General features: G+C 47.4%; 1 protein-coding gene across 1 annotated transcript; it reads right to left on the bottom strand.

Annotated features, from left to right (window-relative positions):
* Nucleotides 1-331,964: 331,964 nt before the first annotated feature.
* CCDC6 (coiled-coil domain containing 6) lies at nucleotides 331,965-1,069,068 on the bottom strand. The gene is made up of 9 exons (XM_069611219.1): nucleotides 1,068,553-1,069,068; nucleotides 949,177-949,326; nucleotides 872,033-872,161; nucleotides 819,395-819,498; nucleotides 712,401-712,561; nucleotides 590,090-590,246; nucleotides 441,139-441,239; nucleotides 376,098-376,222; nucleotides 331,965-333,601 (listed from the first exon to the last, which is right to left on the bottom strand). The coding sequence occupies exons 1-9, from the start codon at nucleotides 1,068,799-1,068,801 to the stop codon at nucleotides 333,404-333,406; spliced, it is 1,374 nt and encodes a 457-aa protein (XP_069467320.1). The 5' UTR covers nucleotides 1,068,802-1,069,068; the 3' UTR covers nucleotides 331,965-333,403.
* Nucleotides 1,069,069-1,153,433: the final 84,365 nt, after the last annotated feature.

The raw sequence follows: 1,153,433 nt of genomic DNA, 5'->3' as shown, positions 1-1,153,433 counted from the left end.
AGGCTGAGTTGGCCTGGTGGGATTCGAACCTGCAGATCACACACACACATCACAGCAGCAAGTGCTCAACCCACTGAGCTATCTTACGGCGATAGCCATTTTACCGGCTATAGTAAAATGAGCAATTACATGTCTGAATGTTCTGAAAGTCAGAAAGCAAATTGCACTCTGTAGTGGATACCATTAAACGGGTAACTGAGATTTAACAGCAGGCCAGTTCATCTGCAGTTCTGGTCCAAAGTTGGACACATGTCAAGCCTGCGTGGATCTACTTTTCAGGCTTCAGAGGTTGGCAAAATAAATACCATTGTGAGGGTTCATAACTGTGTATTAAAGAATTTAGAGTAGCGCTGGTAAAAGCAGCGCACTCACACGGCAAACCGTACTCTGGGCACTCGTTACCTCATACATGCAAACAAACACCCTGAACAGCATGCCATGGAGATAGGAAAGATAGACACATTACAACAAAACATTAATTGTGGCACAATTAAATCAAGGGCCACTTTATGTGCTATGGTCAAACATTTCTACATTGTACACAAGCTTTTAGGCACAAGGATTTTGTCAAGTGACCGCGGGCACCGAGACGGAATGTCTTGAGATGATCGTAACAGAGACAATGGCACAAAAAAACATGCTATAACTGCAACTTGCGAAAAGCAAAGTACATAGTCCAAAATGAATGCTTATTCTACTCTAAATGCTTTTTGGAAGTTTGTCTGTATTGGGAAATTTGAGGTGTTTAGGAACAAACTAAATCAGCGGCTCGCTCCCTGAAGTGTGCCTGAAATAAACCTTTAACGAGTCTAGCAATTATTGTATAGAATTCCAGAAAGACAAAAGTATTTGTTATTCTTATTCTTTCTTATTTAGGGTCACTGCTCAAAGTGTTACACTATTGGAACCCCCTGTTTCTTTAAGAGGCCTGAACAATAAAGTCAGCTACTCCAGAAACAAAGAGCCACATGGCACTGGCCACACCCCACAGACATAAAAGCACACATGACCACAGAGATGGAGGAGCATTTACACCTCTAAGTGAGGTAGCACACTTGCTCAAACAGGCTTTCTAGACTTATTTAGCAAGAGCCTGTGTTGCTTTTGTTTTTAAAAGCACAGTTCATCTTACCTACATTCCAAACATCTCAGTTACAAGGTAGCTATTTTCTCAAATCTAAACTCACAAGTTGATTTCTGTAATTTAATGTATGTTTATTTTTTGTGGAAATATAACTGTTATTCCAATCATGCTTAATAAAGTGGTAAACTGTATCAAACAATAAATGGCAGGTGATGTTGCTTGCACACAGGGGAGAGTGTAGTAAAATCAAAAAGTGATAGATGCAAGGCTTTGAATTAAACATTACCACTGTCATTGCTCTGGGGAGCCTTGCATGCCATAACTATTTAGTATGTTTTTGACATTACAAAAGGGGATGAGCCATTAGCAAATGAGACTTGGTTCTGCCATCAAAAGGTGCAGTTCAACCACTACTGCTAGGCCATGTCACATCTGAACTGAAACACAAGCCACAGCAGGCAGTGTTATGTCTTGAGGTCTAGCAGTTTGTGCAGAACTGTTCCCATTAGTGGCAGTGTGAAGGCTGATTTGCAAACAGTGGTTTGGAAGGCTGACCAAAGCAATGCCAGTGGTTATGATTGATTCAGAGACTTACCACCATACTTTTTTAGTTTTTACTGTTAGGTGTAAGCCAGAGCTCATGCACTGGAAAACAGATAGGATGGAGATGGGATGTGAGATGGGACACACATCCAATGGGTGCATTTGGTCATTTACAAACTCATTGAATAATCAATTCATTCCCGCCAACTACCTGCCCATTCCTGATGAAACATACACTACTGGGAAATCTTTGAGTAAGATCTATCACAAAGTAACACCAATGTGTGTGCTGTATAGCGCCTGCTAGTGTTCTATCTATGCATTCTTTTGAGTGTTTAATGACTTAGATGCCACTGTAGTTGAGCTCCTGGTGTAATACAAATCTCCTAAAAATGTGTTTCTGTAGCCTGTTCATTTATAAGCAATATCTGCTCTTGCGCTGAAGTACTCTCTAAAACAAGTAATCACAACATCAAATGTTTTGGCTTGTATCTAGGCACTAGCAGAAACACCCATTCCCTGAACGGGTTCTGTAGACAGACATGATTACACTGATCCTGTAGGTCGCTGTTCCGATTCACTTATCACTTGATGTGCTTTGCAGCCTGAAGTAAACTGCACTGGGAATGGGTGCATGTGGCTGGCTGGCATACCCCAGAGCAGACATTGGGGGAGGTGAGAGTTGGTGTGCTGATGCATACTGGGAACTTCTGTGCTCTCTCTCCACCTGTCGCCTCACCCTGGCGTGGTGCAGTTTGTTGCAGTGCATTGCAGTTCAAATATCTTAGAAACCGTGCATCCTAGGGCCTGGACCTCAAGTTTTGTTCCTCGTGTCTGGCCGGTCTTGCGACAACCACATTAATGTTTCGACTGATTTCTGGCAACCGTCTCATGTGTGAAGGTGCTGAAATCCATGGAAAGGGGTGGTGTGTCCAATTGTCATGTTGATAGTAATGTCCAGAGGGTCCGAACAGGTAAATATGCAAAAGCTGGTGTGGAACTACTGTTTGCCACAAACTCACAAACAAATGCTTTTGCAAAAATCTGGGGAAAAGGGTGGGGTGTCCAAATGTCATGTATCTAGTAATGTCCAGAGGGTCCTAGCAGCAACTATGCAACATTTGGTGCAGATTGGTGAAACAGTGTGGAATGGTATACGGAATGCTTTGCCACAAATCCCACTACAAACACATTTTGATGTTTATATATATAGATTAGACAAGCATTTGCCAGGCAATTACATCATATGCCCAGGTACTTGCACTAGTTTCTAGCTGTTCCCATCTCATGGCCAGGTGGTACCCGTATGGCAGTACCTGGTAAATGCCTATCCAATGCCTACTCAAAAGGCCAAGCTGTTGGCTTTGCCAATGTATGTTGGCTTCAGCAAGTGAAAGTGTTTATGCCCAGATGTGGGTGACTTGCTTGCTACACCAAGGGAATCAATCATCACTCTGCTAATACAACACAGTCCTACGTGAACATGTCAAGGATAGGATGACAAGTATGGCCCAATTTCAGATCTTATTCTCATGAATTCTAATGAACAAGTGGGGTTGTTATATCGTGTATTACATCTCATTCCCCTGGTTGCTGGATGCATGGTGTGTGTGTGACCTCTTGAGAGAATGTTGGGTGAATGTTAGAATGTTTGTGCATGAAGAGGCTTCCTTATCCAAGCAATTGAAGGGAGATAGCCTGGGTTGTGGGAGCCGGTGAGTCTGCTACGAGTCTCTATGGAGCTTACATGAGATTTTACCTATGTAACTGAATAAAGGAACTTCATGGCAGCTTACCCGATCTCCCGAGCATCCTTCATTATAACACTGGCGACGAGATGAAGAAAATTGACCAAAACGAGTGCTGAAAAATGAAGGAGAAGGTGAGAAAAGAAGACGCCTGCTGTAGGTTGTGCAGGAGAAAAGAAGACTGTAGATTCACAGCGTTTAAGTCGTTCCACGACTTAACAATGTATATTTGCTCGGCTTGCATCCGTTAACATATTAGTACTGAAGTGGTATTGCATTACTGAGTGCACTTAATTTTTGTTTGCTGCGCTTGCATCTGTTAACACATTTAAAGTTGAAGTTGTGTTTTCACCTGATAATGCAAGCACTCAGCCAGTGAAATAGAATCATTTTGCCTCTAAAAAAACAGTCTATCTGGATTTTTTAATGTTATGTCACATCTCAGCCTCATTGCATTTTCAGGTGCACATGTACGTTTGTGGAGGTATTTACCAGTGTGAATACTCCAGCTTCACTGTGGTTACATTTAGTTGCTCTCACTGCATTAGTGTTTAACCTCTTCAAAGCATTGCAGCTTTAAAGTTGCCATGTGTTAATGTTAAAAGATATTTGTTCCGCGCACTATCACCACCGGAGTGGTCCCCTGGCACTCTGGCGGCTCTGAAAAGTGAGGGGTGGGGTGTGAGTAGTGGGAATAAGCTGGAAAAGTGCCCGGAAGTCCGTTGGCTGGGCTTGGGGTGTTTTACGGTCGGTATCTGTTGTGTGCTGTTGTGCGGGTCTACGTGTGGTTTGTTTGTTGTTTCAGTGTAGTGAAGTTTGTGCGGATTGTTGTGTTGTAGGTTTGTGGTTGTGTTTGGTTAAAATTTGAGAGGTGCATGCAGAGGGGTGAAATTGTTAATGGGTCGGTTAATTAGCCTGGAAGCAAGGCGCTAAAACTTCCATATTCTCTTTTGGTGGGGTCTGTGAGCATCTCTGCGTCTCTGTCGAGATCTGGGGCTGTCCAACACTCACATTTCCTTTCCCACATGGCATCCACTCACATTTATAACCATGTCCAGGTTTTGGCACCAGTTGCTTGTGTGGCATCATTTGCAACTATCTTCGGTCAATGCCCCTGCCAATATCCACAACTTAGTTTGAGTATGGCAAGTGCTGATGTTCATGCACCTCTATACAGTTATGATCTCTAGTAGTAATTATGGAGCTGGTGTGGTCGTTTGCTGGAAGTTGGCTAAGGATGCTGATTCGTCTTTATGGGTGTCGCTTGTATCCTATTTGACTTAGTGTTGTCTCTCTTGTTGTAGTAGGAGTTTCTTTATTCAGTTCTAGGTGTTGTCATTGTCGTTCTAGATTTGTCATCCTTTCCTTAGTGTTACCCGTTCACTAGTTTAGTTTTTCAGCTTGAATCTGTGATGTTGAAGAGCCAGGTTTTTAGTAATTTTCTGAATTGTAGGTGGTCTTTGGTGTTTCTTATTTCTTTCAGGATGTTGTTCCAGATTTTTGCGGCTAAGTGGGACAAGGAGGAGCCTCCAAGTTCTTTCTTAAGGTATGGTTTTTGTTCCATATGGATTTCGTTGCTTGATCTGAGGAGTCTCGTTGGCTTGTAGATTGTTAATTTCTTTTGTAGGAATGAATCTCCTTGTCCACTGATTGCCCTGTGTGTTATGCACATTGTTTTGAAGGTGATGGGATGTTTGACTGGTAGCCAATGCAGTGTTCTTAGGGCTGGAGTGATGTGGTCTCTTCTGGCTAGTTTGAGGAGTAGTCTTGCTGCTGTATTTTGGATCCGTTGTAGTTTCTTCAGTGGGTATTCCGGTATTCCGAGATAGAGGCTGTTTGAATAGTCGATTCTTGACACTATGAGGGCGACGATCGCAAGTGGTGTTGTTCTCTTGGTTTTTGTACATTTTCATGATTTCTGTCTTTCCTAGGTTGATTTTCAGGTTGTTGGCATTCATCCAGTTAAAGACTTCTTTTAGACACTCGATTAGGTTTGAGTGTCTTCGATTTTGTATATGATTTGAGTGTCATCTGCGTAGTTGTAGCATGTACTTTTTTATTTGTTGAAGATTCTGATCACTGGAGTTTGGTAGATGTTGAAATACAGTGGTGATAGTGAGGACCCTTGTGGTACTTCACAGTCGTTAACTTGTGGGGTGGATTTGAAGGGGTTTATCCATACGGTTTCTGTTCTGTCTGCTAGGAATGATTTAATCCGTAGTTGTGCCATGTCTGTTATGCCTATTATATGCAATGTCTGTTATGCCTGTTATGTGCAACTATGGACTTTTAGGAAATCTTCATCAATTTCAAATCTATATAAAGTATAGTTGTGTACATGTTTGGCTGCAGTGCAAGTGTCATGTTAGCACATGCATGTTTCTAAGCAGTGAGAACATTTTGAGGATTTTCAGATTCTAGCGCTGCAAAATGCAACAAGGACTTTTAGGGACTAAAACTAGTACATTACATTTATATGCTTATTGAATATTTGTACTTGAAAGGAAATTAAGCTATTGCAAGAATGGTTGTGTGGAGAATGATAGTTTAATGAGTGGTATTGCTTGATCGCTCCTTGTCAAGGTATTTTGCCATGGCACTGTGACAATACACCATTGCATTTTACTTCAAAGCTTTTTTGTTTTTTGGCAAAAAGCTTTTTTTAGCCTCTTGTCAGTGTAGCAAACACATTGAATGTCCCTTTGGTGTTTGATGTACCATCTGTGTGTCAGTGTTTGTAGTTTTTTGGCAATTCGCCCCTTGAACTAGTTTGGTACATGTCAGCCCGTCATTCTGAGGATGGCCTGCATCTCACTTTGAAATGTTGAAGTTACTTTGAGACTTTCCAGCTACTGGTGGTGGAAAAGGAGACAGGGGAACACCCATTGGGTCCCTGTTGGTCATGTTGTTATGCACAAGTTGATGTTTGTCACACACGTGTGACGTACAATTGTTTTGGACTTGCCAACTGGTGGTGTTGGTTAAATGAGACCAGGAATTACCTATTGGGTCTAGGTCAAACACCTCGTTTTACAAGTTGTTTCAGCACAATTTTGAAACTGTTAGCCTCTCACCAGTTGTGTTCAGAAATAAGATAGGAGATGTTGCTGTTTACCTAAGGGCTTCCTGGCTAACAGACGGCGTTTGTGTCTGGGCGTTATACAACTCATTGAACACTGGAGTAATCACAGCATTTCATTTGTTTAACACAATTAAGGGCTATCTGTCAATGTAGTGATTAGTTAACCAAATCTTGGGCACATGTATCAGTATTATTAGTCCTGCCCAGAGAAGATATTGTTTTTTTTTCTTTTTAGTGATGTTTACTCCTAACAGCATGATAGAAGATGTTGGTTATGCTCATATACATGGGAACATTTGAAAGTAGGGAGATTTCGTTTTTATCTCTCCATGGTTAGGTTTGGTCTTCTGATGTAGAGGGTGCTTCCATTAGAGAGTGTGTGTTGTAGTTCCATCCAGATTTTGATTTAAATGCAACCATGAAAACACAGTGTCTACACCCATCTTTTACTGGGACTTTGCTTTATTTCTTGTTGACCTATTTTGACTGGCCATCATTTTAGGACTGGCTGTTCTGTTTTGCTTTCCCTCTGGGAGTAGTTGGTTGTATTGGTGTGGTGTTTTCCATCTGCCAGTTTTTTTTTTATGTTGAGCAACCCCGACTTGACAATCAGTTATTTCATAGAGGGAAGTGTGGGTGATGTTGAGTGTGGAACATCTATATTTGTGTGGGTTGTTTGAGGTACGAGTGAACGTACATCATCCTTCGTTTACCAAACAAGGGGAGGTGTGCTATATCATGTATTACATCTCATTACCCTGGTTGCTGGATGCATGGTGTGGGTGTAACCTCATGAGAGAATGTCGGGTGAATGGTAGAATGTTTGTGCATGAAGAGGCTTCCTTAGCCAGGCAGTTGAAGGGAGAGAGTCTGGGTGGTGGGAGCCAGTGAGCCTGCTACTAGTCTCTATGGAGCTTATATGCAATCGTACCTATGTAACTGAATAAAGGAACTTTTACCAGCTTACCTGATCTCCCGAGCATCCTTCATTATAACAGGGGTTCTGGCCACAATAGAACGTATCTTTGTTGTGACAGAAATTTTCATGTTTCTAACTGATACGCTCTGACTTGATAACCTCATACTGTTTGAGTAACTATTAACAGAGTTTGAATGCAAACAGGACACGTCATGTGTATTGTCGGTCGTGTTTAGAAGGTATTATATGCTGGGAGCTGGGTGTTCAGGCAGAGTCATAAATGGAAATTATTTACTGTGGGATCCCACCAGTGATAGGGGGCAGAGAGTGAGATGGGGGGATTGTTCCCACCCCCCAATAAACATTTGCCTTTCGTAAGATTAATCAAGAATACCTGGAAAATGACACAAGAGAGGTGTGTTTCCTATAATGTTGCTGTTAAAGTATAAAATGGGCATATCTTTCAAATCTAAAAAGCAGCAGTTTAATATCACCTGCAGAGTGCAGTCAGGGGTGGATTTAACAGTCGGACAAGGGACAAATGCCCAAGGTGGCCCCACTGCTCTGCCTCTCTCCCCTCAAAGACTAATAGCCAGAGGTGCACAGGCCCTCCCACTGAGGTCTTATTGTTTAAATGTGTCTTAGCAGCCGATTATTTACAACAGGAAGTGATTTGAGATGGGAAAAGGTAACGTAACCATTGCTGTGGCACTTTTTTCTTAAAATGATATCATATTTTTATACGCTATTTAAGTGTGACTGTTGGGAGATTAGAAATTATAGGGTGCGGAGCAAGTTTTGCAAAACAATGGCCTTGACATGCATTTCAGTTCAGTTTGTGCCTGTACCATATTTTTTGTAAGCTCTCATTAACTTGCATGCTGGAACATGTAGGCTTTGATTCAGCTTGGGGAAAACAAAGCTACAATCATAGGGGGTCATTTTCCAAGTCACGCAAAGTGGAAAAAGTGACGCTAAAAGATTTACCGCCACTTTTCATGTGGTGCAGGATTGTGATTTAGCAGGTGAAGTTGGAGATGAGAGCTGACTTAACACCTTTGCCTGCTCTTACAGTTCCCCCTGCTCAATCTGATTGGTTTTCCACCAGCATGTATTTTTATGCTGTTGGAAAACTAATGTATTCCCATGAAAACCGCCAGACTTATGCACCTGGTAAAGCAGTTGCAAAAGGAATTCATTGTAGGTGGCTCCCACAATCGTTAATTGTGGAAAGGTTTTACACCTTTCTAGATATGTAATGCAAAAATGAAGCACAAAGGCGATTTTGCCTTTGTTTTACTATTTACTTTTCCAGTACTTGGTGAAACAAGTAAAATTGCACCATGTGCAAACTCGAGTGGGCCCTCCCCTCTATCCAATTCATTATTAAAAACAAAATTACTCCTTTACTTTTTCATCAACACGTTTCTACAGTGATGTATACATCCAAGAGACCACGCAGGTAGCAACAGTTCACGGTACAAGAACCTTTAACATAACATACCATAACATTTCCAGGTTGATTTTATCATGTTGCTTGTGCATTTCTAGAGTAATATGTATACAATTGAGTATTACTTTATATATTCAAAACCACAACACATATTTGTACCAACTTGAGCTGGTAAAATGTGTGGTCAAGCACCTAAATTAAAGGTTATGCTAAAATTCTGACTTTACTACTTAACGAAAGTGTATTATCATTACAAATCATTCAATGTCACTTTGCCTTACCTGACAACATTTGGTACCCATAGAAGTGATTCAGTTTGCACTAAAATATATTAAAAAACTCATGGTTTAATAGATGGGAAGTTCAGTTGTCAGGTGTCAGGGGACGCCAAGGAGACACACACACATCTTTCTTTGGAAAACATAAGGCTGCATTTGTTGAACAAAATTGCAACATTCAACAAAAAAATCAAAGCAAACACGTCAGACAAGAAGTCATCATGGAAAATTGCATATTATAAATAGTATGTGCCAGACAATGACAAATAGGTCCCTGCCACTGCCATGCCGAACCTGGAGCTATACCAGGAGTCCAGACACCCCTCAACTCAATTGAAATGTGCCGCAAAAATTCAACAAAAAATACAATTTTGTGCTGTACCACAAGCACCTCCTCTATGGCATGTGGGGAGAAGCCACAGAGTTCAGGAGGCATTGTTGAGTGAACACCATCTGAGATTGAATAAGTACTGGGAGCTCCATTGCTCGGCCATCACAGAAGAGAAAGAGGAGGCATCATCCTCGATTCTCTGAGCTAGATCAAGAAGACATGGTGGGGGAAGATAGGAGTAGCAGTAGTTGGGAATGATGGTGTTCATGGAAGGGAACTGAGGGTAAAAGGTGAAGGAGGAATGGATATAATAGAAAGGGAAAAGCAGATGGGAAAGGAAGGGAAGATAGATAAATGGATGTTGCCACGCTATTTCACTTGCTTCTCCTTCTCTCTGTACTGTTTTTATAACTCATTTATAGCATTAAAAAAAAACAAAGATACATAACATTTATTCTTAGGGCATGATTTATTGTGATTCACCTCTCAGGCTCTTGTTCGGGGGTCTGCACTATTCAGTTGTTCATTTTTCATGCTGTGGCAGTAGCTTTTCTTTATGGAGAAGGATGAATGGGGGAAGCTGATGTGAGTAGTGAATGGAAAGTCAAAGTAGTGCGGAAGTTTATGGAAGGGAACCAAGGAGTGGATGGTAAAGGAGAGCAGAACACTTTGCAAAGGGTACTGGAGCGCATTTGATTTTGGAAGGGATGGAGGTGGAGAGCAGATTTCCCACTTGTACAAATCGAGTGATCCTGGGGAAATCACTTTGTCAGCAAAACCACTTAAAAGCATGGAGCATTTGTTGCACTCGTGACAGCCATCAACTACTCCCACCCTAAGCTCTACCTCCATACCTAGCCTACACAGGGCCCTCTGTCAGTCTTGCCCATTAATTCCTTTGCCTAAATTCTGCCACTGAGTGCAATCCTAACAAGCATCCTGATCAGACATTCAAGTAATCTTAGGGGTAAGTATCTCGTCCCTGGCCTAACAACCTGGGTTTGAATCGAGGCTGCTTTAAGCCGTCGAACAGACTAAACTAATTGAATAGTGCAAATGGATTTTTCAGGATCTAGGAAGACATTGGCCCTCATTACGACCCTGGCGGATTTTTTCCGCCATCGACGGACTTTCCGGCCATGGCGTAAAGTCCGTTTACGCCATGGCGGATGGTGGACTTACCGCCCCATTCCGAGGTCGGCGGGGCGGTAAGTCCCCATTGACCCATTTACCCTTCCCCATTCCCATTTCGGCCCCATAGGGTATAATGGGAGTGGGGAAGGAGTTAATTACGCCACCGTAAATTACGGTGGCGTAATTAACACCAAGGTCCCATAGCGCCATGGATTTTTACGCCCGCAAAAAGCGGGCGGAAAAATGACCATGGCGCTATGGGAACTCGTAGTTGGCGGTAAGGGGTCGGCGCAGCTAACGCTGGCGCAAACCCCTTACCGCCAGGGTCCTAATGAGGCCCATTGTTGGCTGGATCATGGATCTGGGAAATCTGGCTCAATGTGTTTACGATGCTCCTACACCCACCCCCTATGGAAATGGGGCCACACTGATCACAAACAGGGCACACCCAGATGAAAATTCCTGTACCCGGGCCTGATGACCTGATGTGGCCGTACCAGTCTAAAATTGCATAGTATAGCCTAACAACATGTAACAAGGACTAAAAATCAAAATCCTTAAAAAGTCATAAAGGTTGCAACATGACGTCCTCCCCACATCCCTCTGACTCTATATGCAGCTCTCACTCTCTCAATGTGTTAGTATTAGTGCCAATCTCTCTCTTTCTCTTTCTATATCTCTCTCTCTCTCTCTCTCTTTCTCTCTGTCTCTCTCATTCTCTAGCTCCCACTCTCTTTCTCCCTCTCTCAATTCCTTCACAGATAGTTTTGGCAAAGCGAATATGGGAATTTCAGAGAAAAGTTTGTGGTTGCCTGGGGCAACACTCTTTACATTAAATGCACAGCTAAGCATTCTGGGTGGCATGACAGTTTGATTTGAAAGCAAGAGTGACAGAGAAAATCAAAAGCACAGACCCCCATTTCACCTTTTTTAGTACTCTGTGGGGCAGGTTGAGAGACGCATAGCTTTTTGTGCAGCTTCCCCGAGAGGGTGCCTTGCACTGTGCTATGGATGGCATGGTCAGGGATATTTGCCTCCACTGCCCCCCTCTCCACCACTAGTATACAGGGTATGGCCGAAACTAGAATCTGTCAAGCGCTCGTATTGTAAATACCCCAAAATGCGCACATAAAGTGTATTATCGCCTTCCAGTCGCGGCGGTGAAGCCCCCAAACAGCTCTTCCCCCCATTCACACTAACCCAAGTCCAACAGGTAGCCCACCCAAATCCACAAAATAGTAACTTGGCAGTGTGGCATCTGAAGTAGCATTTGGATATTTAAAACTGCCCTCCTGTAGCCCCCGCAGGCACCTTCCAAAGATGCATGGCCATCCCCAGGGGGGTGCACAAACCTGACGCATGTAAAAGTTATTTTAACAAACTGCTCGGTTACCTTTACCGATTTTAAGTTTAAAGCATACGTTTAAACATTTTCCAAAAATGTGAGCGCCCCTCTGCTGAAATGACCAACCCCCATGTTGTTTTCTATTATTCTGGGGTGCAATTTATGTTTATGTTTGGGCTTTTGTGTAGGCATAGGAAAGGCTCTTTCCAGGCACTGCTATAGTGGTATTAACTGGATGCTGATGGTAGCAGGTGCAGAGCCCAAAACACATCCCGTTGGAATCTTTGAGCTTGCTTTTTCAAGCCTCACTATCAAACTGTGCGCTTGAAGTGTTTGACAGTGTTTTTTTAAAGCAGTCTTTTGAGAGTTACAGCCTACTAATGTGATATAAATGTGTTAATGCGATCTGTCTTCAGCCACTTTATTTATAAGCACTATGCATTTAAACATTTGCCATAAATGTGAGCGCCCCTCAGCTGAAATGACCAACTCCCAGGCTGTTTTATATTCTTCACAATACAAACAATGAATTGCCAAAACTATTGGCTTTGTCAATGCTTGTTTTTGTTTTGCCAATGACTGGAAACTAAATTCAGAGGAAAAGAGTGAAAAGTAGCTGTTCGTCACTATATCAAGGTAAAGACGTTGAGTACCAATCTGTGAAGAGATCTAGTGAGCCCAATGCCAGCCCAACGTATCCTATTTATACATTTATTTTTTAGGGGCACTATACAGGTTTTCTAGGCAGTCATTTTACAATGGTATCTTCATTTCTTTATTCAGCGGGATATTTGTTTCAGTACCACATCTCACGTTGTGTCCACTTCAGGACACTTTGGACATATATATGGAAAGACTGATAGCCTGATTTACAAAGTGTTTCTCAATGGGATTTTTCCATTGAAAAACGCGTTTGTAAATCAGCCCCCTGATTGTCAAATCTTGGACTAACCGATGAAAGAGTGTATCTCTGACCCCCAAAAAATATATGCTTTGTGACGTGTAGACATTTAGGGCTTTGTTTATAAAAAAATATTTTCAATGGGACTTTCCCATGTTAAAATGTTTTTGTAAATCAGGCCCTTAATCTTAATTGTATCGGTTTTCATCACACTCAAAATGAAAAAATGAAAACTCGTTATCAAAATGAGACAAACATTTTGCCTTCATTGCTCAGCATCAGCTGACAGTCCTCACCAGACCCAAAAGTAAAAGTCTTCGGGCCAGGGTCATACACACTAATATGTTCAAAGTTCTTAAGTTTCTCAGAAAAGTTTCTTCAGAGCCTCTGCGAAGGTACTCATTTACGACCAGCGTGACAAGTCTCAGACAGTGGACGTTGGTCATGTAATGTCTGCAAGAGGCGCGTTCACAGGGTAAAGTCCTTGCAAATAACAAATGTGGACGTTATTACTAAAGATAAACTTTAACTGACATTTACAAGATGTATGGTAATCTTTACCCGATTGGTCTTCATCATCAAAGAATAGAAGAACAAGATGGCCTCATCCGGTCAAGATGGCGTAGTTTACCATTGTGTGTTTTTGCAACACTATGGGCCCGATTCATGGAATAATTTGTGGGAAAAACCGTGAACTTGCGTGTCAAACTGCTTGCAGAACACTGATCTTCGATTCATGGAATCGACTACGCTGGACTTTGACGGGACTTGCGAGGAGTTCGCGCAGGCACTGCACAGCCTTGCACGAGACTCGACACAGGGGGTGGGAGTGGCCTGCGTAAGGGGCGGAACATACAAAATGAGGAAGAACATGTTATGCTCACCTGGTATCCACAGGGACGCCACCCAGCCGGGTTATTAGCTGGTATGCTTCTCAGCTTTGCCCTGATGTGGTCTGCGGGGAAGGTTCTGCCTTGTGGTAGAATTAGGCGTGCTCTCCATCCTGCCTTCTTTGCAGGGGCACGTTGTCTTTCATGGGCGAGAGCGGTCCAGTTACTTCACTGACGCCGGCCCGTTTGATATTGTTCAGGTAGGTCTTATTACTGTTCTTTAGTTTTGTTGCTATCCTGCAGGCCTTTCTTTGTTTAAAATGTCCCTTTTTTCTCCCTTAGGTATGCAGAGCTTCAGCGCGGCAAACTGGCTTGGTTGAGCCCCGCTGGTAAATGATGGCGCATTAAGAGCGCTATGATGCGGTAAGTAAGCGCTATGCGAAGCGCTGCGAAGTCTTGCCTTTGCTAACCTGTGTTTTCCTTCCTTGTAGGTCGCAGTGTTCTTCAGCGCGAGTGGAATGTCCGGCGTGGTGCCAGCCGAGAGGCGACCAGCCAGGTAAGCCTTTTGAGCAGTTCGTAATTTGTAAATGTCTCTACTGCTTTCTTTAATGTTGCCTCTATCTTCCTTTTTCAGGTCGCTCTGTCCGGGAGGCATGCAGATTCGAGGAAGATGTTCTCAGTAGCTGCGAGTGTTTAAAGATGAAGACTGCAGGTAAGATGCTGCTGCTAATGATGTTCCTTTTGTCTCCTTGCAGGTTCTGCTTCTCCGAGGTTCGAGGGAATAGCTGGACATGGTGAGCGTCACGTTGCAAGTTGCAAAGTAACGCAAAGCGTGTTGTCTTGCTAGAGTGTAGTTTAAATAGCCCCAACAAAATAGTCCAGGTAAAGTAGTCCCTAGGATACCACACCCAAAACACTAGACCGCATAGGTTGGTTCTTGGGAACCAAGCTATGTGGATGCCTCCATGTTGGCTGGCAACACAATAAGTAGTTCCCAAGTACATGATTCTCATGGTGCATGAGCCTGGCGCAATAGGCTCCAGCAGTGGCCCCAAGAGGGTTTTGAAAAAGGATGCCTGGCTCTAGAGGCCCAAGTCCTGACTCCACCTGGCCAATGGGTTTGCCAGAGGGGGTTTTGGGCGAGGGTCGTGACAGCACTCCCCCCTAAGGCCCCTCCCAAGGTGTTCCTTCTGTCTGGCCCAGGTTTGGTTGGGAAGTTCCGATGGAATTTCCTGATTAGACAAGGTGCGTGGATATTCTGACTGGGCTCCCAGGATCTATATTGTGGTTCAAATCCTTTCCCATCGACGAGATTATGTAGTTTGGTCCTAGAATATTTAGAGTCCACGATATCTTTGACTTTGTATTCTGGTTCTCCGTCAACTAGTATGGGTTTAGGTGGTGTCCAAATCCGTGTGCCGGGTTGCATTGGTTTCAGGAGGGACACATGGAATACCGGGTGGTTGTGAAGATTAGGTGGTAAATCCAGTTTCACGGCTGCTGGGTTGATAATTGTCTTAATGGCATAGGGTTCTAAGAATCTTGGATGAAAAGTCCGGGTTTCCTTGATGGGTACAAATTTAGCAGCTAACCAAACTTTGTCTCCTACTTGATAATCAGGGGCCTTTTTCCGGTGTTGGTCGGCGAATCTCTTTTGTTTTTCTTTGGCATGAATAAGGTGTTTATTTGCCCTTTTGAAAGCCTGAGTAATGGTTGTGTGTAGAGTCTTTACCTCTGGCATTTCCAAGCTGGCTGGAAGGTCTAGTTCAGAGCTACCTGGATGTCTGCCATAAAGGGTATAGAAGGGCATTTGTCCTGTGCTTGAATGCAAAGAATTGTTATATGCATATTCGGCTATCCATAGTAGGTCTTTCCAATTCCTTTGTTCGTGGTGCAGCATGCACCGTAAATATTGCTCGAGTGTCTGATTGGTTCTCTCGCTTTAGCCGTCCGTTTGGGGATGGTGACTGGTAGATAGCCGAACGTTGATCTGCGCCATTGCACAACATTTTTTCCAGAAGTTTGAAACAAACTGGCTGCCTCGATCAGAGACCAGAACCAAAGGGAAGCCATGTCGCTTAACCACGCCCTCCAGGAACACTTTTGCTAAAGTGGCTGCGTCTGGGAGGCCCTTGAGAGGAATAAAATGGGCCATCTTCGAGAATAAATCCACAACTACAAGGATGGTGTTGAACCCTTGGCTTGGAGGTAGATCAGTGATGAAGTCAAGGGAAAGAGTGTGCCATGGAACTGGAGGAATGTCCAATGGTTGTAGGAGACCAGATGGTTTTTGTTTCTGTGATTTATTTTGTGCGCAGACACCACAGGACTGAATATACTGAATGATGTTCTTACGCCAGGAAGACCACCAAAAGTTCTCTTTCACCTTAGCTAGAGTTTTGGCGATCCCAGGATGCCCTTCGATCAGTGAATCGTGATAGTTTGAAATAATATGCTGTTATAATTCCTTCTTGGGTACATATAGGCGATCCCTAAAAAAGGGTAGATGGTCCTTGATGGTATATTGTTCTCCTGGAGTTTGCTATGCGAGGTAGGCATCAGGATTCATTGTCCGTTGGATTTCTTTTCGTAGTTCTGCTTGTGTTAAGGCTGTTGTGATACCCAAGAGTTTGTCTTTAGGTATAATAGGTACTGGGTCTGGAGTTGTATATACTATTTCATCTATGCCCATGCGAGATAAGGCATCCACCTTTCCGTTTCTGACTCCTGGTCGAAATGTGATTGCATAATCATATTCGGCGAAGAAAAGGGCCCACCGTAATTGGCGCGAGGACTGGGCCTTGGCTGTTTTGAGATATTGAAGGTTTTGGTGGTCTGTGATGACTGTAATGGTGTGTCTGGCCCCCAGAACGTAGTGCCTCCAGGCTTTAAAGGCGGATTTGATAGCCAGGAGTTCCTTGTCCGTGATGGCATAATTAATCTCTGGAGGTGAGAACTTTTTTGACCAGAAGGCCACAGGATGTAGCTGGCCGGTTTCCGAGTCTCTCTGTGAAAGGACAGCCCCCATTGCGAGACTGGACGCATCAGTTTCAACGACATAAGGGAGGTCTGGACGAGGATGTTGCAGGATTGGAGCGGAGGTAAACCTTTGTTTAAGTTCCTGAAAGGCTTCTTCTGTATCTTCGGTCCAAGCAAACTTTTTATTGTTTTTTAGAATAGCTTACAAACATAGAAGGAATTGTACACATGCACATTGTATTACACAAGGTCATGTAGTTGGGTTGGGGAGGATCGTGTGATGGGGAGTTTACAGGGGTGTGCAGGGATCTTGTGATGGGGAGTTCACAGGGGGATGGTTTGTTTAAAAATTACAATAAATGCTGTTCGCAATTCATACATAGCATGGACATTGATGATTGAGTTCAAGTGCTCTTTAAACTACAAGTGGTATGTGTCAAGTGTTTCAATGCAGTGGATCAAAAATAATTGTCAATCAAGGCCTGTCTCGCCAACCTCCCCTCCCTCACTGCATCCCTGTGTGCATGTGGCATGGCTTTAGCCACATTTTCATCATCACTCCCATCCCCAGGTGGCTGGCCATCAGCATCAAGGGGCAGCGGCAGATACCGGCGACAGCAAATGTTGTGCAGCATGGCACAGGTAAGTATGATGTTGCCAACTTTATCAGATGCATATACCCCTCCCGTACGGTCTAGGCACCGGAATCGTGCCTTCAGCAGTCCAAATGCCCTTTCCACACAGATGCGTGTATGCCCTTGGACAATGTTGTAGGCCAGCTCAGTTGGAGTGTGTGGATTACGCACAGGAGTCATAAGCCATGTGTACTGCGGGAATCCAGAATCACCTGCAAGGGAGAAATGTGTACATTAGGGCTATGTTGGTTCAAGGGGGTACAAGGCTTGGTCATCAGTGACATTGGCAGCACAATCAGGTATGCGTTGTGAAGTTTCCCGATATCCCAGCACCTTCTGAGACATGCATGGCCTGAGGTTTACATACAGCAGTTTATCAATTGATATGTGGATTCCTTTGTGTGTCACTCTCATGTTATACATGCAAGCTCATTCCTATTTGGTTACTTTCATTGTGGTGTGTGTTGGGCAAGGTGCAACATTCAATCAATGGTCCATTTACTGCATGCACAACCCCAGTGTCGAAATACCACAATACTCTGTCCATTATCACTGGATGTGGGCACCCTTATGTCTGCATGTTCAGGCGAAACGTTGTTAGGGCATGTGTCATGGCATTCGCTATGGCTGGTGTTGCGTTTGCTACTTGGCATGGTCATGTACATTTGGCCAGGCATGTGATTGCCCAACCAGGGGTCAGTATCTCAGGGATGGTCATGACTCCAACTACTCGTGTATGGTGGCTTTGTGAATGTGCCTGCATTAGGACTCTATTGGAATGATTGAAAGGGTGGGATGTCCCTTCTGTGTCAGGGTGAGGTGCAGTACTGCGGCCCACACAAGATGCTTAGTGGTAGTTATGCTTCTATATGTGACTGTGCTTTCACAGGTGTGTGACATTCAGACTGTGTTTTGCTATGTTGAACGTGTGCAAGGTTTCATGTGCAAGGCACAGGCATGGAAATGTTGCAGTGCTAGTGCTGCCTGTGTCTCATGCTGGCATGCAGGGATTTCTTGTGTATGCCCCCCGCCCAGCAGATGCAATTTGGCATGCATTTGAGGCTAGTTTTGTACTCATCCAACATCCATGTGTTTTGGCCTTGGTGCCTCTCCATGTAGGCTGGCAGGGTACTGTTGCGCAGGACCATGGAATCGCAGCAGTGGGTGAAGGTTAGGTCAGGGCTACACATCATCTGCACGTTCATTGAATGGTAATTCCTATGGTTCCTCTAAGCTGCCTCATGTTGCCGGGGGGCTACTAGTGCTATGTGTGTGCAGTCCAGGGCTGCTATTGATATTGATATTGATATTTTATTTCTATCGTGCTCGTACACAAGTGTTTCAGAGCGCGACAAGGCAAGAGAGGGGAACAAGGGAGAACAAAACAGCTAGGCCCAGTGACATTGAGAACGTGCAAGTGCATGGGAGAGGGGGAGGGGAAAAGTGCATGGAAGGGGGGAGAAGTGGAAAGTACGAAGCAGAGGAAAACAGATAAATAATAATAAATAAATGAATAAATAAATAATAAAGGCAACAAACAGTGGTAGTGCAGCCAGCAATTTGCAAGTGCTAGGTTTAATGTAGCAGACAGGGTAGGTCTGATAAGTGCAGGAAGAAAAAATGGGGGGGCTGTATGGGTACAGATACAGACCTCAGTGCAAGGAGTGGTCCGGAGGCAGTGCGGGAGGGTGGCAGGGTGAGCAGGTACCTGGACCCAGAGGACAGAGGGTGGCCAGGTGCACAGTGCCAAGAGAGAACCGATCAGCAGGGGAGAAGGGGAGCGAAGGCAGAAGAAAAGAGGAAGGTCTTGAGGTGCTTCCGGAACCGGAGATTGTTCTGCTCAAGCCGAAGACAGAGATCTACCCCCAGCTCGTTTCTTTGAAAAACGACTGAACGTGAGGGAGTTAGAGGTAGAGGAGCGACGAGCTCGAGAGGGGAGGTATTTGCAGAGGGATAGCTGAAGGTATTTTGGACCCAGGCCCCAGAAAGCCTTGTGGACCATGCAGAGGGTTTTGAATTTAATCCTTGCATCCACTGGGAGCCAATGTAGAGATTTCAGAGCTGGAGAGATACGATCCCAGGGCTTGAGGCCAAGGACAAGTCTTGCAGTCCTGTTCTGGATGAGTTGCAGAGGGCGGAGAGTAGAGGCAGGTAGATTTAGAAAGAGGCTGTTACAATAGTCCAACCTAGAGAGAACCAGAGCTTGGGATACCATGAGCTTCTGGGGGAAGGAGAGGAAAGGCAGAGTACCTCTGAGGAGGTGCAGTAGGAAGTTTGACTTTTTAGAGACCTCAGAGATGTGGGCGGGCTTGGGCAATGGCATAGAACTGGCCCTTGAGCTGGTTGACCTGTACCTGTGTGGCTGGCAATGCGATGTGCTCATTCACATCGAGCAGCAGCGCATCCAGCACCTGTCCCAGCACGGCACTGAAGGTGGACTGCGCCATGCTGTGCATCATTCCAACGGTGTGTTGGTAGCTACCAGTGCCCAGGTACTGTAGGACCGACACAAGCTTGACAAGTGGGGGCACAGAAGTGCTGAGGGCTATACGGCTGTTTGTCAGCCTGGATTGTGTCCAACAACTGCATGATGGTTGCCCTGTCCAGGCTGTACTTGGTCACCAGCTGCCCTTCAGTCAGGGCCAAGGGTGTTGGCCTGAGCCTGTGGATGGCTGGCTGCCTTGCTGGTGCTGGTCTCCTCCTCCTTCTCTTCATCCCCAATTCCCCCTGTGCTCACAGGGCCCTGGGCTGGTTGGCAGGCCTATGCAGCTCAAGGTGCAGCAAGTAGATGTCATCATCAAGGCTCCCGACTCCAAATGGCAACATGGTGTTGGGAAGGGTGTGATGTGCATGGGTGGGTCCTTTGTAGACCTCTGATTTGCATTGGTTTCACCTGGGCACTTTTTTGCTGTCTCCTCCCTGCTTCTGCTGGTGTAATGGTGTTGGGGAGGGTGTGTTGTGCATGGATTGGTCCTTTGTAGGCCTCTGATTTGCATAAGTTTCACCTGGACACTTTCTGCTGGCTCCTCCCTGCTTCCGCTGGTGTAATGGTGTTGGGGAGGGTGTGTTGTGCATGGGTGGATCCTTTGTAGGTCTCTGATTTGCATTGGTTTTACCTGGGAACTTTTTGCTGTCTCCTCCCTGCTCCTGCTGATTTAATGGTGTTGTGGAGGGTGTGTTGTGCATGGATGGGTCCTTTGTAGGCCTCTGCTTTGCATTGTTTTCACCTGGGCACTTTGTGCTGTCTCCTCCCTGCTCCTGCTGGTGTAATGGTTTTGGGGAGGGTGTGTTGTGCATGGGTGGGTCCTTTGTAGGCCTCTGATTTAAATTGGTTTCAACTGGCCTCTTTTTTTTGTCTCCTCCCTGCTCCTGCTGGTGTAATGGTGTTGGGGAAGATGTGTTGTGCATGGGTGGGTCCTTTGTAGGCCTCTTATTTGCATTGGATTCACCTGGGCACATTTTGCTGTCTCCTCCCTGCTCCTGCTGGTGTAATGGTGTTGGGGAGGGTGTGTTGTGCATGGGTGGGACCTTTGTAGGCCTCTGATTTGCATTGGTTTCACTTGGCACTTTTTGCTGTCTCCTGCGTTCTTTTACCTCCAGCATTTGGCTAGGGGTATTTTCGGCAGATTTTCCGCCGGTCTTCTGGTGCTAATAACACCTAGGCCGGACTCGTGATGGCTCTGTAATAGCGCTAATGGGTGCTGGCGCTATTACAGCAGGTGCTATTACGGCCGCCTGTACTTACGCCGGCTGTAATAGCGCCAGCGGTATTTGTACTCGTGATCCGGCGAAGCGGTATTGGCGTTACTAATACCGTTACCTCCGGATGTAAGGGATACCGCCCAACTCGTGATGAGGCCCACTATCTTTGTCTACAAAACATTTCCCGCTACTCAAAATATCACACTCCCGCCCCTTTATATTGGCATCTCCCTCAGTCTACTTACATTCGTTAATCTACTCGAGGCCTTCGGTATCGACTCCTCCTTCAATCCGACCACTTTGCCTTCCTTCCGCAGAGCGCCCATGGACACCAAGCAGGGATTTCTTCAGAGGGGGAACTGCCCCCCATCTCAATTCTTCTTGCAAGTTTATTTCTACTAGCCGCTTTTGACAGGAAACTCTGCTATCTTCCAGCTAATGGCAGAGGATGCCTGATCGTCTGAAATACTGGAGCAAAACTAGTTTGGATCTTTAAACCATCCGCACCGCTACCACGTGAGCTTAGGGCCCTTTAGGAACATGCATATGTAATTAATTCTGAGTCCAAATAACAGAACCAACTCAGGAAGATGGCAAAGGACTGTTTTATTAACAATTGTCTAAAACAGGGAGGTTACAACGAATATCAACGGACAGACGCTCAGTCTCTCAATGATATCCGCAAAAAACATACCTCTTATAGCAATCATGCCGCAGAGTTAGGACAGACATCTAAATACACTATTCTCTAGGAGCTAGGATTGTTATTGGCTGTTCATTATCAGGTAAACAACTTATGTCTACCTCTAAAAAATGTTATTTCAGAAATATTAGACACATAGTTTCTCATTGGCCTTCAAACTATAATGCCCTTCAATATATGGACTGATATAATGGTACACTTGTGCCATGTCTGGAACATTTGGTTCATTTAGTAACACGTAAGCCCAGACACAGGTGCAATGAGAACTATCCCACCACCCAATTCGCCCAGCATCTCCCATCACCCATGCCTTCTGCCACAAAATTGTCTTTGTACTTGGCCTTGCAGAGTATCCTCATCTTTGGGAATGCACAGGAGTGACGGCACTCGCTATCGTGTCTGGGACTTGAAGTGCAAACTCTATTTCCATCCTTGGCTCACGTGGCAGGAGGCCACGATTTGGTCCATTTTGCAGCTTTTAAATACTTTAAATGAATTAGAGTTTGGCATCCTTTGTGTTCTTTCTTGCACCTTAACTTGAAGGTTCATCCCCCGCATGCTCATTCTTCTCCAGAATAGATAGCTGACCTTGGTTGTTTCAGTCTTGACTTCAGTTCAGGCTGCCCTCCCATGCAGCTCCATGAACTATTCTTGCTGCAACACGGTTTTCCATTCCCGCTTCATGGGTTCTGGCTTACGAAATTCATGATACCAATGTCCAGCTTCTGTACAATGGCGGCTTCGCCTGCATTGTTTTCATGACTCATAGCTAGCTTCTATGGTGACTTAATATACCTTGCGTTTCAGCGTCTGTACGTTTGTTGAACGGTTGGCTTTCTGTGACACTTTGTGCACGTGTAAATGTCATTTTTACATATGAAAAGCTCACTCAATTCTTCATTTCATCATTAATTTCTTCAGGATCTATACATCCTCTCCAGCCGGTATCTCAGGATGTCGTGCACACTTCTTTATGACGTCATTCATTTATTGGTTGGTTTCCTTTCATACTCCCAAATTACAAAAAGAAGTATCTATCAGAGCACACCTAATTACTCAAAAACTAAATAACTATTTAGAGAGATTTTATTACAATTCTGGGTGCTGGGGAGGAATACACGCCCTGACACTGGAGCATGTGTTAAACATAAAACAAAAAGTGTCTAAACTTAAAGACACTCCCGTCCCCTGCACACCTTACAAGCTGAAATAAATCAGTCAAATGTAAATCTGGGATCTGTTACGTGTGAATTGGAGAGGAGCCGTTGAATCTGAGGTGAAGAGGTGCGCTTCTGGAATTGCATTATACATTTCTATAATCAGCAGGATGCTTTACATTGGATGAGGGGTACTGGAAGTCCTGAATTTGGATTGGATTGGCTATTGATTTGCCTTAGAGTTCGGCAATCACATTTCACTTGTTGAGGACGGCAGGAGTATTCGCAGGGATCCTGGTTCTGTGTACGTCTTGCACAGACAGATGCACAGACAGAGACTCTATTTTCTTTGACAACATTCCCACTGTGAGATATTTTTGCTCCTGAAGAAGGTGATAGTCCCCGAAACGCGTAGAGCTTGAAGCTGCAGTTCAAAATTGGGAGCTTATTTCTTTGTCTGGTTTGATTTGTTTTTCATGCTGGCCATATTGGAAGTAAGTTGATACCTTTTTTCTGTACCTTTATGAAGATATTTTGTTACCTATGTTCTAAATTGACAATTCTTTCTATATATAAAAGTGCAAATGTTATGAAATTTGACTGATTTATTTCAGCTTGTAAGGTGTGCAGGGGACGGGAATGTCTTTAAGTTTAGACACTTTTTGTTTTTCCTTTCATACTCCTTCAGGATTTTCCTCCTGTAGGTTATCATCACGTCGAGGGTACATTCGGTAAGGTTGTCTCAATGAGTATCTTCTTTCAAACACTTGCTGCGGGATTGGTACTATGGATGGTGTTAGGCACAGTACGATCTCATGTCTCCAATACACGGGAGGTAGCGGGCCGGGATCTCCTGCAGATGCACACAGCTGCTCCTCTACACAAGTATCAAGCACTTTGGTAGTTTATACACGGGTTCAGTTGGTTACATGAAACACATAATACAAATGCCAGTACAAATATAAAATGGTAAACAGCATTAATGGCACAATTTATTTGACATGGAATCTGCAAGGCATCAATAATGTGGTCAGGAGACACAGGGTGATCTCATACCTAAGAAGACACAAAGTTGAATTAGCTATGCTACAAGGAATACACTTTACAGGTACAGAGCACATTTACTTCCATCATAAACTGAAAGGTCAATTATATTTATCTTCCTTCTCGTCAGCTGTCAGGGGAGTAGCAACCTGCCTGGCTCCAAGAATCCAATTCGAGCTACAGCAAAGGTATTCTGATGACTCAGGAAGATGTCTGAGTTTAAGGGTTCCACTAACGGGAAATAACATTGTCTTACTCAAGACATAAGCACCTAACATTGACCACCCCAGCATGTTATTATTAGGCTATATCAACATATGTGGGGGAGGTTTAACTGTATTCTAGATACATGGTTAGACAGTTCTAGGAGTCCAGACCGACCCCTGAGCACAGCGGCTAACACACTTCCAAATTATTATTTATTTAATGTGATGCAGTTTGAATTCAAACTTCACACATACTTACGTACATAAAAATCATAGATCCATAATTTGCTACATTCAATCAATATAACAACATTAAAATACTTTTTTTTTTTAAACATATTTTTATTATTTTCATAGATAGTACAGAAGTAAACAATCCCCAACCTTCCCATCCCACCCCCACCACCCACCCCGTTCGGAAGAGAAGTTCATGTTCAAATGTCCTCGGGATCGATTAAGAGGTGAAAAAGTCCTTAATTTTTATGGAGTGCGGGCACCACTGTGCCATATAGTCTGATTGGAGATATTCTAGTACTCCTCCCCATTCTTTTGTGAAGGAGCCTTGTGTTCCTTGGAGATTGTGTGTTATCTTTTCCATGGCCATTTGGGACCAGACCTTATATAACCATGTGTATAGCAATGGTGGATCTTTCTTCTTCCATCCCTGTGCGATCGTGGCCCAGGCCGTTATGACTAGGCCCATGAGACTCCTCCATTGCGCCTTAGTGAGTGTTTTGGCATGATGCCCTTTAAGTCCGCAAAGCCAGATTTTCTCTGTAAATCGTTCTGCTTCTGGATATATCTTTTTTAGTTCGGATATTACTTCTGTCCAGAAGCCTTTGACCTTTGGGCAGTCCCACCAGATGTGTCTCCACGTGCCTGCGTCAGTGCAGCCCCTCCAGCAGCGGTTTGATGTGTGTGGGAACATGCTAGTTAGCCTCTCTGGGGTGTAGTGCCATTGTGTAATAATTTTAATCCACATTTCTTTGGTTTGGGCAGCTCGGGTTAATTTGGGGATATCGGCCCAGAGCGACTGCCACTGTTGTAATGTGATGTCTTCTCCCAGTGTCTTTTCCCATTTTTTCATGTATGCCCACTTTATGTCTTCCTCCTGGGTATTTATGAATTTGTAGAGAGTGGAGACTAATTTTCTGTCTCCTGAGTTGGTAAGGAGAAACTTTTCAAAGGCGGTAAGTTCCCTTGTCGCTGCGTGTGTAATCTCGGGTGAGGACAGCCAGTGTTTGAGCTGTTCATATTTATATCTGCCTGCATTTGTGAGGTTCCATAATGTTTTGCAGTCGGCGAAGGATCTCATCTCCTTGTCCACAAACATCTCCCCAATTTACCTACAACCAGCTTCTTCCCAGTTCTCGTATGCGCCGTGCTCTGTCCCTGGTGGGAGTTACGGATTCCTGCAAATTGGAGTGAACGGGGCCGTAGCAGTGGTAATGTTCCCTTTCCGTGTCTGCTCATCCCAGGCATTCAAAGTGGCCTTCATGATCTCGCTGATGCGCAGGTTTGGGTGCCTATGTTGCTTTGATTTCCATAATAGGTCCTCCAGTATTAAAATACTTTTACAATTGTATACAGTACAGCTCCAGTAACACAGCTAATAAAGCTGATAAAAGCGTATAAAACTGATAAAAGCTGATAAAGAGTGACCGTATTATGACCATAACTTCTTAATCACCCTATGTCATGCCAATCTAATAAACCATTGACAATACCATTCCTACATATCATGCTTTTTTACGTGTGAAGTGCAATGTGCATAACTTCAGAATTTATATTAAGGCAATTGTGTCAAAAAATCTTGTGATTTGACAGAATCAAGATCATGAGCCAGCCTACCCAGAGTTACCATATACAACATACCCAATCTGGGGCACTCAGTGAACATATGTTTCACTGTCTCTGGATTTTCCGGTATCTGGCATATTCTACAGTACCTTGACTCACTAGGCAATTTCGATCTAGCCCCATGTGAGGCATGCAGAGGCAATTGGTTTGTGCGTGTGAAGAGTCGCAACCTACACACCTGTTGGTTCGGGCACTTCACTATATACCGCTGAGGCTTCATAAATGCATGAGTCACCATAGCCATTGGAGGATATCCATGTAATGTAGCCATATGGTCATAATTGTTACACCAATCCCACCATTCCACTCTTCTATAAAGTGCGCACTTCAACACCTCAAAGGGCTTTTCCCGTTCAAAGTCGGGAAACCAGTGAAGGGTCTCAAAAAATTCAATATTCACTTTCATGAAGGGGCCTCTTTTTACTGGCAGTTCTTTTCTGTAAGATCTCCCCATAATCGTTAACAGTGGGCATTTCGGGGCCGAGCTGGATTTAATAAACAGCTCACCTCTCCTTCTCAGGCTATGCCTTTTAATGACACGAGGCCCAGTTCTAAACTCAAGTATTCTGTAGGAGTGGACTGGGGCAGCCCCATGATGCTATGCCAAAAAAGTCCCTCCATTCTGGTAAGCCGGCTTAGATCCCTACATGCGAGTGCTTCCAATCCAAAAAGAATCATGGGGCAATATCACTGTTTGTTTAGCACGAGTATCCCAGCCATTGAGAAACCCGCGTATTGCCCCGCAAATCTGCACACCAATGCTGTTATCGGCTTAGCTTTCCTAATCTTGACGTCTGTAATGAGCTCGTACTGAGAACGATTGATCATATCAAGCCCCAGGTACCTGTATGTATCTCCATATTCAATCACTACTAGTGCCTTTCACATTACAGGGTTGTTGACTTTTTTAGAGGACACCAGCATAACCTTACTTTTTTTCCAGGTTGATTGAAAATTCATTAGCCGCCGCATACCTACTCAGTTCATTCAACTGCGCCTACATGCCCCGAAACGGTGGTCGCACAAAACCGAATCGTCTTCATACAGCATTGCGGTTACCGGTGTAATTCCTACATTTGGGGGACACATGGCTTTAGTTGCTAACTGGTTTAACATGTCTACAACAAACAGATTGAAGAGCAAGGGTCAAATATTCACCCCTGCTGAACATCTTTGTTTATTTCGATATGGCCTGCCCATTAGCACCCAGTCATATTCTCGCAGAGGTCTGTGCACGTAATTCCATTAAGATTTCAAGCAATTATCCTGGACACCCAAGTCCCTCCAGCTTAACCTACAGCAAATTACTAATGACCGTGTCAAAAGCAGCGTGGAAATCAACAAATGTAATGTACAACACAGGACTTCCCGCACACTTGGCACGGCCAATCATAGTATCCAACATTCTAACCCAGGGCGGAATTCTGTCTGGAATGGAGGCAAAATACAGGACTTTCAACCCATTCTTATAGCAAGTCCAGAACACAGGATGCCAACACCTTGCCCGAAACATCCAGTAGTGATAGCATTCTGTAGTTTTCTGGAGCTAACCGATCCCCCGCTTTATAGTCAGGGACCAGTCTTGCTGACATCCACAACTCTGGTATCTTCCGGGTTGCACATACCTTGGAATATAGCATTCTCAGGAGTATTGGCCCAACCCACTGGATCGCCCTTTAGAACTGCAGTAGACAGCCCATTAAGTCCTGGGGCTGTAGAATCTTTTAACTTCTTAATTCCTAACCGCAGCCCATTCACACTAAACTACATGGGCCACACCTAAACCACTTTTAATACTATTACTGGTATATTGGGAGTTTTAAAACATGTTTGCGCAACATAACCCTTCCAGCAGGTATCTGTAATAGGGTTCAACATTTTAGTATCTCCCAGGCCCCGTGCCAGAGTGAGCACTTTCCACATTGTTCTTGGGCACTGAGTTTGCACTTCAAATAATAGGTTCTGCCACTGGCTGGTCTTCCCCGCCGCCTTCCTTCTTTTTAGCCAATCTAAGTAATTATGTTTGGACTTTTTTATCTCTACAAGGACACTACCCCCTGAGGTTCTTAATTTGTCTGATCACTCGGTGGAGTACCTGTTTTGCTGCCTGTATTTCAGGATTTGTTTTGCTGCCTGTATTTCAGGATTATGCAGACCAGGCCTTTTCTTTTCAAAGGCTACAGGACTCCTACCGCCAATTTGACCAACCCGATGGGAAGTTTGAGAAAGCCATGCTTCAGTAACATCCCCAGAATATTGCCTCAATGCAGCTGGACCAGTAATGAACATGTCCCTCAGTGCTTTGTGCGTTACAGGCCTTAGTTATGTTCCTTTGGGACCAGCACCAACAGTTTCCAGCCTGATTTCCCTCAGTACCACCCCCGCCCATATTCCTCACACAACTTCTCCCATTTCAAGTGCAAACTCAATTGGGCATGGTCACTAGCAGTATTGGGACATACGTAAAGATCATAAAACCGCTGCAGCAGCTGATTATTTGCACAAAGATAATCCACGAAACCATCTAGATCATAGCAAGAGCTACTTGTAGTTAATGGGCAATAGGCAGAAGCTACTGAGGTGGTGATGCCCATGAGTATGAGAATTTGTACCAGGATTTTTTGTCAAGTTTATTTGTTCTTTATACACACAAGGAATAACATATGCATTTACCATATTAACAACTTCAAAAACATCTTTATTTCATTATTTTATTTATTAGTAGCTGTCTCCTAAAAATTGGCAAGCATATCAGAATGTAGTAAACTAATCGGGAGATTCAATGTGAAGGCTGACACTGATTGCTGTCCATCAGTGCTCAGTAATTTGGTGTTTAGGTTGAAACAGCAGAGCACTCAGATGCTGTCAGCTGGGATCACAGTTTTGATTTCAGGAAGTTAATCTGGCAGATTCACAGAGATAGACAATCATAGTGCAGTTACACTCCTTGTCATAGTGTTTCCACCTAACTGCACACCTGAAATGCAGACATACATTCAGGACAGTTTTTTAAATCTTTTGCAACAGACTCAGTTACTGGAGTCGCTGCATCCTACACTATTCACCATCTATAAAAGTACATTTGTTTTTCATCAAATAAATAGCAACTTTGAAGGATGCCTCTCTAACAGCATTTGCATTGCAGCATTTAGTTTACCTACTTTTTAGGATTGCAGACAGCTTCCTTTGGGAACACTATTTTCATATTTTTTGTGTATTATTGCGAAATTCCTATCAATGTTACACTTTTTTCCCACTGTAACTTGGGCACTGTAAATTAAAGATGCACATTTTCTTTTTATGCTGGAAGAAAAGAAATTGGATTCCCTCTCTGGATGGAAATGGACATGTTTTGCCTTTTTGTGGGATGGTGCATCCACATCTGCCTCCAGGATTTCAACATGGGTAATTTGTGTCTGTTTTGGGAATGCATGTGCAAAAAACTATTTTAGGAGTATTTCAATCAATGTTTTATATGTTTCTTTTTTTATTATCAGTATATACCATGTTTTGCTTTGTCAAAATAAAATCCTCTGCCAGTTTAGCATATCCCCAATTCATTCAAATTACTCACATGCCAAGTCACAGAATACAGGCAAGGAAAAGTAGGTCAAATCCTACTTTGTTAACTACCCTTAAATGTTTGTATGTCAAAATAATTGGCAAAATTGAAAAAATGAACACGTGGAAACCATGTGATGAAGTTATATGTAAAAGGTTTAAATCGCAGGGCTAACATAACATTCAGTGTTATAGCAATGACTTGAAACGTGCACAAATGATATACCAACCCAACCAGACAACGTACAAATCATTACATAATCATTTTGAGTAAAGAGAGTATGATTGTACTGAGGTGTGACTAATACATAATGGGTAGTGACCTGCAACCCAGCTGCTCTTTAGGAAGGAGGCAGTAACACAGAGAACAGCACACAGGATCACCTCTTCTCCATGCAGGAAGCATGCATGTCTTTCTGGTGCATGACCAATGGGCCATGCCTGGCTTGCATGTGCAGCTCCCTCAGACATAATGGAATTTTCCATGTGTTAGAGAATTACTTGTAAATTGGTTGGTGTTTTGCCCAATTTTTTAACAAAAACAATACACATAAATTGCACAATTTCAGCCCAGTATTGAAAGGCTGAAAACCCCCTGTCAGAATTTGAACATTTTCATACAGGTTCCTCACAGATCTCTGTAGATCTTCCCATTTATGTCCATAGCCAAAGGGGATCAACCCAATTCATTGTTCTCCCATCCCATGGCTCTCATCAGGGTTCTCTCCCTGTATTCACCATCCTGTTTTGTACAGTGCTCTGTTACTTAGTAACTGGTTTAAGCTATATTAATCCTATACATATTAATGTATATACATAGACACCACTGCTCACTTTTCCCACCTAATTACTTTATTTGTATTCTTGTTTCGTAAAACAAAGGCTGAAACAGAACTCTTAAATCATGTTTTTGGCACATGCGACTTCACATTCCTGTTTAAAATGTAGCAAGCACTAGAATGCAGTCCGCTAGTAGTTTTCCACATTTACATAAGTGTAAAATTGCTGTTAGCGGTTGAATTCCTATATTGGGTCATGCATAGACGTTGACTCCTTCATATCACAGAAAATTCCATCTTAACCTTTAACACAGTTGGGGTACTACTGCCTTAAAACGGAGAACTAGGTATCTTCAATTAAAAATAAATCAGAGTTTCACTATAAACATCAACATTTAACATTAGATGTCCTTTTTTTCTTGAAAGCTGGGACAAGATTGTCTTTTTTCTACGCACACACCCATCAGCACTGAGCAAAAATTACACCTGTAGATTTATGTTCCCCATTCTGATTGAACGCCTACGAATACTAGCATGCAAAGTAATGCTAAACAAAAGAATCTGAGGAAGCAGAGCGAGACTGAAACTATCACAACCCCATTTATCCTCTCACTGTGCACACAGCTTTTGACTGTTTGCTTTGCAAGGAGAAGAGATCAAGGCGGCAGAGAAAGAGGCCCAGGGACTTCAGACACCAAAATAAATGCACAGTGCTCATTTTGGTGTCTGATGCAAAGAGCTACCGGGAAGCCCCAGGAGAGCTACCAGTAGCTCACGATCTACTAGTTGGAGACCCAGGATCTAAATGAAAATGAGCCACGAGCCAGGTTTCCTGAAGCGTAAATACATGACGATCAAGTAGCCATTTCAGCAAATTACCCTTTCCCACAAAGTGGGAGTGACCCTTAGTATTCCAAGAGGCCACTTTATATAATCAGCCACTAATGGACACTACCCCAGGTACCATACTCTTTAACCATATCCAGCCCTTCACATTATCATACCCATTGTTTGTCTTATTTCCCTGTATTCATGAAGGTATTGCTCTGGTCGCCTCACTTGATGGCCTCTTTCAGTGACTACAGCATGCAACTAGCTTCCCGCTCTCCAGTTCCCTGTCCAAATCATAACCTAAATGTGCTAACGATTCCCCTTGAGCATGTCTCAGGGCTGCTGTTGCTGGAAGAAAACAGCAAATCCTAGTCAGATTACTATACTCTTTAACCAAGGGTTCAACAAAGTCAAAATCAGTTGAGTTCAGCATCCGAAGTACAGGAATTGTGGTAAATAATGTCAATAGTGACGAACGGTTCAGTGCCTTCCTTATACTGTCCTTAGCTAATGCACCAATCGTAAAATTGTCTATAGGCACCTTCCGCACCGTCCCTATAGCCGTAGCCTTCTCATCACTCAGGACCTTTGGAGCACCCCCAGGTTTTCTGTGCGTATAAGTAGACGTACGAGTAGGCAACACATCACCTACACTGTCACACTCCTCCCAGTTTTCAGTATTAGCCTCTGCTTTCTCGTGGATTACAGCCTTGGGGGTGGTCTCCCTCAATAGCCAACTAGCGAGAGTTCCCATTGACAGTTGCTGTCGTTTTTTCCGTCATAGTTCTTTCTTCCTGCCTTTCTTCGATATTTATTACTATAGGTACCACAGATACGTTTGTAGAATTCAAAGACTGGTCCGTTGAAATCGACGCCCTCTGTACAACCTCCCTGGTAACCCCACTCTTAGTCTAAGATTTATTCTTATGCAAGCGCCGCTGTTTCCGTGTAGGGTAACTTAGATGAGATAACAAAGAGGCCGCCAATGGCTGAGCTTGATTACGAATATCCTGATATTCAATAGTCACAATCTCCTGGCTACCCACCTGCACCCCTTTGTTGAAACACAAAACAGTGGGAGGAGCTTCCTGTGAGCAGGGCCTATGAGACTTATCCCTACACCAGGTACTTAAGTGTCCAAACTCTATCCCCTGTTTAGTTATGTCTTCATGGATGCAGCCGCCAAGTTTCAGCAGAATCTTTATTGCAAAATGGAGAACGTCATTGTTTAGCTCAGCCCCAGTTCCGGTTGTTATATTTGGGCTGCTATAGTTAATATTTCCATCATTATTACATGTTGATGGGTCAGGAGCAGAGCAGCACCATGTCATTGGAGAAGGGGGGGCCTCAGATTCGGGGTAATAGATAATCGTTGCTCGTGGGCGCTTTGTTCGTACGGCACATCATTCTTGTCTTGGGGCCTCGCCTCCGTTAGTTCAATTGAAGGGCCTGACACAGGGGGTACCATACTTCATCCATTGCATAAGGAATAACACAGCTCTAGGAGAGAATTATTATCAATGTCCCTTAGTGATATCTGATGATCTTGGAAACGAGGATAAGCAATTTGTGGCCCCTCTGTAGCAGCACTCACAGGTTGCTCAATAGCTGCCAACCTCAATGCCAACTTTGTACCCAATTTAAAGTATGTGGTGATTGTTCCCTTATCCACTGTTTCTGGGTGGGGGGAGAGCCGGTTACAGATTTCTCTATGCTCAGTACCCCCTTCCCACCTCAGAGGTAGGCTGATCCATCTCCTGGTCTGCACTCTGTTTATATCTGTTTGCTTTCCCATAGGGTTTAGGCCTTCTTAGATTGTAATTGCAGGGCTTAGTAGGAGCCTTACCCGGCTTTGTAATTTTTCTCTGTCCCCCCGTTCACTTGCCACAAGAATCAGAAAGATGAGCCGCCATCCGATTCGGTACCAATTCGAAAGAAGGGGGCAGGCGGGATCAGATTTGTTTTGCCAAAAGCTAATGGCCACGGCTCAAAGGGCCAGCCCGACAGTCACTGTGGTCAAAGGGAGCGGGAAGCTGTTTCTCAAGTGTTTAAATTCAAAATGGGGTGGCTTTCACCCTGGACGTCAGCACTGATGGTCTTCTTAGTGCACACAATGTACACTGCATGCCGTGCCCACTCTACTGGCACCTCCCCATGTACGCCCCCACGAATATGTAGCGAAGGAGCCCCCTCAACAAGTTGCTGACCCTCAACAACAAACAATGCAGGATCCCCTTCAAGAGATAATGGGATGGAGGCAGGGTTAGAGACAAAGGAAAACAAGGGGACGGGAAAAAAAGGCATAGGGAAGGTGCACTCAATGCAGGCTCAAACTGTGGATGCAATAGTATAGCACCGACTGCTGGAGGTGTCTGGGGGACTCACCGCCAAGGCCACTGTGGCATCAAGCTCACTACCCGGCAAACCAGGACTCCCAGCTCTCTGAAGGGCTTCAGTCCACAATAGACACCGCTCCAGGTAGGCAGAGGCGCTTCAATGGCGTTTCACCTCTCTGATCTCCGCTCTCCGCACTAGCACCAACTCGCAGCCAACAGCTGAAATAATAGGCAAGAAAAATCAGAGGAAGGGACCTCCGAACGCCGTTGGCTTTAGCATGCACGTAACTACATTGTGAAGCCGCACCACGATAGAAAGCAAGGCCGCTTCTGACACAATCTCAACAATTCTAAAAGAACTGCACGATTCCAATTATGCAATATTTAGAGTGAGCAACACCCCAATGCAATGGGATACTCATGCTGGTCGCAAACTCGTAATACATTCTTGCGCATAGAGGTTCTGTCCTCTCCCCTTGCCTTTTTAACATCTAGCTTGCTCAGCTTGCACGCCTCATCTACTCCTTTTTCTCCAACTTCCAGTGTTATGCAGACTATACACAACTCTTTTTCAAACTTCCTGCTGGCCCTGTTGCACCTTCCATCATCCCTGACTGCCTATCTGCCATTCAGTCCAGGTGCATTTCCAACGATCTCTGCCCCAATGCTTGTAAAAATGAGATCCTTCCCATCAGGACCCCTGCTCCCTCCTTCTTCCCTTCACTCTGGCCTTGCTCCTTGGGCTCAGGGACGTCAATTGCGAGTTGACCCCTGAGTTCTCCCTTGCTACCACTCCAGTCTCCCTTGCTACCCGGAAAAGAAATGTAAAGAAAACAATTATTATTTTTTTTTAATTAAAATTGAGGCTCCTGGCCTGTGGTCAGCAGCATGTGGCTCTTTGTTTCTCGAGTGGCTGGTTTTCTGATAGCTATGGCCGTTAAGATAGCTCAGTGGGTTGAGCGCTTGCTGCTGCAATGCGTGTGTGATCAGCAGGTTGCAGAATCAACTCAACCTTTCATCCTGCTGCAGTTGATAAATGAGTACCAACACAGGTTGGGTGATATTGTATCTATATTTATTCTTTATGAAGCTCTTAAGCATAAGTGCTATACAATAACACATCATTATCGTGTGGCCTTGGACGTCTGCTTGCATTCACAGTAATATTGGTAATATGGGCCTAAACGGGCTGATTTGAATGATAAATATGGTGATCCATTCTTGTGTATATATATATCAATTTACAGTGATATTGCAACCATATTTTTTATAGTGTACTTAGAAACAATGCTACGTGATGCCACTGCCTGTTTTGTCAAGGGGTGAAAGTTCGTGTTCCATAGCTTCCAGTTATATCCCTTTGTGGTGGTGTCAAATGACATCTCTTCCTGTGATGTCATCAGAGGTCAAGGGTCATGTGATGTCACTTACGCTACCCCAGGCATTTTGGTGAAAGGACGTCCCTGCTTGGGCTCTGCCCTTGCTCCTTCTTCTGAAGCCAGAAACCTTGGAGTCATCTTCAACTCCTCTTTCTCCTTCCTCCCTCACACTCAGGACATTGCCAAGAAGTCCCACTTCCAGCTCTTCCTTCTCAAAGGAATTCTCCCTTTTCTTAACTTCCCCCAGAGGCTCAATGTTACCCAAGCCCTGGTGGTTCTCTCTAGGCTTGACTATTGCAATAGCCACCTCCTGAATCTACCTTCTTCCACTCTGCGACGTCTCCAGCTAATCCAGAATAGGGCAGTGTCACGACCCTCGCCCAAAACCCCCTCTGGCAAACCCCTTGGCCAGGTGGAGTCAGGACTCGGGCCTCTAGAGCCTGGCATCCTCTTCAAAAGCCCTCCTGGGGCCAGTCCTGGCGCCTATGGCGCTAAGCTCATACACCATGAAAAACCAATGTGCTTGGGAACTGCTTTATTATATTGTCAGTCAACATGGAGGCATCCACATAGCTTGGTTCCTAGCTAGGAACCAAGCTATGTGGTCTAGTGTTTTGGGTGTGGTAGCCTAGGGACTACTTTACCTGGACTATTTTGCTGGGGCTATTTAAACCACACCCGAGCAAGACAACACGCTTCGCGTTACTTTGCAGCTCGCAACGTGACGCTCACCGTGTTCAGCTATTCCGCCCGAACCTCGGAGAAGCAGAACCTGCAAGGAGACAAAAGGAACATCATTAGCAGCAGCATCTTACCTGCAGTCTTTATCTTTAACCACTCGCAGCTCCTGAGAACAGCTTCCTCGAATCGGCACGTCTCCAGGACAGAACGACCTGAAAGAGGAAGATTGAGGCAACATTAAAGAAAGCAGTGGAGACATTTGCAAATTACGAGCTGCTCAAAAGGCTTACCTGGCTGGTCGCCTATCGGCTGGCACCACTCCGTACATGCCACTCACGCTGAAGAACACCACGACCTACAAGAAAGGAAAACACAGGTTAGCAAAGGCAAGACTTTGCAGCACTGCGCATAGCGATTAGTTACCGCATCATAGCGCTCTTAATGCGCCATTATTTACCAGCGCGGCTCAACCAAGCCAGTTCACCAAGCTTAAGCTCTGCATATCTAAGGGAGAAAAAGAGACATTTTAAAACAAAGAAAGGCATGCAGGATAGCAACAATACTAAAGAACAGTAATACGACCTACCTGAACAATATCAAACGGGCCAGCGTCAGTGAAGTAACTGGACCGCACACGCCCACGAAAGACAAAGCACCCCTGCAAGAAGGCAGAACGGAGAGCACTCCTAACTCTACCACAAGGTGAGGAGAGGGCCCCAGAGGGGCTGAAATCATACGGGGGTAGAGGGAGGCTACTTACCCCGGTCGGTCAGTCTCGAACACAGTCCTTCAATATTTTCAGGCAGCAGAACCTTCCCCGCAGACCACATCTGGGCAACGCTGAGAAGTACACCAGCGAGTAATCCGGCTGGGTGGTGTCCCTGTGGATACCAGGTGAGCGTAACAGGCAGCAAGATTTATCCTTGGCCTTAAGCCCAGGTACCGCATCTCTCCTGCCCTAAAAAGTCTTCACTGGCTCCGGTTGCTGCACAGATTCAATTCAAATCCCTCTGCATCATCCACTTTATCTTACTAAATACTTTCCCTCTAGATCACTACGTTCCTCTGGCACCAACTCTTTGGCCCTCATTACAAGTCAGGTGTTAAGGGTTTAACGGCGCCGTCGGTGCCGTTAACCCTTAACACCTGATTAAGAGGTCCCTTGTTTTAACGCCTGCTTTTTGCAGGCGTTAAAACCCATGCCGCAAAGGGACCTTGGTGCTAAGTACGGTACCATTTGCCCTTCCCCAAAAATGGGAATGGGGAAGGGCAAATGGTTAATGGGGAATTACCACCCCACTCACCTTGGAATGGGGCGGTAATTACGCCATCCACTATGGGGGAATCCGGCATGGACCATGGTGCTAATAGCACCATGGTCCACCGCCTGACTTGTAATGAGGGCCTTTGTGTGTAAAGCGTATTGCTAAACAGAGGATAGGGGATCGATCGCTCTCCTCAGATGGCTCCCTCCTATGGAACAGCCTCCCCCCTCTACTCCTTGAGTAGGATTTTCCTAAATTCCGGAAGCTCCTCAAGACTTTCCTCTTTACCTCCTCCTTCCCTTCTTTGCTCCTCTGCTAATCTCCCAGTTGCTGTGATTGGTGTCCTGGGCCCTTATGCATCCTCGGGCCCCTGACCTCCCACACATGGGAGAAGACATTACAACAGGCATAGTGAAGTACCATTCACACAGCAAACATGTGCAAGGATACACTGAACCCATAGTTACCTGCACATGCCATCCTGCACACCGCCATGCAAACATGCACCTGCATGTCGACCACTGCAAACGTTATGGCCTTGAGAAAGCAAGTGCACAACTCAAGGTAAAAATAAAACAACAAAAATCAAAAATGTCCGGCATGTACCGGGGAGGGGCAGGGTGCATGTCAACATCCACATGGGTGGACGACCCTAACGAAAAAAACAAAAAAAAGAAAGAATCCCCTCCATGGACTCATGGACCACACGCTACGGTGCATTGGGAGGCATGTCTCTGCTGGCACCACCATCCTGCACTGAATCTAAAGGTGGAAGTGGTGCTGCAGGCTCACCATGCAGTCCTCTGGCCTGGTTGTCAGTGGCAGCCGCCATACTGAGGACTTAGAGGTCACTATGCACTACCTCATGGGTTGCACAGAGTTCCCTCGATATTGTCTGACTCATTGCTAACGTCTCCTGGCAGAACAGTCTTCTGCTGGCTGCATGTTCCTCACGTATTGCAGCCCTGTGGGCCAGCAACTCACACCTCAGGGCTTCCCTGTGTGCCTGACCCTCTGCAAGCAGGGATGCCTGAAGACACTGCAGATCTGCCCCCTGATGTCGGCCTTCATGCGCATCCTATGGGAGCAGCATGTGGACCACATGACCTGTAGCTGTTGCTGCACCTGTGTTGGTGGGGGGATCATGAAAGTAGCCACCCTATCCATGCCCTCAGACAAACTCTCAAAGGCAGCACCCTGTCGGTGTGTGGAACGCAACATCTGCTGCTTCTACTATGTCTGCTAATCCTGCACATGTCTCGTCGGGTCCACGCCTGCCTGATCCAAGGGAGCATGGCCCTTGCTGTGATGCAACTGTCCTTGGCTGCAGGGCTGCAACACTCCCTTGGACATCTGTCCCAGGATCAGAAACCAATACATGGGAATGTGGCCTTGCAGCCATAACCACCACAGATGGTCGTGCCACCACTGGCTGGCCTTGTGAAGGCACCTGACCTCCTGCAGACTCATGGGCCCCAACTGCTCCACCCATTGGTGCATCCCCCACCCCGCCTTCATTGAAGACTACACATCCGGTTCAGCATCAGAGCTACTTGAGTACAAAGAGTCAGAAGTGGCTGGGGATGGTCTGTAACACCAGGGGGTTCTCGCGGCCTGCCACGCCACGTCCTCCACTGGTGGTCTGAAGCATCACAGACTCTTCTTCATCCTCTTCCTCCTCCTATGCATCTGGTGCCTCCTCACCTGCACATGGACAGTAAAAGACATGTGCAACATGTCTACAATAAACATGTGTGTCACATTCCTGTCATGCAACAAAATGCAGGGCATGTCGCCCAAAACAATACAGCATCCACAAACTATGGACAACAAGCTATCTGAGAATGGTATATGCAGACTGGCAACACAATTCCCTGCTCAGGGACATGCTGCCAGTGGACACATTGCCAACCAACAGGGTTGTTAAGAAGCACATTATGGCCCATGTCACCGCAATCTGTTCACTGATACCAGTGAAATGGGCATGGACATGTGGATCTGTGAGGTGCAATTATATCACATGGCGACAGGCAGACACACATATCCACATCCAAGTCCGCATCCATCACATGCCACACCAGTGATGTCCTGGTACAGGGACTGTACACAATGGGAACATGCCGTAAGTCTGGGTAATAGGAAACAGTCCCAGTTGATGTATGGCTGTAAGAGTACCACCTAGGCAAGGTCCATGAAATGGAGAGAGTAAATCAATGGAGCTGTAGATAGGAACAAGGTACAATGACCCACAAGAGGGAGAAGGGCATGGGCCCAAGTAGTCTGGGCTGAGTGTGGGAGAGTAGCAGGGAGCAGGCCTCACAACGATTTGCTTGAGGAGTCATTGCCATTGGGGCAGCGGGTATGTGCACAGTCTAGACATATGCACACTCACTCAACCAATACACCTCATGGTGTGCCCTGTCATCTTGGATGTTCTATGCAGCATGGAAGCACATACGTACATGTGTGAAAAGAGATTCTATACCCTGCAGGGCATGAAGTGTAACTCGTGTTTCGGACACATGCACATGTCTATCAGAGCAAAGTCACTGACATCAAGGATGCAGCAAACAACTGTGCACGTTGTGGTGTCATGTTTCAGATGTTGGGGGGTATGCCAGTGGGGGATGAGAACTGTCACACGGACATGTTCGACTGATGTACAACACATGGTTTGTATCCACTCTTGTGTACACAGGAGACAGGAGTCAGTTCACCCGGGGCAGCCATTGCAATGCAGCTAGATGTGCAACATAGTTATACGTCTTGGTGATGCTTTACTTCACATACTCAGGATGCACAATGTTGGGAACTCACCGAACGTGTCCTCGTAATTTTCCAGGCCTTGCATCTGCTCCAGTAGAATTAATTGGCTCATAGCCTCTTCATGCTCGGTCAACTCCTCCTCCTCTGGTGACCCCCCTCCAGTTGCCAGAGCAAAGGCTAGGCTGGCACCCAGCTTGGACTTGGTGTGACGGGTGAGATCATTCCAGCACTTCTCTACATGTGCAGCAGTGTGCTTCTCAAACCCTAAGTTAATGATTTCATCCGTGACATGCTGCCAATGCACCATACGCTGAGCTGGTGTATGTGTGCTCCCCGGTTGCTGGCACATGTCACGGTGGTGAATGGTCACGTAGTCCATGAGGATCTTGAGTTCTTCATCATGGGAGTTCTTCATCCTGGAAGTTCTTCTTTCTCAGCGTGCTAGTGTCCTGTGCCGTGTGATGGGTTTGAGCCTGTTCCTGCTGTGCAGGGTTTGCCTTCTTGTCACAAGGTGTTGGTTCCACCCCTGTGTGGCTGGGACCACACTGTGGTCCACATGCCAGACCACAAGTGGCTTGGGGCATGGCATTACCCCCTGGGGCTGGGGAAGGTGCTTCCACAGCACATCCCTTACCCTTTCAGACTGGTGCAGCTGCTTCTGCAGCACATCCCTTACCCTTTTGGGCTGGGGCAGCTGCTTCCACAGCACGTCCAGGAACCCTTGGGGCTGGAACAGCTGCTTTTCCGCAACGTCCCAGAACCCCTGAGGCCCCCTTTCCCTCTTGGGGACATTCCACTCATGTTCCAGGTGTAACGGAAATATGGAAGGCACACCAAGTAATTGTCCTGGGCGATTTGAGTGAGGGGGCAGGCTACATGATGGAAGACTTAGTTCTGTAGTCCTACAAGGCTTAAATGTACCTCAGGTATGAAAAATACAGTATGTGTAATGCACTGGCACCCCAAAATAAAAATAGATGTGTATGCAATACCAGGATAGCTTTGAAATTAAAAAAAAGCGGTACGTGATACGCAGTGGCACCCAGCAACACAACAAATGCATACATGAACCCTGGAAAGCTACCAGAAAGGTAAGAATAGTGGTACACGATACACAGGGGCACCCAGAGTTGAAAAAAATGTGCATGCAACTAACCGTTAACCTCACAAAAATCAAAAGTAGATGCGTGTATGCATTGACGCAAATCCCCCACCAATGCCAGGGTGACAAGTATGCCAGTTGAGGTAGTGTTGCCTGAGTCATGTGCATGCATGATGCATATGTGTATGTGCCAAAAATGGGAATGTGTGACTGGGCATCACTCACACCTGGATGCAACACGTGCATTTGGATGTCTTGCTTAGTTACGTAGAGGCATTGCAGTTCACGGAACTCTGATGTCATTGGTCATCGCACTACTTGGGGCCTCTCAGTTGATGTGTGTGCATGACATGTGTATGTGCTTGTTGCTATGGCTTGCTCACATGTGCATGTGCAAATGATGCATGTGTGTATAGCATACACTTTTGATTGTGACAGTGGCAAGTGGCTTGATGCGATTGTGTTGAGTGATGGCCAGGCAGGTGTCTGCATGGATGTGGATTGCATGTCCATGTGTTTGGGTGTAGAGGTTGATGGTTGTTCCCTTGACAAGTCATTTTCATGTGAATGTTGGTGATGCCATGCCGGATTTGGTGCAGTACACTGATGTTTCTGTTCTGTGTCTCCTTTTCCACAGTTGCATTGTCACGGAGTTCCCCCTTCTCACCTGAGACCGATCCTTGCTGGACTCCGTGGGCGGTGTCTTCTTCCGGATAGACCTGGACTTGAAATAGGCTGAGTGAGTCTCTTCCAACTCCAGCGTGCGTTTAAGATTCCGGGATGCAGCAATCCGGGGATCCGGGAAACGAAGAAGATGTGCTAATGGCGCACGAGTCCAGGAAGAAAGAGGAAAAGGGAAAGGGGCAGGGAATGGAAGTAGAAAGGCTAGAACCAGGAAAGCAATACTGCGAACTGCGGAGCACACGTCTGATCGCTACTTGGCAATAGCATTGAGACGCGTGGAGCCGCGGGGGTGCGGTCTATTAGTCGAATACGTTACATCCAACGTATAGACCGCGGAAGGCGTGTCACGCTGGACGGCCATGTTGGGAGTGTCAGGGAATGCAAGGCCCGTTGCGATAAGGACCAGGAAGACCAAAAGGGGCGCATCCTGTGGGTCATGACATGCATATGATGAAGAGGGCAGAAGCAGTGCTGTGGAGCATGGCTGCAAGATCCACCAGCAGAGGCCCAGGTCCCAGCCTTGCCCCTGTGACAGCTCATCTTCGGGCAGCGATGTGGTTGTGGCAGTGCCAGTGACATCGGGTGTGGCTCCTGGGGTTGAGTCCAAGAAGGTGTAGGTGGGAGGGGACTCTTCAGCAGCGGTGGGTCCAGGTGATGTCCCACAGGTGCCATCCATGGCGGAAAATGCCTCAGAGTTATCCAGGTTGACGTAGGGGGAGAAGGTGGCCATTGCAGCCCAGCCCATGGGGTCAGGTGGGGTGTTGAGGCGGGTGTGCCTACTGCAGTCCTGTCCTAGGGGCATGAGACTATGCAGGCCACAGTGGAGGTGCCTGTGCAAAATCAAGTCCCTGGGCCATCGGATGCAGCAGTGTGTGCCTGCCAGGATGCCTCCACCCAGACCCACCACCCGGTGTAAACTGATGTGTCCACCCAGACCAACACCCCCTTACCATCTGGTTTGTCCATCCAGGATTATGTGCTACCCCTAATGGCCGGGGTGACTAGGTGGACAGGTGTCATCCGTGGTGATGATGGGCAGGCTACTCATAGTCTGCTTGCCCATCATCACAGTGAGCTATATCGCCTCGTCAGCTGGCTTGCAGCATGCCTGTTCTGTGGTGTCCTCCATGGGATGTTCACTGCTGGGACCACCTCCTCGTCTTCCTCCTCTGTGCGCCAGTTGCCCTCCAGGGTGGCTTCCGGCCCAAATTCGAGCAGGGCCCCATTTGCACCAGTCCCACCTACAATGCCCCATCTGATGGAGACCACATCCCTGCCTGAGTTGGGAGTCCAAGGCACATCAGCTGAGGTGGTCACCGTGCCTACCCAGGCACCGACAGGGTCACCGGCACTGGCGGAACAGGAGACACCCATTAGCAGTGCAGGTGCCGTACGCCCCCGGGTACCACCATCAACTCAGAGGGTGTAGTCACATAGGAGGCACCGGGCACTGTGCAGCAGGTGGCAATGAGGAGGAGGCCATTTTTGCAGGGCAGACTACTGAAAGGAGGCAGGTGTGAAGTGTGAGGCAGGAGTCACACTTGGACGTTAGGTAAAGGATGTCTTCCGTGTTCTAAGGATATGAAGCACAGATCGGGGCAGATAGGCAGCGGGCTTGCGAAGCAAGGGTAGTGATGGCCAGGGCTGAGATTGTGCTCCATCAGGCAAGGATGTGGGCTGCCATCCTGGAGGCCACTTGCAGGGATGTCCGAGTGATAGAGACACAGATGCCGGAGAACCTGCTAGACCTCCAGGCAACAACGGACACCTGCCTGAGGGGGGATATGATATGATATGATAGTTTATTTATATAGCACCTATACAAAATGTGTTTCAAAGCGCGATGAAACACATGACATGATGCTGGATTCAGCCCTGTTGGAAAGGCTGAGTGAGATTGGAGAGGAGGACTAGCCTGCTGCCTTTGTACATAGTTATTTAGACTTAGATTTCCTTTTTTTATTTATTATTTTCCCCAGACCTTGCAAACTTTCGTTCCCAGTTTTTATTGTATCTAGTTCTTTAGGCATAGGATATTAGTTTTATTTCATATTTCCCCTGTACTGCTTTGAACTTGATTCCCGGTTTATTTTTGTACATGTGTATATCCAATACATCATTCTGTTTGTTACATTCCACGCTTCATGCATTTAATTTGTGTGTCGCCTCTTTGATAGTTCTATTTTCAGCCAGTGCATCTCTCCATTGCAAGTCATGTGTCTTGTGGTGTGCATGCTTGTGTGTTGTTGTTGCTGGGATGGTTGCGGATGGAAGGATGCACATGTGCCTGACATGTGGGGAAGGGTCCACCAGACGACTGGGTCTGCACTGTATGTTTTCATTTGCATTTACCTGTCCAGCATCACTCTGTGTTTGGCATCAGTGTGGTTGAGGAGGGAGGTTGGCTCACTGTGAAGGTGTTCCATGGTCCTATAAATAGCACGTTTGTTTTTCATTGCTGTGTAAAACCCATGTTGTGTAGACACGCCCACCAGAATGTGCAGTCACACACTGCCTTCTCTTCTCTCATGTGTCGCTCATCCAATGCAGTAGTGGGCCTTGTTTGTTCCTCCGCAGTGTCAGCACAATTCTGCAGTCTCTCTGACTCATGCATCACAGATGCATGGCCCTATCATGTGATTGTTCCCTGACAGGTATTTTGCCAACCATAACAGCCAGGTCATTGACGCTCAGGCTGTGGCACGACTTGCCATTGTTTGTGGATCTTGCAATATGTTTTGGTAGGTTTGCTTCTGTCATGGGCTCACATTCAGTTACTGTGCTTTGATGCCTTGGCAATGTGCAATGGATTTGTATTCACTTGCCACATGTGTATGGGGGGGGCAGATTAAGGCCTGGAAGGGTGTGTGAGCATATGCTCCACTCATAGATGGACCTCTCGTGCTTCCAGTTGGTTGTATTTGCGGTGTACATGTTGGTGTTGCACTTCATGGTGCTGTCAGACCACGGAAGTTCAGGTGAGCTGCAGACATGTATTGCACTGGTATTGTGGGAGACTGTCAGGGGGATAGCTGGGGGGGGTGTTACAGGTGAGGGTGGCTGGTGGGTGGTGTCCAGTCTGGAGGGGGCTGCCTGGGGGTGTGTCACAGGTAAGGGGGGCTGGTGGGTGGTGTCCAGTCTGGAGGGGGCTGCCTTAGTGGTGTGTCACAGGTGAGGGGTGCTGGTGGGTGGTGTCCAGTCTGGAGGGGGATGCCTGGGGGGTGTCACAGGTGAGGGGGGCTGGTGGGTGGTATCCAGTCTGGAGGGGGATTCCTGGAGGTGGGTGTCACAGGTGAGTGGATCTGGTGGGTTTAGTCCAGTCTGGAGGGGGCTCCCTGGGGGTTCACAGGTGAGGGGGCCAGTGGGGGTGTCCAGTCTGGAGGGGGGCAGGTGGGCGTTGTCCAGTCTGGAGGTGACTGCCTGGGGGGGTGGTCACAGGTAAAGGAGGCTGGTGGGTGTTGTCCAGTCTGGAGGGGGCTGCCTGGGGTGTCACAGGTGAGGGGGGCTGGTGGGTGTTGTTCAGTCTAGAGGGGGCTGCCTGGGGGTGTCACAGGTGATGGGTGCTGGGGGGGTGTCTGGGCTAGAGTGGTTGATGTGCAGTAGGTGGGTATGCAGCCCGAATGGATGCCGAGGGTGTAGGGGGGGGCTCACATTTTGGAAAGGGGTGTAGCCTCCACTTACGAGGGGGGCCCACCTTATCGCTCGAGTGCGGCCTGGCCTTGCGAGGGAGGGCACGTGTTTTCGCTGGGGTGTGGCCTGGACTTCCGAGGTGAGGCACATGATTTCGCTTGGGTGTGGCCTTGGCTTGCAAGGTGAGGCGCGCTATTTCGCTGGGGTGCAGCCTGGCCTTGAGAGGGAGGGCATGCGTTTTTTGCTGGGGTGCGGCCTGGGCTTGGAGGCACGCAATTTCACTGGTGTGCAGTCTGGGCTTGTGAGGTGAGACGCGCAATTTCGCTGGGGTGCAGGCTGGGTTTGCGAGGTGAGACGCTCGATTTCAAGGGGGTGCAGCCTGGGCTTACGCAGTGAGGCGTGCCTTCTCACAGGGGTACTGGATTGTGGGCCAGTGATGGCACGGAGGCTTGCACCGTGTTTGTCCTTTTGCTTGCTTTTTTGTGTGCTTGAGGGCGTGTTTTGGGTGTTCCTCATGCAGCTCGTTTTTACTTGCGTGACGGCTAGTACTGCGTCTTCAAATCCATTAATACGCGTGTGGTGCAATATTTTTTCTCCACCACAGCTCGCACAGGGCCATTCTCGCCGCGCGGACCTTGCGCCATTTCTGCGCCCCATTCCTTGAATCAGGCACTTAATTAGAGCATGCAAATTACGCCTTTGTGGGCGGAAATTACAATAAATTCCAGTGTAAGCGGCCTGCTTTTAGCAGCTGTTTAAAACAGATGGATTCTTTTACAACTGCATGAAAATCTCATGCAGGCTCAAACGAAACAGATACCAATAACAATGATTGATTCCCAGGCAGGCAGGCTGGACTTAGAGGTAGGACAAATATTGTAATAAGCAAGCAATATGTTTCCTTTCATCTTCTGCCCTTTCAGATACCTAAGAGCCTAACTTAGTAAGAAGCTGAAGGCATAGGGATGCCAAAATAGCAAGGCGAAATAGTTCTCTTTTTTAAGCATTACTGGATAAATGTGTAATGAATTTCTTTGTGCATACCATATTTTAGTATCAGCTCTATTAAATACAAGTTGCTTTAAAATACACTTGCACAGGTCAGAATCATTTACTGTCATTAGTACCCAAATGTAATGTTGTTTAGACTATGTTTGTGTGGAATTCTCCAGTATATTGCCCAGTTTGGAACCTAATTTCCAAATCTTTTTTGAGGGTGGGCAGAGCACCATTTGTCCTCCTTCCTCGCTTGCAAATTCACTCTCCACAATGTACACCCCACCACATTTCAAAGTAACGAGCAGGCCGTTCTCCAGAACTGATGAGCTCACTCAAGAATCAGAAAAATAGGTTCTGACAACTGTCATTAAAATGCGACATTGGCAGCATGAAATCCACATTCCTGGTGCATGCCTTGATACAGAAAGAATGCTTCAGGCGAAACCAATGCACGGGTTGTTATGTGTGCCGAATAGCTATGTGTGAAGCCAAAGGCGCAGGCATTGCACAAATGTTGTTTGTGTTCGTATGTTATACTTTATCCAGATGTCCAAGAGGGGCCTATTGAAACGTTAACACATTCTCGCCCCAGACACTCATTAAGATGCACTTGCCTATTAAACCCACGCATTTCTTTCATAGGAAGGGACAATGTCTAAGAGGAATTGCAGTTAAGGGGTATGGTCATATCTAGAAACATCCTACAATTTCACAAGGTGAATTGCAAATTCTGAAAAATGAATTCAAAAGGTAAACATTGTACAAAGCAACGATGTATAGGGTTAGCAGTAGACACCAACACAGTAAGTGTCATGCAGTGTAAAGTGTACAAATCGGTAACAGCGGTCTGCAATCTTCATGAGCTAAAATGTAACAAGTTGCGTGCTAAAATGTAACAAGTTGCCAATAGTTGTTGAAATTTGGAAAGAATTACCAAAAGTACACTGTAATATTTGTTTTTCAATGATGACTCAGCAAATGTTTTCTAGGTTTCTTTTCACGTTATGGAACGGGCTCGAATTGAATTGAAAAATAAACTATATTCTCTGTGCCTTGAAAAAGCATATTAAAGTGGGAAACGTATTGGCTGAATTGTTAGAAAAAGAAGAAGGAATTCAACCAAATCTGAATGTAGAAAGCACATTATTGTGTAATCAACAAAGCTCATCAACATGGTGAATGAATTTGCTTCTATATCACAACACGCTGGCAAATGTGCCTTATGTTTACTGTGCTGCAGCATTCGAAATGCATTACAGGATGTAAATAGTACAACACACCCCACTTCTGGAAATGTTCTAATACAAAAACCTATAATCACCTTATCACCACCTAACACCTGATGCTAATGACCCTCTCTTGGCCCTCCTCCTGCTCCCACCTGTCAGGCTAAAAACCTCGGGGTCACTCTCCTTCTCTCCTCGAATCTCTGACATCTCTAAGTAGTCACACTACCAGCTGCACCTCCTCAGAGGGATTCTTCCCTTCCTCTCCTTTCCCCAAAAGCTCACTGTCTCAAGAGCTCTGGTTCTCTCTAGGCCGGACTACTGCAACAGCCTCTTTCTAAACCTGCCTGCCTCTTCTCTCCACCCTCTTCAACTCATCCAAAACAGGACTGCAAGACTTGTCCTTGGCATCAAGCCCAGGGATCGTATCTCTCCAGGATTGAAATCTCTGCACTGGTTCCCACTGGCGGCGAAGATTAAGTTCAAACCCCTCTGCATTGTCCACAAGGTCTTCTGGGGCCTGGGGCCTCAATGCCTTCAACTCTCACTTCCTAAATATCTTCCTTCTCAAGCTCTTTGATCATCCGCCTTGAACTCCCTCAGCGTCAGTCGCTTCTCCAAGCAACAGGTCAAGTTGATGGTAGATCTCTTTCTTCTGCTGGGGCCTCCCTCTGGAACAGCCTCCCTGTCTCTCTGAAAACTGAGGAGAACCATCTCTGGTTCCGAAAGCACCTCAAGACCTTCCTCTTTGCTTCTGCTTTCTCTCCTCCTCCCCCCTGCTGATCTCCTGGTTGAAACTGCACTGGTTACCTGGCCACCCTCTGATCTCGGGCCCAGGTCCCCTCGCCACCAGTTGCACACCTGCACTACCCCCCTAGCAATCCTTGCACTTGTGGACTGTTCTGTATCCCTACAGCCCCTTACCAACACCTGACACCTGATGTCTGCACTTAATCTCGCACCTGCAACCGGCAGGCCACACTTTTATTTATTGTCTTTATTTATTTTACTGTTTATCCTATGCACTGCACTGCTCCCCCACCCCCCACACTTTTCCCCTTCCCCCCTCCCCTGCACTTGCACAATCTCAATGCCGCCTGGCCTAGTAAGATCGTTGTCTCTGTCTTCCCTCTGTTCCCCCTCCCTTGCCTCGTCGCGCCTTGAAACACTTGTGTATAGGCGCGTTATAAATACATTATCATATCAATGAGCTGCAATCTTTGCAAAAGTACTGGTAAATTATATCAATGAACCGATGGACTGGGCTTGACCACAATTGAGCTTCAGTTCCTTCCTGAAAAACTACAAAGCAAAATGCACAGGATTAGAGAATGGGACCCTGTTTACGCTGTTTATGTAATGCATCACAGAATTTGTCCTTATCCGAAAACAAGGTCGATGGGAAAAACCTGAGTCTAAAATAATGGATAAACATTGAATTATCACAATGAGATAATAAAACAGGAGATTAAAAACTCAAGTGAGATAACAGAAGAATTGCCCACTACATGCTAGAAGTAACTGAAATGTAGGACTAAGGTAATTCTGACTCCCCTCACTATTTGATTTCTCCTTTACATTAAGCCCTACATAAATAACTCCAATGCAATCCCTTTGATGTTTCCTCGATTAATAGCGAGAACATATGACATCTTCTCTATGCAGATGATTGTATCCTTTTAGCAAGGACAGGAAACATTGATTTGATTTGATTGGATGTGAAGGATTTATATCACGCATCGAGCCAACCAAACTGCATCTAAGGATATGCCATAATGGGCTATAATAGGTTGACCAAAAGTGGGAGGAAAGATAATAGAAATGTAAGTGACTATATATATATATGTTTTTACCACCTTACGAAATAGGCCCGATGATGGGTGTGAGTGCAAGTGGAGATGAAGGGAAATCCCAGAACAGGTGCCAAAGACAGCAAGTCAACGATCACCTCTAACTTTGCCGTTAGGAGCAGGCATAGCCACTACAGATTTATTTTGAGAATAGTGTGTTCTAGAATGTACCTAAATCTGAAGTGTTTCCGTGAAGTACTGAGGTGCCAGGACATGCAAGCGTTTAAATACCATACATGGGACTTTAAAGACTATCCCTCGGCAAACCGGCAACCAATAGAGAGAATGACAGAAGCCTGAAATGCTGTAGAATTTGGGCTTTAAAGATTAGGCGAACCACAGCAATTTGCACAGGCTGCAAGCAAAAGAATTGTTCAGCCAGTATACCAGCCAACAATACATTGGGCCTCGTTACGAGGCTGGCGGTAGCCGTGCCTGTAATACAGGCACGGCTGCCACCGGTATTCATTTTTTCCGGCCTCCAGAAATGGGCAATTACCAGGTCATTACAGCCTTGCCGAACCCGATATGTGGCCATTCCTCTGCGCTGGAAAAAATTCTTCCCCATTCCCATTTGAGCACCATAGGGCTCAAATGGGAATGGAGAGTTTGGATGCACCGGCACCATTTATAACGGTGCCGGTGCATCCGGCATGCTGTGCTCGTGGGTGCCTTTCATTCCGCCAGGTCAGACCTAGCGGAATGAAAAGCACCCGCGTGCACAACTCGGAGTTTGCCGGTCTGGATACAACGGTACCGGAATGCTTACCGGTACCGTTACATCCGGACCCGCAAGCTCGTAATGAGGCGCTTGGAATGTATCAATGTTAACTGAAGACTAGTAATGAGCATCCAGTCGATTATTTCCCTTAAGCAAAATATTAGGTCTGACAAGACCTCCCTCCCCTGGGCCAGTTACTCTAAAGTAAGCATGCATATAATCTGTAAACGAAATGATAGTTAACTTCACATTTTCGCAAACAATGACAGGAGAGGTTGAATACTAAAATTAAAGAGCAACAGAGAAATAGATGCCCTCTCTGGAAAACTCCATTGTGTACAACAATACAATTATATGAAGAGGTGCCCAGTTTCACTCTCTGGAATGACAAAAGGACCACAACTCAGATGAAGCCATATCCGACAGACCTAGTAAAGATCTCAAATGTGATAGGAGAATCTCATGGCCAACTGTGTTGAAGGCCACCAAGCGATCCAACATAACCCAAAGAGAAAGGCAACCATTGTCAGCATTAGCCAATATATGATATGATATGGCATTTATAACGCGCCTGTACACAGTGTTTCTATTCCATCCCATTCGGTAATCAGAACAGTCTCTGCAGTCTAATGGTGGAAATCCAGATTGAAAGGCATACAAAAACTGTGCTGTTTTCAAAATTAGTACCCTGCGAGGGTCAATGAGCTTGTTACAAGCAAGCTCATTGGCCCTTGCCAGGGTATTACCTGTCGACAAGGCTCCCTCAATGCCGCGGCTCGGGGGTTCCTTCCGAGACTGGCCGCCCTAGAAAGGGAGAAGGGACTACATGTAGTCCCTTCTCCCTGTTCCATGGCGGCCATTTTGTTTGTTTATTTTCTTTACATTGATTTCGACAGTCGCCTTGGAAAGGGAGAAGGGACTACGTCTAGTCCCTTCTCCCGACACCCGGTAGCTATTTTGTTTGGTTGTTTTTTCTTGAGTCGAGAAACTTGCAGCGCTGTTTCTTGACTTGAGAAAAATTGCAATTAGTACCCTGGTACGACGTACTGGGGTACTAATGGCAATATGACCCTTGGCCAGGGGCCATTACCAGTTGAGTAATGCCCCCAGGGCTTCTAACTCTGGCCCCGAGGGCATTACCCGACTGGTAATGCCCCCCCTCCCCAGGTCATATTGCCTAAAAGTGTACAGCTGCGAAGTAACCAGTTTTTCCAGTCATTTTGCCAACCAGGACTGTCCAGTAATAGGATGATAATTTGTCATTAGTGACTGGCGAGGGTCAATGAACTGGTAAAGAGCAAGCTCACTGGGCTTCACCAGGGCCTTAACCGCCCGACAAGGCTTGGTACACCACCACGTCCCGGTGTTGTTTCGGCGAGTGGCCACCATGGAAAGGGAGAAGGGGCTACGTGTAGTCCCTTGTAGTCCCTTAGCCCCTGCCATGTCGGCCATTTTTTAAAAACGTTTTTATAACTTTGGTTTTAATGGCCGCCATCAAAAGGGAGGAGGGACTACTTGTAGTCCTTCTCCCCGATCCCTTGCAGCAATTTTATTTGCTTTTTTTTCATGAGTCAAGATTCGGTCACAGGGGCTTCGCTCGGGCTTCTAATTATGGCCGCATGGGCATTATCGGATCAGTAATGGCCCCCCTCCTCGAGTCATATTGCCTTATTTGTAATTTGTCAAGTGCTGAAACGACTAATTGTTTGAACAAGGGAGGGACCATTTCCTAAGTGATAAATGAATGCCAGTACAGAGAGGAACAGCTAAAGTATTAGCATGCTGGTATGCTACAAAAGCCAGTAAGGCATCTCCATCTTTAAAGATTGGTGTCAGGTTCTGAATCCAACATCATGCAAGCCTTACGAAAACACCCTCATTATAAGTCAAAGTAAACAAAAAATCGTGGAAACAAAAAGAAAAAAACATGTTTTTCTGAAAAATAAATAATTGCCAAAGTGACCATGTAGACCTATTTAGAAGTAATGTGTTCCTCTCCAGTCTCAAGGAAGAAACCTCTGAGAAATATAATGGATAACATGGACATGGTTGTCATGAGGATTCATGGGTTTTCAGAGAGGCTAGATGTGAGGATAATACCTCAGATCCATGAGATGCTCCAAGCTACTGAAGGAAGTACCAGACATATTGGTTTCAGCTAATTTGTGAGAGCCGTTTGTCAGTCCTACCCAGCGTAGGCACTGGTACGGGGTCATGGGAGGCCTAGGTTAAAACATCTGGGGAGCCACAGGCTGCAGAGCTAAAGCTTTCAGGCCAGTGTGGAATAGCGTGTAGAAGAGACTCCTGAAAACTGTCTCATATGCTGGCATTAACTTACAGGTCGCCCACAATGAAATGGTGTACAGAATGGCAGCCTTTAGATATGCACTGTGAAAATACCTGCAGCACTAACAAAGTCCTGAATAATGCTGTGCAGAACTCCTGAACATGAGAGCAGAGCTAACAATGAATCTTCGGAGACTGAAGCCATGGAATTAGATCAACTTAACCAGAGACTGAGGCCCAGTGTCAAGGCACAACTACAAAAAGCAGGAAGAAAACTGTCAGAGAATGCTACGAGAAGACGGGCAAAGTAGCTACCAAGCTCTACAGTACGTGTGCCAGGGGAGCAAAGCTGAACTCAACCATTAGAAAACTTTTCTGAACAAAAGCTCTCTAGCCGAGTGGATCGATTCATCTAAAACCTTACTTTTGTATTTTGTGTTGCAGCATTCACAAGGAAACTAGTCCAAAATGTGAATGGGATAAATCAACCATATGTACGTATGTACTTCTGCGTATATGTAAATCAACTTACGAAGTGCAAACCTAGCTAGAAAGCAACAGAGCACTGCACACAATCTGGGATGCAGAGGAGTGGGCGAGAGCACAAGAGGCGGAGCTTCTCCGCTGCAAGGGATGCAGGGGAGTGGGTGAGAGCACAAGAGGCAGAGCTTCTCCACTGCAAGGGATGCAGAGGAGTGGGCGAGAGCACAAGAGGCGGAGCTTCTCCGCTGCAAGGGATGCAGGGGAGTGGGCGATAGCACAAGAGGCGGAGCTTCTCCGCTGCAAGGGATGCAGGGGAGTGGGCGAGAGCACAAGAGGCAGAGCTTCTTTGCTGCAAGGGATGCAGAGGTGTGGGCGATAGCACAAGAGGCGGAGCTTCTCCGCTGCAAGGGATGCAGGGGAGTGGGCGAGAGCACAAGAGGCGGAGCTTCTCCGCTGCAAGGGATGCGGAGGAGTGGCTGAGCACAAGAGGCAGAAGTTCTCCGCTGCAAGGGATGCAGAGGAGTGGGTGATAGCACAAGAGGCAGAGTTTCTCTGCTGCAAGGGGTGCAGAGGAGTGGGTGATAGCACAAGGGGCGGAGCTTCTCCACTGTAAGGGATGCAGAGGAGTGGGTGAGAGCAGCTTCTGCGCTGCAAGGGATGCAAAGGAGTGGTGCTCTGCTGAAAGGAATGCAAATGAGTGGGTGAGAGCACAAGAGGCGGAGCTTCTGCACTGCAAGGGATGCAGAGGAATGGGTGAGAGCACAAGAGGCGGAGCTTCTCCGCAGCAAGGGATGCAGGGGAGTGGGTGAGAGCACAAGAGGCGGAGCTTCTCCGCTGCAAGGGATGCAGAGGAGTGGGTGAGAGCACAAGAGGCAGAGCTTCTCCGCTGCAAGGGATGCAGAGGAGTGGGTGATAGCACAAGAGGCGGAGTTTCTCTGCTGCAAGGGGTGCAGAGGAGTGGGTGATAGCACAAGGGGCGGAGCTTCTTCACTGCAAGGGATGCAGAGGAGTGGGTGAGAGCAGCTTCTGCACTGCAAGGGATGCAAAGGAGTGGTGCTCCGCTGCAAGGGATGCAAAGGAGTGGGCGAGAGCACAAGAGGCGGAGCTTCTGCACTGCAAGGGATGCAGAGGAGTGGGCGAGAGCACAAGAGGCGGAGCTTCTCCGCTGCAAGGGATGCAGGGGAGTGGGCGAGAGCACAAGAGGCAGAGCTTCTCCGCTGCAAGGGATGCAGGGGAGTGGGTGATAGCACAAGGGGCAGAGTTTCTCTGCTGCAAGGGGAGCAGAGGAGTGGGTGATAGCACAAGGGGTAGAGCTTCTCCACTGCAAGGGATGCAGAGGAGTGGGTGAGAGCACAAGAGGCGGAGCTTCTCCGCTGCAAGGGATGCAGGGGAGTGGGCGAGAGCACAAGAGGCGGAGCTTCTCCGCTGCAAGGGATGCAGGGGAGTGGGCGATAGCACAAGAGGCGGAGCTTCTCCGCTGCAAGGGATGCAGGGGCGTGGGCGAGAGCACAAGAGGCAGAGCTTCTCCGCTGCAAGGGATGCAGGGGAGTGGGTAATAGCACAAGGGGCAGAGTTTCTCTGCTGCAAGGGGTGCAGAGGAGTGGGTGATAGCACAAGGGGTAGAGCTTCTCCACTGCAAGGGATGCAGAGGAGTGGGTGAGAGCACAAGAGGCGGAGCTTCTGCCCTGCAAGGGATGCAAAGGAGTGGGTGAGAGCTGCAAGAAGAATATTGATGGGGAATATAATTGTAAGAAGAAGCATACTAATTTAAGAAAAACGGAGAATAACTGAATGGTCCGCATGACTCTCAATTGTCGACCACCTGTGGTAACGGTAAACGGGTTTGGTGGGACTAACGCCAAGCTTGTAAGGAGACCTTAAGGCGAGAAGCAGTAGTCAAAGTGTTCGCAAAGAAGTAGTGGAACTATGTTCCCAGCTGGCCTGCCCCCGCTCCCCACACCTATCTCATCACCACGCCCCTCCAACATGCAATCCAGACCCCCAAACAAGCACACCTGCTGTTTAAGGGAATATTCAGTGCAGTACCCTGAACTACAAGTTTCAACTTCTTCCTACACTTTTATTTTAATACTAAACCATTCCAGAACGGTTTCTTTTTCAAATAAAAATATAGTAACAGTAAAACTGAAATTTAAAAAAAGCAGAGGAGCAGCGCTCCCAACCGCCTCCGCCCACTTCGACCATTGGGGAGAAGAAATGTAACACTGCCTAGAGCAGGGTTGTCCAACTCCAAGCCTCGAGGGCTGAAATCCTCACAGATTTTCAAGAAGAGCCCTCACTAATATTCATGAGAAAAATGTGCATACATTTAGAATCATGGTATGCAAATTTGTCTCATGCATATTAATGAGAGGCATCCTAAAAATCCAACCTGTTTCTGGAGCTGGACAACCCTGGTCTAGAGCAAACATTCGCTTACTGACAGAAAGATCCCAGAGATGGAAGAAGGAGAAAATCATACAAAACGCGATGGAAAAAGCACAGAAGACATATACCACTGTAATTTCTTCTGTGGCTAGTACAGTAATGCCTCTGGTTGCTGAAAAATACATTATGTTAACGGGTCCTATTGGATCAGTCAGCAGGCCAGCCCAGGCATCGGTCAGTCTTGGTGTGCCAGAGTGAGTGACCTTTCCCTATGAGTGACCTTTCCCTGAAGCCACTGCCCTGTCTCTGGAGACAATACACTGGTGATCCAGGTGTTGGAAAGGAGCAGATAGACAAATCCTCCAGTCAGCAGAACTGTGTCAGTTGGCAAAACAAATTGTTAAAAATGGATTTCAAATGCACGTTGTGTGTCTTCCTTAAGTCTTTTGTGCAACGGCTTACCAAGCTGATTGCAATTATTCATGTATGGCTAAAGAAAGGGCCAAGCATGTTCACAGTCTCAGATTGCCTAATGAACCATTGCAAAATCCTAGCAACGGCAGTATTGTATGGGCGAATGCAATGGATGCAGCTTTTGGAAGCAGTCCGTGGTGCTATGCTGAGTAAGAGGGACACTTCACGGTGCAAAGGTGCCACATTGCAAGCCCGTAAATATGTTATCGTTATGAGAGGGCATGTTCCAGAGTCATAACAGGTCAACAATTAACTTCATCTCCTTGCACCGATTCCACCACGAATGCAGCCAGTGACGAAAGCGTGTTATTTAATGACAGAAGACTAGGTAGACGAAGATTACCGGAATTTAACTTGACCCTGTCAAAGTGTTCAGGCTGGGCTGTTTCCTGGTGCAGGGTTTGGGTATTTAAAGGGCATTTCTTGGGATTTCTCTTATACGGGTGGCCCAGGAAACACGGTCTAAGAACCAATACTGCTCCAACCCCTTTGCATAATTGCACAACTAAGGTGGGTGTTTCTGGCCATTTTAAAGTGCATCCTTCAAATTCTACCCACCCTTCTCTCTACTAACCCATCCCGCGCTCCAATTGACCCCTTTGGAAGTTATAGGTGTAAATTCCTTAACAGTTTGTGGTGCACTCACCTCTGCATCTTTTCCATCTCTCTCTCAGCTGGTATCTTCCACCCTGTTACCAAACAGCCGCGGTCATACCTAGTCTAAAGAAAGCAATTGCTCACCCCCACAACTCCTAATTTGGCAGATCTGTCTCCCTCATTCCCTTTCACTCTAAAATCCTCAGGAGGGTTTCCCTTATCACATAGTGAACTAGCTCGAGGTACATCCATTTGATGACCCCCACCAATCAGGATTTCAGTGCAAACACCCCACTCAGACTGCGCCCGTCCACGTTGTCGTTTCACTTACCACTGCCCATTGCACGCTCACCTGGCCTCCTTTCCCATCCTCCTAGACCCTTCAGCTGCCATTGACACTGTGGATCATCGCATCATCCTTCAAACATTTCCCCTCCTTGGCTTCAAGGACACCATACTCAACGGGGTGACCTTCTATCTCTCTCACCTCTCCTTCTCCATCTCTTGGGACTCCAGCGCCTACTCCCAAACACCCTTTCCTGTGAGTGTCCTTCGAGGGTCAGTTGTGGGCCTGCTTCACTTCACGCGCTATATCTCCTCCCGTCGAAAACTTCTTTCTTCCTTTGACTTTAACTACCACCCATTTGATGAAGATACTCAGATATTCTTTTCCTTCCTCTCCTTCACACCTGCAATCTCTGAATGCAAAAACCCACTGCTTAACTGCCATTGGGTGGCAGATCCACTCTGTCACATGCTGAACTCTTCAAAGAAGGACGTAATTGTTCTCCCTGCCTCCAGGGGTAACGCAACTCTCCCTTATTCCTACCTCCCCAATCCTTGAAACATGGCACAAACCCTTGAGGTTCTTTTTGACAGTGTCCTGAAACTCTTCAGTTCATCACGACCACTGCCACTGCAGCCAGACTCAAACTCCTAAACATTAGAAAAATGTGCCCACTCCTCACACAACACTTAATTAAACCCAATTCTCTATTCTTGTGCTCAGCAAACTAGACAACTGTGGGAGCCTACTTTTTGGTCTACCCGTCTACTCTTTTGCATCCCTCAACAAAGTCCTCAAGTTTGTGACACAACCTACCCGGATACTCCCCCACCTCCACCGACCATCACTAGGCTGTAAGGATAAGCTTGCAAAATTCATCTCACTTTAAATTCTTGTTACTCATCTATAAATCCATCCATAGGTTTGCATCTCCCCACCTCACTGAATGCATTTCACTGTTCTCTCCCGCTCTAATTCTTTGCTCCCCAACTCTTCACAACCCATCAGTCCCCTGACTTCGTTGTGCTTCCTCTTGTTTTCACTTCTTTTCCCTATTTGCTGCACTTCAATGGAATGCTCTCCCCTGGCCATCAAATCCATTCCTTAAATGGAACCCTTTAAAACACACCTGAAGCTCTACCTTATAGCAATGGAAGGAGCACCCCAAACCCTTACAAATTCCTATACAAACTAACCACCTAATCCATCACTCCTGCATTCTGCCCTCTGACTACTCTATTTAATTTGTAAATATGTCAATACTGGCTTCACCGTCCCCGTGTTAAGATATGTTAATGTCCTCCAGTTCCTGCCCCTAGTTTATGTTCATATTCGTACCCCTTACAACCCGACGTATGCAATTCAAAACAAAAACGCTCTTATGCTCTTAGCCTAGCCAAGCGAGTAGAGCGCTCACTATGGCATCTAAGCAGAGCCTGCTGATGCAGGTTCGAATCCCTGCAGGGCTAAACTCAGCCTTTCATCCTTCCGATGTCGATAAATGAGCACCACACACCGTGGGTAGTAATAATAAGCAGTGCTCAGATGCCTGAGGGTTCGTAGCGCTATATGAATCCTAAATTATTATTATGTAAAGGTACCTTATCCTAGGACTGCCTCTGCTCTATTTCTGTCAGTTTTGTAGATCATTTCTGTTGAACATCCTGTTGTTATATAAACACACAAATATACACAAAAATTCATGAATTCCCAGAAGGGATGTGCTTTATAATTTGTAGAAAAAACACTCCTCTGTGTCTGTTTCAACAGGCACAGTGGAGTTTCTGACTTCCATGCATTCCTCTTTGAGTGGCTCAGCAGTGCAATGGACCTCGGCTGCTCCACTTTCATTTCTATCCACCAAACTGGGATTACTATTTATTTGTACACATTTTACAATGATAGTCCCTTCAGCAGCCCATTACTGTGAAATGTGCTTTACAGCACCCACGGTGGCATCAGGCATCTTTATTAATGAAATCCAGAAGGACCTGGTCAGGCCATGGTATTGACTGGTGTGTGTGAGCTCCAGCCTGGTGACTGATGGGAACAAGAGGGTTAGAATGTGACCCTCTGCGTGGCTTGGTTTCTTTGTAACTTGGTTGATTATGTCTCGAGAGGATAGCTCAGGGGCAAGGTGCTTGCCTTGGAAACAAAACAACATGGAGCACCACAGGTTCCATCCCCGGGTCCGCGCTTAAAAACATCTAGGTATTATGCCAATTGTAAATATCATATCATTGAAGCTTCGCATGTCGCGTTAACGATTTGTTGGACATAGATGTTTCACTTAAACATCAGTACAGATATCTCTTTCTAGCATAAGGAGGAATCACTGGTGCTTACAGGACAGTAGGATAGTACATTCTTTGTGGGGCCCTAGATTAAGGTACATGTGTGGCTTTTGGACTGGTAACACCTTCTGGCAGACGTTATTTGAATGCTTTGCAGATAGGACAGAGAGTTTATTTGCATGAAATTGTGTGTCCATGAATATAATGGCAACCCCTCCACCTGCGTCCTCGTCCATGTTTTTGCATAGTATCTTGGGACCAGGTGTTCAGTTGCAGGTGATGAACCACGTCTCAGAAATGGCTAGGAGGTGAAGAGGTACATGATCAGGTCATGCGAGCCATTTTCTATTGGGAAACAGGCAGTAATAAAAGCAGCCAGCAAGGAAAGGGACAGCAATGATTCTACAATTACTAGGCAGGTCCAGTTGACATTGGAGGTGTTATTAGTAGGCGTGTACCCTTCAGTGAAATGGGTCCTGCAAATGAAATAAAGACATCCGAGGCTCCATGAAGGTTCTTGTTGCACCCACAATGTAAAAGGAGTGCTCCAAGTGTATGGATGTGTGTGACAGAAAGTTAGTAGAAAGTTCACAAAATGTCGAGGTGCATTGGCGAGGCAGGCTAATGATGTGTCTAATGAAAGTATTTTCAAGCAGGTTCTTTTAAAGCATCATCTCTATATGCATATTTAGTGGAATTAATTTGGTTGGCTTGGAATATGAAAATCCTCTTGTTGTAAATGTTAGTATTAATGACGGTCTGATGGTACATCCGCCAAACCACCACCAAACTTGACTACTGCTACCACCTTGGTCCCATGGAGTTACCATGATATTACTATGGGTGGTAGGGCAGTGTAATTCCCAATGTTTGAATCCACAGGACTCTCTTTGGATTTCTGGCTGATCTACCACTGGCGGAATTACCACATAGTTAATCCACCAATTCTTTAAGGTAAGGTGGAGGATTTACCTCCAGCAACAAGCTAGAGATCAACCTGCCACTTTTCGTCCTAAAATCGGCAGATTTATTGTGCGGTAATTCTGTCTGTGGTAAATTGGCCAAAATTATAATTCAGCGCTGCAGGGAAAATGGTGGTAATTCTGTTACTTCCAAAAGGAAGTGGTGGTAATGGAATTACTGCCACTTTTTTCCTGTACCGCCAAATTGTTATGAGGCTGTTAGTACTTACCTGCAATGAGTCCTGCGCCCGATTTATGAATTGGTGCACACAACATGGTGACCTTTCCTTCTCTGCAAGAATCCTGATGAAGCATCCTTCCATCACTGAATTCCAGCAAAAAAGCAACAAGCCAACAATCCACTTGGACACAGGAGGGCACTCATGCAGCAAGTAATCCAGCAAAAGGAGTGCTTGCTCCCCTCCTCCACACACTGCTGCTAATGACTGAAGATCCAGGTGGTGGCTTCAGAAGTAACAAGAGACAAAGGAGGTATAGAAGGAGACTTATCCCCTGCACTTGCTGCTTCAAATGTTGGTGAATAGTTCTTTTGTTAGAGTGCGAGCACAGATTATTTTCTTATGTCTTGCCTAAATGGGTTATGCTAAAAGCTCAGTTGATTCACAATGAATTGTTCTCTTTCCCTGAATTAAGTTTCTCTTAAGTTTCTCTTTTCAGCGTGCACAGTTCAACTGTATCTTGTGTTGACTTTTGTCTTAGTTAGTGCTATTTTTATGTTCGTATGGTGTTTATTTGTCATGTGCGGACTGGAACTCAAAACTGCTGTATTGCTCTTTTCTGTGCCAAGGACTTCAGTGGGCACATGATGTAAACCGGTACAGACGCAAATGGTCAATAGACATTGTTGAAGGATGCAAAGAGGTGTTACGGAATAAGGGGTTACTAGACCCCTTTTGGCAGCATTCCCCCATTACTCAGCCCATAAACACGTACATGACATCATGTCAGGGATTAACAATGAGATTGAAAAATGGCATCATGGTACATCTATAGGGGTTAGATTCTGAGTTAAAATGGTTGTCACTTTCCACATCCGTTGAAATTCATGGGTTTCGTTGCGATAAATTGGATCATACGTACTCTTCATTACCTACTGTTTATTCACTGGATTACGTGCTATTTAAAATCAAAAACAAAATCCAGTCTGGATTAACTAGACACAAACGGTGCATGTGTACCTCTATCAGGACTTCAGAGTCTCATGTACCGGAATCCCCTCCCTCTCAGGGAAATAGAGGTCGTGGAGTCACTGTGAGCTTGGACCATGAGTGGCTGACGAAAGGAACTAAAATCAGGGGCAGAGATGAGAACCAACAGTCTAAGCAAGTCCCCATACCACCTAAGGGGACGCTGGCACCTTTCATGGTTACGAAGTATAACAGTGCAGACGTGGGAGAATCTGCATAGGTAATTCCAGCTCAAGGGTTCCCCTTCATCGAGACTGGCTACCGCATTATAATCGAGAAAGGAAACGATTGGCCTGACACAGTGTGCGGTTTATGCCACCCAGTGCGAGGAGGCATTTGAAAGGCTGAACATACCTAAAATCAGGATGTTTAAAGTTTTGAAAGAAAGGCGTAGGGACAAAATTACAAATCTAAAGAACAAAGGGTGATCAGGAGAAGAAATGGGGCCAGCACCCACTCTGCTTTACTTTCAGTTGGTGAAGGATAACAGGATGAGAAGGCTACTGAGGATATCATTGATATTTTTCACAAGTATCTAAACGACCATACACCAAGGTTTGCAGGTGGACTATGCGACCATTCCACCTCCGAATGTTACCAAGACCGCAGGATTATGGCAGTCTCGGGGACTGATCGGAGAACAGCCCATGTCTTCTAAAACGACCAACTGCCCCTTCCCCCCAACATCCACCCATGGGCTCCCATGACTTCTGGATACCCAGACCAGGTGGGGCTTCCAATCTATGTCCCATCACAGACCCCTTCTGAGTTGGCAAACCCCAACTATAAGAGAGACACTGGCATTTCAAGATCCTTCCAGACAAGTAGGGACCGGAGCAGGAGGCACAGATGGGGAGGGGAAAACAAATCTAGTGACAGTACATGTCCCATGGCCGCTGTGAGACAGGCAGAAGTCAGACAGAGATTAGCACAACAGTCTCAGTGTGCAGCTGCAGTCCCAGGAGTGGGAAATTACCTGGAACAAGCTCAAAATAGACTCTTAATCAAAACACCTGGGATGTGCCCGCAGAAGACTGATTGGGGGAAAATCAATAAATGCCAACAAAGCATCAGGCCCAGTTAAACATTACTTGCATCGGATGGAAAAATACATTTCTGTCTGAACATGTGACGGTGGTGAACAACCGTGTCGCTTGTCAAAAGCAAAAGAAAGAGGACAAGCCTACTGCATTACAGCTGCAGAATCTCCATGGGCAGGCCCTTGCAGTGGACAGGGGGATATCTAGGTGCGATTTTGGGGGTTGGGGAGGTAGATGGCATCACACTGACAACAGGCTGGTCACTACACTCCTCCCTTCCCAAAGCTGCAGAGAGATTAAACTCACTCACCAGCAAACTAGATCGCTCCTTGGCCATAGGCTAGTCACCACAGGGACTGCATCATAATACTTTCTTGTAATAGATTTTTCAAATATAACAATTTAAAGGAGCTATCAACCGAATCACACCATTTCAGTTATCTTTTCCCAAATCTCCTCTATCTACAAACAATGTGTTTGGTGGACAATGTAAATCAGTGACTAAAAACAGTGGCTTATCATAAAATGGGGGTTGGTCCTGCAACATGTGTCTGTCAACTACACCCTTGAATACATAACACATGCCCAGCTCAATGGTTAACCTGCACCTCTATGCTGTTCACTGTTCAGAAACCAGAGAACCTTCCCTGAATCCACTGTGTTGCCTCTGGATTGAGGTTTGTGTAAAATCACCCAATCATAAGAGCTATCACCAGGAGACATATAAGTACCACCCGCCATCCCATGGATATCTGTCAGTCCCAGCTTGCAGGAGCACAGTAGCTGAGACCAAGATAAGAATCATAGCAAGGCAACAATGGAGGAAATGAACGCAAAGATTTACAAAATGGCGTCTTTCTTTTCAAGAGCCTTTTTAAAAGGCCATGTTGTCAAATGTTAGAAAGCGCTTGTCAGCCATGATGGTGAAGACACCCTTCTGTCTGTGCACCAGAAAGACAAAGCAACGTTCTGAAATACAGCAGGCAAGACGCCTTGGAACAGGTAAAGAAACCTCCAATTGTTGGAGGCCTGCCTGATCCAAGCTGCTACCATGAGTACCAGTTACCGTCGCAAACCCCTTTGCTGCACCTCAGAGTCCAGCAATGCTGCCTCCCTGGTATTTATCTTTGGTTTGATTCCTAGGAACCTGCTGAACACAGCTGCAAGGACATATTCGATATAGTGGGCTACCACACTGATATCTGAGCATGATATTAATATACTTTAATTATCTACTTTTGTAGGGCATCAAACAATTGACATTCTCATATGTTGACATAAACCAGCAAGCTCCTCAAAAAACAATAACCTAATTTCCTCAGCATTGTGAGGTACACTCTGAGCAAGATGCACATAACTCATTTCCCATTTTCAGCTCAACATTGCATAAGCAAGTGGAAAATAACCACACATTTTGCTTGTCGGCAAAAGGATGAAAATGAAAGTGCTTGCAGGAAAGTCTTTATGCGGGCTGGTTCATCCTATAATCAAGATATGAGTGTCAGGGTCATTCCAGATTAGATTAAATTAGACCTCAGAGTGCATACCTTCATCTCAAAGGGATGGGTTTTGGCATAGGCCCTCTCTCTGCAACACTTACTCTTGCACCTGGCCTGCTCTTACATAGGTCTGTCACAGGGGGAAGTGCATTGCTGACAGGCTAGGTGTCTTTTTAGACCCCTGCCTGTAGTGCTCTGCCCTAAGTACAAATGCTCATGCGGAATGTGTGCATTTGTGTTCCTTTTTTCCCTTCTGCCCCTTAAATGGGGGTAGAAATGTAAAAAGTCATGAATTGTCAGTGATCGGCACTTTACGCTCTGTTGCAGGCAATACCCAGTCAATGCCACGAAGGTGGACTGTTGACCACAGCCCTTCTCCCACAGCAATACTTCGGGCAAATACATCATCGCATCTTATGCATCTGCCCAGCACTTACTCATTCCAAGAAGCTGGGCTGCAAGCTCCTTCCACTTAATGGACATCCTGGGTGCAGCACGCTTCTTCCTTTGCGCCTCTGTGTGTGATGTTTTATATTAGCACATGATGACAAAATAATGAATTTAGCATATGTTAAAATGGATGAATGGGTGCCAATAGAGAATATGCTGCTGCTTTGACAGCGGCTTGCTAAAAGAGATACTGTAAAACCTCTTGATGGGCAGTTTGGGGCAGCAGCATATGGCCTACTCTGGCAGTTGATCAGAGCACCCGCAAGGTCGTCAACCCACCTCTACTCAAAAGCCTAGTAAATGCCATCAAATCAATCCTCGGGCAAGCTCTCTGCTCCAGCTTGAAGAATTCTACATCGGTCCAAGAAAGCATCACCAATGCTGCTGCGCTCTCCACGCCTCTCCCTGCATAACAGAAGCGTGGATAGATACCAGTGACTCAACTCAGTCAGGCAAGTAACCCTCCACACTGAACATTGCTTCTTTCCCAGAGTGATCTGGGTGTCCTGCCAAGGCAGTGGCATAGACCTCCTGTTCAGGAATATCCTCGTAACCTCGTCACCTGACACATCCCCGAAGCACCCTACATTCCTTTGAAAAACATCTCCAATACCCATTTTCTCCATGCTAAAATCCACAAAGTCTTGATCTAACTCTGCCAACCCACGTTCCTACGGCTCATTCTTCAAAAAAAGAGCTATAGTTCTTAAACCATTCCCACCGCCTTCTTCGGGTCCACAGTGGGATCAATCTCTACCTATTGGACATTGTACTTGCTCGACTCACTCCTAGTGCCCAATGGGCAAACCACTGGACTTAATCCTCATCTGAAATTCCCTGTTGCACGCAAAGCCCACCGTTGACCCTGCTCCCTCCGAACATGCCATAATCCACATGACAATTACCACTTCACCTCTATCCCCAAATTCCACCCCACCAGTAGGGAAATATAAATTCACTCCATGCGCACTGTGGACCTATCAAGAACAGAACGCTGGCCTTTCATATTTCATACTCTGTCGACCACTTCTATCTGATTCGGAAATCAGCAAATGGCTCCTATCTCACCTGCCTCTCGTCCACCATTCTGGATCACAACCACCATTTACATTCAGAACACAATAATGTGCACCTACCTAAGCAGATGTCGTAAAATCATCACCGTGTATTTCTTGGCAGACTATTTAAAGGAACTCGCAAACTTCCCCACGATTATTGATCCGAAACATTCTGTATACTGCCAGAACCTCATCTGATCCATCTTAATACTGAACCCCAAAGATAATCTAGTGCTGTCAACTGCCTCCCATCCTCAACTCACTTTATGGTCATACAGTCTTCTCTCATGTCATCTTCTTTTGCTTTTTACTTCTCATGCATGACCAAACCATCCTAAGACACTCATATACCCCAAGCCATCCCCTGCCCGACCCCTGCACTCACCCTGCATCTATTGTGTGTGCTTGGCCAAACTATTTTCCATCTTCTCGATACAGCTTGTAGCCTCCTAAGCCTCTTTGCCCGATAAAAACTCAATGGGCACAACAGCAAAGCTCACCACACTTTGTAACAAGCTAGCACAGAGCCTCACTGCCACACCAAGGAACTAATGCCTCCATACGACTCTTCTTCTCCAAGGTTATGGCATAATGTTCAGTCAACTCGCTCTACCTCTTCACTCACGGTCTGATCAGCACCATCCAATCGGGATTCTACTGAGTAGACTCGACTCTTTAAATTCATCACCACAAAACGGTATCAGGTAATATTTTCGCCAGCAAAAATATCGCCGTACATATGGTCGTCGGGAACGGCCATAGGCGATATTTTTGCTGGCGAAAATATTACGTGCGGGGGTTGCAAGGGTGTCCCCCGCAGATAAAAAAAATGATGCAGGGGTTGCGGGGGTGTCCCCCGCAGGGTCCATGTGGTATTTCCGCCGCAAAAATATGGCGATATTTTTGCATCGCGATATTTTTGAAGCGAAAATATCACATGGAACCCACAAAACCAGTCGATCCCGCCACACTGCTGACCTACCACCTTTGGAATGGCCAACATCACTGTCAACTTACCCACCTCCTACTACCTTCTCCATCTTCCGGTGCCCAGTGAAGTCTTACACTTGAGATCCCTAAGGCTCAATCGTTGTCCCCTCCTTTGCTCTCTCTACAGAGCCTATCTTGGAGAGATATTATTCTCAGTTGGTTTTAAATTGTACTATTTCTCTGATGAAACACTTTGGTGAGCCAATGCTTTCATGCCTGATTCCCTGGCTGCTTTCCACTCATCTACCACATGTATGGCGTTCTGCACCCTTTTGGTAAAGAAAGTGATACATCAAATAATAGGTTTGCTTGTCTGTTGCTCCCACAACCTAACGCTACCCATAATTTTTCCACTAAATCCAAAATCCCAACTCTCAGATGCTACATTCACTAAGGCATGAGTCTTTGTGCCAAAGCTAAAACGATAGATGTCTACTTTAACCGCCTCAACATCGTTCCGCTCACACTATGCCTCCCGTCTCAGTCAGCAGAGTCCCCTGATCCACGTACTTCTCTGGAACAGCATGTTTGCAGAAATAGCTTCTTCTTAAAACTCCCATAACATTCCTTCACCTCCTCTTGCGTTTTTTTACACTCGCCCTTTTTTTCAAAATGGTCACGACCATTCCCACCTCCCACTCTCGCCACTAGACAAGAGGCTCTAAAAGCAGGGCTCTCCTCAAATTTCTCAGCATGATCTCCAAGCAACTCATGGCATATGAACTCCATCCAGCCCTCACCAACATCATAGCCTCAATGAGCACCCGCACCTAGTGCACTCAGCAACCCAGAACCTTATGGCCACACTCACACATCAATACACAGCGGGCTTCATTATAAGTGTGCCGGTCTGGAAACAACGGTGCCAGTAAGCTTACCGGCACCGTTGTTTCCGGACCGGCACACTACGGGTTTGCCTGCCGGAGCCGCTGTGCCCAACACACCTAACCCTGCCGGACACAGCGACCACAGTAGGCAAGCTGTCACGGAAGCACCAGCACCATTAACAACAGTGCTGGTGCTTCCGTGGTCCCCATACCCAGAGGACTCTATGGGAATGGGGACTTACAATTTGCTAGCGCCTGACTTCCCGGACCACTGGGGTTGTGTTCTCCCGGTGTTACCGGGAAGTCAGGCGCTGGTAAATCATTACGGGTCCGGCGGCCACCCGCCGGTAGCACCGGCACAGTTACTGCTGGACCCGTAATGAGTATTTCCTATTCACTTCACGTTAGTTGTTTCTATTTGAGATCCAGCTAGGAGCTCTGAGGCATAGAAAACACAATTTCTTTTATGACTTAAAATAATATCAGAGTATCTTTTCTTAGCAAAATATAGCTCAGTGATCGTTCTCCTCTTTTGTCACACACCACATACTCATGCTATACAAGACCATTTTACTTACATTCTTTTTTTAAAGAAGCATGACTTTTCAGTCAAGGAGAAAAATATGCTATGTCGGGTGGCTGAGGTGTATTTTGATACTCTTCACGCATGGCAGTTTTAGTGCCAGCTCCCCTGGTGGCACGGCGCAGGGAGATAAGGAGGGGTCATGTGCAGTGTCACCAAGAGATCTGGCACTAAAACTGGCATGCGTGAATAGCATCAGAATACAGCTTTGGCAGCTGGCCTCGACACGGTTCCAACAAAAACGCTCCAGGACCAAAGGCAGGCACAGGCGTTCCGAGGGCAGCGGTCACTAAACAGGCACGGGGGGTGGGTCTAGGTGAGAGGCACCACAAAGTTAAGTTCCCCGATAGTGAAGTCATGTGAGGAGGTGCTAAAATATGAGCGTAAATTCTTCAGCGCCTAGAAGAAGAAATGAGACTTTTTCTGCAAGTGTCTGTCCCTCGTCAATGTTAGCTGGTGAATTTTTAAAGTCGTGGGATGTAATTGTTTTCCCCATATTGACTCAAGTGATCTTAAACCAAATGATGGGGATTTGAGGGGTGGTCTGCCATAACACTGAGAAGAAAATGGGTCATTTTCCAGCCAAAATGTTAGAAAATTTGCTAAAGAGTCATGAAATATGCAAGGTGTTCTGGGGAGGTAACACAGTAAATTCTCCAATGCCAGATCAGCAATAGTACACAGGGTCCCTAGGATAACAAAAGCTTTGCTGGCCTTCTTTGCCCAAGAGAAATGAGGATTGAAGCAACTTGTTATGTTGGTGCCTTGAAGAAATGATCACGATGGAACCAGGTTGGAACGTTATGATTCATTAGCGGCCTCAGCCGTGGGGCAATGTCAGGTATTAGGTGGCAGAAAACCAGGAACGTCATTTCCCTAAAATGCCTCGTCTAGTGGAAGTGACATCACACGACCCTTGACCACTGATGACAACACAGGACATGATGGCATTTGGCACCCCCCCTGAACCCACCCAAGTGGCATCACGGGAAGTGACGGCACACAATCTTTTACCGCTTGACAAAAAAGGAAGTGGCACCACATAGCATTGTTCCAGTACACTAAGAAAAATATGGTTATGATATCACTGTAATATGATATTCATTTCATACAAGAATGGATCACCATATGTTGCATTAATAGCAGTGTGTATAGCGCCAACAACCGCAAGGCAATAAAGCACTGTCAACCAGCCAGTGACAAACTGTTGCTGCTGGAACGGAAAACAGTGTATGAACAACCAATATAGTGAGAAACACCAAGATCAATATATGCCCAGAACAAAAATTTTTTAAAGGCTGTAAACTCAGCTTCTGCCCAAAGAAAAAGGTAGGCCAGCATTTGCCTGCTATGGTGGTGACTATTGGGCACAGTCAACGAGTGAATATTTTTTATTTATCGAATCAGCAGTCAACAGCTGTGTTATCCTGCGAAAAATACGGTTTCTTGGTGCTGCCCTTTCCCTCCAAGAACTGCCCACTACACTTGCGTTGTGGCCTGGAATCGTTGCTTTTCAATGGTAATTACACCTTTTTAGTACATGCCTGCCCCTAATGGACAGGTGATTTTTTACACAGATAATGCCTTGGAAGCTGCATGTCTCTACAAAAGCTCATTAAGCCTCAGCCCAATAAATGTAATATTAGCACTGGGTTGTACTGTGACCATTGCATGTAGCGTGAGTGTGTCTTTTTTGTGTTCATTTTGGTGAGGTTATTTTCAGCGGTTTGCAGAAGGGATATGTACAAAGCATCAAAAGTCTGGACTTGCAAGAAGCTCATTCTTCAACTATGAGGTGAATTAACAGCAAATGCAATATTGCCACTTCGTGATAGGATCTGTGAGGCACCAATCATTGTTTTGAAAACTTAGCAAAGAGTTGGAAAGATTGACTGACTGTTCAATGATTTCCCACGCAACCCAAATGGAGGGCTCAATCCTTGGGCTAAGTGAGATGTCTTTGCAAGTCTGTTGCTGTTCTCCAAGGTGCAACTGGCGATTGACCTCACTATGAAGATAGCCATGGGAGTGGCCCACTAAGAAAGAAGAAAGCTGTCACAATACAGGCATTAGGGTTACATTTGCATGGAAAACCTAAAGCACCAAGCTGTTTAAACATAGAACAGAGTCTTCCAAGCTAACCTTCTAATGCTGTCTTTGTACAAATTGTCATTTGTGTTTTTTCTTGGAAGCATATGTATAACTCCATTAGCATCTGTGGGTTGCGCATACAAACTGGGCACACGTGGCAGATGGTGGTACAGTGTTTAGTCTATGCTGCTACATTTTTATTAGTTTCAGTTATTATTTCTACGACTGTATCTAGAGCAGGATGTTCAAGGCCACCACATCCTCCATTTCTTTTGATTGCTGAGGAGTCTGCACTTTTTGCAGGTGATCTATTTTTGGATGGATGGATGGATGGCTACGATGATCTTTGTAGCAGTCGGATGTCTAGCTTTGTAGGGACACTTGAGACAGGGTCTTCGGTTGGAGAGATGGTTTGTGGTGCACAGACATTCAGTCCTCCCAGCTGGTCAATGCGAGATCTACATTTACTGCTGCTGCTGAGAATCATATTTATGTTCCTGTTTGGCCTGAAGCAAGTTTTGTTCCCAGCCACCCGTTTTACTTCCAAGGTATTGGCCCTCATGCCAAGGTTGGTGGTAGTCATGGCGCTATTAGCGCTATGACTGCCACCAATAACAGTACTGTGTCCGATTTGGTGCAATGGGGACTTACCGGTCTAGTCCGACCTTGGCGGGACCGGTAAATCCCCATTCACCAAATCATTCCCCATTCCCATTTGAGCCCCCATAGGGCTCAATGGGAATGGGGAGGGCGCAAATAACGGGCCGGCGTATGCCAAGCCCGTTATTTGCGTCCAGGTCCCTTAACGGGTCCCATCCTTAACACCTGGTCAGACCAAGCGTTAAGGAAGGGACTCGCTAAGGGACCTCGTAGTAGGGCGGTAAGGGATTACCAGCACCAGTCTCCTTCCCGGGCCCGGTATCCCTTACCGCCCTACTCGGAATGAAGGCCATAGTTTTGGTTTAAAACGGATTGCTCCTCAGTCCAAATGTGTTTGGGTCTGAAATTTCTTTGGCTTTCCTGTACAGTCTCATTTTCAAGGTTCAACCTCCCAAGAGCATGAATGGAGGTTCCTGGCTGGTGGCATGTTCGGCAATTCTGTAGGACATTAGAAACCTTAATTGGATTGGCTCAGTGACAATCATATATCTTGGAAGCAAGACAACACATGTTCGAATCACGGTATTAAGCATGTTAATTCATTGGATTAATGTGTTAGTGTGTTCTTTGCATCTCACTACAAGTCAAATAACCTGTACTAATTATGTCAGTCCACTGGGGCAGGGCAGTCTGTATGAATTGTCAGAGGCCAAAATAGTTCTTGATTTTTCTGGCTATTAAAATGGGTCTCTTTCCAGGTGCACCTGATGGAGCAAGTCTACTGATGAACATGATTTCTCACCCAGGGGCCATGCATATATAGCCTGACCAGCAGTAAACACCATTCCAAAGATCCTGCATTGTTATCCTAGACCGATTTAGTGCATTGATCCTTCGCATTCTTTGATTCTATTACAGATTAGCTTTTTCCAATAACAACTGAAATTGGGAAAAAAATACTATGGCTAGCTATCATGATGGCTCAGTGCCTCTTGCCCCTTCTCGCCCATTTCCCCAATCCTCGACCATTTCCCCAATTCCACCACATCAACTGTCCCCAAGTCACAGCCGGTAATTGGTCACATGTCATGTCATCATGTGATTTCCCCCAACAGTGTCCTCCATGATGGGGACTTGTTTGTAGGTCCATATTAAGAATGGGGAAAAAGAAGTCCTTCTTCCTGAAGTGTGGCCTCCTCAAAATCATGACCGGCTGATGGGAAACCTCAAAGTGGCAGCAGTGCCATAGCCGTACTGTGAAGGCATGGAAAAATATTCCAGACATCTATTGTTGCGTATCACGTAATGGTAATAAAGTAGGGAATCGATCATTTGACGTTCTTACTCTAGAAGAGAGATGTATGATGTGATATGATATGGCATTTATAACGCTCCTATACACAAGTGTTTCAAGGCGTGACGAGGCAAAGGGAGGGGAAACAGAGGGAAGACAGAGACAACGATTCTACAAGTACAGGGGAGGGGGAAGGGGGAAAAGTGCAGGGGGACTTGCAGCACAATAGGAGCGATTATTAATTGAGGTGTTTTGCGCAGCACCAACATTCAACACAAACCGCTTCATAGTGCTGTGGAAGGAGGTAGTGAGTGGAGGGCCGAGGCTGCAGGAGGGGTGCAAATATTCAACGTGTGACCAAGTACTTTAAGGGCATCTGCTGGAGGAGCAGTAGTGCAAAAGAACAAAGAAGACTGCAATCCTGGGATCAGGTCGGCAAGTAGAACAAGTATAAGTTGGGTGTTGGGTGAAAGGGTCATAGACTGCATTATGGGCGGTAATGGACCCAGGTGGGCTGATTCCAGCAGGAGTGCAAGAAGTGGCATCGGGGGTGGAAAAAGAGCAGAGGGCCACCCGCAGACAGTATTTAAAAGAAAAGTAAATTCACAAAATGTTTGGCCAGTGGTAGCAAAAAACCGGACGCAAATGTTTCTGATAACACTGTCTTGTCATAGAGGCCTGTTTGGTAAATATTTAGATTAAACTATTGGAAATGCGAATAATATGTCAAAAATGGAAATGGTTGAACCTTACACTGTGGGGTAAAATAGGAGTGACAATGATGACTCTTTTACCTAAACTTCTATAAGTTTTTAATATGCCTCCACTACAGCTCCCCGGTAAGATTGTATCTGAAATGTACAAAGTCTTTAGTGATTTCTTATGGGGAGAGACTAAGGGGGGGCAGTATCCCACTCAGGGTGTTGAAAAGCCTCATTGATAAAGGAGGATTTGGCTTTCCAAAGATAGTCTTAATTCACAGAGCTTATTACCTGCATGCAATTAGTCATTGGGTTAATACTACATCACTTTGTGCTCCAAATTGCATGAGTATTGAAAGGGCTTCTGTTCACCCAACTCCCTTAGATTGTTTACTATACATGAAAAACGAATTGCTGGCATACTCTACTCCACTGCCAGTTAAGCACACAGTCCATGAATGGCATAAATGTAATAGTTCTGGAAAGACTAACTAGATTAAATCTTGGGTTTTATGCATTTGGAAGAACAAAACAATACACATTAATAAGGAAATGATCTCATGGAACACATGGCAAAAAGCTAGGATATGGCGATTGGGACAAATCATAGCTGGCAATACTCTGTTGAATTTCGATTTCCGCAAATTTAAGTACAAGTTGAAGTCAAAAGAAAGGCAATGCTATTGTCTGCTGCAAGATTTGCTTGCGGAGCTTTGATCCCCTGTAAATTCTACAGTGCATGATGCTCCTGCAATAATTCAGAACTCATCAATGTCGAGCCCCTCAGCAGCTACACTGTACAAACTACTCAACTCTAGTAGTACTGAGTTGGCATCAGGGGAATGTAAGGTGGCATGGGAAGAGAAATCAGGTATGGCGATTCCTCCAAATGAATGGAACTGGATATGTAATGGTCCTAAGAGAAGGAAAGTAGATCTTGACTTGTGCCAACACACAGCAAAGGATTATCCAAAATTTATCGTGGTGCCCCCCGCCCAAAAAAAATGTGTCAGTGCAAATTACTCTCTGGAAATTTACGTTGGGGCTGCAATAAAGAAGATTGTTCCATGATCCACATGTTCTGGCACTGTAGCAAGGTTAAGGAATTTTGGGAAGAGGATATTATGTTGTTGGCGTATCGTTTCCCAGTCAACCAATTCCATCTATCTTAGGTTTAGTCTTGAAGATACAAAGGTTGTCAGATGCAAAACAAAAATTGGCTTCCAGAGCACTTGACGAAGAAATACATTTTACGTCTATGGAAAAGTAATACTAAACCCCCAAGGGATGACTGGTTACATAGTTTAGTCATCGTCTCAAATGAGGAAAAGTTACCTAGCAAAGATGAGGTTCAATGGAAGATTATGCAGCGATGTCAGATACATTGAATGAACACTGCGGTTGATAGGTTCATGCATTTGTGTGGTGTCATAAACTCAATATCTTGCCACACCTATCACCCTACTAATTCCCCCGTTTGCTCCCCCTTTCCTTGGTTAAACTAAAATATGTACTTTTGTAAAGATGTATTTTGTTACCTTTCATAATCTAATCAAGTCTAAAAAAACAACTTCATTAGATTTTTTTTAAAAGAAGAAAGTGCCAAAGATCTAAAAAGGAAGATGGTATGACCGTGGCCCTAGACTTCTTGAGAAAGGTGTCAGAACAGGAAGGATCTTATTTAATCTCAGGCAATGGGAAAACCTGGTAGGGAACGGATTTGGGGTGCCAATGTAGTTCAGCATAAACTACACACCCCATGTTTTTTTTGAAGATACAGGACATAAGAACTCTGACCACCAGCATGACTAGAATTTAGCAGTCCATAGCCTTGCCCTTTAGCCCATTACCCTGATCCCTATTATCTGTAGCGCCATGCTCAGAGACCATTGCCCAACTGCAGAGTTTTCTGGCAAGGGTTCAGTGGTTCATAAAAAGCCTATATTAAAGATGACGGCTTCCTTTTTTCGAATTCCCTTAAGTTATAAAAGACATGGCCAGAGAGGAGATACCTCAGACTGGGTTCTTTTCCATTATAAAACCGGTATAAAACCTTGTGATCCATTGCTTTCAGGCATTGCAGGCTTGGTGCATGGTCGAGCACCTCTGGAAGCTAAAATTCAGTATAAGAGGACATTTTCCTTTTTTTTTTACTTTTTATTGGCATGGTGTTAAACAAAGCAACACTTGAGTCTCTACTGACAAAAAGAGACTCAGAGGGCCAAAACATTCTGTCATTGGCACCTCCTCTTTAACTCCACCTACCCTGATAACCGATGGGTCACTGGAGGCTCACGAATCTCACCCCAAGCCTCGAAAACCCTCAGCGTATTCGCTAACTAGCTCTAAATTGCAGAGACACAAGGCTGTCTAGAAATTAACCTCCACAGACCTCCCTTCCCCTCTCCCCCTCCTCCCCTAGATCCCCCAACATTAACCATGTTTCAACAGTATTCATTTCCTCTATGTCCCGGGTTTATAAACCTTTATGTCTCAGGACTTCAAATACTAACATATATATACAAAGTGGCTCGGTTGAGGGTATATTTACCCCACCTTTTTTCTATGAGTCCACCGGACTTGAGGGATCTTCCCCTTCACACTCCCATCTGGACAGCAAAGCTTCCCATTCCTCCCTAAATATCCCCAATTGGTTGTTCACTATTACCTTTATTTTCTCTATTACAATCATACTATGTAACTTCTGTTTCCAGTCCATATTTGTAGGAAGCTTCTCATCTTTCCATTGCTGAGCTATAGCCAGCTGCCCTGCCCAGATCATCGCTTGCCACAACCTGGGGCGTCTTTGCTTATCTCAGTCCTTTCCTGGGACGCCCAAGAGCATTTGAAGTGGATCTAAATCCAGCTGGATCCCCATAATTTCTTTCATCCAGCTGAGAACTTCATCCCAAAAGATACACACTTTAGAGCAGAGCCACCACATACGGCAAAATGAACCCACCTGTCCGCATTACCTCGGGCAGCAAGGGGAGGCCCCCGCGAACATTCTCGAGAGTTTCAGGGGATCATGTTGCCACCCCAATAACATTTTATAGTTATGTTCCATCGTGGAGGTGAATAAGTTACCATGAAAGGTCACTCTATAAATCGTTTCCCATATTCATCTTCCGATATTTCCTCCCCAGCAAGGTCTACCCAGAACCTCTTAAATGTTTGTCTACCCGTTAGCCATGCCGTATTCAAATCTCTATACAATCTCGACAAGATGCCCTTTCTCGAGGATGACGAGTTGAGGGCTTTCTTGAATGGGGCCGTCTCTTTCCTGAGCATACCTCGGATAGCCTCAAGTTCCACAAAAAAAACATTCTTAAATAACTGGCCCACCCTCCCGAGGCCCATGTCTGACCACTGCTGTGAAAATGTTAACCCTTGATGTGCAAGGTTAAAAGGGGGACCCCATATTGAGGACATTGGAGAGGGCCACAAAGAGAGCACCCAGTTGGCATTACACCTGTGCCAAATTGCCCAGAGCACCTTCAGTGTGGGATGGGCCCTGAGCCTCCCAGGAACGTCCCTGGGTGGGGCTCAAAGATAATCTCTCACCTTCAGAGGGTGGACCACTAGATCTTCAAGGTAGGTCCGGTAAGTCCAGTAGATCCTCATGTCGTCTCTCATATGCTCAAGCATTATTAGCAAATGGGCGGCCTTATAATATAGGTGAACGTCAGGGAAACCAAACCACCCTATATCCCTCGGGAGCGTGAGTGTTGCCATCTTCACCCTGGGTGTCTGCACCCTGGGTGTCTTATTTTGACATACAAATATGCTCAGTTCATTGAGCAGTTCACTAAAGAACCTATGCCGGAGCTGAATCGGGAGGGCAGAAAAAAGATGGTGAAGATGGGGAGCACATTCATTTCGATGGAGATCATGCGGCCATACCAAGATAGTGTTAGCAGTGACCACCTTTTGAGATCTGTTTTAAACGTCCGAACAAGGGGTCATAATTAGCTTTCGCTAGACACCGAGGTCCCTTGTCATTCGGATCCCCAAATACTGTATGCCCTGCTGTTCTACCCTCATGCCCGGCAGTCCAGATAGGAGTTCTGTATCTTCACGGGCATAATGCATGACTTTTCCACGTTAATCTTGAGACCCCAGAGATGGCCATAGGTTGAGATTTGCTACAGTAAGGCCGGAAGTGAAGAGTGTACCTCAGTGAGGTATCCCAAGATGTCGTCCGCGAAAAGTGAAAGCTTAAATTCTAGATCCCCACTTCGAATTCCCAAAATCTGCTGGTTCATCACGAATGGAAACTGCTAGTGGTTCCATGGTCAATACAAACAGCAGTGGCGAAAGGGGACACCCCTGTCTTGTACCTCTCATCAGTCTGAAGGTATCTTTTAGCACTCCTTTGACGTGCACTCTCGCTCTAGGATCGCTATACAGTGCTGCTATCCAGCAGAGGAAGTTAGCACCAAACCTCATTTTCTCCAGCACCTTCATCATGAACGGCCACTCCACCCTATCAAACACCTTTTCTAAATCTGGAGAAACCAGACAGGCATCCAGGTCTGCTGATTGGGCACTAAGTACTAAATCAATTGTCTTCCGTATATTGTCTGACCCATGCCTCCCCATGACAGAGCCTACTTGATCTCTGTGGACCAGCATTGGCAACCACCCCTCCAACCACAATCACAGGACCTTCACTAGGATCATCACGTCGTTGTTAAAAAGGGAGATGGGTGATCGGCCATCAGGGGGCGCAGAGATGTTCTAACTTCTCTGCATCGCTCCATCACCGCCGCCCCCTTTTAGCCCCCACACAGTGGACCTGGTGCCCCCAATGTGCCTGTTAAGCTCACCTTGTCTCCGCGGGGGCGTCCGACGCAGGGTGTGGAGTGATCTGCTGGCTTGACTCTGTGCGTCACTTGCTTCTGGGACTGGCCTGGGGTCAGCTCCTAAAGTAGGGGAACAGGGCTGTGAATGAGACTGCTGGTGCCTTCACCTGTGACCCCCCCCTACCCTGCACCTGCAGGTATGGTTCCCTTAATTGCCCTGTGGTATGGCACTCACACCTGGTATTATTGGTTGGTGCGCTCGTCTTCCTGATGGTCTTTAGCAGGGGCACAATGTTCTGCAGGATCCAGTTCCTTCACTGATCCCAGTGGATTGAGTGACTGCCCAGGCCTGCTGCGGCAGCGCCTCTTGTTAGTTAAGCTTCAGCTTGCTATTGTCTCTGCATTACTTTCTCGTTCTTTCCCTTGTCTCAGTGTTCTTCTTCCTTTACCCTGGTAGGTTAAATGTCTGTAATGTCTCTGTATTCATTCCTCGTTTGTTCCTTTGTCTCTGTGTTCTTCTTCCTTTAAGTGTGCATCTCCGTATAGTCCGTGCTAACAGCTGTGAGTCTATCCCCCGTTCTGTTCTTTTGCCTGTGTTCGTAAGCCCTTTTTCATGCACGCGTTGGTGTGAGCGTATGTGTGTGGTAGGGAGCGCTGTCTGTTAGGTCCTGTGCGCATGGGTTATTATGCCTGATTTAACCCTTTGTCTATCCCTTTCAGATGCCTCAATGAGCCGTGTAGCGATGCTGGGCTGCTAAAAGCAGACGAGGTGAAACTCCCGGGCGGCGTCAGATGTTGTTTCTTTCTCCCGCTGCAAGACATAGGTGCTGGAGAGCCACAGGTGAGTATCACAGGTAAGTATCACGGTAAGCATATGCCTTCTGGTCTTTTCCTTGTTGAAGTGAGCAGGTTGTAGCTTTCATGTTGTTGGTGTGCTCAGGCTGCAGGCAGGAGTCAGCGGAGAGCGTTACGCTGCTAACCGCAGTCTAACTGTAACGCTCACCTGATTCCCGCAGAGGCACCGGTCTTGACTGGGTGAATGCCGTATCTTCAAAGGTGATGTGTAACACACGGTTGGCTCTTTGGGCTGGACCTCTGTGCACTGTATGTCTGACTCGAAGAGTAAGATGTCTGCAGATAGAAAATATGGGATTAATGAACTGGGGTTATTGGGTGCCTCTCTCCTCTTCCCTTTCTCTTCTCCTGTAGAACCCCAAAGGTTAACGCCCTCACCTTAGGTAAGTGAACGCCGAGCTCTCCATCTGCCTCGGGGCAGGGTGCCGTAACCAGTTTCTTCACTGGATAAGGGTGCAGGCCTCTTGACCTCAGAGGACTGCTGTCCGTCGTTAACTGCACGAACGGTAAGTTCTGGGCACTTCAAATGTCTTAAAAGTCTTTTGTAATGATATCTCTGGTTTTGCAGGGTTCCGGCGATGGCGGATGGCGGGCTGATGAGAGTTGAGGATCGAACCCGCGTGAGGAATAGAAGCGCCTGTAAGCACGTAAGTAAGCGCTTGTAGCCTGCTTCACGATGCGCACTAACTGTCCCTTTTATCTTGCAGGTACAAGTTCGGAGCTTTAGAGAAGCTGAAGGGTGCTGGAATACCCACTGGATTCGGCGTGGGAAGGAGTAATGGCACGTGAGTAATAAAGTTGCCCAATGTCTTTAAACGCACCTTCTTTTGTCTTTCAGATGCGGGATGCAGCGCCGAAGGCCTCCGGAGAGTGCGAAGAGCTGGTAAGCTTTTGTCTTTCAGATGCCGGAATGCAGTGCGAAGACCTCTGGAGCATGCGAAGAGTAGGTAAGCCTTTGTCTTTCAGATGCCGGAATACAGCGCAAGGCTTTGGTGACAGCCGATGGACCAGGTAAGAGATGCGCTGCCACTGAAGACCGTAGTGCTAACCTGTTCTTTCTTTGTCTTTACAGGTGCTGCTGAAGACTGGATTCCAGGATGGTAAGCCTTTGTTCCCTTAGGCCCAGGATCAGAAGCAGAAGACACGATGAGCATTCTGCTGCAGAGAATGCAGAATAACGCAAAGCAAGATTCATCCATCGGGTGTGGTTTAAATAGCCTCCTCTAGTGCTTAGGTGTCTCCTTCCACAGCCACGCCTAGGTAAGAAAAGAGTTCCTGCTTTCCAGAAGAGTTCCAGTGTTCTGAACCTAGGGAGTGGCTCCTGCCCCACCCAACAGGAAAAGTAGTCCCAAACAGAAGAGGATCAGAGGTTCAACTGGCAGGTAAGTAAGCAGCATGGTCTGCTGCAGGTAAGTCCACCCAAGCATTATGAGCCCGGCGCTTCCAGCGCTGGGACTGGGCATCTTTATGAGCCTGGTGCCACTGGCGCCAGGACAGGGTCCAAAAGGTCCCAATTGGGACTGGCTGGCACTCGGAACCGGGGTTATGGGTCTGCTTCCAAGGGAGTCGGGCAAGTCCTGATCTTTTGGAAGCAGAGATCATGACAGCACCCCCCCTCAAGGCCCCTCCCAAACCGGGCTTCTCCGGGGGTTTGGGCTTGTTAGGAAATGTTCGATGAAATCTTTTGATTAGACGAGGCGCGTGGACATATTCTGCAGGTTCCCAGGATCTTTCTTGGGGACCGTAGCCTTTCCAGTCAATCAGGTAAAATAGTTTAGATTTGGAGATCTTGGAATCCAGGATGCTTTTGACTTCAAACTCGAGTTCTCCATCAACTAGAATAGGTTTTGGAGATGTAGTTAGTCGGGTTTGAGGTTGCACGGGTTTTAATAGAGAGACGTGGAAGACCGGATGTATCTTCATGTGAGGGGGCAAGTCCAACTTGACCGCTACTAGATTTACTATGGTAGTGATGGAATAGGGACCAAGGTATCTTGGGTTGAATGTGCGTGGTCCTTTTAGAGGTAGATATTTGGTGGATAACCAGACTTGATCTCCTACTTGATATTGGGGGGCTTCCTTCCGATGTTGGTCTGCTCCTTTCTTGTATTGTTCTTTATCCCTTTGAAGGTGAGAAACGGCTTCCTTAAAGGCTTGGGTGATTGTAGAATGCAGGTGGTCTACTGCTGGTGTTCCAAGATCTTGGAGTGGATCCAACTCCGAGGTTCGAGGGTGACTACCGTATAAAAGAAAAAACGGGGTCTTCCCAGTTCCCGAGTGGACAGAGTTATTGTAGGCATATTTGGCTATCCAAAGGATATCTTTCCAAGTTTTTTCAGTTTGTTGTAGCATGCAGCGCAAATACTGTTCCAGAGTTTGATTGGTCCTCTCGGTTTGTCCGTCGGTTTGAGGGTGGTGGCTGGTCGAAAGTCTCACATCAATTTGAGCCGACCGACAGCAACTTCGCCAAAAATGAGAAATAAATTGACTACCTCGATCCGAAATTAGAACTGAAGGAAAACCGTGCAGTCGGACGATGTTTTCGAGAAATTCTCGGGCCAGAGTTGCTGCTGTTGGTAAGCCTTTGAGTGGAATGAAATGCGCCATCTTGGAGAATAGGTCCACGATTACTAGGATCGTATTGTATCCGGAGCATGGAGGTAGATCGGTGATGAAGTCCATAGAAAGCGTATGCCAAGGGCGAGGCGGGATGTCAATAGGGCGTAAGAGGCCGGCTGGTTTTTCCTTTTGACTCTTGTTTTGGGCGCATACTCCACAGGACATTATAAAGTCTCTGATATCTTTTTTCCAAGACGGCCACCAGAAGTAGCGCTTGATCTTTTCCGAGGTCTTGGTCATACCGGGATGTCCTTCCATTAAAGAATCGTGATAACAAGAGATTACCTTTTTCTGTAAATCTGTGCTGGGCAGGTATAACCGTTCTTGGAAATATAATAGATTGTCCTTCACCGTAAAGTCCTTTCCCTGCAGATGCCAATTCTGTATGTCTGCTGGAGTTACCAGTAGCCTGGCTTTATCCTTAACTTCCTCTATGGATTGTGTGGCGATTACACCTAGAATTCTTTGTTCGGGAATGATAGGTACAGGTTTAGGATTGATCAAATGTTCTTCCACTCCCATCCGAGAAAGGGCATCAGCTTTACCGTTTTTTGTACCAGGTCGATAGGTAATTATGAAGTCAAACTCGGCAAAGAATAGTGCCCAAAGGAGTTGCCTAGAGGATTGAGCTTTTGCGGTTTTCAAATATTGCAGGTTTCGGTGATCTGTAATCACAGTAACGGTGTGTCGGGCCCCCAGAAGATAATGCCGCCAAGCCTTAAAGGCGGACTTGATAGCTAGAAGTTCCTTATCAGTAATAGTGTAATTGATTTCAGGAGGCGAGAATTTGCGGGACCAAAATGCCACGGGATGCAACTGATTGGTTACTGGGTCCTTTTGTGATAGAACTGCCCCCATGGCAAGGCTCGAAGCATCAGTTTCAACGATGTAGGGGAGTTCTGGGCGAGGATGTTTTAAGATCGGTGCAGAGATAAATCTAGTCTTCAAATTCTGGAAAGCTTGTTCCGCCTCAGTAGACCATTCAAAACGTTTGTTTTTCTTTAACAAGGCAGTGATGGGCTGGACTATTCGAGAGAATTCGGGGATAAACCTGCGGTAAAAGTTAGCGAAGCCTAACATGCTTTGAACACCTTTCACGGAGGATGGCGATGGCATTTGAGAATTGCATCGACCTTCTTTGAATCCATACGCACTCCGCTAGGTGATAATATGAATCCCAAGAATTCAACTTCAGTCACGTTGAAAACACATTTTTCCAACTTAGCGAAAAGTTTGTGTTGACGCAATCTCTCGAGGACCATTTTCACGTGTTTCCGATGTTCAGTTTCCGATGAAGAATAAACGAGGATGTCGTCAATGTAAACAACAACACACACATCTATGAGCTCTCTGAGGACATCGTTCATAAAATATTGAAAGGCGGCCGGGGCATTGCAAAGTCCGAAGGGCATGACCTGATATTCAAATAGCCCATACTTGGTGCGGAAGGCCGTCTTCCATTCATCGCCCTCTTTTACTCGTACCAAGTGGTAGGCTCCTCTAAGATCCAGCTTTGTATATATGCATGCTTTTCTGACTTGGTCCAGGAGTTCAGGGATCAAAGGTAACGGATATCTATTCTTAACGGTGATCTGGTTCAGGGCGCGATAATCTATACAAGTTCTAATGTCCCCTTCTTTTTTTGGAACGAAGAACAAAGCTGAGGAAGCAGGGGACTTGGAAGAACGAATAAACCCATTCGCTAGGTATTGATCCAGGTATTGTCGGAGGTGAAGATTCTCAGGCTCGGTGAGGGCATAAATTCTACTACAAGGAGGAGTAGATCCAGGTATCAGGTCTATCTGGCAGTCATAAGACCTATGAGGAGGTAGAGAGTTAGCCTGATCCTTCCGGAAAACATCTTGGAATTCTAGGTATTCAGGAGGTAACTGGGGAGCCTCCGAGGAAATTGCTGCCAGTGCAACACCAGGTCGAGGGTGACAAGTAGAGACACATTCTGGAAACTGAACCGTTCTTGCTCGCCAATCGATCTGAGGATTGTGCTTCTCTAACCAAGGAATTCCTAGAATAATCTGGAACTGAGGGGCCTTGATCACATCGAACACGATCTTCTCATGGTGTCCATCTTGACTTACTAGCGTCACTTCTTGGGTGGTATGCGTTACTGGTCCGGAGGCTATCTCCGTACCATCCACCGTAGTAATGACGTCCTTCACAGCCTTTGGACAAAGAGTCAGATTCATCCTCAAAACCATTTCATGATCCACATAATTGCCGATGGCACCGCTGTCGACGTAAGCTTCAATCGCATGTAATCGATCCGGATGTTCAGGGCTAATGAGGACCATAGGTATCACGAAATGCGAGGTCACGGAACTGGTTTTAACGCTCGGCAAGAGGACCTCTATTCTTGTCGGGCGAGGTCGTTTCCCTGCTCAGAGTTTGTGACCCTGGTAACTGCAGCTCCTACTGCCTTCTTGGCTGGTTTCACCGGACAGTCTCGAAGAAAGTGCCCCGAGTTTCCGCAATAGAGGCATAATTGCAGCTGTTTTCTCCTTTCCCGCTCCTTTTGTGTTAGTGGTCCTTTCAGGCCCCCTATTTGCATGGGTTCCCCGGAGTCTACTCCTTTGGTAGGAGTTGGTGGTTTGGAAAATACTCGAGCATCAAACTTGGAACGATCGGCCTTCCTGTTCTGCAGTCTGTGGTCAATTTGAACGACTAAGTCAATATAGTCCGAACAGTCTTGCGGGGGATTCACTACTTGGGCTAACACATCTTTGAGCTCTCCACGTAGACCTCTATAAAACAGCGTAATCCTTTTGTCCTCAGGCCATCGAGTTTCCACTATCAGTCTGTTGAAAGACGCAATATAAGCCAAAAGGTCTTGATTACCCTGTCGCAATGAAAGGAGCTCATTGTCCAAGGCCTGCCCCTGTGAATGTCTTGCAAACAGTTTTTCCATACTGAGCTGAAAAGCTTGAAAATCATGGAGAACCAGATCATCTTGATTAACTAGAGGGATCGACCAGTCTGCCGCATTGCCACTAAGGTACGAAAGCACGAAAGCTACCTTAGCTTGATCAGTTGGAAAGGCTGCTGGCCGGCATAAGAAGTGCAACCGGCACTGATTAATAAATACTGCAAACCTCTTTGGGTCACCAGAAAATCGTTCGGGCGGAGCCAGAGGTACATTCCCAGGTAGGTTGATCTGCACTGGGTTCGTAGAGGATGTTGAAGGAAGATTTGCCCCTGATGCGGGTAACGGAGTTTGTCCGGCTTGTGACTGTAGCAATTGTCTAGCGAGATCGTCTGTTCGCTCCTTGGAAATAATCAGTTCCCTTCTTAGAGCATTCGTTTCCTGACGGGCTGCATGCACTTCTGCTCTTAGTTCCCCAAGCAACTGGGCTAGCTGGTCGGTATCCGAGGTTTCCATAGCGCCTGGGTGGGAGTTTTGCGGTAGGCTTTGCGTTCTGTAACGCTCACCTGATTCCCGCAGAGGCGCCAGTCTTGACTGGGTGAATGCCGTATCTTCAAAGGTGATGTGTAACACACGGTTGGCTCTTTGGGCTGGACCTCTGTGCACTGTATGTCTGACTCGAAGAGTAAGATGTCTGCAGATAGAAAATATGGGATTAATGAACTGGGGTTATTGGGTGCCTCTCTCCTCTTCCCTTTCTCTTCTCCTGTAGAACCCCAAAGGTTAACGCCCTCACCTTAGGTAAGTGAACGCCGAGCTCTCCATCTGCCTCGGGGCAGGGTGCCGTAACCAGTTTCTTCACTGGATAAGGATGCAGGCCTCTTGACCTCAGAGGACTGCTGTCCGTCGTTAACTGCACGAACGGTAAGTTCTGGGCACTTCAAATGTCTTAAAAGTCTTTTGTAATGATATCTCTTGTTTTGCAGGGTTCCGGCGATGGCGGATGGCGGGCTGATGAGAGTTGAGGATCGAACCCGCGTGAGGAATAGAAGCGCCTGGAAGCACGTAAGTAAGCGCTTGTAGCCTGCTTCACGATGCGCACTAACTGTCCCTTTTATCTTGCAGGTACAAGTTCGGAGCTTTAGAGAAGCTGAAGGGTGCTGGAATACCCACTGGATTCGGCGTGGGAAGGAGTAATGGCACGTGAGTAATAAAGTTGCTCAATGTCTTTAAACGCACCTTCTTTTGTCTTTCAGGTGCGGGATGCAGCGCCGAAGGCCTCCGGAGAGTGCGAAGAGCTGGTAAGCTTTTGTCTTTCAGATGCCGGAATACAGCGCGAGGCGTTGGTGACAGCCGATGGACCAGGTAAGAGATGCGCTGCCACTGAAGACCGTAGTGCTAACCTGTTCTTTCTTTGTCTTTACAGGTGCTGCTGAAGACTGGATTCCAGGATGGTAAGCCTTTGTTCCCTTAGGCCCAGGATCAGAAGCAGAAGACACGATGAGCGTTCTGCTGCAGAGAATGCAGAATAACGCAAAGCAAGATTCATCCATCGGGTGTGGTTTAAATAGCCTCCTGTAGTGCTTAGGTGTCTCCTTCCACAGCCACGCCTAGGTAAGAAAAGAGTTCCTGCTTTCCAGAAGAGTTCCAGTGTTCTGAACCTAGGGAGTGGCTCCTGCCCCACCCAACAGGAAAAGTAGTCCCAAACAGAAGAGGATCAGAGGTTCAACTGGCAGGTAAGTAAGCAGCATGGTCTGCTGCAGGTAAGTCCACCCAAGCATTATGAGCCCGGCGCTTCCAGCGCTGGGACTGGGCATCTTTATGAGCCTGGTGCCACTGGCGCCAGGACAGGGTCCAAAAGGTCCCAATTGGGACTGGCTGGCACTCGGAACCGGGGTTATGGGTCTGCTTCCAAGGGAGTCGGGCAAGTCCTGATCTTTTGGAAGCAGAGATCATGACACTAACGCGAAGCATGCTTCCAAGTATGGGCGAGGTTTATATAGCCTGCAGGCCTGCCACACCTTGTCCTGCCACACCCTGCTTTGCCACACCCTGCCTTGCTGCACGCCCTGCCACGCCCAGTGTCTGGCTGTGGGAGCTAATGGCAGGATGCTTCTTCCAGCAGTTTTCTGAGCCTAGTTCTATGAGATCATGGGCGCCAGGACAGGGTCCAGGATGCCCTTCATTGTTTATGCTGGAACTTGGTCCTGCTAGGGCCACAATTCTGCCTCAAGGCTCTCATTGTTGTGCCAGGGTGAGTAGGTTTGTCCAGTCTGGCACCGGTAGTTGTGACAGCACCCCACAACACCCGTGGCTCACTGGAGTGAAAACCTGGACGCGCAGACCGCCAGGAAACCAGAGACACATCGGTAAGAAGGAGGAGCCGGTATGAGCGTGATACTTGAGCCGTCCCCCAGGTCGCAGCGGAAACTGCACCAGTCCAAAGCACATAAGGCGAGCCAGGCCCGGGGCACACAGAGGACAGACCGCAGGGAAACGGCCCACTGTGGGTGGCCACAACAGATCACCTGTGAACCCAGGGAGCGACGCCCACTGTCACCAGTTGTGTGAGGGGAAAACAAGCTGGGATGGACAAGAACACAGCTGATAGGCACCCGCCCGCAGTGGGATTGAAATCGTCAATGCCCCCAGGGCCCAAACTAAACGGCAAACCGCCGGAGCATTCTGACAATTATGCTAATACCCCCGGCCATGGCAGACAGGGTCTGCGCGGGCTGCTCAACAGCCTTGGACATCTCCCTCCCCCACCCCACAAGAGTCAGATGGAACAAGCCGACTCAGGGACATAGAGGCCAGGAGAGAGGCTGCTCTGCTCCAGGAGGGCCCGCTGCCCCAGGATACATCTAGTGCACTGCAGAGGCCCCAACCAGGTCAGAGAGGAAAGGGGTCAGACTGTCCCAAGGGTGCGGGGGCACAGCAGCATTGGAGTGACTGAGCCCAACCCCACTAGCATAACGCACTACCTCTGGGAAAAGTCAGAGGAGGCTTGGTGAGCTACACTATAGAGCACTGCCCAGCCCTGAGCAAGAAGAATATTAGCAAGCCCCAAAATAAAAACAGGAGGGGGACGACCCTGCCCCCCACCACAAGTGTTAACACCCACGACACTACAGACCCACCTGAATTAGTTGGAAGGAAGCCCTGCAGGAATTCAGCTTCCAAGAAACCCTGGAGAGACCGGGAGGCACGACCCTCCACAAAATGGCAGACCAAGCAGACACCACCATGTCTACAAAAAGTGACATAGCCGCACTAATGCAAGAAATAAGGGACATGACAGCCGACATAGGCCACAGGCTAGAAAAGATGGATCAGCGAGTGGACAAGATGGAAGATAGAATACAGGGCTTGGAATCCAACCAATCCTCGGGAGACATACTGGATGCACGGATCTATACCAGATTGTCCACCCTGGAGAAGAAGGATGAGGAAAAGACCCTAAAAATGGACGACTTCGAAAACAGGGAGCGGAGGAACAACCTCAGGTTCTTTAGTTTTCCAGAGGTAGAAGGGAGACGGAAAGAGACATCTGCCGGGATGTTAAAGATGTGGTCCGACTACTGTTCAGGTATAAGGTGACAAACAAACCCACCATAGATAGAGCACACGGGGCAGGAGGCAGAGTCGGTGGACCGTGCTCAGTTCTTGTCTGCTTCCATTACTATGCAGAAAATGTAAAAATCTTGGATGAAGCCAGGAAATCGGCCACTATCACCAACAACGTGTCAATATCGATCTACCAAGACCTCTCCTATTTCACTCTGGCTAGGAGGAGGATGTGTGCCCCAATAAAACAGTGCCTAAGAGAAAAGGGGATACGTTATCACTGGGGCATCCCCTTTTCACTTACTTTCGAATATATGGGCCTGCAAACCAAACTAGTCACTGAAGAAGACATTAAAGGAGCAATCCGAGAATATGGGGACACCCCAGATGATCAGAGACAGCCCTCGGAAGAAGCTGCTGAGGGGAGGAATGGAAGAGGACCACTGAGGGATCGGAGATGGGTGCACGGCTCGGGGAAATTCCAAAAACTGAACACACCACCCCACAATGGTGGCCCCTGACACCATCAAGGGAGAAATGTCACTTTATGCTTAGTCCTGTTGATGCTCAGTTTAGCGGGGGTGGTGCGGCCCCCTCTTTACCTGTGCTGGCCTAAAGGGATAAGCTGAGAGCTCGGACTGGGGGCCAGAGGGAAATGACATACTGGTCCGAGCAAGGGAGGGGGAAGAGGAGTGTTAATGGTTAACAGAATGGTTTTGGGGGGCTCAACACACAGAATTATTTCTGAAAATTAGCCCGGGGGGGATCGGGCAGGTTGGTGGTCCAGTCACGTACCAGGAATGGTTAAGATTCTATGACTAGGCGCCTGGGGATGGCGGAAGACAATGGGGATGGGGGAAGGGAATCTGGAGAGATGTTGGAGAGGATTCAAAGGAGAGGTTGGGATCTCGCTCCTTTCAGGTGGGTGGGGGAAAATATCACAGGGTGTTGGGGGGGGGGTTTGTAGGTCTTAGTTTTTATGGTTTGTAGCACACAGAATAGTTCATATTCAGGCCCCCAGGCAGTAATAAACAGACCCCGGAACGGTGTAGCGAATTCCAAGGCATCTGGGAAAAAGAGAGTCTCCAACGGTGCAATGGCTGACATGCTACCAACCTTGGGGATAGGCTGCTTGAATGCTATGGGAGTCAACTCTCCAACAAAGAGATATGTCCTAGCTCTTCCTACAGGATACACACAGGGTGAGGGGGCAGGAGCCAACTCTCCGGGTGGGTGGGATGGGAGAAGTCCATTGAGCCTCATTCACGTCCAAAAAGAGAGGGATGGCAATCGTCATGTAGAACACACTGGGGTTCAAGACGGAAGCAACCTTAAGGGACCCGGATGGACGCTACCTGTTCATCAGAGGGGATACACAGGGAACCCCACTAACACTGCAAGTGATATATAGCCCGAACAAAGGTCAAATACCCTTCTGGGAGAAAGTCCGGGAAAAGCTGCATCTTTTTGTGGGAGGTACCCTCCTAGTAGGAGGGGTCTTTAACATGGTCCTGGACCCTTTTAAAGATAGGAAGAGGATGGCAGAGCAGAAACTCCCCCGTTAGATGAAACCACATCACAAAACTTCCATAGGATCAACTCAGATTTGGGCCTGGTGGATTCCCCAACACCCCTGCCCATCCTCAAGGGGCCCCCCCTTCGCCTATTACCTGAAAGTTCGCAAATCTTTTTCTAGGATCAACGACATCCTAGTTAATAGCATCTTCACTGGCCATGTGGGGGAGTGCTGAGTAGACCCGGTCCCATGGTTGGATCATGACCTTGTGCGAACTACATTGAGAGGCGGCTGGGACCTGTGACGAAGAGGAAGATGGAAGTGTAACGACTCCCTTCTGAAAGATAAAGAGATAGCCCAGACGGTGCTCACTAACATATTAGAGTGCTTCGAACTAAACAACAATGGAGAGGTGGGCCCACATACCCTATGGGATGCATTTAAGGCAACAATGCGTGGAGTACTAATACGGATGGGGTGCCAAAGGAAGAGGGAGGGGAAGAAAAAAGAAGACCTCCTAAGGGGGAAGATCGCTGAACTCTAGCCAGGACGAGCCTCGGGAGGTCCCAACACCCCAGACCAGACGAAGACACTAGAGAATTATAAAGCCCAACTAAAGGACCTTCTGCTGAGCAAGACTGAAAAGAAATGACTGTTCCTAAAACAAAAATATTACAAAAAAGGTGACAAAGCGGACAAATTATTGGCATGGAAGTTGTGAGAAGCCCAGACAATGATGGGGGCCATTATAGGGGTATGACCAAAAGAAGGTAAAGACCCAACATAGCGAGCATCGTACCGACCAATCCCCCTACTCAACACGGACGTGAAAATTCTGGCAAAAACATTGGGCAAAAGGTTGGAGGGGGTCATGCCATCCTTGGTCCACAGTGACCAGGTCGGCTTCCTCAGCGGTCGCCAGGGATCAGACAATATTTTGAAGACGATCGACCTAATGCACAATGCGAGAGAGACAGACTTGGATGCGTGGCTCCTCTCGCTCGATTCAGAGAAGGCCTTTGATAGGGTGGAATGGAGATACATGACTATCCTCCTAGAAAACATGGGAATAGGGGGAAAACATCTGGAAATGGGTGGGGGCACTATACAGGTCACCAGGTGCACGGATCCAGGTTAGCGGGGAGCCGACAGACTCTTTCCAGCTCACTAGGGGAACAAGACAGGGGTGCCCTTTATCCCCCTTACTGTATGCGCTCAGGGTGGAACCCCTGGCAATAGCAATAAGGATTCACCATATCATCAAGGGTATCCAGAGAGGGGAAGTAGAGTTCAAGCTCTCTCTATTTGCGGACGACATACTGGGGTACTTCGTGGACACACCTTCATCGCTCCCAGACCTATTCTCACTCATCGACTCCTTTGGGGCCTTCTCAGGCCTACGCCTTAATAAATCTAAATCAGTTCTGATCCCACTCCACGCATCAACCCAGACATAGATCAGAGAACCCGAATGTTAGGGGTAAGAGTGGAAAAATCAGCTATCACATACCAAAGGGTACAGCTTCCATGGAACCTATCAACACTCGCAAAAATGAACTTTGAGCCGCTTATGGTGGCCATAAAAGTTGACTTGAAGTGGGGGAAGCTACTGTGATATTATCCTGATACGGATGCAGATATTATCTGTTTACGGCCCTACCCATGAGAATCACAGAGCCTTTCTTTGAAGACCTCCATCGCAGTGTACAGAGGTTTGTCTGGCAGAATAAGACCCTGAGGATCAAACGATTCACCCTCACCTTGCCCAGGGAAGAGGGAGGCTTCTGCCTCCCAGATTTTGCCCTATACCAAAAGGCGGTCCAACTGAGAGTGATGATAGAACACATGTAAGACAATCTGGGGGCATACTGGACACACCTAGTGAACATGGACACACACCCAGCCAAAGTAAGGGATTTACTCTGGGCCCCATATAGGAACATTCCGAATAGGCTAAAAGACCACCCTAGCCTGGGAGCGTTGTTTTCCCTTTGGAGGGGGGGGGACTCACAGAGAACCTGTCCACATGGCCTTCCCAAAGGTCATCAGTTTGGGGTCCTGACATAGGATTGGGGGACAAGGGCTTCCGCAATGCGCAAGCATTGTCTGAGAGAGGATTGGAAAGGGTAGGACAGCTGTTTAGGGATGAGGAGTTTGTAGACTAGGGAACAGTGGCAGAGGTACTAGGTATCGATAAGGTCACCATATTTGAATACCTACGTCTGAAGGGAATCTTGACCAACCCTAGATGGGGGGAAAAGTTTGGAGGCCCGCTCACACCATTTGAGAAAGTACTAGATACTTCACAAACGAGGCGAGGAATTGTGTCCAAGCCTTATAAGGTTCTGAACGCAAAAGACAAAATGAGTAAGCAAAGTTAAAAAAAATACTGGAACAAACTGGCCGGGAAGAAACTCCCAGAAGAGGCTTGTGGGAGGATATATAAAATAGCTTTTGACTGGAACCCCTTTACAGCAGCCATGGACCACAACTTTTAATTGATACAAGGGTGGCACAGGCATCCCCTGACGATTTCCCGAATGTTTGCAGTGTCATCCCTGATATGATATGATATGATATGGCATTTGTAACGCGCCTATACACAAGTGTTTCAAGGCGTGAAAACACCCCAAGGGGGTGTCCAAGGGGGGTGGCCTAGTGGGCTCGAGAGAACAAATGTGGTGGCCCTGCCACATTCAACAGTACTGGAGGGATCTATTGGGGAGGATGTCCCGAGTTCATAGATGAAACCCTCCCCTGTGACCCCCTCCAGATATTACTGGAGCTCCGCCTCAGGCATTCTGACACTTACAGATACATGAGCATGTGGGAAACAATGCTAAGAGCAAGCAGGGTGGCACTTTCCCAGAAATGGAGGGGTGCTACAGTGCCAAACAAAAGCGAATGGATGCAGAAATTAAGAGATATGTATTTAATGGACAAACTGACAGTTATGGTGAATGATGAGATGAGTCGGTTCAGGGAGGAATGGAATGCAGCTATACGCAAATGCGGATGGGATGTGCACTAGAGGGTGTGGGAAGCCTTGACACCAAGATAAGGGAATCTGAGAAGCAAGGGGAAAGAGAGGAGTAATTATAACACGATCTTCGGGGGGATGTAACAGGAAGATGAAAATCTGCTAATTGATGTACAGCCTGAGGAGTTTGGGAGCTTGACTGGGTCCACCATTCTCAACTGAGAAACAGAGACATTCGGTCCACATGGGAGTGATGCACAAAACCATTGTTTTTGTTTTGTTTGTGAGGGAGGGGGTTGGGGGGGCAAAGGAGAAGTTCACCTTGATGATCGGTATGACTACAATGTGATATATTTGGTAACTTTCAATAAAAATTCCAACCTTTTTTTTTTTAAAAGGGAGATGGGTCGGTCTGAAGAAAATGTTGTTGTGTCTTTACCCTCCTTATGTATGGTCAGTATTGTTGCCATCATCATCGTGGCCAGTAGAGCTTCACCTCTCAGGCACGCATTAAAGACTCTCACCAGGTAAAGGGCCATGGACGAATGAAACAACTTATAAAAGTTAATGGGAATTGGTCTTCGCCCAGGGCTGTCCCTGACTTCTTACCCTTGATGGCTTGTTTTACTTCTTCCTCTGTATTAGGATGATCTAGACATTCTGCCATATTACGCAAAAAGCCTAGGAGCATTAGCCCTCCCAAAATGTAGTCAATTTGCGAGCCCCTCCCCCCCCCCACTCAGAAGTGTACAGTTTCTCATACTATTTGGCAAAATCGCTCCCAATGCCTCCCGGATCATATACTGTAAGTCCCTCCTCAGACTTAATGGTCCCAATAGTTCTTCGTTTTATTTTCTCCCTCAGTCTCCATGCAAGAATCTTGTCTGCCTTGTCCCTCCTCTCATGGTTCTTCTTCTTTAAAAACAAAAGTTTCTTCTCAGTGTCTTGGATCAGGATGGCATTTAATTTAGCTCTGTAAAATCTCAGCTTACTTGATGCTGCAGATGACATATAATTACCTCGGACTGAAAATTATCTTCCTGCTCCCTTCTCTTTTTCTGCCTCTGGGAGCCTATCCGTATCAGGACGCATGTATCGTTGCTTATAAACCCTCCCAGAGCGACTGCACTCTCACCTCACCGTTATCATTAACAATGAAATATTCCTTTATTTGCTGTGAGAAGCTCCTGTGTCACTTCCCTGTCCCTGAGCAGGAAGTCGTTACATCTTCAATTACTTGTTGGGGCCCAGCCTCTGTCTCATCGCAATTACGACCTTCACTAACTCTTAATCTGACCAGAGGATTGGGAAGATCTGAGAGTTCAGGACCTGCTTTTTAAGTCAGTGTCTACTAATATTAGATCTATTCTCGAGAAAGAGCTATGTACCGATGAGTAGTTAGTGAATGGTCTATCACCCTTGGGGGTCAGAGGTCAACGAGTCCACCAGTCCCAAATCCCTATTCACCCTGCGAAAGCACCTGGAATCTGCACCATTTAGTCAGGGTGCTGCACCATTTTTCCCATTCTCTTATGGTGCTTTGCCAGACCCAAACCATGTTGAAGTTCCCCCACCACTATGCGGCCCTCCACGAATCGGACCAATTTATCGCTGACGCTCTTCCAAAACTCACACTGACCCGAGTTCGGGGCATACATTAAACCTATCATAATCTGAGAGCCATTCAGCTTCCCCTTAACAAATACAAAACGACTGTTTGGGTCAGTTAGAACCTCCTCCGACAAAACCCCAGACGGGGTGAGACAAGGATATCCACCCCCGTGTTTTTCCCACACAGGATGCCGTAAATACTTCCCCCAGACCCCTAGCACTAAGGCGGGGCTCCTTTCCCTGCTGCCAATGTGCCTCTAACAGCAATGACAAATCTAATTTTGCCGTTCTAAACTCCCACAGAACCATTGACCTCTTGGAAGGTAAAATTAAGACCTCTTACATTGAGCAAACCTACAACCACTTCATCCATCAAACTCATTCTTCTGCCTCAAGAACACCACACTCCCCCACACAACCCTGAGATCCTACCATTGAAAAGCCCATCTAACCAGGGCCTCAGGAACACCTCGAATCCATTGAAAACACTTATCTTGGAATGGAAAGAGCATTTTAACCGTCAACACCACCCCAACCAATTTCACCCTCCCCTGCCCCTTCCCGGCATCCAATCCAGCCCAGATTGAATACCCAAGCCAGGATCATATCAGCATTAGTTCTCCCAGCAGTAGAACCAGCTCAGCAAAGACCCAAAGCATGAGCCCTGCATACTCAACTCACCCTCCTCTTCTCACCCTCGTCCCCCCTCAACAACCCATTCACCCCCTAATCCTGCATTTCAGCAACAACAAAAAACAGGGACTGTTACGCGACCCTCCTGTTACAGGTCTCCATATACTATTCTCCACAAATGTTGCACTGCTCAGACGGGAATTCACTGACTCTTCTTTCCCCAAGGGGAGGGGGGATTAGGTTTCTTAAATTTGCGTGAGCCCAGGATCTTCTGCCTGTCCCATGCTATGCTGAGGCCAGGCACCACATCCGTCACCTCACCCGGGCCATTTGGCTGCTCAAGAGGGTCCTCCATGAGTTCTCCAGTGGCTCTCTGAATGTCATCTTCTGTCACTAGCTTGTATTTGTATCCTTCATACTCAAAGGAGATAGAGAAGGGAAAAGCCCCAGCAGTATCTCACCCCCTTCTCATTCAAACATTTAGTAAGGGGGCTGCACTGAAAGCCGAGAGATCCTGATAAATAGTGATTTTAGCCAGGTCATAATCTAGAGGACCCGCTCTCCTGGCTCTCTCGAGGAGCTTCATCTTCTTTGCAAAATAGTGGAATCTGGCTAAAACTGTCAACGGCCTCCCTGGCCCTTCCACCTGCGTGATGTGCTCGATCGATAGTGGGTTCATCAATTGCATCTGAACCAAACAAAAGTCGCAACAGCTCCATTATGGATCTTTTTATGTCATTCTTGGTTTCCCCCTCTTTTTCTGGGAACCCAAAGAAGCAAAGGTTATTCCTGCATTCCCTATTCTCGAAATCTTCCATTTTAAGCGAAACTTCAGCTTCCCTCCTCTCAAGTTCCAATAATCGCATATCAATTTGGGGCTCCAGTGTGTCAAAGGAGGTTTGATTGCCCTCCAGGTCCTGAACCCTCTAATCCAAGGAATCTATCCTCTGCTTCATTCTATCAAGTCTTTGACCCAGGGCCGCTCGCATATCCCTAATTTCCTCCATGAGCGCTCTATGTCTTTTTTCGTGGACACAGAGTCATCTGCCCTATCTGAAACTGGAGTGGGCCACATCGAATCAACCTGCGCTGTGGGGGGTTGAAATTGGAACCTCTGTAGCAAAGGTCTCCAGGTCATCTAGTCCCAGCAACCGGCTGCACACCCTTGAGTTCCACGTCCATATTAATCCACACTGTCCTCCTACTCTTTCTTCCGGTTACCAGGCAGCTGATCCTTCCACCACTGTTACTCCTCTTAATGTCTCTGCCAACCCAGATACTTCCCCAAACTCATCTAGTTCTCATCTGTCCCTTTGTCCACTCAGCAGCTCATTCTGTGGTCTGGTTATCCAGTTCGGATGAGTCTTGCAATCAGCTCTCTGAATGGTAAAGCGTGTAACTCTGAACAGGGTCCAGCCAACCCTTGTGCACAGGGCCAGATTTCCCTCAGTGGTGGGTTTCTCAATTAATCCCACTTACACAATGTCGTAGTAGGCCCACAGGGTCTGTGTATGTCGTGGCTTTGTTGGCGAGCAAAAAATCCAGGAATGGCATCTGTTTTGTAATCACCACCCCTGTGGCTGCTTCGGCAGTTAGGCCTTTACACTGCAGGCTGGGGGGGGGGGAGGCAGGTGGGATAGAGTTTCTGGACCTACCAGCACTGGTTGCCTCTGACACAAATATTGGTGTTTATCATCTTTTTTTCTGGGGGTGGGTGCTTGTTGCATCCTACAAGGTCTGGTGTATTGATTTGCCAGCCCCTCTCCTGCCCCGGTCTCACCTTTCTTCAGTATGTGTGGTGCCCACCAGGCCGCAAGCTCTGGATGAGTCAGTCATTGCGCAGTAATGATGGTGTCCCTGGAATCAAACACGTGGGAATACACAAGAGGTGCCAGGGGTTCCATTTCCGTCAGGTGCGGTAAGGTCTGCCATAGTCTTGGCTGGGTAATTCACTGGATCACACTTTGACCAATTAGCAAGGCTCAAAGACCCCGGGGCTGCGTTGCTACGCACTGGTACTGCTGTCTGAGACATTACGTACTGTAATCTTGGCGATATTTTAGAAAGCTCTGGCAGACTTCCTGTTGCACCAATTTAATCTAGGTCTCAACTGCAAGGTCACGAGATATTCATGGGTGGCGGAGTTGGGTAGCCCCATCTTCAAACTCCACCACGAGAGGGTGAAACGGGGGGCTCAGGTCTCGTTTCTGTCCCGATTGGCTTGATTTTGGAGGTAAAGTACATTTTCTCATTGAATTTGTTTTGGGTTATTCACCCAAGAATTGCAGTTTGTATTATTGCTGTGTGATTTGTAGGTGAATAAAAAAGTACACATATCAAAGTCACATCGGGTTCCTTGACCGTTTAGATTGCACATGAGTTTGGAGCATTATGCTGTGTGTATTCCTTAACTTCCATGTAGTTATAGTGGCTGGGTTGTAAATAGAAATATAAAAACATGCAAGTTGCTACTGTTATTTAGAAGACAGGTCCTTATTTATTTCTGTTACAGAATATCAAGGCCTCAGACATGGGTATCTGTCAGAGCAATACATAATGATTAGGCCAACATTGCAGGAAGCATGCACGTTGATGAAGCACTTCATGAATCAGCTATTTAGGTTGAATGAGCGTATAATCATTGGCTCCAAGGACATTTGGGAACCATGGTATTGCATAGCACTTGTCTGTGATAATGTAGTATTAGAGCCAATGTAGGAAATCTGATGTGGTGGGGATAGCAACAGGATTGCAGGCACCATTTGCAAGATTTGTCAAAAGATTTGTTGTGAAATCCCTTTTCACCTGAACTGTTCTTGGTAAGTATCAATTAGCCCATAATGTAGTCAGACCGTCAGTTTGCCCAGTGGGCTCACAACTTCCTGTAATTTACCTTTGAGTTGACAATATTCTACATGTGCATCAAGAATGCCCCTTGCGGCAGTGGGCTTCTCAGACATGTCTCTGAGACTGATATGCCATCTGAACATTTTACGGGTACCTTCTTCTTCTTTAATACCTTTCTGCACATTTATTTCACACTTTGTCTACCATCATCAATTTGGAGCCCAACGTAAAGAAGCAAGTGACTTAATACTAAGCATAGATGAGCCTGTGTATGCAACAGGTTTGAGCACTGATTCAGCAGCTGCAAATGTTGTAAACATGGGGTGAAAAGTTCAGAGGTGCTCAGAAAAAAAGGAATCTGTTACTTTGAAAGGGCAATGACACGCAGGCGTCCTGTTTGGCAGCTAAGGCAAGTGATGATTAACTTTTACCCTGCATGCACTGCTTTTGAAAGTTTGCTGCAAGCAAAAGATGTAAACAAATGTGCAGGAAGAGTTATTGGGCCTTATTACAAGTCGGGAAGTCTGGTTAAAAAGTACCTGTATCCGTGGATACCAGCACTTTACTGAACCGCCCGACTATGGGTTTGCTGGTGGGGCACCTGGTAAGCCAGGAGGTAAGCCAGGAGCCCTACCAGCAAATAAAAAAGCCCTCATTATGATGTCAAATCCCCTCATGGAATCCTGGATTTCATGAATGGGGATTTACACCGTCATTCCAGCACTCGGAATCCGGCAACAATGCTGCCAGACCGAGTGCTAGAAACAGTACTAACATTTGCTGGTATCCTGGCGGCTCTACCGCAGGATACCGGCAAACTCAGAATGAGGCCCATTGTTTGTAATTGACTTTACCAACTTCCAACCAGACACCTTTTTAACCTTGTTAGTGACTCTGTTTCTTTTGTAAGTTAAAGTCGTGTTAGGAACATGGCAATCATCCATTCTTTTTAATGGAAAAATAGTCAAGAAAACCAGGACACAGGTACAGGAGGTTTGTGCCACATTCACCACAACACAAAGCTTCCGATGTGCATGAGCGAATGCTTGTGGCGCTGCAAGGATTGCAAACAAAGCAACCCTTCTTTAGTCAGACCCCTGCCCAGAGGCGTTGCTAGGGCGGGCCTGAGGGGGCTATAGCCCCGGGTCTTTTGGTTGTAGCCCCGGATAACAGCTCAAGTGCTACAACCAAAATGCTACCTAGCTCTGAGTCCCGCCAGTCCCAACAATAGCTTAGCCCCTGATCTTTTCCAGACCCAGCAACACCCCTAAAGTATGATCTGAAATCGGTCAAATAAAGCTTGACACTTAGCACCTATTTGAGGTCATAACTCAGAAATGGCCATAGATAGAGCCATCTTGTTTTCTGTTGTGTGACTTATTTGTATTAAATATTACTTTTTCTATATCAATATAACCTTCCTTCATATCACTCTTTGGTAAGACAGCTGAGTGGATTAGCTGGACTATTTCAGACATTTCTGTGCTCCCTGTTGATCGCAGGTTTTAATGATGGCCAGGAGGGCCGATACTTTTACCCTTATAAAGTGGATGACATGAATACCACTGAGTTGGAAAATAGCCCCTAATACTGTGCCAAGATACTGTTCGATTTATGTTTGCTCAGGGGAAGCCACAAATGGAATTATATATTGGAGCAACTGAGATAATTAACTTGCTCAGTGGTAGTTATTTCATCAACTTGGGATGGTTACAAGGCTAAGGGCCTCGTTACGAGTTGGGCGGTATTCCGGCGGTAAATCTGCTGGAACAACACCCAATAGAATTACTGTTAGCGCCACTTGGTCCAGCGAAATTACTGCAAGTTTACATGTGCTGGTGGCGGAGTTAATACACATTTTTAGAGAGCCAATTGGACTCCATGGAACATTTGTGGTGGAATTACTGCCAGAGGAATTACTGCCACAGTAATTCCACCGCTTTTGCTGGTTTTTGGCAGACAGTGGGAGGATTTGCCTACAGCATGATGCTGGAGGTAAATCCCCACTCCAGGGCCATACTTACCTCTATTCCTGTATTAGAACCTGTGATATACGAGTTGCGCCTAAATGCCTGCAGCAGTCCTTTTAACCAACTGCAATAACTTTTGAGATTATTGAGACCTGCAAATGACTTTAAACTTTCCTTTGTGACATTCAAATTACCTCCAATCTTTCCAGCTGCCACGAATTTCCCAAAGCATGGGGATTGCAGGCAGATTCATGGCAATGTGAGTCCAGTTAAAAGAATTCTTGAACTCTTCAGCCTTTCCCAAACCTTTTTCAAGAATGTTTGTAGAAAGGCTTGTGTACTCCCGTTGATGAATTTCTTCTATGGATAGTTACTATACTAGTCATATCTTTGTGTGAGTTGCAGGTTTATATGATATTAGCAGCATGTCCATGTTTGACCCTTGGTATAAGTAATTTGGTGTGTTTTCAAGTCTAGTTAATAGGGCAGTTTTATCACTGTTGCTGTTTTTATTTAGGCTCCATCATGGAATCCCTGTTTTTACCTGGTGTGGTGAATGGGGAATTAACCATACCACCCCAACTCTCCCAAGTGCTGTGGCAGGGGACTGTCACCAGAGATCTGCACACCCCCTCTTTTGTCCTTCGTGAGGTGCCGATGCCTATACAGCACATCAGACCCCTGTTTCTTGGTAAACATGGCCTCACCTGAAATAGACAGCCGAGCTAGGAAAACTAGCTGTAATGTTACTGCACCTCTTAATGCAAGGAGGAGCAGGCCAAAAACATTCAGTGCAGCACGTTTGGTGCAGGAGTCCAACAAGGAATGCTTATGCAAGGGAGTTTCACATGACAAAGGCAGAAGCACAGGTATGAATGCCAAGATGGGGAACAACCTTGATCAACAAAGCCAAGCAGCACCGTTTCTAATAATCGAAAACAGGTGAAATGAATCCCCCTCCCTTCCCAAGCAATTTGCATGCTACCCTGATTATTACACATGAGTGCAAGAACTCACAGAGTACGGACACAGGGGAGAGGCTACGACCCAATAAAACCTGTGGGAGTGCAGCAAATAGCGTGGATGCAAGGAGTTTGTGACAGAGTGGTGGAGAAGATTGGAGGCTGAGAGAGGTTGAGGCATGGAGGAGAAGTGGAGAGGAGGCTGAGGTTGAGCAGAAGGAGGAGGTTGGAGGGGAAAAGACAAAGGAGGATGAGGTGTAGCAGGATTAGGAGATCGAAGAAAGAAGGCAAAAGGAGGGAAGAAGAGACAGGACAGCGGTGGTTGGAGGAGAGATTGGAGTCAGAGCAGAGAATAGAGGAGTAACCCAAGGATGGGGGTGGAGAACATTTGAGAGTGACAGGGGAGGCTGGGAGGAAACGCCAAGAAAAGGATGGATGAGATTTTGGTAAAAGGATGGAGTTTGGAAGGAGACATCAGGGAAGTTCAGAAGGGTGGTTGGAGAGAGGAAGGAGGGTGGTGTGGGGTAAAATATAGCCCCTGAGTGTCGGAAATGACCAGGCCAGGCCAGTATTTAAGAGTGAAGCTGACTGGTGCTATCTATTGGAAAATGGAGGCCAGTCCAAAACATTTTCTGACTTAAGGACAAGTGACATGAAAATGAACAGATGCTCGAGTGAAGGAAAATGTGCCTGGAAACTTAAAAGTGCCCAATGCATGGCAAAAGACATATGTGGCTGAAAATTCTGTTTTCCTAAATGCATGGAAAGCTACACTTTCTACTTAAAGAGACAGACATTGTGTAGATTATCTTCAATGCAGCACAATAATGTGATCCAGAAATCTAAAGTGAAGCCAAGCACTGTGCATTTGTCGCGTATAAAAAAACACGTACTTTTCGAAATTAAAATTACATAATTGAAAAGGAGAGGCCTACTTGTGGTAGAAGTGAAAACTGGTGCTCTCTGTTAACTGGCCTATTTGGTGAAATTCTGAATGTACCTCTGGGTTAATATTGTGGAGCAAAAACTATATGTTATGAACAACAGGTTTAAATGTCATTTACAATACAAATAGTTAAACATAATGCCGTGGAAAATGTCAAAAGGAAAAACCTTGGGTTGATCTAAAGCTGTACTTTGAGAAGCATCGATGCAGAGGGGCATTTCCACTGAAATGAAACTGTGACCTGTTGGTTGCGGCTCTCTAGGAGAAATATGTCTGGTTGCCTATTAGTTGCTGATAACAAGTCCTGCAGAAGTGACCTAGGGTCAGACCTTCTCATAAAATGTGCATTAACCCTGAAGCAGAGCCCTTTTGAAGCTCTTGAGGGTTAAAATCAACATGGGATCAAAGCCACATGCCCTGTAAGTGTATTTGGGAATCAAAACCTAAGAAAAAGTGGGGGCTAGGAAAGTAGGTTAGGCTTATGAGACAGGGGTTTAATTAATAGAAGAATACATTTTGTTGCATAAAGAAGGCAGCATATATGTTATGTTATGTTATTTTGCACTTTTATAGCGCCTTATAAACCATTGGTATGGTCTGAAGGCGTTGGTAGGTTGAACGCCCTTGGGAACCGAAGTTCAGATCAGTAGAGAGAGTAGAGAGAGTCAAAGGTGCATGTGAGCACCGGGTATGTGTGCAGCTCGTGCGGTATTCGTGTAATAGCTGGTTCTTAGAGGTATGTGTGGTGGTTGAGAGATCAGGAGAATGTGTTCGTTCTGGCGGGTTTTATCCAGAACGGCTGTGGCTGCGTTAGGCCTGAGGAGAACGCCTGGCAGGGGGGTTTGAAACCAACAGTGTTTACTTAGAATGATGTGCAGTGATTGGCAGATGTTGGTATGAGAACAGTTATACCGAATGGTGTCATATATCTCTGTGTTCTAGGTGAGTGGTGATGTAAAGGAGAGAGTAAGCGTAGTGGTGTGATAAGATGGGTTATATGCTCTTTTAAATGCTCTCTGCATTCTAAGCCATACTATATACGTCAAGCAATTCTATGCACTCCAGTCCGTCCAATACTCCGGTCTGCCCCGCGTGTTCTAGTCTGTCCCGCACATGCACTCTTGTCCACCCCACGCATGCCCTCTTGTCCGCCCCTTCGTGCCCTCTTGTCCGCCCCACGCATGTACTCTTGTGCCACAAAGCTCATTCCAGACTTTTATTAAAGGTGACAGAAATCTCCTTTAAACCATGCTAAAACGACTTTTGCGTGATAAACATAACAGAAGCTATTAAGAAGAATTTGATTCGGGCCTTCCCATGATTCTGAGAGATTTGAAAGTTGGTGGGAGGGTGAAGGGCAAAATTAACATTTGGATGATGAAGTGTCCTTTTGTTCACTAGTACGGTCGATGATGAAATCAAGAAAAATTGTAACTCCGCTCAGGAAGGGCGTGCCCAAGGAAAATAAATATGGTCTGATTTGCCGTAAAATATAGAATTCCTACATATATATCATCATGGGGTTATTGGAAAGACCCAGGGAGTTTTACAGTATGAGGTTTTTCAGAACAAAAGATGCAGGAATCCTTGTCAATTTGAAATTATGTATCTTATCCCCTCCCCCAGTCTACATCATGCATATCTCTCCACTCCTGGTCCTATCAGCCGCCATGGGGTGCGGTGGGGGAGGTGAAGGGAACAACGTAGCCAATCCTGGCCGCGGGAAACATGACAAGATTGCTGTGTGACTAGCCATAGAAAAAGACCAGTTTGCATCAGAACTGGGCTTTTTGGTGAATTATTCTGGGAGAGACCTGCTGCAGGACTCTTGCGAGGAACAACTAGCAGAGAGGCCTCAATCCTTGCGTTGGAGACCCGTGCTTTCCTCAGAGGAGCCCTGCTGTTTTCCCTGACCAAAGCCTCCAATGTAAGTCGATATCCCAAAGCCATCAATTGTGTGGGGAGCCACCTGCCTTTATCCCTTTCCATTACTGGGTAGAGGGGGTGAAAGAGGGTAGGCCCTTCGCAAAATTTACTAAATCTTAATCAAACTTATTTCCCCATTAGACAACCACCCCTCTGTTGAAATTGCATTGTGTTGGGAGCAGCAATCCTTAAACCTTTCCACTAAAGTGTGGGGAGAGGGGAAACTGTGTAGATCCTTAGAACATTTGATTAAAATAAATCAATTAATTCCCATCTAGAAAATCACGGGATGAGGGTTGTTAGAATTCGAAACTAACAATAGCTCATGCCCAGTGTGTTAGCTCTGGTATAGCCTATAATGACCTGGTTGACTGTCTCTGAAATCCTTGACTTCTATACAAAAAGAGGAGTGGGGGGGTCCATAAACCCAAAAAGAAGTATTCCATGAAACACAACCTTTCAAGTCAGTGTGGGGGGTGTAAAACGAAATTCCCCATTCATTTTAAACCAGAATTGCAAAGTATTGCATCTCATCTGCACGTGTGTTGCAAAACAAAATTTTTCTTTTGTTTTCGATTTTCTCTGACCTCAAACTATCAAGTCTTTCCTTTTTTTTAAATGTGTAGAAAAATGATTTTCATTTGAGTTCCTTTTTCCCAACCTTTCTTTTTAAATAATAAGCCCAAAACGATTTTTCCCATTGAATTCCTTTGCCAAGCAGCGCCTTTTAAATCAGCAGAAAAACGATTTTTTCCATTGTGTCCTCACTCCCTGCATCTTGCCTTTCAATTAAAGCGGTCATATTAAATTGAGGCCTGGAGGGTGGAGGTTGCTGGGAGAAAAGTATTGTTTCAAAGTAAGTCATTCCTGTGGACCTTGTATTAGACTGTGAATGTTTTATGTTGGTTAAATTGAAACTAAATCTGTGTAAGCTATTATCACATGTTTCAAAATTTCACCTGTGTTGTTGTATATAACCAAGGTATTGTGTGATCTTGGGTGTTGCCACAGCATTGGTGGCTGATGTTAGTCTGTTTGTCAAATCTTGATTAAATACTTTAATAAATATATATTCTTACTACACACCGGACTAGTTCTTAGTCCATTGGTGGCAAAGGGTCTTTGTTGGGGTTGGGTATGAGAGGGGTTAGAGGCCTCACCAAATTGAACCTAAACTAAACAGTGCTTTGCTGTGCGCCACCTTGCTAGGGGGGGATTTGAGTTGAGTGTGATCACATAAAAAAAGCGACATTGGAAGAAGGTGTTACAAGGTGGTTGGAAGAAACTCATAAGGATAGTAGGTGGAAGTTCAGGAACAGGCTCAACTGGCCCCTACAAAGGATGGAGGTTACCACACATGTTGGAGCATCGAGGAGATGTATGAGTAAAAAAGGTGGCGACACATGGAAGAGGGGAGCGAGAATGAGATGTTGGAGAGCAGTGCCACAACTCAGAGACAGGAAGGTGGAGTGAGTTTAAAAGTAAGGTCTATCAACCCATAATAGACTGTGGCATCTTGGTGGAAATTCTGGACTTCTGATCACTTCTACCATAACACATTTTCCTCCCTCTACCGGACCTACGGTGTGGGTGCATGGGTGTCCTAGAGACTCAAGAAGAGGGGTCCCGCAGAACTTAGGACAAGAAACAGACAACCAGAAACAGCATACAATGAAGGCAAGAAAGAAGCGTGACTCTGAACTGATCGTCTACACCACAGGAAGTGTCTTAGACTGAGATGTGTAATCTATAGACACTTGAACTGTTACAAGCAAGGATACGGCATCCGGTTTTGTGTTTCATTTGACCTAATTTGGCACCAACGTGTATGTAATCCCATTTAATTTATGTCTAACTAAATGTATGCATAACTGCTTTCCTAATGTAAGTTAATCATCAGAATTATAACAAAAACCTTTCAAAAGCTAATACAAATGTATGTTTAACTGCTTGCCAGCAGCTTATACAAACAAATGTCTAACAGATTGCCAACATGTGCTTCACCCCCTGAGCTTAATCAAGACTGACAGATACGTGTGAGTGCCATAAAACGGTATGGTCAACATGCTACTTGGACTAATATATAGTCTTATTGTGCCACCAGACATATCATTGCATAATCGATTGCATTGATAGAAAATATCAATCAACTGTCAATCGATATATATCCCGAATGGTAAATTGCTTCAAAATAATTGTAAATAGATATAAGTCCTAATAGGCAATGCAGTACAGCATGCAGTATACGGTTTATTGTCATCGCATCGAATGCAAGGCCATCGAATGCCTTACCATAGAAAAAATGCATCGAAAAAAGCATTGAATGCATTAGTTAAAAAAAATTAATGGGGGTTCCCCGTACATCCCCCTTTTTTAACCTTTAAAACCCATTATAATTAAAATAAACCCTTTACCTTAAAAAAAATGCATTCAATGCTTTTTTCGATGATTTTTTTTCTATGGTAAGGCATTTGATGGTCTTGCATTCGATGCAATGACTAGATACCCAGTACACAGTAAATTGCCGTAGTACCTGTTCTGACTGTGCTAAATGATGCAGTGTAAAGCTGTATACTCTATTCCCATTGTCACTGTAAAAAAATAATGTTGAGCAACCCCAAGGGGTGAATCGTGGCCTGCCCATTACCCCTGCTTCAGAGGCTAACCTAGTGGGTGTATCCCCTACCCATACAACTGGGAGCATATCTTAAGCTTCCCCTTCCCGTCTCATTTAAAACAGACTGCCACAAGCTATGCAGTAGTATTTAGTCCATCCGTCATGGGTAAACAATGGGCTGTGCAGCCAGAAACAATATGCACATTTTAAGTGAGATTGTCTCTCTATTTTTCCACAAAGACTTGTCTGTAGATCAACCTCTCCCCTGTTCTACCCCCATCCCTCCTCAGAAGTTTTATTTTATCAACACTGCTGGAATGAAAATATTGACCTATTACTCTACTCTTGGGAATGCCTCTGTGGTGTGTTTATTAAATAATTTATTTAATTTCTTGTTACGCGCCACATGCTCATAGGCCTCAGGGCGCACACATAATGGGAACAGAGCGTTCTGGCTCTCTAGTTCTCTAGTACATTGCAGTATTAACTAGTACATTTCCTCTCCGTTTTCTACAATTTGAGCCCTGCAAGTATTTGATATGGGGTATGCAGCTCCATGTGTTGGTAGTCTTGTTACTTCCTATTTACAAGGGTCTATGACATTAAGATGTAGCATATTTGTTTTTTAGTGACTAGATGTGTGCCAGCAGACTTTGTTCATGCCCACAGAAAAGCTTGCTACCTGCAGTTTGCTCCCGGCCCCATATCCAGGATAATTCTCAATGGACTGTGTAATTCAAAAGAAGCAATGGGCCTCATTCCAAGTCTGGCGGTCCGGAAAGAAGGGTGCCGGTGGCAACGTACCAGCTCCCTTTCTGGACCAGCAGATTACGAGAATGCCTGCCGGGGTCCGTGCTCCCGGCAGGTCTGACCGCAGGAGCACTGGACCCTGCAGACATGTTTTTCACGGAAGCACCGGCATCGTTAGCAACGGTGCCAGTGCTTACGTTTCCCCATTCCCCTGGAGTACTATGGGACTCCACGGGAATGGGTACTGACAGTTTCCGCTGCCTGACATCCCGGGACGCCAGGACTTGCAATGACCCAGTGGCACCAGGATCTCAGGAGGCGGAACAGTGTTACGAGGTCAGTGGCAACCCGCTAGTACCACATGCGGGTTACCGCCGACCTTGTAATGAGGCCCAATGTGTGTATTTTAACTGATACTGTCCCACTGTCTATGTTTTTCCACAGAGTTATTTTAGGATGAGTTTAACTCCTGTACTCTTTAGAGTTACCCCACCCCCATTATATCACATATTTGCTTTAATCACACTGTTGATCCCCCATTAATCAGAGATCCATTGCTACCTGCACAACCTTACTAATAACCCCTCCCCATACCAGCACAATATATAAGGATGCCTGCTCTTTTTACCCCTTAGTTTGCACATTTTCTTTGCATAGGAATGTTAGTGTGCAGACCAAAGAAAATATTTTTGTCATTTCAAAAACTAAACTGTGCAACCAAATGTGCCAATTGACTTGCCTTGGGATGAGTGACATTTTAGGGGAAAGAAATTAGAAATGTCAAGATTTTGCCCAAAGCAATTGGGCAACATCGGGTCTACCCTTCTATAGGGATAGTTGGCATGTCCAGCATCTTCACATCACGCAGTAAGCAGTACAACACCCTGCAGCACTAAGACCTGCTACAGTATACCGTACAACACTTAATCCGCCTCATACTTAAATCTCCTTTTCTTTGAGTGTGCTATCTCAGTAATGCGGCTAATAGATGGCAGACCACATGTGGGGCATCCCGAAAGTCATTACTGGATTTCTGTAATGGAATGCCCAGCACCAAAAAGCTCCCTCACCTAGGTGCTCATTTGTGCGCAGATGATTTTAGGCACAGTACAGCAGGTGTAACAGGTACAGCAGGTAATACTATGCTCCGCCTCCTACTCCTATGCTCCGCCTCCTACTTCTATGCTCCTATACCCACTACTATGCTTCTCCTCCCATTTCTACCCTCCTCTGTCCCCACTACACTCCTCTGCTCACTACTACACGTCACCCACTACTGCACTTCTCTGCCCACTACAACAATCCTCCATCCACTACTACACTCCTCCACCCACTAGTACACTTTTCTGCCCACCACAACAATCCTCCCTTCACTATTACACAAACACCCTTCCTTCACCCAGCATCTTTCACTTCACATTCATTTGTTACACTATCTTCTAATGATCACTCGCCACACAAACATGCACACTCAAACTGCAGAACTGCTATCACTCCTAAACCGATACCCCACTGATAACAACAAGCTCCTCCACACGCTGCTGTTCCTACCTTCCTCCTGCTGATCTTTTGGTCGTCCTCTACCTCCGCATCTGACCTCACCCAGTACGCCCACACTACCTGCTTTCCTCTTCCTTCTTCATATATTCCTCCCTTCCTAGGGATTGGGCTTCTGTCCCTAGGCATTCTGGTCTGCTCTCCTCATCCCAGGATGTATATGCGCATGCGAAAGCTTCGAAAAGTGGATTAATCCCCACCCACAAGCAGAGGCGTTGCTAAGGGGGGGCTAAGGGGGCTGTAGCCCCTGGTCTTTTGGTTGTAGCCCCGGATAGAATCTCAGGAGCTACAAACAAAAGGCTAGCTAGCCCCCAGTCCCGACAGTTCCGACATAAGCGTAGCCCCGGGTCTTTTCCAGACCTAGCAACACCCCTGCTCACAAGTTTTGCAGGTGTTTGCCGCATAATGGTGCCATACCAAATTGAATACAACAGTTCATGTTTCGTGAAACTCTGTCCTTGGTGGTGTCAATAAGTCTTTGGAAATGTTGCTGGTTGTTTAAGGATACTGTTGAATGTGCAGACTCCTGCTGGTGCATCCTGGTTGCACTGCGCCACCCCTGCAATTGAAAAGCATACATGTCAACGAAGGGTTGCAATATACTATAAATAATTAGCAGGTTGAACAAAATCCCAGTTTGCTACTCCATATTCTTTTACAAATGTGGTGCGCATGCTGCAGTCACTCTCCTCATGGGTTCCCTGCTTGACTAAACCCACACTTCAAACCAAATGTAAATATCGTAGGTGCCCTTGATGAATCACTCCATAAAATATTCAATATGTTAGATCATGTGTCATTTAATTAATATTCTATCATTATATGGTGGCAGTCGCAGCCCTAAATTAAGGTGAGTAGTGAGTGACAGGAAATTGACATTTTGATTTGTTAATAACTTTTGACGCGTGTTCGCCCCCCACAGTCCCCTGACTGGAAATTTTGGGAAAGATTTGTTAAGAAATAAAAAAAGTTATTTAGAAGGAAAAAAATACACTTTCGCCCTACTCCCCATTCATTTTTCCATACATAAAAATGGTCAATTTTTGACACGTGCACAGCAAAAACCGTTGGATGGATTTGGACCAAGTTTGAAACAACTTAGGCATGAAGCATTGTCTCGTTTGTGGTTTGGGTTTTTCGGTTCAGTAGGTTTTTTAATATTTAAAAGGTACAGGGGGTGCCCCCTTCCCCAAAATAAATAGCTACATCACTAAAATGCATTGCGGTGGATGGGTATTTTCAGAAATGAAAAGTTGGCATCTTTTTTTTCTCCATGTGAGCGATAACCACGGCTATACCTGAGGGTACACGAAAATAAAAAAAGTTAAAAAAAATGGCATTTGGAGGTGAAAAAATGCTGACATGGCATTAGGGTAGAGGTTTTGGGTGGAGGACACCATGTGAAATCTGGGAGTTGGAGGTGGGCGTGGGACCGATTTGCAGCACGGACGTTTTCCAATATCAGCCGGGCACTCGGTCCGATAGCCACGGCTACCTGCAAAGAGAAAATCTGGAAATAAACATGTATCATCTTCATCAAGCATTTCAGGAGGTCTGTGGGAAGGCTGGGATGGGAAATATGAGTGGGTCGGAGTAAGGGGTGCATCCCATGAGGTATGAAAACTACAATATTCGTGGCTATCAGTAGTACTTCCTACTTTTAGCCGCGGTTATGAAAAAAGTTATATCAAAAAGTATATATATATATTTTGACAGGCACAGTGAAGCCTGGGGTGAAAAATCACTAGAAGTGTTTAAAAGTAAAGAATCAGGGTGGCTGAACTACAGTGAGGTAGAGGGTGAGAAATGATTGGCCATGTTGTAAACTACACATTGGATACGGCCGAAGGCTGTGGCCACTAGTCATGGTTGAAGGACATGGCTAGTGGCATATTAGTGGTTTCAAAAATACTGTGGGCACCGCCGAAGACTGTGACCACTGGCCATGGCCAAAGGCCATGGCTAGTGATTTATTAGTGTTTGGAAATAACAGTGGGCTTAACTTGGTGCGTTACCTGTTGGGAAGACTAAGACCACCTATATATTATAAGGAAAGGATTTCACAATAATATACAAAATGGTATTATGGCGGTCCTCAATGGTAGTTTTTAACTGTAGCTGCGACTACAGGATAGATTGATAGTATTTGTGACTATTCATACAAAATAGTCCCACGTTATAGCCGCGGGAATGCAAAATAAAAAAAGTTGGGAACACTAGTTTAGAGTGGCTTAAAAGTTACAATGACATCAGGCTAGAGGTGGGGAGGGGACCAATACAGTATGTGAAATTGAAGATTGTAAGATTCAGTAAATAATGTTTTTAAAATGAAGAAATGTATACCCACGGATACCATGACGGGGAATAGGCGAATTGTAAATGCATCACAGTAAATCTACAGTGTTTAGGCAGTTAGGGTGGTGGGTTTATGGGGAGGGAGGGAGGAAGTACTTTTTATGGATACGGGGTGTTGGAGGGGGGACAAATAGGGTCCTGGATAAATTTAGCATGAAAAAAGGCCCCCTTTTATAATGTTTACTTATACCCCCGGTTACACGACAGGGTGCCTATTATACCCACGGTTATACTGTAAAATGGATCATAGAAGGATTATTGATCCATTTATACCATTTGTGTTTTTTATTGTCTATTTGTATTTCTGAAAGGTTGGTCCTGAAAAGAGCCATTTTGGTGGAGAGGGAAGGAGGAGGGTGGAGCTTGGAAGGGAAGAACATTAGGGTTGACACTTATAAAAAAAGGTTGGGAACATTTATTTTTTCGGGATTTGTTTGGGGGGGGGGTTATTTTTTCAAAAAAGGGGGAAATTGGCACTTAAAAAAAGATGCCTAGTGGCAGCAGTTGGCCTGGTGTTCAGAAATGGCCATTGTCCATCCATCTAGGGTGGCATCTCCCTCCGTGATCCAATTGTGGAATTTGCAGCACATAACTTTGCATTGCTTTAGATCAGGTGTTGGTAGCAGTGGGCAAGGTTGAGAGGCACTGTTTGTAGTTGGGAAAGCAGCTGAGGGTCCGCTGGATGCTGGTGATGTTGTAGCTCAAGGCGGAAAGTAGAAAGCGAAAGGGTGGAGGTAGGGCTGCACCGACTGGCCATGGGCCTTTAGTTTGTGCTTGTAATGAGCCACCCAGTATAGCTCATCGACGTATTCCCAATGGACTCGAACAAGGTGTGGACTCAAGGCTGAAGTCCCAGTTTTTGGCATTAGGTGCACATGACTTCTTCGACCTCTTCCGACTGTGGTGTTGTTCAACCATGACCAGCTGTTGGCTACTTTCTTCCTTCCACAGTTCTTCTTGCGGGGGATTTAGAAGTAATTGGGACCCAAACCACTGCTTCGTCACTGATGTATTCGGACATTATAAATGTCAAATAGGGATGAAAATCAATACATTTAAAAAAAAAAAGTCAAGAGAAAAAAGACAGTGGGCCTCATTACGACCCTGGCGGAAATCGCGGTGCTAAATGCACCGCGGAGCACGGCGGAAAGCTGCCGATAGCGCCATGGAGGTTGGCGGATTTTCCGCCCCATGCCGACCTTGGCGGGGCGGTAAATCCCCATTCCCCATTTTACCCTTCCCCATTCCCATTTTTGCCCCATAGGGTATAATGGGAGTGGGGAAGGCGTTAATTGCGCCACCGTAAAATACGGTGGCGTAATTAACAACAAGGTCCCGTAGCGCCATGGATTTTTCCGCCCGGAAAAACCAGGCGGAAAACGTTCCATGGCGCTACGGGAACTCGTAGTAGGGCGGACGGGTCCGCCGCGAATAACGCTGGCGTAAACCCACTCCGCCAGGGTCGTAATGAGGCCCAGTGCCTCTTAAGAGATAAAAAAAAATGGTGACACAGTAAAAGGCAAGGGAGAGAAGTTTGAGAACAAAGGAGGGAAGGGATGGACAAAATGGGTTCACTGCTTTTGGAGAGAATGGGTGGCTAACAGAGAACTGTTTCCAAGCAGCACCAAAAAGCAGTGCAAAAAGATGAGAACTTTCCTGTGGGTCTGCTGAATAGCCGTGGTTACGACACCAACTGGCCAATCACGGGTTGTGCAGCGTGCCCGCGTCATCGCGCAGCCGCGTTTATGACAAGAACCAATCAGAGCCTAAATAGAATAAATGCAGCTACGTGACGTGATGATGAATAGATGCGTACGCCATCAACCAATCAGATTGCGCACTTCGGAAATGTGGCTAGGCACATGCGTCATGATGAATACCTATGCATATGCCCGCAAACAATTGGATTGCGCACAAAAGCATTTAAAGTACGTTATATGAAAGGGCTTATTATTGCCCTTCTTACAGACTCTCCATGGTGATGGGTGCAAAGGGGGAACTAGGGATGTTGACTCTGTTATCTAAACACTAACATGGACTACGTGGACACCAGGAACTCAAACACAGAAGGTGCTTTAATATAATGATCCATGAATGCGCTCTATGCAATTTTGAGGTATGCTTTTTAGCCACATTGGCTCAGTCTTTAAAAATAGACATGGTTACTCTCCATAGATGTTTTGAGCTTCCGCTTCCCTGACTACAAGGTTTCCTTTTGCGCTGATGAAGGCAGGGCCACTGTCAACATAAATGGCCTCGTCAACAGCCGAAACTCGAGTTGGCATATGAAGTTTGTGTGAAGTCACAAAGTGCTTTGGCAATGTTCCTCATGCAATATTTGTAATTAATTAAGCATTTATTGCTTAGGTTCCTTGGCAAATGCACTGAATTGGTCTGCATACCTATGAATTGGACGCAGTAACAAAGGTTTACACTGTTACAGGGTGATTTTGTTCACATCCTTGGTCTCCAAGTCTCCCTAGTTGTCATTTTGGTACAAGTAATTGTTTTATTTTTGTGTGTTCCTTTTCTTATTCTTCACATGGTGCGTAGCAATGTTGTTGGGACACTAACTGTGGGTTCTCACAGGGAATTGTTTTATTGATTTTGCCTCTCGGCTATTTTTTATGTGCAATATCCCAAGATATCTATTAGAATGTCTGAGCGTGTAAAGTTGTCAGTCTAATTTTGCTTTTCAAAAGTGTATTTGTGAATGCATACCAATACATTAGTACTCGTATTAGCACCACCATTGGTTGAGCAATTAATGTTCAGCTCCCATCAAATGTTTTTTCATGTGTATTTTCTAATTTGTTGGTTGAATTGCACTATGCACTTTCTTTAAAAAGATTGTGATCAAATACATTTTCTTTAAATATAACAAAGTGAGTGATTCCATACAATTGTACAGCCACCCTTTTTCTTCTCCAGTGTTGTTGGCTTTGATCCCACTTTCAAAGGGGCTGCCTGGCTCTCAATTGATTATCTGGGTAACCTCTCTTCCTCTTGTTACTTTGTGGTGACCTGAGCATTTCCTCAATGGGCATAAATGAAAGGAGCGCATTCTCTGTGCTCCTTGCATTTGCGCTCACATTTCAGAATCTGGCCCATTGCATGTAGGATCTGGACTCGCTCACCACCCTGCACTTGGCTACACCCTTCACCCAATTTCTGTCAATGCCGGCTTACAAGGTGAGTAGTGTCCAACCCACAGTGTTTACCTCTCTACTTTCTGTTTAAATAAATAAATAAAAAACAATTCACAAAGTCATTGGAGACACGCAGTCATATCATTTCACTTCGAATGCCTTGACTTCAAAGCCCAAGGATGCCTACAAGCGTAAACACAACCAGACATGTCATATTACATTATCGTGCACTCTGCCAAAAAAAAGAGTATGGTATGTATTGTTTATTTATATAGCGCCTATACACAGGCAAGGGTTTCAAAGCGGACCAAAGCGTCTGGTATTCTGGGCAGAGCGGTTTCTGTCTAGTTCCACGCCGTGGAGAGAGGGGGAAGTGGTGTTTCTTTCTCTATAGGCCTATTGGTGATGTGAACAAAATAATACATCAACCAGAGTTCACTCGAAGAGAGCCTATCCTGGGTGAATGCAGTCACTTTTTGATGAGAAGGGCTGTGTGGAAGAGATCAGCAACGATAGAGTAGCTGTTTGCACTAGTGAGAAGGAGGCTAAGGGGAAAGAATACTGTGAGAAAATAAAAAAACAGCAGATGTTAAAGGCATGGCGATTTTTCTATAATATGAAATAGTAGGATAGTGTGCAAGGGCAAGTCAGTGTTTCTTGCCCCGTTTCGTGCAATGTGATGAGTACATTTGAAATTGATGCCTGTTCCTAATATGAGAGATGAAAAACGCGCAGTCAGGTATAGAAGAGAGGAAGGTCCAGCGGCAGTAGAGGGTACACAGGTCGGTATAATAATAATACATAAATAATGATACTAATCATATTGGGAGTGCCAGTCAGGGTAAAGTGAACGTCGGGCGAGTTTGCATAACAGAAGTAGAGGCAGTTGAAAACAATGGCTTTGCTTGTGCTTCACGTCATATGAACAACCGAGCCTGGCATAGTTGGGAGTGAAGGATATCTGAGAAATGTGGGCATAACTTCTTTTGGGGCCAATCCTAATGTTATTTGAGTAATATAACCCGAGCAGGGGGGCATTATCGGCATCAGTTACTAACATAAGCCCCAGGGCAGTACCTCACTGGTATGCCCCCCTCAGAGGGTTATATTGCTATAGTACCCCGGCACGTTGTACCAGGGTACTAATAGTGTTTTATCACAAGTTGTCTGCCGTTTCTCAGCTGCGATAAAACTACAAAAAAAGATGCCTGCCATGGAACAGGGAGAAGGGAACTATGCCTAGTGTAACGCTCACCTGACTCCCACGGGGGCGCTGGCCTGGTTCGCGCTGCTGTGACCTCGTCTAGGTGATGCGCAGGGTTCGGAAGACGGACTGGACCGGGCCCCAGATCTGGCTTGTCTGACTCGCAGAAGTATCCTTCTGTAGGTGAGAATAGGGGGTTAACTGTCTGCGGGGTAATGCAATCGGCCTCCCACTTACCCCTCTCACCCTCCTCAAAACCCTTCTGTGCTTCCCCGTAGCGTCTCACCTTAGGGTCTGGAAGGACAAGCTCTCCATCCTGCTTCTGATGCAGGGGCGCGTTGGGATCCAGTTACGTCGCTCGATTTTCGGATGGGTGAGAACCAAACTTGCTTGGCTTCCAGGTAAGTTTTTCTATAAGTGGTTCCCCTTGTGTCCATGCATTAATGTTCTAATGCTAGTGTCTTTTTCCCCATAGGGGCCGGGGTACGGAATGCCGGGGAACAGGCACCGACCCGAGGTGAGCGGTGAAATCCTTGTGGAAATCAGGTAAGTCTTTAATGAGTGTTTTGGTAATGTCTTTTCATTCACTGATTAACGCTGATGTCTTTTTCCCCTTAGGGGCCGGGGTCCGAAAATGCCTGGATGCGGCGCGGACCCGAAATGAAAAGGGAATGACCCAACAGGTAAGTCTTGACATGGAGTTTTAGCTTCCCTTTTCCCTTCTTTCTCTCACCTTTGTTCTTGTCTTTTTCTCCCTAGGCGCGGGGGCGCAACTGCGAATCCGGATGGTCGCTGCTGAACATGGAGGCGCCCTGTAAAGGTGAGCAGAATGCGGCGCTGCAGCGATCGATGCGATGTGCTTTTAAAAATAAATGTCTTCCTTTTCAGGATTGTCGGCGAAATGTCTCTGGGATGCAGATTTAGCAGGTGAGGCCTTTTCCTTCTTCTGTTCTCTTGTTCCCTTCCTTTGCAGGTGATTCAGGATGCTGGCAGGTGTGGCAGAAGTCAAGATGCAGGAGCAGACACGGTGAGCGTCCAGCTGCTAGATGCAGAACAACGCGAAGCACGTGTGGCTGATCGGGTGTGGTTTAAATAGCCTTGGAAGAAGTTCCTAGAATGTGTCCTTCCTCCAATCAGGTATGTATCCTTCCCCGACCACGCCCGGGTGGTAAATGAGTCCCACAGGTAAAGTAGTTCCTTTCAGGCCTCAAGGAGGTCGGGGTTCTGCAGCATGGTCTGCATCAGGTAAGTGCACCCAAACACTTTCATAATGAGCCTGGCGCCTATGACGCCAGGACTGACGTTTTCTATGAGCCTGGCGCCATAGGCGCCAGGATGCTGTCCAAAGGCCCCTATAAGGGGTTGCTGGGACCTTCCCCGGGGACTTGATGTCCGCTTTCGGGGACGCAGGGCCTGAGCCGGCTCCCCGGGAGCGGGCATCGTGACAGCACTCCCCCCCCCAAGGCCCCTCCCAAGGTTGTTCCCTCCGGGGGTTTTGGTTTGTTTGGGAAGAGTCGGTGGAATTTCCTGACTAATCGAGGTGCATGCACATGGTCACTGGGTTCCCACGACCTCTCCTGAGGTCTGTACCCCTTCCAATCAATTAGGTAGAAAAGCTTTGACCTAAACATTTTTGAATCTAAAATGTTCTTCACTTCAAATTCGGGTTCCCCATCTATTTGAATAGGTTCTGGAGGTTTGAGTAGTCGGGTTCCGGGGACCACTGGTTTCAGAAGTGACACATGAAAAACAGGGTGAATTTGCATATTAGCTGGTAAATCAAGTTTAACCGCTACTGGGTTAATTATTACCGTAATAGAATAAGGTCCCAGATATTTTGGGTTAAAAGTTCGAGGCCCTTTGAGCGGTAAATGTCTGGTAGCTAACCACACTTGATCCCCAATCTGATACGGAGGTACTTCACTCCGATGTAGGTCAGCATTCTCCTTGTATTTTCTCTTGGCTTGTTGTAAATGCGTGGTTGCCTCTTTGAAGGCTCGGGTAATGGTAGAATGCAGATGTTCTACTGCGGGCACTCCGAGGTTCTGAGGTGAGTCGAGGTTTGAGGTTCGAGGGTGATGTCCAAACAAGGTATAAAAAGGACTATGGCCAGTTCCAGAGTGTACTGAATTATTATATGCGTATTCGGCTATCCAAAGAATGTCTTTACAGTTGCTTTCAGATTGCTGTAACATACACCGTAAGTACTGCTCAAGGGTCTGATTTGTCCTCTCGGTCTGACCATCGGTCTGAGGGTGGTGACTGGTCGATAATCTTACGTCGATTTGTGCCATTTGACAACATTTGCGCCAGAAGTGGGAAATGAATTGGCTTCCCCGATCAGAGATTAGTATAGATGGGAATCCATGTAGCCGAACAATATTTTCGAGGAATGCTTTGGCTAGGACAGAAGCTGAAGTTAAACCTTTCAAAGGAATGAAGTGGGCCATTTTGGAAAACAAATCCACAATTACCAGAATGGTATTGCATCCCGAACAAGGAGGCAAGTCCGTAATAAAATCCATTGATAGGGTGTGCCAGGTTGCTGGTGGTATGTCTAGAGGCTGAAGGAGACCGGCTGGTCTTTTCTTTTGACCTTTATTTTGGGCGCAAACACCACAGGACATCACAAAAGATTTAACATCTTTTCGCCAAGAGGGCCACCAGAATTGTCGTTTCACCTTTTCCATTGTCTTGGCAATACCGGGGTGTCCCTCTATTAATGTATCATGATAACCTGAAATAACTAGTTCGTGTAAATCCTTGTGCGGCAGGAATAAGCGTCCTTGGTAATAAGGTAAACCATTATCTATGGTAAAGTCTGATCCCTTTTGTATCCAATCCTGTAGGACTGTAGGGTCCAGGAGTTTTTTCACTCTGACTTGAATGTCTTCACGTCTGTAACGAAGTCATGCCTAGAATTCTCTGTTCGGGAATTATTGGTACTGGTTCTGAGTTTGTATCAGATTCTCCCATTCCAATTCGGGATAAGGCGTCTGCTTTGCCGTTCTTGCAGCCAGGTCGATAGGTAATCACGAAATCAAATTCAGCGAAAAACAAAGCCCATCGGAGCTGCCGTGATGACTGAGCCTTGGTGGTTTTCAAATACTGTAAATTCCGGTGATCAGTGATCACCGTGATGGTATGTCGAGCGCCAAGCAGGTAATGCCGCCAGGCTTTAAAAGCGGACTTTATGGCTAACAGTTCTTTGTCAGTGATTGCGTAATTAATCTCTGGTGCCGAGAATGTTCTGGACCAAAATGCTACGGGATGCAGTTGGTTGGTTTCAGGATCTCTTTGAGACAGAACTGCTCCCATGGCTAGGCTGGATGCGTCAGTTTCGACGACATACGGGAGATCTGGACGTGGGTGTTTCAATATAGGTGCAGAGGTAAACTTAGCTTTTAAATCCTGGAAGGCCTGCTCGGCTTCTTCAGACCATTCAAAACGTTTATTTTTCCTCAAGAGTGCAGTAATGGGTTGTACTATGCGTGAAAATTCCGGGATAAACCTGCGATAGAAATTGGCAAAGCCGAGCATGCTTTGAACCCCTTTTACGGAGCTTGGTGATGGCCATTTGAGGATGGCATCCACTTTTCTTGAGTCCATTCGGACTCCTTTGGGTGTCAGGATGAAACCGAGAAACTCAACTTTTGTGGTATGGAAAACACATTTCTCCAGTTTAGCAAATAGTTTGTGTTGGCGCAGTTTTTCCAGAACTGCCCTAACATGTTTTCTGTGATCAGATTCCGAAGAGGAGTACACTAGAATGTCATCGATGTAGACGACAACACAAACATCGATGAGTTCCCGAAGGACATCATTCATGAAGAATTGGAAGGCAGCAGGCGCATTGCACAATCCGAAAGGCATTACCTGGTATTCGAATAATCCATATTTTGTACGGAAGGCTGTTTTCCATTTGTCGCCTTCTTTTACTCGCACCAGATGATATGCCCCCCGGAGATCTAACTTGGTGTATATGCAAGCGTCCTTCACCTGGTCAAGGAGTTCAGGAATCAGAGGCAGAGGATAACGGTTTTTAACCGTTATCTGGTTCAATGCGCAGTAATCGATACAAGTTCTAAGGTCGCCTTCTTTTTTAGGCACGAAGAACAAAGCCGAGGATGCCGGGGACTTTGACGGGCGAATAAAACCATTGGCCAGGTATTGATCCAAATATTGTCTCAAATGCAGGTTCTCAGGTTTGGTAAGGGCATAAATCCTGCTACAAGTGGGTTGTGCACCGTGCACCAGATCGATTTGGCAATCGTACGATCGGTGAGGAGGTAACGTGTTGGCCTGTTCCTTTTGGAAGACGTCCTGAAAGTCCTGGTATTCCAGAGGTAATTGCATGGAGGCAGAGGTTACAGATGCTAGATTAATCTTCAGGTTTTCTGGGTAGCATGTTTGTGCACAATCCGGGAAGGTTATTCTCTTAGCTCGCCAATCAATTTGAGGATAATGTGTCTCTAACCAAGGAATTCCAAGAATAACCTGAAACTGTGTAGCCTTGATTACATCAAACACAACTGCCTCCCGATGGCCGTCAGGACCAATAAGAGTCACCCCAGTAGTGGAATGTGTTACCGGTCCAGAGGCAATTTCAGTTCCATCGACTGTGGTGATGACATCTTTGCTGGTTTTAGGACGGAGAGGGAGGTTAATCCTAGAGGCCAATTCACGATCCACATAGTTTCCAATAGCCCCACTATCGATGTATGCCTTTATTGCATGCAACCGCTTAGGCTTTTCTGGATCTACGAAAACCATTGGCACAATGAAATGCGAGGTCTGAGAGTTAGTTTTTCAAGATCGGCAAGCGGACCCCTACGCTTGTCGGGCTGAGTCGTTTCCCGAAACAGAGTCTTCATGGTTTTTATCAGCGGCTCCTACCGCTTTTCGGGGCGGTTTTGCCGGGCAATCTCGTAGAAAGTGTCCAGAGTTCCCACAATAAAGACATAATTTTAACTGCCGCCTCTTTTCACGTTCCTTTTGAGTTAAGGGTTCTTTAACCCCTCCAATTTGCATAGGCTCAGAGACATCAACTCCCTTGGGGTTAGCGTAGGTCTTGACCAACACCCGGGTCTCAAACCTGGACCGATCTGTTTTTCTGTTTTGAAGTCTGTGATCCAATTGGACCACTAAGTCTATATATTCTGTGCATTCTTGGGGCGGATTTACAACTTGGGTCTTTAAGTTCTCCGCGTAGACCTCGATAAAATAACCTGACTCTTTTATCCTCTGGCCATCCCGTTTCCACAATTAGTCTATTAAAGGTTGCAATATAGGATAGGAGGTCCTGATTGCCCTATCGCAGGGATAGAAGTTCGTCATCCAGAGCCTGCCCCTGAGAGTGTCGAGCAAATAACCTTTCCATGCTTGCTTGAAATCCTTGAAAATCACAGAGAATTGGGTCATCTTGAGTAACCAGTGGAACTGACCAATCGGCAGCGCAGCCGCTGAGATATGACAATACAAAGGCTACTTTGGTCTGATCATTAGGGAAGGCCCCAGGTCTGCATAGGAAGTGCAAACGACACTGATTCATGAATACGGCGAATCGTTTGGGGTCCCCAGCAAAGCGTTCAGGTGGGGCCAGCGGCATGTTTCCAGGTAGATTAATCTGCACAGGGTTACTGGGAACCACAGGAGCGGGGTTCCCTCCGGAACAGGGTAGAGGAGTTTGTCCAGCTTGACCTTGCAAAAGCTGTCTGGCCAGGTCATCAGTTCTTTCCTTTGATATTATTAATTCCCTCTTGAGGGCATTAGTCTCTTGACGAGCGGCATGTACTTCGGCCCGTAATGCCCCCAATAATTGGGCCAACTGATCAGTCTCAGAAGTTTCCATAGCGCCTGGGTGGGAATTTGTAGGAAGGCTTCGCGTTCTGTAACGCTCACCTGACTCCCAGGGGGGCGCTGGCCTGGTTCGCGCTGCTGTGACCTCGTCTAAGGTGATGCGCAGGGTTCGGAAGACGGACTGGACCGGGCCCCAGATCTGGCTTGTCTGACTCGCAGAAGTATCGTTCTGTAGGTGAGAATAGGGGGTTAACTGTCTGCGGGGTAATGCAATCGGCCTCCCACTTACCCCTCTCACCCTCCTCAAAACCCTTCTGTGCTTCCCCGTAGCGTCTCACCTTAGGGTCTGGAAGGACGAGCTCTCCATCCTGCTTCTGATGCAGTGGCGCGTTGGTATCCAGTTACGTCACTGGATATTCGGATGGGTGAGAACCAAACTTGCTTGGCTTCCAGGTAAGTTTTTCTATAAGTGGTTCCCCTTGTGTCCATGCATTAATGTTCTAATGCTAGTGTCTTTTTCCCCATAGGGGCCGGGGTACGGAATGCCAGGGAACAGGCACCGACCCGAGGTGAGCGGTGAAATCCTTGTGGAAATCAGGTAAGTCTTTAATGAGTGTTTTGGTAATGTCTTTTCATTCACTCATTAACGCTGATGTCTTTTTCCCCTTAGGGGCCGGGGTCCGAAAATGCCTGGATGCGGCGGGGACCCGAAATGAAAAGGGAATGACCCAACAGGTAAGTCTTGACATGGAGTTTTAGCTTCCCTTTTCCCTTCTTTCTCTCACCTTTGTTCTTGTCTTTTTCTCCCTAGGCGCGGGGGCGCGACTGCGAATCCGGATGGTCGCTGCTGAACATGGAGGTGCCCTGTAAAGGTGAGTAGAATGCGGCGCTGCAGCGATCGATGCGATGTGCTTTTAAAAATAAATGTCTTCCTTTTCAGGATTGTCGGCGAAATGTCTCTGGGATGCAGATTTAGCAGGTGAGGCCTTTTCCTTCTTCTGTTCTCTTGTTCCCTTCCTTTGCAGGTGATTCAGGATGCTGGCAGGTGTGGCAGAAGTCAAGATGCAGGAGCAGACACGGTGAGCGTCCAGCTGCTAGATGCAGAACAACGCGAAGCACGTGTGGCTGATCGGGTGTGGTTTAAATAGCCTTGGAAGAAGTTCCTAGAATGTGTCCTTCCTCCAATCAGGAATGTATCCTTCCCCGACCACGCCCGGGTCGTAAATGAGTCCCACAGGTAAAGTAGTTCCTTTCAGGCCTCAAGGAGGCCGGGGTTCTGCAGCATGGTCTGCATCAGGTAAGTGCACCCAAACACTTTCATAATGAGCGTGGCGCCTATGGCGCCAGGACTGACGTTTTCTATGAGCCTGGCGCCATAGGCACCAGGACGCTGTCCAAAGGGCCCCTATAAGGGGTTGCTGGAACCTTCCCCGGGGACTTGATGTCTGCTTTCGGGGACGCAGGGCCTGAGCCGGCTCCCCGGGAGCGGGCATCGTGACACCTAGTCCCTTCTCCCTTTCCATGGAGGCCATTCCACAGACAGTGCTTAATTTGTAAAAAAATAAGTGGCAGTGCCCAAAAAATATTGGCCCCATAATGCCGGGCGTGGTGCCGCCCGCAGGGCAGGTGTGGCGCCGGCGCGCTGCCCGCGCCAGTCAATGCTAGACCTAGATCGGCCCACCACCAGCCACCAACAGGATGATTACTGTTTGTTTCATACTTTGTAATTTATAGCACGCACAGGGGCAAAGCGCTGGTCTTGGAAGCAAGACCACGCAAAGCAACAGAGGTTTGAATCCCAGATCCGCACTTAGAAACCGAACTGTGGTGGTATTAGGTGCGTTATAAAAAAACATTGGCACAAACAAATGCTGCTCTGACTCATCAAACCATAGCTTTAGCCCACAAGGGCATGTACAAGCACCTTGTGAGTCGCTGTTTTCGTTTTTGTTTTACTGCAGCGAGCATTTGTATTGCTTGTCCAATTGCCCCATAGTGTATTTACCAGATTAAAAAAGATATATATTTGACTCTGCGACAAGGAAGAGATTTCTAATTTTTGAAAACTATAAAGATATTTACAATGTTATTTCAAATCCTTGACTTGATAAGGGAATGAGGACAGCTATTGTGAGGCTTAATTTCGATTACACTAGAGCCTGAAGCAGAATATAGAGACATTGCAAACGAAGACTCTTGTAAATCAGTAATAAAAGCTGATCTCGCGTGTTAGCCAACCTCATTAATCAGAGCTGTCTTGCTGAAGAAGATGCAGGGCTCAACTGTCAAATCAGAAAGCAGTACATGCAGCAGTAATAGAAGCAGCTAGTGCAAATCAGGCACTTGTAGATGCTGCCAGGACAGGAGTAGTAGACAGAAGTGGCAGCCAAATTCTTTCCAACCCATCCTGAGCTGCCTTGAGTGAAACAAACAGCACAACTGCACAAGGTGCCTGCAATGAGGTCACACTGACTCTCCCCTGCGAGCCCTCGCATTAAAAGATATAGTAGAGCTGGCTAGTCTTTCTGTCACCCGGGTGTTACTTCTGCCTCCAGTGCAGGGTGCGACTCACCGCATGCAAAGCCCCGGTAAAATAGCAGTGCAAATTTCCAATGCCCCCAAAACATCTTCTCCCACTGTACGCTGATGCTCACCACTTCCAGCCTTAGCTAAGATGTCATTTTAACTCTGCTTGTATGTAGATCACAATGCGATTTGACTATTGGTTTCACAAAAAGGCAAAGTAAATGTTGCAGCGCTTCAGATGTGTACTTGTGAGTAAAATGTCCCCAAATCACCAAGGCAGGCAGAAGTGAACATTACTTAATAGCATCTGTGTAGTTTCGGGGGTCGAGCAACAAGGCTCTTACTCGCCCCACCTAACATTAGTATTGCGGCGGCCCACCATATCCACAGCGGCCGTCGCAATGATAATGTAGGCACCACTAGCCACTGCCAGCCTAGGCACGGTGCATTGGCAAGCAAGGCCACCTCACGTGGCCTGCTACAAGCTTGCCTCGGCCATCCTGGCCTGCGGCTGCCGGGCCATACCACCGTGACCACTGACCGCGGTCAAAGTCGGGGGGGAGTGGGTGCAGGGGGACAGCCAGACAGCCAGGGGGTCGACTTGAGCAACAACAAGGCTCTTCTTACACTTATTATGATCGCAGCAGTGCTTACCTTGCATTATTATTGCTGCGGGCCACCATATCCACGGCGGCTGCCACAATAATAATGTAACTAAGTTGTGCCGACGTGATTATGATTTACAAAATTGCATGATCACATCACGCGGTCCGACTCCGGACAGAAGAAAGAAACAAAAACTTAACTTAACGTACTTAGAGTGCGTTCCGCCCGCACTGAGCAAAAGCAGGGCCTGGGCCTGCCCCTGAGAGGCCGCACAGAACTTCAAGCAGCTACTAGGCCGCAAATCAATGCGCACCGTGACACGGGACCGCACGTGCAGGCAGGGAGGCTCTGCTGTGCTCTCAGTCACGAGTCAACACGACTGCAACCACACCTTAACAAGAAGTGAAGGTGGTGCCGTGCCTCCAACAGACCCACGTTACGCCCCCACCCCCACATCATTTCACTGGCTCACGAGAACAGCCAATAAAAATGTGTACATTCTGTGTTACTATGCAGTATTGATATATTCTGTATAGTAACAACTGAATGTTGGTTTTCTTTGGCTGTTCGTTGTTGTTGTGGTACTCCAAGGCGGCGGCCAGGCCCAGCCAGGCCCTGCAAGATCTCTGAATGATTTATGATGCATCATGCATCATTGAAACTGAGCGTTCGAAGTTCCAACAAAGAAACAACGCAATTACAGGTGGGCCAGCCGGCCCAATGAGTTCCTGTGCCCAAATAAAAGTGCTGGTGTTGGCCACCGCCAAACACCGGCACAAATTAAGCACCGCGCTGGCCAGGGACAAGGGAACACAAGGGTAATTGGGGAGGTAGTGAGGGGCCTAAATATGTGGAAAAGATGGGTGGACGTGGAGGGATGGAGCCGCAGGGGCATAAGGGAGCGCAGGTGAGTGCACTTACCTGATTCACGGTGAGGGAAGATGGCGGGCTCCCACTCCGAGTAGCCTCGGAGTGGGGTCTATACCGTCTGGTAAAGACCACGTTCTGAGGTAAAGACCACATTCTGAGCCTCCTCATTGGCTGGGAGGTCACCACTCCCCCCTCGCCGGGTACTAATATAATATATTATAAAGAGGAAAGATCTGTCACGTCCTGAAATATGTGAATGAGGAAGTGAATGGCATGAATATAAATGCATGGGGCGTTGTGTGCATGCATGCAAGGTGTGGAATGAAAAATGAATGAGTCGAGTTCGTTTTAAGAGTCTGTCAAATGCTGGCGTTTTATGAAGTTGCCCCCAAATAAACTAATAACTCAACGCACTGGGTACACCTCATCTTCACACGAGTGCAATAAGTTACCAGGTACCAGGAAGTCTATTGGTATTAGATGTCCAAGACAATCAATGGAGAAGTGTAACTGTGATTATCTTTTGTAACTTCACTGCACTTGTGGTGTGGGTTTGTCCCAGTGGTACTTCATATAAAATAAAGCCGACGTGCCCAAATGCTAGTCATCAATAGACTTTTACATGTCGAAACGGAACAAAGCACATGTTTACAGTGACCTGAAAAACCAGTCTCCATCATGACCTTAATTCTATTGGAAACATTCCTGCAGTTAGCAGGCAAACAGCTTCTGAATGTCTGCTTTATGTTAATAACACGACGAAAGCCCCGGATTTGGGTGGCTTAGGGTTTTAATATGTTGTCATGGCTAGTTCAATTGTTTCCTTTGTGGAAGTAGCAGTTCAACTAAAACCATTTATAATAACACGTGCGCCCATCAATGGCCCAGGAAATCTTGCGAAACACGTGGGATTCTCATCTAACACTTTATTTATTTAATGACAGTTTACGATCAGTGTGTTGGCATACCAGATCGACAAGCTGAACATATACAATATACGATTCTTCACATAATTTCTAGCCGGCGATATGACAAAAAGTAGTTACGTTGATAAAACCATTACAATTATAGCTATACATTCTCCCTTGAGATGACTGGCCATATACATTCAAAACCTACAAACTCTCCGAGTTATCAGGCTACCTGAATATTGTACTAGCTCAGAACCAGGCCTCATAGTCGGACGTGCTAATAGGGCAATACCTGAAGAGCAGGGCCAGCATTCTATAATGGCCCAGTTTCTTTGGTCAAAGTGGGCCAATTTGATGAGTTACCTCCCCGTGCAACTAGTATTTCTGTCATGAACATAAAATGCACCCATTTGACTGAAAACTCTCCATTGGCTACTACTCAACATGCCACAAAAGGAACCTATTGAAATGTGTGATTATGGCCCACTTTTTTTTATTGCTGTCCGAGTACATTTTATGCCCTACTGCGACCATGCCAGGAAATTTTAACTGGCAGCCTATTATGCAAGTCTATGCAAAAAGGAGGAGCATACTCGTCCTTGGCACTTAGAGTAAAAAGGCAGTCGGAATGCCCAGCATGCCACATTGGATTTACATAGTGTTTAAGCAACTGCGCATTATGAGATTGCAATTAGGATAACGTGCATCACAGTTTCAGTAGCTGGTAAAGTGAAACTGACAAACACGCAACACGCCATGCAGGGCAGGTTCCTTGCATTTCCTCGTTCACGACTAAGGCTGGGAGCAATTCTAGATAAAATAGGAAACTCCATTTAGTTGACCGTGATCAAGATGTCATTCACACTCAGCACAGGTAAATAAAAGAGGTTCTGAGGTTAAAGATCTTGTTCAAGGTCCCTCCCTTTTTACCCTTAACCAACACAAGATTCCTTACAATAGTTAGACTGGTATGCGGCGCAGTAAAACAAGTATTAGTAGCCATGGCAACATAGTACAAAATCCCCCTGCCTAAATTAAGGGGGTTAGTAGCTCTAGTCTAGACAATCGCAAAAAAACAACTTCCAGCAACACTTTATGATCAGTCTCCAGTGTCTTTGCCCACACAGCCATTCCCCCAAACGAGTGGGCTCCGTGCTGCCAAAAAAGCAGTTCCTTACATGATCTATGCAAGGTCCCTGATATCAATTTTGTGATGCTGATTTTCATCTGTGAAAGCATCAGTTGCAGTCCTAGCCAAACATGACCAAGTTTTTAGTTGAACTGATGAAGGGTGCCCCCACAAGGATGACGAAGAGGTGACACCTCCCGATATGTTGGTTCTATCACACATCATTACGATATTTCTCCTGGGTAGTTACAATTTAGGGTAACGATTTACTGAAAGCACATTTTGCAAAAGGGCACCCTTCCCAGACTTCCATCAATGGTTTCAGCGACGTTAATGGCCATCTCCCTACTTGTACAGTAAGCCTCGAATTTGGCCAAAAGACACAAAAATAACAGCTGTTATTGTTGTGTTATTGTCAAATTTCTGCATACGTAACTCACACAAAAACCCACACAACCACTTCTCGCACAGAAAACAGCACAAACAATCAACACATAAATCGCACCAACAGCACAGGAAGACTTGCATCGATCCGATATTCACACCCAAGTTCAGCGCACAGAGAAAACCGAACGGAAGCTGCCAACAGCACACCACCTTCTCACTTTCCTACGCCCTTTTCACCCGACTAACCCACCCCCGCCTCCTTGTTTGCAGATCCGCCTCAGCGCCTGGGAGCCAATTCCATTGGTGACGGTGCGATGTATAAATACCTGTATGGGCCGATAGCACTGACCTACCTCAAAGCAAACAGCACTATTGATTAAAAGAGATTAACAGGTGTTTTGACCAGAGTACAGACCTGCTATACACCTTTGTTAATTGGATTTGGATATGCGCAGTTTCTTCAATCTTCAGCCTCTTCTGACAGGACCGGGTTAGCCAAATTAGTGAGTGATCACTACCCATGTCCTATCCTTTTCCTTTAGTGTTCCTTGCAACTTGTATCTGTTTTCCAAGAGAAATGCAACTTTAAAGTCAATAAGAACTAACTAGAACGAGCAGATACTATTTGAAGCATTGTATTTGAAACCAGTGTGCACTTGAGAGTGGCCTCTCAAAGCGTTTGCACAATGCGCAGAGTAGGGAGTTTGAAGTATACAGCTGTTTCCAACCTTGTACCACTACCACTTCTGCACTCCACCACGAGTGTGGAAGAGTTACTTTATTATATTTATTGTATTTTTGATTTATACTGCACCATCAGGTAAAATCACTCACCTCATGGCGCTCAATGGAAATGAGGTGAGGTAAAGGGTACATATAGGAGTAAAAAGGGGCAGGTAGGAGGTGTAAAGAGTAGTTCCAATCACATGTAAAACAGGTCAACATTACTGAAAGTCCAGGTGCTGGAGCAATGTTCTCTCAAATTTGTTTGACTGTGTACGCCAAAAGAATACTTGTGTGTGGGCTGTATTTGAGTCATGTGCGAAACTAAGTGATGCAGTGGGCAAGTGTTCTATGATCCACTGTGTTAGCAAGCGTTGCACTGCAAGCTCTACTTCAAGGGATATTTGGGTGTTATTTTTTCCTCCCAAGACATTATTAGCTCACCTAGAATATGTGTGGCTTTATCAATCTCAGGTATAGAAAAAAGAGGGGTAAGGCGCGCATTCTAGTTCCCAGTTTTGTATACCTAATACAAGTAGTAACAGGGTTAAATCCCATCAATGATCAAGTAATAACAGGGTTAAATCCCATCTGCAGCAGTTCAGTTGCTCTTCTCCTCCAAGCGCTTTCATGTCTCTTACAATCTTCAGGGAGGCAGTCTTTTCAGGTGTTACTAATTAGTCTCAATTTAGGTCTCAGGGAATTCTGGTAGCTGTAGTCACTTCTGGTAACCAGGAACCAACTCCCCTCCAATAGCACCATTTTTTCCCATAATAAGGGGAGGGGATAGAAACCATCAATGTGGCTCTCCCGGTGCCGCTGCCTCTAGAGCCCGGGACTCTCGAACCAATGTGTAGAAAAAAGAGGGGGGTGTGGCGCGCACTTTAGTTCCCAGTTTTATATACCCGATGGAAGTAGTAACAGGGTTAAATCCCATTAATGATCAAGTAATAACAGGGTTAAATCCCATCTGCTGCAGTTCAGTTGCTATTCTCCTCTAAGCGCTAAGGACAATAGATTAGTGGACATACATAGATTAAGGACAACCAACAGGTAGGCGATACAGCCAGCTGTGCCTGGGATGTGACCATGATGAGTTAAGTGCTAGAATGGAGACAGAGGAAGTGAGAGACCTAGGCAGGTTAGAAGTGATGAGGTAGGCTTTTAGTTTGGTTTTGAACAAATCTGTGTGGACTGTTTCTGGGATGTCTGGGGAAGATGATTCCATGCAAGTGGAGCAAGAAGAGAGAAAAAGCAGAAGCAAGATCAAGCACAGGGAGGGCGAGGAGCCACGAGGATAGTCGAGGAGGCAGGGTTTATAGAGTTGGATAGAGGAGGATAGATACAGTGGTGCCTTACCGTGGATAGATCTGTGAACTAGGAGAAGACATTTAAATCTGGCCCTGTTTTGCATCAACAGCAATCCAGCCTGGTGACGGTAGGAGGAAGAAGGTATGCAGCTAGGGAGTTCAAAGAGAGTGTCTCTGTAGCAAAGGTAATGATCTTTTCAAGAGGACAGGAAGCATATTTGGGTAGACCAAAGAGGCTGCTGGCACAGTACTCCAGTTTAGAGAACAGTATGGAAAGGAAGGAGGTGCCTGATTCTCCTAATATTTAGGAGGTTGAGGCCAGCTGCTATTCCAGTTTGGGAGATGTAAGTAGAGAAGGTGTGAGAAGGGTCATAGATGATGCTGCGGTTTATAGCTCAAGAAGACTAGGGGAAAGTGTTAGGTGGGAACTGGACAGCTAGAGGAAGAGATGAGAGAGAGCCTTTGACAGGGAAGAAGAGTATCTCTGTTTTGGTAGAGTTTGACATCAGAGAACGAGAAGCCATCCTATATTTAATGGCAGAGGGACAGTTGGACATTTTGATAGAGAGATCAGAGGAGAGTTCATGAAAAGAGAAGACAATTTGGGTGTCTTCTGAAAAGAGTTAGTATGAGAACCCAAAGGAGGAGATTAGTGCCCGGAGAGCAGAAGTATAGAGTGTAAAGAGGAGTGGACCAAAGACAGAGCCTTGTGGAACACCAACAGTTAGAGTAGTAGGTTGAGAGGTGTTGTTGCTCCAGGAGACAGACAATTGGCGTGGTGCAAGGTAGGATTCAATCCAGACAAGGGCTTGATTGCGAATCCCAAGAAGAAAGAGAGGATTAAGAAGATCAAAGTGATCGACAGTGTTAAAGGCAGCAGACAGGTCAAGGAGAATTAGGATAAAGGATAGGTTGGAGTGCTTAGCAGAGGCGATGAGTTGAACACATTCGTGAGAGCAGTTTCCGTGGAATGACAGGAGCAGAAACCTGCTTGTAGGGGGGACCCGAAGGTTGTGGATGTTTAAGAAATTGATAACATGGTTGAACACAACCCTTTCAAGCACTTTAGAGTAGTGTGGAAGTAGAAACACAGGCCAAAAGTTAGCTGGTAGGTTTGGGTCAGAGCCTTGCTTTTTTTAGGAGAGGGATGACCGTGGCTGTTTTGAAAACAGAGGGAAAGCAAGCAGTCGAAGGACAGGTTGAAGAGTTCAGCAAGGTGAGAGGCCACTATAGGGGCAATAGACTTGACTAGCTGAGGACCGTGAGTTTCTGATGTGGCACAAGAGGGGTTAGCCTTTATCAATAGAGATGGCACTTCATCCGTATTCGTGTGACTAAAAAGGGAGATGGAGGCAGAGGATGATGGGAAAGTAGGCAGAGTGTAAAATGTAGGAGGATGGAAGTGTGAGGAAGGTCAGGAGAGAGTCTCTAATTTTTTTAAATGATTGTAGCAAAGCATCCAGTTAGGTTATTAGCTGTGAGTGGAGTTGATAGTCATAGGTTTAGGAGGAGTGAGGAGTGGGTTTAAGGTGCCGTGTAGCCTGCAAGGATGGTTTGATTGAGAGTCAATGAATGTTAGGTAGAATTCCCTTTTTGCTCTTTCAAGGGGGAACTTGAGAGAGTTCAGTGCAGAAAGGTAGAGTTGCAGGTCCTCATGCGAGTGGGTACGCCCCATAACACCCAAAGAAAGTGTCAACAACGGAATGACTGCAATTTTTTACTGCAACTTGTAATGAAGCCCATTGTCATTTGAAGTTCATATCACTTAACAAGCATAAATGGCAATTGCCATTTGTCAAAGTTCAAATATCAGTTACATTTTAGAAGCATCATCAACTGGTTTACATTGTAAGCTTGCTTCTAATATGCCTTTTTTGGAATTTTGAAAAGACAAAGTTCCCTCAAGTGAGCAAAGCATTATTAAGCTGTAAATTTCACTGTCCACGAAGTCCAGCCAAACGGGTCAATTCATAGAATTCAGCGCAGAAGTAGTGCATGCACTTGGCGCAGAGAGGGAGCGTGCACCACACATGCACCAGGCGCAGCGCAAAACAGCATTTTGGCGCACCGTGTATTCATGGATTTCCAAAGCCATTTGCAGCTGTGGTGCGGCGAAAATCCAGCAGCGCCAGTAACGCCCTCAAGAACGCCCCTTGCACCAAAAAAACCATAGAAATCTCCAATACGGCGAAAAAGGCCACGCCAACCACGGGCCAGCATACAGCTCCCCTACACTGTAATCGCGTGAAAAACAGCACGTACCCCACTCACGCCAGCCAAAATGTGTGAAAATGTACCCTCGCATCCCCTTTGAATACGCATACCCCACTCACGCCAGCAAAAATGCGTGAAAATCTACCTGCGCACCCCCTTGAATACGCGTACCCCGCTAGCACCAGCAAAATAGCAGGAAAATCTACCCGCACACCCCCTTGAATACGCGTACACCGCTCACGCCATCCAAATCCCAGGGAAAAGGCATACCGTAACCCCTTCAATACGTGTACCCCACTCATGGCAGCCAAAACACGTGAAAACTCCTCGCACACCCCCTTCAATATGCATACCCCGCTCGCACAAGCTAAATCACGTGAAAAAGACCTACTGTAACCCCTTCAATACGTGTACCCCTCTCTCGGCGGCCAAAACACGTGAAAACCCCTTATGCACCCCTTCAATACACAGACCTCGCTCACACAACCCAAATCGCGTGAAGAGGGCTTACCGGAACCCCGCGAATATGCGTACCCGCTCGCACGAATGAAATCACATAAAAAGCACCTCTCGTACCCCGCTCGTGCTTGCCGAATCACGTGAAAAATACCTCACGTGCTATCAGCACCCACAAAAACACCCTGCATGCAGCCCACACCACAAGGGATCCCCCCCATCACCCGAGACCATTTCAGTAGGCAGCCCACACCACAGGGGACCCCCTCATCACCACTGACCATGGCTGCAGGGAGCCCACACCTCAAGGGCCCCCTTTAATCACTGTGACCATGGCCGCAGGCAGCCCACACCACAAGGGACCCCCCATCACCCGTGACCATGGCCTCAGGCAGCCCACACCACAAGGACCCTGCATCACAAGTGACCATGGGCGCAGGCAGCCCACACCACAAGGGCCCCCCATCACTTATGACCATGGCCACAGGCAGCCCACACCACAAGGGTCCCCCATCACCCCTGACCATGGCCGCAGGCAGCCCACACCACAAGGGCCCCCCCATCACCAGTGACCATGTCCGCAGGCAGCCCACACCACAAGGCCCCCCATCACCCCTGACCATGGCTGCAGGCAGCCCACACCACAAGAGCCCCCCATCACCCATGACCATGGTCGCAGGCAGCCCACACCACAAGGGTCCCCCCCATCACCCGCGACCATGGCCGCAGGCAGCCCACATGGCACCATAATACACCGCAGGCAAGCCCCAACTCATGTCCTCCCACCAGTGACGGGAACCTGCAGGCAAGCCCCGACTCATGTCCCCCCTCCCACCAGTGACGGCAACCTGCAGGCAGGCCCTGACTCATGTCCCCCCACCAAACACATTGACACAACATAGAATCATGTAGCAAATATCCACCCAAATGCCACCCCACGCTGCCCCACTCCATCCCCCAGTGCAAATCCACACCCATCCATTGGGCCCACTTCACAGTACTGGCCCCATGGCATGGCATTCACCAAAGCACACATGCATGCAACCATATACATGTCCAACATAGCCACACAGCAGTGACACAAGCCTGAGCCAATGACGATTGACACATGCACCAAACAATTGAGAGCAGACAACACTCAGATTGGACTAAATTAAAATGTATTAAAAAAAAAGAAAATACACCAAATATAAAAGAAAAATGAGAATGTAAATGAAATGAACGTACACGAATTGAAAAGCAAAATCCAAATGAACATGAAAATCCCAAAAAGATAAATTCCTGAAAATGGTCCATGTCCAAAGTAAAGTGTTACTCCATGGGAAAATAAAAGTCAAACAATCCACAAAAGTACAACTATGTACAATAAAGGATGAAGGGTCCATGATCCCAAAAGGCTGAATGAACCTAAAAAACACTCTATAAAAAACAACTATATACAAAAAGTGGAGCAATGTCCATGGACTCCAAAGAAAAAAGAAAAAGAAAGGAAACCTAATACTAAAGAACTATTTACAATGGCGGCGGGCTAGTCCTACGGCTCACCTTTGTTACCAAGAGTTTTGGCCTCATCAAACTCGGTGTCTATAGCCCGGAGGTGGGACTGTGCTCTACCCTCGAGGGCTCGCAGGGACGTCGCCATGTTCTCCACCAACTCCCTGCAAGTCTCCTCGAGGAACTCCGCCTTTCTCTCTGCCCGCTGCATGGAGTTCTCCGCCCTGACCATGGTGAGCCGTGCCCTCTCTGTCCGTCGCCGCTCTGCATCTATCTGCCGGCCCATCCGCTGCCACACGGAAGACACACTTTGTCCAGGGTTCTCCTGCCCTTCGGTCGATGCCTGCCCCTGTGATGTACTTGGCCACGAGTCCTGACGCCTCCTACGTCGAGCCTGCTGCTGCCTTTTAGCCATCTGCCTGTGCCACCACGACTGCCTCCAGGAAGATGGCAACCCCCGGGGCCGTCGTGCACGTGCCCTGCTCGAAGGTGCCTGCACAACCTCCATTGCCAGGGGTCCTGTTGCTGGGGTGACCACCTCTGCTGAACCTCCGACTCCCGACTGTGGCAGCGATGGGATCTCCACCAGCCTGGCCGCGCTGGATGTGGCAGGTCCACAGCGGGCTGTGGTGGCATCTGGGCCGGAAGACGGCATGGGGGATGACTGGCGCATAGTGGGTGAAGAGGAGGAGGGGGTCGCAAGAGTGCCCAGCACATGGAGGAAACCCCCGACAATGAGCCATCCTCGCCCAGTTCATGATGGCACACACCTGTTCGTGATGACGTGCGTGGACCTAATAGGAAGCATGCACATCATCACCAATTACGCGTGTGCACATCGCGATACCGACTAGGATGGGCTCAACCCTGTCACGGATTGCCACGTCTGCAGGTAGAGGAATTTACTTGACGTGGACCCTTCCCCTACCTGCCAACGGCCTGGTCCGAGGAAGCTGTGCCAGTGCACAGTGATACAGTCTCAGTATCAGGGACAGGATTAGGCCCTGGTCCCTCTGCGGCGACCTAAACGGCCTCCTGCCCCTGGACTGCACCACTTGCACCGGTGACATCACCCCCTCCAGGCCCCATATGTGGGTCTGATGCAGCCTTCTCCTCCTCCTCAAACACCACCAACCTAGATTCCTTCGCACCGTCTTCCACACTGGATTGCCCCTGTGGGGGCTCACCTGCCCCTTCTGCTGCCGAGGAGCCTACTTCCAACCTTGCCCTCGGCAGCTGCGGCCATGGATGCGGCACCAGTCCCCTGGCTCCCGGAAGATGACATATGATGGGAGGGTCACTGGGCCCTGCGTCTCTGGCTGGTGGAGGCATCCCCGCCTCTTTGCTCCACTGCGCCGTCTCCGCCCTTTTCCTCAATTGACGCTGTAGATAGGGAGAGATTGAACACAAGCATCGGGGTACCGAACAATAGTCTGCAAGACACAAAGCAATTGCACATTAGTGGCACTGTCAAACGTCACTACCACACTACCATCATCACTCTCCACAGCACACGGGTCAGTGCAAGCAACACACATCCACAAACGCTGTGGGAACATCAGAAGGGGGGCTGAACCTTACATGCATCATGGGACATGCACATCAGATGCACACACACCACCGGACAGTCATGCATCTGGCCAGGTCTACCTCCTGTCACAGAGCACTCATTGGCAATTGTGCTGCATCAGTCAATCATGCATCGAGATGGACATGTGTCATGCATCCATGGCAATTCCCAGTCACACACTCACCACTCAGACACACACACATGTACACGTGCACGTCCATGAGGGTGACATAAGCATCCATGTATTACACCACAAACATGGCCGAGTACAGACACAGGCATGCAAACCTCTGTGCGTTGTCACATGCTGGTGCACATCATGCATTGCAACACAGACACCATTGATGTGCAACACGCTTGACTGGACTCATATGCAGCACCGTCACGTCCCTGCACACAGATATCCATACATGGGGCATGCCAGACATACGGCCGAGGTGCCCACTCCTGACACACCTCAACATGCAGTACGTTGGACAAGAGCACATGGACACTTACCATTCTACTCCAGACGGGTCTGCAACTGGAGGACCCGGTAGTGAAGCGCTGGGCGTGTGCACTCCAGGACCCGCATCTGGTTGTTGCTCAACTGGTCCCGGTGCCCCACTTCTCCACGAGCCACAAAGAGGCGCCGGGCCATGCTGTGGGTCCTGGACCTGAAGTCCTCCCAGCGCTTCAGGACACGTTGGTTGTCGCGGGATGCCACCCCCACCGTGTTGATGGCATCCACGATGTCCGACCAGATCCCCCTCCGTCCTTGCTTGTCCAGGCGCGATGATGAGAAGAGGGCATCATAATGCCCCAGGACTTGCTCCACCAGGATACCAACTTCATTGGCACTGAACCTGGCAGCCCTCTGCCCCTCTGACTGGGGTTGCCACTAGCCCCAGATGGTGTTGGTCTGACATGGCAACCCCTGAGGCAGGTGTGAGTGGGCAACTGGGTCATGGGGCTGGGCTGTGGAGCGATGGTACAGCAGTTTGGAGTCTTCTGTATCAGCAGAGGTGGTCGCAGCAAGAAGACCTCTGGCAATGTCTACTGTGCAGGCACCAAATAGCAGGCCAGGTTGGCAGCAGGCTGGCTGGCAGCAGCAGATGGCTCGTAGGAGGCTGCTCAGGGCGTTGGGGGGCAGGTAAATGGCTTTCTGGGCAGGAGCGTGGTCTTCTGTGTGTAGTTGTGTGGCCAGCTTGATGCAGAGTGACTCCACACGTGAAAAACCAGCGCATTAGCGTGACATTCGAGGAAAGGCCCTTAGCGCATAAGCGTGTAAGTGACGTGACAGCAATTTGCTGTATGTGCTTTTCGTGGAGTCCGACGCATGTGTTTTTTTCTACTTGTGGGTTCACACACAACATCTTCACAGCACTTAGAATTGATACTTCTTGTTTTGGCGGGGGAGTTGTCTACGCGCATGTGTTTTTTCTTTTCCACGCAAGGCAGACGGTGTGTCGCGCACGTTTATTTTTCCCACTGTGGTACCCCCTGTGTGTCGCCTACCCCATTTTCAAGGTCAGAGTAGCATGCGTGTTCCACACGTATGCTTTTTTGTGTCCCTGGGTGCCACGGCATACTGCGGGAGGTTTATTCCATGCACGTGGGCTACCAGGGGTTGCGTGCACGTTTGTTTTGTTTACTTGGGGTGCCTGAGCATTGCGTGACCCATCTTTATTCACCTGGGGTCACATTCAGCCTCACAGGAGCACAGGGGTGCGTCTACATCACGTACCCTGCCCCCTTGGCCCCAATTGCCCAGGACAATTGTTGTGTACACCTCCCATTGGCAATAGTCTATCTGTGCCATGGTTGGAAGGCCACCAAAAGGTAAGGACGGCAAAGCTGGGCGACCTCCCAGGGCTGGGCGTGGTGGGGCACGTGGCCGGGGTGGCCAGGGAGTCCAGGGAGTCCAAGGGGCACGCAGAGGGGGACATTGCCAGGCTATTCCACAGGGGCAGGATGTCCAGCCACATGCTGGGACAGCCATGCCACCACCCCCAGCGCCTCAAGGAGATGCTGCTGCAGCTGCTGCAGACATCCCCGGCGCACATCTGACCCCACAGCCAATGTCATCTGCTGGCACAGGCCACCAGGTAGTGAAAGCTGCAGGTGCAGCTGCAGCAACCACCACCCATGCTCGTGGTCAGCCAGCACAGGCTGCCTTGGCACAGGAGGACTCCCAGGCAGATTTTCAGGTCAGGGAGGCCAAGCCACGTGCGCCTATGGTAGCTGTGACCAAGGCACATGTATCTGGGGCAGTGGTGACAACTGCTGCCCCAAGCAGCCAGGTGGTGGGAGCTGCAGGGGCAGATGCAGCCAACGCCACCCCGGCACTGAGTCTGCCAGCCAGGACTGTGTTGGTCACAGCCCTTGGCACTGAGGCAATTGTGCCTCTGGGTCCTGGCAACAGCACCCAGCAGCCAATTACTCAATCCAGGCCTTCCGTCCTCATGCCAATGACTACTCCCATTGGCCAGTCCACCATCACCACTGTCCCTACTGATCAGAGCGGCATTAGCCACTCAGGGTCCGCACAACCGGGTAAGAGGAGGAAGTGTACTTCTGTGCAAGAGGCTTCGACCCCAGACACGGCTCCGGCCTCCAGCACAGCAAGGAAAAAGCCTTTCAATAAACATGAACAGGACTTCCTTGTGCACTACGTGTCGGCACACGATCGCGATATGCTGGTGGGCTCAGGTTGCCATACTACATCTGCCCAGCATCAGGTCCACTGGCAGTGCATTGCGGAAAGTGTCAGTGCCACGGGATATGAGAGGCGCACAGCTCAGGATTGCTACAAGCGTTGGACTGACCTCCGACACTGTGCAAAACAAAAGCAGGCCTCTAATTACTCCCTGACTCTGGTGACTGGCAGTGGGCCACCACCAGAGGAGGATGAACTCACTCCGCATGAGGAAATCGCTGCAGAGTTCATCGATCCAGGAGTTAGCCAGGGAGTGGGAGAGATGCCGGATTATGATGCAGCGTCCGGTAAGTGTTGATGCTTGTGTGTCCAGCCCATGTGTGTGTTGCTTGTGTGATGTGTTTTGATTGACTGCCAGTTCATTCATGAGTGCCATGTGTGACACATGTAATGCTTGACTGATGCATGCTTGTAGTGATGCAGTCTGCATGCAGGCCATGTGCTGCACACGGGGGCAGTCCTCATCAGCTCACATGCACCCTACTTATATGCAAGTCACTCGGCAGCCTCTCCTGTCCATGTTGAAGCTCACTGACATGTTTGCATATAGCCTGTGTTGTTGTTCCACTCAACACTCGGCCTATGTCGTCACATGACTGACGGCTATGTGAGGTCACCCTGCAAGCTGCTCCTCCTCACAGGCATTCTTCCTTGCCTCTCCACCACCCTGCAGCTCACTGTCTCCATGGTACTGGTGGTTTCCGTGTTGGACTACTGCAATGGCCTGTTCCCCATTACTGTGTACATGCACACTTCCCTCTTCAACACTGCCAAACCTGTACTGTAGGGCACATCCTTTGTCCTTGATGCAGGGCGTCTCACTTGGACCGTGCAGATGGCCTAGGCTCAGAGTGGACATGAGTGGACATGAGTGTTAATTCATGGACCATGTGCATTCCCTGCAAGCCACTATGGGTCCGTGGCAGGCTACTCATTGTACTACATATCCAGTATTTTATCCGTCTCATGGTATTTGGTCATCCATATAATGCTCACTCAGGGTCACTTCCTCATCACGCACATGTTTAGGGTGTCCTTGTCTGTGTTGAGCACAGGCATCCCTCTGTTACAGCCACCCTGCCTCTAGGCAACTGGTGTTGTGGCTTCTGTGTGTATAGATGTACTTGTGATGGTTCCTCATGTGTCCTGCTTTCTGTCCCTCTCTCATCTGCTGTAGTCTCAGTTGACTGAGATTATGCAATTGACACCTGTCAACACTGTCTGTAACTTCACAGCACTCTGGTCAGCCATTCAGATCCATGCACTGCCTCTCTGCCATTCCCCGAGGAGGGGTGGGGGTTCACTGCATCCCTACAACCCAGTGCCAACACTTTGCACATGATGACTGCACTTGCCCTTACAGTGCCGTAATGTCACGAGATTGACATCACTACGTTTTTTGGTTCTGTTGATAGTTGAGGACGTACACATGTGCTGCACTGGACCCACACACTTCTGAGCCATGTTTCACCCTTCAACATGCCTATTCACTTGTGTGATGTCAAAGTGACCTGACATCTATGTATCCATGTGCCTCCCTTCACTGTATTTCAATGCACTTGCGTTGTTGCATCCTGTGACACATGTACTTTTTTCATATTTATTTTCTTGTAGTGCATGTTGACATGCATTTTACATGTGTCATGGACAGTTCTATTTGACTTACTGCTGTGGCTATTTGGGAATTGTGCCATGGCTATGCTACGTGCCATCTCTTTGTTGACATCTGTCATTTACAGCTAAGATCTATGCCTGCCAGAAGTTTGTGTGTGATGCAGGTGATATGCAACATACAGTACATGTGTGGGTTTCACATTTGACATGCTTCCATGTCTGCTTTCAGGGTCCCTTTCCATGTCATTGCCACTGCATGCATGCCAGAGTTTGTGTCGTGTGTGACATGGCTGCCTCATGTGTTGGCCGTCAATATTGTGTTGTCTATGTGTGTGGTATGTGCTGCTGACATGTGTGCTCATGTGTTTTTTTATTTTGTTACAGGTGATGATGCACCGGAAGCAGAGGAGGAGGAGATGGCAGACAGGGTGGAGGGTTCAGGTCAACAACCATGCACCAGTGGTGGTCGTCGGGTGGTAGGCCGTGAACATCCATCAGTGCTCCAGGCTATCCTGTCCAGGCCTGCCTCTGGGTATGGCTCTGAGGATCTCATTGACTCTGATGTTGAATCGGATGCTCATCAATCCGTGCCGTCGACGGAGAGTGATTCTGCAGTGGACACTGTTCTGTCCGCCACACTTGCAGTGGGGGTTGAGCCCTCAAGGGGCCAGTCAGTGTTGGAATGTCCGCCTGTGCTGGATACAGGTGCAGGGTCACGCTCCACACCATTTGCTCCTGTTCCTGGGCCAGCAGATTGACAGAGGAATGCAGTCCTGCAGCCACAGGCAGTGCCAGCACAGCAAGGACCACGTCTCCTTGGGCCCAACAGGTGTGGTGTCCAGCAACGCGGTGGCCGTGCGCCACCGGGGAACAATGGGTGAGAGAATGCCATGTATGCCATTGCACAGCAACAGGGGGGAGCGATTGAGATTTTGGCTCAAGGCATGGAACGTGTGGCCGATTCCATTCTCCCCCCTGATAGGCAGATGGAGCTCCAGCAGCAGGCAACACCGTCCACGTGCTGCTCACTCAGGCGGGGCACAGCGGCCTCCAACAGGGCCCACCGTGCTGAACTGGTGGCTCTGAGCTGAGCTATTGCTGCTGAGGGACAGGCCCAAAGGGAAGCCCAAAGGGAAGCCCTGGGGGAAGATAACACCTCCCTCAGAACTACTCTGGCTACACTCATTATGAGCCAGGGGGCACAGGCAGATCAGAGGATGGAGCAGCTGGAAAACACATCTCGGCTGAACTTCATGCAAGCTGGGAGGAGGGACATCTGTCACGTGAGGGGGGCCTCGCTGGCAGAGCTCTGTGTTACACATGTGTCCTTCCAGGAGGAACTCTGTGTTACATGTGAGGTGCTGCATGGGGACCTCCGTGCCATATTCCTCAGAACCAGGCTCACCAGGCCCGCATGCTTGCTGCTGTGGAGGGGCTTGCTGGGGTAATGCGTGGTTAGGCACCTGTGCCACACGCACCTCCTGATGTACAAACAGGGGGTGACGACAATTACGTATCTCTCACTCAGGTTGGGCTGTGAAGACCATGAGCCCATGGAGGATTTATTTTTTGTCTCAACATCATCGCATGTGGGTGTTGAGGTGCACCCTGCACCTCCGCACTCCTGGGTGTGCCACCCCCCACCCGGGTCCACTATGGGCATTTTTATTTTGTTGTCTATTGTGCATTCATGTTACAGTGTGGTGCTATGTGGCATCCGATGGCATCCACTGTGTGTTCCGGCTGGGCCCATATAGGTTTGTCTCGTGTTTCTGGCTTGGGGTCCAGACTCATATGCCACTCCTGCTTTCCCTTTCAATGGGCTTGCAAGGATAGCACCATGTGACAGTAACTTACACAGAGGCATTGGACTTCTGTCATATCTGTGGGCAGTCTGAAGTCCAACTTGTGTATACACCCCTAATGGGGATTCATGATGGTTTCTGCATGGTTGGACTGCATTTTGGTGAGTATATTGTTGACTGTGTATGATTTAATTTTGCTTATTCATGTATTGCCTTGACATATTGTTGATGCACTTCATGCTGTATGCGGTCCCATGCCCCCTTTAGCTGTCAAAGCCACTTTCATGATGGTAGGGGGACATGTGGTGGCAATGTCACATTGAGGCACTCGTGCTATGGTGTTTCCTCACTGTCTGACATTGTCACTGTTGGGTCCTGTGTTCATGATATGTTATGCTGGTAAATTGATAGTCCTGTGTTGGTTTTGCTTATGATGTGTCACAGGATCGGCAATATGTTTCCGTTGCAGATGTGTCCACAACAGAGTAGTTCACATGGAAAATGTACGCTACACTGAAGGTTCATGCATTTCCCGCGCTAACATGGATTGAATAGCCCTGCAAACACACCCCCACAACACACACAACACACCCCACCTCCACCCCTAACACCACCCCAACATCCACCCACGCACACACTACTTGCCTTCTGAGACATGTGGTGTCCCTGCTGCACAAGTTCACATTGACTTTCGTGATTGTGAACTGGCGCGGCAGGCTAATTATTTTTGCTTTGTTTTTTTTATGCAGCTGCAGGGGTTTCCAGGCCGCACACAACACTCACTGTATGTGTTGTGTAGTGAGCAGGGTGTTGCGGGGGACAACCCTGCAGCACCCGCATTTTCTGTTCTTTTTTGGGATTCCCTGAAATGCATGCCACCAAAGGATAGAGGTTTTGGTGTTCACACCTTTGGTGGCATGCATTTACGTACTTTTAGTATAGGTTGGATATTTTTGCTCACTCTTTTATTCAGAGTCCGTGTCTGAAGGGATTGTCTGTGGCCTGTTTCCATTTGTGACTGTGCACTTTCTGACAGTTGTGTCATGTGTGTTGATATTTTTACTGTAGTTTTCACATTGCATGCCATGCCATAGCATGGTGTGTCGGGTGGGTGGCATGGGGTTGAGGGAGGTTTAGGTGACATACCAGCATTTGGATGTGCTATTTTGCATGGGGGGGTTGGAATCTGTAGCTTGCATGTGTGCCTTTTGGTCACACAGGATTGTGTTTGTTTATTTGTTTAAGTGGCTAGGGATGCACACAATTCTGCAATTCCATGGACACATTCTCAGGGTGTTAAGGTTGTGAAAGTTGACTGTCCCTTTGTCATCATCGATTGTCAACTGGAATGTGCCAGGCCTGTGTGCACTCTGCGGGGGGAGGGGTTGGGTGAAAAATGTAGCCACAAGCTGGGTATGGGCTGCCTCGCCACATGCCCGTTCCCCTCCCTTGCGCAGAGGCCGTGCGTGTGGTTGGGGATTTGGGGACACTACCATGTCCACTGGTACACCCCGCCAGGTTGCAACGTTGTGCAGGACACATGCTGCCACAATGATCCTGCACACTACTGGGGACGCATATAGTCGCTGCCCACCAGAGCGGTCAAGGGAGCGGAAACGTGACTTGAGAACTCCGAATGTGCGCTCCACTATGACCCAGGTTGCAATATGGGCTGCTTTGTATCTTACCTGGGGTGATGTGGTGGGGTTCCGTATTGGCGTCATCATGTAGGTGCTCAGAGGGTAGGCACTGTCCCCTGGGGAGGTGGTAATGGTTGTCATTAGTTGTGTTTGTGTATTTGTCTGTGTGCATGCATGTGCACAGGCATTTGTACTCACCAATGAGCCATGTGTTGCCATGTCTCCCAGCTTCTAGGTCCAGGTGTAGGGCTGACATTCTGAATATGAAACTGTCATGGGTGGACCCGGGATAGTTTGCATAGACAGAGGTGATGATTCCCTTGGCATCACATACAACCTGCATGTTCATGGAATGCCAGTGCTTGCGGTTGCAATAGATGTGCTCAGTGACCCTACGTGTACGTAAGGCCACATGGGTGCAATTAATGGCACCAACCACTTTGGGGGAGTGTGCCACCCCGTAAAAGTCCTGGACCACGGCCTGCCTTTCTGTGGGTGTTATGGGCATGTATATGTGCCTGCGGACTGAAGGGCATGCAGTCACGATTGCCAACACCTGGTGTAGGCAGCGTGACTGCGTGGCCTGTGAGACGCCCCCACCTATGGCAGTTGTCTGCTGAAATGAACCAGTTGGCAAAAAATACAGGACATTGAGCACCTTTTCCAAGGGGCTCAGTGCTTGGGAGCACAAGGTGGGTGATGTGAGGTCATCCTCCCACTCAGTGACCTGGTCTAGGATGATATGAGGTGGAAGCCTATGCCTGCCATAGACCTGGTCATCAGGCATCCAAAAAAGGCTGGTCCTTGGTATGAAAATACTGTGCCTGGCTTATCCTCCTCCTGCTGCGGTGTCCCACAATCACTGCTGCGTGAAATGGGACATTCATTGTAGCTTTATATACTTGTTTGTTATTTGCGTGCACTTTTATGCTGCACAGGGGCACTTCTGCCTGCTTTGCTTGGCGAACGTGTTTCCGGCTTTGCGCGTCTTATGGCGTGCGCAGGTTTGCCCTGTTCAATTCCATGAATACGTGTTGTTAGCGCACGTGTGGGCATTGCAGGGATTTTGCTGCTGAACTTCCCCCATTACGCCCACATTTTCACGTGTTGTTCCCCATTCCGTGTGTTCCGTCCCCTTTTTTATGTGTGTGCGCTGGAGGTTGTTCGCCTTCACTGGGCGACTCGTGCACAGCTTTCGGGATGTCGCAGTGACGTGTGCGCCACGCTTGGATTCAGCGCAGGTCCCAGGTAAGCCAGGCGCAGTGCCTTCCATGAATCAGGAAAGGGCGCACGTGTGCATTTCACACACTTGCGCCACACATTTCAGCACACAATCATTCCATGAATCACCCCGAAAGTGTCAGCAATGATGGGGAGAAGTTAACATCTTTTATTAAACTTCAACAGCGCTATTACTGGCAGTGGCTGTGTCACTACTAATAATTGAGTTTTTGGCGCTCTCCTCTGACTGACCCTGATTTGCATGCTTCTCTCGTCTGACTTTTCCACTCTTCTAGTACCGATACACTTCATCAAGGTTCACTTCACTATTTAACAGATACATCTGGGTTCACATTAGCATGTTCTTCTAATCGATTACTTGATTTGGTCTTATTGCTTTTCATGAGGTTGAAGCCTCGCTCACACTCTGAGTTTAAGGATTGAAAAATGAGGCAAATGTCCATGACCTGGGCCACTACATTGCACTCCATGACATTTTGTAGTGTGACATTTACCAAATCTTGGCAACATTTTAAAGCCCACATTTGTTCTTCTCTCCTTTCAAGTACTTGAAGGCATTGAATTGTGTAACCATGGGATCCACATTTGTTCTTCTCTCCTTTCAAGTACTTGAAGGCATTCAATTGTGTAATTATGGGATCCACAAGTTGGCTAGGGTTTGATTCTGAGCAGTCCCCAAAATCTATTGTTTCTTTGTATGTTTCGACAAGATGCTTAACATTTTCTATTCAAATTTGAAAGCTGTACTGTTAGGTGGCTAGTGAATCAAAATCACAACCGGCCCCGATTATTTTCTGGCAAGCCTTTCTCCATTTGCTCACATACCAAGCCAAAAAAAAACCTAGAATCGATGCAGTACTGAAGTCCTTCACATTATCAGAGTAGGTTGGGGTCAGATCCCGGACTATGTTGCTCCATAGATATGTCTGACCAAGGTACATCCCCCTAATCTGGTTGATGGTGCCTCTTGCAAACTGCATGGCTTTGATCATGGTTATACTGCTTTTTGGAGTAACTTAGACAAATCTGCTAAATCACGAAGAATATCATTTAACGCTGCCAAAGAAATGTGGTATGTGGGGTTAGACAGGTTCTTGAACAGTATTTCGCTAGAGGATGATTTTCCTCATTACTTTCCCAGTCAAAGTATTCTATCTGAACCTCATAACTGTGCTGTAATGCATTAACAGCAGAATGTCTTGATAACCACCTCACTTCATTGAGGGGTCAAAATGGCAAAGGGATCTGCAAAACACAGAATAAACAGATGTTTAACAAGGTTTCCATTTCCTTGATCACTGTCACCTTTTACCAAGCATCCTCAATTCTTCATGGTGGGCTGCACAGTGTTGCTCGTTTAAGTCTTGTAACAACACCCTTGTTCTTCCCAAGCATTACGGATGCACCATCTTATGTGACATCAACATTTGCAGCAGATTCAGCCCATTGGTACAGCAAATATCAGTGATAGCTGAATGAATAGCTTCAGCATTGCAAGAAGTTATGATATGATATGGCATTTGTAACGCACCTATACAGAAGTGTTACACAACTTGTCAATTCCACTGAACACAGTTTTCGACATTGTATGTGGTGTTGCTACAAGGGATCTTAAAGTAAATCCTTAACATTTTATTGACTGCAATGTCTGTGCTTTCATCAACTATAAGTGTGTGCAATAGAGCATTGCAAACTCCTGCCATGATTTCTGACCATGCTGTTGATGTACTCCAGAAATTAAAATGCAGAATCCGTACTTTTCTAGCTATCTGGTATTTTGGTGTAGTGAGCTATGTGATTGTGGATTTCTTGCAGAGATAGCATGAAAGTGCTTAAATTACAGCTATCAATATGCTGTGCAACAGAACATTAAACATTTCAGGCTTGAAGCGTTCAACCATAGCCAATCTACCAACTCTCTAAGTAGCCATTTGTGCCAGCATAGTCCACAATACGAACTCCAACCTCTCTGCAGAATGATTGTGTCTGAGAGCGTATACAGCGGAGCCCTAGACCTTTCCAAGTAAATACTGCTTCATGTAGTCCAATTTCCACCCATATGCCAATTTCTTTCCTTTCCGTAGAAAGTGTGCCAGTAACTTTTGCTTCTGAACCACACTCTGCAGATCAGGGCCGCCCACATTAGCATTGTTCTCAAAATTCTCTCCAAATCAATTTATCTTGTGATTTCTGGCACTGTGTCTGGCCATTTCCACCTAACAAATTGAAAGCAGCACATAATTTCTTCTTCGGTGCTGTTGGAGCAGCACGCCCTTCCTTTAATGAAGAAGGCTTGGATCTGAAGTTAGTTTTTCCATGATCTCCTTGGAAACGAAATAGCAATAATTTGCATGCAAAGCAACTGCTTTGCTGCTGACTGAGGTGAAGATACTGAAGACCAATAAACAGGATTGCAAAGTTCCAACCAAGCCCGCTTTCTAACCTAAAAACACCCCACGATCATTTACATATATTTTAAAACACATACATAGCAAAGTTCGGAAACCTTATGTTCTGCAGATCTTGGCATTACGCTCATGTCATTTTGTATACCTGCAGTTTACTTGCAGGAGCATTTTCTCCTTGCAAAGCAGGCAACTAAATAAATGTGCACATCTTACAAGTACCACCATTAGACAAGCCATTGGTGAGTGACAATTCACTCTTGTCAAGTAAGGCATGGTATTTTACATACTTGTGGAGAACGCATTCATGACCTTTATGCCTGGCTATTAGTTTGCAACTTGAAATTGTAGCGTTGAATCTAAGGGCCTCATTACACGGAAGGCGGTAAGGGTTAACGGTCACCGGTAAGGGTACCGGTGACCGTTAACCCTTACAGCCTTACTACGAGGTCCCTTTGCGGGTTGGAGACTTTTACGCCTGTTTTTTGCAGGCGTTAAAAACCAACTTGCAAAGGGACCAGGGAGCTCATTACGGTACCGCAATTTGCCGTAATTAGCACCTTCCCCATTCCCATTATGCCCCATTGGGCAAAAATGGGAATGGGGAAGGGCAATGGGGGAAGGGGGAATTACCGCCCCACCAACCTTGGAATAGGGCGGTAATTCCCCTTTCCTCCAAGGCGGTGCTGGTATTTTACCGGCATGGACCATGGTGTTAATAGCACCTTGGTCCACCGCCGTCCGTGTAATGAGGCCCTAAGTATGAGTAGCAAAATGCATTGCCGATGTGAGCTAGAGCCCTCACTAGATGAACAGCTTGCACCTCAGTTAAAGAGCTCCGGTATCTCTCCTTCTGTAAAGACGTATGGATGCACTCCAAAGGAGGCCGTGATATATGTGTCATTGGGCCTCATTACAAGTATGGCGGTAAGGCAACAATGGTGCCGGTAGTGCTACCGGCACCGTTGCTGCCGTACCACCATACTACAAGTTCTGCTCGTGCTGCCTTTGCAGCCACGGGGTCTGACCTGGTGGCCTTACCGGCACCCACGAGCAGAACAGGACTGTAGCACTGGTACCGTTATTAACGGTACTGGTGCTACCACCTTCCCCATTCCCATTCAGCCCTATGGGGCCAAATGAGGATGGGGAGTCCCTTATTACCGGCACTCGCAAATGGGTAAGTACCGGGTCAGCCAAACTCGGCATGACCGGCAATTGCCCATTCGCAGGTGCAGGAAAAAAATGGATACCGGCGGCAGCTGTGCCTGTACTACAGGCATGGCTACCGCCAGCCTCGTAACGAGGCCCATTGTCTCTCTGTCAACCACTGCATTAAGTAATCAATGAAGGCATTCTGCTTGATTAGGAATGATACAATTAAATCTCTTCAACTCTCCTACTACCTCTGTTGTCATAATGGGATGGAGGCCCTCTAAAACACAATACTCGACTCGGTGCATCACTTCGAACACTTTCTTGTGCCCTGGTTAGAATGAAATGTTACCTCGGTGAGACCTCTTAGTTCTTTCACCCCAAGAAAGCAGGATATGGCAGGCCGGCCTCTTGCTATGCTGGCAAAAAGCTGCAAAAGGAAATGAGCTCTCTGCTACTATCCTGAAACACCAACTGGTGCACTGCACCACTGCCAATCTAGCATACCAGCAACATTCTGAGCTATACAAGTCAAAAATGTTCTGATCGCCTAAAATGTCACTGTGACATACATTACACAACCCGCTTTTGATTCTCGAGGCAAGGGCATTATCATGGGGGGCTTGAATTACAAGAAGTTGCCGGACATGGCTTAGTCGAAAATAGCATTGTTGGCAAGAACATGAACGGTCATGGTCAGTTGGTCCAACTATTAATTACATATGGATGGTATGTTGGTAACACGATAGTCTATTAGCCATGATTGAGGATTTGTTTTTAATAGCATACACTGTGAAGTGACTCACATCAACAAGGACAATCCAACTCTGTTTCTATCCTGTGGCCTCGTAGCTCCCCTTTCCCTTATGCGTAGCATTGCAAAACAGGCCATAACCAGCATTCAAAAAGGTTTTGCCAATATTTTGCCCCTGCCCTGTTGGCTGTTTGCCGCACTCTTTTAAGACTAGGACATCCCCATGTCATATAACTTTAAAATGAAAGCACGATGGTTAGCAATAGAGTGGTAGTACAACCTTTATTAATGCAGGTAAACACCCGGAGTAACCCCCCACTCTGCTGTGCTGCACATTATGAAACAAACATTCATTATAGGTCTCTTCACCGCTCCCACAATAGATCTCCAGCCCACAGCATTAATTATAGGTCTCTTCACCGCTCCCGCAAGAGATCTCCAATCCACAACATTCATCATAGGTCTCTTCGCCGCTCCCGCAGTAGATCTCCAGCCCACAGCATTAATTATAGGTCTCTTCGCTGCTCCCACAATAGGTCTCCAATCCACAACATTCATTATAGGTCTCTTTGCTGCTCCCGCAAGAGATCTCCAATCCACAACATTCATTATAGGTCTCTTCGCCGCTCCCGCAGTAGATCTCCAGCCCACAGCATTAATTATAGGTCTCTTCGCTGCTCCCACAATAGGTCTCCAATCCACAACATTCATTATAGGTCTCTTTGCTGCTCCCGCAAGAGATCTCCAATCCACAACATTCATTATAGGTCTCTTCGCCGCTCCCGCAGTATATCTCCAGCCCACAGCATTAATTATAGGCCTCTTTGCCGCTCCCGCAATAGATCTCCAATCCACAGCATTAATTATAGGTCTCTTCACCGCTCCCGCAATAGATCTCCAGCCCACAGCATTAATTATAGGTCTCTTCACCGCTCCCGCAATAGATCTCCAGCCCACAGCATTAATTATAGGTCTCTTCACCGCTCCCGCAATAGGTCTCCAGCCCACAGCATTAATTATAGGTCTCTTCACCGCTCCCGCAATAGATCTCCAATCCACAACATTAATTATAGGTCTCTTCATCGCTCCCGCAATAGATCTCCAGCCCACAGCATTAATTATAGGTCTCTTCACCGCTCCCGCAATAGATCTCCAGCCCACAGCATTAATTATAGGTCTCTTCACCGCTCCCGCAATAGATCTCCAATCCACAACATTAATTATAGGTCTCTTCACCGCTCCCGCAAGAGATCTCCAATCCACAACATTCATCATAGGTCTCTTCGCCGCTCGCGTGATAGATCTCCAGCCCACAACATTCATTATAGGTCTCTTTGCTGCTCCCGCAAGAGATCTCCAATCCACAACATTAATTATAGGTCTCTTCACCGCTCCCGCGATAGATCTCCAGCCCACAACATTCATTATAGGTCTCTTTGCTGCTCCCGCAAGAGATCTCCAATCCACAACATTCATCATAGGTCTCTTCACCGCTCCCACAATAGATCTCCAGCCCACAGCATTAATTATAGGTCTCTTCACCGCTCCCGCAATAGATCTCCAGCCCACAGCATTAATTATAGGTCTCTTCACCGCTCCCGCAATAGATCTCCAGCCCACAGCATTAATTATAGGTCTCTTCACCGCTCCCGCAATAGATCTCCAATCCACAACATTAATTATAGGTCTCTTCACCGCTCCCGCAAGAGATCTCCAATCCACAACATTCATTATAGGTCTCTTTGCTGCTCCCGCAATAGATCGCCAACCACAACATTCATTATAGGTCTCTTCGCCGCTCCCGCAGTAGATCTCCAGCCCACAGCATTAATTATAGGTCTCTTCGCTGCTCCCACAATAGATCTCCAATCCACAACATTCATCATAGGTCTCTTCGCCGCTCCCGCAGTATATCTCCAGCCCACAGCATTAATTATAGGCCTCTTTGCCGCTCCCGCAATAGATCTCCAATCCACAGCATTAATTATAGGCCTCTTTGCTGCTCCCACAATAGATCTCCAATCCACAACATTCATTATAGGTCTCTTCACCGCTCGCGCAATAGTTCTCCAGCCCACAGCATTAATTATAGGTCCCTTCACCGCTCCTGCAATAGATCTCCAATCCACAACATTCATCATAGGTCTCTTCGCCGCTCCCGCAATAGTTCTCCAGCCCACAGCATTAATTATAGGTCTCTTCGCCGCTCGCGCGATAGATCTCCAGCCCACAACATTCATTATAGGTCTCTGTGCTGCTCCCGCAAGAGATCTCCAATCCACAACATTAATTATAGGTCTCTTTGCCGCTCCCGCAGTAGATCTCCAGCCCACAGCATTAATTATAGGTCTCTTCGCTGCTCTCGCATTAGATCTCCAGCCCACATTAAGTTAAGAGCTGGCTCTGGCGGATGGCAATGCATTTCCTTGACTTTTATAACAATGAAAATGGTGTCAACGGATCAGAAATGCTGGATGTATTTTATGAATGCCACACTGTTTCGTGCACACTGAAAAGAGCAAACGCAAGCTACGCAGTTTGCACAGTGCTTTCCAAATCAGAGGGTTTATTTTTAATCAGAGCTGTGCAAGTAACACAGTAAAGAACCAGAGGCCATCGTCCACGCGTTGCGCTGACCAGAGGAAACTTGCCGTCGCTGTAAAGTGAATCATTTCCTTATTTCATATAGATGCCCTCCATAGGAGGACACTGGGTTTATGATGTGGAAGTGAATTATACATCTAACCCAGTCCCTGGGGCCCATGCACCGATCAGCCCCGAAGGGCCAGGGCCCTGCATACAGATATCGAAATGCTTCCCTGAATATTCACAGAAGGGTCCTCATTTCGAGTTTGGTGGAAATTTCGCCAATAAATCCACCGAATTACTTGATTTCCACTTGATCCCGTGGGTTTACCATGAGATTACAAGTGGTGGTAATTCCTCCTTTTTGGAGTCCATAGGACTCCATGGGGCTCTTTGCCAGATTTACCACTGGTGGAATTACCATGCAGTAAATCTGTGGATTTTTGGAGATAAAATGGCAGATGTACCTCTAGCTTGTTGCTGGGGGTAAATCCTCCACTTTACCTCCAAAGTTATAATTCGGCGGTGCAGGAAAAAGGTTCATTCCATTACTGCCTAAAAAATTGGCAGTTACGGAGCAGCCACACATTTTATTCCCGCACTGCCGAACTTGTAATGAGGTCCAAAGTGCCAATTGCCCACTGAGTCAGGCAAGACAACTAACACAAATGATCTCAATTATTTTCTGATTTTAATTTTTTTGGTGAGAGTTAACACTAAACAGACAACTATCTTTTCATGAATCGCCTTCTGCACACCTCAAGGCACTGTCGTCATGGCAACCTTTTCCCTGAAATCAGATGCTGGCACTTGCATGGAAGAGATGGCACAGGTTTGAGGGCTTCAACCAGTCGACAGAGCGAGAGGTCCAATACCAGACCTCCTCACACCCTAATGAATAGTCTCCCTTGGCTGTGGAATTGCAGCACAAATCATTTGCACGCTGCTACAACCTATCATGCCAAAAGCATGCTGTTCCCAGCTGATTGTCAGCCCCATAACAAGCTAAAGAAGGGGTGCATGGCAGTATATGTTCCAAGGCTTGGCAGAACTACATACAATTATAACATACTGTGGAAAACACATAGCTCATAGTCGACTATCTGGCCAAATAGAATGGCAAAGCACTAGACAGCTTTGTGGCAAGCAATGTTGAGAAAACTCCAGTCATACTCAATACATCTGTGAATGATCCCTCCACTAAAATTCTCAGGGCCCAATTCTGAAGTTGGCGCAGTGAGCGTGCTAAAGAGCATGAATCACTGCACCAAATGTGGACGCCCTGGCTCCACCCCTATTCTCAAGTGGGCCTGGGCGTCCTCGTAGTGCACGACAGTGTACCGCCTTCATTGCGCCTGTTTTTGGGTACAACCGGCGCAATGGAAAAATATCGGCAGCACTTTACTTAAATAACAACAAAATCATTATTTCACGAAAGTGCTGCTGAGAACCCTTCATATTCAACATGCAAAGTAGCAGTTAATGTTTGCAAATGTGCATGTCTCCGTAAGGATATTAGTTACATTTACAAGTGCATTGAACCCTGTCTTTCACCTGCATACTAGCACTACCTCTATACAACGCACTTTAAAAAGAAATGTCATGCTAAAATTTAGCACAAAGGTAGTGCTAGTATGCAGGTGAGAGATGGGGTTCAATGCAACCAGTGTCTCACCCCTCAAACCCCAACAGTAATGTTTGGTCACCCACCTGCATTCCTCCACAATCCCGGCAGCGAAATGGTAGGTATATGTGCGCCACTTTAACGCACATTTAAAAGTGGAGGAGTGCCACAAGAATACCCATCTTAAATGACAGGCAACGAATACGGCGGTTGCTAAATTGCTTTCCCACCCATTCTAGCAACCGCCACATATATTCGGGAAGTGGCGCATTCATACTGACTTCGGACGAATGCGCCACCTTCAGAATAGGTCTGGGTGGTTAACGATTTTTACGACCTTTTTGGTACTTAACACCCACATGAGAATCGGGCCCTCAGTTGCATGCAAACAGTACTGTTAACAATAGTATGATAGCGCTCAGCAACATATGCTAAAATGTTCTTCCATGTGTCGTTCTGGCAATATTTTCAATTCCAGTACATAAATGAGTGCAACCCCCCGTTCCCCCCAACATAGCTGACATCATCAATATGCTGTACGTGCACCCCAGCTGCACTTGTGCAATGCAGTCTCACATTATAGATTTCATTCTCAGGTCGTAGATCCACCATCCACTTTAAGGGAAGAGATGCTGCAGGTGGGTGGCTATGAATACACGGATCAGACACGCAGGATGCATTTTATTAGTGTCTTAGGGGGGATTTTGAAAGGAGCGGTGGGGTAATTGATAGCGTAACATTGTTTTCACGCTTTCATTTTCCAATCCAGCTAATTTTGCAGCCGTCCTGGGGCGTAGGAGGGCAACAACGCGTGCGTTTCCCCACCATCACATGAGAGCACTTTGTTTTTACCCCTGCATGAGACTTTTATGCAGGCGTAAAACGAATGGATTCTAATCAGTGGCGTCGCCAGGAATCAAATTTAGGAGGGGCACAGAGGGGACCACAGATAAAAGTAGGTGGGGGGCACAGACAAAAGTAGGGGGGCTGCCTATAAAAGGGCAATGTGTAACATCAGAAACACTCCTGAAGGGAATCTTTTGTGCACACCAACTACCACACCCCACTGCACCTCCCCTCCCAACCGAATGTAGGCACTAAACCATTAAGTTACTAATAACTCATCATTAGCGCTTTTGTGCGCTACATTTTCATTGGAGGGGCTGCTGTTGGCTACAGGGGGAATTTAACAGCTCTTCATTGTTGCGCGGCAGCATTGATTGTGGCTGTGTGTGTGTGTGTGTGTGTGTGTGTGTGTGTGTGTGTGTGTGTGTGTGTGTGTGTGTGTGCTGTGCTGACACAGCACTGCAGACAGTGCAGAGAAAATGGCTCAGCTGAGGTAGGGGGGCACACAGGGGGAGCCCAGGATTTCAGAGGAGGGGTCCGCCTCCCGATTCCCCACCCAGCAACGCCACTGATTCAAATGGAATATGCCTTGCTCCTGGTGTATAGCAGGCGGATTCCATTTCCATCTCTCAAAGCGGAGAGCGGGAGTGAAGAGTAAAGGCGATGTCACCTTGCTTTACTGTTCACTTTTCCACACGGCTTTGAGAGTGACCAACACTGCCTGCAAGGGACCAGCAACACATACGTGTAAGCATTGGTGATCCCCTACATGCATGCAATCACCATATGTTGCAAAAGGACCCCCACATTCTTTTGGAACCGCCTCATGAGTTGTCAAAAGCAAGCCGTATTTGAATCAGAAACAGTTTGCACAGTGCTTGGCGAGTCTGCCCGTGCAGGGTAATGAATCGGCAACCACCATCCACTTCATTGTGCTGACCAGAAGAAACTCAGGAGTTAATGTGAAGTGAAGTATTCCTTAATTATGCTTCGGCCAAGGGTCCACAAGCCTAGTGGGTTGACCTGCTTGGCGAGCACTAGATGTCACTGGACTGCAGTCTTCCGGATCCCTGAATCCAGCATTCCCCGCGCCGACACATCCGTGTGGTTGCTGGCAATAAAGTGGGGGCACCCTGAAGTTTCTTGAGCAAGGATCTTCGCCTCTAGCTGTCTCCAGGGTTCTTGCTCTAGCCACAAGGTACTTTCTACTCTGTTCGCATCTAGAAAATAAATAAAGCTTTTAAATGGTTAGATATGCAAAGAGACATTTCTCCGAGTAAGTGTTCTAAGATTCCGCTCACACAGAAATATAACAAAGAGTTTACACTGGCAGCTCAGTTTGTTGAAGCAGTGGGTTGCATCCTTCTGTTCTTGACCCTTGGGTCAAATTGGCTGGCTCCACCCTCATTATCCCGGCCGTCAGGATAATGACCCCTTCCCGTGTTGTCCTACATGCAAGGGGTCTCTCCCTACACCCCACTATTTTTCCCCCAGCCCTATATCCATCTCTCACTTTCCTCTGCATGCTTAAGACTTCAAACCCCTTAAATGTTCATACCAAAATCATTGCATTTAGGTAATATCTACCATGTGGACATTCTTTTATACTTTATTTGTCACTGCACAGATTACTCACATATTACCAGGTCGATCCGAGGAAGCAAGGGTTGGAATAATTCATATTAACTTGTTTTTAATGCAGCATGTGCTACCACCCATTTATTTTTTGTATTTCTTTTTTTTAGTTTTTTTTTTTATATTCATAGCACTGTAGATGCTAGCTTAAACTCTTGTTTCAGCACTCAATGTATTGCCTTCGGAGAATGAAGGACTGAGCTGGTTCTCCCTAGGTTCAAATGGGTGACCTGCAGGTTGGCACAGAACACAGCGGAAAAGGTCTGATCTACTGAGCTATATTTGTTTAGCTAGAGGTTGGTTAGTTAGGTATACCCTTGTCATTGTAGGTGCAGCCAAAGTTGAGGTCACATCTAGAGTGAGCCCAAAAGAATGCCGGTTCCACTTGCTCCAAACACCAAGAGGAGAATACCCATCCACAGCCTGCAGAGATGGAAGCATACCCCACATCAGTGCCATGAGGCCAGGGACAGAACAGATTACACTACAGAAATGAGGCAAAAAGTGGGTTTTCTGGCTCCCTCCTTCTCCTGGGGAAGGTCATTGCCACCCGTGTATCCAGCGGCGCCCTGGTGATATTCAGAGAGGCATACTACAACTTTCTGAATTGGGAGAAAATTGCAGCTGGAGGAGAAGACGGCATGGATGCATGTATGTGCAGGTTTATATGAGACACACCCAGCTGGGGAGAAACGCAGCACTGTACAATGAGAAAAGAAGAGTAGGACAGCGTGTACATCTAAGGAAAGGCATGGGGGTGCAGACGCAGCTCAGGGCAGGGCATAGTTCTGCCGAGAAAAGAGATAGATATTTGTGATGTCACCTCAGCATTCCTTAAAGGGCAAGGACTTGAGCTATCTCCTAAGCTAAAGGAGAGCCAGGGCTGTTCTAATGGAAACTGGGCTATTGTTCCTGCTGGCTGGGGCATAGCACAAGGATACCCGTGTTCTTGTTTTCTCTTTGCGGGCTACCTTGGTTTCATGCATGGTGACAATGTGGCTCCTAGATGTGCTTCAGCCACCAGAATTAGAAAGTTTTGCAGTTAGGTAGGCTGGCGTCCAGGTGTTCATGGCCTTATATGTGATGCCTGCTGTCTTGAGCAGTGTTGTGCCAGGAATGGGCAGCTTATGTAATTGTTTTAGAATTGGAGATATAGGGTCCATTGCTTTCGTTCCGCTGATTGCGCGTGCTGCTGCGTTTTGGACTGCCTTTAGGCAGGTGGGCTGTGAAGACGCAACCCCACCAAGGATGGTAGTTCCACTGTTCAGGTGTGAAATCACTAGGGCTGTGGTCCAGAATTCCAATAGAGGGACAAACAGTGTGATCTTCTGGGTGAGAGCTAGTTGGTACGGGGGAATTTGGAATTTTTTCAACATGTAATTACGCATTTATAAGACTTTTAAAGCGCCAACCTAGCTGGGAAGAAAAGGAGCACTATACAAAGGAACACACCCAGGGGTTACAAATTGGATGCAGGGATATCAGAGGAGATCGGATGAGTAGGGTGAGCAGGTGAGACTCCTCAATTGGCTATATGTTGGCAGAAGAATAGACAGCTGTCAATGATTAAACCCAATGATTTTGTTGATGGGGCAATTTCAGGTGAGAACTCCTCTAATTGCATATTGCTTTTCGTCTAGCAAGGCTTGGAAATCCTTATGCTTCAAGGGGAGGCCTAGTATGACATACTCTGTTTTTGACGGTTTGTGCTTCAGATATGTACTGGTCATCTAGTTTCGATGGTTGTGTGGCAGTCCATGAGGAGTGAGATGTCCTGTGTACAGTTCACTTTAAGATCCACCTGTGTGTCATCCACAAACTGTTGCACTGATATGCTTTGGTGGGTGATTGGTGATCATAGCATCTTCCTGTATAGATTAATGATTAACATGGAGAGGATTTGGATTAACATGGAGAGGATTTGTCCCTGAGCTACTCTGTATGAGACCGACAGCAGTCTGAACTGAAATTGTTCATTTGAACTGACTGGTGCCTGGTAGATAGGTAAAATGTCAAACAACAAAGGACTGACAGTGAATCCTATTCTGTCCGATAGTACTTTGATAAAAAGGTGTGATCTAGAGTGTCGAACGCAGCAGAGAAATCTAGTAGGAGTTTGCTTTGTCCATAATCTGGAGGTCACTGTAGCTGTATGTTTGCGGTTTCTGTGCTACATTTGGGTCAGAAACTAGACTGGTAGTCATAGAGTACACTTTGATGAGCAATCCTGTCAAGGTTTGGGTTGGCTCCTGCCTTCTCGATGATTTTCCCTATAATGGTGGGCTGATCATTGATCAGTAGTTTGAGCCATCATCTAGATCCAATGTGGTTTTTTGGCAGTGATTATATCAATCCTGTTCTGAGGTAGTGGGGAAAGAGGTCTTGTTTTGGGCAGATACAGTAGCCTTTGGTCAAGAGCATCATAGGAAAGTTTCAGAAGGAACACCGCAGTCTCATGGGTGTTTGCCCTTTCGCTTAATGTTAGGGTGGAAATGTGAGAGTTGGATGACAGCAAGGTCATTTCAATCAAGCGGGCTAAATTGGAAGCATTTTGAAGGAAGGGCAGCTGTGAGGATGAGTGTGTTGCCTTTAAAGTAGGTGGATGTTAATGCAAGTTGCTATGCCCATAGATTGTGTGAGGTCTTTAAGGGCCTGCCTATTCCTTTTGGTGGCCTGGGTTCCAGGCAAGTTGAAGTTGCCAATGAAAATGTTTGCTAAGAGTGAGATTGAGACTGATGGGAAAAGTCTGCAAATTTCATACAATAAGGACCCATTCCTGTTTGGAGGGTGGAAGACGGCTGTGGGAGAGCCATGGCGAAATCTGTTATGGGGTTGGGGCACAGGGGGTACTGGTCCCTCACCCCTATCCCAGCCCTAACAGGTCCAAACCGGTGAAGTACTTGTCTTTATCGTTATCTGACCACGCAGTGAATAGTATTCCTAGTGAGGTCTGTTTAAGTAGGTGATATTGAGGCGAGTTGGAGGGGGTCCAGGAACAGAGCATGCTTGTAACTGGTGACTTTGGTGCTTGTCCTCACACCCCCATAACCCCCATACCCCCACCTTTACCAGACAGTGCCTGAGCTAGGTGATAGGCTTTCTGTGTTCATAAAGACCCACATACTCAGAAAGTGAGGGTTGGGAACTGGAAGCCACTTTGCTCAATGCGAAATGTGAAACTGTTGATTTGTACAGTATATGATAAGACATTTATAACACGCCTATACACAAGTGTTTCAAGGCGCAATGTGGCAAGGGAGGGGGAACAGAGGGAAGACAAAGACAACGATCTTACTAGGCCAGGTGACATTGAGATCGAGCAAGGGGAGGGGAGTAGGAGAAAAGGGTGAGGAGAAAGGAAGGAAGGGCAGTGCAGTACATAGGATAAACAGTACAATAAATAAAAATACAAATATAACAATAAATAAGAAGTGCGGCCAGCTGGTGGCAGATGTAAGGGTAAGTGCAGACATTGGGTGTAAAGTGCTGGTAGGGGGCTGTAGGGATACAGAAACAGCCCACGAGTGCAAGGGTTGCCAGGGAGGCAGTGCAGGAGTGCAACTGGCGGGGAGGGGACCTGGGCCTGAGAACAGAGGGAGCCAGGTAACCAGTGCAGTTTCAGTTTCGGCCAGGAGTACAGCAGGGGAGTGGAGGAGAGAAAGAAGAACAAAGAAGAAGGCCTTGAGGTGCTTCCGGAACCGGAGATGGTTCTCCTCAAGTTTCAGAGAGGCAGGGAGGCTGTTCCAGAGGCAGGTGCCAGCCGAAGAAAAGGATCTACAACCAAGTTGTTGCTTGGAGAAGCGACTGACCCTGAGGGAGTTGGAGGCGGATGAGCGAAGAGTTTGAGAAGGAAGATATTTAGGAAGAGAGAGTTGAAGGTATTGAGGCCCCAGGCCCCAGATGGCCTTGTGGACAATGCAGAGGGTTTTGAACTTAATCTTCGCATCCACTGGGAGCCAGTGCAGAGATTTCAGTCCTGGAGAGATACGATCCCTGGCTTGAGGCCAAGGACAAGTATCACAGTCCTGTTTTGGATGAGTTGCAGAGGGCGGAGAGTAGAGGCATGCAGATTTATACAGTAGATATACACGTGCAAACACCACGCAGCATGAATGATTATGGCTACCAACCAGTCATCACATGCCAAAGATATTTGGTCAGACCATAAAAGCAAGACCAGAGCAGACAGACCACCTCCTTTTTTAGTGAAAGGAGAGCAGGAAACCCTTTGATTAACACCATGCACATCTATTGCTTTGGAAAGCGGATAGCCGCTTCGACCAGGGACACAAAGACTTTCTAAGTGGGAAGATGAAAAAGTCACTTGATGGAATGAATATTGAGGTCTTTATAAAAACAAGATGCAACAACCATTATTGATGTAATAACCATTTCTCACAATGAGCCCAGTTGTCCCAGTATTCATCTTTCATGGGCCTAGAGGCACTCCTGAAGGACTTTGTGGAAACTGACAGGTCAATCCATGTGATCATTGATTACATTGTTACATGCTTACTACAGGATCTGCAAAACATATTGGGCCTCATTATAAGTACTCCGGTCCGGAATTAACACTGCCGGTAAAACCATACCGGCACCGTTAATTCCGGACCACCACCCTCAACCGCCACTGCGGAAATAGGGGTCCCGTTAAGTCCGTCTGCACGGAAACCCCTCCGTTACCATGAACACGAAACACTGTGAGCATCACAACTAGCGCGGACACGGAAATACCGGCAAAAAAATGGCGTAAATACCATGATCACCGCGAACATGGCGTTATACACTGCCTGCTGAACTGAATCAGGGCACAGGTGCACCAAATCGGCCCAGCTGGACCCAGCAGGCCACTGGGAGCTTACAAAAGGGCTACACCCAGCCCAGCCCAACACAACACAGAACCATGCAGGCAGCAGGTCTAGTAGCACTGGGACTGGGGCTACTCAACCAACAGGCAGCACTGCATATGGTGGCAGTAATGGCGCAGAGGAGGAGGCGTAGGCGGCAACCAGCCAACACTGCAGCTATGGCAAACCCCATTGCCCAGTCAACAACCATGCACCAGTGGTGGTCGTGGGGTGGTAGGCCGTGAACATCCATCAGTGCTCCAGGCTACCTGTCCAGGCCTGCCTCTGGGTATGGCTCTGAGGATCTCATTGACTCTGATGTTGAATCGGATGCTCATCAAATCGTGCCGTCAACGGAGGGTGATTCTGCAGTGGACACTGTTCTGTCCGCCACACTTGCAGTGGGGGTTGAGCCCTCAAGGGGCCAGTCAGTGTTGGAATGTCCGCCTGTGCTGGTTACAGGTGCAGGGTCACGCTCCACACCATTTGCTCCTGTTCCTGGGCCAGCAGATTGACAGAGGAATGCAGTCCTGCAGCCACAGGCAGTGCCAGCACAGCAAGGACCACGACTCCTTGGGCCCAACAGGTGCGATGTCCAGCAACGAGGTGGCCGTGCGCCACCGGGAACACTGGGTGAGAGAATGCCATGTATGCCATTGCACAGCAACAGGGGGGAGCGATTGAGATGTTGGCTCAAGGCATGGAACGTGTGGCCGATTCCATTCTCCCCCCTGAAAGGCAGGTGGAGCTCCAGCAGCAGGCAACACCGTCCACATGCTGCTCACTCAGGCTGGGCACGGCGGCCTCCAACAGGGCCCACTGTGCTGAACTGGTGGCTCTGAGCTGAGCTATTGCTGCTGAGGGACAGGCCCAAAGGGAAGCCCAAAGGGAAGCCCTGAGGGAAGATAACACCTCCCTCAGAACTACTCTGGCTACACTCATTATGAGCCAGGGGGCACAGGCAGATCAGAGGATGGAGCAGCTGGAAAACACCATCTCGGCTGAACTTCATGCAAGCTGGGAGGAGGGACATCTGTCACGTGAGGCCTCGCTGGCAGAGCTCTGTGTTACACATGAGTCCTTCCAGGAAGAACTCTGTGTTACATGTGAGGTGCTGCATGGGGACCTCCGTGCCATATTCCTCAGAACCAGGCTCAACAGGCCCGCATGCTTGCTGCTGTGGAGGGGCTTGCTAGGGTAATGCGTGGTTAGGCACCTGTACCACACGCCCCTCCTGATGTACAAACAGGGGGTGACGACAATGACGTATCTCTCACTCAGGTTGGGCTGTGAAGACCATGAGCCCATGGAGGATTTATTTTTTGTCTCAACATCATCGCATGTGGGTGTTGAGGTGCACCCTGCACCTCCCCACTCCTGGGTGCGCCACCCCCCACCCGGGTCCACTATGGGCATTTTTATTTTGTTGTCTATTGTGCATTCATGTTACAGTGTGGTGCTATGTGGCATCCGATGGCATCCACTGTGTGTTCCGGCTGGGCCCATATAGGTTTGTCTTGTGTTTGTGGCTTGGGGTCCAGACTCATATGCCACTCCTGCTTCCCCTTTCCATGGGCTTGCAAGGATAGCATCATGTGACAGTAACTTACACAGAGGCATTGGACTTCTGTCATATCTGTGGGCAGTCTGAAGTCCAACTTGTGTATACACCCCTAATGGGGATTCATGATGGTTTCTGCAGTGCATGGTTGGACTGCATTTTGGTGAGTATATTGTTGACTGTGTATGATTTCATTTTGCTTATTCATGTATTGCCTTGACATATTGTTGATGCACTTCATGCTGTATGCGGTCCCATGCCCCCTTTAGCTGTCAAAGCCACTCTCATGATGGTAGGGGGACATGTGGTGGCAATGTCACTTTGAGGCACTCGTGCTATGGTGTTTCCTCACTGTCTGACATTGTCACTGTTGGGTCCTGTGTTCATGATATGTTATGCTGGTAAATTGATAGTCCTGTGTTGGTTTTGCTTATGATGTGTCACGGGATCGGCAATATGTTTCCATTGCAGATGTATCCACAACAGAGTAGTTCACATGGAAAATGTACGCTACACTGAAGGTTCATGCATTTCCCGTGCTAACATGCATTGAATAGCCCTGCAAACACACCCCCACAACACACACAACACACCCCACCTCCACCCCTAACACCACCCCAACATCCACCCACGCACACACTACTTGCCTTCTGAGACATGTGGTGTCCCTGCTGCACAAGTTCACATTGACTTTCGTGATTGTGAACTGGCGCGGCAGGCTAATTTTTTTTGCTTTCTTTTTTTATGCAGCTGCAGGGGTTTCCAGGCCGCACACAACACTCACTGTATGTGTTGTGTAGTGAGCAGGGTGTTGCGGGGGACAACCCTGCAGCACCCGCATTTTCTGTTCTTTTTTGGGATTCCCTGAAATGCATGCCACCAAAGGATAGAGGTTTTGGTGTTCACACCTTTGGTGGCATGCATTTACGTACTTTTAGTATAGGTTGGATATTTTTGCTCACTCTTTTATTCAGAGTCCGTGTCTGAAGGTATTGTCTGTGGCCTGTTTCCATTTGTGACTGTGCACTTTCTGACAGCTGTGTCATGTGTGTTGATATTTGTACTGTAGTTTTCACATTGCATGCCATGCCATAGCATGGTGTGTCGGGTGGGTGGCATGGGGTTGAGGGAGGTTTAGATGACATACCAGCATTTGGATGTGCTATTTTGCATGGGGGGTTGGAATCTGTAGCTTGCATGTGTGCCTTTTGGTCACACAGGATTGTGTTTGTTTATTTGTTTAAGTGGCTTGGGATGCCACAATTCTGCAATTCCATGGACACATTCTCAGGGTGTTAAGTTTGTGAAAGTTGACTGTCCCTTTGTCATCATCAATTGTCAACTGGAATGTGCCAGGCGTGTGTGCACTCTGCGGGGGGAGGGGTTGGGTGAAAAATGTAGCCACAAGCTGGGTATGGGCTGCCTCACCACATGCCCGTTCCCCTCCCATGCGCAGAGGCCGTGCGTGTGGTTGGGGATTTGGGGGCACTACCATGTCCACTGGTACACCCCGCCAGGTTGCAACGTTGTGCAGGACACATGCTGCCACAATGATCCTGCACACTACTGGGGACGCATATAGTAGCTGCCCACCAGAGCGGTCAAGGGAGCGGAAACGTGACTTGAGAACTCCAAATGTGCGCTCCACTATGCCCCGGGTTGCAATATGGGCTGCGTTGTATCTTACCTGGGGTGGTGTGGTGGGGTTCCGTATTGGCGTCATCATGTAGGTGCTCAGAGGGTAGGCACTGTCCCCTGGGGAGGTGGTAATCGTTGTCATTAGTTGGGTTTGTGTATTTGTCTGTGTGTGACATGCATGCATGTGCACAGGCATTTGTACTCACCAATGAGCCATGTGTTGCCATGCCTCCCAGCTTCTAGGTCCAGGTGTAGGGCTGACATTCTGAATATGAAAATGTCATGGGTGGACCCGGGATAGTTTGCATAGACAGAGGTGATGATTCCCTTGGCATCACATACAACCTGCATGTTCATGGAATGCCAGTGCTTGCGGTTTCAATAGATGTGCTCAGTGACCCTAGGTGTACGTAAGGCCACATGGGTGCAATTAATGGCACCAACCACTTTGGGGGAGTGTGCCACCCCGTAAAAGTCCTGGACCACGGCCTGCCTTTCTGTGGGTGTTATGGGCATGTATATGTGCCTGCGGACTGAAGGGCATGCAGTCACGATTGCCAACACCTGGTGTAGGCAGCGTGACTGCGTGGCCTGTGAGACGCCCCCACCTATGGCAGTTGTCCGCTGAAATGAACCAGTTGGCAAAAAATACAGGACATTGAGCACCTTTTCCAAGGGGCTCAGTGCTTGGGAGCACAAGGTGGGTGATGTGAGGTCATCCTCCCACTCAGTGACCTGGTCTAGGATGATATGAGGTGGAAGCCTATGCCTGCCATAGACCTGGTCATCAGGCATCCAAAAAAGGCTGGTCCTTGGTATGAAAATACAGTGCCTGGCTTATCCTCCTCCTGCTGCGGTGTCCCACGATCACTGCTGCATGAAATGGGACATTCATTGTAGCTGTATATGCTTGTTTGTTATTTGCGTGCACTTTTATGCTGCACAGGGGCACTTCTGCCTGCTTTTGCTTGGCGAACGTGTTTCCGGCTTTGCGCGTCTTATGGCGTGCGCAGGTTAGCCCTGTTCAATTCCATGAATACGTGTTGTTAGTGCACGTGTGGGCATTGCAGGGATTTTGCTGCTGAACTTCCCCCATTACGCCCACATGTTCACGTGTTGTTCCCCATTCCGTGTGTTCCGTCCCCTTTTTTATGTGTGTGCGCTGGACGATGTTCGCCTTCACTGGGCGACTCGTGCACAGCTTTCGGGATGTCGCAGTGACATGTGCGCCACGCGAGGATTCAGCGCAGGTCCCAGGTACGCCAGGCGCAGTGCCTTCCATGAATCGGGAAAGGGCGCACGTGTGCATTTCACACACTTGCACCACACATTTCAGCACACAATCATTCCATGAATCACCCCGAAAGTGTCAGCAATGATGGGGAGAAGTTAACATCTTTTATTAAACTTCAACAGCGCTATTACTGGCAGTGGCTGTGTCACTACTAATAATTGAGTCTTTGGCGCTCTCCTCTGACTGACCCTGATTTGCATGCTTCTCTCGTCTGACTTTTCCACTCTTCTAGTACCGATACACTTCATCAAGGTTCACTTCACTATTTAACAGATACATCTGGGTTCACATTAGCATGTTCTTCTAATCGATTACTTGATTTGGTCTTATTGCTTTTCATGAGGTTGAAGCCTCGCTCACACTCTGAGTTTAAGGATTGAAAAATGAGGCAAATGTCCATGACCTGGGCCACTACATTGCACTCCATGACATTTTGTAGTGTGACATTTACCAAATCTTGGCAACATTTTAAAGACCCACATTTGTTCTTCTCTCCTTTCAAGTACTTGAAGGCATTCAATTGTGTAACCATGGGATCCACATTTGTTCTTCTCTCCTTTCAAGTACTTGAAGGCATTCAATTGTGTAACCATGGGATCCACAAGCATGCTAGGGTTTGATTCTGAGCAGTCCCCAAAATCTATTGTTTCTTTGTATGTTTCGACAAGATGCTTAACATTTTCTATTCAAATTTGAAAGCTGTACTGTTAGGTGGCTAGTGAATCAAAATCACAACCGGCCCCGATTATTTTCTGGCAAACCTTCCTCCATTTGCTCACATACCAAGCCAATAAAACCTAGAATCGATGCAGTACTGAAGTCCTTCACATTATCAGAGTAGGTTGGGGTCAGATCCCGGACTGTGTTGCTCCATAGATCTGTCTGACCAAGGTACATCCCCCTAATATGGTTGATGGTGCCTCTTGCAAACTGCATGGCTTTGATCATGGTTATACTGCTTTTTGGAGTAACTTAGACAAATCTGCTAAATCACGAAGAATATCATTTAACGCTGCCAAAGAAATGTGGTATGTGGGGTTAGACAGGTTCTTGAACAGTATTTTGCTAGAGGATGATTTTCCTCATTACTTTCCCAGTCAAAGTATTCTATCTGAACCTCATAACTGTGCTGTAATGCATTAACAGCAGAATGTCTTGATAACCACCTCACTTCATTGAGGGGTCAAAATGGCAAAGGGATCTGCAAAACACAGAATAAACAGATGTTTAACAAGGTTTCCATTTCCTTGATCACTGTCACCTTTTACCAAGCATCCTCAATTCTTCATGGTGGGCTGCACAGTGTTGCTCGTTTAAGTCTTGTAACAACACCCTTGTTCTTCCCAAGCATTACGGATGCACCATCTTATGTGACATCAACATTTGCAGCAGATTCAGCCCATTGGTACAGCAAATATCAGTGATAGCTGAATGAATAGCTTCAGCATTGCAAGAAGTTATGATATGATATGATATGGCATTTGTAACGCACCTATACAGAAGTGTTACACAACTTGTCAATTCCACTGAACACAGTTTTCGACATTGTATGTGGTGTTGCTACAAGGGATCTTAAAGTAAATCCTTAACATTTTATTGACTGCAATGTCTGTGCTTTCATCAACTATAAGTGTGTGCAATAGAGCATTGCAAACTCCTGCCATGATTTCTGACCATGCTGTTGATGTACTCCAGAAATTAAAATGCAGAATCCGTACTTTTCTAGCTATCTGGTATTTTGGTGTAGTGAGCTATGTGATTGTGGATTTCTTGCAGAGATAGCATGAAAGTGCTTAAATTACAGCTATCAATATGCTGTGCAACAGAACATTAAACATTTCAGGCTTGAAGCGTTCAACCATAGCCAATCTACCAACTCTCTAAGTAGCCATTTGTGCCAGCATAGTCCACAATACGAACTCCAACCTCTCTGCAGAATGATTGTGTCTGAGAGCGTATACAGCGGAGCCCTAGACCTTTCCAAGTAAATACTGCTTCATGTAGTCCAATTTCCACCCATATGCCAATTTCTTTCCTTTCCGTAGAAAGTGTGCCAGTAACTTTTGCTTCTGAACCACACTCTGCAGATCAGGGCCGCCCACATTAGCATTGTTCTCAAAATTCTCTCCAAATCAATTTATCTTGTGATTTCTGGCACTGTGTCTGGCCATTTCCACCTAACAAATTGAAAGCAGCACATAATTTCTTCTTCGGTGCTGTTGGAGCAGCACGCCCTTCCTTTAATGAAGAAGGCTTGGATCTGAAGTTAGTTTTTCCATGATCTCCTTGGAAACGAAATAGCAATAATTTGCATGCAAAGCAACTGCTTTGCTGCTGACTGAGGTGAAGATACTGAAGACCAATAAACAGGATTGCAAAGTTCCAACCAAGCCCGCTTTCTAACCTAAAAACACCCCTCGATCATTTACATATATTTTAAAACACATACATAGCAAAGTTCGGAAACCTTATGTTCTGCAGATCTTGGCATTACGCTCATGTCATTTTGTATACCTGCAGTTTACTTGCAGGAGCATTTTCTCATTGCAAAGCAGGCAACTAAATAAATGTGCACATCTTACAAGTACCACCATTAGACAAGCCATTGGTGAGTGACAATTCACTCTTGTCAAGTAAGGCATGGTATTTTACATACTTGTGGAGAACGCATTCATGACCTTTATGCCTGGCTATTAGTTTGCAACTTGAAATTGTAGCGTTGAATCTAAGGGCCTCATTACACGGAAGGCGGTAAGGGTTAACGGTCACCGGTAAGGGTACCGGTGACCGTTAACCCTTACAGCCTTACTACGAGGTCCCTTTGCGGGTTGGAGACTTTTACGCCTGTTTTTTGCAGGCGTTAAAAACCAACTTGCAAAGGGACCAGGGAGCTAATTACGGTACCGCAATTTGCCGTAATTAGCACCTTCCCCATTCCCATTATGCCCCATTGGGCAAAAATGGGAATGGGGAAGGGCAATGGGGGAAGGGGGAATTACCGCCCCACCAACCTTGGAATAGGGCGGTAATTCCCCTTTCCTCCAAGGCGGTGCTGGTATTTTACCGGCATGGACCATGGTGTTAATAGCACCTTGGTCCACCGCCGTCCGTGTAATGAGGCCCTAAGTATGAGTAGCAAAATGCATTGCCGATGTGAGCTAGAGCCCTCACTAGATGAACAGCTTGCACCTCAGTTAAAGAGCTCCGGTATCTCTCCTTCTGTAAAGACGTATGGATGCACTCCAAAGGAGGCCGTGATATATGTGTCATTGGGCCTCATTACAAGTATGGCGGTAAGGCAACAATGGTGCCGGTAGTGCTACCGGCACCGTTGCTGCCGTACCACCATACTACAAGTTCTGCTCGTGCTGCCTTTGCAGCCACGGGGTCTGACCTGGTGGCCTTACCGGCACCCACGAGCAGAACAGGACTGTAGCACTGGTACCGTTATTAACGGTACTGGTGCTACCACCTTCCCCATTCCCATTCAGCCCTATGGGGCCAAATGAGGATGGGGAGTCCCTTATTACCGGCACTCGCAAATGGGTAAGTACCGGGTCAGCCAAACTCGGCATGACCGGCAATTGCCCATTCGCAGGTGCAGGAAAAAAATGGATACCGGCGGCAGCTGTGCCTGTACTACAGGCATGGCTACCGCCAGCCTCGTAACGAGGCCCATTGTCTCTCTGTCAACCACTGCATTAAGTAATCAATGAAGGCATTCTGCTTGATTAGGAATGATACAATTAAATCTCTTCAACTCTCCTACTACCTCTGTTGTCATAATGGGATGGAGGCCCTCTAAAACACAATACTCGACTCGGTGCATCACTTCGAACACTTTCTTGTGCCCTGGTTAGAATGAAATGTTACCTCGGTGAGACCTCTTAGTTCTTTCACCCCAAGAAAGCAGGATATGGCAGGCCGGCCTCTTGCTATGCTGGCAAAAAGCTGCAAAAGGAAATGAGCTCTCTGCTACTATCCTGAAACACCAACTGGTGCACTGCACCACTGCCAATCTAGCATACCAGCAACATTCTGAGCTATACAAGTCAAAAATGTTCTGATCGCCTAAAATGTCACTGTGACATACATTACACAACCCGCTTTTGATTCTCGAGGCAAGGGCATTATCATGGGGGGCTTGAATTACAAGAAGTTGCCGGACATGGCTTAGTCGAAAATAGCATTGTTGGCAAGAACATGAACGGTCATGGTCAGTTGGTCCAACTATTAATTACATATGGATGGTATGTTGGTAACACGATAGTCTATTAGCCATGATTGAGGATTTGTTTTTAATAGCATACACTGTGAAGTGACTCACATCAACAAGGACAATCCAACTCTATTTCTATCCTGTGGCCTCGTAGCTCCCCTTTCCCTTATGCGTAGCATTGCAAAACAGGCCATAACCAGCATTCAAAAAGGTTTTGCCAATATTTTGCCCCTGCCCTGTTGGCTGTTTGCCGCACTCTTTTAAGACTAGGACATCCCCATGTCATATAACTTTAAAATGAAAGCACGATGGTTAGCAATAGAGTGGTAGTACAACCTTTATTAATGCAGGTAAACACCCGGAGTAACCCCCCACTCTGCTGTGCTGCACATTATGAAACAAACATTCATTATAGGTCTCTTCACCGCTCCCACAATAGATCTCCAGCCCACAGCATTAATTATAGGTCTCTTCACCGCTCCCGCAAGAGATCTCCAATCCACAACATTCATCATAGGTCTCTTCGCCGCTCCCGCAGTAGATCTCCAGCCCACAGCATTAATTATAGGTCTCTTCGCTGCTCCCACAATAGGTCTCCAATCCACAACATTCATTATAGGTCTCTTTGCTGCTCCCGCAAGAGATCTCCAATCCACAACATTCATTATAGGTCTCTTCGCCGCTCCCGCAGTAGATCTCCAGCCCACAGCATTAATTATAGGTCTCTTCGCTGCTCCCACAATAGGTCTCCAATCCACAACATTCATTATAGGTCTCTTTGCTGCTCCCGCAAGAGATCTCCAATCCACAACATTCATTATAGGTCTCTTCGCCGCTCCCGCAGTATATCTCCAGCCCACAGCATTAATTATAGGCCTCTTTGCCGCTCCCGCAATAGATCTCCAATCCACAGCATTAATTATAGGTCTCTTCACCGCTCCCGCAATAGATCTCCAGCCCACAGCATTAATTATAGGTCTCTTCACCGCTCCCGCAATAGATCTCCAGCCCACAGCATTAATTATAGGTCTCTTCACCGCTCCCGCAATAGATCTCCAGCCCACAGCATTAATTATAGGTCTCTTCACCGCTCCCGCAATAGATCTCCAATCCACAACATTAATTATAGGTCTCTTCATCGCTCCCGCAATAGATCTCCAGCCCACAGCATTAATTATAGGTCTCTTCACCGCTCCCGCAATAGATCTCCAGCCCACAGCATTAATTATAGGTCTCTTCACCGCTCCCGCAATAGATCTCCAATCCACAACATTAATTATAGGTCTCTTCACCGCTCCCGCAAGAGATCTCCAATCCACAACATTCATCATAGGTCTCTTCGCCGCTCGCGTGATAGATCTCCAGCCCACAACATTCATTATAGGTCTCTTTGCTGCTCCCGCAAGAGATCTCCAATCCACAACATTAATTATAGGTCTCTTCACCGCTCCCGCGATAGATCTCCAGCCCACAACATTCATTATAGGTCTCTTTGCTGCTCCCGCAAGAGATCTCCAATCCACAACATTCATCATAGGTCTCTTCACCGCTCCCACAATAGATCTCCAGCCCACAGCATTAATTATAGGTCTCTTCACCGCTCCCGCAATAGATCTCCAGCCCACAGCATTAATTATAGGTCTCTTCACCGCTCCCGCAATAGATCTCCAGCCCACAGCATTAATTATAGGTCTCTTCACCGCTCCCGCAATAGATCTCCAATCCACAACATTAATTATAGGTCTCTTCACCGCTCCCGCAAGAGATCTCCAATCCACAACATTCATTATAGGTCTCTTTGCTGCTCCCGCAATAGATCGCCAACCACAACATTCATTATAGGTCTCTTCGCCGCTCCCGCAGTAGATCTCCAGCCCACAGCATTAATTATAGGTCTCTTCGCTGCTCCCACAATAGATCTCCAATCCACAACATTCATCATAGGTCTCTTCGCCGCTCCCGCAGTATATCTCCAGCCCACAGCATTAATTATAGGCCTCTTTGCCGCTCCCGCAATAGATCTCCAATCCACAGCATTAATTATAGGCCTCTTTGCTGCTCCCACAATAGATCTCCAATCCACAACATTCATTATAGGTCTCTTCACCGCTCCCGCAATAGTTCTCCAGCCCACAGCATTAATTATAGGTCCCTTCACCGCTCCTGCAATAGATCTCCAATCCACAACATTCATCATAGGTCTCTTCGCCGCTCCCGCAATAGTTCTCCAGCCCACAGCATTAATTATAGGTCTCTTCGCCGCTCGCGCGATAGATCTCCAGCCCACAACATTCATTATAGGTCTCTGTGCTGCTCCCGCAAGAGATCTCCAATCCACAACATTAATTATAGGTCTCTTTGCCGCTCCCGCAGTAGATCTCCAGCCCACAGCATTAATTATAGGTCTCTTCGCTGCTCTCGCATTAGATCTCCAGCCCACATTAAGTTAAGAGCTGGCTCTGGCGGATGGCAATGCATTTCCTTGACTTTTATAACAATGAAAATGGTGTCAACGGATCAGAAATGCTGGATGTATTTTATGAATGCCACACTGTTTCGTGCACACTGAAAAGAGCAAACGCAAGCTACGCAGTTTGCACAGTGCTTTCCAAATCAGAGGGTTTATTTTTAATCAGAGCTGTGCAAGTAACACAGTAAAGAACCAGAGGCCATCGTCCACGCGTTGCGCTGACCAGAGGAAACTTGCCGTCGCTGTAAAGTGAATCATTTCCTTATTTCATATAGATGCCCTCCATAGGAGGACACTGGGTTTATGATGTGGAAGTGAATTATACATCTAACCCAGTCCCTGGGGCCCATGCACCGATCAGCCCCGAAGGGCCAGGGCCCTGCATACAGATATCGAAATGCTTCCCTGAATATTCACAGAAGGGTCCTCATTTCGAGTTTGGTGGAAATTTCGCCAATAAATCCACCGAATTACTTGATTTCCACTTGATCCCGTGGGTTTACCATGAGATTACAAGTGGTGGTAATTCCTCCTTTTTGGAGTCCATAGGACTCCATGGGGCTCTTTGCCAGATTTACCACTGGTGGAATTACCATGCAGTAAATCTGTGGATTTTTGGAGATAAAATGGCAGATGTACCTCTAGCTTGTTGCTGGGTGTAAATCCTCCACTTTACCTCCAAAGTTATAATTCGGCGGTGCAGGAAAAAGGTTCATTCCATTACTGCCTAAAAAATTGGCAGTTACGGAGCAGCCACACATTTTATTCCCGCACTGCCGAACTTGTAATGAGGTCCAAAGTGCCAATTGCCCACTGAGTCAGGCAAGACAACTAACACAAATGATCTCAATTATTTTCTGATTTTAATTTTTTTGGTGAGAGTTAACACTAAACAGACAACTATCTTTTCATGAATCGCCTTCTGCACACCTCAAGGCACTGTCGTCATGGCAACCTTTTCCCTGAAATCAGATGCTGGCACTTGCATGGAAGAGATGGCACAGGTTTGAGGGCTTCAACCAGTCGACAGAGCGAGAGGTCCAATACCAGACCTCCTCACACCCTAATGAATAGTCTCCCTTGGCTGTGGAATTGCAGCACAAATCATTTGCACGCTGCTACAACCTATCATGCCAAAAGCATGCTGTTCCCAGCTGATTGTCAGCCCCATAACAAGCTAAAGAAGGGGTGCATGGCAGTATATGTTCCAAGGCTTGGCAGAACTACATACAATTATAACATACTGTGGAAAACACATAGCTCATAGTCGACTATCTGGCCAAATAGAATGGCAAAGCACTAGACAGCTTTGTGGCAAGCAATGTTGAGAAAACTCCAGTCATACTCAATACATCTGTGAATGATCCCTCCACTAAAATTCTCAGGGCCCAATTCTGAAGTTGGCGCAGTGAGCGTGCTAAAGAGCATGAATCACTGCACCAAATGTGGACGCCCTGGCTCCACCCCTATTCTCAAGTGGGCCTGGGCGTCCTCGTAGTGCACGACAGTGTACCGCCTTCATTGCGCCTGTTTTTGGGTACAACCGGCGCAATGGAAAAATATCGGCAGCACTTTACTTAAATAACAACAAAATCATTATTTCACGAAAGTGCTGCTGAGAACCCTTCATATTCAACATGCAAAGTAGCAGTTAATGTTTGCAAATGTGCATGTCTCCGTAAGGATATTAGTTACATTTACAAGTGCATTGAACCCTGTCTTTCACCTGCATACTAGCACTACCTCTATACAACGCACTTTAAAAAGAAATGTCATGCTAAAATTTAGCACAAAGGTAGTGCTAGTATGCAGGTGAGAGATGGGGTTCAATGCAACCAGTGTCTCACCCCTCAAACCCCAACAGTAATGTTTGGTCACCCACCTGCATTCCTCCACAATCCCGGCAGCGAAATGGTAGGTATATGTGCGCCACTTTAACGCACATTTAAAAGTGGAGGAGTGCCACAAGAATACCCATCTTAAATGACAGGCAACGAATACGGCGGTTGCTAAATTGCTTTCCCACCCATTCTAGCAACCGCCACATATATTCGGGAAGTGGCGCATTCATACTGACTTCGGACGAATGCGCCACCTTCAGAATAGGTCTGGGTGGTTAACGATTTTTACGACCTTTTTGGTACTTAACACCCACATGAGAATCGGGCCCTCAGTTGCATGCAAACAGTACTGTTAACAATAGTATGATAGCGCTCAGCAACATATGCTAAAATGTTCTTCCATGTGTCGTTCTGGCAATATTTTCAATTCCAGTACATAAATGAGTGCAACCCCCCGTTCCCCCCAACATAGCTGACATCATCAATATGCTGTACGTGCACCCCAGCTGCACTTGTGCAATGCAGTCTCACATTATAGATTTCATTCTCAGGTCGTAGATCCACCATCCACTTTAAGGGAAGAGATGCTGCAGGTGGGTGGCTATGAATACACGGATCAGACACGCAGGATGCATTTTATTAGTGTCTTAGGGGGGATTTTGAAAGGAGCGGTGGGGTAATTGATAGCGTAACATTGTTTTCACGCTTTCATTTTCCAATCCAGCTAATTTTGCAGCCGTCCTGGGGCGTAGGAGGGCAACAACGCGTGCGTTTCCCCACCATCACACGAGAGCACTTTGTTTTTACCCCTGCATGAGACTTTTATGCAGGCGTAAAACGAATGGATTCCAATCAGTGGCGTCGCCAGGAATCAAATTTAGGAGGGGCACAGAGGGGACCACAGATAAAAGTAGGTGGGGGGCACAGACAAAAGTAAGGGGGCTGCCTATAAAAGGGCAATGTGTAACATCAGAAACACTCCTGAAGGGAATCTTTTGTGCACACCAACTACCACACCCCACTGCACCTCTCCTCCCACCCGAATGTAGGCACTAAACCATTAAGTTACTAATAACTCATCATTAGCGCTTTTGTGCGCTACATTTTGATTGGAGGGGCTGCTGTTGGCTACAGGGGGAATTTAACAGCTCTTCATTGTTGCGCGGCAGCATTGATTGCGGCTGTGTGTGTGTGTGTGTGTGTGTGTGTGTGTGTGCTGTGCTGGCTGACACAGCACTGCAGACAGTGCAGAGAAAATGGCTCCGCTGAGGTAGGGGGGCACAAAGGGGGAGCCCAGGATTTCAGAGGAGGGGTCCGCCTCCCGATTCCCCACCCAGCAACGCCACTGATTCAAATGGAATATGCCTTGCTCCTGGTGTATAGCAGGCGGATTCCATTTCCATCTCTTAAAGCGGAGAGCGGGAGTGAAGAGTAAAGGCGATTTCACCTTGCTTTACTGTTCACTTTTCCACACGGCTTTGAGAGTGACCAACACTGCCTGCAAGGCACCAGCAACACATACGTGTAAGCATTGGTGATCCCCTACATGCATGCAATCACCATATGTTGCAAAAGGACCCCCACATTCTTTTGGAACCGCCTCATGAGTTGTCAAAAGCAAACCGTATTTGAATCAGAAACAGTTTGCACAGTGCTTGGCGAGTCTGCCCGTGCAGGGTAATGAATCGGCAACCACCATCCACTTATTGTGCTGACCAGAAGAAACTCAGGAGTTAATGTGAAGTGAAGTATTCCTTAATTATGCTTCGGCCAAGTGTCCACAAGCCTAGTGGGTTGACCTGCTTGGCGAGCACTAGATGTCACTGGACTGCAGTCTTCCGGCTTCCTGAATCCAGCATTCCCCGCGCCGACACATCCGTGTGGTTGCTGGCAATAAAGTGGGGGCACCCTGATGTTTCTTGAGCAAGGATCTTCGCCTCTAGCTGTCTCCAGGGTTCTTGCTCTAGCCACAAGGTACTTTCTACTCTGTTCGCATCTAGAAAATAAATAAAGCTTTTAAATGGTTAGATATGCAAAGAGACATTTCTCCGAAAAAGTGTTCTAAGATCCTGCTCACACAGAAATATAACAAAGAGTTTACACTGGCAGCTCAGTTTGTTGAAGCAGTGGGTTGCATCCTTCTGTTCTTGACCCTTGGGTCAAATTGGCTGGTTCCACCCTCATTATCCCGGCCGTCAGGATAATGACCCCTTCCCGTGTTGTCCTACATGCAAGGGGTCTCTCCCTACACCCCACTATTTTTCCCCCAGCCCTATCTCCCTCTCTCACTTTCCTCTGCATACTTAAGACTTCAAACCCCTTAAATGTTCATACCAAAATCATTGCATTTAGGTAATATCTACCATGTGGACATTCTTTTATACTTTATTTGTCACTGCACAGATTACTCACATATTACCAGGTCGAGCCGAGGAAGCAAGGGTTGGAATAATTCATATTAACTTGTTTTTAATGTAGCATGTGCTACCACCCATTTATTTTTTGTATTTCTTTTTTTTAGTTTTTTTTGTATATTCATAGCACTGTAGATGCTAGCTTAAACTCTTGTTTCAGCACTCAATGTATTGCCTTCGGAGAATGAAGGACTGAGCTGGTTCTCCCTAGGTTCAAATGGGTGACCTGCAGGTTGGCACAGAACACAGCGGAAAAGGTCTGATCTACTGAGCTATATTTGTTTAGCTAGAGGTTGGTTAGTTAGGTATACCCTTGTCATTGTAGGTGCAGCCAAAGTTGAGGTCACATCTAGAGTGAGCCCAAAAGAATGCCGGTTCCACTTGCTCCAAACACCAAGTGGAGAATACCCATCCACAGCCTGCAGAGATGGAAGCATACCCCACATCTGGGCCATGAGGCCAAGGACAGAACAGATTACACTACAGAAATGAGGCAAAAAGTGGGTTTTCTGGCTCCCTCCTCCTGGGGAAGGTCATTGCCACCCGTGTATCCAGCGGCGCCCTGGTGATATTCAGAGAGGCATACTACAACTTTCTGAATTGGGAGAAAATTGCAGCTGGAGGAGAAGACGGCATGGATGCATGTATGTGCAGGTTTATATGAGACACACCCAGCTGGGGAGAAACGCAGCACTGTACAATGAGAAAAGAAGAGTAGGACAGCGTGTACATCTAAGGAAAGGCATGGGGGTGCAGACGCAGCTCAGGGCAGGGCATAGTTCTGCCGAGAAAAGAGATAGATATTTGTGATGTCACCTCAGCATTCCTTAAAGAGCAAGGACTTGAGCTATCTCCTAAGCTAAAGGAGAGCCAGGGCTGTTCTAATGGAAACTGGGCTATTGTTCCTGCTGGCTGGGGCATAGCACAAGGATACCCGTGTTCTTGTTTTCTCTTTGCGGGCTACCTTGGTTTCATGCATGGTGACAATGTGGCTCCTAGATGTGCTTCAGCCACCAGAATTAGAAAGTTTTGCAGTTAGGTAGGCTGGCGTCCAGGTGTTCATGGCCTTATATGTGATAACTGCTGTCTTGAGCAGTGTTGTGCCAGGAATGGGTAGCTTATGTAATTGTTTTAGAATTGGAGATATAGGGTCCATTGCTTTCATTCCGCTGATTGCGCGTGCTGCTGCGTTTTGGACTGCCTTTAGGCAGCCTTTAGGCAGGTGGGCTGTGAAGACGCGACCCCACCAAGGATGGTATTTCCACTGTTCAGGTGTGAAATCACTAGGGCTGTGGTCCAGAATTCCAATAGAGGGACAAACAGTGTGATCTTCTGGGTGAGAGCTAGTTGGTACGGGGGGATTTGGAATTTTTTCAACATGTAATTACGCATTTATAAGACTTTTAAAGCGCCAACCTAGCTGGGAAGAAAAGGAGCACTATACAAAGGAACAGACCCAGGGGTTACAAATTGGATGCAGGGATATCAGAGGAGATCGGATGGGTAGGGTGAGCAGGTGAGACTCCTCAATTAGCTATATGTTGGCAGAAGAATAGACAGCTGTCAATGATTAAACCCAATGATTTTGTTGATGGGGCAATTTCAGGTGAGAACTCCTCTAATTGCATATTGCTTTTCGTCTAGCAAGGCTTGGAAATCCTTATGCTTCAAGGGGAGGCCTAGTATGACATACTCTGTTTTTGACGGTTTGTGCTTCAGATATGTACTGGTCATCTAGTTTCGATGGTTGTGTGGCAGTCCATGAGGAGTGAGATGTCCTGTGTACAGTTCACTTTAAGATCCACCTGTGTGTCATCCACAAACTGTTGTACTGATATGCTTTGGTGGGTGATTGGTGATCATAGCATCTTCCTGTATAGATTAATGATTAACATGGAGAGGATTTGGATTAACATGGAGAGGATTTGTCCCTGAGCGACTCTGTATGAGACCGACAGCAGTCTGAACTGAAATTGTTCATTTGAACTGACTGGTGCCTGGTAGATAGGTAAAATGTCAAACAACAAAGGACTCACAGTGAATCCTATTCTGTCCGATAGTACTTTGATAAAAAGGTGTGATCTAGAGTGTCGAACGCAGCAGAGAAATCTAGTAGGAATTTGCTTTGTCCATAATCTGGAGGGCACTGTAGCTGTATGGTTGCGGTTTCTGTGCTACATTTGGGTCAGAAACCAGACTGGTAGTCATAGAGTACACTTTGATGAGCAATCCTGTCAAGGTTTGGGTTGGCTCCTGTCTTCTCGATGATTTTCCCTATGATGGTGGGCTGATCATTGATCAGTAGTTTGAGCCATCATCTAGATCCAATGTGGATTTTTGGTAGTGATTATATCAATCCTGTTCTGAGGTAGTGGGGAAAGAGGTCTTGTTTTTGGGCAAATACAGTAGCCTTTGGTCAAGAGCATCATAGGAAAGTTTCAGAAGGAACACCGCAGTCTCATGGGTGTTTGCCCTTTCGCTTAATGTTAGGGTGGAAATGTGAGAGTTGGATGACAGCAAGGTCATTTCAATCAAGCGGGCTAAATTGGAAGCATTTTGAAGGAAGGGCAGCTGTGAGGATGAGTGTGTTGCCTTTAAAGTAGGTGGATGTTAATGCAAGTTGCTATGCCCATAGATTGTGTGAGGTCTTTAAGGGCCTGCCTATTCCTTTTGGTGGCCTGGGTTCCAGGCAAGTTGAAGTTGCCAATGAACATGTTTGCTAAGAGTGAGATTGAGACTGATGGGAAAAGTCTGCAAATTTCATACAATAAGGACCCATTCCTGTTTGGAAGGTGGAAGACGGCTGTGGGAGAGCCATGGCGAAATCTGTTGTGGGGTTGGGGCACAGGGGGTACTGGTCCCTCACCCCTATCCCAGCCCTAACAGGTCCAAACCGGTGAAGTACTTGTCTTTATCGTTATCTGACCACGCAGTGAATAGTATTCCTAGTGAGGTCTGTTTAAGTAGGTGATATTGAGGCGAGTTGGAGGGGGTCCAGGAACAGAGCATGCTTGTAACTGGTGACTTTGGTGCTTGTCCTCACACCCCCATACCCCCACCTTTACCAGACAGTGCCTGAGCTAGGTGATAGGCTTTCTGTGTTCATAAAGACCCACATACTCAGAAAGTGAGGGATGGGAACTGGAAGCCACTTTGCTCAATGCGAAATGTGAAACTGTTGATTTGTACAGTATATGATAAGACATTTATAACACGCCTATACACAAGTGTTTCAAGGCGCAATGTGGCAAGGGAGGGGGAACAGAGGGAAGACAGAGACAACGATCTTACTAGGCTAGGTGACATTGAGATCGAGCAAGGGGAGGGGAGTAGGAGAAAAGGGTGAGGAGAAAGGAAGGAAGGGCAGTGCAGTACATAGGATAAACAGTACAATAAATAAAAATACAAATATAACAATAAATAAGAAGTGCGGCCAGCTGGTGGCAGATGTAAGGTTAAGTGCAGACATCGGGTGTAAAGTGCTGGTAGGGGGCTGTAGGGATACAGAAACAGCCCACGAGTGCAAGGGTTGCCAGGGAGGCAGTGCAGGAGTGCAACTGGCGGGGAGGGGACCTGGGCCTGAGAACAGAGGGAGCCAAGTAACCAGTGCAGTTTCAGTTTCGGCCAGGAGTACAGCAGGGGAGTGGAGGAGAGAAAGAAGAACAAAGAAGAAGGCCTTGAGGTGCTTCCGGAACCGGAGATGGTTCTCCTCAAGTTTCAGAGAGGCAGGGAGGCTGTTCCAGAGGCAGGTGCCAGCCGAAGAAAAGGATCTACAACCAAGTTGTTGCTTGGAGAAGCGACTGACCCTGAGGGAGTTGGAGGCGGATGAGCGAAGAGTTTGAGAAGCAAGATATTTAGGAAGAGAGAGTTGAAGGTATTGAGGCCCCAGATGGCCTTGTGGACAATGCAGAGGGTTTTGAACTTAATCTTCGCATCCACTGGGAGCCAGTGCAGAGATTTCAGTCCTGGAGAGATACGATCCCTGGCTTGAGGCCAAGGACAAGTATCACAGTCCTGTTTTGGATGAGTTGCAGAGGGCGGAGAGTAGAGGCAGGCAGATTTATACAGAAGATATACACATGCAAACACCATGCAGCATGAATGATTATGGCTACCAACCAGTCATCACATGCCAAAGATATTTGGTCAGACCATAAAAGCAAGACCAGAGCAGACAGACCACCTCCTTTTTAGTGAAGGGAGAGCAGGAAACCCTTTGATTAACACCATGCACATCTATTGCTTTGGAAAGCGGATAGCCGCTTCGACCAGGGACACAAAGACTTTCTAAGTGGGAAGATGAAAAAGTCACTTGATGGATTGAATATTGAGGACTTTATAAAAACAAGATGCAACAACCATTACTGATGTAATAACCATTTCTCACAATGAGCCCAGTTGTCCCAGTATTCATCTTTCATGGGCCTAGAGGCACTCCTGAAGGACTTTGTGGAAACTGACAGGTCAATCCACGTGATCATTGATTACATTGTTACATGCTTACTACAGGATCTGCAAAACATATTGGGCCTCATTACAAGTACTCCGGTCCGGAATTAACACTGCCGGTAAAACCATACCGGCACCTTTTCCATGTCCGCCCAATCATGACCCGCGGCCCCGGTAATAGCACCACCCTCAAACGCCACTGCGGAAATAGGGGTCCCGTTAAGTGCGTCTGCACGGAAACCCCTCCGTTACCGTGAACACGAAACACCGTGAGCATCACAACTAGCGCGGACACGGAAATACCGGCAAAAAAATGGCGTAAATACTGTGATCACGGTGGCGGAACCGCCGCCACCGCGAACATGGCGTTGTACACTGCCTGCTGAACTGAATCAGGGCACAGGTGCACCAAATCGGCCCAGCTGGACCCAGCAGGCCACTGGGAGCCTACAAAAGGGCCATACCCAGCCCAGCCCAACACAACACAGAACCATGCAGGCAGCAGGTCTAGTAGCACTGGGACTGGGCCTACTCAACCAACAGGCAGCACTGCATATGGTGGCAGTAATGGCGCAGAGGAGGAGGCGTAGGCGGCAACCAGCCAACCCTGCAGCTATGGCAAACCCCATTGCCCAGCCAGCCCGACCCCGCCGCCAGCCAGCAATACCACGCATCAGGGCCTCACCCTGGAACCTCACCCCAGGACAGATCCACACACTATACCGGCTGGACCATGCAACAATCCTGCACATCACCGCCATGATTGAGGACAACATCAGCAGCCAAATTGACACCCCCACCGCCATCCCACCCTCTTGAAGGTTGTCTCAGTACTGCATTTCCTTAGCACTGGCACCTATCAACACACGGTTGGTGAGCTGCACGGCATATCACAACCCTGTTTCTCAAAAATCCTGGTACAGGTACTGGATGCCCTGTTGCGCCATGTGTCGGAACACATAGCCCTACCCCGCACCCTCCCCGAGGTCATTGCCACCAAAGTGGCCTTCCATGCCATAGCAGGCATGCCAAATTGCATAGGCGCAGTTGACTGCACCCACGTTGAGCTGAGAGTACCACGTGCAATTGAGGCGGTGTTCCGCAATAGGAAACAGTATCACTCTTTGAATGTCCAGATGGTTTGTGATGCCATGCAACTGATTACACACTGCTGCGCACGTTTCCCAGGCTCATCACATGACTCAATGGTACTGCGGAATTCCACATTGCCACGGTATATGGAACGCTATGCCAGACAAAGCACATGGCTATTGGGTGAGTACAGCTGACGATGCTACAACCCTGTCGAAGTGGTGTGTGTGTGTCCAGGCCAATGAGCATTGTGAGTGTGCCTCTGTGACCGCACATGCATCACCCCCCTTCCATCTACCAAATACACAGCGTATGCCAAACATCATGAAGGAAGACATGACAGGGCACCACAATGTGCCCGTGCACACGCTGGCACAGCCAATCCCGTCACTGTCCCATGAACCTTGTGCCACTACAGACACCCACCCTCAATTGAAACACTGCCTCAAAAGGCACAAGAGGCGTGTAAATGAGACGACGTGTATTTACTACTTCCGTACAATGGAGTCACTCTGCCATGTGTGGATAGCACTGCACCGTGACATGCACACAATCAAATGTCACCCGCAGGGCACAGTAAACATGCAAGTTAATGTGTAGGCCCATATCCAGTTAGCGACATACATCGTGATGCCCAAAACATACCTCCATACACTGCATGGTACATATGCATGAATGAATGATGATACAAGAATGTACAGCAGCAGATGAGGACATGAGGCCACAAACACTGACATGTTCCCCCATCTACATCCCATGTAGGTGATGCAGGATATGCACTCACGCTATGGATGATGACACCTGTACGGAGACCAAGGAACAGGCATGAAGAGGCATACAATAGGGCACATATCCGCACACGTGGAATGATTGAGAGGACATTTGGACTGCTGAAGGCCCGTTCCCGCTGTCTGAGCAGATCTGGCGGATCACTGCTGTACAGCCCAGTGAAGACGGGTAAAATCACGCTTGTATGTGCCATGCTGCACAATACATGCCTGCGCAGGAACATCCCAATGCCACCAGACGCAGATGAGGAAGATGAAGATGGGGATGGAGATGGGCATGGGGATGGGGATGGGATGGCACCGCCTCCCCCTGGGGGTCCACATGATGGCCAGAGAGCACGGGATGCCCTGATTCGCATTTACTTTTGAGTCACAGCACATTCACAGAAATGCACAAACATGGTGACGCCAATGAATTAATAGTTGCACTGCAAAATAAATGATCAATGTCCACACATGTATGTCTTGATTCGAAATGGTGATGTATTGATGTAATAACAACAGGGAAGGAGGTGCATTGGTTAGGGAAGCTGTACACCCGGGGCCACCCACCACCCAAACGTGCCCACCCCCACCCAGGCCCCATTGTTCAAACCCCCAAAACTACCTACCCCACCACCCAAACGTGCCCACCCCCACCCAGGCCCCATTGTTCAAACCCCCAAAACTACCTACCCTGCCACCCAAACGTGCCCACCCCCACCCACACCCTTGTAGTCCACATGTGTCCTGCACTGCCCCACACACATGCCATCACTTCCGTGTGCGCTTCTGTGCCTGTGCAACCTTGCCCGAGGGAGCCGTTAGCCTACTTGAGCGCCTCCTTGGACTGGCAGTAGTGGAGCTGGATGGGGTGGTTGTGTTTGATTGGGCAGAATCTGGGATTGAGGGCATCCGTGCCAGATTTGCCTGTTGGCCAACCAAAATGGCCTCTACAAGCCTGGAGGTGTGGTTGTTGCCCTCCCGCACATGGCGTGCAAGGGTCACTATAGTGCTCGCAAAGCGTCCGATGGACCTCGACAGGTGACGCACTGAGGCGCTGTAGCTCTCCCTCTGCAGCCTGGATTCCTCTAGCTGCCTCTCCACCAGCTGGGTGAGGGTAGCCTGCTGGTCCTCCATCGCTGCATGCGGGCATTCAGTTCGGCCATGGATGGGGTGGGCGACCTCATGGGACTCCCCAGTGATGTGGGGCTGAACTCCAGCTCATGGAAGGAGCCCAGGTCTTCCAATGTGGGCATCTCCCCCTGTGGCCCCGTTTCCGAGTGCTCTAGCGGGGCACTGTTATCACTGCAGGCCACCCCCTCTGCAGTGCTGCTGCCTTCGGTGTTGTGTTGGGTGGCTATGATAGGTTCCCGTGGCACCTGTCTAGACTCAGGCAGTGTGGAGACGGTGGGGATGTCGGTGGTGGTGGTGGTGGGCCGCACATCTGTAGTGGCTGGTAATGTGGCCAGAGGTGCAGAACTGCCGGCAGCATCCTCCTGTGTGGTGGCGGGGCTTGTGTACTTGCCGGTGCAGATTGGCTGGCCTGTTGTGCAGTATCACTGTCACTTGAAATGGCTGTGGGGACACAAAGGCCATGCAATTAGTGTTGTTGTGGTGGCAGATGGGTGCATCACATGCGTCATTAAGATTGTACATTGAATAGTGTTAGTCACATGCATCTGATTGCTGGTGTATGCATTCTGTGATATTGGTTGCCATATGGATCATGATGGGTCCTTTGGCCCACACATGCACTGCCTGGGGGGGAGGGGGTTGTTAATGGGTCCTTTGGCCCACACATGCCCTGCCTCGGGGGGGGCTGTTAATGGGTCCTTTGGCCCAGTACTCACAACTGCATATTTTCATGTGGCATTCATGTTTGGGCACTTACCGCAGGTGGGCTCACTCCTGCCTCAGCCTCCCCGATCCCATGGATTCCCTCTAGGTGGAGGACGCTGCTGCAACGCTCCTCCCATGCTTGCAGCCTCGGTGGGGAAGGGGGTCCTCCGCCTGTCCCACTGCTGCGTTGGCGGTGCGTGGAAATGAGGTTGCGTACCCTCAGGTCGTCCCACCGCTTGTGGCAGCCCTTCACGCTCCTCGCTGTCACGCCCACAGCTGTGCACTTGCGTGCAGCTTCGGTCCACACCTCCTTCCTCCGCTGCTGTGTGGCACGCCGTTGGTCGGCGCTGAACAGCATCTCCGCATTGTCCACAATGTGCCCCACCAAGACGGTTAGCTCTGCTTCGCTGAAGCGCTGTTTGCGCTGCCTCTGAGCAGGAATCCTGGCAGACATGCTGGTGGTCCCTTTTGGCTTCTCAGAGTTAGGATTGTGCTTGTGATGGCTTTGGATGGCAATGGATTGTGCTTTTATATGATGGCCGCCTCTCTGTTTCCTGTTTTGGCGATCATGGTATTTCCGGTTCCGTGTCCGTGGCGGCGGAGGCGGACACGGGTTTTGCGCCACTTGTGGCTGCGTTATTTTCATTTCCGTGGGGTTTTCCGTGACGGCGGTAACAACGTTTCCGAGTCCGTGTGGTGCACGCGACTGACAGCGTGTAATCGGACGGTTTTTCCGCAACCTTGCGAACACGGAAACGTTTTAACCGCCGTCACGGATTTTGCACGGTCCCGGACTGGCAGGTTGTAATGAGGCCCATTGTCTTGTTTACAGATCCGCCAAATCATAAAGCAGTGAACAACCAACCATGTATGGTTCGTTGACAGAATAAAAGGAACAAACCAAGCTTTTAGACTTCTGATTAGGTGGAGTACCATGAAAGCATTACATTTAGATGCGTTACTGCATACTTGATCAGCGAGGCTTCATATCTTGAAAGTGAGCAAGCCTTAATCAATAGGTTGAAACAATAGTGTTGTGTGTCAGATTATTGTAATGCAACACATCTATGATTATGTGAGACAACCTCAAAGACATCAAAACATAAACACCAAGGGGCGCCGATCTGGAATGGCCACCTAATGCGTAGCTCCCGATCAGGTGTCTTTATATATATATATATGTGTCCTAATTGCCACATGCTCGATAAAGTAATTAATTTCCCCCTCTTTCTTGTGGTCTTACTTCATGTTCGGAAGTATCGAGGAGCTCGGATGCCGGCAGACGTCAGGAAGATAAGAAACGCTGTACGCGTAGAAGAATCAGTGGGTGCGGCCTATAACAGCGATGCGCAGCTCAGAAAAAAGCCGACGCGTCCTGTCAGCTGGTCGGCGTCCGAGACTAAGAGATGCCGCTCTACGGAGGAACACTGCTTTCTCCACAACAAGTGCTCAGAATTAAAGCGACAGCTCCCATTAAACACAGGCACATGGATGGTAGGTTTACTGAACTATTTTATAATCATCGCGAAGCGTCTATTATACCAATTTAAAGCAGCATATTCCATTTAAGTACTGTTTTGGATTTTCCACATATTTAAATCACCAGTACTGGCATAACACAACTTATTTTGAATTTAATTTTATGGAAAACAAGAATATGTAATGAAATGAATATGGAAATGCTCTGCCACACGTTTGTTAACCTACATATTTATATAAGTACAGGCTATCCTATGGCAAAAACAGCACAGAGCACCATAATATCTCACCATTAACAACTGGCTTAATGCAACAGCACTGAACCAATCAATTTGTGGTAATGTCTTGCATCTGTTGAACATTCTTGGAGAGCTGACATATGACTCATTACAACATTATATGTAAAGCTTGACAAGTCCATGGTATAAGTTGTTCTCCTCTTCATGCCATAGTATATAGAAAAATACATCGTATCAAGGATAATTCTATACGCTCATTTACTTATCTTCTGCGTTAAACCACAATGGCTTAAAAATCTTCCTAAAGAAGGGATACGAACTTCATCCAATAATGCTCCTAAGAGACAAAGGAGTACATCTCCAATACCTAAAGAAGGCTCACAACACCCAGTTATGCTAGCTATGCTGAATGAAATAAAATCCCTCAACCCTTTTATGGAGGCTACATCTACGAAACCTCAAATGCTGGATGAAAAATGGTCTTCTTTTGAAAACAGAATTCATGAGGTGGAAAGAAGAGTAAGCAACACAGAAGATGTCACTGGAAGAGTAGCTGCCCTGGAAAATTCAGTTATCTCACTCCAGAAGAAAGCCGGAAATCTAGAAATCAGTAATAGGAGAAATAACTTAAGCATGGTAGGCTGTCATGATTCCTGCCCCTCATGTCCCCAGCCCTCCAAGATGTCAGTCTGGAGCCAGGCCACGATCACCTACATGGCCCTCAAGGGCCTCTCCATCCCTCCAAAGACCCACTTGGAGTCATACTTGGCGCTTGTGGCACCAGACTCACTCACTCCCATAGGATAACATTGGGGATTGGATTTGTAGTGCATTGATGGGGACAAGATGGATGCCCCCACATATTTCAGTTCACAGAACTGCATGTGCAGTCTAGTCTTTTGGGTGTGGTTCAGCCCAGAGATACCTGGGATACCCAGAGACTATTTAAGCCACGCCCAGGCTGAGAAACATGCTTTGTGTTTTCTGCACCTGCAGCGTGACACTCACCGTGTTCGGATCGGTCTCCACTAGGCCTGCATCTTTCTTCTGCGCTCAGCTCCTGCAAGAACAAGAACAACGTTAGGAACAGCCTTACCTTGCGGCGCTTCTGCCCATCATTCACCGCTCCTTCTGTTCTGCGGGCATCTTCGGCGGTGTCATTCCCATCCCGGCACGCCGCTTCCTAAGGAAAAGGGAAAAGAACAGAAAAAAGGCATTAGTAAGCTTTCAGCAAATCTCCGCTTATTTTTAAAGACTGTATGAGCTTCAAATGCTTACCTGAATCCCAGCCGCTCTGGGGGAACTCTGTCTCCGGAACTTCTCACCTATCTGCAAGAGGGAAAAGACACTCCAGGGTAGCGTGGAAACATCTAGAGGCGCCGCATACCGCGCTTACTCACCGCATTTCTTCTTCATAACCGGCATCCACGCTGAAAACTTTGCGGCACCTAAAAGACACAGAAAAAGAACTCAGTTCAATACAAATACGAAAGGGTTGCATCGCGCATCACGCTCTCACTCACCTTCAGCGCTACTCATCTCAGCAGCACCTCGCCATCCCCGGACGCCGGCCATCATCTAAGGAAGGAAAGGAACAAAGTTAGAGAACAGTTCAAAAGACTCATTATACTTACCTGTCGGACTCTTGCCAGTGAAGTAACTAGGCAGCAACGAGCCTGCATCAATCAACGCACCCCAGCGCTGAAAGCAGGACGGAGAGCACACTTTTCAAGAAAACAAGGTGAGCTGTGGATCAAAGGGAAGGGTTGGACCCCGGTGAAGAAGGGGTTCAAGCACACAGAGACAATAGGGAGTTAAACTCTATCAATCCTGTGTTTCAGGCTCAGTCTCCAGTCGAGTAGACTCCAGGGAAGGGTTCAAGGTCGTAAGAGGTCAGAACAGGCTGAGTGACGTCCCCGTGGAGTGACGTCCCCAGGTGAGCGTTACAGAACACAAAGCCTCACATCAAAATCTACCTGGGCGTCATGGAAACGTCAGAAACTGACCAGTTAGCCCACCTGTTGGGGCAGCTACGTTCCGAAGTACATACAGCCAGGCAAGAGACCAACACCCTGAGGAGAGAGCTGATAGTAGCCCTAGAACGCACGGATGATTTAAGCTGGCAACTTCTCCAGTCACAAGCAGGGCATGCACCATTGTCGGGAAGCGTGTCCTCGATGCCAGCACCATCAGCCAATCCCGTTCACATAACCCTTCCTGGGGCAGTTCTCTTGGACCCGCCCGAATGATTTATGGGGGATCCCAAGAGGTTTGCAACGTTCATGAACCAGTGCCGCCTGCACTTCCTTTGTAGACAAGGGGCCTTTCCGAATGACCAATCACGGGTCGCTTTTGTGCTATCCTACCTGAGTGGTAGCGCCGCGGACAGGTCTGTACCCTTTGTGGCCCAAGACGATCCTTTGCTGCATGACTTCAGGGGCTTTCAGCAGGAGATGGAAAAGCTGTTCGCCCGTCGTAATAATGGGCAGGCATTAGACAACAAACTTCTGTCCCTACGCCAAGGGAATCAAGACCTATTAACATACATAGCCACGTTCAATAGACTCGTAGTTGAAGCAGAATGGCCAGTGGAGAAGAGAACCACATTATTTCATCGGCGGTTGTGGGGGAGCTCAAGGATTTTCTCGCACAAGTAGTGAACCCCCCGAAAGACTGCTCAGAATTCATTGACCTTGTTGGTCAACTGGATCATAGGTTGCAGGACCGAAGAGCAGATCGAACCAGACCGAACCCTCGCCCTATGTATGTGCGTTCAAAGGACAATATTGCCCGCACAACGGAAGGTTCAGGAGAACCAATGCAAATCGGGGGGGTCAGATCCCCCTTGACTAAAGAGGAAAGGGATAAAAGGAGACAGCAGCAGTTATGTCTGTACTGTGGAAGGTCAGGTCATTTCCTTAAAGAGTGCCCTGTGAAGCCACCGAGGAGGACGGTAGGGACCACGGACAAGGAAGATACCATCAAAGAATCGGAAAACTCCCCAGCCCGGCAAGTGTAGGGGTCCACTTGTCGAGCGAAGAAAGTGAACTATAGACCTCCCATTTTGCACTAACTGTGGTCTTGATCAATCACCAACAACCATCTCGGATGCACGCAGTAAGAGCCTACATTGACAGTGGAGCCGTTTGGGAATTACATCGACCAGGATCTTGCGACAAAGATGGGGCTTCTGTTATGCCCTGAATCAAGCACCGACACTGTTACCACTGTCGATGGCATGGAAATAGCTTCTGGTCCAGTATCCCAATGCACTGCAGCGTTAACCCTTCTGTGCCATGATGGACACCAAGAATCTATCGTTTTCGACCTCACTAAGGCACCACAGTTCCGGTTAATTTTGGGAATGCCATGGTTGGTAGCTCACAATCCTCGAATCGATTGGCGAGCAAAAGAATTGGCCTTTCCTGAGACTTGCGCCCACACATGTTATCGCCAAGAGAAACAACCAACGGACACCAGAATCTCCACGCTTGCAACTGTGGCAATCGGCACCCTGCCAAATGAATACCAGGACTTTCAAGATGTCTTTCAGAAAGAACAGGCTAATACCCTGCCACCGCATAGATCATAGGATTGCCAAATCGACCGGATACCCGGCGCACAAATCCCTTGTGGGCGAATTTACGCACTCACGGAACCAGAAAACCAGCACCTGAAGGCCTATCTTGACCAATACCTGCCCAACGGGTTCATCCGGCCCTCGAAGTCTCCAGCAGCCAGTCCTCTATTCTTCTTACCGAAAAAGGACGGGGGACTTGAGAACAAACGTGCATCGATTATCGCGCACTGAACGAGATTACTGCAAAAAAAACATTACCCCCTGCCACTGATCCCTGAATTGCTTGATCAAGTCAAAGATGCCCAAATCTACACAATACTAGACCTGATGGGGGCATATCACCTTGTTTGCGTAAAACAGGGGGACAAATGGAAAACTGCTTTTCACATCAAATACGGCTTGTACGAATATCAAGTAATGCCCTTTGGCCTTTGCAACACGCCTGCAGCATTTCAATATTTCATGAACGATGTCCTCCCGGAACTGATTGATGTCTGTGCTCTAGTGTACATCGACGATATTCTAGTATATTCCGCATCAAAGCAGGAACACGTTAAACACGTCCGATCCGTATTGGAGAAACTCCGTCAACACCAGCTCTACGCCAAGCTCAAAAAATGCTCATTCCACATCTCCGAGGTGGAATTCCTGGGCTTTATTCTCAGCCCGAATGGAATCCGAATGGATGTACACAAGGTAGATGCTATCCTGAACTGGCCATCCCCAAATTCATTCAAGGGGGTTCAAAGTATGCTGGATTTTGCAAACTTCTACTGCCGGTTCATCCCAGGATTTTCGCAAATCGTGCATCCCATCACGTCATTGCTAAGGAAAAGCAACAAAAAGTTCCAGTGGACAACAGAAGCCGAGGAAGCTTTCCAGGAACTCAAAGCAAGATTCACATCTGCCCTAATCCTACGCGACACTCGCCCTGATCTCCCATACCTGGTGGAAACGGACACCTCAAGCATGGCTGTGGGAGCCGTCCTCTCACAAAAGCACCCCGAAACGAGCCAGTTACACCCTGTTGCCTTCTGGTTGTGTAAATTCACACCCCCTGAACTCAATTACTCTATCACAGACAAAGAACTCCTGGCCATTAAGTCAGCCTGTAAGGCATGGCGGCACTACCTCTTGGGCGTCAGACACACAATCACCGTAATAACTGACCACCGGAACCTCCAGTACCTAAAAACGGCAAAGGCCCAATCCTCACGACAACTACGTTGGGCTCTTCTTTTTGCTGAATATGACTACGTGATTACATTTCGACCAAAGGTGAAAAACGGGAAGGCCGATGCCCTTTCCAGTATGGGGGTGGAAGAGCAAGGGTATCAGACCCGTGACCCAATAGGAATCATCCCGAGTGACAGGCTCCTAGGAATCACAGCAACCATAACTCAGAAAGAATTACATGAAGAAATCCAAAACCTGATGAGTCCTGAGCAATTACAAGCGTGGAGTGCACAAGGAGAACATTACATGATAAAAGATCAGTTGCCCTACTTCAGGAATCGTTTATTCTTACCAAACCAAGAACTACGAGAAGAAGTCATGTCCGGTTATCATGATTCCTTGATCGAGGGCCACCCCGGAATCGCTAAAACCCTAGCCAAGGTAAAACTAAATTATTGGTGGCCCAAGTGGTGTAAAGATATTATCCAAATCATCCAATCTTGTGGAGTGTGTGCTCAAAACAAGTCATCCAAGCAGAAACCGGCTGGGCTATTACAACCATTGGAAATCCCACCAGCACCCTGGCACACGTTGTCCCTCGATTTTATTACTGACTTACCACCCAGTCAAGGGTTTAACACTATTCTTGTGGTCGTGGACCTATTTTCAAAAATGGCACATTTCATTCCTCTTAAGGGGCTCCCAAATGCTTCCACTCTGGCAAACGTATTTCTTGAAGGCATTGTATGGCTCCATGGGTTTCCTTCAGTTTTGGTCTCAGACCGTGGTACTCAATTCATATCTAACTTCTGGAGAAAATGCTGCTCTATGGCCCAGATCGACATCTGGCTATCCACCAGTCACCATCCCCAAACGGATGGTCAAACTGAGAGGACAAATCAGACGCTCGAGCAGTATCTGCGTTGCATGTTACACCAAGCTGAAGAAAGCTGGTTCGACCTATTATGGATAGCTGAATATGCTTATAATAATTCCCTACACATCAGCACTGGGCAGACACCCTTTTATACCATGTATGACAGGCACCCAGGTACTTCTGAGTTGGACGTTAATGCCAGCAGTCAAAACCTTGCACACGACCATTTCTCAAACCTTTAAAAGGGCAGCTGAACACCTACTTCAAGCTAAGAATCGCCAAAAGAAGTTTGCTGATCAACACAGAGCAAAGGCCCGCAACTACGAAGTGGGAGACAAAGTCTGGCTGGCGTCTAAACACGTGTCCATTAAAGGAACCCAAACTTTCATCCAAGATACCTGGGTCCATTCACCGTCACCTCCATGATAAATCCTGTGGCGGTCAGACTAGCTCTGCCGTCAAACATGCAGATTCATCCTGTGTTCCACGTGTCTCTCCTTAAACCTGTTCAACCTGGGACCCGGGTAGCAACGCCACCGCAGCCAGTAGTAGTCGCTGGGGAGCCAGAATTTCGAAGTCAAGGACATCCTGGATTCAAAGTACGTCAGATCCAATGATACTACTTAGTAGACTGGAAGGGGTATGGTCCACAAGACAGGACATGGGAGCCTTGTGAGTACATCCATGCACCTCGCTTGCTTAGACGATTTCATCAAAACCATCCAAACCAGGACCAGACAAAAGAGCCACCTTGAGAGGAGCCTTGGGGGGGGAGTGCTGTCATGATTCCTGCCCCTCAAGTCCCCAGCCCTCCAAGATGTCAGGCTGGAGCCAGGCCACAATCACCTACATGACCCTCAAGGGCCTTTCCATCCCTCCAAAGACCCACTTGGAGCCAGACTTGGCGCTTGTGGCACCAGACTCACTCACTCGCATAGGATAACATTGGGGATTGGACTTGTAGTGCATGGATGGGGACAAGATGGATGCCCCCACATATTTCGTTTCCCAGAACTGCATGTGTAGTCTAGTCGTTTTGGTGTGGTTCAGCCCAGAGACACCTGGGATACCCAGAGACTATTTAAGCCACGCCCAGGCTGAGAAACATGCTTTGTGTTTTCTGCACCTGCAGCGTGACACTCACCATGTTCGGATCGGTCTCCACTAGGCCTGCATCTTTCTTCTGCGCTCAGCTCCTGCAAGAACAAGAACAACGTTAGGAACAGCCTTACCTTGCGGCGCTTCTGCCCATCATTCACCGCTCCTTCTGTTCTGCGGGCATCTTCGGCGGTGTCATTCCCATCCCGGCACGCCGCTTCCTAAGGAAAAGGGAAAAGAACAGAAAAAAGGCATTAGTAAGCTTTCAGCAAATCTCTGCTTATTTTTAAAGACTGTATGAGCTTCAAATGCTTACCTGAATCCCAGCCGCTCTGGGGGAACTCTGTCTCTGGAACTTCTTACCCATCTGCAAGAGGGAAAAGACACTCCAGGTTAGCGTGGAAACATCTAAAGGCGCCGCATACTGCGCTTACTCACTGCATTTCTTCTTCATAACCGCATCCACGCTGAAAACGTTGCAGCACCTAAAAGACACAGAAAAAGAACTCAGTTCAATACAAATACGAAAGGGTCACATTGCGCATCGCACTCTCACTCACCTTCAGCGCTACTCATCTCAGCAGCACGTTGCCATCCCCGGACGCCGGCCATCATCTAAGGAAGGAAAGGAACAAAGTTAGAGAACAGTTCAAAAGACTCATTATACTTACCTGTCGGACTCTTGCCAGTGAAGTAACTAGGCAGCAACGAGCCTGCATCAATCAACGTGCCCCTGCGCTGAAAGCAGGATGGAGAGCACACTTTCCAAGAAAAAAAAGGTGAGCTGTGGATCAAAGGGAAGGGTTGGACCCCGGGGAAGAAGAGGTTCAAGCACACAGAGACAATAGGGAGTTCAACTCTACCAATCCTGTGTTTCAGGCCCAGCCTCCAGTCGAGTAGACTCCAGGGAAGGGTTTGAGGTCGTAAGAGGTCAGAACAGGCTGAGTGACGTCCCCGTGGATACCAGGTGAGCATTAGATAGGCCTTCCAGAAAATATTGAGAAAAAGAATCCTTCCCAATTCTTATATCACATGCTTCCGAGGCTGCTTGATATCCCAACATCTGTACAATTCAATATCCAAGGACCACATCGCGTAGTACCTAATATTCAATCGAGAAATGCTCCTAGAACTTTAATATTTGCATTGCTAGACTATACACATGTTCTCCTCATCATGGAAAAAGCCAAGGAAAGAAAGTAATTACAATGGGAAGGTACTAAGATTTTTATATCCCAAGACGTCTCTAAATCTAAAGCCACTGATGTGAGGAGAAAAGAACTGCTAACACTGAGACCATCTCTCAAACAACTCAACGCTAGGTGCGGAATTATACATCCTGCCTCTTTAAAGATTACTCTCAATGGACATATGTTCACTTTTCAGGATCCAATAGATGTAAGAAGATTCATACAAGACCATAGAAGAGAGGAAATGGACACTTCAAGACAACCTACAAGAAAATCATCTAGAACGAATGATGGACTGCTAATCCATCACTCTTTTCCCAAAGTGGAGCATTGGGTGAGCCCTTCTAGATTAGGCTCTCCACCCCTGCTACTTACAGTTTCACAGTGACATGGTTTGGAGTGGCTGTTTCCAGTTAGCCACTACATTGTTTGTTATTATTGAATGTATATATTAGTTACAAAATTCCATGTCAGTCTTGTTAGTCTTCCCCTTCCCCCTATGTCTCCAGTCAGTCTGTGAATCTATCCGTATATTATTTTATTAACTCAGGCTTTGTAAATACCTTTATCCTGCTCAATGCCTCCTATGTCACTTAACATAACTTCATTGAACGTTAAAGGCCTTCACAATCCAATCAAGCGGCAACACATTCTAACCAGGATTCCAAGATGGTGGCCATGCTGGACAGATGTGCGTGAGCGCAGCTCCGTCTGCCAGCACAAGGCCGCAACATAAGCCGGACAATAAAGAAGTGCCGCGGCCCCAGGGGAGTGAGGATCTGGCGGTCTGCACCCAGAGAAGAGAAGGCGCAGGGAAAGTGAAACCGTCCAGTCAGCAGTTCCCGCGATCATGAGCACATAAGCGGCAAGGAGCGAGACCCAGGGAGCAGCCACGGGCCACGCCGAAGCGGCTGTGTGTTAGGGAGAATTCTCTTTTTAGGCTGAATTTCCTAACCTAGTGAGTCCCCCAGCAGCTTTGCTGGATTTCTGGAGTTTCTTTTTTTCCATCCTGCCAAGAGTGAGACTCTTTTTCTCCCACTCTTGGACATGAATGTGGTTAATTCCTTTGAATGTCAATGTGTTCTATGGGCTATAGGGTCTTTTACTCCATAGGGTCTCATATGTTTTGCTATGTGTGTTACAACGCACCCTCCGTGCCGTAACACTGGGGCGTCCTAGCGGACCTCCACCATAGACTCCATACCCGGGGACTGACTACTGTCTCCCCGGGCATGTAAAGTCACCATTGGCTTTACTAGACCTAAATTTACTAACAGAACTAGTACAAACCATCCTATTGTGGACGTACTAGTAGGAGTAATTCGATTACTCCTGGGTCTGTTATTCGAGGGGGCACTGTCCCGTCCCCCCTCGTCGTGTTTTGGCTGGTGGCAGTGGAAACTACTTGTTATATTCGGCCCCAAATATAACCCTATGGGATTCTTCCCATTGGTGGAGGTTAATACTTTTTCTCGTTAATCTCTAACATACCACCGGTTTATTTATCTTAAATAAATCTATCGGTTGGTATTTTCTGCCAGAACTCGGTTTTTAAAATGGCGTCTGTGTTCGTCTCTGTGACTCCTAAACCAAAGGTTGAGCCCTTTGATCCACTTTTGGCGGGCCTCTACACAGAGGCCCTCCAAAGTGGTGCCATTCCGTCTGGGTACCACAGGGGGTGCGGGAGGGGGTTTAGGCACCCTGGACTGAGTTGCCTTGCCAACTGAAGTCGCACTCTGGTGTGATTGGCCCAAGTGGTGAGCCACCCCGCTCACCACTTAGCGTGTTTTGATTGACAGCTAGGCTGAATGAATGGGGGTTTTCTGCATAAAAGCAGGGCTTTTGGGACTTGATCTTCAGAAGTCGCCACAGGACCTAAGAATCCGACGAGGGTAAAGCTGAGCCGACCTGCAACGACGACACCTCCGGTGGAGCCCTGCTGAACTGACTCACCACTTCCCGACGACAGAGGAGATCTCCCCGCCGGAGAGTCTCTTCCCCTGACTGGTGGGAACAACCAGTCCCCTTTGCTTTTTCTTCGTTCCAGGACGTAGTGGTTGAATTGCCCGTGCAGAGCACCCCGGCAACCGGAAAGCCACTACCCCTGTACCGCGACCAAAAGGTGGTGCCTTGTGACAGAGCACTCCGCGGCTGGTCTCTTCCCTGGTGTTGCAACGATCTTCAACTTTCCTTCGACGACGAGATCATCTCTTCTCTTGGCAAAGACCCGACGTGCATCCACCGCCAGGAACAACTGCCCCCGCCGGAGCTGTCTCTCCCCAAACAAGGTACAGTGTCTGCCTGGCTTCCCTTGTGTCGGTTAGCGTGTGGTGTCTGAATCCTCGCCTCTCCATTGGGTCGCCTCCAAGCTTTCTTAACTTTCTGTTCTGAACTGGTCCAATCTTTCTATAACAATTTGCGACAAAGACTCGAAGTGCATTTCCACTGAGATACTTTTTGGGACATATCGCCTTGCCTCTCTCCGAGTGGGCCTGGCCTCTGAACTTTGCGATCTACAGTAGACCCTGCCTTACTTGCTTTGCATTTGTTCGTAAAAGTGTTGGTACCGAGTTTATTTCATACCCTGCCTTTTCTCTCCCGTCCTAACGAATACTAGAGAGCCATCTAGGTTAAAGCATTCACCTCTGTCTGCAAATAAGTGGTGCCGTTGAACCTAGACTTGTCGAACTATTGTTAGGGGGATTGATTTTTTTCTTATAGTAATTGTGATTGAAGTTGTTTGCCGTATTAGTGCCCAAGTGTTTTTCAAAGATTGGGTTTTTATAAATAAATAACTATATATCTTTACACCGAAGCCTTGTTCCGTGTTTGCTTGTTCTACTGTGTAAATTGCCCTATTTTGTATACTCCACATACTGCCTAACTCTTCTTGAGGGAAGTCTGACTGCTCAGCCACAGCTACCAAGTGAATCTGTGTGGTACAGACTGCTACCAAGTGGGTTTACTGCCAAACACCTGTAGTCCTAAATCTTTTGCAGTGGTCCCAGAGGGAACTGCACAGGTTTCCGCCTAACACCGTGAAGGAGGGGCTCCCAGCACTCTGAGTTAAGCCTCTCACCCCGGAGGAGCGAATCCCCCACCCTGCAAACCCCGTCCAGACGAGACCCCGTGTGGCAGGAAGAACAGCCCAGTGGACCGGCCAGTAGCCCCCGCCCGCAGAGAGGCCCAGTGTAGGTACGGAGCTCCCGGCTAGAAACGGACAACCCAGGGGAACGCGCACCAGCCTGAGGAGAGGAGACTCCCTCCGGCAGCTCACACGACACAGCAGGGATCGGGAGCCCCTGCGGAAGAGCATGCCGAACAGTGCCTCTGGAGCCGGGGAGACAAGTGAAGTGGAGCGGGAATGGGGAGGCGGGCCCCTGACCCCGGCGCATTGCCACCTCCACCAGTATCCACAAGGGAAGCCGGCAGAAAGAGGCTAAAGGAAGGCGGGGAGACCCAGCAGACCCGGTCTTGGAGGAGGCCCCAGGAGACAGAGGAAGAGAGGGGCCACCCCGCGTCCTACACAAGCCCTCGTCGGACCACAGAGGGCCCACAGTTAAGGTGAGGAGAAGGCGAGGGGGGAACCCAACCCTAGCTGTGCCATCCCCCAGGAGCACGCACGGAGCACTGGGGGAGAGGATTCATCCCTCCCCCATCCACAACATAACATTGCCCTCGACACTCCGGTGGATGGGACTACAAGGGCAACTTGGAAGCCCCCAGGGGAATAATCCACAATAGCCAAATCTCCCTCACAGCCCCAGGGAGCACCCGGAGGGGGGGCACGGCTCATCCCCCTCTAAATACAACAAGCCCACGAGCGGGGCTCCGGAAGAGCTCTACCCGTCCATTTACACCCGCAACATAGCCCATTCAGCTACGGGCATAACTCCACGTACCCTGCCGGGAAAGCCGCTGCCCCCTCCGATATAATACAGATAAGAAAAAGCTGAAGATTCAAAGCGAGCCTCCATGAATAGCCACGGGAGGGGCACAGTCACCCCCACCAACAATTAAAAGCCACTGAAGGGGAAAAGAAGAGGGGCCAATAGCCAGAGTCCTCACCATCCCAAACCTCATCAATCCAGAGTTGGCAACCCCCCCACAGCACAATCTCCACAGGCAAGGCGTTACAAACTACAGAGAAAGGAAACACAGGAGACGGGGGTAAAAATCACCACAACATAACTATAAGTTGCAGTGACAGCACACAGAGGAACTTCCAAGCATATAACCCATAGCTACGGGGGAGAAGCACACATGTCCAAATCCAGGGGCAGACAAGCACAAGCCACAGCTAACAAGTCGAAATCTGATCTGAACCTGGGCCGTCATTGGGGCACGAACACGTCTACGAGCCAGAAAATAATCGAGCAAAACGAGAAAGGGGGAAGAGGCAGAGGTGAGGAAGACAGCGTAGTCATGACTACCAAGTAAGACATGAAGGAATGGTTTAAAGAATTCCAAGAACAATTCATGTCCTCTATGCACACCCAATTCGAGTCTATGAAGGGAGAAATGAACCAGGCGATCCAGGACCTGAAAACAGACATAGGGAACCTGGAAGAACATACCGACATACTAGAAAAGACGGTACAGAACCTAGATGAAGAATCAGAACAAATCGCAGAAGCACAGGAAAGATTGGCGAGACTCTCCCAGGATCTAGAAGTCGAATGCGAAGACTTAGAAAATAGGTCACTCAGATCCAATATTCGGATAAAAAACATGGCAGAGTCAGTGGAAGACAAGGACCTCAAACAGGCTGTCCAACAGTTGTTCCGAGACACTCTAGAAGCGGTCCAGATTGACAGGAGTCACAGTTGGCCCGCGCTGCAGTGGAGAACCTGGTGCCTGCCCCAGAGAAGTTCTTGTGACTATGGCATCATACCCTCAAAAGGAGCAAATCCTTCATAAAGCCTGTACGATGGATCACATCAGAATGAATGGGTCAGAAATACAACTATATCAAGACTTGACATTATCTACCCTACAAAAACGCAGAGAGACGTCAAAAATAACAAAGGTATCGATGGCAAAACAAGTGCGTTATAAATGGAAATTCCCCTTCGGTCTGTTATTCACATGGGAAGGAAAGCAGCATAGGATCACCATGAGCGAGGAGGGAGAGGAGGGAGATCAGATCCTGCGCATACAGGAGAAGGAGGGGCAGCAATACACAGGCAGGGAACCACAGCAAGGGAAAAGGATCCCAGGAGGCAGATCCCAGGAGGCTGGTCCACAGTGAAGGCAAAATCGAGACGAGCCAGGGAAGCTACGAGACATAAATAATGACCACAATTGCCGGATTGACACAGAACAGCGACCGCCAGACCTCCATCAAAAATTCAGTAGCAGGGGGGCGTGGCCAGCAACAGAACGATGAGGACGTGAGTTCCTGGTGCTCCGGCAGCCGCAGCAAACAGCCTGAATAAATAGCCTGCTACGAGTGGCAATTCTGCCCAAAACGCATACCCTCCTGAAGTTAAGCGCCCCCGGCGCACATGGAGAAAATTCCAGGCCAAAACGCATCGTTCTGAGCGAGTTCGGAGCTGGGGGAAGGAGGCGTCGTGTTCGCGGCATCGCACGATCAAAATGGCCGCGCTCACTGGAGTGAAGCAGGACTGCGGGACATCGCGCTGAGGGAGATCTGCGACTGTCCCTCCACGGACCGCAAAGTGAACGATCTGTCCGCTGCGCCTGCATAAATCAACAGAGCTGTCGGGCGGCAGCCCCCGTGCGGTCTGCGGAGAGGCTTTAGCTGGTGAGGCAAGACAGGCGGGAAACCCACCACACACCCTGGCAAACGAAAGGAAGCGGCCCCCCCCCATGTGCGGGTGAGCCTCCGGCCCTCACGACAGAGCCGGGAAGAGGCTGTGCGGGGTGGAGCACAGAGGACTACTCTGCCACCGGGATCGGTGAAGGGGAGCCCGTGAATTGGCTGGTGAGACAAGGCGAACGGGCCACACACCGCGGCGAAGGAAGGGAAACGGCCCCCCTGTGTGCGGGTCGGCCCCCGGCCCACACGACAGAGCTGGGAAGGAACTGCGCTGGGTGCAGCACAGTGCACTGCCCTGCCGCCGAGGCCGGTGAGGTGAGCACGTGACATTAAAAGAATAGCCACCAGCCCCACCACAGCAGCCCAGACTGAGATATCCACACATTGGCATTCAACATGGGCAAAGACAAATCCAAAAGATTGATATCCCAGAGCAGGATAGATCAATTTACCACGCCGACAACTAATGGCCAGCTAGAACAAGACCAACCAGACACCATGGCGGGAACGGAGGGCACGACATCACTAAAGGACATCATGGCAGCCATAGCCGACTCGCGCGCCTCCATGGAGCAGAAAATGGACGGCATCAGCATGGACCTTTCCCTCCTGCGACATGACCTCCAGAAGCTGACATTGCGCACCGGTGAGGCAGAACAACGCATATCCGGCGCGAAAGATGGAATACGGAACATAGAACAACAGCTGGCCAGAGTCACAACACGTTTGAAAACCATGGAGGAGCGAGTGGATGAGAGCGAGGGAAGATCAAGGCGTAATAAGGTTAGGATCCTGGGACTGCCGGAGAAAGTGGAGGGCCCACATATGGAGCTATTTCTGGAACAGTGGCTCACAGACATGTTTGAAGAAAACACGTTCTCTAACTTCTCCATTGAACGAGCCCACCGTGTACCGACGGGTCGTCCACTGCCGGGCGCCCCACCTCGTAAAGTGATCGCCAAACTATTGAACTATCGTGATCATGATGCATTGATCCAGTCCGCAAGGGCGAAAGGCACTCACACCTATAATGGATCCAAAATAGCATTCTTCCCAGACTACACCAGGGAAGTGCAGAAGGCTAGACAATCGTTTGACCCACTGAAAAAATAACTACAATCCCTCAAGGTGAAATACGGCCTGATGTTCCCTGCTCAACTCAGGATTTACCATGGAGGCACAACAGTCCACTTCACCGACCACAGAGAGGCGTGGAGATGGGCGGAACAACACATCGAGGGAGATTGGACGACGACGAGGGGCAACAGAAAAAGAAACAGAACACCCCGTGCCCAGCCAGGTCCTGAACCGCCAGACCAACAACCACCTGCACCGGGAATCGCACCAAAGCTGCATGAATAAGAGCACCGACTCCTGAAATATATGCTAATAGAAACACTCGAGACCCTACCATATGGGGTTTAAGGTACTGTATACTAACTTAATGCTGAACATGTGTACAGAATAGCCACGAAGATACACACAGCCAAGCGGCTAGTCCAGACGGAAGACCCCTCTTCCCCTGGTATGCCACCCTGTGACATCGCACCGGGATATGTCCGGAGCCTACACAAAGGGATACAACCCTGAATAGTTTACTTGTTAGCGGGCTCACTCAGCTGCTGTTAGCTGAGGTTTGTTGTTGAATGTTCGGGCGACAGATGCTTCGAGTTAGAAGGAGTATAGGGTGGGGGATGGGAAGTTTGTTTAACAACAGTTTTGTTAAGAAAAGGGTCCAAAGTTCAAATCTAGAACGCTTTGCCACAACACTATCAGCAAACGACATGTGCACACGGTGCTATGAGCCAGTGACTAACCCTCACTCTTCACCAAATGGCCTCCACTAACACATATGTCAGAACCCTACGACTCCTAACCTGGAATGTTAATGGGATGGGAGGTGGAATCAAGAGACGACTTACCACACAACTCCTAAATCGACACACACCAGACATAGCCTTCCTAACTGAGACCCACTTAGCAGGCACTACATGTACCTTATTCAAACGCACTAACTACAGAATTGCAATACACGCTGGGTTCACCACAGGCTCTCGTGGGGTACTTATATTAATATACAAACGTTTGCCCCTGACCATGACATGGGTGACCCAAGACACTGGCGGCAGGTACACACTTATTACAGGAACACTATGGAACCAGACGATAGCTCTACTCGGGATCTACTCGCCACCGACAAAGATCACCACACTGCTACAGGACATTACACCTCTGATCTCGGGAGATAACTCAGACCTACTGATAATTGGGGGTGACTTAAACAAAGTCATGGAGGTGGGGATGGACCGCTCACACTTAAGAGGAAGAAACCCCACTGTCCGAACCAAACTATCAGCGTTCACCACAGCAATGGGACTGCGGGATGTGTGGCGTGACCTGCACCCGGACACGAGGGAATACTCCTTCCACTCAGGGGTACACACCTATTTATCGCGATTAGATTACTTCTTTCTGCCTGGGCCAGAGATTCACAGGGCCGCAAAGGCAACTCTACTGCCGCGCGGCATATCAGATCACTCCCCCCTGCTAATCAAGCTCAACATGGCTAGACCACGTCCTCCTCCCTCCTGGCGCTTAAATAACGACTACCTAGGCCTCCCAGATTTTCTGGAGCAAATACAACAAACGACAAAAACATACTTTGAGTTAAACATGGGATCGGTGGATGATCTGGGGATCCTGTGGGAGGCACTCAAACCGGTGCTGAGGGGCAGGATTTTGTCATGGTCTGCCGCATACCGAAAGAAACACCAACAGAAATTAGTAGAAGCCGAAGAGCAAGTGACCCAGGCTGAACTAAACCACCTGGCACTAGACCAACCGGAAACAAATCGAGCACTAACACTTGCCCAAAAACGCTTACAGAACGTTGCGCTAGACAATGCTAGGCAGGCGCATATGACGATGAGAGCCAGAATATGCGAGACCGGTGATAAAGCTGGCAAAATGCTAGCATGGTTAGAAAAACGCGAAACAGGCAGCGGCCAGGTCAGAGCGATAAGATCAGAAGGAGCTGAACCCCTACTGACCGACCGCGACATAGCCGAGGGCTTCGCAGCTTACTATACAGAGTTTTACAGGTCACCCTCATCGTCTATCAATAGTTCGGTACTAAATGACACAACCCTCCCCACTCTAAACGCTGAACAGCAGGCTCTACTTGAGAAAGATATCACAGAGGAGGAACTGATAGCGGCCATGTCGGAACTCCAGACGGGAAAGACACCAGGGCCAAACGGCTTCCTGATTGAGATGTGGCGTAAACTTGGTACGAATGAAATTGCCCCCCACTTACTGCGAATGTTCCTACAGTCCAAGGAGAGAGGATGCCTGCCGGCAGACCTCCGGAAGGCCACGTTAATGGTGATTCCCAAAACAGACAAACCGCCAGACCTCTGTAGTTCATATCGACCAATTTCACTTATCAATAGTGAGACCAAAATACTAGCAAAAGTACTGGCCAACCGCTTACAACAGGTCATTACAACATTAATTCACCCCAACCAATGCGGATTTATGCCGAAACGGTCGACCCGCATGAACATTCATAGGCTGCATACTGTAATAGAGAATGCGCCCACTATCCGAGGCCCCCTGGCTGTACAGGCAATTTACTTTGAAAAGGCTTTCGACTCGGTGTACTGGGAGGCAATTTGGGAAATAATGCGTCGGATGGGGTTTGGTCCCCAGTTCCTGAGCTGGGTGCAACTCTTATATGAATCCCCCGAGGCACAAATGAGAGTGAATGGGTGGCCATCGCAAACCTTTATGCTTGGGAAGGGAACCAGACAGGGGTGCCCACTATCTGCCATGATATTTACTCTGGCTGTGGAACCGTTAGCAGAGGCATTGAGAACATCACCGGCCTGGTGTGGTATTCAGTGGGAAGACGGGTGAGAGGATAGAGTCTCCCTGTACGCGGATGACTTGCTTCTTTACTTAAAAGACCCACAACACGCCTGCTCCACGATTGTAGACATACTAGACAGCTACAGTACTTTCAGCGGGCTAAGAGTAAACTGGCCCAAATCAATACTGTTCCCAATAGGCACCACAACTTTTATACCGCCAGCCAACTGTCCCTTTCGCTTAGAAACTGAGCAGTTTAAATACCTTGGCATACAAATTACTAACGATTTAAGCAAATATGTGACCAATAATCTCCAACCGATAACAACCAGATTCACAGAAGATATCAGGCACTGGGTCTCTCTCCCATTCACCCTACTAGGAAAGGCAGCATTATTCAAAATGATGGCTCTCCCACGTTTGGTATACATACTGCAAAACGCCCCACTACACATTCCAGTGAAAGAATTCAAAAAGATAGACAACGCAGTAAGAAACTCCTCTGGAACAACAGACATTCACGAATTGCGCTGGGCACTCTGCAGCGCTCCATTTGGGAGGGAGGGATAGGGCTCCCCTGCCTACAGTCCTACTATTGGGCTAGCCAAATGGCAGTGGTCAATGACTTACTGCACGGGGACATCACACTGCCACACAATAGACTGGGGAGCGCCAGAGGACGCGCTAGACCTCAAACTGAACTCCTTTACAAAGCGATTCGTAACTCAACCCCACAGTCTATGCTATCACACATTGCCCGAGTATGGAAAGACACTCACAAGTTCCTGGGATGGGAAGGGAAAATCACCCCACTACAACCACTGTGGAACAACAGGAATCTGCCTGAGGTAAAAAAGCTTCCGAGATGGCGCACATGGTTACAATATGATAGCAGTACAGTGGGCGATATCGTAGAGGGGGGGCAGACTGGTATCGTTTGAAACCCTAGAATCCAGATTTCACCTCCCAGGCACTGAACGGTTCCAATATGCGCAGATGCAGCATGCACTACAAGCCCACCTCCCAGCACTTGAAGACATGACCAAAAGCACTCCCCTCGAAAGAGACATAGTTGAGGCAAACATTGAGACTAAAGTAACGTCCACCATGTATAATGTAATCACTTCCGTTGCCACCACCGAACTAACCAGCCTAAAAGGCAAGTGGGAAAGAGACATAGGACTTATACAACTGGAAGACTGGGTGGGGGCCCTCATGTACCCTCGCGAGGTGGCCATTTCGGCCAGACTTAGACTTATCCAGCTCAAAATACTGCACAGGATTTACTACCCAAGGGTGGCATTATACCGCCGGGGGAAAACAACTGACCCACACTGTCTTCGGTGCAAGAGGGAGGAGGGAACCTTCTTCCACATACTGTGGGATTGCAACCATATACAACAGTACTGGCAAAAATGTTGCGATGAACTCTCACAGGTACTGGGGAGAACGATACACAGAGACCCGAAGCTACTCCTGCTTGGGGTGGAGGAGGTGGGAGAAGCATCTAAATACGAGAAGTTGCTTCTATCGACGACCTCGGCAATAATTAAAAGGAACATTGCACAATTATGGGGTTCGGAAACAACACCGCAGTACGAACAATGGGTGACGGATGTCAACATATGCATTGCAATGGAACGGAGAGTATATACAGCCAGGGGGTGTCCGAGGAAAGCAGATAAAATATGGAACAAATGGGAGGAAGCCCAATGACTGTACCAACCTGAACAATGGATGATAAGGCACAATGTACAAAAGTAATCCAATCCGGCATATAGCGTGAGATACAACGGACACTGCAAGACCCTTTTCATTCCTTTCCTTTTCTTTCTTCTTTTCTTTCTTGGTTTTCTTTCACCTGACCAAGGACTCTTTCACTGGTCATATAGGTTGAATGTTTACATGAAGAATACGCCGGACATGACCAAGTCAACCTTATGGGAGGCCTACAAGGTGGTGATTATTTTGGTGATTTATTTATTGTGACACATTATAGCGCTTAAAGCACAAAGAGACAAGGTAAACAACAAGTGGGAGGCCGAATTAGAAGCAAAGAGCAAGGACTGAGAGAGGACATGGAACACAACAACTTATCAAAAGTAAAAAGAGCATACAGACATATACAGGGCCAACTGGAGGCCCTACGGACCAAGCGAGCGGAAAAACATCTCCTAAACCTGTAGCAATGGTACTACATGAACTCGAACAAGGCAGACAAACTACTGGCCAGACAGATACAGAGCAAACGACAAACCCAATCGATAAAAGCCCTGGCGGATGACCAAGGCCAGACACACACCATAACAGCTGAGATAGGAATGAACTTCAAACAATACTACCAAAAATTATACGCCACAGAGAATCTGAGAGAAGAAGATCAAACCGCCTATCTGAAGAATGTGACACTGCAGACAGTGACGCAAGAGGAAAAACAAAGACTAGACAAATCCATCACAGAAGAAGAGGTGAATGAAGCGGTACGGGACCTACCAAACAACAAAGCACCGGGGCCGGATGGGTGTACAGCACAATTCTATAAAACATACATGAGAGAATTGGCCCCCATACTAACAGAATTATACAATACCTTTAAAAACTACGCAAATATCACTCCATCTATGAACGAAGCAAAGTCCCTAATATTCCATAAACAAGGGAAAAATCCAGAAACCCCAAGCTCATATCGCCCCATTGCTTTAATAAATTTGGATGCAAAGCTTTATACCAAAATCCTGGCCAAGAGACTTGCGGAAGTGCTCCCCAAGTTGATTCATCAAGACCAAGTGGGATTCATCCCCAACAGAATGACCCATGATAACATCAGACGGATAGCCCACCTGATTGAAAAGACAGCTCACACAAGATCAGTGGCAATTCTGCTAGCGCTTGATGCAGAAAAAGCGTTAGACCAAGTAGAATGGTCATTGCTATTTCGCATCCTAGAGAAAATGGGAATGGGAGAAGAATATATAAAAATGATACGGGCAAACTACAATATTCCATCAGCCCGGGTAGCGGTAAATGGGGAACTCTCAGACAAGATCGAAATACGAAGAGGGACCAAACAGAGGTGCCCACTCTCCCCACTACTGTACGCAATATTCTTGGACCACTCCTGCAGAAGATAAGAAAAAACCCAGAAATACAAGGGATCGACATGGGAGGGATAACACACAAATTGATGGCGTACGCCGACGACATGTTACTGGCACTGTCGAATCTGAAGAAATCCCTTCCGGCCCTAATGAGAGAGATAGAGACCTACGGCTCTATATCAGGGCTATAAATCAACAGACAAAAATCCGAAATCCTAATCTTGGCAGGCAGCAACGAAGAAATCCATAACCAAGCAGTGGAACTACAACTAAAAATAGCAAAGAAAGGGATCAAATAACTGGGAATAACGTTAACCAACAAAATAACAAACCTCTACACAGAAAACCTCCCGGACCCATTAGAAAAGATCAAGGGAGATCTGGAAAAGTGAAACCTGCTCTCGATTTCATGGTGGGGCAGGATGACAGTAATAAAAATGACGGTCCTGCCCAGACTGTTATACACCTTCCAGGCGCTCCCCATCCGCATCCCTCCCACCTTTTTAAAACCCTTACAAAAGCAATAACGGCGTACATATGGCAGAAAAAACCCCAGAGACTATCGAACCAGACACTTACAGTGCAAAGAGAAGGGGGCGGGGGGGGGGGTTATGGCGCTTCCTCATTTTCAAAAATACTATGAAGCGGCCACATTGTGGGTCCTCAAAGAATGGATCCCAGACAAGTCCCAAAAAATATGGGAAGCATAAGACAGAGCGGTGGCAAGGGACCGACTTCGCAGGCTCCTATGGACCAAGCCAGAGCATAGGCACCAGAATGTCTGCATCAGTGAAGTGATGAGAACACCTCTTGACATATGGAACAAATCAACTAGAAGAGAGATCCTGACAATCAATCCAGCCCCCTTTATGCCAATACAAGGCAACCCGGAGTCCAACCTCGCATGGAGAAGGGCGCATACCAGAAATGGGAAGAAGCAGATTGTACCAAAGTCGGAGATATGTTTATTGGACAACAAATTAGATCATTCACAGAATGCAGAGACCTATTGGGAATATCGGAAAAGGACAAATACAAATACGACCAACTTTATCACTGGCTATCCTCTCCGCGGATAAAGCACGCGGTGAACAGAAACCTGACTCCATTTGAAAAATACAGACTGTCACATACCGGAACCAAAAAATGTGTATCTACCACTTACAGATTTCTCAATACACCAACAGAATATGTCAAATGGCAATATATGAAGCGATGGGAAATAATGCTGGAGAAAGCAGTAACAAAAGAGCAATGGGACTATGTGTGGCGCATTATCCCAAAATGGTCCAGAGCAATTCAGATAAGGGAAGCTTGGATACAAATCTTGATCCAATGGCACTACACCCCCAAAAGACTGCATAAAATGTATCATACTATCCAGAACAAATGCTGGAGGGGATGCAACTCCGCAGGGGGCTGGAGACACATCTGGGGGGACTGCCCGAACCTATTACAATTCTAGTCAGACGTAAAAACCCACATACAAGCCATGTTTAACGGGGTGGAAAATCTAGAAGAAGAGGTATGGATGTGCGGTATGTGGAACCCCAGAGATGAAAATATGACGAAAACTCAAAAAAAGAACTTTATGGGGCTCCTAACAGCGGCCTGGCTAGAAATAGCACAAAATGGAAACAGCAATCTCCTCCGACCAATCTGGATTGGCTAAGAAGAATCTGGTCCCATATTGCCATGGAAAGAATTACGTACAACATCCAGGGAGAAACCCAAAAATTCATCACAGACTGGGGTACAGCACTTGAACATTTGCAGAGTGACTACATGTTACAATGGTGCCCCCACAAAATCCGCATTTTGGACATTAAATAAACTAAAACTCTAGAGGCCTCGATTTAAGATCAGGGACAATAGTCGCAATCCGGCGGAGGGGGTGAGGGTGGTGGGGGAAGGGAGGGAAAGAGTTAAGGACTGAGGGACAGTCCCATTGTTTCAATGTTTTGGTCCATTAATATAAAAATTGCAATAAAAATAATTTGAAAAAAAAGCATGCATACAAGAGCCTCACCTCTCACAATTAGAAGCAGCAAAACTAAAACTAAAACATTTCTGGGTAGGGCAAGTTTTTGGCGAGTGCAGCATGTAGAAAGAAAATGGAGTCATCACCCTTGTTAATAAACATCTCCAATGTAAAGTTATTTCGACAGAATCCGATGATGTGGGAAGATGGGTTTTGGTCAAGCTCCTTATTCACTCCATTGAATATTCCATCCTAAATGTATATGGTCCTACTAATGCCAACCCCACTTTTTGGACCCAATTGAGAAACCATAAATTTAGATCTAGCCCAACTAATCTCATAGTATGTGGATATTGTAATGAGATCATAGACCCTCTTCTAGATAAAAAGTCAAATGTATGCTTTAAGAACACTAACTCCCATATACAATTCTCTAACTGTGTCGGAACTAGGTCTTATTGATACTTGGCGTTTAGCTCACCTTACAGACAAAGAATACACTTTCTATTCTCACCACACAACTCTTTCTCCCAAATCGATTATATCTTTACGTCTAAATCTATGAACAATCGCCTGCTGGATGCTACAATAGAACCCATTCTTCTGTCTGAGCTTGCTCCTGTTCATGTGCAAATATCTAATTCACACAACATGCATCAACTAAATAGGTGGAGATTCAACTCTACCCTTCTAAAAGATAACCTATTTTATGAATTTATTCAACAACAACACATCAATTTCTTTACAGAAAATCTAAATGACACCTCCATCCATAACAATTGGGACTGCTATAAAGCTGTATTAAGGTGCCAAATTATTTCCTATTTAGCTCAAAAAAGAAAAAAAACTTTAACAAGAATCCAATGACATTCTTAAAATAATTAAGATGATTGATGCGGCTCTGTGTCGGAGGCGGCCTCTTACAACACATTGCATTGCATAGAGGTGCTGCTTGACACGTAGCGTCCCCCACGTTGCGAGATCCTTTCCTCTCACGGGCCACACGGCTGATCGTACGCGGCGCAGAATCTGCCCCGTTAGCCGGCGGCCACCTCAAGCCAGCGTATCCCCCTGTGTCTCCAGACGTCCACGCTCAAGGGGGGGGCTGCTTTGGAGAAGGACCAGGCTCGGTTGTGACTACAGCCGCGATTCCAGGACCGACTTGTGCGGCGCCACGCACGGTGCCGGTATAACGCGGCTGACAACATTGAAGCGTGGCCCTTTGCGGCACTGGGACCACAGCCTGGGAGGTGAGTGGAGAGCTGGGAGTGACTGCAGCCGCGATTGCAGGACCGACTTGTGCGGCGCCACGCACAGTGCCGGTATAACGCAGCTGACAACATTGAAGCGTGGCCCTTTGCGGCACTGGGACCACAGCCTGGGAGGTGAGTGGAGAGCTGGGAGTGACCTCCCTTGGGCTGTGTTTCGCCTTTGCTGCTTTTTTTTGCTCTATCTTTACCCCTAGTGCATTGTGGCTTTGTGGTCTGTGATCTTGGCGCATTTTGTTTTTTAATATTATCATCGCTGTACATGCACAGTGTCAAGCCTGATGATATCATACACTTGCTAAGAACTCCTACTTCTGATTGACCCTTTACTGTGTTTAATCTCCTTTAGCTTTGGGTCATTTTGGAGGAGTGTGGGTCCCGGTACTAGCATTACGGTCCCAGACTGCTACGCTTGAGAAGGGTGAACTTGGCTCACCTGTTACAGTCAATCTGTTTTTTTAGGCCAAATGCCCAGGAGACTGTGGGCTTAGGCCTTTGATCCTGGGCACTTTGGCATTGTGTTTCTTCATCAATCCTCTGGTCCCTAGTTGAGAGGAACTACTTGGTCAGTTCCTGAGGACTGTGGTTTATCCCCCACCTTTCCTAATTGTTGAAGTGAACAAAAACCTTCTTCTGACTACCTTCATATTTGCTATCTAACACAGCACTGGAGAGTGCCTCTTGTCCTTTGAATAGACAATCTTGGTGGACCTTACTACTCACCTTTTACTGATATGCAGCAGGGGAAAAGGTCCTCCCGTTCGAACTACAATCTGCGGAAAATGAATACCTTACCCTCTAAGGATTCCATGGAGACTCATACGAAGGTTGCCAAACCCAAGAAGAATGCGAAATATGCCAAGCCGGTGGACCATGGTGCTATTACTGAGTTTTTTTCCAGTAAATCCACCTCCGGACATAAACTCAACTACCATTGAGGAAACTGTAGTCCCTGGCTCTAGTGGCAGTATTTCTTTGAATACCACCAATTTTGATGACATTGATAACAATTCTCTCTTGGATCTGTGCTTAAATATCCAGAGACGGATGACATCACAACCGCCACTGACGGTAGCTAGTGGCTCTTTACCCCACAGAATTAGCAACATGAGTACGCCGCCTGGACAACATAACTCTATTAGAAGCATTGGACGACTGTCTGCTTCACCTAGTTTAGCAATGGCATCAATGGAGGATACACCAGACACACAGGACGTCGATTTGGACTGCCAACACTCCGGCTCAACCGAGGGTGCCGAGCTCCAATCATCAGTTGCCGCTCTTAAATTTGCACTTAAGATCCTATTGCAAATGTCAGGTCGCATCCTGACCAATACTAGCATTCTTACCTTGGCATTAGAACAGAAGGTCCACCTCTGTGAAGAGGCGGAAGTCAACCTATCTGACGCCTTGCATAATGTGGAAGAAAGCGCTGACCTGGACAATATGGAAGAAGCAGTAGCTGTACCATCAGAACCTGTTAACAGCGCTGATAGCCATGAAGTAACCCAGGAGAATGTTTGTGACCTTGAGTTGGCTCAAAGCCCCTTCGTCATCTTTTCCCGGAAGCAACGCAGATTGGCGAGGAAGGCGCTTAAAAATAACAAATCCAAAACAAGTGCCCTACCGCCTACTGTTGTGCCACAGACAGGGCTGGATACACGTTCAAAAAGAGACTAGCTAGATCAGCTGCACGGGTGCCAACTATCAAAGGTTCCCTCTCTGGCTGGCTTGTGCCGGAAGAAAAAGTCATCAGCCCGGTTTCTGATGAGGACCTTTTGAAAGACTTGGTCCCGGACCTAGAACATAGTTTACCTATATGTTCTGACCAACCAGCAGCAATTGCACATGAGAAAAACTCACCAGTATCTGTGATACCTGAACTGGGGTATGACTCTAAAGACATCAATGAAAATCGCATCTGCTTCATCAAGAACCTATATCAGAGTGGTAAAAATACATGGATAGCGCGATCAGAGCTACTAGTCAGACTTTACTCCATTCCACAACTTCGAGTTTTGAAATCAGATGACTTTTTGTTCGTTGAGCCTTTGATAGGACCAAACCCTAACGTCTCTGTCCTACATTGTACTTTTCTGTCTACAGCACGGCTGATCAGGAAACACAAAGAGGAACTTAGGACTGTTGATGTCGCCATCGATGTGGACCCAAATGAAATTGATCCCAACATCGGCGCTGATGTTATTGCAGCTCCAGGCCTCATATCCATTTGCCCCAAGCCAGCGGAAGCTAAAAATCTTGAACTCGCCGAAGTACAACAAGTTCTAAAATGGCTGATGGAATCCCTCCCTGGGGGTTTTACACAATCACTGAGCCTCTTCCCTTCTTTCATGGAATTGTAGAGGCTTCGCCCACTTATTGAGAACTGAGGGTTCCGTAGACCTTTTGTCCAAACATAGTTGTATTTGTCTCCAAGAGACCTGGGCAATGGACCCTCTGCTTTGGGATGGATTTGTTGTGTACCAATCTTTTGCAAAACGGGGTATAAAGGGCCGCCCCTTTGGTGGGTTACTCATTGGGGTGGAAAATACGTTTGTTTCTCGTAGGGTGCATTGTGATGTCGAGGACTACCTTATGGCAGTAGAGGTTGAGTATGAAGAGGAAGGCTGCTCTTTCAGGTTTCTCCTTGTTAACATTTATAATCCGCCAGAATCAGTTATGGTAGAACCTCACAAGAAGCTGTGCAGGATCTAATGGCTTCCTGGACTTTAAAACCAGGTAATGTGGCAGTGGTGGTCTTGGGGGACTTCAACTGCCACATGACGGGTGAAGACTATATATCATCTAATTTGAAGCTTAACACAACCTGCCTAATGACCCACGAGAAAAGAGAGGGGGAGGGGCTGGGCTGGTTACAATTGTTCGCTCATTGGGATCTTGTGATGATCAATGGCCGCATGCCCGGTGATAGGCCAGGGAAACATACCTGGACAAATGGCACAGCTTCCAGTACCCTGGATTATATATTCATGTGCCCCGAAATGCAATCGAAAGCTACAGATATGAAAGTGAGCAATAATAACTGGAGTGACCATTTGATGCTCCAATGTTTTCTCCAATTACCTAGCCACATCATTCATACATTGAATATTGGTACTATCAACATCAATAGTTCAGGGTCCAGAATTATATGGTCGGGAAAAAATATTCGATCAGCTCCGGAAGCCCTCAAATATACCTCTTCCGTAGGCCCTCTGGATTTTAATGCCATGACCATTAATGCCATTGAAGAATGGATTCAGGCATTCTCGGAAAAACATGCTGTAACCAAAATGGGCTATATGATAAGAACAGAGGGTGTTATTCGTCCATACAACAAAGGAATTAGAAATGCCAAGAGAGGGTTGAGAGCTGAAATTCGCAGCATTAAGACCTTGAAACTACCAGCAGATCTGCACTGTGAGAGTCAGAAAAGCCAAAAATTGCTTTAGAACCAGTGTTAACCACATAAAAAAGTCTGAGAGAAACTGTGCCTACCAAAGGCTAGTGCAGACTATCTGCTCCAGGGATTCCCGCAGTATCTGGTCTCTATTGATTGAGACTAGGAAGAAGAGTAAAGCCCAATTAGCCAACACTATTAGTGAGGAGACCTGGATAAAATTCTCAGAAGGACGTAATGCAGGGGTGAACAATTTGCATAATCCATCCTTGCATATGGCCCCTGCTTTCCCACCTTTTGAAGTATCCCCCGGGATTATTATGAACAAAATAAAAGCTCTTAAGTCCTCAAGAGCCCCTGTCCCCAATGGGCTGGCTAATGTGGTAATTATGAACTACCCCGAATTTTGGGCGGAGTTACTCTCCATACTTTTTGAAAAGATCTTAGTGCAGGGGAGAATCTCTCAATCGTGGCAAACAGCCATTCTCATTCCCATTTTAAAAAAGGGTAACCCTGCCGATCCCAACAACTATAGGCTTCTCTCTATGCTGGATGTAACAGGTAAACTTTTTGCTTCATTATTGTTAGATGAAGTCCAGAAATGGGTAGACAGGGCCAGCATACTCAGCAAATTTCAGTGTGGATTTCGGCGGGATTTCTCTACATCACAAAATTTCATGGTGATGGACATATTCCGCACACAGGCACTTACAAAGGGGCAGCCTCCTCTTTATGCCCTATACATCGACTTCAAGTCTGCCTTTGATTCCATCCCTAGAGATAGACTGTGCCTGAAACTTGAATCAATGGGATGCCGGGAGGCCTTCTGCATTATCTGAGACTCCTGCATCAAAACACCACGGCTTGTCTTAGGCTAAATCAAGAAGGCAACATGACCAAAAAGGTACTCCAAAATAGAGTGGTAAAACAGGGATGTGTTACCGCACCCCTGATTTACAACCTCTATGTATACGATATTCCCGCAGTATTGGCTAAAACTGACAATTGTCCCCCTAAAATTAGTGAGGCGTCATGCACTGTACTACATACGCCGATGACTTGGTAGTATTTGATAACACCATTAGTGGGATTCGGCGCTCCGCTACCACCTTATGGGAATATGCTAGCTTGAATGGTCTGACTATCAATTTAGACAAGACCAAAGTACTCAGATTTACTGGGAAAAGAGCATCCCGAGTTAACTTGATGGTGGGTAAAATCAACATACCCCATGCACCCTCCTATCGTTATCTCGGAATTGAAATCGAGCCCAATAGCGATTACCGTCTCTGCAGGCAAGGACGCAAAATTAGGGCAGCACAAGTCTCTGCACTGATTGCTGCATTCACGAACAAGCAGGGCGGCTATACGCTCTGGGGAACATGAAACTTATACATCCAAGTGTTTGTACCCATGATCACTTACGGTCTGGAGGCTCTTCTCTCTTTTGATTTAGATTGGCTCCAAGTAATGGAGGGAAAATTTTGGCGCAGGATATTGGGATTGTCCCCTGGAGTGTCTATGGCTTTTATAAGACTTGAAATGGGTCTTCCTTCACTAAAAGCAATTGTTCTCAAAAAGAGAGCAGGATTCTTTCTCAAAATGTATAGTGGCTGCTCAAATCCCCTACTGTCTGTGATACACCAGGAAGTGGTCAAAACACATACCACCTCACCCTCATATAAATCAATGTCAGAACTTCTTACGGACATAGGCTGGACACACAGAGGGGCAGCTATACTTAGGAAGTCCATAACGCCATTGGGAAAAGGGTGGACCTTTGGGATTGGCTTGAGAACTTCGCGCATCTGAGCACCCTAAAGAGCTATCAATTCATCAAATACAGATTGCACACCTACATGAAGCCCCAAGCATATTTGAACCTTTGCCCGACGAAAAGGCTCAGGCGTTTTATCATTCTGTTCAGATTGGAACAACTACCCACCCTGAGGAATTTGGGAGCCAGGGAAAACATTCCTGTCCCTGAGCGAATCTGTCGCCTTTGTAAATTACCTGAATGCTTGGAGACAGCCAAACATCTCCTTACGGATTGCCAGTCTTTAACTAGCACAATAATATTACACCTTGCTGAGTTTGTTCACAATCTTCAAACCATTAGTGAAATGTCTTTTTGGCTTTATTGCACAAACACCTGCAATATGCATTTGTTCATAGCCCTCTATAACATATGGCAAAAGATTGAATTAAAGCTGGACCCGCTGATTTGAATTATTTGCATACCGTAAGGCGAAGTAAATGTATGTCATTTTGGGACTTGTTATTGGCATACCATAAACCTGCCCAATTCATGATTTTGATGTAAGTAGACCTGTAAATATGTATATTATTGCTTAGTATGTATAAGCTTGCCTAGTACATCAAGGTAAAGACGGTAATAATAATATTGCTGTTCATCTTTGATTCTTAATTGGAGATTTGATACATTATTAATTGTTTATTTAATCCTAAATTCATTTGATTATTATTTGCTTATTGCTCCATGTCCCCTCTGTTTTTGTCATGGTGGGGAAGAGTAGAATCTATAAAAATGTCAATCGCCCCAGTTGTTTTCTATTTGTTATATATGCTCCATCTTTGCCTTCCTACTACGTTCTTCAAATCCCTAGACTCATACATTCTTGGGATTCTTTGGGGGAAGAAGAAACCCAGAATGTCAGCTAATAAACTTTAAAGTCCTGGGACAGATGGTTGAGTTGGTTTCCCCAATTTAAAAAAAATACCATATAGCGTTTGTGCTACGTCAAGCTCAGCTGTGGTGTGTTCCCACTTTGTTGAACCCACCTAGTTGGTTTCTGTTTGAGAGAGCGATGGTTTTCCTCCATCCTAGTGGATTGCCCATATATCAGAAGAATCAATAGATTCATCAGCAGTAGTAGCATCAAAACTACCATAATTTATCTTAGAGCATACTTATTATCCAAATCATCTCAATTCGTATCCCGATATATCTGGATGAATCCATTAATCAAGATTAACAAAAAAACAATATACTGGAAACTATGGCTCTCTCATGGCATTAAATATGTGGGACAACTCTTTGTGAAGGGGATACCTCTTACTTTTAATGAGATGGTTATTAAATATCACATTCCAAAGACATTTATGCGCCAATACTTAAATCTGGTAGATGCGATAGTGGTTCATTATGATTTGCTAGTACATAGTGATAAGTCATATCAAGATAACAAAATGCAACATATACTCAATCAAAAATTCAATGCTTCAATGTTTTACAAAACACTTATATCTACGTTAGAAAATAAAGCTTAGTGGCAAAGCCAATTGGAATGGAAACTGGGCTGCTCACTGACAGATCTCAACTAAAATTGCCTTTGACATGGAGAGATATTTCTAAAGTTATTGTTTCGGCAGTCTGCTCGACACTCTATACTTCTTTCATCATAGGGCCTTTATAACTCCATTAATCCTATTCAAGGGTGGTTATACTCAAGATGAAAATTGCTGGAGCTGCTTATGTAAGAAAGCATTGTTTAGACATTTAGTGTTTGATTGTACTCATGTAAAACTATTCTGGAAAACTGTACTGAGTGTGCTAAAATCTATTTTGTAACTGTGACACGAACTGTGTATTTCTTTCTGTATCTAGGGAGCTCAATTATTCAACCTACCATTGGTAAAAACAAAGGATTTTTGTTTGATCTCTTTATCACAATAGCTATCCAAACCATAACCTCGAATTGGAAAGACCTTAAAAAACTGAATTGTAAAATATGGTGGAACTCCATTTGTAACATTCATAGAATGGAAAACTGTAATGCTTCATCTCCACTCCTACAAAGCAAACGTGATCTGAAATGGAGGTTGTTCACTGAGTATCTAAACAATACATTACCTAACCCTTGATTTGTAATAGCAAGTCATATTTTGTTTCCTTAACCCCCCTTTTTGTTACTGTCCGTCCTGTCTGTTCTTTACATTTTTCAAAGTTTAATAATATACATAATATACACCTATTCGTTTATTTTGAAATGCTGTATAAATGTTACATGTATGCACTAAGATGCATCTTGATTGGTTTTGCATGTTAGGCCTTCCATGAGTTATCAATTTACACTGTAAAGTCTGTTTCTATTTATAAGATATTTATATTTGACTGTTTCTTTGTATGTTCCAAATCAGCCTTGTATGCCAATGTACTTAATAATAACATACTTAAACATCAAAAAGAACATAAACACCAAATCCATTGCTGGTTTACTGATCACTCTGTTGCACAAAGATACATATTGTATGGTACTCAACTGAACTAGAAAGGGTAATTCGGGGTCAGTTTAAAAGTCACTCACATACTACAATTTAAGCTACCCAGCTGATTGGAGAGGTGCAAAGCGCCTGATCCTAGGGTTTTACAGACACCTACTGTATGCCCCAACGGGATGAAAGACAGATCCCTACCACGGTTCACGCTATTATCCATAGAGAAGGCTGTTTGGAAACAAGCAGACACATCACATATAGCTTGTTGTTGCTGTTGCATGCATTGCATCAAAGGGACAAACTCAAATGTGTCTAAGAGAGCAGCGACACACCAATGAGGCATCTGCAGGGAGGTCAGGGGCTAAACTGCATAGAATTCAGCAGCACATGGTGCAAAAGAAAAGAGGAGGTAGTAGCAGAGGTCAGCAGTGACACAGCGATATGCAGAGCCAATTTAGAAAACTGCCAACATCACCTGTTTAAACTATTGCTACAAACTTGGATGGCACAGGAAGAGTGACGTTGCAATCAAGAGAGAATTGCACTTCTTTCCATGTGGGCACTATTTGCAAGACTGAATGGAAGGAAGACAACAGGACTGAGAGCCTAGATGTACAACTGGAAAAAGACTCCTCTACCTTAAGAGAGTGAAACAAGCATCCTAGCTTGGGGGAACAGTGCTCAGACTCGGAATGGTCCTGCCCATAGCCCGCGTATTCATTTTCTTCTTTACTGCTGAATCACTCTGAGACCAGGAGACCCTTCCCTTATGCCTAGAGTGTGATTAAGGTGCGGGGGGGGGGGGGCGGTGGGATTCCTGCCAACTGCTTGTCTCCCTCTGGGGTATCAAAACCCTCCAGTCTGCTGGATCAGATGGCCATGGCAAAACATAACCTAGCACCTTCCTCTCTCAAACTGCCTTCTGGTGCACAATCTGAGCAGACTAGCAAAATACGGATTAGTGTTGGCATCTATGCGATTACTGTGGATCCAAAATACTGAAGATGAAAATGTCCAAGTAGATTTTTCTTTTTGTACATTTCAACACAATTCTATGTGGGGGGGGACCCCCGCAGCCTACCATACTACCCTCAAATTATTTATTCCCCTTACCCACCCCCCCCCCGAATAAAATTGCATCAAAATTCGCAGTAAATAACTGGACATTTTCGCCATCTGTATTTGCTGCGCAGTAATGGGGTGATACAGAGTGTTGGACCCAACGATAGTGCAGACAATGGTTATGCCAACCCTTGACCAGCACCTTTCCCTTGACCTTGCCCATAATGCGCATCAGTCGGACCATGCTGCAAAGCATCTAGGTGGCATTATCCCCCTGAAACAGCCACATTGATGTCCACTTAATCCAAGGAATGGTCCTCAGGGAGGAAAATGTCAACACCACCGTTTGCAGAGAAACCATTCGAGACTCTGCTGATCTTAAAGTTACAATCTGACTTTTTTTGATTGATTGATATTTTATTTCTATCGCGATCGTACACAAGTGTTTCAGAGCGCGACAAGGCAAGGGAGGGGAACAGGGCAGAACAAAACAGTGATCTTACTAGGCCCAGTGACATTGAGAACGCGCAAGTGCATGGGAGAGGGGGGAGGGGAAAAGTGCATGGAAGGGGGAGAGGTTGAAAGTGCGAAGCAGAGGAGAAACAGATAAATAACAATAAATAAATAATAAAGGCAACAAACAGTGATAATGCAGCCAGCAATTTGCAAGTGCTAGGTTTAAGGCAGCAGACAGGGTAGGTCTGATAAGTGCAGGAAGACAAAAAGGGGGGGCTGTATGGGTACAGATACAGACCCCAGTGCAAGGGGTGGCCCGGAGGCAGTGCGGGAGGGTGGCAGGATGAGCAGGTACCTGGGCCCAAAAGACAGAGGGTGGCCAGGTGCACAGTGCCAAGAGAGAACAGATCAGCAGGGGAGAGGGGGAGCGAAGGCAGAAGAAAAGAGGAAGGTCTTGAGGTGCTTCCGGAACTGGAGATGGTTCTCCTCAAGTTTTAGAGTGGCATGGAGGCTGTTCCAGAGGGAGGCCCCAGCCGAAGACAGAAATCTTAGATCTTTCTTAGAAAAACGACTGACACTGAGTGAGTTGGAGGTAGAGGAGCGAAGAGCTCGAGCGGGGAGGTATTTGCGGAGGGATAGCTGAAGGTATTTTGGACCCAGGCCCCAGAAAGCCTTGTGGACAATGCAGAGGGTTTTGAATTTAATCCTTGCATCCACTGGGAGCCAGTGGAGAGATTTCAGAGCTGGAGAGATACGATCCCAGGGCTTGAGGCCAAGGACAAGTCTCGCAGTCCTGTTCTGGATTAGTTGCAGAGGGCGGAGAGTAGAAGCAGGTAGATTTAGAAAGAGGCTGTTACAATAATCCAAGCTAGAGAGAACCAGAGCTTGAGATACCATGAGCTTCTGGGGGAAGTAGTGGAAAGGCAGAGTACCTCTGAGGAGGTGCAGTCGGAAATTTGACTTTTTAGAGACCTCAGAGATGTGGGCGGCGAAGGAAAGGGTGGAGTCAAAGATGACCCCTAGGTTCTTAGCCTCGCAGGTGGGGGTAGGAGGAGGGCCAAGGGAGGCCGGCCAGAGAGTGAGGGGAAAGGATGGTGAAGGTGTGCCGATGAGGAGGATCTCCGTCTTGCTGGCATTCAGACAAAGATCATTGGCGGCACACCAATCTTGAATGGCAGTTAAGCAATCAAAGATGAGAGAGGGAGAGGAGGTGGCAGAGGGCAGCTTGAAAATGAGTTGAGTGTCGTCAGCGTAGCACTGGAAATTTGAGCAGAAAATGGCAATGCAGTGGGCGAGAGTTGCCAGGTATTGGTTGAAAAGCCAGGGCGAGAGGTTAGACCCCTGGGGAACACCACAGGTAGAGGAAGATAGATGAAAGGAAGGACCCAAGTTGGACCTGGGAGGGTCGATCTGAGAGGAAAGAGGTCAGCCAGAGCCTGATCAGTGATACCCAGGTTTTCACGGAGACGGTTGAGCAGGAAGGTATGGTTCACCGTGTCGAAGATGGAAGAGAGATCGAAGAGGATGAGGACAGATAGAATGTTAGAGTCAAGGTTGGTGAGCAGATCTTCACGGATGTTTAGGAGAGCAGTTTCCGTGCTTCTGGCATCTCTGAAGCCAGACTGGTGGTCATGGAGACAGCCAACAGAATTGGAATGAAGGTTAAGCTGAGAGATGGCCAACTTTTCCAGGAGTTTGCCAAGAAAGGGAGTAATGGAAATTGGGCGATAGTTAGCCGGACAAGAAGGATCAGCTGTGGGTTTCTTGAGAAGAGGATGCACAAAGGAGTGCCTGGGAGGGGAAGGATCCAGAGGCAAAGGAGTGGTTGCAAAAATCAGCAAGGGCCGGAGCGTGGGTGTCAATGTGGTCCTTGATGGTTTTAGAGGAACAGGGATGAACCTGTTTCATAGATCGGACTAGTCTAGCAACCTCGTCAGGGGTGAAAAGAGGAAAGGACGAGAAGGATGGTGGGAGGGTGGCTAAAGGAGGGTCAGCAAGCACAGATGAAGAGGGAAGAGGAGGAGTGTGGGTGGAGATGGTGGACAGGATGTCCTGGGTTTTTTAAATGAAGTGAGAGGCAAGGGCATTGCAAAGAGCCTGGGAGGCAACAGGAGGGGTAGAGACTGCAGCAGGGTTGGCCAGCTCCTTGCAGATTTTAAAAAGTTCAGCCGAGTTGTTAGATGCCGCAGAGACACGAGCTTGAATGTGGACTCTATTCTTGGTGAGGACAGAGAGTCGGTATTGCCTTTGTAGCAGGCGACAGGCCAGTTTGTCAGAGGATGAACAGGAAGTCCTCCATTTCCTCTTAGCTGCCCTACACTTACGTTTAAGTGTAGCTAGGCCAGAGTCATACCAGGAATTGCACTTGGCTTTGGATTTCAAACGGATCCTCATGACAAGTGCAAGAGCATCAAGCGTATCAGAAATTGAAGAGTAGAGCAGAGACAGGGCTGTATCAGGATGAGAGACAGCCAAAGGTGGAGGGGGGTGGGGGGTGGAGTGACAGCAAAAGCCTCAACTGACACACGCTTCATGGGCCGGATGTCCGAGAAGGTAGGTGGCAGTGTTGAGGTAGGCTTGGCTTGGGGGGAAGAGAGGGAGGGAGAGATGAGATGAGAGGAGGGAGTGATCGCTCCAGGAGAGAGGAGTGGTCAGAGGGATGGAGAGGGGGAGGTCAGAGGAGATCAAGACATCGAGTGAGTGTCCTGCAGAGTGAGTCGGGCCAGAGGGGAGGATGGACAGGGAGAGGGAGTCGCAGAGGTCACGGAAGAGTACAGAGGAGGAGCAAGGAGAGTCTAAATGTATGTTTAGGTCACTGAGGAGGAGGAGTTGAGTGGTAGAGGCCAGGAGGGAGGAGGAGAGGTCTGCCCACTCAGAGAGAAATGAGATGATTTTACCAGGAGGCCGGTAGATGGTAACCACAGTAAGAGAATGGGTAGGCGAGAGAGAAAGCCTATAGACAAGGCATTCAAAAGAGAAGTAGGTCTGAGTGGGAATGATAGAGGCAGGAATCCACTCAGGAAAGATCAGGGCTACCCCCCCACCGGACCGGGAGGATCTGGGTGCTGAGAGGATCTTGTAGCCATCAGGGAGGAGAGTGTCAAAGCTCTTGACTGAGCTGGCCGTGAACCATGTCTCAGTAAAACCAAGGACTTCATGGTCTAGTTCTTCAAGGAGGTGGCAGATGTCAGAGGAGTGTTTGACGGCAGAGCGAGAGTTGAGAGTGGCAATATGAAGAAGGTTGCCAGCCTTAAAGACCTTCCGGGGAAGGATAAGATCAGATGTACGCCCTGTGGAGGAGAAAGAGCCCTCGGAGGGGCAGAGGAGGAGGAGGAGAGCGAGGGCAATGTAGCCAAGGAGGGAGAGGAGGGAACAGCAGGAAATGAAAGGAAATTGATGAGGCGAGGGAAGCGCCTATCAAAGAGGAGGAGATGTTGATGGCTTCAACACTGAGCCACCTGATCGAGAAGGCGACAGTGTTGGATAGACCAACGGCGCAGTCAATCACATCGGGGGAGCGGATGTCAGCATCGACTGGGAAGAGCCACTTATTTCAACGCTTTTAATACTCAAACCCGGGGCAGACCAATGAGGATTTTTAAACTCCAGCTGTGATTTTGATATGGCAAAACCAGTGCTTTCGAAACCTTAATTGGCACATTCTCTCTTTGAATACGGTTTAGGGTGTGGAGGCGGTGGACACAACGGTGGTTTGTTTGCTGAAACTGATACGTTCTCTATTTTTTAGTCCTGACTCAGTCCCCATGCTGTGATCCTCGTTGCTCTCTATTCCCTGATCCTATGTCATGGTGCAGAAAAAGACAAATACAAGCAGTGGGCGGATTCACCAAGCTTTGTTCTTGTGCAAGTAAAAAAAGAAACGCAACACAAATGTGCAAGAAAAGGCGTGCCTGAATCACAGAAATACACATCGGGCCTCATTCCGAGTATGGCGGTAAGGGATAGCGGCCACCGCTAACGAGAGCGGTGGCGGTAATCCCTTACCGCCATACTCCGAGTTCCCTTTGCGCCATGGAGGTTTTAACACCTGCTTCTAGCAGGTGTTAAAAACCATGGCGCTAAGGGACCTTGATGTTAATTACGCCACCGTAATTTACGGTGGCGTAATTAACGCCTTCCCCACTCCCATTATGCCCTATGGGGCAAGAATGGGAATGGGGAAGGGTAAATGGGGATTGGGGAATTACTGCCCCGCCAACCTTGGAATGGGGCGGTAATTCCGCCATCCACCAAGGCGCTGCCGGTCCGGGTACGGCGTCAACCAAGGCGTTAATAGCGCCATTGGTTAGCGCCGTACTCGGAATGAGGCCCATCATCAAGAAAATCGGAACTAAAGATGTGCAAAGTGTCCGGAATGTATTTTCTTTTATTTATTAACAGTTAACAGTGTGTTAACAGTTTAAAATGAAACTTTCCACACAGTAAAATACAATGACAGGAATAACAATAAAAGATCCAATAAGGAAGTGAGAAGGAAAGGCAAATCAAAAAGAAATATCAATAAACGTTAAAACAAACCAGTTATGATTTAAAATATTTCAGACAGCCGATATATAACATATAATAAAAAGGTTTAAAATTGAACTAGGTTAGTGTCCCACGTTAGCTCTTTTCCTTTCCCAATTGTGGCAGTTCTTTCCCAATTGTATTCCATAACTTTATCAAAGCGATAACCAGTGACACTTGTGTAGCTCACAAACAGTGCTCCCAGAAGCCATCAGTGTTAATAAAAAAAGAAAAGGCGAGTGGACAAACTGATTAAGGTTTCATTATCTAAGATGGTTAACTCCAGGACATTCAAGCAGGAGATGCCTTGTGCTTTCCTGCCCTTCTATTCGATCAAAAAAGCAACCGCACCTCTTATCAACAGGGAGGTCCAGCCTAGGGCCATAAGCAGCGAGACATTGCAGTTGGGCAAGGCGAAGTAATAAGAATTCCCTTCTTATTTTAGGGCACGGAAGGTTTAGTAGCTAGGCCTGAGGCTGGCCGCAGAGGTATTTATTTAATTATTCATGTGTGCATTTGTTACAGCGCGCTGAACGCTTGGGTATCTGGGCGCTCGTTACATTGATCAGGAAAAACAACCAGCAGAAGAGGGCATGGGAGAGATGTTAGGAGGTACATGGAAGGTCAAGTGTGACAGTTTCAGTGCATCCCAGGGACTGCACGGATTTTTTATTCAAAGCCAGATCACGATTAAAGATATCATCCCAGATGAAAGGCTTCTTTTTTCATTGTGAAATCAACTTTTCATGAGGTAATGGCCACTCAATGAGCCATTCCATCATATTCAGAAATGCGTGCAAGCGCTTAGAGATAACGTTTAGCCACACATGCATTAGAGTGCATCAGTGACCAAATTGGATGGTCAGAGCACTTATGTGTTTTTCAATATAGGATGACTTATCTTATCATAGCCAAAGCGAACATGGAAGGAATGTCCAATTCCAGTCTGATGACTGAGATAGGAACTGCATTAGCAAGACCTAGAGCCTTCCTCCATATAATACCCTACAGTGAGTATAGTCTGCTTCTGTATTTATTTGTCTATTGTTCACTTGTTAGGCACATATACAGCAAGTAAATACCATTTCAAAGCACCCGCAGGGCAAAGGGAGGGAACAGAGTGTGAAACACATTAGTGAACACAAACATTTCTTTTTTTAAACAGTGGGGGAAAAAGGGGGCAAAACAGGACGAACCTACTATGCCTTGTGAGTATTCAGAACGTGCAAGTGCAGCAGAGAAGAGGGAAAGGGGGAAGTGCTAAAGTCCGTCATTGTGGGTGAGCCACAGATAAGTGCATAATAGAAGTGCATGGTGAGGAGAGTGCTACACGGCCCGGGGCCACAATGGATAAGTGCGAAGCTCCAAGGCGGAGGGAGTGCAAGGGCAAGTTCCGAGGGTAGACAGGAGCTGGGACAATTGGGTGTGGGAGGATAGGGGCCACGAGGATGCGGGAGGGCCCAGGACACCAATCACAGCAGCTGTGCAAATTAGCAGAAGAGAGAAGAAGGGAAGGAGGAGGTAAAGAGGAACATCTTGAGGAGCTTCCTGAATTTAAGGAAATTCTGCTCCAGGCACAGAGAGAGGGGGAGGCTGTTCCATAGGAGGGAGCCAGCGGAGGAGAGTGATTGACCACCTACTCTCTTTAGTGAAACGCTTAACACACAGGGAGTTGGTGCCAGAGGAACGTAGAGGTCTAGAAGGAGAGTATTTAGTGAGATAAAGTTGAAGATACTGTGGCCCCTGGGCCCAGACAGCCTTGTGGATGATACAGAGGGATTTAAATTTAATCCGTGAGCAACCGGGAGCCAGTGAAGCCTTTTTAGGACAGGAGAGATGCAGTCCCTGGGATAAGTCTCACTGCCCTATTCTGGATTAGCTGGCGGGGTCGCAGAGTGGAAGAAGGTAGATTCAGGAGGAGGCTATTGAAATAGTCAAGCCTAGAGAGAGCCAGGGCTCGGGTAGCATTGAGACTCTGTGGGAAAGAGAGAAAAGAGAAAAGGAAGGATTCCTTTGAGAAGGAAGAGCTGAAAGTGGGACTTCTTGGCAATGTCCTGAGTGTGAGAGAGGAAGGAGAGTGAGGAGTCGAAGAGGACTCCAAGGTTTCTGGCTTCAGGGGAAGGAGCAGGGGGTGAGGCCATGGAGGAAGGCCAGAATGAGGGTGAGGAGGGAACAGGGGTCCCAATGGGAAGTATCTAGGTTTTACAGGTGTTGAGGAAGAGATTGTTGGCGGTGCACCAGGACTGGATGGCAGATAGGCAGTCAGGGATGATGGAAGGTGCAACAGGGTCAGCAGGCAGTTTGAAAAAGAGTTGTGTGTCATCAGCATAACACTGGAAGTTGGGGGAGAAAGAGGAGATAAGGCGAGCAAGCAGAGCAATAAGGTACATGTTAAAGAACCAAGGGGAGAGGATTGAGCCCTGGGGGACACCACAGGTGGAGAAGGAAGTAGGAAAGGAGAAGGAGCCCAGGATGTCCTGGGACTTCAGTCAGTTAGGAAGGATGTCTGCCATTCCAGTGCCCGGTTGGTGATACCAAGGGTATAGTGCAGCCTTTGTATGAGGATAGAATGGTTGACCTTGTCAAAGGCAGAGGAGAGATCGAGTAGGAGGAGCACAGCTGGGGAGTTGGAGTCAAGAAATTCGTGCAGTTCTTCACGGGTGTTCAGAAGAGCAGTTTCCGTGCCTCTGGATGCTCAGAATCCAGATTGATGTTTGTGGAGACCAACAACAAGTTAAACATGCAGGAGAGGAGTGAGCATCAAAAGTGTGTAAAACTGTTCCAAAAAAAGCATCAGCAGGTTATGCACAGATGTCAGAAACGAGCGCTTAGCTCGCTGGGATATCTGACCAGCTGACCAATCAAGTTACTCTTCATGGTATAAAGGCTGGCCATTTATTCTGTTCACCGGCACATGAGATCATGATGAGCTACTGCTTGCCAGGCTGCATGCTAATGCTGGATATGACTGAACAGTGGGAGGGGGACTTTCTGCACCTAGGATGCAAGCATATGTTTTGTAGGATAATTGGGGTTCAGTTTTCTACCTATGTGTATTTTAACTGCCATCTGGTTATACCTATTTTTCCTTGTATTTGTATGTACCTCTGCCTGTTCCACACTAGCTTGTCTAGTACTTTGTACCTGCAACATCACCTCAATGCCTACGGGTTGTATGTGCACTTTACAAATAAAATAAAAAAATAAAAGATATATGTCATACCCCGCTAATGGAGTTTTCAGCAGCCTTGCATTCCTTTGCTACTGGCTCCATCCAGACACTCACGGGGAATACATCTGGGGTATCACAGTCCTCACAGTCAGAGCCCTTAAATCAGGCCCTCAACCAGGTTGGGGCAACTGCCAAGCAATATATACAAATGCCCTGTGTAATATGTATGAGGGCAGCAATTGTGCAGGGGTCCTATAACATAGCAACGTTACTTGGTGTCTGCCAGGCGCATTCATTCCAACAATGTATAGCTCGTGTGTGATGCCGGATTCATCATGAATTCAAGTGCCAACTACCTAAGATCCACACAAAATAGCTATATCTACAGACCCCCAGCATTTTCACACCAGTTGGAAGCAGGCTAGAGGGGTGATACATGGTTAATTGGGTAAGCCATAGCACTCTGCCTTCCACCCACGTACATAAGGCAGGGCACATCACATGATGCCACTATTTTAACGTGGACAGCTCTGTCTTGGAAGGAAATGTCAATTCACCCAATTCAGGAATGTTATGGGAAAAGGGCAATGGTGTTACACCTCTTCACACATATGCACCCAGAAACCATGGATTGCACATTCGGCTTAAAACACTTAAAAGAGTGATTCTCATCCTACCACTGCATCTGCGGGGCCCGGCGATTGCCACTGCAATCTCCTGAGTCCTCGACTATTGCAATGCTATCCTTCCTTCCCAGCCAAAATATCATGCACGTAGGCTCCAGATCCTCCAGAATTCAGCTGCACGTCTTGTGATGGGTCTGCCGAAGGTTTCACACTCCTCTCCCATTTTGGCTCAGCTTCATTGGCTGCCTGTCGAGAGCAGAATCAAATTTAAGGCCCTTTGCCTGACTAACTGTGCGCTTCAAAAGCAAGGCGCGGTTTTTCTTCAGGAGAACATTTCTGTCTATACTCCTGCCAGGGCTCTTCCTCTCTGGGAAACTTGGTCTTCTTGTGGTTCCCGGATATAAGAAGGCCACTTTTGGCAGTAAGGCCTTTTCTGTAGCTGCCCCTCGTCTGATGAATTCTCTCCCTCTTGCCCTCAGGCGAACTGAAGATATTTCTGAATTAAGGAAACTGCTTAAAACCTCCCTATTCCCCAAATGATTCTAGTGTTTTTTTTCTGTGCCCAAGGTAGAAGGTTTTTCCCCATTTTATCGCCGGGATACCCTCGGGTGAAAGTGCACTATAACAATTTCTTTGAAATAACATAACATCCCTGCACCATTCTGGGGAGTGCTACTCTACGACACCTTCCACTGCATGTTTCATCATAGTTGTATGTGTGCTACATAAAATTGCATGGTATGCAAAGGGAACAGGGTCGTGATCTGCTCCCATATCTGCTCACCTCAAAGATTTCAATAGATGCAGAGTGACATGGCATTAGGGGTTGCAGGATATCAGACATGTGTACCACCTAGTCTCTTCAACATGTACCTTGTGCAGGAATGATGAGAATTCAATAGACTCATTGGTTGGCTATTTTGTCTGACATTCCAGTGTCCAGGTGCTGCACAAACACAAATACACCACACACAAGATCCCTGCGCGAAGTACATCATTTTCTCGGTGGCAGCCATGTGAGTCCATTTCTATGTGTATGCGCGCGCGCGCGCACACACACACACACAAACACACATTGTTATTCATTTCAACATGAACACTGACTTAGGCATAGCTCCATTACTTGCACATATGGTGGCACCGTCTCATAACTGCACATTATAGCCCAACAACCATTCCCCTTGCCAATGCATGCATGATGGAAAGGCGACACAGCCCACCTGCTCAAAGACAGTAATGAGTATTGATATCAGATCAAACATGTCTGAAAGAAGAATTAAAGCGCTCTAACCCAAACTTGAAATGTTATTCCCTGTTATGATAAGTATCTAGATAAAAACAATTGGCACAGTCACTTGCCGGTATGCCGCTTCCTGTACCACTGGTTCTGCCCATCCCTGGGGCCACCTTCACCGGCATCAGTGGCCCTGTTGGTCTTCCTGCGTGGGTTTGATGGGCTTGGCCAATCTGGGCAGAGTATGGGGACTGGGTGTAGAACAATGCCTTTCCAATGTGACCATAGCTCCAATATAGCCTTTTACAGCGGCAGCGATACAGTTGGTGGCAGTTATGGTCTCCACATCTTGGTGCATCAATCATGTTCCCTGCCTACGGGGAGTGCAGTGCTGTGCAATCATCTCTCCAGGATCCACCACAAGGGTTCTTCACTTGCTGGCCTTAGCTACCAGGGCCTGCCCAGTAGCAGCCACCTCACTTGAGAAGTCCGGCACACCTTTCCCTAATATTGCCATGATGAAAGTGAGCAGAGACCTAATGGAAAGCTGGTGTAGCAGCATCTCCTTCTCTTAGTCACTGCATGGACATGTGCTTGGGTGACAAGTGTGTGCCCAGCTAGACCCGTGTCATGGTGTCATCAGCTCAGTATCTCAGCAGTGGCTGATGGTGGGTCCCCGACCTCTACTTCCATGGGAGGAACAAACACATGCATTTCTTAGATCTGGTTGCCCTGTGGTGCACATCTATGTGAGAGAGGGAAAAGATGTTAGGTGTATGTTCATGAATGTGTCCTGTTCCACAGAGATGTCCACATTTTTACTTATGCATATCATAAGTCCTGGGTAGGTGAGGTTCTATGTTTCCCTTCCCTGTCCACAATGGGTATTTGACCCTCAGATACAAGACCCATCTGTCATCATGGCCCTATACCTATTATACACATTTTCTCTTGGATACATGGAAGCCACACTCTTGTAATAAAGGCACAAAGCCATCCACTATGGCTATGGAGAGCTTTAAGTCTTTAGGCATGGATTCGGGAATTGACACATTTGGGAAGTGGCACACATCAGCCATGGCCAGACATGATGCACACATCGGTGCTGTCTCCAGTTCAACCAACATGCACACTGTGAAGGTACAAGTCCACACTGCCAGAAACAGTGCCAGGTAGGCCTGCATTTATTGGCCTACACCTGCTTTTAGGGGGTGGGGGCTTGTTGCACATTAGCAGCCAACTTTACAGCACTCTATCCTTCACACAGAAAATGTTGCCAGTACACACAGAAGGTTGAAATGGGTTTGAGTTACTCACCTGGTTCCTGCCCGACAGCATCAGTTCCTCGATGTCAAACACTGCAGCAGCAGATAGCATCCATATTACTACCTCCTTTATGCATGTCATGGTGCTTTGGGCAGCTTAGGGCTCTATGGTCTGCCAGCTTGTCGTTTGATTTCCTTTTTAGACTTCGTGCCCCACAGCACTTCTTTGTTGATTGTTATCCATGAAGCATGCCTGATAGAAATGCTTCACTGTTGGGGGCATGTTGTTGCCGTGGACGATGATCGCCTGATTGTGCTGCTCCAACCCACCAGTATATAATTAACAGCATTTCCCCTCTTACCAGTTCTTTTTCACCCCAGGTCTTCTACTGTGGACCGTCCCTCAGCCCAAGTCTCCTTCCAACCAGAGGTCTGCTGCCCCAGCAGGCATTTCTAGTGTGCTCTGCCAACCAAGCACATTAAGCGTCTGCTGCTACGAACTGTGGCCGCATCTCATGAGGTAACTTCCGGCGTTGTGTCTAACGCAATGTGCTGGCTCGGGCCCTGTCCGCCCCATTCGGAGATACAGCGCCACTGCGTGCTCCTTCATGAACACTACATCTATTTTGAATATACAAGACTAAGTTTTCTTCTATTCTCCATTTTATTGACTTCTCTGCCCCTTTCCTTGATACTTCTTATTTTTGCTGTCCTGTGCATTGTTGCTGTGCACACCTTCACCTATTTTGATATAAACCTAAGTATAGAAACTTCATTTCTCCTCTTTTTTAAATTCATGGATGTTTTGTATTTTGCTCCGTCATTGCTGAAAGTCTTACTTTATCCTGTGTAGTGTTGGTGTGCACACCTCTACAAGGGATCTATTCTTACTTAAGTACCAACTTGAATTACTCAGACCTACCTTATTATATCTGCTACTATGGCCACTGGCAAGGGCAAACAAAAAAGGCATATTATCAATAAGGAATCAACCTCTCCTTCAGCCAGTTTTAAAAGGCCAAAAAGTGACTCACCTCCACCGCTCTCCACAGCTGACCCTGCCATTGAGGCTATCCTACTGGAAATAAGAGCACTAAAATCCTTCATCGAAACTTCTAACCAGAAATTACAGCAATTGGATGACAGGTGGAAGGGGTTTGAAGATAGAATGGATAAAATGGAGAGGAGGGTTGGCTTTGTTGAGGATGTTTCTCCAAGGGTTGTGCTGCTTGAAAAAGCAACGGTCAAGGATCTACTTAAACATACCGAGGAGTTGGAAAACAGGAGCAGGTGCAACAATCTACGCATCTCTGACATGCCAGAGGGATGTGAAGGGACTGACCCCATTGCGTTTCTACAGAAGATGCTGCCTGCCCTACTTCACCTACCATTGGATTCATCATTTACATTCAGCGCGCAGATTGCATTGGCCCTCTTAGAAATTCTACATCCTCTCACCACCGTCCTCATATGCACATATTCTACTTACTTGAATATACTCTGCTTCAACTCATAATCTCAAAGGTCAAGGAGAAGCACACCCTCAGATGGCATGGAAGCAAACTGTATATTTCACAAGATGTGGCGAAGATTAATGCTCAATGCAGGAAATAATTCTTATCTTTCCGTCCGGCTTTGAAACAGCTTAATGTAAGATATGGATTATACCATCCCTGCTCCTTCAAAGTTACTCATGAGGGACGAACCGCTATTTTTGATGATCCTGCTGACCTGAAGTCTTTTATTTGCTCCATTAAAACTGAAGTCATGGACACGTCACTACCCTTGAATTCCTCTTCCTCTTACGGAACCTGATGCTCATGGGAGTTCATCTGCTTGTGTCCTTTGTACTGCTGTCAGAAAATTTTGTGCTATAAGTTTGGTGGGTCGGGCGCAGTTGTGGCGTCCTTCTCCTTCTGTGGGTCGTCTTTTTCTTTTTGACAGCTCTGTAAGTGTCACCTACTCCCACTGTTTTTATTGCTTTTATCCCCATATCCCAGCCTGTTCATTTCTTTGTTTCATATTTTTTAAATGCATTGTTCTGCCTGGCTTATTGTTTTTTTGCTCATCTTTTTTTTCTCTAATTATGCAGTTTTTGGTTAGACTTCCCTCTACCCTCTTGTAGCTTCCTTTTATGTTTGGACCCTGTTGGAGGGTTGTGCTTTTCTTGATTATACATCATTGGTTCATGTTGTCAAAGAATTGCACACATTATTCTGGTTTCCTCATATTCTTTGTTGGTTACTTGTCCACATGCTGTTCTTACCTCTCAACTGCGGAAGCAATGAAACTCAAATCGTTTTGGGGCAAAGATGTTATTGCTAGCTCTGGTGTGGGTAAGAAAAATTGAGTCGCTATACTTCTTAACAAAAAATGGTCATGTAAAATCCTAGGCCAATATGCTGACACTAATGGGTGTTGGGCATGGTCAAACTTTCGATTCGGTCAGATCATGTTTCCATTATGAACATCTATGGCCCTAAACTTCCTGACCCGGGTTTTTGGGTTTCCATGAAGCAAATTATTCTCAACTCCAGTCTCACTAATCTTATCATGTGCGGTGATGTCAACCAAGTTCTTGATCCTTTTTTAGATAGGAAATCTAAGTGTATGTTCAAAGGCACCAAGACCCATAAATACTTCACACGTTGTCTCACTGAAATCGGCCTTGTTGATACATGGAGACTATGGGGGTCATTACAAGCTGGGCGGTAAGGGGTTAACGGCGCCGGTAATGGTGCCGGCGCCGTTAACCCCTTACCGTCCCATTACCAGTCTGCCTTTGGGACCCACAAAGGGCGCCTGGTAAAACCAGGTGCCCTTAGCGGGTCCCGCTAGCAGAACAGGGAGCTAACAACGGGCCCGTTATTAACGGGCCCGTTGTTAGCTCCCTCCCCATTCCCATTGAGCCGTATGGGGGCTCGAATGGGAATGGGTTCCCTGAATGGGGAAATACTGGATCCTCCAAGGTTGGAATGGCCCGGTATTTCCCCATTCAGGGAACCCGGACCCGGTATGCGGTATGGGGGTAGCCACAGCGCTAATAGCGCCAGGACTACCTCCAACCTCGTAATGACCCCCTATCTCATCCGAGTCAATTAGAATATACCTTTTACTCACCTCCCCATGACACACTCTCACACCTGGATTATCTCTTTCCGTCTAAATCCCTCACTGCTACCATTATTGATTCTGCTATTTCTAATATCATATCTGATCAAGCCCCTGTTAGTACCTCCTTTAGTTTCACTGACATTAAAAATACGTCCTCCAGATGGAGATTCAATAACTGTATGCTGCAGGATCAGCAGTTTATCCAGTCCTTCTAATTATTTTAACAAAATCACTTTGCTGAAAATCATCTGGATTGTGACACTTCTGTGGTCACTAACTGGGATGCCTTTAAAGCTACGTTTAGGGGTCATACTATTGCCTACTCCAGTAGGAAAAAGAAACAGCATAAAAACAATTTATACCTTCAATTATCCAATGTTGAAAAACAGTTTTACCAGACCTCCTCTGAAACAAATCTCTACTCAGTCCTGGCCTTATGATTTCAAATTAATAATGAGCTTACCGAGATGGCTTCTGGGACTCTATTCAAATATGAAACCAAGATTTACCAGATCTCCAACAAAACCGGAAAATCGCTTGCCTCTTACCATAAGACCAAGAAGGAAAAAACATATATCTCACACATTAAAGACAAATCTGGCACCACCCCTATACATCCTGATGACATTCTAAATTGTTTCAAACAATTCTATTCTGACTTATACACTCTTGAGACCACTGTATCTCCTGGTAACATTAACTCCTTTCTTAGTTATATTAACAGACATTCATATCCCCAGACTGATCTTTCTAATTTAAATGGTGATATCACACTTCATGAAATCACTTGTGCTATTAAAGGGCTGGGTAAAGGGAAGGCCCCCGGCCCTGGTGGTTTTTCCATTAAATTCTTTGATAATGTTGCCTGCTCCCTCACCCCTACACTAAGATCGTTATATTCCTACTGTACCTCACCAAAATCTTCTTCTGGCTCCTTCACCGAGGCTTTACTCATCCTATTCCGCAAAGCTGATGAAGATCCTGCTCTTCCCAATAATTACAGACCAATCTCCCTCATCAACGTTGAAAGCAAGACCTTTGCTAAGGTTCTTGCTAACAGAATTGAATCTTCTCTACCAGCCCTGGTTAAAACCTGATCAAGTTGGCTATGTCAAGGGCAGAAACATATCTGCAAAAGCAAGATTACTGCTTGATGCTTTGCATGTTGTTTCAGAGGATAAAAAAGATAAACAGGGCTATGCAACTATTGTGCTTAACACTGAGAAAGCCCTTGATCAGGTCAACTGGGACTTCATGTTTCAATCTCTTCAATGGCATGGCTGTGGTGAACATTTTATCCCCCTTATTAAACTTCTTTATTCATGTCCCAAATCATCTATTTGTATAAATGCCCAATCCTTATCCCGCTTTCCTTTGTATTTGTATTTCGTTTATTTGTATAGCGCGCCTGGCCGAAAGGAATCTGGGCGCATAAAGAGGTACTAGACAGGGCTGTCCCTTGTCTCCTAATCTTTAGATCCATGCTCTAGAACCTTTGTTACAACTCATAAAATCTCATAGGATCGTCCCTGGGGTCTCTTGTGGCAAGTCCAATATTAAAATTGCTGCGTATGCGGGTGACATTCTTATCCTTGTAAAGAATCCCAAACTTCATCTCCCACAATTACTGAAAGACTACACCAGTTTTCCTTAGCCTCTCGCTATAACCGTATAGAAAAATCTGAGATATTACCTCTTAATTCCTTCTGTTTCAAACATGATTTAGATTTATTTGGGTTTAAATGGTGTAATGATTCAATTAAGTACTTAGGTCTTCGTTTAGCTTCCTCAGTGAGTGACACCGTTAAGCTCAACACACAGTCTTTGGTCAACAGACTTAAAGATTTAACTTCAATGTGGTCACCTCTCTATTTTTCCTGGTGGGGTTGGCTCGACACCATTAAAACAATGCTATGCCCCATTGTTTTATACCATTTGCTCATGGTTCCTTTACTGTTCTCATTTTTCAAGTCTATTAATTCAACCCTCCTCAATTTCTTATGGGGACCAGGAAACTGTAAGAGAATTGCAGTCACCAAATTAAAAGCTGCATATGAAACCGGGGGCGAGTTAGGTATCTGTACTTTAAACTATATCATTCTGCATTTCTTCTCAAACAATCCTGATCCTGGTTTGCCCCTCCCAAATCCTCAGACACTCCCTCCTGGTGCGAGTTAGAAAAACAATTGGCACATTCGTGTGACGTTGCTGACCTTACCTCTGTATTTAGCCACTGTCCGGTGGCATTTTCTGATCCCATCAATGCCTCTATCTCTGCTCTAAGACTGTTGCTCTTCCCCCACAGCAAAACCCGGTCCAAAGACCTTTCTCCGTTTCTTTGGCACAATTAATCTATTACCATTAACAATAGAACTCTATATCAGAAATCCTGGTTAAATAAAGGCATCAGATTTATTCAGCAAATTCTTCATGATCCCTCCATTCTTTCGTTCCAACAGTTTAGAGATATCTAGTCCATCCCTATTTCAAATTTCAACTTTTATAATAATCTTGTCAATGCCTGCTTTGATGCACTCCACCGTTGCTCTAACATCATCCTGATGCCTCCAGACTTCTGCTTTTGACCACTGTTTCCGATATCAACGCTTCCAAATTTTACATGTATTGACATCTGTGGAATCTAATTGCCCCGCGCGTTGAAAGTGGGAACTTGATCTTAGGTGTGTCCTCAGTGACCATACCTGGTCTCTTTTGTATACTAGAAACAAGGGCGTCCCTGCTTCAGCCAACATTACACAACATCTGTACTTCTTCTTTCACAGAGCCGTTACTCCTCTGAAATTATCCAAATCTAAGGCTGGTGCAGATAGTAAGTGTTGGTTGTGTGGCGGTGCCCCTGCTTCCTACAAACATATGTTTTTCGACTGTCCACTTGTATTCAAGTTCTGGTAGGAAGTATGGAGATTTCTTAAATTAGTCTTTTCTGTTAATGTCCCACTTACATTTATGAATGTTTTACTTGGCAGTCTGGCTGTCAATTATATTAATATACATGCATCTGCCAAGCTATATGATTTGTTCATTGCTCTTGCTCTCAAACTCATCACTACCAATTGGAAAGAGTTGCATAATATATCCATTAAAGGTTGGTGGAACAACATTTGCCATGTGCAAAGAATCAAACTCTGTTTGGCTAAATACCTTGATATGGAACCCAAGTACAATGCCAATTGGGCTAATTTCATTCATTATCTTGACTATTTTAATTTGTCATCTCATGGTTCCTGAGCTGTTTCCATTTTACCTGCTGCAGTACTTAGTGCTTTTAATGTCATAAATTAATGATTACGGGTATTATTTTGTAGTATGTCCCTCTCCCTCCCTCCTTTCCCACTGTTCTCTTGTTCGTCCCCCTGTCCGTTCCGCTGTAAATCTTCTTCTCATGTACTCGTTTTAACTTGCAGATTTTGGTGTATATATATATTTCCTCACTAATTAGCTCCATGACTTCAATCATTTTGTTATCAGCGCATTGACTATTTTATCTAGTTTCCTTCGATCATATTTTGTTAATCAATACTGTTCATTACTGTCTGCATTATACTTTGTATGGTTCTTATCTTCTCATAATCTCAATAAAGATTATTAAACAAAAAGAAATGCTTCACTGTTAACGATATAGCTAGAAGCGGGCGTAGTGATGACCCACCATATAAACAACTCTGAGGTCCACCGTTGAATGTGGAAGTTCTTGGCCTTTCTTCCAATTTGGGCCACCCTGGTCATCCTTAGAGGCCATGGTCCTCATCCTGTGCTCACATTCCAGCACCCCAGGCAATCCACAGGTGTTTGAAGCAAGCACTGCGCTTTTGTTTTTTAAGAGTAAATCTGCATGATGTTGGCTTATCTCATATATTTTTCGGATAACATGTAATTTGCTTGTGAAACGTGCACACCTGATGGATGCCATAGAAGCATGTGCATCACACTGGATACATCGCCAGATGCGCTACATTTTTGCATGACATTTTGTGCCGTGTTGATGTCTTTCTTTTCTCCGAAATCTTCCTATCAAAACTGCACATACAAAATCTTTTCAACACACCACAAGAGACTGGCCAACTATATAAAACAACCCTTTTAACCCAGAAAAACAACCTCAGAGCCCTCAAACAGGAGGGGTTCGTTACTTGAGCACTTGCAGCTCGAACGTGAGGTAATAGGGGTAGAGTTAAGATGGCAGAATGTCTGGTAGCAGTTGGGGTAAAAGAAGCCATACAGTCCTTAGGAAAAAGCCTTCAGATCATGATCATACATAATAATGCCAACATTTATGTATTCATATGAGGAACATGTATTTTTAACCAGGGGGGATTCCCACTTCGACATTCATGAATATTTATTAAGCATGTGAATCTTTAAAAGATAATGTTGGAGAACTTGCGCTTATGCCTACATCCCGCCCCTTAGCTCCATGGTTTGACAGACTTAGAAAAGAAAAATGCTATGATTGTGAGAGGTGGCAGAAAAGATAACAAAGAGATTAACCAGAGCAGTTCAGCAAAACTGAGTAGGCACACTGTGCATCAGCCCTTGATCTTGAATTGGTGCCCAGGGGGTAGTGATTGCAGAAGGCTTACGGTTGCCCGCGGTTCCCCCGTTCCAATTATTTTCCAGAGGACGATAGCACTTGGAGCCTCTCAAGGTTTACAATCTTAAAACTCTGCCCACATCATTACTGTGATGAACTCCTGCACTGACTGTAACGAGAAAGAAAACTGGTTAGTAAATTTGCTGATTTATATAAAACATTAACTATCTCAAGTAAGAAGGATGAGTGAGTCGTATACACCACTTTACCTATGTGAAACGCAAGGAACAGGGCTTGCAATTCTCCAACTCTCTGAGCTGAGGTTCGAGCTACTAGAAGTCCTTTATATAAAACGAATAGCAAATTAACTAAAGCCATTGGTTCAAACGTTGTGTGCACATAGGGCTGGGGGACTTGACTGGAAGGAAAATATTAGCTGAACCATCAAAATGCCTCTTTATCCTTTAGATTTTGAAGAGAAAAACAACAGAAGCCTAGGATAAGAAATGCATTGTATATCAACAAGTGACAACACTTCTGCCAAGTGGTATTGTAAAAGATCTGCATTTTTGTTCATGTCCATGTTCTTCTATATTGTGACTGCACATACAGAGTCTTTACTTGCTGCCTGGAACAGGTCCCATGATTTCGACAGATAATCTCAAGCAGCCATTGACTAGGTCTTCAAAAGCCACGCCACTAGGGTGTCCATTGAGTAAAGGGATGATGGACTGCAAGTCTCAAGTTAGCAATGAATGTGACTAGCAGTGGATAGAGTGGAAAGGCATAAGGACCCTCCCACAATGTATAGAGGCTGTACTTTTTCTTGTCTTCTGTTGTGAGCTGGTCCACCAGAGAAGCCCCAATCTTTTTTTTAAAAAAAAAAATCAGACTGATCAAATGTGAATGAAGTCCTCACTCATGAGGGGTTGTGAGTATGGGAGCTCATGGTATCCACACTGGTGGTGTTGAGAGTGAGATGAAAAACAGTCAGTGGGAAACATGTAGTGCTGAATGGGCCACTCATAATTGAAGCCCTAGAATACACAGAGGGGATAAGGATTGTGTTCCACCCTGTTCGATGTAGAACATGGCAGTGCTGTCCCAATATGGACCAGCAGCAGTCTGTAACCTTGAAAGGAAAGAAGGAAGAAAGGCATCCACGCTACAATTGCCTTCATCCCCAGCATGCTGGTGTGGGCCTCTTGATCCCCGATGTTCCGTAGGTTGGGTGTTTTGCCGCAGGAGTTTTTCCGAAAAACCTCACTGAATTTTTTTTACATTTCTTTTTGGGGTGTTATCCCCTGAATCCCCCCTTCATTTAACTATTTTTCTTATCTCCCACACCCCCCACCCAACCCTTTATTTGCCCTTTCACACACCCCCCCAAAAAATTTAGATAGAGTTTTTCAGAAAAACTTCCACGGCAAACACCTGTCGTAAAAACGGGTGTCGGTAAAAGGATGCTATACCCTATGGGGTGATGAATAGCAGCATCCCATCAGTAGAGGAAGGAGTGCTATCAGTGAGGTGCTATTCGCTTCCTCAAACTTGAGTAATGAGACTGTCTTGTTGGACCCACCATGGCAGGTGTTTCAAGATCACAGGAGGGGCTGATACTGGGTCCGACTGTGATTGAACATTCTAATGCCATGGCTCTAGAAAGTGGAGTTCTGTACAGTGCTTTTAAGGTCTCACAAACTGGATTAATACAACAAAAGACAACATGCAATATAGAGTCTGCTGGTAATGGAGAGCATTGGCTGTGTTCCTCTCTGTAAATTTCCTGCAGGAAGATTAAAGTGCTAGGAATGTTATGGGATAGGAAAAATCTTCCCCAAATATGTGCCCGATATAGTCGATTCTGTGGGTTGACTATTACAAGAGGACTGACCTACTGTGACTGACAGAAAGCCCTAAAGAAAATGTTAAGTCTACCAGGGCTTGAGGGTCTTGAGATGACTGACAGAAGGCCAACACTTTGCGCACAGTCATCCAGATGGGGGGTGATGTGGGCACACTCCTGATGTAAATGTGCCACCAATGCAGACATCCGTTTTGTGAAGCTTGTTGAGCTCTGTGCAGCTCAGAACATGCATAACCTGTACTGGTAATACATTTATAATGATTCCTCACCAAACAATGTATACCCAGGCAATGGATGCTAACTAGGGATATGTTAGTAAACACCCAGTAAGTTTCATGCGCAGAACCAATCACCACCTCTGATTGGAGGAGAGGATTTCTGTGTAATTTTCACTATCTTGATTGTCTCTTCGCAACAAAGACTGAAGTCAGAGAGGTACAAGATGGTTCTGGATCCTGTGATTTTCTTGCACCCACAATGGAAAACCTGTTTTAAAATCCACAATTCAATTCCAATAGCTGGACAGGGTCCCTATAGCCCTGCATTTCACTAGTTTCTGAATCTACCCTTTTTGAGTAGTAGTGTGGAGCTGGGGCATGGAAAATGAAGATAAAAGGGGGGACAATAGAAATGGTCCATGAATCCTTGGAGATCTCCTTATAATCCAGGAGGAGATCCTCTCTCCAAAACTGAGCTGTCATAAGTGAGGCACAACAGATCTTGGGCTTTAGGTCAGTGGTAAAATCTTTGGTAGAAGATTTAAGCAGAGCTGGAACATTTCAACTGTAAGTCCCCATGGTCTTGTGATTATGGGAGCTAAAAAAAATAACCTGCCTTGAGGAGGAAGGTTCAACTTTAAACAGGCCTGCAGAATATGATTTAAAAGTTGGCTAAGAAATGGTAGCACGAGGTGTAGCTGTTACACCTAAGCAAAGTCCTCATCTGTGGAGATGTGAAAGGGTGGCATGTCATCAAATGCTAAATCCAAGATATTGTTTTGAGCATCCAGTGGTAATGTAATGCCATGTAACCGAGCTTGAAAGCCAAGTGTACACCCAGGCCAAGTAAGTCACACACCTCTCACAGTGGCAGTGACATGGTTCTCTGCCGACTAACTGGTCCAGAGAGAGCTGTTTTGCATTGCTCAATCGAGAAAGCAACAGTCGTTCTCTGTCAGAGAATGGATCACGTGCAAGGTCTGCAATGATTTTCCAAATATGTTGTTTGCCCATTGTTTGCATGGTATCAAAGTGAATGCGTGACTTAAATGCATAGCATTATTAAGCAAAGTCTTTTTGTGGATATAGTGAAGCACGTTGGAGGAGCAGAGGGGGAAGCCAATGTGTCTTGGACTGCACCGGACAGACAGACGCCACAGCAGACTCGGATGGCGATTAGGCATTTTGTCACCCTGCAGCTGTTGATATTGTTCATTCAGTTTCCTATTTGGTGGAGCGATAGAAAGCAGTTTCTCCCAGGTGTGCGGCCTCTTAAAGCGCATCCACCTGGAGCAGGTTTATGTTTTGTCAGATGTGGCATGCAGGTCTGACCTGGCGGGCAATGCGGCACACGCGAGCACAGCATGTTGATGCGCCGGCACCGTTGTAAACGGTGCATCCGATGACCCCATTCCCATTAAGCCCTGTTGGGCTGAAATGGGAATGGGGATGTACCAGGCCAGGCACCCGTGAAAGGGCAATTACTGGGTCCGGCTGGGCTGGAATAGCCCGGTAATTGTCTATTCGGGGGAGCCAGACCCTGATGCGAGTTTGGAGGTAGCCTTGCTGGTTTTACTGGCAAGGCTACATCCAACCTCGTAATGAGGCCCAATGTCTTGAAAGTAACCACACATGCCTGTGGTCATCATGAACTGAAACAACTTTTTGAAAAGAGGTTCCTCCCTTGACCTCACACATGTAGACTCAAAAGGATCAGAGGGCAAAGAATGCTTTTGTTGGTATGATGTAGGCATTTGAAGCACTGTTATAAACACACACACACACACACACACACACACATACACAGGAATGTAGTTGAGCATAGACAACTTTTTAAGGGTGGCTGGAGAGAAGGGACGCTGCATTGAAGTCTGAAAAGTCCTTTGATGCCAAGAGAAACCTCAATCTCGTCTACCCAGCATTTTTCGAAAGTAAACCAGAGAGAGAAGTGGTCCTACACCAGGAATTGGGACAAGAGCTCAAACAACCGCTCAGAAACCAGGGATGCTGAGGAAGAAAGTTCAGATACCGAAATGTGAGGACCAGGAGACTGAAAAACAGTGGCAGAAGGACCAAAGGTCAAGTCCCTTCAGGAGGGAGATCTCGGTCATAGGAGAGGACGTCCCACTACGTGCTCCCATTTTGCAAAAAAATGCACACTTGCAAATTCTTTGCAGCAGGTGGCACAGAAGGCAGCACTAAAACCTTGTGATGCAGTAACAATACCCACGGTACAGACAAGAGCTTACCTGCACCAAGAGTATTGTTACTCTGCTCCACTCCATTTTGCGTCCTGGCCCCTGTGAGGTGAGTGTCCCCTTTCCCACACTGTGGGCTCCCTGCTTCCCCTCTTTTCTGCTGTTTGCATCCTTCTTCTGCCTTTCCTTGTTCTACGCCGCTGCCATACCCGGCTCTCATTTTTTATGTCTCCCCTACTCATGTTCCCTCTTTTTTTCTGCTGTTTGCATCTTTCTCCTGCTTTCCTTTTTCTATGGACTATGCCATACCTGGCTTTCTTGTGCGACATCTACCCTGCCCTCTTGTCCGCCCCCGACCCGCGTTCCCTACCCCAGATGGGCCTTTCCTTCAGAGGAAGGCAAAACCACCTTCTGGACCAGGACTGCTCCACTCCATCTTGCATCCTGGCCCCTGCAAGGTGCGTGCCCCCCCCGCACTGTGCGCTCCCTGCTGCCCCTCTTTTCTGCTGTTTGCATCCTTCGTCTGCCTTTCCTTTTTCTACGGCTTCTGCTGTACCTGGCTGTCACATGTGCAACCTTGTCATGACTGTGCCACTGGAGCATCAAATGCCACCCATTGTGGACTATATGGTACTCAGTCATCACCATAAACCCTCCTGGACAATACCAATTCTTATTTCTGTCTTTACTTTCTGTTTCCAAGAAATTCCTTATTTAATTTCACAAACTACATGTCCCATAATACACCTTGTGGCAGTTCCCACTCCCTGGCTATTCCTATGCAGCAGTCCTAGAACTACAATCCCCAGAAACCTTTGAGATCAGTGCTGCTTTCATTTTCTGTAGACCAGAGAGGGAGGAGGCCAATGTATCCCACTTCAGAGCTACAGTTTCCTTGTTGTTATCAGTCTTCAGTCCTGCCCTTGTTATCCCACTTCAGAGCTACAGTTTTCTTGTTATCAGTCTTCAGTTCTGCCCTTGTTATCCCACTTCAGAGCTACAGTTTCCTTGGTATTTGTCTTCAGTTCTGCCCTTGTTTTCCCACTGCAGAGTTACTACTCCTTGTTATCAGTCTGCAGTTTCCAGTTTCCTTACTCCTGTGCTCAGATTCTAGTTTCCTTGCTTTTCTTCTTTCTACCAGTTCTCTGTCCTAAACCCTGCTCACTTTGACTTCCTTTTCCCCCCTGGATATTTCTGTTACAGTTCTTGTCTTCACTTGTGCCTTGTGTAATTCCTTTGTTCAGAGTTTGGCTTCTTGGTTTCCAGCAGGCAAACTCTGCCCCTTTAATTTGTCGCGTTTCAATATAATACCTTGTGTCATTGTTAATCGTGTGCTGGTTTCTGTTTCAGGAGGCAGTCCTTGTTCAGTTCCTTCTGGACCCGTACATGCTTCAGTCTTGTGAGTACTGTTACCTTGTTCGTGCCTTAGGGTCCAGACACCCAATGCTGCTGCTCCTCTCCAAGAGCATTGGACCAATTAAACCAGAAGAAATTTCATTACTGAACAAAGGATTTACCTTTGCACCATCTTCACATTTTCATGACACAGAAGTTCACATAGACCTTTTCAAATTTGTCAGGAAACTTAAATTAAAAAATGTTTTCGACACACAAACCTCAGTATTTCGTCCTCAGGAATCAGAAGTGGAAGAAAGTAGTTTAACAATTGAAGATTTAACAAATATACATTTATTGAGATCCCTACAAGATACAAGAGAACAGCAGATTCATGAGACCCACCAAGAACTTCAAATCAAACAAACCAGCCTCACTACTAAAGAATTGAAACTTAAATCCAAATGTACTCCACAACTAATGCCAGAAAACTTAGTGGACACCTTTTACAAATCAGTCACCAAAGATCTGAATGACTTTATCGATGCCAGACCTAAAAACAGAAGGAAATACAAGTACGCACATGACAATCTAACAACTATGGAAAGGAAAGCACTCTTCAACCTCAAACAAAACCACAATATTGTAATAAAAGGTGCAGATAAAGGAGGAAAGATAGTAGTGATGGATAGACAAGATTATGGGCCTCAGTACACGGTAGGCGGAGGACCAAGGTGCTCTTAGCACCTTGGTCCATGCCGGTAAAATACCGGCACCACCTTGGAGGAAAGGGGAATTACCTCCCTATTCCAAGGTTGGTGGGGCGGTAATTCCCCCTTCCCCCATTGCCCTTCCCCATTCCCATTTTTGCCCCATAGGGCTCTATGGGAATGGGGAAGGCGCTAATTACGGTGCCGCAAATTGCGGTACCGTAATTAGCACCCTGGTCCCTTTGCGGGTTGGTTTTTAACGCCTGCTAAACAGCAGGAGTTAAAGTACCAACCCGCAAAGGGACCTCGTAGTAAGGCGGTAAGGGTTTACCGGTACCGGTGCCCTTACCGGTAAACCCTTACCGCACTATGTGTAATGAGGCCCTATGTAACAATGGGAATGAACCATCTAAATACACCATTTTAAAAAAGGAAATAGATTTGATCCTGGTAATTACAGATTGCTTTCAATGCTAGATGCCACAGGGAAAATATGTGCCTCATTATTATTAAAAGAACTACAAACATGGGCTGAGGATTGTGGTGTACTGTCCAAATTCCAGAGTGGGTTTAGACAGGGATATTCGACCTCTAAAAACATCATGATCATGGATATCCTACGAACTAGAGCCTTAAGACCGGGGGCCCCTCCTCTATATGCTTTATATATAGATTTTCCGGCAGCCTTTGATTCTATCCCCAGAAGCCGTCTATGGTGGAAATTAAATCTAATGGGTTGTCCGAAAGGTCTGATATATTATCTGAGACTATTACATCAAAACAACACAGTAAAACTGAAACTCGATCAAGAAGGGCACACAGCTCCTAACATTACACAAAATAAGGGCGTTAAGCAAGGCTGTGTCCCAGCGCCCCTAATATACAATCTATATGTGTTTGACATTCCCGAAGTAATAGCCGCCGTAAACAATTGCCCGCCAAAAATTGGCAAAGCCTCTTACCCTGTCCTGGCCTATGCCAACGATCTGGTGATTTCCGACTACACCATCAGTGGAATACACAGATCTGCGGCGGCCCTCTGGAAATATGCAGAGGTCAATGGCCTGAGTATTAATTTGGGGAAAACAAAGGTTATGAGATACACAAAAAAGAGAGTATCACGTGTATCACTTAAGGTAGGTCTGGTGAATATTACCTACATTCCCCAATATCGGTACTTGGGTATAGACTTTGAAACAACTGGCGAGTATGTGGCCTGTAAACAGGTGCGTGTAATTAGAGCGGCTCAATTGACGGCCCTGTTCCACAGTTTCACCATTAAGCAGTGTGGTTTTACGCTGTGGGGTATTCGGCAGCTGTATATACAAGCTTTCTCCCCGGCCATAATCTATGGCTTAGAATCCCTATCGGAGATGGATCTAGGTTGGCTACAGGTAATCGAAGGAACATTTTGGCGTAGTATCCTTGGCCGTGCTCCTTGTATACCAATGGCTATAATAAGATTAGAATTGGGCTTGATTTCTCTTAAGGCACTCGTACTGAAGAAGCGAGCATCAATCTATCTAAAAATGACTCGGGATACCAGTAATGGTTTACTAACAGCTGTCCATCAAGAAATGGCCAGGGAGAAATCGAGTACCACAACAATTGACCAAATGACTAAACTGTATTCTGAAATTGGGTGGCAAAATAGGGAGGGGGGCTAATCAGAGATAGCTCAAAGGGCTCTGTGTAAACACATAGATCTTTGGGACTGGATTGAAAATTTTGAGTATCTAGGGAAGCTGAGAAGCTACAAATTCGTTCAACATAGACTTTACGATTTTCAGAAACCACAGAGATACCTTAACATATGTCCATCAGTCAGACTTCGACGGTTTATCTTGTTGCTCAGACTGGATCAATTGCCTACGCTAACTGTTACGGGAAGAAAGGCCAAGATAGCTATTTCTTTGCGAACATGCCGTTTATGTAAAGTTCTAGATTTGTTGGAAACGGCAAAGCATCTCCTAACCGAATGCACTGAGATGGCCAGCACATTCAAACCCCTGTTGGATAAATATGTCTTCAACAATGAGCATATTAAGGATGATCTTTTTTGGAACCATTGTATTAATTCTAACAGCATGCGTTTGTTGACAGCACTGTATACTATCTGGCTGAAGATTGAAGCCAGGCTGGACATTACAATCTAAATAATTGTAGGGAACGAACAATTGTATATTAATATATGTATTATAGATAACTGCATGATCAACATTGGACTCATGAAGATGATATTTTATCTTTGTTTTTTACTGCATATTTTAATGTTATTCTAATTTTATGAAACTTATTTCTTTTGCTTTGTGTAAAGTTTATAATTTAAACTATATCACAATAAATAAATAAATAAATACACCATTTTGTTACATCAAGCTGAAATCGAACCCAAAATTGGAGATACTATCAGATTTGAAAGATGCAATTACAACATGGCACAGACAAGGACTTATTACAGATGACGAAAGACATTTTTTGGAAATAAAATAGCCAATTCTACCCACAATATATTTTCTCCCAACGATCCACATAGAATATGAATGCATCCCGGAAGGGAGACCCATTTTAAGTGGTATAGGGTTGGCCACTATGAATATGGCTCATTATATTGATGAGATATTAAGACCATTGGCGATGAAAAAACCAAATCATACTTAAGAGACACAACTGCAGCAATTAACAAATTGGCTACAATAGAATGGCAAAAAGATTATCTTGTATCCACTTGGGATGTGAAATCCCTTTACACATCCATAAGACACCACACTGCCATGGAAACCATCGATTACACTTTTTCCAAAGAAACAGCATCTAACTATCAGTCAGTTAGTATTCTTAAAGAAATGTTACTACTGACACTGGAAAACAATGTCTTCATATTTGATGGGCAATTCTACAAACAAACCAGAGGGGTAGCTATGGGGATTAAATATGCCCCGGCTCTTGCCAACTTAACAATGGCCATGTACGAGGACAAGTATATTTATGTAGACAAGTCTTATGAATCGAATGTGATATTCTGAACACGCTACATAGACGATGTTTTGATCATTTGGAAAGGGGAGGAAGAAGGACTGGATAAGTTCAGACAAAAAGCCAACCACAACATGATGGGGATTGAATTTACTGGCAACTCTAGTCCAAATGAGATCAATTATTTAAATCTTAACATTTATGTTTCATCCAACTCTCTAAAAACGAAAACGTACAGAAAAGGTACAGAAGCTAATTCGACCTTATTAGCCACCAGCTGCCATCATCATCCAGTGATCCAGAACATCCCAAAGGGAGAATTTATTAGAGCTCGCAGAAACTGCTCTGAACCAGAAACTTTTGAGAATGAATGCAAATTATTGACAAGGAGGTTCAGGTCAAGAGGTTACGGAAAGAAAACTATAGCGAAAGCGCAAGTGAAGGCCAAACAACTTAACAGGGACAGCACCGTAACCAGCAACAAACAGGATCGAATGGGCAAAGAGAAAATAAGCTTCATTACCACGTATTGTGATGACAAGGGGGTGCTCCGGAGAATACTCAAAAAGAACTGGCATTTACTACTAATAGACCCTAACATGAAGAAATACATTGAAGAAAGCCCATCTTTGATCTACAAAAGAGCCAAAACAATTAAAAACATCTTAAGTCCCTCTTTTCTCCCAGAGATCAAGAATGACAATCCAATAACATGGCTACCACCGCCACCAAAAGGCTTTAGAAAATGTGGCGCATGCTCAATGTGTACTTATGCATCAGACAACATATCTATCTTTAAAGACAAATATGGTATCACACAACAGATTGTAGATCAGATCAATTGCAAACCAAAATATGTGGTTTATGCGATAATTTGCCAATGTCAAGAAGTTTACATAGGTAGCACAATTAGACAACTAAGAATAAGAATAAGAAGCACCTATCAAGTATTGGAAGTCAGAATATAAACTTTCCACTGGCCCAACACTGGCAAAAGAATCACCAGTTAAATGACAAAAGAATGCTGAGGTTCGTAGGTCTGAAGCGAGTACTATTAGGACCAAGAGGTGGAGACCAGGAAATGAAGCTCAGACAAGAAGAAGCAAAATTAATATGCAAATTTCGTTCGGTAGAGAGGGGCCTGAACTCTGACAACGAAATTGCCTCTTTCTTGTGACTTGATGACATGTATTACAAATGGCAATGTATGGTATGGGGTGTTGGGAGACCCCCCAAGGGGCAACAGCGAGCATGAGTGTGTAGGTTTAATGACCTCCACAGATTTTTTCAGTGAAGTAAAAACTGGCACCCTTTCTTGCCACGCGTTACTCATTTAAACACTATATGCAAATTTAGTACAATTATCACTCTATCAGAAGTCAAATATAGTAAAAATTAAATCTAGCTAATAAAGTTTCAATAAGAACGATACTGGAAAGATTATACCAGTACACAACACATATCACTACATTGCTTAAAACATGGCCGCCAAATTTGTAAACAAAGGTTAATGAGAATAATCGATCACATGACACGGCATGACTCTGTCTCAAGAATCATTTTTATTTTAATGTGTTAAACCCGATCAGGTCTCAACATTATACAGCGAATACACTGATGTGAGGCAAACACAAAATCACGACTAATTGACAATACATACTTTTACTTACTAACTAGGAACTGAGCCCAAAGTATGGCCGCCGCTAAAGAAACAGGAAGTTGGATCAGGTTGCTAAGCAACAGCTGTATGTATAGAACAGAAACTGGCAGGGACGTGGAGCGAACTGGGACATATTCGTATGAGAACAAGAACAAAAGGAAAGCGTCCATGAGGGGCTTCCCAGGTAAACTTTTATAAACACACGAGCAAACACATGATTCTGCTCGTCTTCAACTAGCGATGCCAATAGTTACAAAAAAAGAAATTCTGAAATATATTGAACATTGAATGACTCCGTGGGAGCATTACAAAAAACGTAGCAAGTGTTTTGGGTTTTTTTCTCAACATCAATCTGGATGTAATCTAATACGGGGAATTGTTAAAGGACCCAAATATGATTCCCAGAAGTAAACCAACTAAATCTGCAGATTCTAGCGCACATCGTTTATAACGTAAGATAAATTAAAAGTTAGAATGGGATTAGTGCACCAACAGGACACGCTTGTACTTATCACTTTTATGTATTTTCTCAATTAGCTTGGGATTTAACCCGTGACTTGAAATACAAGACAGAGATTAAAACGAGAACAAGTAACATTGGGTAAGCTCTTAAACCCTAATACCATACAAATCTTTTATTATTAAAATGGTCAAGTAAATGCAAACTTAGTAAAATAAGAAAAGAGTGATTGATGAATGTCTACAATGTTCAAAATACATACCTAAGTAACTAATACGTTTTTTCATTTTTTTCTTTTATCATTTCCTTTCTTTTTGATGTTTTTTTCTCTCATTCCTAAACACTCCTACCCTTTTCCCCTCCCTAAATGGCCACTTTCTTTGAATGGATTTTTCTTGTTTGTGTAATGACTGTTTGAAAATTACATGAATATATTTTTGACTTTGTGAACTTGCTAAAACAATAAGCCCTGCTTTGAGAAAGACGGAGAACCCGTCGAAACACGTGTTATCACAGAGGGCATTGTTGTAATAATAAAAACTTCTAAAAAGTACATTGGGAAACAGAGAAAGGAGTTATGTGATTTTTTCACTCTCAGAAAGACATGGGCGCATGGGCTCAATGCTTAAGTAACTGCCAAATCTTTGTCTTTCAACTTAACGCAGTAGAGGAACCTAGAACTCTGTTGTTACAATTCCATGCGACCATAATAATTCACACGAAAAGATATTCAAGGGCGCTGAGGTCCAACCAAAGGAATACCCACCCCAAAGGTTCCTCATTCTCTTGTACAAAATATTTCAGTCTAGCTGGGCACACATCGAGTCTCTGGCACTAGCACTCTATTCTAAATCACCAACAGCACCCACCCACGTGCCTAACCTCCGGGCGGTTTACTGGTGCCTAGCCAGCCCACCTAAATCCTAACCTGGCAAAATGCACACCCACATCTTAAAATGAACTCTTAGAATCTCCCACACATGGACTTCGATCCCTGAGAGACTTCCAAACAAAAAGTGCATTGAGGGCATACAAATGGGGAAAGAGCACTATATAAATGATGAATACAATACAATACAACCTGGAACCAAGTGCTCAGCAGCACCCATAACTGAGCTTAATCATTATCTTCACATAAGGAAGCACAGCACAATCAGTCCAGGAGATGCCAACCATTGTCATACAATCTATCCGCTGACTCCTGCGCACCACCACAATCCCAGAGCGTAATGGCTCCACCGACAATCATAATGCAATTGGACCTGCTCTTATCAAATTATACCCATCAGTGAATTAACATGCAAAGCCACCATTGCAGGCTCCCCTGTCAGCCAACTATATTTGGGCCGGTTTCCTGTTAACCCTGTGTCCAGCTCTACCTTTCTGGGAATCAACCCACGGAGCTACTAATGCAGAGCCTCATAACACTTATGCTTCAAATATTATGAGTGGGCCATATCATGTCACCTATCGGGTTCACAAGGCGGTATATGCTCAAGTCAGGCAACCCTGGCGTATCAAAGAATAAGGCTAAGAATGTGTCAAGCCCTTGGAGTATCTCACAACTCCTTCCTGACCATGGAAGCCAAATGGTAGTTGACCCTCCCACCTTTGTTGGCACAGGTTCCTGGTTCTAGATAACAGGTAACCTCAAGGCAGCCAAAGGGAGGGGGAAGAAGGTTACAGAGAAGTTGAGGATAGGGAAGGGGTGATGAGGGAAACCGGGTAGAGGATTAGGGTAACTTTTATTGGAGGGGGACAGGGTTGTAGGAAAGAAACATACAACACAAAACACCTAAAGGAACCTAGCTAGGTGGGGCCCCTTCTTTCCTATCACTCACTGTGTCCTTCTTAATTAGAGCACTATGCACATGGGATCAATCTCCTGCACACTCCTTCTTAATTAGGAATGCAACTCCTCCCTAAACTCCTGCTATACAACATATAGGCATTTATGCAAAGCGACAAACAAGTGCACACCTAGGTAACCACATGAACATGTCAACTTCAGTACTTAGATATCGACTTAAAGCAGAAACATGGTAATGAATCTTTAAGGCATGGATGCCCAAAAAGGTAGTCACAGACAACATATTGGCCCCCAATGAGTAACTGAGAGGAGCTGTAGCAATGAGAGTTTTGAAGAAAATGGACCAACAAACAAGTGAAGCGAAGTATTGCCTCGAAGCACGTGTTCTCATGAAGTGTCCTCCATTAGTCCTTTGGCTTAAAACATGCTCTGTTCGCATTTACATATTCATAAACAAAGATAATGCACTTATCTGAGGCCTGCCGGGGTCCGGAGACACCACCCAGGCAAGAAGCTGTAGGCGTTGAGTTTCCAGCCTTGACCTCGCCTCAGAATGGCCCGCACAAATAAGCTTGCAGGCGGGACAGCGACAAAGGAATTACTCTGCTTTGCCGCTGTTTCCTCCTCGAGTCTGCCCGTTCGTGACACAGAAGCGCTGGCAGCGAGCAGGGGTTACCTCGCTGCTCTGTTCGTCCTGCACAGCATACCTACATTATCCTTCCAGCAAACGCTCCACTTTCCTCTGGCCCATGCCTGCAACGAAACAAAATCACCAGCAAGCAGCACTGGCCAGGGAGGAGCTGATAAAAGCCTCTACCTTGCACGCATGCGCGCTCAATCCAGAACACAAAGCAGCATGGGGAGTGTGGTCCCAAGCGTCCAGGGCCCCAGCACACCACACCTCCAGGGCTTATTAGCCTGTGTTTTGTTGCTCTAGCCGCAAACCTCCCCATGCCTCACACCAGCTTCCCACTTACCCCCATTTCCTCACAGAATGGCCTCACCCAAGGTGCCATAGCAACTATGCTTGGTTGGACTCTCCTGAGAATTATGCACTACAACCTCCATCCAATCAGTTCTCTAGCACCCCAGCTCTGGATGGGACAACATTGTTGTTGATATAATTCCACAACTGTAACCACAAACGTGTCAGGAATTTCCCAGCCACCGGCCAAAAACTATGACCAGTGACCCGGAAAATGGGCCCTCTGACATCTACAACAGAGTCTCAGAAACAAGGACCCTCCAACAGGGGCAAGAGAATCTCTCTCGGAGATCCACTACCATGAACCATCAGGGCAGACAGGGAAAGCTCATCAGGTTCCGGAAAGTAACTAGGAACAGGGGCCTTCTACCAGTAGGCACAGACACTCACTCCTACCAATATACTTACTCTCCACTTTACACCAACAAGCAATAGAACATAGCTATACCCCTCAATCACTTTCGGCCTAGCTGCACACATACCTACACCACTCCTTGAGCACCTCAACAGTCTGTTGGAACGCAGTTATACCCCATGAAAAGAATCAGCCTAACTGCACATATAATCTCTTACACAAGCCCCACGGCCGCCATAATGCAGACTCGGAGACCAACTACCTTGCTGCACACATTCCACTGATCTCGCACCACCACAGGACTGCACCTAGAATTAGAATATGGCCACCTCTGCACAAACCACACTGGCTGCACACATACTGAGTGAACGCAATTGTCTCCACTGACCTGGACTTTGGTCCCCAAGGGCATTCAACCCATAGCGCTTTGAGATTATACTAATGGTATATAAGGCGCTATACAAAAGCACAATAACATTACTGCATCGCAAGTCTTCAGTAACATTCCATTCAATTAGGCTGAAACACTGCGGACGACTGAAACTGTGCTTAGGGGACTATATTTAGTGACTTTGGAGTCCTAATTGCAAGCTTGGAAGATCCAGGACTGAATTAGCACAGAGGGCAACCACAGGCGTAAGGCCGGAATTAGACTACTTAGAAGTTCCTCCTGTTATGACCCAGAGTTAGGAACTAAGGCACCTGTGCACTTAAGCTAGATTTAAGTCTAGGAGGTACCTCTGGATTTCCCCCAGTTCTGTGGGCAGGTACACCAGTACCTGAATGCCTGCTCCCTTTTTTAAACTCTTTAGGGGACAGTCAAGCAGGTCGTAGTGCCAGTGAAAATAAAGGTTGACGTACCCAACTCGTTTTCTTTGAATCAATTGTATTCAGCCAGAGGAAGTCGTGGAAAGATATCCTCATAACTAGCGAGATGGGTGCTTAGAGAACAAAGTGACCGTATGCCACAGTGAGCGGAGGCTAAGCATGGTCTGGGCGCACCCACATAGGGCAGTGCAGATGGAGGGAGGCCTGTGGCATAAATAAAAGTCATCTCCCAAGATAGGCACCTTTGCTTTCCTGCTCACAGGGCAACTGGTGTCTGGCCAGGAGGGTAAAAACCTAGGCATGTTTCTTCAAAATATATGCTGGCCAACAGGGTGCTCCACTCCCAATATCCCAAACATAACGAAAAAAAGGGGATGGAACATAGGAGTGCTATAGTTATAGGTAATATAAAGAGCCCAGGTGCACACTCTCACAGGTTAAACAGCGTTGTTTTTACGCAGCAGCCCCGAAGGCCTGGAACTCTCTGCCAGAAGAAATTAGAAGGATCAACTTAGTTGAAAACTTTAAGAAAAAATTCAAAACATATCTTTTCAACTAACCTGCTAGTTGCCTCTATGATAACCATGCCCCCCAGTTTCCCATAAGGTGAGCTCCATGTTTCTATGTTTGATTGTTAGTCCTTGTTGTGTCCATATGCCTCCAGGTTCTGAGGAGCACATTATGCATTTGTAAAGTAATGACATTGCTCCTCCTGTAACATAGATTCACATGCTTTAAATAGATTACAAAGCTGTACTACTCCGTACACAGTTAACAAATAGATGGAATAAGAAATGCAGAGAGCTGCCATATTGGAACAGGTTTTGCAGCACTACTTGTATCACACTCCCTTCCTTGCAAATCCAGGCATTAATGCCATGTAAAGTAAGGGGCATGTGTGGCTTGACCAGCAGCGGACGTGCATGGATATGAGCCTTGTTAGCTCCGGGCCAGTGTATCCAGGGGGGCTACATGCCACCCCGCTAACCAAGCTAAAAATGGTTACAACAGTCTCAGTGCCCTGCGAGCATGGAGGTGCCGAGGCCACCAAAGGCTGTGCAGTTGTCTTTGTACTTCAAAAGCAGACATGTAGCTCCTGGCGGCTGCCGGAGAAGTAGCACCGGCATAATCCTATCGGTTCGGGGACCGGGTGGAATTCTGAGGCCATCTCAATTTTGGCAGCAAATTTTGTAAAGGTTTATGGAGTCGTCTCAGTCTACAGAGGTTGGTGGAGGCGTCAGAGATCATGCTGAGCAGTCACCTTTGCAGGCACAGCACTGCTACCAAGTAGCATGTGCCTGGAGCTCTTCCCAAGAGCACCAATCCTTATCCTGACAATACCATTAAGATCCCCGCCCACCAACATGAGGTTGTGATCAACTGCACCTGCCCAATCAGCACAAACTGTATCTATGCATGTAAAAATAGCCTCAGTACAGTGCCCCCACAGTATATACATATACTATCGTATACATTTATCAAAAGCAAATTTGTACTTTTCACCCCAGTCCTCAACTTAATTTCTACAGTCAAAACATTGTCATAATTAGATACGGTGGTTAGCAACTCAGAACGTAAGGTTTGCCTAACCCCAATATTAAGGCCACCGTATGGCCTTCCCAATGCACCGTATTTTGATGGAACTTGATGTATCATGAATCCTTCGATATACACCATGTCAGTAGCCCAGGTCTCTGGAAACATAAATATATCCTGCTTCAGCAGTAACGAGAGCGTTCTTTGGTGAGCAAGTGTCAGTGGCCTTTAGTGTTCCAGCTGATTAACTTTAAGCCTCAATTAGTGGTATACACTGTTGAGGAAGGAAGCTTGAGCCATTTCCAGCCTTGACAGTTCACAGATGATGTAGAAGTTTGCCAAATCTCGGTTTCAGTTCTCACTGGCACCCTGTTTACTTCCTTTGCACATCTGTCACAACAACTAGGCAATGATTCATCGGGGGGCCTTGATAGTACATAGCTAAGTGTGCTAAATGTTAATTTATGGGAGCGAATCAAGGAAGCCGTTGCTGCCAGACAGCAGTGTAAACCTGTTAATTACCCTCCCTTTACATTCAACTGTTCTATAAAGTCAAAATCGGTGGTATTAAGTATCCTTAAGGATGGTGTCTTCGCCAGTAGTTTCAATACCACTGTCCGATTTAGATAGTTCTGATCTCTTGATGTTTTTCCTCGCCAAATCTTGAGAATTTTGGGATGAAGAACAGATGATGCTTGTAGTGGAGCTAAAGCAAGGCATAATGCACCCTTACTAAGCTGGTTGGTAGTAAGTATCATGTTACAGAGTACATTTTGTACTTCGGTACCGCTCAGCGCATCCTCAGCAATAGAGACAGGGAGGGAATCTATTGTTGGTACTACATTAGATCTGACTACCGGACCTGGCAGCACTCCCTTAAATATGCAACTAGGTGTCCGGTCAAAGGGTCGAATGCATTGTTTCGAATTACAATAGTTTTGAAACAAAAGGACCGAAAAAAAAGTCGAATGCCTTTTTTTAAATGTACATATATATATTTTTGCTTTCGTATAGGAAAAAAAAAGGTTTTTACACTAAAAACAGGGTTTTGCGGGGACACCCCAAAAAAACCAAAAAAAAACCATAAATTCGACTTTTTTTTGGTCCTTTTGGTTCAGAACTATTTCATTTGAACTAATCGCATTCGACCCTTTCACCTACAACCATGCAACTAGTCAAGGTGCCCACACTTTTCTGCCATCTTTTCTTCTTATGTATCTCTTCTTTTCTGTTTTTTTAGATTTTTGCGTATTTGTAGCAGTAGATGAGTTTAAAGGCGTAACTGATGCGTCTGCCCAAGATGAGTGTAATATGGAAACTAGGTTTTCTGTTAAAATGGCAGCACCCTTTGCTCTCCACCTATCTTTGTGGGTCTTATACGTAAGTGGAGAGGCTTCTTAATCATGTCCCACCATGGATGAGTCAATCACACTTTGTATAACAACAACCTCATTTACATGGGGATCTCCACTTGTTCCCAGGGTGGCAGCAGGTAATGACTGCTTATCAATAGCCTGGTTTTGCTCCGGAAGACACATCAGGCATTGCACAGTATGGGCCTGTTTAAAATCCTCATGTATACAGCCACAGAGCTTGAGGATAATTTTCACAGCAAAATGTAAAGCACCAGAGTTAAGTTCGGCTACTGTGCTTTATTGAACAATTATGGCAATCATCGGCCATTTCCTTCTCAGATTGATCAATTTCTGTTGCTGGAAATACATTGGGTGTTGTAGGTATCTGCCGCAAAGCAGTGTGGGGTGGGGATGTGAAGAGGCCCCTTTGTTCAGTGAATCAACTCCGAATCCCGGGGAATTTGCTTAACTCCATGCAAAGAATAGGATAAGGCTAATAGGGCCTCATTCTGAGTATGGTGGTAGGGGGTTAACGGCACCGGTAAGGATGCCGGTGCCGTTAACCCCCTACCGCCACATTCCGAGGTCCCTTAGCGGGTCCCACCAGGAACGGCTGGTCTAACCATCCGTTCTTAGCGGGACCCGTTAAGGGACCAGGGAGCAAATAACGGGCCTGCTGCTAGCGGGCCCGTTATTTGCTCTTTCCCCATTCCCATTGAGCCCTATGGGGGCGGGAATGGGGAATGGTTTTCTGAATGGGGACTTACCGGGTCCTCCAAGGTTGGAATGACCCGGTAAGTCCCTATTCAGAGAACCCGACCCGGGTTTGGAGGCAGCCATGGTGCTCGTAGCACCATGGCTGTGTTACGCTCACCTGGTTCCCACAGGGGCGTCGATCGGACCCGGACAGCTGCGGTCTACACCAACGTAATGCGTAGAGAAGAGATGACAGTCTGGACTGGCCAGCCTAATCTTGTCTGCTCGACTCGTAGAAGTATTCTCCAGCAAGTGGAGAAAGGGATTTAGCCACCCGTGGACTTTAGTGATGGCCCCCCACCTGTTCTCGTTCTCCCCACTAATCACCTCCGATATTCCCTCTTGGTAACCTCACCTTATGTTTTTAAATGATGAGCTCTCCATCCTGCATGGCATGCAGGGGCGCGTAGATACCAGTTACTTCACTGGTTTGAAGGTACTGGAGGAGTTCCGGTGGAATATTGACTCCAGTGTCTATAAAGTTCAAAGAGTTCAATATGTCCGATGTTCACTCTTGTTCCATTCCCTCATTAGGTTGCAGCTGGGTCCAAAAGAATATTGCCTGGAGGCAGCGGATGGCGTTCAGGTAAGAGTCTGTATTACCAAACACTGTCCGGTAAAAGTTGCATGAGTTTTAACTTGCTGTTTTCTCTCCCTTTATAGGTGCGCATAGAAAGATGTGGCGAATTAAAGGATAATACCTCCGGTGGTAAAGCAGGTAAGCCTATGGTGGCAAAGAGATTGTCTTTGTCAGTTTTCTCGGCTCACCTTGTTATTCCTTTTGTTTTCCCCCGAGGTGCTGGGTTTCGACAAAGAAAATGATGGAGGCAGCGCCGAGTTGAAAGATGTGGTGGACTGGTGAGTATAACATGGCGCTGCTGCTGGCGAAGCGACACGTGCTGAAATAATGTCCTTCCCAGGCTCGGAGATGTGCTGGGTCCAGAATCAGGTAAGGAATCAAATCATGTCCGTGATCTAACCTCTTCTCCTTTCTTTTCCTTTTGTCTAGGAGCTCCGGATTTGAGGCGGGCGTGGCAGAAGACTGGATGCTGACTTGCAGACACGGTGAGCGTTACGCTGCTGGATGTAGAATAACACGAAGCATGAGCTGCTGTTCGGACGTGGTTTAAATAGCCTGCAAAGTAGTCCCAGGTAAGAAGTTCCCCAGAACCACACCTGAGTAAAAAATAGGCCTCACGTTGGCTTGGACTCATTTGCAGCATGGTCTGCATAAGGTAAGTAAAGTCTATGAGCCTGGCGCCTATGGCGCCAGGACTGATTTCTATGATGAGCCTGGCGCCTAAGGCGCCAGGACTGAATCCAAACAGCCCCCAGCCGGGGCTGTTGGGGTTTTAATGAGTATCTGGATGCCTGCTCCCGGGGCTGATGGACTCGATCCGGATGCCCGGGGGCAGGCATCATGACAGGCTGCCTCCAAACTCGGAATGACCCCCATAGTGAATTATTGTCAATACCATTCAAGGATTGATTAGCACTGCCTGATAGCTCTTCTCCTCTCCACTTGCTTCCCAAGCCGTTTTTGCATATTTCTTGGCTTCCAGGGCAAAGTATGCTGTAATCTTCTCTGGTATCACCACTGTGGATACTGGTGGTGAAACGATTAATCCTAGCCCAGGCTGTTCAGTGATAGTCGAGTGTGCTCTCATCATTGCTTTGTGTATGGCTTGTCTTTAGGCAAGTTATAGGCTTTGGATCTGCTTAGTCTTGGCCAGCATGTTCCGTTTGAACTAAAGGAAAAGTGTCAAGCACAAATCAAAGCAGGGTTTGTGCGTTATGAAATTATCAGGGTTTCTAAAAATAACAATGAGGCCATAGCAAGGGTTTCTTACCTCAAGTCCTTAACCATACTGCGTGAAACTGCTAGGGCACACCGATAAAGACCAACTGCAGGTTGGTGCAAAGATGAGTCACACACTAACTCCTCTCAACCCAGCAGTCCCTAGACTACCACAGACAACCACTTAACTCCTACTTGGGCTCTGCGCTTTTTTGCAGATTTTATGCTTTTACACCGCAAGGTTCACTGTCTGCACCTCCACACAGCGCCAAGAAAGACTGCTCTACAGGTAACTACTTAGTTCCCACTTGGTGTCCACACCAAGCAATTACAAACCTGCCTACAGCTTCCACCCAACAGCCACTTAGGGGGAAGGGACAGCTTCAGGGCTTCGCAGGATTTTGGGAAACCAGGTGCAAAGACAATAGAAACTAAGCGTCTACAGTGGCCATTTTGCCTTTCTTCAGGAATCCATTGGTAGTGCCTGGGTGTCCCAAAAATGGAGAACACTCTGAGCCACTGTCGAGTCCGCATGTAGCTGCCACCAGCCTATACCCTGCTCTATGGGCAACACGCAGGAACCCAAAAACACACATAAGGATTACAAGGGTGTACACCCACCCATGGGTGCCATAAGGGTATCCCATGGGTGTTGTTCACCAAAAGGTAAAATGAAAAGGTGCACTGCCAGAGGTACAGGCTGGACCTCGGAGGTAAGGGCACCGGTGCCAGTAATCCCCACCGCCCTACTACAAGGTCCCTCAGCGGGTCCCGTTCTTAACATGTGGTAAGACCACACGTTAAGGACAGGACCCGCTGAGGGACTTCAGTGCAAATAACAGTACCGCAAATTGCGGTACCGTTATTTGCGCCTTCCCCATTCCCATTGAGCCCTATGGGGGCTCAAATGGGAATGGGGAATGGTTCCTGGAATGGGGACTTACCGGTCCCGCAAAGGTCGGAGTAGGCCGGTAAGTCCCTATTCCGGGAACCCGGCCTCCGACAGCAGTAAGGGGGTAGCCATGGTGCTGATAGGGCCATGGCTACCACCTTCCGTGTAATGATGCCCAATGACTAGGAGGCCCTCTCCCTTCAGGGAAAGCTGGGAGACAAAGAACCATTTAATAAACCACAGTGGGTAACAATGAGTGTCAGGTTAGCAAAGCCACACACTGGATACGTTCAGCAGACAAGGCCATAGGATTTCCTGAAAAACAAAGTATTCAGCATTTTACAGAAGTGATCATAAACTTGTCTGATGCTGAGCAAAAATTGTTTGCGGCTAGGCCCAGCACACCCACAGCCTCCACATTTGTTTTTTTCTGAGAAAAGAATCAACTAGAGCTTGATGATCTAAGACACTTACATGGAGGCACTCCTCCCCTCTGCCTGTTGGTCTGTGGTCCAATGCTCCGGTATGCTCTATGGTCTAGCCAAAGAATTTAAAGTCACTGTATGCTCGGACAGAGAGGGAGTGAAGAGGACGGAATAATGGACAGATGTGATCCTTATGCTTGTGGCATAGGACAGGTCTTGCTGCTTTATTCTGAATATCTTGTAGCTGGCACAGTACAAAAAGGAGGCTGGTACAGTAGGCTAGGCGTGCAAGAACCATCGCAGAGGTGAGCTAAATTTGTGATATGTTGAGAAGTGGGGAGATGTGCATCAGCCAATTAAGTTATACGTGCAATCTCTTGCAGAGTTCAAGAATCTTAACATTAAAGGACAGGAGATTTTTTTCTGAGGCAGCAGAGGGAAGGGGTTGTTACGGAGGGAGGTCAGGTGAAGGAAGGAGGATTGCAACTATGGAACTAGTAGATATCCATCTTTGCAGTGTTCAAGCAAAGGTTGTAGTCTATCATTCAGTCCAGGATCATGAGTAGGCAATCAGGGGGTATAGTGATGGGTTGGTGTAGACTCCAGAAGTTTGAAGTCCATCTATGCATCACCAGCATAGGTTTGAAAAATGGTTGAGTGGACATAAGGTTTGCAAGAAGCCTCAAGTAGGCATTAAAAAGCCATGGGGAGAACAGAAAAGGGTGCAGACCAAGATAGGCACACGAGATGGAGCTCCTCCCTGCAGAGGCCCCAAAATATCAAACATATATGCCGACCACCTCACCCCCCCCAGCCTCAAACATATGAAAAATGAACGCAAATTACTGCAACCCCACTAAGATATGGTGTGGAGGTGGAAAAATGTAAAGGGGAGCAACAAGTCCTGGTGAGGACAGGCGGCTGCAGCAACCAAGGTAGAACAAGTAAGAGACGGCTTTTATTGGAGAGAAATAGGGGCACTTGCCCCGGGCCCCCACCTTGGAGGGGGTCCCACAAGGATGCATGATCTTTTGAAGTCAGTTTCCATTGTTGACCAAACATAAATGGCACACGTTGGGATATGTTATGGCATGCTGCTGAGGTTAAACCTGTTGCCTCTCTTTTGTTGGTGAGAACTTTCTGCTCTGATTAATTCATCCTCTAATGCTTTCTGTGTTCACTGTAGTATACATAGTTTGTGCATTCTCTATAGCACACCTCCTGTATCATTCTCACCTTTCTGTGGACCCTCTTGATCATGTGCAACAGCCAAAGATGAAATGCATATTGATACATTTAACAGATGCAATGGTTCAGATGATAGCTTAGTGTGTCATGCACTCATTGAAGAGGTGTCTGTGTTCATATGCAAGATTACAAAACCAATTCCAGCAAGGCCGAGTCAGCCTTTCCTATGTCTGAAGTCAATAAACCTGCATGCATATGTACTTTGTTTTGTGGCACAGCAGGTGCTATTATCGGCAATGTAACTTCACCAGATAGCAGTTGCGATAAAACAAAAAGCATCAGTATGGTGACGGTCTAGAAATCAGAAATCGTTTTCTTCAGATGGGTGGTTGTAAAACCTAGGCAGCCACTCCTAATGATGAGCATGTGTTAGCCTGGAGAGGTGATTAGGTAACTATGTTCAAGACTGTGAAACCAAGGCATTCATTCTCGTGTCCTGGCTTTGTTAGCAGATTATTACAGTGATCCTGGACTAATCATTTTATATCACTGACATTACTGTGATGTCTTCTGTGAAAAAAGGGTTGCCTTCTCACATGCTGGTGGCATTGTTTAGCCCATTACCTGATCTTTCCTTTTAAATAGGCCATTTGAGTGGGAGGGGTTCTACACAGAAGAAAGTGACCAGATACTGCAGGCCTCTGGCAAGCACATTTTAAGGTCTGCTCATTTGACAGAAAAACGGTTTGCTTTTTTGTACAATTCAAAGGTTTATCCGCATATTAATGAATAACAAGCCTGTTTTTTTAGTGTATTTAACGCTTTAAAATACAAAAGAGAAACCCACATAAAATCTTTTAAGATCACATCAGATAGACTGCTAGTTCTTTAATACTTGCCTTGATGATGAAGACAATGAAGCTAGAATCATCGCCATTTTGCATAATATGAATACGGTCACGTTGGGTTATGTGATTTGAGTTATTTCCATGTGACTTCTATCAAATTGCATTGTCTTAATTCATGGTATATATTGCACACCACAACCACTTGTTTCTTTGCTCTCCAATGGTAACACTACTTGAAAAATATGCCCTTTTAATCTCAGCCTTAGACACCTTCCTAGAAGCTTCCAATCTTCATTCACTATCTATGCTATGATATGGGTAGCTTTCTTCTTGCTTCCAATTGGTGCCTGTATCCATGCTTGAACACTTTTGCATTTTGTGAGGCAGCTAATCTGAGTTGTCTATTCTGGATTATGTGCACCTTTTTCATATGATCTGTGTCCTGAATGTATACTATGGCCAGTATACCTTCCTTGTGGCTGCTAGTGATGAAATGTGTCCTGTACCTATGCTACAACACAAGTACCCTTATTGTGGACTGCAAATGCTGTCCTTGAAATGCTACTTATTTATCATTCTGATTACAGCAGGAATAAAGAGGGTAATGGGACTGACCTTTGCTTATTTTGCAAGGCAGCATATCAAGCTAGGAGTGATGATTGCGATGGGGGTGGGGACGTTACCAGATATTCAGAACCCTTCGGTTTTCTTTTGTTTGGTGGAAGGGGGGCCCCAGAGGTGTCCCTGCTCCAGGCCCCAAAAATGCTTAAGATGGCCCTGCAAGTGGACAGGAGGACGACACGCCGGCACATACCTGAAGTAATAGGCCATCAAAAAAAAAACACTTAATGGCCTTTATCAGTGGCAGGCAACAAGACCAAGAAAAGGGTAGAGGCGTGGCAGTGCGGTGGAAGGATCCTGGCAGAGAGGTTACCAGGAGACCACCGGAGCCACCAAGCTCCGAAAGGAGCAGCGCACTGCCCTGTGTAGTGAAGTATAAAGTGGTGCGGGAGCATAGAGCAGCCCTCAGTGAAAGAAATACAAGGGAGTCAGCAGAGCCACGGAACGCGGATGAACACTATATGGTGGAACCATATATACCTCAGCCTGAGGTAGGCAGAGGAGTTGGCGGGCAGCCCGGGCGAGAGCGCACTAGAGTCAAAGCAGTCGGTTGCAGAAGCACCGTCATGGATGGAAATCTGGTGAGTGTAGAGACAGGTGGTCATCAAGGGGACAAGGCCACAAGACGACTAGTGGACCAGCCAGGTGCTTGGCAGTTCTACACCTCCCTTTATGAAGTTGGTGCCCTTAGCATCAGACAACGTAGAGAAAATAGCACACATTCTCCATAGCAATGGAAAGAGTTTCAAAATCATTTCTTGAAGAGGTAATTAGGCTATAAGAAGTTAGGATAATCAGTGATAGGCGAATTCACAGAAGACGGAGTGGCGCCCTTGAGCTACATTTTCTGCAACCACCCTTGTGTTTAGCAACAGACTACAGGCTGTGGAGATTTAATAAAGGAAAAATACCACACACCAGCATCATCCGCTTGGAATTAGTCTTAAAGACCATCACTGAAGAGAAGGGTCTGAACGCCACTACCCCAATGAAAAAAAGCATGCTGGGAGACCAGGACCCCAGAAAAGTGCCAGGAGAGGGTAGCAGAGCCAGTTACACAACACAGGATCTAAAGCCTCATTACGAGTTTAGTGGTATCTCTGCAGTAATACCACTAAATGGAATTACTGTTACCACCACTTGGTCCAACAGTATTACCACCGGATTACAAGTCGTAGAAGGCAGTGTTAGTCCCCATTAAGTGGGGCCCATAGGACTCCATGGGGATTTTGGCAGTATTACCACTGGCAATAATACTTCTGATTTGGCCATTTTTAGGCAGTAAGGCAGAGGAATTAACTCCAGAGTTGAATGCAGGAAGGTGTTTCCGTCTGCCTTAACCCCAAACCTGTAGTTTGGAGGTGTGGTAATGAGGTGGCAATGCAGTGATCAGTTACCACTGCACCGCCACTGTTTTTTACCACACCACAAAACTCATAATGAGGCCCATCGAGTCTACAAAAATGCAGAAAAGCCAATAATGGCGCAGCAATGTCGACATTGCACAGAAACATCCCCAACCCCGCCAAGGGGGCACCACTACAAAAGGGGACATCATGAGCATATTGAATGAGATTTAAGCCCTCCAAACAGACATACAATCCTCCATATCAGAGTGCAAGGGCAGAATGGACGAAGTGGGGGATAGAAAACAACCAATTGTCATCTGACGTAATGGAAATTCAATACAAGGCAAGAATGCGACCTGGAAGTGAGAAGGGGGCCCGGTCAAAGGCCACAGATCTGTGGTCGTGAAGTGCCATTACTTAATAGGCAGAAATGTTAGCAAAAGTCAGATTAAAGAAGTAATAGACTTTGAATGTTCTAAAATAAAACATTCCTCAGGATCTTTCCAGTATGCCTCCTGAAGCGGAGACACTATCGACAGTTGACTTCCTGGCTCTCCACGCACACCATTAGGAATAGGTGGGCTTACCCCGTTGCCCTGGTCTTTAAACATAAGGGTGGGGACTATAGAATCCCTACTGAAGAGGAGGCGACTCAATCCCTTAGACCTATAGAAAACCAGAGTCAGGGAAGAAACGCTACCAGCAACTTAACAGGAAGACAAGTGACAGACACATACAAGGAGACATAAAAAAGCGAATAAATGGCTCAAGAAAATTCATGAAGATGCCCTCCTTTGCCTGAAAAGGGATGAAAGACAGAAGGGGGGTGTGGAGAGAAGAACCAGCTGAAGACACGCAATGTAAGAAGGGGGGACCCTCATGGACTGCTGAATAAGGAGGTAAGAGATACCGAAGAATGGAAGGGGGGGGTATAATTCACATTTCATTTAAGGGAAGATAGTCTTGCATGATGAGGAGCTGTACCCAGTGGCTCACTTCAAAATTGGTATCTCATGTTTAAGTTCCAAAGTTTGGTGTTTTAATTGGGAATTGATTTGTGAAATAAAGGGGTGGGACAGCACAGATAGAATATCTGAGATATACATACTACACCCATAGTAAGAAGCGTCAGAGTTACAATAGAAGTGACAGACAGGAAACTGGCAGGTAGAGTGGGGCCCAGAGGGAGGTGGAACCAACCGTTTGTGTGCGAGTGGGATCACTAAAATGTGAACGGATTGAACTACGTCACATAGAGATCTTTGGTCCCCAGAAAATTCAAGATGCAGAATCTGGACACCACATTTAGGCAAAAAACTAGACTGAAAGAGGTGTGGGAATACGGGGGTGGGGGAGACAGACGAATTCATCAAGTATTTTGGGCCTCCAGTGAACACAAGAGGGGAGGAGTGGGAATAATAATTCAATGAGAATGAACGTGGTGAAAGTTGACAAAGCGTTGAATGGAAGAGTATTGATTGCCAATGAGAAGTTCTCACTGAGCTCCATTGATTGCCCCAATCAAATTTGTGTGAAGAAATTGGAGTTGGTCCTATGTATGGCTGGGGGCCTACATATAAAATTGGAGGTGATTTTAATATGTGGGCAGACTCAACTACAGACAAAGTGGTGCTAGGCATAAGGTGAAAAATCAAGATTACAAAAGATAATTTCCAACTCAAACAAAAACACTTCCTTTGTGACATATGAAGGGCCTTAAATCCAGGTAGTAGGAGATACTCCTTCTCAATACCTCACGACACCTATACAAGGATGATATCCTCATAGAAAAGGGCAAGAATATGAAGTAGTAGACAGTGACATAAGGGAGATGGGATGGTCGGACCACAACATGGTAACCATGAGTATCAACATTGGCAACTTACTAAATAGAGAAGATGGAGTTATCATTAAACATTATTGAACAACCCCATCTTTGATGAAGAATTTAGAAAATAAATTACGGAATTATTTAAGACCAATGATAAATGTGAGATAAAAGGAAGCGTGATATGGGAAGCAGAAAATGCCACAATAAAAGGCCTGATAATACTGGAGTTTCAGGGGGGGGAGGAGGGTTGAGGGTTAAAAAGGTAATAGAAGCACATTTAAAAGAAGAAATAAGGATCTAGAGGAGAGAGTGCAAGCAGAGGGTATGGGAGAGGAAGAGACCCTATTGGTGATTAGAAATAAATGACAGGAACCACAGGTACACACTCTGGCAGAGACTTATCACAGACTAAGATTCCTGAAACAAAAAATGTTATTAGAAAGGGGATAAGGCAGATGTGCACACAGACCAGTAAGGAGAGTCAACACAATCAATGCAAAATTATTTACAAGAGTACTAGCATCTAGACTAGATGTGTCCTACCCAAATTGGTTGATACTGATCAAGTGGGATTTGTAATGTGAAGGTAGGGGGCGACTCGGTCAGAAATACACTAAATCTAATCGCACTGTCTAGAAAGAGTAGAGGGGGTCCAGTGGTGCTCTGTGGATGCCACAAAAAACTTTGACTGCATTGACTGGTCCTTCCTAATGGCTGTGCTTGCACCGTTGCATTTTGGGTAATGTATGATAATGGAGAAAAGGGCTCTATACTCGAACCCTAGGGCACAAATTATAGTTAATGTGTTAAAGTCAAACCCTTTGACCTACAAAGAACAACAACCAGGCAGAGATGCCACTGTTATTTGTCCTGGCATTGGAGCCTCTAGCAGTGGCAATAAAGAGAGACCCTTCAATAAAGGGTATTATGGCGGCTGATGGGAGTTTAAATTCAGACTATTCACTAGTGACATTTTGTTATACCTTCAGAATCCTCAAGGGTTGATCCCCCCCTGGCCATGAAAACAATGAAAATATATGGAGCCCTATCAGGATCTAAGATACGCATGCTGAAATCAAATCCAACAGGAGGGGGATCAGAAGATTCGGGATTCTACAAAGAAATACAACAAAGGAAACTACAGAGAAACATATATAACGAATACCCCCCCTCCCTCATTATTACAGAAGATACATGAGGACATGGGCAAATGGTCCAGACACACCATCTCCTTCTTTGACAGTATTAATGATTTAAAGATTAGCGTTCTTCCTAACCCTCTTCTGATTTCAAATGGTCACAACAAAGGTGTCAGGATCGATATTTGAAGTCAGGATTCAGAGGTTTCTTTGGCATGCCACGAAATAGAGAATGGCCTCTCAGACCTTGCCACTACCAAAAGAAGAGAGGTAGGTCTGGGAGCCAGTCCCCCACCCCGGGTCCTGATCCCACACTCGAGAACTGGCCAAAATAAAAAGAAATTAGTCTTCCTAGAACCCCTGCAACTGTAGTGGTTTTAGGTCCCAATAAAGGAGTTGCCCAGGAGGATGAGAGAGCATAGAGGATACCTCAAAAATACTATGAGACGTGAGGAGAAAACTTAAGCAATCTGAAAACATCTCCCTTTGGTGCCCCGCCCCAACCCCCAAGTCGCATCTGGCCAACCCCAATAAAAAACGATACAACAGACCTTTGCAAGTCCAAAGATGGTTTGTAGGAGCCAAGGAAGGCATTGCCCAGGAGGATGAGAGAGCAGGATACCTCAGAAATACTATGGGACTTGAGGAGAAAAGGTAAGCAAACTGAAAACAGCTCCCCTTGGTGATAAGTCCCCCCCCCCCCACCTAAGTCGCATCTGGCCGACCCCAATAAAAAAAACGATACAACAGACCCTTTGCGAGTCCAAAGATGGTTTGAAGGAGGTCTAGAAAGAGTGGGACAATTATGGCAGAACAGTCACTGTTGAATCACTGCCTGAACTCGAGGAAGGGCTACACACAAGAAAGGTCTGTTTTTGTTTATCTCCCACTCAAGGGGGTCCTTGCAGCCCCCCAAGTAGGTAAATATTGTCAGGAGGGAACTTAGCCCATTTGAGAAAATAACGCACACCCAAGGACACTCAATTGCTAAGACGTAAGAGGCAATAGTAGAGGCATACAAAAGGACAGAAAAAACAGCAAGAAAAGGTTGGAAAAGAAATCTGGGGAGTCTTCTGGATGACAAAATGAGCCAAACTATGCATGAAGGCCTCCAGGGCATCCATTTCATGCCAGTACAAACTACACAGTCTGAAATTGCTGCATAGATGACAATATGTTCCATGGAAACGAAGAGGTTTCCGAACACAAACCCAAAGTGCTGTGTCAAAATGGGGAAAATGGCTTGTACTGGCACGTATGGCGGTCCTGCTCGAAGATTAACCGATACTGGAAAGAAGTGGTAAACTGGATCAGACTTGGAGAGAAGCCCCAGACAGATCTATACCTGGTCCTCTTCAGCTTACAAAGATGGACATGGCTGGGCAGGATTGCCACACATGATACATTTTTGTCTGCTGGCCGCAAGGGTCTACATAGCAAAACATTGAAAAAGTAGATAGACCCCTTCCAAGCCAGGTACCATTTTTAAATGCACAGGTGGATGGCACTGATGCAGGTCTCACAAGTGAACACTGAACCGAAACTGCAACCATTTAAACAGAAAAATAGTAGCCCATGAACCGGTGCTTTACGACACAGAGTTTGAGCTTAGTGTTATGAGTCAGAATGGGGATAATGGAGGGGAGGGAAAGGGATACTGGAGCAGAACGTTTATGTACAGGAAGAAACATGGGCCCTACTCTTGGGAAGAGTCAGAAGGTGTGCAACAGCTAGCTCCCGTGTTGCAATAACAGTGTTACCATAATGTAAACTTAAAAAAATATATATTATTAAGTTTTACAAGTACCGTTTGAAACATATGCAAATATTGCTTACATTTGGCATCTGTTGGCTTTCCGTTCCCATCCCCCCTTCCTAACCCCAACTTTAAACAGTAACTGTGTCACAAGGTCGAAATCATACTAGTTGCAAATTCTCCCAGTCAAATTGTCTTTAAGGATGGTATATTTGGGTGCTTTACATTTCTCGATTTCTTGTGCTTATGTCTTCATCCGGTAATCTGATTCAGGGGGTTTTATCATCTGGTGAGGTGAATAGTGCATTCCAGGATGTGATGTCTGTGGAGCTTTCGTTCCCCCCTCTTCCCAGTGCTTCGTACCACACTGACGTTTCTGCTGTAGACCATCTCTTCTAATCTTTCCACCATGTTTCCACGTCATTGCTAATCGTCGTTTGGCCAGTGTCCACGCATAGTCTATCATCTTCATCATTGCTCTATTTTCATTTGGATATTTTTATAGACGTAGGAGGCAAGCTTCGATTGTCCAATCCTGGCCCTTTATCCTGTTTGTCCGCCGACAATTTTCTATCTCTTGCCAGTATGTTCGGATTGGTGGGCAGAGTCAGAACGTATGAACCATGTCTGCATTCTCATCGCATTTTGGGCATCTTTGTATGCCTGCTCCTGGGAACTATGATATCCTTTTTGGGGTCAGCTATACGCTGTGGAGTACATAGAATTATAATTGTTTCAATCTGCCATTTCTAGACACTTTCTTAGGTTATAGTTCCGCTTTGGCCCATTCTTTGTTTATTTATTTGTATGGCGCACCCAACACGGGGGTAGCTAGGTGCCTTGCATAGAAGGTTACAGGAATACTTTAGGCTTAGTTACAGGCAGACATTGACAGGGAGAGAAACTATTTCTGCTTCCCATGTCTGCTTCTCTTTGGACAGATCTTTGGGAACTTCTTCCAGGAGGGTTTGATATAACCTTGATGCCATGTCCTCCTTCAGTTACATCATATAGGAGTCCTAATGCTTGGTTCTCAGTTTGCAAGGCTGTCGGGGATGGCCATTTGGTTGGTAGCTGTCTGGCAAGTCTTGCGTAGGTTATGTATTGCCCGCAGTGTATTTCGTAGGATTCGATCAAGTCTTTGAACTCTAGTATTGTTCCTGCAGGGGCTAGGTCGCCTGTTGTAATTAATCATTTGCTCTCCAAGCAGGTTCTGCTTTGCTTAAGATGTTCTCTATTGGTTCTGTTTGGAGACGCTAGTGGTATCTGGTGAGAGTACGCTTCATCTGCATTCAACATTCTCTTCGTCCTGCTCCATATCTGTTGCCCTAGTTGTAAGAGTTGGAAGTTGATCTATTCTGTTTTTCTACAGCCACAACACTTCCTTGAGGAGATATGAGGACACAGTGGCGCTCAACAGGGCATGCTCCAGTTTCTGTATCGGCTAGCTAACCAGCTATGTGTTGTAGTTGGCCTGCAAGGTAGTATAGTTCAAAGTGTGGGAAGCACACACCGCCTTCTGTGGTCACTACATAGTACTTCCATGGCTACACTCCTCCGACCTCTACCCCATATGAAGCTGCTTAGCATTAAATTTAGACTTTTGAAGAATGTCTTTGGTATAAGGTATGGTACGTTTAGAAAGTGTTAAAGTAGTCTGGGGAGGGCTATCATTTTTACTGATATTCGCCCCATCACTGACAGGGGGAGTTTTTCCCTGAATTTCATGGATGCCTCTAGGCCTTTTTTTTGCCTTCAGTGTGATGGTGCTATGGGTATCTTCTGTGTTGTGGCATATAATTATGCCTAGGTAACGAAACTTTGTTTCCAGGTTGTCCTCCGGGCACTTCATGTAGAACAGTATATCATCTGCATAGAGGATGTGATGTGAGTGGTCACGTCTATTTTCAGTCCTTTATGAATGATTCTCTCATGTAGATCGCTAGGGGTTCTAGTGCTAGGATATACAATAGGGGAGAAAGTGGACATCCTTGCTTAGCGCCCCTGCGGATTGGGAATGGGTCTGAGATGTGTTTTCCTGTGCTGACTCGTGCTGATGGTCTGGCGTAGAGCATGTGTATCCATCTCATGAAACCATGTCCTATTCCATAATGTTCTAGGGTGGCGTACAGCCATTCCCACCACACACAGTCAAATGCCTTGATGGTGTCTAATGCTGCTACCGCGCAGCCTTCTGGCATAGCATGTGTCCTATCTATGACTGTCTGAAGTCACCTCAGGTTTGTTGTTGTGGCCCTGCCTGGGACGTATCCTATCTCGTCTGCATGGACCAGTGTAGTTATCACTCTTTTGAGCTGTTCTGCTAGAATCACTGTGAGGTTCTTGGTGTCTTGATTCATCAGCGCAATTGGCCGATAGGATATGCATAGCCTCTTATCTTTGCCTGGTTTTAGGATAGGAAGCATCAGGGCATGCTCCATTGTGTCTCAGAGGTTGCTTCTTGCAGGACCTGTAGTAATTATGGAGCTAATAAGTCTGTATAATCTTTGTAAAATTCAGGTGGGAGTCCATCGCTACCCGGTGTTTTCCCGGTCGGTAACAAAGTGATAACTCCTTGTATTTCTTCGAAGGTAAGGGGGCTATCTATCATTTCTCGTTGCTCCATCGTTAGTGTGGTCAGTCCTATGTCTTCTAGGGTTTCTATTATTTCTGTGATCTTAGAGTGCGTATTGTCTTCATATAGCTTGCTGTAGAAGTCTCTAAAGGCATGATTGATCTCGGTTTGCGATCGACATGTGTCCACATTCGTCTGCTATTTCTACTGCCTTTTCTCTGGCATCCAAGCCCCGGAGCAACCAGGCTAAGAGTCTGCCCGGCTTATTGTCCTGTCTATGTATTTTTTCTGTATATTTTGCAAAGCTGTAGTTACCTAATTTTTCCTATTGTTCTATACATTTTTGCCTTAGTGCCATAAGGTTACTTTGCTTGCCTTCCCCTGGTGAGTTTGTTTTCTCCAATTCTTTAATCTCAGCTTTTACTGCAGATATTTGGTTTTCTAGATCTTTCTGGACTCCTCCTGCTCGGGCTATCGCTGCCACCCGTATGTCTACATTGTAAGCCTCCCATACAGTTCACGCATTTTCAACACTTCCTCGGTTGTACTAAAGTGGAGTCTCACATCTTCTTTAAAACAGCTAACTCGTAATAATTCCCCTCATAATTTCCATGTGGGGATAGGCACCGTACGGTCTGTGAGAGCCCACTGCACTATCATGGGTGAGTGATCCGACAGGGTCCTACTTTCATACGTGGCCTCTACTAGGCTTCCCAGGTGTTCCCTTCACATGAAGACATAATCAATACTTGTATATATTTTATGTACGCTTGAATAAAACTAGGATTGCCGCTTATTTTGGTGTAGCCATCGCCATATTTCCTGAAGCTCTAGGTCTCGTGCTAATGGTTTCAGCGCTTTGGATGAGGGGGGAGTGGCTGTTGTTTGTATATCAATCTATCTAGGGCTGGGACCAATACACAAATGAAGTCCCCCCGCCCCCAAATCCAGTGGGCACATCGGTATGGAGACAGGATGGGATATAGTCAACAATAGAACGTTGCCACGTTCTGGTTAGGTGCATATGTATTGATTATGTAAAACTCTTTTCTGTCTATATATACATGCAATAGTATAACCCTCCCTTCTGTGTCCGATTGTGTATGTTTAGTATTCGGTGTGGTACTCCTGGGGCAATCCATATGAGTGCTCCACTTGCATAGTTAGAGTATGCTGAGCCGTACCCCTTGCCTCTCCATTTACTAAATATGTGTGACTGTTTATTGGGCATCAAGTGGGTTTTCTGTAGTAGTGCAATCTGAATGGCCTTCCTGTGCAAATAGGACATTACTCTCATCCTCTTAACATAACTATTCAGGCCACGTACATTCCACGTGGCGATTTTCAAAGTGTCCGCCATCTGGTGTGTGTTCTTTGCTTTCAGTCTCTATTATTCGATATTGGGTTCTTCTTCTTGTGGTTCCATTTTACTTTAGGGTATGTTTGTTTGCTCTTGTGTTTCTTCTTTGTTTTCTGACCATCACAGGTTGTGATGCTACCTTTCTTTTCTTTGGTTTGAGTTTTGTTCAGTTGTTCCTGGGATCTGTACTTGGGCTTCCTTTGCATCTGTGACCTTCGGATTTTGTGCAACGTGTTACTGATTTCACTGCTTTGTCTGCAGGTTGTCATTATTTCTGACTTTAACAAGTGAACTGTAACATAACATTTAACTTGGTGCCCACCAGCATAGTTCCGTAGAGGCGTCACCACCATCTTTCTGTTGGATCTCGGGGAGTCAGTGGTCGAGTACTCCAAGGTACTCTTTGTTTATTTTGGGTTTGGGTGTGGGCAATAGTGCCCTGGCCGGTCATAAGAGGTCATTTGAAACAGGAAAAAAGGAAGTCTTGGGGTGCAGACTTCCTGCTTACATTTCCTCTTCTGCATTGTGCTAGCAGTGTCTAGGTTTTGGGTGCTGCAGCTGCCCGTTTCATTTGTTACGGGGGTTCTTGTCTGTCTGATTCTCTGGGGTCTCACTTAAATTTTGCTCATCCATCCAGATGCTTATTGCTTCTGGCGTCTCGAAGAACAGCGATTTTCTTGTGTGGATTATGTTGCGTTTTGCAGGGTAGAGGAGCATGCATTTAATTCCTTGGTTGCGAAGTCTTTCTTTAGTGGGTACAAATTGTGCTCACCTTCTTTGGACTTGAATCGTATAGTCTGGGTATATTGCCAGTGTTGCTGCATCTCTTTGGATTATTCTGCCTGATCTGGAGAAAGCTAGGATTTTTTCTTTATCACGATAATTCCAGTTTTTCGCCATGATTGGCCTCTAAGGGGATCCTGTGGAGGCTTTCTTCTGAGGGCGCGACGGGCCCTTTCTACTGTGAACCGTTGTGACAGGGCTCCTATCTCATGGAGGAGCAGGTTTTCGACGTACTCTGTAGGGTCTCTCCCTTCTGTGCCTTCCGGTAATCCTAGAATTCTAATGTTGCTTCTGCGCGCTCTTCTTTCTGCATCCTCTGCTCTTTCTTGCAGTATTTTAAGTTTGGTCGTCAGCTCCTGGACTGTCTCGAAGTTCTTCTAGCTTTTTTTCTATTTCCCCCAGTCTGCTGGCAAGGTTGCGCACGTCTTGGCATAGGAGGCTCACATCACATTTTATCTCCCCTATGTGGGTTCCATAGAGGTCCACATGGCTGCAATTACTTCCAGTATCTTATTTTCATCAGCAACATGTCTAGTTTCTGAATCATTGCTCTCATGTTGTTCTAGTTGATGTGTGGGGTCTGTCCTAGGTTTGTTTTTCTTCGTGTAGATATCCATTGTTGCTGGTTTCGGTTGTGTCACTGTCTTCCTCCTCCCTTATGGCCTTTGGGATTTTGTCTGGGGGTCACTTTTGGTTGTCGCTGTTTTGATAGTCATATCAACTGCGGGAGGTCAGCCTCGGCTTCCGGGTCTCAAAGGTTGTATTCTTAGTTGTGTTCGACCATAGGCTGGATAATATGCATCAATCTTTTGGTGGCAATATTTCTGGTCCTTTGATGGTGTCCGGAGTGCTAGGCACCTAAGTGTTTGCTTGTGGTTTGGTTTGTTGTGGCTTGATTTTAGACGTCTTATCAGATTGATGATGCTTTATGGTGTTTGGTGCTTTATGGGCTGGTTGTGTGTATTCAATGTTCAGCGGTGTTGTCCTCACTCTTCCTGCTCTTCAACGTTGCTCTCTGGATCTACTTGATATCCACGTCTTTGAGTCTATAATAGATTGCGTCCCGTCAGGCAATGGGTATGTCTCTTTGTAGTTTGTGCTGCACGGCAATCTGGGGGTTTATGTTGCTGTCTTTCCTCCTATTCCCTGCTTGTCTGTGCCCCTTGGCTCTCTGCCTACTTTCTGTCTGAGCTGCAGCGTCTGGGCTCACTGCAGTGCAATAATCCCTGAAGCTGGCAGAGTCCATATGCGCCATATCTGGAGGGTCTAGTGAGCCGCGTCTTGTGCTTTCCAGTTGCTTCCTCTTCTGTATGTGCGTTTATTTATTGTTTATTAAGAGGGGGCTCTGGGACGTTACTAATTCACAGCTCTGCCCGCTATTTAAATGTCTTTTCAAGCTGGTCTTGTCTGGGGACGAAGGGCTCCCTATAAGTTGTTTGGCTTGATGTAGCAGAGTGTACACATAGGGCCAGTGTCGCGGTGCAGACTTCTGTCCCCACTTTATTTTAAGTGCGTAATGTCCCGCAGGAGAGCCGGGGCTGCTATAATGGTGTCAGCTTCTGCTGGCGCTTTGCTGCCATGTAATGTTTCCCCTGCGCACTATGCGGTTTCCATTCTGGCTGCGGCAGACACTATCATGCTCTTACCACCCTCCGTCGCTCTTCTCTTGATCTCATGTAGACCGTTTGCGGGCTGCTACACTGGTCGGCCGGGGCATCGGCTACTGATTAGTGTTCGCCCCTCTCTCTCGATCGTACAGAGCTTACCAGTGCCATTTTGAGGGCTCCTCTCCGTGTCTGTCACAGTCTCTTCTGCAGGGTTTTTAAGCTTCTTTCTCTGCCGGAATTGGCAGCACATATTCCTTACATGCAGCTGGGAACTTGGGGATCACTTTTCTCACCTTTAAGACGTTCTGCCTCACACATGATCACTTTTTTCTCAGATTGAGCAGGAGAGCTTGTGAACAGCACGTCTGATCTACATGTCAGCTAGCCGTGCTCCCCATAATGTTGTAAACTTGAATACGTTTTGTTAGTATTGTCAAAAACTAAATTTATTTGGAGAAAAAAGGCTGCAGGGGTAAGATGGCTCCCAAAAGGTGGATAGTGTAATTGTAATCATTATTTATATAGCAGCCTTTTCCCATTTGTATGGCCACAATCCGGTTTGTGGTTGGAACGCCCTTGGTGACCAAAGTCCATGTGTGGGCGATTCTAAGAGTTACGTTTAAGATGCGTGTGTGCATTCTGCCAGGTTAGGACTTTGAAGGGATGGCTGGGCCACAGTAAGCAGCCTGACGTCAGGCACGTGGGAGGGTGCTGTTGGTGGATTAGGTTAGAGTCCTAGTGCTGGAGATTCGAGGTGTGCCCAGCTAGACCAAAGTCTTCTTTTGTAGTTTGTCACTGTTTACTAATGGTAGAGGTTTTGGAGGTACGTCAGGGGTCTCAGTGTGGACAGCTATGTGAGCTGCTAAACCAGATTTGCATAGGTTTGCTGCATGGATGGGGAGCCGTGCATGCAGCATGTGTCCACAGACATGGTGCGAGTTATACATACCTCAGACGTGGATGGATTTTTCAATCAGTGTCATTTTCTTAAGTCTCTCATGATGGCAAATCAGACATTACAGTGCATCTTTGGTGGTGTTGGCGCACTACCTTGTGGACAACCTGGCTTATGCCTTCCTTTGAGTACATTAGGAAAAAGATTAAATGGATCTGGCCACCTATGGCGAGACATATAGACTATTCTTTCTGTCAGGGACGGGAACAATACTAAGTGCTTCTTAAGGTATCCCTGTGCTAAATGCCTTAGCTATTAAAGTACATTCTGTGCCCAATAGCCCCAGTTGGGCTGGCGCATTTCCTCGGTGCCCCCAGCGTGATCGATGGGTTTAGGGTTGTGCGTGCTTGGGCAAGCCCTTCGATAATATGGTAGGGACCTCTAGCTGAGTGAGAGCATCATAGCTTTTCCCTGTTCAAAATGGACTGGCTTGCGTTGCCATCTCTAGTGGCCCTACTGAATGAGCATTCTGTTGCTGCATCTTTAAGTTTCTATATCTAAGGTGCATCACATTTACCCGCGCTGTTTAGTGCCCAGATTGCACCGGTTATAGAGTTGGTGCTTCAGGCGGGAGAGGGCTCAGAAGGACGAGGTGAAGTATGATCGTCTGTGCGAGTGGCAGAGAGGGAGGTGTGGGGGTTAGAGTGCAAGCATCTTACAGTGAGCAGCTACGAATGCTGCCAGCATCTGCGGAAGTTGGGTCTGGGCCAGCACTTGTGGGCGTGGGCAGGAAGAGTGCAAGTTTCTCAAAGTGTTCCGCTGCATACGCTGCCGGTATCTACAGTGGTTTCGTAAGTAGCTCTTTGGTTGGGTCTGGTCCAGTGCTTGTGTGCTCGGTAGTTTCAGTATAGAGTTCGAGGTTTTCAAAGGGAGAAAGGAAAAAGCCAGGTTTTGAGGGCCATTTTGAATGCAAGATGATTATCAATGCTGCAGATGTGGAAGGGCATAGAGTTCCAGATGGTGGGAGCTTGGACTGAGAAGGAGGATCTGCCCAGTCTGGTGTTGTTATAATGGGGGATAACTAGGAGAAAAGCTGCACTGGATCAGTGTCCTTGAGGGTCAGTAGAGTGTTAGTTTGTCTTGGACGACTTCCGGGCCTGTGTTATGGATGGCACAGTGAGTAATGAAAATGGCTTTAAATGTAGTTTGTCGCCTGATAGGAAGCCAGTGCAGGACTCTCAGTGTTGGGCTGATGTGTTCTCTGGGAGGGAGGCCAATGAGCAGGCGGGCCGCATCGTTTTGGACTCTTCGTAGTTTCCTAAGTAGGTGCACCTAGATTAAGGCAGTTTGTGTAATCAAGGCGAGAGGATAGCGGTGAGGATGGCAGAGATTCGGTGGGGATAAGTGAGGTAGGCAATGATACGCAGGTGGAAGAAACAGGTTCTGGATACAGAGTTGTTGTGTTGGGAGAGGTATAGGCTTGTGTCCACCGTGCTGAAGAGGGAAGGTCAGAATATGCCCCCATCCCAGAAGATCCTCCAACCGGAAGAAGCAACAAAGACAATATGGCCGCTGATCGTACGAGCTCACACCGATCCCCACTGCTCCCACGATGGACAACTACCACGAGAAATACCCTCTTAGCTGACCCTACAACCTCGGAGCGGTACGGACTCTACCCAACACATAGTTGCACATAGCACTGTGAACAGGTGCATCCCGATCTGGGAATTGAGTTTATCCCAGGCCTGAGGGCTCTCAGCTCAGCCAATCACAAATCGTGACCCTAGTGTTGGGTAGCTGACCAATCACGGGGTCTGCACATTGTAACAATTAGTAAGTAGCAATTTTTGGGGATAGTATGGGCTCGACACCGGACATCATCTTGTCCAATGCACTAACCATGGCATTGGCTCCTATAAGGGAACTACCTCTCCATACCCTATCCAGAGTGGAGTTAGGTTTCTGGAAATGGGCCCGAAATGTGACGATGTTGTGACGCCATCCGTCATCAAAACTGGCCTGTGAGCCAGAACTTGCTGAGATGTGCCTGGCCTGGCCTCCGTGCATTTGATCCCTGTGGTTTTTTGGCAGTAATAAACCCAGTTGAACTTGCTACTTGTCTGGACCATTACGTTCCTTTGGGTTGGGAAGGAGTTAGGCCTTTCATGAGTTTGGCACCCGCAGACTCCTAGTACTTCAATCTGCCTGCCTGGGAGTTCGACCCTAACAAGTTGGTAGCAGAGCTGATGGTTCGAGGCGTTAGCCCGGCCAGAAGCTGCCTCTTTCGCCGCCGGAACTGAAGGGCTGAAAGACCTCCGTGGGAATTGCGAGGCAACCCGGAACAGCAATAACTGGAGAAAGGCCACGGGGAGCCGTTTTGTAAATTATCCAACCCACGATCGGCGGAGTCCAAGGCAGACCAGAAGGGCGAGGCGAGCGGGTAACGGACAGCCAGCGGCCGAGCAGCATCAACGATTGTGGAACGTAAGTATTGGACCAAACAATCAGCACCAAAGTGTGAGGGTGGGTATAACATGTGCGGGAGGTGGGAGGCATTGCTAATAATATATAGTAGTGAATAATGATCAGTAAATAGTGACAACACGTGCATGGTAATAGGGACCTGAGCGGAGGTAGACATCCCTTTTCTATGTCTAGGGAACATTCAGTCTTTGAGGTAAAAGGTTCTGGGGATAACCCAGGACTATAGACTTGATAGGCTCGGACTATAGAAGTACATAAATAAGGTATTCCTATGAATTGGGCGTTTTAGCTTGAAGCGTAGATGTCGGTATCCATGTAAGGGTTGAACTCATAGACCTTAGAGTCCTTTAAGACGAGGTAGCAATACTTAGGAGGTAGATGGCGCTGCTGAAGTTACACAAACATCAATAATCAAAACGACTCAGGAAGTTGGCAAAACTGCATTCTGCTTTATTATCAATTATCTAAAACAGTGAGTACAACGGACATCATTCAACGTCGCATAGCACAATCAACACATTTCAGAAAAAACAGTACTTTTATAACAAAATCTCATAATTGTGACATACTATGTGGCAAACTACAAAAACGTACGTGTAACAGTGGTTGGCTTTCAGGGAACATCTAAGTATACGTTCTATATAGCCAGTTGTTATGATTGGGTATCTTAAAGCAGGTGGGCAGCTAAGCCGATCCCAAATAAAGGGTCATCGTCATCATCATCACTAAATACAAGACAATTGATTGGTTACACAAACTATAGGGCTCTTTACTTCGTGACCCTCTATGATTGGTTGGGCACTCTTGCACCCTCTGGAATATTCCACATGTTAGAAGCACGCAGGCTACCAGTCCAGGTGCATGGAGGTTTGGCGTGGTCTTGCCTCCCCACCAATTAGCCCAACATCTATCCTCACTCCTACAGTCTTCCAGTCAATTAAGGCTTTCAACTTGGCCTTGCAGAAGCTGCTTACGCCTGAGAAATAAAGGGAGTGGAGCATCATCCTGTCATCTTGGTTTCGGTGTAGCTTGACCCAATCTATTTTGATCCAACTCATGTGACTAAAGACCACTCTTGAGCCTTTTGCTGCATTTAATATTATTAAATGATTAACTGTTGATGTCTTCAGTGTTTTTTCATGCTGCTTCCAATAGAGGTTTGTTCTTTTCTCACGTTCGTTATAGCCTTTTTGAAAGGCACCCAACTCACTGTGGAATTGTCTTTTTAGTGCTGGGTCAGCCAAACCTCTCAAAATTTGACCTCGCCATCAGTAATTTCCAACTGTGCCACACACTGAAATCCTTTCCAACCATGGGATTTTGAGCCTTGCTAAAGTGCATCATGGAATATCCAGGTTCTGTACATTCCTATATGTATACATGGTGCATTGCCGCAAAACTATTCACTACGTAGCCAACCTTATGATTACTTTTCCCTACTTGTGTTACTTCGTCTGTACAAGTAAACTGATTTACATATTCTTCAGCATTTCTGTAACATGAGCATCTTATTCTCGAGCCCGAAATGTTGCTCATCTTCACCATCTTCCCTTCAGCTCTTAGAGAATGTTTATGTTCTTTCACCTCGTCCATCTTTTCTGGGTGCATCAGCTCTTACTTCGCATGACGTCATCAGTTTCCTTCCATGTTCAAATGCACATTTCTTCTGGTACTCTAGCCACACAGGCAGCATTTCATTGTGCATTTATATAGGGTTTTCTCAATGGGTACCTTGTCTCAAAGGTTCTTTGCGGTATTGGCATTCTTACTGGAACTGCACCTGTCGTCATTTCTGGTTCCCAACATATAGGCAACATGGGGGCAGAGCTTTTGGTGGGGGTACTTGGCTCTACCTCTACACCCCCCCTCTGGCCGATTCATCAACCACTCTATCATCAACCTTCACATTCAAACATCCTCATCCGAAGAAATGCTTCTTTGGTACCCATATCTTTATGACTCCCTTCAGACCTCCTGCTGATTTCACATGCTCATCAACACTCAAGTCATATGCATGCATTGTACATTGGGGCTGCAGTAGATCAATTTCCCCACATACTTCTTGTGGTGTTTCGGATATAGGAACTTCATTCCCTCAGGTGCGTGGATGCTGGCCTTCACGTAGTCTCTGATTTCTTCTTTTGTCAGCTCCTTTGGCTCCACTCCTGATTCAACATCAATCACAATCTTCATTCCTATTGCTTTTTTTGTAGTCTTCTTGCATTGAGTGATTATTATTCTGATCACACAAAATTCTACCATCACCAACAGGCCTCCTGGAACTTTAACATGTCTGCCATCCATTGTGGAACCCACAAGAAGATTGATCCAATCCAACTGTCATCAGCAAGGTCTTCTACATCGTCTATCATCACATGCAAGTTTGTCAGCATTGATATGGCCTCTGTTAAGGTGCCATTCTCATCATCATGAGAAGGTTTGAATGTGCAACATGAGTCTCTGATTTTGGCACAAACACCTCCATCCATAGTTGCAATCATGTCAAGGACATATCTGTTCTGGAGAGCCATTAGTCGTATGGCTCTCAGCTCTTTCTTGATAGCATTGAATCCCTTTATGGTAGTGCCGACTGTCTGCAAAAGCTCCCATCTGGTTATATGTAACGATTTAGTATTTGCGTCCATCTGGATCCTGAGAATGAAGATTATCGTGAATATCGATGAAGTCTTACTAAACAATCTGTGTTCGTAGGGAATGTAATAAAAAGCTTTCATTGACTTTGCTGAGAAATAGTTCTCCCTCTTCAATCGATTCAAGAGCTCAGCAGATCTCTTCATTCTCAGGTGAGCATCTGCTTTGGGAAATTTACCAATTTTCAGGTCACTTTTTCGAATCACCAATGCTGAAACATGGACAATCACTATAGAACATAGTTCTCCCCAATCTCTGGGCAGCTTCATGTAAGCTCTGGATCCACAGGCCAGTAGTGATCCATTATTACTGCTGTTCCAATGCTCATTCCTGGCACATCAAAGATTCAACCACAATTTTGACTGTCTCCAAGTTTTCTTGTGCCATTATTTCTAAAGCACAGTTTTGCATTGTCCAGAGGTACTATCTGTAAAGGACCTGCTTTGTCTTCGACCCTTGTCAGTAATTTTGCAAGTTTCAGTCATAAAGGTTTGCACCCGTTTACCACAAAGTCTGTTGTTGGCTTGCGGCAACCAATTACTACCCAAGCTCTGCATATAACCACACCTTCCTCCCAGCCATCTGGAAAAAGTACCGATTCCCCAGATCTGCATCTGGCCTCTTTCTTTCCATCTTTGAATTTCTTCTGCAGTCTTTCCTGGGCTCTCAAGTCTTCTGTTTATTTCCCATCTAATTCCTCCTCCTTTCTTACCAGGCTGTTTGTATCTTATCACATGATTTTTGGTGTGTGCTCTTGCTCTTGTCTTCAAATTTTGAACATAATCATCTTCATCTGGGGATGACATTCTGTCGCCCATACCAAAGATGCTTTTGACCCATGAACTGGCCTCTTGCCCGGCACAGTGCTATGTGAGATATGCAATGTGCTGTTTGGACATCTATTTCAAATGCTATGAAAACCTTAGACTTCACCATACCATAAGGCAGGAGTACACATACATAACATTCAGTTTGCTCACCTCTTTCATATGTTGATACCACACATTATTTCCTAAATGTGCTGTACTGTTTAAATAATTATTCAATTCATAATCATCTTCTATTACATGGGCCTCATTACGACCCAGGCGCTAAGTGGTTAACGGCACTGTAAAAGGCTGCGGCGCCGTTAACCACTTCGTGCCTTACTACGAGGTCCCTTTGCGGGACCCGACCTGAACAGCTGGTCTGGACCAGCCGTTAAAGTAGGGACCCGCAAAGGGACCTCGCAGGCAATTACAGTACCGCAATTTGCGGTACCGTAATTGCCACCTTCCCCATTCCCATTGAGCCCTATGGGGCAAAAATGGGAAAGGGCCATGGTTAAATGGGGAAATACCACCCCACCAACCTTGGAATGGGGCGGTATTTCCCCATGGCGGATTCGTTACAACACCAGCACCAACCATGGTGCTAATAGCGCCATGGTTTAGCGCTGGTGTTGTAATGAGGGCCCATATCTCTTAAGTCTATTTTTTGCATAATACTCAGGCATCCAAAGATCATGAAGAACTTGTTATGCAGACCCATTTGTCACAGAACGAGGTTCTTTCTCATGCTCCACTGGTGTGGGGACAATCACAGGGCCTAGTCTTTCTTGCAATGTCTACCTCTACATTAGCTACTGGAGTGGGAAGAATTAGAGGAACTCTTCCCCTCTTTGGGCCCACAATATATGCAGCATGAATTATCAGGATCAGAAAAACAACGATAAACATTGAGCAAGCATATATTATGCACCAGTACATTACACTCCACCAACGATGTCTCTCCACTCATCACTGTCTTTGATCACTTTCGGGAATAGCTAAGCGGTTTATGGACCACATGGTTTACCTGTAATTATCTTTAAGGAAAAACTCATTTTATTCAGGCAATCTCATAAAATATTCTGGCAGCTGTTGAATCTGCTCTACAAGCAGCTGGCTGATTGACAGGATTCCGAAAGAACACAAACCTGTTATCCTTGCACCAAAAAACATGAGGATGTGCTTCAAGCAAATAGTAAAAGATCATGGGCAGTAAATTGTGAATGCCATCACTAGACAGAACCATTTGTGCGTTCAAATAGATGTTCAGGTAATTGTCTGATCTGGTCTAGCATTGCTGCCAGAAGAAGTTTAATAGCTGGGCCATTCTTAGGAGCTTGAACGAAAATGCGCCCATCAACACAACAGCCAACTAGAGCAGGGTAAGCTCTGAGTATAAAGATAAAGACAGCAACAAGTAGTCTTTGTACGTCGACATCAGTGAGCACCATATGGCCCACCAAAGAGAAACTCAGTTTGGAAAGAGTTGGGGGAACTGCTCTCTCTTTCAATCGTCAAACATGAAATCCATATCTGGCATTCTTTGCTTTTTCTTTTGCATGCCAAAGTCCAATGTCAACACACTTCTGTGGCTTAAGAACAGTAACTTTCTCCCTGCTTGCTGTAGCAGATACAAAGAGCGTTTTCAGGGAAGCCACAGTCCAATGTCACCACTCCCTGTGGCTCAAGAACAATTGCTGGTATGCACTCCAACCAAGTATTTACAAGAGTGCTTGCGAAGGCGCAACAGTCCAAAATAGTCTTTGTCCATTTATTGGATAGTCTCTGCGACCTTCCTCATCATTGATATACTCTGCACGTGCTGAACTGCTTCTTCTTGAGTCGCTTCTGAATGGGTTGGAGGTGCGGTGGTCACTCCAGCGTAGACTTTCACGTCCTTGATGAATCAAAGCTGGTCTTCCGAGAACCTTGACTGCTGAGAGTGTGACTTTTTTTTACAATAAAAGGGCCACCAAACCTAGACTTGTGCCATTTCCTTGTGAAATTTCTGATTAGTATTTGATCTCCTGGAAACATCTTTAGGTATAGATAGTTCTTGAACTCTGGTTGCTGGATGGTCTTCATCTGTGTTCTGAGACCGCCCCCCTGTCCGCTTGACTTGATCTGAAAGGACAGAGATACTAGCCATCATACATGTTAACTAATCACGTAACTCTGTGCCTAACAATTCTGCAGTTGTCTGGGCATCACTCCTAATCCTCGATGGAGGAGTTAGAGGCATTCTCATTCAACTCCCTGTAACTAGTTCATGGGGTGCGAGGTGGTGGTCTGAGACACGTTGATTTCTCAATGCATATAATTCAGTGTTAGCTTTAATTTGGTTATCCTTTCCTTGAGCACACCATTGAGTCTCTCACATATCCTGTTCACTTGCGGGTGATAAGCAGAAGAAAACTTGCATTTTATACTGGATCAACAAACTAATTTGCTCGAACACTTCATTCACAAAATTGGGGCCCATTATCTGATCTCAGCACCTCACATATTCCCCATCTAGGAAATACTTCTCAAACTAAAAACTTTGCAGCACAAGTGGCGTCCGGTTGTGTGCATGGGCCTGCTTCAATCGAACTTGGGAAGGGGCACACCACCACTATCCTGTACCTATAACCATTACAGATCAATAATCAATATGTAAATGCTGAAACGGACCATTCAGTCAAGGGATAACTCCTCCGACAATTCGCAGCATGTGCCCAGCAGTAAACATATGATATACGATGCAATTTACTACATAAAAAACGTGTTCTAACAGGTTCGGCAAAAACCAGTCCCCCGCAATGGTTGCTGCAAGGCTTTCCCTAGTGACATGCGCAGGGTAATGTAGTGTAGCTGTTCTAATGACACCCTTAATAAGGCAACAGGTATCACCTGTTTACCAGTGCTGTCTTGTCACCAATGTGCCTCGGTGGGGGATAAAGAAAACCCCTACGTGTCCACAGGTCTTTCTCTTCCTGTGGGGCTCCAACCTGAACTTCCATGAGTTGTGTTTTCAATAAGTGATTAAAGCTTTCATTCACAATCATCATCACAACAATTTTCTTTCACATCAGGCGTATCAAAACTCATTATGTCAGATGAATATGCAACTCTTTTCACCTCTGCAGCTTGGTTTCCACGTGAAATAAAGTCTATTCTCTTAGTGTGCGTTGCACACTAAACTATTGGGATTGCTACTGCGAGTTGTTCCTTAATGAGCCTATCCAATAAAGCAGTGTGTTGCACCGGAGTGGCGTCCGCTCGGAGGTAGCCCCTCCTTTGCAACTTGCTAGCCCTGCATGCACAGTTGAAGTCATGTAGGCGGAGTCACTGTACACGGTTACTTCCTGGTCTGGGTGTTTCTCAAGCACGACACTAACTCTGAAGCCTGTGCTGAAAAGTGAGGCGGTAGTCTTGCACTAGCCATTACTTCAACTTCCCCATTAGCCTTGTACTTCACTACCACAGCACCTGAATGCCTTTCTCTATCAGTTTGATCGATTCTCGAAGAGCCATCAAAGAGAATCTCCCCTGCTGTGAGAGCATTTTCTTTCACTCTCGGAGTATCCTATAATTCCGCATAATTCAAACAATCATGCACTTGCTCATCCTCTGCCAGTGGTTCAGCAACAAACGTGGCAGGGTTCACCATTTTACACATGACTATTTTGATCACCAGAGTTGATATTACCACGTCATAAGCAGAGGCTCTTTGAGATGTCACTGTACCTTCAGGTTTCTCTAAAACAGCAAATAAAGCATGCTCAACAAATAACGTCATGGAACACCTCATTGCTAAGGTTGCAGACTTCTCAAAAGCGAACGCGGAGGCTGCCAACAATTGTTCGCAAGGGAAGTGACCCCTCATAACTGGGTCTCGAATCCCACTGTAATATGCCAGGGGTTTGTAACCCAATGTAGTTCTCTGTGGGAGTACTGCTGTCATAACTGTTCCATTTGTGTGTGTGAGAATAAAAATAACTCCTCCGAATAATTGGGGATTCGTAAAAATGGCGCTGTACATATTGTCTTTTTTAATTTATCAAACTCCTCATCCATTTCCTCAGTTCATTCAATGTTTTCCTGATTCTGCTGTGCCTTTTTCAGGGCTTGCAACAATGGTCTCGTGTAAGAACTATAATCAAATATCCATGCTCTTACATAATTGCACAGCCCTAAAAGCCGCTGCATTTGTTTTATCGTGTGTGGTTTTGCGGTTTTCAAAATTGCCTCAGTTCTTTCAGGTGTAACTTTCTTTTCTTCATGCAAGATTAACTGCCCTGTGTACAACACCTCTTCCTGGCAATAGTGCAGTTTCTCTTTGTCTACCTTATACCCTTTCTCTGCTAAAATAATCATTAGCTGAATCTAATCTGCACTCTTCTTCTGATGTGCTACAGACTAAAATGTCATCTACGTATTGCAGCACAACACTTGGCAAATCAATACTGCTTAGGTCCATTTGCAAGATCCTGTTAAAAATCGATGGAGACTCGCAGTACCCCTGGGGCAAATGTGTGCTTTTCAGCTTAGCATGACGGAATGTAAATGATTTAAGATCTTGGAAGTTTTTGTGCAACGGGATCGAGAAAAAACACATTTTTCAAGTCAATCACCATGAAATATCATGTCTCAACCGGGATACTTCATAGGATCGTCACCAGATTTGAAACTAGAGGAAACTCTGCCTCTACAATCTGGTTAAGTGGCATCATGTCCTGAATTAAACGCCACAACCCCCCCTTTGATTTCTTGATAGGCTACACTGCGGTATTGCATGGTGACTGACGTCACTAAGAGGCCTTGATCTATCATGGCTGATTATAGTCTTAAAAATCCTCTCATCCGCCTCTCGTAACATGGGGTACTGCCTTGTTCGAGGTAAAATTGCTCCTGGGTTCAGCTTAATCTTGACTTCTCCCACACCCTTCAACAGGCCTACGTGACATCAACCCTTGGTTCCTTTCGAGGATTAGGTGTCACAAACTATACTGAACACATCAAGTCACCCAGTGAGCTGTCCTATTGTGGGTACATACTTATTTACGTAACTGTGAAAGGATTCCCACCCTCCACGGTGATACCTATCAATAACTGCCCTGCATTTGTACTTTGCTGTATCTTCTTGGGTGCGTGCTGTGACTGACCTTGTGGCGGACTGAATGGTGCTTGCTGTGATTGCAAAGCCTGCTGTGTTCGTGATGCTTGTGCCTGATCTTGGGTGAACCCATCCCTGCTTTGTGGGCTATATGCTGGAGGATAACTGCTCCCCCTCTTGAGAATTGCCCATTCTGTACAAACGCCTGGCTCCCACATGTTCGCGCTATATGCCCTGTCATTCCACATGTCCAACATGCAGGAGGGAATCTTCCAACTTGCCCATCCTGCATGCCGTGATTGCCACCTTGGCAGACCGAACAGCCACTCCTGAGAATATCCTGACCTGTGTCACCACCTTTAGTACTACCGCTTCCAAACTCAAATCTCTCATCAGAAAATTCTGGCCTCTTGTTCAACTCAATCTTCCAGATGAACCCAAACCACAGATGGCTCTCAAGAGGTCAAAAAACCTGAAGGACTTTCTTACCAGTTCTAAATCCAAAAAAACTCAAGTCCGTTCCACTTTATGGAACATGAGAGAAATCACTGGACACCACCCGTGTGGTCAATGCACGGCTTGCAAACAAACCAAGAAACTCAACTCCTTTATGATTGAGGGAAAGGAGTGGAAAATTAGACATTTCTCTAATTGCAAATCCACCAATGTCATATATATCATTCAATGTCCCTGTGCACTCCGGTACGTAGGCCAAACCTCAAGACCTGTTCACAAACGCATTTGTGAACACAGGTCCAGAATACGCTGCAAAACCCTTACAGCTCCCCTGGTACACCATTTTGTTGAATTTCATCATGATTTTGACTCCTTCTCCTGGTGGGTGGTGGATAAAGTTCAGAACAGAACTAACATCGCCAATACCCTCAATTTCAAAAAGGCATGGTGGATGCACAAACTTAAATCCACTACCACTGGCCTTAACGAGGCCCTACCCGGACAGTTCAGCATCTGAAATCCCCTTTCCAGAGTCGACACACTGTAGCCCCTTTGTCTGCTTTGTTTTCTGCCATACCCGTTGTACTAACATGCAATAGAGACCATCGTCCACCAGGTCTCTGGACATTGCTCCACGCCCATGTGTGCCTGTACACTTGCGCATATTCACGGTGTTATTTACCACCAGTTTGTTTCCATCAGGCATCTCTTGAAGTACAACTTTGCACTCTACATGATGGTCGCCTGTGCTACATGTATGACCTGTTGTTATAACTATGTACTTTTTACGACGTGATTCCAGATATTGTTGCACGTAAGCATAGATCGGTACATTTGCACATACTCATGGTATTATTCACCACCGGTTTCCCCCCATGAGGCATTACTCAAAGTACAACCTTGCATTTTACATGATGTACCCTTGCGCTACAGATATGATCTGGTGCTATAACTGTATACTATGTATGACGTGTTTCCAGACATTGCTGCATATACATACACCACCAGTTTTCCTCTATGAGGCATGATTTGTAATACAATTTTGGATTGTACTTGATGCACTCTTACGTTATATGTATGACTTGTGGTTACAACTTTGTATCATGTATGATGCACCACTCTGCTCTCACCTTGACACGCAGATCTCTGCTTAGAGCTACCGTATGGCACTCTTCGCCACCATATGTTCCCCACACCCATCAGCCTAACCAGGGGACTGCTCTTCCCCTACGCCACGGGCGAGTTCCCCGTACCTTCGCATATTGCTCCGGCAGCTAGGCTTCCCAGCCGCAGACACTACCGACGGGACACTGCGCAACCTCTAATTCGAGCACACAAGACACTAATCTCGTGCGCTTGCACAGTATCCCCCCGGCCTGACCGCGCATATGTACAGCTCTGTTCTCTAGAGCCAGCACAGGCGCCATTGCGAGACGCCAGTCCCAGTTCTACCCGCCCAGACTGTCTGCAGGTATGTCCGCCCTCACCAACACACGGCGAGTTTGCCAGTCGCCACATTCTCCCCTTTAGAGCACAGCTCCTTGCTGACTCGACTGGACCACGTTCGGATCCTCATTTTTCAACATTATTTGATTATTACATATTTGTTTCTCTCTTTCACCACATAGGGCACCCCAGACGCTCTTTACTCAGAGAGCTCTTCAGCCCCGAGGATTCCGCTCCAGGACCTCTCGTGAGATGGTCCCCCACACCACCCTGGTGGGACCCCACCTCTCTGCTCCAGGTATTATTTGCCTCCCTTTCTTTACACCATTACGCGGTGACCCGCACCTTTCTGCCGATTTGTTTTGCACATGCACCCACATCCAATGATTTATATATCTCCCCCTCCCACTCCTCCCCTTCCCTCTCCATATCTCTTCTCCCCCCCTCCCGCCCTTCCTTCTTCCTTCTTTCCCTCCCCCCCCTGGTTTTCCCCCCTTCCCCTGTCCCCCTTTTCCCCCACTCCCCCCCACCCCAACTTCCCCCTCCCTCCTTGTTTCTTAGGTTCTACCCTTGCGGACCTACCAAGGACCCCGTTCTCCACGCCGTGGGTCCTACATTGTTCATCCATAGGCCGCTTAACCACCTCCTGGTCTTCCACGGCACTGACGCCCACCCAGGCTACACCCGCCTCCCCTACTGCCCCACGTTGAAACCTCATGTGCTCATCCACTCCAACTGGACGCACGACCAGTGGTGAGTGGAGTGTGTTTGTTACTCCCTCTAGGATTTGTTTTTAGCATTCAATGCTCTACACTGACCCTTTTCAGCAACCTTCAGCTGTTTTAACCGTACTCTCTCATACATTTCCTCTCCCTTTTCTGTTTTCCTTACACAGAGTCTCCTGACTTTCTTTGGCCCCAGAAGAAGGCTTACATGCATTGCTGCCGAAACGTCAGCAACACACTTCCCCCAAATATTATCGGGCTTTCATCTTGTGCTGCATTTTCTAACATCATACCCAGACGTAGACCAAATATGAGGTCAGACAACAGCCGGGCATAGGAGACTGATTCCCAACGTCTCCTCCTCCTTTTTGCATTTTCATTCTGTGTTTTCTATATCCATTGGCATGGAACAGCTTTTCTGACAAATTGCCAGTTCAAAATGTACACATGATTGTTTAATCTTGTTTTTTGTATTTCACAATGGACATTACAGACTGATATATATATATATATATATAAGTCTCCTAAAATGCTGTGTACAAAGAAAATAAGCATCAGCTAATCAATACAAAGCTGCAACTTTGTGTATAAAAGAATTTGAATTTTGTACATAAACAGTGTATCGGAGACATCGGTTTGACAGCAGCAAGAATGCTGGTTCTCTCTACGGTTGCCCAAATTACCAGGGTACCCGTAAGGGTCTAAAACCAGTGTGCACTGAACTTACCCTGCGCACCCCCGTGATCGATAGAGGGCAGGACAACCCCCCTTGTTATAGTGATTGACACCTTGGTCATTCTGAAAACTTCCTTGATTACTCTGAAAGTTTCCCTGATTATTCAGAAAGCCTCCTCTTTGTTGGAAGCCTCCTCTGCCTTTCAGCATAAATCTGTTTCCTCCTTGATCCGACTGCTGTTGGTTATTCACCTGCAGCATACATGTGATTTGCTGTGATAATGGCCCTTCTCCACTAGTCAGCATTTCCCAGTCTATAGCATATTTGGACAATTTCTTCTGCACTAGTTTAGCTCCTTCGAACTTCCTAGTGGCCTACTTCTTCCAATTTTTCTCTTCCAACAACTGGGAATGATGAGCAATGGTCAGCTGTATTTCTGGCCATGGCTTCGCCTCCATACCCACCAGCTTCTCAGTTATCTCTGTACCTGTTCTGGCAATCCCTGACATAGAATATCGGTATCTATTTTCCCCATGGTTCCAGAGTTTCCAAATTCTGAATGTAAATAAGCAGATCCTCCCTGTCCTGCATTTTACGTGTCAATATTGCTCCCATATCTGACGTGTCAGGATATTGTAATCTAAGCGCTTTCCAGACTGCCACTCTACAATTATTAAACGGTGCACCATTGTGTGCCGCATTCTGCGCAGTGACTCCTGCATATCCTGCTTTTGTCCAAATGTCATCAGCCCCAAGGATGGCTGCAAGGAGACCCTTAATGCCTACTATAGCTAACGTGTTTCCTTCAGTCATTTTTTCTGATTCATAAATCCATTTTCCAGCACCCAACATTAAGCTGGGCAACTTACATCTCAAGTTGTCCTTGTCCATTTGGGGCCACGGAATATACTGCGGTCTGGCCCCTCATTTTTCTAACAAGGGAAACTGTGAGATCCCAAAATCGCAAACAGCTTCCATCGTTTGACTATCCATAGTAGGGACAATGGTCCTTGATCGCCTTCTTCCTGGCAATGACCTTAATCTATTTACATATGGTGGTGAGTCACCCTTACACTACGGGATCGCCCTTTAGGTCGACCTGGCCGAGCCGCAAGTTCTGGCGTTCTCGGTTTAGGTATGTCCAGATCCAACCATTTAACTATCTTTTCTGTTGGAAAACATCCCTCGGGACCACATGCACCAGCTCCCTCCTCCCCACGGAAGGTTTCCCTTTCTTCGTCTGACAGATCTTGTCCCCAACTCATATGCCTATCCTCTTTCTCGTCAATATTCAGAGTTAGTCTGACCAAAGACAAAGCTCGGTGCTCGGAACTGAACAGACTACCGTCCTTGCCGCATGACTGAGAAATCTCAAAATTGATCATCTTTCCCCTTGCCTTTCCATTCGCTTTTTGTCCTCATCTTGTGATATGCTTCCGCAATTCTCTCTCCTATGGTACCTACTTCAAATTCCTCCTTTAGATTTACCCTAGAGGGCCCTGGCACCGGTTCCTGCGGTGGGAAGAATTCTTCTATGTCCCATGCTACTACTGGATTCGGTTCCATTAGCTCTTTCTCAATACGATCAATGTCGCATGCTCTCCGTCTCCTCTTTTGTTCCATTTTCTCATCAAATGCTCTTTGGTTTGTTGCCTCTTCTCTAACTCTCTCTTCCTCCTGTCTTTTGCTTCCCTTCTCTCATTTGCCCTATGCACTTCATCTTTCACTCTTTGCATTATTTGTTCTTAATATCTGTTCTTTCACTTCTCTTTTCTAGCCTGTCCCGTTCTTCGATTGTTCTCTGCCTCTCATATTTTCTTAGATCTTCTGCCCCTTCCTCCTTTCTTAGCGGTTCTTCCTGATACATTTGTTTTGTCTTTGTCTGCTCTTTCATTTAGACTTATCTTTCAATTGTTTATCTTGTTCCCTGTCTTTTATCTGGTCTGCCCCGATCTTCCCTTTGCGTCACTTCCTCGATGCTCTTCCCCTCAAGTTCGAGCAATACCTGACTGCCCAGCCACTCATTTTGTATGAGCGCTCTCTCATCAGTTTTAACCTTTTCTCCTTTCCATCTCTTAATTTCTCTTTCTATGTCCAGGGTCCACTGGCGTAACAGGGGCCCCCGCAGCCCCTGCGGGGCGGGGGGGCCCGCGGTGTGGGGGGCCCCACCAGCACATGGCTGGGAGGGGGCCACAGTATAAAAAAAAAAAAAAAAAAAAAAAAAAAAAAAATATTTTTTCTAAAAAAAAAAAAAGTTTCTTTTGAAATTCACTCTGCATTCATAAAGAACATTTCTGTAACAGAAATAATTTCTTTATGAAGGCAGAGTGACTACAAAAAGAAACTTTCTTTTTGAAGTCTGAGGGCCCCCGTACCCCATGACATGGAAGACCCTAGGCTGGAGGCCTCCATGTCATGGGGTGGGGGGGGAACCCTATGCCTTCAAAAAGAAATTGTTTGTTATTGAAGCCACTCAGCCATCATAAAGAAATTATTTTGATTATGGTTCGGTCCTTAACTGAAATAATTTCTTAATGAAGTTTTAGTGACTTAAAAAAGAAACAATGGGGCTCATTCTGACCATGCCGGTCCGGAAACAACGGTGCTGGTAAGCTTACAGGCACTGTTGTTTCCGGACCGGCATATTACAGGTCTGCCTGGTGGGGCTGCCGTGCCCGACAGGTCTGACCCTGCCAGGCACAGCAGCCACGGTAGGCAGACCTGTCACGGAAGCACCGGCACCGTTAACAATGGTGCAGGTGCTTCTGTGTCCCCATTCCCATGGAGTCTGGGGTTTAACGAAATTACCGGCACCTGATTTCCCAGCCGCCGGACTTGAAATAGCACGGTGGCACCGGGAAGTCAGGCCACAGTAATTTTTTATGGGTCTGGCGGCAACCCGCCGGTAGCACCGGCACGGTTACCGCTGGACCCGTAATGAGCCCCAATTTCTTTTTTAAGTAATAGGGCCCCCCCTCAACTCCATGAGGTGTGCGTGTATGAGTCTATGGTGAAAGGGTGCACACTCAAATGTATAGCCGGCTGCCTGTGTGTGTATGGTGAAAGGGTGCACACTTAAATGTATGGGTGGCTGTGGGGGTGTGCCTGCATGGTGAAAGGGTGCACACATAAATGTATAGGTGGCTACCTGTGTGAGTGTATGGTGAAAGGGTGCACACTTAAATGTGTGGATGACTGGGTGTGTATAAGGTGAATGGTGTGTGTGCTTGTGTACAGGGGCACAAGAAAACCTTCATTTCGGGGGGGCTAACCCTTCAAATGTTGGGAGAGGCGCTAACTTCACATGCGGTGGGGAGGGGGAAACTTATTTGTGTGGGCGCATCCAAATTATTTACGCATTTTAATGAGACTATTCTAGTGCAGATTCAATGTTACAAGCAGTTAACTCTCTCCTATAAGTCTCCTGTTCCCTCTCTACCCTTCCAATCACTCCCCTGGCATGCAAGTACTAAACCCACATCACGATTTCAATCGCCCAAACAATGTGGAATTTGAATGCAGGTACTAACAGTGAAATGCTTTACGTTGGTAATTGCTGGGTTCTTGTTAACAGCAAAAACCAGGTGCCGTTTAAAATCTGTGTCCTGTTCGGTCTGGCAACTGCTCTAATGGTTAGCCAAGTTGAGTCAATATAGCCCAAAATGTCAGGGGGGGTAGTGCTGAAGCCCAGTCAACTCAATGGTGTTGCGCTACTACTTGTGTTTAATGCCTTGCTTACTCCTAGCCCTATTCTTCCTCGTCCCAGTACTTATATACGAGGCAGTACGTGTGTTTGAGGCACTCTGCCTCATACAAAAGTACTGGGAAGAGGTAGAGGTACATGGAGGTAATGTCTGATTTAGCTACCTGTAATCTTCATCACTCCTAGTCCCACTGTTCCTCATCCCAGTAGTTACCTATGAGGCAAGGAGCCTCATACGAAAGCTCTGGGACAAGGAAGAGGGACACAGAGGTAATTCTGGGCCAAGGAGCTGATTGTGGAGGTTGGGGTGGTGGGTGGAAGGGAGAGTGGATGTGTGGGGGGCAGGATTGTGTGATAAATCATAATGGTTGTCCATGTCCAGGCTAAGCAGGCATGATATGTGGTATTAGTGGCTAGAGAGGCATTTTGATTTAGCCAATCTAGTCATTCCTCAGTTTGGTATGACTTTCTTTTAACTGGACATTTCTGATAAAGTAGTCCTGCTAACTTTAATTACCTGGCTAGATTGGCATTTGGGTGCTGCCAGTCTAGCCATTTCTTACTGCGGCATTGTATATTTTTCTGGGCATCTGTGATAAAATGATATGATGTGATTCAAGTCATTTATAATGCGCCTGTACACAAGTGTACACAAGGGAGGGATGATAGAGGGAGGACAAGACAAGACAAACAATCTCACTAGGCCTTGTGTCATTGTGAGAACGAGAAGTGCAAGGGAAAAGGGAGCAGGGAAGTGCAAGTGAGAGGGGAGGGGAAAACAGGGCAGCAATGCTCTCAGTAAGTGCAGCCAGGGCAGAGCAGCTATTGGTTGTGCAAGGAGAACAATGGACTGCAGGGTTACAGTTACAGCCCCTAAGTGCATGGTAGGCCTGGAGGCAGTGCAAGGGTGACCAATCAAGAAAGAGCCTGGACTCAGAGAGACTCTGAGGGTAGCCAAGCAGCCAGTCAGTACAGCAGACATGTAGGTCAGCAGGGGGGGGAGAGAGCGAAAGCAGCAGAGAAGAGGAAAGCTTTTAGCTGCTTCCGAAACTTCAGGTTGTCCGCCTCAAGTTTGAGAGGGGCAGGGAGGCCATTCCAGTTGGAGGCACCAGCAGAGGAGAGAGGTCTACCCCCACTCTCTGCCTGGAGAAATGTCTAAGCCTTAGAGAGTTGGAGGTAGCTGAGTGAAGGGTTAGAGAAAGAAGGTATTTTGGAAGAGAGCATTGGATTTAGTGTTGGCACTGGCCCCAGAAAGCCTTGTGGGCAATGCAAAGGTTCTTGAACTTGATCCTTGCAGCCAGTGGAGAGATTTCAGGGCTGGAGAAATACAATCCCAGGGCTTGAGGCCAAGGCTAAGTCTTGCAGTCCTGTTCTGGATTATTTGCAGATGAAGGAGACTAGAGGAAGACAGATTGAGAAAGTGGCTGTTGCAGTAGTCCAGCTTAGAGACAGTGAGCTTCTGGTGGAGAGTGAGAAAGGGAAGAGTCCCTTTGAGGAGGAGCAGCTGGTAGTGGGACTTCTTGGTGATGTCCGAGATGTTAGGAGAGAAAGAGAGTGTGGCGTTGAAGATGACAACAAGGTTTTTTGCCTCGCAGGAAGGCAAAGGAAGAGGGCCCAAGGTGGTCTGCTATAGTGAGAGAGGAAACACAGTGGCAAGGGTCCCAATGAGAAGGATCTCTGTCTTACTGGCATTAAGGCAGAGATTGTTGGAGGCGCACCAATCCTGAATCGTGGATAGACAGTCAGGAATGAGCAAGAGAGGAGAGGAGGATGAGGGGAGCCTGAAGGAAAGCTGAGTCATCCGCACAACACTGAAAGTTAGAGGATAAGGTAGAGATCAGGGAGGCCAAAGTGGCCAAGTAGAGGTTGAAAAACCAGCGTGAGAGGATAGAGCCCTGGGGAATGCCACAGGTAGAGAGAGGTGGCAGAGAGAATGGGACCACGATCGACCTGGGAGCGGAGTGGCGGTGCAAGGGGAAGTAGGTCAGTCACTCTAGGGTCTGATCTGTGATGCCCAGGTTCTCACAGAGTCGATTGATCAGGATGGCGATGTTGCCCCTGTCGAAAGCAGATGAAAGATGAAGGATGAGAATAGAAGGAATGCTGGAATCAAGGTTAGAGAGCAGGACAGGTGTTAAGGAGAGCAGTTTCCATGCCTCTGGCAGCTCTGAAGCCAGACTGATGGTCATGGAGACAACCAACAGATTCAGTGTGGAGAGTAAGCTGGGAGATGGCAAGCTTTTCCAAGAGTTTGCTCAGGAAAGGTGGAGATTGAGCGATAGTTTTCCAGCAGGTAGGATCAGCAGACTGCTTCTTGAGGAGTGGGTGCACAAGGGAGTGCTCAAAGGGAGAGGGGAACATTGCAGTGGCGAAAGAGTGATTACAGAAATCGGCCAAGGCTGGAGCGAGGGTGTCAATATGGGCTTTGATGGTTCTGGAGGAGCAGCGGAGCACCTGTTTGGACGACACTTTCATAGATCGGACTTGTCTAGAAACCTCGTCAGGTGTTGTCAGAGAGAAAGAGGAAAAAGGAGGAGGAGAGAAGAGATGGCCAAAATGGGCCGAGAGAGGAAGAGGACATAGAGGACAGGATGTCCTGAGATTTAGCAGAGAAATGAGAGGCCAGAGCTGTACAGAGGGCATGGGAGGGAACAGAAGAGGTATAGACCACAACAGGATTGACCAGTTCCTTGCAGATTTTAAAGAGTTTGGCCGTGTTGTTCGAGGCCATGGAGACACTTGCTTTATTGTGTGCTCTCTTCTTGATGAGTGTTATTGCTTTGACTGGCATTTTGCTGAAAACAGTCTAGGTATGTCTAAATGTGGCCTGGCATTCTGTACTATAATGTTATTACGTGTTTACACTGGTCTACATTGTGCAGCCAGTTGGAAGCATTAATGTTCCTGTGCACTGTTGGTGACTTGCATGTATTGGATTGTGTTACCCTACAAAACAATTGCAAACACTCTGGCTTTATAGCCAATTTATCTCAGAAAGTGTGCTGTATATTGCATTAAAACACATATTTATGTCTTTTTCCTAGTGCAGTGTGCGGCATACCCCTTCAGCAGCACGTTCATGCGTATTGTGCAAGCGTGACAGTCTAGGCCGGCCCAGAGTGTGGCGCAACCCGTGATTTGTTGCCGAGTTGGGGGGCCCCCTCAGCATGGCTCGCAGGGGGGCCCACACATTTTGTGTTACGCCACTGCCAGGGTCACACCTGATCGTTCACTTCTCTTTGTCCCATGTGACTTTAAGGATCACATCTTTCTCTGGAGCCACTCTGAGCTCTCGTCACTGGTATAAGCAGGCGGTTTGTATGTCGGATTACTATATCCTGTCGCTAATTTAAGCTCCAAGTGGAAGCACTCATTCATCTTTTTAATTATCGCCATGTACTTTAGGCATGGTAGGGGGAGCAGAAGGATTTTCACCCCCCCTCTTTACACTGGTTAAGCATCCAGTCTTGAGGAGGCGGGTCTTCCCGTTCCTCCTGGTACATCTTCCAAAGCTCTAGGCTAGCTAACCTTTTTTCCAACTTTTTTCCTTTGTACGCAGTGTGTAAATATGTGGTCATGTGTTGCAAAACCGCTTTTGACAGCAATCCCCCTTGTGGCCATGGCATGAACAAAATTTATCTGCCGTATCCTTAACTCAATCTGCACTGTATTGCTTAAGTTTGGGTGCATCTTTTGACAACTGTTTGCACAAGCGTATAAGCGAAGTACACTCCTCCATCATGACAAGTCTCACTCGACTGTCAATACTTACTGCATTTTACACAGACACCACTTTACAGAAAAATAACACAATAAGAGCCTGCACCAATCGTCGCAGCGTCAAGCCTCTATATCTCACTTTACTTCAATCTACCTACTCAGTCAATACCCTCAATGACTAAATAAATAATATTTTCTCTTGTCTTTAAACCACAATTGTTATTTTGTCACTCTTCGACACTTCACTTTTTCTTTACACATAAAACATATAACAGACAATACACAGACAAACTGGCTGGCCCACATATATCTCTGCCAACGCTCCTGGTGGCTACTCTCTGCCTCTAAATTACTCCCGATAGGGAGTTTAGATTGTTTTCTTTATCAAAATCTATTTTGTTTGTTGCCTATATTATCCGCTTTGGATTTCAAAACAATCTCTTCCGATCTTCCTGAATGCAGGCCTCTGGGCTTATCCTATGGATCGCTCCTCATCCATATACTCTCAGCACTCTTTACCACTAACCTAATACCCAACTAAACCTCCATTACTTCTACCCATTATAATTTTCCCCATGCAATGTACTTTTTGCCACATTTCTCAATCTACTTACCATTTGTTTTTGAGCTACGGACCCACTGCATCATCTCCTCCTTATCCAGCCGCTTCAGCCTGCTCAGCTGCCCATAGAAACCAGGAGGGGAATTCCTTGAAGGAGGGACCCATCCCACCTAACCTTTTAGTGACTTGCAAGTTTTTACTACTTGCCGCTATCTACAGGGAACTTCACGTTCCTCCAGCTAAACAGCAGAGGGCATCCGATAATCCAAGACCCTTAAAAGCCTACTAGGTCGATGGGGACTTTATCCATCACCTCTGCTACCACGTGAACTCCTAGATCTTAGAGTCCTTTTAAGACAAGGTAGCTATACTTGGAGTTAGATGGGGATGAAGGAGTCACTCAAACATCAATAATCAAAAAGACAGGAAGTTGGCAAAACTGCTTCCTGTTTTATTATCAATTATCTAAAACGGGGAGTACAATGGACATCATCCGATGTCGCACAGCACGATCTCAACACATTTCAGAAAAAACTATTTTTGTAAAAAAAAAAACTCACCATTGCGGACGTCCTACTATATGGCAAACTACAAAAACTTATGAGTAACAGAGGTTGGCTTTCAGGGAACATCTGAGTATACGTTCTATATAGCCAGAGGTTATGAATGGTCTAGGTGAGCAACTAAACCCATCCCAAATAAACGATCATCCTCATCACTAAATACATGATTGACTGGCTACAGAAACTATAGGGCTCTTTACTACGTGGCCCTCTATGATTGGTTTGGCACTCTTGCACCCTGTGGAATATTCCACACGCTAGCAGCATGCAGGCGACCATTCCAGGTACATGGAGGTTTGGTGTGGTCTTGCCTCCCCACCAATTAGCCCAACATCTATTGTGACTCCTACAGTCTGCCAGTTAATTAAGGCTTTAAACTTGGCCTTGCAGAAGCTGCTCGCGCCTCAGAAATAAAGGGAGTGTAGCATCATTCCATGTTCTTGGTTTCGGTGTAGCTTGACCCAAGCTATTTTGATCTCACCCATGTGACTAGAGACCACTTTTGAGCCTTTTGCTGCATTTAATATTATTAAATGATGAACTCTTGACGCCTTCAGTGTTTTTTCATTCTGCTTCAACCAGAAGTTTGTTCTTTTCTCACGTTCGTTGTAGCCTTTTTGACAGTCACCCAACTCCCTGTGGCTTCATCTTCTTAGTGCTGGGCCAGCCAAGCCTTTCTCAAAATTCGACCTCGCCATCAGTAATTTCCTACTGCGCCACACACTGAAATCCTTTCCGATCATGGGATTTCGAGCCTTGCTAAAGTGCATTGTGGAATATCCAGGTCCTGTACATTCCTATATGCATACATTTGTGCATCGCCGCAAAACTATACACTACGTAGCCAGCCTTATGATTACTTTTCCCCCCACTTGCGTTACTGCATCTGTACAAGTATAACTGATTTACTTATTCTTCAGCGTTTCTGTAGCATGAGCATCTTCATCTCGAGCCCAAACTGTTGCTCATCTTTACCACCTTCCCTTCAGCTCTTAGAGCATGTTTATGTTCTTTCACCTCGTGCATCTTTTCTGGGTTCGTCAGCTCTTACTTCGCATGACATCATCAGTCTCCTTCTGTGTCCAAATGCACATGTCTTCTGGCACTCCAGCCAGACAGGCACCATTTCTTTGTGCATTTATATAGGGTTTTCTCAGTGGGTACCTTTTCTCGAAGGTTCTTTGCAGTACTGGAATTCTTACTGGAACTGCACGCGTCGTCATTTCTGGTTCCAAACATATAGGCAACATTGATTGATGATATTTTATTTCTATCAGGCTCATACACAAGTGTTTCAGAGCACGACAAGGCAGGGGAGAACAAAACAGCGATCTTACTAGGCCCAGTGACATTGAGAACGCGCAAGTGCATGGGAGGCAGAGCTGTTGGCGGGAGAACTTGGCTTCACCTCTACAGGGTTAGCTGGAGCTATCCTAGATTGCAGAAGTTGCACTATCTGGTTAAGTCTCCTGGAGAGAGGTGTTCCCCACATTTGGTGATGCAACGGGTGCAGTTAGTCATGAGAACTAGAATTATACTCTGCCCTGGAGCAGCAGGAAGACAGCTGTAAGGTTTTGTGGGATTATTGTGGGTTTCAAGACACAGGTCGTTGTTCTATGTGTACACAAATTATCTACCTACTTGTATGAACTTTAGCTTGGTGACATCACCCATAGGTCTGTACATAGGACAGAGTGTTGGGACAGTGAGGAGCTAGTATTGTGAACTTGGGATTGGCAGAGAGGTGAACCAGTGGCACTGCGCAGAAGGCCCATGTGCAGGATTGAGGTGGTGTGCCCGAGCGCGGCAGCACTGGTGAAGGAGGAGCTGTACATGGAGTATGCCGTGTAAGGTGCACAGCCGCTGGGGCTCGTAGTAATTGAAAGTGATAACGATTGCATGATTCATTTTTCTCCATTTGACAGCGTAGTATCAAAACCCTCAATTAGAGGTTAGGTAAACAATTGATGTTTCTGATTTATAATGGGATGATAGGGGGAGTAACCCCAATACAACATATTTGTAAGACCCTGCCACCATATAAAGATAATATCAAAGTATAGTATACAATGGCCCGAAGGCACTGAAGGGAAAATGGCAAGACCATGGCTGCCTAATGGCAGTTTCTCCAAGGACATGCTGCAATCACTACAGACGCACATACAAGGGGAAGAAACTAGCCAAATGCATGTCCATATTCATGTTTTGGCGTATGTTTCAGGAAGAAAGACCATGGATGAGGAGCCAACCGGGGGTAAAGGATGAGGGGACAGACCCGTCTGCACCTCCTCCAGCCCCGCCTAGTGTAATATCCGATGACGCAGATAAGGGAATATATCAATTGAGAGCGCTAAGGGAAGCAGAGGGGTATTCAAACCCAAGGTATAAACCACCACCATATACTAAAGATGAACAACATAGAGGTACGGGGCGAGCCACCAGCAGCTCCGACCACAATGTGGGGCTGTGGTGCACGAAAACAGAATTCGAGAGAATAGGGGTGGAAAAATGGATAGCTGCACAGATACTTATGAAACTAAAGGGGATGACAACAGGGGCAGCCGAAGGGGCAACAAAGGCAATAGAGAGCTTGAAATTGGAACAAGATCAGTATGATTCGGTAACGCAGTTGGAGAAGGAGAAACAACAACAAAAAGATAAAACAGCTAGGATAGAACATGGGGGCAGAGAGTACGGAGAAGGGAAATAGAATTGGAAGTGCAACGGAGGGAGCCGAGAAGAAGAGAGGACTTGGCCATGTTGGAGAGAGGAGATAGTGGAGTGGGACCGAAATGGGATTGTGGAAAGAGAACGGTGGGAGGAAGAAGGACGAGTGGGAAAGGAAGGGGAAGAGGAGAAGGAAGCAGATTGTAATACGGAGGAAGAAAATATTATTGCAGGAATCATGCAAGTATGATGAGAAAAGGCTAAAGTAGTTAAGATTGGAAAGGGAGGCAAGGGAATGTAACAGCGGATGAGGACGCACAGTGATAAGACGAGTAAGTGTACAAATCACACTAGAATTGGATACAAAAAGATGAGGCAAAGGGGACGAGACAGTATAAACCTACATAAAGAAAGCTCAGCAGGAAATGGTGCAGCACGCCTAGGGGTACAAGAAGGGGAGTACAAATATAAATTGACAGACATTGATCTCCATGAAGAACACAACTCCAGCCCGATCATGCGAAAATGTAATTTTTCAGAGGGATTCTGTAGCAACATGGACGAAGGATCTGACAATGAAGACAAACACAGTGATGACGAGGGGGGGGGGGGGCAGCAAACTCTACCTCACAAGGTTGGGTGAAGGAACGTCATGGGAGTGTAGGTTACCGAACTAAAGGGAGAGAGCACAGGCAGCCCCCAGAAAATCAAACGCAACACACCGCAAACGGGGATGGTGACACCATACCTTGACAGATTAAGGGACTTCCCAGGACGCAGGAGAGACAAGGCCACACTAGCATAATCCAGAGGACGACTGTCTAGAGCAGTCAACCTAATACAACGGACACCTGCATTAGAACTGATAGACATGTGCGCAGACGTTGAGGACGAAAGAGGGCCTATCCGGATTAGACAATATAGACGGACACCACAAGAAACAGCAGCATACTCCCAGATGCCCCTGCTAGAAAGAGGGGGGGGACAAGCCACAGTACGTGCCTTGGAAGCACACAGACAAGGAAAACGTTAAATACAGACTGCCCTCACTAAGTGCGGGGGGCTGGCAAATGGATATATGAGATGGAGAAGCTAACAGCAGGGCACAGGCTAGCAGTGGGTGAGGTCAAGGGATTGCTGGTCTCCATATTAGGTGACACAGCTGACATCTGGAAGAGGGCGGGGTTCCCAGGAGTGACCATACAAAATACAGCCCATGACGGGTCAACATTTGCCAATTGCAGAGCCGCAGTATGGCAAGCATTGAGGGCACACTATCCCGACAAGTCAGACATAGGAGCCATTACGTCACGCACGATGCGTGACGATGAGGATCCTGTTAATTACATTCAAGAGATTTAAGAGCCATGGGATAAAACAATAGCAATCTTTTATCACATCTTGATACCGGGACTACCAGAGTCTGTGTAGACATTTTTTAAGAAACTGGTAGGGATGGAAGCAAAGGCCTGGCCAGAAATACAGCTCACCATAGTACATCATTGTAGGCTATGGCTGGAGAAAGCCACACAAAAGGCAGAAGAGAGAAAAGTAGATGAGGCAAAGTTAGTGAAAAAGAAATTGTCAAACTATGCACTAGAAGTGGCACTAATAACAAGCCCCACCCCACAGACACAACCACCGACAACACAGCCACAGTACCAACCACAGATACCGTACCACCCCATGCAACAATATGCACCACCCATGGGAGGAGGATACATGGAAAGGGGTGGGTACCAACAGAATTATAGGGGAAGGGGAGGTTTCCAGAGGGGCTGGGTTTCAGACCACAGTGTCACCTACCTCCAGGGGGGCTTAAGGGGTATAACCAACAAATGCCCCAAGGACCAGGAGAATTAGCAGGAGGTTTTCCATGGCAAGGAAGGGAACCATCCCAGTGTTGGACCTGCAGGCAGCTAGGACACATCTCCCGTGCCTGCAGGAATAGGGGGATGCAACAAGGGTGGGGAAACCAGGGGCTGCAGGGCTACCACGGGAGACGGGATGGCTGTTGCCCCCAAGACATGCAGCAACAAAACACCCAACAACAGGTACCACATCCAGTACAGACAGAGCCTCAGGCTGCACCAACACCACCACCAATGACAGCTGTTGTGCTGCTTGCAAATATTGCGGTAGTGGTGCTAAGACAACTACAAGTCTGTCACTCCCCAGAACCTATGGACACAATGGCAACAGTACCGGTCCAAAGAGTGGGAGGGGTCACCATAGTGGAGAACAACCCTTACACAGGGAAGAGATTATCATTGTACCCTCAATAGGAAAACCCACAGACACACTTGTTGTGTCCCATTCTGTCAGTCACACCCAATCCTGCGGAAGAACCTCACATAAGAGTGGCGATAGGTGACTGTTACACTCACCTGGTCTCTGCAGAGGCGCTGGGGCACGGTTGCAGCCCTCCCGGGGGCGAGGTCATTTGGGTCTGACTTCGCTTATGTGGTGACTGGTGGTGATGCTGCTCGGGACTGCTCCTTTGTGGAGAATAGGGGGCATGAGTATGCCAGCTTGTGCGCCTGATTCCCTTCCAGTCCCCATCTCCCAAACAGTGGTACCCGTGGGATGCGCTGTCCCTGGAAAGCTCACCTTTTGATTAGTTTTGGCGAGCAATCCACCCTGCTGCTTCTGGCAGGGGCTCTTGTATGATCTGGACCGAGTTGCTTCACTTGTCCCTTGCACGTGGTAGTCCAGTCCTGCTTCGACTAAGTCACTATACTTCAGGTAAGTGTTCCTGTTTGCCTTTGTCTTTCCTCGTCTGTTTTTGTTGTATTGTAAAGTTTGTTGTCTTGTATTGCTGTCCTCTCCACTTTTGATGTTTGCTCTTTTGCTTTATTCCCTTGCAGGTGATGTTGCCGGCCCGGCAGAAGCTGCGGAGCTCAAGGCGGCAGCCGGAGGGAATGAGGAACGAAGCTGCACAGTAACTGGTAATTTGTTAACTAGGGGGGCGTGCAGGGTTAAAATGCGGGGCAGCCCTATGACGGATGTTGTAACCTGGTCTTTCTTTCTTCTTCATCTTCACAGGGTCAGAGTTTGTGGATGCAGAGTGCAGTGCTGCGGCATTGGGATCAAGATCACTGGATGTCAGGCGATGAGTCTGCAGATGAAGCGATGAATCACCGGTTTCCAGTATGCAGGAGAACGCCTGGTTTCAAAGGTAAGTAAACTGGTCCAAGCGGCGGTGAGAGTCATGTTGCACGCAAGTGCACAATAACGCGAAGCATCAGCCTTAAGGATGGAGCAGCTTATATAGTTGAGCTTCTCAAACCTCGCCCACCAGGTTGAGCCTGCCTGCCACACCTGATGAGTCAGCACATGAAGACCAGGCCTAGGGAGCCACACCCGATGAGTCAACACATGAGGATGTTCTCTGGAATAAAGGCTTTCAGCTCCTGGAAAGTTCTTCTAAAATAAAAGCACTCCTGCACTGAAATAAAGTGTTCCTGCTCACATCTCCATATGAGACCGGCGCCAAAGGCTCCAGGACTGAGTCCAGCCATGGCCCCTGTGTTTATGAGTCCCAAAGGGACATAAGTGAGTGAAGCAAAGGGACATAGTGAGTCAAATGGCCCATTGCCCCCATCACTAGATGGTGTGGTTTTTGTGTTCTGGGGCCTGTGGCCATGACAGTGACAAATGTTTTCCTTTCTTGTTGACACTGGGTCGACTAAGTTATGTATTCGGGAAGGGGCATTTGTGTTGTGAGATGATGCCATGAACACTCAAGGATCCTCTGGGGCTCAAGAAGTGGTTCCTTTTACTGATAAAATCTCCCTATCTATAGGAGATCACAACTTATCTTTACCCTCGCTTTATTCCAAAGAAGCACCTGTGAACATATTGGGACGCAACATAATGAGCAGACTAAACATTACCATCTCATTTACAAACAAGAGCATAGTATGCTCCACACCAGGGATACACTTGCTTACTGCAAGGCAGATTGTTCAAGCAAATTGTGGGAACACAGTACAGAGCGGGTGCCATCAGACCCTGAGATGTTCCAGAACAGACGTGGCCCTCATGTGGATGCCAAGAGACACCAGAGGGAACAATTGTGCCTATATACATCGAGGCAATTGTGGCAAGGGGGAAATGGATTGCAGTACACACAACCAATGAACAAGGGAAAGCATGGAGGGCAATAATTGCAGTGGCAGAGGGATGCAAGCAGACACAGGTAACGGACGAGGAACTGATCTCAGAAGAGGAAACAGATGATGTTGGAGAGGAGCGTGAGGTTCAGGCTAAACGTCACATACAGAGAGGTTGCACAGAGATGGCAATGGCACTAGAAGCCCTGCCACCATTCTGGGATGAAGATTTGGCCAAGGTACCCGACATTTTATGGACCACAGGTCCCTATGATGTGGGGTGCATAAAAAGCATAGGGGGCGGGGTGAAGATCAAATTCAAACCTGGCGCTATACTGCTACAGGTAAAGCAATACCCCTGACTAAAGAAGCAGATGAGGGCATTTATGAAACTATTAACACCCTAATTGAGAGAGGAATACTAGTACCATCAGAATCCTGTGCAACACGGCAGTGACAGTGTTTCATATAAGATGCATGCCCTCTTAATCACATTGTGGAGGCAGAGTATCCAGTAGCAGTGAACCCTGCAACAATCCTGTGTGGCATTCCGGCGGAAGCCACTTGCTTCACCATGACCGATCTCAAAAATGCATTCTTCTCAGTACCACTACACCCAGACTCTAGATTTGACAAGCTTTATGTACCGGAACCAGAAGTGGAAACACACTAGATTACCAAAAGGGTACTGTGAGTCACCATCTATCTTTAACAGAGTAATCCAGATTGATTTGGGGAACATCCAGACAGAAATCACGTTCTTACAGTATCCTCATCAAGACAGAAAAAGAGTGCAGGACACTCAGTGCACATGCTCACAGTACTAGCAGATAAGGGGTACAAGGTAGACGAGGCCAAACTCCAGCACTTTCGTACTGTACATTGGACAGCTAATATCCAAAGACGGTAGGCACATTGCCCCAAAGAGAGCCCAGACAATACACAAGATGCCACAACCTAAAACAGTGAGGGAGCAACAGCAGTTCCTCTGCCTGTGCAACTTTTGCACAGCATGGCTTTGTGACTACAGCACATACACAGGACCACTTTTAACAGCCCTTAAGGAAGCACAGAGGAGCAAAATAACTAGTCTGGAAACGAGAAATGACTGATGCGTTCAACGAGCTGAAGGAAGCAATATGCACAGCTCCTGTGTTAGGGACCCCAGACTATAAAAAGGAATTCTTCCTGTTTTTCCCACACCGACTGTGTGGTAACGAAAGCAGTACCGACACAGAAAACAAGCATGGACCATAAGCCAATTGCTTACTACAGCAGACAACTTGGCCCTGTGATGAAAGGACACTATCCGTGTGAATAATCATTGGCTGCTGCAGCTTTCGCAGTGGAACGTGCCTCAACAATAATAATGGGGTGCACAACCTCCCTTTATGTGGAACACGCCCTATATGCAAGATAATGCAAACGCCAAAGAGTACATTGACAACACACAGAGCATCAGGTTATGAAAATACTGTCAAAAGAAGAATTGAAGATAATAAGATGCAAAACTGTAAATCCAGCCCTATTCATGGCGGACATCTATCAACCAGGAGACTGGGCTCATGACTTTACCAAAAACAGAGAAATTCACTGAGACACGCCAGGTGGAGGAAGATGCACTTGAGGGGTTGGGGGGTGGGGGGGAAGAGGTACTACATTAACGGTTCTTCTAACTATTGATCAAAGTGATGGGATAAGGAGAACTGGGGCTGCTGTAAGATTGAAGGAGGATTGGACAAGTGAGGTAGTGGCGAGTGCTCGGTTACCTCCTCACTATTCAGCACATGCAGCAGAGCTGATAGCCCTCATACGGGCTCTACAAAACAGTGTGGAAAAGAGGGTCACAATCTACTCAGACAGTGCCTATGTCACCTCAACTGTACCTTCAGGATTGGTCAGATAGCTCAGGAGAGGTTACAGGAGGGCTGATGGAACTCCAGTGCAACATGCCCTATTGTTAAAAGAACTGATTGAATTAATAACATCCCCGCAGGAGTTAGCTTTAGTGAAGTGCCAAGCACATACTAAAAGGGGAGGACACCATCTCAAGGGGAAATGAAGCAGCAGATTATGAGGCAAAGTGTGCATCATATTTTGGGGAGATGTGGAAATTGAAGAGGAACCAAAAAGAGGTGGTTGAGGCAGATGCTGTTGAAAGATGGACACAATTACCTACCAGAAACACAAAATAATGGAACAGGGAGCTGCCCCCAGGGATGAAAAGGAACTCTGGGTAAAGAGAGGATGTTCAATGTCCCCTACAGATGCCCTATGGCAACAGAACACCACAGGGAAAGTGGTCATGCCACTTGGGTTACTGAAAACAGCACCAACACAGTTGCATCATCCTAGACAGACAGGAAAAGAAGTCATTGCAGAATGCATTGGAGAATCATGGTTCTATCCAAACTTAAATGAGCATGTGGCAGATTTTATCAGTAACTGTTTAACGTGCAAGCAGTTCACTCCTAGACATATCCTGAGAGTTGTGAGAGGAACCATACCTAGACCCGAAGGCCCATTCCTGAATCTACATGTTGACTATGTGGACATGATTCAATTATGTCAAGGATACCGTTACATGATAGTGGTGGTCTTCCCATTTTCCAGGTGGATAGAGGCTGGGCCCTGTTCCCATGCCGACGCCCTCCAAGCTGCTAAATTCCTGGTCCGGGAAGTATTCCCAAAATGGGGCATTTGTGAGGTCCTGAGGTCTGACAATGGCCCTCACTTCGCCAATGAAATGTTCCAACACATCACCACACTGCTAGGAATAAACCACAAATTCACATGTGCATACCACCCGCAAGCAATTGGGATGTGTGAACACCTCAATGGACTCCTGAAGGAGTGCATTTCCAAAACTCAGAGCACCAAGAAAAACAGTCTACACTGTTCGCCATTAGCACTATTCGAGTTGCTCAACAAGCCAAGGTGTGACCACCATTTAACACCCCACGAGGTGGTAACAGGAGGGTGCAAGCACCTCCCATTGACACCTCCCACTAGGGCACTAAAGGACTGTGCGAATGCTGCTGACGAGTTGGGTCAAGAAATGTTTTAGTTTGCACTTCACTGGTTTCTAGCGCTGCTTTTATCTCTCGCCAGATACAGGGCAGGCCCGAAGACAACGTACAAGGAGATACTAACGACCAAGAGCAGGAAACACACAAGGAACCAGCTGTGCGAATAGGGGATCTTGTCCTTCCAAAGAATGTCACTAGGTGCAGGAACGCGCCCAGTTTTACCGGTCCTCACGTTGTCTAAGGCAATTACCGACAGAGCAGTGAGGCTACAGGGGAAGACAGTCTGGAACCACCTGCAGGACGTCAAGCCCTATAAAGCATCGGCCTTGCCCAGGAGTACAACTGCAGAGATCGACAGGGCTAACGCTGCCATCACTGACGATCCACAAGGAAGCACACATGTACCAAATACCCCTGAATTAGAGACTACTGGCCACCCTATGGTCAGGCGCTCCCAAACCACTGAAATCCCCACAGCAATATTGATCCAAATAGACAAAGAACACTGTCCTGTCCACTATCCCAGCACCTGCCCATTGTCAAAGCTACAACACAACAACGTGCACACAACAGCAGAAACACAATTTAACTTTCTTTTCCTTGCACATGCAGGGTGCTACGACTGTGATATAAGTGTTAGGGAGGACTGTCTGATGTTACCTCCTATTGATCTCCCGAAGCATTTTCGAATCAATGTGTCCATGCTATAAGAAGACTGCAACATTTTAGAGCACGTTCCCCGGAGATTTACTTCCTAGCATTGATAGAGCATTTGGCCCAGGTATACCCACAACTCGAACACAGTGCATACCCTGTCCTTCCAACGTTACGCAACTCCCCTATACAGAAAATCTGGGAAGAGATCTTGGCATGGGCACTTCGTGATTACTTAGTTTGCGGAGCTTAAGAGACTACTTACAATACAAATATAATAACACCTTTTCTTGCGATTTTCAGTTAGGCAACTTTATCGTCTCATCAGCTGCTCAAAAGTAGCGTAAGTGGTTATGGTAAAAACAATAAAAATGTTCATGTTTGTTGTGTGGTTCCTATTAGCCACTGGGCTCTTAGTTACTGCCTTCTGGCAGTAGTACTTTGCTTTGCATGTCACTGCTGTATCCCTCACAGACACTTCCCCAACCCAAGCAGAATGGACTACCAGGTCAGTTGGAAATGAAGACACAGCTGATAAGGTAAGAAGAGTTAAGCGCAGTGTTGGCATGAAGGGAGTGGACACGTATCTCACAGATACAGCACACGTAACAAACATGCAGGAATACAACCGGGGAGAGCTGCTAGGTTTGCTTGTTAATCCCCTATGCCATGAGGGCTTCCAGAACCTTCGTAGTAACAGAAATACCTGCAGCAACAGCACAATGTCTGATGTATCTAGCAATGTTCCAAACACAAGGAAGATTCCAAGGCAGAACAGCCACATTAAGACGCATATCCAAGGCAACCTTTCCATATGAAGACAATTAAATTAAGACTTTACCTATGATGAACAATTACTGGCAACTGAGTGAGGGGTTGCAGTACATAACAGAAGGACCAGAGAAAGGGGAAACGAAGACGATCACACTGTAATGCCTGCCATGCAAGTGGGGAGCGAGAGAAATGGGAGAAGAGCCGGGGTGCTGGCAAAGGCCATAAATACTGATCTAGGGACACGTGTATACGAATGCTGGTTGGAAGGACGGAGTGGTGGGAAGTAAGGCACTAACATTAGCAAAGGCAGCAGTGAATAAAATAAGAAGAAAATGACAAGTGCCTCAAAGAATGGGACAAACACGCAAAACTAGGGACATGGGTGGACAACGAAGCTGGACCTATGCAAATAATTGCCCTTTCAACACCAACATTGTGTTAACAGCACAATGGCGAGGAATAAGTAGGAGAAAACATTGGATGCAAGAGAAAAGAAACAATACTGAAAATGGGAGCAGGAACAGCAGTACTGATGGATCACTATTGGGCTTGCGGATCAAAAGCATATGCCAAGCTGCCACCAAACTGTGGAGGAGTATGCTCCTAGCATACGTCAACATGCCCTCTTTAGTTGTACCGAGGAAGGACGTTCAGCTAGAGGAGTTCCCGAAACTGCAAACCAACAAGCGTAAGAAAAGTTTGCTGAACACTGCAATAGCAGTTAAACCTAACAACGCCAACCAGCCCAAAACACTCCGGAGGGTAAGGAGAGAGGGAAATTACGTATGGGGAAGATCAGAAGCAGCACTGGATGAAGTACCAGCATCTCACAGATTTTTCAGCAGAACACAAATGTTCTTTGCATCACTATTACCTGGAGTACAGACATATGCAAACGCCAAATGGTTGCAGGCCACTCGATGGGAGTTGATGGTAACCATAAACTCAACGGTAACATGGTTCAATGCAATAAAAGAGCTCAGAGAGATAAGGTTGGTGGTGCCCCAGAACAGATAGGTTCTGGATCTCCTCACAGCTATGGAAGGAGGAGTTTACTCAAAAATAGGAAGTTCCTTTTGCACACTGATATGTGTCAACGACAAAGACAACAGAACACTCTCAGACGCAGTCGCCCAATTAGCCCAGATGCACGCAGAAAGGGAATGGGGAAGGACAAGAGCTGGTTCGCCCATCTCTGGTCATGGATGACTTCCTGGCTCTCTGATGGGTTGAAGGTGATAATTGGTGGACTAGCACTGGGAGCAGCATATCTGTGTGGGATCAAGCTATGTATTGGCAGGTGCAAGAAAACAGCAGAAGAAGCAGTAGGGATGAAAGTACTAATGGAACTGGAAAATTGAGAAGCAATGGCGGACAGCGTGAAGGAAAGAGACTGAGACAGAAGATGGCACAATCTGACATATTCCCACCAGGAATGAAGGTAGAAAACCCACACAACCCAAAGTAGTATGTAGGGAAATGGGTATGGTGCAAACCCAAAAGGTGGCTGGGTCTAACATGTAATGGTCATTTTAAGATCACCTCAACTACTGTGGACACCTGCCAGGGGTAACGAAGGTGTGGCGATTGCTAGATGACAGAAGAGATTGTGGTGCTGTGATTGACAAGTCGACCAGAGGGGGGACTGAAGAGGGAAGGTCAGAATATGCCCCCGCCCCAGAAGACTCGCCAACTGGAAGAAGCACCAAAGACAATATGAGCGTCGATCGTACGAGCTCACACAGTTCCCCCACTGCTCCCACATTGAACAACTACCACGAGAAATACCCTGTTAGCCGACCCTACAACCACGGAACAGTACGGACTCTACCCAAAGTGTATGAAGATGCCCACGAGCCAATCGGAGACAGCTACATGGACAGAATCTACTAAAACGCTGGGATGCCATGCCTCAAGTCGATAGGAGACATCATGACAACATAGCAGCGTCAGATATGAAGCACACATGCCATCCGTACATTCGGGACATTCACACACTCAACTACACTAAGAACACATGCATACAGTTCTATGAGCTAGAGGACAGTGACAAACATACTTTCTGCATGTTTATTATTTTGCCATTAGCTTGCTGCCGCAGTAGCACAGAAACGCAAGAAGGTCACACGTTAATGCTTGCAGATGCTTACATGCAAATTACCCTCTGAACTGGCAGGAGCACTCGAAGTACCGGACTGGACAACAATGCACTAACCTATGGACATTATGGAAGGCACCTACAGTAGAGGGCATACCATGGCTTAGAAACTCCTAGAAGGCCGCCACCGTCTTAGAAATCCTCAAGCCATGCAGAGTGCTGTGCAAGCAGAACTGCTGCATCTGGAGCAGAGCAGCTGCCAAGGTCACCATTTTGCAAGGGACATTCCTTACCCCGAACTGAAGTAACACCAACGGCAGAAGAGCCCAATTCCTCGTACATACAGACTAATTCGGACACTGTAGAGCTCACAAACGCAGTCTCCAAACACATGACCAGGCCGAGCTGGTGAGGAGCCAAGATTTGGTAACTGGGAAGAGCAACCGTCTCACGGACTAGACAAAGGTCTCAACAAAATTGTTACACCCGAGCTACAGCCATGCAATGGGAAAGGGTACACTCTCACTGCAATTATGGTCCACACACGGTTATGCCGCAGACACATCGTTGCACATCACAGACACAGTTTGGATGCACCTGTTCATGGTGCTATGTTGCAAGTTGGGAATTGGCCTGGGGGCTCTCAGCTCAGCCAATCACAAATCATGACCTTAGGGCTTGATAGATGGGATCACTGACCAATCACAGGGTCCACACTGACCAATCACAGGGTCCTACAATTAATAAGTAGGAATTTTCAGCGATAGCCCGGGCCTGACACCTGACATCGTCTTGTCCAATGAACCAACCTCTATATGGGCTCCTATAAAGGGAACTACCACTCAATAGCCTATCCAGAGTGGAGTTAGGTTTCTGGAAATGGGATTGAAATGTGACGATGTTGTGACACCATCCGTCATCAAAACTGGCCTATGAGCCAGAATTCTGATATGTGCATGGACTTGCCCCTGTGCATTTGATCCCTGTAGTTTGTTGGCTGTAATAAACCCAGTTTAACTTGCTACTTGTCTGGACCATTATGTTCTTTTGGGTTGGGAAGGAGTTAGGCCTTATAGGAGTTCAGTATCTGCAGACTCCAAGCATGTCACTCTGCCTGCCTGGGAGTTCGACCCTAACTGTACGTCTGAGGTTTTTCACCAAATTTGAGGTTGCCAGGGGTGTGCATAGAGAGTCAGGCCAGGGGATAGTTTGGGGGAAGGAGAGCGTTTTTTCCCACATGCTAGGATTTCTGTTTTCCCAGTGTTGGGGATGAGGTGATTGGCGGTCATCCAGTGGTCAATATCTGAGAGGAATGATGGCAGACCTGGACGGGTAGAGGCTGGTGATTTTGAGGATGATCTGAGTATCGTCTGCATAGTTATAGCACGTGAGATTGTGGAAGTGGGCTCAGATATATATTGAAAATGAGAGGAGATAGGGATGCTCCCGAAGGGACCCCTTTTGGCACTGGGTGGGGTGCAGAGGTAAAAGGGTGAAGAGCATGTTTTGGGAAGCGATTAGAGATCAGGAAGAGATACAAGAGAGGGCACAGTGATTCCTAGAGAGTGAAGCCTGTTTAGGAAGATGGCATTGTCAATGGCATTGAAGGCAGAGAAGTCAAGAAGGAGTACTTTGCATCCACTGTTCTTTTTATACCATCCCAAATGGACACTAGGGATGACTCAGTTCCCCTGGGGGGTCTGAAACCAGATTAGGCAGGGTCAAGGAGGCTGTTGGATTCAGTGCAATGACCAAGTTGCTTGTATGTTGTGCAGTCTATCCATTTGGATATGAAACAGGGATTGAAAATGGGCCAGTAGTTCTGCAGAAGGAGAGTGTCAAGCACAGGTTTTTTGAGGAGGGGTTTGATGTAGGAGGTTTTTAAGGCTTCCAGGAAGATTCCCAATGTGCGGGATTGGTTAAGGATTGAGCGTGCAATAGTGCCTGCGCAGGTTGGGGTGAGGATGTTTTTGAGGAGGGGGGGGCGAGTAAGGTTTCAGTGGGGATCCAGACTGGCAGCTTTGTGCTAGCAGCAAGAGGAACTCCTGGTGTGAGATTGAGGAGAAGGAGGCAAAGGTTTGCATCGGGAGAGGGTTCGGACAGCGGATGAGAGGTGGGCAGGCAACAGGCGGCAGCATTGTTTTTTTAGAGATGATGGCAGAATGTCGGTTGATAGCGATGTTATGAAAATGTTCTGATAAGGTATCGCATAGGGAGTTTGGTGGAGGAAGGGTTGAGCAACCTGGCAATTTGAATTCAGAGATGATTCTATGCAATTGCTTGCTTGGGCTATGAGAGTTCAAGATTCTGTTCCCATAGAATGCTTTATTGGTTTTTATGATTTCCGATCTGTAGGCCCTTGTTAGTCTTACCAGGGTGGGTTTTGAGTTGGGTATGTTATCCAGGACCCTTCTAAATGGTGCTTACAGGTTTTCAGGGATTTGAGGTGGGTGGTGTACCATCTGGGTGTGGGTCCTGAAATCAGAGGGCGTTTTTGTTGGGGTGAAGGTGCTAGAGAGCCAGTGGTTGAAGAGTTTGATGGAGGGGGGCTACCTGGAGGAAGAGTGTTGAGAGCGAGTTGAGGAGGCAGTTGGCTAGATTTGGGGTAATGACGACATCGTTCCAGAGAGGGGTGGGGTGTGGAGGTAGGTCGGGGCCGGACGTGGTCTTAGTAGGGGGCAGGAGTTGAAGATGGTAAAAAGAAGAAGAGTGCTGAGTGATCTGTCAATGTAAAGGGGTTTGGGGGCAGAGTGGATAGGTTTGTGGCACCGAAGACCACATCAAGGGTGGCACCTGCAGTGTGGGTGGGCAGTGAAATGCGTTGTCGGGTTGAAGGCTTCTAGGTTATCTGCGAGAGAGCTTTCATCAGGTTTGTGGGGGGAAATCGAACCAGATACTGAAGTCACCTAGAATGGTGAGTGCTGGATGTAGGTTGAAGGTGGTTGACAGAGCATCGCTGAGTGTGTCAGCAAAGTTTTTGTTGTAGCCATGGGGTCTATAAAAGAGTAGGAAGTGGTGAAGGGTGACAGTTGTAATTTTACAAGGGATTCATAGTCTGTGGTATTGGCTTAAGGTTTCCTTGATCAGCAGAGGAAATTGATGCTTGTGTAGGATTACTAGTCTTCCACCTCTTCTTGATCTATATTGAACAGCCAGGTCATAGCCGAGGGAGGCCTTGTGTGAAATGGGTTCGTAGTCGTCAGCAAACTAGGTCTTTGTGATGAAAAGGCTGTCTGGGATTTCACCTGAGGTAACGTCAAAGATGTTAAATTTGTTTTTTTTAAACTGACCTGTATTGTGATGAGAAAGCAAGAGATTTGGTGGTATGAGCTGGATGACATGAGCGTGCCCAGGTTGTGAAGGGGATTGCTGAAACAGTGGTAATGAGGGGAGTGGTGGTGGTGTGGTAAGGCAAGGGGGCAGGGATTGGGATCTTGGGAGGAGCAGAGGTGATGCTAAGTGGGGCCTGTGGTGGCAGAGGTCTTGGGCATTTTCGTGTTGCCAAAAGAATTAGATGGGGGGGTGGTCTGTTGAGGTTGGTGTATTGGCAAGGGCTGCCCTTGCTACACTAGGAGAAGGGAGGAGGGAGTAGGTGGCAAGTAAGCCAAGTCGTTCCGGAGAGGTGAGATGTGCAGGCACTGGTAAAGTAGCCGTGGTGGGGTTGGCAGGACTGGGTAGGTAGACGGATCAGGATGCTCAGGGGGGAGGGGGTGAGGGGGAGGTCAATGTTTTTAACTCTAGTTCTCCAGTGTGCCATTCTGGTTTACGTGGAGGTTGGAGAAGGGTGAAGGAGAGGGGTCTGGACATGGTTTGCTTTCTGGCGTATACATCAGTTTTGGAAGGGGCTTTGTGATGTGGTGGAGGGTTGGGAGGTTTGGCTGTGCGTGGAAAAACATTGGAGTGGGCATTGTTTGGTATACTGGTGCGCCACTGTGCAGCTCTTATATGGGCGGTGTGGTTACGATGCACCCATAATATAAAAATAACACGTGTTGATGGTGCCACTGGTGTAGTGAAGGCGCACAGGCAGGGGCCTACAGGTACTGGGATACAGCAACCATTAGAAACACCTAGATTTAAGACACCCAGCAAGTGGGAGAAATGTCTACAATCGAGATACAGCAGCAATTAGAAACACCTAGATCTGAGACACTCAGGAAGTAGGAAAAATGCCTACATCTGAGACACCTAGAAAGTGGGAGAAATGCATACAATCAAGGTACAGCAGCAGTTAGAGCAGCAAGTGGAAAAAATGCCCACAACTGAAACACAGCAGCAACCAGAAACCCCCAGATCTGAGACACCTAGCAAGTGGGAGAAATGCCTACAATTGATATGTGATGTCATTTATAATGCACCTGTACACAAGTTTTTCTAGGTACAACAAGACAAGGGGGGGTGGGGGGGCAGCAAGAGGACAAGACAAACGGGCCCAGAGGCAGTGCGGGGGGGGGGGGAGACCGATAATGGGTGAGGGAGCCGGGTACCCAGAGAGACTATGGGTAGCCAAGCAGCCAGTCAGTGCAGCAGACCATAAGGTCAGCAGGGGAGAGAGACAAAGCAGAAGAAAAAAGTAAGGTCTTGAGCAGTATCCGCAACTTCAGGTGGTCTGGCTCAAGTTTGAGAGAGGCAGGGTGGACATTCCAGAGGGAGGCATATGCAGAAGAGAGAGGCCTACCCCTACTCTGTTTGAGAACCTTCTTACCCTCAAAGTTGGAGGTAGCCAAGCGAAAAGCTCGAGAAGGAAGGTACTTTGGAAGAGAGAGTTGGATGTAGTGTGGGCCCCAGCTGCAGAAAGCCTTGTGGATGATGCAGAAGGTCTTGAACTTGATCCTTGCAGCCACCGGGAGCCAGTGGAGAGATTTCACGGCTGGAGCGATACAATCCCTGGGCTTGAGGCCATGGATAAGTCTTGCAGTCCTGTTCTGGATTAGTTGCAGAGGACGGCGAGTATAGAAGGCAGATTCAGAAAGAGGCTGTTGCAGTAATCCAGCTTTTAGAGAACCAGGGCTCTGGAGACAGCTTCTGGGGGAAAGTAGGAAAAGGAAGAATACCTCTGAGGAGGTGTGGATGGTAGTGGGCCTTCTTGGCAAGGACTGTGATGTGAGGAGCGAAGGAGAGAATTGAAACAGCTATTAGAACTAAATTTGAGACACCTAAATAGTGGGAGAAATCCCTACAATTGAAACAGCAGGAATTGGAACTAGATTTGAGACATCCAGATGTGAATTGAGAGCCACCTACAATATGAATACAGCAGCAATCTGAACTACCCACTAGCTAGCTAACATCAGTGTGCTACGCACTATGCAAGATAACAAGAGGTATGGTTTCAATTGAGTACCGGGATTGCTATGCTCCCCACCCAGACTACACTCGCCCAAACAAAACACTGCTGGTTGACAGCTGCAGGCTTCCCCGTGAAACACAACTGGAGCCGCATCTTTAGGAGCTGCCCTTTGTCTTGGGGCCCTTTGTAGGTGGGGCTGCCCTAGAGTACATACAGAAGGGGCACCAGGCCCAATCAAGGGTCAGGGGCATGCTGGGAGGTGGGCAGGGGAGAGGGAGACAGGCAATAAATAAGGCTGCAAACATGTTGCAATAAACAGAAATAAAATGAAAACAAGCTAAAACAGTACCAGGGAGCACAAGAGCAATCTGTAGAGCTTATCAAAAGGAGGCCACAGCGGGTAATAGTGGACTTCTATACCCTTTGGCCAGGAAGGAAGATATCAGATGGAGAGCAATGTGATATGCTAAATGATGTTTCCCAGCATCAGAGGAGAATCATGTGGTTGACAGTATCAAAGGCTGCTGAGAAATCAAGGAGAATGTGATTGGAGGGGCAGCTGGCATCAAGAGATGATAGGATCTCATCTAATGAAAAGCAGAGCAGATTAGTTGTAGTCATGCAATAAGCCATGAGCTTCAGAAAAACATTCTAGTTGGCTAGTGGACACTTTCTAGAATGTTGTAAATTAACAGAGGCGAGTTAGCAATAGGACAGTAATTGGAGGGGGAACTTGGGTCGGCATTGACTTTCTCAAGATATATGGGTTTTCTTCAGCAATTCAGGGGAAGATGCCAGACTCTAGGGAGCTTTCAACCAGTTAGGTTAAAACAAGGGAGAGTGTAAGAATACGGTCCGTGATGTTTTGACAGGCCAGTTTGATACCCATCTTTGAAGAATCTGATTTTTTGCATCTGTTGTCCAGGAACATTTGAAAGTTTTCCAAGAGGAGTCTTCAGTCAGGAATCATGGTTATACATGTCGAAACATATCAGTGGAAGGACTCTTTGGAGGGAAATGGACATAACATTCTGATGAAATGATGGTCCAGCAATTACCCGATCTCACCTTGCACTGTCTAGAAAGGTGCCCCCAGAAGTACCAAGTTTTGAAAAGGCAAGTGAATGCCACAGTTGGAGGGCTGCAAAACGTTCAGGTTCAACATTGAACTTGGTAAGGTTCGGGGGTTAACGCGGTAATGCCAATTTGATGGACTAGCTTTTTTTTTTATTTTTACTCTAGTACTGTGCTTAAATCCTTTCCTGCTGACATACTGCAGGTAGGACCTCTGATAACTCTGGGTGTTATGGGTGGGTAGATCTTAAAGAGGACTTGGAACACCTTTTGTATTCAAGAAGCAGAACAGGCAATGCTGCTGCAGTGTGTCCAAGGGCCAGTCTCTACAGTCTAGATGTTTTGCAATGCATCATCACACCCTTTTCCAAAGAAATTCTCCTTATTGAAGGGTGTATATATCAAAAGTTAACCTATAACTCAAGCTGAAAATTAGACCACAAGCTAGTCTAGGCACCAGAGGACAGCTCCACTGGCCATTAGCTTGAAACCAGAATCTGCTTTATTAATCATGTGATTGGATGGATATTCCCCCCCCCCCCAACCCTAATAATTTGAGGGTTTCCTGCTGTTGATCATCTAGAGGATGCTGCTTCTGTAAGGGTCATGCAGTAACACATCTGGCACACTATGAGGCTCTCCCCAGCATGTGAATATAGTGGCCCCTGTAGCCAAGACATTCTTGCAGATGGATTGGCAGACTGCCTTCTGGTCAATGCTGAGAGGACAGACTCTGTGATTAACTGACCCATTAGGCACGATCGTGCCTCATCCTGGACCTTTAACTTCTCCATATTGCTTTTAAGGAAAAGCTGAAAATGAGGGGGTGAGGGAGCTCATGTTGAGAAAAACCTCCACACGTGATCCAGAGTAGAATCTGATGGTGTCTTTTTGGACTCGTCCAATAAATCACAAAAGAAGCACTCCTTTTTTGCCAGCCAACATGTTCAAGCAAAGAGCAGATGCCCTGCTTAAACAGGCAAACTCATCTGGAGAGGTACCCTTCTTCTGAGGGAGGCACAGTGGGGCATCATTTGGAATAATGCAGGTCTGCCAATGTCAACGTTCTTCAGGACTGAGTTTAAGGATCAAGTTACTTACCTGTTGTCCAGCATGGGTATGGCATGAATTGACATGTTCATGAATATTCCCTGTCGTCAAGCTGGGAATCCTCTAAAAAAGAAAGCGGTTTCACTTTAACCTGAAAACTGCTTGTCTCCTCTAACTAATCACTGTCCTTTGGGTCATACTGCACCCATCCAATGACAGTGGTCTCCCTAAGCTCCAGCACACGCTGGAGACCAAGTAATAATGCTGGGTCACACAACCGCTCTCATATGGGGCCCAAGATGGGTAATAGTAAGCCTATTCAAACGTAGATGAGCAGTTGAAGTACAGTCGTGTTCAATCATAGAATTAGCCACTAGGTAATCACCCGCACCTTTTGCTTTATCGTTCTAGGGTGGAATGCTTTTCAACCCAAATACAAACCTTGAGAAAGCAGCGCTCAAAATATGTGTCGGCTGGTCCAGAAGTTGTTTCACCTTAGGAAAATATCAATTAAAATACACATTGTGGGCAAACTGGCACAGAGTTGTGGTGTCGTAATTTAATTGTTCAGTTGCATGGAACTTTAAGCAGAGGCTCCACTCTGGACACACCACCCACAGCCTGTGCCCTACCACATAATTTGGGAGCATTTAATAGTCAGCAATCGCTGGGTTTCCAGGTCTTCTCTGCTTCTAGAATCGTATACTTCCATTTATGTTGTGTTATTTGCCATTTAAATAGCGCTCTATATATCATTGGTATGACCTCAAAGTGCTGGTAGGTTGAACGCCCTCAGGGACCGCAGTCCAGGTCAGTTAAAAGAGTAGGGTGTAGAAAGGTGCTTGGGTGCACCAGTTAAGTGTGCAGCTGATGTAGTTCGATAGTAGCTGCATTCTAGCATGTGGTGGTATTGGTTCAATGTGTGCAGTCTGGCGGGTGGACATCAAGACAGTTCTGGCTGAGTTAGGTCTGTGGGATGCTTGTGTGCAGCTAGGCAGTTATTTTTGTGGTATATAGCTGCGTTTTATTAGAATGAGGTGTTCATGGGATAGTGTTCGAATGTGAGCAGCTAGGCCGAATTGATCGAGGGTTGTAGCTGCACTCTAATTGTGTGATGGTGTAGAGAGTAAGGATAGTGATGTGATGTATGATGGTTCATCCACACAGCGCCCACACACAATGCGCTTTAAAAGTGCTCAACGACAAGGGAGGGAACAAGGGAAAACACAAAAACACTCCCACAGGCCATGAACAGCAAGAATGTGAAGACTAGCCACTGCATTCGGCCTAGCAACGCCTATACAGCCCGGTTGCCCATGGGCCTGGTGCGCTTTACAAATAAACAAAACTTCAAACAGTGCAAGTACCAAGGTACAGACAGGTGGGAACGGTACACGAGGACCGGAGGGGCTGGGGCACAGTGACATTGCGGGCGACCAGGGGGCTTGGGGGCATACAGCAAAAGCATTGAGGGGCCAGAGGGTGGTGGGGGGCACAGAGACATCACGGGACCAGAGGGCTGGGGGTACACAGCGACATCACGGTGGACCAGAGGGGGCCAGGGGTACTCAGCGACAACACACGGGACTGGAGGGGTAGGGGCACACAGGGACTAGAGGGGACTGGGCATACAGCAACAGTATGGGGAACCAGAGGTGAACACAGCAACATTACAGGGAACCACAGGGCAGGGGGTACACAGTGACAACACAGGGGACAAAAGGGGCACACAGCGACATCACAGTGACTAGAGGGGGCTGGGCATACAGCGACAGCACAGGGGACCAGAGGGGTACACAGCGACAACACAGGGAGCAAGAGGGCAGGGGGTACACAGCGACAACACGGGGGACCAAAGAGGCTGGCGGGCACACAGTGACATCAGGGGGGCTAGGCATACAGTGACAGAACAGGGGCCCAAGGGGCTGGGGGGACACAGCGGCCTCATGGGCGACCAGAGAAGCTTGGTTGCACACATGGATACCACAGAATACTGGAGGGGTTGGCACCCAGCGACAACACGGGGAAACAGAGGGGCTGGGCGGTACATAGTCTTTGTTGTGGGTCTACTATGGTGAAGAGGCAGCAAGGATACCGGCAAGGATATGTGAATATTAGTAAGGAGAGGGGATTGTGTGGAGTTATGATCTAAGGAGATCATTATTCTGCATTTCAGGCATGCAGTTGCTTAATAGCCAAATTAATGAGCGTATTCATTGATGAGCTTCATTGAGATTGAGCCTTAGTCATCAGGTTGCTAGGGTTTCAATTGCTTCAAAAGGTTGTGGTTGGTATTACAGAAAGAGCCACGTTTTTAGAGCTTTGAAGAATGTCATATAGTCTTGGGTGTGTCGAATATGTGGGGGAAGTGAGTTCCATAGAGTCTAGAGGTTGAGAAGGTGGATCCTCAGATCTTGACAGAGTTAGAGGTTGGAATCACTAAAAGGAGGGCAGTGCTTGATTTTAGGGTGCGGGATGGGAGGTATGGTTTTATCTTTTCTTGCAGGTATAATGGGCCGGTCTTGTGCACTGCATGGTGAGTGATGCACAGGGTTTTGAAAGTGGCCCTTTGTCCTACTGGGAACCAGTAGAGGGTTCGGAGATGTGGTCTCTCGAACCTAGGACGAGGAGCAGTTTAGCAGCAGCGTTTTGCGCTCTTTGGAGTTTAAGATAGTATGCCAGGGCTCGTAGGTATATTGAGTTGGCATAGTTCAGTCTCGATATTACAATAGACATAACTGCGGAAAGTCTGCTCGTGAAGGAGAGGTAGGGAAAGAGGCGTCTGAGAAGTTTGAGATGGTAGTGACAACATTTAGACACATTGTTGATCTGACGGGAGAGGGTTAGGCCAGAGCCCATAGGGCAGTGTAGGTTTTTTCTTACTGTGTCGGAGTGGGTGGTTGGCCCAGGGACGGGGGCCATGGGAGTGGATGAGGTAGAAGGGCAGTGTTGCCGCACACTAGGATTATGGCTGTAATAAGACAGTGTAGAGGAAGCTCTGGCTTGGGCCTGGATCTTCTTGCATTCCAGTGGTAGGGAATAGAGCCCAAACTGTAGTGCTGGAGGAGCCAGGTCGTGAAGCTCAGCGACACTGGGTCGTGGTGCAGTAATGTTCCGCTTTCTCTGGAGAAGTTGGGAAATGGAGGCAACCTGGAAGGGCAGAACCACTGAGACCGAGAAGGTCTGGATACCAGATCTGCCGTGGCCACACCAGGGCAATGAGAATAACCCTGCAGTGGCACCATCCGAGTGTGTTCATCGCACGCAGCAGGAGTGGAATCGGAGGTAATGCGTATGGAGAGACATCCGATGGGAACGAGAAAGCATCCCTCAGGCTCTTTGGCTGAGGATACCGGCTGGTGAATGTATGGCACTTAGCTGGAGTTCACCCTAACTGCGGAAGAGCAGAGCCTGATGAAGTTTCCACTCATGGCAGTACCGCAGCTCCCTGCAGAGGGAGTCTGCGATGGTGTTCTTGGCGCCCGCCAGGTGAAAGGGGATGAGGAACATGTCCTGAAGAATGGCCCAATGCCACAAGGTCTGGGCCTCCAAGGAGAGAGCAGGGGAGAGCATCCCACCCTGTTTCCATATGTAGAACATGGTGGTGGAGTTGTCTGAAGATCTGCACCGCCTTCCCCCTCAGCTGAGCAATGATTTGAGGGCCCAGAAGACTGACCAGGACTCCAGGATGTTGATGTGGAGGTCCTTCTCCTCCGGGAGCCAGAGGTCTCTGGCGTTCAGTCCGGTGTGGGCCCCCCCCCCAATCTTACAGGGAGGCATCTGTGGTGAATGCAGCCTGGTACGGTGGGACTTGGAAGGGTGCTCCTTGTGCGAGATGCGGGCGATCACCATAGCAGAGCTTGTCAGAACTCCAGGGTGAGGGCGAACTGGTCTGTCCAAGTACCTGTGACTTGCAGTCACCTTGCATCGAGAAACTCCCGAAGAGGCCTCATCCGTAGCCTGCAAAATGGAACGAGGTAGTTGCAGAACATCACGTCCAGTGACCTGAAGGAGCATACTGTTGCGGATTGCACCACCGACAGGCGCTGCACCTTTCCCAGATGTCAGTCACCCTCTCCTCCAAGGGAGTGGCCAGGCATGAGAGCGTGTTGTGAAAGGCCACCAGAAACAAAGCGTTCTGCGATGGCTCCACGCAGGATTTTGGATGATGCTGTAACAGGACCATCTGGAACTGTTGGGATTTCAAATACTTGTTGAGGCATATTAAGGCTAGTATTGGCTGCCACCCTCCTGAATTGCTCTACCAGAAAGTATCTGGAGTACACTCTCGCGCCCCGGAGGCACTGGTTCCATAACCCCCTTCCTTAACATGGCCTGCACCTCCTGCAGCAGTTGGGCCATGTGTAGTTCTTGGCGCACCACAGGAGGAATGCGAGGGAACCCGTGTGGAATTCCTGGGTTTGCCCATGATGAAGGTCCAGCATCCATTTGTGGCGATCGTCTCCCAACTTGTCAACAAAATTCGCTAGCCGGACTCCCAATTGGGTACGAAAGTGGGGCCCTGGACCCGCCCAGTTCAGGCCTGCTTGTGCGTCTGCATCTTGGCCTGTGGGTGACGCTGACCTCTGCTGCCGTAGGCCTGTGAACAGCCCCGATAGGCTTCCTGGACCATGCAATGGGAGGGTTGACAATAGGTGACGTTATACCCCTTGGAGGACCTGCCAGACTTCCCCAAAAGGCTGATGAACTCTGTTGCAATTTCCCCTCAGAGCACGAGGTCTGTCTTAATCGACTGGAGAGACTTGTCTGCAGTTCTGTCAAACAGATTGTCCACATCAAAGGGCACCACCACCTTGAAATGGATATCCACTCTGAAGTATGTGGCCTTCAGCCATCCTTGGTGTCGGAGGGTCACCCCATTGCCCATCTGGCTGAACCCGCAATATGCAATATCCAGAGCTACCGTGATCCAGCCGAGTTGCCAATGATCCAGTCAATTAAGTGGATGCTGGGGCTTTTGTAGATGGGATCGTGGTCGACGGATGGACGTCTCCGAAGACTAAGCAGTCATCAACTATGTTGTGGTCTTGGACGCTTATGGAGTCGTCGATGGGAAGGGGGGGGCTACCCGAGGACTTCTCCTTTGTAGCCTTGTCCGAGGACAACAAACGAAGCTTCAAGGGGTTCAAGGACTCTGAAGGAGCGCCCCTTACTGGCAGGATGCTGTGGACTTAGACAGATGGGGAACGTGTCCTTTCCGACTGGGTCCTGCAGCTGCAGCGACCCCAGCGGGATCTGTATCGTGGGCTTAGTCTTCTTCTGGACCCACAGCAAAGGGAAGTCCTCAAAGTACCTCATCCGCTTCTCAGAGGGAGAATGCTCATGGGACCGGGCTGGCCTGGATGAGGCTTGACCGCACCCAAAGGCCTTCCCCAACTTAAGCCACACAGCTAACCTGCTATAAGGGTCCATTTTCATCTTCCTCGAAAAACTACTGCAAATCTTGCTTCCATCCTCGTCGTGGTCTGGATGCAGGCTTTGAAAGTACGTGAGGTGCTGATCATCGACAGACATTTCACACCTTGAAAAGACTACTGCCTCCGACTTGAAGAAAGAACTGACTAAACAGATTTTCGCCAACAGATCCCCGCTGCCGGCAGTCGATCAACAGAGGAACAATCAGAGAAGAAAAAACTAACAAATGTATCTGAAAAAACTCAAAAAATTGCTAACACTTGAAGAGCAAGATGAGGACTCCCAACACTGAAACGTGCAGTAAAAATCTGAAAATGGCCACCAGGGGTGGAGCTTAGGAAGACGACTGTCATTGGATAAGAGCAGTATGACCCAAAGTTGGCTTAGAGGAAAAATGCAATTTTCAGGCAAAGGTGAAACTTTTTTTACTGAGGATTCCCAACGTGACATGGAATATTCATGAGCACGTGAATCCATGCCAGACCCCATGCTGGAAACATTAAAGCAGCTCACACCTTTACATTTCTAAATTGCTTGTCACTTTAGTGCTCAATTAATCATTTTGAATCACACTGCCCACAACCAATTAAGACAGGTCCCCTTAGCTCCAACCCAGGTGGCCATCTTCAGATTTGGAAGCACACAATGTGGCAGAATGAGCCAAGAACAGCGAGAGTGGGGTAATAGGGAGGGCCGCATGTGAATCCATGAAAGATACCAATGCAGGAGAACAGGAGTTACAGGCAAGTAACTTGTTCCTTCTCCAGCATTGCATCGGTCATTGACTCGCATGCTTTTGAATAAGATTACAAAGCAGTACATATACAAGACCAAAAAGGGCAGAAGCATAGCTCAAAAGAACAAACTCACCTCTGGAGCAGCCAGTTCATACGAACAGGTTGCAAAGCACTGCCTGGATGCATTGGGACTCCTCCCTGGAAACCCTATCGACACAGTAGAGCCTTGTGAAGTTATGGACAGACCTCCATGTGGCTGCCCTGCAGACGTCATATTAGGGGGTATCAGACAAGAAGTAGAAACCATGGCGGTCGTTGAGTGTGCTCTTGGTCTTCCCAGAAGGGGCACGTTTGCCAGTCGATAACAGTGGGAAATGCGCCCCGACAGCCACCTCGCAATGGAAAACTTTGAAAGGACATTTTCCTTGCCGATAGGTTTGAAGGCAACAAACAATTGAGACTTTCGGAACTCTTTTGAACGAGCCACAAAGAACTCGAGGGCTCGCTAGAGTGTGTACAGATCGGCCGGCTGGAGACAATGGAGCGTCAAAGAATACCAGCAAAATCAAGGGTTCATTAAGGTGGAAAGAAGAAGGAACCTTCGGCATGAAGGAAGAGTTTGTGCAAAGGACCAAACTCAAGTAGGGAAGTTTGCAGCAGGGGGCTTACAGTTCGTCTACCCACCTGGCTAAAGTAAGGGCAACAAGTAACTGTTTTCCACGAGACACTTCAGGGAGGCCCTATGTAGAGGCTCGAAGGGTGGGCCCATTAGCTTCGAGAGGACCACTTTGAGTTCCCAAGCTGGAACAGGAGCTCGAACAGGTGGAAAGTGTGAAACATTCCCTTCAGGGAATCTTTAACCAACCAAGGTGTATCCTCTTGCATTCTGGAGGTAGCAGAATGCTCCCAAACTCTAGGGCTGCAGGAGGCAGGCCGTCAAGTTGAGGGATGCTGGGTCGTGGTGTAGCACAGATCTGCCATCTCTGCAAAGTAGGTCTGGAAACAGGGTAAATCGGATGAATGCAGCCACAGACGGGTGAAGTATGTCTGAGTACCAAATTTCCGCCGGCTAGGCTGGGGCCACCAGGATTATCATACAGTGACTCTGAGTGTACTGAGAACGTGAGGTAGTAGAGGGAGCAGCGAGAAAGTGTAAAGCAACAGTCCTTCCCATTGGAATTAGAACACGTCCCCCACGCTCCCTTGTTGGTGAAACCGACTTACAAACTTGTTGCATTTCCTGTTGGTCGCTGTAGTGAAAAGGTCACTCTCCAGCCGTCCCCACTTGGAGAAAAGGCAGAGAACTTGGCTTGGGTGAAGTTTCCATTTGCGGAATGACCCCAGTTCCCTGTGGAGCTAATCTGCTATTGTATTGCAGATCCCTGACGGATGGAAGGGAATCAGAAACATGTGCACGAGCACCCATTTCCACAGCATGTGTGCCTTTAGACAGAATCGGAGAGCAGGCCCCACCCTGCTTGCTGATAAAACATGGTGGAGGTGTTTGTGAAGATGCGAACCACCTTGTTTTGCAGCTGCGGTTTGAAGTATTTCAGGGCACAGAATACTGTCCTTAACTCTAGGACTGATGTGTAGGGCTTTTTCTTTGGGCAGCCAAAGACCTCTGGTGTGGAGTTCTATGATGTCAGCTCCCCAACACTCCAAGGAAGCATCCGTGGTCACTGTGACTTCATGTGCCGGAAGACTAAAGGGTGCTCCCTGAGTGATGTTAAGCAGATGGTTCCACCATTGTAGAGCTTGGCGGAAGGATGTCGTGAGGCAAAGTTAGTCTTCTCCAGGACCCAGATATCTGTTGCCAACAGGTGTCTTGGAACGCTTGAAATGGTTGCATCTGGAGTCTGTAGTGAGGGATTAATGGGATGCAAGACATCGGGCTGATGCGATCAGAAGCCCCTACAGCTGCTGGACCTTGTTCAGTATAGTCTTCACCCTCTCCTCTGAAGGAATGGTGACAAACAAAAGTGTGTTGAGGCGTGATCCCTGTTTTGAGCAGGATGCAAGCATGACTTTGCAAAATTCACTGAGAACCCAAGAGGCTGTATGGTATCCTCAGTGTGTCCCGTCACTAGTGGCTGAGATGGAGCACGCACCAACCAGTCGTCCAGGTATGGGTAAACGTGAACACCTGAACAACAGAGGCGGGCCACCACTGGTGCCAGGCACTTCATGAAAACTCTAGTGGCTGACTTCAACCTGAAGGGCAGGGGCCTTCAATTGGTAGTGCCTGCCCTGGACCTGAAATCTGAAGAACCATCTGTGCCGCTGATGAATGGGAAAGTCAAAGTATCCTCTAGGTCTAGAGATGTGAGGAAATCCCCCTTCTTTCAGTTCGCGTCAGATGTGTTTCAGGATTACCATACAGAACCTTTGAGAGTTGAGGAATTTGTTTAACTACCTCAGGTCTAGCATACGTCTCCATCCTCCAGATTTTTTCCTTACCAGAAAGCATCTGGAGTATGCTCCCGAGCCCCAGAGATGGGGTTGTACAACTTCGATCGCTTTTTCTTTAGGAGGGAACCAACTTCCCGAGTAGCAAGGATTGGTGTTTTTCCAGCTCGGGAACAGGGGCAAGAATGCACACTTTCCATTAAATTCCAGGCTATGGACCCGTTGAATAATGGACAGCACCCATTTGTCAATGATGTTCTTCCACTGTGCAACAAAGTTAGCAAGCCACCACAGTACTGGGGTATTGAAGTGGGGGGTGGGGCTGGTGGACTGGTCAGGATGTATGTGGGCGGTCGGAGGACCTGTAATCTCTCAAAGTCCTTGGAAACCTTGCTTTACAAAAGGACTGGCTGCATTGTTGTAGCATGCCAAGTGAATGGACTGTTTCCGTGTTGGCCTTGATGGCGTGTAGAGTCTTGTCTACATTTTTTAAAGAGGTTGACTGCGTCAAAAGGCATATCAACTACCTTTGACTGGACAACAGGACGAAAATGTGTGGTTACAAACACCTGCGGCAGCGTAACATTTCCCCATTGCCCATCTGGCGGAATCCTGCATCCGCTATGTCCACGGCAACAGATGGTGTGATCCGACGCTATTTCCCCATCAAGTAGCAGTGTAAGCACTTATCCCGCTTGTCATCAGGGAGAACTTAATCAAGTATTGGTCCTAGTTTAAAGCAGAGTTCACGGTTGCAGCGGGAGAGAATCGCAAGCGAGTTTGCACCTTGATGGTCGTTGTGATGATTCTCTTGCCAAAAGAGTCTAGCTGTCTGCCCTCCTTGTTAGGAGGCACCATACAGGGAGAGGAAAGATTGGTAGAATGCTTATGGTCAGCTGCAAAAACAACAGTCTGGGCAAGGTTGTGCGTGCAGGCACTTGGGTGCTGAATCTGGGACTTTATATTTTTTTTTCAAAGCAATCCTTTTTGGAGGGGGTGCTGAAAATGGGTTACTCTTCATAGGAGGCCATCCTCCCAAATATCCTCCAGTACTGGAATGCCACCATTGATTTTCTGGCAAATTCCCACCATTGGTAAAGAAATCCCTCTGTTTTCTGTTCTTCAGGTAGAAGATCAAACAGCTTTGTTTTTCTCATGACATAAGGGCATGGAAAGACAATCTCACCCAGAAGTGAGTATCTTGGCGTTATGTATGCCGGCTCACCGTCACCAGATCTTCAAACTTGTTTGTATAATGTCTGCATGGAGAACCATCCGTCGGATAGTCCGCATCTGTGTCCGTATCTGTGAGGGGGAACTAGTGGTAACAGCGGGGCCCCCAATACGAGGCCTGGAAAGTGGAGGAGCCAGCCCTTCCCCCTACAAGAAACTCATGAGGGTGTGCTGGAGAAGGCAACTGTGGATCAGCAAATCGCTGTTGGAATTCAGAAATAAGTGTTTGCAATGTGTAAAGCCATCGAGATATCGCTGGAGCCAGAAGGAGTCCTACCGGGGTAGATGTCACTGGCGAAGGCTGAGCAGGTCCCTGTGGTGGAGGCAAGCGTTGCTTTGGTGGAGCCATGTTGGCACCTTTTACACTTCTGCTGCAGAGGACACGACCTCCAAATCCACACCCTGTTGCAGTAGCTTGCTCACGAGGGGCCATGAACAGACATGGGACGGTAGGTGGGGTATAAGGAGCCAAAGAAAATTGTAGCTCGGCACGAGTCGGCCTTGGAAGTACACGAACGGGGCCTCCCTGTCCACATCAACTCTCCTTGGATAACTTGGGAGACCAACAGCCTTTTAACAGAAACCATTGACGATGCAGACGTGTTTCGCGACTGTGTTGTGGCAGATGGTAAAGAAGTGATTGTAGAAAACATGGTGGATGATGGGGCAGTAGATGTTTTCATCGTCTACGTAGATATCTTATTCATCAACAGGGTGGGGTGATGGTATTCGAAGAAGACTGTCATTGATGAGGATTTAGGGAGATGAGTTGCTGACAATGATGATGCTGTCGACAAACTATAGTCGTGGAGGAGTGCTGCTTTTCCGAAGAGCGCTTTGATGACGAAGCTGTTGACTAAGACGTTCTCAGCGCCTAAGTGGTAAATGAGGTGACCGCAGGCCTAGATGTATACCATATATGATGTGGCATTTATAACACCTTTACAAGGCGTGACAAGACAAGGAGGGGGAAACAAGGGAGGACAAAATAAAGATCTTACTAGGCCTTGTGTTATTCAGATCGCGCAAGTGCGGGGAGAGGGAAGGGGAGAAGTGCCAGGGGGGGAGGGGAAGGGTTAAGTGCAGTTATCGGGTGGCTCATAAGTGCAGAAAGAAGGGACTGTAGGGTTGCAGATACAGACCTTTAAGTGCTGTAGACATCAACAAGGCAGTTGAAGGAGCAGCCCGAGCATGTGACCCATGTCCCTTTTTAACCTTCTTCCCCCAGGAAGATTCTTTGTGGGACCTCAACCTCTTGGAAGAGGGTGTACACTCTAGGGGGTTTGCTGTGCCTGGCAGAGGCATCACTATGAACCGACACGGACTCAGCGGCCCTAGCACCTTCATCTAACCAGGCCACCTACCTGCGGTGGCGGTCCTTGCAGGTTTTGGATGAGAATGACAGATGGCACAGCTGGTAAAGTCGTGGTCCAGGTAAAGAAAATAAAGATACTGTTAATGAAGATGGTCCATGTAAACGTTCTTCAGGTTAAATGTCGAACAAGTCTTGAATAAGCTTTTCATCGTGTCTCCACGGACTCCTGCAAAAGCCTCAAACGGAAGATTGGAGTTCGTGAGGCAATAGAACGGGCCAAAACATCACCACCCTGAGCTAGAAGTGATGTAGCACCAAACTTGAAGGTTAAATGGAAAAAATAGCAAAAGGAACAAGTTACTTACCTGTAACTCCTGTTCTTTCTCCAGCATTGCTATCTTTTGTGAATTCGCATGCTCATGAATATTCCCAGTCAGGCTGGGAATCCTCAGTAATAAAGCAGTTTTGTTATATACTTTAAGAAAACTGCTTGGTACTTTTATAGCCTAATGCTGTCACTTTGGGCCCTACTGCCCCAGCCAATGACAGTGATCCTCCTTAGCTCCACCCCTGGGACCATCTTGAGATTTAAAAGCACACGGAATGTGGCAGTAGGAACCAAGGAAGAGCCAAAGAGGGGTAGGATTGCATGTGAATCCATGAAAGATACTAATGCTGGAGAACAGGCGTTACAAGTAACTTGTTCCTTTTACAGCAATGGATCTTTCATGGATTCACATGCTCATGAAAAAGATGATATAACAGCACATAGACAACAACCAATGGGAGGCGGTACAGGTCTCAAAGGAAGCAATGCACACTCACCCTTGGCGTACTAGCTCAAGCAAAATGGTTGCGAAGCATCGCCTGGACGACACAGACTCCTCCCTGGAATCCCTGTAAATGCAGTACAAATTTCATGGAGTTTGAAAATACATTTTACCAACTCTGTCCAAGATCTTATCCTTTGTGAGGAGATGAGAGGCTGTAGAGGTAGATGAAAACTTTGAGTAAGGAGCCGCAAGGCCACAACTGTAGAAGGGTGAGGACATTTGGTCAAGGGAATCTCCTCCAAAGATAGAAGCTTGCAATGGGCATCCATCTTTCTATTCATGTGCGAACCCAAAAGGGTTTTCCCCACACCTTTCTATCCTCTGCTAATACGGCCTTGTGCCGGATAAGAACCGATCCATCAAAGGCTTTCAAGAATAGGACCCCTGACAACACAACCATTTAAGATGGAGGCGGCGTTGGAATGTCCAAGTAGGACATTAAATCAATGAAGTCATGAAACGCCATAATATAGGACAACGGCTCCTCTTCCTCCTGTGTGTCAGCAATATCCATATCAGCAGGGATTTCTACAAGGTTTGCTGGGCACAGCATTTGTCAGCTTGTGTTCCCTTGGTTCAGGAGGCCGTTCCACCGGAGCCTGAGGAGCTGGTAGTTCAAGCGGATTTGGATTTTCCTGAGGCTGAGGAAAAATGTCCCTGAAGTATGTATGAAATCTGCTAAAGAAAGCATCCTCAGAGGTCTGCCTCGGCTGTGGAGTTCGAAAAGGTCTGCTAAACAGATTCTGCCTCCAAGACTCAAAAGAGACAGACTGCCATGAAGGGCCCCCCAGCCACGCATCAACGTAATGCAATGGTGATAAGGTTGAAAGGGGGCGAGGGGAACGAGGGGAATAGAGATTGTTGGTAATGGCATTCTCGTGTGTGGAGTCCAATTCACTCTCAAGCTGAAGCGGTCTCTCCCCAATGACGCAGAAGGCATCAAATCTAGGTCTGTTAACGGACATAGTGGCTGTGTGGGTTGACAAAATGACAGGAACCACACAAATCAAAACAGTTTTGCACTGGTATAGGCTGAGCGAAAGAAAACTACTGCCTGAACCAGGCAGTAAGATTAATTCAAGGACAAAAGAAGGGAGAAACAAATGCCCCGCAAGTGATGCACGTGTCCGATACAGACCACAAGGAGAAAAGGGACTGCAGGGCGGCATCTGGGTCAGGCGGGGAGGGGGGGAATGGTGGGCTAAAGCCAGATTTGCGCTGACCCTAATGTAAAAATTTAAACTGACCTTTTTTTGGTGCTGCAAAAAAAGTGCTTCCTTCCCGATGGGCAGAATAGCGATAAGTATGGAGCAAGGAGATGGGACATAGGAGTAAGATGATCTCAGCTTACTAAGGAGAATTTTGAGCAGCTTCATCAACCCTCAATGATCGCATTAGTAGTAACAACTTATTGAAATTATACAAGCAGTGGAAAACACATAGAATATGTCCTTTGCCAACTCCCAGGCATTAGATCTCGGTCACAGGAAATTATTCAAAACGATCGTCCAATTAGTTCCCAAAATTAGAAGCGGGAATCCGCTATACACTACTGGTATTTCAAGCCAGGATATCACTGTCTCCTGTATCCGAAAGAAGTAATTCTCTTGGCAAATGGTCAAAGTGGGTGAACTATTCTATTCCTCAAATGTATAAACTGTCTTTCAAAAGAAAGATGAACTATTTACTACATCACCAAGGGGCTTAATTGCCTTTTTATGGTCAAGGTGACTGCATAACCTATTTAATTAATATGCTTAGAGTTGCTGTCCCCATAAAGTTTTTGGATTTTCTAAATCTCAAAACTTGCTTCATTGAATGGGAGATCACCTTTGTCACTGTTGGAAAAATGAATTGCTGATGCCATTGCATAAGGAGCACAACATTTGTGTTTGCATAGTTTCAGCTCGGATTACGAAATACAAAGATCCACATTCCATATAGTTGTGATCTGTGATCCAGAGGAAGATAAATTACAGGCTTCACTGTCTAGCCAAAGAAACATCATATGCCATGCGGAGACAAAAGGTGTGGGCTTCATGGTGAGCAATTTGACAGTCTTCTCCACCTTAAACTCGGATAAGACATTGATATTTATATTTTATATCCTAAGGTCCCCCAAATTATTTTTGATTCACTCTGCTAGGAAAGGCTGCATCAATGCCACTGGTGGAATAATCCAATCTCCAAATAGTGATGTGGAGCAATTTGGGTTTATGCTCAATATTATAGGGCATCAGGGCAAACCCACATTGGAAATGTTGAAAACTGGGGTTCAAAAACTAAAAAGGCAGGTTTATGAAAGGTATGCAACAGTCACTGTAAAATTTACTTAAGATTAGAAACAGAAAAATTTAAGAATGAAAAAAATATACATGTTAAAAAGGTGCCGCCAACATTGTGTTAAGACAAAGCACAGACTGACAACGGATTTTAACAATTCATGTCAAACACACCCTATAGTATGGTGGTGCCATTTAGTACTGAAGAAATGGGCGCCATTTTGTAAAAGATGCTTACGTTTGTCATGGGTCGGATTATACCATGTGCTTACAAAGAATATTCCACCTGTTAAAGTGAACTCATTTAAATGGAACCACATGGCCAAGGGTGTGCTGTTCTCTTCATTTGTTTCCATATAGTTGACCCAAATTGTTAGCACAAATACTGCTCATGTATCACTAGCGACCATCATCAGATAAGAGCGACATACAGCTGAATACTTTTTTTTCTGTTGATATTTTGGCATATATTTCATATATACACACACACACGCAGGTTTTCAATCTGGTTTTACAGAAATTAGAATGCAGCAATGAAATAAATGTCTCGTTACCTAGCAAAACTTGAAACCATCTCTAAAATGCACATTATAGGCTGCCTTTTCCTTGGCACTCATGCAAATAAAGGAACTCACTCAATTGTCCACTGTATTTATGTAGCATTTTACAGTTTAAGACCTTAATTAAAATATTGGCATTACCCAAGTAATAGGTTTAATTTAACTCCATCTCAAGGTTTCAAAAAAATCAAATTGAGGAGCTTTACAAAAAAAGTACTGAAAAGGAGGAAAGTTAGAACTGACAACCAAGCAGCCATTTTAACTTGTAAAATGTCAAACCAAGGATTAAGATGATACATAACTACAGTATGCATTTCATACAGAGACAAATTAAAGGCTTATGTGGGGGTGAGGGAAAAAATGTTTCCACTGCAAAGTGAAACTGAACAATTTATTTGTGCTAAAGCAATGAAAATAATGTAGTCTGAAAATGCTTTATACAGTGTAGCGGCTTATGAGTCTCAAAGCATTAGTGACAACCCCTGTGCTACGTTCTCATGAACTTTGTTTCTATCCAAGCACTGCAATGTTTGCTATTGAGCCAAATTTCTAAAAATATTACCACAAATATTTTTCTAATAGACTTAAAATATTTGTTTACAATTCTTTTCCTAAAACGGACAATAAATGAACTGCAAATGTCTACAATCAAACTGCTTAGCACAGTAGACTGCCAAAAGCACCTTTTTTTGAGCGCCATGGAAAATGGGCAGGCAGCATCGATTTTCAGCGAGCTGCATCAAATATAGCAGTTCAGACATGGTAACATTACTTACAACTAAAACAATCAATCTTAAGATCAATATATTGTGCATTACATTCCACGTATTTAACTATTTGAATAGTTTTTTCACCATTTCAGGCAGCACAGATGCTTTGCGAGATCCTTCCCCAAAAAAAGGCAATGGGTCTTGTGTCCTGAATACTGAATCTGCATCAAGCTAATATTTGCAGGGAGATACTTTAAGTTGCATGCATCTCAGGCACTGATTAATGTGTCTACAAATATGTTTAGCATTGAAGGTTGTATCCCGCACTTTCAAATACAGTGCAGATCGAGCTGTATGTGTGGTAAACAGTATTCTTGAGGAACTTACAAAATAGCCCACATCATGCCTCTCTACTTTTGAGCAAACAGACTTGGAAAGAAATATTCATAAAAAGTTATCCCTTTAATTTTACAAACCTAATGAGCCAAGAAATGAAGCTTTGGAGACACTTATGACAACCAATAATATTGTTTCGGCAGAGTAGCAAATGTTCCAGCCAAAGAATGAATACATGTATATCCAGTAAACATTGACAGTAATTCAGGTTGGTAAATTAGTGTTGTAGACCACACAACACACCAGCTGCGTTTTAGACAAACATTTACAACACAATTAACAGTGAAGCCTATATAACTTCAGTGCAAATAAGTCAAATCCCAATATGCCAGGTAAGCCTTTGGCTTTTAGTAAACTGCTCCATGTTATGAGTCCATCTCTGGATTCAGAGGCTGCTGAGCACATGCACTATGGCTGAGAAGAAGGACGCGATGAATGTTGAGAGGAGGCCGACTGAGAGGCTGCGGAATGGACTGCAGGTTGTGGAGGTGGGGGTGGTGGAGGAGGAGGAGGAGGAGGATGAACTGGGGTTTGGGTGTTTGGTGAAGGAGGTGGTGTCGGACGCTTGAACTTGTCTGGGCTGTTACTTCTTCGTGGTGAAGGCCTCTGCAAAGCAAAAATGATTGGTTACTTTTTCCACAATAGTGGTCAGGAGTAAAAAAAAAAAAAAAAAAAAAAGACAAGCTCACAAAACAAATGGGAAACCGATGCACACCATTTTATAAGGCACATTGCTTTCATTTTGGCAAGCTTAAAGTAATTTTTTATCTGGCACTCGTACACAAACTATTTTAAAGGGACACTGACAGGCTTCTTTAAATATTAGGCAACAACTGATAAAAACGCACAGGGTAATTTTGTTTATTTTATTTCAACAGGCTGCAGAAAATAAGAAACGCCAACTTAAAATGTACTGCAAATCAATGTGAAACTCCCACAATAACTTTCCATTTCCTGACTGATTAAAACAGTGTTAAATATGCCAAAGAGCGAGGGGAGAACTCTGATGGGAAAGATATTAATCAAACCTCAGCGGGGTAAATTCACTGGTGTTCCATACCCAGTATGGATGAATAGACGCCAAGAGTGCCAACCCTTCCACAAATCTACAACCCAGTCTCAGGGGAGCAGGGTGTTGGTCAGTCACCCTGGATCCTGTGCAAAATATACCAAATTCTAGACCAGGAAAGCTCCGTCCATCACACATGTGATCATAAAAGCCCTACTCAAACAAAACTTGGAAACTTAAAAACCTTGCCACTTACCCCAAAAGAACACACACAGTGGTCCAGACCTTGCGAGTAGGTTGCACACAAGTGTGCTATACATACCTACTTGAAGGGGGTACCTCCACAGTTGAGACATGCACTATGGTAGCAAAGACCCCCTCATTTGTATGAGAAAAGCAGGCACATTTTAAGTTCTAAAAGAACAGGCATGATTACACCTTAAATGTCTAAAAGGTACTAGGGAGAAAAAAAGGCAACTGTCTGCAGATAGTTGCTTCCTATGCATTATTTAATGTAGCCCTCAATGACACAAATGTTTGGGGTGGCTTGAAAAAAAGGTGACATTCGACAATTAAATGGAAGGCTGCGCAGATTATCCTTGCATACCTCTTACTTTGGTATGATACTCTTACAAGCTCCTTACGTAAGCAAAAAAACAATCTGCTTGAAATAGTAGTCAAACACAAGTTGTGAGAGACCTTTAATATTACCCGACAGCCATGATGCCCTCATCCTACTACATGATGCTCTTTGTGACTAAAACTGATGCTGTATATAGGTCACCCACCAAACCACTAAATTCACTGCAACCCGCACCTCTCCAACACCAAGTCTCAATTCAAAACTTCCCTCGCACCATCCGGATCTTGCTCTGACCCACTTAAACTCACCCGATCCCTCACTCCCACCGACATCACTCCAGATCCCACTCATTCCTCAGACACCTCCAGTAGGCCCTTGGATCCCTCCCATCCCATACCTCTGTCGCCCATGCTCTCTCGCCATCTAAGGCATCAAATCAATTTGCTATGCAATTCTTTAGGCTTGCTACTTAAACTGGCAGTGTAGCACAGCCTGCTATTTAAATTACCCTGTTCAATGAAAGCACAGCTCTTCATGCATTCCTCTTGCCCTCAGGGCTTTCTCTGCCCCCTTTCCTCTGTTGCCTGGAATTTCAACAGCGTCAATGGAGAGAGTGCAGCAGTAACAATATCCTCTAGGCAAGACAAGTTCTGATTTGTAATTATTTAAAGAAGTAATCGGGATGATACTTGTATTAAGCCAACTATACCCGGTTTGGCAAAGACCGGTAAGTGTTAACTTAATTATCATTATTTTTTTTTTTTTTAAAGACAGTCCTGCAATTCCATACTTAAAAATGTTATTTGTTACATAATTCATAATTACAGTACTGCTACTATAACACACCGCATTGCCTCCACTCCATGTTTTTCAGGAAAGTTTTGGTTAGTATATCCATATCGCATTGTCATTTCATTCGGAAAGATGCCAGTCAGTCATAAGTTTTATTTTGGCGTAAAAGCCATAAAAGCTTTCAAAGCAACAAAAAACATCACATAACTCTCTTGTTACAATCAATAAAACCAAACAATGGTTCTTTGCTCTAGAATGATCTCAAAGCTATAATACAGTGACTTCTCAAACTTGAATAATTTGTAAACAACCATTAATGCCCATAAGTGATGGGGGCCCTACATAACTTTCCCCCAGCCGAACAACCTTTGCTCTCGACAATTCAGGCCCCTTTAGCCTTGTACCGCAGGGATAAAGGCTCAGTTCAATTACACTATTTGCAGTAGAATTTTAAGACCTGAAGGTATTCAATATATCCCAGACCACTGTGGGATCTCGAAACTTGATCCGAGCCAGGAATGTTCCCCCCTCATTGTGGAGATCCTGATAATCAGCAACAAGTTCCATTGTGACAAAATGGCACCCTCTCACAGATTGCAACCAGTGTAGGCGCTTGTTCTGTAGTGCTTCCCTCGGTTCATGCCACTTTGATGTTGGCTAAGGGACTCTCTGCAAAAATATTGACCAGGATGCAAGAGGCCCATTAGTTTCATCAGGGAGGTTAAGCAAATCCTGATTCGGTATGCTGTTTTCACGGGTGACGCATACGACCCTGGAGTTTTGTTTATCCGAGGGCTGCCTCGATATAAGAAGAGCAGCATAGTGCAAGGTCCCTTTAGAATTGGGTTCAGTTAGGCTAAAATACATGCTGTCCCGTTGCCCCTTTGGACACTGCCCTTATTGGACCCTGCTTTATTACCATCAATGGGCCCACTGACTCCCTGGGTTTTCTTAGGGTAGTTGTAACAAAGTTGGTGAGTAAAGGGGCCAGCTGTTCTTCGATCATTTAAGTTACTCAGGGCTCCTTTATCTCCCAACTGATTGGTTGGGGGTTTCCTAGCATCTACTCTCTTTTCAGTAGCTTTAATTAGGGGCAGAAGCAGATTAACCAGCAGAGGTTCAGACTAGACTGCACTACAACTACAGCAACACTTTTGTTGTAGGCCGCCATCCCCTTTCTGTTGGGAAGTTGCAATAACAATTTCCTTAGGGTAAGTTGCCAGACTGGATGTACTATCCAGAGGGGCTACTTTAGAAGTCCCGGGAACACTCTAAACTTCCCCCTGGGCACCCTACCCACACTTACAATGTGGTCTGCTGTAAGATTGGTTGGTAGGCTCCTCAGCATTCCCTATAGGTGATGACGTGACCTCCCCCGCTAAATAACAGAGTTCTGGTTTGGGCTGAGGTACAGTGGTTACTCTGGCAGCCTGACATGGTAGGGGGAACAGCAGGAGTTATGTTCTGGCTGGAGGTGATAATGGCAGGGATTCTAACTGAGGTAATCGAGCCAGGGACACTAGTGGGTCCCGCTAGGCCCATTTGTTGGTCATGGGATACAGGTCGACAGTCAGCTGTCCCGGCCCCAGATCATCAAGGCCCAGATTAGCAGCAGTTAAGCAGATTGTAATGGGAGCTGTTATGACAGTGGCAGTGTTAAGGGTAACAGTAATTGGCCCCTCCCCGGGGGTCAAACTAGTTGGGGTACTGGGTGTACACTAGAACTGATGGATTTCTATGGCGGTGTGCAGCGTTGTGTGTCGGGTGTTACTGGTGGAGAGCAAGCGTCCCAGAGGGAGACCACATTTTCACCTCAGCAGGGATCTAGAGTTTTGCAGCAGTTTGCCTATGTTGTCTGCCTACGCTGCTTACTGAACCTTGACAGCAGTATGCCTACGCTGTTTACTCTAGTGGGAGGCGGTCCTGTGGAGGCAGACCTTCATAACACTAACATTGGGGCGCGGCATTGTGAGTCAGGTGTCCGCTGTCTGCGTCCAGCAGCCATGATAAGGTGAGAAATTTCTCTCCCCACATGCAATAACTATCAGTACACACCTTAGTCTTTCCTCACTAATTGACTATCCAACACTGAAGCCAAAAGTGGCTGGTGCCATCTTTGTTGGCCATTCACATATCTACGCTATATCAAGGCGGAACCGCTCTTCGTCCTTTCCACGAAATATTCTGGGAAACTAAGAAACTTTCAAAAAAGCATGACGCAATAGTTTACGCACCTAAGTTGAATACCCAGGAAACCAGGGGAAAGAGGTCAGGTAAGCGGGCCTTTTGAATCGGGCGGACTGATACCCCAGTGATAACAGGAGAAGGAGTCTTTACATCTCGCTATTCATACCTTTGGGTTTTGATGTGGAAGGGACTGGGGGCGTTAAGCCTTTGAGCTTCCTGCATCAGTGGGGAAACTTAAGACTTGCATTTGGAGGTGCTAATCGAGAAGTGACTGTTCGCATTAGGCCTTTGAACACGCAGGTCTTACCTTGTGGCTCTGGTGGAAAAGTGACTTGAGGGTCCAGGTACTCTGGCTTTGACATCCTCTGTCTTTTGTTGTTTGAATAACTTGAGCTTATAGTCAGTCATATAAGCAATTAACTGTAATTGAAGTTTTCTTTTAATGATGTTGTGAAATTGTTCTGTTTTTTAGTCGTGGATATAGGTAGACTTTTTAGAAGTAATTCATTTTTGAACTATGATGGAAAATAACTATTTACTTATGTTTCATTTTCTGTTTGTACATGTTATTTGTATCCATAAACAAATAAAAAAACAAAAAAAATAAAAAACTGCTGGATTTCTATGATTAACAGGTGGGCATCACCAAAGGAGATACCAGTAGCAGTGTCAGTATCTGCTATACTTAAAACCGCTAGGTCCACGGCACATGTGAGGGCTAGAGAGGTTAAGCCTAGGGTTTGCTTCTTCCTCTTAAGTGTCAGAATTTTCCTTTTTGGTCCCAAGCCAAGGCCTAGTCCAAGCCCAGGTCCGAATACAAGGCCATGTACAGATAGTGATGCAGATGCCTCCTCAGGATCCAGAACAAGTGGAGAGGACATAATAGATGTGCTAATGGTCACTGTGGAACAAATAACGTAGAACACAGCACACCCAGCCACTACAGGAATATCAAGAGCTGCCCTTAGTGAGGCGGAGCAGGTGCACTATATTTTCGAGGGTGGCAATGGGCCAAACAATGGCCTAGCGAGGTGGCAGAAGTAGTAGTAAAGGCGCAGTGATTTTAGTGTTCTGAGGTTTTTCTAGCCCCACTTTCCGATCCCACTTGGACCTTCCTTGGAGATCCCCACTGTACCCGTGCTTTGAAAAGAGGGAAAAGCGGGTTGCCTTTTGGGGATCTAAATGTGGACATGAACACACTGTCGTGTCAGGTTCCAATTAGAGCTGCACAAAGTTGGGTAGCATTTCATTCCATTAATCAGTTGGGTCGTTTGTCCCATTGGTTGCCTCAATTGTTTATAACAATTTGGAAGCACCCTCTCCTCCCCGGACCCTGCTTCTTACCTGGGCTGGTTTACTGTTTATGTGCTTATCCACTTCCCTCATGTCCAACCTCCTAGGGGCTTTTCGGATTGCTGCAATATTTTCACAGCATTGGCGGGAGGTGGCTATGTTAACAAAACTGCCAATTCTTTCCAGCAGGCACAGGGAGCTCTACGGCTGCCTGCACATCACAAACTCTCTGCAGGCGTCAACTCCCACGCCCTTGCCCTCCTGTGGGCTTCACCCTTGCAGGTGAATGACAGGAGTTTTGTATGCAGGTGGGCGGGGCCTCGGGTACAGCAAGTCTCTCTGGCCACAGGAACAAATAGGTGTCCTCCGTGCAGGTGCCAACTCCTGCACCCTTGCCCCCCCACGGGAAAGATGCATCATATTAACGAGCAGACACATTTGAAAATGTGCATGAACCTAGTTCTTTGCCCTCCTGGTTGCATTCATCTGTGCAACTGGTGCTCAACCCATGAGCTGATCCCAAATTCCTGAACATTCTATCTTGTCCCCCCTGTTGCTTTACACCAGCAACCCTGACAGTGAGATGGCAGCAAACTAGAATGCTTCACCTAGTTTGCCCACTTCCCTTCTGCTACACCATCCACTCTGCTTAGTCTCTTCCTTTTTTCCTCTTACATAACGACTACACAAAGTTGACTATATATTTATTGCGAGATGGCAGCAAACTAGAATGCTTCACCTAGTTTGCCCACTTCCCTTCTGCTACACCATCCACTCTGCTTAGTCTCTTCCTTTTTTCCTCTTACATAACGACTACACAAAGTTGACTATATATTTATTGCATGATTACCCACCATTTGCTGTGTAGGGAGAACTTCAGAGGTTTCATGAATCAAAAAACCAAAATATTAAAGGAAAGTTATAGCCTGATCATAAGTGCGTAGTATGGTGTTGGAGCAGGCTTTGCCAAGCATTGATATCAACTATTTTCACTATAACGTTAAATACCACTTTCAGTGGACGTCAGGGTCGCAACGGTACTCAGGACCGAGTAGGCTCAAGCGCAGCTTTTCAGCCCTGGTTAGCACTCAGACGCCATCTGTGGTGGAGACATTTTGTTTATAAAGGGAACCAGGCTTTGCGCATTTCATGCTGCCCTTAAAAAGATATTAGACATATAATTGGAAATTACTGTTTCCTGGCACTGAAAGTGAGCCAGGAGGTGAATGGGCATGGGGTGTAAGTGCGTGAGGAAGAGAGGGGGGCCAGGTGGCACACCAATGGAGATTCAGCCTGAGGCACCATCTCCAGGGACAGGGATTGCAGTAGATCTGTATATGTACAGACTGGATGGAAGCATTGAGCGCTGCTTTGCGTGTACATCTAGTCAACTTTGTCATCTAGCCTCCCCTCCCCTCCACCTCATCCCTCCTTTCCTCTACCCCACCCTTCCCTCCTGCATACATACATACATTCACCCTCCCTATTTCCCTCCTTCTAACCAACCCTCTACCAAGCTCTAATCACTTCATCAATTTCTCCATCTAGCTCTCCCATCCCCAACCTATGTTCGTCCATCCCCTCCATATGTCCGTCCACCCATCTCCTCTCCTCTGCCCATGACCGTCCGTCGATCGATCCATCCATCCATCCATCCATCCATCTCCTCTCCCCATGTCCATCCATCTCCTCTCCTCTCCTCTCTCCATGTCCGTAGATCGATCCACCCATCTCCTCTCCCCATGTCTATCCATCCACCTCCTCTCCCCATGTCCGTCGATCCATCCATCCATCTCCTCTCCCCATGTCCGTCGACCCATCCATCCCATGTCCGTCGATCCATCCATCTCTTCTCCCCATGTCCGTCCGTCGATCAATCCATCCATCTCCTCTCCCCATGTCCGTCCGTCCGTCCATCCATCTCCTCTCCTCTCCCCATGTCCGTCGATCCATCCATCCATCCATCCCATGTCCGTCCGTCGATCCATCCATCCATCCATCCATCGCCTCTCCCCATGTCCGTCGATCCATCCATCTCCTCTCCCCATGTCCGTCCGTCGATCCATCCATCCATCTCCTCTCCCCATGTCCGTCCGTCGATCCATCTCCTCTCCTCTCCTCTCCCCATGTCCGTCCGTCGATCAATCCATCCATCTCCTCTCCCCATGTCCGTCCGTCCGTCCATCCATCTCCTCTCCTCTCCCCATGTCCGTCCATCCATCCATCCATCCATCCCATGTCCGTCCGTCGATCCATCCATCCATCCATCGCCTCTCCCCATGTCCGTCGATCCATCCATCTCCTCTCCCCATGTCCGTCCGTCGATCCATCCATCCATCTCCTCTCCCCATGTCCGTCCGTCCATCCATCTCCTCTCCTCTCCCCATGTCCGTCCGTCGATCCATCCATCCATCCATCGCCTCTCCCCATGTCCGTCGATCCATCCATCTCCTCTCCCCATGTCCGTCCGTCGATCCATCCATCCATCTCCTCTCCCCATGTCCGTCCGTCGATCCATCTCCTCTCCTCTCCTCTCCCCATGTCCGTCCGTCGATCCATCCATCCATCCATCCACTCTCCCCATGTCCGTCCTTCCATCCATCCCCTCTCCGTCGATCGATCCATCCATCTCCTCTCCCCATGTCCGTCCATCCAACTCCTCTCCCCATGTCTGTCTGTCCATCCATCCATCCATCCATCCATCCATCCATCCATCCATCCATCCCCTCTCCCCATGTCCGTCGATCCATCCATCTCCTCTCCCCATGTCCGTCGATCCATCCATCTCCTCTCCCCATGTCCGTCGATCCATCCATCTCCTCTCCCCATGTCCGTCGTCCGTCCATCCATCCATCCATCCATCCATCCATCCCCTCTCCCCATGTCCGTCCATCCATCTCCCCTCCCCATGTCTGTCCGTCGATCCATCCATCTCCTCTCCCCATGTCCATCCATCCATCCACTCTCCCCATGTCCGTCGTCGATCCATCCATCCATCCCCTCTGCCCTTGTCCGTCCGTCGATCCATCCATCCCCTCTGCCCTTGTCCGTCCGTCCGTCCATCCATCCATCCATCCCCTCTGCCCTTGTCCGTCCGTCCGTCCATCCATCCATCCATCCATCCATCCCCTCTCCCCTTGTCCGTCCATCCATCCATCTCCACTCCACATGTCCGTCCGTCGATCGATCGATCCATCCATCCATCCATCCATCCATCCATCCACTCTCCCCATGTCCGTCCGTCCATCCATATCCTCTCCCAATGTCCGTCGATCCATCCACCCACTCTCCCCATGTCCGTCCGTCGATCCATCCCCTCTCCCCTTGTCCGTCGATCCATCCATCCATCTCCTCTCCCCATGTCCGTCCGTTGATCCATCCATCTCTCCCCATGTCCGTCCGTCGATCCATGTCCGTCCATCCATCCATCCATCCATCTCCTCTCCTCTCCTCTCCTCTCCCCATATCCGTCCGTCGATCCATCTCCCCTCCCCATGTCCGTCCGTCCATCCATCCATCCATCCATCCATCCATCCATCCATCCATCCATCCATCCATCCACTCTCCCCATGTCCGTCGGTCGATCCATCCATCCATCTCCTCTCCCCATGTCCGTCCGTCGATCCATCCATCTCCCCTCCCCATGTCTGTCCATCGATCGATCGATCCATCCATCCATCTCCCCATCCATCTCCTCTCCCCATGTCTGTCCATCGATCGATCCATCATCCATCTCCTCTCCGCATGTCTGTCCATCCATCCATCCATCTCCTCTCCCCCATGTCAGTCCATCCATCCATCCCCTCTCCCCATGTCTGTCCGTCCATCCATCCATCCATCCATCCATCCATCCATCCATCCATCCATCCATCCATCCATCCCCTCTCCCCATGTCCGTCGATCCATCCATCTCCTCTCCCCATGTACGTCCGTCCATCAATCCATCTCCTCTCCCCATGTCCGTCCATCCATCCATCTCCTCTCCCCATGTCCGTCCGTCCATCAATCCATCTCCTCTCCCCATGTCCGTCCATCCATCTCCTCTCCCCATGTCCGTCCATCCATCCATCCATCTCCTCTCCCCATGTCCGTCGATCCATCTCCTCTCCCCATGTCCGTCCATCCATCCCCTCTCCCCATGTCCGTCCGTCGATCCATCCATCCATCTCCTCTCCCCATGTCCGTCCGTCGATCCATCTCCTCTCCTCATGTCCGTCGATCCATCCATCTCCTCTCCCCATGTCCGTCGATCCATCCATCTCCTCTCCCCATATCCATCCATCCATCCATCCATCCATCCATCCACTCTCCCCATATCCATCCATCCATCTCCTCTCCCCATGTCCGTCCATTCCTCTCCTCTCCCCATGTCCGTCCGTCCATCCATCCATCCCTCCCTCTCCCCATGTCCGTCCGTCAATCCATCCATCCCCTCTCCCCATGTCCGTCCGACGATCCATCCATCCATCCATCTCCTCTCCCCATGTCCGTCCGACGATCGATCCATCCATCCATCTCCTCTCCCCATGTCCGTCCGACGATCGATCCATCCATCCATCCATCTCCTCTCCCCATGTCCATCCGTCGATCCATCCATCTCCTCTCCCCATGTCCATCCGTCGATCCATCCATCCATCTCCTCTCCCCATGTCCATCCATCTCCTCTCCCCATGTCCGTCCATCCATCCATCTCCTCTCCCCATGTCCATCCATCTCCTCTCCCCATGTCCATCCATCTCCTCTCCCCATGTCCGTCCATCCATCCATCCATCCATCCATCCATCCATCCATCCATCCATCCATCCGTCGATCCGTCCCTCTCCTCTCCCCATGTCCGTCCATCCCTCCTCTCCCCATGTCCATCCGTCCCTCCGTCCGTTCATCCATCCATCCGTCCATCCATCTCCTCTCCCCATGTCCATCCATCCATCCCCTCTCCCCATGTCCGTCCGTCCATCTCCTCTCCCCATGTCCGTCCATCTCCTCTCCCCATGTCCGTCCGTCCGTCCGTCCATCCATCCCTCTCCTCTCCCCATGTCCGTCCATCCATCCATCCATCTCCTCTCCCCATGTCCGTCTGTCGATCCATCCATCTCATCTCCCCTCCCCTCCGCTTCCCTCCCCTCCTCTCTCCTCTCTCCTCTCCTCTCCCCTCCATCGATCGATCGATCGATCCATCCATCTCCTCTCCCCATGTCCGTCCGTCGATCCATCCATCCATCCCCTCCCCATGTCCGTCGATCCATCCTTCCCTCTCCTCTCCTCTCCTCTCCCCATGTCCGTCGATCCATCCCATCCATCCATCTCCTCTCCCCATGTCAGTCCGTCGATCCATCTCCTCTCCCCATGTCCGTCCGTCGATCCATCTCCTCTCCTCTCCCCATGTCCGTCCGTCGATCCATCTCCTCTCCTCTCCCCATGTCCGTCCGTCGATCCATCTCCTCTCCTCTCCCCATGTCCATCCATCCATCCATCCATCTCCTCTCCCCATGTCCGTCCATCCATCCATCCATCCATCCATCCATCCATCCATCCATCCATCTCCTCTCCCCATGTCCGTCGATCCATCCATCCATCTCCTCTCTCCATGTCCGTCCATCCATCTCCTCTCCCCATGTCCATCCATCCATCTCCTCTCCCCATGTCCGTCGATCCATCCATCCATCTCCTCTCCCCATGTCCGTCGATCCATCCATCCATCCCCTCTCCCCATGTCCGTCCGTCCGTCCATCCATCTCCTCTCCCCATGTCCGTCGATCCATCCATCTCCTCTCCCCATGTCCGTCCATCCATCCATCTCCTCTCCCCATGTCCGTCCATCCATCCATCCATCTCCTCTCCCCATGTCCGTCCGTCCGTCCGTCCGTCCGTCCGTCCGTCCATCCATCCATCCATCCATCCATCCATCCATCTCCTCTCCTCTCCCCATGTCCGTCGATCCATCCATCTCCTCTCCCCATGTCCGTCCATCCATCCCCTCTCCCCATGTCAGTCGGTCGGTCGGTCGGTCCATCCATCCATCCATCCCCTCTCCCCATGTCCGTCCGTCCGTCGATCCATCCATCTCCTCTCCCCATGCCCGTCCGTCCATCCATCCGTCCGTCCATCTCCTCTCCCCATGTCCTTCGATCCATCCATCTCCTCTCCCCATGTCCATCCATCCATCCCCTCTCCCCATGCCCGTCCATCCATCCATCCCCTCTCCCCATGCCCATCCATCCATCCATCCATCCATCCATCCATCCCCTCTCCCCTTGTCCGTCCATCCATCCATCCATCTCCTCTCCCCATGTCCGTCGATCCATCTCCTCTCCCCATGTCCGTCGATCCATCTCCTCTCCCCATGTCCGTCGATCCATCTCCTCTCCCCATGTCCGTCGATCCATCTCCTCTCCCCATGTCCGTCGATCCATCCATCCATCCCCTCTCCCCATGTCCATCCATATCCTCTCCCCATGTCCATCCATATCCTCTCCCCATGTCCATCCATATCCTCTCCCCATGTCCGTCGATCCATCTCCTCTCCCCATGTCCATCCATCCATCCATCCATCCATCCATCCATCCATCCATCCATCCATCCATCCATCCATCCATCTCCTCTCGCCATGTCCATCCATCTCCTCTCCCCATGTCCGTCGATCCATCCATCTCCTCTCCCCATGTCCATCCGTCCATCCATCCATCCACCCACCCACCCACCCACGCATGCATGCATGTCCTCTCCCCATGTCCGTCCGTCCGTCGATCGATCCATCCATCCATCCATCCCCTCTCCCTTTGTCCGTCGATCCATCTCCTCTCCTCTCCTCTCCCCATGTCCGTCCATCAATCTCCACTCCCCATGTCCGTCCGTCGATCCATCCATCCCCTCTCCCCATGTCCGTCGATCGATCCATCTCCTCTCCCCATGTCCGTCCATCCATCCATCTCCTCTCCCCATGTCCATCCATCTCCTCTCCCCATGTCCGTCCGTCGATCCATCCATCCCCTCTCCCCGTGTGTGTCCGTCCATCCATCCATCCATCCATCCATCTCCTCTCCCCATGTCCGTCCGTCCATCCATCTCCTCTCCCCATGTCCGTCCGTCCATCCGTCCGTCCATCCATCCATCCATCCATCCATCCATCCATCCATCCATCTCCTCTCCCCATGTCCATCCGTCCATCCATCCATCCCCTCTCCCCATGTCCGTCGATCCATCCATCCCCTCTCCCCATGTCCGCCCATCCATCCCCTCTCCCCATGTCCGTCGATCCATCCATCCCCTCTCCCCATGTCCGCCCATCCATCCATCCATCCATCCCCTCTCCCCACGTCCGTCCATCCATCTCCTCTCCCCACGTCCGATCATCCATCTCCTCTCCCCACGTCCGTCGATCCATCTCCTCTCCCCACGTCCGTCGATCCATCTCTTCTCCTCTCCTCTCCCCATGTCCGTCCATCCATCCATCCATCTCCTCTCCCCATGTCCGTCCGTCCGTCCATCCATCCATCCATCTCCTCTCCCCATGTCCGTCCATCCATCCATCCATCTCCTCGCCCCATGTCCGTCGATCCATCCATCTCCTCTCCCCATGTCCGTCGATCCATCCATCTCCTCTACCCATGTCCATCCATCCATCCATCCATCCATCCATCCATCCATCCATCCATCCATCCATCCATCCACTCTCCCCATGTCTGTCCATCCATACCCTCTCCCCATGTCCGTCCGTCGATCCATCCATCCATGCCCTCTACCCTTGTCCGTCCGTCGATCCATCCATCCCCTCTCCCCTTGTCCGTCCGTCGATCGATCCATCCATCCATCCATCTCCTCTCCCCATGTCCGTCGATCGATCCATCCATCCATCTCCTCTCCCCATGTCCGTCCGTCCATCCATCCATCCATCTCCTCTCCCCATGTCCGTCGATCCATCCATCCCCTCTCCCCATGTCCATCCATCCATCCCCTCTCCCCATGTCCATCCATCCATCCATCCATCCATCCATCCATCCATCCATCCATCCATCCATCCATCCATCCATCCATCCATCCATCCATCCCCTCTCCCCATGTCCGTCGATCCATCCATCCCCTCTCCCCATGTCTGTCGATCCATCTCCTCTCCCCATGTCCGTCCATCCATCCATCCATCCATCCATCCATCTCCCCATGTCCGTCCGTCGATCCATCCATCCATCCCCTCTCCCCTTGTCCATCCGTCGATCCATCCATCCCCTCTCCCCTTGTCCGTCGATCCATCTCCTCTCCCCATGTCCGTCCATCCATCCATCCATCCATCCATCCATCTCCACTCCCCATGTCCGTCCGTCGATCCATCCATCCATCCATCCATCCATCCATCCCCTCTCCCCTTGTCCATCCGTCGATCCATCCATCCATCCCCTCTCCCCTTGTCCGTCGATCCATCTCCTCTCCCCATGTCCATCCATCCATCCATCCCCTCTCCCCATGTCCGTCGATCCATCCATCCATCCATCCATCCATCCATCCATCCCATGTCCGTCGATCCATCCATCCCCTCTCCCCATGTCCGTCCGTCCGTCCATCCATCCATCCATCCATCCATCCATCCATCCCCTCTCCCCATGTCCGTCCATCCATCCATCTCCTCTCCCCATGTCCGTCGATCCATCCATCCCCTCTCCCCATGTCCGTTCGACGATCCATCCATCTCCTCTCCCCATGTCCGTCCGACGATCGATCCATCCATCCATCTCCTCTCCCCATGTCCGTCCATCCATCCATCCATCCATCTCCTCTCCCCATGTCCGTCCATCCATCCATCCCCTCTCCCCATGTCCATCCATCCATCCACTCTCCCCATGTCCATCCATCCATCCCCTCTCCCCATGTCCGTCCATCCATCCATCCATCCATCCATCCATCCATCCATCCATCCATCCATCCATCCATCCATCCATCTCCTCTCCCCATGTCCATCCATCCATCTCCTCTCCCCATGTCCATCCATCTCCTCTCCCCATGTCCGTCCATCCATCCATCCATCCATCCATCCATCCATCCATCCCCTCTCCCCATGTCCATCCATCCATCCATCCATCTCCTCTCCCCATGTCCATCCATCCATCCATCCATCCATCCATCCTCCCCATGTCCATCCATCTCCTCTCCCCATATCCATCCCTCTCCTCTCCTCTCCTCTCCTCTCCTCTCCCCATGTCCATCCATCTCCTCTCCCCATGTCCGTCCGTCCATCCATCCATCCATCCATCTCCTCTCCCCATGTCCGTCCATCCATCTCCTCTCCCCATGTCCGTCGATCCATCCATCCATCCCCTCTCCCCATGTTCGTCCGTCGATCCATCCCCTCTCCCCATGTTCGTCCGTCGATCCATCCCCTCTCCCCATGTCCGTCCGCCCATCCATCCATCCATCCATCCGCCCATCCATCCATCCATCCATCCATCCCCTCTCCCCATGTCCATCCATCCATCCATCCATCCATCCATCCCCTCTCCCCATGTCCGTCCATCTCCTCTCCCCATGTCCGTCCGTCCATCCATCCATCCATCCATCCATCCATCCATCTCCTCTCCCCATGTCCGTCCGTCCGTCCATCCATCCATCTCCTCTCCCCATGTCCGTCCGTCCATCCATCCATCTCCTCTCCCCATGTCCGTCCGTCCATCTCCTCTCCCCATGTCCGTCCGTCCGTCCGTCCATCCATCTCCTCTCCCCATGTCCGTCCGTCCGTCCGTCCATCCATCCATCCATCTCCTCTCCCCATGTCCGTCCGTCCATCCATCCATCCATCCATCCATCTCCTCTCCCCATGTCCGTCCGTCCGTCCATCTCCTCTCCCCATGTCCGTCCGTCCATCCATCTCCTCTCCCCATGTCCGTCCGTCCATCCATCTCCTCTCCCCATGTCCGTCCGTCCATCCATCTCCTCTCCCCATGTCCGTCCGTCCATCTCCTCTCCCCATGTCCGTCCGTCCATCTCCTCTCCCCATGTCCGTCCGTCCATCTCCTCTCCCCATGTCCGTCCGTCCATCTCCCCTCCCCATGTCCGTCCATCTCCCCTCCCCATGTCCGTCCATCTCCTCTCCCCATGTCCGTCCATCTCCTCTCCCCATGTCCGTCCGTCCGTCCGTCCGTCCATCCATCCATCCATCTCCTCTCCCCATGTCCGTCCGTCCATCCATCCATCCATCCATCCATCTCCTCTCCCCATGTCCGTCCGTCCGTCCATCTCCTCTCCCCATGTCCGTCCGTCCATCCATCTCCTCTCCCCATGTCCGTCCGTCCATCCATCTCCTCTCCCCATGTCCGTCCGTCCATCCATCTCCTCTCCCCATGTCCGTCCGTCCATCTCCTCTCCCCATGTCCGTCCGTCCATCTCCTCTCCCCATGTCCGTCCGTCCATCTCCTCTCCCCATGTCCGTCCGTCCATCTCCCCTCCCCATGTCCGTCCATCTCCCCTCCCCATGTCCGTCCATCTCCTCTCCCCATGTCCGTCCATCTCCTCTCCCCATGTCCGTCCATCTCCTCTCCCCATGTCCGTCCATCTCCTCTCCCCATGTCCGTCCATCTCCTCTCCCCATGTCCGTCCATCTCCTCTCCCCATGTCCGTCCATCTCCTCTCCCCATGTCCGTCCATCTCCTCTCCCCATGTCCGTCCATCTCCTCTCCCCATGTCCGTCCATCTCCTCTCCCCATGTCTGTCCGTCCATCCATTCATTCATCCATCCATCCATCCATACCCTCTTCCCATGGCCGTCCATCTCCTCTTCCCATGGCCGTCCATCTCCTCTTCCCATGGCCGTCCATCTCCTCTTCCCATGCCCGTCCATCTCCTCTTCCCATGCCCGTCCATCTCCTCTTCCCATGCCCGTCCATCTCCTCTTGCCATGCCCGTCCATCTCCTCTTCCCATGCCCGTCCATCTCCTCTTCCCATGCCCGTCCATCTCCTCTTCCCATCTCCGTCCATCCGTCCATCTCTTCCCATGTCCTTCCACCTCTCCCTATGTCGGCCTGTCCCTATAGCCATCCGTCCATCTCCTCTCCCTATAGCCATCCGTCCATCTCCTCTCCCTATAGCCATCCGTCCATCTCCTCTCCCTATAGCCATCCATCCATCCATCCATCCATCCATCCGTCCGTAGGGGAGGTCCCGAATAAAGCCTGCACTCCAGTCGCCCATTTTTAAGACCAGGAACATTCACACCGAGATATGCGACGTATGATGAGCAAATAAACCAGCAGAGAGCTGCAGTAGGGCTCTGCCCAGTACCTATCAGAAGAGCAACGCCTATTGAAGTCCCAAAACCCAGAAAACCATGGACAGGAAGGTACCCCTTGAGAAAACCCTACCAGCAAATGAGATTAAATGAAGATTGCCTCAGTACTGTCCCGGAAGAAACCAAAAAGGCCTTAATGGAAGACTAATGGTGACGTCACAAAGACCCGGACAGACTCACAGATAGAAGAAATGACAACCAAAAAATGACAGACGAAACGCCATGAATAAAGATATCGTGAACCTTAAGGGGGAGAATGATGTTGAAATACAAAGAAGCTTAAGCTGTAAGCAGGATGAAGATATTCAACCAGCTAACACCTGTAAATATGCTTGGAACCGCAAGAAAGCTAAGAAAACAGTGCAGTAGAAGAATAGCGCAGCAAGCGCCATTACACACAATCTACCTCAAAACGAAGCACAGTATTATAAGCGCGATTCCACCTTGCACGAAAAGCAGAATCAACTCAGGTTACTAGAGGCCAAACAAGACAAGATTCATATTCTAGCAAAAGAGACGGCTGAATCGAAACTCAGCAGATGCAACTCGTGCCAGGAGAGCCAAGGTCCTACCAATAAAAGGAACGAACAGTAGCTACATATAATTGAAACTTAAGAACAGAATATCCTGTCTCTAAAAGGTTGAGATAAGGAGGCGTAGGCAGGTTGCAAGCTGAAGAAGAATTAAATGCACAAATTGAGAGAATCTAGACAAATTCACGGTGTGGGTAGCACGTGACCAGCTGAGCGAGAAGCATGGGTTCACACCTACGCTTGGCATCCGCCCAGGCAGAGAGATCAGAACTTTTCCAGACAAAAGATGCAGTTTCGAGGCCAACCACAGTAAAATAAATGACACATAGTTGCTGAAGCGATGATTAATTGTAACCTGAATTGGAGGAAGGCCGGGTAACTAGAGGGCACTCTGCACCTGGCTGACCGTTCTGCGTGCTGCTAAGCAAATTAGAAATGTATGCATGGGGTTGGTGGCAACCCAATCACAATGGGCCAAATAATCTGGGGTCCTATAGTTAGTAGAACCAATGAGACGCCATACTTTTAGTGATGTCTACAGTAGCCATTTTTGAAGGAAGGGCTTAGACGCCCACTTGACAGTGTTTACCCAATCCCCTCACTCCGTTACCATATACAGATATAGTACCTATATTAAAGTTACCTTTTCCTAACCAAAAGAATTGCATATTAACGTTTGAGTGTTATACGTCAATTATGACGAGTTTTCAGTATAAATGCTATGATTTTTATGAAGTTCATTGGAGTTGAAGCGAGAAGGACGATCGCATCACTGCTGATTTCCATGACTCCCCGTTTTTTGTACTTGTTATTAAACAGACTCCCTTTGCCAAACCATTGAGTTGTCCTATTGATTGGTGTTGGAGTAATACATCTGCACCCCCATCCATCTCAAGGGTACAGATATCTCGTCTTAAAGTACTCTGTAGCAAATCTTGGCTCTATGGGCTGGCCGGGGGTCTCCAGAGTACACTTGGTAGCAGAGATAGGATGGTTATCGATTAGAATAAGACACCCATTGACCATCGACAAAGTAACTCTAGCTCTTCAGCAATATCACAAGTCCTTTGCCATTCAGCCTAGTAGACAGTGAAGCTCCCCGTAGACAGTGGTAGTTTAAGAAAAACTGTAGACTAGGGCCTGAAGGGGCCCGTGTTCCCGCATTTCCCTTCCCATTCCTACAGGCAGCTGAGCGGGCAAAAAACCGAAGAAGGCGGTAACGAAGGCGGTGATCCCGAGGGACCAGAGAGGAACCATGCGAACGGTGAGTGAAAAAGACTAAATGTTCTGGCAAAAGTGCATGCTTTAGAACAAGTTAAGGGAAAAGGTAACGGAGGGAAGTGGGAAAACTAAATATAGTTGGAAGTAGAGAAGAATGTATATATGAATAATAACGTGAGAATAATTAAGAAAATAAAGGTTACCGGGGAGGACGCCCGAGAAGTGAGAGGCTACGCCTTATTCCTACGCTTTTAATACAAGCGGCTAGAAGAAACGTGTACCCAGAGTCCCAGCTAAAAGGGGAACAATTATACTATCACGACGGTTAAAGACGCCGTGAAAGGGGTATGTTTAGACTCCATGAATGGGTAATGATTAGAGGCAGAGATATCTATGACCAGCTGGTGTTAGTCTAGTCTGTCAAGTGTCTGTCTTGCATGTTTTTTGTTGTGACATATCAAAAGTTTTCTTTGAGAAAGCCGATTTAAATTTTACGTGATTTAACAGCTGAGATAAAATGGCATACGAATTGATGTTTGAGTAAATTACAAGGTATAAAATTGTGAAAAATTTGGATTGGAGCTTGCGGTGTTGGGTGCTCGCTCATATTGTTGGAACTGTTTAAGTCACACGAAAGTATTGACAAGTGTTATATAAGAGGAAAGGGAACAGATTTGAGCATGGAAGATACGGCACCATTGACACACTTATGCAAGCAGTTGCCAAAACACACACCCAAGCTAAAAAAAAAAAGATAGTACAGAATGGGTTAAAGGAACCGCCCACAAGCTGTTTATGCCATGGCCACAAGGTGGGTCCTTATCGAAAGCAGTCTTGCAACACATGACGACATATTTGCATGCAACACACACGGGCAAGAAGCTAGACAAACGCCTGGCTGTTCTGGAGCTTTGGAAAGTGAACAGGGAAAGGAAGAGGAGCCGCCAGTAGATTGGATACTTAATGAATGCACAGATGAGGGTGAGATGCCTACCGCGCCACCTGCCCCATCCGAAACGAAAGTTGAAGAAAGTAAGGACGAGGGATTATACCTGCTGAGAGAGCTTAAATCAGCCACTAGGTACAGCAACCTGGCATATGAATCATCTAAGAAAAGTAGTGACGAAAATCAAGGATAAGAATATTACCTCCACAGTCCCACAGGACAAGAGGAGACGCGATGACGAAAGAAGAGATCAGGCACAGACAAGTGCATCTCTCGACAAGGAGAGAGAAGGGAAGAGAAGGGAAGAGATGGAAGGGAAACTAAAATTGATAGCATTCGAAAAAAATGGATGGGAGGGCAAATTTTACTGAAAGTTGATGGCAAAGGCATTGATGACGCAAAGCAAAAGGAGAGGTTTGATGAGGCACAGAGAAAGGGCAAAGAGAAGGAATTGAGAGACGAAAGAATAAGAGACAAAGGCGAGGACAGCTATATCGCGAACAACAAGAAAGACAGCTTGATTGCAAACCAAGAGCAGCCAATGATAAAGATAGACAGGAACAGTAGAGGTCAGAGGAAGAGCAAAGGATACGTGAGAAAAGAATAGAGACGAAGAGATAGGACATTCGAAGGGCAGATGAACGTAGAAATGAAAAGAAAAAAGGAAGAAGAAAGAGTAAGAAGAGGCAATGAAGTGTAGAGAATTTGATGACAACATAGAAAGTAAATGGAGACAGAGCACGCGATCTTGAATATCTGGGGAGAGGTTAAAAAACCTGATCCAGTATTAGACTGGGAAGATGCAGAAGAATTCTTTCCTGTGTACAATTCAGTACCAGGCACGTCTAGGGCAAATATGGAAGAGGACTTCGACACCAGAAGCATCGGAGAAACGATCGATAGAATATATGATGAAATGGGGTTAGAACTAACACCCCAAGGGGAGGGGGAAAACTAGCGCCTGGAGAGCACTCAGCTGTACGACACTGAGGATGTCTCCCGAAGTAGTGGGAATTGAGACATATCCCCGGATAGACTAGAAATAAGTAGAAGTAAAGAGGACACGAGAAGTTGCGCGAATTGGGGACAGACAATGTCTGACTCGGAAAGGAAGGAGCGAGAGAAAAATGAGGAAGGGAGACAGAGAAAGACTCCCCCCAAAAGAAAAAGGAATAAGATGGTCAGACACTAGCGAGTCTGCACCGAGGGCATCAGAGTCAGCCACGCAGTCTGACTGACATGAAGTATTATCACACGGCCATAGGGGGGGGGGGGTGTCTTCACCGCCCTATGTAGACAGGCTCAGGACATTGCCAGGCAGACGGCGATGCAGGAATATGCAATAGATATGAGAACAATGATAAGAGAGAGAGAGAGGGCGGGAAAGTGGATACATGAGTTAGAAAAAATGACAGGAGGAAACACGTTGGCTATAGGGGACATGAAGGGTCTCCTAATCGCCATACTTGGTGAGAGAGCGGACGATGTGTGGGCACGAGCAGGCCCCCCTGGTGTAACCACAATTAATACCACGCATGACAGAGCGCCATTCAACAATTGTAGAGCTGCAGTATGGAAAGCGCTACGAGTGCTATATCCAGATACTTCCGATATGGGAGCTATAATGACACGAAAAATGAAGGAGTCTGAGGATCTGTTAATTTATATACAGAATTTTCAAGACGCTTGGGTGCTCGAGATGAATCTTGGATGAACTCTATACCTGTGTTTTACCATATATTGTGCCAAGGGCTGCCAGAGCCGGTGCAGAAACTCCAAGAAATTGGTGGGAATTGAGGCCAAGCCTTGGGCAGAAATACAGCCGACTATCGCGCACCATTGTAGACTTCTGCAAGAAAAGAATCGCAAAAAGTAAGCGGACGAAAGGGTGAGGAAGCGAAATTGGTGGAGAAGAAATTGTCAAACTATGCGCTTGAGGGAGCCATGATAACTAGCGCAGCTGAATCAAGCATGCAACAGGTGACTAATCAACACCAGAATAGTCAGGGCAACACAGGGTTTTACCCCAGGGGAAGAGGATTTAGGGGAAGAGGATGGCAGAGCAATCAGGGGGGTTTCCAAAACAATCCAGGAGGATTTCAAAATATGCAAAATGGTAATCAAGATATGTCAAACTGACAAATGATCCGACCACCGTCAGTATGTTGGTTGTGTGGAATGACGGGGCACTTACCTCGCACAAGCAGAAACCAAGGCATGATGCAAAATGGCCAAGGAAGAGGAGCAGGCATGGCGAATACACCTGCAGTTTTACAGCAGGGTATTGCACAAAATCACACGGTGCAACACCAAGCGCCAGGAGTGCAACAAAGAGTGCAACCTTAGTGCATGGGAAATTTTCCACAAGGACAATTCCAACAGGCACTGTTGCAGTAATCGCAGACGATGAGCACAGGGCACACCCCGAGTCTTGGAATGGGAGGTAAAAATGGGAATGGGGGAAATTCATCAGCGCACAGTGGGCCAAAATTGTATACGGACTAGGACAGCTCACTGGGAACCCTGATGTGTTCTATCCACACCAGACCCTCACAGGGAACCTAGCGTGGATGTCGTTATAGGGGATAAAGAAAATTCCTTCCTAGTTACAGGGGTGCAACACGCTTGTGCATACGTGAAGGCAAGGTTTCCTTGTCCGGCGAGGCCATAGATGCTCAAGAGTTTTACAGGAGCTACTAGTCGTGTTCCCTTCACAAATGCACTTCCAATCTCCATAGGAGAATGTGAAATTAATGTGCCTTTACTATATTCACGTCAGACCCCAGTTAACATTTTGGGGAGAGACTTAATGACGAAGTTAAAACATGACAATCTCATTTACGGAGGAGGGCATAGTATGTTCAACTCCAGGAATGCACTATTCAAATATATGCGAAATGATCAGAGCATACACAGGACACACAGCAATGAGGGCTATACCATTAGAGCCAGAAATATTTGCATATGGTATGCGTGTGCTTATGGCAGGATTGCCAGGCCTTGCATACAGAATCATGAGAACCCCCGATTAGTTCTTATTTAGACCAAGAATACCGATGCACGAGGAGGAGGGACAAGTATTTCCCTTGACGATACACAGCTGCAGTACGAGGGAGAATGGCTTTGATTGGCGGTTATGACGACGAGGGCCGACAATGGTGTGAAGTAATTGCCATTGAAGAAGAAGGATATCGATTGACTGAAGTCACTGATGACAATCTGTTTGAAGAACAAGCAGATATGGGAGAGACAATGGTGGAAGTGAGTCTCACCTTTTGGGTGAGAATGATCAAAAGAGAAGTACCTCAGAGAATGATGTTGGCACGAAACTGTCCTGAATATTTTGACGACAAGGCCCAAGTGCCTGTCTCAGTATGGACTAAAGGACCCTATGACTTGGGCCTCTTGAAGGGGGTTGGAGAAGTGAAGATTAAACTGAAACCAGGAGCAATCCTCCCAAGAGCACAGCAATATCCCATGCCCAGAGAGGCAGATGAAGGTATTTTAAAGACAATTTCGGCCATCATAGAGCAAGGCATCTTAGTGACGTCAGAGTCTTTATGCGTCATTTACCCTGTGAAAAAAAAGTAAAGGGGGGTCTTGGAGGCTAATCCAGGACTTACGCCCAATAAATGATATTGTTGTGGCTGAGTTCCCTCTAGCCCTAACAGTCTACAATTCCATTTAATATACCCGTTGAGGCAAAATATTTCACAGCGATTGACTTGAAAAATGCATTTTTCTCAATCCTGTTGCACCGTGACTCACAAGATCTGACGTCATTCACGTTCAGACAAATGCGTCTGAAAAGCACAAGGCTGCCACAGGGGTACTGTGAGTCTCCTATTTTCAACAGAGTCCTGCAAATGGACTTGAGCAATATTGCATTAGAAGTGTCATCCTGCAATACGTGGATGACTTCTTAATTTGCAGCACCACAGAAGAGCAATGCAGGCACGATTCTGCTCAGCTATTGACTATACTGGCTGAGAAAGGATATAAAGTTGACAAGGAAAAATTACAATATTGTCAACAAGAAGTGCTGTACATAGGCCAGCTGATCTCGCATGAGGGAAAGAGTGACCCCAGAAAGGGCTGAAGCCATACTGAACACGGCTAAGCCACACACTATAAAAACAGATGCAGAGCTTTCTAGGCCTATGCAACTACGTTGGGGAATGGGTCTTCTACTATAGCTCTTACACTAAACCTTTACTTCAGGCCCTAAAAAAGGCCCAAGTGACGAAAGAAAAGATTGAATGGTCTGAGACTATGGAGAAAGGATTTGCTGAACTCAAAAAAGCCATTTCCACAGCACCAGTTCTCAGGATCCCTAATTATGCTGAGTAATTTTACCTATTTTCACACACGATTGGCAGGGTTATGACAGCAGTACTCTCACAGAGAACCACCTTGGGGTACAAGCCCCTGGCATACTACAGTGGGAATTTGGACCCAGTAATGAGAGGTCATTTTCCTTGCGAACAAAGTTTAGCTGCTGCAGCGTTCGCCATAGAGAAGGCTACAACCATTGTGATGGGATGCTCAATGACGTACGTAGAGCACCCACTATTTGCCATTCTAGAGAAACCAAAGGGCAAACTGACATCCCAGAGAGCTTCTGCTTATGAAGTGATCATATCAAATCCATCAATTAAAATAGTTTGATGAAAGAGAGTGAACCCAGCTATATTTATAGCAGAGCCAGTCACTGAAGGAGAGCCAACACATGACTGTGCAAATTATGAAGAATTCTAAGATGAAATTCCCAGGGTGAAAGGCAGAGGGAGAGATCATCTTCACTGACGGGTCTTCAAGAATCGATCAAGGTGACAGACAACGATATACTGGCTTTGTTGTGATGAAACACACAGTAAATGGAGAATTGAGTGCTTCTTAGTGCACAAATACCATACCATTGTTCAGCACAGGCTGAAGAATTATTGGCGTTGATACTCGCCATTGAGAATCACGCAGACCAGGAAGTAACGGTGTACAGTGACTCCGCCTATGTGATGTCAACAGTGCACGCAGGCTTAGAGCGCTGGAAAAGGAGGAACTACCTCGGAGCGGACGGCACGCCAGTGCAGCACGCAGCCTTATTGGACAGGCTGATCAAGGCACTACAGCTCTCAGTGGGCATAGCGGTTGTGAAATGCGCCGTCCACACGAACGGGAGAGATTTTATCTCACACGGAAATCAAGCAGCAGACACGGAAGCCAAGCGTATGGCATCCAAAAGTGAGACGATCATGGAAGTGTGGAAGTTATCCATGCCAACGAGCGAACGATTGTTACATGAACTGCACCTGAAAGTTACAGTAATTTGGGGCAAACGCAGCTAATGGAACTCCAAGGGGAGGCACCACAGGATGAAAAGAATATTTGGGAACGTAGAGGGTGTTCTTTAAACCCCTCGGACATCTTGTCGCGACAAGACAGCACTGGTAAACCAGTAATGCCTGTAGCACTATTAAAGATAGTGCTGGAGCAATTACATTATGCCGCGCACATGACAAAAGATAATCTAGCAGCAACGCTCGCCGACGACTGGTTCATACCGAATTTGGCAGAGCACGTTGCATTCTTTATAGTGAACTGTATAATCTGCCAGCAATTCATGGCTGGACACACATTAAAAGTAATAAGGAGTCATCCCAGGGCCAAATGGGCCTTTTCAGCATTTGCATGTCGATTATGTCGACATGATTCAAGTATCTAACGGGTACAGATACTTAATTGTTGTGGTGTGTCCATTCTCTAGATGGATTGAGGCAGGTCCATGTACACACCCAGACTCTACCTGTGCGGCCACATTTTTTGTGAAGGAAGTCTTCCCGAGGTTGAGGGGGGGGGGGGGTGTTTGAGGTCATGAGATCAGATAATGGCCCTCATTTTGTTAATACGATATCTGAACAGATTAGCTTGTTGCTTGGTATAAAGCACAAGTTCCTGTCGGCGTATCATCCACAAGGTAACAGGAGCTTGTTAAAGGAAAGCATAGCCAAGTTGAAGCTTACTATGAAGAAGGGATGGTTGCACTGCCTTCCTTTGGCACTTTATGCACCTCAGAACCAACCTGGTTCAGACCATCATCTTACGCCACACGAGATAGCCACAGGAAGAAGAATGAGAACTCCTCTGACACCCTGAGATAGAGCTAGATGTGATGCCCAGTCAACAGGAGAAATTTTAGGGTCTGAAATGCACAACTATCTGAACTGCATGACATCTTGCCTTACTGTTATTTCAGACCAGCTGCAGCGATGACTAAAAGGCTGCAGGGCAACACAGAAGGAAATACTACAAAAGACCAAGTTCAAGGTTTACGTGTTCCATCCGTCTTCCCTGGAGACGCCGTCCTTGTGAGGAATCATACAAGGAAAAGGTGGGACGAGCCAAGATTCAACGGTGCTTTCACAGTGGAAGACTGCACTCCATCCGCAGTGAAGCTACAAGGCAGGAGAGCTTGGATTTTTCTCAGCGATATTGAACCCTACATCGGAGAAGGCCCCTTGCCTGCACCCCAACGAGAGGAATCGACGAGCAACACGGAAGAACCACAGCATGAGCAGATGAGATGCATGACGAGGAATAAGGACACATGACCAGCCAGACAAAGACCTTTTTGCAAGTTGTGGCTTAAATTGGACACTTCCTCTAAGCAAAAAAGGGTATAAGGACATCGAAACGGACAACCTGGGCATCCTAGTTGCAGGGTGAAGAAGAAAATTGCACATATAAGCCACAACATAGCCTGCAAACTTTGACTTTGGACTGAGGCACATTTAAGCCTTGATGAGAAAAGAATGCCAGATTTTGACCGAGGACGCTTACATTGGAAGCAAATTCAGTATCCTGACTCATTCCAAAACCAGACCCTATTCATAATCACTTATGGTGTCCCGCAGTAGCGACATTGCCAAGGATGTGGTAATCTATTTTGATCTAGTGCTAAGATCATACCCGTCATTGGTAGGGGGGCTCACCAATGTCACTGACTTTGTTCAAGATCCCGAAAACGAAAAGACAATAAGACAACTGCTCCATGGCATTGCCAAACAGTTTCTCCTACTTCCTGAGTACAGTGAGAAAGAACCAAATGTCCCAAACACAGACAGAAATAAATGAGCTTATCAACACCTTGTTCTTTCGTATAATCGAAGATTGTCCAACTCTTATCGGAACAACAACAGATACACTCAGGTTTCTTTGAGACCCAGCAAATACAGAACATTTAAGCCAACTTTTACATAAAATAGGGATCCTAGTCGCACTCCACGCGACCGGGCAGTGCAGACATTGTTTACATTAAAGAGAAAGCCTACAATCCTGAACCTCAGCAAGACAGGACGGATGCCCCTGTTACTAGAAGGCAGCAGATTGGCACACAATGTCCTTTTTTGTCTAGTCACTGACTTTCCAGAGCTAGTGGGGAGACAGATTGATGTTGACGTCCACACATTCATCAGAGATCCAACTAAAGTTGCAGAGATGGGCATGCTCTTGCATGGAATTGTGTTACAAATAGAGCGATCAAACCATCAACAGCACTATGAGGAGATTCTAAAAAGCTTCCTGCTAAGGGACAGATCGAGGCAGCAGAGTCAAGGACATCACAAATTGCATTTGTCATTATCCTGTCCTTATCCTTTATATTGACCAGCCTACAATATGTCAGGACTGAAGCAAATCCGAGGAGTGGACTGGGAGCTTACTTTGAACATGCACAGTAAAAGGACTCACTGAAGTGTTATTTAATTTGATTTTTTTCCATAGTCTAGCAAAGGAACTGTATCCTGAAATAAGAGAATCCATCACCTGCAGGAGGGGGGACATTTGTGGAGTACCTGACACTCTTAAACACAGAACAAGAAAGACGATATTGGTTAAGGGAATACAATAAACTTGACATTTGGCGAACGATCGAGATGGGGGTCCAGAGCAGCAATCTGGTCCTCCTGCAGGAGGAGAGATGACCACGTTCTTCTGGAAGTAAATACTGCCGACTGACATACAGGGGCATAATGTATCTATGCATCATATTCATTATTGTTTTACTGTCATTATCGATCAGAACTGCATTTTTCATTGGTGCACAAAGCGTTCCAATTCCAGTGCACCCACCTAATGATGCACGCATGAAACCCACAAAACCACTCAGACCTTATATAGTCATTCCAGTCCCTAGAAGATCTGATGGAGGAATAAATGAACTTGAAATGGATGTAATTAGTAATGATACACACACACGTGTGGTAAACAGAAAAGCCGGAGACCGGGTCGGCAAAGAATGAAGAAAGGTTACCGACAACCACACGCATGCAACCACTGAATGCACACGAAACAGGCCTAGTATCAATAATTGCAGAACCACATACCAAAGCAGTAGAGAAGAAGTGACTGCCTGCCATAAGAAACTCCACAACAGACATTGTGGCAAGACCAGGAGAAATGAAGACAAAACCAACAGAGATGATGAACACTTCTGAGACAACACTGATGAAGACAAACTCAAAGAAGATCTCACAAGCACAACTAATAGTAGACTCATATTGGCCGTTCATAGCCAAAGCAAAGAAAATACAAGAGGAAATGAAGAATAAAACCACAGAGACTGTACTGACAAGCATATATGTTCTAACAAACAGTACAACCATATACTAGACCAATGCCAGTATGGATACGAACATTCCAAGCCAGAAAGAAGTAACTACATGTGGAACAAGAGAGCTGCCAGAATTCGGTCAACTCAAATGGCGCAGATGAGGATGCCTGCACCATGGACCGGGATACCCGAGAATCCTCCAGCAAGAAAGAGCCACACAGATGCATCCGGGATTCTGGGATGTAGTCATAGCCAACTATAGGAAAACATTAAGAATCAAGAAAAGCATGTATGGAGATGCAACTGGGCAACTGAAACAGCCTATCCCGACGAAGATGATTATGTTCAAGACATTAAGGCAAGAAACAGCGCTCATACTAGGAATCATGTGATCAGGTATGAGAAGCCTGCAGTTAAAGGAGCGGGAATAAGATGGGAAGTGAAACCGAGACTAAAATGTCCAAGGAAAATCTCCAGAGGAAGCTCGAAAGTTAAAGAACAGAGCCCAAATGCAGATTTGGGAAACAGTGCTGTCACCAGATGGGTGGGAAAAAGGAGTGGCGATTTGCAGAGCCTGGGTGATCACTGGACTCTACAAAGAAACTGTTGACATCGTGCAGAATGGCTGAAAGCCATTGTGGTAGAAACTTGCAAAACTATTGACATGGGTTGAAGACAGAGGAGGACCCTTGCAGATAGTGCCACTAGAAAGCCCAAAATTCTGCTTCAGGAATAAATGGCACAAAAAAGATGGGAGGGAATCAGAGCTGTGGACGAGTCTTTGATGCTCCAGGGATGGTGCATGGAACGGCAGTAATTATGGATCATTATCGGGCATGCGGTTCCAAGGCATACATCAGACTGCAAGAGTTTGGGGAGGCATATGCATGATAGTGAACGTCCACATTCCAGCACTTGTGATCCCGAAAAGTGACTGGAATATTGACAGTTTCCCGAAAGCAGATGCTCACCTTAGGTGAAAGATCTGTGGAACTGCTGATGCGAATGAAGAGAGAACATTATTTCTCTGCTAAATCAGAAGCATTTCATGCAATCCCATATGAACACAGGCTGTTCAGCCTCACCTCATCAGTGTTCACAACGATTTTCATGTCGAATATCCAAGTTGGAGTAAATACTAAATGGTTGCAGATAACCAGATGGGAGTTACTGCAGCCGATCAACACGACCATAAAAGGATTGAATGTGATTAAGGAAGAGTTAAGAGCCATTCGACTGATGACTCCAGAACAGATATGTCCTTGACATGATCACAGCCATGGATGGAGGAGTTTGTGCAAAAACTGTCGAATCATGTTGCACATTTATAACCTTCTCACGATGAGGAAAATTGAACTTTAACAGAACAATATGTATGCTGACAAACCTGCAGAACCATAGGATAATTTAAACCGACAAAGTCGATGATGACAGCTGGTTTGGATCACTGTTTTCATGGTTTCCACAATGGGTGGCAGATGCATTTAAGTTCTTGGGAGCCCTGCTAGTGATGATATTGCTAGGATATTGTGTTATCAAGATAATAATCTCGCAATGCCAGAAAACTGCGAAGAAAGCCATAGGGATGAAGATCATGATTGATGTCAAGCCAGGATGGAAGCCCAAAGACCTGACTGATGGAGAAAGATGGGTTTACTGTAGCCCAAATGGGCAATGTCAATTAATGACATGGAAAAAAGACGAACATGCCCGTCCGTTCATCCATCTCCTCTCCCTATGTCCATCCATTCATTCATCCATCTCCCCTCCCTGTAGGCATCCGTCCACCCCCCCTCACATTAGGCATCCGTCCACCCCCCCTCACATTAGCCATCCGTCCACCCCCCCTCACATTAGCCATCCGTCCACCCCCCCTCACATTAGCCATCCGTCCACCCAATCCCTCGCCGATTCCCACCCAACCCCTCGCCGATACTCACCCAACCCCTCGCCGATACCCACCCAACACCAGTTGACCCTCGCCATGTTCTAAAACTGTATATGTGGCTTGGAAAACACCTAATTTAAGTCCAAATCTAAGACGGAAGCAAGCTACGACCATCAAATAATAAGGCAGTCAGTGGCGTATTGTCAAATAAAAGGGCGTATACGAATAAAAACCTATTGCCAATCCTTACGCTAAATACAAACTGAGTGTGGGATAGGATTCAACACACTATTCATTGGGACTTCAGACTTTGACCCTTTTTATTGGCTTCCCTCTGTTTATTTTGCGTCCAGGCGTTGATTGACCGGCTGTGCCGAGTGGGGCTTAACTCAGCCCTTCTTGGCCAGGGAGATTACATCGGTCTGCAGAGGAATCCCCGTTTCGGCAGAGGGGCATCGCGTGAGGACTTCAGCCAGGCCCAGGTATTCCACCAGCCCAGCAAGACGTCCTGGCTGAGGATGGCGTGTCCGATCCTCCTCGTTATCCGTGTCCTGTGGATCAGGAGGATCCTGTGGAGGTGGAGTAGCTGGAGCCGGAGGCTGGGGCACAGGGACCGCAGCCGGAGGCCGAGGAGGTGGCAGAGGCTGGTACGGAACCACCAGAGGAGTCGGCTGGGGAGCCGGGGGCAGCGGATGCACCAGAGCTGGGGCGCCGGCGCTTGTGGTGCCACTAGCATAGTCGGGAGGACTTCCCCGATGGCATCCTTGAGGATAACCCCCATCCGAGGTGACTTCATAAGCCAGAGGAACCTCTCGAAGAACCCCTCGTCACTGTCCTGAGGGTGGTAGGGGTTACTGACTGGGTAGCTGGGGGCTGCTGGAGCCGCTGCATACCCTGCCCGTATGGACGCAGTGGCAAGCTGCCCTGCACATAAGGATAGGCTGTAGGCCACATACCTGGTTGAGGCCAGTCCCACCTTGACACTCGTTCTTCGCCGAACTCCTGGAATGGCGTTGGACGGGTGCCTCTGTCTGGCGCGGTAGCCATTTTGTCAAGCTGCCTGCCACATGCCCGAGTTGCTCAGCTCGCTGGGTCCAGCCTCCTCCAGGACTTGTATGTGGATCATGAGGACTACCCTGCTCCTCTGGCCTAGGCCCGATAGGTGAGACACCCTCGACTCAGGGGTCAGTAGAGCTGCGTTTATGCGCCCCCTCGGCCATATTGCAGGTACAAGGGCCAAGCCCCTCGGTTGACAATCCGGTACAAGAACCTTCCGGTCCCTCAACACTGCCACTGGAAGGACCCGAGGATCCTTCAGCCCGGAGGCTGGTAGCTGCAGCAGCCTCGGTGCATGTGCTGGTACAAGGACATGAACAGTCCCTCCCAGCGCGGGAGAGTCCTTGGAAAGGAGTCTCCTTTGCAGGGTGCGGTGGAAAAATAGCGGCCCTTCCTTGGTGTTTCACAAAGTTTTTGGAGGTACTCAGGAGGAGACTTCTGGAAGAGCTCCCTCCACCTGGCTAGTCTGTTCTTCAGCACTTTCGATGACAGCGATCCACACACTGTACAACCTTGCCAACCGTGGTCTGGGCCAAGGCAACGTAGGCAGAGGACGTTCGGGTCTGAAGTTGGGAAGAGCTTGTCGCAGGATGGACACCTGCTGAACCCTGTGGCAGTCAACTTGCGCCGGGGAGGAGCGTGGCGCCTGAGGACCGAGTATCAGAATGATAAAAGACAATAACCAAAGGCAAAAGAGAAGAAGTATCCGCGTGTGGAATTACATGGCCAAAGCCAAACCCAGGATCGCTGGTGAATTCAGCCCGTTACCGTGTGGCACCAGAGGGCGGAGCCAGGGCACCGCATGCTCCCTGGCCACTCCCCTAAATTTAAAGGGGAAGGTTTTTTCTGGTGAAAAAGGTTCCGTCCCCTGTCCCTTGGAAGGGACGAGACGTAAAAGCATAGATTTTAAAGGAAACATTACAAAGCAAACTACATTTGAAGGCAACATTATAATCACTATGTTTTGCAGGATGATCTCAAATCAAGTCCATGTGTCATGTCGGAAGGTTATCAGGTGAAATCTGAAATGTATATTAGGACGAAATTACCTACACAGTTCAAACAAATGTTCTATTTGTGTTGCAACAACAAACCTTATATTATAAGGTTTGCAATCATTTTAATCGATTTTGTGAGGAAGTGCTCTGTGCGATGAAGATTTTACATTTAAGTTTGATGGACATTTAATATTTTTTATATTTCTTCTCCCCAAGGAACGTACTGAAGATGTTGAATTTGAAGAGGCACGTGAACCAGAGTTATACATAACCGAATATGAATTACAATTGAGCATCACATTGGATTGGGATTACAGTTTTATAATGTAATGTTTTGAAGTCTGTCAAGTTGGTTCTGTTTGTAGATATGTACATATGTTTGAATCGAAAAGACATTTCCTTGATTTAAACCGTATAAAAACTCTTTTCAGCTTGATGTTGCAGTCGGAAAAGCGAAGTCCACGGTTTCGAAAAGAAGAAAACAAGGGTAAAGAACTAACCGGTTTGTTTTGGTGAAGTTTTTAAGCGGATGTTTTAGTTCCATTATGTTTTTAGTTGGAAAATCATATGTTCTGCATGTGTGCTATACATTGAGCATGTTTTTCTATAAATCTGTTAGAAGGCCCAGAAGGAAGAGGAGTATAAAGACTCGGATAACAACTGAAACCAAAGTTGTCGCTTGCCAAACGGATTTCACAATGGAGCAACAATATTCAGACACATGATGCATATGTCCAGTGGCCGGAAAAATCTCACTTGCGAACCATACAAAGTTACCATGCATGGACCACTTCTACTTTGTGGAAAATCGCCCAGATGAAACGGAAGAAAATGAAGATGCATTCCAATTGCTTGCAGACCCTTTGACACAATCTACACTGTGTAAACATTTTCCACCCACCAAAGATTCAATGTTACCTGTTTCTCCAACTCATGCGGAAACATCACAGCCTGAACTAACAAAGGCGAAGCATCAACGCAATTGACTGACACATTTGCTCAAGATCTCAACTTAAGTATGCCTAATTTGGGGGAATTGTCCACCACTGTTGAGTCGCACAAAACACAGTACTGCAGTACGATTGGCTATTAAAGTAGCATAAATACACTGTATTCGACTGCCGCCTGCTAGAGATTGTACAAATGATTCAATGTGATCATAAATTAAGTGGGAGTATATGGGGAGAGCCATTGGTGAATTTCTCCCGTGTCTTACAAAGCAGCAACCTGGAAATCCAGACCATCTGCGTCTACCTCCATAACACATTTTCATGGTCTGCGCAACCGATGCTCGGTAAAGTGCCTGCTGGAAATTCACTTTGTTCAGCAGCCTTACTGTTCAGCGGATCGACTTTCAGTAAGATTTCCAGTTTGTCATTTGTGACACTTGAGTTTCTTGCTAAAACCCAGTACTACAAATATCAGAGGGAATTCTTATTCCCCGCTATCAGTCATGCAAGGAAACTCGAACAGATGTCAATGGACAGTACATCCTCTGGCAAAAGCGTAAGGCTACCTGGCGACAGAGTGACAGTCCAGCATTTTCTGCCAATTACTGCACTAACCACTTTCAAGACCTGGAAAGTAAAAAAAAAAAATAGAAAAAGAAAGTTGGTCATCATGCAGGTGTCGGAATGTCCATCGCCTGCGGCCATGGAGAAACAAGGTTTCATTAAATCCATCCAACATCTGCAATCCAGGGGAATGCAAATAGACCTGATAGTCACTGACTAGCACGTTGGAATTGCAAAGGCCATGTGATAGCAGTTTCCACACATTCAGCATCATGCAGGTACAAGGGCCAAGCCCCTCGGTTGACAATCCGGTACAAGAACCTTCCGGTCCCTCAACACTGCCACTGGGAGGACCCGAGGATCCTTCAGCCCAGAGGCTGGTAGCTGCAGCAGCCTCGGTGCATGTGCTGGTACAAGGACATGAACAGTCCCTCCCAGCGCGGGAGAGTCCTTGGAAAGGAGTCTCCTTTGCAGGGTGCGGTGGAAAAATAGCGGCCCTTCCTTGGTGTGTCACAAAGTTTTTGGAGGTACTCCGGAGGAGACTTCTGGAAGAGCTCCCTCCACCTGGCTAGTCTGTTCTTCAGCGCTTTCGATGACAGCGATCCACACACTGTACAAGCTTGCCAACCGTGGTCTGGGCCAAGGCAACGTAGGCAGAGGACGTTCGGGTCTGAAGTTGGGAAGAGCTTGTCGCAGGATGGACACCTGCTGAACCCTGTGGAAGTCAACTTGCGCCGGGGAGGAGCGTGGCGCCTGAGGACCGAGTATCAGAATGATAAAACACAATAACCAAAGGCAAAAGAGAAGTATCCGCGTGTGGAATTACATGGCCAAAGCCAAACCCAGGATCGCTGGTGAATTCAGCCCGTTACCGTGTGGCACCAGATGTAATGTAGGGCACGTTGCCAAATCAATTAAAAAAAACGAAAAGCTGCGGGTAAAAAAAAAAAAAGCTGCGGGTAAAAAAAAAAGAAAAGTGTTTGGAAAACCTTTTAAGGTGGTCTCAGTCTATCAGCAACCATCTTTGGTGGAGCTCCAAAACTTGTGATGGATCTGTAGAAATTCTACATGAAAAATGGTGTTCATTGATGCACCATTGTTCCAAAATACACTTGTGGAGAGAAAAACATTTCCACGAATGTGCACATAAACCTTTATCGAAGAAGCAGGAACTTAAGAAGAAGTGGTTGGTGCCATGTTCCCCTCTACAGCACTTGAGAAGATTGTGTATGATAAAACGCTCTCAAGAGACCGGAAGGGACTCACCGAATTCTGACATACTGGAGGTGTTGCATAATATGTGCCTAAAGTACAAGCCAAAAAGGTTGCATTTCGGCATAGACTGTATGGAGGCCAGAACAAGACGGCCTGTACTTGTGCATGAGAACGTTGGGAGGGAACAAGCGAAAACTGGTTGAACTTTTGGGATGCTTCGTTACCTCACAGACTTTACAAAACGAATCAAACAATGGGCGGCTAAGCCAATATACCAGAAAATGGATTTTGAATTTGTGAAAGTTCTGACATTGACAGGGTTGGCCATGCATAACGATGGAATGGCTCCTGATTGCCACAACACATTGCAACAAGCCTTGTCTTCCAAAATTGGAACTTGTTGAAAGGTTGACTTCCAGATTTAAAGGATTTTGTAGCAGTCTTCAAATTTCCGATATGTTCCCCAATGCTTGGACATTGTAAAGAAACAAGCTAATGGTATTAAACTTGCAATTTCAATACTAGATAATGTTTTTAAAAGTATTTATTTACAGCTATATAATCTGGTTTAGGATGCAATAATGTATTTCTTTAATCTTTCCTTCATTTATATTGCGTAACCTCTGTCTAGAAGACACGTGTCTGGGGCTGCTGTTGGTACTCCTGCTCAGAAGAGAATTGCCCTTGCATTTCAGTGCTGGACTGCCCATGTGGGTGGGAGAAAGACTGATATGCAAAAGGATATTTCCCATCTGTGAAAGGTACACTGAGGCTTGGTGTCTGTCAAATTACCCAAAAGCCTCAGTGGAAGGGAAGATTGCAAGCAGTGCCTTGTGGGAGACTGCACCAGCCTTGTCCTCTTGGCATTAGTTAACCCAACTTTAGTATAAGCATGTACTACACTAGTTCTTACAGTAACTGAGCAGCCAGGCTCATCTCAAGAGGGGTCAATGTGAGCTGTAGGGTTGTAACAGATTCCTAGGTATTCAAATAAACACTTAAACTCAAGGTTTCTTGATTGAACAATTATTTATTAAACAGTTAAATAAGCCTTCTTTAGAAGGGAGCAAATATATGTAACACATAAATATACTTCAAAATACACACACTGTTTCTTTAAATCAGTAGATACCCATTTGGGATGGCACACGGACACTTCCTACAGCCTGAGGTGACAAATAACTAGGACATTGATCTGCCACTGGAACATTTAGAGCAAAACTGAGGTTAATGTCAAAAGAAAAGATGAGGGGCTAAAACAATAGTCAACAAATGGTCTTAAGCAAGTAAGTACTTTTGAAACCCCCCAATGAAAAGTAAATTAACCCCTTCCCAGCAAAACAAGTTATAGAATGTGTGACTTTTGTTGAGGGCTAGTTAAAGCAAAGTCAAAAGGTTACAAGAGTCTTTCAGGGAGCCAGGACAGGCAATGTTAATTGAGCAAAGTATAAGTGAGCTGAAGCACCTCTTGCAGGTAAGTAAAACGTATTGCAATGTTTTAGAAGTCATTGTACAACATGAAATCACTGTTGGGCCACAAGCTAGGAGGCGTGTGAGGGGCTAAGCTGCAATCAACTCTGCACAAGAGGAACTAAGACCAGTCTCAACTGAGAGCTAGCAAGGCTACACGAGAATAGGTAAGTACCTCTTAGCTTACAGTACCTTCGGTCTGAAGAAACTTGTTCCAGCTGGCTTCTGTTCCAGTTGTAGTATGGCAGATCCTGTTCCTGGGCTTCAGTCATGGGGACAAGAGGGAGGACTTCTGGGGACTTCTGCACTACGGTTTGAAGGTCGGTGGCAGCAATGGGAAAACTTCAGATCAGCGGCACTTTGCAGTTTCAGCCTCTCGCGAATTTCACCACTGTGGTTCTCAACTACCTTATGCAATTTTCCTTGCATCTAGGGTCCAGCACTCTGGAGGTGGCTCAGGCTTGGTCAGTCCCGCTTCAAGGGAGTCCAGAGGATCTTCCTGGAGCTCGGATCAGACTTGGAAAAGGTGCACTCTATCCTGGTGCTTTCCCCCCACTGGCAATTGTTGCCCGCAGCAGCAGAAGTACAGCCAGCTTCGAGAGGATGTCCAGACAAAGTTCGTTTTGGGGTCGATTGGTTCCACCAACCCAAGGGGAGAAGTCGTCCTTCGCAGGGCTTCTCTAGTCAAGGTGAATTCAGAGCTTCAGCACTGCAGCAGGGCTTCACCGGGCAAACCAACAGTCCAGGAGTTGCAGCAGGCGTCTCTTCCAAGTTCCTCTTTGGATTCCTTCATCCAGTGGTCTACTCTGCCTTCCAAGCAAAATACCTCACCTTTTATGCAGGTGTCTCCCATTCATTCACAGTCTACCTGTTACTCACACAGCATGGTGGCTGTCCTGCAAGGACAGCCAGCCAGCCAATCACCTTTGGGTGCATTCCTGTCACCAAGGGGATTAAGCACAGGGAGTTTCAGGCACCTCTTTCAAATCCTGCCCTGACAAACACACTGGAGCCAGAGGCGGGCTTCAGCAGTGAAACCTGCCAAAGACAAAACTAACAAAGGGACCAAACCTGGTTTGGTGCGCAGAGTAAACCTCAAGAAGGACCTTTCCAACAAAAAAAATGGCAAAAAAAGAAGACTGTGCCATTTTGACAAAATGGGCACCCAGGGGTGCTTTACTGCAAGTGCAATTGCAGCCCGCGGTAGAAATACTCAATGGTAGTAAAAAGTAAACCACTGCCACCAGCCATTAATCGTAGAAAGGGTAACATAAAAATGTTACATGAGCAACTAGACAAGTAACCCCTCCAGCACCTTATAGTAAGATAGTGTGTGCTGGCTCTAGAAAAGTTACAAAAGTACCGTCAATTTCACTTCACTGCTCTTGGAAACGGTAGTTTAACCAAGATAATATATTTAAACCTTTGTGAAATCTGAAAGACTTCCCTGTGGCACTGCACTAAAGGTGCTGTGTGTCAGTGTAAAAAGATGATGCCTATGGAGTTTGTCAGACTCCAAAGTCAAAATAAACGGTGTTCAAATTAATGAAAAATACGAGAGAGTGGGGAAAAAGGTCTCTGACTCTCAGGATAAAAATGTAAAGTCCTATAGACCAGCAAAAAGAGCTAGGGGTCTCTAAGGTAGAAGGGAATTAGCACATTTCTGAGAATTCTCCCTCACACTCAGGAACCGCTGGTCCAATCCTCATGATTCCCACAGGTTCCCTGGCCCATCCTCTGAGTCAATACTACTCGGAACTACTAGCGACCTTGACTAAACTGGCAAAGTTTGGTCCGGACTGTGCCGAGGGTTGGTGAGTACTTACATCACTTACCAGTTTCCCCCTGGCACAACCGATCCCTTTTACGCACGGATATCCCCTCAAGGTACTCCGTCTTGGCTGGCCTAGCCTGCTCTCCCTAGCTATTCTCACCTTTTGAAAACTGCTCTGCCGCCAAAGCAGATCCTACTTGAATAGTGGGAACCAATTCTTCATCGCCTCAAGCCCCTTCCTGACTTGCTACAGCCTTCCCAAGCGCTTTTACGCACAAGTGTACCCTTCAGCACAAGGCTCCCCACTTCTTAGGGATGTACTTGAAAGTTATGGAATGACTGAGAAAAAATGTCTAATGCTACTAGTGTGTTAACCAACCCTTCTCTTTACAGGTTGTGGCTGTGTTGTCCTCATTTGTCGCATTAGGAAACGTATTGTATACATTCTGTAGAGTAGTGTGTGTGGTAACGGTTTTTGCATTACTGAAGTCTCGCCCCTCCTGAGACTTAGTCTTGACCGCCTGCCAAGCTACCTAGATTGGTCTGGCTTGTCCAGAAGATTCCCCTGTTTCACTAAACCGAGGCTGGCCTTCTAAAACTCTGCCCACCAGGTTAGAGTTTAGAAAACCATCTCAAAACCCTGCTCCAGCACTTGTACACCCATAAACTCCTTCTTCCATCCCCTTCACTAGCACTTCTCTCCTATGCAATAGCACGGCCGATTGGGACAAGGCCTAGTTGGAGCAGGAATGTAACTTACTGTTTTGGAATAATTTTTCACCAACCCGTGTTCCCATTTTGGCTTGTGGCACTTTGAAATAAAATGTTGTGGAATGTGCGGTACAAATGTTCACCTCGTGCGGCCACTTCACCCTGTCTCGCATGATGGTAGAGAGGCGTGCTTCAGGTGCGCAAAGGAGCATGAACGGACATGCATGAATTATATTAAGAGATGTGCAATATATGCCAGAAGTGCAAGTAGCAAACAAATGATTCAAGAGTGGAACAGGGACGTAGTAATGAAGGACGGTAGGTATATAGGACACTAGGAGAAGGGGTATGCTTTGTGCCATGAAACAGTGCCGGACGAGGGAGAGGTGGGGTTTCCATTTAATTTTCTAACAGAAGATATATCCCCGAGGGTAACAGCAACACATTTTCTAGATTTTTCTTATGTTCTTGTCGCGAAACATTTTACATTGCTGTTTGTAACTGTCCTTGGTTTCTGAACCACTTGCCCGAAGCAGTGTCTTGTCCATTTTCTTTTTTTTGTGGCATTCTTTCCCAAAATCAAAACCTACCAGTCTCTGGCTTCAATTACTGAAAACAGGCTGGTATTGTTATTTGGCCTTGAGCGAAAGTCAGCAACTGTTAGAAGCACAGAATGTGTCAAATACCCACAAAAAAATGGATACACATTTACTATAATGGAAGAGGACATATGGAAATTTAGTTTCCATTTCTGCGATCTGCTGTTTGGAGGGGTTACTCATTGTCACAATGAAATAATGTAACTTCCTGAAATGATGCAAACTGAACTATGCATAATATTTCTGTGATTAAAAAAGTAATGTGTGCTGCATGCATAATGACTAATTCAGTGACGTGTGAACGTGCGATTTGACCAAATGAATTGACTGTACTATGTTATATGATATTTATACCGCGCACTATAAAAAAACAAGTGTGTAACTCTTGGTTTATCTGTCTAGTAATGATTGTTATTTGTGTATAGTTTAAAGAGGCGTGAATAGAGGTATGAACTTTTTGGATGTACTGCTTACTGGCCTTGCCCACCAATATATTCTGTGCAGAGTCATGGGTTGTTAGCTGGACCATATTGTGATTATTCCTCAAGGACCCGCACCCACAACCTGTGTGCAGGCTAATGATATCTACACCGCTTTGTACTGTGGGATATCCTGGTGTGCTGTCACCGTTGCATCCTTGTGCACCATAAAGCTGGGGTTCGGTGGGGGGTGGATCCTTTTCCATGGGCACTTGGTTCTCTTTTCGATCACTACTCTTACCACTTCCATTATAATGCCATCTGTTTGTGGTTCAAGAGAAAATGTTAACATCTCTGGCCTTTTCTTCTGGTAGGGCCCGCTATATGAAGCAGGTGCATCTGGTTCACCAACCATTTGGGAGATATACCTACTTCACAGCGCTAACCTTTCATGCACGTTGTGGTCTCACCTACTCCATGTTATCATGTGTGTTCATTATGTGTGATTTGTGTTTATGATTAGGTTTCATCCGGTTCTGAATTATATGGTAACTTGTTATATTCGATTACAGAACAGCTACTAAAATATATTTTATTCTGTTATCTAAACAGCTATATTGTACCGTTCTGTGCATGCCATAGTTTCCAGATACCGTCGGATGGATTCTTCAATCAACATTGGCGGATAATCATTAACAGTCGTTATTTGATAACCGTTATGTGGGACGACCAACAAGGACCAATCTGCTTTTTAGCGGTACCAGCAATAAGGAGCAACCTTTCAGCGTTTATGATGTAAAACCGTGCTTAAGCAAAAAGGGTTGTGCTTGAAAGTGCAAAGAATCCATAACGTCTCATGAACGGAACACTGTCTGCATCATTAGAAAGTTTTACTGGTGTAACATAAGGACACAAGAATTGGAGCACAGGGATTGATCGATCGCTGATCGCAAGCGGCGTTATCATGAGTAAGTTATAAAAAACATTCAAAGCATGCAATGTTCGCTAGCTAGAACTTGTATTGCAAAAAGATATTGTTCATTTAGTGGACTTAATCTTCTCTTGTGAGCGTTCTTTGCAAAATAAAAGCACATGTTACATTGCAGACTATTGATTTCTTTAAAATAACTGTTTTGCTCTCCTATTTGGGACAAGAAAGAAAAGTTAAGCGCTGCGAGAGGATGTGTGCATTTATCTTCCTGATTCTGCGTTAAGGAACGTTATGGCCTGGGTGATGACAAGGCACGTTTGGCTACGCTGGCCACGATCATCATGAAAACGGATGGAGCATATCGCTTGGACTAGGGATGTCAGTTTGAGGTGCGGGCGATCTGTATTCTTGCCGCAAGGGCACTTGAACTTAAGGCGATGCATCAATGGATAAGATTAGCACAAGACGGCGGCGCCCAACCCGTTTTCGTATTTGTAAAATTGAGGAAAACTAAGGTAAGATGCATAGGAACATTTTAATATCGATTACAGTATGCTTAAAAATACATGCCCGAATGATGGGGACATAAGAATTTTCAGCAAACTTCCCCTGTAACATTTTGTAGTGTGTTTTAAGCATGATTTGTCCTAGGAGCCATCATAAAAATGCATTTGGATTGGCTACAAGAAAACCTCTGTATATTCTTTAGTCAAGTGACTAATGCGCAGGAAAGAAAAACACTTAAATAAATGACATGGTGGAACAGATGCCCCTTTCCAATAAGTGCATTACACATAAATTGCTTCTTTGCAAAAAGGTATACAAATTGCAATCTATAACTGGTGTCATTGATAACCCTTAATGTGCCCTAAGAGCAAACCAAGTATGCTTTTTTGGTATGGAAATACATTTTGCCAAACAAATAAATATCTTTTATAGGGCATTGTTCAGTCTGCATATTTATTTCCAGGTCTCCCAAGTTAATTGTTTTCCCCTGGCAGCCACTAATTAAGCAAAGTTACAGGTGCTCTTCTTACAAACATTTTCATATTGTCCGTTATTTCTTGAGGAACACCACAAGGACGCAGAGCTAAACCAACTTCTCTGGATGATCAATTTTGTTTTAACAAGCAAAATTTACACATGGGTCTGTCCCGATGGCATGAACCATCCCGTGCCAGGTGGAATAAGATCAGTGCACTGATGTTTTCCTTTGCACTCTGGTACATAGTATATCCTGCATTTACAGTGAGAAAAGCAAGCCTCAAAAGTACCAGATCGAAAGAATAAAACCATGACTAGCGCCTAGAAACATTTGTGTACAGGTGCGTTATAAATTACATACATATATCATGACCATGTGCTAGGCATAACAGATATGGAACTTGAGATCTCTGCACAGAATATTCTTGTTAGCCTAACATTGACCGCTGGCCGGAATGGAGTTTTAGGAGGACAAATGAAAACTGGCACAGTTCCTGGAGGCAAAGTGCACATGGGAGCCCGAGGAAAAAGCCTGACAAGCCACCCAGAGCATTGTTGCTGGAAATGTTGGGGGGGTGGGACTAGGTGTCAAAAAAGCGAAGATTAAAACCCATATTCTGCATGTACTGTTACATGCAAAATCCAGAAGAGGTTATAACAAACCAGTGACAAGTAATCTTAATTAAAACCCAAGCTATGGAGGGTCTTCACACCTCCACACCTCTCAAAATTATTCTACTGACATATTCACCGTATACGCATTTGGTCCGGACAGAAATGGAGGAAAAATATGGTTTGCCTTTTTGAAATAAGCATGTACATTCTCACTGCCATGACTACAAGGCACTACAGAAAAAACGTAATTTAGAAGTAAAAAACAGTATTGCATTTGTTTTTGCTCTTTGTGTCCAACTCTGCCTTTCCTCATTTCTAAGAGACCAGCCTGCTAGCACATTGTTGTAAGTCACAAGCGTTGTAAATGCATAAGTCATGTGAAAGATTCTGCATCTGAAGAGCGTCAATTACTACCTTCAGAAGACCAGATGAAAACGTGATCTAAATATATTGTAGCTATATGATAAATTGGTTTACAATACTCACTGTAATGGCATGTGAGGGACCCATGTGTTGCACATGAAGACCTGGCGAGTTATAGTAAGACATTCCAGGTCTAGGCAGTGAAGCTGGGGGTGTAAACCCAACACTATGACTTGGGTATGGCAAACCTGCAATGGTAAAACATTTTAAAAAGACATTAGTGCACATGCAATCTTGAGAAGGCCTTAATCCTTTCATTAATGTTTTACATTTTGTATGCTAGGATTTGCTAAGTATGCAGGTTACGGGGCACAAAACAGCACATCATTAAAGAGTAAAACCGTGGAGCAGACCGCTTTGCTTACCCGATAGTTTTTTTGCCTTCAGCACCCATTTTAAGGTCACTGACAGAATGTGTGCTACATTACTCTTCTCTTATTGCCTTGTCAGTTAGTATATTCATGATGCTTTTACCAATTCTTTCCCATCTAAACCGGTGTGAAATCTCTAACTCATTATTCAACTTCTGCCTTCCTATTTACTTTGACAGTTGACAAAGCCATGGATTCCCTGACAAACGCTTCTTAAAGTTAATTGTTTTGCAGCTTTTATTTGTCTTTTTAAAATAGTTTTTTTTTCCTTTTATCCAATTCAGATGATATGCATATTCCGCCATAGAGTAGTTGGACTAGAGTATTACAACTTAACTAAAAGTGAAAGTTGGGCGCAACCCGGGTGTTCCATGTGCGTGTACATGATACCAACAATGACCCATTCAGTCGATGCCCTTCACAGACTGTTTTCTGCCTTTGTGTTTATATTTTTGTTTGCAAACTCACAGCAAATGTTGGCTATTACGTTTAAAATATTAGTCATCTGTACCAATAAGCACAATTACAATTTGTACTCTCTGAAGCCACTTTATTTTGTTTCTCCCACCTCAAACATTTCTCTAGGTTTTTGACTTGACCTGTGGTCAGAGGAAATTCTACTGAAATGTCCCTGCGACTGCAAACCTTTTGTGATGTGCTGTTAGGCAAGATTGTATGTAGCAACCCTGTGGGATACTACAAAAGCCTTGTCCTCTTGGTAACAGGCAACACACCTATTAGGTGTCTACTAAACACGTTGGTAGAGCAAGTGAGCAGCCAGACTTATCTCAAGAGGGGTAAATGTGAGCTGCAGAGATGCAACACTGAGGTTCACAATTACAAATATTCAAATAACACGTATACTCCGGTTTTTCCAGTAAAATAATTTAACGGTTGGTTTTAAATAAGCCTTCTTTAGAAATGGCAATATGCAACAATAAAAATACACTTCATAACAATTCTCCGTTTTAAGATAAGCAAGTAGATGCTCTTGTGGGATGTGTCACACACACACTTCCTACACCCTGAGGTGACTTCAATTAGTAGGACAGTGTGGACATTGATAAGACATGCATTACTCACCGTAATAGCATTTCTGATTGTATATATGCTTAGATTCACATGCTGTGCATATGGGCTGACATCCAGTGGTAACTGCAGAGTATTGCATCTTGTCTTTTGGGGACCGAAAGGGGACATCAGCATAGGCGTGTCTGTAACACTATACCTATCTTGACGTGTAGTGTACCCAAAATCCCTCACGCGCCGAGGTCCCTCCGATTGTATTTTTTCGGCCATGAGGGAGCACAAGGCTATTTTGAGTGAGTACATGAAGAGAGCAAGTAGTAAGACATCTACGTTCCTTGCACTCCGAACAGGGAGGCAGGGAGCGTGCATGTGAATCTAAGCAGATACAATCCTCAGAAATGCTATTACGGTGAGTAATGCATGTCTTCTGATGCTTGTTAATCTGCTTAGAATCACATGCTGTGCATAGACTAGAGAGAAGTACCCAGAGTTGGAGGTGGGTTACAAGAAGGAACAGTAGAGAAAAGATGTCTTAATACTGCTTGTCCCAACTGAGTCTCAGATCTAGAATGGGTGTCTAGGAAATAGTGTTTTGTAAAAAGGTGTATACAGAACTCCAGGTTGCCGCTTTGCAAATGGACTCTATGAGAACATTTGCAATGAATACTATGGAAGCCCCAGTGCCCCAAGCAGTATGTGCTCTAGGCTTGAAGGGCAGTTCTCTCTTAGCAAGAGTGTAACACAGTGTGATGCATTTGAAAATCCACCTTGATAGCTTATTTAGAGACAGGATCCCCTTCTCTGCCAGCTGCCACTGAAAAGAAAAACTGGTTTGTTTTCCTCAGTGGTTTCGTTCTTTCCAGGTAGAATATGACTGCCCTGAACACATCTCGTGTGTGTGTGCAGGCTTCTTTCGGCCATGCTAGTGGGATTCTGGAAGAAAGTGGTTAGTTCGATCGATTGGTTGACATGGACCTTCGAGATGAATTTAGGCGCAAATCTGGGATGAGTGCGCAGAACCACCTTATCCCTGTGGACTGTAACAAAAGGGTCTAGAACAGAAAGGGCCTGTAGTTCGCTAACCCTTCTAATAGACGTGATAGCCAATAGGAAGGTTGTCTTGTAAGTAAGGTATTTTAGACTTGCTTTATGCATAGGCTCAAAGGGAGATCCCATGAGTCTGGTTAAAACCACATTTACATCCCATCCAAGAGCTGGTGAGAAATGGGGGGATGGATTCTCTTAACCACTTCCATAAAAGCCTTAATAACCAGTATTTTCCACCATGACACTTTCTCAGCCTACACCACCTCAAAACAGAAAGTAGCTAGATCAACCTTTAGGGAATTAAAGACCAGTCCTGAGTCTAACAAATGGGTTAGGTACAGCACAATGTGTGCGGGTGAGCAATCAATGGGATTGACGCCCTTGGTATTACACCAGATGACAAAGTGCTTCCATTTACTGGAATAGCAATAGCATGCATTAGGTTTCCCGCTTCCACATGGGGGCCACCAGTATCATGGTAACTGGTTCCTGGTGCATCTTGTCCACTATCTTGTTGAGAAGGGGAGTGGGGGGGGGAATGCGTAGACACATTTCCCTGACCATGCTATCCAGAGTCAGTTCCCTTTGGAGCTGTTCTGCGGGATACCTGGAGGCGTAGTCTTGGCATTTGGCGTTCTCCTGAGTAGCAAACAAATCTATCTCTGGGAAGCCCCATTCTGCGAAGATGTTGAAGACTATGTCTTCGTGTAGATGCCATTTGTATTCAAAGGGCAGAGGGAAATCTCTGCTGAGCACCTCTGCCAGAAGATTGAGTTTCCCTGGAACGTGTCGGGACAACAAACATCTTGTGTTTGATAGCCCAAATCCAAATGTTTTGGGACAGCTTGGATAGCCCTGGAGAGAGTGTGCCCCCTTGTTTGTTTAGGTAGTACATGGCTGTGGTGCTGTCAGGACCAGAACAGTCTTCCCTTGTAGTGTCTGAAAGGCTTTTAGCGCCTTGAACACTGCTAATCGCTCTAACTGATTTATATGGATGGATGCTACTTGTGGGGACCACACTCCAGGTGCTGTCTGCCGAAGTAGTTGAGCCCCCCAACCCGTGAGATATGCGTCTGTCGCGTGAGTGGCTTCCACTGTGGGGGTGTTTAAGGTTTTCCCCTTCAAGAGGTTTTTCCACGACCACCACTGTAGAGAGAGAATGAGAGCTGGTGAGACAACTACCAGATCTTCCCATTCTCGGCTGGCCCGACACCACTGGCTGTTGAGCCACTCTTGCATAATACTAAATAAATAAATGACGCCATCATACCTAGCAAGCGCATAGCCTTGCGTACCGTCACTTCCCTCAATATGTAGCCAGTCGGGATCTGAGAAAGCATGTTCTGAACCCTCTCTGAGTGGAAGACGAGACCCTCCTTTGTCTGAATCAGAGCACCTAGGAATTGTTTGGCTTGAATGGGGTCCAAGCTGGATTTCTTCTCGTTGATGGAGAATCCTAGACTGAATAGGAGGTCTATTTTCTTCTGTGTATTTTTTAGGCATGTCTTGTAGGAGTCCCCGGTTATGAGCCAGTCGATGAGGTAAGGGTAGACGGGGACGGATAGTCCGTGCAGGTGTGCTGCTGCCACTGCCAGTTCCTTCGTAAACACCCTTGGCGCTGAGGCAATGCCGAATGGGAGTACTTTGAACTGATCGTGCTTGTCCTCTATTGTGACCCTTAAGTATTTTCTGTGCGCCAGCAACATTGAAATATGAAAGTATGCATCTTTCATGTCCAATGTTGTCATGTAATCCCTTGTTTCAACGGTGGAATTACTTCCTGCAAAGTTACAATACAAAACTTATGGAGGTTTGACAAATGTGTTACCTGGGCGCAAATCTAGTATGGGGTGGATGGTGAGGTCCTTTTTGGGTACAAGGACGTACACTGAATAAATACCCGTGTTTACCTGAAGAATAGGGACGGCTTCTATGGCGTCCTTTTCCAGAAGTGCTTCCACCTCTTGCTTCAGGCGTCTTGTCTTGGGCGGTCTGAACGGTGGAGGTCGGGCGAATTCCACGCAATAACCGTTGGCGACCGTCTTTGGAACACACTGGTCTGAAGTAATCCCCTCCCATGCCGAAAGGAAAGCTGTTAAGCGCCCCCCGACCGGGGTGACATGGGAGGGGACCTGGATCCGGTGGTCATTTCTGACCAGAGGTTGCTGTACCCCTGGATTTGGGGCCTCTGCCTTTCCCGCGTCGCTGATCCCTAGGTGGATAGTTGGCGAGGTTGCTGGATGCTTGGTTTGAGTTCTAGTTGTTTCCCATGTTGTAGATGTTTTGGGCGGAACGGGATTGGCCTTGAAAGGACCGGCGGGAACCGCTTCCCCTCTGGGGGGAGGGTTTTTGTGTGATCTGTTGCAGGGACTTTAGTCTCATGCTCTTTTTTGGCAGAATCCAAAGCATCGTCGACTGCTTTACCAAACAGATTCAATTCTTCGATAGGTTTGTTTATAAGAGCAGCTTTGGTTTCCAGCTTGAAGCCTGAGTTTCAGAGCCAAGCGTGCCATTTAAGCAGTGTGCCCTGCGCCGTGGATCTTCCTGCCGTCTCTGCAGTATCCAGGGTGTTCTTTAAAACATTCTGATTGACTTGCCTGCCCTCAGCCACGATGGCGCGTAATTTGGATCTTGCGGGTTCAGGCACCTCCTGGAGACCACCATGTATAAGGTTCCATTGCGCATCAGCATAACTGGCATTTGCTATGTGCATGGTAAAGGCAGCTTCCGTGGTAACATATAACCTTTGAAACTCCTTATATGGAGGTTCTTCTCCTGTAGCAAGGGGTACTCCCGCCCGTTTCCGGGTGGTGGTGACCACTAGGGAATCGGGGGTGGCGTGGCCTTTAATATATTGAGGGTCCGTAAGCGATTGCCAAAATAATTTCTCCACCCTTGGATTGACTGCCCTGGTCTGGGCTGGTGTGACAAGAGAAGGAGCCAGTCTCCTCTTAATGGAATTAAGGAGAGGGATGGCTTGACTGGAGGGGGTTTTTCTTTAAGAAGGTCCTCCACGAAATCTTGTTCAAGTATGGCTTCTTGGGTGACTATCTGAAAGTAATCAGCTGCCTTCCTTAAGATTGCATTAAAGGCAATCTGATTGTCTATTGTTGACGCTTGGCGGGCTGGGGTGGAAGGGGAGTCCACACATAGGACATCTGTGTCCTGATTGTGAGTAGAGTGTGCCCCTGGGCTCTGTATCAACTTGAAGAGTGTCCTCCCAGTTATCCGTGGCATCCGCCTGGTCATCTGCATTATAGTCTTGTAGGAAGGTATTCTCTTCTTCCTCATCATAGATATCTTGGTAGGTGTCCATTTGAATTTTGTCCTCAGGGTGGGTAGAAATGAAATGGTGCTGAGAAGATTCTAAATTTCCAGGAAATCTTAAGGTTGACATAGAAAGAGGATCCTCACGAGGTCTCTTGGGTGTAGGGTGCTGTGAGAGCGACACAATCCTTTCCAGGCAGTCCATGCACCCTTCACATTTTTCCCTGGTTCATTTAGATGAACCAGAAGGTGCAAAATGTGGAAAATCTTCATTTTCTTGCCTTTGGCACTGAAATCTATTAGCAATAGCACTAGATAAAGGCTCCTGACTATCCTCAGTCTTCGCGAGCATCGCAGTGCTGTGGCACATCGTCAGACATGTCCGCGGCATGCTCCTTGCGTTTCGACTTTTCCTTAGGCATCAACCCCACTGACGAAGTGATCCTCGCGATGCTTTCGGCGATGTCTGGCGAATCAGGGCGTGCCGTAGGCCTAGCGGTAGGAGGAGGCATAGAGGCAGAAGGAGGCCTAGCAGTAGGTTTTTCACCTACCGATTGACTAGAAGGCTGAACGGTAGATTTTTGTCCTACCGGGGCCTTAGGGGGTGTTGCAGAGTCAGATGAGCACGCTTTGCCGACCAAGTGTGATTTTGAAGTAGCATCCTTAATTTCTGAAGGCCCAGTCACAATACGCTGCTGCAGATGCAGGGAAGGCTGTTGATCCACGAGATCAGAGGAGACCGTCAACATTTTTGGCAGTCCTGTTGGTGCTTTTACCTGTTTCGAACCCGTCGAAATTGGAGGAGGGGTTGTGTGTTTAGTGAGGGTTTTATGTACGCCCCTGTCGCCAGGTGTTGTCCATGTAGCGTGACTTATGTCAGGCCTGGAAGGGTCGGGGATGGGCGTGACGGACCTAGGAGGGTCCGTCGTGAGGTCAATGGCATCCAGTACGGATGCTTGATCATCATGGTGCTCCCGTCACTTTCGGCGGGTGCGGAGGAAGAAGATCCAGCCCGCGACATGCCATAGGCTTAACGCGGTGCTCCATAAGAGTTTTGGGTTGAAGGAGTCTACAAGCCACGCACTGCGCTTCGTTGTGGTAAATTATTGCACTTATCGTGCTCGTCCTTCATCGGGTATCTGACCCTGCAAGAGGGGCAAAACCTAAATGGTGTCCTTTCCATAGCGAAAGGTAATAAAAAAAGATGACCAGATCTAGAGGGTAAAGAGGAGGGAAAGAGGAGTAACATAGCGAAAGATATGACCACCCGGACCCGCCCTCCCTATTGTGTAGGCCGGCTAGAGGGCCCAGCCATGTGGATGACTGCCGCCGGATCTTAGGCGTCGAGGTCCACCACCATCGAAAGTTCCTGCAATCTTCGTCGTAGTATCTTGAAGCACCGCCGAAGTGACTTTAAGGAAATAAACCGACAAAGTTGGTAAACAAGAATAAACAGTGTCTCTTATGAAGAGCTCCGCAATGGAGCAACCAGTTATCTGGGCAGAAAAAAACAATCTGTGGGGCCTCAGCGCGTGAGGGATTTTGGGTACACTACATGTCGCGATAGGGATAGTGTTACAGACACACCTATGCCGACGTCCCGTTTCGGTCACCAAAAGACAAGATGCAATACTCCGCAGTTACCACTGGATGTCAGACCATATGCACAGCATGTGATTCTAAGCAGATTAACAAGCATCAGAAATCACTTTTTACAATTGATGCAATACTGAGGTTGTGGAAAAGGAAAAGGTTACAGAAGGAAAAAGGTTAACAGGTTCTAAGAGCATGCGAGTACTTTTCAATCTTCAGAATGAAGTCTAGGTTAGACCTTTCCCAGCAATACAAGTAAACATATTCACCACCTATGAGGAACCGTTAAAACCAAAGTCAATGGGTCAGAAGAGTCTGCAGGGAGCCAGGACAGCCAAAGTCATTTTGCAAAATGTCCAGATAGCTGAGACACTGCTTCAGATAGTACAACAGTCTTGCACAATGTTTTTAAGAGAGTTTGTAGAAAAAGATCCACTGTCCAGCCACAAGCTGTTAGGCTTGTGATGGGCAAGGCTGCAAGCAACTGTGCCGAAAAAGCAGCTAGTGTAAGTCTCCAGTGAGACAAACAAGCTACAGACCAAAAAGATAAGTACCCCCTAAGTCAAGACAGAACCTTAGGTTGGAAGAAGAGGATCCAGCTGGCTTCTGTTCCGGTTGCAGTCCAGCAGGTCCTGGGCTCCTGTGCCTCAGTCGTGGGGACAAGAGGGAGGACGTCTGGAGGACTCCTGTACTTCAGTTCGAAAGTTTGCAGCGGCTATGGGCTCTTTCCAATTCAGTGGCACTTTGCGGTTTCAGCTACCGGTCAAAAGCACCACCGCAGTTCTTGGACACTTGATGGGCTCCCCTTGCTTCTGGGGCCCAGCACTGGTGGCTTCTGGTGGCTCAGGCTTATGTCGTCCTGGTTCGGGAGGGTCCTCAGGATCTTCCTGGAGCTCGGGGTCCAGCTTAAAGACTATGCACTCATTTCTGGGTTTCCTGACCCATGGCATTCGGTTCCAGCAGCAGCTAGGAAGTAGAGCCAGCAGGGAGAGGGTTTCCAGAAAAGTTTGTCTTGGAGTCAAGTCGGTCCCCCCAACCCAAGGGAAGAAGTCGTCAGTTCCTGGCTTCTCTAGTCGATATGAAATTGGAGCTTCAGCACTGCAGCAGGGTTTAACCGGGCAGTTCAAATGTCCAGGAGGGTACATCAAGCTTCTCTCCCAGTTTACTTCGTCGAATGTTTCATCCAGTGGTCGACGAGGCCTTCTGTTCAAGAAACCTCGCCTTTTATGCATGTTTCTCCCATTCATGCATAGCCTAGTTGTCACTCATACAGCAGGGTGGCTGTTCTCCAAGGACGGACAGACAGCCAGCCAATCAGCACTGGGTGCATTCAGGTAACCAAGGAGACTAAGGACAGGGAGTTTCGGGCACCTCCCTCGCTTCCTGCCCTGCCAGACACACTGGAGCCAGAGGCGGGTTTCAGCACTGAAGCCTGCCAAAGGCAAAACCAACAAAAAGGTTAAACCTGGTTTAGCGCGCAGAGTAAAACCCAAGACCGGCCTCACATTCAAGAAATAGCAACAAAAAAAAGAATACCGGGCCATTTTGACAAAATGGGGACCCCATGGGTGCACTACTGTGGTAGAAACGCACAATGGTAGGAAAATTAAACCACTGCCACCAGCCATTAAAAGTCGTGAGGGTAGCATAAAAAATGTTAAATGAGTAAGTAGGGAAAAGGGGCTACTAAGTAACCCCCCCCAGTACTTACACATAAGATTTGGTGTACTGGACCTACATAGGAAAAACAGGTAAGTAAAGTCAATTTCACTTTACTACTCTTGTGAACAGTAGTTCACCCAAGAGAAGGTATTTAAACCTTAGGAGAAATCCAAAGGACTTTGTGACACTGCACTGAAGGTGCTGTGTGTCACCATACAAATGTAGATGACTATGGAGTTTGTCAGATTCCAAAAACAAAGAAACCACAGAGTCCAAATCAGATCAAAATACATGAGTGAGAAAAAGGTCTCACTCACGCCAGGATTAAAATTAAAAGGCCTAAAGTCAAGCAAAAGGGCTGGGGGTTTCTAAGGGTTGAAGGGATTTTGCAGAGAAGAACAAGTTACTTACCCCTGGTAACGTTCTTTCGACTGGATGTTCCTCCAACATATTCATCTTTGACATGTAATGTCCAGCTTCAGCTGCTTCGGAAAACTTTTCGGCAGAGGGCGCTGTGCGCCGATGGCATCGAGTCGATGTCCCTCGAGGGTCTCAGTCGAGGGTGATGTCGTCGAGGGGCATATATAGCACACGCAGCACCCGTTGGCCTCAGTTCTGTTTTTCTCCTCCTCTTGCAGCAGAGATATCCATGAATACGGGCATGACAGTACTCAGCCTTGGTGAAACGAAAGCTGTAATAGCATGGGAAAATCTACAGAGGGGTAGGTCGGGAGGGCGGCGAGTACCTTGAAGGAACATCCAGTCGAAAGAACGTGGGCAAGTAACTTGTTCTTCTAACAGATTGTGTCCTCCAACTTAATCCTCATCTTTGACATACTCCCAAAGCAGTACTATGATAGGAGGTGGGTGCAGAATTATAGTCTATACATTTTCATGGGCAGAGCAGATAACTGCCTTGCAAAAAAACCCATCCTGACAATGGGAGGAATCCAGCCAGTAATTTTCTGTAAACGTGTGGATGGAAGACCACGTTGCCGCTTCACAGAACCCCTTCGAAGGGCTGTAGATGTAGCCATGGCCATGGTGGAATGAGCTTACAAACCTTCAGGAGGGCTTTACCTGCCAGCCACTAGTACTCCGAAATTGCCAAAATAATCCACCTATATAAAAGGTCTGTTTGGTAACAGCCTGACTTCGTTTGTCTCCTGTATACCCTATGAAAATCTGATCAAAATGTATTTTGGATGTTCTCAAAATGTTAAAGCTTAGCGCTCTACTAGGATCTAGCCTATGAAGTCTTTCATCCTCTTTACCAGGATGAGGTGGCAGATAAAAGGAAGGCAGAACAATTTTCTGGCTGAAATGAAAATCCAAAATTATTTGGACAAAAGAAGATTTGACCTTCAAGACAACTTTGTCCTTGTGGAAGACTGTAAAGGGTGGCTTGATTGACCGTGCCTGCAACTCGCTTACTCTGCGGGCTGATGTGAGAGCAACCAAGAAAATGGTTATAAAGGTTAAATGTCCTCTAAGGACATGTGTGCAAGGGTTCAAAGAGGGCACACTTTAGGAACTTTAAAACCAGATTTAGGTCCCAAACCGGAACCTGGAAAGGAGATGGAGGGTACACATTAATGAGCCCTTTCAGGAATTGAGTCACCAGTGGGATTTTGAAATGGGAACATACCTCGGACGAGCGCTTAAAAATGTACAGCGCCGCCAGATAGCCTTTAAATGGTACCACTTTTGAGCCCCAGATTGGCTAAGGATAGAAGGAAGGATAAAACATCCAGTGTTTTACACCGAAAAAGATCTACATTCTTTTCCTTGCACCAGTTGCAGAACTTGTTCCAATGGTACAAAGATTTTGTTGCTGGTCTTCTACACCTCCATAGCGTCATACGGGAGGACCCAATTCTTGTATCTCAGCCTTTCAGAAACCAAGCATGAAGGTTGAGAGTGTTGACCTCTGGATCGAGAACCCAACCCTCCTCTCAAGAGAGAAGGTCCTCTTTGTGGAAAACCTATTGGAGGACAGATGGACATGTCCAGAAGGTCCGGGTATCTCGTTCCAGTGGCCCAATCTGGGGCAGTTAGGATCATGCGTTTCCTGAACTTTAACCACCTGATTACATGAGGAATGACGGGGACTGGAGGAAACTCGTACAGGGGTGGAAACTCCCAGTCCACCATGAACGCGTCTCCTAGAGCTCCTCTTGGAGGAAATTCCCTGGAGCAGTACGTTTTGCACTTCTGGTTGACCCTGGTCGCAAACAGATCCACTTGAGGGGTTCCCCAAAGGGTGAAGATCACTTGAAGGACTTCCTGAGCTAGTTCCCACTCATGGGAGACTCATCTGCCTGCTCAGAGCGCCCGCTGCCGTGTTCTGCTCTCCTGCTAGTTGAACTGCAGATAGGGAGATTCCTTCTTGAATTGCCCAGTACTAGATCTGCACTGCCTCTCTGCACAGTGGTAATGACCCTACTTCACCTCTCTTTTTGAGATAGTCCATGGCCAATGTGTTGTCAGTCATTATCAAGACATTCTTTCCCCGTACAGAGAGTGAAAAGCCTTCAGCGCTAGTCTGACTGCCCTCAGTGCAGCTGTTGAGAGGTTGTCATGTGGGACTTCTTGTAATTGATGGAGCCTGTGCAGAAAGTGGTCGGTGACTGAGATGATCCAGAGTTGTTCGGGAGGGATAGACATGAATCCCCCTCTCCCGAGATTCGCTGCCACTACCGCCATCAGTTTGGTGAAAACCCTCGGGCGGAGGTCAGCCCAAAGAGCAGAACTCAAAACAGAGTGAGAACTGCCAACTGCGAACCTCAGGTATTTTCTGTGCTTGAGATGGATTGGCACAAGAAAGGAACAAGTTACTTACCTGTAACTGTTGTTCTCCAGCATGGGTCTGGCATGGATTCACATGCTCATGAATATTCCCCGTCGTCAGGCTGGGAATCCTCGGTAAAGAAAAAACCAGTATCAGTTTCGTTTCTGATCTGTCTTTCGTAGTAATAACCAATCACTGGTCTCTGCGTCATACTGACCACAGCCAATGACTGCCCTCTACCTAAGCACCGCCTCTGGCAGCCATCTTCAGATTTGGAAGCACGTAAAGTGGCAGTATGACCAAGTGAAGAGCCGCAGAGGGGTAGGCGGGAGGGTTCGCATGTGAATCCATGCCAGACCCATGCTGGAGAACAACAGTTACAGGTAAGTAACTTGTTCCTTCTCCAGCATGGGGTCTGGCATGGATTCACATGCTCATGAATAAAGAATACATAGCAGTACACACATGCACAACCACGGGAGGTGGCAAAGGCTCAACATTAAGCATTACATCAAACTCAACATTAAGCATCTTACCTCCTCACCAGGCTCACCTCAGGCGAACAGGTTGCGCAGCACTGCTTGGCCGACCCTGGACTCCTCCCTGGAATCCCGATCGACGCAGTAGAATTTCGTGAAGGTGTGCGTCGACCTCCACGTAGCAGCCCTGCATATGTCCAGCAGGGGCACACCAGAAAGGAACGCCGTGGTAGCTGCGATCGCTCTGGTGGAATGGGCTCTCGGACGGCCAGGCAGCGGTCGGTTTGCCAACCGATGACAGTACATGATACAGCCGGAGAGCCATCTGGAAATGGAAGCCTTCGAGAGAGCCTTCCCCTGATTGACAGGTCCAAAGTTCACAAAGAGTTGTGACGTCTTCCGAAAACACTTTGTGCGGTCCACGTAGAACTTCAGCGCTCTAGCCACATCCAGCGAGTGCAAAGTCCTCTCAGCCGGCGACAAAGGCGACGGGAAGAACACAGGCAACACCAAGGGTTCGTTGAGATGGAAGTCCGACGGTACCTTGGGCATGAAGGAGCGGTGCGTCCTGAGCACTACCCTCGTGTCGTGAAAAGTCAAGTACGGAGCCTTGCAGGAAAGGGCCTGGATCTCTCCCACCCGTCGTGCGGAGGTGATGGCCACAAGAAACGCTGTTTTCCACGACAGAAACTTCAACGGGGCCGAGTGCAGAGGCTCGAACGGAGGTCCCATGAGCTTGGTCAGCACCACGTTGAGCTCCCACGCCGGGGCCAGAGCCTTCACCGGAGGGAACGATCTGAACAGTCCCTTCATGAACTCTTTCACCAGACAATGAGACCACAGGGACGTCCGCCCCGTGGTTCTGGTGTATCGGGAGATCGCAGCAAGATGAATCTTGATGGACGCGTGTGCCAGTCCAGCTTTGGCCAGCGTCAGCAGGTACGGCAGTACTTGGGGAGCCGTAATCCGTAGAGGGTTAATCTTCTGTGCGTGGCACCAGACTGAGAACCTCTTCCATTTGTGTCCGTAGCATTTAAGAGTCGAGGACGCCCTGGCCTTTGCAAGAACCTCTCTGCAGTCGGCCGGTATGTCGTATCCTCCAAACTCTAGCGCTGCAGGAGCCAGGCCTGCAAGTTCAGCGATTTCGGGTCGTGGTGGAGGATGGCGCCTCCTTCCCTGGAGAGCAGATCCGCGTCCACCGGCAGCTTGATTGGCGGGGACGCTGACAAGTCCAGAAGGTCCGGGAACCATATCTGCCTCGGCCACGCAGGTGCGACGAGGATCATCCTGCACCGTGACCTCTTGAGCTGGTTGACGAGCCGGATTAGCAGTGGCAAAGGAGGGAACGCGTAGAGGAACAGGCCCTCCCAGGGGAACGAGAAAGCATCGCCCATGCTCCTCGCCTGGGGAAACCTGCTGGCGAACCTCCGGCACTTGGAGTTCGTCGCCGTCGCGAACAGGTCGATCTGGGGTGTGCCCCACCGTCGGAAGAGGCGATCCACTAGATCCTGCCGTAGTTCCCACTCGTGGCACGAGCGCAGCTCCCTGCTGAGTGAGTCGGCGATGGTGTTTTTTATCCCTGCCAGATGAAACGGCACCAGAAACATCCCTTGGGCGACTGCCCAATGCCACAGGTCCTGCGCCTCCTTGGAGAGTGCTGGGGAGCTGGTGCCGCCCTGTTTCCTGATGTAAAACATGGTGGTATTGTTGTCGGTGAAGATCCTCACCACCTTGCCCTTGAGGGACGGAAGGAAGGACCTGAGGGCCCAAAACACTGCACGGAGCTCCAGGACGTTGATATGTAAGGATTTCTCCGTCGGGAGCCAAAGGCCTCTTGCGTGCAGATTTTCGGTGTGCGCTCCCCACCCTTCCAGGGAGGCATCCGTGGTCACTGTCTCCTGGTGGGCTAGGGTCTGGAAGTCCATGCCCGCCGTCAGATGCGCGCGGGTGCCCCACCACCGGATCGCTCGTCGGAAACTCTCGTCGAGTGTGATCCTTTCGTCGAAGCTGCCTGTCGTTTGGATCCAGCGCGCGTCCAGGAACTCCTGCAACGGGCGCATCCGGAGCCAGCACATGGGAATGAGGTAGATGCAGGAAGACATCATTCCGAGGATGGACTTGATGGACCTCACCTTGGCCTCGTCGGTCACCAACATCCGCTGCACCTTGCCCAGGGATGGTCCTGGTCCTCTCCTCCGACGGGGAGGCCAGAAGGGACACTGTGTTGAGCCTCGCTCCCAGAAACAGAGCGTCCTGCGCGGGTACCAGGTGGGATTTGGCGTAGTTCACGGAGAATCCCAGGTCCGTGAGAAGTTGGACGGTCCTTGCCGTGTGAACCACGGCGAGCTCCCTTGTCTTGGCTCGGATGAGCCAGTCGTCCAGGTAGGGGTAGACGTGGATCCCTTCGCGGCGCAGCTGCGCCGCCACCGGTGCGAGGCACTTGGTGAACACCCTGGGTGCCGACCGTAGTCCGAAGGGGAGGGCTTTGAACTGGTAATGACGCCCTTGGACCACAAACCTGAGGAATTTTTGGTGCCTCTTCAGGATGGGAATATGGAAGTAGGCATCCTCCAAATCCAACGACGACAGGAAGTCTCCTTCCTCCAGCTGACCCAGGACGTGCTGGAGGGTGACCATCCGGAACTTTTGCGCCTTGATGAACTTGTTCAGACGTCGCAGGTCCAGGATGGGGCGCCATCCCCCCGTCTTCTTCTTCACGAGGAAGTATCTCGAGTAAACTCCGGAGCCCCGAAGCCTCTTTGGGACGAGTTCGATGGCGCCCTTCCTGAGCATCGCCTTTACCTCCAGAAGTTGAGGGACGTGAAGTTCTTTCCTGGCCACGGGGGGGACGCGCGGACACTTTCTTTGAAACTCGAGCGCGTGGCCCCGGGCCAAGGCGTCCAGCACCCAACGGTCGGTGGAGATGGACTCCCACACGCTGACGAAGCTCGCCAGCTGGCCTCCCACCGGGGTGCTTCAGTGGGGGCCCGACCCCACGGCCGGTTCAATCCTGCTTCGACAAGGCTTTGCCTCCTTGGCGACGAGGGCGGGGTCCGCCAGACTTGCCTCGTCCTCTGTAGGCCTCCCGAGACGACGAGCGGGCCGCTTGACGGTAGGAGGAGAAACCGCCGCCGGAACCTTTGGAGGAGCCCTTGCCTCCACTGCTCCGAAAGGGCGTCCGTCGTCGTTGCAGAACTCCAAGGGCCCAGGCCGTCTCGGTGTCCGCTTTAATGGCCTGAAGGGAATCGTCCACTGTTTTCCCAAACAGGTTGATCCCATCGAAGGGCATGTCCAGGACTCTGGTCTGAACGTCTTGACGGAAGTCCGTAGCCTTGAGCCATCCACGCCGCCTAAGGCAAACGCCGTTGCCCAACTGGCGGAACCCAGTGTCGGCGATGTCCGTCGCAACGGTAATGGCGTGGTCCGAAGCCACCTCACCTTCCTACAGGATCTCCAGGGCCTCTGCCCTCTTGTCGTCCGGCAAGAAGTCCAGCAGGGGAGCCAGTTTGTACCAGAGCTCCCTGTCGTATCGGGCCACGATAGCCAAGGCGTTGGCAGCTTTAATCGTCGTTGCTGCAGACGAGATGACTCTGCGTCCCATAGCGTCCAATTTCTTTCCTTCGCCGTCCGGTGGGGAAGTCTATGTGGAGGCCGCACCCCCCCCCCCTGCTTTTTTCCTGGCCGCCGCGGAGATGACGGAGTCCGGGGTAGGCTGCGCCCGGAGGCACAGGGGGGCCGTGTCCGGGACCCGGTACTTTTTCTCGTACCGGTCTCTTCTAGCTGGCGTTGTGGAAGGGTTCTTGAGGAGGGTGAGGCCCTCCTCCCAAATGTCGTCCAATAGAGGCACTGCGAGGACCGTCTTCCTCTTGGCCTCGCGCCGCTGATAAAGGAAACCTTCCTTCTTCTTCTCCTCAGGGCAGAGTTGGAAAAGCTCGGATGCCCTGGCGATCATGGAGTGGAACGATCCAATCTCGTCGGGCGGAGAAGCCCTGGTGGGAGGCGACGACGGTACATCCTCGTCGTATACCTCGTCGTCCGTACCCGTCGCTGCCGTGTCAGTCCCCGTATCATCCCCTCGGGTGGACGGGGAGGAGGGCTGGAAGGGGCGCGACGGCTGAAAAGGAGGAGGAGGGTGGATCCTTCTTTTCTTGGTAGGGGGAACCCCAGAAGGTCCCGGTTCTGGGTCCCCCGACGGGAGAGGTTCCGTCGGCAACGGTAGTCTCGTCCTTATCTCTGAGCATAAGGACTGTATAGCCAACAAAATGGCCGCCGAGCTGTCTCACGGCGCTGGCAGAGGGGAATCCGACGGGCGATCAGGGGCCCCGTCGGTACCCTCGACGATGTCGTCGTCACCTGCGTGGGGATCCATCCCGACGGGCCGGTCTTCTTCCACGCCGAGGCCGTGGCTTAAGACTTCGACCAGCTCCTCCTCCGAGGTTGAGGCCGAATCTACGACGCCCTGCCCCCCCTTTTTCTTCCCCACGGGGGATTTCACAGGGGTCCTATCGATGGGCACAAAAGAGGACTCCCTCCGAGGTGGCAGGGAGACTCTGAGCCCCAAGGTCGCCACCACTGGCGTAGCCTCCACAGGCTGAGCCAGGGCCGCCGCGACAGACTCGATAGAGGGCTTGGCCGGATGGATTAAGGCCTTCACCACCTTAGGTGCGCTCACCGCCTTATCCTTGAGGGGGGGGGGACAGTGCCTCGCTCCCCCTCCGCCTTCGAGCTCGACCGGGGCCTCTCTAGGAGCCTCGCCGGGTGCTCGGCCTTCCTCTTACCCGACCCAGAGCGTTGGCTCGTGGTTGATGGTGCCGGGGAGGGTGCGCCCAGCCTGGCGCCCGTAGGGCCCGACCGTTCGGCGCTCCCGGTGCCAGCGGACTCGCGGTGCTTGGCCTTATGTTGGACCCCCGTCGCCGGGGCGTCCTCAAAGGTCTTAGAAGACCGCTCGGATTTCTTCCTCTTCTCGCCGGACAGGCTCTTCCCTTCCAGCCAGTTGGCGAGACGTTGATGGCGGTCCTTCATGGTCCGCTCCGACATGTTGCCGCAAAACGCACAGTCCTTCTCCACGTGCGTCTTGTCCTCATGTAGGCAGTAAAGACAAAAAGAGTGTTCGTCCTCCTTGAAGACGTTCTGCAGCTGGCATCCAGGGCAGACCCTGAACAGCTTTCCGGGCGTCGAGCTTCCCTTCTCCTGGGCCATGACCGGGCCTGAGAAACTTCTGGAGTCCTCCAAAAGCGTAGCTTGACGATATCTTCACCCTTGAGGGGCGCAGACGAATCCGACACGGGTCCCCGTTGATCGGATGGAGAGTCGGTGGAGCTTGAGGCTCTTTTGACCGAAAAAACAAAGTTTTTGAGAAAAAACGTGAAAAAATAGCACTAACGCTCGAGAGCAATAGCACGAGGATCCCAACACATGAACATGCGGTAAAAATCTGAAGATGGCTGCCAGAGGCGGTGCTTAGGTAGAGGGCAGTCATTGGCTGTGGTCAGAAAGACGCAGAGACCAGTGATTGGTTATTACTACGAAAGACAGATCAGAAACGAAACTGATACTGGTTTTTTCTTTACCGAGGATTCCCAGCCTGACGACGGGGAATATTCATGAGCATGTGAATCCATGCCAGACCCCATGCTGGAGAAATAAGCATCCTGAAGGTCCAATGACACCAACCAATCCTGTCTCAAGTCCAAGATGGGTCTCAGTCCTCTGTCCTTTTCGGGGATAAACAAACATGGAGAGTACCATCCATTGTTCCTCTTTCCGCTACAGGTACTAGTTCTATAGCACCTTTCTCTAGCAGGGTCAAAACTTCATGCACAAGGAGCAGATATGCAATCCTTAAAGAGCGTTCCCTGGTGGATTGTTCAGAGGTCTCCTTATAAAAGGAAGCCAGTAACCGTGGGCTACGGTTTACAAAGACCAAGCATCCAAAGTAATGTTTCACCATTCTTCTAGATGCAGAGACAGTCTGCGCCCCACTGGTGAACTGTGACTCAAGACCTCAGAATGGTTTTGTTGCGACTGCTGCAGAGGCCAATGGTAAGGAGGCTGCTGCTTGAGCTGGCTTAGCACTTCTACCTCATCCACCAAGAGGAAATCTTCTTTGGCCCCTTTGACTGGAGATTCCTCTTGCCCTTCCAACTGAGGAGTAGTAGCGAAAAGATCTACCTCTCCAAGGTTGTCCACTAGGACGAAAAGGCTGAGGTTGCCTAACAGCGGCGCCTTAAGATTTGGCTGCCGCCTTCGAGGTCTGAAAATTCTCAAGCCTTGCTGCCAAAAAGATGAGACCCATCAAAAGGCACGTTGAGAAGCCTAGACTGCACATCCGGTGCAAAACCAGACTTCAACCACGCAAATCTGTGCATAACAGTGCTGGTAGCCATGGATCTGCTGATATCTGCAGTATCAAATCCTGATTTAAGAGATTCAGAATTCACTTGTTTGCCGTCCTTAATAGCTAAGAAGCCTCCCTTTTCTTCCCCTTCGGGAATATTCTCTACAGCCATAGAAATGCAATCCCAGAGTATATGAAAATGTAGCCAGGGCACAGGTGGAGTTGGCAGATTTCAGTGCCATGCTCCCTGCAGAAAACACCTTTCCCGACCATCCATCCATCCATCTACATGCTTGTCGTCCCTATCAGGAGCAAAGGTATGGTACGCTGCTTGTTTTGAAGTAGCTGTAGCCGCCTCTACCACCAGACTCTCCGGAGTAGGGTGTTTTCGACAGGTAGTCGGGGTCACTAGTGAAGGGCCAGTATTTGTCAGATTCTTATTAACTGCCGGATTGGCCACCTGAGTTTCCAAGTTTCTAGGCACCCTTTTTTGGAATGCCATATGAAAGGGCAAAATGGGGTCAGTCTGAGGACACACTTTTTTGTAAACATTTTATTAGTTCCATAACAGTGCACCTTAACATGGTGCATAAACTACTCAAACCCCAACACCCCGCTTTTTCTTCCCCTCCCCCTCCCCCTCTTTAAATTCTCTATAAAAAGTCCAACACGGTCCACTAGTTCACCACTGTCTCTTCTTCATAGTCCAGGGAGCTATCCGTGTCCAATTCTTTGGGTCCCAGACCCATCAGAGATGCAATCAGAGATGCAATCAGATGCTGCCACGCCATCAACGATTCTGTTTCCTCTTCACCCCCTCTACATGCTGCCTCCCTCCAGACCACCGTTTCAGCCGCAGCCCACTGCAGAAGGTCCCTCCACCAGGTATCTACATTGGGTCTCACCTGATCTTTCCATCCCATGGCTATCCTTTTTGCTAAAATATAGGCCAGGTCTTTTGCACACGTGCTTGAGTTTGCGCGGTCTAGGGACGCCCCACCATCATGCATGCCCACAAGGAGTCTACTACTAGTTCAATCCCTTTGGAAGCCAGTCGATCCGCTATTTCCCTCCAATATCTCGCAATTTCGGGGCAAACCCAGAACATGTGTACCATCCCGGCATATTCTACCCCACATTTCGGGCATCGCTGTGTAGCCGCATTCGTGAATTTAGCAATTCTCTTGTGGGTCATATATGATTGAATCTGTTGTAATCGGGCGTTTGACACTTTTTTGTGGTACCCTTGCGCCCTTTCCCATAGCCCATCGCTTATTGTTTCCCCACTTTCCTCTTCCCAGTTCCGCCTTGTCTGAACCACCTCCTTTCCCACTTTAGACATCAGTATTTCGTAGATTCTGGAGACCTCATTACCCCAGTTTGGAACATTTCTATAGCCTGTCTCGCTGCTGGGTGAGTTCTGCTTCTGACCACGTCTTTTTTAGCGTTGCCATCAACCTCACATACGTGATATACTGCCCGCTATGTAGGCCTGTGTCCTCGCTTATGCTATCAAACTCTATGCTGCCATCTCCTCGCCACACATCCCCTACTGTTGTCACCCCTAGCGGCTCCCAGTGTTCCCTTATGGCGCGTTGCAATTGATCATTTATCCCCTTTAATGTCACCAAAGGGACCTGCGGGGAGAACGGTGTCCGGCTTCTCAGCATTACACAGGTCCTATGCCAGATCTTCCTTCCCAGGGTAAGTAGTGCCGCTCTCCTACTTTTTGGGGGCTCAGTTACCCACATCCATTCATTTAAGAAATATGTACATTCCGCCCTCAATAGTCTGGACTCTGAAGTGGTGTCTTCGGAGAGCCATCTAGCTACATTTTGTAATTGGCCCGCTAGGTAATACACCTAAACTACCCAATTTTTAAAACCCGCCCGATCATGTGGATTTTGTCATTTCCATAGGGCTACCGGATTACTAGTATTATGACAGATGAAACTTCTACACATGTTTTTTTGAGTTTAATAAAAAAGCGTTTAGGTATCATGTATGGGACATTTGGAAAGTTGTTTAGCAGCCTAGGCAATACTATCATTTTAAGCAATGCCGTTCTCCCCATCATTGTTAAGGGCAACCTAGTCCAGAATGTCATACTGCATTGAATCCCTTCTACCGCTTGCTCTGTATTATTACTATGTTCATCTTCAACCTTGTGATAAACATTTATCCCCAGGTATCTGAAGGGGTCTACCACCCATTTAATCTGCAACACCGGCAACCTATCTTAAGGCGTTCCTATATATCTCCCCTAGTGGGAATATCATGGACCTCCGTAGGTTTACTGTTATACCCGATATTAGTGCATATCGATCTAGTACCTCTAGTATATATTGTAAGTTTTCTTCAGGGTACCTAAGATACAACAGCATGTCATCCGCATACAGTGATATCAAGTGCTGTCCACCTTTCATTGTGATGCCCACCTCCCCATATTGATATCCAAGGTATGCCGTTAGGGGCTCCAGCGCTAGAATAAACAGCATCGGGGACCAAGGGCAGCCCGGTCTACTTCCCCTGCCTAGCATCCACCTTTCCGACATCATAGGCCCTGTCCGGATTCTGGCAATCGGCACACTGTACAATATTTTCACCCATTGCAGATTCACCGGTCCTATCCCAAACTTCTTTATGACCGCTAGTAACCAGGACCATTTAACAAAAAGCCTTGACTGCATTTAGTGAGACTATCGCCAATACTTGGGAGCTTCCAGCGGTCTGGTCTATAACATTTATTTTATTTTTGTATTTGTAGAGCGCACTACAGCCACAGGCAACGAGGCGCTTTAAGGAAACTTAAGGAGGCTTGCTTGAGGGTTACAATAAGCGGCCCAAGAAAAAATGCTTAGATACATTTTGTTAGGTTACAGTTGTTACAGTTTGATACGTTGCAGTTGTTCACAGGATTCTTTTCTTATACAGATAACAAATGCAGTACAGATAGGTTTCTTATACATAGTGACATATGCAGTACAGAGCTCATGGGGATATGCTCTTTAGATAAAAGCCTGCTTTTTAGGGCCTTACGGAAGGCTGTGTGAGAGTCGAGGGATCTAATCTGAGCTGGGAGGTTGTTCCACAGGGTTGCAGCCATTGTAGGGAAGCTAGTGCCTCCTGCACGCACTCTGCTTGTGAGGAACCGTGATGCGGTTGGCATAGGCCGACCTCGAGGGTCTGGACGCTGTTTGTTTGGTGATCCTTTGTGCTAGATACAAAGGAGCCTGATCATGAAGACATTTATGTCTTAGGGCCAAGGTTTTGAAGACCACCCTTTCCTTGATGGGGAGCCAGAGTACCTGCCTCCTGACCCCAGAGATGTGTTCCTTACGCAAGATGCCTGTTGCGGCCCTTAAGGCATTATTTTGGGAAATCTGGAGTTTGGTGAGGTTTTTTTGAGAGGTTCTGATGAGTAGGGCATTTCAATAGTCCAGTCTGGATCCGATGATGGCTCTGGCTATGGTGATGCAGTTCTGTTGGGATAAGAAAGGCCTAACGGCATTGATAAGTTTTGAGAGGTATGCTGCAGAGGCGGCGATGGCATTGACCTGCCTGTCCATGGTGAGGCTGGGTTCGAGGTACACACCCAGTGTCTTGATAGTTTGAGAGACTGTGATGGGGAGGTTATCAATGGTGAAGGATTTGTACTTTTTATCAAGTTTGCCCAGTGTGGAGGGAGATCCGACCAGTAAGAGTTCGGTTTTTTCACTATTTAGACAGAGCCAATTCTCTGCCATCCATGATTGAATGGTGCAGTAGATACTGCTTAGGGTGTTCAGGTCAGTAGTATAGTCACCCGAGAGGGGGATGAGAACCTGGGTATCAACTGCATAATTGGTAGAAGATGCCCAAAGAGTCTCGTGAAGAGGTTATATAGTGTAGGGGCTATGCAGGAGCCCTGTGGGACTCCACATTTGATAGGGCTGGGTGTGGCATTAGCAGTGTCCGAGAAGACCTTCATTACTCTCTCCTGAAGGAATGAGGTTATCCAATCACATGCTTTAGTGGAGAAGTGGGCTGAGGCGGAGAGATGGTAGCATAGTGTTTTATGCTCTACCAAATCAAAGGCCACAGAGAGGTCTAGGAGCAGGAGAAGTGCCGGTTTGCCTATGTCTTAGTTCATCTATTTGATTTTTTACGTCAAGTAGTGCCATCTCAGTGCCATGACAAGGGCGAAAACCGGTCTGGAGTAGTCCAAGAAGGTGTTTGTCTTCAATACATTTTTGAACCTGAAGGTAAGCTGCCTTGTCCAAAATCTTTAACAGGAAGGGGACTGTTGTGATAGGTCTGTAGTTCCCTGGGATTGATGGGTCGAGAGGGTTTTTTTTTTTTTAGGAGTGGTCAGACCCATGCTTCTTTTAGGGAAGTTGGTACATGCGACGATTGGAATGACGAGTTCATGAAGGCAGTGATGATGGGGCCAGGGCTGGTGCGCAATCTTTGATGATGTGGGCAGGGCATATGTCGCCCTTGCAATTGGAGGGCTTAATGACTTTTATGAGCGCAATGACTTCAGATTTGCTCATGTCTGAAAATTCAAATTTGGGTACCTGACTAGGTGAGTCACAGGTTGGTGGTGCCGCTGCGCGAGCTAGTAGAGTATATAGGGCTTTTTGGTGGGCTAGGATTTTAGTGTGTAGGGTATTTAGTTTGTGTAGCATAGCTGCTTGAATTTGGTTGCACCAAGTCTCATCCTTGGTGAGGGTGGATGGGGGAGCAGGAGGAGACTCCAGTTCCCTGAATATAGCAAAGATTTCCTTAGTACCCGAGTAAGCGTTGCTAATCCTCTTGTTGTATGAATCCGCCTTAGCATGTGTGATGGCGGTTTTATATTCTCTAGAGATGGACTTGAAGGCTATTTGGTTGGAGTCGGTAGGTTACTTTTTCCACGTAGCCAGTAACAGCCTCTTTTTTGTGCAGAGATCGTAGAGTTCTTGCGAGAACCAGGCATTGGAGTGCTTAGTTTTTTTTTTCTTTTTTTGCGGTGAGGGGTGCCATGGCATCTACAGCTGTAGTTATGACTTGGCTAAATGTGTTGGCTAAGAGGACAGGATCATTGGGGAATGGAGGTTGCATAGATGGGATAAGCATGTGTGGTAGAATAGTCTCTTTGATTAGCTTTTTGGAACTCCTTGAGAGCCCGGCCGGGAGAAGGATGGTAGGTTTAGCAGGTCCTGATGAGGTGTCAATATGAAAGTTGATGCAGAAATGGTCTGAGCAAGGGATGGGAGAGATGGTAGGGTGGAGAATGTGGCAGTTATGTTGTGTCACCCAATCGAGGGTGCGTCCTTTGATGTGTGTGGGCTTGACGATGGCTTGGGCAAATCCTAGTGTGGCTAGCGCCTTTTGTGGGGAGTGGGCGTTGGGGTCATTTGTGTCGTTAAGCCCTAAGTTCAGGTCACCCAACAGTACTACTTTGGTTGTTTTCTTCAAGTTGTCAGAGAGTGGATGAGGGCTTCTTGGAAGTCGTTTGAAGGGCTGGGGGGGGGATACACAAGATGGAATGCAATGGTACAGTTAGGTGAGATTTTGAGTTTGATGGGTAGGTATTCTGAGTTGAGTCCTATTTCGGCCTCAGTTCTTCTGATGTAAAGAGTGTCCTTGGCTATAATGGCCACACCTCCCCCGTGTCCTACCCGATCCGGTCTATAGATGGTATTGCCGTCAGAGATGGCCAGTGAGAGGGCAGGCCCAGAGGTGTCTTGTAGCCAGGTCTCTCAAAGAAAGAGCAGGTCAAGCTTATCCCTAGTGATAAGGTCATGCACATCAAGCGTGTGCACAGGGATACAGCGTGCATTCACTAAGGCGCAGTTGAGGCTAGTCAGGGGGAAGCTAGAGGGCAGTGTGGTAGCATTGGTATCAGGGGCATCAATGCACAGAAGATCAGGGGCATCAGGGCCCAACACATTATCATGGGCATCAGTGCATAGCAGAACATCAGGGGGCATCAATGCCCAACACATTATCATGGGCATCAGTGCACAGCAGAACAACAGGGGCATCAAGGTGCGGTATGGCATCTGGGGCAATTGCTGCGTGTGTAGAACCTTGAGGGACTGTGGCTAGGCGCATATGGGTAGATTGGGTGCACCGTAGTGAAGTTTCCTGAGACAGGGCAAGGTTCGCTTTCAAGTCCCTGGCCTGATGAGGCGCAATAGCATTATATATTGGGGGACTTGTGCAGGGCTTACGTGTGTGCTCAGATGGAATGGTTGGTAGAGTTATCAAAGCTACAAATGGAACATAACTACTCGTGTGGGGGTGCCCTCCTTGGATGTCAACAGGGTTGCATCCGGTGGCCGGGCGTAAGCAAGAAATAAACCTGGCCACATGCAGGTTGGGGCGCCGGTGTGGAGTGCGCCGTGGTGCATTTCTTGTGCAGATGCGGGCATTCTGAACGGCGACGCTGAGCTGGTACGCGAGTAGGGCTTGATTCTTGGTGCGCAGACAGAGAAACTCATTACGACGAGAAACGCCGTGTATGACGGCACTAGGGTTGGAGCATTTATGGGAGGCTTTGAGACCTTTACCTTTCAGACTGGATTGGCTTTCTGCAAAAAGCACCTCTGAGCAGCGGAGAGCTGCAGAGAGGGATCTCAGCCTTTGCTTCAGGCCTTCGCTGAACGGCTTCGCCTGCCGGTTCACCTCCCCTCCATTTAAAGTAAGAGGGGAGGGCCGGACAGGCTGCAGGGCCCAATCAGGGTGCAATCTCCTTAGATTATCAGAAATGTTCCGCTGAGGGACATGCTGTCATGATCTCTGCTTCCAAAAGATCAGGACTTGCCCGACTCCCTTGGAAGCAGACCCATAACCCCGGTTCCGAGTGCCAGCCAGTCCCATTTGGGACCTTTTGGACCCTGTCCTGGCGCCAGTGGCACCAGGCTCATAAATATGCCCAGTCCCAGCGCTGGAAGCGCCGGGCTCATAATGCTTGGGTGGACTTACCTGCAGCAGACCATGCTGCTTACTTACCTGCCAGTTGAACCCCTGATCCTCTTCTGTTTGGGACTACTTTTCCTGTTGGGTGGGGCAGGAGCCACTCCCTAGGTTCAGAACACTGGAACTCTTCTGGAAAGCAGGAACTCTTTTCTTACCTAGGTGTGGCTGTGGAAGGAGACACCTAAGCACTACAGGAGGCTATTTAAACCACACCCGATGGATGAATCTTGCTTTGCGTTATTCTGCATTCTCTGCAGCAGAACGCTCATTGTGTCTTCTGCTTCTGATCCTGGGCCTAAGGGAACAAAGGCTTACCATCCTGGAATCCAGTCTTCAGCAGCACCTGTAAAGACAAAGAAAGAACAGGTTAGCACTACGGTCTTCAGTGGCAGCGCATCTCTTACCTGGTCCATCGGCTGTCACCAACGCCTCGCGCTGCATTCCGGCATCTGAGAGACAAAAGAAGGTGCATTTAAAGACAATGGGCAACTTTATTACTCACGTGCCATTACTCCTTCCCACGCCGAATCCAGTGGGTATTCCAGCACCCTTCAGCTTCTCTAAAGCTCCGAACTTGTACCTGCAAGATAAAAGGGACAGTTAGTGCGCATCGTGAAGCAGGCTACAAGCGCTTACTTACGTGCTTCCAGGCGCTTCTATTCCTCACGCGGGTTCGATCCTCAACTCTCATCAGCCTGCCATCCGCCATCGCCGGAACCCTGCAAAACAAGAGATATCATTACAAAAGACTTAAGACATTTGAAGTGCCCAGAACTTACCGTTCGTGCAGTTAACGACGGACAGCAGTCCTCTGAGGTCAAGAGGCCTGCACCCTTATCCAGTGAAGAAACTGGTTACGGCACCCTGCCCAGAGGCAGATGGAGAGCTCGGCGTTCACTTTCCTAAGGTGAGGGCATTAACCCTTGGGGTTCTACAGGAGAAGAGAAAGGGAAGAGGAGAGAGGCACCCAATAAACCCAGTTCATTAATCCCATATTTTCTATCTGCAGACATCTTACTCTTCGAGTCAGACATACAGTGCACAGAGGTCCAGCCCAAAGAGCCAAAGGTGTGTTACACATCACCTTTGAAGATACGGCATTCACCCAGTGAAGACCGGCGCCTCTGCGGGAATCAGGTGAGCGTTACACATATCCTGTCTGGTCATGATGTATTGAGGCACTTATCAGTGGTTTCAATCTGTTTGCCATCGCTGTGGTGAGGATTTTACTGTCCTGATTTAACATTGACAACAGTCTGTAGGATCCGCAATCGGTGTCCATTTTGCCCGGCTTGAGGAGCAGAGTGATGACCGCTTCCCTCAGAGTCTCCAGCAGCCTACCTCAATTTGAACGCCTCATTTAGCATGGCCAACAGTGGTGGAAGCAGGTCTGCCATATATGTCTTAAAATTCACTTGGGAGGTCATCGGCCCCCGGCACCTTATTGGTGGGTAGGTTACGGATTACATATTCCAGTTCCTTCAATTCGAGTGGTGCCTCAAGCCGTTTTCTATCGGCTACCTCTACCCTGTGTAGGATGATGTCCTCTAGCACTTTGTTTATGCCAATTTCTTCTACTTCTGTTTTATCGGTGTACAATTTACGATACTATCTCTGAAAGCACTAATTTACTTTCTTGTGTGTCCTCGAGTGTGCCATCTTCGTGGCGCATCTCCTAGATCACCTGTCTCAGGGTCTCACTTTTACACAACCAGGCTAATAATCTGCCTGGTTTATCTCCTTCCGCATGCTGTCTCTCTATATATTTTCTATAGTTGAGTTTACATAATCTCTCCCAGTAGGATTTACATTTTTCGTTAAGTGTCTTATCGCCTCAGTCTTTTCTGGAGAGTATGAACCTTCTTGCATTTAAGCCTCAATCTCCCTTTCTGTGGTTTGCAGATCTGCCGTTTTACCCACCAGCAGCCCAGTCTGAGATATCGCTGCACCCCTTATTACTACCATGAATGCTCCCCAGAGTGTGTCAGCTGACGCGACACTTCCAGCATTTAGTTCAAAGTATTCCTGTATTGCTTTTCTTAGGTCTTCCCTGAACATGGTATCCTTCAGTGCTTCTGCATGGAATCGTAGGCCTGGGCGGCGAGATCTGCCATGTCACCAAAAGTGGCGTGTGGTCTGATAGTACTGCTACTTTGTACTCCGCCTCCTTAATCTCTTGGAACTATACACTATTATGTAGTCTAACCTGGTGTATAAATCATGTGGAGCTGCATAATGTGAATACCCCCTACATTTGGGGTGAAGCTTCTTCCATATTTCAGTGAGCTGGAATTCTCATAAGTGTGGTCAGGGCCTTTGCAGCCGGGCTAGGCTTGGTTATTTTGTTGTCTGACCTATCCATCTTAGGGTCTAGTGTACAGTTAAGGTCCCCTCCTATTATGACCGCTCCTTCCATGTATGGGCTAACAGTGGCATACAGATTTCTAAAATAAGGTGCAGTATCATTGTTCGGGGCATAGATATTAATCAGGTTGACCACTTTATTGCCCACTATCCCCTTACTAGCACCATTCTCCCATCTACTCTTGCCACCTGTTGCAACAGTTTGAACGGGACGTGGGGCGCTATCCATATAAGGACCCACCTAGCATATACTGAGTATGTGGCCCCCATTATGGTCCCTTTCCACTTCATCAACTCTAGTTTCCCTTTGGTGAAGTGGGTTTCCTGTAGCTTTGCTACATCTATCTTTTGCCGGCGTAAATACATCATAACTTTGTTGCGCTTAATATAGGTATTTAACACGCATACATTCCAGGTCACAATTCTAAGGTCCGCCATTTCAGCTACATCCTACTCCGCCCACCCTCCTTCCCCACCTTTCCCTGTAAAGATTTAGTTGTGTTTGTGGACCTTCCGTGTTGAGCTCCTGTGTCATCTTAAATGATCCCTCCCTCCCCAATTTAACAATTAACACAGCAACCCCTCCACCTCCCCTCCCACCCGCCACCCTTCTCGTCCCCAACTGCCCCAACTCCCCCACCAATTGCCCAGCTCCATCCCTGGATCTCAGGCTACCCCGCATCTAGTCTCTTTCTACGGCTTAGCCGATACTCAGAACCCAGCAGGGGAATACTATACTACTAATATCCTAACTAATCTACCTACTGGGGGTTAAGGTGCGTCTGCTCCGTTCCTGCGTTTAAGCTAAAGTTTGTGATTCTTTCCCATATGTAAGCACTGCATAAATTCCACATCCCATGCCAACTAATGTCCATGTATATTCTAAATCAGGGGTTCGGAGCTGATGCAGTTATAGTCTAGTCCCAAGGTCAATATATGTGCCGTACTTATCTTCATGGCACTGTATGTCCGCTTGTCTGGCCCTGTGAAGGTGCCGATTCACTTCTCCATCTCCCGCTCTGCCTAGTCGCCTGGCCCTGTCGGGCAGTTCCTTGCGTCCAACTATGCCGTCACATCCTCTGGGGAGTCAAAAAAAAGGGCTTTGTTTTTATGGAGCACTTTCATCTTTGCCGAATACAGCAGCATGTATCTGTAGCCCACCTCCCGCAGCCTCCTTTTGACCGGCACATAGTTCATTCGCTGTGTCTGCACCAGGAGGGTGTAGTCCGGGTACACCGTGATGGTTGCCGATGCTCTGCTTATCGTCCCCACTTTGCGGAAATGCTCCAGGACCATCTCCCTGTCTTTATTGTTCAGTATCTTGGCAATGATCGGGCGAGGGGGTGCTCCCGGTGGCGGTTTCCTGGCCAGGGCTCTGTGCGCTCGTTCCACAGCAAACCCCTGGCTGGGTACTCTGCCGGTTATCTCTTGCAATAACATGTTCGACGTAATTTGTCGGGTCCGATCCTTCCTCGCCTTCCGGAAGCCCCACAATGTGTACATTGTTTCTGCGTGCACGCCCTTCTGCTTCATCAGCTCTGCTTTCGAGGTTAGGCACTTGTTGCAGCGTGTGGATCTCCTCGGCATTGGTCGAGCACATGCTTGTGTTGGCTTTCACCTCCTTTTCCAAGTTCCCTGTGCGCTCGGCTAGTGCTCGGACAGCTTGTCGTAGTAGATTAACGGCCACACTTACTGCGTCGATTTTGAACTCAAGTGAGGTCTCCCATTCCAAGATGGCAGCACCCATCTTGCTCTCCAAAGATACTTTTAATTCCGCTATGGCATCTAGTATCAGTTTGTCGCCGCGGGCTGCGATTTCATCTTGTTGCATGTGCTGTCCTTTAGGTCTAGCCCCTTCTGCTGCTGGTGGTGGTGGTGGTGACTTAGCAAACTACTCCAGGGTTGTTTCCCCTTGACCTTGGGCAACCAAGATGCCATCGTCAGACGTGTAGCGGCTGTCATGTCAGACGCTGCTCTGCAGTTGGTCTCTATTCCCGTGTTGGGAGCAGTCTGTTCTGTCCCCGGGGGTGGCTTCTCACTGTTGCCCTACATCCGCAGGCTCTCCAGTTTGTGGCTATAGTCTCCCCTGCATGTCTTGTCCGTGCTCTCGATCCCCTAACAGCACTGTGTGCCGCACTCCAACCTTTGTTCGGGCTCAGTAAACTGTCTGCCCCTGCAATTAGCCCTCACGTTCAATAACTATTTTTGGGTCGTGTAACGTTCCCAGCTTTCCACACGGTCCTTCTCATCCGCAGTGCCGTATTACTGGATCCGAGCCACAATCGCGGTCTATGCGGCACTCTTAACCCACTCCTCTTGCACCATCCTGCAGGGCACTGTCATGCTCTCTGGCACCTATGTTGTCCCACACCAAGGCCTTCTTGTGCTACTAATCTGGTTGCTGCCTTCCTCCGGGCTTTAAACCTATTGCAGCCTGTGGGGTATTTTTTTGTTGTTGCCGCCTGGTGTCTTGGCAACAAATTCTCAGCAGGGGTTGCCCCTGTGGTGGCTTCCGTGCAGTTAATTCTGGTCTAGTGTGCATCTTCCTTCCTCCTCATCTGTGGCCCTCTACCAGCAGGATCCTCCCTTGCTCATACGCTGCTCCCTTGTTTTTGGCAGGCTTTTTGCTTCCTAAATGTCGATCCCTGATAGCCAATGGGACCCTGCATGGATGTTTATTTGTGCTTGATTGGTTAAACCAGTGGGCTGAGGCAATCGTTTGTGGCTTAAGTGGCTTGGCTCTTCCTTGCGCTAACAGTGGTTTATGCTGCTTACCACTGCGGTATACTGGTTGATGAGAGGGCTCCGTGCACTTCTCAGCCCCTTGCTTCTCCTGATGAGGAGCGCTACACTCAGCCTGCAGCCTGTTGTATCCGCAGCTCGTTCCGTGAATTGTGGCTGTCAGATGCCTCGCGCTGGTTTAAGAAACGCTTTTGTATGCCCCTGCTCGTGGTTTGTGGGATGCCAGGGCCAGCGTCAATTCACACCTCCCGTGCGTCCCTGCAGCCCTTTGCCCAGTACTGCATTGGCCCTTGGGCTCCACCTTCAATGTCTGGCGTGCTGGTCTGGGGTCGCTGATCAGAGTGTTCTGATCTCAGCCTCAGGGTTTGCAGAGTGAGCCCTCCTATGTCAGGGCGTGCCACTTTGCTTTTTTTTTGTTTGTTTTTTGTTTTGCTCAGTGCTGGAGGGGGCCGGGTGGGGGGGGTACCGCCCTCACCATCTGCGCTCATGTGTTCCTGTTCCCCATGGGTTGCTCGGCGGTCGGAGCTGTTCCAGTTCACCGCCCGCAAGCTCGTATGCACTCATCTTTCGCTCAGGGAACAGGCGCTCTTGATTACCACGGTGCACCACTGGTCTCCTACACGTTTACAGGGTGTTATCTGTGGCAATGTATCCGCCGCGATTCTGCCTCTGGGCCCCTTTCTTTTGCTTTATCCGAGCACAGTGGGGGGGCGAGATACATATGATCTCCAACAGTGTCACTCAGGCTCCGTCCTTCATTCGGGAGTTACGTTCTTTTTGCATTATGAACTTCCTGCTTTTTCGTTCACACTCTGCTCTCCGCTTTATGCTGGGGGGTCCGTCTCTCACCCCAGCGATCACGCCTTCCAGTCCATATGCCTCCTGGGCTGTACAGCAGTCAGGGCCATCTCAGTCTTCCGTCCCCCGTATGCGCTCCTCTTTACTTGGAGTGCGGACACCCTTCGTGTCTACAGTTCTCGGCTGGGCTCTGTTGCGTTTGCTGGGCTGCTTGCGCTTCCTATCGCTGTGCCATGCAGACCCCACATTCCGTTTCTCAGTCTTGCAGAGCCCTTTGTCCTGTGGCGCCGGCCATTTTGGTTTCCCTTTCTTCTTCTGGATACAGTTACTTCTTCAGCCCGTAATTAAGTATCTACAGTATCTCCGTCCTCCGGTTTGTTCCCATGTGAGCGCCCATTGCTCCTGCATCAGGCATGTCGTTTTGGGGCACCAGCAGTCCAATTTGGCCCAGGTTTATCCGCGGATCATTACGGATCGGCAGGAGCTTGTAGGAGACACGTCCTTCTAAATGGCCTTGTAGCCACACACCCCCAGTCTGAGGACACTTCTACAAAATATCTGTGATATCATCTTGTCCATAAGGCAGTTGTGGCCTACTCCATCCCATGTACTCCACTACCTTCGACATGAGTTGCCTTTATGGAGCGCAGCATGTTCACCAGGCTCAGGTCTTACAAACTCCCGTTCAGGTGAAGTATCTACTCCACTTTCAGACTGTAAATTATCACACAAGTCCTTAATTCTGGACTCCTCCGATATGAAACACTCTGGTACGTTTGGTGTACCATATTTTAACGCAAATGGAGCATCTTCCTCATCAGATTGTTCCTCTTCTTAAAAAAGTGAAGTGAGTGCTTTGAAAAACTCCTTTTTGGTAAGAGGAGCATAAACTTTCAGGTTTGGAAGTCGTAGGCGTCGATGACATTGAAGGCTTTATTGGCACCGACAGAGGAGGGGCACTCAACTTCGATGGAACAGCCAGCGTATGTGGCGCAGCTGGCTTCAAAGGTTTCGGCGTTTATGTCGAGGACTTCAATTTTCCTTCTTGTGCTCATCATCGGATGAAGGCCGCAAGGGCTCCTGACAATTGTCAGGCCATTTTCCCGGGCTCGAGGGCGTGCAGGATTTCGGGCGAGACATATCCTTAACCGGCTTCTTTCTAAGGCTAGGTAGGAGCATGACCTCCCTTTTCAAAAAATGTTAACATTTCTGACCGAAAAGCTACCCATTCAGCTGGGGTGGATGTTTTCGTGGGGCAAGCTACTGTTTCAGGAGAAACAGTCAGACGAAAAAGCCAACTAAAGTGACCTGCGGTGCCTTCTCTTCGACTTCGTTGAAGACAAAGAAGAGTGGTGGGAGCCACTACGACCTAGAACGCTTGACCTTCCTCAGAGGGGGTCGCCTCTCGACTCGGTCGAATGGCCAACAGGTCAGGCTTAGGGGACTTGGGTATTTTTCCTACCTTGAGTTTCCCATTCCGTTCCCTCAAGGCCTTCCCTGTCATGGACTGGCACCTGGAACAACTGTACGTATTTTTTTTTTTTTTTTTTATTTGTTCTAGCTGGTAAACCAACTTTTCAAATGTTTACACTCATTATCATTTTTGTAGTTACATATCCATACTTACAACGTTAAAAGAAAGTAGATAATTCTTTGTATCTCCTTAGCAATGATTATGAGACAACATAAGACAGAATGAAGTGCATAAAGTTATGACTACCAAATTGCCATTCACTTCACATTGATGCAAACAGTCTTCGTGTCAGGAAATATTAGATTAAGAAATTGCACAATTGCAAGCTGTACTGTTAATCTTGGGTTAGAAAATAAGAGATTCCATAATTGTCTGGGACTAGTACCACTCTGGACCAACAATTTACTTCCAAAGCATTTCGCTCTTATGTCATATAGAGCAGGGCATTCAATTATAAGATGTTGTAATGTTTCACACTGTTCTTTGTGATTACAGTACCGACAGAAATTCTGATCCTTTGGTATTACTTTCCTTCTATATAAAATCTCATTAGTTTCATATTGATTTAGTCTGAATCTTAGATATTTCTGACGGCATGTGGGTGATGGGTACTTTAGTAGATACTCTGCTATTACCCCATACCTTTTGACACCAAATGCTTCGGGGTTAAAATCCTTGAGTTTTGAGCAGATTTTCATGTTGGATATCCAGTCTGCTTGGTGAATTTTATTTTTAGCACGGTCAGGGTTTGTCAATAGAAGCTCGATCGTTACAGAAGCATCAGAAACCGCATTTAGCGTATGATTTCTCCACTTCAATGACATTCCAATTTTGGTGGTTAATAAGTTTTGGGCCAGTACATGTAGAAGGCTGCGTTTCCCCATACCATCCAACAATTTTCGTAGAAGAGCACATTGCTTCCATAATACATGGGTATATAGGGAGATAAGACCCAGTTCATGTCGCAATATGGCCAATGGTGTTCCTGGAGAGAGTGTTAAAACTTTTTTCCAAAATCTAGCTTCTATGCTATCCCAATATTTACGATTTTGTGGTGCCAGGGCCTCGACACCGTATAGGAGAATTGGAATTACCTTGCCCTTATAAAAATGTACAACATGTTTCACTGTGAATTTCCCATATCTTCTAAGAATGATTTTCGATTGTGAAATCAAGGAGTTTAACTTCACCCTAGCTTCAGTTGTCGTAGTACTTAGGGTTTTTTTGTGTTCAATATAAACTCCAAGATATTTATATTTAACGACTTTGGTTAATACACAGCTTTGAAGGGACCACTCAAAGTGATATTTTTTTGGGTAATTATTCTTACAAACTAATATTTGGGATTTAGCTGTATTGATCACGAGGTTATTTGATGTTGCATATGTGCCTAGTTGATTTAGCATGTTTTGTAAGCCTATAGGTGTGCAGGATAATAGTACCAGATCATCTGCATATAGTAAATAGGGAACCCTTTGGGAGCCTATGCGAGGCGCATCTGTTACACAGTTCATTAGTATAGGGCCTATATCCAGAATAAAGAAGTTAAAAAGAAAAGAGGCAAGAGCACAACCCTGCTTTACTCCTCTGTGGGTGTAAATGGCAGGTGATAGTCTTCCGCCCATATTTAATTTAACTCGCATAGATGTAGAGGTGTGTAGTAGTGCCACTAGATTTGTGAGAGAAGTGGGACACCGATGTTGTCTAAGTTTGGTTATTAGCATGTTTCTATCAATGTAGTCGAAGGCGGATTTGAAATCAATGAACCCCAGATACAAGGGGAGTCCACCTTCTACTTGCTCCGATTGAATCATCGAGAGTGCTAAAATGTTCGGTATTGTGCCCATGCCTTTAACAAAGCCTGACTGAAATAAGTCTCTTAGGCTGTTTTGATCTACCCACTCATTAAGCTCTTTTAGTATTAAAACTGTACGTATCATGGTCCTTCCTGAGGCACCACAAGCAGATACGGTGAGGGTCAGTAAGACATCTTGAACCCACAGTCCCAGCATTTTTTTAAAGCCAGCCTTCAGTGTTGACAGAGTTGATGAAGACATTATTTCGAAGAATCTTGTAACAAACCGTCACAAAATGAGGTGCGCCGATTTCGTATCGGAGCAAATACTGTACCGGAAAAACCGAACTGAAGCCCAAGGGCGAAGCGCGTGCTATATATGGCCTTCGATGACATCAACCTCGACCGAGGACCTCAAGGGACATCAACTCAACACCATTGACGCACAGCGCCCTCTGCCGAAAAAGTTTTCCGAAGCAGCTGAAGCGGACATTACATGTCAAAGATGAGGAATACATTGGAGGACCCAATCCACTCGAAATGAGAATTCTCTTTAACACTTGGTGATAGGCATGACCCTTGAGGGACACCGTACTGTATCTTTACTCGATACGCAGTTGCATCCCTGTTGAAGACGCTAGCAGATCTATTACCAAGAAATGAATTAACCCATGCCGAAGCAGATGGTCAGAAGCCTGCTACATGAACAAAGAAAACACAAGGTCCAAATCAGATCAAAATGCATGAGTGAGAAGGTCTCACTCACGCCATGATTAAAATTAAAAGTCCTGGGAGACCACCAGAGGGCGCGGATGGCAATGGCAGCCTGACACACTGCTCCTAGCCCTTTGAGAGTGAATGAGATGATTTAGAGCTTTACCTAACCATGAAATGAAGTAAGAAAACCAGCTACGGGTGGCGGAAACGTGGGAGAGTTAACAGCTGCGGATTTGGGAGGCGTAAACAAGGCAAAAGAATCAGTGAAGGACCCATCCCCCACCATGTGCCAGGAAATGGTGGGCGGAAGCGCGATTAAGAGCTCTGAGCAGCATTGTACGCCGAGCGTGAAGGGTGAAGCCTGCAAACCGCATACCGGGTCGAGGAACAGCCCCATGGCTGCCTGCCTCTTGGGGGAGCAATATTTGATGAGCTAGAGGAACCCGCCGTGTGGAGGCCGCAACTGGCGGCTCCGGCAGGGTGATGCGTTGCAGCTTGACTGCAGAGCGTTCGACGAGGGAAACAGACTGAACCCGCATTCATAAGATTTTATCCCTGTGGTGAGGCGCATGCCCAGGGTCGTGCAGACCACCCACCCTCGAGGCCCTAAAGAGTCCCGGCAAGGGGGAAATAAGGTACAGAATGCAAGCGGTGCGCCACGCAGAGAAGGGCTGTGTGATAACTCCGACACCGGGGGTGCGAAAAAACACCTAAACCTAATTGAGAGTGGCACCAGTGTGAATGAAGGGATACGATACCATGAAAGGATTTCACAGCCCCATGAAAGCGACGCACCAGTGCCTCTGAACCATATAACAGACCGGACTGAGGCTGCACCCACAGTTTCACAAGAAGAGGCAACAGTTTCTGTGGTGGAGCATGTGACAGCGCAAAGTAAGCAGAGGGACCCCCCCCCCGGGGTGTGAGATCCAGGGACCACATGGCCCAAACGTGAAATTATGCCTTATAGGAGGCTGGCACACACAACATTGAAGACCGATCCAGATTTAAAAGAGGGACGCAGTATTCACGCCGCGGATCCGCAGGCAAGACCTTCCTGATGCAGGAGCATAGACTAGCAGAATAAGAAGCAGAGGCGGATGCCTAAAATCCCCCATAAGAGTCAGATAAAGGGAGGCCACAAACGGGGAAGAGGGGATTACCGGACCCTGGGCACAGGTGATCCCGATAAGTGGGGGAGGCACATGACCAGCGCTAAAGGAGCTCCAGAGGATAAAGCGGTGCCACTGAAAGGGGGAAAGGCGGAAGAGCACGATGAATGACTAAGGAACCCACCCCACAAGTGAAACACAAGCCCTAAACTGGAGAGGGGTAGCTGAGGGGAGGGCTCTGTACAACAAACTCATCTGTCTGAGCCTGTGGACCTTACAGCACGGTGCTGACGCAGCACTTAATAGTCACGAGGGCCATGGCCCCCCCAGAAGTGGACAGGGTCACAGGAGCTAAAAACAGACATCCAGCAAGAAAGACGCACCAGCCTTAAGGAAGTAAGGTCCCCGATTACCGACAAAGTACCTCCTAAGCCCCGGGTCCAACACCGGGAATGCAACAGCCATGGAGGAGCGGAAGGATAAAAGGGGAACCCAATCAGATAGGGTTATAAGTAGATTACAACACTATAGAAGAGCAGAGAGAGAGGAACAGGGGTCAACGCACTGTGGCGGTGTAATGATGGCAACGGCAGCGACCAAGGATGACATTGCAGGAATTTTGGCTGAAATAAAGGCACTCGGATCAGACATCCAGACCACAATCACTGAAATAAGAGGAAAAGTGGACCAAATAGAAGGAAAGGTTGAGAACCTCGAGAACAATCAGCTGAATACAGAACTCCTGGCAATGAAGCTAGGTGCCAGGATGACCGACATTGAACTAAAAGAGGAGGAAATGACACGGAAGTTGGACGACATGAAAAATAGGGAAACTATTCTAACCTGCGCATCTTGGGGCTTGTGGAGCAAGACTGTGAAACCCCACAGCAGGTGGAAAGGAAAGTGCAGGATAAAATAAACCTCCTGTTTGAGGTTGAGGGAGGAAAAGATGTGTCAATTGAAAGAGCCCAATGTGGGGGCAGGGCGTTTGGGGGAGGCCCACGTTCGATTGTGGTGAAATTCTTGAGGTACAAGGAGAAATCAGACATCCTCATCAAGGCCGAGCAGACGCAAGCCCTGGAATGCCGTGGCTCCAAAATCTAAATATTTCAGGACCCTTCAGGTTTCACTCTGGCGAGGAAAAGGGCGTGCCAGCAACTGACGATCTGGCTTACGGAATAGGCAATTTGTTACAGATGGGGCTATCCCTTTGACCTAACATTTGAATATAAAGGTGAAGATTACAGGGTCACCACACCGGAGGAAGCCAAACAGGTCCTCAACAATCTAATGGCTCAGGTTGATACCAGGGGTCCGGTGGGCCCGCACAAGCCATCCCCCCCACCTTGCAGAGGATCAAGAAAGCACGCCTGCAGGCAAAGAAAGGCAAAGACAAGAAGGAAATATTTTCAACCGAATCCCGTCTCTCCAGTGAAACTGCCAAGAAAAGGTAGGGGACTGGAAACCATGAAAGTTACAGACACTCGACTCCTGCAATACGACATGATCACGATGTGATTAACACACATTGAGCTGGGATAACGATTAAGGGTTATATAACTGACACCCCACTGGGGTTTTGGGGTTGAACCCAGGTGACCCTCGATTTTGTGAGGGTGTCTCGTATGAAAGGACCCAAGCCCACTGTTGGGGCTGTGGTCTTTCCCTTGGGGTTAGTTTTTATTATGGTTACGGGGGAGGTGGGGTTAGGCAAACGGGACTGTGATTGCAGAGAGGAGGTGGGGAGAATGGACGGGCACTGCTACCAGAGGGGCACATGTGAGATCTTCGGACGGGTATGGGATCCAGCATAGAGTAAATAAGATATAGAAGTGCACGGTTGAGGAGGCCGGGGCTCAGGGTAGGGACGCTTAATGTAAAGGGGCTTTATTCGCCCACCAAGGAGTCTCTCCTGGTGCTGGAAGTTGAGAGGGCGGACCTGGATATCCTCTATATTCAAGAGACCGGGCTTAAGGCAGGAGAAGAGAGACCTTTGAGGGGAGAGCGGTGGGACAGAGGTTCTGGCCTTCAGTAGAACAGAAGGGGGGAGTTGGTGTCCTACTGAGTAAGCGGTTCAGGCTTGAGAATCTGGCAATGGAGCCATCGATAGACGACCGACGACTAGTAATCCGGGGTGAGTGGGAGGGCGAGCGCATCGCATTAGTAGCCATATATATGCCAAACCAAGGACAGGGCCCATTCAATTAAATGGCTTTGGGTTCCCTTAGGGGAAAGGGAGATGACATGGTCATGGTGGGAGGAGATTTCATTACATGGGCAGACCCCCAAATGGATAGGCAGCAAACAAGGGTGTCTAGCGGAAGCATTCCAAGAAAGGACTCCAGTAGGGGCGAGGGCTTGATGGATGTATGGAGAGCCTGCAACACGGGAAAGCGGGGCTACACCTTCAGATCAGATGTCTATGGCACTTTCACAAGGATCGATTACCTGCTTATCGATAGGGACAGTGTATCCAGGGTGCACGAGTGGATAATACGTCCGATAGCCTGGTCTGACCATGATATGGTGGTCACTACCCTGTTTCGCAGAGAAACCAGGTGGAGGTGCAACAACTCCCTATGACGGGACATAGCTTTTGAGCAGGAATTGATGTCAGCAATTGTGGAGTACTTCCAAATCAGTGACAATGGGATGGTGGAGGTTAATACTGCGTGGAGGGCGGCCAAGGCGGTGTGGAGGGGTCATATCATGAGAGAGGGAGCGAGACGTAAGAGCGTAAACTGTTAGAAGAGAAACTTAGGGGCGAAATCACAGAGCTAGAAGGGAGATTGCATGCTCAAAGGTTGTATAGGGAGGAGCAGCTCGCCAGCATCAAGAGGAAACAGGAAGATCTCAAAGCCATTGGGAAGGGAGAGGAAGTCAGAAAATTCAGGCACCTTCAGAGATAGCGGAGCAATTTGCAGAGTTTTATGCGAGCCTCTATACCATCAGGGGGACCAGGGACAAAAAGGAAATGGAGGAATATGTAGAGGCGAGGGGCTTGACGCGTCTCAAAGAAGATGAGCGCGCTCACTTGGACATGAATATTACCCCAGAGGAAGTGGAAACGGCGATCAAGAGGTTGCTGCCAGGGGGTGCCCGAGGGGAGGATGGATTTACCATGGGCTTCAATGAGCAGTTTGCGGGTAGCCTCTCTCCCCATATGGCACCCCTGTTTAACCACATTAGCTAATCGGCCCGAGCTCCCCCATCATTCTCTTCAGCACATATTGTAGTTATCCCAAAAGCAAGGAAAGACCCCACGAATTGCAAATCATAGACCGATATCACTCCTAAACACAGATGCAAGAATCTATACTAAATTGCTAGCCACACGGCTGGAGGGCATACTGCCGCGCCGGATACATCCGGATCAGATGGGGTTCGTAAGGGACAGAGAGGGAGCAGACACAATCAGGAAGACCTTAGAGATACTGATATACACAGGAGGTATTGAGGGAAGCTAGGCCCTCCTCAGCATGGACTCTGAAAAAGCCTTCGATAGGGTGGAGTGGAAGTTTGTATGGGCCATGCTGAGGAATATGGGTATCGGGGAGACGCTCATAAGGGGGAATACAGGCCCTATACAGGAACCCTAAGGGAAGGGTGGTAGCGAACAGTCTAATCTCCAGGGAGATACTTGGACATTGGGCGGGGCTAAAAGTGAATGCAGATGAATCCACTCTTCCTTTACAAATTCCAGGAACGCCACGCCCCGCAGGGGGCTACGACTGTGTGTGGAATCGTTATAGAGTACCAATCCCTTAGATACTTGGGAGTGAACATTTCAAGGTCCATGGACAGACTCTATGAAGCTAATTTACCCCCCCTTGCTGAAGGACATAGCCAAAAGATCTGGAGAGATGGTCCAAACATACACTCTCATGGCTGGGTCACTTAAACACAATAAGAATGGTGGTGCTTCCAAATTACTCTACCAATACCAAATGCTCCCCGTCATAGTTCCTGGGTCCCACTTCAGAGAAATTAAGAGAATGATCCTTATGTTTCTGTGGCAGGACAAAAAAGCAAAGGATAGCGTACTCCACGCTGACTAAACCAAATATGCAGGTGGTGCGGGACTCACGGACATGTAGGTTTACTATCGTGCAGCACAGCTGAGGGCCATAGTCCTGCAACGTCTAGGAGATAAATAAAAACAGTGGGTGACTATAGACAAATAAAGACAGAGGCCGGTGACCCTAGGAGAATGGCTATGGGCCCCAAGGGAATCCTTCCCGAAAAGCACCATCAAACACTTTGCCATGGGCTTGCTGTTGCATCTATGGTGGAACAGGGTAGAAGAACAAGTTACTTACCAACTGGTAACGTTCTTTCGACTGGGTGTTCCTCCAACGTATTCCCCATCTTTGACATGTAATGTCCACAGCTGTGCACTTTGGAAACTTTCAGCAGAGGGTGTCCTGCATCAACGATGTCAGGTTGCTGTCCCTCGAAGGGCTCCGTCGAGGATGAAGCCACCAGATGTTATAAATCGGACGTACGGTGCCCATAGCCTCAGTTTAAGTTTTTTCCCTCCGAATGTGTGGCACCAGTCTCATGCCTGCTTGACCGCACATAGCCTTGCGGAAACGTAAGCTGCAATCGCATAGGAAATTCTCCCGAGGGGCAGGCTGGGAGCGCGATGTGGAATACGTTGGAGGAACATCCAGTCGAAAGAACGTTACCAGTTGGTAAGTAACTTGTTCTTCGAATGGATTGTGTCCTCCAACGTATTCTACATCTTTGACAGACTCCCAAAGCAGTACCAATAAACGTAGGATGGAAAAGAATTGAAAGTACCCCATCAGATTGCGGAATAAAGAACCGCCTTAACAAAGGCCATATCCTGACCATTGATGGTATCCAGGGAATAATGCTTAAAGGTGTGAAGCGAAGCCCAAGTAGCGGCATCACAAATATTCCTAATAGGAACACCCCGGTTGAGGTAGCCACGCCCCTAGTGGAATGAGCTTGCAACCCTTCAGGAGGGACTTTAACCGCCAATCGGTAACATTCCATAATGGTGAGGCTAATCCACCTGGACAAGGTCTGGTAACAGCCTGGCCCAATCGGTGTGCAGCATATCCTACAAAGAGTTGATCGTCCACTCCGACTCTGGACATCTTAGAAATGTAAAAGCTCAGAGCTCTCCTAGGATCCAACCGATGGAGTCATGCCTCTTCCTTACCAGGATGAGGATGAGGAGGAGGATAGAAAGATGGAAGACCACTTTCGGACTCAAATAAAAATCTGAAACTACCTTGGGTAGAAAAGACCGACGTACCCAAAGTACAACCTTTTCCTTGTGAAACACAGTAAAGGGTGGCTTAGAGGAAAGTGCCTGCAATTCACTCACTCTGTGAGCGCAAGTAACCGCAACCAAGAACACTGTCTTGAAGGACAATAATCTCAAAAGGACAAGAGTGCAAAGGCTCAAACGGAGCACCCATGAGAAATTTCAAAACCAAATTTAAATCCCAAACCGGCACCTGGAAAGGGGATGGCAGGAACACATTAGTCAATCCTTTAAGAAATTGAGAAATCAAAGGAATCTTAAAGAACATTCTTCAGACGAGTGCTTAGATATAGACAGCGCCGCCAGGTAGCCCTTAATGGTACCAACTTGAAGGCCCCTGTGGGCCAAAGAAAGCAAAGACAAAACCATAGGAATGGAGCACTGAAAAGGATACACAATGTGACCTCTGCACCAGTCGCAGAATTTACGGCAACGGTACAGGGATTTTGTTGCAGACCGCCTGGCCAAAAACAACACCTCCATGTCATCTGGGAGGTACCAATCCTTATACCTCAACCTTTAAGATACCAAGCGTGAAGGTTGAGAGTCTTGACCTCTGGATGGAGAGCTTCCCCCTAATGCACACGAGAGAGAGCGAGCGAGCGCAGATCCTCTCGGCAGGGAAAACGGCGGGGAGGGCAGATGGACATTTCTAGAAGGTCCGGGTACCACGCTCTCCTGGCCCAATCCGGAGCAATGAGGATCATGTGAGAACCGAATCTCCGCAACACTTGAGGAATGACGGGGACTGGAGGAAACACATACAGCAGTGGGAATGACCAATCCACTACGAACGCATCTCCTAAGGCTCCGCTTGGTGGAAATTCCCTTGAGCAGAATCTCTCCCACTTCCGGTTAACACTGGTGGTGAAGAGATCCACTTGCGGGGTTCTCCAAAGGGCAAAGATCTCCTGAAGGACTTCCTGAGCCAACTCCCACTCGAGAGATCGTGCTCTGCCTGCTCAGAGTGTCCGCCGCCGCATTTTCGTCTCCGGCCAGATGAACTGGAGAGATCGAAATTTCCTGCTGGATGGCCCAGAACCAGAGCTGCATTGCCTCTATGCACAACGGGAGTGACGCTACACCCCTTTTTTTTTGTTGAGGTAATGCATGACCACTGTGTTGTCCGTGGTGATCAGGACACTCTTCCCCTGTACAGAGGGCAGAAAAGCCTTCAGGGCTAGCCTGATGGCCCTCAGCTCTAACAGATTGATGTTGAGTCTGGACTCCAACGGAGACCAATGACTGCTGGCGGTAAAGTCGTTGGCATGAGCACCCCATCCTGTGAGGGAAGCGTCCGCCACTACAGTCACCTCCGGCCACGGTTGCCAAAATGGTTCCCCCCTCGTCAGGTTCCCTTTGTTGGCCCACAACAGAACATACTGCGAGACCGAGAGTGGAATCTGAACGGGATCCGTCATCTTGCCAGAGAACTGTGACCACTGCATCTTGAGGACTCATTGCAGGGATCTCATCCACAGCCTGGCCTCTGGCACCACGAAAATGCAGGATGCCATGAGGCCGAGCAACCAGAATTCGAAAGCCAGGAGACTCTGGGCATGTTGAAACCTGTCCACCATCTGCACAATGTGATGAGCACTCACCTTGGGAGGCGAGCACTTCCAAGGACTTGTTTAACACAGCCCCGATGTACTGGAGCTGTTGGGAAGGTGTCAGATGCAACTTCTTCAAATTCAGGGCGAAGCCCAGCCTGTGGAGGGTGCGGCAGGTGAGACCGAGATGACCCAACGCTTGCTCAGGAGAGCATGCCCGGATCAGCCAGTCGTCCAGGTAGGGGTAGACATGAATCCCCCCCACCCCCCTCGCCTGAGTAACGCTGCCACCACCATTAGCTTGGTGAAGACCCTCAGGGCAGAGGTCAATCCGAACGGCAGGACTCAAAACTAAAAGTGCGAGACGCCAACCGCAAACCTCAGGTACTTTCTGTGCTTGGGATGAATCGGTAACAAAGTAAGCATCCTGTAGATCCAGAGACATCAACTAATCCTGAAGTTGAAGGGCCTGGGAGGACTTGAGAAAGAGTAACCATCTTGAACTTGTCCTTCCTGAGTAGTTTTTTCAACCAACGCAAGTCTGTGATGGGTCTCAATCAGTCTTTCTTCGGAATCAAAAAATAAGGGGAATACCATCCCTTGTTCCCCTCCGCTACAGGCACTAGTTCTATAGCGTCTTTCTCCAGCAGGGTTAAGATTTCCTGCGCAAGGAGCATATCCTGAAGCTTCAAAGAGTTTCCGCGGTGATTATCGTGAGGCCGCTGAAGGAAGAGAAAGGCAGTAGCCGTGGGCTATGGTATCCAGAACCCATGCATCTGAAGTAATGGGTCGGCATTCTTCGAGATGCTGAGACAGTCTGCCCCCAACTGACGAACCATGGGACATGGCCTCATGACTGTTTGGAAGCAGCAGCGGCAGTGCCTGAAGGCAAAGAGGCAGCTAACTGAGCGGCTTTGGCACCACTATTTCCCCAACCACCACAGGTACTTTTTCGCTGGCCCCTTTGACTGGCGGCCCCTCTCGTTCTACCAAAGGAAAAGTAGTAACAAAAATAACCTCCCGTCCATTGCTGTCCCCTAGGACGAAAAGGCGGAGGTTGACGTACAGCTGCGCTTAAAGATTTAGCCGCAGCTTTCGAGGTCTGCAATCTCTCAAGGCTCTCGTCAGCCTTGCTGACGAACAAGTGTGCGCCATCAAAGGGCATGTTCAGAAGACGGGCCTGTACATCCGGAGCAAAGCCCAAGTTCCGCAACCAAGCAAATCTGCGTATAACTGTGCTTGCAGCCATGGAGCTGCTAACACTGTCGGTCGCATCCAAACCAGACTGTAGGGATTCACACATGGCATCCTTGCCATCTTGCACGAGAGCAAGGAACCCATCCCTTTCTTCCCCCTTGGGAATATGCTCCCCCGCTAAAGAAACAGTTCCACAGAGTGTGTGAGAACCTTGCCATGGCACAATTGAAGTTGGCCGATTTCAAGGCCAGGCTCCCAGCAGAAAATATCTTCCGAGTTCAACCGTCAAAGTGCTTGTTGACCCCATCAGGAGAGATGGTAGGGTAGGCCGCCTCCCTCGAGGTGGCCGTAGCCGCCTGAACCACCAAACTCTCGGGAGTGGGTTTACTGGATAAATAGCTGGGGTAACTAATGGAAGGGCTATACTTTGTCAAAGATTTATTAACAGCCGGAAGATATTCCGGGGACTGCCAAGCAGCTGCCACCCTTTTCTGTAAGATGAGATGAACCGGTAACACTGGGTCAGAGGATGGACCTTGATCTAAGATGTCCCTTAGATCATCCTGGACCAGCCCAGATACTCCGAGACCCTAGCCATGAGCCATCAGTATGAACACTCAGCATGAGCACCAGGCACATGCCAACCAAATTCCACTTCCGGAGAAGTGTCTAGCCCACTGGCATCATGGACAGTTTGCCTCAACTCCTCCAGATGTCTGTCACCAGAAAAATACTGGAGCCACATCAAGTTCACCAGGGTCCTCAAAATCAGACCTTTCTTCCTCTTCATAAATGAAGAGGAAGAAAGTCCAGAGGGAGTTGAAACCCTGGCCTGGGGACAGAAGAGGGCCTGGAGTCCAATACCGGCCTCACAGACTTCATAGTAGCCTTCCTAGGAGGATCCACGATATCCGGGTATTCCAATTGCAAATTGTGGGCAAAAATACCCGAAGGCATCAAGGGTGTTGCAGGCTTTGGCGTCAAGAGCAGCGGCAACCTCGGCGTCGTGACACTGGTGCCGACCTAGTCGATGCAGACTTCGAGCCCATAACAGGTTGCAGCGGTCTCGCTGGAGACGAGACCGAGACCTGGAGGCACGTCTCTTGCGACTGTCCTGAGCCTTGTCTGGACGGGACCTCGTAGGTTCCAGGTGCGAGTGGCGTCACGGACCAGAGCCGAGGTGTGCAAGTCGCAGTACGAGACCGTTCCTTGCTGGCTTCGCTAGAAGGCGTGACCGGAACTGTGCCCTGCGATTGAAATATCGCTAACATCTGCTCCTTAAAGGCAGCCCATTCCTCCGGTGTCAAAGACTTGGTCAGGCATGCCACATTCCTCGAGGCACCATCCTCCAAGAAGGACGGGGAAGGCGACCAGTGACGGTGCTTCCTAGAGTGCCGGGGCGAGGAAGAAGAATGGCAGGAACCACTCTGGGACTGAGATCCCCGGGCCACTTCCTGACGCGGAGAGTCACCCCTCGAGTCGTCGGTGGAAACCCTTTTGGCCGATTTAGATTTTCGGGACTTACTAGGCTTAGAGCCCCTACCTACCTGGAGCTTCCGCTCCTGCAATGCCTTGGCAGTCAGCGACTGGCATTTCGAACAGTCGGTGTCGTGCGACTCGCCCAAGCACCACAAACAAATGTGATGCGGGATGGTGATCGACATTTTCTACTTGCAGTCCCGGCAGGACTTGAAGCCAGACTGCGGAGTCGGAGGGGTCGAAGAAAAAGGCATCAACGATAACACACGAGGTGCGCCGAGTTTCACGAAGCAACACGTTCACAGAAAAAACGGAACTGAGGCTACGAGCGCCGTGAGTCCCATTTATAACATCCGGTGACGTCGCCCTCGACGGAGGCCTTCGAGGGACATCGACCCAACGTCATCGACGCAGGACGACCTCTGATGAAAGTTTCCAAAGTGCACAGCTGTGGACATTACATGTCAAAGATGTTGAATACGTTGGAGGACACAATCCATTCGAAATGAGGGGCCTCACAACCTGGCCGTCCCAAATGAGCTGCCTCTGGGCTCCGCCAATCTGAAATGACATCATAGACCCTCAAAGATTTCAAGGATGGTATGAAGCAGACCTCAAAAGAGTGGGCCAGTTTATAAAGCCCCAGGGCTGCTTGGCCATCCAGGAACGAGACAGGCCTCCAAGTAGTGCCCTTGGAGGTGTTCAAATTTCTCCAGCTAAAGGGAGTCTTAACCGCAGTGAAACGGAAGGAGAAGCTGGTTCGAGAGCCAACTCCCTTTGGAAAACTCATGAGTGAATCGACGCATTCCAAGGGTCTCATTTCACGTCTATACGCTGTAATCCTCAATGCAAGCAAGCCCAAAACGGAAAGATTGGAAAAAAACATGGGCCCGATGAGGACAAACGCTCTATGGGCCAGGATGTGCTCGTCAGCTCACAAATCATTAATCTCTGTGCATTACAAGCTTCTGAGACTCTCGAAGATGTTTGCCCAGACTAGTCCCATGTGTTGACAAGGTTGTGGAAATCATGCTGACTATTGGCATATGTGGTGGGCCTGCCCCACGTCGCAGGCATACTGGAAGGAGGTTCTGGGATGATCAGGAGGGTAGAGGGAATTCCCCGGGCCTTGGATCCGAGGCTGGTTCTTTTTGGCCTGGAGCATCAGGACAACTGTGAGAAAAGTGCCCCAATTGGCGCACTTCCTGCTCCTCGCTGAAAGGGCTTGCCTCACTAGGGGCTGAAAGTTTCTGACCCTCCCGTCGGAAGAGGCATGGGCTAGGAAAGCCATGGACTTGTACGAGATGGAAAACCACCGGCCTCCTGTATGATATTTCACCGGGCAGGGAAATGGAATGGGCCCCATTCCTAGAAAGTTACAGATAACGGGCTACCAGTGGCCTGTTTGCTGACAGGGTATGTTGCCACCCGCTGGACGTGGAGGAACTCTGAAGGCGTCCCGTTTGAACATGGGAGGGGTGGTTGCGGGTGGGGGGAGCTAACGGGAGGGAGAGGGAGCAGGGTGGTGGGGGGGGGGTTGTTTTGGATGCGTTGATTTCAATGTGTTACCATTGAACCATTGACCAGGTGTTCTCTAGTTTTGATATTTGATTGAAACATGCTTGATTAAACATTTTTTTTTAAATAAATAAATTAAAAGTCCTAAGGTCCAGAAAAAGAGCTGCAAGTCTCCAAGGTTGATGGGAATTTGCACAGTAATGAGAATTCTCCATAACACTTGGCAACAGGCATGACCATTGAGGGACGCCATACTGGATCTTTAGCCGATACGCAGTTGCATCCCTGTTGAAGACGCTAGCAGATCTATTACCAAGACAGGAATTAACCCAGGCTGAAGCAGATGGAGAGAAGCCTGCTACCTGTGAGAGTAACTACAAGCAAAGCATGGTCAACCAAGTCAAACGCTGTGGAAAGGTCGCAGTAACAAACAGAACAGCCTGCACTATGTCCAAATAGCATAGAATGTTGGATTTTAAGTATAATAAGGCTGATTCAGTGCCCTGTGCTGCATGAAACCCGGACTGCCTTTTGCCCAAAATGTTATTGGCAATAAGGAAATCCGGCATCTGCAAATAGGCGACCCTGTCCAAGATTTTAAGGCGAAAGGGGACGTTTGCAATCGGTATAGACTTAGTAGGCACACAGGGGTCCAGCTTAGTTTTTTTGTTCATCAATGGAGACACCCAAGACTGCTTCATGCAGTCAGGGACTTAACACACTGCAAATGAAAGATTCACAAATTCTGTAATTGATGGTATTAAAGACCAGTAGTCCTTCACAACTACAGCTGGACAAACATCTCCTTTGCAACTAGTCGGCTTGAGCTGCCAATCAATTTTTAACATTTCAGCCTCTGTAGTTGGTCTGAACTATAAAGGCATAAAAGGCTTTACAGGTGTATGCATATCCTTGCATGGTAAATCCTCCCCAGACAGTGTCTTCTTGGCATCAATACTCTCCCCGATAACACACAGTTTCCCAAGCATGGCTTCCTGTATTAAAGTACACTAAATACTGTGCTCGACATTTTTGCTCAATTCACTGGGACAAGGATTGTCAAGTTTGCTGAGAACTCTAAAAAGCTCCCTAGTGTTTCAACCAGCATTCAGACATCTCATTGTAGTCAGCTTTTTTTTAGCATCAATAATTATCACTTTATAATTCTTAGCCACTATACTACATAGGGCTTTATCTTTACCCGATCTAGATTTAAGCCAGCCATTAAAACATTTCCTCTTAATGATCTTCAGCTCATGTGTCTCAGGAGTGTACCACGTATTCAGATTTTTAGGTGCCAAAGAGCAAGTCTTTAAAAAGGTGCAAGATGATTAACCACGTCAGAAAGAGCCTTCTGATAACCAAGGCAATATCATCAGCAGTACTTGCATGGACCTGTTGGTGCCAAGATTACCTGTCCCCTAGGCTAGAAGCAGGCCACAAATGCCAACCTTTTCCATTCTATTCAGGAGACATTAGTCCAGTCCTGGTTTTAACTTTGCATTCTGGGTCGAAGATAAAAAAATCACACAAAGGAATTTCCTGCCCTGGTGTCAGGGTAAAGAACAAGAAAGGACAAGAAACACTAAAAAGGCGAAAAAAGACGACAGGTGCCATGTTGGTAAAATGAGCACCTTTGGGTTTCTTTACTGCAGCTGTGAACACAGCCCACGGTAAAGGTGCACCGAATTAGTAAAAGTTATCACTGTCACCAGCCATTGAAGGGAAGTTTGTCCCTGTAACATAATTGTTACAGTTTTAGTGTGAAAGGGGATATCATTGCAACTCCCCCGCATTCCACATAAGGTGGGATGTGCTGGTTTCACTAAATAAAATGTAAAAGGGATCCGATCATCCTTTCTACCTTTGGGAACTGTAGTTCTCTCAAGGTTAGGGAGAAAAAGTTAAAAGGGGAGCGCCCCTAGGGCAACCAAGCAACAGGGACTTATTGCCAAAAAGATGTTAAAGATGATGGCTTCAAAAAGACTATGGACAGTCTAAAAACTGACACCCATAAAAAGAGTAAAATATTCAGTGGGTGTGGAAAAAGGTTCCCACTCACAGAGGAATTAAGGAAAAATAATCCGCCAGTAAAGCAAAAAGTTCTGGGGTTGACCCAGATCAGGAAGATTTACCATTGCTATGGAAATCTTACATAACTTCTCAAAATCAAAGTCTTGTACAAAGTTAGAGAGTTTGTTAGAAAATCACTTGTAGGGTTCACAAGCTGTTAAGCCTGTGGAAAGAGGTGGACTCAACTCTAAAAGTAAGCCACTGCAATTCCCAACTCAGAAAAAATAATGAGGTAAGTACCCAAGTCTAAACAGTACCTCTGGTTTTAAGAAGAGTGGCCAACCTGGATTCTGTCCTGCTACAGCGGTGCAGACCCTGTGTTCCTAAACCTCAGTCGTGGGGACAAGAGGGAGGATGTCTGGAGGGCTCCTGCGGCAGTACTTGGGAGGTCGTTGGCAGCTACGGGCTCTTTTCGGTTCAGCTGCAGTTCGCAGTTTCAGCGCTTAGAAAACAGCACCATCATGGATCTCGGATACCGGTTGGGCTTCCTTCACTCCTTGGGTCCTGCACTCTCATGAGGAGAGTCTAGCTCTGGTCGTCCTGCTTCTGGAGGGGGATTACTCAACCCCTGGCACACGGTTCTTGCAGCAATGAAGTACAGCCAGTTGGGGAAGATGGTCTAGTGGAGTTCGTCTCAGGGTTAGTTGGTCCCACTAATCCAAGGGGAGAAGCCATCCCTTCCGAAGCTTCTCTGTCGAATTGAAAAAGTTTCAGCACAGCAGCAGGGCTTCATCGGGCAATTCAAATGTCCAGGAGGATGTGGCAAGCTTGGTTCACGGTTTCTTCGTCTGGTGTTTCTACCGGTGGTCGAGACGGCTCTAGTCCTAAAGCCTTCGCCCTTTAAACAGGTTTCTCCCATTGATGTAGTCTAGGACAGCCAGCAAGCCAATCAGGACAGGTTGCATTCAGGCATTCCTAGAGACAAAGGACAGGGGAGTTTAGGGACCCTCCCTCACATCCAGTGACTGGAGCAAGAGGCGGGCTTCAGGGCTGAAGCCCGCCAAAGGCAAGACAAACAAAAGGTCTCAAATCTGTTTCGACGAACAGAGTAAAACCCAAGAAATACTACACAAACAGAAAATGGCGAAAAAAGAAGCCAGGGGCCATTTTGAAAACAAATTGCCACTCATGGCAATTAATGGTAGGAATATTAAACCACTGCCACCAGCCATATAAAGTAGGGAGGGTAACAAAAATGTTACATGAGAATGTAGGATCAGGGGCTACTAGGTAACCTACCAGCACTCCACATAAGATGGTGTGTGCTGGACCCACGAAGAGAAAAGGCAAGTAAAGTCAATTTCACTAAACTATTCTTGGGAACAGTAGTTCACACAAGAAAAGGTATTTAAACCTTATGAGGAATCTAAAGGATTTCTCTGTGACACTGCACTGAAGGTGCTGTGTGTCACCAATCAAAAAGAAGATGCCTATGGAGTTTGTCAGACTCCAAAAACAGTGGAAACTAATCCAAATCAGGTCAAAACACGAGTGAGAATATAAATAGACTCTCCCAAAGGGATGCAGGCAGTCTAACTGTTTTTATAACCCATCAGTCGGTTCTGATCTAACCCTAACCTTTCCTTCCTTAAAAAACAAAATATTGCAAAGGTGATACTATATAAATGCTATACTGATCTCAAATTATGTCACCTTTGGGTGTTGGAACATGTGTAACATATGAGTGAATTACTTGCCTGCTTTATTGTTCACTTTATGAACTGAATCCTACCCCTGGGATTAATGTTACTGTTAATGACTGCCTTTTAAAGAATGCTATAAATATCTGAGTATAGATAAATCAATTATATAACTTTAAGTGTATAAGTGTTTCATTGTACTGCTCTCATTACCCCCTCTTAAGGTAAGCCTGGCTGCTCAGTCACACTACCAACTTGTGTAGTACAGGCCTATATTAAAAGGTGGGTTACCCAATACCATGAGAAGTCGTGTAATCCCACACCAGTTGGACTGCACTAATTCTTACCTAACATGGTCGACGCAGTATAACTTTGTGAAGGAGTGCATGGACCTCCAGGTAGCAGCCCAGCAGATGTCCAGTAGACCAGACAGGAACGCAGTCGATGCAGCAATCGCTCTGATGGAGTGGTCTCTCGGACGGCCGGGCAGCATTCGGTTCCCCAACCGATGAGTGATGCAGCCGGAAAGTCACTACGAAATGGAAGCCTTGGACAAGGCCTTCCCATGGTTCACAGGACTAAAGTTCACAAAAGGCTGCAAGGTCTTCCGAAAACTCATTGTGCCCGTCATGTAGAATTTCAGGGCACAAACATCCAGCGAGTGCAAGGCCCTGTCCGCCGGCTACTAAGGTTTCGGGAAGAAAACAAACACCAAAGGCTCGTTGAGGTAGAATTCTGACAGAACCTTCGGCACGAAAGAGGGGTGTGTACGCAGTACCACCCTGATTCATGGAAAGTCAGGAATGGTTGTTTGCAGGATAGGGCCTGGATCTCACCAACCCTTCTGGCAGAGGTGATGGCCACAAGGAAAGCAATTTTCCAAGAGAGGAACTTCAGTGGGGCCTGATGCATACGCTCAAAGGGAGCACCCATGAGCCTTGTCAGAACCACGTTGAGTTGCCACGCTGGGGCAGGAGCCTTCACCAGCGGGAAAGATCGAAACAGTTCCTTGACTAGTCAGTGGACCAAAGTGACGATCTTCCTGGAGACCTGGTGTAGCGGGAGATAGTCGCCAGATGTACCGATCAACACGTGCCGTGACCCTGAGAGGGATAATCTTCTGAGACCGGCACCACATAGCAAAACGCTTTACTTGTGACCGTAGAACTTCAAGGTCGACTACCTCCTTGCAGTCCACAGGCAACTCATCCTACAAACACAAGAGCTGCAGGCGCCAAGCCTGCAGGTTCAGCGATCCTGGGTCGCGATGAAGGATTGCACCTTCTCTGGTGAGATGATCCGGAACCACTGGTTGCTTGGTCCGGAGGAGACACTGACAGCCTGAGAAGGTCCGGATACCAGATCTACCTTGGTCACACCGGGGCGATGAGCATCATCTTGCATGGACAGTGTGTGATGACTCGTAGTGGGAACCGAGGAAACGTGTACAGAAACAGTCCTTCCCCAGGCTCCCCGGCTCGTGGAATCTCCTAGCAAACTTCTGGCACTTTGAGTTAGCCGCCGTAAACAGATCTGTCTGGGGCTCACCACCTTGCCTTTCAGAGACGGTAGAAACGACTTTAGGGCCCAGAACACTGCCCGTAGCTCCAGGCTGTTGATATGAACATCCTTCTCATCCGGCAGCCACAGAATTTTGGCGTGCAGACATCCGGTGTGCGCGCCCCATCCTTCCAGGGATTTGTCCATGGTGACTGTCCCCTGCTATATGGTGGGGGGGGGGGTTGAAATCACGTGCCTTGGGCGATGTTGGAGCGGATGCCCCACCATCCTATCGCCCAATGAAACTCGTTGAGAGATCTTGTCTGAAGATTCCAGACACCTGTATCCAACGGTCGTCCTGAAGAGGAAGCATTTGAAACCCGCAGAGCCAGGTGAGGTAGATGCAGGACAATGTTCTACCCAGCAAGAACTTGATGGCCCGTACTGTGGCTGTCTTCACTGACGACAGTCACTCCACCTTTCCTTGAATGGCTGCTGCCCTCTCCTCCGATGGCGAACCAGGCAAGACACTATTGGGTCTGGCGCCTAGGAACAGCACATTCTGCGACGGCGTTAAGCAGGACTTTGGATAGATGGAGAATCCCAGATCCGTCAGTAGCTGGACGGACATCTGTGTGTCCGTCAATCAGCTCGAGTGCGGGCGCGAATTCGCCAGTCGTGCAGGTACAGGTATACATGTATGCCCTGTGGGCCACCACAGGCGCCAGGCATTTAATCAACACTCTGGGGGCCGACCAAGCCAATAGGTAGAGCCTTGAACTGGTAGTGCTGTCCCTGCACCACGAAACATAGGAACCTACGATGTTACTTGTGAATGGGGACGTGGAAGTAGGCGTCCTCCAGGTCCAAGGACGTCAAGAAGACTCCTTTTTCCAGTTGGCCGAGCACGTGTTGCAACGTGACAATCCTGAACTTTTGGGACGTTAGTATTTGTTCAGGACTAGGATGGGCCTCCATCCCAGCCCCCCCCTCCCCCTCACTCACTCCCGTCTTCATTCTGACCAGAAAGTATCTGGAATAGACTCCACAGCCATTGAGGAACTAGCTCCATCGCCCCTTTTCGCAGCATGGCCCGTACCTCTTCCAGGAGCTGAGAGATGTGCTGCTCTTGCCAGGTAATCGGAGGGATCCGCGGGCACCTGCGTTGAAACTCCAGGGTGTGTCCTTGGGCGAAAGCGTTAGGCACCCATAAGTCACTGATCTTTTTCCATTCGCTGACAAAGTGGGTGCTTCAACGTCCTTGTGGACCGTGTGTTACAACTCCTGATCCTCGTCATCCGTGGACGAGACCTCCATGGCTTGGGCAACAGCTGGGAGGGCTGTTTCAGGGCCTCGCCCCCCCACCTTGTTCCCCCCCTCCCACCTGAATGTCTTGAACCGGCGAATGGGCATGTTTTGCCCCTTCTGGCGTGCCTGCAGACTTTTCCAGTCACTGATGCGGTGTTGCACCTTGGGGGTAGGGACACTGAGCTGTGGGAGTTACCCTCGCAGGATCAGCACCCTCAGCCGTCATGGCAGTAGTCTAATTCACTGCCCCCGAGGTCTTCGCCTGTGACCGTTGAGCATGCTTGGGCTGCTCGGCTTTCTCAGTCTGCGGCTTCTCAGATTGCTCACATAGTTTAGCTGGGGTAGATGACTTCCTCTTTGAAGAGGAGCTTGATGGTAGGCTGGCAATGGAGGAGGGAGGTGATGCTGATGGTGCCCTATCCACTTTGGGACCCGCTTCTGCACTGAAACAGTGGACTCAGACTTGCAGCTCTTGGCCTCATATTGGGCTCCCACGGATGAGGCACCCTCAAAGGACTTAAAAGACTGCTCCTCAGACCGGCCGGTCCAGGGTGAGGCATGACTCTGCTCGGAGCAGGGGTCAGAGGCCTTGGCATTAAGCCATGCCACCACCCTACTATGCCTGTTGTTCTTGGAAAAACCAAGGCAAATTTCGCACTCTATCTCCTTGTGGTCCGGGTGCAGGCAGTAGAGGCATTGCAGGTGGGTGTCCTCCACAAACTCATTCCATCTGGTGGACGGGCCTGAAGAAAGATCTTCGTTTCTTCTCCTTAGCCATGGTCGGAGGGCACGAAGTAGGCCCAAAGGCCTTGCAGAATCTTCAATGATTTTCGCCCCTGGGGAGCACTGACAATGGGTCCCCGCTGTTGGCAGATGGCGAAGAGCACAGTCTCCTTTGAAACAAATAGAACTTTGTCGAAAACACGAAAAAGACTGGAATTGTGCCAAGAGATACAAATCTGGCTCCATTATACCACTTCTAAAAAACGAGGCAGAAAAAATAGACAAATATCCCCTATCCTGATAAAATCTTGGAGAGTCACGTATACAAAGTAACCAAACTCCGCAAAAAGCGAAGACTTACATGTTACAACTAAGCAAACACCCAGCTAATCTTTAGGACTACCAACAAGAATCACGACAACTCCCTTAATAAATGCCTTCAACAGATAAACATCTGGATAACTGATAACCTAAAACTAAATCCAACCAAAACGGAAGTGACCAAAACAACGTAATGAAAACCAGAGACCTAGCTCGTCTGGCCTCAAGGAATGAACACTAAATCTCTGCAGTAAAAACAAAATCTGTGAATACTTAAGGACAGTGGGGCTCTCCCTAGAACCACAGGTCAATGCATTAGTAAGAACATGCCTCTACCACCTATGCTTCATAAGAGGCATCCTCCCATACCTAAGTTTCCTACGTCGAATCCCTTGTCCATCTTCCTGGTATTATCAAGAGCAGACAACGCAAATAGACTATATACTTTAGGAACACCTAACTACCTCACAAGGAAATTACAATGCATCCAAAACATAGCTGTAAGGCTCCGCAGATTAAACCGGAGAGAACACATCACCCCAGCCCAGAGAATTCTACACTGGTAAAACAAATAAATCAATGTGAAAGCTCTCTGCATCGCTCCGAGCAGCACACGGACAGGGAGCAGAATTCCCCCAATACCAGCCAAGAAGAACTCCGAGATCAAGCATTAACTTGATCAGAGAAACAAGGCACTAGGAGAAATATAAATACAGAGGAAGGAACAAGTTACTTACCTGTAACTGTTGTTCCCAGCATGGGTCTGGCATGGATTCACATGCTTATGAATATTCCCAGTCAGGCTGGGAATCCTTGGTAAAAGAAAAAACAGTTTCAATTCTATTTCTAAACTGTCTTTCTCCTATAAACCAATCACGGAGCTCTGGGTCACACTGCCCCAGCCAATGACTTCCCTCTATCTAAACCCCCTCCCTCTGGCAGCCATCTTCAGATTTGGTTGCATGTAAAGTGGCATTAGGACCAAGAGAAGAGCCGCAGAGGGGCAGGTGGGAGGGTTTGCATGTGAATCCATGCCAGACCAATGCTGGAGAACAACAGTTACAAGTAACTTGTTCCTTTTCCAGCATGGGGTCTGGCATGGATTCACATGCTCATGAATAAAGAATACATAGCAGTATATACATGCACAACCAAGGGAGGTAGCAAGGCTCAACAGAAGCAATCTCTTATCTCCTCACCAGGCTCAACTTCAAGCAAACAGGTTGTGCAGCACTGCTTGGCCGACTCTAGACTCCTCCCTGGAAACCCTGTCAACGCAGTAGAATTTTGTGAAGGTGTACATCGACCGCCACATAGCAGCCCTGCAAATGTCCAGCAGGGTCACACCAGACAGGAACGCCGGTGTAGCAGCGATCGATCTGGTAGAATGGGCTCGTGGATGGCCAGGCAGCGGTTGATTTGCCAACCAGTGACAGTGAGTGATACAGCCAGACAGGGTCTTCCCATGGTTCACAGGACGAAAGTTCATAAACAGCTGAGAAGTTTTCCGGAAACACTTTGCACTCGCTGGATGTGGCTAGAGTGCTGAAGTTTTATGTGGCACGCACAAAGTTCCTTCAGCCGGAGACGAAGGCATCTGAAAAAGCACAGGTAACACCAAGGCCTTGATGAGATGAAATTCCGGCGGAACCTTGGGCATGAAGGAGAGGTGCATCTGCAGCACCACCCTCGTCTTGTGTAAAGTCAAGTAAAGCTGCTTGCATGACAGGGCCAAGATCTCACCTACTCGTCTTGCAGAGGTGATGGTCACAAGGAACACTGCCTTCCACGACAGAAACTTGAGCAGAGCTGAATGCATCGGCTCGAATGGGCCCCCCCCTACCCCCCATGAGCCTAGTCAGCAGCACGTTGAGTTCTCACGCCAGGGCCAGAGCCTTCACCAGCAGGAACGCGCGCAACAGTCCCTGCATGAATTCTTTGACTAGACGGTGCATCCACAGTAATGACTGTCCCGGAGATCTGGTGTAGCGGGAGATAACCGCCAGATGTACCTTGATGGAGGCGTAAGCCAGTCCCTATTTAGCCAATGACAAAGACTGAAGTATTTGAGGGGTCGTGACCCTCAGAGGGTTGATCTTCTGCGCCTGGCACCACGTCGCAAAGCACTTCCATTTGCGTTTGTAGCACTTACCCATAGACAATGCCCTGGCCTTGCCAAGTGCCTCCCTGCAGTCTGCCAGATGATTGTAGCCACCAAACTCTAATGCTTGCAGGTGCCCGGCTTTGAGGTTCAGAGACCCCGGGTCGTGGTGTAGAATTGTGCTTCCTTGCCTGGTGAGAAGATTCGCAAAGAATGGCAGCTGGCCTGGAGGGGACGCTGACCTGCTGACAAGGTCCGGGTACCAGATCTGCCTCGGCCACGCCGGTGCGACGAGGATAATCCTGCACTGGTAAAATCTGAGTTGACTGATGACTCGAAGTAGTAGCGGCAACGGGGTTAACACATACAGAAACAGGCCTTCCCACCAAGGGAATGAGAATGCTTCCCCCATGCTCTTCCCCCAACTGGGGGACTCTGCTGGTGAAACTCCGGCACAGGGGGTTCGTCTGGGGACGGCCCCATTTGAGGTAAAGTTTGTCCACTTGATCCTGTCGAAGCTCCCAATCGTGGTGAGAGCACAGCTCCCTGCTGAGAAAGTCTTCGACAGAGTTCTTTATTCCTGCCAGGTGAAATGGAATGAGGAACATCCTCCGGGCGACGGCCCAGTGCCACAAGTCCTGCGCCTTTTTGGAGAGCGCTGGCGATCTGGTGCCCCCTTGTTTCCGGTTGTAAAACATCATGGTGGTATTGTCTGTGAAGACCCTCACCACTTTGCCCTTAAGGGATGGCAGAAACTACTTGAGGGTCCAAAACACTGCTGGTAGTTTCAGAACAGTGATGTGTAGCGTCTTCTCCGGCAGCCACAGGTCGCTGGCGTGAAGACGTCTGGTGTGGGCTTCCCATCCCTCCAGGGAAGCATCCATTGTGACCGTCTCCTGGTAAGGGGGGGCACTGGATATTGGAGCTGACGCCCCACCACTGAATCGCTCTACGGAACTTTTCGTCGATCGGGATCCTGTCCTGGAAGCCCCCGGACACAGCGGGCATCGAGGAATTCCTGCAGCGGGCGCATCTGCAATCCGAATCGGGTATATGCATGACATAATGCCGAGTAGAAACTTGATGGTCCTCACAATGGCGACCTTCAGTGCCAACAGTCATTGCACTTAGCCCAAGATGGCAGATATCCTCTCCTCCCAGAACAGCGCGTCCTGCAATGGAGTCAAGCAGGCCTTTCCATAATTCATAGAGAACCCCAGTTCTGTCAGCAGTCAGATGGTCTTTGCCGAGTGGTCAACGGCAATGTCCTTTGACCTGGCCCGGATGAGCCAGCCGTCCAGGTAAGGGTACACGTGGATCCCTTCCAGTCGCAGATGGGCCGCTACTGAAGCCAGGCAATTGAAGACTCTGGACGTCTACTTCAATCTGAAGGGAAGAGCCTTGAAATGGTAATGCTTCCATTGAACGACAAGTGCTGAAACCTGTGGTGTCCTTGGTGTATGGGGACGTGGAAATAGGCATCCTCTAGATCAACGATGACAGAAAGTCCCCCCTCCTCCGGCTGGCCGAGCATGTGCTGCAGCATGACCATTCTGAATTTCTGGGACTTTAAATACTTGTTGAGCCGACTTAGGTCAAGAATCGGCCTCAAGCCCCCAGTTTTCTTTCATATGAGAAAGTACCTTGAGTAAACTCCAGAGCCCCGGAGACACTTTGAAACTAGCCCTATTGCCCCCCCCCCTTTTTATTTTTACATGGTTTGAACTTTCCAGCAGCATCTGAGGTATGTGTTGCTCCTGTCGGGCCACTGGTGGTATTCGCGGACACTTCCGTTGGAGCTCTAAAGTGTGTCCGTGGGCGAGAACGTCCAGCACTGATCGATGGGTGGAGATTGTTTCCCACACGCTAAGTTCGCCAGCCGGCCTCCCACCGGGGTGCAGGGCTGGCTGGTTCAGTCTTGCTTGGCGGTCGGCGCGCCACCCTGGGAGCCTTGGCAGCAACGATGGCGGCCACCTCCGAAGTCCTTGGAGCGACCCCGGTTGGATTTCTCGGTCGAGGAACAGGGGGGTTTGGCGATAAGAGGATGAGCCCCCACCGAAACCCTCCCAAGACCTGCTAGACTTCCCTCTGGAGGAACGAAAGGACAGGCGGTGTTGCTGAAGAGTGCCCAAGGCACGGTGGGGTCTTGACTCTCTGGAGGGATTAATCGACAGCATTCCTGAACAGGTTGTCTCTGAACAGCATGTCTAGGACCCTCGTCGGGACCTCCGGCCTGAAGTTGGTGGCTTTGAGCCAGCCACGACGGTGAAGGCAGACCCTGTTGCCCATCTGGCGGAAACCTGTGTCCACAATGTCCAGTGCCACCGTGATGGCATGGTCCAACGCCACCTCTCCTTCCTGGACGAGCTCAAAAGCCTCGACACGCTTGTCATCGGGCAGGAAATCCAGGTGCCGAGCCATCTTGTACCAAACCTCCCAGTCGTATCTGGCCACGATCGCCAGGGCGTTGCCCGCTTTCACCGTTGTCGCTGAGTAGATTACCTTTCTACCCATGGAATCAAATTTCTTCCCCTCGTTGTCTGGGGGTACAGATGAAGACAATGAACTTTACTACTTCTTCCTGGTTAGGTGCCGAGACCACAGAATCTGGCGACAGTTGAGACCACAGGCACTTGGGCGCAGACTCCGGCACCCAGTACTTTTTCTCATGCCAGTCTCTCTTCGCTGTTGGTGAAGCAGGGTTCTTCAGCAGCACCAGCCCCTCATCCCAGACGTCGTCCAGGAGCGGTACGGATAGGATAGTCTTCCTCTTCGCCTCCCGGCGTTGGTACAGGAAGCCCTCCTCCTCCGGGATGAGCTGAAAAAGCTCTGTCGCCCGGGCAATCATGGAATTAAAAGATCCCACTTCGTCCGGTGGAGAAGCTCGCGGCGCTGGTGGTGCAGGGCCTCCCAGTCCTGTGTCATCGTCCGCGTACGCCATTTCCTTCCCGCTCAGGGGATGGGGGGGAAACGGTTGGAATGCAGGCATAGGGTGTCTCCTGCTCGTTTTTGCCAGTGGCTGCTCCGGTGTCAACTGGGTCAGCGGTGGTGCCGCTGGCAGTCTCCTCTGACTCTCCCACACCAGCGTGTGGAGAGTCGAGAGGATATCCTGCGGCAAGTCTAGAGAGCACCTGGGGAACAGAGTCAATGGGCCCAGCACCCATGTAGTTGTCACCGTTGACAGTCATCGTCGCCTCCAGCGGGCAACTCGTCGACGTTCCCATCATCGTCACCACCATGGATGGTGTGGACGGAAAATCTCTCCTCGTCGGAAGAAGAAATGTCCGTGCCCTGGATTTCTTCCACCTCGCCCCCTTTCTTCGGGTCCTGAGGGGTCGGTCTCCAGCTAAGGTCCAGCATCCTCTTCTCTGGAGTCTTTTCTATCGGCCTGAACGAAGACTCTCCTGGCAGGGAGAGACACACTGGCTGCCGCCGGGGCACCTGGACGGGGTCAGCCCCCTTTTCCCCTCGAAAGGGAGGCCACCACCATCTCAATCGAAGAGGATGATTTGGCCTGGCCATCTTGGCATTCTCCACAGGCAGCTCGGACACCTTGTCCTGCTTGGCATTCTTCACGGGCGGCTTGGACTCATTTCTCTGTTTGGCCTTCTCCAGTGATTCCCACAGCTTCCCCGGGGTAGCCGACTTCCTCTTGGATGAAGAGCTGGAGATCGAGGCCGACAGATTGAACGCACCCTGACCGTTGCGGGAACTGCAGGATCGGCGACCCAGACAGAAGCAGACTTGCAGTGCTTGGACTCAAAGGACTTAGAAGCCCGCTCAGGTTGGCTGGATCCAGAATGCCTCCGAGAATCACAAGGGGTAGAGGCCTGGGTCTTGAGCTACACCGCCAACTGGGTGTGTATCCTTCATGGTGCGCTTGGTGAAGCCATGGCAGATCTCACAATCTTCTTTATGCGCCGGGTGTAGACAATAAATGCACTGGGAATGCTGGTCATTCAAAAAAACTTTTCACAAACCGCAGCTGGTGCACAGCTTGAAGAAGGAAGCGCAGTCTTTCTTCTCCTCTGCCATGATCCGGCGCGATGTAGGCCTGAAGACTTCTGGAAGCTTCCAAGAAGAACACTTGACGATTTCTGCCCTTGTGGGGCGATGAAAGATGCCAAAAAATAGATCCCCGTTAATCAGAAGGATAAGTGAGGGAGCACACGTGCTCAAATGAACCGAAAACAGTTTTCCTAGCAAAAAACACAGAAAGCTCAAAGAGCGAAACACGAGGACTCTCAACACTTGAACGTGCGGTAAAAATCTGAAGATGGCTGTCAAAGGAGGGCCTTGGGTAGAGGGCAGTCATTGGCTGGGGCAGTATGACCCAGAGCTCGGTGATTGGTTTATAGGAGAAAGTTTAAAAACGAAACTGAAACTATCAATTCTTTTACTGAGGATTCCCAGCCTGACGACAGGGAATATTCATGAGCATGTGAATCCATTCCAGACCCTATGCTGGAGAACTGCTTTTTCTATTCTCGTAGTGAAACTAAGGAACTCTAATCCTAAAGTCGTCAGGGCAGATTACCTTATTATTCAACAGTCCAAGGTAGAGACCGCTCAACTTCTCTAAATACAGGATATACACTATGAAGCCAACATTATGACACTATCCCCATTTCTACTAAGCTACAACAGTTACAGCAACACAAGAACAAACAGATATCAAAGAACACAACATCAGCAAACACCTTCATCCAATAATGATAATGCCAAACCAACTACTAAAATCCACCCAAAACACACAAGCTCCCTAACCCCAGATCTTCAAAACAAACAGTCCCACATGAAAATCACAAAGGGAACTCAACCACACAGATGCCAATTCGTTTGAGCCCTACCAGCACCAACAGATGAGCACAAACCGATCTGTACTTCCCAAATATCAATTATCCTTCTTTGGCATGTTGCATCATTTCCATACAGTGTCATTTCAAACCAAAGTACCTATGGGTAGTGTTAGGCAAGATTGTATACAGTACCCTTTGGGTGCACTACAATAACCTTGAACTCCTGGCAATAGGGACCCAACCGTTGGTACAAGTCTGAACTACACAGGTTGGTAGTGTGGCTGAACAGCCAGGCTCATCTCAAGAGGGGTCAATGTGAGTAGCAATGTTGTGACAGAGTTTCACAGTACAGTTATCCAAATAACACTTACACTCCAGGTTTCTAGATAAAACAATTTATTTCACAGTCAGCTGTATAGGCCTTCTTCAGAAGGGAGAAATATATGTAACACTTATAGTACACTTCAAAACACACTTTCTCTAAATCAGAAGATACCCATTGGGGATGGCAAACAGACACTTCCTACACCCTCAGGTGACTCAAATAGCTAGGGCACTGTGGACATTGATTTATCACTGGTACAGTTAGAGCAATACTGAGTTTGGTTTAAAAGATAGGAGAGGAATAAAACAAAGGTTAACAAATAATTCACAAACTGGTAAGTACTTTTGAAACCTTCCAATGCAGACTAAAAGTATCCCTTTCCTGGGGGAAAGACCAAATCACAACGTCAGAGTTAAAGAAGAGTCACTCAGGGAGCCAGGACAACCAATGTTAGTTGCACAACGTCTAGGGGAGCTGAAGATCTTTGCAGGTAGGTAAAAAGTCTGGCAAAGGTTTTAGAACAGTTTGTAGACAATAGAACACTTGAAGGACCACAAGCTGGAAGGCTTGTGAGGAGCAAAGCTTTAGCAACTCTGTAAGGTAACCAAGACAGGTCTCAACTGAGAACAAGCAAGGCTATACAACAAGAGTCAAGTTCAGACTTTACAGTACCTCCGGGTAGAAGAAATGGTTCCAGCTGGCTTCTGTTCCTGTACAGCTCTGCAGATCATGTTGTTCCTGGGCCTCAGTCGTGGGGACAAGAGGGAGTACGTCTGGGGACTCCTGCTCTGCAATGAGAAGGTCAGCAGCAGCAATGGGCAAACTTCAATTTAGCAGTTCTTCAGTGTTTCAGCTCCTCGCGTCTGACAGCAAATCGCAACAGCGCGGTTCTCGGATATCACTTCAGACTTTCCTTGCTTTTGGGGTCCAGCGCTCTGTTGGAGTGGCTCAGGCTTGGTCAGTCCTGCATCAGCAAAGTCCGGAGGATCTTCCTAGCGCTCGGGTCTGACTTAAAAGCAACACACACAATCTGGTGTTCCTCGCCCTGGCATTTCGGTTCCAGCAGCAGCAGTGGAAATACAACCAGCTTCAGGAGGATGCCCAGACGGGTTTACTTGGGAGTTGATTGGTCCCACCAACTCAAAAGGGAGAAGTCGTCCTTGCAGGGCTTCTCTAGTCGAGGCGAATTCGGAGCTTCAGCACAGCAGCAGGGCAAACCAACGGTCCAGGAGTTGCAGCAGGCGTCTCTTCCAAGCTCTTCTTCGGATTCCTTTGTCCAGTGGTCAACTCTGCCTTCCAAGTCAAAAAGCCTTGCATTTTATGCAGGTTTCTCCCATTCATTCCAGTCTTGCTACCAACCACCTGTGGGTGCATTCCTGTAACCAAGGGGATTAAGCACAGCAAGTTTCGGGCACCTCCTTCACTTCTTGCCCCTGCCAGACATACTGGAGCCAGACGCAGGCTTCACTCGTGAATCCCACCAAAGGCAAACGAACATAGAGACCAAACTGCTTTGGCACGCAGAGTAGATCTCAAGAAGGGCCTTTACAACAAGAAATGGCGAACAAAGGCGACCGTGGCCATTTTGACAAAATGGGGACGCATGGGTGCTTTACTGCAGCTGTGAACGCAGCCCTCAGTAAAAACCCATAATGGTAGTAAAAAAGTAAACCACTGCCACCAGCCATTAATTGTAGAAAGGGTAACACAAAAATGTTACATGAGAAACTAGACAAAGGGGATACTAAGTAACCCCTCCAGCACCCTATGGTAAGTGTGTGTGCTGGGTCTAGAAAGTTACAAAATATAAGTAAAGTCAATTTCACTTTACTGCTCTTGGATACAGTTTCACCAAGAGAAGGTATTTAAACCTTTGGGAAATCTAAGACTTCCCTGTGCTACTGCACTGAAGGTGCTCTGCGACAATGTAAAGATGATGCCTATGGAGTTTGTCAGACTCCAAAGTCAAACGAAACAGAATAAATCACATTAAAATTACTTGAGAGATAAAAACCCCTTAAGTCCAGCAAAAAGAGCTGGTGGGTCTCTAAGGTAGAAGGGAATTAACACATTTCTGAGAATTCTCCCTAACAGGTAGTGAATTGATAAGACCCCTATTTAAATTTGGCAAACAGTGCACCAAGATAAATATATTGCCCTAGACGGATAAGTGCAATAACAATTTTGGGATATCCTAAACAATAACAGCATTTTGTATCGTGTTCCTCATACTCAGACAAGTCTAATATTACCACACCATATCTGAAGCTAAGCTTGTGTGAAGGCGGGTGCCCAACAAAGACTAATCGCATAGTTGCAATGTGCACAGTGGTTATTCACAACTGGACATACAAAAAGTTAACATTCTCCTTCTGAACCACCCTCACTCACTAAACACAGACCATACAGGCCACAGACGGCTAAAGAAAACCCTCTTGCTAAAACATTCCAAACCACCACATCTCTAACAGACTTTCAAACCTCCTCAACTGGCCCAAACACCAGACAAGTAAAACACTGGATGTCTCCCACCTGGCAACAATATGCCTCCGGTGTACACACCAAACCAACACCTGCAGAGATGCCAGTTACTCCTGGTTCTTCACACAACAGAAGAGCACAACGCCTGTCTTTGCCCCCCTGTCCCCTAACCAACCCATCCCCACAAGCGCCTGGAGACCGTGTAAATTGCAGCGCACGCACAGTATAAATTAAGATAACATAATTAAAATGTATATTTACCAGGAGAAATTGGTCTGCTAGAACTTGGAGATGGTGTGTAAGGTATTGGACTGGACACAGTGCGAGGCCTTAATCCCTGGGCAGACATCTCATTGAAATATCTGAAGAAGAAACAAATATTTAGGTACGAATGCAGTGAACCAAAAAGATGCTCAGTCTCAATTGTACTTAGATTCATCAACAAAATGTTTTTAAATGTGATTTTAACTGACAGATTATAGGATCCCAAATCATTTAGATCAGATTTTAAGAAACAAACTACACATTTACTAAAATGTCTACTCAAAAGCATGGACAACGTTTTAGGTAAGTAAAAAGTAAAGGGTAGACAGATCTCTAGAAACACCCATGCCCTTTGCTGTACAATAAAAATGCAATCAAATCTCAAACACATATAGAGCAATCATCAATCTAAAAACATTCCAATATTAATCATGGGTTCACTACACTATTGTAATCTGGTCTGCATTTTCATAGTTGTCATATACGCAATGTGGCTCAATAAGTTAATTACAAAATAGTCAGATGAAACTGATAATTTTAAACAGATTGTATATAACATTTCAAAACATCAGAAAATATAAGTTCACATGTGTAGTACATTAAGAGAATACAATCTCATAACCACAAAATTCCTGAACAAGATTAAGCACCAAGGGAAAATGCATACAGACTACAGAAACACAAGCTGTGTTAATGGGTTTATTAATTATAGACAGTATAGCCTTTATGTTAAATATTTGTGCAACTGAACCCAGGTTTAGCACCACCAAAATGAATGCAAAGTGTCCATCTTTAGCAACATTTTCAGACAGACAAATTGGTAACCCCTGTCTCAAGCAGTTGAGGTATTATCTATTTATGCCAGATAACAGAATGCCATGGGCAAAACAAACGAGTACTCGGGCGCCTCAGGGGAGTGCCCTGCGTCAAGCGTAGCACCTTCCACTACCTGTGCCTCACAAACTGCAAATGTAATAATCAAGCTTATAGAAAATAGATGGGGCAATTGAGCTTGAACCAGCTGTGCAAATCAATTTAGTTAAAGAAAATATTTGCAAAAAATTATGAACTGTATCTGCTGGGGTCAGCCGTAAAAGGAAGGACCCCATACCCCAAGTGTCCTACAGGACATGTAATTTAGCAGGAACACAGCCACACTGCTCTGAACAAAACAATGCAAGAAAAAAGCAATTTTAATCAAAAAAAGCAGCCGACATGTTTTGATTTCATGTTCTTTTTCCATGCTGAAACGAATTCTTATGATCCCACCCGTACGTTGGGTGATAGTAATAAGGTTGCAGACATCGGAATATGAACGCCAACGGGCAGTTTACTAGAGTTGATAAATACCAACTCCACTGCACTGTCAGGTTAATATTGAGAAGTCTGCAGCCTTATTACAATCACCCAATGCACAGATGGAATCACAGGAATTAATTTCAGCCTGGAAAAAGACCATGAGGTCAAAACTCGTGTCGGCTGTTCTTTTTTGATAAAAATTGAGTTTCTCTTGACAAATGTCTTTGTTTAGCGCAGTGTGGTTGTGTACCTGTTGAGTAATAATCAAGCTTACTTGGTATCTGGTCTTTCCATCTAATGCCATTGCATCTAATTCCATTCCATCTAATTTTTTCCATCTAAAAACTTTGCATCTAATGCATTTTTTGGTGGGGTAAAGGGTTCATTTTTGTTTAGGTGCATGATAAAGGGTAAAAACCGGGGGTTGGGTGACACCCCCAAATAAACAAAAAAAATGCATTAGATACAAAGTTTTTAGATGGAAATAATTCGATGAATAGCATTAGATGGAAAGACCATAAACCAGCTTTAATGAGAAGCATAAATTCAATACATTACGTCTTTGAGCATGTCAGGTATAGTTGATAGTGATATAGCAAATAAGTTGGCACTTGTCTCGAGTTAGCTTAGCATGTACTTTTGCAGACAGACACGCCTCTATAACCAATTCAAACTCCTGAGACAAAGGGGAATGGTCCCACACTGGACAAGTTTATTGTTGGAACGCGTTTTAAGTGGCGGGATTGTGGAGGAGGGTTAGGGAACAGGGTGGAGTTCAGCAGATGGCTGTCTTTATACAGCGGTTGCATAGAGTGTGCAAATATAGATGTGTAGTTTTTTGAAGGCTGAGGAGTGATTCTTCCCTCCCCTGCCGCTCCCAGAACGATTACGGTTTGTTTATTTCAGCATGTAATTGCGTGTTTTGGGTTTACAAAATACAAATAAAATAAAGCCTCTATAGCCACTGTTAAGCCACAATTCCCTTCCAATAGTAAGACAACTTTCTTCTGTAGATTAACCTAATTAAAACAGATAATCTTGCCTTCTAAGTTGGACACCTTTTTGTCAACAATGCTTTCAGAGTGCACACGCTAATTTTTCCAAAGCTGCACCAGTATATTATGAAGACAACACATCTACATTCAATGCAAGTATTCACAATGTATACCCCACCTTGTCACATGCTGTGGTGGAAATACAGTACCTGTGTGGATTGTTTTTGGCTTTCCGGCAGGCTACTTCAGTCAACACGCCCAGACGTCTGCAGCAAATTGTGTTGATTTAACTTTCAATGCCTTACAATGCTTCAGCCTCCGCTGAACAGAATGTTCCTCCTCCTTCACCCCCCCACCTACCAAACTAGAAATATGAAGAATAACCATGGCAATCCTAAAGGACTTTGCATCAGCTATTACAACCTTCCCTTCCACCTCAACGCAAAGCTGTTGTGAAGGTCAAAGGATAACTAAGATTTCAGATTTTGTAACCATACACAGAAGAACTATCATACAATGACCACTCGCTCTCAGATTTACTAGCATTTGGACTGATTTACAACTCTTCATTATACTTTAAAAGGCACTATTCTAATTAATTGTAAAGATAGTTGTCATGAACAATAAAGAGGGCAAGGAACAAGGTTGAATCCACATTAGGAGTTCCTGGAAAGCACCTCTACCTACACAGTGTGAGAAGACCAGTTCTCACTCTCGCAGTTACACTACAGTGTAAATTTACATTTCGTCTCTGCAGTCCATGTTCTACAATAAAAGCAAGTAGAATTGCCTCATCGTTTCCCCCCACATTGACTGACTACAGCAACTTAAATTGTAGAGGGAATAGATGTTCCAGCACTGGACACAGTGGGCTCCTTAAAAGCTGCTTGAAGGTTCAAAATAATGCTTTTACTTTCAGAACCATCTTGTAGCCTGAGCAGTATCTTCCCATATACGGAGCAACTTAATATAGCAGTGATATTGGGGAGTAAAAGATTGGTAATTTAAGGATGCCCTTTTTATAGAAGGGTTACTATTAAGTCTTTGTTGCAAGAGATAAAGGGACGCATCGACATCAGCTTTAAATACTCCAGTAAGGCAAGCTGGCCAAATATAATCAATATCCAATGAAATGATGGGTGCAAATACCTTCAGTATTTAAAACTTTCATTTTTCATTGCTCGCTTTATTTCTCATTAGCATACTTATGGCTCAATTACTAAATTAATATTTGCAGCAGGCTTGAAGCTTACATTGTAAGGCGCAGTGCCCACCATGCCAATGTCCATGACTACGATTCCCACTGTGCCCCACTTGTGTTTAGCTGTGCAGGTTCGCAGAACATGGTATGTAAACCTTGAGGGCATGGCTCAGTGTGCGCAGCTGTGTGATTCCATGGCAGATACCTGGAAAAGGAGTATGCAGACGCAAGGGGAAAAATTGAGTTCTGGGTGAGTCGGTGGTGGAAAGTAGGATGGGGACAGTAAGGTTCCCTATTTTAGAGAATGAGATTTGTGGAAGATGCGCGGAAACTGGGATGAGCAAGGATGTGGGAGAAGTGGATTTGAAAAAGAATGGGGTTAGGAGAGGTTTACGCAAATAACATCTGGAATTGTGTTTTGGCCTGTGTCGAGAAAAATACCGCCCGGATGACATTAAAGGGACAATGTTTTTGATTGTTGCAGGTCAGAGCGAACACCAATATAAGGAAGCAGTATAATTTGACCAGCGTTTTCATTAAATAGTGTGATCAGAAAGAATCACATACAACCAAAATGATACACTGTATAAGGACCACCTGGAATACTGTCAGCACAAGTTGCTTTACTGAGTTTCAGAAACTTGAGCGCTTGATAGTGCAAAGGTGACTCTGCAAAGGTGGCTTACCAGAGTTTTTGCAGATTGCTTTCGATACACATGCTATGTAGAGTTAGCCACATTGGCATTATTAGTCAGAAATATTATGGCGTGTTTACTACATTTTCAAAGTGAGGGTCGAGATGGGTGCATGAGTAAACCAATACCAGTAGGACGTTCATGTTTCATAACACGAGGGTCTCCGGAATCTTCTGATTGTTATTCTTTTATGCCAGATTTAGGGTTCACTTCTTGGAACTGTTTTTGAGATCTTTAGGAAAAACGTGCACCCAAGATAATATCACTAAACATTGAAAGATACATTTACATTTAAATTGTAAATATACAAGGAGGGGGAAAGATTGCCAACACATGAGCAGTGACAATTGCACCTCTGCCACAATTAACCAGTGGTATGAATGCCATCGATTGTACATATCTTCCCCCACTATGAGTGTGAAGGTCTTTTTTCCTGAAGCTGACTACTGCAGTGAACTTGTGCACAACTGGAGGAGACTGGCAGTCTGCTGTTCAAGGGCAGCTGTGAGGCCTGTAACAGAACAGTCACTGGGGAAAGGCTAAAGGGGCCTGTGAAGGGAGCAGTAGACATTCGGCAGAGCCCTCCCACAGGCAAGGGAACACCTTGTATTATTCTGGCCTGCCAGATCCTTGCTTAAAACTGATAAATTGCTTCCTTTTGGGACTGTTGAGCGACAGTTTGGACTCTGTGGGGCGACACCTGCATAACCAAAGCAGAGGTTTGTCAGCCCCGTGCTAGGAGCCAAAGTCCCGGCGGACTAGAAGTGAAGAAACTTGCTGTGGAGAACCGCTGCTGCATCCTATTACACCAAGGGAACATCCGAGCACAGGACCTGCTGTGTGGCCCTGCCGGGGCAGTGGAAACTGCATCAAGCAGTCCAAGCGTCAAGCCTACTGAACCCTGATGCTTTACAGTGCACAGAGAGAAGGGCTGCGTTACGGCCCATGACTGGGCAACTAAGATAAAAATCACAGTTCAGACCATGGATTCGAAACTGCCTTCATTTGCCAACACCGTAAACCTAGGAGCAGCTAAAAATGCAACACCACTCTGGGGAACCTGGCTCCTACTTTACTCAGACTGATCGCACAGAACAGTGAATAAGCGGATGAAGGCTTATACTGCAGACCATCCGCTTTCCCTTCATCCTTGGTTTCAACTCATAGCAGATGCACTGCGAAATATCAAGAAGCAAAAAAAGCAGACTGAACATGGTCAAAAACTATTAAGGATAGTATTTCCTAGCGTACTGCTAGACCTACAGTTACCACTGGAAAGATTGATATAGCACAGTCCTTATATATAAGGCTTATTGATAATATATCCTTATTGATATAGGCAGCCCTTCCAAACAAAACTGAAAGTTCTCATCTTGGTAGGTGTTAGGCAAGATTGTATGCAGTACCCTGTGGGAGACTGCATCAGCCTTGTCCTCTTAGCAATAGTTAATCCAACCTTTAGTACAAGCATGTATTACACAAGTTGGTAGATTGAGCTGCCAGGCTTATCTCAAGAGGGGTCAATGTGAGCTGTAGGGTTAGAACAGAGATTCACAATGACAAGTGTTCAAATAAAAGACTTACACTCAAGGTTTCTTGATTAAAGAATGATTTATTAATTTAACATTAAACAATTATTTATTAATTTAACACTAAGTTGAACAAGCCTTCTTTAGAAGGGAGCAAATATATAATACAAAAATATACTTCAAAATACACACTCTCAATTTCTTTAAAATCAGTAGATACGCATTTGGGATGGCACACAGACACTTCCTACACCCTGAGGTGACTTAAGTAACTAGGACACTGTGGACATTGATACACCACTGGCACATTTAGAGCAATGCTGAGGTTAGTGTCAAAAAGGGAAAAGATGAGGAAATAAAACAATGGTTAACACATTCTTAAGCAGGTAAGTACTTTTGAAACTCCCCAATGCAAAGTAAATTAACCCTTTCCCAGCAACGAAAGTTATAGAATGTGCGACTTTTGTTGAGGGATAGTTAAAGTACAAAGTCAGAGGTTAGAAGAGTGTTTCAGGGAGCCAGGACAGCCAATGTTAATTGAGGAAAAGTCTAGGTGAGCTGAAGCACTTCTTGAAGGTAAGTAAAAAGTCTTGCCCAATGTTTTAGAAGTCTTTGTAGAAAATGAAAATCACTGGAGGTTTGTGAGGGGCAAAGCTGCCAGCAACTCTTCACAAGGGCAACTAAGTCAAGTCTCAAATGAGAGCTAGCAAGGCTGCACAACAAGAGGCAAGTGCCCCTTAGTTTACAGTACCTTAGGTCCGAAGAAATTGGTTCCAGCTGGCTTCTGTTCCAAGTTGTAGTATGGCAGATCCTGTTGTTCCTGGGCCTCAGTCGTGGGGACAAGAGGGAGGACATCAAGGGACTCCTGCACTACGAGTTGAAGGTCGGCGGCAGCAATGGGCAAACGTCCGATCAGCAGCACTTTGAGGTTTCAGCTTCTCGCAAATAGCACCACTGCAGTTCTCAGAAACCTTATAGGCTTTCCTTGCATATGGGGTCCAGCACTCTGTTGAAGTGGCTCAGTCAGTCCTGCCTCATGGGAGTCTGGAGGATCTTCCTGCAGCTCGGGTCTGACTTAAAGGCAAAAAACTTGATTCTGGTGTTCCGCTCCCTGGCAATTGGTTCCTGCAGCAGCAGTGGAAGTACAGCCAGCTCCAAGAGGATGACCAGATGAGTAGTCTTGGGGTCAATTGGTCCAACCAACCCAAGGGGAATAGTTGTCCTTTGCAGGGCTTCTCTAGTCGAGGTGAATTTGGAGCTTCAGCACTGCAGCAGGGCTTCACCGGGCAAATTAACGGTCCATAGTTTGCAGCAAGAATCTCTTCCAAGTTCTTCTTCGGATTCCTTCGTCCAGGTGCCAACTCTGTCTTCCAAGCAAAAGACCTCGCCCTTTATGCAGTTTTCTCCCATTCATTCATTCATTCATTCATTCATTCATTCATTCATTCATTCATTCATTCATTCATTCATTCATTCATTCATTCATTCATTCGCAGCCTAGCTGTCACTCACAGCCGGGTGGCTGTCCTCCAAGGATAGACTGCCAATCACCTTTGGGTGGATTGCTGTAACCAAGGGGATTAAGCACACAGTTTCAGACACCTCCCTCACTTCCTACCCTGCCAGACACGATGGAGGCAGAGGCGGGCTTCAGCAGTGAAACCCGCCAAAGGTAAAACAAACAAAGGGACCAAATCTAGTTTTCTAGTTTGTCGCACAGAGTAAATCTCAAGAAGGACCTTTCCAACAAGAAATGGTAAAAAAAAAAAAAAAAAGACCGGGCCATTTTGACAAAATGGGCACCAATGGGTCCTTTGCTGCAGCTGCAATTGCAGCCCGGGGTAGAAACACTCAATGGTAGTAAAATGTAAACCACTGCCACCAGCCATTAATTGTAGAAAGGGTAGCAAAAGGTTTACATAATAAACTAGACAAAGGGGATACTCAGTAACCCCTCCAGTATCCTATTGTAAGGTATTGTGTGGTGGGTCTAGAAAGTTACAAAATGTAAGTCAAGTCAATTTCACTTCACTGCTCTTGGAAACAGTTTAACCAAGAGAATGTATTGAAACATTTGGGGAATCTGGAAGACTTACCTGTGTCACTGCACTGAAGGTGCTGTGTAACACAATGTAAAAAGATTATGCATATGGAGTTCGTCAGACTCCAAAACCAAAGGAAACATTGTTCAAATCAATGAAAAATATACAAGAGCAGGAAAATTGTCTCACTCTCTCCAGGATCAAAATGTAAACCCCTAAAGTCCAGGAAAAAGAACTGGGGGTCTCTAAGGTAGAAGGTAATTAGCACAGTTCTGAATATTCACCCTAACAGTAGGTAAGTAGTAGACATCAAAGAAGGCAGATTGGTAACCGATTAGCACAAATGAAGCAAGACTTTGGCAATCTACGTGGCAGAACCACTGATGTGTCGGCACTGGTGGACATAAGCAAAGTACAAAGAACAAGTCAGGAGGAATCAAGTATACAGGCAGGAAACAAGCTACTGAACTATTTGGAAGACACATCCAGAAGGAACAACATTTCCTTATTTGGGCTGCAATAGGGAATATAGAAGGAGATCATGGAACCATTTATTGAACAATTCCTGCCTGCACTGTTCGATCGTAGCAAAACTCTAAAGAATACACAGGGGGAAAGGGCACGTAAGACACCCGCTGATAAGCAGCTTCTGGGACCATTACAGAGAATACTGATAAGACTAAGACTGCATCTCTATCAGGATAAGGTTTAGTATTGGAAAATGGCAGGCAAAGTACAGCACTATAAATAGGAACAAAATATCGATCACTTGATTTAGGGACTGAAACAAACATTGAGAAAATAGTTTGAGGAGAAACTTATGTGCCAAAAGAATTCCTTATATTTCGTTACAACTGGAAAGGCTCAATTGAAAATCAATGCAAAATGACAATTTTCAATTTTCTGATTATCCCAAGGAGGCACCAGATAATACTGATTATTTTATAAAGGAGATAGATACAAACTGTGCACCAATTATCTATGGTACCTATGAAATTTGATTTGGGTATTCACATCCAGACACATTTAAGGTAAAAAAGAGGAACAGAATACTAGTATGTGTTGTTATGCCTGCTTTTGGCATGAGGAGGACCGGACTTATTAAGAGCTTGGTATGTGGTCTGTTTTTCTCTGCAGTCTCTCCAATTGAATACTGAGGCGACGTATTGCGCCTATGGTAACAGTAGATGCATCTAGGAATTGGTGCATGTGGTGTAGCGTCTATTTATTGAACGCCATTGATTAAATTCCCAGTGAAGGTAATTTTGAGTTAATTTATAGAACTGTGGGAGGGTGGCCTAGCTGTGGATCATGCCTCTATTTTCCATACTCCAGAAGTTATTGCTGCAGTGTGTGATGGTATATTTAGTATTGTAATACTTGACCCAGACCTCAAGGATCCCTTTTTGTATTTTAGGCTTATTAGCATCCATTTGAGTGATGTTTGAAATGACACCCTTAAAACAGTGTTGAAGCAGTCTACAGTTTTTACAGTTTGCCCTGAAGAATGTTCACCCTTTGAAGAATTGGAAGAACAGAAACATGGCGGGAATCATTTTTACGACACATTTAGAATGTTGAATGTATTAGTGTATTGTCATTTGTGTCTGTCGAATTGTGTTAGGTTGTTTTAGATGACCTTTTGATGTATTAGTTTTTGTATCCTCTGTGTTTTGTTTTAGGGTAAATCTATGTTTTAACATCGAATATATTTTTGAATAAATTTACACTGAGTTTATCAATGCATAGTCTATTTTTTAATGATAATGATGTGTTATTTAGATAGCGCCTTAATCCAAAGCGCTTTACAGAGCACATATTTACATACAATATCACCCAACCGAAACTAGTACTCACTTATCGACCTCGAAAGGATGAAAGGCTGATATGGCCTTGCTGGGATTCAAACCTGTGATCTGCAGATCACGTTCGGATCACAGCAGCGAGCGCTCAAACCACTGAGCTATCTTAAGCACATAGTGTGCCAGGTAATCCTTTATAAAATAATATGACAATGCATTACTTACCGTAAAAACATTTGATGGTTGTATCTGCTTAGATTCACATGCTGTGCATAGGCCGACATCCAGTGGTCACTGCTGAGTATTGCATTTTGTTTTTCGTAGTCGAAAAGGGGACGTCGACAAGGAGTGTCTGTAACACTATCCCTATAGTGACGTGCGGTGTACCCACAATCACTCACGCGTCGAGGTCCCTCTGTTTGTATTTTCTCTGCCCTGAGGGAGCCTTCTAGACGTGAGTGAGTACAGAAAAGAGATATAAAAAGATGTCTATGTTCCTTCCATCCGAGCGGGGAGGAAGGGCGGGCGCATGTGAATCTAAGCAGATACAACCATCAGAAATGCTTTTACGGTAAGTAATGCATTGTCTTCTGATGTTTGTTAATCTGCTTAGAATCACATGCTGTGCATAGACTAGCGAGCAGTACCCGGAGGAGGGTTGTGAGAAGGAACAGTAGAGAAAAGATGTCTTAATACTGCTTGTCCCACCTGGGAATCTGATCTAGAGTGGGCATCTAGACAGTAGCGTTTTGTAAAGGTGTGTACAGAACTCCAGGTTGCCGCTTTGCAAATGGACTCGAGGGGAACATTTGCAATGAATGCTATGGATGCCCAGTGCCTTGAGTAGTGTGCTCTTGGCTTAAAGGGTAGTTCTCTCTTAGCAAGAGTGTAACAGAGTGATGCATTGAACAATCCATCTAGATATAGTGGACTTTGACACTGCATCTCCTTCTCTTCCTGCTGCCACAGAGACAAAGAACTGATTAGTCTTTCTCACTGGTCTAGTTCTTTCCATATAAAACATAACAGCTCTGCGCACATCAAGCGTATGCAGGCTTTTTTCCCCAAATTTGAAAGGTTTTGAAAGAACGTCGGTAGTTCTATTGACTGGTTGACATGGAATTTTGAGATGAATTTCGGTGCAAACCTTGGGTGTGTGCATAGAACCACCTTATCCTTGAAAACCGTTACAAAGGAGTCTAGAACAGAAAGAGCCTGTAGTTCACTTACTCTCCTAATGGAGGTGATGGCTATTAGGAAGGCGGTCTTAAGAGTGAGGTCTTTAGGAGTTGCCTTGTGCATGGGTTCAAAGGGTGAGCCCATGAGCCTGGTAAGTACCACATTTAGGTCCCAGCCGGGAGCTGGGTTTGCTATCGGAGGATGTATTCTCTTTAACTCCCTCCATAAAGGCTGTAATAACTGGGACTTTCCACCATGACACTTTAAGTTGGGAAGTGGTGTATGCAGAAAGTGCTGCTAGGTGGACTTTAATATAATTGAATACTAGACCCAAGTGCAGTAAATGGGTTAGGTACAGAACAATTTGTGTGGGAGAGCAGTCAACAGGGTTGATGTTTCTTCCTCTACACCAGTTGACAAATCTCTACCATTTGCTAGAATAACAGTGACGAGTGTTAGGCTTTCTAGCCTCCCTGAGGTTGTCCAGGCATCTCTGCGGGAGTTGTAAATGTCCAAATTCTATGATCTCAGGAGCCAGGCTGCTAAGTTCATGGTCTGAGGGCATGGATGCAGTGTCCTGCCCTTGTCCTGTGACAGCATGTTGTACGGGCAGGGATGTTTCACTGGAGGAGATAGAGACATCTCCATCAGGTGAGCGAACCATGGCTGCCGGGCCCACATAGGGGCCACTAGTATCATGGTAACTTGTTCCTGGTGCATCTTGTGCACAATCTTGTTGAGAAGGGGAGTCGGGGGGGAAAAGCGTAAACAAATTTCCCTGACCATGGAATCGATAGACCGTTCCCCTTGGATTGGTTCTGGGGGTACCTGGAGGCGTAATCTTGGCATTGTGAGTTCTCCAGGGTTGCGAACAGGTCTATTTCTGGGAAGCCCCATTGTGTGAAAACGTCGAAGACAATGTCTTCGTGTAAACGCCATTCGTACTCTGAGGGCAGAGGGAAGTCTCTGCATAGTTCGTCTGCTAGCAGATTGAGTTCCCCTGGTACATGTTGTGACAGTAGGAACATGTGTTTGAGAGCCCACTTCCAGATGTTCTGGGACAGCTTGGACAGTCCTGGAGAGTGAGTGCCCCCTTGTTTGTTGAGGTAGTACATGGCTGTGGTGCTGTCCGTGAGGACCATCACTGTCTTCCCTTGTAGGTGTGCCTGGAAGGCTTTTAGTGCTTTGAACACAGCCAGTAGCTCCAGTAAGTTTATGTGCGTGGATGCTACGCTCGGAATCCAAACTCTGAGCAGTCTGATGGGATAGGTGAGCCCGCCCATCCTGTGAGGGATGCGTCTGTGGTTAGAGTGGCTTCCACTTCGGGGGTGGCGAATGGTTTCCCTATTACCAGGTTTTCCTTCGACCACCACCGTAGCGAGAGAACCAAGGCCTGCGAGACCACCACTAGATCGTCCCATTGGCGGCTGGCCTGACACCACTGGCTGTTGAGCCACTCTTGCATTGGTCGCATGCGCAGGCGCACGTGGGGTACCAAATAAATATGACGCCATCATTCCTAGCAAGCGTATTGCTTTGCGTACCGTCACCTCTCGACCTGCTACATATTGAGGGATCTGAAACAGCATGTTTTGGACCCTCTCATTGGAGGGGAAGACGAGGCCGTCCTTTGTTCGAATTAGAGCCCCTATGAATTGTTTGACTTGGCTGGGGTCTAGGCTGGACTTCTTCTCGTTGATGGAGAAGCCCAGTTGGAACAAAAGGGCTACAGTCTTTTGGGTTTTTGAGAAGCATGTTTCGTAAGAATCCCCTGTTATGAGCCAATCGTCGAGGTAAGGGTATCCTGGGATGGACAACCTGCGCAGGTGGGCCGCTGCCACTACTTTCGTGAATACCCTCGGTGCAGATGCTATCCCGAAGGGTAGCACTCTGAACTGGTAGTGTTTGCCCTCTATCATGAACCTGAGGTATTTTCTGGGCGCTGGCAACATTAAAATATGAAAGTATGCATCTTTCATGTCGAGTGTTGTCATGTAATCTCCTTGTGATAGCAGGGGGATCACTTCCTGTAAGGTCACCATACAAAACTTTTGAGGTTTGACAAATTTGTTCGCTGGGCGCAGATCTAATACAGGGCGCATGGTTAAGTCCTTTTTGGGTACAAGGAAGTACACTGAATAATACCTTCCGTTACCTGAGATAGAGGCACGACCTCTATAGCTCCTTTTTCCAGTAGCTGGTGCTATTGCTCACTGGTGCCTTGGTTAGAGGACCAGTTATTTGCAGAGTATTGCTGCTGCTGATTTTGCTGCTGGCGTTGGCCTTGAAAAAAGCACCTATTCCCATAGCCACGTTTGTTAGGAGGCCTAGAAATCTGGTCTAGGGTTTTGATGGTGTCAAACTCTTTCTTTGCCGTTTCTAGTGCCTCATCAACCGCCTTGCCTTTCCAAAGAGGTTGGCATCTTCTATAGGCTTGTTGATTAGAGATGCTTGTGTTTCAGGTTTAAACCCCGAATTACGCAGCCAGACATGGCGTTTGAGGAGTATTCCTTGGACTAGGGAACGGCCAGCCGTTTCTGCAGCATCCAGAGTGTTTTTCACGATGCTTTGGTTGACGAGGGTCCCTTCAGTAATCGTGGCCAGAAGGCGTGTACGTAGGGGGTTCTGTTACCTCCTCGGCATCCTTACGTAGCTTGCTCCATTGTGCATCTGCGTAACTTGCTAGCAAGGAGGAGTTGTTTGCAATCCTTGCAGAAAAAGCAGCAGGGGCTGTGATCCTTTTACACAGGGCATACAATTTTTTACCCTCTTTATCTGGTGGTGCTTCGCTGGTAGACAGCGGGACCCCTGCTCTTTTACTTGTATTTGTCACCACTAGGGAGTCTGGTACAGAGTGGCCCCTGACGTACAACGGGTCTGAAGGAGAGGGACTGAATAGTTTTTCTATCCTCGGTTTGACCCCTCCGACCAACACGGGTGTAGATAGTGAAGGGATAATTCATCTCCTTACTGAGGCGAGGAGGGGAATGGTTTGGCTGACAGGGGGTTTTCTCCTTGATTACCTTCTCCACAAAGTCAATGTCAGGAGAAATCTCTCCAGTGTCTATTTCGAAATGCGCTGCTGCCTTGCGAGGGGTGCATTAAATGTAGGTTGATCGTCAATAGGTGACGTGTTCCTATTAGGTGAGTCCTCGGGAGGTGACAGGTTTAGTACATCAGGGTCCGAAAACGCTGATGGGGACTGCCAGGGCTGTGAAGCACCTTCCTCTGGGTCTTCTCCGAAGCCCCCCCCCCCACCACCTATATATGGATTTTCTTCAAAACCCTCTTCCTCTAGGTTTTGATCCTCTTCGTTGCCTAAAAATTTGTCGTCCTCCTGAAAGTGGGGGGTCCTCTTCAATGAGGTCATATAATTTTATATCCACTTGGGAGGAATTAAACAGCCTAGGAAATTTAGCCCTGGGGTCCATCTGAGGTCCCTCTCCTTCCCTCTTGGGTGGTGGTAGGTTTTGAGTCTCCATAAACCTCTCCATCTTCTCCATACAGAACTGGAGTCTCTCCAGGGTCCCATGAGGTACCCCTGAGCGGTCTGGGGGTGAGGGGGAAAAGGGTGTTTGGTCTGAAAATGCTTTGACCTCTCCCATAACGTCGAAGAAAGGTCTCCGTCGCCATCTGAAAAGCCTTCTGGTAGGCTAGGAGTCCCTACACGAAGGGGGCATTTCCTGCCTTCCTTCAGGCCTTTTCAGCGTTTCTCTAGCCTTCTGAGCGGTATTCAGCGTATCTTTCGCCGTCCGCTTCTGGCTATCGGCGGAAACTATCCTCGCCAGGCTCTCAACGACTAATCTGTCTGTGGAGGGCTCTTGTATTGTCGCGCGTTCTACGGCGATGGGCGCTCTGACGGAGCGCTTCGTCTGGTGGTTTGGGGGTAGCGCCCTTATCTGGGGGAAGCCCAGTCAATGGTCGCGTCTGCAGTTGCGAGGGGGGGCTTAAGACTCTTACGGACTGAGGACACCGGTGGAACCTGCGTCTCCGTTGGCGCTGATGGTTTCTTCGTCTTCGTCGAAGAAGAGCCGTGAGTTATGCGTTTATGGGAGTGTTTTTTGTGTGTGTCAGTGTTGCCGGGGTGTTCATCCCCATAAGCAGGGTGTGAGCCAAACTTGTCGGGGCCGGGGACAGACTAGGAGCGCGAGCGCTCCTTAGACAGGTCTACGACTCCCGTAACGGATGTCGGGGTGTCACATTCCTCGTCACTTTCTGCGGCGGCGTGTGAGGAATCGGACCTCGACATGGCGTAGGCCGCCCACCTTTTGACCTTGCGGTCCTTTAAAGTCTTAGGCTTAAGAAGCTGACAAGCCGGGCAGCCGTCTTCCTTGTGGTCGAGGGGCAAGCAACGGTTACAGCGTTTATGCTCGTCTTTCCAAGTAAACTTGCCCTTGAAACGCGGGCAAAACCTAAAGGGTGTCCTCTCCATAGCTGAAGAAATCTTTCACTGTGATAACAACCCTGAGGGAAAGGGAGGGGAAAAGGAAAGGCATTCTCAGAGAGAAACAAGAATGTCCCACGACCCCACTCTCCCTACTTTCTTATGGCCGGCGAGGCCAGGCCACGTGTTCGGCAGCGCCGAAGGATCTCCTCTGTCTCGTTCCCGCCGTTGAAGTTCTTCCTCGGCGGAGAAAAGGCTTAGCAGCTACGTCGAGGGAGGGATCTTATGTAAATAGATATTAATAAATAACGACCAAAGGTCGAGTACTGAATTTGCAATGTCTCTCGAGGAGCTCCGCGTAAAGGCGACCAATATCTGGGCAGAAAAAAACAATCTGAGGGACGTTGACGCGTGAGGGATTGTGGGTACACCGCACGTCACTATAGGGATAGTGTTACAGACACGCCTTATCAACGTCCCCTTTTCGACTACGAAAAACAAAATGCAATACTCTGCAGTGACCACTGGATGTCGGACTATGCACAGCACGTGATTCTAAGCAGATTAACAAACATCAGAAGTATAATTCCCCTGCTGGTGGAGTTAGATGTTGATTTAGGTAGGGGCATTGTTATACAAACCTATTTAAAACACACCAGATAATACTGAGACAGTGACTGGATTATTGGAGGGTGGCAGGATCTGTACATTCGAGGATAAGTTCATAGAATGAAAGATGCTTGAAACATGCTGAATAGTTGGTATTGCTTAAGACGCAGCATTCTTATAAACCTGCAAAGGTATGACAGCGATGTTTTGAGATGGTGCATATTCTGTTACAAATTAGAAATGCTCCTTTTTTGAGAGCATGTGCACTCTCTCTGGCTTCTCCCCTGAGACACAAGGGATTAAACACTGCGAGATGTCCTGAACGCATTGGGAATTTTACTTTGTTGGAATATGCCAATTTTGTTGCAGTTAGATCCTTAGCTTTGCCCCTAGATTGTTAGGTTGAGGGAACTGTTGGGTGGGAGGTAGACTGTGGATGTGGAATGTGTTTCCAATGTCCAGCATTGATGTAACTCAAGTTGGGCATTGGGATGCATGAGCGCAGGGGACAAATTATCGTTATTACATGCAAGGAAAGAGACGGTAGGTATGAAGGTACATGTGGATAAACATCATAGCAACTGTAAAACATTTTTTTTTTAACTCCGCCTGAACAGCAGATGGGATATGGAACTGAGAAATGAGTAAGCACACTGTGCTTTAGTGCAACATTAAGATATTAATGGAGTGGTAAAAAGAGATAGGATATGGTCGCACATACGCAGAAGGCAGTTTGACATTTTATTACATGAAACACACCAGGCTAGTCTAGAGCTCATCAAGTTGAGTTGAGCAAGAGAAATTGGTACTTATATGGGTTACAGGTGGTCTTCTGGACCAGAATAAGAAGATCTTCCCAGACAGAAACGGTAGATGGGCAGGTTTAATAGAGCTGTTGGGGGAACCTACTTCTCATATGTATCAGAATATATTTGTTTCACAGATCTGGTGGGTGTAATGCAAAGGTATTTGGATTATAGCATACTAGGCGCTGGAGACTAACTGTAGTTGACAGGGATGCATTCAGGTTATCTAGGAGACAACAGGGGTAAGATTAACAGCCTTTTCTACAGGTTATTGGGGAACTTTATCAGATACCAAAATGGAGTCATTCACATCCCAAAATAAGTATCACTCACTTAACTCTGCCTCTCATAAATTATACCTTATAGACATTCATGCAAGAAACGGGAGCAAATCTGATTCATGCTGCTATCTAAATCTGTCATAATCTGATCACACACCGCTACAAACTGATTAGTTGGACAGCAGATTGACCACCAAGAGCAATTTGGAGGTCATACCTTATCTAGAACAAGCAGATAATTTGCTGGTGGAAGGAGGGCTGCATACACTTGCTGCAAGTGAGGCCAAATAACTAGTTATCACCACTCTAACTCACCTAAGTACTTTTGGGCAGCTGCTAGGAAAAGGGAAAACACCTGACGGGACAGCTTACCTATGGAGTTTTATAGCATGTACATAGATCTTGCGCCAAAGGAAAACTACTTACCAGGAATGTTCTTCCCATAGATTCTCCTCCCACTGACTCATCTGGATAGTTATCCTCCAGCGCAGCTGGTCCCAAAAATGTTTTGAGAGGGGAGCAGTGCGACTCCACACCATTTTCCACGGCTCCTGTTCTCCTATACTTCGGACACGATGCCAGCGTGTATACATAGTATGCATTACACCCACTTATCTCAGTCCGTCCACCCTTGTGCTCTGCAGCCAAGTAAGTCAGTTACCATGCTAAGAAGACAACTCCAAGTCAAATTTATGAGGGGACCAAACATCAAAAATGTGAAAGCCTTCATCTTTTTCAGTCTTTTTTTACCTCGTCTCAACTCATCCACAAAAAACTTTAAGAAGCAGGGCATGCTGGGAGGGTGTTCAGGTGGATTTCTAGAATTTGGCCTCGCTGACAGATTTTAGGCGGCCACCCCAGTTCTGGTCAACAGGGAGCTCTGAAGGTTTATCCAAAAACCCATAAAGGTAGCAATGAAGCGCAGGCAAGACTTAGTCTCCGGAGAGTGTGAGTGGGGTCAGGGGTCACCAATGAGATCACACAGAATAGCACACAATAATTCAATTTAGACAGTCAGCTATAAAAATAGGTATTTATATTAGGCCTTTAGAACACAATGAAAAAAGAAAATTGCAAGTCATACTATCACACAATACAAATATTAAAATCATTATTGAGTCACTTAATAGACATCAGCAAATAACTGATGGTAATTAGTCGCAAGTTCAATAACCTATCTTTAGAAGGCCAAACCCTAAGATGAATTGGGCCTTGTGCCCAAAAGTCACAGGTCAGAGTTCTTCTTATAAAAAGTATGCAATGGCCTTGAGGTGGTGCTCAGTTTCAAACTCTTAAAATGTTCAACAACAATTTACCAGAAAATGGGCAAAATCGTTCTTCCAGACCCAAGGCTACCCCAGAGGCAGGATAACCAACCCAGGTTTGATGATCAAGTGTGAATGGAGGGGAGAAAGGAGACCGTGACTTGTTCCCAATGTTATCCTATAGAGACAAAGGGTGGGTGGGGTACAGGCACACAAGTGCTTACTTACACCCCCCCCCACACCTCTGACTTCTGTTTTCCCAGATGTTTTTGTGGATTGTCTGGAGGTCGCTGGGGGCTCCATCTTCCGCCCTTTTATTGTGGTGAGGGGTGCCCAGGAGGTGTGGGTTTCAAAGCTTCTTCTGGTTGGATAGAAATGCAACCCCGGTCAGTGAGGAAATGCAGAATCCAGCGATGTAGGTATCCTTAGGGCTCTTGACTGGGTGGAGGAAGGCATGTTCCAGTAACAATCACCATTTGCATGTGACGACATGTGTCCTTCCAGTCGAGGTTAAAGCACCTGCTCCAGGACAGGTTCCCATGAAGGTGGGAAACTAGAATTCAGGGAGAAGGCGACTTGTGGCACAAGCAGACACCAACAAAGTTCTGGACTCAATCAGGGAACCGACACACTGCTGGCGAAGTCGCCCACAAGAGAGCTGGTCAGTGCAACGAGCAGTCCAGAGACACTTCTGAAGGGCTTGATCTTCAAGAAGGCGTGAAGACCAGGGCTCAAGTCGAGGGTGCACTCGGGGGGACGGAGTCCACCCACTTTTTTCAGAGGGTGGACTCCACCCCCCCCCCCCAGCTAAAATGAGAAACATTGAAAGTCCTCTTTGAATTTATGAGTTAAATCCGACATCGGGGATCAAACCATAATCGTCAGGTTTTTAGGCAGGCCACTTCACCAGTGCACTATATAACCCGATGAAAAACGGAAAACAACTAAAGGTAAAATGTCCCATTTTGGTACTGCAAGTCCCAGGGAAAACATTTGTATTGGTTCTTGGAGTTTAAATCATGCACATCTTAACGTTTTCAAAAACACTATTTGAAGAAAATATCCTCTTGGTTTTGTGTGTGTGTTTTACATGAAAGGCAAATGCCATTCGTCCTGTGCAATTTGGGTGGTTATGAAAAGCCAATTTAATGAAATGTGCATACTTCACCTTGATATGCTAATGTCTGGCGACGTCCCATCCCATTGAATTTGTTGACCAGTCCCCCCACTTGAATTTTTAGGACTTGACCCCTGGTGAAGACTAGTTGGTCCTACTAGTCCAGGGGTTGAAGCACCGCTGAGGGTATTCGGAGATCAGGCAGAGAAGCAGGGTTTCACCTGGCGAGACACTGGCAGGGATGCTGGGCCATTTCAGTATCTTCAGTGGTCTGCTCTTCGGGGGATTCTTGGCTCCAACCTAGATCTGAAGAACAGGTGCGGAGGTCCGCCTTTGATCCAAAAGTCCAAGCGCACCAATGGTAAGGAACTGTACCATTCAAACAGAGTAGTTGTCCAATTAGGAACAACTACTGGTTGCACATCTGCCCCAGAAGCAGACTTTCTGGTACCAAGGATATTATGTTAAAGGTTCTTATACCGTGCACTGTTGCCACCTGCATGGTTTCTTGGCACTCTGGCGGATCTGTAAAGCAAGGGCGGGGTGGTAAGTTAGTAGGACTGAGCGTGAATAAGAGCAAGAGAGCTGTGATGTGCCGTTGGCAGCTTCAGTTCGGTTGACAGTTTGCAGAGCATAGATCTGTATTTCAGTTGGTAGCCGTCATGTGCTGTTGGGCGAGGATATGTGTGGTTTGTTTCGTTGTTGTGAAGTATGTGCAGTTTGTAGTGCTGTAGAGGTATGGTTGTGTGCGCTAGGGAGACTTATCAGTTTTATGCTCAATTCCCTCTCCTAGTGAGAGCCCCCAGCACCTTTTGCTGGACTTCTAGACCTTTTTCTTGTCCTCCTGAATGAGGGGAGCCTTTTCCCCCTCATTCATTCTTATTTGCTCTAACCTGGTAACTCTCTGTTCTTTATGTTTTACCTTTTTTTATGTAGTCTTGATTTCCTCCATAACTCTGGCATTGGTGATCACTTTTGCAGCACACAGCATCCTATGTGCAGTGTTGCTGGGGACCCTTTAGGTTCTCCTTTTATTTTCCCTACGAACTAGAGTGATACTTTGTACCCCTTCCTAAAACTACCCAGCATCCCCCTTCTCTCTGCTCCTGTAACATTTAGGTTACAGTGACAACCCTCTAGTTCTTGCCATGGCAGTGGGCATGTTCTACCAACTTTTGCGCAATTTTCCACCGCAGGCTGGATCTCTAGCCCCGGTTCTGCACAAAAGATTCAACTATGTTCCAACATGGTGGCGCCTTTCGCCATTTCTTGTGTGGTTGTCCTTTGTTAGCCCTTCTACCATTCTGGGAGGGGGTGGGGGGAGTGGTCTGAATGTGAGCTTTGCCTTTGGCAGGAACCCTTTGTGGCCCTGCTTAGGCTCAAATGTGTTTGAGGGCAGGAAGCAGGGAAGGAGTTAGACACTTGCCTGCCCTTTGTTTGTTGATCTCCCTGAATGGAACTAGTTCCAACTGGGGGCGGGTGAGGTTCCTGAGGAAGAAAGCAAGTTGACCCCTGGAACAGAAGATTCGAATGAAGGCGGCGAGCAGAGACACTGACGGACTCCTCCAGTAACCACGAAGAGACCATTGCAGTCATGCCCCCGTTTTCTAATCGACAGAGGAGCTCCAAAGAGGACTCCTTCCATTTGGCTGGTGGGACCAACTAGCCATAAAATGAGCTGCAGAACGAGCCATCCCCCGATGTGTTGTGACCTTCCAGGGCTGCAAACTGCGAATACCAGGTGACCTCCGACCCAATTGCAGTGCATCGTCTACCAGTGCACAAATACTCCCAGAACGTTGGTGAGCTCCAGTTGGACTTCCAGAGGCAAGATCCCCCGCCTCAAAGTCCCATTGCCAGAGTGCAGGACTGCAGAATCGAGGCAGATCGACCAGGCTTAACCGTTCACTGTTGGAGCGGATACAAAAGGTACCAAAATCGCAGACTAACATGGAAGATCGAAGAATTCCTTGCTGAGGGTTCTTTATTGTGACGGCTGCTGTAACATCCCTTTTGAAGCCCCTGCTTTCGTCTCCAGAACGATGAAACAAAACAGGAGTCCGGGTCCATCGCTGCTGCACCGGAAAGAATCCAGCTGCATTTTCTTGAATACAACCAAGGTACTGTGAGGCTAAAAGTAGTACTTACCTCAAGCCGAAGTGTCGCTCCAGTGTGACTGAAGTGCAATACTAGGTGTTTGGGTGTTCACCCATATCCTTTGCCCAGGCTTAATAGCTTGTGCACCCATAGGGAGTCCTTTCCAAGGTCCCTAACTTTGTATTCCAGTACAGCATTCTACTTGAAAGTAACTAAGTATCCTGTGGAACGTTTGCCTTTTCTGCTTTTACATGACTTTTGCATCGCTCCTCAGCTGACTGGGGAACTGTTAAGTTAGGGATTGGACTGCTAAAGGGCTAGAACCATTGAAAAAGTATTACTAAGAGTATATTGCTGTTGCCAGTGCTGAATAACCCTTTTTCCTTCCAACAGACCTTTGCGTGACGTTACAAATGAATGAAACTGCCATTTTATTGTGCTAATCATTATCAGGATGTTTTTCCCCCGACAGAGGGCAGAAAGGCCTTTAGCCCCAGTCCGATTGCTCTCAGCTCCAACAGGTTGATATGTAGTTCGGACTCCGATGGAGACCATCGACCGCCGATTGTCAGGCTGTTGGAATGCACCGCCTACCCTGTGAGTAAAGCATCCGTCACTACTGTTTTCTCCGGCCATAGTTGCCAAAAAGTTTTCCCTTTAAAATATTGTCCTTGCAGGCCCACCACAGGACATCCCGATTGACGTTTGGGACCTGAAGGAGCTCTGACATCCTGCCTGAGAATTGACACAATCGAGTCCTGAGAGCCCACTGGAGATATCTCATTCTCAGGCGCGTCTCTGGCACCAGAAAAATACATGATGCCATAAGGCCGAGCAACCTCAAAGTCGAAGGCCGGGAGACGCTGGGCACTCTGGAATTTGGGGACCATCTGCAGAATGTCTTGATCCCTCATCTCTGGACCAAGGCTTTTCCCAGGGATGCATCTAGGACTGCTCCAATGAATAAGAGCTTCTGATATGGTATCATGCGAGAGTTCTCGAAGTTGAGGGAGAAGCCCAGTCTCAAGCCAGTGACAGGGGGACCTGAGATGTTCCAGGGCCTGTTCGGGGGAACGTGCCCCGATCAGCAATTGTTTAGGTAGGGGTAGACCTGAATCCCCCCCCACTCTCCTGAGACTCGCTGCCACCACCGCCATTAACTTGGTGAAAACCCTTGGAGCGGAGGTCAGCCCAAGTGTCAGAACTCGAAACGGATAATGAGGTTTGCCATTGGTGGTTCTCAGGTACCTTCTCTGTGCTTTGATGGATTGGCACATGAATGTAAGCATCCTGAAGGTCCAAAGATACCATCCAGTCCTGAAGCTGGAGGGCCTGAAGGATCTGAGAAAGGGTAACCATCTGGAACTTTTTCTTCCTGAGGAGCTTGTCAATTCTCTTAAATCCAAGAACCTCCTGCCTTTTTTGGAATTAGAAGGTATGGGGAGTACCAACCCTAGTTCCTCCCTGCTAAAAGGTACTGGCTCGATAGCATCTTTCACCAGCAGGGTTAATATTTCCTGCACAAGGAGCAGATCTGGAACTTTGAAAGAGCTGTTCCCCGGTGGATGACTGGCTTTTTTACAAAAGGAAGGCAGTAACACTGGGCAATTGTTTCCAATGCCCATGCATCTGAAGTAATAGTCTGCCATTCTTTCAGATGGTGCAAGAGTCTGCCTCCCACTGGAGTCTTGTGAACCAAGTCCTCTGAGGTTTTAGGGCGGCTGACGCAGTGGCTGATGGCAAGGTAGCCGCTGCTGAGGTGATCCAAGTACCTCTTCCCTGTCCACCACAGGGAAATCTTTGGTGCCTCTTGAACAGACTGTCCTCTCTTCCAAATGTGGAGTAGTGACAAAAGGACCTACCCCTACAGGGCACAGCCGTGGGGCGATTTGGAGGCTGCCTAATCGCAACACCAAAGGATTTGGCTGATCCCTTTGAAGTTTGCAGTTTCTCCAGACTTTCATCAGCCTTGCTACCGAACAAATGTGTGCTGTCAAAGGGCATGTTAACCAGTCTGAATTGTGCATCTGGAGCAAACCCTGACTTCCTTAAGCAGGCAAACCTGTGCATAACTGTACTAGCCGCCATTGCCCTGCTGATACTGTCAGCCGAGTCGAGACCAGTCTGGAGGGATTCACCCATAGCATCTTTTCCATCCATGACTATGTTCAAAGACCCGCCTCGCTCTTCCCCTTCGGGGATATGGTGAGCCACCATGGATATACACTCCCAAAGGGTACGAGTGAACCTAGCCAACGTGCACATGTCATTTGCTGACCTCAGGGCCATACTTCCAGCCGAAAAAACCTTTGCTAGAGCGTTGTAATGCTCATCATCCCCATCAGGAGGGAATAGTAGGGTAGGCATTTTGGCTTGTGGTTGAAGTGGCAGCCTTTACCACCATACTTTCCGGAGTTGGTTGCTTTGGTAAGTAATAGGGATCACTGCTAGACACCCTGTATTTATTCAGGTTTTTTGTTTACTGCCGGATCCAATTCAGGTGCCTCCCAATTGGTATGTATGCGCTTTTGTAAAGCTGCATGAAATGGAACAATTGGGTCTTCCTGAGGTCCCCTGTACAGGATAGCTGTCCGGTCATCCTGTTTGAAAACTAGGCTTGGTCTACTCCATCCCAAGTACTCAACCACTCGACATTAAACTGTCTGTAGGGCAGGGTACTTCTGCATGATAAGATGGGTCTGACCTGCCAAACTCTAACCTCGGGTGAGGCATCCAAATCACTGGCATTAGTCGGGCACTCTTGAAGGTTCTTTATCGTGGATTCCTCAGATATTAGGGCCTCAGAACAGATCGTGTTCCATACTGGAGGCCAAAGGGTCTTGACCTCATCAGATGATGGTTCTATGTCCTCATAAATGGAGGAAAGATTTGAAAAAATATCAGCCCTACGTAAAGGGGTATATGATTTTTCAATGATACCCGATGGCGTCATGACATTCGGCGACATAGGTGCCGATACCATCGATGTCGAGGGCTTCGTTGTATGCGTTGACGACTTCGACATCTGTAGCATCGAGGAGCTCGAAGCCAGATGTGTGACTTTCTTATGTTTGTGTCAATGGCATCGTAGAATTGTCTTTTGGTGCAGATGTCGTCAATGAGGCGTCTTTCGGCACCAATGGCGTCGACGACTGGGTCCTCGAAGGGACTTTTTCTCAACTCGAGGGATCCTTAGAAAGCACTCTAGGGGTTTTGCTTGCCAGACCCAAAGGCGCACAGGTTTTACTCTTATGCTTCTCAGGTCTTTCAACCGGAGCACGGCTTTCGACAGTACTCGAGGGGGTCAAGGCCGCATTCTCAAATACTTTCATCTTCAGCCTAAATTCTTCCCAATCAGCTGGGGAGGCTGTTTTTGTTGGACAAATGACTCGTTCCGGAGAGGAACTCTAAGGCGAAGACGGCGACCTATGGTGCCATTTCTTCAAGTGTCTCGACAATGACGAATGGTGTGAGCCACTTAATGATCAGGATCTTTTACTTTTTTTTACGGCGAGGAGAAATGGTACTCGTCCGATGTCAGTCTTTGACAGTCGTCGATGGGGACTTATGGATCCTACCTGCCGCAAGTTTCCCTCTGTGCTCTCAGGGCTTCTGATGTCATGGACAGGCAGTCCTCACACTCAAACGAAGGATGAGCAGATCCCAGGCACTTCAAGCATATTCTGTGGGGGACCGTAACGGACATCTTCGACCCGCAGTCACAGCATTTCTTAGACCCCGACTTCAGAGTAGAAGACAGCTATGAGAAAGCCATTTTTTAGCGAAGATTTCTAAGATTCTCACAAAAGAACCGAAGCATACTGTATCCAAAGTGTTAGTGCGGAAAAATAGAACTGAAGCCAACGGACGTTGCGCGCGCTACATGTACCTTTGGTGGCGTCGGCATCGAGACGGAGGCCTCAGAGGAACACCAAGTCGACAGGCATCGACACGCAGCACCCTCTGCTGGAAGAAATGTCTGAAGCAGCTAAGCTGGATACTGGAAATATAAGATCAGGAATATGTGGGAGAACACAATCCATTCAAACTATATTTACTATAACTTCAAGTGTGCAAGAGTTTCTTTGGGCTCATCCATTTATGGGGTTCATTGCATTTACCTACAGCTCACATCCTCTACATAGGATAGGCATGGCTGCTCTGCCAATCTACCGAACCTTTTGGTAGTACAGACTTGTACTAAGGGTTGGGGTCTGTATACCAAGGGATAGTTCTATAGAGTCTCACCTCAAGGAAGACTTTAGCAAAACTCCCCCTAACAGTGCTTCGTTCAGAATTTGAGAGGTGTATGCAGAAGGGCATGTTTTTAGTAGGGTTGGTTAGTGGTCATGCCCTTTCCTACCCCCTATGTTATGATTAACTGTGGCCAATATCCCTTCTCCCGTCGTACATTCTGGTGCGCTTCAATTACCACCCTTACGGTGTATGCTGAAGTGTGGGTTCCAAGCAGGATTATTCAGTGTCCACACCCCCACAACTCTGTTCTGGCCAGGTGCCGTCCAAGTCCCCTCCCCCTCGGCAAACCCTGGTGTGCAGCAACCACCACCACCCCCATGGGTCCCTCAGGCGGGGGTGTAACCTGTGCCCTGTGGTCCATCCATTTAGAGATCAGAACACCTATCTCTCCCCGGTTTGGTCTTAGGTCCTCTATCAGTGTTCAAATTAAGTCGGGCCCATCGCCTCCCCCGTTTCCCCTTTGACCCTCTATAGGGAAGGGTATAACTTACCATTCAGACTCCTCTCCTTCCCTGCACTCTACTTTGGTCCGATCTACTCCCCACTCAGTTCTGGGTATGGTATGTGGGTGTTGACATATTCATCCTGTTTCAGAGCTGAAGAGCCAGGTTTTGAGAAGTTTTCTGAATTTTAGATGATCCTCCATGGTTCATCTCCCTCGGCAGGGAGTTCCATAGTTATATACGGCTATGCACGAGAAAGCTGATCCACCTAGTTTTTTCCTTGTGTATGATTTAGATTTTAGGCGGATGTCATTGCAGGATCTGAGTGTTCTAGTCGGCTGGTAGAGGGTGATTTTCTATTCTATGAATTACACTCCTAGGCTCTGTTATGCACATTGCTTTGAAGGCGATTCGTTTTTTGACTGGGAGCCAACGTAGCATCCTTGGTGCTGGAGTGATCTGGTCCCTTCATGAGAGTTTGAGGAGAAGTATGGCAGCTGCATTCTGTATTCGTTGCAGTTTCCTCAGCAAGTATTCCAGCATTTCCGAGGTATAAGCTGTTGGCATAGCCTATCCTGGACATTAGGAGGGAGATGATGGCCAGTGTTTTGAGCGTGAAGGACAGGAATGGTTTAATCCTTTCGATTGTGTGTAGATGGAAGATGAATTATCACATTTACTTGCGGTTCTAGGGTGTGGACAGGGACTAGACAGTCTCTGCCCCCCTTCTTGGGCCATACACCCAACTAGCGCAAGTGCATGACCTTATAAGGACTTTCCTGACATGCAAGGGCAGGGCGAAGGCAAAAATACAATATGGCCAAAGAACAAGCAAATCTTGTGGTATGGGCTTTTTAGGGCACTAGTCACGTTTAGTAGCCATACAAGGTAAACTCAAATGTGCACACCAAAAATCATGCAAAAAGAGAAAATATGTAACTGCTGCAACCAGCTTGCCTTTATATACATATACAAGTAAATCAAAATCCTTGTGTAAAATGATAGGGTGATGCAGAGTATCCCCATCATACTGCATTGTAAGATGCTGTGCAATATCAAAAATACAAGAATTCCTAGGGAAAAAGTTTCCCAGTATGAAGGACTGATCAGTTTCCCCATCGCATGTGAGCAAAAAGGAAGTGAAGCGGAAGGTGTTACACTTCCCCTCAAAAAGAGGACAGGATCAAAAATAGAGCAAAAACAATGGGGGTCTAAAGGACACTAAGGGGGCAAAATTGTTAGGGAGAATTCTCATTTCTGCGCTAATTCCCTTCAACCTTAGACCCTCAGCTCTTTTGCTAGATTTAGGACTTTTTGATTTTAGCCCGTGAGTGAGACCTCCCCCCCCACTCTTGACCGGATTTGGATTTTGTGTTTTGACTGTTTCATACCTTTTCTCTTTGTAGGTCCAGCACACACCATCTTATATATGTTACCCTCACTACCATGCAGCTACAAAACCATATTAAAAAAGGCAGTCACAAGGGGGTAATGGGGATAATGGCTGGTGGCAGTGGTTTAATGTTGCCTACCATTGCGCTTTTCTACCGCAGGCTGACCCCTCAGCTGCAGTACAGCACTCATGGGTGATTATTTTTTCAAAATGGCACCAGACTTCTTTTTTTGCCATTTTCTGTTTGTGAGGTCTTTCTTGGGTTTTACTCTGTGCGCAGAAACAGATTTGAGCCCTTTGTTCATCTTGTATACGACAGGCTTACGCCCAAAAGCCCGCCCCTGGCTCCAGTGTGTCTCGAAGGACAGGATGTGAGGGAGGGTCCCAAAACTCACGTCATTTGTCTCTAGGAATGCCTGAATGCAACCAATCCTGATTGGCTGGCTGGCCTTTCAAGACAGCCACCATGCTGTGTGATTGACAGTCTAGGCTGTGCATGAATGGGTGAAACCTGCTTAAAAGGCATGGGTTTTGGGATTAGAGGCAGAGTCGAACACTGGGAAAAACACTGGACTATGAAACTTGAACAAAGCTTGCTGCATCCTCCTGGACTTTTGAATTGCCAGGTGAAGACCTGCTGCTGCGCTCAAACTCAATTCGACGGAGAAGCTCCATAAGGGACAACTTCTTCCCTTGGGTTAGTGGTACCAACTAACCCAGAGAGAAACTCCACTGGACCATCTTCCCCGACTGGCTGTATTGCTTCGCTGCTGCAAGAACCGAATGCCGGGGGTCGTGTAATTCGCAGTTGAATGAAATGTCTGAAATCCAGCTAGAAGCTCCAGGAGTCTCCAAGGACCCTCCAGGAGCAGAACGATCAGATCTCAAGTCCCTCACCAGAGTGCCTGACCCAAGGAGTGTAGGAAGCCCAACCAGTATCCAAGATCCACAATGGTGCTGTTTGCCAAGCGCTGAAACCGCGAAGTGCTGCTGAACCGAAGAGTATGTAGCTACCGACGACATCCCAAATACCGCTGCAGTAAGCCATCCAGATGTGTCCCCACGACTGAGGCTCAGGAACAAGGGCCGCACCTCTGTAGCAAGACAGAATCCAGCTGGACCACTCTTCTTCAAACCAGAGGCACCGTTTAGACTTGGGGTACTTAACTCATTGTCTGTTGAGCTGTGCTTTTCTCAGTTGGGAACTGCATTAGCTTATGTTTAGAGTGGAGTCCAACTCTTTCGCAAGTGATTTTCTACAAACTCACTAACTTTGTGCAAGACTGTTTCTGATCTAAGAAGTGTCTCCGCTCCATAGACTATTCCAATTGACATTGGCTGTCCTGGCTCCCTGAAGACTCTAGTCCATTGACTTTGATATTGTGTGTCCCACATAGGTGGTAACTTGTTAGACTTATTACTGGGAAAGGATTGTCTAGATTTCATAGGAAGATTTTGTTGTCCTCATATTTACCGAGAACCTGTGTAACCTTTTTCCTTCCTTAAACCTTTCCTTTCGGCAACCTCAGAATCTGCAAAGTAACTAGTGTGATAAATAAATGCCATTACTGTCCTTGTGAACAAAGTCACCTTAGGGTGTAGGAATTGTGTAAGAAGCATATCTAAAGATTATCCACCAACTTGTTCAGATTTTGAAAAGTAATTTTACAGTATATTTACAGTGTTACTTGAATTGCCTTTTTAAAGAAAGCCTATTTAAAAATTAATGTTAAATATTTATAACCGAAACCTGGAGTGTAAGTGTTACTTGGCTACTTGTATTTACGATTTTCATTTGTACAGCTCTACAGCTCACATTTACACCCCCCCCCTTTGAGACAGGCCTGGCTGCTCAGCCACACTACCAACGTGTGGTAGCACTCAATCCTCAATGGGCTCTCCCCTTCTTCGTCTGAAGCCAGAAACCTCAGTCATCTTCGACTTCTCTTTTTCCTTCCTCCCTCACATTTAGGACATTGCCAAGAAGTCCAACCTTCAACTCTTCCTGCTCAAAGCAATTTTCCCTTTTCTCACTTCCCCTAGTAGCCCAGTGTTACCAGAGCTCTGGTATTCTCTAGGCAAGACTACTGCAATAGCCTTCTCTTGAATCTACCCTCTTCCTCAGTACAACCCCTCCAGTTAATACAGAATAGGACAGCAAGACTTATCCTTGGCCTCAAGCCCATGGACTGCATCTCTCATACCCTAAAAACTCTTCACTGGCTCCCGGATGCTGCAAGGATCAAGTTCAAATCCCCCTGCATCATCCATAAGACCACACTATCTGCAACTTGATCTCACTAAACACTCTCCCTCTAGAATTCTATGTTCCTCTGGTACCAACTATCTCTGTGTCAAGTGTTTTGCTAAACAGAGGGCAGGAGGGCGATCTATTTCCTCAGCTGGCTGCCTCGTATGGAACAGCCTCCACCTTCCTCTTCATCCTGAGACGGACCTCCTCAAATTGTGGAAGTTCCTCAAGACTTTCCCTTTCACCTCATCCTTCCCTTCTTCCCTCTGCTAATCTCATAGGCGCTGTAATTGGTGACCAGGGCCCTTGTGTGTCCTTAGGATCCCTGTCCTGCCACACCCAATCGCCTCAGCCTATACACAGCACTTGCCTTGGCACTTACTGGACTTGCCAGTGTATGCCTGCACTTAACCATTTATTTTTTTACAGATGAAATTTCCCAAGCACTTGCTACACTGGGCACTTACACCTGCTGCTCATTCACGAGCACAGGCACTCCAGCACTTATTCCCTGCCCCCTCTCTTCCTATCTCCCTCCCCGCACTTAGACGCTCTGAATGCTCACAAGGCCTAGTAGGTTTGTCTTTATCCTCCAGTATATTGTTTTCTACCATGTTCCCTTCCTGTTGCCCTGTGGGCACTTTGAAACACAATTACTTGTTGTATAAATGGCTAACAAATGGATCAGGATCTGGCACATTTAGTCTTTACTCTTTCGATGTATGAGTTGGCAGGGAAAAAACTGGCATCTCAATTTTTGGATTAACATGAAATTCCAATACAAAAACTTAGGCATTCAAAGATGGTCTAACTAACTAAGCACAACATTCTCCTTTAAAGAATTTAGCAGCCGCTTTACAAGTAATGCATGCAGCTCACTCACATGTCTGCAGCACACTCACATGTCTGGCCGATATGATCTGCACCCATAGATGGACCCGATGGCCTGTGGTGCGCAGCCAGCAACGCCAGCCAGATACCAGCTATCGTGTGCTAGACTCTCAAGAGTCACGTCTGGTGCACCCAATCTTTCTACTGGGGATGGAGATTAGCCATCCAAGGAAGAAATCAAGTTGGCAAATTGGCAGCTCCAGAGGTTCTGAGTGCAACGTACGTCTCAGAGTCTGTGGCAAAAAGAATCAAGCGAGCTCCAAACCTCCAGAGGACAAACATGATTGGAATTGGGGGAAACTCATTGTGGAGGTCAAAGGTCCACTACAAGAAGACACTCCCCAGAACCTCCATCGGGGGACATTTCCTTGAGCATCAACAGCCTGCACTTCGAGTGGGCTCTTGTTGCAAACAGAGCCACTAGAGGGGTTCCCCAAAGGTCAAAGATCTCTGGAATCACCTCTGGGCATAGCTCCCACTGATGGGAGTCTGAACACGGCCTGCTCAGGGCATCCATCAACTAGTTCACTGTACCCACCAAGTGGTTTGCTGAGACCGATCTTGTTCTTCAACACCCAGAAACAAATTAGCAAGGCCTCCTTGTATAGGGGCAGTGACCGTACACTGCCGCTCCTGTTGATGTAGAGCACGGCCATTGTTTAATCAAAAGCAGGACATTTCTCTCCCCATAGGGATGGAGCAAAAGCAGTCATTGCTAACATGCTGTCTGGCAGGTCCAACAGGTTTATGCGCTGTTAGGGAGAATTCTCTGTTTAGGCTGAATTTCCCTACCTAGTGAGTCCCCCAGCAGCTTTGCTGGATTTCTGGGGTTTAATTTTTTTCTCCTGCCAAGAGTGAGACTCTTTTACCCTCACTCTTGGACATGTTGAAGTGTGTTTTCTTGGTTAAACCTTGTGTTGAATGGGCTATGGGGTCTTTTACTCCATAGGGCCTCATGTATTTTTGTGATGTGGGTCACACAGCACCCTCTGTGCCGTGACCCAGGGGTGTCCTAGGGACTCCCCAACATAGACTCCATACCCTGGGACTGACTACTGTCTCCCAGGGCATGTAAAGTCACCAAAGACTTTGCTAGTCTTGAATCCTGAACAGAACCAGTACAAACCATCATATTGTGGACGTACTGGCTGGGGCAATTCGATTGCCCCAGGGTCTGTTAGTCGAGGGGGCACGTCTCCGTCCCCCCTGATCGAGTTTTGGCTGGTGGCAGTGGAAACTACTTTTTATATTCGACCGCGAATATTTCCCTATGGGATTTCCCATTGTTTTAGGCTAACACATTTAATTATTTATTTACGGTAGCCTTAAACATACCACCGGTTTATATATTTATTTTTATAACTCCGGTTGGGACTTTTTGCCAAAACTTGATTCTAAAATGGCGTTGGTGTTCGCCTCTGTAACTCTGACCCAAAGTGGAGCCCTTTGTTCCACTTTTGGCGGGCTTCTCCACAGAAGCCCTCCAAAGTGGTGCCACTCTGTCTGGGGTACTTAGGAGGGGTGGAGGGGGATTTAGGCACCCTGGACTGAGTTACCTTGGTAACTCAAGTCGCACTCCGTCCTGATTGGCCCAAGTGGTGAGCCGCCCGGCTCACCACTTAGCATGGTTGAGTGACAGCTAGGCTGGGTGAATGGGGGTTTGCTGCATAAAAGCAGGGCTTTGGGGACTGGGACTTCAGAAGTCGCCACAGGACCAAGAATCCGACGAGGGAAGAGCTGAGCCGACCTGCTTCGACGACACCACCCGGTGGAGCCCTGCTGAACCGTCTCACCACTTTTTCCCGACGACCGAGGAGAACTCTTAACGGAGTGGCTCCTTCCCTTGACTGGTGGGGACAACCAGTTTTCGCCTTCTTTCCGTTCTTTGAGGTATCTCGTGGCCGCCTTGCCTGTGCCAAGCACCCCGGCAACCGGAATACCACACTTTACCCCCATACCGCGAAAGTCGGCACCAACCCTTTAACCGGAGGACTCCGCGGCTGGTTTCTTCCCGGGCAGTGCAACGACCCTCTTCTTCTGCTCTTCAGCGAGAACTTCTTCTCCCCTGACCGACGTCGAGCCCTGCTGCCACTGCCTGGAACAACTGCCACCGCTGGAGGATCCTTTCCGCTTAAGGTACTGTGTTCTGCCTGGCTTCCCTTGCTACCGACTGTACGGGGTAGATTTAGTCCCCGGCTTTCGAACCTGGGAGTGCCTGGGACACTTTGGCTAAACTTTCTGAGCCACTCTAACCTCTTTTTGACTCTTTGCAAGACTTTGAATCTCTAACTAACAGTGTGATCTTGGGCACATTTTCGCTCCGGCTACTCTAAGAGTGGGCCCTGCCTAGTGACTTTTGCTCACCTGTGACTTTATTCTTCTGTAAGCCTATTGCAAGTGCTCTGGACCTTAGAGTGGTGTGTCTAACCCATTTCTGCTTTTTCTCTCCCTTTCTTGGAAACTACTAGAGTGTCATCTAACGTTAAGCACTCACCTCTGTTTTAATTAAGTGGTGTTTTACCTAGAGTTGTCTAGATAGGAGAAAGGATTGAATCTACTTTCATTATAACTGTGTTGAAGTACTTTTACTATATTTTTGCTAGAGTGTTTTTAACTTATGTGTATTTTAAATAAATAACTATATACTTTTGAAACCAAGCGCTGGTCAGTGTTTGCTTGTGCTATTGTGTTTTGGTACATATTGTGTATACTTTACATACTGCCTAACTCTTCTTGAGAGAAGTCTGACTGCTCAGCCACAGCTACCAGGTAAATCTGGGTGGTACAGACTGCTACCAAAGGGGTTTACTGCTCTACCTGTAGTCTTAAATCTTTTGCAGTGTTCCCCAAGGGAACTGCACAGGTTTCTGCCTAACACTGGTGTACAGCGGTGGGATTTGTATTGAGTATACATTTTATTGTGCTTTAGATACCTTAGTGCAACTAACCACAAAGCTTAGCACTGAAAAAGTAAAACCTCTAACATGTCAGTTATAGAAAGCTATAGTCAAGAGTCCCTTGCAGCCAAAACTGCTGATTGTTTAAGAGTACTCTGTAAACATAAGGATCTCCTGACTAAGGGCAAGAAAATGGAGCTGATTGAAAGATTGTTAGCTAACCAAAGTCTGGGTGATGGTTCAGAGGAACCTACCACTCCAGCAACTGTAGATGACAGTGTTGAAGTTAACATGGAGCAAAATGTTGATGTTTCTGAGGAAGAGTCAGAAGAGGAGGGTGAGGCTGTTGTAACTGTCCCCCCTAGGCCTCTGCCTGCTCTACCTGCTGTACCTACTGGACCTTTACCAGGTCCCACATTTAGTCCTCAGTACTTTGAACTGGAGAAAATGAAGCTAGAATTGGAGTATAAGAAACTTAATGCTCAAACTGACAAAGAACTAAGGCTAAGGGAAATGGAGCTCAAGTATGACTTAGAAATGAAGAAATTATCTGTTGAGAATGTTTCTCTCTCTGGCTCCTCTAGAAGTTCCAGTCCTAAAAGACCCCGGATGCCTAAAGAATTGGTTGGTATGTATGAGCCTAAGTTGGATGTGTTGGATTGGTTGTCTCTGTTTGAATATAATCATGGGCTCCAGAACATCACAGGAAATGACTTACTCACCTGGTTGTTCTCTAGGCTTCCCCCTGTTGCAACTGATGTGGTAATGGAGATGGGGGAGGAGGATAGGAAGGACTATGAATGTGTGAAACTAGCTTTGATAGCTAGGTTTGGGAAGACCCCTTCCCAGTATCTTAAGAGGTTTAGGAGCCTCAAAAAGCATGATGGTACCCCTTGGGCTACCTGGGTGAGTGAATGTTTGAAAAACTTAGAGGGATGGATTAAGGGTTACAAGGTGAACACTTATGAGGGGATGAGAAATCTCTTTATGTTGGAGACTATTTATGATGCCTGCTCTCCTGAGCTCAGACAACACTTGGCTGATTCCAGGGAATTAGATTCCCGGAAGCTAGCTAAGGCTGCTGACTTGTGGGTTGCCAACAGGGCCACTCACAAGGATTCTGGGGTAACTCAGAAGAAGGATGGGGAGAAACAGCCTAAAAAAGACTCCAAAGAGAATTCTAATAATTCCTATCCCAAAGAGGGCCCCAAACCACAAAATAACCAGGGTAAGCCACATGGGAAACCTAGTCAGGCTACTGTACCTTCTGGCCACAAGCCAGAAGGAGGTCAGAACAAGCCACCCTTCCAGAGAGCATTTGGACAATGCTATGTCTGTCAGGGTACTGACCATATCAAAGGAGATCCCAAGTGCAAGGGTAAACCTGCAGGGATCAGCACAGTCTCCTTAGCCTTCACTCCTGAGGATGAAGTACAGATGGCTAGTGCCCACTTTGAACTCTTTGCTGAAGAACCCTTGGGTCTTCAAGCAACTGTAAACTTAGAGCCTATGGGTCTGGTTAGTCCCCAGAATAGGGTTGTGTATAACTCCCTACCTGTTAACTCTAAGGTGTATTATGTGGACAGTGTTCTTGTCAATGGCCAGGATACTCCTGCCAGGAGAGACACTGGGGCCAGCAGAACAGTAGTGGATGAAAGCTTCTTTCAACCTGAAGATGTGGCCAAAGCACCCAAAGGTCCCACTAGGATGTCTGGAGGCCCTGTCCAAATGGTTCCTATTCTACCAGCCCTCATTCAATGTAACAACATGACAGTAAGGATCCCTGTCAGTGTTCAGGCTGAGGTACCTGGGAAGGTCCTGTTAGGGAATGACCTAAGAACTCTAGGAGTAGTGTCACATACCCCCAGGCCTCCCAGTATGGAGAAGCAGAACTTAACCAAATTGGCTAGAAAGGCTACCTTGAAGGACCCTTCTAAGCCTGTGGGACCCTCTACTGAGAACCCCACTACAAGCCCTGGGTTTAGTAAGTTGACCTCTGACCCAGGCACCTTTCCGGATAGTATGCTAGGAACATGGGAGCCCCAACCAAGCTCCATCATTGTTCCCCTAGTCTCAGAGTCTCTGACTCCCCCTGCTTCTGAGGAAGAGGTGGATAGACCAACTAGGCCCCTATCTGGACCCGAGAGAACTGGTAATTCTCAGTGCTGGTGGAAAACCAGAAAAGAAAAGTCTAAGGCCAAAAACCTTCAGACTGTTGGACCTTCTACTGAAGACCCCAACTCAAATCCTAATATTAGGGGGGGAACTCCTAAAATAGGTAAGGGTAGATCTAAGAGGAAGGGGAAGCAGGTACATTGCCTAACCCCAACCCCTCCAACCAAGAGGCCTAAGACCCAACCTGCTCCCACAAGAGAGGTGGTGAGGAACCTTGGAGGCCCCTCTAGATCTAAGGGAATCCTTTATAAGGACCCCTTGAAAAAGCCTAACATAGGTTCAGAAGTTGTACCAACTTCTGAGGGACTGGTCAACCAGATCCCCTATAACAAAAAGACTGATGTTCCTCAAAGGGTCTGTAGGTCCGTTAGCTTACAAAAGAAAACCTTTGAGTTCACCATTGAGCACAGGTCAGGGTGTCACCATCAAAATGCTGATGGACTCTCTAGGATGTATATCATCGACTAGAGGTATGAGGTTCATCCAGGAGTGGATTAAATCCTCCTGTCCCTTAGTCTGGGGGGGGCGAGTGTTAGGGAGAATTCTCTGTTTAGGCTGAATTTCCCTACCTAGTGAGTCCCCCAGCAGCTTTGCTGGATTTCTGGGGTTTAATTTTTTTCTCCTGCCAAGAGTGAGACTCTTTTACCCTCACTCTTGGACATGTTGAAGTGTGTTTTCTTGGTTAAACCTTGTGTTGAATGGGCTATGGGGTCTTTTACTCCATAGGGCCTCATGTATTTTTGTGATGTGGGTCACACAGCACCCTCTGTGCCGTGACCCAGGGGTGTCCTAGGGACTCCCCAACATAGACTCCATACCCTGGGACTGACTACTGTCTCCCAGGGCATGTAAAGTCACCAAAGACTTTGCTAGTCTTGAATCCTGAACAGAACCAGTACAAACCATCATATTGTGGACGTACTGGCTGGGGCAATTCGATTGCCCCAGGGTCTGTTAGTCGAGGGGGCACGTCTCCGTCCCCCCTGATCGAGTTTTGGCTGGTGGCAGTGGAAACTACTTTTTATATTCGACCGCGAATATTTCCCTATGGGATTTCCCATTGTTTTAGGCTAACACATTTAATTATTTATTTACGGTAGCCTTAAACATACCACCGGTTTATATATTTATTTTTATAACTCCGGTTGGGACTTTTTGCCAAAACTTGATTCTAAAATGGCGTTGGTGTTCGCCTCTGTAACTCTGACCCAAAGTGGAGCCCTTTGTTCCACTTTTGGCGGGCTTCTCCACAGAAGCCCTCCAAAGTGGTGCCACTCTGTCTGGGGTACTTAGGAGGGGTGGAGGGGGATTTAGGCACCCTGGACTGAGTTACCTTGGTAACTCAAGTCGCACTCCGTCCTGATTGGCCCAAGTGGTGAGCCGCCCGGCTCACCACTTAGCATGGTTGAGTGACAGCTAGGCTGGGTGAATGGGGGTTTGCTGCATAAAAGCAGGGCTTTGGGGACTGGGACTTCAGAAGTCGCCACAGGACCAAGAATCCGACGAGGGAAGAGCTGAGCCGACCTGCTTCGACGACACCACCCGGTGGAGCCCTGCTGAACCGTCTCACCACTTTTTCCCGACGACCGAGGAGAACTCTTAACGGAGTGGCTCCTTCCCTTGACTGGTGGGGACAACCAGTTTTCGCCTTCTTTCCGTTCTTTGAGGTATCTCGTGGCCGCCTTGCCTGTGCCAAGCACCCCGGCAACCGGAATACCACACTTTACCCCCATACCGCGAAAGTCGGCACCAACCCTTTAACCGGAGGACTCCGCGGCTGGTTTCTTCCCGGGCAGTGCAACGACCCTCTTCTTCTGCTCTTCAGCGAGAACTTCTTCTCCCCTGACCGACGTCGAGCCCTGCTGCCACTGCCTGGAACAACTGCCACCGCTGGAGGATCCTTTCCGCTTAAGGTACTGTGTTCTGCCTGGCTTCCCTTGCTACCGACTGTACGGGGTAGATTTAGTCCCCGGCTTTCGAACCTGGGAGTGCCTGGGACACTTTGGCTAAACTTTCTGAGCCACTCTAACCTCTTTTTGACTCTTTGCAAGACTTTGAATCTCTAACTAACAGTGTGATCTTGGGCACATTTTCGCTCCGGCTACTCTAAGAGTGGGCCCTGCCTAGTGACTTTTGCTCACCTGTGACTTTATTCTTCTGTAAGCCTATTGCAAGTGCTCTGGACCTTAGAGTGGTGTGTCTAACCCATTTCTGCTTTTTCTCTCCCTTTCTTGGAAACTACTAGAGTGTCATCTAACGTTAAGCACTCACCTCTGTTTTAATTAAGTGGTGTTTTACCTAGAGTTGTCTAGATAGGAGAAAGGATTGAATCTACTTTCATTATAACTGTGTTGAAGTACTTTTACTATATTTTTGCTAGAGTGTTTTTAACTTATGTGTATTTTAAATAAATAACTATATACTTTTGAAACCAAGCGCTGGTCAGTGTTTGCTTGTGCTATTGTGTTTTGGTACATATTGTGTATACTTTACATACTGCCTAACTCTTCTTGAGAGAAGTCTGACTGCTCAGCCACAGCTACCAGGTAAATCTGGGTGGTACAGACTGCTACCAAAGGGGTTTACTGCTCTACCTGTAGTCTTAAATCTTTTGCAGTGTTCCCCAAGGGAACTGCACAGGTTTCTGCCTAACATGCGCCATTGGCACTACCTGGAACTTAAAGCCAGCTCACCTATACAGATCCTTGCAGTGACAACCCTAGTTAGTGAAGCACCGTGAGGATCTTAGACGCGGGCCTAAGCGTCCAAAACTGGTTCCCACCATCAAATTCAAATGACATGACCACCACAATAGGGCGGTGGCCACCGTCATTGAAACACTGAGGACATGCAACATGTTGGAAAACTGGGGCTACCGATGTGCAGCAGCCACTGCAGGGAGTGCATCCTCAACCAGGCCTCTGGCAAAGAAAAATGCAGGAGGCCACGAGCCCCAGGAGAGGGGAAAAAGACTGAAGCTGGTGGCATGTGCGTGTTGTGGAACAGCATGACCATCTGCCAAATGCTGGAGACCCTTTATTCAGGCAGGAGAGTTAAACTGGCCCGCGTGTCCACGACTGCTTAAATGAACTGGAGCCTCTGTGCTAGTGACATATTCAAATTCAAGGGAAAGCCAAAGCCATGTAGCAGTACACAGGTGTCCGAGATAACTTGATACCTGCTTTCATGAACACAACAAATGACCCAGTCAAAATATGGGAAGACTAGGACGACTCTGGAGGTGAACCTCCTGTTTAAATCGATTTTCAGAATCCAACCTGTTATGGTGAACAGGAAAGACAATGCTGTCTAGCCAAGTGTTGGGGAGAATTTTCATTTCTGTGCCAATTCCCTTCAACCTTCGAGATCCCCAGCTCTTTTGCTGGACTTGGGGGCTTGCTTTTTTTCCTCATGAAGTAGTGGAACCTTGTTTCACATATGTATTTTCTTACTAAGATATTTGTGGTTCACTGTTTCATGGAGTCTCACAAACTCCATAGGCATCTGCCTTTTGCATGGTGACAAACCTCACCTAACGTGCAGTGCCACTAGGAAATCCCTTGGACTTCCCTTAATGTTTAATTACATGTTCTTGGGTGAACTACAGTTCAAGACTAGTAAGATGATCCCTGTCTTACTTACCTTTCTCTTTGTGGGTACCAGCACACATCACCCGGTGTGGAGTGCTGGGGGATTACTTAGTAATTCCCGATCCCACTTCTCATGTGGGATTATTTGTTAGACTAACATTTTAAATGGCTGACAAGACAAAAGAATGCAAGGACAGTGTACTTTTAGATGGTCAGGAGACTCCTGCCACTGGGGCCAGCATTACAGTGGTTGATCAACGGTTCTTCAAACTGGAGGATATAGCTAAGGCACCAAAAGGACCCACCAAACTTGCTGGAAGCCCTAACAAAATTATTCCTATTTTGCCAGCCCTCATCAAGTGCAATAATATGACTGAGAATTCCTGTGAGGTACTGTTAGGCAAAGCTTGAATGTAGTACCCTCTGGGAACACTACAAGCAACAATGACTACAGGTAAAGGCAACCCAACCTTTGGTATAAGCCTGTAATGCACAGTTTTGGTAGCGTGTTGAGCAGCCAGGCTCATCTCAAGAGGGGAAATGTGAGCAGTAGTGGAGTTACACAAAGATTCACAGTTACAGGTATTCAAATAAACTCTTACACTCAAGGTTTCTTGCATAAACAATTATCAATTTATCAATCAGTTATAAAGCCTTCTTTAGAAAGGAGCAATATAATAGTAACACAAATACACTTCAATAATGTACATTCAGAGTTTCTGAATCCGACAAGACCCTTTTGGGATGGCCACACAGACACAACCTACACCCACAGGTGACTTCAGCAACAAGGGTGCCTGGACATTAATATCTTACTGTTGGCATTCAGGAACACTTTAAAAGTTGGTTAAAGGCAAAGGTTATTAGAACACAAGAAATTACAAATATTTATAAGCAGGGCAAATACATTCAAATAGCAATTAGAAGAGTCATTCAATTCAATAGGCTAAGACAAAGTCAATAGGCAAAAGTCTTTGTATAGGATGCAGCACTTCAGGTAAGTAAATGGAAAAGTATTTGCACAAGTTCTGAGGAGGCATTGATAAAAGAAGAATCAAATGTATGGCCACAAGCGGATTAGACTTGTGAGTTGCAGAAGTTACAAGCACTTCCACAGTAAGAGGCAAGTTCTCTTAGACTTGTTTTACAGTAGCTTGCTAAAGCAGAAAAGATGCAGCTGAAGACTTCTGGGACTCAGTCTTGGGGACAAGAGGGAGGACGTCAGGGGACTCCTGCACTGCAATGGCACGGTCAAAGCTGGCAGCCCGCAAACTTTACTTTCAGTGACTGTTTGCATTTCAGCTCCTTGCGGTACAGCAAAACAGCAAATCGCAATAAGCACGGTTCCTGGCTGTGAAGGGGGACTTTCCTCACATCTGAGGTCCCGCACTCGACGGGGGGGGGGGGGGGGGGGGGGGGGAATCAGACTTGGTCAGCCCTGCTTCGTGGGAGTCCAGAGGATCTTCCAAAAGCTTTAGGCCGGTTTCTCTGTCAATGCAAACTTGGCAAGTACTCACTGTAGCAGGGCTTCACCGGGCAAATCAACAGTCCAGGAGTTGCAGCAGGCGTCCTCTTCAAGCTCTTCTTCGGTTCTTTCATCCAGTGGTCGACTCTGCTTTCCAAGCCAAAAGACTCACCTTTTATTCAGTTCTCTCCCATTCATTCCAGCCTGGCTGTCACTCACCTAGCAGGGTGGCTGTCCTTGCCGGACAGTCTTCCAGCCAATCACCACACATTTGGGTCTCCTAGGAGACTAAGCATAGGGAGTTTCAGGCACCTCCCTTACTTCCTGCCTACCCCAGACACTCTGGAGCCAGAGGCGGGTTTCACTCTTGAAGGCCACCAGAGGCGAATGAACAAAGAGACCAAACCTGGTTTGGCGCACAGAAAAACTCTCTAGAAGGACCTTTCCAAAAAAGACCTGGCAAAAAAGAAGACTGGCCACCATTTTAGCAAAGATGACTGGATGCCATTTTGAAAAAGATGGCTCCCGCGGTTAACGTCGGCGAACTGTTGCGGTAAATGCAAACCATGATAGTTCAAAACGAGACCACTGCCACCAGCCAGTCAATTGAGGAAAGGGTAACAAAAAATGTTATATGAGTATTTAGACACAGGGGATACCCTCCAGCACTCTATTGTAAAATAGGGTGTGCTGAATCTAGCAAGTACAATGCTAAGTAAAGTAAATTTCACTTTACTGCCCTGGGAAACAGTAGTTGATCCCAGAGAAGGTATTTAAACCTTGGGAAATCTGGAAGACTTCCCTGTGGCACTGCACTGAAGGTTCTTTGTGACAATTGTAAAAGATGATGCCTATGGAGTTGGTTAGACTCCATAACCAAAAATATACAAACACAGAAAACAAATAGAAGGAACAAGTTACTTACCTGTAACTGTTGTTCTCCAGCATGGGTCTGGCATGGATTCACATGCTCATGAATATTCCCCGTCGTCAGGCTGGGAATCCTCGGTAAAGAAAAAACCAGTATCAGTTTCGTTTCTGATCTGTCTTTCGTAGTAACAACCAATCACTGGTCTCTGCGTCATACTGACCACAGCCAATGACTGCCCTCTACCTAAGCACCGCCTCTGGCAGCCATCTTCAGATTTGGAAGCACGTGAAGTGGCAGTATGACCAAGTGAAGAGCCGCAGAGGGGTAGGCGGGAGGGTTTGCATGTGAATCCATGCCAGACCCATGCTGGAGAACAACAGTTACAGGTAAGTAACTTGTTCCTTCTCCAGCATGGGGTCTGGCATGGATTCACATGCTCATGAATAAAGAATACATAGCAGTACACACATGCACAACCACGGGAGGTGGCAAAGGCTCAACATTAAGCATTGCATCAAACTCAACATTAAGCATCTTACCTCCTCACCAGGCTCACCTCAGGCGAACAGGTTGCGCAGCACTGCTTGGCCGACCCTGGACTCCTCCCTGGAATCCCGATCGACGCAGTAGAACTTTGTGAAGGTGTGCGTCGACCTCCACGTAGCAGCCCTGCATATGTCCAGCAGGGGCACACCAGAAAGGAACGCCGTGGTAGCTGCTATCGCTCTGGTGGAATGGGCTCTCGGACGGCCGGGCAGCGGTCGGTTCGCCAACCGATGACAGTACATGATACAGCCGGAGAGCCACCTGGAAATGGAAGCCTTCGAGAGAGCCTTCCCCTAATTGACAGGTCCAAAGTTCACAAAGAGTTGCGACGTCTTCCGAAAACACTTCGTGCGGTCCACGTAGAACTTCAGCGCTCTAGCCACATCCAGCGAGTGCAAAGTCCTCTCAGCCGGCGACGAAGGCGACGGGAAGAATACAGGCAACACCAAGGGTTCGTTGAGATGGATGTCCGACGGTACCTTGGGCATGAAGGAGGGGTGCGTCCTGAGCACTACCCTCGTGTCGTGAAAAGTCAAGTACGGGGCCTTGCAGGAAAGGGCCTGGATCTCTCCCACCCATCGTGCGGAGGTGATGGCCACAAGAAACGCTGTTTTCCACGACAGAAACTTCAACGGGGCCGAGTGCAGAGGCTCGAACGGAGGTCCCATGAGCTTGGTCAGCACCACGTTGAGCTCCCACGCCGGGGCCGGAGCCTTCACCGGCGGGAACGATCTGAACAGTCCCTTCATGAACTCTTTCACCAGACGATGAGACCACAAGGACGTCCGTCCCGTGGTTCTGGTGTATCGGGAGATCGCAGCAAGATGAATCTTGATGGACGCGTGTGCCAGTCCAGCTTTAGCCAGCGTCAGCAGGTACGGCAGAACTTGGGGAGCCCTAATCCGTAGAGGGTTAATCTTCTGTGCGTGGCACCAGACAGAGAACCCCTTCCATTTGTGTCTGTAGCATTTAAGAGTCGAGGACGCCCTGGCCTTTGCAAGAACCTCTCTGCAGTCGTCCGGTATGTCGTATCCTCCAAACTCTAGCGCTGCAGGAGCCAGGCCTGCAAGTTCAGCGATTTCGGGTCGTGGTGGAGGATGGCGCCTCCTTCCCTGGAGAGCAGATCCGCGTCCACCGGCAGCTTGATTGGCGGGGACGCTGACAAGTCCAGAAGGTCCGGGAACCATATCTGCCTCGGCCACGCAGGTGCGACGAGGATCATCCTGCACCGTGACCTCTTCAGCTGGTTGACGAGCCGGATTAGCAGTGGCAATGGAGGGAACGCGTAGAGGAACAGGCCCTCCCAGGGGAACGAGAAAGCATCGCCCATGCTCCTCGCCTGGGGAAACCTGCTGGCGAACCTCCGGCACTTGGAGTTCGTCGCCGTCGCGAACAGGTCGATCTGGGGTGTGCCCCACCGTCGGAAGAGGCGATCCACTAGATCCTGCCATAGTTCCCACTCGTGGCACGAGCGCAGCTCCCTGCTGAGTGAGTCGGCGATGGTGTTTTTTATCCCTGCCAGATGAAACGGCACCAGAAACATCCCTTGGGCGACTGCCCAATGCCACAGGTCCTGCGCCTCCTTGGACAGTGCTGGGGACCTGGTTCCACCCTGTTTCCTGATGTAAAACATGGTGGTATTGTTGTCGGTGAAGATCCTCACCACCTTGCCCTTGAGGGACGGAAGGAAGGACCTGAGGGCCCAAAACACTGCACGGAGCTCCAGGACGTTGATATGTAAGGATTTCTCCGTCGGGAGCCAAAGGCCCCTTGCGTGCAGATTTTCGGTGTGCGCTCCCCACCCTTCCAGGGAGGCATCCGTGGTCACTGTCTCCTGGTGGGCTGGGGTCTGGAAGTCCATGCCCGCCGTCAGATGCGCGCGGGTGCCCCACCACCGGATCGCTCGTCGGAAACTCTCGTCGAGTGTGATCCTTTCCTCGAAGTTGCCCGTCGTTTGGATCCAGCGCGCGTCCAGGAACTCCTGCAACGGGCGCATCCGGAGCCTGCACATGGGAATGAGGTAGATGCAGGAAGACATCATTCCAAGGAGGGACTTGATGGACCTCACCTTGGCCGCGTCGGCCACCAACATGCGCTGCACCTTGCCCAGGATGGTCCTGGTCCTCTCCTCCGACGGGGAGGCCCGAAGGGCCATTGTGTTGAGCCTCGCTCCCAGAAACAGAGTGTCTTGCGCGGGTACCAGGTGGGATTTGGCGTAGTTCACGGAGAATCCCAGGTCCGTGAGAAGTTGGACGGTCCTTGCCGTGTGGACCACGGCGAGCTCCCTTGTCTTGGCTCGGATGAGCCAGTCGTCCAGGTAGGGGGAGACGTGGATCCCTTCGCGGCGCAGCTGAGCCGCCACCGGTGCGAGGCACTTGGTGAACACCCTGGGTGCCGACCGTAGACGAGGGCTTTGAACTGGTAATGCCGCCCTTGGACCACAAACCTGAGGAATTTTCGGTGCCCCTTCAAGATGGGAATATGGAAGTAAGCATCCTCCAAATCTAACGACGACAGGAAGTCTCCTTCCTCCAGCTGACCCAGGACGTGCTGGAGGGTGACCATCCAGAACTTTTGCGCCTTGATGAACTTGTTCAGACGTCGCAGGTCCAGGATGGGGCGCCATCCCCCCCGTCTTCTTCTTCACGAGGAAGTATCTCGAGTAGACTCCGGAGCCCCGAAGCCTCTTTGGGACGAGTTCGATGGCGCCCTTCCTGAGCATCGCCTTCACATCCAGGAGAAGTTGAGGGACGTGAAGTTTTTTCCTGGCCACGGGGGGACGCGCGGACACTTTCTTTGAAACTCGAGCGCGTGGCCCCGGGCCAAGGCGTCCAGCACCCAACGGTCGGTGGAGATGGACTCCCACACGCTGACGAAGCTCGCCAGCCGGCCTCCCACCGGGGTGCTTCGGTGGGGGACCGACCCCCCGGCCGGTTCAATCCTGCTTCGACGAGGCTTTAGCGCCTTGTCCTTGGCGACGACGGCGGGGTCCGCCAGGCTTGCCTCGTCCTCTGTAGGCCTCCTGAGATGACGAGCGGGCCGCTTGACGGTAGGAGGAGAAACCGCCGCCGGAAACTTTGGAGGCGCCCTTGCCTCCGCTGTTCCGAAAGGGCATCCGTCGTTGTTGCAGAACTCCAAGGGCCCGGGCCGTCTCGGTGTCCGCTTTAATGGCCTGAAGGGAATCGTCCACCGTTTTCCCAAACAGGTTGTTCCCATCGAAGGGCATGCCTAGGACTCTGGTCTGAACGTCTTGACGGAAGTCCGTAGCCTTGAGCCATCCACGCCGCCTAAGGCAAACGCCGTTGCCCAACTGGCGGAACCCAGTGTCGGCGATGTCCGTCGCAACGGTAATGGCGTGGTCCGAAGCCACCTCACCTTCCTGCAGGATCTCCAGGGCCTCTGCCCTCTTGTCGTCCGGCAAGAAGTCCAGCAGGGGAGCCAGTTTGTACCAGAGCTCCCTGTCGTATCGGGCCACGATAGCCAAGGCGTTGGCAGCTTTAATCGTCGTCGCTGCAGACGAGATGACTCTGCGTCCCATAGCGTCCAATTTCTTTCCCTCGCCGTCCGGTGGGGAAGTCGATGTGGAGGCCGCACCCCCCCCCCCCGCTTTTTTCCTGGCCGCCGCGGAGACGACGGAGTCCGGGGTAGGCTGCGCCCGGAGGCACAGGGGGGCCGTGTCCGGGACCCGGTACTTTTTCTCGTACCGGTCTCTTCTAGCTGGCGTCGTGGACGGGTTCTTGAGGAGGGTGAGGCCCTCATCCCAAATGTCGTCCAATAGAGGCACCGCGAGGACCGTCTTCCTCTTGGCCTCGCGCCGCTGATAAAGGAAACCTTCCTTCTTCTCCTCAGGGCAGAGTTGGAAAAGCTCGGATGCCCTGGCGACCATTGAGTGGAACGATCCAATCTCGTCGGGCGGAGAAGCCCTGGTGGGAGGCGACGACGGTACATCCTCGTCGTATACCTCGTCGTCCGTACCCGTCGCTGCCGTGTCAGTCCCCGTATCATCCCCTCGGGTGGACGGGGAGGAGGGCTGGAAGGGGCGCGACGGCTGAAAAGGAGGTGGAGGGTGGATCCATCTTTTCTTGGTAGGGGGAACACCAGAAGGTCCCGGTTCTGGGTCCCCCGACGGGAGAGGTTCCGTCGGCAACGGTAGTCTCGTCCTTATCTCAGAGCATAAGGACTGTATAGCCAACAAAATGGCCGCCGAGTTGTCTCGCGGCGCTGGCAGAGGGGAATCCGACGGGTGATCAGGGGCCCCGTCGGTACCCTCGACGATGTCGTCGTCACCTGCGTCGGGATCCATCCCGACGGGCCAGTCTTCTTCCACGCCGAGGCCGTGGCTTAAGACCTCGACCAGCTCCTCCTCCGAGGTTGAGGCCGAATCTACGACGACGCCCTGCCCCCCCTTTTTCTTCCCCACGGGGGATTTCACGGGGGTCCTATCGATGGGCACAAAAGAGGACTCCCTCCGAGGTGGCAGGGAGACTCTGAGCCCCGAGGTCGCCACCACTGGTGTAGCCTCCACAGGCCGAGCCAGGGCCGCCGCGACAGTTTCGATAGAGGGCTTGTCCGGATGGATTAAGGCCTTCACCACCTTAGGTGCGCTCACCGCCTTATCCTTGAGGGGGGGGGGCACTGCCTCGCTCCCCCTCCGCCTTCGAGCTCGACCGGGGCCTCTCCAGGAGCCTCGCCGGGTGCTCGGCCTTCCTCTTACCCGACCCAGAGCGTTGGCTCGTGGTTGATGGTGCCGGGGAGGGTGCGCCCTGCCTGGCGCCCGTAGAGCCCGACCGTTCGGCGCTCCCGGTGCCAGCGGACTCGCGGTGCTTGGCCTTATGTTGGACCCCCGTCGCGTCCTCAAAGGTCTTAGAAGACTGCTCGGATTTCTTCCTCTTCTTCTCGCCGGACGGGCTCTTCCCTTCTAGCCAGTTGGCGAGACGTTGATGGCGGTCCTTCATGGTCCGCTCCGACATGTTGCCGCAAAACGCACAGTTCTTCTCCACGTGCGTCTTGTCCTCATGTAGGCAGTAAAGACAAAAAGAGTGTTCGTCCTCCTTGAAGACGTTCTGCAGCTGGCATCCAGGGCAGACCCTGAACAGCTTTCCGGGCGTCGAGCTTCCCTTCTCCTGGGCCATGGCCGGGCCTGAGAAACTTCTGGAGTCCTCCAAAAGCGTAGCTCGACGAAATCTTCACCCTTGAGGGGCGCAGACGAATCCGAAACGGGTCCCCGTTGATCGGATGGAGAGTCGGTGGAGCTTGAGGCTCTTTTGACCGAAAAAACAAAGTTTTTGAGAAAAAACGTGAAAAAATAGCACTCACGCTCGAGAGCAATAGCACGAGGATCCCAACACATGAACGTGCGGTAAAAATCTGAAGATGGCTGCCAGAGACGGTGCTTAGGTAGAGGGCAGTCATTGGCTGTGGTCAGTATGACGCAGAGACCAGTGATTGGTTGTTACTACGAAAGACAGATCAGAAACGAAACTGATACTGGTTTTTTCTTTACCGAGGATTCCCAGCCTGACGACGGGGAATATTCATGAGCATGTGAATCCATGCCAGACCCCATGCTGGAGAATTAAAAGTACAAAGTCCCAAAGTTCAGCAAAAGAGCTGGGGGTCTCCAAGGTAGAGAGGAATTAACACATTTTTGAGAATTCTCCCTAACAGGTACCTGGGAGGGTTCTGTTAGGTAATGACTTGGAGTAGTTTCTAGTATCCCCAGGCCTCCCAGAAAAAAAAAACAGGAGCGGACAAGATTGACCAGAGGTGCAACCTTAAGAGACTTTTGAAGAAGAAAGGTTCAAAGGGGAAATCCAGATTCTCTGGAAAGAAAAAAGGGTCTTAAACCCAAACCTTTACTCAAAACCAGGACTTCCCTGAAAGGATAGTCCCAGATCACACCTGTGACACTCCCTGCCCAGCGGAGTGGGAGGATCAACCAACTCCTGAAAACCCAGTGGCTGGGGAATCAAAATTGTAGGAAAGCCTTCCCTGCATAGGAGATCTGGATCCTAAAGACCATGCTGAACTGTAAACTTTACTTGCAGAAGGTGGACCCTCTAGGGCAGACTTTAGCAGAGGACAAAGAGGGTCCCTCTCTAGAAGGCCAGAGACAGCAGACTGGAAGGGCAAGAACCAGGGACGCATAGACTACTGGCAGGATGGATTACTCTACAGTGAGCCTACAGAGTCTACCCCAGGGGTCTTCAGGCGACTGGTAGTACCTCAGGAGGTTAGGCCTAAGTTTCTACAGCTACCACATGATATGCCTCTGGCTGGTCACTTCAGCTCCAAGAAGATCAAAGAGGCTTTCTCTGTACTTGTACTGACCCAAGATGGGTGCATATGTTGACAAACTTTGTAGAAACTGCCATACCTGCCAGACCTCTGGCAAAAGTGGATCCAAGAATGTGGCACCTTTAGTGCCCCTCTCAGTGGTGGGAGTCCCTTTTGAGAGGGTGGGAATTGACATTGTTAGTCCCCGAGACCCTCCAACCACCTCTGGCAATATTGGTTGTGGTAGACCATGCTACCAGGTACGCTGAGGCCATACCTATGAGAATTGTTACTACCGAGGCAGTACCTAAGGCCCTCGTTGGTATTTCTACCAGGATGGGGTTTCCTAAGGAGGTTCTCTGACAGGGGGTCACATTGTATGTCCCACTATATGCAGACCATGTGGAAAAACTGTGGAGTGGCCTACAAGTTCTCAACAGCCTAACATACCCAAACCAATGGGTTGGTGGAGAGGTTTAACAGAATTATGAAGAGCATGATAGGTGCCTTAGAATAACCCTGTAGAAGAAAGTAGGACCTTCTACTGCCATGGCTTTTATTTGCTTACAAAGAGGTGCCTCAAGCAAGAGTTGGTTTCTGCCCCTTTGAGCTCCTCTGACTGGATGACCATAGAGGCCCATTGGCCCCGATCAAGGAAGGGTTGGAGAAGGCCCCTTCCCTACAGCTAGTCCATGTGTCTGACTATGTGCTAGGCCTCAGGAGGAGGATGGTCCTAATGACTGAAGCATCAGAAAACTTGAAAGCTGGTCAGGCACCAAGTATTGGCATGACCAGAAGGCCAACATAGTGGTGTTTACTCCAGACCAGTTTGCATTAGCCATGGTTCCTACAAGGCAGAGGGCCTGCCAGGGCAAATGGAGAGGTACATTATTTTGTGGACTTGGGCAACCTATCACACTAATCATTTGAAGGCTTATGTCTCCAGACAAGAACTAGGAGCTTTGCTTTTAGCCTCTGCTCAAGAGGAGGAGGAGGACACAGAGTTTCTCCCTAATGATCTTGGGGGACACCTTCAGATGAAACCATTGGAGGAGTTAAACTCTCTTCAGATCTGACACTGCAGCAACAGGGGGAGTGCACATCTGTGTTAAGTCAATTTGCCTCCCTGTTTTCACCAACACCACGCTTGGCCCGTTGGGGCCAGCATGACTCCTCACTGGTGACAGTCTCTCAAGTCAAAAGCAAGGGCTACAGAATGTGTGATCATGTCAGAGCACATAAAGGAGGCGGTCAACAAGATGTTTGACCTTGGGGTTATTGAGCCATCTACCAGTCCATGGGTTGGTCCAGTTGTGCTAGTGCCAAAGGCAGGAACCGAGACTGATGCCCATCCTTTACCAAGGAAGGATGAACTGGTGGATACACTTGGATCTGCAAAGTTACTCAGTACATTTGATATGACCTCAGGCTATTGGCAAATAGCCCTGACAGACCATGCGAAGGAGAAAACCGCATTTGCTACCCCAGGAGGATTATACCAGTTTAGGGTTATGCTACATTCCAAAGGATGGGGAACCATGTTCTGAATGGGTTAGATAACTTCTGCATGGCCTACTTGGATGACTCTGCCGTGTTCAGCCCCATTTGGGAAGACCATCTTCATTACCTCTGATATGTTTTGCAGGCTCCTGAATAGGCCCATCTGAGCATAAAGGCAAGAACACGTCAAATTGATCACAGCAAAGTGGTCTACTTTGGTCATGAGGTAGGAGGTGGTGCGATTAGGCCCTTGCCTGGCAAAGTACAGGCTGTACAAGACTGGACCACCCAGACCACTCGAACCCAGGTGAGCTTTTCTAGGACTCATTGGGTACTACAGGAACTTTATAGAGAACTAGGGAACCATAGCTTCTCCCTTAAATGTCAACTCCTCTCCACAATTACTCAAGAAGGTCAAATGGAATGAGGAGTGTGCCAAGGCATTTAAACGGCTGAAACAAGCCCTCTGCAAAGCTCCAGTCTTGAGAGCTCCTGATTAGAGCCAATCCTTCATTGTAATCTCTTCCTGCTCTCACCTCCCTCTGTGATGGAGCCTTCCCCTCTGCCCCTCAGCAACCTTTATCTTGCGCCGGACAAACATCAGATGCGCACCGCTGTGGGGTATGGAAAATGGGACACTGTTTCTTGACTTTTGCTCACTGAGGCGAGCGGCTGCAAGTTTGGCTGCAAATTACACGATACGATCGTGCTTGCTTTACCTTAACTGCCGTTACTATCATGCTGCGCTTTGTGCGTTTCAAACCTGGCATTTCCTGTAATTCATGTTTTTTGCTGCCTAATTTCAACTTGTGGAAAGGCCTTCCAAGGTGGCCGTTCCCTGCTTCTGTTTGCCTTTGTTTTTGGACATTGCTTCCTGTTTTCTTCTGTGCCAGCTCCCGCCCCCCTCTCCCACTGGTTGCCTTCGGCCCTTAAGCCAATGGCAACAAACGGGAGGCGGGAGCCGGCCTCACCACCTAAGGCCCACAACAGGGCACTGCCTCCATCCTGCTCTCACCTCCCTCTGTGATGGAGCCTTCCCCTCTGCCCCTCAGCAACCTTTATCTTGCGCCGGACAAACATCAGATGCGCACCGCTGTGGGGTATGGAAAATGGGACACTGTTTCTTGACTTTTGGTCACTGAGTCGAGCGGCTGCAAGTTTGGCTGCAAATTACACGATACGATCGTGCTTGCTTTACCTTAACTGCCGTTACTATCATGCTGCGCTTCGTGCGTTTCAAACCTGGCATTTCCTGTAATTCATGTTTTTGCTGCCTAATTTCAACTTGTGGAAAGGCCTTCCAAGATGGCCGTTCCCTGCTTCCGTTTGCCTTTGTTTTTGGACATTGCTTCCTGTTTTCTTCTGTGCCAGCTCCCGCTCCCCTCTCCCACTGGTTGCCTTCGGCCCTTAAGCCAATGGCAACAACCGGGAGGCAGGAGCCGGCCTCACCACCTAAGGCCCACAACGAAGGCCCTGTCTACCGCTGTCCACCGCGGTACGCCGGATGGCAGGCCCCTTCGTGAGTGCCTGTGTGCCCCTGCCCCTCCGTCAGTGCCCGTGTGCCCCCCTGCCCCTCCGTGAGTGCCCGTGTGCCCCCCTGCCCCTCCGTGAGTGCCCGTGTGCCCCCCTGCCCCTCCGTGAGTGCCTGTGTGCCCCCCTGCCCCTCCGTGAGTGCCCGTGTGCCCCCCTGCCCCTCCGTGAGTGCCCGTGTGCCCCCCTGCCCCTCCGTGAGTGCCCGTGTGCCCTCCGTGAGTGCCCGTGTGCCCCCCTGCCCCTCCGTGAGTGCCCGTGTGCCCCCCCTGCCCCTTCGTGAATGCCCGTGTGCCCCCCTCCCCCTCCGTAAGTGCCCGTGTGCCCCCCACCCCTCCGTGAGTGCCCGTGTGCCCCCCTGCCCCTCCGTGAGTGCCCGTGTGCCCCCTTGCCCCCCCGTGAGTGCCCATGTGCCCCCCTGCCCCTCCGTGAGTGCCCGTGTTCCCCCCTGCCCCTCCGTGAGTGCCTGTGTTCCCCCCCTGGCCCTCCGTGAGTGCCTGTGTGCCCCCCCTGGCCCTCGGTGAGTGCCTGCTCCACCCTCTTTGCTCTGGGTTCCACCCCCCTTCCTGCCTCCTTCCCTTCCCACCTCCTCACATCCATCCTCTTCTACTACCTCTCCTACTCCCCACTCCTTCTCCCTCCTCTCAGACTTCCCCCCTCCTAGCACTTACTCCTATCTTTTGTTCCGTGACTCTCGATAGCAGCTTGTCTGTCCCCCCTCTTCCCCGCCTTTGTTCTCTTCCCCCCCTCCCCTACTTTCAAATTTGTCACCGACATTTTTGTTCAGTATCGTGCCTTGTTCTCCTTTCCCCTCCGTACCCTTGCCCCCCCCCACCCCTCCTCTTGTTACCACCTGCAGTGCGTAAATTGTCGTCAGACATAGTAATGTTACTGCTTGCTTTGCTCTCCTCCTATCCATTACCTCTTGCCTTACTTGTTCTATGCACTTGCACTATCAGAAATGTCGACAGGCCTATTATGATAGTTATTTTTACATTCTGTACTGTTTCAAGGACTTTTGCTGAATGTAACTGTATTCTCCTTTGTTCCCCTCCCTCCTTGAAGCGCTTTGAAACACATTGTGTATAGGCGCTATATAAATAAACTATCATATCATACAAACAGATGCTTCCAATACAGGTACAAAAACAGGGTGGCTCAAGGTGATTGCGCTAGCCTGTAAAATAGTTCCTTCAATTGGATATATAGTGACACATACCAATTAGTGATCAATTAAAATCAACACATGTATCCTGATCGGTTTATAAAGCTAACATTTAATTCATCGGTATCACAGAAGTTTTCCTCTTCAGCCTACACATGATTTGACAAATATGTGTCTTTGCCAAGGCAAGCTAGTTTCTTGTTACTGTCCTGGTCGGTGGGACGAATAAGCCCCAAAAATATTGTGGGCCATGATCACAGAATGAGAATTCGGCTCATGAAACATTTCTGCATATTAACCGATATGTTCTTAAGTACAGGGCACAGTGGCGTTGTTACAATATATGTCCCCAAATGGGAGAGGCGATGTTAGGCAAGATTGCATGCAGTACCCTGCAGCAGACTTCACCAGCCTTGTCCTCTTGGCAATAGTTAACCCAAACTTTGGTATACGCATGTACTACACAAGTTCGTAGAGTGACTGAGCAGCCAGGCTCATCTCATGATCTCAAGAGGGGTCAATGTGAGCTGTAGGGTTATAACAGATTCACAGTGATGGGTATCCAAGCAAACATTACACTCAAGGTTGAGTAAACAATTATTTATTAATTTGGCAGTAAGTTGTATAAGACTTACTTAGAAGGGATCAAATTATGTAACAATAATATACTTCAAAATACACTCAGTTTCAATAAATCAGTAGATACACATTGGGGATTGCACACAGATACTTCCTACACCCGGAGGTGACAAATAACTAGGACACTGTGGGCATTGATTTTTCACTGGCACATTTAGAGCAATACTGAGTTTGGTGTCAAAGAAAAGGTTTTAGGGAATAACACAAGGGTTAATACATATTCATGAGCAGGCAAGTACTTTTTGAACCCTCCAATGCAAAGTAAAAACTATTTCCTGAGGGATAGTTAAAGCACAAAGTCAGGGGTTAGAAGAGTCTTTCAAGGAGCCAGGACAGCCAATGTTAATTGAGCAAAACTATAGATGAGCTGAAGCACTTCCTGCAGGTAGCTAAAAAGTCTTGGACAATGTTTTAGAAGTCTTTGTAGAAAATGAAATCACTGTAGGGCCACAAACTGGGAGGCTTGTGAGGGGCAAAGCTGCAAGCATCCAAGACAAGCCCCAACTAAGAGCTAGCAAGGCTACACAACAAGAGATAAGTCCCCTTAGTTTTACACTACCTTAAGTCTAAAGAATGTGGTTTCAGCTGGCTTCTTTCCTGTGTAGGACAGCAGATCCTGTTCCTGGGCCTCAGTCATGGGGACAAGAGGGAGGACGTCTGGGGACTCCTGCACTACGAATTGAAGGTCGGCGGCAGCAATTGGCAAACTTCAGGACAGCGGCACTTCGCGGTTTCAGCTTCTCATGGCTCTCGCAAATAGCACCACTGCGGTTCTCGGATACCTTTATGGACTTTCCTCACATCTGGGGTCCAGCACTGTTGAGGGGGCTCAGGCTTGGTCAGTCCCGCTTCAAGGGAGTTCGGAGGATCTTCCTGTAGCTTGGGTCCGACTAAAAAACGAGACACTCGATCCTGGTGTTCCTCTCCCTGACAATCGGTTCCTGCAGCAGCAATGGAAGTACAGCCAGCTCTAAGAGGATGTCCACACAAGTTCGCTTTGGGGTTGATGGGTCCCACCAAACCAAGGGGAGAAGTTGTCTGTTGCAGGGCTTCTCTGGTCAAGGAGAACTCGGTGCTTCAGCAATGAAGGAGGGCTTCACCGGGCAAACCAACGGTCATGGAGTTGCAGCAAGCCTCTCTTCCAAGTTCTTCTTCGGATTCCTTCGTCCAGTGTCAACTCTGCCTTCCAAGCCAAAAGTCTTGCCTTTTATGCAGGTTTCTCCCATTCATTTGCAGCCTAGCCGTCACACAGCTGGGTGGCTGTCCTCCAAGGACAGCCAGCCAATCAACTTTGGGTGCATTCCCGTAACCAAGGGGATTAAGCACAGGGAGTTTCGGCCACCTCCCTCACTTCCTGCGCTGCCAGACACGCTGGAGCCAGAGGCGGGCTTCACTGATGATTTTGCCATTCTGTGGTCATTGAAGAAGTTTAGGCCATACTTGTATGGTTCTACTTTCCTTTTTCAAACTGACCACAACCCCTTGAGATGGTTAATGCAAATGACTGTGGAAAAACCTAAATTGTTAAGATGGTCTAACAGCCTCCAAGGGTTGGATTTCACCATAGAGCATAGGTCAGGATGCAATCACCAAAATGCTGATGGTCTCTCCAGAAAGTATGACCGACTGGAATAGGAGATTAATCCAGGAGTGGATTAAAACCTCCTTTGTCTTGGGAAGGCGCGTGTTGAGGAGAATTTTCATGTCTGTGCTAATTCCCTTCATCCTTAGAGACCCCCATCTCTTTTGCTGGACTTAGGGCTTGTGATTTTTTTCCTCCTGAGTGAGACCTTTTTCTCACTCTTATGTATTTTTCCTGACAAGGATTTTTGTGTTTCACTGTTTTATGGAGGCTGAAAAAAATCCATAGGCATCTGCTTTTAGCATGGTGACAGCACCTTAGGTGGAGTGCCACTAAGAAGTCCCTTGGACTTCACATAATGTTTCATTACATTTTCTTGGGTGCACTACAGTTCCCAAAACTAGTAAGATGATCCCTATCTTACTTACCTTTCTTTGTGGGACCAGCACACACCACCCTATGTGGAGTTTTGGGGGCGGGGGGTCACTTAGTAATTCCCTATTCCACTTATCATGTGACATTTTTGTTAGACTAACATTTTAAATGGCTGCTGGCAGTGGTTTAATTTTACTTCCAGTGTGCATTTTTACTGCAGGCTGAATCCTCTTGCTGCACTACCTCACCCATGGGTGACCATTTTCCCGAAATGGTCCCAGTCTTCTTTTTTCACCATTTTCTGTTAGTTCCTTCTTGGCTTTTACTCTATTAGTTAAAACAGTTTTCAGTCCTTTTGTATTTTGCCTTTGGCAGGCTTCAGCCCTGAAGCCCGCCCAGGCTCCAGTGTGTCTGGAAAGGCAGGAAGTGAGGGAGGGTCCCGAAACTTCCCTGTCCTTTGTCTCTAGGTGTGCCTGAGTGAAACCAGCTCAGATTGGCCGTGATTGACAGCCTAGGCTGTGAATGAATGATAAATTGCATAATAAGTGAGGGTTTTGGGACTAGAGGCAGAGTCGACCACTGCAGAGGAACATCCAATGCAGAATACGTGAAGAAACGCCAGCAGCACTCTCCTGAAGCACAAAGTGCCCAGTGAAGCTCTACAACTGGGCTGACCCCGTTTTCAAATAGACTTGGAAGACCCGCACAGGACGACTTCCTACCTTAGGCTGCTGGGACCAACTAGCCTCAAGACAAGCTTCCATTTGGCGCAACCCAACTTGCTGTGCATCTCATCAGAGCTGCAGAATTGGTAACCAAATAAGTTAATGTTAAAGGTAATTGTACCGCGTACCGTCACCAATGGTAATGGTCCCCAGGCACTCTGGGAGATCTGCAAACAAAGGAGGAGGGGTGGGGTGTTAGTAGGGTAAAGTGGGAGTAGGAAAGTGAGAGCAGTGGTGTCCTGTTGGTAGCTTCAATTCGGTTTTTCACTGTGCGCTGAGCTTGGGTGTGATTATTGGATCGATGTGGGTCCTCACGTGCTGTTGGTGTGGGTTATGTGTTTGTTGATGCAGTGTTGTAAAGTTTGTGCACTTTGCTATGCGGAGAAGTCATAGTGTGGGTTTCTGTGTGAGAGATGTATGTGGAAAGTTGAGCTTTTGGGTTAGTGGGTTTTTGTCCCTCAATCTTTGAATTTCTTGTTTCATGTCACTGATTGTCCGATGGGGTTGGTATTATAGTTTATCCGTCTAGTTAGGTGAGAAGTGGTGGCAATTTTCCATCTGAGGTATTTCGGGGCTGTGTGTACTAGGTTGAGGCACGCATCGTCCCACCCCTCTGCTATTGGTGCTGTAGATTTTACATTCATCAGCTCCCTTCCTATCCATCTCCCTGTTGGTGATCCATAGCTGCCTATGTTTGCTTTGTCGGCAAAGGTGTGTTGACAGATCTTCCTTACCCTTACTTTCCGGATTTCTCCAAATTCTTTCCTTAGTGTGATCCCAACTTTCTATATATCATATCGGCACCTTGGCTGTGGATTTCTCTGTGCGTAATTAATGCACATTGATTTGAACTTTGTTTTATTGGCAGTGTAGCGTTTTAAGAGCTGGTGTGATGCGTTCTCTTCGCGATAGTAGAGTCTGACCGCTGCATTTTGTATGCATTGGGAGTTTAAGAAGTCGCTCTAGCATGCCTGGATATAGGGGGTTGGCATAATCTACTCTGGACATGAGAGCAATGATGGTGAGCTTTTTGTGGGCAAATGAGAGGAATGGTAGGATCCTTTTTACTGCTCGTAGGAGGAAGAAGCACTTGATTACAGCATTTACTTGTGGCTCTAGCGTTAGTTTGTTGTCTATGAAGACTCTCAGGCTTTTAAATATCGTTGATGGGGCTGGTGCTGTACCAGGTTCCGTTGGCCAAGAGATGCAGTGATTGTTTTCTTGTTTTTTTCAGAGATGATCATTATTTCTGTTTTGCCTGGGCTGAGTTTGAGGTAGTTAGAGTTCATCCAGCTGTAGAATTAATGATGGCACCTCTCTAGTGTTGCGTTTTCTTCTTGTAAACGGATGGGGTGGAAGCAACAGATGGGGTAGAGTGGATGCAAAGGGTGGAGTGGATGCATCGGCCGGTGCGGATGGAAGAGTGGATGGAATGGATCGAAAGCATGGAGTGGATGGAACGGCTGGAACGGTACGTGTGGATGAAACGGGTGCAAGTGTGGATGGAACGGACGGAGTAGTTGGAATGGAAGAAGTGGATAGAACTGAGAGTGGATGGAACGGTCGGAGTAAATGGAATGGATGGAACTGATGGTGCGGGTGTTACGGATGGCGCAGATGTTACGGATGGTGCAAATCGTGCGGATGATACGGATAGAGACACCTGTTCACCATGAATCTACCCAATATATCGCCTATATATGCCATGTACCAGTATCCGCTTATGTATCTGTATCCCACATATATACCCCTAGCCATCCTCTCGTTATATGTCGCTATGTACGTCCCCGCTGTCCTGCTCACGTCCCCGGTCTCAGTCAGGCACTTGTACTGATATCCACCATATCACACCACTATGCTTACTCTGATCTATGCACCATCATTCAACTAGACACAGCTATATCATGACAAATTCGGCACAGCTGTTCTCATACAAACACGACCCCACAAACACCTCATCACTCTAATAAAACACAGCTAGCTGAGCACATTCCGGCTAGCTCAGGCCTAACACAGCCAGAACCCAGTGTAGGTGTCCACCCACCAGACTGAACACATACAACTGATTTCATCAGCACCACACCTATCGCTATAAAGCAGCTATCATCCAACAACCACACCAGCTGCACACAGCTGGTGCACCCACGCACCATATGACACTTTCTCTCTGACCTGAACTACGGTTCCCGAGGGCGTTCAACCTACCAGCACTTTGAAGTCATACCAATGACACATAAGGCGCTATATAAATGGCAAGTAACATAACATTGTGTGTCCTGTATTTTGTAGACTATTTAGGTGTCGTCTGCGTAGTTGTAGCATGTGAGGTGTTTAATGATCTTTATTAGTTGAGCCAGGTAGATGTTGAATAGTAATGGGTAGAAGGATGATCCTTGTGGTACGCCACAGGTGGATTCTCTTAATTTGGATTTGAAAGGTTTCATCCATATGATTTCTGTTCTGTTGATTGTGAAGCATTTAAACCATCGTAAGTCTAGAATGGTGATTCAGATTTCTTAGAGTCTCCTGATGAGGGTGTCGTGGTTAACTGTCGAATGCTGGAGAGATCTAAATTATCAGAGCGGTGCTATTGTCCGAGTCTGCGTTTGCTTTTAGATCATCCCAGATTGATAGAAGTGCTGTTTCCGTTCCACTCATTGGTCTGAAACCTACTTGTACCGGGCCCAATAGGTGGTTTTCTTCTATGAATTCTTGGATTATTCTGTAGATGTATGTTGCGAGTAGTTGGGTTACGGAATGTTGGAGATAGGTCTGTAATTGGAGAGGTCCTCCACGTTTCCTGCTGTGTCCTTGAGGAGCAGCATGATGTATGCCGATTTTAAGTATTGTGACACTTTCCCTGTTGAGATTGAGTGGTTGAAGAGTTTTTGAGGAGTACGGGTACAATGGGGGTGTGAAGGGGGGGGGGGGGGGGGGGGATTTGTTGCTTTTGTTTACCAGTTTGATGAATGTCTCAGCTGATATTTGTGGGAAGCTTTGGAGTTTGTGCGTGCGCTCCTCGTACAGGGGGGGGTTGGGTTGCATATTGCGGTGCATGGTCTGCTTTGTATGGTCTGTTGGATGGTGAAGATTTTGTTTGAGGTCGTTGCATAGTCTCTTCGATGGTGTCGGAGCGTTGTTGCAGCCAGGGTTTTGAGCAGATTTATTTTTGGATTTCGAATTTCTTTGCATGGTCATTTTTGATCCTCCATTCTAGATCAAGTTTTTGTTTTTTCTTTCCATGGCGCAGAGTAACCGGGGTAAACCATTTTGCTGTCGCTCTTTTGTGAAATGGTGTAAAAAAGGCTTTTCTTTGGCGATCTCGTCTATTGTTGTCGTGATCCAGTTGTGAAGTAATTCTATTTTTTTGTCCAGGTCAGCTTTGTCCATATTTGTTGCTTGTGGTTTACTGGTTTCCAGTAGTTCAGTTAGGTTGACTGTTTTATGGTCCACCACATTCTTTTCATGATAGTCGGGAGATTGTCCTGTTGCTGGATTATTGGTGTGGCCAGCGTGATCACAAAAGGAATGATGAGGGTTGCTCCATAGGATCTGAATTGGTTGTGCCTTGGTAATGAGATTATTTTTGGCAAAGATTGCGTGTAGTGCGTTGTGCCGTGTGGGTTGCTCCTTTGACTAGTTGATGTCATTTCATTGTTTCCAGTTGTTTGACTAATGATTTTTGTGTAGTTGTGTTTTTGTTGAACCAGATGTTCAACTCACCGTGGATAATCAGGTGATCCTGCTCGATGGCTATGTTGGTGATTGCTTCCGTGAAGGCGTCTACGAAGGTTGCATCGTAAGTCGGTGGTCTGTTTACCAGTATGCATTTAAGGTTTGTTTTGGTATATGTTGAAAGGCGAAGGATTAGAGATTTGCAATTTTTCATGTTTAGTGGGTCTTCTAGTTTAATTTCCAGGTGTTTTGTGATCTATTGCCAGTCGCACACCTCTTGTTTTTCCTGTTTGCTTGGACGCACTTGAAGTTTTCAGGCGGGCAGTTGTGGAGAATGAATTTGTAGTGGTCATCTAGACATGTTTGAGTTATGAAGAGGATATCGATACCTCCGTCGCATAGGAATGCGTATATTTCGGTAGCATGTTTGGACATTGGCCTAGCGTTGATTAGATTACAATGGATCTTTTCGGTCTGTTTCTTGTTTCCTGTTTTGACTTGCGGATGTTCAGTTGGAATGCTTCTGTGTTGTCGTCGACTGGTTGGAGTTCCGTAGAATCCCCTTTGTCATTCAATCGGTCTGTTAGGTTGATAATTGGGTTGATGTATTCTAAGGCTTCGTCATCTTTCGTGCTTTGATGTAGTTGTCGGTGGTGCCCTTCTGTTCTTGTGATATGTGGAGTAAGGGCGTCTGTACCATCCCTTTCTCTTCTTAGGTCCTAGTCTTTTTTTGTTGTTGCAAGGTTCAAGAAGATTCTTAGCTTGTTTGGACACGTCAATTGCACTGAAGTGTCGAGGTTCTGTGGTTGTTGCGTGGTAAGCTGTAAGGTATAGGGCTTTTTCTCTTATGTTTGTTTTGTTGGTTGTGTTTGCTGGGGCACGTTCTGTAGTGGAGGTGATTTCTGCTGGAGACGGGCGAGTTTGTGTATCTGTTGTGGTTGGCCCTTGATCCAGGACTCTCTGGAGTCGTCCAATTCTGCATCTGGGCATTTTGTATCCTCTGTAAAAAGACTGGTTTGGTTTTGAGTTTTCAGGGGAGTAGCCTACCTGTCAGGCATGGTGATTGGATATAATGGAGTGTTATCCTCTTATGTTGTGATAACTGGATACTCTCGGAGGGTGTCTGTCCACTCAGTCAGTTGGGTGTTCCATCTATGGGTGAACTATCTAAGCGGAGTACTAAGCGTTAGATGGGTGGTGCAGTTTGTTATGGGGGGACTATGGGTTGTTGTTTAACTTGGGTACGGATTCTGTTTGTAGCTACTAGCTTTCAATGTTTGTTTGGTGTTCTTGGGTAACAGGAGGGTCCTTGCATTCAATAATCCATCAAGATTTGGGTGACCTAGATAATCGGGGAAAGCCTAGGTTTCACAGAGTGGTTTACAATCATGGGATTTTAGAGAGTGGGAGAGAGGCCTCTGTTTCACAGAATGGCAGACAGTAATTAAGCACGTAGATTTGAGACTCCTGGATGACGAAGAAAGGCCTAGGTTTTACAGGCTGGCAGGCAGTAATAAAACACCTATATTTGAGATTCCTAGACAGTGGGAGAAAGACCTAGGTTACAACATAAAGTAGGTTTTTCAAGTGCATGCACGCGAGAGGTATTCACATTGGATTTCCAGCAGATGTCCTGGTTGTGTCTGTGTAGTGGTTAGATTATTTACTACATGGGGTGGTAATAGTTAATAGCTGTAGTTCACCCTAGCTTGTCTGTTGATGCTGGTTGATGGCTGTCCCTCTTTCAGCATGTGCGAGTACTGTTCGATGGAGTTTGGTTTGTGCCGTTTGTGTGCTTCTCAAGGCGTTTGCAGGAGAATTGTGAGCAGCCGCTTTGGCAGTCGGCGGCGCTAGCTGCTGTAGTCTGGTGTTGCATAGGTCAGTACTTCTATACCCGTCGCATGGTCTCTACATTGTTTGGTTTTTAGACAGATGGGTAGGAGGTCAGGAAGGAACAAGTTACTTACCTGTAACTATTGTTCTCCAGCATGGGTTTGGCATGGATTCACAAGCTCATGAATATTCCCCGTCAGGCCGGGAATCCTCGATAAAAGAAAAAAAGGTTTCACTTATAAACTGTATTTCTCCTCTAAACCCATCACTGTACTCTGGGTCATACTGCCCCCACCCAATGACTGCCCTCTCCCTAAGCCCCTCCTCTGGCAGCCATCTTCAGATTGGTTAAGCATGTAAAGTAGCAGTATGACCAAGAAGAGCTGCAGAGGGGTAGGAGGGAGGATTTGCATGTGAAACCAAGCCATACCTATGCTGGAGAAGGAACAAGTTACTTACCTGTAACTGTTGTTCTCCAGCATGGGTCTGGCATGGATTCACATGCTCGTGAATAAAGAATACATAGCAGTACAACATTACACAACCATGGGGTGTGGCAAGGCTAAACAGAAGCAATTACTCTTACCTCTGGAACAGGCTCACATCAAGAGAGCAGGTTTTGTAGCACTGCTTGGCCGACTCTGGACTCCTCCTTGGAATCCCTGTCGACGCAGTTGAATCTCGTGAAGGTGTGCGTGGACTTCCCCGTAGCAGCGCTGCAGATGTCCAGCAGGGGCACACCACACAGGAATGCCGCAGTTGCAGCAGTTGCTCTGGTAGAATGGGCTCTCGAATGACTGGGCAGCGGTCGGTTCGCCAACCGATGACTCTGCGTGATGCAGCTGGAGAGCCACCCTGAGATAGACGCCTTGGACAAGGCCTTCCCATGGTTAACAGGACCAAAATTCACAAACAGTTGAGACGTCTTCCGAAAAATGTTTGTGTGTGCCACATAGAACTTCAGAACACGAGCAACGAGTACAAGGTCCTTTCAGCTGGTGACAAAGGTTTCGGAAAGAACACATGTAACACCCAATGCTCGTTGAGGTGGAATTCGGACGGAAACTTTGGCATGAAGGAGGGGTGCGTCCGCAGCACCACCCTCGATTTTTGGAAAGTCAAATATGCTGTTGCAGGATAGGGCCTGTATCTCACCCACCCTCCTGGCAGAAGTGATGGCCATAAGGAAAGCAGTTTTCCACGAGAGGAACTTGAAAGGGGCACAATGCATAGGCACGAAGGGGGCTCCCATGAGCCTCGTCAGCACCACGTTGAGTTCCCACGCCGAGGTAGGAGCCTTTACCAGCGGGAAAGACTGAAACAGTCCTTTGAGGATCCTTGACGAGACAGTGGGACCACAGAGAAGGTCTTCCTGAAGTCCTGGTGTAGTGGGAAATAGCCGCCAGATGCACCTAGATAGAGATGAGCGCCAGCCCCACCTTGGCCAAGGACAACAAGTACGGAAGAATCTGCAGTGCTGTGAGAAACGCTTCCACTTGTGACTGAGTTGATGACGCTCTGGCCTTGGCAGGGACCTCCCTGCAGTCCGCCAGCAACTTGTATCCAGCAAACTCTAGGGCTGCACGAGCCAAGCCCTCTGTTTCAGAGATCCTGGGTCGTGATGCAGGATTGCGCCTCCTATGGTTAGCAGATCCGCGACCACTGGCAGCTTGACCGGGGGCGACACTGACAGGCTAAGAAGGTACGGGTACCAAATCTGCCTCGGCCACGTCAGGGTGACAACTATCATCCTGCATCGGGACTGAGTTGATTGACTTGGAGAAGCAACGGGGGACACGCGTATCGGGATAGGCCATCCCACGGGAAGGAGAATGCGTCCCCATGCTCCTCGGCTGGTGGAACCTGCTGGCAAATTTCTGCCATTTGGAGTTTGCCGCCGTAGCAAACCGATCGATTAGGGGTCTGCCCCACTTGACAAAGATGTAGTGCACATGGTCCTGCCGAAGTTTCCATTTGTGGCAGGAGAGCAACTCACTGCTGAGAGAGTTGGCGATGGTGTCCTTGACTCCCGCCAGGTGATAGGGGATGAGGAACATCCCTTGGTCAACGGCCCAGTGCCACATGCTCTGCACCTCTGGCGAGCACTGGGAATAGAGTGCCCCTGTTACCTGATGTAGAACATTGAGGTGGTGTTGTCCGTGAAGATACTCACCACCTTGCCATTCGGGGATGGAATGAACGACTTGAGGGCCCAGGACACTCCCTGCAGCAACAGGCTATTTATATGGAGATCCTTTTCCTCCGGCAGTCAGAGGCCTCTGGTGTGCAGACGTTCCGTGAAACATCCAGACACTTGTATCCAGCGGGCGTTTAGGAACTCCTGAAGGACGCATGCGCAGCCTGAAGAGCCAGATAAGGTAGATGCACGACGACATCATGCCGCGCAGTGACTTGATGGTCTGCAATGTGGCTGCATTCAGTGACAACAACCGTTGTACTTTCCCCAGCAGAGCCGCTATCCTCTCCTCCAAGGGCGATGCTAGGCAGGAGACTGTATTGAGCCTTGCTCCTAGGAACAGCGCATTCTGCGATGGTGTCTAGCAGGCCTTCGGATAATTTATGGAGAACCCCAGATCCGTCAGCAACCAGACAGTCATCTGCGTGTTTTTCAGCTACCTCTCTTGAGTTGGCCCGGATGAGCCAGTCGTCGAGGTAGGGGTACACGTGTGTCCCTCGTAGACTTAGATGAGCTGCCACTAGTGCCAAGAACTTCATGAACGCCCTGGGAGCTGAATTTAGGCCGAAAAGAGGGCCTTGAACTGACAGTGCCTTCCCTGCACCACGAAGCGTGGGAACTTTCGATGCTTCCTGTGAATGGCGATGTGGAAGAAAACATCCCCAAGAGCCAGCGATGTCAAGAAGTCTCCTTTTTCCAGCTGGCTGAGCACGTGCTGCAACATGCCCATCCTGAATTTTTGGGACTTGAGAAACTTGTTGCAACGCTGCAGGTCTAGGAGTGGCCACCAGCCCCAACCCCCAACCCCAGTCTTTTTGACTAAGAATTATATGGAGTAGACTTCCGGAGCCCTGGCGTCATCTTGGAACTAATTATCGCCCCTTCTTTATCATGGCCTCTACCACTTGTTGCAGGAGCTGAGGATGTGCTGCTCCTGCCAGGTCAGCGGAGGGATCCGTGGACACTTTTGCTGAAACTCCATGATGTGACTGTGGGCGAGAGCATCCAGCACCCATCTGTTGGTTGAAATCTTTTCCCACTCGCTGACGAATCCGTCAGCTGGCTCCCACTGGGGTTCATGGGTGGGGGCCCAACATCTTGGCCGGTTCAGGCCTGCTTCGGGGACCGAGTTCAGTCTTGGGGGCGACGACTGAGCTGACCACCTCCATCGAAAGCCTTGGACCAGCCTCTGTAGGCCTCCTGGGAACGACAATGAGCCTCCACCAAAACCTTTAGTTGATCTGCCCGACTTTCCTCCGGATGAGCGAAAGAAAAAGCTGCAGAGTACCCTGGGAACGAGCAGTCTTCTCATCAGTCTTGATGGCCTGCAAAGACTCGTCGACAGTCTTCCCGAAGATGTTCTCTCTGAAGGGCATGTCCACGTCTGGACCTCCTGGCGGAAGTTGGTGGCCTTCAGCCAGCCTCGACGACTGAGGCAGACACGGTGCCCCATCTGTCGGAAACCGGTGCCAGCTATGTCCAGGGTCACTGTGATGGCATGGTCCGAAGCCACATCCCACCTCCTGGAGTCGCCTCCACCCCTTTGTCGTCGGGCAGGAACTCCAGAATCAGGTACAGTTTGTACCACAGTTCCCTGTCGTACCTGGCCAGGATCACCAGTGCGTTGGCCGATTTGACGGTCGATGCCGCAGAGTAGATGACCTTCCTCCCCATGGCGTCCAACTTCTTCCCCTCGCTGTCCGGAGGGACTGAGGACGAAGAGTTACACTATCTCTTGCTTGCAGCCGCCGACACCTCCCAGTCCGGCCAAGGTTGTGACCGTAGGCACTTGGGTGCGGACTTCGGCACCCAGTCCTTTTTCTCTAGCCTATCCCGCTTAGCCAGGACAGGATTCTTCAAAAGGGCCAGGCCTTAAGCGCACATATCGTCCAGGAGGGGCACCCCCATGATTGTATTCCTCTTGGCCTCGCATGTCTGGTATACAAAGTGTTCCTTTTTGGTCTCTGCAGTTGTCAGCTGGAAGAGCTTGGAAGCGCTGGCAACTATGGCATGAAACAACCCCATCTCATCCGGTGGGGATGCCCTCGGCTGCGGCGATCTGGCCACTGTGACAATGTTGCCATTGCTGTGTCCGTCCCCCTCAGAGGGAAGGGCACCTGGTGCGGGTGTGGAGATTTATGAGGGGGCGTTGGATGTTGCTTCCTCTTTCAGCGGAGGCTGATCCGGGGCCACTGGGGACGGGGCCTGCGGCATCTTTTTTTTGATTTCTGACACCAACGTGTTCAGGGTCGAAAGGATGTCCAGAGATGCATCTCTCGGCGGAGTCAGGGCAGTGGGCCCACTAGGCCCTGCGCCGTCATTGGCATTGTCGTCCTCCACGTCATGTGGACCGTGTTTACGGACTCCTGGTCTTCCTTGTCCAAGGAAGAATCCATGTCTTGGTGTACAGCTTGTGGCTGGCCTGGGACCTCATCACCCCCACTCCTCCAAATCCTTTTAGCTCCCTGATGGGTAGGAACCAGGCTCAGCAAAGGCATCTTTTCCAGGGTCTTCGCCACTGCCCCGGCTGAGGACTCCCCTCTTGGGGGTAAGGACACCCTGGGCGCTGTCTGGGCTACCTTCACAGGGTCAGCCACTTTGGCCTTCAATAGAGCAGCCGCCACCATCTCAATCGTCGACTATTTTTCCTGCGTCTCCTGGGCCTTCATGGGCAGGTTGCCCGTCTTTCCTTCCACCCTAGGCTTCAATGCGCGACCGTTGTACTGTTTAAATTGATGTCATCTGCGTCATCACGTAATGACAGCAGTATGTCCATCGAGCAATAATAACTAGCCATTTTAGGAATTCGCGATCCCGCGATTTCCTGGAAAACGCTGCTCTAGCAGAACACTATTTTTGTGCAGGTACAGCTAACCCTTGTGGCTACTTCCATCATTTTTTTCATTGCTGATAGAAATTGCGTCATAGAAACTGGAAGAAAGGCTAACATGACATTTTATCATTTGAAATGTAGGTGTTAACATATGGGGAATCGCAGCAAAGAACGCTGCCATATGATGAATGGAGTAAGGGTAAGCAACTTTATTCACTCATAGATATGAGCACATTGGCTTAAGGTTCCAGACCTGACACCTTAGATATTCAATTCTTTGGCACATGTATAGATCTAAGGAACCTGTGAGGATAACAGACCACCACAAGAGATCTATATACTATCTTGACACACTGAAGTGGTAGACAAGAATTCACAAGAAGTCTATTACAGGGGCCCTAGCATCAGCTCTATCATACAGCAGCCAGGTAGGAAAAGTTCATTCATTATATTCCGCTATACAAAACAATAAGCTTGTATATCTTATGGAGAACACTTCATTAATTAGAATTTATCCAATCTACTAGCAAACTAGATTGCAACAAAACCCATGAACGAAGCCACAAACCTGATGAATGTTACAGGTAATATTTTCAATTGGCATACCAGAGATGTTTGTATTGAACTATATTGTTTAGCATGAGCAAACGTTTGATATATCCTCTTTAATTATTTGTAGAAATGTAATAAGACACCTCCTGATGAAGAGAGAATCTCTTGAAACGTGTTGGGACCCAATCATTGATACATGACTGATCTGTTTTGATTATGTTTGATACACATTTTATTAAAATCATGTAAAGATCATCTCTGTGTAAGAGTTTTATGAATAAATTGCCATTTAAAGAAAAACATTACATTTTCTTAATTATGGATAGAGAATTTCCTTCATGATGTTTATATTCATCAACAAATTCTTTGTATATTAGCCCAAGATAGTGTGCAGGGGACGTATTGGGAACCCACTTTTTCCTACATTAACTGTGGTAAATGAAATTAAAATCAGTAACAGTAAATTTACAAATCAGTAAAGACCGGTAAGTGAAACTAAGGTCTCTAGTACCAAATATGTCCAGCCCCGCTAGGGATGAGGCCTAGTGCCCAAATATCAGCAGTTCCACAAGTCACACTGTGCAGGTGGGTTTACTATTGGATTGCAAAAATAGCTACCCCAAAAACACAGGCTGCAGTTAAGTGTTCCAAAATTCCAAAAGTTAAGTTCAAAGAGGTTGCTCTCCCAGTCCAACCACTCTAGGGAAGGAGTCTGGGGGGGGTTCTTGACCAGACCACCACCGATCTTAACGAAGCAAGGAAGAGATTGGGTAAGGACTTTTAACCCATGCAACTCTGTGGCTGGGGGACAAGTAGAGGCATGCTAACCTACCCTGCCTTCCTCAGATTTCTTCAGCAGCTGCTTCAATGGTTCCTGAATCTGATGGGTACAGTTGCTTCTAGGCTTTGTCTGTTTGAGGGAAGTACAGGGGCTGCTGGTTCAGAGTTAAGACTTGGTACAGCTAGAACGCAGTTCCAGGCTCTGGCAATACAATTCTGAAGACTGGACAGCAAGACAACCATGACACTATAGCATGCAGACCTCCTTGCAACAGGAAACCTCAGGAGAACTCCAGGATACAAAGGCAGGTTTTGAAAGGAGTCATCACGGTCTGGCGGCGACCACCGATCTTTGTAGTGCAAACAAAGGAACAGGCCCTGTGCGGCTTCTCTTCACAGGAGCAGGCCTTTAGTTATATAAACTGAAGTTACAAGGATTCACTTGGAAAGGTAATTGCTGCAACAAGGTGGCCCAGGAGAGCGCCGTTTACACCACTGGCTGATCAGGGGATACTTCCGAACAGGGGCTGCGACATGTTATTCCCACCAGTCGGAGGGTGTAAAAGCAACAATGGGTGCATTCCGGAGATCAGGAGAGTAACAGGGCTTCACCAGAACTGGGCTGGAGGAATGCTGCTCACCTGCAAGTTGTCCTATGGTCTTCAGCGGGCTGCACTTCATAGGGGACTTGGCTCCATGGCTCCAACAAAGATCTCTTGACTAGCTGCAGGAGTCATTTTAGCCAGGATTTTGATTGGAGTCACCACTGAGTCCACCAATGGTAAGGATCTGCACCATTCAGCCTGGCTGGAGGGGTCCAATCATGAACAGGCACTGGCTAGAACAACCAGTCCATCCTGGACACATGGCAATGCAACCACAGTTACATAGGAAGACATAAGTAAACAAAGTATCCGAACTGCAGATGTTCAGCTTTAAAAATACAAATATCTCAAGGAAGACAGTCCCCAGTACGGATTATTTTCCCCATATGAGTCAACAAAAAGCAAGGAAAGTAAAGCAGGGTATTTTGCTTCATTCCAAAGTCAGGTCAGCAAACAAAAAGATAAGAGTATCCCAAAAAAAGTCTATGGGAGGAAAGCAGCAAAAAGAAAATGTTGTGGTATGTATTTTTATTTAGAAGGAGAACATAGAACATGGAAGCAAGAAGGGGATGGTTGAGTGTGTCTAGGGAAGATTGTAGTGGTGGCAGGTGTGCTGGTCCGCTGGTGAATAAAGAGACATTTACAGCACTTCTTACCGACTGTGTGGTGCTGGTAACTTAAGAAAATATTTCCTAACGCCGTCACTAGTGCCATAAATTTGGTCAAAACCCTGGGTGCAGCGGTGAGCCCAAAAGGGAAGCACCTTTAACTGGAAGTGCAAATGCCCAATGACAGACCTCAGAAACCTCCTGTACTTCTGATGGATCAAGTAGGCATCCTGGAGGTCAAACTACACCAACCAGGGCTGGCTCTTCAGAGCCTGGAGGACCTCTCGTAACATGCTGAACTGGTCAGTCCTCAAACTTGTTAAAATCCCCGAGGTCCAGGATGGGACTAAGGCCGCTCACTACCCCCGCCTTGGGTGCTAAAAAGTAGCGAGAATACCATTCTGTTCCCCCTCTCCAGGAATGGACCTTCTTCCGTCGCTCCCTTGTCCAACTGGGCGACCAACTCCTCCCTGAGCTCAAGGTCTGAGCCAGGAATTGTGGGTGGTCTGTCTGTTCGGAAGCTTGAACAGGAACGTTAGCCAATAGTCCCAAATGATCAATTGTAGCACACAAGCATCGGCAGTGACCTCCAGCCATTTGTCGTAGTTCTCAGAGAATCTCCCTCCAAAGGGAGTAATGGGAGGGGAAATCTCAGAGGTTGACGCCACACGACTTCAGTTTACCCCTGCCCCATTTACGGTGCAAGAACAGATTTTTCTTATTTTGCCTGAGGCAACTGCACCTTTCTGGGAAAGTGGGTGTAGAGGCGGAAACCCCTTCCTCATAGATCCAAAGACAGAGCAAGGAATATTGACACATGCTGTTGGACTGCCAATCCTAAGGACTTGGCCATGATTTTCTATCCATTGAACCTCTCCATGGACTCATCTGCTGGAGGGCAAAAAGGTGTTCAACGTTGAATGCCATAGCCAAATGATGACGGCAGCTCCAAGGAAAACCCTGAGAATCGAAGATACAAGGCCCTGAGAAGAACAGTCTACATTCTCATAAATCACTCGATATAGTATGCCGCAGGCATGGTAGGCTGCCTCCTTCCAATCTTTAGAAATGTAGAGCAAGTAATCCGCAAGCTCGAAGATCTCTCAGACACTAAATTTCACAGAATGTGACAAAACTACATCATATTATTTGAGGCGTTCATGGCCTTCCGTGCCTGCCATGCTTCCTGATAATAAAACATTATTTGCAAAGGCATCAATCTTCTTCGCCTCTCTATCTGTTGGAAACGTCAACGTGGATTATCTCGAATTCACTGTGGCAGTCTGAACCATTAGACCATCGGGGTTAGGGCAGGCCAAGAGGAAAGCCTGATTACCCACCACCAGGGGCATAGACTTCTGGTTATTCTAGGGGAGACAGCTAAAAAAAACACCCCATTACAAGTATAGGGACTGACGAAAACAGCCTTTCCCGAGGTGGCGGAGGGGGAGCTGCGGCAGTGCCCGAGCCCCGGAGTACCCGCATACTCGGCGCCTGTGTCCACCACGCCAGCTTATACTTTTTGGCATGCTCTTGGTTGATGGCCAGTGTTGAGTAAGGTCGCTGCCATAATGCCATAAGCAGGTCAGCAATAGTCGTATTAAAACTAAGGGCTGTTTCTGTCTAAGGATGTCAGTCAGACCATACTCAACCAATGGTTTCGACGGAGCTCCAAGACCTGGGGCAGCTAGTACCTTCTTGATAATCCTCCGGAATTGCGTGTTAAAATGAGTGCATTTCGCTGTAGGGAGATGTGTCAAGGCCGTTTACGCTTTGAAGCCCAGGAGCTAGCTCCACGGGTTGAGTTTGGTATGTCAAGAAGTCCAGTAAATGCTTGTGCCCTTGTCCTGAGAGTGGCTTGAACCAAAAAGGGATTCGCTCTCTGTTGTGGAAAATGGATCTCATTGGCTGAAAATACACTCCCCTGACTACGCCCACCGGTGGCACTTCAGTCCCCATTGATGCGCCGACAATATTGAACATTGCCTAATGACACCAATATTAGTTGGGGGGGGGGATGGTGGGACGTATGGAGGAAAGGTGACTATGGACTAAAGGTACGTTAGTCAGACCGGTGAGTAACTATTAATTACTCATGTCCCGTCCCCTTTCCTCCATACTGCATGGGCAATTACAACTGAATGTAGCCCCAGGGTGGAGAGGAGACACTCCTTAAGAAAACAAATTCCATAGAACCGCCTGTCCGAAAGCCGCGTCTTAGAGCTGGTGTCCAAAGAGTGGTGCTTACAGAAAGACGAAGGAGTGACCCAGGTGGCCGCCCTGCTGATGACCTGCCATGGTACCTGCTGCTGGAATGCGATGGCCATGGTTCTGACAGCGTGGGTGTGCATGTTAGCTGGAAGCGGTTTGTGCTACCCCTCATAGGCCTCCTTCATGGCTGAAACCATCCACCTTGCTATAAAGGCCTTGAATACCTGATAACCGGGTTGTTAGGACAGTTTTTCTGAAGTCCAACTAGGGCTTAGTAAAACCATTCAACTGAGGCAGTACAAGACACCACTCTTAGTATAAGGCTGTACCACCAGAGTACATAGTAGCACAGACAGAGCAGCCAGGCTTATTTTAGGAGGGAGAGAGGGCTATAAAAGTATAGGTCAACCTATTCTTGGGGAGTAAAAACCAATGGTTACTTTTCACAATTACATTCAGTAATGCAAGGGCAGTAGACCCTTCCAGTTGTACAGTGACTCAGTTCAAATCACAATCTGTCAACTGGACAATATACTTTTGGGTAATAGTGGAACACTTATTCTAGGTGCAGTAAAAACCTTTAACTACATTTGTGATAATACACAGTTCTACTAGGTGAGTAAAACCTAAGGATGTAATATACAAATACAGGTGCTTCTGAGATCAGTGAACCACAGATAGAGATAAACAGTAACTCTTGTAACTTATTTGTGGATGGCACACAGCGAACACAAGGTAAGTAAAACCCATATACTTTTTTTTTACCTCACAATGAAGGGGAAAGTAAAACCCAATGTTACACTTTACTGAATGACTGTTATTCTAGGTAGGCAACAACCTAATACAGACTTACTGTGGACAGGCTAGCAGCAAGTCAGGGGAAGCAAGAACCAGTTGGGGGACACTCCTACAATTATCCTCAAAGGACTAATCCAGTGACACCAACAGTTGGAGGACAATCATACAAATACCCTGTAGGAATAATCTGGTGAAACCAACACTCTACATTTGGGAAGAGGCACAACCTAAATCACTGGAGAGTGAAATACCTTCACATCTACTTTCTATTAGAATGGTAAAACAGATTCTAAGGAAAGAAAAGATGTTAACCATAATTTTAAGAATAGTGGATCACAAATCCAAGATCAGTAAAAACGTTTTTAACTGTTCACTCTTAGAATCACAGTTACCAACCAACTCATTACAAGTTACTTGTAAAACAATAATTTTCTTTTCTAGGCAAAATGCCCAATCCCTTGAAAGTGTTTCTCTTCTTCTTGGAGCATGAGCGTTCTCAGTGGCAGAAGGGGGGGTCACTAGGACTAGATGACTAGTGACCAACAGGCAGTGTCAGGATATGCTCTTCAGTAGCAAAAGTCAGAGTTCCATAGGAAAACTGGGCAAACGGGTGAGTACTTTACGTCTAGGGTTAGAAGAGGGTCCAGGAGTTTTGCACAAGACACCCTAGCAGGATTATAGCAGTGGGACTGGGTGCACTGGATGAGAGGCCTCCCCATCACAGTAAACATCCCACAGCTACACATAAATCCTAACAGGTTTAAGAAGTATATACTCAAGCCAATACAGTACCTCAGCATTGAAGACTTTGCAGCAGGAGGACTTCAGGATCTACAGCCAAATAACTGGTCAGTTGATTCCTTGTCGTGGTGACTGAAAACAAGACCTTTGAAGGAACTTTGCAACAGGGATCTATGAAGAAGGCTCTAGGCAAGCTTTCCTTCGCGGCTGAATGCAGTTGTGGATTTGGCGCCTTTTTAAGGTGCACAGAAGACCGGAAATTGCAGTTGAATTCTCGTCATTACAAAGGTCCAGCACTCTGAGAGGACTTTTCGGACTCGATTCGTGTCTCTGGAGATCCACCAGGATGCCCACGAAGTTTCAGCAAGATTCAGAATTTGGAAGTGGCACAGTGGCTCGAGGTCCCAGGGTATTGGGGTGTTGCAACAATGCATGGTTGCAGCAAGGCGTGGGATGGCTCAAAATGCAGGTCTTCATGAGTCTAGTGGGTCTCAACAGGCTCTGGGTCATCGTTTTCGGGGTGCCCAGGTCGATTGGAAGGAAGGGCTACAGCAGGTTCCAGTTACACAGCAGGCTCTCCGGTTGCTGGAAATCGCTTCAGCCGCTTTTCCTTCATCATCTTCAGTTTTAGTTCCAGTGGTCGACTTCTCTTCAGCTTCCAGGTTCGCAGTATTTATCAGGAACCACAGCACAACCTCTGCATTCTCTCCCAACATTTTACAAGAAGGGGCGGTCTGGTTGTCCAATCAGGACAGCCAGCCCCCCCCCCCCCCCCACTAGGATTTGTCCCCATTCAGGCAAGGCGTAAGACAAAGGGCTGTGGAGTTTTGAACACAGCCCGCGGTAAAGGTGCACCAAATTTATACTAGGCATCACTTCCACCAGCCATTGAAGGTAAGCTTGTCCCTGTAACAGAATTGTTACAGTTTGAATGTGAAAGGGGATATATTGTATCTCCCCAGCACTCCACATAAGGTGGGGTGTGCTGGCTTCACAGAATAAAATGTAAAAGGGATCCAAAGATCCTTCCTACCCCAGGGAACTGTAGTTCACTCAAGGTTAGCAAACGAAAGTTAAAAGGGGAGCCTCTAGGGCAACCCAGAAACAACAGGCACTTATTGCCAATAAGTTCTTAAAGAGGATAACTTTAAAAAGACACTATGGAGAGTCAATAAAATGACACCCATTAAAGAAGTTAAAGATTATGTGAGTGTGGAAAAAGGTTCCGACTCACTGAGGTATTAAGAAAAAATACCCCACTAATAAAGCTAAAAGTTCTGGGGTTGACCCAGGTCAGGAAGATTTACCAGTTCTGTGAAAATCTTACCTGTGAAAATCTTATCTAACGTGGGCCTGGACCCCCAAAGGTGACAAATAGAGCATCTGCCTTGCGGAAGTCTTTGGTCCTGTCTAGATAGAATTTCAGACCGCATCTGACATCCAGACAGTGCAAGAGCCTCGTCTTTAGGTTCGGCAAAAAACGTAGGTAAGACTATCTCCTCATTTAGATGGAAAGCAGAGGCTATCTTAGGTAGGAACGCTGTGTGTTCTCAGGACCACCTTATCCTTGTGAAAAGTAGTATAGTGTTCTGAAGTCACCAGTGCCTGGATCTCGCTGAATTTGCGGAGGTGATGCCCACCAACCGAGTTGCTTTAATGGTGACCAGCCTGATGTCAGCGGACACCACTGGTTCAAACCGTTTGTGCGCCAAGGCACCCAACACTACATTGAGGTCCAACACAGGGTGTGTTTTTTTTGATGGGCAGGAAGAGCCTGCTGGGGCCCGCCAAATGTCGCTTGACAACCAGGTTGGAAGAGAAGACCTCCTCTGAATTTCTGTAGGCCCCTATGGATGTCAAATAAGTGCGGTATGTGTCCACCTGCACGCCTAAGTGCGCAAGATGTGCAGAGAAGGAGAGCACATCATTCAACGTGTACGTTAGGGGGTGGGGGGTGGAATCGATCTCTTTAGAGTCCGCCCAGTGACAGAACTTCGTCCATATACTCTTTTACTGGCTCCTAGTAGCCTTGCTCCTAGCACCCTGAATGATTTCTAGGTTAGCCTGTGAATAGACCAAGGTGTTTCAGCGTGACCTGCTCAGGAACCACGCTGCAAGGGCTTATTTCTGTGGAGCAGGGTGGATGACCCTGCCCACTGCTGCGCAAGAAGATGAGCTGGGCCCATTGGCAGGTGAATGGGATGCCTGTTCAAGAGGCTGAGAATCTGAGTACCACGGTCTCGCCAGCAACCACAGAGCTATCAGAATGATGCTGAGGTGACAAGATTCCTTTATCTTGCAGATCACCGTGGACCAGGGGTGTGGGAGGGAAAGCATATGCTGTCATGCCGTTACACTGTATCAGGAACACGTCGCCCAAGGAGCCAGGGCCCTGCCAGGATACAAACTGCTGGCACTTCTGGTTGTCCCAGGAGGCAAAAAGAGCCACCTGAGGATGCCCCATCTGCTGAAGATCTCCAGCAGCACCTGATCGTTTAGTTGCCACTCGTAATTGTCCACTCCCAGTCTGCTGAGCCTGTCCGCCTCTAGGTTGGATTCGCCCGGAAGGTGGATGGCCGTCGGTAGATTTTCTCCAGGCCCCATTCCCACATGCTGATCGCTAGGCTGCATTGTGGAGGGGATATGGTAACCCCCCCTGCTCCTTGTTGACATAGTATATGCTGGTGGAGTGGTCGGTCTGGGTGAGGACGTCCTTGCCCCCAATGAGTGGAAGAAAAGCTTTGAGAGCTAGCAAGGGGGCTTTCAGCTGCAGCCAGTTGATATGGGACTCCTGCTCCTGACAGGACCAGACTCCATGGACACTGGTTGTCCAGAGTGGCTCTCCGGCCTTCTAGGGAGGAATCTATGGTGATGAAGTCTTGCGGGGCAGGCTGTCGGAAGGGCTTGCCGGTCCACAGGTTGCAGTCCCTGGACCACTGTGAGGTCCGGTTGGAGAAAAGGAGGAATGCTGACAAGCTCCACTTGGTTGCCCCGCTCCCGTTTCCATGAGGCTGCGAAGTGCAACTGTAATATCCTCAACTTGAGTCTTGTGTGGATACGGCCAGTAGGACCGCTGCCATAATACCCAATAAATGTTGATATCACCAGGCCAAGGTCACTTCTCAGTTGAAGTGCATAGTGGCCTTCTTGATGGCCGTGATCTTGTCCTCCGAGGACAAAACTCTCTGAGCTTGTGTCCCATATGAGGCCCAGAAAGGTCAGTCTCTGCGTAGGCTACAGCTTAGATTTCCAGATGTTGCTTGAAAAGACCAGCGAGTCGAGTGTGATCATAAGGGCGGAGGAAGTGTGATGAACCGCCTCCGGAGATCTCGCCCTGAGGAGTCAGTCGTCCAGGTACGAGTAGACGTGGTGGCCCTGGGCCCGGAGGAGGGCTGCCACTACATTCATGAGCCTAGTAAATACCTTGGGGTTGAATTGAGGCCGAAGGGTAGCACCTTGTATTGGAAATGGCAGCCCATGACCCTGATTCGCAGAAGTTATAAATTACTCACTGTAGTGACTAACGTACTCTTAGTCCATAGTCCTTTCCTCCATAGTGTATGGGCGTCCCTTCCAAGGGAAGGGAGACAACCTTTTTCACCAGAAAAAACCTTCTTACCCTTTAAATTTAGAGGCGTCGCCCAGGGAGCATGCGCTGCCCTGACTCTGCCCTCCGGCACCACACCTCAGTCCCCACCGACGCGTCAACAGATTTAACATTGCCTAATGACACCAGTATTAGGGGGAGGTTGGTGGGACGTATGGAGGAAAGGTGACTATGGACTAAGTATGTTAGTCACTACAGTGAATAACTTATAATTACTCTTACGTCCCGTCCCCTTTCCTCGATACTGTATGGGCGATTACAACTGATTGTAGCCCCAGGGTGGAGAGGAGTTACTCCTTAAGCAAATAGGTTCCCGAGAACCGCATGTCCGAAAGCTGCATCAGATCTAGAGCTGGCATCCAAACAGTAATGCTTGTAGAAAGCCGAGGAAGAGGCCCACATGGCCGCCCTGCTTATAACTTGCCAAGGGACCTGGCGCTGGAATGCATTGGCCGTTGCTTTGGCCCCGACTGCGTGGCATGCATATTAGCCGGGAGCTGCTTGTGCTGGCCCTCAAACGATTCTTTGATGGCAGAGACCATCCAGCAGGATATGGAGGCCGTAGAGGCCCGATAGCCTGGCCTTGAGCCTCCGAAAGTGACAAACAGGGCGTCGGACTTACGGAAGCCCTTGGTCCTGTCCAAGTAGAATTTTAGGGCACGCCTGGCATCCAGGCAGTGCAGCACTCTGTGCTTCGCCCTTGGGATCAGGAAAGTACATAGGAAAGACTATTTCTTCGTTCAAGTGAAATGCAGATGGAACCTTGGGCAGGAATGCTGGGTGCGTCCGCATGACTACCTTGTCCTTGTGAAAGGTGGTATATGGTTCAGAGGCGACCAGCGCCTGGATGTCGCTGACTCTGCGAGCCAAGGTAGGACCGACTAGTAAGGCCGTCTTGATGGTGACCAGCCTAATGTCCACGGACGCTATTGGCTCAAATGGTTTGTGCGCCAGGTCGCCCAAGACTATGTTAAGGCCCCACACAGGGTGTAGTCTCCTAATGGGCGGGTAGAGCCTAGCGAGACCAGTCAGATGTTTGACAATAGTGTTGGCGGAGGAGAAAATGCCTTCCTCCGAGTTCCTGTAAGCCCCAATGGCTGCAAGGTATGTACGGCAGGTGTCCACCTGTACACCCGAATGAGCGAGGTGCGGCGAAACGGAGAGCACATCGTGGGGTCAATTTCCTTAGAGTCTGCCCAGTGGCAGAATCTGGTCCATTTGCTCTTGTACTGGGCCCTGGTGGCGTTGCTCCTGCCACCCTGTATGATCTCCAGATTGGCTTGTGAGAGGCTCAGGTGCTGAAGCGTTACCTGCACAGGTACCACGCTGTAAGAGCTAGTTTCTCTGGCGCGGGGTGGATGATTCTGCCCCACTGCTGTGCTAGAAGATGTGCTGGGCCCGTCGGGAGGTGTATAGGGACACCTCTGAGAGGCTGAGGAGCTCCAAAAACCATAGCCTGGCCGGCCACCATGGAGCAATAAGAATGAGGAGTCGGTGAGACTCCTTGATCTTGCAAATTACCCTGTGGATCAGGGGGGTGGGAGGAAAGACATAGGCCTTTATACCGGTACACTGAAGGTGAAACGCGTCGCCCAGGGAGCCGGGGCCCTGACCCTGCCAGGATGCGAACTGGGGACACTTTTTGTGCCATATGACAAAGAGATCCACTTGGGGGTAAGCCCACCTGTTGAAGATCTCCTGAATAATGAGGTTGTTAAAGTGGAAGACTTTTTTCTCTCTGGTGAATAAGGTTCCATCTCCAGTCCCTTGGAAGGGACACCCATACAGTATGGAGGAAAGGGGACAGGACGTAAAAGTAAGGAGCGATGCGGCTGCCAAATTGGGACGTTTAGATAAGCATCTTTCATATCCAGGGAGCGCATCCAGTCTCCCCTGCACAACGTCTCCGCAATCAGTGCTGGCATAACCATCTTGAATTTTTGAAGAGGGAGGGAGAGGTTGAGGGTGGAGAGGTCTAACAACTCTCAGGCCAGCCTGGTTCTTTTGTATGGTGAAAATCCTGCAGTAGAAGACTGATCCTCGCTGGGACTGTGGGAGTGGAGGGGAGGATAGGGAGGGAGGGATCAGTAAGCGGTACCCCGTGGATACTACAGAGGATCCAGGGGTCCGCAAACTTCCGACGCCAAAACTGTGCATGAAGGGCAAGCCTGCCCCCCCACCGGAGACACATGGACCCGAAGGGACGCGTCATGCCTTCTTTCCCTCTGAGGCTGCTGCAGAGGAGGGACACTGAAACAAGCCCTTGCTCCACCCCACTACCCCACCTTTTGCTGTTTGCACCGGTGCCGACTGAGAATGGTCAGGCTGCATGGACCTCTGTTCTTGGAAGCCGCAGAATTCCACAAACGCCCACCCCTTGTCAGAGCGTTGAAGTGACTGCTGTACGCCTTGGGCGTGGCCTTCGTAAGGATCAACACTTTGCAGTTTGCAAACTGTTTTTCTTTTTTATCCAGCTCCTCATCGGCGGGGGAGTGAAAGAGGTCACCACCCTCAAATGGAAGGCCCAATGTGTGTTCCTGGATGTCTGGGTTAAATGTATTAGCCCGAAGCTAGGCAGTCCATCTCATGTCCGTGGTGATGCATATGGCCCTGACAGAGGTGTCAGTGTGGGTCACAGTGGACTCCATGATGTCTTGTGCCACCATTGTAGCCTCTGCCAGTCCCTCCTTGAAACGGAACTAGCTCTGCACCGGAAGTTCTGGAAGGAAGTTGGCTATTTCCCGCCAAAGTCTCTGGTCAACGGCTGCCAGCATGGCATCCGTGTTGGCTTGAGGAAGATGCAGCAAAGCATTGGAATACAGCTTCTTCCTATACGCCTCAGAGATCTTCTCCTCCTGGCCTAGCAGCACCAAGGACCACTGAGGCTTTGAGTAGAGTGACGCTACAGCAATCATCGAAAGAGTGCGGTTGAGGGTGGGCCGACAGCAAGAGTGGATCCCCCTCCATTTGCCTATACTTATCGTCCAGGTGCTGATTGACCGGCTGGGCCGAGTGGGGTTTGAGCAACCCCTTCTTGGACAAGGCGACAATGTCCTTCTGCATCATGATACCCCTTCTAGCCGCGGGGCATAGAGCGAGTACCTCGGCAAGTATCCCCGCCTCCGGTTGTTCGACTTCGGGTTGAGGGAGGCCCAAGTACTCTGCCAGACCTGCAAATTGTTCGTGGAAAGCCTCGGCCGACGATGGCATCTCTGGGTCCTCTTCCTCGTCTGTGTCCACCAGGGCGTCCAGCTGGTCCAGAGCGGGTGGAGGAGTGCTGTGAGCCGAGGGGTACGGTGTGGAGACCAGAGCTGGAGGCTGCAGCAGAGGCTGGTACGGAACTGCTTGAACTGCGGGAGGTGGAATCGAAGGCTTGGGCAGCAGGGGCTGCAACGGGGCCTGCAGCACTGGAGCCATAGGAGGAATGACTACAGGCAGAGGGAGCATGTCCTTGATCACATCTCTAAGGATGGACCCCATCTGAGGAGATCTAATGAGAGTGAGGAACTTGTCAAAGAACCCATCCTCGCAGGCCGGTGGGGTGGCAGGTGATGTTGACAGGGTAGCGGGCGTCTGCTGGGGCTGGTGCGTACTCTTTCTAGCTGGTTGCGGGGTAAGCCTGCCCTGCGATACTGATGGATAAGCTGCATGCCACATACCTAGTGGACACAAGTCCCACCTTGTAACTCGTTCTCCCACCTGCTCTGTTCCTCGGGCAGTAGCAGATGAGCGGCCATTTGGTTTGGCACGGTGGCGATCTTTTAGAGCTGCATGCCACGTGCCAAATTCGTGATGCTTGGCTCACTGGGCCTGGCCTCCTCCAGGACTCTTGACAGTGCAGCATGAGACCTACCCTGCACCTCAGGCTGAGGCCTGGAAGGCATGTCGCCCTTGGTATCGCCAGCAGTCCTGCATGCAGGCACCCCCTCGGACAGGTTGCCGGTAATAGGGCATAGCCCCTCGGGTGTACACCTGGTAAAAGAACCTTGCGGTGCCTCAGCACTGTCTCCAGAAGGATCTACAGGCCCGTCGGCCTGGCAGCTGGTAGCTAACAAGCCTCGGTACTCGTGCTGGTGTGAGAACCTGAGGTTCCTCCAGCCTGGGCAGAGTTGCCCTTGTGGAGTGCGCTGGAAAAGAGCAGCCCTCCCTTGGGCCTTGACTTATGACTGAAAGTCCTTCAAGTCCTCAGGAGGCGACTTCTTGAAGAGCTCCCTCCACCTAGCTAGTCTGTTCTTCTGAGCACGCGAGGAAAGTGTGTTGCACGAGGTACAACCCTCCCAGCCGTGGTCGGGGCCTAGGCAGCGGAGGCAAAGAGCATGGGGATCGGATATAAGAGCACCTCAGAGGTTGGACACCTGCTGAAGTGGACATGCGACGGGGAGGAGCGTGGAACCAGAGGACTGAGTAACTGATTGATAAAAGAAGGCAAAAAGACAGCGGAAAGTATCCGGGGAACCGTGTGTGGTATTACAGGGCCAAAGCTAAACCCAGGAGCGCTGGTGAAATCGGCCCGTTCCTGTCGACACGGAAAAGGGGACTGAGGAGTGGCGCAAGTGGGTAGAGTCAGGGAAGCACATGCTCCCAGGGCCAAGCCCCCACATGCCTCTAAATTTAAAGGGGAAGAAAGGTGTTTCTGGAGAAAAAGGTTCCTCCCGTCCCTAGCGAGGGATGTCCATGCAATATGGAGGAAAGGGGACGGGACGTAAGAGTACAAAGTTTAACAAGTTCTCTGAACAGGTGAGTACTTTACAATCCCCCAATTAAGTATAGGTTAACACTTTCCCAGCAACACAAGTAACTTCTGTATCACCTATAAGGGACAGTTAAACCAGGTCAATGGGTCAGAAGAGTCTGCAGGGAGCCAGGACAGCCAATGTCAATTTAACAAAGTCTGGGGAAGCGGAGGCACTTCTTGCAGATATAAAAGTCTTGCACAACGTTATATCGAGAGTTTGTAGAAAAGAATCACTATTGGGCCACAAGCTGTAAGGGTTGTGAAAGCAAAGCTGCAAGAAACTCTGCAGAAAGAGCAGCTTCTGTATGTCTCCAGTGAGACAGAAAAGCTACAGACCAAAAAGGTAAGTACCCTTTAAGTCGTGAAGACAGTACCTTAGGTTTGAGGAAGAGGATCCAGCTGGCTTCTGTTCAGGTTGCATTCCTCCTTTCCTGGGGCTCAGCTGTGGAAACAAGTGGGAGGACGCCTCCACTGCAGTTTGAAGGTTGTCAGCGGTATTGGGCTCTTTTCCAAATCAGCGGCACTTTGCGGTTTCAGCTACCGGTGATTAGCACCACCGGGCTACTCAGACACTTGGAGGGCTCCCCTTGCTTCTGGGTTCCAGCACTCTGTTGAGGTGGCTCAGGCTTGGGTCGTTCTGCTTCAGGGGGGGTCTTCAGGATCTTCCTGGAGCTCAGGTCTGGCTTAAAGACGATGCACTTGTTTCGGGTGTTCCTGACCCCTGGCACTTGGTTCCAGCTGCAGCAAGGAAGTACGGCCAGCAGGGAGAGGGGTTCCAGTAAAGTTGGTCTTGGGGTTAGTTGGTCCCACCAACCCAAGGGAAGAAGTTGTCCGTTGCGGGCTTCTCTAGTCTATACGAAATTTGGAGCTTTCGCACTGCAACAGTGCTTCACCGGGCATACCAACAGTCCAAGAGGGTGCAGCCAGCTTGCCTTCCAGTTTCTTTCTTTGGATTCTTCATCCAGTTGTCGACTCTCCCTTCTGTTCAAGAGACCTTGCCTTTTATGCATTGTTCTCCCATTTAGGCACAGACTAGCTGTCACTCGCACAGCAGGGTGGCTGTCCTCCACAGACAGCCAGCCAATCACCTTTGGGTGCATTCAGGTAACCAAGGAGACTAAGGACTGGTAGTTTTGGGCACCTCCCTCGCTTCCTGCCAGACACACTGGAGTTAGAGGCGGGCTTCAGCATTGAAGCCCCCCAAAGGCAAAATGAACAAAGGGGTTAAACCTGGTTTGGCACGCAGAGTAAAACCCAAGAAAGACCTCACAAGCAAGAAAGGGTGAAAAAGGAAGACCGGGGACTATTTTGTCAAAATTGGCACCCATGGGTGCAATACTGCAGCTGAGGATTCAGCCCGTGGTAAAAAATGCACAATGGTAGGACAATCAAAGCACTGCCACCAGTCATTAAATGTGAGGGTAACAAAAAATGTTTAGACAAAAGATGGGGTGCTACTGGACCCACATAGGAAAAACAGGTAAGTAAAGTCAATTGTACTTTGCTACTCTTGGGAACAGTAGTTTACCCAAAAGAAGGCATTTAAACCTTGCGAGAAATCCAAGGGACACTGATCTGCACTGAAGGTGTTGTGTGTCACAATACGAAAGGTGATGCCTATAGAGTTTGTCAGACTCCAAAACCAAAAGAAACAAGAGTCCAAATCAGATCAAAAATACAAGAGTGAGTAAACGGTCTCACTCACTCCAGGATAAAAATTAAAAGTCCTAAAGTCCAGCAAAAGAGATGGGGGTCTTTAAGGTTGAAGGGAATTAGCACAGAAATGAAAATTCTCCCAACAGGGTGCCAAACTCAAGGTCATGCGACTCATCCGGCTCCTTCTGGCTGTTGACTATGCAAGGCCGTACTACTTGCAGCCTTTACAAAAATGTCTAAAATGTGTTGCTTTAACTCCTCCCACTCATCTCTAGAAGCCCCTATGGACTGAGAAGACTTACCCCACCCCTCGAACAAAGTCACTATTGTCCAGTCTATGCCTTTTCCTTTTCTTGTGGGAAGAGGAAGGAGGAGTGGTGGTAGTTACCACTAGAGTAGGATCTCCTTGGATTTTTTTATGGCGTCTGCCCCCTCATCCTTCAGAGTCCGCCCCCAAAAACTGAGATCGAGCAGGCCTGCAACTTCGACAGGGGTTGGCCTGGTGCCAACTTTGCTGTACGTTCCCTCAAAACCTTCAGGTTCACGGACTGACATGAGCTGCACTGATCGTCATCATGGTCCATTCCCAGAGGGCAGAGCGTGCAGAACAGAGGAACTTCGGTAAGGGGTCTTAGTGCTTACTATATACATGAATACCAGTGTCATGTCCCAAGTCTAGGTGCTCGAGAGCCAACGAAGGTGCTGTTGAGCCACACTGCAGCACCTCTCAAAATATTCAGTGAGCAGCTTCACAGGAGGATATCTATCCAGATGAGGACACTGTAGAAGATGTAATCCACTGAAATTACTAACACTGTATAAATCGACTCAGACACTGCAGGAGCCATTCATAGTGTTACTGTTCACACTGGTTACGGACTCACTAATCTGTGGATTACATCACCTGCTTTCCATGACAAGTCTGCATTATAAAATCAATTTTGATGGTTTGACTTTTGCAGGTTTTAGCCAACTTGATCCATAAAGACCAGTCAGGGTTGGTACCTGAAAGGAACACTAATATTTGCAGGTTATTCCTTATGATGGATCAAATGCAGATGGATGGACTGCAATAGTAAGTTTGGGCGCAACCGTAAGTGCTGTCTGCTGTCTCGGACTCCCTGCCTGCTCTTCTGAGCATGCGGCTAACCACAATAACCACCTAACTATGGCATATGGACTAGCTGCTGGTACTTGGACATACTATTAAGAAGACTTCTAGAACTACTCCAGTGATTAATTTGCATGCTAAACCTATATTTATTCTTCTTTCATAGTTGCCCACGCCCACTCTGTCATCAACAGATTAAGAAAGTGCACCGTAATTGATGTTTACTGTCCGCACGGTAGCTTGGCACATTCATCCGACCACCGACTATACTTTGCAAAACCCTTATTTTCATGGTACGTTCTTAAACATACCATAGAATATATCTGCTATCTGACCATTAGTTTATCTATCTAATCACAAGCAAGCATGTTGAGCATCCGCCCAACTGCCGGCATGCCAGCTCTGCCATTTGCCGGCCTTCTATACCCCTCTCGCCCCTCCATGCAAGCAGCTTTAAGAGAGCAAGCCTCACACCCTCTCTTACACAAGCGAAGCGCACTAAACGTTGCAGATATCCGGGAATTTTATCTTCAGAATAAATATGGAGGAATAGAAGAAATCCCAACTCCATCATATCCTTCCAACCGCATAACATTTCACGCTTGCGTGGCAGATAGCGATTCATCTGCCATATTCCCAGTTTCGATTTCGGATGCCACGCTACAAGCGTGTCACAGCCTTTCTATTCATGGACCAGACACTGACCTTTTCCGTCTTTTCTATCTATTCCGTATATAGACAATCCAGATATCCCCCTGCTTTACTTGCAGGTCATTTAAAAAAAAAAAAAAAGCTTCTGGCTAAAACATCTTGAAAACCTGTAAACCTAGCTTCTACGATCCCACTCCATTAATTCCGCAAAAGCAATCAACACAAAATGATCAGCGGGCTTCTACTAAAACTGATTCTTGACGCTGCTGATAAGACAGAAACTACATCACAGATTGTTCTCTTCCAAAGTGCCCCCGGAAAGGTCTACCCTCTCCTACGCAGAATCCCCTCTAGTTGCTTCCTTCAACAAAACCAGCCCCCCCCCCCACTGACCTCAATGCAATAAGTACAAGCATATTCTCTTTGACTAAGTTATATGAAACTATTGATGCAAAAAAGTCAATCATTTCTCATCGCTAAACTGCATCAACACAAAACTGAATTGGATTGCATGGAGACTACCATCCTCCTCTGAACCGCTGCCTATTGCATTCTCTTCGGTTACGGTCCCCTTGATCAATAAAATGCTTGACATGTGTTAGCTCAGCGGACACCAAGACAGAATGAACAGAATGCAGTATCGCCCCTACAGCAATCAGTGATTCTACTTAACTTGCCTGATCACCATAGTACTCCACGTGTGTGGAATACAATTCCATTGTTACTTCTGACCCTTTTACTACGGAAATTCCCTATATGATATCTTCCGACGTAACATCCAAAATAAGACCAAAAGAGGAAAAGAAAGGAAACACAAGAAAGTTATTCTCCCTCAATTGACTCAAATCTAAAAAAAAAAAAAATATATAAAAATATAATCTCCAAAAACAAAAAAACTAAAATACTAAAACAACAAAAAAAATGTATGCAAACTTGTCCATACCATCAAATAGTCTCAACGACTCCATCATGAACATAGAGCCTGATGCTTCCCAGCCACAAATACCATCAACGGTTGACTCAACTGCAGCAACTGTTTCTGTTCTCCCTTCTGTGTTGCCTGCGCAAGCAAGTGAAGGTAACCATAATTGTAAAACGGCATTGCCTGCAATTATTGAATGTGATGACATTGAACCAAATGACAGAGTCAACAGATTGTGATGTTATTGACCAAGAATTACTCCCAGTGTCAACTTCACTCATTACTGAAATAGTTCAACAAAGTCTATACCATTTTTCGTCTGATACGAATATTCGCAAACCAAACTTTTGCATAATAATTGATATAAACTATTTGAACTTCAAAACGCTTGACCAAAAACATACAAACATGCATGGACTTAACGTCTCGAAGCCACAATCAGAAGAATTGAACCCAGTATCACCTAAACATAAATCTCCATTTCCTAATAACCAGGCTGAAAATTCACAGAGCATCTTACCTCCAATACTTCCTTCACTAGAAAATGCTGAGATAACGCTTCTGGACTCTGAAACTTTGATTGTAACAATGTTGGACAGACTTCCAATTGACCCATTTCCAAACAGAGCAAGCCTTTCTACCTTTGACAATATCTCTGGGCTAGTTCTGGCGATATTGAAGCCATCAAATATATCCATCCAGGAAATCTCAATGTGATTGAATTGGCTATCAAACAAAAAATTGTTAAAAACATTGTATGGCAACACAGACAATAATTTAAGAATAAAGGTCTCCCGATACAGATACAAAAAGTAGAACCTATTTCCGAAAAATCACCCATAGAGTCCACAAAGTCAATGGACTGGAAAAATCTCTGTAAATATGCATGTAGAAACAATATGGATTTAAACCCACAAGCTAAATCACCCTTCTAAACCACTATCAAGATGGAACTGGCTTTCGAAACCTAATTCCCAACAAACGGACAATTCCTGAAATGTCCATATGTTCATTAAAATCCTGAAATATGTGTGGTTTCTCCTATTTGTTCTGTACTCAAGGAAATGTATTAAATGATTCTAGTATAGTACTTCTACAAGAAACATGGCTTACTGTTGATCCAATATGGCCAGATCATTCGCTAGTATGCATCCCAGGGACAAAATATGCCAGAGGTAGTCCTTCCTCCGGCCTCCTAGTTGCAGTTACTACCTCCGCCCAATTGCAGCTTAAAAGTTGGTTATCTGTCTACCCGGGTATCCAAGTGGTAACAATTACATCAATCAACCCTCCTCAACCTTTATATCCACAGACTGCAATTGTCAATACCTATTGGAATCCCAGTGCCATCAAAGAAGATCTCTTTATTGCTTATATGGAATATATACTGGACCACATACTACTCATACCACGAATCCAAACAACCATCATTGCAGGTGATTTCAACCTTAATTGTCTCCTACAAAACAATATATATTCTAATTGAAGAGCCACTAAATGGATCTAATGCAGATTAGGAATCAGACTATGCTAAAGGGCTCAACTCAGCAAGATTCCCTTCCTACTTGGTCTAGAGGCAAAGGCCCCGATTCACAGAACGTTTTCCTATGGGATTGTGACATTATAAACACTTCCCTGAATCAGGCCCAAAATCGACCTCTAAAATACATTATATATTAATTTCAACCAATTCCAATAAGAATATCGTCCTTCAGAACCATTTCTAACCTTACAAGCGATCAGAAAATGCTTGAAGCCAAATGGACTCTGCATTTGATAATAACTCCAATTTATAATCCTCAAACGATATTTGTAATAAGCAAGAAATTGATATGAAGCCTTACAGTATAGTATCACTAAAAAAAAAAAAAACAGTTTGCAAATAGTCTTAAAGAAACATCGCCCAACTCTCAAATTGACTATACTAAATGCATTCAAGTGGCGATTTAACAATACTCAACCACAGGCTCCAACTCATTTAAGTATAAATATTTCTGGGATCTTGATATATTCAATTTAAAAAAAAAAAAACTACAAACTATGAGGAAACTTCCTTCTGCGACCTGCGCTGCTGAAAGGTGCCTAATAAGTTTGCAACATCAAACAAATCATAGCAAACAAAAAGCAAAATGAGGCAGAAAACAGGCTACATGCAATCATAAATGAATCAATATGGCAGATATGGAATCTCATCAACATCACTCCATCTGCATTTTCTTCTACTACTCTTAATACCATAACAAACATACATGGATGGATGAAGCATTTTGAGCATCTGCTCAACAAGTCATCAATTAGTTTACCAACACAATGTACTCCTTGTACAGAGCTTACTAAACTCATTTTTGACAAGCTAGACATCAACCATATCAAAAAATTAAGCTTTCTCAAGAGCACTAGGCCGGACAACATATCCAACTTCGTTATCAAAGCACACCCCGAGGAGTGGGCTGAAGTATTGGAACTTATATATTGTGAGATTAAACGATCAGGCCAAATACCTCCATCCTGGATACAGCCAATAATAATACCGATATTCAAAAAAGGAGAGCAATCCACTAAACTATGGACCAATAGCCCTGCTACATGCATGCAACTGGAAAAAATGGTCCAATAATACTGCGTGACTTTAAACTATGGCTCACTGATAAGAAATTAATAGATATTCATCCATCTGGGTTTACACAAGGCGTATACACATCTTTAAATCTAGCCATCCTGGCAGCTCTCAAGAAACAAGCAATGAATGAGAAACAGCCAATATTTGGAGCCCTAACTGATTTTAAACAGGCTTTTGATACAGTGTCACGCAGGATTTTATGGACTAAAGTTTTTAACGCAAGTTGTCATCCCTATTTATTCTATTCAATATGCCAATTGTATACTGACACTACAATCGGAGTTAAATTGATCACAGACAGTTTACTATCTAAAGAGATAATTAGCTCCATAGGTCTAAAAACAAGGGTGTATTTTTGCATCAATTTTATTTAACTTTTACATAAACGAAATTGGCAAAGTTTTCAAATCTGTGAGATCCTTTCTGCCTAAACTCAGATCTCGCAAGTTATTATATGCGGATAATCTAGTGATTCTAGACCAAACACCAATTTGGATAACAACGGAAACTGGATGCTCTGAATTCATATGCTATTGCTAATCTCTTAATCAATAGTGCCAAATCCTATACTATAGTTTTTCATCATCAGTTATTTAAACAAGGCTACACATTCAAATGGTCCTTATCGCAGACCACACTAATAACTCTCAACACAAATACCTAGGAATATATTTAATCACCCATCAGATCTTCATTACAAAAAAGAACTGAAATCAAGAATGAAGGCTTTTCAATTCAAGGCAATCCAATTGAAAGTTTGCAAATTCTCCATTAAATCAGCAATAGTATTTTATCTATAAAAAGTCATCCCTATCATGACCTATGAAGCCCACACAAAATGACATGGTAATACCCCGAACTGGGACGCATTAGAAGGAATTTACTGGTAGCAAGTTTTATCTTTACCAGCTTGTGTCCCAATTGTAGTAGTTAGACATTAATTATAGCTGCCTATAGGAAATGTTTAATCACCTCCGCTAGCTCATACACCCAATTCCAATCCTAAAATCTTCATTAGAATCCACTGATAAAGGACCGCTACAAGCATGAAAACCAGCCTGCCTCACGATATTACAAGAGGCAGCAGATATTTCATTGGATTTATTAACCGAATTTCCAGAAAAGGCTACGCTGAAACTACACATGCTATTGCGAACTACTTGGGAAAAATGTAATAATGATGCCATTTTCAAACAAGGCGCTTTTATCCAAAAACCTCTACACGAATTACCAACTTATCCAGAGCGATCTCCCGAACCAAAATTACCATTGTCAATTTTGCATCTAAGATTGAACTTATGGCAATCTAGGTCCAAACTTGCATCATATAGATTTCCTTCTATCCTAGATCCAACATGCAGATTTCGTACCCAACCAAATGTAAATGAAACACTTTGCCATTGTCATGATGCCTACCCCCGGAGCATCAGGCCAGGCCCAGCACCCCCGGAAGCAGGCATCATGCCCTCGGGTAAAAGCCCAGCGGCCCCTTATAGGAACTCTTTGGACTCAGTCCTGGCGCCTTTGGCGCCAGGCTCATGTTGGACATCAGTCCTGGCGCCATGGGCGCCAGGCTCATAAAGGGAGGTGTTTTGTGCACTTACCTGATGCAGACCATGGTGCACGCTTCAGGCCTCCCTGAGACCTGAAAGGGACTATTTTTTCATAGGGACTATTTTTTCACTCGGGCGTGGCCAGGGAAGGATACATACCTAGTTGGGGGAAGGATACATACCTGGGACTTCTTTGGAGGCTATTTAAGCCACGCCCAGACAGCAGCTCATGCTTCGCGTTGTTCTGCTTCCTGCAGCTTAACGCTCACTGTGTCTGCTCCTGGACTACAGCCACGCCCGTCTTGAACCTGGAAGACCTGCAAGGAAGGAAGAGAAAGGTGAAAACCAAGGATTATTTCAAGCTTCTTACCTGCATCCGGAATCTTCTCGCCAGCATCCCTGAAGGAAGACTTCACTTTAAAAGCATCGCGTTGCTCGCTGCAGCGCCACGCTTCACTCACCTGTCCTGATCTCGAGACATCTCCCGGCTCCATCGCGGCTGTCAGCATCGGACGCCACATCTCTGCACCTAGGGGAGAGAGGAAGAAACAAAAGGTGAGCAGAAGGACACACAGAAGGAAAGCCTGATTAACAGCCATAATACTTACCGGCTTTTCTTCCACATTTCGGGTCGGCGCCGGCCCGTTGGCAGGTACCGTACCCCGGCCCCTATGGGGAAAGGACTAGAGACATTTCAGAGGAATGATAAGGACATCTAGAGGGATCGTCCTCATTACTACTCACCTCGGCAGGTTAACCCCTCGACGCATCGCCTTCATTCTGCACCTGAAATAAAGGACAGATCACAGGTGAGAAAGACAGCATAAAGGGGGCCTCACTTGAACTTTCATACTTACGGCGCATCGCTCAGGAAAGTCAAGTGGATTTTGCCAGCGCCATTCTGAAAACCAGTGAAGTAACTGGACGAACGCGCGCCCCTGCACCAGAAGCAGGATGGAGAGTTCAACCTTCCAAACCATAAGAAGGATATTCCTACGGGCCAAGGAAGCACGATTTGGAGGTCCTGTCCAATCGGTGTTCCACGTCCTGCGCATCAAGCTAGAAGAGGCCGCAGTAATCCAGACTAGATCAGCGCCCCCGTGGGAACCAGGTGGACGTTACAGCCATTTAATCACCAAATGTACTGCCTTAGCGCAAGTAAAAACACAAACATACCACAAACATTTTAGTGAATTTAAAATCTTAAAAGAGAGAATGTGGTTTTGCATTTTTACTGCAACAAGAGTCTTTAAATATAACAATTAATTTTCTACTAGCGCTTAATCTTACAGCTAATGAAGGTCATTAAGATATGAAAGTCTTATGAAATAGTCATTCTACCTGATTTACGAACCCAGTGTTTAAAAAGTTTTAGATTCTACTTTTAATCATGATTTTATAGAAATGTTAGATCTTGTTTTTAATCAGGATTCATATATATAGCTGACGTTTTATTGATATTAATAACTTCAATTTGTAATTTTATGGTTAAATATGCTTTTATTGAATTTACACTTACTGTAGTAATGAGCTAGAAAATATTTTAACTCTTGAATTTAGTATGAAGTTTAGAGAATTGTTAACTTTAATATCGTCATTGACAATCTACAACGCTAGAAACAACATAGTGCATCAACTCAGGGAACAGACTGTATAATTCAAAATTGCGAAAGACAAATTACTGAAGCGTACTTATGGGATTATCATCAATAGCTTTTGAATATTTTGATCTACAAGTATTGTGGCTCAACCTATGTTATACGATCGCTAAACTAATCTTATGATAAAAACGTTCAAAGTAGTAATATAAAACTGAATAGTGTTTATACAATATAGTGTCCTATATCATGAGAATAAATGTTGGAGACATTTGGATAAAAAAGCATTGAAGACCAACGTATGCTTGTTGAAAAAGTTGTAAACAAACAAAATAATGAATTTTTTTTATTTTATTTTTTTTAAACTTTTATTGTTTTTTTCCAACAAAACAAACAAACCATGAGACCGAGTACCGGTCGTACTGTGAAAACTGCACCCTTCCCACCCTCTCCTCCCCTCCTCCCCCCGCCCATTGTGTTGAAAAGAGTCATTGTGCCAAAGGTTGTCATCTAGGTGGCGCCGCTACTGGGACTTCGGCGTTGTGTGTCAGGCTGATATTTGAGTCCTGCGCTGGTTCCGATTGTTGTGAGCCAGCAGCATCGGTCGTTGAAAGCAGGTACGTGATGTACGGCCCCCATATGTCCGGAGGGCGTGCATGTAATGGCATAGCCTTGATGAAGTCAGTTTCTACATCTTGACAAAAAGTTACGTCTTTCAGCCAGTGCTCTAAGTTTGGAGGGGGTCCTCTACCCCATGTGTAGCCGATTGTTCTTCACGCCAGGATCAGCAGTAGATCTGTCAGCCTTCTAACTGAACTCGGTAGCGATTGAGTCAGGCCTAGGAGAACTGTTTTTGGCTCGGGGACAAGCTCTGTTTCGATAATTGCTGAGATTATTTCGAGTACTGCTCTCCAGAAGGTGGCTACAGGAGGACAGGACCATGCCAGTTGAAGGAAGTCAGCTGTGGGTGCCCCACATCGGTTGCATTCTGCTGAGATAGAGGCCCTTTGGGAATGCAGTTTCGCCGGTGTGTGGTATGTTTGGTGGAGAAAGTTGAAATGGATCAGTTTGAACCTCGCATTGATCGCTACTCTATGAGTGAGTTTTAGGATCTAGGCCCATTCTTCATCTGGAATCGCGCCATCTAGTGTTTTTTCCCCCCATCTCCTTTTGGCTAATGATTTTTTTTTTTTAATCTAAGTTTGGGCATGTACAAAATATTTGATTGGATTGTGTACATTGGACATGTATGTTAAAGGATTGGGGAAAGTTTGGTGTTGAGCTGCGATACGTTCGATGCATCAGTGTTCGACATAGATCCTTTGAGCAGAATTAACACAAATCGCACACCTTGTATGTGGGGAGTGATACGAGTCAAGGCTACCCCTTTCCACCCTTAATGTTCACCAATGGAGGGCATTTGGCAGCTCTACTCAGGAAAAGATTTGCAATGCACAGCTTCTACATATCTGGATGAACACATTATCTGACGGTGGTTTTTTTGGGGCACCCACATCTTTCATGGGTATTTTGAACAGACTGAGAAACTAGGCATGAAGTCTGGTTTGTAAATTAAATGGGATTTTTTTTTTACTTCATCTGTTACCAGGTACTGCCACTGCCCCAATGGAGGTTTACCTCTTTAACTCACTACCACACCATTCTGTTACTTTGGTGTTCAGTTAAGTGCTAAATGGGAAGAAGAACGGGCGCACAATTTACGTTTGAGAACTAGTGTAAGGGGACTTTAAGCCCTTATGAGAACTGTGAAAGCATCTATCCAAATAAGATAGGGTTACAACCAAAAGTTAGACCCAACTCATATTTGCTAGCAATCACAGAGGTCGGGCTTCACTCAAAAGACGAAAGAAGGCTGGTGGATAGGTTCAGTAGCACCCAATAGATACCCTCAAGAGAATACACTGCACAGGTATACTGAAAAATGTACTTTAAGAACTGCACAGAAATAGGTTTTGCTGTTGCAACACACTTAAGCAGTAAATGTAAAAACAGTAAAGCGCTTAGGTAGACCCTTCCCATTCCTATAGCTAAATGTATGACCTGTATCTGTTGGTAAACTCAGTACATCATGCTGTTAAGGGGTGGTGAGAAAAGGGATCCCTACACAAGTAAAACACAATTATGTTCAGAATCCATGATGCAAATATGAAAAATTACCTTCATGGTGATTCAGGTTCTGTTAGTCCAGGCTTTCCCTCCTTCACAACTGGGTCGGAACGCCTGCATCCGCAGGCAGGCCGGAAAACCTGGCAGAAAAAGATATCTGTCCCTTTAAGAGTTTTAGAAGGGGAAGGGCCTACATCATGCGTGCGTCCCTTCGTGCGCCGGGCCCACACCTTAACCTCACGTCACGTCACCAATGGTCCACACCCAATTCCTGTGGTTCCGTCGAAGCGGTAGAAATTTAAGTACATGTATACTGCAGAGGATGGCTGTGTAGATATTGTGAAGGAGGGAGAGCCTGGACTAAGAACCCGAATCACCATGAAGGTAATCTTTAATTTCTGTCGTTCTGGTTCTCCCTACTTCCCAACTGGCTGGGACCAGACTGAAAAGCCTTTAAATAAGCAAGGGCGGAGGAGGTAGCATGTACAGGATTCAGGCAAACAGGTTGCGGAGAACCTCTTGGCCGAATTTCGCCTCATTTATGGATGATGTGTCCATAGCATAGTGTTTGCAAAAGGCAGGAGGGGTAGCCATGGTAGCAGCTTTACAGACGTCTACAATGGGAACGTGCCTGGTAATGTCTACAGATGCTGCCTTGGCTCTAGTAAAATGATCCTGAAGTCTCTGCAGTGTCGCAAGCCCTTTCAAGTTGTGAGCCTTGGAGAAACAGGAGACAACCCATATGGCAATAGAAGCCTTTGCTGCTTATTGCCAGGAGAAGGACCACCGTAGGTCAGAGCGGATCTGTTTTTCTTAACAGTTTGGTCCTTTCAAGGTAGAATTTTTAAGTTCTTACTACATCTAGATTATGCAATTGCTCTTCTGCCACAGATGCATGCGGTCTAGGAAGAAAAATGGGAAATCCCATTTCCTGGTTTAAGTGAAAATCAGAGGAAGCCAGAATCTGAGGGATGGTGATCATATGGAAAGTATCCAGAGACAGAAATTGGTTGAGGTCTGAAAGGTCCAGAATTGGACAGATCCTGCCCGATTTCTTTGGAATCAGGAAGTAACGCGAGTAAACACCCAGACTTATTTATTTCCTTTTGGGGAACCAATTCCATTGCTCCTAGAATACGTTTTCTAATCTCTTCCAAGAGTTCTGGGGATGATTTTTAGAGCTTGGGAGTAGAGGAAGGTGGAGTAGCCGGAGAGGAAGGTGGAGTAGCCGGAAGTGTAAGACAATAATACCCATGTTGAATAATATTTAGAACCCACTCCTCTTGAGTAACTTTTTCCAAAAAGGGAGGAAGTTGGAAAGCCTTCCTGCTACCCGGGATGTATTCTCCTGGATGATGGTTGGAGCGGAGGGCAAGTACATGCCCGGGGGAAAAGTCAAATAGACCTCTGCTCCTGAACAGGATTAGAGGCAGTGGAGGGTGCCGATTTATTCTTGGGTCCATACCGTCTTATTGGAAGAGTAGTACGATTTAGCAGAAGTGGAGGAACCACTGTTGCCTTGTGTACGTGGTTTAAATGCCTTGAAGTTTTGGTGATATGGTTGTTTCACTGAGATGGAGCTGAGAGTTTTAGCTGCTGTGACACTGGCCTTACATCTCTGTAGGACATCATCTGCAGATGGGTCAAACAACATCTTGCCATGGAATGGAAGGTCAAGCACATTCTCCTGGATATCCTGGTGAAGAGAGGAGGCAGACGTGTGTCGCTGCATGCTGACTTAACTAGTAACCACACTAGCAGTTGTGTCACTTAAGTCTTTAACTACTTGAAGCTGTTGTATAGCAGCTTCTCTGCTTTCCGAGTTCCAGAAAGAGAACTCATCTGCGGCTTCCTGAGGTAGCATGTCGGTGAAGCGCTCTAGATTCTCCCAGTTAAGGATAATAAATCCTGCCAGAACTGTAGCAGTGCTAATCTGCCTAAATTGTAAGGTAGAGGTGATGTAAGACTTCTTACTTTGGATCTGCCATGCTTTTGCATTTTATGTCCAGCACTGAAGCTGGAGAAGGTGGTTTTGCCCAGGGCAGCAGAGACAACCGTTGATTGTTTCTCATGGGAAATCTTCCATCTCAAAGGGTTCATCCTTGGGCACCTTGTATTTATTATCTAAGGCCTTGGAGATGTGGGGATCGGAATAAGGTTTTCCCGAACAAGCTAGAGCTTGCTCCATGACGGACAATTCCATGGGCAGAGGAAACCTAGGCTGCTGTGATGCAAGTTTCAAAAAACACCAGCCGTTTCAGGCTTGTCCTTTGGGAGGATTTTAAAAACCTGCACGGTTTTAGTGAAAATATCATGAAACACTTTAGATGGTGAATGAGTGGTGTCCTCCTCTGAATCAGAGTCCGTTTCCTTTGACATTTTCTCTTTTTGGGTGGAGGAGTAGGGTCTACATTGTCCACTGGTACCAGTAAAGGGCCGGGAGTAGGGTCAACTGGAACCGATCACTGAGGTAGTGGCTTTGATGCGTTGAGCCAAGAATTCGAGGAAGGGCTCAAAGCATAATCATTTTGCATTTATATAGCGCTACGAACTCTCAGGCATTTGAGCAATGCTTAATATACCCACGGTGTGCAGTGCTCAGTTATCGACCTCAGAAGGATGAAAGGCCGAGTTTGGCCCTGCCGGGATTCAAACCAGTGTCAGCAGGCCCTGCACAGATGTCAAAGAGCACTCTACTCACTGTGCTATCGGACCGGCATAGCTTCTAGCACAGTGCTAACACTGTGCTAGAAGCTAATGATGTAATTTGCCATTTGGGCACGGCTAGGTAAGGCTCTTCCAATGTTATTGGAAAAGTAGAATAATCAACCCTATCAAGCAGTTGGCTAGGATTGAAAATGTTCAACACCACCAGTCTAGGCACCTGAATGTTGATTAGAACCAGTTGGGGTGCAGGTTGTGATGGCCCCAGTGCAGGTTGGCCCAACTTGTCCTGAGGAAATAAATGGAGGCAAAATGGGAGGAGTCTGAGCTCTCTCAGGAGTGCTTAACAATTGTTCTGGTGGGACAGAAAAAAAATGGTGAAAAAAATTATTCAGAGTCAGAAATTAAAGTCAAATAGTCTGTCTGGCTCTCCAGTACCGAGCCAAAGACAGAGGCCACGGGAAATTTCTTCGCTTTGTGTTTTCGCTGAGAATTCACTACCAGACTAGTTCTTGAATGAGAGTGCTTACGCCTCTTACGGGAGAACTTGTGAGATTTCCTCGGTACCAAGGAGTTGGCATGCGTACTTGAGGGTAAAACATTTTCTTTCGATACCGAAGTACCAGAGGTTTTATGTGCAGAAGCCGACTTGGCATTTTGCAATATAGGGGAATTGGAATGGACTGAATAAACCCCAGAGGCGCAAGCCTCTTTGGGCGTAACCTTGCCTGTTCAGTGTACCGAGGCAATACAGGGTTTTGCCGGTACTGTTATTTTATCCGGAGTAAATAACTCTTCCAGTACGGGTGGGTCTTTTGTGACCCTTTCCCACCTGGAGGTACTAACACTTTCTCACCTGGAGGTACTAGTGCTTTCCCACCCAGAGGTACTTTCAGGTGAACAGGCCGGGGGTTTCCCACTGAACTGTTCCGTGAAGACCCCAGAACTGAGGAGGCAGTTGTCCCTATGGCTAGTCTCTTACAAAAGAGAACAGAAATGGGTTTTTCGGCTCAAAACAGACTCAATTGGTCTGAATGAGGACATCCCTTGGCACTCACTGGCCTTGCTTACATGACCTCCATGTGACACTGTCACTTAGCAGCCTAATATGAATAGGACTCTCTTTGACCGTCTGCTGGGTACCTATTGTGTCTCTTGACAGCCCTGCCAACGTGGACAGTCCTATTGTGACTGCACTCCCTGTGTTACATTCACATGAATCTTTGTGTGCAGTGTTCGTAGTGACTTGTGCACCATAGGCAGTACATGTATAATCAACGCGCTTCCCACACTGTCTCACTGACACCACCCGTGACCCACCACAATGATGTAGGTTGCCCCTACATCTGGGCTATTCACTTTGCCCATAGCATCACTAGGCATATTTTTATACTACTGCCTGATCTTGCTGAGACAGCTGCGTTTGCCGGGTAATTCTGCCCGAGCACTGCCTGACTTCCGGTTCAGGCGTTATGCCCGACTTCCGGTCGCGTTCGGCCAGACGAGCTGGGATTACATCTTGAATGGAAATGGGCTGCATTGTTATACCAACCGCTGGGAAAGGCAGCGCGCGTATCTCCACGCGCCCATTGTCCTGTGCAAGTAAGTGCCAATGGACCATGCTGGACCCTGCAGCTCAGTGTGTGATTTTTCTTTCATTAACCGCTGACGCCCTTTAGATGGACACTATACCGCGACACCAGCGGACACTGGCGTCTGCTTTGTTAACCCTTTGCTAGCTCAACTGCTGGTGGCCCCAGTTTAAGCACACATGTCTCTCTTTCCCCCACAGAGAGCCGGGGACTCGGATCCATGTGTGCTGCTTACATTTGGGTACGCCAATTTTTCCAGCTATGACTATCTGAGCAGGGACCTATCTAAGGTATGGCTGAACATCAAACTGTTTGTTGTATTGTTACACTTTGCTTACCAAGCCCCCTTCTGTCAATCACTTGCTGGGACTTCCTTTTCACTACTGTTCAATTTTTTACGTATGTCAATTAGGTATCCGACATTGGGAGTACCTGATAGTAGGCCATATATGATACACCTATGTTCCCTTATACCTTTGACTTAAGCATGGAGTATACAGATATGGGCATCCGCCCACAACCTGTAATAGGATGGTGATAAACTATGTGTCCCTTCTTTCTAAATGGGTAGTAATATTCGTACAAGCAGTGTTGCTTATGTGGATGACTGCCAATTATGTGTTATCCATATTCAATTGAATCAATGTTATTCGCTCTGAGGTGAATATGGCTACATACACTTCTTTTTGTTTCCCATAGGTTCCCTCTCCATGTGATCCAGCCTTACGGCACTTACAACTTGGAGGTAAAGTATTGACAAATCCCTAGATGTTGAACCATTCCTCCCTCAATATGGTCAGCGTTTTAATTACCCATACCAGACTGTACCAATTGCTGTGAGCAGAAGACTGCCCTGATTATAGTGGCTTTACCCGCATACATGCCACAGAAACCGGACAGTGGATGCTACTTACAAGAGGCACAAATCATGCCTACCTTGTAGTTTGAGCATTTCTTTTTACCAACCACCCATGACCCGTCATATCTACATAATTTCACAACGGATTATGGGACTTGGTGTCTTCTTCGTTGTGTGTTATATCGAATATTGTATGTCAATGTATCTGTTGTTTTTAGACCAGAGTACACCATGGCCAGGAGGACAATATAGTGGCTAATAAACTGACAGATACCCCCACTATGTGCCTCTCCAATTGACCATAGGTGCACCTTTTTAAGTGATCATTGAGCACTTCTCTTCCCATTTCCACTTACACATAGTGGAAGAGAGTGGCATAGATCCAACAAGGCTGAAAGTATTACCTACCTAGAAGTGGTTAGTTTATTTCTTTTTCTATCCACTGTTTGTTAGCGGCACAGCACCGTTACCTAGAGGAAGCTTTGCACTAAGGCAGGGATAGTCAGATATTCATTTTATCCTTTTCTGTCCTTCCATCACAGCTTTGTTTGTACATGTACACTCTCTTTGGGTGCTAGTACATTGGTCCTGGTCCACATAGGCCTCGATTTCCTGATGAGCTATAACCCATTTTTCCATACAGTGGTTTTTGCCCTATTTTGTGTTAGAACTATTTTAGAGTAAGGGCCATACCCTGTTTACTCTCCCTCCCGCCCTCACGGTTCTTCTAGTCTCTTGGGTACCAACAGCCAGTGCCAAAACTAGTACCTCACCAGAAGGTATAGCCCCCCCCCCCCCCCTCCTCTTACCGATATCGGCCTCCCTCCTGTTCAGAACAAAGTCCTCGTCGCCTTTGGTACCGGTACCAACTCGAACACGGAGAGAAGGAGAGTTTGCAGAGACCTTGGGTAAATTCCACAGCAAAATATGCAGGTACTCACTGGGTGATGTATACCCAGACAGCAGGCATGGTGGCGATCGGCCGCTGAAAAAATGCATCCGGAAACAGATGCACTACGTATGCATGCGTAGAGGGAGGCACCACAAAAAGAAAAAAAGAAAGTAAATAACCAATCACTAGGAGAAAAGGGATGGACCGACAAAGGAAGGCCCAGAAAAGTGAGTTGCAGCGCATCAAAAGAATCTGACCCGCCAAGTCCACAAAAATCAGGAGCTGGGTGTGGACTGTTGGTGACGTGAGGGTAAGGTGTGGGCCCGGAAGGAAGCACGCGTGACGTAGGCCCGTCTCCTTCTAAAACTCACAAATTGACAGATATCTTTTTCAGCCAGCTTTTCCGGCCCTTCTGTGGATGCAGGCGTTCCCAACCATTTGGGAAGGAGGGAGAGCCAGGACGACAGAAATATGAACAGTATTCCTCACAACCTCTAGTACACAGTAAAAACAGGTTATACACAAGTAAACCATACAATGACGGTACAAAGGGGTTAAAACAACTGCAATCAATGCCTGAAGAGCTACAGAAGTACAGGATAGACAGAATCTACAGTCTCAATGCACCCCTAGAAATAGCTGGAAAATAAATAACTAGGTTTAGATAGAGTTACAAACCCATCTCAACGGACATGTGTGCAGTGATTTATCATAGTGTCCAATAAATCATAGTTAATTGCTGTTGGTGGGAAACTCGCAACACAATGGGACCCATGACAAATGACAAGTTGGGTAAGTAACTTTCAGTCACTTTGGAGTAGCTCAAACCTTTGAAGAACGGTCCCCATAGGAAGAATAGGACAAGTCATATTTGATAATAGTGGGGGATATTAATTTGAAGATTGACTATAGGGGAACAGCCTCTTTTGCAGTTTCTATCCGGATTGGTCAATTTGAATTTAGCTCAGTTGGTCTCTGGTGCAACCAATTGTCTGGGGAATACACCATCTTATTTTTTCGCCATCTAATTCCGTTTTAGTGTTCCCTGCCCTCCAATTGTTGTGGTCTGACCGCTTTGTGATTCCTTTCTGCATAAAGGCGGAACCGCCCCTCCCCCACTGCCCTCAGGTTTGCTCTAAGCCCAAAATTTGGAAAGGTAGCTGGTCGACACAGCTGCTGTGTCTCAGTCTATAACTTTGGCTCAGGTGTTTACTGATACAGCAGACCTCCTTGCCCCAGTTAGATTAGCTAGGCAGCATGCTTGTCAATTTGAACCATAGTTTTAAGCGGCTGCAGGCTGAACGTGAACGGAGAAGCCCCTACCTTCACGCGGATCAAGCCCTTTTTTGTCAGGCCACGATTTCCTGATGGTTGTGGCTGCGAAAAAGAGATTCGACTCTGGCAGAGTGGAGTCTGCCCTTAACCAGCACAGGGAGCTATTGGAGCTTGTACGTTCATTATCCTCCCCTACAGTGGCCTCGTCAGGGCTTGTCCCCTCTCTCTAGAGTTACTTTACTGAGAAAACTGCAAACATTCGCAATCTGATTGCACTTTCGGGTCCAGGCATAGGGACGGGGGGCACTGTAGCTGCATCGGACTGCCCTCCTCTTAGGTCATGGTCCACCTTCCCTCAGTTTTCAGCACAGGAGGTTGTAAAGGCCACGTCCATGCTTAAATCTTCATCAGCCTTAGATCCTATTCCTTTGGCGGTATGCACGGATATAATGCAGACTATTGCCCCTTGGGTGGTTCAGGCTATTAGCCACTTGTGCCAGTCAAGATCTATTCACTCAACTGAAACATGCACTGGTGATTCCTCTCTTGACTAAACCTTCCCTGGATCCTGCCTACCCTGCTAATTTTCATCCTATTTCATTACTTCCTTTCTTTATGAAGCTTCTGGAGTCATTGATCTCCGTTCGCCAGTGTTCTTTTCTGGAATCATCTGTGTTTTTCAATCCTTTTAAGTCGGGTTTCCGTCCTGGCCAGGGCACAGAGAGCGTTCTGGTTTCATTGGTGGATGACCTGCCACATCTGTCAGATCAAGGTGAAGTGGGGGCCCTAATTCTATTAGATCTTTCGGCGGCCTTCGATACGGTCTACCACTCCAACCTGCTTGCTCGACTGACCGGGGATTACTAGACTAGTTCCATCTTGGTCCTCTGCTTTTCTTGCTGATCGGGCACAAACTCTCTTCCATATTTTCGTTCGGCGGCTTTTCCTCGATCTTGTGGGCCCTTCCCCAGGGATCGGCCTGGTCCCCTACAGTATTTAATGCTTTCATCCAGCCTTTGGTTAGTTAGGCTCATCCACTCCCATGGCCTCCAATGCTACTCTTACTCTGAGGACACCCAGATTATTCTGCGGCTCGATCTCTCCCATCCTGATACCGCCTCTCAGCTGCGGAGTTACTTGGAGTTTGTGGGGTGTTGGATGGGCCACAATTTGCTGAAATGTAATGGGTACAAGACCGGGATCATGGTGGTTGGTCTCCCCCCTCTGTCTATTCTCTATGGTCATCTGCATTCTGGCATCCTCTTGGCCCCTGCCCTAGGTCGGTTTCCGTTGTGAAGGATTTGGGGGCAAACATCTCCTCCCTCTCCTTGGTGGCCCAGGAAGCCTCTGTGTCAATCTGGGCATTACAAGCTGAGAGTTCTGCATAGGATTCTGGGCTTTCTCCCCTTACGATTTCATGCACAGGTGGTGGCTGAGCATATTAGACTACTGTAAGCCGATCTACCTAGCCCAGCCATTATATCTGATCAAATCAGTATGTTGATTGTACACTGGGTCTTCTATTGTCAGGGTGCCGAGTACCTACACTGCAAGTTTCGCTCCTCTGTCCCCAACCGTCCACTCCGCTGTCTTGAGTCGTGTACCATCACCATTTCATGGGAATTCTCTTCATCTTAGTCTTCGGACAAATGCTGACCATTTATACTTCTGCAGGCTACTGAAGGCATTTCTCTTCATCTAAATTATTACAGAGGTTCTGAGCTGTAACAAGTACCTTGCTTAGTGCCATGATACCCTCGGGTGAACGTGCGCTTTATAAATTCACTCAAGATAAGTCCATCGGCAGATCCGTGGTTATGGGTTAAATACTTATTCTAATGAGCAACCAATCCCAGAATTTACACCTTGAAGAGCTCCAACCCCAGGATCGAGACCCAGCGTACCACAGGAGGAAGAAAGCAGTGCAGGGTTTGAGCCAACACAAATCAACAGCAAACCACAGGAAAGGGTGGGTTCTGCAAAACGCAATTAATACAGGACCAAGGGGACCTCTGGAGAGGATTCTGAAGAATAAGACATGCATTACTCACTGTAATAGCATTTCTGATGATTGCATCTGCTTAGATTCACATGCAGTGCATATAGTCCGACATTCATTGGTAACCGCAGAGTATTGCGTCTTGTCTTTCGTGGACCGAAAGGGGACGTCGGCATAGGCGTGTCTGTAACACTATCCCTATTGTGACGTATAGTGTACCAAAAATCCCTCACGCGCCGAAGTCCTTTTTTCTGCCATGAGGGAGCCCAAGACTATTGTGAGTGAGTACATAAAGAGAGAAAGTAGTAAAACGTCTATGTTCCATCCACCCTGAGCGGGGAGGAAGGGTGGGCGCATGTGAATCTAAGCAGATACAATCATCAGAAATGCTATTACGGTGAGTAATCCAGGTCTTCTGATGCTTGTTAATCTGCTTAGAATCACAAGCTGTGCAGAGACTAGCGAGCAGTACCCGTAGTTGGAGGCGGGTAGTGAGAGGGAACAGTAGTGAAAAGAACAAGTTACTTTCTTACCTGGTAACGTTCTTTCGATGGGATGGTCAGACGACGTATTCCATATCTATGACAGGTAATCACCACAGCTGTGCTGCTTCAGAACATTTTTGGCGTCTGCGTCCTGCGTCAATGACGTCGATCCGCTGTCCTGGAGGGCCTCCGTCGAGCCGACGTCACCGGATGTTATAAGTAGGACGCACAACGCCCGTAGCCTCAGTTATAGTTTTTTTTCCCAGAACGTGTGGCACCAATCTTCTGCCAGTAATGTAAGCTGCAATCGCATAAGAAATTCTGTAGCGGGGCAGGTAGGGAGGGAGCGATATGGAATACGTCGTCGGAACATCCCATCGAAAGAACATTACCAGGTAAGAAAGTAACTTGTTCTTTGAGGGGATTGGGTCCTCCGACGTATTCCATATCTATGACAGACTCCCAAAGCAGTACCAACGTATGGAGGAGGGAAAAGAATTTAAAAAATAGAAATTTAGAATGCCCAATTAATTTGCAGATTAAAGCACCGCCTTGCCAAAGGCCAGATCCTGCCCATGGATAGAATATTGGGAGTAGTGTCTTACAAAAGTATGGACCGAAGCCCATGTGGCTGCTTCACAGATGTTACGAATAGGAACACCCCTCTGCAGGGCAGTAGAGGCAGCCATACCCCTAGTAGAATGGACCCGTAAGCCTATCGGAGGGTCCTTACCCGCCAAGTGGTAACATTCAGAAATTGCCAAGATAATCCATCTAGACAAAGTCTGCTTAGTAACAGCTTGTCCCAAACACCATCCAGCGTAACCTATACAGAGATGATCGTCCACTCTGACCCGGGAAATGCCTGAAATGTAGAAACAAAGCTCTCCTAGGATCCAACCTTTGGAGCCTCTCCTCTTCCTTACCAGGATGCGGAGGAGGATAAAATGCCGGAAGAATGACCTTCTGGCTTGAATGAAATTCCGACACCACTTTCGGAAGAAAGGAAGGACGAACCCTAAGGACAACCATGTCCTTATGAAACACCGTGAAGGGTGGCTTAACAGAAAGTGCCTGCAACTCACTCTGCGAGCGGAAGTAACCGCAACTAAAAATACAGTTTTAAGGGTTAACAGTCTCAAATGACAAGAATGTAAAGGCTCAAATGGAGCACCCATTAGGAATTTTAGAACAAGGTTCAAATCCCAATCGGGCACCTGGAAAGGTGACGGTGGAAACACATTAGTGAGCCCTTTCAGAAACTGAAAAATCAAAAGAATTTTGAAATAAGAACACTCCTCAGACGAGCACTTAAATATAGACAGCGCCGCCAGGTAACCTTTAATGGTACCCACTTGTAGGCCCTTGTGGGCTAAAGAAAGCAAAAAAGACAGAACCAGAGGAATGTCAGATGAAAAAGGATCCACATTCTTAACCCTGCACCAGTCGCAGAACTTTCTCCAACGGCAATGGTAGAGGGACTTTGTTGCAGGCCGTCTGGCCGAAAGCAACACCTCCATCACGTCTTCAGGGAGGTCCCAATCCTTCTACCTCAACCTTTCAGAAGCCAAGCGTGAAGGTTGAGGGTTCTGACCTCTGGATGGAGAATCAGACCCCCCCCCCCGTGAGAGCAGATCGTCTCGGTAGGGAAGACGGCGTGGAGGGCAGATGGACAAGTCGAGAAGGTCTGGGTACCACGTTCTCCGGGCCCATGCCGGAATAATGAGGATCATCCGGGAACCGAACCTCCTTAACCTCCGCAGCACTTTTGGGATGACGGGGACTGGAGGAAACGCGTACACCAGTGGGAAGGACCAATCCACCACAAACGCGTCCCCTAAGGCTCCTCTTAGAGGAAATTCCCACGAGCAAAACCTTTTGCACTTCCGGTTGACACTGGAGGCGAAGAGATCCAGTTGTGGGGTCCCCCAAAGGGCAAAGATCTCCAGGAGAATCTCCTGAGCCAGCTCCCACTCGTGAGATCAGAGCGTCCGCCGTCTCGTTTTCATCTCCGGCCAGATGAACTGCCGAGATCGGAATTCCCTGCTGGATGGCCCAGAACCAGAGCTGCATTGCCTCCCTGAACAGAGGAAGTGACCCTGCCCCCCCCTTTTTGTTGAGGTAGTGCATGGCCACTGTGTTGTCTGTCAGAGTAAGGACATTCATCCCTCGCCCAGTCGGCAGAAAAGCCTTCAGGGCAAGCCCGACGGCCCCCAGCTCCAACAGATTGATATGGAGTATGGACTCCGACGGAGATCAACGACCACTGTCAACTCGGTGGCATGAGCTCCCCATCCCGTGAGGAATGCGTCCATCACGATCGTCACCTCCGGCCAGGGTAGCCAAAATGGAGCCCCCCTCATCAGATTGCCTTCGACAGCCCACCACAGAAGGTCCTGGGCGACCGAGGGCGGCACTTGAACGGGGGCCGACATCCTCCCGGAGGACTGTGACCACTGCATCTTGAGGGCCCAATTGCAGAGATCTCATTCACAACCTGGCCTCTGGCACCAGAAGAATGCAGGATGCCATGAGGCCGAGCAACCTAAAGAACTCGAACGCCGGGAGACTCTGGGCATGTTGAAACTTGCGCACCATCTGCAGAATGTGATGAGCCCTCACCTGGGGAGGGAAACACTGCCCAAGGACGTGTCGAGCACTGCTCCGATGTACTGGAGCTGCTGAGTTGGCGTCAAGTGGAACTTCAAGTTTAGGGAGAAGCCCAGCTTGTGAAGGGAATGGCAGGTGACGGACAGATGATCCAGGACTTGCTTGGGAGAGCGCGCCGTGATCAACCAATCGTCCAGGTAGGGGTAGACGTAAATCCCCCCTTTCCTGGGATACACTGCCACCACCACCATGAGCTTGGTGAAAACCCTCGGGGGTGGAGGTCAATCCGAACGGCAGGACCCGAAACTGAAAGCACGAGTCGCCAACCGTGAATCTCAGGTACTTCTTGTGCTTGGGATGGATCGGCACATGAAAGTAAGCGTCCTTGAGGTCGAGAGTTGAAGGGCCTGGAGGACTTGAGAAAGAGTAACCATCTTGAACTTGTCCTTCCTGAGGAGCTTGTTCAAACCACGCAAGTCCATGATGGGTCTCAATCCCCAGTCTTTCTTCAAAATCAAAAAATAAGGGCAATACCATCCCTTGTTTCTCTCCGCTGCAGGCACCAGTTCTATGGCGCCTTTCTCCAGCAGGGATTTGATTTCCTGCGCAAGAAGCGGATCCAGACACTTCAAAGAGAGATTCCATGGTGGATTGTCGTGAGGCCTCTTCCGGAAAGGAAGACGGTAGCCGTGGTCTATGATCTCCAGAACCCACACATCTGAAGTAATGGCACGCCATTATACAAGATGCTGCGCCAGCCTTCCCCCAACCGGCGAACCATGGGACATGGCCTCATGACTGAGCTGAAGCGGCTGCGGCAGTGCCTGAGGGTAAAGAGGCAACTGCCCGAGTGGCTCTGGCACCTCGAGTACCTTGTTTCCTACCTCTGGCACTCCTATGCTGGCCCCTTTGACTTGCAGCCCCTCTCGATCTACCAAAGGAAGAGTAGTACAGAAAGGAACCTCCCCTCCATTGCTGTTCTCTACGACGAAAAGGCGGAGGTTGGCGAACTGCAGCGCTCAACGACTTCACTGCAGCTTTGGAGGTCTGCAACCTCTCAAGGCTCTCGTCAGCCTTGCTGTCAAAAAGATGTTCACCATCAAAGGGCATGTTGAGAAGCCGGGCTTGCACATCAGAAGCAAACCCCGACTTCCGCAACCACGCAAATCTGCGCATAACGGTACTCGGCACCATGGACGGCTGACACAATCTGCCACATGCAGACCCGACTGAACGGATTCACACATGGCATCCTGGCCATCCTGAACAAGAGCAAGAAAGGCATCCCGTTCCTCCCCTTCGGGAATATGTTCAGCCGCCAAAGAGACTATTCCAGAGTATGAGTGAAACATGCTAAGGTGCACACACGGAGTTGGCTGCCTGTAAAGCCATAGCCCCCCTGAACAAAACACTTTCTTCGCCCAGCCATCAAAACGTTTGTCATCTCTATGAGGAGGGATGGTAGGGTACGACGCCCGTTTTGCCGTAGCCGCCTGCACCACCAAACTTTCCGGAGTAGGGTGTGTAGTCAAGTAGCTGGGGTCGCTACTGGCAGGACGGTATTTTTTCGGCAAAGACTTGCCCACTGCCAGGAGACTCTCCAGAGCAGAACAAGCCACAGCCACCCTTCTTTGCAAGGCCATATAAAAATGGCAGTACCTGGTCAGTTGGTGGACCTTGGTTTCCAGACCACTGGCGTCGTGTATAGACTGACGCAGGTCTTCTAACTGACTATGACCCGATAATAGGTCATCAGGAACCTCCTCAGGAACCATAGCATCACCAGACCCTTCATCCACCTCAGAAATATAGTCAAGAGGCTGGAATAAATCCCTGGATGAGGGCATTTGTTTGAACTTGGCCAGAGCCTTCCTCAGGGTTTCCACCGGTATCCGGGGCACCTCAGAGAAATCTTCCTCGAAAGGCATTGAGGGAATCAGCGACGACAGAGCGTGATGCCGATGGCTTCGACACAGGCCTCGACAGCAGAGCCCTGAGCGTGTCCTTCGACAGCCTTGGCGCCGATGGCTTCCTCTGAGGCGGAGCCTCGAGAGAGTCCTTAGACGGTCTCTGCGCCAAAGGCGTCGACGTCTTCTTCGAAGACCTCAAAGGCTCCAATGGTCTCGATGGCGTCGAGGACCGGGACCTGGAGCGGGCATGGCTAGAGCGATCCACCTTGTCCGACCGGGACCTCGAAGGTTCCTGGTGATCGCGACGACCGCTCGAGCACAAAGGCGTGCGAACAGTGCCTCTAGCACGTTCCCTGCCGCCATCTTTCGATTACGCAGACGGAACTGAGCCCTGCAACTGAAAAATCGCCATTCTCCTTACGGAAGGAATGCCATTCCGCAGGAGTGGAATGCTTGGTGGGACAAGCAACCCGCCGACGAGCGGAGTCCTCGGACAAGGAAGGCGACTGATGACGGCGCTTCCGTGAGTGCCTCGAAGAGGCAGAGGAATGGCGGGACCCACTCTGGAATGGAGACCCCCTGGACTTACGCTGACGATGCATAGAGTCGCCCCTCAAATCGTCAGTCGAAAGCCCAGTGGATTTTGACTTCCGGGGCTTGGACACCTTACCGACCGAAAGCTGCTTCTTACGCTGCCGCAAGGCCTTCAAAGTTAACGACTGGCAATCGTCACAATCGTCCGTGGCGTGGTCCTCACCGAGGAACCAGAGGTAGGCGTTGTGCGGGTCCGTCAGCGACATCTTGGAACCGCAGTCCCGACACTTCTTGAAACCGGGCCGCGGGGTAGAAGACGAAGAAGACATCATGAAAATCTTCACAAAAACTGCTTCGAAGAACCGATAGAACTCAGAAGAACCGAGGCACGCCGAGATCTCCGAAGTGAACACATTGGCATAAAAAACAGAACTGGGGCTACGGGCGTCGTGCGTCCTACTTATAACACCTGGTGATGTCGGCTCAACGGAGGCCCTCGAGGACAGCGTATCGAAGTCATCAACGCAGGACATTTTCTGAAGCAGCACAGATGTGGTGATTACCTGTCATAGATATGGAATACGTCAGAGGGCGTAATCCGCTCCAAGATGTCTTACTACTGCTTGTCCCACCTGAGAATCAGATCTGGAAAGAGTGTCTAGGCAATGTGTTGTAAAGGTGTACAGAACTCCAGGTTGCCGCCTTGCAAATGGACTCAAGGGGAAAATTTGCAATGAATGCTATGGAAGCCCCAGTGCCCCGAGTAGTGTGTGCTCTAGGCTTGAAGGGCAGTTCTCTCTTAGCAAGAGTATAACATAGCGTGATGCACTTAACTATCCACCTTGAGATAGCTGACTTGGAGACCGGATCCCCTTCTCTGCCAGCTGCCACTGAAACGAAAAACTGGTTCGTTTTCCTCAGTGGTTTCGTCCTTTCCATGTAAAACATGACTGCCCTGCGCATATCCAGTGTGTGTAGGCTTCACTCTGCCACGCTAGTGGGCTTCTGGAAGAACGTAGGTAGTTTGTTTGATTCACGTGAAATTTCTAAATGAACTTCGGCACAAATCAGGGATGAGTGCGCAGAACCACCTTATCTCTGTGGACTGTAACAAAAGGGTCTGATAGAAGTGATAGCCAATAGGAAGGCCGTCTTATAAGTAAGATCTTTTAGACTTGCTTTATGCATTGGTTCAAAAGGAGACCCCATGTGTTTGGTTAGAACCACATTCAGGAGTTGGGCTAGACATGGGGGGATTAATTATTTTAACCCCTTCCATAAAGGTTTTAACCACATGACACCTTCTGTTGTGACGTGGTGTAGTCCGAGAGCAGCCAATTGAACCTTTAGTAAATTAAATACCAGACCTGAGTGTAACAAGTGGGTCAGGTACAACACAATATGGGTAGGAGAGCAGTCCATGGGACTGATGCTCTTACTATTGCACCAGATGACAAAGCACTTCCGCTAGCTAGAGTATCAATAACTAGTATTAGGTTTTCTAGCTTCCCTGAGTATGTCCATGCATCTCTGAGAGAGATGAAGGTGTCCAAACTCTGACCTTAGGAGCCAGGCTGCTAAGTTCAGAGTTTGCGGGCATGGGTGTAGCGTTTCACCTCCATCTAGAGACAACATGTTGTACGGACAGGGTAGATTCACAGGTGGGGAGAGGGACATTTCCATCAAATGGGAGAACCAAGGTTGGTGGGACCACCAGTATCATGGTAACTGGTTCCTGGTGCATCTTGTGCACAATCTTGTTGAGCAGGGGAGTCGGGAGGGTGAGTGGGGACCATGACCATGTTATCCAGAGTCCGTTCCCCTTGGATTGGTTCTGGGGGTATCTGGAGGTGTAGTCTTGGCATTTGGCATTCTACTGAGTCGCGAACAGGTCGATCTCCAAGAAGCCCCATTCTGCAAAGACAGTGGAGACGATGTCTTTGTGTATACGCCATTCGTATTCTAAAGGCAGTGGGAAAACTCTGCTGAGCACGTCCGCTAGAAGATTGAGTTCTCCTGGGACATGTTGGGGCAGCAGGAACATCTTGTGTTTGAGTGCCCACATCCAAATGTTCTGGGACAGCTTGAATAGCCCAGGAGTGTGTGTGCCCCCTGTTTGTTTAGGTAGTGGATGGCTGTGGTGCTGTCTGTCATCAGAACTGTTTCCCCCTGTAGCTGTGTCTGAAAGGCCTTCGGGGCTTTGAATAGTGCCAATAGCTCAAACAGGTTTATATGGTTGGATGCCATGCGTGGTCTGTTGAAGCAGGTTAGCACCCCCCCACCCTGTGAGAGTGGCTTCCACTGCGGGGGTGGTGAAGGACTTGCCCCTTCAAGAGGTTCTCCCTCGACCACCACTGCAGAGAGAGAATGAGGGCTGGCAAGACAACTACCAGATCTTCCCATTGTCCGCTGACCTGACAGCACTGGATATTGAGCCACTCTTGCATGGAGAACCAAGAATATGCATGACGCCATCATACCTAGCAGCTCCATGGCCTTGCGTACCGTCACCTCTCGCCTGGCCACATATTGAGGGATCTGAAAAAGCATGTTCTGAACCCTCTCGTAGGAGGGGAAGACAAGGCCATCCTGCATCTGAATTAAGAGCCCCCAGAAATTGTTTTACTTGACTCGGGACTGGACTTCTTCTCATTGATAGAGAATCCTAGACTGAACAGGTGGTCTACAGTTTTCTGGGTGTTCAAAAAGCATGTGTCGTAAAGAGCCAGTCGTCGAGGTAAGGGTAAACCGTGACAGATAGTCTGTGCAGGTGTGCTGCCGCTACTGCCAGGACCTTTGTAAATAACCTTGGCGCTGAGGCAATGCCGAAGGGGAGCACCTTGAATTGGTAGTGTCTGTCCTCTATCATGAACCTTAGATATTTCCTGTGCGCTGGCAACATTGAAATATGAAAGTATACATCTTTCATGTCCAGTGTTGGCATGTGGTCCCCCTGTTTCAACAGTGGGATCGCTTCCTGTAGCGTTACTATACAAAACTTTTGAGGTTTTATAAATTTGTTCGCTGGGCGCAAGTCTAGAACCGAGCACATGGTGAGGTCCTTTTTGGGTACAAGGAAGTACACTAAATAAATACCCTTGTTTACCTGAAGAATAGGGACGGCTTCTGTGGCGTCCTTTCCCAGAAGCCCTTCCACCTCTTGAATGAGGATCTGCAGATGGTCCAGTGTGAGGCGTCGCAATGGTCTGAACTGTGGTGGTCGGGCAAATTCCACGCAGTACCCATGGGCAACCGTCTTTACGACCAACTGGTCTGAAGTTATCCCCTCCCATAGCGCAAGGACAGATGTTAAACGCCCCCCCCGACCGGGGTGACATGGGAGGGGACCTGAATCCGTTGGTAATTTCAGACCAGAGGCTGCGGCTCCTCTGGGGTTGGGGCCTCGGCCTCTGGCGCATCATAGACCCCTAGGTGGGTAGTTGGGGTGGCCTCTTGGATGCTTGTCCAGAGTTCCAGTTTCCTGTATTGTAGTTTTGACCTGCATGGGATTGGCCTTGAAAGGACCGACGAGAACCGCCTCCCCTCTGGGAGGCGGGGGGGAAGGCTTCTGTGTTATTTGTTTTAAGAACTTAAGAGTATTTTGCTCTTTCTTGGCCATCTCAAGAGCATTGTCGGCCGCTTTACTGAAGGGATTGGTCTCATCTATGGGTTTGTTAATAAGAGCAGCCTGTGTTTCAGGCTTGAAACCCGAGTTGCGGAGACAAGCGTGCCGCTTGAGTAGTGTGCCCTGGGCCAGGAACCTGCATACCGTCTCTGCAGTGTCCAGAGTGTTTTTAATTATATTTTGATTTACCTGCCTGCCGTCAGCCACAATGGTGAGTAGTCTGGACCTAGCGGGTTCAGGAATCTCCTGGCGACCTTCTTGTACAAGGTTCCATTGTGCGTCTGCATAACTGGCAAGCAATGTAGCATTTGCTATGCAAGTGTGTGAACGCAGCTGCCGAGGTAACACGTTTACCTAAGCCGTACAACCTTTTAGATTGTTTATCCGGAGGTGCGTCCCCCGTAGCAAGGGGTACCCCTGCCAGTTTCCAGGTGATAGTGACTACCAAGAAGTCGGGGTGGCGTCGCCTTTAATATATTGAGGGTCAGTAGGAGATGGCCAAAATAGTTTCTCCACTCTTGGATTCACTGCCCGGGTCTGTGCTGGCGTGACCAGGGAGGGGGCTAACCTTTTAATAGAGTTCAGGAGAGGAATGGCTTGGCTTGAGGGGGGTTTCTCTTTGAGAATGTCCTCCACAAAATCTTGTTTTGGTACCACCTCCTTTGTGGTGATCTTAAAGTGCCCTGCTGCCTTCCTCAAGATGGCATTGAAAGCCATTTGAGCATCCACAGGCGAGGCCTGGCGGGCCGGAGTGGAAGGAGGAGAATCCAGGCATAGGACAACAGTGTCCTGATCTTGCATAGGGAGCGCCCATGGCTCCATCTCCACTTGCTGGGTCTTCCCCCAGTTGCCCATGGCATCCGACTGGTCATCAGTGTAGTCTTCCAGGACGGAAGGGTCTTCTTCCTCATCATAGATGTCTTGGTAAGTGTCCATCTGGAACACATCTTCATGGTGGACAGAAGCAGAAGGGTCTTGAGAGGGAAATGTGAAGCCGACAGCAAAAGAGGGTCTTCACAAGATCTCTTAGGGGAAGGATGCTCTGAACACGAGACAATCCTTTCTTGACCCTGTCCATGCACCCTTCAAACTTTTCCTTGGTCCACTTAAGACGACCCAGAAGGGGCAAGAGGTGGAAAACGTCGCCTTCCTCTCGTTGGCGTTGAAATTTGTGCCCAAGGGTGCTGGACGGAGGCTCCCGACTCTCCTCGTAGGTTTCGAGAGTACTGGTGCGCTGGGTCTGCAGAACTCTCCATGCGTTTGACGGTTTATTAGGCGACAGCTCGCGAGACTGTCCTCAATCTCTGCCAAATCGGCGTGAGTTAACGGGTCAGCGGTAAATTTACCACTTACCGCGGCACCCGAGGGCCTAGCAGTAGATTTCTAGCCTGCGAAAAGGCTAGGGGGGTTAGGAGTAGGTTTCGGGCCTACCGGGGCACTAGGGGGCGCCGAAGCATCCGATTGTGCTTCAGCGTCCAAACCAGATTTAGAGGTAGCGCCCTTTGGAGTGCACAGTCGCATGACGCTGCTGCGGATGTAGGGAAGGCTGCTGATCTACCAGACAAGAGGATGCCGACAAAATTATGGAGTGCTGTTGGCGCTTTCGCCCGTTTCGGCAGAATCGTCGAAACCGGTGATGGTGTGTGCTTAGTGCGTGGTTTCTGTATGCCCTTGTCGCCGGGTGTTGTCGCCAAAGCGAGACTTAGGTCAGGCTTAGGAAGGGTCGGGATGTGCGTGGCAGACCTAGAAGCGTCCGCCTCAAGGTCGATAACATCTGATACGTATGTCTGGTCATCATCGGTGCCCCTGTCACTTTCGGCAGGTGTGGCGGTGGGGGAAGAGGATTCCGCCTGCGACATGCCGTACGCGGCCCACCACTTTACACAGCGCTCCTTAAGGGTCTTAGGCCGAAGTGGTCTAAAGGCCGCACACCGCTTCTCGTTGTGATTTAGGGGTAAACAAGAATTACATGTAATGTGTTTGTCCTTCCACGGGTATCTGACCCTACACTTGGGGCAGAACCTAAATGGTGTCCTTTCCATAGTGAAAGGTATAGACAAAGATGACCAGACCTAGAGGGGAAAGAGGGATGAAAGGAGAGACATAACGAAAGATATGGCCACCCCGACCCCACTCTCCCTACTGTGTAGGCTGGCCAGAGGGCCCAGCCACGTGGATGGCTCAGCTGCCGGATCTTAGGCGCCGAAATCCACTGCCGTAGAAACTTCCAGCAGTCTTCGCCAGAGTTGCTTGAAACACTGTCAAAGTGACTTATGAGGAAATAACCAAAGTCGGTATAAAGATAAACAATGTGTCTAATGAAGAGCTCCGCTACAGGATAGGATAACAAGTTATCTGGGCGGAAAAAAACAATCTGAGGGACCTCAGTGAGTGAGGGATTTTTGGTACACTATACATCATGATAGGGCCAGTGTTACAGACACGCCTATGCCAACGTCCCCTTTCGGTTCCCGAAAAAAAAGATGCAATACTCTGCGATTACCACTGGATGCAGGCTATATGCACAGCATGTGATTCTAAGCAGATTAACAAGCATCTGAATTATAAATTACTCACAGTAGTGACTAATGTAGTCTTAGTCCAGAGTCCCCTTTCCTCCAAACTGCATGGGAGTCTCCTCCACGGGACGAGAGACGGAAGCTTTTTCACCATAAAAAACCTTCTTCCCTTCAAATTTAGAGTTGCGCAAGGGTGCGGCCCAGGGAGCATGCGCCGCCCCGACTCTGCCCTGCGGCGCCACACGTCAGTCCCCATTGACAATAGATTTAACATTGCCTAATGGCACCAGTATTATGAGGGGGGGGGGGGGTTGTTGGGATGTATGGGGGAAGGGGACTATGGACTAAGTATGTTAGTCACTACGGTGAGTAACTTATAATTACTCTTACGTCCCGTCCCCTTTCCTCCATACTGCATGGCCGACAACTGAATGTAGCCCCAAGGTGGAGAGGAGACCCCCCTTAAGCTAATCTATTCCTAAGAACTGCCTGTTCAAAAGCCGCATCGCATCTAGAGCCGGCATCCAAACAGTAATGCTTGCAGAAAGCCGTGGGAGTGGCCCAAGTGGCCGCCCTAGTTATGACTTGCCAAGGGACATGGCGCTGCAAGGCGATGGCCGTTGCCTTGGCCCTGATCGCGAGAGCATGCATGTTGGCCGGGAGCGGTTTGTGCTGGCCCTCATATGCTTCTTTGATGGCAGAGACCATCCAGTGGGATATGCAAGCATTGGAGGCCTGATAGCCTAGTCTTGAGCCTCGAAAAGTGACAAACAGGGCGTCCGATTTGCCGAAGCCCTTGGTCCTGTCCAAGCAGAATTTTAGGGCATGCCTGACATGCAGGCAGTGCAGCACTCTTTGTGCTTAGTCCTTCGGATGGGGAAAAAATGTAGGAAGGACTTTTCCTCGTTCAAGTGGAACGCAGATGGCATCTTGGGCAGAAATGCCGGGTGTGTCCACAGGACTACTTTGTCCTTGTGAAAGGTTGTATATGTTTCCGAGGTGACCAGTGTGTGGATTTCGCTGACCCTACGTGCCAAGATGAGGCCGACTAGTAAGGCCGTCTTGATAGTGACCAGCATGATGCGCGCGGGTGCCACTGGCTCGAATGGGTTGTACGCCAGGGCGCTCAAGACTATGTTAAGGTCCCACACTGGGTGGGGCCTTTTGACGGGCGGGTAGAGCCTTGCGAGTCCAGTCAGATGTTTGACGATAGGATTGGAGGAAGTGAAGATGGCCTCGAGTTCCTGTAAGCTCCGATGGCTGCGAGGTAAGTGCAAAAGGTGTCCACCTGCACCCCAGAGTGAGCGAGGTGCACCGAGAAGGAGAGCATGTCGTCCAAAGTGCACGCCGCAGGATCGATTTCCTTGGAGTCTGCCCAGTGGCAGAATCTGGTCCATTTGCTCTTGTACTGGGCCCTGGTAGCCTTGCTGCTCCAGATTAGCCTGTGAGAGGGTGAGGTGTCGCAGCGTGACCTGCTCAGGTACCACGCTGCAAGATCTAGTTTCTGTGGCGTGGGGTGGATGACTCTGCCCCGCTGTTGTGCCAGAAGATGAGCTGAGCACGTCGGGAGGTGAATCTGGGGCATCTCCGAGAGGCTGAGCAGCTCCAAGAACCATAGCCTGGTTGGCCACCATGGAGCTATTAGGATGATGTGGAGTTGGCGAGACTCCTTAATCTTGCAAATTACTCTGTGAATCAGGAGTGGGCAGGAAGACGTAGGCCTTCATGCCGTTCCACTGGAGGTGAAATGCGTTGCCCAAGGAACCGGGGCCCTGCCCCTGCCAGGAGGCGAACTGGGGGCACTTCTTGTTGAAGATCTCCTGAATAACAAGGTTGTTCAGCTGCCACTCGTAATTGTTTGCTCCTAGCCTGCTGAGCCTGTCCGCTTCCAGGTTGGCTTTCGCCGGGAGGTGGACTGTCGTGAGGTAGATGACGTTTTCCAGTGCCCACTCCCACATGCTGATTGCCAGTTTGAACAGAGGAGAGGATCTGGTGCCTCCCTGCTAGTTGTTATAGTACATGCTCGTCGAGCTGTCTGGATGAGGACAACCTTGCCCCTGAGGCGTGGTAGGAATGCCCTGAGCGCTAGCCTGATGGTGTTCAGCTCTAACCAATTGATGTGGAATTCCTGCTCCTGTCAAGTCCAGGTGCTGTGGACAGAGATCGTCCAGGGTGGTTCCCAGCCCTTGAGTGAGGAATCCCTGGTGATGGTGGCCTGTGCAGTGGGCGACCGGAAGGGCTTGCTCATCCGTAGGTTGCAGTCTCGGGACCACCAAGTTAGGTCCGGGTGGAGAGACGGAGGAATTTTGATAATCTCGGACTCAGAGCCCCACTCCTGGTTCCATGAGGCCGCGAAGTGCAGCTGGATCCTCCTCATCCTTCGTCTTGTGTGCGGGACGGCTAATAGGACCTCTGCCAGTAGACCCAGGAGATGTTTGTACCACCATGCTGAGGTCGCTTCCCAGCGGAGGAAGTGGCTGATGGCCCTCATGATGGCTGAGACCTTGTCCAACAGAAAGACCTTCTCGGAGCACGTGTCCCAGATGAGGCCCAGGAATATCAGTCTGCGTAGGCAGCAGCTGCAACCTCTTGAGATTGAGCGAGAAGCCCAGATTGTGCAGTGTGTTCATAAGGGCACGGGAAGAGTGCTAAACCGCTTCCGGAGATGTAGCACTGATGAGGTACGGGTAGACGTTGAGTCCCTGCACATTGAGGAGGGCCGCCACTGCATTCATGAGCCTGGTAAAGACCCTGGGAGCCGAGTTGAGGCCAAAAGGAAGGACTTTGTATTGAAAGTGGTAGCCGATGATCCTAAACCATATGAAAGAACGATTTGGGCTGCCAAATCAGGACATGTAGGTACGTGTCCTTCAGATCCAGGGAGCACATCCAGTCTTCCTTGTCCAATGTCTCCGCTATAAAAGCTGACGTAACCATCTTGAATTTTTGCAGGGGTAAGGAGAGGTTGAAAGTGGAAAGATCCAGCACAACTCTCAGGCCCTTCTGGTTGTTCTTCTGAATGATGAAAATCATGGAGTAAAAAACCAAAGCCTCGCTGGGAGGCTGGGACTCCCTTCACTGCGTGGCTCTCTAGGAGCGACCGGATCTCAAAGAGTTGCTGTACCTACCTGTGGGAGTGGAGGAGAGGCTGGGATGGGAAGGCGGTACCCCGTGGATACTACGGAGAGGATCCAGGGATATGCAAAATTCTGGCACCAGAAATGTGCATGGAGAGCAAGCCTGCCCCCCCACCGGAGACACGTGGACCCGAAGGGGCGTGTCATGCCTTCTTTCCCTCGCATGCTGTCGCGGATGGGAACTGGAAAAAGCCCTTACACCGCTACCCCTACCCCCTCCCCCCACCCCCATTTGTTGCTTGCACCGGTTCTTAGACGTCTAGCGGTCTGGCTGCCTGGATCTCCGTTCCTGGAAGCCGCGGAACCCTCAGTACGTACGACCCTTGTTGGAGCACTGCTGAGATTGGGTGTACGATTTTGGCGTGGTCTTTGTAAGAATGGATAAAGACTTACCAGTTTGTGAGCTGTTTTTCTTTTTGTCCAGCTCTTTGTCCATCTAGGAGTGGAAGAGATGGGCCCCCCACGCCCCGAACAGTAGATCCAATATGCGTTCCAGGGCGTCCGGGTTGAATTGTTGCCCAGAGCCATGCTGTCCTTCTCATGTCCGTGGCAATACAGATGGCATGGCCAGAGGTGTCAATATGGCCCACAGTGGATTCCATGAGGTCCTGTGCCACAAGCTTGGCTTCGGCTAGCCCCGCCTTAAAGCGTGATTGGCTCAGAGGGGGAAGTTCCGGGAGGAAGTCTGCAATTTCCCGCCATAATCTTTGGTTGGCGGCAGCCAGAATGGCATCAGCGTTGGCCTGACAAAGATGCAAGGACGGGTTAGAAAAGAGCTTCTTGCCATACGCCTCCGAGACAATCTCCTCCTTGCCTAACAGCGCCGCAAAGGAGGCGGCTGATGATGACTGAGGCTTGGAGTATATGTTACGCTCACCTGGACCCCACAGGGGTGTCGATCGGACCCGGAAAGCTGTGGTCTCCTTCAACGTGATGCGTAGTGCAGAGATGACTGTCTGGACTGGCCAGCCTATTCTTGTCTGCTGGACCCGAAGAAGTATTTTCCTGCAAGTGGAGACAGGGATTAACCACCTATGGGTTTTAGTGATGGCCTCCCAACGGTTATCGCTTTCCCCCACTAATCTCCTCCAATATCCCCTTAGTAACCTCACCTTATGTTCGTAAAAGGTGAGCTCTCCATCCTGCGTGACTTGCAGGGGCGCGTAGATACCAGTTACTTCACTGGTTTGAAGGCGTTGGGAGAGTTCCGGTAAGTATTGACTCTGAAGTCCCTGGCGGGATTGGTAAGTATCAAGTTCAAAGAGTTCAATGTGCCCGATGTTCATTCTTGTCTCCTTTCTTCCTTAAGTTGTAACTGAGTTTGTGAGAAGGTCTCGTAGCTGCTGCTGGCGTTCAGGTAAGAGTCTGTGTTACCCAACACTGTCCGGTAACTATTGCATGCGTTAACGTGTTGTTTTTCTCCCTCTTTACAGATGCGGCATATGAAAATGTGGAGAGTTATGGAATAATACCGCCAGTGGTAAATCATGAAAGTCTATGGTGGTAAGAGGTTGTATTTGTTGATTCCCTTGGCTCACCTTGTTTTTTCTTGTGTCACCTAGGTGCTGGATTACGGCGAAGAAATGGACAGTGCCGGATCGAAAGATGCTGTGAGAACTGGCCAGTAGGGCGCCGTGCTGGAGCTGGCGAAGCGACGCGCGCAGGACTGATGTACTTTCCAGGTCCGGAGATGAAATGGTTCCGTAATTAGGTGAGGAATTTGAAATAAGTTGTTTTCTAACCTTGTCCTTTTCTTTATTCTAGGAGCTCCGGATTCGAGGCGGGTGTGGCAGAAGACTGGATGCTGGCTGAAGGCACGCGGGCGTGGCAGAAGACTGGATGCTGGCTGCAGGCACGGTGAGCGTCACGCTGCTGGATGTAGAATAACGCGAAGCATGTGCTACTGTTCGGTGTGGTTTAAATAGCCTCCAAAGTAGTTCCATGTAAGAAGTTCCCTTGAGCTTCGCCCGAGTAAAAAATAGTCCCTGTAACAAAATAGTCCCATCCAGGCAGGCTTGGACTCTTCTGCAGCATGGTCTGCATCAGGTACGTAAAGTCTATGAGCCTGGCGCCTGTGGCGCCAGGACTGAACCCAGACAGCCCCTAGCCGGGGCTGCTGAGGTTTAAACAAATGTCTGGATGCCTGCTCCTGGAGCTGAGGGCCTTGGTCCTGATGCCCGGGGGTTGGCATCATGACAGCACTCCCCCACAAGGCCCCTCCTAAAGTTGTTCTTCCCCCTGGCCCTGGTTTGTCTGGGAAGTTCCGATGGAATCTTTTCACCAACCGAGGTGCATGAACGCGGTCGCTAGGCTCCCATGATCTTTCTTGTGGTCCGTAGCCCTTCCAATCGATTAAATAAAAAAGTTTTGATTTAATCATCATGGAGTCCAGGATATTTTTTACCTCGAATTCAGGTTCTCCATCCATCCATCAAAATGGGGTCAGGTGGTTTGATTAATCTTGTCCCTGGTTGAACTGGTTTTAGAAGTGAAACATGAAAGACAGGATGAATTCGCATATTAGAGGGTAATTCCAATTTGACAGCCACCGGGTTGATAATGGCCTTAATGGTGTAAGATCCCAAATATCTAGGATTAAAGGTCCGAGTTCCCTTCAGAGGTATATGTTTTGTAGCCAGCCAAACTTGATCCCCAATCTGGTATTGTGGAGTTTCACTTCTATGTTGACCAGCATTTTTCTTGTATTTCTCTTTTGCTTGTTTCAAATGTTCTGTGGCTTCCTTAAAGGCTTGTGTAATAGTAGAGTGCAAATGACTAACTGCGGGCATTTTTAAGTGCTGAGGCGAATCGAGTTCTGAGGTTTGAGGGTGATGTCCATGTATGGTATAAAAAGGGCTTTGTCCGGTTCCTGAATGTACAGAGTTATTGTATGCGTACTCGGAAATCCATAAAATATCTTTCCAATTGCTTTCGGTCTGCTGTAGCATGCAGCGTAGGTACTGTTCAAGGGTCTGGTTGGTCCTTTCCATCTGACCATCGGTCTGGGGATGGTGACTTGTTGATAGCCTCACGTCGATTTGTGCCAGTTGACAACATTTCTTCCAAAAATGCGAGATAAATTGACTACCTCGGTCAGAAACCAACACGGAAGGGAATCTGTGTAATCGAACATTGTTTGAGGAACTTCTTGGCCAGAATCGAAGCAGAAGGTAACCCCTTTAAAGGAATAAAGTGGGCCATCTTGGAAAAAGGATCCACAATAACTAGGATGGTGTTAAATCCATTACATGGAGGTAGATCTGTAATAAAATCTAAAGACAAGGTGTGCCATGGTGTAGGTGGAATATCCAAAGGTTGTAAAAGGCCAGCAGGTTTTTTCTTCTGGCTTTTGTTTTGGGCGCAAATGCCACAAGACATCACAAATGATGTTACATCTTTTCGCCAAGTGGGCCACCAGAAGTGTCTCTTAATTTTCGCATCAGTTTTTGCGATACCTGGGTGCCCTTCCATCAGGGCGTCATGGTAATTGGAGATGACTAGTTCTTGTATTTCCTTGTGTGGTAGAAATAGTCGTCCTTGATAGTAAGGTGGGTTATTGACGACTGAGTATTCCGGGCCTTTCTTTACCCAGTCCTGCAGGGTTGCTGGATCGAAGAGTTGTTGGATTTTTGAATGAATATCTTCTAGTGTCTGTAGAGTAATTATGCCAAGAATTCTTTGCTCAGGAATTATTGGCACCGGTTCCGGGTTTGCATATGCTTCTCCCATCCCTAATCGGGATAAGGCATCTGCTTTGCCATTTTTGCAGCCTGGTCGATAAGTGATCACGAAATCAAATTCGGCAAAGAACAATGCCCATCGAAGTTGTCGCGATGAATGGGCTTTGGCTGTTTTCAAATACTGCAGGTTCCGGTGATCGGTGATTACGGTAATAGTATGCCTGGCACCAAGAAGATAGCGCCGCCAAGCCTTAAATGCGGATTTGATGGCTAATAGCTCTTTATCGGTAACCGCATAGTTTAACTCAGGTGCTGAGAACTTTCTGGACCAAAACACTGAACTGAAACTGAAGTTGACCGGTTTCAGGATCCTTCTGGGACAGGACAGCTCCCATGGCTAAACTGGATGCATCAGTTTCTACTATGTATGGAAGCACAGGGCGTGGATGCTTTAAGAGAGGTGCTGATGTGAATTTCGCTTTCAGCTCTTGGAAGGCCTTTTCATCCTCTTCGGTCCACAAGAAGCATTTGTTTTTTTCGCAAAAGTGCTATGATGGGGTGTGCAACATGGGAGAAGTCCGGAATTAATCTGCGGTAGAAATTAGCAAATCCGAGCATGCTTTGTACCCATTTGACTGAACTGGGTGATGGCCACTTGAGAATTGCGTCCACCTTTCGAGAGTCCATTCGGACTCCTTTTGGAGTCAGGATAAATCCAAGAAATTCAACTTCCGCAGCATGAAAAACACATTTTTCCAATTTTGCATATAACTTGTGCTGGCGTAGTTTCTCAAGGACTGCACGCACGTGCTTAACATGGTCAGATTCTGAGGAGGAGTACACTAGAATATCATCTATGTATACGACGACACAGACGTCAATGAGTTCACGAAGGACATCGTCCATAAAATACTGAAAGTCTGCTGGTGCATTGCACAACCCGAAGGGCATCACCTGATATTCGAATAATCCGTACTTGGTGCAAAATGCAGTCTTCCATTCGTCGCCTTTCTTGACACGTACCAGATGATATGCCCCTCGGAGATCTAACTTAGTGTAGATACAAGCATCCTTTACTTGGTCTAGTAATTCGGGGATCAGAGGCAATGGGTATCGTTTTTTTACCGTAATCTGATTTAATGCGTGGTGATCTATGCACGTTCTAAGGTCACCTTCCTTTTTTGGTACGAAGAATAAAGCTGAGGATGCAGGAGACTTGGAAGGACGGATAAAGCCATTAGCAAGGTATTGGTCCAAGTATTGCCATAGGTGACGATTTTCAGGTTCCGTGAGGGCGTAGATTCTACTGCATGGGGGTTGTGCACCGGGTAGGAGGTCGATTTGACAATTGTATGATCTGTGAGGAGGTAATGTATTGGCCTGTTCTTTTTGAAAAACATCCTGAAATTCTTGGTATTCCTGAGGTAACTTCACAATTGGGTTAATGACTGTAGCCAGGCCTTTGTTCAAAGTTTTCTCCGGGTAACAGGTGTGTGCACAATCCGGGAAGGTTATTCTCTTCTCTCGCCAATCTATACAAGGATTATGTGTTTCCAACCATGGCATCCCCAGTATTATCTGGAACTGTGGGGCTTTAATTAGATCAAACACAATAGTCTCTCGATGCCCATCTTGACTCAACAGTGTCATCTCTGTAGTAGAATGAGTTACAGGCCCCGAGGCAATATCAGTTCCATCAACTGTGGTAAAGACATCCGAAGTGGTCTTTTTGCAAAGAGGTAGATTCATCCTTGGCACCAATTTGTGGTCCATATAGTTTCCTACGGCCCCGCTATCTAAGTATGCCCTTACTGCGTGCATACGTGATGGCTGCCTGGGATCAAGTAGGACCATTGGGATGATCAGATGCGAGGTCCGAGTGTCCTTCTTTAAGCTCGGCAAGTGGACCTCTACGCTTGTCGGGCGTGGTCGTTTCCCGAATCAGGCTCTGTGTGGCTTTTGTCAGCAACTCCTACCACCTTATTGGGTGGTTTTGTAGAGCAATACTGTAGAAAATGTCCTGAGGTTCCACAGTACAGACACAACTGCATCTGTCATCTTCTTTCTCTTTCCTTTTGAGTTAAGGGTCCTTTAACCCCCGCCGATCTGCATAGGTTCAGATGCATCTGTTCCTTTGGGGGCAACGTTGGGTTTAACCAATACCCGGTTCTTGAACTTAGCTCAATCAGTCTTTCGGTTCTGAAGTCGGCGGTCTAGCTTGACCACAAAGTCTATAAATTCTGTGCAATCCTGAGGTGGGTTCACAACTTGAGCAAAGACATCTTTGAGTTCTCCCCGAAGTCCACGATGAAACAATGTAATTCGTTTTTCCTCCGGCCAGCCGGTTTCCACCACCAACCTATTGAAGGTTGCAATATAGGTTAGCAGATCCTGGTTACCTTGTCGTAAGGATAAAAGTTTGTTGTCCATGGCTTGACCCTGTGAGTGTCTGGCAAATAGTTTTTCCATGCTCCTTTGAAAACCCTGAAAATCCCGGAGAAGAGGAGCATCCTGGTTGACTAATGGAATGGACCAATTCGCTGCACTGCCACTAAGATATGACAATACAAAGGCTGAGGACCGAGTACCTGAATTATAAAAAGACAAAAAGGGAAGAAGCATCTGTGTGTGGGATTACATGGCCGAAGCCAAACCCAGGAGCAATGGTGAATTCGGCCCGTTCCCGTCGACGCGGAAAAGGGGACTGAGGTGTGGCAGCGGAGTCAGGGCAGCACATGTTCCCTGGGCTGCACCCCTGCTTGCCTCTAAATTTGAAGACCACATTTTTTTGTGGTGAAAAAGGTTCCATCTCCCATCCCTTGGGGGGGGGGGTGCCGATGCAGTATGGAGGATAGGGGACAGGACGTAAGAGTCTCACACAACCTAAGGACATGTACTCACAGTGCGAACCACTATAGATCCATTTTAGACAAGGACAGAGCACCTGGTAAGTTTAAGGGATACTTCCAAAGGGCTTGAACCCTGAACCAGCAACTACACAGAAAGAAGAAGAGACTCATTGAAGTACCCAGGACAATGAGCTACTAGCCTGAAGTGTAAGCATGGACTAGGAAGGGGAAGGCAACAGGGTGAAAGGGGGAGAGGGGGGGGTGTATGAGCCAGACTAATGAGATCCAGGTAGTTCAAGAGCCAAAAATGGGCAACCAGTCAACAAAGGTTTGATGACGGGTGCAATAGTTTGGGGTGACAAAGGATGAACAAAGATGGAGCGGACCCAACGTTTTAGCGACCCACCACCCCTCTGGGCCAAGTGAGCTCCCCATCTGGAGGTGCTTAGTCAAAGAATTTTTCAGGGAGGAAACACTGCAGTGGCCAAGGAAGGGTACCAGCACGGAACAGCCGGTTTAGTCCACAAGAACGACTAGGGACAGCCAGAGAATGTGGAGCAAAAGAAGAAATCAAGAAAAGTATGGCCAAATCTGAACCCAGCAAAAGATGCAGCAATTCAGGTAACACTCAAGGGATCCTAGGAATGCACTGGTTCTCTAAATATGCACATTCACTCTTTTTCTGGCTTAAACTAGCCCACCAATCACACATCAGGCAGATACACAAAGGTTTTTGGGACAAGACAGTCAGACTTGCCCAAACCAGCAAACGCCCAAGTCAGTCTAAACCACAATAGAGATAGATAAGCTGGCTCACGGCGAGACCATGTTTAAACAAGTCACCATTTTAGGCCTGCGTTGCCCCCAGACCGAGGATTGGGCAGGAAGAAAATGTCAAAGTAGAGCTTAAAAGTACATTAGTTGCCCAATGGCTATAGATGCACATAAACTGGATGCTCCTATAGTGAAGCCAAACTATGCTCCCACCAACCTACTTGATAACAAGTGATCTGTGCAATAATCACCACAGTACCACGATGGGTGCTTGAAAGGAACCCCTGTCCAAAGAGCCGTATGGGTTATACCATTCTACAGCACATCGAAAGGGGTGCAGTGGCAGGACGAATTAAGTAGAAGGCACTCTGGCAGCAAAGAAACCACCAAAGAGTCAAGAAAACCAACAGGCAAAAGCAAAATATTTAGGGGTCCCATAAAATGGGATTGCAGAGCCCCCAAATATGGAATTTTGCCCCAAGTAGACTAAGAAAACCTTCTGCCAAGGGCGAATCTCTGGACAAACAGATGACACCTTTGCATGTTTGAGGGAATACCAACAATTATACCAACCCAGTTGTTCAAAGAAAAAAAATCTACTTTTGCTGCAATTGTGGGATAATAAGGTCCCAAGAGTGAGAATGGACACATTGAATGTACCTTTTGAACAGAGTGTGGGGAAGGAGCGGTAAGTTTTGAGGCATATGATGCTGCAACTACACTGCAACGAGTGGTCCCACGGAAGGAGGCAAATACGAGATCTGCTACTAAGCGGTTTGATGCATTGATGGCATCAACACAACGGCTGAGCGTTACCTTGAGGTCAGGGGAAGCTATAGACATTGCCCAGGCATGCACAGGCAATTTTAAATGTTGAAATGGCATTTACAAGAATAAACTTCTACAAAATCATGTACATGACCGATTCTCATAGGGGTAGATATCTTTACCAAGCCTTAGATGTTAAAATGCAATGCAATATGCAAGTGAGAACATGGGCCAGTGGCAATGATGGAAAACGTAGGCGCTTAGACACCATTTGCACAGAGCTTGCTTAGACAGGACACTTTAATAAATGCCAGGACCTTCAGCTACGAACAGAAATCTGTGGGGTATAATTCCAGAACCACCAATGACGCATTCAATAAACCGCACAATGGTTTCCTAGGCAGATGGGAGCAAGCGGATAACCGACCTATACAGGGTTTGTGCACCAAAGAAACAAGCAACGGTAAAACTGGGAAGCAGACCCAAGAGGCACAGTTGGAGGACTGAAAGGAACATGGCATGTTAAAAAAAGCTTAAATGGTGTCCTGCCGTATGCGGTTCAAATAAACGCCCTATAAGCGTTTGCAGTGGGCATACTTTTTTCCAGTGCAGCTTAAATGTAATGCATTCCCATTCTTCCAGTGCAGCTTAAATGTAATGCATTCCCATTCGGGAAAAAGTTGCCCAAGATGTGATAAATTGCACACACTCTGCAAAACCGACCCATATAGCAATGCTCTCATTGCATATGACGCTCCATCGCTGTACTTCAATTATCAGCAGTTACCCTGATCGACGATTTAATCTACGACCTACATACTGCCCTGTTAACCCTAACACCGCCTTTACATCTTGCTTTGTAATTTATCAGCAGGCCACTACTGCCTGAGTAACGAACTGTTCCTGAACACTTTTAGGATTCATTACCCATGTGCAACAGTAAGAAACAGCGTTCACCAGCCGGCGCATGTTGCTGTAGCAACCAAATTCTTCTTGTATGTCCTCAGCACCTACCACGCGAGCGCGAAAGACAGACACCAACTTCTCGTTCGCGTTAGTACAATATTCACGTTAGGTCTCCCCGGCTATCTATGTGAATATTAGCTTAAAAATCTCCTCGATCACATTGCAACCACTTTTTATACCAATCACAAGCCCTATGTTTTACGATCCGACCCACAACAGCACGGCTTTAACATGCGTCTTGATCCATAGTGCGAGCAGCCCCCTGCCTGTCATTTTTTGTCATTACAATAACGCGGAGCCGTTTTCTACTGTTAACGAAACGCCGCACTAGATTCTCGTCTGTATATTAATCACAGATTTTGCTTTCGCTCTATTGATAGCCAGCGTGTGCAATACATTTCGTGTACATTTATTAAGACACGCGTTCCCTGTGTAATAAACTGGATGACTTCAATATAGAAAATGCTAAAATACACGCCTGGCCACCGCCGTACCAGACAAAGCGACTTGGGGTAAGCCATAACAACTAACCTTTGATTGTAGCCTCCAAATGCGTTTTGCCATTATAGTATCCACACTCTATCTTTTGTAGTGTCCAATGGCGAGTGACATCAAACTACATGCAGAAATATGCGCGATTCATCTCCCGTCTCCACTTTGGACCACCATGACAGGTATTTAATCTTTCCAGCCCTTTACACAGTTTTAGTATTGCAAATTACTCTTTTCTCCTTTTACCACTTATACCATCCACTGTTACCTGCCTTTGAAGGCTTGAAAATAGATTTGACTGAATACACAACGCGATCCATCTGGCAGCGCTGTGTCTTGCCCAAAGGCGCAGACCGTTCATTACTTAATGGTATGTTGACACCTCCCTTTTGCACCTAGTTTTAGGTTCTATCCTAACATGGTGGCGCAAACATTTACCAGTCTTATTTTACATTAATTTTAGACTAATGGTTGACTGGTGAAGCACTCGTCCCTTCACCCAACTCTGATACCCATCAGCTTTGCGAGTCCTGATGACAGTTCGGACCTCTTCGGTGATCCATGCCACTAGATGACTGCACCCTAGATTCAACGCTACTTCCGAAATAGAAACACAAAACAGTGTCAACAGTTTTTGAGATGGGCTATGCACTAATCCATAGCTCACCAAATCTTCTGTGTATTAAATACTGTGACAAATTGTGAATTGAATTTGATGACCCGCATGCATATACAGTCTTTGTTGTTATGCCTTGCTGTCACCATTTTGTTATCTTTTTAGAATAAACTTTGTTTTAACCACATGTGTGCTGTACTAGTGTAATCTAATTACATTACACTAGCCCTCATTTGTGTGTCAACATGTACCTAGCGCTAAAGGGCGAGGTAGCCTGGACTCACCTTGTTCTCCATATCTGTCATACCCTCACGGACCAGGCCCCCCATAACCAAAACAAGAGGGTACCTAGCCTATTTGTTATTACAGCTTCTCGGGTAGCCATTAGCAAATGGCCTAAAGTTGACCTGTGTGCGCTCCCCTCCCTTCCCGGGAGACATCACTGGACACTGTGGCCGGATGCCCTGGAAGGTGAAAAGGAGACCCTTGAATGAGATGTGGACGGACATACCACTGCTGCAGGGTCTTCCTGACCATTGAAATGAGAAGGCTAATATTTGTTGCTACCTGGAATCCAGGAACTGTAGCAGAGGTCTCATGTGCAGCCTGCAGTGAGGGACTAGGAGGGGGATGCATGAAGGCATCATCCCTAACAAAGATTTGATGGAGCAGTGTGTTGAGACATGAGCCAAGAAAGAGTGTTCTGCGATGGCACCACACATGACGAAAGCTGATCGAGAAGCCCAGCAAAGTTAAGCATCTGATGGTCTCTTCGGTGTGCTGTAAGGGCAGCGGACGAGAGTGAGCATGGATCGGCCAGTCGCCCAGGTGTTACAATCGTTCGTCCTGCTCTTCCTGATACTAGTGCAAATCCAGCTCCCTCGCACCGTCTCAGGCATTCCAGGCACTTGGCACTCGGACACAAATAACCCACAAAGCCAGAAGTGGGGTTGTAAAAGTGCTGTAATGTTAACACACACACCAGGCTCTGGAGGGCTGCATCGACTCTGCCCCCTCCCAGGCCTGGCTCATACTTATGTACAATGCAAAGCTAAATATTAATCTCCTCCCATTAGCCGTACGTATTCATAACAATAGTTCATTTCGCCGAAGAAAAGGCAATCAAGTACATTTCGTAACTTCAGATTGTCTTTGCAAGTCAGGCTCTTATCAACCTTGGGACTTGAGCCAGCAGCATCCGAACTGTGTACATTCTCGAAGGGAGGGCTGTTCATGCCCGTCTCTGCGAGGCCTGCGGCATTCCACAGCTAGCTGGGCTGGTTGTGCTCTGGTGGTTCTCTGCGACATCTGCTTTCATGGCTGTTAGATGTTTAGGCCAGTCCTTATGTCAAATCATTAGGCCAGAGTTCCTGCTTCAGATGTGATGTATCTCGAACCAAAAGAAAGTGCAGAATCAGAAATGTACCACGTAACACCAGGTCCTGATAGACGTAGATTCCAGAATGCAGTAGATGGGCCACCACTGGAGCCAGACATTTTGTGAAGACCCTTGGAGCTAACTTGAGGCCAAAAGGTAAGAGCCTTGAATTGGTAATGTTTGCCATTTACAACAAACCAGATGCAGCGTCAGTGTCTGATATGAACGGAGATTTTAAAGCAGGCATCCTTTAGGTCTATGGAGGCCAGGATGTCTCTGCAGTACAGTTGTTCAACCATGTGCTGCAATGTTAACATCCAGAACTTTTGGGGCCTGAGAAATGTGTTAAGTGGTCTAAGGTCGCGGATGGGCCTCTAACCACCAGACTACTTTCTCATAATAAAGGATTTGGAGTACACCCCGTAGCCCTGGAGGTGTATTGGCACTGTCTCTTTTGCCCTTTTTTTTTTTTTTTTAACAGTGCCGGGATCTCTTACAAGAGCAGAGGCAAGTGTTGCTCCTGTTTTATGACAGGCAGAATGGAGGGGCACTTGTCCAGGAATTCGAGGTTGAGACCTTGTTTGACAATGCAAAGCACCCACTTGTCCTTGGAGATGTTGCACCATTTGTTGACAAACTGATAGACAGCCTCCCACTGGGGAACTGAAAGGGGGACCAGGCCCGTTTGGTTGTCTGTGTACTGGAGGATTTTCCAACTCAACGATGTGTTCGCCCCTCTGTAGGACTGAACGTCCTCTGTATTCCTCTTGCATGCTGGAGCGCAAAGGTTGATATGCTGGCCTGTACTCTTTTTCAAGGACCTGGAGAAATGGCCCTTTGATGTTGCTGAAGAGTACCCAGCGAGCATGGCTATCTGTGTCTGCCTGGACTGTAGGGTCTCATCTACAGCCTTGCCGAAAAGGTCCACAGCTTCAAAAGGCATATCAATAACTTTCGATCGAACCTCAGGGCAAAGGTTAGTGGCCTTGAACTAGCCTTGCCTGCGGAGCACTGCCCCATTGCCCATTTGTCAGAAACCTGAATGCGCAAAGTTCAGAGCGACCATAATAACGTGATTAGAGGCAACACCACCCTCGTGAAACAATGCCAGCACCTCGTTCCTCTCATGTTCCGGGAGGGAGTCTAGGATGGATCTCAGCTTATACAATAGCTCGCCATCGTATATGGAGGGTATGGCTAATGCATTACAGGCTTTAATGGTTGAAGCAGCAGGGGTGATGGAGGAACCATGCATGGAGAGGAGAGGTTATTGGACCTTTTCTTCAGTGCAGCAGACGGGAACGAAGACTTCGGGCAGAATGCAGTATTCTGTAGTAATCTAAGCGATTCTTCTTTGGAGGGGCAGAGAAAGAAGTTTTCATGACCAATACGCCATCTTCCCATGTGCCGTCTAGGAGGAGGATTGACAACCGATTTCCTAGAGGACACTCCCTTTGGGAAAAGGAAACCCTTCTTTTTCTTCTCTTCGGGGACCAGGTTGAATCATTTTCCTGCGTGGATCAACAGTGCATGAAATGCACCTATCACATTCGGTGGAGAGTCCCGGGAGGGCAGATCCACATCAGAGGGCTCGCAATCAGCTGAAAATTGTCCTAAAACTTATCTGGACCTTGGAGGCACAGCAAAACAAAAGTTGATGGCTGGAAGGTTTAGAATGAATCTTAACCTCTGGCATTGCTCTAGACAACCTTCCAGACTATCGTCGTTCACCTGCCAGACCATTACAAAATGCAAAAGACCGTATTCAAATCAGGCTTGGTCCCACCCCAAAAGGGTCAGGCCAGCCCGAACTGATATGTCTAGAGACCCAGGCTACTCCTCATTGATGAGGCCCAACAAGGGTGAAACCTGTTTGAGGATGCTTGTGGTCTCGTGCGGAAGGAATACGACCAAGCAGTTTGGGCTGGACTGCCACTTTTGGGGTAGAGCCGTCATTCCCCTTTTCTAATAGCTTGGCAGGTGAAGAACAATTGTCTGGAGGGTTGCTCAGAGCAATTCCAGAGGTTAGGATTAATTCCAAACCTTCCAGCCATCGCCTCTTTTATTTTGCATACCTTGTGAGGTGTCAATATCCGGATTGGTAGCCGTGTCCATGAGGGTAGCCACAGGCACAGTAAACCTTCTGGGAGGAGGTGACTGAGGAGGCACTAAATGTGACATCAGCCATCAGGGTAATGCTGGACTCCCACAGGGAACAGCCTGGGAAGCTGTTAGGAGGCAGACGTTGTTGCAGCTCAGAGACCAAGGTGTGTAGAGACGACAGGATATCCAAGAACAAGTCGCTAGGAGCGGTTCCCATGGGGGCCCGCAGGCAAAGGAACAGCTGGTAAGGCTAGTCAAGGAGCAGCAGGCAAGGGCACAGTGGCATCGTTGGATGTGGCTGTGGAGAGCAATGAGTTATAGGAAGAATGGAGTCAGGAGAATCCCCGACCTCTTCCAGAGCAGAGGAGAAAGACCCTGGAGGCTCGTCATCGGAGCGTATCTGCATGCAGTAATTGATCAGGCGGTAATGGTCATGAGAACCTGAGAACCCACTGACGACTGGGTGAACAGTGGTTGTGGTGCAGTTGGCCTTGGGAGAACAGAGAGAGATGGCAGCATCTCCTTGTCCACTCTTGCACCCCTGGGGAAGGAGGCGATGACCGGAGCCTGTGGTCTCGTCAAACTGATCTGAAGATGGGTCGGATGAGGGCGGCCGTGGAGGTGGAGCAACCTTGTGGTCGCAGTAGTCCATGCGGCGGTGGATGGAACAGTTTGATAGTTGTAGCAGTCGACGAGGTGGTAGACTACTTTGGTTGAGGAAGCAGTGACAATGAATTGGTCTTTCACTTTAAGGGAGACTGGAGTTTCGATGACTGGATATGAAGAACATGACCTTTGGTGTGACTGCTCGTGGACAGTGTGCGACTTGGCAGAGATGTCGGCATGCAACTTTCTTCTGACGAGGCCGCTTGAGTCTTGGCAGTGGATCCTGTCGTCAGACTGAGCCTTGGGAGCTGTTGACGGAGGTAAATTTGGGGCATGAGACTTCTTGGCGTTTTTAGGTCTCTTCCACAGGGAAGTGACCTCAACCTCTTAGTAGAGGGGGTATGCTCAACTGATCTGCTTACCCGGGCAGAGGTAGGACTTCGCACAGAGGTCGAGTCAGAAGCCTTGGCATCCTCCTCTAGTCAAGCCACCAACCTTCTGCGACGATCCCACCGAGTTTTGAAGGAGAAGGACTCGTGGATGGAACAGTTGTCCCCATTGTGCTCTGGGTGCAAAGTAGAGTTATTTATCCCACTGATCATCCACAAAGACGTTCTTCAGATTGCACATGGAGCAGTCCATGAATAGACTTGTTGCTGGCATCCGCCATGCCACGTGGTGATGGTCCAAGTTCAAGGAGAATGCCTCACACAAAGAAAAGATCAGACAATGGAATGGTTCTTAACTGGCAATGGGTCCCTGCCGCCAGAAGTCACCAATGAGAACGGAGATTAAGACATTTCACAAAAATAGAGGACTCCCAACACAAAAACATGCAGTAAAATCTGAAGATGGCCACATGGTGGGAGGGAGGAGGACAAATGCCATTGGCTTGGGTATTATGACACAAAGTGAAAGTAATAGGCTGCATATGCAGCAAGCAGTTTTTAGCTTTAACCCTTTAAGTGCCATGGGTATTTCCCCCCCAGTGCCAAGGCCTTTCTTGGTGATTTCGGTATGTGGCCATTCAATGGTTTGTAACTTTTTTGTTACATGAGATATCTCGGCCAAATTCTGCCCCTTTTTTCCCACATGTAGGCTGTCGTAACGCCACCCAGGAATCCTAGGTTGCTGTAGGAGGGTGAGAGAAAATAACCAAAAAGGGCGAAAATGTGTTTTTTCAAAAAATGCGAATAAAATGATGTACAAAGCCGCCTGTGGTTTTGTCCTTGTAAGAGCTAGGAACAAATGGTTTGCTGTGCTGAATTCCCCAGTTTCCTGGCTTTCAAGAACAGGTTGAGTGGAAACAGAAAAACATCATTTTGATGTGGTTATCAACCGTTTTGTGAGAGGTAGGCAATTTTGGCCCTTTTTGCCAATTGGACATGCATGGACGAAATGGAAGAAAAGGGTAGGAAAGCCGAATTGGAGGACAGAAAGGCATATATTTTTGAAAAGTAGACAACATTCCAAGTTTAGAAAGGGGTGATTTGCGTAAGTCGGGCAACTAGGTAGGGGAAAAGGCGGGAAAATGACCGAAAAAAAGTGTACATGTAGGACATGGTTGGCTTGGTACGGCAATGGCTTCTATGAATTTTGAGAATGGCTTCTATGAATTTTGAGAAAAGCAATGCTCTGCTACATACCCCCGACTCTTGCAGTTAGGAAAGCACACATTTTTTTGTAGTGTTTTACAAAACAAGCAATACCACAAGCCAAACACTGAGCCATGGTACACAGGAGTTTTATTCTCACGGCCAGAACAGATGCACGTAGCATGTGTAAATCGGGAAAACAAATGTGGTGAGGAACGGCAAGCATACATTTTTTGAAAGAGCACAGGCAGACCTTTTCAAGGGTAGGTGACTTGTGCAGGTTACAAAAGTGTATGGTGCCTAAAGCAACAAATAAATGTAGGTCACATTTGGGAAACGAAAGGGTGTGTGACAAAGAGCACCAGCAAATGGGTCAAAACGTTATTAAAACCACACAAACAACAAATGTTATACCTTCCTGCGTTCCCACAGGTGTCCCGATGAAAACGGTACCTCACGTGTGGGTGCACCTACCTGGGCGCCAAGGGGAAAGCCTAAAACACAAGTAACCCCAAGTCTGTTTTCACACTTGAATTTCACACTCTGCAGACGGGCACACATACAGATATGGGCCTCGGGTGTCCAAGCCACCAAGGAAAACAGGGAACCCCATGCATTTCCGAAAAGAGGACACCCGTGGGAATCCGGAGAGGTATGACTTGCGCAAATCGGCCCAGAAGATATTACCCAGAAGCCCCAGCAAAGTCTGAAATGTGCCAAAAAAAACCCCACATTTTTCACTTTGTCAGTGGTTCGGGGTAAAACATTCTGGTCTGCTTCGGCGAAGTTGGACCTCTGGATTCCGACTGGTGCCCTCTTTTCAGAAATGCATGGGGTTCCCAGTTTTCCTTGGGGGCTTGGACACCCTAGGGCCAAGTCTGTACGTTGCCCACATGAACAAATTGTGATGTGGCGAAAAGCTTGGGGTTACCAGCGGGTTACCCTTTTCCTTTTGCGCCCCCAGTAGGTGTACCCACACATGTGAGGTACCGTTTTTGTCGGGACACCTGTGGGAAGGCAAGAAGGTATGACATTGGTTGTTGGCAACGTGTTCTGGTGAGTGGACGCAGGGAAATGTATCTGAAATTGTCTGGAAATCAAGACAATTCTCAGACATTTTCGCTCTGGCCACCCACCGAAACACATTGCCAACAACACATGACCTACCTTCCCACATCCCCACAAGTCTACCGATGAAAAAGGTACCTCATGTGTGGGTGCACCTACCAGGGGCACAAAAGGAAAAGGGTAACCCACTGGTAACCCCAAGCCTTTCAGCCCAGCCCATTTTGCTCATGTGGGCAACCTACAGATTTGGGCCTAGGGTGTCGAAGCCAGCAAGGAAAACAGGGAACCCCATGCATTTCCCAAAAGTGGACACCCGTGGGAATCCACAGAGGTCTGACTTACGCAAATCGGCCCAGAATTTATTACCCAGAACCCCTGGCAAAGACCCACATGGGAGAAGGATGCCCAAGGCCAGGGATATAATCGCCGACTTTGCTGGAGCCCTGGCTGCCCTGCGTTACAGCTTCTCCCCACCAAGGAGTCTTGGCAGTGTGCCAATCCGTCCCCGAAGGGAAAAGCTGTAATGCAGCCCAGCCGCAAATCCAGGACAGTTGGAGTTGATGTACCTGGCCTTGGACATCATGTACCATGTGGGTATACCGTCCCCCAAGCACAGCAGCAGCTCCAGGGAGCCCCAGCAGGATCCCCATTCCTCCCCGGAGTTGACATCTGTAGCGTAGCACAGCCAGAGGTGGAGCCTGGGCTTGCAGACTGACAACCCACATAGGAGGGATCCGCTCCGAGGGAAACACCAATGATCTGGGGGCAATTTGTGGCCTGCCCCTGCAATTGTGTCCCAGCCCACCAACATATCTGCCCAGACGGGCCATTCCCACCCACACTGCCAACAATCCTGCCCCAGTCTCACCCACCCCACTGACAGGGGCCCTAACCATGGAGTAATAAAAAAAACAGTACTCACAACGCTGCAGCTGCTCGCGTAGAAAAAGTTGTAAACAAGACAAAAAACATGTGTTACCACGGTCACACCAGCAAAATGTAACCCTCCCTGGGGGCAGATAAGTGGGGGGAGGGGGATTTCCTGCATTCCTCCCTGGCCTCAGCTGTTCTCTTCCTAAGAGCAGATATCTGGTCCCAGGGAGGGCTGCATGACATGGCACACTCCATTGCGGGTGGGGGATGGGGAGGTCAACGCCCCATGCCATTAGAAAGTTCCCTGTCTCTTTTGGGGTGCCCCACACCCCCCCCCCTCAAAATGCGTTACACCATTTTCCATTTTTTCTTTGTTTAAGAAGAACAAGTTACTCTTACCTGGTAACGTTCTTTCGATGGGATGGTCCGACAACATATTCCATATCTATGGCAGTAATCACCACAGCTGTGCTGCTTCGGAAAATCTTTCGGCGTCTGCGTCAATGACGTCAATACGCTGTCCTCGAGGGCCTCTGTCGATACGTCGTCACCGGATGTTATAAGTAGGACGCACGATGCCCGTAGCCTCAGTTGTAGTTTTTTCCCAGAACGTGTGGCACCAATCTTTTGCCAGTATGACCACAGAAAGCCTTGCGGAAACATAAGCTGCAATCGCGTAAGAAATTCTGTAGCAGGGAAGGAGCGATATGGAATACATCGTCGGACCATCCCATCGAAAAAATGTTACCAGGTAAGAGAGGAACTTGTTCTTCGAGCGGATTGGGTCCTCCGATGTATTCCATATCTATGACAGACTCCCAAAGCAGTACCAACGTAAGGAGGTGGGACAAGAATTTAGACTATACAAATTTAGAATGCCCAATCAAATTGCAGAGCAAAGGACCGCCTTGACAAAGGCCAGATCCTGCCCATGAATAGAATCTAGGAAGTAGTGACGTACAAAAGTATGGATCGAAGCCCAAGTGGCTGCTTCACAGAGGTTACAAATAGGAACACCCCTCTGCAGGGCAGTAGAGGCAGCCATACCCCTAGTTGAGTGGGCCCGTAAGCCTACTGGAGGGTCCTTACCCGCCAGGCGGTAACATTCAGAAATTGCCAAGATAATCCATCTAGGCAAAGTCAGCTTAGTCACAGCTTGTCCCAAAACACTTCCAGCGTAACCAATAAAAAGCTGATCGTACACTCTGACCCGGGACATGCGTGAAATGTAGAAACTTAAAGCTCTCCTAGGATCCAACCTATGGAGCCTTTCCTCTTCCTTACCAGGATGCGGAGGAGGATAAAATGCCGGAAGAATAACCTTCTGGCTCAAGTGAAATTTCCGACACAACCTTCGGATGAAAGGAAGGACGAACTCGAAGGACAACCCTGTCCTTATGAAACACGGTGAAGGGTGGCTTAACTGAAAGTGCCTGTAACTCACTCACTCTGCAAGTGGAAGTGACCCCAACTAAAAAGACAGTTTTAAGGGTTAACAGCCTCAAAGGACAAGAATGTAAAGGCTCAAATGGAGCACCCATTAGAAACTAGAGAACAAAGCTCAAATCCCAACCGGGCACCTGGAAAGGTGACGGAGGGAACACATAAGTGAGCCCTTTCAGAAACTGAGAAATTAAAGGAATTTTAAAATAAGAACACTCCTCAGACGAGCGCTTAAATATGGACAGCGCCACCAGGTAACCTTTAATGGTACCCACTTGCAAGCCCCTGTGGGCTAAAGAAAGCAAAAAAGACAGAACCACAGGAATGTCACATGAAAAAGGATCCACATTCTGAACCCTGCACCAGTCGCAGAACTTTCTCCAACGGTACAGGGACTTTGTTGCCGGCCGCCTGGCCGAAAGCAACACCTCCATCACGTCTTCAGGGAGGTCCTAATCCTTATACCTCAACCTTTCAGAAGCCAAGCGTGAAGGTTGAGGGATCTGACCTCTGGATGGAGAACCTGACCCCCCCTCCCGTGAGAGCAGATCGTCTCAGTAGGGAAGACGACGTGGAGGGCAGATGGACAACTCGAGAAGGTCCGGGTAGCACGTCCTCCGGGCCCATGCCGGAGCAATGAGGATCATCCGGGAACCGAACCTCCGTAACCTCCGCAACACGTGCGGGATGACAGGGACTGGAAGAAACGCGTACAGCAGTGGGAAGGACCACTCTACTACGAACGCGTCTCCTAAGGCTCCTCTTGGAGGAAATTCCCGCAAGCAGAACCTTTCGCACTTCCAGTGTACACTGGAGGCGAAGAGATCCACTTGAGGGGTCCCCCAAAGGGCGGAGATCTCCAGGAGAATCCTCTGAGCCAACTCCCACTCGTGAGAGATCGCGCTCTCCCTGCTCAGAGCGTCCGCCGTCTCGTTTTCGTCTCAGCCAGATGAACTGCCGAGATCGAAATTTCCTGCTGGATGCCCCAGAACCAGCGCTGCATTGCCTCCCTGCACAGTGAAAGTGACCCTGCCACCCCCCCTTTTTGTTGAGTTAGTGCATGGCCACTGTGTTGTCCGTCAGAATTAGGACATTCTTTCCTCGCAAAGTCGGCAGAAAGACTTCAGGGCAAGCCTGACAGCCATCAGCTCCAACAGATTGATATGGAGTCTGGACTCCGACAGAGACCAACGACCGCTGACTGTCAGCTCGTTGGCATGAGCTCCCCATCCCGTGAGGGACACGTACATCACGATCGTCACCTCTGGCCTGGGCAGCCAAAACAAAGCCCCCCTCATCAGATTGCCTTCGACGGCCCACCACAAAAGGTCCTGGGCGACCGAGGGCGGCACCTGAACGGGGTCTGACATCCTGCCGAGGACTGTGACAACTGGTGCTTGAGAGCCCATTGCAAAGATCTCATCAGCAACCTGGCCTCTGGCACCAAAAGAATGCAGGATACCATGAGGCCGAGCAACCTCAAGAACTCGAACGCTGGGAGACTCTGGGCATGTTGAAATTTGTGCACCATCTGCTGAATGTGGTGAGGAAAACACTGCCCCAGGGACGTGTCGAGCACAGCTCCGATGTACTGGAGCTGCTGAGTTGGCGTCAGTGGGACTTCAAGTTGAGGGAGAAGCCCAGCTTGTGAAGGGAGTGGCAGGTGACGGACAGATGATCCAGGACTTGCTCAGGAGAGAGCGCCCTGATCAACCAATCGTCCAGGTAGGGGTAGACGTGAATTCCCCCCCTTTCCTGAGATACGCTGCCACCACCACCATGAGCTTGGTGAAAAACCTTGGGGCGGAGGTCAATCCGAACGGCAGGACCCGAAAGCGAAAGTGCGAGTCGCCAACCGCGAACCTCAGGTACTTCTTGTGCTTGGGATGGATCGGCACATGAAAATAAGCGTCCTTGAGGTCGAAAGACACCAACCAGTCCTGAAGTTGAAGGGCCTGGAGGACATGAGAGCGAGAGTAACCATCTTGAGCTTGTCCTTCCTGAGGAGCTTGTTCAAACCACGCAAGTCCATGATGGGTCTCAATCCCCAGTCTTTCTTCAAAATCAAAAAATAAGGGCAATACCATCCCTTGTTCCTCTCTGCTACAGGCACCAGTTCTATGGCGCCTTTCTCTAGCAGGGATTGAATTTCCAGCGCAAGGAGCGGATCCGGACTCTGCAAAGAGATTCCCTGGTGGATTGTCGGGAGGCCTCTGCCGGAATGGAAGACATTAGCTGTGGGCTATGATCTCCAGAACCCACACATCTGAAGTAATGGCACGCCATTATACAAGATGCTGCGCCAGCCTTCCCCCAACCAGAGAAGCATGGGCCTCATGACTGAGCTGAAGCGGCTGCGGCAGTGCCTGAGGGCAAAGATGCAAATGCTTGCGCGGCCTTGGCACCTCGAGTACCTCGTTTTCTACCTCTGGCACTCCTACGGCTACCCCTTTGACTTGCAGCTCCTCTAGATTTACTAAAGGACGAGTAATTTCGAAAGGAACCTCCCCTCCATTGCTGTCCCCTAGGAGGAAAAGGCAGAGGTTGGCGAACTGCAGCGCCCAACGACTTCGCTGCAGCTTTGGAGGTCTGAAACCTCTCAAGACTTTCGTCAGCCTTGCTTACAAAAAGATGGTCACCATCAAAGGGCATGTTGAGGAGCCGGGCTTGCACATCAGGAGCAAAACCAGACTTCCACAAGCACGCAAACCTGATGCAATAAACCATGTCCACACCCAACTGAACGGATTCACACATTGCATCCTTGCCATCCTGCACGATAGCAAGGAAACCATCCCGTTCCTCCCCTTCGGGAATATGATCAGCCGCTAGGGAAGTACAGTTCCACAGAGTGTGCGTGAAACGAGACAAGGCACAAACCGAGTTGGCAGCCTGAAGCGCCATACCCCCAGAAGAAAATACCTTCTTCGCCCAGCCGTCAAAACGTTTGTCGTCCCTATCAGGAGGGATGGTAGGGTACGACGTCTGCTTTGCTGGGGCCGTAGTCGCCTGCACGACCAAACTCTCCAGAGTAGGGTGCGTGGTCAAGTAGCAGGGGTCGCCACTGGCTGGGCGATATTTCCCCGGCAAGGACTTGCTCACTGTCGGGAGACTCTCAGCAGTCCAAGCCGCAGCCACCCTTCTCTGCAAGGCCATATGGAATGGCAGCACCGGGTCAGTTGGAGGACCTTGGTCCAGGATATCAGTCAGGTCATCCTGCTGAAAATCCCCATGGGGGGGGGTGGTGGAAGAAGACGCAGACCACCCCAGGTAATCCGTGACCCTCGACATGAGGTGCCGGTATGAGGATTCGGCATGCGTGCCAGGCTCCGGCCTACCAAACTCCACCTCCGGAGAGGTGTCTAGACCACTGGCGTTGTGCAGTGACTGACGCAGGTCCTCAAGTTGACTATGACCAGAAACAATGTCATCAGGAACCCCTGCAGGAACCTTGGCCCGCACCTTTCTGGGGGGTGCCACTGGGTATCTCCAACAAGGCCGCCTCAAAAAGGCGTCGACGGAATCTGCGTCGAGCACAGTGCCCACATCTTCGACAGCGTCGACACAGGCCTCAACTGCCTGGGGGCCGGTGGCATCGACGACTTCCTCGGAGGCGGGGCCTCGAGAGAGTGTCGACGACCTCGGCGCCGTCATCCTTGAAGACTTCACAGGTTCTCGCGGTCTCGGGGGCGTTGAGGACCGGGACCTGGAACGGGCATATCTAGAGCAACCATTCTTGTCCGACCGGGACCTTGAAGGCGCCCGGTGGTCACGACCACTGCTCGAGCCCGAAGGCGCACGAGCAGTGTCTCTAGCATGGCCACGACCGGCGTCCTCAGGCGGCGCAGACGGACCTGAGCCCTCCGATTGAGAAATCGGCAACATCTCCTTTCGGAAGGAATCCCATTCCTCAGGAGTGGAATGCTTGTTGGGTCAAGCAACCCACCGACGGGTGGAGTCCTCGGAAGAGGACGGGGAAGGCAACCTGTGACGGCGCTTCCTGGAGTGCCTCGAAGAGGCAGAGGAATGGCGGGACCGACTCCCAGACCGAGAGCCCCCGGACTCACGATGACGTTGCAGAGAGTCGCCCCTCAAATCGTCCGTCGAAAGACCAGTGGAATGTGACTTCCGGGGCTTGGCCACCTTACCGACCGACAGCTTCTTCTCACGCTCCAGCAAGGCCTTCGATGTGAGCGATTGGCAGTCGACACAGCCGTCCGTATCATGGTCCTCCCCGAGGCACCAGAGGCAAGAGTGGTGCATATCCATCAGCGACATCTTTGACCCGCACACCCGACACTTCTTAAACCCAGACCGCGGGGTCGAAGAAGCCAAAGACATCATACAATCTCAATGAAGAAACAGGTGCGAAGAACCGAAAGAACAGGATTCAGTAGAATCGAGGCACGCCGAGATCTCTGAAGCGAACATGTTGGCAGAAAAAACAGAACAGAGGCTACGCAGAAAGATTTTCCGAAGCAGTACAGCTGTGGCGATTGCTCTCATAGATATGGAATACGTCGGAGGACCCAATCCCCTCAAAACTTGCCTTGGCGCAGAGGGGCACATTGGTGTGCCAATCTGGCCCAGGCTGCCCAACCCTTACTGCCCCACCCACTGGGGGGACTGTCCGACAAATTTGGATGGCCCTCTCCCCCCGAAATGGGTGGTGGGGGCACCTCATGCAGGCCACCATGGGCCTCCTACAAAAGGCTGTGTGAGGTACACCCCCCCTCCATTTGGGGTGTGGGGGAGAGGGCAACCAAAAATGTGGGGCAGGACCCACGGTGGGTGGGGCAGTAAGGTTTGGGCACCCTGGGGCCAGATTGGCACACCAATGTGCCCCTCTGTGCCAAGGCAAGTTTCATAAACCAAGAAAAAAATGCAAAATGGTACACTTACACTTTAGGGCGGGCTGAGGGGCACCCTAAACTGCCAGGTAATTTTCTAATGTAAGGAGGGGTGACCCTCTACCCCCCACACCAAATACAGGGGGGCATCTCATTCAGCCCTCCTTGGGGGCAGATACCCCTTCCTAGGAGCAGTTATCTTCCCCCCTGGGAGGGCTACAAGGGGTGCCCCCCCATTTCCCCTTGGGGTGAAGGGCAGAGGGACACCCTGCCTTTTTTGTAAAATATATCCCTGGTGGCTAGTGCCCCCCCCCCCCCAACTCCCACCCAAAATTCCCTTTTATTTTAGTTTTTTTATTTTGCCCCCTTCCCTGGGGGCAGATGAGCAGCCATCTGCGCCCAGGGTTCTACACATGTGCCCCCATGCTTTGGCAGCCGGGGGGCGAGGGCTGCTTACTTTAAGCAGCCCCCACCTCTACCCTGCATTCAAAGACATCCCTGGTGTCTAGTGGCCATTGCTGCCTGTGCATTGAGCGCTTTGCGCCCGATCTGCGGGCAGCAATGCTGTCACACAGGGTGTCCTTGGAAAGGGGAGAATCTCCCCTTTCCAAGGACACCATTTCCGAAAAAATCCCTGGTGGCTAGGGCCCCCAAACACCCCCCCCCCCCTTCCCAGCACGTATTTTTTCATTTAGTCTTTTTTTATGATGGTCAACTGTCTGCCCCCAGGGGTCATATGTGCCCCCATACTTTGGGGAGGGGAGAGGGCTGCTTACTGTGGGCAGCCCCCCTCCCCCCACGTCACAAACATTTCCCTGGTGGTCCAGTGGGCATTGCTGTCCACGCATAGAGCACCCTGCGCCCGATCTGCAGGCAGCAATGCCGTCACACAGGGTGTCATTAGAAAGGGGAGCATCTCCCCTTTCTAACGACACCTCCCTTGATCTCCGGCTTAAAATGCAGCTGGACATAGAGGGGGAGAAAGGTGAACACACCTATTTTCACTGCAGCAGCCCGAAATGGCTGCTGCAGTGAAAATTACTTTGTTTTACATACGCACGCCGACCTGAAACTGAAGGTAATCCAGCCCCCCTAGCGAGGCGGGACCTCCCCCTCACATAGCTCAGGGGTTGGATTACTGTTTTGTGTGATCCCTGCTCTGATGGCTGAGGCAATGCCGAAGGGGAGACCCTTGAACTGAAAGTGGGTGTCCTCTATCACAAACCTGAGGTACATTCATGTTTCACTGTTGCCAGTGGACAGAAAGTATGCTGCAACAGTGGGATTACTTCCTGACGTGTTGTCATGGACCTGAACTACTTCCAGTAAGAGGCCCAGGTGTTCTGGGGACAGTCTGCTTCTCGGTGGATGGTAGCGAGGTGATCGGAGAAACTTGATACAATACCCGTGGGCAACAGACTTTAGTACCCGCTGATCGATCCCCTCCCAGACCTGGATGAATGAAGACAGGCAACCCCCGACCGAGGAAGCGTGGGAGGGGACCTGAACTGGTGAGCTACTTTGAGGTGGAGGCTGGGGAGCCTCTGGTAGTAGAGTTTCTGCCTCTATCCTTGCCCCTACGAGAGCCTCTTTGCTGGTATTGGAAGTTAGCAGAGGAGCCTTGACCAGAGGATCAAGAGTTATTTCCTAAGCCGTATTGCCCTTGCGTTGAGCGGGAGAAGGATTGGCCACAAAAGGAACAGAGCCTCCACACTGGTGAAAAGGTTTAGCCGTGATCTGGCTAAGTGACTTTAGAGTCTCGTGCTCTTTCTTTGCCATCTCTAGGGAGTCGTCAACCGCGTTCCCAAAAAGGTTGGAATCCTCCACTGGCTTGTTAATTAGAGAAGCCTGGGTTTTGGGTTTGAACCCAGAGTTTAACCAGGCATGCCTTTTAAGCAGGGTACCCGGAGCGAGGGTGCGTCCAGCGCTTTCAGCAGAGTCCAGTGTGTTCTTAAGTACGTTTTGGGTTACTTGTCTGCCTTCAGCCATGACCGGCAGCAGGCATGATCGGGTGGGCTCTGGAACAGCATGAAGACCATCCTGCACCAAGCCCCACTGGACATCACTAACTTGCGAGGAGTTGGACGTTATTTACGATCCTTGTGGAGTAGGCCGCAGAGGCGCTGACCCGCTTACCAAGGACGTAAAGCTTCTTGCAATCTTTGTCGGGAGGTGTCATGAGCACTGCGCTCCCGAGAAGCCAAGTCAAGCCCAGCATCCCCGGAAGCAGGCTCATGACACTCGTCCCCGGCTCCAGCAAACCCCTATTGGGGCCCTTTGGACCATGTCCTGGCTCCTCTGGCGCCAGTCTCATAAGGAACCTCAATCCCGGTGCCAGGGGCGCCGGGCTCATAATTCTTGCGAAGGTGATTGGGTGGACCTACCTGTAGCAGACCATGCTGCATACTCACCTTTGCAAATGCTGGCAGGATGAAGTCCCCAGCCTTCTGCTGGGAGGAACTATTCCCTGAACTGGGAGGGGCTGGTGCCACTCCTTAGCTCTGGAACACAGGAACTCTTTTACCTGGGCGAGGCTGAGGAAGAAGACACCCAATCACTCCAACACTATTTAAACCACACCCGATAGGGAAAACGTGCTTTGCGTTATTCTGCATCTGCAGCAGGACGCTCACCGAGTCAGCTCCAGCATTCCAGTGACATCTCCAGCTTCAGCCCAGCAACCTGTGGAAGAAAGACACGAGAACTATACTTACCATCCAGGAATCCAGACACCGGCAGAACCTGCAAGCAAAAGAAACATAAGGTTAGCAAGTTGCAACACGTTCGCAGCCGCGCTCGCTTACCTGATCCATCTGTGCTTTCACGGATTCTTCGCGGCCTTCTCTTCAGCAGCCTAACGGCACCTGTAAAGACAAAGAACATTGTTAAGTAGGAATCGGGTGAAGGCGGCCGCATTTACTTTTCTTACCTGCTTTTGTGCGCGTATTACGATCTCTTCAGCCGCAGCAGCCCGGCACCTGAAAACAAGAAAAGACATTATTTAAGTGCCATTAAAGACTGCAAGAAAGCCTAACACTTGCGTGTTTCCCCACGTGCATCCGTGACTGGGAAAACGCCCGCAAGGTCCCGACACCCGCAAATAAGAAAAGAGCAGTGTTAGAGGTGCTATAATAAGGTCACAGATCATTATACTCACGTACTTTGCACGTGCAACGGCAACGGACGAACAACGCCTGCAACATCTCAAGACCTGAAAACAGAAAACAAGGGACATTATTGAGGTGTCATTGAAATTCCCATACCTACGTACAACCGCACGTGTCGCGCTCTCAGTGACCACGCCCTCAGCATCCAGGCACCTGAAAAAGACAATGCAAAGACTTCATTAAAGGTGCCCATCTCTTCAAGGCTATAAACTCTTTATACCTACTGGCATCCGCTCGTGCAGTAACGGCGGCATCACCTTTTGGCATCTCAGCACCTGTGCCACTTCTAAGGCCACAAAAGACTTTGAGGACCTCCAGTGACTTAACTGGAACCCACGCACCCCTGCATAAGTCGCAGGATGGAGAGCCCAGCATTTATACGCCTATGGTGAGACCTCACCAGGACATTGGACTTTCGGAGAGTTGGCGATTAGTGAGGAGGAAGTCCAGCCAAACGGTCATTAACCCTTTTTTCTTCCGCCTGCAGAAACCTTACCCTGCAAGCCAGAAGGTCAATAAGAGGAAGCCCAGTCCAGAGAGTCATCCGAGCTCTACGCTTCTCAATTGAAGAGACTATAACAGTTCAGCCGGGACCAGCGCCTCCGTGGGAATCAGGTGAGCGTCACAGGAGGGGATTCTGCTGAGTATAGAGGTACCCCTGCCGTCTTCCAAGTGGTCGTAACGACCAAGGATTCTGGTGTGGCATGACTCCTGATGTACAGTGGGTCGGAGGGTGATGGGCAAGATAATTTCTCAAACCGGTGCTCAACTGCCCGCTTCACAGATGGGGACAGTAAAGAAGGGGCCAGGCGCTTCTTTACAGAATTCAGTAAAGGGATGGCTTGGCTACCTGGACCCTTTTCCTTGAGGATATCCTCCACGAAGTCGGAGTCTGGAGCAGCTTCGAGCGTTGCAATTTGAACATGGTCAGTTGCTCTTTTTAAAATGGAGTTGACCAACATCTGGTCGTCAACTGGTGATGACTGTGTAGAAGGGGGATCCAGACAGATGTTCGGGTCAGCAGTATTTGTTGGTGTAAACCAAGGACCCTGGTCCTCCGCCTGATCCCAGTATGGGTCCTAATACGTTGGGTCTTGATCAAAGGGGTTAAGATATTCATAAGAATCCTCCTGAGTTGGGTCATCTGGAGCATGCAAGAGGTCTTCTTGGTGTCCATGTGCAGAGGAGGGGAGTTTCTGCAATTTGGAGGGGATGGGCAAGAGTCTACCTCCCTAGTTCTTTTGGGTTTAATATATCGGTCTGAAAAGTCAATGAACTGTGACATTTTGTCCATATATTGCTCAAACCTTTCCCTAGTCCACAGAGAGGAAGCTGAATGATCAAGAGGAGGTAAGGGCTGCCCAGGAGGGGACGATTTTCCAAATAAGGCCTTATAGAGAGGCTGGGGGGCTTCAGAATAGTCCTCTCGACAAGAGGGGGTACCATTATACTCCTTGGCTGCTGAAATGTTTTCCGAAAGGCTTTTGTGAAGTTTCGGCAGTTATATAGAGGGTCTGTGACTCCACCAGGTCCTTCGGCGCTTGTGCGCCCTTGGATGGCGGGAGGACGACAGGATTTTTTAGGGAGACCGCCTGTACCAGAAGGATGACCAGTCGCATGCTGCGAATGTGGTTTAAGGGGAGGACGTCGAACCGCGAGGTTCGGCAGGTGGAGTCGAACTTTTCAACGGTCCTGTGGGCGTCAAGCACTTCAACGACTTTGTCGAAGAGGCCTTAGGGGTTGTGTGTTTGTGTACGCATGGTGTATGCGTGCTCGTCACTGGGGTGTGATCTCCCCATAACAGTGCCGGTGGCCTGTCGGGGCCAGGGACAGGCATCTGGGCACATGCAGGCTCTGCTGTGAGGTCGATGGCCGTCTACTCCATAGCTCTTAAAGGCATCTGTATTCTTCTAATTCAGCACACAACCCCTTATGGGCAGTGCTGCTGGGGATACTCAGGGCCCTCCTTTATGATTCTTTTTTAATATACTCATGTAACTACAGTTCTTAAGGATAGAGAGATACTTAGTATCTCTCCCAAAACTTTATAGACCGAGATTGGCACACACCACCTTCAGTGGAGTGCCAAAGGGATACCTAGTATCCACCTTCTCTGCTCGTGACTTTTTAGTCAGTCACAGAGACAATCACCTAGTCATGACTGGTGGCAGTGGACGTGTTCTACCAACTATTGTGTATTTTTATACCACAGGCCATGTCCATAGCCACGGTAATTCACAATAGGGGCACCGAGTTCCCAACTTGGGGCCTCACTTCTTTTTTCGCCATGACTAGAATTGCTGTTCTTTGTTAGCCCTTCTACCATTCTCGGGGGGGAAGGTCTGTATGTGTGTTTTGCCTTGGCAGGAACCCTTGGGTATCCTCCCAAGGCTCCAAAGTGTCCGGACAGGTAGGAGGTGGGGGAGTTTTCCACCCACCTGTCCTTTGTCTGCCAGAGTGCCTAATTAGGTCCTGTTCACACAGGGGTCTGGCTGGTCTGATTGGACAGCCACGGTCCTTTCAGTAAAATGCTGAGAGATTGCAGAGGAGTGTGCGTGAACTGTGTAAAAGGTGAGGCTTCTGGAGTGAAAATCAAGTTGACCACAGGGAACAACCAGTCCCAAGACCAACTTTGAAACAAGCCATCTCCTGAGGTACTATGAGTTTACAGAGCTGTGCAAGCCCAATACCATGATACCTGCTGCCCATTTTGAGTACATAGTCGTGGAAACACTGAATCCGGCCAAATCTTTGCTGAACCCGTAAGAACACTCCAGAGATCCGATCCAACTCGCCTGGATACCCTCAACAGAGCAGAGGACTGCAAGAAGCGAAAATTGACTGGGCGATCCGTGTCCTTTGTTGGTGCTGCAGAAAAGGCACCAAAACCGCAGAGCGAACTTGCTGAAAGTCGTGCCACAGGTCCCCCTTCGAGACTGCTGCTAAGAGATCTCATCCATTGTCCTGCCTTCAGTCATCAGAACAAGGAATCCGGAGGTCGGGTCCAGAGCGGCAACATTGCAGAGCATCCAGCGCGAACATCTTTTTTTAACCTGAGGTACTGTGGGGAAAAAGGTATTGCTTACCCGATTCCAAGAAGTCTTCCAGAGCGTTGGAGTGCACGTAAATGTGTCCAGGCCAACCCCCCCCCTCTTACCTCAGACCCTAATCGCTGCTCGTGTCCCTTCCTCGAGTCCGTTTTAAGGTCTCCCTAGTTAGTTAATTTGCTGCTTCAATAACACTAGAGACTTGAAGAAATCCACAAGAACTCTTCATAATTCACTGCTTGTCAAGACTTCAAGCACTCGCCCCACTGCCTTTAGCTAAGGTTGAGTTTTGGGACTTAAATGACATAATATGCGAAGGAACCCCCTCTAGAACCTTGAACTAAGCTCATGTTACAGTAACCATTTTCCTCCCCTTAAGTGACTTTTCTATATGTGTTTGCAGAGTAAATGCATTACCGTATAAACCGCTGAAAACCGCATGAGCGCGCAGTAAATAACCTTGCTGTTTCCCTTTCTAACATTGCTACAAATGTAACTGCGAACACAAAAGTGAAAGTGTATTATCTAGTATTCCGAGGTGTGTAGTATAAACGTCTAAAGTATTTAAGTAATTTCTGGTGTAAATATAATGCATACTTATATATATATATATATAACTTGTAAGTGCTTCTTTGCTGTGCCTGTCTAACTAGATTTTCTGTATACTTAGCTACAGCTCACATCTTCCTCGTAAAATAAGCTTGACTGCTTCAACACTCTACCAAGGCCCTAAGTTAATACAGACTGACACTAAGAGTTCGGTATCTACCAATCACTGGGATAGCTTACTTAAGTCTTACTGCCAGTAGGACTTTATGAAAACTCCCCTAACACTGGTTACAGAGGGGTACATGGTAAATATTCAGGGGCGCAACATGGCCACTAGATTGACAATTGCCATTCTGTGCTTGAAACAACAATGTTGAACAAACAGAACTTCTAGATTAAAATGAGATTTCGCCTCAAAAGAAGCAACAATTCACAATCTAAAAATAAAGGCATTACAGAGTATGTAACATTGAACATTGTTTGAATGTATTTTTTCCTAATCCAGTTTTGTTGCTGTTGAGGATACCCATTAAATAAAACCTCAAAATCAAAATCGCTCTTAGTGTGGGGGTTAATCCAAACCACACCAAGTACAATTTAAGAAATCTTCCATCTGGCAATTTAAAAGATCAGCCATAACTGATGTACTGTATTAAACTGGAAATCAAGGAATTGATGCATTCAATTTACAATTTGAAATAAAAAGCAATGGGTTTCTGACGAGCATGGAAGTCGAACCTTTCATCATCCATTTCTAAACTGGATTCACTTTCAGACAGTTGCCTGCAAAGAGCTTCTCTTCGCTCCATTTCCCGCTGTAATTTTCTTTGGAGTCGTAGGTTTTCCTCCCTCATATGACGTTCTTCCTCTAAATATTGTGCCATTTTCTCAGTGTCTACAAAAAGACAAAAAAAAAAAAAGGAAAAATGCTTTCACATTTAGAATCTCCAATTAAAAATTGACAAATTCTGTACCACACAAGACATCACCCAGTCAACCCTTTACTGGCTATCCAGTTGATAAACATCCAGCATTTTCCCGTTTATCTCCACACGTCATCACCAATCAACATATCCTCTAATATCTGTTTATTATACAAACGGCGCTTGCAGTTTTCCAATGAGTCAATAGAGAAGCCCTTGTGATATTCCATGTGTCAGATGTACTGAAGGTGGACAGAAAAAGATAAGTTGTACATTATGTATAATAGTATTCAGCATGTGGGGGGTGGCCAGCAGCCATGGAGTAGAGAAGTACTCTCCATGAACACGTCGTATCCTTTATTAGATACGCTTCCCTTGACGACACAGCAACTGAATTTTTGGATTCAGCAAAGAGACGTGGCAGTGACGCAGATCCCAATTGCCAGAAGGTACTGGCAACGTCAGTCAATATTCTATTTATTCAGATTTACAGTTTAAATGCAACAAATAAACATCACCACAATGCAACAACAACCGACAGATACAATCCTTAAAGGCACAGTTCTAAAAGATAAACATATATACCATCCTATTGTTGCATACATAAAAGCTTAAAAGACAAGACTGGAAAGTTGGAGAAAACAACAAACTGTTTAAAAAATAAATCATACTAAGTCTGCCAGACGATAGACAGGTTCTTTTTTGACGTGTTGATTTTAAAAAACAAGTGAGAGCAAAGCCAACTCCAACTGTAGGGAGAGATAACAAAAAAAGGGTAGGCCTCCATTGGCCAAAGCCGCTTAATGTCAGCCCATTCACAAGACATTTTTCGCATTTCACGATGCAGGGTGTAGAATACTACAATATATGATAACGTTTCCAGTGCCCCACACAAGCATTTATCACTGCTGTTGAAGGACTACCACCCCATTTGCAGGTGACGGCATTAATGCCAAAGGCATCAAAACATGCCCTGGTCAGAAACTGCCAGTGATCAGTGTTTGAGGCCCAATTAAGGTATTCGTATAAAAACCCTCAGCCAGGCTCAGAGGAAGATACCTTATGGCTGCTACCGATTTGCTGTCAAGCGCAAACTGCTCTGTACGGACCAATAGCATGATTTGAGCAAAGATATCGGCAAACTACTCATGCTTCCGGGATTTGTAAAATAGCTAACTAACCCCACACTAAATGTTATTTTAATTAAATGTAACCAGCCCACTCTGCGAGTTCCCCAAACTCAGGATATTCAATAGCCTTGTTAAGCTTCCCTCTTTGTTGGTCCACACGAAGCTTTGCATCAAGATCACCCTTAATCTTATCACACTTGTTGGGGGTACGCCTAACAAACTGTCTATGAAAACCCTTTCCCCCACTCTGCAACTTGACAACTCTCGTCACCCCGCAGCCATAGGCCACCGACCCAATAGCTTTCCCTCTAAAATTCTTAAGCATGTGTCCAACTGAAAACTGTCTCAGACCTGGCGAACCTAAAAACAGCCAAAAACAAGATTCAAATTCATCCTCTGGTTACTTAGGTTTATGTTCTGGGTAAGATGATGGCTAAAAATAATGACCCCAAATAAGTAAAATTGCAGCATACCTGAAGTATGTGGCCATTTAATAATATACCTTATTTTGTGTTTTGTTGGCCGATTTGAGTCATGCATGAACTTACATTGCCTGAATTTGCAGTCCGACCTCTTGCCTGCATATAGTTGCTGTAAGTATCCACAAATACCCGCAGGGATTTTGGAGTTTTTGTGAGCAAGATAACGTCATCTGCATAACTCAAGGCAGGCAACCTCCTGCCTGCACATAAAGGAGTGGACGTTAAGGTCGAACAGAAGTGATGCAGGGATGCACCCCTGTCTGACGCCGTTCTTAGTCTCAAACTGACCTACTTAGCTCGCCTTCCCTCTGTGAAAAAGCAGAGGGTGTTTCACACCCTATTCCCCAGGGATCCCGTATTCAGGTGGCCAGGAAAGGCATCGCTTTTGGATCCCGACCCTGCGGGTGGACAAATGAGGAAGGAACACCTCGGTAGGGGGTACTCTGGGAGTGCGGCTGGAGCACCGAATGGCAAGACATGGTATTCCCCCTCTTCAAGTAATCCATCCAGCCCCTATCCCTGTTTATTATATGGGAAACTACGACTCCCATAATTCATCCCTACTGCACATTAACACTACTACTGCGCTGAGGAAGATGAGGAAGATGAGGAATGAGACTAGGAAGATTACATCCATTGACTGTCCCTCTAATGAGATCAGGCAGAGTCAGGCATGTAGTAAAATCACATACACCTGCCACCTGTTGACACTCCAAGTCAGGATAAAAAGGTGGCATGCACAAGCACACTGAGCGAAGCTGGGGGCGAGAAGGAACAGCACTTGCAGGGCTGAAATGAACCAGGCTGTGGAACTTGGAAGGCTGAGAGGCTGATCGACTGGTGCGGAGAGCGAGCGAAAGTCGAGCAGGAATTCTATCCTTTCAGGGAGCCATAAGCCTTGCACAACTAAACAGAGGGAAGTGGAAAGGACAGACCTTCAAAGCATCTCCAGGAAGACAGCCACCCTCCAGGGTGAACAACAGAGCTGGAGAGGAAACGAGGAGGCGCTGGTAGCAGCCTCGACTGCTACGCAAAACCCTTTCAAGAGCCAAAGCCGATTAACACTACCGGTAAGTGACGGAAAGGAACAAAAGGCCGGTGTTGTGTTAATAAACGAAGCAAGAAAGTCAAGTTTGTGCATGCGCCGATAAGACGTGCAAGAAAGAAGACAATGATAAATGCTGGGAAAAGATATACTTAATTGTTAATTAACAGTGGTTCTGCGAAAGCAAGTGGCCATTTAAAAGTCTGTGAAATGTTTTGTGATAAACGAAACGTCTGAATTGAAGGCAAGAAAGTAACTGCGTCAGCAGGAAATGAAAGATGTTTTGAACTTCAGGATCTCCAGATGGTCCAGTGAGCGGCGCCGTGAGCACGGTGGTCTGAATTGTGGCGGTCGGGTGAATTCCACACAGTACCCGTGGGTGACCGTCTTTATGACCCACTGGTCTGAAGTTATCCCCTCTCATGCCGTGAGGAAAGATGTTAAAAGCCCCCTGACCAGGGTGACATGGGAGGGGACCTGGATCTGATGGTCATTTCTGACCGGAGGCTGCGGCTCCTCTAGGGTTGGGGGGGGATCTACCTCTAGCTTTGCTGCGTCGCTGATCTCTTAGTGGGTAGTATGCAGGGCTTCCTGAAGTTTGTCCAGCATTGAAGTTTCCAGTACCATAGTTGTTCTGACTTGCACGGGACTGCCCTCAAAAGGACTGATGAGAATTACCTCCCGGGGGGAGGGGAGAGGTAGGGATGACATTCTAGACATAACTGTCTATATCCTCACTTGACCATTCTTTAGAGCTGGGGATTACCCTCTCCTGGGAGTGTTTCCCTGCTATATCCTGACTGACCTATGGCCTTGAGCAGGGGTCTTGGATATCTTTTCAGAAGATTGTGACTTGTCCTTATGTGTCTGTGGTGCAGATGAAGGCTGAGAATGCTTTTTCTGCTGTTTCTCCCCCTCCCCGTGACTGGAAGAGTGCTTCCCCGGTGTTTTCACCTTTTCGGAGCTCTTCGACATCTGGCGTCAAGATTCGGGGGTAGTGTCCCTTTCCTTAATTAGTGGAGGTCGGGGCACGAGAGCAGCCGTTACGAGGTCTGCTGACGCTGACTCCTGGAGTGAGGACTGGTGATGGTGGTCGTCTTCGTCTCCCGACGATCGAACCTCCGTTACCTTAGGGAGCGAGGCACTCTTGGCAACAGTGGATGGTTGCCAGGTGTCATGCGGCAATCTTGATCGAGAACGCCCAGAGGACACCGATTCGGTGGACCGTTCTGTGTGCCTCTCTCCGAGATCTCAACGCGCATGCAGAGTCTCGTTTGGACTTCGAGTGCTTAGTGGATGTGTTATGGGTGGCGCTTGTGTCGTCGGGGGTGTTCCCCATAGCTGCCCTGCCGGACAAACTTCCGAGGTTGGGGACTTGCGCTTGGCTGTCTCGACGCCACGTTGCCCTCGCCGTCCGATAGGATGGCGTCGCTGCCATCACTGAAGCCGCCCTCCTCTTCCATGGCCTCTCGTTGCCTGGCGTGGTGGGCCCAACGTTTCATCGAATGGTCCTTTAGATCTGGGAGATCCCAATCCTTATCTGAAAGGTTGAGTTATACCAAGCGTGAAGGAGGAGTCTCTTGACCTCTGGACGGAGAACCTGACCCCCTCTCCCCCCCACACCCCTTGCGCGAGAGCAGATCCTCTCGGTAGGGGAGACGGCATGGAGGGCAGATGGACATTTCTAGAAGGTCCGAATACCATGCTCTCCTGGCCCAATCCCGAGCAATGAGGATCATGTGGGATCCGAAACTCCGCAACCTTCTTAACACTTGAGGAATGACAGGGACCAGAGGAAACTCGTACAGAAGTGGGAATGACCAATCCACTACAACGGAGTCTTCCATTGAGCAGAATCTCTCACACTTACGGTTGGTACTGGTCGCAAAGAGATCCACTTGCTGGGTCCCCCAAAGGGCGAAGATCTCCAGAGGGACTTCCTGAGCCAACTCCCACTCGTGAGAGACTGCTCTGCCTGCTCAGAGAGTCCGCTACGCATTCTCCTCTCCGGCCAGATGAACTGCCAAGAGTGATATTCCTTGCAGGATTGCCCAGAACCAGAGCTGCATCACCTCTCTGCACAACGGGAGTGACCCTGCTCCCCTCCCACCTTTTTTGTCGAGGTAATGCATGGCCACTGAATTGTCCGTCATGACCAGGACACACTTCCCCTGCACAGACAGCAGAAAAGCCTTCAGGGCCAGCCTGATGGCTCTCAGCTCGAACAGGTTGATGTGGAGTTTGGACTCCGATGGAGACCAACGACCGCTGGCGGTCAAATGTTCGGCATGAGCTCCCCATCCTGTGAGTGAAGTGTCCGTCAATATCGTCACCACCGGCCACAGTTGCTAAAACGGCTCTCCCTTCATCAGGTTCCCCTCGTTGGCCCACCACAGCAGATCCTGTAAGACAGTGTAATCTGAATGGGATCCAACACCTTGCCTGCAAATTGTGACCCCCCTCATCTTGAGGACCCATTGCAGGGATCTCATCCTCAGTTTGGCCTCTGGCACCAGGAAAATGCAGGATGCCATGAGGCCGAGCAACCTTAAGAATTCGAAAGCCGGGAGACTCTGGGCATGTTGAAACTTGTCCACCATCTGCACAATGTGATGAGCCCTCACCTTGGGAGGCTAGCACTTCCAAGGACATGTCCAACACAGCCCAGATGTACTGGAGCTGTTGGGAAGATGTCAGATGCAACTTCTTGCAATTCAGGGAGAAGCCCTGCTTGTGGAGGGAGCGGCGGGTGAGACTGATATGATCCTTTGCTTGCTCGGGATAGCGCACATGGATTAGCCAGTCGGCCAGGTAGGGGTAGACGTGAATCCCCCTCGCCTGATGTACGCTGCCATCACCACCATTAGCTTGGTAAAAACCCTTGGGGCGGAGGTCAAACCGAACAGCAGGACCCGAAAGTGAAAGTGCGAGTTGCCAGCCGCACACATCAGGTACTTTCTGTGCTTTGTATGAATCGGCACATGAAAGGAAGCATCCTGTAGGTCCAGAGACACCAACCAATCCAGAAGTCTAAGGTCCTGGAGGACGTGAGAGTGACCATCTTGAACTTGTCCTTCCTGAGAAGTTTGTTCAGCCAACGCACGTCCAAGATGGGTCTCAATCCCGGTCTTTGTTTGGAATAAAAAAATATGGGGAATACCATCCCTTATTCCTCTCCGGTACAGATTACCCGGTGAATTGCCATGAGGCCACTTTAGGAAGGGAAGGCAGTAGCCGTGGGCTGTTGTATCCAGAACCCACGCATCCGAAGTAATGGCTCGCCATTCTTCGAGATGCTGAGACAGTCTGCCCCCAACAGTGAAGATGGGAACCTGGCCACATGATTGTTTTGGAGCGGCTGAAGGCAAAGAGGCAGTTGCCTGAGCGCCTTTGCCACCCCTATTTCCCCGACCACCACGGGTACTTTTATGCTGACCCCTTTGACTGGCGGCTCCTCTCATCCTACCAAAGGAGGAGTAGTAATGAAAAGAACCTCCCCTCCACTGCTGTCCCCTAGAACTAAGGCAGAGGTTGACGCACAGCCGCGCTCAAAGATTTTGCTGCAGCTTTTTAGGTCTGTAACCTCAAGGCTCTCGTCAGCCTTGCTGCCAAACAAATGCGTGCCCTCAAAGGGCATGTTCAAAAGACGGGCTTGCGCATCCAAAGCAAAACCCGACTTTTGCAACCACGCAAATCTGTGTATAACAGTGCTCGCAGCCATGAACTGGCTAACACTGTCAGCCGTGTCCAATCCCGACTGAAGGGATTCACACATGGCATCCTTGCCATCTTGCACAAGAGCAGGGAACCCATCACTTTCTTCCCCTTTGGGAATATGCTCAGCTGCAAGAGAAACAATTCCACAGTGTGAAAATCTTGCTAAGGCACAAGTGGAGTTGGCCGACTTCAGCGCCATACTCCCCGCAGAAAACACCTTGCATGCCCAACCGTCTAAGCGTTTGTCGTCCCGATCAGGAGGGATGGTATGGTACAGCCGCCTGCCTCGAGGTGACCGTAGCCGCCTGAACCACCAAACTCTCGGGAGTGGGGTGAGATGAAAGGTAGCTGGGGTCGCTACCGGAAGGGCAGTATTTTTTGGTTAACGATTTGTTAACTTCCAGAAGAGATTCCGGTGTCTGCCAAGCAGCCGCCACCCTTTTCTGCAACATCAAATGAAAAAGTAACACTGGGTCAGAGGACAGACCTTCATCCAAAATATCCATAAAGTCATCCTGAAGAAAAGCTTCTGGAGGACTAGACCAACCAAGATACTCAGTGACCCTAGCCATCAGTCTCCTGTAGGACGACTCAGCGTGAGCCCCAGGCTCAGGCATGCCAAACTCCACCTCAGGAGAAGTGTCCAAGCCACTGGCATCATGAAGAGATTGCCGTAACTCTCCCAATTGACTGTCCCCGGAAAAGACAGCAGCCACATCAGGGTCAAAATCTAAATCTGACCTCTCCTCATCCTCGTAGATGTCATCCAGAGGGAGGAAAAACTCCTGCCTCGGGACAGAAGAGGGTCTGGAATCCTTGACAGGCCTCACAGACTTGGAATTAGCCTTCCTTGGAGGATCCACAGTACAAGGAATCTCCAGCGGCAAATTCCGGTCAAAAGGCCCCGAAAGCGTCGAGGGCGGCGACAGCACCAAGGGCTGGTGCGAAGGCAAAGCTTCGACATCCGTATTCGATGGACACGGCGCCAACCTCAAGCCCTTACCAGGTTTCTGCGGTCTCGCTTGGGATGAGGACCGAGACCTGGAAGCACGTCTCTTGCGATCATCCTGAACCTTGTCCGAACTGGACCTTGAAGGTTCCCGATGAGAATTGCGTCGTGGAACCGAGCCCGGAGGCGCACGAGCCACGGATTGAGACAGTTTATTGCCAGCTTCTTCCAAAAGTGCGGACGGAACTGTGCCCTGGGATTGGAAAATCGACCAGCATCTGCTTCCCTGAAGGCTGCCCATTCCTCCGGAGTAAAGGACTTAGTCGGACAAGCCACTTTCCTTGCGGTGCCATCCTCTGAGGACGGGGAAGGCCACCAGTGACGGCACTTCCTCCAATGCTGAGACGAAGACGAATGGCGGGAACCACTCCGGGACCAAGATCCCCGGGACTCCTTCCAACGTGGAGAGTCTCCCCTGGAATCTTTGGTGGACATCCCCTTAGAAGTTTTGAGACTTACTGGGTTTAGAACCCCTACCTACCTGCCATGACTCTCGCCCAGGCACCACAAACAAATGTGATGCGAGTCCGTAATCGACATCTTAGACTTGCAGTCTCGTCAAGTTTTAAAGCCAGACCGCAGAGTCAGAGGGGTCAAAGAAGACGACGTATTCACAAGAAGCGCCGAGTCTCTGAAGCAAACACGTTTGTGGAAAAAATAGAACTGAAGCTACGGGCCGGGAACGGAGGCTACGGGCATCGTGCGTCCTATTTAGAACATCCGGTGACGTCGCCCTCGACGAAGGCCTTTGAGAGATAACGACCCAACGTCATCGACGCAGGACGTCCTCTGCCGAAAAAGCTTCCGAAGTACACAGCTGTGGACACAAAGATGCGGAACACGGAGAACACAATCCATTCGAAATAAGTTTATACTCTTTGTAAAAAGAAGAAGTTACTTCTTACCTTGTAACTTTCTTTCGATGGGATGTTCCTCCGACGTATTCCTTATCTTTGATAATTCGTCTCCAGCTTGCTGGCCTTGGAAATGTTTTATCTGTAGAGGGCGCTGCACGTCAACGTCCACCGAGTCAATGTCCCTTGACAGCCACCGAATCGGCGCCGACGTCACCATGCCCATAAATAGCCACGCGCGGCGTCCGTTGCTCAGTTCCGTTTTGTAGCATAAGATAAGTCATACCTGAATTGGTTATTGACCTTGAAGGAGCGTAAGCTGCAACCACAAGGGAAGTATTACTGCGGGGATGGATGGGAAGGGCGATAAGGAATACGTCGGAGGAACATCCCATCGAAAGAACGTTACAAGGTAAGAAGTAACTTGTTCTTCAAAGGGATTGTGTCCTCTGACGTAGTCCTTATCTTTGATAGACTCCCATAACAGTGGCATGTAATTGGAGGTGGGAGTAATAATGTCATGTATCCCTTTTAGGAATGACCCGAATGTAAAACGGCTTTGCTCAATCTGGTCTCTTGACTAGTGGAGGAATTCAGGTTGTAAAATCTTGTGAATGTATGTGCGGACGACCATGTGGCAGCTGCGCATATGTCTCAGACCAGTACCCCTCTTTGGAGGGCCGAAGAGGCTGCAATACCCCTGGTTGAATGAGCCCTAAGATTTTGGGGTGGCACTTTCCCTGCCAGTTTGTAACATTCCAGAATGGCCAAAATAATCCACCTGGAAATGGTCTGTTTTGTTATGGGTAGTCCTAACTTGTGACCTGAGCATCCTACAAACAGTTGGTCTGCTTGCCTAATCCTAGCCAGTCTGCCGATGTAAAAGCTTAGAGCTCGCCTTGGGTCCAGCCTATGTAGCCTTTCTTCCTCTTTCCCTGGATGGGGAGGAGGGTAGAACGAAGGTAAGGTAATTTTCTGAGTGATGTGAAATTCAGAAACCCCCTTTGGGAGGAAATTAGGCTTCACCTGTAGGACAACTTTGTCCTTATGGACAATTGGATGGGGGGGGGGGGGGGGGTTTACAAGAAAGAGCTTGTAATTCGCTCACCCTCCTAGCAGATGTTAGTGCTACTAATAGGACAGTTTTAAGAGTGAGAAATCTCAGCGAACAAGAGTGGAGTGGTTCAAAGGGAGTGCCCATTAGGAAATTTAAGACTAAATTTAAGTCCCATAAGGGAACTTGGAATGGTCTTGGAGGATAAACATTAGTTAATCCCTTGAGAAATTGTATTACTAGGGGTAGTTTGAAATACGATGGCTCCTCTGCAGTGCGTTTGAAGATTGATAGCGCTGCGAGATAGCCTTTTACAGTGCCAACTTGAAGGCCTGAGTTTGCCAAGTAGAATAGAAACGATAACACTGTTGGTGTACAACATGAAAAAGGGTCGATATTCTCTTCTCTACACAAGCTGCAAAATTTGTTCCAACAGCAGCGATATAAAGACTTTGTTGCTGGCCTTCTGGCCGAAAGCCACACCTCCATGACTTCATCAGGGAGGTCCCAATCCTTGTACCTCACCCTTTCAGAAGCCAAGCGTGAAGGTTGAGGGTTCTGATGTCTGGATGGAGAACCTGACCTCCCTTCTGTGAGAGAAGATTCTCTTTGAGTGGAAGACGGATTGGGGGGCAGATTGACCTATCTAGAAGGTCCGGGTACCACGTTCTCCTGGCCCAGTCCGGGGCAATTCGGATCATGGTTTTCCAGAATCTTCTCAACCTCCTGATCATTTGAGGAATAACAGGGACTGGTGGAAACGCGTAAAGGAGTGGGAACACCCAGTCCATTACGAACGCGTCCCCTAGAGCTCCTCTCGGGGGAAATTCCCTTGAACAGAACAGATCGCATTTCCTGTTGGTGCTGGTGGCGAACAGATCCACCTGAGGGGTTCCCGAAAGGGCGAAGATCTCTTGAAGGACTTCCTGAGCTAGCTCCCACTCGTGGGAGACTCCTCTGCCTGCTCAGAGCGTCCGCTGTCAAGTTCTTCTCTCCAGCTAGGTGAACTGCCGATTCCTTCCTGAATTGCCCAAAACCAGAGCTGCATTGCCTCTATGCACAGTGGCAGTGACCCTACGCCTCCTTTTGTTGAGGTAGTGCATTGCCACTGTGTTGTCCGTCATTATCAGGACATTTCTCCCCTGTACTGATGGCAGGAAAGCTTTCAGCGCTAGTCTGATCTCCAATAGGTTGATGTGTAGTCTGGACTCCGATGGAGACCAACGACCGCTGATGGTCAAGTCGTTGGCATGGGCTCCCCACCCCGTGAGTGAGGCATCTGTGACTACAGTTATCTCCGGCAATGGTTGCCAAAACAGTTCTCCTTTCAAGATGTTCTTTGGTAGGCCCACCATTGAACGTTGTGGGCTACCTTGTCTGGAATCCGGAGGAGATCTGTCATTCTTCCTGAGTATTGTGACCACTGGGTCCTTAGTGCCCACTGGAGAGATCTCATTCTCAGGCGAGCCTCTGGCACAAGGAAGATGCAGGATGCCATGAGGCCTAGCAAACTCAAAAAGTCGAAGGCTGGGAGAAGTTGGGCATTTTGAAACTTGTTGACCATCTGCAGAATATCTTGAGCCCTCACCTCTGGTGGCGAGGCTTTTCCCAGGGAAGTGTCCAGGACCACTCCGATGAACTGGAGTCCCTGTGATGGTATCATCTGTGACTTCTTTAAATTGAGGGATAAGCCCAGTTTGTGAAGGAAGGGGCAGACAGAATCTAGCTGGATCCGAGGTCCAGGTAGGGGTAGACGTGGATCCCTTCCCTCCTTAGACTTGTGGCCACTACCGACATTAGCTTGGTGAAGAACCTCGGGGTGGAGGTCAGCCCAAATGGCAGAACTCGAAATTGATGAGCCACCAATCGCGAACCTCAGGTATCTCCTGTGTTTGAGATGGATTGGCACATGGAAATAAGCATCCTGGAGGTCCAGAGATACCAGCCAGCCCTGGATCTGGAGGGCCTGAAGGATATGAAAGAGAGTTACCATCTTGAACTTGTCCTTCCTGAGAAACTTGTTCAATTCTCGTAAGTCCAAGATGGGTCTCAGTCCTCCTTCGGTATGAGAAAGTTGGGGGGAGTACCAGCTTTTCTTCCTCTCCGCTACAGGTACCGGTTCTCTGGCACCTTTCTCTAGCAGGTCTACAATTTCCTGCAAGAGGAGCGGATCTGGAACTTTTAGAGAGCTGTGCCCCGGTGGATGACTCTGAGGGATGTGTAGAAAGGGTAGGCAGTAACCCTGGGAAACTGTCTCCAATGCCCAAGCATCCGACGTAATAGCCTGCCATTCCGCCAGATGGCGAGTTAACCTGCCCCCTACAGGCGTTTTGTGTGGAAAGACCCGAGTGGTTTGGGGGCGGCTGATGCAGATGCCGAGGGTAAAGAGGCTTCTGCTGCTGCGGCCTTATACTTTTGACCCATCCACCTCGGGTGGATCTCCTTTGGCCTCTTTGAGCCGGCTGTCCTCTGCCTTTCCCAAATGCGGAATAATAGCGAAAGGACTTTCCTCTCCCAGAGGTTCCTGAGGGGCGAAAAGAAGTTTGGCGGATTGCAGCTCCTAAAGATTTTGCTGCTGCTTTAGATGTTTGCAACTTTTCCAGACTGTCATCAGCCTTTTTACCGAATAAAGAAGAGCCGTCAAAGGGCATATTCAAATGTCTGGCCTGTACATCTGGAGCAAAGCCAGACTTTTGCAACCACGCATGCCTGCGGATTGTAGTACTTGCCGCCATGGCCCTGCTGATACGGTCAGCGGAATCGATGCCAGTTTGAAGAGATTCTCACATGGCATCTTTGCCATCTTAATGATGTTAAGGAAGGCTTCCCTTTCCTCTCCTTCCGGTATGCAGTCAGCCGCTGATGAAGCACACTTCCACAGTGTGTGACTGAACCTGGCGAGCGTACAAGTGGCGTTGATGGACTTCAACGCTAGACTGCAAGCAGAAAAGACTTTTTGCCATGGAATCGTACCTTTTGTCATCTCTATCCTGTGGGACAGTAGGGTAAGCGGATCTGCTGCTTGATGAAGTTACCGCTTGAACCACCAGGCTCTCTGGAGTCGGGTGTTTTGATAAATATTCAGGGTCATCAGCAGCTACCCTATACTTGGCTGACAATCTTTTATTGACTGCAGGGATAACCTCAGGAGTTTCCCAATTTGATGAAATCTTCCTTTGTAAGGCTGTATGGAAGGGGACCACAGGATCCTCCTGTGGACCTTTGTCTAGTATGTCTGTAAGTTCGTCCTGTTGAAAAACAGGTGAAGGCGCGGACCAACCCATGAATTCAATATTCCTTGCCATCAGGGTTTTATAGGGGGTTTCGGCATGTTCCCCTGGGACTGGTTTGACAAATTCCACTTCTGGGGAAGTGTCCAGCCCACTTGCCTCATGTAATGATTCCTGTAGGTCTTTCAACCTTTCCCCAGGGGTAAAATCCTCTGAAACTCGTGGTGTGGTCCTCTGCAGTCCAAAGGGTCTTTCCTGGTCAGAATCCTCCCCTTCTTCATAGATTGAAGATAATCTGGGGTACTCTGACCTCGGAAAAGGTGTAAAACCCATTTCTAAGGCAGAAGGAGCCAAACTCGTCATTATTGAGCGAGAAAACGACAATGTCGTCGACACCGATGTGAAAGGCTTCGAAGGCGTCGAGAAAACTGGAAGAGGCCTCGAAGAACTTGAGAGGATCGGGATACTACTCGAGGATGTCGACGAAGTTCTCTGCGTCGTGCTGGAGGCTCCGGGTAGAACGGTTGGCTGTGAAGTAGCTGTGGGTTTCGCTTATCGGCGTTGATGCTGGCGTCGACGATGGCGTCGATTCGATCGACCGATGCGTCGAAGAAACCTTCGACAACGGCGTCGATGGCGCTGATCCATGCGTCAAAGGGATCTACGACGACAACGAAGATGCCTTCCTACCAGATGGCCCGTGGCGCTCTCGGGTGGACTCTTTCGATTTTTTGGGGTTTTTCAACCAGGGTATCACCCTAAGCTGTCTTCGAAGGGGTCGAGGCCGCTTTCTCGAAGACGCTTAGCATTTTCTTCCTGAATTCCTCCCACTTAGCCTGAGAGCTGTGTTTTGTGCGGCAGGAGACCCTTTCTGGGGAAACAGAAGATGAGGAAGGGGATCTTCGACGTCTCTTCTTTGAGTGTCTGGATCTCGACGAGTGGTGGGAGCTACTTCAAGACCTAGAATGGTAATGCTTTTGACTGCGCGGAGACGAATGCCTCGGCCGAAGAAACTTTCAAGGAGGTTTTGACTGACTTACCTCTCTCGAGCTTCCCCTTGCGCTCCTTCAAGGCTTTCACCGTCATGGACATGCAGTCCTCACACTCCGAACAATGGTGCTAGACTCCCAAGCACCACAAACAGACCCTGTGAGGATCCGTTATCGACATTTTCTTTCCGCAGTCTTGACATTTTTGAAGCCGGACCGCAGAGTCATCGGTTCGGATGAAGAAGCAATCAAGAACAAGTTGGTTTTATCGAGTGAAATATAAAAGGTTTATCTGACTGAACTGAGCAACCATATTCCGAGGCACCAGGAAGCGTGCAAAAAACAGAACTGAGCAACGGACACCACGCGTGGCTATTTATGGGCATGGGGACGTCGGCGCCAATACGGTGGCTGACGAGGGACATTGAGGGACATTGACTCGGCGGACGTCGACGTGTAGCGCACTCTACAGAGAAAAAATTTCCAAGGCCAGCAAGCTGGAGACGAATTATCAAAGATAAGGAATACGTCGGAGGACACAATCCCTTCGAAAGTACATTTTGCAATCTGTGTGGATGTGTGTTTTAACGTGGGTGATGACAGAACATTTGGCTATGCTGCCCACAAACGGCATTAAAATAGGTACAGCATATAGTTTTGACTAGCAACGTCAGCTCTAGGGGCGGGTGATCTGTGTTTCTGCCACAAGGGTACTTGAATTTAGGGTGATCGACCAATGGATAAGATTTCCACAAGATGGCGGTGCCCAGGTAGGCGTTTTCGCATGTATGAAAGTGAGGAAAACTAAGTTAAGATGTATAGGAATTTGTTTTAAGATGGATCGATATATGATCGAAAATACACGCCCAATCGATTGCGACAACAACATTTGAGCCAACTACCCCATTAAGACACCTTATTTTGTTACAAAACTTTCTTCTTTCCTTTTCCACATTTATGTTGATTTATTCCGCACACCGCTACCACCTAATGGCAGTTTACAGGCGCTCACGTTGCTCTGCCAGAGGACAGGGTTTGTTAGTGAGGGTAGAGTGAAGGACAGGTCCAGAACCAGTAGAAACTGGCATCTGTGTGTTGGCTTGCAGATGGTTCAGTGTGTGCACTGACTTGTTGTATCCGTACAGGTAAGACCCAGTTTTTGGGATGTTTTGTGAATGCTTGTTGTGTTGGTGTGTGTTTTATGTGTTTATTGGCTGGTAAATTACAAGTTACTCACTGTAGTGACTAACTTACTCTTGGTGCATAGTCCCCTTTCCTCCATACTGCATGGGCATCCCTTGCTAGGGACGGGAGAGGGAATCTTTTTCATCAGAAAAAACCTTTTCTTTAAATTTAGAGGCGCGGCCCTGGGAGCATGGGTTCCCCTGACTCCGCCCTCCGGCGCGCCACTCAGTCCCCCTTGAGGCGTCGACAATATTACAATTGCCAAATGCCGCGTCTGACCTGGAGCCAGAATCCCAACAGGAGTGCTTGCAAAAAGCCAAGGGAGTGGCATAAGTGGCCGTCCCCCTGATGACCTGCCACGGTACGTGTCTCTGGAAAACAACCGCCATGGCCAAGGTTTGCCGGAAGCAGTTTGTGTTGCCCCTCCTAGGCCTCCTTAAGGAGGCCACCATCCACCTTGCTATAGAGGCCTTGAAAGCCCGATGTCCTGGCCCTTACCCTCCGAGGGTGATAAATCGAGCCTCAGACTTGCGGAAGCTCTTGGTCCTGTCCAGATAGAACTTTGGCGCTCGTCTAGCATGAAGACAGAGCACAAACCTCCAAGCATGGTCCAGAGTACCATCTCATTTAGATGGAATGCAGAGACTACATCAGGTAAGTACGCGTGATGCATTCTGAGGACAACCCTGTCCCTGTGCAAGGCAGTTTATGGCTCGGGAGCCATCAGAGCTTGGATTTCGCTGACACAGCATGGAGATGTAAGACCCACCAAGAGGGCTGTCTTAATGGTGACTAGCCTGATGTCTGCGGACCCCATTGGCTCAAATGGTTATGCGCCAAGAAGCCCAACATTATGTTGAGGTCACACACTTGGTGTGGCTTCTGGATGGGCAGGTAGAGCCTGGTGAGGCCCGTCAAATGCCTTTTAACCACCGGATTGGCAGATGAGAAAAAACATCCTCCCTCGAGTTACGGTAGGGTCCGATTGCCGCCAGATGGGCTTTAAGGGCGAGCCAGATGGCAATCAGCTCGAGCCAGTTGAGGGCCGCCTGCTCCTGACAGAACCCGCTCTGTGGACACTGGATGTCAAAGGTAGATTCCCATCCTGCGCGGGGTTGTTAACGAAAGGGCCTGCCTCTCCGTAAATTGCTGTCCGTGCTCCACCAGTAGTGACGTAGATGCGGTGGAATGCTGCCCGGCTCTGCCAGGGAACAGTTCTCCTGACTCCAGGAGGATGCACAGTATAACTGGCGCTGGTACCACCATGCCAAGGTCACTGTTCTGCTGAGAAAATGCCCCATGGGCCTCTGACGGCTGTGATCTTGTCCTCTGGGGGAAAATTCTCTCGGAGCTCGCATCCCAGATGAGGACCAGGAATGTTAAGAGTCTGCCTGGGCTCCAGCTCTGACTTCTTGCGATTGATGGAAAATTCCAACTTGTATAGCGAAAGCATGAGGGTGGAGGCGGTGTGGAGGACTGCCTCCGGAGACCTTGCCCAGATGAGCCAGTCTAGGTGTGGATAGGTGTGGATCTGCCACACATTCATCCATCCTGTACAGACTCTGGAGGTTGGATTGATGCGCAAGGATAGAAACTTTCATAGGAAATGAAAGCCCATCATCCGGACCCTATGAAAGGACTGATGGGGCTGCAGATCGGTACATGAAGGTACGCACCCTTCAGATCCAGGGAGCACATCCAGTCTTGCGTGCACAATATATCTGCAATACGCACTGAGGTAAACACTGTATGGCGGAAATCCGTAAATAGGAGCCAAGACCCCGCTGGGAGGCTGGGACTTCTTCCACTGCCCGTCTCTCTACGTGTGAGCTAATTTCCGCACACAGTTATTGTCCCAATCAGTTGGAGCGGCGTAGAGAGGCGAAGGAGGGAAACGGTAGGCGGTAGCCAGGGGACACTGCAGGGAGGATCCAAGGGTCTGCGAACCTTGTGCGCCAGCATAGTGGTGCATCTGGCTATATGGCTTAGGGGTGGCCTTAGCGAGGACGGATAAGGATTCAGCAGTCCGGGGACTGTTCCTCCTCTTTTCAAGTTCCTAATCCGTCGTAGAATGGAACAGGTCACCTCCCCCAAAGGGAAGGTCCATAATGCGTTCCTGGGCATTCAGGTTGAATTTGGTCACCCATAGCCAGGCAGTCCTCCTGCCAGTAGCGGTGCAAATGGCACCGCCTGAGGTGTCACTGTGCAAAAAGGCGACTCCATTATGTCTTGCGCAACCGTTTTTGGCCTCCACCAGTCCTACCTTGAAGCGTGCCAGGAGCTGCATCAGAAGTGGCCGAGGAGTGTGGCTGTGAGTGGAAACAGCAAGAGGGGGAGCCCCCTCCAGCAGTCTAAACTTGGCGTTGAGGCGCCTGTTGGTAGGCTGCAGCGATTGGGATTTAAGCTGTGACCTGCCGACCCGAGCCGGCTGCTGAGAGGGAGGCTGTGGGGCTGCCAAGACAGTTGTTGTGGGCCGTGTGTGCTAGCGACAGAACCGGAGGGCGTATGTCCCCGAGGGTCATGGCTTTTCAAGAAAACCTGTCTTCAGAAGCCGGTGGAGCGCTTGGAAGCACAGGCATGGGCGCAGGGCTTGAGGGTGCTGCGGCCTGAACCCACTGCCATACTGTCTGCGGGGTGCATCTGCCCTGCAATGAAGGATATGCCGTGAGCCACGTACTGGTGAAGACCAGTCTCACCTGGAAACTCGTTCCCCTACCGGTACCCCAAAGGGGGATGGTGTCAGACGAGCCGCCATTTTATCTTGTTGGGCTGCATGTTGTGTGCCTGTTGCGGTGCTTCCCGCGTTGGGCCCCACCCAAGACTCCTGGCGGTGGAGGTTGAGGCCTACCCTGCACCTCAGGATGGGGCCTGGTAGGATTGTCCACGGTGATGCCGCCGGTAGTGCTGCGTACAGGCGCCCCCACAGACATGTCTGGAACTAGGGCGTAGTAGCCCTTCGGGCCTAACCCCGTTAATAGAACCTTGCAGCCCCTCTGCTTAGTCACTGGTAGGATCTCGCAGCCCTGTCGGCTGGTAGCTGTACTAGCAGCCTGGAAGGTCACTCCCATGCTTGGGCCTCCTGGACGGAGACAACTTTGCGGGGCGCGTGGTGCATACTGGTGCCCCCTAGGACATCTGTCCGGTACTAGTGCGTAGCGCCGTTAATAGAACCTTGCGGCCCCCTCAGCGCAGTGTCCAGTAGGATCCCACGACCCCTCGGCCTGACAGCTGGTAGCTGTAGCAGCCTTGGTATCTGCCCTGGTACCAGGACCTGAAAGGTAAATCCCGCTCCTACGCTTCCTCAGGAAGGAGTCCCTTTTGCGGGGTACGTGGCGCGTACAGGCGCCCCCTCAGACATCTGTCCGGTACTAGGGTGTAGCCCCTCAGGTTAGACCCAGTAATAGAACCTTGCGGCCCCTCAGCGCAGTATCCGGTAGGATCTGGCGACCCCTCAGACTGATGGCCGGATACTGTAGCAGCCTTGGTGCCTGCACTGGTACCAGGACCTGAAATGCCCCTCCCGCTCTTGCGCCTCCTCGGTGAGGAGTCGCCTTTGCAGGTTATATGGTGCGTACAGGCGCCCCCTCGGATCTCTACCCGGTATTAGGGGGTAGCCCCTCAGGTGTAGACCTGGTAATAGAACCTTGGAGCCCTTTAGCGCAGTCACCAATAGGATCTAGCGACCCCCTCAGCCTGGCGGCCGGTAGCTGTAATAGCCTTGGTACCTGCACTAGTACAACAACCTGAAGGTCCTTCTCGCTCTAGGTGCGGGTGAAAACAGTGCCCGTACCTTGGGCTTGGACTTTTCCTGACAAATTCCTTTGAGTCCTTTGGAGGCAAACTTCCAAAGAGCTCCCTCCCCTGGGCTAACCTGTTCAGAGCGCATTTTAAGCGCGTTGCACATGGTACAGGACTCCCAGCCGTTGTCAGGGCCAAGACAGCGGCGGCAGAGAGCGTGTGGGGTCAGACGTACGTAAGAGACCCTTGCAGGCTGAACATCTGCTGGAGCCTGCTGACGTAACTGTGCCGGGGAGGAGCGTGGTGCAGGACATAGGTATCTGATTAAAGACAAGACGATGACAAAATGAAAACGCTTCTCCGGGGAACAATGCCAGGGCCTAACCCAGGAGCGCTGGTGAAAGCAGTCTGTTGCAGTCGACGCGGAAAAGAGGACTGGGAAGTGGCACTGGTGGGCAGAGTCAGGGAAACCCATGCTCCCAGGACTGCGCCCCACGCGTCTCTAAATTTAAAGGGCAAGAATGTTTTTTCTGGTGAAAAAGGTTCCGTCTCCCGTCCCTAGCGAGGGACGCCCATGCAGTATGGAGGAAAGGGGACATGACGTAGAAGTATTAAGGTTGTGCGCACTGGCCTGTTGTATTACGTATGGGTATGGTCCAATGTCAGGGATTGTTTCTTGTATGCAAGTTTTGCTTATGTTGGGTGCGTTTGTGTGCGTGTATGAATTGGCGAGCCCGGTGAGCGTGTACTTGGTGGTGTGTTGGACGGGAGCAGGATGGTTAGTACTTTGGCTACTAACCAGGTTCTTCCATGTGATTAGTCTACAAAATTCTATCTAATGTGACACATGATTGATCTTCCCAATCCTATCTAGTAATACACATGGTTAATTTCATAACTTAACTGACGCATGGTTAATTTTCACAATTCCAAGTGTGGCTGATCTTGGTAGGGTTATCCAATTTATCCAAAAATAATTCCCTGTAATCCTTTACATATTTTCTGACATCCTTTTCTGTACACTACTTGTCACAATATATACGGGACGGCCTCCTCTAACTTGTACAGCCGTTATGACAGTTTGTTTCGCTGTCTTGGACTGTTTTCCTACCATCTTTAGTACAACATCAGATGTTAGCTCTCTTCTGAAGCCTCTGTTACACACACTTCAGTCTTTCTAAATATTTTACGAATATTAAGTATCAGATGGTTCAATACCATTCCTTTAACTCTCCTAACATAACTGCACGGCAGCTCTATTATTGAGCGTTCCGAGCACGCTGTTCTTTTTCCTCCTTTGTATTGAAAATTTAATTCCGCAAGCATCTCACGTTTGTTGTTTTCAACCATTTGTTTTCATTTTTCCGAGCATCTCTCGCTCGAGGGGTGTATCTGTTTACATTCTTTACGCAAGACGTGAGTGTGACGTCATTATTCGGACGCACATCACGCAGCTACGTCAAAAAACATGGCGATGTATACCTACACATGCGCATTCCATTGTGTTGTTGCGCATGACTCCTTCACACCCAATGCTGCCAGTATAAAAGGAGACGTGTAACGGTTCAGTCGCATCTCCCGCCCAGCAGATGTGAACGACCGTGAAGCTCCTTGTTCACTATTCTAATGTAAGTACTCCTCCACTTTTGACCTATGGCCCGTAGGCCATTATTCCTCACCTTTAAGTATCTACTTACCTTCAAGTATCAGTATAGATACTTACCTTCAATTTCTTTATTTCTCTCTAGTACACAGTCATCTGAGGCCTCTGAGCTTTCCTTTCAGCCTTCCCATTTGGGAGTCAGCTACCAGGTGGATTATGCATCTCTTGCATTTTTTGATGCCTTTTACGACATGTAAGTCTTTCTCTTCTTTACTTAACCTCATCTGACCCTCTATTTTTGTACTTGGTACCTAAACCATTTGACTGACACCACTCTATAGACTATATGTAAATGTGGACACTCTCCTACCATAACATAACGCTTTACCTTGTTGAGTAAGCACTTGTTCCATTGGTTCTAAAAACCTCTCCCAGAGATTCAGGATCAGGCCTTAAATGGACAAAATGGGTTTAAAAATGAGTTCCTTATGGATCCTTTGTGTAATTTGAGACCACCATCATGTTGTGTCCAGGGACTCCACTGTGAGTCGATATTTGTATTCCAATATTACTACTCTAAGTTGTAATCATTTGTTCAAATTGTCATTACTTTTCAAACTATTTACCATCTGTTTTGATTTTGTAAACAGATAGAATTTATATAATGGGCTAAAAATATGATTTATGTCTTCTTTAATTTTTTAGAAAAATTGAAAAAAACTGTGCCATTGCCCCTGAAGAAGAGTTGATTTACTCGGAACGCGTTGGCCACCATCATGTACTATGTACAATAAAGAAAATGATATTCTCCACAATCTTTGTTTCTTCAAAATATTTCTTACTTGTTTAATGAAAATGGTATTTTTACCGTGTAAACTATGCGCTACGATTACTGCATGCTAAATTTTGCCGGAAATAATATCTAAAATTTCCTTGAGTTATTGATCTGTTTTTACAGACATTTGATAGTGTGCAGGGGACGGGAGTTCCCAAAGCCTCTTTTGGGAACAACCACACTTTTCTAGGGTTATCCAACTTTTCGGATTTCCTCTCCAAGTTCTCTTCCTTTTTATACAGTTCACACCCTTTTCCCCTCTATTATCTCTGAACATAACTCAGCGTATCCTTTGTGTTTTTTTCTTATAAGGAACAAGTTACTTACCTGTAACTGTTGTTCTCCAGCATGGGTCTGGCATGGATTCACATGCTCATGAATATTCCCCGTCGTCAGGCTGGGAATCCTCGGTAAAGAAAAAAACCAGTATCAGTTTCGTTTCTGATCTGTCTTTCGTAGTAATAACCAATCACTGGTCTCTGCGTCATACTGACCACAGCCAATGACTGCCCTCTACCTAAGCACCGCCTCTGGCAGCCATCTTCAGATTTGGAAGCACGTGAAGTGGCAGTATGACCAAGTGAAGAGCCGCAGAGGGGTAGGCGGGAGGGTTCGCATGTGAATCCATGCCAGACCCATGCTGGAGAACAACAGTTACAGGTAAGTAACTTGTTCCTTCTCCAGCATGGGGTCTGGCATGGATTCACATGCTCATGAATAAAGAATACATAGCAGTACACACATGCACAACCACGGGAGGTGGCAAAGGCTCAACATTAAGCATCACATCAACTCAACATTAAGCATCTTACCTCCTCACCAGGCTCACCTCAGGCGAACAGGTTGCGCAGCACTGCTTGGCCGACCCTGGACTCCTCCCTGGAATCCCGGTCGACGCAGTAGAATTTCGTGAAGGTGTGCGTCGACCTCCACGTAGCAGCCCTGCATATGTCCAGCAGGGGCACACCAGATAGGAACGCCGTGGTAGCTGCGATCGCTCTGGTGGAATGGGCTCTCGGACGGCCAGGCAGCGGTCGGTTTGCCAACCGGTGACAGTACATGATACAGCCGGAGAGCCATCTGGAGATGGAAGCCTTCGAGAGAGCCTTCCCCTGATTGACAGGTCCAAAGTTCACAAAGAGTTGTGACGTCTTCCGAAAACCTTTCGTGCGGTCCACGTAGAACTTCAGCGCTCTAGCTACATCCAGCGAGTGCAAAGTCCTCTCAGCCGGCGACGAAGGCAACGGGAAGAACACAGGTAACACCAAGGGTTCGTTGAGATGAAAGTCCGACGGTACCTTGGGCATGAAGGAGGGGTGCGTCCTGAGCACTACCCTCGTGTCGTGGAAAGTCAAGTACGGGGCCTTGCAGGAAAGGGCCTGGATCTCTCCCACTCGTCGTGCGGAGGTGATGGCCACGAGAAAAGCTGTTTTCCACGATAGAAACTTCAACGGGGCCGAGTGCAGAGGCTCGAACGGAGGTCCCATGAGTTTGGTCAGCACCACGTTGAGCTCCCACGCCGGGGCCGGAGCCTTCACCGGCGGGAACGATCTGAACAGTCCCTTCATGAACTCTTTCACCAGACGATGAGACCACAAGGACGTCCGGCCCGTGGTTCTGGTGTATCGGGAGATCGCAGCAAGATGAATCTTGATGGACGCGTGTGCCAGACCAGCTTTGGCCAGCGTCAGCAGGTACGGCAGCACTTGGGGAGCCGTAATCCGTAGAGGGTTAATCTTCTGTGCGTAGCACCAGACAGAGAACCTCTTCCATTTGTGTCCGTAGCATTTAAGAGTCGAGGACGCCCTGGCCTTTGCAAGAACCTCTCTGCAATCGGCCGGTATGTCGTATCCTCCAAACTCTAGCGCTGCAGGAGCCAGGCCTGCAAGTTCAGCGACTTCGGGTCGTGGTGGAGGATGGCGCCTCCTTCCCTGGAGAGTAGATCCGCGTCCGCCGGCAGCTTGATTGGCGGGGACGCCGACAAGTCCAGAAGGTCCGGGAACCATATCTGCCTCGGCCACGCAGGTGCGACGAGGATCATCCTGCACCGTGACCTCTTGAGCTGGTTGACGAGCCGGATTAGCAGAGGCAAGGGAGGGAACGCGTAGAGGAACAGGCCCTCCCAGGGGAACGAGAAAGCATCGCCCATGCTCCTCGTCTGGGGAAACCTGCTGGCGAACCTCCGGCACTTGGTGTTCGTCGCCGTCGCGAACAGGTCGATCTGGGGTGTGCCCCACCGTCGGAAGAGGCGATCCACCAGATCCTGCCGTAGTTCCCACTCGTGGCACGAGCGCAGCTCCCTGCTGAGTGAGTCGGCGATGGTGTTTTTTATCCCTGCCAGATGAAACGGCACCAGAAGAATCCCTTGGGCGACGGCCCAATGCCACAGGTCCTGCGCCTCCTTGGACAGCGCTGGGGACCTGGTTCCGCCCTGTTTCCTGATGTAAAACATGGTGGTGGTGTTGTCGGTGAAGATCCTCACCACCTTGCCCTTGAGGGACGGAAGGAAGGACCTGAGGGCCCAAAACACTGCACGGAGCTCCAGGACGTTGATGTGCAGGGACTTCTCCGTCGGGAGCCAGAGTCCCCTTGCGTGCAGATTTTCGGTGTGCGCTCCCCACCCTTCTAGGGAGGCATCCGTGGTCACAGTCACCTGGTGGGCTGGGGTCTGGAAGTCCATGCCCGCCGTCAGATGCGCGCGGGTGCCCCACCACCGTATCGCTCGTCGGAAACTCTCGTCGAGCTTGATCCTTTCCTCGAAGCTGCCCGTCGTCTGGATCCAGCGCGCATCCAGGAACTCTTGCAACGGGCGCATCCGGAGCCTGCACATGGGAATGAGGTAGATGCAGGAAGACATCATCCCGAGGAGGGACTTGATGGACCTCACCTTGGCCGCGTCGGCCACCAACATCCGTTGCACCTTGCCCAAGATGGTCCTGGTCCTCTCCTCCGACGGGGAGGCCAGAAGGGACACTGTGTCGAGCCTCGCTCCCAGAAACAGTGCGACTTGCGCGGGCACCAGGTGGGATTTGGCGTAGTTCACGGAGAATCCCAGGTCCGTGAGGAGTTGGACGGTCCTTGCCGTGTGGACCACGGCGAGCTCCCTCGTCTTGGCGCGGATGAGCCAGTCGTCCAGGTAGGGGTAGACGTGAATCCCCTCGCGGCGCAGCTGCGCCGCCACCGGTGCGAGGCACTTGGTGAAAACCCTGGGTGCCGACCGCAGTCCGAAGGGAAGGGCTTTGAACTGGTAATGACGCCCTTGGACCACGAATCTGAGGAATTTTCGGTGCCCCTTTAGGATGGGAATGTGGAAGTAGGCATCCTCCAAATCCAACGACGATAGGAAGTCTCCTTCCTCCAGCTGACCCAGGACGTGCTGGAGGGTGACCATCCGGAACTTCTGCGCCTTGATGAAATTGTTCAGGCGTCGCAGGTCCAGGATGGGGCGCCATCCTCCCGTCTTCTTCTTCACGAGGAAGTAACGCGAGTAGACTCCGGAGCCCCGAAGCCTCTTTGGGACGAGTTCGATGGCGCCCTTTCTGAGCATCGCCTTTACCTCCAGGAGAAGTTGAGGGACGTGAAGTTCTTTCCTGGCCACGGGGGGGACGCGCGGGCACCTTCTTTGAAACTCGAGCGCGTGGCCCCGGGCCAGGGCGTCCAGCACCCAACGGTCGGTGGAGATGGACTCCCACACGCTGACGAAGCCCGCCAGCCGGCCTCCCACCGGGGTGCTTCGGTGGGGGCCCGACCCCACGGCCGGTTCAATCCTGCTTGGACGCGGCCTTGCCGCCTTGGCCTCCTTGGCGACGACGGCGGGGGCCGCCAGACTTGCCTCGTCCTCTGTAGGCCTCTTGCGACGACGAGCGGGCCGCTTGACGGTAGGAAGCGAAACCGCCGCCGGAACCTTTGGAGGCGCCCTTGCCTCCGCCGCTCCGAAAGGGCGTCCGCCGTTGCTGCAGTACTCCAAGGGCCCGGGCCGTCTCAGTATCCGCCTTGATGGCCTGGAGGGAATCGTCCACTGTCTTCCCAAACAGGTTGTTCCCGTCGAAGGGCATGTCCAGGACCCTGGTCTGGACGTCCTGCCGAAAGTCCGTAGCCTTGAGCCATCCGCGACGTCGAAGGCAAACGCCGTTGCCCATCTGGCGGAACCCAGTGTCGGCGATGTCCGTCGCCACGGTGATGGCGTGGTCCGAGGCCACCTCACCTTCCTGCAGGATCTCAAGGGCCTCCGCCCTCTTGTCGTCCGGCAGAAAATCCAGCAGGGGAGCTATCTTGTACCAGAGTTCCCTGTCGTAGCGGGCCACGATAGCCAAGGCGTTGGCCGCTTTAATCGTCGTCGCCGCCGACGAGATGACTCTGCGTCCCATGGCATCCAATTTCTTTCCCTCGCCGTCCGGCGGGGAAGTCGACGTGGAGGCCGCACCCCCCCCCGCTTTCTTCCTGGCTGCCGCGGAGACGACGGAGTCCGGGGTAGGCTGCGCCCGGAGGCATAGGGGGGCCGAGTCCGGGACCCGGTACTTTTTCTCGTACCGGTCTCTTTTCGCTGGCGTCGTGGAAGGGTTCTTGAGGAGGGAAAGGCCCTCATCCCAAATGTCGTCCAACAGAGGCACTGCGAGGACCGTCTTCCTCTTGGTCTCGCGCCGTTGGTAAAGGAAGCCTTCCTTTTTCTTCTCCTCAGGGCAGAGTTGGAAAAGCTCGGATGCCCTGGCGATCATTGAGTGGAACGATCCAATCTCGTCGGGCGGAGAAGCCCTGGTGGGAGGCGACGACGGAAAATCCTCGTCGTATGCCTCGTCGTCCGTACCCGTCGCTGCCGTGTCAGTCCCCGTATCATCCCCTCGGGTGGACGGGGAGGAGGGCTGGACGGGGCGCGACGGTTGAAAAGGAGGCGGTGGATGGATCCTTCTTTTCTTGGTAGGGGGAACACCAGAAGGTCCCGGTTCTGGATCCCCCGACGGGAGAGGTTCCTCCGTCGGTAACGGTAGTCTCGTCCTTATCTCGGAGCATAAGGACTGTATAGCCAACAAAATGGCCGCTGAGTTGTCTTGCGGCGCTGGCAGAGGGGAATCCGACGGGCGAGCAGGGGCCCCGTCGGTATCCTCGACGATGTCGTCGTCGTCACCTGCGTCGGGGCCCATTCCGACGGGCTGGTCTTGTTCCACGCCTAGGCCGTGGCTTAAGACCTCGATCAGTTCCTCTTCTGAGGTTGAGGCCGAATCTACGACGACGCCCTGCCCCCCCTTCTTCCCCACGGAGGGTTTCACGGGGGTCCTATCGATGGGCACGAAAGAAGACTCCCTCCGAGGAGGCAGGGAGATTCTGGGCCCCGAGGCCGCCACCACTGGTGCAGCCTCCACAGGCTGGGCCAGGGCCGCCGCGACCGTTTCGATAGAGGGCTTGGTCGAATGGATCAAGGCCTTCACCACCTTAGGTGCGCTCACCGCCTTATCCTTGAGGGAGGGGGCACTGCCACGCTCCTCCTCTGCCTTAGAGCTCGACCGGGGTCTCTCCAGGAGCTTCGCCGGGTGCTCGGCCTTCCTCTTACCCGACCCAGAGCGTTGGCTCGTGGTTGATGGTGCCGGGGAGGGTGCGCCCTGCCTGGCGCCCGTAGAGCCCGACCGTTCGGCGCTCCCGGTGCCAGCGGACTCGCGGTGCTTGGCCTTATGTTGGGCCCCCGTCGCCGGGGCGCCCTCAAAGGTCTTAGAAGACCGCTCAGATTTCTTCTTCTTCTCGCCAGACGGGCTCTTACCCTCCAGCCAGCTGGCGAGACGTTGATGGCGGTCCTTCATGGTCCGTTCCGACATGTTGCCGCAAAACGCACAGTCCTTCTCCACGTGCGTCTTGTCCCCATGAAGGCAGTAAAGGCAGAAAGAGTGTTCGTCCTCCTTGAAGACGTTCTGCAGCTGGCATCCAGGGCAGGCCCTGAACAGCTTTCCGGGCGTCGAGCTTCCCTTCTCCTGGGCCATCTCCGAGACCGGGCCTGAGAAGCTTCTGGAGTCCTCCGAAGTGTAGCTCGACGAAATCTTCACCCTTGAGGGGCACAGATGAATCCGACACGGGTCCCCGTTGATCGGATGTAGGATCGGTGGAGCTTGAGGCTCTTTTGACCGAAAGAATCGAAGTTTTTGTGAAAAAGCGCGAAAAAATAGCACTAACGCTCGAGAGCAATAGCACGAGGATCCCAACACATGAACGTGCGGTAAAAATCTGAAGATGGCTGCCAGAGGCGGTGCTTAGGTAGAGGGCAGTCATTGGCTGTGGTCAGTATGACGCAGAGACCAGTGATTGGTTATTACTACGAAAGACAGATCAGAAACGAAACTGATACTGGTTTTTTTCTTTACCGAGGATTCCCAGCCTGACGACGGGGAATATTCATGAGCATGTGAATCCATGCCAGACCCCATGCTGGAGAATCTCCTTTTTCTTACTGACGTTCTCGATTTATGGACGGACTATGAAAGCTCAGTGATTTTCTTTTGCTTCTCGTTTTCTCACCCTTATCGTCTGTTTTTACTGGGCAGAGTATGGATATTATCCTAATTGTCACATGTTTCTTACTACCTACGATCATATCCATCTTGACTGAGACTATTATGAACAGTCTTGTAATGATTCACCTTCACTTCCCTCCTGGGTCTCCCGCTCTCCCCATTACCTTTCAGCCTCGGGCAGCACATCACCGGGACTTCTTTGTTCGGGTCGGACTCTTGCCTTTGCCTGCCTGATTTCCTCCAGTTTTTCATTCATCCCTTCAATTCGGACGGCTTTCTGGTATCCCATACACCAGGTCGTCAAGCGGTTTCATCCAAGTCCTGGTCTCGGCATTGCTGTAGGAACCTCCGGCCCATTAAAGATTCTTCGTGGTCATGCCACCACTTGTAGCTTCTCTCCCTTCCCAGCTTTTCGGACGTGATGTGTCCGTCTCTTACCATTAGGCTAGCCAGCTGGTTTGAATTTTGCAGGCTTCTAGGAGTTCGTCATCTCCTTTCCTTTCAGTTGCGATGTGGCCATGGGGCTTCCCCGGCTTGTCTCAGTCGCTCTCGACTTACTGCAGCTTCTCATTATTAAACTCATTCCTCCTCATCCCAGTTAAATGGTCTTTTACTTTTAAAGGGATAGTCCCAGTTTATGTTTTGAAATAACACATCCTTGTTCTTTCCGCATATAAACCTTGATGGAATATGTCTGAAGTAGTAATAGAGGATGGATCTTTAGGGAGTTCCTCACAGGAACAGTGGTCATTCTCTCCACAGGAGGAGTCTCTCCCGGTGCGCTCCCACTTGCTTCTACCTCTAGGGAGGGTGTTTTGCAGAGCGGGTTCACCTCACTAGCCTCACAAGGGGTGGGAAGGGGACTCCCCTTGGGTAGAAGGGACAAATTCCCTTGATTTGTCACAGCAACCAGATGGCACAAATTAGAAAAGCATGTAAGTGGTGTAATGGAACATGCTCACTGGCGCACATTAACAGGCCAACAGTTACACACACATAACAGGAGTGCCAATGAAGCAGTTCCAACACCACCACATGTGGCTTTGGACTAAAGTGGGTATAAGAAAATGGCATGTAAGACGACTCCAAACATGCTAAAAACTCAATCCTAGTTACACCGACACATGCAGCTCTGTCCTAGTGACATCTCGACAAATGCCACTCTCCCACAGAAAATAAAGTACACCATTCAAGGCTGATTATTATTTTATACAACATTGTGGTACTACCAGGACACACCCTTTATGTGCGACCTACAGAGAGAAACATGACAGATGTCACAGAAGGCTATAAACCATAACTCCCAGAGATGGTTCAAGAGTTTTTAATCAACATTTTTGGCAAGGTCCTAAAGGCAGTTAATTTGCTCTATATTCTAAAGAAAGCAGGTTCCAACCTAGCCCAGGCGTCCTTACATCCCAGGTTAGTGTATAGAAGACTATTGACCCCTTCTGTCCGACTTGTACATTGTTGTGAGGGACAAAAGGCAATTAGTCTAATCTCCCTTAGACTTCCTCAGCTAGACCTCCTTTACTGTTCAGGTTAGTTCCATGGGTTTGTAGGCTTGTGCCTCTCAGACACTCAAGCCCCACTGTCTTAACTGTTGCACCCTGATGTTCCTCTCCCCGTGTCTCTTCATTACTCTCCCTTCCTCTTGCTACTCTCCTCTCTCCAACTCCACCCACTGTGTCTCATCTCTTCCTGCACCATCCTGTATCCCTCCGGTGCCTCCCTCTCATAACACCTCTCTACACTCTCCCCTGTTACTCCCGCCTACTTTCTCCACCTCACCACTAATCTTCCCCTCTCCACACTAACCCTACAATTTCCTCTCTTTCACTCTCTCAATCACCGTCCACCACCCACCACACTCAAACAGCACCACTTGCTCTCACCTTTTCTCCAAAACACCTCCACGCTCCAGTCCCACTATTGATCAGCCACCTTCCCCCCCTCTCCTCTCATCTAGCCTGACGTAATGCACATCTTCCTGTCTCCTACCTCTCCAACCCCCCCCCCTACCATTATCTTGGCCTTCTCCCATTCTTCACTGTCCGGGAGGAGTTAATTATCAATATGAAGAGGGTCCCAACCCCGCCCCTTTTTTTGCAATGTGGGTCTCCTGTACCCCAAAGATGGCGGCCCACATTGAGGAATGTTGCAGTTCGAGTCAGGGAGCTGTAGCCAAGTCCAGGGTAAGAATTGTGGGGGCGGGGCAGAGGGTTGTCCAGGCTTTAGGTTTTCCAAAGAGCCAATCCATGACATTATGGCCAAGGGCCTATCTTGCGGGACTCTGGTGGCAGCCAGAGCATTCACAGGGGGTAATGAAATCTGGCGGCATTCTGTGCTCCTCTCACTATGCACATCCTCTGCTGTTTTATTTGGTGACTTTCTCAGCCGATCACAACTGGAATTGTCTGGGTGGGTGCTCTGATGGGTTACATTCCTGCAGCTTGTCAGCCCAAGCATCTGAACCCGGTGTTTCCTGGAATGACAACACATGTATTTGAAAGTATTTGTTTGAAGAGGTATGGGGGTGATATGAAGTGCTGCCATTCATGTCAACGGCAGTTGAGGGGACAGGTATTGGGCCCCTCAAATGCCACTGTCCCCCTCCGGGGTAGGAACGGCTCTGGAGTCTGCCATAGTAGGCCTTCCGCCCCAGGGGCTCCTATGGCCACTTGACAGTCAACTTACTTCAGGGGTCAAGTCCTACATTTTTTTTTTAAAGTTGGGGAGGTGGGGATGGAGTGGCAGACTCATTAGCACATGCAATGGGATGCGTTGTGACCAGAAATGAGAATATCAAGGTGAAATTCATTCAATTGGCTTTGTATAGGCATTCGAATTGCACAGGACGGATGACATTTGCCTTACATAAAATAAAAACAAAAACAGAATATTTTCTTCCAATAGTGTTTTGAAAACATTAAAAGGTGTGCATGTTTTAAACTCCAAGAAGCAATAGCAATATTTTCCCTGGAACATGCAGTCCCGCAATTTGACATTTCACCTTTGTGTGTTGTATTTCATCAGGTTTTATAGTGCCGTGGTGAAGTGCCCAGCTTGTGAACCTGGAGACCGCAGTTAGCGGCATGAGGTCGGTGTAACAGCCTCCAAAATACCCAGGGGGAGGGGGGACAGTGTCTACCCACATGTACCCTTGACTTGAGCTGTGGCTTACATACCTGGTCACACAGAATTGCATATTAGGAAAGAGTGCAAACATTGTGGCAACAAAATACACACAATAGCATATTGCTTAAGTATGGACAGGCAATCATGAAGAACCAGAAGAAACAGTCTACCAACAGTAAGATGATTGGACCAATATGCTGCACTGTGTTCACGATGTAACCTGAAAGAACTGCATCCGCATGAAAGCACTGAAAGAGGATCAATCAAGAGCTTCTGACAAACCACCCAAACCACCCGTCTTCTCTCACCTTCCCTTTATAAGGGCTTAGTGTCATATCCCCAACACTAAAATAACAAAGTGTAACAGGTCAGACTCAAGAGACAACACACTAGTTTGGATGCCATAAACACCAAAAGGAAACTATAAATGTACACAATGTAATAAATGTACATTCATGGACAAACGAAAAGAAAATCCAGCCCTAAGCGGAGCAGGAGCTCACGTGCCGCTCCTCATGCTGCAGGAGCAGCCTCACCCCCCATAAACACACTCTAATGCAAAGGTAAGCTCCTGGCCTGTTACCTACAGACTTGAAGCCCCTCACCTGAAGCGCTGCAGACCCCTTCCTAATATTCATTATCTACGAGCGTCCACTCGGAAAGAAGCTGCCTTGGTATTTTCTACATTCTTACACTAAGAATAAGAGCCTTCCTGGATCTGCACGGAACTTCGCCATTGTCCTGAACTTGAAGCACACCCTCCAAAGATGGCCGCCATGCCCCATGCGACCTCCCCCACACTCCACTTCTGATCAGCTGTTTTTGCTGCGACCCGATTGGCTGATACGTCTTTCTTCAGGCCAATCGCTCCTCGCCACAGACGAGCGCCGGCCCGAGCCAAGGCACGAATTAAGGCACAGCTGACGGTGCGATGACACGCTGCCTCATTATGCCTACACACCCCACAATCGTGCGCTTGTGGTCATCCTGCGCCCCTCGTCCGAGAGCCCACCAGTAGCCGTGTCACGGATGGTCAACTAATCCACCCCATTGCACAGCGAGTCATAGACCGTGCGCTACTACCTCCAGCACTATAGCATACCGGCAAACGAAAAAGTGCCCTGCATACCGATGCACGGCATCAAGCTGAAATAGAATACTTGCTTCTTGACTTAGACCGCTCATCATTCCCACTGCTATTCAGTGATGTTCTAATGTTCTGCGTGCAGCAATTTGCCTCACAAACACACTGCACTAGACTCCCACTGCCATACATCTGATCTAGTAGCTCGAAATTGCGCAATCACTCGAGAGGCTTGCCATCCTCAGCTTCAGCTCCCATCCTCGTGAACTCTTCTGGCCTATACTCTTAAACCTGTACCTAGCTCAAATGTACCTGTGTCTTTCCACCACTAGCATGCCACCTCCACATACTGTTTTTGGACCTAGGTATTGTACAGTTGTGAAACCCGTATTTGTGACACTACCCAGCATTTCAAGCCCCAGTGCTGAAATTTGTATCTAGACACTGTAGAAAATGCTAATCTGTTAAACCTACACCTTTGAGACTACCTAGCATTACAAGCCCTAACGCTGAAATTCTTATCTAGGCAGTGTAGAAAATACTAATCTGCACCCAGGTACTGTAGAACTGTTAAACCTGCCTACTCTGATTTGTCCTAGAACATTCTGTGTACTGTGCATACTGAGCCCTATGCCCACTTAGTCAAAGTTGAACTGGCCCACTGCTCACCTATTATGCCAGGCCGCCGCTTACCCATGCGCTTACCCTGTCCTGACCTAGTGCAATAAGTAAAATCAATTGCCATATTTGTAATGCCGATTGTGCCTATCCTGTACTCAGTTCATTGCACCGTACCTATGCTGTCTCTAGCCCATCTGAGCCCGCTGTGCCTGTGTTGAATCTAGCCTATTTCAGCCTAGTATGTATATGTTGCATCTAGCCTACCAATGGTAAGCATCCTGAATATTGCGGATGCTATCTTGCAAAATAGCGCTAACTGCCCACACTTAGCCTTGCGCTGCCCATACTCAGCCATTGTGCTGACTATACCCAGCCCTGTGTTGCCTATATCTTAGCCCACTGCTGCTGCTAATCAATATGATGCTACTACAAAGTTAGAAATCACGAATTCAACAACCTACTAGTGACTTTCCTAGACGTTACTGCGCCCCCCCCCCCCCCACCAGATATAGACAACTATCCCTAGGATAGAATGATCTCCACGCTCATCTTCCTTTCCACCCTCTGGTCCACAATGACAACAGGAAACCACCTACCGCAATCTATGCCTACTGTGACACTGAATTCTGATGAGCACCGACCCTCCATCACCCCAGACGCTAACCCACAGTCTATAAAGTCACCTATCCTCCACCACCTCTAACACATATCCCATGCAACACCTTAAGCAGAAATGCAAAGTTACGGTCAAGATTACCTAAAATCTATGAACCTCTAGCCAGACTAGTCACCAAACCTAGTAAGAGGAGAGACATCCAACGTAATGCCCCCAAATTAAACACCTACTGTGTTTAATTTGGGGGCAAAAGAGACTCCCACATTAACAGTCCCATCAACAATCACCGGAGGTCAAGCAATAAACCGACCAAAAAGAAAAGTTGCGTCACTTCCGCAACACCTAAACCAAACACACCCCTGAAGGGTGCCCTTATTAATGCCAGGTCATTAAAAGCACATGCCACCGAAATCTCCAATCTCATCCAAATAGGCAATTATGACCTTCTAGCCATAACAGAAACCTGGCTGCACCAAGCATCAGGACCCGCTCTGATGCTTGCCCTGTCCCCTAACTACAACATTCTCAGAGAAGATAGAACCAACTCTCGAAGAGGTGGCTTAGCCATCATCGCTAAAAATAGTCTCACCATAAAAATAGAAACGCCTTCAAATACTAAATCCTGCGAATCCTTAACCGCTAAACTCTTAACATCATCCTCTCAGTCTATCAACATACACCTCATCTACAGGCCACCTGGCCCCATTGGAACCTTTGAGGAGGACATCTCTATGATCCTGTCAAATCTAAAAAAACCCATTGCAAGCCATCCTTCTGGGAGACATGAACTTAGGCTTCAATGACCACAAAGACTTGCAAGCGATCAATATCACCAATGTCATTACAGAACTTGGATTTATCCAAAGAATATCACAACCTACCCACGAAAAAGGTCGAACACTCGACTGGGTAGCCAACCACAACTGTAATGTAACAATTACTGATGTCTGTCCACAAATCTGGACAGATCATGCGCTAATAACCTTCCTCAAACGAAAACACCGACCAACCTAAGGAAACTATATTGCCCCCCCCCCCCCTTACCAACCAAAAATAAAAAAAACATAACTATGGAAAAACTGCTACCACTTATCCTCCCAACTCTACATTCCTTACCCGATTCTCTAAATCCACCAGCTCTAGTAAACAAATTCAACTCAACCATGGCCAAAGTCCTGGACAAAATCGCACCTTTGAAAATGAGAAAAAGTAAGCCCAGAGCACACCTGGTTCACCCCTCTTCTCAAATGCCTAAGGATTGAAAAACGCAAATGCAAATCCGCCTGGCGACTAACGCCATCTGAGACAAATAAAGCAGCTCTCATCAATGCCTCCAAGATTTACAAAAATGAAATAAGGAGAGCAAAAAAAGAATTTTAACAGAATACTACGGGCTAAATCCGGAACCAAAGACCTATTCATTATACTAAAGGAACTGGAAAACCCCATCCCTATTCCCGACAACTGCGTCAAAAATAAAACGTGGCGCTCTAACATCCAAAAAGCTCTAAACGACAAAATCACCACACTCCAAACCAAAATTGAGAAGAAACCAAATATTCCTCCTTCAACCTATCAAAATGGTAAACCACCTACCTCTACCAAACCAGAACATGAATTCAGCTTCAACAAAGTAACCATTTCAGAGATTGAAAAACTAACACTTTCGCTCAAATCAACCAACTGTCGAGGTGACATGTGCCCAGCACAACTGATAAAAGACGTGGCCAGAAACCTATCCCCATTTATTTCCAAACTTATCAATGCCTCTTTTGCATCAGGCACAATACCAGACAACCTTAAACAATCATGAGTCCTCCCCCTTCTTAAAAAAACAAACCCTGGACCCCTCCATCCCAACCAACTACAGACCAATCACTACGGTACCATTCCTCCTAGAAATATTAGACAGAGTGGCTTATCTACAGATCCAAAAATACCTAGAGCTGCATCAACTATTAGGTACCAGACAATCAGGCTTCAGGCCTCAACATGGTACCGAAACTGCACTTATTGATCTCAAAACCCAAGTCGATGAGCTGAGAGATCGTGGAAAAACTGCCCTACTCCTCCTATTGGATCTCTCAGCGGCATTTGACCTGGTGGACCATGATGTGCTCATATCAAACAGTGCAGAACAATATCCTTAGAGCAGCCACGGGATCTCTAAAAGAGACCACATCTCGGCCACCAGGAAATCCGTCCACTGGTTACCCGTCAAAGAACGTATCTTCTAAGTCCCTGGCACTTACCCACAAATGTCGCTATGACACAGCACCTTGCTACCTCGCGCAAAGATTCTTTGTGCCCCCATCAATCAGACCCGCCAGATCCAGCCATGCCAACCGACTTTCCATTCCTAAAAGCCTCAGGATTAGAGCAGGCGGCTCTAGCTTCCCAGTTCTAGCAGCTACCAACTGGAACCTGTTACCTCCCTCTATCAGAGGCATTGAATCCCACACGGTCTTCAGAAAAGCAATAAAACCATGCTGTTCGTGTAAACCGCCACAATGACTGTACTACATGTTATGTATTCCCCATTTGCTCCTGCTCGTCATGCCAACATGTAAGGCATTCGTCCACTGTAACATTGTATTGCCTAATGTGTAACCTGTGCATCAACCCCACTTCCTGTAACTAAGTCACATTCTTGAAACAGCGCCTCGATGCTCCGGGCTGCTAGGCACTTTACAAATACAAAAATAAATACCGATTTCACAATATACATGGGATTCCTGTGTAAATGCAACAAACTGTAGATCAGCAGCACCAAAACAAAATTGAAAATACATATTCAAGAACAGAGCAATAAAGAATAAAATATGGAACACGTCGCAAAAAAGGACTTGCTCAGTTGAAGATATCCATTGCAGAGGCCTGGAAAACATTACCCTACCATTTAGAGGAAATAAAGAAATCCTACGTGCCATACAGGTCTCAACCAGGTTGGTTAACTGTCTGTGTTCCTTTGAAAACTGTATTCATTTGTCTCTTCATTCCCTTCTGCATTTAATTTTAGTCCATTTTACTTCATCTTTCTTTTGTTTTTCTGCATTGTACTAGAATCAGGTCTGCCTAAAACACAATCCATTCTAATAAGTTTTTTCGTTTATGATAAGATGTATACTATTTTGAATCATATATAATAACCCTTACAAATCATGATTTCTCTAGAGGGTATTAAGATACAATTGGGGACATCGTAATTTAAAAAAAATACTATTGAAACAATGTTAGATAAGATTATCCATACAAGTGATCAGGACAGGAGCATTAGAACCTTTTTAAAGATACTATTATCATTGCTACTATGTTGTGACAATAATTAGATTGCTACGGTGCTGATACTACAGTGTGATAATATCAAGACTGTTACTGGAATCCATAATGGGAATTGAGTAACATAACTGAGAAAAGGTTAAACATGTACAGCTTTGTTAAGAAATGTGATTAAGCTTATCTTTGGTTTGATAAATTATTGGTATTTTAAAGCACAAGTCTCTTCCCTTTTTTTCTTTATTAGTTAAATATAAGAAATGTAGAGATGGGTTTCTGAGGAATGAGCATCCTGCTTTAAATTTGATTTTTTTAGTGACAACTTTTGTCAATTTCCAATGATTACTTAAAAACAAAATGTCTATCATAAAAATGAAGAATCACTTCCAGGAAAACAAAGTAAACATCGGAGAAGCATTCATAAATGCCAATCAATCCATCCCCAGGATCTGACTCAAGGCAGGCTGGGATACAAAACAACTGATAAGCACTTGTGTAAGAACAAGCCACAAACTCCTAAATAGCGAGGCTGCTCTTCCAGTAGTAGGACATTTTCTTTTTTATTGCTTTCATGGTTTACAATTATTTATCAAAGAGTATCAAAATTCCATCCAATTTCGAAATAAAATACTAACAGTGAAAAGTGCTTAAAAAGCTACAACAAAGTTTTCCTTGAGGTCAAACGTCTAGTCCCCCTGTTTTTGTTGGAGTGTTTTGTCCATAAACAAGACAATTGCTATCACAAGTGAAGTCTTTTCTCCGTTCATTAGGATGGCCCACCAGTCCTTCGCATCAAGTGAGGGAAACGTTGACTTCAGTTGCCGGAGTAGTTTCGTCCTCTTCCCAGTTAAGCCTTGCCAGTGTAGCAAGAGGTGTTTCAATGTTTCAACAGTCTTCTCCTTTACAGAATAGGCACAGGTTCCGGTTGGATTTAGCTTGAATTGCAAGGACTTTGTTGATGGGCGGTTCAGACGTGTTCTAAGAAAGTGGTCACAGTAGAGTCTATTCGGAAACTTTACTAGGTAGCCTGGAAGTGAGTTTAGTTTTCGTGTCTCTGCCGCCAGGTGTGCAGTTGATTGGTAGCAAGCAGTACTTGAAAGGGTAATTATCCAGTCCTCCTCTCCTAGCTTCTTTTTTACTGTCGTCGGGTTTGATTTTCGGTCATCTTCAGTGCATTCAATTTCACTTAGTTTATCTCTGTAGTTTTTTGTCCAGTTTATTATGGTAACGTTGGACTGTACCGTTAATTCTTTATTGATGATGTCCAGAATCAGGGGTGGAGAGGGTAGGAGGCACTTTCTGTACAAAGCCAGGCTGTTCCATTCTACTGTGGGGTGGGGGCGGGGAGATCGAGGGAGGGAACGCGAGGGAGAGAACGCGAGGGAGAGAACGCGAAATCAAAAGACCCCGGTCTGTGGAAGCCACAGAAGCCCTAGAGTGGGAGAAGAGGAAGAAACCATACGAGGTCGGGAAAGGACACAGACACCTCAGAGTGGGGAGCAAATCCAAGGCAAGCGTCTGTGTGGGGAAAAAGCCAAGAAACCCCAAAGTGCACAGAGAAACAGCTGTCCCTTTCCACTGGGCAAGACCCAAAAGCATGTCTTAATTATATGTTTTAGTATTGAGTAGTAGTCAGAGAAAGTTAGAATAGGATTTCTGGCCAGAGGACTTCATTCACATTTGACCATTTTGACAGACTGAGTGATTAGCACTCCTAACTACCTTCATTTGGGTTCCAGTTAATGTCCCGGCAAAAAAGTCGCTATGCAAACAATTAGCCGAAAAAATGTTGTTGTTTGCAGAGACATTACATGGAACATGCGGGGACACCCCCCCCCCCCCGCAAACCCTGCTCCCTATATATATGGTCACCCATATAATGTTGCCACAGTTTGTTTTTCGAATCTCGAAAATGGGCGTCGACACAGGGCGTGCCAGTAATACTATCCCTAGTGTGACATCCACTGTACCCATGATCCCTCACGCGTGTAGGACCCTCAAATTGTATTTTTTCTGACATGAGGTAGCATGAGGAGAAGCACGAGTACAGATGATGCAAGCAGATATAAAGAAAGGTAAGACTACAAGCATCCATGCGCCTTCTCTCAGAGGGGAGGAAGGGTGGGTCGCGTGTGAATCTAAGCAGATACAAGCATCAGAAATATGATTACGGTGAGTAATGTATCCTTTCTGAGGCTTGTGGAATCTGCTTAGATCACATGCTGTTCATAGATTAGCGAGCAGTACCTGAAGGAGGTGGGATGTGAGAAGGGTCATGAGCAAATAAATGTCTTAGAACCGCTTGTCCCACTTGGGTATCTGTCTTGGAATGGGTGTCAATGCAGTAGTGCCAAGTAAAAGTGTGAGTAGAGCTCCAAGTAGCTGCTTTGCAAATGGTGTCAAGGGGGACATTTGCAATGAAAGCCAGAGTGGCCCCAATGCCTCTTGTAGAGTGGGCTCTTGGTGTGAAAGGCAGAGTTTTTTCAGAAAGGGAGTAACACAGCTGGATACAGTTAATAATCCACTTAGAGATGGCACCTTTAGAGACGCGATCCCCCTCTCTGCCTTTAGCTACGGAGACAAACAGTTGGTCTGTTTTCCTTAGCGGTCTGGTCTTCTTTACACACACATAGTGTAGTTTCACCTCAGCCGAGCTCTGTGGGTCTTGGAAGAAAGACGGAAGCTCGATGGACTGGTTCACGTGGAATTTAGAAATAAACTTAGGTGAGAACCTAGGGTGTGTGCGTAAAACCAGTTTATCTTTATGGACAGTAAATAAGGGATCTTGCACTGACAGAGCCTGAATTTCACTGACTCTTCTTCTCCTGTAATTGCTACCAAGAAGGCCGTTTTGTAAGTCAGGTGTTTGAGACTGCTTTTGTGCATGGGCTCGAACTCGTGCCAACTGGCTCTTTAAGGGTTCTGGGGCAGAGTCTATGAGTGCCGCGACTTCTTCCCACTGATGGCAGAGTTGTAGCTGGCCAACAGAGTGGTGGAGTAGGCAATCCTTGCCTGGTAGGCGGAAGTGGAGGCTACTTTCCTGCCCAAATCATACAGTTTCTTGCTCTCCTTGTCGGGAGGAGCTTCAGACGATGACAAGGGTGTTCCAGCTCTCTTGCGGGTGTTGGTAACAACCAGGGAGTCCGGTTTCACATGCCCCCTTATATACAGTGGGTCTGATTGGGCTGCCCTGAAAAGTTTCTCAATCCTGGGGTTCACTGCCCTGGTGAGGTTAGGATTTAAAAGTGAAGGGTCTGTTCTTCTCTGAATAGACTTAAGGATAGGGATGGCCTGAGCAACAGGCCTCCTTTCTCCCACTAACTCTTCTGCAAAGTCCCTCTCCTCTTGAGCACCCTGGGTGTCAATGTGGAAATGTTCTGCCGCTCGGGACAGAACTTCATTCAGGAGAGGTTGATTGTCGACAGGGGAAGTCGGTAATCGGGGGTTCTTTCCCTACCGGGGAATCTACTCTGTAGGTTTCCGGGTCTTTCTCTTCCTCTTCTTGGTCCTCATCATTCCCATAGTAGCCCGTACCAGTTTGCTCTTCCAACATGCCCAAATCTGGATCCTCACGAAAGGATGTATCCCCCTGATTTTGGGAGTAGGGCTGTATATAGAAGGGGTTCGAAGACCGTGTTGGGGCTTCAAACCGGGACTTCTTACTTGGAGGTATTGGATCCTTAGAGCCTGAGGGTGCTGACCCGTCGGGAGTATAGGAGAGAAAGTGTTGAGGGTTCTTTGTGTAAAAATCTGCCAATGAAGACATCCTTGACATAACCCTGTCTATGTCATCACTAGACCATTCTCTAGAACTGGGACTGATCCTTTCTGGGGCTTTCTCCGCCTTATCCTGACTAGACTTACTGGTTTTAGCAGGTGTCCTTGGGATAACAGAGGACTGGGACTTGTCTGTCTGTTTATGAGGAGTGGGAAGTTTTTGAGGTGTGTGAGGAGGCTGAGATGGCTTCCTCTGTTTTCCCTCCTCCCTGTGGGCGGAAGAGTGTTTTCCCTGTTTTTTCGCCCCTCCGGAGCCTTCCGACGCATGGCGTCGAGGTTCGGGGGTGGTGTCCCTATCTTTAGAACGTGGAGGTAGGGACTCGGGAGCCGCCGTTACGCGGTCTGCGACTCCTGGAGTGCGGTCTGGGGATGGAAGTCGACTTCGTCTTCAGACGATCGAACTTCCGTTACACTGGGGTGCGAGGCACTCTTGGCAACAGTGGATGATTGCCTGGAGTCATGCGGCGATCTAGATCGAGAACGCCCAGAGGACACCGATTCGGACCGTTCTCTATATGCCTCTTTCCGAAAACTCGACGTGCGCGTCGAGTCTCGGTTGGACTTTATGTGCTTTGTGGAAGTGCTGTGGGTAGCGCTTGTGTCGCCGGGGGTCTTCCCAATAGCCGCCCTGCCGGACGACCTTCCAAGGCTGTCTCTTGACGCCACGTTGCCCTCGCCGTCTGAAAGCACAGCGTCGTTGCCATCGCTGAAGGCGCCCTCCGCTGCCATGGCCTTTTGACGCCTGGCGTGGTAGGCCCAACGCTTGATCGAACGGTCCTTAAGTGTTTTCAGTTTAAACCTACTACACGCTTTGCAGTTCGGCTCGGGGTGGTCCCTGGGTAAGCACAGATTGCACGTGGCGTGCTTGTTGAATCAAGGGTACTTGCGGTTGCACTTGAAGCAGAATTGGAAAGGGGTACCCTCCATACGCACATTGTGGCAGCGGGCTAGTAGGTGTAGGAATATATAAGAATGTACCTATATACCAAAAGAGTGTAGAGTATGTCCACCTCCTCCCACTCTCCCTACTTGCAGGGCCGAGGCCAGAGGCCTTTGAAGGCCCGGGCCAAGGCCGGAGGCCTTCCGAGGCCCAAATCCGTCGTGCAGCTGTCGACGGTCAAATTCTTCTCCAGGCCGGCGTCGAGTGTGGAAGTTCGGTGACTCGACGTTGGGGTGGAGAAATGGGTAAATATAACAATATTTAGCAAAAGTATGGCTAAGGCCAGGGAGCTCCGCGATTTGAGTGTCTCATACTGGTCCTTGGCATTTTTCAGCGCATCCTCAACCGCCTTACCAAACAGATCCGGCTCCACCGGTTTATCTAACAATGATGCTTGGGTTTTAGCTTTGAATCCAGACTGCCGTAACCAAGAGTGTCTCTTGATAACAGTTCCTTCTGCTATCAATCTTCCGGCGTTATCCACGGCATCAAAGGTTGCTTTTAAAATGCAACCGGACACGGCCCTTCCCTCTGCCGAAACTCGTGCCAACTGGCTCTTTAAGGGTTCTGGTGCGGAGTCTGAGTGCCGCGACTTCTTCCCACTGATGGCAGTTGTAGCTGGCCAACAGGGTGGTGGAGTTGGCAATCCTTGCCTGGTAGGCGGAAGTGGAGGCTACTTTCCTGCCCAAACCATACAGTTTCTTGCTCTCCTTGTCGGGAGGAGCTTCGGACGATGACAACAGTGTCCCAGCCCTCTTACCGGTGGTTGTAACAACCAGGGAGTCCGGCTTCAGATGTCCCCTTATATACAGTGGGTCTGATTGGGCTGCCCTGAAAAGTTTCTCAATCCTGGGGTTCCCTGCCCTGGTGAGGTTAGGATTTACAAGTGAAGGGTCTATTCTTCTCTGAATAGACTTGAGGATAGGGATGGCCTGAGCAACAGGCCTCCTTTCTCCCACTAACTCCTCGGCGAAGTCCCTCTCCTCTTGATCACCCTGGGTGTCAATGTGGAAATGTTCTGCTGCTCGAGACAGAACTTCATTCAGGAGAGGTTGGTTGTCGACAGGGGAGTCGGTAACCGGGGTTCCTTCTCTACCGGGGAATCTACTCTGTAGGTTTCAGGGTCTTCCTCTTCTTGGTCCTCATCATCCCCTTAGTAGCCTGTACCAGTTTGCTTTTCCAACATGCCCAAATCTGGATCCTCACAAAAGGATGTCTCTCCTTGATACTGAGAGTAGGGCTGTACATAGAAGGGGTCCGAAGACCGTGTTGGTGTTTCAAACCGGGACTTTTTACTTGGAGGTATTGGATCCTTAGAGTCTGAGGGTGCTGACCTGTCGGGAGTATAAGAGAGAAAGTGTTCAGGGTTGTTTGCGTAAAAATCTGCCAATGATGACATCCTTGACATGACTGTCAATGTCATCACTAGACCATTCTCTAGAACTGGAAATTACTTTCTGGACGTTTCTCTGACTTATCCTGACTAGACTTGCTGGTCTGAGCAGGGGTCTTTGTGATAGCAGAAGACTTGGACCTGTCTGTCTATGAGGCTGAGGCTGCTTCCTTTGTTGTTTTTCCCCCTCCCCGTGAGTGGAAGAGTGTTTTCCTTGCTTTTTTGCCCCTTCGGAGCCTTTCGACGCCCGGCGTCGAGGTTCGGGGGTAGTGTCCCTATCCTTCAAACGTGGAGGTAGGGGCTCGGGAGCCGCCGTAACGCGGTCTGCGGGCGCCGACTCCTGGAGTGCGGTCCGGGGATGGAAGTCGGCTTCGTCCTCCGACGATCGAACTTCTGTTACCTTGGGGAGCGAGGCACTCTTGGCAACAGTGGATGATTGCGTGGAGTCATACGGCGATCTAGAACGCCCAGAGGACACCGATTCGGACCGTTCTCTGTGTGCCTCTTTCCGAGAACTCAACGTGCGCGTCGAGTCCCGGTTGGACTTCATGTGTTTTGTGGAAGTGCTGTGGGAAGCGCTTGTGTCGCCGGGGGTCTTCCCCATAGCCGTCCTGCCGGACGACCTTCCGAGGTCAGGGTCTTGCGCTTGGCTGTCTTTCGACGCCATATTGCCCTTGCCGTCCGAAAGCACGGCGTTGCTGCCATCGCTGAAGGCAGCCCTCCGCTGCCATGACCTCCTGACGCCTGGCGTGGTGGGCCCAACGCTTGATCGAACGGTCCTTAAGTGTTTTTGGTTTAAACCTACTACACGCTCTGCAGTTCGCCTCGGGGTGGTCCCTCGGCAAGCAGAGTTTGCACGTGGCGTGCCTGTCGACCCAAGGGTACTTGCGGTTGCACTTCGGGCAGAATTGGAAAGGGGTACTCTCCATACGCACCTTGTGGCAGCGGGCTGGTAAGTGTAGAAATATATAAGAATGTACCTATATATCAAAAGAGTGTAGAGTAGGACCACCCCCCACTCTCCCTACTTGCAGGGCCGAGGCCAGAGGCCTTCCGAGGCCCAAATCCGTCATGCAGCTGTCAACGGTCGCATTCTTCTCCGGGCCGGCGTCGAGTGTGGAAGTTCGGTGACTGGACGTTGGGGTGGAGAAATGGGTAAATATAACAATATTTAGCAAAAGTATGGCTAAGGCTAGGGAACTTCCCGAAATGCTTCCGACCAGTATGGCGGAAAAAAACAATCTGAGGGTCCTAGACGTGTGAGGGATCATGGGTACAGTGGACGTCACACTAGGGATCATATTACTGGCACGCCCTGTGTCGACGCCCATTTTCGAGTTTCGAAAAACAAACTAATACTCTGCAGCTTCCACTAGATGTCTGCCAATGCACAGCATGTGATCTAAGCAGATTCCACAAGCCTCAGAAATATACATATACATATATATAGACATTATTAGCCGATGCCTTCATTTGTATGGAGTAGGGCTTAGTATGAGAGTTGGGGAAAGATTAGTTATTTTTGAATCACAAGAGGAAATAAACCTTTTGAAAATTATACCAGTTTGCCGGTCTCCAGATTATGACCTACCATGAGTCTTGGAACCAAAGCATGCTCGGCAGTGAAGTAGAAGGATTTTCACATTTCCTGTTTTTTAGCCTCATTTGAGACCTTGAGTATATTTGCTGGCTGTTATTCGGGACCCTTTTGAATTTTCTACCCTACATGCCTCTATTCTTGCTTGGACAAGTACTGGCCAGACCCAAAGGCTCCCAGTACAGGGGGATGCTGTCCCCAATTCCGACCTATGCACTAAAACCTCCTTTATGGATGCTAGAGCAGAAGGACCCAGGTGGTGGGGGGGAAGAATGGGGGAGTGGGGTGTTTGCGTGCATGTGCTTATAATGTATTACTGCACACCCTTTTTCTTTTTAAACCTCAAAAGGTACCTTTTGGCAACAATAATGGCCAAAATGGCTACCTTGTTGTTTAAGCTGTGTTTCTGCGCACTAGAGGTCACAACGGCCATAAATCATCCTGGCGCTTGGACTGTCCACTGCCTCTATAGTGCTGCAGTTGTGCAATACCTGGTGTGCATTGGTTAAGGGACACAGACAACCGAAATTCACATAGCCGAGGGATAAACCTATCTAGTTGCAAGCTACTAACCGGGCATAAACAGTCACTTGCCCCTTCAATTGTCCACATGCACAGTGCTCTGAGTGCTGCTGAGCTGGCTATCTAGGGTTGGATAACCTCAGCTTGAATGGCAATGTTACATAAGGGGGCTGCACTCACCATATAGTCTCCAAGCCTGGCATTTATGTATCTAGGGAGATTTTGGAGCCATTTGCCAGTCGAGCACAAACGCTAATCTGAAGCACCAAAAGGATCTTTAAGTATAATAGGATACTGCTGCAAGCGTCTCTGGCCAAGACATGTGCTGTATGGTGAAATTCTACCCCTCTACTAAAGGTCTACTGTACGTGTCTCCCTCCGTTGAACCAGTGGGGGCAACAGATTTGTTTTACCCTGCACATAGTTTGAGGTCTTCCTGTTTACCATAGGGCCCGCAGATCTAGTCTACTCAGAGCTGCTGTAGTTGCTGCTCAAAGAGCTGTGAAACATCAAACAGTGTGGCTCTGGTGCTCCTCATGGCCCTCAGGCTGAGATAAACCACTGACACTGAAGTCCTTCGTCGCCTCACTGTGAGCAGGCCCGTGCTGGTCCCCCGAAAACACTGCTCACCACCAGTACGCCCTTCTCCAGCATCATGAGTCTTCAAGCAGGGTCCCTCCTTCGATTGAATCCTGAGGTCAAGCTACAAGCATGTTCACATAATTTCTGAAGTGGAGACAGAAAAGGCTGCCAGCCAGATGCAATCGCGACCCCTGGAATTTCTTCACTGCAACCTTAGATGTAAGTAATCGTTGCCAAGTCTGACTTAAATGGAGTCACTGGAGTTCTGGATCATCATTGGGGGCGGGGGAATCTCTTGGACATGCTTGCATACCCTTTAGCAGCCGTCCCCCGGAATGCATACACTTTACAGTGAGAAAAGTCCTTCCCCGTAGTAATCCCAGGCCTAGTATTTGCTGGTGAAACATTGATGTAGGAATCTGGTGTGGGATACATTTGACACGGCACATATAAATTACTCAACGTAGTGACTAGAGTACTCAGTCAATAGTGCCCTTTCCTCCATCCTTGTGGGCGTCCTCAAACATGGGGACGGTACCGGAACCTTTGGCAGTGAAAAATTGAGCTTCCCCTTTAAATGTATTATAGCATGCAGGGGCACAGCCTCGTGCGTGGGAATGCCCCGCCCTCTAGCGCCTCATTTCAGTTCCCTTTGAACAAATCAGACGCGTAGATAACTGCCTACTCTTGGTACATATAAGCCCTTGGCATATTAGTGGGGGAAGGCAATTGGGACGTATGGAGGAAAGGAGAGTACTCTAGTCACTACGGTGAGTAACTAATTACCCATACATCCTGTTCCCTTTCGTCCTTCCTTGTAAGCGATTACAGCGAACAAGACCAGGGTGAGCGGTTATAACCTGCCTCATATCTAAGACGAAGCAAAAGCTTCTTCAGAACTGCCTGACCTAATTCTGCATCACACATGGAGCTCGTGTCCAGTGAGTAGTGATTACAGAAGGTCAACAGGGTGGCCCAAGTTGCTGCCTTGCTGACGACATCCCAAACGCGAGGGTCGTGGCTTTAAAATCTGACTGCATGTTCATGAATCACCTCTGGAACAGGTTTGCCCATGGCCGTGTACACTTCCGAAATGGCCTGAACCATCCAATGGGCGATGGAAGCCTTGGAAGCCAGAGAGACGGGGGAGAAGACCCCAAAAGTCACAAACAATGCCTCAGACTTCCTGAAGGACTTTGAGAGAAAACTTGAGGTCCAAGGAATGTAGGGCCCTCTCTGCCTCTGAATGCGGGTTCTGGAAGAACGTCAGACAGAGCTCTCAATTCAGTTAAATGGAGAGACCACCTTGCGCAAGAGGTTTGGGTGAGTGCGCAAGAGGACCTTGTCATTGTGAATCGTGGTGAAGGGCTTGCATGAAAACCATGTCTGGAGCTCACTAACCCTGCGCACAGAGATGAGGGCCACCAATGGAACTGTTTAGTGTCACCAAGCAGATGTCCACAGAGGCCATCGGCTCGAAAGGCTTGCGCTGCAAAAACAATTGAGGTCCCAGACCGGGTGCCTCCTATGCCCCGGGGGGGAAAAAACCTAGACGAACCCTTACGGTGGTCCTTAACCACTGGGTTGGCTGCCGAAAACACATGCTCCGGGGAATTCCTGTAAGCCCAAATGGCTGTTAAGTGAGTGCGGCAAGTATCCACCTGCATGCCAGAGTGACCCAGATGTGCTGCAAAAGCTAGTATGTCATCCAGAGGACAGGTGACGGTACAGAACCTTGTCACGAGCCAAATGGCAGAATCTAGTCCATTACACTGGGACAGAGTTGAGGGCCTCCTGGTCTGCTGAATGATGTCCCAGTTGTCTGAAAATTGAGAATGCTGAAACCTCTGCTGGCCGCTTTTAGGTTTTGAACCTGAAGCGGCTCAGCTAGGCCGCTTCTGCATTGTTGTCCCCTGGGAGGCTGACTGCTGAAATCCAAATTCCCTCTGTGAAGGCCCATTCCTAGATCGATACCGCCTCCATGCAGGTGCGGGCAGGGGTAGGGAGGACACGGGTGGCACCCTGCTTGTTCAGGTAAACATCTTAGTAGAATTGTCCGTCCTGACCAGAAGAGGCATGTCCCTGATGGGCAAAATTCCTTGAAGTCCCAGCCCACTGCCCTAAACTCAAGCAAATTGATAGGCAGGAGGGCTTCTGTCCTGGACCATGCAGCATGAATCACGTGGCCCTTGAGAGTAGCTCCCCAGCCCGAAAGAAAGGAGCCTGTCGTCACCACTAGGGCAGGCTTCGGTCGGATGAAAGGGCTCTCTGGAAAACTGCCATCCATCATCCACCAGCGAAGATCGGGTAGTAGGTGCAGTGGTATTGGGATCCTGTCCGACTGAGACCCCCATCTCCTGATCCCAACTGACTGCAAGCTGGAGGTGCCTAATCATGAGGCAAGCATGCTGAACAGTAGGCATGCAGGAGGCCATCAGGCCCAGAATGTGCTGGAGCCACCATGCCATGGTGGTTGAGTTGGCCAGAAAGTTCCCCAGCACCTTGTGGAGGGACAAGAGCCAAAACGGGCATAGGGAACACCCATTGAACAGCAGTGTTCCAATGCACCTTTAGGAAGACCAGTGCACCCCTAGCAGGACCAGTTTCCTGAGACAGGCACAACTGACTTCCTGTGGTTGAGGGAAAACCCCAGCTGATGGATATCTGCCAATCTCTGGCAGGAGTACAACACCCCCTCGGGTAACCACGCCCTCACCAGCCAGTCCAAGTCAGGGTACAGATGATAGCCCTCCAAGCAGAGGCGACCCGCCACTGGTTAACCAACTTCGTGTAGACAAGAGGTGCCTAGTTCAGGCTGAAGGGCAGCTCGTTGACTGAAAGTGGTACGACAATCGTGAACCGCAGAAACTTCCGATGCGGTTGGTAGATGGGTACCTGCAGATACGCATTCTTGAGGTCCAAGGAACACATCCAGTCCCCTGCACAGACAGACTGCTACGTGCGCAGGAGTAATCATCTTGAAGTGTTCCAGCAGTAAAGACAGATTTAGAAATTACAGGTCCAGGCCAGCCTGGTTGTTCTTGGGTACCACACAAATCCTGGAATAGTACCCGGAGCCCCTGCCTGAAAGAGGAACTGGTTAGATTGCCTGCATCTCAAAGAGTGAAAGGAACTCTTGTCAAAGAGCCGGGGACCCTATCTGACAAAGAGGAGAGGATGGTAGAGGTAAAGGAAGAGGAAGATTGAAGCCTGTGGAGACTACAGATAGGATCCACAGGTTGTTGAAAAGACGCTTCCATGTGTCCTGAAAAAGAGTCAAATGGCCCCCCACAGGCGACCTGTGTTCCCCAACCTGGACGTCACTGCTTCTTGGCATCAGAGGCAGGGCCAGAGGAGGGGGATCGGAAAAACCTGCACAAAGTCCTCTGCTACTTCCTCCTGTTGTCGCTGGGCGACCAGTCAGGCCGCTGTGTACTGCGGTCCAAAACCTCTTGAAGCCGGAGAAAGCAGGTCCTGCCCTGGGACTGAGGGAAGGATATCTGTCCAGGTTTTGTCAGGATTGCCAAGGACTTGGCAGTTTGAGGGAAGGTTTTCTTCTTGGTCAACTCGTCTTCTGTTGACGAATGAAAAAGTTCCACGCCCTCAAAAGGCAGATCCAGGATCCACTCCTACACGTCAGATGAACTCTGTTGCCGGCATCCACTCTGTCCTTCTCAACTCGACACCAAGGCACAGCCCTCTGCTGGCTGTGTCGATGTGGGAGACCGACCGAAGACTCCATGAGGACCTGCGCAATGGCCCAGGGATCTGCCAGACTGGCCTTGAAGGCTTGCTTGTCCGAAGGGAGGTCGGGGAGAAATTCCCCAAGCTCCTGCCACAGCTTCTGGTTAGCCGCAGCCAAACAACTTAATGAGGGCCTGCTTGCGTCTTCCCTTCTGTCTTGCCTCAGGAGATGTTCGTCTTGTCTATTATATGGGTGAGCTCTCCGTCCTGCACACTCTCTGGCAGGGGCGCGGTTACTCAGTAGTTCCAGGATCAAGATACTTCACTGATCCGATGGAGGTTGCTGAAGTGGATGGACCGGAGTAAGCAGCTAAGTCTCTATTCCAATAACTCCTTGAAATAGCTGTCTTAAGTCCTTGTATGCAAGATATCTAATGTTCGTTTTTTTTGTCTTTAAGGTGCGGCACAAAAGCGGTTTTCAGATGATGGATGACTCTCCTGACAATGATGTGCAGGATTCTTGCCGGTAAGTAGAGCGCTGTGCGAGATGCGCTAATAGTTCGCTTTATTTTAGCCTTCTTGTGTGCGACTAACCTGCTTTGTCTTTTCTGTTCGGCAGGTGCAGCGCTTTTCCAGGAAGAAGATGGAAGGTCCGACTGACTGTCAAGATACGGCGAGATGCACAATGATGGAGAACTGCTCGCTGGAGTTCCTGGAGGAGGCCGAGTCAGGTGCATCACTACCCGAGAGGGTGCCTTCTGTTCTGATCTTCCACAGATGCGGCGGCCCTCGGATAAGCGTGAAGGCGAGGTCCGGATGTTCTGCAGGTAAGGCCTTCAATGCGTAAATAACTTCTATTTTCACAGGTGCCGATGGATAGAAGACTCTGGACGGGCATGGCAGAAAGGAAGCAAGAACTGACACGGTGAGCGTTACGCTGCAGGAGTGCAGATTAACGCAAAGCGTGTTCAGTTTGCAAGGTGCGGTTTAAATAGCCTTGCAAGTAGTTCCAGGAAAATCGTCCCCTTCATCGTATCCTGCCTCTCAGGAAAAGTAGTCCCAAGCCACACCCTGTACTGAATGGCTCAGCATCTCAGAGCCAAATAAAGGGACCATGTACTTAACGCTTACCATGAGCCTGGCGCCAGGACTGAGCACAGGTGAGCCTAGTTGGGGCCTGGGAAGTCCCAAAGGAAGCCAGAGTCTGGGCTGGGCTTGTGGGTTTCAGGGGCATGCCCTATGACAGGCGTAGGCGTTAGAGAGGTCTGATCAACTGGCAGGGCCTGGACATGGGGAGGGACCATCACTGGAACCAGCAGCGCTGGAGGAACGGGAGGAGGGGTACCCTGAGGAAGCGGCCCGAGGAGGCGCCACCTACGGGATGACCTTAACTATATCCTTCAGGAGCCCCTTCATCTGAGGGGAAATCAAGAAGAGGAATTGCTCGCATGAGGAGGAGGTCCATAGGGGCCCGGCCCTCCGAGGCGCTGGGTCTTTGCCCCTGGTCAAATCGCTAAGGAGACCAGATGCCTGTACCGTAGAACTGCTACTGCTTCCAGAGGGAATTGGACTGAGATCTACCTGCAGAGCCCATTCAATGGGCGAGAGCACGGGCGGGCCCCAAGTTGGATCCAAGATGAGCACCGGCCTGGCAGGCTCCACCATGTGCCTCTCTGCCATTTTGAAGGCTTGCGACACGCCCTGGGTGGGAGCACGCGAAGGCCCTGAGCCACGAGAGACCTCAGACATTGGAGGATACACCTTGGGTCTTGCACCCACAGTGGAAGCATCGACCTTGGAGATCACTCTGGTAGGTGTGGAGGCCTCGGTCGGATGGCCGGCAGTTGTAACGCCCTGATTCTACCTTGGAGTGAGCTCCGGTAGGCTGGACGCCCTCAGCACCTGTGCCGGTAGCTGTGCTCGATCGTGCCGAGGACAGACTCTTGGAGGTGGCACTCTACGATGGGTCTTGAATCGAAAGGGCCTGCAGTTCACCAACTCTCCTCATTGATGCGATTGCCACCAAGAAGGTGGTCTTGTAGGTGAGCGCTTTAAGGCTAGCCTTATGCATGGGTTCAAAGGGAGGCCCCATTAGTCTAGTAAGAACAACGTTCAGGTCCTATCCGGGAGCTGGGTTGGAAATAGGGAAATAGGGGGATGATTTCTTGTTACCCCCCTACATAAATGCCTTGATTACTGGAACTTTCCACCACAAAACCTTCTGTGAGGTGATGCAACCTGAAAGTGCAGCTTAGTGGACTTTTAAGGAATAGAAAACCAGGCCTGAATCTGGTAGGTGAGTTAGATACAGGACAATATGTGTTGGTGTGCATTCAATAGGATTGATGCCCTTGCACCATTTGCTGGAGTACTAATGTCTGGTGTTAGGTTTTCACGCTTCCCTAAGTATGTCCATGTATCTTTGAGGGAGTTGGAGGTGCCTTAACTCTATGACCTCCGGGGCCAGGCTGCTAAAATGAGTGTTTGCAGGCATGGATGAGTGTTCCCCCCCCGAAACCTGTCTTGTGACAGCATGTTGTACGGGCATGGCAGCTTCCTGGGAGGGTAGACCGACATTGCCATGAGATGAGAACCAAAGTTGGCATGCCTACATCGTGCCCCCAGAATCTTCGTGACTGGCTCCTGGTGCATCATGTGCACTATCTTGTTGAGCAGGGGAGTTTGGGGGAAGGCGGGGGAGACGGGGTAGGGAGCATAAACACATTTCTGTGAACATAAGCGCTTTGAAACACATTGTGTATAGGCGCAATATAAATAAACTATCATATCTTAACATGTTATCCAGAGCCTGTTCCCCTTGGAGCGGTTCTGTGGGTACATGGAGGCGTAATCTGGGCATTGTGCGTTCTCCAGAAGTGCGAACAAGTCTATCTCTGGGAAGCCCCAGTCTGCGAAGACATTGCAAACAATGTCTTGGTGTAATCGCCACTAGTACTAGATGGATTGTGGGAATGCTCCGCTGCGTACGTCCGCCCGAAGATGGAGTTCCCCCAGAATGTGTTGTGATGGGAGGAACATCTTGTGTTTGAAAGCCAGTTTCCATATGATCTGTGACAGTTTGGATAGCCCTGGAGAGTGAGTGCCCCCCTGTTTATTCAGGTAATACATGGCCGTGGTACAGTCTGAGGACCAGGACCGTCTTCCCCTGGAGGTCTGTTTGGAATGCCTTCAGGGGTTTGAACACTGCTAGCAATTCCAACAGGTTGATGTGGTTAGTTGCTACCACTGGGGACCACACTCTGTGCGCCGTGTGATGAAGGTGGTGATCCCTCCACCCTGTCAGAGATGCGTCTGTGGTGAGAGTGGCTTGTACTGCGGGGGTGGAGAAGGTCTTCCCTTGCAAGAGGGTTTCCCTTGACCACCACTAGAGACTGAACGAGGGCTGCCGAGACAACCACTAGATTGTCCCATTGTCCGCTGGCCTGAGACCATTGGCTCAAGAGCCACTCTTGCATGGGGCAGATGCGCAGTTATGCGTGAGGAACTAGGGAGATGCAGGAGGCCACCACCCCCAATTGTAGCATGGCTTTGCGTATGGTCACCTAGCAATTGGCTACATAATGAGGTATCTGGAACAGCATGTTTTGAACCCCTTCATTGGAGGGAAAGACTAGAGTCTTTGGTCCGGATTAAAAGCCCCCAGAAATTGCTTGACTAAGATGTGGTCTATGCTGGACTTTTTCTTGTTGATCGAGAATCCTAGAATGAAGGAGATATACAGTCTTTTGGGTGGGTGTTAGGCATGTTTCGTACGAATCCCCCGTTATTAGCCAGTCGTCGCGGTAAGGGTAGACTGGGATGGACTGCCTGCGCAGGTGAGCAGCTATTACCGCCAGTACCTTTGTGAACACACGTGGGGCTGAGGCAATGCTGAAAGGAAGGACCTTGAACTGATAGTGCTTGTTCTCTATCATGAACCTTAGGTACTTTCTGTGCGCTGGCAACATTGAAACATGAAAGTATGCATCTTTCATATCCAATGTTTCCATTTAATTCCCCTGCACCAGCAGAGGGATTACTTCCTGCAATGTTGCCATTCTGAAATTTTGCGATTTGCCAAATTTGTTCGCTGGGCGCAGGTTTAACAGGGCGAATGGTGAGATCCTTTTTGGGTACAAGGAAGTACACTGAATAAAGACTGTTTATCTGATGAATGGGGACGACTTCTATGGCCCCCCTTTTCCTGAAGGACCTGCACCGCTTCCAGCAGGATTTGCAGGTTTGCCGATAGGCGTCTTGTCTTTGGTCGATGGTACCAAGGTAGCCAGTGGAACTCTATACAATAACCATGGGTACTGTCTGATGTGACCCCCTCCCACGCATGAAGGAATGAGGTCAACCGTCTCCCGACCGGGCAGGCATGGCAGGGGACCCGGACTGGCGTGTCATTTTGTTGCGGAGGCCGGGGAGCCTCTTGGGGTGGAGTTTCTACCCTTGCCTCTGCCTTGTCCCCTCTGCTGGTATTCCAGCCGAACCATGTCCGGAAGACCATGGGGTAGCTCCTGTAACATACTATCTGTGTGGAGATCGTGAGGACTGGCCCAAAAGGAACAGCGAGAGTTTGTACCTCACCTCTGTTGAAAAGGCTTGGCTGTGATTTGGTTGAGAGATTTGAGTGTCTCATGCTCTTTTTTCGCCATTTCCAAGACGTCAACAGCTTTATCGAACAAGTTTGAATCTTCCACTGGCTTGTTTATCAAAGAGGCCCGAGTCTCCGGCTTAAAACCCGAATTCTTTAGCCAGGCGTGCTTCTTGAGAAGAGTACCCAATGCCAGGGTGCGTCCCGCCATCTCTGCAGCATCGTGTGTTTTAAAGGATGCTGTGGGTCACCTGCCTTCCCTCAGACAACCGACAGACGTGATTGCGTGGGTTCAGAGACCTCTTGGAAGCCCTCTCAAAGCAGGTTCCACGGCACATCATTATAACCCACGAGAAGAGTAGTATTATTAGCAATTCTCATTGAATATGCTGGTGGCGTGGTGATACGCTTGCCAAGGGCTTGTAGTTTCTTGCAGTCTGTCAGAGGGAGCCTCTGCAGTAAACAATGGCACTGGAGCCTTTGTCCTGGTGGTGGTAACAATCAGGGAGTCTGGTGTGGCATGCCCCGACTGTACATTGGGTAAGATGGAGGGGCGAAACACTTTCTCGATCCGAGGGTTGTTGTGGGAGGTTTTACCTTTAGAACAGCTTCCTGTGTGACGATTTGGAAGTGGTCTGCAGCCCTCTTCAGGATGGCATTGAAAGCCATTTGGTCAATAGGCGATGGCTGCCTCTGTTGAGCTGAGGAGCGCGGGTCCAGGCAAATAACGTCTGTGTCAGGAGTTGGAGTGGGAGAGAACTAAGGTGCTTCACTTGTTGGCTGATCATTTCCCTAATCGGGACACTGGTCAGTTTCGTCCTGCCCAAAAGTATTGTCCTCATGACTATATGGATCCTCATTGTCTCATGTGTCTCCTCAGGTTCTGAAAACTCAAATTCTTTTTCTTGGCGAGTTTGGATTTGAAGCTTCTGCAGCTTTGGTAAAATGGGGCAGGACTTCTCCCTAGGTCATCTCCGCATAAGGCGATCAACTAGTTGGGGGGTGGGGGGGGTGCATCTAACAATCTAAGGGGACCTCGATGCGCGAGGTATTTTTGGGTACACTACACGTCACTTTAGGGATAGTGTTTCAGTCACGCCCATGTCGACGTCCCCTTTCGATCCTCGAAAGAAAGATGCAATACTCCGCAATTACCACTAGATGTCCGACTATATGCATAGCATGCGATTCTAAGCAGAACAACCATCAGAAAAATATATATTTGCTAGAAATAATTTTAGTGTAAAGGTTTAAATATAACCAAATACATAATAAAAAAAGTGTAAAAAATATTCTTGAAGGGGTACAAATAGAGCCATTATACAACCTGACTAGATTTCATCCTCACATGGGCCACGATTTCCACCTCCCTGAAATCTCACAATCAACCCTATTTCCTCCCAGCAAATTGCAAAACATACTCACCACAAGACACAGTGGTGATGTCTAGAAATCCTCATCTACCAACTCCCCTCCCCATCCACTTATACTACCTCCAATCTGCACCGCCCATCTATAATCGTGCTGAACAATCAGGCGGTTCCATGTGCTTATAACGACACACTAAATAACGACATACATTTTAAATGACACCTGTATAAACACAAACTATTTTAACTACAGCCTTTTTACCCTTGCTCGCTCGCCCCACCCCCCCACCCCCCCCAACTACCCCTACCCCTTTAAATCCCTTACCCCACCCCACATATAGAATAAATTACTCAACATAATCGGATTTCTGGTGCTTGTATCTGCTTAGATTGACATGCTCTTCATAGTCCGACATCTAGTGGACGTCACAATCTAGTGGAAGTCGCAGAGTATTACCAGTTCTCCTTGGATCGGTTCTGGGGATACCTGGAGGCGTAATCTTGGCATTGGGTGATCTCCAGAGTTGCGAACAGGTCGATCTCTGGGAAGCCCCATTCTGCGAAAACGTTGGAGACGATGTCGTCGTGTAATCGCCATTGGTACTCTCGTCTGTGGTTAGAGTGGCGTCCACTGCGGGTGTGGCGAAGGATTTCCCCACTACGAGGTTTTCCCTCGACCACCACCGCAGTGAGAGAACCAAGGCTTGGAGACAACCACTAGATCGTCCCATTGTCAGCTGGCCTGAAACCACTGGCTGTTCAGCCACTCTTGAATAGGGGGCAGGCGAGGAACCAAGTAAATACATGACACCATCATTCCTAGCAGCCGCATGGCTTTGCGTACCGTCACCTCCCGACCGGCTACATATTGAGGGATCTGAAACCGCATGTTTTGGACCCTCTCATTGGAGGGGAAGACGAGGCCGTCCTTTGTTTGAATTAAAGCCCCTAGGAATTGCTTAACTTGGCTGGGGTCTAGGCTGGACTTCTTCTCGTTTATGGAGAAGCCTAGGTGGAACAAGAGGTCTACAGTCTTTTCGGTATTTGAGAAACATGTTTCGTAAGAATCCCCTGTTATGAGCCAGTCGTTGAGGTAAGGATAGACCAGAATGGACGACCTACACAGGTGTGCCGCTGCCACTGCCAGTACCTTCGTACTGAGGCTATGCCGATGGGTAGCACTTTGAACTGATAGTGTTTGCCTTCTATCATGAACCTGAGGTATTTCCTGTGCACTGGCAACATTGAAATATGAAAGTATGCATCTTTCATGTCCAGTGTTGCCATGTAATCCCCCTGTGAGAGCACGGGGATTACCTCCTGCAAAGTCACCATACAAAATTTTTGAGGTTTTACAAATTTGTTTGCTGGGCGCAGATCTAATACAGGGAGCATGGTTAGATCCTTTTTGGGTACAAGGAAGTACACTGAATAAATACCCTCCTTTACCTGTGATAGAGGCACAACCTCTATGGCTCCTTTTTCCAGCAGTAGTTCGACTTCCTGAAGAAGGATGAAGAGGTGTTCTGGAGATAGAAGTCTTCCCCTTGGGGTCTGAATGTTGGGGACCGACTGAATTTGATGCAGTAACCGTGGGCTATTGTTGACAGTACCCAACCGCCTGTGATAATTCCCTCCCATGCCTGCAGAAATGTTAACCGGCCCCCGACCGGAGATGCATGGGTCATTTGGTGGTTGTAGCCAGGGAGCCTCTGGGAGTGGGACCTCAACCCCTTACCTTGCCACAACGTTGTCCTCTTTGAGCATACTGTCCACTGGTTCCCTGAGGAGAGGACCAGCTGGTGGCTGAGGTGTATTGTTGATTTTGTCGTTGGCCACGAGAAAAGAGCCTGTTGCCATAACCTCGCTTATTAGGAAGGTCTCATGATCTGGTCCAGGGTTTTTAATGTTTCGTGTTGCTTCTTAGCCATTTCCAGTGCGTCATCAACCACCTTCCCAAACAAGTTTGAGTCTTCAAGGGGTTTGTTGAGGGACACCTGAGTTCCTGGCTTGAAACCTGAGTTTGAGCCAGGCATGCCGCTTAAGAAGTATGCCTTGGACTAGGGAACGGCCAGCCGTTTCTGCAGCATCTAAGGTGTTTTTGATGATGCTCTGGTTTACCCGAGTACCTTCTGTCACAGTGGCTAATCAGCGGGTTCGCAAGGGCTCAGGGACTTCTTGTAGGCCTTTGCGCAACAGCCCCCATTGGGCATCAGCGTAGCTAGCCAAGAGTTGTATTGTTGGCAATACACGTGGCAAAAGCTGCCGAAGATGTAATCCTCTTCGCTAAGGCATAAAGCTTCTTCCCCTCTATTTCCGGAAGTGCTTCGCTAGTAAATAGCGGAACCCCCGCCCTTTTCCTCGTGGTGGTTACCACCAGGGATCTGGTATGGAATGACCCCTAGTATACAAGGGATCAGAGGGTGAGGGGCTAAAAAGCTTCGATTCTTGGATTAACACCTCTAACCAATGCAGGTGTAGAAAGAGGGAACAAAGCGTCTCTTGATTGAGGCAAGGAGGGGTATGGCTTGGCTTGCAGGTGGCTTTTCCTTGATTATTTTTTCAACAAAGTCCACTTCTGGGGTAGTCTCCCCCGTATCAATTTGAAAATATGCTGACGCCTTGCGTAGCATTGCATTAAATGTGGGTTAATCATCCACAGGCGAAGGATCTCTGACCGGTGTGGTCTGAGGAGAGGGCAGATCTAAAACATGAGGGTCTGTAGATGCCGCTGGAGATTGCCAGGGCTGTGGTTCACAAATGTCTGTGTCTTCTTCAAAGTCCCCCACAGGGTCTTGTAAATCCTCAGTATTTAGGAATTCTTCCTCTTCCTGAAAGTGTGGATCCTCTTCAGTGAGGTCATATGTATCCATTTCTTCCTCAAGTGGGTCAAAACGTCTTGGGAATTTAGCTCTGGGGTCTTCAGGGAGTACCTCCCTAGGCCTTGGCCTTTTAGGTGAAATGTGTTCAGAAGTGGACACAAACCTATCTAACCTGTCTATACAGGATTCAAATCTTTCCCTAGTCCACTGGGACAACCCTGAACGGTCTAGTGGCGGAAAGGATTGCTCCTCCACCTCTAAGCGTCGAGATCTCTCCCATACCGTGGAGGATATACCGCCGTCGCGCTCTGAGAAACCTTCTCTTGGGCCCGACGATGGGGACGTATCTATGGGTTTTCCCTTCGACGTGGGGGTAGGTTCCGGCGTACCCTCTGTAGATTTCGGCGTTTCCTTGACTTTCTGAGCAGGCTTCGGTGACTCCTTCACCACCCGTTTCTGCGAGTCTTTGGAGACTATTCTAGCTATTCTTTCGATGACTAGCTTCTTTGTCGAGGACTGGTTGTGACTAGTCTTCGGCGGTGCCGGAACCTTACCGTCGACGGACGCCCTCTTCCGAGGCATTTCGACTGATGTTTTGGTGTAGCGCCCTTAGTTGAAGACGGCCCAGTCGCTAGGCAAGCATGCAGCTGCGGAGAGGGCTGCCAGCCCTTACGGTCGGCGGAGGCCGCCGGTTGATTCGGCGTCTTCGTTGGTGCCGATGCCTTCTTCGATTTACTTGACGAATGGCCGTGGGTTGTGTGCTTAGTGACTTGTTCGTGTGTGCCAGCATCGCCGGTGTGTACATCCCCATAAGTAGGGCCAGAGCTGAGCTTTTCGGGGCCGGGGACGGACGCGATGGAATGAGAGTGCTCCAATGAGAGGTCAACAACCTCTGTTCCGGAAGTAGCGTTATCACTATCCCCTTTGTCACTCAGCGGCGGCCTCCGCGGGTGAGGAGTCAGCCTTCGACATGCCGTAGGCTGCCCACCTCTTGACCCTGCGTTCCTTCAAAGTTTTTGGGCAAAGGAGTTTACAGGCCGCACACCCAGCCTCGTTGTGGCCAAAGGGTAAGCAGCGGTTACACCGCTGCTGTTTGTCCTTCCACGGAAATTTGCTGTTATAACGTGGGCATAATATAAAAGGAGTCCTCTCCATAGTGGAGGACGTAACCAGTGATAACGAGCCAGAAGGAAAGGGGGGGAGAAAGGGAAAGGCATTCTAGAAGAAACAGAAATGTCTACCCAACCCCCACTCTCCCTACTGTGTAGGCCGGCGAGGCCGGGCCACGTGTTCGTCAACACGGATAGGATCACCTCCGTCAAAACCAAAGCCAAAGATCTGGACTCGGCGGGGAAGTTGAATGGGCGTCGAAAGAGGGCTGGCGGTGGTATAAGTGAATAATAACCGACCAAGGGTCAAATAAATGGGAAATGGCAATTTCTCTTACGAGCTCCGCATAAGGCGACCAGATACTCGGCGGAAAAAAAGTATCTGAGGGACCTCGACGTGTGAGGGATTTTGGGTACACTACACGTCACTATAGGGATAGTATTACAGACACACCTATTTCGACGTCCCCTTTTTGACTTTCGAAAAACAAGATGCAATACTCCGCAGTGACCACTGGATGTCGGACTATGGACAGCATGTGATTCTAAGTATATTAACAACATCAATACCTTGTTTATCTGGTTCGTCAGGACGATTTCTATTGCGTCCTTCGAGCAGCTCCTTCATTTCCTCCAGCAGTATGGCTGTTTCTTTTGCTGTTAGTTTCTTCTGTCTTGGCGGGCAGTAAGGTGGTTTCTGAATCAACTTGATACAGTCCCAGCCCGCTACGGTGAACACCCCCCCATTTGTCCGATGTTATCCCCTCCCATTCGCAAGCGAATTGAGAGATTCGGCCTCCTATTGGAGTTGCATGGGAGGGGACCTGAAACGGTGTGTCAATGTTTTGGGAGGGGCTGAGCCTCTCCCAAGTGAGGTTCTGCCTCTACCTCTGCCTCTTATCTTGTATTCCCTCTTTGAAAGCTGGTCGAGGAACAGTGGCCTTGAGACTGGTTCCAAGACGAGGACTACCCTCCCTGAGAGTAGCACGAGGAACGTTGACCGCTCTGTCCACAAACTCTTTCGAATTTGGGGAACCCAATTGGGAATAAGGTCTGTTAGTTGCCTAAGGGACTTAACAGTGTCTAACTCGTCCTTGGCACTCAAAGGCATCCTTACCGAATAGGACGTTTGGTTCTACTGGCATGTTGACGGGGGTTGCTTTGGTCTCCTGCTTAAACCCTGACTGCCTAAGCCAGGCATGCCGCTTAACGACGGTCCCCTCGGCTAGGATGCATACCACGTTGTCCGACGCATCAAGGTTGTTCTTCAGGATGCAGCTTGAGACTTGCTTGACTTCTGAAACAATTTTAAGTAGCTGGGCCTTCAGTGGTTCTGGGATGGCCTGTAGTTGTTCAAACTCGTCCCATTTGTAGCAGCCGTAACTACAAGTTGTATTGTTAGCAATTCTTGTTTGGTACGCTGCCAAGGAAGTTGCTTTTCTCCCAAATATATATATACCTTTTTATTCTCCTTATCTGGCGGGGCCTCTGCCGACACCAGGGGAGTGCCAGCCCTCTTTCTGGTGGTAGCAAGTACCAGTGAATCTAGTTTTAGCTGGCCCTAATGTACAGGGGGTCAGTGGGTGTAGGCCTGAACACCTTTTCTCTCCTTGGATTAACCAGTCTTGTAAGACTGGGTGTTAAGATGGATGTTTGAATAGGTCTCTGTACTGACTGCAAGAGAGGCAAGAATTCTGTGGCTGCCTTTTTGTCCCCATTATGTTTTCCTCGAAGTCCTGATCGACTTGTGTCTCTTCAGTGTCAATGTTGAAATGTTGCGCCGCCTTAAGTAAATTAGTTATACTGTAGTTGGTTGTCAACTGGTGAGTCTGCAACCGGCTGGCCCTGATGGTCGGGTGACTGTACTACATAAATTTAGTCATCATCGTAGTACTGGTCTTGATCCTGGCTATAGAGAGCCCCATGAGACCCTGTTTGGTCATAATAATATGGGTCTTGCAATGGGTCTGGATATTGAGAGCTGTCTTGGGGTCTGAGGCCGTAGTAACTCGAGCAGAGGTGCTGGGCTATGGCTCAAGGTGGGATTTCTTGGCAGGGGGTGGCTCGACTGAAGCCCCTGGCTCCGAGGCATCTCAGAGTACTGTTAACTGATCTGGGTGTCCACCCATAAAGTCCACAAAAAGACATTTTAACAGGAAGCTGGCCCACGTCAGCAAGGCCCAAGGAAACAAGGCCAGCACCTGTCCTCAGCCTGTGTCTCCTTGGAAGCAGCCCTCTATGGAGCAGGAGCTCCTCCGGTCCACTGCAGGAGCAGTGGGCAACCGTGATGTCCCAGTTTATGTCTCTCAGAAGCTGCGGTAAGCGCATTGAAGATTGCGCATGCAATTCCGAAAATAGCGCTCACAGCTACATGCGGCGGAATCGCCACGAATCGCCACTACAATTGCCCCTTTGTGCTTTACTGCACACTGCCACCCTGTCTCAGGTTCAGATGCTCTGCACTGGTGCATACTCCTAGTGTGCCCAGAGGATTCCATTGCTGAGCACAAATAAGGAAGCACCTTCCAAGATGGCCGCCTGCCGGGCTGCACAGCCATCATCCACCTAACCTCAGCCTCAGGCCTCCCTACACAGCTCAGATTGGTTTTCAGGCCGTTTTAACAAGCCTATCCTGTGAGCCGGCAGGCGGAAGCCGGCCCACGTCAGCAAGGCCCAGGGAGACCAGGCCAGCACCTGTCCTCAGCCTGTCACCAGCAGTCATGCCGTCTGCCAGAACCCCTGCATGATCCAGATGATCCCGAGCAGTTCAATATTAAGGTAACATTCAACAGACCCGTGCCCAGCCGTTATCCCTTGCTATCATCAACTCTTTGTTCGGACCATCCGGTATGTGCCCTCTCACATAACACACTACCCCTGCATCATTATTGTATGCCTGTATGACCCAGGTCGAGTAATACTCGTGAACCTATGACTATGATCTAGTCTACTTGTGACCCATGTAGTTTTACACCACCACTTATATGCAATTAACAACTCCATATTGCGTTTGCACATCGTTGTACCTTAATTTGCCTGACAGTGTACTTGTATGTATTTCTACCATCTACACCCTATGGTTTTATGTTCACCTACCAGATCACCTAAGCATATCTGCATTTGCAAATTGTATATGGTACTGCCTGCATATGTATGCTGACCAGTCGCTCGCCTCTTGCATATTAACGTTCCTCCCATTTTGCGCTCCAGATCCGACATGTACCTTATGCGCTCTACCCATACTGCATAGCTATCATTTTATCCATAACCTGGTCCCTATGCCTTAAATTGCACTGCAGAGACATTATTTGCGCGCTGAATTACGCACCCTATGCACCCTATTTGCATGGTATAGCCACTGCTTTAGCCTTGACCTGGTCCTTGTGCTTCAAATCGTACCACCAAGCCATTGATTGCGCTCTGACTTACGCACCTATGCGCCTTATTTGTACAAGTATAGCCATTGTCCCTGCGCCACAAACTGCATTGCACAGCTATTGACTTAGCTTTGACCTATGCATCCCATTTATATGGCACAGGTTAATGTTGCTAGCCTCGGCCTGGTCTATTGTGTCTAAACTGTATTGCATAAATTACTTTTTGAGATCTGACCAATGCACTTTATGCAGCCCATTTTTACTGTATAGTCACTGCTCATAGCCTCAGTCTTAGTCCCTCGGGCCCTACCTGTACTGCATAGTTATTGCATTGTATATTTATTGTTACCAGTATAAACTTGGTCATATGCACCCACCTGCCCCATATTTTGACTAGTTGGAAAAATGTTGTAGCTAATGATGTACTATGGCATAATGGCTGCCACTATACATTTGTATTTTGTATTTATTTATATTGCGCAGCCCGCCCACGGGCATCAGGGCGCATGTTTTGAAAGGTTACAGAAGGCAGTTACAAATTACATAATATATATACATACATAGAGCAAGGACATATACCAATATTTACAGAGGTAGTTTGTCGGCTCAGTATATACAGCGGTGTTAGGCAGAAACCTGTGCAGTTCCCTCTGGGACCACTGCAAAAGATTTAGGACTACAGGTGTTTGGTAGTAAACCCACTTGGTAGCAGTCTGTACCACACAGATTCACTTGGTAGCTGTGGCTGAGCAGTCAGACTTCCCTCAAGAAGAGTTAGGCAGTATACAGAGTATTCACAATAGGTCAAGAAGACACAGTAGAACAAGTAAACACTGACCAGGGCTTGGTGTAAAAGAGATATAATTATTTATTTAAAACCACATCTAGAAAAACACACAGGCACTAATAGTAAGCAATTCAAAAACACGGTCACTAAAAGATATACACTCCCTTAAAAGAATATTAGACAAGTCTTAAGTAAAGCCCCACTTATTTTCAGACAGCGGTGAGCGCTTAACGTAGATGGCACTATAATAATTGGTTTTAAAAAGGGAGAGAAAAGCAGAGAACAAGTTGAAACAGGTCCCAACACTTTTACCAGAACATAACAAGAGAGGAAGGCAAAGTAAAACCGTGAAGTTAGAGTTCAAGAGGTCAGATCCACTTGCAGAGGATCCAAACGAAATGTGTCCAGGGTTACACGGTTGCAGTGCACAAAAGTCTTGTAAAGGTTCAAAAAGGAGTTGGACCAAAGAAAGGGACCAGTTAGAGGGTCAAGGCGGCCAGCCCAGTCCAGAAGGTTAAGGGGTTATTATTACCTTGTAGCAATCTTTAGAAAGGGAGGCCTGACGGACACAGTACCTTAAAGTGGTGAGAACGCTCCAGCGGGGGCAGTTGTTCCTGGCAGCGGATGCAAGTTGGTGCTTCGCCCGGGGGAAGAGAGGATCTCGTCGTGGAGGAAGACAGGAGTCCGTTGCACTGTCAGGGAAGAAACCAGCCGCTGAGTTTCTCAGGTACAAGGAACGGTCCGGTGATTTGCGGTTCAGTGGTGAGTGGCTATCCGGCTGCCGGGGTGCTTGGCACGGGCAGTTCGACCACAAACCGGGCTGGGGTGCGAAGAAAGAAAGGTAAACTGGTTGTGCCCACCAGTCAGGGGAAGAAGCCTCTCCAGCCGGGAGATCTTTTCTGTCGTCGGGAAGTGGCGAGCCGGTTCTGCAGGGCTCCACCGGTGGTGTTGTCGTGGTAGGTCGGCTCAGCTTCTCCCTCGTCGGATTCTCAGGTCCTGTGGCGACTTCTGAAGTTCCAGTCCCTAAAGCCCTGCTTTTATGCAGCACACCCCCATTCACTCAGCCTAGCCGTCAAACATGCTAAGTGGTGAGCCGGCCGGCTCACCACTTGGGCCAATCATACAAGAGTGCGACTTGAGTTACCAAGGTAACTCAGTCTAGGGTGCCTAAACCCCCTCCCACACCCCAAGGTACCCAGACAGAGTGGCACCACTTTTGGAGGCTTCTGTGGAGAAGCCCGCCAAAAAGTGGAACACAGGGCTCGACTTGGGTTGGAGTCACAGAAGAGAACACAAACGCCATTTTAGAATCGAGTCTTGGCAAAAAATACCAACCGGAGAATATTAATTAAATAAACCGGCGGTATGTTCGAGGTTATGAGAATTAAATAAAGTTGGTAGCCTTGAACAATGGGAAAATCCCATAGGAAAATATTTGCGGTCAAATATAAAAAGTAGTTTCCACTGCCACCAGCCAAAACTCGATCAGGGGGGACGGAGACGTGGCCCCTCGACTAACAGACCCCGGGGCAATCGAATTGCCCCGACCAGTACGTCCACAATATGATGGTTTGTACTGGTTTCTGTTCATAATTTGGGACTAGTAAAGCCAATGGTGACTTTACATGCCCTGGGAGACCGTAGTCAGTCCCAGGGTATGGAGTCTATGGTGGGGTGTCACTATGACATGCATGTGTTACGGCACGGAGGGTGCTGTGTAACACATAGGAAAAACACATGAGACCCTATGGAGTAAAGGACCCCATAGCCCATAAAACACATTCCCAGTCAAAGGAATACCATAAATCATGTCCAAGAGTGGGAGAAAAAGAGTCTCACTCTTGGCAGGAGGAAAAACCAAACTCCAGAAACCCAACAAAGCTGCTGGGGGACTCACTAGGTTAGGAAATTCAGCCTAAAGAGAGAATTCTCCCTAACAAGCGGTAATCGAGGTTGCGAAGCATGCGATGGGTGTTTACAAAAGGGTGGCCGAGGCTTCGTCTTGCTCATAGAGCCATTGTTTTGCTCTGTATTTGAGGGATTGGAGGGAGGGGACATTCCTGAGATCATTGGGTAGTGAGTTCCAAAGCTTCGCTGCCAGGACTGGGAAGCTCGAGCCTCTGGCAGTCTGTAGCTTGAAGCTAGGAATACCGAGTGTGTGTGCATGTGCAGATCTTAGAGGTCTGTGGGCGGTGTGTTGTGTAAAGCGCTCAGACAAGTAGGCAGGTGCTGCGTTGTTCTGTGCTTTGTGGCTTAAAACCACTGTTTTGAGGGTGATACGCCGTGAGATAGTGAGCCATCGTAAGTTGCGTCTAGTGGATGAGATGTGGGCGTGCCTAGGTATGTTGAGAGCAGCCCTAGTGGCGTTATTCTGGGTTACCTGAAGTTTGTCAATGTTTCTTTGACTCGTTCCAAGGTAAAGGGCATTGCAGTAATCAATTTTAGATAAGATGAGGGTTCTCCCAAGGATCAGGCAGTTGTCCATAGTTAAGAAGGGCCGGCAAGCAGTGAATAATTTGCACGTGTGTGCAGATGCTGAAACTACTGAATTGGTTTGTCTGGTGAGCGAGAGGGTGGAGTCTAGGTAGATTCCGAGTGTTTTAGTGACATTGGTGACCTTAATGATGTTACCATCGATGTTGAATGCCTCATATTTGCTGTGAAGTTTTGAAGGTTTGGACTGAGAGCCTAGGATGAGTAGCTCAGTTTTCTCATCGTTTAGGGAGAGACTGTGGAGGGCCATCCACGCCTGGATGACGGTGTAAACTGCATTAAGAGCTTTGGCGTCAGTTACATAGTCACCGATGAAAGGGATGAGTATCTGGGTGTCATCCGCATAATTTGTGTAGGTGACACCCAGATGGTCAAGAATATCAAAGAGTGGTTTCGTAAAGACGTTATAGAGCGTGGGTGATACACACGAGCCTTGTGGGACTCCGCAAGGGACATGTGCTGGGTCATCAGCGGCAAGAGATGAGAAGACTCATGGATCTGTTGGCAAGGAATGAGCTGATCCAGGAGGTGGCTGCATCGGAGAAGTGTGCAGCCGTTTTGAGGTGCTGGCAGTGGATTTGGTGGTCCACCAGATCAAAAGCGGCGGATAAATCTAGGAGGAGTAAGAGCGCTTTTTTGCCCTTGTCTTTCAAATCCTCAATTTGCGTTTTTAGGTCTATTAGAGCTGTCTCTCTGCCATGTCTCAGCCTGAAACCAGATTGCCTAAGACCTAATAAGTTGTTCTTATCGAGATAGTCTTGAATTTGGAGATATGCAGCATGATACAGGATTTTTAGAAGTTATGGTACCGTGGTGATGGGCCTATAGTTGGTGGGGTTACTAGGGTTTAAGTTATGTTTTTTGATTAAGGAGATTACCCATGCATCCTTAAGGTTATCTGGTACTATGCCGGATTTAAAGGAGGAGTTGATGAGGGAAGTGATAAAGGGGGCAAGCTCAGGCGCTGCTTCCTTTATGATTTGGTGCTGGGCAGGCATCGCCTTGACAATTGGATGGTTTTAACTTCTTGATGATATTTTCCACTTCCCTAATGGTAAGAGGTGAGAAGCTGAAAGGTTTGAAGAAGTGATTGGGGGATAAGAAGTTGGAGGCTTGGGAGTTACCTGCTGAGTCAAGGAGATGGTTTTTTTTAGTGTTGATTTTAGCTTGGAGTGTAGTGATTTTGTTAAGTAATGCTTTTTGAATGTTGGCGCACCATTCGGTGTCAGGGGTGCATGTGTCAAGGGGGGCAACTAGGGACTCTAATTCCTTGAGAATTTTAAAGAGTTCCTTAGTATTGGATTGTGCTTGTAAGATCCTGTTATTATAGACTTCTTTTTTTGCCGCTAGTATGGCTTCTTTGTACCAGAGGGTGATGACTAGAAGGTTGATTTTATTTACTGGCGTAGGTGAGCTTCTCCAGAGGGACTCGGCTTTACGTTTATCTTTCCGAAGTTCTCGTAGGTGTGGGGTGATCCAGGTATTAAGGTGGTTGCGTGGTTTTTCTTTGCGTTGTTTAAGAGGCGCAATGGAGTCCAATGCTTTTAACATAGCTCGATTGTAGGTGTCCACCAGGACGGTAGGGTCAGCACAAGTTGTGGACACCAAATTTAATAGTGGGAGGATGATTGGAAGTAGTTTCTCAGTTGTGATATCCTTCTTGTTATGAGTGAGTGTGGGTGGCGCAATACAGGGTTTGTGCGCGGATGGGCAAGAATTGATGGAGAATGTTATTTTGCGATGGTCAGACCATGCACATGGTAACAATGAAATTAGGTTTAGTGCGCAATTCATGTCTGAAACCCAGTCCAATGTGCGACTCTTGATATGGGTGGGTACATTGACATGCTGGGTTAGGCCAAAGTCGGATAGAACGTTGGCAAGGTCACATGCTTTAGTGTCGTTCGAGTCCAGATAGCCTAGGTTAAGGTCTCCAAGTACAATAGTTTGGGATTTAGGCTTAGTGCTGGATGCTAGGATTGAAGAGATGTCTTCTACGAATGTGGAAGTGGGAGCAGGTGGCCGATAGATGAGGTGCACTAGGGCGGTATGATTAGGTGAGATTGGGAGTTTAATCGAGAGTATTTCAGCTGAAGGCAGCTGATGACTGTTAGTAACTCTTAGGTTAAGAGAGCTCTTAAATATAAATGCTAATCCACCCCCCCCTTAGTTTGATTGTTGTCCTTATCGCACCTGATGATAGAATAGCTATCGGGAATGGCGAGGGTTAGGGCGGGGCCAGACGCCGCAAGTAACCAGGTTTCTGTGATTGCCAAAAAATCAAGGTTTTCAGCCACAATGAAGTCAGCAATGTCTAGCGCATGAGCAGAGACAGAACGGGCGTTAATGAGCGCCCCTTTGAGTTTAGCTTGGGAATTGGGGATGTTGGCTGGGGAGGCCTCTACCGATAATGGGGCATCTAGGGTATGGGTTAAGTTGGCAGAATTGACTCTAATGTCTGTTCAGGTGGTAGGACCAGTGGTGACATCCGGTTGCTAATCTTTGGTTCCGGACTGGAGTGGGACAGGGTTTGCTCTGTCGGCTTGGGGATAGGCAGCTAAGTAAGCAAAGTGGTGAAGGTTCATCAGTGGTGATGATGTTGTCTGAGTGGTCATCTGTGGAGAGGTTAGGTGGAGTGTTACCTAAAGTAACGCTAATTTTAGTGCTATGGTCTGTAGGTGCACTGTGTGGGAAAGGAGGTAGGGAGGGTAGGAAAGGTGTAGGGCAGGGAATGGGGTGGTGTCTAGGACAGCCAAGCTTTGCAAGTCCATTACTGAATGGGATAAAGCCATTTCTGCTACAAGGCGTGCAATCGGGCATGAGGCAGAAAGAGAACATGACGAGTACTAGCCAGGCTGGCATAGTTCCGATGGGGATTCAGGTAGTAGCTGGGTAGCAACTATAAGGCACAACACAATCAATGTGGTCTGTTAGCGACCATAAGGCAGAAGAGTGCCATAGTATAATGAAAATCACCATGGGCAGAGTCGAGTTTTTAGTAGGAAGGGCTAAACACGGTAGTCATGGGTGTACTGAGTATCATAGATTCCCACACGACACAGAGAGCAAACTTGACTTTTGCAATTATTCATAATAGGTCGTAGGCAGTTGTGGCTGTTGGAATTCTGTTGGGCTGCTGTAAAAGTGTTGCCTGGATGATGCGTACCAATATGTTTAATGGGGACATTAGATTAGTTAAACGATATGGCGGATGGATACATATATGAGACAACCCAGGTAGGCTTTTATAAGAGGGGATATACCGCCTTAGCAGGACGTTTGGGTGGGACTGAATTTTGAAAAGCAAGCACAATGACTTACATGAGGCATGCGATGCGCAGTACATTAATCGTAGATATTGTCTTAGCAGGTGGTTGTTGCGCGTGTAGAAGAGACATATTTAGCGATGGCAGGGACCAGAAGGTGCGCTCCCTCGCACTCCCCGGTGCGACCAGGGGCAAACAGGGTATGGCCTTGCTCTCGCGGGCCTTCCTAGAGCGGGGCCGGCTTCCGCCTAGCGGCGGAGTTCTGGGTAGAAGTAGCATGGTTGCTAGGCGATACGCTCAAACAAGACGGCAGGTGGCCGTTTTGGAATGCATCCTCCTCGTGGATGCGGTAGGTCGAGTGCGTGCTTTGGTGCGAGCGAGGTACACAGCTGCAGATTTCAGCTTGCTCACCTGGGACAGTGAAGGAGTGAGCTCTGCACGGTAGCTCCAGGCGCAGGGTAAAGGTGCGGCTGCTCCAGCAGTTCCGTGCTGGTGTCGTCGCTGGCATCAGATGGTGCCTGTGGGGAGCAGGGCTCCTGCCCTCTCGGGTGCCGGGGCTGAACATTCTACTACCATGAGTCAGGAATGTAATACTGAGCCCCCTTCTTCCATGTCAGATCCCGACTTAGTTACATTGCCAAAGATAGCTCTGAACAATCCTACCTCGTCCCAATCTAAATACCATGGTGCCTCAGGGACAGAAGTTTATATCTACCTCCCATGCACCATAGCTCAAAGAAACTCTAAACTCTATACAAGGCTCACTAAATTGCGTGAACCTCTGAGAAGAGCTTTACCACCAACTAATTTGAAAAACTATCAGCACAATATGAAACAGAACCATACTAACTTGCCACCTCCACCTTCTGCCCTCTAATATAAACACCATACAATCTAAAAGACATATGTTCAAGTCCATGGATACTACTACATCCACTTCTAGCCAAGTCCAAACTGTAGCTGAGGTGCTACCACTTAAAGGAGCACTTCTCAACGTGAGATTGCTTGTCGCCCATGCCCTTGACATAGCCGATCTAATCAGAGAATGTAACGTGGCTTTCCCAGCGGTAACCGAGACCTGGCTACACAACGCAGCTGGTCCATCACTTATGTTAGCTATCCCAGAAGGCTACACCATAACTAGACGAGATCGAGATGGCTCTCGAGATGGCGGTATTGCCATTATTTCCAAACTGAGCCTTTCGCTAAGAATAGCCCCGACTCAAACTCTGAAATCCTGTGAAAACCTTTCTGCTAAATTCCAGATAAACAATACACAATCACTCTCCATTACCTAATATACAGACCTCCAGGTCCCCTTGGTACCTTTGAGGAAGATCTGCATAGGATAATTACCAATAACCTCAAACCGACCTCTCAACTTCACCTATTAGGGGATTGCAACATAGGCTTTAATGATCCCATGGATAAACAAGCTATAGATGTAGCCAACACCATTAACGCCTTAATCTTGTCTCAAAATGTCAATAAACCTACCCATACAAAGGGGAGAACATTGGACTGGATAGCGGATAATTGCACAGTTACTATCTCCTCCATCTCTCCCCAACCTTGGACAGACCAATCACTTGTGTCCTTCAACTTATCAACATCTAGACCATCTCCTATGGCCCCTTTGTTAGCGCCTCCTTGCTTAACCAGAAATAAAAAAAAACATTACAGTGGACAAAGTAATGCCTGCCATTCTAACCACTCTAAATGCATTGCCAGATAACCTAGACCCTAGCATTCTAGTCCACGAATATAATATCATGCTCACCACACTGGATAAAACTGCCCCTCTTAAACTCCGAACTAGTAAACCTAAAGCCCATTTAAATAAATGGTTTACGCCACAATTGAGAGACCTACGCCTCTTTGAAAGAGAAAAAGTGAAACTATGCCCATCGAACGAAAATAGAGTAAAATTAACTTCCATCTCCTCGCACTACAAAAATGAAGTCTGTCTAGCAAAACGGAACTCAAAGGTGACATTTGCCCAGCACATAATAAAAGACGCTCCTAGAGATTTATTACCATTCATTTCAAAATTGATTAACGCTTCCTTTGCATCAGGCACCATCCCAGCTAATCTAAAACACTCCTGGGTGCTCCCACTCCTTAAAAAATAGACACTAGACCATCTCATCCGGACCAATTACCGCCCCATTACCACGGTACCATTCCTCCTCAAAATACTGGACAAATCTGCCTACATTCAGATTCAGGAGCACGACAATCTGGCTTCCGCCCACTACACGGAACGGAAACCGCCTTAATCGATTTAAAAACCCAAATCCATGAGGTGAGAGATAAAGGGAGGACAGCACTCTTGCTCCTACTTGATCTCTCAGCTGCACTTGACCTTGTTGACCACAAGGTCCTCTGTAGACACCTGGACTCTGCAGCTCATTTCTCTCCTGAGGCCATCAAATGATTAGAATCATTCCTGAGTGAGAGAACCATGAGAGTATTCTCCCCATCGGCAGCTGCGGACCCTACCCTTATCTCGTGTGGTGTTCCCCAGGGCTCCTGTGTTTCGCCAACCCTATACAATATCTTCACCAAACCCTTGTTCGACGATCTGGACCTTCTTGGTATCACCTACACCAACTATGCAGATGATACACAGATTCTCCTCCCACTTTCATGGGACCATAGAAAGGACCCAGGGTTGGTGAATAGGGTATATCTTATCATTCAAGCATGGACGGCCACCCACGGCCTGTGCTTGAATGATGAGAGAGCCGATAATCCTGGGCACACACACAATCAACAAACTAGGCCAGGAATTTTCTTCTTTCAATATTGATGTAAATATTATCAAGGTTTCCAAGGAAGTAAAAACCCTTGGTTTTTACCTTGATTCCACTCTGTAATTCGACAAACAGGTACATTCTCTGGCCTCTGCCACTGCCTACACTTGCTAGTTGATTAGAGTTGGCAAGCCATTCCTTTCTAATAACAGTTTTATTACCCTGGCTAGAGCCTTAATACTCTCTAGAATGGACTATTGTAACACCCTTTACAGTGGTTCTAACAAAATCATTATCCAGAGACTACAAACACTTCTAAATAACGCCTTGAGAGCAGCGCTTGGCATAAACAAAAGAGTTCATATCTCCGCCATCAGACGCCAACATAAATGGTTATCCACAGACAACAAAATACAGTTAGAAATGATCTCACTGACCCATAAAGCTTTAAATAACGCTGCCCCAGTTACCTTATGAATAAACTACATAAAAGAACCTCTACTAGACCTGGCAATGCTAACTGCCTAGTAGTACCGCGATATAAGCTAACTTTGATTGGTTGTAACAGCTTCCCAGTGAAGGCTGCTAAAATCTGGAACTTACTACCATATAACTTGAGAGCAGTCCAACCTTACCCACAGTTCAAAAGAAACGCCATCCAACACATCTCCAATGACCCCTAGTCACCTCATCGCCTAAGCCACATCTGCCCTTTGCCCACCCGATATCTAGGCATTTGCACTATCCTACCATGCATCTACTCCTAGCTGAACTATGGTATACTATCAGCACTGTTGTGTAACTTATTCTGCTACCCTGTGATACTCCTAGCCGAACTATGTCGTACTCTCGGCACTGTCATGTGTAATTTATTTTGCTACTATGCGTTTCCATGTACCTTCTTGTAACCTGTATAATTTGTAACATTGTAAGCTTTGCATTACCTTATTGTTGCGCCCTTTTACCCATTGGTCTGTTGCGCATTAGAAGTTAATAAACAAACATGCGCCCCAAGATCTTCTTAAAATTTTTCTGGTGTAAAATGACTCTAGTGGAAAGCCCGGCGATCACAGGGCCCTGGGAGGGTGACATCTTTATTAAGGGTGGTTTTTGTGGGAAGGCTGTCTTTATAGCACATAGCCCCAAAGAGGGTGTCTAAGGGAGTGGAAGACTGTCTGGGTGGTGTCGGGAGTTAATGGCTTCAGAATTGTGAGTTTTTTCAGTGACCTTGCCTTTAGAAGAGATGCGCTAACATGTTTTTGAATTAGCGCTTGTATTTTCTGCACCTTTTTAGGAGACGCTGAGATGCCTTTCGACTGCTGTTTTTCGGCATGCGAAAGCAAGTACTTTTGAAATGCGATGTCCAAACCAACTTTTTCAGTTTTCAGGAGCTGTCAATAGGCGAAAGTGTGCGCAATGGCCCAGAGGACCGTGAGGAACCTGAGACTTTATCCCCGGTCACTGCATGGGCCTAGACTCTTGACTGGGTCTTCGAGAGTCGTGCATAGGGCATGTCCTTAGCGTGTTTATGCTTGTGTGCTGTGACCGCAGGGTGTCTTCTCCACCACAGGACCGCCGGCCTGCTTCTCTGAGTCGAGGGCCTGCACTTGGGGTCCAGACAGATCCCGACTGCTCTTGGCGTCACTCATGACTCCGTAATTGCCCTTCATGGAACCTTCCGTCACATCAATGGAAGCCTCAGTCTGCATAGCGTGAGCGGCTCATCGTTTCGAAGGCAGATCTATTACGGGTTTTACCCGGAAAAGCTGCCAAGATTTACAGTGCTTTTCGGCGTGATCCCCTCGGGAGACAGTGGTTGCACACACGGTGAGTATCTTTACATGGAAATTTACGACAGCAGGGGGCCAAAATGTAAATGGGGGGTTGTCCATTATGTATAAACAGAGCAGTTGGGAGAGAAGAAAGGGGCTAATAGGATAAACATTCTCCAAAACGAGTCAGTATAGAGACCCCCCCCCCCTCTCCCTACTGTACGGACCCGCAACCCGAAGAGGCCCATAAGGCCGCGTCTGAGAGTCTATCAATCAGTCGTCGACGCTGTGGTTGATCAGGAGCCGTTGAGTGGATGAGCAGTTGTGCGCCGAGGCGAACAATAAAGGAAAGGAAGAAATTCTACAAATATAACTTTAGTAAATGAGACATAAGCTTAGAAGAGACCTCTGCATTTGCAACCCACTTCGATGGCAGAAAAAAAAAACAATGAGGGACCTCGAAGCATGAAGTACCATGGGTAAAGTACACGTCACACTAGGGATAGTATTACTAATCACGCCCTGTGGACGTCCATTTGGGTTTCGAAAACAAACTTGTAATACTCTGCGACTTCCACTAGATTTCGGACTATGCAGAGCATGTGATCTAAGCAGAGCCACATGCTCCAGAAATACTTTTACAAAACAATTCGACTTTTGTCGTTATTCAGGTGTCATTTAAAATGTTTGTCATTGTCTTTACTTTATTAACACTGCATACCCCTCAGGCCCCTCGATACTAACAGGTATGTTCACTTATAACTACTACTCTCATCCATCCCTCCTCACCACCTTCTCACAGGACCGGGGCAATCCCATCCCCCATAGGGCCATCCTCCGTCCCCAGTCCATTTTCTCTTTCTCTCCCTTCCAAGGGAGGGGAGCTGCCCTCCCCCTCAGGAGTAACCTTCAAAGCAGTAGTTACCTTATTCTGACACATTTAACTCGTCCCCCCCCTGTCAAATGCTTCACTTAAACACCATTCCACGCCTGCATACTATTAGATCACTACCCTTCTCTCAGTTTACCTTAAACTGCCTGGAACCAACAAGATCACCTTACATCACCCCCCTTACACCAACCAGAGTGCGGCACTTCCATTCTCCTCCACAAATAAAGCATCCACCTCCTGCTCGGGCGGTTGAACCTGTCGTTCACAGGCAATTACCAGGAAGATCACCCCCTTTCACCAATCCCTCAACATACCCGTCATGATCTCTGCTTCCAAAAGATCAGGACTTGCCCGACTCCCTTGGAAGCAGACCCATAACCCCGGTTCCGAGTGCCAGCCAGTCCCAATTGGGACCTTTTGGACCCTGTCCTGGTGCCAGTGGCACCAGGCTCATAAAGATGCCCAGTCCCAGCGCTGGAAGCGCCGGGCTCATAATGCTTGGGTGGACTTACCTGCAGCAGACCATGCTGCTTACTTACCTGCCAGTTGAACCCCTGATCCTCTTCTGTTTGGAACTACTTTTCCTGTTGGGTGGGGCAGGAGCCACTGCCTAGGTTCAGAACACTGGAACTCTTCTGGAAAGCAGGAACTCTTTTCTTACCTAGGCGTGGCTGTGGAAGGAGACACCTAAGCACTACAGGAGGCCATTTAAACCACACCCGATGGATGAATCTTGCTTTGTGTTATTCTGCATTCTCTGCAGCAGAACGCTCATTGTGTCTTCTGCTTCTGATCCTGGGCCTAAGGGAACAAAGGCTTACCATCCTGGAATCCAGTCTTCAGCAGCACCTGTAAAGACAAAGAAAGAACAGGTTAGCACTACGGTCTTCAGTGGCAGCGCATCTCTTACCTGGTCCATCGGCTGTCACCAACGCCTCGCGCTGCATTCCGGCATCTGAAAGACAAAGGCTTACCTACTCTTCGCAGGCTCCGGAGGTCTTCGCACTGCATTCCGGCATCTGAAAGACAAAAGCTTACCAGCTCTTCGCACGCTCCGGAGGCCTTCGGCGCTGCATCCCGCATCTGAAAGACAAAAGAAGGTGCGTTTAAAGACATTGGGCAACTTTATTACTCACGTGCCATTACTCCTTCCCACGCCGAATCCAGTGGGTATTCCAGCACCCTTCAGCTTCTCTAAAGCTCCGAACTTGTACCTGCAAGATAAAAGGGACAGTTAGTGCGCATCGTGAAGCAGGCTACAAGCGCTTACTTACGTGCTTCCAGGCGCTTCTATTCCTCACGCGTGTCTATCCTCAACTCTCATCAGCCCGCCATCGCCGGAACCGTGCAAAACAAGAGATATCATTACAAAAGACTTTTAAGACTTTTGAAGTGCCCAGAACTTACCGTTCGTGCAGTTAACGACGGACAGCAGTCCTCTGAGGTCAAGAGGCCTGCACCCTTATCCAGTGAAGAAACTGGTTACGGCACCCTGCCCCGAGGCAGATGGAGAGCTCGGCGTTCACTTACCTAAGGTGAGGGTGTTAACCTTTGGGGTTCTACAGGAGAAGAGAAAGGGAAGAGGAGAGAGGCACCCAATAACCCCAGTTCATTAATCCCATATTTTCTATCTGCAGACATCTTACTCTTCGAGTCAGACATACAGTGCACAGAGGTCCAGCCCAAAGAGCCAACCGTGTGTTACACATCACTTTTGAAGATACGGCATTCACCCAGTCAAGACCGGCGCCTCTGCGGGAATCAGGTGAGCGTTACAATACCTAATAATCGAAGGTTCCAAATCACATTGCTCACCCCCAAAGTGTTTACCTGAACTGCAATCAAAATACACTCCCACACACAACTCCCATCTCACACCACTTTATCAACTCTCAACAGCAATAAACGAACCTCATATAAACCCGTTCGCTCACTTAGAATCATTAAGACACACATGGCAGAACTCTTTCGAGCTCCACGTAAAGCCCCTCTCTCTCACCCCGTTTCCCCCATCCATTTCTTGTTCCGCAGAAACACTTGTAATAAGAAGTCATCTATCCAGGGGCATTTATTACATGGCCGCAAATTCTCACTCCTAGTGCTCTCCAAGGGTGTTTCCTCATGGACAGACAACCGAACAACACACTGATCATTCAGCAAAATCTAGATTATTCCTTCTCTCTACTCTCTCCAATCAAATCACTTCCAAATTAGCAGAAGCCCAAACCACAGCCTTGCAGTTGAGTCTTCCACAGATAACGCCTCTTCCACAGCATACCGTCATTTTACTGATAGCCAATAAATTGGCACACCCTATGGACCATCCTCGCCACTTACATTGGCCACTTTAATTTCCTTCAAGCACACACCTAACAGCACACTCAACACACTCAGATAAATCCTCCCGAGACACCACCTCACCCCTCCGCAGACATTAGGATAGCACATGACGTAACCACTCTGCCCGAGCTGCAACTCAAACAACATCACCTACCTCTGATAAGGATGCAGACACCTGTATCCTCCTCCATGTGCAATCCCTGCCCAGACTTAGAACAGAAGGGAGAGTGGAATGAATTGTGCTGATCTTCAATGACTCTACAAATCACCTGTTTTCCAGAACTCAACACACCCCAGTGTGAATATCTGCTCATTAAATGGAACATCTCGCACCCTACCTTTGTTCTCATATATATAGACATACAAGCTACAATATAAATTTGGAGCCGAATTTGCCGACTTAATTTACAGCTCTTACTGAACACCACAATTCAAGGTGACTTCAATATCGGACTAGAATTAATCTCAAATAGGCTCTTTAAGACCCTAATCCCAAAACTGAAAGGATTAGACCTACGTGTGCTCAGCCACAATACAACACATACAGCTGGCTACACATTGGATGCCATCTTCTGCTATCACGATCTCGAGGGCCTTGCCTTCTTGGGAGATGCAATGGGCAGATCACTTGGAATTATTTTTCGCTGTGGTTTTATCAATAAAGTTGGGGCTTATTTACCAGGGGAAAATGCCCCATAGAGAAAAATAAATTAACCTGGAAAACAAGTATTCCTTTACTTTAGAACAAACCCACCCTCTCTGCTATCTCAAACCCATTAACAACAAAAAAGTCATTTAATAACGGGCTGATGAAATTGACGCCACAGCACCCTTGAAACAAAGCAAAACCTCCTAGACCACTCAACAAGCCTAGATGATTCTCCGACCACCTCAAAAATGTAAAGCTAAGCAAATCTGAACGCACCAGGAGAATAAAATCGCAGACTGACCAACAAGCTAGCCTACCTTAAACAGATATAGCTATCATTCCGAGATGCGGAATGGCAAATCCCATAAGGTTCCTAATTCCACAAACCCCCAGTATTGTGTATTGTGGTGTGCATGGGAGGGGTGAGAGGTGTGGGGGAGTGGGGAGTGCAGAGTGTGGGGGTGGTCTATTCTATATTCTGTGGCAGGTTGTGGGGTGTCTGTAGGGCTAGTTCGCGGGGATGACTCCTCCACCCCCACCACCCCTGTTCAGACTAATGGATGTCTATACTTTGGCCACTGGCATATTCTGGTGTGCAGCTGCAATCACCTCAATGAGGCCCCTTGGGGGGGGGGGGGCTCTTCCCTGTGGCCTTGAGCTACCTGGGCCCCATTGTTTATCTGTTTGGGCGCCACTCTTTTCCCTTCAACCCTTTGTCCTCGGTCTGTGGTTTAACCAATGTATTGTACTAAGAAGATTTGTGAAGGCTACCAATGTATTAGACTTAGTAGAATTGTGAAGGCTATGTATTGCACTTAGAAGAATCCTCAAGGGTAGCCAATATGTTGCACCTAGAATTGGGAAGGTTAGTCAATGCTATCCACAAGTCAGGCACTGAATTCCAGCAACACAAGCTTACATGCTACCAACTCATCAGAAAACTTACATTTGGCTCTGCACTCCCCCATGTGATTTCTCCCCCCCGCTAAATCCCACCACAGTTTGGGGATCCTCCTTCTCCGTCTAAGTTAACTCCCCAATGAAACTCCCCTTCCACTCAGCATCTACCACGATGAGGACTACCTCTCCTTCAGGGAGGGCCTCAAAACCTGGGTTTCCATTTAGCAACCTGGCAAACGTTTCTCATTTCACACTTACCTACATGACACCTAGGCTTGGACACTGTCCATGCTCCCCAGTACATTCTCCATAACAAGGTAAAATAATTTGAGCAGAACGGATGATCTGATTACATGGCTACATCAAAAGCAAGGCTCCAGCGGAGCCTCAAGGTACATAGTTACGCACCATTTTGGTGGACACCAGCTGCAGGCACAGCCGCTCACCCGCACGCGTTTGCCTCCAGACTAATACACAAAGCACAACATCTCTGCCATCTGAATACAGCTACGTCCTACAACAAAGAAAAAGAAAAAAATGTACAATTGGACAGTCTCTCGCACTCACCTGACCTTGAAAGGGGTCCCTCACATCTATGGAAACAAAGCAAGTCACCACACACGATAGATACGCCAGACACGAGGTTGTATTCCCAAAGCTAGGGTTTATTGCAAAGCAAATAGTCTCAGTTGGCCAACTCGGTCTCACGCCCCGCGACATGTATCTCTAGACCTCGAGGTAAGCAAGAGAGCAAATTACGTACATCAGTTACATATATACAAAATGCATATCATACAATCAGCTGTGACATGTTTAACACCCCCCTTTATTGGGTTTCTTTGAACTCGGTGTGATGGACACTTCCCACAATGACACCTTCAAATATCTATTCTAGTAACAATATGCAATTTTGCAAGTGTGGAGGCATCTTTTAGTTGTTGAACAGAACACAGTACTTCTGTTCTTGGAAGCGAGCTACATACGGGGGAAGAGTCACATTCCAGACTTTGCTATCTATGAGGTGCTATTCGTGTCCTGGGAGCCGACACACTCTACAGGGCTCGGTAAAAGGGGGCCGTAAGAAGAGCATAATTCAAGCCTTTAGCTGCTTTATTCTAACATTCTACCATATAACGAGACTGGCTGGCAGCTGTGAAATGATTAAATGCCCTGCTGCTCTGCTTCAAGGCTACATTCGGGAGGGAGCCAGGCATTCCTTCCCGGCGCTGCCTACGTTGTGTTTCAACGAACTCTTATTAGCCTCGCGGCCCTGCAGCCTTGTCCTTTCACGTTCAGACAACAATATTAACAGTCGAGCAGTGTAAGCAGAAAATGTGCAGCGAAGCAATTTGAACAGAAAGCAAGGAGCAATTGTTAGAAAACAAAATGGCGATCCTTGTTACATCAAAATGGCCGTTCATTGGTAAACTCGGAAACCTGTATTTCTATCGTATCGTGCATGAGACGGTTGGCCCACGGCCACCAAAATACGTTTGCCATCAATCATGAGAGGTATCCATTTATCTAGACTGATATTTCTTTTCTTTCAAAATTCTTAAGCAGCACCCAGTCGCCTGGTTCCAGCGCGTGCCCCAGACCGGTGTATCTCACTGGTAGAGCCTCCTGCACTTGCTGATGAATCAAACACAATTTCTGCATTAAAAGGCCACAATAAGTACTAAGCACAGGATGTTGTACCTCGTTAAGTTGTTTCGGCTGAGGTGCGCACCAAACATTTGCCGGCCTCCCCATTACGGTTTCGTACGGGGAGAGCCCAGTTCTAGCCTGTACAGACGTACGCATGCATAATAGCGCTATTGGTAATGCATCCACCCAACTCAGCTTGCTTCCTGCACATATCTTGCTTATTTTTGACTTGAGGATCCCGTTGTGCCTCTCCACAAGACCGGCCGAACTCGGATGTCTTGAACTATGAAATCTCTTATTAATCTGGAGGCCTGTATATATCTGTAATATCACTGCGCCCACAAAGTGTGGACCGTTGTCTGACCATAGGACACGAGGCAAGCCAAAACGGGAAAATATTCTTTAAGCATTACTTTTGCCATACTCATCGCTGTGCAGTCTTTTAAGGGATATGCCTCCACCCACTTGCTGAACGCACAGATCACCACTAAGACATATTTTAAGGTTTAGCGTCCCCCCATCTCTATGAAATAAAAATGGATTACCTCAAAAGGCATGGAGAGCGGGCCAAAACTGCCTATTGGAGTCACTGTTCCCTTTCTTACATTGTGTTGTAAACACGTGATGCAGTTCTGCACCCACCTCTCTGCATTCTTCTTTATGTTTACATTCTGCCATACCGTAGATAGGTGCTGTATTATTTTTTTCGCACAGATGCGAGTAGGGCTCTGAGCCATTGTGACCATTGCAGTCACATAAGTATTTGGCAACATCCAGTTTTTAGTTCCCTTGTCCACCCAACAACCCTCCAGATCTAACTCAGCAGAGCCCTCTGCCCACCCTTGTATTTCATCGGCCGTGGCTTCGGCTTGTATTTCTTTGACAGTGGCAATTCCATCCTCTATCATACAGGGTACTTCTTCAGTCTGAACTGTCATCTTAGTATTTAAATCAGTGGCAGTTTGTTTCGCAATTCTGTCTGCAAACGCGTTTCCCTTTCCTACTTTGCATGTTACCTTTTTATGTGCCACGCATTTCACTATTGCTAGGCGCTTTGGAAACGTGAGTGCAGACAGCAAGCGTACAAAGGGCCATGTTGAATTCTGGCACCATGTGATGTCAAGAAACCTCTCTCAGCCCAGAGTCGACCAAAGTTATGAACCACCCCAAAAGCATACTGACTATCAGTTTATATATTCATATTCAAATTTTTAGAAATCTCGCAGGCTCTGGTCAATGCCATTATTTCTGTGGCTTGTGCCGAGTTGTAGGGGATTCTTTTGCTTTCTACAACGCTCTCTAGGGTAGCGATAGCGTAGGCGGCAGTTGTGCCATCACATAATTTGAAACAAGAGCTGTCACAAAATAACTCTCCACCTGGCTCTTTTTGTGCGGTGTCTGACAAATCAACTCTCCCCTTCGTTTCTTCCTCAGTGACCATTAAACAATCATGGGGTGGTGATTCGTTGTCACCAATTTCTTTTATGGGCAGTGGCATTAATTCTGTAGGATTCAAAGCGCTACACCTCATAATTTGGATATGAGGCTCGAACAAGATAATCTCATATCTTGTCAATCTAGCAGAGGTGAGGTGTTGCGTCTGTGTCCTATTTAGTAGAACGTCTATGGCATGTGGCACCATCAGAATTAAAGTATGCCCCAATACTATCCCTTCTGTTCGTTTCACCGACGCAGCAGCCGCCGTCGTAACAGATCGCAAACATCGTGGTAGTGCGCGCGCTACATGGTCCAGCACGGAAGAGAAATAGCTGCACGGCCTATTTCTTCCAACTTGTTCCTGTGTCAAAACCGCCAATGCACATCCTTCACTTTCACACACAGTCTAAAAACCTTTTCATAATTTGGTGTGCCCAAAACTGGAGCAGAACAGAATGCAATTCTGACACAGGGGCATCTTGTGGCCAAATCGTCAGGAACACCCCGTCTGCCATGCAATGTATAACTGCACCTAACTTTTTCAACAAATTTAATCCCAACAGGTTCTCCCCACAATTGTCTGTTAAAAGGAAAGGACAATGTTCAGTGAATGGTCCCATGGTAACTGGGACTGGTTGGAACACTGGGTTTATGACTGGTGTACCTGCGAACCCTACGGAAACATTCTTTTGCCCGGACAGTGGTATATCCGGAACCAAGTGATGGTCTATTGAACACTTTTGCGCTCCTGTATCTACAAGGAAGTGGTGCTCCTCATTCCCGACTCATTTCTACGTAGGGTCCTCTCTGATTCACGGGAATAGACACTGGTTCCAACCCCTGCCCTGGGCTGTCCTATTGGGGAAATAACACGTCATCCGATGTGTAATCACTACTATTACTGTAATACGTATTTGGCTGTTTATCGAAAATGTTCCCACTCTTCCCTCCATTTCCCCCACTCTGGTTTCCATACTGTTGGTTTTGCTGGCCCTGATTCTGGTTAGGAGCACTTTGGTTTTGGGCTTGGTTTTGATTACCTCCATTATTGTAGTGCTGCTGCATACTATTCCTATTTGGTCCATTCGCTCCTTGGTGCCCTCTGTGCGGTCTCCTCTGACCAGACCCATTTCTATTCTGCAAATGTGGACATTGCGCTCGCCCGTGTCCTTCCTCCTTACAGTACGCACACTGATTTGGTCCCAATGGCCCCCCCATGCATATTCGAATTACTCCTTCCTTGTGCATTCCCTCTATTATGTCCTGCTACTTGCTGCAGTAGCGCCCGTGTCTTCAGATTTACCCTATCCTTCTCCTCTTTCTCCTTCTCCGCATTCACTGCGTTCTCATAATATTGTGCCATGTGTAATACTTAGCCCAGCTTTTTTGCTTGCCATGCACACTCTGATGTCATTATTAGGTTCTGGATTGGAAGTTTTAACCCCCTCACATATTTGTCAACAAATAGCCTCTTCCCCTCTTCCGAGCTCACATCCTGCCCACTGAAGTCTGTAAATACTTCTTCAAACCTATTTAAATAATCTGTAGATAACTCCTCCTTGCCTTGTACACATGCAGTCAATTTGTCCCATTGAATTATTTTCTCTGGGACAATTTCTTTTAATTTCTGAACTATGCGTGCTGGTAATGCTACCAGGTTTGCTCCCGGTGTTCCTCCAACCGCTTTATTCCTGTCTTCTATTACCAAATCCGCCCATGTGGCGCCAAAGGTCGTTAAGTCATCCACCTTTATTTGCTTCCATATGTCTGTTGGCAGGATCACTGGGAATATTAGGTCTATGTCACCCATGGTTTGTTTGTTTTTATTACTTATAATGCGCACCAGACCCAGGGGTAACCGGGCGCATTCTATAAGACAGCTCAAAGCTTAGTTACAAGATCACATGGCAAATAGAGTAACAAGAATAATATACAACAAAATATGCAGGAATATACAGCAAGTAAAAAGTGTAAAAGCAAGTATTTACAGTCCTAAACAGAAATTCCTCGGCTTGAGTAAGTCCAGGCAGTAGATGGTCTAAAGTGGTTAGCACGGATGATTGTAGGCAGGACTCTACTTACTTGTAAAACCCTGCAGGATTATTTCTTATATCGGGAATCGTCTGCTTTATGTTGTTCACCTCCTGTCTGGAAAAAGGGACATGCACATATTGGGCAGTATAATGGGCTGGTGTTACCTGCGCCGCTACGGCGCCCGCTGCGGGAATCTCTACTTTGGGCACAACGGTAGGTGGGACCTCTCTCATAGGAAATGCCGCACTTACTGTCCCTCCCCCTTCTCATGTGCAATAATATACCCAGATCAAGCAATAGGGCTGTTTCTCCGGTCCCTCGCTCTAGTGCTCTCTTATATACTGCCATTATTTCGGGTGGGCTGGCCTTGTCGTTTTTTATATCTTTGTCTAGTAAATGTTCAGCCATCGACTGCAGTGCTTTTCTTTTCATGGGCATGGAATATTCATCAAATATCTCATTTATCTCCATTGTGGGAATACTGGGATCCGATATCCATCTGAACGCTTCTCATATACATACTTTCAATTTGTCGCCCCTCTGTACAGACGACATTGAATGTCGTCATTGTATATATGGCTCTACCGCTTCCTTCCTATCTCTCCCGATAGCCTTACCCCGGTACCCAGGTGCAGTAAACATTTCAGCATAATCATTATCCAATTCATTTTTAAGTTCAAAAAGTCCATATACGTGTTCCCTCACTTCTTCATCTCTTTCTCTACAGCGTGCTAATGCATTCAAATCTAACAATAGCTGCGGTGGTAATTTCCGAATTAACTGTTTCCATCCCTCCACCAAATATTCACCCATACATTCGAACACTACCTGTCTTTCGTTGCTTCTTCGGAAGTCATACATCGAAGCCAATGCTGCCGTCCCATCATTCCCGTCTATATACATTTCTGCCTGTTGCTGCAATTCCACCTTCCTTTTTTTGCTGATCGCACTGCGAGTTACCCTTGTGCCTCTACTTTGTTCAGTCCCGCCTCTCGCCCCTGTGGTTTCAACTTCAACCCCGGTTGGGACGGACCATACCGAGTCTGTATCTAAGGCGGGAGGTGCGGATGGGACAACAGGAGCAGGGAGTGTCTGCTGTGGGCCTGGTTGGCTAATAGAAGTGTTACGTGTGCTGTCTGTGGGAGAGCTTGAGCTACGGGAGAGTTTGAGCTTCGGGCGGGGTTTGGGCAATAGTTACTGACATGTTTGGCCTCACTTCTGATCTTGGGCCTTGTTTTGTATGGATCAATATGTTTTCTATCAATTCATCTGCTATGTGCAATTCTCGTTGTGGGTATATTTTTTCTATATTCAACTGGTCACATCTACCTGACCTCCTTAGGCTCTCAGTCCACTCCTCTTCCTTTTCTTCCGCTAATTCAACTTTCGATTTATGCCTGCGAGCATGCTTCGCTCTTCTTCTAAGTCGGAGCATTGCTTCCCTTCTCCAGTCCTTAACGATATCAAATGCTGCAGGATGCGCTTTCTTATCAACTCCCTTTCTAGGTTATCTATTCTCGCTATCTCAAAACTACCATTTATCGGCCACTGATGGTCTTGTTGCTTTCTTGTTTGCCTATGCCAAGTCTCAGAATATTATCGCTCCCACACCATACTTCACATACTTCTCATACGCCGGCGTTCCCCCCCCCCCAGGTGGTGCAATTTGGCCATATTCCAAACATTGTCTACCACAGCGGAAAAACCCTGCTAGGGTGGACAATACCCCAGGCATGTTTCTACCTTCCCCCTGGTTAATCAACCTTACCTAGGGCGTTTGATTTTGCAAAGTCAACTCTCAACCAATATCAGGATTACTTTGAATCGGGGAATGACTCACCTGATAAATCAATTTGTCCTCCAGGGCACAATTCGTCTGTATACTGACGCAACCAATGACGTCGTGTCTGCGTTTCTTGGCCTCTGCCTCGTTTCGGGACCCTCGCCTCCTTGTTCTCTGGCCAGATACGTCGATCAGGGATCAGATGTGTGCAGATCTGCAAAGGAATCTCTCATCACTTCTACAGAGCTCCCCGAACACCTCTTGATCCCGACTCGATCATCCCGTTCTCCGCCTTTACTCAATTACAACTTACATAATGGAACAAGTGGGGGAGGGTCCCTTTTCGGGCGCCATCTTGAAAGGGGCCCCTGGGGGTCCCTCACGTCTATGGAAGCAAGGCAAGTCACCACACACGATAGATACGCCAGACACTAGTCTGTATTCCCAAAGCTAGGTTTTATTGCAAAGCAAATAGTCTCAGTTGGCCAACTCGGTCTCACGCCCCGCGACATGCATCTCTAGACCTCGAGGGACGCAAGAGAGCGAATTACGTACATCAGTTACATATCTACAAAATGCATATCATACAATCAGCTGTGACATGTTTAACACCCCCCTTTATTGGGTTTCTTTGAACTCGGTGTGATGGACACTTCCGACAAATATGACCTTCAATTATCTATTCTAGTAACAATATGCAATTTTGCAAGTGCGGAGGCATCTTTTAGTTGTTGATCAGAACACAGTGCTTCTGTTCTTGGAAGCGAGCTACATACAGGGGGGAAGAGTCACATTTCCGACCTTGCTATCTATGAGGTGCTATTCGTGTCCTGGGAGCCGACACGCTCTAAAGGGCTCGGTAAAAGGGGGCCGCAAGAAGAGCATAAATCAAGCCTTTAGCTGCTTTATTCTAACATATTCTACCATATAACGAGACTGGCTGTCTGCTGTGAAATAATTAAATGCCCTGCGGCTCTGCTTCAAGGCTACATTCGGGAGGGAGCCGGGCATTCCTTCCCGGCGCTGCCTATGTTGTGTTTCAACGAACCCTTATTAGCCTCGCGGCCCTGCGGCCTTGTCCTTTCACGTTCAGACAACAATATTAACAGTCGAGCAGTGTAAGCAGAAAATGTGCTGCAAAGCAATTTGAACAGAAAGCAATGAGCAATTGTTAGAAAATAAAAAGGCGATCCTTGTTACATCAAAATGGCCGTTCATTGGTAAACTCGGAAACCTGTATTTCTATCGTATCGTGCATGAGACGGTTGGCCCACGGCCACCAAAATACGTTTGCCGTCAATCATGAGAGGTATCCATTTTTCTAGACTGACAACCTCTCAGCATCCATGCACATGCATGACGGTCATGGGTAGCTTACAGAGGCTAGGACAACCCATCGAACTCCCTCTTGGACAAAAGCACAAATTCATTCCAATCATTTTGGCAATTTTCCCATACCTTGGACTGCAGTCCCCAGAGGGTGTTGGCACCAGTGGAATAGTCAACCTTAAAGTAGCATTCTATTGAGAACAATATTTTCTTTCAAAGTGCTGAGGCCTTTGATTTTGGCTTAGGCTGGGAATCCTGTGTTGGACCATATTATGGCTATGGTCCTTGATGAACCAACTGTGCTCGTCCTCTGTACAGAGGGACGTACCATCCCTCTTCATCTTGCCGACAGTTTTTGCTCTATCAGTTGTGTTCCGGATACCGAGGATAAGCCTCATCACTCCAATTTCTCTGTCTGCAAGTAATGACCTTTTGGGTTGCTTCTTGACCTTTGGGTAACTCCCTACGTCTGCCAGATGTGTGGATTTCTCACAATAGGCGTGCTCCCTCCCAGGCTTATCCCTTACTCTTAGGGACACAAATATACCTCTGTTTAATCTCTCACTTAGTTGTAACACTACTTGCCAACACGGCTGGTACGCTACATCAGCACTCCAGTCACCCTCACTCTGCATTTTAGCACCTTTGCACGCACCACTCGTGCCCCACATCCAGGCCTATGGTTTTAAGTGCTATGTTTTGATGTCTCATGCGCACCTAGCCATTACTGGCCCTTCTTAGCTCAGGCTAGCCTAACTTTCTGCTTTTTAAAGCTGTGGCCCGATAACAGTCTATTCTATGCTTCCAGCAATGTTTATGCCAATGCAAGGAATACTAATAAAGATATTTTACTATGGCCTACCAGCGAGAAAGCTCCCGTAGCTAGAATAAGTACAGGATGCCCTGGCTAGATGCAGTGGACAATTGCATAGAACACTGCACAGTAAAACACCATTTTCATAATAGAATATGGCTCTGGGTGGAGAAGATTAGTTGTCATTTTGCCCTTGTTTCCTCCAACTTTTCATTCAGCAAACAGCCAACTCTTATGTAATGCTTTTTACACTTATTTCAGTGTACAAAGCCCTCTAGGTGCTGGTTACAGAAAGTGCAGGGTACATAAGCATATGGTTACAGACAGACAGTGGTAGATTACATGGCCTGGCAAAGCCTCCGCTCATGTTACGGAGGGCTAAGCCAGGTTGTGTGGGAGGAGGGTCTCAACCCCCTGAAAGGCACATAGGGGCATTCTAAGCAGGAGGAGAAAATCTACAAAGATTTACAGAGCGCCAAGATTTGATTTTCATGGTCAAGCCTCACCTTATGGTACTTGGGCAGTACGTGGAGGAGAACGGAGGTAAGAATCGAGTCAGGTCGGGAAGGTGAGTGGGCGGGTGCAGCAAGAGACAATGCCCGTAGACAGTAAGGCAGCAGCGTATGGCACATTTAAAAGAGGTTACGTGGCTTACCAGTGCAGGAGTATCGTAGTTATTGTCAGGTAGTGCATGTTACCTAGGCAGCGCAGGGTTTACCAGGCGTAGACGGCAAGAGCAAGATGCCAGGAATCCATTGAGGAAATAAAGGGCAGGGCAACGGGCAGGGCAACGTGACGGCGCGCCGGAAGCCCCGGACAAGCCCAAAAAGCCAAAGGGCATTTTATGGGGGCCTTTGCAGAGGGATGCCGGCAAGCTTTACATGGGCGTCCCTCCAATCGCATTGCTGAAGAGCTGCCATAGATGCCTCTGGGGTGGTAGAGCGTCATAGCAGGCTGCATCACTGCAGTCTTGGTGGTCAATGCAGGAACGGGGCGGCCTTCTCAGAAAGAGCAAATGATCCATGGGCAAAAAGGGTTGAAATCTGGCATGAGCATCCTCCTGCAAGTGAGTGCTGCAGGAGGGGCTCAGGTACTCACTACTGGTGTCGCTGGAGCACTCTTGGCTCGGACATCTGTGTCAGCTGGTTCAGATTCAACAGGTCTCTGGCGGACACCTCATAAGGGACTCACTATGAATATCTGGTATCTAAGCGGCCTCCCACAACATCCAGGAACTCTTGAGCACATCAAGGCTATCACACATCCACAACATAACTTTAAATTAAATCTACAACACATTGCACTCCTGACAAGATAATTGATTTGTCCGTTATGGGTACCTTTTGATTTCATGACCATTTAGGTCTAAACATACTATGGTACATGTATCCCAGCAAATGTTGCCACTCAATCCCCTTTTCTTCGTTCACCTTTGTTTTCTGCTCTTTCTGACTTTACCCCGCTGTGCCAATTCCTGCTTACCTTCATCCCCATTTCCTTCTCACCCCAGAGACCGCAGTCTGGTTTACACCCTGGGCGGGGTCACTGTACACCCACACAGACAAGTTTTCGGCATGTTAAGGCCACTACAGTGGAGATGTGCGTAGCATAAAAGATAATTAACAATTTCTACATGATGGATTAACTCACTTCTACAAATTATTAACTGTTGCACAGCTCCACCATGTTTCTGCGTCCCTACCAATTAGGGGGGATGAATCTGCGTTTGTGCCACCAGAATAACTGCAAACTTCTTACTGCTGCCTATAAACCTAGAACATAACTAGTTCATTTTTAGTTGTGCCCATGTAACAAAAACATACAGGCTTTGCATACCACCTACAAACCTAACTAATTGTACTACCCTGATAACTGTAGCTTGTTGACATAACTGGTTGGACCCACAATTGGCACAAAGTTAAATCAACACATCTTTTATACCTATTCTGCTGTAATCAGTCCTATTTTACAATAATTCTAATTTTGGAATCGGAATCACAGTCACATACACTGCTACACCAAATGAACCCTTTCAATAAACTAACCCCTGGGAAATCATCCCATATGTAGGACTACAAGGCAATTGGCCTATAAAATGCTTGTAACAGCTGCATAATTTCCCAACTAACCATTGTCACAGAGGGATAAGGAAATCCTTGAATGAATCTAGCACAAATTCAGGCCGAAGAAAATCAAAAAGGTAAGCATCAACCTTTTGCTCTCTCCATAACTTATAACCACCTCCTCCCTATGCTCAACTGTAGGGTGAAAAGATGCATAGAAACCACTAAGATAGCAGAATTCGAAAGAAAGAACAAGAACAGAATCCCACTTCCGATCAGGCATCTCAAGACATTCTCTCACTCTATAGGCTTTCCAGTAGCTCACCTCACGAGACCATTGAATTTTTTTTTCACTAGTCATTTTTAACTGGATGCTTCAAGAGCTATGGCCCAACATTAATCCAAGAAATAGAACTCGACAACAACCCAACATGCTTACTTGCAAGTACCCAGACAGCCATTCAACCAAACATTAGACAGGACCACCAACAAATACCAGTCATTCCATTCATCACTGGACACCCTTCACCATCCATCAGAACCATGCAGCAAAAACTAGATGTGCCAAACCCAAAGAACCACCTGCTAGCCTCTTTGAATCCGCAAGCATCATCATGAAGCTCGGCAAAACTAATGAAACCAGCCTTGAACAACCCAAACGCACTAGCCCAAGCAGCCAAACCCTCCCAGAAATGACAGGTACAAGACACCTCTTAACTGATGAACGTTCTGTCTCAATGCACGCCACAGAAATGTTTTACCTTCTCTCCAAAGACCAGATTGACTCCCTCTTCATAACAGAAATGTAGCTCTCAGATTACCAGTCCCTGGTTGTCCATGAGAGTATCTCAACAGGCTTCACGATAGTATGTGTTAATTGCAACAATATGAGAGGAGGTGGTAGAGCTCTGCTGCACAGATACTTTTTGTAGTCTCCACAACCTCCATAGCCACTATTGCAGACAATGAATATTTTTTTCTGACCTGCTCCATCTCTCCCACAGCTACACCAAGCTTTGTCTAAATCTACAGACCTCCCCCCCACCCCCTACAGCTGCTCTCACTTTGCTCACTAACCCGCTGGTGCTGCTCAACCATCCTGTCCGTAGATCAGAGATTTCAACCTCCATCAAGAAAAAAAGGAGATATTACAAAGTCACTAGGAGCAAATCTTGCTGCATTATACCTCAAGCAGATGGTCAAAGGGCCCCACACGCATAGCTGGACACTCTGGATGGTATTGTTTGAAATGAAAACATAATAACTGTCTGCTCCCCAGTGCACCTCCCGAGGGATTTAACATCTCCATCCCAATCACAATATTCATAGGTCCTTTAATTTAACACAGACCATGACCAAAAATACACAACTCCCTACTTGCAAGACTAGAAGCAACACAATCTACCATACCCACAGATGGACCAACCACCACATGGGGTGCAAAACTCCACCATTCACAACTGTATTTCCACGTTGGACTGCATTGCCACAAAACCATTCAAAAACTCTCAAAAAAGAAACAAGACAAATGGATCATTCCCAGACTAAATCACTTAAACCAGGAAAATTGGAAACTGGAGAAAAAAAAAAAAAAAACATCTACACACTAGAAAATTCACCTACGATGAACAGTTACACTTTTACAGAGCTAAATTACCCAAAGCAAAGAAAGAACACTACTCCAAATGCATTGATTCACATCAGAAGTTAAAAAGAAATGTAGAGGCTCAGCAGAGAATGAAAAAATCTGACACCCTGTAATGCAAATCCCAACTCTCCACATGAGCATTGTGACCAGATTGCCACATGCCTTAACCAAAAGATCCTAGAAATCAGGATAACCTTAACAAATGATGCAAACATGCAAAAAACACACACACACCACATCACTGAGATCCCACCACTAGCTCTTCATGGTCTTTCCTCTATCTGTCTGTAGTGAACAGACAAGCTACCATTGACTCATGAAACCCATCAGAATCTGGAAAGGATCAATTTCCCCCCCCACAAACATTCTTCAAAATTAATCATGAAACCTCCCAACTTCTTGCCCATCCTCCTTTCCCTCCTCAACGACTCCATCAGCAGCGGACGAGTCCCAGCTCAGTTGAAATCTGCTACATCAGACCTTTGTTCAAAAATCCCAGAGCAGACCCATATGACCCAGCCAGACATCACTCCATCTCAAACATGCCTTTCATAAGGGAACGTCTGGAATAATTTGGGATCAGCTCTGTGTTCCATCTGGGAAAACTTTTTTTAAAAAATGCAGATGAAAATCCTGCTTTTGACGCCATCAGTCACGAGATCCTCCAAAAAAAAGTAAGATATTGGTATTAAACAATCCGCTCTACACTGATCACCTCCTCCTTCACAAGTAGAATGGAAACCACAATCTTGGGCCCCTACAATTGACAGCCTCGCCCACTTACCTGTGAAGTACCCCAAGGATCCACACTCACCTCTACTCTTCAACATTAATCTACAGGACACCCACACTTGGCATCAATAAATCTGGTATCTCCTGCTACAACTACACAGATGAGAAATCAACAAACTTGTGAACCACCCATCACCAAAACGCCCCAGACTTTAAAAACTGCCTGGCAAAGATGAGCGTACGGATGGCCGCAAACAGAAACTCAAAGTTAGCCAAGCTGAGCTACTACAATGTAACCAAACAGGTTAAACTCCACCACAGGCCCTTGGCCCAACGAGATGGGCCCCTGCCAAAAGTGGTCAACCATTATAACAAATCTTGGAACGGAAATGGGCAACACCCTCACTCTTGATCCACAGGTGAAATCCATTGTTGGAAGCAGTTTCTCCCACCTGCACGTGCTACGTCAAATCTTACCTTACACACCCAAAGGGCCATGGCCATACTTCAACACTATCCAAACTAGGCTATGCAAACAGGCTGTAGCTCAGAATCCCAGATTACCCAGTGAGGAAAGTACAAAATGCAGTGGCAAGACTACTTCTCAGAATAAATCGATTTGAACATATCCCTCCAGCATTACGTAATCTCCACTGGCTGACCCTCAAAAAGGCTTCATTTCAAAACCTTGTGCAACGCCCATCATTCATATCACGGAGGGGGGGGGGGTTTCCTCGCTCAGAAGCAGAGGCGTTGCTAAGGGGGGGCCGAGAGGGGTATAGCCCCAGGTCTTTTGGTTGTAGCACCATATAGAAGTTCAGGGCCTACAACCAAAAGGCTAGCTAGCCCAGAGTCCCGCCAATCCGAACATTAGTTTAGCCCCTGATCTTTTCCAGACCCAACACCCCTGTTCAGAAGTATGTTTCAACACTACACACCTTTCAGAACACTTAAATCCAGCAATGCAACACTAGTATTAGTCCCTAACAAGAGAATAGCAAGGAGGATCCTCTTTCAGTACTGGCCATGAAACTGTGCAACATCCTAGCCAAACGTCTCTGCCTGGAGGAGAACCACCCGACTTTCAGGAAACCGCTCAAGACTTGGCTTTTCAACCAACCACTTTGAAAGAAATATAAAATAACCAACTAAAAACTGTGCACCAGAAACTTTGACTCATTTATGACAAGCATTTTTCGAAATTCTTGGCACTACCATCTGCGAGAAACCAATCTGACTCATGAAACGTCTCCTGTGACAGACTGGTCTGCACCTTTAATCTCAGTGAAATCTACCACCAAGAGCCCGAATGTGACAATACCTTCAACCCCCGCCTTCAACCTTCATCCCTCAACTAACTCCTCTCTAATAAAATCTTGCATCCTTACATCTCCCACACTCCTACAGACAACCTCATGAGTATACTTAACTAATTCAGACCCTATCCATCTTCTTTCAACAACCATGCTGTTCATTTTTGCACTCCACCATACAGCGGTTGCCCATAATGGCTAACCTGTCCAGTCGGTACAATACACAGATTTTCATATCGACATACAGCTAACAGGTACTTCTGACCTGCATCCATTAACACCAAACGTTTCTGAATCTGCCGCCCTGCTATCCAACTAACACTCTGCCCTCCTTTCTTACAGAGCCATGGATAGCGAGGCCAACATTGACGGAAAGTCCCTATATAAGGCCACGTTACAAATGGTCAACTTTTGAAAAAAAGAATCTCGTGCAGCAGGAGCACATATTTCAGCCCGCTACCCTCAAGTTTATGACTAGAAGAAAATATAGAAGAAACGCAAATAGAAGGAGACCGTGAATGATACAAGCAAGTAAAGGAGTTTGGTGTGGAGAGTTCTGCACAAACAGGTTCTGTCACTACCAAGCAACGGTAAAGGCAGCAAGAGATTATATGGGTGGAGCCAGGGTATGGTAAAGCAACACATTTAAATGCTTTGGCTATTGTTAAATGATCTGGCTTACTGTTTGACAAGAAAGACACTGGTAACTCCTATTTCTCCAGCATTAGTATCTTTCAAGATTTGCACGCTGTTGAATATTCGTCGTCGGACTGGCAATCCTCAGTAACAAAGCAGTTTTGAGAAAAAACAAGAAATAACACTCACTTTAGTATTCTATCAGAATGTTGGGTCATTTACACTGTCGCCAATAGGCAGTGCCTCCCTTAGCTGCCCCCATGGATGCCATATTCCGATTCATATATGGCATGTAATAGTGCAAAGTTGAGCCTCATGCAGTTTAGGCAGGAGGGTTGCATACAAATATATGAAAAATCGATACTGGAGAACACGAGTTTCAGGTAAGTACGGCACTGGATCGTTCATAGATTCAGATCCTGTTGAAAAGATTAGAATGCAGTAAAAATAAAAAAATAAAAAGAATTGCACCAATTTGCAAAGAAACATATGTAGGGGGAATATGACTCACCTTAGGCAAATGGTCTCTGAAGGACTGCCTGTCCAAAATTCAACTCCTTCCCAGAGGTTTTTCCGCGTTAAAATGAAATCTGGTGAAGGATCGGGACCTCGACGTAGCCACTCTGCAGATGTCCAACAGCACTAACACCAAGAGTGTGGTAGTAGACAGACTGCTTTTCTGGACTGTGCTAGCGGTCGACCCAATAGCAGCCTGCTAACTTGCTGATGGTAGAAGGCCATAGAGAGGCACCTGGAGATAGAGGCCTGAGATGGACCCTTGCCATTTGCAGCAGGCCCAAAGGCAACAAACAATTGCGAGGACTTGCGAAATACTTAGGTATGATCACACAGTATTGAGTGCTCTCATGACATCCAATGAGTGAAGAGATTGTTAGTTGGTGGTGGGGTGCCGAACAAAACAGGTAGGATCAATGACTCATTCAGGTACAAAGATGGCTACTTCAGTATAAACCTCTGATTGGGATGAAGATGACCTTGTCTTTATGGAGGGTGAGGGAAGGTGGTTGAGAAGAAAACCCTTCTGGCAGTGGTGATGGCCACGAACAGTGCAGTCTTCCATGAAACCTTTTTGCCTTTATGCATGGGTTAGAATGAGGGTCCCATCAATCTGGGGAGAAGGGGCAGGCTTGCGTACAGGAGGAACAGTCAGTAAGAATACTTCATAAACTTCTTAACAAGTCTCTGTGATACAGAGACTTGTTCATCAAAATGTGTATAGCAAAAGATAGCAGCTAAATGAATTTATATGGACGAAAAGGCACATCCACTGTTAGGCAAGAAGAGCAAGTATGGTGGAATGTGCTGTGGCAGGAAATAGGTGTTGCAGCAACAAGGTTGGTGTCCTTAAACTATGACCTGCTTACATGTTGAAGGTCGTTGGGGCCCTAGCCCTGGATAGAACATCCCCGCAATCCTGAGGCATGTCAATGTGACCAAACACTAGGCTCAACCGAGCAAGGGCTGGCGGTTGAGAAGAGGATTAGTGGAGAACCTTGCCCCTTTGCCTCAAGTGTATGTTGCACACAGGCAGGAGCGCAATTGGTGGAGCTGCATACAGCAAGAAGCTCAGAGAACCAGTATGCCAAATCCCCAAGAATAAGTCTGTACAGCTACTGTTTGACTTTGTGGAGGACTCTTGGGATAAGGGGAAATGGGGGAGAGGCATAAATGGGAAACATGAAATCCTGTCAGACTGGTTTGCTGAGGCACCTTCGGGTGAACAAGTCGCAATTGGAGTAGTCCTCTGTGGCAAACACATCCACGCCTGGTCCTTCCCACGTCTGGAAAATGCCCACGGCTTTGCAGAAGCTCCTGAGGGGCAGGAGCAGAGTTCCCGGCTGAGGGATGCACTGAATTCTGTATGCTAGGAAGGTGAAAAGGAGAGCCCATTTCCAGAGTGCTTGTGCTTTAAAGAATACAATCAGTGGTCTGGTACGCCTTAGTTTTTAGATATAAAACATGGTGGCAGTGTGGTCTGTGAACACACGCACCACATTCCCCTGTAGCTGGGCTAGGAACGACTTGAGGGAAAAAAGCACTGCTCTGAGCTCTAAAACCTTTATATGCAGTAACTATCACTTCGTCAACCAGAAGCCTCTGACGTGAAGATCACCGATGTGGGCTCAACACCCCTTCATGGAGGCATTCTGTCAGTTACTTGATGGCATGTGGCAGTGAAGGTTGTCGCCTTTTGTTCACCAAAGAGCGCTGTATAACACGCTGGTCGGATTGAGATGGTCATCCCAGTGGCTTAAAGCTGCATTCCAATAGACATCAAGAACATCCTGCAGGGGGCGCATGTGAATCCTGCAGTTTCTTAATAGCAGAATGCACAAGGAGATCATGCCCAAGCGACTTGATCACCCATCCTAAGGAAGCGTGTTGCAGGAACAAGGCTTGAATTTTGGACAGTACCATATGGATCCCGTCGGCTGGCGGGGTTGAAGATGTGGTATTTAGCTCTGCTCCCAGCAACACCATGCATTGTGACAGACACATTTTTGTAATTTATCGAGAAGCCCAATGTTAAACAGACCCTCCATGACTCATGTGTTGGAGATCTTGGTCAAGAGTGGACGCTCTGATCAACCATTCCAAACAAAGACAAGGATCCCTGATTTTCTGCGATGTGCATTTTGTAATGCAGGGCCGAAAGGGCAGACCTTGAATTGAAAGTGATATTGCCACCTTTAAGCACAAAAATGTGCGATGACTGAAGTGAATGCAGATGTGAAAAACAGAGTCTTCCATGTCTAGGGTGAGGAAATCACACCTGCAAAGCTGGCTGAGATTTTGCTTTTGGCGTCGTAATCAACTGGAATGATTAAGAGCTAATGAGTTTGTAAAGTGTCTGAGGTAGAGGATTGGTTTCAATCCACATGACTTTTTTCAGACCAGGAAATAATGAGTAGACACCTCGATTCCTTTGAGAAAGAGAAACTATGGTGTTATTCGGCAATAGCGACAACCTCCATTTGAAGCACTGCAGATGTTTTTCTGGTTTGCCGACCAAAATGCATAGGACCAATTCTTCGACTCCAATCCATCCGATGCAGTCACCATCGAGCCACGCACTGCCACCATTTCCAGTGTACCAGGCTCAAATCAGTGAGAGCTTGCCTTGTAGATGCCGGTTCTGCACAAGCACTTCATCCACGGGAATCAGCTGCTGGGGCGGTGCCGCCTCCTGCCATTCTCTCCCTCCGTCCTAAGTCCCCTTTCGTGCTCCACCTGAGCATCATCAATCATGGCCGGTTCTCGCTCCCTCACTTCAGGATCAGACCCCCTCGGACACTGCTGAAACATTGCTTCCGCTGGTGCCATTCCAGTTGTCGCATGAGGGGTGGCCCTATATTCCTTCAGAAACTGGTACCGCGCCTGTTGCTCATGGCCAGGGTCCCTGCCTGCAATGTAAAATACCTTGTTCAGAGTTCCAATGAACCCCTCAGCTTCGCCACCGGCATGAGGCCAGACTGGTGTAATTTTCCGTTGTATGCTGCACTCTCCCATCAACTGGGCGAAGCTGTCCCCTTGGAAGGGTGGTCTGTTGTCTGAGCACAGGGTCTGAGGCAGGCCATGAGGGGCAAACATTTTCTAGGGCAACGGCCACCTTGTCAAAAGAGACAGATTAGATGAATTTGGCCTCTGGGTACCGTGACGACTCATCTACCACCACCACCAGTGAGTGAGTGTCCCGCCCTGTGGACCCAAAGTCAGCATGGACGTTCTCCCAGGGTCTTGTTCCTCATCTCAATAAGTGGCTTTCTGTGCTGGAGCAGCCACCTGGTACCGTACCGCACTGGCCGACACAAACTCCTCCACCCATCTCTCGAGGTCAGGCAACCATACTTTTAGCCTTGCTTTCGTCTTGGCAATTCCTTGATGGCCCTGGTGCGCTAGCTCAATGACTTGGGGGATCTTGCACATCGGTATCACTATGAGGTCTCCCCAGAACAATAGCCCCGACTCAACAAATATCAGTTCTTCCTTTACTCTCCACAGCTGCTCCAGCGCAGACCGCGCCTCATGGGTCCTTTGTGTCAGTAGGTCCACCACCGACCTCCACAACCCTTGCTGGAGGGCCGCCTTCAGGATTAGGAAGCACTCGTCCTTCGCCACCGCCCTTTCCATCGCTTGGAGAGGCACAGAGTTTGGGGTTGTCGCCTCCACAGTTGCACATGCACGTTAGCCTCCTCCCCACTGATGTCTCCACGTCCTTCCACCCTTGCCTCTGGGATGCCTAGACAGATCGCCTGCGGCGTTGTTACTGCACGGCCAATACACCAACGAGACCCCATATTCCAGGAGCGCCAGCATCCACCTTTCAATCCAGGCTGGGGGTTTGGATGACGAGCCAGCCATGATCGGCAGCAGGGGCTTGTGGGCAGTCACCACTTACCGGCCGTCCCAGCGCGTACAGGCGAAAATGCTGACACCCCCACAAAACTGGCAGGGCCTCCCTCGCTATGTGCGAGTAGCGCTGCCGTCTCCGGCAGTGCCTTGCTCGCATAGGTGATCTGTCCGATTTCCACATTAGTGTCCGTTTGAGTGAGAACTACACCCAGACCAAATGGCTGGCTTCCACCACAATCTCTGATGTCAAGGACGGATCAAAAAATGCCATTGTGTTTTCTGCTGTCAGCGCTCCCTTCACATCTTCAAATGCAGCTAGTGGACCCCACTGCCACATTGCCTCTTTCTTGGTGAGACTTCTCAGGGGCTCAGACCAAGAGGCTAGGTTCAGGAAGAACCGGTCACAATAGGTGACCATAGGTTACCATCCCAAGGAAGCTTCAGACTTCAGACACATTCTCTGAGGGCCTCGCCTCCGCCATGTCTTTGACTTTTCGTGGGATCAGGTGACATGCCTCCCTCCTTGAATACGAACCCGAAAAAAAAATCAATGTTTCACTTGAGGAATTAGCATTTTTCCTTATGCAAGGTCAGCCCAAACGCCTACAACCGTTCCAGAGTCCTCACCAGCCACTCCATGTGTTCCGCCTCCATCTTTGCAAACACCAGGATGTCATCGCTGATGTTGAGGACACCCTCTAGATCCGCCAGGGCCCCACGGATGAAACGCCTCTGCTGCCGATAACACCCCAAAGCTCAGGCGCTTTTATCTGTAGAGGCCTCAGTGGGTGGTAAAAATGGTAATGTATCATGAGTCTGGGTGCAAAACACTTGATGGTATCCCGCCGTATGTGAATTGCCGTTCCGCAATGAAGTCATCGATCGTGGGCCTGAGTTGTCTTTCATGCTTGGCCCTGTTCAGGAGGGCTCCTGTTCAGGAGCCTCATGTCCATACAAATCCTCACTGAATCAGGTTGCTTTGGCTTCTTTGCAATGACTATTGGCGACACCCACTGGGTGTCATAAATCACCCAAGTATCTTACAAAAAAGGATAAAGGTATAACCATAAAGGATACAATTAGTAGGGCTCTTCCGGATCCTTGATGAAGCAAATGACTTGACATTAGTGAAGTCAGAATAGACCTTCCAAATGATACAAGTCTCTAATAAAACAGGCAGAGAGAGGGATTACTGGAAAGGGTGTGGGAACATCATAGGAAGTCAGCCTAGAATACAATTAAGTATAATGAGGAAGTGTCCCAAGATTAACTCTCACTAATAGCACAGCAATAGCACCTAGTACAACACTAACCTTTATATTCTGAACTGGAGGTTCCGCCAACAATTCTCTGAAGAAATCCAAATAAGGAAACAATGACAAAGGAGGGAAGGTTAGTAAGGGAAACTTTACCCGAACGGCACGAGGCTCACGCTAGATACCGGGTTGGTGCACCACAGGATAGCGTCCAAAGTACAGTGCACAAATCACCTTCAAATGAACAGTTGTCGGCAGTACTTCCTTTCACACGTAGAGCAGAAATGAGTTGTAATCCACCTGTTATATCACAGGTGCCAGTGATTAATCCAAAGCGTAGCACAACGAGTGTGGAATTACACGTGCACTGGTAACCCAGCCAGGAAACAGCACGTTGGAAACCGTGTGTGGCTTACACGCGAACAATCTACACGTAGCCGGGAAGCCGCACGTTTAAGAGTTCAGGAAACCGCGTGCGGTTTTACAAGCAACCAATTTCCACACAGCCAGGAGGGCCACAGGGTAAGAGTTCAAAAACCTGCGTGAGTTTTTACACGCGACCAAAGTACACGCAGCCAGGACAGCCGCACTTGAAGAGTTCAGGAAACCGTATAGTGTCTTACACGCGACAAACTTACACGCAGCCAGGAAAGCCGCACGTGAAGATTTCAGGAACCTGTGTGCGTTTTTAGACGCGACAGAAGTACAAGCAGACGGGACTGCCAGAACTCGCATGTGAAGGAAAAGCCGTCCATTGGTCTTCAATTGGACGGCTGCTGAAAGTAGCATGTAGAAAGATACACGTGAACAAGAAAGGCTGCCGTAACTTCTTGAATGCAGCTCCAGGAGTTCACGTGTGGAAGTAACACACCCGAGTAAAGCTAAAAGAAGTTGCTGATGAGATGCGAGGTCGCAGATCAAAGTTTCAGCTACCAGACGTCATGTTGGTTCCATCAGAAGCAGCGAGCGACGTCGCCACTCTGCTTATTAACGTAATGCAGTAACGCACGTGACAATCCCTAATCACGTGAATTCAACAACGTGAATAATGCAAACGTTGTTTTCAAGGCAGGCTATCAAACAACCTCCATTTAGAATAGAAAGGCTTAGCAGTTCTATGGGCATAACTAGTTCTGTGTGAAGACGTGTTACAGGTCCTGAGGTAATTTGCCTGCCATGCATGACACTGGGGTAGGTCCATCCACCTTCTTGATGTCCAACGCCATCAAATTGTCCAGTTCTTGGTCTACCAGGTCCCGCAGATGGACTGAGACTTTGCAGTGCTTTAGCGCAATGGGCTCTATGGACTCATCGATGTGCAGCCTCACAGGTTCTACGGCCTATTCCTTCAAAGGGCTGGCTGTATTTCGCCAAGAAGCCCTTGTACATCTGCCACATACACTAAATAGGCGAAACCCACAATGCCCAATGCTTCTTCTGCCATACAGCTCAGGTGAGTGTTGCTGCTGACGCTCGTCACATAGAATAAGGTCCCGATAGACTACCCTTCATGCTCAACCTTTGCCACAAAAGCTCTGGCCAATGGAATGGGCTCGCCACCGCCAAAGGTGAATATTCGCTCCCTGGGATTCTGTAGTGTGGGTGGTACCACCATGGCGTCATAGTGCACCCTGGCCATTTCGTTGACTGATGCTCCACCAGCACCGGTACCATTGACTCGACCTTCGTGAGGCATCGTGGCTGCCTCCTGGTGGTGGCACGTAGTGCACCGACATTGGAGCTAAAGAATATTTTCTCCTACTCATCCTCCTCCTCATGAGTCACACCATCATCCCACTGGTCTACTTGGGAGACATAGGGCAGGCGCTGTGGCCTGAAGAAACCAGTCCTTAGCAGCCCCCTATGCATCACAACCGGCAACGGTGCCCTGCACATGCGCACATAATGGTTGAATGCCCCAAAACGTCCAAAGGCCTTCCCCTGTGCAGGACACTGCGGAAGATCATACCCACACTTAAGGCAGGACTCGAGGAATCTGGCACCTCTGTCACGCTGGCCACTTCTTGGATATCGGGTCCCTCTTCCTCCTTGACCTCGGCCCACAACTCCTCTGCCTTCCCTGGCTGTAGTGCTGCATCCATTTTCACAACCCACCTCTGACACCTCATGTCACTGACCTAGCTCCAATATGCGGGCAGTGCAAGTCCCGGTTCCCGCAGCACTTGCCTTCTCAGCTTTCCAGAAGATCAGCCCTGTATGAGCTGGTTCCGGACCATGGTCTGGGGGTTCTCCCAGGGGCACGACAGCGACATCCGGCGCAGACATCCATAGAATGTATCCAGAGACTCATTGTCTTTCTGTCTGGCGCTGCACATTTGCTGTCCTCATTTGTCTCACCCATGGCCTGGAAGTACATGTCCAGCCGATCTATCCACAGCCTCCACCTTGGTCCAAGGCTTGACAGGGCCCCAGAATGATCAAACTCAGGAATTGGCATCAGCGCCCCTTGCTGTCTCTGCATGCATGCACCCACCCACTGGGGCCGCTGGTCCTACCGGCACCGCCGGGGCTTCTGCACAGTCTTCTTGGTCACCCATGGTGGTGAGCGCACGTGCACCCTGCGTAAATACTGGGGCCACAACTCACAAATGGCCCTCATCCAGGCAGAATGAACTAAAATATTGAGCATGCCCCTCGGGCTAGTTCTGGTGATTGCCCCTCTGCCAAACCACACAGTCACAAAATGGGTATTTCCAGTGCCCAGTCCAGAATGTCCATAAATTGGGCGTGCAGTAGCTTGCCACGACTCCACCCTGGGGCTTGCTGTATTGATTGCCCCTCCACCAAACAGCCAGCAAAATGGAGTAGCCTCCCTAGCCCGTAAGCCAGAAGTTCAAAGCATTGAGTGGGATGGGAGCCAGGGGAAATAGAAGAAAAAACTCTAGGCCTCCTCACCTCACACTCGACAAGACAAAGTGTCGAAGACACTCCAAAATTATTGATCAGCATCACAGCGCAGCCCCCCCCCCAGCAAAGGGTTCCAAGAATTCACCTGGGAGGCGCGCGAAAACTCCTGATCGGAGCCGCAACCCTCACAACCACGTGGACAAAATGGTGGCCGACCGCACCAACCTCACCAGCTCCGCGGCATGAAAACATGAAGATGCTCCATGTTTCACTGACTTCGCCCTGCTGGTCCACGTCGGAGCGACCTCATCCCCAATGTTGCAAGTAGCCGCTGTGCCCCTCGGAGCCCCGTGAGCCCCCCTAGCCACAGAGCACGCAATGCTCGCTGTCCGGGCACCACCACGGCCATGTCAACACCCCGTTTATTAGCAACACACGCGGAAAAGTTGCGTCACTCTGCCGCCTGTGGGTACTTAAAGGGGCATGCACCACAGTCGCCAACCCCGCAGAGACGAGGCTCGCTCTGCTAGCTAAACTTTTGGATGCAGAGCGATCTTACTTTAAACGGAGAGCGACACACGCCAGTGCCGAGAGATTCTGGGAACTAGCATCCACTCTTATGTGAGCCCCTGTGGATGACTAGATTAGTAACCACATGCACATCGTAAAACAGACTATCTACACCACGCTGGTATTCCCCCCCCCCCCCCTTCACACCTGTGTGCACACAATTATCCTGCTGGTTTATTCGTTACCTTGGGCTATATGTTGTATAGGGAGGGAGGTGGGTGGGTGGGTGCTTGGGATTGCGGGGGGGCTTGGGTTTGTTATTGTTATTACTCCCATAATATTACTTGCGGCTAAGGGTTATGTTGCTGGGCAGTTTCAAGGATCGTACTGCATCAGAGGTGTCACTCCAGGGGTTTGTATTGGTTACCCTATGTCATATTTGCTTTAACCCATCACCTACCCTACTTGATAGGACTGACAAGTGCCATGTATATTGTACAATCGTCTTATGTTCTGCAAAATCACAACAGTTTGGTATGATGATGTAACCAAAAAAACAGGGTGGTGCTGGGTGCCAATTGGCTCCAGGTTTAGGCGTCAGCACCTGGCAACGATGACCCTTTTCAAGTGTTGCATGAGCTGCAATCAAGCACCTGTTTTGAAAACCGTTTTCGATGTAATTGCCTTCTGTCGACACTAAGTGGCAGTAGAGCAAAACAGGAGCAGAGACTTGAGTGAATAAGAAATACCCTGCTTTAAAAAGACGACACGAAACACATGTTTTATACATTCACACAGACTCCATTGAAACAAGCCAGCACCATTTAAACTTCAAAGGAAACATAAGATTCTCTGCTTCAGCAGGAAATCTGATATATTCATGGAGGTTTAAACGGAGTTGTGTTTAATTTGAGTCGAGTATGAACATGCAAAGAAATATAGGTGGAATACTGATGGTTCCATACAAAAGAGAACAAAACATGTTTAGCCAGCTCGTGTACCCAACAGCTTATCCTACAAAAGGAACCCTCGCCATAGTGTTAGCTGCTTCCTTCAAAGACATGGGACTAGACCTAGGTTAATTTACCCTTCAACTTGGGATTTCTCTTATTTTGCCCAGAAGAGATGATGCTCCTTTTCCTACTCTTCCTTCCCCCTCCTCCCCATTTCTTCAGCTGCCGCCCCCTTTGACCAGGATTTAAGTTGCACAGGTCACGTGATCCAGACGACAACTCACCACAGCTTCCCCGGGCAGCCTTTACTGGCGCAGAAGCCAGAGGCAGATTTAATAGTGGGTCAAGGGACAAATGCCCACGGCCCCTACTCTTTCTCTCTCACCTCAAAGACACACAGCCAGGACTTCACATGCCTTTCAGTGAAGTTATATCTTTTGAACACGTCTCAGTAGACCTTTTAACACGGAATGATCAGTGATGGGAACAGGTAACTAGCCGTCACTATTACTGTGACACTTTATTCTTCGAATGATCTAAAGTTTTATATGAGGTTTTATTAAGAGATTAAAATGTGGTTTTTGGGGGATTAGAAATGATGGTGGCTGAGAAAGTAATTATTTCACACAGCTTCTCTAACATCTCACCTCCATTTAGGGGTCATCTTATGTTTCCTGGTGCAGGAAAAATGGTGGCAAATTGCGGTAATACCTCCTCTGGCACTTTTTCCACACCGGGAAACTACAAATTTGCCGGTGGGGGTGACAGATTTACCGCCAGCCGAGAGCTGGAGGTAAATCAGGCTACCACCGGCGAAAGAAATTCAGTATTACCAGTGCCGTGAATTCTGGCAATCACCTCCATTGAGTCCTATGGGACTCCAAGGAATGGGGAATCAACCTTACTGGCACTCAGAATCTGCTGGTAATTCTGGCAGACCAAATGCAAATAACGGCAAGTGTTTGGTAGTACCCCGCTGGTAATACAGACGGGATACCACCAAACGTGTAATGACCGCCTTTGTGTGTGTAGGAACATTTTCTGAAGATTCTCTTTCATTTACATTCTGGCACTTGTAGTCTTCATTCACGATTGGGAAAACAGTTCCAATAACAGGGGGTCATTTTTCATGACCTGAAGAGTGGGGAAAAGGGGTGGTAAAAGCGTTTACAGCGACATTTTTACACCTTGCAGGATTAGGGACAGCACACTTAACACGTTTGCCTACAGTTCGAGGTTTGCCTAGCAAGTCTTAGGTTGTCCTCCAACATGCATTTTTATGTTGGAGGAAAACAACAATAGATTCCTATGGAGTCTGGCTGGCTTGCATCTAGTAAAAGCAGCGACATTTCAAAGGAATCCAGAGAGCACGATTTTCACAATGGTTAATTGTGGGAGGTGTTAGGTGGGAGGGGTTAGGTAAGAATTGGTGCAGTCCAACTGGAGTGGGACTACGCAAGACATCTATTGGTATTAGGTAACCCACCTTTTAATATAGGTAAGTTGGTAGTGACTGAGCAGCCAGGCTTATCTTAAGAGGGGTAATGTGAGCTGTAGAGCTGTACAATGAAATCAGTAAATACAGGTAAATACTGGGAAGATACACGGTCAAGTACCTACATTTCAGACTAGGCTCAATTACCAGCTTCAACACTTAACCAAGGTGTGTGAATCTTGGCAAATCATGTAATCTCACTGTGCCTTATCTATCAAAATTAGGTGCCCCTAGAAGTGATTCAGTTCACAGTATGCACTATTGCAAAAAAAGCATCATTCATGGTATAATTGATCCATATAGAATAGTGAACTTTCATATTCACCATAAAAAATAGCAGATTTTTCAAAATGTTGTATGTCACCCTGAGGGTATTGGTTACATATGCAAATGTTGTTGCACCCTGGCATGCCAGCATTCCACAACTTCAACGCAATTAAACATGTGCTGCAAAAATGCAGCAAATACAATTGTGTGCTTCAAAATGTCATTGTTTAAGCCACAACATATCCCATTCCATGCTGGAGTATTGTGGTGGCGGGAGGGGTTGTCTGTCTTTCCAAGAAGATATTGGGACCCCAAGTCCCTTCTACACGGCCTGCTGGGAGTGGACAGTATTTAGGGAGGCATTTTTGGAGCCATGCTGAAGGTTATATGGAATAAGGGCTGGGGGCCTCATTGCCCAGCCCTTGCAGAGTAGCAGGCATCATGTTCCATTCTACTCCGCCAGGCAAAGAGGACCATGGTGGGGGGGTGTAGGATGGTGGGAAAAAATTGTGGCAAGGGGGAGTGGATGGAAGTTGACCGGAGGGTGGAAGGTGATGGGGATTGGATGGAAAAGGAATGGGGAGCAGAAGGGAGGATCAGTCAATTGACATTGCCACGCTACTTTTCATCCTTCTCTTAGAGTTTGTGCTATTTGTATAACTCAATAAATGAACACATGTGGAATAAAGGTACACAACTTCAATTCTTAGGGCGTGATTACGTGAGATTGTCTTCTGTCTTTTGTTCAGCGGCCTAAGGTGTAAAGTTGTCATTGTTCATGTTGTGGCAATAGTTTCTCTTATGGGGAATGGGGGAGTAGATATAGATGGTAGGGAATGGAAGGTGAAAGGAGCGAGGGGTACTTATGGAAGGCGACAGGGGAGAGGAGAGGAGAACATTTTGGAAGGGGTACTGTGATTTTGAAAGTGATGAGGATAAAAGTGGACAGCCGAGTTTCCACTTGAACTGTATACGGCGATATATCTGGGAGCTTTCGCAACTACAGGGGCATTTCTCTGAAATGTAGGTTTGTGAGTTTTAATGTCTCTCTCTCCATCTTATATATGCCCTTATCCCACCGATTGGGTGACGTTACACATGTCACCCAAAAAAGTTTCAAAACGAGAGATCCTTGGCCAATCACTATGTCGGCAAAACTGAGGCGAGAAGGCGGTTTCCAACCATTCATACTACTTAACACACTCCAATAATAGAAAGAGACGAATGAAAAAACATGGCCAATTTGTCCCCAAGTTCATCATTGCCGCACTCATGGGAACCATTAATTCACCCCACCCTAAACGGGGCCTTTGTCTTAAATCTGGCCCCGCTGCCGAAGACTCCATGTCCTGACTTATACAACAATCAGGTAAGCAAAGACGGGTTTGTGCAACCCAAACACAGGCCCCAGCTATCACAAAGTCCAACTCATTTCCATATGGTGCCTTCTAGATCTGTTTTAGTCCGCCCTAAGAAAGCATTTAACCTCACACTTGTCAAATCGCACACCATCGTCACATCCCACATAGTAATTGCCCTCCATGTTTTGTTTCCCCATCGGTGCGCCCTTATTGAACATTTCATTTTACTCAATAAGTGTCTCCAAGATAGTCTCTCGAATTATTATTTTGTATAAGTGTGTCATATCAGGATGTCCTTTGGACAAATCAGTGAAATAAAATGCCTCATTTTATACGCCGTCGCGTTTCATATGTAAAATATCACTGTTTTAGTGAATTGCCACTTTCTGGGCTTTTACTTGTCACACCTAGGATCCCTAACAAAATGCCTTGCTTTCCTTCAAATACTGTCTCATACCAAACCATCCCCAAGATATACCAGCACTGTCCATTTCTGAATAGTACGCTGCTGCCTTTCACACAGCTCTCCCTACAAACATATCGCATAGCTGTATACTGGGGCTCGTACATTCGCATTCCGGTTGTTGGGGGGTGGCGCACACATTTTTAAGCATTCTGCTGAACATGTACTTTTAAGACACACTGCATTGTTCCTAGATTTCACTGTTGCCTTCACATCTAGGTTTCCTGAAAAATAAAATTTTTCTCACTATATTTGTGCCCCGTGTGTATTCACATCTGTATGGCATATTGAATGGTTTATAAACTATTGGTTTCTATATCTGTGCTCTTATGAAACTGCATTGCCACACTGTGCTCCATGTTGCTCAAACCTCAGTACCTCCAACAAGTTTACCGCCCTACATCTAATCACTCCTCCCGCCCCCCAAGATAAGGTGCGCCAATATGTCCAAACAATATACTTTACTCAACGTCTCATCACCCCCCTTTTCATTGATTTACAGTGAGCCTTGTGTTCTCAGCTTGGTGTCCCCAAGATGGCGCATCGATTGAAACGGTTTGATGTTCTACTCTGTTATGTTTAGTTTCTTTTCATGCAGTGTTGGGAAGAGGACAGCCACATCCCACCCCCATAGGCGTTTTAGAATGAGGCGGGATGCATTCGAGGCACTATGATGGGCCGGGGGGAAGCGGGACAGTAACAGGACCTCATTTATATATAACCAAATATCGTCCAATTACATAATATAGCCCAAGGTGCGAGGAACATTGATATTTTGTGTAGATATTAGTACTCATCAGGAGAAGGGAAGGCCTGCGCGGTAAACGCAGCATTGCATGCACTAGGTCCAAATTTGAGAGAACAGCGCCTAGCCATGCCCAAGCTCCCATGAGGACAGCCCACACCCCCAACCGCCACAATGCCTATTGTTCCACCAGTGTTGCAAAGTTGTGTTTTTTACCCAAGAGAAATGTGTCCTACAAGGCTGCAATCTCACACTGTCCAAAGCATGACCCGGCTCATTCCCGAGTGACAAGGAGTTATAGCACATATAACAGACTAAACCTTAAGATCCCTGACTTGCATGGCACCAGGTGACCTTTGACCACCAACCCTAAAGTAACAAGTCCTGAAATGTTCAAAGAGGACAGACGGGGCACATCGTTGAGACCATCATGAGATTTGTATTGCAAGGTGCTGGGAGGGATAAATGAATTATAGTTCAACACAAGGGTGGGGACCTTGGAGCCGGATGGGGTGGTGGGGAGTGAGTGAAATGTGTGTGTGAAAATTAGAGTGCCCCAGAACCTCCTTTGTGTCCGTCTGAAGGCCTGCCAAGTGCACAGCATGAGTGATAAAATATTCGTATTATAGGAGTATAATTAATTTGTTATCTGACCTTCGACGTGAAGATGAGCCCCGCAGCACCCACGTGATGGAAGACGGACGAACTGAGTGGGCTGAGACCAATAGACCGGCACCCATTATGGGTAAAGGTGGAACATGTAGAGGGTCCATCCAATCAGCCGCGCAGGTTTTTACTGTATGTTGTTGCGTCATTATGATGCTGTATATCTTTAAAAATGTCTGCTTGTACCTCTCTTTGGTAGAACGTTCTTCGCAGCAGAGTTCTTTGCTGTTGCTCTCATCTGCGTGCAAGATTAAAACTGGTTATCCTGACAAGAAGGACTTTGGCCTTTTTTCCCCAGCGGGTTGTATTATCTCTGGTGTGAGCATTCAGGTGTGTGCCTTCAATTGGTGACCCCAACGTGATCCCAGCGCCCCCTGTACCGGCGGAGGCTTCCAAGCCGCTTCTCCAGAAGGCGCTGAGCCCACCTACAGCGACCGGTCCAGAACAAAAAAAAAAAAAGTGTTGGAATGATCTAGTAGGAGCCATTTTAAGAGAAGTCCTCTCTGCTCTTTGAAGCAGGGCACAGCACCAAGGAGAGTGCAGGCTGGAGTTGGAACCCCGTGACCGAGGAACCCGGGTGAGCATGCACATGTCAGTAGACTCTAAGAGATAACAAGTAGGGGACATATGCATGGGGAAGCATAAAAGGGGCGAGTACGTGGATAACGAGGTTGTGACGTGGATGAGGTCAGGGTTATTTGTTAAAATTTGTACTAAGACAGTGTTTCGGTAAGGCATTATAAGGTAAGGAAAAGGTAAGGCAGGGAGCACCTCCCCAGAAGGGGAGGGAAGGTGGTACCACAAAATATAGAAATGTTGATGGGAGAGAATGTGGTGGAAGAGGGCGATTATAAGTTTTATGAGGGTCAGAGCGAAGGAGAAGGAAGGGGTGAAGAGTACCCCCACAAGGGGGAGGTTTGTGGGTGGGGGGCAGGTTGAGGAACAGGGCGGCCGGATGGCATTGGTAAAGACAAGAGGAGTAACAAAGGATGTGGGAAGTAGCGCAAAGATGCAGATGCCCCTAATACATAAGGGGGCAGGGAGGACACATTATGTGCCCATCCCCAAATGGATAATAATTTTCTTGAGGCACTCCCACAGCTCACAGCAGGGTTAAGTGGATATACAAATTCGAAAAGCAAATAGTAGGGGTTCCCCTGGCAATAGGGGACCTTAAGAGCTTGCTGGTTGGAGTAATTGGGGGAATAGGCTGGGAACGTATGGGTTAAGGCCGGATCCCCGGGAGTAACTTTGGGAGACGATGCACATGATGGAGCATCATTCGATGAAATTAGGGCATTGGTATGGGATGCACTACGGAGGGCCCTTCCCAGCTACCCCCGATTTACTGTCCTTGATGCAGTATACTATGGGTGATAAGGACACGGCTCTATTTATTCTGAAAATGCAAGAGAAGTGGAGAGCTGAGACGGGAGGGCTGTGGGATCAATGAATACCATTCTTCTATTTTATTGTAACCAGGGGGTTGCCGAAGGAAGTGCAGAAGGCGTTGGAAAAGATTGTGGGTATTAAGGCAAAGGGGTGGCCAGAAATGCAGAGTATAATAGCACATCAATCATTGTAAACGGATTAAGGAGCAGGAAAAGTAAACAGCCTAAAGACGCCAGGGAGAAGAAGCGAAATTGGTGGAGAAAGAAATTGGCAAAAGTTGCTGTCCAGCTGCCTGTATCGACACCAGTACAGGTGGAAGGAACAGAGGGTACTCCACAATTTGCGAGTGCCACTATTGCGACACTCTGGGCTGAAGGAGGACAATGAGAGTGGGGCGGGGCAACAACATCCCAGCTCACTGTGGCAATAAGAAGGGCCACAGCGAGGAAGAGGGGGAGGGGGAGTTCGAGGAGGAGGAGGGTTTGGGCCCAAGGGGGTGGGTTCGGACCATCTCAATGTTGGAATTGTGTATGGTGGGGTCATTTTGCAAGGGAATGCAGGAGCAGGTCTGCAGTGGGGTATAATTATGGGCCACAGCAACAGGGCCAAAGGCCCCAAAGACTAGGGAACCTGTAACAGGGTCAAAGATTATTCACTGGGGCAATACCAGACCTATAATCAGCAGACCCCAAGCACCGGACACACAAGTGCAGCACCTGCCACAACAGCAGGGCAAAAATCTTAAAAAAAATAAACCACCAGTGTCCTATCTGTAGATTTATGGGTGCCTTTGGCGGATGAAAGGAGACCAGTACCAGTGAATAGGGTAGCAGGTGGAGGAGCAGAAGTTGTAGGAGGTAGCCCCTTCTCGTTCCCTGGAACAAACACACATCCTGATTAGGACAGCCCACAGAGCACTTGCATATCTGGTCTTGTAAACGACTACCCACCCTGAAGAGGAACATTTTGGTAAGGGAGTAGATCGGAAATAAGCAGTTCATATTCATGGTGGACTGGTGCAACTAAATAAATTATCATGGAAGGTAACTTTCCACCATCAGGAAAATATCTTGATGCGCAGGGATTCTCTGGGGCCATTTCCAAGGTTCCATATACCGAGGAGTTAAACGTAAAGGTGGGAGGCAAGGTAGTACGGGCGCCCTTACTATATTCAGAGAGATCCCCTGTGAATTTACTGGTTAGGGACCTGCTCAGCAAGTTAAACATGACTATATTCTTTACAGATCATGGAGTAGTCTGTTCCACGCCTGGGATGTGCGCAGGGCAATGCTGATAATACACACCATGACAAGGGAGGTGGTAGTCCGTGAGATTCTTGTAGACCTCGACATGTTCATTTAAGGCATTACAGAGTTTGCGGCAGCGGTGGCCCAGATTGGCAAACAGTGTTGGCGAGTCCCCACTGATTTCATCTTTCGTCCAGCGGCGTCACCTCAGGTGGTGGTGGGAACGATATCGCTGGATTTGCAGGGATTGTTGGTTTCTGACAAAAGGGTTGTACTGCTGGGAATTGATAGGGACAGGCGTGCCTGGTGCACAGTGCTCGGTGTAGATCCAATAATACAGCTAAAGGAGATTATTGCTGATGAATGAATTGTTGGAAGATAAAGACAAAGAGGGAAATGATTCTGGAGATCTAGATCCCCTGTGACATAATGATACAGTACCAAAGAGTGCAGTGTCCCCAATTGGCAGTATTAACTTCACCCCAATTTTTTGACGAGGACTTGCAACACGCTCCCTTCAGCCACCTCTTCTTCTCTCATCTCTGCCTTAATGCCAGTAAGACAGATTCTCCTCATCGGCACATCTGCTCCCTCCTTTCCCGTCACTTTCTAACCAGCCTCTCTTGGCCCTCTTCATGCTCCACCTGTGAGGCTAGAAACCGGGGTCATCTTCAACTCCACACTCTCCCGCTCTACTCACATCTCTGACGTCTCTTAAGAAGTCACACTACCAGCTGCAGCTCCTCAGGTATTTTTCCTTTCCTCTCCTTCCCCCAGAAGCTCACCGTCTCCAGAGCTCTGGTTCGCTCTAGGCTGGACAACTGCAACAGCCTCTTTCTAAATCTGCCTGCCTCTACTCTGCGCCCTCTGCAACTCATCCAAAACAGGACTGCAAGACTTGTCCTTGAACTCAAGCCCATAGATCGTATCTCTCCAGGACGGAAATGTCTGCACTGGCTTCCATGGCTGAGAGAAGTTCAAAACACTTTGTGTTGTCCACAAGGCCTTCTGGGGCCTCAATACCTTCAACTCTCTCTTCCTAAATATCTTCCCTCGAGCCCTTCGCTCATCCGCCTTCTACCACCAACTGACCCTGAGGGAGTTGATCTTTCTTCGGCTGGGGCCTCGCTCTGGAACAGCCTCCTTGCCTCTTTGAAACTTGAGGCGAACCATCTCTGATTCTGGAAGCACCTCAGGACCTTACCCTTTGCTTCTGCTTTCTCTCCTCTCCCCTGCTGAACTCCTGGCTGAAACTGAATTTGCACTGGTTACCTGGCTACCCCCTGTTCTCTGGCCCACATCCCCTCCCTGCCAGTTGCACACCTGTACTGCCCGCCCGGCAACCTCCTGCACACGGGGGCTGTTTCTGTATCCATCCCTACAGCCCCCTACGAGCACCTGACACTTAATGTCTGCACTTACCACTTGGCTGCACTTTGTATTTATTAGCTTTTATTTATTTAACGGTTATCCTATGTACTGCACTGACCCCTCCCCTTTTCCTTTAGCAATTTTCCCTTTCCCTTCCCTGCACTTGCGCGATCTGAATGTCACCTGGCCTAGTAAGATTGTCATCTCTGTTGTCCCTCTGTTCCCCCTCCCTTGCCTCGTCGCGCCTTGAAACACTTGTGTATAGGCACGTTATAAATGCCATATCACACCTTTGCAGTTGTGGACTACAAATCCACATGTTTTAGGATTACTGGAAAATGCAACTCCCCCTGCCCCCCACCCCGCCCCCATGCTTATAACCCTGAAGCCAGGTGTGGGGCTACCCGGGGTAAGGCAATATCCATTATAGCCAGAGCAATCCAATGCCAAGGAGCAGAGTTCCTAAAAGTGAAAATAAACGTCTAGCGACCAACAAGACTACTCGGTTCAAGCAGAGACATCCGCATAGAACCAAAACCATACAACAAAAGAATTCAGGAGGATCCTCATTCTCTCAACTTACACCAAAAACCTGGAATGAGCTACCAAAAATCATATGTAACACGAGAGATCACCTATTTAGAAAACTACTCAAAACCTGGCTCTTCAGCTCATAACTAGAAGGAACACCTATGGGGGGAAATACGCAGCAGAAACAATAGTCAGAGAGGGAGACAATCCGCCCTATCTTCCTAAGCCATCATCAATAAATCGAGGGAGGAGGAACAATTTACGGCATAGCACAATACCAAAATGAAACCTAGGTATGTTAGGATCACACTAAGGAATGAATATAGAGAGATCAGGAGGGAAGGGTAAGGATGACCTTTAGTCGATAGAGGAAACCTAGGCAGCTAAGGATCAGCAAAAGGGAAATGGATAGGAAGGGTGCCGATTCCTGTAAAATATACAGCACCAATACCAGGGCGGGGGACAATGCATGCCTCAACCTGGTACACAAACCTCTGAAATAGCTCAGAGGGAAACTTGCCACCCCATCACACCTATCAAATAGACAGACAAACTACAATACCAATCCCATAGGACAATCAGGGACGTAGAACGAAGCAATACAAAGACTAAGAGGCAAGCAAAAACCCACCAACCCCAAACTCACCTTTCCCCATACATCTCCACAAAACCCACACATACACTTCACCACAACACAAACATACAACACATAACTCTTACCAACAGCACATGAGGACCTGCACCGATCCGATAAACTCATCCAAGCTCGGCGCACAGTGAAAACCGAACTCCCACTTCACCCTATTAGCCCTCCACCCCTCCTTTTTTTTCGTCGAGATCAGCCAGAGCACCTGGGGACCAATTCCGTTGGTGACTGTGCACGCTATAAATACCTTTAACATTATTGAGGAAGGCAGAGGCAGGTATTAGAAAAAAAAATACAGACCCTACTGGACCAGGGGGAATCAACGAGCCATCTACATCTCCATGTAACATGGCAATATACCTGGTTAAAAAAATCAACATGGGGCAATTGGAGAAAGATTCAGAACTTGCGCGCCCTAAATGAAGTGGTACAGAAAGAGTTTCCAGTTGTCACGAATCCTGCTATAATTTTATGTAGCATCCACAAAGAAGCCACGCATTTTACTGTAGTGGATTTGAAAAACACTTTCTCGATTCCACTCCATCCGGAGTCAAGGTATCTCACTGTATTTACACAGGGCCAGATGCTGTCCGAACACTAGAATACCTCAGGGGTTTTGCGAGAGCCTGAGCACATTTAACAGGATACTGCATGCCGATTTTGGGAATATTCAGGTGTCTAGCACGATTATCCAGTACGTGGACAATCTGCTAGTGTGTAGTGACAGTGAATAGCACTGACAAACGGACTCCATTGCATTCCTACCGTTTTTGGCCTGTAAGGGATACAAGTTTGACAAGGCCAAATTGCAATATTGCCAATAGGAAGTAATCTATGTGGAGCAGTTCATATCAGCGAATGGTATGAGAATATTACAGGACAGGGCAGTGTCAGTACAGGCCACCCCCAGACGAGCCTAAGTTAAGGAAACGCAGAAGTTTCTGTGCCTGTGTAATTACTGTAGGGCTTGGATTCTAGATTACGCAGCATGCACCAGGCCACTTTTACAAGCCCTTAGCGAAGTGCTAAAGACAAAGGACCATAAGTTACAGTGGACGGCAGATATGATCCAACATTTGGATGACTTAAAACGTCATTAGTTTGGCACCTGTACTGGCCACCCCAGATTATACACAGGAATTGCATTTGTTTTCACATTCAGATGACCAGCTCATGACAGCCGTGTTGACGCAGAAAAGCACTATGTGCCATAAGCCATTGGCCTACTATAGTGATACTTTGGATGCAGTAATCAAAGGGCAGTTTGCGTGCGAAAAAGCTTTAGCAGCAGCTGCCTTTGCAATAGAGAAAAGTTCTACAATTGTCATGGGGTTTTAAGTCACCTATGTGGAACATTTGGTTTGCCATTCTAGAAAGGTCAAAATGTACCCTGACTATGCAAAGGTCTTCGGCATATGTGATTATTATTTCTAACCCCAATATTCAGGTTGTCTCAGGAGGATAGCTCAGGGGAAACCTGCTTGCCTTGGAAGCAAAACGCCGCAGAGCACCCAGGTTCGATCCCCAGATCCACGCTTAGAAACCTCTGGGTATTGAGCGCGTTATACATAACCTACCATATTAAAAAATTGAACCCTGCCACCTTTTTGCCAGCCAAGCCTACTACAGAGGATTTGATGGTGTACGACTGCCACATAAACAGAGAGTGAGATACTTGTTGACAGGTCTTCCTATTAAGCAGAAACCTGTGCAGTTCCCTCTGGGACCAATGCAAAAGATTTAAGACTACAAGTGTTTGGCAGTAAACCCACTTGGTAGCAGTCTGTACCACACAGATTCACTTGGTAGCTGTGGCTGAGCAGCCAGACTTCCCTCAAGAAGAGTTAAGCAGTATACAGAGTATTCACAATAGGTCAAAAGAACACAGTAGAACAAGCAAACACTGACCAGAGCTTGGTGTAAAAGAGATATAATTATTTATTTAAAACCACATCTAATAAAACACACAGGCACTACTATTAAGGAGTTCAAAAACACGGTCACTAAAAGATATACACACCCTTAAAAGAATATTAGACAAGTCTTAAGTAAAGCTCCACTTATTTTCAGACAGCGGTGAGCGCTTAACGCAGATGGCACTCTAATTCGTTTTAAAAGGGAGAAAAAAGCAGGATATAAATTGAAACAGATCCCAACACTTTCACAAGAACACAGCAAGAGAGGAAGGCAGAGTCAAACCGTGAAGTTAGAGTTCAGAAAGCCGGATCCACTTTCAGAGGATCAGAACAGTTAAAAAGTGCACAAAAGTCTCGGAAAGGTTCAGAAAGAGTTGGACCAAAAGAAAGGGGACCAGTTAGATGGTCAAGGCGGCCAGCCCAGTCCAGAAGGATAAGGGATTATTATTACCTTGTAGAAAGGGAGGCCTGGCGGACACGGTACCTTAAAGTGGTGAGAATACTCCAGCGGGGGCAGTTGTTCCTGGCAGCGGATGCAAGTCGGTGCTTCGTCCGGGGGAAGAGAGGATCTCGTTGGGGAGGAAGACAGGAATCCGTTGCACTGCCAGGGAAGAAACCAGCCGCGGAGTTCTCAGGTAAAAGGAGCGGTCCTTTGGTTCGCGGTCCAGTGGTAAGTGGCTATCCGGTTGCCGGGGTGCTTGGCATGGGCAATTCGACCACAAGACGTCCTGGGATGCAAGAAAAAGAAGGTAAACTGGTTGTGCCCACCAGTCAGGGGAAGACTACTCTCCAGCAGGGAGATCTTCTCTGTCATCGGTAAGTGGTGAGTCGGTTCCGCAGGGCTCCACCGGTGGTGTCGTCATAGCAGGTCGGCTCAGCTTCTCCCTCGTCGGATTCTCAGGTCCTGTGGCGAATTCTAAAATTCCAGTCCCCAAAGCCCTACTTTTATGCAGCACACCCCCATTCACTCAGCCTAGCTGCCAATCAAACATGCTAAGTGGTGAGCCGGCCAATCACACAAGAGTGCGACTTGAGTTACCAAGGTAACTCAGTCCAGGGTGCCTAAACCCCCTCCCACACCCCCTGTGGTACCCAGACAGAGTGGCACCACTTTTGGAGGCTTCTGTGGAGAAGCCCGCCAAAAGTGGAACAAAGGTTCGACTTGGGTTGGAGTCACAGAAGAGAACACAAACGCCATTTTAGAATTGAGTCCTGGCAAAAAATACCAACCGGCGAATTAATATTAAATAAATAAACCGGCGGTATGTCCGAGGCTATGAGAATGAAATAATGAAAGTTGGTAGCCTCGAACAATGGAAAATCCCATAGGGATATACTCGCGGTCGAATATAAAAAGTAGTATCCACTGCCACCATCCAAAACTCGATCAGGGGGGACTGAGACGTGCCCCCTCGACTAACAGACCCCAGGGCAATCGAATTGCTCCGACCAGTACATACACAATATGATGGTTTGTACCGATTTCTGTTAATAATTTGGGACTAGTAAAGCCAATGGTGACTTTACATGCCCTGGGAGACAGTAGTCAGTCCCAGGGTATGGAGTCTAGGGTGGGGTGTCACTATGACACCCCTGTGTCACTGCACGGAGGGTACTGTGTAACACACAGTAAAAACACGAGACCCTATGGAGTAAAGGACCCCATAGCCGATAAAACACATTAACAGTCAAAGGAACACCATAATCATGTCTAAGAGTGGGACAAAGAGTCTCACTCTTGGCAGGAGAAAAAAACAAACTCCAGAAATCCAGCAAAGCTGCTGGGGTACTCACTAGGTTAGGAAATTCAGCCTAAACAGAGAATTCTCCCTAACACTTCCAATATTGATCAGGAGGTTGGGCAAAGAGGGACAGGGGCAGCAGTGGCACGACTTGAGGGAGGGGGCTGCCAGACGGTGGTCATGAAAAGGTATTTTCCTCCACACTATACCTTCCAGTTGCATCCAGAGCTCACATGGTGCATTTAGCATACTTTCTGCTCCATATGTCAAAATAGGTATTTTGTGTTTGTAGAACATTATAATTGGCCACATGGAATACACTCCATATTTATGATGCAGAACCTTGCCCTGACGGGACCGTGATGGAGCCTTTTCTTTTAATTTCGGTGTCCATGTTTTTTTTTTTTTATTTCCGACTGGTTAATCAGGACTCCCAGATATTTAGTTGTAGTCACCGTTTCTTGTTTTATTCCTTCAAGGAATATTGTTAGATTTATTTGGTGTTCTTTGGGTAGTTGGTGAGAGTAGTTACCTGAGGCTTGTGTACGCTGATCTTCAATTGGTTTAATTTGACAGATTTCGAGTTTGTGCATTCTTTTTTGGAGTCCGATTTGAGTCTGGTCAAGAATGACCAAGTCGTCGGCATACATGAAGGTATTTGAGTATTATTTAATTTCAGGAGGTTTGTTTGGCTGTCCATAAAGTCTGATATGAAAAGGTTAAACAGTAGCTACTAGTGGACAACCCTGTTTTAGTCCATTGCATGCCTTAATTTCTGCCGATAAGTAAGCTTTTTGAGACAGTCTGATCCTAATTGACGTATTAGAATACAGGGCGATGATGGGTTTAACAATGTCTGTTGGGCATTTCCAGGCCTTCAGTTTTTTCCAAAGCATTGTTCTGTTTACGGATTCGAACACCAGCTGTAGATCTATGCATGCAGCTTAAGCTGTTGTCTCATCTATTAATGCTTCTATTTTTAATGGGGTCAGTAGGAGAAGATTGAGGTTTGTTCCTACATTCTTTGTAAAACCCGTTTGTATCGGGTCACATCTGCCCACACTCCTGGTCCAAGTTGTTAACTTATTTTGTAGAAACCAAAAATTAGTCATAGGCTGAGAATGAACACGGCAAAAACGACCCGTTTTTTGGGAAGTTACCCACTCTAGAGTCTGCAGCCACACTTTAGCTCATTGTAGCTTTCACAGATGTGGGCGGGACAAAGACTGATCTGCAAATTGTTATTTCCCATCTGTGAAGGGTACAATGAGCTAAAATGTGGTTGCGGACTCTATAGTGGGTACCATCCCATAGAACAGGCCATTTTTGCCATGTTCCTTCTCAGAGGAGCACCCATGACTATTTTCTTTATTTTGTAGAAAGTTTGCGAATATCTTCCCCAATGGGTCTAGGAGTGCAATCGGGCGGTAGTTGCCTGGATTTGTCCTGTCCCTGTGTTTAAAAATGGGGATCAAGGTGGCAGTTTTCCATGAGAAAAGACAAACAATGTTAATTTCATTGATATTCGAGAATCGCTCCATGCATAGTCCAGCCCAGGCCTCTGGATTAAGTTTCAGCATTTCATTGCTCAGGCCGTCAAGTCCTGGAGGTCGAGATGGATTTAGCGGTTTGATGTATTTTAATATGTCATTTAGATCCCAGGAAATCTCCCATTTATTTTCCTTATTGAGGCCCAAAGTTGGTTCAGTTTGGTCATCTCGATGTTTGTATAGGGATGAGTAGTGATTTATCCAATCTTTTTCTGGGACATTTAAAACTGGTCTGTCATGTTGATCTATATGTCCGTTCAGCAGCGACCATAGTGATCTAGTATTCTGGTTTTGCAGTGCATTTAGCATCTGTTCCGCGTCTTTTTGTATCATTTCTGCTTTTAACATTTTCATTTGGTTTTTGTCTTAGAAGTTTAATGTTATTTTTTGCACAATTGTTGTCAGATTTCTTTGCTTGCGTGATTTTACTCTCCAAGTTCTTTTTCAATTCTGCTATTTGTAGGTTATATGTATGGGTATGATGTTTTAGTGGTTTGTCTTTTCTCATCGTTGGTATACGCTTTTAACAGCCATCCATATTGTAGTGTTTTAGGGTCAATGTACGGTGCCAGTTGGAAGGTTTTTATCAGTCCATCAACCTGGGGTTTTGAGAGCCTCAAACGGTTCACTCCCGTATTTAATTCTAGGGTGGGCAATTGAATCTTGGCTGCTTCTGGAATAGTCACTGCCCATTCCATCGCTATTTTGGTATGATCACTTTGGTCTGATGTATTATTTGTAAATGTTATGTTTTCTGCTGTGCCATCTGAGATGTAGAAGTAATCAAGTACAGCGGTTGCTGCACCTCGTTTCCAGGTTGGCTATGCTGGTTGGTCTTCTGGATAATTCCCATTGACCATATTCATATTTCGTTTTTCCATTTCTTTAGTCCATAGACGTGCTGTCGGGGTTAGTTTTGAATGGTCGATTTTCATTCCATCTTTGGTAAATATGTGAATGTTCAAGTCTCCACATACTAATATTTCTGTATGGTTATTTTGGCGACGGGTATCATCGAAGGCAGTAATGATGGTGTAAATGAATATATCCGTGATTATAGCTATGGGGTTCCAATATAGATTTATTATCAGTAGCGTTTTGAGATTCATTTTTCTGCCATCTTCATTCTTACATGCGAGTTCTAGTGTTTGTATTCCACTGTAGTTAAAAGAATCCAAGAGTGAGGGCATGAGGTATGTTTAACTTCTATTATGCCTCCCTGAAACTTGGAGAATCATCTCTGGTTCCGGAAGCACCTCAAAACCTTTCTCTTTGTTTCTGCTTTTTCTCGTCCCCTCCCCTGCTGACTTCCTGGCTGATACTTAAATTGCACTGGTTACCTGGCCACCCTCTGATCTCGAGCCCAGATTCCCCCCCCTGCCAGTCGCACACCTGCACTGCCTTCCTGGCAACCCCCGCACTTGGGGACTGTTTTTTGTATCCCTACAGTCCCACTACCAGCACTTGACACCCAATGTCTGCACTTACCCTTGCACACGCCACCTGCTGGCCGTACTTCTAATCTTATTTATTTTTATCCCATGTATTGCACTGTCCCCACCCACATATCCACACCACACTTCCCTCCTTCCCATGCACTTGCGCGATCTGAATGTCACCTGGCCTAGGAAGATCGTTGTCTGTCTTCCCTCTGTTCCCCCTCCCCTGCCTCGTCGCGCCTTGAAACACTTGTGTATAGATGCGTTATGAATGCTATGTTAAAATAATAAGATCATACCAAATCAGAACAGTCTTCAGACTGGCTCATGGAAGTCTCTGGTACTGAAGAAGGATTACAAGCCTTGACACTGTCAGAGGGAAGGTGCCTGGCCCCACTGTGGTCCTGCTTTTCATACTTCACAACCGTAAAGTACAAAAAGCTGCCTCTGGTACAAGTCCACAGAAGACCCCTTAACCTTCCCCCAAGTCAGAGGATGTAGGTCTGCCCTTTTTAAGACTCAGTGGAAGTCTAGTGAGCAAACGGCATCAATAGTCTGTTACCATGACCTGGAGAGGAGACATCCCATTAACTTGTGTGTCGATCCTGTAGCCAGATGTGACACTAGTTTGGAGGATTTGGGAATGCAGGACACAAGATCGTCTCAAGACAGAGGTACCTGTCCAGATTTCTGCCGAGGTGTGTGTGCACACTCCTCTGCAGTACCTTAGTTACCTGGTATCACAGGTCTCGGGATCTGAAAACCAGAGGATTTCCTGTCTAACTTGCGCAGGTGACCGGGACGGAACTCCCTAAACTGGGAGGTTAAATCTTGGAACAAGGCTGGCAACCATCTTAACTGCACAGGATGGCCACGCCCGGTTTGATACCAAACCACTACATAGCCACATTTACTGGTCTCCAACTGCTTGAGAGCAGACACCAAGCCTACAGAACAAGACTACTTTGAAAGGAGCCGTAACCTTAGGGACTTCGGTATCAAACCAGTGTAGAAGACGAAAGAATTTACCAGATTAAATATTCCAAGGCAGGTCACACAGACTTAGTGGGTCAGATGGGAGAAGATTCAGCGGCCGCCTATGCATCTCTTAATGCCTATCGGGAGGCAAGAACGGCAGGAAGGAGCCACAAACAAGAAAATGACCCAATAATTAGAATAATACACAGTTAGGAGTGTGACATACAAACAGAAGAGTATGCCAAGATGCTTTTCAGGCCTACCCAAAGGCATAAAAAATAAAAATACAAAAAAAAAACACAAGGAGTGCTTTTGGGGATGATCTATTTATGGGGGTGGGGTAAGCACCTGAGGAGATGAGGCACATGGGGCCCAGCAAAAAATCTTAGTGACAGCAACACATTTTTATGAGGTGCTTCACAAGGCATGCATGTGGTTGAGGCCCTTCCCAACCAGTTCCGTAGGTGGGAGAGCAGAATAATACTCCAAATTCCAAACGTAGACAAAAAAAAAAAAAACGTGCATCCAAAATCATACCTGCAGTCGTGAGTATCAGGGTCTAGTCTAAGTAAAGATGATTGGCGATAAGGAGTTAATAGTTTATACAAATGTATGCCCAGGACTCAATGATGACATGATTTACCAAGATCAAATGTCTACTAAGCAGTTGAGGGTATGCAATTAAAATGTTGCTCACTGGGATTTAAATATTTAGGAAGAAATACTTTAATAGCACTAATTCCACAACCTTAACTGGGGTAATAGGCATGAAGAAAATCAAGGTAAACTTTTGAACTACAATACACCAGCACTTTCAAAGAGGACATGATCCATTTTCAAGGCTTGAAGGAAGCAAAGACTAGTTTTGTAATCAAGGGTAAAGCACCAAGAATAATAAATGACAGTAACGCAGCAAAAAAAAAAAAAAATAAATTAAAAAAAAGGAGCAAGGTGACAATGCGGAAACTGCAGTAACAAAATAACTATGGGATGCCACATGAAAAAAAGTCATATGGGGCCTGCAGACAATATGCAAGAAATCCAATGTATGGGGAACACAAACAATGCATGCTCTATCACCTCAAAAGCAAACATTCCAGAGCTTCTCAGGAAATCCAAAAGATGGAGGCTTGGCCACTTAAACTTTCATGCCACTTCCCTTATGTACAAGTCAAAGAAAGAAGTTGCTTACGCTGTAACTGAGCTGCTCTCAGTTGTTTCTTAAGCCGCTCCACTTCATTTTTTAAAAATCGTATATGTCGCATCATATTTTCTGGTGAATCTATCTCCATTGAAATCTCTCTTGGTGATGGTGGAGCAGACACTGGTTGGTCCAACTTCTCCTGTAAAATTCTGTGAGAAAGTTTTTAGTGACTAAAACTGTCCTGTAATTATCAAAAGACAACAAGACAGACACGTGACAACTACAAATACAATATTTTCAGACCACAGTTACTGCACTGCACATGTGAAAGAAAACGTTTGTATTTTTTGTGTCAATGTCAACATTTCTTCAGAGATCAACCAGTTTACTTAAAAGAAACAATACAAATCTCCTACAGTGAAGCTACCTTGGAAAAACTTTAAAAATAAAATCACTGAAACATGCGTCAACTGGCATTAATAAAAATTATCTGCCAATTGTGCAGCTTCCAAAGATTAAGCCAGAACATACCATTCGCTGGTTTAGGTTACCTTGACAACATTCTTACCCCAAACACCCGAACACACTCACTACCCCATGTAGTAGAAAGCACCAGAAATTATCCCAAGCTCATCACATGTGAGGAAAAACGTGCAGTAAAAAGATTAGGAAATTCAAACGTGATGCTTATGATTATCACAATGATCAAGTCTTTACCTGGATGAATCGTTAAAGAACATAGAGGTATATCTAATCGGAGCAGTTCCAATGAAACCTCCAGCTCTGACTCAGTGACCCCTGCACTAGGCACATCTAGAGAAACTTGCACTGAACACTCCGAGTGAAGAAGCAGGGTCACAAGAGACGGGTACAACTACCACTACCATTGATAATAGGGAGCCATCAACTGGAAACGCCTGTTTTTAGGGGTGGGGCGGACCAAAAGAACCCAGAGGGGTAGGGCAAAGTAAGATCGGCACAAACCCAACAGCGATACCTGTCGAGGGTAACAGTTTTGAATGTGTCTAGAAGGTTCAGTGCAAAAGAAAACTCAATACTGCAAAAAGGACTGCATTTCCCTATAACCCCTCCACCCCCCGGACCGCCCGGACATAAAGCTGCAATCTGTTTTACACCAAAGTTGAAATTTTCAAAATGTACACGCAAGCCCATATTGAAGGCATTTTTTGCCAACTTGGATGAAGGGACAGACAGTCCTCAAGATTCAGATGGTTAATACCTTGAATTCAAACCAAAGAGCAACTTCATGCCCTCACTTCCACATGTAACAATAGAGTTCTATCATGAAGCAGTTCTGCGAGAGTTAAATTAAAATTCAAGGAACCCAGATTCAGAAATCTTAAGTGATCTCGACACAATAAGTGTGTTGTACAAAGACGAGTCCATCACTATAAGACTGGCAGACAAAGGAGGGCCTCCTGGTCGCCCAGAACACTGAAGATTATGAAGAATTTAGCAAATTGAATGATTGAAATACTGATGTAGTTCTCGATCACAACCCCACTAGAACCATCATGGATAATTTGAAAAACCTTCTATATCAGGCTGAAGGTTTTGATTGTATCAATGAAAAGACTAAGACCTGGTACCCCATTTTTACCTGCTCCCAAACTACATAAAAGCCTTGATAAGCCTCCAGGGCGGACCATAGTTTCAGCCAGTGGCTGCATTTTACAACCTTTGGGCACATATGTGGATACTATTCTACAGCGACTTATTCAAAAATATGATACACACAAGGATACAACACACTTCCTGAATATTTTAAGCAGATTGGTTATTGATGAAGTCGACACACTGGTGACGATTGACGTCAAATGTTTGTATACCTCAATAGCGCATGATTTAGGCCAAGCAGTGGTTTAATGGACCTTCCTTAGAAAAGGGAAAAAGAAGCCACAAATCAGTATTTTATCTACAGACCAGCAGTACGCCATTGGTGCCACCATGGCTCTGCCATTTGCAAATGAGTTTATGATCAAATTCAAACAGGACAATGTTACATAGCACCCAATTTGGCACTACATCAAATACTGGGGTCGCTACATTGACGTTATTTTAGTATGGAAGGGAAGGGGTAGACATTCAGATTGGATAAGCAGGAGCAAAGAGCAGCTCCTCGGTATGCAGCATTAGCCAGTATCTAGTAGCTACCAATGGGGAATGAGGAGCTAGTTCATAGCATTCCGCAAATCGAACTTCCACTAAATGCATATCATTTTGTCCATTGTTTATGATCCCTTATGCTTTAAATGTTGTATTGTATAAGTTGTAGTGAAGAAATTGGCAACCTTTTGCATCTAATTGATGTGCTCCCAATCCACTCTTCCCTCCGATGCTTCCCGTGATGGCCCGTTTACTGACTCTTACCCTTCCCAGCCTCAACAATTCCCCCCCTCCCCCGCCCATACCCCAACTCCACCGGTTCCATGTGATATTTTCGCCGGAAAAAATATTGCGATGCAAAAATATCGCCATATTTTTCCGGCGAAAATAACAGATGGACCCTGCGGGGGACACCCCTGCAAACCCGCATCATTTTTTTATGTGCGGGGGACACCCCTGCAAACCCTGCATCATTTTTTTATGTGCGGGGGACACCCCCGCACCTAATATTTTGCCACCAAAAATATCGCCTATGGCTGTTCCCAACGACCATATGTACGGCGATATTTTTGCTGGCGAAAATATTACCTGATACCAACTCCACCCCGCCCTGCCCTACCCTACCCCAACAAATGCCCAGCTCCATCCCTGGGTCTCAGGCCCACCCGCGTCTGGTCCTATCTAGCGTCCGAGGACTAGGACCCCGCAAGGTGTCACCGATTTAACAGCGACCTAACTAGGTGTACTACTAATGGGTTCAACGGATGCCTCCTAGGTGCTCCCACTTATCTATTTAGGGTTGTTGCGCCCAGCGGATCCCGCCAGCCTATCTTGCAGCGCACTCCCCACAAGCTTAATTTAACTCTATATTCAAGTCCCAATGTCCTAGTCATGTCCCCAAGGCGGACATGGCTGCATGCTACTCATCTCCTGCAGCCCTCATCTGGATATCCGGTTCCTGAGGGCGGCCCTGCATATCCAGCCATTCCATCGCATCCTTCGGCGTCTCGAACAGGGATTTGTTCTAGTAGAACACTCAACTTGGCTGGGTAAAGCAACATAATAACGATGGCCTGCTTCTTTTAATCTTCTTTTCACCGACCCAAAGTTCATCCTGCTACGCTGTACGTGCAGCTTATAGTCCGGTTATGCCGTGATTTTTGCCGACCCCCTTTCCATGGTTCCTCCCTTCCGAAAAAATTTGAGTATCTTCTCCTGGTCTCGATAGTTCCGAATGTTTGTGATCAGCGGTCGCGGGGGGGGGGGTTTCTGAGGGCGGTCTCCTTGTCAAGGCCCTGTGCGCCCTTTCAACCACAAACCCCTGGGTCTGCGCCCCGCCAGTTATCTCCTGCAGGAGCATGGTTTCCACATATTCTGTTGGGTTGGGCCCCTCCATTCCTTCCAGCAAGCCAACAATTTGCATGTTTCGTTTGGCCCGCCCTTCCGCCTCCTCTGCTCTGTCCTCTAGGTTGCCCACCCGCTGCACAAGGGCATTTAGCTCCGATCCATGTGCGGCGCACGCAGCAGTATTCGGGGCCATCTCCTTATCCAAGTTCCCGGTGCGCTCTGCAATCGTCCGCACGTCCTGTCTCAGCCAGTTCACTTCCTCTTGGACCCCACCAATCTTGAGGTCCAGGCTCACTTTGTTTGTTCATTGCCAGGCCCAGTTTAGTCTCCCAGGCCACTTTCAAGTCTGCAATTGCTGCTAGCACCTCCTGGATCGTGCCCAGTGCCTCTGCCTCTGTCGTGGGGGTCTCCTTGCTTTTGCCTCCCTCCGCATCTGGGGTTGTCTTGGTGTAGGCCTCCAACGTGGGCTGTTTGGTCCTGGGTCTAACAACTTTATTAGACATTCTGCCGTGTTGTCCGGGCGTAAGCCAGCTGCACCTCCCCGCGCACAAAGGTCTGCGTGGCACCAGAACACTCATGGCAGTATAGGGCTATGCCCATGTGTGTCTTGGTCGCTCGCCTCACCCGGAGTGGGCTGTGTCCACCCACGTACTAGTGCACTCTGTGTCGTGACTCCGGTCTCTGCCTTACTCCATGGGCACCTTCCAAGTTATGTTGACTTCACTGCAGGCCCAGCATCAGCCGTGAGGTCGCTCGGCGGGTCTCAGTGTTTACCATCTGTGCGCATTCGGCCATATGTCTTTCATTGCCCCAATCGTGTAGCAATATAATACACCACTACTCTGGCATTCCCACTACTGGAGGGTTGCGTGTGCTAGGGGCCCTGCTGTGCCTTCACTGCAGCTATACCATACTGTTCCTCTCACGTGACCCCGCTGCAGTCACCAGCCATCCCTCCTGTTGGGCTACCATTGAGGCTTGGGTCTGCTGGGCACCATTACGCAGTGCTAAAACCCTGATTGCCACGCTGTGCCAGGCCTGAATTGCTGGGACACCCCTGCATCCCTCACTACACCCGAGATGACTAACAGAGCCAGAGGAACCAACAAGGTGGGGGCCATGGACAAGTTCGCCAAGGCAGCCCCACGAGCAGAGCTGGGGTCTACAGGATCTACCCATGCGGAACCCGAGCCTGAACCAGTGCCCGATTCCAGTGCACTGACCCCTGACCTTATGGCAATGATGGAGTCAATGGCCAAGAACTTTTCCTCGTTCCACGAGATGTTGGACGATATCAACGCCAATGTTGCATCATTCAATTCACGAGTGGATCAGGCTGGGACCAGGATCACTGAGGCAGAAAATAGAATTGGGGCAAATGAGGATGGTTTGCACATTCTGCAGGACACCGTGGCTACTCTGACCCGTGACATGAAAATGGTGAAGGCGAAGTGTGATGACCTAGAGTCCCGCTCATGTAGGAATAACCTACGCATTATCGGGGGTCCCTGAGAATGCATTTAAGGGGCGCATGGAGTTGGCAGTCGAGAACTTACTCAAGGATCTGCTGGGTAACCCTGCCCTTTCCCCATACTTCTCAGTTGAGCGGGCTCACCGTGCCCTATCGCCACACCCCAAATCAGGAGATTTCCCTAGACCTGTTATTGCTAGAATTCTCAACTACAGAGATAGGACCTTATCCTTCGCCTGTCACACGAGAAGGGCGAACTGCGCCTCGACTCACACCATTCGTATATTTCTCGACTTTTCTGTTGGCGTGCAACAAGAGGCTTCCGTTCCTAGGCGTCAAAAAACTGCTACGAGAGCGCAACTTCCCTTACACAATTTTGTTCCCGGCCCGGCTCAAGATCACCTTTAAGGAAAAACTGTACTTTTTCACCGTCCCGGAGGAAGTGGTGAAGTTTATAGAGCCCAGATACGACTTCCCAATCCAATGAGAGACCCCATGGACGATGATTAACCCTTAGCTACCTAGAGGACATACAATTTGATCACTGTTTGCTTCCCAATATGCTGATGGTAACAATGGCTTACTGTTTCAACTATGGACACACTTTTGACACTTGAGGAGATAGCGCCTGGTTGGATTCTTATCGGGAGCCATTAGTTGGCCCTCGTCAAATGCTGCACATTCTCTGACATTGGCCAAAGTTTGCTCTTTGGACTTCAACTGATTGATTTCAATTTTTTTGGGTGCTGGTCTATTATGGTCGTAATGTTTTACTCACTGACCAAGTTTGCCCTATCACATTCTATGTTCTGGAAAATGCGATCATTGTGTTTCGCTGCACCACGTACCGATTGGTACTTCACGTCTTATATATATATTGTCTAAGTGTCTGCCACACGGCAACAGCGCACCCCGCTGCGATTGCAAGGCTTACTCTGGTATGGTTTTTGTTGGGTATCGGCCCCGGTTGGGCCAGTAATGTGGCGGGTTCATGTTGTGACTCGCCAGTTTACCCCTGTTTTTCAGGGAGTTCTAGTTGCATATGGGGGGTACAGGGAGGTTGGGAACATTACCTACCAGGAAAGGGTGGTGGGGGAGGTGGGCGGGCATGGGTTGAGAAGTTACATTGGAAAAGGCGGGGACAGACTGGCAAATCGTACCACATCGGGGCACCCGCAGAGTGGCAGACCTCATGATAAAAATACTTCACGACAACTGAACTGGGATGTACCATAGACACCTAGAATGCCTACCACGGTGATGTCCTGGAACGTCTGGGGCTTGGGTAATTACACAAAGGCTTGAGTGCAAAATATTACTGTTACAGGAAACGCATTCTACAGGTCCCCTGACAAAATGTATGGCACCGTTGTGGGGTTCAAACAGGTACTCTACCTCCTATTCCACTCAGGCCAGAGGTATGCTAACAGTGATCCACAAATCACTCAAATGTGTACTGCATAAGAGCTACATCGACCCTGAGGGTGGATATATTATATTACACTGCCCAATTGCTAATAGCGAATATCTTAGTAAACACCTATGGTCCTAATGTTGACTCCCCCCCCCGATTTCGTGGACTCTCTGGCAACTATACTCCTGGGTTATGTGGGGGTGCAGATCATTTGGGATGGGGAAATTAACTTTATACTAGACACCAAGCTGGATAGAAGAGGAACGGCTCTAAGACTACAGTCAGGGGCAGCACGCAGACTGCTGACACATAGCACAACACTTGACATTCGAGATGTATGGAGGACAACTCATCCGCAATCACGGGAATACACCCACTACTCCTCTGTCCATGATAGCTCCTCCAGAATCGACTTATTCCTATTGTCAAGCGGAATGCTGGCCAGGGTAGTGGATGCGCAGATACTCACTCGTACCCTATCAGATCATGCCCCAATCACTCTATTCCTGGAATTGGGGGTGCCTGTCCCGACCATCAACACGTGGCGATTCAAGTCCTCCGCCCTGCAAGATGTCGTGTTTAAGGCAGACATCCTAGCGGACATCCAGTCTTACTTTGAACATAACACACCCCAGTCCACTACCATGCGAGTCCGGTGGGACACTTTCAAAGCCTACATCAGGGGAATGTCCATATCCCGGGAGGCGGGAGTACTCAAAGCAATGAGAGCGGCCCTTGGTCGCTCCGAATCTAGGTTACGTGAACTAGAGCGGGAGCACCCCCACGTCGGTCGATCCTGCTACCATCGCCCTGATCAACGAGGAACTCCAATTATTCAATGAACACGCCACCAGGGAGGTCCAATACTTGAGCCGTCCACAAGCCGCGCGGAAGTATGGAGAGGGCGATAGACCCGGCAGAATATTGGCTGCCCTGACTAGAGGAGAGTGGGGTCAGTCCCAGATTACTGGTGTCAAAGACGGCCAGGTCACCCTACAATCGTCCGAGCAACAGATATTGGAAGTCTTTGTGGATTTCTACACAGAACTCTATTCCCAACCCCCACAAGCATAGTGAGCGACACATGAGGGAGCTCCTTGAACAAATACCCACGACCTGTATTTCTCCGGCAACAAGAGACCAGTTAGATTCCCCAGTACTATTAGATGAAATAGTCGAGGCCATATCCAGTCTCCCCAAGGGCAAAGCGCCGGGCCCTGCTGGGCTCACGACAGAGTTCTACCAGGAACACGTAGCTATATTGCCCCTAAACTCCTGGAGGTATGGGACTAGACACTCCGGCTAGCCACTCTCCCCCCACCCCCCAACACTACATGAGGTCATTATGGTATTACTCAAACCCGGTAAACCCAGTGACGAGTGCGGCTCCTACAGGCCCCTTTCGCTAATGAACTTGGACACTAAAATCTTCGCCAAAGTAATAGCCAACCGCTTTCTCCCAGTCATGACATATGCGGTCCACAAGGATCAGTCTGGATTCGTGCCCGGGAGATCCACCTCCCACAATATCAGGAGGCTGCTCACGTCATGGCACGGATCGACCAGGGTACAAGGGCGGGGACGGTCACGCTTGATGTTCAAAGCATTTGATATGGTATCCTGGAAGTATATGTGGCTAGTATTGGAAGCTATGGGTATTGGCCCTAACATGATTAGTTACATTAAGTTGCCAAAAACTTCCCCAGTGGCAGGGGTCTGAGTCAACTCCCTGACATCAGCACTGATCCTACTCTTCAGAGGCACCCGCCAGGGCTGCCCATTCTCCCCAATTCTATTCGCCATGGCGATAGAGCCAATGGCCGACCACGTCCAAGCACATCACTCGAACAAAGGGATATGGCTGAAGGACACTCCCGAGATTATTTCTCTTTATGCGGATGACGTATTATTATTCATTAGAGACCCCGCCGTCCACCTTGACCCGATCTTGCGTGACATCACTCGCATAGGCACCCGCTCCGGATTCACGATCAATTACTCCAAGTCTGAACTCTTCCCTCTCACTAGCTCCACCCAACGTCCTACTACTGAATACCCACTTCGCTGGTCGCCCGACGGGATTAAATACCTGGGGGTCCAAGTGTCCTTGGCCAAAGATACTTTGCTGGCAGGCAACTACTTGGCTGTGGCACAGCAAGCCGAGGCCAAAATGATACAATGGCGTTCCCTCTATCACTTGCCGGGAAACTTTCACTTGTCAAAATGATACTGTTGCCCAAGCTGTTGTATATATTTAGTAATGTTCCCGACTGGCTTTTAGATATTTTACTAGACTTCACCAATTTTTTTGGCCCCCGATTTCATGCTATACTGGCTCGCGCCACAAGCCCAATTGGTACCCCGGGCCCCCCCCCCTCATCCCCAGGTTAAACTAGAGACTGGCGGCAGCAGCAGATACAAATGTAATGTCACTGATACTTCACCGGCAGTATGTGCCAGATTCGCCCATTGACCCAGTCGGAACTACTCTACATGCCTGGGGTCGTATCCTGGGGGTTAGGGCGGTACAGCATCCCTACTACAAATGGCTCCCTGCTTGGAGAGTCCCCAGGCTGGAACCCACGCATGATATGGCCCTGGCACAACACTGGGAAACCCTGGGGTACCTTGCATTAACAGACTTTTATCCTGATGGGCAGTTCATAACTCCACAAACATGGAGGCCGGGCCATTCAAGGTCGGCATTGGAATGGTTGCAATTCTATAGGCTTTGTGCGGCCTTTCTCGACTGCATGGCCTTGCTTTCCTAATGAACCTCCGGACTCCCCTGAGATTGCATACATAGCTAATTCCAGTGGCGCCAGTGGGGTGGTCTCTACATTATATAGGCTGTTGCTGATGTGTGCCCCTGCGCGGCCCTCTAGGGCCCGTGACGAATGGGCAAGCAAGCTGGGTGTAGAGCTCTCCGACCAATTATGGGATAAAATGTGTTCACATACTAGCAGGGTCTCCCTCAACTTTTGCTACCGTGCCATACAGTACAAACTGTTGAATAGACTGTACTATACCCCGCTCAGGATCTCTAGGTTTGCCCGAAACTCTCCACAATCCTGCCCTCGCTGTGGAGCGGAGGGCGCGGATCACCTACATATGTTCTGGGGTTGCCCGAGGCTAGTGGAGTTTTGGGGTAAGATCCTGGAGACACTATCTATAATCGGTGACAGTTTTATTGACCCGGACCCGCTGGGAGCCCTGTTTGGGCTATGGCGGGCTGATGGGGCTGGGCACGTGGCTAAATTCCTAAATGTGGCTTGTGTAGTGGCCAAGAAGTGCGTCCTTCAAAGCTGGAAGAACTCTCCCCCCACGGTCCGGAAATGGTTAAATCTACTCACCTGGTCTCGTAATTGGACTGCTTTCAACAGCTACCTGCACAGTCTAGATGAGAACTCCTCCGAGAGTGTTACATCCCAGACCTCTTGTAATCATACAGACGCCCTATAGTGCATTATGATGTATTGGTTTCACATATAGTTAATTGTTGTCCTTCTTATTGCCAACTACTGTATTCATTAATGTATGGACTGAACTCATTGGTTGCTCTGATGTGTGTGTCTGCTATATGTCTCTGCCAATAAAAATACAAATTTATTTAAAAAAAAGTGCCTGGCTGCTCAGCCACTCTACGACTCGTTTAGTACAGACCTTTATTAAGAGTTTGGTCCCTAATACCAAGAGAAGTGTTATTGAGTCCCACACGAGTTGAACATTAGAAAAATATACCTAACACATAGTTACAATTACTTACTGTATTATGCAATAAGCATATATGTAATTATCTAAATCAACAGTTTGTACATGGGCACCTGCACCTGAATACTTGTAATGCTGTTAAGTAAATGTTGGTGTTGGTGTGTGGCCTGTATTGACATAGGAACTGAATATTCCTAAATTGCATTATATATTCGTGAAACGAACAGTGCCGCAAGTTGTCAACCTTTGTGACACAGTTAATCCACTTTAGCGCTTGAAAGGTTCTTTTTTTTTTTAGCGCACACATCTTAAGGTTGCGTTATGCCTACTCTGCATGGTCAAACAATATGGGAGATTGGTGGACACATTACATTTGGAGAGTAAGTGAAGTGCTCTGAAACTGTGCAAAGTATGATCAGACATTACAGAGCATTATGAGCATTTTGATGCACAACTCGGTGAACAAAAATGTTTTCTGACTGTTTACTTGTGCTGCTGTCCCTTTTAATGGTCACAAAAAACAATAAGTTTACATCTTCATTAAGACCATTAGGCATGATTGCGTCTAACCTGTCTAGCCAATAGGTTTCTATTTGAGTCTCTTGTTGATGCTTATCCTGAGATACTTCTCATTGACCGCTTCCAAAATGTGAAACCTTATTGGTGACAACTGATGTTCCTTTTCTGAGAAGTGTCGAGTTAAGCACAGGAATTTGCCTTTCTACTTGCGTGAACACTGCATTGGTGTTTTTGGTGTCCTTACTAGGAAGCCCCTTAAATTGCTGCTCCTCCCATGGGCAAAACTAGATTTTTCACTAAAGAGTGACTGCATGTTTGTGTTGCATGTTAGTGTGGGCCAGTACTTAAGAATAATCTTTTTGATCCTTGTTGATTGTGTACTGTATTTGTTAATAAAAACAAGCAGTCCATCTTCTTGGCCCTATGTTTGCTCTTAGTGACCAGTCGGGAGTTCTGAACTTTGTTCTGCTTTGTCTTGTCCTGAAAGCAACTCATCCCGATTATTTTGGAACTTGCTCAGGATCTAGTTATTATCTGTCCTGTACTTCTCATTGTTGCTAAGTCTCTTGATGCTTAGGAGCTGGCTAGAAGGTAGTCCTCTTATTGTCAATGGTGGGTGAAAGCTTATCCTGTACAATAAATTGTTGCGATATGTTTGTATTGTATAAGTTGTAGTGAAGGAATTGGCAACCTTTGGAGTTACTTATACATCAAATGCAAATTTGGTTGCCCGATTTCATGAGTAAACTGAATTCTGCTGTCTATCAAGTTGAGCTACTTAAGAAAATCTATAGGTTATTCCTTGCTACCCTTCAGGGTTCAAAATTGAGGCGAGTTGGCAGCCATTTAGCGTCTGATTGTTGCCTAGAAAAGCCTGGTTAGCGTTAAACTAATAGCTACATTTGACCACCCAGACCAGCTGATGTCGAACAAACACACCTATATGAATTTAACACTATGCGTTTGGGACGACATATACATAACATTAGGACATATTTATCTTAGAGTGGTGACCTGGAATGAATGTGCGGGGCCTAAACAGTTACTTAAAACGCAAAAAAGTGATGCTGTATCTAAAAAGGATGCGTATTGATATAGCCTTGCTACAAGAGACCCACCTCACGATGGAGAAGCTGGAGGTGGTCAGGAGAAAATGGAGGGGTAGTGTCATGGGGGCGACGTATTCGACATATGCAAGAGGGGTGGTCACATGGGTGGCACCGCACGTGCCGTTCCAGGTACTGAGTTTGACAATAGACCCAGGGGGCAGAATGGTGGTAGTAACGGGACTCCTGGAGAACAGAGAGGTGCACATCATCAATTTGTACGCCCCTAACCATGATACGGCGGCTTACTTTAGGTCCTTATACAGTAAGATTAGCCCCCTGGTGGGTGGCGCGATAGTGTGGGGAGGGGACTTTAATTGTACCCTGAATCCTAGAATAGACAGGTCAGATGACAAATCAGGGAAGCCAGCGCCAGCGGCCAAAGTGCTGGGGACACTGTTGAAAGACCTAGGCCTATTGGATGTTTGGAGGAAGCTGCAGCCATTTGATAGAGAATACTCGCACTACGCAGCACCACATGACTTGCACACGAGGCTAGACTATGTGTTAGCAGCTGCCGAGATATTGGGAGAAATGATGGGAGCGGAATAGAAGGCTCGGGTATTATCCGATCACTCGCCTTTGGTCGTAGAGTGGCGATACCAACCCGCCAGGGCGCGCATCCCGACATGGAGACTCAGAACTGAGGCGTTACAAGATGTGGGGTTTCGAGAGGACCTGAGGGAGGCCATCGAGGAATATTTTGAAACTAACACGGGCAGTGTACGCTCTGTGGGTACAGTATGGGAGGCGTTTAAGGTGGTGGTGGGGGTTACAAGTTTTACAAGACATAAGCAGGAGCTACTCCAGCCGTTGCTTGACATGTTTAATGAAGCCTACGAGCTGGGGGAACTGCCACCGTCCCTACGTGAGGCAGTGCTCATCCCACTTCTGAAACCAGGCAAGCCGGCCATGGAGTGCGGGTCCTATAGACCCTTGTACATGCTCAATCAGGACAGTAAAATACTCACGGCAGTGCTAGCCAATAGGCTAAAGAGGGTGATTGGTAAGTTGATCCACCCAGATCAGACGGGCTATGTCCCTGGTAGGAATATCACAGAACCATATGAGGCTGCACCATATCATTGATAACACCGGGGAGGACACGGGCGAGTTGGCTATTGTGTCGATAGACGGGCTCAAAGCCTTTGATTCGGTGCGGTGGCCATGGTTGAAAGCGACCCTGAAAGGATACGGAATGGGACCTGGATACATCAGGTGGGTTCAGATGTTATATAGCACCCTGGTAGCGAGAGTTAAAACGGGATCCACAATTTCAGACAAATGGCAACTCAGCAGGAGGTCCAGACAGGGATGCCCCTGGTCACCCATGTTATACATACTGGCGCTAGAGCCGCTGGCAATATGCCTGCGACAATACGGGGAGGTGGGGATTCGTACGACAAGTGGCATGCACCTGATATCGCTGTATGCAGATGACATGCTCCTCTATTTGCGCTTCCCGGAGGAAAACCTACAATATGTATTGGAGGTGATGGATCGTTATGCCACCCTCTCGGGCATATCGGTGAACCCCGGGAAGTCTAGTTTGTTCCCCTTGGGAAGGTATAAGTGTCCCATTGGAGAGGCTGTTTATCCTGCAAATACCCTGGCAACCTGAGACATTTAGGTATCTGGGAGTAAACATTTATCATAGGATAGAAACAGAGCACGAACATAACACAGAGAAAGTGATCGAGGGAGTTAAGAATAGCATGGTGTTCTGGTCTAGATTACCCCCATCTATGAAGGGGAGAGCAGCTTTGCTCAAAATGGTGGTTTTGCCCAGACTCTTAAATGTTTTTTTAAATGTCCAGTATTTGATTCCCAGAAGCTTTTTCAAGAGACTTCACGGTATGTGCATGAGCTTCATATGGGGCAACTCTAGGAACAGAGTAGCCCTGTGGAAACTACAGAACTCGTGTGACGGGGGCGTAAACTTGCCGAACTTTGAGCTTTATTATCCGGCGGGGCAGCAGTTTGTGGCTAGGTGGTTGTCGTCAGAAGACTCGGCAGAAGCTAGACTCCATACTTTCTGAGAGAGACGGTGTGGCTACAAAAGAGTAAACTGGTGGGAAGAGGGAGACTATTAGAGCTGGGTTGGGAGGTCTGGTGCAGGACGTGGAGAAAGGTGGGTGATCCGGATCCGCTCTCCAAGCAGGTTCAGCTGGTGGCGCTGTGTGGAAACGACTCCCAATTGCTTGAGGTAGTCCATAGATACTGGGAACCAATGGGCTTGGCCACCCTCGGCAGGAAGGGGAGGTGCTGGAATTCCAGAGTTTGCAGGAGGAGACAGGGGTGCATAGAGCCCAATATATAACTTACACCAGACTCACGAAACGGGTGAGGGAGAGGTGGCCTGAGACGGTGTTGGCGGAAGAACCTGATGCTGCCCTGGAAACGATGTACGATGTCGCAGAGGGCGGGCACGAAAAATAGCCAGGGTATAGGAGCTCCTGAGAGCAAAGGCTGGAAAGGAGCTGCTTCAACTGAGGCAGGCCTGGGAGGAGGAGGGGAAGAAGACCCATGACAGAGGGGCAATGGGAGAGAGCTCAAAAGGTACCATAAAAAGGTGTCCCGAAATGCGAGACTCCAACAGATCCAGTTGTATGTCACCCATAGGGCTTATCTGACCCCTGGGAAAATAGCCAGGTTTGGAGGCTCGGCCACACAGAAATGCCCCAGGTGCGGGGAGGTGGAAGAGGGGTTGCTACATATGTTCTGGGCCTGCCCCGAGGTGCACAGATTCTGGGACAAAATAAAGACCAAGATGGCCGGAGGGGGAGTGGTGTTGGATGTGGGGTCGGCTTGGGCATGCATGCTCTGGGTTTGTCCCAGGCCACGCAATATAAAACACATAAGCAAGATGAAGGACCTGGCTTACATCCTGGCCAGGCGTAGGATCGCAATGGGCTGGAAGGCGGCCCACAGACCCAGGGTGGAGACATGATGGGCGGACCTCCTAAGATGGGCAGAAGCAGAATCAGTAGTATGGTTTGAAGCCGTTACCAGGGGGGGGTGAGGAGGAAGTGGGCCCCCTAATAGCCTGGCGACAATTAGTGACCTCTAAGGTAAACCCCCACCAGGTCAACTACAAAACAGAAGACTCGGACGAGTCTACAATCGCTGCGATTCCCGAAAACGCTCCTGTAGATGACACGGATGAGCCGGCTCAAGTATATGGGGGGGTGGGGAGAGTACGGAGAATAACACTGTATAATGTGATGGTTTGATATCGAGTATGTACGTCCTGAAAAGCTGGATTGTTTTGTTGGTTTTGTTTGTTTAAAATAATAAAAATATATTTGAAAAAAAAATTATGTGGCAGGCCCCCAGGGCCCTATGCGGGTAGTATGAGGGGGGTGTCGGGGCCCCCCCGCAGCCCACACCCCCAGGCAGTGGGGCCGCACCAAGAAAGGATCAATGAGGGGCACCAGTGAGTGCAAGTCAACATGGAGGGCCCTCGTGACGGCCAGCCCCCCCCCCACTCTCCTCCTAACCCCTAACCCCCCCCCACCCCCCCCCCACCTCCTCACCAGGTGGAGTCGCTGGGTCCAACGTCGCCGCTGTTAAATGTAGATGGTATCCGGGGGGGGGCGGGAGGTTGGGTGGTTGAAGGCCAGGCACGGTCACGCGGCGCCAGGCACGGTCACGCGGCGCCAGGCACAGGAGCTCCAAGAGCCGCCCCCACTCAGTGGATAGAGGCCGTCAGGCAGGTGGCAGGGCTGGGACCTGGCGCCACAAGACCATAGGGGGGGGGGGCGGCCGGCAGCACCAGGCCAAGTGTAGTCCGCAGGCCCTTGGCACAGCACAACCAGCCGGAGGGAACGCCACGACCTCCGGGGGGGGTTCACAGCCGCATCCATGCACTTGGCGGCAATGTAGAATGCAGGCGGGCCAGATCGAGTGCACCGTGGGCAGCAGGCGCGGACTCCCGCCTCCGCGACTGAGGCGGCACAGGCCCGGCTCCAAGCAGCGTCGGGGATCAGCTCACGCCATAGGGCCCAGGACGGTTGCTTGTCACAGCAGATCTCCCGGAGTTAGATGCACGTCGGGATTAAGGCATGGCAGGCAGCAGGGTGTCGGGAAAAATCAGGGCCAGTTTAGGGTGATGGCACAGCAGTCCGCTGATTTAGCCGGATTGGTGTCTTCGCCTCACGGAGAACAGAGGCTAGGCAGCCATTTTCAGGCTGCTCAACAGCACCACCCCAGCCAGGCTCATCTTAGAAGGGGTAATGTGAGCTGTAGAGCAGTACACCGAAATCAGTAAACACAAGGATCCAAGTTAACAATTAGAGTTATATTACAATATTTATCTATATATTTATACACAAGGCAAATCAAACTAAAAAGGCAGCAACTAATAATGACATTCAATGGAAGATGGATTTAAATTAATATAAGAATCAGTAATGCAGGCAAGTAATTTCTTTCTATGCTACACAGTTCGAGCACACAGAGTGACATCAATAAAGGTCAGTAATTGCGTATAAATGCATCACCTTTACACATTGAATTTAGGGGCGAAAGTTTCAGAGTTAGATAGAACACTTTAGCAACTGTTGCAATAGTATTTTCTCCCAGAGGGATGTAGGTAGTGTGTTTCTCAGCAGAAAAAAGTGTTACACAATGTAAAACCTATGGGGGGGACCAGAAATGCCAAAGCCAGTAGGGTTGAGAAGAGGAGCCTTTAGGGAACCAGGATAACCAAATTCAAGTGGATAGTTCTAGTTCAGATGCAGTTCTTCAGAGAAAAAGTAATTCTGTGTCAGCAGTTCTTGAAGAATTCCAGGAGCCCAAGGAGGAGCCTACCTGAGGGTGCACAAGCTGAAGGCCTACACAAGTCAGTTGTGGTCAACTCTTAATGAGTGAAAACAGCACTTCCCAAGCCAGGAAGCACAGAACATGTCACAAGGTAGTTATCCCCCCCCAAACCCCCACAGTTAGCTTAAAGATGTAGAGTTTTCAGCTGGCTTCCTTCCTGATGAAGACCAGCATTCCCCTCCCCCCCAACTCCCCCTTTCATCACCACGACCAAAGAGCAGGACTCAGGGTCTGCATCACTGCATCAGGAAGGAAGCCAGCTGGAAAATCCTAAAATGAACACAATACATTAGAATTATAAAATTAGGGTCTGCAACTGCAATCATTGCAGCTTATTTTAGTGCCATTCCTTCCTTAAAATTGGTATTAAAAGTCTTGACCCGAGTTTGTAAAAAGCTGGACAGAAAAAGAAAAAGATGGACCGGCTCGTGGAACAAAAATGTATTGCATGGACATCGAATATCAATTCGGGGCCCATGTAGATTGAGTCATCCTTTCGCTCAACTAGCGACAGTAAACTACTTGTCCTAAGGTGTAACAAAACAGTCCTCTTTCTTTTGCAATAAAACCAGCGCACGTAATCAGCGTTGTGCCCACTGCGATCGTGGTCATAATAGCTGAGGACCAACTGCTTTTTGGACTCAAGATGGCCACCCGAATACCTCCTAAATTCCATATATTTGTCACACCAATATAACATCAGCTTTGGAGGCGTAAAGCCCTGACAAATCATGCTTCCAAACGCTTTTCCCAAAGAATTCACCTGGAAGTGATATTCCAGCAGGTGTCGGTTTCAGATCTTGTATGATCTGAAGTGTTAATGATGCTCTGCTTGAGACCATAATCTTACACAGAATAGCAAAGGTTTTAGGCTTATAAGATCATTTATGTAGTTCAATCGTGATTCTTGATGGAGCAGATAGATTGAGGTACTCTTGGGTGCCCCCAAGACCATTCGAAGGAATCCACTTTCCTTGAACTGAAATGTTTGTACTGGAGGCTGACCCTAGACTTCAGCTCCATAGGCACATTATGCAACGGGCTTAGCCTGGTAAATATTAAGTGCGGGATCAATACTTAACCCACCTAACCCCTGTCCAAACCTATGTAGTGCACCAAAGGCCTGTGCAAAGGTCTATGTCGCTTCAGAAATGTGGTCCCAACAGACAGGATGTAGTGGAGTACAAAGACCTTTTAAGCACACATCGTCAAGGAAACACTTTGTTAGGCAAGACTGTATGCAGTAACCCTGTGGGAAACTACACCAGTCTTGTCCTCTTGGTATTAGGTAAACCACCTATTGGTATAGGTTTGTACTACACAAGTTGGTAGCGTGACTGAGCAGCCATACTTACCTCAAGAGGGGTAAATGTGAGCTGTAGACTCGAAATCCACACATACAAGTATCAAAATAACACTTGCGCAAGGTTTTCTAGTAAAATAACTTATTTAAACGGTCAGTTTTAAATAAGCATTCTTGAAAAAAAGGGCAATGTGCAACAATTAAAACACTTCATAACACGTTCTCAGAATCAAGATAAGCAAGTAGATACTCTTTAGAGATGCTTCATACATACTTCCTATACCTTGAGGGGACTTCAGTTTAGTTTAGTTTATTCATTTGTATTGCGCACCAGACCCGAGGGTATGAGGGCGCATGAGCAGCAAGGTGATTCAAAGCTTGGTTACAGGATGCTTATACTTTACATTACATAATTATACTTTACATTACATAATTATACTTTATATTACATAATTACAGTGCGACGATGAAGGAACATGTGTACAGTTTGGCAGGAGAGAATGCAGTAGATGTATTTAAAGAATTACAAATATATACAAGTTTAGTATTACAAATTTACAGATTCTCTTAAAGCATGCAACGCGGAGAGCAGCCGTGTGGTGTTAGAGGTGTTAGTCCCAAATACTAGAAGAGTACTGGCATTTATATATATCACTTGGTAACAGTCTGAGGTTGTGGAAAGGAAAGGTTAAGGGAAAAAAAAGATTAACAGCCTTTCCGAGCATGTGGGCACTTTAAATTTCCTAATTAAGTCTGGATAGGATCTTTCCCAGCAAGAACAGTTTAACCAGTGACCACCTATGAGGGACAGTTAGAATCAAAGTCAATGGAGCCAGGACAGCCAAAGTAAATCTGAACAAGGTCTATGGAGCTGAGGCTGTAGAAAATCACTGTTGGGTCACAAGCTGTTAGGCTTGTGAAAGGTAGAGCAGAGATAAACTCTGCAAAAAGCAGCTACTACAAGTCTGAAGTGAGATAATGCAAGCTACAGACAAAACAGTCAGCGCAGTACCTTAGGTTTCAAGTAGAGGATCCCTCTGGCTTCTGTTCTGGTTGCAGGGTTGCAGATCCTGGGCCTCGGTCGTGGGAACAAGAGGGAGGATGTCTGGAGGACTCCTGCACTGCAGTTTGAAGGTCGGAGGGAGCCATGGGCGCTTTTCAGTTTGGCGTCACTTTGTGGTTTCAGCTACTGGCCAATAGCACCACTGCAGATCTTGGACACATGATGGGGTTCATTTGCTCCTCGAGTCCAGCACGCTGGTGAGGAGATTCGACCTTGGGTCATTCTGCTTCGGGAGGGTCCTTGGGATCTTCCTGGAGCTCTGGTCTGGCTTAGAGACAATGCACTCTACTACAGATTTCTCGACCCCTGGCACTCGGTTACAGCAGCTGCAAAGAAAGTGGGTCCTACCAAGCCAAGGGAAGAAGTCGTCCTCTCCGGAGCTTCTCTAGTCGATTTGGAAAAGAGTTTCAGCACTGCAGCAGGGCTTCACCAGACAGTTCAACAGTCCAGGAGGATGCAGGAAGGTTCTCTTCACGATTCCTTCATCGGCTGTTTCGTCCAGTGGTCGACTCTTTTATGCAGGTTTCTCCCATTCATGCACAGCCTGTCACTCACAGCAGGGTGGCTGTCTGCAAGGACAGCCAGCCAATCAGAACTGGGTGCATTCAGCTTACCAAGGGGACTAAGGGCGGGGAGTTTCGGGTACCTCCCTCGCTTCCTGTCCTGCCAGACACACTGGAGCCCGAGGCGTGTTTCAGTATGAAAGTATGCCAAAGGCAAAATGAACAAAAGGGTTAAACATAGTTTGGGGCGCAGAGTAAAACCCAAGAAAGCTCTCACAAGCAAGAAATGCCAAAAAAAGAAGACAGCCATTTTGACAAACTCGTCACCGATGGGTGCTATACTGCAGCTGAGGGTTCAGCCTGTGGTAGAAAAGCACAATGGTAGGAGCATTAAACCACTGCCAACAGCCATTTAAAAAAAATGTTACATGAGTAAGTAGGAAAAGGGGCTACTAAGTAACCCCCCCCAGCACTCCACATAAGAAGGGGTGTGCTGGACCTACATTTCACTTTACTACTCTTGGGAACAGCAGTTCACCCATGAGAAGGTATTTCAGCTTTAAGAGAAATCCAAATGACTTCTCTGACACTGCACTGAAGGTGCAGTGTGTCAATACAAAAAAAAGTAGATGCCTATGGAGTTTATCAGACTCCAAAAACAGAGAATACAGAACCCAAATCAGGTCAAAAACACGAGAAAGTGAGAAAAAGGTCTCACTCCAGGATAAAAATCTAAAGTCCAGCAAAAGAGCTGGGGGGTCTCCAAAGTTGAGGGGGAATTAGCAAAGCAATGAGAATTCGCCCCAATACACTTAATCGATGTAGTTATATAAAAATAGGCTTATTGTATAGACTAAAGCAATGTTAAAATCAAGGCAAGAAGAAATTGTTCACACAGATATATACAGTAGATGGTTGCTGTTGCAATACTTAGTTCAATAGTAGACCTTTAGATGAATAACAGTAAGTATAAGAGTAGCTTCAGGTTAGCAAATCATTCATTAACCAACATTTACTTATAATAGCAATACTGGTAAACAACTTTAGGAAAGCCTCTTTAGAGTTCCAACCCTATCTGTGGAATGGTAGTCTCAAAAAGTCACATGGGGACACTGGGGCACGGGGGGGGGGCAGTGCTGCTTGGGCGGCAGAACAAAGGAAGGCATATGCTGTCAAAGTTGTCAAATATCAGAATAAGCGTTTTCGTCACAAGTAATGGAATTTGATTCAAAGGGTACAGGGGTACTAGACACGCCCTCTGGAGGATTTCAGCCTCTAGGACAATGTCCTAAAGCCTGGGAGAACACGGTTGGATCATCTGACAAAGTACAGGAGAAGCAAACAGCAACACAATAACTGCCCAGGTAAGTACCTAGGAGTTAGGCAGTACCTTCCATGATGAACTGCAATGTCACTGGCAGCTCCCCAAGGTAATGAGACAGCCGCTCTGGTTCGGGTCTCTGACTTGATGGCCGGAGGAATAACTTTTGGCGGAAGCAGGGAATTTACTGTCACAGGGTGCCCAGCAGACGATCTTTGCGGCACTTGGCTGTGGAGGCTCGACACAGGCTTTGCCATAGAAACGGTTGTCACACAGCAGACTTTCTTCCTTCTCTCAGTCCACGACTCAGCTGAGAAGACTTTAATAATCGGGAGGAAGTCTCTGTAGGCCAAGACAGATGCCCACAAGTTTGCTGCCGGAACCGTGCTTGACGAGAAGATGCACTGCAGCAGTGCCAGAGGGCCCAGGGTATTCAGGTATTGCAGGCCTGGAAGATTACAGCACTTCAAGGGATGGCACAAACTGTAGCTGGTCTTGAGACCGGATAGGCCCACCAGTACAAGGGAAGTAGTAATGCAGTCTGGATCTTCCTTGTCGCACAGAATAGAGGGCTGGAGCAGCAGCAGTCAGTCTGCTTTGGTGGTCGCTGCAGAAGTCTTCTTCGGAATGGATCTTCCAGTGGTTGAATCTGGTTTCAGCATCAAGACCCTTGCCTTTCATTCAGTAACCCAGCCAATCAGCCTGCATGCTACATTCAAACTTTGGGTGGTGGCTGTCCCAAAGTGACAGCCATCCACCCAGTTAGGACCGACGGACAAAGACCTGAGGAGTTTTTTTGTACTCCCAGCTTCCTATCTTCCCCGAAACACTGGCGCCTCCGGGTGGGCTTCCAAACAAGAGTCCACAGAAAGGAGCGAGCAGTACTTCTGCCCCTCCCCCCCCACCCCCTCTTCACCAATCAGGTTAGCAGAGGAAGGCTCAAGAAAGGGCAAGCCATCATGAGTTAGCAAAAAAAGAAGGTTAATGGTGACTCATATGTCCTTTACCACAGCTGCAACAGCAGCCCGAGTGTAACATTCATGAAAAGTCGGTAGAAAATATCCACTGCCACCAGTCACTTAGACTTGCCACTGTAACTAGAAAGTTACAGGAGGCGTGAGAAAAGGAATACCATACATCCCCTCAGCCCTCCACTTAATTTGGGGTGGGCAGATCCCACGAAAGAAAGCATAGGTAGGATAAAAAGTATCCCCCTATCCTAGTAACTATGCTAGCACAGGAAAATAAAAGAAAACCAAAGAGGGAAGCTCAAGGAGCTTCCAGCAAACCTGCACAGAAGGTGCTGTGGGCTGCAATAGTAAAATATAGCTGCCACAAAGAGATGGAGGAAAGCAAATGCCATCAAAACAACCAAAAAGGGTTCCCAGAGTCAGAGAAAAAGAATGAGGGAGTGAGGAAAAAAGGTTTCCAAGCACTCAGAAGAGTCAGACAAAAAGTCTAATAGTCCAGCATAACGTTCTGGGGACTCACCCAGTGGGGAGAATTACACACAAGATGGAAATTCTACCCAACAGTAATGATTCCTTATGGAACACTATATGTGTAAAATGTCTCGGATAAAGTTGCGATTTGGCGCAGATAAAAGAAAGTGAAGGATATGTCTATTGAATAGGTTTTTGATTTGGAGGATTGCTTTAGCATCTGTAAACGTCCAAAATTACACCTACGCTTACCATAAATGTAATCCACTGAGGAAAACAATGCTCCAGAGCAGGCAAAGGAGGGGGGTATCCCTTGACATGGACCCATTGCGCCCCAGGGTTTATAACATATGGCATTACATCATGTACACTATTTGATAGAAAACTTCCTTCTAACACAGGTTAAAGTAAAGATGGATGATGCAAGAAACTACAACCAGGGCAAAATGGCTGAGAGGCAACCTTCCATGATGTTCAAATTTCCTCTGGGAGACTTCTTAGCCTTAGAACCCCATCGACCTCGATAAGGCATGCATCCATACCTTTGCACCTTTTCCATTTGCTCAGCTTTTTCTGACCTTTCCTTCAATTTGCCTGCACTCTTTAGGCCCCATCTCTGCCCCACTTCTCCCCCAGCTCACTCTGCTCCCTTCTCCCGAACTGCCGCCTGCTCCCCACCCCCATCCCTGTGATTGCCTGCCTCATCCAGGAAGCACTCTTAGCCGAGAGCCCATGGGCAGCCTTGCCCCGGGCAGTCAACTAAGCACCAAGGAAAAGGGTGCATCCTATGGCACATCCATCACCCATTTGCCTGTTCACCCTGGATTTCCCAACCAAGCCAATACCCAAATTCCCCATTTACTGCAATAAGCAGAGAAGGAACGACTAATTATGTGCACAGGCAGTACAGCGTATATGGATTTCTGACACCATTTTGAATCTAGATGCGCTCCCTTAACTTTAGCCACTATATTGAATCTAGGTGTATTTGAACCCAGCCAGGACACACGGGTAAATATCACACTCCATGTCAATGGAAGATGGCTGCAGGCATAGCAACCCACCCACATGCATCTGTTATCATACACTACTTGAAGACAAAACCTCTGCCATTAGAATGCAGCTATGTCCCACAACAAAAATTCGATCTAGCTCAACACAGTCTCCTGCACTTGGATACTCTCCAGACAACCTCACAGCACCCCATCCACAAGCCAGTTCAACATGGGTCGCTAGCAGGGACTTGGCCGTCCCTACCAACCTTTGTATTAGCTAAAACGCAAACACACATTCTAAACTTCGACAAATCTTCCCACACTTTAGACTTTGGTCCCCTGAGGGTGTCCACCTACAGCACTTTGAAGCCATACAATAGGAAAAGACATTAAACAAAATGACAAATTGCATTCTACAGAAAATGTACAATTTCAGCTGACAATCTGAGCTCCGAGCTCCCATGGTTTCCCATGCCATGTACAAGTAGGTTATCCAGACCCGTTTTCTTTGAATTCTGGAACTAGTAGTCCTGAAGTTGGACTGGAAAAAACAAAGCTAAAATGTTACAGGAAGCAAAGATTAAAACCAGAACTGGAGGTTATACTCAAAGCTTGAGCTCTATGAATGTCACCACATGGCAAGATTGATCATCCTCCCCAGAAACAATCCATCATGAGGCAAAAAAATATTCCAGCGAAGGATGAGAGAACCCTCACTGAGTTGGCTTCAATATTAGACTGGCATGCCTTTCCTCCTATTTCTTTATAGTCTATCTCCAACTTGCCCATTTCCAAAAATTAGGTCTATGCTCACAAAACACTTCTTTGCAAGATCTCAACAAGGTATTTGAGTTGGCAGTAAACTTTTTTTTTTTTTTTTTTTTTTTTTTTTAAAAGGAAGGTCACTGCAAACCAACATTAAAAGAAATCAACGCTACAGTCTTTGTACCCAGATCCATTTAATCTTTTTCAGTGTGAGGGGAGGGTGGTGCATGGCTTTTTTCACTTCACATGTGTAAGCGTATAGACTTTTTTTTTTAGAAACCAGGGATTTAAAAAAAAATATATACATTTTGTTTCGAGCCTGTTTTCTTTACACTAACACTTTCCTTCTCAAACGTTACAGCTCTTTGTTTATAAAACCACTGTTTCCACTAAGGAAATCAAGAATCTTGCAGTCCTAGTCAAACCCCAAATGAAACTTACTCTCAAGTCAATGACATTGTTAGATCATCCCTTGGTTGTGGAGGACTGCAACTGCTCCACTGAGTGCAGACTATCGTTTTGACCTGCTTTAGCTATTGCTGCAGTCACTGCCTGATCTTCGAATCCGGCACAGCCTTTGAATCCAGTATCCATTTTATGCTTCATTGCCATAATCACGAGTACGGCAGGCCTCACAAGCCTCAATTTATTGCTAATGCACATAACACTACAACCGTTAGCCCAAACTAGCTCTCATCAGGAGAAACACCCCCACTCTTCTCCTCCCATGGATACCCTAACTAGAATGAATATATCTTGTGCAGCAGGAGCTTTCATTCAGGTGGGAACTGCACTAGTCCGCCTACAGTGTGACCGTCACTACCCAATCCCTTGCCCTACCCCCTTCCTTAACACTGCAATACCATTCCCTGACTCCTACACCTGTCCTAACAATCCCTCACCCCCTAAAGACTTGACAAAGATTTACCATTACACTAATGCCCACCTATGTCTACCAATTACTCTCCCCCCAGACATACGAACAAGAGCATTCCATCTATCTGCACGGACAGCTCAGAGATCCACCCACTGCCAGCAATACACAAAAAAATGGAGTCATCCAAACTTCAACCTAGTACCTCACCACCTGCCTTACGCCTGGCTGTGGGACTCTCAGAAGACTTGGACTATCCTCACGCTCCCTCCAACTGACCAATAAGTCACAAATAACAAGCATGCATAACCAAAAAAAGCTTAAGGCTCATAGCCCTCTAAGTGCACTGCCTACCCTACACTTAAACACCAATCTGATCAGCATCAAAGAACCTCCAACCCGTACCTCGACCAATCCATTGGCACACTGCAGAATTTAATAATTTATCAGAAGCTCACCCTCCTCCCCATCTAAAAACCTAGCCATCTCTAATGACACCCTACTAAAAGGAGCACTTATCAACTCTAGGTCCATTACTGCCCATGCATTGGACACTGCCCATGTCATCAAAACGAATGACCTCGATTTTATAGCAGTCCCCGAAACATGGCTCCATAGTACCTCAGGCCCCCACCTCTCACTCGCCATCCCCGAGGGGTATTCCACATTCAGGAAAGCTAGAACAACAAAAGGAGGCAGGGTAGCTTTAAAAGCCAAGAAAGCCTCGACTATAAGAGTCGCAACCCAACTCCCCTTCACTGCAGGTGAAATTATTACGCTAAAAATCCCCTTTACCCATGCCTGCACACTCACTCTACATATCTATAGGCCCCCAGGTGCCTTGTCCACTTCTGAAGATGACATTACATCTCTTCTGCCACATAATATGAAACCTCTCTCCAAAGTCATCACCCAGGCAGACCTCTTGGCAAACTCTATGAAAGCCCAAGGCTTTTCTCAAAGAATCTGTTCATCCACACATGAAAAAGGTCGGATTTTAGATTGGAGAGCAGACAGTAACTGCACCACTAACATCCTCTAACACCTCTAACACCTCCACACCTTTGTCTGATCACAACACTAATTTTCACCACTACCATCACCACCAGAAAGGCCAAATACTGAACAGCACCGGCCTTACCAACCAGAACTATGAAAAACATTAACTGAGACAACATGCTACCACTCCCAACACCCATATTGGACCTGCCGCACTCTGAACTCTACATTGGTTAGTAACTACAATAAATGTATTCATGCCGCTATTGAAAAAGTAGCCCCTCTGAAAGTTAGCAAAGCCAAAACCTACTGAACAAGTTAACTCCTGGTTCACCCCAGAAATCCACACTATGCGTTCAACCTAAAGACTTGCAGAAAATACCTGGCGCAAATCCCCAACAACTAAGAACAAAGCCCACTTCCAAACCTTAGCAATCAATTATAAAAAAGAAACCATTAAAGCCAAAAGCGAAGTTTATAACCAAAGAATTTCAAATGCTCAATCTAATACCAGAGAATTGTTCACAAAACTCTGCAAATTAGAATCGCCTGCACCCACCCTAGCCCATACCATCAAAAATGAAAAATGGTACTCGAACATCCAAAATGCCTTAGTTGACAAAGTCTCCTTACTACAACAAAAAATGAAACAAAAATAAATGTAAACTCAACCTCAATCCAATTTGCTCATTATCACTTCCTGCAATGGAACTCCTAAGTCAATAAATGTTCCTTCGCACCACTGCTCATTGCAGACACTATCAATATTATCAAAGGCCTAAAACCCTCCAGATTGAAGGGTGACACTTGCCCTGCAACCTTGATAACAGAATGTGTAACTGAACTTACACCTTTCATTACCAGCATTATTAACAGCTCCTTTGCTACAGACTGTCCCGGAAGACCTAAAAACAGCCTGGGTTCTGCCATTACTGAAAAAACCCACACTAGACCCTAACATCCCCACAGGTTCTGCCCCATCACCACCGTACCGTTCCTATTAAAAACCCTTGACTGCACAGCTTATCTGCAGATGCAAACATTTTTGGACTGTAACAACCTTCTGGGCCTAAGAATCAGGATTCGGACCAGGCCACAGAACTGAAACAGCCTTACTAGGTCTGAAAACTCAAATGTGTGGACAATGGCAATCTGTGTGTCCTCTTAGTGGACACATCGGCCGCTTTTGATTTGGTTAATCACGATATCCTATGACACAATCTTGATACTGCTGCCCACTTCTCTCCCGAAGCCATTAAATGGATAAAATCTCACCAGACCATGAGGGTCTTCTCGGCTACCTCAGCAGCCTCTCCTGTCTCCGTTAGCTGTGGTGTTCCACAAGGATTGTGTGTGTCGCCGACACTATACAATGCATTTACTAAGTTACTATTTGATAAACTTGGCAAAATGGGTATCAAGTATACAAATTATGCAGATGATACTCAAATACTCATCCCAATTACCAGATGAGCGACACAGACACCAAAAACAAATAAAATGCATCTTGCAATCCAGGACTGGATGGCAGTTAACAAATTGTGTCTTAACGATGGAAAGACCGAGCTGATTCTAATTGGAAACAAAACCCAACTAAATGAGCTCCCTCAAGATCATACATCTTTCAACATCGATGGAAATACTATCATGGTTGCCAACGAAATAAAAACGCTTAGGGTCTACATGGACTCCTCCCTCAACTTAAATAGACAGGTCAATTCCATAGTCTCCTCTGCTACCTACACAGCTAAAGTGATTAGAGCCAGTAGACCGCTCCTTTCTCCGCATAACTCCATCACCCTGGCCAGGGCCCAGATACTCTCCAGGATTGACTATGCAATTCACTATTTGCAGGACCCAGCATGAGAAACAAAAAAATTACAAATTGTACAAAACAATGCTATCACAGCAGCTCTGAATAACCCCCTCAAAGATCACATCTCGTCTACTAGGAGTAACATCCACTGGCTCCCAACTCAGGGATAGAATTACATTTAAAATCTTCACGCTCACACACAAATGTATCTCCAACAATGCACCTGCTTACCTAAATAACTTGATCTGCAAAAATCAATCTAATAGACCCACCCGGTCCTTCTACACCAACCTGCTTTCCAGAAAGGCAGAAAGCAGGTAGTCTTATCTTTCCAGTGATTGCACCCAAAATGTGGAACATACTTCCCAAGCATCTTAGAAATGACATCTTATTGGTCTTTCAGAAAAAACAAAAAGTCATTATTTATTAGGTCCAACCTCTCCGGGGAGCCACCATGCCAAAGCTCACAGGGGCAAGACTGACGACTCCACTATTACTATGACAAACACAAAATGAACTGAACCAAGGCAACTATAGTTACCGGATCTGCGTGAAATTACTGCGGCTGATTTTCCTGCAACCGAAAATGTTTGCATGGGAAATGCACAAATACAAAATGCTTGTACATTTCCCATGCAAACATGCAGGGGTGTCCCACGCAACCCCCGCTCACTATACTGTTTAGTATATAGTGAGCAGAATGTTTTTCTGGCGGGGGTCCCCTGCTATCCCTGCTCACTGTAGTGAGCGAGGTGTTGCGGGGACACCCTCATACCACCCCTCCCCCACAGCCTTTTCATCATTTTTTTCATACCGACCCCACCTAAACAAATACCACGAAAAGTTTGAACTTTTGGTAGAACTTTTTGTGGTGTGCGTTTTAGGTCTTTTGGTGGGGTCAGAAATTTTAATTTTGACATTTCGTCCAGACCCTAGTTACCTACTGTAATGTATGCGTTAATGCATAAGTGTCCATATTACCATATAATACATGATGCTACTGTGTAACCGATCTCTTGTCTATGTAAATGTTACCTTAAAGCTACTGTAACCAACTTCTTAAGTGCCTGCGCCTAGCTGCCTTTGGGCTTTGTGCGCTTTACAAATGTACACAAATTCTTTTGAGGTGTATGCATTCTTGTTTCCCACAAACAATGCGTGCAGTGGTAGTGGGCTCTCTGGTCAATTCCTGGCTTGACTATGCTAACACCCTTTATGCCGGATTACTGGGATATTTGATGTGTCTGCAACTTACTTGAAATGCAGCGAATAAGCTCATTTATAAATTGCTAAATGTTCCTCGCTCTCCATGGATAGATGCTAGCTGCACTGGCTTCCCATCTTCCGATATATTTTTTTAAACAAAGTGAACTTAATTTTTAAATGTGTCAACGGTCTTTCAACCAAATATCTTTTTGCAAAAAGCAACCACCAGACACAGCACGTTCTCTGATTATTCAATCAGTGTTTGCTTCATGTTCCTTTATGACAATGTTTGACCAGAGGAGAGAAGCAATTTCAGTCCTAGATGCACGCCTCTGGAACATCAAGTTTGTTCTCTGAAATTTGTGAGTTTTAGAAGAAAAATAATCTCGTCACCTAGTTATTTCCTCTTCCCTTACATCCGTTTTGCCTTCAGATTTGATACCTTGTTCCAGCAGAGCCCAAATGCAAGCAATGTCTGGCCAGTACCATCATGTTATGCGCATTACAAATACAAAAATCAAGAAAACAATACTTGTATCACATAAAACCACTGAATATTCAAGTACAATAGGGTTTTAAAAGAACAGCTCATTACTGGCCTTTACAACATGAAGACAGATCCAATATTTACCAGATAAGGGAACTGGGGCACAAAGATGATTTGACTAGCATCACACATAGTAAAGTGGGAAAGAAGGTTAATTCTTTCATTTTCTGTTGAGGCGAAGAGCCAGGCAATTTTCATAAGAACCACAAAGAAGGCAGCTATGATCCTATTCCAAATGCAGACCTCAATGCCGAAAACTGAAGTCTTTCTGGTAATAATATGAAGCAGCACAGGTTTTCTTAATTGAAGATTTGTGTACTCATGCTGCATTTAGTAAAGTCCAAATCTGAGTGGCAGATTTTTCTGAGGAAAGTACAGATTTCTTATGGATCACAGCCTTTTAATATTCTCTGCACGTTATAGAAAGAACCTGCAGATTTTGAAATGTTTGGACAGTTCCAGCCAATTTCCCCTTTAACTACAGAATTTCCAACTAGACAAAAAAGGAAAATATTTAATATATTGGACTGCTTCTACCATGCTTTGAACAACTACCAATTATGGCAAATAAGTAAACTTGCAGGGCAAAAGTGATCAGCCAGGACAAACTGGGAGATGAAGGGGGTTCACCAGTGTGGCAAAAGGATTTCGGCGCGCAGCAGTACAAGGAGCAGTATCTGAACCACCTACTCAGCCCTCTCACGTCAACAAAACAAGTGATCCCAATCATAAATGTGAATCAGGCACTGTTACGAGATATACCTATACCTTCTTTGTGATAATGTAGGCCATGGGCAGGCTGTACGCCTAAGAGTGATGTCAAACAGTAGCAACCCAGATAGCAAAGTACATCAGTCCAAAATAAAGGAGACCCCCCCCCTCCCACCGCTCGTTTATAGGGGGAGGTCCACAGGTGACTGGACAAAAAGCAAGCCTGATTAAAAAGGTGCAATCCCTGTTCTTGTGGCAAGCAGTGTGCCTTCTTGCATCATACCCACAATGCTTCGTGCTAAAGGAAATTAAGGAAGAAGACAGGCAGCAAGGGGAGGTACAGGGAGAAACACGATAGTGGAACCCTTCCCAAATTGTGCCGAGCTCCCCCAACTGCACTATGCCCTCTTCACAGAGATAAAGCATCAAAGGCCGTTTTGTTTGCAACATCCTGGTGTAAGGCAAGTCACTTTGGCCACTTTGTGTAGGGTATACCGTTTGATTCCAGTTTCCCAGGACAGCTGCTGACCGCTTCCTGGGCTAGAGAGGTGTTGCCCGAGCTCAAAAAAGGATGAAAGGAGAGGCTGAGTCTCCTGCCCTGCAGGCTGGCAGGGCCAGGCTGTCTGACCAGAATACACATTACTTCCACAGCTGGCCTGGGCCAACAGTGTTGGCACGTGCAAAATATAAATCAGATGTGGCTTCTTATAGTTATGTGAATTACTATAGACCACGCCCTAAACAGTATGGCTTTACATTTAAATAAACTGCCACCGGAACAGTCATTCCTCATGATTATGTGGTTCTGGAACAAAGGTGCAGGTTTAAATGCAGCCTCTGTGCTGGAGTGACTTGGATGTCAGGGCAGCTGTCAAAAAGGCATCTGGGACCTCTGAACCGACTATGACACTAGAGAGCAGGCACGCCAGATCAGAAGACTGATGCAGCAGAGCACATGTGTATCTGGTTAGCGGATATTAACACCCTTTCAGAGATGGAATTACCCACATCATTTTATGAATTAAAAAAATGAAAACGTCAGGGATTCTACACCCTTGCTAGCTGGCAATTTCTCACAACCAGACAACAATTTAACAACGTCATCATCCCAGAAATTACAGGTTACTCACCGTAACGTACCTTTAGTCCTTACTCCCCTTTCCTCCATACTGCATGGGCGTCCCTTCCAAGGGACGGGAGACAATCTTTTTCACCAGAAAAAAAAAACACCTTCCCCTTTAAATTTAGAGGCGTGCAGGGTTGCGACCCTGGGAGCATGTGCGGCCCTGACTCCGCACTCCGGCGCCATACCTCAGTCCCCATTGACGCGTCGACAATAGATTTAACATTGCCTAATGACACCAGTACTATTAGAGGGGGGGATGGAGGGGATGGAGGAAAGGGGACTAAGGACTAAGTATGTTAGTCACTCTGGTGAGTAACCTATAATTACTCTTAAGTCCCGTCCCTTTTCCTCCATACTGCATGGGCGATTACAACTGAATATAGCCCCAGGGTGGAGAGGAGACCATCCTTAAGCAAATAGGTTCCTGAGAACCACCTGTCCGAAAGCCGAATCCGATCTAGAGCCAGCATCCAAACAGTAATGCTTGCAGAAAGCCAAGTAGTGGCCCAAGTGACCGCCCTGCTTATAACTTGCCAAGGGACATGGTGCTGGAATGCGATGGCTGTTGCCTTGGCCCTGACTGCGTGGGCGTGCATGTTCGTCAGAAGCGCCCTGTGCTGGCCCTCGTATGCTTCTTTGATGGCCGAGACCATCCAGTGGGATATGGAGGCCTTGAAGGCCCGATAGCCTGGTCTTGCACCTCCGAAAGTGACAAACAGGGCATCTGATTTGTGGAAGCCCTTGGTCCTGTCAAGGTAGAATTTCAAGGCACGTCTGACATCCAGACAGTGCAGAACTCTGTGCCTCATACTTAGGATCGGCAAAAAACGTAGGAAGGACTATTGCCTCGTTCAAATGGAAAGCAGACGGCACCTTAGGCAGAAATGCTGGGTGTGTTCACATCTTGTGTAAGGTAGTATATGGTTCTTAGGCGACCAGTGCCTGGATTTCGCTGACTCTGCGAGCCGAGGTGAGGCCGACCAGTAAGGCCGTCTTGATGGTGACCAGCCTGATGTCCGCGGACGCCATTGGCTGAAACTGTTTGTGCGCCAGGGCACCCAAGACTATATTCAGGTCCCACACGGGGTGTGGAGTCTTGATGGGCAGATAGAGCCTTGCGACCCCATCAAATGTTTCTTAACAATCGGATTGGAGGAGAAGACCCCCCTCCTCCGAATACCTGTAAACCCCGATGGCTGCGAGGTAAGTGCAGAAGGTGTCCACCTGCACGCCCGAGTGGGCGAGGTGCGCGGAGAAGGCGAGTATGTCGTCCCAAGTACATGCCAGGGGTCGATTTCCTTGGAGCCTGCCCAGTGGCAGAACCTGGTCCATTTACTTTTATACTGGGCCCTGGTAGCCTTGTACCCCGTATGATTTCCAGATTAGCCTGTGAGAGGCGGAGGTACCTTAGCGTTACCTGCTCAGGAACCATGCAGTGAGGGCTAGTTTCTGTGGCATGGGGTGGATGACCCTGCCCCCCTGCTGCGCCAGAAGATGTGCTGGGCCCATCGGAAGGTTAATTGGAGGCATCTCCGAGAAGCTGAGCAGCTCTGAGAACAATGGCCTGGCCGGCCAACAGGTAGCTATTAGAATGATACTGAGCTGGCTAGATTCCTTGATCTTGCAAACCACCCTGTGAATCAGCAGAGTGGGCGGGAAGGCGTACGCTGTTATGCCGTTCCACTGAATCTGAAATGAGTCGCCCAGGGAGATGGGGCCCTGTCCCTGCCAGGAGGCGAACCGAGGGCACTTATTGTTGTGCCAGGTGGCAAAAAGATCCACCTGGGGGGAAACCCCATCTGTTGATCTCCTGAATAACGAGGTTGTTTAGCTGCCACTCACAATTGTCCGCTCCCAACCTGCTGAGCCTGTCCGCCTCCAGGTTGGATTCCCTCAGTAGGTGGACTGCCATGAGGTAGTGTTAGGGAGAATTCTCTGTTTAGGCTGAATTTCCCTACCTAGTGAGTCCCCCAGCAGCTTTGCTGGATTTCTGGGGTTTAATTTTTTTCTCCTGCCAAGAGTGAGACTCTTTTACCCTCACTCTTGGACATGTTGAAGTGTGTTTTCTTGGTTAAACCTTGTGTTGAATGGGCTATGGGGTCTTTTACTCCATAGGGCCTCATGTATTTTTTTGATGTGGGTCACACAGCACCCTCTATGCCGTGACCCAGGGGTGTCCTAGGGACTCCCCAACATAGACTCCATACCCTGGGACTGACTACTGTCTCCCAGGGCATGTAAAGTCACCAAAGACTTTGCTAGTCTTGAATCCTGAACAGAACCAGTACAAACCATCATATTGTGGACGTACTGGCTGGGGCAATTCGATTGCCCCAGGGTCTGTTAGTCGAGGGGGCACGTCTCCGTCCCCCCTGATCGAGTTTTGGCTGGTGGCAGTGGAAACTACTTTTTATATTCGACCGCGAATATTTCCCTATGGGATTTCCCATTGTTTTAGGCTAACACATTTAATTATTTATTTACGGTAGCCTTAAACATACCGCCGGTTTATATATTTATTTTTATAACTCCGGTTGGGACTTTTTGCCAAAACTTGATTCTAAAATGGCGTTGGTGTTCGCCTCTGTAACTCTGACCCAAAGTGGAGCCCTTTGTTCCACTTTTGGCGGGCTTCTCCACAGAAGCCCTCCAAAGTGGTGCCACTCTGTCTGGGGTACTTAGGAGGGGTGGAGGGGGATTTAGGCACCCTGGACTGAGTTACCTTGGTAACTCAAGTCGCACTCCGTCCTGATTGGCCCAAGTGGTGAGCCGCCCGGCTCACCACTTAGCATGTTTGAGTGACAGCTAGGCTGGGTGAATGGGGGTTTGCTGCATAAAAGCAGGGCTTTGGGGACTGGGACTTCAGAAGTCGCCACAGGACCAAGAATCCGACGAGGGAAGAGCTGAGCCGACCTGCTTCGACGACACCACCCGGTGGAGCCCTGCTGAACCGTCTCACCACTTTTTCCCGACGACCGAGGAGAACTCTTAACGGAGTGGCTCCTTCCCTTGACTGGTGGGGACAACCAGTTTTCGCCTTCTTTCCGTCCTTTAGAGGTATCTCGTGGCCGCCTTGCCTGTGCCAAGCACCCCGGCATCCGGAATACCACACTTTACCCCCATACCGCGAAAGTCGGTACCAACCCTTTAACCGGAGGACTCCGCGGCTGGTTTCTTCCCGGGCAGTGCTACGACCTTTCTCTTCTGCTCTTCAGCGAGATATTCTTCTCCCCTGACCGACGTCGAGCCTTGCTGTCGCTGCCTGGAACAACTGCCCCCGCTGGAGGATCCTTTCCGCTTAAGGTACTGTGTTCCGCCTGGCTTCCCTTGCTACCGACTGTACGGGGTAGATTTAGTCCCCGGCTTTCGAACCTGGGAGTGCCTGGGACACTTTGGCTAAACTTTCTGAGCCACTCTAAACTCTTTTTGACTCTTTGCAAGACTTTGAATCTCTAACTAACAGTGTGATCTTGGGCACATTTTCGCTCCGGCTACTCTAAGAGTGGGCCCTGCCTAGTGACTTTTGCTCACCTGTGACTTTGTGCTTCTTTGAGCCTATTGCAAGTGCTCTGGACCTTAGAGTGGTGTGTTTAATCCATTTCTGCTTTTTCTCTCCCTTTCTTGGAAACTACTAGAGTGTCATCTAACGTTAAGCACTCACCTCTGTTTTAATTAAGTGGTGTTAACCTAGAGTTGTCTAGATAGGAGAAAGGATTGAATGTACTTTCAGTATAACTGTGTTGAAGTGCTTTTACTATATTTTTGCTAGAGTGTTTTTAACTTATGTGTATTTTAAATAAATAACTATATACTTTTGAAACCAAGCTCTGGTCAGTGTTTGCTTGTGCTATTGTGTTTGGGTACATATTGTGTATACTGTACATACTGCCTAACTCTTCTTGAGGGAAGTCTGACTGCTCAGCCACAGCTACCAGGTAAATCTGGGTGGTACAGACTGCTACCAAAGGGGTTTACTGCTCTACCTGTAGTCTTAAATCTTTTGCAGTGTTCCCCAAGGGAACTGCACAGGTTTCTGCCTAACACTGGTGTACAGCGGTGGGATTTGTATTGAGTATACATTTTATTGTGCTTTAGATACCTTAGTGCAACTAACCACAAAGCTTAGCACTGAAAAAGTAAAACCTCTAACATGTCAGTTATAGAAAGCTATAGTCAAGAGTCCCTTGCAGCCAAAACTGCTGATTGTTTAAGAGTGCTCTGTAAACATAAGGATCTCCTGACTAAGGGCAAGAAAATGGAGCTGATTGAAAGATTGTTAGCTAACCAAAGTCTGGGTGATGGTTCAGAGGAACCTACCACTCCAGCAACTGTAGATGACAGTGTTGAAGTTAACATGGAGCAAAATGTTGATGTTTCTGAGGAAGAGTCAGAAGAGGAGGGTGAGGCTGTTGTAACTGTCCCCCCTAGGCCTCTGCCTGCTCTACCTGCTGTGCCTACTGGACCTTTACCAGGTCCCACATTTAGTCCTCAGTACTTTGAACTGGAGAAAATGAAGCTAGAATTGGAGTATAAGAAACTTAATGCTCAAACTGACAAAGAACTAAGGCTAAGGGAAATGGAGCTCAAGTATGACTTAGAAATGAAGAAATTATCTGTTGAGAATGTTTCTCTCTCTGGCTCCTCTAGAAGTACCAGTCCTAAAAGACCCCGGATGCCTAAAGAATTGGTTGGTATGTATGAGCCTAAGTTGGATGTGTTGGATTGGTTGTCTCTGTTTGAATATAATCATGGGCTCCAGAACATCACAGGAAATGACTTACTCACCTGGTTGTTCTCTAGGCTTCCCCCTGTTGCAACTGATGTGGTAATGGAGATGGGGGAGGAGGATAGGAAGGACTATGAATGTGTGAAACTAGCTTTGATAGCTAGGTTTGGGAAGACCCCTTCCCAGTATCTTAAGAGGTTTAGGAGCCTCAAAAAGCATGATGGTACCCCTTGGGCTACCTGGGTGAATGAATGTTTGAAAAACTTAGAGGGATGGATTAAGGGTTACAAGGTGAACACTTATGAAGGTATGAAGAATTTGTTTATGTTGGAGACTATTTATGATGCCTGCTCTCCTGAGCTCAGACAACACTTGGCTGATTCCAGGGAATTAGATTCCCGGAAGCTAGCTAAGGCTGCTGACTTGTGGGTTGCCAACAGGGCCACTCACAAGGATTCTGGGGTAACTCAGAAGAAGGATGGGGAAAAACAGTCTAAGAAGGACTCCAAAGAGAATTCTAATACTACAAATTCCAAAGAGGGCCCCAAACAAAACTATAAGGGTAAGCCACAAGGGAAACCAAATCAGGCTAGTGTACCTTCTGGTCCCAGACCAGAAGGAGGTCAGAACAAGCCTCCATTCCAGCGAGCCTTTGGCTCATGCTTTGTTTGTAAGGCTACTGACCATGTGAAAGGAGATCCCAGATGTAAGGGTAAACCTTCAGGGGTCCAGCTTGCCTCCTTAGCCTTCGCTCCAGAAGAGGAAGTACCTATGGCAAGTGGAAACTTTCTATTACTAGCTGATGAACCCACTGGAGTCTCAGCTAGTGTTTCTTTAGTCTCTCTGGGGTTGTGGGAGCAACAGAATTTAGATGTCTATAACTCTATCCCAGATAATACTAAAGAGTATTATAAGGACAGTGTCCAGGTGAATGGTCAGGAGACTCCTGCCATTAGGGACACTGGAGCCAGCATAACTGTGGTGGATGAATCATTTTTCAAGGCAGAGGATGTTGCTAAGGCACCCAAATGCCTCACCAAGTTAGCTGGTGGGCCTGTGCAGATGTGTCCCCAGTTACCAGTTCTCATCCAATGTAATGATATGGCTGTAAAAATACCTGTCAGTGTACAATGTGAAGTGCCAGGTCGGGTTCTGTTGGGTAATGACCTCAAAGCTCTTGGAGTTGTATCTCATACCCCCAGGCCTCCTAGCAAAAGGTTTCAGGAACTCACAAAACCTGCAAGGGAGAAAACCCTGAGAGGGTTATCTCAGGAGATGATGACAGAAATCACTCCTCTACCACTGGAGCAACTTACTGCAGTAACTACCAGATCAGGAGCAAAGGGGCAACCCAAGACTCCGAGGAAAAAGCCAGCAGCAAGCACTCCAGTGCTTCCAACAAGGACTTCCCCCTAGGTTGTCCAAAGTTACACCTGTAACTCCCCCTCCAGCTGAGGCTGAGAGAGAGGTACAACCCTGTGTGGTTGAGCTAGACTCTGAGGAAGAGCTAGAAGGAGGCCCCAACCTTATTGGAGATTTGGACCCTGAGGACCATCCTGAGCTGCAGTCTTTACTGGCAGAAGGTGGGCCTAGCAGGGCAGCTTTTCGTAAGGGGCAAAGAGAATGTCCAACTCTGGAGGGTCTCCGCCACCAGGCAGCTTCTCAAGCTGATGGGCAAGAGCCTGGGAAGTATAGGTTGCACTGGGAAGATGGCCTCTTCTACAGTGAACCCACTGAGTCTGAACCTGGAGACTACAAACGCCTTGTAGTCCCACAAGAAAACAGACAACAGTTCTTACAACTAGCCCATGAGATACCTTTGGCTGGCCACTTGAGTTTCAAGAAGACCAAGGAAAGGCTCTCACTCTACTTTTATTGGCCAAAGATGGGGGCTGAAGTAGATAGATATTGTAAGAGCTGCCATACCTGCCAGACTTCTGGTAAGGTTGGTTCCAAGAATGTGGCACCTTTAGTGCCTCTCCCAGTTGTGGGAGTCCCATTTGAGAGGGTAGGGATTGACATTGTTGGTCCCCTTGATCCTCCAACCTCCTCAGGCAACAGGTTTATCCTTGTTGTAGTAGACCATGCTACTAGATACCCTGAGGCCATTCCTATGAGGACTGTTACAGCTCCGGCTGTGGCTAAGGCCCTCCTTGGTATTTTTACCAGGGTTGGGTTTCCTAAGGAGGTAATCTCTGACAGGGGGTCAAACTTTATGTCCCACTACATGAAGGCCATGTGGAAAACCTGTGGAGTTACCTACAAGTTCTCAACCGCCTACCACCCTCAGACAAACGGGTTGGTTGAAAGGTTTAACAGAACCATGAAGAGCATGATAGGTGCTTTGGAAGAACCCCTTAAGAAAAAGTGGGACCTTCTACTGCCATGCCTTCTCTTTGCTTATAGAGAAGTCCCTCAGGAGGGAGTAGGTTATTCTCCCTTTGAGCTTCTCTATGGCCATCCAGTCAGAGGTCCATTGGCCCTGATTAAGGAGGGGTTGGAAGGTGCTCCTCCCCTCAAGCCAGTCAGAGTGACTGACTATGTGATAGGTCTCCGGAGGAGAATGTCACACATGATGGCAGAAGCAAGTGACAACTTGAAAGCTGGTCAAGCCCTGGTCAAACATTGGCACGACCAGAAGGCTAACATGGTTGAGTTTACTCAAGACCAGCTAGTTCTAGTTATGCTCCCAACAAGGCAGAGGGCCTTGCAAGACAAATGGATGGGACCCTTCAAGGTTGTGGGAAAACTTGGAGAGGTCAACTATCTGGTGGATCTGGGCAGACCCAGGGAAGCTCCTAGAGTCTTCCACACCAACCGACTAAAAGCATACATCTCCAGACCTGATGTAGGAGCCTTGCTTCTAGCTTCAGCTGCAGAGGAAGAAGAGAGTGAATCTCTCCCTGATCTTCTCAGAGGTGTGCCTTTAGATGAGAAAGTTGAAGGAGTCAACCTCTCTTCAGACCTGACACCTGAGCAACAAGAGGAGTGCAAATCTATGTTAAATCAGTTTGCCTCCCTGTTCTCACTGTCACCAGGCTTGACCCCTTGGGGCCAGCATGAGATACTCACTGGTGACTGTCTGCCAGTCAAAAGCAGAGGATACAGAATGTCAGAACATATCAGAGCCCACATCAAAGGAGAGGTCAAGAAGATGCTTGATCTCGGGGTAATAGAACCCTCTACTAGTCCATGGTCTAGCCCAGTTGTGTTAGTACCAAAGGCAGGATCCAAAGACTTGAGATTCTGTGTGGACTATAGAGCTCTAAATGCAGTCACCAAGACTGATGCCCACCCTTTGCCCAGGACAGATGAGTTGGTGGATAAACTTGGTGCAGCCAAGTACCTCAGCACATTTGACCTGACGTCAGGCTATTGGCAAATAGCCCTGACAGACCATGCCAAGGAGAAAACTGCATTTTCAACCCCAGTTGGCTTGTACCAGTTTAAGGTCATGCCTTTTGGACTGAAAAATGCACCTGCCACATTCCAAAGGATGGTGAACCAAGTTCTGGCTGGGATGGAAGATTTCTGCATGGCATACTTGGATGACATTGCAGTCTTCAGCCACTCCTGGGAAGAACATGTGAACCACCTAGGACATGTGTTGCAGGCTCTGAAACAGGCCCATTTGACAATCAAAGCCAGTAAGTGCCAGATTGGTCAAAGTACAGTGGTCTACCTTGGACATGAGGTAGGAGGTGGAGAAATAAGGCCTTTGCCCAGCAAGATTGAAGCTGTGCAAAATTGGACAACACCAACTACTCAAACCCAAGTGAGAGCTTTTCTAGGCCTCACTGGGTATTACAGGAATTTCATTGAGAACTATGGGACCATAGCTTCTCCACTGAATGTAATCTCCTCTCCCAAATTCCCTAAGAAGGTAAAATGGAATGAGGAGTGCAATCAGGCCTTTGAAAAACTGAAGAGAGCTCTTTGCCAGGCTCCAGTATTAAGAGCTCCTGACTACCACCAACCTTTCATTGTACAAACTGATGCTTCCAATGTAGGTATAGGTGCAGTCCTAAGCCAACTGGATGAGAAGGGTAGGGAGCACCCCATTTGCTTCATCAGTAGGAAACTGAAGGATCCTGAGACAAGGTGGGCAACTATCGAAAGAGAATGCTTTGCTATTGTGTGGGCACTGAAGAAGTTTAGGCCATACTTGTATGGTTCTACTTTTGTTATTCAGACTGACCACCAACCCTTGAGATGGTTAATGCAAATGAAAGGGGAAAATCCAAAACTATTGAGATGGTCAATCTGCCTGCAAGGGTTTGATTTCACCATTGAGCACAGGTCAGGGTGTCACCATCAAAATGCTGATGGACTCTCTAGGATGTATATCATCGACTAGAGGTATGAGGTTCATCCAGGAGTGGATTAAATCCTCCTGTCCCTTAGTCTGGGGGGGGCGAGTGTTAGGGAGAATTCTCTGTTTAGGCTGAATTTCCCTACCTAGTGAGTCCCCCAGCAGCTTTGCTGGATTTCTGGGGTTTAATTTTTTTCTCCTGCCAAGAGTGAGACTCTTTTACCCTCACTCTTGGACATGTTGAAGTGTGTTTTCTTGGTTAAACCTTGTGTTGAATGGGCTATGGGGTCTTTTACTCCATAGGGCCTCATGTATTTTTTTGATGTGGGTCACACAGCACCCTCTATGCCGTGACCCAGGGGTGTCCTAGGGACTCCCCAACATAGACTCCATACCCTGGGACTGACTACTGTCTCCCAGGGCATGTAAAGTCACCAAAGACTTTGCTAGTCTTGAATCCTGAACAGAACCAGTACAAACCATCATATTGTGGACGTACTGGCTGGGGCAATTCGATTGCCCCAGGGTCTGTTAGTCGAGGGGGCACGTCTCCGTCCCCCCTGATCGAGTTTTGGCTGGTGGCAGTGGAAACTACTTTTTATATTCGACCGCGAATATTTCCCTATGGGATTTCCCATTGTTTTAGGCTAACACATTTAATTATTTATTTACGGTAGCCTTAAACATACCGCCGGTTTATATATTTATTTTTATAACTCCGGTTGGGACTTTTTGCCAAAACTTGATTCTAAAATGGCGTTGGTGTTCGCCTCTGTAACTCTGACCCAAAGTGGAGCCCTTTGTTCCACTTTTGGCGGGCTTCTCCACAGAAGCCCTCCAAAGTGGTGCCACTCTGTCTGGGGTACTTAGGAGGGGTGGAGGGGGATTTAGGCACCCTGGACTGAGTTACCTTGGTAACTCAAGTCGCACTCCGTCCTGATTGGCCCAAGTGGTGAGCCGCCCGGCTCACCACTTAGCATGTTTGAGTGACAGCTAGGCTGGGTGAATGGGGGTTTGCTGCATAAAAGCAGGGCTTTGGGGACTGGGACTTCAGAAGTCGCCACAGGACCAAGAATCCGACGAGGGAAGAGCTGAGCCGACCTGCTTCGACGACACCACCCGGTGGAGCCCTGCTGAACCGTCTCACCACTTTTTCCCGACGACCGAGGAGAACTCTTAACGGAGTGGCTCCTTCCCTTGACTGGTGGGGACAACCAGTTTTCGCCTTCTTTCCGTCCTTTAGAGGTATCTCGTGGCCGCCTTGCCTGTGCCAAGCACCCCGGCATCCGGAATACCACACTTTACCCCCATACCGCGAAAGTCGGTACCAACCCTTTAACCGGAGGACTCCGCGGCTGGTTTCTTCCCGGGCAGTGCTACGACCTTTCTCTTCTGCTCTTCAGCGAGATATTCTTCTCCCCTGACCGACGTCGAGCCTTGCTGTCGCTGCCTGGAACAACTGCCCCCGCTGGAGGATCCTTTCCGCTTAAGGTACTGTGTTCCGCCTGGCTTCCCTTGCTACCGACTGTACGGGGTAGATTTAGTCCCCGGCTTTCGAACCTGGGAGTGCCTGGGACACTTTGGCTAAACTTTCTGAGCCACTCTAAACTCTTTTTGACTCTTTGCAAGACTTTGAATCTCTAACTAACAGTGTGATCTTGGGCACATTTTCGCTCCGGCTACTCTAAGAGTGGGCCCTGCCTAGTGACTTTTGCTCACCTGTGACTTTGTGCTTCTTTGAGCCTATTGCAAGTGCTCTGGACCTTAGAGTGGTGTGTTTAATCCATTTCTGCTTTTTCTCTCCCTTTCTTGGAAACTACTAGAGTGTCATCTAACGTTAAGCACTCACCTCTGTTTTAATTAAGTGGTGTTAACCTAGAGTTGTCTAGATAGGAGAAAGGATTGAATGTACTTTCAGTATAACTGTGTTGAAGTGCTTTTACTATATTTTTGCTAGAGTGTTTTTAACTTATGTGTATTTTAAATAAATAACTATATACTTTTGAAACCAAGCTCTGGTCAGTGTTTGCTTGTGCTATTGTGTTTGGGTACATATTGTGTATACTGTACATACTGCCTAACTCTTCTTGAGGGAAGTCTGACTGCTCAGCCACAGCTACCAGGTAAATCTGGGTGGTACAGACTGCTACCAAAGGGGTTTACTGCTCTACCTGTAGTCTTAAATCTTTTGCAGTGTTCCCCAAGGGAACTGCACAGGTTTCTGCCTAACAGGTAGATCGTTGTTTTCCAGGTCCCACTCCCACATGCTGATTGCCAGTCTGTAAAGTGGAGGGGATCTGGTGCCTCCCTGCTTGTTGATATAGTACATGCTGGTCGAGTTGTCCGTCTGGATGAGGACACCCTTGCCACTGAGAAGTGGAAGGAATGCTGCGAGCGCTAGCCAGATGGCGTCCAGCTCCAACCAATTGATGTGGTATTCCTGCTCCTGTCGAGTCCAGGTGCTGTGGACCGAGAGATCGTCCAGGGTGGCCCCCCCAGTCCTCGAGCGAGGAGTCCATGGTGATGGCAACATGCAGGGCGGGAGGCTGGAAGAGCTTGCCCATCCCTAGGTTGCAGTCCCTGGACCAACATGTGTGATACGGGCAGAGAGATGGAGGAACGTTGATCATCTCGGATTGAGAGCCCCGCTCCTGGTTCCATTAAGCCACGAAGTGCAGCTGAATCCTCCTTAGTCTCGTGTGTGGGACGGCTAACAGGACCACCGCCAGGAGATGCTGGTACCACCAGGCTGAGGTCACCTCTCTGCTGAGGAAGTGAGTTGTGGCCCTCCTGATCGCCGCGATCTTGTTCTCCGACGGAAACACCTTCTCAAACACATGTCCCAGATGAGACAAAAGAATGTCAGACTCTGCATGGGCTGTAGCTGCGACTTCTTGAGATTGAGCGAAAAGCCCAGATCGTGCAGTGTGTTCAGAAGAGCATGGGAAGGGAATAGTTTCTTACCTGTAACTCCATTTCTCCAGCATTGGTATCTTTCATGGATTCACATGCTTAGAATATTCCCCGTCGTCAGACTGGGACCCCTCGGTACACATATATAGCCTTTTCCTATAGGAAAACTTCCGACACTTTTATGTCCTATCTACGTCCTTTTAGGACCCGCCTATGCATGCTCCGTAGGCCGTCCCAGTATAAGAGGCCCACCCCCGCGGCTCCCCTTCAGATTTCGGCCCCTCCAAAGTAGGAAGGGTTAAACTTATCAAGCAAATACATTGCATTCCGGGGAGGCTGGCGGGCGCATGTGAATCCATGAAAGATACCAATGCTGGAGAAATGGTAAGAAACAGGTAAGAAACTATTCCCTTCTCCAGCATTGGATCTTTCATGGATTCACATGCTTAGAATAGATTGTATAGCAGTAACACCTGAAAGCGGCGGTGAGAATGTAATGTAATATACCTTCACCATAATACACAATGCATATGTACACCAGGAATAAGTTTACTCATATAACCGTACCCTCATACAGCATACTGTCATCAAAAGGTAGAAAAATAAAAAAAAAAAACTCTCCACAGTGTGGAGCCTACCTTACTGAAACAGAAGGCGCAGGACTGCTCTTCCCATCTGCACCTCGTCCGCATGCTGCCTGGCAAGGCAGTAGTGGCGGGTAAACGTGTGGGGCACTGACCATGCCGCAGCCTGGCATATGTCCGTTAGCGGAATTCCTGCCCATAATGCTGCTGAGGAGGACGCTGATCTTGTAGAATGGGCTCTAGGATGCCCTTGCAGAGGCCTCCCGGCCTTGGAGTGGCAAAACGCAATCGTCGATGAGACCCATCGAGCCAATCCTTGCTTAGAGATTGCTTTTCCCCTCGTCGACGGACCATATGCGATGAACAGTTGTCGAGTAGACCGGAGTTCCTGTGTACAATGTAGGTAAAATTTCAGGGCCCTCTTAACGTCCAAGGTATGAAGAGCTTTTTCTGCTGCCGATGATGGGGTCGCGAAGAAAGTAGGGAGAATAATGGACGAGTGTTTGTGATACACTGTCGGAACTTTTGGGACGAATGTAGGATTAGTTGCCAGGACCACCTTGTCTTTAAAGAATCGTAAGTATGGCGGGTCTACGACCAACGCTTGCAGTTCCGAGATTCTCCTAGCTGATGTGATAGCAATTAAGAATGCCAACTTCCCTCACTGCCTACTGGCAGGGAAAACGGTGGTGGCCCGAACCTGGAAATCCCCGGAAGGCCCCCACATTGCCCAATGGTGGACCAAAGTATGGGACATTCTGATAGTGGAGAAGGTAACGGCAGCACGAGCGGGGATGCTACACCGCTTTCAGAACATCTGGGCCCCAGTCCTGGAATTCGACCAGCGCTTCCCCGCCCTGACCTATAGGCCCGCCAGAGCCCTCTGGATCTTGACGAACCAGGCGAGCCCGGAGGAAGACTCATGACCGCTGAGGCTCCAGCCGGATCGCCCGGGCGGGAGGGAGGAGCCCGCTCGCAGAGCCTGTGGGACTGATAACCCAGGGAGGAGGATAGAGAGAGAAGACACAGGGGGGGTCTAAAGACTGGGGGTCAACTTGCTGAGATAACCCTTGCATACAATGTCTGTATTTATCATTCTGCCTTGATTTAAAATAAACAAAGTTAAAAAAAAAATGCCAACTTCCACGATATTCATTTCATGTCCGACGTGGCCATAGGCTCAAAGGGTGGTTTCATTAAGCCTGCCAACACTAGGTTTAGACTCCAAGTTGGTGGGAAACGTTTTACCGGGGGAAAAGTTTGAAATAAACCCCTCATGAAGTGTTTCACAAGTCTGTCGCTTAATAGAGGAGACAACTGTCTCTTCCTCGTGAACCTCGAGATGGCCGCCAGGTGCACATTTATCGATGTGAAAGATAAACCCCTCTCCGCCAAGAGAAGCAGGTAAGGTAGAACTTGTTCCGGCGTCACCTTCAACGGTTGTAGGCCTTGGTTTCCTCAACACCATTCACAGAACCTCCGCCACTTATAGGTGTAAGATATGTTGGTAGAAGGGGCTCGAGCCGCCTGCAGAATTTTTTGACAATCCTCCGAAACGTCTAAAGCACCGAACTCCGAAAAGTCAGGAGCCAGGCTGCAAGGTTGAGACTGTCCAGGTCGTGATGCCACACCGCGCCTTTGTCCCGGGCCAGTAGGTTCGGGACTCTCGGAAACGCTATTGGATGTTCCAGCAACAGGTGAAGCAGGTCGGAAAACCACGGTTGCTGCGGCCAGTACGGTGCCACTAGAATTACCCGGCAACTGTATCTGCGCATCCACTGTACTGTTCTCTGTATGAGGGGAAACTGAGGAAAAGCATAAAGGAACATGTCCGTCCATGGGAAGGAGACTGCCTCCCCCGTGGAACCCTCCTGAAGCCATCTGCTTGCGAATTGCTCGCATTTCTTGTTTTCCTTGGTCGCGAAAGCGTCCAGAGGGGGGTGACCCCATTTCTCGAACACTTTCATTAGCTGAACTGTGTCCATTTCCCATTCGTGTATCTGGGCCATCCTTCTGCTGAGGGAATCTGCTTGTGAATTCCTCACTCCCGGGAGATGGTGAGCCACGATGGAAATCTCGTGCTTTAATGCCCAATGCCATGTTTTCTGGGCCTCTATGGAAAGAGTTCTTGATCGCGTCCCTCCTTGTTTTCTCAAATAAAACATGGCCGTCGTATTGTCCGTCAGCACTCGTACTCGTGAACCCTTGATGTGTGGTAGGAATGCCTTCAAGGCCCATCGTACTGCTCTGAGCTCTAACACGTTTATGTGTAGGAGTGACTCCGTTTGAGACCAGCGACCTTGCGTTTGAAGAGTACCCATGTGAGCGCCCCATCCGGTTAGGGACGCATCCGTGACTATGGTTCGCTGAAACTCCGGTTCCTGTAGGGGTACACCGTTGTTCAGATTGTGGAAACTCTGCCACCACTGAAGGGTCCGAAGCAGCTTGTCGTCGTCGATGGTTATCTTGTCTGACCACGATCCTTGGGCCTGTGTCCAACGGTCCGCGAGGAATTCCTGGACTGGCCTCATGAATAGGCGACAGTTTGCCACCAGATGGATGCAGGATGCCATGGCTCCTAGGACCGAAAGTATTTCCTCACTGAGAGCGTGGTGGTTTGTCGTAGTCGGCTCGCCATCTGATTGAGTTTTGAGGTTCTGTCGAGAGAAGGCTTCACTAGCCCCGACTGGGTCTCGAACTGTGCCCCCAGGAACACCAACGTTCTCGATGGCCGCAGAGAGGATTTTTCGAAGTTTATTGCAAATCCCAGCTGTTGTAGAAGATGCATGGTGGCTTGCAAACTTGTGTTGGTCGACGCTGGGGAGGATCCCCTTACCAGCCAGTCGTCGAGGTATGGGTATACGTGGTGGCCTTGCTTCCTTAGCCAGGCCGCTACTGGGGCCAGGCATTTCGTGAACGTTCAGGGGGAGGTCTTGAGCCCAAAGGGAAGAACCGTGAACTGGTAGTGAGTTCGCCCTATTACAAACCTCAGGAATTTTACAAAGTATCTTGAGTAGACTCCTTGACCTTTCTGTGATGTTGGAACTAATTCTATCACGCCCTCTGCTAACTTGAGTGTTACCTCTTGTTGCACTATCCTCAGATGGGAATGAGCGGTGAACGCAGGTGGAATGTGCAGAGGGCTGTGCTTCAATTGTAGAGCGTGCCCGTTCCTTATAGTGTCCAGCACCCATTGATCTGTCGTTATTGACATAGGCTGATATTCTTTCCCCCCCAGAACGGTGTGTTCGTCATTGCTGATCTTTATTTTGCTCGTCTCTCGACGACGACGGATAGGATGGTCTCTTCCTGGACGTCTGGAAGTTCCGGTGTCGGTTTGCAGTTTGGGAAGCACGCCTGTATACCTGGGAGGGGTAAGCCGACCTACCAAAGGATCTGTCTCCCGACGCAGAGAATCCGGAATTACCTGAAGCCCCTCTAAAGGGACGAAAAGACTTGTAGCTTCGGCCACTCGGGAGGGCACCCAATGAACGTGCCGTGTCCGAGTCCTCTTTCATTCCCTTTAGGGCCTCGTCTACCTTCTCTCCGAATAGAATGTCTCCCTCAAAGGGCATATCTAATACTTTGTATTGTACCTCTGGTCTGAAGTAGGTACACTTAAGCCATGACTGTCGTTGTAATATGACCCCATTATTGACTTGCTTGAAGCCTGACTCAGCAAGGTCAACCGCAATGTTTATTGCGTGATTGGAGGCTTCCTCACCCTCTCTGACAAGTAACATCGCTGCCTTCCTATGCTCTTCCGGAAGATGATCCAGCAACGGCGCTAGCCTGTGCCACATTTCTCTGTCGTATCGGGCTACAATAGCCAGAGAGTTTGCGGCCTTTACTGTGGTTGCTCCGACGGATAGCACTTTTTTGCCAAAGGCATCCTGACGTCTTGCTTCGTTTTCAGGCGGAGTCGTGCACTTGTGCTGGGCCTTCGCCTTCCTCGCCGCTGCCGCCGACACCACCGAATCAGGCGTTGGTTGGGAGGATAAACACTTGGGGGTAGACTCTGGAGCCTTAAACTTTTTCTCAAGGCGTCCTTTCACTGCCGGCTCTGAAAAGGGGTGACGCATTGTCTGCAACCCCTCCTTCCACACGTGGTCTAGTATTGGTATTGAGAACACAGACCTCCTCCTCTTACCCATGTGGTCGAACAAAAAACAGTCCTTTTTCTGTTCTTTCTGGGACAAACCAAATTCCTTACACGCCTTCTCCATCATGATGAAATGTCGTCCGGAGGGGACGGGTGAGCTGGGCTTCTTGGAGTTTCTAACTCCACCTCTGACTCCAAGGTTGGATCCCTGGAGGGGGATGAGATATCCGACATGGCTCCCCTGTCAGACTCCGAATCTGGCAGCTCACCTTCCTCTTGGGGTGCCAGTGGTGCTGAGATTGGCGTGCGTAAGTGCGTCGGTGGACGGGACGGGCCCGGCTCGCCAACTGGTGACTGTGGCAGGTTTACCTGAGGTAGTCTCTGGTCCAACGACTGTACTAAAGACTGAAGCATGGACAGAATCTCCAACGACAAAACAGATTGAGGATTGAGAAGAGGGGCAGATACCGGAATACCGGATCCCCTCGTCGACGACTTGTCAACCACTCGTAGCCCGAGGTCTGCCGGGCCAGCTATTCTCCCGCTCTCGTCCTCCCCCGAGGACAGCGACACAGCCTGTTCTTGCAGTAAAGTATCCCGGGGGATCGGATCAAAAACTTCAGGCCTCCAGTCTTCCTGTAGAACCTCCGTTGACGAGGCCACCGTCGCAGCCGTTGTCGGTGGGACGGTGGATACCACCTGCGTCAGTGGCAGGGTGGAGGCCGATGACTGGACCGCCGTCGACGACGGTGACTTAGCAGGTGGTTTAGGCGATCCCGCCTTTTCCACACTTCGCCTGCCTTTACTCGACTCGTGGTCGATCTATGGCGATCGCCCAAGAAGGATTTTGGCCTTTCCTTGTCATGCTTTTTTGATGAAGATGACTATTTTTTTCGACGAGGATGCTCTAGCTGAATGACTCCGAGATGACTCTTTTTCCGTCAGTCGAGATTTCTTCGCCGGTGGTTCCGACGAGGCAGCGCGGTGTGATGTTTTTGCCGATTGTGTGGAGCCTACCTCCGAAGGGGGGTATGCCCCCGCTCCATCATTCAGCCATGCCACCAGCCGTCGATTTCGGTCTTTGAGGGTCTTTTGAGAAAACCCTTTGCATATGTCGCAGTTATCAGCCGAATGATGAGGGTGGAGACAGTATATACAATCCATATGTCCGTCCCCCCTCGTAAACTTTTTTCAAGCCGCACGTCACGCACGGACGGAACAGCGCTTTTCCTGACATGGAGGAAAAATTTCCTCGAACTCCAACTCCAGGTTCACAACCTTGTACAAAATAGTAAGACGACGCGAGGAGCTCACACTACTTTGGAGACGGTTGAAATCTGAAGGGGAGCCGCGGGGGCGGGCCTCTTATACTGGGACGGCCTACGGAGCATGCGTAGGCGGGTCCTAAAAGGACTTAGATAGGACACAAAAGTGTCGGAAGTTTTCATATAGGAAAAGGCTATGTGTACCGAGGGGTCCCAGTCTGACGACGGGGAATATTCTAAGCATGTGAATCCATGAAAGATCCAATGCTGGAGAAGAGTGGTGAACCGCTTCTGGAAATATAGCCCTGATGAGCCAGTCGTCGTGGTATGGGTATATGTGGAGGCCCTGCGCTCTAAGGAGGGCAGCCACAGTATTTATGAGTCTGGTAAAGACCCTGGGGGCACAGTTAAACCAAAAGGAAGGACCTTGTATTGGAAATGGTAGCCCATGTTCCTGAACTATAGGAAAGAACAATGGGGCTGCCAAAATGGGACGTCTAAGTACACGTCCTTCAGATCCAAGGAGCACATCCAGTCTCCCTTGCACAAGGTCTCTACTATAAAAGCTGGCATAACCATCTTGAATTTTTGTAGAGGTAAGGAGAGGTTGAGGGTGGAACGGTCCAGGACAACGCTCAGGCCCGCCTGGTTCTTTTTCTGAATGGCAAAAATCCTGGAGTAAAAGCCCTAGCCTCACTGGGAGGCTGGGACTTTCGCCACAGCCTGGATCTCTACGAGTGAGCGAATCTCCGCCAGAAGAGTTGCTGTCCCAACTTGAGGGAGTGGAGGGGAGGAGGGAGGAGTGGCTGGGATGGGTACCCTTTGGATACTATGGAGAGGATCCAGGGGTCTGCGAAATTCTGGTGCCAGAAAAGTGCACGGAGAGCAAACCTGCCCCCCACTGGAGACACATGGAACCGAAGGGGCATATCATGCATTCTTTCCCTCAGAGGCTGTTGTGGAGGAGGGGGACTGGAAAAAGCCCTTACCCCCCTCCCCACTTTTTGTTGCTTGCCTCGATTTGGAATCGGCGAGCAGTCCGGCTGCCTGGACCTCCGTTCCTGGAAGTGGCAGAACCCTCTGTACATACGCCCCTTGCCGGAGTGCTGCTGTGACTGGGTGTACGATTTGGGCATAGTCTTTGTCAAGATGGATAAAGGCTTTGCTGTTTGTGAGCTGTTTTTCATTTTGTCCAGCTCCTCGTCCGTTGTGGAAGAGGTCACCCCCTTCGAAAGGAAGAACGAAGATGCGTTCCTGGATGTCCGGGTTGAATTTCGTTGCAGAGCCAGGCTGTCCCCATGTCCGTGGCGATACAGATGGTGTGGCCAGAGGTGTCAATATGGGCCACGGTGGACTCCATGAGGTCCTGCACCATCAGCTTGGCCTCAGCAAGTCCCACCTTGAAACGTGATTGGCTCTGCGTGGGGAGTTATGGGAGGAAGTCCGCAATTTCCCTCAACCTCTGGTTGGCAGCAGCCAGCATGGCATTGGCCTGACGAAGATGCAAGGACGCGTTGGAATACAGCCTCTTCTTGTAAGCCTCCAAGATCTTCTCCTTGCCTAGCAGCCTCGCAGTGGAGGTGGCTCTGGACGACTGAGGCTTGGAGTATAGTGGTGTCGCAGCGATCACCAAGGAGTGTGGCTGAGGATGGGCCGATAGCAAGAGTGTATCCCCCTCCATCTGCCTGTACTTGGCATCCAGACGTCATTTGACCTGCTGGGCAGAGTGGGGCTTGAGCCATCCCTTTTTGGCCAGGGAGACCACATCGGTCTGCAGTGGAATTCCCGGTTTGGCATGGGGGTGTCACGTGAGGAAACCAAAGAGGTGATGGCTGGAAGGTTTAGAATAAATCTTAACCTCTGGCATTGCTCTGGGCAACCCTCCAGACCATCATTCTTCACCTGCCAAGCCATTACAAAAGGGGAAAACCATATGCAAATCAGGCTTGGTCCCATCCCTAAAGGGATAGTCCAGCCTGAACTGCTAGGTCACATCCCTTTTGCACGAGACCACAAGCATCCCCAGACATGTTTCAGCCTTGTTGGGCGTCATCATCTGGCCTAGCAGTTCGGGCTGGGCTGCTACCTTCGGTGGCGGCAGCTGCTGACTGATTTGCACATGGCTGGTCCCCTTTTGCAATGGCGCAGACAGGCTAAAAAACAGTGGTGTGAAAGGTTGCCCAGAGCAATTGCCAGTGGTTTAGATTCATTCGAAACCTTCCACCCATCACTTTTGTGGTCAGTTTGTTTCTCCTTGTGAGAGAGGGCATGCCCAGACGTGGGTCCCTTGCTCGCTGCGCCAAAGGGAACCAGGCTGCACCTCACTGAGGAGGTCCAACAAGACCGAAACATGTCTCGGGTTGCTTGGTTTTCTGAGCAGAGGGGACCTGGCCCAGCAGTTCGGGTTGGGCTGCTACCTTCGGTGGCAGCAGCTGCTGACTTATTTGCACATGGCTGGTCCCCTTTTGCAATGGCGCAGACGGGCTAAAAAACGGTGGTGTGGAAGGTTGCCCAGAGCAATTGACAGTGGTTTAGATTCCTTCGAAACCTTCCACCCATCACTTTTGTGGTCACGTGAGGACTTCAGCAAGGACCCCCTCTGCCGGTTGAGGCCCGTCCCACCTTGACACTCGTTCCTCGCCAAACTCCTGGAATGGCATTGGACGGGTGCTGATGTCTGGCACGGCAGCCATTTTGTCAAGCTTCCTGCCACGTGCATGCAATGTGTTGCTCGGCTCGCTGGGCCCAGCCTCCTCCAAAACTCGAGTGTGGATCGCATGGCCTATCCAGCTCCTCGGGCCTAGACCAGGTAGGTGCGACACCCTTGGCCCAGGGGCCGGTAGAGCTGCGTTTAGGCACCCCCTTGGATGTACTGCTGGTACAAGGGCAGCACCCCTCAGGTGACGACCCGGCACAAGAACCTTCCGCTCCCTCAACACTGTCTGCGGATCCCTCGGCCTGCAGGCCGGTAGCTGGAGCAGCCTCGGTGCACATGCTGGTACGAGGACCTGAGCGGTCCCTCCCACGCGGGCGAGTCCTTGGGAAGGAGTCTCCCTTGTGGGGTGCAATGGAAAATAGAGGCCCTATCTTGGGCCTGGATCAATGTTTCCTGAAGTTGTCTTGAGGAGACTTCTGGAAGAGCTCCCTACACCTGACTAGTCTGTTCTTCAGAGACCTCGATGACAGGGCGTTGCACGCTGTACAAGCTTGCCAACCGTGGTCTGGGCCAAGACAAAGTAGGCAGAGGGCATGGGGGTCTGAAGTTGGGAAGAGCCCTTTGCAGGCTGAACCCTGTGGAAGTCGGCATGCGCCGGGGAGGAGCGTGACGCCTCAGGACCGAGTACCTGTATGATAAAAGACAAAAAAGAAAAGTATCCACGCATGGAATTACATGGCCAAATCCAAACCCAGGAGTGCTGGTGAATTCGGCCCGTTCCTGTTGATGCGGAAAAGGGACTGAGGTGTGGCGGCAGAGGGCGACGTCAGGACAGTGCATTCTCCCTGGGCCGCACCCCCATGCACCTCTAAATTTAAAGGGGATGACGTTTTTTTCTGGTGAAAAAGGTGCCGTCTCCTGTCTCTTGGAAGGGACGCCCATGCAGTATGGAGGAAAGGGGAGGGGACATAATAGTACAAGTTACTTGCCCCTGGCATCAATCTTTTGATAGGTTGTTCCTCCCACGTATTCCTCATCTTATGATAATTATCCCTACAGCTTCAGAACTTTTTCCGACAGGGGGCACTGTGTGCCATCTTGTTGAGTCGTTATCCTTTGAGGGACTCCGTTAGACTGATGTCATCATTACTATAAATAGCGTGCACAGCGTCTGATGGCTTCAGTTCTGTTTCCACCCCTCCTGTAGAGTAATTACCAGGCGTACCATAGACCGTAGGCTCCAAAAAAGTGTGAAGACACGTAAATTCTACGGTGAAGTAGGCTGGAGGGCCGATGAGGAATACGTGGGAGGAATATCAAAAGAACGCTACCAGGGCTAAGTAATTTGTTCTCCGAATGGATTGTGTCCTCCCACGTAGTCCTCATCTTATGATAGACTCCCAAAGCAGTAATAATTTGGTGGAGGGAGTATGAATTAAATGTTGTCATGGACTGAATGAAGGACTGCTTTTCCACATTACCCTGGACTGGAAAATTAATCCAGGCAGTAACGTTTCACAAAATTGTGAACAGACTACCAAGTAGCCGCTGCATATAGGTCTTTTATTGGAACACCTCTCTAAAGATCAGCAGAGGTTGCAATGCCCCTTGTGGAATGTGCTCTGAAGCCTTCCGGCGGGTCTTTGCCCGGTAACCTGTAACATTCGCCAATAGCCAGGATGATCCATCTTGACAGGGTCTGTTTGGTCACAGCTAAACCGATTTTAGGGCCGGTATAGCCAATGAATAATTGGTCATTTTGACAAATTTTAGCCATTTTTGATATATAAAAGCAGAGTGTCCTTTTGGGGTCCAGCCTATGTAATCTTTCCTCCGCCTTTCCAGGATGAGGAGGTGGGTAGAAAGTTGGCAAAATGATCTTTTGCGACAAGTTGAAGTCAGAGATTGCCTTTGGTAAAAAAATAAGGTTTTACCCTGAGAACCACCATGTCTTTATAGAAAACAGAATGTGGAGGTTTACAGGAAAGTACCTGAAACTCACTCACCCACCAAGCTGGCTTTATTGCGCTTAGTAAAACAGTTTTCAAAGGTACCAGTCTTAATGGACATGAAAGTAGTGTCTCAAAAGGGATGCATGCTGGTTAAGATCCCATATAGGGACTTGGAAAGGAACGTGTGGGAATACGGAAGACCATTCAGGAATGAACAATCAGAGGTATTTTAAAATATGAATCTTCTTCTGAAGAGCGCTTGAAAATAGACAGAGCCACCAGGTAACCTTTCATTGTTCCAATCTGGAGCCCCAGATTCGGCAGATGTAATAAAAAAGAAAGCAAAATAGGTGTATCACAAAGAAAAGGATCTACATTCTTATCCCTGCACCAGCTGCCGAACTTGTTCCAACGGCAGCGGTACAAGGATTTAGTTGCTGGCCTCCTGGCCGAAAGCAAAATCTACATTACGTCATCCGGAAGATAACAATCCTTGGAGCTCAGCCTCTCAGAAACCACGCATGAAGGCTGAGTGCCTTGACCTCTGGCTGGGGATCCCGACCCTCCTCTCACGAGAAAAGGTCCTCTCTTTGTGGAAGATGCATTGGTGGGCAGATGGGCATGTCCAGAAGGTCCGGTAACAACACCCTTCTAGCCCAATACGGAGCAATTAGGATCATGGCTTTCCGAACTTTCTCAACCTCCTGATCACGTGAGGAATGACAGGTACTGGATGAAACGTGTACAGCAGTTGAAGTTCACTAACAACGCGACCCCTAGAGCTCCTCTTGGGGGGAAATTCCCTGAAGCAGTACATGGCACACTTCCGGTTCACACTGGTCGCGAACAGATCCACTTGCGGGGTTCCCCAAAGGGTGAAGATATCTTGAAGGACTTCCTGAGCTACTACCCCCTCGTGGGAGACTGCTCTGCCTGCTCAGAGCATCCGCTGCCATGTTCTCCTCTCCAGCTAAGTGAACTGCAGACTGGGAGATTCCTTCTCAAACCTCCCAGAACCAGAGCTGCATTGCCTCTCTGCACAGTGGTAGTGACTCTACGCCTCCTCTCTTGTTGAGGTAGTACATGGCCACTCTGTTGTCCGTCATCAGGACATTCTTTCCCCGTTCAGAGGGCAAGAAAGCCTCAAGCACTAGTCTGCTCGCCCTCAGCTCCAAAAGGTTGATGTGTAGTTTGGCCTCCGATGGAGACCAACGAACGTCGATCTTGTTGGTGTGGGCTCCCCAGCCCATGAGTGAGGCATCCGGCACTACTGTTATCTCGGGCCATGGCTGACATAAAGATTCTTCCTTCAGAATGTTATGCTTGCAAGCCCACCACAGAAGATCCTGTGCAACTGCTCGGAACTTGAAGGTGGTCTGACATCCTGAGTATTGGGGCCATTGAGTCCTGAAAGCCCATTGGAGGGATCTCATCCTCAGGCAAGCATCTGGCACCAGGAAAATGCAGGATGCCATGAAGCCGAGCAACCTCAAAACTCTTTTTATTAAATAGAAGGCCGAAAGACACTGGGAACTCTGGAATTTGGTGACCATCTGCAGAATGTGTTGAGCCCTCACCTCGGGTGGCAAAGCTTTTCTAGAGGAAGCAACCTTTGTGATGGTATCATGTGGGACTTCTAGCAATTGAGGGAGAAGCCCAGTCTTTGGAGAGAGTGGCAGGTTATGCTGATATGTCCCAGGCTTGTTCGGGTGAACGTGTCCTGATCAGCCAATCATCCAAGTAGGGCTAGATGTGAATACCCCCTATCCTGAGACTCGCTGCCACCACCGCCATTAACTTGGTAAAAACCCTCAGGCGGAGATCAGTCAGAATGGTAGAACTCAAAACTGATGAGAACCGCCAACCGCAAACCTCAGGTACCTTCAGTGGTTGAGATGGATAGGCACATGAAAGTAAGCATCCTGAAGGTCCAATGACCCCGTCCAGTCATGGGGTTTGAAGGCCTAAAGGATCTGTGAAAGGGTAACCATCCTGAACTTGTCCTTCCTGAGGAATTTGATCAAGTTAAGTCCAAGATGAGTCTCAATCCTCCATCCTTTTTGGGAATTAGACAGTATGCGGAGTACAAACCCTTGTTCCTCTCCGCCACAGGTACCGGTTCTATAGCACCTTTCTCTAGCAGGGTCAACATTTCCTGCACAAGAAGCAGATCTGGAATTTTGAAAGCTGTTCCCTGGTGATGATCCGGAGGACTTTTCAGAAAAGAAAAAGAAAAGGCAGTAACCCTGGGCTACCGTTTCCAGTGCCCAAGCATCTGATGTAATGCCCTGCCATTATTTCAAATGCTGAGAAAGTCTGCCTCCCACAGGTGTCTTGTGGGTTAAGGCCCAAGTGGTTTTGAGGCAGCTGAAGGTAAAACCAATGCTGCTTGAGCCGACTTGGCACCTCTCCCACCACAAGGGAATCTTCTCTGACCTCTATGACTGGTTTTTCCTCGTCCTCGTGCAATTGTAGAGTCGAATCTAAAGGTCTTAACCCTCCAAGATGATCAACATGGGTAGGCGTGTTGAAGCGATCTAATGACAGCACTAAGATTTAGCCGCTGCTTTTGCGGTCTGCAGCTTTTCCAAACTTTCATTAGCCCTGCTGCCAAATAGCCTTGAGCCGTCAAAGGGCATTCTGAGGAGTCTACACTGCACATCCAGTGCAAATCCGGACTTCAACCACACAAATCTGTGCAACATGGTGCTAGTTGCCCTGGACATGCTAATGCTATCTGCATGATCAGACCTGACTGGAGGCATTCACACATTGCCTCCTTACCATCCTTGATAGCCATGAAGCGTCTTTCTTCTTCTTGGATGTGGTCAGCTGCCATAGCTATGCAGTTCTATAGGATAAACTGCAACTTTGACAAGGAACAAGTTGTGTTAATTGATTTTAAAGCCATACTTCCAGCAGTAAATATTTTTCTCACCCAGGCATCCACCCTCTTATCCAGAGCGGGAGGGATAGGATATATATTTTTTTTGTTCAGCAAATTGTTTCAGTTGAATAAACAACTTTTTCAATTATACATTATTCTTTTCCTCACAATGTCACGATGAACTAATAAGTCAGCGATTAAGGAAACAATTAAACAACAATATGACATAACATGTAGTGCAATACATATTAATGGATATAGAGTAGCAATAAAGATAAACTTATAAAACCAATTTGGTGTGTCAACAAAACTTATTCTCATCAATAAAATTGTCAGATTCATCTTCAAAAAGGACCATTCTCATCGACTTCAGAACATTTTGGAGTGTAGACAAGCTGTATTAATTTCAGTTCGTTCAAAAACGATATGATGTCTATGATTAAGGAAGTATTAGAGGTGTTAAATATTGCTTCCCATAATTCATCGTGAGTTAGCAAGTGACAGTGTTTAAAATGTCTATGAGGTATCGCTTTCTCATCGAATAGCTTTGTACAATCGATCAAAAGATGTCTCGTCTCAATTGAATCAGGCATTTCACAGTAAGTACATACTTTAGATAGTTTAAGAGGCTTGTTCAGTGAGGCAAGTTTAGCTTTCGTAGGAAGTAGGTTGAACCAGAAACGTAGAAAAGCATCCGCGTATCTTCTGTCTGGAAATTTGATCAAGTATTGCGGTAACACATTCATAGCACGCAATTCAAAGGGACCTAACTTAACCGCTTGGTATACTTTGATTTGATCGATGGTGTTTATCCAATCACTTCTCCATAAACTCAATTTGGCTTTATCCGGGAATTCAATTAGCTGATCTAAAGAAATGTCAGCTTGCTGTAAAATTAGGTTACAGATTTCATTCCATTCTTGCAGTGGTGTAAACGATGGTTTAACACTTTTTTAATTAAAGGAAACAAGTTTTCACTTGCATCCGTCAAGACTATGGACTTTCTGTAAAGTGCTAACATCAGAGAAATAAGACCCAATTCATGTTTTATTAAAGAAATGGGAGTGCAGGGGGGTACCGGGAGAATATGTTTATAAAATATATCTTCAAGCACATCCCATTTCACTGCCATAGGATTTATCTTTGTTTGGCTACCTTAAGCTATTATTGGTAACACTTTCTGTAGATAAAAAGTTCTTGCAGGAATAATAGAAAAGTTCCCGTATTTTCTCTGCAGTGCTTTACCCAGGATAGCAAATAGTCTCATTCGCGCAGTGAGTTCACTTATGTATGGTAGATCTAACGGATGAGCATTTATGTTCACACCTAGATATTTGTACTCGTGCACTTGTTTTAGACAGCTAGTTCCCAAATGCCACTTGAATTTAAAATCACCTATAGGTTGTTTGTGTTGAAATACTAATATATTCGATTTGGAGGAGTTAATTATCAATTTGTTCGACTGGGCATATTCATGTAGAGCAGTTAATTTCCTTTGAAGACAATAGGGGTTTGGTCCAATATCAAATCATCAGCATACAACAGATATGAAACTTCTTGATCGTCTAGTTTTGGTGAAAATGACCGAACTGAATAAAAAGCGAAGTGAAGATTATTAATATAGAAATTAAATAGAATTGAAGCAAACTGACATCCTTGTTTTAATCCTGAACTAGTTGGTATTGGTTGTGATAGCAGGCCGTTGGATGTCAATTTCACTCTTATAGTTGTGTTCGAATAAAATGTGTATATTAAAAATCTGATATACGACGGGCACTCGACTGCGAGAAGTTTCTTTTCCATAAAAATTGTCTCGACACCGAGTCAAATGCTTGTTTAAAATCTATAAAAGCAATTAAAAAACTGGATGATTTGATAAAATTGCTTGTTCCTTTAAAATAGATAATGAATAGATTTTGCATTGTTCCAATTCCCGGTACAAATCCTGACTGGTTGACATCCAAGAGGTTATCACAGAGCCATTTTGAGAACTCTTTCATAATTAATTTAGCAAATATCATGCCCAGGGCATCAAGTAAGGCTATCGGTCTAATTATTCAGATCCGACCGATCGTTTTTTTAAACATAGGAATTATGGCCTCTTGCCACAAGGGAGATATTTGTCCTGACTTAATAACTGATAAATATCTTGTTAAGCACAGAAGCCCACATCTCTGGATTTGATTTAAGAATAGCATTTGTAAGCTGGTCAGGGCCAGGAGCTCTCGATGAGCTTAATTTCTTAATTAAAATTAAAATGTCTAATTCATCAAATTTGAAATCAGTTAGAATGGGCACAGAAATGATTTCATGGTCATGTTCTATAGCAGGGGTCTGCAACCTTTGACTCTCCCGATGTTTTGGACTACAACACCCATGATCCCTCAACATTCATTTTGCTGGTCAGGGTTGATGGGAGATGTAGTCCAAAACATCTGGTGAGCCAAAGGTTGCAGACCCCTGTTCTATAGGCTTCTGGAAGAGTGCTTGATAGTGAGTCATCCATACAATTTCCGAGATGGGGTTCAGTAATATCGATCTACGAGCATCATCCGGTGAGGAATTAAGAACTTTCCATATTTCTCCTGATGATTTAGTCATTAATGCATTTAACATATTTTCCGATTGCTGGTTTGTAATTTTGTATAATTTGTGTAATTTGTCTTGTATTTTGTCTTTTCAATTGATTTTTTAAAACCTTGCACCCTCTATTTGAAGGGTTCCGTAGAATATGTCTCAATTCTTTTTTGAGATTAGAGATCAATATTAGCCGTGGATATTTATGTGTATAGGACGGACAAGATGTTTTATGGTTTTCTCTGAAGGGGGTAGTCCCTGTCTTTCTTCGGGCTTTTTCGGCGTGTCTTTCGACCTTTGCGTAGCGCTCGACGTGTCTTTCGGCGTATGCTTCTGGGCGTCAGCTACAACGATCCTCGCCAAGCTCTCTGCGACTCGTTTGTCAGAGGAGGGCTGTGTTTCGACGTTACGGGTGTCGATCGTTCTACGGCGGCGTGCACTCTCTGCTGGCGCCCTTATTTGCCGAAAGCCCAGTCGCTGGTCGCGGCTGCGGTTGCAAGAGGGGCTTCGAACCTGAACGGTCCGAGGAGGCCGCCGGTGGAACCTGCGTCTCCTTGGGCGCTGATGCTTTCTTCGTCTTCGACGAAGAAGAGCCGTGGGTTGTGTGCTTATGTGTGGTATCGTGTGCGTCAGTGTCGCCGGGGTGTTCATCCCCATAAGCAGGGCATGAGCTGAGCCCGTCGGGGCCGGGGACAGACGACGAAGAGCGCGAGCGCTCTTTAGAGGGGTCTACAACTTCCGTAGCGGAGGTCGTGTTATCACGTTCCTCGTCACTGTCGGTGGTAGCAGCGGCGGGTGAGGAATCGGCCTTCGACATAGCGTAGGCCGCCCACCTCTTGACCCTACGGTCTTTTAGAGTCTTTGGCTTAAGAAGCCGACAAGCCGTGTAACCCTCCTCCTTGTGATCGAGGGGCAAGCAGCGGTTACACCGTGAATGCTTGTCCTTCCAAGTGAACTTGCCCTTGCAACGCGGGCAAAACCTAAAAGTCTTGTGAACCCGCCAGGTAGACCGATTGTACCAGGTTGTAATTCCCTTCTGGAACCTTTATCTAAATTTGCTGACCATTTCCGAAGTCCATATGTCAAAGAAATGGCATCCTACATACAAGATACCACTGAGGTAATTAGACTAGTGGAAGGTATGCAGATTGATAAAAACGGATATGCTGGCAACTTTAGATGTAGTCTCTTTATACACTAAAATTCCTCAACAAGCCACACTCAACATGGTAGAAGAGAAATTGTTACCATCTAGGACCACAGGGATAACCCCTAACTCGTTTATCCTTTGGTGCACCGAAATGTCACTTTGTGAAAACTATTTTGTTTTTAATGGACAATTTTTTAAACAAATTCATGGTACTGCGATGGGGTCAGCGGTGGCACCTACTCTAGCTAACCTGTATGTAGAAACTATTGAAGTAAATGTCATCATGACCGACTGTAACCCTTATAGGAAACACATCAAATTATGGAAAAGATTCATAGATGACATCCTATTGATCTGGACAAGTGATTTATTGACTTTTGATTCATTTGTACTATGGTTGAATGCACAAAATCCTTTTTTGAAATTTACTAAAACCATAAGCAATGATGAAATCAATTTCCTTGATTTGACAATTCTTGTGAACAAAGATGAATCAGCTCTATATGTTAAGCCATTCCACAAAGAGAACAGCATACAAGAGAGCTTCCAATAACAACAGAGAGGCACTATTAGAATACAAAGACAGGACAGGAAATGATGATAAGATTGTGTTTGTTAGTACATACAGTACACTATCAATTGAAATCACGAAGATTATAAGACACAATTGTCATGTGCTAGAGAAGGGTGAGTGTCCCATAGGAGCACCAAAATGCGCTTTCCCGAAGAAGCAAGAACTTAAAGGAACTTACTACTAGGAATGATGTATTTAGAAAACCCACCACACAAACTACCATTACAGAGCAAAGGGGGCTCCCAAAAACTACTGGCCATAGTCCATGTGGCCAGTGTAGTTGTTGTGCACAAACCAGACGGACAAAAGAAATTGACCTGGGCCTAAACAAAAGATGGGAACAGCGAGTCCTTACAAACTGCAACACCAAGATGGTCGTGTATGCTCTTTGGTGCCCCTGTGATCGACTCTATATTGGCAAAACAGAAAGGAAGGTCAAAATCAGGATAGGAGAACAAGAGTTGCATACGGAATAATATCCTTAATGCACCCCTGGTGGGTCATTTTACAAGCCTTGGACACAAACCAGAAGAAATGAGATGGACAGTCGTGATGAAAATTGCTGAAACCCATGACTCTAATATTGATAAGCGTACTCTGAGTATACAAGAGCAAAAAATGATTTTTTAGACCAAAAGTTACCCCTTAGGATTAAATGAAAATATCGACTGGAGTGTATTTATCAACTAATACAAGTAACTTCTCTACAGGTATCAGTATGGAGCCATTTCCCTTGTTAACCAATAGTATATACTAATGCACAACATATTCCTAATACTCCATCAAAGATCTAGTGTAACCATTGAGTTTGATATCAGATAGTCTCTACTTTTAGAATTTGGTTGCATCTAATTTAGACAGGAATTCGCAAAGACATTAGTGAATTTATTTTATTTATAGCTCGATTTGATCCCAATTGAGCCGGTACACGTCTTTTTAATAATACTCCTCCACGCATCTTACAGTTCGATAACTTTATTCCTTAACAGGATAGGGGTACAACTAGACGTGTCTTCAAGTGCACTTTGCTCCTTTCCCTGATCAAAATGGTGACTAGTGTGACCTCCGATAGCGCATGCGTAGGGACGACATCGACAATATGAAGTAATGAGGAAAATAGGCTACAAACGGAGCCCTAGTGCGAATGCAGTTCCAGTTATCAGAAGCCATTTTTTTACTTTGTTTCTACTTTCCTTACACACAAAAAATCCCTCTTTTTTAGAATAGGATTACTCACCATAAATTTCAATATTTTTAAGAGGGTAACACGTACATGGTGCTCGTCAACATTCTATCTGATGACGAGAGTACCATCCTCCACGCACGCGTAGTAACGCTCGCCGTCGTGCTCAATACGATTGAGTTACGGTAGCAACGGTTGCTCACACGGCGTCCAACTGACAGCTCTAGCAGTCAGACAAACCCAGCGTCTGCAAAGCTCACCCGAATTAGGTAAGATTATGCCAAGTATTGTCATAACGCCTACGCAGTTATCTGGTTGAACTAGGCGCAACAATGAACATATGTCCGTTAGTGTACTATTTGAAAGTTTATGATACGCTCTTTACAGCTAGCATTGTTAGTGTTACTACATCCACCAGACGGTTCCGCCGAGACTAATACCTCGCATTTTGCCCCTCCAGATCGTGTGCCTTTGAATAATTTAGCTGAATAATAATGGATGTAGCCCACATATTCTCCGTAGGGACATATCCCGTTCAGCAATATTGAATTCAGACTGTTCTTAATCTTTACATGTTTTGAGCAAACAGCCTTCTTTTGCTTGGGACTTTTTCTTGAGCCCTGTTGTATTCCAACACAGTGCTAATTAAAGTCTGTTGTTTTAGGACTCATCTACCAGCCATACCTTTGTGACTTGTGATTAAGAAGAGCACTGACTATGACTTCGTACTATGGAGTTGTGAGCTGCCGGCCACAAGTAAGTCTGTTAACTTCGAGATTTCTTTTTTCATTTTCTCCCATTTACGCTCCCAGTAAACTTTACTTTGACACTATTAGAGAGCCAGCATATATTTTGCGACGAGAGACGATGGGACTATTTGTCCTGTATTTTGTTTATCTACAGGGCTTCATAAGGCGCTGACATTGAACATTCAAACAGCCTTTGAGGAGTGGTCTTACTGACACTAAGATACGGTAAGCATCTCCTAATACATCACAATATTGTTAATATTATTGATGTATTTTAGAGACCACATGTATTAATAAGGTGTGGCCTGTGTATCTTTAAGGTTTGGCCTGGATATTCCCTTTGGGATTGAAACCATAAGGGTGAAGATAATTACGCATTAGAATTGCAATTTGGGAATCAACAAACCACCATCCGCACTGCTACGACAACGTCAACTTGTCAAGTTCTTCCGTAGAGACCACTGCAAGACCGGTTTAAGGCGTTTGTTATGCCCCAGTGTATCTATACCCCTGAAGAAGTTCCTTACAGTAATTCTAACCACTAGAGGTACGAAACATGTTGGGAAACTTGAGATACTAATATAAAGCATCAATAAAAGCTTAAGAATCTCGAATAGGTGAAACTCAGGTATTGACTAACCCAGACATCTAGACAGGAGGTACTCATTGTCAACAAAACAGTATCACCTGTTGTAATATCAAGTGGTTCAATCCTATTGTAAAAATGGAGACTTGAATAACTGAAAGCTATTCATATTTTTATGCACATTTGAATTGAGATCTCTAAAGGAGAGATTCTGTGAAATTGCGTTTTTTGTACAATTGAAGCACATTTTGCACATTAGTATTGATGTGACGAACATCGCTATGCACTTTAGAGCACTGGACACTTTGTTTTATGTGATGATTTTAACAACTCTATTAAAAACTGTTTATGTTATTATAATATTGTTCTATGAAGTCAGGTTGTATTTTCCTTGAACTTCTACTTGTCTTTGTTTGAATTGTTGTTCACTAATGTGTGGATCCCTAATTCATCCAGTGAACTACATGCCATAAACCTAATTTAGGTGTGGGAGCTTTGTTGTTCTAATTACTGCGATGAGTGCAATGGGTTTTCCCAATGAGTGTTGAACACAGCTTCCTGGTGATAAGCACCTGCACGTATCATACCACAGTGTTGCCCTAGAACCACTCGCAGCCAAACTCCGAACTTGCCTACAAGTGGTTGCTGATGCTGCCTAGTTGATCTAAAAGACTGATTCCCTTGTACAAGGCCACCCGGTCACTATCGCAGTGCCCTATGCTGTGCTTTCCCTACTGCTTAAAGCGAAGACCCAGCATGTGCCCAACACCAGATTTACCCGAAACAAATTGCTCATCTCAGCAGTGTGGTGGGTCGGAAGGAGCCAGACACGTTGAGGTTAATCTGTACTCTAATAAAAATAAGAATAATACCCATATGTCCCTCCTGCTAAAGGGAATACCATACCCATCTAAAGTCATAAATTGCCAAGTAAATGTGTCTTCCATCCAAACTATCTGACCCTACCACTAAATATAACTAAAGTAAATAGGCCAAGAGAATGTCTCTTCATCCCCTGGTCTGCTCTTATTCGTGGATAGTATTTTTATATACAGGTTTCTTTTTGGCTCATATTCTTTGCATAATCTCCTTTGATAGTCTGGACTCTTGTAGTTCTTCAAAATGACTCTCAGGTCTTGTGCTTTGTGGACCCCACTTTGGAGTACTTTTCCTTCCAGTAGTTCCTCACACCCGGGTCATCAAATACGTTCTTCCTGACATTCCCCAAAGCTCCCCCCTCAAGGTAAATGTCCTTCAAACAAGGATTCTGGTGAAACCTACATCAACACTGTACCAAGTGATCACTGCATTTGGGGCCCGGGACTTGGCTCGCCTCCGGGAGAGGTGGGAGAGAGAAGTGGGCCCTCTGGAGTCGGAGGAGTGGGTGGAGTCACTGATGTTTCCACGCGAAATCAGCATAGACGCCAAACTCAGGCTTATACAATACAAAATACTCCACCAGGCCTACCACTCCCGAGTCTTGATGGCTAAATAGGGGATGGTGGAAGACACTGTTTGAAATGCCGTAGGGAGGCAGGCATCTTCTACCATATGCTGTGGGACTGCAAAGCCATACAAGAATTCTGGCGTAAGTGTACTGATGAAATCAATGAGGTCGTGGACGCTCCGGTTCTACTGGAACCCACGGTGGCACTGCTGGGGTTCTGGAGGAACGGGGACCACACAAGCAGCAAAAAAACAAAAAAAAAGTCCTAGCTGTTACAATGGGTCAAATTAAAAAGACTTGTTGCCAACATGTGAGGGGGTGCCAGAAGGTCCAACCCTAAACAGATGGACTAACGCAATGGATAGATGTGCATCCCTGAAGAAGCGCATATAAACTGCCTGGGGCTGCCCTGGTAAATTCTCAAAGGTGTGGGGTAAATGGACCGGAACCACATAACTGAGGTGTCAACTTGGGGTGACGGGTGTTCCTGCTGCGGACCCCAGCTTTCTCCGCAGGTGCTTCCTGCTTCTTCCTAACATGAACAGGATCTGCCCACACATACTTCATTGCGACCTGGCCTGGTTTTGTTGTAACTAATTTAACTTTGCTTCCTTGTTTTGTTTGGTCTATTCAGCACTACTCAGCTTGTTATACATGTTATGGAGCGATGGTTATGCCCGTCCTTACCGGATGTAAACCAATAAAAAGAATGTATTTTAAAAAAATATATATGTTCTTCCCAGTCCCAGGCTAACTTAGGTTTGCAATGATTCCTTTTTAGGCTTTACTTGCCAAGGATTCTCTGAGGCGGTCTGCTCTTATCTTGTTCATTGGTAAGCTTTATCACATCTTTCTTGTTTCTTGGTTGTATTTTCTCCAGCCTTCAACTCTGCAGATATGCCTGTTGACTTGGCACCTGCGTTGGTTAAATCTCATATTGCTCACATCCCTTGTAAACTGCTTTCTTCAATGCCATCTTGTCCTCAGGTCTGGGGTGAGTTTCTCTCTTGAAGTGGCACAGGTCTTACCAGACAGGTTTGTGATTTGCTTTCTTGGGTTTGAACAGTTTTAATCATTATACTAGATATTTTCTCTCTCATCCTTAGGACTGGGACAAGTTTCTTCGTGCATATAATGACTCCCCAGCAGCCTTCCGCTATTGCAGATTCCCCCGGTACCGCTTGTTGTGCAGGGAAAGGTTGGAGGGCTCTGCTCTCGCTCAGGTACTTCTTCGCACTGCTCTGATTTCTGTTTCTTCATCGGATGCCTGCCTTCAAAAGATACTGGTGATCGGAAGTTGTTCATGCTTACAGTAACGTCAGTCTCAATGCTGTTCCTCAGGCGTCCTGCCCAACACTCTGCAAGAGTTGCCAACTCCTCTACCAGGGACTTCCTCCCTCTGCTCCTTCTCGTACCGCTTACTTTGTAGTTGCAAACCCCGGGCCTGCTGCAGCTCCCACTGTGTTTCTCTGGCTCGTCGAAAGTCGAAGGCTCTGCGACATACCATGAATCCACCTTCACACAGTGTGACATCAGGGGGCTTCCCCTGTGCATAGCATTCTGCATCTCTCCTCATGTTCTGACTCATCGCGGTTAAATACAAGTCTCTGGTTAAAGAGACGACATCTTTTCTTTTTCCACAGGTTTTTCTTTACATCATCTTTAGCCAAACAAAGTTACAACACCACTCTTCATAGAAGATAGTCCCATCTGGGAGAAGGATTTAGGTTGCGTGATCACCATCACATCGCGGGAAATTATATGGAGGAGGGCTTCTAGGGCATCCACTTGTACCACCATATTGGAAAACTCAAAAGATTCATGATCGATGGTATCTCGCGCTTGACCGTTTGCGTGCTATATATCCGTTCGTCTCCCCTCATTGCTGGAGTAGGTGTGCAGAGGTCGGATCAATAGCCCCTATGTGGTGGCATTGCCCCGTCATTAAGCCCCATTTGGCTGCGATTGTAACTTTAATTCAACAAATTGTGGGTATTCAGCTTCCCTTGGATGCCGTAGTGGTTTTGTAGGGAGACAGGATCAAGATTTTCACCATTGCGTCCCCCATTCAGTGCTATGTACTGACAGCTTACAGCAGCTAAGCATCGCTCAATACTGGAGGAAGACCCTGCCTCTGTTGCCTACCCTGCAGGATGTGGAACCAAAAGGATTGCATCAATGTTGTCAAAACGCTCATGTCTCCCCATGCTCATTTAACAGACACCCCCTTGCAGAATCCAGATCTGATTTGGTTTGTAGACTGTTGGCGGGTAGCGAAAACTGGAGAATTAATCTATGGGTATTATGTGTGCCTTCCCACACCCCTCATTCAGCCAGTATATAACTGAGCGCATTGAGAGGAGTTGAGGTTGCTTGTGCCGAGTCACATACTGTTGGGTTTGTTGTTGCCCTGTGGCTTTGCTATGGCTTATAAAACCGTTCACCAATTAACAGGAATTCGTTTTTCCACACCACACCCCAGAAGCGGACTATGACCCCAACCTTGGTGGATCTATTATACCATTTCCCCATTTGTCACCAAACCTACTTGCAGATTATCCATAAAGTTAGAAAACGTAATTGCTGGTATGACAAGGACTGCAGAAGAGCAGAGTCTGCCTTTATGTCTGAAATCAAAATAACGAAAGACCCGGATCAAATTCCATTGCTCGGAGCAGTTTCCAAATTTTGTATTCCGAATACGAAAAAAAGGCAATGGGATTGGTGAAATGGAATCTCTTATTAAAGCTTGTGAAAGAGATTCCAAACGTTTCTGCAATCTAATCACTGAGCTACTTGCAAACTCTGTTGGTAACCAACACAAAGTCAAAATCTTCAGCTCTAAAAATTATTGGCTTGTCAATTTTAGCATTCTATAGAAATGCAAAGCAGGGAACGAGTTAAGAAATGTAGTAGTGCACTGGATTCACACAAAAGGTAAAGCCCTGGCCCAGATAGAATACACATTGACCTTTTCAAAGAAGAAGAGCCAGCCATCTGGATCCCAAATTCGAACTTTTTTTATTTTTATTTTTTAAACTGCCTAATTTAAGCCAACTTCGTTTCGACAAGGTGGCGAACTGCTGAAATGGTCACCTTTTTCATAAAAGGTAACCGTTCCCTCCTGGGTGATTAAAGACCTATCAATATTCGACAGCTCAGCCAAAGTGTAGAGCACTATCCTCCTAAATTGGATGGCAAATGGGTCCAAGATGAGTATTATCACGAAGTTACAGGCTGGCTTTAACCAAGAAAGGGGCACCATGGACATGACTTTTTGCCTTTTCATTTTAACCAAATCTGTGATTTAAAAAAGGAACCTTTATACTTTGATTTTATTTATTTTAAGACCATTTGGCTTTTACTGATTTTAAGATGACTTTTCTTTCAGGAAATCTTATTTTACTTTGGTCCATTTTAGTCAACTTCAAAATCCCTATAGATATTTTAAACCCCCTCCAGAGATTGTAGGAGCTAAACAGCAGTGGCTTGATTTGGCCAGAATGTTGAGTACCCTTTCGAGGTGCCGAATGGGGTGTGCAAAGGGTTTGTTACTTACCTAGCTTCTTTTTCTTGAACATATAAACAATTTGGCGCTGCACATGTTCAATTCTAACATGGACACGCCTTTGATAGCCAGCAGAAAGGTTGGCATCTTATTATATGCACACATGATCCTTATCTCAAAAAATAAAAAGAATGGGCATGCAAAAACAGATATTGTACTTTATTTCTACAATTATACAAACCCCATTCTTGAGCGCCAAAAAACCATGGTCATGATCTGCCATCTCACACGCAGGTGTAAATCAAATATCACTCTGGATGAGGTTAATCTTCAGGAGGTCAATTATTACGATTACATTGGTATAAGGTTGCAAAACATTCATCTCTACTAGTGTTCAGTAAACAATACTACACTACTGGTCAAATACCAAGTGCAATGGCGCAGCAATGGTCCTGCCGCCGTTGGAAACGTGCACCTTTATGTGTGCAAAGACCGGACTACTGACGGTCTAGTGTTTTTTCAACATGGCGTCCTGCATTCCTACTTGTTTGCAGTGGACGCGCCGCTCTCTGCATTGCCACCCCTTCTCCTTGCTTTGGTTAAGATGCTATTTGCTACTATTGTTGTCCTTCTCTTTGCACCTTTTCATCAGCATTCCATTCTGATTTCTACTGTTCCTCTTTGCCTACTTCTGCCCTTCTCTGCTCTCCACCTTCAGCTTTGCCGGTATTCTTACCGCATCTCACTCGGCTTCCTTCTGCTGTATTACTGCCTCTGCTCTCTGCTGCACCAGAACATCTCTGCGCACTGCCTTGTTACCCCCTGCAGCCCCTTCTTTTTCCGACCAGCTGCTTCTCTGTCCGCAGACAGCTCCTGTAGACAAGACTTGTTGAATTCTCCCTCGTCTTCTCCCTGGTTCTATCCGTTGCACTCTTTTGAAAGCCTCATGCAAGATAACCTTACCTGGATCTAACATAGAAGCCAAACCTACAAGGATCTACTTCTGCATAATTGGATTGCTTTTTTTATGCCATTGCTTGGCTTTCCCCCAAAAGGCAATTCCTTCAGGGGTCCATTCTGCCTAGCATTGACTCTATATAGGCAGGCACTGGGGCCTCTAACAGGGATAGAAGGTTTCTCTTCGATCACCGAGAGACCTCGAAAGGCAAGAAAGGAACATGAGAAGAGTCTACGTCTGAATCATCCTGTCAAGATCAAGGTGAGTCAATTGCTGACCATTCTGAGAACTAGGCCTACTCCCCTTAACAGAAGACTTTCCAAGTGGTTGGGGCACTGTTTTAAAAACGCAAAGTAATAGTGTTTTCATTGCTTTTCCAATAACCTGAATTTCAAATTACATTTTTAGTACTTACCGGTTTTCACTTGATTTTACATTTTTAGTACTTACCTGTTTTACCTGTTCTTACTTGATTCACACAGCTTGCTATAATTCTTAACTGAATCTATATTTTCTCAAATGTCTTCTCATCTCAATCTTCACTCAATACTTCCTCCTTTACAATCTCATGTCCAACCATCTCACTACACTGGAACTGATATTCGATGTTTCAAACTCTCCTCTCCGCTTAACATCTAAAACACTCGTTCCATTCTCATTCTTCTCGATCTATCTTCACCTTTCAACATGGTTGATCAGCCTACTCTTATTTCACCCCTGAATTATCTTGGCTTTTCTGGTTGTGTACCTCAGTTCCATTCCCATCTTACTGATCTACATCTGTTTCTTGGGAAGGCCAATCCTCCTCAGCACACCATCTTCAATACAGAGGTCCCACCAGACTTCTGCGCCTGGCCCTCTGTACTATTCCCTTATCTGACCTGGTCTCCCCTTTATCATTTCCTGTCATTTCTATTCTGATAACTTAAATCTTCCTCATTTTTCTCCTTTACAGATATTCTTCATTGTAGTTTCTGCCTGCTTTTAAGCTGTTCACTCTTGAATGCAGACACGTTCTACTTCAATCCTTCTAAAATTGAGGTTCTCTTACTTCCTGCTTCTCTTATTCCTTGGCCCCATGCATCCTCTTCTCACCACTGCTTGGAACCTAGGTGTCACTTGACTCTTGTGCCAATTACATTTCTAACACTGCTTATATCCATGTAATATTCATCATGCACGTGTCTCACTTTTCATGTGATTCAACTTCTAGTCACATCCTAGTTCTTTCTCGTCTTGATTACTATTCTGCTCCAGTGGTTTATCTTCCTGCTTTCCATCTTGCCTCCTCCGTTCACAACCATTTGGCTTATGTTTTCCTTATCCTCTAATTAATTTTTGCTTCACACAGACTCCTCTTATTTGACAATCTTATCCTCATCATTTCCTCTGCATAGTCAATAAATGAGTCCATGACCTTGCATCCCATCTGTCCGCTCCCATCACCCGAGTGCTGGGTTGGACCATTTTAATAGGTAGCTTTTGGGTTTCCCAATCTTAAAACCCTGGTGTGAGTAGTCTCTGTACCTCTGGAGATCATCTATATCCGTGACCATGTCCTTCTCCATCTATTTAATTTTTATTGGTAACTCACAATCCAGGCGTTCACGTACTATGTCCACAGAAAGGCCTAATTTGAGCAGATAGTCCTCCGTGTAATTGCGCAATTCATTAACAAAATTGTTTGGATGGCTACCCTTCATCTCTTTGCCCAGTAACTGTAAAAGGTGGTTTGTTCCCAATGCCATGCGCCACAATTAGATGGAATGCTGGACTATAACCTGTGTCGCATCTAGATAAAAATTGTGAATGTTAGCATGCGCCACGCCTAAATGAAACTGTGAATGTTAACAAGTGCCACACTAAGATGTAATAGTGATCACTAGTCTGCTTCGCAGCTAGATTGGATATTGAGTATTAGCAAATGCCACACTCCGATGAAGTAGTGAATGATAACAGGCATCACACCTAGACATAATTGCAAGGACAGCAATGCCAATTAACCAATACACTAACAATTTCACCCCTCTGCATACACCTCTCAAACTCTAACCAAACAACCACAAGCCTAAAACACAACAATCTGCACAAACTTCACTACACTGCAACAACAACAAAACAAACCACACAGACTTTAACAACACCACACAATGACTACCGACTGTAAAACACCTCAAGCCCAGCCAACGGACCCACCGGGCTGTAGCTGCCAACAGCACATCACTGCTCTCTTGCACTTTTCCAGTTTATTACCACAAACTCACCCCCCTTTGCTTTTTTCAGAGCCACCAGAGCGCCAAGGGACCACTCCGGTGGCGATAGTGAGCGGTACAAATGTCCTTTGGCATTAACTTTCCCTCCCACTCTTTTCGTTCTCAATTATTAAATCTACTTTCAGTTCCTAAACCACTTTTTGTATCACTAGTTTCTGCTCATTTTCTTTACACACCCTTAAATTCTGGAACTCTCAGCCCTTACCCATTAGTAGTTCTACCCCCTCTCCTGATCTTTCATAAGAGTTTGTAAGGTAACTACTTTATGAAACTATTTTAGAATAGCACCAAAGCAGGAGGGCATGGCCAGGCAGGGCACCATGTGGACGTGCCTGCAGTAAGCTCCGGGACGGGCACCAACTTAAAAGATAATAGATGCCCTTAATCCCGTAAATTCATACATGGAAGAGGCGGGGAGTGCCTTGCAGTACTGGGGCGATCTGATGTTGAGTTTATGACTGCCTGGGAGCTGTTTTTTCCCGAAGTTCGGAGCCGAGTAAGGGGGAGCCTAAGGCGCACAAGATGGCGGGCGCCCTGGAGTTGCTGTATCCTGGCTCGGCTGTGGGATCGGGAAGCGAATGCGGGATCCGGAGGAGGTGCTGAGCTGAGAGAGAAGGGTCCCGAGGCGAGGCATGGTTTGCCGATGCAGAGGACAGGCCGGCAAAGGATCTACGCTCCACTGCCTGGCGCGTCATCCGAGGTGCAGGCGGCGTGAGAGCCTAGGGTGCCACGCATAGGGTGAGCGGGCGACCCAGCGTGTCGGAGAAGAAGCAGAGGCACTGAGCCCCACAGCGGTCCGAGAGCCCGTTGGATACAGTGCAGGCTTCCTGGAGCGAGAAGGCAAGTTTCCCAGGCGGCGGGCGGCATGGAGGAGCCCGTAGGAGGAGGAGTGGAGGTCGGGACTATGAGCCCCGAGGCGGCTTGTGTGTCGGCCGCTCGGGGAACGGGCGGCCTCGGGGCGGAAAGGTGCACGCGCGCTGGTGCGGACGGCCCGGAGAAGCCTGTCAGGGGAGAGGCGAGGCGCGGTCTGTTTTGGAACGCGCTGCCCCCCGCGAACCACCGGCTGAGGAGGAACAGCTGAAGGTAGCTCGGGATATGCTGCTGGGAGCCCCTGGCTTTACTGTCCTGGAGAAAACCCACAATTGGAAGTGGTGAGCGCTGCGGTGGAGGGAAGTGAGAGAGCCACTTGACTGTACTGTTGATGTTGAAAGCAATACACCGACGCCCAGTCGGGGAGTCGAACCCCTGATGGAACAACATTGGCAGCCGAGCTGGAGAGATAAATAAGGTTCTAATTATATAGGCGCTAAGGGGCTGGATGAGATACTAGCATTCCTAATCTTTGCGTTAAGGATGTCAACCTCCCACGCACTACAATCTGCAGACATAGCTCTCAAGGGAACCCCCGAGGGCTCCCTATTGATTTGAGCAACCTCCCTTCGGCAATGCCCAAGATAGGAAACAAGAACAGAGGGAGTACAATTACAACTTTCCTGACTGCAGCGACACCTACACCGCAGAAGATGGAGTCGATTATGGCGGAGGTTCATGCCTCGCAGGGGTCTGACCTAATCCTTGATCCGGCCATATCCAGACATGAATTAAAGGGAATGTTAAGGCACTTAAGCAGGACAACGCGCAGGCAATAACAACGGCGTTCCAGTCTTCAAAACACTCTTTGGCACGGTCTATCGCGGAAATAAGTTCCAATTTGACTGGCCTTGAGACCAGGGTCGATGAATTAGAGAACCTGGCGTGTGAGCGGGAAAAGAGTTCAGAATGTGGAAGACAGGTTGTAGGAAATGGCGGCTAAGCAAGCAGACCTAGAAAACTGCTCAAGGAGGAATAATATTAGGATTGGGGGAGTTCCAAGACAGGTTCAGGAATTTATGTGCGTGATCTCTTCAAAACATTGTTGAAAATGCGAGATTCTGACGAACTGGTCCTGGACAGGACTCATCGGGTGTATTCCTCTATTCAGCAAAAGCGTTACCTTCTTCCGGATGTCCTGGCTAGAGTTCACTTCTTTCGGCAAAGAGGAAATAATGGCGGCAGCTAGTAGGGCAGAAAAGGTGGAATTCCGTGGCTCTGCCATATCACTGTTCCAGGACCTCTCACCATTCACTTTGGCAAATCGCAGGCGCCTCCAGAAAGTCACCACATGGCTACAAGTGAAAAAGGTCCGCTACAGATGGGGATACCCGTGCAGACTACTAAATACCAAAACCGCTTCTACGTCATCGGTTCCGAGGGAGAAGCAGATGAGTGGCTAGGAGACGTTGCCTGCGAGTCATGTGGAAAGGGTGCTGAAGTGGAGAAAGGGTCGGCTATTAGTTCCACGCCGAAGGACAAGAGGTGAAGGCCCAGGGACTGGGCCCTAGCTAGAACATCCAAAGCACCGGAGGATGCGGACCAGGAAGGCAGCACTGCCCCTGATTTGGTGGCGATAGAAGAACTCGCGCGCCTCTGCAGAGAGCTTAGCTGGACCGACAGCAGTACAGTTTGTTAGGTGATGACGGACTGGTTCCCTTCTCTGCGGCAAGTATTCGCCTTAATATGTGAAAGATGTCAGCAAGGCGACTGAAAAGGAGTGACTGGAAGCGGTCTTTGGGCTCCCCATACAGGGCAGCTACTTTATGATTTTTCTTTCGCCCTGTTTTGGGTATAGCTACAAGGTGACTGACGAAATGGGGCTGGAAGTCGCCCCCAGAATGGCAGGTTAGGACACCCGCACAAGTAAACTGGTATGATGCCTGCTTATCTCGGGTCCTGCTCCGGGTGTTGCGGAGCATGTAAAGACGCAATAATGCCCAATGGGACTTCTTTATGCGCTCTCCAGGTGTGCTATTACTACAATTGGGGATATGTTGGGATGAATCTGAGGTGTTCTAAAGTTGGGTGCCTGTCACACGGATTAGGCCTGTTATTGTTACGCTGAAAGGGTGGCTGTTCAAATCAGTTGCATTACGAGTTTGGCAAGCAATTAGTGATTTGTATTTTATTCATTTCTTTTATTCTTCCTGTTCTTTTCTTTATTGCATTTTTATGTTACTTAAGGAGTCTAGTCTTCAAGGGTTGTATCAGGGTTCACACTTGTCTGCTGTGCTTGGGGCTTCATGTGTCCTTTTGAAATGTATCTGATAGGCAATATGGTAATACAAATGTCGAAATTGGTGATTGAAAAGAACCAGTCCCATTACATGCGAGGTTTACTTGGGCTCAATGGGGATGGGGAACTAGTGAGGTGGATGGGGAAATGGGGTGGAGTGGGCTTCTATTTCTTAGTCATTCTGAATGGGGGATGGTGTTGGACGCTTGGAAGGATGACGAAAGAGACGACATGCCTATGACTAACCTGAATTTCCGCTGCCTCTCCCTGAATGTGCAGCGGTTGAATTCTCCAATTAAACGAAGGGCATTGATGCACCGCATGGCCACCCTAGACTCCTCGCTCCTATTTCTTCAAGAGACTCACTTGCTCCCATCGAACGAATTCAGGCTGAATAATAAATTATATCCCACGAAGGTTTGCGCTTCTTCGGGGAGTAAGAGGCGGGGTGGCCATCCTGGTTCGCAGGGGAATCCCGTTTGTTGTTTGCAAGACGCTGAGAGATGTGGGAGGCAGATATGTCCTGGTTGTGGCCAGATTACAGGGGAGGAAGGTGACACTGGTCTCTCTATATGCACCTAATTCACAGCAAGACATGTTCTTTGCGTCTTTATCCAAACTCCTGTTTGAGCATGCAGAGGGTGAAATCATGATTGGGGGTGATTTTAATGCTGTGGTCAATACTCTGATGGACAAGTCTCTCCCCCCAACTAGTGCTGACAAAAATAATTATTTGGCACTTACTACGCGCTCCTGCGAGAGCACTCCCTTATAGAGGTATGGAGATTTTGTCATCCAGGAGAGCGAGAATATACATAGTATTCTGCGGTGCACAGGGTATTCTCCAGGCTGGATATGTTCTTCGCGTCTGACAAGTTTATAGCCCAAACAATTGATGTAGATATATTACCCAAAGCCTTGTCAGATCATGCCCTGGTACTATTAACGCTGTCCTCCCTTAATGACTCCCCATACCCTACACGCGCCGGGAAACTGAACGAGTTCCTCCTGGAGGATCCCCAGTTTCACTCCTGTATTTCAGAGTCTATTTCCCATTATTTTAATGAGAATGACACAGATGAACTGCTTTATGCTACGATATGGGATGCTGCAGAGGCTGTGCTTCGGGGCCAGATTATTGCTTACTCGACAGAAAAAGGAGGGCAAGGAAACCAATACAGTCCCAGCTGGAGCTGGAGCTCCGGAAGAGGGAGGAATCTCAGATGTAGACCCACTCAAAGACTGAAACGGGATGTTAGGATAGCCCAGAGGGCCCTCGAGGCTCATCACATGAGCCGTGCAGTGTATAGCATGATGAGAACTAAACAATACTATTATTCTAAAGGAAACAAAGCCAATCGGCTTCTGGCGGCTAAGTTGAAAATGTGTGCTAGTTGCAATAGGATCGAGGCATTGTTGGGAGGAGGGTCACTTCGGAGAGAGATAAACTCTGTATAGTAGAGGAGTATTTCAGGGACCACTCTGCCCCCCCCACCAAACGGATCTGCATATGGCTGATGGGTTTATACGAGATGCGTACTTGCCACAGCTGCCTCAAGCAACTCGTGAGCTTTTAGAGGAACCAATTACAAAAGAAGAGGTAGAGACTGCAATTCGATCCCTTCCTTTTGGTAAGGCCCCAGGGCCCAACGGGTTCACAAATAAATTCTATAAGACATTTAAGGTTGTGCTCTCCCCCTACTTAACAAAAATCTTTAACGGTATCTGGGCAACCGGGTCGGTCTCGGCATCTATGGCAGAGTCTACTATGACACTGGTTTTTAAACCTGGAAGGAATCCGGCTGAATGTGCATCCTATCGACCTATTACTTTACTAAACACAGATGCAAAACTGTTGAGTAGGGTAATAGCAGGGCACCTGGGGGAGGTTCTTCTAACGTTAGTAGAGAAAGATCAAACTGGGTTTATACGTAATCGTTCGACACACGATAATATACGTCGGGCGATAGATTTGATAGCTTTGGCCCCTAGACTGCCGGGTAAATTGTCACTGTCATCATTAGATGCTCATTGGGCCTTTGACACTATGTCATGGAGTTACTTACAGTTGGTACTGGAGAGGTTTGGCTCTAGTTTCTTGAAGTTGATCCTCTCCAATTATCAGCTCCCCTCTACTAAAGTTAAAGTGAATGCAAATTGGACCCCAGCAATACGGTTATATAGGGGCACTAGGAAGGGTTGCCCCCTGTCCCCTTTGGTCTTTGCTTTAGCACTAGAACCCTTGGCACAGCATGTCAGATTGAGTAGGAAAATCATGGGCTTTGAGTTCGCAGGACAATGCCATAAGATAGCGCAATATGCGGATGACTTGCTGTGTTTCCTAAACGATGCACCTAAATCCATCCCACCCCTAATGAACTTATTATCCCGGTTTGAAAAAATTTCCGGCTTTGGGGTGAAAGCAAATAAATCGGTGGGCATGGCGTTGAATCCCCAGAGGCCCTGGCAGAGGTACATGTGGACTTCCCCATTCCCTGGTCTCCCACAAACATTCCTTACTTGGGGATTAAATTGACCCCGCCCTATGCAGGACTATTTAAAGCAAACGTACCGGCACTGTTGAGAGAAGCCAAAGAGTGGCTTTGTCGTTGGGATTCGCAGGAAATCTGCTGGCTGGGCAGGGTGAGCGCGGTGAAGATGTCTCTTGTTCCAAAGCTGCTGTATGCCTTCTATTCCTTACCAATACAGATTCCAGAGGGGGGGGCTCAGATATGCAGAAGGAGATAGGACGCTTTGTGTGGGGAAATAAGAAGCCTAGAATCCCATATAAACTCTTGACGAGAAAGGCGGTGCATGGGGGCATAGGTCTGCCTTCTGTTCTGCGCTACTATAGAGCGTCACAGGTTGCACCTATGCTTGCTAGCCTGGGGAAGCTCCTCAGAAACTCCCAAATGGCAGGAAATTGAGCAAGAAGCTGTCCCCTTTCCGTTGGAGTATTTCCCTTTCCTGCCCAAGGAGGCGTGGCTCTATCAGGGAGAACTGTTGCCCACGACATTGGCAACGCTTCGAAGTTGGGACAAGGCAAGTGCGCAAAGGGGGATCGCTCTGGGGCTGGGTCCGTTGTCCCCTGTGGTTCAAAACCCAGCATTTACACCGGGACTAAATCCCAGCTCATTCCAAGGCTGGAAGTCAGATGGGCCCCTAAGGCTTAGGGATTTGTATGTGGACCAGGAACCGCTGACATTTCAGAAGTGTAAGGAGAAATTTGGGCTGTCAGAGGGGGAACGGTTTAGATACATACAGCTTCGACATTGGCTAACTAACAGGGACACTCGCCAAACTGCCAATAGAGTGCCATTCGGCATAGGAACTTAGAACTTGAGGGACAGAGCTCCCATAGGCTGGCTGCTTGTTATAGTCTTCTGGAAAATGTCTCAGAGGGCGAGAAGTTTCCTTACATGATGGCGTGGGAAAGGGAATTGGGAGTTGAAATTCCGGAGGAATCCTGGCAGCGAATATGGTACAGAACCCACAAGAGCTCTAGGTGTGCATTGGTAAAAGAACAACTCAAGATCTGCTTTCGTTGGTACTTCCCAATGACTAGGTTGCATGCAATGAATCTGGATACGTGTTGGCATGGTTGTGGTGAACGGGGTGATTTGGGGCACATGTGATGGCATTGCTCGATCATCCAAGCCTATTGGTTGGAGGTCCGTTCCAAGATCAAGGACATCACTGGCACACTGCTTCCTATAGACCCACGCATACTAATTCTGGGTGACATGCCTGAAGAGGGGTCCTTCCCAATGACGGGCTCCAGAGCAGCCCTAATCGCTCAGTTACGTATTGCGGCACGAATTACAAGGGCTCACTTCTCGAAATCTGTGGAAGGGCCACACGTGGCATATTGGTGGGTGAAGGTGTGGGAATTGATGGGTCTTGAGAAGCTTACCGCCATGCTAGAGGGGAAGCTCTCGAAATTCATGCGGATCTGGAAGCCTAGCTTGGACTATGTATCGGAGAGAGCAGCTGTTCTTTCAGCCGAACTTAATGAGACACTTTATGAATGCCTGACAGACTTGAAATTGCTTACTATTGCACAGAATTGATTTTGCTAAGGATTGAACAGGCTCCAAATCTGATTTTTTTCCCCTCTTTCGTTTACTATTGCATCGTTCTCCAATTGATTGTTGAGAAATTAATTTGTTCATGATCTCGTTAAGTTTGATGAATTGATAATGTACTGTTATACTTTGTTGAATGGGGATGGATTTCTGGGAAGGGAACTTGGATCGAAGATTTGAGGAATTGAGGTGCGCGTTCCTTTTCCTTGTATTGTTATTGTTTGGATTAACTGTTTTAAAAAAAGACTCAATAAAAAGATAAATAACAAACAAAAAAGAATAGCACCAAAGCAATTCATGGAACCACAACCCATTGTTACCAGTTTAGAAGAGCAGCAGCTAATAAGACGAGCAAGACCTGTACACTTTTTAAAGGAGACTCCAGCTGCTTAAAGCCATGTATAAACCCTAAGACTGTTTTAGATCTGTATGAAGCAGACCAGGGAAAGCAAACCCCAATGTTACACTTTAAGAAAGACTATATACATACATAATTGAGTCTTGGGGTTGTTCCATTCTGTCTTTACCCAATCTTTTTTAACACCATATAGACATAACCTTTCAAATATAAAGTTATTCCTATTGTCCAAGTCCCTGCAATTGAATAAATGACCCTGTAAGAGCATCTTGCTGTCCCTCAGAACAGAAATGTCCCCAGAGTGCGCCGTTATTACACCCATGTAGGGTGAGGGATAGAAAAGAACCTTACCCCATCATCTCTCACTGCTTTCCTGCATCTTAAAAGTATGTGCACATTTCTTGTACATCGATTATTAGCTTTATTGATATCGCCTCCAATGTGTGTGTCTTATTATTCCAAAATACTTGATTAAACCTAATCAAGTGTTTCTAAAAACAACAGCGTTATTCCCTTTCACTGTCTATAATAAAAATGGATATGTCTTAACCGAGCCCACAAGTGTATTGTTGTGAGTCTGGGTTTAGGTCATCACTCCCAAACCATTTACTTTGTCGACCGGTTTCAGCGATTATAAATGTATTTCTGGTTTCTTCAGGACATATAATGGCATTAGTTCATCATATTCAACATAAAAGGACAATATTTTCATTCTGGTCTTTTTATCCACATGATGGATTCAGGAGTATTTCCCTGGGTTTCTGACAGGGCGTGTGGGTTTCTTTTCACATGCCCTATTGGGGAGGGGATAGAAAAAAGGGGGGGGAGGTACCATCAGTCTCCCAAACACAATAGGCTTGTGTGTTTAGGCTTCTACAAAAATGAGGAATTTCTATGTCACTATTGTGGTGTTCACCTGTCTTCATATGCCGGTATTTAAAGCACTGTATCGTGTGTTGCAGTCCGTCATTGTTCCTACTGATCTGCAAACCATCGACTAAAGTTACTACTTCACACTTTTTTAGTGACCTTATCTGTATCTCTCATTATGAGTTATAGTTTACTTTACCTGACATTCCTGCTGTCTTCACACTAGTCTTGTGTGTGTTCAGGTTTGTGTTCTTGATTGTGCACAGTAATCTGTGAACCAATAACTGACAATATCGTGGACACTCTTACGACATATCTTGTGCATTTCTTGTGCACTAGGACTACTACAGAGGGGTTTACCTGTGGATCTCAAAATCTTTTTTTTCGTTTCCAGTTAGATCCTTGTGTTGTGCCTTATTTGTGGTGCTTTTCCTTGCGTTGCTTGCTTTGTCTCCTTTTCCGAATGCACGGGTGGATATTACCTGTGGGGACCAATAAGCATACTCAATATTGTGTTCTGATCGCTCAGTTTGATGGTATTTGCATGTACACTCCTTTTTTGCATTCATTTTGTTAAATTGGATACACTCCCTGTGTCTTAGACAGGCTGTTTTTATGCCACTGTCAAATCTATGCTGCACCTAAGCTTCATTTTGAGACTAGTGAAATGCTGCTCGTACATATTTGTATTACTACATCACTCAAACTCATCAGCTCGCCAGATGTTCGAATGGCATGTGCGCTAATGCAAAGACTGTTCACTAGGAAAGACTGAGGAGACTATTAAATTAGCTTACCTTGCTGCCGTGTCTGTGCTCCGCCAGCCTTTCTTCCTTTTCCAAAATTTGATCTTTCTGTTCTTCAGCCTCTATTCCCTCGAGTTTTTTTAGTATAATTTTTACAAAAGTGATTGATTCTGCTGTAACCGCATGCAGTGGTGGATAGAAGGTGGATTTGTTGTGTATGGGTTGGTGACATAATTTCCTCCTTCATATGTACTCTTTGCAAAGTGTTGCATCAATCATGTTTTTCTCATTAATTCAGTCAGTTCGATTCTGGTCTGGAAGGGATCGCGTTTTGTCATTGGTATGAAAGAGGCCTTTTTGGAGCACTTTCAGATGTTCTAAATTGAATACTGTGACAGGTTCACCACTAGTGACAGTCCTCCATTTCTTGTGGTTTCGTATCTTATCATTGAGGTGGGGGGTTTTGCTCATGCCACCCTCTCCCGCGGTTCCTGGTTATTCTCTGCAATTGTTCTTGCCACCAACCTCTTAGTCTCCCTCGTCCTGTTGGTAATTGAAAACCCTGAGTGTTTCCGCCTCCATTTTGTTCCTGATCCTCGAAGCAGAGGTTTTTGCCAGGTCTTCTAGAGTCTTCGTCCGAGCTTCCACTCCAGAAGTGGCAGTTATTAAGTTTAGGTCTACTCTTTAGTTGGTATTGGCTCCCTCTCCCAGGTCCATTGTTGGTGTTTTGATTGCCGCTCTTCTCTGGTTCTTCATAGTATTAATTTGTTGTCCAAGGATATTTCTTGTTTTCGTGAGAGAAGAATGTAATATCTTTCTCCAGTTTAATTTAGATTGAACTCCTCTACACACATTTATCATCATAGCAGTGTGGCCTCTACCACCGAGTGTGTGGCTTCATATCAATAGTAGGGAACCCATTATTAATATTAAAAAATTGACACCCACCTTCCACTAAGGAAGACAGCATGGACATGTGATTCCCCAAGACAGAGCAAGTCACGGACAAGTGAATGAGACTGCATTTCCCAGGAACACAGGACAAATTTTAGGTCACGCCCCAAATCGAATAAATTGCCAGAAAGGTTTGACGTGGATGACCTATGAAATCACAGGTGGGCATTAAATTTAAAGAACACGAGAGGCGATTTAATTGAATTTAATTTAAAAATCCCTACGTGGCCGAAGTGCCATCAATCACGTCATCGGGCAAATATAAATACGGGCAAATTCAAAATGGCGACTGCGATCAAATTTCGGAAAAGGAAAAAACGCTGGCGCATCACAGACACGGCAACAAGGTATGCTAATTCAATAGACAGTCTCCTCAATCAGTTCTATTGAACAATCTTTGATGCATTAGCACACACGCCATTAGAAACTCTGGCGAGCTGATGAGTTTGAGCGATGTAATCTAATTAGTAATACAAATATGTACAAGCAGCACTTGCTGGTCTCAAAATGAAGCCTAGGTGCAGCATAGATTTGACAGTGGCATAAAAGCAGCCTAAGACACAGTGTATCCAATTTAACAAAATGAATGCAAAAAAGTATACATGTAAATACCATCAAACTGAGCGATCAGAACACAATATTGAGCATGCTCATTGGTCCCCACAGGTAATATCCACCTGTGCTTTCGGAAAAGCACCACAAATAAGGCACAACACAAGGATCTAACTGGACACGAAAACGTTGAGATCCACACGTAAACCCCTCTTTAGTATTCTAAGTGCACAGGAAATACACAAGATATGTAGTAAGGGTGTCCACAATATTGTCAATTAGTAAATGGAGTTATAGGTTCACAGATTACCGTGAACAATCAAGAACACAAACCTGAACACACACAAGACTGGTGTGAAGACAGCAGGATTGTCAGGTAAAGTAAACTAACTCATAATGAGAGATCCAGATAAGGTCACTAAATAAAGTGTGAAGTAGTAACTTTAGTAATTGATTCACAGATCAGTAGGAACAAAGACAGACTAACACACGATACAGTGGTTTAAACACTGGCATATGAAGACAGGTGAGCACCTCAATAGTGACTTAGAAATTCCTCATTTTTGTAGAATCCTAACCACACAAGCCTATTGTGATTGGGAGACTGATGGTACCCCCTTTTTTACTCCGCCCCCCCGTAGGGCACGTGAAAAGAAACCCACAACGCCCGTCAGAAACGCAGAGAAATCCTCCTGAATCCACCACATGGATAACAAGACAAGAAGGAAAATATTGTCCTTTTATGTTGCGTATTTGAAAATTATGAACTAATGCCATTATATGTCCTGAAGAAAGCAAAAATACATTTATAACCGCTGAAACCGGTCAACAAAGTAAATGGTTTGGGAGTGATGACCTAAACCCAGAGACTCACAATACACTTGTGGGCTTGGTCAAGACACATACATTTTTATTAGACACAGCGAAAGGGAACCACGCTGTTTTAGAAACACTTGATTAGGTTTAATCAAGTATTTTGGAATAATAAGACACATTGGGGGCGATATCAATAAAGCTAATAATCGACGTCCAAGAAGTATGCACATACTTTAAAGATGCAGGAAAGCAGTGAGAGAGAATAAGGTAAGGTTCTTGTCTATCCCTTACCCTAGATAGGCGTAATAACAGCGCACTCTAGGGACATTTCTATTATTCTGAGTGACAGCAAGATACTCTTTACAAGGTCATGTATTCAATTGCCGGGACTCACACTTTAAGAAAGGCAGAATGTATTTCAAGACAGATAAATCCTATCAGTAAGCTTTTACGCTCATTCAGTGAAGAATGCTAAAACAGTTCCAATAATTATTACTTTTCAGAAGGGGGCAATGGGGGAAAGCAATGAAAGTTAGTAAAGCAACGTAAACACTTATGAGGGGCAGAATGCTCAAAGATATGCATAAACTTAATGACACGTAGCAACTTCTTTCACAGAGACAGTTACCACACAAACCTCTATCAAGTAAGTACTTTTACACTTATTATACTTCAAGGCAGAATCATTTTCTTATCCAATCCTTCCCTAGTCTATTGCATGAGTTCTCTCAGAGGCAGACGAGGGACCCTAGTGGTCACAGTGCCAGCTGTAGACTGGTTGAGATAGGGTACAGTTGCAGCAAAGTCAAAGTTCCATAGGAGATCTTATTAAACAAGCAAAAATTCACTTTCAGAGCTTAAGTTTTCAGAGAATTCACAGAACGGTCCCTATATGCGTTTCAGCATTAGGCCTGGGAAAGTGGTAGGGGCAAACTCCCAACCACACACCGTACCCACAGGATGCACACCAGACTTAAGGTCAGCATTACCCAAGCACACAGTACTTTAGGAGAAAAGAAGCGCTTCTGAGGGGAGGCCTTCCGGGTGCAGCAGCACAGGACCCAGTCTAAGGATTATTGGGTGTGGCGACTAAATAATTGAACACTGGATGGGAACTTGCAGCAGCTGTCGGAAGCAGCTTCAAGCCAAGGTTTGTTCACAGATTCTTGAGTCTCTGAATTTGGCGCCTTTTTTACAGCAGCCAGGTGAAGAACGAATATCGCTTGTCAGATTCTGTTCACTCTCGGTCCTCCTCTCTGGTGAGGGTATGGTCATGTTTATTTGTAAAGTGCCTATACACAAGGCAAGTGTTTCAAGGCACACAAGGAAGGAGGGAAGAGGGGAGAAAAAACAGTCATTCAGGGTCCTTGGGTTTCTGAACAATAACCAGTTAAGTGCACATAATACAATTAACAGTGTAGATAACAACAAATCAGTCCGACAACGATTCTGATGTTTTTTCCAAGAGAATAGAGGCGCCACCATGTGGGAGGGGATACGGGGAGGAAAGGATAGTTCAAGGCACGTGCATTCAGATCGTGCAAGTGCACAAACAGGAGAAGGGAGGGGGGAGGAGGACAAGTGCGGGGGGTGGGGTGGGTCAGGTGGAGTCTGGATGCGCCCAGTTGGTCAGCAACTGGGTAAGTGCTGAAGTGAGGGGACTTCATTGATTCGAATAGTGTCTCTGGCAGCCCAGCAGGAGTCCAAAGTTTCAGCTGGATTCGTACTTCGGAAGACCATGCACCGCACTCAGGCTTGAGGTCCCAGGGTATTGGCAGTTTGCAGCCCAGAAAGGTCGCAGCACATTGTGGGATGTCTCAAAATGCAGGCCTTTGAGACTAGTGGATCCCACCAGCCTTTGGGAAGGAGTCATTGCATTCGGGACCCCCATGCCGATCGGAAGGAAGGGTTGCATCAGGCTCAGCTTACACAGCAGGCTCTATGGTCGCTGGAAATTGCTACAGACATCTTTTTCTTCATCTTACTCTTCGGATTCTGCTCCAGTGGTTGACATGTCAGCAACATCCAGGTTCAGATTATCAGGAACTACAGCACAACGTCTGCATTCTCTCCCTGCTGTTTATAGAAAAGGGCGGTCTGGCTGTCCAATCAGGACAGGCAGCCCTCTATTGAGACCGGGCTCCTTTCAGGCAAGGTTAAAGAAAAAAGGGCTGCAGAGCTTTGGACTCCTCCCTTACTTTCTGCCTTCTCAGACACTTGACAGGGAATACAAACAATTTCTGCTGAAGATGAAGAAAAATCCACCGAGGTCGTGCTGGCGGGAAAGCATACAAAACACTTGGCAAGTGGCAATTATTTGGAGGTGTTATTGTTGAAACAGCAGTGACCTTTTTCCTGGATGAAGTATAATAAGAATTGTGCAATAAGCTGCTGGCTATCCATTTTCTAAACCAGGGCCTTTGAGAGGGTCCAATTGCCACCCGCGTGGAGAATGGTGAACAGCTTTGCTGAATTCCCCCAGAGGGCCTTCAAGACATGTGCCTCCTGCAATCCTGGCATGGGAAAAACCCAGGTGCTTTCAGGATAAGCATGATGCAGTAATTGCTCTAGAGTGCACTTGAAGCAGCGTATGGTCATTGGTCAAACCTGGCTCCATACACAACACCAGATTGCATCCAGATTCCGGGTTGCCAGGCACGCAGAGGAGAGCTACGGTGCACTATCTGGTAGCTAAAAAAAATAAACAAATCAAACTGATGGTGGGGAATACATTTCTAAGATGAGGAATTTGTGGAAGTAAGAAATCTATTGAAATCTAAAACTTTAAGTACACTAAATATGCACTGTACTTTCTGCAATAAGTACAGCTCTGGTCTTGTACTGTTGGGTGGAGGGATATTCTGATAAAGTAGCACCCCTCTTCTGTAACTAATCACTTGCTTAAACATATTTAGAATTCAAACTACAGTATTTCCTCTGTTTTCATGAAGTGCTGCCTCAGCTGGAACAAAACCACCGGATGAAAGGGCAGGCAGAAGGCAAGCAAAACGCACACTTATCTGCGCCAGGACATTCTATTTAACAATCCACTTAGAGATTGCAGATTTAGAGACAGGCTACCCTTCTCTACCAGCTGCCACTGAAACGAAAAATAGGGTTCGTCTTTCTCAGCGGTTTAGTTCTGTCCAGGTAAAACAGGACTGCCCTATGCACGTCTAATGTGTGTAGGCTTCTCTAGGCCATGTTAGTAGGGTTCTGGAAGAAAATAGGCTGTTGTATTGATTGGTTCACATGGAACTTGGAGATAAATGTAGGCGCAAAACGAGGGCGAGTGCGCAGAACCACCTGATCTCTGAACTGTAACAAAAGGGTCTAGAACTTAAAGGGCCTATAGATCACTAACCCTTCTTATAGAAGAGATAGCCACTAGGAAGGCTGTCTTATAGCTAAGAGCTTTGAGACTTGCCTTATGCATAGGCTCAAATGGAGAACCCCATAAGTCACCAAATTCAGGTCCCATCCGGGAGCTGGGTTTAAAATGGGGGCGGGGGGATTTGAATCTTCTTGACCTCTTCCACGAAAGCCTTAATAACTGGTATCTTCCACCATGACACCTTCTGTGTGACGTAGTGTAGGCTGAGAGAGCAGCTAAGTGAACTTTAAGGGAATTAAAAACCAGGCCTGCGTCAAGCAAGTGAGTCAGGTACAGTACAATGGGAGTAGGAGAGCAGTCAATGGGATTGATGCCCTTAGTATTGCACCAGATAAAGAAGCGTTTCCACTTACTGGAATAGCAATATCGGATGTTAGGTTTTCTCGCTTCCTTAAGTATGTCCATGCATCTCTGAGGGAGTTGTAGATGTCCGAACTCTATGACCTCAGGAGCCAGGCCGCCAAGTTCAAGGTTTGCGGGCATGGGTAAAGTGTTTCCTTTGTCCTGAGACAGCATGTTGTACGGGCAAGGTAGTTTCACTGGGGGAGATAGAGACATCTCCATCAGATGAGCGAACCAGGGTTGGCGGGGCCATAAATATCATGGTGAATGGTTCCTGGTGCATCTTGTCCCCTATCTCACTATCTTGTGTAGTAGGGGAGTTGGGAGGGCAGGGGGGGCGGGGGGGGAATTTAAACTAATTTCCCTGGCCATGTGATCCAGTCTGTTCCCCTTGTAGCGGTTCTGTGGGTACCTGGAGGCCTAGTCTTGGCATTGAGCATTCTCCAGAGTTGCGAACAAGTCGATCTCTGGGAAGCCCCATTCTGCAAAAACGTTGGAGACAATGTTTTTGTGTACGCCATTCGTATTCCATTTGTAGTGGGAAATCTCTGCTGAGTACGTCTGCCAGAAGATTGAGTTCCCCTGGAACATGTGACAACAGGAACATGCGTTTGTGAGCCCACATCCAAATGTTCTGGGACAGTTCGGACAGCCCTGGAGAGGGAGTGCCTCCCTGTTTGTTCAGAGAGCACATGGCCGTGGTGCTGTCTGAGGATCAGGACCGTCTTCCCCTGCAGTTGTGTCTGAAAAGCTTTCATTACTTTCAATACTGTTAACAGTTCCAACAGGTTTAAGTGGTTGGATGCCATGTCGGACAACCAAACACACTGCTCTGTCTGTGGAAGCAGGTGAGCTCCCCACCCTGCGAGAGATGAGTCTGTAGTGAGAGTGGCCTCCACTGCGGGGGTGGTGAAGGATTTCCCCCCTTCAAGAGGTTCTCCCTCGACCACCACTGTAGCGAGAGAACGAGGGATGACGAGACAACCACTAGATCGTCCCATTGTCCGCCGACTCCACTGGCTGTTGAGCCACTCCTGCATTAGACGCATGCGCAATCACGCGTGAGGAACCAAATAAATGCACGATGCCATCATTCCTAACAGTTGCATAGCCTTGCATACCATCACCTCTCGACTGGCTACATATTGAGGGATCTGAAACAGCATGTTTTGGACCCTCTTGTTGGAGGGGAAGACAAGGCAGTCCTTTGTTCGAATTAGAGCCCCTAGGAACTACTTGACTTGACTGGGGTCTTAGCTGGACGACTTCACGATGGAGAATCCCAGGCTAAATAAGAGGTCTATTGTCTTTGGGTATTTGACAGGCATGTATCGTAGGAATCCCCTGTTATGAGCCAGTCTCCTTAAGGATAAACCGGGATGGATAACCTGCGCAGGTGTGCTGCTGCCACTGCCAGCACCTTTGTAAACAACCTTGGTGCTGAGGCTATGCCGAAGGGTAGTACCTTGAACTGATCGTGCTTGTTCTGTATCATGAATCTGATGCATTTTCTGTGCGCCGGCAACCTTGAAATATGAAAGTATACATCTTTCATGTCGAATGCTGCCATGTAATCCCCATGTGAGCAGGGGAAATACTTCCTGCAGAGTGACCATGCAAAACTTTTGGTGCTTGACAAATTTGTTCGCTGGGCGCAAATCTAGTGCAAGGCGCATGGTGAGATCCTTTTTGGGTGCAAGGAAGTACACTGAATAAATACCCTTGTTTACCTGTAGAAGAGGCACGACTTCTACAGCGCCCTTTTCCTGCAGGGTCTCGACTTCTTGTAGCAGGATGCGCAGATGTTCTGGCGTCAGGTGTTTTGCTAATGGAGGTCTGAATTGGGGGGTCTGGCTGAATTCTATACAGTACCCGTGGGCAACTGTCTTGAGTACCCACTGGTCTGTAGTCATCCCCTCCTATGCTTGAAGAAAAGATGTTAGCCAGCCCCACACCGGGAGGCATGGGAGGGGACCCGGATCTGTGGGTCATTTTTGGCTGGAGGCCGGGGAACCTCGAAGGGTAGAATTCCAACCACTTCCTTTACCACGTTGTTGGCCTCTTGGAGAATACGGGGTGGTGTAGGTGTTGTCTCCTTGGGTAGAGGACCAATTGTTTCCCGAGCTGTATTGGTTCTGAGGGAAATGCTGACCAAGAAAGGAACGTTTAGACCTGCTCCCCCTCCTTGGAAAAGGCCTCTGGGTGATCTGATCCAGGGTCTTCAGGGTGTCATGCTCTTTCTTAGTGGTTTCGAGCGCTTTGTCAACCGCCTTTCCAAATAGACGTGTTTTCTCCACTGGCTTATTTATTAAAGAGGCTTGAGTCTCTAGTTTAAAACCAGAGTTGCGTAACCATACGTGCCTCTTCAGGAGGGTACCTTGAGCCAAGGATCTGCCAGCTCTCTCTGCTGCATCCAAAGTATTTTTAAGGATACTCTGATCAACCTGCCTGCCTTCTACAACCGTGGAGAGCAGGCGAGCTTGCAGCAGTTCAGGGACTTCTTGAAGGCCCTCCTGTAGCATGGCCCATTGAGCATCGGTTTAGCTGGCCAACAAGGTTGTATTATTTGCGATGCACGTGGAATAGGCTGAAGCCGACGTGATCCTTTTCCCTAGACCATATAGTCTCTTCCACTCCTTGTCAGGGGGTGCCTCCCCAGTTGATAGGGGAAACCCTGCTCTCTTTCTGGTTGCTGTTGCTACCAGTGAATTTGGAGTAGCATGACCCCTGATGTAAAGGAGGTAAGAGGGGGTGGGTCCAAACAATTTTTTCTACCCTAGGATTTACTGCTCTAGTTTGGGCAGGCTTCAAAGAAGGGGCCAACCGCTTCTTGATTGAATTTAACAGAGGAATAACTTGGCTGGCCGGTGGTTTTTCTTTTAGGATGTCCTTCACAAAATCAGCTTCTGGAACAGCCTCCTGGGTAGCAATATGGAAATGTTCCGCTGCTTTCTTCAATATGGCGTTGAACGCTATTTGGTCGTCGACCGGGGAGGCTTGTCGAGTGAGTGTGGTTGGGGGGGGGGTCCAAGCACAAGGCATCAGGTTCCGGTGTTGGAGTAGGTGACTGCCAAGGGCGCGGATCAATTGGGTCGGATGTGTCTCCCCAACCCTCTATGGAGTCCAAATGAACATCCTCAGAGTCAGCAAAGGGATCTTCATCTTGATTGTATAGGTCCAAAGGGGTCTCCTCCTCAGTAAGGTCAAATCTACTCTTCTTCTTACTCTTGAGAAGGGTGACTTTCTGAAGCTTAGCCACAGGGAGAGGGGGAGTTCTCCTCTCTAAGTCATTTGCGTGTGAATTTTTCAGAGAGTTCTACAAACCTCTCTAGCCTATCCATACATCCCTCAAATTTCTCTCTGGTCCGAATAGATGAACCAGAGTGGTCCAGGGGTGGAAAGGGCTCCTGTAGTGGATTTTCTGTCGCCAAACGTCAGGATTTCTCCTTTAACATCGAAGAAATCTCTCCAGTGCCTGCCGAAAAGTCCTTTCGGGGATCGATGGTTGACGTGTGTCGTTTGTTGGTCTTTGGGCCTTTCCGTGGGTTCCGATGAATCCTTCGGCCTATCCCTGGATTTCAAGGAATCCTTGGAACTGTCCTTGGGTCTCGAATCCTTGGACCATTGCTTCTGATCATCCACTGAAATAATCCTAGCGATGCCCTTCGGGAATCACCTCAGAGTCGGGGGAAGTTGTAAAGTTCGGTCCTGCGGTTGCGCAGTACTTTCGGCAGAATCGAGGCCTTTTTGGCCGTGGATGCTTTCTTCCGATGCGTCTCGACAGACTCCTGAATGTTGGGGGCAGCGCCCTTCGATTTAGAGCCAGTCGCAAGGCGCATCTGCGGTTATGGGGAGGGCTGCCGATCGGTGTGCCCGTTGGTGTTATGGACCGCTTTGACTGTTTTGTTGAACACGTCCCTGGGGTTGTGTTCTTAGTGTGTGAAACATGTGCATCTTTGTTGCCAGGTGTACAGTCCCCATAGCAGGACCCGAGTCTTGCCTAGTGGGGCCGGGGACAGATGACGCGGAGCGAGAATGCTCCACCGAGAGGTCAATCGCATCCGAATCGGAGGCCTGTTCATCACTCAGTCCCTCGTCACAATCAGCTGTTGTGGCGGCAGGAGAACAAGGCTCGGCCTGCGACATTCCATAGGCCGCCCATCGCTTAATATGATGCTCCTTCAGTGTCTTCGGATGCAGGAGCTTGCAAGCCACACAAACCGTCTTGTCGTGATTAACGGGCAAACACTGATTACACTTGTGGTGTTAATCTCTCCAAGGGCATTTGGCCCTACAAGGAGGACGAAACCTAAATGGAGTCCTCTCCATAGCTGAAGAAATAAATAGTGATGAAAAGACCCAGGGAACAAAGATGAAAGGGAAAGGCTTTGTTAGAAAAGGATATGTCCACCCAGACCCCACGCTCCCTACTGTGTTTGCCGGACAGAAGGCCCAGCCACGTGGTCTGCAGAGTCGACCGGAACACTGCCCGTTGAAGATCCATGGAACCTTCTTCGGCAGAGATCTGGAAACAGCAGTCGATGGAAGGGACAGTTGGATAATATTCAATAACTAATATACGACCAAAGGTCAAGGATAACAATAGCAATGTCTCTGGACGAGCTCTTCAAAAGGTGACCAGTACACTGGGTGGTAAAATACAATCGGAGGCAACTCGACGCAGGAGGGATTTTGGGTACACTACACGTCACGTAGGGATAGTGTTACAGGCACGCCCATGTCGACGTCCCTTTTGATTCTCGAAAGACAAGATGCAATACTCTGCGGTTACCACTGGATATCAGACTATATGCACAGCATGTGATTCTAAGCAGATTAACAAGCATCAGAACATTACCAACATAATAAAAATAAATCCATATGTCCAGTTACATCCATATCTGTTTGAAACTCAAGGATCAATGTGATCCCCAGCATGATTTACAAAGGAAAGGGAGGAAATGAAATATAGGAGCTCATATTAGTGTCCATTGTTTTTAACCCATACAATAATAACACAGGGAATTAAAAATGCCATTTAACATGCTTAAATGCCCAAAGAGCAGACAAGCACCCTACCACCACCATGTTCATGTGTCCACCACCAAAACAATGCCCAGTGTGGAGTTCAACTGAAAATCACCCAAAAATATAATTACCATTCATTTGGAATAATTGATGTGCACTAGCAGCAGTTATTTGACACTAATGTCCTGCTTATTACATGAGTTCTAAAATACTCTTAAGTCCTGAAAGGAAAAATACTTCATCATTGTCCTGTCTAGCATGTGGTCCAAAAAACGAATAGTAAATTGAATAGAGCAGACAATAACCTGGTGCACAGGAGATTATACGTAGCACGCTACGCTACATCCATGCTTCTGTGCCTATAAGAACCGAGGTCCAGACCCTCTGCCCTCGCAGAAAAAGGCTGCAGTGTTGCACGATGCAGGTGTTTGTCAGCGATGGCGTAGCAGATTGCGAGCGTGGTCGACCTCACCCTCCTGTATGCGGCCACAATGTAAGAAGGTGCGTGCGGAGAGAGTTGCTTGCCACACTCCATGCAACCCCCCCTCCGCGTGTGCTCCCTCACTCTTGCATATTGACTACCGCATATGCGTTCCCCTGCAACCGACCCGCGGACCCCCCACACGCTTATCTCCCATTCGTCTGTGCACTCCATAACTAAAGCTGCATGAGCTCACTCGCAGCCTAGGCTGTGTGCGCTCCCCGCAGCCTAGGCAGCGTGTGCTGCCTCGCATCATAGGTCCCTGCATTCTGCAGCTAGCATGCGCTGTCTTGCATGGTAGGTCCCCGCACCCTGTTCACGTGCGTGCACTCCCTTGTTTCTCTAGCCGCGTGCAATCTCGCTCATCTTAAGTCCTCAACATCCTTTTACAGCCACCGGTGGTCCCTTGCCTTACTCTACCTATTGCGTGTACTGTTTTTGACACCGTTGTGCTCCAAGGTTTCTTTCTTGTAGGTTCCTGTTGTGTTGTGCCTTGTTGATGGTATTGACTTAGTGTTCGTCTCCATGTTTCGGATATTGTATTGTTCCCCACGGGTTTGTGGCACTACATTGCATTGCCTGCATTCTTCACTTCTAGGTTCCCTGTTGTGCTCTTTGTTTACTTTTGGTTCTGTACTGCATCTGCACTCTTAACCTCCAGGTCCCCTGTGTACACTGTTCATTGCTTTTGGTTCTGTATTACATCTGAATTATTTACTTTCAGGTTTCCTTGTTGTGCTCTGTGCTTTGTTGTTGGTTCTGTATTGCATCTGATGAATAGGACCGTTCTTGTTCTTTGTTGTGCTCCCCTCCTTCCGTGCCCCCCTTGTGACTACCTCCTGTCTGCCGCCCCCCATCCTGCTTGAGCACCCCACTCCCTTACCCTCCCGCCCCTCTGTTCCTACCTGACCCCCTATGGTGCTCTGTCTCGTACTCCAACTGCTTTTCTATTGACTACCCTATCCCTCTCACCAAGTCTGGCAAAGGGAAGCTCAACCGGGACATACTGGTCTCCTCCCTACCGCTGATACCTACACCAGTACTTCCTCCAGACAGACGTTTACCAACATACTCTTTGTCGTTCCTGGTCTCTTCTCTCGGCTTTTTCCTCTTCCCCCATTAATGGGTCGAACCCGATGGGAGGCCCTCCTGAACCCCCTTCCACTACTTCAAGACCATCATTAATGTCTACTTAAATGGCACTGTCTTAACCAGGCCAATCTCCTTTTTGATACACTTCCTGTGCTTCATCAACTTCCTTTCATCTCCTGCTATCCCTCATTACCCCTCTCTGGCACCACCTTTCTCAGCCACCTCTTCGGTACCCCTTCCTGCTTCCCCTGCCACCCTGTTGCATCCATCCGCCATGCCTCTGGCACTCTTCTTCCTCTCAGACTACCCTGCCTTCTCTTCCTGCCTCCTCTGCACATCCTCAGGCACCGTCAACACTTCCGCAGGGCGTACCTCGGGCCTGTACCCCTCACCGAATGGTCCTTCAAATGTGGCAACCTGCTCCACATCGCTACTCTCAACTCATGTTCAGCTGTCAAACATTCCTCTGACATCTGCCGTCTCCTGGAAGAGCTTGATTTGTATCACAGCCAGCTCGGTCACGAGTTTTGACACTCTCCTTAATGATGGCTAAAAGATCCTTGCCGAATCGAGAACCAACCGTCCGGGTGGGGGTGTAAACTTGATTTTCCCTAGAGTGGATCCCTGCTTCTTTCTTTCCAATGCAGCTCTACTCCTTTGAATGCCTGGTCTGCAGGCTCCCCATCTCTCCTGGCCTCTCTCACTGTGGCTACTATCTACAGGCTGTCTGAACAGGTCACCCTTTTCCTCCGTTAGTGGGCTGACCTCTGCTCCTCCCTCATCTCAACGGCTACTTCTCGGAGACCTGAACATCCACCTGGATACTACCAGCCCTTCATCGGGACTCCTCGCAACCTCTGGGATATTCCCCTCTTTCCCCCCCCTCTTTCTTTCCCTCCCCCCCCTCTTCCCCCCCCCCCTCTCCTCCTCCCCCCCTCTGGCCCGACTCACACTGGAGGACACACCATGGATGTCCCGATCTCCTCCGACCTCCCCTTCTCTACCCCTCAGGCCAAGCCGACTAAAGCACTGCCACTTACCTTCTCGGTCATCCGACTCATGAAGAGTGTCAGCTGAGGCTTTTGCTGCTACTTTCATACTGTCCACCCCCTTCCTCTACCACTCCTGGCCTGTAGGAGGCCTTCTCTCCCCCTTTCTCCACCTTTCCCCTGTTCAGCCCTGACTGCTACTAGACAAGTCTGATCTTCTTCCCTGCTCACCCAGAACCATCAAGGACCACAGACACCCTCACTCCAGCCTTGGACAATTTCTGTAGTCACTCCTTTGCACTGGAACTTTGCCCTCCCCCCCCTCAAACACCCACTTCTAAAGAAACCCTCTGCAAATCCTTCTACCGCTACCATCATCGATCTCCATCACTCCTTTCCTGGGCAAACTCCTGGAAGAGCTGCCCATCTCCCAGCTTTATCTGCATACTAATCTGTTGGTTGTCTCCACGACCACCAGTCTGGCTTCAGAACTGCCAAAAGCACAGAAACTGCTCTCCTGAACAAGCGTGAAGACCTGCTCTCCAATCTTAGATAATTCCCATTCTTTCCACGTTCTCCTCGATCTATCCTCTGCTTTTGATACAGTCAACAATGCCATCCTGATCAATCGCCTCTGGGACAACATGGGTGTCACGATCAGGCTCTGGCCTAGTTGACCTCCTTTCTCACCGACCAAGTCAGGTCCAACTGGGGTCTTTCCTCTCTTCTATCTCTTTACTTGTGGTGCTCCCAGGGGTCTAACCTCTGTCACTGGCTTTCCAACCACTACTTGGCCCTCTTGCCGACTGCATCGCTACATTGTTTAAATGTTCAGTGTTCTGCGAATGACACCCAGTTCTATTTCAGGCTCCCCTCAGCCACCTCTTCTCTCATACCAGACCGTCTGGCTGTAATTCAGGAATGGTGTGCCGCCAACAATCTCTGCCTTAATGCCAGTAAGACCTAGATACTCCTCATTGAGACACCTGCTCCCACCCTTCCTGTGGCCGCCCACTCTTGGCCCTCTTCCTGCTCATTCCTGTGAGGCTAAGAACCTTGGTGTCAATCTTCGACTCCCCTCAAATCTCGGACGTCTAAGAAGTTAACTATCAGCTGCACCTCAGAGGTATTCTTCCTTTCTCACTTTACTCCAGATGCTCAATGTCTCCAGAGCTCTGGTCCCCTCTATGCTTGACTACTGCAACAGCCTCTTTCTAAATCTGCCTGCCTCTACTCTGACTTTTACAGCTTATCCAGAACAGGACTGTGAGATATTTGGGATTTACTAACCCAGGCAAGGTTACCAGCATTAGAATTTAAGCTTAGTTGGTGTGTTACCTTCATTTATGTAAATTTCATATTTTAGTTCACTCTGCTATTGATTCGGGTAAGTACTTTTTGAATTTAGACCGTTTAGCAAGATTACGGGAAATATGAGCCGGGTTAGGCGCTCACAGAAATCCCCACCGTGTTTGAAATTTGATTATACTTTTGTCATTACTTTAGGTTGTTAGAATTTGTGAGTAGGTGGGTTTGTGTCTTTGTTCGCACAATTGGATTTATGTGCATCGGTGTGTCCCTTGTATATTGTTTGTATGCTCCAAGTACAGTCATATTCTTGATCTTCAATCTATATTCACAGGTATTGGCACTTGCCTTTTTATATAATACATTTCCTTAACTTCTGTGTTTTCATTTGCCATTAGGATACAAGTTCACTTATTTCTCTGGCGAGTGTTCCCTCTTTTTTTGCTCCATTAGATGCGTAAACGTCAAAACGCGATCTCACTTGCAGCGTGACGTCATTTTTATAAGCAAATAGGCGCAACTCCAGATGGTGGCCATTTCTGCTGCGAGTATCTCCACTTGGAGGTGAGAGCTCTTACAGACTCCAAGACTAAGTACTATGCAGGATTCAATTTTTCGAATATTAGGAGGTTGGGGATGTAAGGATTGCAGATACATGCTTATGTGGACATTTTTGCTTTTTTTTTGGGATTAAACTTTCTGGCATCAAAAACTCCCTTAGGTATATGACCTAAGAGTGAGTTACTTTCAGGAGGTAAGAGACCTCTTGCACAAACCAGAGTTTTATTGAAAATGTCATCAGTGTTACTGCTACAATTGCTTGGTTGACTTTTTTTAGGCCAGAACTTTGTTGTGCTTTCTACTGGGATGTTATCTTTATTTATCAGAACTAGAGGCACAAGGAGGCTTTTTCATTGGATATATTGAGAACACAAATTGGTTTTAGTACTCAAGATTACTATGGAAGGTAAGAACCTTCATCCCAAATGTTCTTTGCTTTTTGTGCTAGGGAATTTGGATGTTTGCAAGAAGTCGAGGATACTAGAATTTCAATGTTTTCTTATACTTTTTTGTAGACATTGAAACAGTCGGATGCTCTTTGTAAATACCTTGGAGTAGTTACTTTCAAGGTAGATTACACAAGAGTGAGATTGTTACGAAATGCCAACGGTTATCTGGGGTATTCAATTTACTATATTCATTTTTTGGATCACATGCGAGGAAGGACAACGATCAACTATTTTACCTTTCTGGACTTGAGTATTTTGGAACTGTGGGATGCATTTACCCACTCAGCAGTACTCCCATCCATAACCCAGCTGTGTTTCAGTCGAAGTGGCAAAATGGCTGCGCTGGCTCCTGTGAGCACCATTGCCTCACACTAAAACTACCTTTTGCAGGAACAAAAAAAATGGTTGCACCATCTTGCCAAGCACATATTGGGCAGGATGGAACAAGGGGGCACACTGAAAAAGCCTGCCAGTGTGTTCTTACATCTATCAAAGAAGGGGAGTGAAAAAGCAGTGCTGCAAGCCCAAAGTTCCCATTGAAAAAGAGAAACATTTACATTTAAAAATTATGCCGCCCTGATGCTCTTTTTCCTGTTACTCATCACAATACTTTTATTAATGAGAACTTGCCATGCCCCTCCACATTCACATTGTGTTCTAAGCAGACAAGAGCAGTATTCCTGAATGGCAGGCTGTGCCTGCCAAATCTGGGAAAATCAACTAAAGGTTTACTTCAGCTGCACCGAACAAACGCTTGACTTTTGCTACAAGTTGTCAAAAATCACTGCTTGAAAAGAAATTCGAGCTCTCTGTGCACATGCCAATTTCAGGAGACCTTTGCCTTGTACAGACTTGTGTAATATAAGCTGGCTACAGAACAATATTGGGACGTGGATGGAAGAGAAATCGCAGCAACATTTACCATGTATCAAAATGGGCTTTTGCAAACCAAAAATAAAAAATGCCTGTTTTAAAACTACCACATGGAATAAAAACGTGTCCATACCTAACCATGTAAAGGGGTTTGTTGCTGGGAAAAATCCCTGGGATGTTTTATTCAATAGGCTTGTTTTTGATTCAGGACAAAATTGAAGACATTAAAGGAATTAAACTGCATTGGATTGATTTTGCAACCCCCAAAACAGGTTTTTGCTGCTGGCTAAGCTAAGGCTTCCCCCAAAAGTGAACCACCATAAAGTTAGAGGACACTTGGCTGATAATTACTAGGTTGGAAAACTCTGACCAAGACAAAGAAAGTTCACATAGCAGACGTTTGTCTGGGCGGAGGACTCTTGCAATAGAAATTCTGGGACACGAGTATGTGAAAAGGAAAATCACACCTCCCTGTGACTTCTACATGAAGCTTCAAAGAAAGACTCCATGACAACCCTGGAGTAAGGGGGGGGGGGGGAAGTAGCCTAGAAAGGCAGGACCATATTTGGAGGGCATGCTAACCATTTGATTTAAACCGCTATTTTATTAAGAAACTTTTAAGACTCATCTTTGCAACAGGACTTGCAGAAATGTAAAAATTATACAGTTTAAATTTAATTTCTGTGGCTTTCAAATATATCTTGGCTGTCAATATCATGTATGGACACAAACTCCAGAAAAATGTGAATCATTGTTATTGTTATTTTGCATTTGTATAGCGCCTTATATACCATTGGTATGGTCTGAAGGCGCTGGTAGGTTGAACGCCCTTGGGAACCGAAGTTCGGGTCAGTGGAAAGATTAGAGAGAGTCCAAAGGTGCGTGTGCGCACCGGTATGTGTGCAGCTGGTGCAGAATTCATGTGGTAGCTGCTTCTTAGCGGTAGGTGTGGTGGTTGAGAGATCAGGGATATGTGTTTGGTCTGGCTGGAATTATCCAGACCGAGTGTGGCGGCGTTAGGCCTCAGGAGATACGCCTGGCTAGGGGTGTGAGACCAGCCATGTTTACTTAGAGTGATGGGGGGTGAGCGGCAGATGTTGATATGAGAACAGTTATACCGAATGGTGTCATAGTATCTCTGTGTTCTAGTTGAATGGTGGTGTAAGGAGAGAGTAAGCGTGGGGTGTGATATGCAGTATGCTCTTTCAAAGATTCCTTGCATTCCAAAACAAAATAAGCAGTTTGCGCAATTCAGAGCGGTCAGATCCGTTCTATGTGTTTTGGTTCACATCCGCTCTATGCTCTCCACGCGCCTCCGCTATCTATGCTCCTTCACTCTGCACGTTCCTCCGCTCTGCACGCTCTTCCGTTCTCCACGTGCCTCCGCTCTCTGCACATAGCCGCTCTCCACACTCGACTGCTCTCTACACTCTTCCATCCTCCACATTAATTTGCTCTTCAAATTCATCCGCTCTCCACTCTCATCCGCCAATAATATTCATCCTCCTACACTCATCTACAACTCATCTATACTTGTCCACACTCATCCTTACTCATTCGCTCTCCCCACTCATCTGCTCACGTCCTCCACACTCATCCGCTCTCCACAGTCAGCCGCTCTCCACGCTTATCGGGTCTCCACGCTCCTCCACTCTCCACGCTCCTCCACTCTCCACGCTCAACCGCTCTGTACATTCATGAGCTCTCCACATTCATCCGTCTTCCACATTCATTTGCTCTTCATCTTCGTCCGCTCTTTACACTCAACCGACCTACACACTCGGCTGCCCCCCACAATCATCCGCCAACAGCATTCATCCTCCACACTCATCTATACTCATCACAGTCATTCGTACTCCCCACTCGTCCAATCACGCCCTCCACACTCTTCTGCTCTCCACGCTCGTCCGGTCTCAACGTTCATCCGCTCTCTGCACTTTCTACATTCCCAGTGATTTATTCCCATTGGCCACTTCACTGTTTTAGATCTCCATTACTCGTTTTAGTTCTGTTTGTCGTTGTAGGTTACAGTCTGGTTAGTTTAGCTGTATTTTATTTATTTATTTATTTTGAGGTTTGCTGGGTCGGTGTTATTGTGATGATTGGTGTTGCTGGTTTGGAACCGGTTGGTTTTAGGGAGAGCCAGGTTTTTAGTAGTTTGCGGAATGCCGTTAAGTCCTTAGTTAGGCGGATGTGGGGAGGGAGCGAGTTCCATAGGGTTGGGGCCAAGGCTGAGAATGATGCTCTGCCTAACCTGACTGAGTTTGTCTTGGGAATTACTAGGAGGCTGGCTGAGCTTGATCTAAGGGTGCGATCATGGTGAAAGGACACATAATGAAACGTTAATGATTAACAGAAATCTGCCCTTATGATAATATGTACACACCTAAAGTTTTAGGATTTTAAGTAATACATTTCTCAATAAAAAGTGTGAAAAACTGGTATAAGGGCGAAACAAAGTCTGATAAACTGTAGAGTTGGAGCGACATGATCTGCACAAAATATGTAATCTGCTCATGTAATTTGTTAAAATGCTATCACTGTACAAATGTGCCATTTATGGCAAGACTGAATTGTAGTTAAAGTAACTGTGGGAGGTTCTGGACATTGTAAAACTCACAATAAATCTGACATCATGCCCTTGTAGTCCAACAAGCTCTGTGGAAGGCGGTAACTATCTCCCCTGACCAATCCAGTTGTTTAGAGGCATGCTTAGCTAAGCCAACCCTGCCATATAATTCTATGATGTCACCATGCTCTATAAAAAGGGTGGCTGACAAAACTCTGGACACTTTCCTGAATTTCCTGCACCCCTGATTTTCTACATTCATCCTGCCAGATTCCAGATCCCACTGCAAAGCCAAAGCATTGCTGATGCTATCCTCAGCAAGGGTTCAATTCTGAAATCCCACTATAAAATTCCAATAAGCAAAGGGAAAAGCTGTGGTATTCTTTCGTGAAGCATCCTGAGACAGCCTGGCGTTTTGCCCACTAACTGTATGCCTGCTGCAACCCTGCCAGCCAGCTGTCCTTGTTATCCGATGACCAGACTTTTGCCCAGCAGTCTTTTGCCAGGAGAGTCCGCTATCCGGTGACCAGAATCGTTTGTGACCAGAACCGGGACTATTCCAAAATCCCGAAATTCAAGCGTGGACCGAGTATTTCCCCACCCCAGAGAAACAGTCTCCCCATCTTGACACTTTTGTCTGTATTCCACTCCCCAAGCAATCCTACCCATACCCTGGTAACTTGTTAAAACAGTTAGAATTCTCCGTACGCCACCTCTATTAATTCTCTCTTGTGTAGATCATAAGCCCTTAGTCATATTTAGAGTAATCAAACTAATTTCCACAAAGTTGAACGCTGGGGTGACAAGGTGGACGTCGTGAATCAACCTTTGATCTTACTGTGTCCTTCTATCAATATAGTCTTAATAATCTAGTTTAAGTGAAACCTGTTCTGTTTCTAAGCCGATGTTCTCTCTTCCACAGCTTTATTTTACCAAAAGCGAACCACCTTCTATCTTGCAAATCTCATCCAGTTCTGTAGCTAGAGACCTCCTTTCACCTCTGTATTGTCCCTGTGATATACATCTATACCCCCAGCCCACAAACCGCATTCCAATTCAGTGTTTTTCACCTGCTTTTTGAAAAAAATGTTTTTACATTTAAAGCTGCAAACCAGGAAATAAAATGCAACTTTTCCATGTGTGAATTCGGCTGCACTGAGTTTTCAATTTCAATTTGTTTTTTGAACTGCATGCTTTTGTCATACCTTGCCTGATGGTTGATAGTGAGGTAACATCCCTAATACTGTGATGAAACATATGTATATCATTATTTAACACAATAATTTACAAAGTCTGAGTGTCATTTTAGGCCTTTGCAAAGGTTTTTGCCTCTTATTTTGTAAAGCAAGGTCAGATTCTGATTCGGTTTATCCCCGACTACCTGCTGTTTCTTACTCAGAATTTGATTATTTTTGGATTGAGGGAACACTGCAGGGGGAAACCTTAACTTGGGTGCCATCTATCCGAATTCCAAAAGTGTTTCTATTCACTTGTTTGTTGCACATGTTCTACTAGAAGGTTAACCAAATGCATTGCTTCCCATTACATGAGCGTTAGGGAGAATTCTCTGTATAGGCTAATTTCCCAGACCTAGTGAGTCCCCCAGCAGCTTTGCTGGATTTTTGGGGTTTAATTTTTTCTCCTGCTAAGAGTGAGACTCTTTCTCCCACTCTTAGGCATGATTTGAGAATGTCCTTTGACTTTGTAATGTGTTTTATGGGCTATGGGGTCTTTTACTCCATAAGGCTTCATGTGTTTTTGGTAAGTGTGTTACACAGCACCCTCAGTGCAGTAACACAGGGGTGTCATAGTGGCCCCCAAACAGACTCCATACCCTGGGACTGACTACTGACTCACTCCCAGGGCATGTAAAGTCACCATTGACTTTACTAGTCTTAAATTGTGAACAGAACCAGTACAAACCATCATATTGTGGAACTACTGGTAGGGGTAATTCGATTGCCCCAGGGTCTGTTTTTCAAGGGGGCACTGTCCAGTCCCCCCTTGTTGAGTTTCTGGCTGGTGACAGTGGTTACCACGCGAAATATTCCACCGGAATATTTCCTATGGGATTTTCCCATTCATTTTAAATGCACCACTTTTTTGATGCAATGTTAAAGATACCGCCGGGTTATTTATTTAATATTTATTCCCCGGTTGGGTCTTTTTGCCAGGACTCTGTCTTAAAATGGCGTTTGTGTTCGCCTCTGTAACTCCAACCCAAGTCGAGCCCTTTGTTCCACTTTTGGCGGGCTTCTGCACAGAAGCCTCCAAAAGTGGTGCCACTCTGTCTGGGTCTACAGGATGTGTGGAAGGGAGGGGATGGGGGGACGGGGGAATAGGCACCCTGGACTGAGTTGCCTTGGCAACTCAAGTCACACTAGTGTGATTGGCCCAGTGTTGAGCCGCCCAGCTCACCACTTAGCATGTTTGATTGATAGCTAGGACTGATGAATGGGGGTTTTCCGCATAAAAGCAGGGCTTTGGGGACTGGAACTTGAGAAGTCGCCACAGGATCTAAAGAATCCAAAGCGGGAGAAGCTGAGCCGAACTGCAACGACGACACCACCGGTGGAGCCCTGCTGAACCGAACTCACCACTTCCCAACGACAGAAGATCTTCTTCCAGGAGAGGAGTCTTCTTTTGAGCTGGTGGGGTTAACCAGTTCGCCTTTTTTTCGCCTTCCTGGATCGTCTCGTGGTCGAATCGCCCGTGCCAAGCACCCCGGCGGCCGGATATGCACACTTCACCACTACCGCGAATAAAAGGGTAGTACCGTTTAACCGGGAAACTCTGCGGCTGGTTTCTTCCCTGGCAGTGCAACAACCTCCAGCTTTCCTCCACGTCGAGATCTTCTCTTCCCCTCGACAAAGCACCGACTTGCACCCGCTGCCAGGAACAACTGCCCCCGCTGGAGCTTTCTCGCCATTTCAGGTACTGTGTCCCGCCTGGTCTCTCTTGCAACAGACTGTTCAAGGTGTCCCGTAAATCATTGACTCTATCCTGGGGTGACCTCGACCCGTTAACATTACCTTTCTGAACTGATCCAACTCCTTTTTGAACTATCTGCAAAGACATTTAAAGTGTACTTCAACTGTGTGATCTTGGGCACATTCCGCCTTGCTCTCTCCAAGAGTGGGCCTGGCCTATGAACTTTTTGCTCTACAGTAGACCCTGCCGTTCTTGACTTGCTGTGGTTCTTTAAAAGTGTTGGTATTGTGCGTTTTCCTATTTCTTCCTTTTCTCTCCCTTTTTAAATCATTATTGGAGTGCCATCTATGGTTACACGCTCACCTCTGTTTTACTAAATAAGTGCTGTACAAACCTAGACTTGTCAATTAATTAGGGAGGTGTATATATTTCTAGTGACTGTTTGAACTTGCTTGACATATTAGTGCCAGTGTATTTTTTACAAGTGTATTTTTAAATAAATAATTATATACTTTTATACCAAAGCTCTGGTCAGTGTTTGTTTGTGCTACTGTCTTTTTGTACCTAATGTGTATACTCTATATACTGCCTAACTCTTCTTGAGAGAAATCTGACTGCTCAGCCACAGCTACCAGGTAAATCTGGGTGGTGCAGACTGCTACCAATTGGGTTTACTGCTAACAACTGTAGTCTTAAACTTTTTGCAGTGGTCCCTAAGGGAACTGCACAGGTTTCTGCCTAGCAATTATCATCCCATTGGTGATTGCTGCCCAATATAAAGATTTATGAATTTTTAAAATAAATAACTATTGTATTTTCACCAATCGGCCTGGTTCATGGTCCATTGTGACCCGGGCTATTTGTAAAATGGGGTGTGAGATGGGTCGGGTAGCGGCTCAATTTGAATTGATTGAAATTAGAGAAAACATATTCCTATTGAGCACCACATCCCAGGCTAAGAACAAGTGTCCTGGTCCAGTGTGTGACGCCCAATTGGAATCCTTAACAGAACTGAAGGAATAAGCAGGACATTTGTGTTGAAGAAATGGTGCTAGAGCACGCCATTTATTCCAAATCAACAGTAATGATATTTTTGGGTGATTTTAAGTTTGTTAGTTTAACCCCAGGCTGGGTATTGTTTTGAAGGTTTTAGGGTGCTTGTCTACCCTTTGGGCACGCAGCACCCAGCATAAGAGATCGAACACGCAGGACTAGCAGAGGAGGAGAGAACACTGGCAGTTGGCCACGTTCGGCAGGGGAAGAACCTGCTGGAGTGTTCCTGTGCAGAGAAGTGGCAAGCAGGCAATAAGGCAAAGTAAGCAGCACGCAATGCTGTCCCTGCCACATCAGAAAGCAGAGACCCCGCAGGGGCTGCACATAGAGTCTGCTGTCCCAGGAAGATCCAGGGACGTGTCATAACCCCAAAGGTGGTAGGTAAGGGGCATCTCAAGTGGGTGAATCCCCCTCCTACCAGTTATAGGAATTGGGTCAAACCCATAGGCCGCCAAGGAAGCGTTGAGAACACCCACCGTACACGTGAAAACGAAGAAGGGAGTTACCTTCGTTGTGGCAGGACCTGGCAGGAAAGTGAACCAGGTCTGCCAAACAACTAACCAAAGTGTGGGTCTGGGACCTGCACCCATACAAAGCGAAGTATAAATCATCATCTTTGTCGCTGTACTTGGCTCGCGAGAAAGCAGAGTTAGCGCATCAGAGACCAAAAGAGAACAGTCTGGGACCCACAGATCAAGTCGGAGAGACTGGAGTATTGTATTTGTTTGGGGACTGGCTTGGCAGGGGTGTAAATCAAGTTGGTCCAGAACCAAGGCAAATGGAGATCTGGGGAAGGGAGCCATTCCTCTTGGCATTGTGAACTGTGAAATTGAGCCCAAGAAAGGCCAGGGGAAGGGAAACAACCCCCTAGCTTTGTGAATTGTGAAAGTGAGCCTGAGAAGGGCACGGGGAAGGGAGTCATTACCCCTACTACAGTGAAACTACAAGCCAAACGACTAGGGGAAGGAAACCATACCCCCTGGTGTTGTGTACCATGAAGGCAAGCAGAAGAAAGCCCGGTGAAGGGCGTCATTACTCTGGCATTGTGAAAGTATTGAGAACAAGATACCTGGAGCAGGGAGGCATCCTCCAGGAACCCAATAGTGAAGAAAACTACAGGCAATAAGGAATGAGGTTTGAGATGGAACTTTACTTTTAGAGTTGGAACTGTGAACTGTACAGAATCAAAAGCTGGAACTTTGTTTTCTATCTTTTAAATGAACTGTATAACCTGTGGCAGGGAGTCAATCTCAAGTTCCCACATTGGAACTATAGTCCATTATCCAGAAGAAGGGAGCCATTCTTCTGGACCAAGAAGATCCACCACCTCTTTAGTATTGGTTACAAGTGTGACAGACGGAAGTAGGCATTTTGACAAGCAAAGGTGGACCTTTCATTTATTTGGACATTCTGACTGAATCCCTAGTTCCTTAGTTGAGGCAGAGAAACCCCTCTAAGCATTGGAAAGAGATGAGTTTCCTCCATTTTTATTAAATGAAAGTTTATGCCAACAATGATGCCACCATTGTGTCAGTCAGCTCCTTCTGCACCCTTACATAGCTCAACCTCCTCATTCTGCTGACTGTCTACTTATTTCTCCATCTACAAACTTCACAGAAACTAGTATTGAACATCTACCAAGACTATGTTTAATAATGTTGCCCTAAGCAAGCAGGATTACAAAAACAGCCTTCTCAGTCTTCAACAATACTAATATGCAAAAACACAGGACAGTCCCAAACGTTCCCAGCTTTCCATTACACAAAATACAGTATCCATCCACAAACATGTTTAATCCCAGTGTAGTATTGGTTCTTGTTAGCTACCCCTGAGTCTTTACTTTTCCCCCATTCCCCTTGCACCCACTGCTTGTCCCTCGTTCCCACATCCCCCTGCTGCCCATTCAGTCCCCATTGATCACCTCCACCCCATTCCCAACAGCCAGTCAGTGGATCTCCCAGGGCAGCCTTCCTTGCCTGGGCAACTGGCAGGAAGCCCGAGGCACAGGGAAGCCCCCAGTCCCAGTTTGATCCTGTTCACCCATAAGAGCCAACGCCAGGCCTCACAACCTAACGACAAAGTATTACCGTTACACTTTTTAGAGCTACTGTGGACAACAGACATGATATTACTCTGTTTTTGCTGCTCCATGCATGCACTTCATGGCTGTAAATCAAACTGAGCCTTTTATTGCATCTGGCTGGGATTTCGATTTTACCTTTGTATTGCACCTATCTGTGATGGATAAATTCGGTCTAGCTGTACACAAAATGTCTCTCCTGCTTCACATACTTTGCACAGCACTTCTGCCATTAGAATGCAGCTATCCCCCTCAGTAAAATTCTGTCTAGCTGCACACAATACCGCTCACATACTCCCCAAATTACCTCTGCACCCATCCACTTGCCTGCTCAACATGGGTCACAAGCAGGGACTTGACCACCCCACCTATTTTCGTAGAGGCTAAAATGCACACGCATTCTATAACTGACGAATTTCCCATACCTGGACTTCAGACCATCCCCGCGTACCCGCAAGGGCGTTGAACATAGAGCGCTTTGAGACCATTCCAATGGTGAAAGGTGCTAAACAAATGCAGATTCCATTACTTGAACCAATTGGGTGCCAACACACTTGCACAACTGAGCTCTCTAAACACCTCTAGTCTGAAACACAAGCTACACATGCCCACATTGCCGCACTACCCCTAGACTGTTTAATTACATGTCAATTTCCATCCTGGCACCACACCACTTGTACAATCATCATCCTACTGACAGTACTTAGGAAAATGTATGTACAGACTAAAACACAATCCACATTTAAAAAAATAAACCATCAAACTAAGCAAACAGAACATTGGAAAAGATTACTATTGCGCAACACTAACCTTTTCTCTGCTTCCAATTTATCCATTCTCTTCCAGAGACGATTGACAAGTGCTTCCTGCTCCTGCTCCAAAGTGTTCTCAAGGTCAATCTTCTCACGTCTTAGCTAAAAGAAAAAAACATTAACTTGCATCTCCATCTGTTGCACACATTTAAACACGGACTAGCCAGGAAATGTGCATAATAGCCTATGTATTTTCCAAGCAAAATTCCACTATGCTTGCGAACAAAACAATTTTCAAACAGCACCTGCACATGCCAAAAGAAAGTATCTTCAAATGCTTTCAAAAAGAAATCTTCAAATACAAGTGCCCAAAAAGGTGTTCTAGTAAAAACGCTTGCACATTATCATTCGTTGCCAGATGAAAACTAATAAATAGTTCAATTTTGGCGCTTGATTTTAGGAGTTACCACCCAGTCTTGTGTTTAGGTGTGGCGTTCACCTGCTAATGGATGCCTTCTATTTTGTGAACTGATTTCTGGAAGTGGCATCACAAGTGGAAATGCAATGTCTAGACCAATTACAGCAACAAGGGGGCAAAGTCAAAGGTTTCATTTTGCACCACTTTTTCTGCGCCATCAATAGTATTAGTGAGACTATTATTAGTTACTTAACATGGACAACCAGAGTTCCAGATATGATAGTTTTTCCAAAGTCCAATTAAGGGCTTCATAAAACCATACGTCTGAGGCAATAAACTCTTAGTATAAGGCAATATCACCTGAGAATGTGGTAGTATGGACAGAGCAGCCAGGTTTATCTTAGGAGGGAGAGAGGGCTGTAGCTTGGTAAAAAGAAATTGTAGCATACATATGTTCCAAAGAAACACTATGTATTGTAGAAATAAAGGGTTTATTTAAATACAAGTAGATCAAGATAATTCTTGGGCAAGCAAGTACTATAACATCATATAAACAATCATAAAAATCAACTAATTAGCTATGGTATGCAAACCAAGGAATAACCTTATTTAAAAGGAGCAAGAAGCAAGTCAACGCGAGTCGAACCTAAGGTTAAAGATTCAGGATAGTAACGGACTATACTTGGGGAACAAGACCAGGTTAGATATACTGTTTGAACACCACCAGTATTAAACACTAAAGAGGTTTCCCTTTGCTCATACAGTACCATCAAGGATAGCATTGCTCTCTTGCCCCCGCACTCGCTTATTTCTGTAATCACGCTTGACACCGAATCTTTCCCCCCCCTCTCTTAAGCACTACTTTGTGCGCCAACTCCCGAAAACACCTTCAGCAGTCCCCATCTGCCCTGCCAACTACCGTCCTATTTCCACCACCCCCTTCCGGGGAAGCTGCTGGAGAAGTTGGCATTGCCCCAAACTCAACTCACACACTGTACTTGTTGATGGTCTCCACAACCATCAATCTAGATTCAGAGCATCCAAAAGGCACGGAAACTGCTCTTCTGAACACTTGTGAAGAACTGCTCACATCTCTGGACTCCAACTCCACTGTTGTCCTCATCCCTCTCGATCTTTCCTGTGCCTTTGACACAGTCAACCACTCCATCCTCATACAAAGGCTCCCCAATACCCCTGGTATCTCGGAACATGCAATGGACTGGCTGACATCCTTCCTTACAGACACTTCTTCCCAAGTCATCCTGAGCACTTTCTTCTCTCCTACTTCCTTCTCCACCTGTGGTGTCACCCAGGGTTCTATCCTCCCCCTTGTCTTTTTAACATTTACCTTGCTCTGTGTGCAAGCCTCATCCCCTCCAACATCCAATGTTACGCAGACACAGCTCTTTTTCAAACTTCCTGCTGTCCATCGTGCACCCCCCATCATCCCAGACTGCCTATCTGCCATCCAGTCCTGGTGTACCTCCAACGAGCCGATAAAACCGAGATCCTTCCAATGGGGACCCCTGCTCCCTACGTCCATTCTCTGTCCACCCTCCTTGAGGCCCCACCCTCCTGCAAGGCTAAAGACCTTGCTGTCATGCTCTCCTCACATCACAGAACTTGCCAAGAAGGACCACCTTCAGCTGTCCCTCCTCAGAGGTATTCTCCCCTTCCTCACCTTCCACCAGAAACAATGTCTCCAGAGCTCTGGTTCTCTGCATGGTGGACTACTGCAACAGCCACCTCCTCAATCTCCCTAAATCCTCCCTTCAACAAATCCAGCATAGGACTTCAAGACTTATCCTTGGCCTCAAGCCCATGAACTGCATCTCTTTAACCCTTAAATCTCTCCACTGGCTCCGGGGATGCTGCAAGGATCACGTTCAAAACCCTCTGCATGCCTTTTTCCCCCCCACTTAGCAAGCCCCACCCACCTGGTGCCTTCCTGGTTGCTGCACTTTTTTCCTAAGGAGCCACCCAGCCTCTTTTCCATTGTAGATGGGGAGCAGGTGCAAGTGGATCTAGGTCACCTGGCCTAAGCAGCACCACCTTCTTCGCTCTGCCTCTTCCTTTCCTGCTCAACTCTTACATCAAGGGTGTCTCTCGCCCAGGCGTCCGAAGTGAGGGGCAGACGAAGGAATAGGCAATTCCGGTTTGGCCCTGTTGGGCTGACGAAGAATAGGGCAATTCCTGTTTGGACCAAGAGGAGCCAGGGCCCGAACCCCTGCTCAGACAGCAGGTAAGCAGGCACCAACATGCGTTTACCCCTCTGTCCCCACAGGCCATCCCCACTCCCTCTGGTTTCCCCCCCCTGTGATGTTCCCTTATGCCCCCACCATTCTCGCACACAGGTGTTGCATGTTATGCTTGATTCTTCTACCAGTCTCCCCCCACCACCTCTCCCAGCCTACTTCTGCAGGAGTCTGTCCTGATACATTTTGGTTTCACCATCACAGTCTTGTGGCCAATGCTGGATTTGACTTTTATGGACTTTGATTCACGGTGCATCACCCGTTCTCAACGCTCATGCTGGACTTCCTTTACATCTTTTACTCATGGTGGCCCTGAATCATGCTGTTCCCATCTTCATCTTGTATCCTGGCTTGCAACATGATGTTTTACTACTGACTTCTGCAATTGTATTTGCTCTCCCCTCTTGACTGCTTACTCTTGTTCTCTCCTCCTCTCCCTTTTCCTATCTCCTATCCTCCTTCCCTTACTTTCTTCGAAGCACTTACTATATCAGAATTATCCCTGGACCTAGTATGATAGCAACCTCGTCTGTCTCCTCCCTCCTCCCCTTACTTGTCCTGTTCCTCCCCCCCCCCCCCTCAAGCACTATCTGACATGTCGTCAGGCCTAGTACGATAGTCGCTTGTTTTGTTCCTCCCCTCCCTTTCTGCACCCCTCTCCCTCACCTTTTGTTTTTCTCCGGCTCTACCAGAAATGTCGTCAGGCCTAGTATGGTAGTCGCCTGTCCATTTCCATTTCCTTCCCACTCTCCCTCTCCCTTCCTTATCTATGTCTTAGCTCTTGCACTATTCCTTATCTATGTTTTAGCTCTTGCACTATCTGAAATGTCGTCAGGCTGAGTACAATAGTTAATTTCACATCCTTCCAGTTCATGGCCTTTAAGAATGTCATTTTATTTTCCCTTCTGCCCTCCCTTGCTTTGAAACATTTTATTTATATAGCGCCTATACACAATCATATTAAATCCACAAGGCTTTCTGGTGCCTGGGACCCTGCTAGATCCAACTCGGTGTACCCAAATACCTCTGTACTAGAGTCCTTCACTCCTCTAGCTCAAACTCTGAGCAAATCAGATGTTTTTCCAAGCTGGGTGTGTGTTTGGGGATAGGGGGGGGGTAGGTCTCTCTCCTCTGCAGGTCCCTCTCTGGAAACACCTCCCTGCCCCTCCTCAGAATTGAGCCGGATCTCCTTAAGTTCCAGAAGCTCCTCAAGACCTCCCTTTTCTCTTCTTCCTTCCTCCTCTCCCTTCCATGCAAAAGTCCCTTCTGCCTGAGACTGGCAGACTGGTTCCTTCAGAGTAATACAGGGCACCAGGCCTCACCCCCACCACCTGCCCAGTCTACCTATACACTTGTCCTTCCCAAACGCCACCCTCCCAAGACTCAATCAGCACTTGTCCTCCAGGACCCCTCCCCCCCGCCTAGCTGGCTTGCAGCCCTTGGAGCAATTACAGCCCGTGAACCTGCACTGATCTATGGACCCCCCCGCCGTCCACCCAACCTCCCATGGCACTTCCTGCGCATGAACCCTTCCATCTAGTTCCTGCACTTCTCCACCTCCCCTTTGCACTTCTATTAACACACTTGCACGATCTGAATGTTGTATGGCCTATTAGGATCGCTACTCTTCTCCTACCTGCAAACCACCGCCCCACCCCCGCCGCCTTGCTGTGCCTCTAAACACTGGTGTAGAGGCACATTACAAATGTGCAACAAATAAATAAGGCAGGTATACCCTATTGGTAAGCTTTTACACATTCAGCTAAGCAATGATAAAAACAAAAGTGCAAACACTTATCACTGTCTAGAAGGGGGGAAACACCAAAAGCAGACTTTTTAGAGGGGCCGAATGCAACTCAAAAGGGAAGCATAAACTTAAATGACACTTTGTAATTTCTTTCACAGACATACAGTTACCACACTAACTTCTTTAGCAAGTAAATACCTTTAAACTTGTTATACTTTCAAGGCATAATCCTTTTCTTATCCAGTCCTTCCCTAGTATAGTGCATGCATTCGCTTAGAGGCAGAAGAGGGACAGAGTGGTTGAGATGCAAACTGTAGGCAGGTTGAGATAGGGTTCATTTGCAGGAAAGTCACAGTTCCATTGGAGATCTTCTTAAACAAGTAAGTATTCACTATCAGAGTTAACTGTTCAGTGACTTCACAGCAGGCTCCCTATATGGGTTTCAGCATAAGGACTTGGCAAGCGGTATGGGCAAACTCCCAACCACACGAATCACCCACTCAGCCTCACAGGATGCACACCAGATTTAAGATAAGTGTTACCCAAGCCCACACAGTACCATATGAGAAAAGAGGAGATTCTGAGCGGATGCCTTCAGGATGCAGCGGCACGGGACCTGGTCCATGGATTCTTGGTCTGGAGATGAAAGAACTGGACACTGAATGGGAACCTGCAGCAGAAGTCAGAGGAGGCATCTAGCAAAGGATTGTTCATGGATTCTCACGGCCCTGGATTTGGTGCCTTTTTACAGCAGCCAGATGAAGAACGAATATCGCCGGTCGGATTCTCTTCACTCTCTCGGTCCTGCACTCTGGTGAGGGGAGTGCAGGTATTTGAACACCGTCTCTGGAGGTCCAGGAGTCGTCCACCAAAGTTTCAGCTGAGGCCGATTTAACAGCCTGTGAGTAATAATGACTGGAAGTCATAGAAGTAATTTCACGGCCACCAGTCATTCAAGTAAACTTGCTATTGTAACACAAATGTTACCAGGTAAGTAAAAAAGTAGATACATTGTATCCCCCAGCACTCCACATAAATTGGTGCGTGTTGGCTCACTACATGAAATGTAAGTGGGATGAAAATCCCCCTTTACCCCTTTGGGAACAGTAGTTCACCCAAGTACATTAAAGACAAATTAACAGGGAAGCCCAAAGGACCAACCCAGCATGAGCCCAAATGTTATAGGAAACTAACTCCGACCATACACTATGGAGAGACATAATAAGGTCACCCAAAAAAAGAGTAAACGACTAGGTGAGAGGGGATTCCCACTCAACAAGGGACAGGGTGAAATAATCCAAATCCAAGCAAATCTTTCTGGGGTTGACACAGGCCAGGAAGACCTATCACAAATATGAAAATCTTACCTAACACTCCAGCATTGGTATCCTTCAAAGATTCACATGCTGTGAATATTCCCAGTTGTCAGACAGGGAATCCTCTGTAACAGAGCAGTTTAAACTTAAACTGAAAGCATTGTTACTTTTGTGCTCTAGTACAGTCGTGTCATTTTGGGTCAAACTGCCCACAGGCAATAGAAACACCTCAACTCCTCCACTGCCGGCCATCTTCAGATTTGGCAAGCGCACGTGGAGTGGCAATAAGAGCCAAAAGATGAGCCATGCAGGCTTGTGAATCTACAAAAGACACCAAGGCTGGAAAACCAGAGTTACATGCAAGTAACTTATTCCTTCTCCAGCATTGGATCTTTCACTGAGTTACATGCTGTGAATAGATTACAACAACACACAAAGGGGAGTCCCCCAGATGAACCATTCAGGAACAAATTTGATGGCCCAGTCTCAATTTAAACTGGGTCCCACTCCGTAAATCGTATACATCACCTCACAGAGTGAGAAATACACAGTGTACCATATTTTTCATTTAATATAAAAGGATCATAGTTTTATTTCGTAGGCCATAGGTCCTACGTACACCAATCATAAAAAACACCACATACAGACATATATCAATGTGGAAAATGTGTAAATGCATCTATTAACAATTTCATGATATAATCATAAAAGCACAGGTGACACAGCAAAGATTGTATAAACCAGAGCAAGGCGGGCACACATTCTAATTTCCTGGCCCTATCTGGCTAACAAGTCACAGATATGGTCCGTATGGCAGTGTCACCCAATTACAATGCTAAAACTAATTAGACATGGCAAATTAAATTACGCCTGACCAAAACACACACATCCCAGGGGAATAGATTACAAAGCAGTATTAAAACAATACATAAGGGCGGAGGCAAGCTCCCTGCACAGATTACCACTGGAGACTTACTACCCCTCATGCAAAAAGATTCTGCAGAACCGGCTGACCAACTCTAGGCTCTTCTGTGGAATCTCTGTAGACACAGTAGAACCTGGTGCATCATCTCCAGGTGGCTGCACGGCAGGTGTCAGGCAGAGGATCCTGGAGAGGAAAGCAGTGGTTGCAGCCACCGCTCTGGTGGAGTGAGCCCACGGACTGCCGGGAATAATAATTATTTGAAAATGTATAGAGCGTGAACTAAGGCCAAAAGGCATCTACGCGCTAAGAGGGACGGCATCCCAACAACCAATACTTCACACTCTAGCTTGAGGAGAAAAAAGAACTAAGTTAAAACAAATGGGTTTTTAGCGCTCTTCTAAAAGGGAGATATTCAGCAAGTGTTCTCAGAGATAACGGAAGAGCATTCCACAAACTGGGGGCCAGAACTGAAAAAGAGCGGCCGCCCAATCGCTTTTGCTGATATTTGGGGATTTTGAGAAGCAGATGGAAACAGAGCACATTTCTAGCTGGGCAATACTGCTCTAATTTCGTTTTTAGGTATAGGGGACCAACTTTGTGCACAGCCCGATGGATGACACAAAGAATCTTAAATTCAAATTTGGGCAGCCACTGGCAACCAATGCAGTAGCGCTAGTGAAGGGGTCAGACGAGAAGTGCCAATAACGCTGCCGAATTCTGGAGTACCTGCATCCGTGGAATCTGATACTTGAGCTGTCACAGGTAAATGCCATTGCAATAGTCCAATGACCCCATTATAGTGGACGTCACCAATATTGTTCGGTTGGCTGGGGGAAGCAAAGGGAGAATCTTCCTCAGAGCCTTCAGTCTAACAAACCCAGCATTACAGATTGCAGAAATCTGGGCCTCACGCGAACCATTGGGTAAAAGGTCACCCAGAGGCTTTTTACTGCGGCGCAGGGAACCGGACAAGGGCCAAGTGACTTGAACCAATCCTGCGAGTTCCATAGGTTATCCGACAACCAGGACTTCAGTTTTGCTTCCGTTCAATTTCAACCAATTTGCAGACAACCAGCTGCCTACTTTCTCCAAACAGTCCTGCAATTTCTTAGGGGGCGCTGCTTCATAGGAGCGTGTCATTGGCATATGAATAAAACAGGACTCCACATTCTGCAATGAAGTCAGCCAGAAGTCGAACATACAGGTTGAAAAGAAGGGGGGTACAAAGCCAACCCCTGTGGAACTCTTCAAGATAGTTCCACAGGAGAAGAAAACACTTTTGAAAGGAATCAGTTTAAGAACAGCCTTCAAGGAAACATTCAAACCCTGCTAAAAGAGGTCTAGTGATCCCTGCTTGTTCAATCCTGGTCAATAGAATATCATGGTCCACCGTGTCAAAGGCCACAGAGAGATCCAGGAGGATAAGTACTCCGGTCTCAACACGGTCCTGAAGCAGCACAAGATCATCTAGCAATGAGATCATTACAGACTGTATCCATCTTGGGTCGAAAACCAGACTGAAACACGCAGACAGTGGTTTTCTTGCAGGAATTTGGAGATTTGTGGAGTGATCACAGGTTCCATCAGCTTCATCATTACTGGAAGAAGAGAAATAGGCCTATAGTTGGCTGGCACCTGAGGGTCAGAGTTTGTTTTTTTTCAGAAGGGGCAAAACCATTGCATGTTCAAGAGCAGTCGGCACTTTGCCTATGGAAATAGAGTACTGCAATGCATCACTAAGCATTCCAATGTCCCCCTGAGGGAGAGCTTTCAGGATGTAGAGGGGAACCGCATCCAGGGGCAAGGCCGATTTCAGGCACTGAAGAGCTTTCGAAGTAGCCTCATCATTTATTGATTCAAGATTAAAACTATTAACCAAGAGGAAAGAGGGAAGTCCACTTCCGGCAAATCCCGGGGTGGTTGCATCTCCTCAGCAGTTTGTCTCCGATGACTGCGAATGTCTTCAATTTTATCGTGGACGAAAGGCGCTCATTTCATTACATTGCAGCTGGGCATCAGACGATTTAACTGAACTACCTAAAGGGCAACCTGATAGCTCCTTAGCTACTAAGAATAATTCTCTACAAGAGCAACATGCTTCTGTTATCCGGTTGGCATAATGTTTAGATTTAGCAACCCGATTCATCCGATAACAGAGCACAGCTTGCTTATAGGTATTCCGTGTGTCAGCATCATATTTCGTCTGCCATTTTCTCTCAAGACGGCGACATAGCTCTTTTTGAGATCTCAGTTCTGGGGTGAACCAGGCCTCAGTAGGTTTTGTTCTACTGAAGTGGGGAAGACTAGGGGCCACTTTATCTGCTACCTTCTCCAAGGAACTAAGGAGAGAGGAACATGGGTCGGCACTTTTCTCCCTGAAACCCCCGTTTTCCTCAAGTAGTGAATCAGTTCTCAGTCAAATCCACTTTATGCCATAATCTATGGATTTTCGCACCATGAGAGACCTTAGGAAGGCAGACAGTATCTGGGCCAAAAAGGTTACCAGAAAATGATCGGACCAAATAACCAGAACGAAGCTTGAGACCAATCCTGCCTCAGCGAAAATAAGGTCCAGCATATTGCCACTCTTGTGAGTGGGGAGGTGATTGCACAGAACTAAAGATGGGTCCAGCAGACTGATCACCACATTATTAGCACAATGATCAGAGAGATCATTGGGATGGAAATTAAAATCTCCAAACACCACTAAATTAGGGTGTGCCAGGCTCAAATTGGCAACCAGCTGAGCAAAATTAATTGCAAAATCAGTTTGGCTAGAAGATTTGGTCTATATACCATTAGAAAATTGACAGTTGCAGTAATATTTACCTGTGTTCTAATCAAAAAGGAGTTCACAGGGTAAAAGAGTGTTCCATTGGCATATGCAGACCCTGATAGGATAAGCCACAAATTATTGCCTCTACTGGGACGGGGCCTATCAAGGGGCAGTGGCACATAAGAAGTTGTCATTAACTGACAAGTTAGGATCAGAACTCTGAGAACCAAGTCTCTGTAATACACATAAAATCAGGGGCAATGTTCGTCATTGTGTGAAAATGATATCTACGGGCCCCTGCTGATCTCGCATTGATCAGCAGACATCTCAGATGATCAGTGAGATCACAGGACTTCCTTCCCTTCAAAGCCCCTCCTCGAGGAGTACAAACCAGAGGTGCCTTCCTTCCTAGATCCATGTGCTGGGCACCCTATAAACCATGGTCCCTTCAGGGGACAGTTCTACTGCAAGTGTGCAAGTGCATTACCACAGTTACTTACATTGGAGGGGGTCCTCGTAATATTGGCATTGAGGCATAGCCCATCCAACGCGCCCAGACGCTATTGCCTTTCAAGCGCCTTTAGCCCTCTCTCAGCACATCCACTCCAGGACAAGCTTTAAATAATGCCTGGGAAGCAGGACGCGAGCGGTGAGAACAAAGAGGACTTTCCCGACTGCAGCAAATTAGTGAAGGGTAGGCATTCCTCAAACTCAAGTAAAGCACAAATGAGGAATTCATCTGGGAATCGCCCCGGTTGATGGCAGAAGGAAATGCAGACTGCAATCCATCTTGAAATGGAAGACTGACAGAGCCTTCCCTGATTTGTCATTTATTTATGCATTTATTAAGCGCACTAAACCTGTGGGCATCAAAGCGCTGTTACATGCAGACAAAGCAGGCGTGATTACTTATTTACATATACAGAGTACTTTAGACACCAGTTAGTCTCAGACACGGGGCAAGTTTGCAGAGAAGAGATGGGTCTCGAGAAGTTTCCGGGACACCAAATAAGATTGTTCAGCTCTATGTGACAGTGGTAAAGAGTTCCACTTCTTGGAGGCAATAACCAGGTAAACTGGACCCCCCTCACCCTCACACCCCCTGCTCTTTCGCCTGTAACTTGGAATGGTAAATTGGTGAGAGAATGAGGAGCGATGGGTCTGGTAGATTACGTTTTGGAACATTTCTGGGAGAGATACCTCAGGGCCCAATTGGAGAGGCATGTGTGTAATAGCGAAGGATTTAAAGAGGATACGCTTGTGGATAGGTAGGCAGTGTGCCCCCAGAGAGCATTATTTTGAATTATTTGCAGTTTGTTAATATTACGCATAAAAACAAAAATCGTACTCAACACTTAGGGTGAAGGACCAAGGGATAAGATTATCACAAGATGGCGGTTTACGGCCAGTAAGTTTCTCATGTCTAAATGTCAGAAAATGGAAGGTAAAATGCATTGCAAAAAAAAAAAGTCTGATCAATTGATATATGCTCAAACATACATGCACTATCCATTGGGCCAATAACATTCCAGAGAAAACATCCCCTTTAGGATTGAGGGAGTCCATTAACTGGTGGCATCGATCAGTATTTGGAGTGATTGCAGAGTTCTGGCACTGAAGGACAAAAAGTAAGCATAAGCCAATCACTTATTTTAATGACCAAAACCTGGAAAATCCACTTGGCCTATGGTGCTTTCGAGATGGTTTGTGTATGAAGAAAATATACATATTTTTCCCTTTATTGTATTTAGTTCAACAATTGAAGTTTTCACAGACTACACAAGAGTTGAAACTGACGGAATTAACAGATTCAAAGAGGGAAAAAACACACTGGCAATATATATTAGTTACATCAAAACATTTAATTTATATTAAAACAAACGCTAAGATGGTCAATCACACTTCCCTCAGAAATAACTCCACAAGAAAATGCAATGCATCAAAACACCAGGTGTTAGAGATGTTATACCATACAATACCACTAGATACAAATCTAAAATCATGTATGAAGTGACCGAAAATGAATGGATGGCAATTCGACAATGCTTGGCATTCAAGCAGATAAAAAATTAATTCAATTTAGTTTACATCATTACAGAAGCAACAGATTCTTAATTCTCTTAACTTTTGCTCTAGCCTCTGGCATCTTGTTAGTTGGGAACAGGTTAAAACGTAATCTTAAAAACTGGGCACGCCAGAAGGTACTATAAAGAATTTGGATGAGTACACAGCCTATATTTACGTACAGCATGAATGGCAGCAATCCAGTCAGACTCCGAAAGTTTCTTTTTAACTTTTAGAAGTGTTGCCATCAGCATCTCCATAGTTACTTGATGCTGATCCAAACAGAATTCACACCAAGCTAATAATTTATTGTAAAGAAGCATTTATTTTTTTAAGTAACTGTAACTGCCACCAAATAGAAGAATCCTGACCAGTCTCTATTTCAGCTTAAAAAAAATAGCCGAATGTTCCATATCACAATAATATTCAAGGAAAGCAAGCCCATTGTTGGAATAGAAAAACCCTCTTGGATATTTTAAAATCTTTTGCAAAAAAATCTCTTCCAAACAAGCCCGTCCAATTCATCGGAAAACAAACTCTCAGCACCATGAGTCACCACTCGCACCGTTTTGTTCAACCCCCGGAAGAAAGGTTGACAAATTTCATAATCATTTTTTAAGCCTAAGCAGCACGGGAGATGAATTTCATAAAATTAAACAACTCTTTTCGATTAGTTCCACCAAATAAAAAGAAACCCCAAGTATACAAAATAAGTTAGCTTTTCCAATTCAATTGAATTAAGGTACCATTTGAAATTCGGATAAGCCTTTTTCTTAACCGGTTGAAATTTAAAACCATGTGTTTGATTAGTATTTAACATCAGCTCAGTGAACTTGGTATAGTGCTCCAGCGCCAAACTGACGCTGGAGTCCAATTGGTGTAAAATCCATCAACGAATAAAGAAGGTAATTCATAGATTGAGATACCAAAGTCAGAGGATAAATGACTAGAGCTAAAAGCTTGGCCAACATCTGAAATAAATACAGAGGAGCTAAAATACAGACTTGTTTAAGACCTCGACAGCTTTGAATGGGGCCAGATAAACACTATGGGCTATTCAACCTCACTCAAATTTCAGTCTTCTTGTGGGGTGCCTTAATCATATCTAAAAGTACCAAAAGATAACCCCACACTAGTCATTTATGCCATAGACAATTTCTATTGATAGTCGAAGGCCAATGAATACTATAATACTATAAAAAGCAAAATAAACAGATTTTGCCTTACTAACAACCTCCTCCTTAAGTAAATTAAGAATAAACCTGTTAGCAAACGTACCAGTTTCTTTAACAAAGCCAGTTTGGAAGAAATCTATTACACGTCTTGGCCCATGCGAGCAAATCTTGTTGCAACAAGGATGCAAACAGTTTTTAAGGTATGTCCAGCAGAGCGATAGGACAGTCATTTGCGGGATGCGCTCGAGAGCCCTTTTTAAAAATGGGAACAATTATAGAAGAGATCCAAGATTGAGGAATGCATCTAGTCACTAAAACATTCTTAAAAATCATTAACAGTATGTTAGAACAGAAGACAATATAAGATTAGATAAGCCATAAAGACCAGGGGCTCATGAGTTCTTACTACCAGAAATGAGACTGCTCAATTCAAAAAAGGTCAAAGGATAGGGCCCAATAATCCGCAGCTGGAATAGTGAGCACAGGTTTATCTGTCACGTTAAAATAATAAATACATCTGTCTTCTAAAATGGGGTTAGCCTCAGAAGATGCCTTAAGATGGTGGTTAGAGTTATCAAATTCCAAAGGTCCCTAGAGTTTTTAGACAACAGTATATTTAACATTTTCTGGGTGTCATTGTTAAGTAAAATACTTTTATTTTTATACCACCGAAGCCTGACAGACTGCACTCCTCAGCATTCTTCATGCTGGCGAGGGTTTTTAAACTCTTGTGCTGTGATGTAACTGCGCCAGGCAGGAACACACAACAAGCCAAAACTACCCACTGCTGCCACAGCAGAGACTGCACTCCTCGGCACCATTCCTTAAGGAAAATGGCAAAGTGGAGGTGGGGGGCTGAGTGAGGGGGCGATAATACAGCCATGTCGTCTTCCAGAGCAGGGGTTAAGACATGCATTACTTACCGTAATAGCATTTCTGATGATTGTATCCGCTTAGATTCACATGCTGTGCATGTGGTGCGACATCCAGTGGTAACCGCGGAGTATTGCATATTGTCTTTCGGGGACCGAACGGGGACGTCAGCATAAGCGTGTCTGTAATACTATCCCTATCATGAAGTGTGCAATACCCAAAATCCCTCACGCGCCGAAGTCCCTCCGATTGTATTTTTTCTGCCATGAGGGAGCCCAAGGCTATAGTGAGTGAGTACATAAAGAGAGAAAGTAGTAAGTCGTCTATGTTCCTTCCACCCAGAGCGGGGCGGTAGGGAGGGCGCATGTGAATCTAAGCAGATACAATCATCAGAAATGCTATTACGGTAAGTAATGCATGTCTTCTGATGCTTGTTAATCTGCTTAGAATCACATGTTGTGCATAGACTAACGAGCAGTACCCGGAGTTGGAGGTGGATTGTGAGAAGGAACAGAGAAGAACAAGTTACTCTCTTACCTGGTAACGTTCTTTCGATGGGATGGTCCGACGAAGTATTCCATATCTATGACAGTAATCACCACAGCTCTGCTGCTACGGAAAATCTACGTAAGCTGCAATCGCACAAGAAATTCTGTAGTGGGGAAGGCAGGGAGGGAGCGATATGGAATACGTCGTCGGACCATCCCATCGAAAGAACGTTACCAGGTAAGAGAGTAACTTGTTCTTCAAGGGGATTGGGTCCTCCGATGTATTCCATATCTATGACAGACTCCCAAAGCAGTACCAATGCAAGGAGGTGGAAAATGAATTTAGAAAACAGAAATTTAGAATGCCCAATCAAATTGCGGAGTAAAGGACCGCCTTGCCAAAGGCCAGATCCTGCCCACGAATGGAATCGAGGGAATAGTGACGTACAAAAGTATGTACCAAAGCCCAGGTGGCTGCATCACAGATGTTACGAATAGGAACCACCCTCTGTAGGGCAGTAAAGGCAGCCATACCCCTGGTAGAATGGGCCCGCAAGCCGAGAGGTGGGTCCTTACCCGCCATGCGGTAACACTCAAGAGATAGCCAAAATAATCCAGCGAGACGAAGCCGGTTTCGTCACAGCTTGTCCCAAACGCTTTCCAACGTAACCAATGAAGAGTTGATCGTCCACTCTGACCCAGGACATGCGTGAAATATAAAAGCTTAACGCTCTCCTAGGATCAAGCCTATGGAGCCTCTCCTCTTCCTTACCAGGATGTGGAGGAGGATATAACGCCGGAAGAACAACCTTCTGGCCTAAATCAAATTCCACCACCACCTTCGGAAGAAAGGAAGGACGAACTCTAAGGACAACCCTGTCCTTATGAAACACAGCGAAGGGTGGCTTAGCTGAAAGTGCCTGTAACTCACTCACTCTGCGAGCGGAAGTGACTGCAACCAAAAATACAGTTTTAAGAGTCAGTCTCAAAGGGCATGAATGCAAAGGCTCAAAAGGAGCACCCATCATAAACTTGAGAACAAAGTTCAAATCCCAACCGGGCACCTGGAAAGGCGACGGAGGGAAAACATTAGTGAGCCCTTTCAGAAACTGAGAAATTAAAGGAATTTTAAAGTAAGAACACTCTTCAGACTGGCGCTTAAATATGGACAGCCCCGCCAGGTAACCTTTAACGGTACCCACTTGCAAGCCCCTGTGGTCCAAAGAAAGCAAAAAAAGACAGAACCATGGGAATGTCGCATGCAAAAGGATCCACATTCTAAACCCTGCACCAGTCGCAGAACTTATGCCAACGGTACAGGGACTTTGTTGCTGCCGTCTGGCCGAGAGCAACACCTCCATCACGTCTTCAGGGAGGTCTCAATCCTTATAACTCAACCTTTCAGAAGCCAAGCGTGAAGGTTGAGGAATCTGACCTCTGGATGGAGAACCTGACCCCTCCCCCCTCCTGTGAGAGCAGATCGTCTCGGTAGGGAAGACGACGTGGAGGGCAGATTGACAAATCGAGAAGGTCCCCCGGGCCCATGCCAGAGCAATGAGGATCATCCGGGAACCGAACCTCTGTAACCTCCGCAGTACTTGCGGGATGACGGACTGGAGGAAACGCGTACAGCAGTGGGAATGACCACTCCACCACGAACGCGCCTCCTAAGGTTCCTGTTGGAGGAAATTCCCGCAAGCAGAACCTCTCGCACTTCCGGTTGGCACTGGAGGCGAAGAGATCCACTTGAGGGGTCCCCCAAAGGGCGAAGGGCGAAGATCTCCAGGAGAATCTCCTGAGCCAACTCCCACTCGTGAGAGATCGCGTTCTGCCTGCTCAGAGCATCCGCCGTCTCGTTTTCATCTCCGGCCAGATGAACTGCCGAGATTGAAACTTCCTGCTGGATTGCCCAGAACCAGAGCACATAGGAAGTGACCCTGCCCCCCCCCCCCCCCTTTTCGTTGAGGTAGTGCATGGCCACCGTGTTGTCTGTCAGGATCAGGACATTCTTTCCTCGCACAGTCGGCCGAAAAGCCTTCAGGGCTAGCCTGACGGCCCTCAGCTCCGATTGATATGGAGTCTGGACTCCGACGGAGACCAACGACCGCTGACCGACAACTCGGTGGCATGAGCTCCCCATCCCGTGAGGGATGCGTCCGTCACAATCGTCACCTCCGGCCAGGGTAGCCAAAATGGAGCCCCCCTCATCAGATTGCCTTCGTAGGCCCACCACAGAAGGTCCTGGGCGACCGAGAACGGCACCTGAACAGGGTCCAACAACCTGCCGGAGGACTGAGACCACTGGAGCTTGAGTGCCCATTGCAAAGATCTCATCCGCATCCTGGCCTCTGGCACAATAAGAATGCAGGATGCCAGGAGGCCGAGCAATCTCAAGAACTAGAACGCTGGGAGACTCTGGGCAAGCTGAAACTTGTGCACCACCTGCTGAATGTGATGAGCCCTCACCTGGGGAGGAAAACACTGCCCCACAGATGTGTCGAGCACTGCCCCGATGTACTGGAGCCTCTGAGTTGGTGTCAAATGGGACTTAAAGTTGAGGGAGAAGCCCAGCTTGTGGAGGGAGTGGCAGGTGACGGACAGATGATCCAGGACTTGCTTGGGAGAGCGCGCCCTGATCAACCAATCGTCCAGGTAGGGGTAGACGTGAATCCCACTTTCCTGAGGTGCGCTGCCACTACTACCATGAGCTTGGTGAAGACCCTCAGGGCGGAGGTCAATCCGAACGGCAGGACCCGTAACTGAAAGTGTGAGTCGCCAACCACGAACCTCAGGTACTTCTTGTGCTTTGGATGTATCGGCACATGAAAATAAGCGTCCTTGACGTCGAGAGACACCAACCAATCCTGAAGTTGAAGGGCCTGGCGGACTTGAGAGTAACAATCTTTAACTTGTCCTTCCTGAGGAGTTTGTTTAAACCGCGCAAGTCCATGATGGGTCTCAATCCCCAGTCTTTCTTGGAAATCAAAAAATAAGGGGAATACCATCCCTTGTTCCTCTCCGCTACAGGCACCAGTTCTATGGCGCCTTTCTCCAGCAGGGATTGAATTTCCTGCGCAAGGAGTTTATCCGGACTCTTCAAAGAGAGATTCCCTGGTGGATTGTCTTGAGGCCTCTGCCGGAAAGGAAGACAGTAGCTGTGGGTTATGATCTCCAGAACCCACACATCTGAAGTAATGGTGCGCCACTCTACAAGATGCTGCGCCAGCCTTCCCCCAACCGGCGAACCATGGGACATGGTCTCATGACTGAGCTGAAGCGGCTGCGGGGTTGCCTGAAGGCAGAAAGGCAACAGCCCGAGTGGCCTTGGCACCTCGAGTACCTTGTTTTCCACCTCTGGCACTCCTACGGTGGCCCCTTTGACTGGCAGCTCCTCTCGCTTTACCAAAGGATGAGTAATAACGAAAGGAACCTCCCCTCCTTTGCTGTCCCCTAGGACGAAAAGGCAGAGGTTGGCGAACTGCAGCTTTGGAGGTCTGCAACCTCTCAAGGCTCTAGTCAGCCTTGCTGCCAAAAAGATGTTCCCCATCAAAGGGCATGTTGAGGAGCCGGGCATGCGCATCAGGAGCAAACCTTGACTTCCGCAACCACGCAAACCTGCGCATCATGGTGCTCACCGCCATGGACCGGATGACGCAATCTGCCATGTCCAATCCCGACTGAACGGCCTCACACATGGCATCCTTGCCATCCTGAACCATGGCAAGGAAACCATCCCGCTCGTCCCCGTCGGGAATATGCTCAGCCGCTAAGGAAACAGTTTCACAGAGTGTGCGTGAAACGTGACAAGGCACATACGGAGTTGGCCGCCTGAAGCGCCATACCCCCTGAAGAAAACACTTTCTTCGCCCAACCGTCAAAACGCTTGTCGTACCAATCAGGAGGGATGGTAGGATACAACGCCTGCTTTGCCGGGGCCGTAGCCGCCTGCACCACCAAACACTCTGGAGTGGGGTGCTTGGACAGGTAAGCAGGGGTCGCTACTGGCTGGGCGGTATTTTCGCGGCAAAGACTTGCCCACTGCCGGGAGACTCTCCGGAGCAGTCCATGCCGCCGCCACCCTCCTCTGTAGAGCCAAATGAAACTGCAGTACCGGGTCAGTTGGTGGACCAAGGTTGAGGATATCCATAAGGTCATCCTGAAAAAACTCCCCTGGGGGAGCAGACCATCCCAAGTACTCGGTGACCCTAGACATAAGGCGCTGGTACGAGGAGTTGGCATGAGTGCCAGGCTCAGGCCTACAAAACTCCACATCCGGAGAGGTGTCCAGCCCACTAGCATCTTGCAGGGACTGCCTCAGGTCCTCAAATTGGCTATGGCCCGAGAGAATCTCGTCTGGCACCGTATCAGGAACCATGCCATCATCAGAGCCCTCATCCACCTCTGAAATAAACTCAAGATGTCGGTAAAAAGGCACAGAATGTGAACCAAAGCCATGCTTGACCAGAGCCTTTCTAGGGGGGTTCCACCGAGCCCCGGGCTACCCCCGTCGACACAGCCTCAAAAGGCGGTGAGGGCATTGAGTGAATCGGTGTCAACGCCGAACGCAGCGCCGACAGCATCGATGGAGTCTACAAAGGCCTCGAGGCCGGAGCCCCGAGCGTGTCCCTCGACAGCCTGGGCGCCGATGACTTCTTCGGAGGCGGGGCCTCGAAAGAGTCCGTCGAATGACCTTGGCGCCACCGGCGTCGACGTCTTCCTCGAAGACACTACAGGTTCACACAGTCTCGAGCATGACTAGAACGATTCCCCTTTTCCGAGCGGGACCTTTCCCGTGAATTGTGCCGACCACCCGAGCCCGAAGGCGTGCGAGGGGGGTCTCTCGACCGATCACGACCGACCCCAATTGGTTGCGCGGACAGACCGGTGCCCTGCGAATTGAGAATCGCTAACATTTTCTTCCTGAAGGAAGCCCATTCCTCCAGCGTCACACGCTTGGTGGGATAAGCGACCCGCCAACGGGCGGAGTCCTCGGAGGAGGACGGGGAAGGCGACCGATGACGGCGCTTCCGGGAGTGTCTCGGAGTGGCGGGACCGGGTCCGAGACAATGCGGAGAGTCGCCCCTCGACTTCCGTGGCTTGGACACCTTACCTACCGACAACTTCTTGCACTCCCGCAAGGCTTTGGACGTGAGTGACTGGCAGTAGACACAGTCATCCGTGTCATGGGCCTCCCCGAGGCACCAGAGGCAGGCGCTGTGCAAGTCCGTCACCGACATCTTGGACCCACAGTCCCCGCACTTCTTAAAGACCGGACGCGGGGTGGAAGACGAGGTAGACATCATTCACGAAGAAGAAACTTCACGAAACAAACAGGTTCGGAGAACCGAGAAACAGAAACTCCAAAGAGTCGAGGCGCGCCGAGATTCTCGAAGCGAACACGTTCGCGGAAAAAACTGAACTGAGGCTACCGGCGTTGTGCGTCCTATTTATAACATCTATTGACGTCGGCCGTCGGAGGAGGTCCTCAAGGATGGCGTATCGACGCAGGATGCAGACGCCGAAAGATTTTCCGAAGCAGCACAGCTGTGGTGATTACTGTCATAGATATGTAATACGTCGGAGGACCCAATCCCCTCGAAAAGATGCCTTAGCACTGCTTGTCCCACTTGGGAATCAGACCTAGAATGAGTGTCTAGGCAATAGTGTTTTGTAAAGGTGTGTACAGAACTCCAGGTTGCCGCTTTGCAAATGTACTCAAGAGACACATTTGCAATGAATGCTATGGATGCCCCAGTGCCTTCGAGTAGAATGTGCTCTAGGCTTGAAGGGCAATTCTCCCTTTGGAGGAGTTTAACATAGTGTGATGCATTTGACAATCTACCTTGAGATGGCCGATTAGAGACAGGATCCCCTTCTCTACCAGCTGCCACTGAAACGAAGAATTGTTTAGTCTTTCTTAGTGGTTTAGTTTTCTCCAGGTAAAACATGACTGCCCTGCGCACGTCTAGTGTGTGAAGGCTTCTTTCGGCCATGTTAGTAGGGTTCTGGAAGAAAGTGGGTAGTTCGATTGACTGGTTCACATGGAACTTCAAAATAAATGTAGGCGCAAACCAGGGATGTGTGCGCAGAACTACCTCATCTTTGTGGACTGTAACAAATGGGTCTAGAAACAGAAAGAGCCTGTTCGTTAACCCTTCTGATAGAAGTGATAGCCACTAGGAAGGCCTTCCATAAAGGCTTTAATCACCGGTATCTTCCACCACCACAATACCTTTTGCTGTGATGTGGTGTAGGCTGACAAAGCAACCAGATGAACCTTTAGGGAATTAATGACTAACCTGGAGTCCAACAGGTGGGTTAGATACAACACAATGTGTGAGGGTGAGCAATCGATAGGATTGACACCCTTGGAATTGCACCAGATGACGCAACGTTTCCACTTGCTAGCATAGCAATAACGTGCATTAGGTTTCCTCGCTTCCCTGAGTATTTCCATGCACCTCTGAGTGAGCTGCAGGTGTCCAAACTATGATCTCAGGAGCCAGGCTGCTAAATTCAGGGTTTGGGGGCACAGGTGTAGGGTTTCCCCCCCTGTCCTGAGACATGTTGTACGGGCAGGGCAGCTTGACTGGTGGGGAGAGGGACATTTCCATCAGGTGAGCAAACCAGGGTTGGCGGGCCCACATGGGGGCCACTAGTATCATGGTAACTGGTTCCTGGTGCATCTTGTGCACTATCTTGTTGAGAAGGGGAGTTTGGGGTCGGGGGGGAAGCGTACACAAATTTCCCCGACCAAGTTATCCAGAGACTGTTCCCCTTGGACCGGTTCTGGGGGTACCTGGTGGCGTAGTCTTGGCATTGGGCGTTCTCCTGAGTAGAGAACAGGTCGAACTCTGGGAACCCCCATTCCGCGAAGACACTGGATACAATGTCTTCATGCAGTCGCCATACCGTATTCTTCTGGCAGAGAAAAATCTCTGCTGAGTACATCTGCTAGAAGATTGAGTTCCCCTGGAACATGTTGGGACAACTAAACAGGTTTTTGAGAGCCCATATGCAAATGTTTTGGGACAGCTTGGATAGCTCTGGAGAGTGAGTGCCCCCGTTTGTTCAGTTAATACTTTGCTGTAGTGCTATCGGTTAAGATCAGCACCGTCTTCCCTTGCAGTTGTACCTGAAAGGCTTTCAATGCTTTGAACACTGCTAATAGCTCCAGTAGGTTTATATGATTGGACGGTACTTTAGGGGACCACACTCCGTGTGCCGTCTGCTGAAGCAGGTGAGCCCCCCACTCTGTGAGAGATGCGTCTCATGAGAGAAACTTCCACTGCAGGGGTGGTGAAGGTTTTCCCCTTCAGGAGGTTTTCCCTCGACCACCACTGCAGAGGGAGAACGAGGGCTGGCGACACAACTACCAGATCTTCCCATTGTCCGCTGGCCTGATACCACTGGCTGTTAGGCCACTCTTGCATGGGACGCATGCGCAGCCGCGCGTGGGAAACCAAGTATATACATGACGCCATCATCCCGAGCAACCGCATGGCTTTGCGTACCGTCACCTCTCGACTGGCTACATATTGAGGAATCTGAGAGCATGTTCTGAACCCTCTCGCTGGAGGGGAAGACAAGACAGTCTTTCGTCTGAATTAGTGCCCCAGAAATTGTTTTACTTGGCTGGGGACTAGGCTGGACTTCTTTTCGTTGATTGAAAAGCCCAGGCTGAAGGAGATCTACTGTTTTTTGGATGTTCGAAAAACAAGCATCGCACGAGTCCCCCGTAATGAGCCAGTCGTCTTGGTAAGGGTAAACTGGGACTGAAAGTCTGCGCAGGTGTGCTGCTGCCACTGCCAGGACTTTGGTAAACACCCTTTGCGCCGAGGCGATGCCTAAGGGTAGTAGTTTGAACTGGTAGTGTTTGTCCTGGATCACGAACCTTAGGTATACAGAGGGCGCTAGAGGGCCATCCAAGATGGCCGCTTCCAAGTGAGCTTGGCGCCACCCTGTATGAATCCTGCAAAATCCTGAATGTTTCCACTCTCTCCCGCCCGAACCGAGCACAGGTCCTGCTGCCCGCGGCAATTCCATGCAGAACGGCGAAATTTGGGAGGAAAACGTGGCCCGGAACCCCTGAATCCCACCCATGAGTGTGAGGCCCCTAGACCCGTGGTGAGGCCCAGTGATCCGGGCTCCCGTGCTCCGACTCGGCGCCAGGAGCAGAGGGGGCTGGAGAGTCGAGGGAGACCCCACTTCCCCCGCCAGCCGGCAACCCGAAAAGAGTCTCCTGCGAGTTCGCCTGGAGCCGAGGTCCTGTGGCGCTGCGGGTGGAGTGTTGCTGCCGGCCCCCCTCCTCGCCGGGTCGTGGCCGCTGGGCCCATCAGGTGGCCGCGGAGCGCGCTGGCAGCTGAAGAGCCCGGCGCTGTGTAGGCGAGCTGAGGAGGGAACGGAAGATGAGCCGTGGGGCTGCAGCGTTCCCCTGGGTCTGCCCAGACCGCTGTAGCAGCCGTGATCAGCACGGAGGATAGTGCTCGCCCACGGCGCCGCTGGAAAGTGAGGGCGGGCGTGGAGATCTCCAGCATCTTGCAACCAGAAATCAACTGAGCGGATCGGGGGAAGCCCGTGGCACCATCTAAAAAGGCTGCAGTCCCTGAAAGGTACGGCGCACGCTGCACGGGGCTCAGTTGAGCTCCTGCTAAGACTAACGCCACTGGCAATGATATTGTGCTCCCCTGGTAACACGCCCATTAATCTGCCACCGGCTCACTGACCTACGTTGCCCTGCGCCCCCCCAAGGCAAATATAAGATTCAAGCTTCCAAGCCCAAAAGTCGGAGAACTCCCCAGCCACAAACGCCTCCCGCATGATTTCTGCCCATAGACTGGGCTCCTACCCTTTCTTCATCCTGTCTACGGAGGGGGTGCAGGCTGCTTGGCAGGTGGGCGACTCGACAGACCACACAAAGACAGTCTCCTGCCCGCAGCACGCACGTCCCCTACAGCGAATACGGTAATCAAGGCCACAAGGGGAAACGCAGGGTCCATAAGGCTTGGGGCGAGACCCCCCCGTTCAGAGGGCAGAAAATGGGGAAAGCGGACAAGTCTCAGAGAAGACTGAATTTCGACTCCGGTTCAACCGCCAAGACGCCCAGAATGCAGGAAGAACCAGAAACTTCAGGGGCCACTCCGAAACCTACCAACGGGGAGTCTGCCACCATTGATATCAAGGAACTCCTGCTAGATCTGAAGGCTGGCACAGGGAATCTGAACAAGAAGATCGACGGCCTCTCATCTAAGGTTGATCTCCTGCAACATCGTCTGGACACCCAGTCAGAACGCCTCAACGATGTGGAGCAGCGTGTGTCCAATCTGGACGATGGCGCGAGTTTTCCGATGTCCAGAGTAGCTCTACTTAAATCCCAAATGAAGGCTACAAATGCCCGATGTGAGGATTTGGAGTCGATCGCGGCGCAACATTAGAATTGCCGGAGTGAGAGAACACCACCAGGCGAAAATGGAAGAATTTGTGGAGTCATTGTGCACCACGCTATTTGGGCAGGAGGCCGTATCATATCCATTTGTGGTGGAAAGGGCACACAGAATTCCGTCGGCCAGGCCGGCTCCGGGTGCCCCCCCCCAGGCCGATAATCGCAAAGCTGCTCAATTATAAAGACTGTGATGCTCTTCTCCGGCTTGCGAGGGAAAAGGGAAATCTCCACCATGACGGAGATAAAATCTACTTTTAGCCCGATTTTTCCCAAGCAGTACAGGCACATAGAAGGTCCTTTACAGCAACCAGACAGAGGCTCAGGGAAAATCAGATGGTCTACTCCATGCTCTTCCCAGCGAGGCTTAGAATTCAGCATGAAGGGAAAGTCCACATTTTCCAAACGCCTGAAGAGAAATGTATTTCTCGACCAGGTGGGGTGCCCCGGCCTGAAGTCCAACAGTGTCCCCATGCAAAGAGGCGGCAATTTGAGGAATCCGAGATGGATCTTCTTGGGCAGTGAGGGGGAAACCAAATCCTCTTACATCAGTTTACATCTCTATGGAAACGAAAAAACTGAGTTAAGTACCTCCGGGGACTCACATCTCGGGTGGCCTCTAGTGCCCCACGCACAGCAAAAGTTTGTTCACGAGTTCAAGGGTTGATTTAAAGGGGAATCCATGTGACAGGCTCGTAACATGCTGTCCACTCTCCTCTTTAGTTACTCAACGGGCCAGTTGGGGGTTGCCCGTGTGCAGGAGTTATTGCGGGAATTGAAAGGGAACCGTGCCGCTCATTAGGCACACCCCGCCTGCCCACCACCCTTCATGACTGTTGCAAAGCTGCTGCGCCATCCAGCAAATGACCCATCAAGCAAGGACCAAGCCTCAGGTCCATCACTAGCCTCGTCATCACCAGCTACTCTATACAAAATGGGAATGGACGGATGTTTCTACCCGCTTCATTCAAAGTCTTGACATGGAACATAAGGGGTGGCAACATCCCTGCTAAAACCAGAAAAATCCTGCAGTATCTCAGAAGACACGAGATAGACGTTGCTATGCTTCAAGAAGAACAAGTTACTTTCTTACCTGGTAACGTTCTTTCGATGGGATGGTCCGACAACGTATTCCATATCTATGACAAGTAATCACCACAGCTGTGCTGCTTCGGAAACGTTTCCGGCGTCTGCGTCCTGTGTCGATGACGTCGATGCGCCGACGTCGAGGACCTCCTCCGACGTCATCCGATGTGATAAGTAGGACGCACGACGCCCGTAGCCTCAGTTGTAGTTTTTTCCCCCCAGAACGTGTGACATAAGTCAACTGCCAGCCAGACACAAAGCCTTGCTGAACGTAAGCTGCAATCGCAAAAGAAATTCTGCAGCGGAGAAGGCAGGGCAGGAGCGATATGGAATACGTCGTCGGACCATCCCATCGAAAGAACGTTACCAGGTAAGAAAGTAACTTGTTCTTCGAGGGGATTGGGTCCTCCGACGTATTCCATATCTATGACAGACTCCCAAAGCAATACCAAAACAAGGAGGAGGGAAAGAATTTAGAAGCAAAATTTTAGAATAGCCAATCAAATAGCCGAGCAAAGGACCGCCTTGCCAGAGGCCAGATCCTGCCCTCTGATGGAATCGAGGGAATAATGCCGTACAAATGTATGTACTGAAGCCCAGGTGGCTGCATCACAGATGTTGCGAATAGGAACACCCCTCTGCAGGGCAGTAGATGCAGCCACACCCCTGGTAGAATGGGCCCGCAAGCCAGCCGGTGGGTCCTTACCCGCCAAGCGGTAACACTCCGCGATGGCCAAAATAATCCAGCGGGACAAAGTCTGTTTCATCACAGCTTGCCCCAAACACTTACCAGCGTAACCAATAAAGAGTTGATCGTCCACTCTGACCCGGGACATGCGTGAAACATAAAAGCTTAAAGCTCTCCTAGGATCAAGCCTATGGAGCCTCTCCTCTTCCTTACCAGGATGCGGAGGAGGATAGAATGCCGGAAGAACAACCTTCTGGGCTAAATGAAATTCCGTCACTACCTTCGGAAGAAAAGAAGGACGAACTCGAAGGACAACCCTGTCCTTGTGAAAAACAGTGAAGGGTGGCTTAACTGAAAGTACCTGTAACTCACTCACTCTGCGAGCGGAAGTAACCGCAACTAAAAACACAGTTTTCAGAGTTAACAGCCTCAAAGGGCAAGAATGTAAAGGCTCAAACGGAGCACCCATAAGAAACCTAAGAACAAGGTTTAAATCCCAACCGGGCACCAGGAAAGGTGACGGAGGGAACACATTAGTGAGCCCTTTCAGAAACTGTGAAATTAAAGGGATTTTAAAGTAAGAACACTCTTCAGACGAGCGCTTAAAGATGGACAGCGCCGCCAGGTAACCTTTAATGGTACCCACTTGCAAGCCACTGTGGGCCAGAGAAAGCAAAAAGGACAGAACCATGGGGATGTCACATGCAAAAGGATCCACATTCCGAACTCTGCACCAGTCGCAGAACTTACGCCAACGGCAACGGTACAGAGACTTCGTTGCTGGCCTACGGGCCGAAAGCAACACCTCCATCACGTCTTCAGGGAGGTCCCAATCCATATACCTCAACCTCTCAGAAGCCAAGCGTGAAGGTTGAGGGATCCGACCTCTGGATGGAGAACCCGACCACCCTCCCGTGAGAGCAGATCGTCTCGGTAGGGAAGACGACGTGGAGGGCAGATGGACAAGTCGAGAAGGTCCGGGTACCACGTCCTCCGAGCCCACGCCGGAGCAATGAGGATCATCCGGGAACCGAACTTCCGTAACCTCCGCAGCACTTGCGGGATGACGGGGACTGGAGGAAACGCGTACAGCAGCGGGAATGACCACTCCACCACGAACGCGTCTCCCAAGGCTCCTTTCGGAGGAAATTCCCGCGAGCAAAACCTTTCGCACTTCCGGTTGACACTGGAGGCGAAGAGATCCACTTGAGGGGTCCCCCAAAGGGCGAAGATCTCCAAGAGAATCTCCTGAGCCAACTCCCACTCGTGAGAGATCGCGCCCTGCCTGCTCAGAGCGTCCGCCGCCACGTTTTCGTCTCCGGCCAGAACTGCCGAGATCGAAACTTCCTGCTGGATGGCCCAGAACCCGAGCTGCATCGCCTCCCTGCACAGAGGAAGTGACTCTGCCCCCCCTTTTTGTTGAGGTAGTGCAAGGCCCCTGTGTTGTCCGTCAGGATCAGGACATTCTTTCCTCTCACAGTCGGCAGAAAAGCCTTCAGGGCTAGCCTGACGGCCCTCAGCTCCAACAGATTGATATGGAGTCTGGACTCCGACAGAGACCAACGACCGCTGACTGTCAGCCCGTTGGCATGAGCTCCCCATCCCGTGAGGGATGCGTCCGTCACGATTGTCACCTCCGGCCAGGGAAGCCAAAATGGAGCCCCCTTCAACAAGTTGCCTTCGACGGCCCACCACAGAAGGTCCTGGGCGACCGAGGGCGGCACCTGAACCGGGTCCGACATCCTGCCGGAGGACTGCGACCATTGCGTCTTGAGTGCCCACTGCAAAGATCTCATTCGCAGGCGAGCCTCTCGCACCAGAAGAATGCAGGATGCCATGAGGCCGAGCAACCTCAAGAACTCGAACGCAGGGAGCGTCTGGGCCTGCTGAAACTTGTGCACCATCTGCTGAATGTGAAGAGCCCTCACCTGGGGAGGAAAACACTGCCCCAGGGAAGTGTCGAGCACTGCTCCGATGTACTGGAGCCTCTGTGTTGGCGTCAAATGGGACTTCTTCAAATTGAGGGAGAAGCCCAGCCTGTGAAGGGAGTGGCAGGTGACGGACAGATGATCCAGGACTTGCTCGGGAGAGCTCCCCCTGATCAACCAATCGTCCAGGTAGGGGTAGACGTGAATCCCCCCTTGCCCGAGATGCGCTGCCACCACCACCATGAGCTTGGTGAAAACCCTCGGGGCGGAGGTCAATCCGAACGGCAGGACCCGAAACTGAAAGTGCGAGTCGCCAACCGCAAACCTCAGGTACTTCTTGTGCATGGGATGGATCGGCACATGGAAGTAAGCATCCTTGAGGTCGAGTGACACCAACCAGTCCTGAAGCTGAAGGGCCTGGAGGACTTGAGAGAGAGAGAGAGTAACCATCTTGAACTTGTTCTTCCTGAGGAGTTTGTTCAAACCGCGCAAGTCCATGATGGGTCTCAATCCCCCGTCTGTCTTGGAAATCAAAAAATAAGGGGAATACCATCCCTTGTTCCTCTCCGCTACAGGCACCAGTTCTATAGCGCCCTTCTCCAGCAGGGCTTGAATTTCCTGCGCAAGGAGCGGATCCGGACACTTCAAAGAGGTTCCCCGGTGGATTGTCGCGAGGCCTGTGCCGAAAGGGAAGACAGTAGCCGTGGGTTATGATCTCCAGAACCCACACATCCGAAGTAATGGCTGGCCACTCTACAAGATGCTGCGCCAGCCTTCCCCCAACCGGCGAACCATGGGACCTGGCCTCATGACTGAGTAGGAGCGGCTGCGGCGTTACCTGAGGGCAAAGAGGCAACTGCCCGAGTGGCCTTGGCACCACGGGTACCCTGTCGTCTACCTCTGGTACCCCTGTGTTGGCCACTTTGACTGCCAGCACCTCTCGCTTTACTGAAGGACGAGTAATAGCGAAAGGAACCACCCCTCCACTGCTGTCCCCTAGGACGAAAAGGCGGAGGTTGGCGAACTGCAGCGCCCAACGACTTCGCTGCAGCTTTTGAGGTCTGCAACCTCTCAAGGCTGTCGTCAGCCTTGCAGCCAAAAAGGTGCTCACCGCCAAAGGGCATGTTGAGGAGCCGGGACTGCACATCAGGAGCAAACCCCGACTTCCGCAACCACGCAAACCTGCGTATCACGGTGCTCGCCGCCATGGACCTACTGACGCATTCAGCCAAGTCCAGACCCGACTGAACTGACTCACACATGGCATCCTTAACATCCTGGACCATAGCAAGGAAACCAACCCGTTCATCCCCTTTGGGAATATGTTCAGCCGCTAACGCAACACAGTTCCACAGAGTGTGCGTGAAACGTGACAAGGCACAAATGGAGTTGGCCGCCTGAAGCGCCATACCACCAGAAGAAAACACTTTCTTCGGCCAGCCATCAAAACGTTTGTCGTCCCTATCAGGAGGGATGGTAGGGTACGACGCCTGCTGTGCCGGGGCCGTGGCCGCCTGCACCACCAAACTTTCCGGAGTGGGGTGCCTGGTCAAGTAGCAGGGGTCGCTACTGGCTGGACGGTATTTACGCGACAAGGATCTGCCCACCGCCGGGAGACTCTCCGGAGCAGTCCAAGCCGCCGCCACCCTTCTCTGCAAAGCCATATGGAACGGCAGTACCGGGTCAGTTGGGGGACCAACATCAAGGATGTCCGTCAGATCATCCTGCACAAACTCCCCTGGGGGAGCAGACCATCCCAGATACTCAGACACCCTAACCATAAGGCGCCGGTACGAGGAATCGGCATGGGAGCCAGGCTCAGGCCTACAAAATTCCACCTCCGGAGAGGTGTCCAGTCCACTGGCATCATGCAGTGACTGCCTCAAATCGTCAAACTGACTGTGGCCCGAGACAATGTCATCTGGCACCTGACTAGGAACCAGGCCATCAGAATCCTCATCTGCCTCTGAAATATATTCCAGGTGGCGAAAAGGCACCCGAGAGTGCTTGCTCTTAACCAGAGCCTTCCTAGGGGGTACACCCGTGACACGGGGCACCTCCGACACGAAAGGCGTCGATGGCGTCGAGCGAATCGGCGCCGACGTCGAGAAAACCGGCAACGGCGCCGAGAGGGTCGACGTCGAGGAAATCGGCGCCGACGTCAGATGCAGCGCCTCCAGTATCGGCGGCGTCGACACAGCCCTCGAAGCCGGAGCCCCGAGCGTGTCCCTCGACGACCTGATAGTCGACGGCTTCGACGACTTCCTCGAAGCCGGAGCCTCGAGAAAGCCTGTCGACGCCCTCGACGCCTCAGACGTCGATGTCTTCCGCGAAGACTTCACAGGAGCACACGGTCTCGAACGAGTCGAGGACCGGGACCTGGAACGGGTACGGCGAGAACGAGCCTCCTTGTCCGAACGGGACCGCTCCCGTGACTCGTGTCGACCACTCTTGCGAGCGGTGTCTCTTGACCTCTCACGGCCGACCCCACTCGGGGGCGCGGACGGCTGAGTACCCTGCGACTCAAGAATCGCCAACATTTTCTTCCCAAAGGAAGGCCATTCCTCCGGCGTCGCACGGCTGGTGGGGTAACCGACGTGCCTGGCAGAATCCTCGGAAGAGGACCTGGAAGGCGACCGGTGACGGCGCTTCCGAGAATGCCTCGAAGAGGCTGAGGAGCGGCGAGACCCACTCCTAGAAGATGACCGACGAGACTTCCGACGATGACGCGGAGTCACACCCCTCGAATCATCCGTCGAAAGCCCCGCCGACTTCGACTTCCGGGGCTTGGACACCCGACCTACCGACAACTTCTTCTTACGTTCGCGTAAGGCTTTGGACGTGAGCGACTGGCAGTCGATACAGTCATCCGTGTCGTGGGCCTCCCCGAGGCACCAGAGGCAGGCGTCGTGCGAGTCAGTCACCGACATCTTGGACCCACACTCCCCGCACTTCTTAAAGCCCGGACGCGGGGTTGAAGACATCGCCGAAGGAAATTCACAAACAAACAGGTTCGAAGAACCAGAAAGAACAGAACTCCAAAGAGTCGAGGCTTAGAACCGAGAAACACGAAGCAACACGTTCGCGGAAAAAACGGAACTGAGGCTACAGGCGTCGTGCGTCCTACTTATCACATCGGATGACGGAGGAGGTCCTCGACGTCGGCGCATCGACGTCATCGACACAGGACGCAGACGCCGGAAAAGTTTCCGAAGCAGCACAGCTGTGGTGATTACATGTCATAGATATGGAATACGTCGGAGGACCCAATCCCCTCGAAATGCACTTACTCCCTGGAAGGGAGCATCTTTGGGCCAGAAGCTGGGGCTGTCATAGGTACTTCTCCTCCTACTCCAGAGGAGTCGCAATCCTCATTCACAGGAGAGTCATCTTTCGGCTAGTCCACTCCGCAAAAGACGCAGAAGGCAGAGGTATTCTAGTAAGCGGCATTGTTGCTGGTAAAAAAGAATCACCTTCGTCAACTCCGATGCCCCGAACACTGATGGCCCTGACAACTTTGGGTGGGTACTGACCCATCTCTCCAATCAGGACCAATCATCCATAATTTGGGGGGGGGGCGATATGAATACAGTGCTCGACCTGGCGATGGATAGTTCAAAGACTACACCACAGCCCATGTCCAAATCCAGTCATCAAATAAAGGAAATCTGCAGGGCATTTGACCTGAGAGATACGTGGAGAGCACACAATGGAGAGCGGCAAGATTTCACCTTCCACTCGGCAGTACACAACATGTGTTCCAGAATCGACTACCTATTCCTCACGGCACAAGGTCTGCTAGCAAGCGAAGCATGTCACATCCTTCCAAGAACTCTGTCCGATCACTCTCCAATAAGCCTCAACCTCAGGCCTATGAATCCCAAATCCTTGCTACAGCGCTGGCGGTTCAAATCTGGCTCCATGCAAGATGAGGTATTCGCGACCGAACAGAGGAAATCAGCACGTTCCTGGAAGCCAACATTGGGTCTGTCTCTTCCCCCGGCATAGTATGGGAAGCGCTGAAGTGTTTTTACAAGAGGAGTCTGCCTCGCCAAGGGAAATGGCATCCTCAAACTCATCAGGCACGAACTGGCAGCCTGCGAAGAACGGCTGAAAGACCTTGAACGGCAAATCACAGGCACGGATGTCCCCAAAATAAAAGCAGCCTTGAAAGGAGAACTACAGAAGTTCAACAGCACAGCAGCTCGAAAAATAAAATTTCTCAATCACAACAATCAGGTCAGACAGTATGGCGAGGGCCAAAAGCCGGGCACACTCTTGGCGAGTGTGATAAGAGCAGATAACAAGCTGCCGCCCATAGAGGGTATCTGTTCCAGGCGGGGTGAGCTAATCCATACGGACGAAGGAATGGCTGAGGAATTTAGGCTCTTCTACCAAGACCTATATAGCACTAAACATGCAGAAGATTCAAACTCTCCTCTGGAGTATCTGGAAGAAACAGAGCTATATTGGGTCGAGAGTTACCTGCGAGAACCATTCAATGAATTGATCACGCAAGAAGAGATCGAGGCCATCAAGACCCTTCCGAACGTCAAAGCTCCGGGACCAGATGGCTTAAAGGGAGAATTTTATAAAGCATTTGCTAGTATCCTTGCCCCCCCTCCTAGCAGCTGTCTACGAAGAGGCACTAGAAAAGAAGGCCCTCCCCCAGTCAGTTCGTGAAGCCAACATTATCCTCTTACACAAACCCGGCAAGTCCCCTGAAGAGTGCGCATCCTACCGTCCTATCTCCCTTCTAAATTTGGACAACAAAATACTAGCAAAGGTACTTGCAAACAGGTTGATGCCACTGATGCCAGCCCTGGTGCTTGCCGACCAAGCAGGGTTCATTCCCGGCCGAAATACGACCTTTGGAATACGAAGATTATTTGGCGTCATCGAAGCATTAGATCCCCCACAGCAGGCAGTTGCAGTCCTCCTTGATGCTGAGAAGGCATTTGATTCAGTAGAATGGCCTTTTCCGTTCGCTGTACTAACCAGAATGGGATTGGGAGCCCGATTCATCAAACTGGTTTCCCTGCTTTACACTAAATCGCAGGCCAATATTGTGGGATCAGCGAAATCAGCTCCCGTGCAACTACAATGTGGAACCAGGCAGGGCTGCCCACTATCAGCGCTGATCTTTGCCTTGGTAATGGTGCCTCCAGCCTCCAACCTCAGGGAACGACGACAACATAGGGGACTCCTCATAGGAGCACATAAGCTCGTCATATCCCTCTACGCGGATGACGTGGCACTGTTCATACGAGATCCCACAGACAACCTGAACCCTGTTATAAGAGAAGTCATTAAATTCGGAGCAGCCTCAGGGTTAAAGATCAACCAGTCAAAATCCATCATATTCCCATTAACTCCATTGACTACGCCATTTACAGATGACTTTCAGTTCACATGGAAAGCTTCCAAGGTCAGGTACTTGGGGATACAGATGGCACTAACGCATCAAGAGGTATTCCGAAACAACTATGAAGAGGTCATCAAATCCCTACAGGAAAAAGTGCCGCGTTGGAAGACCCTGCCGCTGACTCTCTGGTAAAATCACCATCTTCACCAGCGAGGCTTTCCCCCAAAGTTGCTTTACTTATTTACCAACATTCCCATACTATTTCCACAATCCTTCCTGAGTAGGCTGAAAAGTTTGGTCCTTAAGCTACTAGGTAAAGCAGCCAGAGTGGCACACTCAACACTGTCTTCCGGTGACAAGTGGGGGTTTGGCCCTACCAGATCTGGAGCAATACATCTGGGCGGCGCAAGAAGAGTTTCTCAGCCATTGGTATGCCACACACACAGTCAGACTCACGTACAAGTGGAGCGGGCCCTGGCGTCTCCTAACCTGCTGAGTGCTGTCATCCTGAGCCAGACTCTGGTCCCCAATAATACTGTGAATGTGATGCTCTCGACGTACAAGATCTGGAACAAATTTGCCCAAAGGTGTGGAGTACAAACGCGTTATTCACCTCTCCTTCTGGCCAAAATCATTCCGGGGGTGCCGCTGACTTCAGAGAAAGTCTTCCATCAATGGATCGAAAAACTGCATATAAAGACCTTGGGTGATTTCTTCATCGAAGACAGCTTTAGAACACCACAACAAGCCAAGCAGATAGATGGCAATACTGCACTTGACATATTTATCTACTTCAGAACCCGATACACCTTGCAAACACTCCTGCCAGACTTCCCACGTCAGCCTCGGACCTGGGAATTACTACAGAATGCAATACAAGCACAGAGGGAAGGCAGATTGGTATCGCAGATCTACAAAGTGATTATAATTGATACAACCACCAACAATACCCGTGCAAAAGTCAGATGGGAAAAGTCCCTAAGCAGAAGCATCCCAGAGGAAGACTGGACTTATATATTGAGACAAACTCAGAAGATAGCCCTCAACTCACGCTTTAAGCAAATCCATTTTAATTTCCTTCACCAAACCTACTACACGCCAGCAAAAGCGAATAAACATCCTGAAGCATCCGCAAAATGTGAAAGATGTGGGGCTCCCTCGGCTGACTTTGCCCATCTCGCTTGGGACTGCCCAAAACTATCTCTGTTCTGGAGCCAGGTTCTTGCGGTGACGGCCGCGATTGTAGGAGAAGCGATCCAATCCGTCCAGACGGCGGCCCTGCTTGGCATGACAAGGCTGCTGTCAGCGTCTATAAGGAAATTGGCTGGGCTGCTGCGGACTCTTCCTCGCAGGAGAGTTGTTATGGCCTGGAGCCGAGGCCCCCTTCCTACGGTTGCGACTTGGCGCAAAGATATCCTCTACTGCCAAGATGTAGAAACAGACTTTGTTAAAAGGCTGTCATTACATGCCCGTCCTCCAGACATCTGGGGCCCCCTAATACTCTTCCTGATGGATGAAGCGGTGGAGGCCCCGGTCTCCCCAGCGTCTGGAATTTAAAAAGAGGCCACATCCCGGCAGGTCGTCTGGTCGAGTGCTTCCTCCTCCCTGAGATGCTGGACTGAAATTACTCATTGCGCATCAAAATAGATACTGAACTATTAGGTGGTGAGCGGGAGGGGGGGGTTGGGGGGAAGCTTGGTGAAAGTTATGTCCACCCTAATGTGGGGGTGAAGTTGTACTAGGTCACTATAAAGACCAAAAATAATGGTTTTAAAAGAAAAATAAAAATTGAACCTTAGGTATTTTCGGTGCGTTGGCAACATTGAAATATAAAAGTATGCATCTTTCATATCCAATGTTGCCATGAAGTCCCCCCTTTCAGCAATGGGATCACTTCTTTTAGTGTTACCATGCGAAACTTCTGGGGTTTCATGAACATTTTCTAGAACAGGATGCATGCTGAGATCCTTTTTGGGTACAAGGAAATACACAGAATAAATACCCTTGTTTACCTGAAGAATAGGGACGGCTTCTATGGCGTCTTTTCCCAGCAGTGCTTCCACCTCTTGAATCAGGATGTTCAGATGGTCCAGTGAAAGGCACCGCGAGCGTGGCGGTATGAACTGTGGAGGTCGGGAGAATTTCACGCAATAACCGTGGGCGACCGTCTTTAAGACCCACTGGTCGGAACTTATCCCCCCCCCCATGCCTTGAGGAAAGATGTTAAAATCGCCCCCGACCGGGGAGGCCTGGGAGGGGACTTGGACTTGGTGGTCATTTCTGACCCGAGGCTGTGCCTCCTCTGGGATAGAGGCCTCTGCCTCAACCTTTGCAGCGTTTCTGACCCCTTCAGGGGTAGTAAGAGGGGCTTCCAGATATTTGGTTATTGTTGAAGCTGCCCGTGCCATAGTTTTGACCGGCACGATCTTGTCCTCGAAAGGACAGCCGAGAGTTATTACCCCTCTGGGTTTTTGTGTAATTTGTTGCAGAGACTTTAAGGTCTCATGCCGCTTCTTGGCTGTCTCCAACGCTTCATCAACTGCTTTCCCCAAAGAGGTTTGAGTCTTCGATGGGCATATTACTGAGGGAGGCCTGAGTTTCAGGCCTAAATCCCGATGTACGCAGCCATCCGTGTCTCTTCAGAAGAGTCCCTTGTGCAAGGGATCTGCCAGATGTTTCTGCAGTATCCAGGATGTTTTTAACCACAATCTGGTTAACCAGTTTTACTTCCGCAACAATGGCGAGAAGCTTGGTCCTGGCCGGTTCAGGGACCTCCTGAAGGCCTTCTTGGAGCAGGTTCCATTGGGCATCGGCATAGCTTGCTAATAGCGTAGTGTTATTAGCAACCCGAATGGTATATGCAGCTGCGGACGTGACACGTTTGCCTAGGGCATACAATCTTTTAGACTCCTTGTCCGGAGGTGATTCTCCAGTGGCAAGGCGTACCCCTGCCCTCTTACGAGTAGTGGTCACCACCAGTGAGTCTGGGATGGCATGCCCCTTGATATGTAGAGGGTCAGAAGAAGGCCGAAATAATTTTTCGACTCTCGGGTTCACGGCCCTTGTGTGGGCAGGTGCGACTAAAGATGGAGCTATCCGCCTCGTTAAGAAGGGGAATGGATTGACTTGCCGGGGGCTTTTCCTTAATAATGTCCTCCACAAAATCCTGCTCAGGCAAAGCCTCGAGTGTCAATTTTGAAGAATTCTGCTACCTTTTTCAACATGGAGTTGAAAGCCATTTGGTCATCGTCAGGGGAGGCCTGGCGAGCCGGGGTGGAAGGAGGAGAATCGATGCACAAAATATCAGAGTCCTGATCTTGATGTGACCAAGGATCCTGTCCTCCTTGCTGGGTTTCCTCCCAGTTCTTCATAGTCTCCTTTTGATCTTATTCATAATTTTCCAGAAAAGAGGATTCCTCTTCTTCAGTATAGATGTCCCTGTATGTGTCCATGTGGGCCACGTTCTCCTGTTGGAAAACCTGAGGCTGAACATCTTGCATTTGAAGTTTAGGGTCTACCCAAGCCTTTTTCGGCGGAGGCTGGTCTGTTCCAGCTGATCCATACATCCCTCGAACTTTTCAGTAGTCCATTTCGAGGACCTAAAAGGGCCTAGGAGGGGAGAAAATGTTCTCCGCCCTTTGTCGTCGAGAGGAACTTCTCAGGGTATCTGAGAGAGGCTCTTGAGTATCCAAATAAGAGTCATCGGAATCGTGGCCCAAGTCCGTCAAAAGTTTTTCTGCAGCCTGGCCCATAACTTTCTGCGGGACCGAGATAAGGCCCACCGATGCTCTTCCAGATAGTAACCGAATAGTAGTGAGACAAAGCCTCCGATGGTGTAGCGGTAGCAGAAGGCCCAGCGGTCGGAGTGCCGGGTAGAGGCCTAGTCGTAACTTTCGGGCCTTGGAAATCGTCGAAGTTTCGGACTCCAAAACTTCGGCGCATGTGGATTGGGGAGTAGCGCCCTTATTAATTTTTGTTTGCCCAGTCATGCGCTGTTGCCGATGCGGTAAAGGCGTTGGATCTACACGATCCGAGGGAGCCGTCGAAATTTTCGACGGACCCGTTGGTGCTTTCGCCTTTTTCAACGAAGGCGTCGAAGATGGCATAGGGGTTGTGTTTAGTGCAACGTGTATGTATGCCCTTGTTGCCAGGTGTAGTCCCTGTAGCAAGACCAGAGTCGAGCCTGGAAGGGTCGGGGATGGGCGTGGCAGACCTAGAAGTGTCCACCTGAAGGTCTTTAACATCCGCATTGGACGTTTGGTCATCCGAAGTACCCCCTCGCCCCCCCAACACGTTCGGCTGGTGTTGCGGTAGGGGAGGGAGGCTCCACGCCTGACTTGCCATACGCGGCCCACCGCTTTGCACGGCGATCCTTAAGGGTTTTAGGCTTGCACGCCGGACATCGCTTTTCGTCGTGCTCTAGGGGGAGACGGGCATTACTTGTCCTGTGCTCGTCCTTCCAAGGATATCTGACCCTACACTCAGGGCAGCATCTAAAAGGAGTCCTTTCCATAGCAAAAGGGAAGGATGACCAGACCGAAGGGGAAAGAAGTGGAAGGGAGGAAAGACATAACAATATGGCCACCCCGAACCCACTCTCCCTCCTGTATAGGCCAGCCAGAGGGCCCGACCACGTGGAAATCCGGCCACCGGATCTTAGGCACTGAGACCACAGCCGTAGACGATTCCTCCGTACTCTTCGTCGAATATGTTCTTATTTGGCGAAGTGACTTAACGGGTATGCAACTGAAAATTCGGTAAAGATAAAACAATGTCTCTAGTAAGAGCTCCGGTATGTGGGGCGACCAGTTATTTGGGCGGAAAAAAACAATCTGAGGGACCTCGGCGCGTGAGGGATTTTGGGTACTACACACGTCACGATAGGGATAGTGTTACAGACACGCCTATGCCGACGTCCCCTTTCAGTCCCCGAAAGACAAGATGCAATACTCCGCTGTTATCACTGGATGTCGGACCATATGCACAGCATGCAATTCTAAGTAGATTAACAAGCATCAGAAAAATTATTTCCAAAAATTAAACAATTCACTCTATTCAAACTAAGGCTCGTTTATCCTTCTGGAGTCCTAATAAAACCCTATTTCCAGAAAACCCTGCTGACGCAGTACCTGCCACAGACTCGCTCCATTAAGCGAGTCAAAGGCTATGCACAGGTCCATGAATGCAACATACACAGGTCCCTCCCTTATAAAACAAAGCATTTGCAAGGATCAAATATAGAGTCTGACAATATATCATTGGAATCAACACATTCAGATATATGAAGCAGATGGCTACGCACAAGGATTTTAAATGAGCTATCCAGAAGAGATATAGGTCAATATGGAGGTTGGTAGGGCATGGTAAGCTGTTTTAGAGACTGGAAACAAAGCATCTGTCCATGGCATCGTAAAGCATTTTGCGTTAAGCATGGTATTAAATAAAAGGAACAAAATAACATGCCAAAAAGAGGTATCATATTAAAGATCCACTGGCACCATCAGGCAGTGTGTATCCAACCTTCTACAAACAAACCGGGACTGAAGCAGTGAGAACAAGCAGACGGGGGAGCGGTGAGACTTGTGTATGGTGGTGCCTTTCAAGGATCCCATCTTCCACCGCAAGGCATCCCTCTTCAGCACATTGTATGCCGTCAGACCCTCCCCGCTGCTGCCTTTCCAGCCATCTCCCATGCTACTTTGTGTCGATCCGCAGTCAGAACAGTTTTAGCAGAGTTACATGATCCGGAAGCCCCTGTACCACAGAGTCCGTCCCAGGGCAGAAAAGGGTAGGTGACTTAGGGCGACAATGACTGCACCCCCCCCCACTCCAACCTATGATGGCCTTGCATACAGATCCACACACCTACCATGTATGCCAAGTCATCACGCCCCGTACCCCCCCCCACAAAGCAACTGTAATTCCATATAATCCAAACTAAAATACCTGCTTCTTGCGTATTTAAGCAGATATCACACCCTACTGGAATTAGGGAGCGATTTTCACTTTTTCTTGGGTTCTGCTCATTTGTGAAGAGATATCCTACCATGCTGGTTTTGCACTCTTACATTGAAGGATCTTTTCGACCCTGGTTATTTGCTCTATGTTCTCAGTACCATGCTCATTGCACAGATGAACAAGTTACCAAACTGGTAATGTTCTTTCGACTGGATGTTCCTCCAACGTATTACTCATCTATTACATGCAATTTCCACAGCTGTCCAGCCTCAGAATTATTTTTTCAGCAGATAGTGTCCTTGCGTCAATGGCATCGGGTCGATGTCCCTCAGAGGCCTCCGTCGAGGGTGATGTCATTGGATGTTATAAGTAGAACGCACGGTGCCCGTGGCCTCAGTTCATGTATTTTCCTCCTCACAACGTGTGGCACACATGCCCAGAACACAGCATCAACTGCACTTAGCCTTGCAAGACGTAATCTGTAATGGCATGGGAAATTCTTTATAGGGGTAGGCTGGGAGGGCGATGAGGAATACGTTGGAGGAACATACAGTCGAAAGAAGGTTACCCGTTTGGTAAGTAACTTGTTCTTCTATTGGATTGTGTCCTGAAACGTATTCCTCATCTAAGACAGACTCCCAAAGCAGTAACAATGATTGGAGGGAAAATAATTTAAACATACCCAATTAATGGCAGAGTAAAGCACTGCCTTGCCAAAGGCAACATCCCGAGCATGGGAAGTATGCAGGGAGTAATGCTTGACAAACGTGTGTATAGAAGACCACGTTGCAGCATCACAAGATATTTTTCACCGGCAGCCCCCTCCCGTGGTTGAATGAGCCCGCAAACCCTCAGAAGAGTCCCTACCAGCCAACCGGTAGCATGCTGAAATAGTGAGACTAATCCACCTAGACAAGGTCTGCTTAGAAACTGCCCGGCCCAAACGGTGTCCAGTATACCCCAAAAAGAGCTTGTCGTCCACTGAGCTTTGCTATTCTGGATAGATAAAAGCTCAAGGCTCTTCTAGGACCCAACCTATGAAGCCGTTCCTCTTCCTTACTAGGGCGAGGAGGAGAATAGAAATGATAAATTACTCACCGTAGTGACTAACGTAATCTTAGTCCATAATCCCCTTTCCTCCACACTGTATGGGCGTCCCTTCCAAAGGGCGCGAGATGGAACCTTTTTCACCAGAAAAAAAATTCCACTTTAAATTTAGAGGCGTGCAGGGGTGCGGCCCAGGGAGCATGCGCAGCCCTGACTCCACTCTCCGGCGCCACACCTCAGTCCCCATTGACGTGTCGACAAAAGGTTTAACATTGCCTAATGACACCAGTAATATTAGGGGGGTGGTTGGTGGGACGTATGGAAGAAAGGAGACTATGGACTAAAAGTACGTTAGTCACTACGGTGAGTAACTTATAATTACTCTTCTGTCCCGTCCCCTTTCCTCCATACTCTATGGGGGATTACAACTGATTGTAGCCCCAGGGTGGAGAGGAGACCTTACTTAAGCAAATAGGTTCCTGAGAACCACCTGTCTGAAAGCTGCATCAGATCTAGAGCCGGCATCCAAACAGTAATGCTTGCAGAAAAGCCGAGGGAGAGGCCCAAGTGGGCGCCCTGCTTATGACTTGCCAGCGGATATGGCGCTGGAATGCGATGGCCGTTGCCTTAGCCCTGACTGCGTGGGCATGCATGCTGGCCAGAAGCGGCTTGTGCAGGCCCTCATACGCTTCCTTGATGGCAGAGACCAACCAGAGGGATATGAAAGCCTTACAGGCCAGACAGCCAGGTATTGAGCCTCCGAAAGTGACAAACAGGGAGTCCCATTTGCGGAAGCCCTTGGTCCTGTCCAAGTAGAATTTCAGGGCACGCCTAACATCCAGGCAGTGCAGCAGTCTTTGTGCTCCGTCCCTGGGATCGGGAAAACACATAGGAAGTATCATTGACTCGTTCAAGTGGAAGGCAGACTGGACCTTGGGCAGAAATCACTGGTGTGTCCGCAGGACTAACATTAAAAAAGTAGTTGCACTTTTCCATTCATGCGCCAATTTAGTCAAAGAAGAAAAAATCCACTCAATTGGAATATAGAATTCATAATTCTGTATTGGTTATAGCGGGTGCCCTTTGTGATGACACGTGTTTCAACGGTCTGCGCTGTCTTTTTCAAATCAGGGTTAATTCATTATACAAAAATTAATCAAAAACAATAGTCAAATGCGAAAGAAAAATTATGTCAATGTAGCACAGACAAAAATGGAGGGGGAGTGGGGAGGGTTGATTAGGATAAACATTGAGCCATTAGACATCAAATCAGATAACACAAATTCGTAACATCAAATATAAACATATTGAATTGAGAAATAGCAGGAAAAAAACAAGAGGGGGTGGAGGACGGAAGGAGAAAAAAAAAAAGAAAACCCATTATCAGTTTGTTTGTCTTTTTGCATGCGAGTTAACAAATTCAATAGCATTTAGTAAGAAAGTTCCAATCTTTTAAAAGGAAAAGGGCTAGTTAAATCTTACCTAATGGTATTGGTTGTAAATTAAGAACGTAGCTTTTCAGCATAACAAAAAAACGGATTCACGGGTTAAATCCCAGCCTGTTGAACAGATTGAAGGTAATAAATTATGTTTTAATCAACTGATTCTTTATAAATGCGTAGAGTAAAGTAATAGTATACTTATGGATTAAGGTTTAAACGTGCCTAATGCATAGTGTGTTTGTTAATATGCAATTGGTTAATTTAATGTAGTTGCACGTATCATCTAATCCGTTCCGTCCGAGTAGGAATGACTTCGTGAATTCAATTCCTTTGTGCTCGTAGAGTGAAAGAAAAGTGCCTGACTGAAAGCATCTAAGCTTTGTACATCTGCCGTTCTGTCATGCAAAAAGCTGCGTGATGAGTGCTCATCTTTATCTTGTATTCTCATGGCATATCGTAAGAAAAGTTAAGCAGATGCCTGCGGTACAGACTACAAATGCAGGCATCCTAGTGTCCGTGTCTCACCTCTGTAATTCAAAATACGTGTCCACGTTCCCAGCAGCAGCCAAAATGGTGGTTCTTAATAGTTGTTACTCTGGTCGCCTAAGCAACCAAATATTTAACTCCCATAGCTACACCACTGGTCTGTCTATAGTATACTTTATTGAATAGAAAGACGTTAGAAGTAACATTTCTTTGAGCATTTCGATTGATTGGTAGCTTGATCCGGTGTCTTGAGAGAAAGCGTGATCAATAGCATCCAATGCTGTGTTGTGCTTGATCGATGTATAGAGTGCAGTCACATCTGTTACTAGGATGTATCCAGGTTGCCAGTCCACTCTAGTAAATTTGTTGATAATCGCTGTTGTATCTTTAAGGAATGATTTGGTTGCGTTTACTTTGGGCCTGAGAACGTTGTCGATGTATTCAGCCATATTGACAGTGGCCCAACCTATTCCACTTACGATAGGTCTCCCTTCTGGGATTCGTTCAAATGGTGTGTGAACTTTAGGTAAAAAAATAAATGGTCAGTATTGTTGGATGTTTGATTTCTAGCGCTTGTTTTTCCTTATCTGTTAAGAGTCCCTGACGGTGCCAGCTCGTGATTGCCTCTAAGAGTTCTTTGTTGATGTCAAATTTGGGATTGGATGCCAGTTTAGCATAAAGCGGTGTTAAATGATTGTAGGCCATAGGAATATAATCTTCACGGTTCATAACCACAATCTTTCCACCTTTATCGGCTGGCTTGATCGTTAGGTTGTAATCTTGTTGCAATCGTAGGAGTGCTTTCCTTTCTATTCGTGACAAGTTGTCAAATTTGTATTTGGTTCTAGATGTTCTGTTTGATTTTGTTGTGTCAAGTGCATCATTGAGATCCTTAGTCATTGTTCTGTAAAACACATCTATTAAGTTGTCAGGCGTTAGCCGAGGTGTAAATTTTGATTTATTTTTATTTCTTTTGGCGCAAGGCTGCGTTGTGTACAGGTCATTCCTGTAGAGTTTCATGCACAGGTCGTTCTATATCATCTTCTAAAGACCTAAGTAAATGAATGTAATTGAGATCCTCTATTGTGAATTCACTTTGGCTCCTTGGTGCTTCCTTCTGTTGGGAAGTATTGGTCACTTGAGTAGCAAATCATTGCTTAAATTTGAGCTTTCTGACAAATGTAAACAAATCTACATGAACATCTGTGGTGTTATAATTCATTGTCGGGGCAAAAGAAAAGCCTTTGTTCAAGAAGGACATTTCTTATGTTTTCAGGGTCTGATTAGATAAATTTAGAACTAAATTGTTTATTTTGTCAGGACTACTTTGTCCTTGTGAAAGGTAGTATATGGTTCCAAGGGGACCAGCGCCTGGATTTCGCTGACTCTACGAGCCGAGGAGAGGCAGACTAGTAAGGCCGTCTTAATGGTGACCAGCCTGATGTCCATAGGCGCCATATGCTCGAACTGTTTGTGTGCCCAAGACTATGTCAAGGTCCCACTCAGTGTGCGGTCTCTTGACGGGTGGGTAGAGCCTTGAGAGTCCCGTCAGGTGTTTCTTGACCATGGAGTTGGAGGAGGAGAAGATGCCTTCCTCAGATTTCCTGTAAGCCCCAATGGCTGTGAGGTATGTGCGGCAGGTGTCCACCTGGACTCCTGAGTGGTCGAGGTGCGCTGAGAAAGAGCACGTCCTCCAAGGTGCACGCCCGGGGGGAGGGGGAGGTCGATTCCTTTGGAGTCTGTCCAGTGAATCAAGTCTATTTGCTTTTGTACTGGGCCCTGGTAGCCTTGCTCCTGGCGCCCTGTATGATTTCCAGATTGGCCTGTGAGAGGCTGAAGTGATCATCTCAGATTGAGAGCCCCGCTCTAGGGTCCATGAGGCCGCAAAGTGCAGCTGAATCCTTAGTCTTGTGTGCAGGATGGCCAATAGGACCGCTGCCATTAGACCCAGGAGATGTTGGTACCACCATGCCGAGGCCACCTCTCTGTTGAGGAAGTGGGTGGTGGCCATCTTTGATAGCCGAGATTTTGTCCTCCGAAGGAAATACCTTCTGGGAGCACGTGTCTGCGTGGGTTGCAGCTGCGACTTCTTGGGATTGAGAGGAAAAAACCCAGATCGCGCAGTGTTCATAAGGGCATGGGAAGAGTGGTGAACCACTTCCGGAGATGAAGCCCCGACGAGTCAGTCGTCCAGGTATGGGTAGATGTGAAGGCCCTGGGCTCGGAGGAGGGCCACAACTGCATTTATGAGCCTGGTGAAGACCCTGGGGGCCGAGGTGAGGCCAAACGGAAGGAACTTGTACTGAAAATGGTAGCCCATGATCCTGACCGAAGGAAAGAACGATGTGGCTGCCAAATCAGGACGTGTAGGTACGAGTCCTTCAGGTCCAGGGAGCACATCCAGTCTCACCTGTCCAATGTCTCCGCTATAAAAGCTGGCATAACCATCTTGAATTTTTGCAGGGGTAAAGAGAGGTTGAGGGTGGAAAGGTCCAGCACAACTCTCGGGCCCACCTGGTGGTTCTTCTGAATGGTGAAAATCCTGGAGTAAAAGCCAAAGCCTTGCTGGGAGGCTGGGACTTCCTCCACTGCCTAGCTCTCTACAAGCGACCAGATCTCTGCCAAAAGAGTTGCTTTCCCAACCTGTGGGAGCGGAGGGGAAGAGGGAGAGGCTGGGATAGGGAGGCAGTACCCCGTGGATACTACGGAGAGGATCCATGGGTCAGCGAAATTCTGGAACCAGCAATGTGCATGAAGAGCAAGCCTGCCCCCCACCGGAGACACAGGGACCCAAAGGGGCGTGTAATGCCTTCTTTCCCTCGGAGGCTGTCGCAGAGGAGGGGTACTGGAAAACGCCCTTACTCTTCCCCCAGACCCCCTTTTTGTTGCTTGCGCCAGCTCTGAGATAGCGAGTGGTCAGGCTGCCTGGATCTATGCTCCTGGAAGCCTCAGAACCCTCCATACGTATGCCCCCTCTCAGAGCGCTGCTGAGAATGGGAGTACAATTTGGGTGTGGTCTTTGTCAAGATGGATAAAGACTTGGCTGTTTGTGAGTTTTTCTTTTTGTCCAGCTCTTCGTCCGTGGAGGAATGGAACAGCCCCCAGCCCCCCGCCCCCCAACCCTCGACCGGTAGATCCAATATGCGTTCCTGGACATCCGGGGTGAACTTTGTTGCCCGGAGCCAGGCTGTCCTAATGTCCGTGGTGATACAGATGGCACAGCCAGAGGTGTCAATATGGGCCACAGTGGATTCCATGAGATCATGTGCCACAAGCTCGGCCTCGGCTAGCCCCACCTTAAAGCACGATTGCCTCTGGGTGGGGAGTCCCGGAAGGAAGTCTGCAATTTCCCACCATAATCTTTGGTTGACGGCAGCCAGCATGGCATCTGCATTGGCCTGACGAAGATGTAAGGACACGTTGGAATAGTTTTTCTTGCCGTACGCCTCCAAGATCTTCTCCGCCTTGCCTAGCAGCGCCGCAGAGGAGACGGTCGAGGACAACTGGCTTGGAGTATAGCGATGCCGCAGCGATCACTGAGGAGTGTGGCTGAGGCTGGCCCGAGAGCAAGAGTGTATCCGCCTCCATCTGCCTGTACTTGGCGTGGGGTTTGAGCCAGCCCTTCTTGGCCAGGGAGACTACCTCAGTCTGCAGAGTAATCCCCGATTTGGCAGAGGGGCGTTGTGTGAGGACTTCCGCCAGAACCCCCTCTGCTGGCTGCTCGACTTCGGGTTGGGATAGGCCCAGATAATCAGCCAGCCCATCAAGACGTTTGTGGAAAGCCCTGGCTGAGGATGGCGCGTCCAGATCCTTCTCATCCATATCATGTTGAACTGTGGGGATCCTGTGGAGGAGGAGTAGTAGTAGTAGTTGGTGCCAGGCTCTGGCATACACCCACAGCCAACCCGAGGTATTTTCTGTTCATGAGATAGATCAGCACATGAAAATAAGCATCCTGCAGGTCTAATGACACCAACCAATCCTGAAGCTGGAGGGCCTGAAGGATCTGAGAAAGAGTGACCATCTTCAACTTGTCCTTCCTGAGGAACTTGTTCAAGTATCATAAGTCCAAGATCGGTTTCAGTCCTCCGTCCTTCTTTGGCATAAAAAAATAAGGGAAATACCAACCCTTATTCCACTCCGCCACAGGCACTGGTTCTATAGCGCCTTTCTCCAGCAGGGTTAAAATCTCCTGCAACAGGAGCAGATCTGGAACAGTCAGTGTGTCCTCGGTGGATTGTCATGAGGCCATTGGAGAAAAAGGAGGCAATAACCGTGGGCGATAGTATCCAGAGCCCAGGCATCTGAAGTAATGGCTCGCCACTCTTCGAGATGCTGCGACAGCATGCCCCCCCCCCACAGGAGAACAATGAGTCATGGCCGCAGAGCTGTTTAGAAGCGGCAACAGCAGTGCCGGAAGACAAAGAGGCAGCTGCCTGAGCGGCTTTGGCAACCCTACCTTGTCCACCAGGAGTGCCTCTACAGAGGCCCGTGACTGGGCATCCCCTTCGCCTTTCCAAAAAAGGAGTAATAACGAAAAGGAACCACCCCTCCATTGTTGTCCCCTAGGACAAAGGCATATGTTGTCTGACAGCTGCACCCAAAGATTTGGCGGCTGCCTTGGAGGTCTGCAACTTTAAGGCTCTCGTCAGCCTTGCTGCCAAAAATTTGTGACCCCGTCAAAGGGAATGTTGAGAAGATGGGCCTGCACATCTGGTGCAAAACCAGACTTCCGCAACCACGCAAATCTGTGCATGACGGTGCTCGTAGCCATAGACTATGCGACACAATCCGCAGTGTCCAACCCATGCTGAAGGGATTCACACATGGCATCGTTGCCATCTTTTACAATAGCTAGAAAGCCACCACTTTCTTCCCCTTCGGGAATATGCTCAGCTGCAAGCGAAATACAATTCCAGAGAGCGTGCCAAAACTTAGGCAAGGCACAGATGGAGTTGGCCAATTTCAGGGCCATACTCCCAGCAGCAAATACATTGCACGCCCATGCATCCATGCGTTTATCGTCCCTATCTGGAGGGATGGTAGGGTACTCTGCCTGCTTCAAAGTGGCCGAAGCCACCTCAACCACCAAACTCTCGGGAGTGGGTCGAGTGGACAGGTAGCCGGGGTCGCTACTGGATGGGTGGTATTTCTTCAACAAAGAATTTTAACTTCCGGAATAGACTCTGGGGAAGTCAAAGTAGCAGCCACCCTTTTTAGTAAGGCCACATGAAAAGGCAATACTGGGTCAGTGGACAGACCCCAAACCAAGACATCGGAGATCATCCTGATCAAGCTCAACCTGGGCCTGGACCATCCCAGGTACTCCGCAACTCTCAACATCAGTCTCCTATAGGAGGACTCGGCATGTTCACCAGGCTCCTGTTTCCCAAACTCCATCTCAGGAGATGTATCTAGGCCACTGGCATCATGCAAGTAATGTCTCAGAAGCTCAATCCTTCTGTCCTTGTCAATGAGACATTCTGGAGCATTAGGCATCCCATAAGGCAGACAAAAGATACAAATTCCTCATCAGACCTCTCCTCATCAACATCTTCCTCAAATATTTGAGAGACTGGAAAAACTCCTTCCTCAGGAGAGGAGTGCACCACCTCTTATCAGGAACAGGCTTCACAGATTTAGCTGCAGCCTTTCTTGGAGGTTCAACAGCCATAAGGGCTTCCAATGGCAAATTGTGCCCAGCGGGCGCTGATGGAGTAGACGTCGAGAAAGGCGCCAAAGACTTCGAAGGGTTTGAAGGTCTGACCCCAGGTAAAGACCAGACAGACTCCGACTGACATGGCGCTGATGGCGTCGAGCCCTTCTTCGGCAGCTTGTCAGGCTTCGACGGTTCCGTGGGAGACTAAGACCGTGACTTGGAATGTATCTGCCGGTTCCCTGAATCCTTGTCCGAACGGGACAGCTCCCAATGTTTATTGCACCAACTGCTCGGGCTAGAGGGCGCATGTGCATCGGACCGAGAACGTTCCCTGCCAGCTTCAACCGAAGGTGCGCACGGAACTGTGCTGCGAGACTGAAAAATCTGTAACATTACTCCTGAAATGCTCCCCATTCCTCAGGGGTAGAGGATTTAGTGGGGCATGACATCTTTTTCGGAGAGCCGTCAGACGAGGACAGGGAATGGTGATGCTGCTTCCAGGACCACCTTTATGAAGAGGATGGCGGCGCGAACCACTCCGGGGCCTAGACAGTCTGGACATCTTCTGACAAGGAGACTCAACTAGTCGGTCGACATACCAGCTGAGTTAGATTTATGGGATTTGGAAACATGGACTAAACCTTTAATTTCCCCTTACGCTCCCACAAGGCCTTGGCAGTCAACGACTGGTACTTCAAGCAGTCGTCCGTGGCGTGGTCCTCGCCCAGACACCACAAGCAGATATGGTGCGGGTCCACGATGGACATCTTGGACCCGAAGTCCCGACATTTCTTGAAGCCAGACCGCATGGTCATCGGGGTGGAAGAAGACAATCCTCAAAATACTAAGTAGAAGACACGAGGCGCGCCGAGTTCTCCAAGCAAACACGTTTGCAGAAAAAATGGAACTGAGGCTATGGGTGTCTTGCAAGCTGCTTATAATATCCAATGATGTCACCTTCGACAAAGGCCTTGGAGGGACATCCACCCGAAGCCATTGATGCAAAGACGCCCTCTGCCGAAAAAAATGTAAAAACCAGCACAGCTGTGGACATTACATGTCATAGATGAGGGATACGTTGGAGGACACAATCCATTCAAAGTTTTCCATCTAGCTAGTTAAGTTATATTTGCCTGCCTGGTGGTATTAAACGTTATGATGGACTTTGCTGATTGACACTGTATTCAGGCTTTGCACCATTGCTTATGTGCACCATATGATGTTTCCAGCTTTCAGAAGTGCACTGTAGGATTGCGGCTGTGGATTTAGCAGAGATTGCCACATGCTGATTTGCAGATATCCTTGCTATATTGCACACCATAACATTTACACTTTTCAGATGCTCAAATCCGCTCTGTTCCTCTTACATGTTGCCCCTTTGATTCCACCCTGTAATAAAAGTCTCCAATTTGTGCTTAGTATGTAAACTGCACATTTTCAGTTTCCAACCATAACATACATCGCATCTCACGACACAGCTTAACAGTACACCAAGAGCAACAAGAACAACCACAAGCCAAAGACCCTGCATGCATTAATCAAAATGGATTCCCACATATAAAGCAAGCAGACACCCACCAACCCCTACACAACCAACTTTCCACACCAAACATCTGCCAGACAGTACGTGTCTATGTGCGTGCCCACACACACACAAACACACCTCCCCCAACGCGCCACCGCCACCCACGGCTAAATACAAGTCGCAGCCCAACAGTCTATGCACCAGAAATTAAAGAAGCTTACGCATCCATTAGAAAGTCAGGGTTCCTTTCAATAATAGAAACATCAGCACAACAACTAATTAACCATGCACCGCTCTCTGCCATTGAATAAATTCAAATCAACAAGAAGCCATGGACATTTCAACAATTGCTTTAGGACAAGCAAACTACACTGGGTAGTGGTAAAAATCACAATAGCATAATATAAAAGCCAATACCATAACATTATCTTATTATTTTGTAACAGTGCTGTACAACATGCTTCAGTGTCCTCCAAGCAAAGAAAATCTAAAACATAAAACATAAAATAAGCAGGGCTAGGACCATGGGGGTTCTGAAATGAATAAGGGAATACTCAACTTGGGGTAGGCCGTACCAGATTGCAACAGCCAGAGTAAAGCACAGTAATTACTAAGTGCTGTTGCAACATTAGCAGACAAAGTTCACACACCCCATGACACCATTGGCATGAACACGCCAGAAAAACATCTGTGATGTTAATGCAATTCTTTAAAAAGGTGTTTTTTCCCCCCAATCCAATGGGGCTACAATGGAAAAGGCAAAATGGAGCTCTAATAAACCCTCCAGCTTATTTATTTTAATCTGTCAATTAAAAATATTTGAAAGGGCTATGTATCAAGACTCAAACAGAAATGAGACGCAGGGGTCGCTACAGGAAAGAGTAAACCAGGTCTGTGTCGAGCCTAAAGATATCTTCCTGCTGGTTCCCATTCTACTTACCTGTATGATCATTGGGCCCATCTAGCAGCCAAGACCATATGTGGATCTGGCTATTGTCCATGGCGTACCTTATTCCATATGATGTGCCATGTAGCACCATTGCAAGGTATTGGTTTACTTTGTGAGACTTGGGAGGGGGCTAAACATGTGGTGCTTGGTGCAGAGTTGGTGGGGAAGCAAAGCTGGGTTTATGTAGTATTTCCAAGTTAGGAAAACAATGACAGGAGCCCGATTGGACTACATGACTCCATATAATTTGAAGATCCATAGTCAGTCCTGGATCTTACTTTCCATTCTGTCAGTTTTGCTTCCATCTGATCACCCTTATAAATCCAAGGCTACTGGTCCCGCATTGCAAAGGAAAAAAGGTACTAGAGGAGACTCTCCCGAAAGATACTGGCCATATATGTAGTTGCTGTTGGGGAGCAAGGAAGTGGGTGGAAACAGCAGGCTGTGTGGCAGAATGCATGTTCTCCCGTGTGTTACAAGCAGGCCAGGAGAATGCCTGGAGTCAGATTGGGTGCTTGGGTTCCATGCGCCCCAAATTTTAAACATTCTGCACATCAAAGGTGCAGATCTAAACATCACGTTCCATGTCGCCCCCTATAAATGAGAAGGAGGCAGGTCTGTGAGAAATGGCAGTGGAACAAAAGCCGTTCGACAAATATGCAAAAGCTGTTGAGTATTTTGTGCCATGGGGGTGCAAGCAGAGGTAGAAATTATGGTAGCAAAAGGAAGCCAGTGAAGAGGTGTTTTAGTTGGATTGGAAAACGGGCATTTACCAGTAGATGCAGACAGCAACCCAAAGAACCCAATTTGTCCTAACACCCAGCCCAAGTGCTAATGTTGAAATTCTGTAGCCGAACGATAGAGCCCTTTGAAGTACTATGTTTAGAACATTGAGGGAGAAATCTCACTACAATAAGAAACAAACATGCCTTTGCTCACTTAATTCTGCCAATCAGATGTATTCATTGCCTGTTTGAAGTAAGGTAGTGATTGAGGTAGTAAGGAAGAGTGAACAAACAGGGGCAGGGCTTTTTGGTGCCAAGCCTCAACTCAAGCCATTTTGCCGAGGCATGTGCTCCAACTCCATCTGGAAGGAGAAAGGTATGGGGCTGGCACAAGAGTAAATTAAACATTTCAGAATCTTAAGTAAAAGGACTGTTGGTTCCAAGTAATAAACTGTTCGAGGCAAAAAGGGGAAAACCAGGCGCTCCATAGTAGGGGTGCATAAAAGGTTGCCTGACTTTATGTTAAGCTGTAAACATTTAATGTCACGGTCCATTCCCTCTAACATCAGGTACAGACCACCCTGCCCAAGGCGTTGGGTCCAATGGGGGCCTTAAAGGCCCCAAGGAATCTTGCAGGGGTTCCTGGACTCTGTCCTGGCGCCGGTGGCGCCAGGCTCATACTGCCATCACCAACATGGCACGTTTCAGACCCAGAGAGGCACGTGCGAACCAATTTGAGGCAGGGTGAAGGGATTATTTGCCGTGGGACTATTTGCTTGGGTGCGGTTGCTGGAACTACTTTACCCGAGAACTACTTTCAGAAGATTATATAAGCCACACCCTTCATACAGAACACGCTTCGTGTTACTCTGCACTCCTGCAGCGTAACGCTCACCGTGTCTGCAGCTCCAGGCCCATCCATCAGCCACGCCCGTCCCGAGTTGTCTCGAGTTACCTGCAAAAGAAGAGTGAGAAAGAAGAGCAGAACAAGATACTTACAAGTCTCTTCATCGCGGCCGCTTGGGAGTCCACGCTTCTTCACTCTTGCAGACCACACGCTCTTCATCGCAGTTCAGCGCTGCACTAATACTTACCAGCGAACCATCGGAACGTCATCACTAGATCTCCGCTTCATCTTCCGATCGCCGCTCCGGGACTGCCGCATCTGTAAAACAGAAAGACGACATCAGGTTAGCAGAGCAGTGGGAAGGCCTCATTCTGACTTATAATCCTGCACGAGGCAGCTCTCACCTAAAGGCAGCAATCCTCACGGGCTCACAATTCTTCATCACACAGCCTTTTGTTCAGGAGATTCCGCACCTGCAGAATATAAAAGCAGCAGGTTAGTTGTGCAGAAAAACAGTATCAGGTGGAAAGACTTTTGTATAGCACTGGCACAAATCTTACCTTGGGAAGCCAGTTACCTAGAACCTCGCTCCATTGTATGCACGAAGAGGGAATCAGTAAAGAAAGGTACAGAGTGAACTTTTGCAACTTGAACTCTTAGCTATCCATATCTTTGGAATAAGACTTACCATAGAGTCACAGCTGTCTGGAACTTTCAATAGGATCAATGAAGTAACTTGATCCTAGAACTACGGCGCACCCCTGCGAACAGTGGCAGGGCAGAGAGCCTGCTATTCGTAACTCAAAGGTGAGATATAGTGGGGGTGCAAGAGGACGCCACGGGAGGCGGGAGTCGCCATCATCCACATGGTTGGGTAACCTGTGATTTACCTTTCTAGGCAAGCCTGCTTTCGTATCGGAGGGGAGTACAAGACACCACTCACAACCAGATCATCCAGCTCCGTTTGGCGCCCCTGTGGAGATCAGGTGAGCGAAGCATTTTTCATCTATTTTAAAAGCATTACTAGGTGCCGATGGCATGCAAATGAGGACTAGGCATACAATCTAATTTCCCACAACTCATTCCTTAACACAGTGAGCTTTGATAGTCACCCATACTCTGACAGGTCTCTTGAATTCTCTTAGTTACGTCTTACACATTCAAACAATAGCAACTGTCCAATCAGTATTTAATGCCTTTGTTTCCTGAACCTTCCTCGTTTCCATATCATTTTTCCAATGCTGTGCTGGAAAAACGAGTGTCAAACACATTATTTCATCCAATGTTATCCGCCTCTTCAACCCCCCCCCCCACCCCCCATCAACATTCCAATTGCTTTATCCAGGATGTTATTTTACTTTTCAATTTGGATACTGGTTTTCATGGTTTCCCAGAGGTCAAACGAAGGATCTAAGAATCAGGTTCACATTTTTAACTTGTGCCTTTGGGAACATTTTGCATAAAGACAAGTGTTCTGTGGTTTATCAGACAATAAGTTGTGAAGCAAACAATTACCTGCTCCAACGTGAGCTGCTTTGAGATGGTATCATTTTCCAGCTTCTTTATTTTCTTCATCAGTTTGTTGACTTGAAACTCCTGCTCCTGCTCTAAATGCTGCTCAAGTTCAGCCTTCTCGTGCTGTAACTAAATACATTGTAGGAAAGTGCACAAAAACACAAATTAGTCTAGTTCACAGGATTGGTGTGGATAGTTTAGCACGGATACCGATGAATTTCAAAACAAGGATTACATTGCGATTATTAAATGGCTAAATACATTTTTTACCACCATAGGAAGCACCTGAAATACACCCAATATTCACAATAGTAAAACCTTTCCATGGAAACTGCAGTACTATTGACTCGAGAGCCAAAAAGCAGCAACACTTTCTATTATGCCACATCTCATAAGAAGACTTTATAAAACCGCAGGGTTCTTCAATTGTAGCTATTTTGGAGCAGCAACACCTGTGGAGAAACACTGAGGGACAGTTCATTCGAAGTCTTTCAATGCCCATTTAAAGTCTGCCATTTGTTTTCTAACTTCACTTGATTAGTTAATACCAATTCATTAAGCAAGGCAAAGGGCAATGAGCAACATTCTCATATGCAGCCCACACATTCTTTAAACTCTTTAGTTACCCTGTATTAATCTTTGTGGCTTTATCTGCTGTGAGGAACCTGAGGGCATCCTCGCTTCTTTTCCCTCTGGTTCCTCCGCTCAGGCAGCCAGGGAAAGTCCATCACTTTTGTATCCTGACCCTGAGGGTGGATATGCGAGGGAGAATCACCTGGGTGGAGGGAACTTGGGGAGTGAGGAGAGGACGTAGTTCGGTGAAACCATGATATACCACATTCTGTTTCCCTAAAGCCTTTGTAGATGGTCAGCTTGTTTCTTCCCTCCAAAATGTCCCCCCAGAAACACCACCTCAACACTGGGACAAGAAGAGGCCAACTAGGAAGACAAACATCAGCCCTACATTGTTAATAGATACACACAGTCAGGTAACAAGACAACAGTTATACACGCTTCCTTCATCAGGTCAGACCACCCCAACCACCACTCTGGTACTGAGTGGAAGATTAGGGCTATGGAGGTATACAGGTGGAACAGCCAGGCATGTCCACCTTATGGGTTTCACTTATAGTCCCGAAATTGGACTTCATGACCCTCACCTGAGGTCAATGAATTTGCACTTCTAATGGATACAAAAATCCTTGGCACACGGAAGGGAACCGGCTGGGGAAGTTAAAGGCGCCTGGAGCTGGGTCAAGCAGGAGAAACACAGGCAGACCGTGAGAGGGTCTGAAGTTCTGCTACCCTCCTTTCCAAGTATGCACAGCAGGAGGTCTGGTACGCCAGAGGAGCCCAGCTGCCGCAGTAAAACCAGGAGAGCCAGCAGTGCGCTGTGGCTACCACAAGGGAGGTGAAGCTCGTGGAAGCCACAGAGCTGAACAAAGAATGAAAGAAAGGAAGCGTCATGTGCAACCGGTGAGTGGAAACAAGGGAAAATCAGACGGGGCACTCCGGGATCTTGAAAACTTGAAACAAGTACTTTAGAGTACTGAACAAACTGAAAGAAACACTTTTGAATGCCTCCCAGAGAAAAAGAAAGTTTTGAGCACTCGAGAGTGGAGTGAAAGAAAGGTGGTGCATGTGGCAGATACCACAGAATGTATTGTTTGAGACACAATATTGGCAATACCAAGAGAATACCAAGAAAGGTGTGAGATGGGTATGTATTGGGCAAAGCTAAAACAGTTAAAGGAACTAGGGATTTACTTATCCCAGTTCCTTCTTGTCCTTTTCTGTTGCCGCAGATTAATTTATTTATGTCTGTTTCTTTATGGAGCATAAATTTAAGAAATTCCTGCCAAAGGCTTCCTCTCGCTTTTTTTGGGTGGAGACTGTGGTATATATTGTTCTCCCCTCTGTCATGTATTGTGTTGAATTTCAGATTGGTTGAGTTGTGAGGTTGGGCTCGGTCAATGGCTTCAGATTTTTAATGTTTAGTTTTATCTTTTGTTGTAGAATGTGTGCCTTCGTTTTATCACAAAATTGTCACCAAAAGAACACTGCTACAAAAGAACATGTGGCGACATTCCAGCAGCATTCATTAGCAATTTTAATGTGATATATTTCTTGTCTTTGTTAATGACCTGGAGTGCATTGTCCTGAAGAAGGCATACCATCAGTCTCTTACAGACTAAATCCCTCTTATCGTCAGAACTACTAGCTTAAGGATATTTGGGTGACATGGTTGTTAATTCTTCGCTGTCCCCATACTTTTAGTTCTCTTAATGTACTTTATACTTAATGCACTTTAAATCTCGATTGATCTCTTATCTGTGCGACACTTTACTATATGCCCTAGAGAGTCACAGCCTCAGACCATGTGCACATATGATCACGGTTCCTCTCTTTTTCAATACTGGCATAGATTGAATACTGTTCAATTTCAGGAATTGTTCTCTATGACGTCTTGTGCCTTTTAACCTATACCTGATATTTTGTATGAATTATAGAAATAACATTCAGATTTATAGTGTTTTATGTTTGTTATGTGAATACAATTGGAATATATGCTTGTTCCCTTGTTCTGACCTTGCCTACCTTTCAACCAACCATTAGAAGTGACCTATATATTTTGAACTATAAAAAAAAAAAATGTGGAGTTTCGCGTGACATAACTCCCCCAGCCCACATGTTCTAGTAGCTCCCCCAACGTCAGCGATGAAGGGGTACCCATCTCTTTTGAACAAGTAAGGCCTTACACCATCCTGCCTTTTAAGTTAATAAAAATATTGAGAACCAAAACCTGTGGTCTGTGTCTACTTCATGATGCCTTCACACTGTTTAGAATCACATGCTTGGAATCGGCCTACATCCAGTATTTGTTGCAGAGTATTACATCTGGTTTTGTTTACAAAAATGCATCGACTGGGGCTTTCCTGTAACACTATCCCATGTGTAAAGTTACCCATGCTCCTTCACGCATCGACTTCCTCATAACAGGTGCATGTGTAGAGCGCACATTCACCCCCAGAGGTGCATCTTGGTGCTATTGACAGATAAGATGTTCAGTGCCACCCAACTTAATGGTACTCGTTTGTCGACTTCGGAAGGATGAAGGGCTGAGTGGATCTGCCGGAATTCAAACCTGTGATTATGAAGTCAAACACAGGTATTGGATGCATTAGTCCACTGAGCCACAGACCCGGCAGAATCCTCAATGTTTTTCTGTCCTGAGGTATGACAGGAGGTTTTTGTTTCTTTTCTTTCTTCAACTGTGCCTATAGCTTCCCATGAGGGGAGGATGGGTGATTCTGAGCAGATACAAATCACAGAAAGATGATTGAAGGGTAATATTTTGTCTTTTGGGGCTTGTGAAGGTGCTTAGATTACGCATAGATTAGCAAACAGTACTGGAGGGTGGTGGGGGAGCTGAAGAGGCTGAGGCGAATAAATATTTTCAAACGGCTTGTCCCACGTGTGAAAACATTTGTGCTTGAAAATGCACAATAATGATGAAAGAATGTGTGGAAGGAGAGCCATGTAGCAGCTTTACAAATCGCTTCCAAAGATACTTTAGCAATGAGAGTGTTGCTCCTGTACTACATGTGGCATGTACTTTTGGTTTCAAAATCTAGAGTTTCATGGGACAACGTGCAACACTTGCATGCACCCGACAATCCATCTTGCAAAAGTAGCTTTAATGGCTTGTCTCCTCTACCTGCTGCCACCGAAACAAATAAATTGGTCAGAGTTCCTTAGCGTTTGTTTTAGAAAGATAGTATATGATCACTCTTCCTACAACTAGCGTATGAATTGCCCGTTCACCATTGTTTTGTTCTATGGATTTATTGATAGAACTTTGAAATATATAATTGTGAAAATCTAGGGGGTATTCAAAAGAGTATGGGCACAAATTGTTTGGGCACAGATAATACCTGTAACCCACGTATCCTTCCGTTAGAAGCGATGGAAATAATAAATGCGTGTCTGTATGCAAGGTCTTTAATAGAGGCTTTATATGCACAGGCTAAAAAGGTGGCTCCATAGATTTGCTTGGCACAATGTTTATATCCCAGCCTGGCGGTAGATGTTCTATAAGTGGGTAAAGGCGTTTAACTCCTTCCATAAATGCTTTGATTAGTTAAATTCTCCACCAAGACAGCTGATGCTGTATATGCTGACAAAGCTGCTAAATGTGCATACTAGACTTGAAGCCAATAAAAGGAGGCACAAACTTTATATTTCAATGGTGAACAGTCGATGGGACTTAACACCAGATGAAAAAAATGATTTGTTAAATATCAATGTCTGGTGTTTGGTATGCCGGTCGTTAAATTCCTCCATACAGCGTGATTGTATTTTTAGATGATCAAACCAAGTCTTCGGGAGTCTAGCTGCTTTTAGTGAATGCAGTGTTATTTGCTGATCCTGCTAGGCCAACGGATTGTGAAAAGCTGGCAGTTTGAATGGTGGGCACAGTGATCTGTTCATCAGGTGGGAGAACCACGTCCAACTAGCCCACATGGGTGCAATGAGTATCATTGTTGCACTACTTCATTCAAAAGTGTAGTTGGGGTAAAAGTGTACGCAATATCCCTGACCAGCTCATCCAGAGTGCATTGCTTAAAGACACCCGTTATGGGTACTTGAATGAGAAGCTTGGGTTGAAAACAGATCAATTGATGGCGTGTCACTGTTGAGTTTAAGCCAGTTCTGATCCATCCAATCACCAACGGCCCTCAAACAGTCATGAAGGCATGACGACACCTCGGCTCGATCTTGATCTAGCCGGATCAAAATTTGAGTGTCGTCAGCATAAGAATAACAGTTGAGGCTGTGGGCACGGATGAGGCAGACAAGTGCCCAAATATAGATGTTAAACAGGATTGGGGAGAGTGAGGAGCCCTGTGGGACACTGCAAGTGAGAGCAGGATGAAGAAAGAAAAGGGGGCATAGCAAGAGTTTGTGTGCGGTCTGAGAGAAAAGAAGTGAACCATGCAAAGACTTGACCGGATATCCCGATCTGGGCCAGGCGTGACAGCAGGATGGGGTGGTCAACCATGTCAAATGCAGCTGACAGATCTAACAGAATCAGAGCACCAACCCCACCCGAGTCAACTAGCCTGGACATGTCATCCTGCACGGAAACCAGCACACTTTCAGTCCCTCTCCCTGGTCTAAAGCCTGACTGTGCAGGATTGAAGATCTTAGATGATGTTTCCAGGAAAGAGGATAGAAGGGGAGTGATGAGAGATTCCAAAAGTTTGGACAGAAAAGGAAGCAGAGACATAGGGGGAAAATTAGCCTGAACTGTAGGGTAAAGTGAGGGCTTCTTGAGAAGGGGGATAACCCTCGCAGATTTCAACTCCAAAAGGAACCAGTCCTGATTGGCAGGAATTAATAGCCAAAGTAATATCTACCAATAGGTCTGGGGCGATGATCTTCATAATAGTAGCAGGAATAGAGTCCTCGGAGGAGGACGATTTAATTCTTAAGATAGCCGCTAGGACCTCTGTCTCGGTAAATAGAGGGAAAGTCGACCAGTTGGCCGTGGGATCAATGGTGGGTGCAGGTAATGACTTGATGGCATCCAGAGTCACTATCGCTGGATATTTTGCAATATTTGTGTGGATCGCTTCAATTTTATTAATAAAATTGGTGGTAGGGGGAGGGGCAAGCTGAAGCCCACCCGAGCGATTGACAAAACCCATCGGTCTTCAGTGATGGTCTGCCACGCCTCCAAATGAGACGAAATTCATCCTCCCCCCCGGAGTCTTGTGCAACTGACAAAAAATATCATTTGAATGATTTGTCGGCAGGAAGACTACCAGTCACTGGAGAGGAGGCTGGGCGGTGAAAGAAAAAACGTCCACCTTGCTCCTGCTGCTTACGGCTGGGTCCGCCAGCTGGAGCCTCAGATCAGCACGCACAGCGATCCTGAAAGCCCCTGAATCCAGAGAAGGACCGAGTTTGGGACCCTGACCTCTATGTATAAGGCGCCGTAGCTGGAGTTTTCGCCAGGACCAATAAAGACTTGGCTGTTTGAGTGTACGCCTTAGTCTTCCTGAGTTCCTCATCGGTGGGGAAATGAAACAATGCCTTAACATCGAAAGGAAGATCCAGCACCTTGTCCTGCACTTCCTTTGAGAACTTCGTAGTGTGGAGTCACGCTTGGCGGGAGATGTCAACCCCGACCATAAGGCCCCGAGCGAAGTATCTACGTGGTGTGCCGCAGCCTCCAGTAGATGATGTGCCAATACTCTGGCTTCCGATAAACCAGCTTTAAAGTCCTCTAGCCTATGCACAGGAATACATTCCTGGAAATCAGCTAGCTCCCTCCACAGCTTCACATTTGCCACCGCCAGGATAAGCTCAGGGTTAGCCTGACGAAGTTGGAGAGCCTAATTGGAAGAGACTTTGCCAATGGCATCAAGAAGTTTGCCCTCCATGGAGAGGATTTGTGCCCCTGCAGAGGGTGATGTAGAAGCCGGCATGGACTGGAGGGTGGCTGCTGCCACCACTGTCGAAGATGGGCGCGGACAAGCTGACAAAGATACGTCCTCTGAGGTATGAAGCTTGTATCGAGCGTCAATCCTCTTGTTGAGATGTTGCCCGGAATGAGGTTTTTCCCAGACCTCGGCCAAGACGTCCTTCTGGAGGAACAGGTTGGTGTGCTCCTGAGGCGACAGAGTAAATGCTCCAGAAAGCACCCCTTCCTGTGGAGCGGGGGCCTCGAGTACTCTAATGTCAAGCAAGGCCATCATGTCCAGCACCTGGTCATGAAATGCTCTAATAGAGCGGGGCGGCTCATCACTGTCCTGGTACTCATCCAGTGAAGCAGAAGACTGATCCGCTGCATGTGGCGCCTAAGGCCCTAAAGTGTTTGGCCAAACACCTGATGCCTTTTTTACTGGGGAAAGCAGAGGAGAAGTGGTGGAGGAGGTCCTGCAGGGAGAGGTGGCCCCACCTGGGCCTGCACAAGATCTACCGGAGCAGGAGGCGGTCCAGGAGGCCTAGGATCCATTTCCCTAAACAGATCCTTTAAGTACACCTTCATGGGATCAGAATGCATGAGCGTCTGAAATTTCCAAAAAACTGCATCCTCAGACGAAGGTCTAGTCGCTGGAGTGGGCAGAGGCCACTCAGAAAGGGCCTAACCCCATGAACGCAGTGAGGATGGTTACCAGGAAGGACCTCCACCAATTGGGTCCTCATAGATCAGGGGTGCGGATACAGGATGGAGCTAGATTGTATGAGGCAGCAGTGCCTGAGCATGTCAATCCATTGAAAGGCGGAACGGGTTCTTGTTGTCCACATAACGTGGAAAAGGCTGCTCTGCCCCAAAAGGAGTCCCCCCCGCAGCACCAGCCGTAGTGAACATTTGTGTAAGTCAAAATGGCTGTCATGGTCTGCGGAGGTTAGGCCGCCATTTTGCCAACACCTGAGGTGAACTGCGTCACAGGAGAAAGTGAGGCAATGGTCTCCTCCTCAGGTGAGTCAGGGACCTTATGTAACATTTTAGCCTTGAAGCAAGGACCCTCTGCAGAGCCAGTACTAACAGATATAGGGTGTTTACTGGACAACTTAGGGACGGCCCCAGAATTAGTCTCAGGTGAAGAAACCTCAGCAGAGCCGGGACTCTAAGGCCTGTGGTGTGTGACCACCTTCTTTTCCCCCTCGACAGAAGTGGTACCACCACAACCCAGAACGTGGGAATTTTGAGGGATATACCTCACTACCAGGACCCTCGAAGAGGATTCCTCAATTCTGCCGGTATTGGATTTAGCCCCAAGAATGGGAACCTTAGGATGGACCCTGGTACGTTTAGCTACCTGAAGAGGGGCCTGAAGCCGAGACTTGGTGTGGAAAGCTCCAGAAACTGAAGCCACAGGGCAAACTCCGGTACACAGAGCTACAGAAGAACTAGGCTCAGCTCTAGCCCCCAAACAGGGCATCTTGGAAGAATATCCTGTTTTGGCAGACCCACTGCTGGGGCCCTCAAAGGAAGCTCTGGTGCACCTATCGGGGATATCCCTGGTAGAAGAGCTACTTGAGCCCCTCCCGGTCCTGGAAGACCCCGGGAAGGAGCCCCCTGGCCGGGGCACCCTAAAAAGGAAAACTCCACTAGCGTTTCTTTTTCTCGTCGATAAACAGCTACAAATGTGGTGGAGGAACGCATTGAAACACCTCCTCCCACAGGACAAGAGGACGCTGCAGTGCCCGGATGGAAAGGGAGTCGAGATTCAAGAAAATTGCTTCCAGACACCATGCGGTCCTGCTAAAACCCAATAAATCTGCAGAGTGTTGTGGATCCTATAGGTCCCTCATTAATAAATGAATATGTGAAAACATTTGCTAAAATCCTGGCTAATCGCTTAATACCAATAATGGCCCGCCAGTGTGGTTTTATACCGGGACGGTCCAGCGCCTTAAACTTGCGCCATCTATTCAACATAATGGCACAAATAGAACCCGAGACTCAAGCAGTAGATGCCGCTCTGTATATACAGAAAGCCTTCAGTCTCGTGGCGATACATGTATGCCAAGCGAAATGCGGGGTTGGTCCCGACTGTCATATGTCCGATTACTTGACATCTCGCCCATCGATGGAGTCAGTACTAATGGGATGTCAGAGTTGTTCACTATATAGCGGGGCACAAGGCAAGGCTGTCCTTTATCTCCCTTACTATTTGCTATAGCGATTGAACCCTTAGCAGATGTCATTTGGCACAAACACTCACACAGGGGGCAGGGGGCATCCGATGACTGGGGTCCCAGAGTTTATATCACTTTATGCAGAGGATGGTGTGCCGGCTCTGCCTCAGGTAGATATGATCACTATACAGAGCTGGATGAGGAATGGATTTAACACTTTAGGCAATATGTAGATTAACAGAAATGTTATACCTGTGAATGAGGTCGCTATGCTCTCGAAATATAAATGTTCACAGTGGCTACATTACTACGGTTTTCGTAGGGCATTTAAACGTCTATGGTCTGAATTCCCAGTGGCGACTCAGGCTGACACTTTTCTGGGGTATACTATTGGGGTGGATGGTTGCAGTGTAATAGTTTCCACGCTGTACCGGCTGGTTCAGGATTGACTGTCCCTGGTACTAAGGTCTGCGCCAAATGGGTGGAAGACATGAATCGGGATCTCTCAGATGAAATTTGGAGTGAAATGTGACCACAGACAATATATTTCATACAACTCGCAGTGTAGGTTGATGCAACTGAAAGTATTACACAGATTCCACTATATGCCGGCTCAACTACAACTCTTTCCACATATAGGAACGGTTAGTTGCCCTAGATGTGGAGGGGGTAACGCAGCATGCTGCCATATGTTAAGGATTGCCCCTTGCTCAGAGACCTCTGGAATATGTGTAAGGTTCTTGCAGAAATTACATGAAATGATCTGGTGGCAGCTGCGCTGCAATGTCCGTTTCATATTTTTAAGAGAATGTGGGATGTACACAATCTCCTTGGCCTAGGTTTGTTATTGGCAAAGCATTGTTAATTGATAAACTGGATGAACCCCAGACCGCCGTCGTAAGACCAGTGGCTTCAAGCATTTACTTGGACTACTGAAAACAAAGAACTCTGGGCTGCTAGACAGTTTCAGCAGAGCAGGAGCTCTGGCTGAGCCCACATGTGCTGCAGGAGCAGCACCTTCCCAACCTTCACCCCGCTGGGTGGCAAGGTAAGCCTCTGGGCACATTGTCCAGCTGCTCCCAGGCCCGCTCACGATCGCGCGGCATCCCGCCGCTTATTCAGCTTTTTATTTTATCTATGGCCAAAAAACATCAGTTTCATCTGCGTATGTTGAATATTGAAGTTTTATGCCCATTTGCTCTACCTGAGCGCATTCGCCATTGCACCACACGAGGTGTACCCCTTTGCAAGATGACTGCTCTGCTATATACAAACTCAATCACTATGAGCCATCAAGCTTAGCGCCAATTCGATTGGCTGCACCTTTATAGCCAATCACTACTCGCCAGCAGGCGAGCACCGGCCCACTGAACAAGGCAGAGGAAAAAGGCTGCTGACCGAGCATGCAGTGCTGAGTGATGCTCCAGGTCCCCAAGCTCTGCCTTTTCGTCCTTTCTATATGTACTCTTTCCAGCCTGTAAGTTTGTCAGCCCGGACCCCTAGCCCTCCAAGGCATACACGGTGAGACTTTGATGCACCCATACTACAGCATGTCCGAATGTACCACTGTACTGTGCACTTCACCCTTCTTGCGCACTTCCTTCTGACTTAATGTCATTACTACATTACATTATTACAAATTGTCCACGTGACTCGCTAACCTGCCCATGAACCCACTGTCTCATGCTTGTTTCTTACATGCCTGTTCACTTAACTGTCTGATCACATTAGCACTAGCCTGCACAAATTATCTTTGCTCATGCCCCTATCCCCTCTTGGTGAACGTCTTTGCAATACGGAGCCTCGCGCACAGTGCAATAAATGACCCACTTTAGTTGCACTGGTCAGATACCAAACAGTTTGAAATTGCCTTTTATCTTCCTACTTAGTAAGGTTATTACTGCCTACCTGAATGTCACCATTCCCGATGTACCACTCCACGGATCACATATGTGCCAGTTAACTTGCCTCTACCATGCAATCACTGATATGTCTGGTACATTATTAATCTAGGCTATCTACTGATAATAGTGCTTCCATTAGACCCTGTGCTTCGTCCCAACCCACCTTCGGACTCATCCAAAGGCATAGTCATTATGCACAGGCAAAGCCCTTCGTCAGTGGCCAATTACTCTGCCACTCCTATTCAAGTTACTTGTATTAACTGAGGTATCTTTACTAGATCTCACACCCCCCACCTCACATGCTCACAACCTTAGCATGGCTCCACTGACCAACCCACTTCATCACATTAGTTCAGTTATGGCCACCCCCTCCCCATTCTACCAACCCATACCTCAATGCCCCTTCCCTCTGGCTCCAACACTTCACCACCAGACCCACACCTAACCAACCATGCACAGTTTCAGTGAGGAACTCCAGACTGGGCGCTAGACTCACTCACGCCTCCCACCACCACTCGAATCTTATTCGACACAATAACCACTTACTGCCAATTGTAAGGGCCGACACCACCACTCCACCCACATCTACCACGGTGAAGAACCGCGATGAGAGCACCCCACTTGCTCCCAAAAACATCATCAAGGGGGCTTTAATTAATGCCAGATCCCTCACGGCTCATGCATTAGATATGGCTGATCTTATCACAACACATGACCTTGATTTCATCGCCATCACAGAAACCTGGCTCCACGCTGCCTCAGGGCCGCTACTATCATTAGCTATTCCTTCAGGCTACACCATCAGATACAATCTTAATACCAGTCAATCCAAAAGGAGGTGGTATTGCAATCATACATAAAAATTCCACAAACTTCCGCATTTCCCATGCGCATCAAATCTCATCAGCAGAAGTACTGACAGCTAAACTAGCTCTAACCCCAAACCAGACTATTACATTTCATGGTATCTGTAGGCCCCCTGGGCCTTTAGCCACCTTTGCTGAAGAACTATCCTACATTCTTGCCGACGACCCTAAAACCAAATATCAAATCATCGCACTAGGTGACTTTAATTTGGGTCTCCTAGACAATAATGATACAGCTGCACATGATATCAATCTGCTCTCTAATTCAGGCTTCATGCAACATATCAACGAGCCTACACATTCCAAGGGCAGAATCCTCAATTGGTTAGCCGACCTAAATTGCGAAATTAACATGGACTCTAACCAACCATGTGCGTGGACAGACCACCACTTAATCACCTTTAATATCCCTGCTAAAATTAACAGTACCACCCTAGACGTCGCACCCGCGATCTCCACAAGAAATAAGCGTGACATAACTTTTGAAACACTCCTCCCTCTAATTCTCCCGGCTCTCAACAAACATGCATTATGCACAGACCCAACTGTCTTGGTCGACACGTTCTATCAGACTATGCTGAAAGCCCTCGACCACATTGCCCCCACTAAATCTAGAAAGCCTAAACCTCGAGCTCACCTTAACTCCTGGTATACACCTCAGCTGAGAGCCTTAGGCAAAGAAAAACAGAACTTTGAAGCATGTTGGAAAAGTAATCCCACTGAAACAAATAAAGCCAGCATTATTCTTGCCACTCTGAACTACAAAGAAGCTATACTTCAGGCAATGCAGACACCTATAACAAGCGCATTGAACAAGCTAAATCCAATACTAAAGAGCTGTTCAGAATAATAAAAGAATGGAATCCCCTGTCACCCCACCGGACACATGCGCCAATATTCAAAATGCGCTCCTAGGAAAAATAGCTTCTCTCCTAACCAAAATCAACAAAAAACTAGTCTGCAGATTAACCCGCAACCTAATTCCCCTATTGCCAAAAACAACTCTAATCTCGACTCGCTGAAACCATTCAGCTTCTCACCCCTATCTGAAAGGGGCCTTTAGGAGTCCCTTACGTCTATGGAAACAAGGCGAGTCACCACACACGATAGATACACCAGACACAAGGTTGTATTCCCAAAGCTAGGGTTTATTGCAAAGAAAATAGTCTCAGTTGGCCAACTCGGTCTGACGCCCCGCGACGTGTATCTCTAGACCTCGAGGGACGCAAAAGAGTGAAATACGTGCATCAGTTACCTATGTACAAAATGCATATCATACAATCAGCTATGACATGTTTAACACCCCCCTTTATTGGGTTTCTTTGAACTCGGTGTGATGGACACTTCCGACAATGACACCTTCAAATATCTATTCTAGTAACAATATGCAATTTGCAAGTGCGGAGGCATCTTTCAGTTGTTGAACAGAACACAGTGCTTCTGTTCTTGGTTCTTGGAAGCGAGCTACATACGGGGGAAGAGTTGCTTTCCAGACCTTGCTATCCATGAGGTGCAATTCGTGTCCTGGGAGCAGACACGCTCTAACAGGGCTCAGTAAAGGGGGGCCATAAAAAGAGCATAATTCAAGCCTTTAGCTACTTTATTCTAAACATATTCTACCATATAACGAGACTGGCTGGCAGCTGCGAAATGATTAAATGCCCTGCAGCTCTGCTTCAAGGCTACATTCGGGAGGGAGCCGGGCATTCTTTCCAGGCGCTGCCTACGTTGTGTTTCAACGAACTCTTGTTATCCTCGCGGCACTGCGGCCTTGTCCTTTCACGTGCAGACATGTTTTACAGTCGAGCAGTGTAAGGGGAAAATGTATTGCGAAGCAATAAGAACAGAAAGCAATGAGCAATGGTTAGAAAACAAAATGGCGATCCTTGTTACATCAAAATGGCCATTCATTAGCAAACTCGGAAACCTATATGTCTGTTATATCGTGCATGAGACGGTTGGCCCACGGCCACCAAAATACGTTTGCCGTCACATATGAGAGGTATCCATTTTTCTAGACTGACAAACCCTCCTTTGGCCGTATGCCAAACGTCTCATCCATTCATTGTATCCTCCTCTAATGACGATCAGTCTGAAGTACTTATGTCCGAATTTTGCATGCTATTGTAAGCATCATCATCTTCATTAATATCTATAGCCATCAATTCTTTTACTGTTCTCATCTCATTTGTGTCTTGGTGAGCCCGGCCATGAGTTTGTTTTCTTTTTGTCATCATATGCATACATCCCTCAGTTACCTCAGTGCAAATTATTGGTAGGCAGTGTATGCAACAACAGCACGTTATGAATATTCCAAACACCACTAATATCGAAATCAACTTCCATCCCCAAGAAAGCAGTATTCCCCAAAACCAGGACTCTTTTCCCCAGCCTCCTTCTCCAGTAGGGAGTTCGGAATTTAGGACATGCATTTTCTTTATTGCTTCAAAGATTGTAGGGGAATAGCCATCTACAAATACAGAACACGCTGATCCCACTATTTTGCAAATTCCCCCACGATCAACCAGGATCACATTTCGAGAGCCATTCTATTTCGCAGCGTCATTAACCGGATTCCTTTTTCTTCCAACGTCATGTTAAATAGTATATCTGTCGTTGTGTTTATGGTATTTTTTAGTATTCTGGACAGCTGCCTTATATTATAGGAGTTCACTATCTGGGACAAGAATGGAATGAATGATTTTGCTACGTCAGTCGCTATCAAAACACCTTTGCTACTCCTTTTGACTCTAGATCTGGATAGTCTGGCCATGTCTGCGGTTTCCAAGAGGAACATTCCTGGGAACAGTAGACCTAGGTAACATGTACCTCCCCAGTTTCTGGGCAACCAAGGATATGCTTTCTCTCCACATATAAAATAAACTGGATCTCCCACATATACTGGTTCTATTTCGCATTTCAATACCACTGCATTCATGCATCCAGTAAATGTTCCGACTGAAAAGGAGCCTTTATTTTTTTAGACAAAAAGGGACAGTTCTTGGGTTATAATTCACTGTGTAAGAAGGGGGAACTGTATCTTTGTTCCCGTCTGTTCTTACACGAAACATCACAGATGTTTTAACTGGTGGGGACAACCTATCTTGTATATTTTGTCGTGTTATCCTTCGCGTACTTTTCCTCGTGGGCTCTGGGGTCATTAATTGTGCTTTATGGAATATTGAACAACCCACAGGCCTCATTATTATTTCCTCAAACTCATTCATGTTTGTTCTGTCTAATTGACCCATACTACTCTTATTCCATTTCCCATAGAACATTGCACTTAAAGATGCACTACATGCAGAACTTCGTGGTAATGGCTGTACATACCAACCTATTCCTTTCCCAGCATGCTGCGGTAAATGGGCACATACCCAGCAATTTGTTTTCTTCAGAATTGCATGCGTCATATTCATAATTAATAACGTGTTGTTCCCAAACCCTTCACTGCGTCTTTCTTCCATTGGGGACAGGGTATAAGTAATCACCTGAACCGGGCTTTCAGTAGTGGATATATTAACTATTGGTAAAAACATTCCCAATGGGTGTATCGATTCCACAGACCATAATACTAGGGCTGTCGTTAATGGTGCTACCACGCTCAAAGCACATAATTATTGTCAGTGCCAGCATACAATTCTTTTTACCATGCGTTTTTCTTAAGCTTACAGTCTTTACAATTGACTCATTCTCAGCAGTGGTGCAGGAGGAGGCTGGAACCGGTCCCGACATGTTTCTCATCGTCCTTCTTCCTTATTAGAGTTCGTCGTGGATATCTCTCTTCGTTGCACTTGCTTTCAATAAGTTAAACGGAATTGTCACAGTTCAGTTCTGCCAGTCCTTTATAGCCTGGATTTGCTTATTTATTTTTAGGAAAGATCACTTGTCCTTTCTCATACTGCTCAGAGGACTTTTGATCAGTTATCTTATTGCCTTAGTACCATGTGCGCCCAGCTTGTCCGCTCTGGTTCCAGACACATGTACTTTTTATGATCGCACCGAAGAGCCGCGAGTCTTGAATTGTCCGACTTGCACAATTCTCACGCTTCTCTCCTCTACACCTCTAGTTTCTTCTCCGTCCATGAGCATAACCAGAGGTTGACATAAACACCAAAGAACTGTGGATCACTGTCTTTCGAGGCAGCAAATTGCATCGCCTCACTCCTGGTATTGTGTGATCCGTGAACAGTGCCGGTGCACTTCCAGATTCAGGCTCAAAGTCAGCCTGTGGCGCTATTGCAGGTGCTGGTGTGCGCCGCGCCAGTGATGCAGATTCGGTCTTTGGCATGCTGGCAAGTGCTGGTGGGTGCCAAAGGGGTACACGTTTAGTTTCTGCTGGTATTTGCAAGGCAGATTTCGTGTCGGCCAACAGTGATGTAGATTCTGCTGGGCAGCGTTGGGGCACTCTTTGCCCATCCCCCTTTTCGGCAATCGTCTCAGGCTTTGTCTCGCGTTTCACTTCTCACTTGTGCAGATTTGGTGGCGGCTTACTGGCAACAGTTTCTTCCGTTTCTGGGACCGCTCTCTTTTTCCGGTCGTCTGGGTCAGGCAAGTCTTTTAGTGAAGTTGGAATCTTTTTGGCATGGATCCACGACTTCCGTCCATCCACCCGTATCGCTGTCTGCAATGCCAAGAGTACTTGATAGGGGCCGCGCCACCTGGGTGCCAACGATGACTTTCAAAATTTTTAAGCAGCACCCAGTCGCCTGGCTCCAGCGCGTGCCCCGGACCGGTGTATCTCACTGGTAGAGCCTCCTACACCTGCTGATGAATCAAACGCAATTTCTGCATTAAAAGGCCACAATAAGTACTAAGCACAGGATGTTCTACCTCTCCAAGTCGTTTTGGCTGAGGTGCGCACCAAACATTTGCCGGCCTCCCCATTACGATTTTGTACGGGGAGAGCCCAGTTTTAGCCTGTACAGATGTACGCATGCATAATAGTGCTATTGGTAATGCATACACCCAACTCAACTTGCTTCCTGCACATAGCTTGCTGATTTTTGACTTGAGTATCCCGTTGTGCCTCTCCACAAGACCGGCCGAACTCGGATGCCTTGAACTATGGAATCTCTTATTAATCTGGAGACCTGCACATATCTGTAACACCACTGCGCCCACAAAATGTGGGCCATTATCTGACCATAGGACACGGGGCAAGCCAAAACGGGAAAAATATTCTTTAAGCATTACTTTTGCCGTGCTCATTGCTGTGCAGTCTTTTAAGGGCTATGCCTCCACCAACTTGCTGAATGCACAGATCACCACTAAGACATATTTCAAATTTTGGCATTTCTATGAAATCAAAATGGATCACCTCAAAAGGCATAGAGGGCGGGCCAAAACTGCCTATTGGAGTCACTGTTCCCTTTCCTACATTGTGTTGTAAACACGTGATACAGTTCTGCACCAACCTCTCTGCATTCTTCTTTATGTTTACATTCTGCCATACCGTAGATAGGTGCTGTATTATCTTTTTCGCACTGTTTGCGAGTAGGGCTGTGGGCCATTGTGACCATTGCAGTTACATATGAATTTGGCATCATCCAGTTTCTAGTTCCCTTGTCCACCCAACAACCCTCCGGATCTAACTCAGCAGAGCCTTCTGCCCACCCTTGTATTTCATTGGCCATAGCTTCGGCCTGCATTTCTTTGACAGTGGCAAATCCATTTTCTATCATACAGGGTACTTTCTCAGCCTGAACGTCATCATTTTGGTATTTAAATCAGTGGCAGTTTCTTTCGCAATTCTGTCTGCAAACGCGTTTCCCTCTCCTACTTTGCACGTTACCTTTTTGTGTGCCTCGCATTTCACTATTGCTAGGCGCTTTGGAAGCCTGAGTGCAGACAGCAATCGTACAAAGGGCCATGTTGAATTCTGGCACCATGTGATGTCAAAAACCCTCTCTAAGGCCAGAGTTGACCAAAGTTATGAACCACCCCAAAAGCATACTGACTATTAGTATATATATTCACATTCACATTTTCTGAAATCTCGCAGGCTCTGGTCTATGCTATTATCTCTGAGGCTTGTGCCGAGTTGTAGGGGATTCTTTTGCTTTCTACAACGCTCTCTAGGGTAGTGATAGCGTACGCGGCAGTTGTCGTGCCATCAGGTAATTTAAAACAAGAGCCGTCACAAAATAACTCTCCATCTGGCTCTTTCTGTGGGGTATCACTTAAATCAACTCTCCCCTTGGTTTCTTCCTCAGTTCAGTGACCATTAAGCAATCATGGGGGGGGGGGTTTCATTCTCCCCAATTTCTTTTATGGGTAGTGGCATTAATTCTGCAGGATTCAAAGTGCTTCACCTCATGATTTGGATATGGGGCGCGAACAAGATAATCTCATATCTTGTCAATCTAGCAGAGGTGAGGTGTTGCGTCTGTGTCCTATTTAATAAAAGTCTATGGCATGTGGCACCATCAGAATTAAAGTATGCCCCAATACCATTCCTTCTGTTTGTTTCACTGACACAGCAGCCGCCGCGACAGATCGCAAACATCGTGGTAGTGAGCACACTACAGGGTCCAGGGCAGAAGAAAAATAGCCGCATGGCCTATTTCTTCCACCTTGTTCCTGTGTCAAAACCGCCAATGCACATCCTTCACTTTCACACACAGTCTAAAAGCCTTCTCATAATTTGGTGTGCCCAAAACTGGAGCAGAACATAATGTAGTTTTCAATTGATCAAATGCTTTCTGACATTCCTCATCCCACTGTAAAGGCATAACCGCATCCTTTCTAGTCAAATTCACCATCGGTTTCACAATTAACGCAAAATTACCGATCCATTGTCGGAAATATGAAGCCATGCCTATTATGGCTCCGACTCCTTTCTGTGTCTTTGGAATAGGCATACAAGAAATACTTTCTATGAGTTCTGGCATTAGCCTTCTCCCTTCTTTCGAAATTAGGTAGCCCAAATAAGCCACCTCCTTTCGATTATATTGAAATTTCTTCAAAATAGCTTTATGGCCATGTGCCGCTAGGTGCGACAGTAGTAATACAGTGCTTTCTTTACAAATCTCATCTGTGTCAGAAGCTAACAGATCATCTATGTATTGCAAGAGTACGCAACCCACTGGTAAGTCTAGCAGGTGTAGCTGTTCTTTCAATGCTCTACTGTAAATACTCAGACTTTCCGTGTAACCTTGTGCAACCCGCGTGAATGTAAATGATCGCCCTCCTAATGTGAACGCGAACAAATATCTGCTGTCCTTGTCCACCGGAATGCTAAAGAATGCATTTTTTAGATCAACTACACTAAAGTATTCTGCTGAAACAGGTATCATCGTTAATATTGTAGTGACATCTGGCACTAAGGGAAATTGTGGATCTACTACTTTGTTTAGCACGCGCAAATCAATTATGAAACGGTATGGTACTTCATTGCCTCCTTTTTTATAAACTGGAAGAATCGGGCTGTTGCATGTACTGCCTGTAATTTCTTCAATTACCCCTAATTTCACCAAATCTGTAACAATACTCTTCAATCCTTTCTCACCTTCAGCCGAAATTCAGTATTGGGGAATTCGCGGTAGGGTAACACCCCCTTTCAAAATGATCTTTACTGGCTCTATTTTCAAGTATCCTACATCGTTGTCATGCATTGCCCATATACAGGTTGGCACTTTACTTAGTTCTCCTGGTAAAGTTTCAGACATGAATTCTGACACAAGGGCATCTTGTGGCCAAATCGTTAGGAACTGCCGTGCAATGTATAACGGAACCTAATGCTTTCAACACATTTAATCCCAACAGGTTCTCCCCACAATTTTCTGTTAAAAGGAAAGGACAATGTTCAGTGAATGGTCCTACAGTAACTGGGACTGGTTGGGACACTGGGTTTATGACCGGTGTACCTGCGAACCCTATGGAAACATTCTTTTGCCCCGACAGTGGTATATCCGGAACCAAGTGATGGCCTATTGAACACTTTTGCGCTCCTGTATCTACAAGAAAGCGGTGCTCCTCATTCCAGACTCATTTCTACGTAGGGTCCTCTCTGATTCACGGGAAAAGACACTGGTTCCGACCCATGTCCTGGGCTGTCCTATTGGGGAAATAACACATCGTCCGATGTGTAATCATTACTGTAATACGTGTTTGGCTGTGTATCGAAAACGTTCCCACTCTTCCCTCTATTTCCCCCACTCTGGTTTCCATACTGTTGGTTTTGCTGTCCCTGACTCTGGTTAGGGGCACTTTGGTTTTGGGCTTGGTTTTGATTACCTCCATTATTGTGGTGCTGCTGTACACTATTCCTATTTGGTCCATTCGCTCCTTGATGCCGTCTATGCTGTCTCCTCTGACCAGACCCATTTCTATTCTGCAGATGCGGACATTGTGCTTGCCAGTGTCCTTCCTACGAACAATACGCACACTGATTTGGTCCCACTGTTCCCCCATGCATATTCAAATTACTCCTCCCTTGTGCATTCCCTCTATTGTGTCCTGCTACTTGCTGCAGTAGCACCTGTGTTTTTAGTAGGCATACTTTTAAGTCTTCCCCACCTGTTTTAACAACAATAATCCATCCACCATTACCTTCTGCCCCGGCAATGGTAACTGCTGACCCCTGCATTCCCTTCCTAGGTCTCCCGATATCCTTACCCCTGTACCCAGGTGTAGTAAACATTTAGGCATAATCATTATCCAATTCATTTTTAAGTTCAAAAAGTCCATATACATGTTCTCTAACTTCTTCATCCCTCTCCCTACAGCGTGCTAATGCATTCAAATCTAACAATCAATTTGGTGGTAATTTCCCAATTAACTGTTTCCATTTCTCCACCAAATATTCACCCATGCATTCCAACACTACCTGTCTATCGTTGCTTCTTCGGAAGTCATATACAGAAGCCAATGTTGTCGTCCCAACCATTCCCATCTATATACATCTCTGCCTGTTGCTGCAATTCCACCTTCTTTCTTTGCTGATCGCACTGCGAGTTACCCTCGTGCATCCCTGTTGTTCAGTCCCGCCTCTCGCCCCCGTGGTTTCAACTTCAACCCCGGGAGGAACGGACGGTACCGAGTCTGTGTCTAAGGGGGGAGGTGCGGATGGGACAATGGGAACAGGGAGTGTCTGCTGTGAGCCTGGTTGGCTAATAGGAAGTGTTACGTGCGGGATCTGTGGGAGGGCTTGAGCTACAGAAGGGAGAGTTTGGGCTGTGGGCAGGGTGTGGGGACTAGTTACTGACGTGTTTGGCCTCACATCTGATCTTGGGCCTTGTTTTGATTGGGTCAATATGTTATCTATCAATTCCTCTGCTATGTGTAATTCTCGTTGTGGGTATATTTTTTCTATATTCAACTGGTCACGTCTACCTGACCTCCTTAGACTCTCAGTCCACTCCTCTTCCTTTTCTTCCGCTACTTCACCTTTCGATTTATGCCTGCGCGCATGCTTCGCTCTACTTCACTCTACTTCTAAATCTGAGCATTGCTTCCCTTCTTCAGTCCTTAACGATATCAAATGCTGCAGGACGCGCTCTTTCTTTCTCATCAATACCCTTTCCAAGTTATCTATTCTCGCTATCTCAAAACTACCATTAATCGGCCACTGATGGTCTTGTTGCTTTCTGGTTTGCCTATGCCAAGTCTCACAGAATATTATTGCACTCACTCCATACTTCACATACATCTCATATGCAGGCGTTCCCCCAGTTGGTGCAATTTGGCCATCTTCCAAAGATTGTCTACCACAGCAGAAAAACCCTGCTAGGGTGGACAATACCCAGGCATGTTTCAACCTTCCCCCTGGTTAATCAACCTTACCTAGAGCGTTTGATTTTGCAAAGTCAACTCTCAACCAATATCAGCATTACTTTGAATCGGGGAATGACCCACCTGATAAATCAATTTGTCCTTTCGGACACAAGTCATCTGTATACTGACGCAACCAATGTCATGTCTGCGTTTCTTGGCTTCCGCCTCGTTTCGGGACCCTCGCCTCCTGGTTCTCTAGACAGGCACGTCGATCAGGGATCAGATGTGCGCAGATCTGCAAAGGAATCTCTCATCACTTCTACAGGGCGCCCCGAACACCTCTTGATCCTGGCTCGATCGTCCCGTCCTCGCCGTTCTCCGCCTTGACTCAATTACAACGTATGCGATGGAACAAGTGGGGGAGGGTCCCTATTCGGGCGCTATCTTGAAAGGGGCCCTTAGGGGTCCCTTATGTCTATGGAAACAATGCGAGTCACCGCACACGATAGATACGCCAGACACAAGGTTATATTCCCAAAGCTAGGGTTTATTGCAAAGAAAATAGTCTCAGTTGGCCAACTCAGTCTCACGCCCCGCTACGTGCATCTCTAGACCTCGAGGGCCACAAGAGAGTGAATTACGTACATCAGTTACATATATACAAAATGCATATCATACAATCAGCTGTGACATGTTTAACACCCCTCTTTATTGGGTTTCTTTGAACTCGGTGTGATGGACACTTCCGACAATTATGACACCTTCAAATATCTATTCTAGTAAAAATATGCAATTTGCAAGTGCGAAGGCATCTTTCAGTTGTTGAACAGAACACAGTGCTTCTGTTCTTGGAAGCGAGCTACATACGGGGGAAGAGTTGCATTCCAGACCTTGCTATCTATGAGGTGCTTTTCGTGCCCTGGGAGCCGACACGCTCTAACAGGGCTCAGTAAAGGGGGGCCGTAAAATTACCAGGTTACTCACCATAGTGACCACCTTACTCCTAAGTCCATAGTCCCCTTTCCTCCATACTTATGGGACATCTCTCCGTCCTGTGGGACAGGACCAGAGCACTTTGTAAAAAGCAGTAGTTTGTTTGTGCCTACACCTCTTTGCGCCAAATTTCTGATGTAAATGAATAAAAGTACGTAGTCAAGTTTCTTCAAGTATATTTTCTTAATTTATTTGATATATGTTCTGCCCATATGGATGACATGTGTTTCGGCGTTTCATTGACGCCTTTTTCAAATCCGGGCTGAATGTAAGCGTAACATGTAATAAAACAAAACACAAAATATAACATATGAAATAGCATTTTAGCATATTTTGTAACACATTTAGTAGTTAGAATAGTGACTTAGGCTGTGTAGTATATCCTTTTAGCATTCTCAAATTGCATGAACACCTAAAAGTGCAGCACCTCTTAGTAACCTCGAATGGTTAAAAATAAATCCATTACAGTGACTATGTTAGTTTTTTAAAATTAAATTTGTGCAATCCGAAAAAGTAGTAAGTATGGGATGGCATGGACCTAACAATTTTTGGCTGTCAGAAAAGCATGCAAATTTGTTTTCTTACCCTTATTGAATGTAATGCGAATCTCCCTTTCCTTATTTCCGGGAATTAGTTTTTAGTTGAAGTGTATCACGGTAGTTCCAGGGTTAAATCCCACCTAGAACAAATTTGGTTGTTCTATTATGCTAACATTAGCCTTTTAACCTTCTATCGGATTGATTCTTTATGCATGATTCCCTGGCATATATTTAGACACATTTTAAACTCTAGTAAGCATGACTAGTAACATCTTTCTCATTGCATTTATGTAAAAAGTGCTATTCATATTTGCAATCCTCCAATCGCATTACATATCCTTGGTCTCATGCATTCGGTTACTCTAGCGGTCACTAGGAATTACTTTTTCAGTTACAATGACTGGTCACCGATTTGCTCCCCATTTGTGTTTACCAAAACACCCTTTCGCGTGAGTTTGAAATCCCAACCAAAATATATTTTGTTTATGCCACTCGGCATCAAGCGTGCTGAATTCTACATTGAGCATGCTTGTAGCGGTGGTCTTTCCACCCCTTAAAAGTGCTTACCTACAAAATTCTCTTGCTCATGCCTCAAGCATCGGGGGTCCTGTTTTGGTTCTGGCAAATCCTTGTTCATAAAGAGTTACAGATTGCTAGTCCCTCTTTCCTTTTGTTCATTTACAAAATTCGGCGGCCATACTTTGGGCTGAGTTTTAGTACGTAAGTCCTTTTTTCCTTTTTGATGTTTAAAATGATCTGTTGCATTTGTGTTTAGTGTAACATTGATTTGAATTTAAACTTCCGTATTTATCTTGCACGGCTGATCTGTTACTTATTATTATGTCCAAATTTACAAAAATTAAAGTTAAAGGAGTAACTAATTTTTCACTATGTTTATTAGTATTTTTTTTTTTTTAAATATTTCCCCCCCCGCCCCCGCAATCTCTTTATATTATGTATACCTAAGACAGTTTCCTGTTGGGAATGGTGCATTATGGTAACTTTAGTTTTCTTCATGGACCATTATTTTCTCACTATATTTTATTAGCATTCTTTTCACAATTTCAGAATGGTGCATTGTGGTACCTGTGGTTTGATGTAAATTTCGCCTCTCTCATCTGTTTAACTTTCATCTGATTAGCGGTTTCGCCCATATAGGATCTCCCCATGTGTATATCTAAAACATATGATTTAACAGTGCACATTCTTTTCACAATTTCAGAATAGTGCATTGTGGTACCTGTGGTTTGATGTTAATTTCGCCTCTCTCATCTGTTTAACTTTCATCTGATTAGCGGTTTTGCCCATATATAGGATCTCCCATGTGTATATCTGAAGCATATGTTTTAACATTGCAGTATTCAATAATGTTTTTCTATGCAACAAATTATAATTGAACAAAATAGAAAACAGGAAAAAAACATTTTTGTAATTAATTAAAACATTTGCAATGTTCATAACAAGAGTCCTGTATATCATCATTTTTTTGGTTTTGTTGCTATTTCTCTGCTACTTCTCCAGCATCACAAAAACTGAATCATTTCATTGTCTCAATTTAATCCATGTTCCAATGTTTGAAAATGACAGATTAATCTGGCTTCTTCTTGCCTTAAGCAAAGTTCTTGATTTCCTCCTTGTTTGCCCATTTTGATTCTTTTCAGTCCAATAAATCTAATGTCTTTTTTATTTTGCATTTGGTGTTGGTTTTGCAAATGAACAGATAACGGGAGGTTTTTGTCTTGACTTCCTATGGCTGAAATATGTTCTCTAATTCTAGTTCTCAACTCCCGAATGGTGCTCCCAATGTAGAGCAGATTACAGACACATATCACTGCGTAGACCACATGTTTGGATCTACAATTAATTTGTTCCCTAATCTTTGTTTTGACACCTTCTTGGTTCGTAAAAGTAACTATAGTAAATACGGAAGTTTAAATTCAAATCAATGTTACACTAAACACAATGCAACAGATCATTTTAAACATCAAAAAGGAAAAAAGGACTTGCGTACTAAAACTCAGCCCAAAGTATGGCCGCCGAATTTTGTAAATGAACAAAAGGAAAGAGGGACTAGCAATCTGTGACTCTTTATGAACAAGGATTTGCCAGAACCAAAACAGGACCCCCGATGCTTGAGGCATGAGCAAGAGAATTTTGTAGGTAAGCGCTTTTAAGGGGTGGAAAGACCATCGCTACAAGCATGCTCAATGTAGAATTCAGCACGCTTGATGCCGAGTGGCATAAACAAAATATATTTTGGTTGGGATTTCAAACTCACGCGAAAGGGTGTTTTGGTAAATACAAATGGGGAGCAAATCGGTTACCAGTCATTGTAACTGAAAAAGTAATTCCTAGTGACCGCTAGAGTAACAGAATGCATGAGACCAAGGATATGTAATGCGATTGGAGGATTGCAAATATGAATAGCACTTTTTACATAAATGTAATGAGAAAGATGTTACTAGTTATGCTTACTAGAGTTTTATATGTGTCTAAATATATGCCAGGGAATCATGCATAAAGAATCAATCCGATAGAAGGTTAAAAGGCTAATGTTAGCATAATAGAACAACCAAATTTGTTCTAGGTGGGATTTAACCCTGGAACTACCGTGATACACTTCAACTAAAAACTAATTCCCGGAAATAAGGAAAGGGAGATTCGCATTGCATTCAATAAGGGTAAGAAAACAAATTTACATGCTTTTCTGACAGCCAAAAATTGTTACGTCCATGCCATCCCATACTTACTTCTTTTTCGGATTGCACAAATTTAATTTTAAAAAACTAACATAGTCACTGTAATGGATTTATTTTTAACCATTTGAGGTAACTAAGAGGTGCTGCACTTTTAGGTGTTCATGCAATTTGAGAATGCTAAAAGGATATACTACACAGCCTAAGTCACTATTCTAACTACTAAATGTGTTACAAAATATGCTAAAATGCTATTTCATATGTTATATTTTGTGTTTTGTTTTATTACATGTTACGCTTACATTCAGCCCGGATTTGAAAAAGGCACCAATGAAACGCCGAAACACGTGTCATCCATATGGGCAGAACATATATCAAATAAATTAAGAAAATATACTTGAAGAAACTTGATACGTACTTTTATTCATTTACATCAGAAATTTGGCGCAAAGAGGTTTAGGCACAAACAAACTACTGCTTACTTTACAAACGGAGCTGAGGGACACTATGTCTCCGTGTTGACCTACATCCTTGCGACACAAGAATAAAATAATAAAATAAGAAAACCATTGCCAACCTTAATAGCACTAACATACGGGACGCGAGAGTACACCTTATGAGATCCCCACTCAAGAAGTTCCTCACTTTGTAAAAAAGCATCCACATTTTTTTCAAATATGTGTCCCTCCTCTTTCCTGCGTGGGGCCCGGCACAAGGCCGTAACCCCGCCCACCTTGGCTCCGCCCCGCGCATCGCCCATCAGTCCTTTTCTATCGCATGGTCAAGACCCATTAGCAATAACAGAGGAACCTTATTAGAGGGGACGGCAGGCGGGCGTATGGAGGAAAGGGGACTATGGACTAGGAGTAAGGTGGTCACTACAGTGAGTAACCTGGTAATACTCCTACGTCCCGTCCCCTTTCCTCCATACTTATGGGAGATTCCCAAGCACTCCTTACAGGAACTATGGGTGGATGGAAATGCCCCTTACTGAAACAGGTTCTTCAGCACAGCCTGGCCGAACTGAGCGTCAGCTCTAGAGCTCATATTGAGGCAGTAATGCTTACAGAAAGCAGATGGGGAGGCACAAGTAGCCCCTTTAGCGATGGACTCCCAGGGCACATACTTCTGAAAAGTAACCGCGGCTGCCTTGCCTCGCACCTGGTGTGCATGGATACCTTTAGGAGGTTTCAGCTTTTGGACGGTGAAAGATTCCGTGATACAGGCGGTAATCCATCTGGAAATAAATGCCTTAGACGCCGGCCTGCCCTGAGGCTTACCGAAGGTCACAAACAGTTGGGAAGAGCTCCGAAGCTCGTAGGTCCTGTCCAGGTAGAACCCAATAGCTCTTCGGCCATCCAGGCAGTGTAGAACCCTTTCCGCCTCCGAGGCAGGGCTCGGGAAAAAGACCGGAATGGAAATCAACTGATTCAGATGGAATTCGGTCACTACCTTTGGTAGGAAAGCTGGGTTCGTCCGAAGGACTACCTTGTCCTTGTGAAAGACCAAGAAAGGGTGCTCCACCGACAATGCCTGGAGCTCACTCACGCTCCTTGCTGACGTAACAGCTACCAGAAAGGACACTTTCCAGGACACGTACCTGAGGTCAACCGTAGCCATTGGCTCAAAGGGTTTATGGCACAGCACCGTCAGGACTACATTTAGGTCCCAAGGCGGGTGCGGACTAAGAACCAGAGGGTAGAGGAGTGTCAAGCCTGCAAAATGCCTCTTAACCACTGGGTTACTCAGAGAATAAGAGCATTGGTCTATAGCAAGGTAAGTTCTGCATGAGAGAACGTAAACACTTGACTCTGCTAGGGTGGACACGAAGGACAGCACCTTGTCAATCGTAGCCACCCTTGGATCCAACTGCTTTTCCAAACACCAACGACAGAACCCGGGCCATTTACTGCTGTATTGGGATCTGGTCGAGGGTTCCCTGGCTGCCTGGATAATACGTATGTTATCCGTAGACAAGTTAAAATGCTCTAAGACTTCAACTCAGGCACCATGCCGCCAAGCTGAGCGATTGTGGGGAGGGGTGTCACATCTGATGTTCCCCTTGATGAAGAAGATCTGGGGTTACTGGTAACCTGATCAGCAGAAACACCGACAGGTGTTGAAGTTCTGAGAACCAAAAACTGCCCGGCCACCACAGGGCCATGAGCAGAAGAGAACAGTTCACAGTTCTTCAGCTTCCCAATTGCTCGATGAACTAGAGGCAGAGGTGGGAAGGCGTAAGCTCTCATGTTGTGCCATGGAATCTCGAGAGCATCCCCCAGAAAGGAGGCTCTCAGCCCCCCTCTGGAGGCATACCGAGGAAGCTTCTTGTTTGCCGCTGTAGCGAAGAGGTCCACCGCCGGTGTGCCCCAACGCAAGAAAATCCATGAGAGGAGCTCCGCCTTCAACTCCCACTCGTAGCTGACCACTGTCTGCCGGCTGAGGGCCTCCGCTGTGACATTCAGCTGGCCCAGAATGTGCACCGCAAGCAGCCAGACGCCCTGAAGCATGGCCCACTCCTATATCTGGATGGACAGATCAACCAAAGGTGCCCACCCCGCAGGCAACAAAAAAATTGTGCGGAAGGGGTATCCGAGCATTCGGGTCATAAACTGACCGATAAGGATGCGCACAATGTCGAGAAACCAGCCCTACACCTGAGGCCGATGGCGCAGCTGTAGGGGTAGCGTTCAAAATGGCTGCATCGGTCGTGGCGGGAACGGGCGCCATTTTGTCATCACCTGAGAGGAACTGCGGCATGTGAGGAAGTGAGGCAGGGGTCCCCCTCGATGGATCAGGGATCTTAACTTTAGCCTTAACATAAGGAACCTCGGCAGAGCTGGTACTATGAGGCCTGGAATGTTTCTGCGACATACCAACCGCCAAATTAGCCTTCTCAGGAAGGACCTCGATGCTGCCGGTAAAAGAAAAATTCCCTTCTTTGCCCCCTCAACAGATCTGGTGTCGTGCAAGAGCAGGAACGGTGAGAAACAACCTTCACCGATAAGGCCTTGCCAGACCCTCAGAAATGTTGGTAGCTTTAGCCTCTGTACGAGGGACCTCGGACCCAGGTCCGGTTACAGCCTTACTCGTGCGGGCCTCGAACATCCGTTCGGTAGCACCAAGCCCCACCAAGGCCTCGGGCGCACCCTGGCATAAGAGCCAGTCCTCCAAATACAGATACTCAAGGATACCCTGGAGTCGAAGTAAGGCCACAATCACCGACATCTTCGTGAAGACACGCAGAGCCGAGCCGAGGCCAAAAGGAAGGACTCGAAACTGGAAGTGCTCCTCACCCAAAGAGAAGCGGAGATACCTCCTTTGTGGATTCCAAATCGGGATATGCATGTACGCGTCCTGAAGATCCACAACGCTGAGCCAATCGCCCATCTGCAAGGAGGAGCATATCTGGCTGGGCGTGATCATCTTGAATTTCTCTTGGGGTAGGAAAAGATTGAACTGGGAAAGGTCTAGGATGGTGCGCAGGCCAGCCTGGTTGGGTTTGGGCACTGTAAACAGCCGGGAGTAGAAGCCCTCCCCTCGCTCCCCAAGGGGAACGGGTTCCACAGCTCTGAGGTGCAGAAGTTTCTGAACCTCGGCCTTGAGGGAGGGTGAGCCCGGCAGCTGAAAAGGAGGGTTGAGGGGTAGGGTAGGGGGTAAAGGTAAGCAGAAGCCCGCTCGAGCGACCGACAAGACCCATCTGTCTTCTGTGATGGCCTGCCACGCCTCCCAATGAGCCGCAATGCGTCCTCCCACCGGGGTCTCGTGCGAGCGCAGAAAACCCTCATTTGGCAGGCTTATCGGTGGCGGTGCCACCTGAACCTGATGAGGAGGCTGAGGAGCGGGAGAAATACTGCGTACGCTGTTGTCTACGGTGGTTATTCCCCGTCGCAGTATCCACTCTGCGAGATTTGCGGTCGAGGAAGCCCCTAAAACCAGAGGAAGGTTGACCTTGCAACAACGGCCTTTGAGCCTTGAAGGGAGCTTTAACCAGAACAGACAATGATTTAGCCGTCTGAGTGCGGTCTTTGGTTTTGGTGAGCTCTACATCAGTAGAAGAGTGAAAAGCTCCCCATCAAATGGAAGGTCCAGAACCTTGTCTTGCACCTCCTTCGAGAACTTAGTGGCATGCAGCCACGCTTGCCGCGAGGTATCAACCCCAAGCATCAGACCCCGAGCCGAGGTGTCTACGTGATGAGCCGCAGCCTCCAGGAGATCCTGGGCCAAGACCCTGGCATCGGAAAGGCCTCCTCTGAAATCCTCCAACTTCTCGACCGGAATGTGCTCCTCAAACTCCGCAGCCCTCTCCACATCCCCATGTTAGCTCCCGCCAAAATCAATTCTGCATTGGCCTGCCTGAGCTGCAAGGCCGAATTGGCAAAGATTTTCCTCCCTAGGGAGTCCAGTAGCTTGTCCTCCTTTCCCAAGACCCGAGTAGCCGTCGCGGAGGAGGATGCTGCAGGCCTGGATTGCAATATAGCCGCAGCCACCGCTGTGGAGGAGGGAGGCAGACAAGACGACAAGGCCACTTCTTCCGAAGAATGCAGCCTGTACCTCGCGTCAATCTTTTTATTGACAAAAAAATCCCGAGTGTGGCTTTTCCCAAACTCTACGGACCTCGGCCAGAACGTCCTTCTGCAAGAACAGGCCGGTATGCTCCAAAGGAGACAAGGTGAACGCCCCAGAAAGCACGCCCTCCTGCGGAGCAGGTGCCTCGGGCACCGGAACATCTAAGAAACTCATGTCCAGCACCCGGTCATGGAAAGCTCTGATAGAGCGGGGAAGGTCCTCGTTGTCCTGATCGCCTTGAGGGTCATCTGACAGGTCAGTATCCTGCTGAGCCGTGTCAGGCATTGCTTTGTCCACTGGGGACAATGGTGGCACAGGCAGAAGCGCAGGGGGAGGCACCACGGGCAAGGGAGGCGCCGCCGGAACGGGTGGAGCCGGAGGCGCGGGTGGACATATCCTTGAAAAGCCCTTTGAAATGTTCCCTCATGGGGTCTGTGCGCATAAGCGATTGAAATTTACCGAAAAAAGCATCCTCAGGAGATTGTTTCGGAACCTGAGGAGGCCTCTCATGAGGTGGACAAATCCAGGGACGTAACGGAGAAGGGTGCCACACCGGCCCCTCCACCGACGAATCCACATAAATCAAGGGAGCCACCCCCGCGGGCAACAAAACATTGTGCGGAAGAGGCATCTGGGCGTTCCAATCATAAACCGGCCGGTAAGGATGCGCACAAGGGACCTTAGGTTCACGCAAAGGACCGAACCCTACACCAGGGGCCGATGGCGTAGTTGTAGGGGTAGTACCTAAAATGGCCGTCGTGGCAGCAACGGCCGCCATTTTGTCCTCATCTGAGGGGAACTGCGGCACATGAGGAAGTGAGGCAGGGGTCCCCGTCGATAGATCAGGGGTCTTAATTTTAGCCTTAACGTAAGGAACCTTGGCAGAGCCATTACTATGAGGCCTGGAATGTTTCTGCGACATACCAACCACCAACTGAGCCTTCGAATGAAGGGCCTTGGCACTGCTGGTAAAAGAAGACACTTTCTTTGCCCCCTCAACAGATCTCGTGTCACCACAAGAGCGGGAACGGTGCGCTGTCACCAACAGGGCCTTGCCCGACCCCTCAGAACTGTTATCCTTAGCCTCTGTACGATGGACCTAGGATCTAGGCCCGGTAGAAGCCTTATCGGCACGGGCCTCGAACATCCGTTCGGTAACCTCAAGCCCAGCCAAGACCTCAGGGCGCACCCCGGTTTTGTTTTTGAGGGAAGTCGAAAGAGCGGCCTCAGAGCAAGCTCCGGTACCCCACGACTCAGTAGAACTGGGTCTACAAACAGCCCCCACAGGAGGGGCCTCGAAGCGTACTCCGGTGGACACAGGCCCCTTACGGACACCCTTGGAGAAAACTCCGGTAGAATTATTAGGCCTGACAGGCACCTCAGGGTGAACCCCGGTAACAGAGCGATCAACGCCCCCCCCGGCTCGAGAGGAACCCAGGACGGTATCCCCCGACCGGGGTGCTCTGAAAAGTAAAGAACTTACCAGGCGTTTTTTCTTCTCGTCGAACACCACCTCCCACCGCTCCAACCGACGTTGTAGTGCCCGGACCGAAAGGGAGTCACAGTAAAAACAGGAGTCCCAACGGTGTTCCGGATCCAAACACTCTAAACAAAGAGGATGGGGATCCGCCCTCGCAAAGCGACGGTGACACGATGAACAGTCTGGAAAATCTAGTTTAAAAGACAGACAGACTAGTAAACGAATGCTAGCGAGAGCCAGAGAGAAAAAAAAAGGAAGACAATCTTCCGCGGATGCAAGTGCGTCCGGCCCCGATCGTGCGGAGAAAAGGACTGATGGGCGATGCGCAGGGCGGAGCCAAGGTGGGCAGGGTTACGGCCGCATGCCGGGCCCCGCGCAGGAAAGAGGGACACATTTTTGAAAAAAATGTGGATGCTTTTTACAAAGTGCTCCGGTCCGTCCCACAGGACGGAGAGATGTCCCATAAGTATGGAGGAAAGGGGACGTAGGAGTAAGAGCATAATTCAAGCCTTTAGCTGCTTTATTCTAAACATATTCTACAATATAACGAGACTGGCTGGCAGCTGCGAAATTATTAAATGCCCTGCAGCTCTACTTCAAGGCTACATTGGGGAGGGAGACGGGCATTCTTTCCTGGTGCTGCCTACGTTGTGTTTCAACGAACTCTTGTTATCCTCGCGGCCTTGTCCTTTCACGTGCAGACAACAATGTTTTACAGTTGAGCAGTGTAAGCAGAAAATGTACTGCGAAGCAATAAGAACAGAAAGCAATGAGCAATGGTTAGAAAACAAAATGGCTATCCTTGTTACATCAAAATGGCCGTTCATTGGCAAACTCAGAAACCTATATGTCCGTCATATCGTGCATGAGACGGTTGGCCTACGGCCACCAAAATACGTTTGCCGTCACATATGAGAGGTATCCATTTTTTTAGACTGACATATCCATCACAGAAGTTGAAAATATTAACAGCCTCAAAGCCTGTAACTGCCAAGATGACATGTGCCTTGCTCCTATTAGGGAGGGTTCTCATGATCTAGCTCTCTTCATTACTACTCTCAAACTCCTCATTTAGCCCTGGGATTGTCCCTGACAACCTGAATGACACCTGGGTCTTCCCGCTCCTCAAAAGACCAGCACTGGATGCTAATATAGCAACCAACTACAGGCCCATTACAACAGTGCCATTTTTGCTAAAAAAAATCTCGATCGAGCTGCTTACCCGCAGATCGAAGATTACCTGGAATCTAACAAAGTCTTGGGACTGAGGCAATCAGGGATCCGTCCGCGGCACAGTACCGAAACTGCCCTCATTGATCTTAAAACCCAGATTGAAGACCTAAAAGATAAGGGCAAACGTGCTCTACTACTTGATCTATCTGCGGCTTTTGACCTTGTAAATCACCAAATACTCTCAACACCTCAAACTAGCTGTACACTTCTCGGACAAAGCAACGGCCTGAATCAGTTCATTTCTGGATAACGGATCCATGAGGGTTTTCTCCCCCTCTTCGGCCGCAAAACCTTCACCAGTCACCTGTGGGGTAACAAGGATAATGTGTCTCCCCTACTTTGTACAACGTGTTTACGAAGCCACTATTCAATATATTGGACTATCTAGGTGTCACCTACACTAATTATGCAGACGACACCCAGACACTCAACCCTATCACAGGCGATCATATAACTGACTCCCTTGCTGCTAATTCCATCTACCAAGTCATCCAAGCCTGGATGGCACAATATGGACTTTTTCTGAATGATAAATAGACAGAGCTTCTCATCCTAGGCTCTCACCAAAGACTCAACAACTCGACCCTCTGTTTAAATCCATTATTGATGGCAACACCATTAAGGTGTCAAAGGACACCAAAACGCTAGGCATCTATATTGACTCTACCCTATCTCTGGCTAAACAAACTAACGCAGTCTCCCATGCTTAGGTTACACTTGTAAGCTCATTACAGCCTGCCGTCTTTTTTTATCCCCAGCCAACTGTACTACACTAGCTAGGACTCTGGTGACGTCAAAAACTGACTATTGCAAAGCCCTTTATCTTGGCACCAACATTTGCAATATCAATAAGTTACAGATCATCCAAAACAATGCCATTAGAGCTGCACTAAATATTCCTAGGAACCAACACATCTCAGACACCAAATGAAGTATCCGATGGGTCTCAGTAACACAAAGAATCTCTCTGAAAACACTTGCTCTTACTCACAAATGCCTCACCGACTAAGCGCCAAGCTATTTGGCCAATAGATTCTCCATCCACACCTCCAACAGACCCCTCAAAAGCGCCCAGACTAATTGCCTATCCATACCTTGCTTCAACCTTCAGAGATCTGGCGGGATCAGTTTTCCAGTTATGGCTGCAAAACTCTGGAACTCGCTCCCCAACCCTGTAAGAGCTGAACCATCTTTCCAGGTCTTCAAAAACATGGCCAAAACCTGACTGTCTGCCCAAGACCTGGCCCGAACTCAGACTGCTCGTTAGCTACCACTTAGGCGATAGCCTACACCTTAATTCTTGTGTAAATATGTAATTAACTATCCTGTACTATATGCGTATGTATACAATTTTTTAAATGCTCTTGTCTGCTTATACTGTGTTGTAACCTAAGTGATGCGCCAGGATGCCTTTGGGCCTGGTGCGCTATATAAATAAAATAAATACAAATACATTTGAGGCACTTTCAAAGCATATATCTCATGATTAACAGCTGCGGTTTCATAATGCAAGCCAGCCTAGCATACAAAGATTAGATAATCCCCAGACTCAGAAAATGACGAATTAGTACATGTACTGCTATTTCATAATGCTTACCTGTATTGATATTACTCCACCTAATACATGTTGTCTCTTTTTTCGCTCTACTACCTTGACATGTAGCACTTGAATGTACTATATATTGACAAGCATTTTTTAATAAAGGAAGTTTAAAACATTTAAAAAAAAATAATTTAAAAATTAGCATTTAGTTTTTTGGATGGGTGGCGACTGATTTGATTGTTTCAATGCGCATTGCAGTAGATTTGCTTTGTGCTTAAAAGCCCAAGCACCCTTGTGGTAAGGTTAGCACCGAGAGCTAATCTACAAAGTGCAGGATCTTGGGGTGGGGTAACATGCCCCCAATGCCTTATGGGTAGATTTTCTAGTGGTAGTTTGCTGCATGGAACCACACACATTTTCAATGAGATTTGAGAAAGAGGATAGTCCGGCCCAGGGAGCTAAAATCAGTAATTTAGTTATGAAAAATGGTCTCGACTTTGTGTGGCCTCAATGGAAGAGAAGTAACACTGCAAGTAAATAAGTTGGTGCATGCCCACACTTTGTGCGCCATCAGTAAGACAAAGCTGCTGAGTTGGTAGCAATTTTTAGCTGTGCATATGAAAAATGAACACCCTGTACTGATAAAACATTGACTCCCCTTGTCGGGATGGGAGCCAATACAGATAATGCCTGATAGTCCACGGGGACACAGGATCTTGTTTCCCCATTTACATTTTTGCTTTTGTAAGCATTCGTTGTGGCTTGGTGTTCAAACCACTCCTCTGTCTATTGTAATACTGATTTGCAATGCGTCAATAATCAGCTTTTAGTCTAAACTAAAAAGCAGGGAACTTCTGGCTGTACATTAATGTTAAGAGCTGAGCAGCTCTATAGGTATTGTGGTGTGCATGGGATCCATTACTCACCGTAATCCTATTTCTGATGCTTGTAACTGCTTCGATTCACATGCTGTCCATAGGCCGACATCTAGTGGAAGCTGCGGAGTATTACAGTTGTTTTCGAAACTTGGAAAGGGACGTCGACAGGGCATGCCAGCAATACTATCCTTAGTGTGACGCCCACTGTACCCATGATCCCTCACGGGTATAGGTCCCTCAGATTGCAAGTTTTCAGATTCTTTTCGATTTGGGTAAATGGTACTAAAAACTGTCATACCCCTTTATGTATTTGTCAAATACATGACTGTTGCAAATACATTTCCGGGCTGACCCTGCCTGCTTCTAACACTGATACCATCTACGGCTGCCTATCAAGATACCATCTATTTTTCTTTGTTTTCACTGATCGCGAGAATAACCCGTTTCCATGCTGAATGATCTACAGTCTTATGCTGCATTTCTGGCTCTACTAGCCACTCACCATGCATACGCTACGGCCTCCTCACTGTCTCAAGCGGTATGACGATTTGCTAACAATACGTCTCAACTGCTAAACAGCCCCATAACGTATATCCTGAATGCGCTACCCGCTTACCGTGTCTATTTGCCTACCTTTGTACCTGCCGTCTGCTGATTTTTGGCATTACTTGGATTTATACTTGGTTATTGGCCACACCCTAGCTACCCTTATGTCCACTACACAGTTACTATTGTCCACCTATGTACAATACTTGCATCGTATGCTAGTACCATATGCACAGTTATGATTTTATTGCCCTAATACTACGTTATCTGCACTTAACTATTTGTTACTAGACAACTGCCTACTGTATCTGCCAATGCCTACTGTATGTTATCTCTATATGCATGGTCAATACTAGTGCCTTACTAAAACTGACGTTATTGCCAACTGGATTACTGATACATGCCCATACTTAACATTTAAGATATTTGCTCTAAATTAGATATTTGCACTTAAGTGCTTTAGATCTACTGCTGGCACACTGCATAGACACGCTCGGCAGCCAACCTCATGGCCCCACTGTTAACCAATTCAGTCAGGACATCACCCTGTCTCTTGACGTGTTATCTATTAACCTACCTATGCTCGTGCACGCATTCCCTAAACACTATGGAAAACCATGCCCACTACAACCTACCATTGGAACCAGCTAACAAAACTCAATGCTCCATGGAGACAGTCTAGCTGCACCATATCTATGGCCACTACGCTGCCCTATTCAGCCAACATCAAGCCTACCCAATTCCTACCTAATTCCTACCTAATTTTGAAGACTACGCTACAAAACCTAAAAACAGGCCTACACATATCCATAGTCAAGGCCAAGGTCTCATGCCAGAACAATGGATAAACCTCCATGCCCAGAAGCCTACACCCAACACACCTTGCCCTACAACAACCAGAAACCTAAAACTAGGACACAGATTCCCGAAAAGACATCCCAAGACAACCTTCTGTCTCTCCCCAATGCAGCTCAGTGACACAGCCTGCGTAAAGGCTAAACCCTTCAAGGAACCCACATCCCATCCCCAGCCTTCTTGCCAAAAACAGCCTGCAACCATTACGGGTAAATACCACAACTACCCTGAAAGGGGGGCTTCATCAACACCAGGTCGCTAACAACCCATGTGCTCGATATCAATGCCCTCATAGTATCAAACGACCTAGCATCACAGAGACATGGCTTCAACCCGCCTCCGGTCCTCTCCGATCACTAGCTATCCCAGATCAATATACTACTATCAAACAAGACAGAACCTCATCCAAGGGTGGGGTCGCCTTTATTGCAAAAACCTCCTTAGGCAAGTTCCTAGCCCAAAACTCCATCTACTGAACATCTCTCAAACTGCCCTTATCACCCTCACAAAACATAATAACCCATCTGATCTACAGACCTCCTGGTCCACTCTCCTCCTTTGAGGCAGACATATCACTACTGCTGACCAACAACTAAACCAAGCTCACAAACCCTCCTCCTTGGAGACTAACTTTGGGCTATATGACACCAACGATAAGAATGCACTAGAGATTAGTAATAGCATCATCTAACTGGGCCTCACTCAACGACTCTCACAATCGACTCACTCTAAAAGGAGAGAATTAGATTGGATTGCTGACTGTAATTGCAATAGCACTATCACATCCAACCAGCCCCTTGCCTGGACCGATCATCATGCCATCCTTTTCACCATACCTAAGATCAACATCTCGATCTCTGAGAAATCTATGGCCCCTCCTAGACTAGCGAGAAATTCACAAAATATAATGGCCCACAAGTTACTCCCACTTCTGCAACCGCTCCTACATGCACACTTTGCCCTCGAGTCCTACGAGGACCCTACTCACCTGGTTTACCTCTATAACAACACCTTACTGTATGCTATCGATACAATAGCACCGCAAAAATTGCACAAAACTAAACTTCATGCCCACTTAAACACAGTTTACCCCCCCAACTGAGAACACTGCGTAAAAACAAAACAGCAGAAACCAGTTGGAAAAACCTGCGATCATCTCTCAACAAAGAAAACTTATCAGCTTCAGCTATATACAAATCTACCATCTTCCTAACTAAATCTGACTCCTATAATGACCGGATCAATAATGCCAAATCTAATACTGGCTGACCCAACTGCCACCTCGGTAGCCAATTCCCCCAGTGCACTAGACTTCAAACTCTGTGAGGGAGCCCCTACCCATGTCAAAGGCTGTATCTTAGACTGTATTGCAAACCTGCCAGGTCGTTGTCACCAACTGTAGCCATTGACACCATTGCCCCTTTAGCTCCCCACCAAACCAAACCTTCAGTACATATAAACTTCTGACCTCCAAGAGCTCTGCGCAAACAACTGCTAGCAGAAACCTAAGTGGATTCTTTTTTTTTTTTTTAAATCAGACGCCCAGACGTTGTTCACTACTGCAGCTAAATACTGCAGACAAGCCATCCTTCTTGCTAAATTCAATGCAAGAATTACCAACCTCAAGTCCAATGCCTGTGAGATTTTCACCATGCTCATAGGAATTAGAAGGCCCTTCCAACAACCCTCCCACTATCATGAAAGATGAGTCACGCAGTGCAGGTGGAGCAATTACCACCCATCATGAACGCGAGGCACATGGATGGAGCTGGCGACAGAAAATGGCTGGGAAAGGAGGAGAACCGCCACGTGCGAGCAAGAAGCAATGTGGAGCCACGCTGGAGCTCTTGGCCGTTGGGCCGCTCGACGTGACAGCGTTATCCAGCCCAGGCCGAGAAGGAAACCTGGCGTGTGAATGCAGAGCTGTGAAGGATGCTGGAACTCTCAACTAGAAAGTGGGTGAAGGAATTGCACCGCAGAGGTGCGAGGAGCATAAGAGACGCTGGAAGGAATCAGTGAGATTGACGATACAGAAAATACACAAAAAGTTTTTTTAAATGCAGTCAACGCAAAGTACACATTCAGTACCAAACAGGAATGTTTGAATGTAGACTAAGCAAAGTTCAAAAGGCCAAGTTCGTTTGAATGCAGGCTTCCCAGATCCGACCACATCTCAGCAACCAGACGTTAAGTCACTGGCGGCCTACCAAAACACGCATCGACTTCTGATATTGGCCCACCGATGCAGCCACAACGAGGCCCCCCACCCAAATACCTCAACAGTATAGCTCAAGACTACCGGTGCAGTCACCAAAATCCAACGCATTTTGCTCTTCAACGCTCGCTACAAAAACAAGTAAGGTGGAGGGGACAGCTCCCGGTCATGGCTCCTCCTCTCTGAAACTCCCTTCCGGCCCACATCAGAAAAACCCTTGTCTACTGCCTTCAAAAAGCTAATAAAAACCTGGCTCTTCGACAAATATGGCCAATACTACGGCACACTGCTTAATGTTTACTCTACCTTCTACACCTGCATATTGACCTCTATCAAATGCCATGATATCCCAGGGTCTGGGCGTTACAGAAATGTATAAATAAATGTACTAATTCAACACCCAATAAGAAGAATGTTTGAATGCAGACAAGGCAAAGTATGAAGGCATCCCCAATCAAGTATGCATGAGATGCCAATGTGGGGATAAGTTGGAGCAAATGTTACCACCTACAGATATGCCAAGTACTTCATGGTATATGCCGTTATGTCAAACAACTGTGAAACACGTAAGAAGTCCTGGCAGGAGAGTACACCAAACAGCTGAAACTATCAGGATTCCTGGCAGGGGAGTATTCCAGGTGATCTGCAAAGTTATCAGAAATATTACAGAAAGACTATTACCGAAGTTATTGTTTAAACAGGAAATGTGCGAGTCCAGTGAAGACACAAAGGAACTTCGCTAAAGAGACATCTGAAGGGTGACACCAGGTGAAGGGGACCAACCTCTAGATCCAAGGTCCTTTATCTTGGAGAAATTAAAACAAAACCCTCTTTTTGCACAAATGAGGAAAACATGGTACAAATATTGTAAATAAACATTAAACCGATTGAGATTCTATACAGGCAAGATTATCTCTCAATATTGTATGGTGTTCAGTTCCTATCAATAGATTTGAAGTCTCTTAAATGCTTGGAAGGAATGTTATGGAAGAAATAAGGCCTTAGCCAAGTTAAGACTACCGAAAGATTCCCTATCTTCCCATGGATTCTCTATTGAGTTGAACGCGGAGCTGGAAAACAAATCTTGAAATCCCTTAAACCAGTTTTGCCAGACGTGTGTTCAACTACTTTTTGACAATGATACCAATAAAGATCATTTGGCAAGCCACCCAACACTGATTTATAAGAAATTAAAAATTGTAGAATGGTTTTGTGAGAAGTATTGGACCTCCCAGTATCAAATGTACGCAGAATACGCCAATCAACATCGTCCGTTTAACGTGCTGCCACAATATTTAAGGAAATTCACAGACCCCAGATATCACTGGATATGTATGCATTTTCGTTTTAATATGCTAGGGCTATTGCACAGATGAGGTCCTATTCGAGGAATTGAGGCAAAAGATAGGATTTGACGGAAGTTTGGGGAGGCCGATTCTTTGTAAACATTGCAACTATTTACATCTTGCCGCACAAGCATGGAAATACGTACGGTAGCACTTCAAACATTTATTTACACAGAATGTAGGTCTAGTGAGACCTTACGGTCACTACTTCCGAGACCCCTTATAATTTCACTTGTTTGGGTGTTAATAAGGATCTATGAAATGTTGAGAGTAATAGTTTATAAAACCTAACTAACTTATTAATTGTTCTCCATGTTGCTTTTTATGTAAATGTATTGTTATAGGACTTTACGATATTTTTAATGAGAAGGGGATGATCACAGTTTATTCGGGGGGGAAAAAGAAAATCTACATTATTGTCAGAACTATTTTCTAGCAGGGAAGCATATAAAAGCTTGCACATGGATCCCCCAATTTGGATCCCCAAAGTTGCAAGGAAGGTTGCAACCAGCCATCAGGTAAAACTAAGCAATGGTATGCATAGCAAATATAGAGGGCTAAGTTAGGTTATAATAAACAGTCTACTTTAACACAACATAGCAGATTTCTTTTACATGGTACAATTCCATAAAGCGCTCATTCTGGTCCAGCGGGAACATAGCAAAATGGATCAACATTCCCAAAGGAACAAAGAAAGGCCTTGTGAAGATCTGCAGCAGGGAACTGCTTCTTACACTGCAATCCCCAAAGCAGCACGAAACAACCTCAGAGCCATGTAGAAAAACTAGAAGATAAAAAAAAATCATAGCTGAAAATGGATCAGAGCAAATATCTTCGAGGTGAGCAAACAGGAACGGATTGCAAGTAGCATGTCAGATGTGGGAGGATGGATTTAAAAGCTAGTAAACTGAAAATGACACTGTCAAATTATCATAATTTGCACAGCATCTTCTGTGACTGAGCTTTTGTTTGCTAATAGTTGTGAGCAATCCAGACCAAGTGAGACATGTTAACCAGACACCAGATGAATGCCAATCTTTGAGCCTCTCTCAGTAGGGTTCTTCCAAAGAAATACTGGTGAGGGGTTTAGAGACTGACATTTAATTGAGCTGCAGGGTTTCCACAAAAAAACAGACCATTGATAGAAGAGGTCGAGCAGTAAGGTTTACTCTTGAGTACATATTGTTAAATGTTACAGATCACTCAAAATGCACACCAAGTTAAATATTGTCCAAAGGTTTCATTGAAAAATACATACAATTATTTAAAAAGAATATGCATTGAGATTAATAACTATAATAAGGTAAGCAAATATAGAGGAAGCTTGTGGGACTGAATTTTAGGGGCACAGTGGAGCTGGGTTGAAGCGTGTCCATGCAACTGCCTCAGAGAAGCAGATGGGGCAGGTGCAGTCAGATGCCAGCTCATAGCCTTGGTGAAAATGATAGGTGGCAATGGGTCCAGATTTCTTAACCCCTGCTTCTCTATGGGTGGAAAGAGTATTTTAGTTGAGATACTGACTCATGAAGCCACAATTTCCATTTCAAGCCCTTGATTAAAGCATTTGAATTCATACCTCTTCCACACTTTCATTCCGGAAATTACGTAGGAGTACAGCAATTTCAAGATCGAGGGAATATTTGGGTTCCAAAAGTGTTCAACCACCATGTGTCCCTTGTGCATCTCTTGATGTATTGCCAGTGGAGCTTCAAGCGCTTATGAAGTTAACCAGTTTCCACTAAACAGCATGCCCCAGCCCCTTTGGCCATTTCATGCAAACAAGTACGCAACTTTGATGGCTGCGCATGTAGAACTCCCCGTAATTTTGTGGTTCGCCGCATGAAGGATATCTTGATTGCATATCAACAGTTCAGATAGACAGGTTAGGCATCTCATTTGCGCATGGTATGGTTCCATTTTCTGCCAAATAGTGGTAAGAAGCAAGCTTCATACAAATGTGAAATTGGCTGGTTGTCAGAAAACAAGGAGGAGCATCTCAGCAAGCAGTCATTCATCTCGTTGCAGAACAGGTTGTAGTTCTTGAGCAATCTTGAGGACGGCTTCTAACTCTGGATTGTATGCGATGACCAGTGGCACCTCGGTTGGGCATCCTTGGCTCTATTCCATCAGGTTGGTCCTGGGATCCTTATAAACCTGTCAATCTGGCTGCCTCAATTCTGCAGTTTTATTCACAGTTTATGAAATCTGACCTCAATGTTTTTATCCTGGTACCATGTGGCAGAGCAGATCCAGTTGTATCTTGGACTTTGGCTGAATATTGTTCAATACTTTGAATACACTAGATGGAAGCAGTCACAGATGTTTAGGAGGTATAGCAGTCAATTTCAGGAGGATATTTGTGTAATGCCGTCACCTCAATGGTTTGCAGTCACAGGTAGTGAGGGACTCTGTCTCCAGTTGTACAGCCATTTAGTGGATGTTCCTGAGTAGTACAAGTTGTTTGCTTCCAAAGTAAAAAGGTGTCGACAGATTCCAGTCACCTTATTCTAACTTGTACAGGTGGAGCCTACAAAAGTCAGAAGGCACCTAAAGAACAAACTGTGGCCAACGGTTCAGGGGACGGTGACACTTGAGGCAGACACCACCCCTCTCGGGCGAAAGAGTCAGACCTTTACCTTACACAAGAGGGTTTTATGGTGAATTATGGGCCACACGTTGACACCGCTGAATACAAGGACCGGTTAGCCAATCAGCTGTTAAAATTAAAGGATAGAGGGAGTATATCAGGTGGTGATTTCAATACAGTGCTTTACACATTTTGACAGGTCCTCACCTATAATTTACATATCAGATCTTTATGGATATTTGGGAAAATGGACACACCCCAAATTGATACTTTTTACACAGTGCACAACAGAGCATGATATAGATATAGATATATATATATGTACACACATTATATATATATATATATATATATTGGGGTGATGAAGGGAATATATAAATTGCAGGCGGAAATGCCCATTATTCTACAGAAACTGCAATGTGGAGCAAAAAGATTAAACCTTCAGAGCATACAAGCCTATCGAAACATGGGGGACAAACAAAACCTGGCAACATACCGGCATGGTTACTGGAACAGAAAGCTTAAATAATCCTATTCAGAGGTGGGCAGTGTGCTGCATCGAGATTTCCAATGTGTTTGTAAAATTTAGATAAGCACACAATTAATGAATCTATACATCGAACTAAACAATTTCTGCATCAAATTGGTTTGTATTGGATTGAGAGGGAAAAGGGAAATCCTTAACAAACCTATCAGCGTTGCGGAGATATTTATGTTAACTGAGCTCTAACATATGCACAACCGCTTGATGAACAAGCAGTTCTTTCAGCATGTCGCTAGGCAGACAGGAATACACTCAGTGGCAAATTCTGTCCACCTTGCTTGAAGATGCACAATCCAAACTGTAAAACATGAAGCAACAAACCAGATGGTTGGCTGATATTTTGTGCTGAGAATAGGTCTTCTGCGTATTATGTTCGCTGTGCTCTTTTTGTTGTAATCATTTGTCATGCAATGCTGCTGGTCAAAATGTATAAATGACGATTTTGTAACAAGAAGACCGGTCCAAATGAAGCAGTTGCTTTCGTTCTCTCTTTATCAAGCACTTTCTGTATGAATACAACATTATGTGCTGGTATTTCATTCTTAGTGTTTGTATCCACGAGCAGGCATTATGAATGGGTAGTTACCCACAGAATGGCGACCCAGATGGGACCTTGTCTCGCATAGGATCCAGTTGTACAGTGTGCCATAGTCGGGGAGCAAGCATTGATGGCGGAGGACATGGAGCGCACTGCACAAGGTGGACCGAGGTTTCCTGCAGCCACACCTTCGCCAGACGATTTCCTGGACATGCTGAACCCCTGTGAACAGGGTCCTCACTTGTTGGGCAGAGGCAAACCGGCACAGACACTGAATTGGGCGCGACCATTCTGGGTCCTGTATATGTATGATGTGATGTTAAGCACGCTATGATGCATTATGTATGAATTGTGAAGGAGGGTGTAGCGCTGTATAGTCTGTGGGAGCATTGCGTTACATGAGCCATAGAGAGCTGCACCTTGTGGTCACAAGTTGAGACCATGGTTAGTTCATGCACTAAAATGATGTATTGCGGGGTGAGATGTAAGGCTCGTTCCAGTGTTCTGGAGCAGCATGTGACACTTCCTCCCGAAGGTACGCCAGGGTCGGAATGCAGGATTAAAAAGGGCTTGGGGTGGTATTCTTGCGAGAATGTTATAAATACACCACCATCAACAAGTTAGTTTCCTGTCAACCTGGAGAAAATAGGTACCTAAGAAGCATTAGCCGATTCGGCAATTAGACCCTTGCAATGAGAAACCAACAACGGGAAGATTACGCTAGACAAGTCTATGAGAGATGCTAAAATTAAAAACCCTAGGTGGAGAGAGATAAGACTTGTGTATAGGAGCACAAGCAAATAAAGGAGGACTGGAACCAAGGGGAAAGAGACTATATAATTGGGGTTTCCTGTTTTAGGGGTTTATTTTATTTTTGTTTTGGGGGTATTTGAGTGTTTTCAAAACATTTCAGAATCTGTGTATCAGTGTTTTCACCCTTCAAAACATTACGGATAACGGTTTTACCCAGTGTAAATATACAAATATTCTTTTATCGTTTCATTGCGGGCATAAGTAAGGTAATGTCTCCCAGAGCACAATGTTATGAACACTTTCTGGAGAATCAAGATGAATGCGTAAATCAAGTAATATCTAACATTTCTACAAATGTAAATTATTGTAGTAAATCATGCAATTCTTGTTCAGGGAGTCTTTGCCCATTCCTTTCCTCCTATGAAGACTTGGATTTGTGAAAACGACCTTTACACATTGTAGAGACTTCAAATTTGAGCAGATAAGGCATAATGTGCTAAAAAGCATTTGCCCAGGAGCACTCACTTTGGTGGGGATAAGGATACTTTTGTCTGTCATACGAAATAAACTCCAAAGGGATAACTGTTTATCAAGTGCTGCTCACTACAAAATGGGAAGGGAGTCAAGGGAGTCTCAATGTACCCCGTGAGACATGACTGGAGGGGGTGAGCAGGCCAAAACTGTTTTCCCGGTGCAGGAGTATCTGCAACATTCTGCTATAGGATCCCCAAAGGCAACTCATCAGTTTAGGCGATTGTTGCTGAGATGTTGCATGTTTATACCTTCCTGTAATTCATATGACTTTTTTCCTATTCCTGCTGTAAAATGTGTTTTGTCTGTGGAGGAGCATGGCTCTCTTGCTTCACTCTGTGTGGGAACCTTTGTCCCCATAGCAAAAATCAAAAGCTGCACCCATGAATATACTCAGAGTAAGTTAACATATCTTAAAGTGAAATATGCAAATGTATTCAATTGAACTTCACCTTAGAAGAAAGGAATCTATACAATTACTGCAACCCATCCCCCCATCACCCAGAAATGTCCGACTTTATTTCTACCCCCTTTGCACCACATATATATGCAGGGGGAGACTCCCCCGTAGTCACCCCAACTTGCATTATTATACCATTACCCGCCCCATATATATGGGTTGTAAAGGAGATCGACTTTTTTCAGTGGTCGCAGTGATGTGGGCTCAGTAATGGTGTAATTCCGAAGACTGTGTGCAAGACAAAAGAGCATTGAACGTTTAAAAAAAATAATGGACACCAGAAAAATAATCTGAGGGGAAATGTTCCAATGAACATGCTGGCAAAGTATAAAAGGTGCTTGCCTTTTAAACCCAACAATCTGTAGTGAAATATTCCCTGGAAAACAAAATCCAAAAACGTGACAAGTGCTTGTTTTCTTGTGGGTACGTGTCTGCACTGGGAACTGACAACCTGGGTAAAATTCTAGTAGCCAAATACTTCAGCAAGCTTGTCAACCTAAAAAAAAAAAAAAAAAGACAAACTATTGGTTGCAACCGCCCTCTGAAAAAAAGTTACGCTGTCCACCCACATGTATCCTTTACTTGTGCCATGAAAAGCAGACAAATATGGAAAAATAACTTCACCAGTCTACAGGATTGCAACTCGGCAAAAGGCGAACATTGGACTTTGGGATTTGGAAGGCTTATTACAAAATGTAATGTGCAAAAGGGTTACCCGTTTGTGTTTGACAAATTCTTTGTGATGAAAATATTACGTTATACCAAAAATGAACACATTTTATTGTCAAATATGAACACCCGAAATTAATGTAGATAGTTTAAAACTGTTCTGTGTGATATTGGCCTGATGGACGGCGTGAATTTAGGCAACAAACTTTTGCTTTGTATGTTTTCAGAATGAAATGTCCATTTGCATTTTTTCCACACAGAAAGGTTAAGAGTGTCTTGTTCAAAACAATGGTCCCTTAAATGACCCATCATTTATAAATCGCTCCCAATTTAAAAACTCTCCTTGAAGAAAGAAAGTGCTAAGCATCAATTAAGGGGCCTGCATCTTTTGTTGGGTCCCTGGGTGTGGGTGCTCTTGAGAGCCACAGGAGGTTGGGAGGTGACCGTGACACTGTGGCCTCACACAAGCACTGTATATGGAAGCCTCCCACAGCTTTCCTTTTAAAGCAGAAAGGCAGCTGAAATTTTTCATTTCTCCTCCAGACAGATATACATAGACAGAGGATCTGTGGCCACAAACAAACACTGAAAAATCCATATTAAACCTTTTTTGTGAATACAAATATTTGTCAGTGGTCAAGGGCTATTTTTGAGGAATTTTAGCCAATTTTAAGAAGTGAATCGTCAACCACTAAAATGGCTCAAATTTGTCAACAGTAACTCAAAATAGCTCTGACCACATATGAATACAAATTGTTTTCTTTGTAAAACAAAATATTAACTATGTAACATTGAATGTGCAGTGTTTTTTTTTAATGAGGTCAGGGGACAGGAGGGGATACAATGGTAGAAAGCCTACAAGCATTCATGGAGGGGTACATGGGGGGGGGGGGAGATAGGGCCCCTTTCCTATTGTCTGGCAAGCCCCCTCTCCAGCCACCCCTTCACCCGCAAACTTACTCCCATTCCTGCTCACACTAAGGCACCACTGGGATAGGGGAAACAGTGTTTTTCAGTTTAAACCTAGGGGGCACTTTTTCTTCCGGGGTGTTTTTCCAGTGTTTAAAGAATTTCACTGAAAACAGGAAAGCCTAAATATAATGCAAATAAAAGTAGTTTGAGGCAAAAAACACCATCTCCCTCTCCCCCTCTCCCCCCCCCCCCCCCCCCTCCGACTCCCATAGTGACCCCTGAAGAAGAGTCAGATCCATTGTTGGACTGCTTAATGGTTAAAAGGCCTCCACCCCCCCCTTTATCGGGTACCTGGTGATAAGGCGCTCTCTCTCTCTTTGCCACTTCGTGCCCACCGGATTACAGCCCAAGACATGGAAATCGTAGAAAGGGTAGTGTTTGCATGCATCAAAGAAGGGGTAGAAAGAATAGAATAAGTTACTTACCAACTGGTAACGTTCTTTCGACTGGATGTTCCTCCAACGTATTCCTCATCTTAGATATTCCAGTCCCCCTTCAGAAAAATGTTCTCAGCAAAGGGCGCGTGCGTCAATGGCGTCGAGTAGAAGTCCCTCTAAGGCCCAAGTCGATGGTGACATCGGGTATACAAGTAACTCGTGTGGCACTCGTTAACCTCAGTTCTGTTTTTCCCCTCTTGTTTGTGTTGATAGTCAGTGTAGGCCGACAGGATTCAGCCTTGCAAGAGTTGAAGTAGTGACGACATTGGAAATTCAACAGAGGGGTAGGATGGGAGGCCGATGAGGAATACGTTGAATGAACATCCAGTCGAAAGAACGTTACCAGTTGGTAAGTAACTTGTTCTTCGAATGGATTGTGTCCTCCAAAGTATTCCTCATCTTAGACTCCCACAGCAGTGTAAGAATTTAGAGGAGGAGTAGATTTTTTTTTCTTCTTTTTCACAGTGCTGAATATAGTACTGCCTTACAAAAGGCAAGTTCCTTGGAGTGGGAAGCGTCTAAACTGTAAAACTTTGTGAAAGTATGTATTGAGGACCAAGTCTCTGCATCACAAATCGACTTAATGGGAAACCCCCTTTGAAGGCTGTGGAAGACGCTATACTTCTGGTTGAGTGGGCCCCTCAAGCCTTCCCGGCGTGTCCTTACCAGCCAATCTGTAGCATTCAGTAATGCAAAGTACAATCCATCTTGACAAGGTCTGTTTAGACACCGCTTGACCAATTTCCTTCCAGTGTAGCCATTAAAAAGTTGATCAACTCTGAGCTTGGAGAGCCTAGAAATATAAAAGCTTAACGCTCTTCTAGGGTCCAGCCTGTGGAGTCCTTCCTCCATACCGGTATGCGGCGGAGGATAGAAAACCGGTAGAATGATTTTCCGAAACAACTTGAGAGAAAAAAGAAGGTTTAACCCTTAAAACAACCCGGTCTTTATGGAACACACTATATGGTGGCCTGGAAGATGGTGCCTGCAACTCGCTCACTCATAGTGTAGATGTTAAAGCAACCAATTGAAGGTTAACAACCTTAAAGGGCATGTGTGCAAAGGTTCAAATAGGGCACACATTAAAAACTTTAGAACTAGATTAAGGTCCCAAACTGGGACTTGGAAAGGAGAAGGTGGGAACACATTTGTGAGGCTCTTTTAGGAATTGGATTACCAAAGGAATTCTAAAATAGGAACACACGTCCGAAGAGCGCTTAAAAATGGAAAGCACTGCCAAATAACCTTTAAAGGTCCCAACATTGAGACCCGTATGTGCCAGTGATAAGAGGAACGATAACACCTCTGGGATTGAACATAGATGTCATGATGCCTACCTCCAAGGAGCCAGTCAGGGCCTGGCACCTTCAGAGACAGGCAACATGTATACAAGGGAAGTCCCAGCCACCCCAGATAGGGGCTCTTTGGACTCAGTCCTGGCGCCGTTGGCGTCAGGCTCATAAGGGATAACAGTCCTGGCACCATCGGCACCAGGCTCATACAAGATATGGAAGGAAATGTGTTTGGTGCAAACTTACCTGGCAGACCATGCTGCAATTTCCTTCACCTGGCAGATCATTCTACAACTTCCAGATGAAAAAGGAACTACTTAACCACACGGGTGTGGCTGGTGGCAGGATACATACCTGGGACTACTTGAAAGGCTATTTAAGCCACGCCCAGACAGCAAACCACGCTTCGCGTTGTTCTGCTCATAGCAGCTGGACGCTCACCGTGCCTGCTCCTGCTCCAGTCCTCGACCACGCCTGCCAGCATCCTGGAAACACCTAAGGATAGAAAAGGGAAGAAGAAACAGGTGAAAAAACAAACCTTACCTGTTAAAGCTGCATTCCGGATTCAGCGCGCCAATGTTCCTGCAAAAAGACATCATTTTAAATACTCACCGCGTCGCATACATCTCGGCGCACTTCTCTTACCTGCACGTGGCGCCTTCGGCTCTGCGACGCCCATCCGGATCTCCTGCAGCATTCCAGCACCTACGGGGAGACGAAGAGAAGAAAGCAAGGTGAGAAGGGGAAAAAAACCAAGAAGCACTTACCCGCCAAGCTAATTCTTCTTACCTTCGAGTCAATGCCATTCCTTGGGCATTTCAGCACCCCGGCCCCTATGGGGAAAAAGCAAACATCACATTAGTGAATGCAAGAACCGTAGCAAATGAACTATTTTAAACTTACCTGCTTACAGGTCGGACTCAGCTTCTGCTTCGTACCGGCTCCATTTCTTCAGCATTCTCGAACTCCGGCCCCTAAGGAAAAAGAGACAGGAAAAGACAGTAGTGGGCCTACACCAAAACTCACCTGAAAATCAGGTTTTCGACGGAAACCGCCCTCAGCCTATAGTCTTCCATTACCTGCAAAAGAGAAGAGGAACAGTTTAGACTCAAGCTTGCCATAAACATTTACGGTACTTACCGGAACAGACAAGCAAACTCAAACTTACTATCCAGTGACGTAACTGGATCCCAATGTAACGCTCACCTGATTCCCGCAGAGGCGCCGGTCTTGACTGGGTGAATGCCGTATCTTCAAAGGTGATGTGTAACACACGGTTGGCTCTTTGGGCTGGACCTCTGTGCACTGTATGTCTGACTCGAAGAGTAAGATGTCTGCAGATAGAAAATATGGGATTAATGAACTGGGGTTATTGGGTGCCTCTCTCCTCTTCCCTTTCTCTTCTCCTGTAGAACCCCAAAGGTTAACGCCCTCACCTTAGGTAAGTGAACGCCGAGCTCTCCATCTGCCTCGGGCAGGGTGCCGTAACCAGTTTCTTCACTGGATAAGGGTGCAGGCCTCTTGACCTCAGAGGACTGCTGTCCGTCGTTAACTGCACGAACGGTAAGTTCTGGGCACTTCAATTGTCTTAAAAGTCTTTTGTAATGATATCTCTTGTTTTGCAGGGTTCCGGCGATGGCGGATGGCGGGCTGAAGAGAATTGAGGATCGAACCCGCGTGAGGAATAGAAGCGCCTGGAAGCACGTAAGTAAGCGCTTGTAGCCTGCTTCACGATGCGCACTAACTGTCCCTTTTATCTTGCAGGTACAAGTTCGGAGCTTTAGAGAAGCTGAAGGGTGCTGGAATACCCACTGGATACGGCGTGGGAAGGAGTAATGACACGTGAGTAATAAAGTTGCCCAATGTCTTTAAACGCACCTCCTTTTGTCTTTCAGATGCGGGATGCAGCGCCGAAGACCTCCGGAGCATGCGAAGAGTAGGTAAGCCTTTGTCTTTCAGATGCCGGAATGCAGTGCGAAGACCTCCGGAGCATGCGAAGAGTAGGTAAGCCTTTGTCTTTCAGATGCCGGAATGCAGCGCGAGGCGTTGGTGACAGCCGATGGACCAGGTAAGAGATGCGCTGCCACTGAAGACCGTAGTGCTAACCTGTTCTTTCTTTGTCTTTACAGGTGCTGCTGAAGACTGGATTCCAGGATGATAAGCCTTTGTTCCCTTAGGCCCAGGATCAGAAGCTGAAGACACGATGAGCGTTCTGCTGAAGAGAATGCAGAATAACGCAAAGCAAGATTCATCCATCGGGTGTGGTTTAAATAGCCTCCTGTAGTGCTTAGGTGTCTCCTTCCACAGCCTTGCCTAGGTAAGAAAAGAGTTCCTGCTTTCCAGAAGAGTTCCAGTGTTCTGAACCTAGGGAGTGGCTCCTGCCCCACCCAACAGGAAAAGTAGTCCCAAACAGAAGAGGATCAGGGGCTCAACTGGCAGGTAAGTAAGCACCATGGTCTGCTGCAGGTAAGTCCACCCAAGCATTATGAGCCCGGCGCTTCCAGCGCTGGGACTGGGCATCTTTATGAGGCTGGTGCCACTGGCGCCAGGACAGGGTCCAAAAGGTCCCAATTGGGACTGGCTGGCACTCGGAACCGGGGTTATGGGTCTGCTTCCAAGGGAGTTGGTCAAGTCCTGATCTTTTGGAAGCAGAGATCATGACCCCCAACGCGCCCCTGCATGAGAAGCAGGATGGAGAGCTCGCCTTTTCAATCCCTAAGGTGAGTCTCCACAGGGAATTACAGAAGGGTTGCAAGGAGGGCGAGAAGGGAAACGGGAGATCAACACAAAACCCGCAGAGTATGAACCCTTCCTTTTCGCTCACAGAAGGGTATTCATCCGAGCCAGACAAGCCGGATTTGGGAACCCAGCCCACTCCATCTTCAGGGTGCTGAACATCTCCTTCGAAGAGGCCACTGCCGTCCAGCCCGCGCCTCCGTGAGAACCAGGTGAGCGTTACAATAGAAAAGGATCAACATTTTCCCTGCACCAGTTGTAAAACTTTTTCCAACAGCAACAGTACAGAGACTTTGGTGTTGGCCTTCCTGCCGAAAGCAACACCTCCATGACATTATCGGGATGTCCCAATCCTTGTACCTCAGCCCTTCAAATACCAAACATGAAGGTTGAGAGTGCTGACCTCTGGATGGAGAACCCGACCATCCCTTTGTGAGAGAAGATTCTCTCTGAGGAAGACAAATTGGAGGACAGATGGACATGTCTAGAAGGTCTGGGTACCACGTTCTCTTGGCCCAATACGGGGTGATTAGGATCTTGCGGTTTCCGAACCGTCTTAACCTCCTGATGACTTGAGGAATGATGGGGATGGGAGGGAATGCATATAACAGTGGGAAATCCCAATCAATCAACCACGAAAGTGTCCCCTAGAGCTCCTCTGAGGAAATTCCTTTGAGCAATACCTTTCGCATTTTCGGTTGATCCTGGTTGCAAACAGGTCTACTTGAGGGGTTCCCCCAAAGGGAGAACATCTCTTGAAGGACTTCCTGAGCTAGCTCCCACTCATGGAGACTGTTCTGCCTACTCAGAGCATCCGCCGTCGTGCTTTTCTCCCTGGCTAGGTGAACTGCCAATAAGGAGATTCCCTCTTGAATTGTCCAGAGCCGCACTGCCTCTCTGCACAGAGGTGATGATCCTACACTCCCTTTTTTGTTGAGGTAATGCATGGCCACAGTGCTGTCTGTCGTTATCAGCACATTCTTCCCCCCCTGACCGGGGGCAGAAAGGCAGTCAGCGCCAGTCTGATTGCCCTCGGCTCTAAAAGGTTGATGTGTAGTTTGGACTCCGATGGAGACCAACGACCGCTGACTGTCAGATCGTTGGCATGGGCTCCCCACCCTATGAGTGAGGCATCAGTCACTACTGTAATCTCCCGCCATTGTTGGCAAAAATGTTCTCCTTTCAGAATATTGTTCTCGCAGGTCCAGCACAGAAGGTCTTGTTGAACCCTGCTCAGAACCCAAAGTAGATCCGTCATCTTTACTGAGAACTGGGACCATTGAGTCTTTAGAGCCCAGTGAACGGATCTCATTCTCAGCCGTGCCTCTGGCACTAGGAAGATGCAGGATGCCATGAGGCCAAGCAATCTCAATAAGTCGTAGGCCGGAAGTTTTTGGGCACTCTGAAATTTGGAGACCATCTGAAGAATGTCTTGAGCCCTCGTCTTGGCAGGCGAGCTCTTTCCCAAGGATGTATCCAATACCGCTCTGATGTACTGGAGCTGCAGGGAAGGTGTCATATGTGACTTCTTGAAATTGAGGGAGAAGCCTAGTCTGTGAAGGGAGTGGCAGGTGACTTCTGGATGATCCAGGGCTTGCTCAGGAGAATGCACCCTGATCAGCCAATCGTCCGGGTAGGGGTAGACACGGCCCCCCCCCCCCCTCCTGAGATATGCTGTCGCTACCACCATCAGTTTGGTGAAAATCCTCGGGCGGAGTTCAACCCGAATGGTAAGACTCAAAACTGATAGTCCGAGCCGCTAACGGCAAACCTCGGGTATTTTCTGTGCTCGAGATGTATTGGCACATGAAAATAAGTGTCCTGAAGGGCCAATGACACCACCCAATGATGAAGTTGAAGGGCCTGAAGGATCTGAGAAAGTGACCATCTTGAACTTGTCCAAGTATCTAAAGTCCAAGATGGGACTCAGTCCTCTGTCCTTTTTGGGCATCAAAAAATATGGGGAGTAACAACCCTTGTTCCTCCCCGCTACAGGCACTGGTTCTATAGCAGCCTTCTCTAGCAGGGTTAAAATCTCCTGTTGTAGGACTGGATATGGAACCTTCTAAGTGTGTCTCCACGGTGGATTGTTGTGAGGCTGCGTTAAGAATGCAAGGCAGTAACCTTGGACTATTGCTTCCAAAGCCCAAGCATCTGAAGTAATGGCTCGCCATTCTTGCAGATGCTGAGAGAGTCTGCCCCCCACCGGTGTTACATGATACAAGTCCTCAAAGCGGTTTTGGGGCAGATGCTGCGGCTGCTGATGGCAAGGAAGCTGAAGCTGGAGCTGACTTCGCACTTTTACCTCGTCCACCACGAGGGATCTTTCTTTGGCCTCTTTGACTGGCCATTCCTCTCGCCTTCCCAAATGAGGAGTAGCAACGATAGGATCTTCCCCTCCAAGATTGTCCTGATGAACAAAAAGGCAGAGGTTGCCCGATAGTGGCTCCCAAAGATTTGGCAGCCGCTTTTGAGGTCTGCAACCTCTCAAGGCTCTAGTCAGCCTTGCTGCCAAAAAGTTGAGACCCGTCAAAGGGCATGTTCAGGAGACGGGACTGCATATCTGGTGCAAAACCAGACATCCGCAACCACGCAAACCTGCACATAACTGCTAGAAGCCATGGACCTGCTGACACGGTCTGCAGTGTCCAAACCAGATTGAAGGGATTCTTGCATGGCTTCCTTTCCATCTCGGACGATAGCTAGGAACCCCTTCCTTTCTTCCCCTTATGGTTTATACTACGCCGCCATGGAGATGCGCTGCCAGAGTGTACGAGAATTTTGCCAAGGCACATGTGGAGTTGGCCAATTTTAAGCCCATAGTCCCAGCTGAAAATACCTTGCGTGCCCATCCATCCATCTGCTGGTCGTCCCAATCGGGAGGGATAGTACGGTACGCTACTTTGTTGGATGTAGCAGTGGCTGCCTGGGACACCAGACTCTGAAGTGTGGCGATTTGACAGATAGCCGGGGCTGCTACTGGAATGGCAGTATTTTGTTATACAAGACTTTCACAGGAGGAATAGAGTCCGAGGTCTCCCAATTTTTGGCCTCCCTATTATGCAAGGCCACGTGAAAAGGTAAAATTCGATCAGTGGGCGGACCTTGATCTAGAATGTCCGTCAGATCATCTTGGACAAATTGGGTTTGTGTTCTAGTCCATCCTAAATAGTCAACCACCTTCATCATTAGTTGATGGTATGAGGAACTGGCAGGTTCCCCTGGCTCTGGTTTACCAAATTCAACCTCCGGTGATGCATCTACACCACTAGCATTATGTAATGTATCTGAGATCTTTAAATTCTACTCTCTTCAGAGATGAGACATTCTGGGACATTGTGGGTGCCATACTCCAGGCCAAATGGGAACTCCACATCCTCAGACCTCTCCTGCTCTTCAAAAATTGAAGATAGGGAATTAAAGAATTCTTTCCTAGCTAGAGGAGTGAAAGTTTTCTCTGGAGGAACTGTTTTTGAGGAGGATGTAGCCTTTGTAGCCTTTTTTCCTGCTGCAACATGCTCAGATAACTGAGCAGAAGCCTTGGGAGCTGTCGACACTGACTGCTTTGGAGTCAGCGATGGCGTTGATGAAAGAGGAGCAGTTGACGGAAATGGCGGTCGAAGCAACCGTCGAGGTTTTTTCCTTCGAGATATGCAGGACCTTGGATGGCATCGATTACCTCGAACGGCCATCTCGACTCGAGCAGTCTTTCTTGCTCGGGGTCCTCGAGGGTTCCTGATCAGCTCTTCTTCGATCACCCGGGCTCGAGGGTGCGCAAGTGTCAGCACGGGAACGCTCTCTGCAGGCTTCCCTGGAAGGCGCGGCCCGAGGCTTGGCCATCTCAAATACCTCAATTGTTACACTAAAGGCTTCTCACGCTGAGGAAGAATGTTTTGTGGGGCATTCTAACTTTTTTGAAGAGTCGTCTGACGACAAAGTGGATGGTGACCGGTGGCGTCTGAGTGGTGGGAGCCACTTTGAGATCTCGATTTGTGTCCTATCGCGTCGAGGGGAATGGGTTTTCGCCTCGACGGTCGAGTATCGGTTGGATTTTGCTAGTCGACCCACATGTAGTTTTCCCTTCCTCTCTCGCAAGGTCTTACCGGTCAACTTGAAGCCATCGACACAAGGCGCCCTCTGCCGAGAACATTTTTCCAAAGCTGGACGGGAATATCCAAGATGAGGAATACGTTGGAGGACACAATCCATTTGAAGTATACGTACTACAGCAAAGGGGTATGCTTATATTCGCAATAGTGCAAGAACCAACTAGTTGAATGTGGCCGTTACATAAAAGGGTGAATGAGGACGAAATGAACCCCCACCCATGCGGATATAGAGCAAGCTTGATTCAGACTTCTGGCCAAAAATGTTGTTGAATTTCCTATTTTGGCTCATAAATGTCCCAACAGTGTCCATGGTAACTCAAACGTTTCCCCATGAGCGAAGTGCCTGGCTTTGATGCCGATAATCCCACACACCAGCTCCACGTACCCTGGAACAGAACAGAGTTACTGTCTTTTACTAAAGATTACCCAGATATCGGGCAAAATCCTGAGCAGTGGTATACCCAGACTGACCGCGTTTTTAAAAGACAGGCCCACAAACGCTTGGTGATATAGATCACCTATTCTCCTGCATAATCCCGGCAGACACAATGCCACTGCAGAATGCAAGACAGTTTAAATCCTGTCAAAGTGGGATGAGCTGATCTTGACAGCGATCGAAAGCGAGAGGGGGGGGGGGGGATTGAGTTGTCCAAAGAAATAATGGCTCATCGAGCACTGCTGATCAACTCGTATGCAGCAAGTGGTTCCCCATAAGCAAATGAATAGGGATAAGCTCACCGCTTGGGGAGTCAGTTGAAAAAAAAATGTGCTTGAAATGAAGACGCTCTTGCTCGTTTAGTGGGATGTATAGGTCTGAGCAGAGGAGTAAAAGGCATTCAGTTTCCTTTTTGAGGAACCGTTACCTCACTTAAAAAAAATGGCAGACACATGAGTGCAACTGGACAACCCAAGTGCTGCTCAAATGTGGACCATGGCTAGGTACTATACAAACCGCCATGCTAAAGACAAGGGAAAAAAAATAATAAGTTCTAAACCAGAGCATTAATGCAGCAGGTTTTTCCCATAAGAGGCAGGGGAAACATACGCATGCAGAGAGGGAAAGGCATGTACAGATGACGAGGAGGCATTGCACCACCAGTGTTCCGAGTGGAACCTGAGCATTGATTCATTCGTCTTTCAGTGCTTTTCGTCCTGTGACAAAACAAGTTCGCTGCATTATTTCATTTGTTTTCTCTGTATTCTCCATGCAGTAAGGCCTGCACTTTAAACATTGCATCTATCGTAGCTATTGTTTATTTCTGATCACCTAGATCTGATTTTGCAACCATGGGCTAGCTGTGACCTACCGCAAGTAAATGCTCTCGCACTGTTCTGCACCATCCTCGTGCGAGGAACCTACTGCTTCCCGCACAGCCTGCTGCTTTTTTTTCCAGCTCAGTGCAGCAGGCTAACTTAGTAGTTTGCAGGAACTAAATTTCCCGGTATCCCCAACCTCTAAAAACACATTGGCGGCGTGTTTGAAGAGGCCGGTCGTCACCGGTTTGTGTCCAGTTGCTACGGACAGAGGTCCCTCAGCCTCCAGTACTTCAGTTACCAGGTCTGCATCTGCTGGAATCGATATTCTTGCTTTCCACCATGCGAGACATACACACAGTAATTACTGAACTTCAATCAGCGGAAATCATGTGTTCACCTCATTTCACCAATTAGCAGTGCAAAATTGCAGCAATCCGGGCTAAATACAACTACCTTGAGAACTTGCAATTTTGTACCACCCCCAGTCGCATACCCAGCTGCTTAAGTAATCAAAGTGTGTCACCCCCCTATTCTTAACCCGGTCTTCACAAGCCCCCTTAGTACAAAACAAGAGGAACAGAGGCAGGCCCTCGCCAACTCCTCTACCCACCACGATGACAAGTCCGGTGCACACAGATATGCGCTCAGCTCGTCAAAAGTCAATTCTCCACAGTCCATTGACCAATAAAGCCCCAAAAATGCTCATGTGTAATACCCCTCTTCATTGTTCTCTTAATACACTCTCCCTTAATCAGCATGGGGTCAAAATGGAAGACTTCTCAAATCCAGTCCTGATTTCCTTGCTGTAACAGAGTCCTGGCTCAACAAGGCCATTCCATTCAAGGCCACGCTAGCAATTCCTCCCAACTATCAAATCCTCCGGGCTGACAGTGTTCGTCATTGACGAGGGGAAGTAAAGCTACTGATCAAAAGCCAGCTACACTGCAGTCCCTCCACCCACGAGTACCCGGATGATTGCCAGAGCTTAGTAATAAAATTTAAATCACAGATGTCTCACTGACCAGTGTCATCCTGCAAAGACCCCCCCCCCCCTCCGCCCGCAAGAGCCCTACCTCTCTTATGAACAGCGCTTGAATCTTAATAAAACCACTAATGGTAAATCCACAGTTATTGTACTCGGAGATTTTAACTACTGGGCAGACAAACCTTGGGACAGTGCTGCCACTGTCCCTGTTGGCCGCCCTGAACGTAGGGTTTTCTCAGTGGGTGAGAGAACCCACCCATATAGGGGGACATACACTCAATTGGGTTTTATCTCAACCTGGTTGTGAACCCCTGTGTTTGGTCCGACCACCACTTGCTAACGTTGTGTCAGCACTTCTGTTCTCCCTCCCAGACTTGACGTTACCCCGGGACAAACCAAAACCACTAGAAACTTGAATATCACCTCTCCCAAGTTGTCAGTTGTGGTCGGATTAAAGCTGGGCAGTCTCAATGACTAGAATAATACCTCTGATTAAGCCAGACATCTTACAGATACACTTAATGGGGCTATTAAACTCATGAGGGGGATTAGGAAGTAGGTGCATGAAGACTGAGACCCATAACAAGAACTGGTTTAACGACACCATTCTTAATCGGAGGCACCAGAAAAGGATGGCAGAGCGAGAATGGCATAAAAAACCCTTGCCTGCCACTCTAGCTTTCTATAAACTCCTAGAAAAAGCATTCCAGCCTGCCATCATTCAGGCCAAATCTTCCTCCTATAACACCAGCATTGTGCAGGCCAAATCTAGTCCAAGGAGCTGTTCTCCATCTTGAGGGAATTTAGGCTGAAGCCTAGCTCCCTGGCTGCCCCCACAAAGGACTTGGAATAGTGCCAAGAAATCCATAACTCCTTTGCTGCCAAAGTGGCCTCTCATCAACGAGCCACTGACTACATCACAAATTCCTCTAACCCTATGGAGGACATAATGGCTAGGCCCCCCAGCCCATCCCACCACCGGTGCTGGACAGACCCGTCTTCCACTTCACTCATAGCACTGAGACCGAAATCGCCTAGATCATTGCCAACCTGAAACCTACCTCATGTCAGGGTGACATTTGCCCATCAAGACTAGGTGCATAGATGGCCTGAGTGCCTGGGTGACGAAGCTGGCCAACCTCCCCTTCACTGAGGGGTCCATTCCGACACTCGGATGCATTGAACACCCCACTGCTGAAAATGGATAAACTCGACCCTATGGCTAGAACATACTATCGCCCATTACCAACGTACCATTTCTTATGACAAATTCTGGACAGGGTGGCACATCTCCAATTCCAGAGATTTATCGAGGACAACAACATTCTTGGAGCAACTCAATCTGGCTTTAGAGCCAGACATAGCAACGAGATTGCCATGCTGGACCTTAAATTCAGTCTTATCCGCTGCATTCAACCTGGTGGATCATGCCTTCTTGATAGACAGGCTAGAATCACTGGTGGGCTGTTCCAGGGTAGCCACACAACGGGTGGCCTCCTTTCTCTGCTCCCGAAACAGCAGAGTGGCCACCTTTGATACCAACTCCACACTGGCACTCACCTGTGGAGTACTGCAGGGATCTTGTATTTCACCTTCCAATATTTATATCCTCCCACTTCTGAAACTTGATGACCTGGGTGTTCTTTATACAAACTATACGGATGACGGCCAGGATTCCCTGGCCATCAACACCATCTATTCTGCCATTAAGGCCTCGATAGTAGCCAACTCCTTGGCCATTAACACAGAGCGGCTGATTGTTGCCTCGAATCGCAAGCTTAAAAAGCTGCCCCCCCCCCACACAAGAATACAAAAGCTTAGCCACTGAGATGCTGCTTTTGGGGATGAGCAAGAAGGTGAAGACGTTCTATATTACTTTCGATGCAGAGCTGGCAATGAACCACCATGTTGCCCAGATTCAGGCCTCATGTGGCTTTATCAATAAACTACTTCACCACATCCGCCCGTTTGTCCCATAAGAAATCCGCCCTGTTGGCCTCCACCCTTGTAAATTCCCACCTGGACTACTGCAATATTCTGAGTAGCTCCTCCCGAACCAATATCTCTGCATTGCAAGTTATCCAAAATGGAGCAGTACGAGCAACCTGTGGTTACACTAGGCATGCACACATTACAACCGCCAGGAGAGAATTGCTCTGGTTGCCTCTAAAGCACTATTACCAATAAGAGCCTCACACTGACCCATAAGTGCCAGAGTCTCGAGTCCCCCAAATACCTCATTGACCGTTTGAAGCCTACTCGCAATTTCAGATCCAAGGATCAGTCCAGACTTGTGCAGCCCAGGTTCAAGCTTGCCAAATTTGGAGGAACCTGCTTTGATGCCAAAGTTCCCGCAACTTGAAATACCCTCCCCCTCGAAAGAACTGGAACGACATTGGAGTTCAAGAAAAGGTTCAAAACCTTACTCTTCAACGCCCCTCCCGATTGAGCTCCCCTGCCTTAACATCCCGATTCCGGTGCCGGTTGTCCATCTTGTCCGCACTCAGACTTTCAGGCATGTAGTGCTATTCAAAAATTTAAATAATATTGGACACCGGTTATAACTATTGTAAGGCAGAGGACCATGGATTCAGCAATGTCCACTAGGGAGGAGAGGTTACAGCCAATCATGGGGTTGCAGAATGTTTAGGGGAGCGGCATTCAAACAAATAGTGGGACACTTAAAAAGAAATAACAAGCAGCACGATTACTTTGACCCACGACAGGGTAAGCAGTCTCGGTTAGGGAATACTACCAGGACGTCTATACAATGGGTGACTGTGTGGAACAGGGCTGCTCAGGAGAAGGGGGAACAGGATGCGTGCGCATTCCTGCAGATCCAAAAAGGGACCGTTGAAGTGGCGGTACACTGTTTCATCTCGCTCTACGGTAATATTAATACATCAGTGGGTTTCAAAAATGAACCTATTCAAAGTCCAATATCAGAACCAGTGTTAATCACCATTGGTCCCATCTCCTTTATTGCTCTGCTGGTGGTTATGAACAAATGTGCTTTCAACTTGTTGGGCATGAATCTACGTAGGCGCTTGCATGCTAACATTTATTGCTCGCCTGACAGAGTATACCAATGTGTTGTGCAGAGCCCTTCTCTGAGTGCTTTGTTGTTGGCAAAAATGATTACCTCGAGCTTTCAGACAAGTTGACCCCGTTATCTGGGCCTCTGGCTCCAATGATGTCGGTTGCATGGTAGTGAAGCCCATCAAAGTGAAACCCGGAGCGGTGTTACCCAGGGTGCCACAATATAAGTCAACAAAAGGAAGGGTTGCAAGGGATCAAACCAGTAATACAGGACCTATTGGTAAAAGGAAATAATGGGTAGAATCTGCACACTGATACAAAAGCACAGGGAAGGAAAACCAGGCTACCCTACTCAGTGGAGACTTCTAATTGATCTCTGCGCCATTAACAAGATTGTGGTACCCCAACACGACTTCCCTTTTCACTACGATTCCGCCCTCGGCAGAGTCATTGACCTCAAGAAAGCTTTAACATTCCAATCCACAAATAGTCAGTACCTATTCGCTTTGAATGTTGAAGGGCGATCTTATACATTCTGCAGAGCACCACAGGGATACACTGAAAGTCCGAGCATATAGCGCCAAGCTTTAAAAGACAATTGGAAAGGTTCACCCCAACCACTCCTACAGTGCTTCTACAATACGTTGATGATCTTTTGATAGCAGCTAACACCCAAGAGCAATGTACAGATGCACAGTGCGACTGTTGCAGTTCCTAGCACCCCGCGGGCATAAAGTATCCCCCAGCAAGTTGCAGTTTTGTAAGACACAGATCACTTATTTGGGACATCTATTGTCAAAAGGGGAGAGAGGCCTGCACTCAAAGCGCTTGGAAGTCATTAAGAGAATATCTGTTCCTACAACACAGCAAGAAGTCAGAGGGTTCCTAGAGGTGACCTCATTTTGTAGTTAATGGAACCCTAATCTTTCCCTCCTGGCTAATCCATTGTAGAACTAACCTCAAGCAATACTCTGGTTCCCTTGCCATGGACTGTTGCTCACCAGCAGAGATTGGACGCACTAAAATCAGTACTTTGCAATTCACCTGCTTTGGGGACTCGAGACTATACGAAACCCTTCACCCTGTTTGTGCATGAAAGCCAAGGATGTGCGTTGTCTGACTAACAACCACAAGGGGGTTAAAACAGGGCATGTGCATACTTTTCCTCCACTTTGGATCCAGTGGCAAAGGCATTAACCAACTGTTTATGGGGTGTTGCTGCTGCAGCGATGCCATATTGTTAGGACACCTTGTCACCCTTTCAGTCCCTCATGCAATAGACCTTTTGATGAACAAAACCAAGAACCAACATTTAACTAATGCCAGGCTCACTAGGCATGAACTGACATTGGCACCTCATATGTTATGTTATTTTTCACTTATATAGTGCCTTATATACCATTGGTATGGTCTGAAGGCGCTGGTAGGTTGAACGCCCTTGGGAACCGAAGTTCAGGTCAGTAGAGAGAGTAGGGAGAGTCAACAGTGCGCGTGCGCACCGGGTATGTGTGCAGCTGGTGCGGTATTCGTTAAATAGCTGCTTCTTAGTGGTAGGTGTGGTGGTTGAGGTCAGGGGTATGTGTTCGTTCTGGCAGGATTTATCCAGACCGACTGTGGCTGCGTTAGGCCTGAGGAGAAAGCCTGACTGGGGGGGGTGTAACTAGCAGTGTTTACTTAGAGTGATGGGGAGTGAGCGGGAGGTGTTGGTATGAGAACAGTTATACCAAATGGTGTCATAGTATCTCTGTGTTCTAGTTGAGTGGTGGTGTTGAGAAGAGAGTAAGCATGGGGTGTGATACGATGGGTTATATGCTCTTTCATACTTTCTCTGCATTCCAGACCATACTATGTATGTCGCACAGTTCTATGCGCTTCTGTCTGTTCTATGGACTTTTATTCATTCCATGCGTCCCTGTCAGTGCTACACACTCCGATCTGCTCGATGCATTCATGCATTCCAGTCTGCTCCGTGCGCTCCTGAACTCCCCTCGCATGCACCCTGTCTGCACCTATACTTCACGTTCACCCACTGTGCGCCGTCACCCGCTCCCCGCATTCTCCCACTCCCGGCACTCACCAGCTCCCTGCACTCACAAACTCTGCACACATCCGCTCTATGCACTCATGATTTCCCCGCATTCAACATTAGTATGCACTCATCAGCCCCTTAGAGTCATTCGTTAGTACGCAGTAGTCCAGTTCTATAAATTAATTTGCTCTCCAACCTCATCCGCTCTCTAACCCCCCCGCTCTCTTATCCCCCACTCTACACCCCCCCCCCAATTTACACATCCTTTCCCCCCAACTCTACACGATTCAGCATTTTAATACCTTGACTCCGGCCACCCCATTAACCCCCCTTCAGACTGTTCTGTTGAAATGCATGATTGCATACTAACCACTGAAGCAACAATGGGATGGGTGGATCTGGTGGACACCCCCAGTTGAACAACCAGGCGGTACTCTCTATGTTGATGGGGCTTATTTTAAACTACCGGATGGCACCTCTACAGCAGCATATGCCATTACAACCTTAAAAACAATAGTTTAAACCTGTAGGATTCCCCAGCACTCCGCCCAGGCAGCAGAAATTATTGCCCTTACCCGAGCATATGAACTTGGTGCAGGACTCACAGTAAACATATACACAGACAGCCAGTACGCTTTTGGCATAGCACATAATTGTGGTCAACTATGGGCTGAAAGAGGGTTCCTGACTTCACATGGCATGAAAATACAATGTGGTTTATTGATTCTGAAATTACTGAATGCACGGACATTGCCAAAGAAACTGGCAATCATGTAATGCAGTGCACCAAAAGCAGTTGTGGATGATATCGGGAAAGGAAAATCTTTTGCCGATAAGACCACCAAAGCAACTGCTCAGTCCTCTGTATCACTCATGTATGTCTGCCACACACAAAAAGGAAGGCACTGATGTTTGACAACACCACAGATACGGTAAAACTCATTGAGTCCGAGGCCACTGCCCAAAAATTAGAAGAATGGAGGCAGACCGCGAAGCATATAGATAGTTATTAGGGGCATGGCCTGGAGCTCATGGCGTGAGGCTGCGTTTGCATCGAGCTCCGGCAATTATCCTGTAATGATCCTCTAAACAACATTTATTAGCCCGTTCTCTAACAGTCCGCTCTTCCAGCTTACTGATGGCCAGCATCCGCTGATCAGACTGAGCGGATTGGAGCATATTTGAGGCAGTGGGAGCGCCAAAAATCGGACTTGAAGCCAGAGGTGCGCCCCGTAAAAATTACGGGCAAAATGGTGGCATACATGCACAGCACCAGTCAGGGGTAGCACTGCTGGGGACGATCAGCACAACGACCTGATAGCGGCTGAGCAATGAACTGCAACTGCACACCGAAGTGACGACTGGAACCCTTCCTCCCCCCGGGTGCCTGGTAGAGCCCTTGGATGCGAGCAGAGCAGTGCCCTCTGCTCCCGATACTGGCCTTGGGGCGCTCCAATGCGACACAGAGGGAGCTGCCCTTGGCCGGCCGGCGGGGACAAAGCTGAGCCCAGACGACCCAACAAATTGGTGAAGCCGCGCAGGAGACAGGGACAGGAATACAGTGATCGCGAAGGTACAGAGAGCGGGGTGCCATGCTCTGCCCCCCCCATATCGGAAGTCTATGTTCAGCATGCTGCAGAGACCGACACTACGCAGCGGGTAGCTGGATGCCCCGAGACCGCACAGACTCTTGATCGCCTGTAAGCCACATAGGGAGCCACACACATGTGCAGTTTGCTTAGCACTCTACTGCTGGGGAGCATGCATATCTACAACTACACAAGGGAACTCGTTGAAAAGACATGGGTCACATAGATAGATCGAGACTTGCCTGCTCCACACAGGCCTTTGTGCTGGGCGACCTCTGCGGAAGCTGCAGTCGCAATCGGAGGGGGAAGCAATAGATTGGGAGCCAGCCACAGAACGTGTTAAATGACTCAAAAGCAAATACATCAGCACTACTGCGCTCTCTTCTCTGCTCCCCACTGTGCTCATGAATGAGACAAACTCCTGTAGCCCCTGAAACCAAGAAGGCCTACACACGTGTGTCTTATGAACAGCTTTCAATAAAAGCCCTTTGCTCCAGATCACCACTGAGGTGAGCGACTGCTGCACCACACTTTAAAATTACCAGCTGGTTGGGAGTAAAGTGCCCTCAATGGGCCTGCCGGTACTGCTAAAACCCTATTGTATGCACACGTCTTGTTCCTCGACGAGACTACACGTACACACAGAGTGAATCCTCAGGCCTCGAATCCTGGAGTGCAATCCATACTGCAGTTACTCCCAAACACGTCTTAAACGCATCAACATGGTAGAGACTATCCAATCGACTGTAGGCCACAAACACACGCGAGCTACACCAGAGGTCTGAGCAAACCACCATTGCCCGCAACTGAGCCACCCCACACTTGCGCAGACTGAAGGCCCTAATAGACGGACAAGCAGCCATCAAAGAGCAATTCCCCTGACGGCACATTAAGGCGCGTCGACATTGAAGATAAAAAGTACAGGCTCAGGCAGACGACATGCCTGCTACGGAGAACAAACAGAAAGCCAACATAATGGATTCCTTCGCAGGGCTTGGTAAGACGCAACTGCCACCTACAATGGAAAGTGGTTCAGGAATAAAGAGCACAGGCACCTGCTTAGACCCACAAGAAGACCAGGTACTGGCGACAATTGCAGCCCTACGAACCTTGCTAGAACATAAAATAGAGCAAATTGTCTCAAGGATTCGCTTTAGAGAAAGCGCACAGATCTCCCCAAAAGAGACCCCCACCTGGGTCACATCTGCGCCCAATCATAGCAAAAATACTAACTTCCGTGACAGTGAGGTACTACAGTTCTCCAGAGATGCAGAGATTGAACGCGGTGGCTCAAAAGTGGCTATGTATATGAATTATACTCCTCGTGCAGCAGCAAAGAAACTGGTTCATTGCAGTCAAGGCTAGGATCCGAAAGAAAGGAATGAGATACATGCCCACATATCCTGCAAGACTCCAGGTGATCTATGAGGGCAGAGCGAGGTTCTTCGAAACCCCTGAGGTCTCAATGTGGCTGGAACACAACAACCTAGACATGTATGAAGAACCCGCACAACAGGGGGCAAAATCCGCAACAAGCTAGATATCATGATTGCTATGTGCCGCTGCGCTTCATCGTCCTACATAGCCGGACATCGGAAGCAAATCTATTGAAGCTGCACCACATGCAAACATGATAAGAACTACGCCATTGTGATAGCTACCACACCAGAGCTGGAAACCCAGCCCATAGAGATCTGACGAAGTCTCCTCAAGCCCACTTGATGATCGGCAGACTACATCTACTGAAAACCTGGGCCAGTGTCTGCTCAACGAAGACAAAGACCAGTCGTTTGGATGCTGTAGTCAGTGAACATAACTAAACCCAACTGCTAAAAGTATGGACATGGACGACAGAACTAACTGCATCATGGATGGCGACAAGACTAGATTGAAGCTGTTACAAGGGAAGCTAACATGCCAGAGCCGAAGACCCCGGCCCACTGAGTTCCGATTAAATCCGCCCGATCCATATGGACATTTGGCAGTCTATTCCTGCTGAATCTCTTGGCTGGTGCCTGCTCAGGGAGGCAAGCACCAGCAGACCCGAGCAGAACATATCTCTTGGGCACAGTTGGAACCCCACGTTCCGGGGTTAGTTTTTGAAGTTGTTAGTCTTACCCAACCAAGCTGAAATTAGATGTCTTTTGTTCTATGTGCTGCATGAATACGAGAGGGGAAGAGGGAGGTCACTATGCGAATCATACATCGCACTGCTTGCAATCCCTTATCCTAGTACTCCCTAACACACAGAGCACTAATGCCTCCCATCCGCCAACACACGCATGAAAAGACTACTCTGATTAAAATTGTTGCATGGAATGTCAGATGCCTGGGCACATATATACACAGAAACAGGGTCAAGTCATATCTTCAACGCAAAAAGATCTCAATAGCTCTACTACAGGAGACCCATCTGACAAGCAAGGAACAAGAGGCCGTGGGGCAATATTGGGGAGGCACAGTATATAGGGCTCCATATTCTAAATACCCGAGAGGCGTCCTTACATGGGTTAGTAACCTGCTACCCTTTCAGTTCCTTAGTTGTGATACAGAAGCAGAGGACAGATGCATTATCCTCAAGGGGTACATAGGCAATGTGCAGGTAGCTGTAGTCAATTCTCACTTCCCAAACCATACTATACCAGCATACCTACAAACGCTCAGAGCTCGCATAATTTCTTACAGAGATGCTTTCTTTATATGGGGTGGGGATTTTTAATTGCATAAATGACATCATAAAACACAAGTCCACCCCACTCACGTCACAGGCCTGCCCGGCAACGACAGCCCTCAAGACAGCATTGACAGAACTAGTCCTAGCGGACGTATGTCGAGAGATACACCCAGACCTGTGAGACTATTCTTATTACTCCCCACAAAAGACTCGATTACATCTTTGTGAGCGTCGAACACCTACAAAATGTTGCTAGTGCAGAGTACATGGCTCATGTAATATCTGATCACTCTCCCCTCATTGCGACATGGACGTTCGAGGCACCACGAGCCCCTGTCCCGATGTGGCACATGCCCACTGAAGCTTTGTCGGATCTGGCCTTTAGAGAACAACTCAGGGAAACACTGACTTTACCTTGGAGAACTTTGCCACATGGGGAACAGTCTGGGAAACCCTTAAGGTGGTGACTAAAGGTGAAGTAATTGCTGGGGCGGCGGGAGTTCGGCGAAAAACTAAGGGCAGAGCTCGAAGATCTTGAACGGAAAGAGCTGGAAACGACAACCTACCGGGGGAGTCGCCGACCGAACCCTTCAAAAAGCCTGATAGGACCACCAAGCCACTTGGGAGCGTTTATAGAAATTTGACTACACGGCCAGCACTGCGCGCGCGCACACACACTGAAGGAGACAAATCGGGGCAGCTCCTAGCTTGGCTGAGCCACAGAGAATATCCCAAAACCCTGATTACTCTATTGAAAGATTAATGTGAAGAAGTATGGCGAGCGCAGTCAGCAATAAATGACATTTGCTACATACTACGCCAAGTTATATAGTCACAATAACCAAGTCCCTATTGACGACATAGAAGCTTTCACAGAAATTCAGCTTCCCACGCTTGCTACTGCCCAAAGTGACCTCCTAGACGAGCCCTTCAACTTTACAGGAACTAGAAAGTTGAAATCATAGCAACTGCCTAGGGGAAAACGCTGGGCAGCGATGGACTGCCTGCGAGTTTTACAAAACATACCAAGATATTGGAGCCCCGACACTACTGAAGGTCTTCGAGGAAACCTTTGAGACAGGGAAACCACAAGATACAATGAGGGAAACATGGATAGTTTCCATCCTTAAATCTGGGAAGCCCGCAGACATGTGTGACTCGTATAGACCATTGGCCATGCTAAATTGTGACGCGAAACTCCTAACCACTATGCTGGCATCCAGACTCTGGCAATTTATATTGTCACCAATACATAAGACCAAACTGGTTACGACCCGGGCCACAACACTACCTTGAACTTACACAGACTACAACATGTCATTGAACAAACAAATGAGTGCCCGGAACACTATGCAGTAGCATCACTAGATGCAGTGAACGCTTTTCATTCCGTTTATGGAAAAGGATGCAGGTAGTTTTGAAAAGCTTTGGATTTGGGGCACATTTCAGAAGATGGGTCAAGATACTATACACTTCTCCCACTGCCAGGGTCAGACCTGGGCTTAAGTATCCAAACTATGGGATATACAGAGGGCTACTCGTCAAGGGTGCCCCCCCCCCCCAGATGGTTTATATATTAGCATTGGAGCCTGTCGCTGTGTACCTCAGACAAGAATACCTTGAGGCCGGGATACACATACGGGATACTACGCATCTACTTTCAATGTATGCTGATGACGTGCTACTCTATTTGGTGCAACAGCATCATAACCTTCTCCTGATATTAGGCATATCTGACAACTTTGCAAGGTTCTCCGGGATCATCATAAACAAGCAAAAATCATTTATTTTTCCCCTAGCAAGATTAAATGACATCGTATTGACCCAAAAATTGAATTGGGGATTAAAATAGGAACATGAATCATTCCGGTATCTGGGCATAAAAGTCACACACTCCCACACCTCCTAAACACTAAGAGCAGTGGAAGGTGTCAAGAAATCAATGGTATTTTGGTCTTGACTGCCTCCATCACTTATGGGCAGAGTGGCCATTACGAAGATGATCATACTACCGCGACTGCTATATGGATTCACAAACGTTATATAATGGCTTCCTTCTTCCGGGAATTAGATTCCACCCTAAGAACCTTTTTGTGGGGCCCCAAGAGAGACAGATTATCCACAGTAACACAGACACTCCCCTTAGCACAAGGCGGAATACAACTACCAAGATTAGAATACTATCTGGCGGCACAGCTTAGCTTCACGGCCAAATGGTTAACACACAAACCTAACTTAGAGCATACATTACTAGAGGCGCTGATCCGACCTATACAACTACAAGACGCCCTTTGGCATCCTTTAAACAAACAAGTACTACAACCGCTTTTACTCACATTGGGCAGACAAATTTGGAAACGGACCATGAAATTCCTGAAGCTTACATAGATCTTTACGGATCAACACACAGTGAGACCCACAGGAGCGGAGCTGAAAGTAGCAAAGTGTTGCAAGGACATTGGCATAGCAACGTGGGGGGACATAAGTATACAGAGTTTTCAGACCTGACCCAAAAGGCAGGTCTCCTGAAAGCACAGTTCCAAAGGTACTGTTAGGCTCACCGGATATCCCCGGGGGTGTCTGGAAGGCTCAGATCTGGAACCCTGGACGCGTAGTTGCCCAGCGAATGCTGAATAATGAATCTTAGTTATTTGTAGGGTGAGCTATCCATCCTGCTTTTCTTGTGCATGGGGCGCTTGATGTTTGTTGGCGAGCTGCCCAAGTTGTTTCACTGGTGCAGTACGCCTTCCTTGGGCCCAGGCCTGCTGTGACCCCGAATCTGCTGGTGGGCAGGTAGGTTTGTTAATTGTAAGTCTTTGTTGTGTTTATGGTGGGAATTCCTTAATGTCTTTCTCTCCTTTTCAGGTCCGAAGGTCTTGATGCTGGCGTGCCGGATGGAGAGGCACGTTTCTAGGTAAGAGAAAGCGTGAAGCACAGCACCTTCATTGCCTTTTAAAGCTAACCTGCGTTTTCTTCTCCTCACAGGCTGCTGTGATGCTGCGAGTGGATGAGAGCGCGATGGAAAACAGGCCCGCGGAATGAGTTAAAGTACAGCGCTGTGCAGTTGTTTAATATTGAAAGCGAACCTGAATATGTCTTTTTCCTTTGCAGATGTTGCTGTGGTGCTCCGGATGGAAGCACTTCGTAGCACGATGGAATTCAGGTAAGACTGATGGAATTCGATGTTTTTGGAAGCGCACGCATTCTAATATTGTTTTTCCTTTTCTCGTTATTGCAGGTCGCGATGTTAGAGCAGCAGCTGTGGTAGCGGTTCGCCGGAAGTCCTTAAGCTAGGACTCACAGGTGAGTGATGTTTCTTCTTCTCTTGGTTTCCACAGATTGCAGCCCGGTTGAGATGCTGAGTGCTGGATGGTGTTTTCTCAGGTAAGACTGAATAATCCTGTTCTTGCAGGACTACAGGAAGATGCTGAAGACCAGGAGCTGGACACTGTGAGCATCACGCTGCTGGTTGCAGAATAACACGAAGCGTGTTCTGCAGTCAGGGTGTGGTTTATATAGCCCAGGTAAAGTAGTACCAGGGAAAAGTAGTTCCAGGCCTGCCACACCCAAAACACTAGACTGCATAGCTTGGTTCTTAGAACTAGAATGTGTGGGTGCTTCCATGTTGGGATTTAAAGGCCCATGTACATACATGGGTCCTAGTTTGAACAGTCCTTCCTTCCTACACATGAGCCTGGTGCCAAAGGCACCAGGACTGGCTCCAGGAGCCCCTTTGCAGTGGTTTAAAGGCCCTCAGGGTTCTGGTGGGAGCCTGCTTGTGGCACTACTTGTGCCCCCTCACAGTGGTCATGACAGGTACATCCAGATAACTAAATTCGACAAATGTGCTTGGCCCGACTGCCCAAAGGAACCACAATCAAACACGCTCCTCACACTCGTGCACGAGTTAGAAGACGGATGGAGACCGGTGTCACGATTACAGACCAGGCTTTGATCTAGAATTAAATGCACCTGCGAAAGCGCAGGGATCACCAGATACAAATGGACACCCCCGGAATGTAAACTGGGTATGTACACCAGAAATAGTAAATACAAACACGTCTCCAGGTTCATGAACTTAGCCTGCATACTAGGTAATAGATACATAGCCATGACTTGGAAATCAAAAAAAGGCCCACTGTATGATGTATGGCTGAAAGAAATGCAACGCTGGAACACGGCTGAGACAACAGCCTGGGGACATGCTATAAATATACACGGGGGGGGGCTCCTTTTTGAGGCATCGAAGGCGCTGGTTTATACTGCTCTCTACCCTTTTGATGACATACCACCATGAACTCTCACAGAGAAGAATGAAACCAGAGTTGGACAAGATTGTGTAACCTGTTAATTGCAAAGTATATTATGTACCCCTCTCCCCTTCTCATGCAGACTGCAACGCTAAACACCGACCCCTTATTTGCATTAAGGAGCAGTATCAACTGAAAACAGTGAAACTATGCACGATACTAACGAACTTGGTTGGTTTCTGGTGTTTTTTTTTCCCTTTACCCCTTTCCAATTCTGCTTCACCTCCTCCCTCCCTTTCCGACTTTGTTCCTTTTACCTCCTTTATTCACAACGTTCAAACTTATTAGCCTGTTGTACTATATAATATACAACGGGTGTATGCGCACAGTTTCACTGTGTTTGAAAAATGTCAATAAACAAATAAAAACAATAGAGTTATTGGTTAGACACGCAAGATGAGGGAAAGTGGAAATTATCAAACAAATATATACCCTTGGTGTTGTCCTATGTTCATGGACAGTCTCACGTGAGTGTAGAGCGAATATACACGTTGCTCACTACAGTGTGCAGTAACACCAAGCCAAGACCAGCCACTGTTACATTATGTAAGAACTGTTTGGTATAGGCTTCCTATAACACTGGGAAGGGTGAGGTGGCCCCAAGAAAGCATTTTCAGCCACCTGCATTTGCCTTTGAAGCGTTGCAAATGGACTTCATTGAATTGTCTCCCCGTCAAGGAAGAAAATGTGTTAGTGATGGTATACATATTTAGCAAATGGGTAGAGGCATTCCCCTTAAAGGACCTTACTGCATTAAGCACTGGTAGAACACTCATGAATGAGTACTTACCTCGATTTGGAATACCTCATACTGTCTGGAGCGACAATAGTGTAAATTTTGTTAATATCAAGATGGAATTTGTGTGTAAAGCATTAGGCACGCAGCAAAAATTCCATTGCGATTTACCATCCCCAAGCAGAAGTATTGGTGGAGAAAACTAACTCGACTTTGAAAAACAAACTGTCTAAAATATGCACTAGCAGTGCCCTTGGATAATTAGAGTCACTTACACTAGCATTATTCTCCATGAGAACAGTTATGCACTCAGGTGTTGAACTGTCTCCTTACGAAATAGTCATGAGCCACCCAGCAAATGTATGGGGTGTGCCAAATCCAAAGAACTTAGGGATCTACATTATCCTTTATTGATTGACTACTATAAAGCGTTAACTAAAACCCTGTCCATTCTCTGCAAACAGGTTACTGATTGCTTTAAGTTTGCCTACCAACACCATTGGAGGGGCCAGGACATGGTATCTAGCCAGGTAACTGGGTTTTTAGAAAACTTCCAGCAAAAAGGCCGGTGGAGGTATTGCTCGCCACTCAAGACTGCAGTGAAGTGTGACCGCCACAAGTATTGTATTCAAGCCAGTCACATAAAACAAGCACCATCTTCCCCGTTACCCAAACCATTGATTGCCGTGTCTGGTGCCGAAGGCACCTCTTTTACTGAGACACTTGACACTCGCATTGCTGCCGCTAGCCCCAAAGATGTTGCGGGAGCAGTAGAGGCTGCAATACAACCTACGATCAAGAAAAATATGAAGAATCCCTTTCCATGAGGCACAGCTCCAAGACGGTCAAGAATGTCAACTTTAATGGATTACTTGGGGGTGCAGTAGCACAAAGACACTCCGCTGAGCAATTAAGCTCGACCTTGCCATGAAGCCTGCCTTCCTTGTATGTTCTTCTTGGTGTTTTTTATCTTTTTTTTTTAAATCATCATACACAAGCCATGTCAAACCATGAGCACACTGCTATTTCGCCTCACAGGGTCTGTGCACCTCAATGTCGCCATCAAAGAAATAAATGGTATTGTCCAAGGGGTTCATATATGCGGTATTGTTAGGATTGTGTGTTGGGTGGGTGGTTACTACTGGAACACTACTGTACAAAATAAGTATGTTGCTACATAATCTCCCCAACGCCACCCTGTCCTCGATCCAATAGTATCAGAGAAAAGATTATAGAGAAAAATGCCTTTGTTTTGTTATTACATCACACTCACCAGATCATTATCCCGTGTATGTTGATGAACGGCTCCTGTTACAGCATCTGCACCTACCCTAGACTTCATGTTATGCCTTGCACATTGCTATTGTTCGCAGGTTTTGCTAGTCATGCACTGCATTCAGGGAACCCAGGGAACAAGGGAGTCCGCCCGCTTTGTACAAATCGTTCTATACGGACCTCATTAATAGCAGGGATTTTGAGGATGTTCTCCACCCAAAAGTAAGTTTTCCGTTCTCAGATGTGACCTCTACTAAATGGCAACATTTTTCATAGATCATGACCGATTATGAGAGAATGGGCAACCTTCCAGTTTCCCCATCTTTTCACATACTCAACTACATCGTACTCTGTAGCATTTGTATTTCCAGCTTCGGCAGTACATATCTCTGGTACAGTATCAATTGCAACTTCACCTTTTATATACCCTCTAGCTTGCAATAATTTCCCTTATACATAGGAGTTTGTCAATTTCATTTGCGGATTGAGCGCATTCCCCTGGTTGCCTCCCAACTGGTGCAGCATTCTGTATGAATAAAACTTGTCAAACTAGCTCTGTGCCACTATCTCATTCATAGTGTTGGTGTCCACAAGCGGGCCGGGCAGTAGGGCTATAAGGAATTTTTATGAATGAAAATCGCCAGAACTAGATGGCCTCTCCGTGGAATTTTATAAAGTATATGAAAATATTCTTGCAATGCACCTTGTGAATGTATATAATGAAGCCATTGAGGATCCTCTTGGTGCCTCAAATTCAAGTTCCAGTGATTCAGCTGAAAAAGGGTTTCAAAGCTTCCACATATATGAAACGGTATGCTGGGGTCGACCCCTAAATAGCCTGTGCACCATTCAAATTGTCCGATTGTCCACCCTCGAGTAGCCAGCTCATAGAAACTGTCAAGAAACTGTCAAGTTGTGCCTATCTGACCCTAAAGTGCTCCTGTTCCAAGCACAAAGCTGCCCCTCTCGTGCTCAGGACAGATATACGGCCACTTGCTACCTTGAGCAGGAGAAGACTATCAAAAGGGACAGTGGCACAGAAAAACCAGACACAAAAAGGAACAAGAGTAACCATTTAGCCATTCCAGTGGTACCTTTACATTAAAAGCAAAAGGTGCAGTGTTGTACACCAGTAAAATATATCGAAGTAAAGCTACAATGCCACCAGCTGTTCTGGGACGTACTAAGTCAGAAACACTAGAGGAAAAAGTAGGCGAAAGCTCCCCCTTGCCTACCACACTAATAGCCATGAAAGGTTGTAACGGGGACAGGGAACGCATATATTAGTAACTTGGGAGGATAGCCACTGCTCGTCCAAGAAGTGAGTTGCATTGGCAAGTGGGGTGAAAAATATCCTCTTGCCATAAAGTTTCTGGGAGATACAAAAGAGCAAGACGATGTGCGTGTGGCTCTGAGAAGGAAGCCAAAAGGCACAAAAGAAAAATCCAATATAAGAGCTGACATGCAACAGTCAAAGTTCTCAGAAGATATCCATTTGTGTACATGGCTACATATTGAAGCACAAGACATTGGCTAATTCTAGATTCATAGAGGTACTGTATTAGCAGTTTAGGGCTTGCCCTATAATACAGTGTTAAAGGTCAGCTATACATGTAAATATGGCAAACTTTAACCTTCAAACTGTTCAACCATATTCCGTTTGGCGCCCAAACCCTATTATCGCGCTGGACAAACCAGTAACCTCGTTCAGGCATCAGTGTTCTTAATTGATTTTCAACAGTGTTGTGGTGAAGGATTACGAAGCAAGGGCAGGCTCCAGTCTATGACGTATACATTTTAACAAATGCATTTAACATTCTCTCAGATTACCATGGACCCCACTGCTTTGCAGAAGGACTACTACTATAATAATAGACTGCCCTCCACCCCCCGCCCCCGCCACCTAGTTCACGGCCTCAGTGAACAAGCACTCCTCAGTTCTTAAAGTCATTTCCATTCATTCACATCGGAGGTACAACTTTTTGAATCATTTACATTTGCACCCAGGGCGGGGTCATTGGGCAATCGGTGGGTGAGAATATAGGCCATTCCCGAGTGGCACAATTATTTTGGTTTATGTAGGGAGGCAATGGGGAGCCTCTCCTTGTTTCCTCCCCATGACCCCAAAACAATCCCAACCTCTTTCCCCACCGCCTTCCTCCCTTCCCCAGTTATATCCAGGACCGGAGCCTCCCGCTGCAGCCGCGCCATAGACATTTGTATTCCTTTTTTCCCCCCTCTTCTTTTGGAAATTAGCATTGCTTACAGCAGCCAATCTCCGGAGGAAAAAATAGAAAGCCGTTCGCACCCCGGATGAACCCTGGGGTGCGTATGGCTTTCATAACCGGTAACGGCCCATAGCCCTCGCTGAGGCCCAAGCTACTATGGCTCGGGCTAGCAGGCTGTTACTGGCCATGTCCGCCCCCCACAGGGGCGTGCAAGTCCTTGTTACATTACAGTTTTTCCACCTTGACAAATTGTATATAATTGGCAAAACTTCATGCATGGTGGCAATTAATGCTGCAAATTCCAGATCAAAGGGGAGGGGCAGGGATACAGAGTCAAATTGCTAGAGCTATACAAACCAAGCCCATGTTTATAACTAACTTGTGCTTCAGTCAAAAGTAGTAATTTTCGGTTTATTTTGCTTAGACAAAGCCAACACAATGCATATAACTGGGAAAGATTACTTTAGTCAAACTGGGTTAGTGCATATGCACAAACATACTGCTAAAGTATGAAAACGTTCATGTTAGCAGTAAACGCTTCCAAACAAAGCGAGTATAACCCAAGTAGCACTCATATCCACCAACAAAAAAAAGTCTGCAGAAGCCTGGAACCAGTTTGTTTTTCAAATATACCCTAAATCTGAGAAACTGCTCAGCAGTCCATACATTTGCATTTCCAGGATCAGAACACAACACAGCTCTCCTTAAGATTAAACATGAAAACATTGCTTGATCTAGATGTGGGGACTTGACAGCCCTGGGATTCCTGGTTCAGACTGGATTCTTTACATAATTCAAAGGTTATGCAGCCTGCACACAATAAGTCCCAAGAACAGATCCTCAGAGCACTCATTTGGTCCCATTTAAAGGGCATGAATTGGAAGGGTAAGACACTAAATACATCACAATCCGAGGACTGCTGGTGCTGCAAATTGGTTGCATTGAAGAAAAGGTGATAAATACATGTCCATTCCCAAATAGCACACAATTACATGTTCTACTTGAGCTCACCCAAATAGCCAGATTATTTTTTATTAAAAAAGCATTACAATAAATTACAATAAATTTAAGAAAGAAAGGTAGTTGCATGGTACAAACCAAGCACATCAATGGTTTCAGGTTCACTTTTAAAGGGTTGGAATAAATTAAGCATATCTGTTTTTATCCAACAATAACAAAGGATAAAAGGTTTAAAGTGCTTTTCACTGCAGTTTTAACTTAATTTGTTTGCTTAAATGTCCTAACAAGACTCCCTGTCAAAACAGAAGATGTAAACCAGCTCACCAGAAACGTGTGCTCCTTGTTGCAAGTAAATACCCAATGGAGGACACATTTGATATATCATAACGAAATGCTTACCTGCATTAGTTTTCTCGATAGTTCATTTGTAAGAAACTCTTCCTCCTTCTCATAGTTCACAGCGAGGGTTTCTTTTTCTTTCTGCAGTGCCTGTATCTTTTTAAACAAGGTATTACTGATGAACTCTTCTTCCTGTTCTGCCCTTGCTTGCTGTAAACAAACATTTCATATAAATATATAAAAATGTGAAGACAAATTGCCGTTACGTCTAAAACAGCTCTACAGAAAGGTACATTTAGCCTTGCATTATACTGCACCGTATCAATGTCATAGAACTGGTATCTTGCTGCCAAATGGCCCAGAAAAAAAATATGCTCAAATACTGAAATGTATTACATTGGGCAACATTTTTCTGAGTACGGTAAAGAGTAAAGTACAGTGCAATTGCTTTTACACTTTAGATTTTAAATCCACATCTTCCATTCCTTGGAGGGAGGAGGGGCGGGGGGGCGGGAGTTTTTCGGAAACGGAAAGTCAATAACTTCTAAATTGCATAAATGACAAAGCGCAAGCCAGGCGTCCAGGAGGTATCCATTGGGAGCATAGCAGACCTAACAGTCTGTCGAGGACAGTTTCTGCAATCCAAGAAAAATAAGCAATAAAACAAGGGGACATATGCCCTGCTTAACATGAAGCTCAAAACCATGACAAAATTAATATTATACATCCACGCATAGTAAAACAACAGTGCCGTTACTGTTTGGACATGCAGATTTGCATCAATATTGAGACAATCGGACACTCCCTGCAGACTGCCAAGGGATGGGCAGCGTGTCATTCAAAGGCTTACTTCAAGAGCCAGGCAGACTTTTCCTAGAAAGCACTGCTCCAGGGTCAACCAACACAAACCAAAGGACATTTCTGGCGTTTCCATGGCAAAGTCGTCAATTTCTGGCATTCTAACACAATGAACAAAAAGGACAAGGACAACCAATTGGAGTTCTCGTTTGAGGTATGAATCACACCACTGATCTTGCCAGAAAAGGCAGTACTCTAAAATATGTATCAGACAGAGATCTCACTTTGCACACCATAACAGACAAGAGCCGTGTAAGAGCGATTACCATTTTGTGATAAAACTGTACTGATCAATAAAGTAGAGCATTGAATTGGAGGAAACTGGAAAGAGATTTGACACATCCATCTTCTACTGTAGTAGTTTGATTTCATGCATTACAATACATTCAACATAACGAAATTACACAGCCTTGTATAAAACTTCAACACAAGGGCCATGGTTGGTTTTCATATCACTACCCTTGTACAGTTTGTGGTCCAATAAAGCACTGTAAAAAAGCAGAGCTTGATTTATTAGCAGATGAAAGATAAAGTCTGCCCTGCCATATGATTCGAACTTGTGAAATGCAGACTGCCCTCATGTAAAGAGACATGCACTCTTCAGAGCTTGGGGGCGGGGGAGGTTGTTGGGGGAGTTTTCCGCCTGTACATTCATGTTTAAGTGCACATACTGCCACGTCATTAATTGCCCTTAAAGCATTAAGGGAGAGTGGCTGTGGGAATTTCTGTTGCAACTGTTCAGGTTAACCAATTAAATGGGAAGGACATTATCTCTATAGCCTAGCGTCAATCGATCACTGCAGGCCGAAGTGTGGTAGGCAATCGTGCATCTAGGGCCTTTCACCCATGAATCCAAAGAAATGTCCACCACATAGAATCCATAGAGGAGAAGCAAGTACACATTACAGACCAGAATGGAACGCTATTGAAGTCTTATAAAGGGCAGCACCCTCTCTCCCCCCCAAAAAAGGCATCTTTGAGCTATAGGCAGGTAATAAAGAGCAGGCGGATATTGGCAGTGGTTAGCAAAAGTCTCAACAAAAAAATAAAATAATAACTTGCAATAACACTGACCAGATATTATTTGTTCATGGAATACTAGAGGATTTTCACACCTTTCAGCAGTAGATAGCATGATCGAGCATATAGATACCTTAATTAATGCCCTACAGAAAACAAGGATGATTGATGGATGCGAGTTCAACAACAGGAGTATTGTACAAGTAGCTGCTACTAAGGGCAATATTGGGCATCCAAAGGGTGGTCTACTTGTGACAGTACGTCATCCCTGGCGTGTCTAACATGACCGGGCCTACCCAAATAGTCCAGGCAGTAAAAATAGATAATGGTCACCAAGTCATGTTCCTTATCAATATATAGCCCCCCCCTAATCTGGTGGCGACCAAACAAAACACAGTGACAGTGGCACATCTCCTCAATACATTTGATCTCAATTTACCAGTGTGGTATGTGGGGGATTTTAACTCTCAAATAGAAATAGATGAGGATCAGTTCAATGTGTGTGCATCTGCCCCATTGAAGTGTCTCACACGCACTAAACAGGGTCATGACTGGGCATTACTGTTACAATCTCATCACCTTATTGAACACGCATAAGGCATAAATGCTTGTCAGTGGTTGCAGTGTATCTACGATTGATTAGGTCTTCACTAACACTGAAGCCTTCAAATTGGTCAAAGAGATGGCCGTCTTAGAACGTGATGAGTGACCACCTACCACTTTGTGTTCTACTGAATATTGTTACAGGTAGCAGTACTCATGAATGCTACAATTAAAATGGTGACATCTTTTTAAATGTGTGACAGAATCGAATATTACGGAATGCTACTAACATTAACAATGCTAATCAATTTATTTTGACCAGGTTTCCAATATTTATCAGTAAGTTTGCCAATAGTCCGGCAAGTGAAGAAAAACAACATCAGGAAGTCAGCTATCGTAGCAGTTTAACTATAAGCATTAAAGAAGCATTAAAGAAGCATTCCAACAACGTAGAAACTACAAAGAGTTAGACTAGCGATGGAATAAGGAGACTAGGAAGAAAGGGCATAACCATGACAAAAGAATGAGTGATGCCAAAAAACGACTGCGAGTTAACATTGCCCAGATACTACACTCTCCTCAAGGCCAGTATATAAGTGTAGAAACATCTGAAGCTATCAAAGTAGTAAAAAAGAACTACCTTAGATGGTTAAGACAACACAAGTGGCAATGTATGAAAGAAAAATGGGAACAACTTGCTAGCCATGCGCAAAATGGAAACACTATAGGTACATGAAATATATTCAAGGGGTCGACTAAAAAGGGCCTGCCCATCAGTTCCCGAAGAAGTTTGGGCCACACACTTCACGGCTACCCTGGGGTCCTCGACTACTGTGGATAGCAGGGTATGTAAAGTGTCTGTAGCAGACCGCAATTCCCAGGCTGCTGGCCCTGTTGGGACATGCAATAACTTGATCAAATTGTCACCCAAGATGTGGGCAGAAGCTCTGCACCTCTTGTTTACCCATATAGGTGAGTGGATTATTGTCAATTTCTTGGACAGAGCCATATTCTCCCAGTCCACAAGGAGAGTTGCTGGACTAACCCAGCTCACTACCGAATGTTGGCCATGTTAGACATACCGGCTAAACTTTTTGCTAAAATCCTCCTAGTTGAACTTAATCAATGGAGAGTTGAGAATGGTATACTGTCCCCAAATCAAACTGGATTTAGAAAAAAAGCTGAAACTGCCCATAATCCTCTGCTCCCAACATCGGCAGTTGAATACACTTGGAATAGACGAAAGGTGTACGTATATGCTGCATTCATTGACTTCAGCTCTGCATTCGACACGAACGAGGAATAGATTGTGGCAAAAACTCATAGCGTGGGATACACTACGTGGGCCGTTATCTATGTTAATGCTACTGCATAAAGGTAGCAGTGTAAGAGTGCGCATTAACGATCAGGGAAAACCGTCCAAATCCTTCCCGACAAGCAGAGGTGTTCAGCAGGGTTGCATAGTTGCTGCAACCCTGTTTAATCTCCATCTTGCAGACCTGGCTGCAGTGTTCAAAAACCTGAATGTCTATCGGGTTAAAGTGGGAGCGCAAAAAAAAATTCATTAGCTGGGATACGATGATGACCTTTTATTCGATCACACCCCGAAGGGTCTGCAAACCATGCTAGATGCTCTCAGGCTATATGCTGAACTAAACGGACTCGGTGTCAACGTCTCTAAAACAATGATTATGGCATGCACCGGCAACAATACACACACTGGCATCAGATACGAGTGCAAGATTGAAGCGTCCGAAGTTGAATGTGTCAGCAGCTACAAATACCTGAGTGTCATTGTGAACAATAAACTTAGCTGGAAAGGCATTGGGGAGAAACCAGGAATAGATGTTTGGCCATTGTGCAAACAATATGCTAATATTTTGGCAGAAATTGAGGTTGTTCCATGAAGACCATACTGCTACTCTATACTGCAAAAAATGTAACCTGTTCAACTACATACACAAAACTAGTATGGGGCCACAAACTTTAATTGACCTAAAGAAATTTGAGGCGAACATCCCAAGGTTCTTGTTTCGCATGCCTAAGACACTGAGTCCAGTTCTTAAGACTTGAATTTAATCTATTAGGTAAACCAGTGATTTTTATTCGTAAAGTGGTTATGAGTTACGAGAAGATGCTACACTCCGAAAACTGTACCATTGTAGCCGATCACATCCGTGATTGCATGAGGCTTGAACAGTTTGAACAAACGGGTTGCTTGGGGTTGATGTATTCCATACATAAGGTATGGTTTGGAGAGTAAATTGAACAAGCATATGGTCTATCACTGCACTCACGTAAATATTGGTTAAATGTAAGCTACAGAATTATAGCTATGAGACAAACCTTGTGAGATGGTCTACTAATGTCAACTGTGGCCCATATATAGGGCACCGAATGACGCGCATATCAATCCCGGAATGTGTGTCTTCATAACCTGGTAGTTCTATTATTAGAGAATATCGGTTATTGAAGTTCAATGTTAGCCAGGTCCTTGAAACAAAGGGTGCAAAGATTGGACTGGCTAGATCTGAGCAAATGTGTAGACTATACAGTGTTGAGATGTGATTGAATCTGTGGAGCATATCTTGATACACTGTGAGCCTCAATCCAATTAGATACAGATATGTCAAATCATTCAATAATGCTATCCACAAAGCAGATATATGTACTATGTGGGAAATGAGGATGGAAGGTCATGACATAAATTTTATGGTGACATTTTAAAGTAAATTTATGAAAGTTGTAGAAGAATTATCTTAGAATACATCAATTGCTTTTTAAGATATAATTATTAACCAGTATTTTTTCTATCTGACTGTATTTTATCTTTGTAAAGTGACTTGACAATTTGGTTTTAGACACAAGTACTTGATGAATGTTGCCTCATACCCAACATTAATCTGTGCAATATATTATTTGATGTGCTGCATATACAAAGCCATTGTGGCTATGTGTATATTAAAATAAATTAAACATAAGGAGCAGTCCATAAGAAATGGTTTTATATTCATGGCAGAATAAACAGATGAGTCTTCAGTCGTTTACTAAATGTAAGCAGATCAGTCTCTTTGCATAATGAGGACGGAAGGGAATTCAATTGTCTAGCTTCCAAAACTGTAAAGGAACTACTTCCCAATCTCTTTTGTAGGGTGTGTCACAGATGACCTAAAAAACAACTCCCAGAGATGTTTTAAGGGTTTTTATTGAATTACTATGCTGGGATGCTAGAGCCATCCTAGTCTAGTTGAAGGTTTCCTCCCTAGCCCAGGTGTCTATTCTCCAGGTTAGTATATAGAATGTATTGACCCCTATCATCTATGGTCTTGCAATGCAACAAATAACCAACCATGTATGTATGCATACCTAATGTACGAATGTATCCTTTACTATGTCTGCCTATTATTATCTATGCACTAACTACTTTCTTGTCAACTATACATATGCTTCACTACTGTACTATTGTTCCCTAGCTTTGCCTGTAACTTGATGTTTAAATCGCACATATGTCCCTGGGTCAGGAGCGCTATACAAATAAACAATGAGGTCCTACAGGCATCGCCTTATCCAAGCACTCTCTGTACCTGGTTGAGAGCCCCCGAGCAATCCTCAAAAAAACCTTACAAATCGGTGAAGCGAACCCAGCACACAAAAGGACTCCGTGCAGCATGTTGCGGTTACCTGCCAGCTGGGCCTGCTACGTGAAGCGGACTAATAGCGCGGCATACCAAAAAGCTGGGAAACCGCTGATCCGACCATCAATGGAGGAAGGACCCAGCCAGACAACTGGGTGCAGCTGGGGTGGTGGGGCCACCACCTGACTTCTCCTGCAGCACTGGCAATGCGTACTGTCACAGTGTGCTGCCCAGAGAACCCTGCCTGGCCTCGTGGTGTGTGGCGTGCCTCGAAGCCGGAGATGGGGACAAACACGGATTAATGCAGCAACCGGCACCCCAACACGGACAATAGTGTAGGAAGAGCCACAACGAAGCCCACCCGGCTGTCAAACTGAACACAGCAGCATTTCTAAGCTAACTGAGAAAGGGGGAGTTAAGGGGGGGTTTGGAGGGTGGGCAGGAAGGGGGCGCTGGCCCACGAAACCACACGCCAGAGGGACAGAACGAGAAGGACTACCTGGCCATGCAGCTGAGAGGCCACAGCATACTGGTAAAACGCGACATGTGGGTGTGGAGACCCCCCCCTACCACGGAGGTACAGACGTGAGAGGGGGGAGGAATATAGAATGTTGTGCGACCCCCCACGAGCCAATAGTGAAACTGACGGAGCCCAGGGAAAGCCCAATTCTTGAACGCCCAGCCTGCGAGGAAAAACTGCCCCAACCTGAGAGGCCCAATCTGCCCACAGATCCAGAACAGGAGCCCTACATATTACACCCAAGCACGCCACAGAGGCGTTGGACCTGGATGTGATAAGGAGGGGGCGGAGGAATAATGAACAAACCGTGCGGCCTAGATCCACTAGAGACACTGACTGGGGCCCAGGGAAAACTTTGACCTCTTCTTGAACGCCCTGCCCTACCCTGCCTGGGAGGACAACTGGGAGGCCCCTCCGTCGCTCTCCACATCCGCCTTGTCGGGATCCTTCCCATAGGCCCGGACCTCGAACCTCTTGTCAAGGCCTGACTTGAGGCCAGACAGCTTGTCCTCGGAGGAGATATCTGGGTCCGCTAGGACTATTGCGTCCCCCCTTCTTCTCGGCCTGGGGCTTCAAGGGGGGTCTTTTCGATGGGCTGGAAAGACAATTCCCTCCGGGATGGCAGGGAAAGAACAAGTTACTTTCTTACCTGGTAACGTTCTTTCGATGGGATGGTCCGACGACGTATTCCATATCTATGACATGTAATCACCACAGCTGTGCTGCTTCGGAAACTTTTTTCGGCGTCTGCGTCCTGCGTCGATACGCCGTCGTCGAGGGCCTCCTCCGACGTCATCCGATGTGATAAGTAGGACGCACGACGCCCATAGCCTCAGTTGTAGTTTTTTCCCCCAGAACGTGTGACACTAGTCAACTGCCAGTCAGACACAAAGCCTTGCGGAACGTAAACTGCAATCGCAAAAGAAATTCTGCAGCGGGGAAGGCAGGGCGGGAGCGATATGGAATACGTCGTCGGACCATCCCATCGAAAGAACGTTACCAGGTAAGAAAGTAACTTGTTCTTCGAGGGGATTGGGTCCTCCGACGTATTCCATATCTATGACAGACTCCCAAAGCAGTACCAGAGCAAGGAGGAGGGAAAGAATTTAGAATCAAAATTTAGAATAGCCAATCAAATAGCAGAGCAAAGGACCGCCTTGCCAAAGGCCATATCCTGTGCACGGATGGAATCGAGGGAATAGTGACGTACAAATGTATGTACTGAAGCCCAGGTGGCTGCATCACAGATGTTGCGAATAGGAACACCCCTCTGCAGGGCAGTAGACGCAGCCATACCCCTGGTAGAATCGGCCCGCAAGCCAGCCGGTGGGTCCTTACCCGCCAAGCGGTAGCACTCCGAGATGGCCAAAATAATCCAGCGAGACAAAGTCTGTTTCGTCACAGCTTGCCCCAAACGCTTTCCAGCGTAACCAATAAAGAGTTGATCGTCCACTCTGACCCGGGACATGCGTGAAACATAAAAGCTTAAAGCTCTCCTAGGATCGAGCCTATGGAGCCTCTCTTCCTTACCAGGATGCGGAGGAGGATAGAATGCCGGAAGAAAAACCTTCTGGGCCAAATGAAATTCCGTCACTACCTTCGGAAGAAAAGAAGGACGAACTCTAAGGACAACCCTGTCCTTGTGAAATACAGTGAAGGGTGGCTTAACTGAAAGTGCCTGTAACTCACTCACTCACTCACTCTGCGAGCAGAAGTAACCGCAACTAAAAACACAGTTTTCAGAGTTAACAGCCTCAAAGGGCAAGGATGTAAAGGCTCAAACGGAGCACCCATAAGAAACTTAAGAACAAGGTTTAAATCCCAACCGGGAACCAGGAAAGGTGACAGAGGGAACACATTAGTGAGCCCTTTCAGAAACTGTGAAATTAAAGGGATTTTAAAGTAAGAACTCTTCAGACGAGCGCTTAAAGATGGACAGCGCCGCCAGGTAACCTTTAAATGGTACCCACTTGCAAGCCCCTGTGGGCCAAAGAAAGTAAAAAGGACAGAACCATGGGGATGTCACATGCAAAAGGATCCACATTCTGAACTCTGCACCAGTCGCAGAACTTACGCCAACGGTACAGAGACTTTGTTGCTGGCCTTCGGGCCGAAAGCAACACCTCCATCACGTCTTCAGGGAGGTCCCAATCCCTATACCTCAACCTTTCAGAAGCCAAGCGTGAAGGTTGAGGGATCTGACCTCTGGATGGAGAACCTGACCCCACTCCCGTGAGAGCAGACCGTCTCGGTAGGGAAGATGACGCGGAGGGCAGATGGACAAGTCGAGAAGGTCTGGGTACCACGTCTTCCGAGCCCACGCCGGAGCAATGAGGATAATCCGGGAACCGAACTTCCGTAACCTCTGCAGCACTTGCGGGATGACGGGGACTGGAGGAAACGCGTACAGCAGCGGGAACGACCACTCCACCACGAACGCGTTTCCTAAGGCTCCTTTTGGAGGAAATTCCCGCGAGCAAAACCTTTCCGGTTGACACTGGAGGTGAAGAGATCCACTCGAGGGGTCCCCCAAAGGGCGAAGATCTCCAGGAGAATCTCCTGAGCCAGCTCCCACTCGTGAGAGATCGTGCTCTGCCTGCTCAGAGCGTCCGCCGTCACGTTTTCGTCTCCGGCCAGATGAACTGCCGAGATCGAAACTTCCTGCTGGATGGCCCAGAACTCGAGCTGCATCGCCTCCCTGCACAGAGGAAGTGACCCTGCCCCCCCCCCCTTTTTGTTGAGGTAGTGCATTGCCACTGTGTTGTCCGTCAGGATCAGGACACTCTTTCTACGCACAGTCGGCAGAAAAGCCTTCAGTGCTAGCCTGACGGCCCTCAGCTCCAACAGATTGATATGGAGTCTGGACTCCGACGGAGACCAACGACCGCTGACTGTCAGCCCGTTGGCATGAGCTCCCCAACCCGTGAGGGATGCATCCGTCACGATCGTCACCTCCAGCCAGGGAAGCCAAAAAGGAGCCCCCTTCATCAAGTTGCCTTCGACGGCCCACCACAGAAAGTCCCGGGCGACCGAGGGCGGCACCTGAACCGGGTCCGACATCCTGCCGGAGGACTGCGACCATTGCGTCTTGAGCGCCCACTGCAAAGATCTCATCCGCAGGCGAGCCTCTGGCACCAGAAGAATGCAGGATGCCATGAGGCCGAGCAGCCTCAAGAACACGAATGCTGGGAGCGTCTGGGCATGCTGAAACTTGTGCACCATCTGCTGAATGTGAAGAGCCCTCACCTGCGGAGGAAAACACTGCTCCGATGTACTGGAGCCGCTGTGTTGCCGTCAAATGGGACTTCTTTAAATTGAGGGAGAAGCCCAGCCTGTGAAGGGAGTGGCAGGTGACGGACAGATGATCCAGGACTTGCTCGGGAGAGCTCCCCCTGATCAACCAATCGTCCAGGTAGGGGTAGACGTGAATCCCCCCCTTGCCTGAGATGCGCTGCCACCACCACCACCATGAGCTTGGTGAAAACCCTCGGGGCGGAGGTCAATCCGAACGGCAGGACCCGAAACTGAAAGTGTGAGTCGCCAACCGCGAACCTCAGGTACTTCTTGTACTTGGGATGGATCGGCACATGGAAGTAAGCATCCTTGAGGTCGAGTGACACCAACCAGTCCTGAAGCTGAAGGGCCTGGAGGACTTGAGAGTAACCATCTTGAACTTGTCCTTCCTGAGGAGTTTGTTCAAACCGCGCAAGTCCATGATGGGTCTCAATCCCCCGTCTTTCTTCGAAATCAAAAAATAAGGGGAATACCATCCCTTGTTCCTCTCCGCTACAGGCACCAGTTCTATGGCGCCTTTCTCCAGCAGGGCTTGAATTTCCTGTGCAAGGAGCGGATCCGGACTCTGCAAAGAGAGGTTCCCTGGTGGATTGTCGCCAGGCCTGTGCCGAAAGGGAAGACAGTAGCCGTGGGTTATGATCTCCAGAATGCACACATCTGAAGTAATGGCTTGCCACTCTACAAGATGCTGCGCCAGCCTTCCCCCAACCGGCGAACCATGGGACATGGCCTCATGACTGAGTGGGAGCGGCCGCGGCGTTACCTGAGGGCAAAGAGGCAACTGCCCGAGCGGCCTTGGCACCACGGGTACCCTGTCGTCCACCTCTGGTACCCCTGCGTTGGCCTCTGACTGCCAGCTCCTCTCGCTTTACTGAAGGATGAGTAATAGCAAAAGGAACCACCCCTCCACTGCTGTCCCCTAGGACGAAAAGGCAGAGGTTGGCGAACTGCAGCGCCCAACGACTTCGCTGCAGCTTTCGAGGTCTGCAACCTCTCAAGGCTCTCGTCAGCCTTGCTGCCAAAAAGGTGTTCACCGTCAAAGGGCATGTTGAGGAGCCGAGACTGCACATCAGGAGCAAACCCCGACTTCCGCAACCACGCAAACCTGCGTATCACGGTGCTCGCCGCCATAGACCTACTGACGCATTCAGCTAAGTGCAAACCCGACTGAACGGACTCACACATGGCATCCTTACCATCCTGGACCATAGCAAGGAAACCATCTCGTTCGTCCCCTTCGGGAATATGTTCAGCCGCTAACGCAACACAGTTCCACAGAGTGTGTGTGAAACGAGACAAGGCACAAATGGAGTTGGCCGCCTGAAGCGCCATACCACCAGAAGAAAATACTTTCTTCGCCCAGCCATCAAAAAGTTTGTCGTCCCCATCAGGAGGGATGGTAGGGTACGACGACTGCTTTGCCGGGGCCGTGGCCGCCTGCACCACCAAACTCTCCGGAGTGGGGTGCCTGGTCAAGTAGCAGGGGTCACTACTGGCTGGACGGTATTTCCGCGACAAGGATCTGCCCACCGCCGGGAGACTCTCCGGAGCAGTCCAAGCCGCCGCCACCCTTCTCTGTAAAGCCATATGGAACGGCAGTACCGGATCAGTTGGGGGACCAACATCAAGGATGTCAGTCAGATCATCCTGCACAAACTCCCCAGGGGGAGCAGACCATCCCAAGTACTCAGAAACCCTAGCCATAAGGCGCCGGTACGAGGAATCGGCATGAGAGCCAGGCTCAGGCCTACAAAACTCCACCTCCGGAGAGGTGTCCAGTCCACTGGCATCATGCAGTAACTGTCTCAAATCGTCAAACTGACTATCGCCCGAGACAATTTCATCTGGAACCTGACTAGGAACCAGGCCATCAGAATCCTCATCCGCCTCTGAAATATAGTCCAGGTGGCGAAAAGAAGGCACCCGAGAGTGCTTGCTCTTAACCAGAGCCTTCCTAGGGGGTTCTCCCGTGCCACGGGGTACCTCCGACACGAAAGGCGTCGAGCGAATCGGCGCTGGCGTCGAGAGAACCGGCATCGGCGCCGAGAGGATCGACGTCGAGGAAATCGGCATCGACGTCAGATGCAGCGCCTCCAGCATCGGCGGCGTCGACACAGCCCTCGAGGCCGGAGCCCCGAGCGTGTCCCTCGACGACTTGAGCGTCGACGGCTTCAACGACTTCCTCGGAGCCGGAGCCTCGAGAAAGCCTGTCGACGCCCTTGACGCCTCAGACGTCGATGTCTTCCTCGAAGACCTCACAGGTGCACACGGTCTCGAACGCGTCGAGGACCGGGACCTGGAACGGGTACGTCGAGAACGAGTCCCCTTGTCCGAACGGGACCTTTCCCGTGACTCGCGCCGACCACTCTTGCGAGCGGTGTCTCTTGACCTCTCACAACCGACCCCACTCGGGGGCGCGGACGGCTTAGTACCCTGCGACTCAAGAATCGCCAGCATTTTCTTCCCGAAGGAAGCCCATTCCTCCGGCGTCGCACGGCTGGTGGGGTAAGTGACGTGCCGGGCAGAGTCCTCCGAAGAGGACCTGGAAGACGACCGGTGTCGGCGCTTCCGAGAATGCCTCGAAGAGGCTGAGGAGTGGCGAGACCGACTCCTAGAAGGAGACCCACGAGACTTCCGACGATGACGCGGAGAGTCACCCCTCGAATCATCCGTCGAAAGCCCCGCAGACTTAGACTTCCTGGGCTTGGACACCCAACCTACCGACAACTTCTTACGTTCGCGTAAGGCTTTGCACGTGAGCGACTGGCAGTCGATAGTCATCCGTGTCGTGGGCCTCCCCGTCGTGCGAGTCCGTCACCGACATCTTGGACCCACACTCCCCGCACTTCTTGAAACCCGGATGCGGGGTCAAAGACGAAGTAGAAGACATCTTCACACAAAGGATTTTCACAAAACGAACAGGTTCGAAGAACCAAGAAGAACAGAACTCCAAAGAGTCGAGGCGTGAACTGAGAATCACGAAGCAACACGTTCGCGGAAAAAACGGAACTGAGGCTACGGGCGTCGTGCGTCCTACTTATCACATCGGATGATGTCGGAGGCCCTCGACGACGGCGCATTGACGTCATCGACGCAGGCCGCAGATGCCGAAAAAACTTTCCAAAGCAGCACAGCTGTGGTGATTACATGTCATAGATATGGAATACGTCGGAGGACCCAATCCCCTCGAACTCTAAGCTTGGAGGTCATCTCCACTGGGGCCGCATCTGCGGGCTTCGCCAGGGACGCTGCCACTCCCTCAATCGAAGCCTTAGCCAGGTGAATCTGGGCCTTCACAACCTTCGGCGCATCTGAGGCCTTCACCGTGGGGGGGAGGGTCACCGCCTCGCTTCCCCTTGGCTTTCTCTGTCGGAGTCAACCGGGGCTTCTACCGAAGCTTACCCGGGTGTTCCAACTTCCTTTTCGTCGAGCCAGAGCGTTGGCTCGCGGTTGCCGGCGTCAGCGATGCTGCGCCCAGCCTGGCAGCCGAGGAGCCCTTACCAACGGCGCTCCCAGGGTCCGCAGACTCGCTGTTGGGGCCCCCGTCGCGGGAGCGCCCTCAAAGGTCTTAAAGACTGACCAGACTTCTTGGGCGAAGTACGTTGCGGGGTCTCACCTGCCGCCGGGCTTTTTGCCTCCAGCAAGTCAGTGATTGGTTATTAGGAGACAGTTCAGAAACAAACTGATTTTCTCTTTACTGAGGATTCCCAGCCTGACGACTGGGAATATTCATGAGCATGTGAATCCATTCCAGACCCCATGCTGGAGAACAGCATGTACCACACCTAAATGGAATTGTGAATGATAGCCTGCATCACATCTAGATAGAAATGTGAATGTTAGCATGTCCCACACTTGGGAGTCGTGAACATTAGCCTCAGTCAGAGGTAGATAGAGATGTGAATGCTGAAGATTGCGTCACCCTTGGATGAAAGTTGTGAATAATGGCATTATGCATTAATATTCATGATTAGATGGAATCGTGAACATTGGTTTGAGTCGCATCTAGATAGGATTGTGAATGTTAGCAAACGCTACAATTTAGATAGAATTGTAAATGATAGCATGTACCACACTTAAATGGAATCATGAATGATGGTATGTGGCGCACTTGGATGGAATCGTGAACTGAATCACACCTAGATAGGATAAGGAGTGTTGGCTAGTTCCGCACTCGGATGGATTTGTGAATGTCATCATGTGCCACACTTGGATAGAATTGTAAATGTTACTTACCTAGGTCTTAGATCATAACTCAACCCAAACTCTCACCCCCATATCACTATACTTACTCTCTACTCTACACCATCACTCATTTAGATTACAGATATACCCCTCGAAGAAACTCGGCCTAGCTGCTCACATACGAACATTACCCCATAAGCACCTCATCATTCTAATAAAACGCAGATATATCCCATGACAAACCGGCCTCGCTGCACACAAGCATCCTACAGGCCTAACGCAGCCAAAACCCAGCCTTGGTGTCCACCCACCAGACTGCACACATTAAACGGATATCAATAACACGACACCTAGATGCTAGGATGCAGCTACCATCAGGCAATTACACCAGCTGCACACAGCAAACTGGTGTACCCAGGCACCCACGACACCTTATTCTCTCAACTGACCTGGACTACAGTACCCTAGGGCGTTCAACCTACAAGCGCTTTGAGGTCATATACAGAGCGCTATATAAATGCCAATTAACATAACATGCAACGCATGTCCTTACACAGCCAAAAGAAAGGACAACCCCCCCCAGACCTCAGGAAGGCATGCCTTGTGATTCCCCCAAGCCTGGGAAACCGGAGAACTGAGCCTCTTATAGGCCAATATCGCCAATTAATGTGCAAACCAAGGTCCTGGCGTGGGTTTTAGCCAATAGACTGCTAGGAGTCACACTCCCTCGTACACCCAGACCAATGTGGATTTATGCCATCTAGATCCACCCAGATGAGCTTACGCAGTGTACAACCTGCGATAGACCAGAACTCAGGCAATATCCTGGCCTCAAGACCCTGCAGCGCTCAGTCTGGGAAGGGAGAATAGGTCCACCTTATTTCCGCACCTACTACTGGGCAACACAATTTGGAATGGTGAACGACTGGCTTCAAGGTGACCCTGGGCTCCCACATATAGAGGAGAGACCAGAAGTATGGGAAAAACTACACCCCTGCAAGTACTATATAGAGTTAAGGGGATTGCGGATATGTCTAGGATGACGCAACACATTGGTTAAACCTGGACGGAGGCTCATCACCACATTTGGTGGGATGGGAGACCAACACTGGACCAACCCCTAAAGGACCACCACGCATATTCCTGTAGTCCTAAAAATGAATCACTTTGTGAGCTCGGAGGAGCAGGGTATTTGTACCTTGCGGATGTGGTACAGGACGGGCACCTTTTGGCATTTAGGGCTATGCAGGAAAAGTTTGCCCATTAGGGACTACTTTAGACACTTGCAACTAGCACATGCCATCAGCGTGCAGTTCCCCACGTTAGCAGAGGTCCTAAAATGCCCCCCTATAGAGGCCAGCATTCTGCATGCCAGAATCCCAACAAAGGTTATGTCCACACTGTACCAGGTATTCACTGCCTTTGGGGCCCAGGAGCTGTCCAGAGGAGCGGGTAGAAGCATTAATGTTCCCACGAGACATAGGAATACACACCAGGCTCCGTTTAATACAGTATAAAATACTGCGCCAGGCCTATTTGCGTGCAGCGATTATGGGGGGTAGCAAACAATGGAGACTGCCTGAGATGCGGGAGGTTTGAGGGTACCTTCCTTTCACATGGTGTGGATGCTGTGATATAATACAGGACTTTTGGCGGAGAAGCATACGTAAGATCTCTGGTGTGCTAGGATCCTCAATTCCACAAGACCCGAAACTAGTGCTACAGGGAATCTGGTGGGGAAGTGGACTTCAGCAAACATGAAGAGACATTCCTGGCAGTGGCATTGGGACTGGGAGAAGAGTCTGACGGCCGCAACGTGGGGTTATGCAGACAGTTTGAGCCTCAGCCGGTGGGTCAATGAAGTGGATAGATTTGTGTCTCCCACAGACCCCCCTACCCTCGGTCCCCCCACTGCCGCACACGCCGACCGCCCCCAGTCCACTACGTACCGAATGCGCAGTAACCAGCTGTGCTCATTCCCTGGCTGATCCTAGTCACCCATGTATTCTTTGTACTGTCCCATAATTATTGATGCGCTGAACCAAATGCTGTGCGATCTGTGTTTCGTTTGGTTTTGCTTTCTTATGGTTCTTATTGCAAAATAATAAAAAGATTTTTTTTAAAAAAAGAAATATTCCATACTTCAAGCACCACGATAAGCGAGCGTCCTTTTTTCAAGACAGATTAAGAAAAAACAGGACACAATCTTTGCTAACCCTGAAATTTCGCAATCTGCTGCCATTACATCACAAAACATAGCATTTGTGTCACATTTTGTAACCTAAGCATTCCTTTGACAAAGCCACAACCACCACCAAAAGGAGACAGGCTTTTAAAGCAGGATGGTGCATCTGCTGTGTTCCATCTAGAATAGGATTTTGTGACAAGGTTAGTCCCCAGACCTTGTCAGGAGGGGATACAGTCCCCACCGCCTCAACCAGATAGTGGAGATCCTTTTGGGAAGAACCCCCCATGTTCTTCATATAACAGAAAGGGGGCAGTGGTAACAAACAGGTCCCCTATTCTTCCCCTCTCCTCAAAGGCTAAGTTGCATATGTATGTGCATCACCCCATGCCTGTGACCCCAAAAAGCTGGCCAAGGGGTTTCTTCTCCTTGCAGGATGACCCATGTGACGGGGGAGCTGGATGACCCATGTGAAGGGGATAACACCCATGGAAAAGGGAGACAGCAGCACACATCACGGCAAGAAAAAGTCTGCCAGCGGGAACAAGGCAATACTGAAGAGACTAAATGCCAGCTTCACGAAAAAACACCCAAGGCATTTGGCATGCAAAGCCAAAAGCAGGAGAGGACCCAGGGCTACTACGCAGCGCTGCTGCACAACGTATAAAAACCACGGCCTTGCCCATATTGTTAATGGACGCAACCCCCAGGAAACCCAAAAGCACCAAGGATTTAAACTTGGGGGTAGTCAAGATATGCCCACTTACACAAACTGGGACACTGCTCAGCCTCCATTGCCGAGCAGTGGTGGCACTCCATGGAGCAATGGGGTAGGGCTTTCGGGCCATCCAACGTTGTGCATGTCCATAGCCCTGCATGGGGGGGGGGAGGGGAATGGTCAAATTGGACAGGGACCGAACAAATCCAGAGAAGGGGTTTGGGGGGGGGGGGGGGGTAGGGGGAACAATACAGGAGGGGGCAGGAAAAGTGACGTTGCTGGTTGTTCGGGTGAAGTCAGGGATGGTGCTGATGAAGGATCAAGAGACCAGCAGGAGGAAGAGCAGCAAGGAGTGTGGGGCATCTTTTTCAGCAGGTGAGACATCAGATAGTGATTGCAAGTGGCAATGTTTGTATGAGTGGGCATGATAGTGTGGCAAATGTTAGGGGAGTTAGTATAAGGAGTGACTGAAGTAAGCTGGGGAGTTATCAGGGGGAGGCGGGGAGTTGCTGTGCAGAGAGGAAGTCTTAGTGTGATGGCAGGAGCTGTAGTATAGAGAAGGGAGAAGATTGAAAATAAAACCGGATGCAAGATGGAACGGTTAATTAAATTGTTAATTAAAAGGTAAAAATAACTACTCGAACTAAATCTTGCTTCTCTGTTCTACTGTAAAGTTTTTCTCCTGTGATTGGGGATAGCAAAGTGAGCAGGTTCATGTGTAACCATATATGCAGAGACAGAAAGGAAGCTTTCGTTTCCCCCCTTCAAAATCACGTGCAATTCCCAACAGTTGTAATTTCTAAAGCAGATCAACTAATTATTGTATAGCAAGTTGTGAATGAACTTAACACAAAACCCAAAAGTATCCAAGCGTTGGCAAAAGGGGATACCACCATTTGCTCTATTAAAGTTTCGCTTTACACTGTATTTGGTCGCCTCTTAATCTGCCTATCATGAATAGTTCAAAGGTTGCATGCATAAACCTTTTCGCATAGCAGTGTGGCAAAAATAACAGACTTTTCAGAAATTAAAATATTTACCACATTGCAAAATGTAAACATTTAAAATATGCACAGCCTCAACATGCAGACACAGTAAATCACCATTACGAACATTTACACACAAGGTATTCAAGTGGAGCACACGCCCAAGAGATGAGATCTGGTCCTGCAAAGACTGCACAAATACAGTATGAATTTTATGCAGGAAGTTTTCGAAAGCAATTAAAGCATACGTTGTGGTTCCTATGCCCTCATAAAAGCAATATTTTACAACCCTTTTTGAAACAGAATATAACAAAACATGCACACGTAATATGGAGCACATGTTGGTTAACAAGGACCAGTTAAAGAGTGAAGGCCAAAATGCAAATATAAAACTAACGAAGAACTTATCATTGTGATTTAAACTTTATAGACCTGGTGCCAGGATCTTCTTGTGCGCAAAGAATCTGAAGGTCGATGGTAAGAGTGCGCCAAGGACTTGGTTTATGGGCTAAAACACCCTATATAGCTTGAGGGCAGTCAGGATCTACAAAGCTATTATGTTCCTGCTTTCCAGGTGACCCCTCTAGAACATATCGACATGAAAAAAATAGCAACGTGGTGGTTAAACCCTTTGTGGTGTCTACATACTACAAAGTCGAAGGGGATGAGTTGCCATTTGTTGCCCATCCCATTCTTTTCTGCCTCCGACCATGCCTCCTTTCTAGCAAAGGGTTGTGGGGCAACATATTTCACCATATGATTAAGATTCTCAGTAACTACAATAGGACATACCTGATAACTGCTAGGAAACTACACATTCATGTATGTATAATTCATTATGAAACAACCAACTAATGATATGCACAACTTAATAACAATGAAAACACACACAAAAGCAGATTATCTACAGGGATTTTCTTCCATACTTCTCACATTAGCAAACCTTGAACGTTTTGCTTAGCTCTCATAGAAAATGCACAACACCGTACATATGGATGAACAACCGTTGCGCACTGGGTTACTATTTTTAATCAGGTCAGCCATATCTGCTGTCCTTAAGTGCCCTTGTAACTTACCCTTTAATATGCAAGTAATCTGAAAAGCATTGGTTTAACATGTCCTTGACTTGCTAGTGCAACCTAGGAAACACTACACCAGATACACAGACCATCAACAACCAACAGACAAGAACTAAAATATCCAGACGTAAATCTATGGGCCAGAGCAAAAGCAGATCGTTTATCCAATAACCCTTTTAATCGCTGCTAAAAACAAATATAGACTATAGATGCAACAAAATTAAGTTAGTTAATATTGGTTTTAAAAGTAAAACTGCAGCCTGTAAACATTGGCAATAGTGGTTTAATATTCAAAATGTTACTATCAGCCTTGAAAACGAATACAACCATTTGTTTACACCGTCTTAGTTTGCTAGTTCAAGTCACTTTAAAAAATTGTGTTGCTTTTAAAGCTTTTCAAAAACGTCCATCAAACATGTCAATTTAAAGAGTGAGGAAGAGCTTATGGCCAGACGTCCATGCAACATTTTTGCAGCCTTCCAAAGTTGATGTGCCATTACCTGTATCCTTGTGCATTACACAACTATATACAAAGATTGCGATCCAAACCACACCACAGGGAAAAACAATGAATGTTAAGAGATGGAGTTGGGTTAGGGTTAGATGGCTGGACGGAGAGAAGCAGGGAAATTGGCCCCATTAAACAAAGTGGAATGAGGCTTCTCTTAATGGAGGACTCCAGGATGGTTTGTGATTCTTTGAAAAAACACTAGAGAGCCCCGTTCATACGCACCAACATTGCAACTTTAAAGACGCATTGCAGCACAACGTGCGCCCATATCTTCAGTAGCAGTACAGACGGCACACCTTCCAAAAGTATATCTGAAGGTGTACAGCAACACTTGCTCAGTATACCAAACATGCAAGAAATTAAATGCCGCACCATGTGATGGGGTGCTGTGACACTGCCGCCCACTACTCATGATACTCTGATATCAGTTTAAAATTACTACACCCACACCATGGGAAAAAGAAACCATTTACACACCAACAGACAAGCATAATACAGTTAGTCAATTGGAATGTCAGATTGGTATTGTTTAAAACACAAACATTAACATGCACTACATTCCTGTAAATGGAAACATAACTGAAAAACAAATTTGAAGCGACTACTATATTGTGGGACAGTTTCACAAATGGCTAAGTGGCTCAAATTCATTAGACTGGATTTCTCCATTAACAATAAAAACATACAATACAAACAGCTCACATATAAAGAGCAAATAAAATCAATTTCTCCAAATGCTAAAAACAACCCACCCCCGCAAAATATACAGTTCATAGCACGTCCTCTATCCCAGCCCAATTCTGTGTAGACCCCATAAAAACCACCTAAGCATACATCATTCTGGCACGGCGCAACAAGGCACACTTCAGATTATGGATGAAATCAGCACCATTGCAACTCATAATGTACCACAGTGCCGAATTTTGTTCAAAATAAACTAAGGTTAACAGTCTTATGTAAGTCAAACACTTTCAAATCAATTGAAAATGACCTAAGGCTTCTTGAGTGGTCATTTTGCAAAAACAAATATTTGACAGTGTCCCCAACCCCATTTAATAAGAGCATTCAGGGGTGTACATTCAAACGTATCATCAGAACCGTCCTCTGGGATTCCGGTGTTGGGAATTTACATACTTCCCCTCCGACCAGATTGTCACGTCTCAATGTAGGAGAACAGTCTCCATGAATTCAAAGTAGATTCTGTTTTCCAGTCCTCCTGCTGCTCGGCACTAAGAACTCCATGTCTCATTTGGGCCTTCTGGGCAATAACATTGGATTGCATCAACATATTCACATTGGCTAACCCTCACTTCCTGAACAAATTACGACCTTCAGCATACCACCTGTACCCATTACAAAAACGCAACCTTGCAAATTCACCAAGTGCGTAATTATAATTTGGATTCACAACTTCCGTATACAAACTTTCATAAAACGGAACTAAACTTAAACCCTGCCTCGATTTCAAATTTTGTCATCGAAAGTTCAAGTTCTAGTTATTGAGTGTGTCTGGCGGAAGGCCCAGTGGTTTTTTCGAAGTGTTATTCTGTAGCGCCTCCAACTTTGCACATTTAGAATACCCCCAAATTTCACAACTATATAACAAAAAGGAACAAGTTACTTACCTGTAACTGTTGTTCTCCAGCATGGGTCTGGCATGGATTCACATGCTCATGAATATTCCCCGTCGTCAGGCCGGGAATCCTCGGAATAGAAAAAAATCAGTATCAGTTTCGTTTCTGATCTGTCTTTCTCAGTAGTAACCAATCACTGGTCTCTGGGTCATACTGCCCCCAGCCAATAACTGCCCTCTCCCTAAGCCCCACCCCTGGCAGCCATCCTCAGATTTGGTAGCACGTGAAGTGGCAGTATGACCAAGTGAAGAGCAGCAGAGGGGTAGGCGGGAGGGTTCGCATGCGAATCCATGCCAGACCCATGCTGGAGAACAACAGTTACAGGTAAGTAATTTGTTTCTTCTCCAGCATGAGGCCTGGCATGGATTCACATGCTCACGAATATAAGAATACATAGCAGTATACACATGCACAACCACGGGAGGTGGCACAAGACTCAATATCAAGCAACACAACAACTCAACATTAAGCAACTCTTACCTCCTCACCAGGCTCACCTTAGGCGAACAGGTTGCGCAGCACTGCTTGGCCGACTCTGGACTCCTCCCTGGAATCCCGGTCGACACAGTAGAATCTCGTGAAGGTGTGCGTCGACCTCCACGTAGCAGCCCTGCAGATGTCGAGCAGGGGCACACCAGACAGGAACGCCGTAGTAGCAGCGATCGCTCTGGTCGAATGGGCTCCGACGGCCGGGCAGCGGTTGGTTTGCCAACCGGTGACACTGCATGATGCAGCCGGAGAGCCATCTGGAAATGGAAGTCTTCGAGAGAGCCTTCCCTCGATTCACAGGTCCAAAGTTCACAAACAGCTGTGATGTCTTCCGAAACTCTTTGTGCGGTCCACGTAGAACTTCAGTGCTCTAGCTACATCTAGCGAGTGCAGAGTCCTCTCAGCCGGCGACGAAGGCGACGGGAAGAAAACTGGCAACACCAAGGGCTCGTTGAGGTGGAAGTCCGACGGCACCTTGGGCATGAAGGAGGGGTGCGTCCTCAGCACCACCCTCGTGTCTTGAAAAGTCAAGTATGGAGGCTTGCAAGACAGGGCCTGGATCTCTGGCCACGAGGAATGCTGTCTTCCACGACAGAAACTTCAACGGCACTGAATGCATAGGCTCGAATTGGGCCCCCATTATCCTAGTTAGTACCACGTTGAGCTCTTACGCCGGGGCAGGGGCCTTCACCGGCAGGAATGATCAGAACAGTCCTTTCATAAACTCCTTCACCAGACGATGAGACCACAAGGACGCCGTCCTGTAGTTCTGGTGTAACGTGAGATGGCAGCCAGATGTACCTTGATGGAAGCGTGAGATAGGCCAGCCTTGGCCAAGGACAGTAGGTACGGCAAAACTTGAGGGGCCGTAATCCGCAGAGGGTTAATCTTCTGTGCCCGGCACCAGACAGAGAACCTCTTCCATTTGTGTCCGTAGCACTTGAGAGTCGAGGATGCCCAGGCCTTTGCAAGAAACTCTCTGCAGTCGGCCGGGATGTCGTACCCTCCAAACTCTAGTGCTGCAGGAGCCAGGCCTGCAAGTTCAGCGACTCTGGTTCGTGATGAAGAATGGTGCCTCCTTCTCTGGAGAGAAGATCCGCATCCGTCGGCAGCTTGACTGGTGTGGACGCCGACAAGTCCAGAAGGTCCGGGAACCAGATCTGCCTCGGCCACGCCAGTGCGATGAGGATCATCCTGCACCGGGACCTCTTGAGCTGGTTGACGGGCCGGAGTAGCAACGGCGGGAATGCATAAAGGAACAGGCCGTCCCAGGGGAACGAGAACGCATCGCCCATGCTCCTCAGTTGGGGAAACCTGCTGACGAACCTCCGGCACTTGGAGTTCGCTGCCGTCACGAAGAGATCGATCTGGTGTTCGCCCCATCGTCGGAAGAGTTGGTCCACTTGATCCTGGCGCAGTTCCCACTCGTGGCACGAGCACAGCTCCCTGCTGAGTGAGTCGGCGAAGGTGTTTTTTTATCCCTGCCAGATGAAAGGGTACCAGAAACATCCCTTGGGCGATGGCCCAATGACACAGATCCTGGGCTTCCTTGGACAGGGCATGGGATCTGGTTCCGCCTTGCTTCCGAATGTAAAACATCGTGGGTGGTGTTGTCGGTGAAGATCCTCACCACCTTGCCCTTGAGGGACAGAAGGAAGGTCCTGAGGGCCCAGAACACTGCGCGGAGCTCCAAGATGTTGATGTGGAGAGTCTTCTCCTCCGAGCACCAAAGGCCTCTCGCGTGGAGGCCCCCGGTGTGCGCTCCCCAACCTTCCAGGGAGGCATCCGTCGTCACCGTCACCTGGTCGGCCGGGGCTAGGAAGCCTGTTCCCGCTGTCAGATGAGTGCGGACACCCCACCACTGTATCGCCTGACGGAACGTTACGTCGAGCGAGATCCTGTCCTCGAAGCTTCCAGTCGTCTAGATCCAGTGGGCGTCGAGGAATTCTGGCAAGGGCCGCATCCGAAGTCTGCAATGGAGCACCAGATAAATGCAGGAGGACATCATTCCGAGGAGGGACTTGATAGACCTCACTCTGCCCACGTCCGTGGCCAGTAGACGTTGCACCTTTCCTCCGACGGCGAGGCCCGCCGCGCCACTGTGCTCCCAGAAACAGGGCGACTTGCGACCGGACCAGGTGGGATTTTGGAAAGTTGATGGAGAACCGCAGGTCCATGAGCAGCTGGACGGACTTTGCAGTGTGTTCCACGGCGAGCTCCCTTGTCCTTGCCCGTATGAGCCAGTCGTCCAGGTAGGGGTAGACGTGGATCTCCTGCAGGCGCAGCCGCGCCGCCACCGGTGCTAGGCACTTGGTGAACACCCTGGGCGCCGATTTTAATCCGAACGGGCGGGCCTTGAACTGGTAGTGCCGCCCTTTGACACGAACCTGAGGAACTTTCGGTGCCTCTTTAGAATAGGGATGTGGAAGTAAGCATCCTCCAAGTCCAACGACGACAGGAAATCGCCCTCCTCCAGCTGTCCCAGCACGTGCTGGAGGGTGACCATTCGGAACTTCTGTGCCTTGATGTATTTCAGTCGTCGCAGGTCCAGGATGGGACGCCATCCTCCTGTCTTCTTCCTCACGAGGAAGTATCTTGAGTAAACTCCGGAGCCCCGAAGCCTCTTCAGGATGAGCTCGATGGCACCTTTCCTGAGCATCGCCCGTACTTCCAACAGCAGTTGAGGGACGTGATTTTCCTTCCTGGCCATGGGAGGAATGCGGGGGCACCTCTTCTGGAACTCGAGGGCGTGCCCAAGGGCCAGGGCGTCCAGCACCCAACGGTCGGTGGAGATGGACTCCCACACGCTGATGGCCTCCCACCGGGGTGCTTCGGCAGGGGCCCGACCCGACGGACGGTTCAATCTTGCTTGGAGGCCACTTTGCCTCCTTGACCACCTTGGTGACGACGGCGGGATCCACCTGACTTGCCACGTCCCCTGTAGGCTTCCTGCGACGAAGACCTTGCCGCTTGACGGTAAGTAGAGGAGCTGCTGCTGGCTCCCTTGGAGGCACCCCGTCTGCCTCCAGAGCTCCGAAAAGGACGGCCGTCGCTGTTGGAGCACACCCAGTGCACGGGCCGTCTCCATGTCCGTCTTGATCGCCTGAAGGGATTCATCAACCGCCTTGCCAAAAAGGTTGCTCCCATCGAAGGGCTGAATGTCCTGGTGGAAATCCGTCGCCCTGAGCCATCCTCATCCTCTCAGGCAAACGCTGTTGCCCAACTGACGGAAACTGGTGTCGGCGATGTCCGTAGCCACCGTAATGGCGTGGTCCGAGGCAATCTCACCTTCCTGCAAGATTTCCAGGGCCTCAGCCCTCTTGGCATCCGGAAGGAAGTCCAACAGAGGGGCGATCTTGAACCACAACTCCCTGTCTTAGCAGGCTACGATGGCCAGGGCGTTGGCCGCCTTGATGGTCGTCGCTGCAGATGAGATGACCCGTCGTCCCATTGCATCCAGTTTCCTACCCTCGCCGTCCGGAGGGGAGGTTGAAGTCGAGGCCGATGCCCCCCCGCTTTCTTCTTGGCCGCCGCCGAAACGACTTGAGTCTGGGGTAGGTTGCACCCTAAGATACAAGGGGGCAGCGTCGGGGACCCGGTACTACTTCTCGTACCGGTCCCTCTTCGCAGGAGCCATTGCAGTGTTCTTGAGCAGGGCGAGCCCCTCATCCCAGATGTCACCAAGAAGCGGTACAGCGAGGACCGTCTTCCTTTTAGCCTCGCGCCGCTGGTAAAGGAACCCCTCCTCCTTTTCCTCGGGGCAGAGCTGGAAGAGCTCGGATGCCCTGGAGATCATTGCATGGAAGGATCCAATCTCGTCGGGCTGGGACGCCCGGGCAGGGGGCGACGGGGGGCACGTCCCGTCGTTGCCTCTGTCGTCATCCGTACCCGTCGTAGTCGTGTCCATGCCTGTATCATCCCCGTGGGTAGTGGACCGGGGGGGAAGGCAGAGAAGGCCGCAGATGCGGGAGATGCATCCTCCTCCTCTTAGGCGGTGGGCTCCCCGAAGGTCCTGGCTCCGGATCCTCCGTCGGGTCTGGCTCAGGCTCCTCCGTCGGGGGAAGGGGCAACCTAGTCCTCATCTCCGAGCATAAGGACTGGATGGCTGACAAAATGGCCGCCGAGGTGTCCTGCGGCGCCGGAAACGACGGGCGCGAGGGCTCTTGAGGAACCTCGTCTGCGTCACCGTCGCCCTCGTCGGGATCCCTCCCGATGGGCTGGGTCTCCTCCACGACTTGGATGAGCTCCTCTTCAGAGGTCGTGTCCGTATCCACGACGGCCACCACCCCTCCCCCCCCCTTTCCAACGAGGACTTCGTGGGGGTCTTCTCGATGGGCCTGAAAGAAGACTCCCTCCGCGGTGGCAGGGAGACTCTGGTACCCGAGGGCGCCTCCACTGGTGTAGCCTCCACAGGGTGAGCCAGGGCCGCAGCAACATCCTCAATCGAGGTTCTAGCAGGGTGAATCACGGCCAACATCAACCTTCTGTACGCCTGTGGCCTTCACCTTCGGCAGAGGGGATCAACCGGGGCCTCTCCAGAAGCTTCGCCGGGTTCTCGGACTTCCCATTACCCGAGCCAGAGCGTTGGCTCGTGGTCGATGGCGCCGGGGAGGGTGCGCCCTGCCTGGCAGCCAAGGAGCCCGACCGTTCGGCGCTCCCGGAGCCCGTGGACCACGGTGCTTAGCCTTTTGTTGGGCCCCCCTCGCCGGAGCACCCTCACAGGACTTAGAAGACCGCTCAGACTTCTTCTTCTCGCCTGGCGGGCTCTTACCTTCCGGCCAGTTGGCCAGACGGAGGTGGCGATCCTTCATGGTCCGCTCCGACATGTTTCCACAAAACGCGCAGTCCTTTTCCTTGTGCGTCTTGTCCTCATGGAGACAGAGGCATAACGAATGCTCGTTCTCCTTGAAAACGTTCTGCTGCTGGCATCCAGGGCAGGTCCCGATTAGCTTCCCGGGTGTCGAGCTCCCTTTCTCCTGGGCCATGTCGGGGTAGGTCTCTGAACTTCTGGAATCCTCCAAAAGCGTAACTCGACGAAATCTTCACCCTTGAGGGGTGCAGAAAACTCCGAAACGGATCCCCGTTGATCAGAAGTAGAAACGGTGGAGCTTGAGGCTCTTTTAACTGAGAAAATGAGAAAATCTCCTGAAAAAAGCGCGAAAACGCAGCAAAAGCTCGAGAGCTAAGCACGAGGACTCCCAACACTTGAACGTGTGGTAAAAATCTGAGGATGGCTGCCAGGGGTGGGGCTTAGAGAGAGGGCAGTCATTGGCTGGGGGCAGTATGACCCAGAGACCAGTGATTCATTACTACTGAGAAATACAGATCAGAAACGAAAGTGATACTGATTTTTTCTATACCGAGGATTCCCAGCCTGACGACAGGGAATATTCATGAGCATGTGAATCCATGCCAGACCCCATGCTGGAGAACGTTCCCACCTTAATTCTACATGCCTCTAGGCATTGTTTCAGGATACGACCACCAAATCCATGGAAGAATGTTAAAAGTCCCCCCCAACTTTGTCTTGGCTTTTTACATAGCATATCTTGAGGTTTAAACCAATTACCATTTTTTTTTTAAACACCTAAATATTAAAAAGGAATTCACAGCCTTGATCTTCACGCCATCTAAGCACCAGGGGTAAGTCATTTTCTTTCCTCCACCCTCAAAAACCATGATTTTAGTTGTGTTCATATTTAGCTTCAGCTTATTACTATTGAAGTAGTTTTCTGCATACTTTAGACTTTGTTGCAGGCTCCCTGGTGACAAATTTAAACTATCGTCTGCATATAAGTATGCAAAAGGAACCTTTCCTAAAACAAGGGGGCAAACTTTGGAATCCATTACTGTCAGATTAAAATCAGCTAAAAGTAATATAATTAAAATAGGGGCTTACAAGCAGCCTTGCTTTACCCCACGATTAGTCACAATCTGTAGATAAACTCCCCCCCATTTGCTGCCCCGGACCACCGCGTGCATATGTGTATAACAATTTATTATCATTTGGAACAAACCACTGGGAAACTTCATAGCCTTCAACTTTTCCATGTAACCTCCGTGCCCACTGAGTGAAAGGATTTTTCAGGATCCAGAAACGCTACTTATAGTCTACCCCCTCTAACCTTACAATATTAATATTTTTCAATTAAAACATTTCAAATTAAACAGCGATCCATCATGGAGAAACCTTCCCTGAAGCCCACCTGCAAAGGTTGCAGAATGTGATTAGACCCAGCCCAATCCTCAGTCTGATTTTCAGACATTTGCAAAAATATTTGCTAGATATATCTAGTAAGGAGACGGGCCGGTAACTATGTGGGTTGTTAATGGAACCCTTTTTAAAAAATGGGACTGTTATAGCCTTATTCCAGGGGTTAAGAGTTAAGCCCGGCGACACTATAGCATTAAAAAGTTTAACAAAAAACAGGGGCCCAAGTGGCTAAACCTGTTGCTTTAGCTCAGCTAAAAGTTACCAACACTAGCGAAACATATTTAACTGGCATTCCTTGAATAGATAACCACATTGAACAGCTGTGTGGTAAAATCCATTAAAAAAGGCTTTCGTAAATATGGCTCTATCAAGCAGAGATCAAAATAAAGATTAAATGAGCAGAAACTAAAAACCAGCTACTGAGCAGCTCCAGAGGATCCTCCATCAGTAAGCAGGCGTTACCTCAGGGAACAAGAATCTAGTAAATGGTGTGCGGCAAACTTAGCTTCCATATAAGATGTAACTTTTTGCCAATTAAAGATGTGGAAGAAAAATGTAAAATGTATGTAATGAAGGTATAAAAAGGAAGAAGACTGAAATGTGTTTAAGTTAATTCAAATGAACAAGAGAAAGAGTGAAGAGAACTAGACCCGGCCTCATATGCAGTGCACTGGCCTCCAGAGTGTCCATTCTACGTCTTAGTGCTTGCTGTTAGAATGGGAGGTCTACCAGAAAGCCATATACAGCCAGCCCTACCAGTGAGGAAGGCTGTGGCATCAGAGCGCTCCAATTCTTTCCCCTCCCCTGTAGGGGTATACCGGTATAGATACCGTGAACAGCTTAATTGAACTATAATAACCGTCACGTTGTTTATACCGGTATACCGTTTTAGGGCCTGCAGCTATTAAGTGAGCTTATCAATCTGATTTGGAAAGGCTGCAGTAAGCAATTGCTGCACAGTCTGGATCTTGCACTGCAGGATGTGACGTCTGCCAAGGGGGCCTTGTTTGGCAGACAAGAGCATAGGGAAAGTGAGGCCACATTAGTAAATGCAGCTTTGATGCTGTGACCACTCTTTCTCTGATTAGTAGAGTCGGGTTAAAGATCAGCCGATTTGTAGTTTTCCCACCAATTTGAAAGATGGGTACCTACACATCCCAGAATTCAAAGGGGGGGAATGAACTGGATGCCCTTCTGGTGCATGTCCACAAAAAATGTTAGCTCTGTAGACTGTATGAACACTGGGCTTATCAGTGCTTTGTGTTAGTATATAAACTCCCCCACACCCCCTATTTTCCGTGTAGATTTGCACATTGGCACTAGAGTTGTTGCTTCACTTGATCCTTCACCTGACTCAAGCAGGCAGGAAAGATTCTCCATTCAATCTGAAGTATCCAGCGCAATGGGGGTAAGATATTTCTCCGGTCTATGAAAGCATTCCTCCGTCTCATCTCAAGTGACAAGAGTCCTAATGCGCTTAGACCTGGAGAAAATGGTAATGATGGGACTGTGGTGATGTAGTGGTCTATGCCATATTTGTGCCGATATGTATTTTAACTTTGTCATTTTCAAAATGTTTTTGGGCCACTATCTTTAAGAAGGTAAATGAACATGTATTGCAAGAAACAAGAACCTTTATAATAGACCATTCAAATGGTAAACAAGTTATAGTAATTTGATCAATATGCAACCTTTCGGTGAGTGTGTGTTGGCTATGACAGTTTGAAAAACGAAACACAATGACATGGGCTTTCAGACCTAACATGAGTGACTTTTCTCCCTTTAATGGGATAAAGCGTTATCAAAACAAATTTATGACTGTTCGCAGCGAGGGGTCATGATGCCATGCCACGTGGTTTCAAAATAATGCAGGTCGAGGCAGATTTTTAAAGCGATGACCTGTGACTGAGCAGCAAACTCATTGCTCAAAAATGGCATTTTAACACTTCCAACACTTTTAACACTTCCACTAATCACTCTTTCATGTCGCTCACTCATTGATCGCCTTGAATGAAAGACCAAATCTGAAGCATTAGATTCCTGGAGGATCAGCTAAAAATATGCAGAGACAAGTTTCAAAATGCTGACAATTTATGACCTTTAAGAAAATATTTGTTAAGATTAGTGAACTCCACCTGCTATACAGCGATAACCATGATATACTGTCATTTGGCAAGAAGGTTATCATACCGCCATAAAACCAATACCGTGACACCCCTACCCCTGGTGCCAGCATGGTAGTATGCAGAACCTTGTCTCCAGCTTTGCCATGATTTACAAATGCTCACCAGTGTTTTCGATCGGTTTGAGACACTGGCAAGCTGAAGGATGAGAGCGGGGAAGGGAAAACCAGACCACCATCTTGCCCGACGTACAAACAGAACGAGACAGCAAAGACAACCACAGCACTGCAGAGACTGGTCGCAGCAACATGGAGAGAAAGACAGGCTGCAACCATGCACAGCTACAACTCGGAAATCCACCATGTGGCACCGGCAGAGTCTGCCCATCAGTCTGCATCCGAAAGCAGCAATCCCCTAGATCACCAAGGACTATTCACCAAATCTACTCAGTCCCGGGGAGTAGACCACGAAACCCGAACCTGGACATTGAATTTCCTACACCACTGTGGTCAGTATGAGATGAACCCGCATGGAGAAAGTGGGCGGTGCAAAGCCACTTTTTGAAAGAGAGAAAGAGAAAGGCTGGAGCGAGAGAGAGAGAGAGAGAGAGTGCCGGGCTGGAGCGAGAGAGAGAGAGAGAGAGAGAGAGAGAGAGAGAGAGAGAGAGAGAGAGAGCCGGGCTGGAGCGAGAGAGAGAGAGAGAGAGAGAGAGAGAGCCGGGCTGGAGCGAGAGAGAGAGAAAGAGAGAGAGCCGGGCCGGGCTGGAGCGAGAGAGAGAGAGAGAGAGAGAGAGAGAGAGAGAGCCGAGCCGGGCTGGAGCGAGAGAGAGAGAGAGAGCCGAGCCGGGCTGGAGCGAGAGAGAGAGAGAGAGAGAGCCGGGCTGGAGCGAGAGAGAGAGAGAGAGAGAGAGAGAGAGAGAGAGAGAGAGCGAGAGCCGGGCTGGAGCGAGAGAGAGCGAGAGCCGGGCTGGAGGGAGAGGGGGAAAGAGAGGGGGAAAGAGAGGGGGAAAGAGAGGGGGAAAGAGAGGGGGAAAGAGAGGGGGAAAGAGAGGGGGAAAGAGAGGGGGAAAGAGAGGGGGAAAGAGAGGGGGAAAGAGAGGGGGAAAGAGAGGGGGAAAGAGAGGGGGAAAGAGAGGGGGAAAGAGAGGGGGAAAGAGAGGGGGAAAGAGAGAGCCGGGCTGGAGCGAGAGAGAGAGATAGTGAGCAGGGCTGGAGCGGGAGAGAGAGATAGTGAGCCGGGCTGGAGCGCGAGAGAGAGATAGTGAGCCGGGCTGGAGCGCGAGAGAGAGATAGTGAGACGGGCTGGAGCGCGAGAGAGAGAGACGGGCTGGAGCGCGAGAGAGAGAGACGGGCTGGAGCGCGAGAGAGAGAGACGGGCTGGAGCGCGAGAGAGAGAGACGGGCTGGAGCGCGAGAGACGGGCTGGAGCGCGAGAGAGAGATGGGCTGGAGGACGAGAGAAAGGGGAGGGAGAAAGAGGGGAGGGAGAAAGAGGGGAGGGAGAAAGAGGGGAGGGATAAAGAGGGGAGGGAGAAAGAGGGGAGGGAGAAAGAGGGGGAGGGAGAAAGAGGGGAGGGAGAAAGAGGGGAGGAGGCGGGCTTGGAGAGGAGACTGTTGGAGCAGGTGAGGTATTGGCTTAGGAGTGAACGTGGTTCTACAGTTTGATTGCATGAGGAGGGCAGGAGGAGAAATAGTGAAGCATAGTGGGAGGTATGGTAACAAAGAATGGAGGTGAGAGTCGGGTGGGTGAAACATTTGAGGGACAGAGGACTGCTGGGTGAAGCAACCCAGAGTGGTAGTTGTTGTAGAGGAGAAGGTGTGTGCGTGCATGACTAAAGTACCATTGAGCAAGTGCAAGGCTTTAGCCAACTTCCCATTAGAACACCAACCTTAGTTTAGATTAGGGAAAGCTAGAAGTCCCTGAGGGAGTTTAGATAGCCTGCACATAAGGAACCATAAATGGTCAGCCATTAGATAGTAGGGACTGTTTGATACACTAACTAGAGTTACAGATGTTTGGTTTAAGGCGGAAATCCCATTGGAGACTTGAGAGAAAGCCCCAAAGGCCAAAGAAAAACAAATAAATACTCTTGAAATGTCTCAGACTGGTTTTCTGTGCCATCTGTGACACGAGTAAAAGGTGGGACACTTAACTGAATGATTACACATCTGCATTACTATCTCTTGAAGGCAACAGGAGAGGCCTGTAAAGACCAAGGGTTGCATGTCTCCAGAGATTCTGTTGCACTAACTAGAATGAGTAAACTCCTCACAGGTGAAGTCAAACAATTCCTTCAGTAAAAATGTGTTTAACAAACAATACCCATCGTGTGGAGTACCCATCGCACTGCCGGCGGCATGCTTATTTGGGCCGGAGACTGACACGCAGGAATCAGACTCCACAGTGGCTGCCAATTGCCTCCTCGTTTCAGGCAACAGCGGGAGAGAGACCCTCGACCTGCTTGGAGTAGGCCACCCAACGTTGGTGTGCCCGTTTTAGGCCGAAAATGTATACAGCCCTTGCAACGGTGCTCATTGTGGTCACGATGCAGGCACCAATTGCACTCTTTACAAGTGTCCTTCCAAGGGAATTTGCAATTACAAGATGGGCAAAATTTAAAAAGGTACTCACTCCATAACAGAGAGAAAAGGCAGCTAGATGGAAGGAAAAAGAAGAGGGGCAGAGAGGCGGCATTCTCAGGAGAAAGACAGTAGAAACATGTCCCCACTCCCCCTACTGTGCGGCCGGGCCATCAGGCCAAAGCCGAGAAGAAAGCAGCCAGTGAGTCGCCGGAGGTGTAGAGTCAGCAAAGCAAGATCAGCCGTCGAGAGGATGTCAAACAGTCGTTGAGACAGCGGAAGATGCCTGGTGATAAAGCGCCAAGCAAATAGCAATAGACTAGTAATATATACTCCGTAACGGTCGACGTGTGAAGGATTTTTGGTACACTAGACGGCATGATAGGGATAGTGTTACAGTCACACCCAGGTCAACATCACTTTTCAATCTCCGAAAGAAAAAATCAATACTCTGACATCTAGTGATAATCGCAGACTATATGAACAGCATGTGATTCTAAGCAGATTCACAAGCATTAGAACAATTACATTTTAGATCGGAGATGCAGAAGGTAAATTGCAGTCGCACTCTATACCGACTTTGGATCACAGCAGCTGTCAGGAATGCATGCGACCTTTGAACAGTGCCAGTGCCACGGTGCTGCCGTTGTCAGAAGACTGGTGCAGAGAAGGCACATGTGTGAACTATGCTCTTGCAATGGAACCTGTTGAAAGGGGGAATTCAACTAGCAGGTTCATCTTTCACAGACTTGCCAGATGCCAATCAATCACAGGGCTCGCAAAATCTCCTAGTCCACTAGTATTGGCTAGTAGTTTTCATGAAAGTAGAGTACCATTTGCATGATACTCTACCTTGCTAGCAAGTATGGGGATGTTAGAAGAACAAGTTACTTACCAACTGTAACGTTCTTTCGACTATGTTCCGCCCAAGTATTCCTCATCTTTGATAATCGTATCATCAGCTTTGCTGCTTCGGAAAAGAAATGCCCACACCAGAGGGCGCTGTGCTCGATGTCGTGGCCTTGATGTCCCTCGAGGGTTGCCGTAGTGAGTCAACGTCACCCATGGTATAAATAGCTCAAGCCGCGCCCGTTGGCTTCAGTTCTGTTTTTTCGATATACCCAAATTATTAATTGAATAGGCGCACCCCAGACCGGAAGCTCAAGGAACAGTGTAAATCACGTAAATTGTACGGCAGGGGAGGGTCGAAGAGGAATAAGTGGGAGGAACATCCAGTCGAAAGAACGTTACAGTTGGTAAGTAACTTGTTCTTCGAACGGATTGTGTCCTCCCACGTATTCCTCATCTTTGATAGACTCCCAAAGCAGTAAAAATTTGGAGGGAGTATCAATGAACGATAATCATGGACCGTATGAAGCACAGCCTTGGCAAACGGCTCTCCTTGGGATGACATGGAATCTAAACAGTGTTTCACAAAAGTATGCATAGACAACCAGATGGCCGCGGCACAGATGTCTTGCAGGGGGACACCCCTTTGAAGAGCTGTCAGGTTGCCATGCTCCTAGTGGAGTGAGATCTTAACCCGTCTGGAGGTTCTTTACCCGCCACTTTGTAAAATTCACCAATTGCCATAATTATCCTTCGGGATAAGGTTTGTTTTGTTACTGCCAGGCCCAATTTGTGGCCAATATAACCAATGAATGTCAGAATTGTCAGAATTTTATAAGTCTAGAAATATAAAAGCTGAGAGCCATTTTTGGGGCCAGCCTGTGAAGCCTTTCTTCCTCCTTACCTGCATGAGGGGGGAGGATAGAAAAATGGCAATGTGATTTTTTTGAGACAAATGAAAGTCAGAGACTACTTGGGTAGGAATGAAGGTTTGACTATAAGTGTAACTTTATCTTTATGGAAAACGGTGTGAGGAGGCTTACAAGAGCCTGCAACTCACCCACCCTGCGGGCTAATGTAATAGCCACTAGGGCGGTTTTCAATGCGAGTAGTCTTAGAGGGCAAGAATGCTAAGGTTTGAAAGGAATGCATGCAAGGAATTGCAATACTAAATTTAAATCCGACACAGGGACATGGAATGGCACTGGGGGGTACACGTTAGTAAGACCCTTAAAAAATGGTACAATCAATGGACTCTCGAAATAAGATACTTTTCAGAGGAGCGCTTAAAAATAGAAAGCGTCGCTAGGTATCCTTTTACTGTATTAATCTGAAGTCCAAGATTAGCTAAATGTAAGTAGGAAAGAAAGCACCCTAGGTGTGCCACATAGGAAGGGATCCACATTCTTATCCTTGCACCAGTTACTGAACTTATTCCAACTACACCGGTACAAGGATTTTGTTGCTGGCCTTTTGGCCGAAGGCAAAATCTCCATTACGTTGTCTGGGAGGTCCCAATCCATTTAGCTCAGCCTCTCAGAAACCATGCGTGAAGGCCGAGTGTCTTGACCTCTGGAAGGAGAACCCGATCTTCCTCTTGCGAGAGAAGATCCTCTCTTTGTGGAAGACGTATTGGAGGTCAGATGGACATGTCCAGAACGTCCGGGTACCACGTCCTCCTGGCCCAATCCAGAGCATTTAGGATCATGAATTTCCCAAACTTTCTCAACCTCCTGATCACGTGAGGAATGAAGGGGACTGGAGGGAACGCGTACAGGAGCGGAAATTCCCAGTCCACTGCAAACACGTCCCCTATAGCTCCTCTGAGGAAATTCCTTGAGCAATACTGTTCGCCCTTCCAATTCACCTCGGTCACACAGATCCACTTGTGTGGTTCTCCAGAGGGTGAAGATCTCTTGAAGGACTCTGAGCTAGTTCCCACTCATGGGAGACTGTGCTCTGCCTGCTCAGAGCATCCGCTGCTGTGTTCTTCTCTTCGGCTAGGTGAACTGGTGATCGAGCTATTCCTTCTTTTATTGTCCAGAACCAGACCTGCATTGCCTGTCTGCACAGTGGTAGTGACCCTACACCACCCGTCTAGTTGAGGTAGTACATGGCCACTGTGTTGTCCGTCATTATCAGGACATTTTTCCCCCCCATACAGCGGGCAGAAAGTCCTTCAGCGCTAGTCTGATTGCCTTCAGCTCCAAAAGGTTGATGTGTACTTTACACGCCAATGGAGACCAACAATCGCTGATGGTCAGATCGTTGGTGTGGGCTCCCTACCCTGTGAGTGAGGCGTCCATCACTACTGTGATCCCGGCCATGGCTGCCAAAAAGATTCTCCCTTGAAAATATTGTCCTTGCAAACCCACCATAGAAGGTCTTTAGCCACTCTGCTTGGAACTTGCACTGCGTTCTGAGGGCCCATTTAAGGGACCTCATTCTCTGGCACCAGAAAAATGCAGGATGCCATGAGGCCAAGCAACCTCAGAAAATCGTAGTCCGGTAGACGCTGGGCATTTTGGAATTTTGTTACCATCTGCAGAATGTGTTCAGCTCTCACCTCGGGAGGCGAGGCTTCCCTGAGGAAGTGTCCAAGACCGCTTCAATGAACTGGAGTCTTTGGAATGGTATATGGGACTTCTTGTAATTGAGGGGGGGAAAGCCTAGTTTGTGAAGGAAGTGGCAGGTGATCCTCAGATGTTCCTGGGCCTGTTCGGTTGTACGAGCCCTGATTAAACAATCGTCCAGGTAGGGGTGGATGTGAATCCCGCCTCTCCTGAGATTTTCTGCCACTACTGCCATCAGTTTGTTGAAAACCTCAGGCTGAGGTCAGCCCGAATGGCAGAACTCGAAGTTGAAAATGAGAATTACAGAAAGTACCTGAGGTTCGCTATTTGCACTTGAGATGGATTAGCACATTAAAGTAAGCATCCTGAAGGTCCAATGATACCAACCAGTCTTGCAGTTGGAGAGCCTGAAGGATCCGAGGAAGAGTTACCATCTTGAACTTGTCCTTCCTGAGGAACTTGTTCAAGTTTCAAGTCCAAGATGGGTCTCAATTCTCTGTCCTTCTTGGGAAATGAGGAAATAAGGAGAGTACCAACCCTTGTTCCGCTCTGCTACAGGTACATGTTCTATTGCACCCTTCTCCAGCAGGGTTAAAATTTCCTGCACAAGGAGCGGATCTGGAAATTTGACAGAGTTGGCTCCCGGTGGATGGTCCCGAGGCCTTTCCTGAAAAGGAAGACAGTAACCTTGGGTTACTGTTTCCAGTGCCCAAACATCTGAAGTAATGCCCAGCCATTCATTCAGATGCCAAGAGTTCCTACCTCCCACCGGGGTCTTGTGGGTCAAGACCTCAGAGTGGCTTAGAGGTGGCTGCAGCAGCGGCTTAGGGGACAGTTGCCGCTGCTGGGGCTGATCTACCGCCCTTTCTTCATCCACCATGAGGGAATCTTTTTGTCCTCTTTGACTAGCCTGTCCTCTTCCCCTTCCAAATGAGGAATAAAAACGAAAAGGACGACCCCTACAGGAAGATGAGCCTGAGTAGGAGTGTTGCTGAGGTTGACATATGGAGGCGCTAAGCGACTTAGCTGCCGCCTTAGAGGTCTGCAGCTTCTCTAGACTCATCTGCCCTGCTGCCGAACAACCTCAAGCCGTCAAAGGGCATATTGAGTAGACTGGCCTGCACATCCGGTACAAACCCAGTCTTCCTCAGCCACGCAAACCTGCGTAGCACTGTACTAGATGCCATGGATCTGCTGATGCTGTCAGAAGTGTCCAGTCCTGACTAGAGAGAGACTTCCCCTTCCCCACCCCTCAGCCCCCCTTCCATGCAACAATTTTCTTGTCATCCCTATCCGGGGGAATAGAGGGCTACGCAGACTGTTCGGTGGATTTAGCTGCCCGGACCACTAAGCTTTCAGGTGTAGGGTGCTTAGTTAAATAGTCTGGATCAGTGGAGGAAGGTATACACTTTCTGGCAACATTTTTATTTACTGCCAGTCCAGATTCTGGGGTTTCCCAGTTCAACATAACCTTCCTATTAAGGGCTGTATGGAAAGGTAGTACTAGACCCCTCTGAGGGCCCTAGTTCAGAACATCGGTCATGTCATCTTGTTCGTAGGTAGGGGAGTTCCTGCTCCAGCCCATGAACTCTACAACCCTATTCATAATATTCCTGTATTTTGAATCAGCATGATCTGTTGGATCAGGTTGGTTAAACTTCAATTCAGGTGAAGTGTCAATGCCACTAGCTGTCTGTAAACAGTCATTAAGATCAGACATCTTCGATTCTGGGTCGACCAGTTCTTCAGGAACGTCTTTTGTCCCATATTTCACCCCAAATGGGGAAGAATCTTCCTCAGAGGATAGCTCCTCCTCATAAATATAAGTCATAGACGTGAAAAAGTCTTTCCTTGGCAAATGGTTATAAACTTTACCCGTGGGTTGAGACCCTGAATGTGGTTTTGGTAATGGCGTTGATAACGCAACCAGAATCGACGCTGTCGTCGAAGGAGCCTTAGGCAACAGAGTCGAGGATAAAGGAGTCAACGAAACCTTCAAGACTATTGTCGACTAGGCCCTCAACACTCGTGTCAATGAAACCTTCGACACTGGTGTCGAAGGAGGTTTGGAATCGGATGCCATTTTGTCCGGCGTTGCCCTCGATTAATGCACCTAAAGGCTTGTCGACTTGCTCTTTTTGTGAGGTACCGGAGAAGGTTCTTTGGTATCTACCATCAACGATTTTTCACCGGATTTAGAGCGTTTAGTAGTCTCTGACCTTCCTCTGTAATCCGAAGGATGAGGTGGGGCATGGTCTTTGCGCAACTTCTTCGAGGAGGTCGGGCCACATTCTTCAAGAAGCTGCATCATTGAGGCTCTGAAAGCCTTCCATTTTCTTTGGGACTCATGTTTCGTTAGTCAAGTGATTACCCTTGTAGAGTCAGGAGAAGGAGATCAGAGACGTCTTTTCTTCGAAGAAGCCGAAGTTTTCCGCGACTGACTCCTCGATCGGGACTTCGACTTACGCCAGGACGAGTCCCTAGACTCTCCGGAGTCTCTATTCCTCTACGAAGAAACCTTTGAAGTTTCCCTCCCCACCGCCAATTTACCTAGTCGTTCCTGGAAAGCTTTTCCTGTCATGGCCTGACAGGACCCGCAGTCAAAGGTCCGATGGTCGGGACCCAGGCACCACATGCAGACGCGAGAGGGATGGGGCGGGCAGGGGGGTCAGTGATGGAAATTTTCTTCCTGCAATCCTGGCATTTTTTTTTTTCATTTTTTTTTTCTTCGGGGTGTCAGAGGGGGAATATTGGGGGGCGTCGATAGATTAGAAGAGGATGACATCTTTAACAAAGACTGAAGCGCCGTTTACACACTCGAAGCGAAAGCTTTCGGAAAATGGAACTGAAGCCAACGGGCGCGGCTCAAGCTACATATGCCATGGATGACATTGACGCACTACGGCAGCCCATGAGGACATCAACGCCACATCGAGCACAGCGCTCTCTGGTGTGGAATATTTTTTCCCGAAACAGCAAAGCCGATATTCGGATCATCAAAGATGAGGAATACATGGGTACGTGGGGGGACAATCCATTCGAAACATTTTTCATTTACTGCAAACACTTTGTTTGCAGTAAATGGCAACTACAAGTTTCACTGTGAAAGCTTGACAGCATTGCACCAAATATGAAGTGTACTTATGGCGACATGCACCATTTTCTGGTATTTACCAAATTGCTGGTAAATATTTTTTCACCCGTCGTCCTGCGGTCGCCACTCTGTGTGTACGTTACCAGTGAAGCGTGCTACTGTAGTTAAAGCTTAATTGCTATGACGACCGGGCGCCATTGCCAGGCATGCCCGTGGGTGTGTTTGAGCGAGCAGCGTCCGGCTTACCAACTCTGATATAGAAAATAACTAGACGGAACGGTGTATTAAAAAGAAGTCAGTCTTTGTGCAGGTAGCCATGGCAAACAATGCCGTTGACATGGAGACTCGCACAAAGGGCTGTGCGTCTCACGCCCTTATCTACGCTGAGAAGTATATCGGGACATGTCGGAATGCCAGATAGCTAACCTACATTTGTGAAGGATATGACAAGTATATGTAACAAGGAATATAACGGCAAGAGCATTATATTAGGCAAGGAGTTTAATTAAAGGAGGCCGGTAGGGACGAAGTCTAAATAGCAAGGTCTCCTAGATTGGTGTGGTATGTTCTTAAAGAACTCCTTTCCATGATTCTAGTATCCAAAAAAATATGCATGAGGGAGATGCAAATCCCCAAGTTGTACCTCAGTTCCAAGACGTATTCCTCAGGCTAATAAGGTGACCTTAATATCTCTGAAGGTTATTATGATACAGATAACTAAGTAACTAGAATTAAAAAGATGTGTGTTAAGTCAGCATGTGTAATTATTCATCTGACTATGCCTGTGGTCGCTAGGTCTATTATACCACCCATTGGTTCACATAGGTGATTTATCAAACATAGGATAGTTCATCAACAATATTACAGTGACATAAATACTACTGGCACAAGAATCCTTAGATAGAACAAGGAGTATCTCTTCAGTTGTGTCACCCATTGTTAAAAATCCAATAATCAAGAAAAGATGTTGCATTGACTTAACAAGTGGGGCGATTCATAAACAATATTATAATGTGATGTATGCAGCCAAAGAGGAGTTCTTTAGATGCAACAGTGAAAATGTATCTCTTCATTTAGTCCATTGGGCATCAAGGTCCCAAGACAATCTATCCAAAATGTCTCTCTCCTGTCTAATTGCAGATTCATATCTTCATGTAGATTGTTCTGGGGTATTACTTCCAGAATCTGAAATCTGATTTCGGACAGATTGTGCCTCTTCCCTACCCAATGGCGTGCTACTGTAGAATTCATAATAGAATTTCTAATACAAAACCTCTGCTCGTTCCATCTCGTCTTTGCGGTACGCTTTGATTTCCCCACGTAATAGAGTCCACGTGGACATTTTATAGCACAAATGATATTACTGCTATCACAAGTTCCATAACTGCACAGTTTTATGTTCTCCCTGTGCACGGATGGTTGTGTTACTCTTTGTAACAAATCCACAGTTGGCACAGTTTGGACATAGGACGGTCCCAGTTCATTTTGCGATGGGTTCCTTGGGTGGAGGTTTGGTTGAGACCAGTTTGTCTCTTCAATTACGACTCCTCTGGTATGCGAAGATAGGAAGTTCCTTAAATAAATGTGGAACTCTTATATTGCAAGTTAGGATCTCCCAGTTTTTCTTCATGATGTTCTTGATTCTGTGACTTCGTAGGGAGAACTTTGAGACATATACCAAGTGGTTTGTCTGTCAGCAAAGTCTCATGATTATCTTGGTTGATCCTTGATGTAGCTGCTTCTATGTTGCTGTTTTTGTAACCACACACCAGAAATGTCTTCCCCATTTCCACTTATTCTCGGATATAGTCAACGGAATCACGGACTATTCGTTTGACATGAAGAAGTTGAATGTATGGGACATTATGAATGAGGTTTGGTTGGTGAAAGCTGAGCCAGTGAAGTAAGTTGTTTCTGTCCATTGCCTTCCAAAGATTGGTGTTGTAGCCATGAGTGTTGATTTGAATCTTGACATATAGAAAATTAATCTCTATTCTGGATATTTAATGCGTGAATTGAATTTGTGCATCTATGCTGTTCAAATAACTGAACAATACAATCAGGTCAGTCTCTGATCCAGATCAAAACCCAAAATGGTCATTGATGTATATTATCCACAAATGATGTTTTTCCAATACCTTTTTGACAAAATGTGGTCGGTCTCAAACTTGAACATAAAACAATTTGCGTATGTGATTGATGTTCCGGATGTCTGTAGGAAAAATGTATTTTTATACTGAAAATAAGTATTTTCTGCGATGAATTGTAAGAGCGCATGGATGAATTCTTTGCGAGCCCCCCCCATCTCTGGTTCTTTTAAGAGCATCCATTCTATGGCTTCCATTCCTAAATCATGGGGTGTTGAAGTTTAGAAACCTTTTAAGTCTACTGTAAATAATATGTAATCAGGATTGAATGTAGTGGATTTAAGGATTTGCAGAAAATGTGTGTGTCCAATAGGTCTTTTGGTCTACTTGTCATGTTGACCAAGTGTGTCCCTCCTCCAGTTCAGGCACAAAAGTAATTTCACTTAACCACTCCTGGGACGTTGGTGCCCTCCTGGATTTCCATTTCATCATTATTCATTTTTTGGCCAGTATACATCCCATAAACTTGAAAAATTGAGACAAACTTTCCGTAAAGGCAACAGGGGTGAACAGTATGTTGCATGCAGTTATCCGTCATCACAAATCTACTATCATGAACATTCCTGCCGGGGGAATACTTTAGAGCACGCCGTAACTGCAGCAATGACCGAGTATCTCCAAGAAATTGAACTTCTAGCTAAAAGATTCAAGGAAAGGGGATAACAGTGATCAACCATCTCTAAGGCGTGGTCCAAAATAGAAAGAGAGCAGACATGCTCAGATGAAATGATGAAGAGGTTATATCGAAACCACAAATAAAAGTGTAGATATTTTTACTCAGTACTCCGGAGATGCTCATACACTATACAAGATTGTACTCAAACATTGGAAAATTGCGAGACTGTTTAGGGATATATTCCCCTGTCTTAATGAGAGACCATCTTTCATTTATACCCGAGCATCGACACTCAAAAATAAACAGTCCTTTTCTGACTGATGCTGGTCAGAAAGGTACAGATTGGTTGAAACCAACTAAAGGGTTCTTCAAATGCGGGACCTGCACCATGTGCAGATTTGCACATCCCAATTGTCGGGAGTTCACCAATCAACATGGCATAAAAATCATGATCAACGATTTCAAAAACTGACAATTGTGTGTCTGCCTAAAGGTGTATGTAGGGAGTACCAATAGGCCGCTCCGCACCAGGATCAGGGAACATATTTAGAGACTCAAAAAACAGGATAACAGGTTGTCACTAGCCCTCCATTGGCAAGAATTTCATCAAATGGAGGATGTGAAGGATAATTAATGCATTGGTCTGAAAAAAGCCCAATTAGGTAAGAGGGGAGACGACCTGCAGCTCAAGCTTAGGCAAATTGAAGCCAAGTACATCCGCAACGTACGGTGTGTTCAAGGTAGTCTTTATTCTGAACACGAGGTGAACGTTTTTTTATAAGGAGTTTTGTCATAATGCCTACAAATGCCATTCTAAATAATTTCACTGTCGGAGCCAGGTCATGAACGAAATGGCAGTTTCTTTAATGCTCTATAGCATACTTAAGTAACCACCCCACACCGCCAGGAGGTATTTATTTATTATCATCACCAATTCAGATTGTTAATTTTTGGATGACATGGATCTCAGTTATATGATCAATCGATACCCACAGGATATTTTCCAAATCCCTTCTGCACCAGTATTTTGTTAGAACTTTTATTTTGAAGTGCATTCATCTAATGCACATTATTTAGAGAAATATATGTTTTCCTGATGATTGGCATTAGATACTGTACACATCCATATGATCTTTGTTAGAAGCGAATATTTTGAAATGCATGCATTGAATGCATATTATTTAGAGAAATATAAGGTTTTCTGATGATTGCCATCAGATACTATACACATCCATGGACGTTGGTTTTGCCGCACTGCGCAGGATGTCACACGTTGCGTGTGATGTCAAGCGCTGTGTGTAAAATCTTAATAGAACCACAAAATGGCGTGGAGATTGCGCACCATGGACCCTCCACACGGGTTCTAGCCCTGTACAATCACACGTTCTGATAAGAGTTTTTTTTAAAGGTTCCTTCTAACTCATGGAACCATAAACTTTATTGACTTTAGGTGACATGCCCCCCCCCCTTTCTTACATACATTTCAAGTATCGATACCCTTTATTTTCGAGAATGGAACTGTACTTCTAGCTAGCACCATCACTCACCTAAATACAAGATTTGACAAAAGGAAGTTCTCTTTTAAGCTGGCAGTCTAGCAGCTTACATCATGATTTAGTTGGAAATCTGCTATCATAGCTATTGCATTTAGATAAGATCCTCTAGAGTGATTGCTGCATGAAACATTTTTAGGTATTTCTGTTGATGTAATATGGACAAAGATTAATTACTAGCTTTTAAATGGGATCCTTCCCAATCTGTCTCTTCACCACAGAACTCTTGTTCATGATGGATTTGCTGAGTTTATTTGATGCATACCTTTTCGTTTAGCATTGGCTAGTAGGGCATTTGCATTTTGACTTTCACCGCTCTATTCTAACCTATCCTTAAAAGAAATTACCTAATTCTAACTACTTTCACCAGGAAGGGGAGGTGATTCTTCCCACAGCTATCCTTATGGGCTATATGGCTTAATCATGAATTAGGGTTTTTTGAAACTCCTATGATCTGAAACTGGCATTTCACACAATATTTTTGGCATCAATCATGCATGTTAAAAAATGGTTTTAGCGGTTTAGTAGCGTTTTCAAATGCATTAGTCACATGGTTTGGAACAACTCCTTTATATTAGATACACAATAACCCCACATGGTACATCCTGAGAACACAGGGTTTAAAATATGGAGATTACATTGCATTGAAGGAACTGATCATAATGTGTTCTCATCTCATCCCTCTGCTCCTGCCGACCCTGCTGGTTACTGATATGCAACAAGGTATGTAATAACCACCATTTGTCTTTTACATTTATTGTGTAATAGATATGAACCATATAATGTAAATATATGGTAATGTACACTGTATGAATGTTTCTATTTTGTATAATGATGTATTTTTGTATGACAACAGCCTCGAGGACGACCGACTGGTCGAAACATGTCTGGAATATATTTGGACTTTATTTTGAATTAACATTTTCACTACTATTAATGACTTGTAGAGTCTTTTGCGCTGTATGGCAACACACTATATTCTTTTTCCGATACATCCCATAAACAGTCTTCGTATCTTGATGGATACTTAACCACATTTCATACATTCATTCAGTGTACCAGGAAAGAATCGTTGAAACCCGTTGGGGTTATAATGCAAATGAGTATTTTAAACTGTATAAGTCGTAGGCAAGCATTTAGAGAAACCTCCCTAGTCAACAAGAAATATTTTTGCCATTTGGTTTCATCAATGGTTATTACTAAATCCCTTTCTCATTTAATTTTTGCTTTATTCCGCTGCTTCTGGCCCGTCTGAATTGCCTTGTATATTCTGGAGACCAGTCCCCTTGGCATGTCTTCTGCTATTACCATTTCTCTACATGTACATGCTCTTGCTGGAGGAATGGCCATCTGTGGCGTACCACCATCCTTCTGGGAAAGTATTGCAATAATTTAACAGGGTTATTACCCAATTTATCCCTGAACTCTTCTTGGGTTACAAAAGTGCCTCCCGAAAACAGGTCGCCCAGTCTCAGTCCCTTCGGGGTCCCAGGCTTTCTTTATAGCCGGATCATATGTTGGGGGAGCCCAGGGCAAATCCATAGTGTTATTTCACTATTGTATGGGGTGTCTATATTTGTGTATCCGCCTCCATGCATTAACTGACGTATGCACTGCTTCAAACACATGAATCTACATATCTGTCATCAAGGATTATGGCCCTAAAGTCAGTAGGGGCTGCGCCATATCGTTCGAGTGCTAAGTGGGCTGGGGCTAAATGTCCTGCATATTGTGCCAGTGCCACTATGTAGTATAGCTCAAAGTCTGGGGCAGGCAGACCACCCCATTCATATGGTTCCGACAGTCCCTCAGCTGATCCTGGGCACACCATTCCCCCAAACATTTTATCACCATGGACCAGAGTCTGGTAAAATATTTAAGACAGGGCCATATCGGGATTGTGGTAAAGTGATAAAGTAACTTGGGTACCGCTATCATTTCAAATAGAGATAGTTTACCATATAGGGACATCAGGAATCTGGCCCATGGTGCCTGTTTTTTTGTTAACACATTTCACACAGTGTCTGCTGTTCACAGGAGACTATCACACGAGGTATTCGAGTCTAGTCGGGGCCCACCTGAATCCCAACAGATCGGCAGGTACCTTTGTACTCTCAGTAAGTGGGAATAATTTAGACTTTGCATTGTTGATCTTATATGCCCATACACCCCCACCATACACCCCCCTTGCCCCCATACACCCCCATTCCTTCCCCCATACACACCCCCACACCTCCCCCCACCCCCCCGCCCCCGAGTGTGGGAAATGGGGCTACTTCTGGCATGACACCATCTAAGGAAGTAAAAAATATGGGAGTCCTGATCGACAACACCCTAACCTTAGAACCACAAATAAATGCAAAAATCAAAAAAATGCTTCTTCCTCCTTCACACAGCAGGAAGAATCGTACCTTTCCTCTCCTTCACCCACAAAACTCACAATCGTCACCCTAATGTTAAGAGTCAACTACGCAAACAGCCTCTACCTCAGGATGCCAGAATACCGCCTGAAGACACTACAACACATCCAAAATGCAGCATCCAGACTCCTCAGACTATCCAGAAGAGACAACATCACTCCAGCACTAAAAATACTACACTGGCTCCCAGTCAAACATCACATCGCATTCAAACCAATGTGCATAACTCACAGGGCAATCAGCGGACAAGGAACTGAATTCCTACAATAGAAAATAATCTACAAGCCAACCAGACTCCTCAGATCAAGCAACGAGATCCACCTGAAACCAAAACCATACCTCAAGAGAAAACTAGGGGGATCCTCCTTCTCCCACCTAACCGCAAAAAACATCTTGAAAGAAATAAGAAACACCAAAGAACACCTACAATTCAGAAAACTACTAAAAACCTGGCTCTTCAATACTGCAGATTCAAATTGAAACAATTAAACAATCAAACAGGAAACACAAAGAACAGAATGCAGGATGATACTGACAACACCCAGAACCGACTAAGGGAGACTGACAACAATAAGAGACACAACGCTAGGTCAAAATTGGACACAAGCCACACCACATAAGTTGTGAATGATGACAGGTGCAGGGCCTGGACATAGTTGCGAGTGTTGACATGTGCCATGCTTCAAAGGGGCTATGAGCGATAGCCTGCGTGAGCAGCTGGATAAGACTGAGTGCCTACCACTAGCGTTGGTTGATGGATGAAGCGTATGTACTAGATTGAGAATGCCATCAGGGCCAGATTTGGATTGACCCCCAAACGCTTGCTTGCCCTGCATACAGACAGGTTTAACACAGGTGGGTGGGGGCTGAACTTGGACACGGTTATGAATGTGGGTGGGCATCATGTGTGTAAGGAACTGTGGGTGTTGCCCAGTACCGGATCTGGATGGAGGCACGGTTATGCTTGCACGCCCCACCTGGAGGGAATATGTAAATTTAGCGCTTTGCTTCCGGGCAGCAATGCCAATTAACCAATCCACTAACAATCACTAACTTTCACACTCTAACCAAACACAACCACAACCCTATAACAATCCACACAAACTTCACTACAACAAACCACACAGACTTGCACAACAGCACATGAAGGCTACCGACCTGAAAACACGCCAAGCCCTGCGAAAGGTGCTAACCAGGTTGAGGCTGCCAATGGCACATCACTGTCCTCTTGCACTTTTTCCCCCGCTTACTCCTACTACCTCACCCCCCCTTCCCTCAGAGTCAGTGACGATAGTGTGCGATACAAATATCCTTTAACATGACTGGTTTAAGGTTTTCCTCAGGGTTACGTAAATATAGCAGTGTGTCGTCTGCATATAGGGAGATTATCTGGGGGGCCCGTGCTATATGTATTCCTCTATGTGCATGTCGTTCGCGCATTCTCCAGGCCAGGGTTTCTATTTTGAGTGTGAATAATAAGGTGGGAGAAAAAGAACAAACCTGCCTGGTGCCCTAGGACAATTCAAATGTCTGAGATAATGTCTCATTTGTGCAGACTCTGGCTGTAGGATTTGTATTGTGGGATGTATTGACCCACTTTTGTTCTGCTATGCTGCATCACTCTGTTTTGGTGGTGCCAGAAACAGCAAAATGGCTGCAAAATCCTTGTGCGCGCCAAAACCCGTGAAAATCGCGCTTTTCAACGCACAAAAAGATGGCTGCCCAATCTGCCACGCATGTGTCAATGGTGGAACAGAGCTCTCAGTACTGAAATGTGTCGCTGGGCACCACAACAATTGAAAGTGGAGTGCAGAAGGAAAAAACGGTGCTTTACTAAATGAAACTCCAAATATTGCTTTAAATCACCTTTTCTTTGCTGCTGAAACTTCAGAATGCCGGTAACAGAACACCTTCCAAATATTCAAAATTCTTGCTGGCTGCTACACTTCACTTAGTTTAAGGAATCACTGTGAACCTACAAGGTCCTGAAAGGCTAAGAACATAAAGAGATCTCCACAGCAAAAGTGGCCTGCTTGTGGATCTGTAAAAAAAACCCTCTGTGCAGCCTTCGGGGGCCTTCCTGATTAAACTTTAACATGTTTTAAACTGAAAGTCAAATGTTTGCAATATAAGAGGCCTGTTACTGATAGTAACCCATGTTGTAGTTTTTGATCCCATAGGTTTAAAACCTTGAATGAGAATTCTCTGTTATTTGATGCAACAAGTTTGTTTTGTGCTAAAGAAAAGCCAAAAGAATTTAACTATTAAATTAAACCTGGCTGAACTGCGAGAACTGGAAAGGCAGGTTTCTCCAAGAAAGAGGGCCTTCCTCTCAGCGGAAACTCACAAGGTGGTGTTAATTGCCGGTGGGGACCGAATCTGGTCTACAGAGAGCAAAGGAACAATGACAGAGTTGCAACCCAGGAAATTCAAAGTGTGAAAAGGGGTCGTAAATGGCCTCTGGAAGGAGCAAGCAAAGAGGGGGATGCCTTGGACTGCAGGGAGACAAAAAGAGGCGGAGCAAAGCAACCATCTGTTGCTAAACATGAACAAAGAGCACATTTTAAAAAAGACTTATAAACTTGCTATTCAAAATGGCAAAAAATATAAAAATGACAATTGTTTATTTAATTTCTGGCTGCACGTATGAAGAGGCGGCAGAACTGTTACATGTTCTGGACAGGAATGGCGAGATATGTGGCTTTATGCAAAATGTACTACTGTTAGAATTGTGAAAATGTACATGCATGTCCTCATGTTAAACACGCATATTTGTGGAAATTTGCAGAAAAATTGGAAAGTGTGTTCATAGCAAAAAGGGCAATATTCTGTAGAAAGGGTAGACGAGATCCCACCACTGCAGGGTTTTGAGGAATAGCTGCTATGTAAAATATGGCAAGTGTGATTTGTACAAAGGTGACCAATGTAGAACTGTACATTTAATATAAAATCAGATTTGGAGACCAATGGCTAAAGGTCTCTGAGGATTGTAAAGCAAATCATAAAACCTGACATCACCCAGCCTTGAGCCAATCACTCAAATTTCAAGGCGGAGATGAAGTATTGACCCTATCCCAGATCAAAGGGTCAAGCTTAGCTAAGCCGGCCCACACACCCCCTTTATGATGTCATTTTATAGCATAAATAGAGACAGCTGACCACACAAAGGGACAGACAGATCCACTCGCCCTCCTGACTGCTGGCGGAGCACCCTGCTACTGAAATCTACATCTTCCTTGTTCCAGACTCCAGAAACTTGGCAAAGCAAAGGCCTATTGCACAGCTGAACCATTCTCAGCTAGGCCTCAAATTCTAGAACAGAACCCCAAAAGCCTAGGGGAAGCATCATAATACAGCCGGGTGTGCGGTTAATGCTTGCCTGATAAATTGAAATATCCTCAGAACCAATAGGGCAGATCCCATTCAGTTATGTGTCGTGCCGTGACCAGAGCGCCTTGCTGACCATGTCCAGTCCGATGTGTCCAGCTGTCAGTCCCTGATAGATCCGATTCTATGGTCCAGAATCTTAAATCCATTTTGTCGAGAGTATTACAGGAAGCTATAAACTGTTGATTCCCGTGCATTATCTTGTCCCATCCTAACCTCTGAACTATCCTTACTTCCATAATCAATAATATTGTGTGAAATCTTATTCTGTCCATCTGTAAAAGCATCCTTTTCCTAGTCATTTTGTCAACTTTACTCTATTAATTTCATTCGAGTGACCAGACTAGCGCTCCAAGGTGGACAGGGAGGAACCAGGACGGAGTCGTGAATTACTCCAGACTCTTACGTTGTGCCGTCCTGGTGACTTAGCTTGGATGCTCTAGTCCATAGTCAATATTTTTCTTATTTTAAAACTGAAGCCTCTTTCCATTCTCGCGCCCATCTCGCAAAAACAACCTTTACTAAAACCACTATAACTCCCTCAGTTTTTGTGATGGGTACAAGTAGAAGTTTCGTTAGCATGATAATGACAGCTTGCGATGAGGGAGGGAACTCTCAGAAGTCTCAGGACTAGGATCCCCTTATATAGGAGAGAAATGGGGAGCTCTCAACTAAATACTGTTCTATTTACAGAGGCGCAGGGTTGCCCCCCACACATCACCTGGGGAGACTACAAAAGCCCAGCGCCTCAATTGAGGATAGAGAGGCCAACTAACCAATTCCACTAACAATTTCACCTTCTGGATACACCCCTCAAACTCCAAACCAAACAACCACAGACCTACAGTACAACAAACCGCACAAACTTCACTACATTGCAACAACAAAACAAAAAACACAGACACGAAAACTACCGGCCGCAAACACCATAGGCCCAGCCAACAGACCCCACCGGGCTGAGGCTGCCAACAGCACATCACTGCACTCTTGCACTTTTCCAGCTTCCTCCCACTAACTCCTCCCCCCTTCCTCTTTCAGAGCCGCCAGAGCGCCAGGGACCACTTCGGTGGTGATAGTGCGCGGTAAAAATGTCCTTTCACATTAACATGTACTTTAATCCGTATTGGCATATAGTGCCATATAATATTTCGGAATTCTTTGTTTATTGCCTCGGCAGCCATTGTCAACTGTCCCAACGATACCGGGGATTTGTACCCTTTGCTCGCCCCAACCACTACTGCTAGCAATTTCCCAGGTCGGTCCCCCTCCCCGTAACTACGGGCCTGGGCTGGTTTGGCCATATATTGTACTTCTCGTCTGCCAGGTTGTGGAATTTCATCTGGTTCCTTTTAATAACTCCCAGGAGAGCCCCATCTTTGGTGTTACCGTATTGGTTCTCCAACTGTCATACTTCCCTTTAGATATCCCCTAGTGCTAGTCATTGTTTTCAATACACCAGTGGTAATGGAGATCATCGTGCCGCGTAGCCACACTTTAAATGCCTCACATACCGTGGCGTATTTAGGTACTGTTCCCTCATTCATCTCGAAAAACCCTGCTATCCTCGACCTGCAAGAATGTGACTTGTGAGTTATCTGTATTACCGCTGGTGACATTCTCCATAGGGGGTGAGGACTCAGTATTTCCCTCAATAACAGATTCATCACTACTGGTGAATGGTCAGAGTGTGCTGTAGAATCTTGCTACCCGGTAGTCTAGACGCCCATTCAGCAGAGATTAGCCACAAATCAATTTGAGACATTGCATCATGCACCGGGAAATGTGTATTCAGCAGTGTTTGGGTGCTCGTTCTTCCATACAGCAATCACCCCTCGTTGACCCATAATTTGTTTAACCATCTGTGCAGCATTAGATAATTTCAATTGGATGGTGCGTGTTCTGTCTCTTACCACATCTAAAGCCGTATTGAAGTCCCCACCCCATATAATGGGGATCTCACCTTCCTTTGCCAACTTCTCAGCGATTCCACTGTATAAGCTTCGGTCGTCTATATTTGGCCCAAAGCGAATTCGCCAACATAACATTTTTCCCAGCCAGTTCTACAGTTACTATTATGTACCTTCCTTCTGGCTCTATTTGCACCTTTTGGGAGTTAAAGGGCAATATGCGGTGTACCAGTACCACCCCTCTCAACTGGGATGAATAGGAGGAAAAGACATCCGTTGCCCCCATCTAGAGGCAAATGTTTCATTTAGTACTCCTGAGATGTGCGTCTTCTGTAGCATCAATATTTCGGGTTAGTGGTGGTCGATCTATGCCAGTATCCTCCTGGCTTTAATGGGGTTATTAATGCCTCTTACATTCCATGAAATCTGGACCATCGATTCACCCATTTGTTATACCACTTTATCAATGAGTGTGCGTTTAAAAATATCAGCTTTTCTTGAGTGATCCCGTATCGTTCTGCCTTCCCCCACCCTGCATTTTGTAACAAAAGATTCTGCAACTGCCACCCCCGACCCCAAACATCTTCCCTTATTTGCGTCCCTCACCATCTACCCCAACTCAATGGTGAACCCGTTGCATAACTGGAGTATTCCTGGGGAGATCTGTGAGCAGTCCGTGCTTCCTTCTGGATGCCCAGTGCTCACGTTCCCTGGTTTACCAAATTACATAATTTGTGCAGTGTGCCTGCGTTTCCTAATTCTGCTTCTCCGTTGACCAGTATGTTCATAATCAGGATTCACAGTTCATCCGGTCTCGTCATGCACGTTCCCAATCTCTCGATCGGGGCTTAGGTTGTTTCTGCTATCCCGTGGTGCTAGAGGAATGACACATCCAAATATGCCATGGCCTCTGCCGGATTCTCAAAGAAGTGTGTACGACCACTATGCTGTATCCAAAGTTTAGCCAGGAACAAAGAATATGAGATGAGTCTTGCACACAGCGCCCTTTTCACTTGGTTGTACGACCTCCATTGTGTCTGGATCCCAGTCGAGAAGTCTTGATATTTATAAACAGTACTGGATTCGTAGTGCAGTGAACCCTTCTCTCTGGATAGTTTTAGGATAAGATCCCTATCCCAATAATTGAGCAGGATTGCAATAATGGTTCGCAGTGGGGTGCCAGGTTGAGGATTGGAGCGGGGGTGTGATGTGCACGCTCCACCAAGACGTGTGTTGAAAATGATGCTGTCTCAAATAGGGTTTTGATGAGGTTCTCTGTGAATGGTTCCATCGGGGCTGGTCAGCACAGGTTTCCCTTGGCATTGTATCAGCGCTTCCACTAGCTCCCTGATCGGCTGACGCAGTGGTATTTGGCATGATATTCGTATACAAATCCATTGGGCCTTGCATCTTGTTGGCGCCCTTCGTCATGTTGTGTCACTGCTCCCCATCGCTCGTATAGTGGGTTCGTAGCTAATATCAGTCTGCTCCACACGTATCAGTTACCCCTTTTCGTTAGTGGCCAGGAGTATTTTAGTGATCAGAGAACCCTTTTCTTGCCACAGGTGCGGTTGCTTGGAACGTTCGCGTTGGCAGATTGTGTTTGTTACACCACATTGTCTGGCTACTTGTGCTATGTTACACTGCACAGCTTGGTGTACGGCACCTGTAGTCAGGTGCACCACAAGATTTGCAGCCTGCAGTTTAAAGTGTAGGCCACCTGCTGGTGAGGCACGTCCCTGAAGGGTAAAGTTCTTGGCTGATCTTAAATGGTTTCCTCGACTCAAGCTGCGCGTCTACCATGTTCCCGCTCTCTCATCACAGCATTCGGATTTATTCCCCGTATTTTTCCATTTTTTCTAATGTTGCACAGTGAAGGATCAGGAGTATAGGGCGCTACTTAGGCTGTTTTGCTAATGTGTTTGCATCGTAGGGTCACCTTCCAGTCCGCCCACTCGTGGACCATGACATTGTGGCATACGTTTATTTCCAGTGTTTATTTGCCCAGTGGAGTCGCACTGATTCGCTGTCCCTCCTTTATTTGGGGACTTTGCTTTGCCCCAGGGACCAGAGTTTTTGCTGGGCAGTCTTTGGAGTGTTTACATTTCTAGTCTAGCCAGGTTCCTTGCATTCACTAGGGCCGAGTTAACATTTACTGTGTGTGAAGCACACAAGAGTTCTATATAATACGGCGCTGTATGGGATGGAACGTGTTTTTTCTTCCTAGTAGTTCCGTTATATCTCTCTCCCCGTGTGTTTAACCCCCAATGGTTTTGGGGATTCGCTGCCTCCGATAAACACAGCACCCACACCTAGTAACTACATGCTCTTACCGGCTGTAGTATGGCCTATGATTTCATCTGCGCCATTGGATGGTGGAAAGTTACTGCGGATGTGGCTCCTGCGTGCTGGTCACTGCGCCAGCAACTCGCCCATAGCGACCACCAGAGGAGGCCAAAGTCCATGTCCGGAAGAGGATCATAGTTTCTAAACGCTCAGTGCGTTCTTCCTGGGCTCCTCCACAGCTGCTCCTGTCTGACCAGTGTAGTCTCTGCCTTGTAGCCCCCTCACTGCGACCACATCGATCGCACCATGAGACCAACATGCCGTCCCCTCATACGCCAGGTCTTAGTCGGTTAGCCCGGACCCCGGTATCACGTCTTTGCTGGGGGCTCAAACCATTCCACAGGCAACCTGGCGAACCGGAGTCAGGCAGAGCAGGTTCAAAGATTTCAAGGCCTCTAGTGTGCAGACCATCACGCTTGTGGAACCTCAGTTGTGGGTCTGCCTCTTCCCCACACCGCTAGACTTTCCGGCAGTGCTTTCGCTCCTTACTGTACCACGGAGCCCAATGTTTCTCGGCCACAGTTATCTCTGTACCTTCCACCGTCCCTGCTTCCATTCTGAACGTAGATTAACAGCACACCAAAGGATTTTTATGTGATCTGGATAATGCCGGGGCAACGCTTAAACCGCCATTCCTTCTTGCTGCTCAACAGCACCCCCTTGTCTGCCCCTCCCCCGGCCTACTAGGATTTTAAGAATTTGCAAGGCCTGCATCACAGCCGCCTTGTAGCCCAGACTGATTCTTGTTAGCTTGGTGCATTCTATGGCTCATTCCGGAAAGAGGACATAATAGCTGTGGTTAACTGTGACTGAACATGGTTGTCCTCTCCCCCACCCCGTGGTAGCAGAGAACTCTTACAATAACTGTTCCGTCGATAAATACTTTGCATTCCATGCACACACCACATGAAATGTCTTTTCCTTAATATCCAGATAGCAACTTCCCAAATGTCTTAGTAATAGGTATTGTTTGGTGGTGGACATGTTTTCATGGTGGGTAGATGCCTACCTGTGAAGTCAGAGTTGCACACCTATCTGGGTAAGTGATTACAGATATCTGTAAAGCTCTGATCGCAACATATTTATTATGCCCATCATAACCAATTTAGTGGAGCAGTAAATGCTGCAACATACACATCACAAATGGTTGCATTGAGTGTACAAAGAACCTGATGTTATATAATCCAAGGCCCTACCATTGGTATTCGTGTATATGCAAAATAACCCAAACAAAAAGCATGGGCTTAATATACGACATGAGAATGTGAGCAAGTTGCATATGGGCGTGGCTAGAGCCCCTGCCCTCAGACAGGACAATGTTTGGATTTACATTTGGAAGAAGAGTTTTATTAATTACTTTAGGTCCATTGTGAAGGAAGTGAGTTCATTTGAAAGTCAAAGAAGCACTACGGGAACCTGCTGCAGGAACACGCCATTCCAGAGACCCGGGAACTGGGTATACTGCAATGTAGAGGAATTCTGCGCTACAGCCACAGTGACGACCCTTTAAAAAGCACCAATGACTACTGATTGCCCCAGAGCCCTATGCTTCGATTAATACTGGTGGGGTGCACCAGCAGGACCACCCGCAGCCAAATCTGCTTCTGTATGCAGCACTACAGAGACTGGAGATACTTCAACACCTGCTCAGAGTAATATTGCTACCTTTACGCAGGCGACTTCAGGAGGTGGTGCAGTCTCATCAGTAAATACTGACCCAAACGTTTCAGGGGTATAAAATAAGCTTGAACACAATGTATTTTGGATTTTAGTACGGCCGTGATAGTGTTTCTCCAAGAAACACTGTCTATTAGTCCACTGATTATGAGCAGATTTGGTGATCACCAGAGTCCTGCAAGGAAGAATGATAGAGAGGAATTCAGGAGGCTTAACCACTTGGATATCTGCTTCCATTGAAGGATCCTCAGGAGGTGTGACTAAACAAACATACTTCTTGTTAGGGTAAGGTTTCCATACCAACACAAACTCCTTTTTAATTTTTAAAGTGCCCAAACACCTAAAAGGGACCAACGGTTTGTGGGGTATATTGACCCCCTAAACAGTATTTGCCCACATCACCAAGCTGCATTTACGCAGGAACAGCCAACTGGCCGCGCTAGCTCCTGTGAGCGCCATAGCCTCAAAACTGTTTTGAAGCAACAGAAAGATGGCTGCACCTTCTTGCCAAGCATACATTGGGCAGGATGTAACAAGGGGACACACTGAAAGAGCGTGCCAGTGTGTTTTCCGACATATACAAAATGAAGAAAGTGAAAGGGTAGCACTGCTTTGCTGAAAACCCCAAAATCCCCATTGAAAGAGAAATGTTTTCACCTTTAAAAAAAAGAAAATGCTGCTTTGACGGTAATTCCGTCTGTTCTTCCTTAAATCACTGATCAATAAGGCCCTGCCATGCCGAGGATATCTCATTGTGCTTCAGCAAAAGCAGGCTTGATTTCTGGATGACATGCCCTGGCAAACCAACTTTAAGAAAAATCAACAAGGAGCTTCAATTTTCCCCACATGGGAAAATGCGTTAATTTCTTTACAAATGTATCAAAGCTCAGTAGTTCAAAAGAGACTCCAGCTATCCGAGCCATGTCAGTTTCAATGCATCTGTGCTTCAGACAAAAGCCCTGCACCAGGAAAATAACCATGGCTGCAAGGCAATATTGGGAAGTCAGATGGCAAAATCGAATTTGAAATGAAATGCTAGCAATTTTCACCACATGTTTAAAAATGGGCTTTGCAAAACTAAAAAGGAGAAAAACGCTGTTTTAAAAAGTAAAAAGTAAACTGTTGAATGAAAGCCTGCCATTACCTAGCAATGTGAAGGGGTTTGTGGCTGGTGAAAATACATACATGGGCTATTTTATTCCACAGGCTTGTTTTAATTCAGGACCAAATATCAGAAAATAAAGGTTTTAAACCACCTTGGCTGGATTTGCAAGCCGTCAAAAACAGGTTATTCCGGTTGGCACAGTTAAAGCTTCCCCCTAGGAACGGAGCCACCATAAACTTACAGGACACAAAAGTGATAATTGCTAGCTTGAAAAACTTTGAATGGACCAAGACAAAGAAAGTTCACATGCTCATCAGTCATTCATCTGTGCTCCAGGCTGGGACAATAGAAGTTCTGGGACACTAACCTATGAAGTGGAGGGGGCTTTAAAACCTTCAATCAAACTGAACCCCCACCCCACACAGGGCTGAAGTGACAGTTGGTGGCAGCTGAAGAATGAAAAAAAAATGGCACTATGGCAGTCAAAGGATTGTCATTTGCTTCCAGAGACCATTTCATAAATAAACTTTAAGGACTTATCTCTGCAGCAAGAGAGTGAATTCTGCCATGTCTTCAATGAAATCCCATAAAATCACATTTAAACTATAACATTTTTGCATTTTTACAGACACTTAGAAATGGACAAGTATTGCGGATTAAAAGAAAAGCATCCATGTTGCAAATGCACATTTTGTGCACACATCCCTTATGATAATCCACACCCATATATAAAGTTAGACTTTTGAGTAATACAAATCCCATTGAAAAGCGCAAAACACTGGTAGAAGGGCGAAACAACAAGGTCTCACAAACTGGAGGATTGGACTGCTATGTGCTGCATAACATATGTAACCTGCTTATTTAAGTGTTTAGATGTTTCCACTGTATGAAGGTGCCATTTAGGGCAAAAATGGATTTCAAGCAAAGTAATTATGGAAGGTTTTGGACATTGTAAAACTCAGATAATTTTCTGGAAATCCAACCAGCTGAGAGCGAGGCGGAGACAATCACCCTTGTCCAATCCAGTTGTTAGAGGCATGTTTAGCTAAACCTGCCCCGGCCATATACTTAGATGATGTCACTATGCATTATAAATAAGAGTCCCTGACAGACTCGAGACGCAGGCACTCTTCCTGACATTCCTGCGCTGCGTTCCTGTTCCATTCATCATCTAGAATCCAGACCCCAACTACAAGGCCAAAGCATTGCGGACCATACTCCAGGGCCCACTGCAAAACCCAAGCAGTGGTGATCCTATTCCCAGCAAGGCCTCAATTCTGAAAACCCGCTGATCTCCCATGAAAAATGGGAGCGCTGTGGTCTTTTTTGCATCCTGACCCAGCCTGGCTTGCTGCCCACTAACTGCATGCCTGCTGCCATCCTGTCATCCAGCTGACCTTTAGTATCCAGTGAACAGAATTGCCATTCCAGTCCAGTGCCATCCGGTGACCAGAACTGCCCAGCCGTTTGCCAGGCACACCACCGTGTGGTGACCGGAACCTATTGACGGTCCAAAAATCCCAAAACTAAAAGGTGGACTGCGAGTATAAATCACCACCCCATAGAAATGTATAGTATATCTTGTCTTGCCTTGGTCCTTATTGCACTCTCCAAGTCATCCTATCCTTACCCTGATAACTTGTTAAAACTGTTAGAATTATCTGTGCAACCCTGCCCTTGATTTCTAGTGCTAGCGCCATCTCTTTAGTAATTTTGTCTTGTGTAAATCCTAAGCCATTAGTCCTATTTCGTGTGATCGGACTGGTTAACCGCCAGGGTTGGGCGCTGGGGTGACGGGGTTGAAGTCGCAAATCAACCTTGTCTCTTAATTTGACCATCTTTGGTGACCTAGCCTGAATACTCTAGTGTAAAGTAAAACTGTTCTTGTCACAACTGATTTCCTTTCTTATTTCACGGCTTCATTTTACTCAAAGCGCACCTTTTTATATATTGCATAACTCATTCCAATTTACCAGCTATAGACTTACTTTCACTTCCAGAATATCCCTGGGATATACCTCTATCCCCCCAGCCCAGAAACCACACTTCTAATCAGTGTATTATTAAAAACAGTTTGGGTAATTTCAGGCGGGAATTGAAAAATGTGCAGTTTCCAACATGTCATTTTGCTGCAATCAGTTTTAAACTTTACACTCATTTTCGAACTGTATGCTCTTGGTAATCCATTCTTAGTGATTATTATTGTCTTTGCATTGTTACTTTCGTGAGGAATATTTGCTTTAAGGTTTTTTAAACACCCATGCATTATTTTTGTCCTTTTCCGAGTGTCATTTCATAACATTGTAAGGGGTTTAAAATACATTGTTCTCCCTTATTTGGGGAGGGAAGGTCAGATTTGGATTCAGTTTCCAGTTTCTTATTCCTGATTACCTGCTACATCTGTTTATCCACCCAGAATTGATCATTTGTGGGAAGATGGAACATTGCAGGGGGAAATTTTAACGTGGGTACTATCTTTCCTAAATCAAAAAGTGCTCCTATTCCGCTGTGCTGTGTATCCCAGTCCATTGCTCACATTCTCATTGTAATTATCACCCCATTGGTGATTGCTGCCCCATATTAAAAACGTGTATGATTTTTTTTATTTTAAAATAAAGAAATAATTATTGTATTTAACCAACCAGCCTGGTTCATGTTCCACTGTGACCCGGGGTATTTGAAATGGGGGTGTGATACGAGTGGTGTACCATCTAAATATTGAGAGATAAGCATTTCAGTCGTGCGCTGCATACTAGACCAAGACCAAGGTGTGCGTCGCCCGATTGAAATCCTTAACAGGTTTAACTACAACTGCAGGTGCTGGAATTTTATCTAGCTACTATACAGCCTAAGGATGATCCTTCGGGGGGTGGGAGGGGTTTTAATTTAAAATTTGGTAATGGTCTACAAAGTGATTCATGGGAAAGGTTTCAAGACAGAGTTGCAGATAAACTGAGGTTCGTTATGCAGGATTGACCTATGGATACAATAGGATGTACATTCCACAAATTCCTGCAGGAATGGGTCCTGAGAACTGCCAATGGTAACAGATGCCTGATGTACCAGGTATCCTCACATTTAGGAGTTTGCACTTTGAATCCACAAAAGACTCATTCATAATATGAGATTGGTCAGGAGTGCAATCTCTTAAAGTCATTTATAGGCCATAAAGTGATCATGCAACCCAGTCACTTAAATTTGTATGGGACTGTAGACCATAATATAGGAACAACACTAAATTGGGCCAAAATGTCACCAGAATCCTTACCCATTCTACTGTTAGAGCAGGGGTGCAGAAATCCTGTCTCGCGACAGCCAGTCATTAGGTTTAATGCCAAGGACAACAACATTTTTCAACTATTTTGTCTTCAGGACAATTGGATGGCTCGGGCAGCTGCCTTCCTTCTGAATAAACTAACAGCACGGATTAGAAAGAGAACTTTTCTTACCAGCAAGCCTAGTTTAGATTGCTCACAGCCCACCCCACAATCCATTTAGTCTGCACATTAGTTGAAGTCACATGCACACTTAGGAAAGCTCAGTCTTCTGAAGGCATGTGGCAAGGACAATGTTTAGAGGGTTTACAGCGGATAGCTCTGGAGCAAAAGGTCAGCGTGTTGCCTTAGTTGCCGAGTGAATCTAATTTGGCACACACTAGTTGAGTGCAAATATCATGTGGGCTGCAGGCACTGGACAGGCACCCATTCCCCTGTAAATTAATACATTGCGTTTGTGCATTTTGAAATACTTTCTACAATCTGAGAAAAATTGTTTGAAGGGCAAAGTGTTGTGATAATCTAAAGAGTCACACAGCAGTAAAAGGAGCTTTCCTCCAGAGTCGTTGAGCAATTGAATTTTTAAATCCGACTAGTATTTTAGAAAACTGCCTCAAATACAGTTGGGCTGTCACTACTACTTACACAAGTTCCCGTTGACACTCAAACAGCAGCTGGGCTTTAAAGAGATGTACATTGAGTGTGCTTCTGGGCATCACTTATTTCTTCTGAACTTTCTCTACTACTGGATTCCCAGTCTACCACTGAATTTTCATACTCAAAACACTAGCATCTATGCAACCTTTTTTATGGATGTATAATGGTGTTTGCATATTTAAAAAAAGACTTGAGTGTCAATTTAGGGACCAGATACCTGAAACCAAAGGACCCATTTGTTGCCATGCATTTTGTCTGACGCGGTTTCGGGCTTGCGAGATAGTTGGTTGGACATGGTTTCCCAACTGCATGGCACATGCAGCAGGGAAAGGACACCTAAGAGAAAAAAAAAATCTACTCACTGTAGTGACTAACATACTCAAAGTCCCCTTTCGTCCATAATTGTGGGATATTCTAGTCAATTGGGACAGGACCACTTTTTTGTAGCACCCAAAAACGTTGTCCTTTTTAATGTTTACCCGAGTGCCAGCGCATGTGCGCCTTTAGCCCCGCCCTCCTGAGACCTGGCCTGTGTCTCGCACTTCAATCCTTTTTAGATTGCCAAGGTCAGTAGACCATTAGCAACAAATTATATTTTAGAGGGGAAGGCTGACAGACATCTGGAGGAAAGGGGACTCTGGAGTAGGAGCATGTTAGTCACTACGGTAACTTTTGCTTACTCTTACATCCAGTCCCCTTTCCTCTATACTTGTGGGAGATTTCCACACACTGTAACCGAATTAACATAGTAACTGGGTGTATGGATAACTTGCGACATATTTCTAAGAACAGCTTGACCAAACTGAGCATCAGCCCTAAAGCGGAGATCAAGGCAGTAGTGTTCACAGAAGGCTGATGGGAGGCCAAAGTGGCCACCGTAGCTGTTGACTCCCAGGGTACATTTCAGGATAGACAAGGAGGCCGCTTTTGCACCCACAAGACGCAGAACGGAGACCATTAAGATAAGGGACGCACTGAAAAGATAGAGCTTCCACTGTGCAAGGGACTATCCATCTAGAAATGGTAGTTTAGATACTTTAACGCCTTTCCTTGAATTGGCATAAACATGGATGTTCTGTAGTTTGCTGTCCTGTCTAGGTAGCTTAAGCAGCCGTCTCACATCCATGGTTGGGGAGGAACCTTTCTGCATCAGGAAAAGTATTAGGAAGACCAGTTGTAAAGCAATATGAAAATGAACATGGTCAATCTGTAAATCGATCGGCAGGAAAGAGTGGCATGTTCGAGGAATAACCTCATCCTTATGGGAGGCCGTAAAAGGTTCTTCTGACCAGAGTGCCTGGAATTCACTGATGATTTTTCCTGCCTGACTGATGTACCCATTACTGATTTCACTTTAAGAGATGGGTTTTAAGTTTTTACCTAAAAGTGGTGTATTTAGACTCTAGCCTTGGCTGTAGTGGTACATTGTTCCATTAAGTGGCAGCTACTGTTGGAAAGGCTTTGCCTAATCCATTTGTTCTCCCTGCCGTGATTCATGAGCCGAGCACTTTCTGTGCACAAAATGGCTGCCGAGGCACCTTGCTTATACATGGTTGCCTAGCAACCTTTTTTCAAACATCGCCCTCTTATAGGCGCAAGGGCTGCCAGGAGGCGGTATCCGGCACCCCCTCAACCAAGGCCCCCAGAGCACAAGGCCCAGCCTATCTGGGCCTGTCCGGAACGCAACGGTCGGCTTGGCACGTTACACTCCCCAGGAGACTTTGCTTATGGACCTAGCCCAAAGACTGCAGCGGACATGATAAGCACCGCAAACAGAGCTGATGCTCACGAACTGCCTCCTCAAAATTTGAAACACGCGGTAAGCACACACAGACCTCATGTTATTATGCCTTGCTCTGTACCAAATGACATCTGTATTCTCCAAATAGTATGTTCTAGTGCCCTCAGATTGCCCACGCATTATACTGCATACTTTCTGTATTGTTCAAATAGCATGCTTTAGGGCCACCTCATTTCCCACACATCTACTAAGCCTTCTATCTGGTCTTGCATCGCAAACCAGACCTGTTTGCACCTCATCCAGGAGACGTAGTATTGCTTCATAGCCGTCCCAGTATGTCGTAACCCATTCTGCTCCTTAGTGGCTGTTGCAGTGCAAGCCAGCCGACTTAGCAGACTCCAGGGCCAGGTGTTCAAGTGTTATAAGGTTGTAATTGTTCTAGTAATATAAGATTGTGATCACTGATTTATTGGTAGGCCCAAATTCCATTATCCGCCTCTTCACCATAGCAACCCTTTGATACCAATTTACATACTGGCCACTCTAGTAACTGACATTTGCAGGTCGGACTAGCCTACCCTGTGTATTTTATCAGGCCTGCCCATTCCACTGATTGTACCTGCCTTTGCTAATGTCGGACTAGGTCTGATAAAATCTGCTGACTTTCTCGCCATCACCGAGTAATGGTTACACGCTGCTGGTTACATGTTGCAGCAGGCCCTATACTCATGCTAGCAGTACCGGATGGCTATACGATTCTTGGACAGGACAGATGTGAGGCGGAGGTTTCGCCATCATCTCAAAATCCAGCCTATCCATGAGACTTGCCCCCTCCCAAGACATCCAATCCTGTGAGGTTCTCACAGCTAAATTACCGCTGGTTAACTCCCAGACCCTTTCCATTCATCTGATCTACAGACCAATGGCCCCATTGGGACATTTGCGGAGGACATCCACACTATACTCTCAAACAACCCTAAATAACACATCGCAAGTACTACTCTTAGGCAATCTCAACCTGGGCTTTAACAACCTACTTGATAAACACGCCAAAACAACTGCCAACATTCTGTCTGAACTTTGCCTGATCCAAAGAATCAATGCACCTACTCACAACAAAGGGAGAATACTAGATTGGGGGGCCGATTAGAACTGTCACGCTAATATCACCTCCATCTCCCCACAAGTTTGTACGGAACACTCCCTTTTGTCATTTACACCCACCACCACCAGAGCCCTCCCCATACTTACCCCCACTGCCCCACCTACCTTAACTAAGAAAAAAAAAGAATCACAGTGGATAGACTCATTCCCGCTATTCTCTTTACCCTGAATTCTCTTCCAGACAGCACTGGAAGACTTGTCGACAAGTACAATAAAATCATGACAACATCGCTAGATATCATTGCCCCGCTCAAATTGAGATCAAGTAAGCCTAAAAGCCATCTGAATAAGTGGTTGACCCCACATTTAAAAAACGTACGGCAAAAAGAAAACTGCGAGGCTTCCTGGAGACTACTACCCTCAGAACCAAACAGATTCAAACTTACCAAAATCTCTTCCCACAAATCTGCCTGGCCGAACGAGAATCCTACAACAATCGGAACTCCCAAGCCAATTGCAGCATGAAGGAATTATTTACGATCCTAAAAGAATTAGAGACCCCAACACCAGACACCTGCACTAAAGACAAAAGATGGTGCTCTGACATCCAGCATGCGCTCTCTAACAAAGCAACTACCCTCCAAAATAAAATAACTTTAAAAAAAAGCATCCGTAAACTCCTCATCTCCTCTTAACATTATCCTTCCCACTCGTTTCAACTTTTCTAAAACCTCGATCCTTGAGGTTGAAAAAGTCATACTTTCACTGAAACCCTCTAATTTCTAGGGCGACCTGTGACCAGCTCAGCTCATCAAGGATGCAGCGAGGGATCTTGCTCGCTTTATCTCAAAGCTCATCAATGCCTCATTCGCGTCTGGCACCAACCCCACTAACCTCAATCGTCGGTGCTCCCATTGTTAAAAAAAGCAAACACTAGACCCATTGATAACCACCAATTACCGGCCCTTCTCGACAGTACCTTTTCTCTTAAAAATATTAGATAAGGTTGCATACATACAAATTCAGAAATACCTGGAACTACACCACCTCTTAGGAGCACGCCAATCAGGTTTCCGTCCCCAACACGGAAAAGAAATCAACCTGAAGGCCCAAGTCGACAAGGTAAGGGACAAGGGGAAATCAGCTCTCCTTCTCCTTGACCTCTCGGCTGCATTTGACCTTGTAGACCACAAGCTCTTCTGCAGACACCTAAATGCAGCTGTGCACTTCTCCAAGGAGGTTATAGTCTGGATTGAGTCACTTTTAAGCGATAGGTCCATGAGGGTCTTCTCTCCTTCAGCAGCTGCGGACCTTATTCCCATTACGTGCGGTGTGCCCCAGGGATCCTGCATCTCTCCTACGCTGTATAACATATTCACGAAGCTCCTTTTCGATGATTTGCACAATCTTGGTATCACCTACACCAACTATGCAGATGATTCTCAGTTTCTCCTCCCACTTTCGGGGGATTACGTGAAGGATTTGGCCTTGGTGAATAGAGTTTAGCTCATCATCCAGGCATGGATGGCAACTCACGGTCTACGCCTGAATGATGACAAAACAGAACTCCCCACTAACCTCAAAAAACTAGGACATGAATATTCCTCCTTCATAATTGATGGCAACCTCATCAAAGTTGCCAACGAGGTGAAAACCCTAGTTTTTGACTCAATCCTCCTTTACTAAACAAGTGAATGCCCTGGCCTCCGCTACTGCTTGCACTTGTAAACTTATCAGAACTGGCAAACCATTTCTTTCCAACAGTTGCATCATCCTGGCCAGAGCCCTCATTCTGTCCAGGTTACATTACTGCAACGCCCTTTACATTGGTCCCAATAAAGATGATATCAGGAGAAACCAAACTCTGCAAAATAATGCCCTCGGAGCGGCCCTCGGCATAGCTAGGAGAGATCATATATCTGAGATTAGGCAACAGAATAACTGGCTTTCGACTAACGACAAAATCCAGCAAAAAACTGTCACTCATTCATAAAATCGGCGAATAACGTCATTCCTAGCTATCTTTCCGAGAGATGACACAGAAGGACATCCACTAGACCCTCTAGACTAGTCAACACAAATTGCCTCTTCATTCCCAGATTTAAACTAAGGTGGGAGGCAGTAGCTTTCCTGTCAAAGTGGCCCAGCTATGGAACTCCCAGTCGCCTTCACTCCGAGAAGATCATATCAGAACTTTAGAATGAACTGCGTTAACTGGCTTAAGTCAACAGATCATTAAGGCCTGGCCTCCCTGACCACTTTGTACGCAGTCCGCTATGATGTTGCCACCATGTTCTAACATAGCACACCCTGTTCGTGCGCCCATTTCCGTTTGTAAAGATTCCGAATTTTTACCTATGCCTGACCTTGTTCCCGATTTGTTTGCCATGTGTATGTATGTAATTTATTTCTGTAACCTAAGCTGTGAATTTCCTTGTAACCTCTGCGCCCCGATACCCTATAAATAAACAAAGATCTGACCCAAGGCTTCTGATCCCAAGACTCGACCCGGTACATAGCAGGCGATTTAAGTCTTGAGGTAAACCAGAACTTTTTCATGAAGACATCTGTGGACCAGTGTCATGGCTTTGAATTGTATCCCATCCTCCACAGTCAGCCAATGCAGATCTCTTCTGTCTTTGCTAATATGCCCTTAGATTTCTGTTTTACTATTCTGACTGCGTTATTCTGGATTAGTTGGCATTTAGCTATGCACCGTTTGTTTGCCCCTAACAGAAGTGCAATCCCATAGTCCAGCTGTGACAATATGGTTGCTCTAGCGATGGTTGCAGTTTTCTATAATCAGATAAGGGTTTAATTGCTCAAAGGAGCCAGAGGTAGCATGAACAGTTCTTACTAATATACATTACCTGTGCTTCTTCAGCACTCATTGAGGCTTCCAGAAACATCCATAGTGCCTTCACCTTACCCACTACCTGTATGGGGGAGTCTTTGATGTAGGAAGACTCATATTGGGTAGTCAGTTTGGCACAGGCTTGGTGGGACCCGAAAACCATCAGCCCTGTTCTATTGCCATTTAGGCACATCCAATTGGTGTCCATCCAGGATTCAATTGTGCTATACAGTGTCCTTCGTGTAGTCTCCACTGAACTCTACCACCAGTTGGGTATCGTCAGCATAGTTAGTAAAGTAGTCAGGAAACTAAGGTATAGTTTTAAGAGGAGCGGCGATAGACTGGCTCCTTTTGGTACGCCACAAAAAAATGGCGGTTTCATAGACTCCCTATCTGTTAGAAAAGATGCCGACCAATCGGTTGCCTCCTTAGAGCAATTCACCACCTTCCCTAGAGCCTATTGGAGCGGTTTGTGGCCAAGAAGATCAAATGCTGCACTTAGTTTGAGGAGAATGAGAAGCCCTGTGTTCCCCTTGTCTATTATACTCTGCATGTGAGTTTGTAAGTCAAGCATTTCTGATTCCGTGCTATGTGCAGCACGGAAGCGAGCCTGCTGATGGTGTAGGAGAACAAGTTACTTTCTTACCTGGTAACTTTCTTTCGATGGGATGGTCCGACGACGTATTCCATATCTATGACATGTAATCACCACAGCTGTGCTGCTTCGGAAACTTTTTTCGGCGTCTGCGTCCTGCGTCGATGACGTTGATGCGCCGTCGTCGAGGACCTCCTCCGACGTCTGACGTCATCCGATGTGATAAGTAGGACGCACGACACCCGTAGCCTCAGTTGTAGTTTTTTCCCCCAGAACATGTGACATTAGTCAACTGCCAGTCAGACACAAAGCCTTGCGGAACGTAAGCTGCAATCGCAAAAGAAATTCTGCAGCGGGGAAGGCAGGGCAGGAGCGATATGGAATAAGTCGTCGGACCATCCCATCGAAAGAACGTTACCAGGTAAGAAAGTAACTTGTTCTTCGAGGGGATTGGGTCCTCCGACGTATTCCATATCTATGACAGACTCCCAAAGCAGTACCAGAGCAAGAAGGAGGGAAAGAATTTAGAATCAAAATTTACAATAGCCAATCAAATAGCAGAGCAAAGAACCGCCTTGCCAAAGGCCAGATCCTGTCCTCGGATGGAATCGAGGGAATAGTGACGTACAAATGTATGTACTGAAGCCCAGGTGGCTGCATCAAAGATGTTGCGAATAGGAACACCCCTCTGCAGGGCAGTAGATGCAGCCACACCCCTGGTAGAATGGGCCCGCAAGCCAGCCGGTGGGTCCTTACCCGCCAAGCGGTAACACTCCGAGATGGCTAAAATAATCCAGCGAGACAAAGTCTGTTTCGTCACAGTTTGCCCCAAACGCTTTCCAGCGTAACCAATAAAGAGTTGATCGTCCACTCTGACCCGGGACATGCGTGAAACATAAAAGCTTAAAGCTCTCCTAGGATCAAGCCTATGGAGCCTCTCCTCTTCCTTACCAGGATGCGGAGGAGGATAGAATGCCAGAAGAACAACCTGGGCCAAATGAAATTCCGTCACTACCTTCGGAAGAAAAGAAGGACGAACTCTAAGGACAACCCGGTCCTTGTGAAATACAGTGAAGGGTGGCTTAACTGAAAGTGCCTGTAACTCACTCACTCTGCGAGCGGAAGTAACCGCAACTAAAAACACAGTTTTCAGAGTTAACAGCATCAAAGGGCAAGAATGTAAAGGCTCAAACGGAGCACCCATAAGAAACTTAAGAACAAGGTTTAAATCCCAACCGGGCACCAGGAAAGGTGACGGAGGGAACACATTAGTGAGCCCTTTCAGAAACTGTGAAATTAAAGGGATTTTAAAGTAAGAACTCTTCAGACGAGCGCTTAAAGATGGACAGCGCCGCCAGGTAACCTTTAATGGTACCCACTTGCAAGCCCCTGTGGGCCAAACAAAGTAAAAAGGACAGAACCATGGGGATGTCACATGCAAAAGGATCCACATTCTGAACTCTGCACCAGTCGCAGAACTTACGCCAACGGCAACGGTACAGAGACTTTGTTGCTGGCCTTTGGGCCGAAAGCAACACCTCCATCACGTCTTCAAGGAGGTCCCAACCCTTATACCTCAACCTTTCAGAAGCCAAGCGTGAAGGTTGAGGGATCTGACCTCTGGATGGAGAACCTGACCCCCCCCCTCCCGTGAGAGCAGATCGTCTCAGTAGGGAAGACGACGTGGAGGGCAGATGGACAAGTCGAGAAGGTCCGGGTACCACGTCCTCCGAGCCCACGCCGGAGCAATGAGGATCATCCGGGAACCGAACTTCCGTAACCTCCGCAGCACTTGCGGGATGACGGGGACTGGAGGAAACGCGTACAGCAGCGGGAATGACCACTCCACCACAAACGCGTCTCCTAAGGCTCCTTTTGGAGGAAATTCTCGCAAGCAAAACCTTTCGCACTTCCGGTTGACACTGGAGGTGAAGAGATCCACTTGAGGGGTCCCCCAAAGGGCAAAGAGCTCCAGGAGAATCTCCTGAGCCAACTCCCACTCGTGAGAGATCGCGCTCTGCCTGCTCAGAGCATCCGCCGTCACGTTTGTCTCTGGCCAGATGAACTGCCGAGATCGAAACCTCCTGCTGGATGACCCAGAACTCGAGCTGCATCGCCTCCCTGCACAGAGGAAGTGACCCTGCCCCCCCCTTTTTGTTGAGGTAGTGCATGGCCACTGTGTTGTCCGTCAGGATCAGGACACTCTTTCTTCGCACAGTCGGCAGAAAAGCCTTCAGGGCTAGCCTGACGGCCCTCAGCTCCAACAGATTGATATGGAGTCTGGACTCCGACGGAGACCAACGACCGCTGACTGTCAGCCCGTTGGCATGAGTTCCCCATTCCGTGAGGGATGCATCCGTCACGATCGTCACCTCCGGCCAGGGAAGCCTAAATGGAGCCCCCTTCATCAAGTTGCCTACGACGGCCCACCACAGAAGGTCCCGGGTGACCGAGGGCGGCACATGAACCGGGTCCGACATCCTGCCAGAGGACTGCGACCATTGCTTCTTGAGTGCCCACTGCAAAGATCTCATCCGCAGGCGAGACTCTCGCACCAGAAGAATGCAGGATGCCATGAGGCCGAGCAACCTCAAGAACTCGAACGCTGGGAGCGTCTGTGCATGCTGAAACTTGTGCACCATCTGCTGAATGTGAAGAGCCCTCACCTGGGGAGGAAAACACTGCCCCAGGGAAGTGTCGAGCACTGCTCCGATGTACTGGAGCCGCTGTGTTGGCGTCAAATGGGACTTCTTTAAATTGAGGGAAAGCGCAGCCTGTGAAGGGAGTGGCAGGTGACGGACAGATGATCCAGGACTTGCTCGGGAGAGCTCCCTCTGATCAACCAATCGTCCAGGTAGGGGTAGACGTGAATCCCCCCTTGCCTGAGATGCGCTGCCACCACCACCATGAGCTTGGTGAAAACCCTCGGGGCGGAGGTCAATCTGAACGGCAGGACCCGAAACTGAAAGTGCGAGTCGCCAACCGCGAACCTCAGGTACTTCTTGTGCTTGGGATGGATCGGCACATGGAAGTAAGCATCCTTGAGGTCGAGTGACACCAACCAGTCCTGAAGCTGAAGGGCCTGGAGGACGAGAGAGAGTAACCATCTTGAACTTGTCCTTCCTGAGGAGTTTGTTCAAACCGCGCAAGTCCATGATGGGTCTCAATCCCCAGTCTTTCTTCGAAATCAAAAAATAAGGGGAATACATCCCTTGTTCCTCTCCGCTACAGGCACCAGTTCTATGGCGCCTTTCTCCAGCAGGGCTTGAATTTCCTGCACAAGGAGCGGATCCGGACTCTGCAAAGAGAGGTTCCCCGGTGGATTGTCGCGAGGCCTGTGCCGAAAGGGAAGACAGTAGCCGTGGGTTATGATCTCCAGAACCCACACATCTGAAGTAATGGCTTGCCACTCTACAAGATGCTGCGCCAGCCTTCCCCCAACCGGCGAACCATGGGACATGGCCTAATGACTGAGTGGGAGCGGCTGCGGCGTTACCTGAGGGCAAAGAGGCAACTGCCCGAGCGGCCTTGGCACCACAGGTACCCTGTCGTCCACCTCTGGTACCCCTGCGTTGGCCTCTTTGACTGCCAGCTCCTCTCGCTTTACTGAAGGACGAGTAATAGCGAAAGGAACCACCCCTCCACTGCTGTCCCCTAGGACGAAAAGGCAGAGGTTGGCGAACTGCAGCGCCCAACGACTTCGCTGCAGCTTTCGAGGTCTGCAACCTCTCAAGGCTCTCGTCAGCCTTGCTGCCAAAAAGGTGTTCACCGTCAAAGGGCATGTTGAGGAGCCGGGACTGCACATCAGGAGCAAACCCCGACTTCCGCAACCACGCAAACCTGCGTTTCACGGTGCTCGCCGCCATGGACCTACTGACGCATTCAGCTAAATCCAAACCTGACTGAACGGACTCACACATGGCATCCTTACCATCCTGGACCATAGCAAGGAAACCATCCCGTTCGTCCCCTTCGGGAATATGTTCAGCCGCTAACGCAACATAGTTCCACAGAGTGTGTGTGAAACGAGACAAGGCACAAATGGAGTTGGCCGCCTGAAGCGCCATACCACCAGAAGAAAACACTTTCTTCGCCCAGCCATCAAAACGTTTGTCGTCCCTACCAGGAGGGATGGTAGGGTACGACGCCTGCTTTGCCGGGGCCGTGGCCGCCTGCACCACCAAACTCTCCGGAGTGGGGTGCCTGGTCAAGTAGCAGGGGTCGCTACTGGCTGGACGGTATTTTCGCAACAAGGATCTGCCCACCGCCGGGAGACTCTCCGGAGCAGTCCAAGCCGCCGCCGCCCTTCTCTGTAAAGCCATATGGAACGGCAGTACCGGGTCAGTTGGGGGACCAACATCAAGGATGTCCGTCAGATCATCCTGCACAAACTCCCCTGGGGGAGCAGACCATCCCAAGTACTCAGAAACCCTAGCCATAAGGCACCGGTACGAGGAATCGGCATGAGAGCCAGGCTCAGGCCTACAAAACTCCACCTCTGGAGAGGTGTCCAGTCCACTGGCATCATGCAGTGACTGCCTAAATCGTCAAACTGACTATGGCCCGAGACAAATTCATCTGGAACCTGACTAGGAACCAGGCCATCAGAATCCTCATCCGCCTCTGAAATATATTCCAGGTGGCGAAAAGAAGGCACCCGAGAGTGCTTGCTCTTAACCAGAGCCTTCCTAGGGGGTTCCCCCGTGCCACGGGGTACCTCCGACACGAAAGGCGTTGATGGCGTCGAGCGAATCGGCGCCGACGTCGAGAGAACAGGCATCGGCGCCGAGAGGATCGGCGTCGAGGAAATCGGCGTCGACCTTAGGTGCAGCGCCGCCAGCATCGGCGCCGTCGACATAGCCCTCGAAGCCGGAGCCCCGAGCGTGTCCCTCGACGACCTGAGCGTCGACGACTTCCTCGGAGCCGGAGCCTCGAGAAAGCCTGTCGACGCCCTTGACGCCTCAGATGTCAATGTCTTCCTCGAAGACCTCACAGGTGCACACGGTCTCGAACGAGTCGAGGACCGGGACCTGGAACGGGTACGTCGAGTCTCCTTGTCCGAACGGGACCTCTCCCGTGACTCGTGCCGACCACTGTTGCGAGCGGTGTCTCGAACTCTCACGACCGACCCCACTCGTGGGTGCGGGCAGCTTAGTACCCTGCGACTCAAGAATCGCCAGCATTTTCTTCCCGAAGGAAGCCCATTCCTCCGGCGTCGCACGGCTGGTGGGGTAAGCGACGTGCCGGGCAGAGTCCTCCGAAGAGGACCTGGAAGACGACCGGTGTCGGCGCTTCCGAGAATGCCTCGAAGAGGCTGAGGAGTGGCGAGACCGACGATGACGCGGAGAGTCACCCCTCGAATCATCCGTCGAAAGCCCCGCAAACTTCGACTTCCGGGGCTTGGACACCCGACCTACCGACAACTTCTTCTTACGTTCGCGTAAGGCTTTGGACATGAGCGACTGGCAGTCGATACAGTCATCCGTGTCGTGGGCCTCCCCGAGGCACCAGAGGCAGGCGTCGTGCGAGTCTGTCACCGACATCTTGGACCCACACTCCCCGCACTTCTTGAAACCCGGACGCGGGGTCGAAGACGAAGTAGAAGACATCTTCACACGAAGGATTTTCACAAAACTAACAGGTTCGAAGAACTGAGAAGAACAGAACTCCAAAGAGTCGAGGCGTTAACCGAGATTCACGAAGCAACACGTTCGCGGAAAAAACGGAACTGAGGCTACGGGCGTCGTGCGTCCTACTTATCACATCGGATGACGTCGGAGGAGGTCCTAGACGACGGCGCATCGACGCAGGAAAAAGTTTCTAAAGCAGCACAGCTGTGGTGATTACATGTCATAGATATGGAATACGTCGGAGGACCCAATCCCCTCGAATCTCATTTACTTCAACATAGAACTGCAATTGGGCTGTGGCTACCTTATCCATCACCTTGAGAAGGAAATAGCAAATTGCAGTTAGTTATTGGCCTTCGATTTCCCGGATCTCTTTGATTAAGTTCTGGTTTCTTTACCAGGGGTGTGATGGTTACGGTTTCAATACCTGTTGGCACTGAATTGTCACGAAAGAATGCATGAACCATCTTTATGAAGAGTGGGGCAGAGATCTCACTATTTTCCAAAATTGTATACTCTTATACAATTACCACCTCCACTGGAATGCAGCTACCGAAGACAAATCGGCCGAGCTGCCCACACTATGGTTCTCACACAACCTCCACACTTCTAGCATTAGAATGCAGCTACACACCACAAAATTCGGTCTAGCTGCACACATACTGAGTGCACATAGGCAGTTCTTGCCCACCCTACGTTCTCCACCGACCTGGACTATGATCCCCAAGGGCGTTCAACCCACAGTGTGTGTTGTGATCATACCAATGGTGAAAATCGCTATACAAATGCCCAATAACGTAACATCTTAGGTTATCGTCTGCCATGCTTCCAGATGGCGACAAATCCTCCCCTACCCCCAAACCCCTAACTGGAGTTCCAAGAATCAATCCTGACCATCACTTAAGGGCTTTATCAGAGGTGGTAGAAGACGGACCTGTGGAAGATTAGGTGGAGTGGGAGAAGAAGCCTCAACCAGCTGTCCTCTGCTGCTTGCTACGCTGGGAGGCAGTCTGGCTGCTGAGATTTAAGGTCCTAAAACCCTCAAAATCCAGCAAAAGACCTGGAAATAAAAGTCAGATCTTTGCGAGTGGGTAGACATTTGGCAAATTGTTTTAGTGAGTGCGCCAAGTGACCTTGCTGTTAAAAAATGTTTTCCTCTGCGTAAGCTCCTCATCTCATCTGTTGAGCTGTGAAGCGGTTCTAGCCTTAAATGAAAAAGGTCCAACATATCCTACACCCTTCACGAACTTGGTTGTAGGGAGCCAGCCAGGCTGGACTATAGGAGTCGACCCCTTTGGTCATTCCTCTAGAAGATGTGTCTATATGGTGAGCCGCGGATTCGAACAGGTCTTGTGCCAGTACTCTAACGGCTGTGGGACCAGTTTTAAAATGTTTGAGCTTATCATGGGGATATACTGCTCAAACTGAAAGTTTTTTCTGCAACTTCGAATTGGCAGCAGCGAGAATGCCCCCCGTGTTAGCCTGCCTAACTTGCAGCACTGAGTTAAAAATATATTTGTCCCCACTCCTTGAAGGATTTTCATCTTCCTTTGCCAGGAGATGGGAAGCAACAGATGTAGAGGAAGAGAAAGAGGCTGTAAAATGCAGCGGTACGTCCAAGGAGGATGGCTGTGGGCAAGTACTTGGGAATTTCCTCTGAAAACATAAGCCTGTAAGTGGAATCGATCTTTTCATTTATGTGGGGGCACAGTGTGTGGTTTGACCCAAACTTCTGTCTCGGCCAGAACACCCTATTGCAACAGAAGGCCTGAGCAGTCCAATGTCTTGAGGGATGAGGCTTCCAACAAACTGCTACAGACGGGCGAGATACTGGTGTAGAAATTTCTAAATACAACATTAATCTATAACTGTCATGAAAGGCCCGAACTGAGGAAGATAGTTCCTCCTCTTCCACTTGTGCGTCGACGTCACCCTTGTCAGTGAGAGCTTCACTAACATACACCGGACATGCAGCCCAAGGAAAAGGGAGTGGGGGGTTATTCAGGCACCTTCACATCTGGTGGGGGCTCCACCGACATAGGAACCGGTGGAGGAGGAGTTTCCAGCGGTTTTCGCACATCTTGGGGGTTGTGGTAAAATTTCCCTGTAAAGATCCTTAAAATCATTTTTCATGGGGTCAAAGTACAGTTTTTAAATACATTGAAAAAGGCCTCTTCCTTTTATCCGAGGAGTTGGGTTCAGTCTGCCGTATGGATTGTGTCTGCAAGATTCCATTGAGACTGGCTGCCATGAAATGCCCCCCCAGCCTTGGATCAAAGTAATGTAACGTAGACGAGGTGGGAGGCAAAGACACTGTTGAAGGCAATGACATTCTGGTGTGTGGAGTCCATTCGATTCTGAGCAAACCGGTCTATCAAAGAAGCGCTAGGTGGCATTTTTTGTTTGGAGCCAATTGGAATGGGAGCTGAGGAAGTTGACAAGATGGCAGACGTCACATTTTAAAGGAGCCAGCATTTTGGGAGCTATGGTAAAGTGGGCAAAAGATTTTTCAGAGGCAACTGAAGTTTTGGTGGTTGCTTTGGAGGCATTTGAAGGCTCTTTAGGCCTTGGGGGGGGGGTGTTCAGCTTCTTTGCCAGATTTTGCCATGTACGGGCGAGCCTCCGGCCTCTAGGTCCTGGCGGAATCCCCAACTTGGTCTGTGTGACTGGTTTTTTACACCGGTATTCTTAGCCCCAGGAAGCAGCACCTCTGCCTTGTCAGTAAAATGTTAACACCTATTTGGGGAACCTCTGGGATGTCCCCGTTATTCTTAGCCCCAGAGAGGAAGCTCTGAGGAATGTCTGGTATCCAGTTTAGTCCCCTTAAGGGGCATCGGGGTGTGCCCCCTGTAGCGCTCGAGTAAACGTGATCCCCGCCCTTATTCAGATACCTCTGGGAACATTTCACCTTGCTGGGGTGTCCAAAAAAAGAAAAAAAAGTAGTTATCCAATTTTAACTGGTCTTCATTTATGTACTTCTAAAATGTTAGTCGCGTGTTGGCCTCGGACATGCATCAACTGTACAGGCTTGATGCATGTATAATCGCTTTATGCCTCGTTAAGGCTCGACAGTTTTGTAAATGATAGGGGAGGGGAGGTACACCTTGCAGGGGCAGCCCTCAGCCTTGGACTTGAGACTGTGGAATAAACTAACGGCTCTGCACTCTGGATGGCGGGATACGTTATAGATACTGGGCTTGATCGAGGCAAATAGAAAGAAATAAGATGCCGCTAACAAAATGTATTCCAACGAAGTAATTCATGTCCATGTTACAAGAACCAAAGCTGTACAGGCTGAGCGGGTCTGACGCCTTACACTGGCGCTATCCGAGTCCCACAGAGTAAAAAACACAAGGGCTGTCAGCCCAGGCTGAAACACCTTTGTTTTTGCTGGGACTTGTCAACTTGACTCTTGGCTGTTGTCATGTGATCGTTCACCTATGAAGTGGCAAAAGGCGGTACGCAGTAACATACAAATAATGCATAGCATCATACACAATTTCCCCATCTGCATCATAACGTAGCATAACAGGTTAGCCCAGTCGCAGTATGCACAGAGGTGGTGCAGACGCCTGCTGGTGCTGTCCCGCCCTGTTATCTCTGTGCCATAGCTTCACTCTCAGTGCGACTAAACTGTGCAGACCAAAGAAACCCTCGATGTGCCTCTTGTGGCAATGAATGTTACTGGTGGATACTAATGGGAGGTCCTCGATAGAACAGTTGCTTCAGCGGGGATTTGAAGTCATTTCATTGCAAGTTCTGGGCACCATTACAACCAAGGTTGTAAAATACTGGAAGCGTTACAATTTAGGAAAACGGAAACTGAAAACCCCATTTAATCGGATGTTTGGAGTGTGCGGGTTTGTCGAGGGAACCTACATAATGGGAACGGTCAGATTATCTCACTTGTAGAGCAGAGGCTACACAAATATTGCACTAGAGCCTCAGAAAGCATCAGCTGCCTCCCTCTGAAAAGAGGTGGTAGTAGAGCAGTGTCTGCCCTAGACAGCACTAAAATGCACCCCCACACTATCACAATCTAAACGTTATGAAATCAAATTTAAGAACGGAAGAAAGATGTTTTTCTTTTTGTAAAAATGGTTTGTACAATTAAATAAATAAAAACATTCCAATATAAACAAAAGCAAGTTTTATTTGTGATGAAAACTTGAGTCAAAAACACCAATATTGCAAACAAGAAAATGAATGATTGCGTGTATACGTTCATTATCTATAGCAATTTCCTAGCTTTTGCCTCTGCAAAAGCAGCATTGTTGCAATCATTTGGTTTTAAATTAAAGTATAAAAATTGATCAAACTGCCTGCCTCCCTTCAACCATTAAAGACCATACATTTGTTTTTTCACAAGAGTTTCGTAAACTCCATAACAATCAGCAACAGCACACCTGTATGCCAAGATCCTCGGGGTGACCGTCACATTTCGAAACTACAAATATCTTTGTTTGCATTGTCAGAATGTATTCTATACATTTTCTCTATCCACTCGCCAGAATGTTTGGTTTTGTCAATGTCTCACTATAGTCTAATATTTCAGGAGTGAGGCTGTTTGGGTTGTGTACACTCAACTGAATCCCTGTTATAGACTACCAATGTGGGCAGCTACTGCATAGTGAGATTAAATGATTTGCCAAGAATCACACACTTCAGGCAAGCGGTATAGTCGGATTCGGCTCCAGCCTGCAAATTAGGCACTTGTAGATTTCGTCTCCCACGGCTCGGCTTTATAAAGTGCACTTGAAAAGTACATATTAAATCAACCTGACAAAATGGAAACAGTGATACATTATAATTGAGATTGAAAAAAATCCAATCACAAAATATGCTTAATAAACAATCACAGTTCAACAGAGTACTCCACATCTATTAGAGAAAAGAAGGAACAGCAGTATAGAAAAGCGCCCTCTTCAAAATACCAAAAATTCCATGGTCCTCGCCACATTGAACCCCGGTTGAAGTGGTCCCAAAGGTATGAGGCTCACGCCAGTTAGAGAAGTATTGGATGTTGGAATTCCAGGTGGGCCATAGGGTTGTGGCCATGGGTGCGGGCTGATTGAAATACCTTGCGTGGCCAACCCACCCACTACTTCACCAGGGCCCCATTCGCCACTCTACGATCCCAAAAAGCCAACTTGATATCATAGGGCATCTTGCCTTTACATGGAATTCTGCTGCATTCTGCCATAGTTTCCCACGAAACAAGGCACAACCTGTGGCAGACCATAACCAGTGCAGGCACTTGTTTAAGAGGGCAGGCATCCTTTGGCTCTAGCTCATTTGCTGTCAGTTTGGGTACCCATGAAGATCTGCTATGGCACGACTATTCCCTCCTTGGACAGGGTGCTTGGGCATACTCCCTCTTTTGCGTGTACTATAAGTTCTATTCTCCTCCCTTCTGGAGCCCTCTATGCACACGGTACTTCATGTTGGTCCACCGGTAAGGAGGTCATTACCCCGATATTGGAGCACCTATTCTCCCAGATCTCAACATTAAATTCGCAAGAGGTATTGATAGTGTGTGGTCTCCCAGGAGCCAGATTTTAGCGAAGAGAGTTCTCTTCAACAATTACTGGGCACAAGGAAAGCTGTTCGATGGGGCATTCTGGGGGTGGATTCTTAAACCCCTTGTTAGCAGTTAGAATGGGCAGGGCCTCCCCTGTAGTACTCCTCCACCCTTCCCCACAGCCTCTATCAATTCTAGAAGCAATGTTCTAATGACCGCCAGTGCAACAAGCCCTTGGTTCCACCTACACCCCCTAGCTGTGCAAGCGTCCTCATTAAGTGGGTCGATGGTCATATTGGTGCCGTGGTTGGTTACATGATTTAGGGGGCTTAAAAGCCCAGAGTGGGGTTAAACGAAGAAAAGAGCTATCCCCAGAGTTCATAGACGAAGGGTGCTCACCCCAAGAGCTGCAATAAGGGCTGAAGGGAGGTGTATATCGTTAGTTGCATCATGGATCACTGTGTTCCCCCCACCCCCCCAATACCAAGGTGGGTGAGCGGAATGAGGCCAGCAAGAGCCTGTAATGGATGCAAAATCAGGAACCAAACTAAGTCATAGAAGGGCCTGAGGACACAATATGGCCAGCAAAAGTAGCATAGGAGACGCCGCACTTGCCTGTGGTAACATCTTCGTTACCCAAGAGGACATTTGGTCATGGTGCGATTGGCAGGTAGACGCGGTAGGGACCAGGGTGAAGTCTGGGAGGACGCAATACAGGGAGGTGCCAGCAGAGGTAAAAGGTGTAAAGGCGTTCATTCCCACAAGTCCTTTGGCCTTGTCATTCACAAGGTCATTGGCAGTGGCCATACACATGGAATTCTCTTAGATGGTAAACACACATCCAATGGCGGTAGGGTCTTTCTATAGATTGGCCTCTGGTTGCAATCAGCCGACGCTATTGAGAGCCCTCTCCAAGCGTCTCAACTCCCTCACACCCCCCCCGCTTGCTCACGAATGCCTCAGTCTTTGTTGGGTCCGTCCCAGGTTGACCTTGGACCCCCCCACTATGCCAAACACCCACACAGCGCCAAACAATATGCTTTTGCCCAGCCGCAGGCTTCACCGATGCAGGGCTGCAGCTGCCTCAATATGTCCCAGGAGGCGTGGCCTTAGGTAAGCAGCACCAGAGTTGATTCCAGGGCCCAGAGGGGCACCAAACAATGCGCCCTTGCCCCACCACTTCTATAAATGAAGAGTCTTTTCGAAATTAATATAACACCCCAAAATTAACCAAATGTGCGGTGTGCTTGAAATTAGATGCATCAGTTTATAAGCATAACAATAGCAGGGTTCGAAATTGAGGGGAGCTGTACGCTATGTTCCTCCTGCTTGTAGTGTGGAAGAGCCCGATTAGCTTGACACCAACTGCTACCAGGAGCTACTTTTGGCTCTCTAGGCTAACTCATGCTGATCACTCACCAATGGGAATTTGATTCTTGGACTTTGGAATAATCTATAAAACATTAGGACACATCTACATGACATTTAAAGTGTAAGCAGTCATTATGGAAAACCATGCACTAGCTCATTACCCAATGGTAACTCTCGGTCACTGGTTAATTCATGATAGCCAGGAGCCGTTTTCAGCTTCTGCTTATCCAATCTCAATTCCGATCCTTGCAATAGATATAATAAATGACAACATTATCAAAATAACATTAAAAACGTTATTCTCATCATTAAAGCTATCAGCGGCGTTAGAGACTCGAACAAACATTGTAATCATTTGCTTGTAAGACAAACCACCTCAACTAGTAACACTAGTTAACAGTACAATATACCAAGACCTAGTTTCCCGGGAGACAAATGGCAAGAACAAAATGAATGATATCCTCATCACACAAGTACTACAATGGCACCTCTTGCTGACCATGATCATTTCACAGCATTGGTTGCCAGAGGCAACTGATTAAACAGACCATCCACCTTATGGCGATTTTGCGATTTGCAAAAAAAAAAAAAAAAAAAAAAAAAAAACGCAAAATTTGCCATTTCCCGCAATTGCCGCTATAAATCATTAAATGAGCGCAAAAAAGACACGTTAGCTTAGTGTGTCTTTTTTCACGCTCATTTAATGATTTAGAGCGAACACAGCTGGCTGCTGATTGCAGCAGCTTGAGGGTTAACACCTCGGCTCTGCGTTGCAGGCCCAGGATTGGGGGAGGGTCACGCAGGCCTGGGAGATGCACAGCATTTGGCTGTGACCCCAGGCACCTCCAAGGCTCATTGAGTGCCCGAGCTGACAGTTGGTGAAGCTAGCCAGGTAAGCACTGGCCTGTCCACTCATCTGCCCCCAACTCAGAACACCCAAAGAGGCCACTGGACTGTTTTCATTCCCTGCGCTCGACAGGAAAGTAAATTACTTCCCTGTCGAGGCTTGGAAAAGAAAGCATAAACTTAATGCTTCCTGACGCTCGTCTACAATTGGTATCATGCAGCCCAGCCTGAAGGCCTGTTGAAGACTCTCGTAGCTGTATTAATTTCAAATTGCTTTACAATTGGTATCATGGGCTGCATGATACCAATTGTAAAGCAATTTGAAAACGAATACAGCTACGAGCGTTTGCATCATGCAGCCCAGCCTTGAATCAAGGCTGGGCTGTATGACACCAATTACGCACAAAATTGGGTGTTAAAATTTATGAAAGGCAAATGCCATTCGTCCTGTGCAATTTTGGTGGTTATGCAAAGCCAATTTAATGATATATGCATATTTCACCTTGATATGCTAATTTCTGATGACATCACATGCCATTGCATTTGTTAATGAGTTCCCTCCCCCACTTTAATTTGTAGGACTTGACCCCTGGTAGTGTTGTGATGTTTCATTTCTGTTTGTCGGTGTGTTTAGTCACCATGTGTGGGTCGCATAACCAAGGATTTATGACCACCCAAGAGAGTTCATTGTTTGGCTAGGTATTATGGGCTTGCAGTTACTGCCACTGCATTGCCCCTGTGTCTTGGCCTCATGGATTCCTTCCATGGAGAAGTGTAGAGTTGTTCCCCCTCTCTCCTGGGGTCATAGGACAAGCGAAAAGCAAACCTATGGGCTTCAACCAGGGTTACACTTTTGAATTCAAGCTGTTTATTTGCTTTCCACTTGTCTGCTGGAAGTAGTGGCACAGCACCATTTCCTTGGAGCTCATCAGGCTGTATCCCCCCTTCCCCCACCACAATCCAAAATGTTAGGCTGTGGTGACTCGACCTGGCTGTCCTACAGAGCGCAGCCAGACAGAACACATTTTGTTCCTCACTAACAAAAGCCTTGCAATTACTTGGTTTTAGGCTAAAAAAGATGTTAAATGATATATTTTTCAACGTTAGAAAATGCCGCAAAAAACGCAGTTGGGTGCCGCAATTTTTTTCTTTTTTGTGCCGCAATATTTTCCATTTCATGCCGCAATTTTCTGGAGGGTCTGATTAAAATGGAAAAGTAATGCATCATTTTGCTAAATTATTTGAAACTAGTGAAAAATAGTTGGCGTATAACACTTTTACATAGAGAGAAAAAGAAACTCACAATACTTTTGTCAACAAGAGCTCCCTTAGAGATTGACGTATTGTGAAGTAATTGAAGGCAGGTCACAACATCGATCCATAATTGGCAAAAAGTGTTTTTCCACTATAAAGACAGGTCATTGTGGTTATCCAAGAGGATTTCCTTAAACGCTTGCTGATTGAAACCAGATTTCTCACCAAGCCATGTTGATAGCCACTGTAAAAGACGAAGCAGAATAGAAACACCTGCCTGTAGTCACGGTTGACTCAGCATTAAGCATGCTGTGCACCCATCTAAGTTCTAATCACCCACTTAAGACTTTGAAGTGATAAAAGACCCTTACCTTTTAGTTACTCACGGTTGTATCTGCTTTCACTTAGTTTGTTTTAAATGCTCTTCTAATTAAGACAAGTTAACTGCCATGTATCTTAAATTGTACATGGTTTGCAAAGTGGAGCTTGTAACGTAGCTTGTAAATTCGAGCTGAACACGCACCATTTTACTACATGGGCCTGGGCTGCTGCCTTCTTCACCTAGATCGAGAAACCGCCCTGGCAGGTGGTGCCTGCGGTCAGGTCAACCCCTCATACAGGCACTTTCCTTCTGCCGATCCATAAAAGGAACACAAGCAGAACAACCAGATCAGTACGTTATGTTTCTGCGGTACACTGGTACAGCAGTCTGCACGAGACCCCTCATGAGAATAAAGGTTGCTGGTGCTGACAACAATAAAGGTTAACTGGTAAGGATTTATGCAAAGACCTTGGTCGGAATTGTAAAGGGTTCCCCCCCCCAAGGTTGGGAAGTGCTGCAGATTACCTCCAAACTCTCCCCCTTCACGAGTCACCACTTAGGGCTGGACCATTGGTCATTCCACCTTCTCCTCCAGCAAAGAGGCGCTAGTAAGCACCAAGACCTTGCCTGTGGGACAGAATTTAGGAACCGGATGTCGAGAAGCCAGTTCAATATTTTTTTCAGCTGAGCAGGTCAGTCGGTTAAATGTGACATTTTGGTAAATAATGTAATTCATGTGTCTGTGTGCTATATTTAAACCAGGCAGTAAGAAAGGGCAAGTAGATTTATGCATGGGGCAAGTTGATTTATTTAACAATTTGCCCACTGACAAGTTTCTTTTTTTTTAATCCACATCCCTGTAGAAAAACTATTGATAAAATGATGTCCCGTTTGTGGCAGAATGGTAGTCACAATATAACCATAACAAATTTGTTTTACATTGCTAACAAACACTTAAGAGCTACACTTACTAAATTAATGAAGCATAGAGTACATAGTGTGGGTTGGTTCTCGTGGGAATGCAAGTTAGCAAAAGGAAAGCTTATAAACACCCTTAAAAGATTCCCATTTAACGTTGGTGAATTGAAAGCAAGGAGATCCTTACGTCTGTAAGGCTGTAAAAATGATGTGCTGTAAGAAAGGCAAAGGTAATAGAGAATGCTGCTCTACAGAATAACTCCCGTAAAATATTGAGTAATTGGTGTCACGGTCCTTGGACAAACACGGTCATATATAAGGAATCCAACATTAGCCACCAAGTTTAGATAGATTATCAGGAAGTTAATTCTACAGCAAAAATAGAACGTGAATGTGACAAACTTCTCACAGATAGTAGGCAGGGTGCGAAAGTGGAGTTTATACTGAGGGAAGTAATCCTGCCCCTGATGCTATCCTGACTGATCTTTTTAAGTTTAAGTTACACCTTTGGGCACTTTTTTATCGCATGCTTTGAATAATATTATTTGGGCTACTAGATGGATCCCTCGGTGCTTGAGAAAAGCTCTTCATTGTGCCAATATATAAAAAGGGTGATCCTGAAGTCCCACAATTATACCATCCAATTTCTTTGCTGGACAGTCGACAAGCTTTTAGAAAAATTGGTATGTGCTGGGTTAAATGAGTGGGTTTCTGTCCGGGGGATATTAGAAGAAACACAGGGTGCATTCTGTCTGGGATAGGCACAAGAGAGCAAATTGTTAACATATATACTGGTGGCCAAATGTGTAAAGATTTCCAATTTAGTTGGCTTTTATGGATCTCACTAGTGCTTTTAATATGGTGAATAGGGTCAGGCTCTTGGCAGTGCTAGAAGATCTAAAAATGTACCACTGCATCATTTATTTTTATTGTAGCTCTTGCATCATAAGACTCGGTTGCAGTACAGTATGGCTATGGCAGTGAGTGTACAGATTGCTTCCCTGTAGGTAGGAGTGTGAAACAGCAATGTGTCTGTCTTGGCACCACTCATGATCCACCTCTGCACTAATGCTTTAGAGTTTGATTTGATGTTCCCATGATTAGTGGTGGCAAAATGCTGATAGATAGATGCATACACCGTTGGGTGAAATAGCCCTAAATTGCCATAACTACAGGCCGGAGTCAGAGGGGGAGATATGCCCCTCAGCAAAAGGCCTGCGCTGGAGGACAAGATGAGTCCCTTGCCCAAACACTAAGGCGCAAAATAAGGCATTTAAGCATGGGGATGCCTGAAAATATTCCTTGCTACACATGTGGGGGGAAGACCTCATGATACTGTTGAGGAAAGTCTAGAAAGGACGAGACCCCACCCCCTTACCCCCTTGGCAAAAACAGTGACATCCAGCATGTAAATGAAAGGGCCAAAATGTGTGCAAGCCTGCACAACAGGCTGGGGTTTTTACTGTAATAAGAAAGATGGTCTTCAAAAATCAGTTTTTCCCTCATTTTCAATTAAAGACCTGCTCTTCAAAATATGTGCAGGAATGCCACCAAGGAACTAAGTTTGCTCATCATGAGCACATCACAGAGAATCTTTTAAGTAACTAGAATCTACAAGGAAATGTGGAACTATAACAGCATGAAAGGTTCCACGGCTAAAACTGACCTCACTGACATTGCAATTGGGTCTTCAAAATCATAAGTATTCAAGTGTACAGCTAAAGACTTTAAACAAGAGTTGCCTTCTGTAATCACTGTTGCAGAAAAGTACTGTTGCAAGGGTTTACATGTTAGATTGCGTGCATTTGCTAAGGTTTGATCAAATGTTAAAATGCTGGGAAAAGGCAACTCTTTTTCACTTCCTAGAAATGAACACCAGGTGTGAAAGCAGCCTTCCCAAGCTGTGTTACCATGGAAATGAGCTGAGGCATTCTGTGGATCTTCCAGTTTTGCGACCAAAAGCACTCAGGCTGTCGTTAACGTGGCAAATAGCCTTTGCAGCTGTAGGTTAACCTCAACAAAAGGGTCCCTCTTGACATCCTAGCTAAGAACCAGATCACTGCTTAAAAGAGGGAGAAGAGTCAAGCCGGAGTTTCAGACTCATTGCACACAATGGGAGATATGTAATTTTTGGAATAACTTGGGAATTATTAATCATACATTTTTCATGTTCCGATTTATGAAAGTGAGCTGCTTCTGGTGGGTCCAAAACGATTTTGGTGACACCAACCTATCACAAGTTATCAGACAAATATGAACTGTTCCGTGTATACATCCGACAATCATAATTTGAGAAAAGGTGTAGTAGGTGATAGGTACTCCGCCCACTGAATGCCATTTTTCAGGAATGTAGTTTGGGCGTAAATGAGAAAATACAGTAGCTTCGCCCCAACATGTCGCATAGTCATCAAACAAGGTGTATGCAATTCACAAACAAATGTAATGTCTGAATATGCTGGCATCTGTGGGTAATAGGATGAGAAAGGGTATTTTTCAAAATGTGAGATTTCTAGGTACAATATCCAGATCCAACCCCATGCCTGTGTCTTATGACCACTGCCCAATCAGTTGTGCGATGAGGATGACACAGCAGTGGTGTCATTTGGCTTATAAAAAGGTTACTCCTCAACTGGGGATTCTCCTCTACAAAATCCGAGCTGTGCAGCTGAGAGGAGGTCTGGAGCTATAATTGCAGAAATTGGGCCTAATCCTGGAGTGAAGCAGGGACCTGGAGTAACTGGTTGGGATCACAGAGTGAGGCCTTGATTGACCCCGGTGATGGTCCTGACAGTGGAGCCCTAGCGCCATTGATGACTTTAGAATCCTTTTCTTCTGTAAGTATAGATCGCCACCGCCATACATTAAACAAGTCCTACCTATCTAGGCACTAGCCTAGAGTGTCGATAAGGGAAAACCCTCTGTCGGTTTGGGAAATTTAATGATTTTTGTAATGAAAAGTATTTTTATTTGTCTCTGCAATTTGGCAACTCTCCCCTTGACAAATACTGTGTTCCCCTGTGCCTTTAAGTCATTTTTCCTACCGTACAAAATAATCCCCTGTGCATCTGTTGATCATAGTTCTCTTTATTTATTTATTACATTTATAATCATTTATAATACGCCCAGACCCGAAGGTATTACGGCGTAGTTACAGACAATGGGTAATACACTCTTAGATTATAATTGGAACACAGTAAAGCAAAAGTAAGAATACATACAATATATGTATACATGTATGTACAGAATTATGGTGGAAAACCGATTGTGGTGTGAGGGTACTTGGTTAAGGTTAATATTGGTTGAATAACCAAGTTTATTATTTTTAGGGATCTAGGGTTGCTTTTCTTTTTTTTTTTAGGAGGGGGCTAACCCATGCTTTTTTGATACTGGTAGGGACCACGTTTGCAGTGGCGTAGCACAAGATGTGGGGGCCCTCCTGCAATCCATGCTGAGGGGGCCCCCCCAACTAAGCAACAAATCAAGGGTCGCGCCACACTCTGGGCCGGCCTAGATTATCACACTTGCACAATACGTACAAACATGCTGCTGAACGGATATGCCGCACACTGCACTAGGAGAAAGATATAAATATGTGTTTTAATATAACATACAGCACACTGTCTGAGAAAAATTGGCTAAAAAGCCAGAGTGTTTGCAATTGTTTTGTAGGGTAACACCAATCCAATAGATGCAAGTCACCAACAGTGCACAGGAGCATTAATTATTTGGTATTAAAAATTCCATGCCACAATGAAAACATGTCCAACTGGCTTCACAATGTAGACCAGTGTAGAGATGTAATAACAATATAGTAAAGTTTGCCAGGCCACATTTAGACATATCTAGACTGGTTGCACCAAAATGGCAGTCGAAGCAATAACACTCATCAAGAATAGAACACACATTCAAGTCTGTGTCTCTGTGACCTCTAAAAACACGGACAAACTCTTTAAAATCTGAAAAGGACTGGTCAATCCTGTTGCAGTCTTTACGTCTCCTGTTCCCTCCCAGGCCCTCTGTATGGCTCTGTCATCTCACTTCTACGCTAAAACTCAGGACATCCTGTCCTCGATCTCCTCTTCCTCTTCCTCTCTCGGCCCCCCTTTGGCCATCTCTACCTCTCTTCCTCCTTTCTCCTTTTTCTCTCTGACAACACCCAACGAGGTTTCTAGACAAGTCCGATCTATGAAAGTGTCATCCAAACAGGTGCTCTCCTGCTCCCCCAGAACCATCAAGAACCATATTGACACCCTTGCTCCAGCCTTGACTGATTTCTGTAATCACTCTTTTCCCCTCTCCCGTTAAGCACTCCCTTATGCACCCACTCCTCAAGAAGCTTTCTGCCGATCCTGCCTGCCCGGCAAACTATCGCCCAATCTCCATCACCCCTTTCCTGTGCAAACTGTTGGAAAAAGCTGGCAATCTCCCAGCTTACTCTCCACACGGAATCTGTTGGTTGTCTCCATGACTACCAGTCTGGCTTCAGAGCTGCCAGAGACACGGAAGCTGCTGTCCTGAACACCTGCGATACCAGCATTGATTCCAGCATCTCTAACCTTGATTCCAGCATTCCTTCTGTCCTCATCCTCCTTGATCTTTTCTGTGCTTTCGACACGGTCAACCATGGCATCCTGATCAATCGACTCCATGAGAACCTGAGCATCATGGATCAGGCCCTTGAGTGGCTGATCTCCTTCGTCTTGGACTTCCCCTCCCAGGTCCAACTTGATCCCTTTTTCCCTGCTCCATCCTCTCACTCTAGTTTTTCAACCTCTATGCGGCCCCTTTGACCTACCCGATCTCTACATTCTCCTCTAACTTTCAGTGTTATGCGGATGACACTCTGCTTTCCTTCAGGCTCCCCTCATACTCCTCTCTCTCTCGTTCATTCGCGACGGTCTATCCGCGGTTAAGGATTGGTGTGCCTCCAACGATCTCTGCCTTAATGTCAGTAAGATAGAGATCCTTCTCATTTGGGCTCCTGCCCCTGCTTTCCTTCTCTAACTCTGGCCGCCCGCATTGGGCCCTCTTCCTTCGCCTTCCTGTGAGGCAAACGACACTGGTGTCATCTTTGACTCCACTCTCTCCCTCTCCTCACATCTCAGACATCGCCAAGAAGTCCCACTACCAGCTGCTCCTCCTCAAAGGGACTCTTCCCTTTCTCACTTTCCCCCAGAGGCTCACTGTCTGCAGAGCCCTGGTTCTCTCTGGGTTGGACTACTGCAACAGCCTCTTTCTCAATCTGCCTTTCTCTACTTTCCAGCCCCTGCAACTAATGCAGAACAGGACTGCGAGACTTATCCTTGGCCTCAAGCACAGGGATCATATCTCTCCAGCCCTCAAATCTTTCCACTGGCTCCCAGTTGCTGCAAGTATCAAGTTCAAGACCCTTTGCATTATCCACAAGGCTTTCTGGGCCCGGGCCCTGCACTACATCCAATGCTCTCTTCCAAAATATCTTCCTTCTCGAGCCCTTCGGTCAGCTACCTACAACTCCCTAAGGGTTAGACGCTTCTCCAGGAAGAGAAGGGGGGGGTAGATCTCTCTCCTCTGCAGGTGCCTCGCTCTATAATAGCCTCCTTTCCCCTCTCAAGTTTAGCGGACCACCTAAAGTTCTGGAAGCAGCTCAAAACTTTCCTCTTCTCCTCTGCTTTCTCTCTCTCCCTCCCCTGCTGGCCTACCTGACCTACCTGTTTGCTTTACCGACTGGTTGCTTGGCTACCCTCAGAGTCTCACTGAATCGAGACTCTTTCTTGATCAGTCACCCTTGCACTGCCTCTGGTACTACCATGCAATTAGGGGCTGGAACTGTAACCCTACAGTCCCTTGTTCTCCTTGCACCACCCATAGCTGTGCTGCCCTGACAGCACTTACTCAGCCTTTCTGCCCTGTTTTTCGCCTGCCCTCTCCATTGCACTTTCCCCGTCCCTTTCCCCTTGCGCTTCTCGTTATCGCACTTCCACGATCTGAATGACAAAGGACTAGTAAGATTGTTTGTCTTGTCCTCCCTCTACCTTCCATCCCTTGTCTTGTCACGACTTGTGTGCAGGTGCGTTATAAATGACTTATATCATATAATTTGATCATAGATGCCCAGAAAAATATACAGTGCCGCAGTAAGGAACGGCTAGACTGGCAGCACCCAAATGGCAGTCTAGCCAGGTAATTCATTTAGCAGGACTGCTTTATCAGAAATGCCCCATTAAAAAAATGTCATACCAAACTGAGGATTGACTAGCTTGGCTGCACCAAAATGCCTCTCTAGCCACTAATACCACGTATCATGCCTGGACATAGACACCCATTATAATTTGTCATACAATCCTGCCCCCCCACACATCTCCTCTCCCTCCCACCCCAACCTCCAAAATCAGCTCCTTGGCCCAGAATTACCTCCATGTCCCCTTCCTTGCCCCAGAGCTTACGGTTGAGGCTCCGTGCCTCATAGATAGGTACTGGGATGAGGAAGAGTGGGACTAGGAGTAATGAAGATTACAGGTAGCTAAATCAAGCATTACCTCCATGTACCTCTACCTCATCCCAGTACTTGTGTATGAGGCAGAGTGCCTTATACACAAGTACTGTCTCATACACACTGGCACGAGGAAGAATAGGGCTAGGAGTAATGAAGATTACCAATAAGTAATCCACGCATTAAACACAAGTGTTGGTGCAACACCATTGAGTTGACTGGGATTCAGCACTCCCCGCACTCCCCCTGAAATGTTGGGCTATGTTGACTAGAACTGGCTGACCTTCAGAGCAGTTGCCAGACAGAAAAGGACACATGTTAAACAGCACATGGGTTTCTCTGTTAACAAGAACCCACACATTACTAACATGAAGCAATTCACTGTTAGTACCTGCATTCAAATGCCATTTTGTTTTAGGCAATTGAAATTGTGATGTGGGTTTAATACTTGCATGCCAGGGGAGTGATTGGAAGGATAGAGAGGGAACAGGAGACCACTCATTCTCACGGCAGTCCATAAGTGGGTGCTTTAAACCTTAAAGGAAAGAGTTAACTGCTTGTAACATTGAAGCTGCACTGGAATAGTCTCAAAAAATGCATAAAGAAATTAGATGACCCAAACAAATAAGTTTGCCACTCCTCCACCGCCCATGAAGTTGGCACCCCCCAACATTTGAAGGGTTAGCCCCCGAAATGTAGCTTTTGTTGCGCCCATGAACGCAAGCACACACACCATTCACCATATAAAGACACGCACACCCAGCCATCCATACATTTAAGTGTGAATTCTTTCACCATACTGGCACACCCAGGTAGCCACCCATACATTTACGTGTGCACCCTTTCAACATACACTCCCACATCATGGGGTTGAGGGGAGCCCTAACACTTAAAAAAGAAATTGGGCCTCATTACAACTATGTCGGACTGTAAACAACGGTGCTGGTAAGCTTACCGGCACCGTTGTTTCTGGGCTGGCATATTACAGCTCTGCAGGTGGTTGCCGTCCTTGCCCGGCAGGCAGCCACCCGCATAGTTTTCACGGAAGCAATGGCACCGTTATTAAGGGTGCTTCTGTGGTCGCCGTTCCCATAGAGTCTGATAGGACTTTACCTCCGGGGTTGTAATCCCCCGGTGTTACCGGGAAGTCGGCCGCCGGTAAATCATGACGGGTCCGGTGCAAACCTGCAGGTAGCAATGGCATGGTTGCCGTCAAACCTGCAATGAGGCCTATCGTTTCTTTTTGAAATCACTCTAACTTCATAAAGGAATTATTTCTGTTACTTTATAAATGCAGAGTGAATTCAAAAAGAAAAAAAAGATTTTTTTTTTTTTTTTACACCAAAAAAATAATATATTTTTTTCTACAAGTCCTGTGAGGGGCCCCCACACGTGCTGGCGGGCCCCCCGCACCGCAGGGCCTGCGGGGGCCCCTGTTACACAAGTGCGCGTTTGTGTTGAAGGAGGCATTGGCAAATTTGGTAATGATGGGCGTTAGGGTGGGGGCACAGAGCTTGACTAGGTGGCGTGGGAATGTGTCTTCTTTACAGTTAGAGGCTTTGAGTTTAGCTATTGTGTCTAGCACCTCTTTGTGCGAGACCAGTGAGAAGTGAATTGGAGTGTCGGAGAGGGTGTTGGGTGGGTTCGCTATGATGGTCGGAGGTGTTTTTTCTGCTACGAGTTTTTTTGCTGTCAATTATCTTTTGTAGCAATGAGAGTTTAGAGGCCAGGGCTTCTTGGATTGTGGTGCACCAGGCTTTGCTGGCATTGGTAGGTGCTGTGACTTGACAGGGATTCTCTAGCTCTCCAAGGATAGAGAACTATTCTTTACTGTCAGAGGTAGGATTGGCAATACAAAGGTTGAAGGCGTTAGCTTTATGGGAGGTTATGGCTGATTTATAGTTTTTGTTGGCTTCTTCAAAGGCCTTTGCTGATTCTAGGGTGTTAAGTTTTTCTGTGGAGGTACGTCTCAGAGACTAGCTCCTTGTTGAACCCGAAGCAGGAGCGTGCGTGTATCTGGTCTTCGAGTTTTGATTATGATGGGGCAAGTGAGTCAATGGTGTGGGCGAGTCTTTGTTGATAGCATTCTGCAAGGTAAGCAGGATTATTTGTGTTTGGAGTTATTATCTAGGGCTGCACTCAGGGCAGGCAAGAGGTTGTCTGCTGAGAGCTTTTTGATGTTTCTGGCTAAGAAGGTATGAGGTAATTTGGGTGTGGTGGGGTCTGTAGTGTTATTTTCAAGTGTGAAGCTAATGACAAAGTGGTCTGACCAGTCTACAGGGAGGATGGAATCGATGGCGATTTGAGAGTGAGGATCCAGTCCAGAGTTCTACCTTTGGAATGGGTCGGTTCATTGATCAGCTGTGTGAAGTTCATGTCTGACATGGCTGTGTGGAAGGCTGAAGCTTCGGGATCTAAGGAATCGCTGTAGCCTAGGTTTATGTCTCTGAGGATGATGCATTTAATGTTCGGCTTGATAAAGGGAGTAAGTATTAGAGGGATATCCAAATTGGGGTGAGTGTTTTTGTTTGGTGATCTATGCACTACCATAAAGTTGGTGATAGTTTTGGGATCTGAGGTGAATTTAACTAGTAGGAGTTCATATCCCTGCATTTGTTCCATTAGGCAGGCTCTAATTTGCAGAGTGGTTCTGGCTATTAGGGCGCCTCCGCCTCCTTGGGTGTTTGTTCTGTCTGTCCTAAGGATGCTGAAATCTGGGGGTATAGCAAGGGTAAGGAGTGGGCCTGCAGCAGGGTGTAGCCATGTTTCAGTGACTACCAGGATGTCAAGTTGTTGGTCTATAATGAGGTCGTGGATTTCTATGGCATGTGCTCCAAGGGAGCACACGTTGATAAGTGTGCCTTTGAGTGTAGGGGTGGAGTCGTGAGGTGGTGTGTTGCCTGGGTTTGGTGTGCGAGTGGTGGTTCTAGGATTAGAGGTTTGGGTGGTTTGTTGGAGTGGTCTTTGTGTTGGTGGTTAATTGCAATGGTGTGGACTTGGTAAGATTGTCTGTGGTTGTGGTGGGCTTGGTGGCTATATGGAGAGTTTTGGTTCTAGCCCCGAGTCTGTCGATACCTACTGTGGGTATTGAGTTGTTGTTTGTCTCAATAAGTTGGGGGAGTTTGGAAGTATTGTGATTGAGGCTGTGGATAGTTAAGATTGCATTGCTCGTGGTTTAAGCGATGATATTAGTTCTAGTTGATGTTGGGGGGGGGCAATGGGGATAGGGAGGGGAGGAATGGGAGTGGGGCATGGGATTGGATGGTGGCGCTGGCAACCCAGTCTGGCTAGGCCTTCTTTGGTCTTGATGAACTATCCTCCTGTACAAGGTACAGAATGGGGCATTATACAGAAAGGGACCATAATGGTGGTTATGCTGTCCAACATTATTTGGAGGGACCTGGTTTCTAGATACATGTGATATGCGACACTGGCAGAGGGGGAGCGACTATGAGAGGGCTAGGCTGGGCGGCACTATAGGCCTGGTTTTCATGTGTCACTGTAGGCATTTAGTTCAGACGGATTTACTTTCCCCTGAAAGGTCCTTTGTTTGCATTATCAAGTAAGTTATTTCCCTAGTATTTTGCTTAGTAAATCAATTAATTCCCCCATTGAAATTCACGCAACATGATTGTTGCAATTCGAAAGCAACCATCTTGTGCCCTGCGAGGTTAAATTGTTATAGTCATTAAAGTCTTGCCTCAAGAGAATTACTCCCATTATGAGCTAAAACCGAATTTGTCCTTGTGTAAATTGTGTGTCTAAAAACAAATCCCCATTTGCATCGGTCATAATAAACCCAAACTGGTGTTCCCACTGTGAGAATCTTTGCCCAAAACATCCCTGTGAGTTGCCCCTGTCATTTTCACTAAAAACCGTTGTGCCTTTCTCATTGTTGGAAGCGTGTGGGTCATTTCCAGCTCCAGCCCAATTCATTGTGATTTACAATTTTGTTTTTCCAAAACCACTTCTTCCTCCTTTAAAAAGTTATTTTCCTACTCAATCCTTCTTTCTCTATCATGTTCGGATTTAGCATTGCAGTTTCCTGCATTTTTATGGTATTGAGCTTGCCTGTCACTTCCAGCCCCAGTAAAACATGATTTGCATTTTCGTTTTTTCTAAATCTTTTTCACCTTTGAAAAAACGTTTTTCCTACTCAATCCTTTCTCCATCATACCCTGATCCCGGTTTCAAATTCTATTCCCTTTTATTTTTCATGTGCTGCCTGTGTAAAAATCAGATTTCCTATGTGCGCTAGCTAGCCTGGTTTTAAGCCCCATTTGTTCTCTAGTGTAAGCACACTAGAAATACCCTTGTGCGATATCCCATGGTATTAGTCTTGAATCAATGAAAAACTCAGTTTTCCGTTGTAACGGGGGAGTGCTTAACCTTCCTGCCATCCGTTGAGGGAAATTAGTTGGCATTGCTTCTCAACACAAATCTGGTGTGGCATAAAAGTCTAACATAATTTGGTGATGTTCTAGAAACCTGCGCATTGTGTTGCCACCTCAATAGTGGCTGCTGTCATTTTGTTCTGACTGAATATTAAAATAATAAATTGATAACATGTTCATTGACAGCACACCAGCCTGGTTCTTGGTCTATTGGGACAAAAGGGTGCTGGTGGAGGTTGAGTGCGAGACGTGTTGGAGGCCTCCTTAAAAAAACAAAAAAAATCATTTGGGGGCTTGTAAAAATAAAAAGCGGTTTGATTGTGCACACCCATTGCAAGGGAAAAAGGTCACGTCTTGCTTGTGCTGCAAAATATATTGCGACAATACTGATTTGATAGGTTCAAGACACCTGAAGGTTAATGCCACAAAAATCAAAAGCCATGACGAATGGAGGTAAAGAAGGATTTCCCCCTCCTTTACTCAAATAATGTAAAGCTTTAACACTGGCATTTTTAATAGCTGGTGGGGCAAGGAAAATGTGCACAAATGCATACAGTCAATGGCCCAAGCCAGTGGAGTGATTAACATCAAAGTAAATTCTCTGGAATATCAGCCCATCTCAACCACCATGAAAACGCAGATGTCAAAACCACAAGCAATTACCTATTATGGTGCTGAACTCTGGAGAATGGAGGATATTCAAACTATTCAACTGGTGAGGAGTTTAATCTAAGGCCTATACTCATGTGGTTAATCACATGGGCTAATCCAAGTGCTATTCCATCCTATAAAATCCTCAAGGATATCCTCCATAAACAGAATTTCCTAAGAATCCTGTGGCTCAATTATATCCTGAATTCTCTTGAAAGTAGAAGCAGAGAATCTTTTTAGGAATCCAGGCATTAACAAAAATATATTTGGTCGGTCATCAGGAAAATACAATCTGGGCGGGATGTAGAGAGGCAGGAAAAGGAACTGCTCAAAACAGTCTAACAGGAACCATGCTAGTATTTCCATTTCAGGTAAAAGGATGGAGTACCTGGAATTGATTACATCATGTAGGCGAAGGCACCTAATACGCTTAAGATTTAATTTCTGGCCGATTGCGCAGGTTTATATCTTGAGAGCCCCTCTTTCCTCCAAGAGGTTTACCTGCCAATATGTAGAAGATGATACAATGTATGTTCTTCTATAAGAAGCTTCATGTGAAGATCGGGCAAAATCATGTTTCAACTATTCTTTCTTAGGGGTATCAGGACACTGAAGTCTGACTTGCATAGCCTACTATTTGTCCCAGATTTGTAGTGTTGTTGAAACGGACACAAGTTAACACTGCTTTGAGGTTGAGAAATCGTCGTATAGCTAGGGCACCCTCTTTGCAATGATCATTTAAATTCCATTTGACGCATCTTATTTATACTGATTTTAGCTTTGTATTTATTTCTTGCGCCTTTTTAGTGTGTTTATGTACTTAAGGCTTGTGATGAATAACGTTTTATGATGATAGTGCATACAAACATTCAAGAAGAAAACTCAGCCACTAGGTCGAATACCACAAAAATGGTACTCAATTATGCTAGTGGTCAAGTGGATTTCTCAAGGCCTCAAGGAGAATACTTGCATTCAATGGCTCTTTTGGTCCTCACGGACCAATTCATTTGACTCGCTAGGAGCCTTCATAAAACACTGGCATTCCGACGATTTCTGCTATGTTCGGATTTTATTTCACATATTTATCAAGTGTGCTCTTAGATGTTTTTAGAAGACTTACCACCTTGAAAGTTCATGAAAAGCTTTTACTAATGAAGACGTCGGAACAGAAGCATGACAAAGCATAGTTTTATTTTATTGTTTTTTAATGGTGAATCCAATGTATTTAGAAGTGCGAGGAGAGTGGTCATTAGCCTCACAGGAGGCGGGATTCTGCTGGAAGAAAAAAAGCAATTGTGGGCAATGAAAGTTTAAAAGAACCGAAACTGGCATGTGATTTTAAGTGAAATCAAATGAAAATGAGAAAAGGATACTTAAGAGACCTAGACCTGATCTTCAGTACACTGGCATGGCATAGTTGGAGAAACCATTTTGAATCAAAGATGCTTGCTGCTAAAACAGAGAATCGGAACTTAGCTCATTGATGCATTATTTTACTTGCAGGTCAGCTTTCTGCAGCCTTAGCATGACCCCTGCTTACACTGCTAACTGAAACGTCTTCAAACGAATAGTAATTACGAGTGTGAGCTGATTGTAGAACTGTGATCTCTCTCAAAGGCGACATGATCGAACTTGGAAGACCAAGTCTTGCCCGTCTCCTCATAGGTCCATTGTACTAACTAGAAGGAGTAAAATACTCTCCAGTGAAGTCATACCATCTTCCTTTTAGTTATACTGGAGTCCATACAGAAGAACCTACAATTTGATGTATGGGGCAGGTCTAACAAATCTTTCGGAGTGTTTCTCATGTTCTGTCCATTTATGTAGTCACCAGCAGCAATGCTATTAAAGATTTAAGGAACCAACTAATCCAAGATAGAGTCCGAATTCCTCTACATATATGACCAATGAAGCTTTAAATCCCATTTAGAGAAGCTGCAATGCTCCTCTTTCTACACATTCCTAAACACACCGACTACTAGTGTCACAAGGGTGGCACCAGCAGGCCTCGGGTGTACAAGGTAACTCCTTGCTCTTGTGGGTATAGAGTTAAGCAGGCATTTCAAGGCAATAAGTAGGAGCTAAATAGCACTCAGCTCTGAACATGTTAAACCCTGAAATATGCATTTCCATAAGACATCTACCGCAGTCTCAAACAAACGCCAAAACCTAAGAGAGTTGACCTGTATAAAAATGACTGACCATTTTGGATCAGATTGCACCTTTTAGCAATAGGTTCACCCACTGCAGTGCCATTTCATTAAACTGGTGAATGTTGCATACATAATTGCAGATAATCAAAGTCTAATTTCCGGGAAAGGTTTCAAGTTTGGAATTAAAAAAGCACACTACTATCCAAAAGGAGTGAGTGGGGGATGCGTGAGGAAAATAAGATGCAGAAGGAATGCCCAGGCCAAGCAACTTAGGTTCTTGGTTCTTACTGGCCAGAACCCTCAGTGCTTGAAGAATAGGATGATGGGACTAGAGGACCACCTCTAAAGATGGCTGCCTACTACTCCCAGAAATACAGACGATAAATCCTTCGATGTTTGATGGAACGCTAAAAAGCAATGAAGATAATTTTATAAAAAAATCCTGCATCAGTGTGCTACAGCAGAAAGGGATACAAACATATCAGATGTTATTTCTCTCTAAGTTGAAGGAGAAATCTCAAGGCAAATCCTATAAGTTTACTTCCTCACATGAGGTACAATACGTCAGAGGCATGATACCTCCTTCTTTAAGAACCACACCCGATTTGAGCAACCACAAACTCGATCTGAAGAGCCATTAAGTGAGCAAGATTTTTACACCATGTAAAGCTATCCATCACATGTCCATTCCTCTTTGCTGGCGGGAGGCGCGAAGCTCGGCCACAAGATCACCAATTTGGATGTAAGTTAACTTACTCGCATTGCGTTTGGCATTACTGGGGTACTGTGGGAAGGGTGGCTATGGAGCTTATCCAAGCTAGGGAGCTGATAAAAAATGCCCAACACAACAAAGGCAATATTGAGCAAGCAACTCATCAGAAAAACTGGAACTATCTGAACAATTCTCGTTCCACTCAATCACCACAGAAGAGATGCACAGGACTCTAACCTCAATGAGGCCATCGTCCTGCGCTGAAAACCTACTACCGCCTAAAATAATTCTTGATAATGCCGACATCCTTGCACCTCTGCTTACCAGAATAGTGAACAAATCCTTTCAGGATAAAATGGTACCCAATATCAAGAGTCACGGTTACTCCCTTCGTGAAGAAACCAAACCTAGACAAGCAAGACCCTGGTAACCTCAGACCCATTGCAAATTGCAACTTCACGCTAAGAATAAATGGACAAAGTTGCAGCTGCACAATTGCAATCATTTGTAGAGTCCAACGAAATCTTACATCCTCAACAATCTGTGTTTCGAGCTGCACAGCACAGAGACCGCTATGCTGGATTTACAGTCATACATGCTGGATATTATTGACCAAGGCAAGACAGGCCTGCTGATCCTGCTAGACCTCAGCGCTGCGTTTCATCTCCTAGATCACAAGCTACTCCAGCAGGCTCTTGAAAAAGTAGCCAACTACTCTAAAGAGGCAATCGACTGGTTGTCATCTTTCCTTGCCAACAGAAAATCGAGAGTACACTGGGGAGATAAATTCTCCCAAGAAATCGACATCCTCTGTGGAGTCCCTCAGGGAGCAAGTCTGTCTCTGCTTTTATTTAATCTGTACTTAAGGTTTCTTTGTGAGGTACTGGATAAGATAGAGACTTATTTCACAAGCTACATCGACAATACACAGCTAGTAGTAGAACTAAGTGGTGATTACGAAAAAGACAGCCAGACAGTTACTGATCTATACAACACCATAGAATCTTGAATGGATCGCAACTGGATGTGCCTAAACAGCAAAAAGAACGAGCTAATGATCTTTGGTTCCAATTCGGCTAGGGGCAAGCTATCTTTGAAATACAACTCCTTCAAAGACACCCAGATACAGGTAGTGAACAAGGTTAAGACTCTGGTCATGACACTAGAGGCCTCCTTAAGATCTGAGGCTCAAGCATCCTATGTGAATAAAAAGAGTGCATATTATCTTAGACTACTCAGAGCAATCAAGCCCCTTCTCAACGAAGCAAATGGCACTACTATCGCTAGAGCAACTATCCTGCCCCGTTTAGACTATGGTAATGCACTACTACTTGGAGCTAACAAGCAAAGTATGAACAAATATCAGCTAGTACAAAAATATGAGGTCAGAATAATCAAACAAACGGAGACCGGAACATATCAGTGAAGATCGGAAAGAGCTACATTGGTTGAAGATTAAAGATAGAGTGCTGTTTAAATCCATGACACTAGTTCACAAGTGCCTACATGGGAAAGCTCCACCATATCTGAAATCAAAGATTACCCAATACTTGTCAGCAGGTTCACTCAGGTCAGAAGCACTAGGACTCATGGTAAAACCACACAAGAAAGCAAACGGCCTAGCAAGAGCCTAGCCAATCCGTGCAGCCACAATCTGGAATGACCTGCCCCTAAACCTAAAATTAAAGACAAATCACCTTGTTTTCAGAAAAAAACTGAAAACACACCTGTTTGAATAAATTGGACTACAAGACAGTTAGTAATATATGCTGAACACACCAATGTTTGGTCTTCTTCCAATGACCAAGTGCCCTGTGTCTTTGTATTTTCCTTGCCGTCCTGTCTTAATGTTGGTGCCCTGATGCTCATGGACTTTCAGCGCCCTAAAAATAAATAGATTTCTAATTGTGTATATTTGAGTACACTTGGAGGTGTAGGCAGAGGATTGGTTATCTTGTTAACAATGGACTTTATTTTAAATTAAAAATATTGCCATACTGTTGATTAGCTACATGTTCTTATGTAGTCATCCCGTTGCTAATTTAAGACGGTACACTGCGACCTAAACTAGTTATGGAAGCATCAATTAAATTTGCCACCAAAATGTTAGGAGACTCAACAACATGATTAGGTAGGGGTATACTGTTGTAGACTGGGTGTCAATGTACTATTCTTGCAAGAAATACAATTTACAATCAAGAACCAAGCACGAATCTGTTGGTAAATAATGTGGCCTCAGCTGTTGCATGCATCGTTCTCGCACCAGTGACAGGGATTATTTATTTTGGTACAAGTTTGCCTTCCGTGTCAACCAGGGTGGTGGTATGTGGTAGCGCAGGGAAGCCTAAATTATCACCCACTAACACCTATTAATTAATACACCTCAAATTATTAAGTACAAGATTTTTTCAGAAAAGTGTTGAACATATTGTTATATGCAAACATTCTCATAGGAGGCAACATTAACAGTTACAGATATATACTTAAACAGATCACCTTAGATCAGTAGAATCAACCAGAAGACAGGTTCGAAGGAGTTTCACTAACAAGTTGATGCTGGAAGATATGTATACTACTCCAATGTGCATAATACAACAGAATAGACTGTTGGCAGATCATATCTGACCTTTGTGCAAGACTGGCTGACAGTTCTATTATCCAGAGCTATCTCGGATCATTCCCAGGTCATGCCATACTTACAATTGGACAGGTCTCCAGCTGCCAGACCACCATGGAAATTCAAGTGAAATACACTGTGTGACAAAGAGTTCCCAAATCCAAGAAAGGGATAGTGGAATACTTGAATTAAATCATGGTTAGATAGAAGACCATCCTGTATGGTGAAACGCATTTAAAAACAGAAATCTATGCATCTCCAAAAGAGCTTTCATTATTAGATATTTGTCAATAACTGAAAAAAGGCTAAGACGTGCTTAACAAGTTAGAAATGTAGCATACAAATATCGCTCTGCAGAAACACTTTTTTTTTTTTAAAAAAGACAAATTCCACGACCTAGCTCAATGAGATTAAAAATGAGTTGTAGTCATGGTCTAGTGATATTTGTCTATTGGCTAGTAAGACACTGAGTGCTGTGTGTATGTATAGAATTGAAGCGGCAAGGGACTTCTGTATGGCGGCAGTAGCTTTCAACTTGAACTTTTGCCCCTTGCAAATAGCTGGATGCTAGAAAATGAGCACAGTCCGACAGTCATGATAGGGCCCTAGCATGGGTTTTAAAGAGGGAGAGGGATGGGAAACCCATAACAGCGATTGGAGACGCACGGAATGCATTGCATACAAACCCTAAGAGGAACAGTTGTTTTGTGCAATTCTCTACACACTATCATGATACACCAGTAGGAGGTATTAACACATTTATGAAATGACCCAACTATGGTGCGGCTTGCAAATAGCCACTGAGAAAAACATGGCCAGCCATTGACACTTGGTGAGATCAAAGAAAGTCAATGATTTAGCAATACATTTTCTGGTCAACCAAATCATTTATTTCGTTGAGTTACACCATAAAATCTCGAGCAGTTAAAAACTATAAATATTAAGTAATACAATTGTGCAATATCATGAGCGATTCATTATACAACCAGTATAAACAATAACACAACAATCATACATTCAAGTTATGAAACCATTTTTATTTTTTCTAGATCAAGTTGCAAGATTATAAACTGCAAGCTACTAGCCAGCCATCCAAAGTCATGTGCCACCTCAATTCTATACATACAGTACACAATGTCTTACTCTGTAAGAGTCAATGATCACTAGCCATTGGCTAGTGGAGAGTGCACATTTTGTGCCCTGCTCTAGGCGTTAAAGCCTTTTATAAAATACATACAATTATCCTGCAGTTAATCTCAGTAGGAGTTAATTCTCACAATTCATCACATTGACCATTCTAGGTCTCCGGGTAGCATTTAAATATTGGGAGACTGCCCAAAGTGAAGCCTCCAATTCTGTATAAAGGAGTTTGATATTATGCCCGCCTCTCACACAAGGACACCATGAGCCAACTCAAATCTATGGGTTGAGACTGCCATGACAAACTACAACTGTGCATGATGCAAACGTACGTGGCATAAATATTAGCACAACTACGCTGCATAAATAACTGCTATCTGCACAACACATTATAATGTACATGTTCCACGTTGAAGTTCTGTAAAGTGAGAAACATGCAATGTGTGCTGAAACAAACAGGGTGCAGACAACTTCATCAAGGTGATTATCACCTTTGCTGTTCTATTCACTCGCTAGACAACTAGAGAAAGTCCCAAGAGCCGAGCAGAGAGCTCAATTCCCAGTTCCCTGTGCAGCAGCTTTCTCCAACCGCATAAACTGAGAGTTGGAAAGGTAAAGGCACCAACAACCCATCGTCAAAATCACCCAGTATGTCCAGAGGTCAAAATGTACCAGATTGGAATCCTCCATTTCATAATCTGCCATTTAGTTAGGGAGATTAAATATATAAACCAAACCTAGAAGAGTCCACAAAGCAGTTTTAATTCGGACGGTGTGACAGGGAAAGGTCTGGGTCAATACGAAGTAGTTATTCTTGGGATGTTTTTCCTTTTAAACATGAGTAACAATGGAACTTGTTTCGATGCATTTAGACTGGGCATAGGGCTGAGACCAGAAAATACCAAACTTCTCGTATTTTCACCCACAAAGATATTTTACATAATCCTTCTGCTGTTTGGGCTGATGGTTTGCTTCACCCTGCTGGCCATTATAGCTGCTTGTATGATACACAGGCTCCGGAAAGATCATGATTACATTAAACTACATTGTGTATTCTCGTATCAACTGTCATTCATGTATGCAACCATTCAGAATGGTCATCGTAGACAAATGGGGAAGTCAAATCCAGTATACTTTGCTGGTATTTGTGTCGAGTCATGCTAGAGAAAGGTTAGGTCATGTACAAATATGCAAGGCGCTAGCAGAGGTGCATGGTTTGCTTTAGTTATCAACAGACTGATCATCAAGAGCAATCAATCACAGCCCTGGTTTCAGGGTCCAGATGGGTGGCTCGGACACTCTTCCCTCACCCCCACCCCCCATCTATAGATGGGATATCAAGCCAGTCAGGTGGTACCCTAGCAGATAGTATGAGAATGAGGATAGTCGTTGCTAATACCCTGACAATCCAGTGACAGCAAAAGATGGTGCATTTCTTCGATTTCTCAAAAGTTTCATAAAAAAGGGGGTTAAAAAGTGGGCCCAGAAGATTGTTAATCACAAAGTCCAGCTTCCTATCCATTGGACATTGTGAAGCCCGACACACAAACTTCAATGTCGCCATGGCTGGTTAACCAGCAGAAACCCTGTTCACTTATTTAAAAAAAAACACTAGTCAATAGAACCAATAATGTGCCTGCCGCTCTCCTGATAAGAGTAGACTTAAACACTATCCAATAACTCCCATACCAGTTTCCCAAATTGGCACGAATTTATAAATCATGTAAACTAGTATAGAGGCAATTTAGTTTACCGACTAATGAATGCCAGTCATGGACCTTTAACTACACAGAACCAGAAACTAGAATTCTTAACACACTTCCATCCAAATCATGGAGGACCCTTCTAGCAAGCAGACTATGAACTCCTGACTGCACATTTTGACACTGTACACAACCTTGCATTACTATGCTGCACAGCATGGCATACAAAGTGCCTACTCGGCAACAAGGACAGACCGAGATGAGAGTGGTGCAGTTACAGACATTGAGAAACCTATTGGGGTCTCGCCCTTCCAAAACATGAGAACATACCCAAATGGTATAGCTCTTGCTACTTAATGAGCAAGAAGAAAAAAAAAAAAGGGAGCAATTTAGAAACATAGTCCCATCAACTTGCCAACACCAGGCAGAGGTCACCTATGCAGGAGGCCTGCGGAGGCGCAGAAGGTGGCCAACTACAACAGCAAGCCAGACAAAAACATTGCAAAGGGAGACCCTTAAGAGGTAGGGGATCTTTTCAAGGGAGAAGGGGTGGTAGAATACACTGCCATCAGCTTCCTCGAACAAAGGAAGAGAAGTACCCAGAACCAAACTAGAAAGCTACAGGGATGCCCTTCAGTAGCAAGGCATTTATAGGCATAGGAGACCTTTGGGTATGCCTAGAAGGCACTCCCATTTTAGACCGCCACACTTTAATGGAAAATAAATGAGTCGTCCACAGAAATATGGCACGGACGATGGCTTATCTCATTCCCCACAGGACGTTTTATAGCTATGGGGAAAGACGTGAAAGTCGAAAGGACACATACGTCGGGCTCTTCCAACTTCAACATTCAGAGCCTGCGCACTCTAATAATTCCAAAGACAAAGCATCTGACTGGACAGAAATCCTGTTCGATTCTAGATTTGACACTTCCATATTGGAGCCCAGTCACAACAAATTGTTGGAGCACACAGAGGCACACAAAATGCAGAACCAATTACACCAGCTGGGCAAACATTAGTAAACAATGGAGTATTTTTTTAACTATTGAGCTTGAAGGTGAAACTCCCAAAGAAATTGAAGCACTGTTTTGGTCTACAAATCCAATACAAAGGTCTTTTGACACTCTAGGATTGGCCACCACTAGATGTGTGAAACAAGCACCCAGAGGTGAAGTGGTGATACCTTCTTTGTCAAGTGGAGTGAGGACATGGTACACAATTATACAAATGAATGGACAGCACTGGGAGCTGTACAACTGTTTACACACTATGTAGGACATGATCTGGAATGCCCAGCACATGGAATCCGTGGGTTTACACCTCCTCCGCCACAAAGACTGTATTTTATTAAGTCATAAGCAATGGCACACATACAAACTATAGTGGACCATTAAAAGAACCATGGGCTAATTATAAGGCATGCAAGCCCACATAATACTTTGCTGTTAACCGTTTTTAAACCAGAGGGTACCCATCATTTCGTAGTAGATTATGGAATTTTAAACGCACATTCTAAGACAGAGGGAGTTATAAAATCAGCATAGCTCTTTTTTTAGCCAACCTGCAAAAGGTGAAAATGCAAAACAAATCTTGAGCTAGGTAATAGATATTTCACACAACCTTTTGAGTAAGGAAAGTCAGAAATGCACAGCTTTCATGTTTAAGGGCAGTCATTTTGCGCTCACATGCATAAAGCAGAGCTCAATTCGCAGCGCCCTTTCACAAGCAGAATAAAGTCTTTTTGCAGAAATATCCAACTGTTAACAATATGTAGACAATATCTATGTCACTCTTGAGGACTTATAGCAAGTAGATTGAAACGGAGGTTCGCTGCCAAACGGTATTTTGTTTAAACTTCAAGAAATCTAAAAACTCCCTGTGAAGTCACCTTCCTAGGTTTCAGACTCACGGATAAGGGTGGAGACGTGTCAGCAGTTTCCTCAACAAACGTGCAAATCTACAACCGCCTAGCACACTCGACAACTACAGGCTTTTTCAGGTCTACTGAACTACGGCAAATCATACTTGCCTAATTTTGCAGAGCTAGTAAAACCATTGCATGCTTTGATAAACACTGAAAGTCATAGCGGCTCAATAGTTAACAGCACACTCACATTTTGCAGCAGGTGTACTCATTGACACAAACTAGCCCTTTACAAGACAAATATTGACAAGGGTTTGGACAGAAACTTGAGGTCAGGTGACACTGCGTTCATGCATACGGTTTGTAATTTAGGGCAGACAAAACCAATAGCTTATCAAATCACGTGTATTTTCCACTCTTGAATTGAGATATACACCATAGGAGAAATATGCACAGCAGTGAACATTATCGTCCAAAAGGTGCGCACTGTACATAAATAAACCTTTATTTCAACTTGAGGCTGCCACATGATCAAGCATAGCTAACGCTAAAGCATTACACAGCAAATGGATACAGTGGTTGGCAACCCAGGATGCCCCAGATGAAAATCATCATTATGAAGAACTGAAAAGAATGTGTGACCTGACGTGGACTATGACAAAAGTCAGATATGACGTTATTCGATTCTTATCAATTGAAACATTGTGATGTGTCAGCAATTCCAGCCGTTGGAACCTAAGTATGCAGCTAGAGCCATCACACAGCATTTTAGGCACAGCAAACATACATTCTGACGCTGAAACTAAATACTTCAGCTCAGACTGCTGAATTACATGGGTTGTCGCTGGCTGTTCTAGGTCAACCTAATTCACAGAACACCATATTAGTAAACCTCAGATTACATTGTCAGGGCTTATAATACTGATTTACATTGGTGGATTCAGAATGATTTCAGATACAATAGGCATGAAACGGTCTCTGTAAGACAACTCTCCTTTTATTATAGGCGATGCACAAAATAGCGCATCCAGAAGGGCATGTTCATAGCATTGGGCACACAAACATGCTAAGAGCACACAGTGAAAAAAAACTACTCACTCAGCTATTGCAAATGATTAAGCAATTAAAAGGAGCATGTTTGGGTATTGGGTATTCTACCGATGACAAGGTTTTCCATGCAATTATATTTATGACCGAGAACAACAAGGCAGTGATCACAATTCTTATGAAAACAGGAGATCCCATTCAACGATTGATCCCGAATGAAACAGAAAAAGCCAATAGCTACCACTCATGCTGGACTTTGGGAATACTGCAACCACATAGCTGCTTCTCGATAAGTATTGGTGGCCAGGTTTGAGAGAACAGGGTAAAACGTACCTAGCAAATTGCAACAGAGACAACTGTGGATCACAGTACAACGTCAAAGGAGGCTCCTTTAAGAAAGGCAAATTCTCCTTTTGAGATTATCAATATTGAGATCGCATAGACTCACTACCAACAGTAAAGAAGTAAAAATATATTCGAGTAATAGTAGATTCTTACACATGGTCCACCTGGATGATCCCTCTGAAAAAAAGCAGACTTCAAATCGTTCCTACAGGCAGTACGCGGTGTAGAAGCAATGACAGCAACTCCATGCTGATAATGAGCCAGCTTTCACATGTCAGGCCAGAGAAAGGCCTTTGAGGCTTGGGGATCAGACCTACATTTTCCTATTCCATTTCGGCCAGAGACCAATGATGTAATGGTGAATCACTCCCTGAAGTCTTGCCTGACAAAATGCATCCTTTCAAGGGAGTTAACTGCGTGGGCCATGTTCGCTAGTAATAAGAAGCATGTTAATATTAAAATGTTAATGCCTGATCAGCAAATTATTTCCCAGTCCCATCTCCAGATGGGAACTGCTGGAACGCCTTCCAGGTGGAAGCTGCAAGGGCGACTTTAGAAGGCGGGAGACCGGGTCCTGGAGAAGATGCAGGACAAGACTCCATTTGGACTGTTCAAAAGACAGGCAGTGCCAGTAATCAGACTGCAGCGTTGCAGAACCCTGCTCTGCTGGCCGCAATGGTTACTATGATGTTTCCAAGCAACTGCAGGGCGCACAAATTGTGGAGGCTGAAGAGATGGAGATTCGACAGATGATAATCGACGTCCAAGATGATGCAGAATATGCCACACTTGATTACAACACATCAATTCAGGAAGGTATTGAGGCTCTGTGCATTCAGAAGTAGGAAGCCTCCTTGGTTTCTAAAAACATGAAGGATTTCTTTTGGACAGACTTCCTGAAACAAATTTATATAACGTTGGCAGTGTAGTTTCAGGAGCCAGAACTCCAACCTCGATACAAATGTTTCCTCTAACCATGGGTCATGTGTGGACACCATCATTTAAAACATGTAATGATCCAGGCAAACTGCTCAAAGTTCATTTCCTTTGATTGATAAATCTAGACGGTTTGTAACCATGTATCCAGAACACACAGAGAACTTATGAACCAGACATTTGCGCAGAATGCTTTGATCCTTTTGATGATGTTTAAGACCTGTATGATATGGGGTCCCATGTGCATTATGCGAGATATTACAATACCTTTTTGTTTGCCAAGCATGAGCCCATAAAGTGGCCCAAATACACTTTCTGGGAACAATGTGCAGTAACATTTGAAAATGATAGTACTAAATTCAAGTATGGTTCCTACATATTTCACTAAAGCCATACCGAGAAGGTCATTACACGTTTGAAAATTAGTACGAATGGGCTTCTGTCTGGCCCTCCCAACCAATTGGACAATCTCAAAGATGCAGGAAAGGCTGCGCTCCTCCTTGACCCGCCCTGATCTCGTAGACCTTATGCCTACACCACCTCAGCAGCTCACCTATCCACCTAGGTCATCACTAGGATTTCCCTCTTTTCTATCCAACCGATCCATGAGTTTTCTAACCTACTGCATCCGCCCACCAACCTGTTACCTCTAGGGTTCCTACAGGTTCCTGCATAGCACCCACCTTGTACAAGAACTTCACAAAGCCCCTTTTTTCATCTCTGAGGCGCCCATGGCATTTCATACCCCAATTATACTGACGATACACAACTACTCCTACCCATCACGAGTGTCTATGCCTCTGACAAACACCCTGCACGCAGTCTATCAAACCATCCAAGTGTGGATGGCATCCCCACCAGCTGCGCCTTAATGATAAAACAGAGATCCTCCTGGTCGGCACGCAAACCATGTTAAGTAAACTGGATGAAGCCTACAAGTCCTTGTCATCACTATCACAGTCTCAAGCGAGGTCAAGACCCTGGATGTCTTGAGACTCTACACTAACTCACTAGGCAGGTCAACGCCATTGCAGCCACCAAACTAAAACACTGACATCCGCCTCTTCATTGCAAAGGCCCTCATTGGCTTGAGGCTTGACTATTGTAATGCACTAGTCGCAGGCACTTCGGGGTCGCAACCTGTGCACGCTGCAGGTGATTCAGAACAATGCTCTTAGGGCTGCCCTTAACATCCCTAAACGTGAGCCCATCTTGTCTTCAAGAAGGAGAGCGCACTGGCTACCGATACAAGAGTGCATCCTCTTCAAAACATTAGCCAACACGCACAAATGCCTCTCAAATTCGGCACCAGTATAGCCATCTCAGAAGTTCAAAAAGCGCAGACTGCAAGAACTACCTGCACTTCCAACATCCATTGTCTCATCACCCCAGGATTCAAGCACTAGAGATCAGGGGGATTAAGTTTCCTGGTCAATGCTTCAAAAAATTGAATGCTCTGCCACTACCTTCGAAATCCGAACAATCACACCGGACCTCCCGCAAGCACCTCAAGACTCTGCTTTTCTCACACGAGGCAATAAGGGGACCCTCATTTCCCCAAGACCGTATCTCCATGTCAACAGAGTACCTTAACCACTAAACCATGAGAGGACCTTGGAGACTCCTTTCATGCCCTTCTGACAAATAGTCTCTCAAATCACGACTGCTAAATGTCATACCTGTATTACCTATTGTTGCACTCCGTATACATGAATGCATGTAATCAGTGTTAAGATTGATATCTAAAAAAGGGACCTTGTGGACAGAAGTTTAGGCCACCCTAGTTTAGTGAAACAGGGGACCCTTGTGGACAAACCAGACCAATCCATGGTAGCTTGACAGGCAGTCAAGACTAAGTCTCCGGAGGGTGGGGGGGGGGGGGCGAAGCACACAGTAAAACTCCACAGATTACTCTTAGACAGATGTATATAAAAAAATGTAAAAACCATGTACTGTATGACTTTATAACAAAACAAGATTAAACCACAGTATTAATAAAACAGCTATAAGCATGCTTTTCACTAGGTAACATACAAAAAAATGCATTTAGTCTAATGCGGATAAAGGGGAGAAAATAGCCACAACCTGTAACAGAAAAGGGGCAAGTTCAACAAAGATATCGTATTAGGCAGTTCATAGCCAATCCCTAGCTTATGCAGTCCAGCCCTAAGAATAAGTGAGGAGCCTTATGCTCAAGTACAGCAGTGCCTTAATGTGCTGTCGTGCGTAAAGCAAAAAGCAGGTTCTCTTCAGGGAGCTGTAGCTGTACAGGAAGGTGGTTGAGGAAGAATAAAGTCCCATTCCTTGAGGAGGGTCTACCCTTTCAGATAGAGCGACTTTAAATACCTTGGGAGCGCAGGCTAGTCCAGCCAAGGTGAAAATCTTTTACGGGATTCTCATGCGTAAAAACAGATGGATGCGTTAGGGGGCCACTGGTAAGTGATGAAAGTACTCACCGACCCTCCAACAGTCCGAAGGAAACTTTTCCAGTTTAGTCCTTTTTAATAGTATGTTACACCCCTGCAGTTACAGTATGCTCCGGCTCTCAGCTGCTGCGGGACGGGACGATCATCCATTGCGGGACATTAGCCTTTTCTAAGCTCTCGAATAAAGGAGAAGGATAGTTCCGCTGTAGCACGTCTCAGGTCACAGTGGGACAGGTCGGCAGGCTCTTACAGCGAAAGTCACCACAGTGAGACGACACAGGGACCTCAAAGGCTTGCGGCGTGACGTACACTCATAAATCGCCAGCCAGAGGAGCTAGGATGAGTTTTGGCGGGACAGGGCCCAGGACAAGAAACCGATTCCCGAAATCGCGAGTCAACCCGGGACGGCGGCGCTCATGTGCAATACCCCATGTTCGAGCTGGTCAGTTCACTGGATGGCCGAGGAACACTTTGGAATAGGATCTTTGCGAGGATAAGCAGGAGGTGCCGAGAGTGTTGGTCCCACTACTCCAAAAAGGGCTGAAGCGCCCGTGCAGGCCTTCTTGGTACGATACAAAAGCAGGGGTCAGACGGGACAATAGCGGGGTCAGGGTGTCAAATCTTCCTAGCACATCTCTGGTGGTTCCAGGAATCTGCTCTTTCGTTAAGGATACTTGACTTCTATATGTGAGAAACCCGAAGGCGTCTCACCAGCTAGTCCCCGGAGACCCGTCGTCCAGGTGGCCGGGACACAGCCATTGCTATTGGATCCAGTTCCTGGGGGAGGATCACCTGGGCAAGGGGTCCTCAGGGAGCGGAAGTGGAACACTGAAGGCGAGACGCAATATCCCCTTCCTTTTAACACCTTTTCTCCATCACACACTGTAGGATATTCAGAAGCTTTACCCTTGCCCCATTTTCCCAAACAAACACTTGGTTACACTATAACATACAACAGACTAACACCAGAGCAGTTTATCTGACATGTCCCAAAACACGGGTCAGGCAGAGTCAAGTAATTGACAAGAATCATGCACATCTGACAGCCCTTTACCTTCCCCACAGGGATAAAAGGCGGAGCATGAAAGCACACGTCGAGCAAGGCTAAATGCACGAGGAGACAGCTACAGCAATTCAAGAGGAGAAGCAAGGCAGTGAGATCTGGAATGACGAAGGGGGGAATTGTCCTTTTCACCTCAGACCTGCAAAGCGTCCGAAAGGGAAAGCATAAAACCGGGAGCTAGCAGACGTCAATGATACACACGGGGGCCTCCTGCTTTGATAACGCAGGCCGAGAGGCGGGCTGGCTACCATGGTACTATCCTGGACGCCAGAGAACAAAGAAGTCATTGGGTTCAGCACAGCCAGGGAGCTGAAGGAAACTGATAGGAAACTGATAGTAAACTGAAATGTGTTGAGCCCAAGGTTGAAAGTGGCAAAACATTTTGACGCAAGGTATACGAAAGGACAAAAAACTTGTGTATGTGGTTGAATTGTAGAGAAAGCCCAGTTGAGTTCCAGGTGTAGAGGGGTCGGGGGCCATGTGGGCACTCATTCCAAAGACTCTGACTGGGGCCTATTCTTTGAAAGTACAAGAACCAGAAGCCCTAGGAAAAGGGTGGCGTGAGGCGTCAGTGGTCCTATAAGGGCTATGTCAAATCCTTTATACAATCAAAAGTCTGACCCATGGTCAGAGGAAAGCTAGGGGAAGGGAACCCTGCGTTCCGATAAGATTGTTAACTGTGAAATAAGGCAAGTGTGAACCTGATGGAGGGATGCCGAGGGAAAGCTAGGAGAAGGAAAATACCACTTTCTGATGAAAATGAGAAATACATGAACTGTGTTAAAGAAGGCTGTAGTGAAACCGACGGAGGGAGGCCCGAGTTGCAAGAAGGATCCAAGCCCGGCGGAGGGAGATCAAAGGGGCCAAGAACAATCGCCCAAGATACCAGAGTACCAAAGGAACCTTTTGTTTGTTCATTTCTCATTGTGATGCAGCAGACCTAAAACAAGAGACTTTATCAGCAAAGAGACTTAGCCTCTGAAGATTGTGATATCATTGAATCTGAACTGTGAAACTCGTGCCGACGAGGCCGAGGAGTGTGCTATGCTCAGAGGTCCCGTGCTTGAAGGTGGGGATGGGAGACCCAGCCATACCATCCTGACTCATTTTTGTGAGCACTTTCTTTTCTGGTGGACACTATTTTTTGTAATTTAGCATTAAGGAATTGGCAATAGTTTCCTTTTTTAGTATAGGTCCTTGTTATTTGACAAGACACCACTAGAACTGCCTTATTATTCGATGGTTGCAGTCTGCACCCATTTTAGATTTAGGTTTAGATTAGACGTTTCTCTCACTCATTATAAAGTTCAATAAACAAACTTGAACTGTGATCACTTGTGTATGTCCTTACTGTTGCCACCATGAGTTCCCTACATATAGTTTGGTGTGAACTTCCAGTGATCGACCTGGAATGGATGCAGAGCCCCTTCTCTTATCCAACATTCGTTTTGTGCCCAAATCTCAGATAACCAATGGAGGATCTGCTCTCTTGCATGCACGTCAGGCATGGGCCAATTATGGCCCACGGTGTTTCCAGTCATTCTGGCCTACCAGACATACGGGCACCAGTAGTGTGGATTGGACCAGACAGTCCCAATCCTCTTCCTGGGCACTAGCACACTTGACATGCAGGAGCCCGCAAAAGATGCTTTTTTTATGGGAGGCTGCATGCCCACATAAGGAATACCCAAGTTTCTCGACCTGGGGCAAAACAAAGGGAGAAAATGGCAAAGGACTGATCAAAAGACTTTGTGGCACAGCCATTTTTAGCCCTGGCCACAGTCTTGCGGCAAACGGGGTATGGTCCATAAACACAAAGTAAAAATACTTTTAAAGTAAACTGCTGCCACCAGTTCGCCCTAGGCACGCTTGTACAAACAACAAATAATCCTTAGCGGGTGGCTATGGCCAGAAAACAAAAGGACCCCCAAGTGTGGTACTATACGGAACTTGGCACATAGATAAAATGTTACCAAGAAATAGCAACATAGTCTAAGACTAAGGGAAAAAGTTTCCCAGCACCGACAGCCCGAAGGACATGTCAGTTTCCCATAACAAATGAGTGAACGCCCAGAGGAGTGCAGCTGAAGGCTGCGCAGGGCGGGGGGGAGGGATTCATAAATGGACGTAAAATGCACCCAAGGGAGATCTTTCCTAACAACCAGCACCTAAATGACTCTGGGTTTAGAGCGCTAAACAAATTAAATAAGTACAAGTACACCCCAGAACCAGATAGTGCAGAGCACATGTACTTGCAAATTCAGTTACGATTGATAGAGAGTACACACAATTTCAGAGTACAGGCAGTAATGCTAACCTAACTTCTATCCTGATTGGAAGAATGAAGAAGGTGAGTTGTGTAGTGCATCATATAGAAATTAAACGAAAAACAAAGGCACCAAGCATATTATCTATGCATCAGAGCAACCTGTCTTGTAGCCGTTCAAGCAAACTAATGCAAAAAAACAAAAATGGAAAGCCGAGACCAGTTGGAGCCCATATCTTATATGGAATTCCCACAACAACTCACTGACTGAAGCCATATCCATATCCATAGGTAAACTGTGCCGGATAATGCCGTGACAATCTCACCCGAGTGAGGCAATACAATCCCTAGATACTTTCATAGGAGAACACAATAGGACAGCCATTATGCAGACAGTCGCTGTTCTGAGGTGCACACACAGTGGATGTGTCAGGAGGACGGCTACCTGCGCCACCTCGGATACTACGATACCTTGTGAGGAGTGGCAGATGTCCATGACAGGTAAAACGTACACTTTCTCACAAGCAATAATACAAATCCTACAAGCAATAATACAAATCCTACAGAGTGCAGCAAGGATTCCATACATCAGATTCTAATGATCAAGTACTAGAGCAGGGCTTGTATATGCCAAGGGATATCATTACAGATGTAGTGGGATTGGTCCAAAATGACCAGTCCATTATTAGAAGCAGCACTAAGTCTTGGTTGTAACAGACTTTCTGGACACAGTAGAGGAGTTCCAGTTTGGAATGAGATTTCATGGCAGAACAGATAAGACGCCTTAAAGGGGAAGTTCGGTCAGAAATGTTATTGGTCCAATCGATCGGGCATGTATTTCCGAGCATACATCTATCAATCTTATTTCCAATACAACTTACCCAGTTTTTTGCACTTAACATGCGAAAACCACAGGTCGGGTACCGCCATCTTGTGCTAATCTTATCAGTTGATCCATCGCCCTAAGTTGAAGTGTCCTTGCGGCACTTATTTAGATCACCCGCCCCCAAAGCTGACGTCACTTGACACTCACGTCCCACTTCACAACGCCTATGCACATCTCATGTCAACGCCCTCTGTGCGCGTCTCATGTCAACGTCCTTTGTGCGCAATATATGGACTGTCTCCGTGGACATGCCAAAACGCCTTGTTCCTCGACACATGTAAACAAACATAACACAACAATGGAGTTTCTTTTTCCTTCGTGTCAGTGTTTTCATTTCGAGCTTCCCAGACTTATTTCTGCTTTGTGCAGCCATCTGTCAAGTACAACACACTGAGAACCAGTACTTTTACTGCCTAAAATAAATTAACTCAGTAGTCGTGTTTCATTTCTTATATTGTGCACAAATGTCTTTATCAATCCATATTTAAACATCTGCCCTTGCAAACTTTTAAAGTTCAAGCCTATTAATCTTGTCTTTTCACTATGTTTTGTAGCATGGCCGTTTCTTTGCTGATCTTTAACATTCAATATTAATAGGATATATATTTTCTTTACTGTATGCAAATGAAAACGTTTTTTATTTACCTCACTGTGGATTCTGTGCTTCTTCACTATTCATGTCCTGGGAGGATAGCTCAGCAGCAACATGTTCGCCTTGGAAGCAAGACGACACGAAGCAAAACAGGTTCGATCCCCGGGTCTGCGCTAGAAATCTCTGGCTATTTAAGCGCGTTATAAATAAGCACAAAAAAAATAATAAATAAATTTTTAAAAAATCAGGTTAACAGCGCCTCAATGCCTGCGGGCCATGTGAGCGCTTTAAAAATGCTAATAAATCAAAATAAATAAGGAACTATGGAAACAAGAGAACCCCAGACCAGGATCCACGGCCTCACACTGCGGGTAAGTAACTTGTGCTGCAACTCCTCCGTATGCTGGGTTTCACTGCCCCGACAGTCCTCATCGATTCCCTGCTGCAACTCGCGGTACAGAGCCTACCCAGGGAGCAGCAGTGCCAATATAGGGATCTTCAAACTTCCCCAAGCAAAGGTCCCTGAGATGTAAGCTCCCCATGAAGCCCCCAGCAGCAACAAAGATCCTCTGCCTCTGCGATGTGGGGAGCAGTCGGGAGAAAAGTTCGGGGGATTGCAAGGCAGAGGCCCCCCACCTCACAATATCTTCAGTGTAGCCAAACCTGCCTCAGTCCAGCTTCGGCCACCCTGCCGCAGAACCCCACAGGCCAGCTAGCCGTGGATGGCTCGACACCCGCCAACGCAGGCCCCGCGAGCTTGTTCAGCTCCGGCCCCAGCAGAGATAGTCAGACAGCCGGAGAAGGCAGTGGAAGCGGGGAGCTACAGGCACTCATGAAATAACCATTGTTGGAACAGTACTGCGCCGAGCAGTGCACTATCCATGGACAGCCCACTGCATGAAGGTGGGCACTCTACTGATGGGGTGGTGGGAGAGTATCGTAGCAGCTTGGGAATAGGAGACACTTGCTGCAGGAGTTGCAGGGACCTCAGGAGCCGCAGCTGATGGTAGCGGAGAGGACCGGAGAGATCAGTCCCCGTGTTCCACGCTCCGGGCCCCGCAGCTCTAATGTTGAGGGAGCGCTGGTCCGGATTCAGGAGAGTGGTCGCTGCTCGGTGCGGCCGCCTCAGGCTTCCAGGGCTGCTTCCATATGCTGGCTCCTCCTCCCGCGTCAGTGAGCGGAGCAGACAGTAGCAGCCCCCATTTTCTTTGTCGTTTTGGAGCCAATCCTGAGAACAAAGTCATTCGCTCTCTGGAATCGCGGCAGTTAAATTAAGTTTTCTGCAGGTGAAACCTCTGCCTTAGCCTCCTACATCATAACGTCAATTTTCAGGGCTCAACGGAGCGATAAGCCAGCGTAGCCTCGCTCGGTGCCCGGCGCCCACCAGGAGCTCCTAGGGAGACATGCCACCCGCAGCAGCTCCAAACCACGCCTCCTTTGCTACACCTAAACCAGTAACAAACAAAGCCACAAATTATGAGAGAGGACATGGAACACTAGATTAGAAAAGCAAGCCGTCTAGAGCACCAGGCCCGGACCGATTAAACAACGCCATGTTTAAAAATATCCACAGGCCTGGGCAACACAAATTATTTGATTTTCTTATCGAAGACTCCTCAAGGCCGTCAATCATTATTGGATGCTCTTGGAGCATATGAACAAAAAAAAAAAAATTAATTGACTTAACCTTGAAAAAAACTAAAAAGGTAATGTGCTGTAATGGCAAACGTCAAAGCAGGAAACACAGGAGATGGAGCCTACAGAACACAACTTGAGCTAATCAATCAGTACACTTACAATGGTATTCCCATAAGCGACCAGAATATTAAGGTCTGCTTGTTACACTTGACAAAGAAATTAAAACTGCGATATCGCAGACAAACTTCATTTTGGTGAAATTCAGCGAATTCTCAATACTTTCTGCACTAACCTATTACCAACAAAAAGTCACCCCAGTATTGCTTTATGGTGCGGAATCCAAAGAAGTTCAAACAGAGTGTCTGCCAAAAACTAGAAAGCAAATACTGGAGACGAATTCTTAACTTACCTATGTGTGCGACAATGGCCTGGATCAGACATGAGTTGGGACTCATATCATTACACGCGAGATACATGTGGCATATGATTGCCTTATTCAGAAAATGTCTGTTAGCACCAAGGTCCAACACGCTTCTTAGCATTTTATCGACACTTGTTTTACCTCCAAACACGCTTTTGTAATCAAATGGAAAAAAACGTACTTAACATGCTGACTGAGGCAGCTATTTTAGTGCAGCTCTTGCCCGAAAATCCAACCAGGGCCAAAACTAAATTGATGAGGCCCAACAGGGCTCAAGCATGTGTATGGGGTTGCTGTTCGTACTCTTGTTCAAAGTAGGCTTGCCTGGCATTTCAGGACTGCTGTTGTGGGCGGGACAAAGACATATGCAAATAGGTATTCCTCCTTTGTGAAAAGTACAGTGAGCTAAAAGCGATGGCTGTGGACTCAGTGGGTAAAAACCACAGAACAGGTTATCATGCCATGTCCTTCGAGAGAGGGTGCCTGCTACATTTTTGTAAGGAACTTGGGGTTGGTCACTCCAATTAACCTGGGGGAAACCCAGACGTGGACCCCTTACTCACTGTGCTCAGAGAGGCACAGCTCCACCTCACTGATGAAGCCCAGCAAGGCTGAAACACGTGTATGGGGTTGCTGTTGATACTCTTGTTCAAAGGAGGTTTGCCTGGCATTTAAGTGCTGGACTGCCCTTGAAGGTGGGACAAAAACTGATATGCAAATGTATATTCCTCCTTTCTGAAAAGTACATTGAGCTAAAAGCGATGGCTACGGACTATCACAGTGGGTAAAAACCACAGAACAGGTTATCATGTCATGTTCTTTCGAGAGAGGGGCACCTGCCACCTTTTTTTGCAGATTTTTAAATATGTAGCGTAATGAGCGATTACTACCTTGAACATTACCAATATGCAATTATTAACATCCAAATAAAATGTAATTATCTATAATGCCAACATCATTATGCTATAGTTGCACATCATTGTTAGAGTCAAAGGTGTAACCTGACAATAAGTGTTAATCATTGTTATTTCCATAATCAAAAATGTAATTTGACAACGCGTGTTAATCTTTAAGCCAACAGAATTTTCCTTGCAACCGAATGTAGAGTTTTACTCCAGTCTATGTTGAACGTAAGTTAAATAGCTGTGGCAAGGAGTTTTTTGGAGTTTTATCCTATTTTTAAAATGAACTCATCGAATACAGTCGAAATTTCGAGTAATTTTCTTTTTGTTAGATACAATGGTGCTATTTAATGTACATAATATTGACCATGTAACGGCACAACATGTATTTGTATTCTTATTCTTCTTCCCTTGTTCTTGTCAATTTTTTTTTATCTCTTTTAAAGAAAATATTTTGACAATCCTTTGTGGAACATTGTAAAGTTGATATAAATGAGCTGTACCAATAAAAAAGAAAATTAAAAGAAAATATTTTTAAAAAAAGAAAACAAATCTCTAATGGATTAAGAGCTCTAGAAATCGATCATCACTTTTCCCTGATAAATAGAAGTAGCCAAAAAGCGCTCTCTTAATTCATTGAAAACTGAGCAAATAATGCTGAAAATCTTTCCATAGTTGTAAACTTCAAAGCCCTGCAACACGACATCCTCGAAAATAACATCCTTGATACAGCATTCTCATCTCTAAAATGGTAAAAAAATAAAAAAGGGATTTGGATTCTTCCATAGCTTTGCCAACTAATAAAAAAAAGCTCTCATTCCCCCTTTTGTCTTCCCATCTACCACTAAACAATCAAGTTCTAGTCTGCAAAACCAATCCACCTGGCTCTCTCCATCAGGCAGCTGTTCCCTGCACTACAAGTTAATCACGTACACTGATCATTTCAGTTTGCATCTGGGGCTTCCCTTGAGCCAGCTTTCATGATCAAGAAAAACTAGCCTGGATTAGAGAGATAATCAAGAATCTCAATCAACCCCAAAATTCCAGGCTAGTTCTCACATTCATCAAGTGACTTAAACCTAGAGACATTCAAATTTGGATTAACGATAACATAGAAAATGACCAAGAGCAAATTATTGACCCTGGGATCCCACAACACCATCCACAGTCTACTCTACGCTCTACTTGTCAAAGCGCTATCTTCTAGGGCCACATTTTAAATGTAAACGCTGTGGGGTGACACTGAACCCTGAGGGACATCTGCTCTCCCTACTGGCTATTAAATCTTGAAACAGTTTCATAAGATAAACATTTGCTCTCTGCCAGATTTCCATACACTAATTTAAGTGTTCGTTCTCTTCTCAGGTACAACAACCACTGCAAATTCTCAAACTAAGCCAACCAGTCACCCATCAAGAATGTATTTTCACAGCTCTCCTATCACAGCATTGCTTGGCGGTCAGAGAAAGATGCACATTTAAGGTGTTGTTGCTAGTTCACAAACCAGTTTAACAGAGAACATATCCAATCTGGCCCCTCTTCCCTAACACTTTTGCTCCAAACATGAACTTGGATCCTCCTCCCTGCAAATACACAATAATGAAAATATCTTGTTTCCTTCTAAAACCCATTGCGGCAGGCGCCTTTGAACACAAGCCATGAAATAAATATGATACCATTTGGTTTATGGCATGTGATGAATACTGTGCCATAGAGTAATTCCTTTAGCCTTCCACAAGATTGGTTATGTTTTTCACATCCACTTGAGGGTCCAACGAACTAACTTGACAGGCAAAGGGTTATTGCTGAAATACAGTCTCGTTGGTTTGTGTCCTGCTCTGTTCGGACAGACCATGAGATGTTGCTATTGTTCTTACTTCATGGCTCAATAAACTATTCCAACTCTTAGACAACACTAGCGTGATTACTTCAAGGAAGTCATGTTCAAAATAATTAGAATATAAATAAGAGTACACGAAGGGTTCTATTAATTAAGAACTGAAGCACTGGGTTGATGTCTTCAGCACCTAAACGAATTCGTGGACTCTTGGTTAATCTGTAAAGAATACATATTGCAAGTTACTCGAAATGAGATACTGGACTCGTGATGTGTCTAGCGCTCACAAACAAGACTAAGACATTCTTGCATTGGTAGGGAAGAGCACCAGCGCAAGATCAGTAGGGCACTGATATTTTGTTTTGCAGGAACAGCATCCCTTCCTTTTTGTGGGCATGCATTACGAACTGAGTTGAGGAACTTCCCAGGACAAAGACACTCCAATAAAAAAGTGAAAGCATGTGAGAACATGAAGAGGAAGTCCCCACCGCAATAAAGACGGAATGCAAGCGATAATGGAGGTAAAACAATTCACACGAGAAATCGTGAAAGCAGGTGGACAGCCGAAAGATACACCATCAAGGGGGCTAGCTGGCCACATACCACGACAGGCAATCGGGAACACTGTCCCCTCGTAGGTACAAGTCTATAAAAGAGTCACACCCTCAACTCCACTGCCAGGATGTCGCACAGTGAATGAGGAGCTGAAGCATGTTTTCGCATCTCCATCCAAAGAATTTGCGAGCCTCAGGGATATACCTGGGCACTAGGTCGTGTGTGTCATTTCTCATAGCGGCACACAGCTCTGGAGTGCGAGTCAGGTGGTCTCAGTTGAGCTCCAAGTAATACAAACCTCCTCCGTCCCTCCCCATGGGGCGGGGCACGTCACCCCCATCCGCCCCCGACATTATTGCGACACATATGCCGAGACCGAGATCAATTCTCTGCACTCACTCCGGCTGCCGGTCCCCCGCCCTTCGGCTTCCGCCCTAGGGTCTCGCCCCTGCGCCCCGAGGGTCACACTGCATTACTCACGATGGTAACGCTGGCCTTGCGCAGGTCGCGGTTTTCCTCTTGCAGCGCTTTGCACTTGAGCTTGTAGGTCTCAAGCTCGATCTTGAGCACCTTGTTCTCCTGCTGCAGGGATGCCAGCCGGTTGCTGAGCTCCTCCAGTCGGAAAGGCGAAATGACGATGCCCGACTTGCCAGATGAAGAGGACGAGGAGCTCTGCATAGCGACCGAGCCCGCGCCGTCCGTGTCGCTCTCACTGGCGCTATCCGCCATGGTGACCCAGGGCCAGTGGGGAGGCGAGCAGCACAAGCGACGGCGGAGCGTGCGCGCGAGACACGGCAGTGCGCCTGCGCAGCGACACTGCCTGCAGCCTGGACAGAGCGTCTCCCAGAGAACATTCAGCGGCGTCAGAGCATAGCACCACCGACCGGAACCTTTTAGAAATGCACTGCCGGGCTGCAGCGCCCGGCCCGACCCTGGAAACCGGAGCGCAGGGCGGAGCCCTCAACTTTATTTGCAGGTACTTAGCCAAATGTCACTGTCGGAATCAGAACGCGTGCCAATCTAGAAATATACCGGAGGAAGTGGCAGTAGCCGCAAACGATTAGGATTTCAGGACAAGGCGGAGCAGCGGCCTGTATAGCCTCACCAAAGTTACATTAAACAATTTGACATTTAACTCAAACTACGATTGCCACTGTTGGGCGCACATTTGTTGATTTGTGACGACTGAACAGTAGTCTGTCCTTGTTTACAAACAAGCCAACGTTTTAGATCGTCCAGAAGGTAGGTTTTTAGATGGAAAATGGAGAAGGGAATTTGCCCGTTACAGTGCATTGGAGTGAGGGATATTTTAAAAGCTAGAAAGGGAGCCATATCAACATAGTTGTAAGAATGCCTAACCTCTCAAACTTGGGGTCACCAGGGCATGTAAGTTTACGGACAGCTAAGGAGCTTGGCTCAAAAGCGTGAATTGAGAGGTATGAATTGCCTTCCTAAACAAGTGTTGACAGGTTAGTATGTCTGTGTGTATGTTTGAACCAGCTAGCACATCATTACCAATTTGTACGTTACCTCTCACTCAACCTTTTATGTGACTAGAGAAGTTGAAATCAGATGTTTTTATTTTGGGTGGGCGCACGTCTATTGACGCCTATGGACGGGTACGTGGCCTACCGTGTGTTTGAACTAAATGTACAGTGGGTGGCACCATCCCATGCTATGGATTAAGAGGCACATGTTTCATTATACCTAATTGACACCCAATTGCCAATTTCATACATGTGACTAAGTCACGTGTGCGCGACGGTGGTGTTCGCCATCGCGCACGCCCCTTATAAATAAAGTGGGCGTACCCCAAGCACTTTGGAGCATGCCGGGAACCCGAACAAGCAAGTCCTGCGTATTCTTCCGAGGAACGAGAGGCAGAGGCCTGCTAGCAGGGGTCCGGGGGGCTTGATACAGGGCATCACACTGGCGACGAGGCTACTGAGTAGAGGGATCATATTCCGACGCCCGCGTCTGCAACCCGCGCAGACAGGAACATTCTATCTGCCATTTCATGCTACGGATGGTCGCGGCCCCACACTTGGGGTGCTAGTGCGCCATCCAGTGAATTCTTGGAGCCCATGAGGGCTAAATCAAGCTGAAAAGGCCACAGGGGCCACCAGGAAGTGTCTGGGGGGCCTCACCATCTTACAACAACAAAAAAAAATGTTTTTGTGATACATGCAAATTGCGCATGTCAAGAGACTTCACGTGTCTGCACCCTCTAGTACAGAGGAATTTTTTTCATCTCCTGATGGTGCCATTGGAGGAGAGGGAACGTCAAGGGTCCCCCGCGCCCATCTGAAGTAGCGCCAACCCACACCACCAAGAAATACACCACAGCCCGAAGGTGGCTGCACATGCAAGTTAAGCGCCTGTGTTCCATCTCATCAGCGGGTTTGAGGCCTTCACACCAGTGATAGGTGCCTGTGTGGTCCGTGGACATGAGTAACCCCAGGGATGGTGCTCAAGGGGCAAATGCACCCTCACATATCGGGAGGACGCCCAGACAACAAGGCACACTGGTCCCCATGCCACAGTTTGATGCTTCGGGTGCTCTGCCAACGTTGGGTCCAAAATGGCTGCTGTGGGTTGAAAAGCTCGAGATGTATTTTAAGGCAGCGGGTGAGACATTACGAAGCGAAAGTGGCGACACTCCCCTACGCTGCAGGATCTGAGGTACATTGCATCTTCAAGTCCATTCCCCCCACCGATGGCTCATATCAGGCTGTGAAAAACACGCTCAAAGAGCACTTCATACCGCTAGCAAATCTGGACTTCGAATGCTTTGTGATGTGCAGCGAGAAGCAAGCGAGGATGAATCACTAGACCAATTTTGTAGGCGTTTATGTCAGCTGGCCAGCACGTGTCACTGGGAAAAAGAGGAAGGAATGGTCCGCGACCAGCTTCTACAGGGCTGTAGCTCTGGGAAACTACATCGACAAGTACTTTGTGAACCGGGGCTCTCACTAGCAGGCATCCTTGACATAGGGAGGTCCTACGAGCTTGCTGATAGCCGCGCCACCAAGATGGATGCCGCAGTCAAATCGGTGAAGAGTGAAGAGGTATGTGCCACTGGGCGGACTGCGAACGCCGGCTCATCGTGTCCCTGGTGGTCCAGAAGAAGGTAGACACTTCACAGCCATGTCCAAATTGCAGGTACGATATCCCACACGCAAGGGACTGTCCAGCAAAAGTGAGAGTGTGCGGGTGATGTGGAGCTGCAGGGCATTTTGCTAGAATGTGCTGGGCTGCTGCCCCGACCGCAATTCCCAGGGGACTGAGCAGGGCGACCAGTACAGCCCCACACAGACAGAGGAACGTAGCTATGGTGGAACAGGAGCTCCAAGACCTGGAGATTGCGGAGGAAGAAGAGGAGGATGAGAAGGTCTTCTTTATCTCAAACATCGACTCAGCGAGAAGAAAAAGGAGACAACCCACATGCACAGTAACAATCTGTGGGACGTCAACTACAGTGCTAATAGACACAGGATCCTCAGTATGTGTACTGGCGACACGTCATTAGGAGGAACTCCCAGGACCACCAGCGCTAGACAAGTACCAAAATATACTCATTTGGGGGGGGCAGACCGCTTCCCCTACGAGGAGTGTTTGTAGCTCAAGTAACTCACGCCTACAGTACCATCAGGGCAAGGTTCTTCGTGACGGACGTCAGCCCCCACTCACTCTTGAGCTGTGCCGTATCGGAGGCGCCAGACATTGTGTATTTTGCGCTCCCATTTTATGAAGCCAATATCAGAGACATCATTGAAAAGTTTGTAGACATCTTTCGGGCTGCTGGAAAGCTAAAAGGGATCCCATGAAATTGCATATTGACAAAACAGTGCGCCCAATGGTACTAAAACATCTGCGGATACCTTTCCAGCTCAGTGCGCAAGTAGAAAGAAAACTGAAAAACCTGGTGGACTCAGACATAATTGAAAAGATAAATTGCCCGGCCCCTGGGTGTCCCCCATTGTAGTGGCGCCAAAGCCCAAACAGCCAGGATCCGTTTGCATCTGCGTGGACATGAGGCTTCCCAACCTCGCTATAAAACGCGAGAGACACCCCACGCCAACACTAGACAACGTGATCGGAGAGCTACAGGGAGCCAAGGTATTTTCCAAGCTCGATCTGCGATCCGGATATCACCGCTACAGTTGGACCCGGGCTCACATTATATAACAACAGTTATAGGGCTAGGGGCCGTGCTCCTCCAGCCAGACGCCCACGGACAAATGAGACCCATTACCTATGCTAGTAAGGCACCGACGGCGACCGAGCAAAGGTACTCCCAAATCGAGAGAGAGGTGCTGGCTGTGTTGTGGGGCTGTCAACACTTTTGCTTCTATGTTCTGGGGAAATCTGTGTCCGTCATCACGGACCACAAGACACTCATCCCAATCCTGGCAGTTTCATCGTCCAAACCACTACCGAGGATAGAAAGATGGATGCTTGTCCTCTTGGAATATGGGGTGAAACTGCAATACCGACCGGGTACTCACAGCCCGGCAGACTACCTGTTGCGTCACCCCAGGAGTGGCCGTGATCAGGGGACAAAGTCATTCTGGGACTGCGAAGACCATGTTCGCCTAGTAGTAGACCTAGCCATACCGGTAGCCCTGACACTGGAAGAAGTGGCAGGGGCATCACGTGAGGATGAATGCTTCCGGCTCATCGACATGCCATTGTTAGCAGTGACTGGAAGTCAACTCTACCGGAGATGTCCTGCGAAGGCAAAGATACTCAACGCGAAATCCAGCAAATATGGCGTGTCCGACACAAACTCTCAAGGTCGGCAGAAGGCCTGATATTACAAGGGCGACAGATTGTGATACCGAGGAGGCTGGTCGTGAGTGAGAGTAACGGAATTGGCTCACTGTGGCCACCAGGGCACCGCCAAGATCAAGGCGAGGCTGCATACCAAGGTGTGGTTCCCGGGGCTTGAGGAGAAGGTCGACGAATATGTGAGCAAGTGCATCTGGTGCCAGGCGACCGCCCCTCTTAACAAAGTACCCTGCATCGAGTCGATGGAGCGAAGCAACAGCCCATGGGACACCGTGCATGTAGATTTTGGGTCAACGGGGAGAGGGATGTACTTTTTGGTGTTGATCGACCAATGGTCAAGATAACCGGAGGTAGAACTAGTGGACTCCACATCTTGCGAGCAAACATTCCAAGCATTGGAAAAAGTCTTTGCGTCTCACGGATTTCCCCGGCTGATATGCTCAGATAATGGGCCGCCGTTTCAAGGGAGACAATTTGCAGAATTCATGAGCGACTGCGGCATCACACACAGGAAAGTGACACCAGGATGGCCGAGAGCAAATGGAGAGGCAGAGCGCTTCATACGCAAGCTGAACAAAGCATTTCGCATCTTGCAGGCACAAGGAGGTGAATTGAAAATACATTTATACCAATTCCTCAGAGAGTATCGGTAAACCCCCCCCATGCCCAACCAGTCCACGGGCGTACCTCCAGCCGAAGCTTTGTTTAACAGATGCCCGAGAGGGCTGATTCCTGAGACAGATGGCCGACCACCGGGTTTCATCGATAACCAGAAGATATCCGATGAAAGGCAGGCACATAATGAGAAGGAAAACGCCAGGCGCCGGCTGAAGCCTCCTAAAATTGAAGTGGGCAACGTGGTCCTGGTGAGAAACCGGCATCCGGAAGGGAAACTCTCCCTCAACTATGAGCCCACTCCCATGGGAGTGACCCACGTAAAAGGGTCCATGGTGACTGCTGCCGACCAGCGAAGGTCCGTTACGAGGAACTCAAGCTTCTTCAGAAAAGTTTCCGGAGAGGGACAACAACCCGAGCCAGCAGTGGAAACATCCCCGGCCCAGGCAATGCACAGGGAGCAAACCCCTTAAGAGGACACAGGAGATCCTGAAGGAGAAGGACACTGTCAAGAGAGAGAGCGAAGGGATGAGGAGACAAGAGGAAGGTACCCCCGCCGGGAAGGCCGTAGGTGTCTGACGAGGTTCAAGGACTACATCATCGACCCAGGCTGACGCAAGGAGACAGTAGTGTTTGCCCACGTTGGGCCCCCACTCTGTTTTGATATACCTTCACAGGTCTTATGTCACGTTGACAGCAAGTTATAGAGCATGTTGTTTTATGTTTTGTTATGAAAAAAGAGGGATGTGACAAAGTCACGTGTGCGTGACAGCCGTGTTCGCCATCACGCACGCACTATATAAATAAAGTGGGTGTACCCCGAGCGTGTCAGAGCGTGCCGGGAACCCGAACAAGCAAGTCCTGCGTATACTTCCGCAGTACGAGAGATCAAGGCCTGCTAGCAGGGGTCCCAGGGACACGATATAGAGCATCACAATACAAACCCACTCAGCCCTTTGTTACTGGATTACATCATGCCAGTTATGAAATTACCATATGCCAATTTAGAGAAAGCGATATACTAAGAACACAAACAATTACTCTTATTCACACACTCAATAATTCACACGCTATCACATTCCTATCATTAAACGTTATGTCAGGTCATGCCATGCTATTAACGATATGACATTCTGGTAAGTTTAATATTCACTAACTCCCAGTTTGACATTCTCAATAAACGTACAGCTCGATACTCCCTTCAAACCACCAATTTGGCATTCCCTCTGCGAAAACAAAGAATTGGATAGGGTCAACGGGGTACCCTGCCATCCCTCAAGTTGTATAAAGCGACTTGTTCTTTTCATGAAAGTAGAAGCAGAACTATGCAAGTATAAATCACGTGATTTCAGGAAATGTGTGTTGACGCTTAGACTCAACGTGCTCCCTCTAAATGCCTGGGTAATTGGAAAGAGACAGTTGCTGCCCTGAAATGTAATGGTGGAATGGAAACTGATGAAGAAATTGGGCATTTCCTGCTAGTATTTAAGAATTAAAGTGACCAACGGAAAAAGTGACTCAAAACTTCTCATTTTAAAAAGGCCAAAATTAGAACCTACCAAGAGGCTTTGTTTTTTTTATAATGAATTATAGTAATGGGAGTTTATTTTGAACTTCTGCAAGTATGTAAGGGAAGCACTTATTTATCAGGATTTTTTAGTGAAAAAACGCACTTTGTAATTTTACTTGTTGGATACTACAATCTTTTTAATTATATGTGTATTGGAATTTTTAGGGCCTATTCTGCTATTTGAAACACAATTTCTTGATGTATAAGCAAGCGCCTTACAAATGCACAATAAATAAATAAATGCTGTTGCTACCCTCCACTTTGCATAAAGTTTTATGGTTTGAAAACTTGTGCTGATTTTACCAGTATATTGTATTAATATTGTTCTTTTTCTAATGGAGAAAGCCGAATTAATAAAGACTACTACTCATTGACATTCTGTAAGGGTGTCGAAAAAGAAAGCTGACACAAAGGTGGCATGGTGTTGGTTATAGACTTTATTTGTGTATAAAAAGTCCCTTGCTACCCCTATTTCTAAGAGTGGTTTTCCCTGCCTCAAAACCTTTACTAAAGGGTCCATCAGAATGTCTGTCATTTTAAAACACAACTGTCCTGTGTCACAACCCACCTCTATTCCTCTGTCAGGAAGGTCGGTAATCTCCTCTTCCTCCTGAGACTCCCCTTCCTCCCCTTCCTCCTCACCTTGAATTCTCCGACGTTGAGTTAGCGTTGGATTGACCTTAGTTCGAGCCTTCCCTCCTTGTTTTTTTTGAAGAGAGGGACGACCAAGGTAGGACGCCACAGTGACACCCTTTGGGTGATCTGTGGTAGCCCTCCTCAGTCGCGGTACAAAGGGGAAAAAGCCAAAGGCACAAAAAACCCCCGGAGGATAAAGATCTTCAAGCGTAGTGATGTAATGGACTCTCCTGAGGAAGCAGTAGAAGGAGGAACAGGGAACGAACCAGCACGATGAAAGTTCTTAAATAGTAGACTGTAGAGGATGAGGCGAGGCAATCCAATTTGCAGACATAGGTCGGTACACAGTAATCATCAGCAGACTTAGCAGAAAAGGGCTGGACGAGGCAATCCTTGAAAACAGACAGAGGTCGGAATCCGGGAATTCACAGAGAGGCCAGAGGGGGGGTAACTGGAGGAGAAAGAACACAGGAGGAAAACTAGAAAAGACGGGAAAGAATAGACGGAAGAGATCAAGGCGGAAGGGGGGAAGGAAATAGATTAGAACGGAATAGAACAAGGGAAAGAGAGAAAGAAGGCGAGAAGAATTACCGGAGCAGGTAAGGAGCGAAAGGGCGGAAGAGGGAAAGAAACTAATGAAGCGGAAGGGAAAGGTATTAATTTCGAAAAGTAGCAGCGGCGCAGGAACAGGACGAAACACTGTACGTTGCAACGCACCTGAACCCGGAAGTGGAAAGGATTAAATACCGGTTCTGGTACGTCGCAACAACGACTAGACCTGCACCGCAAGCTCAAAACAAAAAACGTAATGGAACCCGCTATGGCGGTCGCAGCTTCCACTTCTTCCAAAGCCGCCAGTTTCCCCGCGGCGTGACATCCTCACACTATAACCAAAAGTCAATCCAACAGAAAGTTCCTTCTCCAGAATGTCTCCCGTCTCCTGATGCGAGGAACATATTCAAAAGTGTGTTTCCTTCCAGCAAACATATGCCAGGGGGAATGAATCCTTTCCCCTTGTTTGCAGGTTTCACAAAGCCTCTACACAATTCCAAATCCCGTAGAATAGCTCAGGTGTAGATGGACACAGTTTCCAATAAAATCAGGGGTAATGTCTCCCTTCCCCTGGTGTCTCTACAACTCTCAGTTTGGTACAAGAAGAATGCCTCCTTTCTCCTGGTATTGTTTGGCATAGTTCACAACAAGGCCAGGGAGAATGACTCCCTTCATCTGGCGTCTTTATCACATCTGCTAGGTCGGGACCAGGAGAATGAATCCTTTCTTCTGGGATTGCTTGGCACAGTTCACAACAAGGCCAGGGGGAATGACTCCCTTCCCCTTGCGTCTTTCTCACAACGCCTTCCTAGTTCGGGACAAGGATAATGACTCAATTCTCCTGGTACTGCCTGGCACAGTTCACAAAAAGCCCAGGGGGAATGACTTCCTTCCCTGGTGTGCCCACAGAGTTTGAAACTCACACTGATTTCCCTGCCGGTTGCCTCTCTCGGCTGAGTTTGACAACTTGGTTAGTTCGACGTCCATACTTATACAATGTTGCCAGTCCGGCCCTGGCGGACTGTAAAAGTCCTTTGTTCTTGTTGATAACTTAATCTTCATGCCCCGTCTGGGCCACTTCGTACCAGTACTAGCCATCAATGACCTTCATGTCTCCTGGGCTTTTATTCGTCCTAGTACTTTTGGCTTTAACTTTACCCCCTGTATTACAGAACTACACAAGTTTACTTTCAATGAAATGGTTCTGAACAGTAGGGAAGGCTAGGGAATGTTGGGGAGTGATTATATTCAATGGGCTACACCCAGGTGCTCATCCTTATCCCCAGAAGGGGAGTCTCCCCTTCCCATTACAAACTTCCCCATTAAACCATCCCTAGGGGGACTATTGGGTAGAGGCCGTACCTCCCGAGCCTCATGGAAAAGGGCTCCCCTTTGGGGAGAAGTGACTTTAAGATGGTGGGCGCACACTGACAGGGAGAACTGAGAACCCAGCGTACCCCTTGGTTACCAGCAGAAAGCCCTGAGCCATGGAGGGCCAGAGCTGCAGAAGTTAAGAGCCCTAGAACACCCGGAGCAGCACCGCTCTGGAAAAGAAGACGAGAGCTTGCCCTCCTCATCCCCCGACTTAAGGTATAGCAGAGCAATGGAGTTTGAGGAGCCTGGTGCAGCCCTGAGAGTGGATGACCTAGGGAGGCAGAGAAAAGAAGATGGAAGGGGGCCACGAGAGGACGAAGTAAGAGACCAGACAGAGCAGAGTGCGAGGGGGAGAGACCGGCCCCGATGGTAGATGATGCTAGTTGTGACTAGATGGCGAGAGAGAGCCTACTGGAGGCATCATCAGACATACCAGGGCTTACCACAGGCCCTTCTAATGGAGACAGACAGGTTGATTGTCTTCTAGAGCCACGGGTGGCGGATTAAAGCGACAGGGCGCTCCGGCAGCAGAGGAGGCGAAGAGGCAGAGAAAACATTGAACCAGGAAACTTACTTGGGTGATGTGTGACAACCGGGTCCGGAGCAGCCAGTCAAGGGCCTGCTGGAAGGGAACACCGTCCTAGGGGCATGAGAGGCACGTGGAGATGGCAGAGGTCATGGCGACCAACCAGCCTCATGGCAAACACATGAATACCGCAACACTTAAGACCTACCGCAGACAAATGCGAGGAAGCAAGGAGAACATTCGAAGATGAGATACTGGAGAAGAGCCCATTGACAAGGGCATGATGCTGTCTATAATTACAGATCTCAAAGAAGACATTTCCACCCTTCTCAAAATGGAAATTGCAGCGATCAAGGATGAGCTCACAAGAGCTATATCAGGCAACAAAAAAGAGATTAGTGTGCTGAGAGAATGGGTATATGAAAGGACAATCGCTATGCTGGATGTGGGAACCACCCAAATAAACCAAGAAATTCAGATTTTGCCCTGCAGAACAGATGCGACGACCCGGAGAACCGCTCCAGAATGCACAACCTGCGGATCAAGTACCTAAAAGAGGGAGGGGAAGGGAATGATATCAGGGGTTGCATCATAACATTGTTCTCTATGCTGATTGATGACCCTGATCGATATCCAACAAGAATTGACAGGTTTCGCAGGGTCGATACAAAAAAAGATTGATATGAAGTACCCAGGGACGTCCTGGCTAAACTTCACGATTTTACAACCAATGAGGCCCTGCTTAGGGAAGCTAGAAAGCTAGGGCCCATCAAGTTTAAAGAAGCGAAGGTCCAGATTTTCCAGGACGTCATTCAGCTCACCTTGGTAAAGCAAAGGAGAATGAAACCAATCACGTAAAGTTGGACGAGAAAGGGGTTAGATATCGCTGGACATATCAATTCTGATATTTCAATTCCTGTGGCAAGAGAAGGTGGTCACGCTGTTCAAGGTTGAGGAACGAGCATCACTCCTTGGCCTTGAGCCTGGGGCAGTCATGGGCGATGAAGAAACAGGGATGAGCTTGTATCGGGGTACTCCAAAGGCAGGTAACGACTGGAACACCAAAGTAACCCAAAAAGGAGTGTACACCAAGCAGGAAGTAACACAGTTAATTATAGGCTGAGACACAGCTTGCAGAGCACAGTTCGAACAGCACAGTGGATCAGAACTATGTGAAGAGAGCTGTCAACACTGCCCACTGTGGCCAACCTTTTAAAACAGAATCAACATAATTTGCATGAGCACAGTTGAAACATTTCAAGAAATTCTCAATGAAGCTGATTGGTGGGACTACGTCATTCACCTATATCTAAGTTTACATTTAATACTCATGATTGGTGCAGGCCATCCTGACCCCCGCTGTCCAACACCACCCCTTGTGACTTCACAAACCTTCCCACACCACCCCACAATGACTTGTAAGAGTATTACGTGATTGTGCTGACCACTGGAACTTTATTAATCCACCATTGGTGAGCTCTCATGAAACTCACAACACACCCTGTGCTTGGCAAAGGGGAGACACAGCATCCAAACAATTAGGTGCCCCACAGTCATCCGCAAGGACACGAAACACTGTTGCACACTAAGGACACTAACACACTCCCGGTGATTGGTCCCCTCGCAGCCCACTTCCTAGCCCCATCTGCCAATGGGCAATTTGGAACTGCTTACCCCACAGTGATTTTATTTGTATTTGCCTGCATTTGTTTGTTAATTCTCTAGATTTCCCAGCGAGCACCCAGGTTCCTGGCTTGTTGTCCTTGAATGTATCTGTTGGTCTCATTTCCCTGGGGACATGTTCTCCTGGAGACAGCCAATTTACGGTCTTGGGTATCTACAATCTTGTCACTCTGTCCATGCACCACCCTTGGTCCCCATTCTCCTGCAGGGAAGATTCTATTACAACACACTTTTGCCCATTCTTCGAACAGGCCCCCCAAAAGGAGTCATACTCCTCCACGTTTGCAGGTGCATTGTAGCCACCCCTACTTTTTCACGCTCATTGCCACCAAATCCAAGTGCTTACTATGGGCCTCATTACGAGGAAGGCGGGCACGGAATGAACGGTGCCGGTAAGGGACCGGCACCGTTCATTCCAGGCCGCCTCATTATGAGGTCTGCAGCGGGTCCTGCTCTTCACGCCTGGTCAGACCAGACATGCAGAGCGGGACCCGCTAGCAGATCAGGATGCTAAAAACAGGCCCGTCATTAACGGGCCCATTGTTAGCATACTCCCCATTACCATTGAGCCCTACGGGGGCTCAAATGGGAATGGGGATGTACAGGGTCTGGGTCCCACGAAAGGGAATTACCGGGCCCTCCAAGGTCAGAATGGCCCGGTAAGTCCCCTTTTGCGGGACCCGGACCAGATTTTGGAGGTAGCCATGCCGCTAAAAGCGGCATGGCTATCTCCAAACTCGTAATGATGCCCAATGTCTACTATGGCCCTTCCCCGCCCACATTCATGGACATCATATACCCCTTCCTCCCCTTTGTGCATTTACAGTGTCAAACCAGCTGTCCGATGAAACTACACTTGTCTCTCTGTTCATGTTCACATGGAGTGTATGAAATTCCTCTATGGCTTTTGTGATTTTTTCATTTGCTGCATCATTAGCTCTGGCGTTAGGGTGCAACAGCTGCTGCCAATCTTGTGGCAGACGCCACCCTCCATTGCAGTCAGCATATCCAAGACATAGCGGTTCTGGATTGCCACCAATCGAACCGCCCTTAGCTCCTCCCATACCTCATTTAATCCTTTCTCAATCGAGTTTGCTAATCATAACACTTTGTATCTGGTGACTTGCAACCATTTTGCGTTTGCGGCTGCTTGGACCCCTGGAAGCAGAAGGGACGGGAAGAATGTTGATGCCTTAGAAAAAAGGCGAAAATTGGATGGGATGGCAGCCAAACTTTCTGATGACTTGCTTGACCAATAGTTGCTGCTGCGCCTGCCTCTTTTCAGCATTTGTGCTCCGGTCCTTTGCATCCCTTCTTCTCCTGCCACTTTCCTTTTAAACACTGCAGTATGGTCGCCCAAGGCCATCAGTTCTGCACAAGGCACTACCAGGGCTTCCTCTTTGGCCCTTCTCTCCAACTGCATATATTGGTCTGTGTACAACGTTTCACCATCATCAATCCAGTGGACAGACACTGCCTGTCCCTAGAATAGGCCCCTTGTTTTGCAGAGTAGTAGGTGCATTAAACACCCCCCCCTCCGCTACTGGAACCTCCTGGAGAAGAAAACCCTTAGGTGCCCCCCTGACGTGTGAGAGGAGAGAGAGAGAACACATAACAAGTGTAATTTGCCCTATCTCGCCCCACCCATCTCATATCATCGTACCACACATTCCCAGATGCTGTGTCCTGCCTGCCCCAATGCCACTGTGAAACACACTTGTATTAAATCTTTTCATCCTCATGTGTTTACCATTATTTTTGATAGTGCTTCCTGATCCTTTATATAATAGAAACCAGAGGAAAGAAAGAGATGGACGAGCTCGCAAAAATGCCAAAACAAACCACAAAACATTATTCTTCTGATTTCTATTATAAACAGCACAACTGCAAGGTAGATCATCCATCGCCTCCACGGTTCTCCTCTATAACCTAATAGCAGAAAGAAAGTAAATGATAGCGGCGAAATACTCCCCATCAAGTTGTGCTCCTCTCCTCTTCTCCGAGGAAGCCGGCGCTGTTGTCTCTGCTGCGAAAAATCTGTAGGTGTCTCACACGTTAGTCCAGGGGGATCTGTTGTCCAGGTGGCCAGGACACAGCCATCACTATTGGATCCAGTTCCTGGGGGTGGACCAGTGCGGGAGGATTGGAAGTGGGACGCCGAAGGGTGAGATGCGGTATCCCCTTCCCTATAACACCTTTTCCCCATCCTACCAGGTAGAATATTTAGAACTATACCCCCACCCCTTCTCGACACGGACACTTTCTCACGGACAACTCACCATGAGCGACAACAAGACTACTCCCCCTTTCTCTACAGTATTTTTTGGGATTTTCCAAAACTTTGGATTTCCAAAGGTTCAATATACATTTTTTGGCAATCAGACATCCCAAATTAAAAAAGCGACATATCTTAACGGATACCTTTCCAATGTCTCCAAACAAGTATTTGGGGGGCGAAAGTGTGGGGGGATGCCAGTAATCTCATGTAAACTATTTGCGACTGATCACCAGAACTGGGCAATTCGTGGGCAGCTCCAATACATGTGCATAGAGTCAGCAACATCAGCGCTGCATTTGGGGCATTCGCTACCTGTCGAGGATGTGAACCGACCAACACATGAAGGAGTGTAGTGTAGCTGATTTAGAATCTTAAATTGTATCGGTTTGAACCTAGCATTATAGATACATCTCTCGTAAGTTGGCACCAACAGAGCCACGTTCTGTCTTCGATCGTGCTATTTAAATCTTTTCCCCACTTTCCCCTAGCACTCTGGGTGAACGTCTCAGCAACCTGACATGCCTTATATAGCCTGAATACCAGCCCTCTGGGGACCCTGCCAGACACCACAATCCCCAAAGGTTTGCAGTCATTGGGCTCAGCTGGGAAACGGGGGCCATTGCCTCCGGAACGCCGTTCTCATTCTGAAATACTGCAATGACTCTATTGGGTTGTTACCCAGTTTTACAGAAAAGTTCTCATGGGTGACAAAAGACCCTTCTGGTAAAAGGTCTTGTAGCGTCCGTGTTTCACCAGGGTCCCAAGCTTTCTGAATGTCTGTCATATGTCGGGGAAGGCCCAGGAAGTTCCATAGTGGAAGCACTACAAAATATGGAGCTGATATTCCGAGTCTTTTAAGCAATGTTGCCCAAGCGTTCACAGTTGTACGGACGGGATCAAATGTGCAAGTATCGGCATGCTGGTTAGCGAGGACGATGGTTTTCAGGCTTGAAGGGGAGGCACTGTACCTCTCTAGGGCTGTATGAATCAGGCGACCTCATGGGGAATACCAATAGCTGGAAAAATGTGCATGCGAAACCACATTGTATAATTAAAAAACCGGGGCCTTTGCACGACCCAGGCAGGTGGGAATGTTGGTAAAATAGTACAGTAATTTAGAGACCACAATCATCTTCAGTATAGAGAGTTTGCCATATAAAGAGATAGGGAATCTAGCCCAAAGACTCAGCTTATCCGCCAGTGTCAGTAAGTATACCTCATGATTTTCAGCAAACAAAGAGCGATGTTTATGGAAAACCACTATGCCCAAATATTTAAACTTATGCAGGACCCATCTGAATCCCATCAGGTCTGTCGGGGCGCAAGTAGCATCGGTAAGCGGGAACAGCTCAGATTTTGATTCATTGATACGATGTCCTAAATGGGTAGAGAACTTGCGAATCTCCTCTAATAGTGAAGCCAAATGTAGGGCTGGATTTCTTATGTATAGTAGTGTGTCATCTGCCTAAAGAGAAATTATTTGTGGCGGGCATGCTATATGCAAGCCTCAGTGAATGTGTTTAAGGCGCATTATGCATGCCAGGGGCTCAATCGTGAGCGCGAAAAGAAGAGGGGACAGAGGGCAGCCTTGTCTTGTGCCGCAACCCAACAAGAATAAGGGCGAGAGCGTGCTTCCAGTGCAGACCCTGGCAGCTGGGCAAGCAGACAGACAGACTGCAAGAAGAGGTCCGCCAATCCCATCTGTTGAAGCACCGCAAATAGAAACTGCCAGGAGACCGAATCAAAAACCTTCTCGGCATCAAGCGAGGCAGCCACAGCCTGTGCTCATGGATTGATCTGGGAGATGATGCCGAATAATCTAAGTAGGTTGAACGCGGTTGCACGCCCGGGAATGAACCCAGATTGGTCTGGGTGGACTGTGACATGCAGGGCAGAAGACAGGTGGACAGTAATTTAGCAAAAATGTTAGTATCTGAATTGATTAAGGATAGGGGGTGGGGGCGTGGCTAAGAGGCCATGGAGTGAGACGTGTCCCCTAGAGGGCTCCTGCAAATCCGTGAGGATCCTTAGTAAAAAGCTATACAAAGAATGAGCGTTGGCGCACAGAAATGGCATGACAGGAAGATGAAGTAATGGAGCGCGTCTAGATGAAAGCTGAGAATCAGCAGTGACCGTGTGATCCGAAGCGGGTCGTTGCAAAATTGTATCTGGCGAGGGAGAAACCAAAACAAAATGGCCGGCACTCGATAACAAAGGAAGACCTGGATGGCTGCAGCGAGTGCAGAGGAACGGGAAATAGCAGCTGGTGCTCACAAACACTGTGGACAAAGATGGACAGTTCCCGCCTGCCTCAACACTGTCACAGAAGAATTGTGACCGAACCAAGGACTGGGCACTGATACAGAGGCAGCTTTATGGTGTTGAGAAGACACTGCAAGGGATGGCACGAGTGACGTGTTGAGTGTGCCCCATAAGTGAGACCAGAGCATTTAGAAAGCCCCCAGAGGATGTGTGGTCAGAGGACCGGGCACCGGATGAGTCCGGCACACGATCAAAAAGTTGAGACTGCCTGCGGGGGAGGTCAGGCCTGACATCAAAATTGACGCAGTATTGAGAGACATAGACAGAGCCCCGGACGCTGCAGCGGAAGAGCCCGGGGCATACTGTCAGCGTATGAAGAGTGACGTAAGAGGAGGTAGAGCTCTGGTAAGAGCCCCAAGAAGAACACGGTTGCACTAGTGCCCGAGGACGTGGCACATCTGAAGCGTGAAGCGCTCCGAGAGGCCATCTGGGGGAGTCTTCCAGGGTGGGATCCCACTACAAACGTGAGATGCACTTGTGGCAAACGACCCTCGGAATGAACGGAACGTGATTCTGGAGGATTCCGCTCTGGAGGAGAACTGTGAACTTGTGGTAAAATTAAGCAACTAGTAAGACACTGCTGCAGGCAGGCTCACGGACTAGGCCAATGGATTATGTGACACACATGGCAAGCCTGCTAGATATGCTATAACCAAATGTGGGTGCCATAGGCCAGGGGTAATTTTACAGATGGCCCATAGGGATCGCACTGCGCCTGATGCACCTTGGCACACCGCATATGTTGCCAGAGGCAACATTGTGGCCAGCACGGAACTGCGAGACACGAGCCGGGCAGTGGAGGAAGCTGAAACCGACATCAGTGCAGAAGGCGGCACTCGTGTATCTCACAGGAACTCTGAACAATCAAAACACAGGCAAGCTGACTACCATAGAAGTTGCCAAAGGAAAATAAAGCCACTGAAGCCACAGGGAAGATACAGAGCAGGCGTAGCCGGAAGCCCTCATACAGACCGAAGCACCGGTTGTCCCAGCGCATGCAATAGTGTCGGAATGCCAGACCCCAGCCATCTTGAACGGAGGCATATGGCGACACCATGATGGCGTCTAAGCTGCCTAAGACAAAAGGTAAGCAACCCACAATGGAGGAATTCACAAGGACACCACAGCCAATGGAGGGGGCTAGAAGTAAAGAAAGGAACCTACATGTTGGACACAACCTCAGCACGCAATGATCAGCAGATCCTGGAGGTGATTGCGGACTTGAAAGCAACGTGGGAAACTAAATTAGAGGCAGCCATGGCCGTACTCAAGGTATTGGTAACACTGGAACTTAAAGTTGGCGCAGTACAGGTGGATGTCAACCTACTTAGACAAGACGTACAAACAATAGCAGAACGCAGAGGCAAGCTGGAGAAGGAAGTGACCTCAAACACAGCTGCATTCGCATCTCATGCCTCGGAGATTCACATACTGAAGCAACAAGTAAGCAACCTAGAAAATAGAGCAGAGGAACATACCCATTGTGGGGCTTCCGGAGGGAGAGGAAGGACCTAACCCAACGGACTACGTTGAGACTATGTTGCTGCAAGAAATAGGAGGAGGGGTGCTCACCCAAGGGTTCACGGCGGAGAGAGCACACAGAGCCCTGACAAGGAAGCCACCGCCAGGGCCCCCTCCTCCCCGAGACCAATAATTGCCAAAATAGTGAATTACCGAGACAGGGAGAAAATCCTGGCACACTTCCGGAAAGGTGGCACAATACAAAGGGCATCTACGTCTATTACGACGTACCCAGACTATACAATTATGATGCAGCGATGGCGACTGAACTGTGGGGCGGTGAAGAAGAGACTGAGCGAGACCGGCTATAGATACATGCTGATATACCCGGCGAAACTGAAAGTGTTTCACAAAAACAGGGCCCTGTTCTTCGAGATCCCTGAGGATGCGACAGAGTGGTTGGATGCCCAGAACTGTCAGTCGGGAACAGACAACCAAAAGGAGGGCGGAACGGATAAGTGAGGCAGCGATTCCAGAAGCCGAGGTGCTGTATAAACTTTGACACTTCGACTTGAATATAAGATAGGGCAATGCTGGTCGGAAAAACTAAGGTATGTGTTGAGCATGTAGATTTGAGGGGGAATAGCGTAATGGTGCATAATTGCAGGAGTCACAATGGACTCACTCTTATACTCCCATAGATAGTTTAGTTGGGTTACCGGTAGTGTGGTAACCCCCTGCTAAATTCCTAGTACCAGCACTGCCTAGAAAGGACTAAATGCGGGATAGCCTGAGATCCAGGGATGGAGCTGGGCAACAGTTGGGAATGGGAAGGGAGGGGGTGGTAGGGGAATTGGAGGGTGTGCAGTGATTGTAGTTAGGGAATGAGCTTACGTCCATGCGCCGCTGCACAAGATACAGGAGACAAAGGGGGACAGGGGAGGGACTGGGTGTGTTTGAATTGATGGGAGACCTTAAGATAGTTACCTGGAATGTCAGGGGGCTCAACAGCTACCTGAAGAGAAATAAGATCATGATGTACCTGAGGAGGCAGAAAATAGATATCGCTCTACTACAAGAAACCCATCTAACGAAGGAAAAACAAGAGGCGATAAGGAAGAACTGGAAAGGAATAACCATGGGGGCAATGTATTCGGCATATTCCAGAGGGGTAATCACCTGGGTAGCACTGCATGTTCCCTTTCAGTTATTGCAATCTGCGGCAGAGTCGGATGGGAGGATGGTAGAGGTACAGGGACTGATAGAAAACAGAGAAGTGTGTATTATTAATACATATGCCCCAAACCAAGATACTGTGGCCTACTTTAAGACCCTATATAGTAAAATAAGCCCATACCTAGGGGGTGCGGTCATATGGGAGGGGACCTTAACTGTACGCTGGATCCCAGGATTGACAGGTCAGACGGGAAATGAGACAAACCCACCCCTACAGCCAAAACCTTGAAGACCTTGTTGAGAGACTTTAAGCTAGAAGATATGTGGAGGCTACACCACCCATATGATAGACATTACTCGCATTACTCGGCCCCACTTAATTTGTACACACGGTTAGATTATATGTTCGCCTCCCCGGAGATGATAGGAGAGATAGTGCAGACTGAATATAAAGCGAGAGTCCTTTCAGACCACTCACCACTGATCTTAACATGGTAGTATCTGGCCCCTAGAGCCAGGATTCCAACGTGGCGGCTGAGAGCCGAAGCATTGAAAGACACAGGCCCTCATTACGACCCTGGCGGAAATCGCGGTGCTAAATGCACCTCGGAGCACGGCGGAAAGCTGCCGATACCGCCATGGGGGTTGGCGGATTTTCCGCCCCATTCCGACCTTGGCGGGGCGGTAAATCCCCAATCCCCATTTTACCCTTCCCCATTCCCATTTTTGCCCCATAGGGTATAATGGGAGTGGGGAAGGAGTTAATTACGCCACCGTAAAGTACGGTGGCGTAATTAACAACAAGGTCCCGTACCGCCATGGATTTCTCCGCCCGGAAAAACCAGGCGGAGAAAGGCTCCATGGCGCTACGGGAACTCGTAGTAGGGCGGACGGGTCCGCCACGAATACCGCTGGCGTAAACCCACTCCGCCAGGGTCGTAATGAGGGCCACAGTGTTTAGAGGGGACCTGAGGAGGGAAATTGTAGAATATTTCGAAAAATAATACTGGAAGCGTAAAATCGGCCGGCACCCTATGGGGGTCATTTAAAGTGTTGGTGATGGGATCAGGATAGCAACATCCAAAGGGCTGCAAAGAGGCATATTGCAAGAGCTGCAGAAGGCAGAGGAGGAACTTGAGGCAGCCATGTGCAGAGGAGATGACACCCTGGAAGAGGCCTACACTATAAGCCAATTACGGCAAGAATGCAAAGAGCACTGGGAGAGGCTATGTAACTTAAATTACACGAAATGCATAGAGAGGTAGTATGCTGGTGAGGAGCTGGGGAGGTTGTTAGCATGGTTGTATAAGAGTGAGACACCAAGACCAACGATTAGAGCAATACAGGGGGAAGGAGGACAGATACTTGATACCCAGGAGGGAGTGAATGAAGGGTTCCTCGAGTTCTACAAACAATTGTATGGAGATACAGATGGGGGTGAATAGGGCGAGATAGTGGAAACACTAGGGGACATTGGCCTACCCAAATTGAGCGCTGAGGAGAGAGAGAACTTAGACACCCTAATCACACTGGAGGAATTAGAAGCAGTGATAGAGGAATTACCCACTTGCAAGGCCCCGGGGGCGGACGGACTCCCTAGCGAGTTCTATAAAACATATAAGACGGAAATGCTTCTCTCGTTACTGGCTATGCTAAATGAAGCTTTCGAAACAGGAATATTGCCAGAATCTCTAAGGGAGACGATAATAATTCTCATTCTTAAACCTAATAAACCAAGCATGGACCGCGGATCGTATAGACCGCTATCCATGCTGAACCAGGACAGCAAGATACTCACGGCTGTGTTGGCTGGGAGATTGAGACAGGTCATAAGCAAACTTATACATCCTGATCAGACCGGATACGTCCCGCACAGAAGCACATCCGACAACCTTAGAAGGCTTCATTGAGTTATAGAGCAAACAGAAGGAGAGGCACAGGAAGTTAAGTGGGTGAAACTATTATATAGCTCACCACTAGCCAGAGTTAGGACGGGAGCAGTTATTTCAGAATGATGGCAATTTAGCAGAGGTACCAGACAGGGGTGCCCTTGGTCCCTGATGCTATATATTCTTGCACTGGAACCCCTAGCGATATACTTAAGACAACAGTACGGGGAGATGGGGATTTTTACGAAAGGAGGGCCTCAACTAATATCATTGTATGCGGATATGTTGCTATAATTGAGATACCCGGAGGAAAACCTGCAATACATCCTAGAAGTAATGGAGCGATTTGCGTTGCTGTCTGGCATTGCAGTCAACCCTAAAAAGTCATATATATTCCCCCTGGGGAGATATAAAGGGATTCTGTGGGAGCACCTACCCATTCTACAAATACCCTGGGAGACCAAAACCTTTAGATACCTGGGGATAGATATCTATCACGCGGTGGAGGATGAACACAAACATAACACAGAGAAGGCAGTAGCAAACATTGAGCATAGCATGAGATTCTGGGCTAAGCTCCCTTTGGCCATGGTAGGGAGAGCGGCTTTGTTGAAAATGGTTGTACTACCGAGTCTGTTACACTTTTTTTGAAATGTACCATACATGATACCTAAGCGATTCTTTGTTAAACTCCAGAGCATATGTAGAGGCTTCATCTGGCACAACACCAGGCACAGAATAGTCCTGTTGAAACTACAGAATATGTATGGTAAAGGAGGTATAAAACGTCCCAATTTTGAGATCTATCAGTGGGCCAGCCAGCTACAATATGTGGCCAAGTGGCTAATCGAAGACACAACATCGGAGTCCAGACTGTTGCGGTCAGAATGTACTCCGTTTTTCTTGAAAGAATGGATATGGCTGCCTAAATCAGAGCTAAAGGGGTGTCTGAGAATGCTGGAATTGGGATGGCAAATGTGCCGAAAGGCTTGCCAGGCCATGGAGAACCCGACTCCGTGCTCCCGCAGGTACCACTAGTAGCACTGACCAAAGAGGATGTATAATTGAGGAAGATGATATGCAAGCATATTACATACACCAGCCTGGTGCGCCGGGTGAAAGAAACATGGTCTGAAATAGTGCTGGAGGACCAACCAGATATGGCCATAGAAACAATCTATGACATCGCAGAGGTAGGGCATGAGGTTTCCTGAATCTACGAACTGTTGATGATCAGGATGTGGAATGAAGAGACCCAGCTAAGATGAGATTGGGAAGAGGAAGTGGGAGAAAGCATGAATGATGGGCTGTGGGAGAGGGCTCAGAGGTACCATAAAAAGGTGTCCATGACTCCCCAGACGATGTCCCAATTTAAGAGTGCAGAAATACAAACATGTCCCATTGGAGAAGTGAATGCTGGGATGACACATATGTTCTGGGCATGCCCGGAAATTGGTAAATTTTGGAAAGAAGTAGCCCACCGCCTGACAGAGAAGGGGATCACGTTGGATGTGGAATCGGTGTGGGCATGTATGGTGGGACGGTTCCCTAGACCACGCAAGCTAAAGCATGTGAGTAAGCTTAAAGACCTGGCTTACAAAAGTGCCGAGCACAGAATTGCTATGGGCTGTAAAGCATGTAACAGACCAAACATAGAGGTTTGTTGGAATGATCTCAAGAAATGTGCTAAAACGGAAACATCGGTAGGGATTGAAGCAGCCAACAGAGTTGGGGGGGAGAGGCAGATACATTGACGGCCTGGAGGCACTTAGTGGCCACATTGTCTGGGTCCACCCAGGTATGCCCAAGCAAATATGATACCTCCCAAAACACAGAAGAGGAAACATCTGTAGAGGATATAACGGCGGAAAGGCGAAATGGAGTAGGCTCAAGTTATTGGGGAGGGTAACGGGTAAGCAGTGGCTATGGTTTAATATGATACAAGATACTTAAAACTGTATAACATATACCGCTAAGTTTGTTTTTTATGTGTTGGTTGGATGTTAAAAAAAGTTTTAAAAAAAGGATAGGGGTCTGTAAGAAGCCATCTCAGTGGCTGGTCTGTTGGGTTTTAGTAGCACTGTAATTACTGCTTCCGAAAGTGAGGGGGGAAGTCGACCGAATTGTAGCGATTCCTCCCAACAACCTGGGGACAAGAATGTGAATGTCACGGAACTTCTTATAAAACTCGATGTTTAAGCTGTCAGGGCCGGGGGCCTTGCTGGACGGGAGTAACATGATTGCATTGGTAATCTCCTCAATAGTCAAAGATTGATTCAGTGCCAACTGCGCCTCGTGCAGCACTGCAGGAAGCGGTATCTCATCTAGGTAACTCTCCAGCTCCACACTAGTGCACCTATCTGAGTTTGCATGTAGCAATTTATAATACTGATGTAATTCATCATTAATCGCCCCTGGGGCAGTGGGGACAACTACAGAAGGTCCCCTGATCCCCATGATATGCTACACACCCCTCTAGGATCTAATAGCGTTTGCAAGTAGCCGGCTCAGTCTATCTGTCTCCCCATACCGCCTTGCCTGAATGGGATAATCAGCAGATGGACCTCCCTATCCGCCAGTTCCCTACATTTCTGTAAATTACCTTTGATGAGACCCAATAGTGCTTGGTTATGTGTAGTGCCATATTCATTCTCAAGCTTTCTAAGGCCCGACTCTGCTCAGCTCCCGTCTTGTTTCCTTCAGGGTACCCGAGGATATGGAGATAGCCTCCCCTCTAACCCACATCTTGAAAGCCTCCCAGACTGTGGAGTGATGCTGCACGGAACCCTCATTTCTATGGAAAAAATCTACAACTCCATTACAAAGTGTTTCCAAAAAGATCGGGTCTAGTAGGCATGTGGAGGGCATGCGCCATGAGGGGCGGGGAGTGGCTGGCCCATCCCAGAGTACAGTCAGTGTGATGGGTGGGTGATCAGAGATTGTTTGGGGGCAAATCCTGTAGTCCTGTACCTGTGCCATTAACGTGGCCGGAACCAGCCAATAGTCGATCCTGTACTGAGCATCATGCACCGATTAATAGGTGTCCTCACGTATACCAGGGTTTCGATCTCTCCCTGCATCAACTAGGTCAAGCTGCTGCATAATATGCAAAATTGGGCGGCCCTCATTTGTAAAATCTCGCTGTATAGCCCTGGAGCGGTCGAGCATACAGTCCAGGATTGAGTTGAAGTCGCCTCCCTAAATAATACATGTATATCCTCCCCCTAGCTGCCCATTACCCAGCCTTGGAACTCAAGGTCATCGAAATTTGGGCCATATGTGTTGACCAGTGCTGTGTCTATGCTAGCTAATTAACCCCACAAAATCACGTATCTCCCTTGTGGATCTACGCAGCGCTTGGCTTCCTGAAAGGGAATTGAATAATGTATCAATGTCATCACACCTCTAGATTGTAATGAGTAGTTAGTATAACATCGTTGTGGACCCCAGTATGTGGCTAACCCTTCATTAAGCGTCCCTTGGAGCATCACAACTTTTGGGGCCTGACGGTTAATGTATGCTAACACCTTGCGTGATTTAATAGGATGATTGAGACCACGAATATTCCATGACATGAATGAGATCGTATTGTCTATAGCATCATGATTGCATTAGGTGAGGACCGAGATTTGCATGAGAACAAACACTGGATAACACTGCAATGCGGTATCGAGGGACAGTCTGCATTGGTTTTTAATAAGGAACATAATATTACCAAAACATAACTTGCAAACCCCTGTAACCAGTGATTTACTTGTGTATCATTAACCCCCAACTCGACACACTCCCACCCTACCACCCACGTCGTCACCCCCAACTCGATGATGGAACCCATATAGAAAACAAAAACCAATAGGACATCACCTGGGGTGCACTGTGAGCAGGCAACGTTATCGCTCATTGGACCGCAATATCTGTAGCTAGCCCCAGAACATGAGGTTTGTATATCCATGTTTAATTAAAGGGGCAGGGTACCATGTCGTATATGCTGATTAGTCATTGTCCATTATATTGGGCTCATTACGTGGGTGGGGGCTGCGACCGCCCTCTCCACCCCGCCTTGGAAGTGGTATGGAAATGGAATCTTCTATGTAGACTGTGGCATCCACTGGGTTCTCAAAAAAGTGTACACGTCCACCATGTTGAATATGCAATTTTGCCGGACACAATAGTGAATAGGCGATTTGTCTTATGCGTAGCAATTTTTAACTGGGCCGTATGATTTACGCTTACGCTTAGCTTGCACGTTGGTGAAGAAGTCAGGTTATATATGAATATCAGAGGATTCATATCGGAGTGCTCCCTTTTCCCTGGCCAAGCACAAAATGAGATCCCTCTCTCGATAATTGAGTAGTTTAGCCAGGGCACTGCGAGGGGGGTGCCTGGTTTGGGGACGGGAGCGAATACACAATGTGCCCTCTCCACCAGGAAATGTTGGGAGAAATTTGAGGATTTGAACATTGATTTTAATAGGTTTTCTACAAAGTGATCCATCGGGCCCTTGCAGGCTGCCTCCGCGATCCATATAATATGGATATTATTGCGCCGTGAGGTTCAATCGTGTTTGTCGACTTTATCCTCTGTATCGCAATCCTCGTCTTTGCATCCGTGATATGGGCGCCCTCCTTCTCCACCTTGGATTTCAGGGAGCTTATGCTGGATACGATATTGTCCAGTTTCATATTAACTGCCATGAATCCATTTTGCATGGCTGCCAGCATATGATCGTCCCTGGTGGAACTAGAAGCTGAGGGCGGATCATCGTCGGGTGCTGACTCAGTAGCTCCAGAGGAGTTGGCGGGGGTGTTAGTGTAGGAGTTCATTGGGCCATTTTTCTTGCCACCAGAGCCTTTTATCATGTTGCCTCTGCAATATCGGGGCGAGATGCGCTGTATGAGGAGGGGCGATAACAAGTTCCAGAAGAGGTTCCAAAAGAGACTGTGACTGGAGGGGTGATGCCTCAGTTAACTACCATTAGATGGTCAACCTATCTACCTCAGTGGTGCTGTATCAACTGGAGAGCACCTGGAGGAGCCCAGCCGGCAGACCCATATGTAGTAAAGGCGATGGTCATACAATGGTGTTTTGTGGGGAACCTAACCGCCTTAGTATCAGAATTTTCCTGGCCCAGGCTGGTATCGTACGGATCGGGGCATCACATGGAGATCCCCAGGCCACCATACAATAATGACCAACTGATGTAGGCTCATCAGTACTTATCCCATGTGTGGGGGGCCACGCACACCGACAAACCATCTGGGACCCAGTATGGGCTTCAATGGGTGCATGCGCAGGAATCCGTTATGTGGAGTCAATAGTTCGTCCCAGTGTTGTCCTATGTGTAAAGCAACAGGGAATTGAAACTGTTATGGTATCACCCCCCAGCCCCGCCGGCGTATGCAAAAGGTAATAGCCTCCTCACAGGATCATACAGGGGTAGGGGGAGGGGCAGTGGTCCAACACAGGACCAGCAACCAAGGGGCCCCCTGGAACACCTCAGAATACCCATTTTAGACAAACAGATGGTGGCGTGCAATACACTTGTCGTCGGCAGTCTATAGTAGCCAAGCCACGGGATATCACCAGAGTGGAAAGTGTCACAGTAGGGCCTCCCAATCCCGTATATTACTGCCCTCAAGCACCAAGGCCAGGTTAACTGGGTCTTGTGAGAGGGCCAAGGCGCCCCACACTCGCCTTACCTCCACCGTGCAGGTCGGCGGCCCAGGTTGCCATATATAAAAGGGGTGGCGGGGTAGTTGAAGAAAAGGTACACCACATGTACCACACATAGATGGTGATGGCCCCCAATCGTCAGAACAAAAAGGGGGATAGTGTAGATATCCAGTTAATATGCCCCAAAGACCGGGCCGACCGCCGGAGGCCCGAGTAGAGTCCCAACGGCGCTTGAACAAAGCACGCCACTGGGCGAGTTACAGAGATCAGGATATGTAGGGTGGATCACCGTAGGTAGTAGGACAGGGGTCTCAGGAGTGGATCTCATCGGTCGACAGCGGCGGCCCAGCCGGCTGCACAGCCAGTAGCGCCCTTGTTGCAAAGCAGTGGCCCTTAGTATAAATCAATCAGCGGGGTAGGCACCAGCTCGGAGTGGTCGCCATAGGAGCTCGACCACAACGCAGGCTGAGTCGGGGGGGGGGGGGGCAAACAGGACATAAGGGTGGCCAACAGTAGCCCATGTCCTGATGGTATATGGGTACACGGCTCCCTCCGGAGACGTCCGCACTGCCCAACTCCCCGAGCAGGCGTCCCCCAGCAGGGCCAAGGCAGGTCCCAGCAGTCCTGGAAGGGCCACGATCGGCGCTGCAGCCTCTCTCAATTGTCATAGGACAGAGCCCTCAGGTTGTAGGGGGATTCCTCACCAGCTGTAGCTCCGCAGATGGATCCCAATCGTGGTAGGTGTTAGGCAGAATTATATGCAGTAACCTTTGGGAACACCACACACAATTAAGACTACAAGTGACAGTACAATTTCACCTTTGGTACAAGCCTGTACTACACAATTAAAGTGGTAGCAGTAGCAGAGCAGCCAGACTTATCTCAAGAGTAAATGAGCAGGGGCGTGGCTAGGCGCCGAGGCCTAGAGGATCGGCTCCGCCTCACATAAAATTAATATAGCATTAGGGAACATATTATTTCACTAAACTTACCTTAATCTTCGTACCGAGCGTTGTTAACATCCCGCTCACACTCGGTGGAACTTCTCCACGGCTCCGGCATGAGGAGGGGCTCCACACGCTGCAGGCTTCTCTTACGGGCTTCTGCATCGGACGAATGTCGGAACGCGAACCGCCCCTCGTGAGGAGAGGTGCAGCGTTCCTCATCAGCTGACAGCGGGGACTGGGCCTAGACTTCAAGCACCTTCCTATGGGAGCGCCACCTGCTGGAAGACAAAGAAACAAAATAACAGTAAGCAACAGTATTTAAGCAAACTCATTAACATATTACATGAAAGCATAGTGAAGGAAAAGGCTAAACAAAAAAAAATATATATATACTTTTAAAATAACAAAAAAGACAGAAAAGTTTGTTTCATAACAGAGGCAACACAAGTCTTCAACCTTATCGAGGAAGCTAAAAGTAATTAAAGGGGCAGACAGGCTACTTTACAAAGTCATACAGAAAATTATAATACTGAGCACGTCATTCAATCTCCCTTCTGCAAAAACTAATTTCTCCCTTAAATTTTACATCACTACCATGCCTTCTTGCTGCAACTTTCCGATATTGTACAGTCAAACAGGAATATAATCATACAACCGGTTTATTCCTACAGCTCCACAGGTACAAACTTCTATTTTTGGATAACAGCTCTAAACAACAAATCTATTGCAATCTCCAGTAGTATATGCCTTATTATTCTGGGCTTTTCCACGTTTTGGTCTCTCTAGCTCAGAGTTAAGCTTTGGGAATAATATGGATGTAATAATTATATACTACTCGTCATAAATATCGTCTACAAAGAATCATACGCCATAACTACTTGTACTTGTTAACATTTTCTCAGATATGGCAACCAGCAAAGCAAACCAAAAAAATGGCGCCTCTATCAAAGACGCTACCGCCTCCTCAACTACTCTGAAAAGACCCAAAAGTGACTCACCACCTCCAATTGGAATCTCAGACCAAGCTATTGAAACCATTCTTGCTGAAATCAGGGCACTCAAACCCTTTATGGAAACCACAAATATTAAGTTACAGCAACTAGATGAAAGGTGGATGGGAGTTAACAACAGAGTAGAAGAGGCAGAGAAAAGAATTGGCGCGCTTGAAGATTTATCGTCTAAGGTAGCACAAATGGAGAAATCCATTAAAGAACTTCAAAAGCATAATGAAGATTTGGAAAATCGAAGTAGGCGCAATAACCTACGCATCTCTGACCTTCCTGAAGGAGCTGAGGGCACGGACCCCATTGTCTTCCTACAAAAATTCTTACCGGCCATACTACATTTGCCTTTGGAAACTACTTTTAATATACAACAAGCCCATAGGATTGGCCAACCCTCAGTCTCTCCCTCATCTCGTCAGCCACCAAGAACGCTCATATTTTACCTTTTGGAATACTCTCAACTGCAACTTATCATCTCCACAGTTAAAGAACGTAAATCTCTAATTTGGCATGACAGTAAGTTATATATCTCACAGGATGTTGCTAGAAGTACAGCACAAAGAAGAAAAGTCTTTTTAGCATTCCGGCCTGCTCTTAAACAACTTAATGTCTGATATGGCTTGTTCCATCCTTGCTCCTTTAAAGTTACATACGAAGGACGCTCTACAGTCTTTGATGATCCCGCTGACTTAAGGCTCTTCATACAATCCATCAAAAATGAAAATATGGACACCTCTTCTCCAGCGGCGGCCTCTACTTCACCTACTACTTCAAACTGGATCTCCATCACTTGACTTTTATACTCATAAGTATCTAATGACCTAATGCTATGATTTTACATTGATATTTAATTTACTATGTGGGGTGGGCGCTCTTTTGGGTCCATCTTCCACAGGTAATCGCTTTTTCCTAGTTAGCGACCCGGTAGGCGTTTCCTATCCCCCATATATATCTCCCTTTAACTCCTTTTCCCATGTCCTGTTTGATCTCTAAAATTATTCATTCGTCATGGTATACTACCCGTCAAGGTGTGATCAAAACCCTCTCTCCCCTCCCTGACCCCCTATGTTCCTTTCTTCTGTACAAATATTGGTGTAAACATAATTTCAATCGAAAAACAATGTTATATGCTTTTTTATGTACGATAGCTATAAGGTGTATGAATATCAAATCTCCTCCAGCTAAATGATCTTTAAATGCATAACATGGAATATCAAGGGTTGCAAGAATCCAATGAAAAGATGTAAAGTATTATCTCACTTGAATAAATTTAAACCAACAGTAGCTTGTCTACAAGAGACACACTTATCCCTCAAAGAAACAATGAAACTCAAGTCTCTCTGGGTGAAGGAGGTTGTTGCTAGTCCAGCTTTATCCAAGAAAAATGGTGTTGCTATACTTATTAGTAAAAAACAACCCTACAAAATCCTTGCCCAAGATGCAGATACAAATGGCAGATGGGTTTGGGTAAAACTGCAAATTGACACGACACAAGTATCTATTCTCAATATTTACGGACCTACACTACCAGATTCCTCCTTTTGGAATAATATCAAACAAATGATTTTGAAAAATGACTTCACCAACTTGATAATGTGTGGCGATGTCAATCAGGTTCTTGACCCTTTTTTGGATCGAAAATCCAGCTGCATATTTAAACCCAACAAAACTCACAAATCCTTTATAAAATGTCTAGGAGAAACAGGACTTATTGATTCGTGGAGAATATCTCATCCTTCACATTTGGATTATACCTTCCATTCCCCTCCACATAACACATTGCCACGTATTGACTATATTTTTGCTACAAAGACTCTATCTGGATCCATTATAGACTCCAAGATATCCAATATCATTATTTCTGACCACGCTCCAGTCATCACTTCCTTCTCCCTTACAGATATGAACAAAGGTTCTTCCAGATGGAAACTTAACAATTTTCTTTTAAATGATCCTAAATCTATTCAATCCATCAATACTTTCCTTCAACAATACTTTAACAAAAACCAAGATCAAGATACCTCCACTGTTAATAATTGGGATGCATTCAAAGCGGCCCTTCATGGTCACATAATGTCCCTATCAGGCAAGAATAAAAAAATCAGGAAAAAACATCTTGATGATCTTTATTCTAAACTCTCTATTGCAGAACAACACTACTATACTGACACTAACTCAGCTAACCTACGACAAGTCATTAATACACGCTTTGAAATCAATAAAGAAATCACTGAGTTAGCTGCAGGTACCATTCTTAAATATAAAACAAAGATCTTTCAAACCTCTAATAAAGCAGGTAAAATGCTAGCTTCTTATTTAAAAACCAAAAAAGAAAAAGTTCAAGTTTCTCACATTCAAGATAAATTGGGCAAGATGCATCATAGGTCTGATGAAATATTGGAATACTATAGAACATTTTATATGGATCTATATACTCCAGAATGTGCTATTCCCAGAGAAAACATTGATTCCTTTTTGAACAACATCAGTAGAACCACCTACCCTGAAATTGATCTATCTCATCTAGAAAAGGACATCACCTCTATCGAGATTACCAAAGCCATCCATGGCCTCGGAAAAGGTAAAGCACCCGGCCTTGATGGACTATCCACAGAATTCTACAACACATTTTCTCAACTCTTAACACCTAAGCTCAGAAAACTTTTTTCATATTTCATTTCACAAAAATGTTCCTCCGGATCCTTTTCTGAAGCTTTACTTATCATTTTTCCAAAACCTGAAAAGGACCCTACTCTTCCTAGCAACTATCGACCCATTTCCCTTATCAATATTGAAAGCAACATTTTTGCCAAAATACTTGCCAATAGAATCGAATCCTCACTCCCAAGTCTAGTTAAACCAGACCAAACAGGTTATGTAAAAGGACGTAACATATCCTCTAATGCAAGACTCCTACTAAACGCCATCAACCTTGCAGCCAATGACAAAAAAGATACTCAAGGCTATGCAGCCATTGCATTAGATGCGGAAAAAGCTTTCGATCGTGTTGACTGGAATTTTATGTTTCAAACTCTACGTTGGCATGGGTGTGGTGAAAAATTTATTTCACTGGTTAAAATTCTTTATTCTGCCCCCAAATCCGCTATTTACTTAAATGGTCAAACTTCCTCCTCTTTTCCCTTACTAAGAGGAACGCGTCAAGGTTGCCCCTTCTCACCATTACTATATATCCTCTCTCTTGAACCACTACTTGAATTAATAAGATCTAACAAAAACATCCCGGGAATTCAAGTCGGTGCTTCAATAAATAAAATAGCTGCATATGCGGATGATATTCTTATATTAATTAAAAACCCCAAACTTCACATTCCCAACCTCTTGAGTGTATTATCGCAATTTGGTCAGGTCTCAGGATATAAATTAAATACGCAGAAATCAGAAATTATGCCCCTAAATCCATACTGCCTTAAACATGATATTGTCACTTTTGGCCTCAAATGGTGCAGTAGCTCTGTCAAATATTTAGGTCTTCATTTTGCCCCAACTAACCCAAATATGATCAAACTCAATACTGAAACACTACTGGGCACCCTCAAGGATCTAACATCCAAATGGTCTCCACTATACCTCTCTATACTATTTGCAACTTCTCTCCGTCCCATTATCCCTTTCTTTTTTCAAATCCATTTACTCTATTCTACTTAATTTTCTTTGGGGAAAAGGAAAAAGTAAAAGAATTGCTCGGACGAAACTGAAAGCCCCCTATGATATGGGAGGAGTTAGATTCCCTGACTTTAAGTCATATCACTATGCATTTCTTATAAAACAGTCTCGTCAATGGTTTATGGATCCTATATCCGCTGATATCCCGACCTGGTGTACATTAGAAAAACAAGTAGTTCTACCACACGACATCACAGACTAAATATACATATTTAAACATTTGTCTAAAAAGATTTTAGACCCTATTAAAGCTTCAATCTCAGCTCTACAAACCTTTCTTTTTCCCCACACTATAACCCCAAATAAGCATCTTTCCCCACTATTATGGCATAATAAGAACATAGTAATTAATAATAAGATCCTCAATCGCAAAACATGGATTCAAAAAGGTATCAGATTCATCCAACACATTATAGATGACCCGAATATCCTTTCCTTCCAGCAACTCTCTATCACATTTAACATTCCTAAGAAGGACTTTCAATTTTATAACAACTTAATTAATTCCTGCCTTGATGCACTTGCCCAATTTTCCAATGAAATTCTCACTCCAGATGCTCTTAGACTAATGCACCTTACCATAGTTGGTGAAGTTCGAGCCTCTAAAATATACAATATGCTCACCTCAACTTTTAAGATTTGCCCTATTCGTCTGAAATGGGAACTTGATTTGGGCTTCATGTTTGAATATGAAATATGGCATCGTCTGTTTGCTAAAATCAAACAAATATCGGTATCAGCAAATATTTCACAACACTATTATTTCTTCATGCGTAGAGCATTCATTACTCCGGCCAAACTGGCTAAGTCTAATCCGAATTATAATGCAAAATGTTGGTCATGTGGCATATCTCCCGCCACGTATATGCATATGTTTTTTGAATGTTCATTTATTGTTAAATTTTGGCAGGAAATTTGGAAGCTTCTTAAGTGTATCTTCTGTGTTGATGTGCCCTTTTCCTTTGTTAACATATTTTTAGGAAGTGTAGCCATTACAACGTATTTCCCATCTGACTCTGCTAGACTTTATGATTTATTCATCTGTATAGCTTTAAAATGCATCACTGCTAACTGGAAAGACTCTAGTTTGCTTTCTACCAAAATCTGGTGGAATACCATTTGTAACACTCATAAACTGGAAATGTGCTGTCACGACTCGCTCCCTTCGCTCCCGTTCCCGCCACTTGGGGGCATGTTTTGGGGCTTATTCCTTGCTGGACATTTCCTCCGAACCTAATGCCACAGTGCTGTAATGAATTGGGAGCGCTAAATCCCTATTTTCCAAACTACTTCCCTTCCGGATCCATTCCAGGTTTTTGGCAGCCAGCATGCTTCTTTAACCAAATGACTGTACTTCCCAGAATGCCTGGCCCACTGCTCCACCTCCACCCTTGCAGGACAAGGTTGGGTGGAGGATAGGCAACACCTGTGGCTGCAGGTGCAGCAGTCAGCACACCAGGGCGTGTGCTCGTTAAACAGCTTTAAAAGCCTCAGTCTCACTTCAGTCCAGCGCTGGTCATCGATTGCAGTGTTCCTGTTTTTGACTAGTCCCTGGTTCCTGGTTCCTTGCCTGTACCTACTTCCTAGTTCCTGTTTTTCTTGTTTCCTCCGCCCTGAATTTCGGATTCATGCGCTAATTGATTTCTGCTCCCTTGATTTCCCTTTTTGTCTTCCCCTGTTTGCAGGCAGCAATTCTCAGTGCTTTCCCCTTTTAGCTGCAGCCCAGTTTGTCTGTGTTCTATATTTCTTTGACTCTGTCCTTTGCTGCTGTTACCCATTTGCCTTAGCCTTCCTCTTAGTTTAGTTTCCTGTCTTTTCCTTGGAGGGGTAGGGAAAAGTTTGCATAGGTTATTTCGTTTTTTCCTGCTCCTGATCCTTACTTTCTAGAGGATCCATTCCATGTTTTCCATTGCACTTCTGCATCCATTTCCCATTTGATCATTAGGTGTGGTGTGTGGTGGTAGCTAGCTCCTGTGTGAATGCTTATGTTTTCCCCTCTAAGTTGTAATCCCTATTCCAACTTAGGTATTTCGTTTTCTGCAGCGGATCACGCTCCGCTGCCTTCCAGTCTCCGCCCTTGCCCAGCGGGCTCTCCACATTGTAGCGGATCTCACTCTGCTGCCTTCCAGCCTCCGCCCTTGCCCTGCGGGCTCTCCACATAGCAGCGGATCACGCTCTGCTGCCTTCCAGTCTACGCCCTTGCCCTGCCCGGCAGCCTGCCTCACTCCGGCTGCCTTCAGCCCTTGTCCTCTGGACCTCCCTACTTCTCCCATTGCTGTTATAGCCTTTCTGGGTCCCAGATTCACCAACAGGATTCGTGGGCTAGCTGACATTCAAGAGGTGTATCTCGTCCTCGTGAGTACAGTTCTTAAGTTCCCTTATGTAATACCATCAAGAGTGTTAGTACACAGATCCTGTCATTGCTTGCCCTCCACGTGGGTTTAGCGCTGTCAGTACCTGTAACAGCAATTGGGGGTAAGGCGCTTGCCGACTTTCCTCGCGGTCAGGTGCTTACCCCACATCCCTTTTCATATATTGGTTTTGATGTCACACTCTATTTGCACTCCTGGGTTCTAGCATACCTGAGTCGTTGTTCCTGGGTGCACATTTCCCTTGCCATATTCGCTGCCTTTGTACTCGCCTGACTAATCCTGACAGAATGACCAGCCCAAAATTCCCATTGAATATGGCAAGTTTAAGAAAGAAAGGCAGCAAGGCCTCTAACAAGTTTGTACAGAAGGCCTCCCCTACATTTACCTGTGACAATCAAATCACTAGGCCTGACTCCAATGAACTCCTTGTCACGAATGGGCATTTACGTGCAAAGTATTTTTCCCATAGGAAGGCACACCCTACATGGCCTGATCCTAGTTCTATCTTTGGTTTTGATCCCGATTCTATGTCAGCACAAGCCTTAGCCGCAGAAAACAACACACTGTTAGACTTATTATACGAGAGTACCTCGGTTGTTGAACCCCATGATTCCAGTTGTGCTTCACCTCAGATGGAACAGTTTCCTGATACCAACATAAAGAATAGAGGGGTTTCTTGCATAACTTCTGTTTTCTACCCTCAGTCTAACGCATACTCCGTTGCACAGGTACATACTGTAGTCCCTAATGCCAAGAGGTCTAATGTCAATAGTTTGTTTAAGGGAAACACAGACCAAGTTGGTAAGAGGAACTATAAATCACAGAACCTGCAAGCAGTAGAGGACAATGTACAATCGATGCACATCCAGATTGCTAGTGCAGGATCCAGCCCTGATGCCACTATGCTTCCCCCTGTGCCTACTGATAGTGATGTACAGTTAATGCAGGGCATGCTAAGAGCTAAACTTGAGGAGTTAAGACAAAAACTCATTTCTGCACAAGAGGAAAACAAAACCTTACACTCTTTACTGAATACACCTCAGACTTTATCTGTTGATGTGGAGGAAGTGAACACTGTTCAGCCCCTGAGGGTAGAGACTTTGGTAAACCATGATATTTGTCGAGATGTTAGATCTATTGGGAGTGAAGGTCTTTCGTCTAGCACAGCGCTCAATCCGGGCATAGTTTCTAACAATTGTTCTGCTGATTGTCAGGGATTGCAGTTAGCTGAAGAGGTACAAGCCACTCCTTTACCTAAAGTTTCCTGTGTAGCAGTCTGTCATAATTCTGAGCTAGCACACATACAAGCTTCGGATCTCCAAACACAATACACAAAGGTGGCATACACAGATTCAGTCACTACAGTAGGCTTAGGTCCTGCTCTTGATACAGCTGCTGAGACTGAAGTAGATGTTAAAGCTGATGTGGAAGACGATCTTACCTCTGGGTTCACTCTTCCTTCTGCCAATTCTGATCAATACGAACAGTCAGAGACAGTACAGATTTCATGTTCTGATGAACTCATTCCACAGTATACAGAACCAAAAGACCAGCAGGCGATTCCTGAACTGTTGATTGTTAATCTGCCTCTTTCAGAAGCTAAGACAGAGGAATGGACAATTGACGAAATCCTGATTAACAGAGACTTTACTATGGTGATTCCACTGGTTGAATTTGACTTCCACAAAGAAAGAGACTCTGTGTCACCCACTAAAGAAAAGGACTGCAAGGGTACAGTTCAGTCCTTGGTTACTGGAGCCAAGGAGTCTAATGCCCTAAAGGTGCCCTCCATTCCTGAGCCACTAATGTGTCTATCAACTTCTGAGACTTCTGTGTGTCCTCCTACAACCATTGACTCTTCTATGATCCAATTCACAGCCCTGCAGTCATCTTTGGTACACGTGTCTTCAATCAATGAACCGCTGCCATGTCTGCCATTTAATCAAGAGCCTCCACCATGCACAGGGTTAGTCCCAAAGACCCTGACATGTTTGGATTCAGCTACCGAGATGGCTCCAACTCGCATGCCTTCAGCTTCAAAGTTTCCTCTGGCCTGCCTGTCTTCAGCTACAGTGACTCATCCAGAAGATCATCCTTCAGCCAGAGAGCCTCCGGTAGTCCATCATATATGCATGTCTTCAGTTCCAGAGTTTATTGCTTGTTTGCCTTCAGTTCATGATACACCGGTATCCTGCTTAACTTCGCTTCCAACATCAGAGGTATACCTGTCTGCACCATCAGATCCTGCTATATTTTCTACTGCTCCAGACAGTCCTCCTGAATCCCAAACATTTACTGTCGATGAACGTTTAGATTGCCTTTCTTTTGCTTCAGGAGGAGCACCAGAATGCCTGCCTTTTCCACAAGACGATTCTCCCAACTGCTTCACTTTAGCATCAGAGCCTCCTAAAGATGCAGCATCAGAGTTTGAGACTTTTGCCAGCTCCCGCTTCAGAGTCATCAAGCTGGACCAAGTGGTGAGTCAGAACCACTCACCTGGGTGTGCACAGGGGGTGGTGCAGACCGGCGTATTACCTACAGAACTTGTGCAACAGAATTCCGCCAAGAAGCACCAGTTGGGTGCTAGTAGCCAAAGGAAGGGAATGACTGCTGCAGTTCAAGATGTGTCTGTTATTGCTCCTTCTGCGAGTGTGCCTGAAATACCAAGTACTGTGTCTATCACTCCTATCAGTATGCCAAACGTCCCTGCTGTTGTACCCAACGTGCAACAAAGTGGCTACACGACTGTCACCAGGAGTACCAGCCTCGTACAACCCATGGGACTTCCAGGCATCCAAGGCGTAGAATATGTGCAGTCAAACCTTAATCATTTTCAACCACAAGCCTTTTCCCAGATGGATGACAGAAGAAGATCTGAACCTCTACCTCAGCCGCAACCTTCTCTAATGGCTGAACATGAACATTCCCTGAAGCAAGCAACTTCCTCACCTCCCGCATGTCCGCTCTCGGCAGAAAGGCTAACAGAACTTCTACCATCGTCTAAGGCAAGTTGCACCAGCCTGCCTCCCTCCTCAAAGACTTACAAGGGTCCACTCCCAGTGACTGAGCTTCCTGGACCTTCCAACTCTGCTCCAGGTCCTGCAAGTTCTTCATGCTTTTCTTCGAACCATGAGTCTCTTCCTCACCAGAAGTCACCGTTTCCATCAGTATCACCTCCAAAGACAACACGCTCCTATCATGGAAGCCCATCTGCCTTTGCCCACAAGCCACCATTTCCATCAGTGCCGCCTCCAAAGAAAAAGCACTCCCATCATGGAAAGAAGAAGTCTCGTACGGGTGGCGGGCACCCGAAGAGGGCCGTAGGAGGGGGTATACTGTCACGACTCGCTCCCTTCGCTCCCGTTCCCGCCACTTGGGGGCATGTTTTGGGGCTTATTCCTTGCTGGACATTTCCTCCGAACCTAATGCCACAGTGCTGTAATGAATTGGGAGCGCTAAATCCCTATTTTCCAAACTACTTCCCTTCCGGATCCATTCCAGGTTTTTGGCAGCCAGCATGCTTCTTTAACCAAATGACCGTACTTCCCAGAATGCCTGGCCCACTGCTCCACCTCCACCCTTGCAGGACAAGGTTGGGTGGAGGATAGGCAACACCTGTGGCTGCAGGTGCAGCAGTCAGCACACCAGGGCGTGTGCTCGTTAAACAGCTTTAAAAGCCTCAGTCTCACTTCAGTCCAGCGCTGGTCATCGATTGCAGTGTTCCTGTTTTTGACTAGTCCCTGGTTCCTGGTTCCTTGCCTGTACCTACTTCCTAGTTCCTGTTTTTCTTGTTTCCTCCGCCCTGAATTTCGGATTCATGCGCTAATTGATTTCTGCTCCCTTGATTTCCCTTTTTGTCTTCCCCTGTTTGCAGGCAGCAATTCTCAGTGCTTTCCCCTTTTAGCTGCAGCCCAGTTTGTCTGTGTTCTATATTTCTTTGACTCTGTCCTTTGCTGCTGTTACCCATTTGCCTTAGCCTTCCTCTTAGTTTAGTTTCCTGTCTTTTCCTTGGAGGGGTAGGGAAAAGTTTGCATAGGTTATTTCGTTTTTTCCTGCTCCTGATCCTTACTTTCTAGAGGATCCATTCCATGTTTTCCATTGCACTTCTGCATCCATTTCCCATTTGATCATTAGGTGTGGTGTGTGGTGGTAGCTAGCTCCTGTGTGAATGCTTATGTTTTCCCCTCTAAGTTGTAATCCCTATTCCAACTTAGGTATTTCGTTTTCTGCAGCGGATCACGCTCCGCTGCCTTCCAGTCTCCGCCCTTGCCCAGCGGGCTCTCCACATTGTAGCGGATCTCACTCTGCTGCCTTCCAGCCTCCGCCCTTGCCCTGCGGGCTCTCCACATAGCAGCGGATCACGCTCTGCTGCCTTCCAGTCTACGCCCTTGCCCTGCCCGGCAGCCTGCCTCACTCCGGCTGCCTTCAGCCCTTGTCCTCTGGACCTCCCTACTTCTCCCATTGCTGTTATAGCCTTTCTGGGTCCCAGATTCACCAACAGGATTCGTGGGCTAGCTGACATTCAAGAGGTGTATCTCGTCCTCGTGAGTACAGTTCTTAAGTTCCCTTATGTAATACCATCAAGAGTGTTAGTACACAGATCCTGTCATTGCTTGCCCTCCACGTGGGTTTAGCGCTGTCAGTACCTGTAACAGCAATTGGGGGTAAGGCGCTTGCCGACTTTCCTCGCGGTCAGGTGCTTACCCCACATCCCTTTTCATATATTGGTTTTGATGTCACACTCTATTTGCACTCCTGGGTTCTAGCATACCTGAGTCGTTGTTCCTGGGTGCACATTTCCCTTGCCATATTCGCTGCCTTTGTACTCGCCTGACTAATCCTGACATGTGCATGGCCAATAATCATAACACAATTCCTAAATATAATGCTAAATGGTATTATTTCACCAGGTATCTTAACTGTTTTAATGCAACCGCTCATGGTATATGAATCTACACCCTTATATTTGCATCATTATCCATATTTCCATACTCATATTGAAATGCTAGAACTTAATAATGTTTGAAATGATTAGTTTATTTTGATGAACTAATCCAATATACCCATTCTCCCCCCTATCCTCTACCCTCCTGATTCTTATATGTCTCTTGTCTGTCTCCCTGTACGTCTCCCCCCTAATCTCTATATTCACTACATATAAGTCACTCTTTGCAGACTTGTACTACTATTCATTTTATACTACTTGTTATATTAATGCGGTTCATATTATATTTGTAAGTGATTTTAACAAATGATTTAGCTATATAGAAATACTATTACAAGTGACCAGAATCATTTACTATGGGCCTCATTACACGGTAGGCGGTGAGCCATGGCGCTATTAGCGCCATGGCTCATGCCGGTAAAATACCGGCACCGCCTTGGCGGAAAGGGGATTTACCGCCCCATCCCAAGGTTGGAGGGGCGGTAAATCCCCCTTCCGCCATTGCCCTTCCCCATTCCCATTTCTGCCCCATAGGGCTCAATGGGAATGGGGAAGGCGCTAATTACGGCACCGCAATTTAGCGGTGCCGTAATTAGCTCCGAGGTCCCTTAGCGGGTTGGTATTTAACGCCTGCAAAAAGCAGGCGTTAAAACTCCAACCCGCTAAGGGACCTCGTAGTAAGGTGGCAGGGATTTACCGGTACCGGTATTTTACCGGTACCGGTAAATCCCTACCGCCTACCTTGTAATGAGGCCCTATGTCATTTCTTTATGTTTCATGTTTTATTCAAAGTCTGTAACTTGTCGATATCTGTATCAAACTCAATATTTAAACAATAAAAATCATTAAAATAAAAAAAAGAGTAAATGAGCAGTATCAAATAGTTACACAAAGGACAGCAATTACTATGATTCAGGCAAACACTGACTCAAGGTTTCTAAGTAAAAGAATATATATTTATTTACTCAACAGTTGTATAACATTTCACTATTCTAAGCAAGTTAAAAATCACAATCATAAATACACCACACCACTTCCCTTAAATTCCAGACAAGTTAAGCTCACAAAATGAAGTAGGAGCAAAATGGCACTCCAGCAATTTAAAAGGGAGGGGAAGTCAAAGTTATCAGAAATAAAATCAAACCAACAGGTAAGTACTCAGGGCAATGGAACTTCAGTGAGGAGATCAGCTAGAAAAGGCTGTGGGCCAAAGTCAATGGGTCAAAAGTCTTTCTGCTCAAGATCACACAGTTCAGGGTACTTTGCTGTAAAGTTCGTGGCACAGATTCCGGACAATCCCTCGAATTGGCAAAAGTTTTCAAACACTTTCACCGCGATTGAAAGAAATGGACAACCGGATTTGCACAGTACCTTAAAACGGAGAGGGAGCTGTAGCTGTGGCGGACGTTCCTGGTGGTTCCTGCAGGCTCATGGTTCCTGAAGCGACTGTCAGACTGACACGAAGTAGGAAGACTGGAGGGTCTTGCGCCACCCAGGGTAGAAGCCAGCAACGGAGCCAAACAACAAATGAAAGGTGCGCTTCTGAAAACCCAAGCAGGGTCCGACCTTCCTGGCTATCCGATATAAAATGTAATTGGTCAAGCGGGTTTATGTTTGAGGCTACTATGATAGCCTAAAATAATACCACGTTTATATAAGACAATTGCAGTAGAAAAGTTAGGGTAGTTACCACTGCCACCAGCCAAGTCTTAATGTTAAGGTAGCGAAACAAGGCTCCATGAGGCACAGACAAAAAGGGATAAGAGTTAACCCTTTCCAATACTCCATGTAAGATGGGGTGTACTGGGACTATGGTCGAAAAGAGACTACATAAAGTTAATGGCACCTTTACATGTTTCTGGGGGACAGTAGTCAGCCCCAGGAAAATGGAGTCAGTGTTACTACACTGAAGGTGCTGTGTAACACACATGAAAAGTGGTGCTCATGGAGTAGGTGAGGCTCCAGAGCCCAAGAACACACAAAATGGTAAAAACACACATGGCAAAACACATGTAAGAGAGGGAAAAAGATTCACACTCTTACCAGGTGAAAACAAAATTCATCCTAGAAATCCAGCAAAGCTGCTGAGGGACTCATTAGGTAAGGGAAATTAGCCATTTATGAGAATTCTCCCTAACACTAGGCTGGTCGCAGGGTCCCACAGGAGGCCAGTTATGTGCACCACCTCCAGCGCAGTCTTCCCTCAGCAGCGCCAGGCAGGGTGATGCTTGGAGTCGGCGGACGGCCCACATGGGTGCAATATTCAGGCCTGCTTTGCGTTCAGCCTACAAGTGTTGTTTGCACTTCCCGCAGGCAGCAGATCGGCGTCAGGTTTAATCTGCTGAGGCTATGACCCTTCCGCAAAACTTGCCAATCATTGAAGCTTCCAGTTGGTGGATATTTAGAGGAATTATTCAAAGGAAGGATTGTGTGGGGCTGGAGCTCCGAGACTAGGTGGCCATCATCCGGCTGCTCAACAGCGCCCCTCGACAAGGATTTTTTTCTAAAGCCTGAAGATCTCGCTGATGTGCGTGAGCATCAGGCTTCAGAAAAAAATGCCTTTCATCCATAATGATGGCACCGAACTTGCGAAGCATCCCTTCAAGCAAGAGATGCCCGTGGCCCGGCGCCACCATTATGGAAAAAACGTGAGGCCGCTGGAAACAGAGGCCTAGTTTTCTAAATCCTGAAGTTCCTGCGCATTCACAGGAGTTTCAGTCTTTAGATAATAGGCCTCCGCTTCCAGCAGCCTCACCCGGCTGGCAAGGGGCTGCGCCACCATTAAGGCTGAATAGGCGAGGCGCTGTCCCCCGCCAGGCAAGCCTATAGAACATACATGCAGAAATCAGCTTTGGAGAGGGTGCTGATCTCTACAAAAGGCTGCCTGTTGGGGGTGCCTGTAGCCAATTGAGCCGGGGTCATCAGGGGTGTGCCTACTGAGCTAGCAGTTGACCCCCCGCTGTTTGGCCACGCCCCGTTGATGAGCCCCAGCTCATCTAGCTGTTCCACTTATGGCACAGGCGGTACCTATAGCAGAACTCCTCCCCTGGGGCCAGACAGGCGAACCCAGGTACATGAGGTAAGATCCTGACCTCATTGAAACATCCCCTTGTGTCTCCTACAGCTCCCAAAACATGGAATTGCTGTTTTGGGGGGCTGTGAAGTGGAAGCAACATTATCACAAGTGCATTCTGGGAGTCCAAAAACATACTTTTGAAGATTGAGGGGTCCGACGTCCGAGTCCGGCAGAGGGAAACCCTTGTGAACTTAGTGAGAACAGTCTGAGCCCAGCAGAGGGAGACACCTGTGAACATTTGTGAGAGAAACTGGCACCAGAGATAGAGTGGTCCGAAGCCACTTGGTCGCTCATTCGAAGGTCTCTGGCTGGTGCTCCCTCTACCGAACCAGGAGAAATAACAAGTACCAGGAGGCCTTAGGGGAGGCTGGTGTGAGGTGTCAAGGTGGTCATATGAGGGTTAAATCAAACCCTTTGCACAGTCGAAAGTCTTTGACACGTTGTGGAGGCAAACGTGACCCCAACTGAGGGATGCCTGCGAATTGGGGTGAACCCTACCACACCCTAGAACATTGTGATTAATTAACTGTTCAAAGCCTGACTGGGGCTTTAGAGGGAGCCTGGCTGGGGGCTGAGATCCAGAACTTAGGCAAAGGGAAGAACCTAAGGGATCTAGAATTACTTTTTGTTGAAATGTGAACTGTGGCAAATGTGAACCCGACGGAGGAATGCCAAGAGAAAACTAGGGGAATAGAACCCCCACTTTCTGATGAGACTTAGAAAGTGTGAAACCAACTGAGGGAATTGTGAAACTGGCATTTGCGCCCGGCTGAGGGTAATGCTGTGTGAACTGTGATGTTGTGAAGCAAGCACTTACCATAGAATAACAGAGTGAACCAGCGAGACGTGATCACCCTTCAGAAGCCTCTGTTTAAATTGGCAAGTGCTTGGAGAGGCTAACGCTGAAAGAAGGATCGGAGCTCGATGAGGGGGATCCTAAGGTGAAGAGTAATCACCCGGCATGAAGGTTACCAGAAGGAACTGTTGGTTTTGTTGTTTTTGGCATATCAGACCCTCTGAAGCAAGAGACTTTGCATGAAGCTCCTGGATGGCAGCTAATTGGCTCCAGTAAAATGGTAACACAACTGAGGTGTTAGTGGTTGGTCCTAAGGGTGGTGATCATCTTTGGAATTCTCAATATTGTCCAGAATCCCTTAGCCCCTGTTTGGTACCTTGTGCTTCTGTCAAAAGCTTGGGTGTGAAACCTTTACCTGATGGCTCACGTGAAGCCCAAATCTCTGCCATATTTGGGGCAGGCTTTTAGGAAACTACTTAAGACTCATCTTTTTGGTTTCCTCACTGCTCCTTAGGCTGTGGTTCTTGTTCTGTAAAACTGTTCCACCTCAGCGCCTTGATGCCTTTGGGCCACAGTTCGCACTTTATAAATCCTAAATAAATAAATGAGAAGAGACTTGGGCACAGAATGCTCATGCTGGAGAAGCCCAGGAGTGTGCTGTGCTCGAGAGTCCCACCTTGCCCTGTGCTAAAAATGTGGGGAAGGGGGACCCTGGCCATAACATCCTGGCTTATAATTTTGTGAACACGTCTTTCTTTTCTTTTCTTGTGAACATTATCCCATACTATTTTGTAGCATAGCGGTAAGTATTGGCAATAGTTTTTATTTAGTATAGGCCCTTTTTATTTGAGTAAACTCCACTTTGACTGTATTATTATTATTTGATGGTCATAGCTTGCTCCCATCTTAGATTTAGGTTTAGATTAGGTGTTTATCCCACCAGTTTTTACAGTTTAATTAATACCCTTGAATTGTGATCACTTGTGTCTGTCTTGCCTTGATACCATGCCTTCTTTACACAGCAGACATCTGAAATGTGGGTCCATGTCCTGCGGTCAGTCACTTTCACTGCAGTAGCAGTTGTGTAGAGCACAATAAGTGGTCCCTTGAAACCAGGCTCTTTCCACTTCCGGATAAGGTTCCTGAGAGGATTTTGTCACCAGGGTAGAGAGGCGGTGCTGCTGGCGAAAAACTCTTCTCTTCTTGTGTACCTGTTGGTGATGTTTCTGCGGCCGGCCGGCTTGAGCGAGATCACACCTGATGAGATATGTATTTTAAAGACTTTGTAAGTTCGATCAAGTACTTATTGAACTCTTCACCAAGTACCTTAGCTAAACTGTTAGCGTCCAAAATTGTACTTGCAGGAGTGAGAGGGGGATTCTCCTGGCAGTAACAATTGTGTGTGGAATCAAGTGATGATCCATGCCAGGTGAACTGCGTAATGCAAATAAAGTGGGCAGTAAGCAATGCAGCCAGTTTTTGCCAAGTGTCACTGTCAGCTTGGTCAAGCACTCTTTAGGCAAGCCATTCAAATTCCCAACTAAACCATTGACTTGTAGGTGGTACACTGAGCATAGACAGTGCTTTATCACCAGGAGGGCACTAACCTCCTTGAAGAGGTAATTGGCAAAGTGTGACCTCAATTCATCACACTTTCCCCACCTCTGGAACACCTCCCTCACCAAGAATGTAGCCACTCTATTTGCATCATTATGGACTCAGGGTTCTGCCTCAAGCCAATGAGAAAAAGGGCATGCCGCTATGATCATATACCTATATGAGGCACATTTATCTTGCATGTCAACATAGTCAATATGCAAGCACTGCAGGGGCCCCTCCAGGCGCGTTAGTGTTGCCTTGGCAGTCTTCAATGTGTGTCCTGTCATGCAATTACTTATAAATTCAGCAACCAACTTATAGAGGTTTGGTATGAACCAACTTTCAATCCCTGTGGCCACGTGTTCTTTCAACATGTGAGCTGGATAATGTAGCTGCTCTAGTGCTACATTGAGTACTTTCTTGGGCAGTACAGCTTTACCTGTGCTGTTCTCTCTCCACACTAAATCAGTGGGGGAGAGAGAACACCCTCTTTTGATCCACAGTTCCTTAGTTCCTTTTCCTCCTCGGGCGTTCTACCAGCAATTTAATAACCTGAACAATGGGCAGTGCAATAAAGGGCTCCGGTAGTGTGAGAGCTGTCGGGTCTCTTGGACCTGAGCGCCATCATGGGTATTTTCTCTTCTTTAACTGGGAATAATTTGGCAGTGCCTTTGGGCAGATGGGCCGCTTCATTGGCTACTCTGTCCATCATATTGTCTTGGGAAATAAAATCCAGGCTGCCTGTGTGGGCAGCGTATTTCATGATTGCTAGCTCTACTTGGAGTTTCAACACCTCAATATGCCATTCATTAACTCTGCATGCTGAACGGGGGATCCATAACTTCTTTTGGACCCCCCTCCTTTCCCATATCGTCAACCCTGAGTGCACCGTGGCAGTGACTTACACAGAGTCTGAAAAGATATTGGCCACATGCCCCTCTGACATGTCTAATGCTGTTATCAGAGCCACTAATTCTGCTACTTAGGCCGAATAATGTGCTCGCAATTGCAATTGAGACCAAATGCAGAATTCTCCCTCCTTGCGACACACCACTGTGACACCAATATGCCTGCATCCCATGCTGGAGTCTATCGTCAATGACCCGTCAACAAAGAGCATGCCACCCCTCTATCACTTCCTCCTTCACCTGAGGATTCCCTTCCATTCTGTCCATGTAAGATGCACAGTCATGAATATATTCTCCTGGCGTGGCTGGCTGTGATATGAATGTTGCTGGGCTCACTACATGACATCTAACAAACGCAATTGATGGGGTTGTCAGTATCACTTTGTATCCTGAGGCCCTCTGAGTTGTTAACATTCACTTGGATTTTTCAAGTATTGCAAAAAGCGAGTGCTCCACATATAAAATTACAGGACACCCCATTGTTATTGTTGCTGCCTTCTCTATGGCAAATTCTGCTGCTGCAAGCGCTTGTTCACAGGGAAAGTGACCCTGCATCACTAGGTCTAACAAACCGCTAAAGTATGCCAGAGGCTGTGCCCCATGTTTTTTCTGGGTGAAGACAGCCGTCATCACTGTGCCATCAGAATGTGAAAACGAGTAGAACTTCTCTTTATTCTTGGGGATTGCCAGCACTCGGGCATGTACCAGTGCCGCTTTGAGTTCAGCAACATTTTCGCTCATTTGAGTCAACTGTGGTCCATTTAATGTGGCCCTTAACCTTTTGGGCTTCGTTGAGTGCTTGAAGGCGGGGCTTTGTGAATGTGGAATATTCAGACACCCATGCCCTGCAGAAATTGCACAATCCCAAGAACTGCTGCATCTCCTTTACTGCACGGGGTGGCGGGGTCCTGTGCATTGCTTCCACCCTCTCTGTTTTTATCTTTCACTCCTCTACAGATATTATTTGCCCCAGGTACACCACCTCTGTCTGACAGTACTGTAACCTCTCCTTGTCTACCTTGTACCCTTTCTCTGCTAGCAGGATTAAAAGAATGATTGAATCCATCCTGTACTGTTCCTCCGTTACACTTTTAAGGAACTCATGGTGGAAACAGTAAAGACAGACACAAGTAATCACAGTTCAAGGGTGCTTATTGAACAATAAATGCAGGGTGGAAAAACGCCTAACCTACATCTAAGATGGGAGCAAGCATCGATCATCAAATCAAAATAAGTCAGTCCTAGGCCCGTTGTGTCAAATAAAGAGGGCCTATACCTAGAAACCTATTGCCAAACCTTACAACTAATACAAAAAGGGTGTGGGATAATTTTCAAGAAAAGAAAGAATTGTTCACAAATAAAATGTCAGGATGTGGTAGCCTGGGTCTTCCTTCCCCACATTTTTAGCACAGGACAAGGTGGGACTTTGGAGCACAGCACATGCTTGAGCCTTCTTAGCACGAGCTGACAGCTCCATTTCAACTGGCACAGCACATGCTCAAGCCTTCTTAGCATGAGCTGACAGTTCCTTTTGCAGCTACCAGGGCCGTCGATGTCCAAGTCTTGTTTCTCTTGAAAGTCTCTTGCCTTCGAGGGCATGACATATTCAAATAACAAAACAAAAGTTCCTTCTACAAAAAAAGGTTGTTTCCTTGTTTTACTTAGGGTGAGTATTCTTCACCCCTTGGTCTCCCTCTTCTGGGAGCTGACCCGTGTTCCTTGTGGGGTCGGGTGACAGTTTTTCACCCCCTGGATCTCCCTCTTCCAGGCTTGGATCCTAAAACAGTTCCTATCGATATCAAGGCGCTCAGTGGTTGTGGTGGTGTCCTGCTTCCGATGGCCTGATAGGTTTACAAAAAACAACTAACCAACACAAAGTTCTGTTCTACGTACTTCTCAGGTGATGGCTTCACTCCTGGGTCCCCCTCTTCCGGGCACAGACCCCTCCTTACTTTCAGCCTCCTTCCAACAGGTTGACTATGCTTTTCCTTCATGAATCTCAATGTCTTTTTAAACAGTTCCAGTGGACATCCCTCAGCCGGGTTCACTTTTGTCAACACACTGTTTTTTGGGACTTTAGACTTGCCCCCTTCTCGTCAGCATCCCTCTTCTGGGTTCACTCTTGCCAAATTCACATTCACATTTGCCTTCAATGTTTACGGGATTTACTTCTCTTGCTTGCTCATGTGACGGGATTCACTTCACTTGCTTTCTTTATAGTTCTTGGGTCAAATGTTTTCGACTGTACACAGATTTTGCTTGACCTCCTGTACGACCACTTTGACATATCTTAGCGACTCTCCAATTGCCTTCTGATATCTGTAGGTTCACTCAGTCGGGGATCGACCAGAGTTTCTCGGAGCAGCACACACATAGTGCCGGTCCCCTTCTGCAGCTGGCCTCCCCTTTACAATTGTATAGTTCTCTGAACTTCTCTCACTTTGCCACTTTGCGTCTTTCATTCATCACAGCCCGGTTCTTACCGGCTCTCCCCTCGACTCACCCGGCTGTGATGAACCACATGGCTTTCCTCTTTATTGGAGTCAAGGCCGGTAGCACAGAAGCAGGAGTCTCCCACACTTCGGCTTATCAGGGTCGATACGCTCTGTGTACCGTTGACATCTGCTGCAGCACACTTGGGCTATTGTCCTCGGTCTTACAATTCCTTCTGCGGAGGGTTTGCAGAGTTTTGTCAAAAAGGGCAAGGTCGTATCTCTCGTCACCCTCTCGATATTCGCCGTCCTTCTCCTCCTCTTGAACTGTTGGGTCTGGATAACTGTCACGTCGTGCGGTCTCCCTTGCTCATACTGTGCTCTCTGGCTCTACCTTTTATCCCTGTGGGGAAGGGAAAGGGCCGTCTGGTGTGTGTGATTCTCGTCAATTGCCTGACTTTGCCTGACCCTTGTATTGGGACATGTCAGGTAAACGGCTCTGGTGTTAGTCCGGTGTGCGAAAGTGTTCGTGTTGGGAAAGGGGGGGTGCAGTATTTTTGAATGTCCTACTTGGTTAGATGGAGAAGAGGTATTGAAAGAAGGGAGATACCGTGTCTCACCTGTCAGTAACCCACTCCCCCTCCCCGAGGACCCCCATCCAGGTGATCTTCCCTCACTAGTCCACCCCCAGGAACTGGATCCACTAGCGATGGTTGTGTCCTGGCCACCTGGATGACAGATCCCCAGGGTTTAGCCAGGGAGACACCTTCATATATATGGCCGTGTTGCATGGGGATGTTGATGTCTATATTATGCCCTGATGCTATAATGCGAGGCGTGTGTCGTAAATGCTGTCATCTGCTTCGCGGGAAAGTGGGTATTGTTTCACCCAGGGCAGCAACTTCACCTCTTTTAATTTTATGCTGATCGCCCCAGCTCCTTTGAGCACTCCCACATCTATGACATTTCTGAGACCTTCTTCAAGTCTTCCTGAATATAGATGGCCTGCTTCTTTACTATCTGTGTCATTTGCAGCACTAATCTTTTCTATCACTCGTATTGGACATGGGATGAGCAGTTGAAACACTACTGCTCCCTCCTCTTCTTCCTCCCCATTATCAGTTACATCAGTCAGTGTCAACACAGAGAATTGTATGTTGTTCACTGTGGTCCTCATCTGTCCCACAAAGTATCACCATGTCCTTTTGTGTTATCGCCTCCTCTAATTACAGCAGTTTCCCTGCACCTGGGGCAATTTCCTTGAGTCACGGGGACCTTAACAGAAACTCTGTGGCTAGTTGGAATGTCTTCCCTTTCATCCCTGACACTCATCCCAGTAGTATTTGGACCCTATACAGGAACACCTCTGGGTGCATGGGTTGTCCTCATAATGTGCTGTGTGCACAGGAGGCCTGTATAATGTCTGCCACCCTTGCTGGATACATGCCAGGCGTGGAGCACACCATACCCTTTTCCAAGAAGGAAATAGGTATGCTCAACTTACTTAACAAGTCCTTCCCCAGTATATTTATGGGAGTTTCTTTGGAGTACAATAGAGGCGCTACAAGGTGTTGTGTGCCTATTGTTAGTGGTAGATCCTGGGTAACTGGAACCGTGACAATAGCCCCAGAGAAACCTTGTATGTCCAAAACTTTATTTGATAGTGGGAGCCCACCCTCCTTTATGCAAAATTTGGTAGCCCCCGTATCTATCAAGAAGGAAACATCTTTCTGTCCCATCTTCACTGCTACCTCCCGCCGGGTCTTCAGTTACTGCAAGGACTGGACACACAGGCGCTTTCTGTGGGCATGCCTATTGGGGCGTCATAGTCTGTGGGAGCAGGAAGGGATTTCCTCCCAGAACCATTACTCCTTTGTAGTGGGGTACTACATTCTGGCCCAGCAGTGTACTGTCATGATCTCTGCTTCCAAAAGAATAGGACTTGCCCGACTCCCTTGGAAGCAGACCCATAACCCCGGTTCCGAGTGCCAGCCACTCCCAATTGGGACCTTTTGGACCCTGTCCTGGCGCCAGTGGCACCAGGCTCATAAAGATGTCCAGTCCCAGCGCTGGAAGCGCCGGGCTCATAATGCTTGGGTGGACTTACCTGCAGCAGACCATGCTGCTTACTTACCTGCCAGTTGAACCCCTGATCCTCTTCTGTTTGGGACTACTTTTCCTGTTGGGTGGGGCAGGAGCCATTCCCTAGGTTTAGAACACTGGAACTCTTCTGGAAAGCAGGAACTCTTTTCTTACCTAGGTGTGGCTGTGGAAGGAGACACCTAAGCACTACAGGAGGCTATTTAAACCACACCCGATGGATGAATCTTGCTTTGCGTTATTCTGCATTCTCTGCAGCAGAACGCTCATCGTGTCTTCTGCTTCTGATCCTGGACCTAAGGGAACAAAGGCTTACCATCCTGGAATCCAGTCTTCAGCAGCACCTGTAAAGACAAATAAAGAACAGGTTAGCACTACGGTCTTCAGTGGCAGCGCATCTCTTACCTGGTCCATCGGCTGTCACCAACGCCTCGCGCTGCATTCCGGCATCTGAAAAACAAAGGCTTACCTACTCTTCGCATGCTCCGGAGGTCTTCGCACTGCATTCCGGCATCTGAAAGACAAAAGCTTACCAGCTCTTCGCACGCTCCGGAGGCCTTCGGCGCTGCATCCCGCATCTGAAAGACAAAAGAAGGTGCGTTTAAAGACATTGGGCAACTTTATTACTCACGTGCCATTACTCCTTACCACGCCGAATCCAGTGGGTATTCCAGCACCCTTCAGCTTCTCTAAAGCTCCGAACTTGTACCTGCAAGATAAAAGGGACAGTTAGTGCGCATCGTGAAGCAGGTTACAAGCGCTTACTTACGTGCTTCCAGGCGCTTCTATTCCTCACGCGGGTTCGATCCTCAACTCTCATCAGCCCGCCATCCGCCATTGCCAGAACCCTGCAAAACAAGAGATATCATTACAAAAGACTTTTAAGACATTTGAAGTGCCCAGAACTTACCGTTCGTGCAGTTAACGACGGACAGCAGTCCCCTGAGGTCAAGAGGCCTGCACCCTTATCCAGTGAAGAAACTGGTTACGGCACCCTGCCCCGAGGCAGATGGAGAGCTCGGCGTTCACTTACCTAAGGTGAGGGCGTTAACCTTTGGGGTTCTACAGGAGAAGAGAAAGGGAAGAGGAGAGAGGCACCCAATAACCCCAGTTCATTAATCCCATATTTTCTATCTGCGGACATCTTACTCTTCGAGTCACACATACAGTGCACAGAGGTCCAGCCCAAAGAGCCAACCGTGTGTTACATCACCTTTGAAGATACGGCATTCCCCCAGTCAAGACCGGCGCCTCTGCGGGAATCAGGTGAGCGTTACAGAACGCAAAGCCAACCGCAAAACTCCCACCCAGGCGCTATGGAAACCTTGGATACCGACCAGCTAGCCCAGTTACTTGGGGAACTAAGAGCAGAAGTGCATGCAGCCCGTCAGGAAACAAATGCTCTTAGAAGGGAACTGATTATTTCCAAGGAGCGAACAGACGATCTCGCTAGACAATTGCTAGAGTCACAAGCCGGACAAACTCCGTTACCCGCATCAGGGGCAAATCTTCCTTCAACATCCTCTACGAACCCAGTGCAGATCAACCTACCTGGGAATGTACCTCTGGCTCCGCCCGAACGATTTTCTGGTGACCCAAAGAGGTTTGCAGTATTTATTAATCAGTGCCGGTTGCACTTCTTATGCCGGCCAGCAGCCTTTCCAACTGATCAAGCTAAGGTAGCTTTCGTGCTTTCGTACCTTAGTGGCAATGCGGCAGACTGGTCGATCCCTCTAGTTAATCAAGATGAACCGGTTCTCCATGATTTTCAAGCTTTTCAGCTCAGTATGGAAAAACTGTTTGCAAGACATTCACAGGGGCAGGCCTTGGACAATAAGCTCCTTTCATTGCGACAGGGTAATCAAGACCTTTTGGCTTATATTGCGTCTTTCAACAGACTGATAGTGGAAACTCGATGGCCTGAGGACAAAAGGATTACGCTGTTTTATAGAGGTCTACGTGGAGAGCTCAAAGATGTGTTAGCCCAAGTAGTGAATCCCCCGCAAGACTGTTCGGACTATATTGACTTAGTCGTTCAAATTGACCACAGACTGCAGAACAGGAAGGCCGATCGTTCCAAGTTTGATGCTCGAGTTTTTTCCAAACCACCAACTCCTACCAAAGGAGTAGACTCCGGGGAACCCGTGCAAATAGGGGGCCTGAAAGGACCACTAACACAAAAGGAGCGGGAAAGGAGAAAACAGCTGCAATTATGCCTCTATTGCGGAAACTCGGGGCACTTTCTTCGAGACTGTCCGGTGAAACCAGCCAAGAAGGCAGTAGGAGCTGCAGTTACCAGGGTCACAAACTCTGAGCAGGGAAACAACCTCGCCCGACAAGAATAGGGGTCCTCTTGCCGAGCGTTAAAACCAGTTCCGTGACCTCGCATTTCGTGATACCTATGGACCTCATTAGCCCTGAACATCCGGATCGATTACATGCGATTGAAGCTTACGTCGACAGCGGTGCCATCGGCAATTATGTGGATCATGAAATGGTTTTGAGGATGAATCTGACTCTTTGTCCAAAGGCTGTAAAGGACGTCATTACTACGGTAGATGGTACGGAGATAGTGTCATGATCACAGCAAAAGTTCCTACAATTGCGTCCAAAAAGAATTGGTCTTCAATCTACCATTCGTGGATGTTAAGAAAAAGCAACTCAGGGCAGTGTTAGGCATGGGCAGTACTTCCCAACACTCAACAGGGCTGCCTGGTTTATGCTGATAGAGTGCGCAGTGTAGGTCTAATTGTTTTCTCGCTCCTCCTATTTAAGCCCCTCCCCTCGAGCATTCCCAGCTTCGCGTTTGGAAAGAATCCAGTCGACGCTTGCCGCTGTCCAGCTTTAGGTTCTGTCACGTTCCAGCGCCACTAGTTACACTTCCCTTTCAGTCATTTTGGTCCCCTTTTCAGCCCGTTATTGTTTCCCTGAGTTCCCTGCAATTCCTATAATTTCCAGTCATAGTATCTTCCACAGTCAGCGTTTGGAACTCTCGTCACATACTTCATTCCGGTCACTCCTTTAGCCCCGTCATTTTCCAGTCACGGAACTACTTCCATGATTCAAGAGTTTCCTGTCAGAAATTTTTCGCAAGTATCTCTGCTCTTATCCTCTGAAGCAACATATCTTTCCTATGATATTGTGAGGTTCAGTGTTGCGTTGTTAATCAGTCACTGAGCATTTGTTGCGCGTCACGTATAGAGCTGGGTTGGCGCTTCATTAGCTACTGAGTGTTCCTTAGCTTTGGATCTTAGTTTGGCGTGTGTTCTTTACATATTGTGTGAGCGTGTTTCCTGAGGTAAATTCGTTTTACGGTTGTGGTGCCCATGAATGCGTGGGTGTAGAAATTCCTCTCACACTTTAGGTACTCCAAAATTTCCCAGTCCTAATTCCAGTCACTTCAGTCCGGCGCAGTTATCTTGGTTTCACACTCTTATCTGTTGAGTGATTATTTGTGCGCTGTACCTTTTAGTTTATTGAACATTAGTGAAAATTTCCTTCCTAGCGACATTAGTCAGCACCATCTCCCCTCTTCAGAACAAGCGCCCCTGCACAGATGCAGGATGGAGAGCTAACAACATAAATTCCTAAGGTAATTAGAAAAGCTGAAGTGTTATATGAGAGTGTAGAATTAGTTTAAAACTCCATAGAAGAGCTAATCAAAATTCTTAGAAATCTCTTGTGTTTATCCTAGGAACGCATATTCGTATGGTTGAAGGGAGGATTGGGAGCTACACCAATTGAGAAGAACTGTGTTACGTAGTTCCATCGTGAGTGTCCCCGCAGAGTCCAGGTAAGCGTTACAGATAGCCTCCGGACCAGTAACGCATACCACCCAAGAAGTGACGCTAGTAAGTCAAGATGGACACCATGAGAAGATCGTGTTCGATGTGATCAAGGCCCCTCAGTTCCAGATTATTCTAGGAATTCCTTGTTTAGAGAAGCAAAATCCTCAGATCGATTGGCGAGCAAGAACGGTTCAGTTTCCAGAATGTGTCTCTACTTGTCACCCTCGACCTGGTGTTGCACTGGCAGCAATTTCCTCGGAGGCTCCCCAGTTACCTCCTGAATACCTAGAATTCCAAGATGTTTTCCGGAAGGATCAGGCTAACTCTCTACCTCCTCATAGGTCTTATGACTGCCAGATAGACCTGATACCTGGATCTACTCCTCCTTGTAGTAGAATTTATGCCCTCAGCGAGCCTGAGAATCTTCACCTTCGACAATACCTGGATCAATACCTAGCGAATGGGTTTATTCGTCCTTCCAAGTCCCCTGCTTCCTCAGCTTTGTTCTTCGTTCCAAAAAAAGAAGGGGACCTTAGAACTTGTATAGATTATCGCGCCCTGAACCAGATCACCGTTAAGAATAGATATCCGTTGCCTTTGATCCCTGAACTCCTGGACCAAGTCAGAAAAGCATGGATATATACAAAGCTGGATCTTAGAGGAGCCTACCACTTGGTACGAGTAAAAGAGGGCGATGAATGGAAGACGGCCTTCCGCACCAAGTATGGGCTATTTGAATATCAGGTCATGCCCTTCGGACTTTGCAATGCCCCGGCCGCCTTTCAATATTTTATGAACGATGTCCTCAGAGAGCTCATAGATGTGTGTGTTGTTGTTTACATTGACGACATCCTCGTTTATTCTTCATCGGAAACTGAACATCGGAAACACGTGAAAATGGTCCTCGAGAGATTGCGTCAACACAAATTTTTCGCTAAGTTGGAAAAATGTGTTTTCAACGTGACTGAAGTTGAATTCTTGGGATTCATATTATCACCTAGCGGAGTGCGTATGGATTCAAAGAAGGTCGATGCAATTCTCAAATGGCCATCGCCATCCTCCGTAAAAGGTGTTCAAAGCATGTTAGGCTTCGCTAACTTTTACCGCAGGTTTATCCCCGAATTCTCTCGAATAGTCCAGCCCATCACCGCCTTGTTAAAGAAAAACAAACGTTTTGAATGGTCTACCGAGGCGGAACAAGCTTTCCAGAATTTGAAGACTAGATTTATCTCTGCACCGATCTTAAAACATCCTCGCCCAGAACTCCCCTACATCGTTGAAACTAATGCTTCGAGCCTTGCCATGGGGGCAGTTCTATCACAAAAGGACCCAGTAACCAATCAGTTGCATCCCGTGGCATTTTGGTCCCGCAAATTCTCACCTCCTGAAATCAATTACACTATTACTGATAAGGAACTTCTAGCTATCAAGTCCGCCTTTAAGGCTTGGCGGCCCGACACACCGTTACTGTGATTACAGATCACAGAAACCTGCAATATTTGAAAACCGCAAAAGCTCAATCCTCTAGGCAACTCCGTTGGGCACTATTCTTTGCCGAGTTTGACTTCATAATTACCTGTCGACCTGGTACTAAAAACGGTAAAGCTGATGCCCTTTCTCGGATGGGAGTGGGAGAACATTTGATCAATCCTAAACCTGTACCTATCATTCCCGAACAGAGAATTCTAGGTGTAATCGCCACACAATCCATAGAGGAAGTTAAGGATAAAGCCTGGCTACTGGTAACTCCAGCAGACATACATAATTGGCATCTGCAGGGAAAGGACTTTACGGTGAAGGACAACCTATTATATTTCCAAGAACGGTTATACCTGCCCAGCACAGATTTACAGAAAAAGGTAATCTCTTGTTATCACGATTCTTTAATGGAAGGACATCCCGGTATGACAAAGACCTCGGAAAAGATCAAGCGCTACTTCTGGTGGCCGTCTTGGAAAAAAGATATCAGAGACTTTATAATGTCCTGTGGAGTATGCGCCCAAAACAAGAGTCAAAAGGAAAAACCAGCCGGCCTCTTACGCCCTATTGACATCCCGCCTCGCCCTTGGCATACGCTTTCTATGGACTTCATCACCGATCTACCTCCATGCTCCGGATACAATACGATCCTAGTAATCGTGGACCTATTCTCCAAGATGGCGCATTTCATTCCACTCAAAGGCTTACCAGCAGCAGCAACTCTGGCCCGAGAATTTCTCGAAAACATCGTCCGACTGCACGGTTTTCCTTCAGTTCTAATTTCGGATCGAGGTAGTCAATTTATTTCTCATTTTTGGCGAAGTTGCTGTCGGTCAGCTCAAATTGATGTGAGACTTTCGACTAGCCACCACCCTCAAACCAATGGACAAACCGAGAGGACCAATCAAACTCTGCGCTGCATGCTACAACAAACTGAAAGAACTTGGAAAGATATCCTTTGGATAGCCGAATATGCCTACAATAACTCTGTCCACTCGGGAACTGGGAAGACCCCGTTTTTTCTTTTATACGGTAGTCACCCTCGAACCTCGGAGTTGGATCCACTCCAAGATCTTGGAACACCAGCAGTAGACCACCTGCATTCTACAATCACCCAAGCCTTTAAGGAAGCCGTTTCTCACCTTCAAAGGGCTAAAGAACAATGCAAGAAAGGAGCAGACCAACATCGGAAGGAAGCCCCCCAATATCAAGTAGGAGATCAAGTCTGGTTATCCACCAAATATCTACCTCTAAAAGGACCACGCACATTCAACCCAAGATACCTTGGTCCCTATTCCATCACTACCATAGTAAATCCAGTAGCGGTCAAGTTGGACTTGCCCCCTCACATGAAGATACATCCGGTCTTCCACGTCTCTCTATTAAAACCTGTGCAACCTCAAACCCGACTAACTACATCTGCAAAACCTATTCTAGTTGAGGGAGAACTCGAGTTTGAAGTCAAAAGCATCCTGGATTCCAAGATCTCCAAATCTAAACTATTTTACCTGATTGACTGGAAAGGCTACGGTCCCCAAGAAAGATCCTGGGAACCTGCAGAATATGTCCACGCGCCTCGTCTAATCAAAAGATTTCATCGAACATTTCCTAACAAGCCCAAACCCCCGGAGAAGCCCGGTTTGGGAGGGGCCTTGAGGGGGGGTGCTGTCATGATCTCTGCTTCCAAAAGATCAGGACTTGCCCGACTCCCTTGGAAGCAGACCCATAACCCCGGTTCCGAGTGCCAGCCAGTCCCAATTGGGACCTTTTGGACCCTGTCCTGGCGCCAGTGGCACCAGGCTCATAAAGATTCCAGTCCCAGCGCTGGAAGCGCCGGGCTCATAATGCTTGGGTGGACTTACCTGCAGCAGACCATGCTGCTTACTTACCTGCCAGTTGAACCCCTGATCCTCTTCTGTTTGGGACTACTTTTCCTGTTGGGTGGGGCAGGAGCCACTCCCTAGGTTCAGAACACTGGAACTCTTCTGGAAAGCAGGAACTCTTTTCTTACCTAGGCGTGGCTGTGGAAGGAGACACCTAAGCACTACAGGAGGCTATTTAAACCACACCCGATGGATGAATCTTGCTTTGCGTTATTCTGCATTCTCTGCAGCAGAACGCTCATCGTGTCTTCTGCTTCTGATCCTGGGCCTAAGGGAACAAAGGCTTACCATCCTGGAATCCAGTCTTCAGCAGCACCTGTAAAGACAAAGAAAGAACAGGTTAGCACTACGGTCTTAAGTGGCAGCGCATCTCTTACCTGGTCCATCGGCTGTCACCAACGCCTCGCGCTGCATTCCGGCATCTGAAAGACAAAGGCTTACCTACTCTTCGCATGCTCCGGAGGTCTTTGCACTGCATTTCGGCATCTGAAAGACAAAAGCTTACCAGCTCTTCTCACGCTCCAGAGGCCTTCGGCGCTGCATCCTGCATCTGAAAGACAAAAGAAGGTGCGTTTAAAGACATTGGGCAACTTTATTACTCACGTGCCATTACTCCTTCCCACGCCGAATCCAGTGGGTATTCCAGCACCCTTCAGCTTCTCTAAAGCTCCGAATTTGTACCTGCAAGATAAAAGGGACAGTTAGTGCGCATCGTGAAGCAGGCTACAAGCGCTTACTTACTTGCTTCCAGGCGCTTCTATTCCTCACGTGGGTTCGATCCTCAACTTTCATCAGCCCGCCATCCGCCATTGCCGGAACCCTGCAAAACAAGAGATATCATTACAAAAGACTTTTAAGACATTTGAAGTGCCCAGAACTTACCGTTTGTGCAGTTAACGACGGACAGCAGTCCTCTGAGGTCAAGAGGCCTGCACCCTTATCCAGTGAAGAAACTGGTTACGGCACCCTGCCCCGAGGCAGATGGAGAGCTCGGCGTTCACTTACCTAAGGTGAGGGCGTTAACCTTTGGGGTTCTACAGGAGAAGAGAAAGGGAAGAGGAGAGAGGCACCCAATAACCCCAGTTCATTAATCCCATATTTTCTATCTGCAGACAACTTACTCTTCGAGTCAGACATACTGTGCACAGAGGTCCAGCCCAAAGAGCCAACCGTGTGTTACATCACCTTTGAAGATAGGGCATTCCCCCAGTCAAGACCGGCGCCTCTGCGGGAATCAGGTGAGCGTTACATGTACTGTCGCATTGTGGGTGTGTCTGTGCGGGTGCTTGCAATGCGTTTGTGGGTGGACCTGGGATCCCTATTGGTCCTGCTTGGGTGAGCGTCTGTACTTGTTGTGGTGGGGGCTGCTGGGGCTGCGTGTTTGTGGGTGGCACCTGCTGCTTTGTTGGTGCCTGCTGCTGTGTCAGTTGGCTCCAGGCTTGTGGTCCCCCAGGATTGTAATAGAGCTATTGCCCAAAATGGCACATTTGTGCAAAATGGCCCTGTTGGCCTCAAATAAAACATGGCCCTAAAAACCTAGGCCCTGCTCCTCTGTACCCAAACCCCCTGCCCCTCTGTGGGTACTCTCTCTCTTGTTGGTACTAAGTCCCCCCCTTGTGGGTAGAAACAGGGTGGTTGGGCCCCCACTGTACTGTGGCTATAGGTACCCTCCTTGCTGTGTCCCACCCCCCACTGGAAACCCCCCACCCTGTTGGTACAGGGCCACTCTTACGGGGCTTGGGTGAGCACCGCCCCTTCCATTGATAGTTTTGCTAGAGTTTTCTGTGCAAACTTGTTTTATGCCTTTGCGGCATTATCTACTGACTCCCTGTGAGTTTGGATGATTTTTGCCACACTCTTAACAGGATATCTGGCCCTCACATTTAAACATAAAATACACACGAAAATGTATGGTAATTCACAACAAACATTAACACCAGTATTTCTCATTTGTTCACCGTCTCCCTTTGTAAAGTGCATGAGCTACCCTTCCCCAGGATTCAAGTTAGGTTCAAGTCCAATGTTCAACAAAAAGAAACAAGGAAATACGGGTTTACAACAAAGTTTCATTTCAGTTCTTAAGTTCAATGTTCAATCAACTGAAAGAATCTGGTCCTTCCTTGAGTAATAATTTCCACTTCATCAAATAGGATCGATGATGTTCTGGGCCACAATGCTTTACCACAACTTAGAAATGTCAAAGAGGAAATACCATTCCTTGTCAGATTCACAACAACCACAATGCTTGACAAGGCAAAAGAAACACAGCTTCATGACAGCACTCTTTAAATCTCTCTTCAAAGCATTATGTAACACAGTTAGTATCTTTGTCAGGATGACCTCACAGCACCACTTCTTCTACCTCGGTAATTCAACTGTGGACTTTGAAGTTTCAAATCTACTGACAACCAAAGTTTAAACCACTGCTTCAACAGTTTACAACTTTGCCAGAGAAGACAGTATTCACATTAGTGCTCCTGAGCACCTTCGTGTAGGCAAGGCACTCTTTCTCTGAAGAACATGCACCTTTTAGAAGGGCAGCCTCTTTACCACTCAGGTCTTCCTGCAGCATCAACATATATTACAGGATATAATTGTACCTTTTCCTTATGGCTTTGGCAATGTGAGTTACACCAACCCTTAGGGACCAATTGCAATCAACAAGCCTTCTTGCAGCCTTGCATTCACCTCTTTATTCCCTGCCAAGCAGAGTAGCTTAACTGCATGCTGTATTGTTAGTATCTTTTGCTTTTAGACACTCTCTGACCACCTATTGGCTCTGGCAATGCGTGCACCACTCTTTGGTTTTGGGAAATACTCACTTCACTCTTAGCTTGGGTAATGCTTGGGTTATTCTTGGTTTGGGCAATGCGTGTTCCATGAACTCAGAATAAATAATGTTCAGTCGCTTAACTTCGGTGCCACATTGTTTTCTACTGCTTCACAATTGATTCTCAGGTTAGGCTTTACCTTGGAATAACTTTTAGGCATGACAATTCTTTTAGCTGTTTCCAAGAGTTTTAGTATTCAATCAACGTGTTCAACGCTTTTTACTCTTACGCGAGTGAACTAAACAATGTACGCTTATACGCAAGTGCTACTTTTCAGACTTCTCATTGTCTGACAATCAACAGTCACTTGAATATAGCTTTTACTCGCATGCAAGTGTTTTTACTTGGATACAGTGGCCTGCCTTTGTTCGCGCAAGGGATCATAATGCTCGGTAACACAGGCTTCTGTTTTCCTCTCTGTTCATGCTGCAGGGCTTGGACTGTTTCAGGCCTCGTCTGGACACACACCCTTCCTCAGTGAAGGTGTCTTCGGTCCTGCAACGCAGTCAAGGAGCACCACTGTCTCCTGGAACCCCCGGTTGCACATGACTCTCCAGCCATGGTCTCTGGCACGCTTCTTGCTGCGCAATCTCTTCAATTAGGTTCACATGTGGGAAAGAAGTGTTCCTTCACGTCTTCTTCTGAGCAACTTCTGCACTTCAGATTTTGGGGAAGCAGGACCCTCTCAGGACAGGCAGCTGAAATCTGCTTGATCAAAGTCCCAGCGTCCCTTTGTCTTACCCACTTCTGCTTGGCTTGCCAACACCGTGCTATGCTTCTACTGCTGCTTCGACCACTCTAGCTACAGCTCCATCTGCTTCTCATGGCCTGCATCTGAGGGGGCCTTTTAAGATTCTCTGCTTCCCTCAGGTGAAGGTCATTAGGCATAACAGGCTGACTATTCTTAAGCCCTTCCTCGTTCCAGTACTTAGGGGATTATGGGACTTGTAGCTCCAACTAACAGAATTGGGTCTTTTATTTTCCTCTACTTAACAATAAGCCATTAGAAGTGTGGGATTGCAGGGAAAGTTAAACAAGGGGGTTTCCCCGTTTTCCTGACCTGTCTCCCCCCATATGATCCTCCCACAGAACAACACCCGAAGGGTCGGGATCAGGAAGCATCAACCCTTCCCTGGCCACATGAGAAGGGTCCCAGGCCAGGTTTATGGGGGGAATTATTGCTGATTTATCACACTCCCTCTCCCTCTCTTGCTTCCTTTTACAACAATGTACGATAGTCAATTGTATCTCTGGCCACATCTTTTCCTCAAACCCCGCTATTTTATTTAGGGAGGTCTGTACGTCTGGGGGAAGCCCTCGGACCAGTATATGGTAAAATATATGATTTTTATGTCCAGCGTCCAAAGCTCCTGTGCTTGTAGTATATATTCTGTGGAATCCTCGTCTGGTTTCATCTTCCAGGCCAATACTGCCTCCAGGTCTGAGATATCTGGATACATACTTCTGAGCACTTTCCACACGTGATCGTGACAATTATTAAAGGGCCCAGCATTTTGTATATTGCTACTTCATTTTACCCTCTCGAATCCCGATTGTTTCCATATTTTGTTTCCTCGCTCCCCTATCACTGCCCTGAACAGACTCTTCATATCTCCAATCGCTAGGGTGATCCCAGCTGTCTCCTTCTCGAGAGTGTATATACACTTGCTCTCCCCTGCCATAAGGAAGGGCAAGCTTTAAATCAAATTGTCTCTATCCATCGTCTGCCATGGCATGTAGTGTGCATCTCCCTCTCCCTTCCGCAAAAAGGGGCATTTGGTCCAGGGCCCACCCTGCCCTTTGGGGTCTTTGCTACCGCTATCTTCGCCTTTCTACTGCAGAGGTTCTTAGACCAATCTTTGCTTGTCCTCCCATTTTTCTTTTTCTTTTGTTTTCTTTGGTTAACGTCTCCTTCTGAAGCCCAGGGGTCGTCGTACCTGGTACTCATGCTCTACCGGCCCTGTTCACCCCCTACCGCCTTCCTCGTAATGAGGCCCAATGCATGTAAAAGGATATATGAAAACAACACTGCCAGAGTCAGGTTGGATAATTGTGGGAACATGTCTAAACTGATATCTATAAAAAAGAGAATAAGACAGGGGTGCTCTCTTGCGCCCATTCTATTCACTTCGTTCCTTTCTGACTTTGGTAGTATATTTGTAGAAAAGTTAAATGCTTTCTCAAAAATAGGAAGTTCTAAAGTGGGATGGATTGGTTATGTAGATGACCTGATTATTATGGATAACACCTTTATAGGAAACTCCCACAGTGTTCAGGCGGTAGTTAAATATGCAGAACTAAATGGCTTAAAAATAAATCTAGATGGCAGTAGGCCGAAAACGCTGTTGTAGAGCTTGTATTAACAGCTTGTTGGGCCCGATTAAAAGCACAACCTGTTACAGATATCTTGGGTACGATCTCTCATCTGAAATAAAGAAAAACACAAAATAGTGCAGCAAAACAAGAGGGCAAAAGCGTTATCTATTGCAGCTGCTGTAACACCTTTTTCTTATTAAAACTTTTATTTATTAAGAGAGCAGCTTCATAGCAAGATCATTAACATAAACATTGCATTATGATTTAAACATAGTTCTGTTACACGTATGCATATAACGGCAGGCAAAAATCGCAGATCAGGGAGAAGATGTAGGCGTTACATCTAAGTCAGGCATCAAATTTCACAGGTATAGGCGCAACAGTGTCCATATGTCCTTGGGACGACAAGGTGTCGGGACCGACAGTACAAAAAGTTCCTCATCATCATTTACCATACATAGGTCTTTCAGGAAATTAGCTCGGGTTGTTCCAGCTGCGGATTTCCAACATTTCAGGATACACCGTTTGGCAACAATACATGAGATGTTAAATAATCGCTTAGTGGTTTCCTTCACTTTGCCGATGTCCCCAAACAAGTACTTCAAAGCGGACAGAGTTGCCGGGATCAACGTTATTTCCTCGAGGAGTACCGCCACCTCCCTCCAGAATTCCACAATCAAGGGGCTTGACCAATACATATGATACGCTCCAGCATTAGGGGCATTACATTTGGGACAAGACCCTGTACAGTTTTCTACAAATTTAACTAGTTTAGCACGGGCATAGTGCAATTGAATTAAGATTTTGAATTGGATCAGTCGGAGCCCAGAATTAATTGAAACAGATTTGGTGAGTTGACAGTAACGGGACCATCTGATGTCGTCGATCAGGGTGCCCGTGTCGCGCTCCCAGGTCTCTTTAATTGTGTTACGTGAAGTGGAGTGAGTCTGCACCAAGGAGTATAGCATCAAGACCCACTTGCCATGGCCATCGACGGATACCACAGCTCTAATACATTCGTGTGTCTGGGGTTCCAGTGGGAATGTTGGCCATCTAGCAGCAAAAGCGGCTCTCATCCGATGGAGCTGGAAGCGTTTCAGCTGGCCCCCTCCCACCACATCAATAAAGTCTGTGAGTTCACAGAACGTGCCATCCGGGAACATGTCTTGCATCTTGAAGAGCTTATTGGGGTCCCAAGATTGCTGAAGGGCCTTGTCAAGTTTGGGGAGATGCTCGAGAAGTTCCACAGGCGGACATCTGAGTCGTAAGGAGTCTCCAGGCCAATCCTTTTATAGATCCTGGACCAGGCATGTGTGGTGGTATATACCGGGTCAAATGGGCAGGTGTCCTTGTAGGTGGAATTGAAGATAACGGAACGTATGTCATTGGGATGGGCAGCGTGTTTTTCAAGGGGTATATGTGGGGCTGGGTCGAACCAATGCTTCGCAAATTGTGCCTGTGCAGTTAAATAATACAGTTCAAAATCAGGAGCAGCAATACCGCACTGTGAATATGGTTCCACCATCTTAGCCCACCCTAGCCTAGCCGTCTTCCCATTCCAAATAAAGGAGGAGGTGAGTGACTTGAGTTTTGTAAAAAAGGGCCTACCGGGCCAGATCGGGATGTTAATGAAATAATATAGAAGTTTGGGCAGAAGCACCATTTTAAGTAGTGCCACTCGGCCGTATAGAGACAGTGGAAGACTAGGCCACAGCTGGAACTTGGTCGTCGGGTTTAGCAATAGTTCACCGTGATTTTGTGTGCATAGCGTTTATTTGTCTCTGGTTACCATGATTCCCAAATAGCGTAACTGAGTAGGAGCGGGTTTAAACCCCCTTATCTCGGATAGGTCTCCCGTATTTGGGGTCAGAGGAAATATTTCGGATTTCGGGACGTTGATTTTGTATCCCGAGTATTCTGAGAACTCATGTATGTCTGACATTATGTGTTGCACATTCTCCTGTGGGTTTCGGACATACAATAGGGTGTCGTCCGCGTATAATGATATGATCTGTGGGGGACCAGTCATCCTGAGACCTCTATGTGAGTGGTTCTTACGGCTATATTCAGCCATTGGTTCTATGGTGAGTGTAAAAAGGATGGGTGAGAAGGGACAGCCCTATCTGGTTCCCCTATGTAACAGAAATGTGGAGGATAAGGTATTATTCGTTAGGACTTTGGCAGATGGCTGGGTATACAATAGCCGCACACATTTAATGAAATATTGACCGAGACCAAACCGCTCGAGCACCAGAAAGAGATATGTCCAGGAGACAGAGTCGAAGGCCTTTTCGGCGTCCAAAGCCACAACCGCCGCTTTTGCCTTCGGATCGATCTGTGCCATCACGCCAAACAGACGCCTTAAATTCAGGGCTGTGGATCTCGTTGGTATAAAGCCAGCCTGGTCTGGGTGGGCCAGGATTGGCATGTACGGCAGGAGTTTGGTGGCTAGTACTTTAGCGAAAATCTTCGCATTAGTGTTTGTCAAGGAAAGGGGTCTGTAGAAGGCCATGTCTTGTGCTGGTCTACGGGGTTTCAAGAGGACTGTGATAATTTCTTTGCGCATCGACTCCGGGAGGACACCCCGGTCCATAGCCTCCTCCCACACCTTCAATAATAAGGGGGCTAATTCATTCTGAAATGCCTTATATAATTCAGAGCTCAGGCCGTCTGAAGGATTTAATATCTGCAATACGTTCCTCAACTGTGATAGGTTGGTCCAGTATATTTCGTGTCTCAGGGGTTAATGCTGGGAGGTCCAGGTCATCCATATACCTGAATGTGTCTTTTTTTGGTTTTTACATCATGATTAGAGTATAAAGAGGAGTAGAAGTCGGCGAATGTGGAGTTAATGGGCCTCATTCCGAGTACGGCGCTAACCAATGGTGCTATTAACGCCTTGGTTGACGCCGTACCCGGACCGGCAGCGCCTTCGTGGATGGCGGAATCACCGCCCCATTCCAAGGTTGGCGGGGCGGTAATTCCCCATTCACCAAGGCTCTTCCCCATTCCCAAATGAGCCCCCATAGGGCTCAATGGGAATGGGGAAGATGCAAATAACGGTGACCGTTCATTACGGTCACCGTTATTGGCTTGGAGGCCCCTTTGCGCCCTCGACTTTAACACCTGCTCAAAGCAGGCGTTAAGGGCGAGGGCGCAGAGGGAACTCGGAGTATGGCGGTAAGGGAATACCGCCACCGGTCTCGTTACCGGTGGCCGCTATCCCTTACCGCCATACTCGGAATGAGGCCCAATGTCTTGTTCTTTATTAACCGTTACCCCGACCGGTGTCTGTATGCCGGCGATCGGATTGTGGTGTCTATGGGCTCTAAGCATGTTGGCCAAGAATTTGCCCATCTTATTACTTTCACCGTATCTATGGGCTTTGGCTGGGGCAGCCATGTATAGGACTTCCCTATTGGCCAGTTCGTTAAATTCCTTTAGTGTAATGTGAATTTTCGACAGGGTTTCCTTATCAAGTGTGGTGCTATATTCCGTTTGTAGTGAGTCTATTTTGGCTTTGGCTATACCCAGTTCACTTCGCACAGATTTCAGCATACCCGTGGACTTGCCCAGGATGGTTCCCCCGAATCCAGACCTTGAATGCTTCCCACAGGGTAGCATAGATGCTCACCAAACCCTCATTTAGTTCCAGAAATGCCCAATTTCAATATGTAGGGCTTCACAGACATGGGGTCTCTAAGGATCGTGGGGGGGCATCCTCCATCTTCTAGCTGGAGTATCACCTAGGTTGATGTGGAGTGTTATCGGTGAGTGATCTGAGAGAGTGTGGGGGTGTATTTCGCAGCTGGAAACCGTTCCAGCTAGGGACGAACTGATAAGCCAGTATTCTATGCGCGAGTGGGAATCATGGACGGACGAATAGAAGGTACATTTCCTCTCACATGGGTGTAATGTATGCCATGCATCTATCATGTCAGTCTGTTCCATCAATTGTTTCACAACCAGTGCAGCTTTGGATGGGGCCCTAGGGGTGGCTGAAGATCGATCCAGGGATTGGTTGAGTATTGTGTTAAAATCCCCAGCCCAGATTATTTGTGCCTCCCCCGATGCGGACAGCATTAATATTGTACATTAAAATTGCGGGTCATCTACATTGGGTCCATATGTGTTAATCAGTATTATCTGGTGCCCTGCTATCTCTCCCCACACCAGTGCATATCTACCCTGTAGGTCTATCTTACTAGAGGGATATTTGAAGCACAGTTTGGGATGTATGAGTGTCAGTACTCCCCTAGATTGAGCTGAGTATTCCGTGTAATATCTGTGGAGGCCCCATCGTGGCAGGAATTTGGTGTTAACACTACCCAATGCATGTGTTTCTTGTATAAGAAGAATATGGGGGTTATGGCGTTAAATATATGGTGCAATCTTCCTCGCTTTAACCGGGTTGTTAAGCCCTCGAATATTCCAGGAGAGCAGTTTAACGTTTAAGCCTTTGTTAGCCTGTGTTATAGTTGTATCTCGGAATGTCCGTTTGCCTGTTGCATTGCCACTTTCCCAAGTAGTGCGTGTGCCCCGCTACAAAACAGCTCTCTGATTTTAACGTTATAACTTCCCCAAATAGTTGGCATATTGAGTTCCCCACCAACCCCCACCCGCATCATCAACCCCAACCCGATGATGTATCCCTTGAACCATAATTTAGGAAGTCTCCTGGGGGTGGAAGCTGTATTCACATGGCCGCCTACCAAGGGGGCTCACGGCCCTACTTCAAACAAGTAGTGATCAGGGCCACCTTGCCGCCCACTGGTTTTAACTTTGTAACAGAGGGAGTGAGCGGAGGCCTGTCAGCCGGCGGGGTCCTCCGGTTCCTCAGCTGGCTGGGATGGCAAATTCTGATTTATTGCCCGGCCTCGGGGGGTAAGGGGGATGGAGGCTTCAACATATGACATGGACTCCGTAGGATTTTCAAAGAAATGTGCTCGGCTCCCGTGTTGGATCCTCATCTTTTCCGGGAAGACGAGCGCATAGGCAATCTGGCGCAGTCTCAGTTGTTTCTTAACTGGTTCATAGGACCTTCTTAGTGATTGCACATTTGTCAAAAAATCCTCAGGATAGTGTCTCTGTCCCTATAATTGAGGATACAGGCAATTATCATACGGGGTGGTGCTTCAGGTCTGGGAGGAGGTGCTAGGGTGCGGTGGGCATGTTCCACAAGGAAATGGTCTGAGAAGGAGTCAGGTCCCAGAAGGGATTTCACAAGGGTTTCCTTTTGGCGTTCCATGGATCCCCTGCCAAAGGTTTTGGCCACCCCGACCAGACGGATGTTATTTCTTCTGGACCAAGATTCAAGGTCCTCGCATTTATTCAGGGTTTTCTGGAGGTCACCTTTCAGCTGGGCAATGTTGCGGCTGTATTGTATTATCGAATCCTCATTGGTGCTGATCCTATTTTTCGCTTCAGTGATGCGTGTGCTTTCCTTATTGACCCTTGCCTTCAAGGAGCTGATTGTCCCCTCAATATCGTCAAATTTACTATTGACCGCAAGAAAGCCATTCTGGACCATCGACATCAACCTGTCCACTCTTTCATCCATCAAAGGTCCTGGTTGACTGTCCGTTGGCTTTAGTGGTGGCGTGGTGGACCCGTGCGGCTGGGAGCTGGCAAAGGAGTCCATTGGGCCTGTTTTCTTGGAGCCCGTCCACTTCTTTTCGTGGCGGCCCATATGGTGGGTCGAGTGGCTTGTGTTCTCCCACGTCCCTCTGCTCTCTATAGTAATGTTATCGGTTGTCTTGGATGGGGCGTAGTATGTCCGTGCAACCAAATGGCGATCACTCCTGCCGCCTAGATCGGGCTTGCAAAGTTTAGCCATCGAGAAATGGGAGTACCAGGGTTATGTTGGAGCTCGTGCTGTAGAGCTGAGCTGCAGGTCAAGCTTTTGATGCTTATATGGGCTCCGACGGCTTCTGCGGTTTAGTGTTTCCAATGTATCCTGTGGGTGCCCTTCTGCGGTCTATTGCCGTGGACATGGGTTGGTTTATGACCATATACATAGGATATTGCCCACTTCCAGTAACCTGTACAGCGTGCACCCCGCCCGTCTGCTGCGCTGCGGGTCCCCCTGGAACCGGGGGCCCCTAAATTCAGCAACAGGGTGCATGTGCTCCCCCCAGATGGCCCGGACCACCACCTCTGGATGACCCCAGCAGGACACTTCACTTTGCAAGTCAGCCCGGTCCCCCAGTCTGTGAGCGCAGCATGAACTCAGGGTGCAAGCTGGGCCCAATAGGTTATTGCCCCATGGGTTTGGGGTGAGAGGATGGTACCTTCAGGGTTTGTAGGAGGCCAAGCAGCCTTGTCATGGGTCCCTGTCTTGAGTTGGTGTGCGTATGTCCCAGCAGCAGCAGATGCCGTGCAGCAGCGGTCCGCACCGCTGATCACAGCGGGGCCTGTCGACTCGCGGGCCCGCACTCCTCAGGCAGGCTCGGCCACAGGGGGCGGGCGGATCCGCATCCCTCCAACGTGGGGGCAAGGAGCCGAAAGCCCCGGGAGAGGCCGCGGCAAAGGATACTGCTGCGGCGGTCCACTGCCGTCGGGGCACAGCATTTGGCAAGGGGGGGGCGGTTCGTCCCACGGGCAGCCCCAGTCTATTCCAGCGCACCTGCTTGGGTGGATGACTGTGGCACTCGCCGCAAGCCAATTCAGGAGTGTTTCGGCGGGCTTCCTGGCCCAGAGGTGCGCAGTGTGGCCCCTCCCCCACTCGGCCTGCAGTCAGAGTCACGCCTCTGGGCTGTGTTGATTTTTTGCCATGGAGCCGCGACACAGGGCCGCCTCCACCGTTCCTGCGGTGCAGTTTTCCTGGGCCGTATCTTGGGATTCCAAGTCGGTTTTCCTTCAGGATTTGAATGAGCAGTACTGCAAATCCTCTGCCACAAGTCATAAGTGTTTTTAGGCGCGCCAGTGGCTACAGAAAGGATTAATTATGTAAACGGATAGAATACCGGGCCAGAGCTCTCCTCTCAGGCGGCCATCAGCGTTGTGCATAACTGCGCCCCCCCCTCCTGTAACACCTTTTTCTAAGAAGACGGGTGGATATAGTTGGGGCAACTGGTCTGAATGGTTGGAGGGGCGAATATGGAGAAGGATTATGGGGATTACTAATTATACCCCTATGGCAGCAATAAGACTGGAGATGGGACTGATATCCCTACCAACTCTTATTGATATGAATAGAGGAAAAGGATATATAAAAATGATGTTTTCCAATCCAGACTCGTTTTTATCCACTCTGAAATCTGCAACAATTAACAACAAGTGTATGGTTTAACAGACATTAAGGGGAAAAAACAAGGTGTTTTTGCCAAGATTGGTTGGAATCCTCATTGATTCACAGGAAACTTAACTTTACATTGATGGGAACTACTAAAGATAAGGAATGGAGGGATGTACTAGTGAAGGGCACAATAGGGAGCAGAACACTGATAGCTTCAGGATACCCACGGAACACTAGGCAGGAGAAATTCCTCTTGACTTTCCTGGAAGCACTGGAAAGGGTGAGGGAAGGGGAATGCGTTATTGTGGGGGACTGGAACTCCATTATGGAGGGTGATTGGGATAGATCATCAACATCTAAACTGCTGCAGATGAAGAGATCACAAGGAGAGTTAAGGAGGTTCTGAGAGATATTGGGCTTGTAGATGAATGGTGTCACCTGCACCTTCGGGCAAGGAACTACACCCATTATTCAGCAGTACATAAGTCATACTTGTGCGTAGATTGCATCTTTCTCTTAGCATATTCACACAGGCATGTCCAGGCAGTGGATATAAAAGTCAGCACAATGTTGGACTATTGCTGGAAACACCCATGGAAAGGAGGCCAAACGTGAGACCCATGTGGATAGGAGGCTAGAAGATATCATACTGCAGGATGCACTAGCAAGGGAAACCCTTAAGGGAACCGTATTGGGGTACATAGACCTTAATAAGGCAGCCGACGCATAGGTGAGGAACCATTGGGATGCCTTAAAGGCAGTGGCGAGAGGGAGTCTGATAGCCCCACAGCTACTCTAAGCAGTATAGGATGCAACAGGAAACTACCCTCATAGCTGAACTAGAGGAGTTGGAAAAGCAGTATAGGTTAAAACAAAGCAGGATAATTCACATGAAGCTTGTGGCAAAAAGGGGGAACTCAACACATTAAGAGGTGCCAAAGCAGGGAAGATACTACTGAGAACCAAACTGAGGTTCTATGAGAAAGGGGAGAAAGCAGACAGGCTCTTGGCAAGCAGATTAAGAGCACAGGGGGCCAGACTTTCATTCAAAGGATAGTGGATGAGAATAGGAAAGAAGAAGGAGAGGAACACAAGCAAAAGGCCTTTGGGGAGTTCTACATTGTCTGAGGAGGAGGTCAATCAGCAGGACCAAGAGGAATATCTGGCATCAAATAAACTCTCTACCATCCCTCAAGAAGAAAAGGGAGTGGCTAGACAGACCAATAGAGAGAAAGGAAGTGATTGTGGCAAACAGCAGGATGCAGGCTTGGAAGAGCCCGGGGCCGGATGGATTCTCAGCAGCTTTTTATAAGACAATGGCCCACATTCTGATGGACCCAATACTGGAATTCTTCAACTCACTCAGGGAAGAAAGGAGCATGATGCCGAGCTCAATGACTGAGGCCCAAATAGTTTTACTTCTGAAGCTGAGCAAGAAAGCAACCAAATGTGCATCCTATAGGCCCATCTCGTTGCTTAATGTAGATGCAAAAATGTACACCAAAATTATAACTAATAGGCTCGGCCCCTTTATGCAGACCCTGATCGACCTGGATCAGAAAGGCTTTGTGTCCAACAGATTGACGGGAGACAACATTGGAAAAATAGCTCTACAGATTGACAGGGCAAAAGTGGGCACAGAACAAACTGCTCCTGTCCCTCGATGCCGAAAAGGCCTTCGACCGGGTGGACTGGTCCTTCCTAAAGAAGATTCTAAGGAAAGCGGGATTGGGTCCTAAAATTATTAATAAGATAATGGTGAACTACACCTCTCTTAAGGATAGAATCAATGTAAAAAGGGTACCTACCAATATAATCTCCTTGGGGAGGCGGACAAGACAGGGCTGTCCGCTGTCTCCCATTCTGGCCGCTCTGGTGATGGAACCTTTTGCTGAGCAGATACTAAAAAAACCTGGCCGAATTAGAGAGATCAAAGTCTGGGACGCAGAATGTAAAATAAGTATATTTGCTTGCTAAGCATCTGTTACTATCGCTCACAGACCCAGTAGGGTCGGTTACAGCAGCAATGGAAGAAATAAAAAGATTTGGCGCAGTCTCAGGTTTCAAGGTTAATCTCCACAGATCAGAAATGTATAATTGAACAGGATCAGACGTCACACTGCAGGGGATCACACAACTAGCACCACTCGAGTGGTCGACAGGGGCTGTGAAATATCTGGGCATCAGCATCACAAAGAGGGGAGCTGTCTTAGCGGGGCCAACTGTCCTGCCCTCTTCAAGGAGATCCTAAACGATCCAAATAGATGGAGCAAATTATTCCTTATGTGGCTGGGGAGGCAGGCAGTGATTAAGATGAATTTCTGCCCAGGCTATTGTACGTAATCCAAAACATTCCACTGTCGAATCCTGCAGCGAAGCTCAGGGGATTACAGAAGTCCATCCCAGAGTTCATCTGGTTAGGAACCAGGACATGAAGAAGTAAGAGATGGATGGTGGCTTCCAAGGCCAGAGGGGCCTCTCGTGCCTGGATATCCTAAATTACTATCTGGCCGCCCAAATAAAGATAATAGCAGAATGGCAGCAGCTAGAATCGGAGAAACACTAGCTCTTCATTTAGCAGGCTATAGCAGGGCAGCCCATCTGGATACAGCCATGGTTGAACAAGCAGCTCAGGGTTTTTTATTTAAATCTGATCTCCAGGATGATGGTCACATGGGCTATGGTAAATAAGAAAGGTAATCTGATGACATTCCTGTCACCTTTCACACCGATACATGGCAATGGAGACTTTACGCTGGCCCTCATGAACAAGGGCTTCGAGACCTGGCAAATTAAGAGATGTAGGAAAATAGGTGACCTGGTAAAGGGGACAGAGATAAGATTGTCTGAAGCCTAGAGGAGGGGGACAGGTTTAGATACCAGAATGTGCTGCACCGGCTAAATGACTGGAGAATGTAAAAAAGGGGGCTACAAGACTGCTTACTATCCTTGAGAAAACACTCCAGGAGGCAGACAGCATGAAGTGTTTTATAGGGAAACTCTCCAGATGTATCTCTGACTCCCAGAGGGAAGAAGAATGGCCCTTTAAATTGAAATGGGAGGACGAATTAGACAGGACCAATAGTCCGAGGGAGTGGGAAGGCATTTATCCCAGAACGTGGAAAGGCTCCATATTCACACAACATAGGGGATGCAGGTACAAACTCTGCATAGGTGGTACTACACCCCAGATAAACCTCAAAGGTTCAAATCAGACACAGAAAAAACATGTTGCAGGGGATGTGGTGAAGATGGGTCTATGGCACATATTTGGGGGAGCTGCCCGAAATTGGGTGAACCTTCTACGTCCTGCAGCTACGGCATGGAGGTCGCCTGTAGCCTCTCTCCCTCCCAGCTACCACCACGTCCTGCAGCTACGGCATGGAGGTCGCCTGTAGCCTCTCTCCCTCCCAGCTACCACCATTTGTTCCTGGGGCCTTTCAGCAACTCGCTTCAGAGGTAAGCCCTCCTGAGCTGCGTGCAAAACTCTGCATTGCGACCTGGCCGTGACTCACATTGCAGCTGTATCTCACACCGTTCTGGTCCTGCAATATAGGATCTGGAGGCCACTGAGGTGAGATCATCTCGTGGGGCGCACTCACCGCCATTGCCGGCAATTTAGTTTTTTTCCTTTCCATGATGCCGGCCCTCATCCTCGGCACCAGAGTGCCTCTGAGGGCTGCACTGGTTGCCATGGCACTTCAGTGTACACATGACTCCTGGTTAGCTGCCCCTGCTACTGAAACAGCCTATGGGGAGATAGCAGGTGAGAAAAGCCAGCCCCAGCAAAGGCCCACACAAAAGGCCCCCTGTCTGGCCCTGGCCGGCATGGGAAGGCGCCCATCCATGCTGTGATCCTCGCTTTTCACACATCTCAGGTGGAATTAACTGCATGCTACACGCAAGACCTTGGACAATGTTGAACCATCCTGCCCGGTAAGCGCACTGGTCCCCCTTCCTAGGGATCAGGTCCCCACATGACTGTCTACTGACCCATGGTCCCACAGCCCCACCACTAGCAGCTTCCACCCCCTCAAATTGTAATGGTCACCTACTGTACATCGTCGCATTCACCCTTTCGGCTACATACTGCGTCCAACTATGTCATTGCTGGACTGGCGCTCTCTCCTTAAGTCACATCTAAGTATGCTTTTTAAATTGTTGCTACCTTCTTTCTATGTGCTATTTTAGTGGTTTTGTGCAAACATCTAATCTAGGTGTGCTTTTTTAAATTATTGTTACCTCCTTTCTTTGTGCTATTTTTGTGATTTGTGCAGAAATCGAATCTAGATGTGCTTTTTCAAATTGTTACTACCCCTTTCTTTGTGCTATTCTAGTGCTTTCTGCAAACATCAAATCTAGATGTGCTTTTTAAAATTGTTGCTACCCCTTTCTTTGTGCTATTCTAGTGCTTTGTGCAAACATGGAATCGAATTGTGCTTTTTTAAATTGTTGCTTCCTTACCTCCTTTCTTTGTACTATTCTAGTGTTTTGTGGCCCTCTTCCTGCTCCCACCTGCAAGGCTAAAAACCTTGGGTTCATCTTCGACTCCACACTCTCCTTCGCTCCTCACATCTCTGACGTCTCTAAGAAGTCACACTACCAGCTGCACCTCCTCAGAGGTATTATTCCTTTCCTCTCCTTCCCCCAGAAGCTCACTGTCTCCAGAGCTCTGGTTCTCTCTAGGCTGGTCTATTGCAACAGCCTCTTTCTAAATCTGCATGCCTCTACTCTCCGCCCTTTGCAACTTATCCAGAACAGGACTGCGAGACATGTCCTTGGCCTCAAGCCCAGGGATCGTATCTATCCAGGACTGAAATCTCTGCACTGGCTCCCAGTGGCTGCGAGGATTAAGTTCAAAACCCTTTGCATTGTCCACAAGGCCTTCTGCCACCTGGGGCCTCAATACCTTCAACTCTCTCTTCCTAAATATCTTCCTTCTCGAACTCTTGGCTCCTTCGCCTCCAACTCCCGCAGGGTCAGTCGCTTCTCCAAGCAACGAGTTGGCGGTAGATCTCTTTCTTCGGCTGGGGCCTCCCTCTGGAACAGCCTCCCTGAAACTTGAGGAGAACCATCTCCGGTTCCGGAAGCACCTCAAAACCTTTCTCTTTGCTTCGGCTTTTTCTCCTCCTCTCCCCTGCTGACCTCCTGGCTGAATCTGGAACTGCACTGGTTACCTGGCCACCCTCTGATCTCGGGCCCAGGTACCTCCCCCGCCAGTCACACACACCTGCACTGCCTGCCTGACAACCCCCTGCACTTGGAGGCTGTTTCTGTATCCCTACAGTCCCACTACCAGCACTTGACACCTGATATCTGCACTTACCTTTGCACTTGCCACCTGCTGGATGTTACGTTTACTTATTGATATAATTCTATTCCCATATATTGCACTGTTTCTTACTCCTCCCCCCGCACTTTCCCCCTTCTCCCATCCCATGCACTTGCATGATCTGAATGATACCTGACCTAGTAGGATCGTTGTCTCTCCTCCCTTTGATCCCCCTCCCTTGTCTCGTCGTGCCTTGAAACACTTGTGTATAGGCACGTATAAATGCCATATCATATCAAATCATATCAGGCCCTCTGAAGCAAGAGACTTTGCATGAGAAGAGACTTGGGTACAGAAGGCCCTGATACTGAGAAAAGGAACTGTACGCTCGTGTTGGAGAAGCCCAGGAGTGTACTGTGCTTGAGAGTCCCGCCTTGTCCCTGTGCTAAAAACATGGGGAAGGGAGACCCCGGCTATAACATCCGGACTTATCATTTTGTAAACACTACTTTCCTTCTTGTGAACCTTATCCCACACTCTTTTGTAACATAGCGGTAAGGATGGGCAATATTTATTTTTTAGTATAGGCCCTTTTTATTTTAATAGATTCCACTAGGAATGTATTATTATTTGATGGTCGTAGCTTGCTTCCATTTTAGATTTAGGATTCGATTAGGGATTTATCTCACCCATTTTTACAGTTTAATAAACACACTTGAACTGTGATCACCTGTGTCTGTGTTTTTTTTTTAAATTTTTGTTTTTATTGACAACATACACGACAGGGTGGGCCAACTGGCCTATCCCACCCGCAATAAATGCAGGAGAAATCACATTGTCAGGAACATTTTCTGATTAACTCCCAGACCCTATTCCCCCCTCCCACCAGTCCCTCCCCCCAAACAATTGTCACGCCAACTTTAGGGATAATGCATATACATTGAGCATAGGGAAGAACACTTGCTTAGCATTCGACAGAAAAACGTGAACCATGAAACAGTGGGGTAATACCATGAAGCATTAAGGCCGGGGCAAGTCCAACCACCCAAGGAGTGTGGGGACTCGCGCAATTTAACCTTTGGCTTAAACATTTGTTCGATCGCCCCTCTACAATCGCATAGTAATACAGTCATCGTGCAGCAGCACTGCTGTCCATTCTCGGACAAAATCAGACATGGTATCGTTCGCTATTGCCGAGAGTTTTTCGTAGCTGAAAATCACCCTAAGCTTGCAGAGCCATTCCTCTTTGGAGGGGGCCAGGACACTCTTCCATTTTTGCGCAAGCGCCAGTCTCCCTGCCCGCAACATAGCGCTGATGACCTTGGGGAAGGCATTCCCCTCCGACTCAGGCGTGGGGGAGCCCAGTAGGATTTCCAGCGGGTGCAAAGATGGTCCATAACCCTCGATATCTTTGATCCAGCTAAGAAGCTCCGTCCAGTATACCTGTATGGACGGGCAACTCCACCACATGTGAAACCAGGTTCCCCGTTGGTGGCAACCTCTGGGGCATAGGGGGGAAACATCCCGGTACATTCTAGACAACAGAGCCGGGGGGCGATGCCATTAGTGGAGGATTTTAAAGTTGTGTTCCATAGCTGCTGTGTATAGGGAGCCCGTGAAAATGCACTTAAAAACCGCACTCCAGGTGTGATCATCTATTGACATTCCCATCCTCTCTTCCCATATGCGCTTGAAGGGTTGTCTGCCTTCTAGGTCCGCTGTAATCAGCGCACTATAGAACTTAGATAGCGAACCTTTGCGAGATCTACTTTTGGCCAGAATAAGTTCGAATGGGGTGAGGGGGCGACTAAGCTGTTCGGACCACCACCCTGGTACATGGAGATCAAGTGGGCTTTATCCCGGGGCGCCAGGGGTCAGACAACATCAGAAAAACCCTCGACCTTATGCATGAGGCAACCGAGCAGGGAGTAGAGGGGTACCTCCTTTCACTCGACTCAGAAAAAGCCTTCGACCGGGTCGAATGGCCTTACATGATCAAGGTTCTTAGGAAAATGGGAATGGGAGATAATTTTTGTAGGTGGGTCGCAGCACTATACAACTCGCCCACGGCGAGAGTATTAGTTAATGGGGGTACATCTGAGCCCTTTTCCCTTTCCCGAGGCACCCGGCAAGGCACTCCCCTGTCACCTCTCCTATATGCCCTGGCCATGGAACCCCTGGCTATAGCGGTAAGGAATGACCCGGAAATCATGGGTATACGATGTGGTGAGTGCGAGTTTAAGCTCTCCCTATTCGCAGACGACATACTAGGCTACCTGACCAGCATCCAAAAATCCCTACCGAGGCTGTTTGATCTCATACGCTTTTTTGGCTCCTTTTCGGGGCTGAGAATAAACACATCCAAATCAAGCATCATGCCAATGGGCCCAGGGGAACAAGATATTGTGAATAAAACCGACATTCAGGGGGTTAGAATCGAGCGAGAATCCACAAGATATCTGGGCACCATCATCCCCAGAGATCTGTCACAGCTATACCAATGGAATTTCCCTGAAATCCTCGCCCGGGTCAGTAGCGATCTCAAAAGATGGGCCCACCTGTGTCTGTTTTACTTGTACGCCATGCCTTTCTTACATAGGGTGTCAGGGTTGGGTTTTGATTCAATTGATAAAAACTGAAACCCATGCCGATAATTGTCGTACCACTAGAAGGGGAGAAGAGAATAGTTGAACTCCTGGACAGTGGGATCTCATACTACTGAAAGTTCGACTCGTCTTTACCTTTATTAGACCTAGTGCTCTGAACCACCCCCTTTCAAACCTTTTTTTTGGCACCCAGTTCTTGTCCATCGCAGGGCCTTCAGGGGTAGAGATTAACTTGCCAAAACCCCTTCCTTCGGCAGACTCAGAGTCAGAGGTTGCCAGGGACCTGTGTGACTCTGCGGTACACCTGGCGGCCAGTCAGCAAGCTCTGTGGAAAAGTAGGGGGAGAGGGATAGAGCAGAAAGAGAGGTTAGCATGGTAGAGGGAGAGAGAAGGTAGAGTAGAAAAGGAGTTTCTGGAACTTAAGGAGATCAGGCTCAAGACAGAGGGCGACAGGGCAGCTGTTCCAAAGGGAAGCCCCTGCTGAGGATAAAGATCTCCCTCCAAATCTCTGCTTGGTGAACCGACTCACTCGCAGAAGGTTGAAGGTAGATGAGTGGAGGGCTCGGGAAGGTCAGTATTTAGGTAGGCACCATTGCAGATAGGTAGGTTCCAGGCCCCAGAAAGCCTTGTGGACAATGCAGAGGATCCTGAACTTGAACCTTGCAGCCACAGAGAGCCAGTGGAGGGATTTCAGCACCGCAAAGATGCAGTCTCTGGGCTTGAGGCCAAGGATAAGTCCTGCAGTTCTTCTGGATGAGTTGCAAAGGGCGCAAAGCAGAGGCAGAGAGTTTGAGAAAGAGGCTGTTGTAGTAATCCAGTCTAGAGAAAACCAGGGCTCTGGAGACAGTGAGCCGTTGGGAGAAGGTGAGAAAGGGAAGATTACCCCTAAAGAGGTGCAGCTGGTAGTTGGACTTTTTGGAAATGTCCGAAATGTGATTGGAGAAGGAGGGAGTGGAGTCGAAGATGACCCCAAGGTGAGGGCGCAGGACCTCGCCTGAAGAAGGGTATTCAGAGGAAGCAGTAGGAAACCTTGGCACCCATGAGGACCCGGAGGGCTTCCCCAGCCTTGCTGAGCCCATCGTAGATGTGAAATCGGAATACGAGGGAAGCAGGGTAGCAACCCGGACGAGGGAGGAACTGAGTGAAGCAACCCCGGCTGGAGGGAATGTGCACAGAGGGGACAGGCAGCGTCTCCCAACCCCACTACAACTATCAGAAAGGAAGGTATTAGGACACAGTGCTCCTAGCAACTGTGTTATGCCTGGCTGGGTGAACTCCCCGTGAGTTGGGGACCCAGAGCTTGCTTTTGTGCAGCAGAAACTATATACTCTGCAAGCAGAAACAATCTGCTCCACAGCAGATTTGTCGGGGATCCAAGAAAAGCTCCCAATAGATGAGGGAGTGCAGCGGTGGGGCCACTCTCAGTCCCCCCCCCGTCCACTGTCTGCGGGCTGACGGGGCAGTGGTGTTGGCAGTCACGGAAAAGCCTAACACATACAGGGAATCTATATGCTCCCCATGTCAAAAAGCAAGGAAAAAACTGTGCCGGGGGGACAGTAACTCCCACAGCAACGCCAAGACAACAGCATTAAAAGTTTGTGGGGCCCAGAGATGCCAATGCAGACTGATGGGGGCGATGAGGACCAGTGTGCACAGAAGTGAACCGATCTGGAAGCCAGGAACATGGCAATTAGCAAGGAGGACTTCCAACTATACTTTAAGGATTTTCAGGACCAATTTATGGCAACATTTAAGATACAATTTACTCAACTGAAGACAGAACTGACACAATCATTACAGGAAGTCAAAAGCGACGCTGCAAAACTGAAGGAGAGAGTGGACATCTCAGAAAGAGCATTGCAGGACATGACAGATGACCAACAAAAAAACGATGTGGTGTTAGAACATCTCTCACGCTTATCACATAACCTTGAACTCCAATTTGAGGATTTAGAAAATAGCTTCTGCATATCTAACATACGGATTAAACAACTGGCGGAGACCGTTAATGATAAATCCTTGGAGGTTACTGTGCAGCAAATGTTTGCAAATCTTCTCTTAGGGAAAAATTAAGAAATTGTCTGTGTCGATCGGATTCATAGAGTGGGCCCTCGGTGAGCTGAGATGGATTCCCGGCCAAGGGATGTGCTGGCGGAAACTACCTATTATGCTCAGAAGGAACAAATACTAAGAGCAGCATGAAACTCTGGCCCGATAAGTGTCAACGGCTCAGAAGTGCAGCTATTTCAAGATCTAGCCCAGAACATTACAAAAGAGGAGGGCAAAGGGCATGGTCGTGCGATTCCTGGCACAAAAGCAAATCAAATACAAGTGGACTTTCCCCTTCGGACTTCTCTTCACGTGGGAGGATCTGCAACATCGAATCATGACCTGCAACGAGAGGCTACATATTCTACATTTTTAAGACGAGGACGGTGATGGTCAAGATATCTACAGAAAAGGCAGAAAGACCAGAAAGGAAGGGTAGAAAACCATGGGAATGGAAAACACTGCCGAGGAGGGGCAGCTGGAAATGAAAAAGGGATCAAGAATCTAGAAGATTTCAGGTCTTCCTTAATCAGAGAAGGGGTATAAGCAATTGGAAGACAAAAAGAGGAGCAGTACCTCGGCAGAGACATTGTTGGCTATTGATATAGAAGCTTGCACGTGATATACAGTAAGGCGGCAACCCATTGGGAGCAGGGGCAGGGACTGGGTGGCAGGAATCCTAGAGTGGGGTTTAGAATCCCCATAACACCTCTCTGGGTATTTTAGGGGGCCAATCTGGTTGGGCACAGCGCTGAGTCGCCCATTAAGCTTTTGACTTATAATGTGAGGGGCATGAACTTCCCACTCAAAAAAAAAGAAATTGGAAGGATATTTGAGAAGGTCGAAGCCAGATATTCTGACGCTTCAGGAAACCCATATTAAGAAACGGGACAAAGGGAAACTCAAGATGAGGAGGTATTCCCAACTGTATCAAGCCAATGGTATAGATAAGACATCTGGGGTACTCATAGCAATCCATGACAGATTGACGGTACAGGTCCTAGAAAGTATGCTGGACCCAAGTGGACATTCACATTTCATTAATGTGACAATGGGGGCCCGCACGTACACTTTACCCGCTATATATGCACCCAATACAGTACAGGATGGCTTTTTGAAGGGGGGGTCCTATCACAGCTTGAGCAGTTTTCCAAGGGGGACATAATCTTGATGGGAGATTATCCTCAACTGGATAGGAGTACACAGTCCACCCAGCACATATTGGCACCGTCCAAGGCCCTCAAACAAAAAATCACCATTTTGGCCCTTCTTGGCGAGCTTTTAGGGCGCAGGTGCAGGGCTATTCATATTACTTCCACATGCACTCCTCCCTATCAAGGATAGATTACATCTGGGTTTTCACTCGCCTAGTGGGAAGCGTAAAGTGGATCGAACTGGGGACCATCTTCCTCTCTGACCGCGCCCCTCTGACAATGCAGGTGACAATAGGAATTACTTCGGATGGTTTATGGAAATGGCGATTCCCGTTGGCGTTGATGCAAGACCCGGTTTTAGCGAACTCAATAAAAGACAAGATCGACATGTACTTTGTAGAAAATGAAACTCCAGGCACATGCCCAGAAATAGTTTGGGACGCTTTGAAGGCTGTGTTGAGAGGTCACATAATAGCCCTAGAAGCAGAAAGGGACATGCAGCGAAATCTGTTGTCTCCGCATTCCAGCATCCCTCATGCCTTCTTCCTTCTGCTACAACTCGCATTCCAGTCACAGTTGCAGCTCCTTCCTCTCCTTTCTCTCCTTCCAATTGCCTGTACTTAAGGGGGCCTTTTATGCATCCCAGGTTCCTTCAGTTGTTGGCTGTTAGGCTTAATTTCCTGACTATTGTTACAGCATGTCTCTTCACCCCTCTTCCTCGTCCCAGTACTTCTGGGATAATGTGATTTGTAGTCCCCTTTAACAATGTTAGTTCTTTCAAAATTTTAGTTAATTTTAAAGGCAGTTTTACTTTCCTTAAACTCATTAATAGACAAACTGCTAGAATTGTTTTTTTTTTTTTACAGAGGAAGACATTTGATTTAAGAGATTTTCTCTAGATCCTTTTGCATTATACCTGAGGGAGTAAGGAGGGTATTTATTCTTAAAGGACCTTTCTGTTGACAAGGCATGATCAGATTTAATAGAGCTTGTACCCCGGGTCACACATGTTATATGTGATTCAGGGGCAATATAATGACAATATGCCATTACCTGTTTTGGCAACCCAGAAAGGCATTTCCTTTTAGAGCAGTGGTCTTCAAACTTTTTTGGCCAGGGCCCCCCTGAGCAAAATTTGGGCAGGTCGGGACCCCCCAGAAATGCCAAATGGACAGTATATATTGCGCGCCGTCACCTGCTCCCATCAAAGTCGCTGGGCTCCCTCATCCCACTCCTACCCAGTCGCTGGTCTCTCCCCACCCCATCACACACCCAGGGCTCTCCCCACTCTGCTCCCATCACTATCCCATGGTTCCCGCCCATTGTGCTCCCACCATAGTCCCTCGGTTCCCCCATCCCGTTCCCAACACAGTCTGAGGGCCAGTGGCGGCTGGTGAATCTTTTTTAAGTGGAGGGGCATTAAGGGGAGGTTGGGGGGGGGTTTCCCCCTGTGAATTTTTTTTTAAATAATAGGTTAAAATGTTGCATTGTAGAGCATACTTTTACCAAAAAATGGGTAAATAGCCAAACAGTTTGCAATTGTTGCTGGGAGTCCAGGGGGCAGGCATTGATATTTTATTTCTATCGCGCTCGTACACAAGTGTTTCAGAGCGTGACAAGGCAAGGGAGGGGAACAGAGGAGAATAAAACAGCGATCTTACTAGGCCCAGTGACATTGAGAACGCGCAAGTGTGAGGGGAAAAGTGCATGGAAGGGGGGAGAAGTGGAAAGTGCGAAGCAGAGGAGAAACAGATAAATAACAATAAATAAATAATAAAGGCAACAAACAGTGGTAGTGCAGCCAGCAATTTGCAAGTGCTACGTTTAAGGCAGCAGACAGGGTAGGTCTGATAAGTGCAGGAAGAAAGATGGTTCTCCTCAAGTTTTAGAGTGGCAGGGCGCTGTTCCAGAGGGAGGCCCCAGCCGAAGACGGAGATCTACCCCCAGCTCGTTTCTTTGATAAACGACTGACCCTGAGGGAGTTGGAGGTAGAGGAGTGAAGAGCTCGAGAGGGGAGGTATTTGCGGAGGAATAGCTGAAGGTATTTTGGACCGAGGCCCCAGAAAGCCTTGTGGACAAGGCAGAGGGTTTTGAATGATAGATGTCCGGTAAAAAGATACCATTCCTGTCCCCTGGGCCCCACTGGTCCTAACACAATGAACATGATTATGTGTATATGCAAGGCGCTGCACATTCATACAGCAATCACTCTATCATTCACATGAGCATCCATCACCATACACTCACTCATAACGCATCCATACACATGTTTAAATAAAAACAATGAACATAAACGTACCTTCTGCATTGGCCTGTGTGTGGGTGCTGCTCCAGCTGCTCTGTCCGTATGTGCGAGGAGGCGCAGGAGCTCCCCCTCGGACATACAGACATGCAGTGCCCCAGCCAGCATTTCCAATGAGCTATGCAATGCTGGCGAAGCAAAACGCCCCAGCACTTGCATGGCTCAGTGAGCATGTGCGGCTGGGGAACTAAACTGAACTGTCAAAGGGAAACAGTGTTTCCCTTTGACAGTTCAGCCAGCCCAGGAGCACTCCATTAGCTGGATAAAGCAGCTGAGGGAGTGCTCACTGTTTCACTGGGCTGGCTCCTTAGCTCCTCCATAATGGGTGAGGGGCCACTATGCAGTTAGTAATGTTGACCATTGTTGCTGAATATATCACAATTTACTTACATTTAACACAAAGCACCCCTTTGGGTACTATTGAAACAGTGGGCTTCATAACTACTCTGGCGGTAGCTGTGCCGGTAAAACCGGCACGGCTGCCACTGGAGTTGCATCCGGGTCTGGCACCCACGAATGGGCAATTACTAGGTCATGCCGAGTTAGGCGGACATGATAATTGCCCTTTCGAAGGTGCCGGTAGATCCCCATTCCCATTTGAGCCCCATATGGCTCAAATGGGAAGGGGGAGCTCGGATGCACCGGCACCGTTAATAACGGTGCTGGTGCATCCGACGAGCTGAGGTCAGACCTGGCGGGGGCTGTCAAGCACCCACGAGCACAACTCTTACTATGGCGGAACGGTAGCAACGGTGCCGGTAGCTTACCAGCACCGTTGTTACTGGTCCGCCATAGTAGTAATGAGGCCCAGTCTGTGACTAAAGGAATGAATATCCATTTACAACTGTGGGCCACTTTTTCATTGTTGCCTGAGACAGTTTCATGCTTCAGCCCGCCCATGTGGGCCACCCCTGCCCATTTCTTCCAATCTAAAAAAAAAAAAAAAAAATCTTTTTTCATGCTGAGCTCTCAGGGCCCCCCTGGGATGCACCCGCGGACCCCTAGGGGGTCGCGACCCACAGTTTGAATACCACTGTTTTAGAGGACAAATGCAGCATCTCATTCCACGGGATCTCCTCACCACCCTGGGCCCTGTCTTCTCCCAGGTGATCCTCCCGCAGTACACCATCCCCAAGGTCAGGATCAGGAAGGGTCTGCCTTTCCCTGGCCACCTGGGAGGAGACTTTAGGCAGGGTTTCAGAGAGGGATACCCCATAAAAAAATACACTCTAACATCTCATCCAAAAGGGAGGGAGTAGCTATTCTGATTCACAGGAAACTTAACCTTAAATTGATGGGAACTACTAAAGATAAGGAATTGAGGTATGTAATAGTGAAGGGCACAATAAGGAGACGAACACTGTCATGATGCCTACCCCCGGGGATCCAGATCAAGTCCAGCAACCCCGGAAGCAGGCATCAAGTTATTCCAAGCAAGCCCAACAACCCCTGCTAGGGGCTATTTGGGTGCAGTCCTGGCGTCTATGGCGCCAGGCTCATATGGAGAGTCAGTCCTGGCACCATAGGAGCCAGGCTCATAGATTAAAACTTACCTGATGCAGACCATGCTGCAAACGTACCTGATGCAGACCATTGCTGCAAGAGCTCCAAGCCAAAAGAGGCTTGGAAGGAACTACTTTACCTAGGGACTATTTTTTTATTCGGGTGGGGTCGAGGAGGAATACTTACCTGGGACTACTTTGGTGGCTATTTAAACCACGCCCGTAGAGCAGCACACGCTTTGCGTTATTCTGCATCCAGCAGCGTAACGCTCACCGTGCCTGCAAGTCTGCATCCAGTCTTCTGCCACGCCCGCCTCGAGTCTGGAGCTCCTAGAAAGAGGGAGAAAGAAGGAGAAAAGGTTAGAACAAGAGCAATACCTTTAATCCTTACCTGAATTCCCGATCCACCGCACCTTCGAGCTGGAAGAAAGAAGTTATTTTATGCGCGTCGCCTCGCCTGCTGCAACGCCGCGCTGAACTCACCGGCCTTCGCAGCATCTTCGCTATCCACTGCATCCTTCTGCATGTTCCCG

This window comes from Ambystoma mexicanum, chromosome 8 (assembly GCF_040938575.1).
Source record: "Ambystoma mexicanum isolate Mex_15411 chromosome 8, UKY_AmexF1_1, whole genome shotgun sequence".
In the NCBI taxonomy this organism is placed as follows: Eukaryota; Metazoa; Chordata; class Amphibia; order Caudata; family Ambystomatidae; genus Ambystoma; species Ambystoma mexicanum.
This window is presented reverse-complemented; position numbering and strand designations above follow the sequence as displayed.

Excerpts from the sequence above, each read along its gene's own strand:
- CCDC6 (XM_069611219.1), bottom strand. The coding sequence starts at position 1,068,801 with ATGGCGGATAGCGCCAGTGAGAGCGACACGGACGGCGCGGGCTCGGTC. Across the intron at positions 712,562-819,394 it reads AAATTGGAAGCAGAGAAAAG|AATTTTACAGGAGAAGTTGG; the intron begins GTTAGTGTTGCG and ends ACTTTCTCACAG. Across the intron at positions 590,247-712,400 it reads GAGAGCAGCTCAGTTACAGC|ACACTGAGAAAATGGCACAA; the intron begins GTAAGCAACTTC and ends GTCTTTTTGTAG.